The sequence below is a fragment of the Martes martes genome (assembly GCF_963455335.1).
Source record: "Martes martes genome assembly, chromosome: 3".
NCBI lineage: Eukaryota > Metazoa > Chordata > Mammalia > Carnivora > Mustelidae > Martes > Martes martes.
The window spans coordinates 68,704,368-69,857,800 of NC_137890.1; the positions used below are offsets into that span (position 1 = coordinate 68,704,368).

Genomic DNA, 1,153,433 nt, shown 5'->3' on the forward strand with positions numbered 1-1,153,433 from the left:
AGCTACAAAAAGGCTACTAGCACAGAATATGTAGGCAATGGAACAGAAATTCCTCTTTCCCATTTTATTGCTGTAAACAAGCTTGTTTTACAACCACTAAATCACACAAATATCAACCCATTTTCACCTGTCTTCTGAAATTGAAACCAGAAATAGTAAAATAACAAAGACTTCTGTAAAAACGACTGAAACAATGAAATGTGTTTCAATGTGTTTTCCCTGCCCCAGTTAATGTAAATGTGTATAAGGAAAATTGTATCAGGTGTACGCATCACTTCTAGTAAGAATACTGGGTCAAAAGTAATTGGGTTTCACTTCTGTCACATCTTGGAACCTGCAAGGGGTCTGTGGGCTTCACCAGCCACAGTTTGTCTATTCTAATCAGGTTTCCTTCTGAAACCAGTTCCCTGGGGAGGGAAGGGCTGCTCACGACTGAGCCAGAGCTCCCAAGGGACAGCCAAAATGGAAACCTTCACATCAGCAGTCTAAATACTAATCCAACCTCCCATGAAGAATGATATTTTGACTTAACTGGTTCAAAGAAATAATTCCAAGATTCTGCATGTGTTTCCTGGGCTTTGCAAAGAAAAGAAGGTTATAGTTAGGACATGGATTTAACTTTGGAGGCGGAGAAACCACTATTAATTCCGCCTGCCAAAAAATCAATACCTGTTTTAACCTTTCTCTTCCTTTCTTTCTCACTCCCTCTTTGGCTTAAGAAATAAACTCCGTGTTTATTCTCTCCTAACATTCATGGGTTTGTTTGAAACTTAGGAAAGTCAGTCAACAACCTATTTAGACAATCCCATTAGGAAAATTGTCTGATCCAGGAGGCCATCGGAATTCAAGGCTTCATCAAGTACTTCTCTTTGTCGTCTTCAAATCCTATTTTCTTGTACCAACCACCTACAATTACCAGGAGATTGGTCACTGTTGGAATGCAACTTCTCAGAATTCAGTGTTTACTTTTCTAATGGGACATCAATTTCTCCAACAGAATGCCTTTGATGATATGTATAAAGAGGAGCTCACGGCACCCCAGGCTGTTGTTTCCAGTGGGGAAGAACAAGAACCCGAATATGAGGAAGGGAAGGATGCACTCCAAGAGCTCTTCCCATTGAGACCTGTAACTCAGAATTTGGGTCACAGAGACAGCAACACAATCTTGTCGCTTTCACTTTGGCCCTCTGAGCTTTTAAAAGGCTGTTTCTTGAAGCATTGTCAGCATTAAGACGTTTATCTCCTCCCTCTGAGATTCTTGCAAGTGGTAATAAAATTGTTTTCATTTCATTTAAGAAGCCAAGCCAAGTTTTTACTGCATTCAGAAAGGCTGCTGTCCAGCTGTTTGGACCCCCAGGGCCCATTAATATAATGACAACCTAAGGCAAATGGAGCTGGCTTAGACTAGACCTTTTATCCAGTTACTGGACGCTGGTCTATTTCTGTTCTAGAATCTCATTAAGAATGGTTTTTAGCATCTTAATCTGTTTCTGATCCAGGCTAAGGTCATGAAGAGCTCTCTTCATCTCTGCTTCTTCAGGCCAAGCTTCTGCTAAACTAAGAACACCCCCCATCTCTTAGCACACGTCCGGGGAGCTCATAGTCTTGGATTCTTGTTTGATCTTCAGTTGTCCTAAACCCAGTGCCATTCTCTTCCTCCCAGAACAGGCAGAGTGGTGCCTTGTATAGCATACCAGTAGTTTGTCTCCTATTCCATTGCACAGAAGTATCAAGTGATTTGTAAGATACAGCACGTAATCTAAGAATGACATAAATACACCTTTATGCATGCACGTACATGAACCATCTCTACATGGACACATAAGAAATGGATAATAAGGCATTTCTTCTGGGGAAGGGAGCTGGGACATTCAGGATAACTGGGTAGAATGGAGACTTGCTTCATACTGTCTCCTCTTTTGTGATGTTGGAGACATTTTACAATGTGTTTTCCTATTTAAAGAAAAAAATGTATTTAATTGTTCAGAGGAAAAAAATATAGGAAAAAATGCACGGGATAAAACAGTGTATGCACTATGTTCCTGTTTGGATAAACAAAAGGATCTGTGTATATACATGAAAAATTTCTGGAAGGACACACAAGAAACTTGTATTAGTTAACTCTAGAGAGTGCGACCTGTGGTCCAAAGTGGGTGAAAGATACTTTTATCCTTACAATTTCTAATTATAAAGGAAAATTTACATATATGAAATGTGGGTGGACTAGGAAAAAGAAGACATGATTCTAATGTTGCAATTCATAAGAAGGAGCATGTGCCCTTAAACAGAGGTGTTATTTAAATAACCAAATCTTCCATCCCAAAACACACACACACACACACACACACACACACACACACACACACACACACGAAAAGCCAGACACAAACACCACTGGCTTGACTGAGTATGATTTTATATCTTATCTGTAAGAATGAGCTGTCCAAGTAGCATGCCTAGTTTATCACACATCTAAGCCATTTTTCAAACTTTTGTGTCATTAACAATGTGTCAAACACAATCTGCCACGTTGTCAAGACTGCATGAGAGAAACATAATTCTGGTTTCCAATTCCTACATTGGAAATTTGTGCAACATGCTTCCTTTTAAGACACCCCTGAAGTTTGATTAAAAGAGAGGCACATTTGCAGGCCTGACATTAGAGTTCCCTGGAGAAATTAGGTAAGAAATATAAACATATCCCTACCATGTTGGTCTCTCTTCCTGGGAACTAGGGACAGTAACTGTGGGAAGATACTTTCTCTACTGCCCTGTTCTGTTGTTCTCACAAGAGAACCACCCAAGTTTCCATGGGCATGTCATACCTCACTGAAGAATGAATTAGGGAATTCCAATCTGTGTGTGATTATGTTCTGGGCTGGAGTGGGGGGTTGGGGGGGCAGAAGTCTTCATGTCACATTTACTTTTGTGTTTTGTGAGATATAACAGCAGCAGCAAAGGTAGTGTAGGTAGTCGTGAGCAACCTGCAGCAGGATAATCAGTTCAGTGTTTAAATGTACATGTATGTTTTATCTTCCTATCGCCAAAGCATATTAAATCACTCTCTCTGCGGGGAAAGCCTCACATCTATATTTAGAACAAGTTCCCCAGGCAAGACTTAGGCATATAATTGTTTGAGAATCAGGGATCTAAGAAAGAAAGGCAACGATAGCACTCGGCTGACATGATGGAATGCTTTCTATTTTCCAGGTACTGTCGCCACCTTCATTACTCACCTCAGCGTCTCATCGGGTGTCCCTGAGTCTGCTTTATTCCCCCACCACCAACCAGAGTCTTTTAAGAGATAAATCATTTTGCACGACTCCACTCCTCAAGGTCTTCTAATGGCCTCTCATCTCATTCTGAATAAAATCCAGATTTTCCCCATGGCCTTCATAGTCCCACATGAACCGACCTCTCTAACTTCTGTAACTAGCACCCTCTGCCTCCTTCATTCTGCTCCAGCAACTCTGATTTCCATTCTTTCCCTTGGGGGACATCAAGGACACGTTCACCTCCAATTCTTTGCATTTACTATTCTCTTTGCTTGGGAAAGCTCTTCCCTGAGTGATACACAGGGCTCACTATGCACTTAACTGAGTATTCCTTCAAACATTCTCTCTTTAGAGAGGCTATCTGTGTCTTGCAGCTTCTAAGATGGTGTCCAAAGGTTCCCACCTCCTGCTATTTCTAAACTTGTATAATCCCCTCCCCTTAAATATGCTTTTAACCAAGAGAATATGGCAACATTTAGGGGATGTCACTCCTATGGTTAGAATACAAAGATTATTACTTCCATCTTACCAGGAGACTCTCTTTTGCTGCCTTTGATGAAACAACTGCTATGTTGCAGAGTCTCATGTGGCAAGTAACTAAGGGCAGTCCAGCCATAGTCAGCAGTAATCCAAAAGCTGTTGAGGAATTAAATCCTGTCAACAACCAGGTAAGTAAGCTTGGAAATGGATCGTTGCCCAGTCAAGCCTTGGAGTGAGACCCCAGCCCTTATAGAAATCTTGATGGCACCCTTGTAACAGATCCTGAAGCTAAACCATGCTCAGATCCTTGAGCTACAGAAACTTAAAATAATAATGTATGTTGTTTTAAGCTATTAACTTTAGGGATAATTTTTTTCCTCAGCAATAGATAGCTAATACAACTCCTTGACCACCCCATTCTGTCTCCTAATCTTGCTTTATGCTTTATTTCTTCTTAGTTCATATAATCACCTAGCACATGCTCACTACCCCCTACTCCATGTACAAATTTATGCACTTTCACTTATTATTATATGTCCAGGATCTAGAAGAGTACTTGGCACATTATAAAATCTCAGAAAATGTTTACTAAATCAGTGAATTACTCATTGAATTCTTCCAACCAATGCATTATATATGCATATTACTTTCTATTTTTTTTAATTTCTATTTTTTGATGAGAAAACAGATACACGAAGATTTTAAGAACTTGTCAAGATGTGATAGAGGTAGTAGAGGTAGGACTTGAATAGAGTCTGTCTGACTCTTGACTTGCTCATTATAACGATGTTTCTGAAACTGGGGGTCCACAAACTCCTAAGGGGTTCAGACTACTTCTTGGGCATTAAATTTTTTTAAGATTTTATTTTTAAGTAATCTCTACACCTAACATGGGGCTCAAACCTACAATGCCATGATTAAGAGTTGCATACTGTACCCATAGAGCCAGCCAGGCACCCCAGGCATTAAATTTTTTTAATTAAAAAATTAATTTGTATTGGTAACCTGGAAATTTAAGCATATTCTGCATCATCTGGATGACCATGATTTTACATATCTTGAGTCATCAGTGTTGAAGTTTGTGTATCTGATTAGGTTGGCTGTGTATTGGTTATCATATTCTTCCTGACTGTCTATCCATAGGCTGCAAGCTCTAGCATCAGATGTAAAGGGAACTGCTTAACCAGCTCCCACAATTGCAGAAGCCAAATCCCCATAACAAAACCCTTAATATATTGGTTCTGTTTTTCTGATTGAATCCTGAATGGTACACGAGCTCAGTATGTATCAAAATAAGGCTATAAAGTGGGCAAAGGCAACCAGTAAAATTTGATGGTAACTTTCCTAGAATTTCAACTGAAGGATATCATACCAAAAGAGCTCATTGTTAAGTAGCTCTCAACATCTTGTGCCAGAACTTGCCTCTCAGCCTCTGTTTTTCTCAACCCCTGCCTCCCTCCCTATTTTACTCCATATCCTGCTCCCTTCTATCTCAAGGGCCAGAGTGAGCCTGTTCTGGAATGGTTTCTCCCCCAAACAGGAAGCACGGAAAAATCTAAAAAGAGTCAAGGCAAGGAGCTGATGGATAGAGCACTTTTGACAGTATAGGGTAACATCCAGGAAGCAGCCTTCCCTTAGGTTCTGCTACAGATGCAGCCCTGGCATCTCTGTGAGTCTGAACTTACTGCCTCTACAGCTCTAACAACCCCGCCCAAGCACTCATATGGCAACAACCACAATATTTACTATGTATAGACTCATTTCCCAGAAGTCTTATGCCATCATTTCAGAGATATATATTCGCAAAGGAAACATTTTGGCCTCAACACAGGAGAAAAGCTATACTTATGAATCAGAGTGTTCACATCAGGAATGCTCTGGACAAAACTTTAAACCTTGATTACACCACTTTGAGAAACAACAGACAGAAATGGCCTTTTGAAAGAGCAAATTCACATTTTAAATGTCATCAAGCCAGGATGTTTCTTACTCTCCTAGCTTTTTAATCCACACCTAAGTAATCCAAACCTAACTTTTAGGAGACAATGGTCCTCTCCTTCCAGACAGGAGTAGCTGGGCAACATGTCAATTCTATTTTGCAGATGACATAGTCCTGCTTGGGTGAGAAGAGCCCAGATACTATATTTTCTTAATTTAAAGTCCAAAATTAGTATTTTAGGTAGACTCTTTATTATCTATATGAGATCTACTTTTTAAAAAATGTATTCTAAAGATTAACTGTATTTTGTCACTTTGCTAAAGTCCAAGCAGCTTCAATTTTTTCTTTAACCATTTCCTTTGTTAATTTATTTCCAGAGAAATAATTACAACTATGTATGGAACACCTACTATGTGCCATGCTCCATGTTAAGAGTTTAACCAGTTATTCTACTCATCCTTCCATTGGCTTGGTGAAGTAGGTGTTATTGCCTCTGACTAGCACCAGGTCAAGGAGCTGGTAAGAGCTTCCTCAACTCTAAGTCACCTGACTCCACAGTCTGTAATCATGACCCTTTCTCTGAATACACCAACTCTGGTCATTTATTGTGTGTTGCAGAACTTCAAGGCTGTCGTGAGTATTTGAGCAGAACTAACACTGTGTTTTACAAAATTTGGTTTTGACCCTACCTCCAAATATCCTCTGGTAGTCTGGCCAAGCAAATATGGTCTTCCAGATGGGCAAGAATTTTATTTTGAAAATTTTAAAATTTAAGTTGTGAGCATCTCTTCCTAATTGTAAATCTTGTAACCCTGTGTAAAACTCTCCCAATGCATTCTAATTCAGGAAATATGTATCTACCAGCCTGCCTGTGGATTGTGACTCAGTAGGTTCTTATCTTCTAACTGTCCCAAGAGGTCACATGAAAGCTCTTTTCACAGTGAGTATTCTATTGGCTTTATCTTTGGAAAAATCAAACAAACTTCAAATTTCTTACAAGCACAAACTTTAGTCTATAACTCTCAGTATCCTAAAATCCTGATGGCATTCTGCACCCTTCTTTTACTTCTAAAGACAGATTTTGTTAAATTTGGCCCCTTCTTCAAATTCCCAGCTATCTCCAGGTAAAGACTGACAAATAGAGATCATCTTACAAGTCAAATCCAATAGATGCCAGCCGAGTGACAGATCTTGAAGTTTTATGTGGGGTCAGGAAAAAAGAGCACAGGAATAAATGGAGGAACCCCATTAGAAACACAGGGAACCAGCATGGTGGCCCAGGTGCCATGTGTCTGCTCACCCTACCCTACTTCCACTGATTGTACCCATGAAAACACTGTATCTCATGTCAAAGCTAGTCATGTAATCAAACAAAGGAAGCAATATCAACCAGCATCAACACAAAGATCTAGTTTGTTGGAGTTTTTTTATTATTATATTTTTAGAGAATTTTAGTCAGAATGACTTCCATTTTATTGTCTTCAATGGTTCTCACAGAAAGCTAATTTTTGGAGCAGTTTCTAAAATATAGCAAAATGTGAGTTGCTTTTAGACTTGTTCTGAGATTAATCCAAGAATGGTAGCATGATAGCTAACTGTATTATATACTAGACCAAATCCATTATACTTCATATCAAACATGATGGGAATTTTACTAAAACTCATAAAAGCAACTGTGGGATTTGAGATGATATATATATATGGAGACAAATACTATATAGATATTAAACAAACTCCTCTTCTCTATTTTTGGAAATTTTACACCTTGACCATGGTTTCTAGGCCTTTACAATTCATCAACTTTATGTGAAAATTACCAGTTACAAATAAATATTTTCAGTAGTATTTCTTTAATCCCTAACTTAATGCAAAATTAGCTTTCTTGAAGACATGAGACTTTCTCCGCTTCTCAATCAAGAAAATTCTCAAAACACTTGAAATTTTTTCAGAGTGCACTGCTGTTTTCACATGTCAAGACTTCTAGGGAAGCAGGCAAATTGAACACCAAGTCTATCTTCACCACCTTTTAAATCACATTTAAAATTAAAGTTAAGGGGCACCTGGGTGGCTCAGTCAGTTAAGCATCCGACTCTTGGTTTCAGCTCGGTTCAAAATCTCAGGGTTGTGAGACTGAGTCCCACATCAGGCTGAACACTCAGTGGGAAGTCTGCTTCCCATTCTCTCTTCCTCTGCTCCTCCCTCTGCTTGGGCACACACACTCTCTCTCCCAAATAAATAAAAATAAATAAATTTGAAGAAATGAAGCAGGAAACCTGCATAGATGAAGAGAGCAGGAACAAAGACAACACATATAAGAGATAAAACAAAATCTAGAAGCTGGAAGATAGATTATGAGTGGTAACAGATTTCCAATATCTGAGAAAAGTACAATCTAAGTCTACAGTAGGGGAAACGAACAAGAAGCAAATTGAAGTTCACCTTATAGCCTTTTGGAATGCTCTGAATGTGGCAGAAATAAGTTCTGAAAGGGCAGGTTCAACAGGAGGATGAGCTGAAGGACTGGCTACATTTTTAAAGGGAAAATTGACCTTTTCTGTTGCAATTATCTTTTTCCAAGTACAACTGAAACATAGAGGTTTACTCTCTAGAGAATTAAACCTGAACCGATCTGGTGTTGGATCTGGTGTTGCTCGTGAGAGATACAGCTGAGGGCAAAGATGAGGGACTGTACTAAAAACAGGGAAGTTATGTGAATGTCGACATACTGAGATCTGAGACTTTCAACAACCTTCATCCATCAGCTTCCAGAAAGCTAGAAGCTGGCTTTTTATGTCCTTTAAGCAATAAACTGAGAAAACTGATCTGTCCAGGGGAAAGGACCTACAGAGATACAAAACTGAAGGTCCTGCAACAAAACAGCTGGGCCATAGCCAATCATTCTATATTCAAGTTCAATTGTTCACAAGGTGTACCCATAAACATAAACTTCCAAGTAGCATTTTTTATATCTGTTTTAAACAGGACCACTGCAAAAACAAAGCCAATTAAAAAGAAAAAGAAATTAAAGAGAGCAAATAGAACAGAAAAAAAAAATGAAACCTCAGAGTTTTAAGAGAAGAAATTACATTCCTTTTTTTTTTTTTTTAAGATTTTATTTATTTATTTGAGAGAAAGAGAGAGAGTGTGCATGAGTTGGAGGGAGGGGCCAACGGACAGGGTGAGAGAGAATCCCAAGCAGACTCCCCACTGAGCACAGAGCCCTACCGGGGCTAGATCCCAGGATTCTCAGATTGTGACCTGAGCTGAAATCAAGAGTTAGCCACTGTCAGCCACCCAGGCACCCTGAGAAGAAATTGCACTCTGAAAAGAATTTTTTAAAAGGATTATTCAGATAATAACAAAGAGTTCTTGGAGAATAAAAATGTAATGCAAATATTCAATGGAAGAGTTGAAAGCTGCAATTTAATAAATACCCCAGAAAGGAAAACAACAACAAAAACTCACAAAGAGATACAAAATACAGGGAAAACAATGTTAGTGGATCATGACTTCTAGTACTAGACTAACAACAACTCCAGAAGGGACAAAGAGTGAAAACAGAGGGAAGGAAAGGATTAAACAAACATTTCAAGGAAATTCCTCAGGATTGAATAACACAAATTTTCAAATTGAAAGTGTTAAGAACAATAAAATAAAAAGATTTGTCTTTCTGAAAAGGCATATCTATATGAAATTTCACAATATTAAAGACAAAAGTAAAATGCTAAAAGCTCCCAGAGGGGGGAAAAATTGGTTGCATTTTTTTTTTAAAGATTTTATTCATTTATGTGAGAAAGAGAGAGAGAGCATGAGAGGGGAGAAGGTCAGAGGGAGAAGCGGACTCCTCATAGAGCTGGGAGCCCGATGCGGGACTCGATCCCGGGACTCTGAGATCATGACCTGAGCTGAAGGCAGTCGCTTAACCCACTGAGCCACCCAGGCGCCCAATTGGTTGCATTTAAAGAGTCATGGATAAAAAATGATATTGTACTTCCCAAAAGCAGCAATGGAAACTAGAAGACAATGGAGCAAGGTCTTCATAATCTGAAGTAAAAAAAAAAAAATATATATATATATATATATATATATATATATATCTATTTCCAACATAGAATTATGTGTCTGGGAAAACTATCAATGGTAACATGAAAATATCCTGAGATATTTCATATTTCAAAAATTTTACTTTTGGAGCATCTTACCTTATGGAGTTACTAGAGGAAGAACTCCATGAAAATAAGGGAGGAATCTAAAAAAAGAGAAAAATTGGCTTTCAGGGTATAGTCAGTCTAACACAGAAGAAAGAATGCCAGTGATGATAATGTGTAGTAAGCCTAAGAAACAGCCATTACAAATTCATGCAGAACAGAGGACTCCAGCATCATGTTTCTAAGAAAAAAGAATAATACACACACACACATACACACAAACACACAATGGGAACTATCTTACTCATTGCACTGAAACCATTGAGGGGAGACTTACAGTTCTGGCAAAAGTGAAATACCCCTAGGGCACTTGAAAAGAAATGAAAGAAAGGAAGAAAGAAAGAAAGGAAGGAAGGAAGAGAGGGAGGGAGGAAGGAAGAAAGGAAGAAAGAAAGAAAAAAATAGGTAACTAACATCTGCGGGGAAATCAGAAAGTTTTATAGGAAGTATAATCATGGATACTACATGAGCAAAGTCTGACTAATAAGATAACTTAATGGAATTTGTGAGATAGTGATATGGGGAGGATAAGAGAATAATGAATACTTGGGGGAGGGGAAAGGGAGTACATATAACAGCAAATTCTAACCACAGGAGAAAGTTAATGAATAATACCATAACAACTAAAACTCAAGAAAGAGAATATCAAGTAATTTTTTTTTTATATGTAACAAATACCAGGAGAGTCTAAAAAGTTGAAAGTTGTTGTCTCTGAGGACTGGAAATTAGTCACAATGAGGGGCAAGACCAGGAGTCCTAGTTTTTCATGTTAAAATCTGTAATACTATTTATCTTTAAATTATGTACATGTATAAATCAGAAATAAAGCATTGTCTCTTTCAAATTAATGTATGAGCTATCAGGCAAATAATTATCTTTTGCAATATCCTAAACTTAGCAGTGAGCATTTCTACATTTCTAGTAAGAAAAAAAAAAAAAACTCTTTCCAAATTTCTGCTGGAGATCAAGTCCTCATTGTCAAAATCAACTTGAAAACTAAGATAATTATCAAAGAGGAAAGACTGCTTTTTCCCCCTGAAGAATAATTAAGTGCTCTGATTCTCTTATCCACTTTGCCTTTGCAAAATTCATCATAGAATGATAAATAACACTAGAATACGGAATGACAACTTCTCCTGGGAAATTTTGACAATCACAGGAGTGAATCTGGGGCCCAAATTCTCAGGATAATTGCCTCAATACTCCTCTCTGAGAGAAAAACTTGTCCTTTGACAAAGAACAGTAGCAGTGGAGTAATGAATATAAACCTTCTCTTCATTAAATCCATTCCTGTTTGGTGATTGAGGTCAAGCAATCAAGACAAAGAGGGGAGAAAGGACAGGCTTCCTTCCCTTAAGTCATTGTGCAAGTTGAATCTTTTTTACGGATTTATCCTCTAGTTTATTCAATTCATCTAGGATAAATGCTTGCCACAAAAAAAGAAGCCAGCTACTAGGTGGGAAATGAAGGGGGACTAGTGACTGCATAATTATTTCTGTATAGGACATGATAACCTATACAGATAACCTCTCTCAATCTTTGTGATGACCTCTACTTTTAGGTTAATCCATATGATTTTTCAGTAAGAGTCCATGTAACTAAAATCTTTGTAGAAAAGAAAACAAATGAATGTTTGAACCTAATTTGCATATCAATATAGTTTACTCTGTTTTCAAAATGCTAACCTGAGTCTTAAAAAATCTATTATTTCTTTCTGGTCTATAATTACCAAATAATTGTATTCATCATTCTTAGAGCAATTTTCAAAGAGGTCTCATTACAAAGCAAAGTATCCAATTTCCCTGTTTCTTTTTTTTTGTTATTAGAAAATCTCTCTTTACAAAACACCATCTGATACAAATTTCTGGTAGATAAATGTTACATTGAGCTTTTTCAAAATTATTTTCCTCTTGTTTCTTCAAACATCTGAAGAACTCATTAATGAGATACCCAATAGGCTATAGGAAATATCGAAGACATCAAAAACAATGCCTGATGTGTCCCAGAATGTACTGCTGTCTTTCAGATTCAAAGGCGATACTAATGATGTGTGTACATGCAGTTTAAAAGACCAACACACAGGCAAGAGCATTCCTCCTCACACTCTGTCCACATGAAAGCAGAGCTTTGATTTATAGTTGCAAACACGGTTTGCTGAGCCCACAGGTGTTTGAGAGTAAGCTACTTAGACTCCACTCAGCCTGAAGCCTTTGTTCAGAGGTAGCTCCTTCATCCTCACAGATGCCTTATCTGTTAGCCACCGCTATTTCTCAGCAGTCTGCCGCTGTGCTACATTGTTTAAAACTGAGCCTCAGGGTTTCCTTAAACTGTTTATTCTGTCTTCCTTGATTGAGGTGGTCCCACGTGCGCTCAGGAGCTGCTTAGTTGAGCTGCTTGCTGTCACTCACTGGGCATCATCTCCAGATGAACCATGTCGTAAGATGGGCTATGAGCCATGACTGACATTTTCCTAGGGGTGAGCAGAAGTTGCACGGGTGAAATTATGCAAAAGGCCAGGTTTGCAGGCTCCTTGCAATCTTTCAAGGGTTTTTTTGTTTTGTTTTTTGTTTGTTTGTTTGTTTTTTATGGTATTACTCCCTTTGTCCTGAGCCAAGCCTGAGAGTATTGCTGGGTTGGCACCATATTGGCGTTCTTGATACAGTGTTTGTATTTTGTTTTCCTGGCAATCATTGGAGTGTTGGATTTTGTGCTACAAAAGCAGACAACTTTTCATTTTTTTAAAAGATTTTATTTATTTATTTGAAAGAGACAGAATGAGAGAGAGAGCATGAGAAGGGGAAGGGTCAGAGGGAGAAGCAGACTCCCTGCTGAATAGGAAGCCCGATGAGGGACTCAATCCTGGGACTCTAGGATTATGACTTGAGCAGAAGGCAGTCGCTTAACCAACTGACCCACCCAGGCGCCGCGACAACTTTTCACTTTAGCTTGCCATGAAAAGTCCTTGGATGTTGTAGGTCCTACGTGACCCACACTAGTAGAGAATGTTGGTCTTTTAAGGTCCACTACAGATCTATTTGTAACTTAAGTCAGGAAGTCACCAATGATCAGATCATGGGGGTGGGGCCCTTATAAGAACAACCCAGAAAGGCAGGACAAAGATACTTTTAAAAGATTTTATTTATTTGACAGAGAAATAAGAGCTAGGCAGAGAGGCAGACTGAGAGAGGGGGAAGCAGGCTCCCGCTGAGCAGAGAGCCCGATGCAGGGCTCGATCCCAGGACCCTGAGATCATGACCTGAGCCGAAGGCAGAGGCTTAAACCACTGAGCCACCCAGGCACCCCAGGGCAAAGATACTTTTGTTTGCTCATGTTCATGGGTACTCTAATGAGTTACTCTATTCCAGAATCTCACTCTGGTACATGTTTTTCTACATTCTATATCCTCTCCATGGGCAATTCCATCATATAACAATATGCTGGAAACAAGGAAGAAATTTCTAACTTAGAAATTTCTTTTTTTATTTTTCATGAAAGCTAAAAGTTTGGGCACCAGTGACCACGAGATACTTACTCCTCACAACTCAATAAAGGATGTATTCAACTAGAAACCACATGCACCATAACCTAAAAGTCACAAATTCTTAATAATTTTTAAAAATACATGAGGGTGCCTCAAAGTTACAGTATTAAAAAAAAAATCCATGGTCATATAGACCAGCCTTGTACTTATTGAGTTACTGTGTCAGAAAAGTATTACAAATCAAAATAATGTAAATAAAAATTATTTTTATAACAGCATTATTGAGATATAATTCATGAACTGTACAATTTATCCATTTAAATATGTACAATTCAATAATTTTTTAAATCAGCAATTTTTAATATATTCAGAGTTGTGCAATCATTAGCACAATTAACTTTAGAACTTTTCCATCAACCAAAAAGAAACCCCATATGCTCTGTCACCCTCATGCCTTCTATTCCCTCCTTGTAAGCCCTAAACAACCACTACTCCACTTTCAGTCTTTATAGGTTTCTTTATAGATTTGCCTAATCTGGACATTTCATAAAAATGGAATAATATAATATGTGGTCTTTTGTGACTGGCCTCTTTCAGTTCACATGTTTTCAAGTTTTATCCATGTTATAGCATGAGTCAAATACTGCTCTCCTTTTAATGGCTGAGTAATACTGCATTGCATGACTACCCATTGTATGAATATCCTACTTTCATTTATCCATTCATTAATTAATAGATACTGGGTAGTTTCCATCATTTGGCTATTATGAATAATGTTGCTTAGAACATTCATGAACAAGTTTTTGTGTAGATATCTTTTCATTAGCCTTAGGTATATACCTCAGAGAGGAATTTCTGGGTCAAATGGCAATTCTATGTTTAACTTCTTGAGAAAGTGCCAGACTATTTTCCAAAGTGGCTGCATAATTTTACATTCCCACCAGCAGTGCATGAGGGTACTAATTTCTTCACATCTTCGTCAACACTTCTTGTTACTTCTCTTTTTGATTATAGCCTTCCTCATGGATGTGACATAGTATTTCACTGTAGTTTTGTTTTTTTTAGTTTTTGGTTGTTGGTCCATTGTTGGTTAGTTGGTTGGTTTGACAATTCTATACATTATCCAGTGCTCACCATGATAAATGTAGTTACCATTGGTCATCATACAATGTTGTTACAATATTATTGACTATTTCCCTGTGCTGTACTGTTCGTCTCTGTGTCTTATTAATTTTATAACTGGAAGGTTTTATCTCTTAATTATTGTGGTTTTGATGTGCATTTTCCTAATGACATATGATACTGAACCTCTTTATGTGGAGCTATTAGCCATTTGTATATCTTCTTTGGAGAAATGTCATTCAGATCCTTTGCGCATTTATTGATTGGGTTGTCTTTTTTTTTTCCTTCAGTTATAAGAGTTCTTCCTATAGTCTAGAGACAGCCCCTTATCAAATACCACTTTCAAATAGATCCTATTCTTTGTCTTTTCACTTTCTTGATATTGTACTTTGAAGTATAAACATTTTTAATTTTGATTAAGTCCAATTTATCTATAATTTTTTGTTGTTGTTGCTTATGCTTTTTGTTCACATATAGGAATCCATTGCCAAACCCAAGGTCCTAAAGATGTAGTTCCAAGTTTTCTTCTGAAGGTTCTTCAGCTTTAGCTTTTATGTTTAGGAAATTGATTCACTTTGAATTAATTTCTATGTATGGCATGAAGTAAAAGTCTAACTGATTTCATTCATTTGTATGTGGGTATCCACTTGTCCCAATACCATTTGTTGAAATCAAATAATATTGGAAAAAATAGCGTCTGATTTTCTCATAGGAAAAAAAAAAGAATACTATAAAAAGATTAAAATCCTAGTAAGGACCAGGCATTCAGATTCATTTTGGCATGATCATAATCCTGGGCTTAATCACCAACTTTATATAAAATATATACATTTGTGGGACGCCTGGGTGGCTCAGTTGGTTAAGCGGCTGCCTTCGGCTCAGGTCATGATCCCAGCGTCCTGGGATCGAGTCCCACATCGGGCTCCTTGCTCCACGGGGAGCCTGCTTCTCCCTCTGCCACTCTGCCTGTGCTCGCTCTCTCTCTCTCTGTGACAAATAAATAAATAAAATCTTTAAAAAAAATATATATATATACATTTGTTAGTATAATTTAGTATAAATATTTCAATTAAACACTGGGCAACATAGTTACCACGTTCAGTCTCATGCAGTTGTATTTAATAGGCTACAGTGTCATAATGCATTCTATAGAAGCTCTTTCTCTTTTTGTGTTTAGTGCTTTAATTTTACTACCATAAATCAGTTAATTGAAAGAAAGCTTTATGGGTGTCCTAGGATGATGAAGCTTTCAAAGATAGGTTTTAATAGGAAAATGTTGGAAAACATTTATTTGAAACTGCTGGAAGGCTTTATGTAAAATGAAGTAACAATATCTATTTGCCTGCCTGTTTTCTTCACTATACATTTCCTAGCAGAACGGTGGGTATCAGAGATCAAGCAACTGTGGTGGCTTCAAAATAAGAGTTCTTTGCTTTGTTTGAGTTGTTACCAAATATCGGGCATCCTCTCCTCGTGTCATCATGTCATATAAACTTATATTGGCTAGTCCTTATTTGTGCTAAAATTCCTATCATTTACTCTCTAACTATATTATTATATTCCAAAGTTAAGGGCTTCAAAACTTTGGCCTAAATTATAGTCAAATAGGAAGGCACTAAATTTCTAGGTTTAATACTAAACTTAAAATACTAAAAGTTTTTCCTTCTTACACATAATACCTACATGTTGTTTTTGAAACTCAGAGCAGCACTAGAGTTCATTACCTTTCCATATGAGTAATTTTTTGTTTTGTTTTATTGCACTTAAGGCTGAAAATAGCCATTTGTTATCCAATGATTCTTTAGTACTTTAAATATGATTTATATCTTGACCATCCATTGCCTAATTTTTAGATAATGCATTACGATATTATAGTCCATTATATACAACTTTATAACATTGAGCTTGTTAACTATGTTGCTCAGTGTTTACTTCTTAAAAAATTATACCAAGTTATATAACAAAAAAAGAAATGATTAATTTATCAGTTTTACTAAGGTAAAATTTACAAACAATAAAACGCACAGATTTTAACTATAGATTTTTTTTTTTTAACTTTTAGATTCTTTGAGAACAATGACTTAGTTATCGTGCTTGCTTAAGTTCCAGGTTATAACAGTGTTCCTTTCTCTTTTGGGGGGGGGCGGGTGGGGTGAATGTACTGAGTTGTTCTTGTCTTCACATTTTAGACCAGTGGTTCTCAAACTTCAGTGAGCATTTAAATTTAAGTGTGGAATGTTACAAGTGTTCACAAATGTAAATATTCACTGACAAATGTAACCACCAGCACAATCAAGATGTAGAAGATTTTCATCATTCCAATGGTTTCCTCAAGTCCCTTTGCAAAGTTTCCTCCCACACTTGTCCCTAGAGTACCACTGATGTGCTTTCTGTCCCTATAGGCTAGTTTTGCCTTTTCTAGGATTTAATATCAATGGAATCATACAGTATGTACTTTTTTGTGTCTGATTTCTTTAACTCCACAAAATACTTTTGAGATCCATACAAGTTGAGTCCATGAGTCCTTTGTTCCTTTTCATTGCTGAGTAGTATTCCATTGTATGGATATACCAATTTGTTGATTTCCTCATCTGCTGCTGGACATCTGTGTCATTTCTAGTTTGGGGCTATAAGAAATACTATTTCTGTATAAGTCCTTGTATGAATATATCTTCATTCCTCCTAGGTAAATACTCAGGAGTGGAATTGGTGGGCCATATGGTAACTATATATTCAACTTCATTAAAAACAAAAATGAAACAAAAAACTCTGCCAAAAATCCTTTTTCCAAAGTAGGTGTGTCATTTTATATTCCCACCAGCAGTATATGAGTTCCAATTTTTTCACATAATGGGTTATAGAGACAATATTTCTGTGCTTCTGCAAAACTGGGGCTAAAAAGATGAGATCCTGAGCTGAACACCAGCTTTGGGAAGTTAATTTACAACTATTCAGTAAGGAGAGAACTCCAGAGAAAATGGTCTAAGTCTGGTTGTGTGTGTTTACATTTAAGGGAAAAGGAGGCCAAAGATTTTGAAGACCTCTCTAGGTAATAAAAGCTTGAGACAAAGGGTCTTATCTCTTATCAGGTCATTGAACAGATTAATTTGCATTTCAAAAAGTTAGAATGAGACCCCAGGATTCTTTCTACCCATCTCTAAGAAGAAAGGGCTTTTCTCTGGCTCCTTCTGGGATCAAAGGAATATATAGCTGACTTTATCCTGTAAATAGAGAAAAATCTATGTTTATCCATCCCTTGCCTATGAAGCGTGGGACAACTTGTATAGGGAATTTTTCCATCTGGCTTTCAGTGCATTGCAACAGCAGTAATTAATGAGACAAGGAGGCCTGATGCAATTATTATTATATAAAGAATAAAACAAAACTGTCTTCTGATCCAGACCACTGTGTGTGTGCCAGAAAAAAATTAATGATGATTAATATTCAAAATTCAACCTATATCCTCACCAACACCCGGTATTATCAAGATTTTCAACTTTAGTCTTACCAGTGGGTGTGTAGTAGCATCTCATTCTGGTTTTTATTCACATTTCCCTAATGACTAATGATACTAAGTATCTTTTCCTGTGCTTATTAGGCATTTATATATCTCCTCTTGTGTCATTTCTGTTAAAATCTTTAGTCTCTTGTTGTTGGGTTGTTTACTTCTTATTACTGAGCTGTGAAAGTTCCTTATATATTCAAGATATGTGTCCTTTGTCATATGTGCACATTGCAAATATTTTCTCCTAGTCTGTGACTTGCCTTTCCGTTTTTCTTAATAGCATCATTTGGACAGTATTCTGATGAAATAAGAATGAACATAAACACCAATGAAACAAAATTGAGCTCAGAATTACACCCACACATTTTATGGTCATAGATTTTTAATAATGATGCCAAAGTAGTTCCATGGGGAAAAAAGTACACTTCAACAAATGATGGTGGAACACCCGGATATCCAGTTGGGGTATATATATATATATATATATATATATATATATGGCATACCATACATAGAAATTAATTCAGAACACCTGAATATAGAGTTAAAGCCATGAAACTTCTATGAGGAAATAGGAGAAAATCTTCACAAGCTTTGGCTAAGCTAAGATTTTCTTAGGACACAAAAAGCACAAAGCAGTATATTTTAAAAACATTTAAATATTAAATCCATGAAAAAAACTAGATGGTTATTTTCTCCAATTATAACATCTTACACATTTGAATGAATATTTCTCCAAAGATATGTGACTGGAGAGTCTATTGGACAAGGGAAGACCATGAAGCTACATGTTGGCTAACTGAGATGAGTTTTCTGCCTTATGCATAGGCTGAGGGTGGGGATGTATTCCAAAGAATTAGAGGTCTTGGTCCCGATGTTTGGTTTTAGTCTACTTTTTAACTACATTTATTACCTCCTCCTTTCTCTGGGGTAATAGTTTGCTTTAGGGTTGGCCTAGTTTTCATTAGGCTTTAAATATGTCCTAATTAATTTTCTCAGCTGTAGTTATACTGAGAATGTTCTCCAGTGTGACTTCCAAGGAATGCTGTAGTTGTGAAAGGAGGTGGCATGGCCTTGCTAAGAGGGAGGAAAATGACAGCATTGAGCACCAGCTCAATTGTTATCAAGAAGAAGTTATCAAGAAGGGGCACTTGGGTGGCTCAGTTGGTTAAGCATCTCACTCTTGTTTTTGGCTCAGGTCATGATCTCAGGGTCCTGGGATTAAGCCTCAAGTTAAGATCCCTGATCAGTAGGGAGTTAGCTTGAAATTCTCTCTCCCTTGGCCCTTCCCTCCCTCATGCATGTCTGGCATGGGAGAAGCAGAGGAAGAAGCAGGCTCCCCACTGAGCAGAGAGCCCCATGTGGGACTCAATCCCAGAACCCCGGGATCATGACCTGAGCCGAAGGCAGACACTTAACAGACCGAGCCACCCAGGTATCCCACCTTATACACATTTTAAAAATGCTCTCATGTTCATTTGCAATGTTACAGACATATAGCCAAGTACTAAAAACAATCTCATAATACCTTTGTAACTGCATGCTACTTTTAACAGATCTATTTGCAGTTGTGGTTGTTTCTCCCCATTCAGAGACTTTGGTATTCTTCTCACTCACTGGGCTCATAAGATTTCCTAATTTCCAAAGCTGAATACAATTTGTTCTCCCAGCTTTCTTCTTGGTTTCCAGCACAGGGGTCTGTGATCCTATTTCTCTCCACACTGAATTTGAGTTGTCTCCTAGTCATTGACAGTAAACACGCCTATCTTTTTCACATTTGAAACCAATAATTCTTATCAGTAAATAGTAGTACTAGTATTAAAAAAAAACCAAAAGTTGTAAAAAGGAAGATGTCTTGAGGAAATCTGGCATGCAACACACAAAAAATGAGAGAAAACCCTGGTGCAGATTGATGAAGCCAGAGAAAGAGATAGCATGATTAATAAAGAACGGACTACCCCTTCATTTCCTTGTCTTCAACACAGATTTATAAAATTTTAAGCTAGATTTTATAACTAATTTCCAGGAAAAAGGAAAAAGCACAACAAAAATTGCGTTGAAAGCTAACTCTGCTAAGCTCTGCCTGTTACCTTTCATCTCTTTAAATCTGAAGCTCTTTGCATAGACACTTTGGAGTTTTAGAAATCAAAGAACCAGAAGGGAAATCCACGATCTGAAAAAGCACTATGACTTTTTACATTTGCTTTGTCCCTACACTAGTAGGAAATACATCAGTCTCTCACAGTATACATTTTACTCCTAGTTTTGTGTCTGGGCAATTTTAGAAAGTATAAAAACTCTTTCAGGCTTATTTATGAGTCAAAGATTGTGTATTTATAACTGAAGAATGCAACAGATGCGTGAAATATCCAAGAAAAGAAATAATGTAAAAATACAAAAATGGTATTATATTTTGAATGCAGTTTTTTGGATTTTTTCTATAATAGATAAAATCTTATTACAATAATACCGGGTACATCTTAAATATTTTCAGTGTATTGGAATTAAGTGATATGGAGTTTTGTTTTGTTTTTTTTTAAATAAGTGAGCCTCATTTGGGAACTGAGTATACTGTTATCAAAAGTTATTTTTGGAAGGGTGCTTGCTCTGTATTAAAATAGCTTTTATTCCTCAAACTTAGGTTATTTGTGTTGTGAAACAAATATGCAAAAAAGATATTTTGTGCAGCCAAGGAAAGTAAACTCATATGTAAAGATTACAGACAATACTGCAACTAGATTATCTAAAATTGATGAATGTTTAAACAACATAAGGGCTAAAGACTAACACAAAAAAATGAACCAGCAACCAAGAGAAGAAAAATGCAAATTACCAAGACCAACAAAAAAATGTTTTAGCCTCACTAGTAAGCCCAAAAAATCAAACTAAAGCAATAATATATGATTTTTCAATTATTCAATCAGAAAAGACCCAGACACATTCATTGAGGATGGTTTAGAGGGATTCATAGCAAACTGTTAAAATTGGGTGCCTCCAATGGATGGAATTAGAAAAGTAAAAAGTAAATTAACTCTGTATTAGAAGACTTCTGAAATTTCCTACCCATTTAAAATAATATGTATTGGTCATGTAACTTTAAAAAGAGCAATATGCTAGAAAAGTAATAGAAAAAATACATACACATACACATACACATACTCACAAGTCTCCAGGTTGGACCCCCTTATACATTGCTGGTTAAACTGTTAATTTCTATAGTGAAATTTGGTAACTCAATAAAAATTTTAAAATGTACATATTCTTCAATGAACAAAAATTTATTTCTAGGGATTTATCGCACCAAAAGTAATTATAATTAAAAAAAAGTAATTATAATTATAGGTGAGGATAACTATGGTGAAGTTTATTAGAGACCTTTCATAAGAGCAAAATGTTGGAAATAACCTAAATGTCCTACAACAATAAACCAGTTAAATATATCATGATATCTGTATGATAAAATGCTGTCCAGCAATCACAAATTAAGCTATAAAAAATACTGAATGGCGTTGGAATGTTCATGGTATATTGTTAAATAAAGAAGTAAAATTGTTAAACAGGATTGCAGCTGAACCAATTTTTGTTTAAAATTACACAGTTATAATTTTCTGTATATCATATATATGGTGGCATTACGAATTTACATCACAATATTAACAGCAGTTCTGTCCCATCGTTAAGGGGACATGGATAGTTTTATTGTACCAATGCAATCTGGAAAGTGTTCAAATCACTCCTAAGACCTAAAAAAGAAAAAAAAAATTTTTTTTTGAGCCGGGAGAACTAGTTTGAGTAACAGAGAATGGGAAGATTTTTCTGTTATGTGTATCTACAAAGGAAAATTAATAGACTTAAAGGAGAAAGGGTAACTACGATAGGCAGAATTCTAAGATACCCCCAACGAATCATATTCTTATGAAATCCCCTCCCCTTGAATTTGGGAAAACCTGTAACTTGCTTCTAGCCAGTATAAAATGGCTGAGGTTTTGCCATTGTCACTCTGTAACTTTTTTATCTTTATGTAGGAATATAGGACTCTTTCGCAGTAGACCAGAGACAGAGTTTCTCTTGCTGCCCCTGAAGAAATCAGGGGCTGTGTTATAAGAGGTCCTATGAAAGGGCCATGTGGCAAGAAGTGTGGAGGACTCCAGACAGCAAGAAATTGGGTGCTCAGTTCTACAACCACAAGGGATCAAATTCTACCAAGAACCATACAACCTCAGAAGAGGATCCCAAGTTCAAGATAGGAATGCAGCTTGGATGACTTCCTGATTGCAGACTTGTAAGACTCTGAGCAAAAGACAAGGCTAAGCTATGCCCACGCTCCTAACCCACAGAAACAGGGAGGGAAAAAAAAAAAAAAATATATATATATATATATATATATATATGCTATTTTAAGCCAATGACTTTGTGATAATTCTTTTTACAGCCTACAGAAAAGTAATATAGGCACTAATGTAAAAATGTGTCACAGAATCATAATTTAACTCAGTAACATTCACTTTTTAATGCATTCAATCAACAAAAATGTGCTGATTGCCTACAAATACCATGCTCCATGCTAGCATTGAGTATATAGTCCCTGCGATAAAGGAGATTACAGATGGAGGGAGAAATGGGCAGAAAATAGCCAAACATAGTGCACTATAATGAAAGTGAACAAGAACAGAGACACCTAAATCACATCCCACTCCAATCACCGACCACACCAATCACAGCTCCCATTGTGGTGAAGACCACAGGCTTTGAATCTTTACTGACCCAAATTTGAATCCCACCCCAATTGCATACAAACTTTATGACCATCAGGTAGTTGCTTAAATGAGGGCTTTACTTTTCCCATTTGTAAAAGGGTTATAATGGGACCTATGTGGTGGAATTATTGTATAGTCTATCTTAAATAATTCATTGTAACTGTTCAGTACGTAATAAGCGCTCAGTGAATAAGAGTTATTATAATTATTATTTTGTCTAGAGGAGATGATGCCTGAGCTAAATTCAAAAAGAATCGTAGTTGAACTGCTGAGGGTTAGGGAAAGTTAGGAGATCCCAAGAAAAGGGAAAAGAGTTTAAATAATAATATAATACATTTGGGGAAGTGTTAGCATGTCAGTATGAAATATATCTATTGAATCTTTATATATGCCATCACAACTTTTAAGGCTGAGGATACAGATATGGATAGTTTCTGCCATTAAAGCATTCATTCACACTATGGAGAAATACACTTACATGCATGCACATACATTACACACACACAGATAAATGTAATACAAAGCAGATTGTGGTTGGTATTACCACTTTTCACCAATATACAACACTCTGCTTCTGGGAAGGTGGGAAGATTACACTTCTCCACCTCTTTAAAATTACACATAACTATCTGACTTGATTTAGTCAATTAAATAATATATCGAGTAAAAATAACATGTTACTCTTGTATGGAAGTATTTATTTTTAATACTTAGCTCTCTTCCCCACTCATCTCTTTCCTCATTGATTGCAAAAGCCTACATAAGAAGGATGAAGCCACTTGGATCACAGAGCCATTGCCTGGAGAACAGCTGTCCCAGAGTCTTGTCCAGGTCTGTTTTGGACTTTGGGGGATGAAATAGTCTTTTGTTGTGTTAAGCCAGAAAGTGTTTGGTTTTTACTTCAGTGTAACCTTGCCAATTTTTACAGATACATATATTGTTACCAGAAGTGGGTGATTCCATAATAAAGAAAACGAAAAGATACGACATTAGTGGAGAGGCTGGATGGTAGTGGTGAGTAAACTGATCCTAGAGGCTACAAAGATGGTAACCAATGTTAAAAGCAGAAAACTCTAGCCAAACTAACTTTTTAGGCAGATTCTGAACATAATGAAGTTATAGTAATATGAGAAGAGATTGAGACACAGAGTCAGTAGTGTGTGTTGGCTGCAAATGACTATACTTGACATGGTACTCTGAGAAAGAAATGAGCTGAAAAAAGTAATGACAAATTTGCAAGGGGCTAAGGGTAGATTGCTCCAAAATAGGCCACTTTGGCATGAACATTGAGTTAAAAGCAACCAAAACCCAACAGAATCAGGAAAAGCTCCTTAACTTCCCCTCAGCTGCCTAAAAAGAATTTAGATAAAGGACCTACTCCAGGAAAAGTGTGATCACCATAAATAACTACATTATGATATAAACTAGGGGTGGTAAACAAAGAAGAATTTAGCAAAGTCTATTTGTTAAACTTCCTCTCTATATCCCATTATGCCTGTGTGGCCCAGCAAACATTTTTTTACCAAATATTTACTCTTTTTCATCTTCCTATGAATTGCATTTCTTCTTTGAGGTCCCAGACTCATATCCTCTTCTCCTTCGTTCAGAATGATGTATGTACCTCATTTTGCCTGTCTTTGGAATTTCGTGTGTGTGTGTGTGTGTGTGTGTGTGTGTGTGTGTATTCCCCATCATATGAAACTAAATTTGATTTTCATCTGTTGATCTGTCTCTTGTCAACTTGATTCTTAGTCCAGATAGAAAGACCTGAAGGCATAAGATATTCCTCCCCAGCACAAGCATAATGTTTAAAAATAAAATGGAGAGGTCTAGAAATTAAGAAAATGTTGATATTGCTTCTTAACCTCAAACAGAAAAAAAATGAGAAGGACTTTCAGCAAAGACGGCTCATTAAAACAATCTTGTACTGGGACCAAATTAAAGATTTGTCATCAGATCTACTTTGAAGATCTCTGGATAAATGAAAGTAATTCAGGGAAAACATAAAATTAAGGTGTAGTGTCCAGTAAGTCTTTTAAATTGGTTAAGATGGCTCAGTGAAAAGAGCCTAGAGTTTTTCCACATGTGCCTGACAGTCGCAGGTAGCTATAATTCACTCAAGGAGAGGCTGGCCTAGTAGCTCATGAGGGAAGAAAGTAAAGAAGTGTAGTTGATTTGAAAACTAAGATCTAAGCCTTGAAGACTGTATGTGTGGCCATTGGTATGTAGAACTGCCTGGAATTGAACAGATAAGAATCTAAGATTTTGAGAGAATCATAAAGCACAAGAATCATATAAGCTTTGACTTTGACTTTTTGAAACTAAAAATGGCCCTTAGGCCCTCAAACTTCAATGGGAAGGGAGTGGGCTGAGAAAATGCTATAGTACCCAAAGAAGGCATTTCTAGCACTACTCAAGAAGGATAATGGGATAGAAAAAGTCTTGCAGAGGAAAGAGCCAAGGGCTACAGAACACAATAGACTGATGAACCCTTCTCAGGGAATAGCACCTAGGCCTTAATTACACGCAACCTTCTCTATTCCCATGTCTGAGAATTGTTGCAATGTTTACCCAGGGGGATTTCAGTCTTACAGTGTACTAGGGATGAATGTGTATCTTTATTCTCCCTCCATCTTAATGCTATTGTGGCTATTCTGACCATGTTATATTGTTACATATTGGGTTTGTGGGAGAGATATAACTTACTTAATTAGTTTATAGGACTGTGTAATAAGAAGAGATATGCCGGGACCAACGTGACCAAAGGCCTCACTCAGAGACCCTAGACTTGGAATGGGATATAGTTAGTTGGTTGAACTCTGGGCTATCATCATTTAAGGAAAGGTAAATACTTGGCATGTGAGAAGGAAATTAAACTCACTATGTGTTGTGTGGATAGAATTAGGTAGTCATCAGGGCTGTCCACCAGATATTTCTAGCTCTCCTTCAGGCACATGGTAGGGGAGCAATATTTTGCCCTCTTAAAATTGAATGTGGCATTTGACCTGTCTTAGTCAATGAAATTTTGTCAGAAGTGCTACAAGTGATTTCTAGCCAGAAGGGTTTTTTTTTTTTTTAATTAACTTATAATGTATTATTAGCCCCAGGGGTACAGGTCTGTGAATTGCCAGGTTTACACACTTCACAGCACTCACCATAGCACATACCTTTCCCAATGTCCATAACCCCACCACCCTATCCCTCCCCCCTCCCCCCAGCAACTCTCAGTTTGTTTTGTGAGATTAAGAGTCTCTTATGGTTTGTCTCCCTCCCGATCCCATCTTGTTTCATTTATTCTTTTCCTATCCCCCAACCCCCCCACGTTGCCTCTCCACTTCCTCATATCAGGGAGATCATATGATAATTGTCTTTCTCTGATTGACTTATTTCACTAAGGATAATACCCTCTAGTTCCATCTACGTCATTGCAAATTCTAGCTAGAAGTTTTAAGAGCCAATACGCCATTGTGTCCTCTTTATTTCTGTTTTGACAACGGGGCTCCAGAGGAAGGCCAATTCAGCAGCTTGGGTCCCAGAGTGAGAATGATGTGAAGCAGAGCTCAAAGCTTACCTGTGGAAGATACTTGGTATGAAGAAGTTTTTGCTTTATTAAGCCGATGAGGTTGAAGGATTGTTTTTCAACCCAGCCTAAGTATCCTGTTGAGATTGATCTATTAACAATGGTATAAGGATCTTCATAATTTCATCCCTGCCTACTTCTCAAGCCATAACCCCAATCCTTCTCTGATACACATATTACTCCATCAACACCAGTACACTTCAACTTTTAAAATAAGATCACTATATAGAAAAGAGCATGGATTGGAGAAAACTAACCAGAGAATCATAGTCAAACTTATAGATATTGACAACTCCTCACAAATACACAGAAGGGAGTTTTGAGAGTAAGAACATAAAAGGTTGAGGATAAGCCAAAGTATTTAAAAGCTGAGTGGAGGAAGCCACTGAAAGCTAGGAGAGAGGCAGAAGACAGCCTATCAAAAAGTTCCGCAGAAATCAAGGGGAAAACATCTCAAGGCTGAAAAAGTCTATAACATCAAGACTGACAAAAAGATGACATGGGATGAAGATTAAGAAGAAGCAATTGGAAAAAAAAAAAGAAGAAGAAGAAGAAGCAATTGGATTGGACAATTAACAAGGCTGTGCTGTCTTCAAGAAGAGTTTCAGTGGAGAAAAGGATCAAAAAAAAAAAAAAAAAAAAAAAAAGGACTGAGAAGACCTGGAGATGGAATGGGAAGAGGGAGGGAAAATTCATGGAGGACAGGTCTAAGCTTGCAGCTGGTAGCCACTGTCTCATTCTTTCCAGAAAGTAAGTTATCCTCTCATGTTGCTTTTCCCCCAAGTTCCAGAGACCCAATCCAAGAAATCATACTGGGCCCAACCCAAGTGTGTAATGAATAATCTTGGTGCTAAATCTCTCTAAGAAGCAGTGTGGACTTAAAATCTCAGCTATTCCAAGTCTGAGAGTGTGCAGGCCTAAATCCCTCCCCAAGGAGATAAGTCTCTCCAAGCAGCTCTCAGTGTGGTAGAAGGAGCCAACATTGATTATGCTTCTTAGATCTGGCATTCCATTTAATCCTCATGACAGCTCTACAAGATGTGCATTAAAGTCTCCTTTGGGTGAGTAAGAAAACCAAATCTCAGAGTGTTTAGATGGTAACTCAAGGTCAAGTTGTTGTAGGCAGCAAGGTCACAATACCTTCCTGACTCCACAGACCAGGCCTATGTCATACTTCTCAATTTGGGGTGGTCACCACTGGGATACATGACCCCACACCATGATATAGAGGAACAAATAAGGTTCAACATGACACATTTTTAAAAAAATAATAAATCTATTTATGCAGTTCAATTTATATAAGAGCAGTGTAAGTTACACAAGTTTTTAAGATAAAACCTGAGATACCCCATTATCCCTAGACACTGGCTTATGTGTTTGTTTGCCAGGATGAGAAATACTGTATGTCCATACCATCTAGAAAGACCTAGGCTTATAGACAAATTTCTAAAACGAGAATCACAGTGAATCAGTGGTGACAGAAACTAGAGCCCATGTCACTGCATTACATCCTTCTGCAATGCCAGGCTTCCAAGTGCACACAAGGCAACCAACTGGTCAGCTGGAAAGATTACGGAGATATGGGGCCATCCCATTTTCTGGCCTGGAAAAAATACCAAAAAACTAAGCTTTTCTCCATATTTCCTCTCCACTCCCCCCACACCAAAAGGATTTTGGCCAACTGAAACATAAACATTATCAGTATAAATAAGCCAATATCTCCTAATATCTGATTTATTCATTTCACTTCACACACATATTTAAAAGCATATATTGATATTTAGCAATATTGCATCAGTCTGGTCTTGCAATACTCAAAACGACTTTATTCAAATGTCTCATACGCACCTGCCTATATTGCTCTCACCCTCATTGGATTCACTTTTCAGATTCTAACAGTTTTCCAGAGCCCATCATCTGTCTTACAATCTAAATTGACTGGAAGACAGTTATTCTTTTTTATTTTCTTATTTTATTTTCTTTATTCATTTGAGAGAGACAGAGACAGAGAGAGCACAAGCAGGGAGAGAGGCAGAGGGAGAGGGAGAAGAAGACTCCCTGCTGAGCTGGGAGCTGGACTTGGGGACTTGGGGCTGGATCCCAGGACCTGGAGATCATGACCTGAGCTGAAGGCAGGTGCTTAGCCACATGAGCCACCCAGGTGCCCAGAGAGTTATTTTTAATTTGTGTAGACGTCTTCAATGAAAATCTCATCCCAAGCCACAAGTACCCGTCATGTATTTTTTTCAGGAACTTTTTTTTATTTGTCTTAAAGATATTTATTTGCAAATATCCACTGTATTGCTCTCAAAATGACCTTTTATCTTTAAATCTCCCTTAGAGCCAAAACTTAAAATTAACTTGGTCATACAAACAAAGGTATAACTAAAGCTCTGTCAAAATTTTGTGTTTTTTTTTAATCAATTCTCAAAAAACTTTCAAAATTAGCATTCCTTAAGGTGTTTTCAAGCAAGTGAGTTTTTCCCAAATATGTCTTTTTTATTCAAAATAAAGTAATTGAGGGAGTACCTTGTAATGTGAAACTCCCTCTTCCTTGAGTGATAATTGTTTAAGGGAAAAGAAAAACTCACCATGTAGTCAAATGGTAACTATTTATGCCAGTGCAAAAACCTGCTTCTAGAACCCAAGAGTCTAAAAGGGAGTCATTCATTAAATATTAACAACTCCAAAGTAGGTTATACCTTGATAGCATAAAAAAATCAGCCATAGAATAATAATAAATTTATCTTTCTCTTGCCTCAATTTCCCCCTCTCCTTTCTTGCCCATATTTAATTTCTATTCTTAATTCAATTCCAGAGCAACTGATATCACTTACTGAGCCTACTGCAAAGCCCCAAATGCACTGTGATTTTGTAATTTGGGTTCACGTCAACATAGCCTTTCTCTAAGGTAATGGCTCACAAATAAGGGAAAATCTATTTTCATGTGACTAAAAACCAAACTGAGATCAACAAACTGAGAGCCCCTCGAGCCTATCACTTAAAAAATCTAATAAAAGTACATTCAGGGGTCTTCATTAAAAGCTGACTTTCTTTGAGTGATATTTACTTAATGATATTATCTGACATTCCCTGAGGTGATGTTTTCCTAAAATACCTCTGAGTAGTTCTTCCAATGCCTAATAAAAACGTTATTCTATGCTGCTCACTTCCATGTTTGTATTTCCAGCCCTGATTTTCAACCAGGCTCTACTCCGATCAACTCCTTGAGAACCACAAACCCTAGGACATCCCACTACCTCCTGAAACTCAATGTGCACAATAATGAATTCATTTTATTCTTTGTGTAGAGGGTTTTCTAAAGGATATCTTTGCATCACCTCACCTTGGGAAAGAGCAAATAAATTACACTTAATACATTTTGACTTAGAGTATATAAGTCCGGGTAAATTAATTGCTTTGTAGTGATCAGAAAGAACTGGTCGTAAAATAGTTCCAGTTCTTTTTATTATGAAATTTTGTGTGCCACAGCAAGATTTTAAGAGTTGAGTTACTAATAATTACCCACTTATTTTTCTGACCACATGTATCCAGTGAGACTTAAATCTTTCCTTCTGCAGCTTTAATACCCCTGAGTAAGCACTGCTGTGTGTTTATACTTGCATGCTGGTGGGCATATGTGTACCTTTGTGTGTTTCTGCATGTGTATGTTTGCATGTGTGTGTATCTTGCATTTGTAAGTACATGCCTGTGTGTGTGTGCACTATGCAAAGATTCAACCCAGCTCATGGTAGAACCATAAGCACGTCTCCATCCTCTTCAACTATAGCTCTGCCTTTCCATCAGTCAACCATCAACCCCTTCTGTTCAAAGGAAGAATATCCTGAATTAAATTCATCCCATCTTGGAATCAGAAGGCAACAGTACGGCAAACAGACTGTGGGACCCAATTTTTCTCTGTCTACCACCTTTAAATGAAAGCAAAGATACAGACCCTTTGCCTTATATATAAACATAAGACTTTCTCCCCACATCTTTAAAACTATACTTAGTATAGATGCCTTGGATGCATACAATGCTTTTAAAAAGTGCTAAAAACGTATTTTAATGTCAGGTTACCAAAATGACACACACAAAAAAGAAGAAAAATAAATTCTTAAGTGCATAAGCATAGGGTATTTATACATTCAGGAGAAAAAAAATTCAACATATTTTTTAAAACCAATTATCTAAAAACATCATTGTGAGAAAATGAGCTAATAAAGATGTGGAAGAAAGAAGTCACTTTTTGTTTTTATTTTATTTAAATACCTCTTGTTTAGGGAGCTTGATCTGGTCAACCCATAGGGGTTGGTTGGAGAGGATAAGCTGCTTTCCCATTCCTATATGCAACTTTGGGTCATCAGCCTTCTTCATCCTTAAACAAGGCAGTCCCAACTACACTCTACAGTTCTTTCACAATGTCTTCCTCTCCATCCCCATAGCTACCGCTTCAGTCCAGACCCAGCTCCTGAGACTCTAATGATCCCAACTCCCTCCTTACTGATCGCCCTGACCCCAGTTTCTTTACCTAAATCCATCTTGCCCGTGGCACTAGATTAACCTTCCTAAAGGCTGCATTTCCTTATTCCACACTGGGGCCAACTCACTGGTTATCAACAAATAAATGTGGGCCACTGATTAGGGAGGGGATGAAAAGAACGTTTCTGAGTCCCTAGGCTAACAGACAAGGATATCTTCATGGGGTAAAGCAAATCAATGTCTCAGCCTCTCTAGCCTTGCCCATCAGTTGGCAATCTCCAGAAACATACTCACTTTGCAGAGGCCTTGTGGTATATTTCCATCTTTGTGCATGTCTTGCCTTCCTAAAAATATGATGAACTTCCAAAAGATAGGGGCCATGCGTTAAGCTGTGAGTATACCCTCTGCAGTGGCCTGGGGGGTATGTGACTGGGCTGCATGCCAGTGCCACCTCTCTCTGTGACCTCTGCCACCTTTACAAGTCATGTGATTTTTTTTTTTTGAGCTTTATTCCTTGTATGTAAATGAGTTCAAGAATACCTGCCGCAGCCTAGTTTCAATCATTAAATTTGCCAATTGAGCTAACATGCTTCCTGCGGTACCTGCACACAGTAGGTATTGAATAAACTGTAGTAAGTGATTTTTTGCTGAGTGGAATGCAGCTGCAGCAGCTGAAAACCTGCGAAGAAGTGTGCCGCGAGCATTCACTGCTCTGAAATCCTGCCTGCGAGACAAAGAAGCAAGTGCTACCAACAACAAAGGCCCTAAAACCCATTGCCATGGCCAGAATTTAATCCGATATTTGGGTTTGGGATGACAAGGCTTGTAAGCAAAGCAGCTGGTTTTCAGAAAACCCACAGCCTCTCCATAGAGGTCCCCGGCTCCCGGAGATAGCTCGACAGAAAAGGAGCTATTTGTGTAAATCTCTGTGCCTCTATTCCAAAGCACTGAAATGAGTTTATCTTGAAATGCATCTTAATCTCCTCACCCTGTTCTCTCCGCGCATACACCGGGTATTACTCTTCATCTCCCCCAGAGAAAAGCTGCAAGCCCGGCACCTCATCATAAGCCATCACTGTGCCCAGAAAGTAAGGGGAAGTTTCAGTCTCTCCCCATTTTTTAAAAGGTCATTAAAAAAAGAAACGTTATTGTTTCTCTGTTACCACTAGATGGTACTAGCCAGCTGCTTGTCATCTCTCTTACGTTGTTTTTTTGTTTATTGACTAATAACATGCTTTTTAGAAGTGAGACTTCGGGAGACCTTGGTCAGTCATCGGAAAGTCACTAAGGTGCCATTTCTTAGATGTGTCAGCACTTCCCCTTGGCCTTCATTTATATAAAGTCCTTCTTTGCCCTATCCTGGATAATGGAAATATTTAGTAATCATACAGATGATTCATGCCACATTTGCCCCTGTGTTTGAGACCTTAGGAAGCCCTGGGAGAGATGTGGGACACAATGACTTTGAATTGAAGGCAGCCAGAGTGAAAATTGGATTTTCCATTACTCTCAGGAGTCCTGTCCTGCTGCCTCTTTATTTAGGATACCTTAGTCCCCTTGTCTCAGACTCCCAGCACATCCCCAATGCCTTAGATTTTACACACAGAAAATTGGAACTTCCTTCTCTTTTCTGGATGGGAAAGACAGCAGTAGGGTAAGTCATGGGAGAGACTGGGAGAGACCGGAAAGTAGGACCCTGACACCTGACCTTCTTCCCCAAGCTATTTTAAGAGAATTAAGGGGCACCCCCATCCCTACGCCAACCATTTTTTTAAAAGCTTAGATGTTGCTAAAGTCCAGCCTCATCTGGGATGGATGGATTGTAGGAAGTGGGGAAAAGGGTCCAGGTGCTTGATATTTTATTTTATATTTAGGCTATGAGAATTAACCAGGAACCAATGAGGGGAGAGGTGTGTGTGCGTGCTATGCTAATCCAAGATTAGTTAGGAGTAATCATTTGGAGATAGGTATCCATCACATAACCTCAGCACGTGACATAGAAAATTGCTCAGTCTTTCTGAGCCTCAGTTTCCCCACGTGGAGAAAAATTTATTTTTTGGTAAGATCACTAGAGGAACAGAGAAAAATAAAGTTTATAAAGCTCCTGGCATTTAGCAGGGCTTCCCCAAACATTCCTCTCTCCTGAAATAGCTATAATGGCCAGTAGTCCCCAACTACCACCCAAGCCTCTCCCTAGGCTAGAGACTGAGTTCCCAGGAACTGGTCCCTAGTCACGGAAATTAATGTAAGATGTAGGAAAACCTCAAATGCCAAATCTTTGCTCTCACTTTTCATAACAGTAGCAGTGGCTTCCACACCTCCTGCTTATATGCCCCATTTGTCTCGAGAAGGGGTGCCTTCAAATCTCAGGAGAGGTTACCATCTGTGAGACAGCTGCATATTTCTATCCATTTTCATAAAGAAGTATTTCATTTCCTTAAACAGGATTTTTCTTTTGAAAAGAGAAACAATTTTGCTTCATTGTTTTTCTCCCAGAAATATTTCCTAAAGGCCAGTGAGACAAAGCAAGGGGACAATATGAAATGATAGTGTAATCTTTCCTATCTCAGTTGAACGCAAGTATAGTAAAATTAGTAGGTTGTACGATATAAATAATTGCCTCAGGAACACAGGATGACATTAAGCTAACATAGAATATTTGTCTCTGGATATAGAGAACAATAGATTTAAAAAGCAATAATTTGAACTAACTACAACACTTTCTAACTACATGGGGAAAGGACCATCAAAGTTTTACTTCTTTCAGTAAAAGTTATTCAACAGAAAGTTTTTACCATCCAGCAAGTACGTAGTTGGAGCGAGCAGAGTCTCGTGTTAAAGCAAGAATTAAGGCATCTTCTGGTTATCTTTAAAAATGGTAGGCAGCTCAAAGTTAGCCCCAGAGGAGTACAAAAATGAAAGAAAACTAAGTTTGGGGAAGCCTATATGGGCAGAAAGAACAAAGACTAACATCTGTCATATGATAATTTCTGATTTATGCTTTCAAAGGACCCAAATTTTTTAGAATGTTTAACTTAAAAACTTCAAAGTTAGAATGAAAACTTTGGTGTGTTTGGTAATGGACAACTCCAGCATCATACTGGGAATGGTTCCAAAAGCCATTTGTGTGAAAGACAGCTTGGATCAATTAGTGACGGCTGGATGCTGCAGGTGAGAAGGACTGGTTCAGGATCTCTCCAGTATACTCCTAGTACTTCATGCACAGAACTATCAGGACATTTACACATCATTTGATAATCGTCTGTTTATATGATAGACCTTCTTCTTTGCAGCCCCAGCACCTGACAAAGAATCAATGAATCCATTTGTAAAGCCAAAAATAATTACTCCTTGATTCTGAGAGAATGATGGAGTAGGAAGCATCAGAAATCTGTCTTCCAACCCAGACAACAACTGCACTGGCAGAATCTTTCGGATGTAGCTATTTTGCAATCTCAGAGTCTACTGAGAGCTTGCAACAACCAGGGGAAATCTTGGTCAGTAAGTTGAGGCTTGGGAGGTAAATTGTGGTTAATTTCAGCCAATTTTAGCTCTTAGCACACTAGCAACTATCTATCCATCACTCCCTAGGCACATGTGTCCCTGGGGCAGTTTGCACATAGCTTATGAGAGCCAGCGGGAGAAAAAAGACCTTGTCCTCCAATTATTGGAGATCTGTGCTCTGATCATTGACTGCTGCTTCTGATCTAAGGGCTGCTTCTGACCTGAAGGCAGGCAGCCATTGCTGTTGTACCGTCCTCTTTGTTGAAATCCCCTCCCTCTCTGGCTGAAGTGACTTTCAGGGGGTTTTAAGGAAAAACTTGATTGAGTTTCCGGACAAAGAGATTATGGGGATTATTTGCACTATTCTTTTGTATAACTTTTCTGTAAGTTTGGAATCATTTCAAAAGAAAAAATTTACCATTGCAAAAATACATACATACATACGTACATACAAACATACATACATTAAGTAAATAAGTAAACAAATGCTCTTGCCTTATTTGGGTTTCCCAAAAGCAGAGCAAGAGAGGCACATGGGTGGCTCAGTTGGTTAAGTGTCTGCCTTTGGCTCAGGTCATGATCTCTAGGTGCTGGGATCCAGCCCCTCCTCAGGCTCCTAGCTCAGCAGGGAGTCTGCTTCTCCCTTTTCCTCTCCCCAGGCTTGTGCTTTCTCTGTCTCTCTGTCTCTCAAATGAATAAATAAAATCTTTTTTAAAAAAAGAAATCAGAGCAAGAGACAATGTCTTGGGAAGTGATGACAGGATGCTGGATTTGGGGGGAAAGAGAAGCTGAGTGAGACGGTGAAGAAGGAAGAGCCAATATGATGATGTTTCTTCATGTAGGTGTTGCTGGAGACAATCTGGGCTTGACTGCACATTTTTATCAATCTTTATAAAGAAGCACTGCAATTCTCAGCAGAAACCTTGTTGTCTAGGAGAGAGTGGAATGATATATTAAAAGTGCTGGAAAAAAACCCTGCCAACCAAGAATACTTTACTCAAGAAAGCTGTCTTTCAGAAACAGAGCAGTGGTAAAGACTTTTTCAAACAAACAGAAGCTGAGGGACTTCAGTACCACTAAGCCTGCCTTACAAGAATTACAGAAAGGAGTTCTTTAAGGTGAAATGAAAAGATGTCAATTCATAACATGAAAACATAAAAATATTCAGGGCTCTGATAAAGGTAAGTATACAGTCAAATTCAGTATACTCTAATTCTGTACTATGGTAATGTATTAACCACATAAGTCTAGTCATATACTAAAAGACAAGAGTATTAAAAATAACTATAGTTACAATCCTTTGTTAATGAATACACAATATACGAGAAGTAAGTTGTGACATCAAAATTATGAAAAGAGGGGAGTAAAAGAGTAAAGTTTTTATATGAGATTGAAGTTACTATCAGGATAAAATAGACTTGTGTCTTTAAGATGTTTTATATAAGCCACATGGTAAGCCCAATTCAACAATCTATAGTAGACGCATAAAAGATAAAAAGAAGGAAATCAAGACATATCATTTTAGAAGTCATCAGCTCACAAAGGAGGACAGCAAGAGAGGAAGGAAAGAAAAAGGGAATTACAAAAAAACAGAAAATAATAAGATGACTTTAGTAAGTCCTTAACTATTAATAATTCTTCTGAATGTAAATGGATTTATCCTTTAATCAAAAGCCATGAAGTGGTTAAATGAATAAAATAATAAGATTCAACTATACACAGCTTGCAAGAGACTTACTTCAGCTTTAAGGATACACATATGCTCAATGTGAAGGGATGCCAAAAGATATTCCATACGAGTGCAAATCAAAAGAGAATATGGGTAACTATATCTATACTAGACAAAAAGACTTTAATACAAAAATTGTAACATGAGATAAAGACTATATACATGTCTCATATATATGAGATAAAGAAGACATATACATAAACTACATTATCACATATAAAATAATAAAAACATAAAAGGATCAATTCATCAAAAGGGTATAATAACCATAAATATATATGCACCCAACATTAGAGGTCCTAAATATACCAAGCAAATACTAACAGATTGGAAGGGAGAAAAGACAACTACAATCATAATAGTACAGTACTTCAGTACCCCACTTTCAATAGCAGATAGATCATACAGACAGAAAATCAATAAGGTAACATTGGGCTTGAACTATACTTTAGACCAAATTATCCTAACAGAATGTATGAAACATTCTATGTGATAGCAGCAGAATACACATTCTTCTCAAGAGCATATGAAACTTTCTCCAGGATAGATTATATGTTAGCTCGCAAAGCAAGCATCATTCACAGTATTTATTTATTATTTATTTATGAATTTATTTACTTATCATTTATTTATTTATTATTTTATTTGTTTGACTGAGAGATAGACAGAGCCAGAGAGCACAAGAGGAGGAAAAGGCAGAGGGAGAGGGAGAAGCATGCTCTGCACTGAAAAGGGAGCCCAATGTGGAGCTCAATCCCAGGACCCTGGGATCATGACCTGAGCCAAAGGCAGATACTTAAACATCTGAGTCACCCGGGTGCCTCTCATTCACACTATTTAAATCATGGAGGAAACCCAAATATCTATGAATGAATGAATGAATGAATAAGCAATGGAATATTGTTCAGTTTTTAAAAAGAAATTTTGAAATATGGTATAACATGGATAAAGAAACACTGAAGATATTACGGTAAGTGATATAAGCCAGTCACAAAAAGACAAATACTGTATGATTTCACTTATATGAAGTACATAGAGTAGCCAAAATGATAGAGATGGAAAGTAGAATGGTGGTATCAAAGGGCTTGAAAGGGAGGAAATGGAAAATTTTGCTGAATGGATAAACAGAGTTTTAGTTTCGTAAGATGAAAAGAGTTCTAGAGATGGATGGTGGTCATTATTATGCAACGGTATGAAAGTACTTAATACCACTGAATTATACACTTAAAATGATTAAGATAGTAAATTTTATACATACTGTACTGTGATAAAAATATTAGAAAAAATTAAATGTATGCCTCTTGGGTTCCTTTCACAATCTTCTTTCCCCTCCTTCCTTCCTTTTTTTTTTTTTTGTTTTCCCCCTTCCATTCCTGATGCCTGGTAACAACTGAACTGATTTCTGCCCTTACACTTCCTTTTTCTAGAAAACGATATACAGATAGAATCACATGGTAGGCAGTGGGCTTCTGTGCCTGGCTTCTTTCACTTAACATTACACTGTAGGGCCTCAATTTGTTACTGCATGCATCAATGTTGATCCTTTTTATTATTGTGTGGTGTGTTGTATGGATGTACCACAATCTGTATACTATTTTCCAGTGGGTAGACATTTGGTTGGTACCCAGTTTGGGGTTTTACGAATGTATCTGATGTTAACATTTACATACAGATCTCTGTGTGTGAGCTACTTATAATTTTTCATTTTTTAAAGTTACTTTTTCTAACTTCTTACCATTCCAAATAGGAAAATATTAGCAGGGTCCTGTAAGTCACTGAAAGGTAGGAGGTATCAGGAATTGATGAGGGCCAGTTCAAGTGGTTTTAACTGGATATGTCATTCTAAAATCTTCCCTTTATCCCCATTCTGCTTTGGTATTCCATTCAGTTTCAAATGTGGTTTTCTGATCTGACTCACATCTTAATTCCAGGCACTTGTTAGAAATTACATTGGTTGCAAAATGGCAGGAAGAAAAGATCAAATCTCTTTTGGATTTAAATTTGGAATGAAATGGGACTTTTGTTTAAATTCAATAGAAGCAGTTAACAAAGGAATAGAGACCTTAAAGATGTTTCATTAAAATTACCCATAATGCTACTCTGAGTGATTCATGGTTTTGAGCATTTAAATGAGTCATATTCACCCAAAAGCCTAAACTAATTTCTATTCTAAATGAGGTTCTTAGGGAAATTCTATTAACCATTTAAGCACCATGCAAATTCTCCCCAGCTCAGGTTCTACCTCCTTCATGAAGGAGGCTCCTTCCTCAATCAATTTTCCCTTCTCTGATTCTCTAAATTCCTTTTGACAATACACTATTCATTTGCTCTCTTATATAAGGTATGCATCCTTATTTAATTCAGTGTGCATGGGGATGCCAGGGTGGCTCAGTTGGTTAAGTGGCTACCTTTGGCTCAGATCATGATCCCAGGGTCCTGAGATTAAGTCCTGCATCAGGCTCCTTGCTCAGTGGGGAGCCTGAGCTCCCTCTCTGCCTCTCTGCCTGCCACTCTCTTTTCTCTCTGCCTGCCACTGCCCCTACTTGTGATCTCTCTTCCTCTCTCTCTCCCTGACAAATAAATAAATAAAATCCTTTTTAAAAAATTCAGTGTGTATGTGTATGTGTGTGTGTGTGTGTGTTTATGTGTGATTTATATTAGAAGATTTAATCTTGGAGGAGCCCAAAAAGGATTTGGGGAGAAGAGCTCTTTTCTTTCCATCTGGCATCAGCCATCAGCTCCAAGGTAAGCCAAGATGGGTGCTTACAAGTACATCCAGGAGCTATGGAGGAAAAAGCAGTCTTATGTAATGTGTTTTGTTTTCAGGGTGCACCACTGGTGGTACTGCTAGCTCTCTGAGCTCCACAGGGCCTCCTGACCCCACTCAATCCACCAAAATACATCCACCCAATAAAGTGCATAGACTGTGGTATAAGGCCAACCAAGGTTATGCCATATATCAGATTCGTGTGTGACGTGGTAGCAACAATCGCCCAGATCCTAAGGGTGCTACCTATGCCAAGCCTGTCCATCACGGTGTTAACCAGCTAAAGTTTGCCCAAAGCCTTCAGTTTGTTGCAGATGAGAGAGCTGGACACCACCCTGGGCTATGAGAGTCTTGAACACTTACTGGGTTGGCAAAGATTCCACATATAAATTCTTCGAGGTTATCCTCCTTGATCCATTCTATAAAGCTATCAGAAGAAATCCTGACACCCAGTGGATCACCTAACCAGTCCATAAGCACAGGGAGATCTGAGGGTTGGCATCAGCAGGCTCAAGAGCCGTAGCCGTGGAAAGGGTCACAAGTTTTACCACACTATTGGCTGTTCTTGCCTTCCAACGTGGAGAAGACACAATACTCTCCAGGTCCACCATTGCTGCTGAAATAAGTAATGCTTGTAAAATTCTTACCTAATAAACAATTTAGGACATTCAAAGAAGAAAAAAAAGAATTAATCTCCAAAAGGTCAGGGATCACAGTCAGAGAACATTAGAGCAAAAAGAATCTTATTCCTGATTAAACAATTATGAAGCTGTTTCCATGTGTTGAGTGTCTTCTATGTGCCATGAATTATGCTGGCCAATTTATTTATATTTCATCATTTAATTTAATCTATCCTTATAGCAACTTCATATTAAGGTGGCATAAACAGCAATAAAAAGATGAAATTTCTAATCAGACAGAATTAGATTCTAATTTCACCTCTGTTCCCTCCTACCTGTGTGATATTAAGTGTCTTAACCTCTTAAATCTTTTGTGTTTGTTAAGTGTTAACAAGAGTACAATACCTCTATCATAACCTAAAAGGACAAATAAATATAATGTATGTGAGATGTCTAATACCTAGTAAACTCTCAAAAGTAAGAATTATATTGCTTACTTTATCTAGATGATGAAATTGCAGTTCAGAGTGGTGAATTCACTTAAGATCACATATAAGTGGCCGAGCCAAATTATGAGCTAAGACAGCCACTTCATACCTTATCTTATGAACACCCATTTATTTTTTCTTTTTAATTTTTAAAGATTTTATTTATTCATTTGATAAAGAAAGAGAGAGAACAAGTAAGGTGGGGGCAGAGGCAGAAGCAGGTTCCCCTCTGAGCAAGGAGCCTAATGCAGGGTTTGATCCCAGGACCCTGGGATCATGACCTGAGCTGAAAGCAGACACTTAACCAACTGAGCCATCCAGGCACCTCTAAATGCTTATTTCTTACACTTCTTTACTCATCTCTGTAGCACTTGTTACACCTAAGTACTTAAATAAGCTGTACTTGTAGTAGATTAGTTTAAGGCAGAGATATTAATGTCAGTAACTAGAAAAGGCTCTTTCTGTGCACCTTGCTATCTAAATAAAATTGGTTAAGCTTTCAATTCCATCCCCTAAGGAAGTTCAAACGGCACTGAGATTTCCAAGAAGTCCTAGAAGATCCACATTCTCTTGGACTCCTCCGCTCCTGGGTCTCCCTTCTGTGTTATCTTGATCTCATACCTGAGATAGTTTTATCTGACTAAAGGCAAAATCTTCTGAGAGGTTGTCATACCTCCCTTCTCCCAAGGACAGCTTCACTCCCAGTAAGGAGATGACCACTCACACTGGGATAGAGAGACCACATGAACAAATATTATCTCAAACTGTCATATCTTCCATTTATTCTCCTAAAAGCCCATTTATCTTTCCTAAAGCCCATTTGTTTTTCCACAGAAGCCCTTTCTCCCTGCTCCCTTTCCACTATGAAGTTGCCATACAAACCCCTATCTCTAGCTGTTTTGGTGAACCTCTTCATCTGAATGCTCCCCCACACAAAATAACTTTTCTCCTGTTAATTTGTCTACTTTCAGTTAATTTGTAATTGCCATCCATCCTTACCACTGAAATTAAGTTGGCAGATGGAAAATTTTCCCTCCCAATTAAAGTTGCATATATCTCATAGATGTATAGGGAGTAGACTTTCTTAAGATCTGAGAAGTAAGAAGGAACAGCTGAGTTTCAATTATTGTCTTTGTTATGAGGCCATGCATCCTAAGTGCAGACACCTAAGTGCAGACTTTTCCAGTCAAAGTCATCAAGGAGTCCAGCAGACAAGGTTCTCCCTTTTAATAAACACCTTCCTTCAAAAAGTAGCTGTGCCTGTAACTAATGCTTTCTATTAAATGTATGTACAGTTGTCTGTGTACTCGTGGGCATATGCTGCATCCTGTTTCACTGGGGTCTTACTGTTCTCTGCTCCTCATGGCATACAAAGTAATCTCCTTGAGGGACTAAAAGGGCTGCTTGATTTTCATATGGTTTGATCACTTTGGGGATGAATTGTATGCTATAGGAATATTTCCATATTTAAGAATTTGTGAAGAATTTTCTAATATCTTTCTCCCAAGAACTTTTTATCTTTCTCACCAGAATATAAACTCCTTGAGATCAAGTGACTGGTCAATTTTCTTCATTCCTGTATTCCTCCTAGTATATAAAACTCAGCTTCTAGAACATAATAGGTATTTAACAAGTATCTGTTGAATGAGTGATTGAATGGCCTTTCATCACCATTTCTACTGCCATGGTCTCTCTCTCACAGTCCTTTATCTGGGCTGTTGCATCAACTTCTCATCTCCTTAGGAACAGGTTTCACCCCTTCCATCTATTGTCAACATCAGTATTTCCTTCCATATACAGCAAACCTATTTATTCTACTCCCTTCTTGAAAGACTTCTATTCACTTCCTATTGTCAGGGATGGGGGAGTCGAAACCCTAGGTAGTCCACAAGGACTTCTGTGATCTAGACCCAGCCTGCCCCTTGAGGTTCTGGTTGAGTCACTATTCCCCCAACATGATGCCCAGGGACCCCATGGTTAAGTGAGTCAGCATCTCACCATCTGATAAATAAATAGACTAAAAGTCAAAGCGGTTAATATGCCTCAAGTCACAGAGATTCCATTCTTTACACGTTATTATTTGTCCTTAATGCTCCCTTTTGTTCTTACATTTAAACCTCTCCTCTCTACAAAACCCCAACCCTTCCTTTGAACCTCAGCTTCTTTCAGAATATTCCACATCTTCCAACAATCTCCACCCAGTTTTAGGTCCTAACCTCCTGGAATTTTAACTTCTTCTATCTAGACATCTGGAATGTCTGGAAAGAGCAGCTCTGGCCAGGACTGGATTCCATACCAGGCAGAACATGACCCAGCCTAAGAAGCTCTTGATTTGAATCTCCCTGATGGCTAATGATGATGAACATTCTCATGTGTCTGTTAGCCATTTGTATGTCTTCTTTGGAGAAGTGTCTGTTCATGTCTTCTGCCCATTTTTTGACGTGATTATCTGTTTTTTGAGTGAGTTTGAGGAGTTCTTTATAGATCTTGGATATCGTGCTGAGTGAAATAAGTCAAGCAGAGAGAGTCAATTACCATATGGTTTCAATTACTGTGGAACATAAGGACTATCATGGAGAATATTGGGAGAAGGAGAGAAGGGAGTTGGGGGAAATCAGAGAGGGAGATGAACCGTGAGAGACTGGACTCTCAGAAACAAACTGAGGGTTTTGGAGGGGAGGGGGGTCGGGTAGTGGGGGGTTGGGTGAGCCTGGTGGTGGGTATTAAGGAGGGCACGTATTGCATGAAGCACTGGGTGTAGTGCATAAACAATGAATCTTGGAACACTGAAAAAAATAAAATAAAGTTTAAAAAAAATTTTTTTAAAAAGAAGCTCTTGACTTGGAGCTTCTCATGGTGTAAAGCCAGTCGGCTTTCTCACTGAATTAATTTTATTGAATCAAGTCCAACCCAATTATTAATTTACAATGAGCAATACAAGTAACCTGGCTCTTAATGGTACACTTTTAGCCTGAAAGAGTTAATAGGGCTTGCAGATTAACCACAAGGGAGCTTCTGATCCTGTTCTTTAAGACACTAGGGATTCCAGCAAGTGTTTGGAGCTACAAATAAATTAGTTTCCTGCTAAGTAAGCCATCTGGGATTGTCCCCAGAAAGCTTCTAAAAGTCAGAAAATTCTCATGATGAAAGAACCTCTGCATTTCTAACACCAGCTGCCAAGATCTCACCAGGTGATCTCCAAGGGTAGCCCCAAATAATGCACACCACAATTTGACAAGCATCTGTGTCAGGAGAACAATCAACTTTTTCTAAAACAACCGTTTTTTTTCTTGATGCTTCCCTAAAATTGGTTGGTTAACTGTGGCCTCTTATATATCTGTACATCTTATATATACCTAAAATATCAGGAAAATATATTAATTTACTTGACCCAAATACCTGATCATTCTTTTTCTTTTTCTTTTTTTTTAAGATTTTTAAAATTTATTTGAGAGAGAGAGAGAGAGAACACAAGTAGGCAGAAAGGCAGGCAGAGGGAGAGGAAGAAGCAAGCTCCCCAATGAGCAGGGAGCCTGATATGGGGCTCAATCCCAGGATGATGAGACCATGATCTGAACCCAAGGCAGATGCTTAACCAACTGAGCTACCCAGGTGCCCCTACCTGATGATTCTCAATTGTTTAATTCCACTTGCCACCATTTGTGTCCAGAAGAATAGCATGTGTTTCTTTTGGTATAGCAAAATGCAAACAAAGTCCCTAAAATTCTAGATATTTGGTAGAAGAGCAATCTTATCTTTTCTGTATTATTTAACACAGATTTTTAGCTTCAGTTTGATCATCTGTATTAGAATAAACATTTGGATTTTTCTGGATTTCCACTCATAGACTAAATTCCTATAACTAAAGGACTACCAAGACTACCAAGAATCATTGGAACCATCCAGATTATTTCAGGGAAAAAAAAAAAGTTTATGTCTAAATGACATAAAATAATTATTTTATTCTTGAATTTCTCTGTAGTGATAGAAATGCGATAATATCCTATTCATGCACTATTTCCTGAAGAAATAATAAAACATTATTTCAGACTTTAGGAAAAAACTTCCTTTACCTATGTTGTGGGGAAACATCATCTGTAGTTGGTTCTTTGGGTGGCAAAGCATATGTGCAGTAATTCCAAGTCATTTTAACTTCTGCAGATGTCACTGAGGAGAGATGTTCATAGTACTCACTGAGAATTTCATTGGTGTTTTGTGTGAAAATTTCTTATGCCATCACACATCTTAGGAGACCACTGTTCATAGACTGTGTCAGAGACATTTTACCGAAGAAATAGAATTTTAACTTCTTAAAATTGTGAAGAGCTTCATTTTCTAAGACTTCTTCCAGGAATATAAAATATCTGGTTGGTAAGCTTTAAAATCCTGTCAAATCATGTATCTGGTATCATAAAAATCTTTTCTTTGCTACATTCAAGCAGTAACACTTATGACTTCTCAAATAAATGATGTGGTAGAAAATGGTTTCATGGGAGTTTCCAAATGACTGACAAGTTTTAAGGTTGCAGGCTAGATGATATCTCTTGCTATTGAGGTTTTTTTCACAAAGAGGAGAAAATTCCACAGAAGAATTCTAATAAGAAATTGAGTCTCAGCCCTTGAACTTCTTAAGGAGTGAGTCTAATGATTGGAGGAGATATGTGGATACCAGTCTGTCAATGCACAAGTGATTTGATTGTATATATCCTTGAGTACATTTTTCCTCCCATATGTGTGTGTGTGTGTGTGTGTGAGTGTGCATGTGCTTGGGGATGATGTACTTAAATTGGATGAAGGTGTATAGCAAAGGAATATAGTTTTATTACCTCATCTTTAAATTTGATCTTATCTTCTCTGCATTATCTGCATGCTGATTTTCAGTATGTAGCTAATATAATATTTTAAAAGGATGGTATTGTAAGAGTTGTACTAACTTTTCCAAAGTGATTTCAGCATTTTAAACCAGCCTTTTTCAACTGAGATTCTGTGATAGAATCAAATCCTACAAAACATTTAAATGACTATATTCTTCACTCCAAGGACGGTACTTAGCTAGTGCCATTTTATTATTTTTTTTTAAGATTTATTTATTTATTTGAGAGAGAGAGAGAGAGAGCATGAACAGGGGAAGGAACAGTGGAGGAAAGAGAGACCCCTCAAGCAGACTTCCCACTGAGCGTGGAGCATAACATGAGGCTCAATTCCAGGATCCTAAGATCAAAACCTGAGCCAAAATCAAAGGTCGGCCACTTAACCAACTGAGCCATCCAGGCACCCCTATCTAGTACCATTTTAGATGCACAGAAAGAAGTCAATTCATTACATACAATGAATACCTCAGGGTATATATGTGTATATGTGTATTTATACATGCATTTTATATATTTATTAATGTGTAATGTATATAATTAGATAAAGTTCTGTAATACATTAAAAGCATAAATTATAATTTTGTTATATATAAATAAAATCCTACCCACAAAATTCAGAGAATGGGTATGATAGCAGAAAAGTTAGACTCAGGCTGTCTAATACATTGCAATAAAAATGCAATATTTAAAAAAAAATGTTTACATCTATTTTGTTTCCATAATTTTTACTTCTATAACACGTTGTAATCTTAGCCCATTTCATAGAGCCAGAAACTGAGTCTCAGGGGGGTATTGTAATGGTCTCCAAAGAAAGCTCCTCCTGGTATTCTGGACTGAGACTCTTTTCAACTAATAGATTGTGGCAGAAATAAGGCTGTGTGTCTTGTGAGATTAAGTAGGAAGAAGTCTTACAGCTTTATCCTTAATCTCTTGGAAATTAAAGAGCTACTTGGAACCCCAGCATTGGTATGAAGATTATTTTAATTTTAAGCCTAAGACATTTGAGATTCAATAGATGCAAAAAGAAGCCTTCTCTGAGTGTTCGTTACCTAACTAAAAACAACTTCTGGGAAATGAGGCTGCCATAAATTCCCTCTTTAGAGTGAATCTATTGCCAAGAGGAAGAACTAGCATAAACCTACCATTGATTCCTTCTCAAGGAGTTTTATGGCCCTGAAGAAGACCAAAAGACCACTCATACCTGTATAGACAAACACTATCACAAGCTTTCTTATCTGGCATTTATTCTTCTAAAATCTCATTTGTTTTTCCTAAAGAAAAGTTTCTTTTCTTTTTTTTTAGCAACTTTTAAAAAAAGATTTTATTTATTTATTTGAGAGAGAGAGAGTAAGAGCATGAACTGGGGGGAGGAATAGAAGGGGAGGGAGAAGCAGACTCCCCGCTGAGCAGGGAGCCCAAAATGGGGCTTGATCCCAGGACTCCGGGATCATGACCTGAGCCAAAGGCAGACACTTAGCTGACTGGCCATCAGGTGTGCCAGAAACTTATTCGTTCTTTATGAGCATCTTCCTGTCCCTTTTCTTTACTAAGTTGTATATATAAGCCTCCAACTTTACTCATTGAATCAACCAGCTACTTCTCTTTTTGGCTGCTGTATATGTAAACCTTTTTGTCCCATTAATCTGCCTTTTTTCTTTTCTTTCAGTTTAATTTACAGGCCTCTGGACAATGAACCTAGGAGGAGAGAGGAAAAGTATTTTCTTCCCAATAAAACACTACCTCTTAGAGCCTGAGCCTCCAAAGCAGAAGTCCAACTGTCCTGAAACTACCCTTCTATGAGGAAGTCTGACCAGGTGTGGAGAGAATAATGCCAGCTCATAGATACCAGGCTTGTGAGTGGAACAGTTTCAGGCCCTCCAGACCAGAGAAGCCACCAGCCAATACTACAATGATTCCACATGGAGAAAAATCACCCAGTGGAAACATACCTGAATTTCTAACCTATTAAATTGTGACACATAATAAGATGATTATTGTTTTAAGTCACTAGGCTTTGTGTAGTTTGGTATATGGTAGTAGATAACTGTGACACGGAGGTTAAGTGGCATGTTCTAGACTCATAGTTTCTTAGCAGACAAGCCAGAAGAAAGCCAAGATTCCTCACCTGCTGTTCCTGAGCCAGCTTTAACTTTGAGGCACTGAAACAACTCATGGTAAGAGTTCAAAAGCAAGAAGTGCTCACTGCCCCCAGGACCCCTGGGCACCATCTCAGTGATTAATTCTCCTCTGTAACATTCTGGTTTTATTGAGCAAAGATAATCATGATGACTATAATCCTATCTACCATTTTATAACTTAGTTTGATTGACTTCAAAAATTTTCCTGTGAAAGTAGCTTGGTAGAGGAAAAAGAAAAAGATTACTGTGATTTGGGGTTGGGACAGATCGAAACTGAAGAGAACACCCAGTTAAATTTGAATTTCAGATAAAGAACAAATACTTTTCTAGTATAAATATGTACTATTCAATATTTGGGACATTCTCATGTTTTAAAAAGTAGCAGGCATTTGCCTGAATTTCAAATTTAACTGAGATTCTTCTATTTAATCTGGCAGCTCCCAGATGGGGGAAGTGCATGGAAAAAAGGAGGTTGAGGCTGTAGAGAAAAACATTTCTTTACTTCAAAGTATTGTCGAGGGCCAGTCCTTTGTAGCCCATTATTTTGTACAGTAGTCCGCTTATCCTTACATACAAGAAGGTGTGCAGCTTCAATGTTGAAACATTCCTGTGGCTGAAAAAGCCATATGAAAAGTGAGTTAGCAGGCTTTATTCTATGTATAAAGCATGACATATACCCTTCCACATGATTTATCAAAAGCCACATGTTTAGCACTTGGAGCGTAGCTTGAAATTCAAAAGCAAACAAGAAAGTCACAAAGCCCACGTACTTGACTCATAAAGAGACTTGATTATAACTGTGCGTACATTAAGATGAACAATTTGAAAACTTGGTAAAAACTAACAATAACAAGAACGTACAGCTGACCTTAAGTAAGGTGACAGCAGAACTATAAGACACACATATCAGGAATTCCAAAGCCATTTGAGTAAGGTTCCCCACTACCACCCACTACTTTAATTGTTCCTGTTTCAAAAACTATTGAAGTCAAGTACAAACACCAGATATGGCCTGGTGACCTTAAATCAATGACAGATTGCATAATTTAGTGTATTTAGTTGAAGAGGGAAGACTAGTGTACAGCCATCTTGAGAAAAAAGGTTAAAATTTCCAAAAAACTTTGTGGGGGAGGACTGATGGTTAAAACATAAAATTCTTTGATTGATCTGGAAAACTCACATATGTGAATTCCTTAAAGGTGTCCCTAATATTAAAAGAGGTGTTGGGTCCGAGACTATGTTTTTGAATTACAGTGCAAATACACTTCTATGACATGGTCCTTTGGCATATTCTCTTGGCAACCTATTTTCATGTAAGATATTAAAATGTCAGAATAAATAGAGAGAGAAAGAAAGGAAAGGGAAGGGAAGGGAAGGAGAAAGGAGGAGGAGGAGGGAAGGAAGGAAGGAAGGAAGGAAGGAAGGAAGGAAGGAGAGAGAGAGAAAGAAAGGAAGGAAGGAAGGGGGAGGGAGGGAAGGAAGGAAGGGAAGGAGGAAGGGGACGGAGGGAAGGCAAATGTCCAGAATAATATAAGCATTATCAAGAGCCCTAACCATGCCATCAAAATATGCCACCTTCAAAATGTTAATGTGAGATGGCCACTTCAGCAAGAGAAATGCTGTGAAAATTGGAAGGGATGTGTGTGGAAAATTAATTCCAGGAAACAGTCTCTTGTTTAAAGAGCACAGACCAACAGGAAGATGATATTCCAGATAGTATTTCCTGACTGTTATTCAGGTTGTGATTTTGCAGCATAGTAAGCATAGCTTTGGGTGATAATAAAGGATAATGAATGAATTTGTGCTCACCAGCAGGCATATCTTTTCCTTGGCTCAGAATTTAAGAATAGGCAAGGGAGAGCAGTGCAAAGCTAGTTTTTCTTTTATGATTTATTACTCTGCAGCCTGCTAACAAGAAATGTGCTCCAAGAAAGTTTGGGTCAGGTGGTAGGAATCTTTGCCCTAGTGCCTAACCAAAATTTAGTCAAATTCAATTAGCTAGTGACCTCCTCAGTAGTTTGAGTACTTCTGGAGGAAGCTGAATTTTGGTACTGTACGATCTGAACAAACAGCATCTGGGTCACCTGGGAATTTGTTTGAAGTATAAATTCTCATCCTTCCCCACCCTCCACTCCTGCTGAAGCAGAAACTCCAGGAATGGGTTCCCATAATCTGTGTTTTATCAAGCCATCCAGGTGATTCTGATACTGCTAAGGTTAAGAATCTCCGATTTAGAGAATTAAGGATGAGCAGTAATTTTTGTGGTATTAGAAACCCCATCATCACTCCAAGAATGTGAATTATTTGTGTGTTTGTTTAGCTTATACCTAGAACTTTCTTCTATCTTCCTTTTCTTATTTTGGTATATATAACTATAATTGCTACTTTTCATGAGAACTACTGCAGAATCCAAGGAACAAGGGAAGTCATAGAATTTCCCAGATAATAGTAACAAGTACTAAGTGGGGCTATTCTTGTCAAGAAGGGCTCTTGACATTATGATTAGTAGCTCGGAACCTTCTTAGATCCATGAGTCATGTCATCTCTCCCGCAATAGCACTCCTATTTCCTTTCTGGGAAGGGCTGCCAGATATAGCCAACAAAAATACTGGATATCATATTAAATTTTAACTTCAGACAAACAGCTATTTTTTTTCTAAGTTTTATTTATTTAAGCAGTCTCCGCACCCCACATGGGGCTTGAACTCATGACCCTGAGATCAAGAATCACATACTCCACTGACTGAGCCAGCCAGGTGTCCCACAAACAACTAAATCTTTAGGTATAAGTATGTCCCAAGCAATGTTTATGATATACTTGTACTTTAATTATTGTTTATCTGAAAATTGAATTTAATAGTTTCCTGAATTTCTTCTGGCAGCCCTAATCCCAGGGACAATGAAAAGTAAAGAGAAGGCTCTCAAGTTTAAATCAGTTCAATACATACACACGTATGTCCTCTTAGAAGTAATAAAAACTAAAGAGTATTTCTATCACATCCTTCATTATTAATGAAATCATTTGCAAATAGGTGGCTTTGGAAGTGAAATGTAAGACTGTTCCCATCTATTCCCTCACCATAGGCTGCAAGTTATTACACTCCTTGCCCTGGGGGGTGGGGGGCAGGGCTGGGGTCACATAGGGGGGTACCTTCTTACTTGTACCTGCATGTGTAGGAGACCAGAATATGCCTCTTTGGCATAAGGATTGTTTTGAACTGATTATTTTGTGAAACAGCAGATATAGGAGAAGCACTAAAAACGATCAGCAGTTACACTTTTGTAAGGGAAATTTATATTTATAAAGGAAATCACATTTGTAAGGGTATCTCCTTATTCAAACCAGGAAAAGAAAGAAGATGCTAAATATTGGTTCTTACCCGTGGAGAAAGACATGGATTAAATCTGCATAACAAACCTGATCATTGCTTAGCTACTTTTCTTAGTTACTTCCCAAAATTTGCCTCTCTCTACCCTTTTCCTTTGTTTTAGCTGATGATGGTATTTAAGCTCAAGTTCTAGCCACATCTTTGAGTTTACTCATCTCTGAGCTTCTTCTGTGCATATATGAGATATACATATGAGCTAATATATTTCTGTTTATTTATTTATTTGTCTCTTTGGTAACTGGAGCCACAACCAAAAATCTAAAAGGGGAGAAAGGAAAAAATATTTTTTCCTCTTCTACATATGTGTGGAATGTTTGCATGGCTTGGGGTAGAGAAGAAAGCACTCACAGACCATTTCTAACTGTATTATTTGGGATCAGATGCTAGAATGCTCAGTTTTCTCAACCATAAAATAGGGAATTACCTCCTAGGACTTTTGGAGCCTCAAATAAAATAATATTTTTGAAAGCATTTGGTAAACCATGAAATAAAATTCAGCATGATATAGTAGAAAGTACATGGGCTCTGGCATCAAACAGACCACAGAATGAATCTTAGTTCAGAGATATACAAGCTGAGTAAGTTATTTAAATCTCTGAATGAGTTTCCTCATCTGCAAAGGAGGGATAACAATGCCTACCTCCAACACTGTTATTAGGACTAACAGAAATAATGTAGAAAAAGTTACAGGAACAAAGGAGGCACCATAGGCAGTGCATGAGCCTATATATTATGAGTTAAAGTTTTGGAAATTTGGATAGTATGAAATTCAACTTTGTTCTTTTTTTGCTGTAAGTTATTAGGTACCTATGATCTGATTTTAATAAAATCAGGCTCTGATTCTTTTCTTTTAAAAGTAATTAAAGGCAGTATAGATTTTTTTTTTTGATTTGCCACCTCAATTGCAGAATCTGATGCTCTCATTAATGATTTAAAGAGCTACTTAGCATGTATTAGAACAAAGTGACCAACTTAAATAATTTACAGTCTGCTTAGATTACTCTCTTATACCCAGAATAGAAGCAACCCATATTCTCTCCGTAGGCGATCTAAGGCTAAGGGTATTTGATTTGAATATATTAAGTAGAAAAAAACCTCAATCTCCTTTAATTTGCAATGGAGTAATTTATTTGGTAATATCTATTATTAATTTCTATTTGCAACTGGATTAAATATGTAAATATAACCATGCCCTGCAGTGTATTAGGATAATAGAACAGTATAGGGAAATGTTATCCAGTCAAGCCCACTGTTCCAGTTTCTCATGAGTGATGGTAACTATCAAGTAACTTTATAGTGACTATCAAGTTAACTACACAAAGCAATTATGTTCAGTTACAATGAATTATATCATACGGATGCATTTCACCATTGACTGGTCCATCTCCCCATATCTCACCATCCTTAGGAAAATAAATTTTTAAAAACAGATTAGCAATGTATATGAGAAGTATATTTTTCCAGTGGAATCTACTATAAAATGCAATCTTGATGAAAATCACATCTGACTTGTGTTTAATGAATTTTCCTTTTTCAGCTTCAAATTTTTGATCACTTGACCATTTCCATTTTGTTTTGTTTTGTTTTTAAAATTTGGTCTTTATTCATCCATTAAGAAATGACATACAAACAATGAGTTCTAAATGTCTAGATGTGAAGAGCTTAAAAAACAGGCAGCCACACCACAAAGCCTCACCTAAAACTGCAAGGAGAGCCCCAGGGTGTTCATTAGTTCTCTGCGTCACCATCAAGTACTGCAGACTGCAGCCCCAATAGTTCTAGAAATAGTTCTAGAAATGACTTAAGTCATTTATTTTTTCTGACTCATAATGCCCTAATCTAGAAAATGAGGGAAGTGACGGATTGGGGTCATGTATTAGCTTATTAGAGCTGTCATTAGAAAGTACCACAGACTAGGTGGCTTACACAATAGAAATTTATTTTCTCACAAGTTTGGAGGCTTGGCGTTCAAGATTAAGGTGTCAGGAGGGTTGGTTTCTTTTGAGGCCTCTTTCCTTATAGATAACATCCTTCTCCCTGTACTTCTCTCTATGTGCATTGATATCCTAATTTTCCCTTCTTGTAATGATACTAGTCATATTGCATTAGGTTCTACCTAACTGCATTAGGTTCTACCCATGTAACCTCATTTTATCTTAGTTTCCCCTGTAAAGGCCCTCTCTCTAAATATTATTGCATTTTGAAAAGCTGGATGTTAGCACTTTAACATACGAATTTTGGGGAGACATAACTCAGTCCAAAACAGGGCCTGACTCACCACCTCTCTTTGCTTCCTTGGATTCTGACCGAAAGGTGTTGTCTACCTGACCACCTTCCACCCATCCCTGGCCCCACTCCCCACTCCCCAGGGGCTTATGTTGCCAATCTTCTCTTTACCAAAACCAGCCTGGTTAGCATGTCATCTCCTTGGAGCCAAAGAATCAACTATCTTTGTATTAGTTACTTATTTTGGCTATAAGAAATTATCATAAATTGAATGAATTAAATCAATACATCCATTATGTAGGTCAGAAGTCTGAACTGGATCTCACTAGGCTAAAACCAAGGTGTCAGCAGGGCAGTCTTCCCTCTGGAGGCTCTAAGAATCATCCATTTAATTGCTTTTTCCAGCTTCTAGAGACCACATATATTTGTTAGCTCATGACCCTGTCATCCATTTTCAAAGACAGCAATGTCAAGTTGAGTCCTTTTCATGTTATCATCTCTCTGATTCTTTCTTCTGCCTCCCTCTTCCACTTATGAGGACCCTTGTCATTACATTGGACTGATTAGAAACTGTATTTGTTTCCTAGGCTTGCCATAACAATGACCACAAACTGAGTGGTTTAGAACAGAACACTATTCTGGAGACTAAGTCCAGAATCAAAGAGTCATCAGGGCCATGTTCTTTCTAAAGGCTCTAGGGGAGGATCCTTCCTTGCCTCTTCCTAGCATTCGGTAGCTGAAGGTAATCCTTGGCATTCTTTGCTATTCAATATAGAAAACTTGTTCCCAGTTCATAACTCCTTAGTGATCATTCTCAGACCATGCTGCCCCATTTCTTCCCCTGCTACATTATGACTTTCTTCATTTACCAACTTCCTTCTTGACAGCAGAAGCTTTTCTTTGGACCCTTCTTTGGGTGCAGAATGTCTTATTTCCATTCAGACTGGTCTACTCAAGCATGCAAAAGCCAATATATTTCAACTGCCCCCCCCAAACTTGTTCTAAACAAGTGACACAGTCCATCTAATTCTGACACACTATATGTTCATTGATCATAGATGTTTATAAAATGGCTATAAGTTCTTTGATACTCCTCTCAATAAACAGTGAAGTTTATATCCCCATTGAATCCAAGTGAGCCTGTGACTACTTTGACCAATGGAGAAAGGTGGAAGTTACTTATGTGATTTATGAGGCTCAATCATAATAGGGATTCCACTTCTGCTTGGTCATCTTGGAACACTTGCTCTTAAGAAGGTCCCTTTCAAAATATTTCTTCTAGGATCCCAGTTGTCATGCCAGGAGAAGCCCATACCAGATAAAGGAGTAACATGTTGGTGGTTGACAGTCTCAGCATCCCTGTTAAGCCCATCTTCAGCCATCATAGCCAAGGGGTTAAAATGTAAGAAAAGTCATCTTTGAAGATGATCTTCCAATCCCAGTTGTTCTAATCTCCAGGCTTTTGGGTCTTCCCAGCTAAAGTTGGGGGGTGGGGGGAAATCTCCTTGTTTACTGCTTAACTGATTTATAAAAATGGCTTCCTTAATCACACTTAGAGTTAATCTAATTGGCTTCCATGAGGGTGAATTTCCTTTCTTTCCTTTAATTTTCCTTCCTCTCTTCTTTCTTGCCTGCCAGCCTCTCTCCCTTCCCCTCTCCCTCCTTCCTTTCCTTCCTTTTTTTTTTTTTTCCTTTTTTTTTTACCCTCCTAGAGGTTGAAAGCTGAAAAATATCTAACCACTTCACGTCCTCCAGCAAGTAGTGTTCTGAGAGTCTCATGAAAGTTGATTGCTAAATTGTCAGGGATTTTACAAACCAGCTGACATCATGTTGGCAGCTTGAAATTGGCCAACATGCAAGTATTTACACCATGGAAATAAGCAAATGATAGAAATCAGAGTTATTATTTCCAGAGACTGGTTTGGTAAATATTTACCAGCATGTCAATGACTTCCTTCAAAGATGACCTCCACAAAGTAGTGCCATTTTCCTGGAACCAGCACAAGAAGAATAAGTTGTATTTGATTCATACTCCTTCTGATCTCACTGTATCATAGACTTTCCAAAATGCCCCCCCCCAGAGCAAATACTAATAGGAACTATTGAAAGAGGACAAGATATGTTGGCAGCCTGTCTTTGATCGTGTTAATGCTAATATCACAGTCAGCTACTGTGATCAAAGAAAAATCCTAATACATACACAGTATGTTTCCTGAATTTTGTAGTATATACTTCAATTTTATTTTTCAAAGTTCCAGGATATAGCCCTGAAATACTGGGTGAAAATACACATTTGAAAATGGTACCAGAGGTGTCTGGCTGGCTTAATCAGTAGAGCATGTGGCTCTTGATCTCCGGGTTGAGTGTTCAAGCCCTGTGATGGATGTAGAGATTACTTAAAAAAAAATCTTAGGGCACCTGGGTGACTAATTCAGTTGGGGGTCCAACACTTAGTTTTAGCTCAGGTCTTAATCTCATTGGTTGTGGGATCAAACCCCATGGGCTCTGTGCTCAGGAGGGAGTCTTCTCAGGATTTTCTCTCTGTCCCTCCCCCTATTTGCACTGGTACTCTCTCTCTAAACTAAATACATCCTTAAGAAAAAGAAAAGGAAAATGGTACCAGATTTTAGAGTGGTTCAGTGAGCTTTCTATACAACAACATTCTATCAGGCACATATAAAACAATCACTTTTTCATTTACCTTTGAAATAAACTCATTAATTTTATCCTCTCAGGTTAAAATAATGTAAATCTATAGTTTGCAATAGAGGAGAGAGAGTAAAATGAGTGAAATCTGATTTGCACTTTTTAAAAGATTTTATTTATTTATTTGAAAAAGAGATAAGGAGAGAGAGCATGAGCAAGGAGAGGGGGCAGAAGGGAAAGGAGTGCTCCCCACTGAGCAGGGAGCCCAGCACCAGGCTCAGTCCCAAGGTCCTGGGATCTTGATCTGAGCTGAAGGCAGAGATTTAGCCAACTGAACCATCCAGGTACCCCCTGATTTGTGTTTTTATTTCTGGTCACTAAGTGAACCTTTCTAAGCATCAGTTTTTATCTATAAAACAAAAGATTCAAGGCAACACCCAACTTCAAAATGCTATGATGTTGGTAGAAACACATTTGCAAAATGAGGTGAAACTTATAATAAATTATCAGGTTAATTAAGGTCAAAAGCACTTTTAATTCTTTAGGATTCCACTTTACTTGTGAGTAGAGCTAAAAGTCTAAAGATTTTGCAGAAAAGTATTAGTGAATTTGTCTTTAAAAGACAAGGTAATGGGATAAATTGTGTTATATTCATACAATGAATTTACTCAGCAATAAAAATAAACTACACACAAGAATATAGGTAAATTTAAAAAAACCTTATGCTGAATGAAAGAACCCAAACTTGCAAAGATGCATATTCTGTATGTGAGTCCATCTATATCAAGTTCCAGAGCAGGCAAAACTAATCTATGGCAATAGAAATCAGATCAATGGTTGCTTGGGGTGTTTCTGATTATCTGGGAAGGAGAACAAAGGTCTTAAGAAGTTGGAAATATTCTGTATCTTCATAGACATGTAAGTTACATGAGCATGTGCATTTTTCCAATGGATAAAATTACCTTCTTAAATCAGCATATTACACTACAGGTAAATTTATACTTTAATTTTAAATATTTAAAAAGATGGCCTAAAATTTATAATGTATGTTTCGATTATTAAAAAAATTGAGTTTGTATAATTACTTCTGCTATCATTATTCTTCTTGGATTCTCAATGAAAACTGATTTATTGAAATAATTTACAGTCAAGAAATACAAATGCTATTTTTTAATTGAAGTATAATTAACATACAGTGTTATATTAGTTTCAGGTGTACAATATAATGATTCAACAATTCTATGTATTTCTGAGTGCTCATCAAGATAAGATTGCGCTGGCTATTCGGGGCCTTTTGTGGTTCCATACAAATCTTAGGATTATTTGTTTCAGTTTAGTGAAAAATGTCATTGGTGTTTTGAGAGAGATTGCATTATATCTGTAGATTGCTTTAGGTAGTATGGACATTTTAACAGCATTGGTTCTTCTAGTACATGGCATGGAATGTCCTTCCATTTATTGTGTCATCTTCAATTTTTTTCATCAATTGTTTATAGTTTTTGGAGTATTGGTCTTTCATCTCATTGGTAAAATTTATTCCCAAGTATTTTATTATTTTTGGCGTAATTGTAATGAGATTGTTGTATTAATTTCTTTTTCTGCTATTTCACTATTAATGCATAGAAATGCAACAGATTTATGTATATTAATTTTGTATCCTGCAACATTACTGAATTCATAATCAGTTTTAGCAGTGATTTGTAGAAGTCTTTACAGTTTCCTACATAGTATCATGCCATCTACAAATAGTGAAAGTTTTTTTATTTCTTTACCAATTTGGGTGCCTTTTATTTCTTTTTCTTGTCTGATTACTGTGGCTAAGACTTCCAGCACTGTCTTGAATAAAAGTGGTGAGAGTGAACATCCTTGTTTTGTTCCTGATTGTTAACGAAAAGCTCTGAGCTTTTGACCATTGAGTATGATGTTAGCTGTGAGTTTTTAACATACAGCCTTCATTATGATGTGCTCTATTCCTTCTAGACCTACTTTGTTGAGAGTTTTTTTTTTTATATCAATAATGGATGTTGTACTTTGTCAAATGCTTTTTTTGCATCTATTAAGATGATCATATGGTTTTTATCCTTTCTCTTGTCAATATTATGTGTTAAGTTGCTTGATTTGTGAATATTGAACCACCTTTGCGTCCTTGGAATAAATCACACTTGATTGTAGTGAATGATTTTTTTAAAACATATTATTGGGTTTAGTTTGCTAATATTTTGTTGAGGATTTTTATATCTATATTCATAAGAGATATTGGCCTATAATTTTCTTTTTTTATAGTCTGTCTTTTTATCCAGCTTTGCTATCAGGGTAATGCTGGCCTCATAGAGTGAATTTGGAAACTTTCTTTCCTCTTCTGTTTTTTGGAATAGTCTGAGAGGAATAGGTATTAACTCTTTAAATGTTTGGCAGAATTCATCTGGATTTTTGTTTGTCAGGAGTATTTTTACTACAGTTTCAATTTCATTGCTAATAAATTTCAAATTTTGAAACTGCTAATTAATTTCTTCTTGATTCCATTTTGGAAGGTTACATGTTCCTAAGAATTTATCAATTTCTTCTAGGTTGTCCAATTTTTTGATGTATAATTTTTGTAATATTCTCTTATAATCCTCTGTATTTCTGTGGTGTCAGTTGTTATTCTCCCCCTTCATTTATAATTTTATTCATCTGAATCCTCTCTTTCTTTCTTGATGAGTCTAGATAAAAGTTTATCAATTTTATTTATGTTTTCAAAGAACAAGTTCCTGATTTCTTTGATCTGTTCTATTGTTTTAGGGTTTTTGTTTGTTTCTTTCTATTCATTTATTCCTCCTCTACTCTTAATTATTTCCTTCCTTCTACTGGATTTGGGCTTTTTTTTTCTTCTTCTTTCTCTAGCTCTCTTAGGTCTAAGACTAGGTTGTTTGTATGAGATTTTTCTTTTCTTCTTGAGGTAGACCTATATTGCTATAATCTTCCCTGTTAGAACACCTATTGCTGCAGCCCAAAGATTTTGGACCATTGCATTTTCATCTTCATTTGTCTCCGTGTATTTTTTTATTTCCTCTTTGATTTCGTGGTTGATCAATTCATTGTTTAGTAGCCTGTTCTTTAACTTTCATGTGTTTGTGTTTTTCCCAGACCTTTTCTTGTAATTGATTTCTAGTTTCATACTGTTATGGTTGGAAGAGATGCTTAATATGATTTCAATCTTTTTTAATTCATTGAGATTTGATTTGTGATATAACATGTGATCTATTCTGCAGAATGTTCCATGTGCACTTGAAAAGTATGTATATTCTACTGTTTAGGGATAGAATGCTGTGAATATACCTGCTAAAGTCCCCCAGTATTAATGTATTATTGTCAATGTCTTCCTTTAGTCTGTTAATAGTTGCTTTACATATTTAGGTGCTCCCATGCTTGGTGTATAAATATTTATAATTATTATATCCTCTTGTTGGATTGTTCCTTTTATTACTATGTGGAGTCCTTCTTTGTCTCTTATTACAGTCTTTGTTTTAATGTCTACTTTGACTAATATGATAAGTATTGCTAGTCCTGCTTTCTTTCCACTGCCATTTGCATGTAAATGTTTTTCTATCCCTTCACTTTTAATCTGCATGTGTCCTCAGGTCTGAAATGAGTATAGTCCAGGCACTTTTCAAACTGCTGCTTCTGTGCCCTATCTCAGCTGGTTTATTCGTTTAACTGGCTCTTCTAGGTCAGGGACTCAGTTTCCTATCACCCTCCTGAGCCCACTGATTTTTAAAGTAACTGGAGTTAAACCCCATTGATTGCAACAACTCTGAGAAGTTAAGCCCTACTGGTTTTCAAAGCCAAATGTTATGGAAATTCATCTTCCCACCACAGGTCCCCCATGCATGGGGTGCCTGGTCTGCAGTCTGATCCTCCTGCTTGTAGCGTCCCTGTGTTTCTCGGCTTTGTGGTCAGTCTTGCCAGGAGTTTAGTTCCTGACTGTGTCTCTGCCTCTCCTATCTTTTTCTATGTGGTCTCCTTTCTACAATTAACTGTGGAAAGTCTGTTCTGCTAGTTTTTGGGTCATTTTCAGAGTTAGTTGTACTGATGTGGCTGTTACCTTGGTGTGTCTTTGAGACGAAGTGAGCTTACAATCCTCCTCCTCTGCAATCCTCCCAAAAGTATACAAATGTTGTTTTTTAAAAATTTTAAAGATTATATTGTTTTGCTTTTCAATTATATGTAAGTATAATTTATGCCCATTGTATAAACTTAAAAACATAGAACAGCTAATGATCTCACAGTCACAGCCTTTAGAATGTTCTATCAACCCAGAAAACTACAGATGTGGGTATTAGCAAAGCCATAACACTAACTTCTTGCTTGGGTGGTTGGGTGGGGGCAGGAAATAGTGGTATATATTCAAAGATAAGGATCCCTTTCACACATCAGCACTTCTCCACTGCCCTGTAAATGGTGTCTACTAGGAAACTGAGTTTATTCCATGTCACTGTGAACTTCTCTTCAAAGGCATCAATGATCATCTTAGTATTTGGAATCTGACCCAATGAGCCTTAGCTGAATTTCACATTTGCCTAACAATTCAGGGCAAACAGGCTTTAGTGTCACCAGTTCCACTTCCACACGAGAGAGATAAAAACACTGAGCTCTCATTTTAAGCATCTGGGGGATGAGGGTGGGAGTAGGGAATAATCTCATTGTGTGTGGATGACTTCTCACATTAATCTACCGCATCAGCTATTCAGCTCAACCCTATTCTACCCTGGTCGAGTTAATGTTGCATTAATTTTGATTCATGTGTCCTAATGGTCATTTATGCAGAGCATTTGGATGAGAGTGAAAACAATGATTGGAGAGCCCAGACACAAATACTTGATTTTCTAAGATTTTGTGATGCTCACAAAATCTGCCTTCCAGTAGCAATACCCTGTGGTAATGCCTATTGGTTTCTTAATATACACTTCGATATAATCAATACCATGTCTACAATGTTAATGTGAAGTAGGTATAAATAAAAATTGTTGCTGCTGTTAAAACACTGATGATGGAAATAAGAACTGCTAATATAATAAGATGTCAGTCATGGTTACAGGCAAATAAAACAAATCTTTTCATTTAAAATTGCATAACAACATAACCTATTTGTATTTATCTTCAGAATACTAACACACAGAGAATGGAAAATAATATACTGGCTTTTAGAACTTTGAAAATAAACAACTTAATTAATTATTCAGTATAATATCTATAGCAAATACAAATTTCAGCCATCACCCACTGAAATTCAGTAGTGGAAAAGTAAGATAGAAAAAAATATTCAGGAGAAGATCCAGTATACGTTTCCAATGAAATGTGAAAGAAAAAAGTCTGGGAATGGTTGAGCTGTCCTAGAGCTCAGAATAGAGCTCTATGCGTTTCATTTATTGTCCTTTTTTAGTTCAGATCAGCTTCCACAAAATCCATCTAAAACATACTGAATCCAACCAATCCCCAGCCTCTTGTGGAATGGCTAATCACTTAAATAAAGACAGTTAAACTTCTTATTTGTAAAACACACTAATAATGCCTATGCCATGGGATTGTTGTTAGAAAATATTAATGAGTATAATTCATTCACAAAATCTTTGTTGATGTCCTCTGTGTGCTTAGTTCTGCTCTCAGTCTGGAGTTATGGTGGTGAGCAAGACAAATAAGATGACTTCTCTCTTCTAGAGAGGTTAAATTGGTGAGGAAAGCAATTATTTTCATGTTAAAAAAAAAAAAAAAGCCCTCCTCAAATAGTGTCTGTACAGCGTGCTGGTCCAAAGTACCAAGGAGATGCATATGGTCTAACATACCAAGGGGTAGGTTAGACAGGGGTAACTACAATGGAGATCAAAAATGTCAATATACTGGGGATATATTTTAGATAAAAGCCAATGGACTCACTGATGGATTGGATGCTGGGGTGAAATATGGAAAGTATTCAACCATGACTTCTAGATTTTTGTCTTGATAATTAATGATATAATAATAATTCAATCTCATTTTAACTGAAGGATTTTGTGTTATTTTATAGTTCTATGATATTTTATTACTTTAAAAGCACTTTCAGGGGCACCTGGTTGGCTCAGTAGGTTAAGCCACTGCCTTCGGCTCAGGTCATGATCTCAGGGTCCTGGGATCGAGTCCCACATCGGGCTCTCTGCTCAGCAGGGAGCCTGCTTCCTCCTCTCTCTCTGCCTGCCTCTCTGTCTACTGTGATCTCTCTCTGTTAAATAAATAAATAAAATCTTAAAAAAAACACTTTCAGATCCATAACAGCATTCAAAATAATTTTGTAGATAAACATGTCTGTTATGTTAAAAATCCAGATAAACAGCATGCCTCCAATGTTAAAGTGAAGTAGATAACCTTGTACCAAGCCCCAAAACTAGGAAATTTGCAAAAATTACCTAATTTGATTTTTATAACATCCCTATTAAATGTAAATTAATAACCTCATGATGAGGATGAATAAACTGAGGTTCAGATAAGTTAATTCATTATTCAGACTTATACAGACGTATACCGCCAGTTAGTAGTATCAGGATTCTCTTCTGGATCTCTTTAATGTCAGTCCTGCATGTAGAGGCTGCTTTTAGGCAACAAGCCTGAGCCATGGAAACCTGACTAAGGTAAAAAGGGCCCATAGTCACCACAGCACCGAATGCAAATAGGTTCCTTAGGTGACCCGCCTCAAAACATCCATAAGCCCGAGTTGACCAATGGGCTACTTACAATCCTGCACAGGTACCAAAAAAGGAAAACTTCATATGTTCCCAGCCCTCTCACTTCCCCCACTTAACTACAGCCCCCCCACCCCCACCACCACCACTTCCTGGCAGACAGTCTCTCCTTTGCTATCCTGCCCAGTGTCCCTTGTAGTGTATTCAATACACTTCTATCTCCTTTGCTCTGTCTTGGATGAATTCTCCCACAGGACTGGGTCACCTCACACTGCATTCTTCCCACACACAAGCCTACAAATCCTTAAAACCTTCCTCAAATTCCTTAATGGCATTACCTCCTTCTCCAAATAACCTCAGAGGTTACTGAAAGAATAGGGCATCCATTCTTTCTATCCAGATGGGCCCATCTGGATAGAAGTGTGAAGGGCAGAGGCAAGGTGAGGATGTGGGCTCTAGTACAAGTGGGCGCAGGACAAAGAGGCAGAAAGAGGAGGAGAACCTGGGAGGTAAAAGAGCAAAAGGGTCATGTTGGTCCAGGAGGAAACCAGAGCAGAGGCACCTGCTGCTTTTTCTTTGCCAGGTTAGCCCTGTTTCAATGAATTCAGTAAACAAAAGCCTGAGGGTCAGATATCTGAAACAGAGATTGTGCAAATATTCCTAAGGTGCCTTTTGTTTAGAAACTTTGGCTAACCCTTCCACTGAAGAGGACCTGAGATCTGCTGAGATCTGAGATCCACATTAGAGAAAGCCCTTTTGTTGGCTTTGCATGGTTTCTGTTGAATAATGCTGCTGACTGGTCCGTTTCGCCTAGGTCATTTTAGGCCTCCTCTCTCCTGGCTCAGATTACATTTCCTATTAGTTTAAGAAAAAGCAGAAGCTTGGACACTTTTAACCTAGTAGAGACATTAACAAAGAACAGCCTATTTGCTTGTTATTTCTATTAAAAAATAAAATAAAATAAAAAAGCGAAACAAAACTGCCGTGTAGACAGCCAATGTTACCTTGGTGATTTTCTTCCCTCTCTTCTGAGCTGAAATTGTGCAAAGCTAACATGAGCATCTGAGACATTTGAGGGAGGAAACAATTTAGAGAGTGAAGCTATTACAGAGCAGGGAGAGGGATGGGTCCTTCTCTAGGCCCAGTACTAACCAGATTAAAATATGTGAGAGAAAATTACACGTAAGCATTTTAATCTAAGGCAATGGAGCTGGTGCACATTTTTATAACTAAGAGGAGTGGGGGAAATGAGCTCTTTGAGGAAGGTCGGGAGAGTGGCCTCACTCTTGCCTTCCCACTCAGTCCCCTTCATATTCCAGAGCATCCTGCAGTGATCATTTTTCTCCTCCGTGAAAATAATGATTCTTTAAAAGGCCAGAAGGCGCAGCTGATTCCAAGTGAAGCTGACTCAGACTGACGGAGGGAAAGGAAAAGTAAATGCAATTTTATTTCCGGTTTCTGAAAGCTATTTACAAATGAGGGCAACAGACACTGTAGAAATACAGTGGAATATGCTATGCAATGTCACCAAATAGATGATTAAGATGGAATGAGACCACTCGGTAACACCGACTGAATCCTCGGAGACTCAGGGAGCCGGCCCAGAAAAATGGAGACACTGCCAGCGGTGCCTGGTTCCTCTCTTCTTGGTAGGTTAATCTAATCTCCATGTTAGGGAGCTACGGCCTGTCTTTAAATGTTAGTAGGCCCCAGCTTTGAGGTTTGCTAATGCGAGTTTGATTTGGAGGTTCTGCACTGGGCCTGGAAAGCATGAGCCTCTGGGCTGCAGAGACCCAGTGTGACCAAGCACAGTATCTACTGAGTGCTTTGTTTCTAGTACCTTCTGTGAGCGAAACTCCTGTGACGCCTAAGAGGTAGGGCAGCTGCTGTGTGCCTGACTTATCTGAGATGATGTGAGCGCTCTCAGTTCCAAAAGATTTTATCTACCCAGTACGGGCCACCAGCCCACTTCCTCCAACTGTTACTTATTATTGTATTTTCTTAAGATGCAGGGTTTTGTTTTGTTTTGTTTTGTTTTGTTTTGCAGCTTAAAATCTCTGAAACTGAAACAGGTCTTAACGATTGATAGGGTCGTGTTTTGTTCCTACTTCCTTTCTCTAAATAGAGGGGAGTGATACCATATATGTATATGGCGTCATGGCCCGTAAAACTGAAACTCAGCCTCCAGCCCGTAAGGCCACAGGGACTGAAGGTTGATAGAAACAAGTAGGAAGATGAGCACTCAGGCCCGAGTATCCAAGACAGGTAGAAGCCAGGAAGGGTGGGAGAGGGCAGGCAGAGCTGCCTATGACCGGACAGTAATTGTCTTAGAATAAGGTCACCAAGCCCACATTTGTCCCTGTGCTTTTGTGTTTGCTGTTTCAGTTTTGTTTTCTCCATCATAGCTGTACTTAGAGGGAAAGGGTCTTTGTCTACACCAGTGTGGGAATAGGAGCACTTTCCTGGTTACCTTTAAATATATGTCCCTTGGTATCTAAAATGCACATTTTTCCCTAGCTCTTCAGAGCACCTGAAGCACTGGGGTTCCGCCATCCCCCAAAACATCCACAAAACATCCACAGGCCCTCGTCCCCATCTTTTCCAGAACATTCCCTGTCCTTCACGCCTTCCCTGAGGGCTCTGATGAGTAACCAAAACTACTTTGGAGAAACAAACTTAGGCAAAGACACTAATGAATAATAATATTCCCCCTTCTTGGGTGTTGCATTTTAAAGGGGTCTGGAGGAAACACAATATCTTAATTCAAAAATACTTGACTTTGAATTGAGGAATTTTCAAGACATCAGGAAGGGTGTATTAGGGCAAGAGAGATTTTAAGTCTCCATCAAATCCCATTATATGGGCATCCATATGCTCTGTCAGAGTCCACAGGTTCTGGGCAGTGAGAAATGTCAAATGTAAATGTAAAAATCATACCTCCTTGCTCCTGGCATTTTCATCACAGCTTTGGTGATCCTGACAAGAAAGAGAGAGAAAAAAAGAAAAAAACCAGTTTTTCCTTTGCAAATTGCTTACCAATTAGCTTTTAATGAACACTTGATTCTTTCATGATGACACAGACTAAGGGTATTTACTCAATCTAATTTCTCCTCAGCTTAATGGGAGCATTTGACTAGTCCCTGCAACAAATTCATCAAAACAAACATTCATTCTGCTACCATTTAAGAGACGCTCTGCCAGCCATTGGGAGAGATTAAAAATATATGAGACATGGTCTCTGCTCTCTAGGCACTTAATATCTAGCTGCAGGGACAAGTTTATAAGAGCTCAATAACAGATTCAACACAATGATACGTGCAATGGCGTAAAGCAGAAATACATTACTAAGTTCAGTGCCAGGGTATTTAAGAGAGAAACAGTGTAGATAAGAAGTCCTTCTTTGAGGAGTTGAATCTAAAGGGTGATATTATGAACACCTGTTATTTCCATTCACCTAGCATCCTTATACCCTTTGGAGAAATTTCCCAGCAATACCACACAGTATGGCAATACTGTGGTCCTACAGGCAATACCACACAGTATGGCAGTGGTTCCAGGTTACACCAGTTAGGATTATTCACTCTTCTGGCCACAAGACTTGGTTCAAGTGAGTAAGTACTTGACTCACCTTGGGCCAATCAGAGTCCTTCCCCGGATTTCTGACTCATACTGGGTAGGGGTAGTCCTTCTTTACTGGATGCATACATAAAAGGAAATAAGTACAGGATTGTTAGAGGCCATGTTCTGTCTCATGGAGAGAGACTTCTTACAGAACAAAGCCAAAAATCAGGAGAAAGCCAAAATGAAAGAAGAAACAGGCATATTCCTGACATCTTTTGAGCACTTAAATGTAGCAGGCCTAAAGGTTCACCACTTAGTTTTATAAGCCAATAAATTCCCTTTGTATCTTATTTATCAAATATACCCCCCACCCTTCCTGGAACTCAAGTTTTATATATTAGTCTTCTCAGTCCCAAAGGGTCATCAATGCTCTGTTCATTTTTTTCCCCTATTTTTTAAAATCTATTTGTGCTTAATTTTAAATAGTTTCTATTGTTATGTATTCAAGTTCATTGATCTTTATTTTTGCAGTGTCTAAATGACTCTTCATCCTATGCTGTGATTTTTCTCATTTTAGATATTGTGCCTTTCATATATGAAAGTTCAGTTTGTTTCTTTTTTTATATCTATCTTCCACTTTTTAAATCTTTTTTTTTTTTAAGATTTTATTTGTTTATTTATTTGACAGAGAGAGAGAGAGAAAGAGAGATCGCAAGTAGGCAGAGAGGCGGGGGTTGGGGGGCGTGGGGAAGCAGGCTCCCCGCCGTGCAGGGAGCCTGATGCGGGGCTCCACTGAGATCATGACCTGAGCCGAAGGCAGAGGCTTAACCCACTGAGCCACCCAGGCACCTCTATCTTCCACTTTTTGTCTCAACATGTTCATTTTTTTCCTACACCTTGAGCATATAGAATATATTATAATAGCTATTTTAAGGCCTTTATCTGCTAATAACATTATCTTTGCCATTTTGGGGTCTGTTGATTTTTTTCCTTCTGGATCTGAGTCACATTTTCTTATTTCTTTGCTTTGTGGTAATTTTTGAGTGAATGCTGGATATAGCAAATTTTATATTATTGGATTTTTTCTGGTATGCAGTTAATTTACTGAGATCAATTTGTTTCTTTGAACACTTGCTTTTAAGCTTGGTTAGGACAGGTCTAGAACAACCTTAAGTCTAGGGCAAGTTTAGCCCATTTACTGAGGCAATGTCTCTTTGAACACTCTACATGCTGCCTGTGTATTAGGGATCCTATGTGAACTCTGAAAGTTATTCTCTCTCCTACTTTCTCTCCCAGCCTCACAGAGCTTCAGGCTCCACATATGCAGGGTGATATTCAGCCAAAGATCCTAGAAGATCTGCTGAAGATTTCCAGATCTCTCTCTCCTTCCCACTCTGTCTTTCCCTCTCTGTCTCTGTATCTCTCTCTCTCTGGTTGCTTTTCAAATTTTAGCTGCCTGAATTCTGATGTGTGTCTCCTCAACTCAGTAAGAACTTTGGGCTTTGTTTGGATCTCCTTTCTTGCACTGCATCTCAAAAGTGCCTCCTAAATGGAATAATTATAGGGCTCATCTCAGTCACTTCCTTCCTGTCAGGATCACATTGCCTGTTGTTCAATATCTGAAAGTAGTTATTTTCTGTCCTTTGGTTGGTTGTCTAGTTCTTATGGTAGAAGGACAAACTCTACCATATTAGTTAATCCTTACGGATAGAAGAAGTCCCAAACTTTAATTTTTTTATCCACTCCTTAATAAACTTTCCTCTCAGGGAAACAGTCTATAATTTTTACTTCAGAAAAAAAAATAAGAAAGTGTCCAATATTAACAAATTTGTACTCATCCTGCCCAATTCCTAATTACTATACTACCTCTCTTCTTCTCTACCTGAACTGATCCCAGGAGCCACAAGTTATGAGACATGATTTCATCTGTCAAATGGAAATAATAAGAAGCGCTCATAAGTTTGTGATGAGAATCATGAGAGATAAATTATATAAAGCCTGGTGTATAATATTTGTTCTGCAAATGACAACTCTCAGCAGCACCACTGAATGAATCACAGGAAATGGAAACACTGATTTTGTGGAGCGGAAGCCAACATTAGTGGCCCATTTTTCTAAAAATAAACATAAACAATAACACATAAACACATTTTCCGTTATGACTTCATTTGGTGCCAACTTTCTGTCCACGAGGCCTTGTTAATTTTGTTATAAAGCTTCTTGAGAGTTCAAAAGTTCACTGAAAGAATGCATTTCATTCAATATGTTTATGTTCTGTAAGTCAGATTTTCAAGTAACAATAAAAACTAAATATGAACTGCATAATTATCATTGAAAAGTCATGCCAAAAAAGCAACAGTCCTGGTTTTCTGAGTCCTAGAGCTTTAGTATCTTGAAGTGAGAGTGTGGAAGCAGGGAATGGCTAGACTTGCCTCGAGCTTGAAAGATAAATTACGTAATTGGCATTTTTACTAAATCCTGGAAACAGAAGTAGCAAAGCTTGCTGTCTGCTTCTCATAAATATTAAAATGCATTATTTGTCTATGGAAGAATTTGTTTTAGATTTTGTTTCCAAGATGTCATGGATTTCATTTTAAAATAGCGCTCCCATCAACTCTTTGTATGCATAGATCACAGTGATTCCTCACTTGGGAAACGAAGGTCTCTTAAATAGTTAGGCTTTCTTACTCCCTTTCAACATTTACTAAGTATCAGCCTATTCCAGGGATTCTGCTAGACCCTGTAACATGCGAGATTGCACATATTCTCATCTTATCTCTTATAATACGTAGAATTATCGCCATTGTATAGGCGAGGAAACTGGAGGCAAGAGCGATACTATGACTTGTGTCCAATCACACTGCTATTTAGTGGAACTTCTGGAAAACAAGCAAGACTGAGCTATTACTTTCAAGGAACTCTCTGCCTATAGTTTTAAAAATATCTCTTAAAGAGTGAGGAATGGCTGAGTCTCCAAAAGACCCTAAAACACTGATTAGAGTAAGTAATCTCCCAACAGCAAGAGGCCGGGTTTATAAGCACAACACTGGCGGCTCCTGGTAGACCAGTATCAGGGAGTTCTGATCCCAGGAAGACAACATTAGGGGCTACTGTGTTGTTTGTTTCAGAAGCCTCCCAAAGTTTTGCCTAATATCTGAGGAATTAAAACATTCTTTAAAGAAAGGGTGCAATTGAGGCATTTCATTTCTTATTTTGCTTCCTTCTATTTGCTTAGTAGTCCTCCAAAGAGATTTGAACAAAGAATTTACTACAGGGTTTGTATATTCATGCAAATAACATATTTCCCTACAAGAGGATACCCTTTGTTCTTCCAGATGCTGAAACATTTCTGTTTGCTTTTCTTAGTTGATTTTGAATAATTATGATGCAAATGTGTGGTTGGCAGATAATTTGCATTCTCCTCAAGCACTTCCTTATGCTCTGAGAGAGAGAAGGCTGTGCTACTGAATTTGGGTTCCCTGTTGCTTCTAGCAGGTGTGGATTGGCCGCTGCCAGAGACCAAGCTGATGGGTAGCATGAGCTCCTCCTGGAGACATATAGGATCTGCCTTCACTTGGAGTGCTGTAAATTGACTGTGTGCTTTAGGGCCAACTTTTCTAATTCTGCAGATTTAAATTTGATTTTATTAGGGTCTCTCTCTCTCTTTCTCTCTCTCTCCCTCTCTTTCTATGTATGTGTGTATGTGTCTGTCTGTCTCTCTCTTTAGTTAAGGAGTAAACCCTTTTTCTCTTTGGTTTAACTTGACATCTCAGTTTCCAGAACATCCAGACAAACTGAAGTAATAGGTCAAAAGCAGTCAGGTGCTGGTGCCTTCAGGGTCTCTTGAGAAGAACCAGCAGCGGGGCAGGGAACCCAGAAGCCTCCCTCACCTGGAATTAGCCTCTAGAACTGCCGTTGGATGATCTGAGGAACACTGGAGTGAGAAGACCATCATGCAGTTCCAATATACATGGACTAAAAGAAGTGAGAAACACTTGCTGGAGGCAAACCTGTGACCCAAATCACTCAAGGTAGAAACACACAATGATTTTGTTTTCCTTCCCTATTGTAGAAGGTTAATAGATACACTTTTTACAAACTAAGCACACTTTCCCCCTCATGTTTTATAAATCATGATTCTGCCTGTGCCCTAAAAAATAATGTCACTGATACTCTCTTCAACACCTTGAACTAACTTATCCCACAGACAGACATCATTCCTGTTCTATGTGAGGGAATGAAGGCTGTGCTATGTTAAGGAAATAACTGACTGATTTTTTTTTTCCATAAGTAGATGTGAAATAACACAACAGACATGTGTTGATCCTTGCCCCATGTTCCTGACACAGAGCTCCTAAAACCCTTAGGAGTAATAACAGTATCTGATATAGAACTCTTAACTCCTTTGGAATTTCCTGGGTAATAGGAACATCTTTTGTTCTAGTGAAATGGCTCTTGGTGGGCTCCTGGATGGGAATCGGTCACCAGAAAAACCAAGCCATGAATAGAAGTTAGGAGCTTTTAGCACCACCTCCCGTTTTTCTGAGAAGGGCTGGAAATAATCAACCATGCCTATATGATGAAGCCTCCATAAAAATCCCAAAAGTATGGTGTTCAGAGAGCTTCTAGGTACATCTAAATTCCGGGGGGCTGGTGCACACCAACTCCAGACAGACAGAAGTTCCTGCCCTTGGGACCCTTCCAGACCTTACCCTATCTGCCTCTTCATCTGAATATTCATTATATACTTTATCATGTCCTTTATTATAAACTAAACTGGTGACACAAATGTTTCCCTAGGTTCTGTAAACTGTAAAACAAAAGACAGATTCCAAGGAAAGGGTCACGAAAGCTTCCAATTTGGGCAGGAAGTTGTGCATAACCTGGAGACATACTACTTGCAGTTGGTGTCTGAAGTGGGGGCAGTCTTGTGGGACCGGGTCCTTAATTTATGGGGTCTGCACTAACTCCAGACAGTCAGTGTCAGAATTGCTTGATGTGGAAAAGCCACACATCTGATGCCAGCAGTGTTTGAGAAGTATAGTGGTGTAGTAATGGGGAGCAAAGGAAAAGAAAAAATCAGGGAGTTTTTTTCTTAACAGTGGAAAACTAGTGCCTTCCCCGAATACTACTGAAAGAACATAAATATTCCTCATATCTTTTTGGCTGCTCCTTATCAATCTCCTTTGCTGGCTCTCCCCATCTCCCTTACCTCTAAAAGCTGGGGCACTCCAGGGCTTGGTCGTTGGCCTCATTTCCTGCTCTGCCCTGATCCATTTGCAGGGCTCTGAAGTTCACTTAAGCAATGATGTCTCCCAAATTTATACCTTTAATACCAACCTTTCCTGAACTTCAGACTTAAATGTCCAATTTCTTATTTCACATCTCTACTTGGATGTCTAATTAACACCCAAATCCTAACATATACAAAGCTGAGCTCCTGACATTTCTACCAAATCTTGCCCCTCCTGTGGTATTCCTCATCTCAGTAAAAGCCATATGTGTACTTTCAGTTGCGTAGGTCAAAAGCCTTGGTGTAAATCTTGACTATCATCTTCCTCTTATATCACACAAGGTATAAGTTTCAGCAAATCCTTTATCCAGAACCTGAGCATTTCTCACCAGTTCCACTATCACCACCCTCTTCGAGCCACCATCATCTCTCACCTGGATATCCACATGGTCTCATAGCTCATCTCTTTTCATCCTTGTATATGTTTAGTTTGTCCAACACAACAGCAGTGAGAGCAATCTTATTAAAACCTCAGTTAAATCATATCACTCCTATGTTGAAAACCTGCCAATGGCTTCCTATCTCATGCAGAATAAAATCCAAAGCCTTTCTCATAAGTTATAAGGTCCTACTGTATTGACGTTAGGACCCCTTTTGCCCCATTGTGCTTCTGACTTAGTATACTCCTATCCTCTCTCTCTGTTCCAGTCCACTGGCCTGGCCTCCTCACTAGTCTCAGCTCATGGCCTTTGCACTTGTTCTCTCTGCCTGCAGTGTTCTTTCCTCATCTACAATCATGGCTCCTCTCTCTCTTCCTTATTTCAAGTCTTTACTCTGCAGAAATAAACAAAGACCAACCTAATGACAAGAAAGGCTGCTTGTTCAGAGCTTGCTACAGCAAAGGAGTCAGCCATCATCCCCTTTCCCAGAGTTTTGGCAGAGACTGAAAGGCAGAAAGAGGAGTGGGAAAGCTTTATGGTAGAAAAAGGAGGTGATAGGTATGCCCCAGTTGGGGAGGTTGTAGGTGGGCTACCTATGTGACTGCTTAGATGCACTTTCTCTAGGTGGTCCTATGTTGGAAGCAGGGGTAAAAAGTAGGAAAACTGTCAGTTATTAATCAAGTGTTGGACATTTGGGGCTAACTATTAAAGGGATAGTTTTTTGGACTCTTGGAGTATTAGAGATAGTGGTCTGACTTTCTATATGTCTGATTTAGAGAGAGCAGGCTAGCTTCCTGGGCTGGTTACGGTCCACTGGATGTTGATTTCCTGAGCTGGATGCCACAGGTTGTGGGTCAGAGTTCTATTCTTATACACGGTCTAGACATTGTCTGTTTGTACATTCAGTCTCTCAGTTCTCAGGGAGACCTTCCCTAACAATATCTTCTAAAATGGCCAACCCTTCCCATACCTTTCCTTTTTTATTTTTCTCTTTAAACATGTATCTTTTGGTTGTTTCTCTTATTTGCTATATGCTTCTGCCACTTTTATATAAATTCCGTGAGAAAGGGTTGGCTCTCTTTTTTTCATTGTTGTATCCCCGAACCTGAACTACTACCAATTTAGCCCACCATAGAAGTCAGTGGCTACTGTTGAATAAAACAATGAACTATTTATTTAGTACCTATTACTGAAGAAGAATTACATGAGTTACTAACTTCACTGTGGAGAAACCTGGCAGTCACTACCTTAACAAAGTGACTATGATTAACGTCAGCAGTAATGAGTCATATTAGTGTTGTGTACTCTGAGACAAGATGATGAGAAGTCTACACAACTTCTATGGTTTTCTCCTCCAAAACCCACAACCCCAATCTAATGATAAGAAAAACAACAGACAGACACAAGCCATGGAGCATTCTGCAAAATACCTGGCTAGTACTCTTCAAAAGTGTTGTGAAAGACAAGGAACAAGTTATCACAGTTTGGAAGAGACAACTAATATGTAAGGTGGTACCCTGATTTGGAACCTAGAAAGAAAAATGACAAAGTTCAGTGGAAAACTGATGAAATAAAAATAAAATCTAGGGGCGCCTGGGTGGCTCAGTGGGCTGGGCCTCTGCCTTTGGCTCAGATCGTGATCTCAGGGTCCTGGATCGAGCCACGCATCAGGCTCTCTGCTCAGCGGGGAGCCTGCTTCCCTTCCTCTCTCTCTGCCTGCCTCTCTGCCTACTTGTGATCTCTCTCACTCTGTCAAATAAACAAATAAAATCTTAAAAAAAAAATAAAAAAATAAAGTCTATACCTCAGTTGCCAGTATTTTGCCAATGTTAATTTCTTAATGTTAGTAACTGTACCATGCTTATGGAAGATGTGCATATGTCAGGAGAAGCTGGATGAATGGTATACAGAAGCTACCTGCGCTACTTTAGCAACTTTCTTTAAATTTAAAATTAAAATATTTTAAAAAGAAAAAAAAAGAGTACATTAGGAACTGGCAGGAAGGGAGGACCATATAGAATCATTCCAAAGGCACTTACTAAGTACCTACAATGTGCTGAGTGTTGTTGAAAATGCTGGTGATACAATATCAAATAAATATTTATCTCTACAGTTAAGGCCCGGCTTGTGGTATGGTAGAGAGATGCATACTGTATGTTACAGCTACCATGAGTGGCATCCAGACAAGAATAAGCAGAAGCACAAAGAAGAGAGTTCAATTGTAAGGGCACGTTGGATCAAAGGAGAGCCAGTGTGAGAAAAGTGTTTGTTGTATGACTTTAAAGTTGATTCTTTACTCTTTATTAATTTGGGGAAATAAACCAATAAACTTGGATCTCACCTTCAAAGAGAAACATACTTCTGAAAGAATTCATTACCCTTAAACTGTAAAGTTCCCCACTAACAATTTAAAACTAGCTCATAATTTAAAAACTTGTGTTTAGATGATATTAAATTTTATTAAATAATATTACTAAGGGCAGTTTAGGAATCTTAACAATGTCAGGGAAAGAATCGGTATACCCTCTCGAGTGACTTTTTTGAATGCATGGAGTAAATACTGATTTCCCTGCTTTGGAGTCCTTGCAGCTGCTGAGGTCTGGTCTGGAAATTATTTATAAATCTCAGTGGGATGAAGACAACATTTTTACCAACTGGATTGTTCAGTTCCATTCATTGTTTCTGCTTGCTATGGAATGCCAACTATAATGTTGGTAAAATATCAAGAAGTCAGTCCACATGTTTGGAAGTACAGCAGAGGATATATAAGAAAGACTTCACCCATCCATTCATCTATCCATCCAAATGTTAAGCATATTTACTGAGCACCTACCATATACCATATATTATGCTACAGATACAACAGTCTACAAAATAGACTTGATCCTTCCCCTCAACAAGCATATACCTCAAGAGAATAGGCAATTATATCCAGAGTGATAAGAACTCTGGGAGGGGCATGCAGGGGGCTTGAGTGGACACCAACTTGGTATGAGTAGGTCAGGCAAGCTGCATCCTCTAACAGGAGAGGCTGGCCACAAGGTGAGTAGGCACTTTCTGGACCTGGGTAGGAACAGAGGAAGGAAGGGAAAACATTTATACCAAGTAACAAAAAAGCCCTTCCTCCCCTGCTGTCTCATAGATATGAAGCACCCTGTCAGTGTGTGCACAAAAGTCCCTTAATGCCATCAGAACTTCCTGCTTTATTAGGCTGGAGCCAGTGGGGCACTGAAGAACAATTCTGGTGACAAGAATGGAAGGTTACAGGAAATTCTATTTCTATTGCTTGGTGACTTATTTGCTTTCTTTTTTCCCCCTAATCTTTGAGTCATCTGGTCTCTGAGTATTGCCAAGGACATGGGAAGGTCTTAACCTGTGCCTGTGTGTATTCTTCCAACCCCCATTATCTTATTTCTTTAGTCTCTATCTCAAGTGATGCAATGATGTTTATAAATGATCAGGAAAGAAAAATTAGCCCCTGCTGAACTAGCACGTTCCTGTAGCACTCAGCATGACTATTCCGAATTACACATCTTTCCATCCCTGGACTTTAGCCCTGATATTTTACTGCAGATTGACCCCAACTGGAAATGAGCTTCAAATCATTTTGTATTGGCCTCCCAGTTCCACAATTCTTCCAAGGAATTAGTTACAGTTCAATATCAATTGCCACCCGTACCCAAAATAAGTTCTCCTCCCCCATAGGTGCTCCAATGAACAGTGTCCTTCTTTTTGACTAGATGAGTTCTGAAATCCAATCTAATGTAGCTCTTGATGCATTTGGAAATAGAAAACAGAATTGAGAGACAGGTAACCCAGTGAGTGTAAGTCTCTGATTAGTAGAAATGGCTTATAAATACAATGATTTATTTTGTTTAGTACTGGTATACCTATCATATTATTTTCTATGGATTTTTGGGTTATAATCAACATACAATAAACTGCACGTATTTAAAGTGAATGATTTGATAAGTTTTGATGTACATACACCTCTGAAACCATCACATAGTTAAGATAAGGAATCCATCAGGCCAAGTTCTATTATTTGCCTTTGTTTCTCAAAAAGGACATTAAAATATAGATATCTTTGGGCAAGAAAGAAGAAAAACCCTTGGGTTTTATTAATAGATGCAATTTTAACTGTACATGAGCACCAGACTAAGAAGCAACATCCCACAGTTGAGTCAGCTGAGCATCATTCTAAGATCAAGTTGCTGAACAGGTTCACAGAGCAGCTAGGTGACATGTGACATCTACTTAAGGAGTCTGTGAGCTCTGCTGATGTGTGTTGCCTTGATAAGTGGTCTCCATTCCAATGCTTCCCAAGGCAGGATTATATACTACCTATGTAGTCCCATAGCATCCTATCCTAACTCCTAGAATAAAATCATACCATTGTATTGCAAAAACCTATTTATTTGTTTTCCTTTCCCGCTATGATATCAAGAACAATCTCCATTCATCACTATCCCTGATGGAATGCCTAGCACATAGCAGAGCTCAGTGCGTTTTATGGAAGAGAAAAATTAATGAGTCTTACTTTTCCTGAAAGCAACTGAGCAGATGGCTTGGTATAACCCTTTTCCACGCAGGAAGGAACTCAACATACACAACTGACTAATGACATGATATAGTAGTCTAAAAGCAGCGTATTTCACCAATCAGTAGATCTTGGATCAGATCCCACCAATAACTGTCATTACTGGGAAGTGTTTCCTGAAGGTGATATTCTTATTGAACCATGTCCAGTTTGCTAAAAACTGGGAGAGCAGGTAGAAGGTGAGCTTTTTTTTTTTTTCTTTTATAATTAATTGTAAAGAGGTTCATTTGTTTGCCCACCTATTCCAGACATTGCCTACATGGTTTTTGGAATACTTGATTTTTCCTTTGAAATCATCTTAAAAGAGAAAAGCATTGCTTCTGAGAGTTATGAAATCTCAAAGGCAGTTAGAAATTCATTTATCACTTTAATGCAGGAAGATAAACAGGGGTATTGAGCAAAGATACTCCATTATGCTTCAGCAGAGCTATATTTTTGCTTTCGCTTTGGCTTTACTTGAGGATTCTGTACTAATGGAAACATTGATCTTATTTCCAACATCACATTCCGGCATTCTCCTAAAATGCAAATTCCTCTTCAGCGTTTGCATTTGTTTCTAAGCATGGTGAATTAAATCCTCCCTGTGGTTATGCTTGAATATCACAGCCTATTGCATGTTCTTTCTGATCTCCACATAGCCCACACTCCATAACAAATAGCTATACACTGATCTTCTGGGCTCCCCAAATCCCCAGTGCAAAGACAATAAGAGACCTTATCAGAGTGTGCTGCAATTCTTTATGTGTCTGAAAAAAAGACTGGGAGATCTGTCAGGTTTCTTCAGCTCACACAGAAATTCATAAATTTGCCTAGTTCAGATCAGTTCATAAGAATTGGAGGTAAATCCAATAGCTTAAAAAATAAAGATAAATATATTTTCTACATACCCCTTCTTCCTTTCCAAGGAGGATTCAAAAGAATTCAATCAAACTCTTTTGGAAATTCCACTTACCATTATAATTATGTATTAGCCAATTTTCCTCATATATTCATTTGCTTATTTAATACATTTTACTAAAGTCTTACCTTAATCCACTTTTAAAAGATATTATTACAAATATACCTGCTGTCAAGAAATTGAAGCACAGCAGAGAAGATATGCACCAAAAAACAACCACAACACAGACTATCTATACAAGTAGAAACTCACGCACAAGGTGTTCCAGAAGCCTGGAGAACAAGTGCCGAAAGCCCACCAACTGGGGGTAGGGAGGGGTGATGGTCAAGGAAATCTTCCACAAGGATGCCATGCTTACGCTGAACTTAAAGACAGAATAGGAATTTTCTGTCAGGATGCAAAGGGAAGAGGAATCTGGACAAAGAGCATAGAACAGGAGGTCTTAGAGAGCAGAATATACTTTGAAAACAGGCGTGATATTTGTCAGAAGTGTTGGAAATGAGTTTCAGAGGTGATCTGGGAAGGGTTTTGCACCCGTACTGGATAATTCTACACTTGACCCTATGGGAAATGGATAACCAATGCAAAAATGAAGCACAATTGTAGTGCAGTCATATCTTATATCTTGGAATGTTCACTTAAACAAAAATGTAGGACAATGTTTTATAAAGAACATTTCTAGGGACCTTGGCATATTAAGAGTTATGACTCAAAATGATTTCCAGTCAGGCAAGGCTGGGAAAATGATAACTTAAACACACTTAAACGACTTAAGCATACATCTCAAATCTTTAACTTGCTCACCTTTGTTTTGTTTCTCCAAGAATGGGATATGCAACTTCTCCCAAACTTATTTCACTATGGAAAATTTGTTTTTCTCTTCACCAAATATCTCATAAGATTCCAGTTCCCAAGAATACACTTTGGGAAATGCAAGTGTGGAGGACTCATTGGGATGTTACAGTGAAGTCAATGAGATCATCTATGACAATATTATAGTTTTATCAACTATACCAGCAGCCAAGGCATGGAGAAGATGGAACCAACCATGATCTGGTGACTCATTTTGATGCCTGTGCTATTAATTCTTTAGAGTCATAGAACTTTTCAGAAGGGGCTAGTCTAATGCTACACTTACTGTCCACTGCCACCTTTTACAACATAAGGAAATTGAGTCCTCAGTAAATTAGGGACTTGATCAAAATGGACGATCCTGATACATACAACCAGCTCTGCCTGCTCTTAATGTTTTCACTGGAGGACAGCCAGAGTGTGAATATTTATAAACACTAGATAATCACCAAACAAGTTATGTTTGTCTTTGGATTATATTTCTTTACTTATATTTGAATAGAGATCCATGAGACATTTAGGGAATAGATGAGGCTCTAATAAAACTAATGAAGTTGCACTGTCAAGACTTGACTCCAAAGGAACTGGAAAGCTGCCCAGCATTTTTATCCGGCCTGAATGAATTCTGGCCTGCTTCGCACACTGTGCTGGCCAGAGAGGGCAGTCCCCCCAGGCACGCCTGCCAGTTCCCACTGGGCATAGTGCTCTTTCTGGATTCAGTCTGTGGGATGCTTTGCTTCTTTAGTGAAGGGGGTCAAGAGGGAATTACCTTTTGGTTTTAGTAAAGTTGTGCCGTGGTTATGCAGTTATCCCTCAAATAATCATATTCAGGAAAGTTGGATACTAAATGATTGTTTATTATTGTAGCTTCCATTGTACGTCTATATTCAGAGAGCATTCAAAATCCAGTACCAAACCACTCTTAAGGCCTGTGATTTCACCTGAAATGACACACAGTCTTTCCTTTTTGAGAACCATCAACATAAGGGAGTATTTTGCTTTGTCTTCTTTCTTCTCAGAGAACTGCTGTATTGCCCTGTCCCATGATAGTGATCTCCTTAGTCACTGGTCTAATGAGATTTGGGTCCTCACCAAGGTTAGATCAAAGGATTGGGATAACTCTGAAATGACTCAACTGTGTCTTTTTATTCGGGCGTCTGAAACGTGCTGATATTATACAGTCTGGCTGCTCTCTCCACTCTGAATTCTTTGGTAGCTTTTGATTTTCCCTGACAGAAAGACTGTTTTGCAGAGGATGGGCCAAACAAGATTCACCTTCAACTGAATATGCTACTCATTCATGGATGGCAGTTCCTGGAAGGTGTTAATTGGAATACTAACCACTCTTTTGGCTATTAAAAATTACTGAAGGTCAAAGACAAGCAACTTGCTCATTCTCACGTATTTTCCATCCTGGTAAAAATGTTTGTGAGTTGCCTTTGCTCAAGATTAATGAGAAAGTGAGAAGATTATTACTGAGACACACCTGATCCACTTAAAGAGCTGCAGTCTTCACACTAACAGACTGCATTTGGCCTTTAATTGAAAAAAAAAAAAAAAGAAGAAAGAAGGAAGAATGGAAAGATAGAAAGATATTATAAATTCAGAGGATTGGGATAATTCTACACCAACTAATCGAAGGAAATACAAGAACTAGGAAGTAAGAATTAAGTTCCTTAAATCCTATGAAATAGCCCTTATACACTAAGGAAGACATTTCATATTGTTATTCCATGAATCTTGAGTTAATTATTTTCAGTCAATGTATTATTAGAATGAGCACTTTTCCTCCTGTTTTTTCTATCCCCCTTTAAAACGATTATCAAAAATTTCCCTCAAGAAAAGAAAAAATTTGGGGGGCGCCTGGGTGGCTCAGTGGGTTAAAGCTTCTGCCTTCAGCTCAGGTCATGATCCCAGGGTCCTGGGATAGAGCCCCGCATCGGGCTCTCTGCTCGGCGGGGAGCCTGCTTCCCCCTCTCCCTCTCTGCCTGCCTCTTTGCCTACTTGTGATCTCTGTCTGTCAAATAAATAAATAAAAACTTAAAAAAAAAAAAAAAGAAAAGAAAAAATTTTTAATCACTTTGATTTGTTTTACTTTGCCCTCTGGATGATCATGGCTATTCCTAAACAGAAACTGAAGAAAATCAGTGAATACTTTCAAAACTTAGCTATAATTAAATGGGTACATAAGGAATACCACTCCATATGTTAAACTTATTCTAGGTCATTGACAAAAAGTGTACTTTCATGACTCTGAATATTATTCAAGACCTGGATCAAGTATAGCCTCTCTATGAAAATTTCCCCCAATTTTCCACTCTACATAGGAGACATTATACATCACCTATTTTGTTTCTACAGTTACCTAAGAGTACCATATATAATTAGATGGATAGATACATAATAGCACTAATTACCTTTATTGAAATATTTGGAATGTGATACTTAGACTCACTCTCTACTGTGAGATGTTCCATAATGGAAGGAATGAGTTATCCCTACTTCTATTTCCTGTGCCTAAAACAGCCTAGTGCAATGTAAGTACTGTATGTGATAGTATTACCAAAGTGGTAGGTTATTTCCCTACTCAATACCCTTTCCCACATAACCAAACAACAATACAACATATGATGGCAGGCAAGTAATTTATTCAATGACCAGAGAATGGAGAAAGGAGCTCCTTGATTAGGTCTCATGGTCAGGGTTTTCTAGGGTTAGAGTAATTAAGGAGCTGATGAGCTGATAAGCAAGCTGACATAGTTTTTCAGCAAAGTGGGGGGAGACTTCTCCGATTCAGACTGCCACCTCTCTCCTTCCCTTAAATGGGCACAGTGTGATCTGTCAGGCACTGGTTGGTATGGTTTTTGTTATTACAATTAGATGGCAAGGAACTCCAGGTCATCTGGAGGGTTAGCAAGGGGTCTGAACGGGATCAAACAGGTCGAAAACTGGGTCATGAGGGCTTGCTTGGAGCCTGGGGCTTCTGACATCCTGCCTTAGTTTCTAGTGACAAGCAGCATCCATAAACAGGGCTAGAAAACTGGGTTACTGTAGCTTGTTAGTGAGTGCCTGGTGACAGTAGGACATTTGTTTTTAAGCAGCTAGTGAAATAAATGATTAAATATATTCAGGGTGATAAAAACTATGAAGTTATCCCTTGAATCCATTAGCTTGGAAAAATGGAATCATCTTTCAGCTCCTAAAATACAACACTCACAAGTATTCTGAAGTATTTTGCTTCCACGTTTTAACATAATAGATACAAATTCTAAACACATCATATGGCTGCTTATTTTTATTCCAAAGCTTTAAACTCCAAATGTAAAACATCTCCCCTATTTCTCTTTTGCAGTAGCTTTTAACAAGGCATAGTTGTTAAAACAATGAAAATATTTTTACAGTATCAAGGTCTTATATGAATTAAGGTTGTTAAAACAAAGAAGTTCCTGAAAATTTTCTCTCCTTTACATATAGAGAAAATAAGAATCATTTTCTAAAAGCAAAGACAAAAATGCTATGAGGAAAAGATTTGAGAGATTAGGCATATATGGAGAAAAGCTGGATAAATACAATAAAAACATGGTAAAGATGCCATATCTTACACTATCTTACACTTACAGCAGTGACTAGCATCATGTGACACTGGGGATTTGAAATGTGACTAGTCTAAACTGAACTGTTGTGCCATCAGTATAAAAACACTTACATTTGAAGACTTAATACAAAACCATGTATTAAAACTATTTCACCAATAGTGTTTCTACTCATTACGTTGAAATAATATTTGGATATACTGCATCAAATAAAATATAGTTTTAAAATTAACTTTACCATGGGGTGCCTAGGTGGCTCAGGTCAAGATCCCAGGGTCTGGGGATCCAGCAAGGGAGGGTGGGGAGGGAAGGGCAGGGCCCCCCTTCTCTGCTCAGTGGGGAGCCTGATTCTTCCTCTCCCTCTGCCCCTCCCCACTATGCTTTCACTCAAATAAATAAATAAAATATTTAAAGAATTAAATGAACTTTGTCTATTTCTTTTCCATTTTTTTTAAATTTCAAATTTTTTCAAAATTTAAAATTAGGTAAGTGGCTCATGTTACAGGTCCTATTGCTTGCTCATAGCACTGAGATGTAGAACGATTTTTTTTTTCTTTTCTGATCTTATTTTTGGTTTAAGCTTTTCTTTCATTAAATGGACTTCAGCTCCTTGGTGCATGTAGGCTAGATATTTTTAAAAGACCTCCTCTGACAATATCCTCTGGATAAATTATAACAAGCACATTTTAAAATCTGTTGATGAGCTTGCAGGACAGTGTGTAAAACATCTACCAAGGGGAAAATGAACTGAAAGCACATGAGTGAAGAATAACCTCCTAACACAGAATCTGTCTGTTGTGGGGGCAAAAGGTGAGCTTTGGAGATTACTTGGAATCAAACAAAGCCCTGGGACACCTCAAAGTGGCAAAGCCGAAGGTGAGATGTGCACATTAGGTCAGGAGCCATGAACATAACTACATTATTGTGAAAAATGGGCCAGAAAAACAATGTGCCTGCCAGAGAAACAATCCTTTAAAGAATCTTTATTCTCTGCATTATGGCTTCAAATGGAAAATTGATATACAATAAAGAGGATTAACGCTTCCAATATCTGGTTCTGAAAACACATTCCCAGAACAAATTATAAATATCTGATGAACATTCATCAAAAAATTAGTATATATAAAGTATATTAGAACTTTTTTAAAGAGGACATAATTACAAATAAAGCAGAGATTACAAGATTCAAAGAGAATACTATGAATAGCTTATTGTCATCAAATATTAAAGCTATATTAAATGGACAGAGGCCTAGTATAAAATAATGTACCAAGTCTGACTTTAATCAGTAGTTTAAAATCTCACAAAGAAGACAACAGGCCAACGGATGAGTTCTATTCACTTAGAGGAATGGATTATTCCAGTATCTTATACATCAGTGTGGGGGGAATTATAAAAAGGGAGTACTTCTTAAATAATTTTATGAAGCTATAGTAACTTGGTCCTCAAACTTGGCAAAGAAGGTATGAAAAGGAAATTTAAATACAATGTCACTCATGAATATGCATGTGAAAATCCTAAACAGAGTGTTAGCCAATCCAGCAATATATATTTTTAAATCCTTACTAAGGCAGATTCAAGTAGATTTCGATTAGACCAACTTCCAGAAAAAGGCAAAACTGATGGCAAGCACAGCAATGGTTGCCAGGAATTGGATGGGGAAGGAATGGGCACAACAGTGTTTTAGAAAAAGGGAACGGTTCTAATCCTGATTGCGGTGATAGATATCCTATACGATTTAAATGGAAGAATTTCATTTAATTCTTCCACACATGAAGTCCTTAATAAAAAGAGATACAAAAGAAAAATTGAAGGGATTCTCACTGGCCAAATATGGGAAATGGTGACAAATTATAATCCATTGAATAAGACAAAAAACCATGAGATGGTACTGATAATGAACGAATGAAAGAATGAGAGAGAGATAAAAGGAAAAAACTATTTCTTATAGTATAATGCTGACTACTAAATATGCAAGCAATGACAGAATTTTAAACATATAACTACTTTGCAAACATCAGAGTTAAAACTGACTAAGGCAAGAATCATCAATGGATGCTAATATCTAGGGCAGGAATACATTCTCAAATATCTCCCCCTAAATTACTGATTAATTGCAAAAGGAAAATTAATAACTGTATAATGGCACAAGTGGACAATACCTTAACCAAATGAGCAAGATTAACATCATCAGTGAAGGGCAAACAGACATTCTTTGTCTCTGTATATAATATCTTAGAGGGACACAATGTCACCCAACTCCCATTCCAGCAAAAATCATGACCATACAAACCCAAATCAAGGGATATTCTTTAAGATATCTAGCCTAATTCTTTGGAAGTCTCAACATCATTAAAGATAAACAAAGGCTGAGAAATTATGCGAGAATAAAGGAGAATAAAAAGAACAAGTTAAATGTGTCTTTTCATTCTGGACTGGATTCTGTAAAGAAAAAAAATGCTATAAAGTGCTTTTTGGGACCATCACTAAATTACAGTACTGGCTTTATAATAATTTATATATCAACATTGTATTTTCTGAATTTGTTACTGTACATTGGTTATATTAGCAAGTAGACTTGCTCTTTGGAAACACACAGTAAAATTATTAAGGGGTAAAGGGGCATGACATATGCAATTACTCTCAAAATGCTCAAAAATGATAATAAAAATATTTGAGAAATAGAATGATAAGGCAAACGTAACGAAGTATGAAAAATCAGTGAATCTTGGAAAAGATTATAAGAAAGTTCTCTAAACTATTCTTTCAAACTTCTATAAGTTTGAATTTATTTTAGGACACATTTTTTAAAAAACTTAAAAGTTCATTATATACTAATATGAAATAATCTCCATAATTTATAACTGGATAGAATAACTAAGGTGCAGAATAGTGTGTATAGCATACCGCTTATGTAAGACAGGTGTGTGTGTGCACACACACACACACACATATACATACATGTAAATACACTCACATACTTCCTTGGATTTGCATAGACTGATCTCGAAAGATAAGCTAGAAATTAATAACACTCTTTGCTTCTGGAGAGAGAAATTGAAGTTATTTTTCACTCTACACTCTTACGATTCTCTTGAATTGTAAACCATTATTCAAGTCAAATAATAAATAAATGCAAAGAAAGATTTAAATGTCCACCACAGGTATACATTGGTGAAAACATAGAACAATGAAAGCTCTCATATAACACTGATGGAAGTGTAAATTAATGCAATAAGTCTGGAAATAGTTTGGCCCTATCTTGTAAAGGTAAATATATCCAAAGCCTAAGAACCCTGTGGTCAACAATTCTATTCCTAACTACACACCATTCTGGCAAATGTGCACCACGAGTCACATTCCAGAATGTCTTTGGCAGCTTTGTTCACAGTAGAAATACACCAGGCACAACTCAAACCTAGTTGGGCAGGGAATAGATGAATTTGTGATATACTGGAATAGTATATAACAGAGTGAATGAGTGAATTTAGTTGCCTATAAAAAATCATGAACCTCAAAAATGTAATGTTGAGTAGTGTGAAGTCAAATAGAAAGTAACATTTTATAAATTTCCAATAATGTAAAATCAAATCATATATTTGTTATATCATACACACAAAGCTGTAATGAAAGTAAAGGAATTATAAACACATAGCTCCTAATACTGATTCCCTCTGGCAAAGGGAGGAAGGCACCAGGATAAGGGAAAGGCAATAGGCTTCAACAGAGTCCAGAGTTGGGAATGTTCTATTTGCTAAACTACATGGTGGCTACATGGATATTTGTTTTACTCTTCATATATACAAACATATGTTTCATGTATCTTTTTTGAAATAAATACTTTCAAAACACAAAATATTAAGACCGTTATTCATGGAGAAAGTTAGAAAATATGCAGTGGATTGGATGAAGATAAATTGGACTGAGGAAGAGAATAAAGCAGATAGAATGCATCTCCACCAAATCAGTCTATGTGGAGGAAAAAAAAGCTGATTAGCAGATGATGGAGTTCCCACCCTATTGAGGTCATCTTCTCTATATCTGTGTGACAGAGATGAGGGAGAGAAACTCTTGGCTAATGGGGAAAGGTGACAGCTTGAGATATGAAGCAAGAGTCAAACCAAGTCATAGTGAGAGGTTCCTCTACTTCAGATCAGTGTCTCTTCTCCTCACTTCAGGCCAAGGAAGATACTAACAATATTCACTTATTCATTCAACAAACACTGTCATATGACTAAGCACGGGGAAGCACGATGAGCAGGTGTATGGCCTTCTTACTTCCTCTTCCTCCTCTATGGACTCTTCTAAGTCTCTTCCGTGAGCATCTTATTGTGGTCTCACCCTGTCCTCAGAAATCTAATTCTACTTTCCTTTTCTTTCCAGTTTTATAAGCCAATCATATCAAATCCATAACGTTTGCTTTCTGGACATCTCCACTTACATATTCCATGGCTTACTGTTGGGGAAATAAAACAATCCTACCAATGCAAGCCCCTTCTGTACCAATAGAGGAGAGAAAGCCATTTGAAATTGAGTATGATCAGATTACATACCTGTGAAGATAGCAGGAACTTCTCTACAAAGTCTGGAGAGAATTTTGCTTAAATTAATTCATAAACGTAATTGCTTACATTAATTCATAAACGTAATTCATAAACGTAATTCATAAACGTAATAGCTCCATTAGCAATCAGAGGACACACATTTGTGTGTGATTATCTCATGTATCTCTTCTGAGGGACTTTCAAGTTCCTCCTGGAGGTTGTTTTTACAGTTTCAAAGTCAGAAGGTTCATGACCTTGCTTGATGAGTACAAGGTCTGACATGTCATGAGGATCCCTATACTTTCATGGAGACACCCTGAGGAGGATAGCATGGGAGGGCTTTCACCTCTCTTCTCTTTGCTAAACAAAGTAAGTTTGATCATCTCACCCTTACATTTGGAAGCTTGATCAATGTACCCTTACACACCACAAATGTGTATTTCTCTAAAGTGAAATAGTCTCTTTTCTTCAGCTTCACCCTACTTCTTCCTGGGGTTCTTATGTCAGTATCACAGGGAATTGCACTGCCCATCCAAGTCTTTGCCCAAACCAGAAATAAAGATGTTATCGCTGACTCTTTCGTCTCCCTTTTAGATTCCCCTCTCATGTGATCATTAGAAATTTCTGGTCATTCTGCCCCATAAATATCTATCAGTGTAACTCTTCCTTCTACCCTCTCTGCCCTACTGAACTCAGGCTACCCTTCCCTGTGTGTCAGCAGCACCCCTGCTTCCAGAAGGGGCTCCATGGAGTCAGGGGGATTATGGAAAAGGATACAGAAGCCTGAACAATTTGCATCTCTTTTTGTCAAAAGGAGGATCTAATAGAAAATTTGGTCATGAAAAAATTGTTCTTCAGCATTCTTGTCACAGCTGTTTACCTCAGCTTCTGTGTTTCTTCATTATAGAAATAAAGCTTTCTTTTCCGTTTCACATTTTACAAAATACTTCTTCTCCTTCCTCACTTTTCTTTTCCATTTAGCTGTCATCCTAAATGACATTTGTCATTTGTCTCCCAAATATTAATGAGAAAGTAAGACTAACATAAAATAGCCAAGAGCAATGTGTACAGCTTATTTGGCAAGTGCTCTTGGTTGCTTCTTTAGGATGGGAAGGCTTGTCCTCATTCTAGTGCCCAGAATGGATGAAGGCAATGGGTGCTCAGTACACTGCACTGATAGTGAAGAACAGAGGTGGAGATTATGCTGAGTGAAACACGTCAAGCAGAGAGTCATCATATGGTTTCACTTACTTGTGGAGCATAAGGAATAACACGGAGGACATTGGGAGAAGGAGAGGAGAAGCGAGTTGGGGGGAATCGGAGGGGGAGACAAACCATGAGAGACTGTGGACTCAGAAATAAACTGAGGGTTTTGGAGGGAAGGAGGGTGGGGGGTTGGGTGAGCCTGGTGGTGGGTACGTATGACATGGAGCAGTGGGTGTGGTGCATAAACAATGAATTTTGGAACACTGAAAAGAAATAAAACAAAATAAAATGAAAAAAAATTAAGGACAAGTAAGAATAGAGGTGGAAGCCCGTTGAATCGGAAAGATTTGGGGTTTAAGAGATTGGTCAGTTTGTAGTAAGCTCATTGCAAAGCTCTGAAGGAGAGCAGACTTCTGGCAAACAAATCGCCATAGACTTGTGCCTCTGAGAAGGCACTGGGGCATGGTCGGAAGGACAGCAGTGAACAGTTATGGAAGCAAAGGGCTACAGGAGCTAGGAGGCAACTAGAGAAAACAGAACAAGTCAACTTGGGTAAAAGGCTTAAGTCAGGTTCTTCTACTTATATTTGCTTCTGGTGATGTAAGGGGATAACTATGGCAGGGGATTTGTTTTTGTTGTTGTTGTCCTTAATTGCTAATGATAGTGGCAGTCCATTTATTTCTGAATTTCAAACCCTGTTGGGAATTTCCTTAGCACTCCAAGTAAAGACAGGAAAGTCATCTTTTTTTTTTTTTTAAATTGAATCCTTTAAATCAAATGAGAAGAAAACATGTCATAGAGTTATAATCATTGTGGTGTCATTTGCATCGCCATTCTGAAAGCCGTGTCAGTGTTTCCATCACATATCGGTCCTTTTATAGGTTTATTGCTGTCATAAAATACCCTAGGGAAGGAAATGTGCCACCTACACATTTTTTTTTGGTTCACCTGCTGCATGGCATAATTAATACAGCTACTTTTGCTTTTATTCAATCTCCATCATCAAAAAATAGAAATATCAGACACAAAGCCTTTGTCTGGCACCTGGTACTCTATTCCATTTTATGGAAACAGGAAAAACAAGTTCAAGGGTAGGGCGTACACCCATCACTTGTCCTTAGAAAAGATAAGTGAGAACCCACCCTCCCACCCCTGAAAAAGTGACAGACTTGCAAAATGCTATGTGAAAACTACCAGCTCTCTCTCTTCCTGACTGCACGTACTGGAACGAAAGCCAGATAATTTATCAAGAATAGTAAGTATTCTACAGGTACATGTGATGATCTGGTTTCATTTTCTCCTCATCAGGTTAAGAGAACCATTTCATGAATCCACTCTCCTCCTGTCCTAGAACTTACATTTCTGTTTGTTATCTAAAAATGTTATGAGCCTATCTGGATGGTACGGACAGATCTTCAATAGGAATGATTTACGATTTTGATGCCTCAAAGTGGGGGCTTGGGAAGAAGATCAGAGTCAGCTCTGCAAATAAGTGCTAAACTACTCAGAACTCCAGTTTCCTTATTTGTAAAATGTGAATAACAACAAGGCTTTAATTTTTCTCAATTTTATTTAATTTTAAGGTAATCCGAATAATACAGAAGGATACACAAAAGGGGCATGTGTGTCTCTCCCACCTACCCGATTCCTCCTGGCACCATTTCCCACCCTTCCTACTCCCTCTGCCACAGCCAGGCTCCTGGGAGTCCCTGCACAGTCTTTGCTGCGTGTGTATGTATACTTGTGGGAATAGACGGATACATGCATATGCATATATTCTTTCTGTTTGTTCCAGATAATTTTTATAGAATACCATAGCATTTTAATTGGTAATTAGAAACTCCTCATTCCAAGGATTCCTTTTCTTCTTTATATTTTATCCTTCTTGCCCACATATGCAAACAAGTTCTGATGTATTTCTTTATACATCAAGAATCTTTTATGTGGGATAGGGTTCATGTTATGCAATAAATAACTTTCCGGGACCACATCCCTCAAAAATCAAAATAGTGCTATGCTCTGTGCACCTCAATAACACTTGTAAAAGACTGTGTAATGACTGTAAATATGAACACATAATATTTTGACTGTGACATTCTGAGGTAGCTCTTTTGATGGTAGCTGTTTTGACTACCAATTTTTAATTTTTGCATGCTGATAATTTTGCTCAATTTTTCACACATGCCAATGTAACATTTTTTTTCCTCTGAAGACATTTTTTACTATTTTTTGTTAACCATCACTATGTCTTTCCAACAACAACCAATTCTCCAATTCTCTGAAACCAACTGGGTGTCCTACAATCCATTTCAATTCTGACACTAACTAGATCAGCACACATCCCACAGATCAAGAGCGCAGTCCCACAGACTGGCCCTGCTTCAAATACCAGCTGCAAATGGGATCCCCAGGCTACTCACACTTCCGCCCAATTGAAGACAAATTCAGGGGTTCACACATTCCCCCATTTCTCACCTTTAGGTTCAATAATTTGCTGGAATGACTCATAAAAACCAGAAAAGCAGTATGCTTCTATTACATCTTTATCCTGAAGGATACACTCCAGGAAGAGCCAAATAGAAGAGATGCATAGGGCAAGGTATGGGGGAAGTGAGATGCAGAGTTTCTATACCCTCTCAGGATATCTCACCCTCCTAGCATGTCTATGTGCTCACCAGTCCACAAACTCTCTGAAACTCATTGCTCAAGTTGTTCAAGGGTTTTGATCCAAGTTTCATTACCTGTTACATAGGCATGACTGATGAACTCATTGTCCATTTGTGTATCTGACCACCTTGTTAAACATACTATTAAGATGTTACTAATTGATTTCTCTATTTTCTGGGTATACTGCATACACAACTAGTTTTTTCTCCTTCTTGCCAGTATTTATACACATTCATTTCCCCCCTCATTTTGTTGTATTAGCTAGAACTTTTCACACAACCTGGAATGCCAACAATGACCATAGGCTTCCTTATCTTACTTTTGAACCTGAGAGGAACAGACCTAATATTTCACCATTAATTGTGTTATCAGTTCTGGATTTCTGGTAGATGTTTTTTATGAAATTAAAGAAATTTCCTTCGATACTAATATGAGAAGAGGGTTTCTGTTTTTTGAATCATGAATATAAATTTTGTTATATTCTATTGAAATGATGATGTTTACATTTTATTTCTGATCTGTTAATATAATAAATTACAGTGATATATTTTTCATATTAATGTTTCTTGCAATACTTGACTAAGTACTTCTTGATCTTTTAATACACTGCTAATATTTCAGTTTTAATTTTGACATGCATTTTCATGAGTTAGAATGCCATAGAGGTTTCTTTTCTGGTCCTAAACCACTTAGCATCAATGGATACTAGGTTAAAACCTCCTTCAGATAAACAGACTTAGACTAACTGATTTCTCAATTATACACATTTAGGAATACAAACACAGAACCACAGCTTAACAATTAAATGCAAGGTTGCAAACTCAAATCTGTACACAAATCAGCAAAATATCATATGTAAGTGAAGCAACCTATGTAACATATATATGTATCTACAGTGAGCAAGTGGGAGGCATTTTGGCAAAGAAGCCCACCAGCCAACTGAAGGAAGCAGCCTCTACCCAGGTCTAGCCAATTTCTTATTGCCTGCAGAAATGTGAGCACAGTGCTGCCAGATCTAACAGATATTTAATTACTTTTAAAGATTTGGCTCAAACAAACAAAAGAAAGAAAGAAGGAAAGAAAGAAAGAAAGAAAAAAAGAAAAGAAAATGAAAAGCTACTCTCTGGGAATTGTTTGTGACTTTTTAATTCAACAATAAATCGTAGGATGGACACATGTGCACACATCAGAAAAAACTCACTCTTTTCTTTTGCCAGTCAGAAGGAAAGAAAAAATTTTTTTTCCTATGAACTCCTATCAGCAGACCAGCAGAGAGCTTTAAAGGGACCTCAAAACAGGCAGACTCCTTTAAAAATTAGAGCATGATTTCAAATATAAGAAAGCAGAGGTGATTCTGAAAGACAATGAGATCACTGAAAAGTACTTGCTAATCAGATTTTTATGTAGAGTGATAAAAATGAAAATCTCAAATTGCCTCTAGATCTCATGACTCGCCAAATAAAAAACCTAGTCTTGAAGTGAATCATTATTTTTGGCCTCAGATGAAAACTATAATTCTCTAGATTAAAAAGCACAAGGTTAGAAAGCAGAAAACTTGAGGCATTTTTAAAAAATACAAGCAAATGCACTAAATAACTCCTAACTGATGTAAGTTCCATATCCTCTATAACAACAACAACAACAACAAAATTGATTGCACACACTCTCTTGAGACCCACCTTCCGCTTCTACTGGATGGAATTAATATGCCACCCTTGCTTCCCTTGGGTACACCTGCATGAGGGAAGGCTATCAAAGAAAAGCTGTAAGAAAAGGTGGAAAAGAAATCTACGGTTTTGGGCATCCCCATACATACACTCATACACCCACACATACACGGGGATATCACTGGTGCTTTGAGCTCCCCCAGTCCTCTCCCACTCCACAGCAGAATCCCAAATGGCTCATCTCTTCGTCTGAGAGCCCTCTTGTTTTTCCTGCCGCAGTCTTGAGTATCGCTTTCTTATCCATCATCGTTAATTCGGCAGTGGGTCTTTGGCAGCCTCTATGGCCCACTCGGCTGGTTTCTGACCTTTACTCAAGAGCACTGTGAGAAATGCTACAGTAGAGGTAGAACCTTTACTATCACATCAGGACTGTCTCTTCTGTCTCTGTAGGTATGTGCCCTACCAATGCTGCTGAGGATCTCACTCAAGTGAGATTTTTATCCCCAAAATAATATTAATCCCAACTCAGCAGTTGCAGGTGAATTAGTGAGGGTGTGTGAGTCTGCGGTGACAAATAGGGCCGGCAAGGAATGCCTCCAAGGCACAGAAATTTCTCATTGATGTGGTAGGTCAAGGTAGCTCAGCGTGATTCAAGCTGGTGGGAGCAATCTTCTCCCCTCAGCCATTCAGGGCACCAGACTGGTAATGACTTTGTCATGTCTGACACATGTTGTTTAAAGTCTGCAAAAAATGGGAAAAGTATGGAAGAACATGTGTGGGAGACTTGTCATGCCAGGCCTTAATATGACAAACATCGCTTCTGCTCATATTCCATTCACTCGAAGTCAGGCATTTGGCTATACCAAACTGGAAGGGCAACTGGAAAATGAGTTCTAGCTGAGTGCTGGGAAAGAGAGGGAGCAGGGGCGCCTGGGTGGCTCAGTGGGTTAAGCCTCTGCCTTTGGCTCAGGTCATAATCCCAGGGTCCTGGGATCCAGCCCTGCCCCTCTTTCTCTGCCTGTTGCTCTGCCTACTTGTGATCTCTCTCTCTCTGTCAAGTAAACGAATAAAATCTTAAAAAAAAAAAAAAAAAAAAAAAAGAGAGAGAGAGAGGGAGCATATTTTGGTAAATACTTAGCTATGTCCACCACAGATGGGAAGAAATAGCATTTAGATCAATTGCCTCTGCGGAACTTGTGAAAAAATAGACCCTTCTTTCTCTATAGATTTTTTTTTTTTCCATTTCTCCGTTTCAAAACCTTACATAGTTCTCATCCCACAGATTAAAGGACCAAGTAGCTGTGTTTGAATATGAGCCATACAGCTTGTGTATTAGAGCATTTGGGCATGTAGAAACCCTCTGCTTTCCCCCGGCCCCACGCCTGAGACACAAGCCTGCTCCATTCAAAGCATGGGTAACACTGAAGACACTGAACTCACAGTCTCTGCCCTCTAGGGGTGTGCAGTTGAGTTTCTAGAAGGGAGAAGACTTATAATCGTAAACACAATCAAATAATTGTAAACACAATCAAAGCGATATCACCCTACACTATTAGATATCCTTTCACTGTAAGAACAGGAAGCGCGAAATCCTATCCCCAGGAATTTCCTGATTTGTTGCTTATGCACACAGCATGCATGAGTGTCTTCAGGATAAAGAGGAAATAATGTTGAAGGTTGATTACATTTTAATCAGAAAACCCATTTATTAATCCTATAACCGGTGATTTTCAATTTAAAAAAATCTCATGCCTAAAAAGCTTGGCAGTGTGCTGGTTTATTTTGTGTCTTCTAGGTCTCTCTTTTTGCATATTGGATGTATAAAACACTCATTAAATTGCATTTCATTTTCCCTTCTGTCTTCCTTCATAAAATAATGAAATCAAAGGTGAGAATTACTGTCGTTAGAGAAAGGACTATGATGAGTGCAGGGAAATGTGACTTGCTAACAACTATTTAATCAAAGCTTTTCCAAGATCCATCTGTAGTTTTAAGATTTTCTTCCAAGTTTTGCTGTATTGACATGCAGTACAAAACTCTGCATTAAACCACGAATTCTCCAAATTCAATAAAAGGAAACGTAAAAAGATATTTTCTTCAAATGCCTCCAGCTGGCCATCTGCCCTAATCACATACAGGCCTCAAAATTGTTTTCTACTGACAATAATAGGATCTATAAAGAGTATTACTGTGGAGTGATTTGAGAGCGTGTGGTGCCTTGTGACCCTCACCTCAGCTGAGCTGAGCCTGCCTGCACCGGAACAGAGAGACGCAGGCGGACACCGAAGATCCGGGCACAGGCCAGCTCTGAACTGCTAAGGCATGGTGCTCAAATGTCTCTCAGAGGCAAAGGGCAACTGATTAGCTGCCGGCCTCCTGCCCTCGGAGGGCAACTTCACACAGCATAGATGGGGCACAATTATTGTGATAATTCAGCTAAGTGGGAGTTATAAAAAGAGGTTGGCTCCAGCTGCTGCTCTCAGTCCTCAGCCTTCACTGGGCCATCCGCGTGTCCATGCAACAGCACCTGGGGGAAGCGAGCACCAGGGTCGGCCAGAGCTAGAGGGAAATGGGGTTGGGGGGGCCAAGGAAGTCCCGGAATGGGGCCGGGGGACCAAGGAGCCTCCCTCAATCAATCCCAGGATGGGTCTAGACTCCTGTCTTGTTCAGGAAAGTGATCCGGATCAGGCTCAGGCCCTTGCACATATCAGATTGATTGAGTCTGAGTGACAGGTCAGGAAACACGGGAGGCAGCCTGGTGTCGTGGGGAGAACATGGACCCTGGAATGGAAAGATCTAGGTTCATAACATAGATCTGCCTCTTACCACTCATGCCTCTGAGGAATACTGACTTAATGACTTCCGTGAGTCCTAGTTCTTTCATCTGGGAGGGAAGAATTACAACAACATGTACCATTCAGGACTGCCTCATGGAGTGACTGAGGTGTCTTTAAAAGGGCTTCGAAAGCAGCCAACGATTATAATTATTGTTGAGTGACATTAAAGAATACAAAAAAAAAAAATTCCATACAGAGATCCTGATATCAGGGCCCTATTTCTTTAGGGAGAAGAACTGGGCATTCGCCAAACAATTTGAGGAAAATGGGCAAGCAGACAAAAAAGGCAAAATTACATGGTAATGACTGCTTCTCACTTACTAGGCCTGTATGCACATTACATACACACAGTTTTCAGTTGATCCCTACAACTGTGGGATAGAGCTGTGTTAGTCTCCATCCCCCAACTCTGACACATGTATTGTACTGTGCCCTGTTTCATGCTTTATGTGTTGTGAGGATCATGACATTCTTACAGACAAACAGTGAGGTAGATACTAGTAATCTTTTCATTTTAGAGACAGGGAAACTGAGGCACAGAATAGCTAAGAATCACGCCAAGTCAGACAGGTAGTTAGTGCTTCCAGGCAAGTTAAGAATCCAAGGAAATGCCCTCCACAGTCCTACACTACTATTGTGAGCAGGAGCTGAGGTTCAAAGACTAAAAGGACCTTCCAAGACAACTCAGTTAGTAAGTAAATAAGCAAGGGAAGAGTCCATACTAAGACAAGGGTCTTTTGGCCTTTGGTCCAGCGATCAAAAGACCAACTGTTGCAGTAAAGAAGCATAATTATTTAGCTCGATTTCTCCTCAATTACACATTTTTAAATAAAAAAGGAATTAATTAGAAGAGTTAAGCATTTACAGTTATGCATATTTACTGGGATAATTTAGGGCCTAAATTTGAAAATCACAGAAAGACCTACATTATACTTGAAAACTCCACTGACTAACAATTTGTAGCCCCTCCCTACTCTTCCACATTCCTTCACATTATCGATCATTCTCCTATCCTGGAATCTGTGTGTTGAGGGATTTGTGGATATGTAACAAATTTTGTCATAAACCAAAATCCCTGTAGCTTTTCATTATTTGTTGGCTTCCTTCCTGGCTTGTCTCTTCTCATCTTGTTAATCAAATTCCTAAACAAATGCACAGCTCAGCTCTGGTTTCACTTGGATTTTGGAACACTTGGTTTCCTTCCTTCACACTTTGTTTCCGGAGACTAGCTAATCCCAGAAAAGGCCTTAGTTCCACCTTGGACTAGTTCTCCGAGTACTCAGGGCTGTTACATGATTTCATCTGCCAAAGGCAGAGAAAAGAGAACATGAGGGCCACCCATCCCTCAGGCACAGAAGATAATGTCGCTCAGAAATAAATCTCTCAGTCACTCCTGAGAGTGATTCTGCAAGTTGCCATTTCTGCCTGACAAGGGAAATGTTCTTGCTTCACTTCTAGAAGAACCAGATTTGTAAATTGGGAGGAAGCATGTCCCAGAAAGATCAAACGGGCTTAATAATCCGTCAGGAATGATACCCACTCACAGAGGAGCTGAGAGAAGCAAGAGAAATGGTCCATGGGAAGGGTTCTTAACAGTTCTGGTCTAAATTGTTCTTACACAAGGGACGCAGGATTGACTTTAATTTTGGCCCATTATTTAATGATTTTGAGACCTTGCGTATGTCATGTAACTTTGCTAATCCTCAGTTTCATCTAGTAGTTCAGTTCCAAACTGTTAACAAACATCTACTGAGGGTTAGTGTTAATTCACCAAATACTCATTAAGTACCTAAAAGACTTGTGTTTGTTCCTGGGAATACAGCAGTGAATAAATTGGCCACCATCTCTGCTCCAACAGAGATTATGGGCTAGAGCTGGGCAATCTATAAAAAGGTGATGGGAAATGCCTGATGATAAGCTGTCTTTCAGAATTCAGTGAAAAAAGGTAAGCAAAGCATGTGTCATACAGTGGGCACTTAATATACAATATAGTCACTGTGTCAAATCTTTAGAAATTTGCATATATAAAAATTGAATCAATTACAATAGCTTCAATAGGATCTTACTGAAAAGTTTAGCCTTTTCTTGGACAGGAACCCTCTTATTTAAGAGGATGAGAACCCTTTTCATAGAAAGTGTAACATGAAAAACATATCTGAATTAAGCATATTCACGTTTATAAATATGGGGCACCTAACTTTTTCATCGTTCTCTTCATTCTCCATTTTGCATACATTCAATACTTTCGAAATTTGCCAAGAGGCTTGGCTTCTTGAGGGAAGAAACTACAAAAGCTCAAAGCGATAATATTCCAGTTAAAGTGGGCTGCAATGACTCCACATGACATTTTAGGAATGGCCCCGCAGGACTCACTCAGTAATGGCCTCGTTGGGCTAGACCCTCTCAACTAAAGGCCAGGCCTCATCGAGCAAAAATGAAAAAGGAAATTGAGGCAATTTTTCAAGTAATTTAGGGGGAAAGCACTTTCATCTCAATTCTCAAGGTACAGTGATTGGCACAAATCTCTGCCCTGGCAGTGGAGACCTGGCTATGTTGAGCCTGTACAGAGTTGGTCATTTGGGGGGTGAGGGCTACAAGCTGAAGGCAGAAGGAAAGCGCATTCTTGTGGAGCACAAGCTCTGGACGGCTGCTCTATCCACTGCACCAATCTGTCTTCCAGTTGCAAGTGACCAAATCAATGGCTCACTTTGGCTCTTAGAACATACTTAATTATATTAATTCATATAGAATTTTTCTGGTAGTTGTTCTCTCACTTTAAATGCAGCCTAGAGGGACACTTGGGTGGCTCAGTCAGTTAAGGGTCTGACTCTGGCTCAGGTCGTGATCTCAGGGTCCCGGGATTAGTACCTCCCCCCGCTCCACGTCAGAGACACTTGTAGGGCTCCCTGCTCAGTGGGGAGTCTGCTTCTCCTTCTCCTTTGCCCCTCCCCAGCCCCCTGCTTGATCTCTCTCTCAAATAATAAATAATATCTTAAAAAAAAATAAAATAAATACAGCCTAGAATTTATTTCTGAACCCAAAGGACAGTGAGCATACAAAGTCAGAGAGGTAGGCAAACGGTTATTTGCACAGCAACCATAATAAAAACTCCACAGAAAAACAGCGTTCTCCCTGGGCTGCTGACCAAAATTACATCAGACAATTTTGAAGGCACTGAGAACTTGTTTTCATTAGTCTTTCCTAACTGTGTTTCTCTGGCAGGATGCTTACTTTCTGCTCAGACTGAGAAATTGTATCAATTCATTAAAAAATAGATAAATAATCCCCCCCCACACACACATATTTGGTAACTGCTTCTTCACCAGAATGTCCAGCCTCCATGAATAATTTTGGCCAGCTGAGCTCTGGCAGCAGAGGGAGAGTATGGTTATAATGTCCACCATCATGGCTCTGCGTTTTCTAGGCTATAGTACTCAGTTACTTCAGATAAATCACAATAGGTTATATGTTAACCAATGAGGAACACGTTGTGCAGGGGAAAGTGTGACTTTAAAGATAAAAAAGGATTCTAAGAGATGATTCTGTCACTTACTGTGTGATTTTTGGTGAAATACCCAACCACTCTGAACTTGTTTCCTTATCTACCCATGGATATCAATGGGTATTAATTTATTAACTTAAGTAAAGCCCAATCACGGGGCTTGGATAAAAACAAGTATGTAGTACATGCACCTTCCCTCACAACCTAATACAAGTACCTTTCTCTCTTTTCTCTTTTCTAGGATTCAATGTGTAGACCAGAACTGAAAATGTAGATCCACTATCCTGAAGCTGAAGCAGAATTTGGTGCAAGGCAGCTCTAACTCAGACTTCACCCTAATTGGATTAAATTACTAAAGTTGATTTACCTTACCAGGTGGTCTCTTGAGAGAGGTGAAATAGACCAAAAACTATAGACTGAAGCTCCAAATCTTGTGTTAGATACAGTTTCCCTTAGTGGCTACTCACTTCCACTCCACTTCCAAACAGTCCAACAGTATCAAAGCCAAAGTCTGAAACAGCTGCTATGCTTTTCATGTTCTCAACTTAATTTTAGAAGCCTTGGTCAAATAACTATCAAGCAGTAGGAATAATTTTGTGCAATGGATGACATTTTGCTTATTTGTTTTGATAATATGTTCATCATAAAATCAGTTTATGCATATGAAGAAATGAAAACAATACAAAAAATTGAGAGGTAAAAAATGAAAGCTTTCTATACTCATGCCTTTTCCCTTCTCCCCAAACTTCAGACCACACACATGCAGTGTGTGGACTTGGAGGCTGACTTTTGGATGGAGGAGGTGACATATTAAATTGAGGGGATTCCATTTCTCCCGAAGACAACTTCACCATTCACAACACTCAGGATTGTGACATTTGTTGGGAGATGGTTGTAATGGAAAATCGTCTCTGATCTTTATCTTGGCTGTGGCTACGTTGAGGGGCTCTGACAGCCACTCTGTAACTGCCATACAAACCCTTGCAAATATGCCCTTTAGTTATGTTGAAGTCAAATTTAGTACTCTGTAGAAAATATCAAAGTATTTTTATTACTAAATATTAGTGGACAAGATCTTTCCAATTCCTAAATTCTCATGGTTTCTTTGAGAGTTATCACAAAAAAGTAATGGCAGTAACTTTTTCAACCCACATGATATTACTCAATTCACTGAAACAATAAAATCAAACAGGCTCCCAGTCCTTTATAGAAGCCCAGCAAATAACTGAGGTATTAAAAGAAATTGCTTCAATTCGGTATCTATTATATACACACAATGCATACAAAGAAATTCCTGCAATAGTCTTTCTATGGATTTTTCTGTCTTCATTTGACCACCCCAGTTGACTCCATCCTGTTCATGAAATATCTCTCTAAAGCAAAATTGTAAAGATGAAAAAGTTTCTACTCAAAAACCATCATTGGTTTGGGTGCTCATTTGTTTTGTAAGTGATGGGGATCATTCAAAGGAAAGTTCAAAGGCCTGTCATCCAAAGCTCTCTTCAGCCCAAGCCAATGTATATTTCCAGATTCTTCTTCCCCAATCACCTACATGCCATGGACTTGTAGGCGCAAATTGGACTACTTCTACAACATTCTCCCAGCATCCTTGCCTCAATGTCTGGACTGTGATTTATTTTATATACTAGGAATGCTCTTTTTTCTGTGTCAGAGGTATCATATTTATCTGTATAAGAAATAAAAGTGTTTTCCAGAAAAATAATAAAAACATAATGATTGTAGCACCCCTGCTGTGAACAATGGTGTGGGAATAATGAGGGGTGGTAGAGTAGCATTGGCCATGTCCATATTCAAAGACAATCCTACCAAAGCATCTGAGCTGGCCTAGATTAAGGAAAACAAAACAAACAAACAAACAGGGCACTGCCATTTCAAGGTTTTGTGCTGCTGAAATAGTCCTAGAAGAGAAGCCTCTGGTTTCATAAAGTACTTTGTGATCGGTGTGCACCTAACGTCACTTGGGTATTTGGGTTAGGGTAGTGATGACAGACAGTGTCTGTATGTACTAGCCTCGGAGTCTTTTGTTGTCTTCTGAGAGGCAGCCAAGGTACAGTAGAAAGAGAAGCTTCATAAGATAACCAGGGGCTGAAGGAGATTCTCTGTGAGAAAGGCCTGGTCATGGAACACAGCTGAAGGACTTTTAATTACAGGGCTTTCTGATACTTACTGTTACATCATTTACAGTATTACATGTAAATCCACCCACCTCCACTTTCTCAGCATCTTAGTGAAATTTATCTACCCCCCAGCCTTGTGTCGTGGAACCTCAGAGGAGGAGAAAAGAATAGAAGGAAAAGTGTGCCCAGTGGAAAAAAAGTGTTATAGAAAAGAAAGACACATCATCTGCAGTAGGGACACAGAACCAGGGTGGCTGGGAAAAAATTAAGAACCCTTGAATCCTGGGAGTTAATGGGAAGGATGCTGGGTTCCTCTTACATATGTAATGGGTGTAAATCAGTTTGAGTTAAGTCTTGAAGGCACAGTAACCCCAGAAAGCTAAAAGATTTCAGTAATACACAAGTAGGCAATATAGGAGCAAAATATCCATTCCTGAATATCCAAATGAAATGTCCTATTATAAACAAAGTAAGTAAAAATTAAGAGAAGACAGAAGGTTACAGGAGAAGATTTTATTGAAGGAACTGCCTAGCTGGAACAAGGAGAGGGGCAGGTGGCAGTCACATCTTCGTCAGCCATTCCTGTCACTACAGCCTGATGAAGCAATGGCATGCTGCCAATCATTTCTTTCACAACTCCTGCCCTTTTCGTGGCTTCCATATCCCCACTCATCATTAAAAAAGTCCCCAGAAGTGGCAGTCTTTGTTGTAAAAGAGAGGGTTTGGGAGAAGGAAGGATTTTAGGGATGTAAAAACTCTCACATTGTGGTTGCCCAAATGGATTTCCTCAGTGTCTGCTGTTTCAAGTAATGCTTAAAAGGTCTTATCCACATTTGTTGAAAGAGAACTTTTTCAACTGTCAGGCATTATAATAATGATATTCCACCCATGTTTTCCTTTATACAAAGAGGATATTAAATATGTATTAGACCCAGGTGACTCAAAGGTCTTAGCTGTGATCAGTCTGTAAAGGGTACAAGTCAGGGGCACCTGGGTGGCTCAGTGGGTTAAGCCTCTGCCTTCAGCTTGGGTCATGATCTCAGGGTCCTGGGATCAAGCCCTGCATTGGGCTCTCTGCTCAATGGGGAGCCTGCCCGCCCCTCCCCACCTGCCTACTTGTGATCTCTCTCTCTGTCAAATAAATAAATAAAATCTTTTTTTTTTTTAAAGGGTACAAGTCAATTTTTAAAAAATTTTAGCATATCCTTGGAGTTCCTAAAACTTATGTATTGAAAGTTCTCCTAAGTATTTCTCCATTAATTTGTTATAGGATATACATTAGATCAGAAATTTCATTTGACTATGTTTTTATACATTTTAACTTAAAGCAATATGATGGGGGGACAATAATAGAAACCTAGAATGGAGTTAGAAGGGATCATAGAGATCATAGAGATTAGTCAAAACCTTTTGTTTTACACATGAGGAAATAAAATCAAAGCCCAGGAACAGAAGATTTGATTTTTCATCCTCATTGTATTATAAACATTGGGTTTAACTAAAAGAAACCATTTCTCAAACAGAACATATACACTCAGAACCTACTCAATTCTTATACAGTTGAGATCCATGATGATGATGATGATGGTGGTGGTGGTGATGGTGGTGGTGGTGGTGGTGGTTTCATTATTAGTCCAATTCTTCACTCCTTTTCATATTCACATCTTTCGCAATGTGGCTCTTTAGTTTCTCCAGGAAGAGTAGAAGTATATTTCCCTGTCCCTCGGCTTTAGTTTTAGCTGAGTGACCAGCTTTGTCCCATAAATTAAAATGAAAGTGACAGTGTGTGAGCCAGACCCAATCCTGGACCTTAAGAGTCTGTGGGTTTCTGCTTTCTGTCTTGGGTCATATTCATCACAATGAGAAGGACATTTCTTGTGTAAACAACTGGTCCAAGAAGGATGAGAAACATGTGGAGCAAAGGCATCCCATCCCAGCCCACAGTTGCACGATAAGAAACTGTCCAACAGCCTCAGCTTGAAGCAGAAGCATCCAGCCAAGCCCAACCCTAATCAACCACTTCCTGCCAACCTACAGATGCACGGGCAGTAATAAATGACTGTTGTTTTAAGCAATTGAATTTTAGGGGTGCTTCGTTGTGAGGAATAGCAAACCATACAATGATAAACCATTCAGCACTTCTAAATTCATTTCTAAAAATTATTTTTAATAGGCTTTAAATACCAACTGAGTTATTTTTATTTTGCCTGGCTTTTGGCAGGCATGAGGGGAAAGAAGGAATATCTGCTCTTTTTCTTTTTGTTTCTATGTCTACCCATTAAGGATAATAGCCAAAATCCCCACTATCTACCTAGAAGAGTACTGAAGGTAAGACCCAGGTTCTTTGATGCCCACATTCCTTACAAAGGAAAGAACAGTGGTGAATTTTGTGAGAAACTGACATCCACTAAACCTTTTTTTTTTTTTTTTGGTGGTCATGCTGGTGGTCCTGAAAGCCATACCTGATTCCACACTTCCTTTTCCACTCTCTGTCAAACATGAGCTGCCTCTTCTCTTGAGGTAACTATTCCACTTAACTTTCTGCCTCCAAATGGATGTTTAAGGCAATCTTGAGGTCCTCATTCAACCAGCTGTTTGGGTACTGGGGTTTTGAGTCTGTACTTCAGACCCAGTAAAAACTCTGGGTATTAGTATTGAGAATCAGAGCAGAGGGTAAGAAGCCTATTTTAAATTTGACTCTAAGACATGGTATCCATTCCAGATTCCTATTTGGTTCATCAATTTCCTTTATGTGTTTCCTCCATTGATCAATATCCAGAGAAAAAGAGGGGTTCCTTTCTCTTTCTTCTTTGCAGGTCTTTAAATTTAGCTTGTTCTTCAAAAGCTAGTTCTAATCTTGGTCTGTGATTCTCCACAGTGAAAGGAATCTCCACTGTCTCCAAACTGCAGTAAGTCTAATCTATCTGCTCATATGGCTTGTGTATAATTAGCTACCTTTTTATGGATTTTTATGGATTTACATATTATTATTTATAATATAATATTTACATATTGCATATTATTGCTTCTTTCAGCTTATTTGGTCTATATATTACCCTAAGTCTATTTACCTTCCTCAAGGGCAACATAATGCCTTTCCCAGGTAGGTGTTCAACAAACAATTAACTTACATATGAATGATCTATTCTTGTGTATTTTTAAAAATATTTTCTTTATTTATTTTAGAGAGAGAGTGAGAGGAGCATGAGAGAGGAGAAGGTCAGAGGGAGAAGTAGACTCCCCATGTGGCTGGGAGCCTGACCCGGGACTCAATCCTGGCACTCCAGGATCATGACCTGAGCTGAAGGCAGTCGCTCAACCAACTGAGCCACCCAGGCACCCTGTTCTTGTGTATTCATGCCTTTTATCCCACCCAAGAGCAGACGACATAGACAAACTTATTTTTGTCAAAGCTTGACTTTGAGGATTTAACACATTGACCAATAATATTGGTTTGTTGTTTTAACAAATGTTAGCACTAAAATTGCTCACCTATTGCACAATGTCCTGTGTTTGTGGCTTCCTTTCCTCCTGCCCTGGTTCTCTTCTATTTCCCACCTCAACTGTCCCTTCCCACCATCAACACACACACAAGATATCCTCAGAACTAAAATAGTTCTCTGATTGCACCTCTCTTTCTTCATCTTCCCTAATTCTAGCTTATCTTTAAGGCAATTTTCCTTAACTGTTGGCTTATTTCATTTCTTTGAGCCTATGGATTGACTTTCCAGGTTCTATTTACTTGATTCTTTCTACTATACATTCTTTAAGCAAAAAATAATGAGGCTTCTGATTTTTGTTTATAAAACAGTCAAAAAGTTGCTGGTTCCTACAATTTTACAAACAGAATTAATAGAAAAACATCTACTATATGTGTCAGACTGATGAATGCAATGCTAGGTGAATACTGACTGGGTTGAACTGCATAGGATTAAAATAAGCAGTGGTTCTTTTGTGAGAGAGAGAGAGGGAAGAAAGAAAAGAAAGAAAGGAAGGAAGGAAGGAAGGAAGGAAGGAAGGAAGGAAGGAAGAAAGAAAGAAAGAAAGAAGGAAAGAATAGGGAGGAAGGAAGGAGGGGGGAGAGAGAAAGAGGGAGGCAGGGAGGAAGAGAAGGAAGAGAAAGAGAGGGAGAAAATTAGAACACTATACTTTAGTATTTGCCAAATCAAGAGTCTCAGGAATTTGAAATGCCCTCTCCCTGACTCTGTCAAGAGTCTTATATTGATACAAGCACCAAAAAATAAAAATCTCTGTCAAATGTGGTACTTGATCTTGTAGACCAGCTTGTGCTTGACCTGAAGTGGTCAGTGGAGCATGGCACTGTAAATGGAGGACAGAGAGAATGACTGTTTACCCAAAATTTGAAGCAAAGGCTGTGTTTGGAAAATACTGGATGGAAAAAAATATATTGCCATGGCAACAAATTACTTTTATACTCACATAAAGCAAAAATAGATCTTTCCCTCTCTTCCTCTCGGAGAAGCACATATTTTAAAGTATATGGAAGATTAAAGGTGATATGCAGAAACAGCTGCATGAATAAATTTTCATTTTTCTTCATTTGGTTTATACTAATGTCAGTATAAATCTGAAAGGCAGAAATAATTTTGAACTGGAAGTATCTCAGTTCCAGAGAGCAGGAGCAGGCTTGGGAGAGAAATGTATAATTCAGTCAAAAACTCTATTTTGACTGTAATATAATGATGGCAGAATTGAACTTATCAAAACAAAATGTTCCTGGCATCAGTCACCAAGGAAAATAAGATTTCTTCATGTATTTTTTTTTTTCTTTCTCTTTGAAAAGCCAAAAATGTTTTACTCCTCCCTTTGGCTAACAAAGAAGAATTCTTCAGTTTAACGTACATGAAAGGTAAATGATATTTTCAAGCATTCTTAGATACTTCTTTAAAGTTCTAAGATATGCTGCTCTATGTGGTAATGGCTGTAGAACACAGTGTGGAGACTGTGGAAAAATGAGGAAGAAACCACCCAGTTTGTCCAACACAGTTTTTGGGAGTTGAATCCTAAAAAGTGCCCCCACCACTACCACTCACTTCCCACATCAAAGCTCTCCACCAGCTTCCCTGGAAAACACTGACCTTCCCAAGAGAGTAGGTAGTGAAAGTTGAGTAATAAAAGGTAGATATTTTGGCCTGATAAAATTTTTATCACCCGTTCTATTTCCGTTGGAAGATTATTTTCAACACTTAACAATAATCCTCATTTCTCTAGTGAAATCTGAAGAAGATCCTTTGTAAAGGTCTTTCCCAAAGTCTGGGAAACCATTTGATGCGCAATATGAAATTGCCATTTTATGCAGATCAAAAATGGCCATATTAGCAATTTCATAGGGTTCAACCACTAGATATTTTATGTGTCCATAGAACGTCCCTCTAAAGCACAAAGCTATTGATAATTCTCTTCAAGTTCATCACAACATCGCTGGTGCCGGGTTGGACAGTGTTATCACAGGCTGACAACCGCCCAATTCAAGCACCTATGTCTTTCCATTTTTCTGCTGATGGCTCTTCCCCAGATCTACAAGAATTGGGCAGCCAAGGAATGCTATACATCTAATTTTCCCTGGGGGCAACTTTCAAACAATGATAGTTAGGAATGGGTAAATAAATATCCCAAATTCCCAGGCCCTCAAGTGGACAATTCTAAGGTGTGTTCTCCCCAGTTCCTCAGAGTTCCTCAATGGATTCCTCAATGGAATCCAGCTGCAGTTGTACAGTAGTACCCGACAAAGTGATACAATTTTAGTGGCTTTTCTCCTTTCTCAACTTATTTTTTCCCTTCTCAATTTTTCCATTCCTTTCCTGTGCTTCCTTTGACCACTTCCCAAATAAATTACCTACATCCAAGTCCTTGTCTTAGAGTTGCTTTGGGGGAAACTAAAATTAAGATGGGAAACATTTTGAGAACCTAGTGCCCAGGTAGTTCAGAACATCAATAAAGCCAGGGAGTACAATAATAAAATCACTAAATTTTACAGCATTATAGTGTCATCAAGATCATGTTGTTGTCACTCTCTCTCCCTCTCTTTTCCTTCCAAGCCTCCTGGCTGTCCTGGTTTATGTCTGTGCAGGGCTTTGTTCCCTTGTTGCTTTACTTAGGCGAAATGGTGTTGAATTTCTCCAAAGTAACTATACATGGGCAAAAGAAAAATGGAAACCAAACATAAGCCATAATAGAAGTTTAAAGCTTGACAGAGTAATTTTATTAGTTTGCTGGGGCTGTTGTAATGGAATACCACAAACTGGGCTGATTAAACAACAAAAATTTATTGTCACATAGATCTAGAGGCTAGAAGTCCAAGATCAAGGTATTGGCAGAACTGGTTCCCTCTAAGGGCTGTGTGAGAAGGATCTGTTTCAAGCATCTCTCTTTGGTCTGCATATACCTATCTTCTACCTATATGTCTTCACATTGTCTTCCCTTTATGTATGTCTATTCCTGCATCCAAATTTCCCCTTTTAAAGGACACCAGTCCTACTGGATTAGTGTCTGCCTTAATGACCATATTTGAACTTCATTACTCTGCAATCACTCTATCTCCAAGTAAGGTCACATTCTTACATATTTTTTTTATTTTTTTTAACATATAATGTATTATTTGCTTCAGGGATACAGGTCTGTGATTCATCAGTCTTACACAATTCACAGCACTTACCATAGCATATACCTTCCCCTATGTCCATCACCCAGGCACCCCATCCATCCCACCTCCCTCCACTCCAGCAACCCTCAGTTTGTTTCCCAAGATTAAGAGTCTCTTATGGTCTGTCTCCCTCTCTGGTTTCATTCCATTTCATTTTTTCCTCTCTTCCCCCATGATCCTCTGCCTTGTTTCTCCAATTCCACATATCAGCAGGATCATATGATAATTATCTTTCTCTGATTGACTTATTTCACTTAGCATAATACCCGCTAGTTCCATGTGGTATATACACCACATCTCCTTTATCCATTCATCTGCCAATGGACATCTAGGCTCTTTCCATAGTTTGGTTACTGTGGATATTGTTACTGTGAACATTGGCGTGCACGTGCCCCTCTGGATCACTACCTTTGTATCTTTTGGGTAAATACCCAGTAGTGCAATTGCTGGGCCACAGGGTAGCTCTATTTTCAACTTTTTGAGGAACCTCCATATTGTTTCCCAGAGTGGTTATACCATCTTGTATTCCCACCAACAGTGTAGGAGGGTTCCCCCTTCACATCCTCACCAACATCTGTCATTTCCTGACTTGTTAATTTTAGCCATTCTGACTGGTGTGAGTTGGTATCTCATTGTGGTTTTGATTTGTATTTCCCTGATGCCGAGTGATGTGGAGCACTTTTTCATGTGTCCATTGGCCATTTGGCTGTCTTCTTCACAGAAATGTCTGTTCATGTCTTCTGCCCATTTCTTGATTGGATTATTTGTTCTTTGGGTGTTGAGTTTGATAAGTTCTTTATAGATTTTGGATACTAGCCCTTTATCTGATATGTCATTTGAAAATATCTTCTCCCATTCTCTCATAAGGTCACTTTCTGAGGTGCTGGGAGTTAGGACTTCAACATATCTTTTTTGGAGGGATACAATTCAATCATAACAGTTCATAACACAGATTCCTTGCGGAACTGTGTAATGTCATATTTGTTTTTTGAATCAAATTACAGAACACTCAGAGACATGTTCCTTTCTTCACTTCAGCAGAATCTAGTTTACCAAGGGGCTAATCTCTCACCTGAGGTAAAGTTCAGCAGTTTGTTGCTACTGTTAGCTATATGAGGGTTATAAACTTTAGTCTTTTTGCAGATCATTAAACATTTTGAGAAAATGTCAAATTTGTCCACCTTGAACATTATTTTTCATGTCAGTAAACTACAGTCCTAATTAATGTATACTATTAAATATAATGTCCTTCTCTGATAAATATTTTTGCATACCATTATACTCAACTGTATACCTTTAGACAACTTTACATATGTGGTTTGTTTGTGCACACGCATAAATGGCTTTTTCTGAAATACTCAGAGTTAAAACTACTGGGTTTGAAGAATATGCCCCTCAGAAGGCAACTCCCAGCTTTCTTTCCCAAAAAGACTATACCAGTTTGTTTTGCTCTTGCAAAATGAGTATACTGTTTTTCCACATCCTCACTACTACTACACTTACCAGCTTTCTTTTTTAATTTCGCACAGCTGATGAAAAATAAATATTTTATCTCTATTTTAATTTGCATTCCTGTAATTAAAGGGGAAGGAAGATGGGCCTATTTAATTCATTATTGTTCATTTCTATTTCTCTGCTAGGCTGCCTGACTGTAACTTTTGCTTATTTCACAATAAGTTTTGTACATATTCTTATTTATGTGTGAGAGCTTCTTAGATATATGTTGGCAATATTTTTAGTTTCTTTCTTTTGATTTTTTTTATATTAGACTATTTGTGGAATATATTTTTATGTATAGTATGAGCTAGAAATCAAACATATTTTTCCCCAGATGAAGACTCAATTGTCCCCAAACCATCTTTACTTATTTAATCAAAATATATAACTTTATATCTAAATTCTTTTTTATTTTTCTCTTTCTACACAAATCAAACTATATAAATTACTAACACTCGAAAGTGTCTTGGTATCTGGTAGAATAAATCTTTAATATTTGTTCTTATCTGTGTAAATTTTCTTGACCATGTTCCCACATCTTTTCTTCTAAATAAACTTCATAATAGGTTATGAAATTTCATTTGTCTTTTAATTATAATTGTTTTCTACATATAGATTAATTTGTTGATAAGACAATCCTTTTCCCTCACTGAATTTCCTTTTAAAATTTAACTGACTATAGTTAAATTTTGATGGACTCATGTACTAATCTTAATATTTCTTGGTTTATTCACAGATCATATACATGTTTTCCTAGAAACTCCTAAATTTCATATATCATATATATACACACATATTTTTTTTTCCTTATTTCATTAGCATGGACCTCCAGGGCAGTGTTGCATAAAAATGCCAAAAATTAGATCCTTATCTTGTTCATGATTTTAGGGTTAAAGTGTCAAATATTTCACCATTACATATAATGTTAGTTGTAGAATATTTTAGACATACTTTATGAGATTGAGAATCTTTCCTATTCTTTATTTTCTGAGAGTTTTATTCTTGTCACAAATGAGTATTGAATGTTTTCATGTTTGTTCCCATATCTTTTGAGAATAATATAATTTTCTCCTTTATGAGTTATTCAGTGAATTATATTCATTGGTTCTTGAATGCTAAAACCAATGTTGCATTCCTCAAATAAATTCCACTCAATATACTATATTTTAGGTCTTTAAAAATATTTTTATGTTACATTTATTATTAGATATTTTAGATATTATAAATTTTAATATTCAGCATACTTTAAATATAATTTAGTTTATTAGCATATTTTAATTATAATTTAAATATTTAAATGTGCTACATTTAAATATGGTCTAGTCAAATATTTTATAATTCTATTTAAAATATTTTATACACATTTATATTTTACTGGATATGATTTGCATATATTATCAAGGATTTTGCATCTATGTTCACAAGACATATTGGGTCTGTAATTTTTTTTTGGAAATGTCTTTGGTGGCTACATAAGACAAGTAGGAAGATGTTCCTATCTCCTCTATTACCCAATAGAGTTTACATAAGATTGTTAATTCATTTGATCCTTTAACAATGCAGGTGTTGGAACACCAACCCCAACCCCGCCGCCATGGTTGAAAATCTGTGTATAACTTCTGACTTTCCAAAAACTTAACTACTAATAGCCTACTATTGACCAGAAGTCTTACTGATAACCTAAATAGTCAATTAACACATATTTTGTATGTTATATTTATTATATACTATATTCTCACAATAAGTGAGCTAGAGAAAAGGAAATGTTATTAAGAAAATCATAAGGAAGAGAAAATACATTTACAATACCGTAGTAAAAAATACGTGTAAAAATGGACCTGCACAGTTCAAACCCGTGTGATTCAAGGGTCAACTGTATTTCTTCCTTCACTGTTTCTTAGAATTGACCAGTAAAACCATCGTTTGAAGATGATTTTTAATTCAAATGTCAATCCTTAATAGATACAGAGATATTCAGATTTCTTTTTTCTTTTGGCTAGTGAATTGTGTTTTTCAAGAAACTTGTCAGTTTCCTCTAAGTTGATTAAATGCATGCCATAAAGTAGTTCATTTTTTAATTATTATTCTAATGTTTTCATTAGAATAATATTGAAATATTATATAAATATAATATATGAAATTCTCTTTTCATCCCTGATATTGGTAATTTGTGTCTTACCTCTGCCTTTTTTCACCTCTTGATTAATCTTGCTAGAGGTTTATCACTGTTACTAATATTTATGAAAAATCTACTTTTGGCTTTGTAGATATTTGCTATTGTTTGTTTTCTTTACTTTTAAATGTATTAAATTTGGGCCATTTCTACTATCCCCAGTTAGCTTTCTAACTATCTCCCTACTTTGACCTTTGATTCCCCCTATATTAGCAACAAAGAAGTCACAGCTTTATTAATAGGACACATGAGTGTCCCACCCAATCCCCCATTCCTTCTCTATCATTTACCTTCTGCTCCTTTTCACTTTTCAAATTTCCTTTAGCCACAATGGATTTCTAGCAAGAACAGTCCTCAAACACTTCAAGTATACTCCTACCTCACATATAGCACTCTTTCTCTAGACTTTCCTAATTTTCTTCCAGTTATTATTCGAAAATAACCTCTTCTGACAAATTAGTTGGGAAAGGAAATTAGTGTGGAAATTAAAGGATGTAATCAGAAAAGGGCTATGTACACAAAACCTTAAGCAAACATCATATGTCACACTGAAATGTAAATGCTTTCCATTTCACATTTGGTTTAAGACAAAGATGTCTGCTAAATGCAATTTACCAGAAGTCCTAATAAAAGCAATAAGACAAGCAAAGATATACAACTTATAAAGATTAAAAGGGAAGAAATAAAACTTTCCTAACAAATCACATCTTTAAGCATGTAGAAAATCCTCCCCAAAGCTACAGAAAAACCATTAGGTGTTTAAAAAGTGAATTTACCAAGGTCACTGTATACACGTCAATACACACAGTTATTTGTATTCCTGTAAGTCATCTTATAGGAATAAAATTGAATCTAAAAATAAGAAAATAGGAAAAATTAATTCAAGAATAAATTTAATGACTGCAATATCTCTACACAAAAAATTATGAAACAATATTGAAATACATTAAATAATACCTCAATGATGTGTATACTATTCTCATGGATTGAGAGAGTCAATATTGTAGAGATGCCCCCAAAGTAACCTGTAGATTTATTGTAATACTAATAATCCCAGTAGTGATTTAGTGTAGAAATTATAAGCTCATCCTAAAAGTTATATGTAAACATAAAGAATAGCCAAGATAATCATGAAGACAATCAATGCTGGAGCACTTCCTTTACCAGATATCAAGGGTTACTATAAAACTATGGTTATTAACAGAACATAGTAATCACACAAGGATAAACAAATGGAACAATAAACAGGAAGAGAGTATTCAAAAATAGACTCTCCTGTACAGACACTTGATTTATTCCAGGGATGTCTCTGAAAGGCTGTAGGGAAAAACATAGCCTTTCCAATAAATGGTGCTGGGTCAGATATCCATATAGGGAAAAAAAAGATATACATACATACACACACACAAACACACACACAAATACACACATATGTGAACACCCCTACTTTACACCATTTCCAAAAATCAATTCCTCTGAAGTAACAGAGGAATCTTGCAAAAGAGAAAACAATAAAAATTTTGCAATATTACATAAGAGAACATCTTCATGACCATGGATTATGTGAATATTTCTTAAGCAGACAAAAAGCATAAATCATTAAGGCAAAAGTGCCTTTATATTCACTAAAATAAGGATGAATCCTGCTCATCAAAAGACACTATCAAAAACCGAAGAAACACTCAAATCCATATTATATAAAGAACCCCTACTAATCTATAGAAAAATGGGCAAAGGACTTAAAATAGTCATTTCACAGATCTCCAATAGACTGATAAATAATTAGAAACTTGCTAAACCTCCCCAGTCTTCAAAGGAACAAACTGAAACCACAATGAAATACAACCATCAACCATCAATACGACTAAAACAAAACAAAAACAAAACCAAAAATACCAAATGTTGATGAGAAAGCAATTAGAATTCTCATGGACTCCTGATGGGACTATAACCTGGTGCCACTATTTTGGAAACTGTTTGGTGTGCCAAAACTGAACAGAGACATAGTCTACAATATCTGACAATTCTGAACCTAGGTATTTATCCAACGATACTACATAGATATATACACAGAATTTTGCATACAAGAGGACTTACTGCAGCTCTATTCACAGTAGTCAGTCACTGGAAGCAACCAAAATGTCTATTAACACTAGAATGGGCAAATAAAGTATGGTATAGTCATAATAGGCTAATATAGAGCAATGAAAATGGACAAACTTGCTACATGAAACAACGTAAGTACACTTGACAAATAAAATGTTTTGATCTTGATTTCTTGATCTTCCATTTCTTAATCTTCATTAGAAGATGTTTTCATTTCATGAAAATTCATGGAGCTATATACATTCATGATTCATGTGATTCTCTATAAAAGTTATATTTCAATAAAAAGTTTATTTGCTAAAAATTGATCTATCCATGAGACTTTTTCTAGATATCCCATCTAAGGTTACACCCTCTACCCATACTCCATGTCTCCATTCCCTGCTTTATTCTTGCCTTGGAAAATCTCTGTAGAACACAGCCTTAGGAGTTATCTCACCTGTGAGCTTAGATTGCTAGTATGTTTTACAAGTAAAGTTCTGTCAGTTGTTAGTTGAGGGCTGATCCTAGAAGTGTCTGGCCTTCCAAATCTCCAGGCAGAGCAGGTTCTAGAGGTAAGCCCTAAGACCAAGAGTTTCAGGGGCTCACAGAAGGCTGTTGGGATGACTGCACCAAGTGGAGATGGGCTGCTGGGATATGGGCTGGCCATATTAGGCATTTTACTTGTTTCATCTTATTTTCTGAACCCTATCCACTGTAACTAGAATATAAGTTCCAAAATGGCAAGAATTTAGGTTTCTGGGGTCTGTTTTGTCTGGCATGTGGAATATACTCAATAACATTTATTGAATAAATGAATGAAGAAAAACCAAGACTATCATTTCAGTCTCTTTATGGTCATTTAAATTATCTTTCAATATACACAACTAAAAGGATATAAAGGCTTTTATTTTCTGAATTTATTGAATTCAGCAATATTTTATGTGGCAAACATGAGTTTTTCTCTAAGCTACATAATTCACCATCTTTTCCCTTCGGTTGATGTGATTGCCTCTTCGCTAGAGGTAGAAAATGAGATGTCTGATACAAGGCATTCTCTAAAGAAACAAATAAAATGTATATGTGTGTGTGAATATATACATTTTTTATATATACTAAGCTACAACTTAGTACCATTTACTCATCTAGGTATTTATAACTTATTTGATTTTTATCACTATATGGATTTTTTTTCTACTTGAAATACTGTGGTGGTCAGTGTAACCTTTTATGTTTAACAATAACAATAACATTAATAATCATAATAAATGTGACACTTCTAATACTATGCAAAGAATTTTATTTTAAGGCTCTTAGACATATTTTTAAGTATACTGTGTTCTTTTCATAGTCTTTAAATAATTTGTTTGTTAATAAATTATTAAAAATTATGAATACTGACCTGTATGCAACCCTACTATCTTAAATAATTTAATCAGTTCTAAGTGCCACCTTCATCTCTTAAAATTTTGTTTACTCAAGTCATTCCCTCTTATAATCTCCTTCTCTGGAGTATATCTCCTTGTCATTCATAAGCAGACATACTCTGTTGGAAAGACCATAAGTGATCTTTTTAATAAATAAAGATCATTAAAATTGAAGGCTTCTGACTTTTTAAAAAGTCATCTTTCTCTCCCAGATTTTGACCTCTTTCCATCTTTCATTTGTCCCATATAGCTAAAGCTTACTGGCCTCTTCTGAACCTGGGCTCTTTATCCTTAAGTAGCTTTCATATACCAGACAAAATCGCCCTTTTCTCTTGCCTCTATTCTATAATCTGATTAAAACTCTGGGGATTGGCTAAGAAATTCTGTTAATGACAATCTATATAATATCAACCTCTCCATTGTTTGCAGAATGAATTCATTTCTTCCTCCTTTCATTATTACTGGTTTGCTGACTGAATAAAAAGTCTTTAGTTGTAAATGGTTCCCTACAGAATAAAGAAAATCAGGATTTGGTGAAGTAGAAGTGGAGATGTTATGTTGTATGGCATGTGATATGGTTTTTAAAGGAGTAAGGTGCCCATTAGTGTCATTGAGTCAGCAAAGGTTTTTAAATGCTGACCATGTATCAGGCACTGAACTAGTGTTGGGAATACAAAATTAAATAAGACATGTTCCTGTCCTCAAAGAACTAACAATCTAATGAAGGTTGAAATAAGCACATGAGTGATTATATTTTACTTCGGTAAAAGATAGGAGAGCGGTATGCAGAAGGTGTTGTTGTCTCAGTAAGGGATAAAGAAATTAGATGGGGATAGTTAGGAAAGAATAGATGAGGAAGAAGGAAAGAAAAGAGAGTGATCTCAGACAGACAGAGTGTATCTCAAAAGTCCAAAAGGGTGGTGAAGTCTTGGAAGATGCAACACCCATGTAGGAAAGAGATAATTTTATCTCCTAACCTAGAAATTGGCTTTATTCTAAAACAGCCTATTGAAGGATGTTAAGCATGGAATGATTTATATTTTAGAAAATCCCTCTGGTATATTATAAAGATGTATTGAAGGGGGACCACACTGAAAACAGAAAGACTAGTTAAAAGATCCAGGTGAGGGGCACCTGCGTGGCTCAGTGCGTTAAAGCCTCTGCCTTCAGCTCGGGTCATGATCTCAGGGTCCTGGGATCGAGCCCCACATCGGGCTCTCTGCTCAGCGGGGAGCCTGCTTCCTCCTGTCTCTCTGCCTGCCTCTCTGCCTACTTGTGATCTCTCTCTCTCTGCACCAAATAAATAAATAAATAAATAAAAATCTTAAAAAAAAAAAAAAAAAAGATCCAGGTGAGAATAGTACAAGAGCTTATTCCTTGGCTTTAGTGAGCTAACTAAATGAGCTCATTAATTGAGCTTATCAATTCTAAAATACTCCTAGATTTTTGGTTTGGGAAACTGGATTGAGGATGGTTCCATTTGCTAAGGTGGGAAATATAATCATAGGTTGGGAACAGGGGCTGGGGAGGATGTGTTCAGTTTTAGACATAAGGAATTTGGAAGACCTGTAAGGCAGCTAAGTGAGAGACTTCAACAGACACTTAGAACATAAGACTTGGAGTCTGCTAGAGAAATCCTGCCTAAAAACATAGCTTTCTGTAATCATTAACATACTATGCAGTATTTGATGCCATGGATGTTGTTTATGTCACCCAGAAGTCTGTGAAAAGTATAAGAGTAGAAAATCGGGGGGCGCCTGGGTGGCTCAGTGGGTTAAAGCCTCTGCCTTTGGCTCAGGTCATGATCTCAGGGTCCTGGGATCGAGCCCCACATCGGGCTCTCTGCTCAGAAGGGAGCCTGCTTCCCCCTCTCTCTCTGCCTGCCTCTCTGCCTGCTTGTGATCTCTGTCAAAAAAAAAAAAAAAGTAGAAAATCGGGGGTAAGGGGACAGGAGTTTCAATTGTTAAGGCTTGAGCTAGAGAAAGAGGAGTCTCAGAGGAGACAGCAAAGGAGCAACCACAGATGTGAGAGAAATCTAAGGGAGAGTTACATCGTGGAGACAGAGGGGCAAAGAGTAATTCTCAGATCTTGCACAGGTCTAAAATTATATCTGACTTTCAAACAAAATTTTGACTCGGAAGACCAGGAGACTCCACAGCATGGCAGGCTGCTGAAAAGAGTAAAGCATGGTGAAGAGAAGCAATGGATGAAAAAGTAGGAAATGGGAAAACAGAAACGACGTTTTAAATAAGGTTACTATGAAATCAACACCGTTGTTTATACTTGGTCATTTGGTAAATGCAATAAAAGCCTACAATGTTCTCCTCTTTGAACTCGGAGGGCTTTCAGGGGCTGTTTTGGCTCCTGCCCTTCATTTTTTAGGCAGCTCGAGCAGTGTATCTGTTTATAGATGTGCTGAGGATCACAAAATGATTTGTCTGATACTCACTTAAGTATAAAAAAAGATTTCCACCAAACACCACAAGTGTGTTTTTTCTCATCCTTACCTCTCCTTTCAGAAAAGAATGTATTGTTTACTAATAATGGGTTTGTCAGTCTATGCTATTTTACTTATTAAATTTCACTTCTTTCTTTTTTGATACAAATGTTAATTCAGGACTTTGGAGAATTTTGAACAAAAACAATCATATGTGAGAAGGGTCATAAATGAATTGCCAGGTATATCAATTCTAGACTATATTAGAGACTAAGTTTTGTTGCATTAAAAGTAACTTTCAAGGCCTAAAAAAAATCAAAGAAACCTCTCTTAATATTAAGTAATAAGTATGATCCAATATATAAAACAGTAATCCTAACATTATAAACAGTGGTATTTCATGAATAAAATTTTATTTTATAATATATTTAATTTGCAAAGTGTATTTTTGCCTTGTATCTTTAGAGATCACTTAATTAAGTTGTTTCAATAAACACAAAATTATTCAAAATTGGGATTATGCCAACAAGTTGAAGATGAGTCTGCAACTAATGTCTGCCATGACTTTTGTTTATTCAGCTTAGAGAAAGTCCATATTCACATGGACAAGTTATGGCAAATGGTACTTGTTCTTATAAAAAAATTCACCTTGCATGATCACAGTACCCAGTAGCTATATATAAGTGGCCAAAGAAGGCTTATCCTGAGGACTGCTCAAAAATTAATTAACTTGGAAGCACAAGATAACAAGCTAGTTGGTTCCAACGTTAAAATTTGCTATATAATACATTTTAAAATACATACTGGTTTTATTCCTGATTAAAATATATTAGAAGATAAAATTTATAGCAAATTTCTGTCAGATCCCTTGAAGTTCATAATCTTTCATGGAAAAATACTTTGATATTGCAAGGTCTAATAAAGAGTATAGAGCAGTAATTTTCTAAGTAGAAATATTATTATAAGACCCTTTTCATTTTTTAATAAACTTTTTATTATAGAATGGCTTTTAAATTTACATTCAAACTGAGAAGCTAATGCAGAGTTCCCATAAAACCCAAGCCCCATTTTACCTATTGTTAACATCTTACATCAGGATGGTACGTACACCATAATTAATGCACTAATATTGATACATTACTATTAAAGTCCATACTTAACTCAGATTGTTTCAGTTTTTCTCTAATGACCTTTTCCTCTTTCAAGATTCCACCCACAATGCTACATTACATTTAGTCGTCATATCTCCTCAGGCTCCTCTTGCCTCACTTTTCTGGTTTTTGATGGTCTTGACAGTTTTGAGTAGTATTGTTAGTATTTTGTATAATTTCACTCAATTGGGATTTTTCTGATGTTTTCTCACAATTACTCTAGGATTATGGGTGTTTGAAAGAAGATCACAGAGGTAAATAAAGTACCATTCTCATCATATCATACAATCAACATGACTTACCACTCTTGACATTGACCTCGCCAACATGGCCCAGATAGTGTTTAACAGGTTTTTCCACTTAAAGTTAGTCTTTTCCCCTGCTTTGCACACTCTCCTCATTGAGGGAAGTCACTTGGGCAGACGATACTTAGGGACTGGGGAGTTATATTCCTCTTCCTTAAGAGCAGAATATACTTCTCCCCCATTTATTTTATTCAATTACTTGTCAGTATGGCTCCAAGGTATTTATTTTGTATGTTGTGCTATAATCCAATACTACTTTATTTTGTGCCTCAAATTGCTTCAGAATTGGATACTGGGAGCTTTACCAGTTGGTACCTGTGTTTTTTGACATGTATTTGATATTTTATTTGGGCCACATCCTTATTTATTTATTTATTTATTTATTTATTTTTGACTATAAGATAGTCCAAAACTCATTTTGTATATTTCCTAACCTAGTCCTAAAATCAGCCACTTCTGTGAAGATGCTCTGGTTCTTTTTATTGGAGGATGGTATTAGAAACCAAAATCTGGTTGCTCTGTGCATTCATTACAACAAGGGTATTATTGCCTCTAGTTCCTCCCTTTTGACAGAGCAAAAAAATATAATTCGCTATACTATATGTATATATACATATCTAGAAATATGTCTATATATAACCATCTGTATCTACATTAAGCTATGGGTGCCTGGGTGGCTCAGCCAGGGTCCTGGGATCAAGTCCCGCATCGGGCTCTCTGCTTCAGCAGGAAGCCTCCTCCCCCCCACCCCGCCTGCCTCTCTGCCTACTTGTGCTCTCTGTCTGTCAAATAAATAAGTAAAATCTTTTAAAAAATATATCTACATTAAGCTAAACATGCATTCATACTAATGTCTCCAACTCTAATCCATTACCTCATGGGTCATTCCAGCCTCTTCCCTTGCTTACCTGTAATCTCCCATTACAACAGTAAAAAATGTGATGCCTTCTGTCATCCACGTAGTTAATTGTTCAAATCTCCTTTACATGTATAGGGGTTTCAGAACTGTTAATCCATATACCCGCAGGCAGCAACTTTATCAACCAAATTACATTGCATATGTGTATTTCTTTCCTCTTTAGTTTTAGAGACTCTACCCATTTCCAAAGTTATTTAGATCAGCACTTTTCCTCCATATTTCTCAGTGAGCCTGTTTCATGCACTTGTGACACAGTTATACAATTTTGCTACATTTTACATCTCATCTTGGGATTCCCAGATATCCTAAAAGACTTTTTAAAATTTGCATACATTTTCACTTTTTTGCTATAAAGTTCTATGGGTCCACAGGATTTTATGGGATAGTTTCACCACCCTAAAAAAATCCTTTGTGCTTCATGTATTCAATTCCTTCCCCTTCCCCCATGGAACTCTTGGCAACCACTGATTTGTTTACCATCTCAATAGTTTCGCCTTTTCCAGATGGTCATGTAAGTGGAACCACAGATGTAGCTTTTTCAGACTAGCTTCTTTCACTGAGCATTTAAGCTATGCCCATGGCTTTTCAGAACTTGGGAGCTCATTTTTTTGTGCTGCAGGATGGTTTCTGTTGTATGGATGTATTATGGTTTGTTTATCCAGTCACCTTTGAAGGACATCTTGCTTACTTCCAGTTTGCAATGATTATGAATATAGTCACTATAACCATTATATGCAGGTTTTTAAGTTTCCAAATCAGTTAAGTGTATACCTAGAAGAATGATTACTGGATCATATGGTAAGCCAATGTTTAGCTTTGTAAGAAACTGCCAAACTGGGTTCCAATGTGACTGTACCATTTTGCATTCCTACCAGCAATGAATGAGACTTCCTATTGCCTCAAATCATTGCCAGCAATTAGTATTGCCAGAATTTTGGATCTTACCTATTCTAATAGGTGGACAGTGATATCTCATTGTGGGTTTAATTTGCAATATCCCAATAACAAATGAATTTGACCATTTTTTCTTATGCTTATTTGGCATCTGTATATCTCCTTTGGTGCCGTGTCCGGATCTTTTGCCCATTTTGTAATTGGCCTGTGCCCCTTTCACTTTAAAATCTATCCTCATAATTCAATAATTTGGTATAGTGTTCCACTAAATAACATGGCATAACCTTCATAACCTTTTTCCATTCTTAAAATTCGGGGAATTGTTCTCAAGTTTATTTGAGTTGGCCATTATTCTCTTATTTTATGAGCTTAGCAAATACTGTCAGCTAAGAATGTTTTATTTGAGGCAAAAATAATGGTTCAGAGACTATCAATTCATCCTGGGAAAGGGGTAGAGATCAGAGAAGGGAATAAAGATGGTTTTGGCAGCAAGGGAGCAATAGTCTGGGCCCCAAACACCCAAAGATGTGACTCATGAGGAGTGAGCCACTAATAAGACCTGGGCAATGTCCACACACAATCTAAAACAGGCTGGAGAAGAGCAAGTGGGAAACACTATTCTTTCTTATACAACTATTTGCTTTAAGTAAAGTAAATAAAAAAGGAAAATAAGGATATTGTGTATTCATTTTTCTAGGCACTTTCATAATAGTTTTTCCTGAGTCAAGAGTCTGGAGCTAGCTTTGCTGCTAGGGTGACTGCGGCAGCCAGGATGCAAACTAACCAGACCTTCAGCAAACATCGGTTTCTCTCTCAGATGCCTTCAGCCTCTGTTCTTACTAGTCAGGGTGTGTGGAACCCACTGCCTTTAGCAATCCCATATCTCTGTCCTCAGATCACACGGGGGTGGGGGGGGCAGGGCAGAACTAAATACAGATCTCAAATTCTAGGATTATTATGCTACACAGACACCCAGAGGTGACTTTCTGAATCTTCCACTGAGATACAGCCTGAAAACGAGAGAGTCAGCAAAGGGCTTTTAAAGCCACTGGGTGGGGGCGTCTGGGTGGCTCAGTCAGTTAAGTGTCTGTCTTGATGCCAGAGTCCAGGATCAAGACCCACATCAGTCAGCCTGCTCAGTGGGGTATCTGCTTCTCCTTCTCACTCTTCCCTTCTCCCTGCTTCTTCTCTCTCTCTCACTCACTCTCTCTCTCTCAAATAAATAGATACACTCTTAAAAAAAATCTTTAAAGCCCCTGGATGGTATGCCCTAGGTGATGCACAGCTTGCACTTCTTTTAGGATCTACAAATGAGCTATATCTAGATGCCTTTATAGACCTCACTCCTTCTGAGTATGCTAGGCTATCTCTCCAACCACCTCCCCAGCTTTAGTTAGAAAAGTAGAGAAGACAGAGCAATATACAGTGACTTTAACAAAGGCAGACCCAATATCATCCCTGTGGACACACTGTGCTCTTTTTATCTGCTGATCTTAATTCATGTACTGCCCCCTCTCCCAGGAATGTTCTCTTTGGTGGACTACTGAAATGCTGCCCATTCTGGAAGAACCTGACCAAATCTCTCCTCCTTTAAGACATCTCTCTTGATTCCCTTTCTCGTAATACATCTTTGGTTTTCTAAACTTTCATATCATTTGCAGCTGAACCATTACTATCATCTGTGACATATATATGCATATGCACCACATTCTGCAAGGTTCCTTGTGTGTTATCTTTGTCTGCTACAAGACAGCAAGGAGCTCATAGCTTTCCCAGGTCAAAAGGAAATAACCTATGCTATTTTCTATGTCATCCTTCAGGATTGAGATGAATTCACAAGAGATGCTAAATGAATAATGTTAAGTGAATTGATTCCTGGTATCCAGTATAGAAATGTTCATTGACTTTCTTGTGCCATTCTGTATATAGGTCCCCATAAAGCCTCTTCAACAATTTCTATTTCATATTGTTTTAACATACATCTAACAAGTACCTAATACTATAGAGCAGTATCATGGATGCTAAAGATAAAATGATATATAACATATTGTTTCTGCCTTCAAGGAGTTCATGATTTAGACTCACTGGGCAAAAACTGTGGCACTAGGTAGAATTAATGTCGCCAGCTACATTCCCAGGGCACCAATTTTATCATGAGTTTGTTCATTTAGAGAAGCAGTGTGAATGAACAATTTTTTGCAAACATCTGGAAGACCCAAGCAGAAATGGAAAGTCTCCCTTCTCATTCACAAAAGATGAAACCACAAGGGAAAATATAACAAAAAAGTACAGAATTAAACTTAGTAGCAAGAAAGGGAGATCTTCAGGTGCTAAAAATGAAAAAATTACTCAAATCTAGGAGAGCTAGAGCTGAAGTTAAAGATCTGTCTCAACTTTGAGGGCTGGATATACATTTTAGACAGTTGGATTCCAATACCCTTACAGAGCTGGAGGTAAAAGTTATCACTCAGAGCTAAATGAGGGGTTACATTTGGACTCTGCATACACATGGGAAGTTAGAGGGGATTGTCTTATAAGTAAAGAAAGATTTGAAAAATTTTCACACCATTTTGAGGGTTATTTAAAAAATAAATAAACCTCAAAACATAATTCATAGAACAAATTGATAAATTGTATCAAAACTTAAAAATGTTTATATGATAGACTATCTGACTTTCAACACCTAAAATATTTATTATCTGGCTCTTTACAAAATATTTGCTGACTCTTGCTATAAAACAATTGAAAATAAATGTTTCAACATGAGTAGACTATAAAAACAATGTGAAATGAAAATTACAAGTTGTAGAATGATGTGTACCATTTATACCATTCATATTAAGTTGTAAGACAGGTAGAACAGTACTATAAGTTGGTTATGGATACTTCTTGGGTAATACTTTCATAAAAATTTTGCAGGTAAAATTTTTTCATTAAATTCATGATAGTGGTTCAAATTCTAAAGAATAGAAGGAAAAAGGACTGAGAAGATCACAAAGTGAAGTTCTTGGTATACATATATACACATACATGTATATGCTTGTGTATGTGTGTGTGTGTATGTATCTGTCAATACTCAGCTCATATTCCCCTGGCCTCTCCATTTAAGTACACATCAGTCTACTTCCAGCTGTCAGGACCAACATTTCTTTGCTTAAGGGCCTTCCCTAGCTTCCTCTAAGACCACTCAATCCATGCATGTGACAGCTGAAGTGTCAAGAGTTAACACCTCCTCTCCCAGAACAGCCTTCCTTAATGGCTGAGTGGAGTTGGTATATATGTACACAGTAGTATCACCCCTTAGGTGAGATAACTCTAAGATATGTGTCCTATACAGCTTCCTAGGGTTCCCAGTAAGACTAAGTCAGTTGTGCACAATGATTATTGGAAATCATGCCCATTACTACCTCTTTTCCCTTTTCCTAATTGATATTTTCTGGGACTATTTTCCAAATAAACTATTGCACCCAAGTTCTTGTCTCAAGATTTGGTTCTAGGGGTATTTCAAACTAAGATAGCCATTTACACAAAATAAGCCCATGTGTATTTTTTACAGTTTGGACAGAGCATTTTTTCCCTATTTTTTCCCTATTTTACAGGGAAAGAATTAATCTCTTTAATTAATCTCCCAGCATTACCACTGGCAACCATGACCACCATTCAAATCTAGCTAGTAACAGACAAAATTTGGACTTAGACATTTGAAACTTTCTATTGTGTTGCACTACTTGAGAACACCTTGGGCTTCTATTTCTACTGTGTAATGGAAGTTGTATTATGAGAGCTTGAGTCTGTAATAAGTGGTGCACTTTGATTTTGTTGCAACTCCCTAGAAATGGTGACTCATGTGTTGTGAGGGGGCTTTATCCCATGCGCATCAGAGAGAATGCTGGAATCTTCCTGAGTTCAGTCGGTGAGAATGTTTATCTGGATTACTTTTTGGGAGTTACTACCAAGGGTGGAGAGCCATCCGGTCTCTGCAGGAAATGGCAGGTGAAACAGACTTTCTTAGATCAGATTGTTTCTCTAGTTTCCAAGGTTCACCTTCAGAAGAGTGGCATGTCAAGTTTCATGAACTAATTACTTCAGCTTTGAGGTGTTGCAGCTTGTTAAAAATTCTCACTCTTTATTGATTCCCCATGGCTTTTCAAAAAGGAAGGACACTTTTAATACATCACATGAGGAGTCTGTGATATGTTAACATCAGGAGTTGAAGGCAATCAAAGTCCAGATTTCAAATCCCATTGCTGCAAAATGTTTACTTGTCAGATCTCATTTGTTGACGGTGTTCAGATGCATGTAATTTCTTGCAAGGCAGACTTTTAGAATGTGAGGACATGGCAGTAATGAAGAAAATTTGTATGGTGGGTGAACCGCAAACCCGAGTGTTCGAGCTTGACTTGGTAAAGTCAACACAATGCCAACATTAGTATTCAGATGAAATTTCAGGTCATATGAACAAGCTGCCATGCAGCCCAATTTGTCAAGATAAAATTTCAGAGCCTTGTTCCGTGTCTCTTCTCTCTAATAAGCAGAACTTCCAAGACGTGAGAGGCAATTTCAAGGATATTGATGACAATCTTCTTTGTTGAGAAGGTTGTACCAAACATAGTGGTAAGATGAGCACTTTATAATTTATAGAGTGTCTACTCTTAATTTTGTTGGTTTAGTCCTCACAATAATTCCATGAATCTATGAGTATTTTTTGACAGTGTTGGATATAAATTCTTCTATCGATTAGTAAGCATCATATGCATGGAAGGCACTTAGAAAAACCTTTAATTGTGACTAAAGACAGGGCAATCTAAGCTTTGGACAAATTATGGCTGTCCTTCATTCTGTGAACTTAGTTTATGTTCACTTAGTTAAATTACCATGCAATGCAGATGTCCTTGGCCACATTTGAAAAGATTAAGCATCTGGTTTTTACAGGTAAGGTATAGACCCTACACAATGGTTAGGAGGCATAACCAACTCAGCATTATCTTTCAAGTGTGGTAATAATTGTTATATATTTGTTCTATAATTTAAAATTTGTATGTTCATAATCATTACCCCAGTACAGAATTTCGTAAAGGGTGTTTCAAAGATTTTTTCAGAATGTTAACAAGTATGACTTGTTTAGAAAAAAAGTTTGAGAATTCCTTATTTAAACAAGTTTAGGAATTGCTGATTTAAAATAAGTTGATTTCTTAACATTAGGACACCACAGAGCATTTAATATGCTAATACATATTATACTCTTCAAAAGGGGTTATAAATAGTGGTGTTTCTGAAACTAATTTGCTCATTAAGCTCTTTTTCATGGATCATCTCAAGGGATGGGTGCTTCACAGCATATGGTATCAGAAATACTACCAATGTATTTGAAGGAAATGAAATTTAATTTGCTTCTTTTGAATTGGTGTCATCACTATGCCAATAAAATTGGTAGTTTTAGCTCATTCTTAATGTCTTCTTCCTACAAAATTTTTCTGGAAAAAAATTTAATTGTCTATTGGTTTATCCGAAAACTAAGGCCTTGTGCCTTTGCAGGTATAGAAATTCATGTTAATTCTGCAGGGTTACAAATTATACAAAAGAAAGACTGAGAAGTCAAAGTGGTCATTTCTGAGCGTAATATTTTTCATTGAGTCCGCTAAATCCCTAAGCTGTTTTACCTTTAATAAAAGCATAATATACATGTCAGCTGTTTTACTCCCTTACAAACCAACTTGCATAGAAAAAAAAAATTTGTGAAAAAATGCAGACCGAAGCTAAAGAAGAAAAGGTGGTGATATTAATTTTTATTACATGGTGGCATAAGTAATCATAATTATTTACTAAATACATGATAAAATAAGTACCAGGAGATGAGCTCGATGAAGGAATACAGGTGGGAATAAACCTACCTGGTCCCAATTCATGGACCTTATCATCTTCTAAGAAAGATATAACTTAAATTGATCATTATAGGTGAGATGCGTGTTTTGAAGAAGTAGAGAGTTTTGTGGATGTAATGGACCTAACCATTCAGCGAAGAATTTTCTCAGAAAATGATGTTCAGACTGGGTTCTGAAGCTTGAACTATAGAAAGAGCAGACATCAGCACATCATGAGCAAAGTGGAAAGTATAAGCAAACTTTCACATGCTACAACATAAGAGAGAAGTTAGCTCAATGACAGGCCATTCCTGGGAGTCTCTGAGAGTGTTTTACAGCTTCTTCAATCCCCCTTGTGTGCCCAGGAGAGTCATTCATGACTCTATTCATTGTTTACCATAGACCCACTATATGCAAGATCCCAGAGGATACAAAAGATATGTAAGACACTTCAAAGTGATTTATAGTCTAGGAGCAAGCTGTGAATGAATGAAGAAAATGAGATCAAGACAAGTGACTCTTTGGTGCCATTAAATAGCACCTAGATTATAAGAAGTCATGATGAAAACCAGGTCAGTCCATTCAGTGTGTGAAATTGAGGCAGTAGGCCAGGAGGAGCACCTGCAAAGCCCTGTCCAGGCTACTCGGGTAAAACAGAGACTTTAGGATATTTGAAAATGGGTTGGGTAGAAGCTGAAGCAAAGCTGACATTTAAATGCTAAAAGTAGCTTCTATCTGTTAAGAGGTGGTGACTCCAATACATCTTTAGAGATCACTCTTTCCTTGTTCGAGCTGCTAAATTAATTGAGCAAAGAGGCCATTAGACTGCAGTATCTCTAATGCTGTGGTGGCCTATGTAAGCAAACTGAAACCTAAGCCTGTAAGTGTCTCAAGGTTATGCAATCAAAATGCTAAGGACACTAATTACTAACAGCTAACTAGGCTTTATGCTGTAGCCAACCAAATAATTTCTTCTTTGCATCTGTACCTTCTCTATATAAGTCTTTCCCCTAGCTCCTGTCAGTGGAGCACTCCTAACCATTTCCAATTTGGCACTGCCCAGTTGAATTTGATTTTTCCTCAAATCAACTCTTTAAATTTTTAATATGCCTCAGTTTATCTCTGAACAAGGCAATCCCCCTTCATTGGCCTTTTACTTATGTAGATGCAATGATAATAATGTAAAGACAACTTATTTATTTCTCACAATAACCCGATGAGGGATATACCATTATTATTACACCCATTTTATAGACGAGAATTGTAGAGAAGTTTATCAACATTCCCAGCATCATAGCAGATCTGAGGCTAGAACCCTGGTCGGTTAAATTTAGAACCTGCTTGTTTCAGTTTCCTGGGGCTGCTGTGACAACTGACCATAAATGGGGTGTCTTGAAGGAACAGAACTTAATCTCTCACAATTCTAGATACCAGAGGTCCAAAATCAAGGTATCAGTATGGCCATACACCCTCCAGAGGCTCTAGAATAGATTTTGTTCCTTGTCTCTTCCAGTTTCTAGTGGCATTCTTAGGCTTGTGGCCCCTTCACTTCTAGCTCTTTCTCCTCCAGTGGCCACAGTGTCTCCTCCTTTGTCTCTCTTCTGTGTGTCCCTTACAAGGATACTTGTCCTTGGATTTAGGGTGCACCGGTATAAGCCAGGATGATCTTGTCTCAAGATCCTTAACTTACCATATCTACAGTGGTCCTTTGTCCAAATAAGGTCACATTCAATTTCTTGAGAATAAAACATGAACATGGGACGACGCCTGGGTGGCTCAGTGGGTTAAGCCTCTGCCTTCAGCTCAGGTCATGGTCTCAGGGTCTTGGGATCCAGCCCTGCATTGGGCTCTCTGCTCAGCAGGGAGCATGCTTCCTCCTCTCTCCCTGCCTGCCTCTCTGACTACTTGTAATCTTTATCAAATAAATAAATAAAATCTAACAAACAAACAAACATGAACATATCTTTTGGGGGGAGGGGGTACCATTCAACCCACTATAATCCTCCTAACCAAAACATCATACTTTCCAAATGGTGATGTGGTTGAAGCAGCTAAAACTACTTTAGGGTGAGACTGTAGAAGATTGTCTATGCTGGAGACAAACATCCCAGTTAATATCTGGGGAAATGTGTTTTGTCTTAGGAGGAGATGAGAATGGGGAACATGTTACGGTGTTTATTCCCCCATGGACTTGATCCACTATGATTTCCATAGCCAAAAACTGATGAGAACTTTTTCACAATCTAACTTGTGAAATTTGGAACAGAAAGCAAAATGTTTAGGAGTCCAGGGCTCAAAGTGAGGGGCAAGTTTAGGGAATGTGTCATTCCTCCACCTGAAAGGAATCCACATCTGTCTGGCTCATTGAAGAGCCACTATTGCAAATCATATCTTTTCATTATAATCTATTATTGATTATCCCTAAAAAATGTTTTAGGTTTTGGAATGTCTATATTGTATATTTTCTAATTCTCCTGAGTTCTCCAGGCATACAATCATCTCCTTCTCTGAAAACAATCATGACACACCTCCTTTCTGATACACCTTCCACTTGTTAATGTTTCCTGAATTATCACATTATCTAAATTATAAGCTGTATCTAAACTAATGAACATATAACATAGTCAAGCCTCGGAAGAGCCATTTGGATACAGAGAGGCTAGTAGCACAGCAAACAGCTCCAAAGACACTGCAGTGATTTCATCATTTAATGATGTTAAGACCAGCATGATGACTGAGAGCTGAGGACAGAAAGAAGGCTTTGTCAGAGCTCGCAGGAAGGCATATGTCAGAAAATGCTTTAGAGTTTTTTACTACTTCCATAACTGATAACAGAAATCACATAACACTGTAAAAATATTTATTTCTAGACTGAAAAGCTCCATCATTTGATCACACTAGACATTGACACACTTTGTTACAAACAAAGTAGTAATAACCTTTGTCGCATTGGACAAACAAAACTGCCTTTGTTCGGTGGGTATTCCTGTCTGGGAAGGTTTAAGCTGCCGCAGCTGCTGTGAAATCCCTTCTCAATCTCAGTGTTGTTTGTGATAACACACTCCTTTTCTCATTATTAACTGTCATTCCTCAGAGAGAAATGAAAGCAAAAGAACAGATACAAGTCAGTCAAGCCCAGTAGTCCATGATAGCACAGAGGATGGAGGAAATACCGGCAAGCAAACTAATAATGTCCCTAAATAAATGCAGCCTGCTCTATAAAGCTTTTCAAGGTTTTTAATCAGGCAGGCGACTAGTGAAAGCTTATCCTGTCCTTTGTTACTAAGTACTGCTCCCACTAACATAGTGCTTCATCAAGCATAATTAATTTGGTGTCCTTGCTGCAAAGCATGATTTTTGGAAACCATACCATCTCACTGTTAGGGTAGTAGTAATTGAACTTTACAAGTATAACATAAACATAATGCCTGCAGACTGGCTTAGTGAGTTAAGATTTTGCTTAAGTACTGAGGATATTGAGCCTTCATTTTCTGCCAGGAAGTATTGAGTCACACAGAGTTCCCTATTTGATCTTGGCATATTTTTGACGATATCCCTAGATCTTTTTATCATGCCTCTAATGATAAAAGAAAAGAAAGGCTGAAACAAAGCATTCTTTGTTGCTGAAGAAATGTCATAGCTGTTACAAGCTTTATGTCAATTTATTTAATATAATAGTTTAATTCTATTATAAAAATAATACATATTCACTATAGGTAACTCTAAAAATGAAAAAGCATGGACAATAAATTGAAAAACCTATAATACCACTACCTAGTGACAACTCATGTTAACATTTTGGTATACATCTTTTGGTGGTGATATCTTGGATTTTTATATGTTTATATACAAACACCACTTTCTGAATTCCTACTATGCAGTAGGACAATAGGCATTCGACAGATGCTTTCCTCATATAAATACACAAAATAACTCTGTAAGACAGGTACTATTATCCTCATTTACAATGACATCTTGAGGTCCAGTGAATTCCCAGGATCTCACCTAAAAAGTGGTAAGCCTAAGTCATTCTGATTCCAAGCCTAATGCTTCTAACTTCAATGTTCTATTGTTTCTCATACACTCCAATAGTGTAACATATGTGTTACACTATATATTTTATATGTATATATATATATGTACACATGTATGTTATAACTAATATATACATTATACTGCTTGCAACACAGGGTCTTTTATTTTGGCTTTCATGATAGCATTCCCAATCACAAGCATCCCCTTTGCTATTAGTTATTCCTAGAAAACACTATTTTCATGAATGCATACTATTTCATCACATGAATATCTCAGAATTATTTATTACAGCAATATTATAATGAGCACTGTTGAACAGAAATCTTTAGCCTCTGATTACTTCCTTAGGTTAATTCCTAGAAGATGAGCGTTGTGAGAACTATTAATATTTTTCAGGCCTTTAATATTTATTCTGAAAGTGTGAGACAGTAGCTTATATATTATTAAAGATCTACTAAGTCAAAAACCATTCACTTGGGGAGTGGGGCTGAAGCATAAAGTACATTGATGAGAAGAAAAGGGAGAGAAAAGACCAGAAAAATAGGGAAAAGCTTCTGCTTAAGAAATGAGTTAAAACAAGGATGAGCTGGGATCATAAGATGTTGCCAAATTTTGACAGCCTGTGTTTCTCTTTTCCTTTCTTTAGCAGATCCATCAAATCTCCCCTTGCGTAACTGTCCTCCCAGCTCTAATTAATTCACAAAGAAAAGAGGAAAGTTGCCTTTGCAATCACTTGCTACTCCCACTCCTGCTCCCCTTGCATACCCAGCAGAAGGGCTTGCCATGGCTCTCGAAGCCACCATTCATGACTGTTCTGTGGCCCCTTGCTTATGAGAATAGTTTTGTCAAGACAGATATGACCAGATGGTCCCATTTGGTCTCTCCTGCCAAAATTCTTCTTCTTTTTCTTCTTCTTCTTTTTTTTTTTTTAAGTAGACACCATGGGTGCCTGGGTAGCTCGTTAGTTAAGGGTCTGCTTTCTGCTCGGGTTATGATCTCAGGATTCTGGGATCAAGCCCGCATCTACTTCTCTCTCTCCCTCTGCTCCTCCCCCTGCTTGTGCTCTCACTCTCCCTCTCTCTCAAATAAATAAATAAATAAATAAATAAATAAATAAAATCTTATAAAAAACAAACAAATGTTGACTCCATGCCCCACATGGAGTTTGAACTCACAACCTTGAGATTGAGAGTCATATGCTCTACTGGCTAAGCCAACCAGAGGCCTGTCTCCTGCTAAAATTCTTGCAGAGGAAAAGGTTTCATGGGCTAGCCTTTGTTTCACTGTCAGCTAGTAATCCATCTTTTCTTCACTGTCAAATTCTCATTAAACTGACTTATTCTTCCATGGGGACACTAAGGATAAAAGGCTTCCAAGACACTATGTCTTGTTTCTGCTCTCATCTCTATGTTTTAGAACTCTGATAGCTGGCCATGATGTTTCTAACTGTGCCTTCCAGGAACATCCCTCTTCCTGTGTCTACAGTCTGCATCCTCACTGCATTCCCGTAAAATGCCCCATGAATGTGGCCATCTGGAAACTCGTTATCCATTTTGATATCTGGTATCTTCTTTAACTGAGAAACCTAGGCTTCTGCCCATGTGTTTTTCTCTATGTGCTTTCAAAAGCTGGTAAAATGACACCATTTGACTCAACAAACAAGCATTATTAAACAGCTATTAAATACCAGGCATTCTGTTAGTTTCTAAACATAAATAGCAACCACGGATCCTATCCTCAAGAAATGTCTAGCTTAGTGAGTCAGATAAATAGACAAATAAATAAGTAGAATAGATGTTTATAAGTAATCTATTAGACATAAGCCCAGGGTACCACAGAAAAAACATCTAAATCAAAATGAGAGGTAATGGAGACTTTTCAGAAGAAATGAAAAGAGTCCTAAATGATGCATGGTTGTGAAGTAGGAGGAGATGGGAGAAGAAGCGGTTGATGGAAGACATGACAGCAGGAAAAAGACAGAGGTCCTAGAGACCACCTGGTATGATGAACAAATGGCCAGATTTTAGCAAACACGGGATGCCCAGTTAAATTTGAATTTTAGGTAAAAGAAAATAAGAAATCTTTTGTATAAATACATCCCATTCAATATTTGGAACATACTTATATTAAAACATTGTTATTTTTCTGAAATTAAAATTTAACTGGGTGTCCTATATTTTAGAGGGATGTTTAGTGATTTGCAGACTGCAATAAGAAGTGAATGATGATACAGCCCAGAAGAGAGGGGTGTGGGTTAAATCACACATCAGTGTGCATCCAGTCATTTAAAAACTTGGTCCTAAAAGCATTATTGATCATTGGCATATTTAAGGCAGGGCAGTAATGATCATATTTGCACGTTAAGGTCCTGCTGGGCCTCTCTGTGGGGCTTGAATGCAGATGGCCAGACTGTTGAGAGGCTCTAAGTGAGGAGGAAGGATGTTTGAATTAGCCAGTAGGATTTTCTAGCTGTCAGTCCTGCTCCGTGTACTGGCCTCTCCAGTGTAGTTCTGATGGTTTTTAGCAAGGGCTTCCTAGATCATCTTTGATACTGGTCTATAGACCAGTTGCCAAAAGCTTAAACTAAGGACACCTAGATCTTGTAGGTGTGGAATGCACTGGCAGTAGAAAAACAGATTAATATTTTCTGAGCACATCAGATGGGCCTGACAGTACAAATGTTTAAAATTCCATTGGATTTTTATATATAAAAGATTAGACAAAAAACTGTAGAGAAGCTGCACTTGGGCTGGACTCTTCATTTATCCTTCTAAGAAACAGAGTCTCTGATCTCAGGCAACTTGCCCAGGCCACATGGTCATCCAGGGCCAGTGGCTGCCCTGAACAACAGATGTTTTAAGTGAGTGCTCTTGTCATGGGGCACCTGGGTGGCTCAGTCAGTTAAGTGTCTGACTCTCGATTTCAGCTTGGGTCATGATCTCAGGGTCATGAGATCCAGCCCCACATTAGGCTCTTCATCTGGCATGGAGCCTGCTTGAGATTCTCTCTCTCCTGCCCTGCCCCACCCCCGACTTGGGCACACTCTCTCTCTAAAAACAAAACAAAACAAAAAACAAATAGTAAAGAAAAATGAAAAGAACACTGTCACTTGTTTTCCTGGTTAGCCCAGGTTGATGAAACAACAGCAAACTTGGGTGAAAGGTATGAAGTCAGACATGAAGGAAGCCAGGAGTGGGGCAGAGTAGGCCATTAGGGAATGAGCACTATATGCTTTCAGCTTTTGAAGAGGTCACTGTAGCAGAGAAGGGAATAGACGTGGCTAACAATAATATAATTGGGCCTGGGATAAATGTTCTCCATGTGAACAAATCGCTATGAGAGCTGAGAGGAGGAAGGAGATTCATTTGGAGTAAAGAAACTGATAATGACTTTATAAGAAGAATGCAGTTCACACTGGGCTTTGCAGGAACAGGGGTGGATGATGAGAGACTAGAGAGAAGCCACGAAGTCTCCACCAAGTTCAAAGTCGTCTTGCATGCCTGGGTGCACAAAGGCCTCGTGGGAAGGATTGAGAATGACAGTGTTAACAGGTGGTAGATGACAGTTTGCAAAGAATCTTGAAGGCTCTGAGAAGGGGTTTGGCCTGTATTCTGTAGGCATGAGAAATTATCAAGTGTGTAAGCAAGACAATAACCTAGTCACATCTGTGTTTTAGAAATAGAGCTAGAGCAGCAGGGTGGCAATGGCATAGAGAGGGAAGGAATTTAAGAAGGGAAGACACAGATCAGGAACTTTTCCAGTTTACTCTGTGAATCTCTGGGCTCATAAGACGCTGCATGAGGAGGGGAGAGGGTTCCAAGCATGTTTGGAGACAGTGACACTTATATTTCTCTCTTATGTCTCCAACCTACTTGAACACAGATATTTTTTTCTGTAATAGTTTTATGGAACTAACAGAAATGATATTCAAATTATTTAATAATCAGTAATGAATAAACACTAATCAAAATGCATGCTAGAAAGGTCCTGGAAGCCTTCTGTAGCATCAGGCATGTCCCAGATCATGGAGAGGTGGTAGAATGTGCCAGATGAAGGGCCAGGGCAACCAGGATGCAGAGGCAGCTCTCAGCATCCAACTCTACAAGCAAAGTTAAGTTGCTAGTGTCAACATTCAGTGACTGAAAAACACATTTATTCAGGTCTGCACCCCCACGCTTATTGCAACATTATTCACAATACCCATGTTATGAAAACAACCTAAGCATCCATCAACAGATGAATGGATATAGAAAATATGAAATATATATGAATATGATATATATTATTTAGCCATGGGAAAGAAGGAAATCTTGCCTTTTGTGACAACATGGATGGACCTTGAGGGCATTATCCTAAGTAAAATATGTCAGAAGAAAAACAAGAACTATATGTTCACAGTTATATGTGGACTCTTGAAAAGTTGAACTCAGAGGAATGGAGTAGCATGATGGCTATCAGGGGCTGGGAAGGGAGTGGATAACATGGAGAATGTTGGTCAAAGGGTACAAACTCCAAGCTATAAGATAAATAAGTTCTGGGGAACCAATATACAGTGTGGGGACAACAATTAACAATTATATGACTGAAAGTTGTTAAAAGAGTAGATCTTAAACGTTACCACCACATACACACACAAAGGTAATCATGTGAGGAGAGGGAAGTGTTAACTATTCCTATTGTGGTAATCATTTTGTAATATCTACACGTATCAAATCGTCACATTGTATACTCCAAATTTACATATGTTGCACGTTAATAATATCTCATAAAGCTGGAAAAAATAAAAAATTTAAAAATAAAAACAACAAAAATAAACTGAATATATGGTAGAAAAACAAACAAAAAAACCAAAATAGATTCAGAGCTTTCCTCTATATGCTCAGAGTGCACATCAAACTTTATCTGAAACCAGACATCTACCTACAGTCCTCGCTGTAGCAAACAAAATCATTTCCTGTTTCTCAAAAATGCCTTGTTTGTTGTTTTGTTGTCGTGGTTGTTACTGCTATCGTCTCTATGCTATTGCACAGAGTATGTTTCCAAAGCATGTTCAAGGAAACATCAATTTTCAAGACCAATACCCATCCGGTTTGCTCTGTACAACCAGGCTAGTTGTAAAAATATTAAAACACATCCATAACAGTTCTAAAAGCTCTACTTTATCCTGATAGCAGGAATTAGGTGCAATTATTTCCAGAAATCTCTTTCTCCTTGCTTTTCCTACTTCAAAAAGTCCACTCCTTCCCACCTCAGGGCCTTTGCACATGTATTTCTTTTACTTGTAGTGTTCATCCATCACTACCATCACCCTCTTCTAGCAAAAACCTCTTCATGCCCTGATATTTAATCTAAGACTCAAGTTTATGTCTTAATCTAAGACTCATGTTTCTGCCTTAATTTCAGTCTTACCTCCTCAGAAAGACCCACCATCATCAACCTATCCAAGGAACCACCCCTTTCTAGTTGTTCTCTCTACCCCTATTAGTTTCTTCTTAACATTTATAACAACTTGTATAATTTTATTAGTGTGCCATTTTTTCCACTACCATCTCTACTAGAATATAAGGTCTATGGCTATGGGACAGTATATGCCCAGTTCACAATTATATCTCTTAATACCTGCAACAGTGTGTGGAACAATAGCAAATGTTCAGGAAATCCCTGTAGAAGGAAGAGAGGCAGGTCGGCCACTACTCAGTCAGCCTGGAATGGTGGTAATCATGGAGGGTCTGCCAGATCTTGAGGCAAGCCCTTCTTTCTTTGCAGGAGACCTTCACAATCAACTTACAGACTCCACCTGATAAATGTAGAGAGCTTGAGCCCCTTGTGCTGAAGTCAAACAACCACAGCGTGACATGCTTGAACAAGCTAGCTCAGATCTTCCCAGCCTCCCATTTATGCATTTGACCATTGTGTTCCTTCAGAGCAGCAGAAGTGGGTTTTGTTCTTCCTGATTATTTCATATCCTGTACACACTGGTGGTGTATGCAGTCCTTGCAAGCAGAACCGCGCAAGGCCGAATGCACGCCCACCATGCTGCTCTACAGCTTCAGTGACTTCTTTCCATGTTTTGTCTTCCATCGCCACAACTGTACCTGTTCTACTATAAAATTAGGTGACAGTATAAAATATAAGCCCTAACTAATCTAATTATGCTTTCCTCTTCTCTGGCATGACATAAAGAAGAAAAGAAATGTAGGCTTGATCATCCAATGGGGCTCTGGGAGAAAGCTGATGCATATAAATTATTCCCTTTAGCTTTTCACCATAGTTTTTTAAATAAAATCTTGGGAAGCTACATAATATTAAAAGGAAAAATGAAATGACCTACACATTTATAGTCATCTTCCAAAACCAGAAAAGAGTTACCAATATATTTATTTTTATATAAAAGTATAACAATAAAGAGCGTCTTTATAGAAAGGGAGAGAGGGAGGGGAGGGAAGGAAGGAAGGAAAGAAGGAAGAAAGGAAGGAAGGAAGGAAGGAAAATGAAAGGAAGGATGGATGGGAGGGAGGGAGGAAGAAAACAGGAAAGGGGGTGGGAAGGAGGAAAAGACAGGGAGGAAGGAAGAAAGATGGGCAGAAGGGAGGGAGAGAGAAAGAGACAGGTGGAGATAGGCGATAGACCTACATAGATCTACACATACATAAACACACATGTAGAGAGAGGATAAAAGAGGGAGCAAAAGCTTACATTCTGTTAGTTAACTACATGCATATGGACCTTTATCATTTATTTTCATGTTACAAATTTTCTGATTGATTGTCGGGACCTATCCATGGTTTGTTAAGTAGGAGTTATTTTCCAGTTTTATAAGCAAGGACACAGAGTCAATAGCCACCTAGTGCTGCTTTGCCCAAGGTCACAGAGCTAGGAGTGGAAGAGTCTCCTAGGATGCCAACTAACTCTCTGTCCATACTCACTCTTCTTTCATATGTTCCTGGTGTAGAAGCTCTTCTAAGAAACAAAATCCCTTAACTTTATACAATCATTCATTTAAGGTTTGGGCATCTGAAATACTTTGTGGTGTGATATATTTTATTTCTAAGTTAGAATATTTTCTGTGGAGTGTGTTTCTAATATGCTGGTTCAGCAGAGTTTAGGAAAATTTATTAGTTTTGGCTTCAGCAGTCCTGAGACGGTGCATAATTTGCTGTGTTCATCTGTATTCACAAGATGCCATCAGGCAATGTCTTAAACCAGTTGAGCCCAGAAATCACTACCATGTACTATTTCTGAGATTGAACAAATACTTGGGCCGTTAGCTCACTCTTCCTAGAAATCCAACCACTAATTTCCAATCCAATGTTCTGATTTTTAATGTTTTGATGTTCCTGATGTATTTTTTAATTAATCCCAGTTCAAGGAGAGAAAACATCAATTCACTTTCCTTTTTTCTCCTCTGAATGTCTTTCAATAACGAGGCAGGGTAGAGGGCTTTTTTTTTTCCTCTCAGTGGCAGAAATTGGAAGAGAAGTTGGCACATGTCCAATGAGTTGAAGGGAAAACAAACAGATCAATGAAAGGAGGAGAAATAGCAGATTCTTACTAAACTTTGTCATTTCTTCTGTTTGAGAAATGTTATAACTTATTTATTTTTTGAAAAACTCATCAGTAACCAATATTTTATAGATCATGCTCCCTAGTGAACGCTTTAAATACTGGGGATAGTAATAGAAGACATTCAGGAAATGCTGTCTATTCTATTGCCCCTGGAAGAGTCGCTGTGCATGTGAACCTGCTAACACCTCTGAAACATCACCAGGAGGTGGAAAGGGCAATTTTTTTTTAGAGTAATCCAGTGTCATAAAGTTATTTAACCAGAAAAACCTGATTTTTGAGGACAATCCATATTGATCAAAAGATATAATTTAAGCCACTGCATTCATGTCTGAGTTCGATCGCTAACTTATGTTTAAATTGCCCATTTGATTTTAATATTAAAAAAATGTACTGAAAATGGGATAGAGAGGGACACAAACCATAAGAGACTCTTAGGCTCACAAAACAAACTGAGGGTTGCCAGGGGGAGGGGGTTAGGGAGAGGGTGGTTGGGTTATGGACATTGGGGAAGCTATGTGCTATGGTGAGTGCTGTGAAGTGTGTAAACCTGACGATTCACAGACCTGTACCCCTGGGGCGAATAATACATTATATGTTAATAAAAATAATTAATAAAAAGTTACTGAATTGTGAGTATGTTGAGCATGATCAGTGAGGCAGGCATGGTAAGGACTAGCTGAGAAAGAGTGGGATTAAGATCAAGTTTATAGCCAAGGCAATAAAAGATTTAGTTCCTTCTCATACCCTTTCCTAGGAAACCCCATGCTTATCATATGCATATTCTCTTCCCACCCTGCCACATAGTTACTTTTTAGTTACTTATTCTATTCTCATAGCCCTACTAGTAATATAAAAAAATTACCCAACAATATCCTTGTTCAGCACAGTTAAACATTTTTTAGGAATCTCCCATCGTTTATATTTTGCAACTATTTCTGTGACTTAGTTTGTAGGATTTCACATACCTGTCTTCCTTGAATTGTTTCTCAGAAGCCCTCATTTCAACTTTTTCTTTCTCTTTCATTACCACTCTACCTGTCTCAGTAGCTCAGTGAAGTGATGGTTCCTTCTGTGACCATTTCTAAACACTTGAAAGGAAATTGAACACCAGAGGAGACTTCCTGCCCCTGCTACTCCTAAGGACATGTGGAAAACGACACCAGGAATATCAAAACCAAATTGTTGGGCTGCATTCAGTGAGTTTGTGTCTTAATTGCAGTGTTTGCTTACAGAGACATTGATATTAAGCTTAAGGCTGAATTTTGAAAACAGATGACATCAAGGGATGGACTTCATGAAACTGAAAGTGGGTTGGGATGAACTAGATTTCCTCTTAATTTTTGCACATAGTGAACTGATTAATCCCAAATCTTCCTATGCCCAAGCATTATGATGCCCTCTGGTGCCTGGAACACAAAGCTCTTGGGCATTTTATAAAATGACCATAACTCAGAATCCTTCTATGCTCTTGAAATGACAAAAACTCATTTTTGTAAGTTGCGATCCTCTTCCTTAGTTATGTTTATAAAATTTTCCCCAATAATTTCTGTTGATTTCACAAAAATATAGATATTCCATACTTTTTCTCTAAATCTGTCTACTAAAAAATAACTTTTACATGAGAAAAAAAAGATAATGAAAATGAAAGGTCATTTTCTTAACCCTTTATAAGGTTTCTAACTTTTCTATCTTTTTTTTGCCAGTTAGGTTGGAGATGAAGTGAAGGGGCCTTAAGAATGCCAAACCATTCTCTTAGTACCATGTTTTATATTCCTTTAAGTGAATTGTTTTTAGAATAATCCTGAGGTCCCCGTCATCCCAGATTTTCAGAAAGTTATGCAGTGTAAAAGGGAATCAATATGATTCCTCAATTGGTAAAATTCTATTTAACACTTAATGCATTACCTAACACTTTGTCCTCCTTTAAAATTCATCCCAAAATGTCATGTCAAACTTCTATTAATTTTCAAGCAAAAAAAAAATTAATAGAAGAGCATGCATAAAGGAAAAATAATAAAACGGATCATAAAAAATTAGGGAACTGGACAGTCAGAAAGTCTGGAAACAGAGCAGCCCCATTATGAGTATTTGCTTTCTGTGATCAGATCAGTGAGTTTTTGGATCCTTGGATTCCAGCTTACTTTCAGAACTACATCGTCATGTAAGTTACAGCTTCATAGGGACAGTGTTTTCAAATGGCAATCATTCTTGTTTCTCAGGATATAAGCAAAGAAAACAAGACACTCTTTTCCCAACAGTTATTTTAGGACTATATTTATGATATGTCTACAATCAAGGATTTTCCAGTCACTGTTAAGAGGGTGTGAGCTTTTTTCATTGTCTGAGAATAACAGTTTCCATCACATTATTGTCACTGAGTAACTACTGAAATTCTTCTGGGATTTCCTTTCATTCATCAAGCTTCCTTTCAAGAGGAATATCACACACTTAAACCAATTTATTTCTTCATTTGTCTCAAAATCTGATCTCAGGATGTAGACAGGGATCTTGATAATTCAGACCTCGGAAATGTTCACACATAATCCCTCCAGTTCAAAAAAGAACATTTATCCTTTCTATAATAGATAACTTCCAAACGATCAAATAGGAAGTGAGAACCTCAAGCTCAAATTATAGATAAATATCTCCAAATGAATTATAGCTCTAGTTTTTCCTAATTTTTTTCTTATTTTTGATTTGAAATAGTACTTCAATGACAGCATATGTATGTTTATTCTACATAGTTGAAGCATAGTTTAATTTAACAAGATTTTTTTTATAGAAGTAGATTGATGGCTTTAAATATTTGAGTGTCTCCTATATATAAAAGGAATGACAATTTTTCTATATGACATATGAAAACAGATGTAACATCAAGGGCTGGAATGTACAAAGATATTGTTTTGAAAGCATGAGACCAAGAAGCCAGAACTTGACGTTCAAAAATTCCAGAAAGGAAGGAAACACATAAAAGTAAAACCAAAAACATGTTCTGCTTTTCCTTTTGAAGTATTTGCTGATTCATGAGCTGAGCAAGACTAGAAGCGAAGAGGATCAGAACAAAGTGTCAGCTGAAAGGCTGAGAAACTAGGCAGAGCAATCCTCAATTTCATTGTGTTAGAGAGACAAAAATTGAATTCCAGGACTCATCAAGGAGATGAAGTCCCAGTGAACAGCCTGGCTCTCAGATGAAACCCCTGAAGGGCAGCATCCTAAGAATAGACTGCAAATAGTTAAGTCCTTTAAAATACTGCAGTACAGACTAGAATGAGTTCTAGCTTGACGGGATTAAGGTGGCCTGCCCCTACTCTTACTACCTAGTATGATCTAAAATTAATTTCCTCTGCAAAGATACTATTATGATCATACACAATGTCTATCATTCAATTAAAAATTACCAGGTATACCAAGAAATATTTTCAAGATGAAAAGAAAATAGGATCTAGAAACAGACCAAGGGGTGATCCAGACATTAGAGTTAGCAGATACAGACTTTAAAGTAGCAGTGATAAATATGTTCAAAAAATGATAAGTGAATGTTAGAAAAAAGTGGAATAATTTTTAAAATCAATCAGAAATTCTGGGGTACCTGGGTGGCTCAGTGGGTTAAGCTTCTGCGTTCAGCTCAGGTCATAATCTCAGGGTCCTGGGATCAAGCCCCACATCAGGCTCTCTGCTTAGCAGAGAGCCTGCTTCCCCCTCTCTCTCTGCCTGCCTCTCTGCCTACTTGTGATCTCTCTCTCTCTCTCTGTTAAATAATTAAATAAATAAATTTTTTAAAAAAATCAATCAGAAATTCTTTAACTAAAAAATACAATAAGTAAAATCAATTCAGTAAATGAGTTCATCATTAGATTGGGCCCAGCTAAAAAGTTGATTTTACTGAACAGAAAGATAGGAAATACATACATGAAAGCATGAAAATAGATGGAAAATTCAAAAAACAATATACAAAGTACATGAGATCTTAATAACTTCTGTGATACATACTATCAGTGTCCTAAAATGATAATACAGGGAATGTGGCAGAAGCAATACTGAACAGATATGACTTAGAATATTAAAAACTGATGATTGACATCAACTTACATATCCAAGAAGTGTTTTAAACACCAAGATTTAAAAAATAAATGAATCCGCAGTTAGGCACACTGTAGTAAAGCTGCTAAGTACCAAAGACAGAAATATCTTAAAGACACAGCCAGATGGGGCGCCTGGGTGGCTCAGTGGGTTAAAGCCTCTGCCTTCAGCTCAGGTCATGATCGCAGGGTCCTGGGATCGAGCCCCGCATCGGGCTCTCTGGTCAGCGGGAAGCCTGCTTCCCTTCCTCTCTCTCTGCCTGCCTCTCTGCCTGCTTGTGATCTCTGTCTGTCAAATGAATAAATAAAATCTTAAAAAAAAAAAAAAAAAGACACAGCCAGAGAAAACCAACACATTGTCTTCATAGGAGAAATAGTTAAGTCTGGGCTGATTTTTTAACAGAGAAGGTGGGAGCCAGAGACAATAAAAGGATATCTTTATATGCCAAACTAGAATTATATAGTCCATGAAAATATCCTTCAGCAATTAAAGTGAAGTTGAGATGTTTTCAGACAAACAAAAACAGAAAATTTACCATCAGTAGACTTTCCTAAAATAATGACTAAAGGAAATTCCTCAGGCAAAAGGAAAACAGTCTTGCACAAAATGCAAGAAGGAATACAAGGTGGCATTATGTGATAAATATGTAGATAAATATAAATGGAGGGTGACTGTCCAAAATAATAATAATAATCTGCTGCAGAGTCTAAAATACACTAAAATAGATGACAATAGTATTGGGAAAGGCCAAAGGAGAATAAATGGAATTAAAAGTGCTCTAAGTTTCCAGCATAATCAGAGAATTGATAAAGGTAATATTTTTTCATTTGTGGTAAGTCAAGTGTAAGTATTAAAAACAGAAGAAGGTATAACAGACAGATAACTGAAATTAAAATGAAAAATAGAAATATTTTATTACCCCAAAAGTAGATAATATAGTAAAATGATGATTATGAGAACAAAATAGTAAACACAGTTGACATACTTCTCATATGTAAAATACTATACTTATCAATTGCAGGATATGCTTTGCTGCTTTGCATATGCAACATTTACCAAAATTAGCAATATGCTGGGTTATGAAGCAATTTTCAACAAATTTTCAAAGGATTGAAATCATGCAGAGAATATTCTCTGAGATAATCCCCAGGTGTTTGGAAGTTAAGCAATATAACTCTAAATTAATCCAAAAATCAAGAAGAAATATCAGTGAAAAATAAAAATTATTTTGAACTAAACAATAGTAAAGATTAATAAAACTTGTGGTGTGTCCTTAGAAAAGACATTTATAAACTTTGATAAACACATTAGAAAAGAAGAGAAATTGAAAATCAGTATCTGAGTATCTAACTCAAGAATTTAGATAAAAACTCAACAAATTATTTCCTCCCCTAAAAAAAAAAAAAATAAGGAAGTAGGAAGAAAACAATAAATTGGAATAGAAATTAATAGAATAAAACACAACTATTCAATAAAGAAAATCAACAGAACCAACTTTTTTTTTTTAAGATTTTTATTTATGTATTTAAGAGAAAGAGTGTGCATGTGCACGAGCAGGTGGGGGATGGGGGGTGCAGAAGGAGAAGGAGAGAATCTCAAGCAGACTCTGCACTAAGTATGTCTCTGCAAGTCTCGATCTCCTGACCCCAAGATCATGACCTGGGCCAAAATCAAGAGTCTGTCACTTAACCACCTGAGCCACCCAGCACCACTTTTTAAACATTAGTAAAATGAATAAACCTCCAGGAAGATAGATCAGGAAGAAAAAAGAGCACAAATTATCAAAATCAGAAATATACAAAGATGACATCATCTCGGATTTGACAAATATTTAAAGGATAAGAGGAAATTATAATTTTATGCTCTGGGGTATTTTCTCTGACACCACAACCAATTCTCCGATTCTCCAGACACCAAGTGGGTGTCCAACAATTCATTTCAACTCTGACACTATCTATCCAGAGTTGGTACAGACACCAGCATTTAAGGACTCAGTCTCCCAAAACTGCCCCCACTTCAGACACGAGTCACAGGTGAAGGACTATCCACACCCTGACTCCCTATAAATCAGGCTATCCACACTCTGACTGGCTATAAATCAGATCCCCTCCTCAGTTTCAAAAATTTACTAAAACAGCTCCCAGAGCTTGGGAAAATAGTGTACTTTGGCTTATTTTATTCATCCTTACAACTTAGGAATGGCCAAATGGAAGAGATACACAGAGTAAGGTATGGGTCCAGAGCAGCACCTTTTGGGATAGCAAAAAATGGGAAAGTACCCAAATCCCTACTTAAAATAGTTAAATAAATTGTAGTATATTCATACAATGGCATACTATTCAGTGACGAGAATAAAGAAATCACAAATATTTATCATAAAGTTGAGAAGACAAGGTAAAAAAAAAAATACTGTATGCTGCATGACACCACTTGTATAAGAGGCAAAAACAGGAACAACGAATTGATCTACAATGTTAAAATTCGGTATAACAGTTACCTCTGGGAAAAGTGATGACCACAAGGAGTCCCAGGCAGGCCTCTTTAGGGTGCTAGTGCTGTTCTGCTTCTCAACCTCATGCTTATTTCATGGGTGCTTTTACTTTTTGAAAATTCATAAACGTGAAACTTATGGTTTTTCTGAATGTAAGTTAAGCTTCAACAAAAATTTTAAAAATAAAATATGATTTTAAAAATGGAATGGAACATATTTCCCCGAGGAAGTGAAGACTATGCCAACATATTTAACACGCAAACTTCCAATTACTTTATTTTTCTAAGTTACCTTCATGGCCTTGAAGGCATTTTAGTTTGCACCTCTTGTTTTAGGGCATAATATAAAATATGATCCTGGTTTTTGTGGCTAGGCTTTCTCTTGAGCTGTGGCTTTGAAAATGTGAGATCCTAACTGCTAAAGTACTCCTTTAGGAAATTTGCAAACACCCTTGGACTGTGTGGGAAGGGCTCGGGGGAGAGGAGAAATAACTTTAAACTAGGTCAGATAATAGAAGACTTGGTGAAGCCCCTGGGTTGCTTCTCCTCCTTAACAATCTTCTGGATGAATATGTACAATGGGCATTGTCCTATATCCAAGAACAGAGAAAAGTAGTTACCTCCTTGTGGGGCTGGCTCTACTATGCAGGAAGCAGAGACTTAAAGGAGGGCCAGGTACCCCACAGTCATCCTCATTAATATTCACAGGCTATTGCTCAGAAATAATAAGAGCCACCGCCCTCAGGAACACATTAGAGGAACACATCTTACTGTTCTCAGATAGCCACTTAGACTTTTTTAAGTAGCAAAGTTAATCTAAAATACAATTTCAGTTAGATTAATTATAGATAACATGCAGGGCTAAACATTTTCATAACTCATTTTCAAGGTTACTTTGATATGTATTCCAAATCCATGTTCCTATATCGCCCCACTACGAACCTTCATCTTCACATGGCATTTTCTTTGTGTGTCTGTTTCTGTATTCAAATTTCTCCTTCTCATAAGGACACAAGTCATACCGGATTAAGTTTCATCCTAATAACCTCATCCTAATTACACCTGCAATGGCCTTATTTCCAAATACGGTTACACTCTGATGCACCAGGGATTAAGGCTTCAACATATGTATTGGAGGGAAGGGGGAGAAATTTGACTCATAACAGACCTTATTTCCAAAGAAAGTCACATTCACAGCTACTGGGGTTGAGATTTCCACATCCTTTTGAAGGGTACAATTTGAGCCATACTGCACCCATACTTATAGATGGATAGTACTCTAGTTCAGGAATATTACCCCATAATGCAATCTACCTTTAGTATCTTCTCAGTCCCTAAGTAAAATGTAGATGCTAATGTCTTTGTCTCCCAGAATTACTTTGCCCATCCCCACCTAATATGGACCATCATCAGCCATCTAGGTTACTTGTTACCGTGTTTTCCTCATTGACTGCATCTTCCCGATGCTATTTCCATGACCACTTGAGCTTTCCACTCCTTTGGAACAACGTGCATAAGGCCTTCGACTTCCTTGCCCTGCCTGCCACACCTTTCTCACATTATTATGCTAACCTGCCTATGCCCACATGCGCATATGTGCATAACATACCACTTATACCAGAACTCCACATACAAAGAAGACGAGGCTAGTTCTGTGCCCCAGGTGCTACACATGTCTCTCAATGTGTCATCTGGGTGGACCTGCTCATGCCATTCATGCAAGGGCTTCAGTAGTGAAATTGTGCTTCAGCCCCAACATATCTTCCCCTATTAGTCCATTCTGGTATAACTGTATACATACAGGCAATGGACTTAAGTTTGTCCAGTATTTTATTTTATTTTATTTTATTTTTTCATTTCATTTCATTGAGAGAGAGACAGAGGGAGAGGGAGAGAGAATTTTAAGCAGGCTCCACATTCAGTGCAGAGTCCAGCACCAAGCTCAATTTCACAATCCTGACTGAGATCATGACCTGAGCCAAAATTAAGAGTCTAACCGACTAAGCCACCCAGATGCACCTTGTCCAGTATTTTTCAGACATTGTTTCTTTTTGTTTTTGTTTTTCCCTAACAGACTGGAGTAATGCTGACTCTATTATCTTCCTACAAAGTGAATCTGAAATTGCTCATGAGTGACAGGATGGGTAAGTTAACAAAAGTTTCAAGAAGAAATTGGATAGTGCTTTAAGCTACATCTTTTTTGTGTAAACGTGAATTACAGTGAAATTCTAAATCCTCTCTTCCCATTACTATGTCTTAAATTAGGATCAAAGGAAAATGCTATAATCAATAGTTATTAGTAAAACAATAAAAACCAATATATTGAATTATGAAAGAAAAAAACTTATTTGTAATTGGGAAGGAAACTTAATTGTGACCAATACTTCACTTGTACTTACAAGCTGGAAGTGGGACAATTTCAGGTCACCAACTCCTTAATTCCATCCATTTCTTATAAGTAGTAATATAAATATTACTTATAAGTAATATTAATTCCAAGTAAAATTTCTATGCATTATGTAGTAAAGGAACCCTAATTTCTCAAAGAACAAAGGCAATGTATTTTGGCATCATCTGAATGTCAAAGAGACTTCCTGCTCTTAAGTAGGAAGTTGATGGCACCTTTACATTTTATACATTTACATTACATTTTATACATTACATTACATTACATTACATTTCTAAAATTTAAGTTGTTTTGTCACAATCATTATTTCCAGAATCCCTTGGAGAAATCTACTTAAAATATGCTTTCTCTCCTTGACATTTGGAAGAATAAGAATAAGAATAGGAATAAGAATAAGAACAGGAAGAAGAAAAAGAAGAAGGAGGGGGAGGAGAATGGGGAGGAGGGAGAGGTGGGAAAGGAGGGGGAGGAGGAGGAGATGGAAGATGGAAGGGGGAGAAGGATGAAGGGGAGGGGAGAGAGGGGGAGTGGGAAGAGAAGAAGAAGACATCTAAAGGCAAAAAAAAAAAAAAAGAATTATGACTCTTCAAAGGGAAGATGGGCATATTTTAGGAAATTGATATGATCCAGTTACCTGGTAACTAAAAGAAGACTCTCAAACAAGAAAGGTAGCCAAAAGATCCAAAATGTGGAGGCAGTCCGTGAGGACAGTTTCCTTAGGGCACACTGCCATGTAGACAGGCCATCAGGAAGGGTGGGATCCAGCCATCCAGGCTGACAGGTGCTTCATGACATGAGAGTTTGTGTCTTGGGTTGCAAGCAAGAACTCTGAGGCCCCAAAGACATACTTTTGGAGAAAGGCAACACTATATATATGTATATATATATATATATATATATATATAGAGAGAGAGAGAGAGAGAGAGAGCAACAAAACAAAACAACAACAACAAAAAAAAAACAGTAGTAGATAACCAAGGATAGATGCCCTGGCATAGGAGACAAATGACAAGGGAGCTGCTTACGAGAAATGAAGCACAAAAGACAATAGTGGGCTAAGGGCAAGGATATCTACCACAGAGTCTAATCAGGGTCAGCATGGATCATAAAAAACAATCTGTCAGGAATAAGCAGCAGGGGGTTGAGCTATTGAAAGAGGGGCACCTCAGAAGCTGGGCTATCAGAAGAATTTGGTGGTTATTGATTCTACTGTCCAAAAAGCAATCGAAAGACCCAAGTCAAAACACAGGGTTATCTCAGAACTCAGGGAAGAGTCTTCACTTTCTCTTCATCTCTCACTGCCTCCTCCCTCTTCTTGCCTTCCTCTCAATTACTCTTCTTGCCTTTGTCTCTCTGCTCTGTTGTAGATATTTTATTTCTCTGGCCTGTTTCTCTTCCTTTCATTCCCCTTTTGCCCTCCTTTCTACCCCCTTCTCCCCTCATCTGCTGCCTTTCTCAGTGTCCCTATCCTGTTTGATGGTTCCTTCACCCACCTCCCTCTCTTACTATTCTTTCCTTCCCCAATCCTGGAGTCTCCTACTACCCACCATATTAAAATTACATATTTTTCTTAATTTTATGTAGCTATGCAATGAAACATTGAAATCCCAAATTTAGAGAAGATCTTCAGGATATTTTTAATATTTCTTTCTCATAAAAAGATAAAAGCAAATTATTTTTTCTTTTTATGCGTCTGATTTGGGATATTTTTTTTGCCACAAAAAGGTCAGTGATTCTTAATAAGAAACAAAAAAACATTCTCCCCTCGCCCTTGTTTTCAAATTTCCTAAGTCCTCATTTGAAAAAGTCTCACCCACAGTGAAATTCTTTGTACATTATTAAATTCTATCATCTCATTGATTTACTATCTTTTGTTACACCAGAGATAGAGATGATGAGAATCTGACTTACTCTTATAAATGGTAACAATTATATTCATCATGGCTAGGTCTCTTTGAACATCACAAAGGAGATGAGCATCCAGCCCAATAATAGCAGTGGCCATGAAAGCCATGGTAATAAAAGACAATCACTAAACCAATAATAAGTTCTCAGGATACATTGTTTCCCAGGCACTGACCAGCAGTTCATTTTAACACAATAAGACCTCATCCCCAAATGATACAGGACAGGTAGAATGCGATTATTGTACACTCTTTATTTGTTCACCCAGCTCTCCATGTGTTTTCTGACCTCTAATACTGAAACTGTTATTGAGGCTTATATTCCCTATTATGAGCTTGGCATTAGCAAGCTAGAAAAGGAAGAAGAAAAACAACCATAGAGTTGAAGAATTTATTGTCTGCCATAAGCGCCTGCATCAATGAGGCTGAGCAGCTGGTTCAAAGCTCTTATGATATCACCATCTGTAACTCAAAGGGGAAAACGAGTATCTCTGATTTTTCAAAGGGTAAAGAGAGTACAATTGTATTTATTAGGTGTTCAAAAGCTTTGACAAGAGAGGCCTGTCAGACGGTATCAGCATGTGCCAGTTGGCACGCAGATTGCGGACATATTGTCCATTTAAGTTGTCAGTATACGAGTCTCAACCAATGTTTGCAAATCTGCGTAGCAAAAGCCAGGCGTTGTTGTCATGATCCCAAGAGTACTTAGAGACCAGTGTCCCCACTGCTCAAAACTTACATTAGAATGTGCTTTGCAGGAGAAGCAAACAAATATATATATATATATATATAAAATACTGAATATTCAAGATACATATATTAATATGTATATACTCAATACTGAATATTCAATATTCAATATAATATATTATTGCATTATTCAATAATATATATTCTATATACATATATATTCAATACTGATTTAGATATAGTGGACTGTCCATTATTTTACATGATTACCTTGATAATATAAGAATTTTCTGGCTGTCCTTGCTCTAGGGCAATCCTTTCTCTATACTTTTTCTTCTCCGTTTGACAATCTCCATTCCTTCTAGGGGGCCCCCTTCTGAAGCTTCTTGGAATCTCTTGTGTCACTAATAAAATATATTTTATAATAAACCTAACTAACACATTGTACTACTTGCATTTTATCTTCTAACACAGGAAATATGAAAGAAGACCCTAATAAATGGAGGAGAATACAATGTTTTTGGAGGGAAAAATTATTATAAAGATACCATTTTTCCCAAATAAATATATACTATGAGACATCTAATCAAAGTCACAAATGAAAAAATAGAGTCACAAATGGTTTTCTTTCCCTTTTTGAAAGTTTACAAAATGATATTTAGAAGAATAAACAGGCAAGGATCATTAACATTTTTTAATGATGTAATGAGGAGGAGCTTTTGGTATCACAAATTAAAATGTGTTCTGTAGCTACAATAATTAAAATCAGTGTGGTACCTATGAAACAATAGATGAACAATGGAACAGATTATTGAGATGCTAAATTCCATGCAGGCAGAGCCCGCATGTGTTCTGTTCATGATTATTTTATTCATTCTGTATCTTCACAGTGCCTGGAAGATAGTAAACATTTGTAGAATAAACAAGCTAGAACAGTAAGGGCAATATACATAGCATTGGAACAAAAATACACATACACATATAACATATGAGAAAAATAGAATCATAAATCAGTGAAAAACAAATGTTTTATTCAAAAAGTGTTGAGAAAGTTGTCTTTTAAGGAAACAATATACTGTTTTAATCATCACCTCACAGAATGCTTGAACAGAACTTGGCTTGATCTATAATTAAAGTGTAAAAAAAAGAATTAAAAAAAAACTAGAAGCAAACAAATGACTATAAATTTGATCTTTGGATAGGGGATTGGAAGCTTTTGGAAGGAGGGGAAGGGGACTTCCACTGTTTCAAAAAAAAAAAAAATCAGGCTTTGGAAAACAGTGTGGAGGTTCCCCAAAAAATTAAAAATAGAGCTACCCTATGACCCTGCAATTGCACTACTGGGTATTCACCCCAAAGATACAGATGTAATGAAAAGAAGGACCATATGCACCCCAATGTTCATAGCAGCAATGCCCACAAGAGCCAAACTGTAGAAAGAACTGAGATGCCCTTCAGCAGATGAATGGATAAAGAAGTTGTGGTCTATATATACAATGGAATATTATTCAGCCATCAGAAAGGATGAATACCCAACTTTTGCATCAACATTAATGGGACTGGAGGAATTATGCTGAGTGAAATAAGTCAAGCAGAGAAAGTCAATTATCATATGGTTTCATTTATTTGTGGAACATAAGGAATAGCATGGAGGACATTAGGAGAAGGGAAGGGAAAATGAAGAGGGGGAAATCAGAGGGGGAGATGAACCATAAGAGACTGTGGACTCGAAGAAACAAACAGAGGGTTTTAGAAGGGAGGAGGTGGGGGGATGGGTTGGCCGAGTGATGGGTATTAAGGAGGGCATGGGGTGTTATACATAACAATGAATCTTGGAACACTACCTCAAAAACTAAAGACGTACTGTATGGTGACTAACATAACATAATAAAAAATAATAATTTTTTAAAAAATCAGATGTCAAAAGAAAAAAAATATTTCTGCTATCAGCAGTCAGGGTATCTGTGTATGGTCACAGGCATATGACAATGCAGCTGTAGGCATTGCCATTCACAGGGGAACGGCACCACTGGAGGTTAAATAAAACAAAACAAAACAAAACAGTGTCTCTGCAGTACCACTACCCTCTCCCAGTCATTTTGGCCTCCCAGGGATACCAGTTTAACTGCCAACATCTTAAGAGAGTTTATAGATCTCACTTAAGGATCAGCACCATAGAAAGCCTAAGCTCAGCTCTCAGATAGCTTAGATCAGTGGTTCTCAAAGTGTGGGTCCCGGCCAGCAGTATCAGTATCACCTGATCCTCAACAGACGTGCTGAATCAGAAATGCTGGGGTGGACCCCAGCGCCGGTGCTGGGGATGCTAATGTGAGAGCTGAAGTCTGAGTACCACTGGCTCAGATGAAACAAAGCACCATCCCCTTACAACTGAATCCACAACCTCCTCTCAGTTCAACCCCACTTTCCTTACCACTATGAGCAGTAAATATCATTTTCACACCTAGTTGTCATATTGTTCTGTCCCAGGCCCATCAGCCAATCAGCTCTTGGAGAATCTATGTTTATTAGCATATTCCTACCATGTTGGTGCCTTTGAAAATTTTCACAGTCCAATGTGACCAAATCCAGGATTCATAAGTCAAAGTTGAGGAGAACATCAATAGCACCTAAAGTCTTACATAGTAAGCAAGGATAGGCTGAAGTAGTCAAAATCTAAATTTGCACCAAGCATAAACAAGCACTAAACAACCTTCTAAGAAAAAAGAGAATGCAATATATTACTTGATAGCATTAGAAATCCATAAAGAAATGATAGGTGATGAAAAATGACTCTATTTTCTTTTTTTTCTTTTTTAAAGATTCTATTTATTCATTTGACAGACAGAGGTCACAAGTAGGCAGAGAGGCAGGCAGAGAGAGAGGGGGAGGCAGGCTCCCCGCTGAGCAGAGAGCCCGATGCGGGGCTCGATCCCAGGACCCTGGGACCATGACCCGAGCCCATGGCAGAGGCCTTAACCCACTGAGCCACCCAGGCACCCTGACTCTATTTTCCATAAGAACGAAAGGAAGGAGAGGAAGGCAGGGATCATGCTGGGAAGACAGATTTGAGATCTCTATGTGTATATTCAGTACCAAAGATGCTCATTTATCTCCACTAATGCCTCATGAAAATACATATGATTAGTAAGAAAATCCTCAAATCTTCAAGAAGAAAGTGTCTAAATATCATAAACTGACAAGTCACAGCAGAGAAAATTAAAAGAGCTAATTTATGAATGTGAAAGTGGTAAGCTTCTGTAGAAATGATAGAAAAATAAAGCTATACAATTCAGTTATTTATTAAATTGTTCAAATATTAGAGGAAAACTCTCAGTGATGACACAAGTATTAAATTACCACAAAGATTCTAGAAAGCAATTTGGCATGCCACATTAAGAACCTTAAAATGCTGAATCTTTCTGACTCAGAAGTGCCTTCTAGCACTCCATTCTAAAGAAACAAACAGGAATATGGACAAATATTTGTATCACTTAGGAATATGGACAAATATTTGTATCAAAAATGTTTATCTTAATGTTATATATAACACACAAATTAGAAATAATCCAATTGTCAAACTATAATAACCTAAGAAAAATTCAGAAATTTCCTTGTGAAAAAGTAGGATACAGAATTAAATACATAGTGTGAATTCAATTGTATAAATATATGTATATTTGACTATATCAAATATATATACTTGAGTTCAAATATATAAACTATCATAAGCATATGCACATACCAAACACTAACAGTATTCATGGTTGGATGGATATGGGTGGAGTATCCAGTATGGTTGGAGATTATGAGTATTTTTTTTCCTTTTACTTTGCCAAATTTTCTAAACTTTCTATAAAGAATAACATTTACCAGAAAAAATTTTTAAAGCATATTACAAGAAAATTGCATTTGGAATAATTTGGGGGAAATATTTGGGACTATGTGATCTTTCTAAAAAAAATCACCAGTGGCAATAAGTTTTAATGAGCCTTAATGACATAATTATTCCATTTAGTGTTAATTAAATCTTTATAAAGTAGATCCATTTTTTCCACCAACTTGCAATATGAAATCAGAGAGATGTTTATTTAGCAACACTTTTCCATTATATATAATTAAAATGTTCTGGCTGGTTTAGAAAAGAGGGCTATGTCAAGCACTCCTACAATACTTTGCTATCCATCACAGCACCCTTCTATCTCGTCATCTCATCAACCCTCCAGGATAATTTATGATTAGCAATGTTTGTCAGACTTCTCTCTTCTCCTGTCTTTCTTAGTGAATTTAGCACAGAAAAAGAATAAATGCAATATTATGTTTTATTAACAATTAGGTATCCTTCTTTTAAATCCTTTTAGGTTAAGATTTCAGAGTCTAGAAAAACTATAAACTCTATTCATCCATTCCAGAATAAGAGTGGTAAAATAGACTTTGAAAAAAAAATTTTTTTGCAAATACTCTACAAAAAAATTACTTTAAATATAATCTTAACTCAGGGCCAAAGGTGGGCATGTTCTTCTACAAAGAACCACAACTCTGTGTTCACAGGAAACTAGTCCATTTCAGATAGTTTTCAGTTTCCTCTCAGACACTGGGGTCTCATCATTCAAACGCAACATTGATTTTAAGAGACATGTGCCTGCCTACTTGACAAGATGGCATGCAACTGATGGATCCTGTAGAGGTTTAAGCATCAGAGAGTGGCTGGTGGGCTTGGCAGCAAGGATGGGATCCAGATGTAAGAGTGCAGGGAAAGGCTATACAGAATCCAGGGGGCCTCTGCTACATCAGCCTACAGAGCCTACAAAACAGAGAATCTGTTCAGCTCCAGATCCCCTCCTCTGGCCAGAGCTGGGATGAGGCACAGGGAAGCTGATCAACATGATAGGACGTGGAGAACACGTTCAATTTAACAAGGGCATATTTAACACATCTCAAATGCCCGAATTACTTATACCTATGGATGCTGAGTTCAGTGTACCCTCCAAGCGAACCCTTGCAGAGCCCCTGACTGTTGGTTAATGGGATTCAAGTAATCCTGTCATCACCATACAACTTGAATGGAAAATTTGGGATTAACATTTGTAGCAGACATTTATCCTTACAGCCATAGATTTTAGTGTATAAATACATAACTTTATCTCCCTATTTTCAAGTATCCCTTGCTCTTCAAGTTGCCGTATCTGCTACTGAGCCTCGTTCAGTCTTTCTTGGGCAATACTGTCTCCCTCCTCTGCCCTTTTCTTAGAGAAGCAATTTGAAATACTAGATAAGCCTGTGATTCTGGTCCTGCATGCATTCAGCTACCGTCTCTGTTACTTCACTGCTGTGGGCATTTGGGCAAAGTATTTAACTTCTCTGTACTTCAGATCCACCCTCTGACAAACAGGAGGTGATAATAATAGCTATTCCCCTCACAGGACTATTTTGAATATTAAATGAGTTTAACTATGTGATCTCATAGTATATCTCATAGCATTTCCCATGTTATACATCTGGCACATGGCAAATGCCAGGAGAATGTTAGCCGCAGTCTTACTGCTGAACTAACAGTCTGGGAGCCTCTATTTTACCAACACATTGGTCTATCTCATCCTGAAGCCCTCCTTAGACTTGAGGGGCCCTCCACTACTGATACAAGACAACCTCTTTTTCACTCAACAACCTTTGTTCCAGTCAGCACCACACACATCATCCACCCCCCGGGCCTCTCTAGCCCAACAGTCCACACTCAACTCTTCTGAACCTCTGAAGTCACAGCAAATCTCAGACACTCATGGTTCCCATGTCACTCAGGGTTTCAGGAGACATTTGGTGGATCGGGTTCATCTTATAGCCTCTCTCCCTAAAATGCCACATCGCCATTTTCCATTTCTACTCCACTGAAGATATACCATGTCACCGTGTAAAGTGAAGTGAAGAAGGGAACTTTTCCAGGTGGCTTTCTCTAGGCCAGGGGTCAGAAAACATGAAGGCTGGATGGTAAATGTTTCAGGTTTTGAGGGTCATACTGCCTCTGTTGCAAGTACCCCACTTTGTTGTAGCAGCCATAGATGCTAGGTAAGCCAATGAGCATGGCTATCTAACACCAAAGCTTTGTTTACAGAAACAGTGAGCAGGCAGGATTTAACCTGCCAGACACAGTTTGCCACCCTGCTTTCTAGACCAGAAATGCCTTGAAAATGTAGACTACATCTAGGTCTTCTTAAATGTCTACAGAGAATTTACCACCTTCCATTCATAGAAAGTCAATGATGTTTGTGTGGAAATTAAATGAAAGAAAGAATAAATGAGTGTGTTCCCCACAACTGCCTAATAAATCTATTCTTGTCTTTAAAAATCAATCGTCCATCTCTTAGAAGATCCAGTTGCATTTTTCAAAGTTTGGACCTGTAAGCAAAATCCTTTCTGAGCTTGTACAAGTTATGTGTAGTCTGGGACTTCTCTTCATCTTGGTTTCAAAGCCTCTTTCAGGACTGAGCTAAAGGTGTAACTAGAGAGCCCTGAGCCCTGATGCCAGCACCCATAGAGGAAGCTTCTGGATGCTGGGAAATCAGGTTCCTTCAGACCTTCAGAGACAAATCCGGCTCTAACCATGGAAAAACGGAGGAATCTTGGATGGCTACAACTGTCATGACGGAACTAAACTTTGTCTGGCCACCTGGGACCCCTGGGCTTTCCTTGAGAGAGGCCAGAGAGACTGAAATACACTCAAAGTGTAAGAGACTATAAAGGCCAATGGGGAGTGATGCAGTCAGTTGTCTCTCCCTGGCCTCTACTCACAGCATCAACCTGCCTCACTTCCTCCTGTGGTCATCATTCTCCATTTATAACCCACCCTTAATCGGAGTCATTGTTAGAACCCGTAGATCCAGCCTCCCCAGCAATCACCAGGCATCAGTCCTACTCAGTAGCACCTCTTAATTCAGTCCTACAAGTAATCATGAAGTCTGAGGATCCCAGGCAATCAAGTCCTCTCACTTGCTCTGGATCTAGTGATTTCCGTGTTAATATCCTTGTCCCCAACGATGCACAGTTATCACAGAGCCATGAGCACGGATGACGTCCAACCTGCCAGTCTAGGGCCTCTCATGGACGCTCCTGGCATTTTTCAGGCTTGGTTGAAGGCAGGTGATGCCCTCTCTGTGCCAACACACCTAAAAAAAGGAAAGGCATTAGGATGTCTTTCTGGGAGTCTTCTAGCAAGTTCTGTTTTCCTTTGGCCTCCCTCATCTCCTCTGCCCATAGCTAAAGAGCAAAATCAGATTATACAGCAATAGCTCAATCTTTATGCCACAGTTTGTGTACCAATATTTATTTTCATTCTGTTCTCCAATGACTATTATTTCCCAGTCAGAGTGGGAGACTTTTGGTTTCCTACTGAAGATCCAAAAAAAAATTCTTCCCCCACATTTATAATTTTCCTAATAGGAATTCACCCTCTTTGTTCTTAAACTTAATAAAATCACTCCTTTATCAATTCCTTTATCAATTCCCTAGGAGTCTACAACTCAATAAAATTCCAGGAGCCATTTATTGAATTCTGACTAGATGCCAGCCACTGTATTAATTGTTTTACTATCATAGGTTAATTCCTATTATCACCTCTATTATATGAGTGAGGAACAGAGAATTATACAGTGGACCAGAGAGTTAAGGAACTTGATTTAACATCCCACAGCTAGTAACAGGTTCGATTAATCAGTTTTACCTGAGTCTGCCTACACAAAGCCCTCATACCTAATCCCATAGCATACTACCTCTCTACTAGTGCCTGCCCCTTTTCAAAGACTTTCCAGTAATACAGTCAAGATTATTTCAATAACTACCTTTTCATAATAACACTTAAGTAAGAACTTTTTTTTCCACAGAAGATTCATGACAGTATTTGTCAGTTTTCTAAAACTGATTTATTTGAATAACCACCAAGGGCCATAATGGAATGTTCTTTGTATGAAATCTTAAAAACTCTTAATAATTCTTAATAATATCAAGAAATATTATAAGTGATGCCCTCCCTCATTATTCAGAAAGAATTTGGATGGAAGTTATCAGAGAATATAATCTTTAGAATGATTGATTACTAAAAAACACCAAAATATTTAGCAACATAAGTAAAATACAGTGGTTAATTTGTACTGTATCAGTAGTATATAGCCAAATGAGTTATTGGAAGTTGTAATATACTTAAAGAATTAACTTTTTTTTTTTTTTTTTGGTAGGATGTGGGGTAGTTAGGGGAAAGAAGTATGGGTTGCCTTTTGTTTTTGTTTAGTATCAAATATCTTCGGGAAGCTCCTTGGGAATTATCTACAGTTTGTTTCCAATCATCACCATATGCAACAAGGGTACCGGAAATAATCTCCATTTTCAGATAAAAGAATTTACTTTCTGGATTAGATGCATTTGCTATTAACTTATCCAACAATCACACAATGGCACTGCAGAGAGATTTCACTTTAGGCTCTACTTTCTCCACATAGTTCTTAATCAGGTGTAACTTCTTATCAGAGGTGTTGGGGAGAATTGACATTTTCAATGATAATTATCAGAATACCACAATATGACAACTTGTGGCTATTTAGTGAATATGATGATTATTATGGATTCTTAAATAGAACATTTCCTGAACACAATTAGGAATTCATAGACTTAAAACATTCTTTCTACGATGATGAAAATGTCCTAAAATTTGATTGTGGTATCAATTGCACAACTCTACTAAATACTAAAATTCATTGAATTGTACATTTAAAATAAATGAATTTTATAGTATGTAAAGTATATCCCAATAAGCTATTTTTAGAAATAATTATACAGGAGAAAAAAAGAATGGTGCTGAAGCTTTTAAAAATCACTTTCATTACTAATCATCATTTGCTGATGAAACCAAGTATCACATTAAACAAGGAATCTCACTTAATCAAAGAAATTTCTTTGCTTCATTTCACCTTTTTTTTTTTTTTCTTTACATCTCACTTAATCCTCACAGAAGTCCTCTGGATAGCTATCCCCAGTCCTGCTTCACAGATGAAGGGAAGAACATGCTGGAGATTTCCTAGATGTGAAGAGAAGGAGCCAAGGGACAAATCCAGATTTCTCTAAGTGGACTCCAGTGATCATACTGTGCTCTACAATTTCCTTAATTCTGGGCACCCCATTATACTTTATTTAAATTAGTCCAAATCCTGCCCAAACAGCTTTTGAGTAAGTAGTCTTACAAGAAATCGATATATCTGAAGTCTGGAAAAACAGATCAGTAAGTTGAAATTAAAAACAAAACAAAACAAAAAACCAGAGGGTCATCTTTGTTCTTCACCCAAGGGCTCTATTCTGGGGTGTGCTGGGCGGGTGGCATGTTGCTTCAAATCATCTTGAAAGACCACACAATCAGGGCGTAACAGAGCTACAACCTCAGCCTATGGAACAAAGACCCACAGTGCTGATCATGTAGTTTGCTAAAATACACAATTTCCTATTTAAAAATAGCTGATGGATGACACCAGAGTGGTGAGGCGTGACACTCTTCTCCATGAACTTGCAGGCACAGGAATGCAACAAGCTATCTTTTGGCCTCTGACCTCTAGTTGTTCACATTTGCTTTTCCTTCTTTTTAGAGCAGTCTTCCCAACCTTTTTAATCAAGTGGTACATCTTCAGTTCTCTGCTTCAAAGGCGTCACCTTGGGGAAGCCTGACCTGGCTTACATGCCATTCCCATGTGGGTTAGGAGGTCACACATACCCTGAGAGCCTGCAGTTCACTGCTCACAGCACTTAGCAGCCACTATTAGAGATGTGTACTTGATGTCCCATGAGAGGCATCTGCCACCGAATCCCCAAAAGACAGTACAGCAAGGGGAAATAGTGGACACTCAGTAAATAGTCACTCAGTGAACAAAATAAATAGCCTAACTTACTTGGTGCTGGAGATTTCAAGTTTTTGTTTCATTTTGTTTTTTTTTTACCGTTTTCTTATTTACAGCCATAGTTCCTATTTATAAATTGTTTAATCTGTGAGGATAAATATATATAAACAATAGTATATCATGTGGTAAGGAAGCATATGTATATGCTATCAGTTGAGGTGTATATAAGATACAGTGGAAACATAATCTTGATTTTCTCTCTATATTCACTTTTTTTAAAAAAAATAATGAAGATTCATAATGTGGGCCAAATGTGGAGTAGGGAAGATTTAGTAAGATAAAAACCCTTAAAACTGTTTATTTCCTTTCAGATATTCTATACTACTAACGTGACTGCATTTTATGATCACAAGAATGAAGACTTTGCATAGGTGTAATAAGTTGAAGGTGTAGATAAAGCACCATCACAAATATTTTTTTTTAATTATGCACTTTCTAAAGCTCATGCTTGTAAAACATAAACTGAATTTTCTCCCCACCTCAATCCACCCTTGGGTGATCAAATGTTGTATTGGGAAGGGAAAAATTTTCTAATAGTTACTTGGAAGTTATCATTATGGAATTTATCAAATCTTTGTTAAAGCTTCTCTTTTCCAGGTCAGACTTGTCCCGGGACATTGTTTGTAATATAATAATAGTGTAGGGATGGCATGAGAACACTAAAAATTTGCTGAGGCTCTGAAAGCCAAACATTCTCTCCTTTTGATCCAAGTACATCACTCCAGGATCCTAGAGGTGAGTTTCTGTGGGGCTGAGCGAAGGGAGGGTAAATAGGGAGACAGACTGGAATAGGACTGAAATTTCCCCAGCATCTGCTATCTGCCTGGCACGGGACCAGGAGCATGACACATGTAGTTATGTTTCAACTTTACAACAACCCAATGAACTTTATGCAGGAGGATACTGTAACCCAGGTAAAGTACCCACAAATAATAGCAGGTGGGTCTAATATTTTACCCAAGACCATAAAACTTCAGAGACCTTTTCCTTTGCACACACATCCTCCACAAATATCTGTTCCCCATAAAATCTGCCCACAGGATTAAAAAGAAGCAGATAAAATTCTTTAATATAATTTTTCCATTTTTTGGAAACATTACAGCAAAATGGTGTTTTTAAAGTATACACTAATAAAATAATATAAAATGTCTATATTAATAAAATATGTGATTAAATATGTAATGTATAATTTTTATATACCAAATAAATACATAAAATATATTGCTTTATATTCATAAGATAAAATAATATAAAATACACATAGAAATAAAATAAAACAAGTACATTTTTTCAAAATCATCTAGGTTTTACTCCAATACTTTCAGCAAAAAAAAAACAAAAACCAAAAACCAGCCAATTGGCTTTATTAATTCTTCTAAATGATCAGTTTACATTTGAAGCAAATTGATTCTCATAACCATAGTACAATATAATTGGTGTAACAGATTTATCGAGCATCTTAACTTAGAGCAAGTGTCTGGTGAGCATATGCATAATAGCTTTCTAGAGGAGGAATTTCAATGTCAGCCAAAGGAATAATCACTTACGAAGGAAAAAAAAGATTGGGCAATTCGGCCTAAGTACCTTCAGGGTTTCCATGACAACCACAATTAGTACCATTTAACAAGAAAACAATGGATCCGGAGGCTCAGAATAGTAGTCAAATACGCGTCTTCTAATTTATTTCTATTATTAGAAATACAAAGAGATAATTGAATACAGTACTGTGAGCGCTCTGGTACATACTTTTCAGAATTTCTGATGTGGTGAGAGGATCACATCATTAGCATAAACAATATTGATTGTGTGGGGTGTGAAGGGACGAAGATAAATGTCCTCTAGAAATCCCATCTGAACACTCACCACCATCCCAAATCAATTACCCTCTATAAGATAAATAAGAACTGACAAGTTCTTTGTTCCAAAATGACCGAAAGACAAAAGGGATTCCCCTGCTCTACCTCCATTTTTGGCTGGGTAGATCACTCCAAATTACAGAGGTTAACCAAAGGCAAATCAATAAGCTGGAGCTGTCAGCATTTCATGATTAGTCCCATAAAAACTTTCTGATCACCCTTTTTCTTGACTTTGCTTTTGAGGATGTGAAAATATGGTCAATCAATTCCCAGGCATATAGACTTGGCTGTGATTACTGCCTGTCTTTAGCTGAGTCAGCAGTCAGGCTGGGAAGTAATGGGGCATGGCTGCTTCAGCCTTTCCTGTCCAGCACGTGTTTTGTTGCAATGCCCTCCACAGCTGGCAAATTTTGTACATCAGCCTGCTTTATTTACTTGGTATTATTATTTGAGGTTTCTAGCAAGTTACAAGTTAATTTGGTCTAAAAATATTCCCCCACTTGGGGCGCCTCGATGGCTCAGTGGTTAAAGCCTCTGCCTTTGGCTCAGGTCATGGTCTCAGGGTCCTGGGATCGAGCCCCACATGGGGCTCTCTGTTCAGCAGGGAGCCCGGTTCCCCCTCTCTCTCTACCTGCCACTCTGTCTACTTGTGATCTCTGTCTGTAAATAAATAAAAGCTTTAAAAAAAAATAAAAATAAAATAAAAATAAAAATATTCCCCTGCAAAAAAAAAAAATTATTTCCCATATACACAGAGCAGGGAAGACATAAGCATTTATAAGCAATTTCAGTAATAACAAGTTACCTCGTATTGATTATCTGATAGTACATTGCAAGGATTCTTTCATTTAATCCTCACAACTCTCTGAGGAATGTATTCTTATTACCTTCATTTACAGCTCAAGAAACCTAACCCCAGAGAAGTAACAGCCCCAAACTTCACAGCTAGCCAGGAGCCATGTACCAAATAAACATGAGGGTTCGAATCCTAGCAGCCTGGCCCAGGGCTGATTCAATAATAATGCTACTCCAATTGCTGAGGTCTGAAACTGCTAGGAATTCTCCAATACAAGTAGATACTGTTCATTGGAGGTACTCACACAAACTAATGTGTCTGCAGCCTGTCTGCCTGGCATTTCTTTTTTTAAGAGTTACTTGTTCCAAGAGGCAGAACAATGCAATGAAAGGAATGAAACCACAGAGACACAGGTTTAAATTCCAGCTCTGCAACTCACCTACTAGATGACCCTGGACAAGCTTCGGGGCTTTTGTGGATCCCAGTGTCCCCAACTGTAATATGCATCCTGGAGAGCTTTGGGGAATCCTAGCAATGGCGTATGTTAAACGTTTTACAGGTGACAGGCACTCTGCAAATAGAGTCAGGAATTATCTTGAGCTTCTTAAGGACCCATCTCCTTCAGATCTATCTCTGACCCCAATTCTACCCGTTGCCCCAACAAACAAAGGTTTTTCCAGCAAAATCTGAGAGGATTGTCTGTATGTTCTGAATCCTGCTGGTGGAATAGTTGAAGGGGTTTCCTTTCATTTCTAAATGAGGAAATTCTTATCAAGACACCTTTACATACAGTGTTATTAGAAAGGTACTTAATCCCAGGGGCGGCTGTCATTTTATAATGAGGAAATTTTAGAGGCCTGAAAAACTCAACTTATATGAAACAAGATGATTCCAGAAGAAAATTAAAGAGCATCTGAGTTGTGACCGCTGGGTTGTGCTGGGCTCAGAGTGTGGAGGTTGTAGAAAGGGCCCTATGCAGTGCATAAAGCACAACTGAAGGAGCTAAATGGGACTGCTGGCAGCATTTGCTCAACTCTAAGGAAACATGAGGGCTCTTTTGATCCTAATATATTCAAATAGATCCTGAAGAGGCCCTGGACACAGAGAGTGTTCTGCAATATTTAAAGGATGCTGCTGAGATTCACAGTCCTAAAATTAGACCTGTAGGCTGTCTCTTGCACGTCAGGCCAAGCTTCCTTTCCATGCCCAGGATTATCTTTCTAGAAATTAAGGTGCTGGTTAATTTAACCGTCTACTCTGTTTACAATATAAAGAGGCCCAGAAGAAGCCCGGGTTCTCCTGCCTTGCTCACAGACTTACGGAGCAGGACTACACCTGAGTTCTGGCTGACAGGGAAACCAGCTGGGCCTGGGACAGTGTCTTATGACTCAAGGACCGGAGGAGGGCGAGGAGGACGCTGTGTGCCTTGTTCCTGCACTTGCATGGTGAGCGTCTCAAAAACGGGAGATCAGGTCTAGAATCTTCCCCTTTTCTGAGTTTTACTGTTTCAGGACCTTGAAACAGAGTATTGTCTCCACTGTACTCACTTAGAAATGACATATTCACTTCTTAAAAAGTATTCAAGTAACAACTTTGACTTTTGATGTTCAATTACATCAGTAACCTTGGAGGTGAGGGAAGTAATATAAACCAAAAATGCATTGAGCAAACAGCATTAAAAACATTTACACACACACACACACACACACACACACGCTTGCATCTATATATGCAGTCACCGCCTGTGAATGGCCTTCATGAAATCATCATTGGCACCATCAGCCAAACCTCCGTAGGGACTATGAGTCAATACTCTGCATCATCACGTGTCATCTAGTCAAAATGAAGAATACATCCCCCCTTGGCAAAGTCTAACTTTGTATGATCCAGACCTCTTCGTGACATCTGTTTCTGTCACCAAAGAACTACAGTGATTCCTGTCTAGAGAGAGGCTTGTGTAGACTAGTACTGCAACCTAAGCCTCTCTAATAAGTCAGCATTTTCCTAACAACTTCTTAACTTGAATAGAGTTCTATCATTTATAGATACAGTTTTTCTCTCTCAGTTTTAAAATCAATTATTGTGAATAATTTTAGTCACAGTTTATTCATGGTATAGTAGTAATGATACAATATTTGTGGAAGTAGCCAATGAAAACTTCCATCTCTCCTACCTGACATTAATTGAAACTACTCTGCGTGATTAAAAATTAGAGTCTAGGAAACTGAAAGACACTGTAAGAAAAGGAAAAAGAAAATAAAACCAAACCCTGGCATAGGTGTGAGGAAGATTGTGGAAATCTACCCCCCAGGAAAGCCAGCAAAGCCAGCATTGTCCCTTTTCATTGCTAACAGATGCACTGATGAGTGAATATTTTATTTACAATAATAAATAAAACCTGGAAGCATATTTTCAGATTAAATGGTCTCTTCCCTGAAAAAGGAATTATCTAATCATGCTAAAATATGTACATATACTTTATTATATATATATGATAACCAGAAATATATAATAGCCAGAAAAAGGGACAAGTGTGTTCTAGCATTTTGAAAACCTCTTCATTTTAGCTCTTGCGTTCTCTGTTGGCAGCATCATAATTCCTGCGGTAGCAACTATGACAGCCAAACAAAGGATTAAGGCTGTTTGTGGAAAAGCCGCAGCAGTTGAATTCATAAGCAAGAGAATTCAATATACTTGTAAATGCCTCTCACAATAGAAAACAAGGGGGATAAAACTCTGAGAAACAGAACTATTTATTTCTCTAAGATTACTAGAATTCTAAAAGTAGTGAAGCCTTTTTATTTGCTGCTTGCAAGATGCCATCTTGGATTTTGACCACATATAGAACAATTCTTTGTGGTGTCCATTTTAAATATATTATAAAATATTATTAAAATAAATTGAAAATAAATTTTTAAAGGTGGCAAAAAAATCATTATACACTCCTAACACATTATTTTTATTTTTGTTTGCTCTTTCCTAGTCATTTTTATGTTTCATGCTACTTCTTTGTATAGATACAAACATAGAACAGGTGAATTCTTCAAACTATGTTATCTAAGAGATCTTTATTTTGTTCAGATTTCTAAGGACATTTTGCAAATATTGTGAATAGCTGCATATTAGTATGTAGAATTAATGTGACTGTCATTCTTATTTATTATTTAGTATTGGATATTTAATTTCTTTCCAGTTTCTTATTATTATAGATAATACCTCAATAAATATCTTTATACAAATAGCTTTTTTCTTCTGCTGAATTATTTTCTTCAGCTAAATTTCCAAGGAAGTGAGGTTGATGGACCAAATGACAAAATATATTTGTGCCCAACTTATAGAGAAATATTACTTTCTTAACCCACTGAGCCACCTAGGCACCCTGACATATTACTTTCTTAAAAGGTTGTTCCAATTTACCTTATCATCAGTCACATATGTGTGTAAGGTGCTCATTTCTAAATTTGTGTGTGTGTGAGGTGCCCATTTCTAAATTTTTCTGGGAGTTTGGAGTGCATACAGGCAAAGTGGAGGAAGAAGGTACAGAGTAGGGAAGAAGGGAGGGACATGAAAGAGTAACAAGGAGTATTCAAGAGATGATGGTTGAATGAATGAATAGGTAATTGGACTATTCAAATGCTCAACTCCTTATCTGGAAGAAAAGGTAGCCTAGAATAAAACATTTGTCAAGCACAGTGAATGGTCACATTTTCTTCCAAAGGTTGACTCAATAATAGAGCAAGCGTTGGCTTCCTATTAGCTTTAAAGTAGAAATAAGACGCTCTTTTTAATATTTTTTTTAATTATAATTGACCATGAACTGCCTTAATACCACTATCATAGGACAATACACTTTATCATCATTTCCAATCTTTAACTAAATCCATTTCTAAGGCAATTACCTGTCTACTATTGATTGGCCATCTGTTTCCCCAGTAATTACATGAGTATATCACTTAGCAACAGGATGCACTTTCCTTCCATATTTCCATAGAACAACATGGTTATGGTTTTAAAGCAAGAAAATACTGAAGTGTTCTGTTATTGCAAATAAATGTATAGTCATATGTTCTGTGCACATCTGTGTGAACGGATGTAGCTGTGTGCTCCTTTTATCCCTGGTTGCTGTAGTTAACAAGAGAAAAAAGATATTTGCCTGGATATCTCATAATTACCAACAACAGCCACTATAGTGATTGTTGGAGACTTACAATTTATCAGACAGTGCAATTTGCAAAAACTTTGCATACATTACTTCACTTAATCCTTGGAACAATCTGATAAGCTAGGTATTTTTATACCTAACCAAGTGGTTTTATCTTATTTACAGATAAAGAAATTGAGGCTTAGAGAAATTAATTTTCCCTAAGGTCACAGAGTAAGTGACCGAATTAGAATTCTAAACTAGAATTACACTCAAAAGCCCATGTTCTTAACTACCGTGTCCTTCGAGCTGATCACAAAATTAGTTCATTTACTACTTGGGCATCTTGGTGCTTTCAGACCAATTTCATATAGATTAACAATGAAGGGAGAGTTAAGAATGCCTCTGGCTCCCTCTTTAGACTCATCCAGATGTTTCTTTGTTCTCTTGCTAGTACCTGGATCAGTGCTTAAGGTTCAGTTCAGGGCCTATGGACACTGCTTTGGGTACTGAGAAACCCCCAGATACTAGTATACAAAGCAAATGTCCTTGTCCAGGGAGTTTTATCTCCTTATCCAGAGTAAAGTAAGTATCCTTAGTTAAAAAGCTAGTTATTAAGTTTCTGTACATAAACTGACATTTTCACTTGCCTATTGCATGCTACCCTGCTTCAGTTGGGTGATTAATACACATTTCAAACTCAAACTCAAAAGATCCTAGACTAAACTCACTTCTTTTTCTTTTTAACCTTCTCCATACCCCTGAACTGTCCCTGGTCCAAGGTCCCCTGCTTCTGTGAATGGCACTACCAGAGGTGGGTTTGCTCAATAGAGCCAAATGAATACAATTCACCTATGATTCCTCTCTCTTATCCACTCACAACGCCAATTCCATTACCAAGCCAGTTTACCACTCTCATCCTTCCACTTACCTCCATTCCCAGGCTACCAATACATGTTTCTTTTTAAATATTATTTTATTTTACTTTTTTGCAGTGTTATATTAGCTTCAGATGCACAATATAGTGATTCAACAATTCCTTTTTTTTTTTTAAGATTTTATTTATTTATTTGTCAGAGAGAGAGAGTACACACAAGCAGGCAGAGAGGCAGGCAGAGGCAGCGAGAGAAGCAGGCTCCCTGCTGCGCAAGGAGCCCGATGTGGGACTAGATCCCAGGATCCTGGGATCATGACCTGAGCCGAAGGCAGCGGCTTAACCAACTGAGCCACCCAGGCGTCCCAAGTGATTCAACAATTCCATACATTATCCAGACCTCATCACAAGTGCCCCCCTTAATCCTCATCACCTATTTAACTCATCCCCCCTCCTCCCTCCCGTCTGGTAACCATCAGTTTGCTCTCTATAATTAACCGATATGTCTCGCTGTAGTTATTACAAAAGCCCCTAAACTGATATGTACCCACTCTTGGCCGATGTGATATATCCAGTCATTTCATTGCAACTGGAGGAATCCTTCTAAAATGCATGTCTGGTCTTTTTACTTCCCTGATAAATAGCATACGATTCTACATTGTCCTTAAAATGAACTTTGAATTTCTCTCTCGGGTTCACATAGTCCTTCACAGCTGATTTCTGTATCACTCTCCACCTTCACTTCTCGAGGTGAATAAGTCCCCTCCATTCCAGCCACACCAACTCACTTCTTGATCTTGAATATAACCTCTTACTTCCAGGCCATTGCACTGACTGTTCCTCAAGCCTCCTTTGTCCAATAACCAATTCTTTCTAGGTCCAACTCATTTCTATCCATTCCCACATTTGATGCTGAAATTCCTTCCTCCAGAAAGCTTTCCTGAACACTCTGAGTCAGAATAAATGCAGCCCCTAGGAGCCCCCATAACAGCATAGAATCCCCCTATTGTTGCACCTATTATACTAGTTTGTAGTCTTTCACTTACTTTTTGCCTCCCCACCATCGCTGTAGTGAAAAGTCATCCATCTTGGTCATAACAATATCTCTAGGACCAGGGACACACAGTGGAAGCTCCATTTCTTAGATGAATGGAAGTTCCATTTATTAGATGATTGACTAGTTGGCTAAGTAAATAGTAATGATAAGAAATCAGGGGCTGGAAACTAGTATACCTAGATGTGGACAATTTTTTCTTGGTTTCATATCATGAACTTTTTGGTTTCCTTTCTTCATCTTGACTAGATCTTATGGGCAAGAATTTGCAATTGATCTGACAATGAGGAGAGGTATTAATAGAAAGTGTGGGTAGTGTCTAAGAAGAGAAAAACATTAATGACTTCTACCAATACAAACCAAAAATACATGCGTTATCAGCCCACAGTTTCCAACTGGTTAAGAAAAAAGTTATGAATGATAGATAGGCAAAGTTGCTGATACAAATTTCTAACCAGAAATTCTCGATTCCTGTGTATAATGATGGGTTAGTGATGGGTGGCTGTGGTGGCTCTCTCACCAGCTGTTTGGACTTAGGAAATTCATTCCAACCAGGCATTTTGGTCTTAGTCTCCTCATCTGTAAAATGGGTGATTGTACTATCCTACCTTAAATTGGTCTCCATGAGGTCTGCTATTACTGGTTTCTTTAAAACTTCTCCATAAGTGCCTTGAACTTTCACAGCTTATTGTTTTCATAACCACTACTCTCCTTTATCTGGAATACCCTTTTCTAGACTTCTTAGAAGGTAGCTCCTAGTGTGTCCAAGGACTCAAGTATCACATACTCCAGAAAACCTCCCATGATCTCTCTAGCTAAGATCAAGTGCCAGTTTCCTCAGCACCATTTGTCATGGAGCACTGACAACATTGTCATCCTGCTCTATATTCTTGATTTACTTCCATGAGTCTCTGAGTTGGCTGCAAGGTTAATGTCAACAGTAAGAATAACAGTGAGCATATGAGTGCTTACTATCTGCCAAACCCTTTCCATGCACTTTTATCATCACTCTAGACCTATTTATCCTCACCTTATACATGAGCAAATCGAGGTTTAGAGATGTTAACGTCTAAGTAAGTGACAAAAACGGGGTTTCAAACACCATCCATTCAATTTCAGAGTCCAAATTCTTAACTATTGTGCTATATTAACTCTTTTTGAAAGAAAATTCTGTCCTATTTATCTGTGTACTTTCAATACATGCCTAGCACCCAGTAGGAATTAAGTAAATATTAGGGAATTGGGCAAGCAGTTGAATGAATGAACAAGTGAATTAATGAATATGGCAAAGAAACAATAATAAAATAGAAAAAAAGAATAATAATAATATTGATTGGATATTGAATAATGGAATAATATCAAATGTGGAGATAATAAGGCTTGAGAAATCTTATGTACATATTATTGGCATGGTTTCTGGTCTATAATTCTTACCTACTTGCTGAAAGGGTGACTGAAAGTTTACTACATTTTTATATCAGAACTTCCAAGACCCACCTCCTTCTTCTAAGGTAAAGTGTTTGACATAGTACCCAACATACAATCTGTGCTAATCAAATGTTAATTTTACTGAGCAAATGCCCCAAGTGATCTTTCCTGTAGTATGCCCAGGTATCAACCAAAGGGGCATACATTTTCTAAGTCCTTGGGAAGATTCTTACTTTGGTTACATCTCTAAGATATTGGCTCAAATCACAGAGAGATGACTAGCACAGCCCTTGCCTTCAGGCAGAACACAAACTTAAGTTAAAGAAGTGTGCTTTTCTTTTTATCTATTCCAATCACTTGAGTTTTTCCACACTAGGAAAAGAAGGAAAAAGAACAGGAAGAGGAGGAAGAGAAAAAAAGATAAGGAGAAAGAAATGAAAAAGAGGAAGAAGAGAAATAGGAAGAGGGGGAAATGGAGCAAGATAAACAAGAGGAAGAAGAAACTGGAGGAACAGAAGGAAGAAGATGAAGATAAGAAGGAAGAGTAGGAGTAGGTGAAAGAGAAGACAAGGCTCTCCCCAGATGATACCTTCCTTTACTTTAGAAGTCCAATCAACTGTGAGAGAAGCCATAGCCTAAATGCCGGAGGACAGGGACCAACTTGGCCTCTTGTTGCCTCAGGGAACCCATGAGCCTTATCTCTGTGAAGACAGAACAAGGGAATTGGACTAAAAATTTCCAAGATTTCTTCCAGGTCTAAAATATTAGTCTACAGAAAGCCCTGTTTTCAATTCTTTTAAATTCTGACTGAAGAATACATATTATAGATAATTTCAGTGTTTTTGAGGCAACATGAGAAAAATCCATTGGTAGTATCATACTGTGATGGTTAATTTCACGTGTCAACTCGACTGGGTTTCAAGGTGACCAGATATTTGGTCAAACATTATTTAGGGTGTATCTGTGAGAGTACTTATGGTGGACAGTAATAATTTGAATAAGTAGACTGAATAAGGCAGATTGCCTTCCTTAATGTGAGGGCCCTCATCCAGTTATCTGAAGGCTTGAATGGAACAGAAGTGCTGACCTCCCCTGAGTAAGAGAGCACTCTTCCTATGGGACTGTTGAGCTGAGATAGACTGTGTTTTCCTGCCTTTGGACTCAAACTAAAATGTAGGCTCGTCTTGGGTCTCAAGCATGCTGGCTTTTGGATTAGAACTTATGCTATCAGCTCTCTTGCTTTTCAGGCCCTTGGACTTGAACTAGAATTATATCATTGGCTCTCCTGGGTCTCCAGATTAGTTACCATAGATCTTGGGTATTCTCAGCCTCCATAAGGACATAAGCCAATTCCTTTTAATAAACCTCTCCCTCTCTCTCTCTCCATATATATATAATTATGTGTGTGTGTGTGTGTGTGTATGTGTGTGTGTATATATATATGTTAGTTCTTATATATTATTTCACATTTTTATATTAGTTCTAATGTAAGTTTTACTAGTTCTGTTCCTCTAAAGAACCCTAACTGAACACAGATCATTTACAAGAGATGAATAAACAAGGTTTTATAATTTCCCTCCTTTTCTGGAACTATTAAGACCTTCCCAGCTAATTTTGTGGAGCTGACAATCTCCACAAGAACTAGGATTCAATTTATAGCAAGCTTTCTAGATCATGGAGCACCCAGTGAGCAACCTCAAAAATCACAGATAACCACAGTTCCTCTGGTACTTAAGTTAGAATTTCCTGAAACTCAAGGGCTCGAAGCCACTAAAGCTTGTTCCATGGCTCCTTAACACCATGGAGCAGTTTCCAAAACGCTGAACCTCCACTCTGCCCTGTGTCTCAGTCTTTTCATAGGCTGTTCAGCAGATACTCATCCTTCTTAGAGAATAAATGTTGAACTGGTCAATTTAACTTTTTTTTTTTTAATTACAAATCATTAATCTTAGTGGAAATATTTGGGGGGGAGGGGAGGTTCTTTGAGTAGTTTAATACTTTACTATTTTACCCTTTCTGACTTTCAGCATATCCTTAGAAAGGGAATGAAATTTTGTTATCTAGAATTCTTTATTCCAAACACATTAAAAACTTTCCATTATAGGAACTGTCAGGGAGAAAGTAACATATAACTTCTACATGCCATAAAAAAGAGAAAGAATTTTTCTTTAAATTGTGAAACTCTGATTCCCAAATACTTTTTAAAGATTTGTGAAAGACCTTGAATTTAACAAAAATATAGCAGAAGAAATACTTCTGATTACATGCTTCTCTTGCTTTTTAATAGGGTTTAAATTGGATTACTGATCTAAAATATTCATTTTGAAAATTATTTCACAAAAAAATAAAAGATTAAATAGTTGATGCTTTTAACTATGGTCTTTAGAGACAGCCAAATGATATTAAAGCCTTTTCTTCATTGTCTTTTGTTCTAAATAATCTCTATTGGGGTGATTATTGCTAATATTTGAATGAACCAAAGAAGCAATTAGTTCTATTCATATTAAATTAGAATGAATTAAATCTATAAGAAATTTTCATTTTAAAATTTTACATAACAATTACATGATGTCTCCTTCACTAAGAAATGTATTTTTGGCTGTGGATTTAAGTGTAATTTTCAAAATGAGCTATATTCCCAATTAACTTTTCATCTATTTTATTTGTCTTGGGGTGATTTAATTTTTGACATGTAATAACCTGGGCAGTGAAATATGTCCCAGGATTTATCATTTCTTTAAAAAAAAGGCAAATGCAATAATCCCAAGATTTCTGGTCCAGGTTTAAGGGTAATAAAGATACTAGAACTCAGCAGAACAGAGAATTTCCACTTTCAAATAATCTTCCCTTCATGGTGCCAAACGGTTTAGGGACAGAATGTACTACCCGAAGTCTTTACCTCACATATGATTAGGATTAGAATTCAGTAAGTAATTAGTACTACACTGGTACTGTGAACAACATAGAAATAGAGATTGTGAGTGAACTAAGAGACTTTTCAACAGAGGAAAAATGTGCAAATAAAAAACAGAAGTCAACAGTAAGAAAGACTGCAGAATAATGGCTGACTATATAATTAGAGACTGACATTTCCATAGAAAGTACTGATCAGGATATATAGGGTCTCCATGAATCTGAGAAGTCCAGGTTTGTTCATATTTAGAGTCTGAGTATCTCTTGTCGGTCTAGCTCCAACGTATGTCTGCTACTAGACCTAATACTAGAAAAACGAATACTTTTACCTTGAAGGTCAGTAACACAGAATGGAAATTTCCTTATAAATCAGCTTATCCAACTTTCAAATCTCTTTTGATTTACTGAGCATGAGCCAAATAAATAAGAATCACATATTATAGAATGGTTTCCAATTCAGATTCATGCATAGAATTTTAACGTCCTGTGGCAATATACACAGAGCTGAGTCACAACCCAAACCCTATATTTTGAAGATGTGATCAATATGCCACTTATTACAAACAAAATCACTAATCAAACAACAGATTAAGTAACACTATATACATAGCATTACATTTGATAACAAACATAAGCCACAGTTCCTTAAGGACATTATGAATTTGATATTGAGGACAGAAGCAATTAGTGTCATACAACTAATCATAGCAGGAGTTAGGAGAAGGGCAAGATCAGGTTGAGATTTCTTGTAGCTTTTTTCCATGAGCACATAAAGGTATTATGCCTTATCATGTAAGACATTTATCAAAGTAAGCTTTCTAGTCATTATTCCATTTGTGTGTGTGTGTGTGTGTGTGTGTGTGCTCACGTGTGTGCGGAAAAGGCCAGATTGGTGAAGAATGTTAGTGGGTCATGTGGGTTGAATACTAACAGTCACTGGAAACCCAATCAACAGTATTTAGTGTGTACTTACTATGTATGAGACACTTACTGTTTTAACAGCCATCTTTATGCTCTACATTGACCCTAGTGAGAGGACAAGTCATGGGAATTCTGCTTTCGTCGTGACAATCCTGAAGTTATCATCAAACATCAAGGAAGATATTGTTACAAAATGATGGATGATTTTTTCTTGTCATCGAGATTTTATTTTGTATTTAATGAAAGAGGTCTTTCAGACTTGGATTTTTGTCATATGTCACTCTTATGTATACAAGAAAAGGAGAACATAAGTGAAAGAAATTGGTTCAGATATTTCTAAGGTAAAGACAACCACATCAGAATTGTCACTGGCTCTCAGAAATTTTAAGACCAACCTGATTTCAAAGATGCTAAAATGTGAAGAAAAAAAAAGGATAAACAGCGACAAATAACATGTACCCATGTACACGTCACCTTGCTTAAGAAACAGAACAGGTCCCAACACCATTAAAGCTCCTTGTATATACCTCCCTTGTCATACTTTCCTCTTTCCACACAAAATAACTGTCACCCTGAATTTTGTATTCAGCATTCCCTTGTTTTTCACTATGTTTTTACCTAACATGCTCCCCCAAACATATATATATACATGGTCATATTTTTCAACACAACTTGGCTCTGAGAAGTCCTTCCAAGCTCTGTTTGGGCCAGCATTGTCATCCCAGCTTATCTGGCCATGGGAAAAGTGTTCAAAGTAGTATCTATTAATTTCTGAGGAAATACTGTTCTGAGGAATTCACCTGGGAAACACTGGCATGTCAAATGTGGAAGGAATTGCTGAGAGGAAAGGGTGGATAGGCAGATTGAGGCCAGATTGTAGAAAAGCCTGAATGGCACATGAGGGAATTTGGATTTTATCCTGATGGTGTCAGAGCCATCTGGTCTGTTTTAAAGGACATGGTGTGATCTGACCTGTGCTTCAGGAGAGTTCCTCTGGCACCAGGAAGATGGATTAATGTGGAGGGGGACTGGAGGTAGGAAAACTAATTAGAAGACAAACAGTCATGGTCCCGTGAAAGGTGATGTAAGCATATGAGCTAGGCCAGAGGCAGCAGTTAGAAAAGATATAAATGGGTAGAGAAGGGACAGCGATAGTGATGGAAAGTGGTAAAGATCAGGGGTGAGGAGATGAATGCTTAAGAGACAACTCAGAGGATTTGAGCTTAGGTGAAAAAAAAAAAAAAATATATATATATATATATATATATATATATATATATATATATATCTGGTACCTTTAGAAAAAAAATGTCAGGAGAAAATTTCTAAATTTTTTAGAAAAAAATATTATTTACTTTGGATATAGAACAAGATACAACCATCCAATCACTTAATAATTTTAAGTGTCAACCATTATGGCTGACAAAGATATCCCTTGTTCGTATCTCCCCCAACAACTATGTGGTATCACTCACAGACAAAAGTGCCTCCATGGAAGTTGTGGAATCCAGCACCATATGCCAATGCACCCAGGAGGAGTCTCATCCAACTCTGCATCAGGTAATAGGCATAGAGACTACGTCCTGGCTGTGGACCTTGCAATGGCCCATGAACCAGCCAGAGCCCTTCTCAGCTGTGGTCCAGAGGGCCTGGACAATACTGTCTTAGACAAGAGAACTTCTGTGGAAGTCCATATTTCCAGCAGAGAAGTTCCAGCACACCAATGGAGCAAAATTATATGAGTTTGGACACACTGGAGAGAGCAGTTTGTAAAGACTGGATGTGACCAGTACTTAAAATGTGAAGACAGCTATGTAGGACTTCAAGGAAAATGGTGGTGATGGTTATACAACAATATGAAAGTACTTAATACCACTGAATTGTACATGACAAATAGTTAAGAGAGCAAATTTTATATGTGTCTCACCTCAATAAAAAAAAATTGAAAAAAAAATGTATGTCTATTTCATCCCTCTACCTTCCTTTCCTTCTCACCCCTCCCTTCTCTTTCCTTTTCTCCCTCTCTTCCTCATTCCCCCCTTTCCTTCCTTGTGGGAACAAAACAAAAAGAAAACACAGCCTGGGATCTTTCTAAGCACTGGACCTTGTGCAATTGTACATACAGGTGGTACAATTATAAAGCCAATTTGTCAGCACCCTTTCAGAGTATCTCCTCACAAAATATTTTATCAATTAGAGGAAAGAAAAAAAGTAAATTTACCTTGGAGAAACTAGGCAGCTGACACCATCTTAACCACATAATTAAAGTTAATACCACAGGTAATAAGATAAATGGACATTGTGTGCCACCTGATAGGACGTAATGAGAACACAGGGCCACTTCTGTGGTATTTTGTCAGAGATGCAAAACCTGAGTCTAATTATGAGGAAACATTGGACAAACCTAAACTGAGGGAAGCCTATAAAATGGCCTTGTATATTTAAAAAGACAAGGCTGTGACAGTGAAAGAAAATTGAGGAACTGCTCCCATTTTGAAGAAGACTCAGGAGACATAATATGGGTATAACATGTGATCCTGAATTGGCATGTTTTACCATAAAGGATGTTATTGAGATGATAGGTGAAACCTGATTGAGTGCCCAGGCAAAGAGAATGTGGGAGTTATTTTGTTCCATTCTTTTGGTAAAACTTTTCAGTGAGTTTGGAATTATTTCAAAAGAAAAAGAAAAAAGCGTATTTACCATGACAAAATTAAACAAACAAATACTCCTGTCTTAGTTTGGGTTTCCCAAAAAGCAGAACCAGTGCAGTTACCTGGGTGCAGTATTCACTGGGAGGTGACACCAGATGGCGCTTATGAAAAAGACAAGAGAGAACAGGTATTGGTGAAGATGTGGAGAGAAGGAATCCTTATGTACTGCTGCTGGAATTATAAGTTGGTGCAGCCACTGTGGAAACAGTATAAAGGTCCCTTAAATAATTAAAAATATAATTAACATATTATATAGCAATCCTACTTCTGGGTATATGTGCAAAAGAAATGAAATGAGGATCTTGAAGGATATCTGCATTCCCATGTTCACTGCAGCACTACTCACAGTAGCCCAGATATGGAAACTACTTACATGTCTGTATATGAATGCATAAAGAAAATGTGATCTATATGCACAATGGAATATTACTCAGCCATGAAAAAGAAGGAAATCCTGTTATTTGCAACAACATGGATGAACCTTGACAGCACTATGCTAAGTGATACAAGTTCAAGTGCTATGTGATGAAAGACAAATGCTCTATCACATCACTTATCTAAAAAACCCAAATGCATAGAAACAGAGACTAGAATGGTGTTCACCAGGAGTTGGGAGCAGGGGGGGAATGGGGAGATGTCAGTCAAAGGGTTCAAACTTCTAGTTATAAGATGAATAAGTTATGGGGTTGTAATATATAACATGGTGCTTATAGTTAACAATATTATAGTATACACGTGAAAGTTACTAAGAAAACATATCTTGAACGTTCTCATTACAAAAAAGAAATGGCAATTAGGTCAGGTAATAGAGGAGCTAACACTACTGTGATGACCATTTTGCAATGTATGTGTAGTACAACACGTTGTACTTTAAATTTACTCACTGTTATGTTTCCATTATATGTTGATGAAGCTAGAAGAAATAATTTTACATATCTACCAGATTCCAGACAACATATTAGGTACTAAATATACTATTTTGAAAAAGTCAAAGGCCCTGTTGTAGATTAAGGAATAAGAGGCAAAATTTATCACAAGTGATTTTAGAATGTTCAAGTTCAAATAATATTTTAGAAATATGTATCTTTTTTAAAAAGATCTTATTTATTTATTGGAGAGAGAGAGACAGAGATAGCGACAGCACAAGCTGGGAGGAGAGGGAGAAGCAGGCTCCCCACTGAGCAGGGAGCCTGATGCAGGCCTGGATCCCAGGACCCTGGGATCATGACCTGAGCAGAAGGCAGACACTTAACCAACTTAGTCATCCAGGCACCCCAGAAATAAGTATCCCCAGCAGTGAGACTAATACTTTAAAAAAAAAAAGAAGAAAAAAAAAGTCTTTCATGCACACACAAATGTAAAATCAGTGAAGAAAAAAATAGGGGTATGTAATAAACATGGACATCCACAATATACAACAGGAAGCAAATGTATCTGGGTGTTTTGTTTGTTTGTTTGTTTTTTGTTTTTTTGCTTAATTTGAACAGAGATTGGTAATTGGAAGACAAAATGAGATAATGAGTTTCTACTCTTGAGAGAAAACCAATTAGCAGTAGGATTACCACCAAGAAATGACAGCACAGGGGCCTGAAAAGGGACTTAGGATCCCAAATCACTCCCCACACCACAAAGGTAATATAAAGATATAAATTTGTTTAACAGGGTTCCAGGGAAAATGGTACTATCCTCCCTGGAGGTCAGAGCTGCAAGACCAGGAACAAAATGTAGAATACTTTCTTCGGTTTGCATAAACATGCAAATCTGAGCAGGAGTGTTTAAGAACTTCTGGGGGACATACGGTGATGTCCTGGAGTTAGCATGCACCAGTTCATAAGAGCCTATGGCTAAATTTTCGGGAATTTTGCAATCCACAGTGTTTAAAAATGCACATTACGAAACAATAAATTATATAAGCTTACAAATAAGTTTCATTTTTAAAGAAGAGCAATATTTAAAATTTATCACTTTCAAATTATAAATTTTACTATTATCCTGTGCTCTTGCAGTTTTCTGAGGTTTTTACGCCTACTCTTATGTGTACAGTGGAAATATGATAATGATGCGTAACTGCACATTTCTGCCCAACTATGGAGTTGACAGTGACATGTTAGTAACTAGGAATTGGTGACGGAGGGAGCATTTACAACACAGAAATTGGCAACTGCTACATATCAGACTTGGTTTCTCGTTTTGTTATCTGTCTAGACTTAAAAATGTAATAAAGTACTTTCCACAGTTTGGCGACCGTGGCCATTGCTGCTATAAACATTGGGGTACAGATGGCCCTTCTTTTCACTACATCTGTATCTTTGGGGTAAATACCCAGCAGTGCAATTGCAGGGTCATAGGGAAGATCTATTTTTAATTTCCTGAGGAATCTCCACACTGTTCTCCAAAGTGGCTGCACCAGTTTGCATTCCCACCAACAGTGTAAGAGGGTTCCCCTTTCTCCACATCCTCTCCAACACACGTTGTTTCCTGTCTTGCTAATTTTGGCCATTCTAACTGGTGTAAGGTGGTATCTCAATGTGGTTTTGATTTGAATCTCCCTGATGGCTAGTGATGATGAACATTTTTTCATGTGTCTGGTAGCCATTTGTATGTCTTCCTTGGAGAAGTGTCTGTTCATATCTTCTGCCCATTTTTTAATATGATTATCTGTTTTGTGTGTGTTGAGTTTGAGGAGTTCTTTATAGATCCTGGATATCAACCTTTTATCTGTACTGTCATTTGCAAATATCTTCTCCCATTCCGTGGGTTGCCTCTTTGTTTTGATGACTGTTTCTTTTGCTGTGCAGAAGCTTTTTATCTTGATGAAGTCCCAGAAGTTCATCTTTGCCTTTGTTTCCTTCGCCTTTGGAGACATATCTTGAAAGAAGTTGCTGTGGCTGATATCAAAGAGGTTACTGCCTATGTTCTCCTCGAGGATTCTGATGGATTCCTGTCTCACGTTGAGGTCTTTTATCCATTTCGAGTTTATCTTTGTGTACGGTGTAAGAGAATGGTCAAGTTTCATTCTTCTACATATAGCTGTCCAGTTTTCCCAGCACCATTTATTGAAGAGACTGTCTTTTTTCCACTGGATATTTTTTCCTGTTTTGTCAAAGATTATTTGACCATAGAGTTGAGGGTCCATATCTGGGCTCTCTACTCTGTTCCACTGGTCCATGTGTCTGTTTTTATGCCAGTACCATGCTGTCTTGGTGATCACAGCTTTGTAGTAAAGCTTGAAATCAGGTAACATGATGCCACCAGTTTTATTTTTGTTTTTCAACATTTCCTTAGCAATTCGGGGTCTCTTCTGATTCCATACAAATTTTAGTATTATTTGCTCCAGCTCTTTGAAAAATACTGGTGGAATTTTGATTGGAATGGCATTAAAAGTATAGATTGCTCTGGGCAGTATAGACATTTTAACGATGTTTATTCTTCCCATCCAAGAGCATGGAATGGTCTTCCATCTTTTTGTGTCTTCTTCAATTTCTTTTAGGAGTGTTCTGTAGTTCCTCGAGTACAGATCTTTAACCTCTTTGGTTAGGTTTATTCCGAGGTATCTTATGGTTTTTGGTGCTATAGTAAATGGAATCGATTCTCTAATTTGCCTTTCTGTATTTTCATTGTTAGTGTATAAGAAAGCCACTGATTTCTGGACATTGACTTTGTATCCTGCTACATTACTGAATTGCTGTAGAACCAAGATGCCCTTCAACGGATGAATGGATAAGGAAGATGTGGTCCATATACACTATGGAGTATTATGCCTCCATCAGAAAGGACGAATACCCAACTTTTGTAGCAACATGGACAGGACTGGAAGAGATTATGCTGAGTGAAATAAGTCAAACAGAGAAAGTCAAGTATCATATGGTTTCACTTATTGGTGGAGCATAACAAATAATATAGAGGACAAGGGTAGATGGAGAGGAGAAGGGAGTTGAGGGAAATTGGAAGGGGAGGTGAACCATGAGAGACTATGGACTCTGAAAAACAACCTGAGGGTTTTGAAGGGGCGGGGTGGGAGGGTGGGGGAACCAGGTGGTGGGTATTAGGGAGGGCACAGATTGCATGGAGCACTGGGTGTGATGAAAAAACAATGAATACTGTTATGCTGAAAATAAATAAAAAATTAAAAAAAAATGTAATAAAGTAGAGTGAGCTGGAGAAGTCAAGTAGTTAGCCCAAAGTTACAGCACGAATAAGGGCCACGTTTTGATCCTGAGCAGTTTATCTCCACACTCATGGAACTTAGCCAGATTTTATCCTGATAGAATCACACAGGCCTGAGGTAGGATCAGCCTTATGTTTGAGTAAGCAAGGAGGCTAATTCTAATAGGACCTGACAATCTGGTGTTCTATGAGTCTCCAAACATAGCCCCGTGTTTCTTCAGCCACATTCACCTGTCTCCTCCCTGTCTGTTCACCATCCTTCACCTGACTTGATATTCCCATCATCAGTGTTATTCCGGGTAACTGCTGTTGTCTTACATATTTTTTTTTTTTAAGATTTTATTATTTATTTATTTGACAGAGAGAGAGAGAGAGAGAGAGAGAGATCACAAGTAGAGAGGCAGGCAGAGAGAAAGGGAGAAGCAGGCTCCCTGCTAAGCAGAGAACCCGATGCGGGGCTCGATCCCAGGACCCCGAGATCATGACCTGAGCCGAAGGCAGAGGCTTAACCCCCTGAGCCACCCAAGCGCCCTGTCTTACATATTTTAAATATACTCATAGCAGGGCAGGGGTCAGGGTCAGGAGCGTGGGTGGACAGTTCTCTGCTAGGGAAGAATTCTCCTCAGGCCTCTTCTCACCAAGCAGCTTCACATGAATCCACGTATTACTTCCTTTTTTAAAATTGGCAACGACTGACTCTAAGGTTTTAAACTGTAAGGAAATGCATTCATGAGTAAAAGCGAGGTTGTTGGGAGTGGGAGAGGGGGCACACATGCACCAACTGAGGGTTATAGATCTTAGAAGGTTGATGAAAGCAGGCAGGCCTCTTCGGAGGAGTCACTGATGGAACTCCTGAAGAAAACAGACCGGGAATAAAATAGGGAAATAGAAATGGTGTGGGGCCAATACTCAACTTTGCAAACCTTACAGTTTTAATTGGGGCAGAAAGATTATAGGATGCTTCTAGGCTGAGGCCCTCTCGTTTTGGGTGGGTAGAACCTTCTACGAGCATGCAGAGGGTCTGTATTCCTTAATCTGGCTTCTGGAGCCCTGGCTTTTATATTCTTTCTTTGATCATTTTTTAAAAAATTTTCCCCTAATTTTTGTCTTCGATCTAATTAAGCTACCTATTTCCCCACCAAGGCAAGACTCTCCAAGGGCCAGCATATTCCTGTATTTAAGATGTGTCAACTATTAGTAAAGTGCAATCAGTACATGTATAGGGTATCAATTACTATTTTGATGGCAACAGTAGATTTTTTAAAATTCATTTGACTTGCTTGGATAATCATCTGACCAAACTTTTTGGTTGTTTTGATACAGGTAGGCATATTCAAATAATGTTAACAATTATCTCTTATCTGCAGGTTTTTTTCTCAGACTGAATTTTCCTGGTATCTTTAACTCCTATGCCTAGAAAGTATATTCTGGTGTTTCACTTATTTTTCCTGCATTCCTGTGAACTCACTCATAATATGCACATACTTCATGTTTGGGACATAGAACTTTAGGCAAGTCTATATGATGCAAAATTCCGATATAATACAAAGGCCAAAAATCAGATATTTCCAAATACATGTACTCTGGGTATATGTGTATGCACACGTGAATATATGTATGTTTATACAGATATATTTGACACTGTAGACATAGGGCATCTGGTATTTTCATCCAGATGTTTGACATTTTGTAGTTACTATAATCCAGCCAGCTATGTGCTATAGGTCGCTTTTTTCTTTTTTGTTCATCGATGGGTGTAACATGCAGATAATCAAAAGATTTGTTGCAATCACGACAGAGTACATCTATCATTTCTCCTTGATCTACCATATTAGATTAGCTTAAAAGGATTTGGTTTTAAGTAGGACACATTAGTCATTATCCACTAAGTACCTTCTTGTCTTCAAGTTATTTGCAAATTGATTATATCAGGGTTTCTGCCAGTATTTTCTTAAGTATCCAAGTGAAGGTTACTTGTCTGCTCTGCTTGTTATATGACTTGTGACTTCATTTAGTCCTCTACTGGTGACAGATTTCCCTGTTAACACTTCAAGATAAAACCTTTAGGGAACCTGACATATGAATAAAAAGAATGCATTAAAACCAAGGTTGGTGGAGTTGTTGCTATTATTAGAGCTCTACATATGAAATTCTGCCAGTATTTCAAATGCATACTGAATGCTTAAAATTACCGTTGCCATTCTTAGTTGTGTATTTAATAGCAGACTTAGCAAGCAAGATTGTGACAGATTCTCAGTTTACTACTTTTTACAACAATGAAACACGGTGGACTTTGCAGTTTTGTTTTGTTTTTTTTAAGTGACCATGACCTAGAAGGACCAAAAAGTGGAAAATTATAATAATTTCTAAAGTTTTTCACTTTACATATGGATTAAATTATATATAACAAAGTCATGTCATTTCTTGAGTGGTATGATTGATATACATTAATATGTTATCTCATAAGATAAATGTCTGCACCTAAAAATTAAGTTAATTTTACATAGTGATTTATCTGGAAGAAAATATGGTATAAAAGAAATAGGAAGGACTTAGGCATCCCATAGACCTGGTTTGAGTTTCAGCTGGCCCACCTACATGCTGTGTAACCTTTGACAAGTAACATAAGCTCTTGAAATCTCGGTTTCTTCACCAGTAATTGAGGGGTGGTATTACTTATCTCATCAATTTACAATGAGCTTAAAGGATGTAACATATTTATGTTCACAATTTCTGACACATAGTGAATGGTAAGCAAACAGGGTTCTAAAGATTCACAGATTTTTCTGAAGAGGGATGAGAACTATAATGGGAAAATCTGCCAAACCATTTTGAATAATGGCTTGCTCATTTCATTAGTACAGAGTCAATGTGATGGCATGTGATTCACCTTTACATGGTTTCTGGGACACAGTCATGTCCAGTCTGATGAAGTCAGGTTAACATTGTATTATTGGTGTTATCAGATTTGGCAGAACTACCCATTCAGGATAGCTATACTACATACATGACCTCTAAGATTACTTTTAGACATGGCTCAAACAGTACTCAGATCATGGGCACAAATAGAAAATTGGCATAGGCTCTAACCAAATGACCAAACTCAGAAGTTAACATCATTCACTACATTCCAGTTTTCTTTAAAGTGACACATTGCTACGAATTACACCAGCAACCCCTCAAATGAAAGCTAGGACCCTTACCTACCCTACTCAGCTTAAAAAGTAAGTCTCAATACTCTCTGAGACTTCTTTCAGGAGATTATAGGGTTCTTCCTGATCCTAAAGACGGCCATTATCACTACCATCATCAACATGCGAATAAATATATTAAGGCTCATGAAGGCAGGGCCCTTGAATATACTGTATATCTAGCACTCAGGGGAAAAAACAACGTTATACATAGTAGTCTATCAAAAGGTATTTGTTGGATGAATAAATGAATTAATTTCAAATTCGGCAAATTCTTGAATGATCAACAGCCTGTCAAGTGATTAAGCTGTAAAGTTTTGCCACCTGAGGGTTAAAGAGTACTCCAGCTTCCTATTAGTTTAATTCTTATGGTTTCTAAATGCTTCTCCAAATGTCTGTATACAATCTCTTGCCTTGTTAAGCAGTCCAGCAAACATGACTGCATCTTTCAATGATACGATAGGTCATTCCAGCCTTAGGATTATCAGGCTAAAATCCATTTTCATCTTTTAGCTGCAGGTACAGAGGTAGGAAGTATAGAGCTAGGATGAAGGAAATATGGTCCTGAAATATACATTTTAGATTTTCACTAAAATAAAGATCTACCATCAAGAAATGTTTTCATCACCTATATCTTTTTCTAAAATTCACAGGGAAAAAATATCAATATTTCTAGGTTTCTACCATATGGCATCTGAATAATTTTTGCTATAATGAAGATCCTAGTAACATTCAAGAGGTGAGTAAAGTTTCTTTTGTTCCAGAAACTGTTTGTGAGCATCTACTGAATACTAGGAAGATAAATGTGCTTGAAAAACAGATTCATAGACATTTAACCTCAATTCAATATATTATAAAAATAACTCTCTACTGCAAAATATAATTACAAGATTATGTATTCAACTAGAAGTGGTTACTCTGTATATAAGGACTTCTCAGAAAAGGCATTATGTGAGATAAATTTTCAAGAATGAGTAAGAGTTCACCAACCTCACCAAGACCATGTTGTACAACTCCAAGGAGCATCACTATCATGTTATATATAAATGGTGACCCCTGAGTTTGAGCTCCTGGGAAACTCCTTTGTATATCAGTTCAGATGACTTCAGGTGTAAGCAAACAGAATGTTACAGAAAGTGGCTTAATTAATAGAAGGTTTTAGGGGTGCCTGGGTGGCTCAATAGTTAAATGGCTGCCTTTGGCTCAGGTCATGATCCTGGAGTCCTGGGATCAAGACTTGCAGCATCGGGCTCACTGCTCAGCAGGGAGTCAGCCTTTCATTCTCCCTCTGCTCCTCTCCCCACTAATGTTCTCTCTCACAAATAAACAAAGGAAATCTTTAAAAAAATTAATAAAAGGTTTTATTTTCTCAAAATCTAAAATAAGTTGTCCTAAGGTGGTTCAGGTGCATGGCTATTTCAGTCAAGATCTTCCATGATTTCACTCTGTTGTGGCCAGCATGTGGGCTTCTATCCTTGGGCTTACCACCAGATGGTCATAAGAGGGTTTCTAAAGTTCCAGAATGCTATCCAAAATATAGGAAGAAAATGGAGCAGATGAGAACACCCTCTTTGAATGTATCTTTTTTAATTTTATTTTTTAAAGCGAATAAAAAAAAAATCCTTCACATGTCATCCAGATGTTACTCTTACACCTCACAGGCCACAACTTACAAATAACTAGTATCAGTTACAAAAGAGATTGAGAAGGTAAATAAGTTAGATATTTTTTAACCTCTAATATGCAAAGCACTCTCTACTAGGAGGGAAAAAATAAAAAGGAAGAAAGCTCTTGCACAGGCAACCCACAGAGTCTCAAGGCTATTCTAAGGTGAAAAGAGACTAGGCTTTTAGTCTCCAGAACTAGGCATTTTGATAAATATTGGGGTTTTCTTTTCTTTTTTTTTTTTTTTAAGATTATACCCATTTGAGAGAGAGAGCATGAGGGGAGAGGTCAGAGGGAGAAGTGGGACTCGATCCGGGGACTCTAGGATCATGACCTGAGCCAAAGGCAGTTGCTTAAACAACTGAGCCATGCAGGCACCCCAATATTAAGGTTTCTTGTCAGTGTCTGCTAAAACTATACTTAGGTTTTAATAACTTCTAGTATTATTCTTCCCTTTCTCAAGAGTAGTATGCTTCAGCTGAACATCCTCTTTTTATGCTACCAAAATTACCTATGAGATAGGTATTATTATAGTTAATATTCATCTATAGAGGAGAAAATGGGGGCAAAGAGGGGTAAAGCAAAACAGTCAGCAAGGAATTAAATAATGAGTACCAGAAAGAGTCCCTGGTCTCCTGACTCTGAGACCAATTTTTTTTTTCTATGATGTCTTAAATGTTTATATTTTCCTATTATTTTCATATGTTTATGTTTATATTTTCTAGTATGATATTACAGTATAACATGATAAAGGATGATCTAGTATTTCAATTGTATACTGTTTGATACAGCTTAGTACTATAATTTTTTTTTTTATTTGACAGAAAGAGATCACAAGTAGGCAGAGAGACAGGCAGAGAGAGAGGGAGAAGCAGGCTCCCTGCTGAGCAGAGAGCCCAATGCGGGGCTCAATCCCAGGACCCTGAGATCACGATCCAAGCCGAAGGCAGAGGCCTAACCCACTGAGCCACCCAGGTGCCCCTACAGCTTAGTACTATAACATAGAGCAATAGTAAATCTCTGCCATTTCAAACTATTATACCTTAAGATAGACTAATCAGCTTCATAGGAATTATTCACTATAGGCTTTAAGGCAGTTCTGTTCAATAGGGCACTCTGGTCCGGGAGCCCATCATCTTTCCAATACAGTCTGAGAGAAATAAAAAGTTGGCTCTCACTCCAAGACTAGAAGGGTTCAGGAAATGACCTGGCTATGAGGGCAACCAACCATAAGAAATGTGATTTGAAAAGGAAGAACTCTTCATTCCTTGGACCTCTTTCCCTCCTTTTGTGGTCTAGTTTGCATCTGTCCATGGGGAGTAACAAAATCACCAGCAAATCAAAAGAACACATTGTATCAAGAGATAAGATGAGCCTTTAAAAGCCCACAAGGAGCTAAGATGTGCTTCACCCTTGGGGAAGAGACTGCATGGGCCATTTGAAAACTCTCTGAGATGGACTCTACACTCATATCAATAGATTTAATATCCGATAGCACCAGCCACGGTCGCCATGGTGAGCAAGGCTCTGGCTATAATTATAAGGTTCGGCTGGATGTATTGCAGGGAGAAATTCTTTATGAACAAAACAGGCTTGGCACCCTTATAAAGCTCGTATCCAGCATATTTCTCCGTCAGGGACAATTCAAAAGATGGTGTCTTTGAAGATAAAGTAGAAACCAGAGTAACTGGGTCATTTCATTCTGGGGTTTTCAAAAACTATTCTAAATCAGGCGAGGTTCTAAATAGTTCCCAGTGTCTATAGCTATAATTCTGGACTGTGGCTGAGTATTTACTCGACCTCATTTTCCAACATAAAGAATTATCTGTTAGACAAGTAAAAATAGAATTTCCCCAAAGCAAGCACAGTTTGGTCAGGGCAGAACCCACTCAAGTGGAACCCCATAGCAGAGCATCTACAGAATGGGAGAGGTCAACGACAGAGTTTCCCTAAGATGTTATCATGTATTTTTAAAAAGAGTGTGCCAGAATTGCTGGAATGTCATGCTTCTGAGTCATAAGTTGTTTAGTATGCTTTGATCATGCAGATTATTGTGCAGTTGCTCAAAAAAACTGTTTCAGGATAGGCAGTTGAGCTTTTTGACTGAACCATATATACTCTGAAAATTCAAAGATTATATAAAGCCTACAGATTGGTGGCAAGCCCCAGAAATAGAGAAAATGGTTGATGTTTTTTTTTAAATTAAACTTTCTATTTTTGAAATAACTGTAGCTTATTCTGCAATTGTAAGAAAAAAGAGAGAGTACTCTTGATCTAGTTCCCTCCAGTGGTAATATCTTGCCTACCTATAGTACAAATCACAACTGACATACTAACAGTCATATATGATCCTTCAACCTTGTTCATATTCTCCTAGTTTTATATGCACTCATATGTGTGTGCATGTTAGAGCGTTTGTGTAGTCCCACAAAATTTTACATAGGTCTACCACTACAGTCAAGATACAAAACAATTCTATCACCGCAAGGGTCCATCTTGTTGTTCTTGATGTAAAGTTTTAATGACCTTTGAAGGAGAGGTGAGAACAACATATTATTTAAATTAAGTAGGAGAAGGGTGCCTGGGTGGCTTAGTCGACGCTTGTTTTCTGCTCCGGTCATGATCTCAACATCCTGAGATAGAGCCCCACATTGGACTCTGTGCTCAGCGCAGGAGTCTACGTGTCCCTCTCCCTCCCCCTTTGCCCCTCCCCCAAGTGGCATGTGCTCTTTCTCTCTCAAATAAATGAATCCTTAAAAATCAATCAATCAATCAATCAATCAATTAAGTAGGAGAAACAGACTCACAAAAAGAATGCATTTTAACATATACATTTGTAAGTTCCTTTCAACTTCTAATATGTTCCTATTTCCCCCTGGATTATTTAAAAATACAATTAATCTGACCTTGCATAGTTTTGATATTTTATATAGTCATTTTAAGATATATATTTAGTTGTTAATCAGTTATTTCCACTATAAAATACTTGACTCATCAATTATATGCCTGGGTATTCATCATAGAGAAATGAAAATTTATTTTCTCCCCAAAACCTCCAGATGCACATTCATGGCAGCTTTATTTTTAAGAGCCCAAAGCTAGAAATAACCCAAATGTCCTTCAGTGGGTGACTGGATAAACAAACTACGGTACATCCATAAAATGGAACACTACTCAGCAACAAGCAGGAATGAACACTGATATACACAACTTGAATGGATCAGCAGTATGCTGAATGGAAAAAAAAAAATGATCCCACTTATAAAACAGTCCCAAAACAACAAAATTTTTTTGATGGAAAATAGATCAGTGTTGCCAGAAGTTAGGACTGGGAAGAAGTTATGACTTAAAGAAATAGCACAATAGAGGTTATAGGGATGGAACAGGTATGTATTCTGATTATGGTGGAGATCACACACATATGCACATGTAATAAAATTTCACACAACTACATATCCTTCCCAAAGTGTTTACATGAATAAAATGGGTGATATCTGAATTAGGGGTGCAGTTTAGTTCATGGTGCTTTACCCATGTCAATGATCTGATTTTAATAATGCTCTATGGTTATCGAAGATCTTGTCATTGGTGGAAGCGGCCAGCAGGATACACAGGAATTTTCTGTACTAATTTTGCAACTTCTTGTGAGTCTAAAATTATTTCAAAATAAAAAATGCAAACAAAAAATTAGCTTCCCAGATTTACAGGGTAGTAAATTAAGATTTGAACAGACTAAATAAACTGCCATTATAAAGAAGTCCTCCAACTAGTAAAAGGCTAAACTGGAATTTAAACAGCAGGATTTCTGACTCATGTAACTATTGAAACTTAAATTGATTTTATATTTTTTAAAAGAGTTTCTTTTTAAATGGTCTCTACATCCCATAGTGGGGCCTGAATTCAGGACCCTGAGATCAAGAGTTGCATGCTCCACTGAGTCAGCAAGCACCCCTAAATTGATTTTAAATAAAATTAAAAATTCACTTCCCCAGTTGCTCTAGCCATATTTCAGGGACTGAATATCCACCCGTAGCTAATGGCTACCATATTAGACAGAGTAGATAGAGAACCTTTCTGTCATCTCAGAAAGTTCTAATGCACGGTGTTGCCTGAAGTAATACACAGTGACTCACGAATTTGTCTTTCTTGACTTTTTCCTACCTCTCTCACACAATCAATCATACTATTTTAAAAGGTTCAGCACTCCATGTCTCAAGTGGGCCCCTGACATCTGAAATGAAGATAGCAGCATTGAGTTATTTTCAGCACAATTATGTGGAATCCAACTATAGAAGAACCCTGATGTCTTTTATATAAACATATCAAACTTTATGATTATACCATTAACACCATGTTATGTTTACTATGGTGAAGAAGTGAAATAGGCAGGAGCACCTTGTCAGCAGTGCCTCCTAAAATGTCTACATCCTAATCCTCAAAACCTGTGAATATTAAATTACATGGAAAAGGGGAAAGAATTAAAGTTGGCTGATCAGCTGACCTTGGGTGGGTAAATTACTTTGGATTATCCAGGTGAGCCCAGTGGAATTACAAGGTCCTTAGAAACAGAAGAAGGAGGGAGAAGAGTCAGTGTCAGAGTGATGCGGAGGGAGAAAGACTTGACAGGCTGTTGGTGGCTTGACAGGAAGATGGAAGGGAACCGCATGCCCAAATGCAGGCAGCCTCTAAAAGCTAGAAAAGACAAGAAAACCAATTCTTCTATAGAGCTTCCAAAGAGGAATGCAGCTCTGCAACACTTAGAATTTAACATGCTCAGGGTGATGTTGGATTTATAACTTCCAGAACTGTAAGATGATTCACTTGTGTTGTTCTTAAAGCCACTAAGTTTGTTATAATTTAGTACAACAGCAATAGGGAACTATACAGAAGTTTCCTAAAATTCAGTATTAATGGATATAACTCTTGCTTAGTTACTTAATTCTATTTCCTTTTTTTTTTTTTTTTTTTTTTTTGGTTGTGGAGAAGCAGATTTTAAAAGAATTAGTGGTACTCTGATTCTCAGGAGTTCTTGTATGAAGACACCAAGGCTTCAAATTGGCCCCTTGGCCTAGAACTGCACAAGAGGGAATGGAGGGTTTGTGGAGGAGGAGAGTAGACCTTGAGCTAAGTCTCCATGCAGAGTTGCTAATGCAGCGTGGTTGTTTGCCTGAAAATGACACTGAAGTTCTCAGCACTGAGGATAAAATTAGCTAATCTATTTTGCTTCATGAAAAGGACAAGGAAATGATATAATCTTTAAGAACTGTGGAAGAGTATGCACACTGCTACTTAAAATAGCAATAAGACAATTGTTCTATTGTGTCAAATTACTGAGATTATATGTTATCAGATAAGATTTTATTTTTCATTTTGACATTTTTAAAAAATTCAATGTGCTTCTAAAAACAAAAAGGTCAATAAAATATTGAATGTTAGTATCAAAATAGAAAAGTGGATTTAATACATTTGAAATGGGAGGAAATTTGTTGGGACATGTGCTAAAATAATAAATTCTAGAGTTTTCATGTGATGCACCAAAAAATTATGATTTAATGAGAGCTAAGAAACTACCTCAAAAAACGTTCACACTTCTGCGCCTACCTGAAATTTCCACATTATTTGCTTATTTTGTTTGAGGCTTTAATGGCCAATGTTAAAGTGAAAAAATACACACACACACACACACACACACACGCACACACATATGTAGACAGTTTCATAGTCAGTGTTTTCAGGAAACCTATTCTTTGTTTTTTTAATTTTATTTTTTATTAACATATAATGTTAATAAACAGGTTAATAAATAATAGGTCTGTGAACCATCAGTCTTACACAATTCACAGCCCTCACCATAGTACATATCCTCCCCAATGTCCATCACCCAGTCACCCCATCGTTCCCATCCCCCTCCCCTCCAGTAACCCTCAGGAAACCTATTCTTAATGTACCTTCCAAGAGCTCTGAATTTCCTGTATCTACTCTCAGAGGCCCTGAGATCCAGTGCATGTCTCCTATTCAGAGCCAAGGATCTAGCTGCCTACCACACACCTCAAACTCAACATGTGTCAAATGCTTCTCCTCCCCAACCCTGTCCTTCTCCCATTTTTCACCACCCTCCACTCAAGCTAGAGATCTCAGTTATCCAGAGATGCCCTACCTTCCCTCCCACCTCTACCAGCTCATTCACCAAATCCTCATAGTTCCTCCTCCTCCATATATCTTTCTGGCCCACACACTCCCCTTCCATATCCAATTCTGGAGCCTCCATTCATCTCATTGGTTCACATCGAAACTCTAATCAGTATCTCCTAACCAATCCAGTCAATAAGAAGGATTTATTACCACAGGATTTATGGAAAGGATTTATAATCAATATTTCATTTTAAAATATTTTACATCCCTGTTACCTGAAAATCACTGTGGGAAGGCATACCCCTTGTTGTCAAGAAGTTTAAAATGAAAAAGGAAACAATAGTAATGTACAACAATCATAAAAATAACTAGTTATCATTTGCTGAATATCTCCCATATTCTTGACATTATTCCAGATGCTTTCCTTGTATTGTCTCTAATAATCATAACAGCCCTATAAGGTAGGAATTATGCTCATTTTATAGATGAGAAAATGGAGGCTCAGCAATGTTACTAATTTGCCAGGATCTTGTAATCTTAAGTGGAGTATAAACTAGAGATTCCTTTTATATATATATATATATATATATATATATATATATATATATATATATATTTCATCTATTTATTTGAGAGAGAGAGAGCAAGCAAGAGTGAGAGAGAGAGAGAGAGGGAGGAAGAGGGAAGAGGGGAAGAGGGAGAGGGAGAAACAGACTCCCCACTGAGCAGGGAGCCCAACGCAGGGCAATCCCAGGACCCCAACGCAGGGCAATCCCAGGACCCCAGGATCATGACCTGAGCCAAAGGCACACACTTAACCCACTGACCCTCCCAGGTGCCCTAAACTTGAGATTCTTAAGGGCAGAGGCTTTAATTCAACTCTTTATTTTCTATTAATGCCAGAGTAAAAGAATTTCAGAGAAAATAGCAGCTGGCTTTGTAAATAATCATAAAAGTCTAGGTCAAAGGAAAACCATATCCTTTAAAATGGTATTCATCCTCCTTAAACAACTTCCATACCAAGGCCTCAGGTTTTTCCTATTTTGTTTGTGGACTTCTTTTCTCCCTGTTATGCCTTTGTCCTATAATTTCTAGTTCCTCTTATAAAGAAAACATATGCAGTTAATGAGAATTACTCCACAGGAATGTTGGGAGACTTAATAAAAGAATGCTTGTGGATTGTCTACCACAATGCCTGACAAATAGTAGACCCTCTATAAGAAGTAGTCTATACAGCATAATGGCTAAGAGCGTGAGCTCTGTAATCAGCCTCTTGCTACTTTACACGCTGTGTGACCTTAGCTAAATCACTCAACCTCTCTGAAACTTGCCTCCTCACAAGTAAAATGTAGCTAATAATATAATACTCCTTCCATTGAGTTACAATGGAATCGAATTTGGATAACACATGTAAAGCACTCAGCCTAATTTAGTAAGGTCTCAATAAATACTAGCTTTCAGCTGTTATCTCACCCTCCTCCACCAGAAAAGCAGTTTCAACAAAAGTGTTACAGTGAAAAAAGAAATCAATGTCTGATTTTAATCCAATGCATTTATATACACACCAATCTGTTTTGCCAGAAGCGCACTGGCTCATCATCCGAACAGAAAGATATCAAATCATGGGATTTAGGAACTCAGAGAGAATCTTATCTGAAATCCAGCTCAATCTGGCCAAGTTTAGAAATGAAATGGAGGTTCATAAAAGGAAAATTGACCTCCAAGTTTGTAAAGCTTGTTTAACAAAGATCCAACAGTATAATCTAGATCTCTAGGTTTATAATCTCATGCTCTTTCAACTACTAAGAAATGCACGCCTTTCTAAAAGTTGGTTTAGCACCACCTCATATATTAGAAATACTAAAATGAATTACTAGTCATATTGTTCCAAAGTGTTTGACTATATTAAGTAAACTATCTATAGCTAAGTTTAAAATTCAAGTAAAAGCAAATTTATATGTTCCTGAATACGTGTTCATATTGCTTAAAAAATAACATAAAATATGAAGACTCTTATGAGTTAAAGTTTTTAATGTTAAATGAATTTTTTTAAATCACTCATTAATTCAGTAAGCAATTGACATTGATTTAAGTAAGGATTATCAACAAAACCTTGGGAAAATAAAATGAGTATTTTAAAGCCCTAAATCATTCATGTTTTCTGCCCTCAGGAAGATTCCCATTTCCTGATGGGGTAGATCAAAAAGGAGCTTCACTACACACAGTCTTCAACTATATCACCTTAAAATTAATAGTTCTAAATGTAAAACAAATGTGAGTCACACAATGAATATCCTCATTCATTGGATAATCATTGATTGAACACTTCCTTTGTTCCAGTAGTGGTGGTAGGAACTGGAGTCATAACGGTAAAACAAGATATGGTCCCTGTCCTCCAGAATTTTAGAAGATCATAGGAGAAGGAGACAAGAAATTAAGAAACTAAAATCCAGGATAATGGACATCAACAGCTAACATTAAGGATAACTGATATCAATTGCTAATATTTATTCAACACATATTAGGTACCAGGTATTATGCTAAACACTTCCAACTTTTGGGCTGTTTCACAAAACCCTATGAGATGGCTGCCATTATTAGCCTCATTTTCTAAGTCAGGAATCTGAAGCCAAGAACTTACTAGAAAGCAGGGGTGGTAGGAGTCAAGTAGCCATTAGCTGTATCCGAGCCCTGTCTGTTAAAATTGAGGACCACTGCCTAAATGATAGATGGAGAATATACTGTGCCAAAGATGAGGGGCTGAACCCACTCATGGTGGATAAGGAATCAGGATTCCTGGAAAACACATGTACAGTGAAACTTGACAGGGATTGTGCCAGTCAGGAAAGGATAAGAAAGACCTTCCAGGTGAACAAACCAATATAAGAGAAACCACTTTCCCACTGACCTAAAAAAGATCCTTAAAAACATGACCTTCAAGTCCCTTCATGGCATGACCTAGACCCATCTCTCAACACTACTCTCAGGCTCAACTACAATTTAACATTTTTTCAGTTGCTTCAAAGAACCAAGTTTACCTTCCCTGCTGGGCCCTAGGGCATGCATTCCCCTGTGGAGATTAGAACTCTGCTCCTAGGTAATGCTTAGTCATGCTGCAGGTCTCAGCATAGACACTGTTTTCTCTGGGGAGTCTTCCAAGAGCTCTGTCCAGACCCTTCTCAAATTGTACTTAGGATCCCTACCATTCATGCCTATGGTCCCCTGCATTTCTGTCAGGACAGTACTAAGCAGACTGAGAAATCCACATTCAAACATCTACCTTCTCTATGATACTGAAAATTCCACTGGGCAAAGTCTGTTTTACTTATCACTGTAATCCCAGAACCTGGCACAACGCCAAGCACACAGTAGGCACTCAATAATTATTTGTAGAGTAAGTTAAAAGATCTAAACTTGTAGAGTAATATCCCCATCTTGTGGCCTTTTGGAAGACTCTGATAAAGTCATGGTACCCTGCTGAGTTTTCAATACCAAAAGCACAGGTAAGCACTGGCAATCCTTGCTCCATGCACTGAAGGAAATGAAAGTAAAAGTGTTAGACCACCTGTAAGGTCAATGTTCCCTACCTTTAGCTGACACCGGCAGAAGAAATATTTGGAAGGGAATAAACCTGAAAGTACAGTCATATACAGCAGTGAAAGTACACTCAAATCAGATAAGCCACTTCCCTTATCTGCTTCCATTTTTTTTTTAAAAGATTTTATTTATTTGACAGAGATCACAGGTAGGCAGAGAGACAGGCAGAGAGAGAGGAGGAAGCAGGCTCCCCGCTGAGAAGAGAGCCCAATGTGGGGCTCGACCCCAGGATCCTGGGATCATGACCCGGGCTGAAGGGAGAGGCTTTAACCCACTGAGCCACCCAGGAGCCCCTCTGCTTCCATTTTTGAAGTGAAAGATTTTATTCAGGTTTGCCTTTTGGAAGGACATTTTCCAAGCACATACTTCCTCATGGACTGAGTCATTCTCTGATACTATTATTGACTCATCATAACTAGAACATAATTTTTCTACGCATGGTGCAGAAGTGGGTGGTGGCACGTAAATTAAAACAATGACCAAAATGGGATGGTTTGAAAATGTGTATTCATCCCCAAAATAATAATCTAAAATTCCAGAATCTTGGGTGATTTGGAGAAATAAGGCTTAAAGAAAGACTTGTTCTAATTAAAATGAATAAAAAAATTGAAAAAGACTTTGACTTCCCCCAAATAATTACCGCTAGCATTTCCTGCAGGACTTCCTGTGCACCATAAACTGGATTTACATGGGTTATTCTACTTGCTTTTGCAAACATCCCAGTCTTGTAAACAGACACTGTCATTAACCCCATCTAAAAGAGGAGGAGAGCAAGCAAAGAGGGGCTAAGGAACTGTAAAGTCCCTCGTGAGTAGGTGTGGACCTGACGTGCAGGAGAGCTCTTGCTTCTGTGGCCGTTTGCAAACATGAAAGTTAAACCCCTCCTTTCTGCCAGTTTGTCACCATAAAACCTTCTTTTGAAGATGTGTCAAATTTATGACCTCACTTCCTTTCAGACACTCCATGGATTTTTTCTCAGTCTTTTCATTTAGTAGAGATTTCTGGCATACAAATAAGCCACCATGAGGTCAAAGCCATACTTGATTTGGCGCTGAAACACTCAGGCTTCAGAATACTGAGATGTTCCAGTTTGTCAAAGATCACTTAACCTCCTTCAAAGTTTCCTAGTCTATAAAATGAGAGAAACACCTATTTCACAAAGTTGTTTAGAGAGCTTACATTCTAAAAGGCCTGGGACATGGTGGGTACTCAAATATTTTTTGGTTCTAATGTGATGGTTGTCCTTAGATTCCCCAATACCCTTGAAAATTGGCACTGGCCCCTCCCACACAAGAAGCCTGGATATAAGGAGTCGGTCACTCAGACATTGGATTGATGGAAGGAACGTTGTGACTATTTTCAAACATTCTTTAGGGCCCTAGCAAAATGCAGCAAAATATTTTCCTCAACTTGGTCTCCTAAGCATACCAAATCTGGCACATTTCTGACTATGGGGCTACATTTGTTTAGCTCAACTTTAAAAGTTAAGTGACTCTTTAAGTCATCATCAAATGTAGAAGAAGCAAATAAGCCCAAATGAAAACATTCTTCATGTATTTTTCATGCAGAATCAATCAACCCATGATGAGATTCATTCATTCAACACTCAGCAAACATTTATTGAGTACCTACTGTATTTGTTTTTAATAAAATATAATGCCAGGTTTTCAGAATATTTGAAGACTGGTAAAGCTCATATAAATTGCAAATATTTTTATTCTCTCTCCAATCATTCTCCAAGAAAGGAATTCAGAGAGTGACAAGCTTAATCTGTCTATGAAAAAGCACAGAAATGACAGAACTCTCCAAGGTGACAACCTTCCCTTGCTAATGAGGTCTCCTCCTCTCCCACAGCCTCCTCACTACATAGCTTTTGGTAATAGGCACCTCCCTGTTCTGAATCAGCCACTTATATAATATGTTTAGGATTAAGGATAAGTTTTCTTTACCACACACTCTGCCCATTGGCACAGCCCAAGGACATAAAGTCAAACGAACAGATATTAGGCAAATACTCTCTTATCTCTTGACATAGAGATAAAAGAAAACAATGTGATTGAAAGAACAAATGAAGCCACCTGCTCTGAATTTTAACCAAAAAAAAATTAGGAAGCTAAGGACTTTGAATACTGCTCTAAGCACTGAGAGCAGTTCAGTGTCACTTGGTATAGGCAGATACACCTTAAGAACCAATGTCTTATTCAACAAATCTCTTAAATTTCCCCTTCTTTACTAATCTATAAAATAGGAGTGATGTTGGCCTTTCACTGATCTGTGGATCAGGGAAACGGACAGAGGCAAAAGTGCTGTATCAATTGAAGAAGACCCCCCCAGTGTTCCATGAGTTTTACGGTATAGTTTTGACAATAAAAATCTTTTATGCCTTCTGTATTGTTTGGTGTCAGAAGACAGGAGAGGGAATAATGAGAGGTAGGATGGAGTACAGGCAGAATAGTGCCCCAAAGATGTCCACATCCTAATCTCTGCAATCTGTAAATATGGCCCCTTACATGATAAAGTGGACTTTAGAGGTATGACCAAATTAAGCATCTGCAGATGGAAGATTATTCTGGGTTCTCCGGCTAGGGCCAGTGTAATTGCAAGTCTCCTTACAAGAGGGAGTAGGAGAGTCAGAGTCAGGAACAGAAGAGGGGATGGTAAAAGCAAGAAAGTGAAGTAACTCAAGGAAGAGACCCCAAGCCAAGGGGTGCTAGTGGCCTCTGGACGCTGGAAAAGGCACAGAAACAGATTTTTCCCTCAGCACCTCTAGCAGGACCCAGCCAGGGAAAGTGGTTTTCGACTTCAGACCTAGAACAGCAAGATAATATATGTGTGCTGTTTGAAGCCACTGGGTTCATGGTGAAAATGAAATGGATATAAGTGGAAAATGAATACTACCAGGAAGCTATGTTCCCTAGTAAAAAGAGCAAAGGACTGAGGGTCATAAAGACTTTGGCTCTGGTTTTAAGCTTGGCACTACTAGCCATGGGACCTTAAATGAGTCCCATTACCTCTCGGGACTTTATTCATACCCCACAGGGCTTAACTCTGGCTAAAGCTTTAGTCCCTTCTAGCCCTGGGAGTCTATGCTGGGCACAATGCTAAGTGTACAGAATCACTTAACATCCTCCTCATCCTCCAGACGATATCCCAAAATTTAGTTTACATTCTCCCTGCCATGCCACCTCAGATGACTCTACAGCCAGATCACAAATCCGACATTAGCACGAAAGATACAGTGGCATACAAAATTTATGTCTAAATCCTGGAATGTATTTGCCTAGTACACAAGATTTTTTTAAACACATGGAGCTTGCCTTAGGTAGTTTTATTCTGGAGAAGGAGCTTCTTAGCTCGGCCAAACATATGGTCTGGCACTTCCACTACACCCACTGAGTGTTTATCTTCCCTGCTCCTGTGCAGTAATTTTAATAAAAACCCTGTACCAGCCCTCACCCCAGGTGGTGAGCCAGCCCCACCTGTCTCTTCCTGACAGACTGTTGAACATGGATGTCTTCCAGCAACTAAAAGTTATTATTTTGCCTCCACCACCTTTCTGCTTTTGCTCCAGGTAGCTGTTGCACAGAGTCGTATATTTAGAAACATGATGTCAGCTATTTCTTATCTTGCCATCTTTGAGGTGTCCTGTGTCTTGGAATTTCCAACAAAATAGATCCCTCTTTGCAGCACTCCCCATTCTAAACACACAAAAGAAAATTAAAGAGATTCAAGGAATCCCATTATTTTATCTGTGTTTCATCTCCTTCAGAATAAAATAAGCCCACCCAGACATTTGGTGCTGGAAGTAAGCTAAGGGGGATAGCCAGGTGTTGTTTTGCCCTTCACTGCCCCTGTACAAAGGATTTTTTTTTTTTTCTGAAACTGAGCTGTTAATTACTTTTAATCAGACATATCCTATGAGAACATTTTCACCAAAAATCAAAACAGAAACCAAAATATTCTGAGTATACGTTTAAGAATCAGATTCCAGTTACTTAGCAATTCTGAGAGTTCATGAGAGCACTCGCTGTATTTTGTCAACTTAACAAAGAATTGATCCTGCCCTTTGTGAAGCTAGCAAACATGAGGATAAGAGAGACTTAGATTTTTATATTTCTTTCTCTCAGACTTTAAAAGGGGCAGGCTTTCTACACTGACTATCTGGAGGAATCTGGAGCCTCTGAAAGTTTGAATAATAATATGGGGGCCTTTTAGAATGTGGCATTAAAAAGGTTATAAAAATTATTTAGGATATTAACATACAAGACATATGCTAGGAGATTAACCATCATAGTGCAGAAAGGTCTGATTTTTGTGATTCTCCTCCTAAAGGCCAGATGCTAATGAAATCCTTTTCTCTCTCTCTGCTTTACTCTTAGAATCTAAAGCACTCACTTCACCTTCTCCTGCCCCTGCAGGCCTGTTCCATCCAGGAGTGGAACTAGATGAAGATGAGAAGGGCAAATAAATCACACTGGAGACACAAAAGCAGAACTTTGCAGGCACAAGGCACAAGAGAAATTCAACAATATCCTTCTTTGTAGGTAAACATTTATCTCCCTGAGAAGGGTTTAATTTTCTATTAGTGGAAATTATTCCACTTTTTCTATTTTTTACTCGTTATGTAAAAAAGTAGATGAGTAAAAAGAACAACAATAATACAAAGTAAAAAATCTGCAGTGTTTTTCATGTAGCCTTTGATTTTTTTGTGGCTCACTGTCCCTAGACAGAAATCAAATGTTATCCATGAATCACTCTTGTAAAGGTCAAGGCTCTTGGTTGCAAGCAATGGAGACCATATATCACTAACATAATGAAGCAGTAAGGCATTTATTAAAAGAATATTGTGTTGCTGACTCAATCAACAGGAAGGCTAGAGAGCCCAGGTTGAGAAAATGGGCAGGGCCGGAGTACAGTGAACAGCAGGGAACCAGGAACATTCTGTCAGGATGCCTCCACCAGTTCCTACCACCACCAATAGCTCAACGTTGCCACCACCAGACACTTCAGTCCTTTCCTCTAGAATTTTGACACTAACCACTGCCATTGTTGAGCTCCATGAAATCACCAAACTAGCACCAGGAAGTATTTTTCACTAGCTTTGTTTGTAATTTTTTATCACTATCCCAGGAATGCTGGAATGCTCAAGGCTAGGTTATGGAGTTATAACCCAGCACCAGAAAGAGTGTCTGACCCTTTTAACTTCTATAATGGGAGGTAAGACTTCCCTTCCACCAAGGTTCCCATCTGGGAGTATTTCCCATAAATACAAGCGTGTTTGGATGCTGGGTAGCCAAGCAATAGCAGATGTCCAGCATAGTCCAGTACTCTTCTTACCTGATTTCTACATACAGTCCTCACTCAAAAATACTCCTGCTTCATAATGCCCCTCAAACAATCAAGACATTTTCAGCCTCTCCCAACAAAGGAAGGCAACCTTCAGCCTTGCTAGTTACTGCCTCTAGATCAAAGTCTAAGATTACTGAGAAATCTTTTTTCCTCCATTTCTGTTGAATGCCTACTTAATATTCTGCAGCAAATGACCTGAAATGTAAAGTTAGTCAACAAAATTTATTTAGAAATGGTATGGGAAAGAGGTAGGAAAGAAAAAGAAAATTAGTGAAAATATACAGGTCTACGTATGACATGGCAAGGAAGGACACCGTGGTCATGGAATAGGTAGAATTTCTCTATTGCACATTTTGTTTTCCCTTCATCTTCAGCCAGCACTGTAAGTGCTATGGGGTCTTTAGCCACATGGATGACACAAACCTTTCCCAACGGGGGGATCTTAGTCCTGTGGATTAACCTAGAAGGGGCTACTTTGAGGTTTCAATAACTTATTTTGTTTGATAGAGTGATAATAGGATGCTGCCCAGGGAATTAATTACCTGTACTCATCTCCATCTCTTTTGGATAAATGAAACTATATTTCTTCTCAATAGTCAAAGTCCATTACCCCAGTTACCACCATGGTCCTCCTTTCCTCTGTTTACCCAGAAGCTTGAGTGGTCTGAAATGGTCAATATTAGCTTCCAGTTTGGTTGAAAATTACTGATATCCTTGGGAAGAAGTATTTCTCTTGGAGTACTAAAATCACTAAACTAACAGAATCAGAGTCACAGGACAGAAAGCAAGTTTTATAAGTGGGTCATTAGCTATACTAGGTAGAGGATCCAGCCCATTTCCAGTTCATTAATCTTGGACATGCACATTCTGGCTATGGGAGAAAGAGCACCATGTTTCAGTTGTCAGATTAGAACACATTCTGAATTCTGTAAGACAGTATCCAACTTCACTAGGCATTGGCACTAAAATGAGTATTGCATAGTTCATTGCACCATTCCATAAAGCTAACTGCTAACTGTGATAAAGATATAAATTTAGTGAATTCCATAGACATCAACCATGCCTTGTTTCCCATACTGTAGCTTAACTTCCACTTGGCCCTTCCTACCATATAGTCCTTACTTCATGAATCAGAAAACTAATGAAGAATATAGGTCAGGATACCTATTCTGACTGATGTAATACGTATACTTATCTTTATGTATATTTATATACACACATATATAATCCAAACTTACAGGAACTAGGTAAATAACCCAATGAACCCACGGTGAGGCAGATCTGAGTCAAAACTCTATTATCTGGATTTTTTAAACCCCCATTTTTCCTGGTAGGCATCAGTAGAATTTGGGGTCACCAGAAATTAGCCTGAGTTAGAACCCCTGTGACATCTTTCCTGGAATAACTGGGTATTTCCCTTTCTCCAGGATCTATTTACCATGATAAATGGCTATAGGGCCTTTAAGGAACTACTAGTGCCTAAAGTATACAGAGTACACATTCATGACTTTCTAGTATGTCCTTTCTGAGGGGTCCCAGACCCACATTTGTTCAAGGGGCTCCAGGTCTGTGATGTGGTTCAGGGCTGGGTATTAGGTCAGGAGCTACTACTCTATCATAAAAGCTCATTGGGCCTCTTTCACCACACCTATGGATGTTTTTGTTTTTTATTTAAATACATCAAGAAGGACGGTAGAGAGTTGTAATTAGGTAATCCAGGATCAATTAACTACCTCCAAAATCTACGTGGGTCACACTCTTCTAGTCAGCCATTATCCCAGCTGCCTTTCAAAGTAACCCCACCACTGTCCCTCTGTCAATAAACACCATTACTTGGCCTAGGCATCTAGGTGCTTCCCATCCCCACTGAGTTTATGAGTCCATTTTCCTGCAGCACTTTCCAGTGCTATTGAGGCCTACAGAAAAGAACCCCTGAACTACTTCTCAAAGGTGCTCACCTCATCCTTGTATTATTCAAGCCCTTGTTGAAGACAGTTTCTTCTGAGACCTCTTGGAGGGCATTGCTATGAGTCACACTTGATTAATGCAATAAGGACTCCTGTCTTTGTAGACACAGACTACATTGCACTGAGTATTTCCTGACAGATCAAGTTTCTTTACTCCAGAGCTCTATGAAACCCAGTTTTCATTCAACTAGCCAGGTCAACATTGAGAACGACTTACAGCTGCTTGGTCCAGCACATAGGATCTAGAATCTCTGGGGTTTGTGTCTGCATTGATAAATTGAGTCTGATCTGTAATTATTGAAATTGAGTCTGTTCTTCCTTGCTTGATACAGCTTCCCCAGAAGTCATTTCCCTGCAGATTTTGCTGACACGAATTAGCAAAGATATCTAATTATTTTCTTATATCACCTTGTCCTTCTACGTTGCTTTTGTAATTTTCCAAGCACCCACTCCTCCATCACCCAGATTCAAAACACACACGCTGGTTTCAAGTCTAGAGATATCACTAGGGTGAGTGAGTACAAGAGAATAAGTACTTCTTCCATGTCAACTCCCTCAAGTAAAGATACTATGAAATAAAGTGGCCTAACTCTCTGAAATCCAACAATGCTTCCAGAAATATTTTTGCATATTTTTACTGACTTTTCAGGTGTTCTGAATGGAGAGGACTACTCTGGACAGCAAAAGCACCATATTCCTGAAAACTCTCCTACAACATTTGATGATGGTAATCATTCTCCTGTTTGGAAACCCTCCTCCTTCTCCGCTTCTATGTCATTATATTTTCCTATTTTTCTCTTTCTCCTTCAGTTTCTGACCATTCCTCACTACCATAGGACTATCTTTCATCTTCTCTATCTTCTTTCTTCTTTTCTCACAGTTCTAACTACAATCAGTTATTCACTTTTTTCATCCATAGCTACATGCCTGGGTTTTATCTCTATTCTGAACTCCACTCCCACATTTCCAGTTGCATGACAGAAACCCCAAAGTTGCCTATGCAACATAATACTCCTAGGACTGAGCTCCCCTTCTTCTTACAAAACAAGTTCACCATCATCTGAGTTAGGGTCTAGGAATCATTGAGTTGTTCTCCCTCATTCACACATCCCATCTATGCCAGTTGCTTTCAAATATTTCCACAGTCTCTAGAATCCATACCATTTCCTTGGTTATATCATTTTCTGCTGAAAAATTTTCAAAGGGTTCCCACTGCCTTGAAGAAAAAAACTATGTTTATAAAAAAGGTCAGGCTATCAGGCATCTACTCAGTCTTTTTACAGCCCCATCACTCTCTAAGGAGATCTCCAGTTTACCTCTTGACCTCCCACCATACTTCCCAAGGTAATCTCAAGTGTCTACTATTTCTCATACCCACACTTGGTGAATTCACTTCATTATCTCTGGTCATGCTATCCCCTTCATCTTGCCACTTTTAACCCTCCCCTCTCAGATGGATTAGGTGAAGAATCCAAGAACTGGAAGATAGATATAAAAAACCAGAGGGAGAGGATGGGACAGTGATGTGATGTCTTTGAGAAGGTATCCTGTGCTGAGCCATCTCCTTTCCTGAAGAAGTTACAGGGATGAGGAGGGGTGAAAGTTACAAAAATCTCTGGAAACACATTTGAGAGATAAAGAGCAAAGGGAACTTGTGCCCAGAAGCACCCTGAAAATTGGCAAGATCCCAGTGTTCCTAACCTCAGCATACATGCGAGAAAAGAGTAGACATAGCACTGGGATGGGAAATCCAGAACAAGAAACTTACATGGTCTCATAGAGGGCCTGGGTGCACATTCAGTGTCAAACAAGAGTTGAATGATTTCATTACACAAAACAGCATTTCAGAGCAACAACTAGCGCGGAAGAGGTGACTCAGCACTGACAGTCCCTCAGTAGCTGAGAGCATTCCTAAGTTTGGAAAGGAAGACACGGGAATTACCTACGTGAAATAACCCAAGGCCAACAGGAAGAAGCACATCTCAGCTGATGTCAAAGGGGTCAGGGGCAAAGATCCACACAGCATATGGCCTTCTCAATGACTGAATATCATAAAGCCACTCTTCCTGCTCTCTGGCCCTCTCTTTTTCCATGAACAGAACCTTGGCTTGTGGGGGAGGGGTGCTAAATGGATAAAGATGTAATGTCTGCTACCCAGCAGAGTGAGGTCTCTGAATATAAATTAGACTCACTTACAAAATGGTAAAAATGATCATTTCTGAGCCACCTGATTTTGTCTGAGATCCATACCTGCATATGTGTATTATGTATATACGTACATGTATATTCATTTTTTCTTTCATCCATAAATCATCAATGTGTGTCTTAGTCATTTGGGCTGCTACAGTGAAATGTCACACACTAGGTGGCTTATACACAATAGAAATTTATTTCCCACAGTTCTAAAGACTAGGAAGTCCAAAATCAAGGTGCCAAACAGAGGTGGTATCTGGTGAACTTACTTCCTGGTTCACAGATGACAGTTTTTTCACTGTTGTCTTCACACGCAAAAAGAGCAAGGGAGCAAGGGAGCTCTCTAAGGTGTCTTCTAGGGAATAAATACATTCCTGAGGGCTCCATCCTCATGACCTAATCACCATCTCACCTCCAAAGACTATCACACTGGGACTTAGGTTTCAACATATGAATTTGGAGGGGGACACAAATATTCAGTCCACAACAATGTGGTTATAAATACTATGACAAAAAACAATCTGTCAGTAAAAGGAGTTTGTGAACATCATTCTAAATACTTCTAGATACAAAATAAAAATCAATTAACTGACAAAACAAACCAAAGTTCTCTATGGGAAACACTATCCTGAAGGACTTCTAGGAAGTCATTTTCTAAACTTTCTTGGAAACTCAAGTAGGAGTTTATTATAAATAATAGAATCTGACAGCATTTGGAGGCAATTTATAAATTCCATTCTATGATGAAATCATGCAGCTGGAAACTTGAGGAATGGATCAAATAAAATGACCTTAGAGGTGACTTCAAAACAGCAACCCTCATTATATTTCTGGATCCTAATTTTCCTACTTCCTATATCATTTCAGGACATTTAAACTGCTAGTTGCAAGAGGAGATCAGATCAAAATACTCAGAAATTTAAGACACAACTATAGAAAATGCATATCAAAATACATACACTGATATATATATATAGAGAGAGAGAGAGTAGCAAAAATACATGAATATACAATACATAAGTACTTTTAACCTTTTATAGTTTGTCTCATTTTTTAAGTATTTTGCTATGTGTGCATGTGTATATAGATACATGAATCAGTGGAAGACATACTGATTTATATAAAATCACCAACAAAATAGCTAATTGAGGTAGAAAACCAGCAGAAAATACAGGAACACATCTAACTATAAAAGATGGAAAGTGTAAATGGAAAAAATTACATAAAGACATTGAAGCTGCGTCAAGAGAAGTCTTTAAGCCCTTCTTTCAAGAATAACTGTTAAATAGATTTCTTTGAAATTATACTTTACAACATGTTAATTCTCTGTCCCTAAGGGATTCCATTTTGTATAGAACGTAAATAAACTGCCTGAGAAAATTTTGCTGAGATTGGATTTAATTACCAGACCTAATTCTTCAGTAATGGAAATTCAGCCAAACAACTGGGAGAAAATGCTGACTGAATAGAGACCCGAGTGACCCAGCTAACTGGAAGGGAACAACACTTTTGATTAATTGAAAGGACAAACACTTCATCTTAAAATATCTAAAGGTGAGACGTGTAGAACTAAATAAATCTACAACACTGTTTGATAGCACTTTTCCAATAACCCTGTGGAGTACCTTTTCATATGATAATATATGAAATAGCAAGAAGCGTATTTTTGCAGGCACCTTTCTACACCCAAAGCTAAAATTTAATGTTTTTTTAGAGTCTCCTGACTAGGCATTTCTACTACTCATAAAAACAATTTCTTACATTTTCAGGGTTAGTTTGACAGCAAAGGTCACCAATTATAATTGGCTACAGTACTTTTATATGGCACAATTGGAGTTGGCAGAGACTGTTAAGTGAAAAACCATTTTTGGATCTTCTAAGTCAAGTTGTGTGTGTCTTTACAAGATGAACGGCCTCTACAGCAATGAACTGCAATGATTCTACATGTTATTTCAAACATGAGAATGTCATAATTCTTCCCCTTTCCAAGCCATCCTGCAATTGGCAACAATTAGTATGCTTGCTAAAAAAGAAATGATTTTATCGATATTAATAATTCAAACATTAGAATCAAGTTTATTATCACTATTCTAACAAATCTTGAAATCAACATGCAGACTTTAACTGGTATGTTTTTCTTGTATGTTAATACATTTTTAACTATTATGTGATCTGTTCAGATATGTTTCTTAAGTAATAAGAGAGGAAAAAAAGTTTTGGCTACTTTAAGAAGTCACTGCAGGACTTGTATGAAAATGAGGTATCACTAACCAGGAGGAAGTTATTTAAAGGGACATAAAATGGTTGTTGCCAAAGTAACCTCCTCCTGATTGGAGGAAAATCATGCCTACAGACAGAAGATCATGCTACAGACATAAACATAACACATCTGATTTTTCTCTTTTCTCTCCTTGTTTTAGCCTAGAGGGAAAGAACACGGAGTTTATCCTCAGAGCTGCCTGGAACACATACGGAGTCTAGTGTCACTCTAAGAAGCTGACAGATAAGAAGAAACACGTGCAGAGACAGCAGGATGAGGGACAAGGAGTCTGGGAGTCACAGGATGAATGTCTGTAGCAACAAGGAAAGTGTAGTGTGGAGTGGGGACAATTAGGGAGAAATATAATAACTAACTCAAATATCTGGAGGTTTTTTTTTTTTTTAATTCAAGTTATTTAAACTAAAAACAAAAGCAGTTCACCCATATCTTCACCCGCCCCTCCCAACCCCACTTCTGGAAAATACCAATCTGTTCTTTGAATCTATGAGCTTGGTTTGGTTTAAAAAAATGGTTTTTTAGATTGTACATATAAGAGAAAACATATGGTATTTGTCTTTCTCTGTCTTATTTCACTTAGCATAATGCCCTCGAGGCCCATCCATGTTGTCACAATGGCTAGAGTTCCATTTTTTATGGCAAGATAATATTCCATTGTACCTAGATACCATAATTGCTTGCTCTATAATATAGAATATGTTTTTAAATATGATTGTGCAGTGACAGAGAACAAGATCCACCCACATATGAACAAGCATCTGAAGGCAGTAACCTGCCCCAGCAATAAGCCATGGACTTCTCTCCTCCTCCTGCATATTATTATTCCCTTGATTTCCTTGTGGGGGACTTTGCTACTTTAGGTTTCTCCCCCGGGTCTTTTCCCTTTTTAAAAAATAGATGCAACACACCCAGATAAAAGTAAGTCTTATTCATCCATCATCATATAAAGGATGCTATTTGCCTAACCTGTCTATAGGAAACTTTATTATTTATTTCAAACTGAAAAAAAAAATATATATATATACACACACACATATATACATAAAATACATATATCATATACGTAATATATACAAACATAAATTTAATACATGTTCCTTAGATGGAAAAATTAGAATATGTAGAAAATAGAAATTACCTACAGTCCTGCTACCCTATCACTGCTAAAATTATGCTCTTTTTCCTCCTGATTTTTCTGAGTACTTTTATAAAATTCTGATGTTTGTATAGTTGCTTTTTTTTTAAGATTTTATTTTTATTTATTTGACAGACAGAGATCACAAGTAGGCAGAGAGGCAGGCAGAGAGACAGAGAGAGGAGGAAGCAGGCTCCCTGCTGAGCAGAGAGCCTGATGTGAGGCTCAATCCCAGGACCCTGGGATCATAATCTGAGCCGAAGGCATAGGCTTTAACCCACTGAGCCACCCAGACTCCCCTGTACAGTTGCTTTTATAAACAGTTCTCTTCACTCATTAAAACAAAAATTTTATATTATTAAAAATACTTAAAAATATTCAATGATTTTATACCTCTCCATTATAATGTTATTTAGCTATTTTATCATTTGGGGGCATTAGAGTGATTATCAACTGTTTCTATTGTAAATATGTTGGGTTAATCTGTTAATAAGCCATCTGGTTTTTTTTTTCCCCTCAAAATTATCATTTTGTTCCATGACCTCTCTTTTGGGCATTTAGGCCTTGCCTCAGGGAAAGGACAGAAGGGCAAGTGAAAAGAGTTCACACTCAGCTTCTGAGTTTGAAAGTAGACTTCTGAAACTTGCAACAAAGATGAAGCAAAAGGTTATTTTTGAGCCTCAAAAGCCTGACTTTCAAGTATCAAATAAAATCATGATGCTACTGGTGGCATTTGTACCATACACAATAAACTTGAAAGCATGTGAGATTGGCTAAAGCAGTTTAGGAGGGATAAAAATGTACAAGAGAAAAGTCTGAGATATGAGAGAAGAACCATGGAGTTAGATGGTGTGAATCTTTGAAAAGAGATCCTGCCCTCTGACCATCATCACCAGGGCCAAAACTCTTGGGAGAGGGTGAGGGGCAAAGAATGTCTGATAGGTTTGGGGCTCTGAGTGAAGAGGATACCAGTGCCCCACTTTCTGACTGGAGACTAGGCAAGAGGCAAATCTTATATAGAGATCTATCTCAGCAAGATGACAGTGGGTAGAGATGATGTCTTGGGAATGTCTATAGGGAGGTGCCTGAGAAAGCTCCTCAGAGTTTCCTCTGGCCCCATTATGGAATAGAATAGCTTTATTTTCGCCGGTGCCCCCTTGAGAGACATGGGGTTGTTAAAGGAAAGTTCACACATTCATCATATCCCCCAGGTTGGGACATCTCAATGGCTGAAGGGTGTACCAATGGAGTATAGCAACTAAAGACCAATGGCCAAAATTAGCAAGACAGGAAACGTGTGTTGGAGAGGATGTGGAGAAAGGGGAACCCTCTTACACTGTTGGTGAGAATGCAAGTTGGTGCAGCCACTTTGGAAAACAGTGTGGAGATTCCTCAAGAAATTCAAAATAGAGCTTCCCTATGACCCTGCAATTGCACTACTGGGTATTTACCCCAAAGATACAGATGTAGTGAAAAGAAGGGCCATCTGTACCCCAATGTTTATAGCAGCAATGGCCACGGTCGCCAAACTGTGGAAAGAACCAAGATGCCCTTCAATGGACGAATGGATAAGGAAGATGTGGTCCATATACACTATGGAGTATTATGCCTCCATCAGAAAGGACGAATACTCAACTTTTGTAGCAACATGGATGGGACTGGAAGAGATTATGCTGAGTGAAATAAGTCAAGCAGAGAGAGTCAAGTATCATATGGTTTCACTTATTTGTGGAGCATAACAAATAATATGGAGGACAATGATAGATGGAGAGGAGAAGGGAGTTGAGGGAAATTGGAAGGGGAGGTGAACCATGAGAGACTATGGACTCTGAAAAACAACCTGAGGGTTTTGAAGGGGCGGGGGGTGGGAGGTTGGGGGAACCAGATGGTGGGTATTAGGGAGGGCACGGATTGCATGGAGCACTGGGTGTGGTGAAAAAACAATGAATACTGTTATGCTGAAAATAAATAAAAAATTAAATAAAAAACAAACAAACAAACAAAAAAGACCAATGGGAACCCAGATGCGACAGTGGTAAAGTCACAGAGCCCAAGAATCAGTTAGAATAGAGCATTTCACCAGTTCTCAGCTTGGGCAGAGAGCAGCCCAGGTGCACTTTCTTCCTTATGTCTTGATGTATTGTAACTTCCTCACAACTGAAATGCAGAATCAGAAGGGGGGACCCTGAATTTACTGAGAAAGCCACAATTTGACTAAGTCTATCCTGAATTGCCTAAGATTAAATATCCAAGTAGAAAAAGGGGCTCAACATTAACGTTAATTTCAGATGGATAAGAATTATTGCATTTTTGCATACCCAAATTCCCCACCTCTGTGTAATCAATGCCACACTTAACCATTCATTGTTTTGCAGCAGTAAGAACTTGAATGCCTTTTATCTGGGTTTAGTCATTCACCTTTATATTCACTTATTCCTTCAACGAACTTTTTTAGCACCCATTTTCCAGGCAGTATACTAGACATTAAGGTTAGAGCAGGGAACAAAACAGATGTAGCTCCTCTGTTTTCCCTGAATTCCAGTTAGGAAGATTGGCAATAGAGAAGTTATTATAACAAAATAATGTGGCCATTTTGACAAGGGAGGGGTCCTAACCTAACTTTCTAGGCAAAGCATCAGTGACACAGAACCCCAAAGAATTAGTAGGCACAAGACAGAGAAGAGTAACTTAGTACTCTTTGGAAGAAAACAGCTTACCAAAATGTCAGGAGTCAGAGAAGAATGCTATGGCCATAAATTACCAAGCATGCACTTAGCATTTGAGGATGTATGTTGTATGTTTTATAAATGGAGTTTCAGGGCCATGGTGCTATAGTTTAAAGAAAAAAAGGTAAGACTAACAGCTAGAATTAGAAAAATAAATTCTGTGAAAAATACAGAATAAAATACAGAATAAAAACAGAAAAATACAGAATAAATTCTGTATTTGATAGCCTACCACTTTTGTTTCCACTTAAATCAGTAAATAGATACCTCATTTCTCCATGACTGGAACAGAGACAGATTAATTGTCTACCTCAATATTAATTTTCTGTCTTTTCTTTGATTTTTTTAAAAAAATTTTATTTATTTATTTGACACAGAGAGAGAGAGAGAGAGATCACAAGTAGGCAGAGAGGCAGGTAGAGAGAAAGGGAGAAGCATGCTCCCTGCTGAGCAGAGAGCCCAATGCGGGGCTTGATCCCAGGACCCTGAGACCATGACCGGAGCCGAAGGCAGAGGCTTAACCCACTGAGACACCCAGGCACCCCTTTTCTCTGATTTTAAAAAAGGATTTCACTCAGAACAGTCACATGCTCAGCTTTTCTCCAATTTCAGATGTGACTAGGGAAATAAATTCTGGTCATCCAGATATAAGTAAAGGTATAGGAGGTACCTGCAGGAAATCTTCTTAAGTTTCTTTCTCTCTGCTGCCATCCTAGAACACAAGCATGATGTCTAGATCTCCAGCTGCCATCCTGAAACATGAGGACAAAATTTGTACTCTAGGGTTTGTAGAGTGAAGAGTGAGAGGGCCTTGGTTACCAATGGTTTTGTAAAATTACCAGACTAGCTTCCCAAATTGATTTTACATGAGAAATAAACTTCTCTCATGTTTAAGCCATGTTATTATTTATCAGGGATATCAAATATATAGCAAAGCCTAATCCTACTTTATTTATTGTGGTAAGGAGCTGATTTAGGATAACTGAGAAATATTCTAAATCTATGCCAAAGGCCTAAAACAATAATCAGAAAACTGTAAAGCTCGAAAGAAATGTAGAAGTCATTTGGTCTAACTGCTTCATTTTGTTAACTTGAACAAATCACTCTTTGGGTTGAGCCTGTTAGTCCTCTGCATTGGTAAGATAATGTCTAAGTTTAAGTTTCCTGAATAGTATGCTCTGGTCCTTTCTACTTGCCATCCTTACCTCCTAACATAGAAATAATGCTAAGAAAGGAAAGGAAAGGGGAAAGGGGAAGAAATCGTGCTTGGGAATTATCAGCTATTTTTAGTATCCTAATAATACATGCATGTCATAACCCCATGTGTTTATTATGTATTATTCTCTCTACCAAAAATAAGCTTCCTCTGATTTGCCATTTTGCTCAAGAATTTCCCTCTCTTGAAAGCTGCCTACCTCCAAATTACCAGGCAGGCTGATCACTTCCTCCTTTGTGTTATGTATTTTTGTATTTTTATATTTATATTTTGTATTATATATTTTTGTATTTATGTATTTGTATATATTTTGTGTATATATTTTTCTAATATTATACATAAGCATGTTAATAGTTACCATCTAATGAGATATTGTTTATTCTGTATTATCAGGGCCCAGCACAATAACATACAGTAAGTTGAATAACTTCCTAGTAAGTAAGCTGAAAAACTATTTGTTGAATTGACTGGCATTTCAAATTAGAAAATTAAGAACTTTGAAAAACTAATCAAACTAGGTTGTGAGACCTAAGCGACCCAAGATTTATAGTAGGGGCCAAAAGAAAAGAGAAAAGATAACCCAAAACATCGCTTTTATATCTAATAGAGGTCAAGTTGGAGGGTTTGACTTATATGTTGACACTAACATTGAACTCCAGAATCAGTCAGACTTGCTGGTCTAGTAAGGTAGCACTGGAACAGGGAGGGCTCCCATGTGTCCTAACAGAGGGAAATGCATGTTTACTTCTGAAAGGAGGAGAATGGGAGCTGAACTAAACATGCCCTACTAACTGAACTCAGAGGCGAAAGAATCTTGGCAGAGTCAAAGTGATTAACAGGGTAGAGGGAAGCCCAGAGTTAGAACAAAGTGAGCTCCTTTCATAAGAAGAAAGCATCAAGAGTGGGGAAGAGGTGAACCTGGTCCACATCTCACAGCTTTTCATTCTCTTAATTCACTGGACTTAAGCATGAAGGCTTTGGTCAGCGAGAGTTTTGGCTCTCTCCCTCAGGAGAACTTTGCCTCCAACCTGCATGAGACTACACTCTACACCAATCTCTGCTCTTTGGGGTTTTCTCCTGGGTCCAGTGGCAAAGCTGAAGCTCTTAAGTGTTTAAATATTTAAATGTTGTCCCCAGAAGAATCTGCAGTGGGTCAGAACAACACATTCAATATATCAACTTTGAAGGGCACCTGGATGGCTCAGTCAGTTAAGCATCTGCCTTCAGCTCAGATCATGATCCCAAGGTCCTGGGATATAGCCCTGGGCCAGGATCCCTGCTTAGTGGGAGTCTACTTCTCCCTTTTCCTCCGCCCCTCCCCCTGCGTGTACTCTCTCTCTCTCTCAAATAAATAAAAATCTTTTAAAAAAATTATATACATATATAACAACTTTGAGTCCACTCCACGCTGAAAATGTATTTCTTATTCTATTTTCTGTTCAAAATTATGTTCAGGCACGTTGTCCAATGTAGCATGCAGAGGTTCTGCAGAGACTGAATACTACCTTGAAGATACTTCAATAATAAAATGACTTTAAAGAGATGTTTCATATTTGAACATGATTTCCCTTCTATTATTAAAGTCCCAAGATTAAATTCCTTTACAAGTTGAAGACATTAAAACCCAAAAGAACTAAAATCTAAAATCAAATTCTCTTGTCCTGTGTGTTAAAGTTCCAAGTGCAAAGTTCAGCTGCAAAACAAAACTCATCCCTCAATTCCTTATTCTACACAGGCTCAGCAAGAGATTTTCTCCCTGAGTAGAGTGGGGTCCCTTCAGCAACTACAGCAATCTTTCCCTGGAATGGGTTTGGAGCTTCAAAAGCCTCAGAAGTTACAGTAATTCAAGGCCTGGTTTCTCAGAAGCCTCACTTCCAAATATCCAAAGAGTTAACAGGCCACACAGAATTATCACAGGCCTTTTCCAGATCTGCCTAATACAGAAAGCCATTCTCCTGCCATTAAATCAGTTAGCGCAGGGAAAATTACATTCCCAGAGCCAGGGCTGCCAAGACCCCAAGAGTAATCCGATGGTATCTGAGAGGAAAGGAAAATATTCTTGGCCTCATTCTCAGCAGGAAGTCTGTCATTCCAGACCAACTGTCTGGATTCCATGACCTGTTTATTTAAGCCAAACCACGAAAATTCTTCCGACAAGAAGTTATTTGAGACTACACATTTAGCATTTTCATTTACATTTCTTCACATTTACATTTCGTGAAGAAAATAGATCCATCTCTGATTTCCTGCCTCCTCACACAGAGAGTCATGTGAGGCATTTCCCTCTCCTCAAAAACAACTGTGGGGGTTGGGATGGGCCAGCACCTCTGCGAGGCTCACTTCAGGTGATTTCTTCCACACCCAGCATATCCAGTACTTTTTTTTTTTATTTTTAATTTTTTTTTATATCCAGTACTTCTTAATCCCTTTCCCAATGAGTCTTGAGCCCCTAACACTACCCTGAGGACAGGCTCTTTCTGGTGACACAACCGTACCCATCTCCTGAGAGTAGGTATTTTGGGATTGCTCGCCTGAGAACTGCCCCCTAGCGAAGAGTTCTTCATTCCCAATTTGTTTTAGTTGAAGAATCATCCTCAACAGATTCCTGCACTAAGAGATTTTGATGCTTCTGAAGCTTATGTGTTGAGGAAAAGCAGTTTTAAATGTCCCAGGATCTGAGTAGCTTTTTTTTCCCCCCAGCTATGTCTTTTTCTGAAACACTGGGACATAGCACTGGTATTTAATTTCCCTTTGCTGGTTCTTGACAGTTTGCAAGAATCCTATTTGAGCTCCTTAGCAACTTAATCTCATTCTCAAAGTGGCCCTTTCCTTCTCTAATCCACGTAGGAGCTAATGCTGCTTGCTGGGACAAAGTGCCTCTCTTCTGTTTATACTTTATCTTTACTTTCTGGCCAGATGGTTATTTTTATAACTACTCTGCATTATTATACTTTATCTTTACTTTCTGGCCAGATGGTTATTTTTATAACTACCCTGCGTTAATAATAATAATAATAATAATAATAATAATAATAATGACAAAATCAGTAAGTTCTGGGTTGATTGTTCAAATTTTGTCTGCTTTATTCTCAAAGGGATGGATAATCCCCACCTCCCTGGAACTATTCTTCCATCACACATTTAGCCAAAGCCTGGACTTGCTCTCTTACCACATTTTATCACATCTAGATTTCCTCATGTCTTTCCTCTCCTTTCCTTTAGGATCCTCACTTCATAAATTTACTGGCTAAAGTCATTAAGTTCCCTCCCAAAAGTACTTTTCAGATGAGACAGAATCATAGCATATGGAGAAACAGGCATTGCCATTGTACTGAGTAATGTATAAAATTGTTGAATCATTATATTGGACACCTGAAACTAATATAACACTGTTATGTTAATTATATTTGAATTAAAAATTAATTAAAAATTTAATTTAAAAAATTTAAAAACACTTTGTATTTCATATGGATTTCCTCTCTTAATTCTGCCCAGACTTTCTGTAACCACTTGGGGTAGCTGTCCCAGTCTCTAAGAAGTGGTTCTTCAATTGCTCTGACTGAGGGCCTGTGGCTTTCAGAAATCATCTCTCAGTGACATGGCCTTTCTTGGAGGAATCGCTCAAGCTTGCTTTGGATCCCAGTCACTATTTCTGATCTGGTAACAACAAAAATATCTTTCCTTCCTAAGGGCAGTTAGAATCTGGGTAGCTTTTCCCCCGCTTGCATATTTGTCATTCAGGATACCTTTTCCCCCTTTACTCTGTCTTGAATGAATAAATAAAAAAATCTCTTCCTCCCGTTTAATCAGCCTATATTCCTTTATTTTCTTAATCTTTATGAGCTTCTAGATTTGATAGTAAAACTGAAGTACCCTTTTCAGACCATTCTGGTTTCTCCTTGTTTTCCCAAGCAAATGGGACTATTAGAGGCAAACAATTCCAAACATAGAGCATTTTTTGTTTCCTTCTAAGACTCTGCATTTATAATAATGTCATTTAGTTGATTTTCTGTCTTAAGGGGATGGCATTTTCTTTCTAATAAGGGCTTACATCTCTTACCTGTTCATTAAATCTTGTATTTTTTAAAAGATTTTATTTATTTATTTGACAGAGAGAGACAGCGATAGAGGGAACACAAGCAGGAGTGGGAGAGGGAGAAGCAGGCTTCCTGCTGAGCAGGGAGCCTGATATGGTTAGATCCCAGGACCATGGGATCATGACCTGAGCCAAAGGCAGATGCTTAACAACTGAGCCACTGAGTCACCCTGTTCATTAAATCTAACATGAGTTTATGGTGAAGCCACAGTTAGAGTCTCAGATATTAAGTGAGCATTAGAACTTCTATCAACAAAGAGCCAATTTGAGATTCTATGATGGGATAGTGAGTCACAAAAATAGGCAGAAATGCCACATGAAGTCAAGGTCAATCCCTCCACAGTGACCTCCTTGATCCTAAAAGAGAAGAAAACGTGGAATCCCAGTTTGGTTACCTAACTAGGCTTGGCACTAAATGTATAAAGCTAAGGCCTCTCTAGTGTTCTATGATACATGCAGAATTCAGCTGCCCTTCAGTTTAAAAATAGTAAATGTTCTTGTGTCAACCAAAGTCCAAAATGCATGTAAAACTCTTCTCTACAAGGGAATCTTTGCCTCAGCTAAAGAAAAGCTAGCCTGAACAGTAAGCTACAGCAGTCTCTACCTGCAGCCCCCAACAGAGGTAATGGACTGTGTTTTATTTTCTCACATAAGCTGCATAAGTCAGAAGTTGCAGTCACCTGCCAAGCTCAAAATACCTCATGACAGAGCTTCTTTCCCAGGCTACAGAAGTTCAAAGCCACGTGCAAAAGTGTAAAAACATGCTTGGCCTAAAATAAGACTCTATAAGCCAGGCACAAATATCTTTTTCTGAAATTTTCTCCCTCGAGGTGTCCTCTTTTATTTCTCAAGGTCCCTGGTGAATAAACCAAATCTCTGAGAGCCGCTCCCCAATAAAGAGCACCCTTATCCTACACCCAGTTTAGAACAAGCTGAGAAATACAACCAAACAGAAAAGTAGGAGGCCAAAATATCACTTGTTACTGATAGAGAATAGCCTTCAGCCATGGTTTGTTTGGTGGGGCAGTGCTGGACTTGGATAGGCCTCTCCATATGAAGGAAGCCTGACAAGTTAAGATTTACAACTTGGAACACACAAGCTCATTCCCAACAGGGATAAAACTGGAGCTAAGTCAAGTAGGTTCATGTACTCTTCTCAGTGTTAACACTCAAAACACTTCTTCTCTCTAGGAGCTGGATAAATAAAGGATGAAGAGAAGCCTGGAGTTACATCAAGGGAGTCCACTTCCCAGGAAGGAAACATCAGGAATGGGGAAGAATTATTCCCAGCTAACAACTTACAAACACAGTTAAAATTCTTGCTTATTTGTTTTTATACTGACAGTAACTTTTCTCAAGATGTTTGTGCAATTTTGGTAGTATAACATTCTCATATTTAGTTTTCAGTTCCATCTTGTACTGCAATTTAATAAATCCTATTCATGGACTTTTAGTGTTTCACAATATCAACATTATTTCATTTTCATAAAATTTGATACCAGAAAAGTCCATTTTAGAATTTAGTCCTCAACTCTATAGTATTCATAGTTAGGTCTGTTATTTAAATGTCTGGAAATTGATTTCCCATAAAATTGTAAGCCAGATTACTCCCTGCCAAATAATTTCCCAAATTCCAACTTTAATAGGACTAAGTATACCAGAACATAGATATGTATAATGATATAAGAATAACTTTACATAAAAATATTCACTGTTTAGATATGTTGTATTACTAACTAAAGAATCCAATCTTTTCAAGGCAGGAGGGAGGAGGTCTAGGAAAATTAGGAGTAAAATTTCTCTTAAATTACATAAACAAAGTAGATCCTTGTAACAATTCAAAGTAATTTTTACCTAACACCTATGTAAAAACAACAGACACTTCAATGATGTGCTCGACTTATCAATAAAGCATTATATTATCTATGGTTCAAATCTTAAGAGTGTATCTAGTTCATGGTGTTAATTTCTTATTCCATGAAGGGTTTTGGCTTGTTTTCACACATCAAAAAATGAGGTAATGGATAGATATAAGTTGTACATTCTTTTTTTTTTTTTAAAGATTTTATTTATTTATTTGACAGACAGAGATCACAAGTAGGCAGAGAGGCAGGCAGGGGGAGGGGAAGCAGGCTCCCCGCTGAGCAGAGAGCCTGATGCAGGGCTCCATCCCAGGACCCTGAGACCATGACCTGAGCCGAAGGCAGAGGCTTAACCCACTGAGCCACCCAGGCGCCCCTAAGTTGTACATTCTTGCAACGGAATTTATTTTGTGTGTGGAGGTGGGAAGATTTCAAAATTAACATCAACAATTGCGGAAGTATTTATCTTATCCCATACCTAGCCATAGTTCCTACCACGGTTTGTTTCATAAGGATGTAATAAGTACAATCCCTCAAAATAGACATGTTTTATTATACATAGAAATACTCTTCACATCTGCAAAGAAATATGCTTGCTCAATTTTCTTGAACTATATAGCCCTCTTTCACTTTTCATTTTGTCACTTTTATTAAGAGAGTTGATTGTAAGAAATAGCTCATTTTCTTCACCTCCACAAGTAAAAATAAACAAACAAAAAACCTGCAAAAGTGCACAGCTAAAACTCCACTTCAGGGACAAAAAAGAGTGTGGTAAAAAGAACCAAGATGCCCTTCAATGGACGAACGGATAAAGAAGATATGGTCCATATATACAATGGAGTATTATGCCTCCATCAGAAAGGATGAATACCCAACTTTTGTATCAACATGGATGGGACTGGAGGCAATTATGCTGAATGAAATAAGTTAAGCAGACAAAGTCAATTACTATATGGTTTCACTTACTTGTGGAGCATAAGGAATAACATGGAGGACATTGGGAGGTGGAGAAGTGAGCTGGGGGAAATCGGAGGGGGAGACAAACCATGGGAGACTGTGGACTCTGAGAGACAAACTGAGGGTTTTGGGGAGGGTATAGGGTGGGGTGAGCCTGGTGATGGCTATTGTGGAGGGCACGTATTGCATGGTGCACTGGGTGTGGTGCACAAACAATGAATTTTGGAACACTGAAAAAAAAATAAAATTCAAGGTTCCTTCAATAAATAAATAAATAAAACAATAGCCTTTTAAAAAATTAAAAAAAAAAAAAAAAGAAATCCTTTAGGTAGATAGCTATGTACACTCTCAAATATTATTGTAGTGGTTAAAAATGTCTGATCAAATATTATTTCACCTCTCCTTTTTGCTGTTATTCTACTTTTTCTAGATAAAAATTAAAATTAAATAAATAAGCAAGCCAAAAAAAAACAAAAACAAACAAACAAACAAAAAAAAAAACCTGTGCCAAAATGGAAAATGCATACTCTAAAGACTACCCTACCATTCCTCAGTTCTGATGAATTAGAGGAAGGAATGCTAATCTTCTGATTTTCTAAAAAAATTTGAGAAATTCATTCTTTATAGGATATCTCTAGATTTTAAAATATTGGTAATAAAGTATTTTAAAGCAATGTGTAAGCCAACACTATGTAAGCCAAGTAAAATTCTTTATGAGCCATGTGTTTAGAGTCAAACATTTATATGAACAGTAATTAATACTCCTAACCCAGTAGCTAAACTGACTGTTAAAACATAAACCTATCATGTCATCCCTCTGAAACCCTCCACTGGCTTCCTTTCTCAAAAGAAAGGGAAAAAAAAGGGAGGGGAGGGGAGGGGAGAAGGGAAGAGAGGAAAGGAGGGAAGGGGAGGGGAGAAAGGGGAAAGGAAGAGAAGGAAGGAAGGAAAGGATGGAAGGAAGAAAAAAAGAGAAAATTTCATTATTGTTTATAAGACTCTACATCATTGATGTGCCAGAGAGGACATATCAGATCACAAGATCTATTAAACTTTAAGGAATTTTTGAAAGCTAGTTGATCTCGTGTTGGTAGCTTGAAATTGGCCATGGCAGGGATATTTATACCGGAGAAATTGATAAACAGTGCAAATCAGGGCTTTTTATTCATGTTTTCCCCAAGGAGCTAGCTGTTAAAACATTTAGCAGCACACCAGTGTCCTATGTGACCTATCCTACTCCATGCCAACCCAATGCACCTTTGACATCTCCTATCACTTTCCCACTTACCTAATCCACTCCATGGGCACATTACTTCCTGCCTCAGGTCTTGTGTATACTGTTATCTGCTTAGAATTCTCCTATCCCTGATTAGTTTCCTTATTAAAGAGGTCTTTCCATGATCATCCTACATAAAACAACAAACAAATACCCCATATTCATAGCATATCCAACACACACTATTTTACCTATCATTTATCATTCATCTCTTTGTAGTATAATGTAAATTTCACAAGGGGACATGGTATCTATTTTGTTGGGCTATATCCCCAGTATCTTTAAAAAAAAAAAAAATGCTATGGCACATATAAGGTGCTCAGTAAATATTTTTCTGAACTAATGAATAGATAGAAGTTGCCACTTAGTGGTCTGAATCTAAACATTTATATGTATCTCTTTCTTGCATAGAAATTAGTTGCTAGATCACTTATGCTGCTGAATATGAAAAGTTTTATATATATATATATATATATTTTTTTTTTAACACATAACTATGTTTTGCTTTCTAGAAATCTGTTGTGCCATCAGAGTGAGCCTAACCATGAGTGCACACAGTCTGTCTGTTACCCTCAATTTAGTGGCAGGTACAATTACAGACACCAAATGGTGCAAGTACAGGAGGATGAAAATAACATATATCAGAGAAAATGACCAGAACTTGACAACTGGCTGTTTAAAATAAAGGGAGAGGTCAATTTACTCCACAGTTTTACACCAGGTAAAGTCCTGACACAAGCAAGAAGCTAAAAGGAGCAGTTGGTTTAACAGAAAAGTTGGTGAATTATTTTTATCATAAGCTAAAGTTAGTGAAGATTATATCAGAAAACACATCAAATGTCTGGACATGGAAATCATTAGCATATACATCATTTATAAACCCCAAACTGAGTTGTCTTAGAGAACATAAGACAAAGATACTAAACTGGTGATTGAAAAAGAAAATTAGATAGAACCACAGGAAATTCCAACATTTGTAGAACTTGGAAAACAATCAGAAAAGATGACTCTGTGAAAAGGAATACTGGAAACGATCTAGTTGGGAGTGGGGAAGATCAAAAGCTCAGTATAGGACATGTTCAAATTGAGATGTCTTTGAAGTATTTGTGAGTAAGTATCAGAGAGGTGTTTAGATGTAGAAGTCTGAAATTCAGAAAAAGTCTGAGCCTATATAAATGAAATCAGTGACTAAGAAGTGGTGTTTGAAGCCCTAAGCTTGGATAAGGTCACTCAAGGAAGTTTTATGAGCAGAAGAGTAAAAGATAAAGCCATATTCTACATGTGATAGTTCAATAAGAGTAGCCTGTTAAGTGAGCAGCCAAAGAATTAGGTAAAAAAATACAAGACAGCATTTATCGCAGGGAAACCATGAAAAAAAAAGAGGAATTCAATGAGTAACAAATATTGCTGACATCGAATAAAAAGAGTACATGGATATGGAGCAGAAATTCACTGGAGAGAGAAACACACATACCTGTTTTTAGACTAGATGGGTTTTTGAAATTACGAGAGGGGGAAAAACGGGTTGAAATGGGTTGAGAAATGAGAAAATTGTGGCAATGAGAACAGAAAACATTTGTTTAGAAGTTTGTAAAGAGTAGTAAAAAAGGCTGAAAGATGGGGCATATAGGCACTGTTTTAATTTTTTTTTTTTTTTAATAAGGAGAGACGTGACTATATTCACAAAAAATGGGGAGGAATTTCTGCTTTTGGTTTGGCTGATTGCTCTTATCAGACCAAACTTCCAGTAGATAACAATGATAAACTTTGAACAAAATATAAAAACTAGTTGCTGGGCAGAGAAGAAAAACAGCAGAAATTGGAAGGGAGTCAACAATTGAGATGTGGGTAGAGCACTGACAGAATTTTCTATCTTTTAGGGCTTTTACTAAGAGCAGGCCCTGGTCTGCATTAAGATGGGTACCTAAGGGGCGCCTGGGTGGCTCAGTGGGTTAAAGCCTCTGCCTTCAGCTCAGGTCATGATCCCAGCATCCTGGGATCAAGCCCCGCAGCAGGATCTCTGCTTGGCAGGGAGCCTGCTTCCTGCTTCCTCCCTTCTCTCTCTGCCTGCCTCTCTGCCTACTTGTGATCTGTCTGTCAAATAAATAAATAAAATCTTTAGGGAAAAAAAAAAAAAGATGGGTACCTAAAACCTCACAGAAACCCTAGTTTTACTGGATTGAAGAACGAGAAGACTAGGGTAACGACAACTGCTAGAAAGTTAATAGAGACAATCTCAGAAAAGAGAGAACAAGACAGCCTGAGGTCCAATTTTGGACATACATTATGGCTAATGCCTAAATCATTCAGAACCTCTGGTACAATTCACAGTTACTCACTATACCAAGAAGTAGGAAAACAGGACTTATGATCAAGAGAAAAGACAACCCATACAGACCAGCCTCTTAAGGATCCTTCCAGATTGTGAAACTCAAAGAAAAGGAACTCAGTGCAGTGAATATAACCAGGCTCTCAGATATAAAGGAAAATAAGCTTATAATGAATAAAAAGGAAAATACCAGTAGTAAAAGAGATATTGTTAATAAGAACAAAACAGAAATTCTGGAACTAAAATATACAGTATTTAAAAGGCACTAGATGGTTGTAATTGGAGAATGAAGATGACAAAGGAGCTGGGGAACTTGAAGAGATTCTATAGAAATTATCCAATCTGAAAAATAAAGAGACAAAAATGTTTTTAAAAATGAAGACACAGGGACCTATGAGACAACAGCAACAAGTCAAATATATGTGTAATTGGATTCCTGGTAGGAGAGGTGTAAGAGAATGAGTTGGAAAAACCTTTTTCATAAAATAATGCCTGAAAATAACCCCAATTTTGGTGCAAAATATAAATTTTACAGATTTAAGATCAATGAACATCGAGTAAGAGGATTACAAAGAAAAAAACATCAAGCATCTCACAGTTAGATGCTGAAATCCAAAGTTAAAATACCTGACTAAGGGTGCCTGGGTGGCTCAGTTGGTTGGGCAACTGCCTTCGGCTCAGGTCATGATCCTAGAGTCCCGGGATCAAGTCCCACATGGGGCTCCCTGCTCTGCAGGGAGTCTGCTTCTCCCTCCGACTCTCCCTCCTCTCATGCTCTCTCTCTCTATCTCAAATAAAGAAAGAAAGAAATAAAATCTTTAAAAAAATAAAATAAAATACCTGACTAAGGACATTATGCTAAGTGATATAAGCCGGTCACAAAAAGAGAAATATTGTCTGACTCTACTTACATGAAGTACCTAAAGTAGTTAAATTCATTAAGACAGAAGTAGAATGGTGGGTACAAGGGGCTAAGAAGGGGGAATGAGGAGTTTTTTATAGGTATAGAGTTTCTGTTTTCCTAGATGAAAAAAGTTCTGGAGATGGATGGTGGTGGCTGCAACAATGTGGATTATACTTAACACCACTAAACTGTATGGTTAAAAATGGTTAAGATGGAAAATTTTATGTGTATTTACCACAGTTGAAAATAATAAAACAATTTTAAAAGGAAAAATCTTAAAAGCAGGAAAAGAAAACTGAAATTACACATATGAAGACAAGGACATGTATGACCAAGGACTTGTCAAAAATAATGAAGGTCAAAAGGTACTTCCTTTAAACTTCCAGTTATAAAATGAGGAAGTGCTAGGGATTTAATATCAGCATGGTGAATATAGTTAACAATGATTATATACTTGGAAATTGCTAAGAGAATAGATCTTAAATATTCTCACTGCAAAAAAAATGCAGATGATGGATGTGTTAACTAATCTTACTGCAGTAAACATTTAGCAATATATGTGTATCAAGTCATCATATTATGCACTTACAGTGTTTTATATCTCAATAAACCTGGGAAGATAATCAAAGAAGATATGAGGATGGAAGCATAGTCAGAGTAAAATTTGAAGATGCTATGTTGTTGGCTTTGAAGATGAAGGAAAAAGGAATGAGCCAAATAATTCAAACAACTTCTAAAACCTGGAAAGGCAAGGAACTGATTCTCCCCTCAAACCTCCAGAAGGAACGCAGCCCTGCAGACACATTGATTTTACCCCAGTGAAACCTATTTTGGACTTCTGATCTCTGAAACTAAGTGATAAGCTACTAAAATCATCACCATCATCAAATAGCAGAGCAATAATTTTAAAGTGATAAAAGAAAAATCTCTTCAACCTAGAATCTCACATCTAGTGAAAATTTCCTTCAAAAAAATCAAGACAAAAATAAACACTAAGAGAATCTGCCATTAGACCTACACTATAAAAAATGCTACAGAAAATTATTCTGGCTCAATGAAAAGTAAAACAGACTGAATCCTGGATATTAAGGGGAAAAAAGTTTCAGAAAAGGTAAATAGTAAATATTAAAATCTATTTTTCCTCTTATCACCATATTGTTTTTTGGGGGTAGGAGGTACAGGGAGGGGCTGGTGGAAAGAGAGACAGAGAATCTTAAGCAGTCTCTTAGATGTTTAACTGAGCCAGCCAGGCACCCTACTCTTAACTTCTTTTAAAGTACTTGGAACTTGGGGTGCCTGGGTGGCTCAGTGGGTTAAAGCCTTTGCCTTCGGCTCGGGTCATGATCTCAGGGTCCTGGGACCGAGCCCTGCATTGGGCTCTCTGCTCAGCAGGGAGCCTGCTTCCTCCTCTCTCTTTGTCTGCCTCTCTGCCTACTTGTGATCTGTCTCTGCCAAATAAACAAATAAAATCTTAAAAAAAAAAAAAAAGTACTTGGAACTGTTTTTGTTTAAATCAAAAATAATATTTACTATTAGTTTTACAAAGTTGTAGATACAACATGACAATTATAACATAAATCATAGATCACTTCGGAGAGAACTGACATCTTGATATTTGGAGTCTTCAAATCTAAGACAAATGTCTCCGCTTATATCATGTTCTTTAATTTTCTAAAATTTTCAATATACATGTCTTAAGGATGGTTTATTAAATTTATTTCATATTATTTGGGGGGTTTTCTGATGTATTATAAATTGAATTAATTAGTTAAACTTTATTTTCCAATAGTTTACTGTTACTAAATTTAAAAAAACTGATTTCTGTACATTGTATCTTAGGATCTTACTAAATTCACTCACTTGTTAAAGGAATTGTTATTTAGAATTTTTCTAGGAAAACAATCATTTTGTCTAACACAAAGAACATTCTTCCATCCTTTGGTTTGCTTATTATGTCTGTTATATGTTTTTCTTCCCTTATTAAACTAGCTTGTTAATGATACACATGCTAACAGGCTTGGGAGGAAATATTCTGAAGTCTGTAGCTTGCTTTGAAATGCAGCAAAACCTAAGAGGACTAAAAGATGGAGGAAGGGATAGATATATGATAAAGCAAATAGTTAAATTACACTGTACAATATTTTATGAAGGCTCACGGTCAATTTTTTTCAGTTTTCTGTATGTTGGAAACTTTAATTATAAGATATTAGGAAAATCAAAATTAAAGCAAGGATCTACTTTTGAGAGGACTGAAAATACAAGAAGGAGAAAGGACAGATGTTAGGTTTTTAGAGACAGGCTAAACTTGATGAAGATTAGGCTTAAAAGGAGACAAGCAGCTTCTCTTTATATCCGAAAATAAGAACACATGTAGAGTATACAGGATGCATACAGATGAACATATAACAATATAGAATGCATACACATTTGGTGTTGTTAGCTGGCTGATAAGGAGATAAGTTTTGAAAGAGACACTGTGGAGACCTAATTAGAGAACTGGGCAGTACTTAAGGCCTATTTCTTGGTTGGTGGCTTTGAATTTATTAGAGTGGAGCCTGTGCTCAGCTGCCTGGATCATCTCCTCACTTGTAAAATGGGATAACAATGCCTAGCTCTGAGACTGTTAGGAAAGCTAAATGAGAGGATGCCCGTGAAGAGCCTGGTACAGCACCTCATACAAAGGTATTTCGTGTTATCCTGGGAAAGCTGTGTGGAGTTCTCTATGTGCCTACTAGTAGTCTTTATTTTGCACAGCTGCTCTTCAGGAAGTTGCTGAAGTTTCCTATGCTGCTGAATTAGAGAGACTGTAACTTCAGTAGGCAATCAGCTAATCAAGAGCTGCAACAGGCACAGGAGGTACCAAGCCACCGAGGCGCCGTATAGTGTTTATAACCAGGCTTAGGCTGCAATTTAGACATGAGCGAAGGTTTATGGGGACCACTATTTCTGCAAAGCTACTGAGAAGAAAGTAATTTATTCTAGGTCTTGCACACCCCGATCAAATTGATAAAGAGCATCTTGTGATAATGTTCCAAATTTCCATAGGAATTATAAACAGGAAAGAAACCGGGGCAAATAGCGAGTGAAATCTAGTTCATCAATTTGAAAACTATGAAATGCTTATGTTTTTCTTGAGAACTAGGTACAAGGAAAATTGCTGCCAAGGGTTGATTTTTTACTTTTTAAGAACTGTGTTTCACAATTTGGAGTGCTATAATTTGGAAATAACACTTAAATTCCTATTACTCAGCTCTGATATATCTAGATATAAAACAGAACTTTGTAAAAACCACAGCAAGACTTTTTGTTGTGATGTATATTGCACAACTTCAAACCTTAGGAACAAAATTTTAATTTATATTATAAAAACATAAAATGAAAGGAGAGTGATATCAGCCATCACTGCAGCTTAAGACCTCCCTACTTTTGTCACCCAACCACAACAAAACTTCGGCAGCCTTTGAGAAAGCTGTGGGGTTCAACCACATATGGAAAGGGAATCTAGAGGAGTCACACACCTGTGCATGGAGTAACAGACAGTCCTTCGTCCCAGTTGTTGACCCTGCAGTGGTCTATAAACTGGCTCCAGGCCCTCTCCAACCAAACAGTCCCCTGGAGAACACTGGAAAACAGTAACTTAAGACAATCACTTAGAGAGGAGAGAACCTTTGTGGAAGTCCAGGTTTCCAAGAAATTCTAGCCCTCCACTGGAGGAAAAAAACATGAGTTTTAATGCATTATAGTGGTAACAGTAACAGCTTGACTTTATCCAGGTCACCTACTCCCCACAACATCACAACTTTGGACCAAAAGGACACCTTCCTTCACCATATTTGTCCCATGAGGGAAAGAAAGAGCGTGTGAGTGAATACCTGGCTTCACCAGCTGTACCAGATGCTGCCAAAGAAACCCCTTTCTCTATTGTCCCATGAGAGTACAGAATCATGAGCTACATGACTGGGGGCAGGAGGAGACAAAGAGAGTGGCAAATACAACTATTGAAGGATAATAAGGGACTCAGATCCTACCTGCATCACAGATTCCATCAAAAATCTGCCTGTGTGCTGCTGGGAACACCTCACTTGTGGGTCACCCCAACTGGTCCACAAAAACTCCCAGCACTCTGCGTACCTCATATACAAACCTCCCTATCCTGTGGCCACCTATTTGTGCTCCCAGCTAGAGTGAACTTTGGAAGAGAGTAGTGAACATGTACTTAGGTTGGCCAAATCTGCCGGCCAGGGAGAGACCATAAATTCGAGCTCTAGCACCACCTTTGGGAAACAAAAGGGAAATTGTCAGCACTTGGCCTGCTTCATTGTAAGGTGAAGAAAAGGCTTAAAGCTTAAGAACTCAGCCATCCAAGGGGGCAAGAAGTAACACCTGGACCCAAAAGAGATCTGTGATGGCTTCAGAATCTGTATCACGGCTGATGGAAGGTCTCTCTCCCAAAAGCAGTTAGAGAAGCCCAGAGGAGAAGACTGCTACTTCAGAAATGAAGAAAGTAATGCAAAACTTCAAAGAACTTGAAAAATCAAGGTAACATGATTCCACCAAAGGATCATAATCACCTCTGGTAACAAAACCTAAAGACAAATAGATCTGTGATTTACCCAATAAAGAAACATACAATCTACCAAGAATGAATCATTATTGAAATGAAAAATCTGAACAGACCAATTACTAGTAAGGAGATTTAACTGGTAATTAAAAACCACTAACAATTAAAAGTTTAGGACAGAAGGCTTCACTGGTGAATTCCATCAAACATTCAAAGAATGAATACCAATATTTCTCAAACTCTTCCAAAAAATTAAAGATGAGGAAACTCTTCCAAATTCATCTTATGAGGTGAGCATTACTCTGATTTCAAAACCAGACAAAGATACCACAAGAATGAAAAACTGTAGGCCAATATCCCTAATGACACAGATATAAAAATCCTCAATAAATTATTAGCAAAACAAATTTAAAGTGCATTAAAAGGCTCATACATCATAATTGAGTAGGATTTATTCCAGGGATATGAGGATGGTAGAAAATCTGCATATCAGTCAATATGATACATCACATTACTAAAATAAAGGATAAAAATCATATGATCATCTCAATATTCAGAAAAAACATTTGACAAAATTCAACATCCATTTATGATTAAAAACTCTCAACAAAGTGGGTAAAGAGGGGAAGTACTTCAACATAAGGGCCATATATGACAAACCCAGAGCTAATGTCATACTCAACAGGAAAAAGCTAAAAACTTTTCCTCTAAGACCAGGAACAAGACAAGGATGCCTACTCTTGCCACTTCTACTCAAGATAATATTGGAAGTCCTAGTCAGAGCAATTAGGCAAGAAAAAGGCAAAGAGCATCCAAACCAGAAAGAACAAAATAAAACTGTAACTGTCTACAGATAACCTGGTATTATATATATAAAACACTAAAGACTCCAGCAAAAAAAGTTTTAAAACTAATTCAGGAAAGTTTCAGGATACAAAAATACACAAAAATCTGCTGCATTTCTATACACTAATAACCTACCAGAAAGAGAAATAAAGAAAATAACCTCTTTATAATTATATCAAAAAGGATAAAATAACCAGGAATAACCAGGAATAACCAAGAGGTCAAAGACCTGTATATTGAAAACTACATTAATGAAAGAAATTGAAGAAGATGCAAATACAAAAGATAATCCATGCTTATGAATTTGAAGAATACTGTTAAAACGCCCATACTACCCAAAGAAATCTAAAGATTCAATGCAATAGGTATCAAAATTCCAGTGGCATTTTCACAGAAATAAACAGTCCTAAAATTTGTATGAAACCACAAAATAACCCCAAATAGCTAAAGAAAACTTGAGAATGAAGAACAAAGCTAGAAGCACTGTGCTCCCTGGTTTCAAACTCTATTACAAAGTTATAGTAAATAAAACAATATGGTATTGGCATAAAAACAGACACATAGATCAATGGAAAAAAATAGAGAGCCCAGAAATAATCCCATGTGTATACGGCGAATTAATTTATGACAAAAGAGCCAAAACTATATACAATGGAGAAAGGACAGTCTCTTCAGTAAATGGTGTTGTGAAAACTGGACAGACACATGCAAAAATAATGAAATTCAAACACACACAAAAATTAACTCAAAATGGATTAAAGATTTGAACTTAAGACCAGAAACCATAAATTAACTTCTAGAAGAAAATACAGGTAGTAACCACCTTGACAAAGATCTTGAGTCTCACACCAAAAGCAAAAGGAACAAAAGCAAGTAAGTGGATCAACATCAAACTAAAAAGCTTCTGCAGTACCATGGAAATCATCAATACAATGAAAAGGCAACCTACTGAATGGGAGAAAATATTTGCAGACCATATATCTGATAATATCCAATATCCAAAATACATACCCAAATACCCAAAAGAAAGCACTCATACAACTCAAGAGCAAAAAAGAAAATGATCTAAATAAAAAATAAGCAGATCTGAATAGACATTTTTCTAAAGAGGACATAAAGATAGCTAACAGGCACATGAAAAGATGCTCAACATTACTTACAGGAAAACGGCAATCAAACCACAATGAGCTATCACCTCACATCTGTTAGAATGGCTATTATCAAAAAGACAAGAAATAACAGTTTTGGTGAGGATATGGAGAAAGGAAACCCCTGCACACTATTGGCGGGAATGTAAATTGGTACAGCCACCATGGAAAACAGTATGGAGATTCCTCAAAAAATTAAAAGAACTACCATATGATCCAGCAATCTCGCTTGAGTATATATCGAAAGGAAACGAAATGGGATATCGAAGAGACATATGCACTCCCATGTTCACTGTGGCATTATTCAGAATAGCCAAGACATGAAAGTAACCTAAGTGTCCCTCAACAGATGAATGGATAAAGATGTGATGTGTGTGTATATATATATATATATATATATATATAATTAATGGAATTATTATTAAGCCATGAGAAAGAAGTAAATACTGCCACTGTGACAAGACAGCTGGGCCTTGAGGGCATTATGCTAGTGAAAAAGACAAAGACACATATTGTATGACATCATGAGTATGGAATTTTAAAAAGCCAAACTCAAATTGAAGAAGACACAAAAAGATGGATGTTCATGGATTGGAAGAATAAACATTGTTAAAATGTCTATACTGCCTAGAGCAATCTATACTTTCAATGCCATCCCAGTCAAAATTCCACCAGCATTTTTTTTTAAATTTTATTTATTTATTTGACAGGGAGAGATCACAAGTAGGCAGAGAGGCAGGCATAGAGAGAGGAGGAAGCAGGCTCCCTGCAGAGCAGAGCGCCCGATGTGCGGCTCAGTCCCAGGACCCTGGGACCCACTGAGCCACCCAGGCGCCCCTCCAGCGGCATTTTTCAAAGTGCTGGGACAAAAAATCCTAAAATTTGTATGGAACCAGAAGAGACTCCGAATTGCTAAGTAAATGTTGAAAAAGAAAAACAGAACTGGGGGCATCACATTGCCTGATTTCAAGCTGTACTACAAAGCTGTGATCACCATGGTACTGGCATAAAAACAGACACATAGACCAGTGGAACAGAGTAGAGAGCTCAGATATTGACCCTCAACTCTATGGTCAAATACTCTTCGACAAAGCAGGAAAAAAATATACAGTGGAAAAAAGACAGTCTCTTCAATAATGGTGCTGGGAGAATTGGACAGCTATGTGTAGAAGAATGAAACTCGACCATTCTCTTACACCATACACAAAGATAAACTTGAAATGGATAAAAGACCTCAACGTGAGGCAGGAATCTATCAAAATCCTAGAGGAGAACATAGGCAGTAACCTCTTCGACACTAGCCACAGCAACTTCTTTCAACACATGTCTCCAAAGACAGAGGAAACAAAAGCAAAAATGAACTTTTGGGACTTCATCAAGATCAAAAGCTTCTGCACAGCAAAGGAAACAGTCAACAAAACAAAGAGGCAACCCATGGAATGGGAGAAGATATTCGCAAATGATACTACAGACAAAGGGCTGATATCCAAGATCTACAAAGAACTCCTCAAATTCAACACACACAAAACAGATAATCATGTCAGAAAATGGGCAGAAGACATGAACAGACACTTCTCCAAAGAAGACATACAAATGGCTATCAGACACATGAGAAAATGTTTATCATCGTTAGCCACCAGGGAGATTCAAATCAAAACCACATTGAGATACCTACCACCTTACACCAGTTAGAATGGCCAAAATTAACAAGACAATGTAAACAACGTGTGTTGGAGAAGATGTGGAGAAAGGGGAACCCTCTTACACTGTTGGTGGGAATGCAAGTTGGTGCAGTCACTTTGGAAAGCAGTGTGGAGATTCCTTAAGAAATTAAGAATAGAGGTACCCTATGACCCTACAATTGCACTACTGGGTATTTACCACAAAGATACAGACGTAGTGAACAGAAGGGCCATCTGTACCCCAATGTTCATAGCAGCAAAGGCCACAGTCACCAAACTGTGGAAAGAGCCAAAATGCCCTTCAACAGACGAATGGATAAGGAAGATGTGGTCCATATATACTATGGAGTATTATGCCTGCATCAGAAAGGATGAACACCCAACTTTTGTATCAACATGGATGGGGCTAAAGGAGATTATGCTGAGTGAAATAAGTCAAGCAGAAAGAGTCAATTATCATATGGTTTCACTTACTTGTGGAACCTAAGGAATAACACAGAGGACATTGGATGAAAGAGAGGAGAAGTGAGTTGGGGGAAATCAGAGGGGGAGACGAACCATGAGAGACTGTGGACTCTGAGAAACAAACTGAGGGTTTTGGAGAGTTTTGAAGGGTTTTGGAGGGTGAGGGGTTGGGAAGGCCTGGGGTGGGTATTAAGGAGGGCACATATTGCATGGAGTACTGGGTGTGGTGCATAAACAATGATTTTGGAAAACTGAAAAAATAAAATAAAATTAAAAATAAAAATAAAAAGCCAAACTCACAAACAGATGGTAAAATTGTAGTTATTGGGCCTAAGAAGTGGGGAAATGATAAGATACTGGTCAAAGAGTATGAACTTCAGATTTTAAAATGAGTAAGTTATGGGGATCTAATGTGCAGGATGGTGATTATAATGAGTAATACTTTATTATATATTTGAAAGTTGCTGAGATCTTAATGTTCTCACCATTAAAGGAAATGGTAATTTCATGATGTGACAGAGGTGCTAGCTAAAGCTTTGGTGATAATCATTTGGCAATTATGTGTATCATATCAACACATTTTACAATATACAACTGACACAATGTTATATCTCAACACCCTGGGGGAAAGGGTACATATATCATAGAGTTTTAAAGAATTGTGTTAGATTCACACACAGAAATCAGGGCTTTCAGTTAAAATCCTTAATTCAAGTCTTTTGCTACCAATTACAAAAAAGCAACTGATACTAGACTTGCCCTCCCATTGTAAACAACTAGAAAACCAGACAAAATATATATAGCAACTCTATAATGGACATTGGACAGCACACAGTGCAAGACTGATGCGTGAGAGAAAAGAAACCAGTGATGGAAACTCTAAAATCACCCATGAGTTTTGCCTAGAGGCATTTTCCTGCAGGTAGGAAGGGTAAATGCAGGCAGACAACTATAATGACAATGAGCTGGAGAAAAGAGCAGAATTCAGAGGCTGTGGTGGCTGAATATGCACAGCAGAGATCTGGAAAGAAGAGTTGTACAGAAAAAGCATACAAAAATCTGCATAAGGATTTTCTTGCATCTTTGGCTGATTACTAAGCCACATATGCATTGGGCATGACTCCACAAAGCCAGACCAAAAAAAAAAAAAAAAAAAAAAAACTACTGGGAATAGATCTGTTGGAAACTAAAAGCTGAAAAATTACCAGAGCTCACGCAGAGCTGGATGACATTTGATTTCTGGTGATTCAGGTTATAGACACCTCAATGATCTCCAGGGCATTTAGTAGAACACCAAAAATTATGCCTCAGTTGTAAAGCTCAATTACAGATAAAAACTACTCCAAGAAATGATGAAAAATAAGCAGCCAAAGGTATCGAGCTACTAATCAAATAACCGCTGCTAAAACAAAGTTCAAAACTGTTTACGGGAGCCCGGGTGGCTCAGTTGGTTGAGTGTCAGGCTCTTGGTTTTGACTCAAGTTATGATCTCAGGGTCATAAGACCCACCTCTGCCACGCTCTGCAAAGGACTGTCCCTCCCTCTCCCTCCACCCCATCCCCCATGCTCACTTATACACTCTAATAATTTAAAAAAAAAAAAAAAAAACTCTTTAGGGGTGCCTGGGTACCTCAGTTAAGTGTCTGCCTTCAGCTGAGGTCATGATCCCATGGTCCTGGGATAGAGCCCTATGTGGGGCTTTCCGCTCAGTAAGGAGTCTGCTTCTCCCTCTGCCCCACCTCCCACTACTGCTCTCTCTCTCTCTCTCTCAAATAAATAAAATCTTAAAAAAAAAAAAAAAAAACCTCTTTAAAGACAACTGATTTCAGACATTCAAAAATGTAACATTACAATGTTACACTGATCCTAAGTATACATTCTCTAGAGCAGTGGTTCTCAAACTTAAACTTACATCAGAATTCCCTAAAGAGGTGGTACAACACAAAGATTGCTGAGGCCCGTTCCCATAGTTGCTGATTCAGTAGATGTAGAATGAAAATTGAGAATTTGTTTTTCTTAGTTCCCAGGTGATGCTGGTGCTGGTCCAGAGATTCTACTCTGAGAAGCACTGCTCTACAGATAGGCAAATTATAAGACCACTCATACTTCCAAGTGCACTATTCTAAACATGAAAAGAAAGTTACCATATTTTTACTTTTCTTTTTTCCAAATTAAAACATTCTTAGCTCTCTCACATCTCACTTTCCCAGTTCTTTTGTTACGATGTCAGTATATCCTTCCTGGCATATAAGCCCCTCAATGACTGTGACTGCCAACTGGGGCCTAACTTGTACAACCAGCAACAGAAAGGCAATCATCACCTCTCTTGACCTAGTTTCCCACAAGCCTAAAATTGTATTAGGCTTTTTTGTATGTGTGCAGCTGTATCTGTCAATTAAACACTTCTTTTTTTTATCACTCACTACTAAAAGAACAGGTCTCCCTGTTACCCTTACAGAGGTAACTTAACTTATATAAATTTAAAATCTTTTATTTCACCTTGTTGGTTTAGCTTATTTTAGAGTCATGCTTCTGTTGCCCCAAATTAAAGAAACTGTTTAGAGCCTGATATACAAATCTGTCAAGCAAACTCTTTGTTCCATGAACCAAATTTCTAATGAAAAAAAATGTTCCAAAGGATAGATCAATGACAGAAAAATACACTTGCTCAAAGAGTAATTTTGATACTAATATACCTTTGCTGTGAACCACATGACACATGTTCTTCAGGAACCTCAAGCATTTATTGAAAACATGCATACTTCTTAGTACCCAACCTAATACCAAATCTGAATCACTGAAATAAAAGTTGGATTTCTGTAGTTTCAACAGAAATGACTCCAACAATATTCTTCATATTCATGTTATTATATTTCAAAAATCAACCCTTATATTTCCTGCAGAAATATAGGTCTTGATCGAGGGAAAATATGATTACAGGTAATGACCTGCCAAGCAAAGAGTTACGTGCCTGTGGCCAAAAATGGTCCCTTGGAGGATAGAAAATAATCTCTGCTTTTGCATGTGGTAAATTGCCTCCAACAGATGAAGGAATGAGTGGCAAATGAGAGGCCCAGCATTGCATACTTGGATAGCAAATTTTCAAAGTACATTAAAATGATGTTTCTGGACTCTAAAGTTTCAAGTTGTGTCCTTTCAATCTATTTCTTTAGTATAAAGGAGCAATTATTTAACTTAAGAGTATAATGTTAATTCACAGGGAGATTATTACCAAAAAGAAAAACACAAATAAGACATGATTAAGTGAAGTAAGTTTATTTTACCTGCAGCTCTTCTAATATAAACTGAATGTAAATGCTGATACTGAGAAATATTAGGAAGAATTAAGGATAGACGTCAAGATGTCAAAACATCATGCCTTCCAATCCATCCTCCATGAACTTCTTATAAAGTGCCATAAATTTGGCCACAAATGCTTCCAAGTGATAAATGGCTTTGCTACCCAGCTGTAGACGATGTTCATAGTAAGCAGCCATCTGAGCCACTTCCCCTTTCAGTTGTCCATCACAATTATGTAAAAGTTCTGAGAGAAGGCCCTGAAAAAAGATAACTAGTAATTAAAAAGTAACCATTAAAAAAAAAAAAAAAAAGTGAACAAGTTTTCCAAAATCTTTAATTCTTTTATATGGAATGGCAGTCTTCATCCAAAAACAAAAAATTGTATACCCTTTCTATAAAGTAGAAATGTGGCAGTTCTCAATCATATTCCAAATGCCAAATTGAGGGTGCAGAGATATAAATACAAAGATGCTTACTGCAGCATTACTAGTTACAATAATAATCTGTAGAAACCTCAAGTTCCACCAACAGGGTCATATTCAAAAAACCTATGCTATAGTCCTACAATGACATTCCATTCATCCACTAGGATAAAACAAACCCATACTGTCATGAAGTATCGTCCATACTACACTGTCGAATAAAAAAACACAGTGCAGAACACAATGAAGATTTTGTGCAACTACACACACAGCCATATATATGGTCTCATATCTGTGACTAGAATACAGGTCTGTTGAAAGTGCTTACCCTTATGGAAATGGAAGGGTGGACCTTCATTTTTTCTTTTAAATTTAGTATAATTTGAATTGTTTCATTTCATTTCATGAATTCAAATTATATGTAGGTATTGCCATGTAATTTTAATAAATACAAACAAAAACCCTGCATTCTTTAACATCCAAGTCAATCAACACAGCTGGCTAGGTAGCTAAAAGGCCAAACCTAAAGCTGTGGCTTCACAATATCCTACATAGACTAGACTCTGCCAACTTCTTTAATGTCATTCCTCATGTGCACTAAACATCATCGTCTGAAATACAGCTCTTAAAAAACATGGGTTTTAACTGTGAGGGTCCACTTACAAGAGGATTTTTTTCAGTAAGTGCAATACTATAAATGTATTTTCCTTACGATTTCCTTAGTAAGTTTTCTTTTCTCTAGCTTACTTTATTGTACTACAGCATATAATATATACATATAATGTGTTAATCAACTGTTTATGTTATCAGTAAGGCCTCTGGTGAACAGTAGACTATTAGTAGTTAAATTTGGGTGTAGTTAAAAATTCTATGCGGATTTCAACTATGCTGGGGATCAGGGCATTAATCCCCCCAGAAGGTTGAAGGGTCACCTGTACTTGTTCCCATTTATTTACATGGTTCTCTTCTTTTAATCCTCCGAATCTCAGTTTAAACATGCATTCCTCATAGAAGCTATTGCTGACTTTCAACAGCCCAACTTCCATTACTATCATTTCACCTTGTTACTTCCTTTTAGCACTTACAAAATTCTGAAATTCTTTTGCTTCTTGTTTCCCATTTCACACCACTAAAATATAAATTGTCTAAAAGCAGGCCCTCCCTAGTCTTCTTCAACACTCCATTAATGGTGTCTGACATAAGGAGAGGCTCAATAAATATCTGTTGAATTAATGAGCTGGATAGAAAGAGATGACAATGTGTCTCAGTACTGCAAAAGCCCTGTGATCACATACCCCAAATCCAAATTTTATGATTATAAATGGTTGAAGATCTGAAATCAGATTACCTTCATTATTATTTCAGGAGGAATACAATGAGTTAGAAGCTCATAAAGTCTTCCACGAACTTCAAGGAGCCTATATAAAACAAGATAATTAATATTTTATAATGAAAATAACACATAATTTTTTCAAGTACCTACTCACTGTTTTACTTTATGAGTTAAACAAATAATCCAATACAGACATTTTCTTAAATGGCTTATCATTCTTAGCATGCACATTTAAGCTTTTTCTAATTTCAGTTCATTTTTCTAAAAATGTTCAGAATTCTTTAAAAGTCAGACATTTATATTCAGACATCTAGAAAATGGTCATGAAAAGATAAATCACTAATTATACAAGTAAGAAAAGAGAATATAAGCGTGATATGTAATATATGTTACTATCTCAACTGCTAAGTTAAAAAGCAGTGTGGCAGGGAAACAAAGCTGTCCTGTCACAGGGCAGTGCAAGAGGTCATAGGTTAAGCACAAAATCAGGTTGCCTAAGTGAATATGAACATTCCAACCTCTGAGCTCTTAATTCTAGGCCCTTCTTATAGTAGTTTCAGGAGAGAAAAGGGTAAAGAGGGAAATATATGACATTTTAAAACAGGAAGAAAAAAGTGACGAGTAAAATTGTAAATATACATTAAAAAATTATCTTTATCTCCCTATATATACTTAGTGCCCTAAAGGGAAAATACCATTTTGAATCTTTACTAAAATAATATCACAGATGTTCCATATTTCAGATCAGAGAAGTGATTCATCTAAGACTTCTTAAAAGTGGAGGCTCGAATCCTTTTCCAGGGACTCTAAGAGTAGGAAGCTGTGCCACAATAGAAGTAAATAAAGTGAAAAAAGAAACTAGCATCTTCTGAGCCCCTGCTATGTGCAAGACACTGTAACAATTTAATTTAGTCCTCACACTAGCTCTGAGTGGGGGCATTATCTCCATTTTTTAAAAAAATTATTTATTTATTTATTTGACAGAGAGAGAGAGAGATCACAAGTAGGCAGAGGCAGGCAGAGAGAGGGGAAAGTAGGCTCCCCACTGAGCAGAGAGCCTGATGAGGGGCTCGATCCCAGGACCCTGGGATCATGACCTGAGCCGAAGGCAGAGGCTTTAACCCACTGAGCCACCCAGGCACCCCATCTCCATTTTTTTTAGATGAAAAAACTAAGGCTCAGACAGTTTAAGTAACCCACAAAGATGACTATAGCAGAAACATGATTTAAGAACAGATCTGCCTTACTCCCAAATCCATACCCTTCCAATGTCTGTCAAAGCATTTACTAAACCCATTCCTCTGTAAGAGGCTCACTACAGCTGGCTAGGTAGCTAAAAGGCTATGTAGACCTCACAACACCACTCTTTTACTGAACTTAAGTTCAGAGAGGTTAAGCATCCATTAAAACTCAGTAGTTGAGGCAGAATTTTAATTTCAAGTCTGACTCCAAAGCCCTTGATCCTTCTTGGCCACAGTAGTAGATCTCAAAAAAAAAGCAACTTTGATTATTAAAAAGAAACAGACACAAATGACAGATGGTATGAAATTATTTTAACAATTATGCATATAGTTTATTTCTGAAGAGTTAAATCAGGATATATTTCCCTCTACAAATGTGTTAAAACTACGCTGTGCTCATCTCATGCATGTTACATGCATCTATCTCAGCTTAGTCTTTCATTTCTAGTATGACGTAACTTCTTAAAAATGGATATACTCTACATTTTCTTTGTATCATTGTTTCTTGAGGATTGCAAGTGATTAAGAGTGCAAATTCTTCTGTCAGAGAAACATGGTATTATACAACTCTCTCTGATTCTTACGGAGTATCTGTGAACAAGCAACCATCTCCCAAAACAGTAGTTTTCTTACCTACAAAATAATGATATAATACTTTTCTTCATAGGATTGTTCTGTAACTTAAATGATACCACAATGTGTAAGAACCAACATACTAATTGCTTGCTAAATATTAGTGGCTATCTAAATTAGAAAATTATGACTCTTCTAGAACAAATCAGACAAGAATCAAGACTAAGGGGTCAAAAATAATAAAGTCATTTGGTAATGTGTAAGCCAACAATCAGAATGACACCAGCCCTCCCAATATTTCTGGTCAACCTGGATGCTTTCTGGAACTGAAATTTCTTTTTATGTAACACAATGGAAACAGTTCCCACAACCGATAGTTTACACAAGAAATAACGGCACCTCTTCTTAAACAAATTTATTTGAGAGCCTCCCAAACTTGTATGGAAAATTGGAAGAAGAGGTAGCAGCATCTAGAACAATTAAGCAAAGTAATAATCAACTAAAGTATTAAAAACACAGCTAGCAACTGTCAAATATTACATCTTGTATGGAGCTCTCTTAAAATTAGGGAATTCTACAGCTACTCCACCAAGTTTTCTTCTTTAAAATAAAAAAACAAGAAAGTCATCTTCAATGTGGAAGTATTTTACAAAGGTAAAAGGCTCCTAAAACAGGCTTTGTTTGAATTTTATCTCTTTAAAGCTGAGATTACTTCATAGCTTATCAACATTTTACAAAATGGAATGCACACTTTTTCCTAAAGTTAAGGTTTCTTTTCTGAAGAGATTACTTACAATGTTTGGCACTTCTTAAAAACTATTAAAATCTTCAGTTAAAATAATTGAATTATAGGCATTCTAGCAAATCCCGATGAAATACTAAGTACCCATTTTGTGTGACTATCCACCTCCACTCATCTACATAAGGAGCCAAAGAGTTCATGTTATAATCCTTTCACAGCATATTTATAAAAATTAGAATTCATCAGATATATCACCCAAGAGGAGAAACATGGTATATTTTTCTCACGATTATTTTCATATGAACGAAAAAGCTTAAACTTGCGTGCCTGAACTCAGTCCAGTCTGTTTCCTAAAGCAATCAATTACCTTCTCTTAATTCCAAAGATGGTTTCTCAGTTCTGACAGGCAGTAAGTAAGAGTAGCAGGCTGCACACCAAGGGACCTTAAAAATCTCCGGGCTTCCCAAAGGTAGTGGGCCTTAAGACTGTCATTCTTGATTTGGAGAAGAGCAGACTGCCCTTCTCAATCAAAACTATCATAAACCAAACAATTAACGGCTGAAGTATTTTCAGTATGGCCCACTAAAGTAAATGTAAACAACTGTTCAGCAAATGTGACAGAAAAAAACACTTCCTAAATACTGGTGGTATATACATAGTATTATTCTTAACAGAGCTTATCACCATACATGAGCACAGAGTCTTCCAGTTCTCAAACCATTATCACACAATCTTGCTCTTCACAACCAGTGCCCAAGTATTCCTAGCAGGGTAATAACAACAGTATTTTCATTACACAAGTGAAAAAGTTCAAACTCTAAGATGAAGTTACCTGAAGAATCTTAACTAAAAATCAGTAGAAGTCTGATTCATAAGCTGTTGTCTTTTTGGCATGTGATCCATCAATTACAAAGTTATATATTATTCTTTTCAATATCAGAAAACTAAGCGCATTATGTTATAATACTAATATTAAGTCATCTGAGATTCTGAAAGGAAAACTAAAACTTCCAAGATTTCTTTTATGTATAAATTCCATATATACCTGTCAATAGCTTAATAAAAGCCAGGATACTACATACCAGCTATTCTGAACCATTAAACATTTAAAATTAAATCATATTTTTTCTTTGGAAGTTTAGTATTCAGATACAAGATTTACTGTAATTCTAAATGGTGTATTGGTAGTATAAACCAGCTAATCCAAAACTCACATTGTCTGGAGTATTTCCATGATGAAACTTTTTTTTTTTTAAGATTTTATTTATTTATTTGACAAAGAAATCACAAGTAGGCAGAGAGGCAGGTAGAGAAAGAGGGGGAAGCAGGCCCCTCACTGAACAGAGAGCCCAACATAGGGCTTGATCCCAGGACCCCAAGATCATGACCTGAGCCAAAGGCAGAGGCTCAACCCACTGAGCCACCCAGGCACCCCCCATGATGAAACTTTTATGGTCATCTTTGATACTATTTACCTTTGTGGAGTCTGCTGACTGACAATAGCATTGGCAGTCTCCCTGAGATACACCTCCCAATCTGTTTCAGGGATTTCTTGATCTGCACTAAAGGGATATCTACATGTTAAAAAAAAAAAAAAAAAAAAATTACACAATAAATTAAATGGAGTGTGCTTGTGTCCCAGTGTTTCCTCTGGTAATTGCCCCTTTCACTTACTGTTGCACTCTGCAGGCTTCACACATAAGCAGGGCTTTACGGAGATTCCTGCAGGACTTCTCTGCAAGTCTATGAGCCAGTTGTGAAGGAAGATTCAAACCTTCCTTCTTGCACACAGTAGATAATACATGACAAATCTACAAACAAAACATTATTAACAAAATTGGACAATCTGTCAAACAGCACACGGACAGAATTCTGTTGATAACATCTTTATAGACCTGTTATTTTATTTATTTTGTCACTCCCTATCCTAACTCACATGTTCCTTTAAGCAGAAAGCCAGGGGTCTAGTCTAGCTGTCAGCAAGGGGCAGCAATGGGCTCTGCAACCAGAGAAAGACCTGGTTGAAATTCCAAGCCTGCCAGCCACCTTGGGGGAGCTGTAAGGAAGACACACATAGCCTCAGGTCTTTTACAAGGACACCACTCACAGGGCTGCCAAGTAGAGCTGCACAGGCTGAATTCTGCATGACTCAGGGTTATTATTTGCATGCACTAAGATGGCAATGGTGCCCATAGGAGTGGTGTAACCTGGTAGCTTTGCCTTTTTAACTTTATTAAATTTTAAGTATATCAAACTAATTTTAACTATATAAAAATGTTTGTAAGTGAAACATTTAATAAAGGTACTTTGCCACTTTGCAACTAACACAGTGTCAGTCACCTATTATCCCTACTTTACATAAAATCACCCAATATCTATTAATAGCAGGAAAGCTGCTTATTGTGAGAAATTTGCATTTTTATTTATAAGTATTAAGAACAATAAAGGAAAAAAAAACATGTATTATGTTGTTTCAGACTAATTTTGGTCCCCTAACTAGGAACAAGGTATTCTCACATTAATCTCCTTGCAAAATCTATATCCTCCAACCTCAAGTCTTTTCCAAAGCCAATTAAATCAGCTTGAGGTAGAAGACACTAAGCAACTAGTCCTTGACTAGTCTAGTAAAATTCGTAATACCTACTTGTTTAAAGTAAAAAAAAAAAAAAAAAAAAAAAAGACTTAAAGAGAAGAACTTCCTAAATACTGATGGCATATACACAGTATTATTCTTAACAGAGCTTACCATCACACTTTCTATATAATGATATCTGGCATTTACTACTATATATATTGGTTTATATATCTATTAACAATTAGCATCCAGGTCACAGATGTTCTTGAATTACTAATACACTTCACTAAGTTTTTATAAAACAAACATGACAGAGATGTACATACAGTACTCAAAGAATCCAAAATAATTTCTGAAAAGTTTCACTTGACTTACATCTTCGATGCTGGGAGCAGGCACACGAACTGCCAGGCACCTACTGCGAATAGGTGGTATCACTTTAGATGTAGAATTGCAACACAAGATCAATCTGCAAGTGGACATATACTTTTCCATGGTCCTACGCAAGGCATGTTGAGCGTCTTTGGTGAGTTTGTCAACCTCTGTCAATAATACCACTAGCCGAGGAGAAACAAAACAAACTTTAACTTGAGTATCTATCTGTTTCTCTTTCTCTTCATTATTTAGAGTGAAATCCTAAATAATAAGTTTGATATACTACTCTTTCCTTGGGCAAGGACATATAAAAGTCACAGGTATGGTGGGAATAATTTATTCTATTTTTATTTAAAAAATTCCAATCAGGGGTGCCAGGGTGGCTCAGTGTTAAGCGTCTGCCTTCAGCTCAAATCATGATCCCAGGATCCTGGGATTGAGCCCCGCATCAGGCTCCCTGTTCGGTGGGAAGCCTGCTTTCTCCCTCTCCCACTCCCCCTGCTTATGTTCCCTCTCTTGCTGTGTCTCTCTCTGTTAAATAAATAAAATCTTAAAAAAAAATTTTTTTTTTAATCCAATCAAACAAACCTAAGAAACACTAGGCTAAATGAAGTTAAAGATGTTACTTTTTTGTAGAATTCACTGCAGCATTTATATTTATATGAACTAAAAATCACCAAGACAGGGAGATACTGTGCTGCATTTCCACAAAATATTTTATCACAGGAGCACCATTTTGTGGAACAATTTAAATCTTATCATTCCTAGAAATATACTTTCGAAAATACTGATGAAAGAGACATAGTCAATAAGGAATAAAGACATCTGGTCACATACACAGTGAGATTCCACCTGGCCATAATAAAGGACCGGCTTTAAGTTGTTGTAGGTAAAAACTGAGTTCAACTATTGTATTTTTCCTTTTCTTTTTTTTAAACATTTTACTTATTTATTTGAGAGAGAGAGAGAGAGAGAGAGCATACGTACAAGCATATGTGAATATGTTCTCAGGGAGATGGGCAGGGAGAGAAGCAGACTCCCCACTGAGCAGGGAGCCCAACATGGGGCTCTATCCCAGTACCCCAGGATCATGACCTGAGCGGAAGGCAGATGCTTAAGCAAATGAGCCATCCAGGTGCTCCTGAATTTTCATCATATTCTGTTATTTCTAGAAGATGGCAGTGGTAGCAGTATACACCTGATTCTACCCCATAAAAACAGAGATTCCAAGACCAAAGATTCATCGGTAACATTTATTTCAAAATAAAGTGACAGGTTTTACCTAAAAACCCTGAATATGAGCAAGTGAGAACAAGGAACTATGTGTGGGAGGGTGCAGTAGGGATGTACTAAGTTTTTACAGCCTCGGGTACAGAACCCCAAATCACCCACAAGAGCGCACTGTGAAATAAACAGCACCTACAGGGTTCAATTTATGGGTCAGAGCAAAGGAACATGGATGCAACAAGGTATGACAGAGCAGTAAACTGAAAATAATAAAATGAAGCTCCCTTCCAAGACAATCCTTCAAAATGAGGAGAAATTCTGGAGATAGAAATCCAAATGGAACAGAACAGGGAAAAGAGAAATAAGGGGATTGATCCCAAAATCTACCAAAGATAGCACTACAAACCAAATGATATAAAAATAAGTCCTTGGTAGGCAGAAAATAGCATATTTAAAAAATTAACACATCATGACCAAGTGAGATTTACTCTAGAAATACAAAGCAGTTTCACTAGAAGACCCAATATAATCTATAATACCAATACAGCTAAGAAGAAAAATCTTAAAACCTCATTTACGGATGCAGAAGCAAGCATTTGAAAAAATTTAACACACATTTATGCTAGAAACCCTCAAAATATGAACTGATGCTTACTTTCTTATGATCAAATAGATACAACTCTGGCCAAAATCCAGCAACTAAATGACTAAATGGGGAAACTCTAAGGCTCTCCTTCCAGAGTCATGACAAGGACATCCACTACCTTTAGTACTAGTGAACACTGTATTGCAGGTGCCGGCAAACATAATTAGGTTAGAGAAAGTGTTTAAAGCCATAAAAACTGGAAACAAGGGGAAAAATCATCTCTATTACTCACAGATTGATATAAATACACACACACACACACACACACACACACACACACCTGAAAATTCAAAAGAAACAATGGAAAGGCTATTACAAACAATAAAAGAATGTAATAACATAGTAATGTATAAAATTAAGACACAAACATCAATGGCTATCACATATGTACATAAAAGCTAGAAAATAAATACGAAGACTACATTTATAGTGGCAAAAAAACAAATAGACAAGGGGCACCTAGGTGACTCAGTCAGTTAAGCAGCTAATTCTTGATTTCGGCTCAGGTCATGATCTGAGGGTCTTGGGACTGAGCCCTGAGAACAGGCTCCACACTGAGGCTCCAAGCTCAGAGAGGAGTCGGCTTGGAGATTCTCTCCCTCTGCTCCTCCCCACACTCACTCTTTTTCTCTCTCTCTCTCTCAAATAAACAAAGAAATCAAAAAAATACACACATGTAAAATTATTCTGAAATACAGTGAACTAAGGAGGAAAGGTAAGAAATAGGCTGAAATATTCACAGGCAATTCACAAAACAGTAAAAGAAGCAATGAGTAAAAGAAAAAATTATCACACTAACTAAAGAAAAAATAAACACAAACTATTTTATCCACTCAAACTAACAAAGATTAAAAATAATTAACCACAGTGGTGTTAAATGTCAGGGAATAACGGGCACTCCCAAATACTTCTGGTGGTAGGATAAGTCTACCTTTCAGACGAAGAATTTGACAAAATATATCAAAAGCATTAAATGCTGGCATTTTTATCATCACATAATCTTCTATGAGAATGTACACATATATATGCATATAAATAATACTGGAAGGTAACAACAAAAATGTCAATGGTAATTATCTCTGGACAGTAAAATTATAATTATAAAATTATATTCTTCTAAATATTTGATAATGAACATATAACTTTGGTCCTAGGAACAGTTATTTTTAAATGTTATTTCTTGGGGCGCCTGGGTGGCTCAGTGGGTTAAAGTCTCTGCCTTCAGCTCAGGTCATGATTTCAGGGTCCAGGGATCGAGCCCCGAATCGGGCTCTCTGCTCAGTGGGGAGCCTTCTTCCTCCTCTCTCTCTGACTGCCTCTCTGCCTACTTGTAATCTCTGTCTGTCAAATAAAATAAATAATATCTTAAAAATAAAATAAAATGTTATTTCTTGTTTTAAGTATTTTTTCATTATTCATCTAGTTCTAAAATAACAAACAGGTGGCACAAACAGTCCTCTTTCCACCAAAATTCAATTCCATTAGGCTACACACTTTCATGAGCAGAGATCATACCTCTCTTATTCACTTTTATATCCAAAAGTAACAAAGCATAATGTTTGCCATAGAACAGGAGGTTAATAACGTATTTGCTAAATAGATGGGATTGATGTTTCCCACTACATTTTCTCTTACTCTCACTGGGTACAATTTCTTGTCTGCCTTAAAAGAAATCTGTTTATCACATACCTTTAAAATCTCTTTGAGAGTTTGTTTCAAGTTGCTGTGATTGTGCCACTGTTTTCAACATCTCCTGAATTACTACCCGGTCACTATTTCCAGCATCACTATAGAAAACAAAAATAATGGTAAATATAGATGTAACTATTTAGAAAATACTATGCTCTTATTCTTAATCTGTTATTGTAAGAAAAACGTTGAAGAGAGTTTATTTAAATTTTAATCAAAACTACTCATACATGGGCGCCTGGGTGGCTCAGTGGGTTAAGCCTATGCCTTCGGCTCAGGTCATGATCTCAGAGTCCTGGGATCGAGCCCCACATCGCACTCTCTGCTCAGCAGGGAGCCTGCCTCCCCCTCTCCTTCTGCCTGCCTCTCTGCCTACTTGTGATCTCTCTCTCTCTCTGTCAAATAAATAAATAAAATCTTAAAAAAAAAAAAAAAACTACTCATACCTAATTATATTCACAAAACTTTCAAAGGGAAATATTTTAAGGGTCATTAAAATACAACATATTCTGGGGCGCCTGGGTGGCTCAATGGGTTAAAGCCTCTGCCTTTGGCTCAGGTCGTGATCTCAGGTCCTGGGATCGAGCCCCAAGTCAGGCTCTCTGATCAGCAGGAAGCCTGCTTCCCTTCTCCTCTCTCTGCCTGCCTCTCTGCCTACTTGTGAAATGAATAAATAAAATCTTTATTTTATTGTCAAATGAATAAATAAAATCTTAAAAAAATAAAATAAAATACAACATATTCCAATATTCAATTACAATTTGGTGTCACTGAAAACACTAAACATGTTCTTTTATCAAGTTTACTGTAACTTAAAAAGAGCAATAACTAATCCTTAAGTTTCTTAATTATCTGCAGTGACTCAAAATGTAAAAATAACTCTGAAAAGGAACGTTAATCTCCATTCCTCTTCTCTGTCCCCCAAATAATAAAAGTCTGAGAGAGCACAAGCCTAGACAAGTCTGTTCCCAACACTAGCATGGAGCTGATTCAGGGTCTTAGCAAGAGGATGGGATAAGCAAACGGAATTTAAGATAGAACTCTGTAAGCTACTGACTAATTATAAGCATTATCTGTCATTTATACTCACATTATTGCTTTGGCACTTAAGTCACGCAACTCACAAACCAACATAAGTCACCTAGTTAATTTAGGCTGTTGATTTCAAACCCCTGAAAAACAATCAGCTCCCTCTCTAATTGACTGTTCTCCCTACTGAGGAACTCACAATGAGAAACAGAGCAAAACAATCAGCTTTAGTTTATTTTCCCAAATAGCCATCAAGTCTTTCTCAATTCACTATTAGATCACTACACCTAGAATGTCTCTTTTATGATTACTCTTTAGTCAAGAATCCAAAACATTTCTCTTCTGTGTATGGAATTAACACTTTCTTCTAATTTTCAGATAAGACCCTTTCCAACCAAATCTTAGTTCTCTTAATTTTCATGGACGTAAATGAGGAAAATAATAACACCTGTCAGGGTTGTTTTAATGACTAAATACAATAACCCATGTAAAGCTTCTCACACAGTGCCTGCTACTGAATACACATTAACTTATAACTATACTCTTCCTGATCCATTCAGTTTTGAAATGGATGTTCATCCTCATATCTGTTTCATTGCCCAAAAACATTGTCTTTGCCTGAAGATGTCCTTGATTCTGTACTCCTTAAAGAACATTATCAAGGCACCAGACAAACCTGAAGCTTTACCCAACTTTGTTTCCAAAACATTCACTTCTACAGTATTAAGCAGTACTTTATGAGCTTTCAATGTGCCTTCCAACAGGATCCTAATCTTAACTACTCATGATAAATAGTATAGACATTGGTTGTTAGACTATTATAACACACTCTAATCAAGAATATGAAACAAAGGAGTGGCAAAAAAAAAAAAAATATGAGACCCAAATTCACATTCTGAAATATTCACTCACATTACAAACTTTTTAGACATACGTTACTTTGCTCCTCAGTTTTGAATTAGTCAATATAACAAAAATTTAGTAACTATGAAATGTACTCTTATAAAAGAGTATATTTAATTATTAAAATTTAATAGAATTTAACTCTGTAGAGCAAGAAAATTTAATTATTAAAATTATTTGACTCAGGAATCAAAGACAAAGGGAGAAGCAGAAAGCTTCTAGGCTCCCTATTTCACACTGAGCAGCATTACCTCTGTGTATATACTATGCTTCCATATACGATTCTATTTCAAGAATGGGTTCTACTTTAAAAAAAAAAAAAGGCTTAATTTCTATATAGTAGTTTTACCTGGGATTAACTTCAAGGTGATAATTGCTTGCAATAGTGCTAATTTCAATTTTCTTTTTAGATGGAGTCTGCAGACAAAGAAAATAGATGTTTTTAATGTTTATTTACTGGCCATTTCTCCTCTTTCTGTATTTCATTGTTTTTTATAAATAAACAATTTATGCTTTATTAACAAAAAACCTTAGATAACCACCACTAATATTTTAACTTCATTCTTTTCTCTATGTGCAAATAAATGTTTCTATATAAACTGGATCACATCACACATCCTCTTCTTACTATGATTATTTTTTTCCTTCTACCTCCAGATATCTACAAACCATTCCATTATGAGCAGATCATCACTGTTAACAGTCTGCATATGTCTGTTCAGACTTTACCATAACACACATATGTATATTTATACATAAATATTTTTTATATTTTATACATTTTTATATATTTCTATAGGGTCAGTGTTTCTTGTAAAAAAGAGTTATAAAAAAAAGAAGCAATCATATCTATTTGTTTTACTTTTCTTAGTTAACATCTAGGCAATTACCCTCTGACACTGATAAAGGGTAGTTGCATATCAGCCTGTAACCTGGATGTCCCAGAGACAGTCGTACCGATGGGTGTTTGTTTCTTGCTTTTTGACATCTCAAACAATCCCACAATTAATATCCTTCCACATGTGTCTAATGTACTGACTTCATTTCTATGTAACAGATTCCCAATAAAGGATTTGCTGGATTGAAGGGGATATGTTTTCTAATGTTTTATGTGTATGTATGTATGTATAACCAGACTGTTTTCAAAAACAAACAAACAAAAAAAAAAACACAAAAAAAACCCTAACAAATGCCAGTTTTCCTTTGGCAACAAATACTCTTCCCCAACATTCCCCGCCTGCAGGTTTTACATAATGTCCTCAGTTTCTGCCAGTTTCCTAATACACTCACTTGTTTCTCTTCAACTATCACAAATGTCAAACACCTTTACATAGGTTTATTGGTTGCTTATATTTCTCTCTCGAGACTTTCATTCAATTTTCTACTAGATTATTTGTCTTTCCATTGTTAATTTGTAAAATCTTTTATCTAACACGTTCCTTTCAAATATTTTTTGACAATTTTTCATTTTTCTGATTTTATGTTATCTTCTGTCATACAAACTTGTAAATTTCATATATATGTATATATATATTTATATATATATAGGCACATATTTTTTTCTATCACTTCCATGTTTTTATTAACAGGTATTAAAAAAAAGGTATTCCTGACCATAGGCTGTTCATTTAAGTAATTAAGTATTTCATTTTAACATTTAAGACTTTAATTCATATGAAATTCATTTTCACAAATTATGAATCATAATGATTCAACTTTATTTTCTTCAGGGTAGATAACTAGTTATGCTGGCACATCTTGCTGACTCATGCTTTTAATACTGGTTTGAAGCAGCTATCATATTTTGGGCCTCTCTAGTAAGTTCTACTGTCTGAATTCTCTATTCCCAAGCCAATACAATATTGTTTTGATTACAGTAGCCTTACAATAGGATTTAAGATCTCATAATACAAGTCCCACTTCACAAATCTTTTTTGTACTTTAGCTAGTCTCAGAAATGTATTCTTCCATATGTACTTTAAGATCATTTCCTACAACTAAAAAAACATGTCGGATTTTAACTATAATTTACTATAATTTCATTGAAATTTATACTGTAACTTGGATAGAAAAGATTTTAAAGTATTAAGCTTCTGAGCACTTGCTGCAACTTTCCATTTGATCAGCTCTTGTTTTTTGTCCTTTTATAAAATATTAGTTTTCTTCCCACAAATCTCACACTTTTTTTGTTAAATTTGTCCCTGCGCACTTTTTAAGAATTCCCACCAGTGTGTACCACCAGCACCTCAAACTCAATGTGTCTAAATACAAGTTCATAAACAGTAGCCTAAACTCCATTTGTCTTCCCAAAGATTCTGTTAATAGTACTACTTATCATCCAGTCACTCAGCGTATTTTTTTTTCAGTGCCTAATATGTACAAGATGCTACACCAGGGCCTATGAAGGATATAAAAATGAACCAGACATGTTCCCTACATAACTTCAAAACAAACAATATCTTGTCAAAATAATAAAAGAAAAACTGTAATCAAGGCCAAACAAAGTAAGTACTCTAAAAAATATAAACTATGGATAGTAGAAGGAAAAATTAATTCTAAAGGGATTGGGGGCACGAGAGGAGGTATTTCAGCTAAATCTTAAACACTGTCTATAAGGAGAGTATGAAAATGCACTGCATGGTATGAGGCTGGAAAGCTCAGCCAAGGGCAACATCACAGAAATTCTCTGAACATCCCAGAGCTTCATGCCTCCTTTTCTAAACAGTCAGCTGCCCAATCTCTACCAAGTTGCCTGATTCCGTATTTAAAATTTTTTTCAAAATCACTCCCTTTCCAAATCCACTACTGCTCTCAGAACAATGAATTCTAGAGACTTGAGTTCCAGTTCCAGCTGAGGTACTGATTCACTAGATAATCTAAAAGGAATCCCACCACCTACATTTTACCCAAAATCTCCTGTTGCTCATATTTTCTCTTTAACATAACTGACTTTAATAATTAGGTCTATCCATCAGTAGTTCTCAATCCTGTGTACCTGGGTTATCTGTAAAATTCTTAAACATACACTGGGCAACAATGGCTGGGGCCACAGGAATATGTATGATGAAGACTGAAAAATCCCTGTTATTTAGAGGTCTCAAAGTAAAATGCTTACTGTGATGGTCTGATGTTCAATTCTTAATTTTTCCACTCCAACACCATAAAGTTCACGTAGAATACACATAATTCTTGTCTTTTTTCCAGCCCCTGATGGTCCATACACTAAGAGATGAGGAAAATCACCACACTGCACCTGGAAAAAAGGGAGGCATTTTCCCTGGTCAAACGACTACTCTAGATAGAATTAAACTACTTTTGGGGCACCTGGGTGGCTCAGTGGGTTAAGCCTCTGCCTTCGGCTCAGGTCATGATCCCAGGGCCCTGGGATGGAGCCCCGCATCAGGCTTTCTGCTCAGCGGGAAGCCTGCTTTCCTTCCTCTCTCTCTGCCTGCCTCTCTGCCTACTTGTGATCTCTGTCTGTCAAATAAATAAATAAAATCTTTGGGAAAAAAAAAAAGAATTAAACTACTTTTTAGGTATCAAATATTTTGTGTCTCCACCTCTGAGGTGGAGATATTTAAAAATATATATGTATGAGTATATATATACTGAGACTTTTTAAAATTAAATGAAATGTTGATTATTCCCCTGGCATTAATTTTATATAATTAAATACTAAGCATAGTACATGCAAGATAACACACCATGTGCTAGAAAGCAAAAACTTCCAAACCAAGTCTGTTAAAATCTCCCATAGAAATTTTTAAAATAAAATACTAAATACCACACTCTATCCATGAGATTATAATTCAGTAACTCTGAGACAGATGCCTGTCTTAGTTTGGGCTTCTACAGTCCCTCTGATAAGAACTAAGTGTATCTGGTTTATTTGAGAGGTAAAGGAAAACTTTGTAGGGGAAAAGCGAAGCAAAGCAAGGTCAGGAAGGCAGCCAATGAGTGTATTATCTGCTTAAATACCACTCTGGGCATCGGGTTGAATTCTGGGGATACTCTTAAAGCCAGTGTGAAAAAAACACCACAGTGTTAACCCATCCAAGAGGTGGGGAAGCTGGAGCATGATATTCTATTTCTCATCAGTCTTTTAATGAAGCTTGTTTGGGAAAGTGGTTGGGATTAAGGGAGGGCAATTAATTCCCAGGCATTTCAAGTCTGCTTAGGGATGTCAGCAAAAACAAACAAACAAACAAACAAACAAAAAACCCTTCAGGACACACAGATCCAGGAAGCTGGAAGTCGGTCTGTGTGCACTCACAAGTTAAGAGCAACGGGATGGAGTAGGGCATTGACAGTACTGCAACAGACTACAAGACTGTGTGCATTTAAACAGCTTCCCAGGTGACTTTGATGATCAGTCAGGCCCGAGACTGAGTGCTATGACGGGTATAAAAATGATGAAAATACAAACCATAACTTCAAGGGCATAAAATCTTGTGGAGCAAAAGCTTCTATGTAAGCATTATAGAAAAAATAAAATAAGTACCTTAACAGAAGTGACTATTGCAATAAATTTTAATACTTTGTAAACTGATCTGTTTCTAGCACTGAAAAGTTTCAAGGAAAGGAACTATTCATCCCAAACAGTGCATGGAAAATAGCAGGTGCTTCACAAGTACTGTTGCCTCTGCTTTTTAAACTCAATCTAGCCAAAATAAAGACTTCACAGTTTCAGAAAGTTGCAGATTCAACAGTATAATGGGTGGACATTTTTTAAAGGCAAATCTATTACACACAAGACCACTATATTAAATTTTTGTCCAAAATATTTACTCCAAATTCTGTACAACAAAAAGATGGTCATAGAATAGAAAATGTATCCTATGACTAAGAAAATCAAAATGAAAGCTACTTTGAGAAAACACAATTTGTCTAAACATGAAGTATATAGCTGTAATAGATTTTAAATTAGTATAGATGGAATACCATTAAAAAAAAAAGACCCTCAATCTCACATTATCATTTTTTCTAATGACTTTCATATAAGGATGGATGGGGTTTTTTTTATTATTATCATTTCTCATTTTTGAAAAATAGTTAACTCTAAAAGAAGGTGGGTATTGAAAAACAGATCTGAGCAAAACACTTCCATTAGCATACGGTACTATTAGATTCTTAAAAGGACGGGATAAATAGCTTCCACAGATACTAGATTCTTCTCAAGACCCTTCTTCCTTCTACATTTCCTGAAAGATTCAGTAGAATACACATAATTTTTGTCTTTTGTCCAGCCCCTGATGGTCCATACACTAAGAGATGAGGAAAATCACCACACTGCACCTGGAAAAAAGGGAGGCATTTTCCCTGTTTCGGAAAACATTGCTATTAGACACTTTTACCAACTACAACAAGAAAATACACATCAGGTTGGAGAAAAGAAAAAAAAAAATTCCATAAGGAACTAAACGCAAGGACGACCTAACACAACCTATTTTAGAATTAGAAATTACCTCCGAAATTAGTAAATACCTTCCTTTTTGTAAATAAGGGCAATGACACCAAGAAATTTTAAGTAAACCTGTTAAAAAGTAAAGTAAGATGATGTCACTTCTCTACCCGAAACCTTCCATTGGCTCCCTATCTCACTCTACGAGGATTTACAGGATCTGCACCTCCCCGGTCCCGCTACACACCCCCGCCCGATTTCCTACTACGCTCCCCGCTCCCCCAACCCCGGCCTATTATTATCTAGCTACAGTGGCGTTCCTGAGGTTCCTAGAACCGGCCGGGCACACTCCTGCCTCAAGGAGTTTGCACTTGCTGTTCTTTATCTGCTCCACTCTTCCCTCGTATTTCTCTATTGAGGGTTTTCTCACTTAAGGTCTTAGCTCAGAGGACAGTTCTCAGGGGGGCCTTCCATGTTTACAAGCACTGCCCCCGCCCTCCACACTCTTTCCCCCTTCCCTGTTTCGTTTTTCACAGCACCTTCCGAAGAGAGTGGACGATGCACCTCTCCCTAGAGGAGCGAAACTCCCGAGCTGGGGCCTACCTTCTCCCCGCTCTCCCCGCCCCCCTCCCGCAGACCCACCAGGTTACGCAGCTGGGCTGCCTGCTCCTTGTGATAGTCCAGCCGTCCCAAGGAGCAGGGCCGGTATTTGTCCACCCAGAGGCTCATGACAGCTGGAACTCCCAGGGTTAGACGCTTGAAAGTCCCGCGCGCGGGCGCTCTCTCGGTCCGGAAGCGGAGATGAGTTCTCCCGCGAATTCCAAATCTCGTGACGTCACTACCGGCCCTGTCGCATACGCGACTTAAGGTCTAAAGACTACGGAAGCTGGTTGGGGACAGTATTAGCCGCAGCCTCGTCGCCACCTAATCATTGACGTTCGTTGTTTATGTAATCATTTTTGTTGCTCTTACTTTCAATGATGAGAGTATTATACAAAATTGGAAATTTGGCTCTGATATTCCCGGCTTCAAGTGCAAGTACCTCAAAGAAGCCACGTTCCTCAATTAATTTCTTTTCGTTAATTCGTTCACTCTTTCATTCGTTCTGCAGAAACCTGCAAAATATCTACAGTGTTGAGTGCTGTCCTTGACACTAGAATATATACGACTTGGGGCATTTCTCACTGGACAGGCTCTCAATAAAGCTTTTTAAAATAAACTGCTAAAAATAAAATCAAATCTTCACTATCTTTCTTTACTTCCATTCTTCAAGAGTCTTACTGGGTTGAAAACAAGAGAACCAAAAGGTCATGAAAAACTACAAAAATGTGGCCCGTTGGAGAGACAATATGAGGTTAGTTATGCTATCCTAAGTCCATATCCTAAGTTAGGTATGCTATCCTAAATCCTAGTCCTAAATCCAGAATGTTTAAACACCCTTCTGATTAAAATAAGAATAATATGAAGTCCTTGGGAAAATAGTCTGCCTTTATAAAACTCGAATTGTGCCCCTCAAACTGCACCTCTTAGATGCACTTTTCTAGTTGTACATAAAATTTATTCCTTATTTAAGTTATGGTCTTATTTTACATACAGTTCAGAAGCTTGTCATTGGATCTCAAGTTCTTACAGGACAGGCATTGATTTCAAAATATATTTTATAACCTATCAGAGTACCCCCTTTCATTCTTTTATTAAATATGAGTCATCATATTTACTGAGTTATTCCTATGGGCAAGATATTACTGAGCACAATCAGCAGCACCAAGAACTATAAGATATAGTTCCTATTCTCAAGAAACTTTCTGAAACAAGCCTGGGGTACTTCTATCTCAGGACCTTTGCATTTCCATTACCTCTTCCTGGACCACTCTTATCCAAGTGTCAATAGAGCGGGTGCCTCACTTCTTTCAGTGTGTTTTCTTAAAGTCTTCTCTTCAGTGAGGCTTCCCTAGCCCTATTTAATGCTACAAAACCTTCCACATTCCCTATACTATTCCCCTGTTGAATTGGGATGGGGGGGTGGAAATGTTTGAAATGAGAAGGTAAAGGAAATCAAAAGCAAAGGTATTGAACTGTCATGGAACCTGAAAAAAATAATGATGGAAATAATTATTCAGAGGAAGAAAGTGAACCAGGTGCTAAAATGATCAATGAATTGACAATGACCCTGAGCATGACAGACAACTTCTACTACTATGAACAGTAGTAGAGAGTGGAGTCTGAAGACATGTAGTCATGTGTTTCAAAGTTGCCAGATGTTCTAAGGAAGGAGAAATTATATGGAAGGGAACACAATACATAAGAAAGACCCTAGCCCCCCTAGGGTTGTTGGATTCCACAAATAAAAATATAACAAGCTTAATTAAGTTTGAATTTCAGATAATTTTTTAGGATTACCTACAGTAATATTTAGTATGTTACTAAATATTATTAAATTTAGTAATAAATATATTAAATTAGTATGTTACTAAATATTACTGTAAGCATTGCATGGGCATACTTATACAAAAAACATTCAATGTTTATCTGAAACTACAGTCTAATTGGATGTCCTGTATTTTATCTGGCAATCCTACTCCAGACTCTTAAATATATGGGAAGTGAGAGATGGCTGCAGAGGAAAATAGGATCCTCAGGGGAGGGTCAGAAAATGAAAGAAGTGTTCAGAGAAGTGGTAATGCATATTAAGCAGTGGCCAGCTAATAGCTCCAATCACTAGATGACTCAGCTTCCTCAGCCCTAAAATGGGGTTGATGAAACCTGCTTTACATAGCTCATTTGAGGATCAAGTAAGGTAATGTAAGTAGCAACCACATAGAAGTTACTCAATAATTAGTGTTTATGTTTTAATGAGAAAAAATACATAAGGTGAAACAGGATGAGGGGGCATGAATACAGAGATGATTAAGAACACACCAAGGTTAAATTTGTACTGAGCTCATCTAAACAAAAATGATAAAGCTATCATCTTGTACCCTGTAACCCAGGGGTAGGCAGAACAAACCTAAATTTCTGAAGACCCTCAAGATCAAAGATTGAGCTGCTCCTAACCCTTGGCAGTTTATCCGAACGTACCACTCTATGGCAAACCTATAATCAGTTCCTGCCAGAATCAAGGTCTTTCTATAGGTTGGATCTAATTTGGCTTCTTTAAAGAGAAGTAACAAAGCAGATACATCACGATCTCAAGAGGCCTAGAGACTAGTCAAAGAGTGTGTGTAATGTTACTGTCTCTAAAAAAAAAAAAAAAATCACTGACTTCACAAACTTTTGTGAGTTTTCTCTTACATATGTCTGAGAATATTTGGACCTTCCTTTACAGAGAGCATACCCAGCAAATTTTGCTGCGTCCTTGTTTCTATTTTAAGATGAGGGAGTGTTCTGGTCCTTTTTTCTTACAATTTATTCTTTGAAATCATCAGTGATAGTGTCCAGTTATAACTTGGTTTCTCCATTTGGGGAAGGGCCAATGTGTAGATCCCTCTCTGCACTTTAGAAATAGCATTAAATAGTAAGCTGGAAAGAGTTTTGAACAGAGGTTTCTCACAGGAACTTCACATAGTGTCACATTTTTTGTGACAATAATATGAAATTTATCTTTCTATAAAATAAGTATAGAGATAACTTGAGAACAATAGTTTAAAACTTCCAATTTATTATTTGTTGTATTGTTGATGGACATTTGGGGTGTTTCCAAGTTTTGTCTAGTAAGAATAATTCTGTTGAATATTCTTGCATATACACATTTTTTAAGATTTTATTTATTTATTTATTTATTTATTTATTTGACAGAGAGAAGCACAAGCAGGGAGAGCAGCAGGCAGAGAGAGGAGGAGTAGAAGGCTCCCCACAGAGCAGGGAGCCCGATACAGTGCTGGATTCCAGGACCCTGGGTTCATGACCTGAGCCGGAGGCAGATGCTTCACCAACCGAGCCACTCAGGAGCCCCATTTTCTTGTATATATTTTTGTATATAGTATGTATATACTAATTTCCATTGGAAAGACACATCTAGGAAAGACATTCCTAGGTGAAAAGACAAGCATATATTTAGCTTTAGTAAATACTGACAGGAGTTTTCCAAAATACTTACATCAATTTATGTACCCATCAGCAAAAACTGAAAGTTAGATGTTTCCCATCTTCTTCAGTAAGTTTATTTTTTTATGGTGGTGAATATTCATGACATAACATGTATCATTTGAGCCCTTTTTAAGTGTACAGTTCATTATCATTAAGCACATTCATATTGTTGTGCAACCATTGCCACCATCCATCTCCAGAACTTTCCATCCTGCCAAACTAGAACTCTGCACCTATTAAATAGTAGCTCCTTTTTTTAAAGATTTTATTTATTTATTTGACAGAAAGAAAGATCACAAGTAGGCAGAGAGGCAGGCAGAGAGAAAGGGGGAAGCAGGCTCCCTGCTGAGCAAAGAGCCTGATGCGGGGCTCGATCCCAGGACCCTGAGATCATGACCCAAGCCGAAGGCAGAGGCCCAATCTACTGAGCCATCCAGGCACCCCTAAATAGTAGCTCCTGATGCTGATAAACCCCAGGCCCTGGAAACCACCATTCTTTCTCATCCCTATAAGTTTGACAATCTAGGTACCTTATGGAAGTGGAATCATATAATATTTGTCCTTTCGTGTCTGGCTTATTTCACTCACCATATTGTCTTTAGGGTTCATCTGTATTGTAGCATGTAACAGACTGTTATTCTTTTTAAGGCTGAATAATATTCCATTGTAAGTTTATACCATATTTTGTTCCTCCATTTATCCATCAAAGGATATTTGGATCATCTCCATCTTTTGGATTTTGTGAATAATGCTGCCAGGAACATTTGTATACAAATATCTGCTTAGGCTCCTGCTTTCAGTTCTTTGGGGTATATGCTCAAAGTGTAATTGCATTCCATGGTAATTCTATGTTTGATTTTTTGGAGTAACAACAGAAAACAACTGTTTTCTATGGAAGCTGCACAATTTCATATTCCTACCAATGATGCACAAGGGTTACATTTTCTCCACATCCTCACCAGCCGCAAGCCTTTTAATTTTAGCCATTCTTGTGGGTTTGTAGAGAAATCTCATCCTGTTTTTACCATCCTAATAATGAATGATGTTGAGAATCTTACCATGTGTGTACTGGGGATCAGAATATTATTCTCTTGTAAAGTTCCTATTCCAATCTTTTTGTCATTTTTAAATCTCTTACTGATTTGTTTTTCAAACATACGTATTGTAAATTTCTCTTTCCTATGTGTGGTTTGACTTTGAACTCTCTTGATGGTTTATTTTGATGTACAGAAATTCTTAATTTTAGTGTAGTCCAGAACATACGGTTTTAAAAAAATCTTTGCCTAATGTAAACTCATGAAAATGTTTTCCTGCAGGTTTTTTTAAGCTTTATTGTTGTTTCATTCTCACATGTAGATTTTAAATCCACTGAAATGTCTGTGTGTGTGTGTGTGTGTGTGTGTGTGTGTGTGTGTGTGTGTGGTGTATGACCTAAGCTTCAAGATACATTTTTTTTCCCATGTGGAAATTCAATTACATCAAAACTATTTTTTTAAAGATTTATTTATTTATTTTAGAGAGAAAGAGTCGGGGAGGGGCAGAGGAAAAGGGAGAATTTCAAGCAGACTCTGCACTTAGCATGGAGCCTGACCTGGGGCTCCATCTCATAAGCCAAAATCAAGAGTTGGATGCCTCACCAGCTGAGCCACCCAGGTGCCACACACCAGCACTATTTATTGAAAAGAATTTTCTCCACTCTAGGATCACCTTGTTGTAAGCCAGGTGACCATGTATGTGTGTATTTGTTTCTGAACTCTGTATTCCGTTCCTTTGGTCTGTTTGTCTATCCAGGCAGAGATACCACACTGTTTTGTTTATTATAGTTTTATAATAGGTCTTTATTTCTGGTAATTGGTCTATGTTCTTATCCAAGGTAGCCTTTGCCAGTCTTTGTCCTTTGCATTTTCATATACATTTTAGAATCAGCTTGTCCACTTCACAAAAAAAAAATATATATATATTGGTTAGGATTGTTAGTTACAAGCATTTAAGGCTATATTTGAACATTGCAGATGCATCTTCTTGGTCTTGGAAACCATAAAATATATTTTTTTCCACCTGAGCACATTACAAACCTGTCACCCATTTTACTCAAGCATTTATATATGCAGCAAAAATGGCAAAAGCAAAAAAGCACTTTTTTCTGCATGATTTAACTATGATATATATTTAACACCTCTTTAATTGCCCTTGCTAACTTCTTGAAAGGTAATATATTAAGACTGAAAATAGTCACTCATTGATGTTAAAAGGGAGAATTTATTTTACATGAAATGGCACCAGAAACCAGTTACAAATTTAAAAACACAAAATATGATTAAATGTCTGATATAAAAAGAAGAAAAGGCCTTTAGTCCTTTGAGGCTCTGTGGCTCTTGTAACTGATATTACTTTAATGTGATGTTTCAAAATTGATCAATCTGTGGCCTCTGAGAGAGAGACCTTGAAAACAGGAGATCCCACTGTGGAGCAGAGAAAGGGGACATTCCAGGGTCCCCATGTGGGAAAACTCCAGGCAACAGTGACAGACAAGCTTGGAAAGTGAGTGCTTTAGGCTAGAACAGGAGAGGAGGACAACTATCTCCAGAATATGAAATTAATATCTGATGTGCTCACACATATTGAAATGAGGTTTACACACGTGCAAGAGAATTTGGGGTAAGTTAGCAATAGGTACATTAAAAACTAGGCCAAAGAGAAAGCAAGACAATTACTAATAGTGAGAAATATAAGAATTATATAAAAGGATATATAGTGTCTAAGAAAGAAAATGTGGTAATATTATAGCTTGCGGTTGAACTATAAACAACACATACAGAATCAAAATAACATAAGCACCATATGTTTACCTCACCAGAAATTATGCTCTAAATGCACCGGGAAGTGCCAGAGAGGGGACTGGTGTTAAGAGAGATCAGACCTCATTTTCCATAGTAGGAAATCAAAGGCTATCTTTTTAAAATCAAGAAAAAAGCAGGATAAGTATGTTATCAAGAAATATGGAGTTAAGGGATGCCTGGGTAGCTCAGTGGGTTAAAGCCTCTGCCTTCAGGTCAGGTCATGATCTTAGGGTCCTGGGATCGAGCCCTGCATCCGGCTCTCTGCTTGGCAGGGAGCCTGCCTCCCCCTCTCTCTCTAACTGCCTCTCTGCCTACTTGTGATCTCTCTCTCTCTCTCCAATAAATAAATAAAATCTTCTAAAAAAAGAAATATGGAGTTAATACTAATACACACATACACACACACACGCACACACACATGCTAAAAGAGTTGAAAGTGTTTTCTTTAGGAAGCAGAAATCAATTGGTGTGGCAGAGACCAGGGATAGGGCATGCCACTTTTCATACCAAACTTTGTAGAACCTTCTGACTTTTCTTACTATGTCCTCTGATAAAAGTAAAAATTAGTAAACAACTCAATGATTAATACAAAGTGAGCCTAAAGTATATACTGGTCTCTACTGCCACACATATTAAATTGTTTATTTCAAAACTAGCTTTAAATGGGATTTCTAGGGGCACCTGGGTAGCTCAGTCAGTTAAGTGTCTGACTCTTGATTTTGGCTCAGGTCATGATCTGAGGGTTGTGAGATCAAGCCCGGCCTCAGGCTTCATGCTCAGTGTGGAGTCGGCTTGAGATCCTCTCTCTCCCTCTCCTTCTGCTTTACCCCCTGCAACCCCCAGCTCATGCCCTAAATAAATAAATACTCATGCCCTAAATAAATAAGTACATAAATAAATAAGTAAAATCTTTTTTTAAAAAAAGTTTAAAAAGCAGGATTTTCTAGGGAGATCCACCTAAGCACGTCAGTCGGGAAAGGTTTCTATGCAAGAGTAACACTTAGGATGAAGCTACAGTTGGAATCAGCCAAAAAGGGAGGAAAGTGTATTTCAAGATAAAGGATCAAAATTTGCATAGGCCCTGAACAGGCAAGTTTCAGGGCTCCTACTGCAAAACTTGTTGGCCGGAGAAGAATAAACATGAAGGAGAAAGGCAGGAGGTATGGCGGAACAGGCCAATGAAGAGACTGCGCTTAGTGACCCTTGTAGCTTTTTTTTTTTCTTTTTGGTCTATATCCTGAGTTTCCTCTAGTTACCACCATGGTCTGCAACAGGATTAAGCTGGTTCTTCCCAAGGACAACATTCTACAATTCTAAAACCCTGAGCTGTTTTCCCAGGGATTTTGCTGTGATGGACAGTTCTCTGCTAGCCGCCCCGGCCTCCCCACCCCTGCCACCACCCCCCCAACCCGGAGTCTTGTTTCACTTTGGGCAGATCGCTTTCTCCAGGCCTGAATGCACTTGTCCACAAAGTGAAAGGCTGTGTGGGGTAATCTCTACATGCTCTGCAAGCCCGAACACTGTAGGTCCTTGCACTTTTGTGTCAATCTCCTCTTTTTTGACATGATATTTAGCAATTCCTCAACTTCCCATTTCTTGAGAAATGTGATAGAACACATGTCAAGGTCTACAACAGCCAGAAGTATAGGATGTAGGAAAGGGACTCTGTAAAACACTGCAGTTCTTGGAAACAAGTCAGTGGCATTTGAGTATCTTGAATATAGGTTATTAATGCATTAATGTTAATAGGGCGAGATTTTGTGTCCTGACTGTCACATTTCCCTTTGGAGGAAGATCCCACAGGGCAATGCGGCTCCATCATAGAAGAGGGAAAAGACCTCATTTTGGGTCCTCCAGATCCCTGATGCAGGAAACACAATGCTAGGCTTTATTCAGGCTGAAAAGGATCCTTTCCTGGACTCCAGAACAGCTAGGTTGAGCAGAAATGGTTTACCTTTTAGTTTAAACTTCTGGGGTCTGGGATGCCTGGGTGGCTCAGTTGGTTAAGCCGCTGCCTTCGGCTCAGGTCGTGATCCCAGGGTCCTGGGATCGAGTCCCGCATCGGGCTCCTTGCTTGGCGGGGAGCCTGCTTCTCTCGCTGCCTCTGCCTGCCTCTCTGCCTGCTTGTGTGTACTCTCTCTCTCTCTCTCTGGCAAATAAATAAAATCTTAAAAAAAAAAAATTAAAAAAAAAAAAACTTCTGGGGTCGGCTGCGGAGCCTGCTGTCATTGACTGCTCCAGTCTAGGAAAGGGACAGCTTGCTTTCAGTTTCCCATGGTTTCCACAGGGCAGAAAGAGCATGAATAACTGAAAGATGGAAATAACCCAGGACCTCTTTCTAATCCTTTGTTTCAATCTCTTACTTGAAGGTAGCAACATTTCAATCATTAACATTTTGTTCACCATCTGTCTCTTGTAGTACCTCTGTCTGTAGCAATAAACAGTGGCAAGTGAGTTCTATAGCTGTCTGTGTCCCTCTCTCCTGATGGATGGTAGAGAACATTGAGCTGCGCAACTCTGGCCAGCCCATCAAAGCTTTCCGCATGCTTGTGCTATACGCTCTCTGTTCTTACATTCCCACTTTGGATACCGAGTTACCTCATTTTTCACCTGTTTTCAGATTTATTTTGCTAATCGGGTGCCTGGGTGGCTCAGTCCGTTAAGCATCTGCCTTCAGCTCCAGTCATGATCCCGGGGTCCTGGGATCGAGTCCTGCATCAGGATCCCTGCTCTTCCCCACTCCCATTCTTCCTGCTTGTGCTCTCTTTCTCTCTCTCTCTGCCCAACAAATAAATAATGTCTTTAAAAAAAAAAAAAGATTTATTTTGCTAAAAGTTATGTGTCTAACAATCTTAAATCTTTTCGGACATGGCAGAGTGTGCATAAATAAATATACAAATCATTGATATATCAGCCATTTAGAAACAAAACAGCAAACAATGAGAGCAAACACTTGGAAAGGTCAAGAGTGTGGCTAATCTAAAATCTTAGTAATTGGCTTGACTGGGTGGCTCAGTTATTAAGCAGCTGCCTTCAGCTCAGGTCATGATCCCAGGGTCCTGGGACCAAGGCCCACATCGTGCTCCCTGCTCAGCTGGGAGCCTGCCTCTTCCTCTCCTGCTCCCCCTGCTTGTGTTCCTCTCTTGCTGTCTCTCTCTCTGTCAAATAAATAAATAACATATTAAGTAAGTAAGTAAATAAATAAATAAAATCTTGGTAATCCTCTCTTTCAAAAATGGAAGGGAATCACTACTGTTAGGAGGCGCTGTTCTGAGGCAGAGTTTTTAAGGCCACAGTAGTCTGAAATTTCCTCAAATTGAATCAAATCTTCTCAGAAAACCAGTTATAAGTAGGCTCTGACTAGAACGCCAAGAGTCTATGGTTGGAAAGGGCTTACTGAAGGAAATCCTTGCTGTTGCATTTTTGTATTGTTTGGGATTTTGTTTGTTTTTCTTTTGCAATACAAGGCCAAGGAGAAGGAAAAACTAAGTAGAAAAAGCCAAGAAACTTATAAACAGTGGTTTCATCATACTTTTTTATACTCACCAGTGTGACTTAGGGTTAATCTCATTTGTCCTGCCATACCAAAAAACTGTTGTTGCTTTTTTAAGGTATCAGGATTCTGTCCACGAAAAATGAACAAATATTTCAGAATTTCTAAAAAAAAAAAAAAAAAAAAGAGAGAGAGAGAGAGAGAGAGAATAGGGTTTTATCCAAGCCCAGGTTAAGACAGCTGCCTGGGATACACAATCTTCACAAGGAAGAGAGTGTTCCAGAAAGAGAATATTTGGTGTAAGTTTATGTACCTCTTTAACATAAAAAGTTACAAATTATTAGACAAAGAACATTTCAGAAAGTTGCAGACCTTAAATTCCTATTACATGCAGCACTGCATGACTTTAATCTTATGGGAACCAGAGAAGTTTCTTACTTTTTCTTATCCTCAGTGTTCAGAATCCTCCTTTTTGGTTATTTTCTTAAACGAAGCAGATGTACAATGTCTGCTTGGGACAGAAATAGAGCCCCTTGCTTTGAGGTTTTGCTGAGTCATTTTGACCTTGATAAATGTTAAAGCATGGCTTCTTTGGGAGCCCAGGAGCAGAATCCACAAACATTAAAAGTTGAAAACTTCCTTTAACAGTTCCCAGTTGTTCTTAGATGGTCAGAGTTAAGAAAAGAACATGAAATATTCAATACCTATGTATTCTGTATCCACACCTTAACTTTCATTTGGAAGACTTAATTTTTTTTTTCCTTCTTGGGGCTGCCACACTATCATTTTAAGAAGCACTAGGCATAGTGCCATTAACAAAAACAGACAGATAGGAAGAAGACAGCTTAGATGATTCAAAATACGTGAAATGTAAACCTAAATGCAGATATTTTGACAGTAAGATATTACATAGAGTTTAGAAAGGTCATAAATCTGTTAGTTATTCATTCTCTTCTTAAGATTTCTACACTTTATTAAGAATTTAGAGATTTATCAGGGGGTGGGGGGGCAGCTGGGTGGCTCAGTCGATTAAATGTCTGCCTTCAGGTCAGATCATGATCTCAAGGTCCTGGGATGGTACCCTGCATGGTGCTCTCTGCTCAGCGGGGAGTCTGCTTCTCCCTCTACCTCTGCCTGCCACTCCCCCTGCTTGTGCGTGCTCTCGCTCTCTCTCACTCACTCACTCTAATAAATAAATGAATAAAATATTTTTTTAAAAAAAGCATCTGACTCTTGATTCAGCTCAGGTCATGATCTCAGGGTCGTGAGATTGAGCCTTGTGTCAGGCTCTGTGCTGGGTGTAGAGCCTGTTTAAGATTCTCTCTCTCTCTCTCTCTGTCCCTCTGCCCCTCCCCCCAAAAAGAATTTAGAGATTCATCACAAAAACTTCAAGTTCATTAATTTAAAGATGGAAGTATACTTCTTTCAATTTGTACATTGTTAACTGAACAAGACGGGAAACCCTTGACATATAGAGTAGGTAGAAAGAAAAACATTTATGCTAAGTTAACAGGTGTTATTTCTTTGTTTCAGTATTCCTTATCTAGCTCACTTTAAAAGAAAACCCAAAGGAGATGGATATGTCAAGGATTATCAGCAAACTAAAAAGGTTTTTTTTTTTTAAAGGTTTTTTAAAAAATATTTTTGTTCAGCTGCTGTGAATGATCCATCCAGTCCATTATAAAAAAATGCCTTTGTTTTAAGAAAATGAAACAAGATGGGATCAGGAGGGAGACAAACCATAAGAGACTCTTAATCTCATGCAACAAACTGAGGGTTGCTGGGGGTGGGAGAGTAGGGATAGGGTGGTTTGGTTATGGACATTGGGGAAGGTATGTGCTATGGTGAGTGCTGTGAATTGTGTAAGCCTGATGATTCACGGACCTGTACCCCTGGGGCAAATAATACATTATATGTTAATTAAAAAAAATAAAAATACCTTTGTTTTGAAGTGGTACTAGCACCATCAATTCCCGTTTTTTTTCTCTTGAATAAAGATCTAAGTTGTGGAGGTTTCAAAACTTGCTCTGTTTCTTCATATCCCTATGGCCTCACCCACATTTCTCTATACAGCAGTTACAAATAGAAATGCCAACAGGGGTGAGACAGGCAAATACATATCCCAGACTTTGGGAGAGCAAAATAGAAGAGAACACAGGAAGTCTGTCCTCATCAAAATGGGGTAGCGGCCCCTTGGCATCACTTGCAGCCCCCAAACAGGACCCAACCCACTGGGGATAGAATTCCATATGTTTTGAGAAAAGTCCTAGTCCAGATTTTTATTTTCCCAATCTCCTGAGAAAAGCTATGACACAGTGTCTGCCTACAGAGTTCATCTGCAGGCCAGACTCAGCCCGCACTCCTTGCCTTGCAAACTTGGCTTAGACCTTGGAATACTTTGCTCAAACCTTCTCAGAAAGAACCAAAGTTCAAATCAAGCAGTATTTGATTTATTTCCCCCTTGATGTATTGATTTATTACCCATTGTTTGATACTGGAGGGAAAACTTTGGGGCAGGCAAACCTTGGAACACTTAACTGAAAGGTGAAGGCAGGATTCCGTTCTGACTTCCTGGATGCAAACACTCCCTGCTTTTCAGTACTTCTGGATTGCCTGCAGCTGATAACTGATATCTGCAAGGCTATCTCTATGGCTTCACAAGTTAAAGGAGATTTGCTTGTTTTCATTCATAAAAATGTGTAAGAAAATACCATTCATTTATATTTTCCACATTTGAAGACTAATCACATTTTCCTACAAATAACAGCTTGTCCACAAATCATGCTCAGAGATGGAAAGCAAAGCACATCTGACCATTTAGTAATTTATTTACACAATAATCTGTTATATAGAAATCAATTCTCTGTTTCATTTCTGGAATGAAAAGGCTCAGAAAACCCTTTAGTTTCATTTATTTTAAGTGATGGACAATATATATTGTAGCCAATAGTTATAATCCTATGAAATATAAATGGCTTTTATTATGAACAACTGATTATACAAGTGAAAATGCAAAGGATTAATAATGACTTCTAACAGAACCCTATTGATTTTCCTTGTATTCCTCATACTTCTTTTATGTCCCTGCTGCTTTCTTGCCAAATATTCTACTATATTCCTTATCCCTCCTACCTTCAAATTTAGGAATGATTTTGTAGGAACTACTTACCATGAAGGGAATTTTGAATTACTATGTCCTTTCCTATAGTGCTTTTGAATATTATTCATTAGAAACAGAGTCTCAAAAAGCAGTTCTGTTTACTCACGGCTTTAAGGACACATCTATTTTTAGATATTTTCCTAAGAACCATTAATATCTTGAACTTACTTATAATTTTGTTATTAACTTTTATAACAAAAATTGTTCATGCAATTTCTGTGCTGCATTTCACTGGTGAAACTAGACACATTCTAAATAATGTTTTGTTTTTTTTTTAATTCTAAATAAGGGCACCTGGGTGGCTCAGTGGGTTAAGCCTCTGCCTTCAGCTCAGGTCGTGATCCCAGGGTCCTGGGATCGAGTCCCGCATCAGGCTCTCTGCTCAGTGGGGAGTCTGTTTCCCTTCCTCTCTCTCTGCCTGCCTCTCTGTCTACCTGTGATCTCTGTCTGTCAAATAAATAAATAAAATCTTTAAAAAAAATTCTAAATAAATTCTAAACAAAACAGTTACTATTCAAATTAGAACATGGCTTTTATGGCATATAATTAGTCTCGTTCACCCACCTGTGACCATGGGTATATAAATAAAAAGAAACTTAGTTTAATAGGAATTTATAAACACACTCTGCAAAAAAATGTGAAAACCCTGAGCCAGTCCCAAACAATACCAACCTTGCACCAATATCATGGTATCTTTCTACCAGATTACAAAATTACCACTGCTTTAAGTAGAATAGGAAGTTCACTGTAAAAACAGAACCCCCCCAAATGTATAATTGTCCAAAAATTCTACAACTTTATTTCTCATTTATTGAAGGGTAAAAATGAATGATCCCAGAACAGCAGGTGACTCTTCCAAGAAGTAATACAGGTCACAAACTCCTGCCATTTTTGGTCTCTGCTATCTTCACCAGCTGGCTTCCAAGGTCGCTGTGCTTGTCTGAATCAAGCCGATGGATAGAAAAAGGACACATAGAATCACATCTGAAAGCATGTCAGCACTGGAACTGGGAGTAGGATATAGCACTCCCATTGGCTAGATTTAGTGATATAGCCTTATCTAACTCAAATAAATGGAAACTGGGAAAATAGCCCAGCTACATGTTCCAGTGTAAGAGAAAGGGACATAAAGAACACATAGCCAACCTCTGCATCACCAAATATTTGTGACTGTGCATAAATTGCATAATCAAAAAAAAAAAAAAAGGAAATAGAAGAGGACTGTACCTATATCAAGATAGAGGCGTTTTCCTAAGATACATGCAGCTTGAGGCTTCACTCTGTCCTTGCTACTCAGAGGGTGGGACCCAAACCAGCAGCAATCTGTACCGTCTGGGAAGTTGTTAGAAATGCAGACTCACAGGCCCCCCTCTAGTGCTTCTGGTCTACATTTTAATGAGAGCCCCAGGGAAATTTCATACACATTAAAGTTCGAGAAACACTAACCTATATCTCAATTAAGATATGTTAGTTCAGAACTACTGTTCTATGCATACAGAATTTATAGTTCTTGTGTGCAGAGTTGCATATTTCATGCCCTTATGTAAACACACCACATATACTATGTGTAAGGATGGGTGTATATTCCTGTGCATTAATAGGTTTACAGGTGCTAACTGTAACTATATGTATTATATTGATTTGTTGGTATAAAAGCATGTTTTTTGTTTTTTTTTTTTTAAAGATTTTATTTATTTATTTATTTGACAGACAGAGATCACAAGTAGGCAGAGAGGCAGGCAGAGAGAGGGAGGAAGCAGGCTCCCTGCCGAGCACAGAGCCCGATGCGGGGCTCGATCCCAGGACCCTGTGATCATGACCTGAGCTGAAGGCAGAGGCTTCTAAAAGCAAGTTTTAAAATTATTATTTTTTCTTTGACTTTGCAAACTATCAGTACAAATTCTTTTTTCAGACTTTGTTAAGAGAAGAGCACTTAAATCAGGTGGACCCACTGACAATTTCAAGTAAGTTTTATATTCCAGAGAGTACTACAAAGGAAGTGGCATGTCTCACAGAATGATGTTCATTTTAGGGTATGCCCCCAACAGGCATGGGGACTGAGGGAGAATAGTAATTAGGATGGGAATTATGAAATGCATCTTTAAGGTGGTGCCACTTGAGTTGGATCCTAAATGAAGAGTAGGAGTTTTTGCAGGCCATGAGAGAAAGCTACTGAGACAGGCTTGATAACAAAGATTTATTCAAGAAAAGATGAACGGTATGCTGTCAATGGTCATGTCTGCTAGGATTGCATTTGGTTCCATGTCTAAGTGACCAGAGTTAGTGGCATAACCAAATAGAGACTGATTTTTCTCTGACAAAAAAAAAGAAGACCAGAGGCAGGCAACCAGGGCTGGTGTGGCAACGCTATGTTGCCCTCCATATCCCAGGCTTCTTGCAGCTCCGCACCACCATCTGTAGCTGGTACCTGTCATCCTCATTGGCCTCATGGTGGGGAAAAAAAAAAAAAAAAGGCTGTTCTACCTACAGGCTTCAGTCCACTTAGTCAGGCAGAAATAAGAAAACAAAAACGAAACAAAACAAAACCCCAACCAACCAACCAAACAAAAACAACTAGCAAATTGAAGATCGGGGCACTATTTCAAGAAACCACACTCATCCCACAGGTTTCTTTTTTTCTTTTCTTTTCTTTTCTTTTTTTTAAATTTATTGATTTGACAGGCAGAGATCACAAGTAGGCAGAGGCAGGCAGAGAGAGAGAGGGAGGGAAGCAGGCTCCCTGCTGAGCAGAGAGCCTGATGTGGGGCTCAATCCCAGGACCCTGGGATCATGACCTGAGCCGAAGGCAGAGGCTTTAACCCACTGAGCCACCCAGGCACCCCCATCCCACAGGTTTCTGACAGATAATTGCTTCCATCTCTCTGGCCAGAATTTTGTTAGATGATGACTCCTGGCTGAAACAAAGATGAGATATGGTGTGTGTGTGTGTGTGTGTGTGTGTGTGTGTGTGTGTGTTAAACTGGGCATATCAACGCCTTGGAATAAACTGGTTATCTAAGAATAGGGAAAAGGAGAGATTAGGTTTTCCGTAGGCAACTACTAGCACCTGCCAAAAGAGGTACAGTATGAGGATTGGGGAGTGGGGAGAAATGAAGGGAGACTAGGCAAGTGCCAGATAAGGAAAGGTCTTCTGTATCATGCTGAGGAATTTGTATTCACATGTGACTTAATTCCTGTGATTTGTTTAAAATATACTTGTAACCCTAGGAGAAGCATGGGTGGCAGATTGGAACAGATAGACAATGGAAAGAGGAGACCCGTAAGAAACACACGGTGAACATCTAGTTGTGGGATGATGTGAGCGTCTTCTAAGACAATGGAATTGAGGAGGAATATTTAGAAGGTATTCTGAGGAGAATGGGAGAATGGGGGTGGAGAGAAGTCATTGTCAGAATGTTTCTAAAATGTTTCTAAAATTCTTGTTTAAATGATGGAGTAGTTTCAAAGGTATTTCCCAAGTTGTGAAAGGTAAAATGCACTTCAGTTAATTAATTAGTTAATTAATTAGGGAGAGAGAGAACCTTTTTTTCTTCTTCTTTCTTTCTTTCTTACCTTTTTTTTTTTCATGCTTATCTTCTTTTGGGAGAGAGTCTTAAACAGGTTGCACCCCAGTAGAGCCTGACGTGGGACTTGAACTCACAACCCTGAGATCATGACCTGAGCCAAAATCTAGAGTCGGGCGCTTAACTGAGCCACGCAGAAGCCCCTCGAATCCATTTTAAATTGATAGAATTGTTCTCAAATTTTCACCTAGTATATTATGATTTTAGTCTTATATAGTCCAAGCTCTTAGTGAATGTTTTAAACACTCAAAGAATGCATTTTCGCCCTTGTCCCTCCTCTACTTTTACTTGTTTTATTAGTAATTAGAAGAACAAATTTTCCTGTGACACATTAAAATCAAAACATCACAGAACAGCTAAGTGAAAAACAAGTCTGCTAAGCAGCCATTTCGAAGAAAATTTGCTTTTACTTCCAAGGGAACTAGTTACTAAATGATTATTTTCTCCCAAGAACATCAAGTGTTATAAAATGAAAAAGCAGAGTTTTCAACTGGCCCCAGGGTGGCTGAGATTCTTTTACCTGAGTCTTGAACTTGTCACTGTTATTCCCCAAAGCAAACTCCCCGTTGCTGCAGAGCCTATGAAAACTTTAATTAAACATCATTCCAAGTTTGCTTCCCAAAGACACAGATTATAGTGCCCCACAGTGGTCTACAAAGTAATGAGACATTGTGTTTGGCAAACTTTTAAGTAAATAAGTCTATTGAATTAGTCAGGAGGATGAAAAGTACAGCATAGGAAATACAGTCTATAATACTGTAATGCACTTACCATGGTGGTCATTTTGTAATGAATATAAGTGTTGAATTACTATGTTGTACACCTGAAACTAATTTAGTATTCTATGTCAAGCATATGTCAATTACAATTTAAAAAAAATAAAAGCTATTTCAAATATTATACAACTATGTTTGTTTCCTGTTATTTCTATAACAGGTTATCACAAATTCGGCAGCTTCAAAGAACAGAAATGTGTTCTCTCATTGTTCTGGAGGCCAGAAGTCTGAAATCTACTTGTCTGCAGGCTTTGTACTTTCTGGAGGCTCAGAGGGAGAATTCATTCCATGCCTCCGGCCTAGCTACTCTTTTCCTAGTTTGCCTGTAACACTTTGTTTTCCTTGATTTATAGACATCTCATCCCAGTCCCTGCCTGGGTCTTGACATGTCTTCCCTCTGGTACTTCTCTGTGTCTGGATGTCTCAAACCTCCTGCATTCTGCTTATTAGAACACTTATCATTGGATTTGAGTATCCTCTTGTCTTGAGCCCAGTATCCTCTTGTCTTGAGATCTGTATCCTAATATTACGTACAAAGACCCTATTTCCAAATAAGGTCACATTCACAGGTACTGGGAGTTAAGACATGGACATAATTTATAAGGACACAATTCTGCCCACTGTAAAAACCATCCCATGTAGAACACCAAGGTTTTGTGATTCAAGGGGGGCCAGAGACAATGAGACCCAAACTAGGGTTGATTGATCTAACCCAAGAACCTAAGAGGAAACGCTATTGAAAATAAATGATTTCAGGGTATTCTGTTCACACTTTTTTTTTAAGCTGATGGGGACAGAGAGTCCTGTTTTAATATTTTTCTACATATTGCATTTTTCTGTTACAAAATGCATTTCTCGTTACTTTAAAATGATAAAGGGTTTTGGAATTGTTGGGTCATCATTACTTTTTTTTCTTTCCCTTATAGCAATAAATCAAAGGAAGACAGAACACTACCTACCTTGCTTGCACACCGTTTTCTCTCCATACTGCAATTTTATTCACTAGGTGACTTTACCCAGGACATTTCCATATTTCAGTTAACTTTTATTTACAGTTTTGAAATAGGAATCTCTGAACCATGAAAGGGGCAAAAAATCAACTGAAGTTCTTTGATGCTTACATAAAGTAAATGTGTATATCTGCTTCCTAGCTAAATACTATTAACTACACCATTGAGACTAAACTTTACTTTTACTTTAAGAATTTAAAAGAGCTTTTAAAGGGAATTAAAGTTTAAAGAGAAGCAGTTTGCATTTTGGCAACTTTTGTTTATAGATCTCTCATCGGTAGGTGGCAAATAATGTGGTATATAATCCTTGATTTTAAATGATTTTTACTTATCAAGCACATGAATAGAGATGTTTGAGAGAAATTAAATGTAGATTCTACATGACTTTTTAAAACATTTCTCCCTAAATTGTATAGTTAAATTCACTCCCAAACATTCTTTGAATGTTGACTCTGAGCTGAGCACTGTTTTAAGGATTCCATAACCAAAAAGACTAAGTCCCTTTTCTCGTCGAGATCATTCCAGTAGGAGGAGACAGATTAAAAAATAAATAAATAAATAAGCACTGGTATGATTTCAGACATTGATGAGTGTAATGAAGACAATAATGTCAGGTAATATGATCGTGTGTCACCTGGTGGCGTGGGATGAGGGATGTCTGCTTTAGCCAATGCAGTCAGGGAAACCCTCCCTAAAGATACGATGCAGAATTGAGGCCAACAGATGAAAAGGTACTTTAAATACTGCTGAAGGAGCTGACACTGTATTAGCAAGGCCAGATCTATCCACGCTCACCGCGCTCACACTAAGCACAGGCAATCTAAAGGAAGAAGAAATGATGTTGATAGCTTCAGGACAAGATTTGAAGCCAGAAAATTTATTTCCAAGCTAATGACTCAACATAGAGCTGGTGCAGAAACCACCTTAGATGTATGGCCAGAAACGAACTGGGAGCATTCCAGACCCAGGCCTGTGGCCCTGTGCCCAGATGCAATTTCATTCTTTTGATTCTCGATATGACAGCAACAGGATCTCAGGAGCAAATAGCTCCAGGTGAGGGGCTAAACTGAAAGTCTTTTCTCCAACCCGCCATTGTTCCCTTTGTGACCCACAATCACCACACAGTTTCATAACACTGAATGTGTGATTCCCAAGGCTTGAAGGGGTCAATCTAGAAAAGGCTGGAGGGAGGAGAAAAATTTAAAACAGAGCCCATTTTTTGGTAAAGAAGCAAAAAAAAAAAAAAAAAAAGAAAGAAAGAAAGAAAGAAAGCTTTCCAATTTTCCAAATTATCACCTCAGTCTCTGCAAATGGTTATCTGGATAGAACAATCCAGCAGTATCAATTGTAAATACCTTAAAGTTATAGTTAAAGTTAGAGAATATAGTTAAATAATATACCTTAAAGTTATAGTCAGATTTTTATTTTGCTTGGAAATCAAGCTTTGAATTCTATTCAATATCAAATCAGTGGGCACCATTATTATTACTATTATTTTTTGGTTCCCATTTTTCTTTCTAAAAAAAAAAAAACAACTGTATTGAGGTATAATATATATACCATAAAATGTTTACAGGCCCCTATTGACAAATATAAACATCTGTGTAAATGTCTCCCATGAAGAAATGAAGTATTGCCATCACCCAAGGGTCACTTGTGATCCTTCCTATTCCATTCCTGTCCCCACCCTCAGTCCCAAGAACACTGGTCTTCTTTCAATCACTACAGATTTGTCTTTTCTAGAGGTTTATATAAATGGAATCAGAGAGTACGTGGTCTTTTGTGTCTGACTTTTTCCATTTAGCATAGTACCTGGAGACTCACCTGTATTGCTCTATGTCTCAGTAGTTTTTACTTTTAATAGCTGAGAAATATTCCATTGTTTATAGATATAACACAATTTATTTACACACCCTTTGATGGACATTTGGGTTGTTTCCAAATTTTTTGCTAATATGAATAAAGATGTTACTAAGGCTTGAGGTACAAGCCTTTTGTAGACATATGGTTTCATCTTGAGTAAATATCTGACTAAAATTGCTCACATAAGGTGAAGGGTATATTCAACTTTACCAGAAACTGCCTAATAGTTTTCCAATGTGGTTGCAACATTTTACATTCCAACCAGCAATGTATGAGTGTTCCTGGTACTCCTACCTTTGCCAACATTTGGCATCTTGTTTAGTTGTTTGTGTGTTTGTTTGTTTTTAGTCATTGAATGTGTAAGTGGTATCTTACCATGGTTTAATTTTCATTTTTCTTATAACTAATGATATTAAGCATTTTTTCATGTGCTTCTTGAACATTGACATATCTTTGTGAAGGGTCTATTCAAATCTTTTGCCCACTTTTTTTTTTTTTTAAGTTTGCTTTTCTTTTCTTTGTTTATTTCTTTTCAGTGTAACAGAATTCATTGTTTTTGCACCACACTCAGTGTTCCATGCATACGTGCACTCCTTAATACCCACCACCTAGCTCCCCCAACCTCCCACCCCTGCCCCTTCAAAACCCTCAGGTTGTTTTTCAGAGTCCATAGTCTCTCACGGTTCACCTCCCCTTCCAGTTTCCCTCAACTCCCTTCTCCTCTCCATCTCCCCATGTCCTCCATGTTATTTGTTATGCTCCACAAATAAGTGAAACCATATGACAATTGACTCTCTCTGCTTGACTTATTTCACTCAGCATAATCTCTTCCAGTTCCATCCATGTTGATACAAAAGCTGGGTATTCATCCTTTCTGATAGAGGCATAATACTCCATAGTGCATATGGACCACATCTTCCTTATCCATTCATCCGTTGAAGGGCATCTTGGTTCTTTCCACAGTCTGGCGAGTTTTAATTGAGTCAATTTACTTTATTAAATTGTAGGACTTCTTCACATATTGTGGATATAGTCCTTGGTGAGATACATGTGTTGTGCATGTTGTCTCCCAACATGTGGCTTGCCTTTTCATTTTATTAATGGTCATTTCCAAAAAGTAGAAGATTTTCCTTTTCTTTTTCTTATTATGTTGCTGATCTTTCACTCATTTTTTCTTCTTGTCATATCCCTCAATTATGTATGTTGAGAAACTGAAATCATAATTTGCAATAATATATATTGTTAAATATCAAATGGGTAAAAAGTTATGTTATTATGAAACTGAAAAAAGTTCTATGATTACAATTGCCTGTACTAGCTTTCTATAGCTGTTTTAACAAATGACCACCAATGGATAGCCCAAGATAGCACTTATTTATTATCCCATGGTTCTATATATTGGAAATCTGGTTGCTTATAGCTCAGGTTGGTCTCTGCTCCCAATTTTAAAAGGCCAAAATCAGGGCATCTAGGAAGCTCAGTGGGTTAAGCCTCTGCCTTCGGCTCGGGTCATGATCTCAGGGGCCTGGTATCGAGCCCCGCATCAGGGTCTCTGCTCAGTGGGAAGCCTGCTTCCCCCTCTCTCTGCCTGTCTCTCTGCCTACTTGTGATCTCTCTCTCTGTCAAATAAATAAATCAAATCTTAAAAAAAAAAAGGCCAAAATCAAGGTATGAATAGGGTTACATTGCTTTCTGGAAGTTCTGGAGATGAATCCATTTTCAGTTTCATTCAGGCTGTTGGTAGTATTCAGTTCCTTGTGGGTGTAAGACTCAGGCCCCAGCTTCTTGCTGACTGTCAGCTAGGGATTGCTCTCATGGCTGCCTCCAAGCTCTGGAGCCTGGCTCCCTTTACAGCCAGCAATGGCAGTTGTGACCTTGTCAAGGTCTCAGTGTCCTTTTGCCTGTTTCTCCTGTCTTCCTCTTTGGCTGCATTTCTCTGACTGACCCTTATGTCTTCCTTTTCTACTCACTAAAGGTTCACATGATTAGATGGCACTCACCAAGATAATCCTGAACAATCTCCTTATTGCAGCTTGGCTGATTAGTAACCTTAATTATATCTACAAAAGTTCCTGTATAGAAGTACCTAGATTAGTCTTTGATCGGATAACCAGGGGATGGGACTCTCAAAGGAACATCTTTAAAATTCTACCTAACACCCTGCCAAACCATTATCTATATCATGTATGAAAAAAACAACTTAAAATTAGATTCAGCAACAGGTTGGAACTAAGAATGCTATGAAGCTATTCTAATTGGAAATAATCATGCTAATGTCAAATATTAGCTTATAAATTAGAGATTATAAGGTAAAATGTATAGATATTCTGCACAGGTCACTTTTTTTACCCATACTCACTGTCACACTGAGTATGCAAAGAAAAGGAAAACGCTTTCATTTTGCTTTTCTTCTCTTTGCCCAGAAATTGATTTGATAGACACCTTAAGCAATTAGTAATTTGCATCTGCAAATCCATAGGTCGATTAAGTTTGAGACTTCTTTGAGAAATTATTAGCAATGAAGAATAGAAAAAGAAATCTTAACTGTAATGTATTGTTAAAAGACTGCAAGTTGTTTCTTCTCTTTTATACCCTTTCCTTGCTTTGTCCTTTTTCAACCTGAACTGCTTCTTCAGATCTGAAGACCAAAGCAAGAAACGTGAAAGGTATAAGAAAGCAAACATGTTGTCATTGTTAAGTTGCTATATTGGTCTGCTAGGGCTCTCGTAAGAAATGCCACAAACCAGGTGGGTTAAACAACAGAAATATACTTCTTCGCATTTCTGGAGGGTAGAAGTCCAAGATCAAGGTGCCATCAGGGTTAGTTGCTGGTGAGGCCTCTCTTCCTGGCTTGCATTTGGCTGCCTCTTCAATGTGTCTTCACCTAGCCTCTCCTCTGTGCATGTGTGAAGAGAGAGAGAGCGCTCGAATACTTTACCCCCTCATAAAGAACCAAGTTCTATCAGACTAAGGTCCTAGTCTTATGATCTCAGTTAACCTTCATTCCCTCCATAAAGGCCCTATCTTCAAACACAGGCACATTGGGGGTTTGGGTTTTAACATATGAATTTTGGAAGGACACAATTCAGTCCTTAACGGTTGTCTTAATAACAATTTTGTAACCAAAATAAAATGACAAATTGAACTCGTTATAAGTTGAAATGTGTCCCCCCCAAAAAAGATAGGCTAACACCCTAACTCCCATTACCTCAGGATGTAACCTTTTTTGGAAATAGGGTCTTTGCAGATATTTTAGAGGTGGTTCATGGGCTTTACTTTGATGATTTAATATAATGTGGACCTTCAACAATCTACAATAGTAGATATTAACTACAAAACTCACTCATTAAAAAAAAAAACCTCATTCATATCACTTCTTTTTTTTATTGTGGTAAAAAACATATAACATGAGATCTACCCTCTTAACAAATTTTTAAGCATATGGAACAGTATTGTTAACTATAAGAATGACTTTGTACAGTAGCTGAATCTCTAGAACTTCTTCATCTTGCATGACTAAAACTTTATACCCATTGAACAGCAATTTCTAATTTTCCCCTCGACCCAACCTCTGGCAAATACTGTTCTACCTTCTGCTTCAGTGATTTTTACGACTTCAGATGCCTCTAGTCAGTGGAATCATGAATTATTTTTCCTTCTATGACTGGCTTATTCTACTTAGCGTTACAGCCCCAACATTCATCCATGTTGGGGTATATGGCAGTGGGATGGTTAATTTTACGTGTCATGTTGACCATATGTATCTGTAAGTGTGTTTCTGGATGTGATTACCATTTCAATTAGTAGACAGAGTAAAGCAGAGGGCCCTCCCTAATACAGTGGGCCCCATACAATCAGTTGAAGACGTGAATAGAACAGAAAAGCTGAATGAGCAAGGACTCCTCTGGCTGGCTGCTTGATCTGAGAGATTGGTTCTTTCTTGCCTTCAGACTCAAACTGAAAAACTGGCTCTTCTCAGGTCTTGAGGCTTCCAGCTTTCTGACTGAAATATACAACATCAGCTCTCCAGGTTCTTAGGCATTTGAATTTGGACTAGAAATATATCATCAGCTCTCCTGTATCTTCAGCTTGTTGGATGAATATCTTGGGACTTCTTAGCCTACATAATTGTATGTGAATTATGTGAATAATATTTCACAATATATATATATACATATATATATCACTGTGTATATCTATATATTTCACATTTTCTTTTTTTTTTTATAAAAAGAAAATGTGATATATATAGATATATACCATGTGGTGTATATATATATCACATGTGATATATATCACATTTTCTTTATCCATTCATTTTACTGATAAGTAATGATGTCAAGCATCTTTTTGTATATCTGTTGACTATCTGTATGTCTTCTTTGGAGAAATACCTATTCAAGTCCTTTGTCCAATTTTTAAAAATTCAGATAATTTGGGTTCGTTTGTTTGCTATTGAGTTGTAGCAGTTTCTTACACATTTTAGATATTAACTCCTATCAGATAATATGGCTTGCAAACATTTTTCTTCTATTCTATGCATTTTTTTTTCTGTGCAGAAGATTTTTAGCTTACAATGTGGTCCCATTTGTCTATTATGGCTTTTTATGTTGTGTATCCATTAATGTATTTCACAGTTAGAGTTACTTTTATACTTTTGACTTTTAACTCCTAAAGTGATATATACACTTCTGTTATAATTTTACAGTATTCTACATTTGTCTTTATTATTATTGTCCTTGTTAGTGAGCTTTATAGTTTCATGTTGTTGTTTGGCATCTTTTTTCACTTTGAAAGAACTCCTCTAGCACTTCTTTTAGGATAGGTCTAACGGTAGTATTGTATGATGACTTACATAACACAATGAAAAAAAGATAGAGCTAATGGTGATAACTCTTTCAACTTTTGTTTTTTTGGGAAACTCTATCTCTCCTTTGCTTCTGAAGGACAGTTTACCAGATATGGTTCTTGGCCAGCAGTTTTTGCTATTGTTTTTTTCTCTTAGCACTTTGATTATATCATTACAAGTTCCCCTGGCCTGCGAAGTTTTGGTTAAGAAATCCACTTAGTCTTATAGGGGTTCCCTTGCATGTGATGAGTCACTTTCGTTGATTTCAAAATTTTCTCTTTGTGGCTTTTGACCATTTGAGGGGTTGGGGTTCCTATTCCACCATCTTTCTGATGTCACTTCCTGGGTCCTTGCAGATTGAATCAAGTTAAGATGAGAACATAATTGTGGACACTAACCCAATATAACTTACCACAAGGTGCTCTTACAGAGAGGGGAAATTTGGATACAGACATTCACAAAGGAAAGACAGTGTGAAGGCACACAGGAAGAAGACAGCCATGTCACTACAGTGATGTCAAGGAAGGCCAGGGATGGCTGGCCAATACCAGAAGCAAGAAGAAGCAAGGAAAGACGTTCCCTTGGTGTTGTCAGAGAGAGCATCATTTGCTTGCTGACAGTTTGATTTCAGACTTCAAGCTTCCAGAACTGTGAGACAATAAATTTCTGTTATTTAAGCCACCTAATTTTTGGTTTGGCACCTTGTAATACAACAACCCTAGGAAACTAATATAAGAGCTCCTTTAATAAATGGAGTTGCACTGAGGATTCTCTCCCACGTGCCAAGATAATATGCATAGACACAACCACTTCTGAGTGGTTCCTATTTTCTCCACAAGAACAACTAAGAGACAGGGAAAAGGAAATAAAAAGTATATCAGGGGTTATGGAACTAAAATGAATGCTCCTTTTGAGAAATTTATTGAAGTATCCAAATGTGAACTTGATAGTGTAATATCAAAAGTAAAATGTATTGTAGTACACAGTTGCTTATTTTTTCTTACATCCTCAATAATGTCATGAACTCATCTCTTCACCTTAGTGATCTACCTTATGATGAATTTTTAAAGTTCTTTATATTTTCTGATTTTTTTATTTAAATAAACAATGATGCAAAAAAAATAAAATAACAATTAAACAAATTACAAAATTATATATAGTAGGGTGGTGACATGTAAGCAAAGACCCAAATGTAATGCCCCCAGTTTTGTTTTTCTTTCTCAACATTTCCTTAGCAATTCGGGGTCTCTTCTGATTCTATACAAATTTTAAGATTGTTTGCTCCAGCTCTTTGAAAAAAGCCGGTGGCATCACATTGCCTGATTTCAAGCTTTACTACAAAGCTGTGATCACCAAGACAGCATGGTACTGGCATAAAAACAGACACATTGACCAGTGGAACAGAGTAGAGAGCCCAGATATTGACCCTCAACTCTATGGTCACATACTCTTCGACAAAGCAGGAAAAAAATATACAGTGGAAAAAAGAGAGTCTCTTCAGTAAATGGTGCTGGGAGTATTGGACAGCTATGGGTAAAAGAATGAAACTCGACCATTCTCTTACACCATACACAAAGATAAACTCGAAATGGATAAAAGACCTCAACGTGAGGCAGGAATCTACCAAAATCCTAAGGGAGAACATAGGCAGTAACCTCTTCAACACTAGCCACAGCAACTTCTTTCAAGACATGCCCCCAGGGGTGCCTGGGTGGCTCAGTGGGTTAAGTCTCTGCCTTCGCCTCAGGTCATGATCTCAGGGTCCTGGGATCGAGCCCCGTGTCAGGCTCCCTGCTCTGCAGGGAGCCTGCTTCTCTTCTCTCTCTGCCTGCCTCTCTGCCTACTTGTGATCTCTCTCTCTCTCTCTCTCTCTCTCTCTCTCAATCTGTGTGTCAAATAAATAAATAAAATCTTTAAAAAAAAAAAAAAGACATGTCTCCAAAGACAGAGGAAACAAAAGCAAAAAAGAACTTTTGGGACTTCATCAAGATCAAAAGCTTCTGCACAGCAAAGGAAATAGTCAACAAAACAAAGAGGCAGCCCACGGAATGGGAGAAGATATTTGCAAATGACAATACAGACAAAGGGCTGATATCCAGGATCTATAAAGAACTCCTCAAATTCAACACACACAAAACAGATAATCATGTCAAAAAATGGGCAGAAGACATGAACAGACACTTCTCCAATGAAGACATATAAATGGCTAACAGACACATGAAAAAATGCTTATCATGACTAGCCATCATGGAGATTCAAATCAAAACCACATTGAGATACCACCTTATACCAGTTAGAATGGTCAAAATTAACAAGACAGTAAACAATGTGTGTTGGAGAGGATGTGGAGAAAGGGGAACCCTCTTACAATGTTGGTGGGAATGCAAGTTGGTGCAGCCACTTTGGAGAACAGTGTGGAGATTCCTTAAGAAATTAAAAATAGAGCTACCCTATGACCCTGCAATTGCACTACTGCGTATTTATCCCAAAGATAGAGATGCAGTGAAAAGAAGGACCCTCTGCACCCCAATGTTCATAGCAGCAATGGCCACAGTCGCCAAACTGTGGAAAGAACCAAGATGCCCTTCAACAGACAAATGGGTAAGGAAGATATAGTTCATATATACTATGGAGTATTATGCCTCAATCAGAAAGGATGAATACCCAACTTTTGTATCGACATGGACAGGACTGGAGTAGATTATGCTGAGTGAAATAAGTCAAGCAGAGAGAGTCAATTATCATATGGTTTCGCTTATTTGTGGAGCATAAGGAATAACACGGAGGACATGAGGAGCTGGAAAGGAGAAGGGAGTTGGGGGAAATCAGAGGGGGAGACGAACCATGAGAGACTGTGGACTCTGAGGTGGGAGGTTGGGTGAGCCTGGTGGTGGGTATTATGGAGGGCACATATTGCATGGAGCACAAGGTGTGGTGCATAAACAATGAATTCTGGAACACTAGAAAGAAATATAAAAAAACTAAAAATTTAAAAAAGATAAATAAATATTTAAAAACTTAAAAAATTTAAAATTTAAAATTTAAAAAAGACTCAAATGAGTCTATTTCACTCACACAGAGTGAAATATATATATATTATATATATGTTTTATATATAAAATATTATATATAAAATACAGTATATATAAAATAAAAATTTATATATATTTATATATTAATATATATAAATATATATACAAAATGACAAAATAACTGAACTGATTTATATAACACTTACAATGTTTCTGCTTCTAAAATAAATATCATTTTTATTTCCTGCTTTTCTTTTATTTGTATAGTACACTAGTGGATACAAGTTTTTGTGACAGGACTGAGCCAACACTGAACTCGACATTCCACTCTTTATGAAAAACATAAATTGTTAATAAAACTTCTTTACTTTCTTTCTACTTGGATTTCAAGCCTAGAAGTTCACTTTCCTTTGGTGTCTCTTTTTTTTTTTTTTTTCTCAGAGGAAGAAAGTTTGTCATTTCATAAGAGCAGAGAATAAGAAACCAAAAATGAGGTTCCCAGGCCAATTCAAGGTGTACTCAGGAGCCAAGGGACACAACTCCCTACACAATCCTCGGGCATAATGTATGCAAATTTCCACGTCATCAACCTCTGAGGTCAAAACCATAATGACAAATGGTGAATCCATAAATGCCTAGGAGCTTCTGTAATTAAAGGTAAGACCTGACTGACAGTAAATATGGATGATGGGACTCTGTCCAAATCATACCAAGAGAAGGTTATCGGGGGAATTTGGGAGATAGCTTTCTAAACTGTGGGGGGATGGAGTAACTGGGTGATGGGTATTAAGGAGGGCACTTGATGTAATACTCTGGGTGTTATATGCAACTGACAAACCACTGAACTTTACCCTGAACCTAATAATACAGTATATGTTAACTAACTTGAATTTAAATTATAAATAAATAAATAAATAAGGCTGGGTTCCTACAGGAACAAACTCATAACTGACTCATAACCAACTCATAACATAAATGCCATCTTGAACAACATTTGGAAGATACCAACACTAAACATCATGCATTGATATTAATTTCACATTTTAAAAAATGGAACTAAGAAAAACAAGAGTATTAAAGAAGAATACATTTATTACTTAGGGGATTTTTAAATTTATAAAGCAACTGGAAAACACAATACTTAAAAGTGCATTAGAACATAAAAGCAATAACTTCTGCCCCCGCCAGATCCCTCTAAGAAAAGCGTTCTTTCAGAGTGTGTTCTTTATTAAGAACATTCATCTTCATGCCAGTCAGTGACACCAGTTGGCTTTAAACTCCATGGTAACAACATTAACTACTAGAAATACCAAGAGTAGCAATAAAAATAATAATTATAATAAATGCCTACTTGGAGGAAATTTTCAGCTCCTTCAGGAGTTTGATTTCTCCTTTGTCTCATGGAGGCAAATTATAATAATTGTTTTGTCAGTTGCTACTGGAGATCTTTTAACTTCATATCACATCAATTCAGAGATCCCAAGTCTAACTGTCACTCAGATAATGTTAAATAACTGTTTGGGACCCTGCAGGAAGATGAAGCTTTCTGATTCCTTCCATTGAGTCCTATGGAATAAAACAGCATTCCCTTGACACAGCGCTTCTCCATCCCACAATGCCTCAGGATTATTTTCAATCAGATCCATTGAAAGGATAATGCCTTTTACAAGGATGGGCTGGGAAACTGTATATGTGAATTTAAGTGCTTGGAGGAGTCCACACAGAGTGATTTCCCATTCAACAATAACTGACAATTCTTATGTAATGGAGAATAAAATTTTATTAGTAAATGGGATTCATGGGAAACAATGGATGAACTGGTTCAGTAATTTTTTTTAAAAACCTATTCTAACTTACCCTTCAAGCCAGTGAACAGCTGTGTAGGAGCAAAAATAAATAATACAGGTCAACATGGAAAAACAAGAAATTTCTAGAGAGTCCTTTCTCTTTGGGAATTCTATCAGAACAGGGGCAGTGCTTTCCCTGTTCATTATTGCTGCATCTTTAACACATTACTCAACATGCAGCCGGCATGCCATGGATGACTGTTGAATGACTGGAAGAGAGGCATGGTGGCTATCATAAAAGATCTTTACACAGTTATTCTATTTTTCTTTGAAGATTTTATTTACTTATTTGACAGAGAGAGAGAGAATACAGCAGGGGGAGCAGCAGGCAGAGGGAGAGGGAAAAGCAGGTTCCTTGCTGAGCAGGGAGCGGGATGCGGGGCTCGATCCCAGGACCCCAAGATCATGACCTGAGCCAAAGGCAGCCGCTTAACTGACTGAGCCACCCAGGTGCCCCTACACAGCAATTTTGACATGATCTTATCTTGATATTTTTATTCCATCTTTACTTTTTTATTATAGTCCAAGATGAAAAGATAGGTGAAAAAGGATAAGTATGACTATTTTCTCCATTAATTAACTGTGGCGTTTTGGAAAAACACTGTGCTAGGGGTCAGATGACTTCTGGTGGGATGACCCTATCCCTGTTATGATGTGACTATGAATTAGTTAAAATCTGAAGTTTAGAGAATAACATCTTGCAAGAGTTTATTATAGATGAAGTAATCTTAATAGGAACATGTACACTGCAATTAGCAAAAGAAGTGTTTGTATGCTACCTTGTGTTTATACAGTACTCTAGCATTTATAAAATCCCTCCGTTTATTTTCACTTCAGGTGCTCATCGCAAAGATGATGCCACAAGAAATAAGGAGCTCAACCATCCAATAAAAAACATGTTAACTTAGAGTCATCTAAAATAAAACATAGGCATTTTCTAATAGCTTTTTTTTTTAGGATTATTTGCATACCATACAATTCACCCATTTTAAGTGTAAAATTCAATGGTTTTTAGTAAATTTACAGTTGTAAAACCACCAAAATCCAATTTTGGAACTTATTCATCACCCCAAAAAGACTCTTTGTGCTCATTGCAGTCACATCTGCAATGTGTCTCTAGCGGTTTGGGTACCTCTAGCAACCCAAATAGAAAAATAACAAAGAATGTTTTCATATATACGTATGTCCTGCATATTTCATAAGGCATATTTATACCAAAATATTTTATCATTTGTCTGAAATTCATATTTAACCAGAGACCCTGTTTATCCTACCAAAACATTGATTTTTTTTTTTTTTAGTATTGTTGATGGATTTACACATCCTTATTTACAATACCTTCATTGGTAACAAAATATGCTTTTATTAGATGGCTGATCAAGGAGTTATATTTATACAATTTTTCCTACATAAATCACCATTAGAACAACTCAGGAGTTCTAAAAACCGGTATTTCTAAGGAAATTAATCCCCATATCCCCTTCGCATGTAAGTTACCAGAGGTCTCCAGGCAGAAGGCCAGGCTCAGTGCTGCTCTAGGATGTTGTATTTATGATTCTACCTGATGAGTCCCCAGGCAGTACACATCTACCTCTGGCATTCTTTAAGGCACTTGTGCATTCTAAAATTAGCTTTGGACTCTGCCTACTTGCCACACACAGGGAAGGTGTGACTTCCCACACATACTGCCTCCAGTAGAGAATCTGTTCAGGGAATGAATGCTAAGTCGAGCAATGTGGAAACCACAAAGAAAAGACTGCCTCAGTTTATTAATGGTGTCATTATATTGGAGACCCGAACCTTCAGGCTGGGACTGTTGAGTCACCAGAGATCTGGGTTTGTTGTTGTTGTTTTAATCAAATACAAGCTTTCACTGAAGTATGAATGTTAGGTTTCTCATAAGACGAGGCTGGGGCACCAGGGTGGCTCAGTCGGTTAAGTGTCTGTCTTCTGCTCAGGTCATGATTCCAGGGTCCTTGGATCAAGCCCCACGTTGGGCTCTCTGCTTGCTTCTCCCTCTCCCTCTGCCTGCTGCTCCCCATGCTATGCTCTCTCTCTCTCCCTCTGTCAGATAAATAAATAAAATCTTAAAAAAAAAAAAGATGAGGCTAAACAAATGTTAGGTGGAAGATAGTCTCAATGATTTCCTTCAGTTTCTATGCTATGGTTCCGATTTGTTTCCTTCATTCTATAACCTCAGTGTAGTCATTCAATCAATCCGTCAACAAATACTTCCTGGGGGTATTGATTTGAAAACTAGACATTTTGGTGGGATATAGAAGTTCAGGACAGTGTTTCGGTTTTGTTTTCCTTTTTGGTCTCAGGGCCAACCTCAGTGCCCAGGTGGGTCAACACCCAAATTCATGTGCCAAATAAATGAGTGCATCCGGCAGTGAAAAGACAGGAACAGTTGTTGCCCTTGACAAGTTTACAGCCTATTTTACTGACGCTTCTCAGGAAAGTTCTGAAGCACAGCAGAAAAAGTCAGGCCACAAGAGTCTCTAGAGTTCTAGTTTTCCTTTACTTTAGCCTTTTGCTTAATCTTGAATGCTTGAATCTTGAAAATCTTTTGATATTCTACTTTAGCACTCTGACCTGAGATGGGAGGCAAAACCACTAACTGCTTCTTCCATGGCTCACTTCAGGGGACATTACCGGTCATCCCCAACCCTAGAAGATCCTGAATAGTTCTCCTCAGACTGAGGAAAACACTTGGAAATGGTAATGTCCCTTCTTTCCTTGGCTTACAATTTTCTTTGGATTACAAGGAAATCTCATTTAGATCCATTTATGGTAGAGCAGTGTTCTGACTATCCAAAACCCTGAATCAAAGCAAAACAAAAAAGCTAGGTAGCTGCAAAATGACATGTGACTAAATTTACTCTTTGAAACTAATGGAAACTACTGAAAGCTCAGTTACATGTTAGCCTAGTGATCTTGTATTATTGACACCTTACTAATAATTAATTAACATCATTCAATATTTAGTTAATATGACCTGTCATAAAAAGGAAGATAGCTTGGTGGAAATGTAAAATGATGCAGCCACTATGGAAAACAGGATAGAGGTTCCTCCAAAGTTAAAATAGAATGATCGTATGATCTAGCAGTCTCACTCCTAGGTATTATCCAAAGGAACTTAAACCAGAATCTCAAAGAGATACTTGCACACCAATGTTCACTGCAGCACTATTCACAGTAACCAAGAGACAGAAGCAACTCAAATGTCCATTGACAGATGACTGAATAAATAAAATTATATATATGCAACATAATATTATTCAGCCTTTAAAAAAGAAGGAAATCCTATCTTGTGCTATGAACCTTCTCATGAATCTTGACATTCTGCTAAGTGAAATAAGTCAGTCATAACAAGGCAAATACTATATGACTCCATTTATCTGAGGTATCTAAGAGAGTCAAAAGAAAAGAAGCCAAAAGTAGAGTGGTGATTGCCAGGGGCTGGAGAAGAGGAAAATGGGGAACTGCTGTTCAATGGTTATAGAATTTCAGTTTCATAAGATAAAAAAGTTCTAGAGATCTGTTGCACAGCAATGTGAATATAGTTGGCACTACTGAGCTGTACACTTAAAAGTGGTTAAGATGATAGTGAATTTTATGTTATGTGTTTTCTAAACACAATTTTAATTTATTTTTTTAAAGATTTTATTTATTTATTTGACAGAGAGAGAGAGATCACAAGTAGACAGAGAGGCAGGCAGAGAGAGAGGAGGAAGCAGGCTCCCTGCTGAGCAGAGTGCCCGATGCGGGGCTCAATCCCAGGACCCTGAGATCATAACCTGAGCTGAAGGCAGAGGCTTAACCCACTGAGCCACCCAGGCGCCCCTAAACACAATTTTAAAAAAGGACAACCCTTGTTATACTGAGACTTAATATTTTCTTAGTTATAAGAAAGGAGATTGAAGGTTTAGCTTTTAAACCTTGTAATCTCCACAAAAAATGAAACTTGTAGACTGGACAGAGATTATTTCCAAATTTGCATTGGAGATTGATGTTAAGCATGCATCGCTGTGTGTGAATCCTAAAAGGGAGAGTTATTTAAGATAGATTAAATGATGTAGAATAAAACTATCAAAAGCTGTAATTGAAAGTGTCAGAAACATTAGCTTTGAAACAAGTAACACTTAATCACATAGATTATACAGAAGCATAAATTTTTGTAGGCTGTTTTCTTCAATCAAATTTACATTTTAATCTGCTGAGACTGTTCATCACTTTTGGCTGTCTGGTACCAAGCGACTTGTCAGAACTTATAAATGCAAACCGCCTACTTTGGGAATAGGACTTTTCCTTTAAGCACAAAGATGATGAAAGTTTAATTAGAATACTTCAAGATAGCAGGTGTCGGAGAGTGGTGAGATTAAAATAAAGGGCGTTTTGTCTATCAGTATTTCTTTAGCTACTAAATGTTAAAAATTATAATCATTCATGCCTATAAAACATCTTGAAGGGCCAATAAAATGTAAAACTTTTCAAAAATGGGCACTTGCCAAAGGAGAGAATTTGACAAGATATTTATTGGGGTTGGGAGAGGGAAGCCATGAGACAGACATGAGACAGAACTCCCTTCAAGGGTTAGGCTGGGAGAGGACAGTTGTTGGTCATTCTGGAGGACTTGCTGTGATAGGAGGGTTCCAAGGAGTAAGAACCCTCATATGGCTGCACAGTTTGGCAGTTCTCTTAGTTAAATATTAAATTCTAACTGTTCTTCACAATTGTCCATGGAATTTGTTTTCAACATTATCATGTTCTGGATCAACTTTTGATTTTACTGGCATCACAGAGGGCTGTTCTTGTGATGAAGTTCTAGAAACTAGGTGAGGTTCGGTGGGATGAGGTCCAGAGCCGATGACCAAGAAAGAATTCTTGAGACATCTTTGGTGCAAAATGGTGGTTTATTAAAGCACGGGGACAGGACCCGTGGGCAGGAAGAGCTGCTGCCCCCGGTTGTGAGGGATGGCAGGTTATGTACCCTGCAGTTGGGGGAAGGTGAGGGAAAGGGAGGTTTCAAAGCAGCTTTCATATGCTAAAGAGGGCCTACAAGGTGCTCCATCCCGAGGTCTTGGCTTGATCAATGTTGTCTTTTGGCAAGCCATTAACATCAAGATAGTTGGGAGATTCCCACCTTGCAGGATTGTGATTTCTGCAAGTTAACTATTTGTTTCTTGTTTATGGCGGTCAGGGGTGCCTGAGGAATGTCACACATATTACCGAGGGGAACAAGTGGAGAGGGGGTGCAAGGTGCCAGCTTTTGCTTTGTCCTCAGCCAGCCTCCTGCTCCCTCATCACTTGGATTCTCAAGAAGCCACAACTACATCTGGTTTGCTGAGGTCATGGTAACAAACTGTAGTTTATATCCTTTTCCATGACACAAGTGCCACCAGGTACAAATAAGGTAGAACAGTTGAAAAATGTGGGTGAATCTGTACAAAGGCAGAACCACTCTAGAACATGTGTCTTCAGGCCAACAATGGCAGCGGCATGGATTTAAATGTTATAGTGAGTCAAGTCACAGAAGACATGGCATAAATTGCCACCATTGTTATTTAGGGCACGAGAAAGCAGTTCCTTGGGAATGGCCAATGAGGAGACCATAACATCACCAACAAGCATGTACTGCAAACCTACTTATAAAGCATCATGCTATTGCCCAAGTGACCAACCTGGAGAAAATCATCCCTTTTCCCCACAGAGCGAGATATATACCCAAGGAACTGGAGAACAAGCATCATGAAGACTCAAAGAAAGAATAAATTACTGCCTATTAGAAATTATTTTATACAAAGAACCTGTCTTACCCTTTTCCTTTTCTTTCTTTCTTTTTCTCTTTCTTCCTACTACTGGGAATCCATTTGACTAGAATAAAAAAATACGATACTTATATTTTACATAAGGACGGTAATTAATAACTCCTTAGTTCCATGATAACAACAATAAACTCTAAAATCTATTTACTTTAGCACCAGGGTAGGATAAATGTTACTCCTAAGTCCAGTACTGAGTGGTAATTGTAAGGGAGACCAGGAAGGCACAAGGCACAGTTAGATTTCTTTGCTTATTATTCCTTCTTTTTTAGCATTGTTCCTCTATTCCCTGTGCTCAAACAATTCCTTACAGCCCGAGGGAGAATGAGTTTACCAGATAACTTCTCTCTGTCACAGTAGGAATCAGCACAGACAATAGCAGTCTGGGGGAAAGGTGTTGGGGCAGTCTAAGATGGACTCAGTCTTGGTTCCCTTGAGTCTGAGAAGTTCATGGACCATCCAAGTGGAAGTGTAAAAGAAGATCTTGCATATTCACATCCAGAGTTCACAATGGAGATCTAGACAGAAGACAGACATTGATGTCTGGAGGGTAATTGATGTTGGCATACTGGATGAGCTCACGAAGGGAAACCATGCAGTGTGACATGAGAGGAGGTAAAGAGTGGAGCTCTGTATGCTGGTGTTTGAGTTTCCCAGGGACCACCCCTGACACAGAGTTTTGTGCTCAGGATGTTTATTGAGGAGCGCACCTGGGATCCACACCTGCAGAAAAGGTGTGGAGGGAGCAGGGTTAGGCAGAGGGAGAAGTTGAGCTGCAATGTCACTCCCAAGAACAGGTGGAAAGACCTATCAGAGCTGTCCTATATTTGGCCAAAATTACCAGCCCTTTATGCTCTGCCTTCATCAGTTAATCATTGGATATTTGTCCTTGGAACAGTGTGGACCTTACATGAGAGCCCTTTTTGCAGCTGAGGCCACACCAGGCTGAGCTGAAAGCAGTCCCTGTCTGTACTCCCAGCAGTTATGGTAGCAAGTCCCTTCCTACAGAGGGACCTGGACAACACATCCCCATGTCCACTGCTGAGAAATACAGAAATGTAAGGGGTGAGCAAAGAAAGAAAAGCCTAAAGTTCAGAAGTTCTAAAGAGCAGGTACAGAAGTAGTGGGACAATAAATAGCTTGTGGGGTGTTGGAAGTGCTGGAAGCCAGAGGAAGAAGGAGGGAGTGGGCAACAGTGTTAAGTGCTATTTTTAAAAGAACAAGTGAAATAAGGACCATCAAGTGTAGAGAGATGTCAAGGGTTTATACCTACCAGTAGAGGTACAGGGTTTGAGAAGCCATTGCTTTTACATGAAGATGAAGCATTAATGGTCCAAAAATGGCATGGTGTATAAAAAGTTACTGAGTTACATCTTAGCCCAAAAGTATGTAGGGTTGGAAGAATAGACCAAATCTGCTTGAAAGGGCCATTCAGATCCAGTTGTCTTCAAGGGGATGTCAGGTTTCAACTTAAGGCAAGAGTTCCAAGTGGTCTCCAATATCAAAGGTTTGTTTTATCACATCAAATATGCCAAAGCACAACAGGAAAACTAGAAAGGGGATGAGGGAAGGGGATGGAAGGATGGAGAAGTCAGGGGCCCAGCTATGAGCGATACGATTTTGACCCAGGTGAAAGTGTTCACCCAACTGTCTGGAGTGGAATGAGATTATAGGAAAGAAGGAATGCTCAAAGGGGCTTCTAGTGCCTTGGATGGGAATGTGAGGCATGGGATGATTTTAACCTCATGATTGCCAAAATTATTTGCCTCCACCGGCCCAATCTAAAAAGATCTCTAGGGAAGGAGTGAATCATTTTGCTTGACTGAGGGTGTTGCAAGGGCTATCTCAGGAGAATGACAACAAAATCGACTTGTTTTCAGGATTCCTACAAACATTAAATTCAGCGGAAGCCCTCAGCAGCTGGGAGGGCTCTTGGAAGGCATCAACGGGTGTATTCCATTTTGTAAAAAGATTTGTCTACTTATTTATTTGGGAGGGGGAAGAGGTGGAGGGAGAGACTCTTTCAGCAGATTCCCCACTGAGCGTGGAGCCCTATGCAGGGCTTGATCCCAGGACCTGTGAGATCATGACCCGAGCTGGAACCAAGAGTCTGTCACACTTCACAGACTGAGCCACCCAGGCGACAACAGGCACATTCTTAAAGGACTATCACAGTGGCAACATTCATTTTTCCCCTTTTCCTCCTCTATTTTGTTCTATGTATTAAGTAATAAATATTTATTGAGAATTTATAGTTCCAGATAGCTGTCCTGGAGCTTGAAGATACAGAGATAAATAAAGCACATCCTCCGTCCTCCAGATGCTCAGAGCACAATAATTCCAGCACAGTTTAACTGTCAAGAAAAATGCTATGCGACAGTCATGCAAACAAGCACTCACAACCTGGAATAAATCAGAGCCAGTCAGATATCAAGCTGCTGATAATTAAGGATTTTAATAAAAGTTGAGAAATATCCCTTGGCACCATTCTCCACACATTTCCTACTTCTGCTGCTCACTGCTGTCAGGTGTAACATTGCAAAGATATTATGCAAGGAAAGGACAGTGAAAGTAAAGTCCATGATTGATGTTTAGAGAAAATATCTGCATAATTATTATTCTGCTCACTGCCACATCAGTCTGGAAGAGCGGAACATGCCAACTGTTTTAGCCACCTACCTTCTAGTCAGGCTTCCCACTCACTAGGCTAGAAGGGATCACTTGTCTTTCATGCCTTTCATGGATCATGCCTGATCTTCTTGTTCCATCCTCCACTTCCTCTCTTCTCATCAGCTTGCAAGAACATTCCAGACTAAGGGCTGACCTGGAGGCTGACACCCAAACAAGCTCAGGCTGCCCCTCCCTCCATGATCCACGGTCACCTCTCGCCAAAACCAGGTTCTCACTGGTGTATAATTGTTCTAACCTCACATCTTGGCAAGGGGTTTCGGCCCTTATAACAAGGGCAAATATTAAATTGCTATAACTTATTCATGAGACATTTATTCAGTGCTTGCTAGGACTCAGAAATCAAGATAAGGGAGATATGGGCCCTTCACTAAAGAACTGAGGAGGGGAAACCAACAAAATATCAACCGAGAGCAAATAGATTGCTTACAGAGCAAGCATGAGACATGGACAAAATCATTCCATTTACTTCTTTCACAGAATAATAGAAGTCTGAAAATAGACGTAACCTATTCCTTATCATCATTGACAGGATCCCGGTGCTATGAATCAAACCTTACTTGCATGATTGTATATACAAGTATTTAACATATGTGAACATATATCATTCATTCATATGGTAATCATACACATAGAGATGTTCAGTTCTGAGACTTAAGTGTATCATGTATACATTTCACTTATTAATATTTGTTGAACACCAATGTTGTGCAGAGATCTATTGGACACTAAGACAGTTATACTATGAATCAGGCACAAGGTCTCTTTTAAAAAGCTTTCATTTAAGTAATCAATATTAACTTTTTTATGGACAGTTTCCACCAAATTTGGAAGGCATATTTGGGATGTACTGCCTTAAAATACAGATTCTGTGGCATACTGGAAATTCACTCGGGGGACCTTAAAGAATCCCTCAACCGACTAGGCAGCCTTTCCGGATATTAGCTATTAGGAGCCACTCGGCATCTAACAGTACCTTGTTTTTTGGAGGGAGGCATTACTTTTTCTTTCCTGAAATTCCTAGAAAGATGGTAAATCATGGTATCAATCCCCCTCACAACAGTTGCTGAAGGGCCTCGTATGAGTGCTTCCCGGAGGCAGGCAAGAGAACTAAGATTGACCGAACAGCGTCTCTCTCCCAAGACTTAGAATCTTGGACAGAGTAATCAAAATAAATAAGTACATACATAAATACATACATACATACATACATACATAATAAAAAGAATAAATTACTGGAGCTGGCCCGTTCCAGTGGTAGAGCCTGAATGAAGTTAAGCTGCCTCCCCTGGCACTGAGATCTGTGGTAGGTTCTGGTCTCTGTTTTATGCCTGGCTCTTCAGTTGTCCATGGGATTCTGTAAGTTTACTTATGGTCTTTTAATAAACTATCTTAAAAAAATTCATCCAGCCACCATTCTGTTGCTTTCAACTGAAAAACCCTAGCTGATACAGGCATCTCCCAAGGACAGCTAGAAACCCACAAGGCTGCTGATGGGAAGAGAAATATGAAAATCACTTATACACAGAGATTTCAAATATGAGTCCCATAATGTAACTCATGAGACATTTTAAACTCCAGACATCAGTTTGTGACAGAACTGCTTCTCACCTGGACTCCTTGATGTAGAAATAAGGATTCATTTACTTAATGATGGCTAACAGTTGTCCTAAAAATGTAGAATTCAGATACAACATAATTAAAATTCAAAAGGAAACAAGGCCATTATCATAAGAGGACAAGTAAAGTGTTATGGAATGCTAAGGAAAGAAACTGAAAAAGCCAAGGAGACTTCTCAAAGGAGACGACATTGAGCCAGGGAATAAGATGAGCAAGTAATTCATAGAGGCACAAAATTACGGATTTTGAGTAGTTAAGCTCTGCTAAAGCTTAGGGTCAGTGGTGAGAGGCAACAGATAGTCAAGGTTGGAAAAGCAGTTTGTTGATAGAATTAAGGGACACATAAGTTTCATATCCACATCTACTCTTAATCAATGGTGTGTGTGTGTGTACTATAGGAAAGCAAGCACTGAACTTCATGTACCATTCTACGTATTGAACTGTCCAGTGTTCAGCTGCATCTACTGAGTTTAGATATCTAGCTTTCAGGAATTGCAGAATGGTTCTTTTCTCATGACTTGCTATGTGCCTTTGAAAGGTTTTAAGGAAACCTGGCACAGTTAATCTTGTGGTTTTTTTTTTTTTTTTAAGATTTTATTTATTTATTTGTCAGAGAGAGAGAGAGAGAGCGAGCACTGGCAGATGGAGGCAGAGGGAGAAGCAGGCTCCCCGCCGAGCAAGGGGCCCGATGTGGGACTCGATCCCAGGATGCTGGGATCATGACCCCAGCTGAAGGCAGCTGCTTAACCAACTGAGCTACCCAGGCGTCCCTAATCTTGTGTTTTTATTGCCCTCTCTGGAAAACATTGAAATCGAGTCTGGGTACCATGTCTATGAAGTACCTAATCTGTGATGGGCAATGGCATGCGCTTGGTAAATAGCAGCTTCTTTCTCCATGACTTTTCCTCATTAAGCATTTGGTGAAGCATTTCCATGATCTTCAAAAGTATCTTCATGGATCCTACTTTCCTTCATCATCATTCTTTTCCTAGTCTAGAAATGTTCGTCATCATTTCCTAAATATCTCTTTTAAACTTTGGAAAACAAACTGGACCCAATATTGTTTAGAAGCAGAATATCAGTGGTTCTTCCTAACTGTGCTAGTTAACAAATATACAACCCAGTCATAAATACAGGATACAAAGGATGTAACTTTATTTTTTAAAATTTGCCTTAAGTTTTAACCCTCATTCCAACAGTCCCTGGCATGTGTTAAGTACTCAACCTCTGTTTGTTGAATAAATCAATAAATGAATGAATAAATGAATTTGTTAACACGACTTTAGTCAGCAAGTCCAACTCCCTACTTAGTGCATTGATCCTCACAATGAGGTATCCAACTCAAAAGAGTCAAAAGACCATTCTAGTTTTTTGCTACCTTTGAAAAATAAATTGACATCTTACTGTAATTGTGACCAATAAGAAAACCACATGTACTAGTCTTCCAAGCTAGTTTAGATTTTAAATGTACTATCCTAATGTCAGGTCACAAAATCACAATTTTTGTTTCAAGAAATATGATGACTGTATATGATTTCTATTGTTGCTTTCAGACCTAGCTTATCCTCATCACATTTGGTTTTCTTCCTTCCTTTCTTATCCTCTAAGGTTTTCTAGGAAAATCAAGAGAGAAGCTGACCAAGAGTGAATGAGGCAGTAGGCAAGACAGAGAGATGCCCCAAAACTACCAGGAAAGGCAGTTGGACAATAAGCTTCTGCAGCACTGAAGATAACCTGGTTATGCGGGGAAGTGGGCCTACCACCTGGGTAGACTGTAGGTCAGAAAGGGGAATGGTTGAGCAAAGACAGGCAAAGAGCTGTTACTGACCTAAGTAATGAATGAGGTGCCCTCAAGTCCTGGGCCCTCACTGGGCAAATATAAATTGATAGCTACAAATGCAACACCCCAAGACTTAAGTCTGTGGCCTTTGGCAGCCTTTGCTTCAGATATATCCAGTAATTGGGGTAATCAGGGCTTTGCTTAAGCTGAAAATACTGAACCAAAGTAAACCAATTAACTTGGGAGTAGTTTTAAATCAACTTTTTTTCTATAATCACTCTGCCTTGTGTTTCAGTTCCATACTTTTTAAATATGTGTGAATTGCAAATGGCTTTGCACACAGTCTCCACTTTGACTCAGCGGGAGACAAATGCTCTTCTTAAGTTCTTCTAGTTCATTCCAAACAGCCTGAGAGCAAAGGTCTCAGATCTCAAGCATCAAAAGTTAAATTTGCAACCTGCTTAGGACCTCAAGGTCACACTCTTCAGAAACTCATTTTTCTTTAGGATATAATCAGGACACATAAATATCCCCCATATTACATCTGTAGACAGAGATTCCAAGAAGTGATGGTAATTGCCCACTGTCACTGAGGGAGGTAAAGGACCCCAGCTCAACCAACACTTGTGATAATGTCAGCTCTTCTCTCTATGTCTGAACTCAAACTTGTTTCCCATGGCTCCTCTTGTCTCCCTTAGGAAAAAAAAAAAAAAAAAGCTTGCAAGGATAAGGGCAAATAAGGAAAGACTATAGGTGATAATTTCTCAGTTATAGGTAAGCATTTCCTCAAATTTGGAACTATCTACCCCCCCCTTGCTTTAAATGTTCAAATACTGGAATTTCACATTCTGTGTACTTTCTCTTTAAGACAGTCTACAGAGTAGGTAGTCGAGGATTTACAAATATCAGAAGGCTCTGAGCAGATTCTGTCAAGGTATTATTCTTTTTAAACCACCTATTTCCTGGTTTGTAGCAGAGTGTTAAAATGATTGATGAACAAATAAGTTCATAGTAGTTGAAGCAAACAGTGCTTACCCAGCTGAAGCAACTACAAATCATACATCATTTTGTAGCATTAAATCCTTTGCGTGTTGCAAAAAAATAAAAAATAAAAAATAAAAAGCCACACACCCACAATTCTTAATGACAACACAGAGGGGAAACGGGTGATTTTTGCATCAATCAAATGGTACTGTTTTTCTTAGCAACAATTCCCAACCCAAACGGCCTTTGTAATGGTGAGCTGTGGGTTAGATGTCTTATTCCTCCTTTCTGGGCTACTTCCAGAAACATTTGCAGTAGTACAAACACATCTTTCATCCTTAATACACTTACAACTGAAGATGAAGAAAGCACAATGCACTGCTATCAAGATAGTAACCTCATCTGTCTTGAAATGCTACTGAGGTAGCTCATGGCCTTAGTATAGGAGAAGTTTCAAGTCAACCCTATACACGTTCAAGCAGCTATATTTTCAGGGTGTGCAGCAGAGGTACAGAGACGAATACAACTGAAACACAGCCTTGGTGCATTTTATTTTATAGTTAGGGAGATGTGAGAGATAAAGAAGGAAAGAGTGACCACACAATGTGGATAGATGCAATGACAAGTGTACATCCGAGAGACAGAAGAGTCCGAGAGGGGCCATTTAACGTCTACTTGGAGTGAACAATGGAGACTGCCCAGAGAGGTGAGGTCAGAACAGGACTTTGAAGAGACAGTAGTAGGTCTGATGGTCAAGAACATGGGTGTGTCCTCTGGGGACAGGGAGAAACACATGAGAGCTATGATGGGCAGCAAATGGCGGCTATTGAGACATAAAGGAAGGGGTGCTGAGATCTGTCAGAATGAGGTGGGAGGTGAAAGAGGAGGAAGTATTTATGTCACAGGGATCAAGAGAACTTCACTTATTCAGATCTTCCAAAAAGTAGCCATACTCTTCCCCTGTCTCTTTTGAAAATTCTTGCTATATATTCCTTTGGGATATACCTACCAGAGAGAAAAGGCTACCAAATACTGAAAGCAGAATTATTTTTTTTTCCAAATAAATACATTTCTTCCCCTCCAGTAAGGCTTTCTACAAAACTCAAGGTCACAGTTGCCTAGTGGTTAGAGCATTGGCTTTAGAGTCAGGCAGGTCTGAGTGCAATTCTACGTCTACTGTGTATGTCTTGAAAAGTTACTTAAACCTTTAAATTTATGTTTTCCTACCCATATTATGGCTGCTGTGAGAATTAAATAACAGGTACCTACTACAGTGTCTGGAGTATAGTAACTATCAGAACACAATACCTGCTGCCATTATCATTATTTTTTATTAGCAGTTTCCTAGCATAACATTGCATTAGTGTCAGGTGGATGAATAAACTATTTCACTGTAAATCCCCCCAACTAAGTTCAATGGCAAATAGACTGGATACAGTGGAGCCAAGCTCCACCCCTGAGAGCCTTAAAATGTGATAAGGAGAGAAACCACCAGGGTCCAAAAGACAAGACCCTATCCCAACTTACCCTGTCATCTGCCTCCAGTGGGGACTCCCTCAGGCCCCTGAATGATTAAGCAAAAATGCCCAGAAGTGTAGACAGATGTGCTCATAAAATCCTGATTGTGCATATATGGAAATTGTGGTATCTCCCATGGCAGCCGGCAGGCTTGCATTGGGAATCTGAAGCCAGGTTTTTACACGTTGCTCCCTCATTCTGCACTCTGCAGAGGCATTTGGTAAAATCTTGAGCTTTAAATCCACAGAGTACAACAAAAATAGCTTTAGTGGCAAGATCTGAGAATATTTATTCCCTCCAGAAATATTTTCTTAAACAACCTGAACTATTTATTCAATCTTGTATATTAGAAGAAAATCAGAAGTAGAGGTAAAAGTGGTGGGACTATTAGAGCTAGCTGATCTCCAAAGAATGAAGAATTTCTTCAGAGAAACAGAAATGTGTCAGGCCCCTGTTCCAATAGGAGAATCAAATGTTCGTTTGTGGTTGAAAATCTGTTCTGTATGAGATTACTCTGGAGTTTTATGGTGGTAACTTCCATGATTTCTATTTTGAAAAGCAGGCCAGGGGCTTCTGGTGGCTCAGTGGGTTAAGCCTCTGCCTTCAGCTCAGGTCATGATCCCAGGGTCCTGGGATCAAGCCCCGCATCTGATTCCCTGCTCCCTGTTCGAAGGGGAATCTGTTTCTCCCTCTCCCTCTGCTCCTCCCCCTGTTTGTGCTCACTCTCTCAAATAAATAAATAAAATCTTAAAAAAAGAAAAAGAAAGAAAAGAAAAACATGCCAGTCTTACTAACAAGATGATACCTAGGTATCTGTCACAGAAATGAAAGTGCCTTTTCATTTCATAACCATTTCTGCATTGCCAAAATACGTACCTTGTACCATCTCTGCTAGCTCTCTTTCACCAAGTTCTGTGGCAGGATTTTCACACCTGTCTTCTTATGCATTCCCTGGAAGAATGGGGTCACTGCTAAGAGCTGAGCTCCAACATGAAACTTCACCAAAATTAATTTATGAATTAAACTTTACTGCCTAACCACCAGATCTCTACCACTCTAGGTATAAATAATCAACGAATGTTTGGGGATGTCTAGTTTTAGGTCCAAAACTGTGCTAAGTACCATGCAGAAATGTCAATGGATAAATTATGCTCTGTGAGATTAAAAATTATGTAAGATTATGAGGGGAAGAAGGTCACAGAAATTAGCATGCAAAACCAAGAACAAACAACAGAATCAAAGCAATGTAGTGGTGTTGAAAAAGCTGAAAATTTAAAACAGAGTATGCAAGGCTTAAAATCTTGTTATGTGACATAGTACTTGTGAAATCACAGGATTAATTTTATTGTGCTCAGTTTTAGTTTTCTCAATTCTAAAACGGGGTGGGGGGTTGGCTTGTGGGAGTGTTGTAGGATCAAGCACGATAATCTACATAAAAAATTGTTTTGTAAGCTTCAAAGTCTCAAACAAGAGTTAGATAGTGTTGTAAGTACCGAATCCTCGGGGTGCCTGGGTGGCTCAGTGGGTTAAGCCTCTGTCTTCGGCTCCGGGCATGATCCCAGGGTCCTGGGATTAAGCCCCGCATCGGGCTCTCTGCTCAGTGGGGAGCCTGCTTCCCCCTCTCTCTCTCTGCCTGCCTCTCTGCCTACTTGTGATCTCTCTCTCTGTGTCAAATAAATAAATAAAATCTTCATTAAAAAAAAAAATAAGTACCAAACCCCCCCATATATACTTTACATTCCCTTTTAAGTCTTTCTAAAACAGTGACCACTGAGTGATTTATAATATCTAGCTTACCAAGTTAGTATACTACAACAAAATTCTAAGAAATCTAGAAAATGCATATAATTGCATCCCACCGTATTGGATTTCTCAGGGCATTTAATCATATTTTTATGTTTTTGATTTGGGGTCTTTTAGAGCCCCCAGATTCTTGAGAATTCAAATTGACAAATAAATGTAAGGCTTTTTTCCCAAACTATTATTAATTAGTTAGGAATCTCATGGCAAGACAATAGCTTTAGAAGACCGGGAAACAGACATGATTTTACATGATCTTGCTCATATGGATTTTACCTTTTGTTTCAGTAACTATTTTTGAAAACTTGATTTTTCAAGTATGGAAAAATGAAGGATCATGACCAAGTTTCAAAGGAGGCGCTAGTACCACTCACACAGATTTGCACCTGCATGCGTTTACATGCAAACGATTTCATTTGCATGCACAAATTGAGTAATTATGCAGCTAACTACAAGATCAGCAAATGTAAATGCTTATTAGCCCATCAACAAATTTGTGCTCATAAAAAATTTCCAATCACAGCTTATAGTCCAATTTCTTTTTACCTTTTAAATATTCTCAATATTTTACATAAGAATATTCTTAAATTTCCAAGAATGGGGTATATTTTCCAAATAAACATACTTTCTGAAGTGTCAATTCTTCATAAACTTTTCAGTTTCAAAGAAGGATTGAAAGATGCTCTATTATTAGCAAAAATGATAAATTTCCCACAAAATCCAATGTGGTGTGAATGTGCATACAGGAGAATATGTGCATGGGTATATATGCATATTTACATATGTATACACATATATACACAGACTAACATATATATATATATGTGTATATATATATACAATCCTGATATATAGGTACATTTCTTAAAACTGAAATGGATCTTATAACTTGCTCATTTCTTTGTTGTTTGGACTATAAAACTAAGAAGCAGACTAAACAAATACCTCTAGCTAGTTGCACAGCTGGGGATTTGATTCTATGTCTCCTGATTCATCCTATCATATTAGGGCATTCCCTCAGCATCATTCTTAGGGAAGATAGAATATCCAAATAAAGCAGAAAGTTAAAATCAACATATGCAGAAATTCTCTGATATTATCCAAATGGGTTTTTTTCTTCTTATCTTTTAACAGGATTACTTGAAAACTGACATAATTTGACAGTTGGAGCAGAGTCTGGGAGTTAGGGAAACTGGAATTCTCAGGCTTTATGAAAGTCTGGGCCTATAAAACTTCAAATAATGTGTTTCTAGCCTTTATGTTGCCAAGTAAGGACACTGAAAAAAACTACTATAACTCACTCACAGTGTACTCATAAAATGAAGAAGATTCTAGTGCCAAAGAAATTGAAAAGGTCTGATCACAGAATAAAGGACAGTCTTATAAATCAAATGAATTTAGTTTTCTTTAAAACTATGCAAAGTTTACTTAGACACATTTTTCTCAGTCTGTTGCAGGCAAGTTAAGAAGTTCTTCCATATGTTAAGCCACAATTGACCTCAGAACTTTCACCCATGGTACTAGTGTAGGTACTACTGTTTCTTCTAGAACACACACCCAAGTTCAGCATCAGATCCTTGGATAATTAGGCAAGCACCGCATGGGGGTCAGAGACGACCAATGTTAAATGAAGAACCCATGTCTTAAAGGACAGACAAAAAGATCTAAAAGATGTTACTTAGGATTCCAGAAACTATCTGACAAAATCCCATGCCAAAGACCATTTAAATAATGGTGTCACTCTCCTATTTACAGCAATGTCCAATGAGCACTGTGTCACTTACAGGTAATTTTACATCTATCATTTCATATATCATTATATATTTGCATTATTGTAATAGTTACATATACATCTGATAACCATTCTGTGTTTGAAGTCATATCAGAACTCTTTTCCTAATGAGAAATTATAAGATGTAACGTGCAGAGTTAAGGAGGATGCCTTGGGAGAAAGTGAAGTCCACGAGAGTCCTCAGAGAGCACAGATTTTAACCTATGTACCCTTGTTCTTGCTGCGCTTTCTGCCTAACGTGACCTTTGTCTTACGATCTTATGACCTTACTAATTTGTGAAAGATTCGTTACAAGGCTTTCCACCATATCAGGTCCAATTACTTTTCTATCTTCTTCTCATTTATACTTCATACATAAAAGCATTAGCTCACCTCCTATTGAGTTTTGTTTGTGTCGGTTTCCCTGGTATACCAGAACAGCCCCAAGATCAAAAACTGAATCTTACTACTTTCTATACATTTTATCCCAACTCAGGTTGAATGTCACTGTCTTCAGAAAATCTTCCTGCACAGGAGGGTAAATTATGGTTCATTGTTGGGTGTTGGGTCAGCCCTAGCACCATGCTCCTTAAAACCTCTTACCTAGCTTACCCACTAGGCAACACATCCACCAGGGCATGGCACACAGTGAAGCTCATGAAATATTCATGACTAACAAAGTGACTTACACAAAGTCATTACTCAAGGAAGTTTTTACATGGGATTGCTAATAGAAGTTCAATATTTTATAGATGTCCTGGAATTTCTAGAGTTTCCTAGAGGCTAACTAAATATGAACAATTCAATTGTCACCCCAAGTATAACACTGTGAACTGCAAAATGCATCATCGCCTTCCAAAACAATTTTCTCTATATCTGTAAGGAGGGTGATCCTTCTCTATGACCCTTGAGTCTCCTTCAGGGAAGAACAGAAGTGTACTGCTGTGTCTCCAAAGCCTAGCAGGGAGCCCTGCAAGTACTAGGCATTTAAAAAGCAATTGTTGAATAAAGAAAAGTTTTAAAACGTCAGGGAATTGCTCAAAGGCTACAAATGTATTGATAATGTTTACATTTCTGGATGAAAAGTACCTGATGTTTGCAATGTAATTTTAATTCCTGTATTTTAATTCCTGAAATATTTCAGATACAGTCACTTTTATTGTGTGGAAAAAAAACCACATAACATAAAATTTACCATTTAACCATTTCTTTAGTAAAAGGTGAAAAATATATTTGATCTTATCCTAAACATTTTTAAGTATATGGCATGGTAGTGTTTCCTATATAAACCCTACCATGCAACAGATCTCTAGAACTTTTTCATCTTGTAAAGCTGAGAATCTATATCCAGTAGACAACTGACCTTTCCTCCCTACTCCCAGCCCCTGGCAAGCACAATTCTACTTCTGCTTCTAAGCATATGATTACTCTAGGTAATTCATGTAAGTAGAATCATGTAGTATTTGTCCTTTTGTGACTGGCTTACCTCACTTACCTCACTTCATCCATGCTGTAGCATGTCAAGAATTTATTTCCTTTTTTAAGGCTGAATAATATTCCATTGTATCTACATATCACAGTTTATTTATCCATTCCTCCATTGATGGGCATTCAGGTTGTTCTATCTTTTGGTTATTGTGAATAATGCTGCAACAAACAGGTGTGTGTCAGAATATGGTTTTTAAAAACCTTGGGTCGTCTTTGAGTCACATGTTAACCAAGTTCTCAAGGATTTTCTCCAACGCTCTTCTACCCTTGCCTCTCTCTCTAGCTGACATTCCTTTCAATCCTGTTCAGCCACTGTCTGATTCACACCCGGAGGGCCAGAACATTGCCTTCACTTTTCTTCCATTCTTCCTACTTAATCATTTTACACAATGCCATCCATCCAATAACTTTCTTAAAACTGCCATGTTAATCACATTAATGCCATGTGAAAAGCCTTCAGTGAAATTTCACCGCCTTTGGTAAATGGAGCCTGACTTCAAAGGTCTTCTTTCCCTTCCAGCTTTGTCAACACTTTCCCCCACTCTAGGTTTTGCCAGTTTCCAGGTTTCCACCAGGCAGAGCGAGAGCAGAAAGGTGGCAGAGGGAAGGTCCTGGAGCAAATGAGCCATGCCCTTAAGGAAGATACCCTAGGGCTGCACCCAGGATTTAGGGTCCCAAGAACAAAGCCAGTGGGACACTTTAGTGGTAAAAGTTAAGCCACACAGAAGGAGGAGACAGAAGAGTCACATGCATGCAGGGACACATATACAGACACACACATACACAGGGGCTTACAGCTACACCGCAGACTCACCGAAACACAGACACAAATGCTGACATGCACGTGACACACACATACACAATGACAAAGCTGCAAGTCACTGCACTGGGAGTTGAGAATGAAGCCACATCCACCTTAGTCAGTCAGTCAGTCAGTCAGTCCTCCCAGAACAAAACCAGGGCAGCTCACACTGCAGCCAGGAGCAAGAACTTCAGAGAGCTCAGGGAGGGGATCAATGGGTGGCTCAGTGACAAGTTCCACCTGCCCTTCTCCAACTGGTTTTACCTGTTTTTAAGAGATGTTTAAAATTTAAGTTGTAAAAAATAATAATAATAAATAATAAAAAAATAAAATTTAAATTGCATTATGTTTGCAAATAGGCAAATCCATTTATATAGCTAACATATACATATATATATAAGATTCCTACAGTGCTAAAAATTTATCCTGTGCATCAACTTTAATGCTGCATAGTATTCCACAGAATAATTTAAGCAGCCCTCTAGTCATTTATATTTATGAGACTATCTTTTGCAGATTCCGGCCATTTCCCGAAGGTAGATTCCCGGAAGTAGGACTGTGTGTTAATGACTATGAACAACTTTAATATCGCTGATACATATTTTAAACTTCCCCAAAAGTCCATACCAATGTATAAGAACTCTGCCTTACGACTTTCCCCAACACTGAGTATTTTAAACCACTGCTATATAAACCAGCCTGACCTTCATTCACAAATAGTATCAGGCAAAAAAAGAACCAGCAGATATTTGAGAGAATACATTTGCATGAATGAAAAGAACCAAGATGGATTGAACAACTTGCTCCAGTGAAAACATATAATTCAGGGGATAGAAGGGAGCTTGAAAATTTCTTTTTTATATCCTCAGAGAAACACGAGAAGATATTGAAACCATAAAACAAACTACAGTACAGGCTGGTATGAAAAGGAACAATCACAGAAGAAGATATTTCTTGGTAATTAAAAAATATGATTTCCAAAATGAAAAAAACAAAATCAATAGAAGTGCTGGGAGATGCCCTTGCAGAAACCTCCCAAAATATAGAGCCGAAAAAAAAAACCAAAAACCCAAAAACACACACAAAAAAACAAAAACCCAAAACAAACAAACAAACAAACAAAAAAACGGTAGAAAATCTGAGTAAAAAGCTGTGTGGACTGGCCTGTCCTAATATAGAAGATAAAAACATCGCATTGAGAAACAGGAGTCAGCCAAGCAAGTGGGACAAAGTACAAGGGTCAGCACATTTGAAATCAGGGAGTCAGATTTTGACAAGCCAAGGAAGAGAGGTTTACATGCACTGAATAGGGTTAGAAAGCTAACCACTGAAGAATCTCAACTACTGGTAACCACTAGAACTTAGGGTGAACAGAGAAGAGTGGGAGTGGAATTAATTCTTTCATATCAGTGAGATAAGAGATGTTGCTGATCATTTTTTGATGAAGAATTAAAGATGTCTGCATATTATTTGGCATCATAGAGGTAATCGCCAGAATTGCTACAAGCTAAAATGATTAATTTTAATTTAAAACTATTCCTTGTTAATATGTACTTTTCCATGTTCTAGTCTTCTATGTTGTTGGAATTTTTTTCACAAGGCATATATAATTATTTTAGAAAAATACAAGTTACAGTTCACCAAGATGATTCCCCAAGCTTTTTCAAACATGCATATATATACGTACACTGCAAAAAAAAAAAAAAAAAAGCAGCAATGCATTGGGTGTAATTTAGGAGGCAACATGTGGGAAGGATTTTGGGGGCTAGCCTTAGAAACCTTTGTCCTCTAATTACTTGCCCGATGTGGGACTCAATCCTGGGCCCTCTGCTTCTCCCTCTGCCCTTCACCCTGCTTGTGTGCTCTCACTCACTCTCTCTCTATCTCTCAAATAAATAAATAAAATCTGAAATAATAAACCAGATTTATAGGATTGTTTAAAAGAAACAGTGTCACACATAAGGAATCCAAGAAGTAACAGATTCTAATGAATTAGAATCTTTGCTAAACCATTCTCCTTCGATTTAAAGATAGAGATGGTTCAGTTAGGGAGTGCCATTTTGAAGGAATGGCAAGAAGCTTTGTGTTACCCCTCTCCTTTGTCAGCTGGTTGACTAGATGTGTTGGCCATCATTCTTATTTTGGTAGTTGGTGACAGCTAGTTTGTTACATAATCTGGAAGATTCTAAATATCTTGGGTTATGTACACGTAGATGTGAGCTTTTAAAGTGATTTCTTGGACTCTGTTTCTTTGCTTCTTTAATGGGCATCTGGAAAACAGCGATGCCCACAGGCAAGCACTATGAAGAATGGAATTTCCAGAAAAATATTAATTAAATAAGGACTGAAAAGAATGAAATTTGGAATATGAGTATTTCTACTAAAATTGACACCTTGTGTGTTAAATTGGGTGAGTTTCTTCTGTTGCCTCACCATCCAACTCCCAGGTCTTTCTCTAAGATCTTGAACAAGAAACGATACCTTTACCACTCTTGTATTCCAGAGACAACTCATCTCATCATAAATGCATGCTCTGTAGATGTTCACCATGACTGAACAAAATGTCAGCAAATCACTTCCCGTAGGTAGACTTGAAAAATAAAAACAAAACTTCAGAATCCATGGGCTCTGTGGCTTCTGGTCACCATGAATCATTTTAAAAATACTGACAGAAATGTGTGATAAAGAGTGTAAGGTGTGATTAGAGGAGCCATCAAGATGGCAGCAAGAATACTTACTTCAGTGTCTATTCTCAGAAATTTGATTTGAGCCAAAAACTTGGATGAGAAGGGTGGGCACAGGCTTCTTTTCAATTTCATGTCTGGAATGAAAGGGAGATCAGCATTTCATCTTTCAGGGAGGAGATGAGTTTTTGGGGGCTGTTCTATTAAAGAATGGAGGGTTTTATTTACAAATTCTGGGGAAATTGACTTGAACCCTCAAGAACTATTACAGGCTAATTCTAGGATAACAGCATTCTCCTTTTGATCATTTCCCCCTCCACTACCGTCACTAGAAATAACCTGCATAGAGAGTTTAGGGTCACACTTTAAGAGTTTCTAATTCGCAGGCATGACAGAAAAAAAAATATGTATATTTAATCCTTTTCTTTTCCAGCCAAAACAGTGTTGGGTCCCCCCAAAAAATGGGTACCCCAGTAATGGGTCCGTGATTAAAGGAGCGAGACTGATACAAAGCGAAAGTCAAGCAAAGCTTTATTTCGCGCCAAGCATCAAGAATCAGACTGAACGTTCGGGGACGCACCTCTTACAAAAGAGGGCGACACCTCCCTGCTTTCCAGACTGACTTTTATAGAGCAAAGGCCATGTGGTTGGGCCTGGCCACACACAGGTGGCCAATGAGATCGCAATACACAAAGAAAGCTGCACAGTCATGCTAGGTCACACACGGGTGGACAATTAAATTACAATTCACCCCAGTAGACATTTGAGCCAGCCTATCACCTTGTTCAGAATTGGCACCCAAAAGGTGCCCAAAGGGCGGGGCCCATACTCCTTGATAGCTAGGAGACAGTATGCGCCCCCACTGATTGAATACCTCCACCTGGCCTGACCCACCCTTGTATCTGGGCTTTGTTACCTGGAGCTGGTTTCCGGGACTTGTTCATAAGTAAATCCCCTGGGGGGAGGGGAGCAGGGTCAATTTAAGTTTTACTGCATAAACAACAAAATGGCAGTTCAATTGGGGTGGGGCCGCTCTGGTGAAATAGGCCCTTACAACAAGAGAAGGACTGTTTAAAAATAGAGGCTCCAGAGTGAGTTAGAGCCACCTAGTTTAGATCCACATACTAGCTGTGTGACCTTGAGCATGTAGTAACATCTTTTTTCCTTAGTTTCCTCTTCTCGAAAGTGAGGGTGACATTAGCACCTACAGTAAAGGGCGACTGGGAGCCAAACCATGTCAGACCTGAGAAATACTTAGCTAGATTCCTGATTTCCCACTGTTATTAGTTAACTATTTTAAACCTCCCTTTTCATCTGTAAAAAGAGATAATTATTTTGCCTATCTTACAGTGTTGGTGTGAACATAACACTTGCTGTGTCTCTTGGTACATAATTAGACATTGATAAATATTAGCTCTTATTTATTACTCTGACTTTTTGATAAAACAGCAATTGTAACACCAAATAGGGACTCTTCAGAGTGAACTTCAGAAACACTGCCATCTAGTGGCACATCTACACTCCCAATATCCTCTCTATTTCAGAGGCTCTAGCTCTACGCCTTTGATTATTTCCAGCTCATTGATGAAATGGGCTCTGCTCGAGCCTTTAAAGGCATGCTTTGAAAAGCTCAGTCACTGCTGGCCTCTGCTGCCCGCCCCGGACATCAGGGAGCTAGATAGATAAGAAAGGAAACAGGTTGGCCGCATCAGCCCTGTGTGTGTACTCGGATTCTAACAAGCCATTTGCTTCTTTCCTAATTGCATTGACTCGAGCCTGGACACAGTGTTTCCTTAAGCAAACTGAACCTGAACAATACTGAAAAATCAATAAAACAGCAAAGCACAAAGAATGAGCTATGGCATTACTCCACCATGCCATGGGACTGTCAGATCATTTTGGGGTGGAGGGTGGTTAAAAAGGCTACGGAAGAGCCATGGCAATTACACAGCATGTCCTGTGTGACCAGAGGCCAGTGAGTGAACTAAGGATTATCTCAGCTAAGCAAGAGTGTAGTAGGTGCTGCGGAAACCACTGGCTCCCAGAGGTATTTCTGTGTTCATGGGCTAGAACAGAAATTGCCCTAAAACAAACTGAGCATGTTGAACCTCATCTAAAGAGCAAACACAGAAATACGATAACTAACGGTGACCTTTGTGTCCTATGCGTGGAGGTCATCCATTATATCTTCACAGTCCTGCTGCTGTTTGCCGGCAAACACCTGTGGGTCAAGGATTGTTCAGGCTCTAAATATTGAGGAAATGTCTCAACTTAATAGAATAGAATAGACTTTAGAATCTTTTGCTTCAATTACCCAAGTAATAAAAGAAAAATTTCTGAGAGTAGAGATAGAGGAGGTCAGGCCCCAAATGCCTAGAATTCTATTTCTGCCTTCTGCTTGATCTTGTGGTTCAGGACCCTGGTCTCCAAATCTTGGCGCCATCCTCACTTCTTTAGGAAGTCTCAGCCGGCCTCAGTGAGATCAAATTTTCCAGCACTGTTCTCATTGAACCAAGTACTCACTTTCTTCACACTTATCACATTGGATTACATTTATGTGTGTGATTGTTTGATTAACATGTCTTTTTCCCATTTGACTGTAAGTTCCATGAGAGTGGGGGCCCTATCATATTTTGCCTGATCTCATAGGCCCACAGTCAGTGCAGACCTGTCACCACACAGGTGCTAAATAATTGATGAAAGGGGGCGATCACTCCTTACTGGCTGAGCCAAAACTGTCACTGACCAGAAACGGATATATGCCTGTGGTCAACAACCTTTGGACCTATTCACTGTCCATCCTGCTAGTTAAAAATGACTGTCACAGGGAGATCAGGGTGCTCAGGGAGAAAAACTGGGACTAGTGTGGCAGAAGAGGGACAAATTCATTTTATCAGAAATAGGAAAGTAATACCTCGCTCTTCTCTCTAAAACCAGGACTCAGCTTAAGGTTTATGTTGGGAGCAATGACTTAATTCTTCTCCAAAAGTAACCTTCGAATTGGGTGTAAATGACTAAAATTCAATTTTATATTGGTGGTATGAAATCAGTTGATATAACAATTCCTTCCTAAAACATAATTAAATAGTGCTTTATAGGTCTGATATCAAAATAATAGTTTACATAGTGAACCCTGCTTTCAGTCAGCACCCAAACCTACATGTGTTGACAGAGGGGAAAATGGGAAAGTGAGGAACAAAAAAAACATAAAAAGCCTTGGAGAATCTCAAAAAATAAATCTCAAGTCAACAAATACCTGTTTCAAGATTAAATACTACAGAATTGGGGTTCACAGCCTTATCCCTTCAACTGACAATAGTAGCATCAGGCCTATGTTGCTCTTATTGGTATTGTCAAAAATTCACCAAATATTTTTAGTAAGATAATACGTGGGGTTGAGGAGTAAAAGAAATGGCCCTTTTCTTCAAGGAGACTACATTCTATTTCCATGAGGAATATGTTACATTTGTTATTGTAAAAAAGGAAGCTGACTTCTCTTACCCTCTAAAAATAGTATTTTATTTTGTGAATATTCTTTTTTTTTTGAAGATTTTATTTATTTATTGGAGAGAGAGAGAGAGCGAGCACAAGAAGTGGGAGTGGCAGAAGGAGAGGGAGAAGCATACTTCCCCACAGAGCAGGCAGCCTGACATGGGACTGGATCCCAGGGACTGGACCCTGAGATCATGACAAGAGCTGAAGGCAGATACTTAACCGACTGAGCAACCCAGGTGCCCATGGGAATATTCTTGGTTGAGAGAAATAATTTAATCTGCTTTCATTGGTGGGTCAAGAGAGTCTTAGAGAAAAAAAATTCTACTTACCTATCTAAATACAAATTCTTTTAACATTCAGTGTTACAGATAGAATTAGTCATGTATCAGTGTGCTTTTAGGGCTACAAAGGGTTATGGACTATGAGGAATTCTACTGCCTTTAGCCTAATAAAATACTTATAATGAGGTCAGATAGAATTAAGGGGGCAATTAAACATCTGACAGCAACAGTTTTATAGGTTTTGCTTGATTTAAGGAGTACAGTGATAGTCTGGTAGTCATCATCTGGTGGTTAGAAATTAACTTTAAACTCTTTGGAAGCCATATCTAATGAGTAATGTCCAAAATAGTTCCAAATGGGCTCCTAAAAACATGAGTTATGTAGGATTAGGAATTGTATAAATGGAATCTAGTTTGGTAATCAAAGTAATGAAGGTAATCAAGGACCTTATACTACCCTGAGCCCCATTATAAGTTGGTATCTAAAAAGATTGATCTGTGTAATCACTGATACTCTTCTTCAGCATGTTTTCCTACAAAAAAATACAGAAATGAGAGTTCAAAAATCACAATGTATCAATTAGGTTCTAGCATTCTGTGAGTTTCATATCTTATATCTGGGTTCTAAGATTACTGTGCCATCTGACTGATATACACATTCTTTCCTTTTTATTTTTATTTTTTACTAGATTTTTTATCTTTATGATGTGATGACTTTTTAGATAGAGCTAGGATCTAGGACTCTTGTGAAAAGTGTTTGCTAAGCTGCATTGTGTGTCTAACATGCCCTTAGAGATCAATGGTACTAGTGACACAACTGACCCACCCTACAGATTAAATGAAATCACCTCAATGTAATGACCTCAGCTCATTCATATCTGGCATGTTCTGAGTAATGCAGGTGTTGTCATTTATATTGTAGTATATGTATTACATTATGGCCCATCAATCACTGGTACTGTTTTAGGGAAATAAAAGGAAATGGGCTAAGATGCAGAGCTGATAAAGGAAGTGGGTCTAAATTAGAGGTCTTATAAATTTAATGGTAGACAGGGTCCCATTTCAGAAAGTCTGACTAAAAGAAGTGAAGAGAAAAGATAGAATTAACATCAAAGACATAAAATTATAATTATTCTGTCATCCTACATTGGTGATACTAGTTAAATTTGAGTTCTTGCCAATTCTCTAAAGGACGAAGCATTCTCTTGATTACAATATGCATGGATGTAGTCCTAAAAGACTATATAATCTAAATTTGTACAAGACTAAATACATCATATATACACAAAGGAAGTGGTTCCTCTTTCCCCAAAATAGTGTGATATACCTATATGTAGCAATTAGTTCTAAAATATATCACAAGAGAATTTGATACTATAAGTGCTCAATTATCAAGGTTTGTGAATTATTTACTTAAAAAAAGACTTGTTGGGGCACCTGGGTGGCTCAGTGGGTTAAAGCCTCTGCCTTCGGCTCAGGTCATGATCTCAGGGTCCTGGGATCGAGCCCCGCATTGGGCTCTCTGCTCAGCAGGGGGCCTGCTTCCTCCTCTCTCTCTGCCTGCCTCTCTGCCTACTTGTGATCTCTGTCTGTCAAATAAATAAATAAAATCTTAAAAAAAAAAAAAGACTTGTTTCTGATGTATTGAAACTCAAAGTCTTGAGTAAATGCAAGATTGTTCCTATAATAGTACCCATCTTTTTAGTAACTTTCATTTGACCGTGCTTTCTTGAGTAAAATAGAAAGGAGTAAAATTTAAGCCATTATACTAATTATACTAATGTCTCCAGGACAAGGTTAATTGACCCCGGAGGTAAGTGTGTGCTTACCTGTATCATAGCATTTGATCATTCTAAAATTGTAGCTGCTTTTTGACTTGTCTGTTTCACATCGAGCTCCTTGAGAATAGCAGTGGTACCATAGCAAATAGAATTAACTCAAAAATACTTCCTTAGTTAATAACTTGGGTTTATACAAAAGCAAAATAGGGACTCGGTTGACTTTAAGAATTCCTTGATAGTACACATGTCAGATGTACTTAAAATTATCTTACAAAAATTTGATTGGAGGAGTCTTCCTGTTGTATTTCATTCTTTCTTTTTTATGCCAAGTATATTTGTACTCATTTTTAAAGAATTCTAAACTTTTTATTAATATTAATTCAATTTAATTCAGTGAGCTTTATTGAGTTCCTATTCCATGCTATGTGCTAAAGAAGCATGATGAATAAGACACAATTGTTATCCTCAAACATTAGACATGCAAAGAAATAATTATAATATAGTATGAGAAGATTAATAATATCGGTATAAAATGCACCCTTAGCATAGAAGAGGGAGGATTTAGTCTGCTCAGACAAGTCCAAAAGACTTCCTGACAGAGATGACATCTTCACTGAGGTTTCAAGGATGGTTAGTAGATGATCAATGAGTGAATAGTTGGGACGGAGGAGGAAGGACTCATCCTGGACAGAACAATATGTGCACAAGCAGAATGGAGCATCATGGGTAGACAAATGTGCAAGAAGGAACATGCTGTAGAATGTGGTCAGAGAGGCAGACTAAGCACATATTATGTAGGGTCTTATATGATATTCTAAGGAGCTAGCATTCCATTTTATAACTAAGAGTTTTAGCATGAAGTAGATAAGCTCATATTTGTGTTTTAGGAAGACCACATTTGTGACAGGAGGAGGATCAGAGAAGGAGAAGATAATAAGGCAGGAAGTTAAAAAAAAAAAAAAAAGTGCTTGAAACTCCACAGCCCAGACCCACAGAATTAGAATCTCTGGAGGTAGAAGCCCATGTGAGTCTGTTTCCAAAGTGCAGTCAAAGTAGAGAGCCACTGGTTTAGACAATGACTTTTCCTTCAGTTATTTGTGGAGGAAATGAGAGCTTAAGTAAAGCAGCATAAATCACAGAAAATGGGAAATAGAATCCAAACCTCCTGACTTCCAGCCCAGGGGCCTAACCACCAGACTGAATTACATCTAGGAACATCAGCAGATCATTGACCACCACTCACAAGTCAGCTCCATGGCATTCACTCATTTCTATCTCTACATGCTCAAAGTAGCAGAAGCTGACAACAGTAAGAAATAAAGGCATTTTTACTTCTCCTGAGAAGATGACACTGAAGATGATGACAAACTCATTAGGGAGACCTAGTACTTTTATTTTATTATTTTATTTTTTGTAAGATTTTTTATTTATTTATTTATTTGACAGAGAGAGAGAGATCACAAGCAGGCAGAGAGGCAGGCAGAGAAAGAGGGGGAAGCAGGCTCCATGCTGAGCAGAGAGCCAGATGTGGGGCTCAATCCCAGGACCCTGAGATCATGACCCGAGCCGAGGGCAAAGGCTCAACGCACTGAGCCACCCAGGTGCCCCAAGACCTAGTACTTTTAAATATAAAGCCAGAGAGCATCTATTACAAGATATAGTTAATGGTAGAGGCACTTACGGAAACAGTCATAGGACTTCAGAGAAGTGAGAGTTAACTCTGGAAAAGATCACTCAAGGAAGAGACAAGACTCATCAAAATGTAAACTTCAAATTTAAAAGGCAATGAATGGCATTTTGTGAACATTCAGGTAACAATCCAATTAATTCTGACAGGTATGCACATAAGTCATTGAGTATTGCTTTTACTAGGCAAGATTTAGTAGATTCAGGAACAGTTTACAGCCTTTGCACAATTTTTAATTATAAATCAAAATGAGATGCAGTCATTTTACTCATGGAAAGATTAGGTCAATTGGAGAAAAAAAATACAATTAACACTGAAGCAAAATGAGTTATTAAGCTCATGTGGCTCTGAAGAAGAGTCTTTCAAAGTGTTTCCACAGACAAAGAGTAGATAATCTATTTTTAACTGGCATAGCAATAACATTCACTGTGTCTACATGCAAATATCATCAAATACAAATTTAGTGAATACTCAAGAGTTATTTTGAAAATAACAAAAGACCAATTTTCCGTAATACCACAATCATTAGTCTTCTCAGAACCATCAACCCTTCATCCCTCCTTCCTTTGCACATCTATAGGACTGTGGTATTTCATCTCTTCTATGACACTGCCCACATTTAGGCTTGAGTTTTGGATATCCAGGCACACTCTACTGTACTGTACATGCCCACAAATACCCACTGTGGTTGGGAAGGGGCGTAGTGAACAACTAACAGCATGGATCCTGGCCTCAGACTACCTGGGTTCAGATCCATTTACCAGCAGAATCATCATAAAATAAGTGAGTAAAAATATAAAAATAAGTAAGTTACTCTGCACCTGTGTTTTAGTTTCTTCATCCTTAAAATTAGGGTAATGACAGTATCTACCTTAAAAGCTTGTGGTGGAGATATTTCAATCAGTTATAGTAGTTATAACAGTGCTCTGAACACTGGACAAACTCAATAAACGTTGGTTACAGTGCTATTGTGATTTATAATAAGAACTATGTATTTGGTCTTTGTTCCAGTTCCTGGCACAGAGTTCCTGAAACACTTGGAATTACCTGTGGAGAGAGTTCTAGTGTTGTTTGTTATGTTAATGAGATGACTTTTGGAAAGCTGTTAGGGATGGGGCCTGGTTGCCAGTGGAGACAACCATGTCATTATAGGGTTGGAACTTTCAGCCCATTCATGACTTCAGGGATTGGGAAGGAGCTGAAGACTGAGTTTAAAGATCAATGGCCCAAAATCTAATCAATTATGTCTATGTAAAGAAGCCTCCATAAACCACCCCCCCCAAGGTCATTGTCCAGGGAATTTCTGGGTTGGTAAACAGGTGGAGGTGTTGGAGAGTGGCATGTTTGGAGAGGGGATGGGAGCTCTGTGCCCTTTCTCCATAACTTACCCTATGCATCTTTTCCAGCTGCCTGTTTCTGAGTTATATCCTTTTATAATAAACTGGTAATCTGGCAAGTAAAATGATTCTCTGAGTTCTGTGAGCTGCTATAGCAAAATTAATCAAGCCCAAGAAGGAGGTCATGAGAACATGTGATCCATAGCTGGACTTGGGTTTGGCATCTGAAGAGGTTGGTATGGGGTAGTCTTGTGGTGATTAGCCCTTAACCTATGGCACTAAGGCTGATTGTAGTCATTACCAACAAACCACACTGGAATTGGATGCAGAATCATGGGTATTAACAGTGTCTTATATTAGGAGATGTGTTGAATAGGTGGAAAGGTTGATGAATGGGCAGGTGACATAGAAATAAAACATCTGATAGAAGAATAACAATATCCACTACAACCATCAGGACTTGGTTTTTTTCCTGATCTACTTCAAACCTGCAGTAAATTGCCAGACAAGTTCTATAACCGCTCTTTGACCTTTACAAGATAATGGGGTCAATAATTCTTCCTCTCTTCAAACTGACATGGAGATTAATTCTATAATACTTTTCACTGTAACATTTGAAAATCACATCTCGTAAGTATAAAATATTACTTTAAAATATCTTAGCTTCCCCCCGCCCAAGATTTTATTTATTTACTTGACACAGAGAGAGAGATCACAAGTAGGTAGAGCAGCAGGCAGAGAGAGAGGGGGAAGCAGGTTCCCTGCTGAGCAGAGAGCCGGATGCAGGGCTCCATTCCAGGACCCTGAGATCATGACATAAGCCAAAGGCAGAGGCTTAACCTCTGAGTTAAGGGTTAACTTAACTGAACCACCCAAGCACCCCTAAAATGTCTTAGTTTTATCCACTACTTTCAAGCAGGAGTTGGGGGAACTACTTTTGAAGGAATCGTCAATGAGCTTAATAATATATTCTTTATTCAAGTTAGTAGATTTGGAGGATTACATGCACTGATTCTCTAATAATATAATGAGAGATCTCTTACTTGGGTTTGGCATCAGCTAAAGCACACGTAGTGAAGACAGCTGCCCCCATCTAGGGACTGTGATAAACAAAACACGACTATGACAGCGCCCTTTAAGGAAAAGAACACTGCCCTGCCACCTATTGAAAAACTCCAGATATAACAAGCATAGGTTTCCTCACTACGTAAAAGCATCAAATTGATACCTATTCGAGTTAAAAGGGATCTCTTCTCTGAGATCAATGTCTTTAAGATAGACCCAAGGATTGTAGAGGAGGCCGAGTGCACAACCCAGAGGAAGAAAAGTGTATGCCAACCACTGATTTGTTAGTTTCTGCAAAAGTTGCACGCAGGGGATACATCACAGGGGCTGAGTCATTGGAGACCTTTCCAGGCTGAACACAAGCAGCGCAGGCCCACTTGAATTTACAACTAGCAGAGAGAAAGAAGGGAGGAAAAAACTTCTGGGAGTAAACCTACCATTCCACTTACCTGGTTTGATCAACTGTGATTTGTGGAAAGCGCCCGTTTCAAAGCCCCTGTGCTTTAGTTGAAGAGTTTATGCATTTAGCCACATGTTCTGCTGCAGAAGCTGCATTAATTCTGCCTCTTGGCCTCCAGGAGGCAGAAAAGACAAGTGCATTTTATGCCAAATGATGTTTCCTGTTTCCTCCATCAGAAGATTGCTGTCACTCTAGGCCTTGATCTATGCCTAAATCTTTGAAGAGCAGTGATAAATCATTCCAAATAACAGTTTCCATATAATTTCACTGCAAAGACTATTAAAGCTAGAAAGAGCCTTAGAGATCATCTACTGACAACTTTGGGCCTTACAGGTGAGGAAATAGAGATTCAGAAAATCTAGGAGCCTTGGTCAGGATCACTGTGCCAGGCACTGCGAACGTCAGAACTAGATTCAAAGGCCTCAGACACAGAGTGTCTTCCTCAGTTAGGTTGCATTATGCTTTATATTACTGCACATGCCAGAGAACCTAATTTATTATGTGAAAACAATCCAGGATGACATGGAAGACTATAACTCAACAAAGCAGTGATGTATGAAGCCTTGTTACTTACAGTAAATATATAGGCAAAACATACAGGCAAAAGTCTAAAAGGGCAGACTGCTCATAGATATGCAGAGAAAAATATGATTAAATGCTTTGACAAAAAAAATGTTCGTTCTCCACTAGGTAACAGAGCACTCTAAAGTCTGTAGGGGGGTCAGTAAAAAAGCTATTTGCAAAGATTTCAAATTTATTTGTCCTCATCTAAAATATTTACAACCTATTTCAGAATCTCATTTTTTATCCCTGACTTCCTTATAATTCAATCAGATATACATGCTCAGTCAACTACAAGTATTTCTTTCATGCCTACTATGCACCCTTGAATGCTATTCTCAGTGATTATCAGAAGAACACTCAAAAGATGTCTGAATTTGCAAAGCAAAAATAGCTAAAGAAAAGAAAGAAATACTTTAAAATACTCACCAAAGAGTAGATTTATGTGTCCAATACAAGATGCTTGTTAACAGAGAATACTGACTTTCTGTTCTCTTAACATCTGTGTCTATATAGATACATAGTACATAGACACAGAAATAGCTATGGATATACATCTGTGTGTGTGCAACATCTCCCTTGACCTTGGCTTTGTTCCTGGAAAACAAACTAGCCAATGTGCGGAAGAGTTAACTTTTCTTTGACTTGGGAATGTTAATCCATTAAGGCTATTTAAAAGCTTAGAAAAATTCTTGGATAGGACGATCTCCCAACAAAGAGTGAATGAAAATGTGTAATTTAATGGAATTGCTGTATAACAAGCTACAAAACTAAACCTTGAGTCAGAGCAACCTTTATTTAAGTTTATACCTTTCAGCAGCAAGGTCCAATTTTTTCCAAATCAGTTGCCTTCCGATGCTTATAGTTGTAAGAAGCTAGGAAGCCAGGTTATTCTGCAGGGTGGGGTATCTCAGAGTCAAAACGGTGCCTTTTGAGCAATTCAAGAAGCAGTTCCTATCTGGAAAGACTTCAGAGACCTAAATGTTTGTCTGCACTGATGTTAGTGTCTGAAAGTCTACCAGTCGTGAAGTATTCATGCAGGTCCTCTTACAACAAACTAAACAAATAAGTAAAAATGTATGTTTCTTTATTGCATAAGTAATATATATTCATTTTAGAGTAATCATAAGGTAATGTAAGATAGTGACAAACAAAAAGTGAAAAAACCTCATATTCTTATCACTCACAAGTAAGTACCATTATGCATATGCATAGTCCCCACATAATTTTTCTAAAAAGAAAACTTGGGACATTTTATGTTTTATGATTTGTTTTTCTTATTTCTCTACACATAACAGAAATCTTCTCTTTTTACGTCATTTTAAATATCTGTATAGTATTCCTTTGTAAAGAGGTAAGCTTTTTACAAATCCCCTAACATCGGACATTTTGTTTAGTTTCAACTTTCTAATAAGATGAGCCATGCCGCATTGAATTTCTTTGCAAGTAAGTCTTAGAACAAATTGCTGACTTATCCTGTTTCTTAGAATAAGTTTTAGAGTTCCTAGTTTAAGAATATGCCAATTTTTAATGGTGACCTCCTACTCTCCCTGGCTGGGCCTAAGGCAAGCCAGGGGAGGGATGGACCTTCATGGGAATGAGACCCCTCGCGGTCACTCTATCCCTGGAAGGGTGTGTGGAGAGTGGGGGGATGGGAGGGGCTGCGCAGTGCAGACTTGACCCCACCCTCCGGCCTTCTGCCTCCCTTCGACTGCTTCTGACCTTCACCTACCTCTTTGCCGTGTCGCCAGGGGCTCTCGGTCAGGCGGGAAGGGCCGCAGGGCCCCGGGCTGCCCACTGGTGGCCCCCTGGAGGGCTCCAGTTACTCCCACAGGTGGGGAGCTCAAGCGGTAGCGGCATTTCCTGTTCCTAGGGAGGCTTTCGGGTCAGCTGGCCTGGTGGGGCGCCTGAGAAGCCGAGTCCAGGTAAGGTAGGCCTAGCAGTCTCTCTGGGGCAGGTGGCTCGTCCTCTCCCACTGGCGCCAGGGGCTGGCTTGGCGGCGCGGGCCTCGGTGCACGCGGGCATGTGAGCCACCACCACCCTGAGCCAGCCACGTGCACCTGGCCAACCTCGACTGTCCTTTCACATCCTCCGCCCGCCCCCCCCCCCCACTCCCGGTGTGTGCTTTAGTTCGCTTGCTTTTCTCCCCATCCCCCTCGCCCTCCCCCTCCCCCTCCTTTTTTCCCCCAGTTCTTTAGCTTGAAGAAAAAATGCTAATTTTGAAGCTTTCGATATTATTTCTAAACTGCTTTGTGGACAGGCAATACTAAAGTAAAATCCAATACTGCCAATGCTGGGTATTCTAATTTTGTTTCCTCTTTGGCTGTTTGACAGCAAAAATTCAGCCCAGGACACCGTTGTTATTATAAGGCCTCTTAGTCAATGAAGCATTTATGAGAACTTATTTCTGGGAAAGAGCAGCCACCGTGTAACAACCCTGTGCTACCTGTTGGAATTTGAAGGCAGTAGAGGAATAGTCCCTGCCCTTATGAACCTTCTGGCAAGAGAGGACAGCTCAAAAGTGTGAAGCCTCCAAAGGATGAAGAAGTGGGGGTTTAAGGAGAGGCTGTTTTCAAGGGAGTGGGGTTAGTGCAAATGTGTGGTGAGCAAATTTGCCTAGATTAGCCTCCAGAGGGGGTTTATTTAAATGAATGCCTCGGATTCTAAGGCGCTTTCTCCCTTGGCTCTGCTGAGCAGCCTGGCTGTGGGCTGGTTACATTTGTAATAAATGGTTCGTGTCCACATAAAGGAACAATGGAGCAGTAATTTTTCTTTTCTAATGGCCCATTACCACTGTCCTTTATGTGAAATGATAACAGTGGGCTCTCTCCCATCCACATCTTTGAAATGCTCTCCTCCCGTGGAGGCCGCGGGCATGTGGTTATGCAAGAGGACCTCATTTTTGTCATGTTGGGTCACTGTGTTCCCTGCAGTGCGTGGCTCATCATAATTCTTTATACTTCTGCTTATGCTTTTTTTTTACAAGATTAAAATGCATGTGTAGCACATATCATCAATCCCCAATGTCACTTAAGTGAACCGTGTGTGTTTATACAGCTGCTGACTCCTGGGATACCCTCTTGGGAAGTAGACAAAAGTTCTGAATATAACTTTTTGTAAATTAGAAAATAGTACAGCCTGAATTTAAAGAAAAAAAAAAGTTAAAGTTTTTTAATTCAGTAACCTTGCCAACAGGGACAATGGCTATGCCCATAAAAGATCTCTGTCTCAAGAATGTTATTGGAAGTGATAGACAATATTTGGAACATAGGTGGTATTTATTTGTTCTTTGAAGAAAACTGGAGTTTTACAGGATTGCAATCCTTTGCCCTAATTATTTGTTTGCTTCTTTTAATTTATGATACCAAAATCTGGAAATAATCCATTTTTTGATGTGTCTTTCCAACTGGAATGCTGGAAGTCCCCCGGGGGGGACTTCCCTGCTCTGCACAGCTGTGCTGATCCCCACCCAGTTCCTGCCTTGAGTCCTCCTGAAGGTGCTTCAGGCTTTCACCGCACTTCCTCTGCCTCTTGTTAAACAACTCACTTACCTCAGTTTACACAGTATCCATTGACCTGCCTAATAATCCTTTGAGGTAGATACAGATGAGGAGGCTGAGTTAGTGCCCTCCACTGAGCTATCCCTGTCTGTCACCATAGCTCTGTTTTTCTCTCTCAAAGTTCTTTCAAAGTTCTTCCAGTTACAGATGGTTTCTTTCCATTGTTTATGCATTTTAGGGTATGAGGGGAAGTCTGTTGATGATGAATGATCAAGTTCATTGTCATCTGAAACACACATGGACTGGTATAGTTATGGGGAGCAATCCACACATGTCTCTCCTCTTTCAGACTCTGTCCTATTTTGCAATGAACTCCTGAATGTTAACCCTAAACACATTCCATCATGTCTTACTTTATCCATTCAACAATTATGGAGCTGCTACTTTCCTGAACCGAGTTTACGATTCCTTATGGATGTCTTCCCTTCCACAGCCCCCCCACCAAGGGAGCTCACAACAAAACTTATTGTCAAGCCGCCTTCTTTCTGGTCTAGTGGTGTCCGTATTGCTAATACCCAGTACAAGTCCCAAGCATCCCAGGGGCCTTACCTGGGCAGGTGTGGTCCTACACACAGACTGATGAGATAGTGCAGACCTAGTTTGCTGTGGGTATGGGTGTGGGGACTGCTCTATGGGGCTGTGGGACATGTGGGGGAGAAGGAACAGGGATGTGATGAGCGAGTTACTGACCTGAGTCATTTGAAAAGGCTGGAGGCTGTGGAGGGGGTAACTTGCAGCAGCCCAAGGTCTGTACACACAGAGGAGTACCTGCAGCATTTGTAGGGTGAAGCTTAGGTGAGACAGGAGAACAGAGCTTGTTGGGAAGGATTAGCCCTGGGGTACCTGATTGGCCGCCTGCAGCAAGATTGACAGCCACCATCACGTCTCATATATTTACCTGCTAGAGCTCTTTAACCTGCTGGCTTGCCTGCACTCTTGCTCCCTGCCAGTCTCTGGCACGTGGCAACCAAAATAACCTAAAAACAGACTGATACCTTCTTCATAATTCCAGTGGCTTCTTGTCACATCTAGAATAAAACTTAGGCATTAACCTGGACTTACGAGTTCTGTTAGTCGGCCCTCGGCTTGCATCTCATCTTCTGCCACTCCCCTTTCTTCCGCCGGGCCACATTGGATCGTTGCTCCTGCAAGCATTCGTGCCTCACACACTCCCTTTGTCCCCACTTACTTCCTTCTCCCCACTGAATACTCCTTGGTTTGATTTAGGATTCTATTAGGATCTCACTTCCTCAGACAGGCGCTCTCCGACTGTTGCTATCTAAAATAATACCCACTATGTGTCTTTAGTTAGCCTCTTCCCCTGCTTCATTATATATTTCATAGTACTTATCACTACTGGAATTTCTTTCTTTTTTTTTTTTAAGATTTTATTTATTTATTTGACAGACAGAGATCACAAGTAGGCAGAGAGGCAGGCAGAGAGAGAGGAGGAAGCAGGCCCCCTGCTGAGCAGGGAGCCCAATGCGGGGCTCGATCCCAGGACCCTGGGATCATGACCTGAGCCGAAGGCAGAGGCTTTAACCCACCGAGCCACCCAGGCGCCCCAACTACTGGACTTTCTATTCTAGTCCCATTTGTTGTTTGTCATACTCAGTAAAATGTAAGCTCTGTGAGAGCTGGTCTTTCCTTGATCACTGTTTTATTTTTGATGCGTAGGACAATGCCTACTTATAACTAGGGATCAATAAATAGATGATTAATGACTAAATAAACTAATAAATTAACTCAGTAATGCTCTCAGCCTATATTAAAGGATTTACTCTATTGAAAGGTTTGGATTCATGTATGCAATCGGTGATAGAACCGTTCAATCAGTGTACATGCTGTGCTAATCTTGAGGCTGATTTCACTTTACTTCTTTTTCATTTATTTATTTATTTATTTATTTGACAGACAGAGATCACAAGTAGGCAGAGAGGCAGGCAGAGAGAGGAAGGGAAGCAGGCTCCCTGCTGAGCAGGGAGCCCAATGCGGGGCTCGATCCCAGGACTCTGGGATCGTGACCTGAGCCGAAGGCAGAGGCTTTAACCCACTGAGCCACCCAGGCACTCTTTCACTTTACTTCTTAACAAGACAATTTAGTGATGACCCATTTTGTGACTGAAAGGAAATATGTTAGGTATTTAATGTAAAACTAGTAGTTTGTTGAGGTGAAAGGTAGAGCAGTAATAGGTCATTTAAAATACATAAGGGGGGGTGCCTGAGTGGCTCAGTGGGTTAAAGCTTCTGCCTACACTAGGGTCATGATCTCAGGGTCCTGGGATCGAACCCCACATCGGGCTCTCTGCTCGGCGGGGAAGCTCTCATCCCCCCCGCCCCCACCTGCCTCTCTGCCCACTTGTGATCTCTCTCTGTCAAATAAATAAATAAAATATTTTTAAAAAAATAAAATAAAATACATAAGGGGAAGGGAAATGCCTTCATTCATCTATTCATTTATCCACTAATTCAACAACCATTTGTTGATTCCTTCTCCATACCAAGCTGAGTGATAAGCCATGAGAGTGCATGGTGAAAAATAGTAGTACTTGCCCTCAGGGAGCTTGGGGTCTAATGGGAGTGTGTCTTAGTCCATTTGGACTCCTCTCCCATAAAACCACCATAGTTCAGGTAGCTCATAAACAATAGAAATTTATGTCTACGTTTCTGGAGGCTGGGAAGTCCAAGATCAAGTGTCAACAGGTTCAGTGTCTGGGGAGAGCTTGATTCCTAATTCATATATGGCCATCTTTCACAGTGTCCTCATATGGTAGAGGGGCAAGGAGTCTTTTGGGGGCCTCTTTTATGAGGGTACTAATCTCAATCATGAGGGTTCTACCCTCATGACCTAATTGCCCCAAAGCCCCCACCTCCAAAAACCATCACGTTAGCGGTTAGGTTTCAACCTATGAATTTGGAGGTACAGAAACATTTAACCTATAGCAAGAGAATAAACTAAACAAATGCTAGGAAATCAATTTAAAATTTTGGACAAGTACCGAAAAGGTGGTGCACAATGTGCCATGAAATTAAATAAAGGCAATTCAGCCTGTTGTGGGGAGTAGAAAATTCTTCCCAAAAGAAGTGACATCTAAACTGAAACTGGAAGGGTAAGAAGTTGCTCAAGTCAGGAAGAGGAGACAAGCGTCCCAGGCAGGAAAGCCTGTATGTTGGTTTATTGGAAAAACTGAAAGGAGATCCAACATGACTGGAAAATACAGAATGGGCAGTTTCAGGATAGGAAATGAGCCTGGTGAAACTCATAGAAGCTGACTTGTAGGACCAACACAACTCCATCAAGAGAGTTAAGAGATGAATGACAGAAAAAGATTTATCTTTTAAAAATATCACGTTTGTGGCTGTGTTACAACAGCCCTAACTGATATACAATAATTGTCCCAAATCATGTCCCCTAACAGGATCCCTGCTGAAGAACAGTGGGCAAGCATAAAGGTGCCTTTTCTCACCTCCTTTACCCCAGAAAAAAACTGTCCCTACGGAAGACCTTCAAAAAGCAGATTGAGGAATCAAAGGTGTAGACTAGAGAATGATTTATCTACTCATCAAGCCATCCATCTAGAAACATTCATTCCGCCAAAATTCTTTGGAAGCTATGCTTTTCAAGTCCTAGATGAATCTTGAAATATTACCCATATGTATTGAAAGAAATCACTTGTTTGGGGGTGGTCAGGAAAATTACAGCCAAAATCTTGGATTCAGTTGAACAATGATAAAATTTGGCTGACCTTCAAAAAAGCATTCCTAATAATAAAAGCTATTATTCTGCAAAGAGTTTCCCAGAGGAAGTGGTAATAATCCCATAGTTTGAGTCATAGGAAATTTTGCTGGACAGAACATTCAATAACACACTTTGGGGAACAATCTTAAATTATAAAGGCGAATAAGCAGGATTACTTCATTGTTTCCCCATCTTTATTTTCCATAAAAGCTCCTTGTGGAGACTTTCACGACATGGGTGGCCAAATTATAATCACTGAATGTTATAGAGGGCAATGAATCAAAATGTCATGACTGTTCTTTTCACTCCTATTTCTGACTTTTATTTGCAAGCCTTATCCTCTGGATTCTTTCTCCTTAGCATTTTCAGTTAATACCCTCCATTTTTCAATATTTTCTTTAGTACTTAAATTTCAGGGGTTTAATTAAGATATGGAGGCTACAGACAGTCTGGGTTCTCACATCTTTTGGTGTAACTATGAAAATAGTTTTTCAGGTGCAAACAAACTGTTGAGAGAGAATTTGCCCAGTTCCCATGCCTTTAGTGGTGTTTTAATATCACCTCACATCATTAACAGGAAATTAACAACAAGATAATCCTCACATATTTTCTTTTGAAATGCTTACATTTTGTGTTTAAAGAACTTAGTGTCAGCTCCCGGGCAACTTCTAAATTGCTTCCTAATCTATTTCTGCATTTCCAGGTATCTTACTTGGGAAAAGAGGGGGGGCAGTCCTAGGGCTACTAATTAGCCCAAAGCAAAATATAAGAAAGCTTTGAAAATTTTATCCCCTTCCAGCCCAAGTGATATTCTCAGCTTCTAGAGGCTGCCCTCATTCCTGGGTTCAAGGCCCTTTTCCTCTAGCTTCAAAATCAGCAGTGGTGGATGGAGTCTTTCATCTCCCGCACCCACTCCTGCTGCATGGGAGAAAGATTCACTGGCAGTGAGGGCTCTTTGAGAGAGTTTTGTCTATGTTACACACTCCAAGCTCACCTGCACCCTTGATGAAGGAAAAAGGGAGAAAGATTCACTGGCAGTGAGGGCTCTTTGAGAGAGTTTTGTCTATGTTACACACTCCAAGCTCACCTGCACCCTTGATGAAGGAAAAAGGCATGCTTCCTTTCACTCTCAGCTGAGGAAATGCTGTTTCAAGACAACCACGCATCCCTTCTCGGCCATTTGGCTAAGGTCAAGTGTGGTATCAAGACAACCACTCCGAGAGCTTGGCGCTAATTCCCTAGAATTTGAGGAATGCAGAGACAGGTATCTGCCCCATTCTGGAAAGTTAAAGATGAGAGGCTTCCTCTGTCACCAGCTACATAAGGAATAGTCTGCACTTCGAGAGTTTAATGGGGGCGAGGAGAGACACCTTGAATTTCCCAAGGGTCAAGAGTTTATTGTGGATAGCTAGTCTTGGGTCCTTCCAAAAGGGACTCTGCCCAAGAGTACTTTTGTAAAGGAACGAGATGCCCCAGAAGAAGAAGCAGATGACAGAAGAGAAAGGTATCAAGAGCCAGCCACAGGAGGGGACTGGAGGAGGGGGAGCCCCAGTCATGGGGGAGAGGGTCTCCAAAGAACCCAACAAGCAGAACACAAAGAAGGAAATCAGAATTTGGAATTGGTCATATTTGGAAAGCACCCACACCAGATTCACAACTGTATTGGCCAAACTAGACCATTCTATGCCTTACCTACCCCTGGAGGGAAGGAGAAAGAAGAGAAGAAGTGGCATGGACCAACATGAGCTGGAGGAAGGGGGTATTTTATACTGGAAGAGAGTTTGTAATATTATTATTATTACACTGGACTGGCCTGGATTGGAAGAACTACAGTAATTTCCTGAAGTTTCATCTAGGGGATGGGTAAAGAACTTTTCAACCCAGGATGCTGAAAGGAGATTAGTGGTAAGAAATAAAATTAGCTTGTATCCTCTTAAATCAAGCTTGTTCAATAAAATAGTTCATGTTATATGTGTCATTAATTGCTGACATCACATATATATATCAGAATAATTTTAACAGAGATGAGATCATCTCTCAGCTTTATTTTTACCTATTTAAATAGTATCAATTCCTTTGACTGAGTGTTTTAGTCATCTTTGAACATCTCCTGAAAAATCATCTCCTTACGGCTTCCATCAAGAGCCGAGATAATTCCATATACCTTGTCTCCAGGTTTTATAGCTCTGTACTCTAAGGGAGGCTGAACAAAATGACCTCTACAGATATTTCCAGCTCAGTAGTTATAAAATGAACTGTAGCTTTCTTCAAGGTCTCTTTGCCTTAGTTAACAGATTAGTGGTCCAGTTAGGGTTGAATCAGATAAATTCACTAACAGCTCTCTACCCTTCACAGAACATTTGGTTCCATGTGGAGACAACTCAGGGAATAATCTCCATACTTCATCTCCCATGGTCACCTTCAGTCACCTCCTCCTGGGACCTATCTTCTCTTCATTTTGCCAGGCTCCAACCCTATTTTCTCAAATCTGCCAAGAAGCGTAGCTCTCACTTTAGAACCCCGATTCGCTCTCATCTCGCTTCATCTCCAATGCTAGAGGCCTCTGTTAGAAAGGATGTTGGTACTGTTTTGTTTTGTTTTTTGAAGATTTAGGGTTTTTTGGAGAGAGTATGTGCACAATAGGGGAAGGGGCAGAGAGAGAGAGAGAGAATCTCAAACAGACTTCCTGCTGAGTGTGGAGCTGGACAAGGGCTCAAACTCACAACACTGAGATCATGATCTCAACTGAAACCAAGAGTCTGACACTTAACTGACTGAGCCACCCAAGCACCCCAAGGATGTCAGTGTAGTTTTGACAGAAACACTTTAACATTGCTGGATATCCCAGAAGAAGAAACTCCGGGGAAAAGAACACTGACATCAAAGCAAAGCTCAATTTATTATACACCATAGCAAGTTTTGATAGCTATAAACCTGACATGCAAATAGAACATTTTATGGCTTATCACTACACTTAAATCAAAGTGCTCTTTAATAGAATATGTAATTTGCAAATATAAAAGTACATTTTAATTGCCCACAAATGAGTTTTTAATGCACTTAGGAGTATCAGGAATATAAAATGCAAATGATTAGATGAGTCATGATGCTAAAACTAATAATTTAAATAGCAATAACTATATAAGAAGTAACTATGTAGTATTAAGAGAGAATTGTCAGGGTGCCTGGGTGGCTGAGTTGGTTAAACAGCGGACTCTTGGTTTCAGCTCAGGTCGCGATCTCAGGGTGGTGAGATCGAGCCCCATGTTGCGCTCCATTCTCAGCAGGGAGTCTGCTCAAGATTCTCTCTCTCCCTCTCCCTCTCCTCCTTCCCCAAGCACTTGAGAGGTCCCAATCTCTCAAATAAATAAATCATTTTTAAAAAGACAATATTCCCCAAACTGTGTATGAAGCCTTACAGCTATATCTTGTATAGGCATCATTATGGTTGGTGCAGAATCATGGTGTATGTGACAGAGATTTGAGATCTATAGCACTTTGTCACTTCTGTGTACCTCCATCATGCAGTATTGCACAGGCATTGCCACTTACAGTTCTCCTGACTTTGCTCAGTGTGAACCATGCTTTTTCTGACTTCTTCATTGTCTTACAGCACCAGACACCTGTTGGTGTCTACCAAAACCCTGCTTCTGTTCCATCCAACCAAAGAAAAAGCTTGGGATTGGAATTTAGGGAGCCCCTCACAGCATTTTTCTCTTGCTCTTGCCTGACGTCAGATCATCAAACAGCCCCACTGTAGGTCATTGTCTCATATGTCAGGTTCAAAGTAAGTGGACCAGTGAAATTACAGGATCATGCGCCCCTGGTCCAGCCTGGACACTGGAGTTAGTAACAGCTGTTGAGTGATGCTGTAGAACCTGCTCAAAACCATTAGAATAATATTAATAACTCATAGAATTATGCTGTGCTATAAGGCAAGACTGGGACAACAGTTTTCATAAATGCCTCAAAAGAAGATTATAGGCAGCCATGAAGATATCTGGTAGGGAAAGTCAGCCTAGTCTAGGAGCCCTAAAAAGCTTCTCTGAAGAAAGTACATCCAATCTGAGATCCAAGGGATGAATATGTTATCTGGTATAAAAGAAGAGAACATTCAAAAAAGAATGTTTGAGAATCTAATAGGTTCATAGAGCAAAAGAAAGAAGGAAAGAGAGTTGATTTAAGCGAGAGTGGTTCAGATGTTACAGGATGATAATTAGAGAGAGGCGGGAGTGCTTGGGAGAGAGAGTCTAGAAGCCATTATACTACCTGGGGGCAGAAATGATGTTGGTTAAGACAAGGACGGTACAGAAGAGATGAAGAGAGATGGGCATTTAGAAGGTACACTTAACACTGATGATCAGTTGCATATGGTGGGTGAGGAAGAGGAGGCTGCTTTTCAGTTTCACAGTTGAAGGGACAGCAGTGGCATTCACTAAGTGAGTGGTCATTTGGGGAAAATGGAGTTGTTGGGGATGGAAGGAAGAGATGTGTTTTGGGCTTACTGGTGTTGAGGTACCTGTTACATATTCATTTAACAACGTTGAGTAAACCATTAGCTTGAGGCTCAGAAGAAAGGTCTGGACTGAGAATATAAATTTGACAGTTATTAAAGATGTTATATGAAGTCATTAGGATAGATGAGGTTCCCTAGGGAGAGCATATAGAAAGAAATTAGATTTAAATGAAGATAACAGAAGACGGCCACTGACCAACCTTAGGGCTTACCAGTTCTTTCTTTCTTTCTTTCTTTCTTTCTTTCTTTCTTTCTTTCTTTCCTTCTTTAATATTTATTTAGTTATTTTGAGAGAGAGAGAGAGAGACAAGGGTGGGCAGGGACAGAGGAAGAGGGAGAAAGAGTCTCTAGCAGACTCCTCAATCAGCCTCGATTGAGTAGAGCTTAATCTCATGAGCCTGAGATCACCACCTGAGCCGAAACCAAGAGTCAGAAACTCAACCAACTGTGCCACCCAGGTGCCCCCACTCCAATAGTTTAAAAACTGGGGAGAAGATAATGGGTTGGAAAAACTGGAGTTCTGAGAGGATAACTACTAGTGTGTTGTGCCCCAGAAGCCAAGGGGATAGGAGTATATCAGAAAGGAGGAAATCACCACTAGAAAAAAATGTGAAGTATAATGAGACATCAAGTGAAATGAGAACTAAAAAAAAAGGAAAAAAATCTTTATGATTTAGGGACAGGGAGATCTCAGCTGATCTTACCAAGAGCTCTTTGGAGAGTGAATAGCATGAATAGGAAAGTAATGGCATGAGTTCTCGGTGCTTGAGAGCTGAGGAAGTGCAGAGTATAAACAACTCTTTCGACTTGGTGTGACCAAATATCCAGTCTTCCCCCAAGTTTAGGTTACAGTTTGGCCTATTGTCCTGGACAAACTATTAACAGTGTCTTCCTTCATTCTCAGCCACGTCCTGTTTGAGTGACAAATTATGCATCCCCCATGTGAAGGCCAGGGACAGGGTAGAACAGCAATCCTTAGCTCCTTGGTGCAAAAGCGTGACAACACAGAGCCGTGAGTGAATCCACACTTGAAGGCAGACAGCCCTGAGCATAATTTTCGGATCTGCTACTTCTTGGTTGTGGGAACTTAGGCAAGTTTATCTAAGCTCCCCGAAGCTAACAGGACTTAGATTTCAGGATACAGTGCTGATTTCTTATAAAGTGTTAATATATAGTGCTCAGCGAATAGGAGTTTCTTTCTCTTTGTACCCTATGAATTGCTTTTTAACCCTTGTGGTAATGGTTTGGCTTCATTTCCCTTCCTCTCTTTTCTCCTTCCTCTCCCCTGCCTCACCCTAAAGCAGCTCAAAGACTTTGTGAAAGTAAAAGTTCTTATTTTTATATCACTAACAAAGCACTCCATCTGTGTAACATGTTCCATTCTTCAGAATAGCAGGTGATCCAGTCTTCTGTCCCCTTATTCTAACCGGGCAAATGTATCAATACCAATTCATTCATGTCAGTGCATTTCAACTGGTACTTACTGAGCGTTGCTTGAATAGAAGTGTATGATGTGATCCTTTTTCTCAAGAACCATCTTTTGCAGGGAGACAACATACTGTGCCTAATATTTCTCCTGTTGCAATTCCTCTACCTTTGCTGGTGGAGACCATTTATTGAGCCCCTTAGACGTACCATGATGGGCAGCCAGCATCTTAGTGCACTAAATCTTTACGTTGCGCAAGGCATGACTAGAATCATTCAGTTTCACAAGTGAGGACAACTGAAGTCCAAAGACAGGAATCAAAGGGCTGAGAATTACAGACCTCATGTGCGTCCAAACTGGGGTCTGACTCCTGCTCCAGCTGACAGCACAGCCCATGATTTCTCCATTTCTCAGTGGAATTGGAAACAAAATATCATGTCGATATTTCAGAATTAAATTTATGTGCTACTTATATATATTGTTTACAGTTTTTTTTTAAGATTTTATTTATTAATTTATTTGACAGAGATCATAAGTAGGCAGAGAGGCAAGCAGAGAGAGGGGGGAAAGCAGGCTCCCTGCTGAGCAGAGAGCTCGATACAGGGTTCGAGATACTACAGGGCTCGAGATACCGGGGGCTTGATCCCAGAACCCTGAGATCATGACCTGAGCTGAAGGCAGAGGCTTAACCCGCTGAGCCACCCAGGCGCCCCCTATTGTTTACAGTTTTTAATGAGAAAGTAACACAAAATCCATTTCTGAAAGGTAACATTGATTCTAATTACATGTCAAAAGTAAATGGGACATTATAAATAGAAGTCTAGATGTGCACTCACTGAGCAGACAGTAAGTGCTCTTGGGGTGCTCAGGAAAGAGAGAGGGCATCCCCCCCCCCCCAAAAACCGAAGGTTCTGGTGGAGGCTATAGGAAGAGGAGGGAAGAGGAGGGACCTGAAGGGTCTGGAAGCATAGTTTATGCAAGTGATTGTCTAAGCAGACAGTGTGCTTTACAACGTGTGAAGATACAAATGCTTCCCAGGGGACTAGAGGTATGGATTTCCAAGGTCTTCTGTCTCCTCGGCCTTGACTATTTAAAGCAAATTTTCATTTAAATGCCCTTGAAGTCAAATTGGATGGAACCAGCCCTGATACAATCCAGGAGCTCCAAAGCTTCCCTGACTTGGACTCTCACTTTATAAGCAGGGATAGCTGTTTAGGCTTCAAAATTACAGTTTCCTGCAGTTTACCAATAGCACATTATTTATTTTTAGTTCTTGCCTCTAGCACTGAAATAGTGCAGACTTTAGCATGATTTAGAGTGTCCACTTAGAAGCTCGCTGAATAATGCTTGACTTTCATCACTGCTGAAAGGGTACTTAAAGCACCAACCCCGTGACTGTGCCGTCTTCTGCACATCAAGGTTGATTAATAACGAGATTGCCTCACCCTGGCATCGTGCCTTTCATCTGAGCCAGACTGAAGGGATTCCTGGAAAAGATCCAGTTTTCCTTTGCCGCAGTGGTGGGATGTGCCACAAGCAGGGGCAGAAAGGAAGGGCAAAGTTAGCAATTGTGTTTGGGCTGTGGGGAGGGAAGTGAGAGGATTGAAATCCATCCTGTAAATGGTCGGAAGGTTCTGCAGGCTCATGGCACAGGGTTGACGCCGGGGGTGGGCATGTGATCACGCTTTCTCTCTGCAGCCAGGCAGGCACCATTTTATGGGCAAGCTTTCCGGAAAATGTTGATATCATTAGTGGGTGGGGTTCTAGGCACTTCTCCCGCCTTTCTTCTGAAAACAAGCAGGCTATTCTTCTCTGTAAGACTTTTCAATCTGTACTCCAGGGAAGTTTGCCATGGTCTGAGGCCTGTTTCAAAAGGAGAGCTCTGGCTGTGGAGATTTTTGTAAAGGACTCCCCTCACATCACACACAGACAGTTTTCATCGAGAACAAGGTGTCAGTATTTTCTCCTGACTTCTACTTCACCATGTCTTGTGGCATTGATGCCTACCTCAGAGCACTCTGGGAGCGTAGCGTACACAGTGAAGTCCATGCAAAGAAGAGGTTTTATGTTGTACCTGACATATAAAGGAGTTACCTGTATTGGAGGGCCTTGCCTGAGTGTTGGCCTTTAAGTATGGAGAAAAGTAGGTCTACCCTTCTGGGCCAAAACAGAGGCTGGTTTTTCTTTTCTTTTCTTTTTTTTTTTTTTTAAGATTTTATTTATTTATTTGACAGACAGAGATCACAAGCAGGCAGAGAGTTAGGCAGAGAGAGGGGGGGAAGCAGGCTCCCTGCTGAGCAGAGAGCCCGATGCGGGGCTCGATCCCAGGACCCTGGGATCATGACCTGAGCCGAAGGCAGAGGCTCCAACCCACTGAGCCACCCAGGCGCCCCGAGGCTGGTTTTTCTTTAGCAAACTTGCTGATGATCTTGACGTACTTGGAAGCTGTGTGAGCATTCCAAAGAACGTTGTAGATGTTCGTTCTCTCTTCAAACCATAGCGAATGGAAGGCTTTGCTACCATCCCCTTGATTTGCATGCATTTGTCGTTAGAATTCCAGCCTCTGGTTAAATTGGACATCCATCTAATAGTTATTTATGTGAAGCTCACTACAGAGTGAGTGATGCGTTCTTCATCAAAATTAGAGGTCAACAAGCTGACACTGAACTCTTTACCAAAACCCACGTTTGAACTATTTTAATTTAAATACAGGTCTGTGAGTTTATAGAATTAAAGATTACAAGTGAAAGGAAATCATGTTCTTTCTATAAAACTTAGTAAGAAAGGGTGAAATGGGGGTGCCTGGGTGGCTCAGTGGGTTAAGCCTCTGCCTTCGGCTCAGGTCATGATCCCAGGGTCCTGGGGTCGAGCCCCGCATCAGGCTCTCTGCTCAGCAGGAAGCCTGCTTCCTCCTGTCTTTCTGCCTGCCTCTCTGCCTACTTGTGATCTCTGTCAAATAAATAAATAAATTATTTAAAAAAAAAAAAAGAAAAGAAAAGAAAGGGTGAAATGTGGTGAGTCTTAAGAATCTGCTGTATTCCAGAAACTGTCCGACTGCTACATCACTAGTCTAGTGGGCCTGCAGGAAGAGCATTGAGCCAAAGAGGATTGTTCTCTGCCTTAAGATGAACGGAATTTGTCTTGCTAAGCTTTGGACCCGTTTTGGACCCGTCAGCCCTTTCTTGTTTCTGATTACTCCCTTTAGGAATAAGAATACCTATCCTTCGCCTCTCCTACCATTGTATTTTGGAAGAGCATAACTTATCTGGTTCCACAAGTTCACAGCTGGAGAGAAGTTTTGCCTCCAGTTTCACTGATACCTGATTTACATGCTATTTAAATGAGACTTTGGACTTGGAATTGGTGCTGGAATGAGTTAAGACTTTTGGGGTTATTGGCAGGGAGGGAATACGTTTTGTATACAAAAAGAACACAAATTTTGGGGAGGGTCAGAGAAGGGAAGGTTATGGACTGAATTGTGCCCTCCTAAAATTTGTATGTTGAAACCCTAATAGAGTGGGATTGGTGGCCTTATAAGAAAAGCAAGAGACACCATGGGGTGCCTAGGTGACTCAGTTGGTTGGGCGACTGCCTTTGGCTCAGGTCACGATCCTGGGGTCCTGGAGTTGGGTCCCACATTGGGCTCCCTGCTCGGGAGTCTACTTCTACTGCTGACTTCTCTCCTCTCATGATCTCTCTCTCAAGTAAACAAATAAAATCACTAAAAAAATTAAAAAAAAAAAAAAAGAGAGAGAGAGAGACACCAGAGCACTCTCTCTTGCTAAAAGGCCATGTGAGGACAAAACGAGAAGGTGGTCATATGCAAGCCAGGAAGGGAGGCTTCACAAGAAACCAACCCTGCTAGCACCTTGATCTTGGACTCTAGCCCCCAGAACTGTGAGAAAATAAATTAAGCAACTCTGTGATATCTTGTTACAGCAGCCTGAGCAAATTACTATTTGTTTCATCCGATTAATAACCACCAACAGTTTCTGAAATTAGTCTACCAGTCTAGGAAATTATTATTATTCCATTATTAACAGTAATTTCTTATTCCCTGAGTGGGAAGCCATGCAGCCAGCAGTATAGAATTAAGAGAGCCTAGAAATCAGGTCTACAATCTCCTCAGGACCGAAATTTGACCAAAAATTTTTTTTTCAAGATGTATTTGGATAAGAATAAAATAGCTATTGGCCATGATAAAGACAAAATTAATCTAATTCAAGTAACAGCTAAATAAAGTAATTTTCTTTAGAATACATCATAGGATTTTTTATCATAGGATTTTAAAAAGATTTCTATTAGTGTTCTACTTGAATTAATTTAAAATGTGTTGAGTGGGGTCCCTGGGTGGGACAGTTGGTTAAGTGTCCATCTCTTGGTTTTGACTCAGATGGTGATCTCAGGGTCATGAGATTAAGCCCTGCTTTGGACTCTGTGGTCAGGGCAGAGTCTCCTTGGGATTCTCTCTCCCTCTGTCCCTCCCACTTGTGCTCTCTCTAAAATAAATAAATAAATCTTTAAAAAGATAAAAAAATAAAATGGGTTCATACTGACTAGGCAATGGAGATATAAGCCTGTTTTCTGCAGGCAATGGACAAGATAGAGAATTTAATAATGAATACTTAGGGCTGACTGTATGTGGATTCTGTGGGGTCATATGAAGTAGTTCTCAGCTAACTAGGGCAGGCAATTGAATGAGATAAAATTTCAGTGAAAGTCTAGTGGAATGGACTGTGAAGTCTTCTTTCTGCTCTAGGGATGGGAGCCACCCTGAATGAAAGTCTGGGAGAAGGGTTAGAACCTTTCTTTGTGCAGAGAATTAGCAGTGATTAGGAAAACAAGTCAAGAGATTGTGTTTGGTAGACCAGTGACTGGCCCTTGGAAGTTTCTGAGGGTGGCCTCGCTTGCAGGGAAGATGAGCATTTTCATCACATTTGCTGGGTGCCCACCAAGTTCTTGATTGATACGCCAGCATTGCCTGTGTCTTAAATTTTTTTTTTTTTTTATTTGACAGAGAGAGAGATAGAATCACAAGTAGGCAGAGCAGCAGGCAGAGAGAAAGGGAGAAGCAGGCTCCCCGCTGAGCAGAGAGCCCGATGCGGGGCTCGATCCCAGGACCCTGAGATCATGACCTGAGCCGAAGGCAGAGGCCTAACCCACTGAGCCACCCAGGTGCCCCTGCCTGTGTCTTTAAAACTGTAGTGTGTCCTTCATCACCAGAAATTCACTATTTTTATAAATCAGATTATGATTAATTGGGGTATGCAATATAAACAAATTTTATCCAAAAAACAGAAATACCGCCCAACCTGATAATGCCACTGTGTGATCTTTTCACCGAAAGAGCATGGCTAATGAAGATTTCTTTCCTTCATTGTGGAGTCCTTTTTCAAAGTTACTATCTCAGCATAGTAAATGTATGCCCTAAAGACCAGATAAACAATGGCAAACAAGCATAGAAGACAGAACCCTCCTCTTCCGACTGAAAATCGACATGATTGAGCCTTCTGCAGGGCTTCCTGGGTAAGGTTTTCTTCATGGCCTGTCCCTGAAAGGCCCTGAAGTTTACTCCCTTCTGGTCCTCTAACTTCTCATTCTGTAATCATGTGTAGGTTGTAAGACCTCAGACTTAATTTTCCAGATGACTTCATGGGCAGAGAATTGCTAATTTGTTATACTGATCTTGACATTTCAATCTGCAATTGAAAACAGTTTTCCTTAATTAACTGTGTTGTTCCTGGTTAAAAAAAAAAAAAATCAGACAAAACTGGCATGTTTGGTTGGGCAATGTTTCTATTTTGGTGTCTTATAAATATAGTCCTTCAGCCCCAAGCTGATATCCATATATTAATTTCTTGGCTTGCCCCATAGAGAAAATGAAATATGACTAAAACTCTGCAGCACTACTTGGGGAATAAAGATTTAACCCACCATAGCACTGTTTTATCCATATTATCCATCATAGAATTATTGCAAAAGAGATGTGAAAAATCCTTTTCTTCTTTAATAGACAAATGCATTATTTAAAAGCTACATCTCCAAATATGGTTAAATCTTTAGAAAAAAGGTGCCAAATCGTCAGTAGCATTAAATGCACCTTTACCTGCAAGTCCTTTGGTTTTATGTGTTTTGTTTTTTAAGATTTTATTTGAGAGAGAGAGACAGGGATAGTGACAGGGATAGTACAAGAAAGCATGAGCTGGGAGGAGAGGGAGATGCAGGCTCCCTGCTCAGGAGCCCAGTGAGGGTTTCAATCGCAGGACCCAGTACCCAGAATCCTGGGATCATGACCTGAGCTGAAGGCAGACACTTAACTGAGGGAGCCAACAAGGTGCCCCTATCTGCAGGTACTTTGAAATTCAAGTAGACTGTAACTTTTCCCTCTAAAATATTTACTGAAGCATTGTGCTTGTCTAGGTATGTATATATATTACATATTATGTTATGTAATATATATTACATATATATATCCCATATACATATGGGATGCTTTTTCAAATGCATTTATATTATGTAATATATATATAATACAAAATAATACAAAATATAATACAATATGTACAATAATACAATAATTCAAAATAAATATTGTAGAATACATATTTATATGGAAAATAATTATATAATAGATTATGTATGTAGATTTAGTAAATATAATAATATATGTAAATTTTATAGGAGAAAATTGTAGACTGGTAGTGCCTATCAGGAGATAAGAACCAGTATTGCCTTGAGGAGTGCAAAGGGAGGCCTGGCTGGTATATGCTCCACCAGCCCTCTTCACCCAAGCTTTTGTCCTGCCAGAAGTGTATTCTCCCAGGAATGCAACACAAGGTGGTGCTGTTGTATTTATGCTAAACCAGCCGCAGGCCGGAACACTCCAGACTATCCGGTAGATTTGGTCTCAAAGTGTTAAGTGCCAAAGGCGGGGCGGGGTGGGATGAGTGTTTACAGCGTAGTTATTCTTTCAGATAAGAAAAGCTAAGCAGAAATACGGAGATGGAAAGTAAGTTTCCTCCATTTGTGGAAGTTTCTGGGAAAAGCATTTAACAGAAGAAAGTGAAAGTGCAAACGGGCTCCTTTTGTGACTAAACCGCAGATGCCTAGAATGTTCCGGGGCTTGAAGAAATGCCATTAAGATATCATCTAGCCCATTCCCCTATTTTCAGGCAGGACTTCATTTATTGAATTATCAGCCAGTGGAACATTTCTCTTGGTTTTAAAATTTCCCAGGGAAGGAAATGGGGTAAATTAACAATCCTTAATTGCTGGCCACTCTCCCCTCCACCTGTGGTGCAGGCTTGGGCAGGTCCTCACACTCCCCTCGTTCTGAATTCACACAGGGATGGGAGGGATCTCAGGAGCAGCCCAGCTTGGTGAGGAGCAAGAAGGGACTAGGAGTTAGGGAGCTTAGACTTCGTCTGACTCAGGACAAGGCAGCCCTCAGATTCTGCATCCCCAAAGGGAAGAGGTTGGACTCGCATCGGTGGTTTCCACAAATAGTTGGATCACAGAATCGCCTGGGATGCTTTTTTGAATATACACATTTCAGGGTCACACCCACAAAACTGCTCAATCAGAAAATCTAGGACAAGGCCTAGAAATTGTGCTTAAAAAACAAATAACAAAAACTGCAGGTTTTTCCTCTCCTGGAAAACTTTTTTCCTGTCTGGTTGGGGAAATGACCTATAAATTCAAAGGCAGGCAGCCCGGCAAAGACTAAGGGCTGGTGAGGAGATAGCACTAGATTAAGTAGCTCTTCAGTCCCACGTGGCTTTAAAATTGCCAGGCATCCTGAACACAAAAGCCTTTGAAAAATAAAAGTATATTATCCCAGGTCCAAAGTAACTTCCTCTTGAACTATAACCTCCAGCCCTTTGAGCAATCTGTTGTGTAATGATCTAAAACCAAGTGTTTTCTGAATCTTTCATATCCACGAAATCAGGATGTCCAGAGCTATTGCTATGATTAAAAAAAAAATCTAATATTAGTACATGTGTTCAGCAAGCTTCCTACATGGTATTTTATTTTCCTATAATTGTAACTGAATTGGTTGACAGTTGTGAAAATAATATTTTGACCATTTCAGTTTTCATTCTTATAAAACTGGAAAGTTAAGGTGCTGGTCAAATATTTGGCCAGGATATAAAAGGCATGTTCTGGCAATTTCAGCTCTGTAGGAGTTACTCAACAGAAAATCCTCCAGGGGGATTTGCCTTTCTTACTCTTTTAGACTTTGTCTAATTGAGCAAAGTGAAATTTAGTAACAATGGAATTCAGATCATTTATACCCCAAAAGTCTCATCTAAAAGAATCAGATAATTGAAGCAACATTTGTTTACTCTAGCTTATAGTACCAAGGTAATTAATTCTGCTTTCCATTTTCCCTTGCTAATATAATGTGACCTCAATGTTATTTTCTAAGTAAATCAATTAGGAGGTTTGGCTTACATATGCAACTCTCACAAATGGATAATTATCCCAGCAAACAGAAACCTATATACTTTTTGCAAGCCCCAGTGTTGGTGTCGCTTTCAAATATTTGGTTCTCATTATTTGTAGTTTAAAAGCCATTTACAGGTCTAATTAATTTGTTCCACAACAATCTAAAGATCAGTGTTTCCAACTCCATGGGTGGAATGCATAAAATGATTTATGAGGCCCAAATTAGCATTTAGCTGAATATTAAAGTAAGTCAGTGTCAGAGCTAAGATCCACTAAATGCTTTTTAGGTAATCTGTCCATTAGACCTTGGAAATCACCCCTCAAAATTTGGGCAAGCTACTACTGTTGATCAGTTACCAATTTCCATATTCCTCTGCTGCTCAGTCGTGCTGTTCCAAATTATCTCTAAGTCCATGTCTTGTGATTTTCTGTATAATTACATCTGCATTTCCCTGATTTTCCATTAGCTTGTGTCATCCTTTCAAGATCGCTCATGAATACATTTGTTCCCTTTATCAGAAGGACACCAGCACACAGCTCTTCCTCTATTTTGACTCCCAAGCCCCATTGAATAAAAATAGCCTTGTGTCCTCTGGAGTTCTCTGAACCTTTTAGGAAAAAAAGAATGCCTGTCATGGAATTGCTATCATTTGTAATATCCTCTCCAAAAGCAAGCCACAAAGTGGAGTTGGGGGGGAGCCTTAGAACTATTTTGTGACCTCATGAAATACAAAAGAAAAGAAGATGTGCCCCAAACAATACAGCTTTTCTTTTCTTTTCTGGCTTCTTGGAGCCCCAGGGTTTTTGTTGCAGGACTTGGTCCTGGTTGTGTAAAGGGTCTGAGCATGAGGAGATCAGTTGCTGTCTCAGCAGCCAGTGTGGAATTACCCTGCGTTTTGTACCAGGCCCTCTGCTTTCACTGCCATTACTGTTGCTGGCTCTCTGGAAGACTAAGGATGTTCTCTCCCTCAATACCTAAAACCTCGCTCCTCCTTTACCCAGAACCCTTCCTCCCTGTTGTGGAGGGGCGGGGTGGGGTGGGGGGTGATGGAAGATGGCGGTTCTTCAGTGGGCAGATTTGTAGCTTTGTCCTTCATCAAGTTCCTGAGCTTCCTGGCTGGAGAAACCTCCGGTATAAACGGAAACTGTATCTACTTTGCGGTGTTTTTTTGCATTGAATGAACAGTTCCTTGAAATGAAACACTGTGACAACAAGTCTGTGGTTGGGCCTTGCTGCCCAGATGTGAGGAGTTGTTGAATACTGCTTGTTGAGAGCAGTGGCCTCCGACTGGGGACCCCTAACCTCAGGATTCCACAGCCATCCAGTGAGGCATGGAAAGAATGTTAGAATATGTAATTGTTTAAACTAAAACATAAAATAAAAAGGATATTAAGTGTTCATGATATTTAACACGGGAATTAAAGCTGGTGCCTTCTCTAGGTGAAATGCTCATGGGGCCGGGTCCATTGGGTAGCCTGACGAGAGTGCCAACACCACCACAGAGGAATGACCGCGAGTCCTCCCACATCTGCACATTTTTGCACAGGGTGACAGGCTGCCGTTTGTGTGTGTCCCACGGGCAGGCAGAATGATGGCCCCCAAAGAGGCCGGTGCTTTCATCCCTGGGGCCTGGGGGTATTACCTCCCACGGTAAGAGGAACTGTGCGGATGTGAATAAGTAAAGGACCTGGAGACGGGGAGGTTATCTGGGTTATCTGGGTAGGCCCAAAGGAATTGCCAGAGTCCTTACAATAAGGAAAGGAGGGAGGCTGGAGAGTCACAGGAAACAGTGTCGCTACTAAAGCACTGGTCAGAGTGGTAGGATTGTCGGAGGGGCAGTGGGCCAAAACATGCAAGCTCCTTCAGCAAGCTGGAACAGTCCTGGATGCCCAGCTGGCCCTCCAGCCTCCCGAGAGAACACAGCACCACTTGCACCTTCATTTTTTCCCCAGGGACATCCGTTTTGGGTTTCCCACCTCCCGAATGGTAAAAATACTAAATTTGTGTTGTTTTAAGCCCCTAAATTTGTAGTAATGTGTTACAGCAATGAAGAGGAAACGGACATTAGGTTTAAGTGTATGGTTAAGTGAATTTGTGAATACAATTATCCAGTTTTAAGGTGGCGTAATTGCCACCAAATGGACAAATGTCCTCTAAAGGGATGTCTGCAGGGAAAAAATGTTGCTGAAAGACAGCCTTCATCATGCAAGCTCAAGTGAACAACACATTGGCAGGGCTGGACTTTGCCTTACTTTTCAGTTCATTTTGAAGTCGAAGCAATGATAATGTAATAGATTTAATCTTTCTGCTTTCACTGTGATAATTAAGTGAAGACAATGTTTTTTTATTTTTTTAAGATTTTATTTATTTACTTGACACAGAGAGAGACCACAAGTAGGCAGAGAGGCAGGCAGAGAGAAGGGGGAAGAGCAGGCTCCCCACTGAGCAGAGAGCCCGATGCGGGGCTCGATCCCAGGACCCTGGGATCATGACCTGAGCCACCCAGGAGCCCCGAAGGCAAAGGTTTTCATATCATGAATACATAAACTGAAAATAATATTACTTTCAACATAAGCATTTTATATCTCTTAAGCCCATTTTAAATTAACCTTTTATTTTGAGATAATCGTAGATTAGCACGTAGTTGTAAGAAGAAATACAGAGAGACCCCAATTACCCTTAATCCAGTTTCCCCCAGTGGTCAAATCTGGCGTAACTGTAGTTTGCGATATCACAACCAGGATACTGACATTGATACAATCCACTGACCTCATTTAGGTTCCATCCATTTTACATGCAGTTGTGTGTGTGTGTGTGTGTGTGTGTATCTATTGCTTGTGTAGATTCATGTAACCAACACTACAGTCAAGTCACAGAATGATTTCATCACCGTAAGGATCTGTCATGCTGTCCATTTAATCATATCCAGCTCCCTCCCCACCTCCCCCAGCCTCTTTCAGTTTTCCATTTCTATAATTAGTCATTTCAAAAATATTACATAAATGGAACAATTTACTATGTAACCTTTGGAGAGTGGATTTTTTTCATTCAGCATATGTCCCCGGGGAGCCATCCAAGTTATTGCATATATTAGTCTTTTATTGTTGCTGTACCAAATTACCACAGATTTAGCCACTTAGAGCAACACATACTTATTATCTTACAATGCTGAAGGTCAGAAGTCCAGCAACAGCATGGCTCAATTCTTAGACGCTCACAAGGCCTAAATGAAGGCCGACATTCCTTCCTGGAGGCTCTGGGGATGGAGCAGTTCCAAGTTCTTTCCGGGTTGTTGGCCAAATTCAGTTCTTTGCAATTGTAGGACAGACATCCCCATTACTGTGCTGGCTGTCAGTCGGGACCCAGACTGTGCTCTGAGAGGCTGCCTACTTCCTTCTCATGTTGCCTGTATGGCTCACCCTCAGCAGCTGCCGATGAGGCCCTCTGACACTCAGAATCTCTGTGACTGGTCTTTATTTTGGCTATTTTTAAGCTGAGGAAAAAAATCTGAAGGCCAGCATAGGTTTCTTTTTCTCTTCCTCTTTCTTTTTTTTTTTTTTTTTTTTTTTTTTTTTTTAGAGAGAGAGAAAGGGAGCATGAAGGGGAGGGGAGTGGGTAGAGAGGAAGAGAGAGAATCTTAACCAGGCTCCATGCCCAGCACAGAGCTCCACATGGGCTTGATCTCATAACCCTGAGGTCATGACCCGAGCTGAAATCAAGAGTCAGACTTTTAACCGATTGAGCCACCCAAGCACCTCGGCCTGCGTAGATTTCTAATGTGCGATAAGCTAATGTTCCACAAGATTAATTGAGATTTTTTAGACAACAACTCCCCATATGAAGAATTTTTTCCTCTTGTTAAACACTGGACAGATGTTTACAATCAGGGCTATAAACTTGAAACCTTAGACAGCCACAGAAGAGAGAGAACTGAGAATATTCCATAGTCCACCCAAGCATCAGAAGGAGTTTTATATGAAGTCATTCATTCAGGGCACCGCAAGGGCTCAGTTGGTTAGGCATCTGCCTTTGACTCAGGTCATGATCCCGGGGTCCTGGGTTCGAGTCCCGCATTGGACTCCCTGCTCAGCGGGGAGTCTGCTTCTCCCTCTCCCTCCAGCCTACTGCCTGCTGCTTGTGCTCTCTCTTTTTCTCTCTCTCAAGTAAATAACTTTTTTTTTTTAAAGAAGCCATTCATTCATTCAACAAATATTTGTTTTCTTACATATTCAGTGTTCCACACCACACGTTGTGACCCTGATACATGTAGTCTTTGCCCCAATGGAGACCAAAGCTTGGTGAAAACTCCAGGTCAATAAACAAGCCAATGCAAAGACACAACAAGTACAAATGCTAGAGGGACAGAGTGCCATCAGCACACACGGGAGGAGTGTTTGAGTCAGGAACGATTTGGATACAAGTGACAGAAACCCACTAAGGGTAGCAGAAATTGGGTAATTTCACATAGGGCTAGAGGTAATTCCCAAGAAACCAAATGGATAGGATATAGAGCTGTTGGAAAAAAGGCAGAGGGTTTCCTGTTTTTCATCTTCCTGATGCCATGTGCTCTTGCACATTTGTTTCTTTCTGGACATCTCTTTCATTCTCTGGAGGCTGGCTATTATTATTATTATTATTATTATTATTATTATTTCTTCATGCACATGGCAGAATGTGGGTGCCCCACATTGGTAACCCAAATAAGTTTACCTCTCTTCTTATTTCTAGTATGAACTAAAATGGGTTATTATGCTCAGTTTCAAACCAAATTCCCAGGAGAGGATCTGACTGGCCTAATGGAGCTCATGTACCCACAGGGCTGAGAAGACACCTCGAATTAGGTCTTCTTCAAGGAATGTCAATATCTCTGCTGATTAGGGGGTTTAGGGAGAGTGCCCTAGAGGAAACAGCAACCACCTGAGATGGCAGGGATGATGTTATCAGGGTGCCAGAGAGAGCGTGGCACGTATAGAACACTGAGAGAAGCTTGGGGCAGTTGGAACTTCTGTCTAGTGGGTATGGAGCAGGGGACAGTAGATGCATTGAGTCTGGAGAGGGAAGAGTAGGTCAGATTAGAAAGGACCTTGAAAGTCACGCAGAGGCGAGGTGGTCTTCCTTGATGTAAACTTTAGTATGAAGAATGTTGTTCCTGGGGCACCTGGGTGGCTCAGAGGGTTAAAGCCTCTGCCTTCGGCTCAGGTCATGATTCCAGGGTCCTGGGATTGAGCCCCGCATTGGGGGGGGGGGGTCTCTGCTCAGCAGGGAGCCTGCTTCCCACCCCCCTGTCTGCTTCTCTGCCTACTTGTGATCTCTCTCTCTCCGTCCAATAAATAAATAAAATCTTAAAAAAAAAAAAAGAATATTGTTCCCTCCCCACCAAAGCACCGTTTGCACCATTTGTGGCTGTACTGGCTCCGGTTATATGCTACAGAAGACTAAATTATAATATTTTATTTTGATTCACGGCCACATGACTTTCTCCCCTGTTGTCTTCCTGTAGTTGTCCTTGCCTGGGCTTTCTGTGAGCCTTGCTTGAGGTGTAGGTATATAGGATCATGGTTTTGCATGGAGGTGGAAACATGTTTAATTTATATTACTTTTCTAGTAATGTCCAACATGTCTTTGACCTCTTTGATGTGTGAGAGAAAAAGGCCAAGACCCCTGATGGAGCCGTCTATTCTTATTCCCAGAAGAGACTATAAATAACGTAAAAGACAAACGAAAGCATTAGAATAATTTATTTATTTCCAGTTTTCCTTCCTTTGAGATTTATCCCCAGGCATGACATGGAGTCATAAATACAACAATTTGGGAAATTCCTAAAATAATAAAGAAATTAAGCACTAAGGGGAAAAAAAAAGGAAGAAAACAAAAACCACTAGGAAAGGGGACACTAACAGCAGAGGTACCAGTTTAGTGACTTAAACTTGGTTTGTGCGTGTTTCATGCAGGACATGCCTGTATTTTGAAACATTTGATGACAGTCCCCACTCCCATCTCATCTGCTGAATAGTACAGGTTTTTCTAGAGTGTTTCTTTATGTCCGTCCATCATGACTCCAAGTTGAAAACCCAGAATGGACTTTCTCCCTCTAGTTCCCTTTCTTTCATCTGCTTGAATTTTCCTTGTAGTGTTTCTGGTTGCAGTTCCTCATTTCTGCCATCCGGTAAGCCTTGTTTAGCACTGGCTTACTGAATTTCTTTCTTGGCAGTTGCTGATCATTTTAATTCTGGACCACTTAAGCTAGGTCACTGGAGTCAGATCAATGAGCTTCAACTCATCTCGAAGAAATCACTTGCAAGGGAATAATCAGCTCATATGACTTTTCGTGGCGGCTCTTTTCCTTTCAGGGGCTTAGACCAAGGACAAAGTAAGGCTGTATGGGATGTTTTCTACTTGGAGACAAAAGGGAGTGCCATTTGGAGGCCATCCTCTGGAGGACAGTATGAATAATTATCACCAATTTGTTCCTGGCAACCAGAGGAACACACCCACTGTGGCACTGATTACCCCCTTCCCTTGTTTCTGAGAGTGGGGCTGAATGCACATTTGAAGGGCTGAGCTGGTGCTTGCTCTGGGATTTCTGTCTCCCTGCTCGAGACATGGGAAATATGAGTGAGCTAATTCTCTGGCAAAACGCCATTCTTCTTTTCTTAGTAGATCCCTGGGGACAGCCATCTTAAATAATTCAATACCAAGGTTCACTTCCAGGTTGGAAAGTAATTGATTCTCGCTGAAATTTTAACTTACCAACTGTAAGAATCTGAGTTCAAGACTAAAGGAGCAGAGATGCTTTTTAACTGCACAACTAAATGTTGAGGCTCTACTCTATTGGCACTTTCCTTAGCAAATTTTCTGGTACCGACTCAAATCTATCATTGAGCTGACTTTTACCCAAACTGGCACTTCATGAATAATTCACACTTATGAAAGTACAAAGTCCATGAAAAAATGATTATTTTTGCTACTGACTTGAATAGCCAAGATACTTGTCATCTCTCAACATTAATTTTTGATGGCTTGCTCCTTGGATAACAGAAAATGAAGCCAGAGAGAACTGAAAGAACAAGAAATACTCCTTTTGTGCTTGGAGATATACAACTCCACTCTCTTCTGACACATAAAAGATCATCTGAGAGACATGGAACTAGACTCCAAAATGTGGCAGACCTCCCAAAAGTGAGACGAAACCCAAAATACAATGGATACTTGAATGTTTTAAACAAGATAAGTACCAAATAGAGTAAGTGTTCATGATACTAAATTAAACGTGATGTTTGAAAATCATCAAAAGATTTAAAAATTAAATCTCAGTAATATTTCTCAGGAGCTAGAAGAAAAAAAGAATTCAGGTGACCAGAATTACCTGGAAGAGTTGCACTTTTCAAAACAAGCCCACTCATTTTTAGGGATGGGGCAGAGAAGAGACTTCACAACCCTCTGTATTTTCCACACACATTTTACATTAAACGATCTTCCTGAACTACTACATGAAGCTTATTTGTTAGAATAGTTTTCTTCTTTTGTTCTTTTTATAGAACTTATGACTGTAAGAGATAACTGATGTCAGAAAAAAATCTATTTAGTATTGTTTATAGCAACTTTACCTCAAAGAAATTCAGGGAACTGTCCAGATCTAAAGTATATAACCCAGCGAGCTTTCTCTATATATTATGAAGTGGCATAGTACATAAAAGTCATAAATACCACCCTCACTCATACACCCAGCTATATTTTCATTTTCTTGATTCATGAGATATAATCTCTCTGCTATTATGGTTTCAACTGCTTGAAAATAGGAAATATAAAAACACAACAATGAAAATAGAGAATTTTCCAGTCTTCTTGTTTCTTTATTTAATCAAATCAAACTTAAAATAGTTCATGTCACCATATTAGCTCTTTGTTTAAAAATGTAAATAAATTATTATGTAATTATGTATATATAATGCAGTGTATTTTTTTTCCAATCCTACAGTTAATTATAGATCTTGCTATGTTGTGGTTTACATTCATCACCAAGAGTATAACCAAAGAGTTCTTCCTTTGAAGATGAATTTTTCAATTGTGGTGCTAAGAGCATTTCCTTAGCAGCAGATTAGAGGGGAGTCATAGCATGGAACAATGATTTGTCAATTTGCAGAATTCACACAAAAGCCAAGATTTTGTGATTTTTTTCCAAATACATAGTTCCAAGCAGATTCTGTGTTGACAGGTAAGGTAGAGTAGCTGATTAACACCCCTCTCTGTGGCATAATGTTCATAGATATTGTTGTTATGCTGGAAAAATTAGTCTGCTGTTCATTATTGGAACATACATCACACATATTATGAGATTGTTCCCTGCACTAGTGACACTCTGGGCTGTCCATGCTGTATCTTTCTCGAGGCGCTGAGACAAAGCATGCTAATGCTTCTCAAACACAGTGTTAGACCCCTGAGATGAGGAAGAAATAAATATCATGTTCTTATTTTCAATAGGGAAACTAGGACAGGAAAAAGTAATTCATTAGCTAGATTTCTGGCAAAGCAAAAAAAAAATAAAAAAAGGAAAGAGAGACAATTTTCCAGATAGTTGGTGTTGAAGCTATGTGACTGATATTTTGAATACCATGAATATGCTTCAATACTTTGTATTTGCAGCTCCTGTTTTAATTTTAGGGATACAAAAGGATTAAAATATTGAACAACCCCATTTTGTAGCTCCATGTTTCAATTACCAGAGATCTTTAAACTATGGTAGAATAGAAAAAGAATCAGCAATGGTGTTTTAAGTCATATATAAATTTCACTGTTTTCAAAATCTAGGAGAAAAAGAATAATGATTTCTTTGAAAGACTGTTCTGTGAAAAGGAAAAACACTTATTTGGGGGTTTGTACTTTTGGTTTGCTTTCATTCACGGGAAGAGACAGGACGTGTGACCATATTGAAGCAGAACTAAATTGGTAGTGACTTGAACTACATGGCATCGTTAAACAGGTGTGTCTGACCATCCTAATCAGCAAACTACAATTTGGATTATGAGAAATGTGAAAACAATGTGTGTAGTTTGCTAAGCTAATAAATAAGAGGGAACAAGAAATGGATAATAGAACTGAATGTAAAACTCCTGAAGGAAAATGTAGGAGCAAATCTTTATGACCTCGGGTTAGGCAATTGTTTCTTAGATATGAAACCAAAAGCAAAAGTGACAAAAGAAAAAAGATACATTAATCTATCTATACATAATCTAAATTTGAATCTAAATTTAAATCTTTTTGCCTCAAAGGAAACCATGAAGAAAGTGAACAGGTAAACTACAGAATGGAAGAAAATACTTGCAAATTATATGTACAGTAAAGAACTTGTATTTAAACAATAAAAGAGGGGTGCCTGGGTGGCTCAGTGGGTTAAGCCTCTGCCTCCGGCTCAGGTCATGATCCCAGGGTCCTGGGATTGAGCCCTGCATTGGGTGAGTGAGGGGCTTCTCTGCTCAGCGGGGAGCCTGGTTCCCCCCTCTCTCTGCCTGCCTCTCTGCCTACTTGTGATCTCTCACTGTCAAATACTTAAGCAGAAAAAAAGTTATTAATACAACTGTTGAGAATAAATTATCACAAAGATGTCTTAGTTTGTTCTTGCCCCTGTTATAAAATTCTACAAGTCTATGCATGCATCTTACCTGTTTAGTTTTGTTCCAAGGGAGGAACAAAAAAGGTTGAAGTTCTTAATCCTGAAGTGACGTTGGCAAGGATTTCGTAAATTTGGGCAACAGATGGTGTATGGTATTTCTGAGCCCAGCTGTTGAATGCTTACAGAGTGACTCATGAACTGATAGCTGTTTATTGAAGGGGAAGAAAGGGCATTATCTAGTTTAAAATGTCGCCATGTTGCAGAGAGAATAGAAATCTCACTCCACTTTGAGCCTGTCTCCTTTCTAGTTTTATGAACAATAGGCATTTTTCTTTCGTTCAAGCTATTTATCACATTTAATTCTTTTAATATAGCTTTTGTATGCGGGGCCAAGTTTTTACTCCAAATGAAAGTCACCTGCAGTGTGTTTGCATGAATATGTTTTAGCCTATTGCTTTCCATAGGTAAGAAATCATGTTCACGTACATGGATAAATTCATTAGATTGGCTTCTACACCATATTTGGAATAGTGTAAACCAGTGTTCTGGCTTCCTTTAATCAAAAAATGAAAGCAGAGGGGAAAATGAAGAAGCATAATGCTATTAGTGGATTTTGAATGTCAAGTGGTGATGAGATATATGGTAATGGGTTGGGGACAGGGTTTTAGCAACTCTTGGGCATTGCAGTTTGTTTGCCAAACATTATAAATGTGATGATGATCTGATTTGAATTTTGACTGTAGCTGGTGACTACTGAAGGTTGCCCCATAGCTTGAGATACTAGTGAGATCATAATTTATATCTTTATCTGCAATGAATTAGAACACCAGTTCTCTGTCTTGGTTGCATCTCTCAGTTCTGGTTTGCTTCTGGTATAGAAAGAAAGAACTGTATTAAGTTTTGAGTGCTCAGGGATTGAGCCCTGCCCCCAAAGAGCAACTGAAAAAGAAATTCTACACAAGGACTCCTAGAGAAAGAGAACGTTTCTCCCTCACCAAATAGGTTCTGATTCTCAGCGTGGTTAGAAAGCAAACATCACTATTTTCTAGTCCTTAAAAAGGAGATAATGTAGGATGTGGAGGAGGATTAACTGAGCTCATGTGTAGAAGTCCTCAGCATGGTACATGGCTAAAAGCAAGTGTTCAATAAATGGCAGCTGCATCTATTTTGTTTTTGTTGTTAAAATTAATAAAACAGAGACAGGGCGACCACTCATTGTCATGGAAAAAGCAGTAGGAATACAGAGACAAAGTATATATAATCCTCGGCTCTACCAACTGGCATTTTATTAACTTCAGAATTAGATGAGTTATTTGATAGATTCCAGAATTATAGAATTTGAGAGCTGAAAGGCACCTTATTCATACATTTTTTCAATGAACATCTATTGAGTACATGCTATGTGTTTTAGCTGGAGATAGAAAGATGACTTAGACCCTGCCCCTGCATTCTGGGAGCTGACACTCTAAGGAGAATAACTTACAAACGATGATACAATGAAGAAGAAATGCAGTGAGAGGGATTTGCAAACTGTGTAATGGAAGCTTTTGGCGATGGAAACTTAACTTATTGTCAACGAAGATGTGAAGTTCTGGTGTTTAGAGAAAGCTACCAAACATTGTATAAGTGATGATGGTGTGATTAGAATTTTTACCTAGAGCTGGTTAGAGAGGTATGTAACTCACCCAGTATCATAATAAGACAGGCTCAGATCTTTGGGGAACAGGCAGAGACCAAAGCCCAGTGGAAAGGCTTAGTGAGCTGAGGTCAGGAAAGGCCCTGTTCACTAAAGTCAGGTGCGTGCATTGGGAGAATAAACCCATCTACAATTGTTGACCTCTGTGAGGCAGAGTGGAAACTCAGGATAAGATCATATCCAAAGAGTAGGTATTATTTCAAGAAGCATTCATACTAAGAATTCTGATTTAGTACATAAAGCACAGAGACTATGGACAGTAAAATAAATATTACGCTGTGGTTCTGGAACACCAGTGCATTCACAGTCAGACCCTAGGCACTGATTGTGAGAATGAAATAGGAATCCATGTCCTAAAAAGGTCTAAAAAATTTAGGCTGGATATCACAGCGCTAGATAAGCAAGCTGTGGTTTAGCTAAAGCCTTAGGGCGTCAGGAGGGTAGATGGCACAGGACCTACAGGCTGTGAAATGGGGAGCAGTTTGAAGTCCATTGCTAAGTACTGGGGCAAGACTGTGAGGATGTGGAATGAGTAAGGACTGCTCACACTTCTCACCTGGCTCTGTGTAAGGTGATATTCCTGGTGTATCTAATGCTAGCCCTGCCTGGTAGCATGGATTGATCAGCTGACCAATTGTTTGATTTGTATCTTCATTCCATGCTCGGAAAGACTGAAAGCAATAAATAATTATAAAAGAAAAAAAAAGACTAAAGGTGACAGTCAGCATGATTTATCCTCATAAGACACTCAGATCCTGATGCTTATCCAGAATTGCTATTTGAGTTTAGAAGGTATCTCTAGCTAGTTGCATGGCCAGTGTAATATCTAGGGACAGCTTGTGTAGGCGCCTTATGCATGATGGAAAAATTTGTGTTGGGAAACTGGGAACATTTGTCAAGTGCCTGGGCATGTAAAATCAATCACTTCTTGGAGGTGATGAAGGAGTCTCTCTTGAGAAATCACATGGTTAAGAATGTGCTTTTGGATCAGAGTTCTTGGAGGCCTAGGTTAAGACTACCCAGGGGCCAACTGGCCTTCCTCTAAGCTTGCAAACCAGCAGGTACCTCTGTTCGTTTCTGCTTTCCACGAGCATGCTACCACTTGCCAGCTTCAGTGCATGTCCCAGTTGTGGTGGGACCAATCTATGCTTCTTTGGTGGGCCGTCATCCTCCCATACCTTAAGGACAGAGAAGGTCAGAATCTGCAGAAGCCACTCATGAGCTGTGACCCTCACAGTATCATGCACGTACAAGCATGTTTTTATGCACGAGAATTGCATATTCACCCTTGCAATACTCATGTTGAGAGCTGACGATCATCAGTAATAAGTCAAACTACTCTTTTAGTGAGCCCACATGTGACAGCCACTGTCTTGGGTATTTTAGCAATATTAGTGCCAATCTTTGTAACTATCCTATGATCTAGGCAGAATTATTCACTGTATTTTATAAATAAACCAACTGAGGCTGACAGAAGTTAAACAAATTACTCCTTGAACATAGAACTAGAAAGGGGCTAAGGTTCTGTTCAAATCTTTGTTTTGATGCCAAACACTGTACTTTTTCTGCCACTCCCACCGCCCACCGTGTCTATGAATTGTTGTCACAAGGCCTAACCCACGGGGCAGTTTCTGTTGTGTACCAAGTTTCCCTTTAATGCATTTGGGAACATCCTTCATTTTCTGAATATCCGACAAAATAAAGGAAATTAATTAATTAATCAATCAAAGGTTACACAAAAACCCAATGCAGATGGAATATAACAACCCTTTGTATATTACATATATCATATATATGTGAGTGCTAATTATATCTACACAGTGGGAAAACTATAAAATTGAAGAAATTGTGGAAGTCCTAAGCACATTGTTTGGCTCTCTGAAAGCGAAGCAAATGCAATTTTTCACCAGAATAGTCTCCACTGTGGATTTCCAGGGCTAGGAACCCTGCCCTACCTTATTTCTTAAACGCTGTTGGGCAGAGCATAGAGCTGCCAGTGTGGAAACACAGCTATGGTCTCTTGGACAACTTACTTTGAGACGAATTCTAAATATGGAGCAACCTCATATGTTAAAACCCAGTGTGTCTTTCACTTTTCAAAAATGCATTATCTTGTGCCTAGGAGAATATTTATTACTCTCTTTTTTGAAAATGTTCCCTTTTTGATGAAAAATGTTCAAAGCCAGGACAAAGTGTTCTTACTTGAGATAATTCAGGAAAATAGCTCAGGGGGGTGGGCATTGAGAAGAGGCTTAAGAAACTACAAAAAAAAAAAAAAAGAAAAAAACACAGAAAAGTAATTTTAGTATCGTTTTCTTGGCTTTTGAACATCTCTTTGTTGTGTGGTCGAGGCAGCTTTATGGGTTCTTTACGAGAAGTAAGGGAAAAGTCTGAATTAATGTCTCCTTGGGAAAAGCCAGAGCTGAGTGTGGGCGATATCTGTTATCACTCATGGAAACAGGGTAGATGGAATTCTCCATTACACACCGGCAGTGGCGAGGAATTTAACAGTTTCTGGTGTCAGAGGTGAAAAGCTTCAATTTAAGGGAGACTTTTTTTGCTGTAAGGTTTGCTACTAGGAATTTGTGATGCTTTTGATATGTATATTTCAAAGTATGTACGACTCAGAAATGGAAGAGCCCCCATTGGGAAAATCTCTCTGCTCATAGTCAGCCCAGCAGAGCTAGGAAACTGCATTGAATCCCTCTCCCGTCCACTTTCCCCCTCACACTCACCTCCCACGTATATTAAATACACTTATTTGGAGCATCCAGAAAATGTGTGTTCCAAATATATGGAGGGTCTGTTCTTCCAATGGGACATGGCTGGACAGATTTCTGGGCCCTTTCCATTATCCTGTGAAAGTGCCTCCTGCCCCCTCTCTTCTTTCCATCGTGTTCAAAATAAGTGAGACTTGTTTTCCAGCTTTTCAGAGCAGATAGTCTATCTATTTAAAAAAGCAGAGATACACACAGCACTTTAAGAGTCATGGAGGATAGGAGTCTATTTTTTTTTTTTTCCAGGAATCAAACAAACTTCAATGTGTATGGGACTGAAATTTTCTTTGTTCTTTTTGTGGCTGGAAGATGTCCCATGTTTCCTTGTGGCCGGACCCCTCTTTCATACTGGGAATCCACAACCTCCCTGCCTGCCCTTGGAAAATGTAGTATGGCAGAATATGTTAGGATGGCAATAATTTATCACATCAAAGATGAGTTTCTTTATCTTATGAAATGACGGGAATTTGCTTGCTCTGAAGGTGAGGCCACAGAAATACAGAGTAAAAGGGATGTCAGAAACCTGGTGAATTTTTAATCATCTCCTAAATCCCTCTGAACAGGGAACAGGGTCACTCTTCATCCTCAAGAAGAGCAACTACAGTGTTTCCAGGCTGAAAATTTCATGGTCGGAATCATTCTTGGCCAGAAGGTCTTTGCAAAACTTACAGAACTGAAATCAAATCAAATTCAAAAAACCTTTAGAATAAGCTGTATGCTTCAGAACACAGACTGCGTTTCTGAGCATGGGAGCAGACAAGATTCCACAGTTGACTGCAATCTGTAGGATCATCAGATTAAATGTTATCATAGCAATTAACTGCTAAGTCTAAAACAACTTACTCAGATTTTTGGAACAACCAGTGCAAAAAAAGAAACTCTCTATATCACCAATCTGTCTTTGTTAGGCTTTAACAAGACATTCCTCAAATTGTTCTCAAATATACGTGGTTCAGAATAACACAAGAAACTTGGTTTTCTAGACATGGCTCTAGAGATGCTAAAAAAAAAAAAAAAAAGGAAAGAAAGAAAGAAAAGGAAATACCAATAGGGTGTGTCTTTGATCTGAGGACTCTATGATCAGAGGTTCTTTCTTGAACTATAAGGATTTCCAGCCACTGTTGTCAAACATTGCATCACGCAGAGCTTAATCAGAGAAAGGCTTTTGGGCATATCTCGGTTTATAACAGCTGGAATTGGGCCAACAAACTGATCTAAAATGGCTACTTCTTCCCATCGTGTCTGGGTCTCCAACATCGTGACGTGGTTACCACACACTGGGCTTCTCTTTTCTGTGGGATGTGGGCCACTGCGGAGGCATCCTTTGTCTGACAAGCGTAACTTGAGAAGAAGCCACTCACAGAGGGAGAACACTTTGTGACAAGAAGTAAGTACTGTTTTTACTTCTGTACCTATGTAGGGCCAGTAGCTTCCTGAGATAGGGGACAGAGGAGCTAATTGATAATATCCTAGCATAAGGACCGCTGAAGGCATAGCTAGTGGCCGTATTTTCTTCCTCTGCTGTCTGATGGACCCAGTGGTTTTTTTCGGCAAGGACTTTTTCTCTGCCTAAGAAGTGCCAGGCATTAGGCATCGGGATGCAGGGATGAACATGGGAGACACAGCCCTGGTCTTTTGGAGCTCATTTGTTCTTGGGGGAAGACAGGCATTAAACAAACAGTCTCAAAAAAGCATTTTATTTTATTTTATTTTACTTTCTTTTATTCATGATAAGTGTTGTGAAGGAGTATAGGACACAGTGAGTATATGACTTGGGTATTAATCCACATGGGGATCAGGAGGTTTTCCTTAGGAATTTATGTTTATATTGAGATCTGATAAATGAGTCAAAGTTAGATAAAGAGGAAACCAAGGTTCAACCCAGCAAACATAAAGTTTATCTGCCACATGGCCAACAAGGAGACTCCTATTCAAAGAGCCCCCTTACCCCCCTCCCACCCCCACATTACTTCTTTGGCTTTTTTGTCTAAGAAGTTTTTTTCTATTCCCTCCGTTCTAGCCACCACACTGGTCACCTAGCGTGTGTGTGTGTATAAGACTTTTTTTTTTTTTTTTTTAGAACAGTTTAAGATTCCCAGGAAAATTGAGGGGAAATTAGAAAGGTTTCCTATATCTCTTTCACATGGGAGCCTTTTGAGATAGGATGGAACCTCATCTTTTCAGTGCTGGTGTACCTAGGTGTCCAATTAGATTAAATAATCAGGATTTTATGGGGGTGCCTGGGTGGCTCCGTGGGTTAAAGCCTCTGCCTTCCGCTCAGGTCATGATCTCAGGGTCCTGGGATCGAGCCCCACATCGGGCTCTCTCTGCTCGGCAGGGAAGCCTGCTTCCTCCTATCTCTCTCTGCCTCTCTACCTACTTGTGATCTCTGTCTGTCAAATAAATAAATAAAAATCTTTTAAAAAAAAAATCAGGATTTTATGGGGCTCCAAGAGCACAATGATTCTAGAATTTTAATTCCATGATTATATGGCTTTCTTCTCTTGCCAGTTGGACTGAAAATAGGGCAGAAGCTGGCTTCACAAGCCTAGGAAGTTTGTTTTCCTGAGCAGGAGCAGAAGCTGCTCTGCAGGTGGCATGTTCCGGTCTTGGGCAGGCAGAATGCAGGCAGTGCTCACTCCAAGGGGGCACTCATGGCTGGCAAATGGAACCAAGGCAAAGTGCTCCTAGATTAGGCCAGGGTGAGTGAGAGCAGGGAGCACCTGGGTTCCGAGCTGACTGAGAAAATGCAGAAGAGAAAATACAGCTCTGCAGAAAACACGACTTGGGGTTGGATGCAGGACATGTATAGAGAAGAAAGAACCTAAAACTTTGCTCTGGGACAGGAACACATATGCTCAGTGTGTGAACCCATCATGTTTGAGGAGTGCTGAGTTTGATCCCCCATAGGCCTATTGCCTTGGTCCAGCTGGATGTCTTGCAAATGCTTAATTTTGGTTGCTAGAGGATCTTGTGAAATGGGTCAGCACAGCTCAAAGTTCATGCTTCCTCAACCTGGATGCATGATATCTTCGCATGTGAGGAACATTTTTTTTTTTTTTTTTGGTGGGAATGAATTATATTATACTTAAAGTTACACTACTGTCAGTTACACTTCTTGATATCAAAAGATCATTTTTTTTAACTGTGTTAAATCTCAAGTACAATGAACTGAATAAAAGAAAGACAAGTCTTTGAGCAAGTTAGTCCTATATGAAAATTAAAAGCAAAAAAGAGAACTTGAACAGAAAAATCAATGCATTGGTATATTTGAGGCTGACTATACCAGTGGCTAATAGGTTTAGATAAAATGAAATTTACCTAGAGAGCAAACTCTGTAGAACATGTGGAACATATAATGCTTAGAACAAAAATAAACATCTTTAACCAACTCAGGTATGATGTTGAAAGTGAAAACTGGTATCAAATATCATAACACTGGATTTCAGAAATTGCCGGGCGGAGTTGCAACCATCCCAGCAGAAGAATCCATGGTATCCATAGTTTTCTAACTTTCTTAATTCAAAACTGTAGGAAGTAATCTTCGGATTTCCAAACACATGTTCCTAATCACCACTCCCTGTGACAAAAAAAAAAAAAACACAAGAGTTTTAAAGTCACCTTAGGGTAGACCAAATTCACTAAAGACCTACAACGGATTTTCAGAGTTCTGTCCATCTGGGAGCTGCTGTTTCCCCATGTGGGATCCTATGGGGGCTGGGCCAGTATACCTATTCTTGATTCATTAGACAAATGAAAAAGAAATGCTAGCAACCTGCCTCTTGCTTTTGTGTCTTCGAGGCCGGCCATGTGAGAACGTACTGACGAGCCGCACGGAGAACCCGTTGCAGCTTCCCTGGTGTAAACCCGGCTTGCTTGGTGAGCTTGCGTTGGTGGAGGCAAACGTGGAAAAGAATGCCTCCAGGTTCACTCAGTTACTCTGGGGTTAGAAGGCAGGCAGGGATGATCAGGGCCTGTTTCCACGGTATAGGAAATGGAACACGTGTGAGGGACCCCCTTCAGGTCTACAGCAAGAAGAAACACTAATTCACAAAATCTCTCCTCCTCTTCTGCCTGGAACTGAGTTTAGCTGGGGTCACTGTAGGGGTGTCATGGGAAAGCCTGTTTAAAGCCCCCTGTTTTTCTCTCTCTGAGGGCTGCTCTGTTTCCCCATGCGTAGCTCATTTGCTTAGAGGAGGGATGATGAGGAATCTGTCTTTTGAGGTCAAGAAGAAAGAGGTAAGGGAAGGAAGGTTGAGAAAGGAAGACCTAGACGAGGAGAACGGACCAAGGCAGACAATAGGCATTTAGGGGTTGCTGCAATTGAGGAAGCACCGTCTCTTTGCCAGGCACTGTGCTGGGCCGTTGATTTCCATTAGGTGATTTCCTTACAAAGGCGCTGTGAGCTCAATGCCATCATCTTGTTTTTTTTGATGAGGAAATCAGGGCCCAGAGAGGCAAAAAAACCTTGTCCACATAGGGGTAAACAGTCATGTTGTTGAACTCTACAACACTCCTCAATCTTACCCCCCAACACCAGGATCTTAAAAACACTGAAGCACAGCCCCATGCAGGTCACTGAAGGCAAGAAAGCAAAAGCAACAACTTTCAACTTGAAAGGGGATCTAAGTATTTCTTTTGCCCTGGCAGCCTATAGACAAAAATCTACTCTCTTGTGATAGTGGATGAGCTGTTCGGGGAAAGAGAAAAGCCTGGGAGTTTAAGGATTTTGAGAAGACTGGAAAGAAAGGACTGTCCCAAGGGAAAGGTCTGAGACCACAGTGTTGTCTCACTGACCTCAAAGAGCATATTTAAACCAAAGGATCAGTCTATGAGATGGCAATATTTAAAAAGAAAACATACAAGCAAAGAGAAGGTTTGGCCTACTTTCATTTTAAAATAAATTGTTCCTTTTTTTAAAAAAAGATTTTATTTATTTTTTGACAGAGATCTCAAGTAGGCAAAGAGGCAGGCAGGGTGGGAGGGGGGGAGCAGGCTCCCTGCTGAGCAGAGAGCCCGATGTGGGCTCGATGTGGGGCTCGATCCCAGGACCCTGGGATCATGACCTGAGCGCAAGGCAGAGGCTTTAACCCACTGAGCCACCCAGGCGCCCCCAATAAATTGTTCCATTTTAAAATGATATCCTGTCTGTGTCTAACCCTGGCAGTCCTCAATCCAGAAATCTCACCCCAAACTGGTAAGCTTTGTCTGCTATGCGCAGGCTCGCAAGTCCTACTCTGCTGTCCGCAGTCGAAAGTCCCTTCAGAACCTCAACCCCCCATTTAGAACTCATCGTCACCAAATTCTCTCCCTTTTATAGATGAAGGAATCGGGTCACAGACACAATCCTTAATAATATACATAAAAAGAGAATACCATTCTTTTATTTCCAACCACATGACCCAGTTTGGGTAACTAATTCTGGAGGTAGTCTGCGTGAAAATAAGCAAAGTGGAGGCTCAGCGTGGTAAGCTTGTCAGTACGGCTCATGGTGTGTTTAGAGAGAGCTTTTCTAGGGTCATGGCTCTGAAGGGATAAAGGGTGAGCAAATTGGCTTTTCTGTGTCTGGCATGTCTCGGGCTTTAACCGGAAAGATTACACTTTTTAGAAACAATTAAATCTCTCCTTGTTGCAAATAAACTTGAGCTCTCTCCTGGGAAAAGGGATCTTAGCCTTTAATGAAGAGAAGAGATGTTAATTGGCTACGTCAGCAGGGTTTTCATGTTTTCACTATAGGCTTAGTTATAGGTACACTCTGGTCTATGCTATTAGCATCCAAGTCAAACTCCTGGGTGAAGTATTGCACTTCTCCTGCCCGCGGAAGACTGGGCCCCGTAGGAGAAGGATGGACATGTTTCCAAATTCCTTTCCAGTGCTGCTCCCTCCCTGGACTCCTGCCATGCACCCTTTCCCCTCTTGGAACACTCTCGCTCTATCTTCTCTGCCTTTCCCTTTGCTGGCGGGATTTCTCAAGGCCCACACTTAGCTCTCTTACCCCTGTATACCCACTCCTGAGACAGTCTACATCCAAGACTTGTTGTCCACGGTTCCAAGTCACAGATTCCAGCCCAGCTCACTCTTCTCACAGGACAGCATGGCTAGGAGCAGGGGCCCTGCCTTCAAACTGCCTGAGTTCGAAATCCAGTCCATCGACTTGCTGGTTGTGTAAATAGTACAAGAGACTTAGCCTCTCTGTGGCAGTCTGTGTCCTCCTCGGTGAAATGGCATGACTAATGGCTTTCCTTGTGGAATTACTCTGAAGACTGTATGAGTTAAATACATATAAAGCACTTAGAATAGTACTGGGCTCATCAGATGTGCTGGGAAATCTGCATGGGCTCACTTCTACTAATACTGTTAGAATTCAAAACATCTGTGTAGATGTCCCTACTATACCTTGGAAGCAATATGAATTCAATGTAGCTGTGTGCCAGGTTAGTCATACACATTGTGTCATTCAGTCCCTTCACAACGGCTCTGTAGCGCAGTGTCCTGGTTATCTACTGCTTCATAACAAACTATCCCAAACAGCGGCATCAAACAACAATCATGTTGTTACATGCTTGAATTCTGAACTGGGAATTCCATCAGACACAGCCTGGGTAGGTGGTTTTCACAATGCCCAAGGCCTCAGCGAGGCATGACTGAGAACTGAAATCCATGAAGAGTTTCTTCACCCACATGTCTGGCACCTGACCTAGGACGACTTAAAAGCTGGGTTCTGCTGAGACTTGACTGGAGCACCTGTACATAGCTCCTTATGCACCAGACGAAGGTATAAGACCTTTGAAGACTTAACTTCGGGAGTCACAAAGCATTGATCCTGCCATACCCTATTGGCCAAAGCAGTCACAAGGCTGCTCAGATTCAAAAGTAGGGGACATAGACCCCAACTTTTGTTAGGAGAAGTGTCAAAGAATTTGTGATCCCTGAAAAAATTGCCAAAGGCAGGTCCCATCACTACTTTAATAAAGAAATTGGCACTTAGAGAAATAAAGTAACTTGAAATATGACACATTTAGTAGGAGAGAAAGTCTAGACTTTAACTCAGGATTTTATGTCTGGTATGGATTTATTTTTACCTATCCTGCTAGGAACTTTATATAACTTGAATATAAGAACTAATGTCTCTGGGAAAATCTCAGCTGTTTTAGCCTTAAATATTGTTTAACTGTCAGTTCTGTTCTGTTTTTCAGAATTCATTAATTCTCTCTCTGACTAAATGGTTCTTTTTCATTTTATCTGCATATTTTTCACTTCTGCTTATTTTTATTTTATAATTTCTTGCTTTTTTTTAAGATAAATTTTATCCTTGTATCTCTTTCAGGATTTTGAGCTCAACTGAGGAACACATCAGCAACATATCTAGAGAGCTCTTGTAAAAATGCATCCCTACATTTTCCTCCCTATTGCCTTCCCCATCAAATAATAGAGTTAGCCAATTAAAGATGGAGTTTAGAAATGCTTCGAGGTCATACTGCCTGACTGCCCCTTTACTTCTCCCATCAAATTCCTGCTATCTCTGGCCCCTAAGGCTCACATTCTTCCCTCAATTTGGGGGAATCATCACTTTAAAATATGGATCTAAAAGTGCTGTGAAGAGGAGCCAACCTGACAAAGTAAGAGTCACGATCAGTGGGTTATTAACTGCTCCCTCTTCCCATGGATGCACTGAATATATAGCTACACAAGGAGCAACACCCTCTGAGAGAAATCCCGAAGCTGGCTGAGTGCTCTTACCATAAACCTCACCCTTGACATAGCACCATTCAGGTGGTAGGGAACCTCCAGTTCCCAACTTCTTCTTCTTTTTCCTTTTTTTAAATTTTATTTTATTTATTTATTTGACAGACCGAGATCACAAGAAGGCAGAGGCCACCAGAGAGAGAAAGAGAGGGAAGCAGGCTCCCCGCTGAGCAGAGAGCCCGATGTGGGGCTCGATCCCAGGACACTGAGATCATGACGTGAGCCGAAGGCAGAGACTTAACCCACTGAGCCACCCAGATGCCCCCGATTCCCAACTTCTTAAGGAGCACAGTGTTTGGATCACACATTTAGCACCCCAACTTTTAAGGCTCCCTCTGAGGTATGGGGACCCAGAACAGCTAGCCACTTCTGAAAGCCAACATGGCTTTTGTTCAGAAGTATCACAAAACTACAGCAAAGAAGCAGCTTTCCTCCTTCAGTTTTATTAAGATACAATTGACACATAACATTGTATTAATTTTAGATGTATGACATGATGATGTGATATTTGTACATAGGTAAAGTGATTACCACAATAATGTTAGTTAACATCCATCACCTCCCATGCATTTCAATTTTCTTTTGTAATGAGAACTTTTACGACTTACTCTTTTAGCAACTTTCAAATATATAATAAAGTAGCTTTAGTCACCATGCTGTACATTACATCCCCAGGACTTATTTATCCTACAACTCGAAGTGTATACATTTTGACCATTGTCACCCATTTTATCTACTTTCACCCATTCCTCCTGCCCCCACCCTGCCCTCAGTTCTAGCAATCACAAATCTGTTTTCTGTATCTATGAGCTTTGGTATTTTTAGATTCTACATACAAGTGAGATGATGCAGTATTTGTCTTTCTCTATCTGATTTATTTCACTTAGACTAGTATTCTTAAGGTCCATCCATGTTGTTGCAAATGGCAGGACATATATATATATATATATATATATATATATATATACACACACACACACATACACACACACATATATATATACACATATGTATGTATATATAATTTTATATAAATTTATATCTGATATATATTTTAATTATGTATATTTATATAAATATTTATATATAAAATTTCTCCATCCATTCATCTTCATCAGTGAACATGTAGGTTGTTTCCATGTTTTGGCTGTTGAAAATAACGCTGCAGTGAATATGAAGGTACAGATATTTTTTCAAGATAGTGATTTTGTTCCCTTCAAATATATGCCCCAAAATAGAATTGCTGAATTATATGATAGTTTTATTTTTAATTTCTTGATGAACCTCCATAATGTCTTCCAGAGTGGCTGCACCAATTTACATTCCTTTCAGCAATGCATAAGAGTTCCCTTTTCTCCACATCTTTGCCAATACTTGTTATCTCTTATCTTATTGATAACAAACATCCTAGCAGGTGTGAAGTAATAGTTCATTGTGGTTTGATTTGCATTTCTCTGATGATTAATGCATCTTTTCATGTTCCTGTTGGCCACCTGAATGTCTTCTTTAGAAACATGTCTATTCACATCCTGCCCATTTTTTAAATGAGATTGTGTTTTTTTGTTATTAAGTTGTATGGGTTCTTTGTATATTTTGGATACTAACCCCTTATCAGAGATATGATGGGCATCAAAGAAGCAGTTCTTAATGGTTGTGTAAGCACTCACTATGTTTATCCTCATTGGCTTTAATGCAGAGGGAACAGGAAAAAACACCCATCTCTCAGTCTTTCCTAGGAAGGGATTTGACTGTATATGTTACAAGCTGCTGCCTGAGTATTTGGCTATTAATTAGCATGCATTTAGATGCTCACTGTAATCCTCCCAAGAGCACCAAAGACCTGATGGGCATTTCCCCACCTTATTCCTCTGGCTCACTTCAACAGTGAAACCAAGTTTCCAGTATCTCTTTTGGAAGAAGAATGTCAGAAGTATCTTCCCAGAAGGAGAATGTCCACACATCTAGTGCCCAAACCTTTATGTCTGCCACCAAAGGAATGGGCCCCCAAATCACCTAGCTCTGATAGTGAACAGGGCTTGCATTCATGGATCCCACAGGTCTATAGCAAACAAAGAAGCAGTTTTTCGACAGGTATAGGAGTAACCCCCACAGCAATACACCTGGCCTCAGCACAGAGGGAACAGAAAAAAACCACCCATATTGCAGTTTCTCCCTGGAAGGGGTTTAACTGCATGAGTTTCCAACAGCTGCCTGAGGGTCCAGCTTCTAACAAACATGTAGCAAGGTGATGACCATGATCCTCATCTTTGGGACACTAATGGCTCTTGGCATACCCTCAACCATGGGGAACCACTAAGAACAAAGACAGTGCAATGTACAATCACAGAGGTTTGAGGGGCAACCAGAAGCTCAGGCTACGCAGATTGATGAGGATCTACTCCTACATGAGACCAGCCTGTCAAGACTGGAGAAGTGACTACTTTACTTAATACATAGAAACCAACACACAGAGTCAAGGAAAATGAAGAAATGGAAATATGTTTCAAAAAAGGACAAGATAAATCTCCAGACACAGATCTTAATGAAATGGAGATAAGTGCTTCATCTGATAGTGAGTTCAAAATAACAGTCATAACAATGCTCAGCAAGGTCAGGAGAACAATAAATGTACAAAGTAAAAATTTCAGCAAAGAGGAAATATTTAAAAGTACTAAACAGACATCATGGAGTTGAAGAAAAATAACTGGGCTGAAATATTCAATACAGAGATTCAGGAGTAAATTAGATCAAGCAGAAGAAACAATCAGTGAACTCAAAGTCAGGGCAGTGGAATTCATTCAGTCAGAGGAATAAAAAGAATGAAAAAGAGTGAAGATAGCTTAAAGAACTTATGGACCAACATCAAACGGAGCAATATACACATTACAGGGATCCAGAAAGAGAAGAGAGAGAAAGGGGCAGAGAGCTTATTCAAGGAAACAATAGCTGATAATTTCCCTAATGTAAGGAATGAAACAAACATTCAGATCAAGAAGCCCAAAGAGTACTAAAAAAGATGAATCTAAAGAAACTCACACTGAAACAAATTATAATTAAGGTCAAAAGTGGAAGACAATGAAAGAACCTTAAAAGCATCAAGATTATTATTATTATAGCAGCATTCTACTGTGTATAAGAGAACCCCCATAAGACCATCAGCAGATTTTTTCAGCAGAAATTTTACAGACCAAAAGGGAATAGGATGATATATTCAAAGTGCTAAAAGAAAGAAAACGGTCAAACAGAAATACTCTACCTGGAAAAAGTTGTCCTTCAGAATTGAAGAGATAAAGGGTTTTCCAATGAAAAGCTGAAGGAGTTCAATAGCACTAGACTGGCCTTATGAGAAATGTTAAAGGGAGCTCCTCAAGCTGAAATGAAAGGGGACTATTTAGTAACATGAAAACATATGAAAATGTACAGCACACTGGTAAAGGTAAATATGGTAGGCTACCAAATAAATCTTAATAAACTTGAGAAGACTAAAATCATATCCAGTAGCTTCTCTAACCACAACAATATAAAACTAGAAATCAGTTACAAGCAGAAAATTGGAAAATACACAAATACACACTCTGGAACAACCAATAGCTCAAGGAAGAAATCTAAAGAGAAGTTTAAAAAAATCATGGGAGAAATGAAAATGGAAGCACAACATACCAAAACTTAAGGGATGCAGCAAAAGCAATTCTAAAAGGGAAGTTTATACTGATAAATGCCTACCTGCATTAGGAAAAAAGGAAGATCTTAAACAACGTATCTTTACACCTAAAGGTACTAGAAAAAGAAAAAACTAAGGCCAGAGTTAATAGAAGGAAGAAAATAAAGATCAGAGCAGGTATAAATTAAGTAGATGCCAGAAAAACAATAGAAAAGATCAATGAAACTAAAAGCTGATTTTTAAATTTTTATGTATTTATTTATGTATTTATTTATTTAGGTGGAGGGGAGTGTGAGCGTGTGTGCATGCAAATGGTGGGGAGGGACAGAATCACAAGCAGGCTCCATGCCTAGTATAAAGACCAACATGGAGCTCAATCTCACAGCCCTGAGGTTATCACCTGAACTGAAATCAAGAGTCAGATGCTTATCTGACCAAATGACCCAGGACCCCTAAAAGCTGATTTTTTGAAGAGATAAAAGTGACGAATTTAGCTAGACTAACAGTTGTGACTTTAAAAATTAGCATTTGCTAAGTAGAGCCACTGGGTATTAGATAGTGAACCTGGGTCAATAAAAGACCACAAGGGAATTGAAATAGAGAAGTTTGTTGCTCAGAGACTGTGGAAGAAGTACAAAGCACGCCTTGAGGGGCTACATGCAAAGGCCAAAGCAGTTGCAGGCAGAGAGAGTGGCAGGACTTGGGACACATGCTTTTATGAGAGTCCTAGAGTAGAGTGCTTTGGGATTCTTGATCTAAAGCCAGCTTGGCCAATTCATATAAAAAAGAGGGAGGTTTTGGCAAGCTTTACAGGGGAGCTTATCACAAGGATAATCACAAGATAATAAATGCATATTTTAAGGGGCATGTGAAGGGAAAGGCTTGTGAGGTGGAGATCTGTATCACAAGGGCCATTGGGGGAGTCATATCAGGAACTCACCTTTATTTGTGACTCTGTGAACTATTATCTAGGGGAAAACAAAGAGCCCCAGCCTTACGTTTTCAGGAGCTAATGTCAGTTTAAGGCCCCTGCAGTCCACTTGGCCAAACAAAATGGATACTCATGCAGCAATACCGTGGTGTAGTGTATCTATACTTTTAACACTAACTTAGAAAAAGGAAGACTTAAATAAAATCAGAAAAGGAAGAGGAAACGTTAAAGCTTACAACTCAGAAGTACTAAAGATTACAAGAAACTACTATGAACAATTACATTCTATATATAACAAATTATATAACCTATAAGAAATTAATAAGTTCCTAGAAGCATACAACCTACTAAGACTGAATGATGAAGAAATAGAAAATCTAAATAATCCAATAAAGAATAAGAGGTTGAATTAGTAATCAAAAATTTCTTAAGAAAGAAAAGTCTAAGACCAGTCAGTTGTCTTCAAGGGTGAATTTTGCCAAAAATTTAAAGAATTAATACCAATTCTCCTTAAACTCATCCAAAAATTAGGAGAGGAAAGAATACTTCCAAACTCATTTTACAAGGCCAACATTATATGATACCAAAGCCAAATAAAGACACTATATGAAAAGAAAATTAGAGGCCAATATCCCTGATGAACGTAGAAGCAAAAATCCTCAACAAAATATTAGCAAACCAAACTCAGCAGTACATCAAAAGGACCATACACCATGATCAAATGGGACTTATCCCCAGGATGCAAGGATGGTACAATACATGCAAAATAATAAGTATGATACATCACATTAACAAAATGAAGGATAAAAATCATATAATCATTTCAATAGATGCATAAAAATTATTTGACAAGATTCAGCATCTTTTTGATAAAAACTCTCAACTGTAGGTGGATATACTTCAAAATGATAAAGTCCATACATGACAAGCCTACAGCTAACATCGTATTCTCTGGTGAAATATTGTAAGATTTTCTTCTACAATCAGGAGCAAGACAAAGATATCCACTCTCAACAATTTTACTCAACATAGTACTAGAAGTCCTAGCCAGAGTAATCAAAGAAAAAAAAGATTGAAAAGCGTCCAAATTGGAAAGGGAGAAGTAAAATTTGCAGATGATATGATCTTATATATAGAAAACCCTAAAGGCTGAACCAAAAATAACAACAACAAAACAAAAAACCCTGTTAGAATTAATAAACCAATTCAGTAAAGTTGCAGGATATAAAATCAATATGCAAAAACCAGTTGCATTTCTATACGCTAACAATGGACTATCAGAAAGAAAAATTAAGAAAATAATTCCATTTATGATAGCTTTAAAAAGAATAAAATGCTTAGGAATAAATTTATTAATAAATTTAATAAATAAATTTTAAATAAATTTAAAATTTCATTTTAATAAATGAAAGATCTGGACACTAAAAACTATAAAACACTGGTGAAAGAAATTAAGACACAAATAAATGAAAAGATATCCCATGTTTTTCTTTTTTCTTTTCTTTTTTTTTTTTTTAAGATTTTATTTATTTATTTGACAGAGATCACAAGTAGGCCGAGAGGCAGGCAGAGAGAGAAGAGGAAGCAGGCTCCCCACTGAGCAGAGAGCCCGATGTGGGGCTTGATCCCAGGACCCTGGGATCATGACCTGAGCCGAAGGCAGAGGCTTTACCTCACTGAGCCACCCAGGTGCCCCGTCCCATGTTTTTGTATGAGAAAAATTAATGTCATCAAAATGCCCATACTACCCACAGCAATTTACAGATTTAATAAAATTTCTATTAAAATGCCAATGGCACTTTTCACAGAAAAACAATTCCAAAATTTGTTTGGAACCACAAAAGATCTCAAATAGCCAAAGCAATCTCGAGAAAGAACAAAGCCGGAGGCATCACATTTCTTGATCAAACTGCATGATAAAGCTATGGTAATCAAAACAGTATGGTAGTAGCATAAACACAGACATATAGATTAATGGAACAGAATGGAAAGCACAGAAATAAACCCATGTGTCTTTGATCAATTAATTTTAACAAAGGAACTAACTGTATAAAATGGGGAAAGGCAAGTCTCTTCAGTTAGTTTTGCTCTATCCTGTTTTCTGCTATCCATAAGTAGAGCATTCCTATGACATTTTATTAGCTAAATGGCATAAGTTAAAGAAGCAATTACCATTAATTTTTATGAAAAAAAAAATCAAGTCTTCCCAGACCCCCAAAATAACCTCTCTTAAGCTTTTCTGATCCCTAGGACACATCTTGCTAATGGATGCACAAAATAAATCAAGGTAAAACACAAATACTCATAGACATAGATCAAAGCTATGGCAGCTTGATGCTGAGATGCTGAGTATAGTTCTGGGAAAGGTGCTTGGCAGGGCACTGCTCAGGCTATGAGATTCATCTATGATGGCTTGTGCAAAACAAACGCTGAACACTACTTTGGCTTTTCATCTTTTTTATAAATGCAAAAATCCTCTTTGGATGTTTTTTGTTTGTTTTTTGTGGGTCTTTTTGTTGTTGTTTGTGAAAACAAGTACTAATGTAGAACTTTTGTAACAAAGAAGTGGCATAATGTGAACTTTTGAAAAACAGGGGACACCTGTTCTCCATGCTGACGAATAAAACTGGACACCAATCTTACACCGTACACAATAATCAACTCAAGATGGATTAAAGAATTGAAAGTAAGACCTAAAATCATGAAACTCCTAGAGAAAGCATAGGAGGTAAGCTCCTTAACATCAGCCTTTGGCAATAAGTTTTTGGATTTGACAGCAAAAACAAAGGCAACAAAAGCAAAAATAAACAAGTGGGACTACATCAACCTAAAATATTTCCATACAGCAAAGGAAACTATAAACAATAAAATTAAAAAGTAATGCATGGTAAGGAAGAGAATATGCGCAAACATAATGGGTTAATATTCAAAATATACGAAGAGCTCATACAACTCAATAGCATGCATAAATAAATAAATAAATAAATAAGATGAGCAAAGACCCTGAATAGATTTACTTTATGAAGACATACAACTAGCAAATAGGAACAGGCTGAAGTAATCAACATCACTAATCATCAGGGAAATGCAAATCAAAGTCACAATAAGATATTCCCTCACACCTGTTAGATTGTCTATTATGAAAAAAGACAAGAGAAAACAAATGATCTGCTCACAGGTTTTTGCAGCTTAGGTAATATTACATGGATCAGGAGATTCACCCAATTGGGCCCAGAAAATTACAGAACCATAGAGATAATAAAATAGATGTTTTAAGCTACTATGTTTGGGGGTGGTTTGCCATGCAGTCATGAATAACAATAACCTACATTGCTTTTCCTTCGTTCCTTTATTTCTTTGTATTCATCTCTTTCTCAAATAGTCATAGCATCTTTTAGTCAAAACAGATTTAATTCAGTTGAAATCTCATTTTATTTTCTATTTTTAAATTTTATTTTGAAAATTATAACATAGGTTCTCTCCAGTTAGAACCAAAGCTATGTGTAAAAGAATAATTTCCATCCATTCTACTCCTTGGTCCCTTGAGCCCTGGTGGTAGTATGTGTTGCTCCTGTCATCGGTTACCATGTAACTACTCAGACTAAGTAAATTACCTTCACTGCCTCTGTTGCATTTGTGAAAGCATCATGAGATTTGAGGGTGGCCAATTTATGGTGACTGTCAGCTGTACACTCATTATTGACCAAAACATTCCCATAGGTGGTCATAGGAAGCATAAATGTTTAGAAAGCTTGGATTATGGCAGAAGGCAGTAGCTACTGTAATAAGGAACATTATTTTGGACAAATGCAAATTAAAATTCTGTAACAGAATGAATTGAAAAAAAAAGTAGCTATACATTTGGGAAAACATAGTCCTCATAAAAATATATATCTAAACCAAATTTTCTTCCAAAGACTTGTTTTATCACTTTAATATCACTGCATTTATAATGTACATGTTACTTCTTCTAGTTATTAATTTTCTATTTACTAATGCATTCAACCTATACTTACTAAGTTCCTTACCTGTGAAAAAAGTGAGTGAGAAAGTATTAGTTTAATGAGACAGGTAGACAAAAAATCAAAATTCAATTTAAGTACTAAACTAAAATGGAATAAGATAAAGGATACTTTATAATGAAGGCAGCCTGAGAGATTAAGGGAAATTCCCTGGGATGAAATGACTCAGATGGCAGCCAAGTCTTGAAAGATCAAAGACTTTCCTACCCATCTTAGTCTTTAGTCCACAGTCTCCATGCCAGGGTTCATCAGGCAGGGCAAATATTTATTGAACATGTTTGCAAGGCTCTGGCCTTGGTCCCCGATGAGTCAGCACTTCTCTCTCTCTCTCTGAACAAGAATGAGTCCTGACTCATGAAGAGAGATTCTACACCCACTCAGAGCTCATCCAGTGGCTCAGGAAGGATTGTAGCTGTCAGACCATGAGGACTGAGTATTCCTAACTTTAGTTTTGTCTAGTGACCAAGAAGAGAATTATTTAGTCAACTTTGTTTTCTACACATCTCCAACCCACTGCACCCCAATATTTCTCTTTTATTGAGTAATCAATAAACCTTTTCTTTCTCTCAACCTAACGTAGCTACTTATCATAAGCCCTGTTAGACCTTTTGCTTTTACTTTCAGTATTTCGGTCTTGAGGTAAGACTGGTAGCATTGCATCTGGTTGGTTTTTATATTACTGGAACAATATTTTTTTCTCTACCCTCTATGGGTTCTTCTGCCATTTTTCAATCATCAGATTCTTAGAATGCTAATGATCTCATAAATTCCATACCAGTCCTAGCCAAAGAAAATCGGCCATCTATGGTCATCAGTCTTGATCACCACCATGAAGTAGGGGGGTGAGATTCCCAGTTTCACCAAAGAATTACTAGGCACCCTCTTCTTTCAGTACTTCTTGACTGCTGAGCCTGTTGAAAGTTTCTCTCGAGACTAACTTCCCTGGATCATTCATTTTCTAGGAGGATAAGACTCAACACCATCTAGTCTCTAAGTCCCAAATTGGCAGCCTGCAGGGCAAATTTAACCAGCAGATAGATTTTGCTTGGTGTTCATTAAACATTTTGAGTAAGGAGATTTATAAAACTTAGAGTTCACATAAAAATCTGAACTTCTAGGTTCTTTGGAAAAGTCAGAAGAGGGGCACCTGGGTGACTCGGTGGGTTAAAGCCTCTGCCTTCGGCTCAGGTTATGATCTCAGGGTCCTGGGATGGAGCCCTACATCCGGCTCTCTGCTCAGCAGGGAGCCTGCTTCCTCCTCTCTCTCTCTCTCTCTCTGCATGCCTCTCCACCTACTTGTAATCTCTGTCAAATAAATAAATAAAATCTTAAAAAAAAAAAAAAGAAAGAAAAGTCAGAAGACTTTGGCATAATTAATCCCATAACGAATTAGGAATATTTGTTGTGGGCTAATAGCTACTTCCAAAATAGAGACCTGTGTTTTCCACCTCACCTTAGCCCACCAAGTGAACTGCACTTTGAGTTTTTGCATTTCCTGAACTACTAGCCCAACTCCTTCATTTCTCAGAAAATGAAACTAAGATCCAGAGAGACCTCAAGATTTTCCAGGGCTTAGAGTTGGTTGTATAACCAGATCCAGAGCTTGAACATGGGTCTTTTTGCCCCACTCTCTACTTCAAAGTGCTCTCTTTCTCTCTTTTTTACACCCAGAAGCAACTGGTCACCAATGACTGCTTTAGGCTAGAGTCCTAGCAAGTGCTGCTGAAAAGCCAAATAACATCAGACTCTAAGCCCAGAGTAATCATGACTCAAGTCTTACCATATGGATTTTGGAAGAGGTTTGTTTGTTTTAGCATTTTTTTTTTCACCCAATACCTCTTTTCTTTTCTGTGGCACATTGTAGCAGGTGGCTGTGAAAGTAAAAGCAAATGTTTTTCTGGTCCTTGTACGCCTATGTCCCACGAGAGGACATGTACTTCCTCTTCACAATGACTTCTGGTGAGCTTGATGTGGAAAGCCCACTTGAAATATCATGTCAGTGTCACAGATGGATTTTATGACACAGATGCAGTAGATTTTCATTTTATCTTTGAGCTTGGTGGGGCCTGGTTAACACAGATTATTATATACTCATAATTGTGAACTTCCTTCCGATAAAACATCCTGTCAGTTCTTAGGGAGTAGACACTTTTCTGAGAGGTGAGATGGAGTTTTAACCACAGAGCCCTCCTTCACACCAGCCGGGAGCATAGCAGAGTTCCGAGAGATAAGCTTGTCCTCTTATCTCAACCTGTGGGTGAGTTGTTACAAGTCTTACTTGTTCCCTGGGAAGCTAACAGAAAAATAATTCTTTCTATTTTTAATGAATGAGAGGCCCCTCCCAACAAAAGCATGAAAACTACAGATTGGCTAGAGCCTGTTTTTTATAACCCTTTCCTTCCCCCAAGCCTTGGCCGGGACCTCACAATGAGGTGCTTTGTGAGCCTCAAGCCAAGGTTGACTTGGCACCTCTGTCTCAGAGAGCATGTGCAGACTGTGTGTGACAGGCTCCCAGGGAAGCCACTTCCCACATGTGCTCCTCTGGTCCTCTCATTGGTGTTCGGGAGCAGGAGGTTGGTTCCTCCCGGTGAGCTGGGTGCTATGACAGATTAGACTTCTGTGCAAGAGAATAAATCCTGCACATTGGATGTACTGCTTTAGACTCAAAGACCTCTTGGGACCTGATGTTGTAAGGTAAGCAGCGCTTTGCCACATTTCTTGAACTTTGAAACTGTGAATGTAATTTGAGGACGTTCCTTGAAACTCTTTGTTGTTTAATGTGAAACTTTAACATGCCGCCTTTCCTGCTGCCTTTAAGAATAACAGCTCACTGTCAAACACACACACGCGCGTGTGCACACACACACACACACACACAAGCCACTGCTTAAAAAAAGAAAAAAAAATTCTTCCATAATGAAATAATCATGTCGATTTGTTTTACTTTTCAACTTGTATGGAAGTGTCCAGGATGGGCTGGGTTTTCTCTCTGCTTTCAGAATAATCAGTGTCCTTTAAAACGGGATCAAATTATCTTTACCACTTGAAAATGGGTGTGCGCAGGATTAATTCTGTAGAGAGAAAAGCCCAGTAGAATTGCAACCAAATGTCAGTCCAGGTCTGTGGGTCTTTATCCCAAGTGTGGCTGGGTGCTTGCTAAGGCCCAGGAGGGGATTGGAGAAACCCGTGGCCACCATTGTGTTAGTGCTGCTCTGCAAGACCTGGGAAATCTGCTGGGGACAGGTGTTGCTGTGCACAGACCAGGTCCTTGTGAGTGTGGCCAACTAAATCGGGAAGCTGGAAGTTAGTACAGTGCAGACTAGGAACCGGTGGTTTGTCAGGCATAAAATGATGCAGAGCAAGTTCAATAACATGTAAGGCAGTTATGTGTCTCATGTTCATGAAATCCGATCTTTTCGTGGAAATTTACAAGAATTTTAATGTTTTTGTTCAAGTTTGACCAGATTCTAAGGCTTTGCCTATAGTTCTGTAAATAATCTATTTCTAAGAGGGCAACACTGTAAAAGATTTCTCTGTTGTAGGGAGAAATGATGCTAACTAAATCTTCTTTCTGTGTTCTGGAGACCATTCAGGAGAAGACCTCCCCTGTATTCACACTGTTTCTTTCAAATCTTTGTCCAGATGTTTCTCCTACTTTCCTACTTTGCCTTTATCTCTTCCTTGGGGATTAAGTTCCTGTGGGCATCTTAAACCTCCCCTGAGGTCCCCAAGCCCCTTCCGGCGCCCTTCTCACAGACAGCACCAACGTGCTTCCACACGAAGCATTCAGAGTCTTGCTCATAGTTGTTTTTCTCACTCTGGATAGTGGTTTACCTTGATCTATCAGCCCCCACGTCACAGTCCTGGGACACAGGTTGCCTCCAGTTTATAGGCTGAGAAGGTGAGGCCCAGAGGGGCTAGGACACCCCACCTAAAGTCTGAAGGAGCAGTAGTGGATGGGGGGTTTGCTGGCCTGGATGTCATCTCCCCTCCCCCAGGCTTTCTCCCTTCCAGGACGAAGCCACCTCACCTGGATCCAGGTATTTCCATGCATCTACCCTTTGAACTGCATTACTGATTAGCTGCACACAGTTGCGGCGAGGTACTCCTTCACTCCCAGGACCAGAATGTGGAAGCTACCTTTGGTCTGGGGAGAAGAAAATCTCCCCACCAGGCATGCAGTGGGGGGGTCTCTGGAACCAAGAGGGCTATCTGAGGAGTTTTCTCCTCCTCTTGTTGCTCCATTTCTTGCTCGTCTGGGCACACATTTTTAAAACAGCTCAAGCAAAAAAAAAAAAAAAAAGGTGAAGATTCCTAAGGAAATGAAGCTGGGGTTGTTTACTTTCTGCAGCCAGGACACCCAGGATGCTAGTCTCAGAAGGATAAGCAGTGGGCTTGGATTAGCATTCCAGTGTGCCATTGCCTCACAGAAAGAGATATTTTTAACTCCACAACATTTCTACACATCTGCAATCCAAGTACCCCAAACATGAGAATAAATATTTAGGCAGTGTGTTAGCTTCATTAACTGGACCCTATCTCAGAGCTGGAATTCTTTTTCTTGTTCTAATAAAATTTAAAAGAACAAAAAAGGAGGTGGCAGGGGCGGGGGGAATGGGCGGAAACAGAGGTAAAATGTATTGCCTCTGGCAGTTCAGGAAAAAAGGGCCTAACCAGAGACCTGAAAAAAATTTTTTTTAAAGATTTCTCTGTTTCTTTTATCAAAGATGACATCTCTCCATTGAAAGATTCACTCAGGTTCTTGTGTTTTTCATCTTTGACGGTCCTGGGTCTTTTCCTCATAGTTGTGCTCAGATAGAAATGCTCACATGGCAGTTTCCGAAAGGTAGACAAAGGCACTGGAATTCTAGGAGCTAGGAATAAGAATTCTCTATCATTCTAACAACCAAACCCTGAGGAAATCTCCACCATCCTAGAACGTACATTTAGTCTCACTTGTCTCTAGAGCTAATAGTTTCCTTTATTTTTGTTATTCTTACTTTTAATTCTTTGCTGAATGAAGGAGTAGGAAATTAGCTGCGGTGATTTCACGACCCATCTGAAACACATTCCTTCAGTCATTCTGTAGGTTTTCACTGAGAATCCACGGGCACAGAAGTCTGTTGAACAAACACTGAGAGAGATGTGATTATTGTGTTTTAAACAAACCCTAGGAAGGCTACGACAACAACCTAAAATTTAAGGATTCGGACTGGATCCTTTTACAGAGAAGATAGAAAATAATTACAATATTTTGTTTTATGTAATACAGTACATTACACAAAATCATATAAAGTGCAACCTATCACCTATTTCCTGAAGTAGCACTTAGAAGGCTCGAGGAGAGTTAGCTAGCAACTCACAGGAGCTTTTGGTGACTCCTGTATACCTTCCCTCACAGACAACCCGAAGTACAGACCAAGAGGGAAGAGCAGGGCCAAGCAGCAATTACAGCCCCTGGAACACACTGATTTCTAAAATAATAGTAATAACAGTAAGATGGGTCAAGAGAAAATAACATGAGAAAACTATGGACTGGGAGAATATTAAATGTATGTCATACTCTTGAATTCATTCTGTAGGGACACGGGAGGGTGAAGAAATTGAGCAATTTCCTTGAGAATAGGTCAGTGTAAAGTACTCGGAACAGGGTGCTTGGACAGCCTTCGAGCTGAGTTGATCAACATATATTTCTAAGTAGGAGGTTGTTCCTGACTGGTGTCTTCAGACAGTTTCAAGAAGAACTTATACGTACTGCTAAACTTTCCCAAGCTGGCAAGATTCTAAAATGGATTTTTTTTTTTTAAGATTTTATTTATTTGTTTGACAGAGAGAGATCACAAGTAGGCAGAGAGGCAGGCAGAGAGAGGGGGGAAAGCAGGCTCCCCGCTGAGCAGAGAGCCCGATGCGGGGCTCGATCCCAGGACACTGGGATCATGACCTGAGCTGAGGACAGAGATTTAACCCACTGAGCCACACAGGCACCCCTCTAAAATGGATTATTAAAGGAAGGATTTGCAGAGTATCCAAAGGAAATGCCACTGGATCCCTGGAAACCAGGATAGATTCACTTAAAGGGAAATCATCAGGATAGTCGTATTTTTTTTTCCCCTAATGTATTACTGGCTTGATCGATGGTAGCATGTATTTAGCCAAAAGTAATTTGGTCAAAAGCAAATTGGTCAACACAACAAATCAGTTGAAAATTAGTATCTTCCATCATTATACATTCAAGTATGAGTGATAAAGCATGGGACGGCTTTATAGCACTTTAAGTATCTTTAAACACTCTTTTACAGTTTCCAGAATTCATCTTCAAACACTGTGTTTACACAGTGAAAAGTTTTACACTGTGAAAAGTTTTAACAGTTAAGGAATTGCTTAGGGAACAAGAATCCAACAAAAGGAGCTAAATACTTGAAATGACTAGAGTGATTGAACAATTTGCTACAGTTGTGATTTATGTATTATTTTAGACTTTTTAAGCAACATATGCTTATTATGGAAAATTATAATACAAACCAGAACAAATTTTTAAAGATGATCCCACTTAATACTGTCAACCGATGACCGCACATTAATGTATGACAGTCTTTCATATGCATTTCCTATGACTACATATGATATTTTACCTACCATATGGTATTTGGAACTTAGCATATTTAAAAAAAATCCATCAGTTGTTGGACACTTGCATTCTTCTAATTAATTGCTACAGTTAGTCTGCATTATAAGCAATGCTTGATAGGAACAACTGGATGGAAATGAATTAGAAATTTTAAAAAATCAAACTATTGAGAAAAAAACAAAATATTGACCAAATATATAAAGTACAAAATGGATCACAATTCTATCCAATAGTACACAAAAATGACCAACTTTGAAACCACACTGATTGGCATTATTCTTCTTTATCTAGATCATTGTTTTGAGAAAATTGTCTTCTTGACCAAATTGCTTTTTGTCAAATTGCTTTTAGCCAAATTAAATCTGGCCAAATTAGAAGGAAACAATAGTTCAAGGAAATACAACAGACAAAATGCTCATGAACTTCTGTGGGGCATTGTGTAATTTCTTCATGATATAATTGGAGACAAGATTAAGAAATATGAGCTGAGTTAATGCAATTAAGCAGATTATTAACTGATTGAATGAACGTACTTACAGAGTGCTTCTTAGCAACTGGTGGGGGAGTGTCTGATGGTTTATAAAAAACTCCGTTCTTAGTCCTATCCTAATAAATACTTTTGTCAGTGTTTTGGATAAATGTATGTTAAACAGATCTCTGGATATAAAGCCAAAAGGAATTAATACATTAGTATGTTCACATCATCAAAATCCAAACAAACAACCTTAACAGGTTGGAATAATGATCTGAATTTTCCTAGACTATTTAACAGGGGAAGTATAAGATTATTTACTTTGACATAAAGGTAAATGCTAAAGTACCCTTTGGAAGAACCTGTACTTACAAAATAAGACTTTTGGATTCTGGTTGATGGTAAATTCCATGTGGTATAAACAAATAAGTTGATATGATTTTTGGTGACATTTTTAGAAGCATAGGGGAGGAGTGCAAGTGGAAAATGCTATACCAAACCCTAGCTCTAGTACAAGCTTTTCATCATTGTCCCATCCCTGGTGTGACTTCCATTGCTTCTGAGTACACATGTCATCCTCGAACTACCCTCAAACCCTGGAGTCCAAATGATGGGTCAATCCAGATGATGACCTCAAGACTTTCCACTCCAAAAGATCTATTTATTTCAATGCTACTGAGGCATCTGTGAGTGAATATGGAGAGGAGGTTAGTACTTAACCTAGCAGGAGTTATCTTCGAGTCTCTACAAGATTGAGAATAATGATTAGATTTTTTAAAGATTTTATTTATTTATTTGACAAAGAGAGATCACAAGCAGACAGAGCAACAGGCAGAGAGAAGGGGGGAAGCAGGCTCCCCACTGAGCAGAGAGCCCGATGCGGGGCTCAATGCGGGGCTCGATCCTAGGACCCTGAGATCGTGACCTGAGCTTGCCCCACGGAGCCACCCAGTGCCCCAGTGATTAGATTTTTTTAACAAAGTGTGGTTGGACAGTTAGGACCCTGCAGGGACAGTCATAGAAGAAAATATTCTTCATATCATGACAGTTAATGAGCATTAAGATTCTGACTGGAATGGAGCAAGCTGAGGAGGTCTAGAAGTACTGTGTGAGGTTCAGGAGATGATGTGTAACACACCAGCTAAACCCAGGCATGAGAGGCTTGATGAAGTATGAGTGCACTCTGAAATGATTTAAAGACTCAGGAGAAAATGGAAACCATCCATGATCTGGTCTCTTCCTCCTGTCCCACTCCTAGGACTAGGTTTATGTACTTGGGAGAGGTTTCTGTATTCCTTTTGATTTGTTTCTACAAGAGTTGCTTTCTTGAGCCTGTGCTCTTTTGACCAATCTGCACCTGCTGATTATTGGCTTGAGGCTGTCTTCAGTTCTTGTCTGCAAGTGATTCTCAGCAGGCTGTGATTTCCATTGCTCTTAAACCAGTGTCCCTGGAAGGAAGGCAATACCTAGTATGGTTTCAAGCAGAGGCTTAGGGTTAGATCCAGACCCTGCCACTTGCCAGCTTTGAGAAATGCACTTAAGTTTTATCAGTCTGTTTCTTCATGGGTAAAAATAAAATCATAATAGTATTAACAAGTTAGGGCTGTCATGAGAATTAAATAAACTCATGCATGGTAAACCACTTAGCATACTGACTGGAAAATTCAATTAGATTTTAAATTGCTATTGTTGCTGCTTTTTAACTATCCTTGATATCAAACCAACCTTGTATACCCTCTGGGGATGACCAAATACTGATGTAAAGTAGCACAGTGGCTTTTGGGGCTAGAAACAACTACAAGAACTAGCCAATTATTACCATAATAAAAGGTAGGACCCAGACAGCTTCAACAAAATAAGGTATTCAGACAGAAGAAGGACTAACAATGAGCATACTTTCCACTCACCTCATCACTCACGGTCCCTGGAATATTCTTTACAGTCTCCAACTGGAACATATCATCATAAGCATAGAATGAACCTCTTTCATATAAGAAGACCTAGTCCTATTCATGGGAGGTTATATTACCAATACTTCATAGAGAGAAATTTTTTTTCTGAAATTTTAAGAGACTAGAACCCTAAGCCCTCCTGTACCTTGCAATCCAACTTGAACAATTATTAACCCATAACCAATCTTGTTCTATCTGTACACTCCCATGGTGCCCACCTAAGATATTTTTGTGATATGAATCCAAGACATCGTTATTTCATCTATAAATATTTCAGTTTGTGCAGATTTGGTTTTAATATTTTACTACCCCCCCCCCGCCAGGGGACATTTTTGATGGATATTTGAAACATTTAAGTCCAAAGTATTTCAGAGCAGTAATTATTCAGCATCCATTAAAAAGGATAATTTTTAATGGATTACATGAAAAATTTTTTTCATGTAATGAAGAGTTATTTTCATGTAATGAAGAGTGAAGAGTTATCAAGCTCTTTTCACATTTTTGCATATCAGAAATTGGGATGAATTTTACAGTTGATGGCAACTTGTAGTTTAATCGAGTGATACTTTTCTTTCTTCATATAAAATCTCATGGTCTATCTCAGAGAATGATGTCTTAGAAATGAAGAAATGCAACAGCTGGGAAGATATATGGGCACACCCCCCCCCCAAAACTACATGTTTAACTGCCTACTTATCCAGTTTCCTGTACATATCTATATAAATAAGAAAATGAAAATAAATTTAAATTAAGTTAATTCCGTAAGTTCTGAGAGGGCAAGGTAAGTATTTCTGAATATGTAGGTTACAACCTGGAAAGTGTGGAAAAAAGAGAAAAACCACAGAATTTTATCCCAGCAGGTGTAGAAGCATGCCTAATACGGAGTACGGAGTTTGAAATTCTCAAGATGAACTTGTGTCTCCTTTAATAGTTCCATAGTGAAAATCTTCCTTTCTTTATCATCACTTTTGTTTTCACTCATCACTTTAGCTTTCAGTAGTTTTGGGCGATAACTAGAAGGCAGTTTCTAATTATAATTTAGATTGCAACAAAAGCTTCAGTTACAATTAGTAGAAAACATATTTTGTCTTGAAAAATATTGAACAACTGAATAGAAACTCCTATACTTAGGTGATGAGCAAACATAATATGAACTTATGCCATCATTTTATTTCACAGAGTTTTTCAAGTGGAGGTCACAGAAATGGCATGGTGTGGTGAACATGACAAGAGAAGCAGAGGGGGACGTGTGGTAGTCCCAAGGAGCTGGGAAGAAACATGATATAGATGTGAAACAGCCAGTGTATTTATGTGGCGGCTCTGTTTCTGTATGAGCTAGTTTGACAAGCAAATACATCTTCTGAACTTTTTTTTTAAAGATTTTATTTATTTATTTGACAGACAGAGATCACAAGTAGGCAGAGAGGCAGGCAGAGAGAGAGGAGAAAGCAGGCTCCCTGCTGAGCAGAGAGCCCGATGTGGGGCTCGAGCCCAAGACCTGGGATCATGACCTGAGACGAAGGCAGTGGCTTTAACCCACTGAGCCTCCCAGATGCCCCTCTTCTGAACATTTTTAAAGCTGATCTGATCTACTACTTTGTTTCTACAAGGTTCTTTTTAAAAGTTGGATGCGATAAGGGACTACAAGATCTAGGACTAGCTGTGTGACTTTGGACAGTCAGCTGAGGATTCCATGAACCTCAGATGAAAAAAAATAGACCAAAAAATGTACTCTTTACATCAGACTATAACCTTCATGAGGGCAGGTACTTTTGACTCTTTTATTCAGTGCTGTATTTCCAATACTTAGAGCAATGACTGGCACATAGTAGGTGCTCAATTGATGCTAAATAGATAGATGAATCTTAGTTCCCAAATTCTGGGACAAAGGGTTTAGGAGAGAAAATTTATTTCTAGTCATTGTAACTGGTCCAAGAATGTTCACTGAACACTGTGTAAATTGAATAGATAATGTTTCCCATATATATGATTTACTACTTTTCAAACATACGGAAGTTCTTTTGTGTTTCATACAAATTTTAAACCATAGAACTAATATTATGTGAAATTCTTTGATAATATAAACAAACATTACATAGCACTTAGTTTAACAGATATGCTAGGCACTTCAGTCTTCACAATATCCTGTGAATCTTGTACTTTAATTATCCCTGTTTTGCATATGAGGTCACTGAGGTAGAGAGGTGAAGTGATGGAAATCCAAGCAACCTGGATACAGATGTCTTGTTCTTAACCACACTGCTCTGTTAATATTGTCAAGGATCTTTCTAGCTCAGTACAGTAATTCCTACTCTAACACGATGTCTAAGATCATGTCCAGCCCGTAAATGGTGTGATTCTATACAGTAAGTCCCACTCCCACACATTAGAAACATTAAAACAACAGTGCCAAGTGCATCCCAAGAAGCACTAGCCATTTCTCCTAAGATTCATGGAGGAGGTGTATAAATTTTCTTCCATTTAGAGATGAGGAAGGATTTCCTCCATTTAAAGATTAAGAAACTGTGGCATGTCATTCCAAGAAATTCTGCCAAAAATCCTGGGGTCAAAGGAATGTTTAGACCTTACCACATGGCTTAGTCTCATTTTAGCAATAGCTTCTCTTCCTTTGGGGGCAAGTCAGGTTATTTTATGCCTTGGTTTATTCTGGGTCCCCACAGTCAAGGGCAGAATATACTGACACATTTAGCTCAATGGTGTGCACTGAACCAGGAGAGTGACGTTGACTTATGACCTCCCGCCTTGGGACCCTCATTAACCATAAGTTATGACACTCTAGAGAACCCTGGAGAGAGTCAAAGCATGGAATTCATTTTATTTTTAGTCTAATGGTTCCCTCTTCTCTCATTTCAGATCAGTCCTTTCCCAATGGCTTCCTCTGAAAGCCAGCAAGCTTCTAGTTGGTTAAATATTACTTAGCCTCATTATTGAAAGAAAAATAGGAGAGCTAAAATAAAGAAGCACTTTCTTCTCTAAGAGAAAAAATATTCAAGGTAGTAATTACTCCATTGTCTGAAATGTTCTGTTAGGCATTGTCTTTCCATCAAAATTAACCAGTACAAAGAAACTGGCAGGAGAAGGGAACTGGTAGAAAAAATATTGTTTTCATTTAGCTTCTAGTTAAAAGATAATTTGAATGTGCTTATTACTTACTTAGAGGTAGACAAGTAACCATTAATTCTTGGCCATCCAAAGATTAAGTATCTGTGTATTGGTTTCCTTTTTTTTTGTTCTTAACTTGATAGCCTCCTGAATGTTTTGTAGTAGTAGATCAGAAGTTCTTGACTTTTTTTTTTTTTTCTTTCTTTTTGGATCACGCTCTCCTTGAAAAATGCCACAGGGTTCCTACTTGGAAGATTTTTCACAAATTGCTTAGAATGTCCAGGGGTTCATGTATTCTCTTGTTTTAAACCCCGTCCAAAAGGAGTAGTAGGTAAAACACAATCAAACACTGACTTTAAAAAGAAACAGGAATTTGCTTCTAAGAAGCCTGGTTTGTGTTGTGGGATGTTTCATTGACTGGTGCTTGGCCTTGAAATGTTGGCCAATAACAGGGATCCCTCTCACCCTACTTTATTCTCATCATTCAGACATTCATAACATAGTTTATCAACAGTCCTTCACATAATCTCATGTTATCTTTTTGGTCAAGAGGAGTAAGATGACTTTAAATGTGGTATCTGAGGTTCAAAATGGACAACAGACTTGCTCCAAACAGCAGCAAGAATAAGAAAATGCCAGCACCGAAACCAGGTCTGTCAGATTTCTTTGAGGCGAGAGACAGCATTGTTAAGTCCAACAGATGCAGCAAGCTGGGAATGCCTTAAAGGAAATTTTCACCTAGTGTAAAATCAACACAGTTCCATAAGTCTCAGAAGGAAACCTCAACTGAAATGTGCTATTTATATGGAACCCTTGGTGTTTTGTTCTTTCTCACCATGACACCAAAAACTCAACTATTGTAAAAACTCATTGAATGAATGAACACTACTTAGTGTAGTGTTATGCACGACCCTGGGCCACAAAGAAGAAATAGGCAGAATGCAAAAAAGCCTCCATGGGCAGTTTCACTTGATGGAAAGGGCAGTGGGTTAGAAGTACAGCGTTGAACAATTTTCTCTCAGGCCCTGAGTGGAAAGGACTTGTGATTTCTTGGGTCAAAGAATTCTTATGTTTTATCTCTGAAGGGATGGGGGGGACAGCCACCACTGTTTGAACAACCCAGGTCCCATTCTTCCTGTAGAGGCAATACTTGGACACTTCCCTTCCTGTTAGAAGCTGTCCAGCTCCCATTAGAGGAGCGAGGTCAGACTTTATCACGGCAGAAGAACAGTTGCTGCAGCATGAGGCTTAGGCAAGTACAACAGAAGCTGATGATCTCATTCAAGGTAATTTAGAATCATGGGCCTCTCATTTCCCATTTGGTGAAATCTGAGAGATCCCATCTGCCTTCCTCCTTCCTGCTCTCCCTCCACCCTCTTCCTTTCCCACTTCACTCTCTCTCTCTCTCTCTCTCTCTCTCTCTTCCTGTTTAGAAATTATGGGCAGAGAAATTTATCTGTAGATAGTTAGGGATCTACTGGACTTCCTCTCTATACTGTGACAGGCTAGATCTTCTTGAAGACTAGAATTTTACCACCTTGTGATCGATTAGTTTCATTTAAAGATTCAGGAGGTGCTCTAAAGGTTAAGAGATGGCCCACGGCTACAGAGTCAGCTTGGGGGCTTGAAGTGATTCCTAGCATCGCCTTCCTTCGATTTTACCAAATCACCTCCTTAGATATTGCTACTGGGAAGAGGGGCCGAGCTGAAGGCTGATATGGGAGTGTGGAAATAAATGACAACCACCCAAATGAGAAGAAATGGAGGTAATTTATTTGGCATTTACTACAACAAGAGAGTTAGCCACCATCACGAGCCCTTGGCAGAAATTCAAAGGCAGACAGGGGAGTGGGAAAGCTTTCTAGGGGAAAAAAGAGAAGTCTCAGGGTGTGACCCCATTGGAGGTTTTTGGCATGCAGAAGCTGGAGGAGGGCTAGCTAGAAGTGGGGCTTCCTATATGACTGCTTTGAGGGGCATTTTTGACTGATTGGTCCTGAGTTGGAAACAGGGATTAAAAATAGGGAAGCTGACAGTCATTGGCTAAGTCCTGAGTGCTCTGGGCCATTGCTGTGGTGGCTGTGGTTGGCTTCCTGGGCTGGTTGGTACAGAGGTGGTGTGTCAGACCTCTGTCATCACATACAGCCTGGCCATTGTCCCCTTGTGTATTCTGTCTCTCAGGAGGGATTGCTAAGAAATGCAGCCCTCCTCTAGTCTCTCAGAGGAGACATGTTAGTGGTATCTTTGAGTCTGCCTTTCTGTATCCTCTGTTCCGTCTGTTACAGTTCTTTCCTTGAGCAATCTCTCTGACATTCCCACCTTTCTTTCTACCAAGGCCTTGTCCAGACACATCATGTCTTTTCTCAGGAACTGCCAAAACTCTGACCCAGCTTGATTCCTGTCTCCACTTACCTGATCCTTAAGTCCATCCAGCAAACTGGCTACTCTTAGGCTAATGTCCCCTGGCCAGCTGCTGTTTTGTGACAGTGAGGCCCAAAGCAAATGAAATAACACCTAACATAGCTCTGTCCTCACCAGTCCAGGTCAAATTTGTGAAGCTTTCTGCCTGACTTTCTAAGTCCCTTCATGGTCTGGCCCACATGGCCAACTCCACTTTATTTCCCCCATCCCTTAAGACTGTGGCCTCCCTTGCTCTCCAGCCCTATGAACAAGAACCTATGCAAAGAAAGAGCCTGGAAGAGGCTCCCAGTGAGTTAGGAGTTTGGTCCTCAGTTAAGTCACCTGGTTTTATTATGTTCATGGCCACAGACTAACCCCCACCGGCAGTCACCCCAGAGAAATATGTCCTAAGGTGAATCCCAATTCATCTTTTATATTTTTAAAGTATTTTGTGATTTAGAAGGCATTTTTTTCATACTTACCCCTGCAAGTTATTATCATAACAAAACTAGGAAGAAGTTTAATGCAATATTGCCCCCGTTTTATAGGTGAGAAAATTCATGGTTTCTTAAGTGGTTTACCCCAACTTACACAGATAGTAGGTGTGTAGAATAAATGAGTAAACAATATTTTCATAGTCTCTGTTTCTAGAACTGTGCTCTGGGTATTCAGCTGACCACTTGTATATATATTTTTTCTGATAGCTATAGAATTTTGGGGCAATATAGAAAAAGGTAAAAATAAAAGGAAAAAAAACACTTATAATTGTACTCTTCTAAGGATAACCACTGTTAACATTTCATATATTTCTTTGGGGTTCTTTTTTTACTATTTTGAAATAATTGATCCCAAAGTCTATATAATTTGCATTACTCTTTGTTATTTAAATAATTGACTAAGGCATTTCTCCATGTTTTTAAAATTCATAATAAAAAATTCATGACAAATATTTGATGCATAATATTTCCTCTTTTGCACATACAAAATGTAATAAACTACCTCCAAGCAGCTAAACATTTACTTAGTTTATAGCATTTTTATTTTTTTTAATGCTGCTTCAATTTTTTTGTTCATACTGCATCTTGGATCCTTTACCAAGAATAGTTCTACGATTTCTATCATTGAAAGCAATATTATTTGATATTAGAATGTTATTTTCTAGAAAAGCTGCTTTAATTCAAACTACTATCAACAGCAGAAGGTAATAAACACCTCATCTCACTCTCACTGACCCTGAATTTGATGTGTTCTCAAAACCTTGCTAATGTTATGGAGAAAACAGTGTCTCATTTTAACTTGTAATATTATTGTTTGCTGCTATTGAGACCAATTTTTTCTCATACATTCCTCAGCTTTTATATTTCCTCTTTGGGAAAGCTTTGTCTCCTTATCCATGATGGGACCGTGGCAGTTTTAAAATGAATAAATATGTGCTTTAGAACTTATTTTTACCTCTTTATGATCTCTGCTGAGGCAGCTTTGAGGGAAATATATTAGAGCATGGTGTACCTCCTATTTCCACAGATATTGATTTGTTGTTTCCAAGAAAGCAGCTAAAAGCATAGATAGGGACCATATCTGGTATAGAAGGTGAGGGTTTTCTCAATAAAACTGGGTTGGAAGGACCTCAAGAACAGTCATTCTATCCTCTTCTTTTTATATCCTCAATAGAGACTTGACCCAGTTCCAGGAAATACTGAGGTACATTAACAAACACTTGTTTTATCAGCTTAGGAAAATGGAGAGACATGTAAAGGTCAAGCAAAGGCCCATGATTTGCCAGAGAGCAAATCAGGATTATCCTGTACCCTTGACTAGTCACACACTAATTGGACTTCCAACCTCTTCTGGTCAGGTCTGTTTAGGAAGAGTATTAATGCTTTCAGACAGTATTTTGGCAACATCTCTGGTAGTCTTCCAATTATCAAATTTTCAAGACAAAGCAAAATTTAACTTCATTTCATACATGCAGTTAATGCATATAATCAAGTTAACAAGTGTGACAACGTCAAACTGATGGGAATCTCTGGTAAATAGTTTTGCAGCCTGGGCAAGAAATAAATTAGTGATGATATATTTATGAACCTGTATGTATATCAGAATATAATCAGATTTATTTTTCTTTCTAGAAGTTTATATTACTCTTCTGTTCTCCTCTCCTCCTCCTTCACCCTTCCCTACACACATACATACACTCCCTAGTAGAGTCCCTTCCTACCCCCAAATTTTCAGGACTAACGAAATTCAGTCTATGTCAGAGCTTGTCTTACCTTCTTACTTCCTCTTCCCTTGACTGACTTTATGAACTGTGCTTTTCAGATCAATCACTTGAGAAGGTAGACTTTATCAGTATTTGTTTCTAAAAGATAATCAGAAGTTGAGAGACAAATCCTCCGTATCTCTTTTCTTGTAACCCCGGCATTGTGCTTTGGTAGCCAATTTAGGTGACTCCAAATCACTAGGTTCAGACCCCATTACACTTATGGGCATTTGAACTTGCTTTCTGGATTCAAAAGCAGTTGATTTTGTTCATTAGTTAATAACACTATGCGCTCTGGCTCGTTGAGTGGTCTTCCTTGCAGAAATCTAAAGAATAAGGTTATTAGGTAAAATACAAGGCAACTAGTCAAATTTTAATTTCTGGTAAACATCAAATAAGTTTTTAGTATAAGTATGTCTCAAATGTGGCATAGGACATACTTATAAAAGGTGATCTGTTGATGTGGAATTCGGTTTTAACTGGGTATATTTTTATTTGTTAAATTTGTTAAATTTTATTTGTTAAATTTGACTACCCTACCAAAGAAACAACACCATCAAAGAACTAACAGCACAAATCAAATACTTATTTAATGTCCTACCTTCCTACACACTGACACAGCAGTGAGAACCACCAGCAAGTGTTACCATCAAAGAGAACAACTGCACATTGCAAGGGTCTAGGCTTCGTCAGGACCAGCAAGTGAAGGCAGAAACGCAACAGGCAGGCAAAACCACAGGACTCTGATGTGGGATTATTCTAATTAGAGAGATTTTAACAATTACAGAGGTTTTCACTGTCAGAAATATCTTTTTAGACAGTGAAAAACTAAGAACTACCACACATAATCTTGCTGTTTCAGAAAACAAAATCTTGCTTAATGTTATTAACATAAAGAAACATATGGATTTAACAAAGAAAAAAAATGTACAAATATGAATCAGTTACAAGAAAAATCCTAGCTCTACCTGGGCTGGAGCCTCGTTGGGAAAGACTTCATTGGGCACATACTGTCACTGACCCTGCCCCTCCTGCATACCTAGCCTCTACTCTCCTCCCACAAAGGTCCTCCAAGGACCTCTCAACTTTTCAAAAGCTCTGTTCAAACAGAGCATTGGCATCTCTGGAATTTAATGAAGATGGTTATCCAAGAACAGAATGTGAAATCATATCAGGTATGATTTAGGCCTGTGAGTAATCAAGATTTAAATATTTTGTTTGGGCAATAGACATAGTTTCCCAGCTTATAGTATATGCAGTGTTTGAATTTTACCAGCAGTGGTGTTGTTGGACTGGGGTCAAGAGGTCAGGGGGACACTAAGTCTGGGTTAGTTAGCCCAGAATGTCATTTTGCTAGACACACAACAGCTACATCTGATGCTTGAGAGATAAACTTTAAAAACTGATTTTCCCCCCAAATTTGGGGCTACTGATTTTTTTGGCATGTCCGAGTAAAATAAGACTTTTAATCTGTCCTCCAATTGCATCTCAATGGGGATATTTTGCCTTGGCATCTCTGGTGTCTTCAGCTGGTAAAAAATCATTGGTGTGAAGAAGAGAAAGTGTGCTGAGAAAAAGACACTTCAGGCTAAGAGGCAGTAAACTGTCCCTAAATTAACAAGTGACTTAACTTTAATAATTTGGATTTCTCATGTGCCAGAAGGGGAAAGTACTGTCTACTCCATTTCCCCCAGCATTGAATTGTAGACATAAGAGTACATTGCAAAGTTAAAAGCACTATAGAAACATAATAATCCTATTTGTACATGTTTGTTCATAGCAACATGACTCACAGTACCAAAAGGTGGAAACAGTTCAAATGTCCATCAACTGATGAATGGATACACAAAATGTGGTAGACTTGTAACTAAGCATAATGTGGCCTTAAAAAGGCAGGAAATCCTGACACATGCTACAACATAGATGAAACTTGAAGACTGTGTTAAGTAGAAGAAGCCACTTAACAAAAGGACAAACATTGTACGATTTCACTTATATAAGAGACCTAGAGTAGTCAAATTCATACAGACAAAAGGCAGAGCAGTGGTCTCTGGGCAGTGGGGAGAAGGGAATGAGAAGTTACTGTTGAGGGGGAACAAGTTTCAGTTTTGGAAGATGAAAAAGTTCTGTGGATGGATGGTGGTCATGGTTCCACAGCAGTGTGAATGTATTTAATGTCACTGAACTATATGCTGAAAAGTGGTCAGAATGGTAAATTTTAGGTTTTGTATATTTTACATATATATTTATATATATTTAAATATATATTTATATATAATATATTTGTCTATTTTACATGTATATTGTATTTTATGTGTATATTTTTTACAGTAAAAAATACAGCAATTATAAGTGATAGATTTGGGGAACCTAGATGGCTCAGTATGTTAAGTGTCTGGCTTAGGCTGAGGTCATGATCTCAGGAATCTGGAATCAAGTCCCATGCCAGGTTCCCTGCTGAGTGGGAAGTCTGCTTCTCCCTCTGCCTCTGCCTCTTCCCCCAAATAAATAAATAAAATCTTTAAAAAAAAAAGTGATAGTGGATTTACTGGCATAAGTATTTTAGATAGGTTGGAGGAAAACTTCATATTATATTGGGCTTATGTAAAAGGATGGGCTCAGCTACTTACATCAAAATATTATGGTATGTTTGCATATATGAAGTGAAGAGGCAGGGTGACCCTTAGACAGTTATGTCTAAAACTTTTTTTTTTTTTTGGTCTAAAACTTTCAAAACAAATTAAGGATTCTAAAGGAAATTTACATGCCTATGTTGTAAGAATAAGTTAAATAACTGCTTAATTTCCCCCAGTATATCCCCCCAAGCAAGTGAGGGGAATGTCTTGAATATCTGCATATCGTCTACGTGTTGGACTTTAAATCTGCCATTTCAGAGCCTCTGCTATATGTTTTGATACCTTCCTGTGCTTCCAGTATTTTTTTTTTAAGATTTTATTTATTTATTTGACAGACAGAGATCACAAGTAGGCAGGGAGGCAGGTAGAAAGAGAGAGGAGGAAACAGGCTTGATTCCAGGACGCGGGGATCATGACCTGAGCCGAAGGTAGAGGCTTTAACCCACTGAGCCACCCAGGCACCCCTTCCAGTATTTTAACGAGTATTTTACTACTTACCTTTGTCCTTTTCCTGATAATACTATGAGGTGTGTGTTGACTTCTTCAACATCAAATACTCAATACCTGGCACTGGGCTGGGCATTTTATTTTTGGAATGAATGAACAAATGTGCAGGGGTGATGGAATCATACGTTAAATATGTTTTTGAGCCAAATAGACCTTATAATTTCTATCACTCCTGAGCGTGGACATGTCCTAACATGTTTACATCCAAGATCCTCAATGGAGAGCTACAAGGTTCAGAGTGCTCTAGGGGAAGTTCTTGGGACTGTAGGATCAGTACAGGGTTGGTCGATGCACACTTGCCTTTTCAGGTAAGCCACAGGGATCTCTGGTCTAAAAGAACCAGGATTTAAAGTCTTGGTCGTTGTCTTTTCATTGGAATCCCCTTGGGAGTATTCCCCAGGTTTCCACAGGCATCTAAATTATCCTGAGGATAATTCAGAGTTCTTTTAATGTGCATATATAAAGATTGCAAGATCTTTATATATATATACATTTTAGATTGATATTCCTTTTTTTCTTCCTTTTCCCCCTTTTTTCTCTCATTCCTTCATTTCTCCCCTCCCTTTTCCTTCCTTCCTTCCTTCCAAATACTTATTGAGCAGCTGCTATTGCCAAGGACTATTTTAAACATGAAATATAGAACAGGGGAAAAACAGACTATATAAAACCAGAATTTAGATTCTGGTAAGGCAAGAGGGGAGACAGCCAGTAAACAAGTACTTAGACTACATAGGGATCATTGTGGTGGAGAAAAGTAAAACAGGAAAGTAGGGGTAAAACAAATGTAGAGAGCGGTGGGAGAAGAGCAAGTCAAAGCAGGAGTGTGGCTGGCATAGACCAAGAGTGAACAGCTTCCTTAACTTCTTCCAAGCTAAGAACCTTTGCTTCACAAGTTTCCCATTTTCAAGCATATTACTCCAAGTGTCCCATGGGGTCCACACCAGCATTTCCCTGGAGACTTCAAACCCTTGTTAACACTCAGCAGTCTGGGGACAAACCCAGGAACCTCTTTCTGGCTGATGCTATATGCCTGTGTTCATATGGAAATTCACGAGCAATTTACATTTGTTAATTCACTCATTTGCTTATTCATTAAAATCTACTGTCTGCCCATCAATTTATAGAATTCTGAGGAATCAAAGATGAAAAAGCCCAAGCTCCTGCTGTCCAAAGTGTTTTAGTGTGCACACGTGCATTCGCACACACACGTATACACACACACACACACACAAACCCACAGGGGGATGACTCCCACCACCTATGGAGATTAGGGTTGGAATGAGGTGGGAGTAGAGAGAATAAGGGTGTCTTCATTTGAGAGGAAAACAGTGATTTGCAAAGTCTCCATTTATTATAGACTCACAGGTCACTAATTGTTGGCTGTAATGTATTAGCCTCACAGACTGATATATTAAAACTGGTATGGGAGAGGTGCCTGGGTAGCTCAGTGGGCTGAGCATCTGCCTTTGGCTCAGGTCATGATCTCAGGGTCCTCGTCTCTGCTCCGCAGGGAGCCTGCTTCCCCTTCTCTCTGCCTGCTGCTCTGCCTACTTGTGATCTCTCTCTCTCTGTCAAAGAAATAGATAAAGTCTTTAAAAAAAAAAAAAAAAACTTGTATGGGAAAATGCCATCAATTCTTGCCACTAAATACATTTCTTCTCTGAAGGAACTATCCACTGTGGCAGGTCTGATTTCAGTAGCATAATACTTAGCAAGAATTTTAGCTCATGCAATTCAAAAGGAAAGTTTATTATTATTGTTTATTTACTATACAATAACATTTAAATTCGAGTTAACCTCTCGCTAATAATTGCATCTGAATTTAGAAAGACATTAGGGATCAGGTCTTGCCCTGTTAAAGTCAATTATAAGAAGAAAGATTTCTATAATTATCTTGTTTTTCTGAAGCATTCAAAATTATAAAATGCCATGCAGTTATTTTGTGTATCCTCATTCTCAGCATTGCTCCAAGGGGCTAGAGACAGAGCAAGCGGTCCCTTTTACAAAGAGGGAAATGAGTCTTGCTCAAGTGAAGAGTGGCTTGTCAAGGGCCGTAAGATGGTTATGGGTGATAGGTAGGACAAAAAACTCCAAAGTCTGCCTCTGGAGTAATATTCTTTGGATCAAAGCCTCCTTCCCTTTAGCAAGCTGCAGGAGACTTAGCATATGCAAAATCTAGACAGAAGTATTTCCAGAACTTTCACTTCTGACTAACCAAGTTAAAATCATGAATAACCTAACAGTTTTTGCACCACGGGCAGAATACTTCACAGAAATTTACCTGTTTTTATCTTCAGTAAATTATATTTTAACTTTCTACCTTACTCTATTGAGTTTTTTGAGATATAATTCACATACCATAAAATTCACCCTTTTAAAGTGCACAATTCTGTGATTTTAGAATATTTGTGACTTTGTTAAATCATCATTGCTAATTCCAGAACATTTTCATTACCCCAAAAAGAAACCCCATTCCCATTAGCAGACATCTTCCATTCTCCCCTTCCCTAGTCCCTGGCAACCCCTCAGCCACTCTTTGTGTCTGTGGATTTCCCTATTCTGGCATTTTATATAAATGGAATCATACAATATGTAGGCTTTTGTGTCTAGCTTAACACAGCATGATGTCTTCAGGCTTCATCCATGTGGTAGTGTTTATCAGCATTTCACTCCTTTTTAAGCACTGAATAATAATTCCATTGCATAAATATATCACACTTTCTTTATTAATTCATCAGCTAATGAGCATTTGGATAATTTCTTCTTTTTGGCCATAATGAACATTCCTGTACACATTTTTGCATGGACATATGATTTCATTTCTCCTGTATATATACTTAGAAATGAAATTATTGGGGTCATAAGATGACTCTGCCAACCTATTTTTCCAAAGCGGTTCTACCATTTTACCAACCCACCAGCAATGTATGTGAGTTCCAATTTCTCCACATCCTGGCCAACACTTGTTACTGTTTGTCTTTTTTACCGTAGTCATCTCAGTGAATGGAGAGTGGTGTAGGGAAAAGTTTTGACTTGTATTTCCCTAATGATTAATGAGGTTGAGCATTTTTCTTAATGTGCATGTTGTATATCTTCTTTAGAGAAATGCCTGTTCAAATACTTTGCCTATTTTATTTTTTTTAAAGATTTTATATATTTATTTGAGAGAGAGAGAGAGAGAAGGCACAAGCAGGGGGAAGAGCAGGCAGAGGGAGAAGCAGGCTCACCCTGAACAAGGAGCCTGATGTAGGACTCGATCCCAGGACCCTAAGCTGAAGGCAGGCGCTTAACCAACTGAGCAACCCAGGTGCCCTTACTTTGCCCATCTTAAAATTGGGTTATCTACCCTTTTATTGCTGAGTTTTAAATGTTTTTTGTATATTCTGAATGCTAATCTTTTATTGGATATGTAATTTATAAATCTTTCCCCCAATTTTGTGATTTATCTTTTCATCTTCTTGATAGTGCCCTTTGCAGCACAAAAGTTTTTAATTTAGAGTAAGTCCAGTTTATCTCTTTCTTGTTTTGCTGCCTGTGCTTCTGGTGTTACACCTAAGGATCCATTGCCTAATCTGCGGATGCAATTTTTCCTCTTGTTTTCTCCCAAGAGTTTTATAATTGTTGCTCCTACATCTAGGTGTTTGACCCATTTTGAGTTACTTTTTGCATATGGTATAAGGTAGGTTCTAACTTCATTCTGTTGCATGTAGAAATCTAGTTGTCCCAGCACCATTTATTGAAAAGACTATTCTTTCCCCACTGAAGAGTCTTGGTACCTTGGTTGAAAATCAGTTGATCATGGATGTAGGGGTTCATTTTTGGACTTAATTAAATTCTCAAAATCAATTGTTTTGATTACTGTAGGTTTGTAATAAGTCTTAAAATTAGTAAGTTTGAGTCCTATAAATGTGTTCTTCTTCCTCAAGATGGTCTGGCTTATTCAGGGTCACTTGCATTTCCCTATGAATTTAAAAATCAATCTGACAGTTTTTCTATAGAACAGGCAACTTGGTTTTTGTTAGGAGTCTGTGGATTAATTTGAGGGGTCTTGCCATCTTAATGATATTAAGACTTCCAGTCCATGCATAAGAGATGTCTGTTGACTTCTTTAACTTCAGTGATGTTTTCTGTTTACCATATACATGTCAGACACAATTTTTGTTGAATTTTATCCCTAAGTATTTTATTATTTTCGATGGTATAAGTTAAAGATATAACTGGTACTATCATTAAAAAATAGCTACAATTACAACTAGATACCATATGTTGGACCAATCGATTGTCTCATTAAACGCACCCTACAACTCTTGGAGATGGTATTATTATTTTCAATCTATACAAATGAAGAAGCCAGGCTCAAAGAAATGCAGTAGCTTGCCCTAAATCATCCTAATAAGTGGTTTGCTGGGTTTAGAAACCAAGTATAACTGATTCTAAATTGTATGCTACTAATGTAGAATTTTTTTGTGCCCTATTAAGTTGGCTTTGAAGACAAGAATAGTTTGGGAATCCATGTGTTTTTATAACCATGAACCGTGAAACTGTTATGAGTTTTACTTTCAGTACCCATACGAGGAGAAAATTGTTAAGAGAGTATGGTAAGTGACTACATGATTACTTTTAATGACAATTAGTTGTTTAGAAATCTAGATATTATGGCTTATCATTGTCCATAACACATATGTATTCCCTCACATAGGCAATTATTAAATTAATGCTTGAATTAGTCTTAACCCAAATATTAATTTGACACAAAAAATTAAGTTAAATTATTGAAATCCCATTCTCTCATTTTTATCTTGTATGAATCTTAACTATGTGGAGCGGGAGTTGAGAAGGATTAATATCAACATCAGAGCCCCAAATGCCCAAATATGGGACATACGGTTCAATTCAGGTCTAGAAATATTTACTGAAGGTTATTGATTGGATCTTTCATTGTTGTCTAACAAATACTTGATGACTTAAAACAATAATCATTTTATTATATCTCACAATTTTGTGGGTCAGGAATTTAAGCAACACTCAGCAGGGCAATTATTATGTTGAACAAGTGACACTGAGTCACTTGTTTGCATCAGATGCTGGCTGATCTGCTCTGCAGGGTCCAAGATGGCTTTATCCACAGGCCTGATGCCTTGGTGGATGAAGTAAGTAGAAGGTGGGCTTAACAGGCCCCCCTTTCCATTCTCTGTCCACATACTTTTTTCAGCAGAGGACTTCATAAGACTCATTTAGGAATCCAGAAAGGTGAAAGATGGGCTTGAAATAGACATTGAATGACTTCCAACATACTTTAGTGTCCAAAGTAGTCAGAGACTGGCCAAGATTGAAGAATAAGGGAGCTGGAACCCACCTCTAAGGGAGATCAATGTCAAAGAATTAGTATGCATCTTAAACCTGTACCAGATAGGATGTTAGGCTTTAGGGAAAGAGATTAGAAAGACACTACTTCTTTACCAAAGGATCTCAAAGTTTAATGGCTGTTGTTAGGGTAATCATATCATACAATTTATTGTCTAAGCCAGGTACTTTTGAGAGTGAAAGGAGGTGCAAAGAATTATTATATTTGAATTAGAGGCATGACATGGAACTATCCCATGCAGACTGAAATGATAGTCATGCTGATTTTGGATACATCAAAAGTTAGTATATCAAAAGAGTTGTGAAAAGCTTAAATTTTACTTTCTAGAAATTTCACCACTCTTTTAGTGCATGAACTTTTATTTTTGAAAGAAAGGGTGTTGGGGAATGGTTTGAAACAATAGCAATTATGAGACCCCTGTGCATACACCAAATAGTCAATGAAAAAGATCACATTCTGGTATTAAGAAACTCATATCTACATCCTCTCTCTAAAACTCTGTGTTTCTTCCTACATACCTGACTTCTTTAAAAAAAAAAAACAAAAAAACAAGGAAGTTGCTCAGTAAAGTAAACTTGTGACAAAATCCAATATTTATGAAGATGAACAAGTTCAAAATTATCCTTAGTATAATCTACTCCATCTGTCACATTGCCTCTTCTATTTTATTTCTGCTGTGCCCATTACTGAATTTTATTTTTATTTAAGTTCTTCTTTAGAATAAACTTTACTCTAAGAATTCAACCCTCAGGGTTCTCTAGGGTAAAGAGTGAAAAATAAATGCCCCAAAGACTGACAACAATAAGAGGATTTTTTTTTTTTTTTTAAACACTCATTTCACATTCAGGTATAGAGCCAAATAAGAAACACCTACTGGGCAAATGGAAGAGAGATAGTGTTATTCTCCATCCCTAGAACAGGCTGTTGAGGCTGCAAGTCACTTTATGCGAGTCTCCAGACTTGGCACTCAAGTGGCAGGAAAGAATTTCTGTGAATAGGAGAAAAAGAAACACGAAACTTTCCTGGCAAAGTGTTTCAAAGGAATTAAAACCACTGTGCTAAAAATAAAACTTCAGACAAGCTTTATTTCATAATGACTCTTCTTGCTTGTATTAATTAGGGAGGTTTTTAAAATTCTTATTGCTTCTGATTAAGTATTTTAAAGTCAGTCACTCATGGCGGATGAATGTACTGGCTTCACTTTCTATTTGAATGGGACAAGGATTTTATTTGTGACCTCTTTACTCTGACCACCAAGGCCAATTACATACTTATTTTTCACTTGAACCCTAAATTATTAAGCCATCATCAGTGTTTTAAAGTGTTTTGAGATCTTTCAAGGAAAAGTGATGAGTGGATGAGTTGATGGATGGGTGGGAGTTGGATGGCCGGATGGGTAGAGATGTTCATTCAACCAGTAATTTTTTTGAACCTATTTATTTGGTGTCAGGCTCTGACTTAGGGCTGGGAATACCAAAATGAACAAATGATGACGAGATCCTTTTCATGGTTATTTCGGTTCTGGTGTTAGCCAGAGAAAGAGTAAGCAGGTCAGTTGTAAGCACAATAATTAGAGATTATATTAACTGCCTCTAAGGAAATATACAAGATAACATGATGGAAAGTAATTGGCTGATGTGGGAGGGGAGGCATGATTAAAGCTACTAGGAAAACCTCCCGAGGAGGTCATATTTGAGCTCAGACCAGAAAGATTAGAAGCAGAAAGCCATGAAGTTAAGAGAAGTACATTTCAGGCTAAGAAAGTAACAACTTTGAAGGTCCTTTTATACAGTAGCATATACACAATAAATGTGTTAGATAACCTGGAATCCAAAAACAAACAAAACACAATAAAATTTTGCTAATTATCTAGAATCTAAGTTATCTGGATTCTAGGTAATTTTTTTTTTTTTAAATTTTTTTTTTATTTATTTGACAGGCAGAGATTACAAGTAGGCAGAGAGGCAGACAGAGAGAGAGAGGAGGAAGCAGGCTCCCCGCTGAGCAGAGAGCCCGATGCGGGACTCGATCCCAGGACCCTGGGATCATGACCTGAGCCTAAGGCAGAGGCTTTAACCCACTGAGCCACCCAGGCGCCCTGGATTCTAGGTAATTTGATCAAACTAGGTCTGAGTGTCATTCCATAACAAAAATAAAATGACTACTATGAGAACACAAACTACTCATTAATTAGCTGTGATCTGAGGTAAGTCCCTTCTTCTGTAGGTCTTAATTTCTTGCCTATAAATTGAAAGTAACTGCACCAGCTGAACTTTATAGCTCTAAGGCCTTCCTCAGAAGAGGAAACTGAGGCCCAGGCAAGGAAGAAAGTGAAAGAACTAGCCTTTACTTAGGGACTGGGGACTACTACATGTGAAACCCTTTCCATCCCATGTCCCATTCAATCCTCCCAGTATTCTGGACTAAAGAGTATCTTTCTTGTATTACAAACAGGAAATGAAAGCACACAGAAGTGAAATAACTTCCAAGTCTACCTGGCTGGTGAGTGGCAGAGCTGGGATTTAGCCTTAGAGCAGCTGACATGAGATCTCACTGGAGTTTGAAAGATACGGATTCAAATCCTGCCTCCCTGTTCATCAGCTGACGAACCGATGCAAATCACTTAATCACCTGAGACTTGGTTACTGCATTTGGAAATAGAGATAATATTATCTGCCTAATGGGACCATTGTAACAATTAAAAGAAAACTTGGCTTATAAAGTACTCTGTAAGCTCCTTGCACAGAATGAGCTTTTAATAAGTCAGCTGTTTTTATTTTATTTCCCTAAGATCGTGTAGCAGATGGAACCAGATCTTGTCTTTCACAAGAGTCCTCTTATCATTCCCCATATGAAGTGGCACTGTATCATAGAAGTAAATATATTCACTGAATACCTAACTAAATATGTAATAAAGTGAAAATAATTAGGAATGAAAATAATGAGGATGTCCAATAATGAAGATGTCCATGTCAGGAAAAGCTCTTGGATAGTATTTTGCCAGACGCCATGACAGAATTCTGTGGGACCAAGATCTTTGCTAGATCTTTCCCATTTACATTATCTTGGGCACAAAATCACACCATGATTCATTAAGCTAGGTATGTCAGGTTTGTTGCTCAAGGTTCTTCAAGATAATTTCCTACTAATACAACTGTCATTGTCACTATAACAAATAGAGTTTGGGCAAGTGTTCGAATTAATCAATTCCTAGAGGCAAATTACATGATTCAGGCCAAATAATTTCTTAGGCTAGGGAAGAATAAGGGAGGTAGGGGGCTTCTGAATGACCACTTAGGGTCAGAGCTACCAGATTCTCATCCTGGACTGGGAGTAATTGAAATGAGTGCACCGTGGGAGCTGTTTGTTAAGTGCAATTATTGAATATACTTCTCCTATAATTATTAAATGCAAAATGAGAACCCATCATGTGTAAAGAACTTTCATATCTTTAATTTCCTTATCATTGAATTTTTTATTTGCCCATGAAATATTATTCAAAAGCCAACAAATAAATAAGTCTTTGTATTAGATGATATTTTTCTACTTTCTGAAAGCACTTGCATGTAACATTTCATTGGTTAGAGTTCTGTGAGAATGTCATATCCCAATGCCCTCCCCTGCTGCTCTTCCTCCCCACCCTCTGGCTAGGATTTTGGAGCAGTTGCAGTTGATCTAAAATTAATTTTCTTAAAACCAAACTGGAGGATGATATCAAAGGTGCAAAAGGGAGGCCTTGACACCTGCGTCTTACCCCTATTGCAAAAGCAAAATCGTTTGCCTGCCACTACAAAGTAAGCACTAACGTTTTTATCCCCAGAGATGCTGTGCCTGACTTTTCCTATGACAGATCCCCTGGAGCCAAGGCAGGTGCTGAGACGCTCGTAGCCAAGCTGTGTGTGGGAGTTTGAAGTATTCTTGGGCAGAATTTCCTGGAGTCCTTGGGTTCCTTTATATGGAATCCGTGAGCACAGAATGTACTCTTCTCCACACATCTGCTGGCTGTGAGGCCGAATGTTTGCCCCTACAAGGGGGGCTCCTGTTGGAGAGATGCAAGTAGAAGCGCGACAGCATATTCGTGTCACCATATTTCATTTTGAGATTGTAGATAAATAGCACGGAGATGATTTTTCTCAGCCAGCAAGGAAAATTAGTTGGGTAAGGACCAATAGCATTCCGGTGTAGCTGTTCGGTGAGGAGCAGGACTGTGCCCCTGGAACACACTGTCTTTGTGTAGGCCAAGTCACCCCATGAGGTTTTATTCTTGCCATTGGGTTTAGCTGGATAAATCCTCTTTACGTTAGCTCTGATAAGCTTTTTGTCAATTTTAAAAGTCCCCACCATCTCAGGTGCCTGGCTGGCTCAGTGGGTTAAGCCTCTGCCTTTGGCTCGGGTCATGATCTCAGGGTCCTGGGATCGAGACCCGCATCGGGCTCTCTGCTCAGCAGGGAGCCTGCTTCTCCCTCTCTCTCTGCCTGCCTCTTTGCCTACTTGGGATCTCTCTGTGTCAAATAAATAAATATATAAAATATTTTTTAAAAAATACATTAGAAGTCCCCACCATCTCTCTGACAATAGCCGGTGTCTGTTAGTGCTCAGTTGTGTGCTCTGTGAAATATCCTCCAGCTTGAAGTCCCAGACTTCTCCATCAGTTGCGATAGTTGGCAGAAGGGAAAGAAAAGTGAAAGCCCTGTGTGATGTCACTGCTGAGCCATGCAAATAAGCTCCATCTTATGTTATCACCCTGGCTTTAAAAGTCTGCCCTCTCTCCCCCAGGCATCCCTGTAGGCAAATTTTTTCACATACGAAATAGCCCAAAGAGCAAATATTGCCACCCCACTGAAATGCCACTTCCCGGTAACTTTGGGGTTAGAACTCCCACTCTTTCTTGTTGCTTCCTCGCGAGCATCTTCAGTTCCTACGGCTGGCCATCCCACTTCCTCCCGCACACTGGTGAAAGTACCTTCTCACAATGAGGAAAATGGTATAACCTTGTGTCAGTTGCCTATTTCCTTGTAACCAAACCCCCACAATACGGCAGTTGAAATACGCTCTTTCTTTGTTAGCAGTTGTGTGGGTCAGCAATCTGGGTGGAGCTCAGGGGGGTGGTTCTTTGGCTGCTTGGTCTTGGGTAATACACGCAGCCATCTAGCAGCTGGGTTGGACAGGGGGATCGCCCAAGTTGTTCTCACTTCCTGGAACCAGCTGTCAGTCAGGCCTCTCCCCGCTGCAGTCATTCATCCTCAAGGAGGATAACCATTCATGGTCTCAGGGCCACAAGGAGGAGAAGGTGGAAGTTGCAAGGCCTCCTGAGACAGAGGCTTGCAGGCCATATGACTTCTCTTCTACCACATTCTGGTGGTCAGCACAAGTCCCAGTGTTAACCAAGAGTCAAGGGGTAGGAAACTAGACTTTAGCTCTTGATGGAAGAAACGGTAAGGTCACAATGCACAAGATGGTTGCATCTATCTTTGCAAGCAGTCTGCCACAAAGAACAAGAAGCAGAGTATTTGTAATAAAGCCACGGTAAGATCCTCAGCAGGCAGAAAATCTCCATGTGCTTCAATTTACTATTTCGGATGTGAAGGTTTTGTTCGCTAATGATGCAAATGCAAATGTATTACATGCATATTGTTCTGCAGGAACCATCTGAACGTTTGAGTGTCATTATTCCTAGAAAAGCCCATATTTAAGTTGCTGTGCACAGCATACAGAATATTACACATCCTCTGAAATACTCTGTTGATCCATCCCTCGGGCAGTTTTACAGACACCATCAGGGAAGACCTTAAAATACCTCGTGTCAGAAAATACCTGTTTGCTCCTCCTCCTATTCCTTTGGAGGCTTTTTAAAAAATCTTGCCTCGGGAACAGGTCAGGCACCCAAATGGGGAGGTCTCCAGAGTTCTGGTTGCTTCTTTTAGTTCTAAGTGTGCCAGAGAATGGCTGACCTCCGATCTGTCCAGAGAAATTCCCTGGGAAGTAGCGGGGGATTCCAGGAGGCACTTTTAGTTACACTTTTTTGGAAAAGAGACTCATCCAAGTTGCTCAAGTAAATTGCTCGTGGGATTTTGTTCTGTTTTGTTTTGTTTAGTCAGTTATAAGCTGGGGATGGGAGGACAGATGGAACTAGAAAGCTTTCAGCTGTCGACTCTAGGAACTCACTTCTCTTCCTCTTCTATGGCCTGATGATCTCTCTCTCTCTCATTTTTTCTCTGTCTCTCTAGCTCGTGTTCTCGCTCTCCCACATTATCTGTGTTATCTCTGTCTGCTCTGTACCAGCAGGCTTCTCTGTTTATGAATTTGCTCTTTTAGAATCTTAGCGAAAGCCTCAAAACTGAAGCTAATGGGTCCAGACTCCCTGATTCTCAGAAAGAACGTGGAAGCGCAGCCAGAAGTCTCCTCCCTCCAGCCCTTCATGCAGTCTTTGGGGCCCGACTCCCGCCTTCACCTCATCCAGCCTCTCTGAGCACAAGACCAGAATTTATTTAGGGGAGGGAGAAAGGGTAAGAGTGGTCACTAATATAAAAGGGTAGTTTGAATTAGGAAACTCTTGGGTAAGTACAGGTAGGTGTGTAGTGTGAGCTGCTCACATAGGCCTTAAATCGAATGCAAGAAGTTATGAGAGACACGGACATGACCCTCCCCAGCTAGAAGTCACTGAACTCCAGAATCAAAGGCCCTGTGACAGCAAAGTGACCAGAGAGTACTGTGCAGCAGGAGGGGGCTTGAGAAAGCTTACTGTGGGTCCCCCAGCGCAGGGGCCCGCATGCACGTAGGGCCTGGTTGTTGCTCCTGACCTGGAGATTGCTAAGGTGGAGGCTGACTCCAAAAGCCGGGGAGCATAAGTGAGCAGGGAGGCCCAGTGGACCAGTGGACCTCAGGCATGGGGTGAGGCAGGGGACTGAGACTTCCCCTCCTTCAAGAGTGTACCACAACAGCTGTCCAAAAGTTCTCCCTTGTTGGATTCCTACCTGTGGGGAGGACTTAGAAGTGAGAAGCTATGAGGTTGAAAGCCAAAGGCTGGGGTTGAGAAGTGTTACAAGAGGTCAGAAAGTGCATTGCCTTGGGTAAGGGATGGGCAGTGTGAGAAACCCATGGAAGTGCCCTATGGGGAAAGAAGCAAAAAGACTCTACTAATAACCAACATACAGTAGCACTGACCATGTACAAATGTCTGTCCTTTTCCTCTGTCCTTGCTCTGAGACCCCAGTACACCAGGGATGGAAAGAGAGAAGGAGATACAAACAGCAACAGTGGGCAAAAATATAGACCAGTCTTCCCTTCCCCACCACAGCGCCCCCCGCTCAAGCGAGTCCCCACCTGGGAGTTTAGGGGGTACGTGACTGCTTTGAATTAGATGTGAGGTTGAAATTTTAAAATGGGACTGTGCTGTGCTTCTTAATATGTGAAAGTGAATCATGATTACTAAAAAAGGAGATAAAGTCTTCTTAAAATAACGGAAAATAAGTAGAAACTTATGGTGTCTGCCTGATGTATCACCAAGAGAAACACAAAATGGAAATCCCAAGGAGCCATTGGTTGGAGAAAAAAAATAATAAAGGTATTTCCTTTCCTGTGCCTCGTTCACAGTCCCAAGAGAATCTTGATCGGCTTAGCCCACCTTTATCTGGAGCCATCCTGTAAATCCCTAGCCAGCCTACGGAATGGCTGCCTGTACCAGGGGCCCACCTCCGGGCCAGGCTGCTGTGGCCAGGGCAGGGTCAGAGGGAGGCCAGGACAGGGCCTGCACAGAGGGTGCAGGAAACTTCCCCTGGGGAGGTTTTAGGCAAAGTAGGCAAGTACTCAGCATTCTCTTGTCCTCCAGACACTACTTAGAAGCTTCTGAAAGAGGGCTCATCTTCCTGAATTGTGTTCAAAATCAAACAAAGATGATGTCCATGCTTTTCCTAAACATGCCCTGTGTAAGTGTGTGTGTGTGTGTGTGTGCGCGCGCGCGCGCGCTTTGTTTAAAGTACCCAAGTTAGTTTACTGACATTCAAGAGAATCTCAAGGTACAAGCGATACACATCGTATAGATACATGAATACGTATGTACTAAAAGTCGGGCTCTCTTTCTAAGCTGGTTTAAAGCAGTGAGCATTGCTTCCACGTTAAGAGCTCAGGGTAATTGCTTAGTAAATGTTTATTGTTTGTAAGAACTCTGTCCCCGTGCGTGAGTTCACCCTGACCTCTTGCCTCAGTCCAAATCTAATCTTCCTTGATCTTGGCTTTGTTTGTTCTTAGGCAACTAGAGAGTTTTCATTTGTTTGTTTGTTCTCAGAGTTCCTGGCCCTTTGGCAGTACCTGGGGGAACCCCTCCGCCCCCACTGTGGTGTGGCCTTTGGGAAACGCAGAGCAGAGCAGGGACTCTGGTGTCAGCCAGACATTACTAACTCTGCGCCACCTAATAGCTGTGGGACTCGGGGTGGGTGACTTGAGGTCTCTGAGCTTCCGTGTATTCACTTGTAAAGGGAGACCTCAGTGGTCACCTCAGAGAGTTGTCTGCAAGATTCACACAAAAAGTAGAGTTTCTGTGGGTTGCCTGAAGCTCAGGGGTGCTCAGTTCTTAGCAACCTGCCCAAGCAGTCCCCTGCCCCCTCCGCCTGCAGACTGGTTCTCCCAGGCAGGAGCTCCTTTTCTGGCCCCCAGACTTCTGCTTAGACCCCCTTTATTTTTCTTAAAAAGTCTCTACTATTTTCTCAAATTGGCCACTGTATGAGCCTTCTGCCTGCATTGCGAGTCAGACCTCCCTCCTCTCAGTAACCCGGCTAAATCCGGGTGTTTCTTCTTTAAACTTCGACTTTATTCATAACTCTGAACTCCCAAGCTCTCCCTCCAGACTGTGGTCCTTCCCTCCTGCGTCACCATAACGAATTCGAACCCTCAGTAGCCCTCACCGATTCCGTAATTCAGTCATCTGTTTAACTATCTTCCTAAGTATTCTGTATGGGTACCAACTCTTTCAGTAGGATCATGGAGAAGGAAAGGCACAAAAGTGATAATTACTATTTTGTAGGGGCCTCGGGTCTGGTATGAGCAGTTCATTGTTAGGGGGTGGTTGTATCTGTTGTTACGTGATGGTTGGGTCTTGAAATTAACTCTTAATGTCAATATCTCTTTTTCCATCCTTGTCTTTCTTTCTCCACACACTAGCGTAATAAAAATATTACAATTGTGTTAATTTCTCTTCTGGTAGCTTTCTGGGACAGGCTACATTTTTGTTACAAGTAAAGTTACGGGTTCTAAGGACTCGAATTTTTTGAAATTCCCTTGTCTTATCTCTGCATATGGGAATAATAACCAGTATCTCACAGGCTTTTTCTGAAAATCAAATGAGAGAAAACAAACATCCAGCTTCGTTCCTGGAATACAGTAGGCACTCAATAAAGTTTCGGTCTCTCCCTGCTTTCTTTAATTGGCTTGGAGGGGGAAAAAAAAAAAAGAAAAAAAAATCAGCTTCCTTTCTCCATTCACAGTTCAGGAGGGTGTGTTTCCCACTCTTCTCTTCCTGATCGGAGATTGGGATCGCTTCCAACCAGGACCCTGAGGTACTGACTTCCTCCCATTGTGCTACAGGCCTTCATCAAACCATGTTGCTGAGCAAGACATTTACAAACCTGCATGGGACCTACAGGTCTCCTCTCTGAAGGATTTCATGAGTAATTGACAAAATGACATTTATCTGAAGAATAAGAAAGCCATCTGCCAAATCCATCATTAAATGGCAAAGACTCCCAGGTCTCTTGTGCTTAGTTAGAGAAGGAAAGGCTGTCTGTTTTCAGAGAAACATGGACGGGAGCCACCAGGCTGGAGCTGCCAAGCCGAAGGGAAAGTGAAGGAGAAGGCACTGCGCTTAGCACTGCCGCCCCTCCCTGATGCATAACATTACTAATACCCTCATTTGCATGGGCTGTTAGGAGGTTATTTGTATTCTAATCAGAAGCCATTAAATTATTGCATTTATATTCTAATTGCAGGGTTTTTTGAAAGCCCATTTGTTTTCCAGAGGGGTCTGAAGTTTAAGGAGAAAGAAATGGGCAGTGGTCTGGAGCTTTGATTACAACAGGACCCAGGATTGAGAAATCACAGTAAGAGATGGTGCCTAAGAAAGAGAAACCACTGACCCCTGTGGGTGTGTTAAGGGAAAACCAGGCAGAAGCACAAAGAGGCATAGTTTTCACTGTCATTGAAAATAGCACCTCATGACAGCTAGGACAACAACTTTCAGAAACCAGCAATACAACCCACCAAGCATCCTTGAAACCCTTCCCTCCCGGCAAGACCCCCAGAGGAGGTGTCCTACTGCAGATACTCAGATAAGAAAAAAATTAAACGCCTGTACAAATTAATGCTTTAGGGAAACAAAAAGGATTTTTGGATCAATGACTGGATTGAGTAAATGCCTTTTCCTACGATGTGTTGATCTTCTCTAAATGGGCTCTGGATGTGACATTGGAAGTGATTAAGAAGTTCAGCATTGGGGCGCCTGGGTGGCTCAGTGAGTTAAAGCCTCTGCCTTTGGCTCAGGTCATGATCCCAGGACCCTGGGATCGAGCCCCGCATTAGGCTCTCTGCTCGGCAGGGAACCTTCCTCCTCCTCTCTCTCTCTGCCTGCCTCTGTGCCTGTTTGTGATCTCTCTCGCTCTCCGTGTCAAATAAATAAAATAAAATCTTAAAAAAAAAAAAGAAGAAGTTCAGCATAGAGTGAAGTGTGTAAACCAGGCGATTCACAGACCTGGATCTCTGGGGCTAATAATACATTATATGTTAATTAAAAAAAAAAAAAAGAAGTTCAGAATAGAAGTACTCTACTCAAAAAATATGAGGTGCGCCACCTCTAGTATCTTGTTGGTGCTCCCTTGACTTTATACAGGGAATGAATATTCTCTCAGCTGCCTCATTTTCCCCATCTCTTTTGTGTGTTCCACTGGGAATATAATGAAAAATGATTTAAAAACAAAAACACTGGATATGGAGTTGAGAAACCCATATGAGAGATTTGACTTTGCCACTAATGAGCTAGGTGGCCCTGGACAAATTCCTTGGGGCAGTCTCCTCTGACTGGTTGCTCTGCCCATGGAGATCGGATCATTCCCTTCCTTCTGTTATGATGGTCATAGTTGGAGAATGTTGCTACATTGCAATGACTTGCTTACACAGCTATTTTCTCTCTCACTCATGAGTTCCTTGAAGGCAGGAACCTTATTTTACCATGAGACAGTGAACTTTGTGAGAGCAAAGTCCATGGCTGTTCTTGGATACCTTTGAATCCCCTGTCTCCAGCAAAACTCAGGCAAATAGCGGAATTTGAGGCTTTGGACCTGTTCCCCCCTCATCTCAATATGGTCTAGGCCAGGTGTTCCCAGGACTGATCTCCACTGTAATTTCTCTTCCCTGTGCACCTGACTTAAATAGCCTCCTCTTGGTTACCCTCCAAAACTTCATGACATCACCCTCTGTACCCCTCGGTAACAGTTGTCATCCTGTGTCATTGTTGTATCTGTTCACTCGTGTCTTGTTTATTTTCTTTTCCCCTCAGACTAGAAACTCTATGAGGTCAGGAAACATCTCAGCCATGTTCATTATTGACCTCCAGAATTTAGAAAAAATGTCTGGTTTACAAATATTTGCAGAATGAATGAATCTGTTCACTGAGAAGCTGACTAAAGGCTCCGGTAGTGCTGCCTCAAACACAGTCGGTCTCTAATCTCTGACTTTAGGAAAAGGAGAAGTGGTTCCCTTTCACAGAATACCTGACCTCCACAAATGTCTGGAGACAAATGTCTTTGGAGGGTGGTGATGATCGTTGCAGGGTGGTGAGCACTCACCGCCCACTGTCTGCACTGCTCATTGACCACACAGCACTGCTGTATTTCAGTCCTACATTTTAGAAACATATAAAAGAAGCTATTATATGAAATGTTATCTGCACATCACGATTTTATATTATTATTATTGATTTTGTTTTTATTTGCTATCTCATTATCCCTCCTGCTCTACCCCTGCCTGATTTTTGGAGAGAGTGAGGTTATAGGTGACACTTTGACATAGAGTCCATGGCAACAATACAGTCAAGTTGGGTGGAATCTGTGATTTGAAGTGTTATGGGCATGTCAGGCTAGTATAACTTTTGCAGGTCAGAATCATATCTTAAGCTAAGTATTTAAAATAAAAGAGTTGCCACTGCATTTCAGGAAGTGCATGAAGCCTATGTATACAGTATTTCCAAATTTGTAGTTATAAAACCGTGGAGGAGGATCTATCTCACACTGAGTTTCCAAATCCAGCATTCAAATCAGGGTAAAACATAACAAATATGAAGCAACACAGATTTATTCAAGAACCTGAGAACTTGGTAAAACAACATGACAAGAGGAAGTATAGAAAGGAACCATTAGATGCTCCAAAAGGGTTAGCTAAATAAAATGAATTAATGAGTGAATGAATGGATGAAAAGTTGAAGATCAGCAAGTTTGAATCCAAAATTGAAGCAAATCAAATTCTTATTTGAAGGAGTCTGCAAAACTGAGTTTAATATGCGATGTTTCATGAATATAATTTTTTTTTACCTGTTAATAAAATCAGTCTTGCAAGAATCAAAATTCAAAACTCAGACCCATCTTCTTTAGATTTCATATGAATCTTAGGTAGCTCTGTAATTCAAATCAATGTAACTCATGTTTTTAAATTACTTCCTGGAAGCAAATTATGTGGGTTAGCATAAGTTGTAACTTCTTTGAATTTTTTTCCATATGATAAAATGTGTGAGTTGATTAGAAACTGTCTTTTGGTCTTTGGCAAAGTAATTATCAAAGCCCTTGAATGTGCTGCAAAATAATAAGCGTCAACTGCTAAGAAGCTTGGTAGAAAATGTCATCCAAGTTGAAAGTTTCGTCATATGTTGGCGTTCAATGCACATTTGTGAGAATTCAAAATGAGTTTCCAATGAGCAGAAGAGCAATCAGAATGATATTTATATTCCAGGACTTTCAAGTTATGATATGGAAACTGAGCGTTTTTCCAGACGGCTGTATGTGCTTTGTGGATATTTATCCAACCGAGGACAACTTTGCTCTCGTGTACAACGTAGGCCAGAAGATAGCAATTTGAGGGTGCAGGCCATGGACATGTCTCCTTCACTTTCTAAATTCTAAATAAATTCTGCTTCTAGCAGTCAAGCAGTGGAAATTTGGAAGTCTCGGCTGCTTCTTCTCTGCTGTAATGGCACAAGCTTAAGAACACTGACTCTGAAGTCCCAGTCTCTCCATTCACAGCCACACTACCGCTTACTAGTTGCAAGACCTTGACTAGTTAGTTGATTTCTCTGTATCTCAGATTCCCCTCCTACCAAACAGTGACAGTGCCTACCACTGAGGGTTGCCGTGGAGCTTAAATGAAACCATGCTGTTTGGCATGTAAAACACTCCCAATAAAGACAAATGAGTGGTATTCTTTCCTTCGTGGTGCTTTCATGAGGAGTGTGTTACTCACAACCTGATTGAATGCTACTTTCAGCAGGATGCAAAATCTGAGTTTAGAAAAGATGTTACTGAAATTGATACACAGTACTATTCTGGGGCTTCAGGAGATTAAAAACATAATTCTAAACTGTTGGAGAGCTCAGGAGTCCCTGATCCAACTCCCTGATTGTCTAGGTGGCATGATTGGACCCCCGACTATGATAACACAGCCAACTAGCCCCCAAGCTGGTCAGTGAACCCAGGAGTCCTAATGGCCCAGCCAGTATTTTTGTCATAGGCGTAAAGTGGTAATAATGCCTTGTTGTCTTGACTAATTTTTTTTTTTAATAATCTATCTGGATAGAATAGCAAGTGAGCTTATTTCCTACTCTTCTTCAAATAGGAAAATAGGCTTTTGAGAAAATTACACCTTTCCCTCCAATTTCAGGCTTTGAAACAGGAAGAAGACTTCCTAGATAGTCTCATAATTAGGGTGTCTCACTCCCAGTTTTATAAGGAGAGGCCAGTTTATGCCTATTGCCCTGATGTCCCACTGGATTAGCACTCCATTTCGTTCTCAAAAGTGTCCCAGTTTGGACAATTAACTTTATGATATCCCTATCCCAGATGGAATCGCAACCAAATAATGGCAAGTGAAGTTGCTGAACCTCCCAGTCCTCCTTTCCAGGAGCAGAGAGAGAAGTCTTCTTTCTCATATCCTTTAAAATAGAGGGCTGTAGGATTTGGGTGGCTCCATCAGTTAAGTTTCTGACTCTTCATTTCTGCTCAGGTCATGATCTCAGGGTTGTGAGATAGAGCCCTGAGTTGGACTCCGCACTGAGCATGCAGCCCACGAAAGATTTTCGCTCCCTCTCCCTCTGCCCCTCCGCCACCAAAAAATGGAGGGCTAAAAAGAAGCCATGTGTCAGGGGCTACCATCAACCAATCACCAAAATCTTGTCTACTACTATGTATTGAGGCATTGAGTGTTTACTATGAGCAATGATCTGTGCTTAGTGTGTTCCATCCATTTTCTTACGACTCTGCGAGGTAGGTATTTAATTTTCACCTATTGAATAAGAAGATTAAACAAAGGATATAGAACAGGATATGGTAGGAGCCAGTATTTAAACTCAGGACAGTCTGCTGCATAGTCTGTTCTCTGCTCTGCTGTGCTATTTATTCTTCAGTACATTTTGTACATGGAGTGAAAAGTTCACAAAGCGGGCACTGTCAAGTGTTTCTCTGAGCTTGGGGAGGCATTTTCTAAAGAAAAGGGACAAACTGGGCTTAATTCTTGAGATACTCATCCTCTTTGTTTTATTCTATGATTTATGGTAAAATAAAAAATGTATCTCAAACGTCCTTTTATGGTAGTATCTCCAAGGGAGAGCTGGCTCATAGCTGCCTTTCCCCTGCCCTCCACCTCCACTGTACATCTTGCATGCACCAGGCACTGGCAGGAAGAAAGCCCAGGGGACATCAGGAGGCCACAGGCTCAGAGCACACCCTTTGTTTCACCACCTTGCCCCACCCTACATTCGCAGCTCCAGCACTCTCCCTGGAGCCCCGTGAACATTGTTTTTCTCTCTGTTGGAGGGGCAGTCCAGCCATGTGAAAGAGAAGTAGGAGAAGGGAAGTGAGTGAGTGAGTGTGTGTGTGCGCCAACATTTGAAGAAAGACAACAGTAATTTAGATCATGTAGTTTTGGTCTAATGTAGAAGTGGTGTGTTAAATTGACTTACCTCTCATGACTCCTTTCAGGATTTTAGACCCAGAGAACGAAGGAATTTAGTGACCCAAAATAGTTTTGAGGTGTCTATTTCAATCCAACTCCTGAAAAAGAAAAAAAAAAAGAAAAGAAAAGAAAAAACCAAAAAGAAAAAAGAAAGAAAGGAAAAAGAAAGAAGAAAAATAAGAAAGAAAAGAGAAGGCTTTGGAACAGAAAATCTTTTAGGTGTCTGTTTCTTTTGTAAATCAAACTTTGAAAACACCGTGGAGTTGCGCATTTAGAAATAGTTCAGAAGTTCTAAGGAAATGCCCACTGGGGACAGTGAGAACTATTCCATGTATTCAACAAACTGCTCCTACCATTGGATCATTAAGGCATACTTGAACTGTGAGGTCACCGATGTTGTGTAAGTCTAGAGTATGGGGTGAACTGTTCCTTAAAGGAGTTCTGACATGTCTTGGCAAAAGCTTTCAGACGCTATGGATTGATGCCGCTCTGAGTTCTTAGCCCAGGGATGTAAATCAGGTTATAGCATGAATAAGGTACAATTAGATGCCTAATTTTCTGATATAAAGTAAGAAGGAAATTAGATTTCTTAAACAGTTATGTTTATGTGGTGGCCATCTTTTAATGAAAATCCTTTCCAATCTTTGAAAGCCTATCATTAAATTATCAAATGTAGTTTTGTCCTCTGAAAGACAAAAGAGTAGTGTTTAGACTATTTGAAGAATCCGTTTGACTGAAAGATGCAAACAAATGTGGTCTTGTTGTCATCTCTGGGTCCTTCTGAAAACCCTGTGTACAGAGTTCAGACTGAGAGCCCCAGGAGGGTGGTCAGCAGTGAAAATGAGCTCCCCACTGGGCCGCTCATTTCCCGATACCACCCCAGGCTGCGAGGCAGCGCCATGGGTCCTGCTCCCAGATTACATCACCCCCTCCACCTGACCTTGCATGCCAGGCTAAACCCTTCCATTCTGCAATTGGTTTTTACATAATGTGGTTGAATAATGAAACTTTGAATTAGCCTGAGAGGAAGGTATATAGTAACATCTGACTTCTCTCCTTTTTAACATGACTGTGAAGACGTAGTCAAACACAACTGACCTGTTCTGTGCAGTGATTACCTTTTAAAAATTATGCCAGTCATTCATGTTGAGCTCAACACATAACAGGAAGATGCAGATACAATCTGTAAAGGACATTAAGCAAAGAATGTGCTTATTTTTTTTTCATATTTCCCACAATTTAACATCCACTAAACTGGATAATGACTAAGAAATATATATGAAATATATATTATATATTACATATTTTATATATATATATATATATCTTTGTTTCTTTATCTTAGGTACATTCTTTGAGCTCATCTTAAGGATAAGGCAGATGGGGTATGATCTATAGTACTATTTGCAAGAATCTGCTATAAAGCCCTAACCTTCATTTAGAACTTCCATTTATGGACTACGGAAAAAAAAAAAAAGGTTATCATATGATTAAAGGTAACCATCATATTCTTTGGTAAAGAGCATTAGGCAGCATTTGGATGACAAGAGGAAATTAGAAGGTAAGGCCTTTCTAAATGCCCAGAGGGGTTAAAGGCAATGAATGACATTGCTGAATAATATAGCTGACATTATCAAGCACTATTTTATCATCAATGTCATTTACAATTCAACACATGCCTCTTAATAAGAATTAAATGAGTCTTTTGGAAAATTTCAGGATAAGTTCATTGTATGAAATAAAAAAAAACAGCTAAGGTTCAGTGACATTTTTGCCCTTTTGAAGCAATGGGGTTGACATTTTCTAGCACTAATGCTTATGTTTATACAGGTCTTGGGTTATCATTTCATTGATTGTTATTCAGTTCTATGAATGATCACTATGCTCTTGAAAGACATTATGCCTTGCTCTTTGCCTCTTAAATAGAAATGAAAAATAATTGAAATACAGGACATTGTGACATAATGATCGCTACAAAGAAAACAATGAGAATTTATCCTTGCAGAAAAGTGGATAGCTGATGGATTTATATCTTTCTGAAATATATTCTTCTAGCAGAGTAAAACTGTAAATAATAAGTTGGAAAATAAAATATATACCAGTGACTAGAAGTAATAAAATTTGGTAATTATTTTGCCAGTATCTTTTTTTCTCCAAAAAGCAACAAAAGCTTTGGCTCCCATTTCGATGCCAACTTATTTTCTGGGTTTAAGGGATAAAATACTTCTACACCAGAGCAAAATTTCTCCTTAACTATATCCAAGTTGCTATAAAGATGTGTAGGTAGAATACAGAGACAGTGAAATGGAAACTAACCTACTAATGATTTTCTGAATGTGAATTTATAACAAAAATAATCATTCTGGGGAGCCTGTGTGGCTCGCCGTTAAGCATCTGCCTTCAGCTCAGGTCTTGATCTCAGGGTCTGGAATTGAGCCCCGCATTAGGCTCCTTGCTCAGCAGGGAGTCTGCTTCTCCCTCTCCCTCCGCCTGCCACTCCCCCTGCTTGTACCTCTCTCCATCAAGTAAATAAATAAATAAAATCTTAAGAAAATATGTCATTCTAATAGAATGCCACAAACTAACTCACAAGGTTCCAAATAATATATATGGTTAAAGTAGTATTGCTACTTTTTTTTTTAAGATTTTTTTATTAATTTATTTGACAGACAGAGATCACAAGTAGGCAGAGAGACAGGCGGGGCTGGGGTGAGGGGGAAGCAGGCTCCCCGCTGAGCAGAGAGCCCGATGTGGGGCTCGATCCCAGGACCCTGGGATCATGACCTGAGCTGAGGGCAGAGGCTTTAACCCACTGAGCCACCAGGTGCCCCAGTAGTATTGCTACTTTAACCATATATATTATGAATATTGCTGATTAACTGAATCACTAATGCCAGAATGTTTAGGAACATATTCCATAGTGAGTAAGCAATAGGATGACAAGAGCTCCAAAGTTGATGTCTTAGTCTAGCCTCAGTAACGCATGTTCTTTTGCTTTATGTAAATTACCTATAATGTGCTGATTATATGTATTTAGCTGCAGACTGACAATATCACAATCAACCTGCATCCATGAGTGTCATTTGGCAAATTAAGCTGGTAAATGCAAATGGCAACAGTGTCATTATAATGACAAAGCAGGTTTCTTGCAACAATATGATAAGAGTTTTACTGTGACCATTGCCTAATAAACTTTATTTAGACTTTTGTGTTCGATGATTTTCTTTTTACTTCAGGTCTATTGGAAATGTGTTACCATGACAGCATCCTTGCCTTCTTTGTTTTTACTGTCATAACCATAACTTTTACTACAAATTACTTTTACCTGCTCACCAGACATCATGATAAGATTTTAACTTGATCTCTGAATATGGCATTTTGAATACTGGAAGTGTTCATATTTGTATAAATATCTAAAGAAACAAAGTAAAAATTAGCAGCCCGTAGCATCTTAATTGTCACTCTACTCTAGAAATATAAAACTTCAAATACATCAAATGCAACCAATAGTGAGATTTGTTTAAATTAACATGGAGATTCAATTAAAATACGGAGATAACACAAATAGTCCAGTTTACATCCTAGCTTCAGTACTTTTTAGTCCAAAGCTCATAGCTGTATCGACATATCTTGTACAATGAGGTGTAGGAGTCACCATTATGGCCCAGAGTGCTAACACTTCCTCAGTCATCAACCAGACCAAGTCATATCTCTTATACACTGTCTACTGATGTAAGAACACAAAGAGAATATTCTAAGGGCTTTGAGAAAAGAAAGCTGAAATCAAACTTTTTAATATCTACCTGATTTTAGGAATAGACCAGGTAACTGTGATTTTAACTTAGCCCAAGGCTTGGCTCTTTGGGGAACTTGATAAATGGTTTTGTATAGATAGATGTCACCTGGTATTCCCATAAAAGGAGGATAATATACTTTGGATGGTGACTAAAATTACATGTGGTGTTATAAATCCCTAGTGCTTATGCTCGCCAAGGATTATTGTGTAAGAAAGAGAATACCAAGTAAGTGCTGCTCCAAGCTCATAAAATCAGTGTGATTTAACACTGCCTTGGACTGGACCAACTACTGATCGTTCCCACCAGTATATTATACACACTGGGATGTCAGCAGGGACTTGCCATCTGATTTACAAAGACTGGAACATCTTTTTTAAAATGCAGGTTTATATCTCAAAGCGATGCATGATGAATGCCAATTGAGTTCCTTTTTGCCTAAGAGGATCTGCATCTTTTTACCTCAGGAGTTCAGGATTGTATTATCTACAAAGTAAGACAAGGGATAAGAGAGGTGTTAGGAGAGAGAGAAATTCCTTACATGCATCTACCATATTACAGCCAATGGAGTGATGAGAGACAGTGAAGAAAGATTAGGACCCTGGGACTCACAGGTACTCAGGACAGAATATGTTTAAGAAAATTTGTGTCTGAGCAGGTACTGGTATGGGCTGGAGCATATCTAGGAAGAACAAGATAAAATTCCACAGACTTGGGTGTTTACAAAAATTCTTCCTCTCTATTTAATTTTCCCCATACTTTGCCCTTGGATAAGACTCTATTAGCAAGTCAAGGGAAGTAAAGGTCATGAGGGACTAGTCCAAGGCAATACTGCATCCGGGAGGGTGGATATGTTGAATCTCTGTAGGAAAGGCACATAATCTGCACCTCTGGAGGGAAAAGCAATATACAGTGGCCACAGCAGGCCAATTAGAAATACGTATCAGCAAATTAACTTTTCCCTAGGCTTTGGAGTAAATCTTGCCTAGAGGCTAGGAAAGTGGTGGAGTAATAGGAAAAGAGCCTGAAAACCAGCCAAAAGGAGGTCTCGTGGGCTTCATTAAAAGAAGTTGAGGGTAAGAAGCTTTTGGGGTGTGAAGAGATGAGAGGAGCCTGGGACTTAGTGGCTAATGAGTGAGGGACTAAGGGACTAGAAATTTGCAAGCTGGATCAGTCAAGGCTTTGCTGGGGCACTCTGGGAAACTCGCATCATTTCTCTATTCCTCTGGCACTTTGCCTTGAAAGCAAGCTACTCCAACTTACCTCATGGGGTGGGTGTGAGAAAGAGAATAAAAGCAAGCTGGAAGACTTTTGCCAATATACAAAAATTATATAAATGTGAAAGAAAAACAAGGGCTGCTAGAACATGTTATATAGTTACATTTGATTTAATAAAAGGCTTTCATTTGCCATTGATGTACATTTTATTCCTTTTATATTCATAAACCAAATGATCTTGGGCCTGTATTACTTATCTAAAAGACTGCAAACCTTCTGTGACTCTTGCCACATTAGAAGCAAATTAAAGATTTACAACACAAGATAGTGTTTCTGATAGAATGAGGCCAGGGAGAAAGACAATGAGACAGTATTGATTTTTTGTTGTTGTTTAGTAATTCCTTGGCTCTGGAGGGTTCAAAAAATTATGTTGAAACTTAGCAGTTTTTCTTTTCTGTTTGTTTGATATTCTTACCCATATAAATGTACCCATTTATAAGGTATACACTTACAAAAATAGAATGCCATATAATATCATCCCTAATTCTTATATATGTCACTTACCTAATTTAAGGTAGATTTGACTTAGAAACTATTGTGTTTCCATAGCACACATGCCTAGTAGTTTCTAGAATTTGACAAAGTGAAAGCACAATAAAAATCACCATGAAGCATTTGAATATTTATTTGTGGCCAAGCCACAAATTTGGTTCTCCCTAGAAATCTCTAGCAAACAAGCTGGAACATACAAAACCTTCTGACTGGTAACATTGTTTTTTACTTCTAAATAAGACAACATGTAAGAACAGTGCTTGGTAATTTTGTTAGCAGTATAGTTGCGGAGGTTCAATGTGGCTGCTGTAGTAAAAAGGGATACATTCTTCTTAGCCTTCCGCCATTAGTCCTTCAAAAGGTCTTGATTTCTCTAAGGTGCCCCTTTGGCATACAAAATGGGTTGAGTTTTGCCAAATTGGACTCTGATTATATGAGGTTCCTGCTGAGTGAAGCCAAAGTTTATTACCTTTAATGCCTATTAGAACAGGTTCATTTCAATATAATTCTGAGAAAAAGAGAAATGACCCATTCTGAGTCATACTTGAAACTTCAACTTGAACTTGGAAGTTGCTCAGAAGCAGCCTTCTGGTCTGGAGGGCAAAATAGCTGGAAGAAAATTGTGCAGGCTATTCATTAATGAGTAAACTTATTAGTGCCATGTACAAAGGAAAAAGAATACAGAAGAGGCATCCCTGGTTTAATTTCTGGGATAAATAAAAGGAAAAGATTGGAGATATGTGTGCAGGTATGTGCATATGTGTGTCCAGAAACAAGAAAAAAAAATGTGTTCATCCCAATTCATTACCCTATCAAACTGCAAAACTACTGTCTTAGAAATAGCCTAAAATGATGCAAAATAAATTTTGCATCCATGTATGTTATCTATGGACATTCAAAAGTTAATAATTATACATGGGATAGTAAATGCCAAATTGACACTGTCTAGATTTAGGCAGAAAAGTACACTGAAATATTGGAAAGTTTGTGAAATAAGGTGGTTTAATAATTCTAAAAATAAAGGAGGGAAGAATAGCAATGAGGGCAGCAATGGGCTTATTCTGTTTTCCTTTATCAAAATCAATTTTGTAGTTATACTATTTAAAGTTTATTGATCTTTTGGTCTTGATGGCCATATTTTTGGGGGGATACCTAAGGCAGGGTCAATGCAGTAATTTATAGATAGGCAAACATAACCATAAGTATAGGCTTCTCAACATGGATTCAAATACACGTGTGTCACTGTGTTCCAGATTTGCCATTCTTAAGTTGGATATATATTGAACTAATCCATACTCTTTCTTCTGGTGATGACAATACTCAGCCTGGTGGCATATAGTACTATTTGCAAAGACAAGAAAGGAGAGTGGGTGACATGTTTTTCACTATGGCTTCATGGAGTGGGCCAGGAAAACTATATGATCCTCCTAATATTAGTACTTCCATACACACTCCAAATAGAGGGTCACTTGGAGCCAAAGCTCCTGTTTAGAGATAGAAATGATAACAACTTTATTTTGTTTTAGGTTTCACCAAGTGCTTTCTCATATACTAGAGGTTAACCCTACTCATTGGTCATCCATGCTTAATTGCCTTTTCTTTAATCAGATTTATGTGTAGCTAAAGATGAGCTAGAGAGAATAGAATATTTGATTGGGAGATGAGGGTAAATCTCAGGTACTGAAGGAAGATAAGACCTGTTAAGAGGATGAAAATACTAGACAGCTTGACACTTACCCTTATACTAACCTTCCTTTCATTGCCTACTTCTCCTCTGTTTCTGATGTTATCACATCTGATTTCTGCTGTTCCCAGAAATAGTTACAGTTTATCCCTAAACTATGCCAAGAGCATTCTATATAAAATTTTCCTATTTAAATTCTATAAGATGCAATATATAAGGCCAAATCAGGATTATTTAAAATGTAATTTAAGATGACTATGAGTGGAGTATACATTTAAGAATTTTTCTGGTACCATAAGGTAAATGAAATTTCCTTCCTTTTTTTTTTTTTTAAGATTTTATTTATTTATTTGACAGAGAGAGAGATCACAAGTAGGCAGAGAAGCAGGCAGAGAGAGAGGAAGGGAAGCAGGCTCCCTGCTGAGCAGAAAACCTGATGCAGGGCTCGATCCCAGGACCCCGAGATCGTGACCTGAGCCAAAGGCATAGGCTTAACCCACTGAGCCACCCAGGCACCCCTGAAATTTCCTTCTAACTAATAGAATTCACAAAATTTCTTACATGTGTTCTTAGACACTATTACCAATTTTGTGTGCTTCAGTTTAGAATATATTTTTTAATTTTTGCTAGGGTTATACTTGTAGTTAAGGACAGAATTGGTTTCTGCCCACGTCTTTCTCTCTGGGAAGATGATTTCTTAGCGCCTCCTCAAAGCATGAAGAGGCTAAAATGTCTCACCCAGCTTCTGTCCTCTACTCACGTCTGTACCCAGGCTTGCTTCTGCTGAGATCTCAGAAAGAGAGTTCTGCTCTGCCCCCTCAGCCAGGAAGCAACAGAATAGCAACCGCTGTCCTCAGGATCGCACTGCCTACCTCACCTCCCACTGCTGCCAACATGCTCCAGAAGAACAGGATGGCACACCCCCTGCAGTGACTCTGACAGGCTGCACAGCTACTAACCCAGCTCCCAATTCATCTGCCAAACTCTCGGTGATAAAAAACAAATATTGAAGTAGAAACCTAACCCAGCAATCCAGTTCTTCCATCCAGGTAATGAGAATCACTTATTACCTAATGGACATTATTGAATAACTATCACACTGGCCTTAGGAAACTCACAGGAGAGACAAGTTGCATCCATAATGTTCCTTTACTCTTTCACAAATATTGATTGAGTCTTAACACCACGTCCAATGGTGGACAGGATGTTGGTGATACAGAAATGAGTAAGACCACGATTGACTTCAAGGAGCTCTTTGGCAAGAAAAGAAAACATATATTCACAATGCTCTGGTTTAGCACAGTGATACAGAGGAGCACAAGTGGGATACCACAACCGAAGAACAGAAGAGGTAGTGTCTGACTCTGCCTGGGGTGAGGCCAGTGGGTGAGGAAAATCTCGCTGAGGTTAGCAAACACTGGAGCTGAGTCCAAAGAGAAGTAGATTGCTTTCACGAACATTTACAATCTTCTCAGTACATGCCTCAGTAGTTCCTTGGTTTTTGTTGTTGATTAGGACTCCATTGCATGAAATTACCACAATTCGCTTATGCATTCTGTTGAAGGACATTTGGGTTATTTTTGGTTTGGGCTGCTTGGATTGTTTCTAGTTTAGGACTGTTATGAATAAAGCAGCTATGGATATTCTTGAGTAAGCCTTTGTGTGGACATACCTTTTTATTTCTAGGAATGGATTTACTGGTGGTGAAGCGTATTTATTTTTATTTTTATTTATTTCATTAAAAATCTGCCAAACTGCCAAAATGGTTGTGACTTACTTCATTAGCAATGTATGAGAGCTCCATTTACTCCATATCCTCTCCAAAAGTCGGTGTGTGTTGTTTTAAAGTTTTAGCCCTTCTAGTCAGTGTGAAGTGCTATTTGGTGTCTTTAATTGTGTTTCCCTGATAATGAATGATGTTGGACATCTTTTAGTGAGTTCATTAATAACATCTATTATGAAGTGTCTATTAATACATTAATAGTGTCTATTAATAGACACTGAAAGTGTCTATTAATACGTTAATAACATCTATTATGAAGTGTCTATTTCAAGGCTTCTGCCCATCAAATAAATATTTTCTCCTCTCTATGGCATGCTTTTTTATGTTCTTAGCAATATTTTTCTTTAAAAAAACAAGTTATTACTTATTCGAGAGAGAGAGAAAGTGAGAGGGGGGCAGGGCTTGATCCCAGGGCCCTGGGATCGTTACCTGTGCCCAAGGCAGACCCTTAACCAACTGAGCCACCAGGTGCCCCAACAATGTCCTTCCATTAGCAGACTTAAAATTTGTAATGAGGTCCAATATATAATTGTTTTATGTTTAGGGCTTTTTGCAGGGTTTCTGAGCAAATTCCACCTACTTCAAAGTAGCAAAAATAGTCTGTAATTTTCTTCCTAAGATTTATGGTGTTAACTTTATGTCTAGGTCTCAAAATAATGTTTGTGAATGGTGTGACATATTGGAAATGACACTTTAAAATTCATTCAATATTCTATTTTGAGCTGTTTTGCTGCTAGAATATAGAATTGAAGTTGATTTTTGTATGGTGACCTTGTATTCTGGAGCCATGCTAAATTAACATGTTGATTTTAGTAGCCTTTTAATAGACTGATTAGAATTTTCTACATAAATAATCATGCTGTTTGCAAGTAAGACAGTTTTGCTTGTAGGTTTTCAATCTTTATGGTCCTATTTAGTTTTCTTGCTCTATTGCAATGTTTATGAACCTAACTACATTGCTGAATAAAGTGATGAGAACATAAATCTTCCTGCTCCCCAAATTAAGGAGAAAACATTCACTATTTTGCCATTCGGTATGACGTTAGCTATAGGGTTTTCATAAATAGCCTTTACAGGACGAAGATGTATATTTCTGTTCTTAGCTTGCTGATTTTTAATCATGAAAGGGTATGAATGCTGTCAAAAGCTTCTCTGGTTTTTTTTTGCAAATATTGAGGTGACTAATATGATCCCCCCCTTTTATTCTTTTAATGTGGTAAATTGCTTTGATTAATTGCACTGATTGCTTTTGTGGAATAAAAACCCACTTGGTCAAATTATTTTTCCTTTTATAGAGTATTGGATTGATTTGTTATTGAATTTGGATTTTGTGTCTATTTTCATAAGGGATGTTGGTCTTTATTTGTAAAGTCTTTGTCAGATTTTGGAAATAGGGTTATTCTGGTCCCATAAAATGAGTTGAGAAGTGTTCCCTCTTTCTGTTTTCTAACAAAGTTTGTATAGAATTATTTTGTCTTTTCGTTAATATTTTATAGAAATCATTGGTGAAACCACCTGAACTTGGAGTTTTCTTTGTTGAAAGATTCCTTTGTTAAATTCTAAATTCAATTTTTTAAAGATATATAGACTTTCCAGATTTTCAATGACTTTTTTAGTCTGTTTTGGTAAGATGAGTTTTTCCAAGATTTTGTCAATTCTGTGATATATTTATTGGTGGAAAGTTGTTTGTAATATCATTTTTATTACCCTTTTATTACCTATTATTAAGTAACAATATCCACTGTGTTCCTGTTGATGTTAGCAATTTGTGTTTTCTTTCTTTTTGCTGTTATTGATTTCATTAGTCTTTTATAAAGACAATATTTAACTTGTTAATTTTCTTTATTCTTTACATACTTTCCAGTTCATTTTATATGTTCTTTATAATTATTATAATTACTTCCTTTCTTCGGTTTGCTTTAGGTATAGTTTGCTCTTCTTTTTCTAACTTTAAAAAATTTTATTTCACTTCATAATGAAAGAAATAAAAAGCACTTCCATTCTTATACTACAAATTTAACTTATAAAATTAACTTAGCTTCTTACAGTACTTGTTTTTTTCTTCTGCCTGTAATTGTAGTGAAGATGCTTTAATGAAGTCTATTTTCTAACTTTTGAAGATGGACGTTCATCTTAATGGTTTTACATCTTTTTTTAAATTTTCTAATATAAACATTTAATATTATGACTTTCTACTACTTCTTTAGCACCATCTCACAAATTATTATATTATCATTTTGTTTCTAATATTTCCAATATTTTCCCTTGGATTTATTTTTTGATCCATAGGCTATTTAATGTATTCTTTAATTTTCAACTATTTGGGAAAATTTCTAGACATTTTATTATTATATATATCTCTCTATATATGTATCTTACTGTTACTGATTTTTGGTTCATCTCATGTTGTAAGATTTCAATCATTTGAAATGTATTAAAATACAGCCCATCTTAGTGGATGGTTCAGTGCCCTTGAAAGAATGTGTATTCTAAAGTGTTGGGTATAGTGTTCTATAATGTCATGTAGGTCATGTGGATTAATAACAGCTTCCCAATTGTTATACATACTAATTTGCTATGTGTGTTCATTTGTTCTGTAAATTATGAAGAGGGAGTATTAAAATCTCCAATTATGATCACGGATTTGTATTAGTTCTGTCAATCATTGGCTCATTCATTATGAAAGTCTGTTAATAACTGAATGCATATTTATGTTCATTTTATCTTCCTGACCAATTTATTCTTTTATGATTATGAATTTCCTTCTTTATCTCTGCTAGTATCCTTAGTCTTAAAGTCTAATTCAGATATTAATATAGCCACACCAGCTTTATTATGTGTATTATTTGCACAGTATACATTTTCTATCCTTTTACCTTTAACCCATCTGACTTTAATGTCCAGTTCTTGTTGACAGCATATAGTTGAGCCTTGCTTTTTTAATCTGTTCTAACTATTCTGATCTTTTTATTTTTTTAAAGATTTTTAAAATTTATTTATTTGACAGACAGAGATCACAAGTAGGCAGAGAGGCAGACAGAGAGAGGGGAAAGCAGGATCCCTGCTGAGGAGAGAGCCCGATATAGGGCTCAATCCCAGGACCCTGAGATTATGACCTGAGCTGAAGGCAGAGGTTTTAACCCACTGAGCCACCCAGGTGCCCCCTATTCTGGCTTTTAATTGGAATGTTTAGCACATTTACATTTGATATGATTATTGATATGGCTGGGTTCATATCTCTTACTATTTTATATTTGTCCTATTTGGGTTTTTTTCACTTTGTTTTGTTTATTTTTGTTTTGGCTTAGTTTTTGCTCTTCCATTCTTTTTTCTTTGCTGTTTTTTTAGGAAGGTTTTTTTTTTTTAAATTAGTATTTCCTTTAATCTCTATTGGCTTTTTATCTATACCTATAATTTCAGCTAGATATTTTTTAATGTTCTAAAAATTGTGATAATGTAGTCTAATTTTTCAAAAACTAAATTAGAATTATCTCTGAAATGAAGTTAATTAAAAGCAAAATCAATATTACGCTATTTTACTTAAAATATCTTGTTTACATTTATCTACTCTATCCCTTGTGTTATCTGAGCAACATCTATACATATGATAATCTGACTTGAAATGTTCCTATTTTTGTTGTCAACAATCATTTTTAGAAGAAATTAAGAGGTAATGAAAGGTAGTGTTTTGTATTTACCTGCATGTTTGTCATTTTAAATTCCCCTTATTCCACCCTCTAGATCCAAGTTTCAATCTGGAATCATTTTTCTGGGGGCTAAAGAACTTCTGCTAGTATTTCTTGTAGGCAGATCTGTTGGCAACATGCTCTCAGCTTTTATTTATCTGAATATCTTTATTTCATCTTCATTTTTAAAGAATATCTTTATTAGATATAGAATTCTGGATTGACATTTCTTTTTATTTTAGCGGTTAAAAGATGTCATTTCATTATCTTCTGGTTTCCATTGTTTCTGATAAGAAGCCAGTCATCAGTTCACATCATTGTTTCCTTGTAGGTAAACATATATATACATATGTAGTATAGGTGCTTTTAAGATTTGTGTCTCTATTTTAAAATAATTTTTAAAGGTTTTATTTATTTATTTGGGAGAGAGAGAGCACAGAATGAGAAGCAGACTCCCTGCTGAGCAGAAAGCCCAATGTGGGGCTCCATTCCAGCACCCTAAGATAATGACCTGAGCAGAAGGCAGGCACTTAACCTACTGAGCCACCCAGGAGACCCAACATTTGCTCTCTATATAGCAGTTTATTGTGCTGTATCTTGGTATCATTGTCTTTGTGTTTATTTTCTTTGTATTTCTTTGAGTTTTTTTAATCTATAAGTTGATATTTTTTGCTAAATTTGGAATTTTTTTCCATTATATCTTCCTATCTTTTTTTTTTTCTTCTCCATTTTCCCTCTCTTCTCTCCTTTGAGAAATTCTGTTACATATATGTTAGAAAGCTTGGTTATCTTTTTTTGCCTTTGCAAAAGTTTCCAAACCTGAGATAAACAATCAGAAGAAAATATGAAACATATAAATAAAATATCAAACAGGAAAAAAAAAAACCAAGCTTGATATCTTTTCATAGGTCCCTGAGGTACTGATCATTTTTTTTTTAATTATTTTTTCTCTTTCAGCTTGGGTAACTTCTATGGATTTGTTCTCATAGACTCTTTCTTCTGGAGTCTGTAATCTGTTTTGAAGCCAATCTAGAAGATTTTTCATTTCACATGTTACACTTTTCTGTTGTAGACTTTCCATTTTTAACAGCTTTTATTTATCTGCTGATATTCCTCATGTTGACTCAGTAGTTCCATATTTTCCATTAAATTCTTGCACATATTTGTATTATTTTGCTTAACATCCTTTCTTAATTCCAACATCTAAGTAATCTCTATGTCTGCCTTGGCTGTCTTTTTTCTTATTTTTCATGCCACATTTTCTTTCTCTTTATCATGTATAGTAATTAATTGGTTGCACATTCAACATTGACATTGTGGGTAATACATCATAGGGAATCTGGTTTACAGTGTCTTTCATTAGAGGGAATTATATTTTGACTGGCAAACAGTTAAATTACTTGGATTCTTCTCTGTCCTGTGAAATGTGTTTTGGTTCTTTGTCAGGGCTTGTGTGGGCCAGTTTTGTCTTTAGTACTAAGGTATGGCTCTTATCTGGGGTATGGTCTTTGCTCATAGGGTGTGGTGTTTTTTAAGTCTGAACTAAATACCCAAGGTTCTCAGAGATGTCTGCCATTATCTAACTGGGCCAGAATTCTGTCTTCTAGCATTATGTAATTTCTATCTCCTATTCTGCTCTCAGCCCTAAAGCAGTCATTCTCTTTCAGGACTCACAGGATTTTCCTTCTGAATGCATAGTCTAGCCTGAAGCTAAGGATTCACCAAAAACCTGTACAGAGATTCCTAGGGCTATTGCCGTCCTCAGATATCCCTTTTCTAGGATCCTGCCCTGAAAGTCCCAGATGCTTCAGCAGTTCTGCACATTCATACTAGTCTCTAGAGCTCAGCAAAATTACTGTGGTCTGCTTGGGTTCTGTCTCCCTACACTGCAGTCCAGGACACGCCCCCAGTAGGAAACTAGGACAAACAGGAGGCCCATCTCGTGTTTTCTTTTCTTAAGGATTGCCTGCTATTCAATGGGGAAAATTTATATGTATATATTTTCAACACATTTGGTAGCAGTAACTCTGTCATAGATAAGAAGATTGACAGATAACTCTGTCAATGATAAGAAGTCTTATCATTTATTTAATTTGTATCCTCAATGTGTGACCTGCAATCTGTCAATGTAGGATGGATGGATGCATATATGAATGGAGATATGAATAGTGGAATTAGTGGAGAGATGGGTGGAAAAATCTTGCTGTGCTTTTTCCTAATATTATTTTTTCTCCTTAGCACTTCTTATAATCTAACATGCTCTATATTTGTTTTGTTTTGTTTTGTTTCTTGTATCACTCCCACTAGAATGTAAGTGGCACAATGTGTCAAAATGACATTTGTTTGTTTTGTCCACTGATTTATTCCTAGAACTAGAGTAGCGACTGGCATATAGAGACTGCTCAATAAATATGTGTTGTTAGAGTTAACTGATAGATTTTTAAGGATGGTCTGTCTTATTTTTACAGAAATATGCTAAATAATGAAGTGAAGTCGAGGAGGTTTAATAAAAATCCGTCAATGGCTGGTCAATGAATACTTCTTGGGGAGGGTCATTTTGGAATATCCTGTTATTTTGACTGACAACTGGAATGTTCAGTCCATTTACATCAACACTTTTTCTGTTCCTCATTACATATGCCAACCTTCTTTCTTCCTTAGAAATGTTGCGGTTCCATCTCCCTGGAAACTGTATCCTTGCTCTTCCCATGAACAATGGCTCCTTACATCATTCAGAAGTCATTCAGAAATGCTGCCATTTTAGAGAGGACTTTCCTGATCTCAAATAGAAGCACTCATACCTCCCAGTTTCAATTACAACATCATGCTCAATTTTCTTAAGAGAACATATCCCTGTCTGAATTACCTTGTTTTATTTTTACATATTCATTGTCTTATCTGTCTTCCCAGAAGATAAGCTCTGTAAGAGCTCCAGACTTTCATGGGGCTTCTTCAAGGTAATGCCCAGAACCTAACGTAGTGCTTGGTTCTCTGAAAGCACTCAAACATTTTTTCCTGATAATAAGCAGAGTTCTAAGATGGCTCCCATGATCTCCACCCCTTGGTATTACTCCTGTGATTATGTTATGCAACATGGCAAAGAGATTTTGCAGATGTAATCAAGGTTACAAATCAGTTACCTAATCAACTGAGCCCTTTCAAGCCAGAGAGTTTTCTCTGGCTTGTAACAGAGGCAGTGGTCAGAGAGATTCCAAATGCAAGAAGTATTTGATGAGCCACTCTTGACTTTGAAGATGGAGAGGAGCACATGCAAAGATCAGAGAGAGGCTTCTCTGGCAGTCAGTAAGGGAACGGGAACCTCAGTCCCACAGCCGCAAGGAACTGAATGCTTCCTATAACTAAATAAACTTAGAAGCAGATATTTTCCAGAGCCTTAAGATAAGAACCCAACCTGGCCAACACACTGATTTGGCCTTATGAGAACCTAGGCCGAGAGCCCAGTTGAACCTGTCCAGACTTTTGACCTACAGAAGAGTGAGCTGAGGAACGGATACCATATTTAACTGCTAAATTTGTGCTGAAAAATTATGCAAAAATAGGAAATGAATACAAGCCCTCAATAAATATTTGGGCCTTTTCTTCTGCCCCAGCCCAACCTCTCAGTTTCAGGGATGAATATTCTCCTCTGCAGAGGTGACAATGGCCTGCTGGGTTGTGATCCACTGACTTAGCTTCATCCTGTGTCAGAAATCCTTTGATAGTCCTTCATCTGCAAGGAGTCTCTTTATTTTTGCTCACCTATCTTTTACCTCTTGCTCATCTCTGAGGAAGAGATGCTCCTTTGGAGGTTTAATCATTTCCCTGGTGATTTTAAACAGAATGCGACCTGCTTGGTCAGAATGGTGCTTCTTCTGCTATCGTCTGTTTTGTCTTGTATGTGCCACTTCCCCATCAGATGCTTTTTCTTTGTCTGTAAATAAAAATTAGCAAATACATCACCTCACTATATTATATTTAGCAGTCAAAATTTTTGAAGGCAGTTAGCACTCAGTTCTTCATCTTCCTCACTGTCGAGCAATTTTTAAAAGTATAATTTTATTACTTTTAATAGAATTAATCTATATGCACTTTGTATAAAATAAAAAAAACACAAGGTTATAATAAAGAGTAAGCCTTACTCCCATCCTTGTCCCATTGATATCTAGTTCCCCTTCTAAGAGGCAACTGTGTGTGTGTGTGTGTGTGTGTGTGTGTGTGTGTCTGTGTGTCTGTGTGTCTTCTCAGGGCCAATGTGTGTGTGTGTATACATGTATGTACATACAGTGCACGTGCACACACACACACACACACACACATATGCATATACAGATACATTTGTTTAATGCCTAACTTCTTACATTCTAGCTCCTATTGATCCTTTTCTCATAGAAAGCATGAATACTTTTATAGTTTATTCTCCTTATTTCCTAGCTCTTTGTTAACTTCTCACTTCTCTTAATTTCCAGGAAGCACTTGACATTCTCAAAACAACGCCCTCCCTCATATCACGTCAAACTCTTTAAAAAGCCTTCATTAGGATGCCTGGGTGGCTCAGTCCATTAAGCATCCAACTCTTGGCTTCAGCTCAGGTCATGATCTCATGAGATCCTGAGATCGAACCTGGGGTTGGGCCCCAGCAGGACTTAGCAGGAGTCTGCTTGGGATTCTCTGTCACCATCTCCCTCTGCCCTTCCCACCTGTGCTCTCTCTCCCTCTCTAAAATAAATAAATCTTTTTAAAAAAATCTTCATTGTTTTCATGATAGTACAGTCTTTAGATGGTCTCCTAATTCCCAGACTACTTGTCCATTTTACAGTTGCCTCCTTTTCTGCCTCCTGTCCTCTCAGTGTTAAGGTTCGAGGCTCTGATCTCATGGATTTCTGTTGTTTTAACCATTAACCGTATGTGGATGATTGCCAAACTCATCGTTTTAGATAATCCAAATGCATTAGCCAAATTCTAGCTCTTTATTTCAGCAGGCTGTGAGCACTTTCCTTCCCGACATTCCATAACTCTTTAGAATAAGATTTCTAAAGCTAACCCTACTTTAACTCTTTCTGGGGAGTCAGGGATAGGGAGACCCTGAAAACAGCAGCTCTTACTGACATCCCCACTGGTATTAACTGATCCTCTTGGACTCCATCCTTAGATTTATAGATAATCCTTTCCTCTCAGATGTCTCACATAACCCCATTACCAGATAAAGTCAGCTCTTGGGTTATAATCCCTTCCCACCTGTTCCTTCGTGCTACACTTACCCTAAGTCATGCCTGGATAAAATCTGCCAACTATTCTCAGTGCTTCTAAACTCTCTCTTCCCCTATCCATTCTGTACCATTACGTTGTCTAATTCAATTCTTTCTTCTTATTCAAAACCTCAAATGACTCCCTATTGCTCGTAAGATAAAATAAACATTCTTTAGCTTATCATTCAGGGTTGAAAATAATCTGACTCCAACATACTTATGCAGCCTCATTCCTCACTCAACCCCCCATTTATCTTGCATTGTGACCGAACTGGATTTTTCCCTGGTCATACCACCCTGTTCCTGAAGCTTTCATCATAATATAATGGCTCTCCACACCTCCTCTCCTTTCAATTTCCTGCACCACTGACACTTTTTTAAAAAACCTGTCATCTATTCAAGCCTAAGTAAAATACATTTTCATCTCTTAAGTATTCTCAGTTTGTCACCCCTGTGCTATGTGGTTTATAGGCGTTGGTGTACACTGATTACCCATGTGCAAAGAGAAGAGGACCAAAACCACTAAACACTTAACTATGTGCACTAGTTGCTGTGCTAGGCACTATCATCTGGTTGAATCCTTACAACTGTAATGTGCTCTTGTATCAACCCAAGGTCACACAACTGGGTTTTGAAGCGAGGGGCCTACCCTGGGTGGTCTAAATTGAAAAATAAAAACAAAACAGAAGAACAAAATAAAAACCCAGAAATAGGATGGAGTAAACAGAGAATAAAAGAACTCTGGGCCTGTAGTTCCATTATGCTAATGGCACTGGTAAGTTCAGGTCACGGGGCTCTACCTAGCAGATGTATCAGATTTGCTCATCTAGATCCATAGTTCCTTTAGGGTTACTTCCTTTCACTCCTCACCCAATGCTCCTTTTCCTGGTTCACTTTTACTTGTCATTAGGGTCTCAAATGAAACATCATTTCCTCAAAAAAAGTTCCTGACCCGCCCTTTGTCCCCACCCATGCATGGTGCTTTGTTATGGACTCTCACTGTACTTTGTACTTTTCCCTTTGTGGCTTTGGCACAATTCAATTATTCACATAGTAACATTTTACTACTTGTTGATATCTGGGAAATTGCTTATTAATTACTAAAGCATGAACTAATTTAAGGGTGGATACCGTTTCTCTTTCCTTGACAAGCGTATCACTGAAAATATTCCCCACCATCACTGTAAATACTCTCTTTGTGGTGAATTAATGAATGGAGGGGTTGATAGATCAATGAACGATTCTCAAAACTCTCCTCTAGATTTCTGAGATTGGCATCCCAGGAATGATAAATTTGTGGGGGGGAGGGGAAGCAGAAAGTTGTAATTGTCTAATATCCTTTTGCTGCTAACTACTAAAACCACCAGCATACTACCTGTCCCTATAGTTTTCGCCTTAGAGATTTCCTTCCTCCCTCCCTTCCTTATTTCCTTCCATCCATCCATCCTTCTTTCTTTTCTTTTTTCTCTCTTTCTTTCTTTCTCTGATCCTGGCAAGAATTGTGTCTTTAATATGCTTGGCATAGCTGCCTCTGAAGAATTAGAAAATGTTAAATAATTCAACACAACATAAATAATACAAATAATGACAGTACTACGTCGTTAACATTAAGCTGATTCATTTAAGGACTGGCAGCATCAAGAGTTGTTTCTAAGAAATTAAACACTTGAAGATCCTATAGATACGCAGTAAAGTATTAATTGGTCTGAATAGTACTTACAACCCATGAGAAATTTGTTTTCCCACATAGCTATTTGCATCTGAGGTTAAACGCAAGCCACAATGAAAGGCCTTTGTTTGGGTGCCGTGTGATGCTCCTGGAATGATACCTAGATGTTAAGATGGTATCTCTAACACGGTGAATTTATACAGCACCACGCTTCACAGAAGCTTAATTGTGTTGTTGTTTTAAAGACAAACTTGTGCCAAAGATCTGGGATTCTGCAGAGGATGCCAGATGGTTGCCCTGGAAAGTCTCTTCTCAGAAACAGGTGGGTGCTCCGTCTCACTAACCTGCCTAAAGGCAAAGCCTTAGCTCGGGAGGATTCAGGGAGTTCTCAGGGAGAAACCCTTTCCTGACAATGGAAAACATTTTTCTTCTAGTGGTGTTGAGTATGTAGCAAGCACCCAAAGATACTGCTGATTGCTCTTTTAAGTTAAAAATCAGTATCTCCTGCCCAATTTTACTCTGGAACACCCGGTTCCAACTGCCCACTCCCTCCTCTTCTTAAAATCTCTGCTACTTAAGAGTCAAAGCAGAACTGTTGATTCTTATCCAGCCTCCCAACCCATGCCCCAGGCCAAATCAACTCCCATCCAAGGCGTTTTCATCCTCTGTAAATGGAACCACTGTCCACCAAATGGTTCAAGACCAAAATATAGGGGTTCTTGTGGATTACTCTTGCTCTGTAACATCCCACTCAAATCTACTAGTAGGTTGTGTTAACTCTACCTCCAAAATATATCTCTAACTCAGTCAAAGCCTGCTCTCTGACTGATTCCACTGTAGCCCATCTCTTATCCTCTCTTGCCTAATTGGCCTCTCTCCTTCCACTCTTGTTCAAGTCCATTTTTCACATAGCAGCCTGGGCAAGCCTTGTAACAGTCAGACCAGATCATTGCACTCCCCTGACAGCTTGTAAAATGAATGAAGTCACGTTCATTACCTCCAGCCATAAGGTCCTATTGATCTCCCCTTGCCAAAGGAGGGAACCCTATCGGTTACTCTTTTTCCCATTCACTCATCAGTCCCCAGACACACGGGCCTTGACTTTGACTCTTCAACACACTGAGTGATTCCAGGCTTATGAGCCTGGCACTAGCTGGTTCTGCTGTTTAAAATTTACACCTCCCAGATCTACGTGGGACTTAACTCCTTGTCCCTCAGGTGTCTATTTCAATAACACTTCCTCGGATTGCCCTGCCTCCTTTGCTTTCAATCCTGTTACCCTATTTCATTTTTTTCATACCACTTAATTATATCTAATAGTATGATTTACTCACATGTTATTTGTTGCATGTCTCCCCGCTAGCTTATAAGGTCCTTGAGCGTAGAGACCCACTCCTTCGGTCACTGCCAAATCCCCAACATATAAAATGCACATAAGGCCAGTTTGTCTCAGTGGGACCAGATATCTTCCTGAGCCCTGATTCTGAAATTTTTAGGTGGTATTTGAATACCACCTGAGATTTTATTTTCAAGCTAAGCCTGAGTGCACCTGGGCAAGCTGTAGCTCCAGGCATCCAAGCACCTCTCTTTTGCCAGAGTATTTCTGTTTCAATCTGCTTAATTTTTTAAAAAAATCTAACTGGATCGCACAAAAGTGTCTGACAAATTAGATTCCACTAGTGCAGGGTTGCTTGGTTGGCTCAGACATTTAAGCATTTGCCTTCAGCTCCGGTCATGATCCCAGGGTCCCGGGATCGAGCCCTGCATCAGGCTCCCCACTCAGTGAAAGTCTGCTTCTCCCTCTGCCCTTCAACCCCCCAGCTGGTGGTCTCTCCCTCACTCGCTGTTGCTCACTCACTTGCTGTCGCTCAAATAAATAAATAAAATCTTAAAAAAAAAAAAAAAAAGTTTCCACTAGTGCAAATGAATGTGACTGCTTAATGCATATATTTTCAAACATTTAAAGGTCCTCTTCTGAACCTCCAAAAACAGATATAAGGGGCATTTCTGGTCATCTATACTCCATGCTTTCTGGTCCCATTGTCACTACCCTATTAAGACCCCTACCTCTTATTTTGGCCTGGATAGTATCTGAAAATGTCTCTGTCTCCTTTTCTGTCCCTTCTGCCAATTCCTTCTTCACCCTGCTGTTAAATAACATCACTCCTCCCAAGCCCAGATCGGGGTTGTCCCACCCCTGTTGGCTCCCTGTGCCTAATGCACTCATCTGCACTCAGCAGCTTGGACTGACGCCACCTCCCTTACCTTGCTCTTCCTTCCAAGGTTCTGTGCCCTGCATACCCTTCACCCCGGCTACACTTGACTGTGTCCCAACATGGCCTGACGTTCTCCCTTCTCCTACCTGGCTCTGCTCTGGCAGTTCCTCACACAGATTCTTTTCCCTAAGACTTACTCATTGAAAGCCCACCCACGCCCACGTAAACTTCCACCTTCCCCACTCCACCCACCTCGCCTCACCCTCAGGACCTCATCTCCCTCTTCCTTTGTGCCCATAATTCTGTTTGCACTACTGGTGGGACGCTTTTGTCATCTCTGGACTGTGGAGACTGCCTGCACGGGTGGGGAAAGAGATGATTTACAGCAGAGGATTCAGTTGCGGGTTCCACTTCAACTCATACCACTTATGTAAGCTTGGACTTACCTCTTTGAGCCTTATCCTCTTTACATATAAAATATATATGACAATATCTACCTCTCAAAGCTGTTATGGATGTTGATATAAGTGAAAATAATTTGGAAGTTAGACATGTGAAGTATGCTTATTCTTATGTGCTATTTGAGAGCGGGGACTATTTCCATTCATCTTTGTACCTAACCTTCACCCCTAGTGCATGCCAGCATCTAGCAGAGTCCTTTCTCTTCAACGCAGTTCTGAGGAAGAGAAAGGACCCACTCGGACGCATACATAGTACCTCAACTTCAACTTTCAAGCTACTTGGAAGAGTTCTTTCTGACCTGGAGGGAAAAACGACCAGAAGAAAAGTTTAAGGATATTTATTAACTGCTTTATTGGAAAAACAGATTGTGGGGGGTGGGTCCAGGTGACCTCTGAAGTTAGGACTGTTCTGGATCTTTCATATGCTCTCAAAAGCCCAGCCTCCAGTTTGGGGAGCACCCAGCCCAGGAGCTCTTTGAGGCAGAATTTGAGTGAGACAGTTACATTAAGGCATGTATAGGTTTTTCCTGATAGCCAGGATATATGGTATATTTCCAGAAGGGGATGTTAGATAGGAGGTAAAGAAAATGGGATCCCTAAAGTAACTCTCCGTGGAGAAGTCTGGAAGAATGGTCCAGTCTCTGCAGCAAGACTTGAATAATGCAGGGAGTAGATATTTTAAAGGAAATCTGTGATTGGCTTTCCTCTGACCCAGCTCCTTTCCAGTCTTGTAGTGTTGGATCACTATGGCCGGCCAATCAGGTTGTGCACTGAACAAGAATACTCATAGAAAGATACTATTTACATAGCAAATTTGCACATACTATTTTTTTTGGTTTGTGTTTTTATTTTTGCAAATTTTTTTGCCAAAGGAAAACCAAGCATCTTAGGGAAGGGATGTCTTTTTCGTTGGACTATGGGAGGCCCTGGCAGGGCAACCTACATGGGGAGGGCTATTAAGAGTGGAAAGAACTATGCCATTAAGAGCCCAATAGTTCTGTGTTAACATTTCTTCAAAAAAGCTGGTTTGGGGGAAGTACAAGGAGTTTCCCTACTTGTCATGGTGGAGAAATGTGCCAGAGCCCAGTAGTCCAGCAGTGACTGACAGAGGCCTATAAGCAGTAAGCAGAACAGAGCAGACTCAGGGTCTATAGGGGAGTGTGGAGGTTCCCAGTCCTGGTTAAACCTACTGCTATTAGAACACATACACAATGAGATCATCACAATTTCTGTCTGCCCATCTAGCCTGCTTTCCCTAAACTTTTTAAAGGCAAGAAATGTGTCTTAGCCATATTTATTCCCTGAGAACCTAGCACAGGACCTGGTGCATAATATTCACTCAGATTTTTGTTTGATGGGTGCCCATGGGTTTTATAAGTTTTATCCAAGGAGCTTCAGATATCATTTTCTCTTCATTCCTTCTGTGTTTTCTTCTCAGACTTGGGGCGTCATCACAAGCAGATAATATGTTCAATAAACAACATAAACCTTCTCTCAATACATAAGTTAGAAAATATCATGGCAGGAACCCTAAGGGGGCTTTCTTTCCAGACCCAGTTTTTCCATCTTTCCTCCATTTCTGAGTTATCAGAAGTACTTTCCTACACCCTAAAATGTAGGACGCTGATCAAGTCAGTAAAGAAGCTTTTATTCCAAGTCAGCTGTGCATAAAGGGCTACATTTTACTCTGGGAAGGGATTCAAAGTCTTTCCAAATAAATGACCTGCTTGTCTAGCTGTCAAAATGTGGACTTCATTGGCAGCCTTACCATAGCCCTAATTCAAGTTTATGTGCCAGAAACGGAACTTCTGCCTTTCAGATTCAAGAAGGTCTTCAGACCATGGCCGTCTTGCACAATATGGAGCTACTATTAGAGCAACTAAGGGTATTTATGGTGTGTTTAAATAATGTAGTGTAAAGAATAGGAGGTTTGAAAGTCTGGCTGGGATTTGGAAAATTGACTTCCATAAATCTAAGACCCGAAAAATACCTTTTTTGTTCAAATGTTGGAAAGAATTTTGCCGACCTTTTTGCTTCGTTGGGATTTCTTTACGTTTTCCTGGTAACCAGAAACAAATTTCACAATTTGTGTCTCACTTGGCTCCTGTTCCAAGAGTGAGGGAAGGCTGGTTGTTATTTCAGTAATCCCTGCACAGCGGAGTATGGAGAATTCAGCACCGAGGAAGTCTGCCAGCAGTTAACACTGCCAAACCAAACAGGAATCAGTGTGGACAATAGGAAGATTATGTGGTGGAAAATGGATACCCCAAATGGAGGCAGGAAAGCATGTCAATTCTATCTAGAAGCAGCATCTCTCCCCCAGGTTACAAAGCCATCCCTCCAAGCATTTAGAAGATGTTGCTGTTTCACCAAAGCTTACCCACAAAAGGTCAATGGGTGAAGCTGAAACACAATGCCTTTTCTCTTATAACTTCCTCTGTGCCGTGATATCTGGCCACAAATCTTTTTGAGACCACTGGGCCCTTTCATTCCCACTAGATCAGGCCTTCCAGTGCTCCCGAGAAAGGAGATGGACAGAGCCCCCGCCACCAGGAGCAAATGCAGAGGGCTCGGCTGTACCCCCCAGCAGGTGCTCTCTGGGCAGGGTCCAGTGAAGGATCTGCTGCTCACCTTCCTTCCTGCCTTTGTCTTGACCTGCAGGGGAAGACAAACAAAAACAAAACATAAATCAGACCAAACATCTGTTTGCAAGCCACCCAAGCCCCAACTGGGTACTTCACGGGGAAGAAGCCCTTATCATGACTCCTAGTAGCCCAGGGGGCCTCTGGTCCGTCACTTGTAAGTTGAGGCCAAACTGGCTTCCCTCCCATTGCCAGTCAATGGCCAGGCTTGGCCAAGTGCCCTGCCAAAAAGTCGTTTCAGCAGGGTGCTTGAGGCTGAAAAGGGAGTGAGGTGCTGTGTCCCTGAGTGTGAATGCTTCTTTGATACCCATCTCTTCTTTTTAAAAAAGCAAAATCAAACGAGTAATTTTTCTTTTAACCATGAAACAATCTGAAGTACAACAAATAATATGACCGTGGAATGGATCCACAAGAAGTTTAAGTGTTATTGTTATTGGAAAAAGACCTTGCTTGTTTATGTTTGTTTTTATTTTTGACTTTTTCAAAGATTTTATTTGTCAGGGAGAGAGAGAGAACAAGTAGGGGGAATGGCAGGCAGAAGGGAGGGAGAAGCAGGCTCCACGCTGAGCAGGGAACCTGATGCACGACTCGATCTCAGGACCCAAGGATCATGACCTAGCCGAAGGCAGATGCTTAATTGATGGAGCCTCCCCCAAGCATCCCTATGTGCTCATTTTTAAAGAAATGAAGCCTGGAAGATATAATAAAGCTCCACCTTCATCCCTCCCTTTCCCAGAGGGTGCCTCCTAAATTCAGTTGGCATGGATCATTCCCAGGAAATTTTTAGGACTTTTACCATATGTTCTTATTTATAAGTACATATATATGATCTTGCATGTTTTTTAAATTTACATAAATGATGTATTTTACATATCTTTTTTCAATTTACTTTTTGTACTCAACCTAATGTTTTTGAAATATATCTTTGTGAATATTGGTAAATCTAGCTGTAAGTTTGTTTAATACACATTTAAATAAAAAATTATTTTAAAAATATTATCTCCTTGGGGCATCCGGTTGGCTCAGTGGGTTAGAGCCTCTGCCTTCGGCTCAGGTCATGATCCCGGAGGCCTGGGATCAAGCCCCGCATCGGGCTCTCTGCTCCGTGGAGAGCCTGCTTTCTCCTCACTCTCTGCCTGCCTCTCTGCCTACTTGTGATCTCTGTCTGTCAAAAAAAAAAAAAAAAAATCTTCCCATCTTTAAAAAAAAAAAAAATATTATCTCCTATTCGAGTGCAGGCCTTTTCCCCCACTTTTTTGTAGTACAAAGAATATAATCAACAAGTGTGCACGTTCATCTTAGCATGCATGGCTAGCGTTTACTGAGACAAATTCTCAATGAATTGGAAGTACTATTGCTGAACCATAGTTCAATTTAAACTTTACCAAATATTAATAAATTACTTCCCAAAAGATTGCACTAATTTACAATCCCACACAATGTGTAGCATTTCACCAAAACTTGGTGTCAACAGATTATGTTTTGCTGATCTGATGCTTTCAAATGGTAGTTCACTGTTTTGTTTTTCAATTCCTGGCTTACTAGTGAAGTTAAGTGTATTTTTATATGTCATTGTCCATTTGTGCTTCTTGCTTGTTAAATTGCCTGTTCATACAGACAAAGGGCTGATATCCAAGATCTATAAAGAACTCAAACTCAACACACACAAAACATAATCGCATCAAAAAATGGGTAGAAGACATGAACAGACACTTCTCCAGAGAAGACATACAAATGGCTAACAGACACATGAAAAAATGTTCATCATCACTAGCCATCAGGGAGATTCAAATCAAAACCACATTGAAATACCACCTTACACCAGTTGGAATGGCCAAAATTAACAAGACAACAAACAACATGTGTTGGAGAGGATGTGGAGAAAGGGGAACCCTCTTACAATGTTGGTGGGAATGCAAGTTGGTGCAGCCACTTTGGAAAACAGTGTGGAGATTCCTTAAGAAATTAAAAATAGAGCTTCCCTATGACCCTGCAATTGCACTACTGGGCATTTACCCCAAAGATACAGATTTAGTGAAGGACCCTCTGTACCCCAATGTTCATAGTAGCAATGGCCATAGTCGCCAAACTGTGGAAAGAACCAAGATGCCCTTCAACAGACAAATAGATAAAGAAGATATGGTCCGTATATACAATGGAGTATTACGCCTCCATCAGAAAGGATGAATACCCAACTTTTGTATCGACATGGATGGGACTGGAAGAGATTATGCTGAGGGAAATAAGTAAAGCAAAGAGAGTCAATTATCATAAGCTTTCACTTATTTGTGGACCATAAGGAATAACACAGAGGGCATGGGGAGATGGAGAGGAGAAGTGAGTTGGGGGAAATCGGAGGGGGAGAGGAACCATGAGAGACTGTGGACTCTGAGAAACAATCTGAGGGTTTTGGAGGGGTGGGGGTGGGAGGTTGGGTGAGCCTGGTGGAGGGTATTGTGGAGGGCACCTATTGCATGGAGCACTGGGTGTGGTGCATAAACAATGAATTCTGGAACACTGAAAAGAAATTAAAAAAAAAAAACCCTTCTACATATTTAATTTATCCATTAAAATTAAAGAAGAAATATTATATGTTAACTGCAAAAAAAATTGCCTATTCATATGCTTTCCTTACATTTCTACTGTTATTGTAGGGATTCTTTACAGAGTCTGGGATTTATATGTTGTTCCCATGGATCTTCTCAGTCTATGACTTGGTTTATCACTTTGTTTGCAGTAAATTTTAATTTTTAATGTGATCAAAGTTTACTTTTTAATATAAATGTATTAATCTTATTTCCATCTTTTATTAATATTTTATGATTTTTTTAAAAAAGATAATGCTTCTTTAGTTGTGTACTCTAAAGATTCTTCCATGCTTTATTCTAAGGTTTTTGATTTTGTTTTTAATTTCTGGCTTCATGTCATTTGGGAATGTGAATTTATGTATCATATGTAGGGCTTAATTTTTTCTTTCAATATGGATAATCATTTATCCCATTGATTCATTGAAAAGTACGCCCTTTCCCCACTGATTTATTATATCACCTGTCATATTACACATTTCCTTTTATTTGTGGGTCTATTTCTAGATACTGTTGTTGAACAATTTCTCTATACTTTTTTTTAAAAAAAGATTTTATTTATTTGACAGAGGGAGACAGAGCAAGAGAAGGAACACAAGCAGGGGAAGTGGGAGAGGGAGAAGCAGGCTTCCCACTGAGCCTGCAGCCTGATGCAGGGCTTGATCCAAGGACCCTGGGATCATAACCTGAGCCAAAGGCAGACACTTAATGACTGAGCCACCCAGGCACCCCAATTTTTTCTATACTTTTTAAAATTGCAATAGTTTTTATCAAAAGTCTTATAAGAATAAATTATTTATCTTTTTACTCCACTCTTTTCCTCCTCCCTCCCTACTTTTCTTTCTCTTAGATTTCTCTTGGATTTTGTTGGCCTTTTACTCTTCCATAAGATTTCAGAATCAGCTTGTCCAGATCTTAAAAAAAAATCTTGATGAGAAGATGACTGCAGTCATATTGAATTTATGAATTAATTTGGGAAGAATTGACATCTTTATAACATTGAGTGTTTTCTTTCATGAAAAAAAAAAAATGTATCTCTCCACTAATAAGTTCTTCTTTTATGTCTTTCAAAGAACTTTTATAAATTTTTTTTAGAAGTATCACACACTTTAAAAGAAAAAAAAAAGATTTTATTTATTCATTTGACAGAAATCACAAAGTAGGCAGAGAGGCAGGTGGTGTTGGGGGGAAGGCAGTCTCCTTGCTGAGCAGAGAGCCCGATACAGGGCTTGATCCCTGGACCTTGGGATCACAACCCGAGCTGAAGGCAGAGGCTTTAACCCATTGAGCAACCCAGGTGCCCCAAAAATATTGCACACTTTTATTAGATTTTTTTTCCAGATAGCTTATCAATTTAATTACTATTATAGATTGTATCTTCTAAAATTATATTACCTGATTATTTGTTTCCATTTTATAAGAATACAAATAATATTTTTATATTATACAGAGTATCTTAATAAAATCCAAAATTCCTTAATTATTTCTAATAATTTTAAGTTCTAGGCTTTAGCATGTGGATAGTAATGTTAATGATGAAAAGTTTTTGTTCTACCTTTCTAACCAGTATACCTATTCCTTCCTCCCTTTCTAACCAGTATACCTATTCCTTCCTCCGCCACCTCCAATCTGTACTATCAGAAAAGAGACAATGTTAGCTGGAAAATTTTTTCATTCCTGATTTTAAAGAGTATGGTGTTGTTTTATTTTTGTTATTGACATTTATGACAGATTTAAAAGACATGTTTTAAAATGTTCCTTTTTTTCTAGTGTGCTAGTAATTTTTCTCTTTTCATGAATTTTTGCTTGTTTTTCTGTACTTGGTTTTCTTCATCTGTTAATGATTTGTTACTTTTCCCTCAAAACCGTCAATGTTGTGACATAGTAATAGGATATCCAGATTTAATACTTAATCATAATGTATGGAGAGCTTGATTGTCTAATATTTTATTTAGCATTTTTGTATTTATGGTCATAAGAAAGATTGGGCTATAAGGTTTTATTTTATTTTTTTCCTGTATTGTCCTTGTCTAGTTCAGGTATGAGATTATACTGGCCTTATTAAATGAGTCGGGTTACTTTTCCTGTTCTTCTGATCTTTGGGAAGGTGTATATAAAACAGATATAATCCATTCAGTAGAGGCTTGGGAGAATTTGCATATAAACCATCTTAGAATGGAGGAATTTTTTAGGGGGATAGATTCTGATCCATTAAACCATTTTTTTAATGGCTGTATGTCTGTTTAGATTTTCTATTTCTTCTTAAGTCAATTTTGTTAAATTATAGTTTTCTAAGACAGACTTTCTTAATTCATTGCAGACCAATATTTTTGTAAAATATGAAATTATGTGCTTGTATGCTGCAGTGGTATAAAAAATGCTTTCATTGGTCCTAAGTACTTACTCTCAATTTCTGTATTTACTTCATCTCATACTGGTCACAAATAATTTGCAAACCAGTCAGCTGACCACACTTTAAGTAGCACTGTTCAGAAAAATCATCCATTTGTCACACTTCTCAAATCCACTAGCATAGAGCATTGTTCATAAGACTCTGATATTATCTTTAAACATTGCTATTGTATGTATGTTATGTTGTGTGCTTAATCCTAGCAACAGAAAGTGTAGGATAATGGAAAGATTTAAAGTCAGAGGAACCAGCTTAATCCACAGCCTTGGTGTTTATGAGCTGTGTAACTTTGGGCAAGTGAGTTCTTAGAGCTTTTTGTTTGTTTTTTTGTAGATTAGATCAAGGTTTTTCAAACTTTTTTTTTTTTATTCCTCCCTACCTTCCAATGAAACAGTATCTTCAAATGGAGCCTAACATGAAAGCAGATCAAAGTAGAATTGCCTTTCTTGGAAGAGAAAGGGTATTTCCCCTTTGTCCTTCTACCCTCTACGACCCCCAAGAAGCCCTTGAGGCACTTAACAAAGCTTCTAGGGCTAGTACTGAAGAAGAAAAATTTCATTTTATCCTTCAAGGTTCTTCTGGCTTGTTTAAGAGAAAAAGTGACATAGATACACTTACAGGAGAAAATCAAATTTAATTTGTACATATGGAACTTAAGAAATGACCAAGGTGGGCAGCTTTTATACTTTTTAGACAAAGAAGCATAAATCTGTGAGGCACTGATAAAGAAAACTTATGTTTGGGAGCTCTAATTAGTAAGGAATTCTAAACTGAATTTGGACTAGGGTAGTAAATTAGTAAGATAAACAGGGTTTGCTTATATAGGCTTTTTCAGTCCTAAATTCATTCTCTCTGATGATAAAGCTATCTTTCTACTTCCTGGTGCAGAGAGGGTACCTTTCACATGGGGAATTTATTTCTTATATTCTGGAGACAAAAGAGGGTCAAGTATTCTTGCATTAGCTGTTTCTTAAGTAACTTTAACTCAAAATAATCCATATGCTGGCATATTTGGGGAGTAGCCTGCCCTAAGCTCCCACACTACCATAGTTTGCCCCTACTAGTTTACCTTGCAAAGGTTTGAAGCAAACCTTCCTTGAGTTGGCTTCAAGCCAAACAGCCAGTAAATAATCAGCCAAAGTGATTGCATTAAGCATGGTTTCCATGAGGACTAAAAAAGCCTTCCAGGTTTCCTAGCAACAGAAATCAAGGTCTGCTGGCCACAGCAGAATAAAAAAACATTCTTTGGAACATGGGAAAAATGGTTAATTGAGTTTAACCCTTATTCTCTGTTGTGATGCGACAATAGAAATGATCACAGAGTCACAGTTTTCTAGTTTTTCTACCTTAAATCTTGTAGCACCTCCTGAGCTGCACATGGCAATCATCAACAAGATGAGTGTAGTGGAATTCCCATTTTGTTATAAAATGAAAGCTGCTAATCACATTTTCCTTTGATGCACATTTTATTTGTGAGAAAGAAAAGGGAGGAGAGGAGAGTGATAATGTTTTCAGCATTTTTTCTGTTTCATACCATAGTACATAAAGGAAGCTATTAAAGCACAAGTTTTGGGATACCTTTGGTCTCTTTGTCCTTTTTTTATGAACATCATCTCCTTACTTTATAGATTAGAAAAATTTATTTCTAAGCTAAGTGACCCATCTAAGATCACACAGAACCAGGAGAAACCAGGCTTTTTTTTTTTTCCTTTAAGGCCAATTTATCCTTTTTATTACAGTACTTGATTATAATGTTCTTGGTAAAAAGTTAATATCTTGTGCTTTTTTCCCCAACTTTTACTTTGAGAAATTAAACCTAAAATGTTTAATTGTTTAATTATAAAATGTGAAATGTTTAAATGTAAAATGTTAAATGTAAAAATGTAAAATTTAATGTTTAAATGTAAAATGTGAAAAATGGAATATGAAAACCATATACCTTTCACCTAGATTCACGTTTACATTTTACCTTTTTGTTTTTCTTTTATTTATGTAGATATATGTAAACATATGTATAAATGTGTCTACATATACATATGTAAAATATACACATTTTTTGCTGAAATATTTAGTTACTTAAGAATTAGCAACACATTGATAGACTTTTTAATTTTATATTACATATCTCTTATGTATATATATTCTTCTAACCAAAATACCATCAAGCAACCATGAGGATTAAATAGAGTATCATTTAATATAGTCCATAATAAAATGTTCTCAATTATCTTAATACTATCTTTCATAGATTTTTAAAATCTTGGGTCCAATCGAGGTTTGAACTATATACATCTTTTTTTTTTTTTTTAAAGATTTAAGATTTAATTATTTATTTGAGAGGGAAGAAGAGAGAAAGTATGAGCAGGAAGGACATAAAAGGAGGGAAAGGCTATCAAGCAAAGTCCATACTGGGCATAGAGCCTGACATGGGACTCACTGTCATGACCTAGATATCATGACCTGAGACAAAACAAGAGTTGGATGCTCACTGCATCACTTCAGCACTCTTATATGTTTGCTTTTGATCTTTCTTCCTTTCTTTCTTTCTTTCTCTTCCTTCCTTCCTTCTTTCATGACACTGACTTTTTTGAATTCAGATTTTTTGAATTCAGATCAGTATCTCCTAGAATGTTCCATTCAGAATGCACTCTGAATGTTGCATGACTGTTTCTTCATAATTTGATATTCACAACATTTTAGCAAGAAAATACATATGTGATACTGTATATTTATTGTGTTACATCAGGTAGCAAAAAAAAGTCATAAGGTTTTCTTATTGGTGAGGCTGTCTGATCACCTAGTTAAAATGATGATTACCAAATATCAAGGTACATTTTCCATTAGTAATTTGTAAATTTCTATGTTGTGAATCTTTGAGATCATGTGAATGTTCAATTTCATGAAAACTTTTTGGCCAATGGTTTTAGTATCCATTGTTGACCCTGATCTTTCTGGAATCATTTATTAAAATGGAGAGTTGCAGAATAGTGATTTTTTTTTTTTTTAGTTCTATCCATTCATTCCACAGTTATTAGCTTGCATTCAAATTATAAAGAAAAGTCTTCTATGAGAATCTCTGTCTCTGTGTATGTCTCTCTGTCTCTCCCTGTTTCATTGCTAATTCAGTAATCATTGTGAACCATCTTCTTAAACTTTGTTGCTTTTGATCTAAATTGCTACATAAAAAGGCCTTGGGGGAAATGTTTGAGGTTGTCAAGGCTCAGGGATTTAGGATTCTTTGTCCATGGTGTCTTCAAAAAGTTTAATGAGGAGGGTAGAGCCAATTAACTGCACCTGAGCTTCTAGGAATGCAGTTCTTAATTATTAATAAGGAAATTGGTGAATAATGTTATTAAGTAACTAATAAAAATAGAAAAAATATCCATAAAAGATAAAAGGGAGTAGGAATTTTTTTTCCCTGAAGTTCTAAATTGTCATTTGATTTTAGCTAAAGAAAAGAATTTGATATGTGCTTCTTTGGAAGCTTCTGGGCTCCCCAAGGGAAAGGGTCTAGTCCCAGTGTCATGAGTATTATCAGTACAGAGGGGATTCATAGAACATGTGAAAACTTTTAAGGCTGATATGCAATGTTTTCTTAATTGCTGCTTTTCAAATAAATCAATGAGGGCAAAAATAAATGTAGTTGGGTCAGTATGCTTGAAATAACACCAAGCACAATATGAAAAGGATGGGGCTGTTTCTTAAGGGAAGTTGAAAGAGAAACCACTGGATGATTTTTTAATTGAAGTTCCCACAATTGAAAGTCCCTCCTTGTAGATATCACTCCCAGAAACTTTCTTACATCATGGCAAATCGTGACTATTTCCTTAGTCATAAAGGAAAGAAAGCTCTTGAGATCTAAATGTTTTATGGTTATGAATTATTCAGGAAACATTAAAGAAGGGTTTCTGCTGCTTTCTTGGCATAGATTTACAAGTTGGTAATCCAGAGGAGGAAAAGACCCAGCTCCTGTCCAGTGATACCTCCAGATCTTCTGTCTAGAAGTTTAGAGATAACAGTTTAGGAGCTAAGAAACTTGTCTTTAAGCTATGTTTGCATTTCAGGTAAAGTTTTTTTTAACTTAGATTATATATGTTACAGTTCAATTTAAAAATTAACAAGGTGTTTCTGAAAATGTCTTTATTCATTATTTATTTGGATAAGGCTGAGAAAATACCAGTTATGTTCATATGGGGGGTAGAGGTTACTGATGGAAATTATAAAAAAGCTAAAACTTTTTCTTTCATGTTCTATGATACCACCATTTCTGGTATCAATAGTGATACCACTATTTCTAAATTTGAAGACCTTGGTTTTAACAGGGCTGATAGATTCATAAACAAGTAATTATAATAAAATATATTATTAATAGGGTAGATGAATGAACAACAAGATATTAATGGGCTAATGGGCAAAAATCATTCATTTAAGGTCGGGCCTAACTAAGGACACAACAAAGAGTTTTCATTCAAAGACAGTTTGAATCAGAACTTGGTCCTCTATCCTTTATCCTTTTGTTTCTATCATCCAACCAAATGTTCCTGGGGACATTCACACCCATCAAACTGGGTGTTTTCTCTTACTGTGCTATAGTTCTTGGGTGGGGGGAGGACAGAATTCAAAGGTTGGGGGGGTCATGTGAGTGGGTTATAGAGTACAGAATATCCGAGGGTCAAAGTCAAGAAACTCTGTGAGTACTGGCTTACCAGAAAAGGACACTGATGTTATCCAGGAAAGAAAAGATCATGAGTACCTTGATGGACATTTCAGGAGTGCCCTGGAGACTAGGGTTCAGTGGAAATATGGCATGAGTGAAAGGCAGGTTGTTGAAGAAAAGGTGTAGAACACATAGCATTATTCAGATACTCATTTATTCTTCTATCCATAAGATACACCATAGTTCAAATCTATCAACTAATGATCATTAACATCCATTCAACTTCTAACTGACTAGATTTTGAGCTTCTTGAGGGCAGGAATTAAATCTTATTTATCTATGTTTTAGCAGTGCCTACTGCACTACACACCACATCATAGAATAAATGTTGCATGACTAAATGGGAAGACTTTTGATAATTCTCTTAACCAAGAATGCAGAAACACATTAGAGTAAGGGTCTGTAATAATATATAGGTTACAGACATTTTATTATGTTATATATTTGGGTTTGTGAGCTAAACCATGATGTAATGAAGTCTACAGAATAAGGCACCTTTTTTTAGAGATTTATTTTTTGTTTTAGAGAGAGTGAGAGAGCACAGGTGGGAGGGACAGAAAGGGAGGGAGAGAGAATCTCAAGCCAACTGCACTAAGCTCAACGTGGGGCTTGATACAATGACCCTGAGATCATGACCTGAGTCAAAACCAACAGTGGGATGCTTAATCAACTGTACTACCCAAGCACCCCATAAAATAAAGCAATTTGTAATAGGATAAAAATAAAAATATAATTTGGTGATTTGACCCTTTTATTGGAGCTTTTTGCCTAAAATAGAAATAAAACACCAACAGTTAGCCTTTGAAATAAGATGATTGAGACAAATATAACTTAACAGTTTTCTACAATGAGTAATTTCCATATATGAGCAATCCCTAATGATAACAATAGCCATCCGCTTAATACATCATAGCCTAGGGAAAAATTATTAATTCACACATTAGACAGTGACTTGGTGTGAGTCTTTGGAATTTAGTCAGTTGATTAATACCTGGAAGAGCATCTGGTTTCAAACTCAAGCTACAAATCTCGGGAAAAAATGCAATCCTAACAGTGACCAGTACATGGATAAAGATTGTCTGTTCTAATGGTGGTTTAAGTACAGTTGGTAGAAACCCAGTTAGAACCTGTATTTGTTTGTTTCTTTGTTTTAACAGAGCTGTCTTGCGGGAATTTGTAGAAGAGTATTTTAGGGTATGATTAAATCACTAGGATTTAAAATCTAGCCATTTCCCAATTGCTGAAATCCATACCATGCTGACACAACAAAGCTTTTCCAAATGGCTGGCTTATTATTCTGTAATAAACTGTAACTGGGTATTTAGTTCCCGTGAATGAATCTATTCTTTGGGTACACATTAAGTCATCTGTTTAAAGTAGATTTCATCTACTTTATGTTATATATGCACATATCATTTACCTTAGAATGAAGATCTTCACTGTTTTTAAAAAGACAGGTATAATTGAAATTAAGGATAACTTTTTATATATATTAGTAATTTCCTTCTTAACTTTATAGTATTTCAAGCTCTGCTTTCATTATAATTTAAATTGTCTATTTTAAAAAAACATTTAAACCCAGTGATCCATTTTATTTTCAACTCATCATCGTTGTCTAAAATAATATATTATGCCAGGGAAAGTTTATGAAAGTCATTTAGTGAATTTCTGTAGTTGACATGTTCTCTAAATAATCAACCTCCATATCTTACTGGATAGAGGTTTCCCACTTTTTATTTGACTTTCATGCACTTTTATTTGTCCAAACTTCATCACACTTAAGCTCTCTTTCATAGATGATGAAATAGCATTCTCTAGAAACTCCATTTAGTACACATGCATTCAAATTCATTTTATTGTTATCCCTGAAGTACATATATCTGTGAGAAGGTGAGGGTGGCAAGATGTTATTGTTCAACATCAGATTTGAAAAGTAGTTTTAAAATAGTATGGAGGTTCCTCAAAAAATTAAAAAGAATTATCATATGCTCTAGCAATTCTACCTCTGGGTATATGCCCCAAAGAATTGAAAGCAGGGACTCAAAGACATATTTATATAACCATATTTGTAGCAGCATTATTCACAATAACCAAAAGGTGGAAGCAGTTCAAGTGTGCACTGACAGATTCGTGGATAAACAAAATGTGGTAAATGCACACAAGGAAGTATTATTCAGCTTTAAAGAATGAAATTGTGGTACCCACTACTACATGAAAGAATCTTGAAGACAATGTGTTAAGTGAACTAAGTCTATCACAAAAGGACAAATATTATATGATTCCATTCTTGTGAACTACTAAGACTCATCAAGTTCACAGACACAGTAGAATGGGGATTGCCAGGGGCTTTGGGGAAAGGAGAAGGGAACGTCATTGTTTAATGGATATGATGTTTCAGTTTAGGAAGGTAATAAAGTTCTGGAGATGGGTGGTAGTGATGGCTATACCACAAAATGAAGTTCTTAGTGCCACTGAACTAGGCACTTAAAGATGGTTAAAATGGTAAATTTTATGTTACATATATATTACTACCATGTAACAACTAATTTTAAAAAGTGATCCTAATATTTTAGTAATGGCTGGTGAAAAGCAAACTCTAACTTTTACTGCTTTAGCAAATTGTAGTCCTAGAGGTTATTTTAGCTTTTGTGCAACCAGAAATGAGATAATTAAGGTAGACAGAGCCTTGGAAGAGACAGAAGTTCAAGTAAGACCTCCAGTCGTGCTCTATAGGCAGGGTCTTCCTAAATCTATGCCCTTCAACAGAGGAATGGATAAAGAAGATATGGTCCATATATACAATGGGATATTATGCAGCCATCAGAAAGGATGAATACCCAGCTTTTGTCTGAATGTGGATGGGACTGGAGGAGATTATGCTAAGTGAAATAAGCCAAGCAGAGAAAGTCAATTATCATATGGTTTCACTTACTTGTGGAGCATAAGGAATAACATGGAAGACATTAGGAGAAGAAAAGGAAAAGTGAATTGGGGGAAATCGAAGGGGGAGATGAACCATGAGAGATTGTGGACTCTGAGAAACAAATTGAGGGTTTTAGAAGGAAGGGGGTGGGGGAGATGGGTTGCTCAGTGATGGGTATTAAAGAGGGCACGTATTGCATGGATCACTGGGTGTGGTACATAAACAATGAATCTTGGAACACTGAAAAAAAAAAAAGAAAAAATGGATTTTGTTGGCAAAAAAAAAAAAAAAAAGAACATAATGGGCATTTTTGTGTTAGACGGAAAGACATTACAGGAAGTAGAAGCAGGTGCTATGTGAAGAGCCCAGGCAGCTGCCAATGGGGATTCTATCAACCTTGGGTATGGGAGATGTCCCTTCTCTAGAGATGGGACATTCTGGACTGGTGATTCCTAACATAGGAATCTTAGTCAGAGAATGGGATACGTGTGTGGGGTGGGGGGAGCAGTTTAAGTAAATTGATCTCAGGACCAAGGAGAAACAGTTATTGGTATTTGGGGTTCAAGTTCAGAAAATGGAGTAACATAGGCTGTGACCCCTTAGAATTGATCATGGCTCCTTAAATCCTTCTTTATTAGGTAAGACTGACGTGGGGCTTAATCTGCAGATGGATATCAGCTGAGTCTAGTTATTATAAAAGAGAGAATTTATAGGTTGTGGGTGCAGACTGGATGGAAAGGCCCAAGATAGGTCCTGAGAGTCGTAGGTTTAAAGAATCACTCCCAATCTAGTTGAAAGTCAGTGGCCATAGTTTCTAGAGACACACATTATCAGATCCTCAGCCCTAGTATATGGACTCCTTGCATCATTGAGCATCCCTGGACTTCATTCCATCCTCTATCAGCTGCCCATCACCATCCCTATATTCCACTGTCCCTCCATCCTCTCCCCAAGAAGTTTGGACCTCCAATCTAGCTTTCCTCCCTCTTTCTGATCCACTCCAGTGTACTCATGAGAACTTTTTGAAAGGGCTGGTGCTTTAGGGCTGCATTAGCCCTACTCAGTAGAAAGTATTCATTAAGTATTTGTTGAATTATGTTGAAAACCACCCTTGCAAAATAAAACTATTTCAATGCATTAAGTTTCTTAAGTTCTAAGTGTATTCTGGTGCCAGAAAATTGGCCTGTGGAGGAAGCAGGAGTTAGCTATTAACAGATACTGTTATCTTAGGCAAGTATTTAATTTCGTTGTTTTTCTCCTTGTAAAATTAAAAAAAAAAAAAGTTAAGTCCTCAAAAAAAAAACATTATAGTTCCAAAATGTTGGATTCTCTGGGCTTACAACCGCATCTCTAATGTCTGGAATCTCCCTTTCTCCTACTAATTGATCCCTGGCCCAAGGACATGAGGCCTTAGAATTCTCTTTCATTCCCAATCCCCTAAGCAATATAGGGTCTCTTTCTAATCATGACTCCCAGTCCATCCAGAACTCAGGTCTGAAATAGCGTTTTTGTTTTTTGGGGTAAATGATGGCAAAAACAAGTGGTTAAACATAAAACAATACAATGGCTTAAATACTGAGGCAAACTTATTTTTTGAATACCATTTCTTGATTTTTATTTTTTGAATATCAAAGGAGATTTAATCTGTATGCATGAATAACTAAAAATTCATCTTTTTATGCCAAATTTTAAAAGCATCAAACCACTTGGCTTTGCTGCTTTTTAACTAAAATAAAATGAACTAATGCTGATTAAGTTTTGGGGAGAAAAAGAATCAGCATGGATGACAAATTATATGTGATATTAGCTTCTGATAATTCAAAACCATGCTGCTGAAGAGCAGCAGGCTGCTGGTGGATCTATAATTACTAATATTAGTAATATGGACATAAAAGTCTAATATGTAATATGAATATAAAGTACACAATTAATAGAAAATTCATACTAAAAGAATGTTAATTAATGAATGAGTATCACTATTGCATTAGCTTTAAGTAGGTTGGAGCTTAAAGTTGTCCAAATAATAGATTTTATGTTTCCTTTTTTTTCTTCTCCATCTATCTCAGGGCAAGAAATTAATTTTTCCCTGTTCCAATGTCATCACTAGATTAATGACTGTCATATGTGGAACCTGTCTATAGGGAGCTCCTCATAAGCACAGCCAAGTGTGGCTTCTGAAAAATGAACAGAATCATTTTTCTCACAGAATATGATTACACTGGGATATCAAATAGATTATTTTTTTTTTCTTGGAAAGAAAGACTGTTAAATTTGTTCTGATGACAGTGGTGAATGAGATTTAGAAATACAAATGCCTCTCTCTTCTGTCATGCCTCACTTATGTTGTCATAGATACCATTTCAATTTAGAAAACCATATTGAAGACAATGTGGAAAAAGACAGGATCCCTGCCCCCCCCCCGCAAAGCTTATATTCTAGTAGGATATATAGGATCCCACCACGATCTACTGATACTGATGCATGCAAATGAACATGTTTATGGAAAACAAGTTCTCAATTGGCATTTCATCTCTTGTTTTAAATATAAACAAGGAAAAATTTGGCAGAGAGGGTTTTTTAAAGTAGAAAGTCTATAGTGGTGTTCCAGGCACTCCCTACTGACTGGACCTTCTCATTTGGAAGTCAAGGTGAATGGATGCCTGTGAATGACAAGCCAGAGTTCTGGAGACATGGATTCTGCCCTAAGACATCTGTCGCAAAGTTCTGTAGCCCTAGGACAGCTGAAATGAGAACAAACAGAGAGCTCTTGAAGGAGGATGTTACTGACAGGGGTCAGGCAGGTCTTAAAAAGGAAATGAATATAAAATTCCAAACTTAATTAGACTATAAAAGTCACATATGTTAAACTGTAAGGGCCTCTTTTGTATAATATTGCTCTGTTATACAAGTGCCAAGAACCATTTTTTTTTTTTAAATTGCAGTTTGGGAAAAAATAATTTTAATCCCTCAATGCATCTTCAGAACTAGATATGTTTAATGCCCTTTCAAAATGCTTTGAGGACTTAAAATTATTTTTTTCCAACTACATAATGACACTGAAGAATGAATGATTGGTCAGAAAAATAAAATTACCAAATTTAGCTCCGGAATTAGTAGGGCAAGAGAATGGTCTGGAAACCGCCTTTTATTTAAGATGTTATTTGTGTCTGTATCTTGCCTTGGACTGCCTTATGAATCCTGGGGTCACCAGCACCTGGCATATTGTAGGTGCTCAACAAGTCTTTTGTGGAAAGAGTGACCCTGTTGGTTAAGTAAGTGAGTGAATGAAGAATGAATGAATGCAAGGCACTAGTGGGATACAGTCGGTTAAGCAATGGACTCTTGGTTTCGGTTCAGTCAGGCTCCACACTCAGCATGGAGTCTACTTGAAATTCTCTCCCCTTCTTCCTCTGCCCCAACCCTTCCCCCAGTCTCTCTCTCTCAAATAAATAAATATATCTTTTTTTTAAAAAAAGAATGAATTAGGGCACGTGGGTGGCTCAGTGGCTTAAAGCCTCTGCCTTCAGCTCAGGTCATGATCCTAGGGTCCTGGGATCGAATTCCACATCAGGCTCTCTGCTCAGCAGCGAGCCTGCTTCCCTTCCTCTCTCTCTGCCTGCCTCTCTGCCTACCTGTGATCTCTGTCTGTCAAATTAAATAAAATCTTTTAAAAATAAAAAATAAAAAATAATAATAAAAAAAAGAATGAATTAATGCATGCATGCATGAATGAATCAATGAATGAAGATTTACCAGGCAGTGCATTCAATGCAAAGGGACAGTGATCCTGGAATCTCAAATAGAAAATGAGTAAATGCTTTTTAAATCCTGTCTGACATAACATTGGGAATTTGCCCCTTACTTCTAGCCAAAAGCCTTCTCAAGTTCCCCATTTCAATAATGATGATGGTACTGAAAGAGAAGCAGTCACCTTCTTTGTTTTTAAGCAATTCTCTTTCAATCAACTTTTAATTATCCTAAAGGAGGAAAGCAGTGGTGCAGATAATCCCAAATCTCTTGTTGGAATGCATTATATGATGGCTTTTTACAGTAGTTTGCCTTCCTAATTATGTTTTGATTAGGTTTCTATTACAGCTACTGGAATCCCCTTAGCAGAGAGGACAGCAGGTCAGGCAGCCTAAGAACACAGTGATCAATCAATGGGACTGACCCAAACTTACTTTGGGACCTCCTTTTTAAAATGCAGTGTGCTAAGCACATTGAGGCATACAAAGTCATAGCAGACTTTCAGGTTCATAATTTATTCAATGATCATCATCAAGAATCTATTAGCAGGTAAATACTTCTCCGGAGCCAGTCGATACAAGGAGGAATAAGATCTTCTACAGGGAAGAATGATATATAAGGTTAGAATTTCAGGAACTCTGCCTAGCCAGCATGATGTAGGTATGTGACCTTTAGCAACACAAAGCAATATGTGTTCAAGGATAAATGGGCCACATTTTCAGAGGTCATCTGAAGTGAGAACACAAGGACGAGACACTACAGAAGGGTGACTTGAATTAGTTCTTGAAAGTAAATAACATTTAAATGAGTGGAGAAGATTTAGGGCGACTCACTAAAGCAGCACTGTCTGGTGGAAATACCATGTGAGCCATATATGCAAATTTAAATGTTCTGATAGTTAATTTAAAAAGCTAAAAAAGAAATGGATGAAGTTGATTTTAATAGCACATTGTATTTAACCCAACATATTTAAATATTATTTTAGCATGTAATCAGTGTAAAAATTACAAGATACTTTACACTTCCTTTTTTAAACTACATCTTCAAAATCTGGTGTGTATTTTATACTTGCAGCACATGTCAATCCAGACTAGTATATTACAAGTGCTTAATAGCCATATGTAACTAATGGCTACCATATTGGAAAGCATAGTTCTAGAATCAGACTATGGTCTGGGGATCAGCTGCATTGGCAGCATTTGGGAAAATGTTAGAAATGCAGAATCTCAGACTCCATCCTAGACCTACTGAGTCAAAATCTGCATTTTAACAAGACTCTCAGGTAATTCCCATGCACATTGAAGTTTGAAAAGCAGTGGTCTAGATAGGGAAAAGTATGAAAAATAGTCTGGATTTAAGAGTGCTGAAGAAAGGTTTAAGGTCCAGCCATCACTAGAACAATGTGAGAAGTGAAGGTTAAGAGTATATGGATAGTTGTTTCTAAGGAATTTGATAAAATCATTTTGATCTGAGTGTTTGTTCCTCAATCTTCAAAATGAAACTAATCCTCATCTTGTAGGACTGACTGATGTTTAAACTAGAGAAAGTGATAAAACAATTTACATGATGCCTAGCTTCCAGACATACAAGTTTTGTATAATTCCATTACTGATGGATTAGAGTCACAGATACAGTCTCTAGTGCTACGAGATTATAAGAAAAGTGTCTGAAACTATATGAAAATTGACAAATAAAATTACGGACCATCACTGCTGTCACATGCCAGGATTCCATGTTCTTGGTAGGAGTCTCAAATGAGAACTACTGTCAGAGCAGGTTCATTCAAGATTAGATGGGAGAGAGGGAAGTCCCACAGGGGCAATGCAAGTGTTAAGATTCATGCATTATGTTCATACACCTACTGTGACCACCCCCATCAAAATATGTTGCACAACTTTGGACATCTGGTTTACTAACACATTAGCAGGACCAAAGGATCAGATAACTGGTCATTGTGCTCATTTAACATCTGGCCCTTTCACTAAGTCGGCATGTTGGGTCACGACACCTTATTCCAGCTGTCAAACTGTGTCAGTCTGTCTGGGAATATTATCCAGCTGGAAGTAATGCAGGGGTGAGAACTGGAAATCCACTAATATTGTTGTTGGAAGATTAGCAACACCCCCTTCTTCTAATGATGGTGTATCAAAAATGTCAACTATCACCAAAAAGAATGGGAGCTGACTCTGGGACAAAGAAAGACTCTGGTTGGAGAGTCATGGGATCATGGGGCTCTAATTTGAGCTCTTCCATAATAGCTAGCTTTGTTCTCTTAATCAGAAGTTTAATTTCCTGTGGCCTCAGCTTCTGTACTGATAAAACAAGGTGTTCTGATATGTGAATCTCTTCATTTAGTCATTTCCAGTTATATTTTTATTTTTTTAAATTTGATTTTCTCTCTTATTATAGTAAATTATATATAACAAAATTTACCATTTTAACCATTTTTAAGTGTACAGTTAAGTAGCATTGAATACCTTCACATAGTTGTACAACCATCATCACTTCCCATCTCCAGAATGTTTATCTTTCCAAACTGAAACTCTCTATATTTTTAAAAAAGATTTCATTTATTTATTTGACAGGGAGAGACACAGCAAGAGAGGAAACACAAGCAGGGGGCATGGGAGTGGGAGAAGCAGGCTTCCCACTGAGCAGGGAGCCCGATGTGGGGCTCCATCCCAGGACCCTGGGATCATGACCTGAGCTGAAGGCAGAGGCCCCAATCTACTGAGACACCCAGGCACCCCTTCATTCCCTTTTAAAGTCAAATAATCTCCCAGTATATGACTATACCACACTTTGTTTATCCATGTTTGGGCTCAGTGGCATGTGGTTTGGAGATACAGGTTGCTAACATTCAATGCAGTGGTGCCTAACAGGGGAATGGATACATGCATCGGTCAATTTTCTGGGATTTCTAGCATTAGTGGTGCTTTGCTCTAAATACCAGGAAAGGGAAGAAGAGGCAGTCAAGAGAATGATTTAGCACTAGAGTGACAGAAGCCAGAGCATAAGGACAGAGACATGCCCAGTTATCAAAATGCAGGGAGAGTGTAGACTCAAATATTAGAGCCATTAAAAGAAAGGGGAACAGTGCAGCATCAGGCAATTCTGAAGCACCTGGGACTGAAGGGGAAGTAGGAGCCAGTGAGGGACATTTTGATCCTCGATGGATATGTCAGTCAGAGTTACTTTGGGAGGATGATCACCCCTTTGAGCTTGGCATAACATTTCAAGCCTTATGCAGATGAGTTATCAGAGTTCAAAGGTTCTCACTGTTCATAGTGTATGTTTCCATGGGCCCCATTTTCACTACGATGAATCTGTGATTATCACTGGGTTTATGAATGAGTGAAGTTGAGTGAAAATGAAAATTTCTGTAAAGTAAATCTATTGACTTCTCCAGATTGTGTCAATTCCAAGCAGCGAAAGAAAACACAAACCAACTGAAACCATTTTCCTGGTGTCATTATGTCATTATGAAATTAATTTGTTTTGAACAGTGTCCCAAACAGACCACTCACAGAAAACCTTCAGGGCAGGAAGGAGAGGGTGAGAGGAGTCAAGGTTGAAAAAAGTGCTTCTGTTCATCCTCACTGTTCTGACCTTTCCAGGAAAAGTTGGATGAATTGGTAGAAGCTGAAACTGGTCAAGGCATATAAGAAATAGGATCCTTTTTGTCAATTCTGTGTCACTTAGAAATAATTGTAGATTAACAAGTTTCTCTTTGAAAGTGAAAATATTTCTCGTAGCTTAGTCGGAAACTTTTGTGAGAAAGAGGTTAGGTCTGGGGCCCATGTCAGGGTACTCTGAACATTGTAGTACATCTGCTGCGTTATAGCAAAAGGAAGTCAGGGCCCTCTGCAGTATTTTAAGGACTGTTGGCATGCTCTTAATTCTACCTTCCTCTACTGGGAAAACTTAGAGAGTAGAGGGGTATCTGGGTGTCTAAGTCAGTTGGATGTCCAACTCTTGGTTTTGGCTCCGGTCATAGTCTCAAGGTCATGGGATCAAGACCTGACTGCAGCTCCACGTTTGGCCTGGAGTCTGCTTATCCTTCTCCTTCTGCTCCTCCCCTGCACCTTTCTCTGTCTCTCTCTCTCTCTCACTCTCTAATAGATAAATAAATACAATCTTAGAAGAAAAACTTGGAGGGGCACCTGGGTGGCTCATTGGTTGTGTCTGCCTTTAGCTTAGGTCATGATCCCAGGGTCCTGGGATCGAGCCCCACATGGAGCTACCTGTTTAGTGGGGAGTCTGCCTCTCCCTCTCCTTCTGCTCCTCTTCCCATCCCCCCAGCCCAGCTTGTGCATGCTCTCTCTCTCTCTCTTTCTGGCAATAACTACATCAAATTAAAAAAATAAATAAATAAAATAAAGAAAGAAAAACTTGGAGAAGGGAGGACTTTCACCCATGTTTGATGATGTCATGATTTCAAATGTTCAGATCTCCAATCTTCATCTCTTGGGCAATATAGGGTAAATAAAAGCATGAGAATAAGAGTAAAAAACATTCCGGATTTGTCTTTCAGCTTTGCCACTTAATAGCTGTGTAACCTGGGACAATTACTTAGCCTTTCTTGGACTCAGTTTTCTCATCTGTAATTGTGTAGTGACAGTTGGCTGTGCTGTTAATTGATAAGGTACAAAGAGCACCTAGTATGTAGTAAATGCTTGAAAAATATTAGCAACCTTCCCTTACTTTTTTATTAAATTTAGGGGTATATATTTATTCATTTACCCAGTCTTTCCTTCTACAGTACCATTAATATGTATGTGCCTAGTACTGTTGAAATCAAATACAATTTTTATCAAATCACTTATTTATCAATGTGTATTATCTTTTCCACAAAATGTTTTAGCATTAAAAATAATAATTCCTCCTGAGTTCTATAAAATAAATGAGTTGTTTTGTATTATTAAATATTCATAGTTTGAGATTGTGTATAGTATATATAAATAGGATGAAAAGTACATAAGTTGAAATGCCAGTTTGACAATGCAACAGGAAACAGATCTCATTGAAGTCTAATAAATTCAAACAGATATTGTTGGCAAACCCTTATTTTTACGTAGGAGTTAATAGGGTTGCTTTATTATAAAAACTACCAGATTATATTATAGAATTGATCTTGTGCCCACTGGGAGTTCTTAGCACTTTAAAAAAATACATTGATTTGAGAACTTTCCAAAGGTTTTTATTGAAAGGTTCACAGGGACAACTAGGTGGCTCAGCTGGTTGAGCACGACGGACTCTTGATTTCGGCTCAAGTTGGGATCTGAGAGTCCTGGGAGCAAGCCCAGCATCAGGCTCCATGCTCAGTGGAGTCTGCTTTGGATTCTCTCTGCCTCTCTGCCTGCTTGAGTGCTCTCTCTTTCTCTCTCTAAAAGAAATAAATAAAATCTTTTTTTTTTTTTAAGATTTTATTTATTTGAGAGAGACAGTGAGCACAAGCCAGGGGAGGGCCTGAAGGAGGAGAAGCAGACTCCCCGCTGAGCAGGGACCCTGATGTGGGGCTCCATCCCAGGACCTTGAGATCGTGACCTGAGCCAAAGGCAGATGCTTAACCAACTGAGCCACCCAGGTGCCCCTAAAATAAATAAATAAATCTTTAAAAAAAGTTTCACAGATCTCCAGAATTATGGTGGGAAAATCTTTACATGACTGTCTACAGGGAAAGTCTTTTATAACTGTCCTATTTTAGGACTAGAATTCTAATGATGGATTGATAAATACCAAATACTAAAATAGTCTGACAAACATCCTTCTGTTTTCAAAAGCTAAATTATGGTGAAGATGGGCATGAGGAAAAAGGCTAATTTAAAAATTAATTGTACAGAGAATTTTCTTATATTTATGATGTATTTTAAGAAATCAAATTTTAGGGGCGCCTGGGTGGCTCAGTAAGCCCTCTGTCTTCGGCTCAGGTCGTGATCCCAGGGTCCTGGGATCGAGCCCCACATCAGGCTCTCTGCTCAGCAGGGAGCCTGCTTCCTCCTCTCTCTCTGCCTGCCTCTCTGCCTACCTGTGATCTCTGTCTGTCAAATAAATAAATAAAATCTAAAAAAAAAAAAAATCAAATTCTACTAATTTAAACTTGGTTAACAAGTACTAAATTAAACAGGAGAGTGTAAATAATGTCCTGAAGGCCATCAAAATTACAATTTTTGTGAGAATATTAAATAATATTTAATTACTATTATTTTGATACCTTTCATGTTTCCCGGGGGAGTTGGAGAAGTGTATGTGTATGTGTATTTTCTAATCCTGAAATCATGATACTATGTCTGTCTTGTTTACAGCTAAAGATAAGAATTTGAGGGGCGCCTGGGTGGCTCAGTGGGTTAAAGCCTCTGCCTTCAGCTCGGGTCATGATCTCAGGGTCCTGGGATCGAGCCCCGAATCAGGCTCTCTGCTCAGCAGGGAGCCTGCTTCCCCCTCTCTCTCTGCCTGCCTCTCTGCCTACTTGTGATCTCTGTCTCTGTCAAATAAATAAATAAAATCTTTAAAAAAAATTAAAAAAAAATAAGAATTTGAGGCAGGCTAGCCTTGAATCCAGTTGATTTCCTTCCTTTGATTCTTACTATTTACCGCCTTCACACCCTTTGTAAATGTGGAGTTCTTTTTGTTGTTGTTAATATGTGGTTTTTTAAATAAATTAAATTAATAGACTTTAAAATTTAGTGCAGTTTTAGGTTTACAGGAAAAGCTGAGTATAAATTACAAAGTTGCCATATATTCTATCTTCCTCCTTCTCTGACCCTAACACTATTTCCCGTTTCATCGGCATCTTTTATTAGTGTGGTACATTTGTTCCAAATCATGAGTCAATTTTAAAATATTAATATTAACTGAAGTCCACAGCTTACGTTAGGGTTCACTCTTCCTATTGTACATTCTGTGGATTAGACAAATGGGTAATGACATATATCTATCTACCATTACAATATCATACAGAATAGTTTGCTGCCCTAAAAAATCCCGTGTGCTTCACCAATTCTTCCATCTATCCCCTGCCCTGAATCCCTGGCAAGCACTGATCTTTTAATAGTTCCCATTTTTTTTTTCTTTTCCAGGGTGTCATATGGGTGGGATCATGAAGTGTGTAGACTTCTCAGATTGCCTTCTTTCATTTCAGCAATATGTATGTTAGTTGTCTCTGTGTCTTTTTTTTTTTTCCTAGAGAGAGAGACAGAGAGAGAGAAGTGGGAAAGAGCAAATGAAAAGAGAGAGAGAATCTTAAGCAGAGAATCTTAATCCACTCATGACCCTGAGATCATGATCTGAGTGGAAATCAAGAGTTGGAAGCTTAACCAACTGAACCACCCAAGTGCCCCTTCTCTGTATCTTTTCGTAGCTTGATAGTTCATTTCTTTTCCTTTTTTTTTTTTTTTGATAGCTCATTTCTTTTCATCCCTGAGTAATACTCCATTGTCTAGCTGTGCCACAATTATTTATCCATTCACCTATGGAAGGATATCTTGTTTGCTTCTGAGTTTTGGCAATGAATAAAATTAAAATAAACATTTACATGTAGACATTTGTGTGGACTTAGGTTTTCAACTCATTTCGGTAAATACCAAGGAGCACAATTACAGGATTATATGGGAAGAGTAAGTTTTGTTTTGAAGGAACCACCAAACTGTCTTCCAAAGTGGCTGCACCATTTTTCTTTCTCATCAGCAATGCTTGAGAGTTCCTATTACTCCGCATCCTCAACAGCACTTCTGTTGTCAGTGTTTTAGATCTTAGCCATTCTAATAGGTATGTAGTAGTAACTCATTGTTGGTTTAATGGCAATTCCCTAATGACAGATAATGTTGAGCATCTTTTCATAGACTCATGAAAATTTGCCATCCATGTATCTTCTTCTGTAAGGTATCTGCCCAGATTCTTTGCCCATTTTCAATTGGGTCATTGATTTTATTATAAGAGTTGAATATAAGAATATAAGAGTTGAATATAAGAGTTCTTTGTATATGTGGAATGCCAGTCCTTTATCAGATATGTGTTTCGCAAAGATTTGGAGGGGGGGGGCTTATCTTTTCATTCTTTTAACCATATCTTTCACAGAAGTCTTGAATTTTATAATGAAGTTCAACTTACCAATATTTTCTTTCATGATTTATGCTTTTGGTATTTTATCTAAGAGGTCATCATCAAAGCCAAGGTCACCTAGATTTTCTCATATAGGAATTTTATAGTTTTGCATTTTAAATTTAGGTCTGTGATCCTTCTTGAGTTAATATTTGTGAAAAGTATAAAGTCTGTGTCTAAATTTATTTTTTGTACATGGATGTCCGGTTGTTCCAGCACCATTCCAGACCATAGTCTTTTGAAAAGACTATTCATTCTCCATTGAATTACTTTTGTTCCTTTGTCAAAGATTAGCTGATTACATTTGTGTGGCTCTATTTCTGGGCTGTCTAATCAGGAACTCATATAATGATCAATAACTCTGATTATTTACCGGCTCTTGCTTCATGACATTATTGGTTATTAAAATTTTCTTTGTGTTTTTAAGGTAAAATTCACAAATAGCAAAATGCACAGATCCCTTCCCTTTTTAGCACCTGATGAGATTCTTGGTTTTTTAATGCAACAGTATGAAACTATTGATATTTTATGCTGTAATGTTTATAACTAAGTTAAAACACTTTAGAGAGTGAAAGCCCATCTTACTATGAGCTTATTGTCTTGTAGACTAGAGACTGTCACTACCACAATCACCACTGTCTTGATCAACTATAACCTAGGTGGATTTGGTTTCATTTAGTTTGAACATGCTTGTAGTACTTTATGCAAATTATTTAATCAAGAATCAACTTCTGCAGTTAAAGAGATGGAAACAATTACGCATAGCAGTCAGTATTGTGATAGATTATATGATAAAATATATTGGAAAGGGCTTTTGTAAAAAGTGAAATTCTAAAGAGATGGTGGGTATTGTTTTCATTGAATAATAGGATTTTAAGGGACTATTTTAAAGATGAATACATCTAGTCGCCATCAGACAACCGATGGTTTTAAACCAGGAATTAAAGCATTAGAGTATTAAAATCACTAAGAATGCTTTCATAAGTGCCCTCCAGAGAAGAGGTTTCCACTGAATTCCATGAAACTATGTTGAAATTTATAACTCTGAGCTTATTATTGTATGCCTAATTTAAATCTCTCACACATTGTTTTTTTACCCTATCTTTGGTGAAAAAGTTCCAAATTCCTTTCAAAATTTGTTACTGCGAAGAATACTTGAGGAATAGCCCATCAATATTGTGGATAACTGTTATGCAGTTTTTCTTAATGAGAGAGTTAGATAGTTGAGGGCAGATTAACTGATTAGTTATCAACCATCAAAAGAGCAGCACCAACAATAATTCAAAATATTTGAAGTAAATTATAGCCAGTTGGTGTAGAAACAATGTGTTCCTTAAACTGAGCTAATAAGATTAATCTACTGATTAATTAAATCATTAATTCATTCAATAAGGAGTTAAGTCACCAACTGAGCTAGATGCTGTGGTAGAATCAAAATACACTGGGAACAGACCTACTATCTCAAGCCACTGAAGTATCAGTCCAAAATTGATTTCTTAACACTGTTAGCCCTATATACATTGTTCTGCCTGAGCATTAGATGGTGTGGCTGCCAAGGAGGGAGAGGGGTCTTCAGGTAGAAAGAACAGCATGTGCAAAATCATAGCTGTTGAGGATGGGGTGCTGTGGCCTTCTTTGTATCTGTTCCCCACCTCCCCAAATAAAGGATTTTGGCCAGTTAGGGGAGGATGTCTGGTCCTCTCTTTCAGATTTTATAACTGGCACAGTTATAAAGGACCAAGTATATAAATTCCATTGCTCCAGAGCTCATTGGGTTGGCCTACTATTTGCTCAGCTGTAGAAAGGAAAGGATTGGTAAATGTATGAATCTAACACTAAGAAGAAATTGTCATAACTCAGTGATAAAAACAGCTTTGGGGGGAAATTTTCACATGTAAGCTTTCTACATTTTTCTTAACCGATAGACACATTTTATTTTTTTCCAAAAAATAAAAAAAGAAGACAAGACAAGTGGGGATAGAAAATGTGAAAGCACTTTGTAATCCAAGAAGTGCAAAGTTAATTAAAATAATTGATATTGCTTATTGACTCAGAAAAAAAAAATAATGATTTTTCATTTTAAATCTAAATTTCTTCTTTTCTAAATGTTTCCAGCACATAGTTTTATTGACCATTCAGTTTTTTTATTTGGATCCTAAGAATGAACTGTATTTTAAGGAAATGACTAGATCTATCTAAGGTTTTTTTCTTTACAAGCTTGTGGAATTCCCTGCCTCCTCTGAAAGCAGCAGGGAGAAGGTGGCAGCGGGATTAATTTCAAAAATCTTGGTGCCTACCTGAAATGAATTTGCTGGTTGTGTAGATTAGATGAGGAAGTTTGACAGCTAAATTCAAATTTATCCAATATGCTGAAATTTTGTTTGACAGTTGATTTTGAAAGGTTTTATCAGAACATATACATTAGTCACATCTTTCAAAAATTCAGAGCCACTAAATCCTTGGTACGATTTATGTGAAATGAATATTAGGTACTTCCAAAGCTAAAGCAAGACAAACTGCTAGTGTCCACCCACTACCCATATTTTCCAAACATTTTTGATAACATATCCCTATTAGGGAAACATTAAAAAATATATCCCCAACAGATAGTAATGTGTTTACTTACATATTATAGCAGTTATTACTAATTATTATATACAGTATAAAACACATACAAAAATAGAAATTTTTAAAATAGTGAAATTGAGGAGGAACTAAGTACTATTTTATTTTATTTTTTTAAAGATTTTATTTATTTATTTGACAGATAGAGACCACAAGTAGGCAGAGAGGCAGGCAGAGAGAGAGGAGGAAGCAGGCTCCCCGCTGAGCTGAGAGCCTGACATGGGACTCGATCCCAGAACCCCGGGATCATGACCTGAGCCAAAGGCAGAGGCTTTAACCCACTGAGCCACCCAGGTGCCCCAGAACTAAGTACTATTTTAAATGATTGGCTAATTTAGGGGCACCCGGGTGGTTCAGTTGGTTAAGTGGCTCCCTTCAGCTCAGATCATGATCCCAGAGTCCTGGGATCAATCCGGGCATTGGGCTCTCCGCTCAGTAGGGAGTCTGCTTCTCCCACTGGCTCTCCTGCTCTTGTTCGATTGCTATCTCTCTCTCTCAAATAAATAAATAAAATCTGTAAAAAAAAAAAAGATGAAAAAGTAAATGATTGACCAATTTTGATGGTTGTATGCTATCATTAGCTAAGTGAATTTAGGAGTGAAGTTCTCTGTTAATGATAATGGATTAAAAAGCCATATTTAAGATGATCTTGAAAACGTCTAAAAATAGCTGGACTGGTTCTTGTAAGAACCAATAGAATGAATTTTATCTCTTAATGGAGTCGAGATAGAGCTCATAGTATCGTAAGGAGCAGGGCCACTCAGATATTTTCTTGCTCGGTTGTGCTTCTTTTTTTTTTTTTTTTTAAAGATTTTATTTATTCATTTGACAGACAGATCACAAGTAGGCAGAGAGGCAGGCAGAGAGAAGGGAGGAAGCAGGCTCCCTGCTGAGCAGAGAGCCCGATGCGGGGCTCGATCCCAGGACGCTGGGATCATGACCTGAGCCGAAGGCAGAGGCTTTAACCCACTGAGCCACCCAGGCGCCCCTCGGTTGTGCTTCTCAACATTGTCTGTATTCCCTGGTTTCTTAACAGGATCCTTTTTGTTCACTTCTCCCTTATGTGAAGGTTAATTAAGTTAAAGCGAGGTGACGCGATGCACAAAGCCACTTAACAAGCACATATAAAGCTGCAATGTGCTGAAATGGCCTGACGTGGTGGTGGGAACTAAGACGAAGGGGAGATTGGGAACAAGTTGAGTACGCTGGTTTATTCTTGCCACTATTACTATCCAAGCTTCTATTTCAAACAGAAGCATTAAACAAGAGAAGACATCCATCAAAGGTTAGGCTGGAAGCTGATGTTTTTATAAACTACAATGCAAAATTCCCATTCAGTACTTAATATAGAAGTTAATAAACATATAATAATCTCATTAAAAGTCATGTAAACATTCAACATGGCAATATATTCAGAGAGTAAACCTGAGAATTAATGGTGATTTTCATTTTAAAATAATTCCTCTAATAAATTATACTTTAGACATGCTATCTTAGGATTTGGGGTGGTTGTATTTATATATTATAGGCAAATATTTATGGATACAAAATATGCAGGTATATGTACCATTACTGTGAAAATAGTGGTTTTAGATAGAAAAGGTAACAACTTGTGCAATTTGGGTCTGCATCCCTAAGTAAATAACTCTATCACACTTAGAAACCTGTCTCTACTATAGTTAGTCACTTTTTCATTCATTATTTTTCCATATCTTTAAGTAGAGTTGAAATCATCTTTTTTGATTGGGAGTTTGAAAGTACCTATAATCTGATAAACTTTAGAAGTGACTCTTTGATGTCAAAAATCTCCTGGATAAAAACGAGGCCAAAGTCCTCTCTCTGGGATGATCTGTGCTTTCACCTGTTATGTTCTGTCCCAGATTAAAAACTTTGCCTTTTCCCGTATTTCATATCGATGTGACAAACTTCACGGCATTCTGGAAAGACAACATTTACTACTGGAGAGGCTCTTGCTCCGTATGGTACGTTCACTAATTATAGTTTCCTGCAGGGCATTCGGTGAAGCAAGACACAGCATCACGTCCCTTCATGCACCAGCCCTGCAGGCCTCTCAGCCAGGGCTCCCCAGACTTCTCCCATTTGGCAGGAAACGTTCATGATTTTTGTCACATCCCTATACTGGCTGTACTATTATTTCCTTAGTATTTTTAAGGCCAACTTTTCTTTTTAACATAATTATAACCCCAGCTTATTACTCTAATCACAGTCGTATGTGCTGTTTTTTCTAATGCATTATATACATACATATAAAAATACTGTTCTTGCCCACCAGTTTTATCTACAGTATGCTTTGGGAAACGGGTGGCTGAAAGCAGGGTCCCAGGATGCTGGTGGTAAGATAATCAAGGTAAAGCCAGACCAACAGGGTGTCCTGAATCAAGATATTTTTCTCAATCTAGTTTGCCCAATCGAACTAATAAAGAAACAGTGTATTTCAGTTAAAATATTTGATATTCTTATGAGGCACAATTCAGAGATTATCTGCTTTTGCTCCCTGGAACATCTCCCAGAACACCTATTTACTTTAAACCATGCCCCCCAAAACCATCTGTCACCATAATAGAATCTAATTGTTATTAGAGATGTGGAGTGACTTTCAGGAAAATCAAGGCTTTTACATATACAAGTACACCCAGATTTTCAGCCATTAGGATCTCTAATCTTATGGGGACTTCCACAGTGTTTTACATATCTTATAATGGGATCGATAATTATGTGTTTTCCCTTTAAGAGCTCAGGGCAAAATTGGGCTTAACCTGCATTGGCTGAAATAAAATTGCTATTCCTTAGTAGCATTAGCTCATATATGCGCTGTTCTGTTTGTGTATTCACCTCAGGATGAACTAAAGATAGGATGCATGATTGTAATACAATGTGACATATTTCCATTTGCCACACATAAAAATGAATTTCATGACTTGATATCTTTGCCTTTTATAAAATAAAGTCCCTCCCTTCAAAGGTTTTGCAAAAAAGCGGGGGGCGGGGGGGTGGGCAAACTAACAAACATGAACAGATAAATGAGAAATTAAGTACAATCTATTTAATTGTGTAAATGGTGTACAATTCCAGGAAACTGAATTTATTTCACGTTGGTTGGAAAGTCAATATTAGAATTCTTTTATCTTGTTGGTTTTCTTTCTTATATAAAAATTCTACAATGGTTATAATTTATATTTTTGGTAGCTGTTTGATAAATGTTACATAAAATCATTCTAGGTTCAGATCCCTTCAGTTTTTTTCCTGTTATACCTCTGCAGGGCATCCTAACCAGGAAGCAATTAAGTAGGAAACAGCTCAAGAGGCAAAGTTTCAATTTAATTTGGTACTATCTTTGAAAAAGAGGCTGAAGTTGCTAATCTGAATAGATATTTTGTGCATACGGCTTTTATTGTAGGATAATAAAAAAAAAAATCCTTAGGAAAATACATAAGAAAAAGTAAAAAGTAAAGACAATTATATCTCAGGGTGTTTTTCTTTTCTTTTCTTTTTTTTTTTCTTTTTCTTGGCAACTCTTTAAACAAGGTGTTTTCTTTGCAACTCTTAAACTCTTTTTTAAAATTTTTATTTATTTATTTTTTTATTTTTTCAGTGTTCCAAGATTCATTGTGTATGCACCACACCCAGTGCTACATCCAATACGTACCCTCCTTAATACCCACCACAAGGCTCTCCCAATGCCCCACCTCCCTCCCCTCCAAAACCCTCCGTTGTTTCTCGGAGTCCAGTCTCTCATGGCTTGCCTCCCCCTCCAATTTCCCCTAATTCAATTTTCCTTTCCTTCCCCTAATATCCTCAGTGTTAATTCTTATGCTCCACAAATAAGTGAAACCATATGATAATTGACTTTCTTTGCATGACTTATTAACTCATAAACTCTTTAAATAAATATTACTTATTCAATAGAATACATTGACCAGTAAGCCCTCTTTAGGGCTTATTGTGTATGTAAAACATCAATACAATGGTGTATTGACCTCATAGACATTTGTTTAAGAAAGACCTGTAAATAAAGAAGTTGGCATATATGATGTCAGATACTTAACTAGGGCATGCAGTTTCCAGGGAATTTATGTGACTCCAAATGGTAACCTTTTTTTTTCTTTATGGATATAGAATGTACCTTATATTTTTAATGTTTACAGTTTATGAGCTAAGATATTTTCTTACGTAAATGCATTACCCTGTCTAGATTATTCTTGTAATTAAGCAGAAATCCCAATACCTCCACTTTTCACTATAGGAACCTAAAGGAATACAGTATAACTTAGGAAGGAAAGAAGAGGCCACAAAGCCACGATTCTTTGTAATAAAAATATAGAAATGGGATGTATGTACCAGGTCGCTTAACATGTTAAAGTTTATATTTATAAAATAGTATAGAAGATATTTAGAAAAGTGCTTTGTAACCCAGAGCCATATTTGCATTGTATGACAGAAAATCTAGTACCCAAAAAGAGCAACTAGGAACAATTAACAATTGAAGAAGAAGATGTTACTCTGTATGCGGTGGGGAAGAGAGAGAGAGAGACCTAGCACCCTGCTTGCTTATTTGAGCAAATATATAGTTCTTTATCTCTGTTTTGCTGTGCAATTTAATTAATACTTACTAGGCTTTGATGTTTCCTAGTAGGCTGGTAACATCAGGCCCTCAGAACATTGGTTTAATAACCCTTCTTGTTATTTTCTTTCTCAACCATACTAGCACTGAGTTTTTCTCCTTATTTCTCCTGTTCTCAGAAGCCTATGAGGTCTTATTCCCAGAAGAGGAGTATTTCCAAGTCCACTTAAATCTCCTCACAGCATCCAGTCAGACTGTAGAACGTGAGCAGGTTATTACTGTGGCTGGCAGGCACCTGCTATCTACCAGACCACATCTCATTTCTGAACTCCTGCATAGCAGCCTCATCTCGTGGAAGGAGGGAAAAAGACTTAAGACCCCACAGCCCACATTAGAACCCGTTCGTTTGTTTTGGAGATCTGGAGAACTTGAACACAGGGTCACTGCTGGCAGCAATGGGGCAAGAGTGTGGCCTTGATGGCACAGCAGAGAGGGTCCTAGCGTTGCCTATTGGAGTTATGTAACTAATATATAATGTAAGGTATGCAGGAAAACACAGGTACTACAAACAACTATCACACTTAATTTTTAACTATCTACACATTAGGTGTAGATCGTTAAAGGAAAATAACCTTAAGATAAGTTGAATTCATGATTCATTTTGTGAGGAGTTTCTCACCTGGGTGATTATGACAGAATGTAATGTGAATTATAATTGCTGAGCCAACCAAAAATGAAGATAATCCCAGTCATTCTCTAATGCATACAACTCATCAGAATGGAATCTCAATCTTCAGAATTCTCAGTCTTCAGAAAGAAGCAGGTGTCTTCTCCTGATGTATCTGCTAAATGCCCAGAAACTTCAAAATGTGCCCAGAAGGAACTATCAGAGACCACCCTGAGAATTCCTGCCAATCCATGGGAGCTGGGATCTCTACCAAAGGATCCCTCCTCGGGGAGGAGGAGCACCGGGAGCAAGGTGCAACTCTCAGGATGCCTGGTGGTCTGAGCATCATGAGTGATGCAGAAGAGGAGAGCCACGGGAGCCACCATTTACCACCTTAGGAGCAGGACGAGATAATATTTATATGTCCTCCCTTGATAGCCATGTCTCTCTACACATCTACCAGTCAGATATGCAGAGAAAAATCCAAAACAAATCCCAGCACGATGTTTTTTTTTTTTTTTTTTTTTTTTTCCAACTGTAACTATATAATCCTGGCTGCCAGTAGAGAACTCAGGATATGTGAGGTGACAGCCATCTCATTGAGGAGTCTGTAGAGAGGAAGAAAGGGAACTGGAGGTTAGGTTTTCCCACAACTCTCCCCATGAAACACTTGTAAAGGAACCCTAGTCAGGAGCTTTCCCCCACCGTAAGTAAGAAAGATTTGCATCATAAAGAGAGTTTCAGTGAACATTTTGGAAGCACATTAAATAACAACACAAAAGCGAACAAAAGAGAAATCCATCTAGTGATGAGTAGTTATCTAAGGACAGGAATGATTCCTACAAATGTTTGAAGGATGGCTCCTCGACCTTCTCAGTTTAAATAGATTATAATACACTTGTCAAGGAAAGTGAAGAGAAGAAAGATCATTAGTAAGGTTTTATATGGGGGCAAAATTGGTAAAATAAATTATGAAGTTTAAATCATCTATTCATATTTCAAGCATTGATGGTATTACCATCCAACTGACAGAAAAGTCAAATCCCCAAGTAATCTAACAAGCTTGAGAACTACTCGAGTAGCTGGGATCTTAGAGATTGTGGTTTCCTGTCCCATGCTCTTTTTTTTTTTTAAGGTTTTATTTATTTATAGAAAGATAGAGAGAACATGAGTTGGGGGAGGGATCTTGATCTGAGCGGAAGTCAGATACTTAACAGACTGAGACACCCAGGCGCCCCCACCCCTGCCCGTCCCATGCTCTTTCATAGATCCCTTTACTGATGTACAGTGCCAGAGGGAAGCCTAGCTTCTGAAGAGAAGCAGAATATTCATGACTCTAAGCTTGTGCTTAGAAATAGCCACATGTTCATTTCTTCTCCGGATAGCAATTTTTATTTAAGTTTCTTTCTTTCTTTTTTTTTTTTTTTTTACGTTTTGTTTCCATTCCAGTATAGTTAATATACAGTGTTCTATTAGTTTCAGGTGTACAATATAGTCATTCAACACTTCCATACCTCACCTGATGCTCATCAAGACAAGTGCCCTCCTTAATCCCCATCACCTATTTCCTCCATCCACCCACCCAGTTCCCCTCGGTAACCACCAGTTTGTTTTCTACAGTTAGGAGTCTTGTTTCTTGATTTATCTCTCTCTCTCTTCCTTCCTTTGCAGATAGCCATGTTTTTACACAGACAAGCAGCACTCTCTTCATCTGCTTTATCTGTATCTTAACATACTGACCCAAAGGAAAATTAATATTTGTCTGAAAGTTTAGTTAATAATTTAACTGTTTCCATTTTATCATGACCAAAATACAGTACAAAAATAATCCATGTAATTTATACCGTATATTATAGTTTGAATGTCAAATAATGCAAATCAATTACAATTTAAATTCATAATGAATTACTTGTGTAATTATTGTTTCCTTACTGATGCAGGTTTTCTTTAACCTTTCTTCCAATTGAGATGTCACCTCTGTATGCTGTAACTAACTTTCTGTTCACTTTTTCTTCATTTAATGCCTTTTTCTCTTAACGTCATGCCTAGTTATTATATAAAATTATTAAATCCTTAAAATTTCTTTAAAGCCATTCCCATAATTAAACATAGAATCTCCTTTTTTTTCTTTTTTTAAAGATTTATTTGTTTTAGAGAGAGAGTGCATGAGCTGGGGGAGGGACAGAGGGAGAGAAAAAGAGAAGAAGCAGTCTTCCCTCTGAGCAGGGGAGTCCTATGAGTGGCTCCAGGTGGGGCTCCATCTCAGGACCCTGAGATCATCACCTGAGCAAAAACCAAAAGTCAGAAGCTTAACTGACTGAGCCACCTAGACTCTCCTTCAATTACAAATGATTTATCTATTTGGAACATTTAGCTCGGGCTGGGGATGGGGGGTGTGGGGGTGTGGGGGTGTGGGGGGGGCGGTTTAGGGGAAGGATTCCAAGAGATGTTTTTTCCTTATTAATTTGCATAAGCTCTTCGTTTCATGACATTTACAACTCATATTTGATATTGCCAAACTGCTCTTCAAAGTATCCGACAATTTTACCCTTTTACCAGGCGATGTAAATAGGAAGTAGCATTGAAGTTTACATTGCCCTTCCTGCTTTTTGACAAAGAATAACCCTGATATATCATACAGGAGATTGGTTGATGGATACAGGATCTGATTTTTTAAAAACTATCCATTTAACAGACTGTGTATGTAAATGAATACTCTCCCCCTCTTCATATGTAGATTTTCTAGACCAAATGCCAAATAAACTTGACCTTTGTGCTATTTGCAATCAGTTAAATCAGAATGACTAGTCTGCCCGATGAGAAATTCTCCCATCTGTCCTCTCCTACACTGTTACATTTGTGATTTCTTTTAGGGGATTAATGGTTATTGGTTGTTAATAAAAATGATAAAACAGACCTATAGGAAAACTCAATTATTTAGCTTAATATATCATTAGAATAATTCTCTCCAAAAGTAAAGCTCAGATGTATTTCTTATTCAGTTTATTCTGAATTTTGGTGGTATAAGCTATCTTATTCTAATTAGGGAACACTTCATCACTAAATGGGTTGTGTGTGTGTATATCTATATACCCATAATCAAATGAATCTTTATGAAATGTAGGTTTAAAAATTTCCCTTGGATAAATATACAGCTACATGTAAATTCTATAATTTATGTTGAGGCCTTATAAATACAGCAAATAGACAACCTTACACATTCGTTCCATTCACTTTAATCCAGTCATTCGTATCTGGGACTTTCTGATAAATTCTGCAACCTAAGAAACTAATTCTTACTCAGTTATCTGGTGCCTGGTCACAGAGAGTAGCTCTGTGCAGACAGAGGACACCACAGTACTGAAGCTGGGTTGGATCACAAATGAAATTAAACTGATAGCTTACCTTGAGTACTATCCTATTTCTGTTAAATGTTTGCTGTCTCTAGGACAGAAATATTTGAGAAAAGTTTCAGAGCTCTTTTTTCCAGCATTTTATTAAACAATTGCCACAGGAGTGTGCTGATCACCTTCTAGAACTTGACAAAAGTCATTAGACCTTGGTGAGCTGTGTAATGGTTTCCCTGCCATTGTTACATTACACCAGGTAGTTCATAACCTGTTTGCTACTCTCTCCACAAGCCTGAGCTGCCTCCCATTTTTTGTCTTTCCTTCATTTACTGTAAGTACCAAAGCAAACAGCAAGAGTTCCAGGAAATGCTCGTGATAAGAGTTCAGAGTGTAGATGACTAGCAATGACTGCCCAGGACTACTGTTTATAAATTAATAAAGCTTGTTCAGTAAAGCAAATTTAGTGTCCCAGCTGTTTCCTCCTGGACATTTCATCCGCTAAAACAGGGGTGCCTGGGTGGCTCAGTAGGTTAAGCCTCTGCCTTCGGCTCAGGTCATGATCTCAGGGTCCTGGGATCGAGCCCCACATCATGCTCACTGCTCAGCGGGGAGCCTGTGTACCCCTCTCCCTCTGCCTGCCTCTGCCTACTTGTGATCTCTCTCTCTGTCAAATAAATAAATAAAATCTTAAAATATATATATAATATATTATATATATTTACTATATATTTTTTAGTTAAAATAGTATATATATTTAGTTAAAATGTATATATGTAGTTATATATACTATATAGTTAGTATATATATATTATATATATGTACTAACTATTCATTTAAATAGTGACCTTCCCAAAAAAATCCCTGAATACTAGTATCTTTCCTAAAGAAGAAATGCAAACCCACAAATACATTTTGACATTTTACTAATAATTAGTCATATATGACCCCCTTTACATACAGACTTCTAGGAGAAGCATCAGTGACTTTAAGAGGGGGGACATCAATTACAAGAGGCACAGGAGGTCCTTTAATCCAGTTATTTTAACACTGGGGATGTTCTGACCCTGTGGTTATAATACAAGTATTTCAATAAGAAGCATACTGACATCAATGAGAAAATATTTCAGAGAAAATTTCATTAATCTAATTTTTAACCAATAAATCCAATCTCTACACAAAGCAGTTGAATCATTTTCCTTTTTTGTCATGTTCCTTTTTATTTTTCTGAAATGGTCCACTATTATCACTTTCCTACATAAATTACATGAAGATTTGATTCCCAGAATAGTCTTTGTCCATATTGTTTTCTTAATTGTAGATTCACCATTGTAAATTTGCTTTTTGGCCATTATTTCTATGACATTCCATTTTCTATGATCTTAGTATTACCCAGGTTTGATTTTTCTATTGATTTATAGTCTGCACCAGATTCTGCCTTGTGCAGCTTCAGCTGCTGTCAGTTATATTTTGTTTATTATTTGTACCAAGATCCAATTTTCCCTGGGTCACTAATAGCTGTTTTCACAAAATGCCATCATTCTTTACCTCGCTGTCCAGTTAAAATTATGCTATTGCCAGTTTTATTTTGGGTTTGTATTCTTATCAGAATATTTGTTAGGTATTTTATAAAAAGTTGGGCTTTTATGTTTTTTTCTTGGAGTAATGAGTACAGTGGTGAGTGTAGATACAGGCAGGGTGGAAGCATTCTGCTTCAGCAATATATAGTTAATATATAGTTAACTATATTGTTAACAGCAATATATAGTTAAACCAAGACCAAGACAAGCTTAAAGGAAGTTCAAGAGAAAAGCTGAGGAGTACAGTAAAGTGGAAGGATTGCACTGTGAGCATACTGGGAGGGCATGCAATGGCTTGCTTAACATGCAGAGGAATAGAAACCATTGAACCATTAGAGTAGAAACTGAGAAGGTAGTTCCTGAGGGCAGAGGACCCTCCTGCTGCCTAATTCAATAAAAGACCTCCATCTGGGAATCAGGGTGTCTCTGACCTGGTAGATTTCCCACTTCTCCCAGGTTACCTTGACAAACAATTTTCAAGAATAGAGCTGGAAAACCAGCTCATTCACCATGTTCTCAATCATGTGACCTTTAGTACTTCTTATTTGTAGGTTCCACAGAAATGAAAGTGAAAGCAGCTTTAAAAATGATAGAACATGATGTCTATCATAAGACAAACTGAATGAAAGGGGGAAATTCTTTGCTTATCCAATGTCTTCACAAATGCCAGAAACTGTGCTAGTGGTTGGACTTACACAGAAAACTATAGTCTCTGAGTCCAGGCAGTTAGAGAAGATAAGGAGGCATAAATATTGTGTTACATTCCATAACAGATATAGGTACAAGTGCTTGAAGAGCACAGAAGGAGAAAGTAATTCATTTGGCTTGGGAAAGCCTTCCAAAGCAGGTGGCACTGATTTGGGCTTTGAAAGGTGAAGAAATGGGAAAGTACTTATTAGGTAGAGAAGAAAAGAAAAGAGAAGAGCTGTTGGTTGATGTCAGTGACAATAATGATGCTCATCTATGACATATTCTTTTGATCCTTTTAGAGGCAGAGTCCTGGGCTGAGCGAGAAATTTGCATGAGCCTATGTGCTCATGTTCTCCCCATTCCTGGGTTAGGAGGCCCAAGTCATTCTATTTAAAGTCACCAAGTATTTACATACTTTATCAAAATATACCTTTTAAAAATCCTTTTAAGAATCGTGACCAAAAGGGCGCCTGCGTGTCTCAGTCATTAAGTGTCTGCCTTTGGCTGCGGTCATGATCCCAGGGTCCTGGGATCAAGCCCTGCATCAGGCTCCCTGCTTGGCAAGAAGCCTGCTTCTCCCTCTCCCACTCCCCCTGCTTGTATTCCCTTTCTTGCTGTCTCTCTCTGTCAAATAAATAAAATCTTAAAAAAAAAAAAAAAAAAGAAAAGAAAGAATTGTGACCAAAAATAACAAAGGTAATATAATTTTTTTTAAGTAAACCACAGTGAAATAACCCTTACCAGTATCCTACCACATTCATTCTTAACAGCTCCTGCAATAGTTTATGCTCAATATAATTTTGCCTTGGTGACAAGGGTTTCCTTGGCTTTTTTATTTTATTTTATTTTATTTAGTTCTTCTCAACTCCCAACTATCATGCTAGAAAATTTATATAATTTATATAAAATTTATATAATTTTACTTATAGTTATAATTGATATTTTTAAAAGGTTTATTATTTATTTGTGAGAGAGAGAGAGAGAGCATGAGCAGGTGGAGGCACAGAGGGAGAGGGAGAAGCGGACTCCCTGCTGAGCATGGAGCCTGAGCAGGACTTGATTCTGGGACCCTGGGATCATGACCTGAGCCGAAGGCAGATACTTAACTACCTAAGCCACCCAGATGCCTCATAAATTGATATTTTAATCTTATTATATAGCATACTTGTAAAACATGGTGTCATTTTTTTTTAACTAACTGAGCCACCCAGGTGCCCCAGGTGTCATTTTTCTTAAATGAACCAATTTAGGTGAATTTTTTCTTTTACACAGAAAATTAACATTGTTTTGCTATCTACATAGTTCATTTATTCAACAAATATTAATAATTTGGTTCTCCTGAATGGGGAAGATGAGACCCTTAGACCTTGGAGAGTTTAGTGGTGCACATTTTAGAAGCGTTCCTATTAGAAGTCTACATAAAGTGCTATGTAATTTCAGAATAAAAAGAACATTATTTTTTTGTGGAGAATGTAGGAAGACTTCATGGAGGAAGTACCATTTGACCCAGGCCTAAGTGCTGGATGGACATTGGACATGTGGGAATGGAAGAAGGTTATTCTAGGCAAAGAGAAAAATATAAGTGAGGCCATAGAAGTGAAGAGGTGTAGGCAGCCATGTTGAAGAATAAATAGAGGTCAGAGTCACTTGATGGCAGCAAGGTCATTAAAAAAAATCGTGGATGCTAGGTATTTCTCATTTTAAAAAAAAAGCAGGAAGGAAATAGCTAAAATTAATGTGAAGATTTGAGTTTCCAAATTTGAATATTTTATCTTCAAAAATTACCACTTACACTCATTAACCCCCAAATTTATACTGGCTCTAGGTATCACGGGAGAAGGAAACATGAAAATGAAGTCCAGAAACAAGTAATATTCAGTTATTCTCAGAGAGCAATGGAAATGTGCTCTCAGCTATGGAATAGTCTGAAAAATTTGAAGTGAGATGTTAAGCTGCTAAAGTTGAAAAAGATGACCATTTCTTTCAGGCTGACTGAGAAAACAAAGCCAAAACGTGTTACCCTTCGATTTGTGGCTGTGATTTAAACAGAAAGAAATGACAGAGCATTAGTCAGATTATGTGGTACAATAATGGCCCCCAGGTGTGGTAATTATCAAAAAATGATGACACCTTTGGAATTGTTAGAGTAATGCTGTAAATCATCTCTGTCCTATTCAAAAAAGCATTACATTATGATATTTTGCGGCTTTTGGATTGCAAGGGATAAGCAAGTAGCTCTGAAAAGCAACTAACTTAGTAAGATTTAAACTTACTAAGTTTAAATAAACTTAGTAAGTTTATTTATTAATAAGTTTATTTTATTATAAATAAGTTTATTTATAAAATAAATAAATAAATAAATATAAATATAAATAAATATAAAATAAGTTTATTTATAAAATAAATTTATAAAATATATATATTTATATATATATTATTTATATATATTATTTATATTATATATAAATATATATATTTATAAAATAAATTATAAAATAAATAAAAACTTTATAAATAAGTTTATTTATTCTTTATTTAGTTTAAAGAAGAGCGGTCTTAAGTTTTGTGGCTATTTATGGTATTAAACTGGATACACCGGCAGAAGGCAGTACAGAATTTCAGTCAGGTACACTGGCATGGATCTCTTAAATCCAATTTGTAATACCCATCTAATGTCACTCACAGAGACATTTTAAAAAGACAAGAAATGTAATGGAGGAAAAGAAACACGTCTAAGTAATGCCATTTAAAAGTCACAAGATGGAGTATTTCTAGCAATCATAGGGATTACACACAGAGGCTATCACGGGGAAAATATCTTCAATTTAGAAATAAACAGTACTTGTAAAATGAATAGAACAATAGAACTCAAGTAAACAATTTTTATCAGTGTGACAAGAAACATTCAGATCTTTTGCAAAGGTTGAACTCTAGAATGACTCCTAAAGCCCATATTTATCTTTTTCCTCTTGTTCATTTTTAGAACTAAATTCACAACAGTCAGGATTTCAGCTTGAAATCCAGACCAGAAAAGAAAAATCCTTTTATTTGTATTAATAACTTACAAGCTTATGGGCTTTATGGAAAACCAGAAGAAGGAACTGGAAAAGGTAAAGGAGGTATCATAGAAATAAAAGATTCTTAAACATATTTTAACACAGCAGTGGCAACAGTAGCGTCCAAGAGAATTAACACTTTCTAAAAGCTCACTAATACTTACACTCAAGGCATTAAGAAAAATATGCTACCAGTACAAAAAATGTAAGTTTGTTGAGCTGTTGTCCACAGTTTGGAGATTAGGTATGGAAAGATTTTAACTGAAACACAAGATTGCATTTAATTTTGTGGGGCTTTATTTGAAGGGCCCTAGTTTTGTGTCTCCAAATCCTTTCAGTTTAACCAAAGCATAGCAAAACAAGGCTAAAACTTACCTATAATGTTGGTGATTCTTAAATATATAAAAATATATATTTACATAAAGTTAAAGATGTGCAATGAGGTGTTTTAAGAATTTTTAAATGGTGGATAGCTTGTGTGCTTACAAATGGATTCTTTAGTTATATATTCAAAAAGGTGATTGGTTCTCTCTGGATGTTGCTGCCAAGACCTATTCAATTTCATTTGGCAACAATTTTTATGATGTGTGAAAGGACCTCTTTATTTTGACCAGGGGTCTGCAGGACTGTTTAGTCCTACCATATTTTGTGGTGGCATTTCCATATTTTCTGTCACCCTAGATTTTGTGGAAAAGGGAAAACAGACAAACAAACAAACAAGCAAACAAACAAAACAAACAAACAAAAAAAACAAACAAACCAAAGAAAACCAGGGCTTTCTTCTTCCAAAGGCTAATCTTCTTCCGTTTAAAATAATTTCCCCTGTGTCCTTAAGATAATAGGCTTTGAAAGTCTATGGAGAGACTGTTTTGGCCATTAAAAAAAAAGTTTACACTGAGGGGCCTGGGTGGCTCAGTCAGTTAAGCATCCTACTCTTGATTTCAGCTCAAGTCATGACCCCAGGGTCTGAGATCAAGCCCCAAGTTGGGACTCCACTTTGGGCATGGAGCCTGCTTAAGATTCTCTCTCTCTCTCCCTCTGCCCCTTTCACCCCCTTTCAGGGATTCTCTCTCTTTCTCTAAAAAACAAAACAAAACAAAACAAAACAAAACAAAACAAAAACAAAAAACAAAAAAAGTCTGCACTAAGACCTATGAATTTGAATTTAAGTTTCCAAACCAAACTAAAGTTCTATTAGAGAAAAAGTTGTTAAAAGTTGTAGTGTAAATGTGTGGATAGATAAGTAAGGAAATATATACTATTCTTAGGATTAGCTATAATGCCAGCTAATTTTCTTATTTTATACTGAGCTTCCAGAATCTGAAAATAATATCTACATGTCTTATCCAGCTCAGGCTGATGTAACAATACCATGGACTGGGTAGTTTAAACAACAGACATTAATTTCTCACAGTTCTGGAGGCTGTGAAGTTTAAGACCAAGGCTCCATCAGGTTCAGTTTTTGGTGAGGGCTCTCCTCCTGGTTCATAAATGGCTGTCTTCTCACTGTATCTTTATAAAACAGAGAGAAGTAGCTCCGGTGTCTTTTCATCTTCTAATAAGGGCACTAATCCCATCATGGGGGCTCCACTCTCATGACCTCATCTAAACCTAATTACCTCCCAAAGGCCTCACCTCTCAATACAGTGGGGGTTTAGAGCTTCAATATATGATTTTTGGGGAGGACACAAACATTCAGTGTGTAACACCAAATATATGATATTTTGAGGTACCATCTCTATTCTTTAACTTTGTTATATTCTAATTGTATTCAAATTCTTTCAAAGCTGAGAAGTACCTGAATTTCATGTTTTGTGCTTAAATGGAACTTACTTTAGTTGAAAGAAAAGATGGTACTTTTGAAATAAAATAACATTATAAAGAAATATTATAAGTAAATGTATTAGGTTAATATAATTCTCTAAGAGTATTAGACTTCAAAACCATTTTCAAACCTCTTTTCTAGTTTGTGAACATAGAGAAAATGAAGAAACTCAGTAGTCTTTCAAATCACCTAAAAATATTGTTTTCTGGGAAACAGAAAATTTAAATGACAGGTCTATCATATGTTATGATATAAACATGCCTATCAGATTCTTAGAAACATAAAGTTAAAAAGTCATCTGTTATTACATTTAACATTTTATTCTTTTTAATTCTTAGGATATGTGCTAATTTCTGCATGAGTGACTTGGTTAGAAAAATGACATTGACTCTGAAGATTACTGAGAGCTAAAAATAAAACTCTAATATTGAGTGAATCTCATGGCTGATAATAGCAGTAACTTTATATTAGTACATAGACTATTATAATAACCATTTTATATTATTCCACAGACTAAATATTAAGATTTATGTGAGAGTTTTATTTTACTTACCTTCATTTTTAGTCCCTAACAGGTCAGATAGTCTAATAGAAACCAGAAAGTGAGAAAAAAATCATTGTACTGTTATCTTATGACAAAGGTCAAAATTTTTAATATTTTTCTTAAAAACACTTAGTATTCTTTTTTCTTTCCTTCCTTTCCTTCTTTATTCCTTTCTTCCCTCATTTCTTTCTACTATAGACTAGTTTTTTTTTTTTAACTTCAAGTGATATACACAAATAGTTAAAAGCAAACCATGAAAATGTATCTTAGCAACAGTGCCACGTTTTAAAAGAAAATATATAAATATGCTTTGGTAGGGATACTTTTCAAGTATTACTTATTTAACAAATATTTATTGTCTCAAGTATTTTCCAGGCTCTTTTCTAAAACTTTTAAGACATATTAAATGATTTAATCTTAACAACCCTGTGAGGTGGGTACCATAATTATCATCCTCTATTTACAAATACAGAAGAGCTAAGGCATAGAGAAGTACCTTTCCCAAGGTCACAGAGGGATCAAGTTTTGCATAGAAAGATTATGAGTGAAAAAGTGTTAGAATTTGGCAACTGTGTCTTTTTTCCTCTTAAAGTTCTACTTTGTTTCTGTACTACAAATAAAACTGTATTTCAACCTTTAGTACGAACTAAGTTTTTAGTGTAGTTGCCTTTTAAAAATCGCCCAGGTGCCCCTAAAAATCTTGACTTTTTTATTTTTATAAAAGGATATGCACATGCTTATTAGTTTAACATGACATGGTGGCTTACTCCTTTGTGCTTCTCTGTCATCCACACTTGAGAATGCTCTGACCCAAAGAAAAGGAGACTCTTGCAACTCTACATTCCTTCAGTTTAGAGCCCATGGTTTCCTCACTATCTCATCTCCCCAAACTCTTTATAGCCTCTGAAGAAACCCTCCATATGTACCCCTACTTTCCTCCTCACCAGAGCTCGTACCCTGGCTTACTTCCTTGCTCCAGAGAACTAAAAGAAAGGTTGAGGAAAGAAAGAGTTAAATCATTTTTATAGAACTAGCACCCTTCCCCACCTTCTTGTTTTGAATTTCCAATAAAGAACAAAAAATAGTTCACAAAAACATTTTTAGACCACCTACTATATGGCAGAGTTTTAGTACTGGGATCATAAAGACAAAGGGCATAATTACAGTGCTGAAAGAACTATAACCAAATAAAACAATACCAAACCTTATGAAGAATTTGAATTTCTCATATAGTCCAAAAAAGCAAGCAATAATTTCCCTCAATAAGATCATTGCAAAACTGGTGGCTATAAGACTTAAGAAAAAAATTTTTTGTAGAATTCCTTATGCAAGTTCAAAAGGAGTCCTCCCCCCAGCCCTGGATTTGTATAAGATTACTATGCTACTTGAAAGTAATCATTTCTTGGAAATAATCATGAGTCATTAAAGTGCCTCAGTGAAGTTTAAATTTTTAAAAATCATGTTCAGTTTAGGTTTCTAAAGAGCAATATATTATCCTAATTGTAATGTATATATTGCTAAAGGAGCAATATTAAGGATTTCCTCACACAATGTGTCTCAGATTAATTTAGTGCACTCAGCAGTTCTCTACAGACCAGCATGAGAGGCAGGAGGATTTCATCTAGTGGGGTGTTGCTTTGATAAATCTGTTTTTCTTTTCACACGATGAATTACTAAATGTCTGTTTCAAGTAAGAAGTCTTTACCTAAGTGTCTGACCCTTTAACAAGATAATTTAAGCATGTAGAAGTTCATAGATCATAAACCCAGAATGTTTAAAAATTACTTTTATATATTATGTAATTTTATAAAATTACTTTTATGAAACTCAGTTTATTTCTAGGATGGAAAGTTTATTTCTAGAATGGGAATAAATGAGAAATAAGAATGAGGAAGAAAAAAGGAAAGAAGGGAAGCAAGAGAATGAACAAGCATGGGCAGCATTCTTCACGAATACACGAACATGGGAGATTTCATGTCTGTGTGGGTTCCCCATATATACACCTATTAAATTTAATTTTCTCCTGTTAAAAAACCCCAAATATCTACGTATCATTATTTCAAAGGAACAACTAAACATCACGTTGATTGTATAACTTCCATTTCCTTATGAATTTCTTCATACGAAGGCTGATATATTGAAAGTCTGCTACATGGTGCAAAATGCTAGTCTTAAGAGCAAGCCTGACAGCATTAGCTTTCATTTGTTACTACTTTTGCCAGTTCTTGCTTCCCCAGTGAAGAAGCCCTATGTCTGTGGAAGCCTCACACCCATTGTTCTGTCATGTATGTTTCTGAAAATGAGAGAATTTAAAATTTTACTATTTCTCTTAACATCAAATTTACAAGCAGTTTCTCATAATGACATGTTATTTATAATCATCTTCATTACAGCATAATATTCCTATCTGTGAGTTGTAAGTTAACTATAGTTATCTTAACTGATCCCCTGCTCAGGTGTTTAGGTTGCTTCAAATTTTGTACAATTACAAATAAAGTTACAATTAATATTTTCTCCTCACCCCATTTTAGGATTATTTCCATAAAAGAGATATACAGGAATATAATTGCAAGGTCTATTTCAACCATTTATATCAATAAATAATAATAATAAAACTATTGAATCCTTCATTTCAATTTGTGTTGCAGTGTCTTTTAACATGTACTAAAACATGTAAGAAGATATTTCTTGGATATTTTATTTAATTCATGTTCTATTTCTATGTCAGTGTTATAATATTTATATTATCATAACCTAAAAATATGGTTTATTGTCCAGTATCACTTGTGTAACTCATTTCTCTTCCTTTCAAAATATTCTATGCATTTTTTTGTATTTAATCTTTCAGATGAACTTTAGAATGATTTTGTCAAACAAATCAAACAAAACAAACCAAATTTTTTTTGAGAAACCGAATGATTCTGAAAACAAATCAAACCAAAATTTCCTTATGATTTTCACTGGAATTGCATTAATTCTATAAAGCAATTCTGACATAACTGACATCCTTGTAAATACTATTTTTGACATGCAGAAGCTTAGTTTTTCTAATTTATTTCTACTCTTTTCTCAGAGCTTCATCACTTTTTATTCATGTTAGGCCACATATACTTCTCACTAAAGTTATTCTGAAAGTTTATGCTGTTGTTGCTCTGGTAAATACTGACTATTGCATTAATTTTTAGCAGGTTCGTTGAGGTATACTTTACATATAAAATTCACATTTTAAGTATACGATTGAATGATTTTTTTTTTTTTTTTTAGTAAATTATAGAGCTGTTCAACAAGCACCACAACCCAGTCTTACATTTCCATCACTTCAAAAAGAATCTCCTTTTTGTTGGTGATTTCAAATTTACTTCTGTTACAGTTGAAGAACATACTTTATATGATTTCAGACCTTTTAAATATATTGGGGTGTGTTTTATGGCCTAGCGTGTGGTCTATTTTTGAGAACACTCCAGGTGCACTTGGGAAGAATGTGCATTCTGTTTTTGTTTGGTGGAGTATTCAACAGAGATCAGTAGGTCAAGTTGGCTGATAGTGTTAAGTGTTAAGGGATATAAAGGACATCCTTGCTGACTTTCTGTCTAGTTGTTCCATCATATTGCTTCATGTACTTAGGGGATATATGCCAAGTATGTATACATTTATAAATGTTCTATTTTCCTGTTGAATTGACCCTTTTATCATTATGAAATGTCCTTCTTTGTCTCAAGTATTTTGAGTGTATTTTGTCTGATGTTAATAGATTCAATCCAGTTCTTTTATGGCTACTATTTGTGTGGTATAACTTTTAAATTCTTTTAACTTCCCATCTATTTGTGTCTTTTGAATTTGTCTTGTAGGCAGCATATAGTTGGATTTTTTTAATACAGTCTGACAATCTCTGCCCTTTGACCTATACACATGTAATGAAAATATTGATATAGCTGGACTTCTGCTATTTTGGTATTTGTTTTTCATATGTCTCAAGTCATTTTTGTCCTCTGTTCCTCTTTAACTATGTTTATGTTAAATAGATACATCCTAATATACTATTTTAATTCATTTTTTTAAGACTTAAATTGTTTCCTTGGTGGCTGCTCTTGGCCTTAAAATAACTGGTAATTGGTTACAATTTACTACAATTAATCACAATCTACTTCAGATTAACTTAATGCCAGTGAAATACAGAAATTTTGCTTTAACATAGGTGTATTTCTTTTCCCTTCATGTTATTATTGCCATATATCACATCATTATATAAGCTCAATAACAGTTTTGTAATTATTGTTTTATGCATTTGTGTTGTAAATCAGTTAAGAGGAAAGACAAAACTATTTGTCTTTATTAGTATTTACATTGTATTGTAAGTATTTAGATAGTATTTCTGTAGTCCATTATATTTACCTATGTAATTAGGTAAATTACAAAAAATTTTCCCCTGAATTAAGACTTTATGTTTTAGAGAAGTTTGAGGTTTACAACCTAAATTTGAGAGGGAGGTACAGAGATTTACCATAGAGCCCCTACCCCCACACAGGCATAGTCTCTCTCATTATCAGCATCCCCCCACCAGCGTGGTACATTTGTTACCATGGATGAACCCACACTGGTACACCGTAATCACCCAAAGTCCATAATTTACCTTAGGGTTTGCTCTTGATGTTGCACATTTCTATGGGTTTGGACCCAGTATATTATATGTCCATCACTATAACATTATACAGAATATTTTCACTGCCCTAAAAATCCCTGTGTTCTGCTTATTTATCCCTCCTGACCCCTGCACCCACTGGTCTTTTTGGTCTTCCTATTTTGCCTCTTCCAGAATGTTATATAGCTGGAATCGTACAGTAGATTCAGATTTTCAGATTGAGTTCTTCCGTTTAGTAATTTGCATTTAAGTTTCCCCCACGTCTTTCCATGTAATTACCTTTTCCAGTGTTCTTTATTTCTTCATGTGGATTCAAGTTACCATCTGTTGTCATTTCCATTCAGCCTGAAGGGTTTTCTTTAGTATTTCTTGTAAGGCAGATGTGGTAACAACAAATTGTCTTTGTTTATCTGAGAATGTCTTCATTCTCCCTTCAGTTTTTGAAGAAGTTTTTCCAAATATAGGATTTTTGGTTGACAGTTTTTTCTTTGAATATGTCATTCTACTGCCGTCGGGCCTCAATTTCTGATGAGAAATCCCCTCTTAATCTTATTGTGTTTCCACTGTTACATGATGAGTCACTTTTCTCTTGCTGCACCACAAGATGCTCTCTTTGTCTTTCAACAATTTGAATATAATGTATCTTGGTATAAATTTATTTGGGTTAATAGTCTTTGGAGTTTATTGAGCTTCTTGGATTGTATATTAATGTTTGTCATCAAATTTGAAAAGTACTTGGTCATTTTTTCTTCATACACTTTCTAAAATACACAGTCTTCTCTCTCTCTCTCCTTCTATGGCTCCTAATACGTGTGTGTTTGTATGTTCCTCTGTCCTACGGATCTTTGAGACTCTTCATTTTTCTGTCCTTCGGGTTGCAAACCACCTGGAGAGAAAAGCCATATAGTAATTTGAAAAAATTTAATATAAAGAACTATCACCTAGAGCTGGGTATTCAAGTAATGGGAAATTGACTCATAAAAGGTAAATAGAACTCTTAAAAAATGCAGGACTAGAGAATTAAGAAGCCATTATCTATTTGGCTTATATTAGAACACCCAAGAAAGACCCTGTGCACACAACCAGATACAGGAGAGATCCAGATCTGGTTGAAGTAGGTTTGACCATGGGTCACTGAATGGCAGAGAAGTCACTTTAGAGCTGCATGGGCAGAACCTGCTGGAAATCCCCCTCTAAGGTGCGAGCAAAATCTCTTCATAAGGAGGTATCTCCCTGGAGGCACTCTCCTACAATATTGCCCAGTGGGCATTTCTGGAGTTCTATGCTGGCCAATGGATGCTGATTTCCATGCAGTATAGGAGATGGATGCTAGAAAAAGCTGCCTGCAATGCAGAAGCTGGGAACGAGAAGCCACACAGTAGGCTACTACCAACTAGGCTCAGTGGAACCAGAAAGGAAAAACCCTTCTTCCTGCAGTGTCTTTCCAGCACCATCTCCTGACAAGGCTTACTGACAGCTGGAAAAGAAAAAAAAAAAATTCATTTTCATAGAATAGAAAAGGAAGAGGAATTTGGAACTGAGAGGCAATATATTAATAGTGGGCACACTTCATTCCTTTGGCCATTCAGTTATATATGCAACTTTCTACACATATTTGAATTCCTATATAGCAACAAAATATATTTGCAACTAACAAAATGCAGCTATCCATGTTGCAAGAAGCCCTCCTCCTCTTCCCCAAAAGAGGAAGTACATAGTCCCATGTCCCTACAGTTATTGTGTTCAACACAGGCTACAGTAATAACTCCTCAAAGTAGGCCGCAGTTTCACTGAATAGTCTGTTACACAAAGACTATAATGTTAGCTTCCAAGAGCTTGTATATAAAATAAAAAAGAAAGGGAAGAAAACAGTGTACACAAGTAAACATTGCCTAAAGCAAGAAAAGAAAAAATATATTAATTTCTGTAATCGCCTCAAGGTTGTAGATGGTATCTTTGGATTCCATCTTTAACTACCCGTTCCATTTTCCCTTACTCTATGCTGAAACCTTGAGTTCTTTACCTGAATGATCCAGACCTTCATTCCTGAAGGGTGTACATCCTCAATTGTTCTGCCTTGTCTTGGTTGCTATAGTTTCACATTGACTTTTACTATTGGGCATGAAATAAGCTGTGCCCCTGAGAATCCTCTAGGTTGTAAATATAGTCTTTTTTGGTCTCCAACCCAATTTCTAGTTGGTAATATGGATTAATCACTGCACCTTTTTTTTTTTCTCTACCTTCTATATATGGAACTATCTATTCTTCTTAAAGATAAGAAATGTCATCAGCACCATTTAGAACTGAAGGCTTTGGAGAAAGTAATTAATTTGATAATATAAAACAAAATTTTTGTTATTGATAGAATATTATTAAACTTTTATGTAGTTTTGTTTCTAGAAATCATTCACTTCATAGTTTTCCAATTTGACAGTTGTAAATAATATGTATATATTTAACACGTTTTCTACATGCTATAATTTCTCTTTTCTAATTTTCACTGGGATTTTTGAATTTACTATTTTGTGATTTGTTCACTTTTTTCCTATTTTCTAATGCATTTGCTATTACTGCTTTTATTTTTACTAGTCTTCCTCTTGTTTTTTCACTTTCTAAATTATTTAATAAAATGATTGGTTTTGCTCATAAAATAAAATCTAGTTATGAATTTGTTAGCAGTATTACATAATTCCATTAGAATTAAAACTGAGTAAGGGCTGTATTTCTATTCCTTTGTTCACTAATATCCTCAAATGTCTAGCACTGTGCCTCTGCACAGAGGTGTTTCACAGGATAACATTCACTGAAATCTGTTTTGTATTGTTTTCTTTTTGAAATTATGGCTATTTCTTAATTGCAACAATCTTAGATTTTTGTTTAAATTTCCATTATTTTATCAAGTTTAGTGATTCTCAGACTTTAACATCCATCAGGGCTCACTTGGGGAACTCATTAAAACACTGATTTTTACATTTTAAAACATAGGCTCTACTCTCAGAATTTCTAATTCAATAGGCTTGGGGCAGGGATCTAGAATTTGTATTTTTAAGAAGTTCCCAGATAATGCTAAAGTCTCACTGGGGTAAGATTCATTGGCCTGGTTTATTTCATTTTATGAGAATGTTGATTACCAACTTCTGCCTTAGACAATTTATTGAGGTATCTTGATGACTAAATAATAGATCCATTAGGTCTGCTGCCCCAGCTTTAGATATTCTACCATCTTAATTATGCTCTTAAAAATTCTGTCATCATTTATTTTTTGTGTAATTGAGAATAGACTAAGAGTTAAGAAGATGTATATTAAAAAGCAAACTGTTGAATTCTCTTAGTTTATTGTACAGCACAAGAGAGTAAAATCTTTTTTTTTTTAAGATTTTATTTATTTATTTGACAGAGAAAGAGATCACAAGTAAGCAGAGCAGCAGGCAGAGAAAGAGGGAGAAGCAGGCTCCCCGCTGAGCAGAGAGCCCGATGTGGGCTCAATCCCAGGACCCTGAGATCATGACCTGAGACGAAGGCAGAGGCTTTAACCCACTGAGCCACCCAGGTGCCCCAAGAGTATAATCTTTTTAAGTATGCCTGGAAATACTTTTTAAAAAATAAAAGACTTACCACAAACTTATAGTTGGTTCAATCAAAATGTACTACAAATATCCAGTAACACATCCGCTGGTTACCTATCTCTGCTATTTTCTGAAAGACTTGATTTTGCAAAACCTTACCTACATGCAAATCATTTACCTGAGCCATTACTTTCTGATTCAGGCATCATGTCACATTTTCCTTAGTCCACCCAACAGACATAACTTTAGTCCTTTTCATGAAATTGGTATGTTGTGTCATTAAGCTTTCTATGCAGTGTTCCACTTTTAAGAAGTGAAAGGCCTTGTACCTTTGGATTTTCTTCAACCAATAGTTCCAATTAATAATGGCTTCCAAATTCCTTCATCAGTTTTGCTGGAGCCTGCTCTGTCCTCTTCTTAATCCTATTTTCTACTTCCAAAAGTCTCAATTTCCCTTGCTTTAACTTTTTTCTTTTTCTCTATGGTATATCTCTATATTATAGTATTCTAAAATTATGCTATGCATTGCTTTCTGTCACAAATTCTACTTAGTCTGACATTAATACTGATGCATCTTTTAGTATGATTTAAGTATGCTCACTGCTTCATTTGTAATTTTTCCGAAAATTTTTTTAGATGCATCTCTTCTAAGTAGTAAACTATTGGATTTTATTTCATTATACATCCACTCCAAGAGACTTTTCAATGAGATTTAAGCGATTTACAATTTTTTACAATGCTTACATATCATTTCATTATAGAAAAATCAGAAAGCACTAGTATTACAAAAAGAAAAATAAAATTCGTCAATATATTAGGTTTTTAAAAATGGATTGACATGCTAAGGACAAACATTTTTCCTTTTTTTAAAAAATTAATTAATTAATTTCCAGCGTAACAGAATTCATTGTTTATGCACCACACCCAGTGCTCCATGCAATATGTGCCCTCCATAATACTCACCACCTGGCTCTCCCAACCTCCCATCCCCCCATCCCTTCAAAACCCTCAGATTGTTTTTCAGAGTCCATAGTCTCTCATGGTTCATCTCCCCTTCCAATTTCCCTCAACTCCCTTCTCCTCTCCATCTCCCCATGTCCTCCATGTTATTTGTTATGCTCCACAAATAAGTGAAACCATACGATAATTGACTCTTTCTGCTTGACTTATTTCACTCAGCATAATCTCTTCCAGTCCCGTCCATGTTGATACAAAAGTTGGGTATTCATCCTTTCTGATGGAGGCATAATACTCCACAGTGTATATGGACCACATTTTTTTCCTAATTATTATTTGTTTCATAGATTGTAATACAAAGACTTTAACACTGTTATGTAGAAAGAATTTTCAGTTGTCTTTTCCTTTGATTTCTGATCAGTTTTGTGATTGAAAAATGTCCTTTCCTGGGGCACCTAGGAGGCTCAGTTGGTTAAACTTCCAACTCTTGATTTTGGCTCAGGTCATGATCTCAGGGTCCTGAGACTGAACCCCATGTTGGCTCTGTGCTCAACAGGGAGTCTGCTTGAGATTCCTTCTCTCTGCCCCTCTCCTAGCTCATGCACATATGTACATTTCTCTCTGTAAAATAATTAAAAAAAAAAATCCTTTCCTATCTAGAGATTAGATATTCATCTGTATTTTCTTCTGATTTTTGGTTTTGCTTTCTTTATATGTATTACTTTGTTCTACCTAGAATTTATTTGGTGAATGTATATCTTACTCATTTCAAATGAAAAATATAATTCTTTTATATATAATATTCTTTGGGCATACTGTAGTCAGAGTAGTAAACTTACAGTAGTAAGTAGTTGTAGTAAACATTCAATATTTATAATTATTTTTGTCAAGTATTTAGAATTATTTTAACTTTATCCCTTCACCTAGCATTACTTACCAACATGAGAAATTATACTTCTAAAACCTATTATTATAAGTGAAAACAGGAATGAAGTATTTAAGACCTTATAGGTAAAGCAGGGTTAAGGGATTATAGTAATAAGTGAAACTAAAATGATGATAGACAATGCATTAAAAAAATCAACTCCTGGCATTTTCAGTATTTTAAACAGTAATAATCTGCACTGTTCAATTTTCAAAATGCTTTATGAATGTGTTTTTGCCTTGTTGTAAATATAAATTATAAGAAGCATTTTCCCTTGGATCTCCACAAAATAATCAGTGTTTTTTATTATTGTTATCTTTTTTTTTTAAGCTTAGGTTAATTGAAGGAGAAAAATGCCAGTATACTGTGAGATAGTCTTCAAACCTTTCTAATGCATTGTTTTATGTTTAAGATAACTTAATACCAGTATAGAAATGACGATGGCAGAACACTGCTCTACCTCTAAAGCTTTCACATGTCTCAAGTCCTTTGCTTTGTTTCACTTTGCCTCAGTTCCCTCTACTTCTCCCAAGATTACATTACAAAGATATCTACATAGACTTGTTCTTCTGTGTACTTTATCTCTTTTCTCTCTTCCCAGGATCCCATGCTTTCATTGTAATTTTAAAATTAATCCTCAAGAAAAATTACTCATGTTCACAAATACAGTAGGCTAAATTCTAACATTTGTGGAAAAAGTACAAGTACACAAATCCACATTTGTAGAATTTCGAACAATAGGAATTATAGTTAGGGAGACATTATTGTACTCAACAGTAAGTGTTTAATATTAGAAATCTGCTTAATGGGACTGGATTTCATCTGGTATGGAAACACATTTAAGACAGTGGAGTTGATACAATGACTCTACCTATATAACTAAAACATCAGGACTACTGAAGAAGAGCTAGATACAATTAATTCAGTAGTGGATGTGACTAATTCTGATCAATACACGGCTGGAATACTAAAAGCTTACCATAACAGTTAAAAAAGATCTACTTAAAATGTCTATTTTTGTAGTAGTATTTAAGTCATATGAAAATACCTTTGTATTTTTGCTTTTTCCAAAGTACTAATAATTGGCATTGCTCAAATAAGTAAACTTAGATCTTAAAATATTTTATCCGTATCAAATGTCAAGGGCTCTAAATGTGCTATTACAATAAATGTATGCTCTTCATCAGTCCTTATACTTTAAAAGTTAATTTACTTTATCATATTTCAATTTATATCAGTCATCATTGAAACATGTACAATATGTTAGTCTTGTATTTAATTGATTACAAATAAGAAATGCTGTTATTTTAACAACACAATAATAAATATAGCTCACCATCAGGAGAATAGCCATTAAAATGAGTACTGCAGAACAATTAGTTCAAATTTACTTCCAAAGAATAACTTAAAAGAAATGATAGGCAGTTTGAGATTTAAAATACAACAAGCTGAAAGTTTTGAAAGTTTAATAACTGTAACTCAAACACCATAAAAAGGCAGTATTAAGGCTATAGAGATTCAATTGCCAGTGACTGACAGTCTTATATATTGGCAGTGTACCAAAAAAAAAAAAAAATGTCCCAATACAGAGTAAAAATGTGTCAGTAGTGTGTGTTAGGATAAAATGGAATGTATTAACGAGGCTATTGATTGTAGCAAAAATAATGTTGATAAAAAGGTATCTAAAGGGGCACCTGGGTAGCTCAGTGGGTTAAAGCCTCTGCTTCAGCCCAGGTCACGATCCCAGGGTGGGATTGAGCCCCGCATCTGGCTCTAGGCTCAGCGGGGAGCCTGCTTCCTCCTCTCTCTCTGCCTGCCTCTCTGCCTGCTTGTGATCTCTGCCTGCCATATAAATAAATATAATATGACCCTGCAATTGCACTACTGGGTATTTACCCCAAAGATACAGATGTGGTGAAAAGAAGGGCCATCTGTACCCCAATGTTTATAGCAGCAATGGCCACGGTCGCCAAACCGTGGAAGGAACCAAGTGCCCTTCAACAGACGAATGGATAAGGAAGATGTGATCCATATACACTATGGAGTATTATGACTCCATCAGAAAGGATGAATACCCAGCTTTTGTATCAACACGGACGGGACTGGAAGAGATTATGCTGAGTGAAATAAGTCAAGCAGAGAGAGTCAATTATCATATAGTTTCACTTATTTGTGGAGCATAACAAATAACATGGAAGACATGGGGAGATGGAGAGGAGAAGGGAGTTGAGGGAAATTGGAAGGGGAGATGAACCACGAGAGACTATGGACTCTGAAAAACAACCTGAGGGTTTTGAAGGGGCAGGGGGTGGGAGGTTGGGGGAGCCAGGTGGTGGGTACTATCGAGGGCACATATTGCAGGGAGCACTGGGTGTGGTGCATAAACAATGAATTTTAAATAATTTTAAATTATTTTTTTAAAAAAGGCATCTAAAAACGTTAAGACACTGCCAGAGTTGAATCAACTTATTTCAAAATTTCTCTTTGGAGAAATGCTTCTTTCCACAGATGTTCTTTACACATCCATTTAGGTATTATGTTTTTAGAAAGTGGAGGAAAGATTAAAAAAAAAAAATGGAACCTGAAAGTAATCAATGGAAAATATTTTTGAAAACAAATCTGATACTGGAGTCCTAATGTAATTACTATGTCAAACTCCACCAATCCCCAAGTGAAAGTAAACTCCATCATCTCACATGGTGCTTAACAACAAAATTAGCCAAGATAAATGGAGACGTTAATAGCCATAATAAATAAATGTTACAAATTACTAATTACATTTAGTCAACACAAGTTATTTAATAATGCTCCCCAAACACAACAGGTAGCATTTCTAATGAATAATTGTGTTTTATATCACACCTCTTTATCATGAGTGAATTTGTAACAAGGTTCATTTAAAATAAGGCACAGAACATGTGTCTTTCCTTCGCTGGTCTAAATGGTTAATCAATAATGACCCAGATACGAAGTACTAGGACTCCTAGGGGAATAGCATGGTTTTAGGACAGGTGCTCTCAACCTTTGTTTTTTTTTCTTCCTTTTCTGATGGAGGCTCACTCATGTTATAGGGGAAAAGAAAGGACTAGAGTCCAGTGAACAAAATAGTAATGACTTTTAAAAATTGAGAGGTAGAAAATAGTCAAACGACAACACCTGGCAATTACAAAGGTACACATCAATTCATAAATATAAAACCTTAAATAATTCTAAAAATGTAGTTAGTGGAAGACTAGCAGTAATTAAGAATAGTTAACATATCTCAGTATTTAACACTGATAATACATTGGCAGGAAAGCAACCTTTTTGAGTATTATGGAAATTCCAACCGCCTGCATGCCTGCATATAGGGTAAGAGTTTGTAAAGGTGCCAAGAGTTGGTGGCATCACACAACTGAGTGGAGTACTGAATTAGAATTCTCACTTATTTGTGGTAATGCAATAATCTTAGTCTATGAATACCAAATTTAGTAAGCCTTAATAACTCATTCAGCAGGTTAGTACTAAGAAGCACACAGTTCTCAGTAAAAATGAATCTATGAAATTGGGCTCATTCATATGTAACTATAAAAATATGAGCCTTGCATTTTTCCATGAAGAGAGTTCTCAAAGCCATGAATTTGCTTTAGATCAAGACTGATTTAGGGAACCCAGTGTCTGACATAGAGCTCAAAATACACAATGTAGTGGATGCAACTAAAATACACAGAAAAACAAGCATGTGTGATTAATATCTGATTTCATAAAAATATATAAAGTACAATCTCATTGATCTGATGTAATTTTGTGATAAATTACATTTTAGACAGCATGGATTGATTCCTCAAATCTTACAATGAATTCATTCCTTTAATCACTTCAGTGATGTTATTAAAATTGTTTTTGATTCATAAAAACCTTACTAAATTACTGCAAAAACATTTCAATGGTCTTTGTTATCTTTAAGATTTTTATTTGACAGAGCAATAGAGACCGCAAGTGAGCACAAGCAGGGGAAGCAGCAGAGGGAGAGGGAGAAGCAGGCTCCCCATTGAGCAGGGAGCCCAAAGCGGGGCTATCTCAGGACCCTGGGATCATGACCTGAGCCAAAGGCAGACCCTTAACCTACTGAGCCACCCAGGGGTCCCCATCTTTGTTGATCTTTAGATATACAAATTTACAAACCAAAGGTCTATGTTATTTTTATAGTAAAGGCGGTCACACTACAGCAAACATTCTAAACTCTTAACTGATTTTAGAAATAATTTCAGCTGTGAACATAAAAAACCTATGGAACAGTTTGTATTTCACTTAGGAGCAAGAATAAAACAGTGTGTGGTGCACTATACTGTGTCAGGGTCAAATGCAGTGGCAGAGTTAGGATTTGACAGAATTAAGAGGAAAAGGCCTGCAGAAAAGATTAGGTAAGCCATATTTACAAAAGAGAGGACCATTTTTAACCAATGAAAGCATTGTGTCCATTTGTGAATGGCATGGTGTGGGTGAAGTTAAGTAGGGTTGGTAGAGGATTCAGAGAAATAAGGGAACTTGGGGAGATGCCAAAGGACTTTGAAAAAGCCTGGCATCTTCCAGAGGATAAAATTAGAAAAATCTTGTCCTTAATTCTAGTAATTTCTGGTTTACTGACTTGTGGCAGCAAATGTGAAGGACACAAATTACTGCAGAATAACTGAAATATTTAGTATACCTGGTATTACAGCACCCTCTATCACATGATCATACATAGAACATTTATACATGGTAGTCACTTTAATGTGGGAATATTCATTTATGTACAACTTTCCTGGTTCTAAGGCTTACTTACTACTTTCCAGCAAAGGGGTCAAAGGCCTACACATTTCTCCAGTTCTACTGTCATCACTGTCTCTCCTGTAATAGCAAAGAACATTAATGACAAAGCAATCCTGAACTCTAAATTCTTCCAGGTGTGGTTCTAGTACCCATACCTTAAATATCAGGGGAGAATTTATCAAAGCTATAATTATCCAGCTGTACTCCCAGTCCTTCCCAGTTAGATACTTGGGAGGTTAAGGCCAATCTGCTTAATAAACCTTTCAGGGACTTCTGATGGATGCTCAAGTTTAAGAACCACAGCCCTATTATGGAAGAATTGAGTCAAGTCAATAGGCGCTACTGTACAAATTCTAAAGGAAACTTATCTCACTTTCATTATATACTTTGATATTCAGCTAAAACGCCATTCCAATAAAACACCAAGAACAATCTTGTACTAGCTACCTAAAATTGTCAGGCCTACAACATTCCAGGGAAATCTAGGTTGCCACGTAAGAATTCATTATCAGGCAAGACATTTACCTCGATTTTGCTGACTTTGGGGAATTCATGTTTCCTCTTGGGTTATTTAAAAGAAATATGCCATGCAAACAAATCTATATTCAGCCTGAGCATCTCTGAGGCTATGATTGGGAAATTTCCTTAGGCTGTTTTTTTTTTTTAATGTTTCAAATTTTTATTTAAATTCTAGTTAGTTAACACATAGTGTAACATTGGTGTCAAAAGTAGAATTAAGCGATTCTAGCCTGTTTTGAAAACAAATTATCTACCAAATTCTACGCTTCTCGATGGGCTCCAAACGCTTTTACAACAGTGGCTTAATACGTGGAAAGAAACAAAAGCTTTTATTAATCAGAGGACAACCTAAGCCACAAAGCCTGAGCCATTGTCCCAGCAAATGAGAAATAGAGGACCCCATTCCTGACAGACTTAAGAAATTCATGCGGGGATCACTGGGAATAGTTCAGGAACAAGGCACGTGGAAGCATAAAAACACAGAAACGTTTTTTCTGAGCTTAAAACTAGAGAAAGAAATCCGTTTCCTCTCCATTTTGGGAGTACACCGCTACTCCTACAAGCAACCTCCTCTTCAAAGTCCTGCGAAGTACCTCCTGCGCGGGAACCAGCAGGGCGGAGACTGGGGTGCCTCCCTTCCGTGGGGCGAGGGGGAAAAATACGCCGGGGCCGCGATTTCTCTGGAAGGTTCCGAAAGAAAGGTGCGCGCGCCCCGCTCGCAGGCGGCGGGAGACGCGGCACCAGATGGCGCTGCCGCACCGAGAGCTGGAGCCTGGGTGACTAGGGGGACGGGAAGAGGCGTCACCGGATCCTTCCCTTCGTGTCCCTCGCCGGAAATGCGCCCTGGCGCCAGCCTCTGGTCCCGGATATTAAGAATTCAGGAGCGTTCCCGCGTGGGGGCGGGACTAGGACCGGAACCGAACTGCGGCCGTCGGTCCTCGGGGCGGAAGCCCCGGGCGGTGCCAGAGGGAGCTGCATTGTGGTGCGCGCGCCTCTCCAAGGCGGGAGCGCGGGGGGGCTGGGGGAGGTGGGGCAGGGGAACGCAAGGGGCGGGGTCTCGCCGTGCGCATGCGCACTTTCGGGACGTAGTCGCCGCCGGCGTGTGCGTCTTTTTCTCCATTTTTGCACGTTTGCTGGCCTGGCTAGGCGGAAGTGGTGACGTAGTAGGTTCCCCCCCCAACTCCCGCCCACAGGGTTTGGGTTTCTAGCTGTGAGTCAGGTTTCTGGAAATCTTTTTGGAAAGTTAATGGTATATGAGGTAAAAACTCGAGCTGTATTTTCCTCTTCACTCTAAAGCGATCCACGTGTTTGCTGGGCGCTGTCCCAGTTCTGGTATGGACCCAGCCTTTCCCTCTAAGTCTCTGGACCGGCTTGATCCACCCACTCAGTTTTTTTTAAGCATCAATCATGATGAGGCAGTAGGGATGTCACAAGGAAAGGGACTCAGGCAAATAAACTACTCCCGTGGAACCCAAAAGAATTAATTAAGGAAGGGTCCGTTTGCTTCTTAACAGTGCTTCTCGGGGATTCAAGGAGTTCAGTCGACTTCATTTTTCTGTTTTTGTCAGTGTAAACATTTTATATTATACTTTTTGTGGTGTAGTCTTGGTCTTGATCATACTTTGTTAACTAAAGGAAGACTGCTTGTACAAAGCGTTCCAGAGGAAGATTCTGCCGTTTTTCCATTTTTTGCAAAGTAGAGAGGCAAACCACTTTTATATATGGACAGACAGTAGTAACTAATGAAAAGTGCACTGGTTTGGTTTTGTTTTTAGATGCTGCATGGAAACAACTAAGAGGTTGGAGAAATAAATCTGTATCCATCCTCATTATCCATTAATTTTAGGCTGTAATTCTAAAAGTGTCAGCTTGCAAGGTGACTGGTTCTCCCAAGAAATTCATTCAGTTTTGGTAAACACTTTTGTTTCGTATTTCAGAGCCCTTTCTTTTCTGTGGCCTACATAAGAACTGAGTACTTGGGAAAGCCAGAGGGAAAGGAATAGAAACTTAAGTGGATATACTGAGAGAAACAGGTGGACTGGAGAATGCAATAAAGTTAGATTGCCTCTAATTGCTAAATGAGGACGTTTTACTGTTTATCAGAATCTTTTGGGTGGTCTTGGTAGCAGGTGTAAAAGAAGCTGTTGTGGCTTGAGGAGTGCCATGACATGTTTATATGAAAATCCAAGGAAAAAAATGTGGGCAACATTGCAGTATCATTAGGCTGACTAGAAATAGGACAAACAGATCGCTTCTCGGCCTTTTGGCTAAGATCAAGTGTAGAAATAGGACAAACAGGAGGCAAGACATCCAGGAAAAATTTAAAAAGGAAAAAAAAAAAACCACAGTGGTAGATATTAGAAAACATGTGAAGAGAAAGTCAGAGTCAAAGTTGTGAAAATGTAGAAAGAGGCATATTTGGAAGATAGTAAGGGAGAAACCGTTTTAGATCTCAACCTGAATGTGTAGAATAAGGAATAAATTCTTTATTAGACATATCAGCTTTGGATATATTGCATGTAGTTGAAAGAGTGTTTCATTTTGCCACCATTATATCAGTAATTTACACTAACGTGCTTCTTCATAGTTTAAAAAATGCATCAATTTTATTTATTTTCACAAATAGCAGTATTTAAGTCATTTGTCAGCAAATACCTCAATTTTTCTTCCTTACTACTGCTTGCCTGGCAAAACCTGGCTCATGGATGAACTCATGCATTTATATTTTCTGTGCTTGCACCCAGAGCGCAACAACTGGATGAACTAACAACGATCTCACACTTAGATGGGCTCTCCACATTGTCCAGTCATCCAATTCCTTTTCTTTAGTTACTTTGCTGTCTTCTGGAAACCAAATATTTCATTATTATTCTTACTTTCTCAAATTACCAGCTGCCTCTTCAACGAATGACTTTGCTTCATACTTTATTAAAAAATAAAATTGTGAGCATAAGCCAAGAATTCTTTTTTCCACCATTTACTCTACCTGCACCTATACTTTTTGAACATCTTCCATGTAGTTTAAAAGGATGATGGATCCTTCCATCAAATGCAAACACTTGATTCTGTTTGTCTTTTGTTTTAGCCAGTTGAGTGGATGTATGGTGTTAGTTTTATTTTTGTGAAGTGTGTTTGAAACTTTTGCCCATTTTTAAAATGGAGTTTTTCTTGTAATTGAGTTGTAGGAGTTATTTATGGATTATGTACATTATTTTCTTTTTACTTATTGTCTTGTGATAAAAGCACTCTTTACATAAGATCTACCCTCTTAACAAATTTTTGAGTATATAATACATTATTGTACTGTCAGCACTGTGCTGTAATCTTATTGTATAACCAACTTTGTACCCTCTGACTAATACTTCTCCATTTCCCCTTCCCTTTGTACACATGTTTTGTCAAAGTGCGTGTTGTGAATGTTTTTCTACAAGTTTGTGGCCTGTCTTTTCATTTTTTTAAGAGCATATTTTGAAGAGCATTTTTTGTAAATTGTATTTTTCTGGGAATTTGTACATATTATCCAAATATTAAAGTTCATTAGCATAAAGCTATGATAAAATCCTATTATGCTTTTAATATTCACAATTACATTTAAGCTTATCATCATCAAAGGTTAACTCATCTGTATGGTATAACAATAGGAATTGATGTTCATAATTTTCAAAATGAGAATCCAGTTATTCCAGCAGGATTTGATGAAAGAATTATCCTTTTCCCCCAGTGAATTACTCTGGTATCTTTGATTATCTGAATATGTATTCAGTTTATTGATAAATATATGTCTATCCTTATGCCAACTTATCCACTTCCTTTTTTCTCAAAATTGTTTTGGTCATTCTGATTCCTTTTGCATTGTAGTATAAATTTTAGAATTGTTATTTCAATTTCTGAAAGAGACTGCTAGGATTTTGATTGGGATTCTGGGAATCTTCTGATCAGTCTGGGGAGAACTGACATCTTAACAAGAGTTTTCAAATCTATAATCATGGCATATCTCTCCATTTGTCTTGGTCTTTAATCTCTCTATGTAATTTTCAGTGTACAAGTCTTGCACATCTATTGTTAAGTTTTTTCCTAAGTGTTTAATGTTTTTTTATTTTACTATAAATGTATTATTTATTTTTTTAATTTAATTTAATTTTATGAATGTATTATTTAAATTTAAGCTTCTGGTTTTGATTTCCATTTGTGATAGAAATTTCCAAATCAAATTTCCATTTGATTCTTTTAGATTCTACATCTCTTGTGAAATCCTAAAATCTATGCCTAGTAACTCCAATATGTAAATCATCTATGTATCTTGTTTCTATTGTCTTTTTCTTTTTCCTGTTTCCTGATGTGCCCAGAAGTTCTTAATGGAATGCTATCTTTGTTTATGAAAAAATTAGACTCTGAGGAATGTTTTTTACTTCCATGAAAGATTTTACTTTTTCTTCTGTCAGGAAGGTAGGTCAGGGATAGAGCACCCTTAATCTGTTTAGTTTTCAGTCTGTTAGGTCTGGTCTATTTTAGGTCCCTCCTTATTCCTATGATGGCCCTTTTCTGTGTCTCAGCTGAAAGCCTGAGGTATTTTCTTTCTTTTTTTTTTTTTTAAGTATTTTTTTTTTTAAGATTCTCTTTATTTATTTGAGAGAAAGAAAATAAGTGAAAGAGAGTGAGCACATCCCAGGGGGGAGAAACAGAGGGAGAAGCAGACTCCCTGCTGAGCAGGGAGCTGATGCAGTGCTCCATCCCAGGACCATGAGATCATGACCAAAGGCAGATGCTTAACTGACTGAGCCACTATTTTCAAAGGCCATTCCTCATTGGTTGTCCTTGAACTGCAGTTTTTATTTTCTCAGAACTGTGGGACTCCCAAAAGCTATTCTTGGCTTCTCTACTTCTTAGCTGCCATGTTCTGAGTGACTTCCAGCCTCAGGAATACCTTCCAAATTGGCAAATAAGTCAAAGGGAAAAACAGCTGAATGTGGGCAGACTTCTCCATACTTTCTCTCCAGGATCTTGTCCTCTCAAGATGGCATCAAAAGATCATTCTTGTATTTTTAACCAGCATTTTTAGTTCCTCATTAAGAGGGCCTGATTAAAAAAAAAAGAAAGAAAGAAAAAAGGAAAGAAAGAAAACAAAAGAAGTACATCATTGGCAGAAGTGGAAGACCCTCTTAACTTAAGAAGTCTCAAAGATGAAGGGTGCCTGGGTGTCTCAGTTGGTTAAGTGGCTGCCTTCAGCTCAGGTCATGATCACAGAGTCCTGGGATAGAGCCCCTGCCTGGCTCTTCCTCTCCTCCCTACTTGTGCTCTCTCTGTTTCTCTTTCTCTCAAATAAATAAAATTTAAAAGTCTCAATGATTTTTCCTGTATCAGTGTTACCATTTCTTATCCCCAAATACCAGAAACAATGCAGGAAACACATCAATGGCTTTCTGTCTTGCTTCTGGAAGTGTCTCTAGGGCCTCCTGGAAGTGACACCCTCACTTGCCACAGATGGATTCCTAGGAAATACCCTTACTTCTCTTCAGAGTTTGCCTATCCATGTCTTCTGCTCTCTGTTCCTTCTACCAAGGGTCCCAAGGCAGTTTTTTTTTCACACAAACCAAGCACAACTTGCTGTAGCTATGAATTCAGTCTGTCACCTTTGGTATTCTTACAATACAAAAATATGTTTCAGTCTAGACAGGAAGAAATGCATCCCTTTATTTTTATAGTTACCAGTAAAGAGATATACACTCCCCAAACAGAAAATTGATTTGATTTCTTACTGTAATTTCAAGCAATAATTATATAAAACATTGCCCACTAGCTCATGGGTGTGCTATAGAAAGGTCAGAATGGGCAGGACTTAATCCATTCTCCACTTCTTGGTGGAGGATTAAATTATTTAAATTTTGTAAGCCTCAGTTCCCTAATTTGAAAAACAAGATGTCTGCTTTCCAGGGTGATTGTTGGGTTTAAAAAGATACTATTTTTAAAGTGTCTGATACATGATAGGTTCTATTATTATGTTTAAAACTATTTATATATATTTCAGGTATTTGGCCATATGGCAGCACTGTTTCAGAACCCACAATATTTTGAGATTTCTGCTCATCACATAGTTTGCTTTATTCAGTAAACATTGATTGATCCTCTGTTGAATACTGAACACAGCACTATGATGCAAAAACTATGAAACAACTTGCCTCAGAGTTCTGTAAACATAGTTTGTCCATTTTGTTGAAAGCCACAGTCAGAACTGTTCCAAAACGGTTTCATCTCCCATAGTGTTGAAGTATAATACTTTGTGATTTTGTTCTCTCGCTGCTATTTAATGAATCCTGAAATAGTTTTTGTTACCTAAAATAAAATTTGATAGAGTTTAACTCAGAATAAAATTTAATATAAAACAGCTCTAATATGAATAATTTCCAAGGGAATTTTATTACTAACAAACCAATGGAACACTATTGTGAGGCAGTTTTGCTTATAAAACTATATAACACAATGGAACATGAGCTCAGCTTTAGTGTATTAATAATTAGCCTGACTCATCCAAAGACTGGAGGATAGGCTGTTATCAAACATCATGGGAAGTTCTGTTCAATGTGCTGGCAGAGGGCTTTCTTCTTCTTTCTTTAAAGGAGAAAACCAATTTATTTTATAGTTGAATGTCCATTAAAAGAACTATCTGCTGGCTTTTCCATTTTATCCCTTCCCTTCAGATTGTTCTAGCTCTGACACAGTTGTAAGACCCTTGAATACAAACACTTGTCCTCAGGTTTTATCATGTCAACTCTCATATCCATTTCTAAGGTCTACCTACTTAATTTCTATTTTATCAAGGGAGCGTAACAGTTAAGCAGTATATATGAACTGAGTAATTTTATAAGATACTCAGATCCAGTAAGAGATTCTCCTGTGATAAGAAAACACCATTCAAAATGAAATGTCTATTTTCTGAGGTCGATTTCCTTTATTATTTGGTGCTGTTTTATTTTCCTAATCCATAGAATAAACACATATAGCTTGGAACAGATAAAATAAGAAAATTTCTTACAATAATAACTATAAAATTATCCAACTTATGTTTCACTAATTAAATTTCCTAATTTTCTTGCTCTAAAAATCATGTACAAAGAAGTAATGGCAACACAAATTAGTAATCTTATTTACCATTTCAGTCTTGCCTCACCATTTTTTTTCCCCTACATTTGAGTTCCCAGTTCTCTAAATGTATTACAAGGGTTTCACATTTAATTATATCTATTCTATAATTGGGCAAACTTGAATTATTTGAGATTCTTTTGGAACAGTCATATATTGAATTCATTGATATGCACATACAAAAAATTAAATGTCAAGGCTAGAGTGGCTTTCCCATAACCCTGCTCTATTAATGTCTTAAAAATCACCAAACGCTCTGAAACCAGATCATCATGAGGTCAAGCTGGAGTGTTAAATCTGACCTCTATGTGTTCTATAAGGGATTGCTCAGTCCTATTACAATCCAGTAGTTTAAGTATAGATTTTCTGGCAGTCATCTTGCCTTTTATAATGGGCTTAGATGGAACAGTACAACAAATGTGCCTTTTACTACTCTGAATGGGGTTATTGTAGAGATAGAAGAAGAAGCCATAAATAAGGGTGCAACATTTCCTTTATCACCAAAACACAAATAGTCATATTGAGAACTGGAACATACTTACTTCGGCTTTTGTAATAAAAGAAAGAATATAAGTTTTCTATGTTCAAAATAAAGTTGACCTTAGTATATAACAACCACTGCAGTCTAAGAAGTATCTCTCTGCCCTACCTCCCTTTGGAGCAGCCCATTGTCCTATCCCTTTAATTCATACAATTGAATTATTTTTAAAATTTAAACAAAAAACTGACATTTTCTTTCGATTATCTGCTTCTTGAAATTTTGTTTTTAAATTACTAAAAATCAATTATATCCTTAATTGATTGCCTTTTGTTTTCTGTGGTAAAACATAAAATACAAGTGTATTTTAGTTAAACATATTAATTTGGAATTGTTATAGTTCAAAAGTAATTCCACATGACTCTCCTGAACTGCTTTTAAATTATAAGTAATCATTATCATGATTAAATATTTAATTATCTATGCCACACTGCTTTTAAATCATCGATACGAATATTCACATGATGACTTGGTGCTAAAATTTCCAGTTAGTGCCTTTTTTACTTTGGTTTTTATTTTTGGTCACTCATTCAATTTACATGATAATGAAAACCCATTTTTGTTTCTTGTATTTTGTCTGGAATTTAGAAAAGTTACTTGATTAGAAAAGAAAAACAAATTCTTTTTTTTTTTTAAAGATTTTATTTATTTATTTGACAGGCAGAGATCACAAGTAGGCAGAGAGGCAGGCAGAGAGAGAGAGAGGTGGAAGCAGGCTCCCTGCTGAGCAGAGAGCCCAATGTGGGGCTCCATCCCAGGACCCTGGGATCATGACCTGAGCTGAAAGCAGAGGCTTTAACCCACTGAGCCACCCAGGTGCCCCAACAATTTCTTTTCTTAGAAAAGAAAACAGTGCATTTTAATTTTCCCTACTGTCTATCTTTGGGGTGTTTTGTTTGGAGGGTGGATTAACACAATTTATAGATTAATGAAAGAAAATTCAGTTTTTATAAAATAATGTTAAAACAGACACAATCCCTACCCTCATGGTGTTTACAGAAGCACTTAGTGATTAGATTAAGAAGAAGGTAAATATATCTGAAGACATTGAAATCTTTTTCAACAGTATTTCAACAGTGGATTGTATGAATAAAAGAAATATATTAGAAAAGAAAATGTTCTTTTCTGCCTACATAACAGTACACATGATCCTAGAATAGAGGCATGAAAAATGCATGAAGAAAGTCAGGCATATGGTTTCAAACATCTTTAAACCAAGGATTACATGATTAAATTAAGTGATTAAAAAGCAAAAGACCTTTTTAAAAATGTTGAATTCGAATACCTCAGGAATTACGTTTAAATCCAAAGGAAAACATGCCCTTCTCCTCTTTTTCAGCTATTTTCCTTGTTTGTTTCAGAACACTCTCACATAGCTTAAAGACAATTTTATACATCATCATTTGTTGTGATGATATACCATCAACCAGTGAAGTCAGTTGACTCTCGCTGAGATTGCGTACCATTCCAAAGAAGAGATGCTGATACCCCCAGATAACGTAATTTTTAAAGGCCTGATCTTTTATGGTAGGAGATTCCAAGATGTAAAACAAAGTGACATTGTGTTAATAATGAGAAGTCTGAGACTAGAAAATTCAGTAAAGTGCTGACTAGGTTAATAGAATGTACTATTTCAGGGCTGCTAATTGGCTTTTCTTGCCTGCCCCAAGGCATTCCTGTTGTGATGTATTAACTCCACTTACCTGTACTCATTGATCAGTAACAAATTATTCAAAAATTGTAAGTACAAAGTTCTTTCTAATATTCTGATGAATATGAAGTAAATATAAAATATGTCCTTACTTTCTAGTAACTTTGAGAATAATTGGAGACACTCATCCAGTGGGAAATACCTTATGATCAAGTAAGAGACGATATCTCAGACTATGATAGCAAAGAAGGGCACTGATCACGAGAGCCATTGTTTGTTAAGGGCCTAACATGTGTGTGGGGCTTTCCTCCAGAGCTGGACAGTGTTGAAAGGATTGGGGGAAAAGATCCAAGTTTACGTGGCCAGTAGTGTAGTAATCTGGAATTGGCATTCTTGGGGCTTGACTGGTATTTAAAGCAGGCTCTTTAAATTCCTCTGCCTGGAATATTCAACTATAGCACTCCAAGTTGGGCCTTTTTCCCCAACTGACCACTTAAGACTTCAAGCAACATTTAGCTGTGGCATCTGGTGAGTTCACGTCACCCAGGTTCATTCTTCGGGAGTCTCAAAAAAAGTGGCTCTTTCCCTTAAGTATATCTCTTGGCAATGTAGTCCTTTCTAAGAGACTTTTTGGCTGGTTTCTTCATCTGAAAGGTGTGCATCTGGTCCACACAAAGCAGTTGTCCTTCCTTGGCTAAGCCGTACATAGGAGTACAGTGAGTTCCTAACATAGCCCTATCTCTCTGCTCTGCTGCCTTAAGTGAACATGGGCATTGCTACACTTACATTCCTTTTACCTGAATCAGACACCAGATATGAATCAGACTAATTCATAATTCCATGAGATACAAGGAAACAATTGCTCTGAAGTACAACTTTTTGATCCAAGTAACATAAATTTCTCTCCTATGTTTTCATGAAAAGAATTGCATACACACATCACACTTTACACAAAACTCAGTTCCAGAGGTATGAAGAGCTTAAGAGTGAAAGTCAAAGCTTGAAAATTTTGGAATGTCTTTATGACTTCAAAATAGAATTTCTTAAAATATATTTTTTAAAAGCCACAAAAGAAGAAGAAAACTAAATGAAGTGATCACAAGAAATTCAAAAAATTATAATTCAGAAAACTTTTCTGAGATAAAAATGATTTGAAGTTAAATGTTGAAAGAGCTCACCATACACTTAAGAATATCAACCCAGAATGGCACACCCAAGGATGTTCTAGTACAATTAGTGGGTTTAAGAGAAAAAAACATTCTTTGACCGGGGGGGAAAACATGCAATTTATAGGAGATTTTAATTAAATAATCATACTTTTCAAGAGCAACTCCGTTCAAATAAAATAAAATTCTCTAATTTCTTTCCTTTAGATTCTGAAGGAAAGAAGACATGAGCCAAGCATTTTGTATCCAGTGAAATTGACTTTCAAGGGAAAAGAGCACCAGGAGTCTTCAGCTCTTTCTGAAGAATCTACTAGAGATTGAGCTTCAGGTAACATAATGACCTGAGAGTTCTCAACAGAAGGAATGGTGGGCATTGAATATGGAGTTCTTAGTAGGAGTAAGACAAAATGAAACCTAAGAGAATGAGAGTATAGTACATAATGGCTAAAAATGTAGGAAGGGATAAAAAATTGGGGAGAGCATATGCAAAAAAAAAAAAATTAAGTGTTTTTAGTACTCATGTGTTGGTAGTATTAATATTGTTAATTTGAGACTATTCTACATGTAATATGAGTTTAAAACAAATGAGTGATTATGGGATTTTCTATTCTATCATAGCCTGTGTCCTTGGGAATCAATGTTCTCAGTGTAAAAGGAATGGGAAACAAATGTAATAACTTAGAGATTAAATAAAAGTACTGTAATCCTAAATTTGAATTGTAAGTATCAATATGAACTCATGAAGTAATTCTCTCTTTCCTTGTGGAAAACAACTGGAAACTAATCACCAACCCAGTAGTAATGAGTATTGTGTCCTTATTGTGTAGATTGTATTCTTGGAATACAATATCTCATTAAAAGAAATCAGAGCTTCTTGAAAAATTTCTAATTCTAGATTTAGGGGATGAAATGTATAAGATAAACCTAAAATAGCTTGACATTTCATGGCTAGGAAGCTATCAAATACTGCTTGAAAATGTTCCTATTGGCCAACGGTTGAACAATGTAAATTTCAATTATGGGAATAATTACAGTGGTTTGAAACTCATCAAATATGTTTAAATACATGTGCTCATAATGGCATTTTTTAAAAAAATGATCACTTTCAGAGGATAATAGGAAACCAGTTTATTATCTTGAAAGCTAATAATGAAGTAAAGACTTAAACATTTATCCTGCTTTCCTGTATGAACTGTGACACTGAGTAACCAAATAATAAATGAAGGAAACATCTCTATGTGAATATATTCCAACTCATAAATGAAATAAGAATTAAAATGTAATCATATTGCAACCCTCAATAAATTCACAAATGTAGGTAGTTAGCATCAATGGCTGCTAATATAAAAAAGAAAATCAGATATATACTTCTTGATGGAAGCTCTCAGCACTACCAAGAGTCATGGAACCCAAATCGGATTCACATACTGATTTTCAGAAAAACAGAAGACAGGAACAAGTTGAAATGCAGTACTGAATATGCAATTTGCAAATTTAGACTGTGGAAAACTATGAAGTGTAGAACAAACTTGGGTTTTTCAACAGGTAAACAGTAACAGAAATAAGTTATAGATTAAGAGAGTTAAAAGATATAAAAAAATTTGTATAGAGTCTGGACTAAACTTTAGCATCTAGATACATTTGACTGATAAAACTATGAAAAATACAAGGAAATAATTTCTATATAAGTCCATCACAGTTCCTTTTGGGAGGAAGAAGTAGATTGAAATTGGTATGGAGTATATTGGGGGATTTTGTTGGGGGAGTAGGACAGAGTTCTAGCAAAGTTTTACCCATTAACCAGATGGTGATTAGAAGGTTCTTCACAGTTGAGTAATTCATTAAGCTATGCATTTGTTTGTGTGCTTTTCTGCATTTCTAATTGACAATAAAAACATTGTTTTGAAAAAGCATCTGCAAAAAAGGGAGGGAGCAGTTGCAAGGGAGAGTTGAACCCACGTGAGAAATGTTGAGATACTGAGGCATGTTTAAATTCCTTGATATTTATATAATCTCCCTGTATTGTTTAACTTTCTCAGTTGTAAAATACAACAATAAGAAATCCACAGCATCCCCATTACCTAGAGGAAAAAGTCAGACTCCTTAATATGTGGTTTCTTATTTGGGGACCCCCATTTCACTCACACACATCCTGTGTTGCTATTATCTGCCAGGCCCAGTCAGATGGAGTCAGACAAAAATCCTCACTATTCTTTGAACATTTGGTATTCTTCTTATGCTTTCATGTCTTTGTGATTCTCTGCCCCTGCAATAGTACTATTCTTCCTTCAAAACACAGTTTAAAGGTTATTTTCTCTATGAACTCTTCCTTTTCCCCAGGCAGAATTATTTGCTGTTTTGTCTGTTTTCCCATGTCATTGTATACATACTTTGGTTTAAATCCTTGTAATATTATCAGTCTACATGTCTTTTTCTCCCTAGACTGGAGCTCTTCAAGGAAATATATTTACTTTTGTTTTCCCAGTGCTTGCACAGTGCTTGGAGTGCTAGGAGTGAATGAATGAATGAATGAATGAATGGAAACAGGAATTGAGTAGCTCCAAAGATACTTTGCCTAAGGAAGCCAGTGGGTGCAGGGGGAAAATGTAGATACTGCAATCAGCTATCTATAAATGACAAAGCCGCAAGGCTGCTAAAGCTCGTCCTATGTGTCACTATGTTAAGTTGAACTGTATGTTGTCATGCGTCTTCTATGTTCTCACATCTTAAGCTTTGTTCTATCACTTCTGTAACCATCTTTGATGGATTCCAGTGAAGGATTTGAAAGAGACATTTGGGTTCTTCAGTCAGCAGGGCCCTTTTCCGTAGACTGTAGGTGTTGGTTCTCCACTGACTTTTTTGTAGTACTTGATCCATCAGCAAGGGTGCAGTCATAGCTCTCACAGAGGCTATAATACAGTTAGAACTCTGGTTTCCTGAAGTCCTAACAACATCTTGATAAAATATGGGCCAAAAAATAAAAAGCTAAGTAATAAATAAAATCATATTAATAGGTCCTATTAATAACACCATTTTAATTTCATGAGATGGCAGAGACATTGAGAACTTAAGGAACTTGCTCAGGTCACACCGCAGTAAGCAGAAGAGGCAGAACCTGAATTTAGGCAGCAACCTGCTTTTGCTACACTCAGTACAAGCACTAAATAAATAGTAGTTATCATTCCTGTGAATCTTGTGTCTAATAGTAGGAATACAAAAAAACCTGGAAGGCCTCTCTCAGATGGATCTGGAATCAAGTATGTCTTTTTCAGTCTAATTTAGCAGGATAGGTAAATTAGTCCCAGTTATAGGAAGAATAGATTAGAAACATTTTAAAAATGAATCCAAAAAAAACTATTTTAGCTCAGCTCAGGAAAATTTTTAATATCTTCTTTGTGTTTTTAATGTTCCCTGAGGGTAAATTACGCAAGCTTCTCTTTTGATATACAGAACACATCTACTACTTGAAAAATAAATGGCAAAGGTGACTTTGAGTCTATGCATAGTTTTAACCTTTGGCCCACTTCATTTATATTTGGGATCAAAAACTGATGTTACATTATTTATGCCTACTCTTGCAACTGGATATTAAGTCAGTATTTTAAGTGTTTTAAAATATGGATGTTTCTTTATAAATGTGCTTTCCTCTAAAAATTAAATGTAATGGTCTTCAACTTCCAAATCAGTTAATTAGTAAGTTTCCTCTTGCAAATGAGGAAATTAAAGAATGTCATTAAAGAAGTGCATGCTGCTCTTTTAAGTAATATATAAATATTAGGATATTGTGTATTATATTTTAGAAATGTCCTAGAATTTTTTGAAGAAAAGGGTTATTTATCTGTCTGTATTCCCATTTTTTCTTTCTTTTCTTCTGAAAAGAGTAAAATGAGTCACATAATTTTCTCTTTATCTGTCTAGGCTTGGACAGTCAACAATAGCACACCACTTTAATTTTTGGTGTATTTGCATAACTGTAAATATTTTAGGAATTTTTTCTTAGCTCTCTTTATATGAGATTTTGGCCCACAGTAAGAAGGGCATTTCCTTATTGGTTTCTTGCAATTCTATATCATGACACAGTTGTATATAGAAAAAAATGTTCAATCATTATTACATCAGTGAAGTCTAATACTCTAGAGCTAATATTTATACATGGCAACCTTTGAGAATGACTATAAGGATAGCATTTTAAAATTTCTTTGTCCAGGAGAAAAATAAATGAAAAGGCGTTATTTGAATAATGTATAAACTCTGAAAAGTAGGTAATAGATAGAAAGATCTAGGGAAAAACGTATTTGGAAAATCAGAAATTACTTCCAAAAGAGCTATCATATCTGAAGAAAAGTTTTTATTCAGGTATTTCATAGTTATAAAAACATTAAATTAAACTGTTGAAATAACTTAGTTGTGTTGTAGAGACTGAGATATAAAAGAAAAATTCTAATTTGAGAAAAATATTCCAACTTCTTTGCTCCAAATTGGAACAAAACCTTGTTAAATATTTCTCTGGCCTTGTAATTTTTTTTTCCCAAAGAAGAAAACAGTTCTCTTTCCTTGGGGCCACTTGGGGTTCCCATTTGTGATGGTTCTAATAAAATATTTCAAATGGTTTTCATTATTTAAAATTCCTGTCACTTGATCTTCAGAACACCCAGAGCAGAGCAAATATTATCACTATTTTCTCTGTTTTCACAGGTTCATTATTCTTTTATCCATTCATTTACTTGTCATGTACTAACATAATACTAGCTATCATTAATTCATCACTTACTGTGTACCAGACAGTGTTTTAAGTGTTTTACATATACAAAGTCCCTACTGCCCAGCATTATTATTTCTAATTTTACAGAGAGGCAACTGAAGTCCAGAGAAGTGAAGTAATTTTTTTCATAAGCACATAGCTAGTGAATGGTAGAGCCTAGCTTTGAACCCTGCACTCTAGCTCCAGAGCTGGCATTTTTAATCACTCTTCTGCTCTTTTGGTATGGTAGCTATAAAAGCCAACTAAAACTTGTGGTCTTATGTAAGAGACAGGCAGAGTAAAACATGGAAACAATTACTTGTTCATTCAAATGAAGATTTACTGAGTGTTCATTGTGTTTCAGACACTGTGCTAGGTGCTTTGTGGTAAACTAGACCTACCTTGTCCTTACTCTCACAGAGCTTACAGTTGAACTTTGAAGCTGCCCATTAAACAAACAATGATAATACTGTGAAACAAATGTTTTGACAGAGGAGGTACAGAAATCCACAGAAACCTCTCTCAGGAGTGATTCAAGGCTTCCCAGAGGTGGTGGTGATTAAGCTGAGATCTAACAAATGAATTGACTTTTCTGCCTTATTGTTGAATCTGTCTAACCTAAATCCTAGGCTCTTTCCACTAGGTGACAGAAATAAAATTAGGAACAAGAAGGCTATAGTATCAGATACAATATTATTTTAAAGTATAAGAGTATACATAGGTCTACTAATAAATTTGAAAGACTTTGTAACAGGTAACACTATATAAAAATATATATTGCCAAAATTCATTCAGGAGTTACATACCAGAATAGACCAAAACCAATGAGATAAATGAAACAAGTTCTCAAAAAAAGTACCTACCTCTAAGGGCCTGTAAGTCCTTTGAAATTTTCAAAGAATGGATAATTCTCATGCAATATAAACCTCATTTATAAAGATGTGTAGCTTCCATGTTTATTTTATGAAACTAACATCTTGATACAAAAACTTGACACAGGACAAAAATGAATTTGAAAGTAAAAATGCTAAAGAAAACAACAGCTAACCAAACTGAGTAAGATTAAAAGGAATTGCTTCTCACAACCAAGCACAGTTGATATCATGCATGTAAGGATGGTTTAATAATTGTAAATATTAGTGCCCCTGGGTGGCTCAGTCAGTTAAGCATCTGCCTTTGGCTTGGGTCATGATCCCAGGGTCCTAGGATCAAGCCCCACATCAGGCTCCCTGCTCCATAGAGAGCCTGTTTCTCCTTCTCCCTCTGTCTGCCACTCCCTCTGCTTGTGCTTTTGTTTGTCAAATAAATACATAAAATCTTAAAAAAATTATAAATATCTTAGTATAGTTGATTGATATGTCCAGTTATCTAAAGGGAATCTGATGAATTCCAAGATCCATTATGATAAATAATCTTTAAAGACTTGAAAGTCACTTGGATGATATAATACAGGAATGCATGGTTGGCTTAATACAAGATTAATATGATTTATAATTTAGGAGATTAAAGAAGAAAAACTTGATTATCTTAGTAGATGAAGGAAATGCATTCAGTAAAATTCAACATCTTTTCATATAAAAATTTTTGATCAAAAGAAAGGAACTGCCCGACTAACACAAAAACAAAACCAATACAGTTAGAGTCACACTTTAAATGAAGAAGTTTCAGAAGCATTCTCCTTAAAATCAGAAGTAAGATCATGATATCTTTTACCACCTCTAATCAACACTGTTTAGAGGTCCTAGCCTAGTAATTAGGAAAATGAAAGGAAGAAAAGTATAAGGAATAGAAAGGAAACAAAAGTATTATTAGTCCCAGATACAATAGTACAAAGACAACACCCCCAAGTACATAACATTAATTAAAAACCTTACATGTATTTATGGATACAACATCAATTAAGAAAAATCAACTGAATTTTTATGTACCAATTACAGAACATAGAAAACGTAATTTAACAAAAAGATATTACTGATAACAGCTTCAAAAATATCAAGTACCTTAGCATGCATTCAGAAAGTGCTAAAAGTGGCCCTACCTTTGCCATGGGAGTTCTAGAAAGCTGTTGAGTTCTTTTGGTCAATCCCTTCCTACAGTTTCAGGCTCATTTCCTAACCTCTACAGGTATCCATCATCTACAGGGCTAAGTGGAGCCCAGGTCTGTTAGCCGGATGAGCAAGGGCCTATGATGGTATTTAGACTGAAGAGGACGTGGAGAAGGGGCTGCAAGGATACAAAGAGAAATCTGGGGGAGTAGAGAAATCACTGAGGAGAAGCAAGAGAGCTAAATGCCGTCATTTGCCATGTGAGCCTGGTCAAGAACTCATTCTCTTTAGTAATTGTTTTTTGTTTGTTTGTTTGTTTTTAAGATGTTATTTATTTGACAGAGAGAGAGAGAGAGGCAGGCAGAGGGAGAGGGAGAAGCAGGTTCTCCACTAAGCAGGGAGCCCAGTGCAGGTCTCGATACCAGAACTCTGGGATCATGACCTGAGCCAAAAGCAGATGCCTAAGGACTGAGCCACTCAGGTGCCCTTAGTAATTGTTTTATAAAATAAGAACAACAAGACTCACCTCACAGAATGGCTGGGGAGAAGAAAGTGAGGTAATATATGTGAAAGTATCATACACAGGATCTTGTATTTAACATTCTGTCAGTGAATGTCGTTTTTTTTTCCTGGGTAAGATACAGTCCCTAACATCCTAAAGGAGAAGACTGTCCCCACCTGCTAAGTTGTAACAACAGCAACAGCAGCAGTACTCAAAGGGCTTTCATGCAATACACTGCAGCCTGGTGCAATAGGTGCCAGCACCATCCTCATTTTACAGATGAGCCCACAGGGAGTTGTTCCTCTACGCACCTGTCGAATTATCTACGTTAGTGGCAGAGATAGACATTAGCAGGAATCAGAAGAGTGTAGCCCTCATGGGTCAATCCAATGCTGACTCACTGCATTGTCAGCTCCGCTGGCTGCCAGTTCATTGTAGTCTTACTTGTTGCTGCCTTTTTTTTTTTTTAATTTAATAAGTCATACCTTTAAAAGTCCGTGTATACTTGAAGTAAGACATGGCCCCATTAGCTTCCTCATGGCCTTTTGTCGAGGGCAGAAGTGTGTACAAACTCTTCTATATCCTCAGACCCTTCTAGGACACATTTTTGAGTTGGTAAGTTTCTAGTGTAAAGAAAAATATCAGATGATTGTGTTTTTAATTTTTTTTTTAAGATTATGCATTTATTTGACAGACAGAGATCACAAGTAGGCAGAGAGGCAGGCAGAGAGAGAGGAGGAAGCAGGCTCCCTGCTGAGCAGAGAGCCTGATGTGGGGCTCAATCCCAGGACTCTGGGATCATGACCTGAGCTGAAGGCAGAGGCTTTAACCCACTGAGCCACCCAGGCGCCCCCAGGTGATTGTGTTTAAAAGACAAGAATATAAAACATGTAACAGTGCCTGTCAAACATATGCAACCTACCATTATCATCACCATATCACTGTTATTATCATCATCATAGTCAATCCTTTTCACCACAGGAGAGTTGCTGCAAGCATCAAGAGTAAGAAAATGCAGCACATTTAATGATTCCACTCAGACTTGGCCGGTTTCTTTGGACTTATAACCATTGGTCAAATATGCCAGGCACAATGAAGTGTTCAATAAATGTCAGAAAGTATTGCTTTACAGGTGAACAAATTAGTATTTGAGGAAATTAAGTCCAAGGATATATAGTTAGTATTTGGCAGTGCTACATTCATATATAATTCAGTGATGTTTGTTTATTCTAGATCTTTTGTTCACCCCTCCTCCATGACGAGTAATTTTTACTCAATGAGTAAAATTTTAGTTAAATGAAAAATTCGCATTTTTAACCTTCCCTATTTCTGCAGAACTTAATACTTGTTCCAGAAGGAACAAGTACAGACCAGGACAGAACTTTGCACTAGAGGCTGCTAGGTAACTTGTATAAGGAACTTGGACATAGAGAGATGTGGAAGGTTTACAAGCAGTGGGAAGAATTAATCAAGACAAACTTAATTACTCCAATTCAATGAGGATTTATCCAACATTCTAGAAAAGGACTTTATATCTATAAAGTTCAGGATTCTCTTTATGCTAATATGTTTTCAGTAATTTTAATTCTATAGCTAAGCCTCAGAAATATAAATTTATAATCTGTTCCCTACTTAACAAAATATATTAACTGAGATCTTAAAACCTTAAAGAATAATGAGGCTCTGTATGAGCCACATCTTATTATTTTCATTTTAAAAACACCTTTGGTTTTGAATTTTAGAAAGTTTTATGATATGCCAACGTAGTACTATATTTTACCTTGGTAGATTAAAAGTAATTTTAATTTATAAATTTACATTTACAAAAAGTTCTTAGGCTTAACAAGCCTGATCTCACTGAGCCTAATCATAAATGTCTTTGGAAAATTTATTAATATGGGGCAATATTCTCACAGTTTATGCTAATTTTCAAAACATGTATTTTATTGACTAATTTAGATAAATTACTGCCTAAGAATAATTCTTTGTATGTGAAAAATAACCCACTTAAAATTTCTTTCTACAGAATTCTATAAATTTGAAGACTAAGCTTTAAAAAAAATCGTCAGAGGAAAGGAATTTGTAGAAATAAAACTGGAAACATCCAGAATCTTGATGGTGTGCCAAACCAGATGTCAACTGGAGCTCGACCAAAACCCAAGGTAAGTAGCTTTATTGCAGAATATTCTGGGTGGAGTGTCATGTCCCATTCACGCAGTAAAGTCAGCACCACGTTCGCACGTTCTCTATTAGTTTTTTGTTTTAAACTTAGCACTAAGGTTGACCTGTTTTTCATTATGACACGATTTGTAATAAATATATATATGTATATGCATACATATATATATATATAAAATATAGTTAGTATTTATAAAATAGGGAAAAAAATGCAGGCAGTAATTTTAAGGCAAGATGGCTAGTTCATTTTCAAAGGTAGAGCCATAGCAGAGGATTATAAGCACTTCAATTAATTCTTTCATTATTAGTGAAAATTCTTCCTGCAATTGAAAATCTCCTTGAACTATTATTATAAAAGTCTCCCCTATTGGGTTGGTCCATATCCCACCACGGTTCCAGAAAGGAGGTATCAGAAATGAGGTATCACACTGTGGGACACATCTGTGAAACATCAGCTACAAACAGTAACTGCACTTTAAATAATTGTCTTTGTGCTGTAAAGCTAAATAATATCCAGCGATTTTTTGTTGTTGTATTTTTGGTATATTTTTAATGAGGAAAAATTGACCAGCCTTTCTTATAGATATTTTACAACTTTTGTAACTTTTTCCCAAATCTCTGTAATTTTTTCCACTTTTTAAATTGAATCTGAAAATACATTTTCATAAATTCTGACTAGCATTGGATATAGAGGGATGTCAGTAATAACTTGCAAGATTTTGTACATATGGTTCTTGATTTTACGATGCCTTGGCTACTTTATAGTGTTAAAAAAAACAATAATAATTGTGCCAATGAATATGAAGGGCAAATATTATGTGTCTTCCCGACAGGAAAGAGCAGAAACTTCCTAAATTACCTCAAGGAATAATTTAAGAGATTACTTATAGAGGGATGGTCACAATTAAGGGAAGCCATCTCTAAGATGGTTGCCCCGCAAAATTTTCTGTCCTTCATGGGGGAATGCAGTCACAATCAAACTACAGTATGACGGGAAAGGTGCAGGGAATAAAAACCTATCTCTCTCTCTCCCAACTTCTAACCTCCTCTGGGACCTTCCATGGTTGACCTCATCAGGAAATCCAGAGGGAGATATACTCAATTTAGCAATTGTGCCCCACAAGGCAAGATGGTAAAAAGCAGAGAATAGTTTTAAAGGATCAAATAAAAAGTATTTAACATGCATTAAAATAAAAATAGCATGGCAGGTACCATTATTAAATATGCAATATGTTCCAGACATGATACTAAGCTCTTCACACATGTTACATATTTAATTCATACAGCTCTACAATATAGGCATTATTACCTTCCTTCTATAAGATTTGTCTATTTATTTAAAAAAGAGAGACAGAGAGCATGCACACACACACACACACACACACACACACACACACACACACACACTGGGGGTTGGGGAGTGTGGAGGGGGAGAGGGAGAGAAACCCAAGCAGACTCCATGCAGAGCATGGAGCCCCATGGCTCTATCTCATGACCCCAAGATCAGACCTGAGCCAAAACCAAGAGTTGGACACTCAAACAACTACACCACCCAGGTATTTCTTCATTTTTTAAGAAGAAAAACCTGACCTTCACAACAACATCATGAAGTTGGTGGGATAGGTATTAATGTTATCCTGATTTTACAGATGAGAAAACCAAGGCCTATTAAGTCACTTGCCCAAAGTGGCAAAATTAGTACTTGAGTGTGAGCCTTCATACTCTTTCTCACTTTGCCATACCAACATACATGGCTTTGGGGAAGTTTCATAATGCCTTTAAGAAAAAAAGATAAATATTCCTAAGTGAAAGAAGCCAATCTGAAAAGGCTACATACTGTATGATTCCAACTATATGACCTTCTGGAAAAGACAAAACTATGGAAACAGTAAAAAGATCAGTGGTTGCGGGGCTTGGTGGGGAGAGAAGGATGAAGAAGTGGAGCACAGAGGATTTTTAGGACAATGAAACTATTATCTATGATACTTCAGTGGTAGATACCTGTCATTAGATATTTGTCAGAATCCCCAAAATTTATGCCACCGGTGAACCTGAAGGTAAGCTAGGGACTTGGGGTGATAATGATTCATCAGTGTTGGTTCACCTGGAACAAATGTAACACTCTGGTCAGGAAAGTTGGCAGTGGGGGAGGCTGTGCATGTGTGGGGCAAGGATACATGGAAACCTCTGTACCCTCTGGTCAGTTTTCTTGTGAATGTAAAACTGCTCTAAAAAGTAAGGTTTATTTTCTAACGAAAAGGGGAAAGAAAAATAGAGTACATCTTAATTATATTTACTGTGATCCAGAGTTTGTTTCTTTTTTGGTGAAGAATGACTGATACTTAGTATTGATTTTATATAAGGCTTTCTCCTCAGAACCTTCCTCAGCCCAAGAAGAAAACATTCATTACAAATTGATTGACTTTTTTTTAAGATTAACAATGAAAGTTAAAAAGGGGAAAGCCATTATTTTTCGTGTGATGCTATATTCCATTGCCTATTGCCTTTTAAAGGGATGTAATTTATTAAAGAGGTATTTGGGACCTCTTTTAGCTGATTTTCTAATTTTTTTCATTCTCGTTACTTTGTTTTTACAGTAAGCTCTTAATTACCCTGGGGCAGGTAATTTATTTCCAAAGTAGCCCATTCAGGATAGGGTGACTTTATAAATTCTTAAGTAAAAGTTAGGAAGTATTTTATTTTTGGCCCATTGTTAACAAGATTATAATCTGAGTCCTCAGTTAATTCTCACTGACACAGAGTGTGGAGAGGAGGCCTATATAGCCTCAGATGTTAAAACAGGGATCTTTAGAGCCTCTGAAAATCTTTTTCTGTTATCTGCTTTCCCCACCAATATGTCTATGGGCATTCCTTCTAATATGTTTACTTATAAACGGAGCATGCAAGCAGGAGTCAGCTTGGCAGAACTGCTTTTGCTGTTACATCTGAATCTTTAGGTGGATGGACAGTGTATTCTACAAACTTCCCTTGCTGTTCCCTATTCTAGGGAATACTTTCTAAAACACAGCTTACTTTTCTTTCCTCTGAATATGTCATGAAGTCAGAGGCTTCATAAGATAGAAAGTTCGCCAATGTCTAATTTCTTTTAAGAGAGGAGACAAATCCTTCCACACAGGTTTGTGGCAGCCTAATGTACATGCATTCATCTGACTTATTATCATTTTCTGAGGCTGGGTTGCCAAACCCAGTTTCAGCCATAGAGTACTGGGTGTATAAAGTTCACTGCCCTGTGGAACATGTCTGAGGTATCAGTGCTGAGTTTTGAACGTGGTCTTGGCTGCCAGATACTGAGGGCAAGACCTCTCCCAGTCATGGCAGGTTTCCCACAGGGCTAGTGCTATTCAAAGGGTAGAGGATGAAGTTGTTTAACCCCTGATTGCTTGTCAGAACTTCTGTATACTTTTAGAGGTGGACTCAAGTTGGAAGTATGGGCTTCTACCCTGGTAGGACGATTCATATCTGTTCTTGACAGGTGTTACTTGCCTAGGGGTAAAATGAAGCAGAAAAGCTGCCTATGGTAGCTGCAGTGTAAGTGAGACACAAGAATGGTTCAGGACTTACACTGGGCATAGACATTCTTACCAAAGAGCCAAACAGCTCAGTCTGAAGCCAGATCAGAGCTGCACATACAGATGTTATGCCCTGCACAAGGCCCACCTTTTCTAATTAGCAGAAAGGAATTTTCTGACACTAACTTATGAGTCCTTGAGACAGTGAATGCCAACCAAAGAGAATGTTTCAGTCCTAATTTTTATTTAAAAAAACCCTTGGGCTGGCACAGGTTGCTACTTCGCTAAGGAGATGTTCCAGGCTGGGTTGACAGAAACAACAAAAGTCTAGGGGCCAAGCCATAAATTCGGACAATCAGCTTGCCAAGGCTAAGAAGGGTATTTAAGAGAAAGCCAAGGTTGAACAGTTACCAGTTGAAAATCTGGGCTATTCTTGGTTTGTTCTCAACTTCAGAGAGCAAACTAAACTGGGCACATTTCTGAAGCCAGTGACTCATGAACAGATTTTGATTTATGTTTACTTCCCAGACATGTGAGTGGGTGGAAAGGGCAGGACATTGATGTAGGAGTTACATTATGGACAGGGAAGAAATCAGTGGGGGGTGGATCGGCTGGCTGCACAGGATCTGTTCTCTGTAACCTGTATCTGCATCCCCATCTTCCTCCTGAACCCGACCTTTATGCCTGCCTGGCTCTCTTGGCATCTCTAATGCACCCCAAACTCAGGGTATCGGTCTTCAAATTCACCATTTTCTTTTGTGTTAGTGAAAGGCACTTTCAGTCAGCTCATGATTCAGGTCAGAAACCTAACGTCACCCTAGTTTCATTCTTCTCTCTTAAACTCACAGTCACTGTCACCAAGTGACATTCTAGTCTACGTTTCTTTATTATTACTATTATTATTATTATTATTATGTTCAGTTAGTCATTGTATAGTACATAATTAGTTTTTGATGTAGTGTTCAATGATTCAGTTAAGGGTAACACCCATCACAGCACATGCCCTCCTCAATACCCATCACCCTGCTAGCCCCTCCCCCCACTCTCCTCCCCTCTGTAACCCCCAGATTTTTTCTGGGGGTCCATAGTCTCTCATGGTTCATCTCCCTCTCTGATTTTGATTCCCTTTGGATTTCTCTCCCTTCCCCTATGGTCCTCCGTGCTATTGCTTATATTCCACATATGAGTGAACCCATATGATAATTGTCTTTCTCTGCTTGGCTCACTTCACTTTACATAATCCCCTCCAGTTCCATCCATGTCAATGCAAATGGTGAGTATTCATCGTTTCTGATGGCTGAGTAATATTCCGTTTTGTATATGTACCACATCTTCTTTATTCATCTGTTGAAGGACATCTAGGCTCCTTCCATAGTTTGGCTATTGTGGCCATTGCTTCTTTGAACACTGGGGTGCACGTGCCCCTTCTTTTCACTGTGTCTGTATCTTTGGAGTAAATACCTAGTGGTGCAATTGCTGGGTTGTAGGGTAACTCTATTCTTAACATCTTGAGGAACCTCCATACTGTTTTCCAGAGTGGCTATACCAGCTTGCATTCCCACCAGCAGTGTAAGAGGGTTCCCCTTCCTCCACATCCCTGCCAACATTTGTTGTTTCCTGGGTTGTTAATTTTTGCCATTCTAACCAGTGTAAGGTGGTATCTCATTGTGGTTTCGATTTGTATTTCCCTGATGGCTGGTGATGATGAACATTTTTTCATGTGTCTGTTAGCCATTTGTATGTCTTTTTTGGAGAAGTGTCTTTTCATGTATTCTGCCCATTTTTTTGATGGGGTTATTAGGTTTTTGACTGTTGAGTTTGAGAAATTCTTAGTAGATCATGGATATTTCTAATGATGTGTTAGTTCATCCACTTTGGATCCCTAATGCCACCACTCTGAGTCAGGTATTTCACACCTGAATTGCAGCCTATTAGCTGGTCTTTGGTAGTTAAATGCCCCTCATCTATTATCCAAGATGCAAACAGAGTGATCTTTTATGAAGTTAAATCTTATGTCTCTGTTCTTTGGAAAATCCTTCAATGTCTTCACATTTTCTTTGGTAGAAAATCAAATTTCTGGACATGTTAGACAAAACTGCTCACAGTTTAGCCATGCCAACTTCTGCAGTCTCTCTTCTCTTATCTCCTCCACCTTTCATCTAGTGTTCTGTCCATGTCAAACTGCTTTGGGATCCATCTCACAGTTCTTGTGTTTGCATCAATTATTCCTTTAACCTAGAATTCCCTGTCGTCTTCACACTGATTCTCTTGACTAGGTTCTCAAGACCCAATCTACAGGAAGGGCCCTGTTTTTCTAGCATTTATCACGTTAATATTATCTGTATATGTTTTTGTTTTCCCTTTCATTGGACTTGAAGCTATTCGAAGTCCAGGTTATAACTTATCTCAGTAGCTTTTAAGTGCTTAGCATAGTAACTGAACATAGTGGGCACTCATAAAATATTTCAGGCTGTAGTGTGTTCTAGTTATTCTTGGTTGTAGGGTCTCCTTTCTGCTCAGGGGTAGTGGGGGAAGTTGCTACTCAGAGACATTTAGGTTAATGCTGTGGTAGGGTTTTAATAATGAAAAGGAAGATGGATGCACATTCACACCATAAAAAGTTAATGGATTCTAGGATGAAAAGAATTGAAAAGTTGTAAGGGGCAAAGACTTTCTATCTAGGAGAATTCCTGGAATCCTCCCACCCAGGTCAGAGCTCTGGTTACTTCTCTTTTCTTTTTTTTTTTCTGAGAGCTCCAGAATTTGGGCAGCATGTTGCTCTTTCCATTGTTACCTTCTTTGCTTTCAACTCTTATTTCTTTTATTCCTTGACTGATGAGAAATGAGTGGTTCCAGCAAGTATGACTCTTCCCTCCACAGTTTTTCTAAAGGTTTTTGTTGGAAATTATAAGAAAGAGATCATGAGCAAAGGGGCTCCATATACTATTCTACTATCAGTAATTTTTATTTTTTCCAAATGAGGGTTGGAGGGAGAAAGGCACAGATAAATGGTGGGTCTCAAGTAATGTTTATCTACTCTTTGAAGGTCACCTTATGTTCAGTGAGTTTCCTGGGAGCTAAAGAAGAGTTAAGAAATAACTGTGGACTAGGAGTTGGGATGAAACAGGGCTAGAGATTGCGCACATGATCCCGCATCTAGGCTGGAAGAAAGATTGCTGTGGAAATGGGGGAGAGGAGAAGCCTTGAGTGATGATGCTGGGGGTAGGTATCCTATCTCTTTTTACTTCTCCCTTGCTGTTATTTCCAGCCTAACTACCACATGGGTTTCTGCTTGGGATCCATAGTGGGGAAGTTCACAGGATTTTTGTGTGGTCAAAGGGATAAGAAGAACTTGAGAGAACATCTCCTCCTAGCAGCAACTGTCAGGCAAGCAGGGTTGCTTTGGCCACCAGGCTGAAGTAGTAATTCCCAGGGATTATCTGTATGTAAACAGTGGTCCAGTGCATATAAAATAGAGGTGACACACTATTGGGTTTTTTTTTTTTAAGTAATATTCTAGAGAATAAAACACTATGCTTTATATTGTTCCATGATTAAGTCATGACTATCTATTCTAGAATGCTTAGGTCCTACCTTTTGTCGCCTGCAGATTTAGAGAGTATTTATCAGTGCTAATACATACAGAGCCGTGACTGTGTAAAACGACATCTGTTTCAGGCATGCAGCCCAGTTGTATGGTTGAAAATATGCAGTCACAAACCACATGTAGCCACTGCATTCTTGAAGCCCCGACTGGATGTATCTGCCCATGAAATCACCGCAGCCAGCAACCAAACATGTTTTTTCTATGAATTATTAAAAAGTATTTTAAAAAGGGTGTATCTGAGAAAGTCAAAGCTTTCATTTTGGTTTATTTTATAGCCTTTATCGATTACACACATTTCCTCTATGGCTTGAACGGATAATAGCACCAACTGTTAAATAAATTCTCTACTCCTCGGACCTGTGTGGCACATATGCATGTGCCAAAGTTATGTACCAGATGGCAGCTAAAAATGATTTGATACCTATGGTGAGATGGTGTTTAAAGAAATACATTTGCACGTAAAACAGGGTGGACATTTCACAGTAATTTTTAAAGCAAATTGAACAAGTCAGTCAGCAAATGTTTACTGAGTGCCTCCTCTGTGTAGAGCTTTGTAAGGATTGATGTTTTTGTGTTGGATTGCCTGAATGTAGGGCTTAGACATGCTGCTAATACATCATCTCCTACAAGAAGTTTGGAGAAATAACGATTTCCTAAGTTTTCAAGGTTTCTCCACTGTTGATTTTCTGTGTTATGAACTTGGAACAGGAATTTAGAACATTTTAGCCATCAATGATCATGCTTTCTGTTGCTTTTTGAGTTAGGCATGTGTGGTAATATTGAGGGACCTGTGGAAAACAGGATTACTAGGATGGCCCAACTCATAGGCAGGATCCGTTTAGGTGCTATAAATGGATTTGATCCATAAACAACAGAGTAGGGTCCTAAAGACTTTAAATACCCAGCAAAGTCTTTATCAAGATATATGGAGTGTGGAAGTGACTGAATTTCTGGTCCTAATTGTCATTGTTCTGAAATACATGTTCTCAATTTACACAAGAGTTCCTGGAGAGTGAGTGGCTGGGGTAAGTTACTGAACTGGGCCAATGATGCCTAATTTACATAGTCTATCTTCCTTGTCCTCCTCAAAGACCTATAACCAAAAATGAAATGTTCTTTCCCACAGCTAAGACCATAGGACCATAAACTGGTGTCCCACCCCACCTCTTAACTCCATGAAGTAGAAATGAAGTTTCCGCAAAGCTTCCTACTTTTACATCATTTTACTGGAGGAAATCCAAGAGGCAGTTCCACTACCAGAAGCATGCAATGAATTTGCTACCCCAAAATAAAATAGTTTGAAAGACTTGACTTTTTGAGCTGCTATAACATTAATATCTTGGCAATTTAAGAAGTAGCCACATGTAGGCAACTTTCCAATCCTCTGTTTTGAAATTAGATTTTTGTCCTTATTGCTGAGGAAGACAAGCAGTGAGTGGGCTGCTTACCACCGTGAGCAGAGAGGCAATTTAATTGAATAAATTCACACAAATGTGTAAATTACTGAAAGCCCTTTAACCCTCTCAGGTATATTTGCATTTTTAAAAGATTCTTGCTTAACCCAAATAAATCTACGGTGGGGCTGGGTAATTCTGACAGTGTAGTGCAGTGAAATAAAAACAAACTAGGCCCTGCACAGGAAACTGTGTCAGAGGCCAGCGGGGGTTGGGGGAGGGCAGCAGGGCTAGGGGGAGAAGGCAGGACCAGCCCCCTAAATAGTTTCTGTTTTCTCACAGGAGCCTTTTCACTGCTTCTCTAAAAGGTTTAGGTGTTTTTTAATGGGTCGCAGGCAGAACTTGAGGGCAGAGGAAGAAAGCCTGGCCAGGAGGGGGCAGTAGGTGGAGAGGGCATGGATACAGCGTAGGTGGTTCTTTATATATTCTGGTCATTGTAAGTCAAGTTTGAATATATCAGGATTAACAATGGTTTGTTGTAAATGTGTCTGTGCATGGATTGATTTGTCCGTAAAAAAATCAGAAGTGTAAAAATAATGGCAAACCACGATGGGGAGAATAAGTTTTGCTGTGTATGTCAAGCATTTGGAAAATATTCAGCCCCATTGCTCCCTTGGGCTGGATTGATACTGCCTATGAACTTCCTTCAAGAAAAATACAACCGGTTTCACCATCCATTTTTATTAACTCCACGCTCTCAGAGGAACCTTTATGTACTCCCTTGAATAGCAAGACTAAATTTGTTTCACTCCATGTAACACTGTCTTACTGGATGTAATTTTCCGGGAAGTCAGTTCTGTTTTCCAAGACCAGCAGGAATATCTGAATATCTGCCCTTGCTCTGCTTACTTTGTTTTGTCTCCAGACATTACTTCAGGAATAAGAAAAACAGGTTTTTTTCTCTCTAATGGAATAACTCAGGGCCAGCATACTTGTTACGAGTGGCAGCATGTACTCATACTTATTCCCCAACATATGCAGTCTGAGAAACTCTCTTTGGCTAAGATAGAGGTAATCAAAACGAATTGTTAGCTCAAGGAGACGTTAGTACCTGTGAAAAAAGAAAACAGATCAGGAGATTGGACTTGGATTGTGGGGATGGTGGGGGAGGGGAGTGCTCAGGTAAAGACCTAGGATGCAAAGTTAAAAGCTCCAGGTCAGTCCTGCCTATAGAAGTATAATGTGAGGGACACCTGGGTGGCTCAGTGGGTTGGGTCTCTACCTTTGGCTCAGGTTGTGATCTCAGGGTCCTGGGATCGAGCCCCACATTGAGCTCTCTGCTCAGCGGGGAGCCTGCTTACCCACTGAGAGAGCCTCTCTCTGTTACTCTGCCTGCTTGATTATCTGTCTGTCGAATAAATAAATAAAATCTTAAAAAAAAAAAAGAAGTATAATGTGAGCCACATAGGCAATTTAAAATTTTCAAGCAGCGATTTAAACAAAAAAAGTAAAAGGAACTGGTTAAAGTAATTAATTTTAATAATATATTTTATTGAAACTGGTATATCTAAAATGTTACCATTTTGACATGTAATCAATATACAAAAATTATCCAGAAGATATGATTTTTTGGGGGGAGGTTCCTAAGGTCTCAAAATCTATTGTGTATTTTATACTTAAAGCATCCATCCGTTCAAAGTAGCCACATTCCAGGTGCTCAGTGGCCACATGTGGTCAGAGCAGTACTGGGTGATAAGCCAGGAGGAAAGACATAATGATAATCAATCAATTTATTTATTTATTTATAAATTATTGAAAATAAATAAATTATCTTATAGAACCTAAGTCAGAGAAAGCAATAAGAAAACAGTGAGAGAAAGTTAAGAGATTTGCCTAATTTTGGACAATTATTCCCAAGAAAAAGACACATTAAGGGAAGATTTATGGGACTAGGGTACAATTTACTGAGTTGGGTTTCAGGAAGTTGTAAGAGGATCTGTCACTACTTTGAATTAAAGAATGAACTTTGAGTTCATTCACAGATGATTTTGGTTTTCTTAAGGTGAGTAAGAAAAACAACTCTGCCCCTAGAGCAAGAGTGGAAGAAAAGGTGAATTCCAAAGGCAATGACTCTAAAAACTCCATGAATGTATAAACCTAAAGGGCAAAGAGACATCCTGAATCTAATATGCATAATTACAGCCCTGAGTTTAGGTGAGCCTCCAGATCTCCTTTCTGCAATAAACTAATTTTTATCCATATGAAGTGCTTTGTTAATCGTGAAACTCATATACATACATGGGTTATTATTATTGGCTAAAGAAAGGTCTGTTCTGTGGAGATGAGCTAACAGGGAGAATTTTACCATCCCAGACATCATTAAACGTCAGAAACATGCCCCTGCCCCCAGGTGTGTAACAGAGAGTTAGAGGAGGTTAGGGAGGACTGTCTTTCTGTTGGGGACAATCTTAGATTTGTTTTATCAAAACATTTATTACCCATCTTTACAGCCATCAGACTATTACTCTCATTATATATTTAGTGTGAGGGCATGTACTGCTCAGTAATTAGTTTTTTTTTTTTTTTTTTCTCCCTCAGTGTGGGCTTTTGGCCATAAAAGTGATAAATGGCTCTTCTTGGACACACAAAATAGAGATTGGCAGGCAATTTAAAGTTAAGATTTCCCAGTAGAACCATCACTACCAATAAGATCACACACTGACTCTCCCATACTCTGAGAAATGTTAAAATAAGGCCAAGATTTTTATGGCTCCCACTTTCTACTGCCCAAAAGGCTTCTCTACCCTTCATTTCTCCTGTGCCAGCTATTGCCGCATTTTCCCACTTATGTCCCCTTGGAGTACACAGGCATATACTGATGCTCCTGCAATCCGTCATGTGAAGGAGCTCTAGGTTTTGCTGAGACAGTTGCGTATTTGAGTAAAGTTACTTGGAAAATGGCTTTAGAAGACACAAAAACATTTTTGTATCAGGTGACTGGTGCAAATCAGTGCAGTCAGAACCTTTTATAAATAGTCTGTTCTGCCATACTCCCTGTGGTTAAAATAATGACACTTTATGAAAGGATAGGGTTTTCTCACATGGGATTCCCCTTGAGCATCACAATGACCTTGTCAGGGCATTTAGAAGAGGCCAGTTTTTTGATACAGGATCTGAAGCCCAGACCATCTGAATGACTCAGCCAAGGTCACACAGCCCATACTTAATGTGACAAGAATTTTAGTGCTGCCTCTCCACCAGATTCCCTTCACTTTTACATCTTTGTAAGTTGTGTTTTCCAGGCCATGCAACCTGGAATCAAGAATTGTAACCACACACTCATATTAAGGCTTTGCTTCCATTTACTAGAACTCCAACTCTACAATTCCTGCCAACCAGTGCCAGGAGTCTCTGGGTCTTTTTCCCTGTAAGGAATCTCAGGAAGGCAGGGAAGGGTGGAGTGAGGGGGAGGAGTTTGGGACTTGGATTTGTTGGTTACAATATGGCAAGCCCTTTTTAAAATTATTTTGTGATCCAGTCTGGAATCCATGATATGACTTATCACTGCCTCTATGATGAAGCAGCTGAAACCCTCCAGAGGTACTGAGGCTGCCCAGGTGTTTTGCTCTGTCCTTTGGTCTAGCTCCAGGCTATTCTTGGGTGCAGCCCAGAGTTCCAGCTGCAAGGTCACCCAGGAGTGGGGAAGTGCCCTTTGCCCCACCCCTGCCCCACCCCCAGCTTCCATAGTTACAAATGCTGTTCAACACTGCCCTCAACAGAGTCTTTATGGAAACTGCTCTTTTCACTGTCACTCCCTTTTTATTGTATTTCTCCCTGAGAAGTCCACAGGGACTGAGCCAGAGAAATGTCCAGGTAGCAAGCTCCATGCTGTTCCCCAGTTGATCGTCCAGCAGTGCCCCCTTGAATTTAAACACAGCTGTCCTGCCTTTGGATGAGTTATTTCCCTGAAAATCCTTAGATCTCTCCCGCCAACAGATTCTGCTCCCCTGCCTTCCTTCTCTCTGGCCAGACACATCCATAGTTTAGGTTATCAAGCTGAGATCTCTACCTTCACAGCTGCTGGAACAATTTTCCTTAAAAACTCCATTTTTCTCAGTTAACCTTTTGTGAATGTGTATTGACTCAAAGCCAGATTTTTCTGCCTGCGTGTCAAGGCCTTTTACCAACTATTCATTTTATATTATTATTTTTCATGCCTCTCCCTCCATAGGATGTCAGAATTTGTTTGTAATGGCCATTTTCCATATATATCGATGGGTTAATTGAGTAAATGACAAGCTATGGTTGACCAATTAGGGACTGAGTTTTCTCTCCTGGGTATATTTCTAGATATTTTTATTAGTGCTTAAAATATTTTTCAGATGGCATAGCTATTATTAGTCTTTTCCATCTTCACTTTCTCATGAACCCAACTGAATAAAATTGTTGTCAGTGAATTAGTAGGGTCTTCCTTATTAATGAGGAAACCACATTAATTAACGTAGCATTGTGCTGGTTATTAAACAAACCAGACCTCAAGTTAAACAAAACCCTGCTGAGAAGTTTTTAATCTGAGGGAGGTTATAGTAATTTAGATCTATTCTGTCAGAGGACATCCAGATACTTACATAATCACATAATGTCATAGCACATACACACACCAAACAAACAAACAAAAACAAATCTAAACTGTGTGAGCATTAATGCAAGTGGTTTTATGTGGTCTCGAATTTAAGAATGAGTCATGAGAATTGCATATCCAGGAGAGGATATGGCCAGGTTAAAAAATAAATCAGCACTCACTTCCTTTTTGGAGAGACTTCAAGAAGGAAATGAGATTTCCAACACTCTTTTGCTATGAGGAGGAAGAAGTTGAGGTTTGTGGAGATCAGTGAATTCAGTAACCCTCCTCCAGATTTGAGACCAATTGAGAAATACATACGGGTGTCAGAAAGAGATAAAAATAAAATCTTTACTGCTGATAAAGCTAGATTGTAGACAATGCCTTGGTCCCCAAATGGCCTCCCTATTTCCCCCTTACTTTGATCCTAAATAAAATTTAGTCCTAAAAAGATTAGCTAGATATTTCCAGACATCTCTGTGGTCAGATTAGCAGACCCTCTCAAAGTAAAGGTACAAGGAGATTGGACTGTTTGTCTAGTGACAATTTCTCCTATTTTACCAATCACATAAATCAGGAATCAGGAAACTTTCTGTAAAGGGCAGCATAGTGAGTATTTTAGGCTTTGAGGCCATGTGGTTTTTGTTTGAACTATTCAACTCTGCTATTGTTGTAGGAGAGCAACTCTATGTAAAAATATAAATATAAGTAAATTAGGATAGCTGTTGTATTAGTTTTCTATGACTGCTGTAACAAAGTACCGCAGAATGGGGGGTCTTAAATAATGGAAATGTATTGTTTCACAGTTCTGGAGGCTAGAAGTCTGAGCCCAAGGTGTGGGTAGGGTTGGTCCCTTCCAAGGTCTATGAGGGAGAATCTGCTCCATGCCTCGCTCCTTGTTTCTGGAGGTTTGTTGGCAATCCTGGCATTCCATAGTTTGCGAAAGCATCACTCTGCCTTCATCTTTGCCTGACATTCTCCCTGTTGTATGTAGCTCTGTCCAAATTTCCCCTTTTTGCAAGTGCACCAATAATCTTGGAACATTGGCCCACTCTAGTCCAGTATAAACTGTATTAACCAGTTATACGTGCAATGACCCCTTTGCAGATTAAGGAAAGTTCCCATTTGGGGAGTTAAATATATGAATTTGGGGGAGATACAGTTCAATTCAACTCCTAATGCAGACATGAAATATTAAATTTCATATAAATGTCATATGTCATGAAATATTCTTCTTGTTTTTTCCCAACCTTGTGAAACAAGTAAATGTGTGTAGGCTGCACAAAAATAGGCCTTGGGCTGTAGATTACAAGACTCTGAGGTAAGTCCCTCCTCCTCCAGAGAGGAGGATTAAGTCAGGGAAGAGAGGGAGGACCACAAGTATTCCTCCCCACCTAACCTCTCTAGGGGTATGAGTGAGAGTTCCCTGCCCTCTGCAGAAATCGGAGAGTATTTACATAGCCCAAAGGACCCTGGCTAGTGGAGAGGCAGATTATATGCCAGGCAAGGGAGACATTAGGAAGGACGGTAGAATAGGAAAAACAAAGCTAAATAAAACCCAGGAAGAAAAAAGAAATTAGAGAGGCTAGGGAAGGATTTGTAAGTACAAAATACAGTCTTTATTTTAGAACATTTCAAAAACACAATAGGTCTTACAAGGAATTGATCAACCTGTAAATCCACAGGTAGGAAACCTGGAGAGAAAGGTCATGCAAAAGTCTAGATTGAGGTTACAAGAACTTGACTAAAGCAATAGTTATAGAATGAGAAAAAGTATTAAGTAAAAACATCTTTCTTTTTTCTAGGGTCTCTATCTCCAAGACTCTCAGTGATGAAGGTCTTTGTTATCTGTTCTTATGCCACTTACTACTTCACATCTTGAGAGAAATGCAAGACTAATTTTCATGACAAAACTTTGCTCACCTAATGGGGGTTTTGTGCACATAGATATCTTTTTAGTCAGCAATCTGCTTTAGGTACTTAATTTCCTTAATTGATCTTTGTCTTTAGTTTCTAGTGGTTTTCTGTGTAACTTTTATTATGAGCTTTTATGAGTCAACAGATGATTATGGGGAGTTCTCTTAAGGGACATGCCACTCATCTGCTTTTCTCCTACAATACTTTATAAAATCTGCTCATATATAAGGCCACATGACTAAGAGCAGACCATGTGTACTTCATTATTTTAATCTTCCCACCAGAATTGCCTTCGCAGAGTTATAATTTAACAAGGGCCTCTGAGCTTTAATTAAGGGTCAGTTTTCTTTTCTATAATAACCATAAAAAGGATATTTCTGCATCTCTTATGAAGCTTCTGTTAAAGACTGTCAGTTATATTATTTAGGTTAGTGTATGAAGAGCTACGTAATAAATTAGTTCTAGACTTTAGTGCTAGAAATAAGATAATCTCTTGCTGATGAACTGTGTCCTTTAATTAAGATAATCATGCTACAGAACTTCTCAATACCATTTTGCTTTGCCTTTTCAGAAGCTCAGAGACAAATTGTACTTGATTCTAGCAGAGAGACTCAACCTAGGATTTTCAGTTCAACTCTCTCCTAAGCTTTATTATTTGAATCTTTTTAACTTGTTTTAGTGGTTTTATTACATTAGTGCATTTTATGGCAAAAAGACACAAAACTTTTTGAATGTAAGTAGGAGATAATTAATAAATGATTGGCTCTCACCACTTTGTCAAGGGGGATTTTCCTCTAGAACAGATTTTTGTGACCTTAATTACCTTCTCATGCTACCTCAGGTTACAGTGATATTTTTCCTCCCACAGATTCCTTAATGACTTCTCTCCTGACATGCTATATTTATTAAGAAAACAAATACATACTGGGGTCCAGAAATACATGTGTGGTTTTTTTTTTAAGAGAATATTGTTTTAGATGAGTGTTTAATGATTTCTCTTTAAAAAATTAAAATTAAATAAAAATCATTTTATTTGATTATGTTCATTAGGATTCTTTTGTTTGAAAATAGCAAAAGCTTAACTCCGACTCATTTAACTACAGAAGGGTATCTATTGATTCAAATAATTTGGGGAGCCAGAACTTACCTGTCTAGCTTTAGGTACGGCTAGTTTCAGGAGCTCAAAAGACTCTTTCACTCATCTCTCTGCTTTACTTAACTAGCTATTGGTTCCATTATTGGGTAGGCTGCCCCTACAGTGTACGGTTTACACTGTACTAGCAGTTGGCATTCCTAAAGATAAAATACAAAAGTCTGGTTTTCAACAGCTCCAACAAAAGGCCCAGGGAGAAATTTTTTTGGTTTGCTTTTGGTCATCTGACTATCCCTGACTTAATCACTGTGGCTGAAGAAATGAAGTACTTAACTGTCCAGACTCCTGGGATGTGCCTACTCCTGGAACCAAGGAGATGGGATCGGCCCCACCCAAACCCCTTGGACTCAGAATAGGGAAGGGAGAGTTCCCAAAGAGATTTGGGGCTGAACAAAACACAGGTTAACTACATCTTGCATTATGTTTGCATCCCTTGGCTACCCAGCATCTATATATACCTTCTTTCCTACTTATAAAATTACCCAAAGGGCCCTGGCTAATATAATGCAAATATACCTCTACAAAGAAAATTGTCTCTACCTCCAGTCTAAGAGTGGCACGGTTGGGGGGGGGGGGGGTTAAGTAGCTCATAGGCTCATCCAGTTACTATTTTCAACTTTAAATCCAGAATTTCTAGTTATATTTATCTTGGTTGTGTCTAAACCAGCTCCTCATGTTTAGCCAACCTCTAGCTAAATGTTATATTTAACACTACCAGTGAACAGTGGCAGAGAGAAAACTCTTGCTGCAACCAAACTTCCATTTGGCAAAGGGAGAGAAGGGCAACCACTAAATAGTGATCTCAGTTTCATAGCAGTCCTCTCAAGCTGGACAAAGAGAGCAAGGCTCCCTGAGCTAGCAGTGGAGGGAGTTCTTTGTTCAAAAATCTGGCTGGCCTCTCGCTGCTTTCTGGGAGGAACTCCCTTTTCATTTTCCTGCGTAGCTACATGGCAGGTGGATTTGGGGAGGCTTTCATCCTAACAACTATAAACTTCTCAGTTCTTTTCTGCTGTTGGTCCAGGTTTGGAGCTTGAAATCTGCCTTGTAAGTTGGGCATTCTCAGGTGGATTTGGTGAGCTGTGGCATTTCTCTGCAATGCCACTGATCTCTTGCTAGGATGGTTGGGCTGTTTCTTTCTTCAATATTTTCTGGATTGACTCTTGTATAGTTGTGGCCCACCATTCTGGTTCCAGCCCTCATTACTTCTTCCACTGAGAAATCTGCCTTTATGCTCTGCCCTTCCCAAGCCATCTGGACCACAAACTGGGAGACAATGAGCTGACATCTTGCAGATCTAAATCTTCCTAGTGGTAGGAATCCAGGGGAGGGCTTTTCTAAAGGAGTTGTAACTGTTCTCTGTTAGGGAATGTAGTGTTTGGAAACAATCCTCTGGCTCCCTGGCTCACCAGGACCTCAATCTCTTTCCCTATTCTGTTTTCCACCTGCACTAACTTTAGCACTGGGCAGACATTTATACACCTGGCATCCCAAAGACAGATGGTTATCTGCTATTGACCATTTTAGAGTGCCAAGCACGGACATAAGGGATGACTCTTAGTAAGGACTGAATCCCTTTTCCTGTCTGCTTTCGGAACTGTCCGATTAGCCTGCAGGCCATCCTTTTCTTTGAAGGTTGAAAGAAGTAGCCAACACCCTCCAAGATTCTGACACTTTTTTCCTCAACCCCTAAAACTCTATCCTTGATACTTATGTGATTTAAGTTCTAAGATACATTAGGCACCTTTTAACTGATGTTTTGCTGTCACATAATAGTTTTTGCCTTTTCCCTATCCTGGAATGGATGAACCCTCTACCTTACCTCAGCTCAGCCAGTGTCACATTTTGAAGTCTGTTATTTTAACACTCCGCTTCCAGGTAGCAAATCCTATATTAGGAATCATTTTGGTACAAGTGGTAGAAATCCAGCTTATAAAAGTTGAAAGAGCAGGAATTTATTGGCTTTCAGAACCAGAGAGATGAAGCTGTCTTCAAATATGTTGGTTATAGAGGCTTAATGTCATCAGGACACGCCTTTTTTTCCTGTTGTCTCTACTACCTGTGTTGGCTACATTCTAATAGTTTCCCCACTTTTTAGCAAAGATAGCCTCCTACCCACAGTTCTAGGCTTACATCATTCTTAGAGCTAGCAGAACAGCCAAATTTGTAAATGCAGAGATTGGACTGGGTCACTTGCCCATTCCTCAGGGGGATATAGTACTCTGACAGGTTAAATTGTTGATGTCCTCTTGATCTAGGAACAGGATCAGCCACCTGGACTGAGAATAGCAGGTGGGTGGTTTTCCTGAAGAGCTGCTAAGTCAGAAGCTTATAGCCCCTACATAGTTTAAGTCACCTAAAAGAAAGGAAGGCAAATACTGAACAGAATTCAGTCTTGATTATAGACCATCATGTAACTAATTATTGAAGACATATTTCTATAGCACAGTGCTTCTTAAATATCTTGGTCTCAGACTCTGTATTTCTTTCTTAAAAATTACTCTGGACTCCAAAGAGCTTTTGTGTAGGTGGGTTACAGCTATTGATATTTACTATATTAGAAGTGGAAAAAAATTCTATATTAGAAATTAGAACAGAAACTTAAAATTATTTTTCATAAAGTCATTTAAAATAATAATAAACCCATTACATGTTAACATAATTAGAATATTTTTTAACATTTTCACCAAAAAAGAAATTTGGTTTAAATTTATTTTAAACTGGCTATTTTGCTTTTTCTTAAAAATATTTTTGCAAATCTCTTTGATGGCTGACTTAATAGAAGGTAGCAGGAGTTTTATATCTGTTTCTGCTTCAGTTTATCGCTATGTTGTTTTGGTGGAAGGATATGGAAAAAATCTAGCCTCATGCAGTTATGTGGTTGGAAATGGAGGAGTATTTTAATAGCCTATTTAGATAGTTGTGCATATACTTCTTTTGTATTACACCAAAACCTAACAAATGGTAATTTCTTGACATAGAATCAGAAACATTACCAGTGAGCTTTTCATATTCTGTTACATTAAAATTGATTGGGCATTTTGGACTTTGAATGTACCTTTTACCCAGGCATGATTTTATAACATCATGCTTTTGTTATTTGGAAAATGTTGGTTTATACAGATCTTTCGAATACTGAGATATTTCACTGTATAGTTTCAAAAAAATCACATTCATTTACACTATACAATTCTCAGTAAAGTCTTCAAGGAACTGGTGAGCCATTAAGCTCACAGTGGCGGATAAAAGTTTTCCAAAATTCTATTCTCTCTTAAAAGCTTGAATTTTATCATTGACACAAATATTGGCACTTTTCCTCTAAGTGGCAATCTCACTTTGTTAATCTTTGAGAAGTCTGTCAAATACCCAAGTCTGACTGACTGAGTCAGTTGTTCATTCAAGTAAAAATGATCCTCCATGGGAAAAGCCTCTGTTTCAGTTTGTAACTTAATCACACGTGCTTTTCCTCAAGCCAGACATCGTACTTTCCTATGCAATGAAGGTGCTTAGTGCTTACTTCCTGTGTTGTCACACAGAATATTTAAAAACTGTATATTCAGGGTTGAGATTTCATAAAATAATTGTTACTGCTTCATCAAGGACATTCTTTTTTTTTAAAGATTTTATTTATTTATTTGACGGAGAGAGAGATCACAAGTAGGCAGGGAGGCAGGCAGAGAGAGAGGGGGAAGCAGGCTCCCCACCAAGCAGAGTGCCTGATGCGGAGCTCAGTCCCAGGATCCTGAGAGCATGACCTGGGCCGAAGGCAGAGGCTTAACCTACTGAGCCACCCAGGTGCCCCCAAGGACATTCTTAAGTGAAACTTATACCTCACTTTTCTGCTGCTAGTGCATGGCACTGAATAGTTTATTTACTACAGACTTTTTACATACTATTTACTACAGGCTATTTACATAGACTACAGGTGCTAAGGCACCACAAACATACCATAATGGTATGTTGTTTCATACCATTAGTACAAAATATCAAAATAGTGAAAGAGGCAATAATAGCATTATAAAGAAATAAATTTTGACTTCACGAATGTCCTAAAAGTTCTCAGAGACTCCCAGGGATCTGCAGGCCTCACTTTGAGAGCTGTAGCTATTCTTGTAAGAATTGAAAGAAAAACATTTACTGAGATCCATCATAAAAGGAGCTGCAAGCAGTGTTGGGAAAACTGAAGAGCAACATGCAGAAGAATGAAATTGGACCACTTTCTTATACCATACAAAAAAAAAAAACATTCAAAATGGATGAAAGACCTAAATGTGAGACAGGAAACCATCAAAATCCTAGAGGAGAACACAGGCAGCAACCTCTTTGACCTTGGCCACAGCAACTTCTTACTAGACACATCACTGGAGTCAAGGGAAACAAAAGCAAAATGAACTATTAGATTTTATCTTGATAAAATCTTCTGCACAGCAAAGTAAACAACAAAACTAAAATAGCCTATGGAATGGGAGAAGATATTTGCAAATGACGTATCTGATAAAGGGTTAGTATCCAAACCTATAAAGAAGCTATCAAACTAAACACCCAAAAAACACATAATTCAGTTAAGAAGACATGAATGGACACTTTTCCAAAGCAGACATCCAGATGGCTAACAGACACATGAAAAGATGCTCAGCATCACTCATCATCAGGGAAATACAAACCATAACCACAATGAGATACCACCTCACATCTGTCATAATGGCTAAAAGTGACAACGCAAGAAACAACAGGTGTTGATGAGGTTATGGAGAAAGAGGAATCCTCTTGCACTGTTGATGGGAATGAAAACAGGTGCAGCCACACGAGGGAACAGTTTGGAGACTTCTCAAAGAGTTAAAAATAGAACTGTCCTACAATCCAGCAATTGCACTACTGTGTATTACTGAAAGGATACAAAAGGATATAAAAATACAGATTCAAAGGGGTACATGCACCCCAGTGTTTATACCAGCATTATCAACAATAGCCAAACTTTGGGGATAGCCCAAATGCTATCAGCTTATGAATGGATATATATATATGTGTGTGTGTATTTGTGTGTGTGTGTGTGTGTATATATATATATATATATATATATATATATATATATACTATAGTATAGTTTGGCTATTGTTGATAATGCTGGTATAAACACTGGGGTGCATGTACCCCTTTGGAAAAAAATATATATGTAATGAAATATTATTCAGCCATCAAGAGAAAAGGAACCTTGCCATTTACAACAATGTGGATGGAACTAGAGTATATTATGCTAAATGAAATAAGTTAGAGAAAGACAAATACCATATGATCTCATTCATATGTGGAATTTAAGAAAGAAAACATATGAACATATGGAAAGGGAAAAGAAAAAAAAGGAGAGAGGGAAACAAGCCATAAGAGACTCTAAACGACAGAGAACAAGTGGAGGGTTAATGGAGGGGCGGTAGGTAGGGAATGGGCTAGATGGGTGGTGGATATTAAAGAGGGCATTTGTAATGCACACTAGGTGTTGTAAGTGATGAATCACTGAATTTGAATCCAGAAACCAATATTGCACTGTATGTTAACTAAATAAAATTAAACAAAAGATAAAGAAAAAAGAGAATAGGATCCACGAGCATGAGCTGCTATTTTGTCTTGTCCCTTGATTTTTATCTGTCATTCTTGTCATTGTGACAGTACATGTCAAACTAGATTTCAAATACTCTGTTCTGAATTTCTTTTGAGAGTTGAGAGGAAAAAATCAGTTAACAGAAGAGGTATTAAGTCAGAAAATATTGATCCTTGACACATTTGTCTGCCAGACAAATTTAAAAGTGGTCTTACTTTCAATAAAAATGTTTTATTGCTTAAAAATAATTTTAGGAGGGGCACCTGGGTGGCTCAGAAGGTTAAGTCTCTGCCTTCGGCTTAGGTCATGGTCTCAGGGTCCCGGGATGGAGCCCTGCATCGAGCTCTCTGCTCAGCAGGGAGTCTGCTTCCCCCTCTCCCTCTGCCTGCCTCTCTGCCTACTTGTGCTCTCTCTCTCTCTCTCTGTGTCAAATAAATAAATAAAATTTTAAAAAAAAGAATACTTTAAAGAAATAATTTTTAGGGATAATATTAATGTTTTCATAATTTTTTCTAACTATGCAAAACCATAGACAATTTTCCTGATTTATAATATTTTTGTCCTACTATAGATGACATTTCATTTTTGTGGAATGACTATCTTTCTTTAAAAACAGTTGTGAGTTAATTCTGAATAAATTTTTATTTGCCTATTCAATTACATACTAAACTGTTTTTTAGGAATAGAGAATCCAGTTTGGATTCTAACAATACCATTTACCAACTAATTGAGGATTAGAATTTTAACCTTCCTAAGCCTTAGTTTCCTCATTCATGGAAAGTTGGGGACATTTAATTTAATTTAAATGTGTATATATATGTATGTGTATACACACACACACACACACACACACACACACACATATATATATATATATATTAAGGATTTTGTTTGTTTATTTGACAGAGATAATAAGTAGGCAGAGCAGCAGGCAGAGAGAGAGAGGGAAGCAGGCTCCCTGCTGAGCAGAGAGCCCGATGCGGGCTCACAATGAGATATATTACAACACACCTATCAAAATGGCTTAAAAATTAAAAAAAAAAAAAGAAAAAGCTAGCAAATGTTAGTGAAAATGCAGAAAAACCCTATCACTCATATATTGTTGGTGGGAGTGCAAAATGATACAGCCACTCTTTTTTTTTTTTTGAGATTTTATTTATTTATTTGACAGAGAGAGATATCACAAGTAGGCAGAAAGGCAGGCAGAGAGAGAGAGGGGGAAGCAGGGTCCCTGCTGAGCAGAGAGCCCGATGTGGGGCTTGATCCCAGGACCCTGAGATCATGACCTGAGCTGAAGGCAGAGGCTTAACCCACTGAGCCACCCAGGTGCCCAAAGTTGGGGACATTTTAGATGAATGATATCATGATATCATAGATGTGACACTTAGTGCTCTGCTTGCCACATAGAGGGCACTCAATTTTCATTTCCTTGTTTCCATCCATTTACTTTCCCAGTCCATACTTGTAAGAGCAAGAAGCATTGATTATAGAGTCACGTAGTCAGGAAGAGAGTTTTGGTCTTCCTCTTTTCAGTTCTAACTAAAGACCCCAGCAGCCATGAGCCATAGGTGGAGAGCAGGCTTTCTTTGGGGCAGACCATCATGCAGGATATAAGGGAAGGATTGCCACATCCACATGCAAGGTTTTCTAGTAATATCTCAAATAAGACTACAACTGCTGATGTAATTTATTTTTTTAGGAGAATTAATGGAAAGTTTGGAAGGGAATTAGGACAGGTAGAAAAGGAAGTACGGTGTCATGGGGTTTTTTTTTGTAGTTGTCATTATTTTTCAAGTTCTACTTTTTAACACGATAAAATTTTTACTACTAGTTAATACTGTTTTACTTACACAGCAAGCTTTCTATTATTACAACATTCACACTGAAGCATTATTTGGTAATCCTTAAAGCAAGTTTATCATCTTTATCATACAAATTTAACAAGAGAAAATCAGTGTCTCCATATCACGAAGTTAGAAACTAGAAACTAGAATTATGGTTAGAATGTACTATCTCACTGCTTAACTTCTTGAGTAATGCTCCCCTCATGGTAGACTCCTGACTGTACTTGGCTCCATTTTATTACTACTTGGCAGTCCTTGAGTCCTTTGACTGCTAAATATATAAACAAAAATGTTAGAAAAAGTTATCACAGTCTGAGACAGAAAGGATTTCATCAAGCATTCAATCGATTGTGTCTGAAGAAATAACAAGCCAAAGAGTACCCAGAATGGATTCATTTCACAGCAAGCAAAATTTTTCATTGATCATCTCTAAAATACTCTGTTTAGGTGCTGCTAAGGCTAGTAATTTTTTAAAAAGATTTTATTTATTTATGAGAGAGCACAAGCAAGGGGGGAGGCAGAGGGAGAGAAAGAGGGAGGAGCAGGCTCCCCACTGAGCAGAAAGCCAGACATGGGGCTCTATCCAGGAACCCTAGGATCATGACCTGAGCCAAATGCGGATGCGTAACCAACTGAGCCATGCAGGTGCCCCAAAGCTAATAATTAAAAAGGAACATAGCTAAGTGATACAAGTTAGACACAGACAGTATAGAAAAACCTTCATACATATGACTGTACAAAACTATGGGAAACTTTCCATCTCATTTCCCTTCTCGGTTGGTTTTCTAATTCTTAGCTTTGTTTTGATTCTTTTGAAAATTGCATAGTTAAGCTTAAATGTTAAGTAATTTAAATTAGAGTGGCCTGATATTTGGTCTGAAAAGATGGCTGGCCAAGGTTTCAGGAAGCCTGGGCTCTTGTCTTTACTTTCACTCTAAAAATTGGAAAATTCATTCGAAACACTTAACTTTTCTCAGTCCTACTTCTGTCACACCCATAAGAATGAGAGTTTTGGACTAAATAATTCCTCAGGTTCATTAATGTGCTAGGATTTGAAATGCAATGTATTCAAGATAGTGTATTTATAATAGGGAGAATTCAAGACTATTTCAAAGTTCTCTTTCAATCAGTTAGTATTTCTTAAGCACTGTATCTGAAAATATGAAGGAGGCACAATGATTTCACGTGTATTATTTGGATTCCTTTCATAGAAAGCATTCAGACTCATTCAATCTTATTGGTTATCTTTTATACCTAAAGTCAATCTTATCTTTTTCTCATTTTAATAGTAAGTATCCTATTACCTTATCTCTTGACTATCAGAAAAATGCAAATATTTTAAGATATTGGATTTATTATACACAACAATATTCTGAAATAAAGGGACTGTAGGAATTCCTACAGTAAAGTGGTTAGAGCAATTTGAATTTTAATCTACTTAACTCCCACCATATCATTTCCATTATAACCCTTTTATCAACATTGGGATAAGACTTCATTCCTGAGTACAAACTTAACGAGGATAATTCCAAATTCCTTAAATTAAAGCATATCAGATGCTCTGCTGTTTTTGCAAATACTTTATGTTGGCTTGGGGCTTGAGAATAAATGTGTTATTTTTTCTTTGTTTGCAAGGAAATAGATGCTTTTAAAACTTAAGTTCACACACATGGAAGTACTAGTGAGGTTCTAGTTGCTTTTACTGCAATCAGTCTGTTGACAGCTCTTTTTTGTTGGACACTATTTTAATGGCTTACATTATACTATTAAAAAATTGGTTGTTATTGACACACATGGTTAAAGGACTCTTTATTTCATATTACAAAGCCTTGTCTCTCTGTATTTTTAAACTCCCATGGCACTACAGTAGCTTGGTAGAACCACAGTAATAACCATATATCCTCCAAATCATTTATCATTCCAGAATTTCAAGAGCCATACATTCCAAGAAGCCCTCACACATTTAACTCCATCTTCACCAAACCCAATCCACTCTAGTGAGTGGGACTGATGGGCCTATGAAAAGACACAGCAGTATGCAGTATACTTGTCGCTTGTGGATATGACACCATGATAATTAGCTCTAGAGGGGAAAAGGCTGACTGATGATGGTCTTTATAACAGATAACACATAAAATAAATAAAATCACTAATTTGGCCACCAAATGAACTTGAAAAGTTTTCATATTGAAGAGATGAGATAAATAAATAGATCAATGTAAAGATAAATGGGAGGAATGACTTAGTGGTTTAGTTGTGATTTAGTACTACAAACTAGTATTCCCACCTGTTTACTAAATATTTTTATGATCTTGGAAAACCCTTCTCAGTTCTTTATCAAGATGAAGATTGCCCAAGGTAAGAGACAGTAAAACTCACACTCAGACTGTGGTTGAGGGTAAGATACTCTTTGGCACAATGATAACTACAACTTTGTTGGTTGACAGTGGAAATGAAATGCAGGCGGAGTATAGTCTTGTAGGCAGTCCTCAAGACAACTGACATTGTTCACAGAGCATACTGCACATTCAGTCTTCATGGAAAGGAAGTAAGACTGTATGTTTTTGGTTACGTCTGGGCGTCTAGCACATAATATCAGCAACATACATCTGAACCTGATCAATTTTCCTAGGACAGAAATTAATTAATAATTTTGAGAAATTTAAAGGTCTCAGAATATGATGGGACTCATCTGAGGTTGTTTCAATTAAGCTAAGCATTTTTTTCATTCTTTTTTTTAAATAGTTCTCAAAACTTGTAAGGAAAGCCAAGGTCTATTTTTCTTGACATAAAAGGATGACCACAAAGGAAGTCTGGTGTGAAAATAAGCCCAAACAGATTTCTCTTAGAAAACATCTGTTTCTTATATATCTGGGGTTTAATTGAGAAAAATGACACGTGTAGGTTAATAGCAACAAAGCAGAGTACATTGTCACATAACCAAAATTTATCCTGAAATGAGGCTATAGAGTTTAAAAAATCAAAGATACAATAGAGTTTGAAATGTGCTGTTTGATATTGAGACAAAATGTTTCACATATCTTCTTTATTTAAAAACAACAATCACTTTGTAGAAACTATATTAACTTCAGCAGCAGCATAATGAAACTTAAAAGCACTCTTCTTTTTTTTTTTTTTTTTAAGATTTATTTATTTATTTATTTGACAGACAGAGATCACAAGTAGGCAGAGAGGCAGGCAGAGAGAGAGGAGGAAGCAGGGTCCCTGCCGAGCAGAGAGCCCAATGTGGGACTCGATCCCAGGACCCTGAGATCATGACCTGAGCCGAAGGCAGAGGCTTTAACCCACTGAGCCACCCAGGTGCCCCAAAAGCACTCTTCTGTATGTACCATTGTCCGAGGTATTTTGCACAAAGAGAGTGAACAAACATGGGAGCCCTTTGGCTGCTTAACACTTAAAATCTTATTGTATGTACCTGGGCTTATAGGTGATTCAGACAAAGTAATTAATATGACACCAGTGTCTGATGTGAATAAATGCTTGAATAGTAACATTCATATTGTGTCTAAGAAGAAAGGAAATTGTCTAATCAAGTAAGATGCTGTGTTAGGGAGAGACTTGCATATTGAAAATGAGAACAAAACAAAGTTTCTACCATGATGATAATTTAGGAACTGGCCAATTGTTCTAAATAATTTAATAATAACTATTATTATTATTACATTAGTAAGAATTATAAGCACTATTTTGGATAGGGGTGTATTTACTATGCTGTTTTGATTTCTTATGTTAAAATTTGCTTCATAGACATTTATCCTTTCTTGAATTAAGTGATTAAACACATTAAATGTGGAAAGGTAGTTAGCCCAAGAGGAAAATTGATTTAAATCATCTGTTATAAGAGAAGGGTAGGGGCACCTGGGTGGCTCAGTGGGTTAAAGCCTCTGCCTTCGGCTCAGGTCGTGATCCCAGGGTCCTGGGATCGAGCCCCGCATCGGGCTCTCTGCTCAGTGGGGAGCCTGCTTCCCCTTCTCTCTCTCTCTGCCTGCCTCTCTGCCTACTTGTGATCTCTGTCTGTCCAATAAATAAATAAAATCGTTAAAAAAAAAGAGAAGGGTAGAACACTGGGAATAATGTAAAACAGTTCAACACCATAACCACCCCCCACCCCCCGACACACACACACTTTTTTACTGACTTTATTCAAAGGTAATGTATACACAGCAGGTATTTCTATCCTGGTTAGAAGATGGGAAAACTGAAGCACAGCTATTTAAATATTTTACTCAATAAGAAAGGAAGTGATCCACATAAAGTGTTGAAGTTTTTCAGTCATTTATCTTTAGGTTGTGCTGCCCTTTTAAATGTTTATCATTGTTGAGGGCTTCTTAAATAGTACTGTGTATGGAGGGCTCATATTTTTTGTTAGCATTTCCATAATAATTCTGTAATGTCATACAGAAGTACTTTCTTCCAAAGTTTTAAGTGATATCAAAGAAAATCCAATGTGATAGAATTCTGAATATTTTTTAAATGGCTAGTATGGTTACAAGTGTGAATCAAACTGGGAAATAAGCTGGCTTCTCTTTTTATTCATGTTGTGTACTCTCTGGACAGATTTTATGATCTACACAGGCCAAACTAGAAGTATCTGCCATAACTGCATACGAAAGACAAACTCACAGTGAGGTCCAGAGCTAAAGGAAGTGTAGGCAGGAAATAGAGAGTCACTGAGTCATGTCATGGGAATGTATGGCTAGTGAGCTTTGATAACATTTAGCGAAACCACACTGTTGATTTTGGAAGATTTGTCGTGGGAACCCTAAGTAAAGTCCTTACCCTTTTGGGGTACATTTATTTTTAAGTTTCCTACTGTGTTTAAGTGGTTTGGGCTAGTTATTTCTTTCTCTGGTGTGGCAGCAAAGAAAACCTTGAAATGGTAACCTCTATAGAGTGTGTCACATAAGCTCTCTGTTTGGCAGTTGTCCGAAGCGGTCAACTAGTCACCCTTATTTTGCTAACTATAGGGGAAAAAAAAAACCAAGGTTTCCATTTTAATCAAAAATCTATTTTGCTCAAGCCTGCAGTTCAATTTTACTGGGATTAGAATCCTATCAGCCAATCCTGTTGTCTACTGTTCTATCTTCACCTCTTCTCTCTGTGGTAGTAGACAATGATCCAATATAGTGCATCAAAAAATAAACTGCAAAAGCTAGCACAGAGTCCAGGAGAAATATAGCTGGAGAGTCTTAAACTCTAATGATTCTCTTTCTAAGCCCTTTTCATGCCTTCTGACACTTGCTCAAGTCCCCATGGCCTTGGCTCCTGGCACATCTTTCTATTCTAGTGTCCATGCTGCCGTTAGACCCTGAACTTCCAAGTTCATTCATTCAATTCAACAAATGTGTATGGGAAGCATACTAAATGCCGAGTACTGTTCTAGAGCTAGAAATTCAGCAGTAAAAACAAAATCTCTACCCTCCTTATACTTACGCTAGTGAGGTAAAAAAACAGTAAAGTTAAGTAAAATGTATAGTGTGCTGAATGACAGTACACTGTGGGAAAGAAAGAAAGAAAAGAAAAGAAAAGGGGATAGAGAGTTAGCAAAAGTGGAGAGTTTGCAGTTCTGGGTTGGGTAACTGGTTAATGCTACACTGAAAAGGTGGCATTTGAATGAATATGGGAAGGAAGTATCTGCAGTGTTTGTAGCACTAAGGACTAGCACTCTAGAAAGAAGTGAAGCTCTTTCTGCCTCAGATGTAAGGGAACCTTTGAGGTGAGCCATTAATCCTGGTAGTCTGATAATTTTGATGAATACAGGATCCCCAAAGTAATTTTGTCTTTTTGGGTTTACCACTCTGTCTGCTGACGAACCCATACCAGCTCATTCAGGGTCTCAGGGGCAGGGATCCATGTGGCACCAACTTGCTAATTCTCTTAGCCTCTTCTTCTGTTGAGCACCCCCTTCTGACTGTGAATGTGGCCAGCCACTGGCCAGTTTCTGTGAATGTGCTAGAAACTAAGTTTTTGGGGCCCCCTAAGAAGATAAGAGACTGACTAAATCCTTGATTTGGATTTTCTTGACTTCAACTTTTCTTTTTTTAAAAATATGTTAGTAAATAACTAACTTTTTAAAAACTAGTAAGGTCTAATTTTTAGAGAAATTTTAGGTTTACAGAGAAATTGAGTAGAATGTACAGAGTTCCTAAGTCCTCCCCACACCCACCTACCACCCAGTTTCCCCTATTATTAACATCTTGCTTTAGTGTGGAACACTCGCTACAGTTGATGAAGCAATATTGATACATTATTATTAGCTAAGGCTATCATTTGCATTAGGGTTCACCCTTTGTGTTCAGTTCTAGGGGTTTTGACAAATGCATAATCAACTTTACTGATTATGTGACATTGTATCTGGGACGTTGTGGGACTTTGTGGGAGGGTGGGAGGAGTGTTAAGTGTGATGGATCAGTCCCCAGACAATAGCTCTGCTTCTTAAAGGGTTGTGTGGGTGTCTCAGAGTTGGTTCCACAGGGAGGTTTTGCTTGAGGTAATGGGCTATGTTTTCTAAAGGTCAGGTGATCATGGTAAGCTTTTTAGGTACCCCACCCCACCTACACACTAAATGCTGATGTTCTCTGGGAGATATGACCTGCTTATAAGTAACTATGTCCCTTAGGATCACAAAACTTCATTTAACAGAATACCTCAGAAAATGTATGCAGTAAGAGATGATGGGACATATTTGAAGCAGTTTAGTAGAGTCAACAGTGCACAGGGTGTATTCAATGCTTGATTGACCTTGAGCAAGTTAACCTTTTTGAGACTCAGCCTTCTCATTATAAAGAGGAATAATGATACCTAACTCACTATCAATGAGACTCCATAAAGTACCAAGATAGAATAGACATGCAATGAATGGTAGCTATAATATAGTACCCAAATCTCATCATTTCCCCACCTGAGGGAGTTCTTGCCTTCAGGTTCCTCTGAAAAATCTTAGTATAATGGTTTTTAAACTTTATTCCTCAGAAATCTAGAGCTCCTCATTGCATTGTGTGAGATGTAATGGAGAGACAAAATGGGCTGGATTCCAAATCTCATTTTTTAAACTTACATATTGGGGTTACAATGTATTGATAAAGCTTATAAGCCATTTTTCTGTGAAAAGTTGCTTTTAGGCAAAGAACCTTTATTGTATCTTATAAAGTCTACAACATAGCAGGGTGGGGTTCTTTGTATAAGTTAGACTTTCCTCTTAAATTTCCAAGGTACAACTTGAACATTGAACTACAACTAACAGATCACCGATTCATATATCATATACTTCATACTCTTTTGATGACTCCTTTCATGGAATTTAAAAAAGCAAAGCCAATCAAAGCAAACATAAAAATTTCTCCAGATTAGAGTATGTCCTTTTTAATAAGTTATTAGTATTTCTCCCAACAAATCCTCAGATCTTAGGCAATCAAATGACCAATGTTCCTGATTTCAAATTAATGTTTCCTAAGCTGACTCATCCTTCTCTCACTCATTTATTCAAAAATATGTGTTGAGCGCCTACTATGGTGCCAGACACCAGGAATACAATGGAGGAATGTTTTTCCATTTTACATCTGGCATTTGTCCAAGGTCTGTTCTCTTTTTACCAGTTGGGCTCAACTTAGAACTTTCATTTTAATCTTTTACTCCAAACAGGCTGCCCATCTACTACTGGCAAAATCTCCAGAATGTTATAAGTATGTCACATGTCCAGGATGCATAGTTAATCTACCAGCATCCTCCAATGTATGACTTAAAATGATTTTCCCAGAGCAATAGAGCATGTGAAATTCCATAAAACAAAACAAAAAACACTAACTTTTGAAATAAGGAAAACTATTGTCATTAAAGTCAATTATAGTTAAAATCATTATAATTTATACATCAGATAAAATTATTTTCACGATTATTTAAAAATCATTTGAAAGTTTAAAATAGTATATTTAATGGGAAATATTGTTATTTTATGTCGCTTCCATTCCTTGCTTAACACAAAGTTCCTTCTTAATGATATTGATTCATTTGATTTTTTTTTCTTTTCAACAATGTTCTGACCTCAAAAGTTATTTTTATCCCCCAAGTAGAAGGAATATGATAGGTCACATTTTTAGTTTGATAAATGGCTGAGAATTCTCATATGAATAATGAAAACTAGCAAAGTAGGCAGAGATGAAGAAAAGAGAAGTTAAAGTGATTAGCCCCATGACCCATGGCTGTTTCTTGAGTTTTTAAAATGCGAAGTCACCATTGTTCTGATTAATAAAATTAGCACATTCAATTCTGGTCCGAGAAGAAGCTGAATAAGTAAATTACATGGTACTTTCAACTAACTTCTAATTCAAATACTTTAAAAAGAAAATGCCTAGTGGTGGGTATTAAGGAGGGCACATATTGCATGGAGCACTGGGTGTGGTGCATAAACAATGAATCTTGGAACACTGAAAAAATAAAATAAAATTTTTTAAAAACTTAAAAAAAGAGAAAATGAAAAGAGATGTTTCAATAGGGAAATTGTTTTCAGATGTCTACATTCAGCCTGTTTTTTTTCTCAATTGGTCGCAGTTGAAACACATAAAAGTAACATTTAATTCTCTAAATCATTAATTAGAAATTGGTCAGAGGAGGAAAATGAAAAATAATATGGTGTCTTCTCAACTTTTATTACAGGTAAGTGTACAAATGTCTGAATACTAAACCACTAAATTAATTTGTAGTTTGGTTTACCAAGAGATAACTTTTAATAATACCCTGAAAGAATTATAGTGAATTGCCTTATTGAAGTTTAAAGAGAAAACAAGACAATAACTGTTAATTGACTACATATGGATTATATAAGTTATGTTTATTTTTCTAAATCAAGACTTGATTTTTATTGGAAATTCTAATTAGTTGATTAATAATTGGTCAGAGGAAGAAAATGAACAATAAAATCTGATGGTTTGAACTAGTTTATTAATAATGGGGGAGGGATGTTAATATATTTGAAAGATATTTAGAAGTTAGAATCAATTAGACAAAGAAAGAGAGAGGAGGTGGAGTCATCAAGAATGGCCAGGACCCTTCTCTCTAAATGGGAACACAGCAGGGAGACCAAGTCTGAAAGAAAGACCAAGCTTTCTGACCAAGTCAGAAAGCATGTATTCTATTTGAGATGTATTAAATATGATGGATTCAAGGGTTAGCCCAGTTAGACGATTGTTGGGCAATTAAATATGAGTCTGAAATATCATGTGGAGAATATTTTAAGGAAGCATGACCTAAATGCTTTAAATAAGTGTTAACACAAATTCCCATATGATTGTAGCATGAAGAGTGATTAATTCTGTGAGCCAATATCAAAGAAGACTACAGAGATAAAATGGTATTTGAACTTAAAAGATAGGTAGGATTGCAGTAGATGGAATGAAGGAAAGGATATTCCAGGTTGAGGCAATATCACAAGCAAAGATTCAAAACTTTGAAAATGTTTGACGTTATCAGGAAATGTCTGGCAATAGAAAAAGTGAAGTATTCATGAAGAAAGATAGTGGAGATTGAAGTCCAAAAGGAAGATTACTGCCAAGTACTGGTAATCTTTTAATCTTGTTCTAAAGAATTTTCATTCTGTTCTCTAGGGGTAATGGGGATGCTTTTGGAGGTTTTTGAGGAAGAAAGAACCAGATATCGGAAATGAGACATTGCAGACACAGCAATAATTGGGTTTGGTGGCTGAATTTATGTGGGATTGCTACAGAAGTACAAACCAAAGATAATAGTGACATTTCTACATTGGAAGGCTAGGGTTAATGGAATTGTGGTTAATTAAAAAATAAAGCACAGGGGTGCCTGGGTGGTTCAGTTGTTAAGCGTCTGCCTTCGGCTCAGGGCATGATCCTAGGGTCCTGGGATTGAGTCCTGCATCTGGCTCCCTGCTCAGCGGGAAGCCTGCTTCTCCCTCTCCCCTTGCTTGTGTTCCCTCTCTCACTGTCTGTCTGTCAAGTAAATAAAATCTTTAAAAATAAATAAATAAAGCACAAAGCAGAAGCATGTCTAGGAGGCACAGAACACTTCTAAGGTGGCAATAGGCCACTCAGGTACGCTCTGAAATGGTCTTAAAATAATGATTTGGGTCATTATAGGAGGGAGTTTTGAGAAAGAAGACTAAGCATAAAGCTTTAGGGTGTGTCTGTATTTAAAAGGTGGGCAGGGCACCTGGGTGGCTCAGTTGGTTAAAGACCTGCCTTAGGCTCAGGTCGTGATCCCAGAGTCCTGGGATTGAGTCCTGCATCAGGCTCCCAGCTCAGTGAGAAGTCTGCTTCTCCCTCTCCCTCTGCTTGCACTCTCTCACTCACTCTCTCCCCCAAATAAATAAAATCTTAAAAAAAAAAAAATGAAAGAAAAAGGTGGGAGAGGAAGAGAAAATCAGGGAGAGAAGTGACCAGAGAGACAGCAGAAGACTCAGGAGAGGACAGTATCATAGAAGACAAGGAAGAAGGCAAGGCTAAAGGAGAGAAGAAGGAAGATACCTAGATGCAGTCATGAGTGGCTAGAACCAAGAAGAGGCCTTTGGATTTGGCAAACAGGAGGACATGGCCAAGAGAGAGGTCACAGAGACAGTATTTTCAGTAGAGTGATGGTGCTGGCAGCTGGATTACAAAAGATGCAGGGGCGAGTCTCAGATGAACAGCACATTATAGCAAGTATGAGGTTTGAGAAATTGTTTTAGTGAAGGAAAGTGGCTATGATGGGTGAAGACAAGTGATTAATAGAAAGGAAGATCTTATATGCTAAAGAGGGTAACAGTATTACAACAGACCAAGGTTGTTAGCACTTCTGAACAAGGAAGGCTTATAAAGGTACCCAAAATAAGAGCATCCTAGTGATATGAGCATACTAGCATCTCATGAAAGCCCTCACAAGATGCTCGCCCTCACACCCCAGGGGCTTGAGAATTTCTCTACCCCTTTTAGAGCATTTACCCAAGGTCAGTGTCCTGAAACTTGAATCTCTTTTTCCTCTTTTTATGGATTATTTAAAATATACCATACACACACACACACACACACACCCCATTCTTCCCTTTCATTTATAAGGCATGTAGCCAAAGTAACTTTATAGATTTTTTTAACATTTGAATTATTTCCATGTATATATATGAGATGAGTATTGTGGAAATGGGACTAACTAGAGCCCAGGAACTTCGAAAAAGCAAATTTATTGTATATAACAACAGAAACAAAATCACAAGAACAACAACTATAGTTGACCCTTGAGCAATGTGGGGGTTGGGGCACCGACCCCCCTGCAAAGTTAAAAACCCACGTATAACTTTCAACTCCCCCAAAACTTAGCTACTAATGGCCTACTGTTGACCAGAAGCCTTACCAATGATGTAAACAGTCAATTAACACATATTTTGTACATTATATGTGTTCTACACTGTATTCTTATGATAAAGTAAGCTAGAGAAAAGAAAATGTTAGTAGGAAAATCATAGGAAAGAAAATACATTTATAGTACTGTATTGTATTTATTTTAAAAATCTGCATATAAGTGGGTCTCCACAGTTCAGACTCCTGTTGTTCAAGACTCAACTGTACTACTATAGCAACAGCAGCAATGGCGTTAATATTTCCTTTTCCTCATCTTAGGCTAGTGCTGAGAGTTTCCTATGGATTCTTTCACTGAATCCCCGCCACCCCTCAATGAGGCGGTGGGACAATTAATGTCTACAATTTGCAGATGACAAAACTATGTTTAGGGAGATTCAGTTGCCTAGGATTACAGGGCTTGTTAGTAGTAAAAGAGTATGACAGAGACTTACACTCTATTTGTAAAGGTCCCTGTTTTAATACATGGTTATTCCCACCTTGTGGTGAGTTAAGAAAAATACCGTTGTTTGAATAAATAGTTGCCCACAGAAAAAGTCAGGTTGTCGGTGGTACAATAGAGCAAGAAGCATTGCTGATGTGGAAGAAATCTTCCAAGGTTGAAGACGAGCTGCTTACCCTAGTTCAGTCATAAAAGGTCATGATGGAGGTACTGTTCCGAATGTTATTACTTTTCTTTCTGACAGACAAAAGATAGGCAGTATTAAAATGCAAGAGTGTGTGTTTGGGAGAGAGAGTTGATGGGTGAGAGGAGTGGCATTGGTCAGGTGAAGTGATGCGTCAGTAAACAGAGTTGTGGAAGACATAAGCCATACAAATCATGTACCTGGAAATAATCATTGATAAGAAAAATGGAAAGAGTATTATTATGTAGGAAAGAAAGAATTGGAAACTTCCAACTAAGCAGATGCTGTCTTAATCCTTTTATGTTTGTTGCCTGGCAACCGTATTCATATTGCAAAGCCCATTCACCTTCTATTAGTGGCCCTAGAGGTCACCTTTGGGGTCCTTGGGTTCAAATCGCAAGAAATTATTCCAATCTTCTTTTTTCCCTAGGGCTGCTCTAGTTCAGGATTGATCTTAAAATGTGCATAAAATCACTGAGGAACTCTTTGATCATGATTTATAAGTAGGGCAGTCAAGGGTCCATAATAAATGGTTTTCATCAGCAGCACGGTCAACTCTGTACTTTCTACATTCTACATTTTAATATTTCCAGTTCACCAAAATATACCTGATAACAGATTCATCCTATTTTCACTGCTCTAACTCTTATTTCCTTCTTGCATCTCTGCATGGACCTCCTTTTTTTGCCCTGCAGTAATTTGAAATTGAAAGGTTTGTGATATTTCAGCTGCTGGTAGTACCTTATGTTTGTATAGACATTCAAACAATTAAAAGTGATTGTATATTCATTACCTCATTTGACCTCATTTGAAGTGAATAATGGGCATTCTGTGCCCTTGGAAAACCAATTTCTGAGCTCTTTTTCAGGAAATTCTTGAGACTCAGCCATTTCTACAATACTCTCATACAGCATAAGAAATTTTCCGACGAAATTGCTTTATAATCTATATTGTTCTTCTTTCACAACTTCAATCCTCATTTCTTTTCTAATGAATTTATGTCAACAAAGCATTTTTTTTAATGTGTTAGGACCAGATATTGTGGGTATGTTATACATGTGGACATAATTTTCTAATTTCCTGGAGCACTTTTTGGAAGTCAGAAATATTTTAAAAGCAAACATGCTTTATTTTTTAAACTGGTTTCATTTGAAAACATGTTATAAGATCATGGATCATTTCACTTTTGTAATTAAAAATGCCTTTGAATTTCAGAAGAACTAAATAGTAGTAAAATTATTAGTCATCTGCTTATTTTTTTTTTTTTTTTTTTTTAAGGTTTTATTTATTTATTTGACAGACAGAGATCACAAGTAGGCAGAGAGGCAGAGAGAGAGAGAGAGGAGGAAGCAGGCTCCCTTGCTGAGCAGAGAACCCGATGCGGGGCTCGATCCCAGGACCCTGGGATCACGACCTGAGCCGAAGGCAGAGGCTTTAACCCACTGAGCCACCCAGGCACCCCTCATCTGCTTATTTTTGACAGTCATTTAACTTAAGGCAATCTAAATGTATTTCTACTAATTGCATTTGCACTTTACCAAGTAGGAGTTTGGGGAAAATATTCTTGGGTTTAGTTTATAAATCTGTCAATAATAATTGATTTTAGATAATAGAGATCAGTTCTTTAGTATGTGAATTATTTTTAAAAATTTTCTACCTAGGAGTACAGTTTATTTAAAAGGGAATACATAGGGTGAAGTCTGGGAGCAAGTACACAGTGTCCATGCTTCTCCCCATGGAATCAGGACGGCATCATCTTCCCAGAACATCAGTGGTAGTATGTGAGTTTGCCCATTCTCCACTTCCTATATTGGGGTAGTTTACTTAGTTTGCTTGTCTCAAATATCAGGTAGTCTTTAAGGTTATGAATGGTAAACAGAGGGAAAGGCAGAGTTGGAAGAAAGTGTCTCCTTAAACTGATTTTTTGAGGTTTAGGTGACCTAAGACTGAAATTGAACAAAAATTGAGATGTTGAAGTATTATCTTATGAGCCTACATGAGCTTTATTTCTCATTTTTCCTTCCCCAACTCTTACCCTACACTTGCAAATGACTGCATCTTAACTAGCTATGAAATATTGAACTCACCATATTGGATTTTTTTTGGATTTTATGTTTATGTAACTGCATTGGATTTTATGTTTATGTAACTGTATTGGATTTTATGTTTATGTAACTCTAAAACAGTGATAATAACCTTTCTATAGGTTAATGTCTCATTTCATTTTCCTAAGTAAAATCATATACTTTATATAGAACCATAATTTGTAGTTATTTTTAAACATCCTGAATTATGGCCAAAGTTGATTATCAATTATTTTCCAGCACTAATTTTCTCATTTTCCCCCCTGATTGCTAATTTATTTATTGGGCACAGGTATTTGATATATTTGTCATATTTTAATTTTAATTGTCTTCTTCTTCTTCTTTTTTTTTTTAATATTTTATTTATTTATTTGACAGAGAAAGATCACAAGTAGGCAGAGAGGCAGGCAGAGAGAGAGGGAGAGGAGGAAGCAGGCTCCCTGCTGAGCAGAGAGCCCAATGCGGGGCTCCATCCCAGGACCCTGAGATCATGACCTGAGCCGAAGGCAGAGGCTTTAACCCACTGAGCCACCCAGGCGCCCCTTAATTTTAATTGTCTTCTGAGGCCACCTGGTCTGGACCAGACGGTCTTAGGAGACCTACAGCTATTCTAAATTTTCATCCATAAAATTCATTCCCCAAAGTTTATTGTTATTAGAAGTTCTTTAGGCAGTTCTGGTTGATTCTGTGACATCAGAAGCCCTCCAGCTAACTCCTGAGGACTTCACAGCCTTGACTCACTTCTGAATCCTGTGACTGTCTTGCCAGGGAAGAGCCATTGGTGCAGTTCCATATGGAAATGCATTCTGAAGTTTTTATCTAATCCTGATCCAGACCCTAATCAGGATGACATTCAAGGGGGTCCCTGAATCAATTGTGTATACTGTTTGGCCAGCTTTGGGGTTATCATTTTATTCCCTCCCATATGATTTGTACTTCCTTCCCATCTGCTCAATTAAAAGAAGAAGAAGAAGAAGAAGAAGAAGAAGAAGAAGAAGAAGAAGAAGAAAAAGAAAATTTAAAAATACGAACTAGTTTGAGAATTTTTGTCTGAAACCTTAAACCTTTCTTTGTTAGATTATGGCTGGACTTCAAACCTCACACTGGATCCTACTTGCATTTTATCTATTTGTCTGGTGCCCCAAACAAAAGAACAATTAAAAATATGAAGGCTTCCTTAACCATGTCTCCATAAACTTCCCACACTTATCACATTAAAAGATGCATTTAAATAAAATATTACTTTTATCTTTGATAATTAACAACATTTATTAAGTTTATTTTAAAATTTCAACCTGTTGTATATTATTTTTTAGTTGTATATTGATAATGTTTATTTGTATATTATAATATATAATATGATATATTATATCATTTGTTTAGTTGCATATTAATAATTGTGAAAACCTAGAAGAAATTTTACATTTAGATTCATATCACTATAAGAAAATTTTAAAAATTAAAAATCTACATACAAATACTTATTTTTGTTGTAGAAGTATGTCTAGGTGATCAGTTAAATGCTTTTTATTAATGTCTTTTTACATTGGGATAAAATTAGGATAGGTAATTGGAATGGATTTCAAAAAGAAAAAGAAACACTATAGTATTTCCAACTGTTGATGTTCTTTATATTTTATTATGAGAATTTTTAAATCTTTTTTTTTCTTTTTTCAAAGATTTTATTTATTTATTTGACAGACAGAGATCACAAGTAGGCAGAGAGGCAGGCAGAGAGAGAGAGGAGAAAGCAGGCTCTCCATGGAGCAGAGAGCCCGATGTGGGGCTCGACCCCAGGACCCTGGGATCAGAGAATTTTTAAATACATAAAAGGTTAGAGGGAAAAGAACAATGAACCCTTATATACTCATTACCTAGCTTCCATAGTTACCAACTCATGCCAGTCTTGTTTAATCTGTACTCCCACCCACATCTCTCCTACTTACATTATTTTGAAGCAAATTCTAATCATTGTGTCAATCTGTCAGTAAATATTTTAGCATTTATCTCTAAACAATAAGGACTTTAAAAATAGCAAAGCATAACCACAAATCAGTCTTAGACCTTAAATTACCAATAATTTGTAGTATCATAAAATATCCAGTCAGTGCTTTTATTTCCAATTCAAGTATTTTATTTGCTTTTTTTAAAATAAAGATCCAAATAAGGTCCATACATTAGAACTGGTTATATGACTCTAAAGTCTCTGAATTTATAGGTTCTATCTTTCCCTTTCTCAGTTTTTTTTTTTCCTTGCCAAATTATTTGTTGAAGAAATTGGGCTGTGTGTTCTGTAGAGTTTCATACAAACTGGATTTGGATGACTGCATTTACCATATTCCTTTGTTCTATTTCCTGTGAATTGATAGTTGAATCTAGAGGTTTAAATAGGCTGTGATTCAATATTTTTTGGTAAGACTATCTCATAGACGACACTGTCATCTTCTGTTAGGAACCTAGTATCTGTTTCTCTCTCTTTTTTGTGTGTGATGTTAGCAGCAGGAGCTATCAGATGTCTAGCTCCATTATTTCATTAGAGATTGCAAATGATAATGTACAGAATTAGTATATTCTAATCATTCTGTTTTTATTAACTTTCTCACATCTACTATTTGGTTTTGTTTTGGTACAATTCATATAGGAAAGGCAAGATTAATGTTTGATTCTTTCTTTTTATTTACCACTTTCCAGAATAATGGATTTGTCCATCAACATCCCCCAGTGGTGAACTATTTGCTAAAGTTTTTAGGTCACTGAGAACTCATGGATTTAAACATACTTGATATGCTTTCATCTCCTGCTGTTAAGATGATCTTTTATCTTAATTCTTTCTGTCTTTGGTCAGTGGGAGCTTCCTGAGGTTGGCTTCTGGTTCATATGACATGACCCTAGTCATTTCTGATAACCTCCTTGCTTTCAGATGTGACAAGACCCTTCAGCCTCATCATAAACATTTTCTGCTCTAGACCTGAATTCAGCCATTTCCCCAAGGAGCTCTCTTTCCATTTACTCCAAATGGAAGTTAGAAATCACAGTTTGAATTCTCAGTGCTAGTAAGCGAAGTCATTGTGTCTAAGCCTCTTCAGTGGCTAGATAAAAGAAATACAGATGTGTGTGTAAATGTATTTTTAAGATAAAATAATCATGAGTTCATATTCATGATTCCATCTTAAATTCAGTACTACGGTGCTTGTACATCCCTACTTTGATTTTATATTTGTGTTCTCCTTTCCCGCAGCAAGAATCCTGGTTCTCAGAAAACACTGGGAATGGTAGAATATCATAAAACTACTCATTTGTTTTGTTCCAAAATATAGACCATAGAAGTTTCAGAATGAGAATAACAGTACCACCACTACTAATATAAGTACTGGAAATAGTTAATATTCATTTTTATAAATCACTGCAAGTAGTTCCTCTCTGCATAGTTACATTACCAACTGCATAAACATTTATTTTCATTTAGTTCATTTCATTTCTTCATTTGAATGGATATCTTTTTAAAATTTTGAAACTATTCTGTAATTCTGTGTTTCTAAACTGGAACATGTAATATAAGAGAGTCTTAGCTTCTATCCCTGTTCCTTCCATTCAGTTTCCTTTTTTTTTTTTTTTTTAAGATTTTATTTATTCATCTGACAGGCAGAGATCACAAGCAGGCAGAGAAGCAGGCAGAGAGAGAGGGGGAAGCAGGCTCCCTTCTGAGCGGAGAGCCCGATGTGGGGCTCCATCCCAGAACCCTGGGATCATGACCTGAGCCGAGCGCAGAGGCTTTAACTTACTGAGCCACCCAGGCACCCAGTCTCTGTTTCCTTTTTTAATAGTTAATCATTTAAAATAAATTATAGACTATACTTACATTGTTGGCTTAAAATTATGTATGTATATATAATATATATGTATACATATATGTGAATCATAATGTATCTTCATCCTAATTTTTAAAAAAAATCCTATAGTTTCATTTTAGTGTATGTTTAGGGGGAAATCACCCATGGGTAGAGTCCCTGAAGCCAAGCCAGATCCTTTCAAGAAATAGCTCAGTTGCCTGAGTTTTGAGTAGGTATAGGTGCCTCCCATACCTTTGAACCAGTAAAGAGCCAAAGATATTCTAAAGTCTAGACAGTTTCACATTCCTCTTGAACTTGACTAGGACTAAATGGGACCCCACAGCCATGGAGAAATCACAGAATGAATCATAATTTGTCTACACATATTCCTTCCAATGTTAGACCTGCTCTTCACTTAAAAGAGTCCCAGGTCCCATTCTCACATACACAAGATTCTGCACCATCCTAAGTGGATTGGGAAGCTGAATAGCTGAGGACACTTCCTTGCTGTATCTTTGCTGCATGGAGGATTGTTGCATGTTTTCGTTTTTGGTATTGGGCAATAAAGCTGCGCTATGTTACATAGCAGTGTCTGTATATGCCGGTAGTTCCCAACTGGTCATTTTGCTCCAGGTCCTCTGTCCCCTTAGAGGATGACTGACAATGTTTCAAGACATCTTGGTTGTTCCAAGTCACAGCTGGGGTAGGGTGGAGAAAATACTACTGGCATCCAGTTGGTAGAGACCCTGGATGCTGCTAAATATGCATAGGGCAGCTCCATACCCCACTATCCCCATATGACAATGAATTTTCCAGCCCTACATGTCAATAGTGTTAAGACTGAGAAATTCTGGCATATGTTTTTCTTTTTTATAATTGAATTTTGGAAAAATAATTATAAACTGATGACAAGCTCTAAATAAAAAGACTTGTTATGAAAAGTAAATTTAAAAAACTGGGTAAATCCACACTCTTGGAGAGATTACATATAGAAAAGAAAGGCACCATCTGTTTTATAATTTAATGAAAAACAAGGTGAGTATACTATGTAATTTCATTTTCTGGGATTTTATTTCAGAAATGTGTTCATATGCATAAATATCATATCTTCCTCCAAATAATTTGCTTTATATAAAGAATTTATAATGAAAGAATATTCTTTCTGTATCATTAACTTCATTTCCTACTTTAGCTATCCAGAAAATAGTAAATTTAGGTTAGAAGTGTCTATACTGCTGCTTGGCTTATTTATACTGAAAAGATTTGTGTTCGTTTTGAAAGGATCCTTGAACATTTCTCAGGAAGGTCACTTTGTTTTGCTTTAAAAAATGAAAATATGTTTGTCTGCAGTGCAGATAGGCATAAACTCAGTTGGTCACATGGCTTTTTTCCCCCAAGGAACCAAAAAAAGCAGGGAGCCTAATGTGACTGAATGGTGAATGTATCCACTCTGGTAATCAATTACTTCTGAAACACAGCCAAGCACATGGTATATTTTAGAATGGAAGAGCCTTCTAAGGGAATATTAAGTATTCCTTTCTTTCTGATTTCTTTCCATTCTGATTCCATTGGAATCCAGCAAATAAAAAAGAATTGGGAGTTTATTTAAATTGATCTGTGTGCTTGGAAGCTAAGGATGAAATATTGTGATTCAGCCACCTCTGTAATGCATTCACCGGAATCGGGTGCTGCTGCTCTGCACGGCTGGTTTCTGTTTTTGCATCACGCAGAAAGATCTTTGTAGCACATGCCTACAAGCAGATCTCTTCCCCTTTCAGTATGAGTAGATGGTGCAGGTTCTTTCATAGTCTTTGTCATTTCCTATCAGAAATAACAAACACATTGGGTTAAAAATCTTAACGCATATTTTAAGATCTTCCTAGTAGTGACTCTGTAAAAACAGTACAGCCAGTGTCTTATAAACATAATCTCCCCTTGTCCCTACCTTTCTTGGAATAGATTCGTTGGGATTTTTGTGGTTGAATGACTAGGGTCTTACTTCTGTCCCTATCATTAGCTCATTATATAAGATTAGACTAATCTTAAGCCAAATGTCTGATTTCCTCTTACATAAAGTGGAATAATAATGCATGCTTTTGCTGTTTTACAGATTGTTGTGTGCACCTAACACCTTTATTAAATTTCCCTGTCCCCTCTGCTCTAATATTACCTCTTTGTCCATGTGTCCTTTCATGTACACAGTATCTTTGGAAGTATTTGGCAAACAGTTTTTCTTAAATATTTGTTTAATGAAATATATTATTTCAGTTTCATAACTCCTACCAATAATCATGGTTAGGGGGATTCTATGTAAACTAGGAGTTCAGTCTTTCAATAAGCCAAAATGTTGAAGCATCTCTAAAAGGTCCAAAGACAGAGAAACTATGATACTTCAACTTTGATTCTTTTTTTTTTTTTCAAGATTTTATTTATTTATTTGACAGACAGAAATCACAAGTAGGCAGAGAGGCAGGCAGAGAGAGAGGAAGGGAAGCAGGCTCCCCACTGAGCAGAGAGCCCGATGCGGGGCTTGATCCCAGGACCCTGAGATCATGAACTGAGCCGAAGGCAGAGGCTTTAACCCACTGAGGCACCCAGGCGCCCCACTTCAACTTTGATTCTTAAAATTATTGTTCATTTATTAGTGGTGAGAGGGGTCATATAATATGGGTTAAAAAGTGGGCCTTGGAATCAGGCAATCCTGGGTTTAATCCAGGTTCTGAAACTTACTTGTGACATTGCACAAGTCTCTTGAACTATATAAACTCCAATTTTATTTTTGGTAAGAGAGGAATAGTAATAATGTATTCCTTGTAGTATTATTCTGAGGGTTAAATGAGGGTAATTTATGGAAAGTGCTTAGCACAATGTCTGACATATAGTATATATATTAGGATATGCTAGGCTATGCTAACAGATAGATGCCCCAAATAATGACTCGACATGTTAGTTTGGGGCATATATTTTTGGTTAGCAGGTGGCTCATCTGCAAGATTAGAAAAGGAAGAGTAGAGAAGGACTTGGCCAGGAAATTGTCATATCACTTCTGCTCTTACTCCATTGGTAAGAATTACTCATATGGAGAAGAAAGAACAGATGGTTGCTAAGCATTACAAGGAGAGTCAAGGATTAATTGAATGGAAGAAGCAGTAAGAGATCAAAGATAAAGATAAAAATCTTTCACATGCCTGTAGAGATATCAGTGTCTTTAGTATAAATTAGGCACAAAGGAAGATAAGTAGGATTGAAAAAGAAAATTTTGAATTGTGATTTGGAATACTGAATTGGATGTCCAGAAGCATATCCACTTGAGAGAGTCTTTTAGGAATTTGGAGATGCAGGATTACAGCTGGAGTGAAGAGTGCAGTGTGATAGCTTCTTTGGGAGTCATTCACATAGAACAAATGGTTATATTCCTGTAACTGAATACAGTTGCTGAAAAGATGTTGCACCATTTTAACTTCCCTTATTTCTGGCACTCTTGCCACTAGTTTTGCATAAGAGCAAAAAGTCTGATGACTTACTAGAATTTTCCAAAAAATGACTAGGATGTAAAGACCTTAATGACCATCCCCTTGAACATCAGTTCAGAATCAGCCTTAAATCATTCCCAGAGATTAAGGAGATGAAAACATTCAGACATAGTATCAAAAATATTTGCCATTGGGGTGCCTGGGTGGCTCAGTGGATTAAGCCCCTGCCTTTGGCTCAGGTCATGATCTCGGGGTCCTGGGATCGAGCCCCACATTGGGTTCTCTGCTTGACGGAGAGACTGTTTCCCCTTCTCCCTCTGCCTGCCTCTCTGCCTACTTGTAATCTCTGTCAAATAAATAAATAAAATCTTTTTTAAAAATTTGCCATCTATAAAGTGGGGATAATAAAAGCATCTACCTTATTAGTTGTTGTGAAGACTAAAATAAATGGCACAGCAGCGCCTGGGGGGCTCATTCGGTTAAGTGTCTGACTCTTGTTTGATCTCAGGGTCATGAGATCGAGTTTTGATCTCAGGGTCATGGGATTGAGCCCAGTGTCGGGATCTGTGCTTAGCGAGGAGGCTGCTTAGGTTTCTCTCTCCCTCTCCCCTTGCTCCTCCCCAACCCATGCATTCTCTCTCTCTCTCTCTCTCTCAAATAAATCAGTAAATCTTAAAAAAAAATATATATAGATGGTACAGGTAAAGTGACTAAGTGCTTGGATATGGTCAGTTCTTCTATCCTACTTATCTACCTGCAGATGGTTCTCTTTATTATTACTATACCCTTAGCCTGAATAACAACCCCAAAACATCCCCTGCGTCAGTTTTAATAAGTGTCCTTATTTTGCCTTGAGAAGAGTGTCCTTGTGACTCTTAAATTAAACATCAACTCCTGATATGGGTCCTTCCAGCTTTCTACAGAAGAGCTAATGTTCTGAATATTTCTCTTCTGCTTAGGGTATTCATGGGAAATAAAAAGATCTGCTACCCAATTGTACACTAGTTTTATCCTTAGGAAAATTGTTACTTTTGTTCTTGCTATTATGTAGCTCAGGGGTCAGGAAGAAATGCCAAGTATGTGTTTCTCTTTTGGATTTTCTTAAACTTGTATTTAGGACTTTAAAAGACTTTTGAGTTCCCAGAAGCCTTTGGTTCCTAGAGTATTTTACATTTATGCCACATTTTCTTCTTTGAAAGCAATTTAGAAATACCAGCTAATGGTATAATACCATGCTACTTATCTAGGTTAGTTGGCTTGTTTGTTTGTTGGATTTTTGTTTATAGTTACTCTTTTCACAGAGATATTTTCATTTAACTTCTATCCAGCCTTTAAAATTTTATATGATGTTAGTATGCAAGTACATTAAAGCTAGGTGAGCTATAATAAAGTATAAATAAATAGTACATCCATTTCATGGTGTAATGTGGAGGCTCTAAGTCTGAAAATGCTTTATTTGCTTGCTAGGAGTATAGGGGGATGTAATAGTTACACTTTATTCTCATTTTTTTCCTTAATGAAAACTGTGTTAACCTAACAACTGATAGGAAACTGGTTATGGCCTTGCTACATCATGTACTTCCATAGTTCCTTAGGAACGTTAATATATCATATATAGAGTCATTGCAAATTTTTTTTTCTCAACTAGGCTGGAACACATCTGTGGTATAGCACATGTCATTTCTTCAGGTAGGTCATTTTGTCTGTTGCAGGCCTGATGCTCTAAGTTCCATCTTGAATACAATGGGAACCCATTGTGGGGAGGAATGTTATCTGACATATACATATTTTAAGATTATTTTGGGAGATGAATGATAGGAATACAAAAATGGAAGCAGGAGGAAGCTGCAACAGATCATGGTGAGTGGTAGAAATAAGGAAAATAGAAGTGAAAGCAATAGAAATACAGGATAGAAGAGGAGAACTGAAGACATTAGGGAAAGTAGAGTTGACAAGACTTGACAATGCATTGGATATATGGAACGAGAGAAAGAGAGGAATCAAAGATAAATCCCTAATTTTTGGCTTCAGGTTATGCTTTTACAGAAGTGGGGAAGATCCAGGGTTTAAGTGACTACCTATAATCCGACTTCCCTGCTGCACTGGGAGCTTCTCGCAGGCTGGCACCATCACATCTAAGGTGGTATTTAGCACATAGTGGACATTCAGCACATTTTTTTAAATGAATAAAGAAATATGTTGTTATCATTATGCAAAAGTAGAGTAAAACAAGCATAGGGCTCCAGTATTTCAGTTATGGCTCTAAGGGCATTGAGGCATGGTAACAGATTTTCTTCCAACTGTGAGCCTTTGGGTTATTGTTGACCCAAAATAAGTTTTGGAGGGGCACATATATAAAAGATTCGACTTGAATGAGTGAGAATATTTTGTGCTTCAGCTGACATCTTACTCCTTTAACCGTCTTTTTTTTAAATTATTATTGAAATGTTCATATACAGACAAAACTATAGAGACTAGTATAATAAAACCCCACTGCTAGCCATCCTACTGCTTCAGTAACTACCAGTGAACTAGTTTTGTTTCATCAATATTTTCTTCCAGCCCCTTATCAGCTTATTTTGAAATAAACTCCAGACATCACACCACCTTGATGGGCATGTATTTCAATAACAATTGACCTTCTAATACTTTATCGTTATGCATACATTTTAACATCCAAAAGTGATAAAACACTATTTCCCACTGGGTTGCATGAAGATCCCACAATATAATATGTGCCTGCACATATTTCTGTTCATTTTGCTTTGTACCTCTAGGCCTCAGTTAGAACACCTCAGATCTCTTGTGTAACCATAGTGAGCTCTGTACAGCTGGTTCCTACTATCTCTGACTTTTCTTGGCACTCCTGGAGACTTGACTATCATTTCCCTACTCATTTATTCACCAATTATACTGACCATTTACTAAGAGTGAGGCACTCAGCTAGGCACTTTGAGAGGTATTAGAAGGGCATGCAGGACTCCTGCCACCCATAATTTGAAATATGAAAGGATGAAGGTAGTATGCAGACTGATAAGGTGGTGTGTGATCGCTAAGGGTTAAGTGAATGGTATGGACAATAAACTTGCCAAAAATTGGGAAGAAGGAGCTCATCGTTTCTGGTCAGTGTGAATGGAAAGACACCAGGGCTAAGGCAGCATTCAAACAGATCTTTAAAAAATAGTGAAGTTTTTAGGGTGGAATGCATTCCTGCGAGAGTAACATACATACAGTTCAGAGGGTAAAAAAAAACAGAATACTTTTACAGGGAAATGGGTGATGGAGCAGATCAGGCAGCGTGCAGGTTTGTGAGAGAAGAGTGGGTAGTAGGCTGGAAAGTATTAATAGAAAGAGAAATAACATTCACATCTATTTCTTCCTTATTGTGGTTGTGTTTCTAATACAAAGAAAACTTAGAGAAAATCATATTGTTTCATTTTATGGCAAAGCAAATTACATGGAGATTGTTGCTAATTAAACTAATGACTTTGACAGAAGGTGGACATGTGATGTTGTCTAAATGATATATTTATTTCTGGTTCCACTGGCCATTCTACAAAGTATATCTATTCCAGGTTTTAAATTTTATATAAACATGCATATCATGACAAGCGGAAACAAAAAAAAAGCAATATTACACATTTAAATATTTCATCTCAGTCTTAAGTAGTCTGTAAAAATCATCCTAATCTAAAAAACTTAAACCATAATCTAACTTTATAAAAACCCGTGATAAGCAAGAGTATTGTTACAAACCAATAAGTATAAATGAAACTTAAGATTCCTAGTAGGCAAAAATTCCCTAAGAGTCTTGTACTACTATAGAAAAGACAAAAATCTGAAATAAAACTTAGTTGAGGAGTGTCTGGGTGGCTTGGGCGGCTAAGTATCCCACTCTTGGTTTTGGCTCAGGTCATGATCTCTTGGGTCCTGGGGTTAAGCCCCGCTAAGTTTCTGTGCTCAGTGGGGAGTCCCCTTGAATATTTCCTCCCTCTATCCCTCCCCCCACCAGCATGCTCTCTTTCTCTAAAATAAATAAATAAATCTTAAAAAAAAAAAAGGCAAACTTAGTTCCAATTTCAGGGTCCTCACTGAGGGACCTTTAATTTCACTGAGTCTGGGTTTCCTCATTTGTAAAATGTGGGAAGAATAATGCCTGTCTCATGTGGTTGATGGGGATTGAATGAGAAAACCTTTTACTGGCACTTAACACTCTCTAGCACTGAGCAGGTCCTCAATATATCCTTTATTTCCTCTCCTCTATGAGTTTACAAGAGATATATGTCACAGGATTTTTTTTTTCAATTTTAAAATCAATGTTTTTGGATCAGATTTATTGTCATATAATTAACATACAATAAACTGCACATATTTATGGTGTACAATTTGATAAACCTTAACATATGTATAAACCCAGGATACCCTCACTATAACAAAGACAATGACCATATCCATCCCAAATTTTTTCCACACACCTTAGTAATTTCTTCTTCATTACTGTCACCCTCGTGAAACTACTGACCTGCTTTCTATCATAGTAGCTAATTTGAATTTTCTAGAATTTTACAAATATGGAATTATTCAATATGTGCTCTTTTTTGTCTGGTTTCTGTCCCTCAGCCTGATTGTTTTGAGATTCATCATCTTTGCTACATACATTGATAGTTCATTCCTTGTTGCTGAGAGCATGCTATTGTGTGTCTATCACACATATTTACATTTTTAAACAGGCTTCAGATTGTCAGGATTTCAGGTTAGATAACATAGTTTTAAAGTATGGAACTGGCAATTTTAGTTTTGTGCAAAAAAGATATTGCTCTTTTCTGTTTGCCATTTTTTAAATTAATTCTGCATGATGCTTTAGAAATCTAGAAAAAAGAATAAACATGTTAATGATTTTTATTTTTTAATTTGGGATAGTAAATGCTCTATTGGAGAAAGAGCCATTGGTTGTTTTTAAAAATAAAAGTGATACATTGTCAGTTTTTAAAACTTGGGAAATACAGAAAAGCACAAAGGAGGAACTACAATATCATCCTAATCCCATGACTCAGAAACAACCTTCATTAATATTGTTGACCGTTAGCCCATAAATCCCTTGACAGATAAATAGATAGACAGGAAAAAAATAATTTTACAGAAACACATTTGGGACTTCTACTTTCAGCTAAGATAGAATAATGGGAGCTGGATATACCTTCCACTTTAAATAACCAAAAAAAAAAAAAAAAAGATGCAATATATGAAAGAGTGGTTTTCAGATATTGGACATCTGGCAGTACAGGACAGTGAACCTAGAAAAGGGGAAATCAACAAGTTGAGCCTGACAGTTGTTCCAGCCTACTTCCTGAGAAAACTTTCTAGGCTGCAGCGCAGGGAGGGGGAGTCCAGGCAGAGCCTGATGTTCTCCCTGACTTGAGAAGACAGTGTTGGGCCACAGGAAAACCAGGGCAGTTAGAATCCAACAGAGAGCACTGGAGGGAGAACTTCACAAAGAGGAAGAGCCCTGGGTGGGGCAGGGGTGACTGTAGAGGGTTTCCCAAGCCTTAAATCTGCACCCGAGTACTGTTTAGCACATGCTGGTGAAGAAATTACCCAAGACCAGGGAAAGAAACACCAGAAATTATCAGAGGTAACAATCCCAGAGTTTACCCAGGGCTGAGAATATTTTGCGTTCTCTTCACCCACCATTAAAAAAATCTTTGCAATTCACAGGACATTGGGTAGTGTACTCAAAAGAAATTGCTTAAATAATTGGGAAAAATGAGCCTAAGAATAAAGGCTGCTCTGATTTCATATAAGAAAGCTTAAAAGCAAGCTTTGGAAGGATTAAATTGTTTCCAACCAACCTAACCACATCCCAGAACAAAGTTAAAGAATATAAGAATTTAAAAATATTTAGCGCTCAACAGGGAAAAACTCACAAAAACTGACATTCAATTAAAAATTACCAGGAATGCAAAGAAGCAGGCAAATTGACTCATAATGAGGATAAGGATTAATTAATAGAAACAGGCCCAGAAATGCTACAAATGATAGAATTCTTAGACAAACACATTAAAACATCTCCTATAATCACATTGCATAATGTTCAAGAACCTAGAGAATGAAGCATGTTAAGTAGAGACATGAAAGATACAAAAAGATATCCAAAGTGAACTGCTAGTAGTGAATGAGGTAAAAAAAAAAAAAATGCACTTCATAAGACTTATAGTAGTTGAGACACTACAGAGGAAAAGATTGGTGAGTGAAAGTGAAGACATAAAAACCATCCAAAATGAAACACACAGAGAAAAAAGAGTTTGGGAGAAAGAAAAAGCATGCCTCACCAGAGAAGATATCCAGATGGTAAATAAACATGAAAAGATGCTGCACATCATATTTCATCAAGAAAATCCAAGTGAAAACAGCAATGAGATACCATTACACACCTACTGGAAGGGTCAAAATCCAGAACACTGACACAGCAAATGATGGTGAGGATATGGAGCAATAGAAGCTCTCGCTCACTGTGGGGAATGCAAAGTGGTACAGCCAGTTTGGAAGTTTCTTAAAATATTAATCATACTTTTACCTTATGATCCAGCAATTATGCTTCTTGGCATTTATCCAAAAGAGCTGAAAACTCATGGCATTCAAAACCTACATGTGAATATTTAAAACATTTATTTATAATGTTCATATTATTCATAATTATTATTTTTTGTTTTGTAATTTATATTATTCATAATTATCAAAACTTGGAAACAACCAAGCTGTACTTCAGTAGATAGTAAAAATAGAGTAATAGATAAACTGTGATATGTCTAGACAGTGGAATATTATTCAGTGTTGAACAAAATGAGCTATTGAGCCATGAAAAAACTGGAAGAAATTTGAATGCATATTTCTAGGTGAAAGAAGACAATCTGCGACAGCTGCATGCTCCTTCATTGCAACTATATGACATTCTGGAAAAGGCAAAACTGTGGAGGCAATGAAAGATCAGTGGTTACCAGAAGTCAGAGGGGAGAGAGAAATGAATAGTCAGAGAACTGAGGATTTTCAGGGCAGTATAACTCTATAATGGTAGATATGTGTCATAGATTGGTCTAAACCCATGGAATATATAACACCAGGAGCAAACTCTAATATAAACTATGGACTTTAGGTAATAACAATATGTCAGTGTAGGTTCATCAGTTTTAATGATTATAACAATTCAGTGGGGGATGTCGAAAGTGGGAAAGATTGTGTGTGTGTGTGTGTGTGTGTGTGTGTGCGCGCCCGCATGTGCGTGCGCGTAGCGGGGTATATGAGAACTCTCTCCGTACCTTATACTTAGTTTTGATGTAAATTAAAAAATTAAAAATTTTTTTAATTTTCACATTTAAAAAATACAATCTAGGGGTGCCTGGGTGGCTCAGTCCTTAAGCATCTGCCTTCAGCCCTTCAGCTCACGTCATGATCCCAGGATCCTGGGATTGAGCCCTGCATTGAACCCTGCATTGGGCTCCCTGCTTGGTGGGAAGCCTGCTTTTCCCTCTCCCACTCCCCCTGCTCGTGTTCCCTCTCTTGCTGTGTTGTGTCTCTCTGTCAAATAAATAAACAAAATCTTTTAAAAAAAGATTAAAAAATGCAACCTATTTTTTTTTAAAAATCAGTTGGCTTTGGGATAACTTCAAGCTGCCACATATACAGATATTAGAGTTCTCAAAGGAGAAAGAGGAAACAGAAAAAAATATTTGAAGAAATAATGGCCCAATTCTTCTAAATTTGACAAAAACTTCAAGCCAACAGAACCAGGATCTTCAATGAAATCCAAGCATAAGAAATTGAAAACTACACTAAGGCACATCATAATGAAATTACTTAAAACAAATGCTAAAGAGATAATCTTAAAAGCTGCCAGAGGAAAAGAAAAAGACACATTCCATACAGAGGAACAAAGATAAGAATGACCTCAGATTTCTGTTTGAAAATAATGCAAGCCAGTGGAGCACTGTTTAGGTACTGAAAGAAAAACAGTCAAATTAGAATTCTATACCCAGAAAAAATATCTTTCAAATAAAGGTAAAATAGTGACTGCATTATGCATTAAAAAAATCAAAATATTCATCACCAGCAGACCTGTACTACAAAAAATATTAAAGAAAGTCCACCAAGCTAAAAGAAAATGATCCTGAATGGAACTCTGGATCTACACAAAGGAACTGAGTGTGCTAGAAATTATAAATAGGTGGGTAAATGCAAACGAAAATGTTTTTGATCTCTTTAAAAACAATTGAGTGTAAAACAAATACAACAACAATGTATTGAAGGTTCATAACAGAAACAAAGGTAAGACATCTGACAATAATAGTCCAAAAGACAGGGATAATGGAAGTATAGTCTTGTAAGTTTTATGTACTACATAAAGTGGTATTCTGTTACTTGAATTAGACTGGTAAGTCAAAGATGAAAACTATAAACCCTAGAGCAAGAACTAAGAGTGCAATCAAGATAACAACAATAAAAAAATCCCCAAGAAGTTACAGTTTATAAACCAACTAAGGAGATAAAATGCCACCATTGAAATAAAGTAATGCAAAAGAAGGCAGACCAAGAGGCAAAGGCAATTCAATAAAGAAAAGATAGTCTTTTCAGCAAATGGTATTGAAACAATTAGATGTCCCTATGCAAAAAACGAATCTTTGTCTGTACCTCTCACCACACACAAAAATTATCCCGGAAGGGATCATAGACAAATGGAAAATCTAAAACTCTAAAACTTATAGAATAAAACACAGGAGACATCTTTATGACTTTGGTTTAGGCAAAGATTTCTTAGATATGAAACCAAAAGTAATCCATTAAAAAAAATTGGTAAGGTGGAGATTTTCAGCTTTAAGAACTTAGGCCCTTCAGAAGACTCACTAAAAGAATAAAGAGGGGAACCATAGACTGGAAGAAAATTTTCACAAATCATTTATCTGATAAAGGACTTGTATCTACAATATATAAGGAACTCTAAAAATGCAATAATGAGAACTCATCCTTATAAAAATGGACAAATAAGGGGCACTGGGTGGCTCAGTTGGTTAAGCATCTGCCTTCAGCTCAGGTTATGATCTCAGGGTCCTTGGATCAAGCCCGGCATAGGGCTTCCTGCTCAGCAGGGAGTCTGCTTCTCCCTCTCCCTCTGCCAGTTCTGCTGCGCTCTCTGTCTCTCTTTTAAATAAATAAATAAAATATTTTTTTAAATATACAAGTAATCTGAAATGGCAAATAAGCACATGGAAACAAGACTCCACATCATTATTAGGGAAATGCAGATTAAAACCACAAAAAATTAAAACCATTAGAATAGCTAAAATTAAAGAGACTGACCATGCCATGTGTTGGCAAGGATGTGGAGTGACTGGAGCTCTTCTGTACTGTTTTGGGGGATGTAAAATGGTACAATACTTTGGAAAACAGGTTGACAAAGTACAAACTTTGTCAAACAAAGTACAATACTTTGGAAAACAGGTTCTTAAGAAGTTAAATACATGCCTATCATATGATCCCATCATTCCACTTCCATGAGAAAAAGAAGAAAATTCCAGTAAGATGAATTATAAATGAATATTCATAGAAACTTTATTTGTAGTAGCCCAAAACTGGAAACTACCTAAGTGTCCATGATGGACAAATAGATAAACAAATTGTGATATCTTTTTATAATGGAATGAATCATCAAAAATAAAAACAAACTCTTGATACATAAATAATATGGATGAATTTCAAATGCATTATACTAAGTGAAAGAAACCAGAAAAAATAGATACTGCATGATTCCATTTATATAAAATTCTTAACACTACAGACTAATCTGCAGTGAGAGAAGGCCAATCATAGGTTGTCTGGGGACTGGAGGTGGGAGACAAGAAAGGATGTGAGAGGTGATTTCAAAGGAGCACAAAGGAAGTTTTAGAAGGCAGATATGTTAATTGGTTGTGATGATGGCTTCATGGATATTGCACATTTTCAAAATTTATCAAAGTATACACTGAATTACATCTGTGTCATTTATTCTATATCACTTACACCTCAACAAAGCTAAAAAATGAAAAAATCACAAGATTAATAATAATAATAGTGATATATTATTATATTAACAATATGCAATAATAACAATACCATAATAATATACATTTTAAAATAATAATAATAATAAACATGTTGTGTAGGTTGTTCCTGGGCTTAGAGGAACCCTTCCAAGGGAGTGAAGACCATCTGAAATTCTGGGATCATTTATCAGGAGAAAGGTGGGCCTTTTGTAATTCAGCTACCCAGAGGAATTCTCTGTGTACATGTAATTTTTTCTTCAACAGATGTTGCCTTTTTCTAATTCACAGAAAAGTTCCATCTGTGTTAGCAATGGCCTTGCCAAATCTACATGTAATCATCATCGTAATTTTTTTATATTTCAATTTTATTTGATGGTAAGAAAATGAATCCTGTGAGACTAGCAGAGTTGCTAAACTTAAAAGTTTCTGTACACGTGAGAAAGCAGATCATAAAGATTCCTTAAAGTTAACAGAAAGTATGAAAACCACTAAGTGATCAGGTTTGTTATGCTTTTGTAAACTACATATTTCAATTTTAAATAATACCTGTTAACACTTGTTATAAAAGATAAGGAAATCAGCACATTTGTACCTCACCTTATATGCCATTCCCCACACCTTTGAGTGACGTTTTTATATTATATTTTGACACTGCCAGAATAAAAACCTAATTGCATGAATTTTAATTATAAAACTAAAATTATATAAAACTGTATAAATATCTTGATTCTGTATTTAAGTAGATTCAATGTTCACTACCTGCCCTTGTCTCATGATTTCTCCATCTCTAATAATTTTTCACTTCTATCTTCCTCCTGGTAGTCTTTGTTAACAATTTGGATTTTTCAAGGAGGTACATGAGATGTTACTTGAACTCTTGCAATCCTATCTGTCATTTTTATACTTATAGAACAAGTTGATCAGGCATCTGCTTTTGGAGTCACATTTTACTGTCCTAAGACCTCTGTAAACAGATGATCGCTGCTTTCTGGCTTGAGTCTTTCCATCCAGATGGCTATATAATTCATGCAAGGGCCAATATCAGTCAGTTCACTGGCACATGACATTGCAGATTTTCTGGAGCCCAGTGTGTCCCATCAAGCAACAAAGTTAAGTTGTTCTTTTATTTCAGGAAACTTTTCTGCTATGGTTTGAATACTCTTTGGGTCCTTACCATTGTTCTCTTCTCCAGAACACCAATTCTATGTATGTTAGACTTTTCTTTTTCCTTCATATTTATCCCGGTACTCTTGACATGGTCATTTGCCACCTCGTCAGGTTCTTCAAACCTAAGTGTGGCTGTATTTTCTGCCTAAACTTCTCTTTTAGTTTTGTGGCATCAGATGTAACTTTCATTCAACATTATTCTGTTCCTCCTCTATTTCAGTCTTAGGCCTTGCTGGCTGACTTGTCAGTAGTTTTACAATACATTGTTTTAATAAGTAGATTTCTTTTTTTAGCTTAAAACTTTTAAAGAGAGATCATGTGGTGTATAATTTATTTGAAATAATGGAGAATTGTCACTGTGAATTTTTATTGAGTTCTTTGTGCAATTTATTTTGAGGCACATGTTTGCTTGCGTTCTCACCATCCTACTCCAAAATCCACCCCCCTACACACATACACACACACATACACACACACACACTTCTTTTTTCTCAAATTCCTTGTGCATGTCCCTCAGTGGTCCTTCTGTGATTGTTGCTCATATTTGAATATGGCATACTCATTTCAGAGAATAATATGAGCCTAGGACTGAGGTGAAGGATGAGCTGACGAACTGTTATCTTATAATAAATAGTCTGTTACTGAATCTGGTATTTTCCTTGCTCTGGTGGGAAGTCTTCTCTCATTTTTTGGATATTCTTGGTGAACTTCTTCAGTGAAGTGCCAGATAGTACATATCTTAGGCTTTGCAGGCTGTACAGTCTCTTTCATAACTATTCAGTTTGGCTGTTGTAGACAGTTATGGATGGAATTGTGTCCCCTTACAGATCATAGGTTAAAGCCCTAATCCTCACTGTGGCTGAATTCAGAGATAGGGCCTTTAGGGAGATAGTTAAGATTAAATGAGATCATAAAGGTAAGGCCTAGGGGCACCTGGGTGGCTCAGTGGGTTAAAGCCTCTGCCTTTGGCTCAGGTCATGATCTCAGGATCCTGGGATCAAGCCCCGCATCGGGCTCTCTGCTGAGCAGAGAGCCTGCTTCTTCCTCTCTCTCTGTCTCTGCCTGCCTCTCTGCCTACTTGTGATCTCTGTCTGTCAAGTAAATAAATAAAATCTTAAAAAAAAAAAAAAAAGAAAAAGAAAGGTAAGGCCTAATCTAATAGGACTGGTGTCCTTAAAAGAAGAGGAAGAGACACCAGGGATGTGCATGCACAGGGAAAAGACTAGGTGAGGATAGAGTAGGAATATGTCTGTGAACCAAGGAGAAGAGAGAGGCCTTAGGAGAAACTAACTCTGCCAGCACCTTGATCTTAAAAGTTCAGCCTCCAAAACTGTAAGAAGACAAATTTCTCTTGTTTATTTTTTTTAATTTTTTATTTATTTTTTTTAAATTTCTTTTCAGCGTTCCAGAATTCATTGTTTATGTACCACACCCAGTGCTCCATGCAACATGCAATACATGCCCTCCATAATACCCACCTCCAGGCTCACCCAACCTCCCACCCTCCTCCCCTCCAAAACCCTCAGATTGTTTCTCTAGAATCCGCAGTCTCTCATGGTTTGTCTCCCCCTCCAATTTCCCCCAACTCCCTTCTCCTCCCCAGCTCCCCATGTCCTCCGTGTTATTCCTTATGCTCCACAAATAAGTGAAACCATATGATAATTGACTCTCTCTGCTTGACTTATTTCACTCAGCCTAATCTCTTCCAGTCCCGTCCATGTTGCTACAAAAGTTGGGTATTCATCCTTTCTGATGGAGGCATAATACTCCATAGTATATATGGGCCATATCTTCCTTACCCATTCATCCATTGAAGGGCATCTTGGTTCTTTCCACAGTTTGGCGACTGTGGCCATTGTTGCTATGAACATTAGAGTTGCAAGGGTGGTTCAGCATTCACAAATCAATCAGTGTGATAGAACAAATCAATAAGAGAAGAGGGAAGAACCACATGGTCCTCTCAATTAATGCAGAAAAAGCATTTGACAAGATACAGCATCCGTTACTGATTAAAATGCTTCACAGTATAAGGATAGAGGGAACATTCCTCAACTTCATAAAATCTGTCTATGAAGAGCCCACAGCGAATATCATCCTCAATGGGAAAAAGCTGACAGCCTTCCCTTTGAGATCAGGAACACAACAAGGATGCCCACTCTCACCACTCTTGTCAACATAGTATTAGAAATCCTAGCAACAGCAATCAGACAACAAAGAGAAATAAAAGGTATTCAAATTGGCAATGAAGAAATTTCTGTTGTTTAAGCTGCCCGCTCTGTGATATTTTGTCACAGAAGCTCTATCAGACTAATAAATAGCCTGAAAGCAACCATAGAAAAGATGTAAACAGATGAACATGGCTGTGTTCCAATAAAACTTTATTCATGGATGATGAAATTTGGATTTCATATAATTTTCTTGTGTCACAAAATATTATTATTCATCTGATTTTTTTAGCCACTTGAAAACGTAAAAACTGTTCTCAGCTCATAGTAGAACAAAAACAAGCAATGGTTGGATTTGACCAGCAGGCACTAGTTGAAATCCCTGCGCTAAAGGGAAGATTGATGCAGAGTGAAGCCCAATGAGTCGTAAGCGTTTGCGTCAGATCTGATAATTGGTTATTGCCCTCTGTCCCTCACCCTCACTCACTTCTGGGTGTAGAAGGTAATATGGCATGTTAGCCTGTGTATCATGAACCCACCTCTTCTGCCTTCCTTCCATGATAGGGCACTGCACGCAAGAACACTCCCTGCCTCTCTCCAACTCTCCTAGTACTGGTTGTTCTAATCAAAGGATCATTGGCTAGACTTTCCACTATTGTGACACTTATTTTCAGAGAAGTCTGCATCCTGTTCGGAGTCTGAGGTTTTGGGCTGCTCTCAGCACCCTTGTTTTGGCAGCGCTTTCCACTGTAATTGACTTCTGTGTTTCTAGTCTGTGGTTTAGGCTTATGGCCATTTTTTTGTTTTATTGGTGGTGGAGGCTTTGGGTTTTTTTCTTCTGTTTCCCATTATGTCTCTGGCCTTTAAGGGACTGGAGTAGAGTAAAAGATCCTTTACACACACATCTTTGAACAGAAGTCAACCAAATGCTTCTGGACATTTGAGAGTGTGTCTTTTGTCTGTCTTTCCAGAGCATAGCCCAGGGCTTGGTCGAGGGTAAATATCTGCTGAATCACGAATCTCAATTTTCCCCATGAAATATGTCCCCACCTCTTCTACCTACACTGGGACTATTCTGACACATGCCATCATCATCTCTTCCTTGGTGATTGCACCAGTCTCCAGACTGGCCTCTCCCATTTAGCCTTGCTCCCCTTTGGTTCATCCCCCACTTTGTAGCAGATGATGTTATTACATCACAAATCTGAGCATGCCACTCAAAGAGGTGCTCTTTATTCTTAAGATAAGGTCCAGAACCAGGCACATAGGAGGCATTCAATATATATTTGTTAAATGAATGATTGTGGGGATCAGGAGCCTCAGATCATTGAGTTATAGTATCCTCTTCAGCAGTTTATTACATCTTTCTTTGCGTCAGCCTTTCTGTTTATAAATACCTGTTCATAACCATAAAACAAGAACAGGATAGTAGATGAAAGTTTACTTTATGTCATTCAATAGGCAGATACCAAGTAGGATTAGACATGCAAGAGATTTATTTAAAAAGGGAGCAGGGAAAGGGGGGAAGAGCATCCATACAATACTGGGGGTATGACACCTGTGGGAAGGGAAATGGAAGGAGGAGACACAGTGCAGTTCTGAGAAAGGTTTGGCCAGACCAATGGGAAGTCCTGTAGCAAAGTCATCTACAGAGCGTCCTGTCTCTGGCTGGAAAGAGCCTGTATTAATACAACTACCAAGTTTACTCATTGGGTGAGAACAGCCTTTGGGAAGTATGGCCTCAGCATTAAATGGGTGGTGGTTCCAGGGGGCAATAGCTCTCTGAGCAGATCAGAGTAGTGCATTTTTATAACTACAACAAGTTAGGGATCCCTTTGAGTTAGGAGAGGAGGCATTAATTAAACACAAGGGGAAAAAAGCATCTTTCAGTTGTTCAAGGACTGTTTGGCTTGTGGGTTTAATATCATAAATTCATCAGCCTTCCCTTTTAAGTTTCTTCTTCCTGATATGTTCCTTTTATCCTTTTCACTACTCATCAACAACTTTATGTCAAGGATTCAGGAACAGAGAATCAAGAATTCAGGCCATTTTTTTGACAAACAGCAGGACCAAAAATCCCACCTCCCCCACATTTTTTAGCCCCTTCTTTCCTTCCTTCCTTCCTTCTTCCTTCCTTCCTAACTTACTTACTTCCCTCCTTCCTTCCTTCCTTTCATCCTTCCTTCCTTCCCTCCCTCCCTCCCTCCCTCCTTTAATTGTAGCATGCAGGAAAGCATTTATACAAGTGTTTTTGCCTAAAGATGATGTTAAGTTATGTTTTGGTAAATGGTAGTTTTAAAGTCCCAGACCTCCATTAACACAAACAGAACTAGTGATACTGTATTATTATCTCCTATATTCCATCTCCTAAGGGCATTTTATTAAACTATTGCATTTTCTGTGGCTTTTAAATTCAGAATGAAAAGGGTGCTCCAGAAAAGCCAACATCATCAGTGTTTCTTCCATACCCAGAAAAAAACATGTTCTTAAGAGTCATTTTTATTTTTTAAAGAACTTTGGATTTATTCAGGAAGTTACTTGAGCTGGGGACAGACAGAAGAGCAGACCATCCAACTTCTGACATTTTCCAGGGCTTTGTGTCCAGAACGTGGTGACCCACTTCTTCTCTACTGGCCTATATTAAGCTGAACATGTCAGGGCCTAAGTCATCAAGCTCATGAGATGTTTCGTTTTTTTTTTTGTTTGTTTTTAAACCAGAAAAGCACTCTTATAAAGAAAATGAAGCATTAAATAAAATATGTCACTATAATTCTGAATAATCTTAAAAACTGGCAGTACTGGTCTATAAAAATAAGCTTGACAGCCAAGACAAATAGGTCTATGAAGCAGTCAAACCCCGGGGTTGCCCAAGGATGCTGGCCATGTGGTAACAGCTAAACCAAACTCTTAATTTTGATTTCTTACTTACGAACACTTAAAAGTAAGGCAGGGTTATGATTACTAAAGGACAGAATTGAGGTGTGATAGAATGACTTCTTTCTATGACTTCTTAATGGTGGGCAGTATTTTTAAAGTGAGAGATTAAACTGAATACAATAGTTGGAGAGAAAGATATTTTCATGTAGATACACATAAGTGTTCCATGTTACTCATTTATTTAGAATGAACACATTAAGGTCATAATGTGCCCAGTCTTGTCCTAGACACTATGGATGAATGAAAGATGGTACACAATTTTTTCAATTTAATCTTTACATTCCTATGAAATTTTTATTACTATTTCCATTTTACATATAAGGAAACTACATCTCAGACAAGTGAGAAAATTTGCCTAAGCCCATGTAACTAGCAAGAGTTAGATTCAAGTCTCAAATCCAATGTGTCTAACTCATAAACCCAACCCTCCCTCCCTTCCTTCCTTCCTTCATTCCTTCTTTCCTTCCTTCCTTCCTGAGAGAAAGAAAGAGAGAGCATGGGGGAGAGGGCAAAGTGGGGAGGAGCAAAAGGAGAGGGAGAGAGAGAGAATTCCAAGCAAGCACCATGCTCAACACAGAGCCAGTTGTGGGGCTTGATTCCATATCCCAATATTATGACCTGAACCCAAATCAAGAGTCAGATGCCCAACCAGCTGAGCCACCCAGGTGCCCCTAAACCCAGCTCCTTATAATATACCATAATGGCTTAAAAGAAATAGAGAAAGGCAGGCCTTAATTTTCCAGTACTCAAAATTTGCTCATCTTCATCAATGTGACACCTCAATGGACCAGGTTGCCCAAAGCAAAACCTGAAAACCATCCAAGATGCCTCTCTTCTTCCCTCTCTCTCCCTGCTCTAAATCTCCTCCTATTATTCATGAATACCATGTCTTCATACATAGTCTAGTTCAGATACTTTTATTTCATTTGGTCTTGATCGACTACAATAATCCCCTGACTCCTGCCCATTTCTTCTTCCCTTAGCCCTTCTTTTCATACAGCTTCCAGATTTACTGTTGCACAGTCAACTCTGTTGGAGTCCATATTACTCATAGAAATCATTCCCAACTTCTTACCCAAACAACATTCCCAACAACATTACCCAAAAGTAGTGGAATTCTTTTCAGTACTAACTTTAAGGTGTTCTTAAATGTTAACTGCACTTACCTAAGTTAGTTAATTCTATATTGAAACACATTCTTCACAGAATAGCTTTCTACTTGGTTTACATGTATATGTCTTATATCTTCTTCTAGACGGTCAAACTCTGGAGTCTTTTACTCACCCACAAATTGTCTTAAGGTGAATGAATCAGCCCTCCTGTAAAGCTAGATAACTGGGCCAACACACGCAAAGTATTTCTCACTGGGCCTATGATATTACTTGGCTAGGAAATCCGTGTTTAAATCATGAAACCAAACACTTTTTATGATTATTAAATAATTCCAAACTAAATAAGAAGAAAAAAATGTTTGTTTTTTAGTTAATTCATACTCCTATTTCTCCATTTCTGATGGATTAATTCATTGGCTTTGCATTCAGTGTTCTATTATTTACTTTGAGTGTCTCATAACATAATATTATTACTCACAACGTAATATGTTATTACTACCTGGTAAACACTTGTGTAAGTATAGTCATTAGTTTTCAATTCTTCTAACAAAATTTAATGAAAATTCATAGGATCCATACTTTGTGGTATTGCATTAATGTTCCCAGAGTAGTAGTGACATCTTCTAGAAGAAAGAGTAAAGAGCTGGTATGTTGGGGTCAATATGGGGAAAGTAAAAGTCCAATGTCTAAGTTGGAACAGGATGGCCTAAAAGGAGGACCTAAAGGGAGGGACACAGTAAGTCTGAGCAAGTAGGACAAGAAGACCTATATTTTTGGTTCATGGTCCACAGACAAGTCTAGTTGTCCCAGTGGCCACATGCTCAGCTGCTGCTTCCATACAGGTCCTAGCAAAACCTGCCTTGAATCAAAGGATTGGTCAACTTTGCCTAGTGAGACTGGTTATGCAGAAATGGAAATTTTTAGGTCCTTGTTGTTGTTTTTTTTTTCCAGTTCTGGAAAACTTACTTCAAATATTTATCCAGATGCAAAATTCCTTGGATCATTGTTTAAAATGAACTTTATTAACTAAACTGGATCCAGGAAAATTCTATAATCAGTTTTGTTATTAAGAAACTTAATTTTTATTTGATGCATTCCTTTCTTCCTTCATTTATTCATTTCTGGGACTTAGTCCAAATCTTATATAAAACATACACAGAAAGAGAGAAAACAAGTGGCCTCTTTATATAAACTAATCAAGAAGGAAATGAAGCCACCCAAATGTGGCCTATGCCATCTGTGGTCTGCGATAAATAGCAAAACTGCAGTCATGTTTTTTCTTTAAATGTTAACTGTAAAATATAAAATCCTTTTTATTAACACCAGATGTCAAGAATGCTTATTAAAATGCCATGGTTTATTAAATAACATCACTTTAGACTCACTGAGCTAGTAAAGACTGGGTTTTTTTTTGCATTTAGATTAAACATCTAAAATTATATATTACTTACCAGATCTACTCAAATATGTGAATACTAATATACATACACCCAAATTTAAATTTAGAAGTAGAAAGATTTATACATCATGGGTTGAACCAAAATGTTTTTAAATCTGGAAAAGTAGATTTTCATGTGGCTATTATGTTTAAAATTCATTGAGATTTTTGTATGCACTGAAATAAACATTATTATGTATCTTGGGTGTAGAGGAAATCAAGGAAGATCAAATAAAAATAAAGAGTAGATTTAAAATCGTGTGTTCTCTCTATCATTTTTAGTGCATGGGGGGGGGCTTTCATTGCATAGGAAATGGTGAGGAAATTGATTACTTCTGTTTTTCCACATACCCCACCAACTAAGAGTCACTTCAGTCTTTTCTCAACCTGAGTCAAAGAAAAAATTGCTTTGAGAATTAGATAGGAAAAGTATACAGAATTTGTGCAGAAATAAAAAGTTTTGGAAACTTCTTTGGAATATTTCGAATTCAAATTTAAAGTCAATATTGAGAGTTTAGCATGGTGATAAGAGAACATAATATTTTCATTTTTTTCTTCATGAACTGATACTTTGGTTGAACCTCTCTATAAGAAAGACTCCTTTAAAATGACTCTGAAATTCTAGATTTTAGTGCTTTGCATATTTTGTTTTCTCTTTCATTTTTACATATAGTTTGTACATGACCTATTAGGTAGCTAACATGAGGATTAGAAAAGTTTTTTTGAGAGATAAATTCACTTACATCGGTGTCAGTCATCCTTAATTTATTTAGGCCGAAGTCAGTGTGTAATACTCACATCCCTTCTATTTGTCCAAGGAAACCAGAGTTCTAGTGATGATCTGGTGATTAATTTTATTTGGTCATTGCTACTTAGACATTCTTCTGTGATGTTTAAATCAGGGTCACCTCTGAATATAATTTATTGATGTTGAAACCAGCAGGTGTATTCTGGACAAAGTAAAGAGCAAATAGTAAAATGGCTTACGGGTTTATTTAAGAGTTTATTTACTTTGATATTTTATCTGCTGCTTTGGGTTTTAAAGGTTTACGATGACAGCGTTAGGAACAAATATGCCCTCTGTGTTTCAGGAGCAGTAGGTGTTGGATATAGCTTTCAGATTTCTCTCGGACAGTAGTAGTTAATGTATTTATTGACTTGATGGATCATCATGTGCCCCAAGGACCATAGCCTCCCCCAAAAATTATCTGGATATTTTATGATTATCTGGTATTGTTCTGTTCATTTAATCTGCATATTTGTCTGTGTGGGCAAGGGATACTTATCTGGGTAAATTTGTTCCAAAAAGCAATTGCGTTTTAAATCCAGCCATATCATAAGACAATTCCTAAAATGCTGTTATTCTTAGACTGTGTGAACATGGATTTATAATTATTATGGCTTTAGAGGTATTAAAAACTTAATACCTTCTGTGAGATCTCCCCAAATGAGGCAGAAGACTCTTAAACTTAATTCAAAGGAATTTACTATAATTTTTCCATAAGATAGAATAATTCTAACAGTTCTAGAGTTCCTAATCTGCAGCTTTGATGACTTACCTGCCCCCAGCCATCTATACAACAGAGATGAACTGTCAAGCACCCAGCATGTGTGTTTCCATATATTGACAAAGCACTCAACAACCCGTTGGTGGTCTAGAAACATTTTATCTAACTAACTTGGCATCAGTGAATGACATCCCACATTCTGCTCTAAAGTGCACCCTTCTTTCTTATGTTTCTGAAGCTGACTATAATCTAATGGTAACTTTAGGTGAGTATAAATAATTATCTCCAAGTTAGTATCATTTCCTTTATTATCTGCCCATAAGTCACATTTTAGTTCTTAGAGATATTCTATCAATGTGATATATTGCCAGGGCCTAAAGGGGTTTCTGTTACAATAGAATATATGCATCTAGAGATTTTTATGTGTCTTTTTTAATTGTAGAAAAATATGCATAGCATAAATTTATTGTCTTAACCACTTTAAGTATACACTTTAGTGGCATAAGTATTCACTTATGTATTCACTTATAATATTCACTTATAATATAATATTCACTTATAATATAATACTTATATCACTTATAAGTATTCATTGGAATCAGGTAATCTAATTTCTAATTATTCTGTGAAGGATTATTTCTTATTAACATATGAGTAGCTATGTTAGCACTCAATCTGAAGGAGTAGGTGAGGAGGCCTACTTAATAGGTTTTGTTTTCTTTTTATGCCCTCAGGCTGAAATTTCTCTGTAGTAATTTCTCATAAATGAGAATTCTTAAACAGTTCAGGTTGAATTCTACTGGGTTATTTCTTTGTATAATGACTAAAACATTATTGTGATATTTAGAAAATATTTAGATATTTAGAAGATAATTGTTAATGTAAGTTATTTTACTTTCTAATTTTATTCTACATGCTATTCTAAATCAAATAATCATTTAATAAATTTTCTTCCAGACCAAGTCAGAACCATCTAAATATGCTATAATACTACTAAATAAATAAATAAATATGTTAAGCTGCCATCTGCTGTCAGGTTGTTTTTTTTCTAGAGCAGTAAGTAGTCACCTACTTGTTATTACCTGAGAAATGTGGAGAGAACTTTTCCTCCTCATTGTCACAGCGTCTGAAGTTTTCCTATTAAGAGGTCAATACTTGATGTGTATTGTCAGATGGTACGCTTTAAACTGCAGAGATCCTTGGGAAAATTGACTCTTTTGTGGATTTGTTTTACCCAGATAAGTATGAGCAGAGACATAGAGTAGAGTGAGAAAAAGAGAGAATAAAAAAATGGTGTGGGTAGGAACTGAGATATCAAGAACAAAGCTTTAACTGCATCAGTATTTTGCCTGCTTCATCCCTGACTCCTGTAGAGTATCATTTACTCAATGCTTTGAAAAAGTTAGTAAAATTTCAGTCTCTGGTTTTTGGAATTTATACTTCAGAAAAATCAACAAATGTTCATCATATGTCTCTTCTATACCACGCTTGCAGCTCAGCACATCACATGAATTATTTTATTTACTCCTGAAAGCAACCTCATTTGACTGACAAGGAAGTGAGGTTCGAAGAAATTTGGCAACTTTCTGAAGGTCATGTAGCTAGTCACTGTCTTTCTGATTGCTAAGCATATGATCTTAAGCATGTGATCTAAACTGTATTTATTCTTAGGATAATGGGGAACAGTTTTACAAGGAGTGACATGATGAAATTGTATTTCGGAAGGATCACACTGGGTGTGAATAGTTTGGAGGGGAATAAGACTAGAATCCAGCTTGAAATTAGGAAACTATTGCAGTTATCTAAGCAAGACCTGAATGTTGCTCAGATGTGGAAATAGGAATGAAAAGAAGCAGATGGATTTAGGCAAGATTTGGGAGTAGGCATCAACAATTTAACTAGAAGGACAGGAAAGAGTCAGGATGATCTTTGGGTTTCTGATTTGAGCAACTAGGTAGATACCTATTTTAGTCAGTTCGGGCTGCTATAACAAAAATGCTGTAGACTAGGTGGCTTAAACAACAAACATTATATCTCAAGATCTGAAGGCTGGAAGTCTAAAATTAAGGCACTGGCAGATTCGGGGACTGGTGAGAGCCTGTTTTGTGGCTTGCAAATCACCATCTTCTTGCTGTGTCCTCACATACAGAGAAAGAGCTCTGAGCTCTTCATCTTCTTAAGAGCACCACCCCCATCTTGGAGGATCCACGCCTATGATCTCATCCAAACCTAAATACTTCCCATAGGCCTCCCTCCAAATACTTTCACATTGGGGATTATGCTTCAATGTACGAATTCGGGGGGGGGGGCAGGGAGCACACAGTCAGTCCATAGCAATGGTGGAGCCATTCAGTTAAATGGGAATACAGAAAAAGGATCAGTGAGAGCCTGGGTGTGTATGTAAGGGGGTGCATAATGTTGGGCTTTGGACACATGGAGTTTGCGGTATCTGTGAAATGTCCCAAAGCAGATGTCCAGTACGAGTTTCCTCTACTGGCCTGGAGCTCAAGGATAGAGATGTGGTCTGAAGGTATAAATCTGGGGTTATCAGAATATGGATGAAAAGTAGATGAGATTACCCTGGAAAAAATGCAGAGTGAGAAGAGAAGGCCCTGAGCAATGCCTGACAAAACAAAATAAAAGTAAATGAAATCAACATATAAGAAGGACACAAGCAAAAAAAGGAGCCCACCAAGAAAATGAGAAGGAGCAGGTAGAGAAATAGAATAGACAGCAGGGAGAGTGTGAGAAAACAAAATCCCAGAAAGATAAATTTAGAAAGGAGGAGTGCTCAGCTGCCTTGGCTGTTGGAGTGTTACAGAGAAAGTGGAGTAGGGACTGGTTTTAGCACAAAGGAGGTTGTTGGTGACACGAGGACAGTGGAGTAGAAGACAAAAACTAGACTTGAGTCTTTTGGTTACTATATGGACGTAGAATAGCGTGAATTTTTATATAATGCAGAAAAGAACAAACTTAACACATTTTCTTTGTAAATAAATGTTTTAATTATGTTTATTATCCCAAACAATTTTTCAGTCTAAAATTATTCAATCCTAATACCCTTCTGGCATTTTATTTTCATTTCTGGAGGTCATTCGTTCCAATTTTACAATCTGATTTTTTTTCAAACTTGATGATGTTATTTTTGATGAAAGCAGTGTAATTTTGAGATACTAAGATGTTGTGATTTCTTTTTTTTTTCTACAGGTTCTCTCTGACAAACAACACAGAGAGAGAGCAGGTAAGTCTCCTTGAAAGGATGTTTTACTCTATTTGCTTATCAAAGTTGTTTGAAGAGCCTTGCCCAGTCACTATAAATTTAAGCATCCCATGAGTTTTGCTGAATAATCAATAGTCACAGTATGATGTTAAATTAGAATATGTCCTACATCTTGAAGCCTGGATCAGTTCACTTAGTTTTTCACTAGGTGTCATGCAGCCCATATTATGGGTTTAATCCCCATTTTTGGTTTTACCCAGAAGGAAATACCTTTCCATAGCCAGTCCTTATCTTGAAACATATACTATAGATTTAATAGGAACTAAATAAAATATTGCACCTATGAGGAAACAACTGCTTAGAATATGAATCCTCTTGACGATAATGAAGAGTAGCAATTTTTTTTTTGTATAGCTTCCATATTTGGAAATGTTCTGTGTAAATCAGTGTTTTGCATCTTAATTTATTTAATCTCTTATTTAAATGATTACATAAAATAATAGCTAACCCCTCTCTGAACCACCACTTCTTACCAACTGTGTAGTATGTAGTGTATTATTTGAACAGTTTTGTTTTTTTTTATTTGAGCAATCCTCGTGGATACATCACCTTGAATCTTCTTGTTTTTCCTTACTTCATATGGTCGTTTAAATGCTTATACGCAGATGGAAAACACTTCAAAAACTTTGTGGTTCCACTATACTATTCTTTTTATATTGAAGATTATATGCACTTAGATAGTTCAGTGTAAAATTAAAACTTCTTTTCTCTGAGTTTATATCTTTAAAGCCTGTTTTTAAAAGTAACCTTGTCAAATAATGCCACTAATTATAATTGTCTAATGCTGCCCTCACTTGTATTGGTGACCCTCATTGTTTCCATTTTCGAAGGCTCTTTTTTCTTTAATTGTTGGAAAACCATATTCACAAACCCAAGATCTCAGCTTCAGTTCAAATTGGATCAGTATCAGCACTAGATCTTTGGGATATAGTCATCTGCTGTGCTATCTCTTAGGGAGATTTGCAAGGGAACCTTTACACTGGACCACCGGGCAAAGTGGCTGGCTGGAACTTTGTAATGAAAATTGTCTTGAGTGAGACAGCTGGGACCACCAGCTCTGCTACTAAAACCAGCAAACAGAATTTGCTCCTGCCATTCTGCGAAATTCTTGTAACATCAAGTATTTATAATTTTGTCCATATTCACTTATTATATTTGAGACTCAAATAGTACTAAACCTCAACCACCCAAAGCCTAAGTGGAAAATAAGCAAAGCCCTTTTCAAGATTATGTGAGTGTGTCCCAATAGTAAGTTGTGCCATAAGTAGAACCCTCTGTGCTTCATCTCTCTCGTTGAAATTCCAACCTGAATTCAAGGAGTTGATACTACATTCAGGTCAGCAAAGAACATGCAGCCCTCCAGAAACGACCAAATGAGGAACTGACAGAAATGAGCAGCATCTGAAGTTTTAGACAAATAGTTACCCATGGAGATTTGATAACTAGGATAAGTTCGATCTATTTTCTTTTTATCATAAGCATATCCAACTTAGGATAATTTCCATCATAGAAAAGCTACAGTTAAGGGAATTAAAAAAACAAAACAAAACAAAACAAAAACTGCAGTTAATTCCTGGCTAGAAATGGCAAGTAGTTTTCTAACAAATCTCCAATGAGGAGGTTCAGCTCGGTGTCTCTGATGTGGTGAGAAGTACCAGATTGGATGTGGAGCTTATCTGTAAATATTCAGGTATCATACAGTGAGGGTTCAATCGACCAGAGACTACATTTTTAGCCGCTTATCCATTCTACCAGCTAGTATTTCATTTTGACAGAAATTTTAAAAAATTGAATAGGCAAGCAGGCCAGCAGAAACTAGGAAAGAGTCAAATCAACTCTCACATAAATATTTATGGAAAGTACTCTGGGAGTAGGAAATATTGGTGAAGGATGTCTGAGAACAATTTTTCTGCACATGTAAATCAGAGGAGGCTTTTTGAAGCCTAATTCAAATTTCCATGCAAATGTAAAACAGTCCATAAATTTGGGTTTTTTCTATTATAGTTGTCCTCTTTTTTTTTTAATCTCCTCTTTCAAATTAAATTATTTTCACAATTCAAATTTTTAATGATCATTCCTTCCTGCCATTTGTAAAATGTGATATGGGCTTCCCTCACTTCTAATTTGGCCCCCTATGATGGTTTCTTGATTGGAGTATCTGGGAGCTTCTCTCTGTATGTATGTTCTACCTGAGATGTAATAGAGCAGCCAGATGGAAGATCTATTGGCGGCTGTTTAGTATATACAGATGTAAGGTGTAATAGGACATCAGAAAAGGATGTGACTGTGATCAAGCCTCTGTTTGTCCTTGTAAGGTGACTTCTGATGATTCTTTCTTGTGTGTTAAAGTGGCCTATCCTCATTTTCCCCTGGTCTTAGACACTGGTGAGGGATAAATGTGGAACCCAAAGCAATAGCAATCTTGAGCCAAAAAGCTGAGGTACGACAGTGTGGTCTAAAGGCCAGCCAGTGTTATCGCTTTTATTACCAGATTAAGAAAGAGTATCACAGGATAGCCACACTCTTTTCCTAAGTAGTTTAAACTGTCCATCAGGACCAAGATATCTCAGCCTAGTGAAGGAGGAAACATGTACTATGGTAACAGTACTGTAAATTCTCTGAGTTCGTGCCTTTCATGGTGTGGTCCTTGTTGGATAAAAAGTCAAAATAGAAATGAATGGTACAAAGAAAAAAGAGAGAGAGAGAAATGAATGGTACATATTATGGTATGGATTCCATAACGGAATGAAAATTTACCTTTGAAACATGAATATAAATGTTCACAAATATGTACATACTTTAAAAATTAACCCATATAGTTATGGCTGACTTAATCTGTCTTTAAAATTAGTTTCCCATTGTATGTATTTTTCATTTCTTTAAATTTGTAAACGAGATACCAAAGCTAAATTCCAGCATTCCTCACTACCAAGAATATTTGGATCTTGCATGGCTATGCTATTCTTAGCATATTTTATGTATATTTTGCCTCAAGATTATAATAAATTTCTCTTCCATATAGAAAACAATTTTAAAGCCTAAGAAAAATAAAGTCACTTCTGAAGAAATCACTTGCTTTTTTTTTTTCCCTCAGTAATTTCACTGGGGCAACAGGGCTAACTCCTCTAAGAACAGTTTCAAAAGTAGCTTTGTGACCATAACTCTTCATCCTTCCTGCAATACTGTAATTGATTCCTTTCTGTCTTCTCAGCTTCATTGTGCTATGGTGTTTTGTTAGTCCTATTATCAAGATTATGAAGGATTGGTCACAAACAGAATTTCATAAGTGTTGGAGATAGAGTATGTGTGGAGCCAAAAGTATAGTCAAACAAAGATTATGAACAAAAGCCTATACTATGGAGTGTACATATTCTTCTGTTTCCCTGGAATTCAATCATAATGACAAATGCCTGAGTTCAAGAGATTCTTGGTGGCCCTCACCAATCCGAATTGGAAACTATAACTTCTTTTGAATTCATCAAGTATACACTGAACATCTATGTCTTTGGCACTATGCAAGGTATTAACAACACAAAGATAAAAAAGATAAAAGTATCCCTCCTTCAAGAAATTCACCTACCTTAAATCATTTCTCTTAAGATTTCTGCAGTGAAACCAATACTTTCCAGCAAATCTGTTACTAACAAAATTCAAAATAATTCAATAAGTTTTGTAATTGTGATTTCCTATGTCTGGATAAAGAGAAGCAGTTACCATTTTGTGGCAGTATGCTACCACATGAGGCAAAAGGAAAGCATCAGTGTGCCGAGAGGAACCTTAGTTTTATTTCATTTTAGTGTGAATCCGTATCTTGAGTTGCAGTTGCCTCATAAGCGGTATATAAATCTAGCTATATGATCTTTCCCTCTGTATTTGAGTTATATCAGTTTATTCTGAATGCTTAGTTATAGCTCTTGCAAGCTGCTAACTTTATAGAGGGATGAAAAGAGTGATTTTTATCTGCCATTCCTACCTCTTGCACCTGGCATTCAAGGCCCCCAGTACAATATTTCCCAAATATTTACCAAAAAGCCCTGACTAGTAGGGAGTCAGGGAAATTGCCAAGCTAGCAAATATGAAATTTGTTTTACCTGAGGAATTCAATTGACTTTTGCTTTGCTGTTCCCTCTGCTTCAGATGCTCATTCCTAAGTCTTCTTATGGCTGTGTCCTTATTATCCAAGTTAAATGCCACCTGCTTTTAAAAGCCTCTCTGCCCACTCTATCTAGAGGTTGGCTCTTCCTCCACAGGTTTCTGTCTCTGCAATCTCTTTGTTTCCCTCACAGCACTTGTTAAAAATTGTAACTTCTTTCTGCCCTCCGTCCCTCCCCTCTCTCCTTCCCTCCCTTTCTTCCTTCCCACTAGACTAGAAACTCCATATCTTATTCATTATTTTATCCCTTGCACATAGGAGACTGCTGTTTCATAACAGATGCTCAAAAACATTTGTGACTAAATGAATTCCTGAATAAATCTTTTATATTAATATAATTATATGCCATCCAGAAAAGTCTATGCAGCAGGATGACCATCATGTTTATCCAGTGGCTTTGTGACCCTCTTAGCACATTGCTAAGTTCCAGTTTGAAGATGATAAGTTTGAGATATTAGAGGAAGATAGAGGATCAGTATTTATTGAGTGCCTTTTATATGCCAGCCAAGAATTATGATGCATTCCTTATGGACATTCATTCAATCCTCAAAAATTCCTACAACATAGAAGATAGTGTCCTCACTTTATACATATAAAAAAGTAAGGATCAAGGAGGTTGAATTGCTCAATGCGTGACTATGTTAGAATTTTAACCTGGTTCTATTTGATTTCCAAGAGCATATAGTTTTCACTAAACAAATACCTTCCAGGAAGTATAGGGTCAGGGGACATTAGGGATGGTAGGGGGAGGTGGTATTGCTAGTTGCTATGGTTTGTCTGCCCATGAACGTCAACTACTCTGTTTTATGTACACATAAATTTGTTGAGCAGACATTGTATTTCATTACATAATGAACACAAAGAAGAAAAAGTGCCTTCCTTCAAGGAACTCACAGTGAGTGGGAAAGAGAATAAAGAAATAGAATACACAGAGGGAAAACACATAGATATTATCTATCACATTTCTATTTCTGCTGTTACTTAGAATATAAATACACCAAGGACACAAGCAGGATCCTTAAAACCAAGGAAACATTATTTTTGCAAATATGATTAGTGAACCTTTACCTAAATATCTCCCAATAAGTAGTAATTTTTTTTTTTAAAGGAGTGAGTTCTGGAGACCAAAACCAAAGCAAAGCAAGGCGTTTGGTCTTACTGTTGCTGTTGTTGCTTCTAAAGTGCTTTTGGAGGAAACCAGACCTGGGCAAACCCTAAATGATGAAAGACGAATCAGAACCTGGTTTCTTCCTTTTGTGGTCTTCTAGGAAATGAAACAGGCTCTTCTGGAGGATGAGAGACCTTGCAAAGATGAGATCATGACCAGAAAACAGAGAAGCAGAAAGCAATTACAATACTTGTAGCTAATTTGTTGTCAACAGGGAACGAATATTATCTTGTTATAAGAATCCTTCTTTGATATAATCAATAATCTCTTCAGTCAGAAACACTGACATATCAATTTGTTTTGTTGCTCAATACCATTTATTGCAAAGAATAGACCTTAGCTGAAAAACAACCTTTTAGTCTTATGTCCTATTTATTTCATGATATAAAAGGAAAAAACATTAAAAAGTTCTATTCAATAACAACATGATTTTATTTTATGTGCTGTCTAAAAAACAGGTCTTTCTCCTTTTATGTAGAGCATATTGATTCCTCAAATTATGTAAATTTAATGTTGAAAATAAAACACAATTTCATTTTGAGGTTCTATAATCTACCCACAACTTGTAAATAAATTTGTGATTAGTTGATGTTTATTCTTATTTTTCTTGAAATGCAATCCCTATAAAAAGTGTTCCAAAGAAAATAGTAGAATTAAAAGGCAACCATAATTTTGCTTTTGAAATTGCCTTTTATAAATATGTTATGCTCAAATATATAATCTTAAATGTATCATATACCATTATTTTCACTGTAATTTTAATATAAATATAGTCCCTTGGAAAAATTTCAATCATTTTGACTGCAGCATTAGTATAGATGAGTAACTTTGATATATGTTTATTTCCAGCAACTAATTCAGTCTTTGGAAATACTGGAAAGCCCAAATTATTTCTTGTAGGCTCTAGTTGTTTCGTGATGCTACCCTTTTCTCTAGGGAGACCTGTAATTATCCTGTGGAAAAGGTGGACCCTTTTATGAAGCATTGCCCTAACCCAAAGAGCTAAGCATTCACTATTAAAAAAAAAAAAAGAAAAAAAAAAAGAATATTTTGCCCCACACAGTTTTGTACAGAATTTAATAACTGAACACTATTCAATTAGGTCCTTTTAATTTATATTTGTACCTTTTGTTAACATCCTCCTTTAAGAAAGGAACAAAGATTCTAAGATCACATTAGAATATGCACACCATCACCAAAAGTGACCAAGTAATTGTAGTTCCTCTTTTTTCAGCTGTCGGCATCAGAACCTTCTAACCCAGAACCTTCCAACATCGGAAACATGGCACTAGCTCCTCCCCCCTCCTCTTTATATGCCAGAGACTTAACCACATCCCCACCCCCACCCCTTCCCCATTCAATGCGCACACCCTGCTTTCACACTTGGGAGACATGAAGACAAGATATTCCCTGGCTTCTCTAGTTGGAAAATTCCTCTTCATATTCAAGAGCCAGATTAGAGGCTAACGTCTCTATTGAATTTTCCTTAATCCCCAAGCAGAGTTAGCCAGTCACAGACACTTTATGATGCTCTCTGTTATGGCGCCTATAAAATTCTGTAACTCCCACTTGTAAGCTCCTTATATCCCTATATTTTTGTCAGATGGATAAATGAATAAGTATTTATTTTATATTTATAGCAATGCTATGAGGTAAGCATATAGTTATTATCTTGATTTTTACAAAAGAGGTATTAAATGATTACTAGGTATGAAATGATTCATCAAAGTTTATGCATCTCCTAACTGGTAGACTAAACTAAGATTGAAACTTTAGTCAAATAACTTTTCTCGCACACTAAGTATTGAGTTTCATTAGTTTTTTGTTTTGCTTTTGTTCTTCAACAGTTTTTTTCCATGACTTGATTTTAAGGTTGGTTATTTGAAAACACATATGGTTCACAACAGTGCTAATAGAACTATAATGCAAACTGCAAATGTGAGCCAAATATGTCATTTGTAATCTATTTAAAATCATTTACAAAAATAAGAAGAAACAGGTGAAATCAATTTTAATAACATTTTATTTAGCCCATATCTCCAAAATAATACTTCAGCATATAACAAAAATTAAAACTAAGGAGATATTTCACTTTTTTATATTAAATATTTGTAACCTGGTGAGTATTTCACACTTTACAGTAGATCTCAATTCGGACTGGTCCCGTTTCTAATGCTCAGTAGCCACATGGGCTGGTGTAGTTCTACTGTGTTGGACAGCACAAGTTATAACATCTTTTTATAGGTCACACTGCAATTTGGTGTTGATGTGGTCCTGTGGAGAGCAGTAGTGGGTAAATCAATCCCAAATGGTGAGAAAGGGGAGATCATCATGGCATAGCTAGTGAAAATCAGTAAGCCACCAGTGTGAGTTATAATGTCTTTTCTTCCATCATTTTGATTTGAAATACTTGCAGGAATCATTGATTTCCTTAATGGAGTCATTGAAAGCACTCCTACCTTCCTCTGCAATTCAAAATATTTTTGGGTTTTATTTTTCTTGAGCAAAACTAAAAAACATTGTTCTTTTTGGAGACAGCACACATGGGTGTTGGAGACAAAGAGGCTGAAGTAGGAGTGTGGGCCTCTGTCACTTCCCAGCCTCCTGATCAAGGACAAGTTACTGAACTGTTTCAGCCTCAGTTTCCTCATCTGTGACCATAAATAACATACTTATTTGACACAATTATTGTTGTAATAGATGGGAAGTTCTGAGTATGGTGCCTGCTTGTGACCAATATATGGTGGTTATTGCTGGCATTATTATTTTTAATAATAATAGCTCTATTATGAAGTTCTCATAATCATTTCCAACTACAGCATATTTACTGAGGACCCAAATGATGAATGATAAAACATTTTAATGGTGAACAGAGGTCTATAAACTGAGAATAAAGTGAGTAGCCAAGGTTTTCTTTTAAAATATCAAAGCTCATTCTTTATGTGTTATCTCAAATAATTACATTCTGTTTTCTCAGATATAAAATGTAAAATAAAATAATGTTACAATAATAACAGTACAGTGATGACAATATAACAAATAGTTAATAAAAAGTTTTACAATAAATTAGTAAACTCTATTTACTGTTCTGAAAGGAAATTTATAGATAGCAGATACCTCTAATTTCAAAAACTGAAACAATGACTTAAGCATAGTAAGTGAAATAAAAATGAAAGTAATTAGTAGTTATATGATTATATATTTAATATATAATGTTCAGACTGACAGCATGAGAATATATAAAGAAATAGTCCAATACTCATAATGAATAGTTTTAGACTTAAAAGAAGTAAAAAATGAAAAGCCATTTGATAGAATTGTTATAGGAAAATGAAGGAGTGGATGTAAGGGTAAAATTAGAATGATTCTGATAAGTATGTGATTAAAAGCAAGAGAAAACAACCTTAATTAAAGTAAAGATGAGATACCAAGACAAAATGTTGACTGTTAATATGGAGAAAATGAGAAAGTTTGATATTCTTGCAAATGAGCTGGACTTTATTAATGCATGGTCTCACAATAATTAACTCCCTGTTTTATGACATGGGGCAGGGTAGGAACTGTCAACCTTAAAAATAAAATAGCATTTTATCAGCAAAATGAGTTTATTGGGGAATAGAAGAGGAATTGCAGTTTGGGACATGCAAGCTATGGTGAGCCGTGGGCAAGTCCAAAGAGATGGCGGAAGGGTGAGCTTTTATTATATTTTAGGAGGAAATTGGGGAGGATTCTAGTAAACAAAAGTTCTTTGGAGAAGAAAAAGAGTTCATGGTTGAGTCGTTTCTCATTGGTTGCAAGCGGTGGTTAGTGTGTTGTTGCTGGGGCAGAGAGGGATCTTCCTTCTTTTCCTTAAAAGCAGAAGATGAAATTCCTATTTGAAAAATGTCCTCCATTTTCACAATAATTTGTATCTTTCTACTTTCTGTTGGTTATGGAGGCTCCAATGAGTGGTACATATGTGAGAGCTTTTCTTTCAGGGCTTCTTGACTCCATTTTATTTTTCAATTTTTACTTTTAATTTTATTTTTAAAGATTGTATTTAATTTTTGAGAGAGAAAGAGAGTGGGGGGGAGGGGCAGAAAAAGAAGGAGAGAAAAAAATCTCAACTAGACTCCGCACTGAGCTTGGAGCCCAACGCCGGGCTCGATCTCATGACCCTGAAATCATGACCTGAGCCAAAATCAAGAATCTGATGCTTAACTAGCTGAGCCACCAGGCACTACATTTTTTAAAAAATTTGTCTGAAGATTTTTTTTAAGTAATTCCTACACCCAATGTGGGGTTCGAACTTATAACCCGGAGATCAAGTCACATGCTCTACTGAGCCAGTCAGTTGCCCCTGACTCCATTTTAGAGGCGGTTTCCTTTAAATTATTTATTTGCACAGAACAAAGCATCACCAAAAACCTGTCTCCTTTCTTGAAATTCCACTATGTGTCAATATATACTATCAGTCTCATATTTAAAAAAACACTACAGATAACTTCCTTCCATGAGCAACAGAATATTGAGGAGGGATTAGAAAAAAGAACTCTGTGAGAGGAGATTGTATAAGTGATGAATGAGGACAATGTTGAAAAAACCAAGTAACTAAAAAATAAATTTATTTTTTAGTTACTTGGGTTTTTTCAACACTGTCCTCATTTAATTTAAATATAGATGGTCATATTTAGCATTTTAAAATAAGGCTAAATAAGACACAATATATTCCCACAATTTATATGGTAGTTGAATTGTTGGAAAATTCAGTTTGTATTAAAATCATGTCAAAACTATTTTATTTTTATCTATATTGGAATTAAGGTTTAGTTTTGGAGAGCTCAGAAAACTTAGGTGGCAGGAGATTTGGAAATCATGTTAAATGCAGAGCAGTCCTTCACTGTGCAGTCCTGTCCTATGATTTTTTCGGATTGCTCACTAAATTCTTGTAGAAATTCCCCACTGTTGAAGTAAACAAAAATGCATTCACCTCACCTTTCCCCCCAAAGGCACCCATACTAGTAGATGGAGGGTATCCATTGAGAAGCGCTGGCTTAGAGAGGAAGGACAGCCTTGCATTCCAGACTTCGCATGCAGGTGCATTAAGCTAGCGGCATGGCTTGAAGTAGGGTTACCGTCTGCAATGGGCCTGAGTGCATTTTTGCTACCCGGTCCTTCAGCTGCATGGTGGCGACCTTGATGTACCAGCTTCGCCAGTCCCTAGACACTTCAAATGCTTGCTGGACACACTGTGGCTTTTGACAAATTTTTCCAACTAGGAGGCATAGGCAAGGCTTCATGCTGCTGACAGTACTAGTCAAAAACCCAAAACCAAAAAACAAAAAAATCCCCAAACCCAGCATAGGATAAATGAGTATACAATACATATCAGCTATTCCACTTGAATAATTACATACAGGGTGGTTTTCCTTTTCACTGAATTCTTGTATAAGGTGAGACTAACAGTTTTTATTCATCTCTTGAGGGTTTTAATGAGATTTAAAGGCTTCTATTATCTATTCTTAGCTCTAAAACATCAAAATCTGTCTGTCATTTGATAACAATGAGCAGATCAAATTAACAGATTCTCAGACTCTGATAGAATTTTCATTTATCTTTTAAGTCATCTTTCAATTGTGGAAGCAAACCAGTTCCTTTTCTGGAAAACTCACTAAAGGCAAGCTTGTCAGACTGTGTCTATTTTGAGTAACATTGCAAGGTTTCTGAAAGGTACAACAGAGCTATATAATAACGTGCAAGATAAATTTAGATTTTTACATATAAAAATATAGCCAGACCCCTACTGATTATGGCCTTTTTTGATAAGTACTTCTGTGCTCCCTATTACCCACAGGCTGAAATCCAGAAACCTTGTCTAGCCATCAAATTCCTAAGCAGGCTGTCACTTCCCCCCACCCCCCCTCCAGGCTGCCAGACAGACTTCACCTCACTCCCTCCCTCTGATCGCCTACACTTCCCTCCTCCTAGGCTTACTCGGGTCAGATGCTGGAGACCCTGAATCTAAGGTTGAACCCCTACTTGGTCACTTGACCCTTCGCTCTCAGCGTCACTTTTTTCCATAAGTACAAAGCAGGAGGAACAAGCTGCACCGATGCACATAGAAGGCTTAGCACAGACCCTGGCACACATTAGGTGCTCTTGAAAGTGTTAGTTCCTTTTAAGGTTTACATCATAATCTAAAAAAACACTGTTTTTGAAACCTGCCCAAATTCCACCTTGGTGAAAATATCCCTTGAGATCTCGGCTGGAATTACTAATTGATTTATAGATGAAGAAATTGGGTAAAGCAGAGATAAGGCAACTTGCTCTGAGCTTCCTAACTGGTGAGTGGAAGAACACAGATTCCAACCTAGGTTGTCTGACTGTGGAGTCTGTATGTTTTTTATTTTGTTTTTTAGGATAACCTAGATTTTTTTAAAACGGCTTTATTGAGATATAATTTATATGCCACACAGTTCACCCATATATAGTGTATAATTCAAGTTTTTTGTATATTCACAGAGGTGTACAACCATCGCCAAAGTCAGTTTGAGAACATTTTCATCACCCCAAAAAGAAACCCCACCCCCCTTAGCAGTTATTCTCCTATTTCCCCCTCAATTCCACCCCCCAACTCCTGGCCACCACTAAACTGCTTCCTGTCTCTGGATTTGCCTATTCTGGATATTTCATATAAATGGGATCACATGCACTATGGTCTTTTGTGACTGGTTACTCTCTCACCATAATGCTTTCAAGGTTCATCCATATTGTGGCATATATCAGTACTTCACTGCTATTTACTTGTGCAAAATATTCCATTATATGGGTATATTGCAGTAAGTTTACCTACTTGTCAGTTTATGAACATTTGGATTCTTCCCACTTGTTGACTATCATGACTGTTATTAGGAATATTCATTTACACGTTTCTGTGTGAACATAGTTTTTATTTCTCTTAGGTACCTATTTGGAACTGCTGGGTCATATAGTAATTTGGTGTTAAACTTTTTGAGGAACTGCCAAACTGTTTTCCAAAGTGGCGGAATGCACCAGTTCCAGTTCCCAGCAACAACAAATGCGGGTTTCTCCACTGCTTCACCGACATATTATCTGTCTTTTTTATTATAGTCATCCTAGTGGGTATGAAGTAGCAGTATCTCATTTTGGTTTTGATTTGTATTTCCCCAACTACTAATGATGCTGAACAGTTTCCACATGTTTATTGGTCATGTATGTGTTTTCTGGGGAAAAGTGTCTGTTAAATCTTTTTTTTTTTTTAAGATTTTTTTAAGCCCATTTTAAAATTGAATTGTCTTTTTAAAAGCTTTGGATGGGAGCACCTGGGTGGCTCAGTCGGTTAAGTATCTGCCTTCTACTCAGATCATGATCCCAGGATTCTGGGATCCACCCTTGCTTGGGGCTCCCTGCTCGGTGAGGAGCCTGCTTCTCCCTCTGCCTGCTGCTCCTTCTTCTGCTGCTCTCTCTCTGTCAAGTAAATAAAATCTTTAAAAAAAATAAAAGTGTTGAATGTCAGGAGTTTTAAAATAGATCTTGTATATAAGCCCTTATTAGATATATGATTTGCAAGTATTTTCTCCCATTCTATCTTTTCACTTTCCTAATGATGTCCTTTGAAGTACAAACTTTAAAATTTGATAATTTCAGCTGTATCTGTTTTTTTCCTCTTTGTTGCTAATGTTTTTGATGTTGTATCTAAGTAGCCTTTTCCTAACCCAACCCAAGTTCATGAGGATTAATTCCCTTGTTTCCTTCTAAAAGCCTTATAGTGTTAGCACTTACATTTAGGCCTGTGATCACTTGGAATTAATTTTGTGTACGGTTTAAGGAGGGAATCTGACTCTGTTTTTTTGCATGTGGATGTCCAGTTGTTCCAGCATCATTTGTTGAAAAGAGTATCCTTTCCTGCCCTGAACTGGCATCCTTCTTGAAAAACAGCCTGTGTATTTGATTTCAGTATTGTGCTACTTCCATCATTTCCACACCCTACCAATCAGATCCATTCATCCTTACCAACTACATTTTCTTCCTCAGTCACAGCAGGCTCTTCACACTTCCTTGCTTCCCCACATCTTCCACTCTATCCAGAATATAGTTCCCGATCTTGTCTGCCTGCCAAACTCCTGCTATCCTTAAGAGCAGCTTAAATAGAATATACTTTGTCTAGTTTTTAATGGCTCTACCTCCTCCACATTATTTAGTCTTTTTAAATGTTTTACTCTTCACACTAGATCATTATCTTGTTATTGGCAATTCCTCTACTTTTTTTTAAGACTCTCATTCTCTTTCTCCAAGCACCTGGCACAGTGTCCAGAGCACATAGTAGACACTATAGCTATAAATCTGTTGAATTGGATTAATGAAAATGGCCTTGGCCACGAATTTTAGGACCTATCAGAAGTCCAAGAAGATCCTAAAGAAATCAAGTATCCAATAAATATAAAAGTTAATAAAAATGAAAACTGCAACCCATAGCAAAAACATTATCATTTTTTTCATACTTCTGATAAATTTCCTGCAGACTTATCATTGTTGTATCACTGTTCAGAACAGAGAAGCTGGTGACAATTTTACAGGCTAATAAAATGTTCTGTGAGCTAATGCATTTTTCTAATGTATCTTATAGACTGCATTACTGAGAATATTTTAAAATCAATTTTGTTAATGCCTATCTCTCGCTTAGTTTTTATAGCATATTTAAAGGAGATTAAGAATGTGTTAGTTGCCAATCCACATCCACTTTCAATGCATATGTTTTTGGACCTTATTTTTAAGGTAAATTGATTTATAAATGTGTTTATGAAACCAACATTATACACAAATGTCTGAAACTGTGGGCCGTGGAATGCTGCAGCAAATAGAGAATAACAATAAAATGAGAGTGAGCACGTCTCCAAAGGCCAGTTCCAACAAGAAAAGAGAACATAGAACATTTTTATTTCTCCTTGTAAATTTTTTCTGTAATTGATTTTTTCAAATTGTAGAAACCAGTGAAACAATATAAAGACACATAAAGTCACAGTTAATCATCTTCCCTTTAATTCCCATTGCCACTGCTAAACAACCACTTTTGATAGGTAAGTTTTTGTTCACAATGTTCTCTTTTCTCTTAAAAACATTTACATTCCTATAAACATTTCTCTGGTATCTATTGCTGCATTACAAACTACCTCAAAAGAGGTGGGGTGGACTTATTGGTAGCTGTCTTTGCAGACATTGGTACCCCAACATTCATACCTAGAAGCTGGGTGCTTTGTTTGATCTATATGAAATAGAAGTATAATAATATACTACTATAAAACGTGTCTTCTTAATACAGTATAGGCATACTTAGAGATCACAAAGATCTAATACTAGCTATCTTGCTCTAATTTTTTGTGCATATTACCCACCCATATATGTATAGTTTCAGTAAACTTTTTCTTTCTTTTTTTTAAATTGCACTTTAGTAATCCTTTTCTCCCTACCTCCCCTCATAGTGCCTTCTCTGCTTCACCCACATAAGACAACCCATGTCGAGAACCGATGTATTTCTTTCCAGACTTTTATTTGATGGTATGTGTTATTGTCTAACAAAAACGAGGTCATATAGACATAGAGAAAGAAATTACCTTTCTTTGTGTCCTTCCACCCCCCCACACTTCTTTCACATTTACATTCCTTTAAATTTTTTTTTTAAAGATTTTATTCATTTATTTGGCAGAGAGATCACAAGTAGGCAGAGAGGCAGGCAGAGAGAGAAGGGGAGAAGCAGGGTCCCTGCTGAGCAGAGAGCCTGATGCAGGGCTCCATCCCAGGACCTAAGCCAAAGGCAGAGGCTTAACCCACTGAGCCTCCAGGCGCCCCTAAAAATTTTTTTAATTGAATTATTTTTATTTTTATTTTAAGATTTTATTTATTTGATAGAGAGAGAGATCACAATTAGGCAGAGAGGCAGGCAGAGAGAGAGAAGGGGAAGCAGGGTCCCTGCTGAGCAGAGAGCCCAATGTGGGGCTCAATCCCAGGACCCTGAGATCATGACCTGAGCCGAAGGCAGAGGCTTAACCCACTGAGCCACCCAGGTGCCCCTTTAATTGAATTTTTATTTTGAGATACTTACAGATTCATATTCAGCTGTAAGAAATAACATAGAGAGCTCCCATGTACCCTTTCTCCAGTTTCTCCCAATGGTAATATTTTGCAAAACAATGGTACACTATCACAACCAGGATTTTTGACATTGATAACATCAAACTAGAAAAAATTTCCATCTCTACAAGGGTCACTAATGTTCTTCTTCTTCTTCTTTTTTAAAAGATTTTGTTTATTTATTTGACATAGAGAGAGATCACAAGTAGGCAGAGGCAGGCAGAGAGAGAGGGGGAAGCAGGCTCCCTGCCAAGCAGAGACCCCGACTTAGGGCTCGATCCCAGGACCCTGAGATCATGACCTAAGCCGAAGGCAGAGGCTTAACCCACTGAGCCACCAGGCACCCAACTAATGTTCTTTTTTAACTACACCCATTTCCTTCTCAACACCACCTTCCTTCACTTCTGGCAACCACTAAGTTTTTAATTTTTTTTCTATAATTTTGTTATTTCAAGAATGTTCTATAAATGGAATCAAACAGTGTATAACCTCTTGGGTTGACTCTTTTCAGTCATCATAATTCCTGGAGATTCATCAGGTTGTTTGTGCATCACTAGTTCATTTCTTTTTGTTGTTGAGTAGAACTTCATGGTACGGATTTACTATGTATTATGAATAATGCTGCTATAAATGTTCATGTACAGGTTTTTATGTGACCGTAGGTTTTTGTTTTTCTAAATAAATGCCCAGGAGGACAATTGCTGGATTGTACAGTAGTTCCATGTTTGGATTTCTAAAGAGACTTCCAAAATGCTTTTAAGAGTGGCCGTATCAGGGTGCCTGGGTGACTCAGTGGGTTAAGCCTCTGCCTTCAGCTCAGGTCATGGTCTCAGGGTCCTGGGATGGAGTCCCACATCGGGCTCTCTGCTCAGCAGGGACCCTGCTTCCCCCTCTCTCTCTCTGCCTGCCTTTCTGCCTCCTTGTTATATCTCTCTCTGTCAAATAAATAAATAAAATCTTAAAAAAAAAAAAAAGAGTGGCTGTATCATTTTGCACTCCTACCAATAATATATGAGTGATAGGGTTTTTCTGCATTCTCACTAACATTTGCTGGCTTAAGCTTTTTCTTTTTTTTTAATTTTTAAGCCATTTTGATAGGTGTGTTGTAATATATCTCATTGTGGTTTTAAGTACATATATCATATCCTTAATGGCTAATGATTTTGAAATTTTTTCATATACTTGTTTATCATCTGTATATACTCTTCAGTGAAATGTATTTTCATGGACTTTGCTATTTCCTTTCTTCATTGTGGAGTTTCAAGAATTCCCTATATACTCTAGATACTAGTTCTTTGTTAGATTTGTGGTTTGATATATTTCCTCTTAGTTTAAAGCTTGCCTTTTTAACTATCATGTCACAGAGAAAAAGTTTTTGATTTTGATGCAGTTTGTTAATTTTAACGATCTTTTGAAAGAACGAACACTTCATTTTATTGATTTTCTTTAGCTTTTTTGTTTTCAGTTTCATTGATTATTGCTTTTATTTTTTATTTCCTTTCTTCTCCTTACTTCAGGTTGATTTTGCCCCATTTTTTTTCCAGATTCAGAGATACAATCTTAGATATTGACGAGACATTTCCTCTTTTGTAATATACATTTAATGCTATAAATAACCCCCCCCCTTAGCATTAGCTGTGTCCTCCAAATTTTGATATGTTGTATTTTCATTTTCATTTAGTTTAATGCATTTTTCTTTCTTTCCCTTGAAACTTCCTCTTTGACCCATGGATTGTTTACAAGTATGTTGTTTAGTTTCCAAGTATTTGGAAATTTCTGTTAACTCTCTGCTATCTATTTCTAGTTTGATCTCATTGTGTTCAGAGAACACATTCTGTATTATTTCAATGGTTAAAAATTTGTTGAGGCTTGTTTTATGGTGCAGGGTATGATCTATCTTGGTATATGTCATGTAAGCACTTAAAAAGAATATGCTTTCTGTTACTATTTGGGTGAAATGTTGATTGTACCATATTAGTTGATGCTGTCATTGAGTGATTCCATTCCCTGCTTACTCAGCTTCTTTTAACACTATCCCTGGCAGGGAGTGTTGGTGCCTTGCTAAATTCTGGTGAGGGCAGGAGTCCTTGTTTAGCCTTTGCTGATTTGGTAAGGGAGGGGATATAGTTTTGTTTTTTTCCTGGGCTGTTTGGCTGCAGTAGAGTAATTATTTTCTAAAATTTCCTGTCCAACTATGCTGTCCCTTTCACGCTCCTTTGGCTAAAGAGAGCCAGCTTTTGTTGGGCCTTTTCTGGTCTGCATCCAGTGGTGTTTCCTGGTTACCAGCTTTTCCAGCAAACAGTCTGGGATATGTGAGGCATAAAGAAAACCCCAGGGAATTAACTACATTTAGGTCCTGAGGTCCTTAGCTGGTCTTCCTTCTGCCTTTCAGAAGCTGCTTGTATTTGTTTTATACATAATGTCCAGAGTTACCAGTTGTATTTAGCAGGATAAATTAGGGAATGTATATCTACTCTCTCTTGCAAGAAGCGGTTTTCTTTCTTTTTTTTCTTTTTCTTTCTTTCTCTCTCTCTTTCTTTTTTTCTCTCTTTCTCTCTCACTCTTTCTTTCTCTCTTTCTTTTTATATTATGCACAGTTGTGAATTGTGAATGTGCCACAGTTCAACTCTTCTCCTACTGATGAATATTGCCACTAAGAAAATACTGCAATTTTTATATTAGTACCTGTATCCTAACATATTACTGTATTTATTTCTAAGGTATAGATTCCAAGGAGTGGGTTTGTAGGATGTGTATTTTTTTTTAAGATTTTATTTATTTATTTGACAGAGATCACAAGCAGGCAAGAGAGAGGAGGAAGCAGGCTTCCGACTGAGCAGAGAGCCCTATGTGGGGCTCGATCCCAGGACCTGGGATCATGACCTGAGCCGAAGGCAGAGGCTTTAACCCACTGAGCCACACAGGAGCCCCAGTAGGATGTGTATTTTAAATTATAGTAGCTATTACCACATCACTTTATCAATTCACATTTCCACCAGCAATATATTTAAAAACACTTTTTCCCACATTTCTATTAACAATAGTTATTATTGACCTTATTGTATTTTTTCCAGTAATAGAAGCATAAAATGATATCTTACTTTATGTTGTCTTTATTCCATATTTTCATATATTTACTGACTATTTACAATCAGTTCTCTATTATCTGTCCCTTCATAGCTATTATTCTTTTTTTCCCATAGGTTATTAGTCTTTTTTACCCATCAATTTGTAAGAAGTCTTTGAAGTTATAGACCCTTTATGTGTCATCTGCCTTATAAATCATTTTTTCAAAGATATAAATTGTCTATTGAACTTGCTTCTGGTATCTTATGGCATATTTTTTTTAATTTTTATATAGTTAGAAATGTTTACAATTTCTTTTATCGGGCTTATTATTATCATAATCAACAGCTTGATATGTCTACTTTGCAAACGTTTTCTCTGAGTACCTATTCTTTTTTATCCAGTAACTACTTGCTCTGAGTAGGGCCTGGTCTGGTTCAATTAAATCTAAAATCTTAAGTCCACTTGGTTTATTGAAACTAAAATCTCTTACTCTTTCAGCCAAATAAAACCTACAGTAATTAGTGTTTTGGGGGAAAATAACTAATTTTATCTTTCTCCATAATATTTATACTAATTATTTTATTTTTCTGTCTTAAATTGCATCTTTTGATAGCAGAAATCCCTGTCTATATCCTGATTTGACTGAGTTTAAATGTGTTTCACTTTTTTGAATAAATTTCCTGTTAAATTTTGATAGTTTTCATCAAATTTTAATGATTTTTACTACCATTATTTTAGTTAGAGTTTTTACTTAATGGCTGCATAATCTTATTTGATGAAATGACTTTTTCATATGTTTTAAAGTATTTCTTTCTTTTCTTTTAGTTCAAACCATTCCTGCATTCCTAGAAATGATTTCACTGGTCATACTATATTATGATTATTATTAGGTTAATATTATTAACATCCTTTTGGAAATGATTTTCAGCTTACAAGAAATTTGTAAAAATACTCCAAAAATACCCTGTGTATTTTTTGACTCAATTTACCTATACAACCATTACCCAAACTTAACCACTTTTTAACATTTTTTCATTCTTAAGACATTTAGTCCCATTTGCTTTATCATTTATACTCTCTTTGGTTAACTTATTCTTTGTTTTAGATAACCTAAGCAAATACATGTAAACTTTCTTTCTTCTTCTTTATTTCCCACAAAAGTTAGCCTTTGGTTTATGCTTTTTCACATTTCTCTTGTATCACTTAACAATATATCCTGGGGAACACTCCTTATCAATTAAGGAAGATTCTTTTGTTCTTTCTTTCTTTCTTTCTTTCTTTCTTTCTTTCTTTCTTATTTATTTGACAGACGGAGATCACAAGTAGGCAGAGAAGCAGGCAGAGAGAGAGGACGAAGCAGGCTCCCTGAGAGCCTGATGCGGGGCTTGATCCCAGGACCCTGGGATCATGACCTGAGCTGAAGGCAGAGGCTTTAACCCACTGAGCCACCCAGGCACCCCGATTCTTTATTTTTTTTTTTAAATAGTATCATAGTACTCCCTCTGTGTTCTCTCCCATCTGCAAGGACCATGATTTTACCAATCTGTCTCCCATGTCTGAGCCTTTAGATAGTTTCCAAAATTTTGCAAATACAAATAATACTGAAAAGCCTAATCTTACACATTTGTATTTTCATATTGCAAGGATATGTAAAGGGTAAATTCTAGAAGTGTGATTGCTTGGCCAAAAGGCTTATATCCATTTACAGTCACACTAGCAATATATCAAAGTGCTTGATTCCCCTAACCTCACCATTTAATACAATATTGGGCTTTTAATTTTGCCAGTCTGCTAGGTTAAAATGATATCTTAGTATACTTTAAATTTAGATTTCTCTTATTATAAGTGAAGATGAGCATCCTGTCATATGTATAATGGCTGTTTTGTGTTTTGTGTGTGTTTCTAAATTGTTGTTCCTGTCCTTTTCCCATTTTTCTGTCCATTTTTTATCTTTTTCTACCCTCAGGTTTGGAGAGTTATATGCATATTGGGAATATTAGCTCTTTATACACACTACCAGTATTTTCTCCTGGTTTGTCATTTGTCTTTTGTCCTTGCTTCTACAGTTTTGCTATACAAAGGTTCATTTTATTTGTGTTATTTTTGCTTTCTTTGGGTTAAATTTATAAATCTTTCCTTATATTGCCCCTAGACTTTGAGTCAAAGTTAAGAAGCTAACTTTCCCCACACCTAGGTTATAATGTAATTCACTCATATTTTCTTCTTGTTCTTATATGCTTTCCTTTGTTTTCTTTTTTTTTAATGTAATGTACTACTATTTTAATATATGCTGGATATTTGCTAATTTCTAATTTGAGAATTTTGTACCTATCCAATTAGGATTAATTCCAATTTTCTATATATTGTGCTATCTTTGGTATAAATTATCCTGGTTAGATAAAATAAATTAGGGTTATTTCTAACTTTTTTCATGATAAAGTATAGTTTAAATATCATGCAATGATCTTGTTTTATAATTAACCAGAACTTGAGGCATATTTACTCACCTTTTCATTCTGTTTTATAGTAAATATTCTGTTTAACTTTTCTTTTGCTGTGGGTCATTTGGAAATTTTAATTTTCTTAATACATAATTCATTCCTTAAACATTTTCAAATTTGTTGTCATAGATCTGTGTGTAGAGAGTTCTGCATGGTCAAGACCGACCAGATGCACACACTCTGTAGACTAATTTATTAAAAGAGAGAGAATGTTAGAATATTGTTTTTTAATGTTAAATATTATGATTCTAATTTGTATTACAGTACTCCAGTACTATTTCTATAAGATTCCACATAAATGGGTAAAAATGCATAGTAAATCAAACTGTAGGCCTGTTGGTTTTATTTTACACAGTGCCATATAATTTGTTTTAATTAATAAGCTAGAGGTTTTTTGTTTCATGTAGGAATATTCTTAGTGTAATCTTTGCTTGTGGATTTTATGATATATTAGAAATTCTAATTATAGTAAATAAAAGTACTAATTAAGCATAGTATACCAGAACAGTTGTAGGAAATCAAGAAAATAATGTCAAAAAACAAGGTCTGTAATGTGCCTTTCTCTATTTCCTTCTTAGAGATCTAAATGTATAATTGATAGCTTCAGAAAAATAATTAGCTTCGTTGATCATCATTATCATTTAGATTCAAAGAATACTAAAAGTAGAAAATAGATTAGAGATAATTAGTCCAACCTTTTCACCCTGTTAGAGAGGAAATGGACACCCCAAAGTGACTTGCTCAGACTTAACCATGACGCATGAGCGATTAGTGGTAGACCAAGAAGCTAGTTTGTCTGCCTCCTTCAGTGCTCTTGCTCAATATCCCCTTCATGCTTAATGGGGACATACTCAAATGTTGGGTTTAGTGCAGATTCTTCCATACTTCTACTTTCAGTCAGCATTCCCAAAGGGACATAAACCTTAAGGAAAATGAGTGTATGCTTAGAAATTCAGAATTAAGCTTTGTGACGAAGTTATTTCTTCAAGATCCTTTGGTAAAGCTCACTTACCCATTGGACGCCCAGCAGAAGAAACAGATCTGTTGATCCTTGGCCTTCATTATTATCCTCATTGTTACCCTCTCCCATTGGAGATTTTTTCCAAAGATCTTCAGAGTCCTCAGATGCCTTCCAATGAGTCTCTGTACTTAAAAAGCAGCATGAAGGTTATTGTCATTTGGTGACAAAATTTTGCTGAGTATCAAATGTTGGTTGTATACATCTGTTCTTCTAGTGAAGCCTAAAAGGTCTTAAGTGAAGCTGACTATACAGATGATGTCTTCAGGCATACAGAGCCCATGGAATGGCCTCGACCATTTGCAATTGCTTTGTAATCACCTACAACAAAGAAACATGCCAAACTGAACCAAGGAATTTCAAAGCACCAATGAGGCCAGTTGAAAAAATCAACTGAGTAAAGAATAACGAGAATAATCAAAATTATGATTCTTTATCAGACACTCATACAGTAGTTCTTTATTTTTAAAAAATATTCTTTCCAAAAAAATCTAGTTCTTTCTATGCCTGCTAAAGACAAGAACTCTCTTAGCTTGTGTCTGATTGGGAAACTCTTCCCGCCTTCACTGTGTGTTTTCAGAACATCAGCCTAGATATTGCTGAAGTGCACTGTGGAGCAAACTTCCAGGATGCCCAGGCCTTAGAAGGATCAAACAGAAGTCAACAGCAGAAATGCATTTGAGGAGAGTGGATGTCTTGGGGCAATAGCTGAAATTCCAGTTAAAAGCGTGGAATTTCAAGTGATCAGTCTGCTTCTGGTACATAAGAAAGGAAATGGGGAAAAGTATAAAAAAAGGGGTAAAAACAGTCTTTGCCTGCTTGCTATCTGTCATATTTATGTCTTTTATTCTGAAGAATGGTTCCTATTTCCACGGACGGGAACTGGCTCTGTTAGGGAATTTTCTAAAGGTAATTAAAAAGTTGTGGTTGCTAATTAATATATGTTATTTGTAATAAATTCTAATGTTATACCAGTAATACAATAAATCTTGCATCTTGCTTTGTTCCAATATTCAGAAGAATTCAAATATTTCAAGTCAGAGATATTGCCACGAAATAGAGCCAAAAATATTGTGGAGGTAGGACTGGCAAATTAAGGAGGTTCTATTTTTTTAAAAAATTGTTAAATACTAAACACTTTTGAGGCAATTTTGATACTCAGAGCAGCTGGATTGGGGGAGGCATGGTTAGGAAGAAATTTCAAATTTCTAGAAGTTATGAAGAAAATGAACCACATTCTTCCTTGAGCTGGTAACATAATGTCCTGCCGACGTTTTGTGTTGGGACTGGAAGTTATCACCTCCTGCACAATCCCATATTGAGCACAGACTGTGGAGGCTCTCTACAGAAGACTGAAATGTTTTTCGTGGATCTAGAAAAGAATGAGCGTGTAGGGCAGTTCATGACGCCATTTTACCACACTGTTTGTGAGGATAGTTGAAAAGACAAAGTTGAACTTATCTGGTTGAAAGAATCTAGTTCTCTTTTAATGTAGGCAATTGGTTTTAACCAACCCTCACATGGGGTCCCCTTTTCTAAGGCAGCCTCTTCTCCAACACAGACAAGGTAGGAAGCCAAGCATTCTGGGTGGGTGCTGCCAATGACAAGCCAACGACAAGTCCTTCTTTGTTAACAGAAATGAGTGAGTTTGGGAGTAGGAAATAAAGCCTGATGGCTGCAAAAGTTCGTAACCTTGGCCTTTTGGTTGGATGCATTTAGCATCCTACTTCTAATTCTCTTGAGATGTTATTCAGATCAGACAAGATGTCCCCGTCCTACACATTAGCCTCTTTGCTCTCAACACGTCTTTTGAATAAGAGGGTGTATAGCACCTGCTCTTCTCCATCTGCTCCCTGCTTCTACTTCCATTTATTTGACCATTAACATCTTCCATGACACCAATAAAATGGAGGTAGTAGATTATCTTAGGAGATTTCCAATAAATCACCTGACAACTGTTTCACCTAGTCATATATCATAGGCCTATTCCTGCAATGGAGAAGCATACATAGCTATTGATTTTTATTAAGCTTGCATTAAGCACTTAGGAGAAGACAGCAATAAATTAGTAATCACCTCAGTGTTTTTCAAGTTCAACTGAAGTGGCATTAGTGGAATTTTGAGATGCTATATCAAATATACACGACATGGTGAAGGACACAGAGCAAGGAAGACAGGAGAAAGAGGACACTAAATGAGAAAAATGGGGAAAACTATATGGAGGTTGTGCTGGGGAAAACTATGGCTCAAGGTTGACATTTGTGTATAACATAAAAGAAGCTGAAATTATGGACTGTATTCCTTTCTTTGTAAGGTACTTGTACTTGCAGTTAAGACTGGTAAATAGAAATGACTAAACTATGTACTCATTAAGCAATAGCTCTCGTTTTTCTTTCCTTCCCAGGCCCTGGCAATAACCATTCTACTTTCTGTTGCTATGAATTTGACTACTCTTGGTATCTCGTATGAGTGGAATCATACAACGTTTGTCTTTTTGTTTCTGGCTTATTTCATGTGACATAACGTCCCCCAGTTTCATCCATATTGTAGCATGTGTCTCACAATTTCCTTCATTTTTAAAGCTGAATGTATATATGCATTGTGATTATCCATTCACCTGTCAATGAATAATTGGGCTACATCTACCTATTTCTTTAAAGTAGTTAAAACCTTAGACAAAGTTAGAACCACACCTGCCCTTGGAATGAAGTTGATTTTGTGCTTTTTATACTTAAAAATTAAGCCTATTTCTTCGAGATAAATGATCTGCTCATGGCTATGTGATCCCAGCCTATTTTGTGTTTCTCCTCTTCATATTGGTTGCACAACGATATGAATATACTTAACGCTATTGAACTTACACTTAGAAATAGTTAAGATGGTAAATTTTGTGTTATATATAATTCGCCACAATTAAAATTTTTAAATAAAAAAATAATAACGCAAATTCTGTGAGAATAGACCAAGATTAAGGGGCACTTACTTTATTGTAGATTTGATGACTTTCTCCCCTGACTTTTCAAGAACTGCCACCTGACATCCAGGCAGTTGGGGCAATGTTCCAACAGCCTCCAGATGCAAGCAGTCCCAAGCTCCTGGAAGCACCTTGGGCCCTAATAGAGAAATAACAAGACTCACTTAAGCTCAGAAATAAAGGTGCTAAAGACCTTCCAGGGAATATATGTAGTCTGTATGCTTTTAAAAATACCTGTCGCTACAAAAATAATAATTTCCACCTGAAATGACCCTTTTAAATAGTATTTTTCTCAGTTATGATTAAACTGTTTCGACTCACTATTGCTTAGAAAAATGCTCTCACGATAAGGAGAAATGACAAAATAAAAACAACAACAAAAGTGCAAAAAGCCCAAGCAGTACTGAGCAGGTGTTCCATTTCTGTTGGTATGCTGTCCTTGTGGTGCCTGAAGACTTTTTGTCCCCTGACAGTTAGGCGCCAACTCCATCACAGAACTCTCTGCCTTCTCTGTGATGGGGAGATAATGACCATGAACATAGTAGCCTCAACATGAAGGGAACATGGTAATAGACTTACCAGCAGACGGGAAGGAGGCCTGGGTGATTGGAGAATATCCCACTTCTCATCTGAGTTAGAATAAGCAGATTCAAAGACTATGCATCTTTGGCCTTTGTATCCAGAATGTAAGAAGTCATTCCATAGATGTTGTGGAGAATGGTTGTAATTGGCTCAGATTACATGGGTACCCACATTCTGAGCTGTGGTTTCAAAGGAATAAGCTAATACAACATTGCCTTCATTCAGCCATGATGGCAATCAGGAAATCATGGCTGATTTCCTCATATGTATAGTTGATCCTCATTATTCATGGATTCAGTAATTGTGAATTCACTTATTTGCTGCCCCCAAAAGTTAATACTTGAGATGATTTTGTGGTCCTGGACATGCACAGAGCAGGGGTATACCCTAGCTGAGGCTGAACAAGGCAATGTTCTGTAAACAAGTGTCCTTCCTTTTCATGGTCTATTTAGTATCATGTTTTCACATTTTTGTGCTTTCATTGCTGATTTTACTGTTTAAAACGACCATTCTGTGTAGTACTGAAGTGCTGTCTAGTGTTCCTAAGTCCAAGAGGACTGTGATGTGCCTTTCAGAGAAAATAGGTGTGTTTAGATAAGCTCACTCAATCACGAGTGTTAGTGCTGTTAACTATGAGTTCAAGTTAATAAATCAACAATATAGATTAAATAAAGTGTCTTTATTTTTTTTATTCTTTTTTTTAAAGATTTTATTTATTTATTTGACAGACAGAGATCACAAGTAGGCAGAGAGACAGGCAGAGAGAGAGAGGGAAGCAGGCTTCCTGCTGAGCAGAGAGCCCGATGTGGGGCTAGATCCCAGGACCCTGAGATCATGACCTGAGCTGAAGGCAGAGGCTTAACCCACTGAGCCACCCAGGTGCCCCAATAAAGTGTCTTTAAATAGAAAACACATGCAAAAAAAGATTATGTATTGATTAGCTGATGAAAATGTTCTGACCAGAGGCTGACAAGAACCTAATCTCATATATTCTCTAGGAGCAAGGTCTCAGTATTTGCTAATTCAGTGTTAACAACTACTTCATGGGACATAACCACCACGAATAATGAGAACTATTGTTTATTGACCTAGTTAATAGCATAGCCCACATCTTTGTATTTATCATTCATTCAACAAGTATTTGTTATGCACGCAGAACTATGGGACTAGAAGGCTGTCAAATTACTTAATATCACTTATGTTAAATTTCTAAATCCAGCGAGTTAGGCCCAGGTCAATCTGCCAGCAAATGCCTTATAAGGAGAACCATATTTAGATTAGTACCAGAATTTGGAGATTACAGAGCTCTCAACAATTCTCAGAGCAGAGATCGTGTCTTCTCTGACTTCTGCGGTAGTATTCTGAGCAGTGTGAACACAATGAACATTTGCTGCCTTCTTCACGCAGGCTGTGTGAGCACCCTTGCATATGGAGAATGGGGAGGCTTGATGAAGAGATGGGACCATCTTCTGCATATTTGCAATCCACTCTCTTCCAGGCAGAACTGGGAACCCTCCCCACACATGTATGGTCACACAAAGCATGGACAGAAGTACACTCACTGAGATGGTGGTTGTCAGCTTACTTTCTGCGCTACCCAATCGAGGTGATGTGATAACCCAATTGTCAGTAACAGTGGCTCATATGAGCACTAATGCTTAAGGAGGAGATAGGATTGTGTGCGGTGGTGGTGGGTTGGGGGGAGTTGTTAGAATTTCTCTAAGGCAAATGTAACTTGAAGAAGTCCCAGAGGTGATTTTGATGTCTTCCCCTCATCAGGGTGTGACATTTCCTTCTCACATTTCTGTCTGGTGAGAGAACATGCTTTGTTAGTTCACAAAATGTCCAGTTCTAACTCGGTGCCCACATTTGGTGTTTTTCTAGGTCTAGAGCTTACTTTATTGTTTAGAGTGACTTGTTCTTAGTCATGCCTTTAGAAGCTTGAGGGACATATCTTAGATTCTCTCTGTGGATCACTACCTAGTCCCATGTCACCACTCATGCATTGTAAGCATCAGAAATACTCATTCCTGTATAAGATCATTGTACCATTTCTGCTTATGGTCCATGATTTCTTCTATTATTATCTTGCTCTCTCTTTAAGTTGAATAACAGAACAGTATGTTACTTTGATCTTCCTTGTTTGTGGCAAAACACATCCTTTTTGGACCATTGCCTTTAAAAAAAAAAAAAAAGACTTCAGGAGGATATAGTATAGTTAAGAAAAGATTTATGTCAGCAGATAATCCAGTTCCTTCTTTGTTCTCTTTGAATCTGCTTCTTATCGAGATGTCCTTTGTAGTACCATGGCTCCTTTATCTGTATTCCGGGGGCCATTGAGACACTTTTCCCACTATCTGTGAAAAACATATCTCATTATTATTTATTTCAGTTACCAAAAAACAATGGTCATCAGCCTCTTTGCATATTACTGCTCATCAATAATACTAGCTGTCAAACTAGTTAAAGATGAAAGTTTGCTTATGATTTAAGAGGTCTAAAGAGAAACAAATAGGATGTTCCTATTAATAGCACTTAGAGTAACAGAAGAATCCAAGGGGAAAAAAGGATAAAATTTTAACCAAGATTTATGGGGAAAATTGAACCACAGCTGATATGATTTCCTTATCCATGTAGTAAATGAAGGTAAATGGTGTTTTGGTTCCCTTTATGAAATATTGTCTACGTTCATGAGTTCTAAAAGTACAGAATAGAAAATAATAGTCTTTATCCTGTAGTTTGGTACCAAATTGGACCAAAGATTTATTAAGAGATAACAACCTTAGGCAGGATGACTATTCACACAGTGATAATGCTCTCTAATGATGTCATGTTTTGGCACATATTTGAAGTCATGCTTAGGTTCAGCCTCTTATTAATCACAATATTTATCATGAAATATCTATTTCTGGTCTATTTCATTTCTTATCAAAAACCCCCATGAATTCTATGACCTAATGAAAGAAGTATGTACTACCTCTTAAGTCTCCCTTAAGTATGTAGTGCCAAAATTATTTTTAATATTAGCATGGATACCCATGATGAAAAAGAATTTTTAGAGTAGTTTATTCTCTTGCTTACTTACTAGACATTCCCTTGGCCCCCACACAAAATATTTTTGAAACAATTAGTTTGGAAAATCCATAACTCCCACATAATCGTTCCTAAGTCTACACACAAATGAAATTCGCTGTTATTACAACCAAGTTTTTTTTTCCTTGAACTATCACAATACATAATGAAGCAAACCACCAAATCCCTATTTAAGGGAATCCAATTTCATTGCTTTTATAAATTATTTTATTTAGAAGATAGGTCTTGATGTTTTGAGAGCTGACATTTTTATGCTGTGGTCCCTACTCTAATGACAGAGAAAAAGAACTACACGGTTTGTTTCTAAAGCAAACTATGATTATAAAAACAATATGCAAAAAATATTGTAGGAGGAGATGTACAATTTTATTATTAAGATGCTATCCACCCTCTAGCTACATTTAAGTTACTATTCCTATAATTCCCTAATATTTATTCAATTTATGAGAACACGGAGTTCTCTGTACTATCAAGCCTATTATAGATTTTGATCACATGATCAAAAAGATTTGTCATTTGGCTATTCCAGTTTAATACTTTTACTCACAACTTGCAAAAAACACATAACTACTCACCAATCTTTGATGTCACAAAGGTAGGGAATATAATAAAAGATTATAGAATCATGATTCACAAATATCTAAACGTGTTGGAAAATAATGGACCTTAAACCAACAAGACAGGATTTAAAAGGTATAAATATAAAAACATAAAAGCCCTAAGTGGGCTTCTATGACTATAAAAGATAATCAAATATTAGACTATGTAATTGTTCAGGTTCTCCAAAAAATCAACATCAAAATGATATGAAATTTGCAAGGATTGTATTAAGGAGAATGCGTATGAGAAAAAAAATGGGGAGGGAGCTCGGAAAAGATGGGAGTCATTCAACTGTGATGTATATCTGACTCTTAGTAAAGGAGAGAAAGGAAGGTAAGTTAGGTGAAAGTGTTTTTGACCTCCATGAAGTCTAATGAAAGTTCATCAAGGCCACTGGGGTGTTCTTGAGCCAAATCTGGCCTTCTGAAAAAAGACCTATGGCTCTCAGAAACAAGCTGCCTTAGTAGGCCTACTGTAATCAGTCATTAACTAGGAGCAGCCCATGGGAAGCATGGGCTCAGTACAAATGAAGCAGTGCATTTCAGAGTGTGACAGCTGGGGCCTATGGTCGGTTAATATCCCTGTAGTTGGAAGTCTACAAAGTACATTCTCAAAGCATTCTCAAGACAAGTGCCTATATAATTTAGGTTTTCAAAATTCCATCCACGTTTTGCTTAGAAAATATTACAAAAATATTTCTTAAATTAGTAATTCAAAACCAAGCAAACCTGAGATCCTAAAAGTGCAATCCTGTCTTTAGATTTCTACTTTTAGAACAGTTACTACTCACTGGAAAGTCGTTTAAGAAATTAGAATTAGGGGCACCTGGGTGGCTCAGTAGATCAAGTGTCCAAGTTTTGATTTTGAGTTAGGTCATGATCTCAGGGTTGTGGGGTTGAGCCTAGTGTCGGGCTCCTTGCTCATCGGGGAGTCTGCTGGATATTCTCTCTCTCCCCCGCTCCCTCTCAACAACCCCCACCCCGACTCGTGCTCACTCTCTCTCTTAAATAAATAAGAGAAAAAAATAGAATTAAATAATGGTCTTTGATGTGTGTGTATATGTGTGTGTGTGTACACATGCATGTAATTATGGAATGATGCCTTTTTACACATTCATTTTTGTATTTTAATCATCCACAACCATCATTCTTCTTTTGATGCTTAAACTGTCAACTTTTGCCAGTGGTAACTCTTTTAAGGTTGCCTCTGGGTCATTTTGATCTTTTCTTTTTAAATCAGCTTTATTAAAGTATTACTTATATATGCTGAAATGCACCCATTTTAAGTTTACAGCTTGGTGAGCTTTGACAAATATATCTTCCATATAATCATCCTCACAAACAAGAATAGTAATCCTAAAATTTGCCTTGTGCCGCTTTGCAGTCATTGCCCCCACGATTGCAGCCCCAATCAATGATCTGCTTTCTTCCACTGTAATTCATTATACCTAATCAAGAATTTTATACAGGTAAAACCACATAGAATGTGCCTTTCTGTTAGTTCTTGCTGTTTTTCACTAGCATAATGTTCTGGACTCTCCACTGTGTTTTCCCATCTATCAGAAGTCCATTCCTTTTTTATTTTTTGACACATATTTCCTTCTGTGGATAACTACAACTTGTTTATCCATTTACCCCTCAATGGAATTTTGAGTTCCTCGTTTGGGACTATTATGAATAAATCTGCTATTCACATGAAAGTCTTTGCGAAGACATTTGTTTGCATCGCTCTCGGGTAAATACCACGGAATGGAACTGCTGAGTTAAATGGTTAAGCATCTAAGAAAACTACTAGAGTACTTTCTAGAGTGCTTGTGCTATTTCACATCCTCTCCAGCAATGTGTAAGAGTTTTAATTGCTGCACATCATAACTAAAGCTTATGCATAGTAGTATTTCATTGTGATTTTAATTTGCATTTTCCTGGTAGCAATGATATTGAGCATCTTTTCATATGCTTAGTGACTGTTTGCTTACCTTCTTGTGTGAAGTGTTTATTCAAATCATTTGTCCATTTTGAATTGGATTCTTGTCTTTTTAATTAATGAGATGAGTAGTTCTTTATATATTCTGGATATAAATCTTTGGATATGTGTATCATAAATATTTTTCCCCTTGAGGGATTGACTTTCATTTTCTTAACAATGTGTTTCAAAGGATAGAGGAATTTGCTTTTGATGATGAAATTCAACTAATTTTCATACAGTTTGTGTTTCTGTATACTAAGGATCCTTTTTCTACGCTCAAAATCTGACAATTTTATTTTTATCTTGCCTTCTAAAAGTTTTATAGCTTTAGCTGTTTTTTAAATCAATTTTGTGAATGTTGTAAAGTAACTTTAAGGTTAATTTTCTTCCATATGGATATCAAATTGTCCCAGGATGAATATGATTACTAATTGTTACAACAGGACAGACCCAAGGCTGACTCCAAACCTGGTGAGGACGTCCTCCCTCCTCCTCAAAGGAGAGTCTGCAACAATCAGAAGAGTCATCTTGAGTCTGTTTTCTAGTGTGCAGCCTGTAACCACCTTCTAAATTCTCCTCAATAACAGGCAATAAAGGGGAGAACCAGTTTCTTGCCCAGTTGGCCATACAAATCGGTCAACAATTTGCTGTTTGTTTATCACTAAAATGGTCCAAATCTATAAAGGCTCTGAGCTTTTACCTTGCAGGCTAACAACTTAGCCTGCCATGGTTTCAAGGATGTCAGCAGAAGACATGATTCCTGGGTCAGAGATAGAGAACTTTATTACTCTTGGGAAGAGCAGATGCCAGAGTGTCAGTATTTGCACTAGCTTTCTGAACCCCAGTTTTGACAGGGCAGTATCCGCACATGCAGTACAGTGTGGTAAAGGAGGGGAGCCCTGAGTTTAGGGAACCAGAATCTTTTATAAGGGGAAGTAAGTTTGTCTGCCTTTGGCTCCTGAGAGAGTTTCTCTATCTTCCAAGGCTATTTGCTATATAAACATCTGTGGGGTTTGGGGGGAGGTCCAGAGTAAATGCAGGCAGTACTCTGGTTGCAAGGTATCTGGAAATGTGAGCAACCAATGGAGAATTGTCACTCATACTTACAGCTCCTGGTTTTTCTTTTATGGCTTCACGGAGTTTCTTCCTGTGCATCTCAGTTTAGTGTTTCGCAACAGACTCAAGGTGACCCTATGCAGATTCCTGTAGCTTTTTGTCTGCATAACTCCCTTCTCTCTGATTCTCTGTTCTGTAAATTCCAGTCATTTCAGCTTCCCTGAATTTTTATCTTTGTCTTCTCGATTTAATGCGACTGTTGTGTTTTGAGGGTAGTCTCCCTCTTTGTGCCTCAATTCAGAAAGTGTTCCCAGACAGAAAGTAGAGGAAATTGTAGGGCTCACCTTATCTATTTACCTTCTCTTGGGGATTACAGTCCTATGCCATCTCTTTTATAATATCTGAACCAATTATTTTGTACCTTTTGCCCAATTTTATATCCTTTACAATGGGATTACAAATCCAGTACCAGTTACCTCAGCATGGTAAAAGCAGATGTCCCCCTTTTTAAAATGTTCAATAGTTTCTGAGATAATCATTAAAAATAATTGGGCTTTAAGTTGCATACACATAAAACTAAAATTAATCATGGACCCAAGATGGAACAGAATGAGAGAACACTTACACTGAAGCATAAAACACTTCAGAGGCAGAGATGCAGTCTGAGAGTGCCTTTCAAGGAGGCTAACAGGGTCAGTCTGTCAGCACGGAGGCCAGTCAGGTGAAGGGAGAGACAGGAGGGGAAACATTAGAGATGCCCCAAAGGCTGCTCCTTCCCCCTTGTTTGAGAAGACAATCTATCCAAACCTTTGGGAAAACGTCAGATTGATTTGTTTGATGTTATATACTTCATAGTAAATGTTTTAGTCTTGACCAGAAGTATCTCTTTCTCCATTATTAAGTCAGGGCCTCCAGTCTCATATTGGTTATGAAGAGTGGTAGCTTACTGCTAGTTATGGGACTGGAGCCATCTCCTGGGCTAGACACGGTTCACTAACCGTAAGGCACAGGTTCAGGCCGAGGCTTAATCAGAGGAAAACTGGTTTCCGGCATACCTTCACTTATTTACCTCAGGACTGAATTTGTAGAATGGGAAAAAATGAGGGAAGAATCTGTCACTCATTTTACCAAATCTTTTTCCAAAATGAACAAAACGTTGCTGGCACAGTGAGCATGCTCTGGCTCGTGTCTCATCTTTCATATTTCACCCATCTTCCCATTTTATTTCCAACCTGATAATTGTCCTTCATTTCAACTCTTTTATTTCCTAATCTTATAAAACCAATTAGTAGCCTTATAAATATATTAACCAAGAACGGACCTAAGGTGCTTTCCAAATGTTTTCTTTATTTAGTAGATGACTGAATTTTTCAGGCCATGCTAATAATCTATTTTACCAACACATACTTAACAAAGCACTTAATGTTTCCTTTTAGTGTCATTATTGTTTAATATCAAAAAAATCAGTAGATATTTTTAGAGTCATCTCATTTGGAACTATGATGTATTATGATTGGTGATTAAGGCTCAATAACATGACAAGAGAAAATCCAGAATTTGCTTCTTAACCTCTGACCTAAAACACGCTCTTCGCCTCTGCCATAATCAGTTTCCTAAAAAACAAAACTATGCCATCATGTCATCCACAGCCTGAAGACTCATGGTGGCATCCTGTGGCCTAACATAATCGTGAAACATTTTAGGGTACACAAGACCCATTACAATTTGAGGCTTGTTCAGTACTTTTTCCTGCTGTTGTCTCACCTTGGGATTCCACCACTGTGAAATCACCTTACACCATAACCCGGTCACAAGGCCTTTTCAAGATTTGGTGCCTTTGCTTGGGCTGTTTCATCTGCCTAAAAAGCTTTCTCCGAACAACTCTGACTGTTCTGGCAAGAGTTCTTTGCTCACTCTTCCTCACCCATTTCTCTCTTCTGTGCAGCTAAAATGCCCCAGGAATATATCACTGGCAAATCCTGTGCTTTACCTACCAGAGAGCATGAAAGAATTAAGACAGTTCCCCAACCTGGATGCTTTAATCTTCTCTTCTGTTGATTCCTAGTACACCCCACCTCTTTCCAATAGTTGCCATCTTAAACATCCCCAAAAATCCCCTGTTATGCTTACATATGTAACTTGAAATCCCCCTTGGCCCCACCAGACCAAAGCAGGGAGAGAGGGTATTTACTGATTGTATGTTCTTGAGCAGAGCTACCCAGCACATCTCTCTGCGGTGATGGAAATGTGTCTGTACTGTCCAATATGATGGCCACTAGCAACACGTGACTGTTGCGTATTTGATATATGGCTATTGCATATTTGATATGTGTGGAGGAATTGAGGTTTGTTTTTTTTTTTAAGATTTATTGATTTATTTATTTGACAGACAGAGATCACAAGTAGGCAGAGAGGCAGGCAGAGAGTCGGGGGGAAGCCGGCTCCCCACAGAGCAGAGAGCCCGATGCGGGGCTCGATTCCAGGACCCTGAGATCATGACCTGAGCTGAAGGCAGAGGCTTTAACCCACTGAGCCACCCAGGTGCCCCGGAATTGAGTTTTTTTAAATTGCATTTTAATTTAAATATAACTTAAAGATTTGCATGTAGCTAGTGGCTACCATTTTGGATGATGTAATTCTATAATCCTCATAGGCTTGGAGACCAACTCATAGGACTATTATTCTAGGATTAGGCCTTTAATAGTGAAAGAAAAAAAAGAATTTTAAAAAATGGATAACTGGTCATAAAAATTAAGGTGCTACTAGGGTCATATGATTGCAAGAATTTTTTTCTTTTTCCATTCCTCAGGACTTAATTATCTACAATTCAGCCTACATTATTTTGTATTAGTTTTCATACTGCTTTTTAAATGTTCTACAGCCTTCCCTTTGTATGTAGGTTCTGCCACTCTGGAATAATAATGTTGATTTTCTATTTTGTTCATTTTTTTAATACCATTATGAATATATTGCTTATAGACAACATGTATTAGATGATGTTGAGCTAGTATTTAGACTAGTCAACGAAACACTAGACAAAAAAGATTGCCCTTATGGAATACATGAAAACAAAATCATCCCCAAATGAATTCAGTTAGCATTCATGATGGTTTTAATAGGGAAGGCAATACAAAGCACAAATGGGGTGCTAGATAGAGCTTGGTTAAGTGCTTCAACCTATCTGACCCTCAGTTTCCTATACTGTAAACCGATGAAGATAATAATATGCAACCCAGTGACATAATGCACGTAAAGCCCTTAGATGAGTGTCTGGCACAGAGCAAATGTTTAAACATCCGTTGATATTTTTACTGCAATAATGATTATTCTATTATTACTTTATTAGTGTTCTCATTAGTGTAGAACTTTATAGCTGGCAAGGCACTTTCAGAATGTAATCTCATCTGACCCTCTAAACAACCTTCCAGGTAGGTAGATAGTCCCACTTAATAAAAGAAAAATGATATTTAGAGACTTTAAGCAACTTGTCTGAGGAACAAAAGGCAGAGCCATCTACAGACTCCAAAGCCCACTCACACGCCACTATACCGTGCTGCCTTTGTTACTGGTAATCATCGTGCTGCCATTTTAGAGATGCTTATTCATTTCTTCATCTCCAAGTGCTTAATCTTCATCTGGGTTTTAGCAAATATTTCCCGCTTCCCAGGAATACCCTCTCCATAGGGTTGCCTCTCTTTCTAGCCATGTGCTACTATGGTGTTTTAAAGTTGTTTCTTGTGTGTTAGGCAAGCCAATGTTTCGTAATATGTGGTAGTGCCTTGTGTAAGCACTGGCAAATCAATTTTTTGAAAAACTCTTATCCATATCCAAGAGCAAACACTTACGGTTTAATTCTGAAAAGCCAGGCCAGCATCTGAATCTGGAGCTGAACAAATGTGTCTTTGTTTCAGCTGATCTCAACATCAGTTATAAAAGCTCTTAGGCATCTGCCAAGAGTCTTTGCCACATTGTACCTTATAAGTAAAGGACGAAGGGCTTTGGAATAATTAAACAAAGCACAATTTCTACATTTTATTTACTCAGGACCCTATCCTGTATTTTTTAATGTCGGCACAATTTAAATGGAAGTTAGCTGAAGGGTGGCTCACATGAAATTTAGAGGATTAGATTCGTAATCCATACTCAAAAAAGCGCTCCTACAGGGCATATTAGGCAGTATTGAGACTTGATTTCTCTTCCTAATTAGGCAGAATACAATGATGTGGCTAAATAAATGCAGACCTCGATGACTGCATTCATTCCACCACATCAGACCAAACATGATGATCTGGCCAAATGAGCATGGCATCCTTCTCATCCGAAGACAGTGTGAGTCTCTTCACTCTGTGTAATAATTTCCCATCCACACCTCCAGCCTGCTTGATCGGGGTCACTGGGCGTACGCACTGAGCAAAGAATGCACAGTCAAACACAACTGGGGTTTCAGGAAAAACAACAGGGAGAAGAAGCAAAGCGTATCACAGGAGGCTCGGGGCCCTCTGTGCATTTTAATTTTCTGCTTAATGAAATGGAAATTAGACTATTGCTTTATGGGAATGTCTATATAATCATGAGCAACTAAATTTTGTGTCTTTTTCTCTACATGTGAAACAAAATAGTTGAGGAAAGAATTCCCACAACAGAATCGAGTTCATACGGGCTCTTCAACATTATGCCAGAGGGGACCTATCCTGAGAAACTGTCTTAATGGAGCAGTACAGCTAAGGTCTTTTACAACAGCAGGTCAAGGTTATTATACAATAAAGATTTTTCAGAAGACAGTCACTTTACAGTTGGCTGGGTTCTTTCCAGAACATTGTACAAGTACTAAGGATTTTTCTTTAGCATCCTGCCAAGAAGTCCCCCACACATAATGGGTAAATGCTGCTCTGTAGTTCCACTGAAGGTTTCCTACAGTCTATGACTCAATTCAGGGTACACATATGGGTGTTGAGTGACAAAGGAACATTGACCCCAAATTGACAACACGTGGTCTCTGCTCCCCGCTGATTTTCTGAGCTGTCCTGAGCATTTTTACCAACACACTGTCTCCTGTTCCGTCGTTTGGGAAGTCCAACAAAGAGTCATTTACACTAATTCTGTCCCATCCACAATAAGCTTCCTATATGTATCAAGATTTTTAAGAAATGTTTCCAAATTATATGTTACAGTTAACGTGGAGTGTATTTGGCCTGTGAATCAGTCTTGTGTGTACTCTGCTCACTTACCTTGCTAAAGCCACACTGCTCTTGGAATATTGGTTCTCAGTGTTGTTCTGGCTTGCAAAACAAAACAAAACTTTGAATCCGCTTTAAAAATAAACTGCACGCATTTCGATCAGTGAAGACTTTGGTAAATGCAGTGAATGTTGAAAGGCAAAACTGGCGACCTTTGACCTGCTTATTTTGAAGACTTTCCAGCTGTGGTTTTGTTTTGCCCATTGTGAAAGATGTTTGCTCTGGTACTCCTTACCTGGAGCAAATAATGACAATGTTAAAATACATCTAATTTTTCCATTTTTTAAGCCATTTTTTCTAAATAAAATGAGGTACTACATTCTTTGTGAATCAAGGATGTCTTCTTCTTGTATTTTTTACTATAACCTAGACTGTGGTGTTTTCTAGTCATTGAGAGGAGTAAAAATCTATTTTTTTCCATGCCACATACACAAACACACAAGGTTAGAAAGTGACCTGCTGAGTGATTAAGAGAATTCAAGTGCTGCCCAACAAAACTAATATGCCATGGAAAAGAAACACGGAAGTAGTGACTAATTTGTGAAACTGCACGCAAAAATGCTGCATAACTCAACTAGAGGTAAAAAAGGTACAGAGCTTTTCAATGATACATTTACAGTTGTTTACCTCCTGGGCCAGTATGCAAAATGAAAAGAACTCTTGCATCTTTGTGATAGATGGGATTTTAGACCCCAGCATGATGTTCGCCAGAGCTGAAGCTGGCTGGTTTGCCTTGATTATTCTCTAAAGGGGCAAGACCAGAAACTCACTGTCTCCTTGGGCCAGAAATAACAATACCCTCCTCAAACTTGAGCGTAGCGTTCTTGACATGAGCAAGGTGTGCGCCTTGAGTTATATTTCCATTAATACTGATTTGCATTGATCCATCTTTATCTTTTTTGCTCTGTGACAAATGATGTAAATTCATGAAGTGGTTGGACACACAAGCACCATCTGTCATTGTAAAGCAGAACAAGTCTCAAGCTACAGAAAGGGGTAGGACTGGTGCCCTTGGATTCGTCCACTTGTTCTAACAAACGGAGTCAAGAGGACAAGGGCACAGGATAGCAAAACTCAAGTTCTCTCAAAACACAGCGTGGATGATGGAACGAATCCTGTCACAGTCATCCTGCCAGTCATTCTCGTGGTGATGCTGGGCAAAGCAACCTCATAACCAAAGCCGGGGCGGGCTTTTTGGTTCTGATTTTGGAGATGAATTGAAGTGCAGCAATTCTACCTTCTATAAAATTATCAAACATCAGGATTAAGTCTTTCTTTTCTTTTGTGTTTGTTAACAATGGTTTGTAAAATGTAGTTTGTAGAGGAAGCACTTAAGACATGCTTTCTCTTGATTTTTCTGAGTGTTTTACCTTTTCCAGCCTGTAGCATTGTTCCTTCTATTCTAGATTTCATAGGCTCCATTCAGGGCATGAAATATCCACTGCTTGAATGGGACCCCCATGCCTTCATTTTATCCTTGTACAAAAGTGATCACTATATCCATGTACAAAACGGTGGATCACTCTTGTTTTTGTTTAATCGGTTGATCTTTTTATTTTTTTATTTTTTATTTTTTTAAAGATTTTATTATTTATTTATTTGACAGACAGAGATCACAAGTAGGCAGAGAGGCAGGCAGAGAGAGAGGGGGGAAGCAGGCTCCGTGCTGAGCAGAGAGCCCGATGCGGTGCTCGATCCCGGGACCCTGGGATCATGACCGGAGCCGAAGGCAGAGGCTTTAACCCACTGAGCCACCCAGGCGCCCCTTGGTTGATCTTTTTAAATAAGACTACAAAACAAATCAGACTTTCAGCAGTATAACTCTGAAAAATTTTAACAATTGGGGCACCTGGGTGGCTCAGTTGGTGAAGTGTGTCTGACTCTTGGTTTCGGCTCAGGTCATGATATCAAGGTCGTGAGATCGAGCCTGGCATTCGGCTCCTCACTCAGCATGCAGTCTTTACTTCTCCCTCCCCCTGCTCACACACGCACGTGCGTGAGTACACTCTCTCTCTCTCTCAAATAAATAAATAAAATCTTGATTTTTTTTGTAATTACTTTCAGGCTTGTCAAGATATTGAGACAAAGCTACAGGACAGTCTTGCCTTCTAAGCATTAATCCAATTATTTTACCTTTGAACAATATATATGGGGGCACCTAGGTGGCTCAGTCAGTTAAGCATTTGCCTTCTGCTCAAGTCCTGATCCCAGGGTCTTGGGATAGAGCCCTTTGTCAGGCTTCCTGCTCAGAGCGAGTCTGCTTTTCCCTCTCCCTCTGCTCCTCCCCCTCCACCCCACTTGTTCTCTGTCTATCAAATAAATAAATAAAATGTTTTAAAAATATATATATATAAATGAAGATAAAGAAGATGAACTTAACATAAAAATGGATTTCAAGGGGCACCTGGGGGTCTCAGTCGTTAAGCATCTGCCTTTGGCTCAGGTCATGATCCCAGGGTCCTGGGATTGAGCCCTGCATTGGGTTCCCTGCTCAGCGGGAAGACTGCTTCTCCCTCTCCCCCTTCCCCTGCTTGTGTTCCCTCCCTTGCTGTGTCTGTCTCTGTCAAATAAATAAAAATCTTTTTTAAAAATGGATTTTAATTACAATGACATTATTATTAGACTATATAGTATAGTCTATGTATAGGCTATGTCATGTCTAGATATAGACTATGTCATATACTATGAATGTAATGGGCATAAATTTTTAATTTTTATTTATATATCTATGACTAATGAAATGTGAACATATGGCTTGAATATCAGGGAATGATTAATTTTCAAGTGAATCAGTAGAGTGCTTTTTTTTGTTGTTCTTTATAGTTTATGATAGGTAAAGTTTTTGCAAACCCATTTTATTACCATATGACAATAAAATAAAGAGCTAACGGTGGTAGGTGATGGAGAGGATGTGGTAAGAACGACCCAGGCCTGCCATGGCTCAGCTCATCTCTCTGCCTCCTTCACCAGAAATCTCCTCAGCCCTGGTCTGCTGGAGTTCCTTCTACCATAGCGCCCCAAGTCAGGAGAGAAAGGGCCCCTTTTCCTCCCAGAATTGTATGACTAGTGTGGTCATTCTTTCTTATATACCATTATATGGCAATGCCTTATATATCAGGCATTATCTTAGCAAGATCTCTACCCCCTGAAGGCCTGATATATGGGGCAAAAACATGAAGAGTCAGTAAGGTACTGGGGGCTTAGGACACCAAAGTCACCAGCTGCAAAACTGACACAATGTTAAGTGTCTGCCATAAGGCTAACAATATGAGGACTAATATCAGAGGCTCTGGCAGATCTTAGCCTGCCAGTGTGTGACATGGGTACAGCTACCAGGCTGCGGGGCAGGGGACCAAGTAGGTTCTTTCAGGTCCTGTCCTTCACCAAGTCAGAGGAGAGGGTGTGTCTACAAAGATGATTTGACAAGGCAGAGCAGCATGCTACTGATTTCCAAACTCCTCTTAGAGTTCAAAGGAAACAGACATCACAGTGAGGCTCTAGAAGAGATACAACTTAGGTGAGTTCTGAAGAAAGAATAGAATTTAATTAAAATAACCCAAGAGGAAAGCAGGAATCTCACCATAGGATTAGAGTTTCTGCATCTTCTTAAGCAGCTTCCCCTGTTGGGGGTGCTCAGCCTGTGCCTCACCTCTGTAGACTTCAAGCAACCACCACATGGAGTGAAGAGCTCCTCTCATCCCACATGGAGTTCCTCCTGCAGGATGCAGCCCTGTGGTTATAGCCACCCCTTAACTCTGCTAACCCACTTCAGTACTGTGCCTCCCCCAGCAAGTGAAGGCAAGCCACAAACAATAGCCTCTTCTAGGTAACTGCTCTTGATCTTTGCCCACTTACTCTCAACCCAGCTACATTTGTTTCATTCTGTAGTTCTCAGAACCCAACCTTGATACTGGTTTCCAGTTTCTATACTTCTGCAACCCAACAGATGTCCTTTGAGACTTCTTGGCCCTTGGCTTCCAACTCTATTGGCTATTCTCACCTCCTGATTTTGGCATTTCTCTTAGTAGGGAAAGAGAAACTCTATGTGGCAAGTCCAACCTTACAGAAATGCACCCCCTCAGCCTCCCACACATGTGCTTTTCCCTTTTCCACCCTCAGAGCCCAGGAAATACTCAAGCACTTTAGAGAATAAAGACCATCTGAGCGCAGAATGTGGTGAAGAGGGCAGTATTACCTCCACTATGAACAACTCAAGACAGGTGACCATGTCTTTTCATTTTGACTCTCCAGCTCCTACCTGGCATAAAACAGGGCACTAGCTAGATGATTCTCAATTATAACCCCATGATAAGTAGAACCATTTTAGTCAATTTCAGGTGAGATTCCCTGCTGTGGAGATCGAAACATTAGGTGCCAACCCCTCCACTCCTTGCCCTAATTCCAAACCAAGATACTATGCAAGATTTGCAGCGGGTAGTCAAAATTCTGATTTGTTCTCAGCACATCATCCACCTCAAAATTTTAAAAGGGTTGAAACTGAAGAGTAAGGAAGACTGTTCTGTGATTGGTGGAGTGGTCAATATGTGTTTCTCTCTCACTTTAAGTCAAAGAAGGGGATTCCTTAGGGCCCCACTGCATGAGGGGACTGGAGAACTTGACCCATACTCTCTGGACTTTATCAAAGTCCAGAAATGGTGCCTAATTCCTTTCTTGTGGAGGCGGGGGCTGTCAGTAGGCAAAAGGCTATGCTTTGAACTGCCTGCCACAATAGTAGAACAAAAAGAGGGAGACCTGGGAGAGCATTGTTCTCCCACTGATGGTGGCAGACACAGGTCCCTTGTCCTGGGCCAGACGTGGCTCCTACACAGGAAGTGAACATGAGAATTGCCTGCAGGGGGCACTGATCACAACAGCATAGGTAGGCCACCAGATGTCCAGGACTGAGAAAGAAATCCGGCATGTGACCTCGTGGGAAAGGATCGGCACTGGGAATCTGCCACATCCAGAGGGCACGGATATGGATCTCATCCACCAGCTAGTTTAGCATATGAGACCTTCTGTTGTTCCGGCCTCAGGCCCCTTCCACCCATTGCAACCCCTGCGGAAGCTAGAGTGTTCCAATGAGAGGGGGAGGGAGGTGGGGGCAAAAGGAAGGCTGAAGAGCAAGGCTGGGAAACTGAAAAGCTTTCATCTGGGATCAGATTGGAACCTTTTTATAATTTCAGTGGACTGGATATTTCAGTTGCTAAGATGAGATTGTTCTTCTGGTCACCCAAGGGGACCAGATTACTTTAAATCAGCTGTGTGATCTCCATCTGAAGAATGAGGAAGAAATGGCTTATCAGCGGGTTTGAAGGACAAATGCTGAAAAAGAAAGGGAAGCTGCTTTGTTTCATGCAGTTGAATTCAGCTGATACAACTATCACAGAAGTAAATAATGAACTGATGAATGAATTAATAAATGCGTACAAGAAAATAATTGCAAATTCAGTCATAATACTCAGTTTGACTCAAGACATTACCTACCATAAATTAGACTTTTGAAATTATCTCCAGTTGCCCCATCTAGTTTACTGTTATCTCAGCTCTTAGCCAGGTCAAAATTCTGGCCTCTATTTTTTGACCATTTCAGGTGAATACCCTTGTCCTCACAACTGCCAGTTCCTCTGGCTTCTGCTCTCCTAATTTTTAGAGCTATTTTACTCTTGAACTCACAGCTCAGGACAGCTATACCAAGTAAGCCTTTGCCTTTTTTTCATCTCCAGAACTTTTCTAATTTTCTACTCTGTGGATATATCCAAGACATGTATCCCTTTCCTTTTTCCAAAGTAAAAATCCAGGATTTGCTGGCATATTGAACACTTGGGCACCAAAGAAACTGAAACGGTTATCAAGCCAGACATGATTTGGAAAGAGGGTTATATATGGTTTTTTGAGTCTCTCTTGTCTGCCATCATTCTGGTTCCATGTGTAAGTCACCTGCCCTCTGGTACAGTTCACTATTTTAGGTCTTCACATGGAGCTATGGGCATTTTTAACTAACTTCCTCTTACCTCAGCACAGCAGACTCTTTGCGGATAGAGTACGGATTAAGCAGACATAAGATATGGGTGCCCTAAGAGATGAAAGGGTTAAAGATTTTGAGGACTACATCCCTGCGGACAACAGTATCATTGACTATCCATTGGGATAGCTCCAATACTTTATATTTCGAGTTGTTATTTTACAATTCAGCTTAGAATATTTTAATATATATCTTTGTGCTAAATCTTATTATTATACTGTTGTATTTATGGGCTTACTGTGCCATAGTACTAACTGGTAGATTTTTAAAGTTCTTTGCAGTTTATTAATCTCAAGTCATTTGATACAAAAATATTTGCTCTCTCAGGCCAATGGAGTCAGCCTACTTGGAAGGAGCATTAAAGTATTGATTAGTCAGTGTTTAATGAGCCATGCCGAGTGGTTTTATGTGATTTGGCTTAGCAGTCTGCCTCCCTGATTCTTGGTTAGGCTGAGAACACTATGGTGCTTTAGCCATTGGTTTAGAAAACTGAAGAGAAGTATTTCCCTGTAATCATTACAACGTGGTAAACAGCTAGGATTAAAGCTGGAGGAAGGGTCATCTAGTTGCAATTATTGCTGTCAGATTCACAGTGTTTTATATGAAGGCAACCTCACTGTTCCTTTCATCTGAAGATGGTCTGTGATTGGACCACATCATGCAAGACCCTGTTCTTCAGGCCTTCAGGATCTTCGCTGTAGAGCCGGGTTAGCCAGCCATGCTGCTCTTCCAGGGCTGATTTATCTTATAGGTGACACATTGAATAGAAGCACAAAGTCAAAGTTTGAATTCCAGCCTCTGTGTTGTCTTGATTTGTCAGGTCGAATTAATCACCTAATGGTGTGCCCTTGGACGAGCTGCTTGCTGTATACATTTAGCTGCCGAAACTGCATCCCCCCCACCACTGGAAGTAATCCTCTAATAAGAAAACAAGCTCACAAAAGACAAAGGTACCAGGCAAGTGGGAGGAAGATAACTAGAAAGAGGATGTGCAGTTTGGTTTTTCAAATGAAGCACTAATGGCAGGTGTGCTGGGTCCAGTGGTGGTTGCCAGAGTCCTCTCAGTGTATAGCATTCCACAGGAACTCAACCCCAGAGCAAGCAGAGAGCCACCCACGTGGCATTTCTTTGGAACATGGGAGAAATAGTATGTGTCTTGTGAAGGAATCTAAATATATTCTGGAAGTTTGATTTCTGGGATTTTTTTTTCATTATTATATTGGAAGATCCACTAGTTGTCACCCACCAGCCCAGACCAGATCTGTTGGGAACTAAACATGCAGAATACTATCTTTGGTTTAATGCTCCAGTGCCACAAAGGGATTGATAAATTGGAAGAGGTTTGGAAAGATCCATAGGAATAATAGTAGGAGAGAATGATTTATGGAGCATACGGAAGGAACAAACCACATGTAGTATAGTGAAGTGGTGGTGAATAGGAAACATGAAGCCAAAAGTATTTGAAGTGTATAAATGCCAACGTGAAGAATTCTATCACATAAAGAGAAAATATTCCCTAGGAGCTAGACATCATGAAATAAAATTAGACAGGTAACTTTAAGTTTTTCACCAAATGTAATAGTAGTATTAATAGCTAATACTTCTTTAAAGATCTGTTTGTTTATGTGAGAGAGGAGAGTGTGAGGTGGGGAGGGGCAGAGGGAGAGGAAGAGAGAGAGGATCTCCAGCAGACTCCCCCTGAGCATGGAGCCCGGTGTGGGGCTCTATCTCACCACCCTGAGATCATGACCTGAGCCAAAATCAAGAGTTGGACACATAACCGACTGAGCCACCCAGACACCCCACTAATACATTTTTATAATTGGGAAAGTAAAGTGATTATATCAATAAACTGTTATCAGTGGAATAACATTTCTCTATAATTTCAAAAAGAATCTAAATTCTAGAGATCAGGTCTAGGCTATGGCCAATTCATGAAGAGCCTCGCTGTTTCCATTCTCTTAAATTATGAACGTTTGGTGTTCTTCCATCCATATGTATTTAGCACTTGTGTGCTAGATGCTGCAGTATGACACTGAACAGAAACAGAGCCCCTGCCCTCCTGGAGCTCATGGTCTACTAGAGGACCAACGATAAACAAATAGCCACCCAGATACACTTAAGATTAGAACTGATGGCAGTGCTTAGTAGGAAAAGACAAAGGATATGCTAAGAGTTGAAAGCATGGACCTTCCCAGTCTGGGAGGGTGGTAGGAGGAGCGACATCTCAGCAGAGGCCGGAGGAAGAGTTACCTGTGGGGAGAGAGGCTGTTGAAAGAGAAGGTGGAAGGGGCAGGAGGCAGCTCTGTGAAAGCTCAGCTACACCAGCAAGCAGGGCACATGTTTCATAACCAGATTCGTTTAACTTGAGACTTGCCCTGCTTGGAAGAAATAAAAATGAAAATGCAGGGCAGTTACCCAAGAGAACCCAGAACTTCAGATAATTCCACTAGGAACATTCTATGCACATGACTTAGTGTCCATAAGCTGTGACACACCGCCTTTATGGTTCTGCAGTGCGGCCTGGCCTTGGGTCTGTGCATTTGCACTAGGGGCTGGGATGGTCTGCATGCTTGTGGAGTTGGATGTGACCACTACTGTACTCTGTGGCCATAGACACGTCTGTCCTCTCTTTGTTGGAAACTGAGAGGCTAAGCCCCATAGAGGGGACAGTTGTGGGAAATTCCTGGGTGGTATTTTGACTTTGGTGTATCATTGTGTAAAACCCTGCAAAAATTAATTTCTTATATTCCAAAAAAGTAATGAATATATTGGAAAGAAGTCTAAAAGGAGATCCTTCATATCATGTAATTGAGGAATTATAATTTATTACAATCTAAAATTCCATGAGTGTTTCCATGTGAGTGATTTTCTGAGGAAGTGATGTGTAATCCCTATGTAGAGGGACACTCCTGGGTCACACCCTTATTGAGAATGAACGTAGGCCAACTCTGAGGCGTTTAACAGGCATTCTGTGGGAGGGGCACATCAAAAAAGTTTAATGAATTAAAAGTTTAACAGAGGCTGGGTTAAACAAAGTTAAACACACTTCCTTACTGCCCAACTGATGAAAGTACTTAATATATTTATAGTAATATAAATTGTAAAACTCTTGTAATAGATACAATATTTGGCATCTCCCAAGCTTATTTTTTTTGGAGAATCCTTTTTTGCCCTTGAAATACACAATCCTCAAAACCAAATATTTCCTGTATACCACTCATATAGGTGACCTAAAATTAGGAAAAAGTCGTTACTATTTTTTGGTTCTAGAATCTGTTGCCACTTCATTGCCTTTGTAATTATATCTACAGTTCTGAGCTGAGCAGAGAAAACCATTCACTGTCTGGACTCAGTCCAGTTTGTTCTTCCATCTTTTCTCCCCAGCGCATGTACTTTCTGCTCTAGCCACACTGAACTTCTCCTTTTCCCTGAACACACCCTCCTTTTCCATACTGTACCTTGTATATTCCCGTCTGCTGGAAAGCCCTTGGTACCCACCTGTTACCTCCGTCTGCTCCTGGCCCCATTTTTGCTTGTCAAGAGTCTGTTTGTTCCTCAAAATCAAGTTCAAGTATCTTCTCTGGGACCTTTGTTCTTTCTTCTGTTAGAACATTTTCACCATTGGGGCACCTGGGTGGCTCAGTGGGTTAAAGCCTCTGCCTTCGGCTCAGGTCATGATCTCATGATCTCAGGGTCCTGGGATCAAGCCCGCGTCGTCGAGTGCTCTGCTCAGCAGGGAGCCTGCTTCCCTTCCTCTCTCTCTCTGCCTGCCTCTCTGTCTACTTGTGATCTCTGTCAAATAAATAAAATCTTAAAAAAAAAAAAAAGCTTTTCTCTAAAAAAAAACCACAAAAACCATTTTCACCATTATATTCTTATTTATCTGTTTCTCTAACCCTTCCCTGCCTTCTGCCTTCCCCTGACTGAGTTTCTTGCTCCAGGAATAACAAACAGAGACAGTGCTCAGGTTTGTATACTGTCTTACCTATCCAGCACACGAAGGAAATATTGATGCTTAGTGCATGAACTTGAATTGTGTGTGCATGCATATGTGTGACGGGGATATTCTCCACATTTTAAATAAAACAAGTCAAACTATAAAAAATCTCACTGACAAGGAGCACAACCCATCTGTCTTTGCATGCATTTATTATTGCACTTACAAAGTATTAAAATTAGTTGTTCTATGAGTCATATGGTAACATTGTCCTTGAGCACAGGAATCTTAGCATATTCATTTTTCATTCTCAGCACTTAGCATAGATCCTGGCATTTAGTAAATGGCCAATAAATGGTGCTTGAATTAAATGGAACTGAATCTTGCTCAACTCCTGGCTGCTACCCCTGCTGATGTAAAGATAAAGACTGTCACAGCAAAGTGACAAAATGTGTGAACTCTGGGATCAAAATGCTTGGTTTCAATCCTAGCCCTTCACCAGCTGTGTGACCTGAACCATTTTATCCTTTGCTTTGTCATCTGTGAAAAGAGGATGTTCATATTGCCCACTTCTGGGACTATTGCTTTCATCTTATCTATATTTATATCTATTTCTGCATCTATTCTATTTATTTTAATTATATAGAGTGTCTGTCCTAAGCCTTCCGAGTGAGGGAACAATTAAGTGCTGTACTATATGAGGGAAAACCTCTACCCTTCTAAATTCTGTTCAGTGTCACATCAGAGATGAGGATCATGTCAATAAAGGAGTTACCTGAGCAAATATGAGGATATAATTTGCATTATGTAATGATTATAATCTGCCCAACCAAAATGATTATAAAGTGATCTTATTTCCCAACTTTTAAACATTGTCATATAACTTTTATGAAAAATTCTGTAAATGTCAGGGGGAAAAGTACTATATTATAGAACATATTTTGTATTTGTACTATTTTACAAAGTGCTTTAAAATATGCATTATCTTATTTGATTCTCATAGGAGCCCTGTAAAGAAAACCAGATCTAGTTTTGCAGTCCAGCTGGGAGATGGTGGACATAAATGACAGTGGACATAGTGCTATACCAAGTATCAAATACACATTTTAAATAATAAGCACAGGCTTTCAGAGCATGAATATTCCTGAGAACCACCGTTGGGGGTAATGATATTTTAGAAGAGGTGGAGTTTCAGATGGGCCTTGGAAGGTAAGATTTAGGCAGGTGTAAAGTGGAAGGAACGGAGGTTGACATGCTTTTGGTACGTTTAGGGTGATGAGCTCACAGGATGGCAGCAGTGGAAGCTCAGTCTGTTCTGGAAGCTGAGTCTGGTGGTCTGCACTAGAGTGTAGAGGGTTTGGAATGCCATGCTGCCCTGCACATTCCCCTAGTTAAACTGCCCACTTCCATGCAGACACCACTGGCTAACATGTTCTGTGAATTCCAAGTATGATAGCCAAGTAAAGTCTGGAGTCACCCACCCCCAGACACCTCCAGCCAGGCACTGGCTTCCCCTCCCATTGAAATAAAACTTCGCTTAACTGCTTCATTCAACAACCAATAACCAACACTGTCACTATTCCAGCACTATAAAAATAGTCATTTAGCCGCTGGAATTTACCGAACATTCCTACCAGAATTTTATTGGCTATTGAGAATTGGTTTTAATAGCAGGATTTTGTTTATTTGGTTTTTAGATGTGTTATTACTGATTTACCCATTCAGTCAATTTCTATTTCCTGTGCTGGGGAGAAAAACTGCCCCCAGCCCTATCCTCTGGGTTCAGGACCAGAAGAGGAAAAAAAAAAAAAAAAGACTTACGTGATAATCATGGAAAGTAATCACATACTTTCCTGCTCTAAGTTAGGATTTTCAATTCTGATATGGATTATTCATGGATATTGTAGAGTCTTCCCAAAAAGTAGGATGCATTCTCATCCTCTGTATGGGGTGGGGGGTGGGGAGGAGGCTAGCATAAGGGTCATAGTGAGAGTGATTTAAATCCTTTGTTAAGATTTCATGTAACCCCAGGAGGCTAATGTAACATTTTTTCTGTTGTCATGCAGAATTACTGGAATTAATATGCATACTAAGAGCCTTAGTACTGACAATTCTGGATAGATAACTTTATTTTTACCTTTCAGAGAAAGCCCAGTATTTTTTACTTGCTGTCCTTAAGTTCACACACATACTTCTGGCTTCAGTCTTTCTTCCCAAATTTCCCCTCATGTCAGAAAGAAGACATAAAGTAAAATTAAATGTTTTTACCAGAAGATGTTTCTTGTTTGCTACCTTAAATCTTTAATGCTGAACTGTTATTTATAACCCATTCCCAGAATAATCTTTTGAGAAAGATTATGCACTAGTTATCGATGAAAATTGAAATGCTTAGAGCTTTTGCTTTATTTTGTTCCAAATCTTCAGGAATAACAACTACAAAAAGATTGTTGTTATTAACAATTAAAAAGTGGCAATGAGAAATAAGTCATGGCAGCAAATTATCATCTAAGAATAAACTGAACCCCTTAGGAGTCTCAGAAGTTTTTCTCATATGCAGAATAACACATAGCATCTTACTGGGCAACCCCCCACAGCACAGTGCATTGTTTCCCAAAGCTCACAGCCCCTTCCTCACAGTGGCCACTTGTCCTGAAACTGTATTCTTGGCCTTTCAGCAACATTTGGTGTTGTTTCCTGGAGGGCCCATGACCTCCCTGGTTGCCATCACAGAGCAGTACCTTGGGACTTCCATCACAGAGCAGTACCTTGGGACTTCCTCTACAACTGCGACACTTCATGGGTTCATTGACTTCTCCCTGTGTTGCCTAAGTGCGGGCACTGGCTCCAGTCTCTACATCAAGGAAGCAGCTCACCTACTTTCAAAGATTTATCCTCCATAAAGACCAAATCTAATCTAACCCTGCACCCACCTGCCTTTTGAATTAGAATCCCCCATTCTTGATTCTGTGTGGTATTGCCTGCAGCAGTAAGTCTTGCTAGCACCTTGCTGGCAACTTGCTCCCTTTCCATCTCCTCCTCAACCCCCACTTCTGGAACATGGGGAAGTCTCCTCTATGTCATAAACTCTGTTAGGACAGCCCTTTTGGTTGTTGTCATTTTTCCTTAAACTTAGATATCCTCAGCACTTAAAGCCTGGCATGTAACTGACATTTGGTAGATGTTGAATGAATGAATGAATGAATGAATGAATGAATATCACCCCATCTGTACCCATTTCAAACCAGCCTAACTCTCCTGTATATCCTGGTAGTCACCTGTGCTGAAAGCTTGGGTGACCATATTATTTATCACCCGCATTGGGTGAAATGAAGCACTATTAATTTTTAGTGTGGAAGGGGCATTGTTATTATCCTGGGAGAACAGTCTTAAATTTGGAAAGTCTTGGGAAAACCTGGTTGACTGCTTAGTCAAATCATCAGCTTTTTTTTTTTTTTTTTTTTTTAAACTTTTTCCTCCTCCTATGTCCCCCTACAGGTCTGCTGCCAAGACATATATCTTGTCTGCTTTTGAGCTTTCCCCTAGCTTGGTCTCCCCTTTGCACCCTCATTCTCTCACTTGCCTGTTTCAAGCCTCACCACATCCAGCCCAGCTACTACTAATAGCCTCTTGACTGGCCTTGTTGATCCCAAAACAGCCTCCGCAGTGTCTGTCTTTGCCCTTTCTATTCCCAGGCTGCCAGATTAATCTTCCTAAGGATCAGCTACAATAATATGATATCCCTTCCCAGAAGAGTTCCATCAGCTCTCTGTTAGCTCTGAAGTAAATGCAGACTTCTGGTTTTCAAAGTTCTCAACCTTGAACTAACCTACATTCATAGGCATACATGTTGGAGACCTGAGCCATGCAAAACAGTATTGGCATCCCCCGGGAGCTTATTAGAACTAAAGACTTTTGGACCCTACCATTAGACCTGTAGAATCAGAATCTACATTTTGGCAGGATTCCTGAGCGATCTGTATACACGTTAAAGTTTGGGAAACACTGCTCTAACTTTAAACTAACTGGGAGGAATCACACTCCCCAAATTTCACTTCCATGCTTTGTTCACACCGGTCTCTTCTTATAGAGTACCTGCTCATACCTTTTCTCCTCATTGGAATTGTATTAATCTTCCAAATGTAGGTATCAGCCACTAGATACCTTACAAAACCTTTACTGAAACAACTATTATCTTTGCAGTCTGTGAACATACCATAGTGTTTCACTTCTACTCTTGCTACTGTCTCACTTACCTTATGTTACAGTTACTAAGTGTCCATACATCTGCATTCCCACTATATGATAAGCCCAATGTAAGCAGGGACTATCTTTTTTTTTTCTTGTGTAAAAGATATATATTATAAAATTTACAATTGTAATCATTTTTAAGCATAAAATTCTATGGCATTTAAATGCATTCATTGCACAACCATCACTCTCCACCTCCAGAAGTTTTTTTACTGTTTCAAGCTGAAACTTATACCCATTAAACATCAACTTCTCATTCTTCTCTCCCTACAAACCACGGCAACTACCATTCTACTTTCCCTCTCCAAATCTGACTGCTCTACATACTGCATATATATAGAATCATACAGTATTTGTCCTTTTGTGCCTGGCTTATTTCACTTAGCATGATGTCTTCAGAGTTTATCTATGTCGCAGCATGTACCAGAATTTTCTTTCTTTTTAAGGCTATATAATATTCCATTGTATATATATACTGCATTTTCTTTATCCACTCATCCATCAATAGGCATTGAGTTGCTTCAACTTTTTGACTATTGTGAATAATACTGCTATGGACATGGGTGTACAAATATCTGTCTGAGTCCCTGCTTTCAGTTGGGTGTACACCCAGAAGTGAAAATTGCTGGGTCATATGGTAATTCTACTCTTAATTTTTTGAGGAACCTCCATACTATTTTCCATAACAGCTTTGCTATTTTATATTCCTATCAACAGTGCACAAGAATTCCAGTTTTCTACATCTTCACGAACACTTGTCTTTTTCTGCGTTGGGTGAGTTTTGTTTTGTTTGTTTTGTTTTGTTTTATACTAGCCATTTGAATGGGATGATTATGAGATGGTATGTCATTGTGGTTTTGATTTGCATTTCCCTAATGATTAGTGATGTTGACCATCTTTCCATGTGCTTATTGGCCATTTGGATTTCTTCTTTGGAGAAATGTCTGTTCAAGTCTTTTGCCCATTTTCAATCAGGTTGTTTGTTTTTTGTTGTTGTTGAGTTGGAGGTTGCTATGTATATTCTGGGTATTAATTCCTTATCAGATATGTGATTTGCACATATTTTCCCCACTATGTATGTTGCCTCTTCACTCTGTTGTTAGTGTCCTTTGATATAGGAACTGTTTCTATATCCCCACCATAGTGTCTTCAAGTGGTGTCTGGTCAATATTTGTATTTGTTCAATATTGCTCAATATTTGTTCTTAAATGATGCTTAACTAATGATATATCACCTTAAATTTATGATAAAATCTAACTAAATATAAATTAACTTTGCTTTAAAGTTATTTGGGATAAATCCAATGGGATTGAGGTACTTCAAATATAATTGTGAACATTTTCAGGATTAAACTCTGCTAAGATATATAAAGAAGGCTTCAAAACATTATACTGAAAATTACCCTTCACTGTCCCTAGATTTAGAATTTTGACAACTTCCACAGGGAGGTTTTGAAAGTTAATTGTTCTTATATGACAAGAAGAGATGAGAAATTATTTGTGGGACAATCAGATGAAAGTTTAAATTCTTATGTTTGGCTAGGGGTTGTCCCATGATCAAAGACAGATGGGAAATAGAAAGTAACTCTGAAAGAATGAATTTTCAGGGAAGTAAAGATGTTTATAAAAATTCTGAATGTTCTCTAAAGCGTGACTCCTGTTGGTCTTGCTGGAATCAGATGCATCATTAATATGACAGTAGTGAATTTAAAAAGCTAGTGGGTATTTGTAGGATGGTTAAATGAAAGAGATAATCAGTTCTTCATTATTTCTGAACTGCATTACCTGGCTAATTTATAAGCCAAGAAAGCTACTAATAATAGCTCTATTAATAATTCTGATTATCTTACTTCCTCACATTCTGGTCTTTCTGCTCTGTGATTAATTTTTAGTTGAAAAACTTTCTACCACAAATTATCTTTAGGCTATAGAGTCACATTAGTTGTTTAGTGCTATGATCATGTGCCCTCTGTAGACAGCTTAGTGGAAATTCTGATTGTTCTGGTTGGTTCACATTTGAAAGGGTTACATAAAACTTTTTTGAGTAACTAACACAGCCTCCCAACAAAGAGTTAGTTGATTTTTTACAATAAAAGGTCAAGCAAGAAAAAGTCATTTAGAAGGCAGAAGAGATTGCCTTCCTGGGATCATTTTTATTCTGAATTACAAAACAACTTCAAAGGCATGAGTCAAGCACTTAGTATTTCTGGTGCAAAACATTATTTCTGGTGCAAAACTGCTGAACAACTGTAGTTCAATGACAAGATCTCTACTGGATTATCATAAATGAGAGCTAATAATGGCCCATTCGTGTACATATGTAAATGTATTTAAAGGGTATGTGTGGGTAGTTAACCAGGGTCATACCTGGCTTTCATTTTAACTCTATTTTCTCTGTTTACTCAACCCCTGACTTTGTGATGAATGATCCATTTGGAACAAACTTTTTGTGTCCTCTCAGATATGTAAAGGTTACACATTTCCCCCAACTGCTTAATTTAATGCTTTAAACATTTTCCCCCGACTATTCTTGACTCATTCACTTATCTGTGCTCTGAAGTGATTTGTCTGATTGTTTACATTAAAAGAGGTTAACAGGAATAGAGAGTCAAAGCCAGGAATATATGGACCTTTCTGACTTTGATTAGTTCTAACTTAAGTCTAAAGTGTGGCAGGTGTTTCTGAAACAAGATGTATTGTTTTAAGGCTCTTTGAGCCTTAGTTGGAATTTCAACAAATCCATTTTGTGACCACCTTTCCTAGTTTCAGTTCTGGAAAACAACAACAACAACAATAGGTATTATACAAACAACTTAAGTTAAAACGGAGAAGTTCATGTGTTGAGTATCAAACATGTACCTGAAATCATATAGTTTTAGAAAAGGAGGGGCACCTGGGTGGCTCAGTGTGTTAAAGCCTCGGGCTTCAGCTCGGGTCATGATCCCAGGGTCCTGGGATTGAGCCCTGCATCAGGCTCTCTGCTTGGCAGGAAGCCTGCTTCCTCCTCTCTCTCTGTCTGCTTGTGATCTCTGTCTGTCAAAAAATAAATAAAATCTTAAAAAAAAAAAGAAAAAAGAAAAGGGATCTCAGAGGGTACCTGTTCTGTTTCTCTCACTTTACAACTGAAGTAAATGAACCCAGTGATGTTAAGGGACTGACCTAATATTATACAGCTCACTAAGGGCAGCACTAGGATGAGACTCAGGGACTGGGAGGCATCATAGCTCAGTGTCCTCACTATTATGTATCATCTTCCTTCAGTTAATCCTTCTGATAAGCACTCTATTAATCAATTCTCACCTTTTTAATTAGAGTAAACCATGTGTATTGATGTAATCAACAAGTTGTTCCTTTATTAAACACTGAAATTTTTCTTGTCCTAACCTTTCTACTGAAAGAAGAATGCTAAAATAGCAAGTATTTTTGGCAAAGTAACAAAATGCTATCCAATGTGAAATCCTGATACAATTGATATCCAGAATGGTTGATATCTACATACAAAGACTGAGAGAGCATAGGCTTTCTTAACAGTTTTTCAGAAAGGATACAGTATTAACAGATATTTAAGCAAAGCAGATGTGGAAAGAAAAAAAGAGCTGATCTTTTGTGTACAGTATGCTTTCAGGTGCTAGTGAGGATGAAAATAGACAAGACAGCCTTATAGAATTCCTCTTTGCTGCGAGGGTAGCAGCGTTGACAATGAAGAAGGAAAGAACTGAGAGTTAATGAAGTCCTTCCTCCTATTAGGAGTTATGTTAACATGTTTTATACCAGTTTATTTAAAAATGGCACCAATTGATCCTAAACTTTGAGATAGATTTTAGATGAAACTAATTATTAGCACTTTAGTTAAAATGTACTGAATTGGGTGCCTAAGTGGCTCAGTTGGTTAAGCATCTGCCTTTGGCTCAATTCATGATCCCAGGGTCCTGGGACTGAGTCCCACATCGGGCTCACCACTTGGTGGGGAGTCTACTTCTACCTCTACCCTTCTCCCTTGCTTGTGTGCTCTCTGTCTCTTTCGAGTAAATAAATAAAATCTTGAAAAAAAAAAAAAAGAAGGAAAGAAAATGTACTGACTTAAAGCAGGGCAACATTCAGAAGGGCTCATTTTGTCCTGCATATGAATTCTATGCAAAAACCCAGGTAATCTCTTACATTATAACTAAACATTAAAAGAAGTCCTATGACATTAAAAAAAAAAAAATGGTACTAAGAGGTTGTCTCTGTATGTTAGTTTCCTATTGCTGAGACTAGTGTGTCAAACTATTCCCTACTGCCCAAATCCAGCTGAACATGGAAAGGGTATGACAAGATTAAAATTCAGCCTAACTATTGGGAAATTTTACTGTATTTAACTAACTTATTAATTAATTAAATTAGCAAATTTTACTGTATATTAATTGCTTGCTGTCTTTCTGAAGCTAATTGTGCTGTGCTATCAGTGTCTCCTATTCCCCAAACTCAGCTAAGAATGAAAGATGGAGCCAAGATTCAGCACAATTGGCTCATAAATACAAAACTAATTTCCTCTTCTAGAAGTATCAAAAGTGGTAAATATAATTATAACCAATTACTATACAAGAGCTCATAGTGATAGGTAGTTACAGGTGCCTGTTCTAAATGCTTTATAAATTTGGCCTTATTTAGTATTCACAACAGTCTGGTGAAGTAAAGTACTTGTTTTCCCCATTTTACAGGTGAGATGCAGAGAAGCTGTAACTTGTTCTAGAAAGTGACAGAGCTAGTCTAGAAAAGATAAAGGCCATGAGCAATCTGCTTATGTACATTATCCTGCAGCTTACATTCATTTGTAGTAATCGAAGCTATCATGATAGTTTATCTTTTGAGTACAAAATCAGAAATATCTGGAGAATTTAAAAGATTATGAATCTATTGATATTTCTTGAGTTACTCGACAAATATTTACTGAGGACCAGCTGTGTACTAAAACCAAGGATTCTCTATTCATTAATGATATGTAGCTCCCAAAACAAAGGAGATTTTTTTCTTCCAACTGCCTTCAGAACAAAATTTACCTAAAATATATACAATGTATGTCTATGGGTATGAACATAGACACACATTCTTTAAACAAAGAGAAAGGGACCTTTCAGATACTTCTTCGTTTACAAGCCTAAAACAAGTGGTAGTTCATTGGAAGACATTTATATTCCCAGGCTATGTTCAGTTTGTCTTGAACTACTAGCTCTGTTTCCCAACTTTGTTCAAGACAGCTAAAAATTAGTATTCATTAGAAAAGGCTCTTGAGGTACCTGGGTGGCTCAGTTGGTTATGCGTCAGACTTTTGATTTCGGTTCAGGTCATGATCTCAGGGTGCAGGATGGAGGCCCATGTTGGGCTCTGGTTCAGCACTGAGTCTGCTTCTCCCTCTCCCTCTGCTCCTCCCCCAGCTCATGTCTCTCTCTCTCTCAAAAATAAATAAATAAATAAATAAATAAATAAATAAATAACATCTGAAGGAAGGAAGGGAGGGGGAGAAGGAGGGAGTGAGGGGAAAGTTTCTTGACTTACATGCAAGTTTTGGGTTTTTTGGGGAGGGGGCATTTATATATATATTTTTGGTAGCCACCACAAGGTGCACTGAAATGGAATAAAGTTGACAATTTTCAAGACATTTGAAGGAAGAAAATCTCAGTAAGAGAAATAACCATTTTCATGGAAAAGACCAAATTTAGTTTGGCTGTGAAGATGGAGAAGTAGGTAGGCTTTCCGCTGTGTCAGCACACAAAACAAACACCTACAGAGGCCACTGCTAAATGTCTCCATGCTTTGAAAGCTGAGAACCTCAAGTGGGAGAAAGTACTTCTGAACTGGTGTCTGAGATGCCCCGTGAGACGAAATAGAAATAAAGATATTATCTCACTTGAAAGGTTGTCAGATAAATACAGAACAACACAATTACAAATATTGCATGGAACACACTTCAACTAAAAAATGATTTGTTGTTTATCTGAAATTCAAATTTAACTGGGAAGCCTGCATTCTTATTTGCCGACTCTGGCAGCCTTACTGACTTCCCAAGCCTTACTCTGGCTCCTGGCTCCTGGTGGCTTTTGTTGTCTTGGTCAGAGATTCCAGGAGGAGATGTTTGTGGTGATGGGAAAAGTTGGACTGGGATGGTGTCTCGAACAGGGAAGGCCCCAGAAGGCCCCGAAGTCAGAAGCTGGAAACTCCTGCCTATAAAAGTCCTTGGAAGACACATTAAGTGTTAGACTGCCTCCTCATAACGCCTCTCTCGACCCTGGGATTAGTTGGCCTGCCTTCCTGTCCACAGCCACCCCCTTCTTTCTGTTCAGGATGGCTCTTAGTCTCAATTTTTTTCTAGTCTGCACTCTTGTGGGAGACTGTTCATGGCACAGGGTCCAGGGTCTTTGTACCTACACTGCTCTCTCTGGCATCAAGCACAGAGCCCAGGACATAGTAGAGGGCCAGCAAATGTTTACTAAAGTGGAGGTTCTCACACCTCTTTGTCATTATTGATGTTCTCTTGCTAATAATGGTAAGGAGGAAACTCACATAAAATCATTCCCTCCTAAGTCCTCGTTTTTTCTCTCTATTTTTAAAAGTTAGTAAGGAAAGATGGAATTGCACAATACCATTGTATCATGTGCCCAACATGGTGTCTGGAATATAGGATGTAAACTAATTGTTGAGTGAGTGAGTGAGTGAATGAATGCAAATTACGATATTTGAGTACAAAGAGGGCTGGCGTAAGTTTGATCTGCATTTTGTAGAAATAACCTTCCACTGAAATAACCTTCCACTGAAAGAGCTTTTCTGTATATTAGATGCTGGGCCAGAATGGGAGAAGGGGATGGTTAGATGTTACTGGGCTTGGGACATATCAAGAAGAGTTGGTGGAGGAGTGCCTTGAGGAAGTGGGGAGAGGGATTACTCATAGGGTTCACTCCCCTAAGATAAGAAGTGTTTGAAGTAGGAGGAGAGACTGGGGACAGAGGCAGGACCAAACAATAGTGATAGAAGGAGGAAGGGGAAGGAAATCACAAACCCTGTTATCAGAAAGGGGAGGAGAGTTCCTACAGCTACTGGGTCCTCTGGGCCCTTTTCCCCAGTGGCCATATTTCTGAAAGTGATAGATCTAAATCAATATGCGTTAGTTAGGGACAACCCGCAGTCAGAGAGGTTACTAAATTCTTACTTCTGCATAAAACATCAAACCCTCTTAAATGTAATTCAATTTGAAATACTTATCACATTCCAATGGAATCTTTGATTCAGGCACGATAAAAACACTGTGATTCACAACTGAGTTTTCTCCTGAATCTTCTCTAACTAGTTTACACTATACAATAAGGTAAAGGCATATCAGATAGGTAGGTCATTGCCATTTTATCTTGGGATATTTTCGCACCAAGATAAAGGCAGACATAGAACAGGTTGAAGTGAATTTAACAATACCACACTCAAGATTGAAGCAAATGGATATTAAACCATAAAGAATGGCTTTTAGTACTTGAAAAAGTTTTATTGTTGTTTTTACTAGTTTAAAAAAAAAAAAGTTGTTGTCCTTCCTTTTTTTTTAACAGCTGCTCACCTTTGGGAAGTGACAGTTTCCATCTTTTCTTCTCTGTTGCCATTAACCAGAACACAGCTAGCTCTCCTGGACTGAATTTAATTGAAGCCAGCTTAGATATGGCATTGATTAACTGTTTAAGGCAGAGAACTGTCTTCAGGTTTCAAAACTCTGCTTAAAGTTGTTGCCCACATACATGCCTTATGAGAAATAAATTAAAAGAAGATTCAGAAACAGCTGGAAACATTCTTTTTCATGTCTAACATACGTTTTGTAAAATAAAAATGGTAAAAGAGTTAAGTCATTTGGACTATGATATATCACATCGCTGACTTGATGAAAATTCTGTTTCCCTTTTTCTTGATATAGTATCTACATAGTGACAGAAGGGTGATGAGTGTTCATTGCCGTTAATGCTGTCGTTAATCATTTTGCTATATACTTATTTTAATGTATTTTTAAGGCAAACTTGGACTAACTGGATACTTACACAGTACTCTTTTATAGGACATGGACAACTTCTGTCATAACCTCTAAAAATCCTTCATAAAAAATAAACTTTTAGCTCAAATTCAAAAGGTTAGCTTTCATAACAGTTCATCTTTGAACCCCCAGCAATAGGCTCCTTTCACTAAATGTTGATATAATATCCGGCCTATCAAGAGAAATCAGTGTATAATGCTTATGAAAGGCATAGAACTGTGCAAATGTGCTGTTTTATAAGGCATTAATCCAGAGATCCAATAATCTGTACAGTGAACTTTATCTTGACAGGTAAATCAACCCACTGCTAAGTAAAACAGCCAGACAATACCATCCTTGTTGTGAACTGCAGGTGTTTCAGAAGCTGGGTGAACGTGGGAGAAACCTCACAGCCCCAGATGGCAGGAGTGAATGGTGGTGAAGGAAGCAAAGCTTGGTGAGTTGGTTAGGCAGGTGCTTGGGACACTTAAAGGAGAAAATAGAAATAAAAAATCAAAAGCAGGTGCCTGCTTAGGTTTTATGGCTTTACTAGAAATAATGAGAGAGTTAACATTAGGAACATGGATTAAAAGAGTTCTTTCTAAGAAATCTTGGTTTGGAAGAATGAATTAATGTTTTGGAAATAGCCCTGCTCTTGAGGTTAATTGTGTCCAGATTAATTACAGGGAAATCCTGTTAAATCTAAGAACAAACATATTTATCAGCCTCAGAAGTATTTATTAAATCCCTCCAGCGTCAGTGACAGAGTTCTGTCCTCTGTCCTGCCTTTTTAAAGCAAATCATATAATCTCAGGAAACATTATTTACCAGAATTTTTAACAGTTGTAGCCAAGTGATATATATGTGCATTTAATTCACTTACAGAGCCAAGTTTAAGCTATCTGTACCTATGATACCGCACATAGGGAGAATAAACTTCCAACTAATAGTATGAAGAAAATATTTGCTTAAAATAAAAGAACCAATGGGTGAAGATTGTGTCACACCAATATCTCAATGAAAGCTTCTTTAAAAACATGAAAGTGGAAAAATAAAACCATTAAAGAGAAATTAGGAAAATAACAAAGAATTTGTGAGTGGGAATAGTTAATGTCACCAATGAAAATGATTATGTTTTATAGTTCTATCAAGAAAAGTTTACTGAATGGAGAGTAGAGAAAGCAACATGCTTTCCTGGTCAGACATCTGACCTGCTACGAATTTATGGTTCATGAATGAGGGTTCCAGAGAGCTTGATGGATTCTGTAAGGTACTGAAAGCTGAGGGATTGCATTTTGTGTTTGGTTTGCCCATGATTCATCTACAAAGCCCGTTTGAATAAATACACAGCATTTCTGCTGCTAGAAAATCTTTTGGTTTCCACCACCTAAGGGTCCAGTGGGAAGAATCTCTAGCCTTGCCACCTTGCTTTCACCTCCCTGTCAGGGCTCTCTCCTCCAGCCCCGACTGCTCTCATGTGGGATACCGAGTCCTTCAAATGTAGTTTAACCTATAACAGGGAAATGGAATGATGGGACACCAGCTGGGCATTGCTGATGTGCATCAGAATTACAGTGTGATATTGCTTCATGCCCTTTGCCCAAATGAAAGGTGCTGAATGATACCTTTCCCAATTCTGGTTACTCTGTCTCTAGATTCCCCAATTTGAATTCTGTGAGGGTATGGATTTTTTGTTTGGTCCAGCACCTCAGCCCCTCCTTTTCCTTCACTCCCCATTTCCGTCTCTTCAAGGGGATAAGGGTCCTTTCCTCCTTGAGGCTCAGATGAGCCTAAATCAGTTGTTTTTGTGATTACCTCCTGCTATCATGAAAGGTGACCAACTGCCTCTTACTCTGGAGTTTTTGCCTCCAGGTTAAATTCTAGGGTGTTCTGTTCTTGCCACACTACCTTGGTATGTGGTATTGGAGCCCTTCTTTGGTTCCTTCTGGTTTTGTTTAGCTGCTACCTTTCTGCTCTTATGCACATCCTCCAGTTTTTCTTTTTTTTTCTTTTTCTTTTTTTAACTGTTACTCTCTTCTCCTTTTAAACCACACACACTTTACCCACAAGAAAGCTACATTTCCCCCTAGATGAGATATTACTGATTTTTTTTTTTGTTTTACAGTACTATATTCCTAGTCAGAGAGTCCCAAAAAGTTTATGTGTTAAATTAACAGTATCCTCTTACATATTAAAATGAATCCACTTCTTTTCTATTGTACATTTAAGATAGTGATAACTTTCTTAACTATCTACATTTATACATATCTTAATATAGAAAACCTTAGCTTCCAACCCTGGTTTGGGTAAAGGGAGGGAGTTAATTTATGACCAGATTAACTTTCTCCATTGTAAAAATGCAGAATTTGGAGGGGAAAAAACCCCAAGTAATATTTTAAATTAATCTGCAGGGTTAAATACTTGAAAATAGTTAATAATTTTAACCCATAACTTATTACTATTATTTTCTGTCATTCTTGGTTATTTTATCATTTGTAACTTAGGACATGTTTGTATGCATATCTACTCATGTCTGTCTAGTGGCTTGATGCAAAATATTTTAACATTTAAGTGGGTAACGAACACGTGGACACACTCATCTTCCCTAGCCCACTCTTCAGGCCCAATTTCCAGTTTTTTTCATTCAATAAATACATAGTGAGTACTCACCATGTGTTGGGCACCATATTCCAGACTGGGGATAGAGAAATTAAAACCTTACTCCCTGTCTTCAAGGGGGTCATGATCCAACAGAGGAGTGAAGCAGTTACTCTCTGTAGTTTAGGGAGATCTATTGAGAGGAAGAGCCAGTGTGTTCCTGGTGGGAGGAACAAGTACAAAGGTACTGAGGCAAAAGAGGGTGCGATGCATTCAAGGAACTGCCAGTTTCTCTGTTTTCTTTGGGAAGCATCAGGCAAGTGTTGATGCCAAGAGCAAGAGGGAAAAGCGTGCATGGCAGATGGCAAGTACCTAGAATATGTAAGCTCAAAGAGACAGAAAGTAGAATAGAGGTCACCAGGGACTGTGGGCAGGAGGGAGAAGAAATAAACACAGTTTTTTTGTTGAGGATGAAGAATGTTAGATACAGATGATTGTGACATTTATGCAACACTGTGAATGTGATTAATGTCACCAAATAATATACAATAGATAGTTGAATGATAAATATTATGTATATATTGCCACAGTAAAAACAGTTATTTTGAGAGTGTATGGCTTTGCAGAGAATGGGGGGGTGGCGTTGAGACAGCCACAGTGGAGAATAGGAATGAGAGCCAGAGACATGGCATGAACATGCTAGCAGCTCTCAGTCCATCAGCGTTGTGTCACCTGTCCATGTGGTTCTGCGATTTCAGCCACCCTGTGGTGACCTGGAAGGAAGAGTGGATATCGGGCTTTTGTCAGACAGGCGTGGGAGAGCTAGAAACTAAAACAGCTGTGTGTGTGTGTGTGAGTGTGTGTGTGTGTGTGTGTGTGTGTGTGTTTGTAATGAGAAAATGGTTGAGAGGCTGGCTCATGAACTTTAAGCCAAGGGTTGGAAGGGCATGAGGCCAGAGAGGGACTAATTAAGTAAAGGAAAAGCAAAAGATCATGAGACAAGATGAGGAATGCTGGAAAGATCCGAGATCATCATAGAAGCTGAGATGAAGGTTAAGATTTTGGAAGCACAGCACTGGAGGGCAGTGACTTAGCCCAGGGCGTGTCCATGGGGGTGGGTGGATTAAGGGACACTGAAAACAAAGACCTCAGCAGCTGTGAGTTGAAGGAACTAAACTCTGCAGAAGATACGGGACAAGATCCTGTGGTCACATGAGCTTAGGAAATGACGTATTGTTTATTCATTTGTCACATGCATCCATTAAGTGTCTGCTTTGTACCAGACACTGCCCTAGGTGCTGGGAATGAGAGTCCAGGAAGAAAGACAATTCCCCGCTCTTCTCGATTTTACAGTCTAGTGAAGGGGCGAGCTGAGCAATAGCCAAAATAAATAGACATAAAATAATCACATGGGCATGCGCTACGGTCAGAGTTAGTGAGGCTTAATCATGTAAGAGGGGCACACTGAGGTGGTCAGGAAGGGCCTCAAAGAAGAGACAGTTATGCGGAGACCTATGAGTTAAGAAAATCAAGTTCAGTCCTCCATTTTATTTATTTTCTTTGAGAATGCCATGTGCCAAGCACTGTTCCAGGCACAAGGAATGCAAAGATACATGAAACAGAGGCCCTGGTCACACAAATAGAATAGAGATACATAATATCAGTGAAATCCAGAAAGATCTCCCAGGACTCCAAGGACGGATTTGGACTCATAATTTTTTCTAATTAATATCAGGAGTTTTTCTTTTCAATGATGCCTGCAAGAAATAAATTATACCAAAAGTATATTATTAGTAATGAATTGCCAATGGCGCACAACTGAAATGATATAGAAAATACAGAATTATCCTATACGGGAGGAAAAAGTGCTGAACTAAGAGGAGAAGACAGGAGAAAAATACATATAAATGATAAAAGTAATTTCCATTGCCCCAGAAACTCTTAAACATAATTCCCTTTGTATTCACTACATTATTATGAAGTACTAACAGGAAAACACTTAACATTTATAAAAATCAACTACTCTTAGACAATTTCTGTTGAAAAGTTATGTCTTGAAGTTTACACTTTTTAAAATATCAGAAATTGAAATATACGTTAAAATATTGTTTATACTCCTTATAGTGTTGTTAGTGACAACAAGTGTCAGTCTTCGTCCTCCTATCCCATCATTGCTTCTGAAAAAATCAGGGACTTAGGGACCAAAGTTATTTTGAGGACCTCGTTTCATGAAAAAACCCAGAAATTTTGTTAGATAACCAGACTTTTCCCAGCAGCTTTAATGAAAGATTTGAGTACAACTCTAGATTACTTTAAATAATAAAATGGGATTACTTTCATGACTGACAGAGATGACATTTCCTTTTTTTTTTAAATTTTATTTATTTATTTTTATTTATTTTTAATTTTATTTATTTATTTTGACAGAGAGAGATCATAAGTAGGCAGAGAGGTAGGCAGAGAGAGAAGGGGAAGCGGGCTCCCTGCTGAGCAGAGAGCCCGACGTGGGGCCCGATCCCAGGACCTTGAGACCATGACCTGAGCTGAAGGCAGGGGCTTTCACCCCTGAGCCACCCAGGCGCCCCAGAGATGACATGTCTTTAATGACTATAATGTATTGTCTTACAACCTCTAAAGTTCTACAAACAAGGGAGGAAAAACACTATCAGCTTAGACAGACAAGGGCTCTGGAGAGGGGCAAGGGAGCTGTGGGGGAGTCAAGTGAGAGCTGGAGTTAACCATGGAGATCAGCCTTGAGTCTTGGTTCTATAATTTATTAGTGGACCATCTAGTCATATAACTTTTCTGAGCCTGTTTCTTTGCCTGGTTTTTGGTTTTTTGTTTGTTTGTTTGTTTGTTTGTTTTTTAGGCGAATGCCTACTTCTTGTATTTGTTATATTAAGTAAGCTATGTATTGTGCTTTATCCTATATAGTGCTTAACTAGGGCAAAGGCTTATTAGTGAAAAATTCCTAAAGAAAATATCATATCTACTCAGATTAAGTAACAAGTTGGGAATTAACTGCTGAGATCGCACCAAAAGATTTGCCTCTAGAATGTGGACTGTATGCTGCCTGTCTTTCAAGATGCCCAAGGTTTGCTCCATATTTATCTGTGGAATAAATAAAATGGCAGTGGGAGGTCAGCCCAGGGAAGGGGAAGAGGGTCCCAGCCCCTTCTGACTCTGCACACCACACATTTAACTGCCCTTAACTCATGTCAGCAGGTGGACACGGGGCCACCAGAGGAAACTTGTGTCATTCCAGATAAAGACACTTGTTGAATGAATACATTTTTAAAATGCAAGTAGGCAATGTACCGGCTCCAAGTGTAGATTGTCCCTAATCTTTCCTATTATCTACAGCTTCCATTTGGATAGCACTTTGAATTGATAAGCCTCTCTCATATATAGTTTAACTCTGATCAGGGTAAGTAGAACAAATGTTCTTGTCTGCATTTGACAAGTAAGGAAACTGATGTTTTGGGGAGGCTCAGTAGATTCTACCAGTCCTATGGCTTATCATTTTTCAAGTTGAGATTTGAATTCCATTCTTATTCCTCCCCAGTTCATCACTATTCTCTGCCATTCTTTAGTGTCTTCTTGTTTTTTGGTATGATGCTGTGCAGAATTTAGCTGGACTGGAATCTCATGAGAGTTTCAGAATTGGTGTAGGCCAAATAATGTTAATAATGATAGCTAACATTTAATGAATGCTCATTATATGCTAGGAAACATTCTAAGTATTTTACATGTATTATTGCACTGGATCCTTACCAAAAACCCTCTGAGGGCAGCACTATCATTATTCCCATTTTATAGATGCCAAGGCTAAGGAACAGAAAAGAATGGAAACTTGTCCAAATCACACAGCCAGTTGGTGGGAGCCAGGGAATCAACCCAGGTGTCTGCCTCCTTTACTTGCCTCACCACTTCACTGCCCAAGTGAGCCAGAGAACTGCCTTCCCCAACCCCTCAGATGATATGTTTATTGACCTTAAAGAGTTGGGTAGCACCAAGATAATGCTTCACAATGCATGTTTGAGTGTCCCCACACATGCTGAGGTCTAAAACTAGCCTCTGTATACAGGCAGCCATTGCAAAATGGATGAATCTTAACTAGTCAGTTTGCCTATATCCATGTAATAAAGCACGGTTGTGTAGGAAGTTAACATTTGTTCAACCTTCATGGCTGAATAAACAGGCTGAAGGATGCCCCAGGGTGTCCGCAACCAGGCATCAAGATGAGTCCAATCACTAGACACTCTTCAGTTCCAGTAGCCTGTGAAAATGATAAGTGATTTGTGACACGCTGACCCAGGATCTCCCATGTGGTAATGATAGTCCCCAAAAGCATACATGAAAAATACAGAAAGGAATTACAATCTGTGTGAAGTCAGAGAAATATTATGACATGACATTAAGCCTGGGGATTCCAGGCATTTATCAGTATACATGAGGAAAATACGGAACACAGCCAGAGATTTTGATCGGCAATGCAGAGTTCACAGCTAACGTTAAAGTTGCTTCCAAGAAAGCATGGAGCCCAACAATATTTTAATTAACAGAACAAAACCCAACAGTAGCAGTCACAGCTGTTAGCATTAGAAGACTGGCGGATTCAGAGCTTGGCAAGGAGGCACTAAGACACACCCGCTAGGACAGGTACAGATTGGTGACGAAGAGCTAAGGATCCAGCAGGAAAGCCAGCTTCTCCAGAACGTTCAGCAACATTTTTTTATGAGGAAAGAAATATACGAGATTGCATTTCAGAATCTCCATAACAAGACCCTGAAATATAGCCTGAAGGGAGCGCTGAAGGAATGGTTGCCACAGCACGTTTCTCTGGGGGAAAGAGCATGCTTGCAGAGTCATGGGGAGCTCTTTACCCTTCTGTTGTGCACGGAGGGGAAATGGGTCACTGTAAGGAAGGTAGTCTCCTACAATAATACTGAAAACAACATGAAATAATGGTTCATAACCATAGGCTCATGGCAAAGGTTTGCTGGCCCTGGTACAGTTAGAAGAAACCGAATTATTATTATTATTTTTTAAGATTTTTATTTATTTATTAGACAGAGATTGCAACTAGTCAGAGAGGCAGGCAGGGAGAGAGAGGAGGAAACAGGCTCCCCGCTGAGCAGAGAGCCCGATGCGGGGCTCTATCCCAGGACCCTGAGACCATGACCTGAGCCGAAGGCAGAGGCTTTAATCCACTGAGCCACCCAGGTGCCCCCTGAATTATTTTTTTAAGAAAAGCCTTCTGACAACAAAATACTCTGCACAAGAACTTCTCCACTCTTAATGATAAGGGGTGATGGCACAGGATGGCTGAATGTAGAAGGGGGAATAGGAAAGATACGAAGTTAGTGGAATTGCAGAGTCACCGGCATTCTTATATATCGGAGGATGGATGACAAGTCTTGCTTATTGCTCGTGGCTGTGGGTACAGTGATGATGAGTCTTAATTATATAGCATTAAGAGAAGGTGAAGAAAAAATATCTTTTTTCTCCTTTTTAGTCAAAGTTGTTAGTCATAGTATTGTTTGTAATTTCAGAAATTTGGAATGAATGAAATGTCCAAACTTATGAAGGTTTTAAAATACGTTATGATGTGTCCGTCCAGCAGAAACGTATTCACTAAATATTCACCAAAAACTACACTTAAGAAAGTTTAATAGACTGGGAAAGTTCTCACAATCTAGTATGAAGTGATAAAATTTTTCAAAATTTGGTATGAAAGCTATTCCAGTTTTTTTTTAAACATGCAAAGAAAAAACTGAAAAGGAAAAATTTTCAGATGTTATTGGCCCTCTCTCTCTCTGGCAATATTACAGGTAATTTCAATGTTTCTATTTATAATTTTCTGTGTTTAAAAACTATAATCATTATTATGTATTCTATATTTAAAATTACTGAACTTGATATAAGAAAAGAGAGGGATAATTAATGACAATGAAGCCGCACAGCTACAGGCATAATTAAAATTTATATTTATACTAAGGAGCAGACCCTAGTAACCAGTCATCTAAATAACTAAATAACCAGTCATCTAAAACTACAATAGAATATTTATTTAGTCAGAAGATGATCCCAGTATGGGCTATTCACTAAGAAATGTATATGGGTTTCAGAAATAAAAGTATTAGTCCCAGCTAGGGAGCTCACGACTGGGGCAGGGCAGCAGGGAGGCTGAAAGAAAGCAGTTAGTCACAATGCTCTATAATTGCTGGGCCCAAGGTGCCCCATAGGAACACAGGAGAGGAGGAACACCCCAGCCACTGGGATTTATGGAAGGCTTTCGGGAGGAGCTGACATCTGACTTGATTCCTGAAGGATGAATGAAAAAAAAAAGAAAAAGTAGGGGAAGGTCTTTCAGCAGAGGGAATGTACAAAGACAGAGCTGCGTGAGGGTCATAGCTTTCCAAAGTAATCTCATAGGAAGAAATTCAGGGGAGGAAAGAAGAAAATTTGACCAAACCCGGTGCTCTGGAGATGGAGAAGCAGAGAAAGATTGAAATGATATTAGGAATTCTGGAGGAGTGTGACAGGTGCTGGCATCACTGGATAACACAGGAACTCGAGATGGAAGAGCAGGAGAAATTAGAGATATCCATTAGTAAGGTAAATGATACACAATGCTGGGGTATAATCGTTCATTCTACAAGTTTTTATTGAACACTACTGTCAAGGACTGTTCTAGGTGCTGAGTGTGCACTAGTGGGCCAGGCAGACAAGGCCTCTGCTCTCAGAATGCTCCAGGTTTGCCTGGGAGAGAGCCCACAAACGAACAAGAAAATGTGTGAAATGGTAAGTGCCATAAAGAAAATTATAGCACTCATGGATGCCACGAGACGAAGTAATGCAGTTACTTAGACTGGGTGTCAGGAAAGACCCCTTGGAGGGGCTCAGGAAAGATTAGGGATAGGACAGCCGTGTGATAATGATAAGGTTAGGAAAGCAGTATTGTAGCATTCATTATCTGGACCCTTTCTTTGTGACAAGTGGATTATTTCATTAAATCCACAGTATAATCTTTTTTTTTTTAAAGCTTTTTTTGTTTTTTTGTTTTTTTAAATTTATTTATTTGTTAGAGAGAGAGCGAGCGAGCACAGGCAGACAGAGGCAGAGGGAGAAGCAGGCTCCCCGCAGAGCAAGGAGCCCAATGTGGGACTCGATCCTAGGACGCTGGGATCATGACCTGAGCCGAAGGCAGCTGCTTAACCAACTGAGCCACCCAGGCGTCCCTCCACAGTATAATCTTATAGGTAGGTGCAGAAACTTAACAGAGTCAAACACAACTCTGCCTCCAGCCACACTCTTTTTTTTTTTTTTTTCTTTTTTAAATTTAAATTCAGTTAGCCAAGGTGGCTGGGTAGCTCCCTCAGGGTTAAAATCTGCCTTGGACTCAGGACTTGAGCCCATGGTCCTGGGATCGAGTCCTGCATCAGGCTCCTTGTTCAGCAGGGTACCTGCTTTCCCTCTGCTTGCTGCTCCCCCTGCTTGTGCTCTCTCTCTGACAAATAAATAAATAAAAATCTTGAAAAAAAAATGGTTTAAATTCAATTAGCCAGCATATAGTACATCATTAGTTTCAGATGTCGAGTTCAGTAATTCACCAGTTGCATGTAGCACCCAGTGCTCATCATATCATGTGCCCTCCTTAATGTCCATCACCCAGTTACCCCCTTCACTCCCATCCCCCTCCAGCAACCTTCAGTTTATTTCCTAGACTCAGAGTCTCTCATGGTTTATCTCCCTCTCTGATTTCTTCCCCTTCAGTTTTCCCTCCCTTCCCCTATGATCCTCTGTGTCCAGCCACACTCTCAAACACAAGTACTTTTATGTGTACCAAGTTGGGCTTTGAGAGGTAAGGGATGAAACTATGAGAAGGAATGCAATCACCCAAGGACACGAAAACATGAGGAAAAAGGAGGTGGGCTGAAAACTGAAACGTAGGCAATGCCAACATTGGAGTGGGGGGAGCTCTAAGGACAAACACCTCAGCCATGTGGCCTAACAGCCACAAGACAGCCCGCATCATAAGGAAGCGAATGGCCAGCAGTGCCCCATTGTCCACATGACCTAGAAAGGACAACAACAACACAAAACATCCATCAGATTTAGCAACCAATTAGTGGTGACCTTGGCAAGACAGGTTTCAGTGAAGTAGTGAGGGAGGCCAGATTGCAGGGTTGATAAAGGAAGATTTCTTTTTCCAAGAGAAACAAGATAGAGGCAGCACACCACCTTGCTATGGGGGTTTGGGTTTGGTTTAAGGAAGGGTGAACCTTTTCAGAGGAAGGTTGAGGGTAAAGGATATAGAGGCAATAACTGATGTAGCAAAGTCCTCAGAGGGACAAGAAAGGACAGTAAACAGAGCACAGGTGGAGGACTAGGTCTTAGTAGGAAGAGGTGCCTCTCTTAGATAACAGGGGTGGGGATTTCTTTTCTCTGAAGTAGACCTTATTGTCATCTGCTCAAGGTGAAGACCCGGGGGGTCGGGGGGGTGGGGGTGGGAATTAGTCCTTAAAGGAGTTTTCCTGAAAGTTCCGCTTTGAGATAGGGCTTGTGGATGCTAAGAGCCTGTGTACAAGACTCCAAGGAGCCCTGAGGTTCCTTTGAGTTTGGAAGCCTTGCATTTGTGGCGGCAGCACGTGCACAGCTGTGAGATTTCCTGCTGCCAGGCCAGCAGCTGGGCCAGGCAGGGAGCTGGGCTGAGCTGCATCGCACAAGCTGCCCGGGTGGCATCTGTTCCGGGAAGATCACTTGAGTCTTGCATTTGGCTTCTCTTGGACCATCCTGAACCCAGGGACTCTTCTACAACCAGAGCGAAGCAAATTTGCATTGCAAGAACTTATCTTCAAATTTGTCATTGAAAGAAAACCCCTAATCCATGCCATCTGAATGTAAAATATGTATTAAAATAGAAAAGTAGTAGGGGTGTAGGATCTTTGGAGCTAAGTGATCAGTGATACAGCTGGACTATCCCTTGCATCGTTCTATTCTGGTGCAAACATTGTTAAAACATCTGCCTACGTTTGATTCAATTAGGTCCTTTTTTAAGAGTTAAACACACAGCTTCCCTAGGCATGTAATTGTGAAACTTTTTGTTGTTCTACTGTATAGCAGTCACTTTAAGATAACACGGGTTTTTCTCTGTGCAGAGAATTTCATTACCAACCAAATGCGTACAAAACAGAGGATGTAATCAAAAGGGTTTTTGGCATGGGTCCAGAGAGTTATCTGGATTAGTGTATAACTGGCCGCCATAGTTTCCAGTCCATTTCTGATCCATGACTTATTGCTTCATAACTGACAATTTCAAAGGTTTATCAGGATGGCGCACAAGAGCTCAAGCATTACTTTCTAGCTCATTCTGAAGTCTGTTTCATTAGTGAACATTTTTGGTTATTTAAGATATCAAAATAAGATAAAGACTGTTTTTACCATCATTTCTCCCCCATTTTCTACCAACAGTAGAAAATGGTGGAGTGGAGGGACTATTTACTAAAAGTGTAAAATTGTAACAGGAGTACCTCAGGTAGCTGATAGATTGCACTCCTGAAATCAGTAGCAATTTATATTATAGAGAAAGGATTTGACAGTTCATTTTCAAACTTCACATGGAGTGCCTGAAATTAAAAAACAACAACAACAACAACAAACAAAACAGCTGAATAACTGGGTTTTCTGGCAGTCTGTTTCAAAGACATTTAAAAAGAAAAAAGATTTCAAGAAATTTTACTGTTTGAATGATTCAGAAATTCTCTTTTGAAATATTTTGAAACATTTCAATTCCTCTCACCAAAATTGAAATGTGTGACATTAATCACATCGTTGAGCTGCATCAGATGTTGTCAAAATGACTTTCTCTAAGGTCCACCAAGCACTTTAGAAAGCAGAACACTGGGAATAGCAGGACACCCTGAGGCCTGACCAGCACTGCCCTCATGAGTGAGGCTTTGGAGCCCAGTAAAATGACTTGGACACCACCTTCTCTGGTATTTCTAGAAGAGCCAGCGCCTCTCCTCCCCCTTCCCTGCAGGAATCAGTTAATTTCTGATTATAACTGTGCTTCATGTTATTGACTAAAAATACCTTAAAATTCTTCAATTTTCATTAATACCTACTTTTTTAAAGTGCATGCAGATTTTAATGCTTTTCCACAGTATGTAACTCTAATGTGGGTTCCTGGTGGTTTGACCTTAATATTTACAAGTTATTTTCCTCCAACGCAGTGGCTGTAATACTTTGACTCTTTACATCATTTGATTGTTGATTGCAGCCAGGTGATCGTTTCATTGATGAAATCAGGAAAGATTAACATAAAATCCAAGGACACTGGTATCCCAACTCCAAAAGAATGTCAGCCAAACTGATCAGATAGATGATTTCAAGTGACTTGAATTCAGGAAAACTATGAGTTATAATGTCACTAGCTGTGGCATAGTTCAAAATTTGTGTTACGGTGGTTGTGATGGTGGCGATTCTGAAACTGAAAAATGGAAACTATCAAGAAAGTATGGTACAGCCCCTGATCTCCGAGTGAAACTGAAAAGGGGGTGGAAACTCCGTGAGTGGGGGCCACCAGGCCAGGCTGTCAGGCTTAGGCGAGGGTGGGAGGGAGGGAGCAAAAGCTCGCTGGGGGAAGGAGTGGGGCGCTAGACAGTCCCGGAGAGCAGGGGAGGGAGGGGAAGGGAGGGGAGCGGCGGAGCGCGGAGCCGAGGGGAAGGAGGGAGGGAAAGTGGGAAAGGAGTAGAGGAGTAGACGGAGCGCAGAGGTTAACCTTGCACGGCTCCGGGGCGGGCGGCGCATCCCGGCCCGCGCACGCCAAGCAGCCCCCAGCGCGGGACGGCGGCGGACCCATGTCGCGCCCGCGGCGGGTCCCGAGACCCCAGCGGGCGTCCCGCGCCGGGCGTCTCGCGTCTCCGGGCGTCTGAGCTGCGGGCCACGCGGGAGTGGCGGTGGCGAGCCCGCTGGTCGTTATGAGGACGGATCTAAAATGACCAGCAAACGGAAACCCTTCCCGACGCAGCTCAGGCGGTCCATCAGTGAGCAGTTACGGGATTCCACGGCCAGAGCCTGGGATCTGCTGTGGAAGAACGTCCGGGAGAGACGGCTGGCAGGTCGGTGCCCGCGCGACTCCGGGGCCGCGGGCAGGAAGAAGCGCTGGCGGGTTGGGCCGAGCCGGCCGCGCTCCCCCCCTGCCGGCCCCCGCCCGAGCGCCCGCGCTGCCAGCGCTGCCCGCGCTGCCCGCGCTGCCCGGTGGGTGTGGGTTCCGCCCGGCGCGCGCGCTGACAGCCCGGCGGGGCGCCACACGCGGGGCCGAGAGCGGCCGCCGGGCTTACCTGGCAAGTCTGCCTCCGGGCGGCCTCTCCGCCAGGCTGGCCTCTGCTCCGCCGCCTTCCACCCAGGGAATGAATGAGTGCCCAGCCCAAGGGGCCCTCCATGAGGGCTACTCCTTCCAACGTCGCCTTTTCCACGCGGGGCACCTCCACTGCGTGTCGTGAGTGGAGGCAGGGCGGGGGTGGTGCAAAGCAAGGGAGACTCTCCAAAGTTCTGGGAGACCAGATGTTTGGGGGTACAGGGGTAGGATTTGGGGAGACAGGTGGACGGACAGCTGTTGAGTCAAGTAGATGACTGCCCACAATCCCTGCCCTGCTGTGAATTGGGCTCTCCTCACTTTGGGATTCAAAAGCGGGGCCTTTTGGAATCTATTGCCCCAGAACTGGAGGAAGAGACTAAGTGATTATTCTGAGTTAAGGGGTCCTTAAGAATCCTTGCTTGGGTCAGAGCGCCAGCCTCCTCCTTAGTACCTCCCCCAGCCTCTGCACGCTGTGACCTTACTTCTGTGCTTGCTCCATGGAACCATCTCCTTGTAGGGCCACGGATGCAGTGAGTGGTCTGAGCCTTCTCAGAGCCCTCATTGAGAGCTGTAGGTCGGGTTAGTCACCGCATCATACCTGCCCCAATAAGGGAAAGCTGCCCAATGCACAGTTCCAGAGCAGGGTAGGATTTAGGATCACTTTTCCCAAGTGTTGGCTGCTAGAAGACGTTTCAGGGTTTGGGGGAAGTGTGGTTGGAAGGGTCCCTGGGCTGACCACCAGCCCAGTCTTGTGGGCCTTGTTGCCTCCTGTCTCTCCAGCAATATCTCCTGAGTTGGTCAGTGACCACAAGGATGGAAGAGAGTCCTAGAGAAGAAGAAGGTATGAAGTCTGGACAGAGGGAAGGGATGCCAAGGGTGAGATGGGAGATTTAACCTTCTCTGGGCTCCTCCCCTTTTCCCTAAAGTAGAACATTAGAACTCCAATGCTGGATGTTCTACCCCTACATTGGGGCAGCCACCTCCCCACAGCAGCCTGAGGGCCTTCTGGAGTAGATGCTTGGAGCCTGTATCTCCTTGATTGTTGGGTCCTTATCAATCTAACTGGTCAAATCAGAAGCAGGGATTACTGATTATTTCAACACTCAATGTTGTCAGCATAAAATGTTCATCCCATATTTCCTGTCCAACAGAGTGGCCCCGTTCAGTAAGCACCGAAGAAATAAATGGACTTTTCTGTCTGGACCCAGAAATAAGTTGTGGTAACCAATAGGTTTGACGGTTAATTTTTAAAGACTTGTATGTGCATTGCAGACCTCAATTAATAACAATTAGTAACTTTCCCTGTTATTGTGCTAAATTGTATCATCTACATGATGGATGGTATCAGAGAAATTTTTGTGGTCTAGTAAATGTTTGTTGCTTCATAACTTCAGAATGCTCACTGCAAATGTCTCTTTCATAGCTTCTGTTATTTAAGTTTGTTAAGTTTGTTAAATCAATGGATCTTCAGGAAACAAGTCTTTCCAGGAGGGCTGCCAAGGCTGCACTGGGTTTTTATAGAAGCTGAGGCCAAAGATGACTGCAGCCCTGTCTTTTTCAAAAAGAGATCTGGGAAGGAAGAGAGTGAAATGTAAAGACTTAAAACCACGAAGGCTGTCCAGGAAAGTCATCTACTCACGCGAATTTTAGGCATTGCAGTTCAGTTAAAGTGGTGGAGAGAAATTGATTCTGGGAAATAAACCAGTGGTGGAGATTTTAAGATCGTGAGTATAGAGAAATTAAGGCTAGAAGTAGCTTCAGAATGGTAAATATGAGTTCTCCAGAGCAGTACAATTATTTTTTTTAAATAGTGCTATGAGGTTTTAAAATGTTTAATCAGAATATTAATATCTGCTTACCCATAATCTGCTTACCACTTTGCTAACAGTGGATGCCAGCGGGTTATTCAGCTAGCACCAAACAATCCTCTGTGAAGCTGACTTCAACTTCTGCTTCTCCAAGTAAGCTGGGATGCTTGCCACAAAACCAAGCCGACTCCGTGAAGGAGCTTTTAGATGCAAATTGATTTTCTTGGGCTTTCTTGCTAAGGTAGCTAAAATATGGAACTTTGGCCACGAGACACTGAAATACTTAAGTTATTAATGTTGGCATCAATTCTAGGTGAAAGTGTTCTTCATTTGTAAAAGCGTTCTTTATATGGTTCTGTTCACAGTATCAGAATAACCAACTATGTGAAGGTACCCCCAGAGAGTATCCATCCTGCCAAGACATGATACTGGCTTTTTTTTTTTAAATAAGGTTTTTGTTTTGTTTTGTTTTGGGTTTTTTGTTTTGTTTTGTTTTGTTTTTTCTTTGTTTGTTTTTTCTATCAGATAAAAATTGTTTGCTGGAATTTCTTTAATTTCCCTAAAATTTTCTTCTTACTACCTTTAATCAGTAGGACAGTGTTCAGAGTGCTTTATAACAAACTCGTATTTAGAGCATTCTGAAGGTATTTGAGTCTCCCTTTTACTCCTTTACACCCAAAGGAAGGAAATCCTCATTCTAACTCACTCTTCTCTTCATGAAAGGCTGTCTTGTCAATGAGACAGAAAGACAAAAAATAGAACTGTGTAACAATACTGAAGCCTATAGATTTCTGTGCTGTGGGGCCATATTTAGGAAGGAAGGGATTACATATAATCAGAAAAAGCATTTCTTAACACATGTCACAGTACAGGCAATGAAACCAATAGAAGGATAAGATGTGAATGGTATTCAAATATGTCTGTTTTATTACAAAATTAAAAAAGGAGTAAGTTAAAGAAGAATTGATATTGGGAGCTTTTCTTGGGTCTCCAGTTCTGTAGTAGCTGTCAGATTTTCGTCAGATTGTGGCATTTTTGCCAATGCATACTTCTTAATTTCCCAAGACCCTAAGACCTATAGGGGTGAGCAAGAGTTTTTCTCACTTGTTATCTCAATATTCATTATTCTAATAACGGTGGTAATTGTTATTTATTACCAAGCTGACAAAGTTAGTGTTCAAGGCAGGATTCTAATGCAGGTTTTCAGAAGTCTAAGGCCATCTGTGCCCATTTTGTCTGACACCATACTTTATGGAGACACATGGACCTCAAATCCTTTCTCCAAAGCTGTCACTTGCAGTTAGCTTAAAAAGAGTAACAAAGTTAACTGGAAAAATGCTCTTTTTTTTTTAAACTCTTGGAGTGACAAAGATAATCCTAATCTAAAACTATTGTCTCCTAGTCATTCTTTTTTCTTTTTTAACGATTTTATTTATTTATTTAACAGAGAGATCACAAGTAGGCAGAGAGAGAAAAGGAAGCAGGCTCCCCTCTGAGCAGATGCAGGTCTCAATCCCAGGACCCTAGGACCATGACCTGAGCCGAAGGCAGAGGCTTAACCCACTGAGCCACCCAGGCGCCCCTCCTTTAGTCATTCTTTTGGGCTTGTTAGTGTATGGGCTTATGGAGATTTGAAACAGCCATACCTCTAGCTTATCCTGGGCTCTGAGGGGTGTGCCTTGCCCACTACCATCGCTATTAAGAAGCCAAGGTCTACAAGAATGAGAAGCTGTCATAAAGCCTAAATGTAGGTTTCTGCACGGTGGGTGAGTGACAGGTTCTTTTGGCTTCCCCAGATCTCCCATCAGCCACCACTGGTGACAATTCTTAACTTTTATAGCATCCTTAAGTTCTGTAGGCAGCGGCATACCCTTGAGCTTTCGGTGTTTGTAAGCAACTTGAACTACTTTTCAAATGTTAAGGTCTGAGAAAATCCAAATGAGTTTTCTAAAGCTTTCTGCTCCTTTATTTTAAAACCCCACTCTATTTTAATGGAAATGTAATCCATATGTTTGATTCCTTTATACTCACATAACAGTGTTTAGGTAGCTTGTGAACTAATTGATGTCCAAGTCTTTTGATCTCTTTTATAGTCTCATTTTAAATCATTTCTCTTAGACACAGGAAGTTCTATTGCTGCCAAGAATAAACGAACTTAAAACACTGAAAAGTTTGAGTTTCGATTAGAAACACTAATTCCACCAAATTTCAGTGAGTTCTAGTCATGTTAAAACAGGTTCATTCATTCTCAGAGTCAACAGTAGCATCCTGTGATGTGATGTAAACATGAGATTGGGACTTGAATGCAGAGTGGGATCAAGAAAAGAACATGGGCCATAAAAAAATTTCCTCATTAAAATCTAAATGTGTTCCTTGATATCAAAAAGTACAGGGTGATACTAGCTGATCCTTTTCATGTGTTTTATATCAGAGTCCTTCCTTTTTGTTATCACTTGCCATTCTACTAATGCCATTCTATTGTCATTTGTTATCACAGGCCATTCTACTCTGTCAGGTTTTTGTTTTGTTTTTTGGTGTGTGTGTGTGTGTGTGTGTGTGTGTGTGTGTGTGTTTTATATCTCTTGAAAGGAGAATACATGTAGATGTGATTTATATTAACACTGACAAAAAAATCTGAGTAAGTACACAGTTAAGATCAGAGAGAAGGAAAGCTTATCTCTTATATCAGGGTTCTTAACCTTAGCTACCCATAGAATCATCTGGAGCCCTTCACAAATATTAGTGCCCTGGCTGCCTCTTAGAGATTCTGATTCAGTTTAGATAAGGCCTGGGGATCAGCATGTTTTCAAACTCCACAGATGGTTCCACTGAGAGTGGCCTGGCCTGAGAGCCATTGACTTACATTAACTACTCGCCCAAGTCTGTGTCATTTCCTGACTGGTTAATTTTAGCCATTCTGACGGGTGTGAGGTGGTATCTCATTGTGGTTTTGATTTGTATTTCCCTGACGCCGAGTGATGTGGAGCACTTTTTCATGTGTCTATTGGCCATTTGGATGTCTTCTTTGTAGAAATGTCTGTTCATGTCCTCTGCCCATTTCTTGATTGGATTATTTGTTCTTTGGGTGTTGAGTTTGATAAGTTCTTTATAGATTTTGGCCAAGTCTGTGTCTAGCACAAGGTCATACTCTAGGCCCGTAGGGAAAGTTTTGCTTAAGTGGAGTCCAAATGAGCTTGTTATTTTACAGGGGAACAAAAGGTTTGGGCCTTGTTGCCAGGGCAAGAAATTTGGATTTGGTTTTACATATGATAAGGAAGCAAAGGATTTTAAGCGGAAGAATGGCAGTGCCCATTAAATTGCCACCAGAGTGGTCTAGGTGAGAGATAAATAATGATAGGGACTAGGGTGATAGTGATGGAGAGAGAGGGACAGATTTGGAATATATTTAGAGAGGAGATTGATTGATGTGCTGGAAGTGAGGGAGGGATCAAGAACTCCTGGGTTTAGGGATGCCTGGGTGGTTCAGTTGGTTAAGCATCTGACTTTAGCTCAGGTCATGATCTCGGGGTTCTGGTATCAAGCCCCACATCTGGCTCCACGCTCCGTGGGGAGTCTGCGAGTCTGCTTCTCCCTCTCCCTCTGCCCCTCCTGCCACTTGTGCTCACTTTCTCTTTCTCTCAGATAAATAAACAAAATCTTAATGAGGGGAAAAAAAGAACTCCTGGGTTTGTAGCTGTAAGCTGAACGGGGGACCACTGGCAGATTTGTATGTTACCATCCCAAAAGGAAGATTTTTTGGTGTCTGTTTTTTGACAGATGAGGAGTAAGGAGTTCTCCTTGAGCCAGACTAGACCAAAAATGCCTATTAGACATCCAGAAGTTAAAGTCAAAGAGTTGGATACCCAAGTACAGGTTTGGAAGAAAAGTCAAAGCCAGATAAATCCAGAAGTGATTGGCATATAACTAATATAGAAGCCTTAGGACTAGATGGGGTTACTTAGGGAAAAAAAAAAAGATGTAACTAAGAGGAGGGGCCAAGGACATAATCCTAGGGGATCCTTTATTTAGAGCACACTATTTGGGGGCACCTGGGTGGCTCAGTTGGTTAAGCATCTGCCTTTGGCTTAGATCATGATCCCAAGGTCCTGGGATCCAGCCCATCGGGCTCCCTGTTCAGAGGGGAGTCTGCTTCTCCTTCTCCCTCTGCCACTCCACTCCACCTGCTTGAGTTCTCTCTCTCTCTGTCTCTCTCTCTCTCTCTTCCTTTCTGTCAAATAAATAAATGAAATCTTAAAAATATAGAGCACACTATTTGGATGTGAACTCTATATACATATACGTATGCTAAATTTGGGGGGAATTAGAGAAAGCAATATCGTTTCTAAATTCAGCATTCTTATAGCAAAGGAATAGTAGTGTTATATTGAATAATCTTTTATGACAGATTTATTTGGTTCCAGAACTGTTGAAGAATAAAACATAATCATGAAAATATGTCTCACTAATAAAATATACCTTTTTTTTAAAAACTTAGAAACGTCATTGCAAAGTAAAAATTGAAAATTTCAAATAGCATTTGAAGGAAAGACTCCTCAAGTTTGCCCTCAAACACAAAAAATAAAAATATGGTTAATTAAATTAGAGTGTTCTTAGCAGGAATACTCCTATGGTTATTATAACTTGTGGGCCTCCCCTATAATGAGGTAAAAGCTTTATATTGGAAACATGACTTCCCCAGTGTCATAATCTCCAGAAATAGTCTAATCAAACAAAGCTGAGTTTGTAAGAAAAGTTCTGTGTATTGAAGTTTCCAAGATCGCATCCCTTTGCTGACCTTCATTAGTTATGATTTGTCCATAATAAAGTTGACGGAGGGGAAATTTCTCAGAGAAAAATAGATAATGTCTTAAATTTTTGCATTTGTAAGGAGAATAGTTTAAACTTGGCTTAACCTATCTGTAGCATGCTGGCTAACTCTTAGAAGTAACACAATTTCCTCCTGGAATTGGAGCAAGGAAATGATCGTGTTCATTAATTGCCGGCGGTTGCTCTGAACAAGACACACAAACCCCACTAGTTGGCTGGAATTCCTTCTAGAATTCCTTCTAGAATTGTGGTATAATTCTGGGGACTCACCAACTTGATCATTTAGACATGGAGCATATATCTAATGAGATTAATATATACGCCTTCGTTGTGTTTTTTTAATCCTGTGTTGAATAAAAAACAACTTATAAAGAAAAATTTGCTTAAAGACCTTCTAGTTTACTGGGAGTTTATCCAATGGTATGTTTCTATTCTGTTCTTTTGCAAGTTTAGTGATGTTGCAAAATGAAAACAAAAGTGGTTTGAAAAGTGTTATAACATTCCCAGGCATTTTTCAGAATCCTTGAATGTTTAGTCCCAAAACAGTCGAGTTGAAGGACAAACATTTTTGTCATGTTTGTAGTTAGTCAATAAGTATTTATTGAGCCATGAAATAGCATCCTTGTCAAAGCATGTTGAGACTGTAGTGCAGGATATTAATTTAGTACTGTGGTTTTATCCTGGCAAAGCACACGAATTTTATTATGCTGCTCGAATCACTTAACTCATCTATTTAACCAAAAATAGAGCAAGCTTCCAGAAATTGCAAAAAGACAGTATAGAATGTGCCATGACTACACAATACTGTATTTGCAAATCTGCTGTGTTGAGCCATTTTGTATTCTCAGACAATTTCCTTAGTAACGTCTTCATCCAAAATGAAATTTTCAGATTTTTATGGTTCTGTCGTTTTGTGCAATACAGCATATTTTGCCTATATTTCATCATGGCAGACTGTGTTTGGTGAATACTTTCTTTCTCCTTTCTATATAGGAAATTAAATGAATACAAGCGGTGATTGTTGTACAACCCCATGAAAATCAGTACATTTACTAGCAATGACATTAAGTCGGGAGTCTTAACAGATGCTTCTTATTCTCTTTCCATCAGATAAAATGGAAATATTTTCAGGTTCCTTGAAGGATCTTTGAAAGCATTTTCTATAGAAATGTGATATTTATCACTAGAATGATGTCCTAAAAGTACAAATATTTAACAGTACAAGTTACACTAATGTACCACTACATGGGAATGTATGGATTGTCACAATGACATTATAAGGAAGGCAAGGCACTGTTCCCCCCCCTTTGCCTGACAGTGAGTTGCATTCATCCCAGACCTCTTCAAAGATTTTATTTATTTGTCAGAGAGAGAGAGAGAGAGAGAGAGAGCAAGCACGCATAAGCAGGGGTACAGCAGGCAGAGGGAGAAACAGGCAGAGGTAGAACCATCCTCCCTGTTGAGCAGGACACTATCGCAGGACCCTGGGATCATGACCTGAGCCGAAGGCAGACGCTTAACTCACTGAGCCACCCACGCCTACCCATCCCAGAACTCTTCAAAAGCAATGATATATTGCACTTTTCTAGCCATGAGGAGTTGCCCCCATGGTCTTGGAAAGAAATTACATCTTTTAGTCCCAAGAAAAGACTTCATAAGCAAAAGACAGAAAAGATAAGAAATTGTTAAAGTAAAAACAACAAAAACAACAACAAAACTTTCACATAATTCAGTATAGGCTGTTTTATTCTTTCTGGAAAGAAAGAAGAGAGGCTTTGTGCCTAGCGTTTGGTTCTTTGTTCTGAAATCTAAATAGAAGCAATAACAACAAATGAAAAAGATCACAATTAACCCTTTAGCATAGCGGTAGAAAAGGGAGTGAAGCTATTGGAGAGGTCGTATGTATAAAATCACAGCTGTGTGATGGTGATCAGCATCTGTGAAATTAGCATCACCTCAGTCATATGTTGATATATGGATTTGCCCCAGCTATGGCTACAGTGTTAGGAGCAGAGATGCCCCAGTGTTATAAATGCATGCCATTTTACTTTCGGGGCATAATGTAGTGGAGGGCACGATTCGTGGTATTTGGGCTTGATGGGAGATTGTTGGCATGGCATCAAGACCTAGTGGTTAAGAGCAGCTCCTGGAACCCAAGACTACATGGGTTTGAGTCCTGCCCTCATCACTTAAGCAGTGAGCGCTTGGGTGATCTTGATGTTCCTTAGTTTCCTCATCTTTAAAAAGGAGGAGAAGCATAGGACTTACCTCATAGGGTTGTGATGAGAATTACATGAGTTAATAGTTTCAAAGTATTTAGCATAGTGTCTGTCCTCTAATAAACATTGTTTGAGAGTTTATATAGATAGATAAACATCCCCCCCACAAGCCCCTGCATAGTCAAAGATCCAGGTGTAACTTTTGACTCCCCCCCAAATTTGCCTACTAGTAGCCTACCATTGACCAGACTAATAACATACACAGTCAATTAACACATACATTGTGTGTTATATATATTATATACCGTATTCTTACAATAACGTAAGCTAGAGAAAAGAAAATGTTATTAAGAATATCATAAGGAGGGATGCCTGGGTGCCTCAGTAGGTTCAGCATCTGCCTTCGGCTCAGGTCATGATCCCGAGATCCTGGGATCGAGTCCTGCGTCAGGGTCCTTGATCAGTGGGGAGCCTGGTTCTCCCTATGCCTGCCTCTCTTCCTGCTTGTGCTCTCTCTCTCTCTCTCTCTCTCTGTCTCTCTCTCTGAGAAATCAATAAATAATATCTTAAAAAAAAAGAATATCATAAGGAAGAGAAAATATTCATTTACAGTACTACACTGTATTTTGGGGAAAAAATCTACCTGCACAGTGGGCCCATACAGTTCAAACCTTTGTGGTTCAAGGGTCAACTGTATGTGTACGTGCAAGTGAAGACTAGAACAGGAGAGATGTATTTCCTGGCAAAGGAAACACTTTTAGCTCCAGCCCTAAGCCACTCACACCTTCATACCTGAATTCATCAGCCTGTTCCCATATCTAATGAATCCATTCTAGATCCCATGTTTAGGGATTTCCAAGTGCTAAGAATTAACCTCACTCTCTGCCCTGACTGAGAGTTAAAAGAAAAAAAAAATCCGATACTATATATGTTGTGAGCGTGGTTGACAGCATCTTGCATAATCCATTAGTGTTATAGCATGAACTAACATTTTGTCTTTCTGAAAGATCATCAGTTAAGGTTTTTCATCAAAATCCCAGTCAGCTTTAGAGCTATGCAATCACGAATTCATTCCCATGCCCTTGGCCTAAATGGAATTTGATGGAGACCTAATTAAAATGAGAGAAGTTAGACTAGATAATCTCTAAGGACCCATTTAGCTTTAAAGATCAATGAGTCTGTAAAACTAGACCACGCGTCTAAAGGAAACCTAACACCCTAAGTCTTTGAGCTTCCTTTCTGCGTTAGATTTCCTAAGATGTTGTGAGAAGCGAGAGGGCAGAGCATATCCCAGGATGCCTGCTAGTGCCATTCTCCATGCGGGTCTGCTGAGGTAGCCTCCACCAACAGCAACAGCTTATAACTGGTACTCCCCATAGTTGGAGCTACCCCTGCCAGAACCGGAGATGGACCAAGGAGGGCGGCCAGCTGGGAGTCCTGGGCCTGCAAACACCTGTGGAACCTCAACAGCGCCTGTACCATGTGCAGGCAGGACCCTGGCTCAGAAGGCCTCCGTCCTTGGTTCAATGCTCTTCTATCGCAATTTTCAAGTTATTAATACTCACTGAATGGAGGGCCCCCATTTTTATCTTGTACTGTGCCTGGCAATGATATAGCTGGTCCTGCGTTCCAGGGAAGCTGGGCTCCTGTAGCATCGAGCCTTGTTTTGTGAGGTCACCTTCATTGGTGGCTTGGTAATGTTTAAGTAAGAGAAAAGGGATGCATAAAATCATAGGCTGGAAGATTTGGAAGGGACCTTGGAAGCCTTCCACTGAGCACCTACAATCTATAATCCACATGCTCTGTGACCCTTGCTGTTGGGGCAGGTGATCTCCCGAGAGAAAGGTTGTTTGTTTTATTTTATTGTTTATTGATTCTGACAGCATCTTTATGAAATAAAGCAATCACATTACCCCAGGTGTTTACACAGTTGTAATGATTGTATTTTAGGTACTACCTACGTTGAAGGAAATATTTTAATTAGGTTTTTTTTTTTCAAGATTTTTTATTTGTTTGACAGAGAGAGATCGAGAGAGAGAGAGAGACAGAGAGCACAAGCAGGGAGAGCAACAGGCAGAGGGAGAAGCAGGTTCCCAGCTGAGGAGGGAGCCTGACGTGAGACTTGATTCCAGCACCCTGAGATCATGACCTGAGTCGAAGGCAGACGCTTAACCGACTGAGCCACCCAGGCGCCCCTTTAATTAGTTTTTTTAGGGTATTGCAGTGCTTAGGTGGAATAGGAAATTGTGACAAATTATACAACTCTTGGTAATCTAGATTTTCAGACCCAAGGCTTATTTTGAAAACTTCTTAATTAAGCTTTTTCTTAATTAAAAATGTATTTGCAATACCCATAATAGATTAATTCATTAAGCCACTGCTATTAAAACCATTAAGGCTGTTTCCTGTGTAGGTTCATCTAGGGCTACTTACTCAGAAGAGGAAATTAGGGAGAGGTAGTAATAAAGCCTATCATTTATCACCAGGAATTTTCAGCCTGTATCTACTAACCTTTTGTTTTGTCGTTATGTCCATCTGTCTCTGTGAAAAACACTAAAGTTGACTAGAATCTAGTCTCATAATGGTGTACAGGTTCAATCCTTCTTTGCTGGCAGAAGCTATACATACAACTCCCCATTTAATGATGTTTTTAAAAAAGGACATTTTCCTTTGTTTGAAATTAAGTTTATTATTTAATGCAAAGTGTTTCCAGGCAATTGACTAAAAAGGGTGCATTTTGATTTGTTCTTAAGCTACTTCAAACAAGAGTGTATTTGCGTAGTTGTGAGTAGTGAATAAGTAGGCAGATACTGTCCCTCATCAGTGGATTCAAGGCCATGTTGTAGGAAAGGACACCTGCCTGCCCACAGGGTCCTTGTTCTAAGATGGGCGCAGGTGCTGTTCCACAAGGAGAATCAAGAGCCAGGGGCTTGGTAAGGTCATTCTGTATGCTTCACTCTTAACATATGAGAAGTGTGAGAGATATAAACAGCTTTCTCAAAGAGAGCAAACAAGCTTGACTTTCCAGATATAAAAATCTATAGGAGTAAATTAAACCTTACTAGCACAGTCATCAGAATTCAGAAATTCAAACTAGATCACTCTGGACAAGGTTTCCTGCATCAATACTCGAATATAATGATTTATGCAAGTGTTTGTATTTGCACCTAAGCCACAACCTCCTCCAGGGAAAAGATAGTGTCTGATTCACTGGGGGTAGTCCGGTTGCCTTAACATAGTAGCTGGGACAAGGAACATACTGAATGTCTGCTGAGTGAATGAATTAATGATAATGATAATGATAATGATCATATTGACAGCAGCCCTGCGTGGGACCCCACAGTGTGTGAAGCTTTATGCTAAAGACTTCATGCATTTTTCTCATTTGATGCCCAGGCTGCTGGGTAAGGACTACCAGTGTCACTATTCACACACACAGCAGCTTGCAGTTAGCCCTTAGAAAAGGGCTTCTTCTCTGGGCTCATGAATTAGAAGAGGTGCCTCCTCTGAGATAATGCAGTTAAGTGAGTGTACCCTGGGCTGAATTTCAGCCTGCGTGGCCCCTCTTGGCTGCTCACTCTGTGTAAGGCACAGCTAGCCTACACGTTATCCCCAGCTTATGCAAGAGGAAACTAAGTTGCAGAGGTTAAGAAACTGTTCCCTGAAGACTCGAGGAGTCAGAGTGTAGCACTTAGGGAAGGGGTCGCTGTTCAGGGGTGTCCTGGGGACAATATGGAACCATGTTCAGGTCACCGCAGGTGTTGCCTCAAGGTTACCACAGGACGTTATTAGATGGGATCTGACCATGCCATCCCGAATCCCAGGGTCCCCATGATAATAAAGGTGATGGTTAAATGATGATCCTGAATATTTCTATAAGACTTTATAGTTAGGTGTTTTTCCATTAAGGTAATAGAACAGTGTCTTAAAATCATTAGGATCTCGCAAAAGTCATTTGAGAAGGCCAGGGCAGCTGCTCTGATCTCTACTACATAAACAAGATGAATGAGGGTAAGAAAAATGATATGACTACCCAAGGTTCCATGGCCGGTGAGGGCCAGAGGGGGATTTGGATCCAGCCTCCTATACTAGAGCTCAGTCTTCTGGTCACTTTCCTGTTGCCCAGTGTGAGCTCTGCTCTGTAAGACATCAGTTGCTGTTAAGGAAACCCATGGCTCCCAAACTTGACTAAGCATCACAACCACTGAGGAAGCTTTTAATACAGGCTCTTGGACCCTTCTCCAGATCCACCGAATCAAAGTCATCCCTGGGGGAGCGGTATAACGCACTTCTGTGTGTGTGATGGGGGGCAGGGAAAGGGCTGATCCCTAGTATACATTTTTAACAAGACTTATAGGTGATTTTTGTTGTTGTTTATTTATAGCCTCTTCTCTCACAATGACTAGAAATGGCTCTAAACTCTCACGGTTATTTCAGGGTCCATGTCTTGTGCTATTCAGTGTCCTCTAGTCGAATACTTTTCTCTCTCTTCTGCCTACCTAGATCTTAAAGCCTGGGTCAATTTCTTCATAATTTTGTTGCCACTGCCATTCTGGCTATGCCGTTCCCACCTCTGGATGATTCCCTCCCTTCCATGTCTAAGTACAAGGAGAAGAGTAGGAGGGTGGGAGCCCCGCAGGGGCCTGCTGCATGTCCCCATCATTCAGTGTTTTCCTAATGTCATCCTGTGAACCATCACAGCAGATGCTGAGGTCATGATTATCACCCCCAGTTTAAAGAGTTGGGGTAAGTGAAGAAACTTGGCTGAGGCCAGCACAGCCAGGAAAGTACGAAGTCTCATTTGGCTGCAAGTTTCTACCTTTCTGTTCACTCTGCTGAGTGTTTCAGTTTTCAGAAACCAGAAAGATTTCTTTTGTACTATAATTGAGAAACTTTGTCTTACATTTAAAAAAAAAGTCTTTTACCTCCTACTGCATAATCCATGTAGTAAAATAACCTAATTGTTGAAGAAATAAAACAATGAGGGCCTTTTCTTCTTTTGTGAAATCACTTCCTAGCAAGCTTCAGAAAGTTGAATTGATATTGATTGAGACATGATGTTTACTTATTCAAGCTCTTTAGTATTATGAAGAAATTCCAGCCAACATTCTACCCTCCTCTTTCTTTTAACTTAAAAAATCATGAAATGTTTGACCATATGGAAGCCTTGTAGATTATCTTGCCCAGGTCATTCATTTTACAAGAATCGATTGAACCTCAGAGAAATTCAGTTAATTCAGTTCCAGGTCACGTGTCTCATTGGTGATGAATCTGAGATTAGAGTCCAGCTCCATGTCATATACCAAGTGACTTTGGGGATTATAGGTGAATTGATACTTGGCCATCCATTCGAAAGCAAGAAGCCCATTTTTGAAATTAGAGTACAAATTTCTTGAGGGAAAAATTGCACCTTGCCCTCAAGAGTGAAGATTTTCCCATAAGATATGGTTATAAGTGTTTGTCGGGGCAGCCTTCCTTGCTGCCTCATTGACTGAGGGATATTAAAGGAATATAATCACTCCCTCCTAAGTTCTGGGTTCACCTCTGGTGGCCCCACACCCTGCAGGATAACCTTTCCCTGTCCTCCAGCCTCCGTCCAAGGGGAAATTGGAAGTTTTATAACTAAAGGACACTAACACTGCTGTTGTCACATGTTGGGTAAGGAAAATGGAGAAAGTGTACTTGAAATTTAAATAATGATTTTTTCCTCTATTGAAGATGGAAGTGTTCCATTTTGGCCATTTTTTAAAATTACAGAGCTTGAGGAATAAAAATGAGTTTCTTTTAATCTCCCAAATCACATGATTCTTTTTTTCACAGTTCTCATTCACTTAATTTATTCAACAAATATTTATTAAGTAACTACCATGCCAAACACTGTCCCATCTCTTGGGATTCTGTAGTTAAAAAAAAGAAAAAATCAACACCTTCAGTGAGCTCCCATTTGAGGGTGGGGGGAGGGGGTAGACAGATCATACTAAACAAATATATAATATGTGTTACAAATAACACAGTAGGAAGAAAAACAAATGAGCTGGGGAATGAAAGGAAGTGCCGTTTGGATCCAGTGGTCAGAGAAGATCTCTCTGGGGAGAAGGAAATTGGAGCAGAGACATTCAAACATCTGGGGCAAAGAGTGTTCTAGGCAGAAGGAATCGGATGTGGATCAGTCCTGAAGCAGGAGGGCATGGGTGTGTTTGAGGAGAGTCAAGAATGCCAGTGGGGCTTGGGGTACAGTGATTGAGTAGAAGAATGGTAGGAAAAGGGTTTGGTAGATAGCCAGGTCCTCTGAAGCCTTGTGGCCTAGGAAAGAGCTCTGATGTGATCTTGGGTATAATTTGCTGTATACAATTACCTGGTTTATGAAGTAACATGTGAAAAGAAAAGACACAGAGGCCAAGAGTGGAAGCAAGAGGTCTCCCAGAAATATAAAATTTAGTTAATATCTCAGTTATTTAAAAAGAAAATACTTAGTTGCTAGTCACATAGGGACCCATTGCTTAACTAAAAGGAAGGAGAGAGTAATCTCTGGCCCTCAGGCTTTTTTTTGTTTGTTTGTTTTGTTTTGTTTTTACACAAATGGAAGGAATTAGTTAGATTCATTCATTCATTCAGGAACATTTAGTTAATGAATATCATATTTCAGATGCTCTGCTATACTATGTCCCAAGCATAAAAAGATGAAAAAGACACTACGTCCTACTCTCAAGGACTTGTAGACAAATGCAGCAACAGCAGCAGAATACACAAGATGTAGAGGTAGATCAGAGGACAGAGTGATGAACTTGGCCTGGCTTTGCCAAACGAAGGAGATGACTCTTGAGTTGGGCCTTAAAGGAGAGAAATTCCACCCTAAGGAAGGGAAAAGGCAAGCACATGCAAAGAAACAGAGGAATGAAGCTGCATGAATAATTTTTAGAGGCTGATTGATGGGACTTTGGGTCAAGAAGAAGAACAGATGAAGAAACCTGGAGGGGTGGTTAGAAGTCTGTGGACTTCATCCATGACCTACGGTGCTGTTTCAGATTGTCTGTAAATTCTTTTTTGCTCTAGGACTTTTATCATCACATGAATCCATTTTCCTTTTTCCATTAGTGTTTGAGGTAATCATTTTTATATTTTTATATTTATCTTTTTATGTTTATTTTTATATTTATATTTATCTTTTTTAAGTGACCTTGCTCTGTAACTTTAGAGCATAACCGTGAGAGCTTCTTTCCTTGCATGGGTGTTGCAAAGAACCAGAGGTCTTCTGTGGCTTTTAATGATGACTTTAGTTAAGTTAGCAGAACCTACAGGAATTCCCAGTTTCCTACATTGCTTCTTGGGGCTTTTTCACTCCATATCTTGGTACAGTTGCTTGGATTTCCACGTTTAAAGCTAGAGCAAGGGGCGCCTGGGTGGCTCAGTGGGTTGAAGCCTCTGCCTTTAGCTCAGGTCCTGATCTCAGGGTCCTGGGATCAAGCCCTGCATAGGGCTCTCTGCTCGGCGAGGAGCCTGCTTCCCTCTCTCTCTCTCTGTCTGCCTCTCTGCCTACTTGTGATCTCTCTTTCTGTCAAATGAATAAATAGAATCTTAAAAAAAAAATAAAAAATAAAGTTAAAGCAAGTGTCCCACATACATATGGTATATTACAGAGACTTGGTAGTCTACAATTTTCACAGTGAAACTAATATGACTTTTTAATCAATTTTTCAGAGGGCTTTTGGGCAATACTTACTTTAGAAGGACCCTCTTGAAAAAGGGATCTGAAGTGGAACTCAAAGCCTGTATTTACTCATTTACAAGCATTTATCGATGACCTGCTTTAGGCAAGATTGCGTATCAGGTACTGGGGACCCAAAAATGAGTAAGATAAAATTCTTTCCTTCAAAACACTTACATCTATTAGTGACTTATTATTATTTTTATAAGAAATCTTATAACTCTCTGACTTTACTATATACACAGAATGATTTTATGTCAATGACTAAAAAGTTTTTATAAAATTTCATTAAAAATAGTTGAGTTTTTTTATTATGCATAAATAAGCTCAGCCTCTCCTGGAAAGCTGAATTTATCTATCTAACACACTAGCTAGAGGCAAGGAGGAGGGAAAAAAAAAAAAAAAAGCCAGAAGAAAAGTCCTAATTCATGATGCACCACTTGAGACCCTCCAGTGAACAGCTGCATTGTAACACTCACCCTTTTTGTTCACATGGCCTTGCTCTCTGGAATCCTCAGATATCCATGGCTGCCCAAGGGCTCGTCAAATGTCACCAGGGCAACAACAAAGTAACACACATGAAGCAGCCCCTCTGTGGCATTCTTTATGAAAAGCATTGAATTAAATTATTGCATAACAAATCATCTGCATATGAAAGGCCGTGAACTGTTGGAGAACCCAACTGGAAACAATGCCGAATTTGATCCCTACCTCCACTGATAACTTACTGGTACCCTTAGAAATCTTGTTGTGACCAGAGGCCCCTTTACGGAATGTGGGAAATTCTGATACTGTACTTATGACCTCCAAGGGATTGGGAGCTAGATTAGGGAGATTGTTGAGATGTTCATAGAAACACTCCCTTCACCCCGTTCCTCTCTGCCTTTCTTGGTCAAGCTTTCAAAAAGTTTCCCACTCTGGACAAAACTGTTGCTCCCACCAAGAAGATCCTAGCAAAACAGATAACAGCTACCTTGACTGAGTTGTACCACGTGTCAGACATTGTGCTAAGCACTTCACATGCATAATTTTTATTTCATCCTAATGACATGTATGTCGGGTCAGTATGACTAAAGTCCTTATTTTATCATGGAGACATATAGACTCGAAAATGTATGTGATTCTTGGCCAAGGTTCACAAGGCAAAGGAGTATTCTGAAGCAAAGAATTAGAAAGAGCTGATCTGTTTCAGGAGCCCTCAAACCACTGTACATATTCATTTAGAGGGAACTATATGTCACGTCACATCATCTAGCACCATTATACCTGGCTACTGCTTAATCTAGGTGGAAATCTTTATAGTAGGAATAACAATTCCTATAGATTAAGTATATTAATCCAAGAAAGCCTGTGGAGAGGGGTGCCTGGGTGGCTGGGTTAAAGCCTCTGCCTTCAGCTCAGGTCATGATCCCAGGGTCCTGGGATGGAGCCCCACATCGGGCTCTCTGCTGGGTGGGGAGCCTGCTTCCCCCTCTCTCTGTCTCTGCCTGTCTCTTTGCCTATTTGTGATCTCTGTCTATCAAATAAGTAAATAAAATCTTAAAAAAGAAAAAGAAAGAAAGAAAGAAAGCAAACCAGCCTGTAGAGTGGATGAAAAATAAACATGATGTTTTAGGCTTGGTTCAACCAAAATAAAACGGATTTTTGGAAAATGTCCTGAAATATTTACATCCAAATGATGCTGCCACTAGTAACCCACCCTCTTAGCCCCATAAATCTTGCAGTTCTTCTTGGGTATTGCCAGCTTGTGAACCATGCAGGAAGAAAATGAGTCTCACTTCTGTTTGGTTGGATTTCACCGTTGGGTCCCCAAAGAAAAGCAGTTGACCTGCTTCTCGCCAGAGTTGTCCATGAAAGACTGAACTATTTTCAAGAACAAGTTTGTTCTCACAGTGCAAGAAATTGGCACCCCTGACATGTATTTGAAAGGACAGATGTCCCCTCTTTTAAGTTTTTTTATTTATTTATTTTTAATTATAAAAATAACATGTTGATTATAAAACTAACATGTTGATTATAAAACTAACATGCTGATTATAAAAAGCACCCGAAGATAATCACTACATACTTCTAAAGTGTTTGAAAATATTTCAAGCAAGCCAGCCAGCATTTTTAAAAATAAATGTGATCTCCCACAAGAATTCTTTTAATGGAGACAGCAGATATATTACCTCTTATAGGTATTTTTAAAATGGTAACATTACTTTATAATCATGTAACTAATGTGCTGTTCTAAGTCTGAAGCACGATTTGTGGATAAATATACAATTATTTCTTAGCTGCACCATTTTTTTTTTCAAGAAAAATTATAATAGCTACAATTTTTTGAGTGCTAACCACATTCCAGGCACACAAGTTATTGTATATAATACTTAAAACAGGCCTGGCAAGTCAGCTTTATAGTCATTTTTCATGTAATACAACTAAAGCTCATGGAGGCTTAGGAACTAAGCACTGTCTCACTGTTAGGGCTGTCTTCCTTGAAGACTCACGTGCTCACCCATGAAGCATCATAGAGGAGAAGTACAGTTATTTCTGCCTCGAGGGAGAATAAACATAAAAATTAAGTTATTAACATCACCACTTGGGTGTTAACAGACTGCTGGAACTGAGGCGAGACACATTCTTCAAATACTAAGAGAATCTGCATGAAAACATCTAGACAGGGTCATTTAGTTCTCTCTCCACTCTTAGTACAGAAGGATCATCTGAGGGGCTTTTCAGTATACCTAATCTAGGATCCACCAGTTGGAAGGTCAGGTTAAACAGAGAGGGGTCCAGGAACCTGCATTATTAAGATATTTTCCAGAGAATTGTGAGGCTAAATATCCAGGGACCCTCTTCAAAAACCACCACTTCATTATGTAGCAGATGGTCTCAACATGGTCTCCCTTCCTTTCCCTGAATGTCCGAGTACCTACAGGAAGAAAACCAAAGACAATCGTTGAAAACAAGAGCCCAGGTCATAGGGTATTGTGTCTGGTTTACATTGGGTTATGAAAATACACCAAAACGAAATTTCATTTCAAATTTAGCCTCTTACCTTGATGGACTCTTTGTAAAACTTGGTGTACAAAAGTGGTGGATGAAGAAAGTTCTCACAGATGCTCTGGTTTTTTAAATCTCAGGATTCTCACAGCGTAAGCAGCAGCTAAAGTAATGCCAGGTGGGGATGTGGGGGATTTCCTGTTTATTTGTTTTACCTATTTAAGATGATTTTATACATCCTGTGATTTTTACAGTTGTTGTGAAAGGAAGCTCTTATATTTAACTCTATTGAAATGTAGTCCTTGTGTTTTTAGAGGAAGGGAAGATGGGGATAAATCTCCTTAGCACTTTTCATGAGTTAATGAGTTATGTTCTTGCAGCTTCGCTTTTCTGCTGTCTGTAACAGAGTTAGGCTTCATAGGACTGACGATGAATTTCTAAGGTTCATAAATTATGTGTCAGACAGTTCAGGAGGTGGTGTATGCATTTTTTGGCTTTTTTTTTTTTAACCCCCTCTTTTCCTATGCTTTAGGCATGCAACATTTGGATAGTTTGATCCAGCCCATAGGGGGATGGGCAAGAAAGGGATTAAAATCAAAATTCTTTAAAATACTTCACGTAAAAAAGTTTTGTGAAGAAAAAGAATCAAAATCCTAAGTTACACCAACACTTTATATTAACTTTCATTTTCTTTCCTCTTGATAGAATAAATCAGGAGGTAGCTGTGGACAGAACTGTGCATTGATGACAGCAAGCAGAGTGTCTGGGAAAGGTTCTCATCCTGTTCTTTTTCTGGAGCTCCTGAGACACAGCATGTTAGCCATTTTAGGGTTGGGTGAAGGTGAGAGATAAGAGTTAAGTTGAACCTTCCTTATTCAGCCTCAGTAGGAAATAGTACTGGTTGCTGAAAGCAGAGCTGTGCTCATGATGTTTTCAGAGAGGGTGACAAGTGGCGATGATACTTGAGCAACCTAATGACGAGCTTTTCTAACGTGTAAGTTTGGAATCCTTTCCGTCTGTTCTTTAAAAAGACAAAGAAAAAAAATATGTAGGATACCGTACACACTTTAGATCTATAAGGAAGAAAAAAATTAGTAGCAGCAAAACAGATCCTGGGCCAATAGGAATGGAATTTTTGCATAGACTGGAGAAGCAGCACTTTCAGAAGGGAAGGTGTTAGGGATAGACTCGACGTGGACAGAGATCAGTGTGTAATGGTCAGTCTGCACTTATTCATTACCACCTTCAGTGTACTCAAAAAAACTAATGGTTTATCTACCCGAGAGAAAGAGAGAATGTAGGGGGCAGAGGAGGAAGGAGAGGGAGAGAGAGAGAATACCAAGTAGACTCCCTGCTGAGCACAGAGCTGGGTCCCAGGACCCTGGGATGATGACCTGGCTGAAATCAAGAGCTGGGATGTTGAACCAACTTGAGCCACCCAGACGCCCAGACACAACATTTTTAGATGATGAAAGTAAAGGGTTTAAAAAAAAAATTAGGCAATCCAAATATCTTAATCCATCAAAAACATACAAATTACCAAATCACATGGAATATCTCTTCATTAACACTGAGTAAAAAAAATAGAAAACCCTGAGGTCAGTGGGGGATAGGAAGGTGATGAAACACCAAATACCTCTTTCCCTGAATAATTTACATGAGTATTTTCAAGATGTTTTTGTGAAAAAGTTGTGGAGGTTTTTTTTTTCTTTTTTCTTTTTTTTTTTTAAAGAGAAAAACAGCTTTGATGGCTGCCTGGAGTTTGGAGCTTCAAACTTGAATTCTCTATTCAATATCCATCTTTGGTTCTGTGTTTGATATACCTGGCCCGTAAAAATAGACATTTTCAAATCTATGTGGAATTTTTAATTCACGATGAAATAAACCCAGTTTCTGGGTTTCTAAGTTAGGTATCAGCCCTCACCCTTGGCATAAGGAGCTTTTGTGATGCAGGACTTGAAGAATGCCCCAGCTGGGGAAATGCCAGTTAATAGATTCAGACAGATGGATTTTGATGAGAGTCTGCACTGTTCACACCCCCTTAGCAAATGTTTTCAAATATTCTCAAGTAACACACTTAACTTGAAAACAAATATGGATTTGCTTACTTTAGAGTCAATAGTAATTATTATCATTAGTAGTATATAAAAATATCTGTTCTGTTTGTGCACATTAGAGTGTTAAATTCATATGTCACATTATATCTCTAGACCTGTAGCTGCCTTGTACATACAGAGAAAACACAGTTTGAATTTAAAACAGGTTTTGGCAGAAAATTATTTCAGCTGTTGTGAAATATAGCACTTTTTTTTTTTTAACTTGCCTCCCCCGTAAAGTCAGAGGGATCGTCAGCTGTGGAAATAGCCTTACGAAATTCCCGAGAGGAATGCAATTTTTTTTTCTCTCAGTGGAGACTGTGTAACCAGACCAAAAGGGAATGACATTGGAATAAAAGTCCGACCAGCCCAAGGAGCAAGGGAGCATTTCTTATGGGAGTCAAGTTAGAGTCCAGGGCTGTCTTCTTGAGCTTGAGGTACAGCTCTGGCCTTATGTGTTGCCAAAGCCCATTGTTCCCTAGCATTAACCAGGGACCATATTTAAAGTATAGGAAACCGGGAAAGCAAGAGGTTGGAGGTAGTGCTTTGAAGTGTAAATGTATGCATTAAAATATTGACAGCTCTTTGGGGCAAGGCACTTTGACAGGTTTGTGGAGGTAGCTGAAAAAGATCTCCTCGAACTTGCAACCCAGGGCTGCGGATTGACCTAATGCAAAAAACTGCACACTTAATTATGTAATTACAGTGTGAAAAGTGCTATGTAGGAGAAGAAAGCATGCTGCAGAAGTGTAGCAAGGGGTCTGGCAACATCTGGAATGCTGGAAAATGCTTCACTGAAGAATAACATTTGAGCTAAATTATAGAGTCTAGTATCTAGTAGAAGTTCCTTAGAAGGAAGGATTAGAAAAGTCATGTTAAGGCAGTGGGAACAGGATACGTGAAGTCTCAGAATCAGGAAAGCATTGGGTCAGACCAGGGATCCGAAGGCAATTGGTGTGATTGGAGCAAAGACAATCAGTGAGAGACAAGGCTGGTGGGTGCCACTAGGACTGCATTGCAGATGTGGGGGAGAGTAGGGGGGTGGTGGAGGGGGAGGGGTGCTTTTCTCATTGTACTCTGTGGTACCCTCCATGGGGGTACCCATTTTCTGGCTGGAAGAAAAAATATTGGGATTTCAGATTTATTCTCTTATTCTGTTTCAGTTCTTGCCTGTGTTTCTATCTCCATCTCTAAATTTCTAAAAACAAACAAACAAAGGTTTTTTTGTGTGTGTTTCATAAGAAAATCATACCACTGCTTGTTCATGATAGTCTCGCAGTTTTGACTAACTTAATGTCTGCAGTGGCCTTGTGTATCGTTCAAAAATGGAATATTAGTTCAAATTAGTAGAAATGTGAACTATATGACATTATCTCAGCATATATTGATTTGGCTTATAAATATGACAGTCTCTTCTTTTTAACTTCTGGAAGGCTTGATTTAGAAAGAGGAAAATAAATTAATTCTTGTGTACCAAAAGAGAAGGCTTTGAGATCCTATTTCTGAATAGCTGAATATTGTTTCTGCAGCTTTTACATCACATCTGTGTGTGTGACAGCTGGTAGATCATTCCTAAAACCTCCGCATTTGTTCAGGTTTTAAGACGTTCAACATTTTTATGTGCAGATGTAAGTTTCCAAGTTGTATTTGAAGAAAACATGCCCTTCCAAGTTGCAAAATATATTTTCTGGTGCATTTGTTAGGAAAGGAAAATATGAGAGACATTTTCTAATGCACTTCCGGTGGTTTCACTTCTCGGCGAAGCTGTGTGGAGAATAGCGTAAACACAGTTTCACCTATGGGTCAAGATTTTACCAATTGCATTGTTTGGAAGACTCGGGTTACTAAGACTTGGGCTGTTGATTTGTGTGTTGTGTGCCTTGTGAGGAAACATAAGACATTCTTGTTGATTGTCATCTTCAGACTTGAAAAGTTATATAAGTGAAGATATTAGACACAATAGTGAGGAGTAATGTAATTTTAGTAAATGAAATTGATTTCGAAGTGTGATACAGTGTTTGTAAGGTAGTTGCACACATGCTAATCTCAACACTGATTAATGAGGGGTGAGTTGATGGTATCTGCTGAACACCTACCTTATTCAGAACATTCTTTGACGCACAGGTCATAGCAGAATTAAAAAAAAAAAAAGAGTGGGAGAAAGAGAGAAAGAACACAGTCTCTTCTTTATAATTAAGCACAAATTTAACCTGATGTACAAAATACATGTCTCTGATGATAACTGAAAAAAATTTACCAGAGGTAACAAATTAATGCTCTGGAAAACTCACTTTACAAATACTGAAGACATAGAGGGGGAAAAAAAATTCCTATCAGCAAGAGTCATCTGTAGAAAGCCTCTGGAAAGAGAGGCTTGGCTGGAGAGAAAGATAAGTAAAGAACTGACGCTCACTCATCCTTAGGTCTAGATAGTAGGAGAGCCTCCGGTATTGTCTGCTGCTGTCTCCCAGCTGTGTGGCTAATTTGAGGCAGATACTTCACCACTTGAACTCAGTTTTCTCATCTGTAAAATGGGACTAATAATCGTGTGTGTGTTTGAATAAAATATGTAAGAGAATGGTGATGGCACAGAGTAAGTGCTTAAAATGGCAGTTTTTATTTTTTATTATCTTTATTCATTAATAAAACTAATGGAAATCAGGGTTATTAGGTGTAGAGAATGCCATATATAAAAGAAGTACAGAGGAAGGAATCAAGCCTGCCTAGTATTCAGTTGGTTTTAAATGATAGAAATGTTATTTCTAGCAAATAAAATACATAAAATATTATTTTACACACACAGTATTTAATGGTGTCCATAAATTGATTGTGTGCCTTTTAAGTGTCCTTAAAAATCTAGAAATCATTCCATGCATTCAGAATTAGAAACAGGACTAGTCCATGATTAACCTCTAACAATGGGTTTGTAATGGAGGAACAAGGGTGTGTTCGCTCACAGGAACCATGCAGGGTGTCACAGCTTTTACTGAAAATATGCTCGTCCAGCTTTCCATCTAGATTAGTACACATAGAAAGTCGGTCTTTTGATCATTTCAAAAAATACCTATGGGTAGAAATGTGATTTTGAGAAACACACATAGAGACTATAGTAGAAGTATTCTTTGGATATTACCAGGTTCTGAAAAAATGGTGGAAGTTGAGCTGGGAGAAAGACCTAAAACTTAGGGTGGTATTCATAGGGATGTCATTTTCTCACATTGGTTGGCTAATCCCTGCGTGCACTACTCCAAGAAACCCTGCCCTGCCCCAGTCCCACCCCAAGCAGGACCCTGGAATCCTGATGCGTGGCCTCTGTAGCTGGAGGGGGTGGGGCTGGAAGTGAAGAGCCCCAGAGAAAGAGCTCCTGGCCCAAGTTATTCGGAGCTGACTCTGTTTTCTCATGTAAAGTGAGTACCTTTAGTCTTTTGTAAGGACTGAAAGGACAAACCTGGGGCAGGGAGGGGGAGGGGGGAATCCCTAGATACACCCCTTTCTACAGTCAGCATACTCAACAATTGCTCTTTAATTCTAGAAGTAGCCAACGGCTGTCATCACCTGATTTTGTTTTAAAGATCTATGAATATGCTCCACGATTAGTGCTTGCTAATTACAAAATCATATAGTATTCAGTTTTACAGAGGAGGAAACTGAGGCAGAATGAGGTAGAGTGGCTTTTCTAAGGTCGGGCATTTAGCAAGTGGCTAAGCAGGGCTTTCAGCTTGGAAAGAGTCCCTCCAAGTGTCTGCTCTCTTCCATCGTACTACAGAGTCTCGTTTGTATTGGACACATGGTAAGGAGCATACAAGAATGTATCTTATCTCTGTTGTAGTTTTGTAGAAATACTAAGTTTTTGTACAGATTTACAACCATCGAGCTGTGGAACTGAATCATCCATGATCATCCATGAGTCCAACTCCGTATGTTATAAGCCCTCACCAAAGACCAGGAAAGGTGAGTGACTGACCCACCATCAGTGATCCCGGTAGCAGAAATGAGGCAGGTGCCCAGACCTCCTAGTTCAATACTCTTTCCATTCCACTGTGTGCTTGTCCAGCTTCAGAGAAGATAATTTAATTCCTGTTAAAAATCACATTCTTTAAAAAAAATTATTGAGATAGAAGTCACCTAAAATTCACCCATATGAAGTTTATATTTACATAGTTTTTAGTATTTTCACCAAGTTGTACAACTATCACCGCTATCTAATTCTGGGACATTTCTGTCACCTCAAAATGCTTATTAGGAGTCATACCTGTTTCTACCTCCTTCCAGTCCTTGGCAATACTTAGCTACTTTCTGTCTCTATGAATTTGCCTATTATGGACGTTTCATGTAAGTAGAATCATATGATGTACGCCTTTGTGTCTGGCTTCCTTCACTTCACACAGTGTTGTCAAGGGTCATTGGGTTGTAGCATGCATTAGTACTTCATTCCTTTTCCTGACTGAATGGTGTTCCCTGGTACAGATTATGCCACATTTTATTTATCTTCTCGTCAGTTGATAGATATTCAGGTTGTCTCTACTTTTCAGCCATTATAAATACTGTTTTTATGAGCATTCATGTGTATGCTTTTGTGTGAACATATATTTTCAGTTTTCTTGGATATATATCTATGAGTGAAATTGCTCCATGATATAGTAACTCTGTCTTACTTTTTGAGAAACTGTTAAGCTGTTTTCCAGAATGGCTGCACATTTTAAATTCTGGGTTCAAATTTCTCTACATCCTAGTCAACACTTTTTATTATCCAACTTTTTTATTATACTTAACCTATAGGATGTGAAATGGTGTCTTATTATGTTTTTGGTTTGCATATCCCTAATGAGTAATGACGTTGAGAATTTTTCCACATGCATTTGTATATAGTCTTTGGACAAATGTATTTTCAAGTCCTCTGCTCATTTTTAAATTGAGTCACCTTTTTACTGTTGAGTTGCAAGATTTTTTTTTTTTAAGATTTTACTTATTTATTTGACAGAGAGAGAGAGAGAAATCACAAGGAGGCAGAGAGGCAAGCAGAGAGAGAGGGGAAAGCAGGCTCCCTGATGACCAGAGAGCCCAATGCGGGGCTTGATCCCAGGACCCTGAGATCATGACCTGAGCCGAAGGCAGAGGCTTAACCCACTGAGTCACCCAGGCGCCCCAGTTGTAAGATATCTTTATATTTCTGGGTATTAGACTCTTATCAGATATATGACTTGCAAATATTTTCTCCCATTTGCTGGGTTATCGTTTTTCTTTCTTATGTCCTTTTAATGAAGTCCAGTTTATCTGTTCTTTCTTTGATTATTTGTTTCTTTAGGTATCATTTCTAAGAAACCATTGCCTAATCCAAGGTCACAAAAATCTATGCTTAATGTTTTCATTTAAGAGTTTTAATAGTTTGGGGTCCCTTGGGTGGCACAGTTGGTTAAGCGTCCAGTTCTTGGTTTTGGCTCAGGTAGGGAGTGATCTCAGCATCAGCTCCATGCACCCTGGGGAGTCTTCTTGATGATTCTCCCCCTCTGACCCTCCCCCCTCTCTCAAATAAATAAATAAATTTTAAAAAAACATTTACTAGTTTTAACTCCTACATTTATGTCTCTGATCCATTTTGAGTTAATTTGTGGATATAGCGTGAGGTAAGGATCCAACTTCATTCTTTTGCATGTAGATATCGAATTATGTCAGCATCATTTGTTGAAAAGACTATTCTTACCCCCATTTAAATGTCTTGGAATCCTGTTGACACCTTCATTCCTATATTAAAATGAATAACTGTTCTCTATGAGAGGATAGGTAAATTGTTGTTTTTTGTATTGCTTTCCAAACTGATCGGGCTGTAACAATAGCTCTGTAATTCTGTTGTCTCATCTATAAAATAAGAGTGATAATACCTTCCTGTAGGACCATTTAAAGTATATAATACCTCGCTGAAGATGGAGGCCTAGATCAAAAGATGTCCCAGCTTTGATTTCGATGTTGTTTAAAGTCCTTTGAGTCTGACTAACCTGGGTTCAAATCTTAGCTCTGTTACATACTAGTTGTATGACTTGGACAAGTTAAATTTTTGTAAATTTTTTAAAGTAATCTCTATGCCCAGTGTGGGGTTTAAACTCATGACCCCAAGATCAAGAGTTGCATGCTGTACTGTCTGAGTCAGCCAGGTGCCCCCGTAAATTTTATTTTTCATTGAAGTATAGTTCATTTATTAGTTTTAGTCACACAACATAGTGATCTGGCAGTTATGCACATTATAAAATGCTTACCATGAGAAGTGTAGTTACCATGTTTTATGACACAAAGTTATTGAAGTACTATTGACTATATTCCCTATGCTATACCTTTCATCCATGTGAGTTATTTATTTTATAACTGGAAGTTTGTATCTCTTATGTCCCTTCAGCTATTTTGCCTATCTCTTTACTCCCTCCCCTTTGGCAACCACTAGTTTGTGAGTCTGTTTCTCTTTTGTTGTTGTTTGTCTGTTTTGTTTTTTAGATTCCACATATAAGTGAAATCATATGGTATTTGTCTTTCTTGGTCTAACTTATTTTACTTAGCATGGTACCCTCCAGGTCCATTCATGTTGTAGTAAATGGCAAGATTTCATTCTTTTTTTATGGTCCAGTAATATTCCATGGTGTATATTTATTATTATTATTTTTAAAGATTTTATTTATTTATTTGGCAGACAGAGATCACAAGTAGGCAGAGAGGCAGGCAGAGAGAGAGAGGGTAGGAAGCAGGCTCCCTGCCAAGCAGAGAGCCCGATGTGGGGCTCAAACCCAGGACCCTGAGACCATGACCTGAGCCAAAGGCAGAGGCTTAACCCACTGAGCCACCCAGGCATCCTCCATTGTGTATATATACCATTTCTTCTTTATCCGTTGATCTATTGATGGATATTTCAATTGCTTCCATATCTTGGCTATTATAAATAATACTGCAATAAACATAGGGGTGCATATATCTTTTCAAATTAGTTTTTTCATTTTCTTTGGGTAAATACCCAGAAGTGAAATTACTGGATCATATGGTATTTCTATTTCTAATTTCGTGAGAAACCTTCATACTGTCTTTCACAGTGGCTACACCAATTTGCATTCCCACCAACAGTCTTATATAATTTTTAAAATACAAATCATACATCATGACAATTATTTCCACTTTATTGTCAAAGCTCAGTGCTTTCATGCACCTGATTTGTGACAGCAGCTACACTTACTCTCTATAAGGATCCCATGGTAAGTAGAACACAAGACAACAGAAAAGCCCCTGGCATGCACTATAAGGATAAATTTACAACCGCATCGTGCATTGACCATGGCTCCCAAAATGTTGATGCCTGGATGGCAATCTGATGAACTTTTCATGATTCCATTGGGAACGTATTATATACAGTTTTTAACTGATAATTTTTTTCTTTACTATGAGGTTATGACCTTTCTTCCTTTTGATGTTTTAAATGCCAATTTTGAGTGTAATGATGGTGGTGGTGTTGAATTCCTTGACCTAGCAAAATTAAAAGGTAGGTAACTTTAGTTTTACTTCCAAACTTTCTTTTGAAATTATTCCCAGTCTATAAAATCTCAAAATTTGGAATTCTCTGTCTTAAAGTATACTATCCCTGAAGTCGGTGAGCATTGTTTCAGTTAACTATGAAGGGATCAGAGTCTCTCGCCACCATGCTGTTGGTAGATAAGGGCTGAACCAATCAGGAGTTTTTAAGGGAGTTCTTCTCACGCCACAAGGAATAAAGCACCATTGCAAGCTAGTACTAAAGAAGGACGCCAGCTTCGGTGCCCTGACAGACCTGGGTTTGAATCAGCCACTTGACGCACAAACAAATTAGCTTGGTACTCTGTGGAGTATCATGGAGAGCCAACAAATTAGATGAAAATGGAAGTTTGAAGAAATGGGGCATGGAATGCTCTCCAGAATGGGTGGCCAGCAAGATGAATTTTCAAGAGTAAGTGAAAATTCACCAAAGGAGAGGGAGGAGGGAAGGAAGCTCCGGCAAGGATCAGCGGCACGTGCAGAAAAATTCAGGCATGAAGCCATAGCAAGCAGGAAGCAGAGGGTCCAGGATTACTGACCCCAGATCAGGATGCCTGAAGGACATACAGATGGAAATATTCGATATGGCTGGTAGCTTCTACTTATTTGGCTTATGTGAACTTGTAAATATTAAAGTAAACTGTTTATATCACAAAATAATGAAATTTCCCATTGAGGTAGCAAATTCTTCATTCTGAATACTATGTTTTTCTAAAAAAACAGGTCCCGAGGGCAATGAACTCATGATGATTTTTTGAAAAATCTTCCCAACAATAACATTTTAAATTGTATCTATTTTTACTAGATTTTTACTAGAATGGGTCATTCTTCATGGAGTTTTTGTTGTTTGTTATTAGAAATTTTGGTGTTACTTTGATCTAAATGAAATGTTCCAAAATACAATGTGTCTTAGTCCAATAACGGATATTCACATGCTTATGTAGCAGAATTTTTTTTTTATTCGCAGAAGAAAGCTATGTTGCCACATGTCTACTCAAATAAATTCACATTACCGTGTAAACTGACTCATTTGTAAGGAACAAGTCTACATAGCAAAAAGTATAACATCCATCAGAAAGTATGCACGCTGGAAACATTGAAATGGACAGGTTTCTCATTTTACCCTTGTTTTAATGTGCCATCTCTTGACCTTTACCAGCACCCCGACTATAGCACAGATGCTGAAATGTAGAATCATAGAAAATAGGAGAATAGGGGTAGGAGGAGGGGGAGTACAAAAAAAGAGGGGAGCAGGAAAGGCGGGATGCAGTTTCTCAAGATAGGAATTTAGGGGGAAAATGCCCTGACAAGGGAATTCCAACTTGAAAGACTATCTTCCCCAGCTAGGTGGCATCTAGAACCTATGATTGCCATTCAGAGAAAAGGAAAAAGGGAAAAAGGAATGTAGCGTTTTCTCCTTAGGGCAGAAGGGGTTGTTTCTCTTCAGTAAATGCATGGACTTAAATGTGGAACCACAGACTTTGTAGTGAAAACAAAGGAAACCATAAGATAAACAGTAAAAATGATTTGTTGATATGATGTTATTGTAGCTTTTATGTATATTTGGTCAAGCAAAACATGGTTATTTCATGCAATGCTTTAAGCACAACTTTCAAAAGGAAAACAATAGCCATTTGTTCTGATAAGAATGCATATTCAATTGTGGACAGATCTTGTAGCATTATTTTTTTTCTTATAGCAATGACATTTGGTGTTTTTTGGGGATCGAAACAATGATACCATCCTTCCATTTACATAGAACTTCTGAAGTTCTCTGTAATCCACAAGCAAGAGAAAGCACAGTATAAATAACGTCTCCTACCTATTAAGTTGCTTTCCATTTGTGTTCAGACCAGAACTTGGCACCACCTTTGGTTTCATTTCCTACCATGGCTGCCATGTCTCTCTGAGCCTGACATGTTCTCTGCAAGCTCTGTCTGTCCCTTTATCATTTGATCTCTGTAGTCCAGAGCCTAAAAGGAGTTCACTAAGTTTGTTCGTTTGTTTGTTGACTAAATGAATAAGGAAGCGAATAACCTCAGGCTAGAAGTGATGAAGCATAAATAATATTACAACTAATATTTACAGTTTGCAAAGCACTTTCATTATCTGACTTCCTACTCAAAGTCATGGTATGAGGTAGATTCTCCTATCTCTAGTTTACAAGCTTCTGAGCAGAAACTCAGAGAGGTTAAGTAGGCTGCACGAGAGCACAGCCAATGAAGTCACTTAGTTGGAATTTAAATCCAGATCTTCTCTAAATTTCATATACTTTCTGCTCCATTCTGCTGTTTCCAGAGGCCTTATCCACAAAGATTAGAAGCTGAAAAGATTTTATCTCATATATTGAATTTTATTCAGGGTGAAATAAGTAAAGCATTCTATTTTTTTAAAAGTTCAGAATATTAATAACATTGTATGAATGCTCACATTCATTTGGTTTATTATTTTTGGTAAATATGAAAGGAGAAGAACCAGCAATGCAAGTTTACTATCTCGAGAGATTTGGCAGCATTTTATGAACCTGCCCTGCTAGGTTGTGCACAGTGAGGTGAGTACTGCTGTCTATCAGTTTGTGCAGATGGACTGAATTACAGCCTAGAGATGTGTAACTTTCGCTTATAGAAATGAAGGCCGGTGGGTACAAAGCATTCTATTGTAATCCTAGGAAAATATTTTTAAATATATATTTCCCCTTGGCAATCCCATAATGACTTCCTTTCATGTAATCTCTTTGTTAATGGATTTATACCTTGAAGAGCACCAGCATCCAGGAGGGTGTCAGCAGCATGCTGTCCCCAGAACTGAGTGAGTGACAGGTGCCTGCTGCCACCTAGACTTGCAACTGAAAAGAGCAGAGATGGCTCCACTCAGTGTGTTCCTGTCTCCCAAACTGTCCAGAGTCCAGCAAGCGAGAGGCCTTTACCTGTCTCTATTATTTCTCTGCATCCATCCCCTTCATCACCCCAGGGGAACATAATGTCAGTGGACCCTACGGAAAGGTTCTGGAAAATGGATCCGAGGTAGATCATTTGTAATACTTGCCATTTACTAGAAATGGGTTGCTGTCTGGAGGAAAAATATTGGGAATAGCTAGTCAGGGCTTAAGAGTATGCATCGCCCTCATCTTCAGTCACCCTTTTAGAATACCTTTTATTCAAAAGAAACGCTTCTGGTCCCATTCATTCCCAGTTCAGAGTATTGATATCTGCTTATGGCTGGCTGCCTTTTCTGCTATATGTGCGCACTCTAAAACAATTGCACAGTCTAAAGAAATTGTGACAAATATCCCAAGTAAGAGTAGAAAATCCTAAACACAGGATGGTTGTTTCGGGTTACCCTAGAAAGCTACCTGTCAGTATATTTTAGGAGGTTTCGTTGTTCAGTGTATTTGATTGAAACGGTGGTTGCGCGTGACTGTTCTCTCCTGATCTCTCCTCTTTGCCCACCATTTGCCTCACAGGCTCAACCTGTTCTTTGTAAATGTAGACATCATGCCAGCTTCCCTCCTCCGCCTTCCTCTTATTTGGTCAGGCGTCTCCCTGCAGAGAGCTGACCCACAGCTCCTGCTCTCACTATGGCCTCTATTGTGAAGACTCCAACTTACTTGGTCCAGCTCTGTGGCTTCCTCTGGGGTCCTGATCCCTCCCCTGGACCTACAACTCTCTAACTGCACTTCTTGCTCCTTAAGAAAGCTCGGAGAAGGAAGAGTGAGGGTATGATCAGGGAAGGTGTCAGGGAGGGAGCAGGGCTTAAACTCACTGTCATGGTAGTTAGACTCTTCTATATCAGAACTGCCCAGATAGAGCTTCGATATTGAGAAAATTTACTGAATTACTGACATTCAACCTTATGCCTGATACACATCCAGTGGGGGTGGAAGTTCAAATCTTAGTTTCTCAACTAAGATCAAGTTTAAGTCCACAGGAAAGCTGTGCTTGTTAGAGAATCACAGAATTAAGTTTTTGGTGAAAGAACTCAGTAGGAGGTAACATAACCATTATGAGATCCTTGGTGGTCATATAGACCCCAGAGCTCTGGAGAGGTTCCCAGCACACTTACTGTGGGCAACCGAGACACCATGAGCAGTTCTACAAGGCAAACATATCTTGCCAAGACATTTGATTGGAAATTAGAAAAGAAAAAAATAAACAGATCACAGGATCTAACTTCAAGAAATGCAAATATGCATACTGATAGACACTTTCCTAATATTTAAAATATCAGGCACATCAGCTTTAATACAGTCCTCTGCTCTATTTTCTCTGTGCACTGTGTATTACTTATATATTCAGGAACATTTTGGTAGGAATAATCAAAGGAAGAAATTAAAAAAAAAAAAAAACAGCTGGCTAATTGGGAAATGAGCTAATTCTAAAGCCACAGTGATGATCATTGTGGGAGGAGGTGGCCATCATTTAATTGTTCTTCCTCTGGAGAGAGTCAGTAGGGTGGGTTTTGCCAAGTGTCCTGAAGCAAATAGTACTATAAAGTTCCATGTAGAGTAGGACTATTGTCCCTCCAAATATAGTCCCTTTGTGTTGAGGGCCAAGAAATCCAATGACAGAACGAAACAATGGAAATCTGCCCAGAAACTTTTGTAAAGGGCAATCCCTTTGTAAAACTCACAAATAAAGGGTGCCTGGGTGGCTCAGTGGGTTAAGCCGCTGCCTTCAGCTCAGGTCATGATCTCAGGGTCCTGGGATGGAGTCCCGCATCGGGCTCTCTGCTCAGCAGGGAGCCTGCTTCCCTCTCACTCTCTCTGCCTGCCTCTCTGCCTACTTGTGATCTCTCTCTGTCAGATAAATAAATAAAATCTTTAAAAAAAAAAACAACTCACAAATAAAAAGCACTACAGTGCTCTTTTTCCAGGAATTCTTTAAATTTTTTGATTGTAAATGAACAATACGGGGTAGTTTGTGACCAAAGAGGTTCACATTTTACCTGTGTTCCCCAAAGGAAGAAGTGATAGGTATAGTAAACACAGAGAGATTAACATAAAATCTGAATTCTAATGCGTATCTTAGGCTTTAGTAGATTCAGGCTCTAGTTCTGAGATACAGATGGGGAGAATATATACCAACCTTTAAACTGGATCCAGAAACCCTCTCCAAATTGCTCGTCCCCTACATGGGTAACGAAGCCTGCCATACGTTTCTATAAAATCTTGTGCTTTAATAAATCAGAATACTTCTAAAGGGTATTATCATTGTTGTTACTTGTTTGTCTCCCCATATAAGGAAGGTCTACATCTGTCATTTCTTTATGCCTAATACTTAGCATAGTACATGACACATAGTAGATACTCATTAATAATAATAAATAGTTGTTGAACTCATAAATATCCCCATTGGTAAATCATTTATAATCAATGTATGTTTTAATAACAGGGACATTCGCTGCTGCTTTGTTGTCCACTCTATAGGTGAATTTGACATACTTGATTAGCAAGTTGTATGTTTACTCTGTATAATGTGTTTTGCTAATCACTATGGAAGACACAGAGATGAGACTCCACCTAACTCCAGGTTTATCCCCAGGCTAATGTGAAACACTCCTCTTTAATGCACTGTGACTCATCACCTGTCAATTCTCTGAGGGTTCAGTGACTAGGATGCAGTAGGTACTCATTAAATGTCTGGTGAAAGAGTAGATAAATGAACCTATCTAGTACTTGCAGCCAATTTGTCATCAAAAGCTTGGGGCTGGGGTGCCTGGGTGGCTCAGTGGGTTAAGGCCTCTGCCTTTGGCTCGGATCATGATCCCAGAGTGCTGGGATTGAGCCCCGCATCGGGCTCTCTGCTGAGCAGGGGGCCTGATTTCCCCCTCTCTCTCTGCCTGCCTCTCTGCCTACTTGTGATCTCTGTCTGTCAAATAAATAAATAAATAAAATCTTAAAAAAAAAAAAAAAAGCTTGGGGCTAATAGCTATCAGCGTCCTAATGAAATCCTTTACTCTTTCATGGGCTCTTTTTCTCAGCCAATTATAGGCAACATTCTTAATATTTAACTGGCATGTAAGAGCCTTGAAGGCAGGTACCAACTACATTGATCTTATTCACCATTGTAGCTCACTCTGCAACACATAGTAGATGATCAGTAAATATTTGCTGAATTAAGTTTTTAATGTTTCCTTTTTAGTCTTTGCAGAGGAGATGCCAAAAGTAGACAAATGGCTATGATAGAAAATACACACTAAAAGAGAAATAAAATATTTTGGCGGACTCACTTCTGACCAAGACCATGTCTCGTTGTAGAGGTACGGTATTTTTATAAATAAAATTTATAAATTTTAATAACATTTTGGGTAGATCTTGAAGAGAAAGATAGAATTTCAACTGATGTCCAGAAGAGCATTAAATTTTACTTAAAAAAACCTCATTTTTCAAAGTTACAGAATTCCTTGATTCAAAGTTGTGGAGTTTTAAAAATATGCAGAGTTCTCACCTTTATGTGTGCAAGAAAAAGTATTTTTAAGCTGAATTTTTTAATCACATGGAGTTTTGATAAATTTTTTAAAAAATTTAAAAGGGAGGGCTTTCAGAATTTAATTCTGTGAAATTAATGTTAAGCACTAAAACCCCATTCCTATAAGAATTTAAAACATTTCGGTACAAATGATAGGCTTTAGCTCTTTTCTTAAAAATAAAAGCTGTCTTAATAAGATCTTTAAGAAAAATAATTTTACTTTCACTTATAAGTAATATTAAAAATGCAATCCAAGTGAGAAACATTCAAAGCAGTGCCTGAGACATTCGTCTAATCATGTAGGAATCTGTGGCTCAGCAGAAAGATCAAAAACGTCAAAATTAAAGGCCCGGGCCTGCATTGTGTCTGCAAACGGCAGATTTCACAACCTGGGAAAGTCCAACACACCCATCTTCCTGGTTGACAAAAAGAGGGGGTCATCTTAGAACAGCACCTCTCAAAACTTTAGTATGTCACCCGTCACCTGCAAATCTAGTTAACATGCAGATTCTGAAGGAGTAGGTGGGAGAGTTGGTGGAAGGGGGCGGGGGAGAGATTCTGCAGTTCCAATAAGCTCCCAGGTGTTGCCCGGGCACCTGGTTGTTGACCTCACTATGAGTAACAAAGCATTGGAAACTTCTTGAGGTTTTCTACTACCTGAGGATCCTAGGTAAGGTTTACGGGTTTCTAGCATGAAAACTGTGTTATCGGAGCTGGAATGTGGTTCAACTACAAACACTTCTGGAAGTCCTTCTCGTCTAATGTGCACAGTGCTTGTCATTACTTTACCCCTTTGATTTAAAGGAATTGTCTTCTCTAGATGTCACTGGCATGCAGTATACTCTTCTCCCTGATTTCCCCCTGGCAAGCCTCAGAACATAGTAGTACTTAAATACCACTGTATAGTGTAATGTGCTTTAAGTGAATTTCAGCTCCTTTGGGAATTTGGCCAGCAGTGATTGTACCATCTGTCAATGAAAAATTCAAATAATAATTTCTTGAGCCCTACTATGTGCCAAAGATTGTATCATGCAAGGTGTATATCATTATCTTTTATTTTGCAAATAAGGGCATTGAAGCTAAGAAGAAGTCTATAGCTATCCATCTAGTAAGAGGAGTTGAGATTTGAACGTAAGTCTTTTTTTTTTTTTTAAGATTTTACTTATTCATTAGATTGAGAGAAAGAGAGCACAAGCAGGGGGAGAGGCAGAGGGAGTGGGAGAAGGAGACTCCCTGCTGAGCTGGGAGCCAGACATGGGGCTCCATCCCCGGAATGGAGATCATGACCTGAGCCGAAGGCACCCTTGAACCTAAGACTTGCAGGCTCCCAGCTCTTTCTACTCTACCTCTTTCTACTCTACCTCTTTGTACTCTACCTCACTGCCTCTCTGAGGGAGGCATAAGACAGGATCAGTGTGGGGTTCTGAAGATGTACGTGACACATTGGGGGCTTCAAGAAGTTTGCAATAAGAGCAGTAAGAGATGACACAAAGCAAATCAGAATGAAGTGCCCAATGACTATAACAGAAATAAGTTTCAGAGGAATCCAGAAGAGGGAGGCGACCATGCATGCCGTAATGGCCTGGAAAGGCTTCCCACAGAGGGGGCCATTGAGTCAGGTCTTGAAAAAATGAGTAGGAATTAAAGGAGCAGAGAAGAGAGCTTCATAGGCAGTGGGGACAGGAGTGAAATCTCTTTTCTTCTAAATGTTACAAATTCCAAGGCCTTTTCAGGCAACTGGAGTGGAATCCCCTATGACAGGCCTTTACGGCCGGACCAAAGAATTTCGATCCCATCCTTTTCTCGCTGGGGGACCTCTCCCTGTTTATGAGTGATAGAGCAGAACCATGCTTTAGAGGATTATTCTGGCAACCAGAAATGAGAAACACCGGAGCTGCAGAAGCAGAAGGCAGGAGGACAGGAGGTCAGTTGTTGTTTTATCTGTAAAATGAGGAAACCACGGTAACCACCTCGCAGGGTTGTTCTGAGAATTAGGGAGGCAGGACATAAAGAACTTAGAATGGTGCCTGACACGTGGTGTCAACAACTGTGCACTATCCTTACTTCTGCTCTCTTGCTGGGAAGGTGAATGAGCCCAAATCCTGCACGTGTTTCCACTTAGCAAACATTTGAGTCAGTTCCTCACTTCCAGAGCCTCTTAGATCAGTGTCAGGCATGTGGGAGGACTTTACTGCCAGGTAGCATGGCCGGGGTCACCATTACCCTCCTCTTCCCCTCCCCACCTCCCCAGGCAGGTGTTCCTTGTGCTGTCGTTTCTCTAACCTGACGTATCTTCAGGGCAGCGCAGTGACTGTCCGTTGGCTTAACGTTGCTTTGTTCTTGTATCAGTCTCTCTCGCTTTAATTCTACATGAGCACGTTCTCTGCTTGTAGGCACAAGTATAAAAGGAGGACTATAATTCTGAGAACTATTTAAAAATAAGTGGGTGAGCCCCAGTTTTCTAAGAAAAAGAAACTCAAGGTGGAAATTCCCAGAGAAGAATTTGACTGAGAGTGGCATTTGAGATGTATCAGCAGCTTCGGGTTTTCTTAGGTTAAGTCCTGCTCTATAAACCAAGGCTTAATACAACGAAAAGGCATATTAATCATCTTTGATCAGCCCAGAGTCCAATCCGGAAGAGGAGAGAGAGAAGAGGAGATACAGCGTGGGAAGTGGGGAGAAAGTACCAGTCAGGGCACTGGGTGCCCATGCTTCAACCCCACTGGGTGGCCACATGCCCTTGTGCAAATTGCTTTCTTTTCTTACATGCAGAGTGAAAATGCCATCCATCCTACTTGCCTTTCATCCAACATTGCATCCTATCAAAATGTAGTATTCACTCCCAGATGCCCGGCACTGGACCAAGTTCTGTGATACAGTAATGAGCAAAAGTACATGTGGTCCCTGCCTTCATGGGATGTACAAACTAGGGGAATAGACAGATATTAATTTAATACTCCCTCCCCCCTTATCACAATGTACTGTGACAGGCCACAAGGGAAATGTTACAGGGTGCTGCAGAGAACTGTAGAGAGGCAGGGAAAGGGTCCTTGAGGGAATGGGCGTTGAGTAGTGGTTGATGATACCAATCTGGGCGTACTTGGCGTTATAGCCCAGGAAGAGGAAATGGGATGTTTACTGCCCTCAGAAAGAAGGCCGGTGTTCCTGGAACACAGAGCAAGAGGAGGGATGTAATTATTGAGGCTGTGAGAGAAACCAGGGGTAAAACTAAACAGAGCCTTCTATGCCCTTTTAAAGGATCATTTTAAAGGGTTGTGTTCATTATCAAGTACAATGAAGGGTTTACATTTATCATTTAAAAATCTTTAAAAATTATAAAATACCGAACAAATGAAAGGCAATTTCATTACCATCATGAGTATTGTCTTTCTGGAGTTATACTAAAAGAATTGTTCTGAATATCACTGTATAGCTTCAAACAAGCATCTATTCTACTCAAGGAATCAAAGAACAAAGTTTGGCTATTCATTGGGTCATAAAATACTCTCCAAAGGAAAGTCTAGGCATCCACCTTTTGGGTACATAGAATGCTGGGTATTTCATGCAACCATAAACTTTTAGTTTGGAAAGGATTTTCCTTGCTAACCTATGACATTTCCAGTATGGAAATCGAAAGCCTCTGGGGATGAGGACCTCTGAGCTACTAAAGACAACCAAGTCTATCTTTGAGTTTTGAACTTGATTCAAACTTCTCACCCACATTTTGGAGGGGAACCTACAAGATGAGGTTGGGGGAGAGAGACACTAACCGTACAGTGTCACTTACGTAATCTAATTCAACCCTCACAAGAGCTTCCTGAGGCCTAGCCTCAGTTTTCTAGATGAGAAAACAGAGGTGAGGAAAAATGAATGAATTTTTATTTGCCCAAGCTTATAGAGTTAATAAGTAGCAGACCCTGATTTGAAAACATGTTGACTTGATTCCAAAGCCACCGTTCTAGGTGTTCCTGAACTATACCTTAGAGTCATGTAAAAAATACTTTGATAGTTGCAGCACATCTTTAGAAGATCTGATAAAATCTAATGCTTTGTGCTCTAGAGAAGTGAATATATGCACAAAATTTTGCAAACAATTCCAGTATTTATTTATTTATGTTTAAAGATTTTATTTATTTATTCGACAGAGAAAAACAGCGAGAGAGGGAACACAAGCAGAGGGAGTGGGAGAGGGAGAAGCAGGCATCCTGCTGAGCGGGGAGCCCGATGTGGGGCTCGATCCCAGGACTCTGGGATCATGACCTGAGCGAAGGCAGATGCTTAATGACTGAGCCACCCAGGGCCCCCCAATTCCAGTATTTAGATGGCTTATAGATCATAAGTTAATACACCCATGCTGTGATGTGCATTGGTTAGAACATGAGCTTCTCTGGGACAGAGGTCATTGCTTGGTGTATTCATTGCTGCATTCTCAGCACTAAGAACGTTGCCAGGCACCGAGTAGGAGTTCAAAAAGTAGTTGTTGAATAAAAGTGATTGCAAATGCCTGGGCCCCTCACCTAATTACTTAGAGCAGAGTGACAAATATCTAGTATAGAGGGGTTGCCTCTGTGCAAAATTTAGGAGAACCACAGAGTGACTTCCCAACCTTGACCCCAGGGGACCCAAGGAATACTAAAAGGGACCGTCCACATCCAGATCTGAGTCACTATGGGCCAAGTTTCTTTTGTTTTGTTTTGCTGTTTAAAATCACTTCCTCGTCCCCCCACTCTCAGAAAAGGATAGTGTCTTTCAAAGTTTCTTTTTAAATTAGAATTTCAAATACACTGGTAGAAACGGCACTTCTGAGTCAATTTTCAGGGAGTATTTGGATAAAGAGTAAATATACCACATTGTCCAAATGCTTCCTGGTGTCACCCCTATAGTAATTAAATGGATTTCGCTTATTTTGGGGAAGGCTAGAACTTTAGGATTCTTATGTGTATTTCAAAACTGAAGTAAATATCATCTCTTAGAAAACAGCTGTAAGGACATAACATGTTGTCTAGCCCAGGTTTTAAAGCCAAGAATAGCCGAGGAAATCCTTTCCAATCTAGAGGCTGGGTCTGTGCTGTTGACAGTTCTTAGTGTTCCCTGGGGAATTTTCCCCAAAAAGCTACATTCAAGAAGGGATACAAAGTCCTCTTTCAACTAGTTATTTTTTTCTTGGTTTAGATGCTAACCCAGTTGAAATGAAGGATGGGACGGGAATCAGATATAGTTGGCATGTATATATATTATATTCTATATATATATATATATATATAAAATCTATGTGTACTTATATACAGATGAGCCATATATATATATAAGGAAAGGAACACTTGAAGCGACTCAATACTTTGTACAGTAAGTTGTAGAACTGGGACATTATTTGGTGTATTGAACAGGTAAGTAATATGATGGAAGTGCTGAGAAGCTGAGGGTTCTGTGGCATTCAGGTGGTACTCAGGTAGGCAAGGGTAGGCACAGAGACAAACCAGGATGGTCAGGGTCACTGAGGCGAGAGGGCTGGTCCCCAAGTGGTGGAGGTAGCAAGGCAAGAAGGAATGGATGGGAGAGTCATTTGTAAAAGGAATTAATAGACTTTTCTCTCTCTTTCCCATTCTCTCTCTTTCTCTCTTTTTCTTGTTTTGAACACTAATATTGCCTTATTTTGCCTAATATGGTGTTAGGCACTGAAGAAGTTCAAGCTATTTTAGACAATAGCTATCATTTGGGGGCAGATTTTTCTCCTTCCTATCTTTCATCTATGAAACTCAGATGCAGCTGGAAATAAGCCAAGGCTGAGGTCTTTCTCCATAGCTCCTGAAATGAATCACCGGTTGGGCCTCAGCCCCTCATTATATAAGAAATATGAGTCATATGACAGAATATTTAGAAAATGGAAATTTAAAAGATGTCACCTGTAATTCCACCACCCTAAAAGTGGACATAATTATATTTTTGATGTGTTTTCTTCTACTCTTTTTTATTATGCATTAATTTTTTTTTAACAAAATGTAATTGTAGTAGATACCACACCATTGTGCACCCTACATTTTCCAATTGCAACAATACACTGATTAACAGAACAGCTACGGGCCTGGATTTTCTGAAGTAATCCGTACTGAGAAAGAAGCCAAGGCCAAGGATAGTTCTTGAGACCCCCAAAGTCAGAGAAGGAGAGAGGGTATTTTGAGTTTATTAAAGACTACAGGTAGCTTTTGGTATGTTCTACCTTTTCTATGCAGCAAACACATTTTTGGTATTTTGTATTTTCCTGGGATTGACTAGCGTTGAGTCATTTTGGCGGAGCAGCGTCAAGAGAAGGTAATCACGCCCAGCTATCTGTGGTTGTACTTGGTCTGTTTAGACAGGTCTGTGTCTCAAGAGATGGTGTGATTGTGATGATGCTCTCAGAGGTTGGCCAGAGGCCACTTCGTGTTTCAATAAATATCAAGTTCCAAAGAAATAATAACATGAGAAATCTCAGGACAATCTCTGTATATTTACACACACATATATATTCCAGAATAGAAAGGAACTCCCCCAGAAAGGCTGTATGAGACAGACGTAACAGCCAAGCAATACCTTTTTCTTCCCTTAATTCAAAGGACCAGCAGGAAAAAGAACCTTCCAGGGAAGCAAGGGAAGCTTCGATGGGGATAGGTTTGGAAATCTGCCTTATCTTCAGAAGCAGCTTTGTACTGATGTTGAAAGCAGGTTAGACAAAGCATAGTTTGTCTCACAATGCCAGAGTACCATTTGATGGGTAGATTCAGGACTTCTACATGTGCTGTCACTGTGAACCCTTCGAGCAGACCCCTCTCCCTTCTGCCCAAGCCTGTAACTCCTGAATTCAGTTTGCCCTCTTAGTTCTTCACCGTTCTTCACCATAGTCCTCCTTCTGAAAGGACGACGACCTCCAGGAAATAGCTGTAGCTAAAACTTAGCCCCCTCTTTAGAGCTTTGATGGAAAAAGGGAGAAAAAATTACGAGGTACTTTTAGGGGAGGGGAGTGTCCTCCCAAGTTGAGTCTTAGAATCCAGCAGGTCTCTGTAACGTGGTGATCTGAAATACTAAGTCCTCATTAATTAAAGAAGGGAGCATAGCATAGGAAAATATTGATGCATTTCTCTTTTTTTCTTTTTCATGAGGATTTTTTTTTCTTGATATTGTCTTCACCTTCTTCTCACCCAGATAGTATCCCTCTGGGCTCAGTACTACTTTTCTGGCTGTGCAGAATGAATTTGGTCCTGTTCTGATCTAGCTGCTCTGCCCCCAAGAGGCACCTCTTCACACCTCTGCCATAGCCCCTATAATGCAGTCTGGTGGTTGGAACTGTCCTCAGCTTTTGTCGTAATAAGTCATACTGTGGAGAAGGGGGACAGTGTCATGTTCACCTTTGTAGCCCTGGTACCTAGCACTGTGCCTGGCACGAAGTATGTACTAGAAATGTTTGACTAGGAAAGGGCAAAAGTAAGATACTGTAATATGAGTTAATTAATGGCTTTGTCTCTACTTATGAGAAACAAGATCTAATAAAAAATCATATTTTCATTATACCAGAATCACCTTTGGTGAAATCATTCCTCCCAACCCAAAAGAGGAATCTCCCTTTGTTGCCCAGCCATAAACCCTGAAATTTGTCTTCCTCATCACCTCAGAATTCCATTAATACTGATATCTAGGGCTTTAGAGAGCTCTCTTGCTACCTTCTCAACCTCTTAATGCTTCTTCTTTTTAATGGGCTGTGTTTCAATGCTGTTGCTCCTCCTCATACCACTTGTCCAATCTTTAAAGTATAGATTGATAGTCTTCTATTAGGAATAAGGAGGGAAATCATTCTATCCTATTCTTAGTGTACCAAGCTGAATTTATCCAAGAAGTTATGTTGGTTTAGATATATAAGAAATGCAGTTGCATCATTAACCCCACACCCTTATTCGTCCACAGTCTATGGGCCAGAATTATTCACAAACTTTACTTAGTGCCCAACTGCTGCATGATGCCAGATGGGAAGCATTTATATAATAAATGGAGTCTGGTTCCAGAGCAATAGGTCAGCATACTAACTAAATAGTGGTGTACCTTTCACTGGGCAATCTCAAATATTTACGAAACAGATAATGTGGAGAATCAATAAAGAATTTTCCAAAGGACTCATCATAGGATTTCTTTGATGAGCAAGCTTCTTTTTTATATTCAAATTATAATTTGAGTCAACATTAAGAAAATATATTCACCTGTTTAAGAAAGGGAAATAATCTAACCTGATGTAAAGGAGGAGAAATTTCTCAGTGCAGACAAATCCCAAAGGTCCACTCTAGTAATCAGAGCAATCCTTAAAAAAAGGAAATGAAAGAAACAGCCAAAATGAGCAATTACCTTTACTTTCAAGTAGGGCAAAAACACATAGATTCTAGAAAATACCAGACTGTAAATTAAATAAATCTCCAGCAAAATTAGTGTGAGGATTATTAAAAGATATTTATGAGCATGAAGAAGCAGAGGTGGTTGATAAGTAGATGCAGAATAGGTCCATGAAGAGCAAGTGGCCTCATGTTGTTCACCTTTTAATTGAAGATGCAGCAGGCAGGCTTATAAAATTTGGGGCGGATTCAGAGCTAAGGAAGATAGTGCCTTTTTTTCCCCCTTCCTTTTTTAATGCCTTTCAGCCTCTCTCTATGGAATAAGGATTGCTCATCCCTCCAGGCTCCCTCATTTTTACAGGAAACCTTAAATTGCCCTTGATTTGTGGGTCAAGCATATACTTTTGCCATGAACCATCAAAGTGAAATATGCACATTTAAGGGTTTTTTTTTTTCTGGAGAACAAAACCTTGAATTAGCTACTGTCCAGTTCTTATCCAATCAAATGTAATAACAACAACAACAGCAACATTTATGACGATTGCCTTAAAAATATGCATCCATTCCTCTAGACGTTGTAAACATTCTAGATCTTTGGAAAAATTCAGATTATCATTTATTCAAGTATTTATTTAATCCTCTATTAAACCAACTTCTATTGATTTCCTGCTGTGTGTCAGGACTTTTGATAGGCGCCAAGTATGGAATGTGAATGAAATAGACACAGTCCAGACATGACAATTAGGAATTGAAAATATCTCAATAATTCCAATAAGTTGAAAGACCTGTTTTTTTTTTTTAAGTTTGAAAGGTCATTCATTAAATATGGAAAACACTCATTTAACAGCAGATTTTATGAAGACACATAAATACCACATGACTTAAGTACTTAGGGTGACTGTAAAACAGTATGAGGGAATGGAGATAGGCTGCTACGTAATACTTAACATCAGTTTCTTTCTTATCTTCCCTGGCAGACTCTCCCTTGAGGGCAGAGACTACATCATATTTACCTTCGTGTCTTCCATACTCAATACAATGCTGTACAAGCAGTCAGCCCTTGCTGAATTAATGATTGAGTAAATATAGATAGAAAAAATCAGACCTCACCTATTTTAGACTGGATCAATAAAAATACAGTGTCCTAAGTGCAGGAGGTATGCACAATTGTTACCATATGCTGCTGTGCTTGACTGTGCCTAGAGCTCTAAGTTTAGGGGAGGTGCCATATTCTTAAAGTGGTACTAACAGACTGGACCAGATCCAAAAGATAGCAATTGACTATCCGAAGTTGTGTGTGGTTTGATGTAAAGGAATGGTTAGCCTACAAAAGAAAAGGAAGGAAGGAAGGAAAGAAAGAAAGGAAGAAAGGAAGAAAGAAAGAAAGAAAGAAAAAGGAAAGGAAAGGAAGAGAGAAAGAAAGAAAAGAGGAAAGAAAAGACAAAGATAAAGATTCTTATAAGGAACAGTTTGGTTTTTTACAAACATCTGAAGGACAAGCATATGGAAGAAGGAATAGATTTGTCCTATTTAATTCTAAATGGCAGAATTAGAGTCGGTGAATGAAATTGTAAGGACAAAGTTTCTTAAACAGTTTGTAGTCCTCAGTGAGATACAGCAATTCATTTATGTGGGTAGAGTATTACTTAACTGATCAGTGTAGTAGTTGAGTGGTTGGGCTAGAGGTTGTTTAATATCCTTTCCAAATCTAAGATGTAAAAACTTTATGCCAATAGGTGTTACAATGAATAAGTGGATTCCATATTAGCATGTAACAAGCTAATCTAATTAATGGGCCACATAACGACTATTTACAGGTATTAACATGACTGTTAATACTAAATATTTTTGCAATTAGTCATGAAAATAGTTCTGAAGGCAACAGATTTTTGACAGGGTGAAAGGAGAGGAAATCACACAGTTCCAGATCTTTGAAACAACTTAGCAAAATGAAAGAATTTTGGTTTGGCTGAAATGATGGGTGTAGGCCATGAGCCCAGGACAAGTCAGACCAGATCGCTTGCCCTATGAACTGGGGCTGACGGTTGGGTCCCCAGGGGATGGCATGAGGGCAGGGCATGTGCTCTTGGAGACCCACAGAGGCAAAGTTAACCAAAGACAGTAGAGAGGGCTGAGACGAAATAAAGCAAATCTGTTACTACCCACAAGTCCAGCAGCAGGAGCTGGACTCTAACTGATCTAGAGCTGGTGGAGCTGAGTCAGAAGAGAATCCACTCTGAAATTTTTCATGGGGCGTCCTGGTCATGGCTACGAATGTGAGTGGCTTGCCTGCCCTGGTCATTGGGCGTGTGGTGCACGCATACTGGGAAGGCTTATTGGCACAAAGGTCGGCACATACTCCACAAATCCACTGGTGGAAATCCTCAAAGTGAGCTTCAGAACCCACAGGAAGCCTTTGCCATTAACCCGCAACTTTAAGATTCAACTAGTTTCAAAAGCAGCCCTCTAAATCAGTTGGACCTTTTCCCTCCTACCACTTAGATCGCAGACATTTTTTCCTGCTTGGCAGAACTACCTTGGCTCCCTCTGAACAGGCTGATGAGGAGGCTGGAATGTGTGTGAAGGAGTAAAGGAGCAGTAGACAGATGAAAGCACAGGGAGCCATTCCTGGCTTCTGTAAAGTGCACCTAGCTTTCTTCTGCTTATACACAAGATTCCACGGAGCGCTACTTTCGATCATCTGTCAAAAGACTTGATAGCAAAAGTTTTGTTTAGAAATTCAGATTTCAGAGTTTTGGCCGTATTTGGAGTGTCCTCATTGGGAAGAAATTCTCTGGGAAAGGTAAGAGAATATGCAGAATTAGCCGTAAGGATGAACAGAAAGCAGAGGACGAGCAGCTTACCCTATGAAAGTTGTCAAACAAAAAGATCGTCAAGCTCCTTCTTGACTTAAAGCTCCCAAGCTTTAAGATTGGGGTGGGTGTGGGGCGGGGGGGTCTCCAGTTCTGAACCTTGGGTTGCTTCTAAAAGGGTCCATGGTTCTCACTGGTTAATTAAAGGCTCTGGGCTCTGTAGCTTGCTCTCCAGACACCTTAACCACTACAAGAATTTAACCATCCCGTACTATGCTGTTGACCTATGAACAACACAAAGGGTTAGGGGCACCTCCTTCCATGCAGTCTGTATATAACTTGGCTCCTCGAAAACTTAATAGCCCACTTGACCAGAAGCTTTACCAGTAATATAAACAGTCAATTAACACATATTTAATATGGTGTATGTGTTATATACTGTATTCTTAAAATGATATCTAACATTTTCATAATTTTTTTCAGTATTTCTAGGTTATGTGGTTTGTCTGCAATTTTTTTTCAAATTGTTGCAAGTCTTCAAAAATGTTTCCAATGTATTTATTGAAAAATATCTGCATGGAAGTAGATCCCCACAAACAAGTCTGTGGTATCTAAGGGTCAACTGTATTTTCATTTAGGCATTCCAGTATCTCATGCAGTTAAACAGGATTAAGATGATTTTCAATATATTCTACGAAAATCCTTTCCTCTAACCAGTTTCCCCAGCACACTCTCAGTGCCACAGTTTTCCCTTCCCTGCCCGTTTTGTGTGATGGTGGAAAGAGTTCAAATATCATCAGCTTGGAGAGAGACAGTGGCTCTACACTTGGTTGCTCTGTGACCTAGGACATATCTTCACTTCTGGGATTCTTAATTTCCTGTTCCATAAAATAGGATACCACAGGCGTTTGCTGTGGACATTAATGAAAGACGTGACTGACACATAGAAGGTGCTCACCACTGTTAGTCCCTCCCACCTCTCCCTTCCTTGATTGGTTTTTGTTGTTGTTGTTTGTTTGTTTGTTTTAAGATTTATTTATTTGAAAGAAAGAGAGAGAGAGAGAGAGAGGAAAGGCATAGGGAGAGGGAGAGATCCCAAGCAGGCTCCACACTGAACAGAGAGCCCAATGTGGGGCTCGATTCCAAGATCCTATAAGAACATGACCTGAACCGAAATTGAGTTGGATGCATGCCCTTCCCCTTCTCTGTTAATTGCTCTCTTTGGGTCCCAGTATTTATCTGTTTATCCCATCCCTGAAGTAATATAAGTGAAGATTGCTCTTGACCAAAGTAGGAAAGAGAAAAAGAGGTGAAAACTAAAAGCTAGTGCCATCCATTTTCCTCATTTTTAAAGGGATTAGCAAAGAAGGAATCCAGCATCAATCTTGAAAGATACACTTGGGTTTTCAGCACTTCCTCTCTCCCTTTGATTTCTTCAGTGCTTAGTCACTCACCAGTGAAAATGAGGAGTTCTCTCAACTAGATGGATGGAGGATGTTATCAGCCCAGAAGATAGATGGTCAGCAGTTTCTTGCTTCTACATTTACAACAAAGAGAACAAAACTGCCCCTCCAGTGATTCTTATTTGTGATCAGTAGGGCCAAAAATGGAAAAAAAAAAAATTGTTAAAAGGGCATGGGTTTCATTAGCATAAAAGAAGGCATTAAGGATGCTAATAAAAAAGCAGTGTTACTTACCTGCTTTACGTATGGTATTTTGGGCATTTGAAATGGCAAAAGCATGGGGAGCAGTTGCATACTTGAACCATAAAATAAAACTTAGAGACAGAAATGTTGCTACATAATCCTTCATAGATCCTCTTATTAAACCGTACACTGATGTTTAGAAAAATTAGGCTCTATTCTAAGTTGTCTGACCTCTTTTAATCAGGGGATAGAAATTTCCCTTTTTTTTCTTCATGTACGTTTAACTCTGGTTCCTCACTGCCAGTCTCTCATGAAATACTATGCTTCCTGTTAGTTGCATCCCTTTACCTATATATGAAAGGATGCATCTTTACATATATGTCAGAGGATACAAAACCATTGATGGTTTCAGAACAAAACACCTCAGGACTTCCAGTGCAGAACAGAGGCATTGGAATTTTTGTTTTTTTATACCAAACTGGTCATGATACACTGCAGTGCTTCTCAGAGAGAATCATTCCATTTATTTTTTAAAATGTAGCCAAGTTGCTAATGAACTATCACGTTGGCACTGGAAATGGCCAATCTTTAAGTATTATTCACAGCTATAAAACAACGAGATATTTTATTTTATTTATTTGACAGAGAGAGAGAGAGATCACAAGTAGGCAGAGAGACAGGCAGAGGGAGAGGGGAAAGCAGGCTCCTCGCTGAGCAGAGAGCCTCATACAGGGCTCAATCCCAGGACCCTGGGATCATTACCTGAGCCGAAGGCAGAAGCCCAACCCACTGAGCCACCCAGGTGCCCCAAACAATGAGATATTATTTCCTGCCTTATCCTTCCTTTTGCTTGGCTTTTAGAACATAGCCCAAGTTCCTAAGTTCCGTGGTCTTCTTTCTCTCTCCATCTTCCTTCCGTTCTCTTGCAGTAGGAGAGTAGAAACTGCCAGGTGTCTGGCTTGAATACATGTTTGTTTAATGCCAGAGATGTCCCTAATGTTGGACTATCAGAACAAAAACATGTGCACAAAGTAGCTGACATTAGCATCTCCAACAGATGGCAACTAGTGCTGGATCTGAGCTTGGAATGGCCTTATAGGCATCTAATGTTGAGGTATAGTGCTAACCCTGTCTATCATTAATGCCCAGGCTTTTGGCATACCAGAATCACTTGACCTTAGATCCCCGCCACCTTCCACAAAAGATGCCTTGGCATGGCAAAACTCTGATCAAACCCCAAATAAGAATGGAAAGAGAACAGTATAATCCAGTGAGATCTTTCTTTCCTTTTCTACTGTGATACTATAAAAAACCCGACACTTGGCTACTCTTGCATAGTTATCAGAAGAGGCTCACAACTGACATGAGCGAGAGTGTATTCTACTGCAGGCTCTGTTCATGTAGGTAGTAGGATGGTTATGGGAGATGAGCTGCCGGTCAGAATCGGGCTAGCAAAAATTCCCACAGTGAAATGTGTTAGGGCTGACCACCGTTAGCCACAGTAACCAGAACTGGGGTCCTAGTTTATATCCCATTAAACTTTTAATTGAGAGTCTTTTCATCAGGAGGACTATAAATTGCGGGCCAGGCTATGTTTCAGTTTAAGTCAGCCAAAAGTAAGAACAGCTTGGCCATATGCTTCTTTTTCAAAGAACTTCATTCATTTAGCCCCAGGTTCAGAATTCAGTAATGTTTTCTATGGACTTTTTCTCTTCACATCAAATAATATTAAGGAGGAAAAATTGGGGGGAAAATTCTAATTATTCCCATATGGATACTCAGATAGGGCCAAACTGAATTATTCACAGTTTTCTTAAAGATGCATTCTGGTTCCTGATCCCCACACATGGAGGGCATAGACCCTCCCTCAAAGCCCTCCTCTGCTTCTGCTTGTCAGAATCCCACCCATTTTTTTAAAGCCCACCAGAATATCTTCTCTTTGAGTCCTGCTGTGATCACCAGAGTCAAAAATAACATTGCTTCCCCCAACATTATCTCTGTGTCTTTTTTGAGGCACCTTTTACATAAAGTTTGTGAAAGCCTTAAGCTTTTGTATAACTTCTCTACTGATCTTAGCAGTTGGCCGCAGTACCTTTGCATGAAGTTGAGTCTTTACAGTGATTCAGGGCAGTGTCTTAAATGGGAAAGGTACTTCATAACCATTTTGTCTCTTGGTGATTAAAAATTGGGAAAGTAGAAAGATTACAGGGGAACAGGTACTTCACAATGTGCTTGCTTCTGCCCTTTGCGTCTCCCAGTCATCTGTAAGAGCTCTCAGCTTCCCCACTGCAGGTCAGGAATCTGTAGTGTTTGTACTCTGGGTGTTAAAGCACTTGAAAGTTTATTTTTCCCTGGAAGAACTTTATTTGATTCATTTCTTTGTAATGCAGGGTGGTAACATACTCAGGTGTTTATGCTTTTTTGAAGTAGTTTTTCATGTAAGAGTTTTCATTTAAGACGTTTATCACCCCCCCCCCCTTTTTTTTTAACCTGGCAGGCAGCTGCCTTGGAGAATGCAAATGTGCTTTCTCTAACTTTTAACAGCCGAAAAGGAAATCTATGCCCAGGACTGACTTTTAATTCTATTGCCTTTTCTTTTACCCTTCTCTTTTTAACTCTTTTAGGGAGTGCTGCTTCCCAGCGCTTGGCCAGCTCTGCCGCCTGGCAGATGCTTGCCTTTGCCTTCAGCACCGCGGGGGGATCTTAGCGGCTGGAACTGCCCGGCTTCGGGGCTTGGGGCTGACTCTGTACGCGCCCGTCCTCCTCTCTCCCTCGGATTGGCTGCCCGGGGTCACGTGAAGGCCGGGGGGTTGGAATTCTTGAGTTGTGGCTCTTGGCACTGCTTTTTCTTTTTAAAAATCGCCTGGTCGGTGCAGCGCGGCTGAGCTGGGTGCCTTGCTCTTTGACTGAGACTGGAGACAGACGGAGACAGCCACAGGGCAGAGTGAGGTGGCCAAAGGAAAATCTGCCGAGATGTTCAGTCAGGGCCCCAGGACCCCAGCTTCAGGCTGCTACTATCTCAATTCCATGACACCTGAGGGCCAGGAGATGTACTTGCGATTTGATCAGACTGCGAGACGCTCTCCTTACAGGATGAGCCGGATTCTAGCGCGCCATCAGCTAGTGACTAAAATTCAACAAGGTGAGTGGCCGGTAGTGGCAGGCTGTTGCTAATTCTGATTTTTGTCTCTATTTCGTGCTAACTCAGTTTTTTTGGTTTTTTGTTTTGTTTTGTTTTGTTTTTGTTTTTTTACATTGTTTTCACTTTACAATACATTGGATTTCTATGCCACGCTGCATGTAACTTTTTAGAAATAACTTCAGGCAGCAGATTTAAGCAGTGACAGCACTTCGCTGCCACATACTTCAACATAAAGTGCACAGAAAACTTCATGGTAGTACGGGGTATCATCTGTTTCCAAAATTTGCGCGTGCCGACACAATAAACCAGACAGGTTTACTCAGTGTGTATTTTAGGAGCTTTTCTGCAGGTTGCCCACACTTTAACATTTAAAACTTGGACATTGTTTATTTAATTGGGGGATAGGAGGGGACTGACTTGAGCCCTGCCCAGATTGTTCAGAACACTCGTAGTGACAAGGGAAAGTTAGAAATCTGTTCTTCAGGCCATTGGGCTGACAACCAGGATAGCATCCTCTGCTTGTGCGTTTAGGTCAGTAGTTGCCTCTGATTTGTTGATGTTGTTTTTCTGGCAAAGGATAAAGGTGTCTGTTAAGTTCGAAACAAAGCTTGTGACCTGTGCTTAGAAGGACCAGTTTCCTGAGGCAGAGAGAAGAGGATACTGGTTACAAGCTGCTAGATGTTCCTTTTTATTCTCTGCAAAAAAAGTTAGTAAGTAAAAGTAAAGTAGATCAACAGTCTGGACGTCACTAAAACTCATCATTCTCCCAAAATAGTTCAAGCATGTTCCTTATCTTAGAGTAGGTCTGTAGAAGCTTGAAAATGAACATTCCTAGGAAGCCCCTAACTGGTCCTCATTTAAAAGACACCCACATAATACCCACATGATTACAATAAGTTTACAAGTTTATGGCCACCCTCCTCCCCGACTAAAACAAACAAACAAAATAACTAAATTGTTATATTTGTGATACAGAATTTACCAGGAATTTCTAGAGCCATTATACAAATACAATTTCCACTTAAATAAATGAATTTAAGATTATATTGAATTTTAGAAGGGAAGTTGGGGTTTGTAATCGTGAAAATCTTATTGTAATGTTTCCAAAAGGAACAATATGTATTCTCGCGAATAGGAGTTGATGAGATTGTTTCCTTGGAAATTAGGATTTGTTTGTAAAGGTTCAGGAACTGGTTATGTGTGAAGGATACTGGTCCTACATACCAGTCTGATTTCAGGAAGGATATTATGTCATTCCATAAACTCTGTGTGCAGGTCTTGATTGAATAGAAACAAAAGTAATTATTTCCCTGTGGCTTGATTTAAAAATACTTTAGGCTTAGAATAAAAACCAGCTTCATTTTAGCTCTAGAGATTTCTGACAATGGTACTTTACCAGATGCCATCATCACTATGGATGTAGTGGCTTGACAACTGTTTGATGATGTTTTGTAATCTATACTTGGTAAATGTTCCTCGGCATGCATATAGAGTGTATCATGTTGGAAACACTGCACATAGAAAAAGTTTGAAATTGCTTTGTGGATCTTCTTAAATATGTTTATAATAATTGATTTCATTAAAATTCTGGATATTCTTTTGGGATGAAGGTTATATTCCTATTGAGGATTTGAAATTATGAACACATGCATGATCATTGAAAGTATATTCTGAGTCTATGTTTCATTTGCCTGCATGGAAAATGTGAAAATTGTCACCTTTCTGTGTTGAGCAATGGGATGTCTGAAGCCAGTGAATGGCCAGAAATTAAGAGTGATAATGAAGATCATGGGGAGGCTTGACGGAATTCCAACAAGTCCAGTGATTGGGAATTCATCATTTGTTGATATCATACAGTAGTATAGTAAGCCGTATGAAAGCAGAAGCAAAACGATTTTATTGGGTTTACTGTGTTATTAGATCGCTTCACACTCATTGTAGAGAATATTGATTGAGCATTTATAATGTTTCAAGCACTGCTCCGAGAGCCACATATATATTTCAATTTATTTTACTCTTAAAAAAAAAAGAAGATCCCAGGAGTGCGAACTATTATTATACCCATTTTAAGGGTGAGAAAACAGAGGCACGTAGAGGTCAAGTAACTTCTCTCAGGTTACGTAGTAAGAGCTGGTATTTGAATATAACTCTGAAGCCCATGCTCTTTGATACACTAAACTGTGTTTGGTTTTTATAATGAGTGTTAAAGTGTTAGACCTGTCGTTGATTTTAGAGTCTGTCATAGGCCAAAGACATTTCAGTCTTTTCTATTTAGGATGCCACAATGAGCCATTTGACAGAATCAGAATTAATCACTCACGATGAGATTTCCAGTCAGGTTTTATTTTGCTGATGGAAGCAAAGCGCTATGTGTTTTACCTTCCTTGAACAGTTAGTGTCCAGGAGTGCATGATGTCAAGTTATTTTACTAATCATTCAATGAAAGCTTATCAAGTGTGTATTAAATTAATCACACCATTATTTTTTGTAGTTCACATATCAGTATCGAAATGACAGCAGTATCAGCAAAATTCTTTACATTACTGTCAGTCTTTCAAGGAAAATTTAGCATTGTATTAATATAATTTGGGGCATTACTTATGATCATAATCTCTCCTGGTGTTGGGAAGAGTGCAAACAAGAGTAAGTTGCTCCCCACTGACCTCATTACAGTGAGCTAATCATTGAATGGCATGGACATGATTCAACGGCGGATACACTCAGGAGAAGGAAAAACAAAGGAGAAATAAAGGAATCTTTGATGATGCATAGGATCAGAATTAGTTGCTCAAACCCAGGATGAATCTAAACTTGCTCATCTTATGGCGTGCTCCAAAACAACATGCATCATTTCTCTAGCCTTCTTTATAGTTCTGGAGTTTTGAGTCCATTTAAAAGAGAATTTGAAGATAGCGTGTTGTTTTGCAAAGTGAAAGTTTATCATAAGTCATACTGCCCATAATCCCTACCCCACAATCTCACTGAATCAATGGGGAAATTGTTGTATGGAGAGGATGGAAATAATAATGGTCTTTATGTCCCTCACTAGCAGGCACTTGGGAATGGACAGGAGGGAGGATGCTGGGGAGGTGGAAGAAGAGCATGTTAGGCCACAGGAAGGGAGAATTGGGATCTCATGTCATTATTTGATGGCTATGGTGTGTTGCCTACGTGTGTACCATGCGGAAAGCCTCTCTACTCACACACATGCTGTTCGGACCAAATCTAAGCAAATACATGAATGTGATTATTTGCTTTGTGAAAGAATTTGTCTTGCTATTAAACCATTTTTAAAAATTGTTTTAAATGCTTAAAATGGCATGATATGGACACCATTACAGTCAAGTTCACCGAATCAGGAAAAAAGGACACTGGGGTACAGGCTCTTATTAGACACTCTCACATGCTTTTACTGTGGCAAATTTCAGAGCCTCACGGGGCCTTCGCTCCTTGATGAGAAAATGAAATGGTCAGTCTGTGATTTCTCAGGTTTTTTTTCTGGTTCTCAAGTCCTCTCTGTGGTTGAGTCAGTAACTCCTTGAACAAGAGGGTGCAAAGCAGAGAAACTTAAACCTAAAGTAATAGAAGCTGAAAAAGGAAATGGAGCAACTCTCTAATGTGGAATACATCAGTGGCTTATAATTTTTCTACAACTGGTCAAGGAAATGGTAAAGTGAAAATCAGATTTTAGTTCTACAGCTGTCACTAATTAATTGTGTGATCTGGGGCAAGTCACAACTTCTCTGGGCGTTCTTTCTTTCTTCCATAAAATAAAGGGTTTGGGTTAAATAAACGTGAAGTTCCCACCATCTCTAAAATTCTAGGATTCATGATCACAGGTGTTCTTTTAAGAAAGAGAGACAATTCTTACTTACATTTTTCTTATTATGTCATTCATATCTACCTGGACATGTTTCTTTGATACCTGTTTAACGCTCTTATTATCAATTTAATAGGAATGTTAAGATGTCCAGTCTTGTGGACTATTTAAATGTCATTTAACCCATAATTATCAAGCAACTTGTAAAAACCTTTCTTTCACCAGAGTCCGGGCCTGTGAAATGGAGTTATTGCAATACCCAGCTTATTGCAGGGACCATAAGGATCCGAGCATGTCCGTCTGTGTGAGTGTGTGTGTGTGCGTGTGCGACACGCACTGCTGTCACACAAAAAAAGACTTCTGCTCTTGATAGAAAATACAAAATGTGGAAAATTTTTGCAACTAGAGGAATTAGTGAAAATTTTTGCAACTAGAGGAATTAGTGAAAGCCGGATTTGCATTTTCATTGACTTTTTATCTGAGACTCTTTTTAAAGGTCGCACCTGAGCTGAACTTAACTATAGTAGAATAAAGTGCCTTCGTTATGTTCCCAGTGAATGGAATTGGGCCATGGGTGACGTGCTGGCTCTCTCATTACTCCATCAGGTCAAATGGCATCTTGGGAATTTGCCCAACCTGAGTGGTGGTTTTGCTCATCCTGGTGGGTGGGCCCCCCATCAACTGGAGAGCGTCCACGGAAATTAAACAATCATTTATTCTTTGGGAATTGCCCTTTCTCTGTGTCCAGTGCTTTCTTGCCCAACTACTTTCAGAAACGGAGCGTGAATGCACTGGCAGAAAGACAGATGGAACACGAAAACGGGGAGAATGCATCAGTCCCGTATTGCTCAAGTTCTTTCTTTAAAAAGTGACAACTGTCGGAAATTCACAGTTTTTGAATCAGAGCCCTCTTTCCGTTCCCTGCTGGTGACTAAAGGGGCTGTCCACAAAGGATACTGTGTAACCGAAAGTTACAGGAAAATCTGTTCAGTGAATTAAGTCGGTGAACTTTAAGTAACATTTTTAAAGTTATCACATATGAAAATATTAAAAATGTGAGCAGTTCAGAAATAAGTACTGGAGAGAAATTAGCAAAGAGTGATATGCTTGTACACACGTAAGAGCTGAGAGTTTAACGTTAACTAAATTGAGACATCCAAAGCTGCACGTCACTGCTTTTATTAGCTCTGATTTTATAAACACACATCCCAGATGCAGGCAGTTGCCAGATTTGGATTTTGTGATATTGCTTTAAGTGAAGAGAGATTCATGTTTTTCTCATCTTTTCCCCAAAGTCAGCGCTTTAATTCCATGTAAATTCTGGACCCTGGTCAATCCTATAAAGCAAGGTTCCTCATTCCCTTAGCCACCTAATCATGGGCAGTGCTTCTGAGTCTTCTAAGTCTAAGCGACACCAGTTGGTGATTCAAGCAAACTTAGAGACAAAATGGTGAGTGGGTTCTGGTAAACCTTCATATAAAAGGCAGTATATCTGTTGGGATTTAATGGAGGCAGGTCATTCATGAGGCTGCATCTTGTCTCTGCGTTCCCTGAGGTATGAGCACCCACTGGCAAGTCTAAGGAAGAAGATACAGGACAATGGGAGACCGTGAATTGCATAGATGGTATTTGAATGAAGGATCATGAGAAAATCATATTCTGTCTCCTCAGGTGCAGTCTGAATATGATTTTGGTGTGGGTAAAGACAACGTATTTTCATTTACATTCTCATGCATTATCTAAAGAGTTTGAAGTAGTTGGATAAAAGAATATTCGATTCAGTAAAGGTTATAAAAAGATAAATCTAATGTAAAGAAAAATGTAGGTTAATTAATATGATAAAGGTAGGGAGAGATATTACAGAAAAATATGAAACATAAGGCACTGAATAATTACTAAAAGTGGGCTATACATTTAGCCCGAGCTTCCCTGATGTAAGCCAAGAGGAGAATATGATCAGGAAAGATTTGTAATGTCCATGGTAAAAGCCTACTAACACAGCTTTTCCTGGGACCTGATGTTTGGGAGAATTTCTCCCAGGAACTTGATATATGAGGAGCTGTTTCTCATACAAATCTCATAAAGGGAAAGCTACAAGGTGTAGTAGACAAATTAAACATTCCTATGGTAAATTGAATTGCAAAGTTTCCTGTAGCATCCGCAGGGAGCCAGAGGCATAACAACAAATTATAATTCAATAAAACTATATGGGCATGGGGTGAGTGGCTCAGAACAAGGAGGTTCAGGTGAGCACTCTGTTCCCCGGCTTAATCTCTAAATAGTACGGAGATTATCTAGAAACAGTTTCTCAGTTGGCTTCACAGAAGACTAGTCCTGTTAGATGTTCAGGGGAAAAATGTTTCTGTGGTCAAGTAAGTTGGGAAATGCTATATCCTCTTTCCCTTTTTGGAAATTCACGCTTAGGAAAGTCTCGGAGAAATCTGCAGAAAGTCATTTAACTTTGTTTAGACTGGTATATTTCATCATAAAACCATTTTTCACCGGATACCAGGAAGTGACATCTTATAAAACCACTTTCCCTGGGGAACACATTTAGGAAAAACTGATTTAGGAGGGTTCAGGGCCTGGGCTTCATTCAGATCATTCTCTTTGACTATATTTCTTGCACGGATTGGGCAATAAATAGTGTGAGGTTATATTTTGGAGAGTAAATTGCAAGTACTTTTTGTTTTCAAAGAAGGCCAGCTCCATATATCCTAAAAATCAACTGGGTAAAAACAGGATGGACATCTCTTTATAAAAATTAACAACCAAGACAAGATTCTAACCTGATTAGGTGGCCCTTGTGCGTTTGCCAGCAGAAAACCTAAGGACTAGGTATACGGGCCGAGTTAATAATTCTAACAAGAATGCAGTCGGTCTTCAAATAACTCTACAAGATAGGTTCTGGTGGGCCAGAAGGAAGAAATTATGGGGTTTTGGCTCTGGATTTGTCTAACCCAGGATAAAGCTGAAGCCCTGGGCAAATTCCAAAGGGGTCTGCTATTATGGCAGCTAATTCAGGATATTCCATAACTGCTGAGAAGTGGAGTCACTGTCCCAAAGGAAAGGAACAGGAAACTCTTCAGCCCAGATTCTCCTGGGCTGTCGGTGACATGGGCTGTGGACTCTCTGAGACTCAGACACTGATGACTGTGCCTCCAAGTCCATTTCTGACTTCACGGTCCAAACATATCTTTGGTTACTGTGAAGTCTCTGTCAATATGACAGAGTAAAGTGAATTCATAGGTACTAGGTCATTTTAAATGGTCAAGGTGGTTTCAATCAGTTGAATAAGCCACTTACAAGTTTCTCAGGAAGCCTGCAAATACGTTCTTAAGGTATTTTTTCCTTGCACTGTCAAAGAGAGAGCATGTTAACATTTGCATTATGAATGACACTTTTGCAGAGAATCCACAAAATGTAAAATAAAGTTACAACAGAATGCGTGGGGAATTGGCCTTGCTGTCTAGCCTGCACCCCCGGGTTGTAAAACTACCCAAGACCATAGCAATCACCATAGAATGTGCAGTCTAGGGCAAGACAGGTTCGCAGATTACCATGACAATCTGTACACTGTTGTTTGAAAAGACCTGACTTCTCTCTCTCTCTGTCTCTTTTAAATTTAGAATCTAAAGAAATTTAAAGGGACCAGTTGCAAAATATCTGAAAATTACAGAGCACGCTAATGCTGTTTAAAAAAAAAAGAAAGAAAAAGAAGGAAATCAATAAAAGTCTGGGTAGACTCTCAAATAATTTCCCTCACAAGGTGTAGGAATCCTGACAATTTTAAATGTCTGACAGAGGCAGAGCTGACTCAAATACCAGTGATTTGCACTGCCTTGCCTCTCTAACACTCCGATAAAATTCAAGGGCCAACAGTGTAGAGGAAAAGAGTAGAGATTATAATGAAACTAGCCAATCACAAGTAACTGATTTACCTGTCAGTATTTTGAACTAAAGAAAGAAGGCTTTCTCTTCTGCATTCCAAGTCTCCTCTTCCTAGCTAATTTTAAAAATCACACATATGGATGGCAGAACCTGGGACTAGTACTCAGCCTCTGTCAGTGAACAGCAGCAATTCACATTCACGGTTCACTGGTGTTCTCCAAATGACATGCTAGGAAAAAGTACAGTAGTCCTAAAATCCTATTTTTCTCTGGGAGTTTTACTACCCCAATATTATTTGTAATGTTTAAAGTTACTGAAAGAAATAAGGGAGACTCACAGTTCCAGTGATAATGGTATTCCAACCATTCCCCCCTACATAAGACTAGAGTTCTTAATAGAGGAATTTAAATCTCTTGAAGATGCTTTGAAGGACACAAGACATGTCCTCCTTCATGAATTTCCCAAAACAGAGAATGAAATCCATTGCAAAGCCTTACTGTTTTGGACCTTTGTAAAGGCATGTGTTGTGTAAAGCAAACTCTTAGTAACCTTCACTTCAACCTTGGATGGCTTTTGAGTAGGAGGTTCCGCTAACACCCCTTCCCCATACATCCTCATCCTCCCCGTTAGTACTCTGTCCCACCTGCTGTCACTACCTCGGAGTTATTGCAAGATTAAATGCAGTAATATAATGAAACACAGTACAGTGCCTGGCACATACTAAGTGCTCGTTATAAGAAAAAATATGTATACTAAACAAACATCCATGTATATATCGCCCTTCAAGGAACTCCATTATCAAATGAAGAACAAACTATACATTTTATACCAAGTTTACTAAGGCAGGCATACATATGGCCACATTTTGGTATCCTCGAAAAGCCTCACAAAATGTAAAACAAAGGAGTTTTTATTTTTGTTGTTGTTTTGGTTTGGTTTTTGGTTTGGGGGTGTTTTTTTTTTTTTCCTTTTATCTTAAACTCTAAGGAAATGTATCACCTTTTCCAAAGATGGTTTCCTTTACTTCATTTATTTAGTAACATCCGTCTACTAAGTAATGAATGTACAGAAGTTACTTTCAGTTGCCGGGTGCTGACCTGAAATGATGGGTTTAGGCCAAGTTTCAGCTCATAGTTAAACAGCAATGCCGGTTGATCCCCACCTCTTGGCAAATTAAAAGAGGCCATTCTGGACAGGAAGTGTTTCTGGCTCCTGGAACCACTGGGTAGGAAACTCTAAAGCTGAGAGCCGGCTGCAGAACTGGAGGAAGGGGTCTATCTCATCAGAAATAAACCAGAGTGGAAAAGGCCAGGGAGGTGACCAGTTGGGGCTGAGAGCAAGGCCTGAGACAAGCATCATCAACCAGTAGTCAAGTTAGATCTCTGTGCCTGATGGGTGAACCGTGATATCTGAATCGCCCTCCCGAATTGTTGTGATTTTCTAAACCGGTAAGTTAACTTCGAGATTGTTGTGAATTTTGTAGAAATTTTCCCGTATTAAATGGTCTTTGTGTGGAAGAGTTAAAAAGAGATGCTGTACCATGTAGATAAACTTTCTAATACCCAGTTAGCAATGTAAAAACTCAGCACCCTTTCCCAAACTAATTCAAACATATTATTTAAGAAAATTCCATTGCCCATTTCCTCTAGGACTTCATTCCTTTTAATTGAGGAATAATCTTCATCTTTGTTGAATTCTTCAGCTAGAAAAGGCTGCATTTGTATGTGATCATTAGCGTTTGCTGAAATGCATTCTTACAGAGTTGAATGGATTAAATCAACATGATTCTTTTTGCTTTATTTATGTATGGAATATATCTAGTCTTAGGAAACTCCATGTAGGAGGCCCCTCCACAAAGACAGAAATATCAGTTAGTATATGCTTTATACAGCATAACTTAAATGTTAATCTCAAACTTCGTAAAAGACTGGTTTGGTATGATAAAATATTGCATCTGACATCCTGGAAACCCTGCAAACTATTCTATTAGTAACTCCTTGATTCGTATGGTGTAGGACGATTTGTGGGGCAATTCCAGATGCGTTCTCTTTTTGAACCCTTGTGTCGAATGGTATTATGATCTTAGATTAGCAAGCTTTGCCACCTAGAGTCTTTCGGACACCTAATGAATGTATATGCAAGTTTCCCTACTTTGAAATGTTTCCAGTCTTGTTTTCCTGAGTTCTTCCTTTGGACACAGATTTTTGCTTGGGGTTGTTGCATGGAACAGCGTATTTACCCGAGTGGCTAGAGTAGCCGAGACTCACTTGATGGCATAAGGAAACTTGGCACTGAGTAATGCATTTGTTAAACATTAACTAGTGGGCGAACTAGAGATGGTTTCAGAGGCCAGGTTTTCCCTTTCCCTCCTCCGCTGAGAGTATGTTTACTTCCTCACCTCTAGCTTGCAATTCAGTTTCTGATGAAGGCTTTCCAGTTCCTGGTTCACTTGACGTTTCTCCTGTCAACTTTGTCTCCTCCTCCCACCTATGGTTACTCTAGCAGAGCTGACCCCAGACACTGGCAGCTTGTGTTCTGTGAAGCTTACTGCTTTGTTCCAGAATGCAGGAATGACACAGCGGCATTGAGACAGGCTCTTTTCAGCTCAATAACTGTCAGTCATGCCTTCTGCAGGCTGCGTGAGTCCATACAGCTGTGCCTGAGGGGTCTGGGAGTCCTGCCCCTGGGCCCAGGGAGAACATTTCCACTGACTCACCCAAGTGAAAAGAAAAGTGAGAGTCGGGGTTGGTCATGGAGAGGCAAGTTGTCAACATCGTTTACTAGCATTTCTGTGCATTTGGATAAAGGATTTGGGTCTGGGGATGGTGATTGGACTTTTTATAAATTTTACAACACACGTTTTAGGTTTTGAAACATGTACATTTTATTTATTTTTTTAAAGGATTTTATTTATTTATATGAGAGAGAGAGCACACAAGCAGGAGGACAGGCTGAAGGAGAGGGAGAAGGAGGCTCCCTGACACGGGGCTCGATCCCAGGATCCTGGGACGATGACCTGAGCTGAAGGCGGATGCTTAACCAGCTGAGCCACCCAGGCGCCCGTATTTACAACATTTTAAAAATAGCAACACTGTACCTATAGCTACTTCTCTTGAGGGCTTGCTATTACATACCAGGGACCATTTTCAGCACTACATATATTGGTGTTTGATTTCATTTTCATGAAGACCCGAGAGTTTAGTTTACTCCTCTGGAAAATAAATATGGCAAGGCCTGAAGCTCAAGGTTTTACTATGTTTATCTTCCAGATGAGTAAACAGAGGCTTACAGAGTTAAATAACCTTCCCAACGTCTCCCAGCAAGTAGGTGGCAGAGGTGGGCTTTGAACTCAAGTCTGTATGACCTAGGAGCCCACATTATTCACCACTGTGCAACCCCATCACCCTCATAATTATAGGTAGTCATGGTCTACTTGGAGCCAAAGGAGGTTGCTCCTTTTGGTTTTTTCCATCATGTTAAGCCTGGTTGGCCTCTCTTCCTCACCCGCCCTTCAGGTTGTTGGAGGATTTCACTGTGCCTCCAAGACCAGCAGCAACTGGGAGCAACCATTCTATATACTAACTACCTTATCAGGAATGCTGTGTCCAAAGTAAATGTCAAGGCAGCAGCATTCCAGCCTTTAGCAAGGAATCTAGCTTGGTTAGGTAGGAATACGTGTAACAGAGGGAAAGGACAGATTCCTCCACCCCCGGGGGTAAAGTCATTTTCCCTACTCCCAGACCTGCAAAATGCTGCTTTTCTTCCTAGAAAGTGCTGGCGGCAGAATGCTCACGCTCCCACAAGTTTTCTCAGAGCTCCTCGGGCCCACCTAGCTCAGTGACCCCTGTAACCTTAACAGGGAAGCTTTGCAGACAAGAAGCAAGCTGGAAGCTTTGCAGACAAGAAGCAAGCTGGCAGTTATGTCAAACTTGTCTTGTTCTCTGGAACCTAAATCTCAAATCCGGCAGTTCTGTAGTGGAAGGAAAGCCAGTATTAAACCAGGGTTTCTATTTCCGGAGAGAAGTCCTGTATGGAGATTTTTCCCCCCCAGATGTTGCAATGTGACCTCAGTCCCAGCCGAGGCCCATCGAGCAGAATAGTTGCAGTTGTGCTCTGCACTTGTACCTAGAGAACAGTAGCCAGTCAGAAGAAAATATCGATGTTCTGCCAACTTCTGCTGTTTGTGAAATTTTGCCAGAAGCAAAACAGGATCAAAAATAATAAACAGACCTCCTCCCTTGCTGCATGACTGCTATTTACATAAAGAGATTGATGAACTGACATGACAGTGTTGTGTGAATGCTCAGGGGAGGGAATTTTTTAAGGAGAAAATATTAATTTTTTGGTGCTGGGTTGAATATGGTTTGAGGTTTTCTCAAATCACTGGGTTTCCAAAAGACAATCCATGGCATAGATAGTGCTGTTTCTCCAGCGTAAGTGGACTAACCCATGGAGACAAAACAACCTGACACACGAATTGCATGCAGCTATAAGGCCTCTGCAGGGAAAATGAATCTTGAAGACTCAGGAACAGTGTGAGTCTCAAGTGGAATAGTGATGTTGCCAGTAGAAAGAGAAACTTGACCTATACAGTAACCTCCGGGAACCAGAAGACAGGAGGCCTGGGAGCTGGGACACCTCTTTCATAATCTGGTCACTGTGGATGATTTTATTTAACTTCCTGGTGCCTCAGTTTCTTCATTTATCAAACGAGAATCATATTAGCTCCTACTTTGAATAATATTATCAAGGAAAAAAAGAATTGATGTGAGATCATTTCGAATGGAAGGATGCCCAATTCTAGGGAGCTTAGCAGTGTCGGGGTACACCATTACTGGACAGATCTGAACACAGGACCCACACAAAGCAAGATCTAGCTCTTTATCCTCAGTCGGACACAAAGCGTCACCGTATTTGCTTCGTCTTTCTTGAATAATAATTCATATCACTCCTCGATGATATGTGAATAATGAACCACTCTGTGGTTTTTGTCTTACTTTTAACTGGTTCTCAAATGGACAAAGTCAGCTAGCTCTGAGTTTCATTTTATGTTTCCTTTTTATGTAGTTGACATGCTAGGAGTGAATCTATATAATTAATCAGGGTCATTTCAAACTCTGGTTTTCCCTCGGATTTTTCTTTCCTTCTGAGTCGTCAAAAAATTTGCTTTGCATTTTTACTTAGGTAATAAATATTGTTTCACCCTTAGTGAGTAATTTCCCATAATCATGATCAGAATAAAACCTTTTAAAGTGAAAAGATATTGTGCTATGGACTCAGGGACTTTGACAAGTTTGAGTGTCATAAATCCTACGCTTTCAGAGTTACGAATTTCCAATATAAATTGGGCTTCCTGCCTAAGACTGATATTTCACATGGATAGTCAGCCTTTGAGGCAGGTTACCCTGCTGTAGCTGGCGAGCTGGAGGCCTAGAAGAGCTTGCTGCAATCACAGCAGATTGTCAAGAGTGTGAGGGGGAGGAAAGCAGCCTGAGGTTGTGGTGCCCAGATGATCTGATGAAGAAAAGATGAGCCCTGTGCTCTCCTGCTGCCTTGTCTGGTACAGCCTGGTCTGGAAAGGCTCGAAAAGTTAAAGGAACACACACTTCATGAACCTATCCCTTTTAAAGTTTGGGTTTTGTTTGATAATTTCGGTATCAGTCTTATGTTTTGTTTTAAATGTTTGAGCTTGCTGATGATGGTGGATTCTAGGAAAAACGGCAGTTGCTAAGCTAAGGCTGGTGTGAAGATCTTGGAAAATTTTTAAGCACTCTGTATAGTTGATTATTATTTGGAAAGGCTGCATGTCTTAAATAAAGTGGAGAATGTAAATGAAGAGAAGCAAGGAGGTTGTTTGATGGAGGAGTGTCCAAGCCCATGGTGGCTTTTCAGAATCTCTGACTTCAACAAAAGCAGAACCCTAAGGCTTTGTTGACTTCTTTCTTGCACGGAGGTGTGAGACTGGCTTTGCTCTGCCCACACACAGATACGTGATGCTCTGAGTTTCCCTGCAGCCTTCGGCTTAGCAGAACACATTTCTTGTTTATAGCTGGCTGTGCTCAATGATCAGTCATTTAAATAAATTACCATGTTCTGTGATTGATGTTAATAATTTGACAGTGGAGTTATGAAGTCTTCAGATCCTTGATTTATCAGAGAAAGAATCTTTCAGACATATTTTTCTTTAGCTCGGGGAGGCTGTGCTTTTTCTGAAAGTCTTAGATGCAATGTGCATTGCACAAAAGCAAGAACTTCACTGTTTTCTGGACCTGGGTTAAGTTCCTAGTTCAAGCACGGATTCGCAGTGTGATCTTGAGCGGATTCCATGGCCTCTGTAAGCCTGTTTCCTCACCTAAAGAGGGAAAAATAATAGTGACATCTGCCTCCTGCAGTTGTCGGGGGTGAACTGCTGTTGCACACATGGGGTGCTTAGCACGGAGCCAGGCACTTACCTGGGGCTCAGTGTGCCTTCATCCAAAAAGGAAACAAGAAGGCACTGAGGATCGGCAACATGGTCCATGGATTGACCGCTTGTGGGGAAGATTAAAAATACCCAGGTTTGGAGAATCACATGAAGTGGAAGTTAAGGGAGGGCCATAACCATAGTGGATCTGAAATTAGAATGTCTGCACTTCCATCAGAGGAGAGAAAGTCCAACAGGGGCCAGTTGGAAACGATGCAATTTTAAACCAGGATTTTCCTAACCGAATGGACTTTACCTCTGAAAGCAGATAGCTGTGAAATTCTGTTTAGAAGAGATAATATTTTTAGTCTTAAATTAATGAGGCCAACCCCCATAAATTCAGAATATGAACTTCCCCTCTGGCATGAGTTGATGGAAACATATCTAACTGTCAGTCTTCCAAGTCTAACCTTCCCAAATGAAGCATCTGCCTTAGCACTGGAGTCAGTTGGGAACTTAAGAATACATCCCTCAAACTACTCTCCTAAGATTTGGTGAGATAAGCCCAAAGGAAGCCCAATATCCCACCTTCACTCCACTCTTAAGTTTGCGGCCTGCTATAAAGCCTAGAGGAACGGGGACAGCACAGGTACCCGGGACAAGATATCTCCAAAGCATAGAATCTCTTTGGCTTCTTTTCAAAGACTGCCTTTAAAATCTTCTGTTTTTATAAATTTTGCTAAACTCAAAACATTGAATCTCCGCTTCATTGCACCCCACTCACTGGCTTCCAGAGAATGAAGTACATTCATTCTTTACATTTTGCAAGGAGGAACATAGTCCTTCCCTCACTCATGACATCAATTCTGGAGTGCCTTCTGTGTGCCAGGAGCTGTTAGGTCCCAGAGATATAACAATACATTAAAACATGACCCATGCCACTATTTAATGGGTGTGCTTTAAGCGGGTGTCACAGAGGTTCGTAGGGCCGGAGATGGGCCTCCGTGCAGGGGGGTAAAAACGTGATGTAAGGAGTCTGGTTGTAGCTCCTACTATTGGTTTGTTGTTGTTGTTCTGGGATTTTGTTCTTCCCTTGCTTCAACTTCTATTTCTGTAGCAGAAAGCATCTGTGCCCGCTGTTACTGGAGGTGATGCTTACCTAACTGTCTGGGGAATCCTGGGTTTCAGACTTCACCAGTTTTTGCACCATCGGGTTGCCATGGTTCTTCCTTAGAATCTGATTAACTGTGCTCCAGCCATCCAGGAACATGGAACTCTCTCCCTGTGGTGAAAAGTACATTGCTGCTCTCCTGTGTCTTTGAAAGTAAGGGCCCGTCATCTACAGAGAGCTTACCTCTGCTCTAACACTGCTAGACAGGTTATATTTTGGAAACAAATACAGGATTTTTATTTATTTATTTATTTATTTTGCATCAGCTGTGCCAGTGGATAACCTAAGCTAGTGGGTATTTCAACGGATATTTATTCAAAGTCGATTATGTGCAAGATCCTTGCTGATATTATGTATGTGAAAAATTATATAAAACATGATCCCTGTCCTCAGAGAGATTACAATTACGTGAGATAAGACACAGAAATAGTCATTTATGTCCACAATTCTAGGGAGTCCATGGTTTGCTGACAGGCTGTCAAACGTAGGTGCTCAGAAGAGGACATTGTTGGACACCTGGGTGGCTCCATTAGTTAAGCATCTGCCTTCAGCTTGGGTCATGATCCTGGGATCCGGGGATTGAGTCCCGCATCCTGCTCCTTGCTCAGCGGGGAGCCTGCTTCCGCTGTCCGCAGCTCCCCCTGCTTGTGCTCTGTCTTTCTTTCTCAAATAAATAAATAAAACCTTAAAAAGAAAAAAAGAAAAAAAAGAAACGGACATTGTCAACAGGGCAGTCGGGTAAGGACATAAGATCACTGGGTCCGAGCCATGGAACATGGCTGTGTTTCCTCTGAACAAATATCAGAGTGAGTTATTCTAAGTAGGACAGCAGGATGAGTTGAAAAGTATGATTTAAGTAATTACAAATGTAATTCAAATCTGGTGAACAAGAGGGTTGTCGGAAGTAAACACAGTAAGTCTGAAGAAGAAGCTTGAGGCCAGACAGCAGTGAGTTTGAAATTTACTTTATAGGTAATGACAAGCTACTGAGGGTCTTTGAGTAAAAAAGAAATAGAATAATAAGAGTAGTTTAGAAAGATGAAGGGGTGAACATGGGTTTGAAGTAGTCAGACTGTAGAGAGAGAAATAGTCTTGTGTTCTGTCTGGACCCTAAGTGTAAGAAATAGTTATCTCATTGAAACCTCATAATAGTAGGTAACATTGATATTTCCATTTTAAAGATTAAGAAATTGAGACCCAGAAAGGTTAAAGTAACTTGTTCAAGTTAAACCCAAATGACTGTCAGAGCCAGGAATGGAACCCAGGGCTCTCTGACTTTATGTTCTTCTACAGTTCAAGACTTCCCCTTATATCTGTTGCTGTTGTTATAGTGAGCACCCCCCCACCCCCAAATATCCTGAGGGATGAGGATTTTAACTGTGGTGATAAAGAAATGATAAACATAAGATTTAGATCCATAACTTTTCAGAATGGCCAAATGTTTGTATGTTTTATAAAATTTTAATATTTCCAATTACTAATTTATCTCCACGTGCCTTTTTCCCACTTCCTATGATAAGAATCCATTAATCTGAATTTAGTACTGTGCCCTCTATTAGAGGCTGTCATTCTGCTTGGAGACATCTACCCAGTGATTTGTGTTCTTGGAAAGTCTCATTCGGCAAAGTCTGGGTCACTTTACGAGAGAAGTTTCACTGGATTGTGATTAAATTCCTTCTGCTTAAGACATGATCCCTTTAGAAATTTGTTGGTAAGGAATAAGTAAAATCAAATACTAATATTAAATTAATTTGATATGTGTGGTAAGATTTCAATTTCAAACCCATAGACATTACCTGTTAGCTTGAATGATCTCATCTTTTCTTTGTTTTTTTTTGTTAAGTCTTTTCTAAGAGGACTATGTACCCAAATACAAATATAATTTAGTGCCTGATTTTAGAAATGTGACTAAACCAAAACACTAGTCAGTTTGGGCCAATTGGCTGAAATAGTTTTAAACTACAAGATTAATTGGCAGAGAAACCTAGTAAACAAATATCCCTATAGGACATCTGTTCTTGTTGTTTATACCAAATTCTTAAGCAGCCAGTCATTATTTTATCAAGAAAGGGAATTTCAAATGTGAATTCTTTCAGAAGTAATTTAAAAGATGTTTAAATATTTTATGAAGTATGAAATTGCACATACTTGCCTGAGGCAGGTCCCCCACTGGTATTGAATAAAAAATACTCGCATAGTATTTTTAAAAAGCTATTAATATAAAGTTTTACTTCTCTTTCTGAATTATGGTTCATATTCTGAACCCAGCCGTGGGTTAAATCCCAATTAAATGAGGTGACTAAAGAGCTTCCAGGAGACAGAGCTTATGTGCTGCAGGGGAAGAAGCCACGTCGGAGAACTGGCTTACTCGGGTATTGCACAAATGATACTGAATTACCCACCATGCTCTTTAGCACCTCTGCACACGTTCTACCATTTTCCCACACAATCCAGTCTCATGACTTCTGCTTCGAAAATAGTTTTTCACCATTTCCCTCAAGTCAGTTCACTTTTATGCTTTCTTCATGATGAAGATGGCTGTCTCTATAGGGCTCTCTCTACAGACCAAGATGGGGAAAAGGTCATGGTGAGTCAACCAAAGTCTCATTTCTTGGCAGCTCATGGTCACACTTACTCCCATGACCTGTCCAGTAAGCAAAAACTAGAGATCACTGCCCAACCTCTGGGTCAATGCCAGGTTATTATTCTCTAGGTCGGCCTGCTTTGGAACCCAATAATCGGCTCCTCAAGTTCATGGCTTTCCAAGGAAATGCTCTTCTTTCAAGGCTCATACTTAATGTTCTTGTCTTGTATTTATATGTAAATCTAAGTCTCCCTTTCCTGTGTATCTAGCTGCTCTTTACGTGAGTGTCATGAAAGAAATCACAACCCCTAGATACCACTGGGGAAATATGTGACCGTAAGCTCCTCATCATGCCCAGTGACAGACCCATTCCTTGTCTGTTTCGGGTATAACCTCTAACTGAGCTAATCCTACAAGACCCAAGCTCCCTCGTGAACACATTCTTCGAGCAGCGGTGGTCAAACTTCATGGAGGTGTGTTCAGTTGTTTTGCTCCGTAACAATGCATCTAAACTTAGTGGTATTAAACAACCATCATTATGCTCACGATTCCTGTGGGTCAGGAATTTCAAAAGATGCAGTGGAGATGGCTTGTCTCTGCTCCATGAAAACTGTGACTTCAGCTGGAAAAACCTGAGGGCTGGGGATGACTCAGTGACTGGGCTCTAGAATCATCCAAAGCCCCATTCACTCCCATACTGGCCGTTGATGGTGCCTGTCAGGTGGGACCCGAACAGAGGCTGCCAGCTGGAACATATACGTGTGTTCTCTCCAAGTAGCTGTCCAGCCTTCCTCACGGCACAGACACTACCTTCCAAAAGCAAATGAGGCAAAGTTCATGCCTTTTTATGACTAGCCTTGGAAGTTGCATAGGGTCATTTTTGTTTATTCTATTGGTCAGCATAGTCATAAAGGTCTTCCCAGGTTCAAGGAAGGAGGGTCACATAATTCACAGATACATTTTATAACAACAACAAAATATGTCTAACACGCTTAAATTCTGGGTTTCTGCCATTCTTGCTGGCATGCAGCTGGCCCTTGACTGATTTTATTTGTCTGAATGCTACAGCTAAAATCATCCTGCAGTGTGGTTTGCCCCCAGGTGTGAAGAAAGTGCCTTGGTCACATTCCTAATTGCTCTAATTCTTTGGCTGTGATTTTACAAATAGTTACAGGCATCATTTTGCACAGACATTGTCTTGCTAAAGCCCTATAACCCTCTGCAAAGGAGAATATACTCCCACGGCTACTCTTTGCCCAAGATTAGAATAAAATCCAGAATCTCCAAAGTTCAGGGCTGGAGAAAAGTCCCCAAGTGAAGCTAAATGGTAATCAATTTATACCAAACCCTGTTTTCCAGAGACAAGAATCAAGAGTTGTGTTATTCTACTCACAGTTATCCTGGATCCATAGGCGCAGAATTAAAATTTATGGGTGCTGGTTTATTAAGAAAATGAAGAAGATGGGGTTCAATGACAGCAGTGGCTCTCTAGCAGGGGCAATCTTATTCTCCAGGGACCATTGGCAATATCTGGAGATATTTTTGATTGTCCCAACTGGGTGGGGGTGCCACTAGCTTTTCAGTAGCTAGAGGCCAGGGAGGCCTGTACACATTCTTCCAGGCACAGGATAACCTACCCCACAGAAGAATTATCTCACCTAAAATTTGTCAATACTGCCTCCATTGGCAAATCCTCTTTGACAGGGAGTTTCAAATAATTCTTCTTATGAAATTGGAGAAGCGGGGGCTCAGGGGAGCAAATGAGTTGCTCAAGATCCCACAGCTCGTAAGCAGTGGAGCCAGAGTTTAGGCAGCCATCTTGAAATCCTCAGTGTCATGGTCTTGTTTCCTTTTGGCTCTTCAGGCAGTCCTGCCACCCGCCTAGAGAGGGAGAGAACTTGGAGGCGGAAGCGGTCTTTCTCACGGTTCTCCTGTCTTGGGCAGCCTGAGGTCCACCACACCAGTCGTCAGGAGCAGAAGGCGTCATGAGGGACACAGCGCTCCCTCATTTTTTTTGCCCTTCAGGAGATGGGGGCAGTGCTCACACAGGCATAGTTTAGACTCTGGGTTCAGGCGTGGGTGGGATTTGGGCTCTAACCTCTGAGGAGGAGACTTACAAATAACACCTGAAGAGCTGGCACACGGGCTGCTTGTGTCTGTGTGTGCGTGTGTGGTCTGGCAGTGTTGTGGGAGGGCGGTAAGATCTTATCCTACAGTGACAAGCAAACAGCTAATTACTTGTAATTTTGGAGATAATTGTTTTCTCATCTGCAAGCATGCTGAGCAGGAAAGGAGTCTAAACCCCAGAAAGTTTGATCATCTGCAGATTGTCGGGAAAGAAACACTCCTTCTCCCCTTAGAGCTCCCATCACGTCTTACAGGCAGGCTGACAACTGTGGCCTGGTGTCGCCCCATCACCACACTGGGCCCTGCGCTCACTGCTAACGGGAGAGAAGACAGTACGGGGTGTCTGGCAAAGGCAGGGCCTCAGCAGACGGGGCCCCCGCTCCCTCTCGACACCTGATTAATGCTGCCCGATGCAGAATGTCTGGCTTTGAGTCATCCCTTCTGATAGGCCCATTCATCACGTTGCATTCCTTGTCAGTGCAAGAACAGGCTTCTTTCTGCCTTGGACAAATGAGCCTTCAGGTAATAGATGGTAGTTTAAATGTCAGGCCCCTGTTATCTCTAGTGAAAGACTTGGCCGCCTCAGCTCAGTCTCTTTGCTTCCGGTTTGAGGAAGTCTCTCTTCTTTTCTAAAAGCGAGGATAAATACAATCCAGATCATTCACTGAGATGAAGCATCTTCTGCTTCATCTTCTCACTTGCTCCTGGGCCCAAGTGCACCAGGGAAAGCCTTCTAGGGCCCAGCCACAGAACAAAAGGAAAAGCCTGCCCTGCCTTCTGAACTCAGGCAGCCCACACATACAGTGTTTTAACTGTTCTGGAAAGAATGAAGCATTCATAAGCCATTCCATTTTCAAGAAAAAAATTTCCTGTGACATTTTAATCCCCTTTTGTGCTGGAGCATTTTTAGAGATTTCGCCTGCCCGTCATCTCGAATGTTTTGTATCTTTCACTTTTAGCTGAATTGCATATTATGAGCCATGACCCACAATAAAAAATAATGCCACTGTTTCTGAATGAAAGTCTCGTTCTTTGGGTTATTCTGGGCTATGGGTCAGCGTGCAGATGCCGACTTCTGAAAGTCCAAAGGCATTATCTGGTTGAGGCTCATGTTGGGAGAACAGAAATGAAACATGAGATGAAAATGACCACCTGGATGTCCAACTTGGTTTATGTTTCTCTGAAATACTTTCTATAAATGGTATGACTGGGTGCCCTAGCATTTTTCCTAATCTGAGATCTGGATTATTTCTGAGATTTCTTGACTGCTTATGACATTTTTGTAGATATTCTGGATCTAAATCAGGCTTTCTTAACCTCAGCACTACTGATGTTTTGGGGCCAGATTTTCTTTTTTCTTTCTTTCTTTTTCTTTTCTTCTCTTTTTTTTTTTTTTTTTTTTTTTTTTTTTTGGTGGAGGGGGCTGTGCTTTGTAGGATGTTAAAATACCATCTGTGGTTTCTACTGTTTAAATACCGGAAATACCCTCCCTCTAAATTGGGTGAAAACTCAAGTTTGTGATGTGTCTTTGGACATTACTGAGGGTTTGTAAGCTGGCAAAAATCACACTTCATTGAGAATCAATGATTTAGATAAAAGAATAGGTATAAGTGAATTCGTTTACATATTTACTCCTTTTACGAATACCTTGAGTGCCTCCTGTGTGACAAAATCTTCTTTGGAGACTGTAAACTGAGAAATTGAGAAACCATAATTATTATCCTATTGGGATTGTAAGGCAGACAGCCTTGAACGTAAATAATTCATCAGGGACATACTCTGATAGAAATAGGAAGGATTTGGCTTGGGAGTTCAGAGGAGGAAGTTTTAACTGTGATTCAAGTAGTAGACTTCCCAGAAATTCTTGATTCTCTCTCTATTCAGGAAGCACCTGTGTTTTCAGCGGCGAAAAATTCCTGTTTACCAAGGCATTATACTATATACTATAGAGAGTTTCAAAACTAAACCTGTGAATTCTTTTATAAATGTGTTGGTAAAGTAAATTTATATTATCAAATGTAGATTAAAAAATGCTCTGATATCTAGGCTTAACTGTGGTACAGTATACATGAGAGCATCTGAATGATTCCATTGGGTCTTGGCAGTTCCAGGAGCTGAGTGAGCTCTGGACCTTGGACCACGTTGAGGCTTGGTCTCCGGAAGGTATCTGTCATACTTTGAAGTCAGTTTTCAACCTTTGTTCAGTAGTAACAGACAAAACTGGATGTTTACACTGTTCTGGCCTCAGACGTGATAATCGCCCCCATAAAATATGGAGGACAATAAAATGAAACCACAGGAAACCATCCCAACTGTTGAAGCAGCACTGCAGTGGTTGTGTACCATGAGCTACATGCAACAAGGAGTGTAGCTCCCAGCACTCCAGCTGGAAGTCCTCCCTTTCTCCTTCCCTGCAAATAAGTGTGAGAGATGCTATGATAAGGGATGGTTTTGAATGGGGCAAATTTATATTTAAAGTCAGGTATATGTTGAACCATGTTGGAGGCAGTGTGATTTAATCATCAAGAACACAGGCTGGAGAGTTAGAAAGACCTGGGATGAAATCCATGCTCCATCAGAGTGTGGACAAGTTATCTAACCCCACTGTGCCTCAAGTTCTTTGTAGAAATTGGTGCAATAACACCCACCTCAAAAGACTGCTATAAGAATTATAGTGTTCGAAAATTGCCTAATGTAAGTGTTTGGTGAAGGGGCGGGGCGGTAGTATTGTTAGTAACACAGTACTTGCCATACACCTCACGCTGGTATGCTATGACCTTATGGTTGAAAACTATTTTTGTTTTATATTATTTTTTTGTTGAAGTGTAATTAATATACAATGTTATATTTCAGGTGTGCAATATAATGATTCAACAATTCCATACATTACTCAGTGCTCATCCCAATAAGTGCACTCTTAATCCCTTTTATCTATTTCACTCATTCCCCCACTGACCTCCCCTCTGACAACCACCAATTTATACTCTGTATATAAGAGTCTGTTTTGGTTTTGGGTTTTTTTTGTTGTTGTTGGTTTTTTTTTTTTTTTTTGGTCTCTATTATTGTTCTCTGTTTTGTTTCTCAAATTCCACATATGAGTGAAATCATATGGTATTTATCTTTCTTGGTCTGACTTATTTCACTTAGCATTATACCCTCTAGATCCATCCATGTTGTTGCAAATGGCGAGATCTTCATGGAAAGATGCTCAACATCACAAATCATCAGCAAAATGCAAATAAAAACCACAATGAGATGTCACCTCACACCAGTCAGAATGAATTAAAAAAACAAAGCAAAACAAAACAAGAAATAACAGGTGGTGATGAGGATGTGGAGAAAAAAGAAACTTCATGTGCTGTTGGTGTCACTGTAATTTGCTTCAACCATGGAGAAAACAGTGTGGTGTCTCCTCAAAAAATTAAAAATATAATTACTGTATGATCTAGTAGTTCCAATACTGGGTATTTGCCCAAAGAAAGTGAAAACACTAATTCAAAAAGATAGATGTCTATTGTAGCATTATCTACAATAGCCAAGGTATAAAAGCAACTCAAGTATCCATCCACAGGTGAATGGGTAAATAAATTGTGGTATATTTATATACAATGGAAAACTGTTGTCTTGAAGATAGAAAGAAATGGTCCATTCTGGTTCAAGATGACAATATAAGAGGATCCTAAACTCACCTCCTCCTGTGGACACACCAAAATCTACAGCTGTATATGAAATGATTTCTTCTGAAAACAAAACAAAACAAAACAAAACAAAAAATCTTGAAAACTGGGAGGGTGACTCCTTCACAGTGGTAAAATGAGAGGGGGAACCACATTGAAATGGGTGGGAAAGGCTGAGTGAGACACAATCTCACTATAAATCTGACCTACCACACAGTGGCCCACAACTGGAAGGGAGCTCAAAACCCAGATCTTCTCCCCACGGAGTGAAGGGTTTGTACCCCACATCAGACACCCTAAATTTTAAGACCAGCACCTGAAAGATTAGCCCCCCCCCAATCATCTGGCTTTGAAGACCAACCAGGTTTGACCTACCAGACTTATCAGGCTGTCATAAACTGTGGAACATTTCCTAGTGAGTCCATGTGCAGACTCACCTTCCTTGAGGCCCAGCACAGAAGCTGCTCTTTTAAAAATGCCCTGACTTTACATGAAAGAGAATCATTCCCTAATTTCAAAGCATGGGTGTAGGGAGAAGGGACCTAGGGAGATACCCTCCAGGAATGGAGGCTAGTGAGCACCATCTTCTTGCTTTCCTTTTGCCTTACTAAAGCCAGCACCATACATATATATTTTTTAGCCCTTTTTTCCTTTTTCTTTTTTTATTCTCTTCTTTTTTTTCTTTGTTTTCTTTTTTCCCTTTCTTTTTCTTTTCCCTTTAACCCCCCTTTATTCAGCAGGTGCCGTCTTTGCATTCCTCCTCTGCCTCAGTCCAGCCAGTGGGCACCATCTTCATGTTCTCCCTTTGTCACACCCCAGAGCACCAGTATCTCCCAGAGGAAAGCTTCCATATATATCTGGTGCCCTAAATTTTATGGCTGGTGTTCTAGTTTTTGCAGTTGCCACTCAAGGAACACCCCTTGATCACCTGGCTTCAGAGGCCAAGGGGGCTTGTATTCCTGGGTCCCACAGGACTGTAACAGTTGGGGAGACAGTTGTTGGCAGGCTACCACTCCCAGGGCTCTGCACATACAGTAGACTAAAACACACCTCCAGTCTTTCTGAGAGGGGAATTTTTAGCTTATGCAGGAGCTTTGGCCTGAGGGGCAGGCGGCCTTCTGTTTGACACTGTGGAGGGGCTTTTAGGAAATGAAGGCTGGTGGACAGTCTTTGTGCTCTCTCTTTGCCTCACCCAGGCTTGCCTCTGTCTTACAGAAATGAACTTATACCCTTCTCTTCTGGTGCCCTGGTTTTTGCAGCTGCTGCCAAGGGACACTTCTATATCACTTGGCTCTGGTGGCCAGCAGGGCTCATGCTCACAAGTCCCACAGGACTGTAACCAATGGAGAAAGATTTCTTAATCAGCTACTATGCCCAGGGCATAGCAAGAGGCAACAGACCGAGGAGCTCAGTCTTTCTGGGAAGAAGCCTATTCACTTATCATCATAGCTGCAGCCTGAGGGGCAGGCTTCTAATTAAACACACATCTAAGGGTTGTCTGTCAACCTTCCCTAAGGACTCCAGGTGTGAGCAGTGTTTTGCACTCTCTCTACTGTGCTCCAGAGCACCAGCATCTCTTGAACCTGAGCTCTTCTTCGTGTCAGGTATCCCAGTTTTTACATCAAGTGCTCTCGTTTTTACGGCTGCTGCCCAAGGGATTCCCCTTGATTACCTGGCTCTGGTTGCCAGAGGGGCTTTCATTCCTGGATCCCACTGGATGGTAACAATTGGAAAGGAAGTTCTTGGCTGGCTACCATCCCCAGAGTACTGCACAGGACAATAGACTGAAACATAACCCTAGCCTTTCTGTGAAAAAGGCCTACTTGCTAGTCCTGGAGCTTTTGCCTTATGGGCAGGCCTCAGGTTTAGCACCTACCTAAAGACTATGGACCTGTTTTCAGTGAACATATGCCCAGGAATTCCATTTTTTTATACTCTCTCTCTGGCTTGCTGTAGCTCATCATTATCTCCCAGAAAAGATTTTATACACTCATCTGGAACCCCAATGTTTGTGACTGCTGCCCAGAGGATACCTCCAATCTCACAGTGCTGTATATATTTGCATTATTTAAAAACTGTGTTTTTTAATAACACAGTTTATAACCTGGTGTTTGACTTTCTATCAGCCTGTATCTAGGTGCTTACTGAAATCTTACCCTTTGGAACACTGATTGATCTTGACACACCCCTAACTACTGGCAGCTATTAAAAATAAAATAAGCTGTTCGGACAATCATAAAGTTTTGAGAAACAACTAAAAGCTGACAGTGTTGAATGATAAAACTCATCTTCTACATGAGGCTATCCCTTTAAGACTGGGAGAAGTAACTGTTTCATCTAATGCATAAAACCAACACAGAGAGTCAAGCAAAATGAAGAAGTTGAGGAATATGTTCCAAATTTAAGAACAGGGTAAAAACCTCAGAGAAAAAATCTTAGTATTTTACCTGAGAGAGAGTTCAAAGTAATGGTAATAAAGATGCTTACTGAACTCAGGAAAAGAATGGGTGAACACAGGGAGAACTTCAGTGATGATATAGAAAACAGAAGAAAGTTCCAAGCACAGTCACAGAACTGAAGAGTACAATAACTGAACTGAAAAATGCTATAGAGGGTGTTCAACAACAGACTAGATGAAGTAAAAGCAAAGATCAGTGAACATGAAGACAAGGCAGAGGAACTCAACCCTATCAGAGCAGCAAAAGGAAAAAAATGAAGATAGCTTAAGGGACATATGGAAAAACAACATCAAGCAGACTAACATTTTCATTATGGAAGTCCTAGGAGGAGAGTGAAAAGGGCAAAAAATGTATCTGAAGAAAATGGCTAAAACCTGCCCTAACCTGGAGAAACAGACAGACATCCAGATCCCAGAAGTCAAAAAGATGAAGCCGAAAGACCCACGCCAAGACACATAATTAATATTCACAAAAGTTAAAAATAAGGAGAGAATCTTAAAAGCAGAAAGAGAAAAACAACTTACTACATGCAAGCTAACTTCTATAAGATTATGAACAGATTATTCAGTGAAAACATTGCAGGCCAGAAGGGAGTAGCACAATATATTCAAAGTGCTGAAAGGAAAAAAAAGAATTTCAACCAAGAATACTCTACCCAGCAAATTTTTACTCTTCACACTTGAAGGAGTGAGGAAGAGTTTTTCAGACAAGCAAAAAGTGAAGGAGTTAATCATCACTAAACTGGCCTTAAAAGAAATGTTAAAGGTTTTCTTTAAGCTGAAAAGAAAAGGCAGTAATTAGTAACAAAAAACCATATAAATCTCACAGGTAAAGCTAAATATACAGTTCACCCTTGAATAATGCAGGGGATAAGTGCACCAAGCTGCACATTCAAAAATACACATATAGCTTTTGACTCTGCAAAATCTTAACTAATAATAGCCTACTGTTGACCAGAAGCCTTACCAATAGCATTGTCAGTTAACACATATTTTGTATGCTATATGTATTATAGACTACAGTCTTACAATGAAGAAAACCAGAGAAAAGAAAATGTCATTAAGAAAATCATAAAAAGAGAAAATACATTTATATTATTGTATTGTATTTATTGAAAAATTCCATTTTTTAGTGGACCCACGAAGTTCAAACTCATGGTGTTCAAGGGTCAACTGCATAGTAAAGGCAGTGGATTAATCATTTATAGAGCTAATATGAAGGTTAAAAGACAAAAGTAATAGAAAGAACTGTAGCTACAATAATTAGTTAATGGATGCACAAGATAAAAAGATATACAATGTGATATATAAAATTTAGGAGGAGAGTGAAAATGTAGAGCTTTAAAATACATTCAGACTTAACTTGTTTCCAACTTAAATAGACTGTTTTAAACGTAAGTTGTTGTAAGCCTTACCATACAAAAACCTATAGTACATTTGCAAAAGACAGTGAGAACGAATCTAAGCATACAACTAAAGAAAGTCATGAAACCACAAAGGAAGAGAGCAAGAGAGGAGGAAAGAAACAAGAGGAAATACAAGACAGCTAGAACAAAATGGCAATAAGTACATACTGATCAATAATCAAATGTAAATAGACTAAATCAAAAGACATTCAGAAGCTAAATACAAGACCAAACAAGACATATCTATATGCTGCCTGCAAGAGACTCACTTCAGATTTAAGGACATACACAGACTGAAAATAAAGAAATGGAAAAAGATACTCATGGATGTGGGGACGCCTGAGTGGCTCAGTTGGTTAAGCGGCTGCCTTCGGCTCAGGTCATGGTCCCAGCGTCCTGGGATCGAGTCCCACATCGGGCTCCTTGCTCGGCGGGGAGCCTGCTTCTCCCTCTGCCTCTGCCTACCACTCTGTCTGCCTGTGCTCGCTCTCTCTCTCTCTCTAACAAATAAATAAATTAAAAAAAAAAAAAAAATTAGAAAGATACTCATGGATGTGGAAACCAAAAGAAAGCTGGGGTAGCTATACTTATATCAGACAAAAATTGACTATAAACAAAGACTGTAGTAAGAGACAAAGAAGAGCATTACATATTGACTAAGGGGTCAACCCAACAAGAAGCTATACCAGTTATAAATATTTATGCATCCAACATAGGAACACCTAATATATATAAAGCAAATATTAACAATCCTAAAGGGAGAAATAGCAATGAAATAATAGTAGGGGTCTTTAAAACCCCACTTACATCAATGAATAGATCTTCCAGGGAGAAAATCAGTAAGGAGGCATTGGCTTTAAAGTATATGTTAGACCAGATGGATTTAACAGATGTATACAGAACATTCCATCCAAAAGCAACAGACTACACATCCTTCTCAAGTGTACATGGAACATACTCCAGGATATATCGGCTACAAAAACAAGTGTTAACAAATTCAAGAGGACTGAAATCATATCATATCATTTTCTCAGACCACAATGATATGAAACTAGAAATTAATTACAAAAATGTCTTTACTGGGAAAACAAATATGTGGAGAGTAAACAAAATGCTATTGAACAACTAACGGGTGAGTGAAGAAATCAGAAGATTTCCTGAGACAAATAAAAATGGGAATGCAACCTACCAAAACTTATGGGCTCCTGCAAAAGCAGTTCTAAGAGGGAAGTTTACAGTGATGAATGGCTCTCATGAAACAAAAATCTCAAATAACAACCTAACTATATAACTTAAAGAATTAAGGGGGTGCCTGGGTGGCTCAGTTGGTTAAGCAACTGCCTGCAGCTCAGGTCATGATCCTGGAGTCCTGGGATCGAGTCCCACATTGGGTTCCCTGCTCAGGAGGGAGTCTGCTTCTCCCTCTGACCCTCTTCCCTCTCATAATCTCCCCCCCCACACACACACACACATTCTCTCTCTCTCTCTCTCTCTCTCAAATAAATAAGAAAAAAATCTTTTAAAACCTTAAAGAACTAGGTAAAGAAGAACAAATGAAGCCCCAGGTGAATAGAGGGAAAGAACAAAGAGCAAAGCAGAAATAAATGCCATAGAGACTAAAAAGATAATAGAAAAGGTCAATGAAATCAATCGCTGGCTCTTTGAAAAGGTAAACAAAATTGCTGACAAACTTTTAGGTAAACTCACCAAGAAAAAAAAGAGAGGGATGCATGGGTGGCTCAGTGAGTTAAGGGTCTGCCTTCACCTCAGGTCATGATCCCAGGTCCTGGGATGGAGTCCCACATCAGGCTCCTTGCTCAGCAGGGAGCCTTCTACTCCCTCTTTCATTCCCCCTGCTTGTGTGTGCCTGTTCTCTCTCTCTCTGTCTGACAAATAAAATCTTTTTTAAAAAAGAAAAAGAGAGTTAAGACTCAAATGAATAATGTCAGAAATGAAAGAGACTTTATAGCTGACCACAGAAATACAAATGATCATAAGAGAGTACTGTGAACAATTATACCTTAACAAACTTGACCACATAAAAGAAGTGGGTAAACTCCTAGGAACATACAATCTTCCAATACTAAATTGGATATGAATGAATGAATCATGAAGAAATAGAAAATCTGAACAGACTGATTATTAGTAAGGAGACTGAATCAGTTATTTAAAAACTCTAAAAACAAAAGTCCAGGACTAGATGGCTTCACTAGTGAATTGTATTTACCATTCAAAGAAGAACCAATACCAGTCTTTCTCAAATTCTTTAAAAAAACATGAGCGAATAGAATATTTCCGAACCCATTTTACAAGGCCAGCATTACCCTGCCCAAAACCAGACAAGGACTCCATAAGAAAGTTACCATATAGGCTAGTATCCCTGATACAGAAGCAGAAATACTCAACAATATATTAGGAAGCCAAATTTAACAATACGTTGAGAGAATCATACACCATGAACAGGTGGAATTTATTTCAGGAATGCAAGGATGGCTCAACATTCACAAAACAATCAGCATGATATACCACATTAACAAAATGAAGGATAAAAATGATATAATTATCTCAATAGATACAGAAAAAGCATTTGACAAAATTCAACATCCACTTATAATAAAAATTCTCAAAGTATGTATAGAGGGAGTGTACCTCAACATAAGGGCCACATATGACAAACACAAGTAACATACTGCATGGCAAAAAAGCTGAAAACTTTTCCTCTAAGATCAAGAACAAGACAATATCTTTTATTCAAGATCCTAGCCAGAGCAGTTAGGCAAGAAAAAAAACAAGTAAAGATATCTAAGTTGGAAAGGAAGAATTAAAACTGTTACTATTTGCTGATGGCATAATATTTATTTAAAAAAAACCCTAAAGATCCATCAAAAAACTGTTAGAACTAATGAATGAATTCAGAAAAGTTGAGATGCAAAATCAATATGCAGAAATCTGTTGCTTTTCTATACACTAATAATAAACTATCAGAAAGAGAAATTAAGGGATGCTTGGGTGGCTAAGTTGGTTAAGCATCTGCCTTATGCTCAGGTCGTGATCCCAGGGTCCTGGGATGGAGTCCCACATCAGGCTCTTTGCTCAGCAAGGGGCCTCTTTCTCCCTCTACCAACCATTCCCCCTGCTGTGTGCACTGTCTCTCTGACAAATAAAATCTTTTAAAAAAGAAATTAAGAAAACACTCCAACTTACAAATACATCAAAAAGAATAAAATGAGCGTAAATTTAACCCAAAGAGGTGAAAGACCTGTATACTGAAAATTATAAGACATTGATGGAAAAAATCAAAGAAGACATAAAAATGGAAAGACAGATCATGCTGATAGATTAGAAAAATTAATATTTTTAAATGTCCATACTACACAAAGCAATCTACAGATTAAGTGCAATTTTTATCAAAATTTCAGTGACATTTTCCACAAAAACACATAAACAATTCTAAAATTTGTATAGAAAAACAAAAAAACCCCAAATAGCCAAGGACAATCTTGAGAAAGAAGGACTTAGCTGACTTCAAGCTATATGACAAAGCTATAGTACTCAAAACGGTATGGTACTGGCATAAAAATGGGCACATAGATTAATGGAACAGAAAAAAAAAGCCCAGAAATAAACTCATCTATATATATGGTCAATTGATTTAGGACAGAGGAGCCAAGAATATACAATGTGAAAAGATAGTCTTTTTAATAAATGATGCTGGGAAAACTGAACAGCTATAAACAAAAAAATGAAACTGGACTGCTATCTTATACCATACACAAAATGAACTCAAAATAGATGAAAAACTTGAATGTAAGAACTGAAATCATAAAACTTCTTGAGGAAAACAGTAGTGGTAAGCTTCTTGACATCAGTTTTGGTAATGGATTTTTGGATGTGATGCCAAAAACAAGGGCAACAAAAGTAAAAATATACAAAGTAGGACTATGTCAAACTAAAAAGCTTCTGCATGCAAAGGAAATCATTTGAATGATTGGCAACCTACTGAATGAGAGAAAATATATGTAAATCATATATCTAATAAGGGCTAATATTCAAAATATAGAAAGAATTCAAGTAACTTAATAGCAAAAATAAACCAGATGATCCAATTAAAAAATGAGCAAAAGAACTGAATAGGTATTTTTTCCAAGGAAGACATACAGATGGCCAAGAGGTACCTAAAAAGATTTTCAATATCATTAATCATCAGGGAAATGCAAATCCAAATCATGACATAACACCTCACATGTATTAGAATGGCTGTTATGAAAAAGACAAGAAATGACAAGTGTCAGTGACAGTATGGAGTAAAAGGGACCATTGTGCATTGTTGACGGGAAGTCGAATTGGTGCAGCCTCCATGGAAAACAGTATGGAGTTTCCTGAAAAAATTAAAAATAGGATTCCCATATGATCCAGTGATTCCACACCTGGATATCTATCTGAAAAAAATGAAAACACTAATTTGAAAAGATATATGCCTCCCCCATGTTCACTGCAGCAGTATTTGCAATAGCCAAGATAGGCAAGCAACCTAAGTGTCTATCAACAGGTGAATGGATAAAGGAGAGGTGGTATATATTCGTCATGGGATATTATTCACCCATAAAAATGAAATCTTGCCATTTGTGACAACATGGATGGACCTTAAGGGTATTATGCTAAGTGAAATAAGACAGAGAAAGGTAAATACTGTATGATCTCACATATATGTAGAATGTGAAAAAATTAAAAATAAAAAAAAATAGTATCATAGCTACAGAGAATAGATTGGTGATTGCCAGGGATGAGTCAGGGTGGGGGGAGGGCATGGCCAAAATGATGAAGGAAGTCAAAAGGCACAGGCTTTCAGTTCTAGAATAAATAAGTCATAAGGATATAATATACAGCATGGCAACTATAGTTAATAAAATCTGTAGTGCACACTTGAAAGTTGGTAAATGAGTAAATCTTTTAAAGTTCTCATCACAAGAAAAAATATTCAGTGACTATATACAGTGATGGATGATAACTAGATTTGTTATGATGATGATCTCACAGTATATACCAGTACCAAATTATTATGTTGTACAACTGAAACTAATATAATGCTATATATGTCAATGATACATCAATTTTTTTTAAAAAAGATACAAAGGGACAATATCAAGAAACTATTATAGGTCTGCTGAGCAGCTTTGTTACTTAAAACCAAAGATCAAAAATAGTTGACTTTGTTTCTAATGCCAAGGTGCTGTGGGAGATTCTTCAGCAGAGTAAAGCCAGTATTGATGAGGTCAGAGTCGTGTTTATCATTAGTAAAAGAGCTGATGAAGATTACAGAAGGGGGGATCAGAAAGGCCTACATAGCTAGAAATAAACCAACTCTTTAAGTTTACTTTCTGTTGGAGGTTCCTGGGTGGCTCAGTTGGTTAAGCGACTGCCTTCAGCTCAGGTCATGATCCTGGAGTCCCAGGATCAAGTCCTGCATCAGGCTCCCAGCTTCATGGGGAGTTTGCTTCTCTCTCTGACCTTCTCCCCTCTCATGCTCTCTCTCAAATAAAAAAAATCTTCAAAAAAAAATTTGCTTTCTGTTGGAATATCAATAATGATTTTTAACCTCAAACAAAACTTTGATGTCACTGGTTTGCTATTACTTTTTTGATTTCTTGGGCCTGACCTAACCATAAACAGAGAAGACTTTGCCCTTGACCCCTGAGACTTAATATAAATGGACCCGGACTACTTTCTGTGCTTTTTTTGGCTGGTAACTATGTACGTATGACCAAGGATAGTAATATGACAAAGGAGATGCCTTCTATCAAGATTGAAATGATATCAGTTCATAGGTACTGACACTAAAGCGAGTGTGAGGTTTAATAGGTAGAGACATTGATGAGAGCTGTTTTGAAGAGGTCCTTTCCTTTTCTGTGCATGTTCTTGGCCTGGATAGCCTCCTTTATCAATGTTTCTCAATTTACTTTTATTTCTACCAGAATCTCAGGTAGAGGATATTGTCAACTCTGATAATAATGAGGACAATAAAAATTTTTACCAACTTCTTCCCCAAAAGATAAATTTCTTATATCCATTCTCCCACTTATTTATTCAGTGTTTATTAAGCAACTGTTAAAAGCTAGGCAACACAAGACAAGGGCCTTCCAGAAGCTTCGACTTCTGGAAGTGGTTGGAGTGGGGAGGGGAGGGGAAGGAAGTCCAGAGGTAATCACAGTACAAAGCAAAAGTAGAATGTTGGTGTAAGTGCATGATAGAATGGAAGCCACAAAGTCTGCTAAATGCTTAGGGAAGTCTTCCAAGATAAGGCGATATGCTCCCACTGACTTCTGAATGAGACATCCAAGCAAAGATGGAGAAGAAAGATGTGTATAGGAGAAAAATCTCACGTGCCATAGCCTAGCAGGGTGAGAAAGCACGATCTGTTCTTGGTGTTCTTGGAGCATCAAATTAAGGAGAAACCATGTTTTCTTTTTGGAAGCAGAGGCCTGGATAGTTCACTGAGACTCTCTAATGACTTGCACATATAATTCCCAATCCCCGGAGTCCCTCTCTAAAGCAGCCTGACCGCAAATGTGTGCTTATTAGTATTAGGTACTTGTAGGAAAAAAATATATATATATACATAAAATTGAATTGAAAATCTTTAAGTGAAAGCTGCAAGGATGATTCTCAGAAATATTCTGTATTTGCATTTAGAAACAGCTTGAAATGTTTTAAAATCCATTTCTGTTGCTTCCAGCTATAGGGTCTAAACAGTGTATACTAAAAAGTTTGTCCTTTACTACTTTCTCCCATGCTTTTTTTTTTTTTTTTTTCCTTTCCTAATCTCTAGAATGGAAGGTTACATGGTCTCTTGTGGTAGTGTGTTCCTGTACTATTGGGCTACACAATCATCAAAGTAAGTTTAACTGAAATCCAGTTGAAACTTGCTCTCTTTGATTTTTGCTCCATTGAAAACACAAAACAGCTCTCCAGCACATCTCTTTTTCAGGAAGACAGTCAGGAAAGGGTTTTCTCCAGTGACTTAATATGGATAGGCTATTGCTTGCTCTAACTATGCCAGATAAAGGATAAAGCCACTTCTCTATGGGGACCAGAACCCTTGATGCTGGAGCCAGAGGAAGGCACTGTGAGTAGATTCTGTAGCTGGAAGGAGATATGCAGACGAGGGGCTGTCACTCACCAGCTTAACCCAAGAAGCTGATAAAGGGGAACTGTCCATTTCAAGTGAATCAGAGCCTTATCACATGCATATAAAACAAAATGACTAAATGAAGCAGCTGGAATATTATAGTGAGTTTTAATTATCTTTTAATAGCCAAAAGGCTCTTGCCAGCACACGCTGATAATCTGTCAGCTGTTATGTGCCATACAATCTCCATTTATGAGTCTCAGCTGTTACAAATTGGAAAATATATTTACAGTGATGATCTTTTCTTGTTAAATGCAGATTCTCAGAGATGTTCAAACGGAAATTTGGCCTCTCTACTTTGTTTCTGTTGCCCTCTTGTGTGGAACAGAAAGGGCTGGCAAAAACGGATAATAGTAACTCAACCCCCTTCTTGTTAATAATTTATGACTCTCATTATGATATAATCTCAATCCATAGAAAAGTCATGGTCAAATCATCTCTGGGACTCATGGATTATATTTCTATAAATGACCAAAAATTATTTTTTAATGGTAGTCCAATTTTTTTTTAAGATCAGCCTGTCCCCTTCTCCTCCTCTCCCCTTCTTCTTGGGTTTATCCATTTCCAGTGTTCTTTGAGCCCCCAGGCTACCGCCATGGTGTCAGTCACATTTGTTCTCTATCGTCCTCTATCCTCAGTGCTTAGCATGGCCCTTGGCATCCAGCCCATGGTAGAGTGAGTGTGAAAAAAGCTGCTGGATTTTCCGACCTCTGCCTACTTCTTGCCTTAACTTCATTAGCACTTTATTTTCCCCCACTTCTCTTGACTGTTTTTACTGATGTTTTTGCTAGCCACTCTGATTCCATCACCGAGCTCTACGTTCTTCAAGATTTAGTTTCCATTCATGGCTTTTATTACCAATTTCAAATTTATCTCTGTAGGTCAAACCTTACACCTTTCTGCCAGCTCCAGATTTCAGATTGCCTTAATGAACATCTCTAATTGCACGACCATTGTCAGTTCTGATGAACATGCTTAACAACTGAATATGTTCATTTTCCACCTGGAACCTTGTCCTGTTTTGGCTAGAGCTTTATCTTTCTCTCCCATCTTCTTGATAAGAAAGTTAAAGTCCCCGTTCACATTCCTCCCACCCTCAGCTCCATAACTAAGCACTACCATTTTTCTTCAAAACATCTTTGGGATCAGCATAAGGATCGAATTATTCTTTATTTGCACCGCAAACATTGTGGTCCAAGTACAGAAACTTCTCTATTTACTTTCAACTTAAAAATTTTAATATATAAACAAATTATGCTCTATTGAAATCCTCATCGGTCCTACTACCCCAATAGCTGGCTTTAGCAACCATAGGGCCTCATTTTTATCTCTGCCAACATGTTTGTGAATGGGCTGGTCACATTTAAGCATGATTACAAAGGGTTTCTGCAGTCATTTTGAAGTGATTCTGATCGGATAAATGCAAAAGTAGTAGCAGTTCAAAGTTCCAAGGCAATTAAAAGTTCTATTAAGACCTGCAATTACCGTGGAAGCAAAAAAGTAGAAGTTTTTTTTTTTTAATTGAAAGGGGAGGAAATGTGTTCCATGTGGACTTGAAATGAATAGTTTGATCATTTCTGAACTTTGTAAGTGCTAATGGGCTCAAAAGGAATGTGAGTGAAGCATATAACAGGTGCAGAGCCCATATGACTGGCGATAACCTACCAGTGGAAGGAAAGCCATGGACAAAATGGAAGCACTGTTGAATGGGTGGCTGGAGGAGCCTCTGAGCCCCCCAGGCCAGCCGGAGCCTTCCAAGGAGGCTGAGCAAGCAGAAGCAGTTGATGAAATGCACCTTATCTATCTGCTATCGTCTCTTAGGTCCCAAGCCTGTTCAAATCTGCATATCAGAGTGGTTACATACAGCTTGGGGGTGAGGCACATTCAGAACTTGGCACTCCACAAAATCAAGTTTGAAAATTAGTTTTGGAAATTTTTTTGTTGTCAAGTATATGCTCCGCTCTGTTAGTATTTCCGTGGGCCTAGCTGGAAAGTGATCAGATGAAGTTAATCAACTTGTATTTCTACACTTCTATTTTTATTTATATTTAATATAAAAATGGACCTGACTCTTAGACTCTTTTGTTCTCTTTCTTTGGTGTTTACGAAGGCTCTTAAATTACCTGTAGACCATCATTATGAATGTCAGTTTGGGAAACGTAAGCAGAAGGATTCTAATTAGTGCATTCTCCACAACTCGGGATGGGTAAAACCAAGACCTCGTCTCTTCCTCCATGGTTACAAGCAAGCCAGTGTTATATACCGTTAATCAACCCCTCCTTGCTCTGGAAGGAGTGTGGCTGAGAAGGGTAAGGATGGAGATCTTTTTGTATATAATTCTCACCCATTGGTGACAAAGAGGTATCTTTGGGGTCACTCTGACTCAGTCTGATTTTTCCTGTCTCTAGCAGCCTCTGAAGTCTTTGCCTTTATGACAAGAGAGTAGTATTTGGTGAAATAAATTGCCAGCAAGACTCACTTGACCATGAATGCCTTACTTTTCACTTACCTCCTTACATAGACTTAGGGAGAGTGGGCAGGGGTATGACTGATGACTGTCCTCCTTGCCCCTCGCAAGCCCACGAGGAAGGAACTTGGCCCCAGTTGTGAGTGGTTCACCTTAGAGATTGGGACACCTGACAAATCTTCATCCTTAGCTCACTCAATAATAGAGAAATTCCTGCTCCCCATCCTAAACACGAGGACTTAACCTATCCCTTATTGAAAGCCAAGGAGAGAGAAACAACACTTGGATCTTTCTGGATATGAATTGTGCATACATCTGCACGAGATTTTCAGCTTTGTTGCATTCATAGCGCACTTTCAAACACTCAAATACAGGTGACACCAAAGAAGGGACTGGGAGATGTAAGATGAGCCTAAACATATCATTATAAAGATAATACAGCACAGTGATATCTTAACAGTATCCATAAAGGCACCCAGGGTCACATCCACTTCTCTCTTCAGCATGGTCAGAACCTACTGTCCTGACATCACCTTCTCTTTTTAGCTCCACTCACGTGTCTGACATGTCAGGTCTACGAATTATCCTTTGCTGCTGGCTTGAACTTGTGTTGTGCTCTGACTTGTCTGCTTAGTGACCCAGTGTCTTATTAGCCTAGTGTTCCACCTGGTAGGGATCAATCGATCTGCTTTGCCTGGGACCCAGGGCTTTTCTGGGACATTGGACTTTCAGTGCTAAAACTGGGACAGTCCCACGGAGGCTGGGCCATGTGGTCACTCTACATAGGACATTTAGCATCTTGCTAGTACCTATATTCAATTGTAGCGCAATATGTTTTAGAAATTGATTGCCAGTTAGCAACCTCCCCCAAGAAGGTGTGTGTTTCTACTGGGGACTGCGGCAGACCTGTTGATAGTAACCCTTTATGTTTTGCTCATTGCTCAGCAAACTTGTTTCCCCTGGAGAGAGACCTTTATTTTTATCCCTTTCAGTGTAGTTGAAACCAAACATGTTTAATTTTTAATGTTTTGAAAGCTTAATTCTGGGTTTTGGAAATATAAGTCAGAAATACATGAGACATAAATCAAGAGAGTTTACCCCCACTGTTGGATGGGGTCCTCGTTAGGGAGACAGGAAAGCGCACAAGTGTGAGTGTCAGAGGAACTGATTGAGAAGACCACCCTGACCTTGTCACTGGATGGACAGCCTCGACCTTTAGAAGAGCATCTCCCTTGTCCACCAGCCCTGTAGTTACATCTAGGCTTCATGCTCAATCAAGGTCACAAATAAGTCCTATAGCCCACATTGAGGGTGAAGCACTCATTTAGTGTTTAATCTGAGTTCTATATGTTCATTGGGATAATTCTGTTTCTCCTTAGCTGACACAGTTGATAAGTGATCAGGAATGTTTATGCTGTCCATTGGCTTAAAATATTTTAAGAAATGGTTTGTGTGTTGATATCTCTCTTTAATTGCAGGAAATTGAAGAGTAGTGAGTGTAAAACCGTAAAACCATGATTGAAAGAGGACCGTAGCACCTGTATTTCTACCAGGGTCTGAGTCTCTTAGGAAACCCAGGTGGTCCACAGCCATCTCCTTAAGACCACAGAAGCCCCCATTCTGTGGTGATGTGGGCAGAGAACATGCACGGTGCTAGGATTCTTTCTCAGTTCTTGGAAATGCCTTATGACATTGTGATGGAGGTGTGGCAGCAAAATTGCTTGGCGGTGATCTATTTATATGTTCCTAAAGTAATCTAAAAATGTGAAGGGGATGGGCAGGGATAATCTGTTCCAGTGGAGTGGGTGCTGACATTTTCTCTAACTTGCCAACTCTCTGGTGCTCTCATGCAAAAGGAGACACATTTCTGCCCCTTACAGCCCTAGTCATACAAATTTCTGTGACTTGCACAGAATCCAATTTAATTGGGAAAGTACTTTCAGATGAACATCTTGCTAATTTATTTGATGTGGGCAAAGTTATATCTAAACAGATGTTCTTCTGTATGAGACCTTCAGTGGTTTGATGATGGACAATTCACCTGTAGTTCACGTGAGACACGTAGGTACCTGCTGGGTTCCTCCTATTTCCACTCCCGAAATTGGTTCTCCTGGGCAGTTCCACACTGTGTTGGAAACCTGGTGTGTAGAGATCTTGAACATTGGGATTTGTGAAGTGAAAAAGTATTCAGAGCTGAAACTGACTGCCCAGTCCATTTAAAAACATGCGGAAGGGAGAGAACTAAATACAGCCCGTGGAGTGAAAACTTTCTTAGTCACTCAGTGCGGTTAAAAACAAATGACCGAGGTCTGCCGTGCAGCTATTTCGGTGTTCTAAATGGAATGTCTAGCACTGTTATCGCTGCTTCCACCCAGCTCTCGCTGCCCTCACGCCACCCCAGCCAGCCTCACCTCTGTCCTCCTTGCCCCTCGGCAGAAATAGGCTGGACGTGGAGGTGTGGCAGCCGAGAAGGGTTTAAATCAGGGAATTCCAAATAAAGGACAGCTTCTGAGAGAGAAGAGCTCTTCAAAGTCTTGGGTGAATCCTGTATTTAACCAGAATAAATCGAATTAGAAGGTGATGGTGATGTATCCTTTCTGTGTGTGTGGGAGTAAAGCGAGAAGTTTATTAAGTGAAGATACAGAAAAAGCTCTCAAGAGTGAGAGGGGTTCCGACGGGGTTGCCTGTGAGGGCCCTCAAAGAGGTTGGTCTTTTATAGAAAGCTAACCAGAGAACTTCAATCCTTTTAACATTTCTATTGATATCACCATTGAGCAAGGCCTAGTCATAACACCTTTCTTGAACTTAGGGGGCGCTTGGGTGGCTCAGTGGTTAAGTATCTGCCTTCAGGTAAAGTCATGATCCTAGGATCCTAGGATCAAGCCCCGCATCTGGCTCCCTGCTCAGGGGGAGATCGGCTTCTCCCTCTCCCAGTCCCCCTGCTTGTATTCCCTCTCTCGCTGTCTCTCTGTCCACTAAAAAAAAAAAAAAAAAGATTTACTTATTTAAGAGAGAGAGAGAAAGAGCACGCACCCATGCACGTGCACACTTGCACTCCCTTGCACGTGGGGGAGGGGGCAGAGGGAGAGAGAATTTCAAGCAGGCTCCCCACTTAGCATGGAGCCTGATATGGGGCTGGATCTACGACCCTTGAGATCATGACCTGAGCCAGAAACCAAAAACCGAGGCACCCAAGCACCCCAATGAGACGGCCATTTATTGTATGGGAAATACAGGAGTGACATGAATACCTTATTTAATATGTGATTATTTTTATATCTGTAGCCTTTCAGGGTGAGTAACACTTATTGTTTTGATTTTTAGGCTTGATCAGAAATCTGCAGAGGTAAAGTTTCGCTAGTTTGTCTATTTTGAAAAGGAAGGGAATTTACTTTGGAAATGGTGTTCAGGATTAAATGTTATTTTGTTCCATTTAAGTAGCAGCATTACTTGACAAGCTGAAGAGGGTGCCAAATCGGAGGCTTGCAGAAAATAGGCTTTTAAAATTCCCATCTCACATTAAAAATGCATTTCATTATAGCTTACCATCACGGGAAGAAATAACCCAACCTAAAGTATGCCTATACTTTTTACAAACAGCCAATTAACCTTTGACAAAAGAGAAGCTTTTGAAAGTGTGCACATGTGCGTCCACTTACCAAGGGTCTACCGGCTTATTATGTGCTGCTAACATAATGATGTCTTGTGTACTTCCTCCTTGAAAATACAAAAATAAATGATACTCAGGCCAAAAGCTCTGAAAATTAGTGGCTATTCAGGCTTTCTAACTGTACTGAATGCACAGGGCTTTCTCATGTTGACCACGAAAGGGAAGGATGGTTCATCCCAACCTGGCACACCGTCTCAGTAGATGCTCCATTATAACGAAATGATTCATTTGGAAAGAGAGTCAATGCCATGAGGAAAAGACTCAATTCCTCCAGCCATTTGAGGGGACTCCACACCATGTACTCTTGCTGTTGGATCACATTAGCAGCCTTGGAAGCCTAGGGAGCCTGCTGGCCTGCTCTGCATCCCACCCCCTGTACACTAGATGTTTGCACATACACCATCTCCTTTAATTTGCTGCTCAAGCCTATAAGGTCGATATGATCGTATTTCGTAAATAAAATGTGAGGCTCAGAGATGTCAGATGATTTGTAGTTCAAGCATTTTAGATGCCAAATTGCATCCGAGCTCTGTTTCCTGAACTCACCCTGTTCTCTTCCTTTCCTCCGTAATGTTTTCCTTTCGTCTCCTTCTCTTCCCTTCCCTTTCTTTCCCGGTCCTGTCTCCATTTTCCCCATCCTTTTATTCATTCATTTGTTCAAAACATATGGGCTTCTACACTATGCCAGGCCCTGTGTCAGAGGCCAGGATTCATCAGTGAACAAGACAGATAAGGGCCTTGTCCTTGTGTAGCTGAAAGTCTAGCAAACAAGAACACAAGTGTGTTGAAATGGAGACCTAGGGGCTTTGGGAGGCAGGCAGCGGGGACGTAGCATGTATGGAAAGGCTGCGTGCTTCTTGGGGAGAGAGCTGGTGGATTAGTTGCCAGAGGAAGAAGTATAAAAGATTTCAACAAGATGGAACAGTGGATACAAAGCACTGGTTGAAATTAAACAGGAATAAATGTAAACCCTTTCATTTAAGTTTATCAAGATATAGGTACAGAATGGGAAGACATGACTTAATAGGGTTTCAGGTGGGTTTGAAATCCCAGCAATATGAAACAATGGTTTGAAAAGCATGTAGTCTTAGGGTCTATCTGGACCAGCATGGATTCCAAAGCAAAGATGCTAGTAAATCCATGTCACCTCCATAACTCTTAATAGGGCAACACTGTTTTCTGGATTGAGGGCAACACTGATTACTGGATAATAATGGGATACTTCTGGCTTGGTAAATAAGAACTAGCGGGAGAAAATTAGTATCCTAGAGTAACTGATTTTCCTTAACAATACCCAGCAATGTCTACTGCTCAGATGTTGAGAATACGCTTTCCTAGAATTTTTCTTTTTTCCTATTTTAGTCTGATTTAGTCTTTTAGTCTAATAACAAATAAGGTAATTAGTTTATGAAGGCATTGGGAAGGAACAGAGAAGGGAGATTATGAGGAAGTGGAAAGGACACTGGCATCAGAATTAAGCATGTGGGTTTGAATAGCAACTCTGCTTATGTTTATTGTGATATAGACAGTTCACTTACCATTTCTGAGCCTTAATTTCCTTGTGCTAAATTGGTGCTCTGAATATCCACATCACAAAATTGTTGCAGTGATTAGAATAATGTTGGTAAATTGCCTCCGCCCCCAAATTGCCTGGCACATTGTAGGTGGCCAAGGAAACCCTGAGAAAAGAAAGCATTAAAGAAAATAGGTGAAATGAAGGAAGGATTCTTAGAAGAAATGCTTTTTTTTTTTATTAACATATAATGTATCCTTTGCCCCAGGGGTACAGGTCTGTGAATCGTCAGGCTTACACATTTCACAGCACTCACCATGGCACATACCCTCCCCAGTGTCCATAACCCAACCACCCTCTCCCTACCCCCGCACTGCCCAGCAAACCTTAGTTTGTTTGGTGAGATTAAGAATCTCTTATGGTTTATCTCCCTCCCGATTGCATCTTACTTTTTGAGATTCACCCTTAAGAAATCATGGGCATGGATTGATTTAGTTTTAAGAAACCCATTACAAGCAGAAAAAAAAAATGACCAACTGCTAATATAAGGTCAAGAATTTGTATAGATGGTGTTGTGTTTTCTCTTTGGTCAACCAGGCTGTCATTTGATAATGTGTTTTCTTGAGATTGAAATTCATTGACAGCTGGATATGGCTGGTGATAATCTCTGGGTGTGTGTTGATTCCCCTGCTCCTAAATCCTCCCAACATTTGGGAAATGGTGTTATTTTGTTATGAACTTGTTTTTCTCATTTTAATTTATAAAACTGGCAATCATTTTAATGCCATGAAGAATGTCAAATATTTTTCATGAGAATTTGCATGAAATACACTTCATGAGTAGTTAGGAAGCAATAGCTTCCTGTAATGCTTCCTGTAGCATTAATTTCTTCTCTTTTATCAGTAATATCTGACAGGAGGAAAGAGAGTTTTATTTTGTATTCTTTTGTCAGAAATTACTGCCCCTGGATGCCCGGGTGGCTCAATTAGTTAAGCATCTGCCTTCAGCTCAGGTCATGATCCTGGGGTCCTGGGATTGAGCCCCGCATCAGGCTCCCTGCTCAGGGAATAGTCTGCTTCTCCCTCTCCCTCTGCTGCTCCCCTTGCTCTCTCTCTCTCTCTGAAATAAATAAGTAAGTAAAGTCTTCAAAAAAAAATTACTGCCCCATTTATTAGTGAAGAGCAACTTAGTTTACATTTATTTTAAAGAGAACTAGATAATATGTTCACTTTGGCACCCTAAAATCCAAGACTGGAGAACATCAAACTCACTCAATAAACACGACTAGTAATTTAAAATATTGTGTAATTCAGGTTTTTGGGTTAATTAAGAAGAGGGTATGGATGAGAACAAAAAGTGATTGGAAAGATGGAGAAGCAGGGAAAGAAGAGGAAAGAACAAAATGTGGAGCAAATAGGGGACAACAACAGGGGAGGGATGCAAGAAAAGAAGAAGAAAAAACAAGAAAAGAGAGACAAAAAGAAATAAGGAAGAGGAATGGAGGAGTGGGTGGGATCAATGCAGAGTCAAAGTCACTGGACTTCCTGCCAGAGGCCCCGCTTCTCCTCCCCGATCCAAGTGTTGACCCCAGTTGGAGGTAACTCAAGATCCAAAGGCCAGAGTCAGGGGTTTGTTGTCTGACACCACAGTGGACAAATCTCTAACACATCACGCATACCCAGAATTGCTTGGTTTTATGTATCACCTAAAAATTCCTTTGTCATTAACCATCTAGGTTATGTTCCCTTCCTGTGTTACATTCTTCTTCCTTTTTTATCTTCCTCTTCTTCCTGATAATAGTCCTGACTCATTCAAAACCCAAGACCACAGTGGAAATCTAAATTTAAAATGTCATATGTCCTTTTATTAAAAATTAGTTTTTCTGGTCTGTTGGGTCTTGAAGTGCTGTAATATATAAGGACCCCTCAGAAGATCCTTTAAATTGACTGAATGAAAAGTTTTTTGCATCAGTGGCCCCAACATTGTCAGCACATTTGAATCATCTAGGCTATTAAAACCCAAGGTGGGGGTGCCTGGGTGGCTTAGTCTTTGCTCTGGTCATGATCCCAGGGTTCTGGGATTGAGCCCCAGGTTGGACTCCCTGCTCAGTGGGGAACCTGCTTCTCCCTCTGCCTGACACTCCCCAGCTTATATTCTCTCTCTCTCTCTCTCTCTGACAAATAAATGAATCTTTCAAAAGTACAAAAACAAAAACCTAGGGTGTCAGGACCCACCAATTGGGGGTGGTCTGAGGTGTGCAGTCCAGACATTGTTTTGTTTGTTGGGTTTTTTTTTTTTAAGATTTTATTTATTTATTTGACAGAGAGAGAGAGAGATCGCAAGTAGGCAGAGAGGCAGGCAGAGAGAGAGAGGGGGAAGCAGGCTCCCCGCCGAGCAGAGAGCCAGATGCGGGGCTCAATCCCAGGATCCTGAGATTGTGACCTGACTTGAAGACAGAGGCTTAACCCACTGAGCCACCCAGGCGCCCCTTTTTTTTTTTTATTATTTTTTATTGTGTTATGTTAGCCACCATACACTGACATTGCTTTCTAAGCACCTCAGGTGATGGGATGTGTAGCCAATGTTGAGAATCATACCTTTGAGGAGATGGCAGCAGGGTGTGTGAGTCCTGTTTCCAGCACTCACGAGTATGGGATTATACAGTTATGTATGTATAGCTGAGATGATGTGGTTTTGCATATTGCTTTTATCTATCTATCATCTACCTAAATATATTATATATAATAGAACCTTTGGGTACCTTGAAAAATGTTGCAAAAATACTAGCTCCCAATGAATGAAAGGGTGCTGGTCATGATGGCACAATTGTCATGGAAACCGTGTTGGAGAAGCTTCCTGTTGAAGCTTATCCAGCTGTCAGAGCACTCTGCTCCTCATGTCGCACCATTACCTACTAACTTAAGCCCTGACTCCTTCCTTAGAGCTTCCCTCCATTTTAATTTTCTGCCTCCTGGAACCCTGGCTCCAGTCAGACTCAACCACGGTGCACTTTCTCTTCTGGGCCTTTTTCCAGCTATTCCGTTAAACTGGAACAATCCATAACTCTCCCTAACCGTGCCCCCATTATTTCATCATTGCCTATTGAAATTATAGCTGTCCTTTGAGGTTCTTCTGCCATAAAGCAATCTTAATTCTCTTGCCAGCACATAAATTCCTTCTTGTCTTTGAAACCCCATTGCATGTTGTTTTGTCCTCTCTCTCTTTTTCTCTCTCTTTCATTGTTTCTGCCTATTTGTGTTTTATGGTCACGAATGTTTTTATCTTATCTGTCCAATAAGCTGAGTAAAGTTTGAGAATGTCTTATGTATCTTTGCATCCTCTGTGTGTCTACACACTGGTATTCATCACCAGAAGTGCTCAACAAATATTTATTCAGTAGAATTCAATAAAATAAAAAAAGTTGTTGGTTGAGATATAAAACTAGAATTTGTGTTCATTAAAAGAAATCAGCAATTTTAGGAGTTGCTTTTCTACTCCTAGACATTCAGACTTAGATAAAGACAACCATACAAAGCTCATGACTTAATACATTCCAGCCAACAATGACCAGAGATCTGTATGCATGTTTCTGGGTGCATTAGGTACATACAAAGTGAATGAATAGGTCATGTTTTATCCAACCCTAACTTAAGGACGGTCACACATCTCTCCTTTGTGAAACAAGACAGTTACTTATTCATCTTAAGTCATTTCCTCTTGGTTCACTCTGACACTCAGGTCTTAAATTGTAGCCCTGGGATTTATTATCTTTTGTTTCAGAAGAAAGACAAAGCATTTATACCTGTGAATACAGTACAATTGCCCTTCTACTCACACACACAAAAGGGAATTATAATTTTTAAGAAATCGCCAAGCTTGAGCTCATTCTTTGTGATGTTGCTTTGGATAACAGGCAGGCCTGTCCCTCCCCCTTTATGCACCTTCCAAATATCCCCACTTATACAGTGAATAAAATACAATTGTTGTCCTTAGGCCATATCTCTCTTCTGCTGCGTATGGTAACCACAAGTGTGCATTTAAAAGCAGAATCTGGCCTCGAGTTTACCAGTTAATTTAATCAACTTTTTAAATTACTTAAAAAAAAAGGATGAATGAAAGAACAGAAATCTATTTTAGAAAAAAAAATGTATCTGTGCAGCTTTCTTTTCATGTGGAAGACAAAGGATCTTTCCAATAGGAGGACAGAATGACAGTTCCACTTATCTTGGCTGCTCGGAAATTAGATCAGTGACATATTTTCTGTTGAAGAAGAAACCTTATCTTAGTGGCTAAATTTCAGAATCAATCATCTGAATTTCAGGCCTGCCCCCTCTCACAAGCAGGGAGCATTATGCAATTTGTACATTTCAATTAGGTTGTGATAAAAAATGAGTAGCTCGAGGGCATTAGTTTATTACTGGTATCCAGCCATGTTTTCCTTTGCTAAATGACATTCTGAAAGCCTCCATTCTGAGCATAATCACCTTAGGGTGCCCACAGAATGTGGTCCTGAATGATTCAATTACGGCTGAAAGTCATTCTCTTCCCAGAACACAAGACTTTAGAAGCACATCTGCAGTCTTTTGCAATTGCAGGATATTCTTCCTTTCATAAACGTTCCTGCAAGGATGAAAATGCAGAAGGGGATTGTGTTCTGTCTGATTTCTCACTGTCCTCTCTTTTCTGTCTGATCTGCTTTTATGAGGTGGAAGTATCATGTCTTAGGAAATATCACCCTTAGTCTACCAACATGTGAGTTTATAAATGAGTTGATTCAATGAGGAACATTTCCCCCTAGAACCAACAGTCAAGCATGCTGAATTTCCTACTGACCTACAATAACCTGTTTAACTCATAGTGAAACTCAACTATACAATATTAATAGTTCTCTATTATTTTTAGCAAAAAGGAGCAGATGTTTCAAATAAATTGAAATGTCTAGAACTGCCTCTGACATGTGACACTTTCTTCCTCTCTCCTAGTGATAAGGAGTTTCCTTCTCTCATCAGAGAGACAGCTCAATGGGTATATCTGAGGGTAGAGATATATCGGTTATCTTTTGCTAAGTAACAAACCACTCCAAACTTAATGACTGAAAACAATAATCATTTATTGGTTCACAATTCTGTATGTTGGCAATTTGGGCAGGGCTCAGCTACTAGGTTCTTCTGCTATTCTCTCTTGGCTTCGGCCACGTGCCAAAAGTCATCTGGAAGCTTGGTGGAGTCTAGTGACCAATCCTGCCTCCCTCACGTGCCTGGTGGTTTGTTTTGGTTGTCAGCTAGGCTTGTCTCTATGTGTTCTCTCATCCTTAGGGAAGCTAGCCTGGGCTTCTTGTCTCACATTTCCAAAAGGGTCCGTGTGGAAGCTAAAAGAACTCTTCAACACTAGGTTCATATGTTGCACCATATCGCTTCTGCTTTGTTTGCTGGTCTGAACAATTCACACCACCAAGCCCAGATTCAAGAGCTCTTTTGTTAAAAGGAGTGGTCAGTCAGACTGCAAAGGAGCATACTGCACTGGGAGAAATTAATGCAGCTCTCTTGGTAATTCTCCGTAGAGAGTGGACTATAAGGTGCTGGAGTGAAGAGGCCAGATGGTGAGGAGAGGCAGAAGGGGGTGAGAAAGTGACTAATAACTTCAAAGTTCGGAGGACCTGAATTCAAATCCCACTTTACTGCTTCCTAGTAACATGATCTTGGAGAAATGATTAACCTATTCAAGCTTAAATTCCTCATCTCTTGAGTGTGATGCCCCCTTATCATGATTGTTATGAGAGATAGAGTCAGTGTGTCTAGACCCACTTAGCAAAGTGCCAGTTACATAGCAATTGTCAGTCAGCAATTATACTAATACCTCCTGTATTCTCTCCTCAACCCCAGAAAGGCAAGCAAAAAGGCATGGACTTCAGGTATCTTTACCTGGCTGCTCCTCAGGCATCTCAAAACCAGCTCATCTGCAGAGAACTTGCTAACTCTCCTCCCTTACCTCCCTCATCCCTATTTGCATCTTTCACTTTATGCCCTTTCCAGATAAAGGTTTTACCATCTAAATAATTGCCCAGGTAAGGAGCCTTGGAACCATGAACTCCATCTCTCTCTACCCCACATCTACCTTGTGATTTCTGCCTTCCTTCCCAGAACAGATGTCTCTTAGGCCTCTTAGATATTCTAGATTTTGTGTCAGGTTTGGGTTTGACAGGAAATGAGGTCAGTGTGGTTCCTGCCCCCAAAGAAATTATAGCCCACTGATAGCATGAAAATCTACAAGTTTTGCAAAAGAAGATGTTATGAGAAAAGTGAAGGGCACTGGGGAACCTGATTTGCCCACCCTTCCACAGCACCCCACCCAGTCTGGGCTGCCACTGTCCCTGTGGTGTAGCTACTAGTGGCCCAACAATATGGGTTCTCCCTCCTTTATTTTTCAGCTTCCACACTATCGCTAGAGGTGTTTTAGAAGAAAACAATCCATCTCTAATTCTTTGGTCCATGGGATTAAACTATAGACTCCTCAAGGTGGTGTAAAAGGCCCTTCATTCTTGGCCTCAACCTAGCCATTCTCCCACACAGGACACTTCACCCTCATAAACTATGTTCCTCAGCTCTTTGAATTGGTCATACTCTTATGAATCTGTGACTTCAGAGAAAGTCACTACTCTGAAATATATATCTTTGATGCTTACCTCTCCCTTACAGACACGCACAAAGTTTCTATTTCATTTTGCATTTCAAAGCTTTTTAACGTTTGAACATTTTTTTTAAAACATGTTTCAATACATGTTTGTTGAATAAATGTTTGTGGATCTAGCCAAAGGTAGGAGATAGTGTGATTCAAATGAAGGATAACTGAGTATGGTCATGTCCATCAATGGGTACCATGAGGAAAAAGAGGAAGTGCTTAGCACTGTAGGGGTGGGGGCTAGGATGGGATGATGGGGGGCATTATCCCATCCTATCTCTGTTGGCAAAACAGCAGTAGAGGAAACAGGAATTCCTATAAGCAGTAGGTCAGAAAGAAGTGTTCAGTGGAGAAGTATTTTCTGAGGCTCAATCTATGCTTCTTGTAACCAGCAGTTTAGAAGAAATTGGTGTTATTTTTGCTATAGAGACTGGTAATATGTATCTTCTAATTTGGAGGGATTAATGGGTCTTGCAAGATCCAACAACAGAAAAATGGACAGACATATCAATTAAACCTCTGAATACATCAGACCTAATACATAAAAAAGAAAGGGTGTTTTTAAAATAGTTTTAGCCATAAAACTCTTACTAATTTTGTAGTATTTCATCTTATTTCTTTTCCATTTTTATATATATTCAGACTGAAATCACCTAGAAAATGCATCTGAGGCAGTACCCAAAGTTATTTTATTGCAAGTCAAAGCTTTTGTTTTAGTTTAACAACAATACAAAGTTTAGTTTGCAGTTGTGTTCTGTTTCTCCACAATAACTCTGAAGGTCCAAGTTATTTCTTACCTAGATTTTAAACATCCAGTAGATTCATTTTACTCATTCTCTTGTTTTGTCTTTATCAGCCTTGATGAGTCCTAAGAAATAACTTAGAGTCTATTTACAATGAGTGGCAGTATGTTCAGTGACTATAGAAATCAGTGATCCTAAAATAGTTTTTAAAACAATTTTATATGCATAAACCATAGAATCCTCACAATAATGTCATAAATCTAAAGAACACAATTTTATCATTTGTAATATGATATTAATAGTATCATTCTACCAATGCATCCAAATTAGAAAGGAAAAAGTAAAAGTATCTCTATTCACAGATAACATGTTCTTATATGTAGAAAACCCTGACTCCACACACAGAAAAATATATTACAACTAATAAATAAATTCAGCAAAGAAACTATATACAAAGGCAACACACAAAAATCAGTTGCATTTCTATATACTGAGTATAGTAATGAGCAATCCAAAAGAAAATTAAAACAATTCTCCTTATAATAACATCAGGAATGAATAAATACTTAAGAATAAACTTAGCCAAAGGTGCAAGAAATTTTGCATGCTGAAAACTATTAAACTTTGCTGAAGGAAATTAAGGAAGACATAAACAAATGGAAAGACATTCCATGTTTATGGATTATAAAACTTAATATTGCTGAAATGTCCATACTACCCAAAGCAATCTGCAGATTCAGTGCAATGTCTGTCTGTCAAAATCCCACTGGAGTTTTTTCAAATGCAGAAAAAAAATCAGCCTGAAATTCACATGGCATCTCAAAGAACCCTGAATAGGTGAAATAATCCTGAGAAAGAAGAACAAAACTTGAGACCCCACACTTCCTGATTTCAAAACATAATACAAAGCTGCAGCAATCAAAACAGTATGGCCCTAGCATAGAGACATATAGACCAGAATAGAGAGCCCAGAAATAAACTCTCATGTGTATGGTCACAGATGATCTTTAATGAGGGCACCAAGGGCGCTATACAATGGGGAAATGATACTCTCTTCAACAAATAGTGCTGAAAAAAAAAAAAAAAACTGGATATCTACATTCAAAAGAATGAAGTTGGACCCTTACCTTACAAAGTATACAAAAAATAATTCAGAATGAATTCAAGACCTAAAAGTAAGACCTGAATCTGTAAAACTAGAAGAAAACATAGGGGAAAATCTTCATAACATTGGATTTGGCAATGATTTCTTAGATATGACACAAAAGTACAGGCAGCAAAAGCAAAAATAGATAAATGAGATTAAATCAAACTATTAAAACTTCTGTACAGCAAAGGAAACAGTCAACAGAATGACAAACTAACCTATGGGATGGGAGAAAATATTTGCAAACCATGTATCTGATAAGGGCTTAACATCCAAAATATATAAAGGACTTCTATAACTCAACAGCAAAAAAAACCCCACCTGATTAAAAAATGGCAGAGGACTTGAAAGACATTTCTCCAAAGAAGATCTATAAATGACTAACAAACATATGAAAAATGCTCAACATCACAAATTATCAGGAAATGAAAATTAATACTACAATGAGATATCATCTCACACCCATTAGAATGACCATTATGAAAAAAAAAAAAAAAAAGGCAAAACAAAACCCAGAAAATAACAGGGGTGGTGAGGATGTAGAGAAATTAAAATCCTTGCACAATGTTGGTGGGAATGCAGAATAATGTATCTACTATGGAAAACAGTATGGAAGTTCCTAAAAAAATTTTAAAAAAATAAAAATAGAATTACCATATGATCCAGCAATCCCACTTCTTGGTATATATCCACAAGAACTGAAAAAGGTATCCAAGAGATATTGCACATCCGTGTTTACGGCAGCATCATTGACAATAGTCAATAGGTGGAAGCAACCTACATGTCCAGCAACAGTTGAAAGGGTAGAGACAATGTGGTATATATATATACAATGGAATATTATTCAGTCTCAAAAAAAGAAGGAAATCCAATTACATGCTATAACATGGAGAACCTTGAGGACATGATACTAAGTGAAATAAGCCAATCACAAAAAAGAAATATTGCATGATTCCATTTGTGTGAGGTACCCAGTGTAGTCAAACTCACAGAAACAGAAAGTAGAATAGTGATTGCCAGGGATGGGTGAGGGGGGAGATAATAGGGACTTGGTAAAGTGTTTCCTGTTTTATAAGATGAGAAATAGAGATCTGTTGTACAGTAGTATTCACATAAGTCACATTCATAAACTGTATGCTTAAAATTTTTAAGATGAAAGTTTTATGTTATTTTTCACCACAACTAGTCAGTGGGCTCAAATCATATTTCTTCTTTCTACTGCTATGTTCATAAATAATATTAATCAGTTACTCTGTATGGTTTACATGAGATATATTCCTGCAAGACATCATTTGGTCTATTTCTTCTTGTGAAAATGCTGTCAGTGCTACTGAACAGTTCTTTAAGCCTGGCTGACTCTGATTTTTATCTCCAGATAGGATGTTTCATTTTATTTTGAGATACAAAAGACTCTTTTTCAACCCAGTTAGTTAATGTTAAAGGCAAAATTTTTTTCAGAAAACATACAGTGTCATCAGTGGAGGTTGTGGCAAGGTTTTTCTTACAAGATTGTGATGAGTCGTTAAGTGGGTCTTGCAGGGGTGGAGAGAGGAAAGGGAGATTGGGAATTTTTGATCAGAGGATCACACTGCTGAGTGGTATAATCTAGGAGTGTTTATTTAGCACCAAGATGTAGAATTACCTGGAGAAGCAAGAAGTTGGATATGGAAAGATCAGAAAAAGAGTCCATTGTAATAGTTCAGATAGGACAAGTAAGGCCACTCCAAAATGTGTCAATGGTGGAAACAGCAAGGAGAAATAAGAGATTACAAAATGAGCCTTATTTACCCTCTAGAAGACAAAGACTGAGTCTTATATGACCAACACTGACCTTGTACTTTCACCTGGCAGGAACTCAGTATATAGATGTGTTATGAATTTATTAACTGAGTGAAAGTGAGGGCCAAAAAAATAAGGATTACAAGGTGGCCTCATTAAATATTTTGTTTGTTTTAGCTAGTTAGCTGAGAATAGGAGTTCCAATAAGAATATGTTAAGGAGACAAATCCTAGCTCCTGGGAAAGATACTGAGTTCAGTTGGGGTGCAGGTCAACTTAATAGTCAGGTGGTAGTTGGATATCTGAGACTAGGACTTGGAAAATGGGCAAAGGTGGAGTTTCAGGGGGAGGTTCAGAGTACAGAGAGGGATTAAGGTATCCCCTGCAAGTGGAGAAAGTTGAATTCCTAGGGGTGGGATGACTCTCTAGAAGGCTGGTGTGGGAAGAGAAGAGAAGAGGTCAAGGTGCAGATGTTTGGGGAAATCATGTACATGAGAAGACAGAGAAGGAAGAAAACAAAGCAGAGAAAATGAAAAGTGCTTTAATAAGAGCATACACATGCAAAGAAAGACTTTCAGTTAGAAGATAGTAGTCCAAAAGTATTAAACTTTGAAGAGGAGACTGAAGTGTTCAGGAGAAGCTAATTAAGTTGTGCTGACCTCAGAAGATGGCTCTACATTAATTTCTAAAAATTATTGCATTGAGGAACGACGCTGAAGAAATCTCTTCAGTAACTCCTGTGAGCCAGAGAGTGAGTTAGTACGGCACTGGCCTCACTGGCCTTGAGAAATCGAGGCCCACTTGGTCCTTGGTGGCCCTGGCTTCCTATCCCCTCAAAGTCAAGCACTAAAAAAAAATCACCAGTATTAGAGGATTCAAGTTAATAAAGATTCTCTTCTGTATTCTGATAGCTACGATTTCCCGACTAGCTTCCTTGTTATGCTCAGCATTCGACCAGCATACTGCTAAGGAAATAGTGGGCCTCCCAGAGAAGACTGTTGCTGAAAGCTTCTGATTTAGTCCTCAAAACTTTGGAAATCTCTGCATATGTACAAAGGCTTAATGGGATTAAATGGAATGAAATACTGAGATCTTTTACTCAGCAGAAGAGATTTTACTCAGAATCTCTAACACTCAGAAACCATGAGCTTTTACCACACCCGGTGGTCTTCACACCCCACATCCCTTCTGACTCTTCTTCAGGGAAATACTGTCAGCTTGTGTGAGGTATGTCCTGCTCTGTGTAAATGCAGAGGAGAGCGTAGATCAGATGCTGCCAGGGATTTTGGATCATGCTCTACTGGCCAGTCTTAAATTTCGCCTTCTGAAAGAAATGATGTGATTCATTCTCAACAATCTGAAACACTGAGTAATGGAATGATTCAGTGTTCAGGAATCAAAAGGCATTGTGGGCTCTCCAGAATGCCACAGGGTAAAGAGAAAGCACAAATTATTTACAATTCAGTGTGTTTCATCATTCTAAAATAACAGAACGGCTGGAAAATATATACAGAAATATATGTATGTAAACCAACTGGTTTGGGTTGGGTTTTTTATTGCCTGAGTTGGGCCATTTCTGTACTTTTTTATGCAAACTGAGATTGGCTTGATATTAATTTGAGAACGGAATATCCACATGCCCTAACATAACTAGTTTTACTTTTGGGTCGTGCACTACCTCAGTGGTTCTCAAACTTGAATGTGCATTAGAATAGCTTGGAGGCCTGGCCAAAACAGAGGTCATTGTGCCTCACTCCCCACCCCCATCCCCACCCCGCATTTCAGAGTCAGTAAGTCTGGGGTGGGGCCTAAGATTCACAGGTGTAGCAATTCTCATATCAGAGGTTACCAAACCAGATGCCTGGGTGGCTCAGTAAGTTAAACATCTGCCCTGGGCTCAGCTCATGATCCCAGGGTGTTGGGATCCAGTCCCACATCAGGCTCCTTGCGCAGCAGGGAGCCTGCTTCTCCCTCTGCCTGCCGCTTCCCCTGCTTGTGTGCGTCCTCTCTCTTTCCCTCTCTCTCTCTGAGAAATAAATAAATAAAATCCTTAAAAAAAAAAAAGTTCCCAAACCTCCTTGGGTCATTGGACTATCAGTGTCTTAGTACTGTTTTCACTGTGTCCTGAGATACAGTGGTCTAAAGAAGTACGTAACAGCTCCATTTATTAAATAGTTCGATCCAAACAATTTAAGAAGCATATACAACTCAATAGGTGCTCAAATAATAATAACCCTCAAATTGAAAGAAAAAATTTTTTAGTTCATTAACAACTGCAATTACTTAATAATGGAATGTGTGCACTGGTTGGTCAGTGCACAGCTTCTCAAACCTTGGACTCAGATTGGATATCACCACCCTTATTTTCTGTTCCACATTGGTTTTCAACATGGCCTTTGCTTTTTTATCACAGCAAATGTGAAAGACCCACCTTTGCAAGGATACAGCATTATAGAAAGGACTGTTGGGCTCATGCCAAAACTGTCCACCACCTTGAACTAGTAATTTGCTCAATGTCTGACAGGTATCTAGTATTGCCGGGAGTCCCTTGAAATTTTGAAGTGTCCCGCGGTACCCCTGTGAGTTTACCACAGTGCTCCAGTGTACCTCGGGACACAGTTTGGAAACTGGGTCTCAAGTGTTGTTGATGGTGCTGGTCTGAGGATTCCATTTTGAGAACCATTGCACTGATGTCTCAGGGAGATCACAAGGAGGTATTTTCTGAGCCTTTTCTCGTTTTCTTTGACAATACCTAACGTCCTTAAAATGTTGGAAAGCAAGAAATACAGAAAAATACATACAAATTCACCATTAATGATTCATTTTTGTAGTGGAAGAATTGGGTAGGGTAGGAACCAGAGAATGAATAAAGGTATCACGAAAAGAGTCATAGATTTTGAAGTTAGAAGCACTTAATGATTGTGTACAGTTGTTGTTATGGAGCATTTACAGAGTGCTTTTTTTTTTCATGGTGTTTTTCAATCAGAATTAATTAAACTGGACAATCCCAGTGAGCTCGGTAATGATTATTGTCCTTGCTTTACACCCAGAAACTGATAGAAATATCAGATTAGGTGATTTACCTTAGGCCAAAGAGAGCTTAACTTGTTGGAGGCAGAATGCTACAATCCCAGTATTTTAGCTTTCCTTAAAAAACAAGTTATAAGAAACCAGCCTGTCAATTCACTAATGACTCCCTCAAGTTTTGCTGTTAACTTTCTCAAAAATCTTATAAGGTGGGTGAATAACAAGGAGTCCCATTTGACTGACAGAAATCCACAGCCAGTTGCGAAAGTGTGCGTGGGAGATGAGTTACAGAAGCATTTTCGAGAACCAGTGAACTTTTTATATAAAAATTGTATTTATTTGGCAGAGAGGGAGAGAGAGTGTGTGTGTGCACACAAACAGGCAGAGTACCAGGGAGAGGGAGAAGCAGGCTCCCCACTGAGCAAGGAGCTGGATTTGGGGCTTGATCCTAGGATCCTGGGATCATGACCCAAGCCAAAGGCAGCCGCTTAACCTACTGAGCCACCCAGGCACCCCAGGAACCAGTGAATTAAAGAGGAAGAACTTGTCATAAGTTTGAAGACATCAAGCTATAAAGAGAGGACGGCTGGGGGTTACCTTTGAAAATAACTGGGCCAGGTCCCTGTATCTCAAGGAGCATTTTCTCAGAAAAACAAAATTCAAAGCCCCCTGAGTACAAAGGGACAGAAAAACCAATTTATGACAACAAAAGCAGGTAATAGTCAGTAGTACTTCATCTTGAGGGGTAGATATTCAGCTTCTGCTTGATGTAATCACTACTTCAGTGGGGGCCCAGAACCAAGAGTCTATTCAGATACAATCAGCCTAGCAAATTTTTCTGTGTATACATATAATTTTAAGTCACATGTACATATAAATGTGATTAGTCCTATCTTTCTTTGGCTCATTCATGATGCCCCAAAGAGCACCTTGTGGATTCAGTGGTGCTTGATACACATTGTGAAGTTTCTGGACTATGATTGCAAGGTTCTGGAGGAAAGGAGAAGAGACAAGTGGTTATTGATTGAGTGATTGCTTTTTTATCTGTCCTGGAGTCAATGAGATTTAGTACACTAGCCAGGGATCTAGATGATTGAACAGAATACATGGGCTAAGATGACCCTGAATCATTAGGTTATTAAACTCTTCAAAGTTTCAGTTAAAGCTCAGTCATCTTAAAAAGTTAGAGAAATGCCACTGGCCCTGAAGTCAGAAAGCACAACTGGCGATTTGAATCCCATTTGCAACTTCTGGCCATCTGAGCGAGGCCATTCTTCTTTCAGTTTCCTACCTCATGAGTCTGTATAGGGCTCAAAGGTGAAGTAATAAATGTGAGAGCACGCTATAAGTTTTTTTTATTAAGCTCCCTTCAATTCAAGATGCTCAGGGTCCAAAATACAACTTCCCAACTCCCTAAATCTGTTCCTTCTTTAAGTTCCAGAACTGTAAAGCGGTAGGATACATGTCCAGTAAGGAGAGCTGCTCTGACCACCACCAGCCAGGCCCTGAGCCTTTTCTCTGGGGTGCCTTACATGATGTGCCGGGCAAAAATAGAAGCACAGTGAAAAGTCTGGGTCCTGCTGTCCTGCCTGATTATCTCGATCCCCTTCCCTAGGACGTTATGCATGGATGGCCACTGAGTCAGCAACCCTAGGGCCTGGCCCGCCCACTCATTACCACTCACAGCCTACTGCTGTTGAGACTATCCCTCACCATGTCTTACCCTTGAGATAAATGCTGAGTTCTGATTGTCCTTTGTAGTTTGGTATCCAACTAGAGGATTTCAGGGGATCCAAGACTTCCGGTTTAAAACTGGATTGATAGATTAGTCTATACGTGACCAGCTTAAATTCTGTTCCGGTCAAAACTAATGTCCCAATCTTCCCAGGAGGAATTAAGAATTACTTTTTCTCTTCCTTCAATGCCCACAGCATTCTGATTACACCTCTAACATGTTATTAGAATTAGGGATGAGAATTTTTCCCCAAGTGTTTCTGTTTTCTTCACCAGATTTTTAGCATTTTACATTTGTGACCCTTGAGTCCTCCATACTTCCTAGCTGTTGCTTTGTACGTCAGAGTACTTAAAAGCATCCGAATTAATCATTCGGATACGAAATGAGTAGAGGCTGGCCCCGGGCGTCATAATGGACTAAATAAACAATGTTTTAGAAGAGATAATGCGATTCTCAGATGAATCAACATGAAATGAACAGGAAATAGGCAGAGATTTCAGCAAAAGAGAATTCTGTGTTTCAAAAAGCAGGCAGTCCTTGACTGGAAGGTTGACAGGGAAAAAATAGTGGGTGTTGCTAATAAGAGGAAATTATAAAATTCTCCATTCTCAAAGTCATTCAACACTGACCCACCGTCCATGTGTCTCAGTTTAAGGTGAAGACTTTCTGAAACAAGGGTTGGATGAAGTAGGACAGTATTCTGACTGGCATTTCCATGAAACCCAGTGAGCCAGGACGAGTATTTGCCATATTTCTACCAGAAGTACCACATCAGTTTTTCCTTTTAACCACAGTAAGATGTGCAGGATCTGGCTGATTACTGTGAAAGTTGTGATTGTTTAGTTTAGAAGGTTTAGAAGTCAGGAGTATGACAATAACACTACCTGGCAACAGATGATATTATCACATTATAGTGTCATACTTTTTCCACAAAGGATTTATTGGGGCACACAAAGACTCAGTGAACTACCATTTGCCATGGTCTTCACTGAAGAAGGATAGCTCTGAAATTCTTCTTCCACCATGTGGACTGACCATCTGTTCACAGGAATTGCAAATTCACTTCCAGGACTCATAAAGTGTCCCTATGTTCTTGCACATCTTTGAAATGCCTCAGGCAACTGATCTTCTCTCCAGCAGAGCAGCCGGAGCAGCCACAACAGCTGTGGGATTCACCAGGGCTTGTCTCCGCTCAGTTTCTGGCAGCCGGCAACAACCGCCGAGCCACTCTCCAAAAAAGCCTGCAAATTGTAAACCCATTAAGGCTTAACTCCTAGGGGACAACAAAGAGAACTGCCTTTTGAATGTGAGCTCTGTGTGGGATCCCAAGGGCCTCTGGCACCTGGGCTTGTCCTCGGGGCCAGGGTGATCTGTAGGGAAAGTTACAAGCTGCTGAGGGAATATTTTCACAGGTTTTCCAAACAAAGAGTTCTTTCTTCAAACCTCATACAGCTCCTGATTGCTAATTAACCAAACCTAGTGAAAAACAGGCCATTTCTGGAAATAGAACAGAAGCTGTATGTGTGTATGTGTGTGCACACGTGCGCACGCAGGGCAGCTGAAGTGCATTCTCTTGTGTTTCTCTTTATGTTTTGGGGGACTGCGGTGACATGAGACACTGTTCAGTTTGATGAGATGGTAAGAGGACCGTCCAAGGCGCCTGGTCTCTTCTAGCAGTCTTTCCTTTGCATACAGAGTTTGCAGCTGTGTTCATAGATCCAGCATGTTTCGTTGTTTTGCTTTAACTCACCCTCTCTCCCTGCAGCTGAGAGGTCTCACCTTAGGGTCTGTTTCATTCTCTGTCCTCACACCATACCTCATCTGTCTCCCCTGTTTACTTCCATGGAATCACTATTTAGGAAGTCCTTTCTTGGCCCATCTGTCTTAAATTACTGCTTTGTTTACTTTCCCAGATGCCTTCCCACCCAGGAACCTTCCCTCTGTGAGTTGCCTGCCTTTTGTAGTTAGTATGCACTTGAAGATCTGAAAGCCCCCCTTTCCTCAGAAGCCCCTGCTACAGGCCCCTGGTGGTTTTTATAAGGGCTGCTTCCCCCTTGGTGTACACTTCCGCCTAGTCAGAGCCTGCCGGAGCCCGGTGGCCTTTTGGAATTGTTCCTGAAGGCTTCAAAACCTTACCTCCTTTAACTCCGTTCTTCCCATTACTTATGAGGGGTTTTACAAGTTTCACAATTTCAGTATGTTGGCATTTTGAAAGACCATTGCATTGTGCTTATTTTATCCACAATTAGGGTGCTTGTGGAGAGGTCACCTATCAACTCAATCTTTGCCTTACTGACGTTTGATCATCATTTCTTAAATTTGTGTTAATTCTGGCCTTTTTGGTTATGAGCCTGTGGATGGGGGAGGAAAGCTCTTCACAGGCCTCTAGTGGACACGCCGTGGAACTGCAGAGATCTTGTGTTCAAACGTGTGAAGCTGTGCTGTGACCTCGGAGAATTAGGCAATCCCCAAAATATGTTCTTCATTTGATTTTTCATTTAATAGTATAATAGTGTGTTTGAAAGCAAGGAAATGAGGAACAGTGGTGAAATTTTTCTCTCCGTTGTTCACTTTTACTGCCTCGTGCACATTCAGTCACACGTTCAAGTTGTTATTACAAGTTGGCTCGCAAAGGGTTTGTTTCTGCCGCAGGCCTTGAGCTCCCAGGGAGCCCTGCGCGGCGCTGTGTTTTGCAGTATTACCATCACTCGACCCTCACTCCCTACCACAGCTCCTGGCACTTAGTCAAGACTTGTTGAATTGACAGCTGTTCTTTGTGGGGCTCGTCCTAGTTAAACCGGGACTTGGGGAAATATGCCACGTTTTGTCTTTAGTATCTTGATGTGTATCCAGCATCCTACCTCCCTTCCTGCTTCCTCCTGCAAGGTCATTTCCGACTGAAAGTGGTTTTAAAGCCCCAGGTTGCCTTTTCTAGGGTATTTGAGATGTAAACCTTATCTTGATTTGGAAGGAAATGTTTTGCCCCGGTTAAACCAGAACAGAAATATTAGGCAACTGTGCTGATGAGAGAATTGTCCAGCGGGAGGGGGGTGCCATAGACAGAACTCTGTATTTGGAATTATTCTCCCTTTTCCCTAGGAGTTAGGCCAGCTTCACTCTTTGACAGGGAGGCTTCCTTGCAATCTTTCGGATTAAACCTGCAGAGTATTTTCGGGGCATTGATGTGGAAAGTAATTCTGGAACAAATTAGCCCTGTGTTTAAATCTAGAGAGTTGTAGCAGCTGGGACCGTATTTTGAGCTGTAGCTGAGGACAGTAAGAGGAGTATGAGTCCCTCACTACAAGACAGACCTTGCAGTATGTTAGAGAGGACTGAGGCTGGTACTTTTGAAGAGCATGGCTTGATGGATTGCTGTCTGATCTGTCTGATGTTAGCGCCGTGCAACGTCTGAGACTTCCCATTGGAGGGTGGAGCAGAGCTCCCAAGTCGTTGTTGAGACGGACTAAAAGCAACTGGTCACCGAGGCATTTTTGTAGTGGCCTTTTAAGGGTATTGAAGTGGATGGAGTTTGCTTTGCTGGAAGAACCTACTTAGTTTTTGTTTCCTTGGGGGGTAGGTGGGGCGCTGGGGTTCTCAATATAGTGACTACTTCTCTCCTTAAAACTTCAGAAATTATAAGAAAAAGTGTTTTTACATATGCCAAATGTTTAATGGCAAGAGCTGTGGCAAAATTCTTGAAAACCTAAAGGTTAAGAATGACTACTTTAAGAAGTGGTTGAGAGGTAGTGTGTTTTATAGTATGGGTTAGATCAATAGACTTTTTGTCTAAACGTTGCCTGGACTAGGCTGGATATTACCTTTACATGTATTGTTCGCTTGTCTGTTTACTGAATTCTCTTACTTGAATAATAGAATCAAATCTCAAAACTAAATATCCTGTCACTTTTAACAATAACCTGGCAGTAGTAGCCTTTTACTAAAGACTTTCTATACTTAAATTAGGCAGAAGTGAAAACTTGAACAATTAGTTGGGTCAAAAGAATGACTTATTTTTAAAAGAATGAAAGAACACACATACATTTCATCTCTAGGGATAAATTGTTTGGAGATTGAACAAGCTGTGTGGGGCAAGTGCTCCTTCAGTTGTGGTTTTTGAAATTTGTAATCAAACATTACCATTAGTCATAGAAAGATAAAAGGAAGGATACAATTAAACTACAGATCTACACATTTAAAAATATACATTTTCTTGGCAAAATGAAGCTAGAAGGAAGACACATACTACTATGAAGGGATTTTTTTTTTCATTAAGGAAAGGATTTAGAGAAGAATATAAGACAGTAGCTTATAAAACAATACAAAGATCATCATGCTTAAGGAAATGAAAATGCTACATGTTTAATACCTTTCAGCTCATAACACAGTGATATTTTCACTTGTCCAAAATACACTGATGTGTCTGCATCAGCTCTGTGGGAAAAGCCGATAAGTAAAGCAGCATAAATATTACGCACTGAAGTTCTTGGGTTTTATTCATAGAACACCACCAGAGATCCTTCCAATTTCACGTATTTATTCTCATTTCACAAATAACTCTTTAAAAAAAAAAAGATTTATTTGTTTTTACTTCTAGAGTGAGAGACAGAGCTTGGAGTGGGGTGGGGGGGGTGAAGAGAGGGAAAGAGAGAGAGAGAGAGAGAGAGAATCTCAAGTAGACTCCCCACTGAGCGTGGAGCCTGATGTGGGACTCTGTCTCACGATCCTGAGATCATGACCTGAGCCTAAATCAAGAGTCAGATGCTTAACTGACTGAGCTACCCAGGTATCCCTCATGTCACAAATAATTCTAATGCATTTAATTCCCAGGACTTTGGAGGGTTCAAAGCTAGAAATTAGAAGGAAAGGGGGACTACAGATGTACAGACAGTAGATGGAAGTGATGGCCGACTTGTCAATAGCAATAGGGAAGAAGAAAGTGATTATAAAAAGCTACTCTGTTTCAAAAACCCTACACAGCCCTCTGGGATAAAGGCTATTCTTAGTCCTCATGTGTTTCCAGTACGGAGACATATATTTAATATCTACATGTGTATTCATTAAATGGATTTAACAATTTATGTGATACCAAAGATATCACTATATTGTATCTGATATTTATACTGATGATCTTTAAGAAAATATTAAATTACATGTGCATATCCTGTTTAAAAAGAAGGAAAAATACATAATCATTCAAAAAATGCTGTCATCCCTAAATTTGGGATTTTCTTAAATTTTTTAAATTTAGGAGCTGTACTGTTAAGTCTTTAGGTTCACACATGCAAAAACCTGTTATCATAAAATGCCTAATTTCTGAAGTTTTCAGCTTTTAATTCTCATTTGTTTTTCACAAGAAGAGTAGGATGACTTAGGTGACTATCTAGGGAATCAAAATTCTGATAAGTTATGTGTCTACACAAAATGGGGAAGATCTGCTTATATTCAGGAGAGCCTAGTTTTGAGAGAAATGTGCAGGAACAGGGATATTTTATGTGGGTGTGTATTCCTAGCAATGTTGTTATTTTCTGAAGAAACAGAGACTCATTTAATAACTGCCACAACCATAAAAGTAAGCATGCGATGCTCACGAGGACTTATTTACAAGATACTCTAATGTAACCCTCCTTCTAGGCGCATGGTGGGAATGTACATCCTCTTTGAGGTTAGGCATTGGTCACATTGCTGGTGAAATGTGGGGTAGTAATGACAGGGATCACTTCCAGGTAGCAGCTTTAAAAGCCCGTGTATGTCTCTTCTGTGTTCCCTTCGTGATACTGTGATGATTATTAAGATGAAGTCTCCAGTAGCCTATGTTCCTGAGGGACTAAGATGAACCAAACCATAACCAGTGCTTAGTGGACGCATAGAACAAGAAGTACACTTTTGTTGTCTCGAGCTGCTGTGATTACGGGCTATTTGTTACTAAAGCATAACTTAGTCTATCCTGACTGATACAGAATTGACTATAAAGAATCAGAGTTATTCTCCAAATCTAAGACCAGGAAATGAGATATAGCCAGGATTCATGAGAACTGAAATGAAGATCTAGAAAAATCAGAGTTCTTGCCATGCCGTGGCTGCATGGTGTTTTCTGTCATTGCCTTTCTTAACAAGGTGTAGGTTATTTTCAGTCAACTGGTCAAACAATTTCTTTTGCTTCCTCATCCTAGACATTTTCAAACATAACCGCTGTCTTTTCTCCTTACCATGGACTCTGACTGTGCTTTGGGATACCATGTGTAGTTTCCCTATGGTAGGAACATGATTGATTCAATGAAAGCTGTGTTATGACCTCTTGAGTCAGGTTTCCTCCCCTACTCCTACTCACCACAGCCATTACTAAGCAAGCCTTTGGTTTATATGATTATACTATTTAGGAAATTCCTAAATCTAGAAAAAATAATGGCTAGCATTTAGTGACAATTTCGTATGTACCAGGAACAATGCTAAGTGCTTACACGTGTGAACTCATTTACTCCTTTAACAACCATATGACATCTGTGTTATTATCATTCTCCTCTTACAGATATATAAACTGAAGCACAGAGAACTGAGTAGCTTGCTCATGGAGTGTTAGAGGCAGGATTTGAATACAGGCACTGTGGATCCAGAGCCCACATTTTTAACTACTCTATATGCATTAAGGTTTTTATTTTCCAAGTGTATTTGTCCTATATGGCCAGAAATGTGTAACATATAAGCTTTTAAAAAGTATCCAGGTTGTTTTTAGTTCCGATTTATGACAGCAGTGTAAAAAATACTACCCTTGAAGAACCAAGGTTAAAACAAGGTATAGACCTTGCAGTGTATTGTGTGCACCATTGTCCTCACCTAACTCTTTTAACATCTTTCTTCAGATTCCCAGAACTGCCAGTAAGTGCTGGGTAATCTAGGACAAGTTGGATGACTTCCACCTAAGTTGTTTTGTTGACTATCAGATTTTAACTAAATTAATCTGTGGCCTGTTTTCAGAAATGAAATTCTGTAGTAATCCCAGAGTAGAAAATAGATTCCTAACCCCTCTTTCCCTTTGAAAGTCATTGTATTTACCAATCATTTAATTATCAGTGTTTCACAGACCAGTGATCAACACGGAATTAATTCAGTCTTAAGAAGAGTCAACCTGGGAACAAATAAGAATTATGGCAGTTAGTCTCAGGACCCGTTTCTTGAGATTACTGAGGCATTCTCTCTGTGATGTTATTCATTACCTAAGAGGAACTGCGAACACTTTGCTGGTTGCTAAACATTTCAAATGACTGAAAATTTTTAGGACTTTGCCATATTATGCCTATATGGATAGCACATATAGGTATCTTATTCCTTCTTCATCCCTAACGTAAAAAACTATGAGAAAAAAAGAAAAAAATAGAAACCCAATATAAATGGGCATTGAATGTGCCATGGGTAAAGGGAGCAGAAGGCACTTCTGGGAATGTTCTATATCTACTAATACATATTGGCCTCATTTATAAGTGCTAGAAAGGTTTTTTTTTTTTTTTTTTTTTTTTTTTAAGTCAAACATAAGTTGTGATTAATGTATAGCAAGAATTAATCCAAAAGAAAGCATTAAATACTTTCTACTGCAAACATGTTAGATGATGCCAGAAAATGAAAAATGAATAAAACTCTGTTCTCAAGGAATTCACGCTTTAGTGGAAAGATGCCCCCACATGTAGATCAATAGCAATGAGTACAAGAACGTGGTCAGATAAAGTACTATGAGGACACAGAGGCAGGGCCCCTCGCTTCGAAGGGCCTGGCCCTAGGTTTAATATTCGACTGTGGCCATCTTGAGATTATTAATAACTTTTTAAATGTGGTAAAATACACATAACATAGAACTTGCCATCTTAACCACTTTTAAGTGTGCAATTCAGTCATGTTATGTAAATTCACATTCTCATGCAACCATCACTGTCATCCATCTCTAGAATACTTTTCATCTTGCAAAACTGAAACTCTATCCCCAGTAAACAACTCACCCCCTGGCAACTGCCATTCTACTTTGTCTTTGAATTTGACTACCCTAGAATGCTCATATGAGTGGAGTCATGTAATATTTGTCCTTTTAAGAGTGACTATTTCACCCAGCATAATGTCCTCAAGCAAATGTTTTGGCATGTGATAGAATGTCGCTCCCTTTTAAGGCTGAATCATATCCCATTGAATGTATTTACCACATTGTGTTTAACTGTTCATCTATCCATGTGATATGAGATGCTTCCATCTTTTAGCTACTCTTGAATAATGCCACTGTAAATGTGGATGCAGGTATCTCTTTGAGGCTAAGATTATTAATAATTTTTGAGCAAGGAGCTTGTGTTTTCATTTTGCACTGAAATCTAGAATTTACATAGCCAGTTGTGTGTAGGGAATGAGAGTGATCTGGAGCTCCAAGGAAGAGTAGGATTGGCCAAGCAGAGGAGCAGGACAAGGGCTCTGTTCAAAGGGAATAGGGTGGACCAGATCCAGAGGGAGGAGGAGCCAGTGTGCTGAAGGACAGCAGGGACTCCCACCAAAGACAAATTGGTGAATGTTTGCTCCAAGACCAGTTTTCAGTCCGAATTAGTCACAAAAGCTGATGATGGTATTATTCAGCCTTAAAAAGGAAACCATCACATGCTACAATATGGATGAACCTTGAAGAAAATATGCTAAGTGAAATAAGCCAATCACAAAAGCATAAATACTATATGATTCCATTTATCCAAGGCACCTGGCATAGTCAAGCTTGTAGAGATAGAAAGTTAGAATGGTGGTTGTTAAGGGCTGGGGGAGGAAGGAATGGGGAGTTGTTTAATGAGGCAGATTTTGTTTTGCAAGATGAAGAGCATTCTGGAGATGGGTGGTGGTGATAGTTGTACAGTAGTGTGAAAGTATTTAATGCCACTGAGTTGTATACTTAAAAATGGTTAAAATGGTAAATTTTGTATATTCTACTACAGTTAATAAAGAAAAAAAGGTGATGATGTGTGTTTTCCTTTCCATAGTCCATATGCTGCTGCACATTCTTCCAGGGCCTACATGGATGGGGTAAGGGGAGTTTACTATGTCAATGGATGTGAAGACTACTGTGAAGCCATCTAACTGCATCTCTGATATTCACTCGGATTTTTATCTGTTCTTGCAGCCTCTACAAGAATTTTTTATTCATAGAGGGCAAACACTTTCTGTTAATACAAAAATGCTGTTCCTTTATCTGTGTTGTTCATTGTAGAAGAGATGAATGCTGGAGTACTCTGTTGGAATCAGAACCTAGATAGCTTTCAGTCATCTGTTTCCTAAAGATATTATATTTTAAATATGTTAATTATTATAGGGGGTCATTTTCATTCTTATAACTAATGCTCATTGTCCACAACCAGCTAATACACATTATCTAGAACCAGCTAGTATTCGTTGTCTAGTATGTAGAGTAATAAGTAATTACAGGTTTTTTCCCCTGAGTTTCAGATGGATATATTTCACGACCTCAAAGAAGCTCTTTCCCTTATTATTTGTAAGCGTTTGCTGGCCAATAAGTTTGCTCCCTCATCTGGTTTCCACATGCGTGCACCAGTTTTGTGATTCATTTATCATTATGTGTACGTTTGAGTGACTACCATGTGCTAAGCACTGTTCTAGCCACTAAAGATGTATCAGGGCACAAAAAAGAAAAACAAAGAATCCCTGCCTCACAGAGCTTTTATTCAGAGGAGGGCCTTCTATGAATAAAAACCAAGTAAGTGAGCCAAGAGTGTGGCAGAAGGTGAAATGTGCTCTGAAGGAAAAAATTAAAGCTGGGGCTGAGATCCGATGATAACTTCTTGATATGGTGCTACAGGCATATGATTTAAAGTGGTCCCTGTGCCCATTCATGTTTCAGTGTAGAATCTTGCAGATGTTTCTTCTTCTACTAGACCCTTCCTCTACTCCCTACCATGCAGTCACACCCCTGAACGGGGATGTGCCACGTTGTCCTCATCTCCGTCACACAATGAGAAGTTGTTTTGAGGTTTCGTTTCCTTATTCTCATATCCGGCCCCCTAGTTTCTTACAAAGTACTCTGTATACAGTCGGCATGATAATCACATGTCTGATATATTTCAAAAATTAGGGAAGGAACATATTCTGTGTATTTCTGATGCCCTTCTTTTTAGAGCCATCTGAGTTCTAGGTTTGCCTTTCTTTTTAAAGGCATCATCTTACACACATTCTCAGGTTTTTCGGCGGCCATGTTGTTCAGCACAATCAAGCATAGCATGATGGGATCTAGTCCGTATTTATCACAGAGTGTCCTTCTCTGTCTTTTTAATATCAAAATCTCAAAGCCAGTTTTCAAGAATACAGAAACTGCCATCTGTTCTTCACAGACAACTCAATGAATGATAAGTAGATATGTTACAATAATGCCATCTTGAATTTATATAGTACCTCTATGGTGTTAAGCTATTTGCAGCATTTCTTGTATTTCATTTAGCAGAGAGAATAAACAGGTTGCTGTAACTCAGACAAGTGAAGTGAAACAGGCAACCTAGTGTAGGGACAGAACGAGCTTTGGAATTACGTGCTTTGGAGCAAGACCTAGTTTTGAATAGAGTTGGCGATTTCGGTGTAGCTTTCTACATCACTCACATCTGAGCTTCAGTTTTGAGCTTCAGTGGCCTTATCTGTAAAATGGGGATAAAATGAGCTGTGTGTGTGTGTGCGTGTGTGTGTGTGTGTGTTTGTATAATATAGCCCATTTTAAGCTTTGTCATTAAGTAGACAACTTCATAAATGTTAATATCTTTTGGCATTCTCTTTAGAAATAAGCACTTGCTTGATTTACCTGCCTTCCTAGGTGGAATGCTTCCTTGCCTTATTTATCTTTGGCTCCAGCATAGTTTCTGGGCTGGAAATTTTTTGGTAAAACTGCATTTTTTGAAAAAGTAATTTTTTAAAAAGTTTTTTTTTAATTTTTCAAAAGAGTAATTTTTTAAATTACTTTTATAAATTTACTTTTATTTAGTTTATATTTTACTTTACTTTAAATTTACTTTATATATTTATATAATTGACTTTTATAAATAAAATTAGAATTTAAAAAAAAATTTAAATTTGTTTTAAAAAAGTAAAAAAGTTAAGCTTAACTTTGAAACATTTTTAAGGAAAGTATTCCTTATTTCTTTTCTTTTTTAGAGAGAGAGAGAGAGAATGTGCATGAGTTAGGGGGAGGGGGAGAAGCAGAGAGAATTGAGCCCAGCAGGGGGCTTGCTATGGGACTGGATCTCAATCAGGACCTGAGTCAGACACTTACCTGACTGAGCCATTGAGGTGCCCCGATGTTCCCTATTTTTGGCTTAGCGGTGTTCTTCTCAGCAGGGGCTGCACTGTATTCTCTCTCAGTCTCTCAGAGGTGTCCCCTTGAGTCTTCTTGTTTTGGAAGAGACATCGGATGATGGCCCTGTTACTCAGCACAGCAATGAGTGGAAAAGCCTTGATGGAGAGGCGTCTCCTTGATGTGGATAGCTCTGTGGCCTCCTGCTCCTCATGAATGTCATTGTTCCCTCCCAGTGGCCACACTGGCTTCCTGCCCAGAAAATAAATAGTCCTTTTCTCCCCATTGCTCACCCTGACAAGAGGCACATTTGGCAGCAGCAGGCTGGAAAAAGAGGGTTTTGAAGAGGCCAGGCAATGATGGTAGGAAGTAGGAGGCTCTAAGGTCATGAGGGTGGAGATGTCTCCAGTTTGCCCTCTCCTCCTCAAGTACCGTGTCTGTACTCGATTTGCACATGTCACCAAAAACAATGAGCTGGGGAACATGGGGGCTGTATTTTCGAATATCATGTTGCATGGGCTATGATGGATGGCATATGATCAAATATTACTACCAATCGTACTGTTCATCCCAAGAAGATTTCTGATCCATCTCTGTTTTTGGAATGGTCTGCACTCAAATACGTCAGGGAAATGGTACCTTATCTTCCTTTAAAAACACCTAGAAAGTGAGATTCCTCAATTTCCCATTGTCTTCCAATCCCATAGGTCTTCAGTCATGTCCTACCCATGGAGCAGCTACATCTCCAAGTGATGAAACTAACCTAACTGTGATGAGCATTATTATGTCCAAGCATTATGGCTCCAAACTCTGACTGTGATATGATCAAAAAACAACAACAAAAAAAGTGTCATCAGGTTCGGTATTAAAAAAAAAAAATCATGATAGAGTAAAAAGTGACTGTTTAGAAGTTACCTGGAAGACACCATGTGGAGAATTGGTCTCTAAGTATATTCTTTCCCAAAGAGCAATGGTTTTTGTGTCGTATGGGAAAAACTACAGTTAGACTCTAATGCTTCCAAAGGATTTAAACAAGGTTTAGTTTCCCTAGCAACCAGGCTCTTTCTGATTGTTGTACACATTTTACTTATGAGATCAGTAGCACCTGAGTCTCTTGACAGTAAAGGCCACCTTGAAAATCAAAATATGGGGGGTGGTTTAAAGAGCATTCTATTTGTTTAAATAACTTACACAGTGTACAGCATTATGAATTTTTCATCTTAGCAGCCTTCACAAGAGAAAGGGTGTGTGTGTGTGTGTGTGTGTGTGTGTCTGTGTGTGTGTAAGGTGATAGAAAAGAAAATCTGGGATTTATTAAAAGCTAAGGTTTTTAATAAGGTCTGAAGTCATTGACAGTGGGAGCTGGCTCAGGCAGTTATCACTGTGCTGACGTTCCTGTGTTCGGATTACGGGGAGCATTACAGTAGAGTAGCTAATCTTTTGTGGCCAGTGCTGCTTGCCTGTGTTGATAAGTATGATTAACAACTTTAAAAGTCAAATACATTAGCAAATGCCTTATAGCCGCCAGGAATGCTCATGGCCACCCACACTTCAGAGCAAAATGAAAAACAAGTTCAGGAGCCTAGGATTCCTGAACCTTTTAGATAAGTATGCCTCCAAGTTTGGTTTTGAAGTTGGTTTCAATCAAATCATGTAGAGCTGTTGTTAGAAAGCAGTACGATATGAAAAAAAAAAAAAAAAAGAGGAATGTACTTTTTAGTTTGAGAGGTTGTAAAATGATGATATTCATTATAGTTTCAGAATCTACTTTAGGCCTGCTTTTTCCCTAAAATTTCAAAGTGAACTTTAAAAGAGATACTGGATTTTTTTTTTTTTTTGAAAATTCATTACATACTCCAATTTTTTATGGTAATCCTGAATAAAAGTCAGAAGTCTAGGCTGCATACAGATTGGATGAAGCAATGATAGGTGACATAATCTTCAAAACAGAGGAAGAAATTCAGTTTAATAAGTGGTCAGCCTGGCTCACTGTGTGACCAGGGGCTTTGTTCCTCCCAACTGGGGCTTCATTGTGGATGTCCATTAGCATCATAATAAAGTGAGCCTCTGTGCTAAGTGTCATACAAAGGAATTCTGAATTTCTCTGCCCAGAATTAGAGATAACGCCATTGAAATTGTAAACCAGTATAGGATTTGATGTTTACAATTGCAAGGGTTAGTAGAGAGTTGCGGGTGAAAGCAGAGCCGGAGCACGGAATTAGGGTAGACAATCCCGAAGAATAGCAATGCCCATTCCAAGAGGCAAACCCATTCTTGTGGAACTGTCATGAACACAGTGCCTGAAATTGGCATCTCCCCAGCAGGTAGTTGATACTTTCTGCTTAGCTGTTGACTTTCTCTGGTCTGTAGCTGCTGAATGCCAGAACTTCACATACCTTCCCTACCAGGAGAGAGCCAGAGTCGGTTTTGTTACTTGGTAACAGAAACCGCAGGCCAACTAGCTTTCCAGAGCATCAGATTTGTAGGAAAGACGTTGATGTGATGGAGCTTCCTTTTTCTTTTCTTTTCTTTTTTTTTTTTTTTAAACCTTGCATCGTTTATATCTTTCTGAGCCTATTGCAGACACAGTTATTCTTGCTCCCTATGATTTCATTTTTTCTGTCTTTAATACAGCTTCCCAATGCACAGTTGACTTTTTGCTGGTGAGAAATTTCCCCCTATTTCTCTTTCTCTCTCTCGTTTTTTTTTCCTAAAGGTAATGTAAGCCAGAAGTTTGTAACTTTTGGAATTTTACAAGTATCAAAATCCTGTATGTATGGTCGAACATCCACATAGATAACTCGGTGCTGACAATTTGAAGCTGTAGGTGATGGGGAATTAAGTTCTTATCATTTGAATTCCATGTACAGCTGTCATTACTCCTCCAGTTCATTTTGAGAGTCCTCATGCTGCAGATAATGCTGTCAGATTTTTCTTATGAAATCTTTTTAGATAAAGAAAGCTCACAAAATCAGGGTTGGTGATCCAAGCAGCCAAGCCCATTACCCTGATTTGCTTCAAAAAAAGAATATATCAGAGGTGGGGGTAGGTTGCTTCAATCGAAAAACCTGATGGCTTCAGAGAACTTTCCATTTTAAACAACGTTTACTGAAAACAAAGTGAAATTTTGTAATTTTATAATGAAAGGTAACATTCTTCTCCAGAAAAAGAAAGGAGATTAAGTATAATAGACGTTATGTGATAGATTGTTCTACCTATTGAGGCATGTTAAATGCTGGAAAGGGGATTTGTGGAGAGTTTGTTTTTAGAGCACAATATAAACATGGGTTTGTTTGGTTTTCAACATTACCTGGAATGTTTGCTGCTGAAGTTGTGTTAGAGGCATACCCAGCATCCTGAGAACCTGAAAACCACAAGCTGCAACTTGAAAATGGGCTCCATGACACTAGAGACTGTGGGAAGTCCCAAAGCCCTGATTGTGCACATCACACCTGCCCGTACGTGTCTGTGGGACCCCTGCAGATGAGTGCATGTCCCTGCTCGCTTCTGCTCTCAGCGCATGTGCAGTGCGAGCAACCCGAGAGGCAAATCTGGAAATTTGCCATTTCCATTGCCATAAGGAATACTAACTCAACAATAGAACGTGGTATTTACTTTCATCTTAAAATGGGGTAGAAAAGAGGCAGGCATCCTCCACATACCTGTGTGCATGCTAGAGGGACAGTCAGCCACCTGAAACAAGTCAAGGAATTGACTTCTACTTAATTGTTTCATTTATGAGTCTGTGTGGTTACTCATTTATCCATCCATTCTACTGTGCTGCTCAGGATATAGAACTATTAGAGAAGAAGAGGAAGGACAGGTCTCAGCCTCAGGTGGACGTATGATGCACTGAGAAGGGCATTGAATGTCTCTGACTCCATTTTGGAGCCTTGCTTCTGTCTTGGTCCGGCCTCTCTCGTACCTGACTTTTGACTAAATAGTTACTTGGGTTCTATTGGATTCAGCTGGTAGCTTTATTTGTTCATTGAAGATCCCCGAGACATATGGTGAAGTAAACAAAATAAGGCTTTGAGTAATACATCTAATATGATTCTGTTTATATAAAAATAATTACCTAGTGGGTGTGCAACATGGGTGTATATGAACATACGTGTGTAGACATATATGTATGTCTACATATATGTATACATATATGTCTACACGTGTAGACATATATACATTTACTGTATAAAATATGTGCATATATGTGTGTATGTTAGGTTATATATACATAAAAATATCTATATCTGTGAAGTTTGGAAGATAGACACTAAACTGTTAATAGTGATTACCTCTAGGAAGGAAGCAGAATTAGGAGTTGTAAATAAAAACGGACATTTGTTTGAATTTTTCAATGAGCAATAAGGGGTGTAATTAAAATTATTTTAAAGAAAAGTGCTTTAAACTTTTTTTTAGTTATTAAAATGTGTTAGATATTCATTGATTGCTTTGTAAAGATAACAAATTAATTCATTAAAAAATGAATGAACCCATGTTACAGGATGAGAACTGTATTTTCATATTTATAATTCTGTTCATAAGACAAATAATGTGTAGTACCTTTCTGGGTTTTTTTCTAATTCCTTTTTTGCCAAGAAATTGGTGAATTTTTTAGAATTCAATATCTAAAGCAGATGTGATCAAAATAAACATCTTTGTCCTGGGCTCTTTGGTCAAGCAAACTTGGGAACTTCTGTTGATCTTCTTAAATGTCTTACAGATTCCATGTCTTGTGCTGCCTTTATTGGTAAATAAAATGATCACATTGGTCATGCACAACTGTTAGGTTCTTTTTTTTGGATAATAGTAGCCAAAGAAGAAATTTTGAAGCAAAAGAAGATCATCCATTCTCCCAAAAATCTCGTAATCAAGTCCTATCAGTAACCAAACATAGGACCAGATTCTGCCAGACATATAGACATTTCTTAAGCAAACAAACAACGTACGTAATTCGTGTAACTTGTGTACAGGTTGGAGTCCCAGCGTTTCGCTTTCCTTTTAGATGCTTCAACCACAGCCTTACATAAAGAGTCAAGAGAGGCTTAAGGCAAACACCTAGACTCCAAAAATAGATTCTGTCACCTTCGTAGCCTGCTTTAGACAAGCAGGACTCCCCAGGAATCTTGGCTAAGTGAACTGCAGTGATTACATTAGTCATGGATACCTCTTACGTTCTTTTTGGTAGGTAGTGGTAGCCAAATGAGTACTTTTGGGGCAAAAGAAGGTCATCTGCTCTCCCCAGAACCTTACAACCAACCCATATTGATAACACATGTAGGACTGTTTCAGGATTTAGGCTGGGGCACTCTCACCAGAGATCTGGGTCAAGGCCTAATCAGATTTCGCACTGCGACACTTTGAGCCAGTCCATATTGCTTGCATACCTTAATTCCGCCAAGCACACTAGTCAACAGTAACAGTTTTCACCAGTTGAAACCTCTTTTTGACACTCCGAATGCTAACTGGAGGTTATTGATGGAGAGGTGGTGCCAGCAGGGCTGATCTCAGCAGATTCTCAAGTGCAGGCTCCCTCTTTAGAATACCAGCTAGACCGTCTCAGACTCGGAATGCTTGATTAGATGCTAGCAGCACCTGGCTCTAGCTGAACCCAAGCAGCACATACATAACTTGGCAGCATATATGCTCAAGTATTTTAGACTAAATGACAGACGAGTACTGCAATTACCTATTCTCACAGAGAGTTCTGTTTCTTGAATTGAGATTAATCATATTCAGCTCTATACGTGTAGTCACAATCACCTATATTTTAAAAATTCTAACTATGGAGTAGTAAGTAACGCGTGTTAAGGGTTTATGCCAAGCTCCATTCCCAGCATTTTACACGTATTAACCCACTCAATCTTCCTAATAACCCCAAGAGGAGTATTATTATTTTCCATTTAACAAAGAGGGATCTCAAGCAACCTGCCCAGACTCACACAGCTTGTATCTGGCAGGGTCCAGATGAGAACCCAGGTATCTGGAACATAAAAGGCAGTTTTTTCACTGCATTAAAGAAAGAATGCACTCTTATCCGTGAAGCCATTGTACTCTAACCAGCTGCGAAAGACTGCTCTGAATTTGCCCGGGCACAGATTCTGTGTGTCAGCCATGTTGCCTAGACGTTGTCAGTCTGAACAGCACTTGCCTTGATGTGCAGGGTTCCTCCTCAGGGATCCCGGGTTCCTCAGTAGGTTTTCCTCTCTACGGAGCTGACAAGAAACATCTAATAGTCAGGCCTGGCTCTCTGCAAGAACGAAAAAATCCCCAAGGAGCCTCTTGGATCCTTCCCGCAGCACCCTGTCAAACCACAGGAGGCCGCTCTAGAGCCCAGGGCTTCAGGGCAATATTTGCATCCTTTCTCTGAGGCTGGCCTCTATTCTTTCTTTCATTCTTTCTTTCTTTCAAGATGTTTTATCTCTGCTGAGAATGAGCTTCCATATGTAAACCTCCAGGGCTATAAGCCTGGTTTCTGCTGTCCCAGGGCTGATTAGAAGAAAGGGGATTGAGGGAGCTTGAACCACATGATTTGTGAAATAGCACTTAATCTGACTTCACCTTTGCCCTACTCTGTAACAGGATCCCTGAGTTTAGAGCCTATACTCTGACATTTCCATAAACAATATATCTTGCTCTTTCTCCGTGTGCTGAGGAAAGAATGGGACCAAGGGCTCTCAGATCTAGCTGCTCTGAAACAGACAGAGTCAATCCACTGTATGTAGGCCCTCCCTTTCCTTGAATCTTTTATTAAACCTTTCTCCTCTTTGTTAGCCCTAAGTTAGCTTTGTAAGCACTTGGCTTTGCTCTCCTCTCTGCCAAGCATTACTTCATCTAGTTCCTGTTTCTTGTTTGTTTTTTATGATCATTTTAGTGTTGCTTTTTTTCATCACAACAAGTGTACTCTTTAATCCACATTACCTATTTCCCCCATCCCCCACCTACCTCCCCTTTTATAACCATCATTTTGTTCTCTGCGGTTAAGAGTCTGTTTCTTGGTTTGTCCCTCTGTCTCTTTTTCCCCTTCGCTCATTTGCTTTGTTTCTTAAATTACACATATGAGGAAGATCATATGGTATTTGTCTTTCTGTGACTGACATATTTTGTTTAGCTTGATACTCTCTAGCTCCATCCATGTTGCTGTGAATAGCAAGGTTTCATTCTTTTTTATGGCTGGATAGTATTCCATTGTATATATACACAACACATCTTCTTTATCCATTTATCAGTTGATGGACACCTGGCTGCTTCCCTAGTTGGTTATTGTAGATAATGCTGCAATAAATGTAGGGATGCATATATCCCTTTGAATCAGTGTTTTTGTATCTTGGGGGTAAAATACCCAGTAGCATGATTCCTGGATTGTAAGGTAGTTCTATTTTTTATTTTTTTTAAAGATTTTATTTATTTATTTGACAGAGATCACAAGTAGGCAGAGAGGCAGGCAGAGAGAGAGGGGGAACCAGGCTCCCTGCTGAGCAGAGAGCCTGATGCAGGGTTCAATCCGAGGACCCTGAGATCATGATCTGAGCTGAAGGCAGGGGCTTAACCCACCGAGCCACCCAGGTGTCCCCTATTTTTAATTTTTTGAGGAACCTCCATACTGTTTTCCACAGTGGCTGCACCAATTTGCATTCCCACCAATACTGTACAAGGGTTCCTTTCTCCACATCGTTGACAATGTTTATTGTTTCTTGTGTTTTTGACTTTAACCATTCCGACAGGGGTGAGGTGATATCTCATTGTGGTTTTGATTTGTATTTCAGTGTATCAGTCCCAGTTATTACTGCTGCGCTTGGTTTATGAGTTTGCACTGCACTTACACCTGGATGTAGATGTGGCTTGTGATGCAGAACTGACTTCTTATGCTCAGGGTTTCATGAAAATGGGAAGCTTCAGATGCCAGGCCATTTGCTTTGCCATCTGGTATAAACCTGAAGAGTATTTTGGTCCCAAACATGGGTGGTGTTCCTTTCTCAAGTACTGATTTGCCCAGGCATATGGGTATTGGGCTTCTGACCATCAAAATGGTCAGAGCTGAGTTAGGCAGGCTTCTGGCGCCTTTGAGTTGGTGGTTGTGGGCAAAGCTGCCACATCACTTTGGGTAGGTTGTACACTGCACAACTCTAGGTTGTCCTGGTTCTGGGGAAGCCAGGTGCCAGTGTGGGAGTAGACTCTGAACACTGAGGTCCCTTCCCAATGCTTATTCCACTCCCCAATATTTTCCTTCCTCTGCCATGTTTAAGCACTGGCAATCTGGTACCTATCACCAGTACTCCACAATGGTTTTCTTGTAGCTGCATGTCTATTTTAAATGGCTGTATAGTATTTCATTATATGACTATACCATCATTTATTTGTAAGTTCCTTGTTGGTGGGCATTATGGAGTTTTCAATCCTTTGCAATGACAAATAATGCTGAAATAAAAACATGAATATGTTTGTACATGTCTGCAAATATCTCCAGGAAAAATTCCTCCAGGTAGGACTTTCTTTGACTCATCTCCCTTGACAATCATATCTAAGCAGTTGCTGCTGGTACTTTTCCTTTTTTTTTTACCTTCATCCTCCAAGTTCAAACCTTTATGACCTCTTGCTTAATTTATTGCAGTAGCCTCCTACTTGGGTCAGTCTACCTACTGTCTCCTTTATAATCCATTCTAAACATGGTTACTAGATCTCACTGCTCAGATTATGTTACACCTGTGTTCCAAAACCTCCCAGGGTTCATGATTGCTGATTGCACTCAGTATTAACCCCACCCCCCACCCCAATCCCCACCCCTAGCATTCAAGGCCACACCATGGTATATGGTTCCAGCCAGCCTTTGGAGTCTTATCCTCCATGTCTCCCCCACATTGCCTATGCTTCAGTAGAATCGGCTACCTTGCTGTTTCCTGAGCTTGTCTTGCCTCTTGTCTCTTTCTGTGCCCTAGAGCTCACTTTTCTACTCTAGGCATGTCCTTCTCTTTCAAGTGTCCTCCCTCTTCTCTGCCTGTGCAAATCCTTCCCAAACTTCAATGCAGCCACCCTAGTCATAGTTTTCTGGATTTTCCCCCTCCCCAACCTAGATGTGATCCTTCCCTTTCAAAGCCCAGCTGTGCTCTTTCTATTCCCTGCTGGCCTCAGATCCTGTTTTTGATTGTAATCTTTTGTGCTGGTGGAAACCAGTGGTAGCTGGAGAGCTGGAAGCATGCATCCTCTGACGTGTCTAGTGAGTGCATTGTATAGATATGACATTAAAAATATATTTAGTAGCTTGGATCTTTGTAATTTGTAAGTTCCCTTACCACAAATTAGCATTGCCATCAGTTTGTGGGGAAGAGAGATCATACACCTGAAACCATGAATATAATTATGATTAACTTTCCATTGTGTTTAGTCAAAAACACAGAAACGCATTGGCAGTGAGGCGGCATTCAGGATAGAAACAGGAGCCCATCACATCTGCCTTTCCTTCTCCTGGGGTCCACTGCTGCCCCTTCATAACCCACACAGAGTAGTGTCCCACTAGACTTGGAAGGGTGACTTCTTGCCAGCCACAGCAAGAAAGGACTCGCATCCCCATTTAGGAGGAATTTCCCCTAACAATCCAGGTACACATCCTGGCTCCTGACTCGCACTCATTGTCAGCAGGATGACATTCTCAAGAGAGGAAGTGGGAGGCAGGGTAGTTGCTAGGGCAAGTTACAAAGCGGGATCAGGTCAGGTCAGGTCAGGGGTCCCTTAACAAATTCTCCTCTCCTTTCAGTGACCCAGAAAGCCCCCACCTCACATTTGAGGACACTGGAAGGACTCAGTTAGTCTCCCCCTAGAAGTGCTGATTCCCTACTTTCAAGCTCAGGCTTCTCATAATACCCATAATACTCCCTTGGAGGGGGTATCTCTCACCTAGTTCAAGTTCTCATTCATTCACTTACTCAGTGAATGCCCATTGTGTATGTCCCTGTCCTTTAAGGGGCTTACAGACTGATAGAAAGTAACGATTCCAGGATTCTTTTGCAAGGATGTGGAAAGAGAACCAAGGTTTCAGACTTTTACTCCTCAACTCCAGTCTGACCTATGCTTACTGCAAAGTCTCTCTCAATGAAGAGTTCGAATATTCAAAGTCGGAGCTCGTGTTGTCCTTAGCCTGCACTTTATACCCCACACGTTATTCCCAGAATCCTTTTGTCTCCAGTGCTCTTTATCACGGGCTGGTATTTATTTTGGTACCATCCTTTGCCAGATTAAATATTTATGCTTATTTAATATTCTCTCTTTTGCTGAAAAGAACAATCCAAACATTGAATAATAACAGTAAAATACTTTATTATCTTAATCTAATCCTTCAGTCACCTAGGAGGTGTCCAGAGCTTACTCTGTGCCTTTCCTCTTCAAGGATATTGTCCAAGGAACAAAACTGAGACTTGAATCCAGACCTGTTGATTCTGGATCCCAGTACAGTCTTCATATCCTTATTTTAGTGAGACTCACATAACCTCTTTGCTCTAAATGTGCACCTTCTCCACTCGATAAGGTTTGATTACTGTTGACTGTGCAGAATACATCACTCTAAAAATTCATCCTCTGGTGAATGTGTGACACCAGTATATTCTGTAAGTCAGAATATACTGATTTACAGAATATACTGGTGTCACACCTTCAGCTGTCCTACTCTACTTGGTAGAGACAATCTTCTCTCAGCTAGAACCTGAAATGCATCTTATATATTCTCTAGGTTCATGAAGTTAATCTGATAGTATAAATACTACCAAATCCTACTGCTTAGGACATAAGGTCATCTGAATATGTGTTTTAGATTAGAAATTATTTTATAATGTACTATTTTGGCATTTTCTTCTTGGACTCGGTTTTCACAATTTTAATATGTTAAAGATTATTCCATCGTGTGTGTATGTGTGTGTGTGTGTGTGTGTGTATGTGTGTGTGTGTTTCAGTCATGGGCATCTTCTTTTGAGTCTCATTAGGCATGGGAAAGCGTAAGTCTGCTTTAACAACGCTTCCTCTGGTCCTGTGAAGTTTTCAGGCTAACTTAAAATGGGATTTGTTATATAACAGACATGCTGGGCATTGGCGTGGGGGGAGGGGGCCCAGGAGAGGATCGCCCCCTTGGTTTGTGACAGACTGGCAGGTTTTTCCTCTAGTATGTGCCATAGCTACAGAGCCAGATTTAAGAGAGAGGATTTATAGGAAATCCAGCTGTGAGTTTTCGTTTTCTCTCTGAGAGCTGGAGGCGGGGCCAAAACCAACCTCGAACCAGGCACACCATTGATCAGGCTAGAATGATGTGGAACAGTCTCACAGACAGCAGCTAAGCACAGAGGAAATATTAGCTGGCAGAGATAACGAAGAGGAAACACTCAGTGACAGATGTACCATCTGTCAGTTTCGGGGAAGCAGTTTTCAAGAAAACAGAAAATGAAATGAAGAAGACAGTGGCTTTGTTTCAAAAGTACAGCCCAGCCTAAGGACATTTTCAACAAAGTAAGTTTGTATTCCATAGGGAAGGAGGTGGTGGTGGGTAAGAGAACAGTGACTTCCTATTTGCACTGTGAGTTGTGTTACCGATATGTGAAGTTTTCTTTGTGGTGTATTTGTTCATCGGAAGGACATTCTTTTAACAAGTACTTGACTTAAAATTTAAAGCGGTGCCTCTCATGTTGACTACTCACTTGAAAAACATTTGAAAGCTACAATAAGATTTGTTTTACTTTATTTAACCTGAGGAAATTGTCTTTATCTCAGTTAGACTATAGATATTGACCTAGGACTTTTTTTTCCTGATTTTTCTGAAATAAAAGCAAAATTATTTGTTATCTTTCTCCAAAGGCAGTTTAGTGAGAAAAATGCCCATCTCTCAGATTTAAGGGGCTGGCAGAAAGTGCTGTTTATTGGATGTTTAATTCCATGGGGTCAGTTACATAAATAGCCGTGAATACGACCTAGACTTCCACACGCCTTCCAGATCATCGAATTGTGTTGACATTGTTTTTAAAGGAAGCTGCTTCTGGATCTTTTAGCTTGTCTTTCTCACAAAGCCGTCCACCCTTTTCCAGAACACAAGCTGCCATATCGAACAGCCCTGTTACTTGTGGTTACCGTGTCTTTTTGAAACGTTTTAGTTTTAAAACAAAGTTGGACTTGTGCTGTCTGTTGTTAAGTGTTCAAGTGGTTTTTCATTTGATGTCCCGGGTCTCATGCTACATTCGGCTGGGATCTGCGTAAGTCCAAAGGGATCTTAAAGAGTGATTTGGAATGATAAGCTTATATGAACGATAGCAAAGTTTTGAGGGGATCACAGGAGCCCCCCTGTTGGAAAGAGGCGATTTTCTTACCTTTTGCACAGGCAAGAGGGGGCTTACAATGATGCATCGGCATTAGCAGCCTGTCTAGTCCAAACCAGAAGTAGAAGCACTGGCTGTAAACTCGCCAAAGCAGAAACCACTCAGTGTTATGGCCCAATATGGATGTCAGAACTCTGTAGCATGTGTGGGAAAATGGCTGCAGTCCAACGTCTGGAATCATTTATCTTCTGGTGGAGTCTAGAAGACAACTGTTGTATGCGTTTTACAGAGATCCCCGCTGATTGATTTCATTTACATAGAGCAAGCACAGTGACTGATGGAGGGGACGACGGCAAGGGGGGGCAGAAGTATTGATCTATTTCTGCTCTGCCTGACATCCTCGTCTCATTAGTGTTCTTGGCACCTCTGAATGAGATTGTGCCGCTACTGACATCCATATGGTTTCTACCCGGCCCTTTCCACACGTTCCGTAATAAATGCCACGTTTATGTCTTTTCTTATTGAGGAAGTCATAAACTGAAGGTTGAGCGTTTTGTCTCGCTGTCTTTTCGGAGCTTAACCTGTTTCCTATAGACTAGATTTGAAGAATGAGAGGCAGAAAGTACTTGGAGGCAGGGTTCCTGACACAGACTTGGTGCCACTTCTGCAACCATTGAGAGATGTGCGCAGGATACACTGAGAAATTCTGGAATGTGCTCTTCTTGCTGTTTAAACCCGTATCGGCATGTGAGGGGGGTCAGCTGTGCCAGCCGGTGTCTTCTGTCTGAGTTCAACTCACATGGGCTGACATACGCTGACATGTGATGGGGTAACATCCAGATCTGTGTGCTGAACGCGAGAAAGAATATTTCCCAATTTCTGACAGTACCCATGTCAGACCTCGTGAAGACATTTTTAATTTATTGCAGGGACCAAGATAACAGTCAAAAGCTTTGGATTTCAGCCACTACCCTTCTGCCACCTAACTTGGTGACCTAGAGGAAGATAACTAACCTTTTAATAAATCTGTTCCGCTGCTGAAAATGTTTCCCAGAGATGTTTTAAATGTCAGTCAGATATTTATAATGTATCTTGTGCTGTTAAATTTTAGTATTTATGTTGCTTATAAAGTTGCCTTCATTTTCTTAGACAGAACTACGCTATACTAAAAAAGACAGAAAAAACTCTGGGTCGCTAAAAACAAAATTCAACAATCTCATGTAGTAGTACTTTCGTTTACAGAAGCCTTCTGGCATTGTGGAATACCAGTCATTTCCTCAAACAGATAGAAGTTTTTGGGTTACAATTGGTGCAATTCTGCTTTGATTTAGTATGATTAAACATATATATATATTTTTTAAATTTCCAACATATAGAAAATGGATGATAGTGCAAATTCGGGTACCTAATATTTTCTTACATTTGATATATCTGTAGATATCATATTGCAATAAATACATGCTAATATATATGCTTATCTTCCTGTAAGATACATATATGCATTCATATGTGAGAGAGAAAGAGAGAATCCAAAATCCAAAATATTTCCAAAATATTATAAAAGCAACAGTGTATAAAATATTAAAAGTAAAAGATAGAAACAACTAGTGTATTTTCATTTTAAACCGTTTTCATTATAAGTGATAAACACGATAGCCACTTAGTATAATACAAAGGATATCAGAAGTCAGAAGTCAGATCTGCCAGTATCAGCTGTCGGTACCACTATGCTCCCAACAAAACCATCCCCAGGGGCACCATTTACTGAATTATGAAGCATGGCTACCCTGTGGGCCACCCCATTCAGCTGTGTGACCTTGGGCCAGTCACTTGATGCCACTAATTCACAGTTCCTCTTTGGCAGTATGTGTAAGGATGTATACCTTATCCTGTTAAGTTGTTGTTAAGGTCACATGACATAAAAATGTACATGATAATGCTTTGAAAACTTTAAAGTCACTAATTGCTTCCGGAAATATTCCCTTTTTTCCCTGTCTTAACAAATCCTGCCCATGATTCCGAGGCTTCTCTTAACCCTTTTCTGATCTCCTTAAGGGTGTTTTTTCTCTCTCTTTTGAACCCCTAGAGTCCTTTTTGGAAGGACTAACCAGTTTGCCAGTCGTGTCCCTCCCTCTTGCCCTCCATTTGACCCTGCTCTTCCGTGTGCTTTCACGTCTCCACACCTTGCTCGTTTCAGTCCCCAGGCTCTGCTGAATGTTTTCTCTATACTTTTTATCATTCTCTTCATCCTCAAAGCCACCTAAAACATTACCAGTCTTCAAAGCCTTACCCAGTGCTTTTCCTCATAGAGTCAAGTCAAGAAACCATGAACTTCATTCATGGTTCCATAGGATAAACTTGTAATCAAGTTCTTATCTTGTTCTACTAGGTTTTTTATTTATATTCCTCTGTCCCTTAGTAGGCTTCTCAAAGACGGGAAGGTGCCATGTTGCTTTGATTCCCTAGTGCTTACCATCGTTTCTCATAACTGACTGGTATTCAGGTCATGTTTGCTGAATGAATGAACAAGTCAATCTTTTCACAGCTTTCTGAAAATTTTATCTTGTTTGTGGTACCCCATCATCACATAAACTTTGGGACAGAATCCAGGTACCCATTTATTTATGTGGAATAATATGACCATCATAGTATATGTAATAGCATACAGACCACATACAGTTTAGACTGGGAACCTGAGACCCCAGTGACAGAAGCCCTATATGTAATCACCAGTAAATAAGTGGTTACCCTACATAGTCATATCTGAGTCCTACTAATTACACTTAGCTAACTAAAGATTAAAACTATCAACTCTGTTTGGAAAGATCTTTGATGTATCTGTGGCTAGATATGGTGATTGTTGCTGTTGTTGTTTTCAGATTTTATTTATTTATCTTAGAGAGAGTGAGCAGGGGAAGGAACAAAGGGAGAGGGATAAGCAGACTCCTCACTCAGCACGGAGCCCTATGCGGGGCTTGATCTCACAACGCTGAGATTGTGACCTGAGCCAAAATTAAAAGTTGGACCTTAACCAACTGAGCCACCCAGGTGCCCTGCTAAACATGTTTTAAAAAGAAAATCTAAGCATTTTTTTGAAAAGCAGTTTGGCAGTATTTACTGAGACCCCCTGATCCAGTAATTCCCCATCTAGGGAATTATCCTGAAGAAGTGGTGAACAAAATAAAACAATGTAGACAAAGCTTTCTGAACCAAGATGTTTAACATGATATTATTCATAAATAATAGGAAAAATGGCAAATAAGTGACCAGCATTATTTTAATAATCCAAATAAAGTTTTTCATAATCCAGAGGTTGCCTGATCAATTATACACTAATTGAACTGACCTGAGGGCAGCCTTTTTTAGATACCTTACGAAGAACTGGGGACATACCTAGAGTACAATCAAGTTTAACAACTTCATGTCAGGCTTCGAATTTTCTGCCCTACCATTTTTAAATTTAGAAAATGTTGAACATATGGTAACCTTTGAGACCAAAGTTTGAAAACGCTTTGAGGGAACAATAATCCTAGCATCAAGGCTTGTGTACCCATTTCCATGAAAAAATAGACTATCACTGAGAAATGGAAATCTAACTAGTTTAATTTTGTCTCAAATTAAGTTTAAAAACAGTTAGGGGAAACTTGAGCCTACTTGTGAAATGATTATGAAGAAAACTATGTAAATTGTGGAAGCTTTTTATAATCCCTTATTTAATCTCCTTTTACGTGGAATAATTGGTGGAGGGAAAGCCATTTTATCATAATAGTTTCTGCAAGTTATATCAGGATACACCAGAGGAATACTGGAAATAATCTATCAAATCAGGGTCATGTGGTTCGTTGAACACTGAACTGAGTTGGAAGCTCCACTCTGTTTACAGCCTCTTTGATAAATGGGTCGAGAGCCTCACCACTGAGATATACTGTCTATCACCAACTTCTTTGTTCAAGAGGGGAGGTTTTCTCTTTTCAGGTCTTGGAAAGTGCCACTCCCTGAAGCTCTCAGTAAAGAGACTGGAGCAAAGGACTGATGGCGAGCGGGAACACTTCCTCAGTACGCCTGCCCATCTTGGCTTAAAAGGGTAGAGAAGCAGGTGCCGTCTTTAAAGACCTCTCTCAGTGGTCCTGTTTGGGATGCTGCAGAAAAAGTGCGAGACTTCCCTTGCTTCAGAAAGTTCACTGTTTTTATGGCGAGGGAATGCCAAGTTCAAAAATGAATACAAACCCAGTAACGAATAGACAACTCCACGTAGCCCCAAACGAGCTGCAACCAAGCCAGCTTGCAGTGTCGGTGCATCAGGCTGTGGGCAGAGGGAGCAGGAGAAAGTGGAGTCCTGCAGGGTTTATCCCACAGAAAACCTGGGTCTTCATCATTAGGAAAGCTCCTTGAAGTGGCCTTGTTCCCATGAGGCTGTGGAAGCCTGAGAAGAAGTGTCTTCACAGGGCGGCCGTGGTGGCTTACACCTTGCCGGTGGCTTCCCCGAACAGAAATAGACAGCACAAGGGTGCAGGTGGTCAGTTATGTAACTTGAGGTGAGCCAAGCTGATTACCTGAGCCAGAAGTCAATGAGAGAGCAAGCTGCTAGCCAGAGGAGGACCCAAAATCCTGCAGCCCAGATAGCCCTTCCAGGATACTAAGGAAGAGTGTAAGTGCCGTCAGCAAACCAGAGGGGAAGGAGTTCAAGGGGCACAGACCGTTACCCTTGAACGTCTGCAGAGGGCCCTTGCAGGAGACCTATGGATTCTGCAGTAGGCAAAGAACAAGAAGACCCTGTCTGAATTTGTTACTCACGGGTCTAGAATTTAAACTTGCTCTACTGTCTCAGCAAAGATTGTGCTATAAAAGCTTCTTGGAATTATTGGTTCTCTACTTTTCATAAGAAAACAATGATTTAGAACAATCTCCTGAGAACGACTGTTCTTTCCATATGTGCTTATTATCCTGCCTACTGGACCATTTGTACTGGGCCTGGCCAGTGACTGGCTGTGTACATTACGGGGACAGGCCTGGGGAGGAGAAACCAGCAAGCAGATGAGACACAGTTTCTTAAATTAACTCCGGATTACCCCATGAAAAGCACCCTTATGTAACACAGAGGCATCCTGACTGGCATTCTTTAGGCCTCATGAGCGCTTGAATGAACCACAGCATGGTTAAACGACTGTAGTGAGTGCTCAGCTTAAATAGAGCCGTTTGTGTTTAGCTCAGGATCAAACTCCTAATTAAGTGACTTCTCTGTGCCAGGCATTCCAGCAGAGGGGAAGAAGATACCTCTATCTTTAGAGTTTATTATTGAAGGCTCCTACTTCATGCCGGTTTAAGCTACAATTTTATTTTTCTTTTTAGTCCCACTGACATTCACCTGATTGGTATTGACGTATTACTTCTACAAAGGATCTAAATGCTTATCTCGTGACGATCCCCTCGTCTCAAACTCCACAGCTATGGTGATATCACGTTATTTCATTTCAACAAACGTGCATCAGTCACTTACCATGTGCAAGGAACTGTGAAAAGGAGCAGACCTATGATGCCTGTTGAGGGATGTCATGGTCCCATCTTGGGGGCAGGTACAGACACAACTCAAGGGGAAGTAACTTTTGTACTAGCTTGAAGTGTGCGGCGCTATGCTATGGAACACATGTCTAAAATCTCACTGGGAGAATGGGACAGCTTCGTGGATGATAGGACATTTGAGCAGAGCCTGGAAACATCCATAGATTTCAGTAGAGGGCTAAGTAGACAATGCATATTCTGAGACCAAAAAAAAAGTATGTCTAAAAACACAAAATATTTAAAGCGTTCAGTGTGTTCAAAAATAAATGAGTGCCCTCCCCCCCACCCAGTGTGACTGGACCTTAAGATGTGTTGGGAAATGGGTCTGTAAAGAATGATTGGGCCTACATCACTGAAGGCTTTTAGATGTCATTTCATAAATCGCACACAGCTATTGACAGTTTAGGAGGAGAGTAGTGATTTTAGGATGAATATTTTGGTAGAAGGGTGCATTGGAGATATGCCATTTATTTTAAAGATTTTATTCTTAAGTCATCTCTACACCGAACATTGGGCTCGAACACACATCCCCGAGATCAAGAGCCACATGCTCCACCAACTGAACCAGGCAGGCGCTGCGGCAATGATACCATTTACAGGTCCAGTGCAATAATCCATCCATCCACCCACCTGTTCATCCATTCATTCAACAAATGTTGATTGGATACCTGCTGAGATCCAGACCCAACTTTAGGCAGGAGAGAAACCTCAATAAGCAAAATAACATTTCCTGGCTTCAGGAACCTTACATTCTAGTGGTGAAGACCAACAGTGAGCAACATAAATAAATAACCGATGCTTATTTTAGTGACAATGGATGAAGACGGTGAATAAAATAAGGAAGGTTAGTGTGAATGTGAGCCAGAGGGATTGAACTTTGCAAAGAGGTATCCGGGGAAGGCTTCTTGGAGAAGCAACTAGAGTGAGGACTTGAAGTGAACAAGAAGTTCCCGGATGTCTAAGGCAACAGTGTGTCCAACAGAGGAAGCAGAAAAGGCAGAGTCCATGCTGCAGGGTGATCCTGGGACCCTCACGAGTTGACTGTCTAGTCCAGTTGAGGCAGGGTTGTGCAAAAGGAAGAGAGAGAGGAGTTATTTCAATGAAAGCATCCCTCTCCTGACTGGTGGGTTTGGTTAATAAGGACTAAGACAACGATGACTTGGGGGCTTTTACGCTGAATGACTTAGGACAATATATTTGGTGTTAAAACAGCTTTGGAAGGATGGTCTTGACCTTATGAAAGGAAGAGATGAGATCAGCTAAGAGTAAGTAGCCTGGGCTTAGGGCTGGGATTTGAAACCAGGGGCAAAGTTTTGGACTAGCTGCCAGGAGGAATAGGAAAAGGACCTTACTGGACATGAGCCCAAGGATGGGTGAATGGGTGAATGGTGTTTGTAGCTTTCCTGTGGTCTTGTCTGTCTGTTCAGTACACATCTGTTAGTCCTGACTATGTGAGTGACACTGTGCTGAATGCTGACCGTGTGACCATGCTGACATGCTCACCGACAGAGAAGAAAAGAGAACATCAGTAAATATATAAAGTCTGTTCCTTTATCAGATTGGAGAATGGGATAGCATAAATATTAAACTTCTCACAATAAGCCCAGTTTTAATACAAAGACATTTTACTGTGCTGATTCTTAAGGGATCCATTTTTTAAAACGTTCTCTCTCCTTTTCTATAGAGTTGACTCCATTAGGACCTAACAGCTGTGTTCTTCAAAAATGAGCCCTGCCTAAGTCTGTCTGTAGGGCTGTTTCTAAGCAGTGTGCTCTTAGGGGCCTCTCACGGGATGTGGATGTGCTCTGAATGGATGATGGGTCTTCTGAAGATCTGCATCCCCTCAGCCTTTGGGCTGGCGGAGCAGGGGCTGGGGCAGCCAAAGGCCTTGTCTGATGACCTTGGGCTTCCAGCAGCCTGATAGTTTATCCCCACATGCAGTACAAATACAGCAGGGGCCATGCCGTGGGGAAGGTGGGGAGGCGTGCTGTCAGACACGGTCCTACAATATTCCCACTCTGTCCTCATGTTCGCTAGCACAGCGGCCCCACACTGCCTTGAATGCACAGTCCTCTTGGTACCACGCTCTTGAGCAGCGCTTGCTGTTGGATTTGCTTGCATTTTTATAAGCCGTGCACACGTTCACTCTCATCCCCCATCTCAAATCATAAAGACCAAAGTTCATCAACAATTACTTCTATCCCTATTTCAAAGAAGCTTCTGGATGATTTTGAATGATTCCAGCTGACTTCTTCTAGCTGACTTCTTGTCTGGTCTCAATATGTTTTCATCTTCTGACCTTATAGATGTGATGGTTACAGGGCTAGGCATCAGGAAATCTCAGTGTTGTCACTCCTTGTTGGCTACTCCTGCTAGGAACGAATATCATCTTCTCTTCGTGGTATCTCTATAGGAATCTTTTTAAGTTCTTCTCCATTTTGTGAGGGTTAGTTTATTTAAAAGTAAGCCATGTATTCCACATACCCTCTCAATCAGGTATGTATAGACTTCAGTCCATCATGATCCGTGGCAGTACAGAAATGAACATATACATGGGCTAGCCAGTGCCAGCCCTCTAATACATGTACGGTACAACTAGCTCCGGCCCCCACTTGCAGATACTAGGCTCAGGTGGACAGCTTAAGTGAGCATACCTTGTATCAAATCCCGACATGGAATACTGGCATAACAATTTATTTCTCAAAATATCTAAATTACCCACCCAGGTGTGATTCAGTCAGTTAAGCGGCCAACTCTTGGTTTCGGCTCAGGTCATGATCTTAGGGCTGTGGGATCTGGGCTAATAAGCTGAGCTAAGTGGGAAGTCTGCTTGAGGATCCTCTCCCTCTGCCCCTCCTTCCGCTGTGCTTTTGCATTCTCTCTCTTTCTCAAATAAATAAATAATCTTAAAAACTTAAATAAAATGTTTAAACACAGGTAGGAATTTCTAACATACTCATCTACAGCTTGTTTTGGAGACCATTGCCCTCATGTCCTAAAATACCCATTGCTTCCCTCCTTCACCTAATGATAAAAGCTGCTGTTTTTATAGGCTTCTCTTCTGCCAACCACAGTACAGATATCATTGGCCCATTTCATCCTCACTGCCACCCTTGGAAGGAGGGTGAGTATCTCCATTTTACAGATGAGAAAACTGAGGAGGCTCAGAGAGCTTCCTTAACTTATCCAAAGTGTCACTGCCTATAAGAAATAGATTTGAGACACAAGCTCTTTTAAGTCTTAATTACTGCCTTCCTTCTTTTAGGTTCTGGGGTAATTTCCCTCCTTGTGTCTGAGGAACTTAGTCCCCCAAACTACCGAATTTTGAGTTCTCAGGACACTCTTCACAGTAATACGCTCGTGGGTGCCGCAAGTCTGGTTCCTACCTTAAATGTAGCCCCACGATGTCTGGTTTGTATCCACGCCACAGATTTGGTTGCTATGGCATCCCTCATACTAGGAAAATATTTGTCAGCTCCAGGTGGCTGGAACACCAGACAGGCTCACTGATACTTCGGTGAGTACAAATAACAGTTTAGCGGGTTATGGGGTCGTATGCTGAGAGCAAATCATGGTCTCCAGGGACTGTGACGAGGTAGGCCAGGGATTTACACAGTGTGTTTCTATTGCTACAAGCTTCAACTTTAGTCTGCCGGGTTACAGATCTGCAGAGATGAAATAGGAGGTTACTGAAGTAGCCATTCCTACCGTGGGAGAGCACAGACCACATTAGAATAAATGAATGTGTTGACCCAGTAGAATTCAGTTGACATACCCAAAGTGGTGGCAGGATTAGGCCTTTTAACTGTTGGTCATCGAATTAAATCATCTTCATCAGAATGTGTTCTCCTTCAGTGTGATTACATCCAGATAATGTTCTCTTCCAGTAAGAAGGGAAGAACAAAGGAAAATAAATAAAACAGTTTACTAGAATCTCATAAAAGTTCTTGCACAAGAAGTAACAAAGCATGGGAAAATATGAGTTCTTTTATAAAAACAAATTTTTCCTTGAAGTCACTACAAGATTGCAGTTCACATAATATATTGGTATGCATATGTGTTTATACAAGAGGGTACTGTATCCCCAGGATAAATGTGAATCAAAGTCTCTATGGTAGCTGTAGTCATTTTTTAAGATGACTAACAGCATGCATAATTTCCTCTTTAAAGAGTACTTTATCATTCATTTATCATTAAAAAAATAATAATAACCCATTTTCACTTTCTCCAAAAGAAGCCCAGATCTGGGAATTGAGAACTGTTTTTTTTTTTTTTTTCCTTCCCCATCTTAATCCTTTACAATTTTGAATTTGTCCTACATTCTGCCCCAAACAAATAAAACATTATGGACTTTTGAAAGTTTTCTATTAACGACCAGACAGATTATATCTAGTTTATGTTGAAGCAATTTCATTCTGTGCTAAATACTTTAAAATATAATGCTTAAATATAAATATACTTCCAAACCTAAAACAAATGCTGGTTAACCTATTTTATGTTTTCTTACCATAGAAGAATCTACATTCATAAGATCCATAAATCAGTGTTGTTTGTTAAGATTCAGCCAAAACACTTTTTTAAAGTGAAAAGGCTGGTCTCCGTGGTAAACTGGATTTCATTGCAGAATATTTCCAAGATGAAGTATTAACCAGCCCTCCATATTTAAATCCAGATCTATTTACAAAAATTCATTTAACTCAAAATTTTAAGGTTGTACCTGTTTTTACAAGTGATGTATATTTATGGTTCAAAAGTCATTAAATTTTTATTTATTTATTTATCTATCCGGTTATTAGGCATGGGCTGTGTTCACGGCCCCATTCCTGTGGCTTTTCTGCTGAGTTGAGCTCATTGAATTTTAAGCCCAGACTGAGGCAAGAAGGGCCAGCATGTTTCTGTGTTCTTGTTTCTACCAAGCAAGAATTCTGTCTTTCTTTTCCCCTAAATAAGTGAAAAGAAGCTCAATAATTTTTGAGGTCTCTGCGATAATTCTGGACTACTTACTAATAGGAAAAAAACAACAACATGAAAGCCTCAGCTGAAAGGAACTTTTTTGCTTCAATTCAGAGAAGGAAAAAAAGCATAATCCTATTAAAATTTAGTAATCAGGCCCCAGTTGAGATTCTGACTGGCTTGATAATCACCATGGAGCCACAGAGTACTTAGCCGGTAGATAGCTAAATTTAATTAACAGTACAGATTGCTGGATAAACCTCCTCATTCATTTTCCTGATCTATGCCCTTGTCTCCCCTGCCCCACCCCCGCTCTAGTGTCCTCTCTTGGTTTCCTTGTTTTCCTACCCCAAGCTCTGTGCAGCAGCAGAGGACAACCCGCAGCAGGAGGACTTTGAGCCTGGTGGGGTCCTGGAAGGGGAGAAGGCTCAGGCTCAGAAGGATCTGGGTGTGAACGCCAACAGTCACCGGTTTTGCGCACGCCTTCCCACTGTTCCTCTCCAAAATGGCGGGAGGCGTGAGCTTAGAGGGTGAAGGGCTGGGTGCTGTGCGCTGTCTGGATTATGTCCCGCAACAACACTGTTACTGCACTGCCTCTTTCTATTGCTCCCCACCTCTTCCACAACTCTTGGAGACCTAACCTTGCCAGGAACCTAGAGTTTCCACCTAGAACCTTCCACAAGGAATCAAGGCCTCTGGGAAAATATTGCCCCTCATTTTATCAGAGTTTAATGACCCCTGTTTCTATCTCTCACATTGTCTGGCGCAGTGGCAACATACACATTTAATGGCTGATTAAGGTATGAATAAATAAATGGGAAATTATCTGAGTACATTTTGTCTTCTCCAGTTGCTTATTTACTTACAATTTATACGTGACCTTCTTGCAAAAAGATGTGCAAATGCTTTGCTCTCTTTTTCTACATATTCCTCTTTGGTCGTATGTGAGGACTAGAATTGGAGCAGAAGTCCTTGGTGTGACATACAGCATCTCTACTATGTGGCCTTGGCACCTTATTTAACCTCCCTGAGCCTTAGTTTCTTCCTCCCTAAAATGGGGAAGATAATATCTTTTTAGAGATTGTTATGAGGAAAATGAGTCATTGTATATAAAAGCCTAACACATTTAGCATCATGGCTAGTCCATGGTATTAACAATGACAGTGCAGATATTTTCTAGCAGAATATTTGAATGTCATACGAGAGAATTGAAACAAGAATTACATGGACTTTTGGGTGCCCTATAAGCCTTTCTTATGCAATTTATATCAGGGAGAACATTCCTAAATATGCTTTCAAACAAAACAAAACAAAACAAAAAACAACACAAAACCAGCAGTATTCTAGTATGATATTTATTTCTAGGAAAACAAATTCCAATAACAAGTGTACATGATGATGATTACCAAATTAAAGAATAATGGAAGCAAATTTACAATATACTGTTTTAGCCTCTAAGTAGCTTATTCTCTGTTTAGTAAATATTCCTGTTATAGCAAATGTTTATCTCTAGTTAAACTACAAAATGCCTAAAGCTTTCACACGGTCTAGAATTTCCTTTTGCCTTTTCCATAATAGTTATTTAGTAAATTGCCGACAAATTTTACCCTGCCACCATGTGCCTGACACTGTGTCAGGTGCTGTGGAAACTACTTGAAAAAAAGAAGGACTCCAGTTCACAGATTCCTATAACTTGATTTCAGAGAAAGCAGTCCAAAGCCATGTGCACCCAGGGCCAGATTGCCCTGCTGATTTGTAGGCTGAGTGCAGGATGAGGTCATTTACCCAGACATTTTAATAACTGTCTTATAATAACTGGCCGCCTTAGAAAATGCACTTTTATTCATCTCCCTCCAGTCAGAATCCTATCTTCTTGTCTTTATTAGAATTGGATTACAAAAAAGAGAGCGATCAGAAATGTTGCATTGAAGAATAAAATTGAAAAAAAGGAACCAGTTGGGGATGGTGTCCGGGACAAAAGACATAGCAGCTGAGACCGCGGTTTCTCCAGGATGTTTCTCCTGCTATGTCAGAGACCACAATATGAAATCATATAAACCATTTGGATTAGAACTCGTCAACAATGCTTTCCTAGCAACAAAGTGTAGACTGACCTTAACTTTCCTACAACGTTCATGTGGGTTTCCTGGACTCGATGAGCGTGGGTGTGGCTCTTGTCTACAATCTTGTGGCCAAAACTGTAGGTACGGTTTATCTTCCCCGGAGTCCTGTGACATTGTTCCAAAGTGGCATTGCTCTCACTGATTTCAGATACTGTCAACATAACATTTTATCTTTCAAAGCACAGGATTTTAGAGCATGAAAAGAAAGAGACTTCATTTTACTGGCGAGAAGCCTGGGATCAGGGAGGTTAAAGTGCCGCTCAAGGTCACTCAGCTAGCTGGTCACTTTGATGGTTTCACTGAGCATCTCTTGACTCTCCTTTAGAGCAAGATTTTTCTGTAAAAGCCTCTGCCCTCCGGAGGCATTCTTTTCTCTCCCACCTAATTGCTAATATATTTCTAATAGGTACATTTCTTTCCTTAAAAAAAAATTAAAAGAGGGGCACCTGGGTGGCTCAGTGGGTTAAGCCTCTGCCTTCGGCTCAGGTCATGATCCCAGGGTCCTGGGATCGAGCCCCGCATCGGGCTCTCTGCTCAGCAGGGAGCCTGCTTCCTCCTCTCTCTCTGCCTGCCTCTCTGCCTACTTGTGATCTCTCTGTCAAATAAATAAAATCTTTAAAAAAAAAAATTAAAAGAGAATATGTGTAAACCTTTTGGTGACAGCACTAGATGGACTATGACCAAGCAAATAGTTTTGTTAAATTAAAAACATTCAGAAATGACTTTGCTTACTATCTAAAAACCCGTGGTGGACCAATCATCAAAGCTTCCCTGAGAAAAATACACTTAAAAAGCTGAAAATCTTGTAGACAATTTGATTATTTTTTTTGTTTTCTTTTTGTATTTTATGTAGTGACTTCACTTTAGTACCTGCTTGTGTCATAACTTATTAAAATAAATAAGCCTTTCGAATTGTTTACAAAGTTCCAAAGTCTTTTTGGAAACGTGTCTTAGTGTTGAAACTTACCAATTAATAGTACTTTCTCTGCATTCCTGGGAGGTGTGTATAGAGGTGACCCTACAATCCAAGTTCAGTTCCCCCTCCTCTCTTTTTCATGTTAGAAGCCAGGGGGTTTTAGGTATGATCCCAGCCATTTGTGTGTGAGGAGAAATTGTTTTATTATTCCTCCTAATTTCAGTACTAAGGCAATGAAGCCATTTTGTTCTGCTAAAAGCCGATCACCTTCTCTCATGGTATTAGCAGTCATTTTCTGCCCGTTTGGGAGGTTTGATGTGCTGTTTCCCATTGAAGATTGTATTCAAATGAGCATTGGGACATATTGGGAGAAGAGTCTGAGGGGTAAAATGAAAATAGTCTAGAAAAAAAAATGCATAGGGATAAGAGTGCTTTTTTCATTTGTTCTGAATTCTTGGATTTTTTTTTTTTTAAGAGTGTGTAATTTATAGTGGGCACATGGAGAAATGGGTGCAGTGTTCCCACTGTATGCCCTTTATTTTTGGTCTGTCACAGTGGTGGTGCTAAGAGCCACAGGCTTAAAAGCATTTAGAGTTTTGCTTTCATGCCTATCTCAGTAAATCCTTAAGATATTTTTGAAGTAAACCAGGTTCAGGGCAAAATAAAGCCCAAACAGGCATCCATTAACCATAACGAACTTTAGCCAAATATTTACTCATCAGTTAAAGTGAACTTGCTAAGTGATCACTGGGTACCTAGTACGGTGAGAAGGTGGTTTCTCCCCAGAGGAGGTCACAAAGCTAAATTTTAAAATAACATAAATCTAGAGTTAGGCTTGGGATCATCATTTTTGCAATAGTAGTTAAAATGATTTATAGTGGATTCAAACTGAAAGTAAGATGAGACATAAGGTGGTACATTTCCCTCAGTGACTCTTAGTGAGATGCTGCTAGAAATCCAGACTACTCAGGACAGGACAAGGACAGGGAGTAAAGGGTACAGAGAACCATCTTGTAGTTGGGAGACTGATCGAGCCCAGCAAAAAGAATCTATTTAGAAAGGTGAAATTGAGAAATAAGTGCAAGTTTCTGATTTGAGAAATAGCTATAAACTGGGCCCTGTCCGTAATAAGGGCGCCAATATACAGCAGGAGAGGTGAGCAGCAGGTTCCTTTGTTAGAAGGAGGTTCATATACAGCAGATAGAAGTGTCCTGGAGTGCTAGTGCTAGGTGAACTCTGAGATTTGTTTAGGTGATCTGGCAAGATGACTTACGGTTGGAGTCTGTCCTGTCTTCCTCCTCCCTTCCCTTCCCTCCGTCCCTCCCTTCCTTTCTCTTTCCTTCTTTCCATCTTCCTTCCCTCCTTCTTTCTTCCTTCCATTCCCACTTTCTCCTTGCTTCTTTCTTATAACTAGCCATTTAATACAAGTGTTAAAGATACAAGCACCTTGGAGATTTCAAACAATTTGTAGATATGCCTACTATCACTTCTTGCCAATATACAAAAGGATCTTCTAAAATTTTGATTTGTAACTCTTTCTTATGATTTTATTTCAAGTTATCCCTCCTGTTGCTTTTTAGACAATAAAAAGAAAGGAAACAAAACATTTTTAAATGACAAAAAGAAGAGGAAATACAAGGTGTGGAATTATTATTGATTCACCCCAACAGACACTAAGCTTATAGCTCCAATACCTAGCTATAATTAGTTTAAAAAGGAAACAACAAATGCCACTTCATAGTCTTTAGCTTAGAAATCAACTTTAGTCAGACAGTAAATCCAATGTAGAAGGACTTGTGGGTTCTGTTATCAAGGCAAAGTGTCCAACCATTTGTCATTTTCACAGAGTAGTCTGACAGGGGCAAGAAGTTTCTTCATGAAGAGAACTCTGAACCAAGAAACCCACCCACCAGTCACTATCCCCTGGGGGAATCTGACATTAGAGTCTGGATAACTCCAAACTGTTTTGGAACATATTTGATTTTCTAAAACTGATGAGCAGTGAAATAAACCTGTTCAGTCAACTGAGATGGGATTTATTTCAGGGCAGGGGTGAGGGAGCCGGAATTGAATCTTTTTCAAAAGAAACTGTTTCACAATGTTTCTGAGTGTGGTGTGTATTGGAAGTTGGATGGTTTCCATGAAACAAAAGTGGACCAAAAAAACAAGAGCTTTGAGTAATACTTAGAGGGCGGTCGAGTTTGTGTGTGCACGCACGTGTGTGTGTGTGTGTGTGTGTGTGTGTGTAAGAGCAAAGGGTCCTCAGAGATTTTTCTCAGAATTAACTCTGTGTGTGCACTTTAGTTTTTCATGTGCATATTCTTAGGACTCATTCATTATTCTGTAAATGCTGGCTATATACTTATTCTTTTCTGGGCCTAAGGGGGCCATTGTGGATTCAACATCAAATAAGGCAGAAGTCCCTATCCTCAAAATGTTACAGTGTCAGCCAGCTAAAAGTTTGTTTCCCATTCACACTGGGACAAGATGCTCTAGGTCTAGGTGGACTGATCTCCCCCACCTCAACACGCAGCTTCTGAGGTCCTGAGGTCACCTGGCCATTGGCACAACCCCTTGTGGATAGAGAAGGCAAAGGGGTGGGAGATCACAGGGCATGTGAATGATCACATACCTTTGCACAGCACTTCTCCCCACGGCCTACCTACAAGGGAGACTGGCCGCCCACAGGTTTGTAAAATACGGACTCAATGTCCCTCCACAATATTATTTTTTAAAAAATTAATGAAAAAAAATCATAGTAAAAATATCCTTTTATTAAAAACTGACCTGTTTACAAAAGAAAAAACAAAACAAAAAACAAAACAAAACAACAACAACAAAACTGACGTGGAAAGCTAAGACTCATGTACTAGATCCAGTTTATTAATATTAGTGACAAATAAGGATGCCAGTCTCAATGAAATAGATGACCATCTGACCATTTATTTTTAATTAGGTTCCAGATTTGTGCAATCAGACTTTTCATGAATGTAAGATTGATGAATTTGCTTTTTATTTATTTTACTCATCATCCTTTCTGAAGTTACAAATAAGCAGTAGAAAGGCGAAAAGTGGAATTAGGAGGTTAATAAACTCAGGAGGTAAATCAGCCTGACTCAATGCCCAAGTCGGGTCAATACTGTGATGCTAATAGTTATCTTCTTAAAAAAAAAAAAAAAAAAAAAAATCAAGAGTTAGCAGTCCTCAGCATCTCACTCTAGTATATGGACGGAGTGGGACCCTTGTCTTCCTTCTGCCTGGCAGCCTTCCAGGCAACACCCTCCCTCCCAGTGCCCTGATCACACCCCCCCACCCCCAGGCCAAGGCTCAGAAGGGGAAGTTTAGCCACAAGCTTAAAGGACAGGAAGTGACTCATGGTTCCCCCAGGGGTCAGGTGAGTGGGTAGTGAGGGAAGGCTGGGAGAGAGAATTCCAGATTCAAAAATTAGCCCAGATGGGAGAGTGGCCAGGGCTGGAATTTCAGAAATGACCATGACATCAGCAAGAGTGATACTCCCCCACTTTCCCAGACAAGCATCTCAAACCTCTGCTGTGAATTCTTCCCCATCTATTTTCACAGCATGATTGGGAACAAAGAGTTATCAATATGATGGCTAAGGAGAATGGTTGTAAATCCCTGAGGCAGAATTTCAGAGAGGAGGCTTCTGGCAGAGTTTATGGGCAATTTAGTGTGATCTGGGTTTTGCTAATAGGAACCCTTATGCCAAAGAGAATTTTGAAACCTAGAATTCAGTAAACTGAAGGTGTATGGATTTTTTTTCCCGCTCTTTGGGGATTATTAATTTCAAATATTCTAAATATGATGATACCATTATTGTGTTAGGAAATACATGAGGTTGCGGGCTATCTAAATAATATACTGTTTAGACTATAAATAGAAACCACACTGGACACAGAAGACAGGAGTAAAATTTGAGCAAGGTTGTGAACGTGGCTCATTAGTACTTCCGTGGCGCTGTGAGGATACTCTTTGCACCAAGAAGGAGGAAGTCCTTTAGAAATATCGTCTTTGCTATTTGTAGTCAGCTGCGGAATATTTCAAAACGGTATTTATCTTCTTAAAGGGCATGTAAGGAAAGATTTGGAATTTACAAATAAACGATTAACCGTTGGAATCCTAAGGAAACTCTTGAGCTGTGAGTAGAGAGTTCTTTCTGTTTGCTGCTACAAGACCCTGTTGATAATGTGAACGAGTAGGACCGACACCATCTGACATTTCAGTTGCATTTAGGGGTTTGATACATTAGAAGGATGTGGGGCTCTTTCTGTTCCAAACCGAATCCTTTCTCCCGGTGACTTTATTTTGAGTCGGTGATGCAAATCCATGGTGTTCCTTTTTAATGCGAATGAAAACTATGAGCAAAGGAAGTGCGGAGGTTTGGAATCTTCGCTGATGCCTCACAGGTCACTGGGGAGCAGTGAGGTTCTTCTCCACTGTCAGTGGCCGGAAGCATGAGAAAGGACTATTCTTTACTCCTTGCTCTGAAGTTCTCTGAGCCTCTGTACTGGAAGCTTCCTCAGTTTGCCACGCAAACATTCACCAAGTCCCTTGGTTGGTGCTGGCGGGATATGCGAAGACAATGCCGGTGGACGGCAACAGGAGAGCAGAGTAAAGCGAAAATCCCGGTGCCCGGTAAGTGCTGGGTGGGAAGCCCGGAGAGGGTACAAAAGTGTGACTGGGGCAAACCTTTCTCATGTGGGGGCCAGGAGCGGGAGGTTTTTGCAGGAAGGACTCTGCACAGAAGGTAAAATTAGAGCCGAGAATTACAGAGATAGAGGGGGAAGAAGAATTCGCTAATCTGATGAAGGGGGAGAAAGTCATGCCAAACACAGGCGGAGTCCCTAAAGACAGCAGCAACTGGGAGCGGGGTGAGGTGGTGGTTTTAGGGAACTGCGAGGTGTTCAGTACCGCTGATGTCCGGGGCACTGTTGCCAGTGGAGACACAGACGGACAGGCTGGGGACCCCGGGGGCACTCCAGAACTGTATGCTGTCCCCAGATGTTGGGATTTTATTCTGGGGCCATCTGAGAGCCACACCGGATTTTTAGATAAGGGTTGAAGTCTGGATTCCATCTCTGAGGCTACCTTTGCAGGACGTTGGGTGCACTCCCGAATAAAATGCACAAATTGTCATCAGAACCTGAGATCTTCTGCTATATTATGGAAATATATTTGAGGAGGTCTTTTTGTTTCTAAGCTGGTACTTTATGTCACTGAGCAGAGACTCTACCTCCTTCCTGTGATCTAAAACGTGGACGACAGTCAGCTCTGCACGGCCTGAGCACCCCCTGTGCATTCCAGTCAGATTCCGGGTCTGGCTTCACATCCCTGTAGCTTGAATGCGCTTAGGATTGCCTGAACCTCACATTCTCTAGTGCTCAGGGGGATTGTGGGTAAACAGTAATAACAAATCACCTCTCTAAAAGTGAAATTTCTCTTTTAAATGTACACCCGAACCCCACCCCCCCCAACCAGCCTGGCAGAATGTCCAGCGGAATGAGAAGCCAGAGGGTGGTCCATCATCTTGGGGCATCAGTTTTCTTAAAATATGAGTGAAGGTTTTATTGTTTTAAAACAAGCATGGGCATGTTATGTTCTTCCTCTCTGTGGGCGGAAATGTCAAATAAATCTGGGGGTATCTGCTTTATTTTCTTCTGCCACTGGAGTGCCTTAGTGGAAAAAACGTGAAAAGTACTCATTTTAGTCAATAACAACAGCTCCAATTTTTAAGTGCCTGCTCCTCGTCAATTCACAGACTTCATTTTATTCAGCAAATGTAAACACAACATGAGTCCGAAGCCCCGTGCCAGGGACGAGAGTTGCCGCGGTAAACCAAATTGCATTCCTTGTTGGGGAGTTTCTGTTAACAGCCTTCCAGCTGCTCTGAAGAGTATGGAGGAAGTTGTGCACACTTCGCAGATGGGAAACTGAGACTTTAAAATGCAACCCAGTTTGCTCAGGGACCCCTCCCATCCTCTCCATGTGGCTCTCCACGGCCACACTGAAAAGCTTTTGGTCTCAGCTTGCGGTCTCCCTTTCCTTATCTATTCCTGCCTTCTCTTCATCCTTTAAAAACATTCATTGGGGGCGCCTGGGTGGCTCAGTGGCTTAAGTCTCTGCCTTTGGCTCAGGTCATGATCCCAGGGTCCTGGGATCGAGCCCCGCATCGGACTCTCTGCTCAGCGGAGACCCTGCTTCCCTTCCTCTCTCTCTCTGCCTGCCTCTCTGACTACTTGTGATCTCTGTCAAATAAATAAATAAAATCTTAAAAAAACAACAACAACAAAAAAAAAAACAACAACAACAAAAAATCTTAAAAAAAAAACAAAAACAACAACAAAAAAAAACATTCTTTCCGTCAGGTCTGTCTACTCTCCTAGCTCTAGAAATGAAGGAGTTCTGTCAATCAGCAGCAGCAGCTCCTATGCAGGCTTATTTTTATGTTAATTTTTTAAAAGATTTTATTTATTTATTTGACAGACAGACATCACAAGTAGGCAGAGAAGCAGGAAGAGAGAGAGAGAGGAGGAAGCAGGCTCCCTGCTGAGCAGAGAGCCTGATGATCGACTGGATCCCAAGACCCTGGGATCATGACCTGAGCCAAAGGCAGAGGCTTTAACCAACTCAGCCACCCAGGTGCCCTTTTTATTTTAATTATTAACAGTAGCCAAAGCACCCACAACCGTCACAAACCTATATTGAGCCCCTACTATTTACAAATGCACTCTGATGAGACTGTGAGTCTGTAAATAGTTGGAAGTCATGGTTACATCTGTCACATCAAATAACAATTCAGGATGGCCAGAAATCGTGGAGCAGTGGAGATCATAAGTGTTAGAAATGTTCAGGGAGGCTTCTTGGAAGAGGTGCCCAACAAGGTACACCTTCAAGGAAAGAGAACCTTTAAGCAGAGTAAAGGGAAGAGTTTTCTAGCAGACTTCAACTAAATCTAGTGCCCAGCGAAAGTCACCTCAGTGTGTCACATGTTTTCCCTGTGCTCCTGAGAACCAAAGTCAGCCGATGCTTAAGAGAGGCATTAATCTACCCTGATTAAAAGCCGACGCCCTTCCCCAGGGGTGCCATCAAGGACTAACTGGTTGAGTCCTTTGAGGGTGTGATTGGGGTGGCCTCGGGCAGTTGGGTTTCCTCTGGAGCATATCCAGGGAGATTTGGGTGGTCCACACTGAATGAGGACTCAGATCTGTTCGTGAGGAGATCTAACCCTTTTTGCTCAATAGCAGAACTACCCGCCCCCATCCCAGAGTCTTCCAAACTCAAAGTGACTCTGGACCAAATCTGACTTCCTAACACTATTCCAAATCCACATCTGGAATGCCTCTAAGCTGCGTGAGATTTCATGCCATTGATTTGTTACTGATTGAGACTAGGGCTGGCACTCAGCCCACACTCTGCCCCAGGAATCATAGCAGCAGACTTCTCAAATGGAGTGGAACAGAAAGCTATGAAAACCCAGCGTGTGCCCCTCGGCCTCCTTCAGTCAAGCCAGGAAAGGAAGAAGAAAGCAGGAGAGCCTTTTCAGAGGGTACAGGTACCTTTGCCAGAGACCTCTGACCAGCACTAATCTGGAGGTCCTGTGCTGGGAATCAGTAGGAGCCTTGGACCATTCTGGAAGGGGATTAATGCAGAACAAGTTCGGTGAAAGATGGCCTGCCGGAGAGCCATGGAACAGAAGCAGCACTCCTGGCTTCTCTGCCGTTGGGTGTGCCCCAAGCCCGGGGTTCCCAGGGCTCTGCCAGACTCTAGAGATCCCAGAGATGAATCAGGCTACCTCTGCCGTTGAAGGGCTTGTGGTCTCGTGGGGAGACAGACATGTAATAGGAACATTTTAGGCTAATCTCATAAGAATCATAAGAGACTAAAAAAGTCCGGAGAAGAACAGGCTACCCTGGGATTCAGGAGGTGAGGTCCTAGCTGAATCCTGAGAGAAGAAAATGCAATTAAGGCAGGAGAACAAGAAGTTAGGAGGAACATGACAGACGAAGGGAGGAAACAGCCTCAGCACAGCGTGGGAAGTGAAACAGCACCATGGGACCAGCCAGCCCCAGGCACTTCCTCACAACTGGGCCTAACGTGGGCCATGAGCCCCTGGAAGCAGGCAGAGGCCCAGTGAGGGAGGGCGCCGGTGCTGGGAGAGTGGGCTGCTAGTTTATTCTGTGGGTGACAGGGAGGCACTAAGGAGTCTGAAGGGGAATGACTGGGCTTATGCTGTAGAGAGATTCGGAAGGCAAGAACTGAAGGGGGGAGATCCTCTCGGAGGTCTGTTGCAGTAGGTCCTAGGGGTGTGATGAGGGAATGTGGGTGGGGAGCACAGGAGTTTGAGAAAGGAGTTTGAGAAACACATTTCAGAGAGAAATTCAGCAGTCTTGAGATTTTGTTGTGAAAATGTGGGGGGTATGGGAGGGGGAGGAGTCTAAGAAGACTTCCGGGTGTCAGATTCTTAGAACTGTGTTCAGTTTATTCATTTATTTAACCCCATGCTTCTGAAGGAACAGAGTGTCATCCAAGACCATGTTCTTTAAGTGAAGGGGAGTCAGGAAGTCAGTTAGTGGGTTTACCCAGAAATTTTTAATAAAAGAAAAACCAGGAAAGAAAATGGCATTTGGCATTTTCTAAATAAATGTAACTAGAGTTAACTAGAGCTTAACTAGAGTGTAACTAGAGTTTTGTGAAACTTTGTTTCAGTCTCTATGTGTGTGCATGTTGACAACTATATGAAGTGTATTTCTTACTAAAGATAGTGGTAAAACATTTGCAAGTTCTATGATATTCATTTCCTGTGGTTGTGTCTGATTATTCCAGAGTATGACTATGTACCAGTCAGATTTGATGATCTTAAAAAGGGAGAGGAATTCCTTTGGGAGAAAAACAGGAAAATCTTCTCTTGCTGTTAATTTTTCAAGACCAAATCTTACAGTCGTCTGTGCCCTTGGGATTCCCAGAGATTCCATGCAGAGGGAGGGGAAAGGGGGTTGAGCCAGCAGAAATGACTCTTCCTGTCGGAAATGGGACAACATCAAATACCCTGCCCTTCAGAAAGCACAGGCCCCATCAAAGGCTACAGAGACACTGCTGCCCAAGGGTATCTTGGAGACTGGTCTCCTAGGGGCAGAATCACAGCTAGAAGAATAATGTTACCTTATTTTGGGGTTTTTTGTTTATTTATTTATTTATTTATTTATTTATTTATTCATTTATTTGAGAGAGAATGGACTCGCACTCAGGCCTGTGAGCATGCAGGGTTAGGGAGGGGTAGAAGGAGAGGAGGGGGAATCTCAGGAGACTGTGCTGAGCAGGAGCACGTGGGGCTCGATCTCACAACCCTGAGATCATGACCTGAGCTGAAACCAAGACTAGGATGCTTAACCGGCTGAGTCGCCCAGGTGCCTCTTACCTTATTTTCATATAAGGATTTCTGGTTTGCAAGTTACTTCCACAATATATGTTCCAATGTTTACAATAGCCTGGGGAGTTTGGAGGGGCCTGAATATCTAAAAATTATTTTGGGTGTTTACTGACCTATAAATATTAAAAGCTATAAATATATTCCTCTTCATATAGCCATTCACTCTTTTAGCCAACACTTATTGGCAAGGCTCTGGACAAAGGCTACAAAAATCTGCATATTTATTTAAGGATACTTGCAGTTTTACCTATGACATGTTTACAGAATGTCTGTGTCCCTGTATATATATTTGTGTGCCTGTGTGTGTGTTGGGGCGCAGGAGAGAGCGAGAGAAAGAACATTTATCTCTAAGTGCCAAAATCAAAAATTGATTGCCCACAGGAAACAAGGCAGGAAAAAGCTGACCCTTTTATAAACCGGGCGCATAAAGTTTTCTCCTTGGGGTAAATGTAAACACCTTAGTAATAGAATAAGTGAGTCAGAGAATCTAATGAAAGCTACGTCATCTCAGCAAGTAAAGCACCTGTACAGTATTTGCCTTCGAGGGAGTTCCCATGCCTGTGAGTTCTATCTAAAACCCCAGGTGAAGAACCCCTTAGTCTAGCAAGACAAACTTCATCTCAATTAAACAAACACACACACACAGTTGACCCTTGAATAACATAAGCTTGAACTGCACAGATCCACCTATGTGTGGATTTTTAAATATAAATATGGTACAATACTGTAAAAGTGTCTTCCTTACGATTTTCTTAATAACATTTTCTCTTTCCTAGCTTATTTTATTGTAGGATTACGGTATATAATACAGATGACACATTCAAAATATGTGTTAATCAGCTGTTTATGTTATTGGTAAGACTCCGGGTCAACTACAGGCCGTTAGTAAAGTTTTTGAGAAGTCAAAAATTTCGACTGTTGCAGGGTGGGTTCCCCTAACTCCCATGTCAGTCAGGGGTCAACTCTGTGTGTGTGTGTGTGTGTGTGTGTGTGTGTGTGTGTGTGTGTTAATATATGCTAATTGTTCCCTGGTTTGGAAAAACAAAAGTTCAAAGAAGACTGCTTTCTAAATTTTTCGTTCAGGATTAGGTATAATTTGAGCAGTCATGAAATGTTAATTATGATCATTTAAGCATAAGGGCCAAATATTTCTTTGCTTTTAAATATAAATGATTTGAAGTATTTTAGTGGTATTTCAATTATTTTCCTGATTGCCTCCTCATGAAGTAATCCCTGAATAGACACCTTGGATGTTTCTAATAATGGGAATGACCTTGACAGAAAGCCTATCCCAGAGATTCCCGACCTCAGGAGGCCAATGACATTGGGATCCACTTTAACCCTTGACTTTTCCCAGTCATTACTCCACAGAAAGCCCATATCCCTTGCTAACAATTTATTTATTTGTTCAGTTGTTTTCTCGTAACATGGAAAAACAATCTTCTGAAGGCATTTCCTTAATGAAGCCTGCATATCTGATACAGATTTCTTTCCCAAGGTTCTGATGGGGTTGGTATGTTTAAACACATCTTCCCTTGAGATCTTCCCATATCAAGCAAGTTATTGCTAACATTTTACTTATTAACTGGTAAGCACATCATACACTGTACTCACCAGGCTGTCTTCCCCAACCTGGTGTTGATATCCTAAAAGAAACAGCCTGTGGAAGCCCTTAGTTCCATTTTCAAAGTGTCACATTTCATTTATGACTCTCATTACCTCTTGTCTTGTATTGTGTGGAACATGGCTTCCTGGGATACAGCATTATTTAATAGAAAGAGTGGAACAAAATCTTCCACAGAATGTAAAAAACGAATTGCCTGTTAGATTCCTATCATAAGAAGGATCTGGATGCAGGGGACAGAGCTGTGTTTGCCCCAAAGCCCTCCTGCAGACACAGATGAAGGAGCATAAGCTTCTAATCCAGAAAGACCCCAATTCACAGGAATCCCAGCTTCAAAAGCAGTCGGTGGGCAGAAGAGGGATTGCCATGGGCAGAACCAGTAAGCCAACCATCTTTTGCCTCAAATCTCATTTCACCTGCTAAGTTTGTCCGGGTCACTTTATCCAAAATGCCCCCACTTGCTCTGAGCCTTGTAGGACTTTGTCCTGCTCTGGGAGGCTTTTGCTTTTCAGGGATTAGTGATTCCTGGATGTGTCTTTGTCTTCTCTGCTTTGGCTTAGAGACCTTCGGGGCGAGACCCTGCCTACAGTGCCTAATCGCAAGCTTTTCAGATCCTGGGCACCCCATGGATGTCTACCGAATAAATCAGTAACACGAATGCCTTCTGCTTCTGAAGACCGAATGAAAAAGCTGAGTGGAGAGCATCTAAAGCCATTGGAACCATTATTTTCTGTTGTAGGAAAGAAACAATAAGCACCTCCACTGTACTAGTAGCAAACACAGCTAACAACTCATTTTAACCTTTTAACAATGCTCTGAAGTAGGTACTGCTGTTTATTTCCACTTTATAGATAAGGAAACTGAGGCATGCTGACGTTAACTTGTCTAGGTCCATGGAGGTAATCAGAGGTAGAGGTAGGATTTGAACTCAGCCCTTGTCTCTAAAACTTTATGCCATATTACTGCTCTGTAACAGTTAGTCTGTGTATGCCCTCAAATAAAAGGATGTTTTCTAAACAAATTGACAGGCTCTTTTTAAAAAGCTAATTCATAAAACTGAGTATACGTGTTCAACAGAAGAAGAAATGAGTTTTATTTAATAGATATGCCATTAGTTAAGAGCAAAATGAAATTAGAATGTATCTTCATTTTTTTAAAAGATCTTATTTATTTGAGAGAGAGAGAGAGAGTGCACAGGAGCGGGAGTTGGTGGGGGGAGGGGCAGGGGGAGAGGAAGAAGCAGGCTCTCCACTGAGCAGGGAGCCCTATGCCAGACTCCATCCCAGGACCCCGGATTATGACCTGAGCCAAAGGCAGATGCTTAACCAGTGGAGCCCCCCAGGCACCCCTGTATCTTCATTTTAAACTCCCCTTTAAAACAATAACATTAACCCTGCACAAAAATAAACCTGTTTTGCTCTAAAGAGAGGCACTCTTGGTGGAATTGCTGGTTTTAGAAATTTGGGTCACATTTTGCTTTTGATTATTTAAAGGATTGGGGCAGTCATGTGGACTCCAAATATTCATCTAGTCATTAAAACAAGATGGGGAGTTTTTCTCCATTTGGTCTAGTATATCTGTCTTGTTTTGTTTTGTTTTGTTTTATAAGTGTAACCTCGAAACTTCAGCAACACACTTTTGAAAATACCAGTTTATGACATAAAGTTTTGAAATGCATCTTTGAAATTATCTAAATACATATGCAGGAGGTCAAAGACAAGTGGGACAGCTGTTCCATAAAATCTCCACTCTCCAAATACCAAGAAGGAAGAGGTGGGAACGTGGTCCAGGATCTAACCTTAACTTTGAACTTCCTGACTTGTGTTAGTTTAAGACATCCCTGTAGCATCATTTAAACATAGTTCTGGTGTATGAATAAACTTCCACTTGGAATTTCCTTTTTGAAGTCTGCTGAGAATATAAATCAAAACCATATGAGATGGGTCTTAATCCAGAATGTAAAATAACATGAGAAATGTCAACCCACAAGTACTCCCTGAAATACATTCACCAGGATTCACGTTCTGGCAAAATTCTTTCTTTAGAGCAAAAGCCTCCAGAGAACTGAATTTATTATTTTTAACCCATGATTATGACATCTGAATTGATACAAGAAGATGCTTTTTAAAGTTATGGCAGGAGGAATGTTTTTCAGCCATCTAGAATGATTGAAAATGAAATCAGTTGGCTTGGAAAGAGGTTCAAAAGGCGTTGTCAAGTGGAAATGCACATTATAATTTTATTTAAAGACTGTGTAAAATATATATAGTATATTTAGCCTAGATACATACACATCTTTGTAATAAAAGAAGGAGACCATTTGCCAACAAAATGTTAATACCTAGATGATAGAATTGTGGTGACTTTTCCTTTTTTTTCTTCCTTTTTTTCTTTCAGGTGTTTCAAATCTTGGGTTTAGATTTTGCTACTTTTCTGTTAGATTTCAGTCACTCTAATCTCTATTCAAGTTTGTTCAGAGGGAAATAACCCTTTTATACCTGAATTCGGTGAACATTTGGACAAGCATCTTAGTCAAGATCATATTATTGGCTACAATTAATAAAAATTGTTATATGCCCAGAGCTAGTCAGGTAATTAAGTTGTACTTATATTTTATAAGGTAGAACTACCTCAGCCTTCATTTAGAAGTGCTTATGTGTTTGCGTGGCACATTCTTCTGCCATTTCCTACTGTGCTTTAAGCTTAAAATCTGAAGCTTAAGGTTTTGTGACAAAATTATTAAGGCCCAGGGTTCTTTAAAATTAGAAGTTATTTGCTATACATAGTAAACCATTCAAGATTTAAAAACTTTAACTATGTTTGAAACCTTTAAAACTCCTTACAGTTTATATAACTTCTAAATCTATTTGATTACGTTCATGGTATATTTACGGGATGCCTCAATTGACTTTAATATCAGTACGCCATGTGGATGGACAGTCATTAATGTACCACTGTGTCTGAAGGAGAAGGAGAGCTCCAGCATATAAATTATTACCCACCCCTTCAGCCTGAATCTTAATCTCTTCCCTCCCAAATCAGGAAAGCTATTTCAATGACCTACCCTGTTTTAAATTACTTTCTGTAGGAGATACATAATGTCAGTGTCTACTAATGATTCGCAAAATAAAAATCCCAATGCTTAAAGAGCAAACCTCTGAGCTCAGCGCTCACATTGGCTTTGAAGAACATGGAGGGGGGAAAAAAAATGAATCCATAGCTGAAAACCCAATAAAAACATAATTTCTTAAGGCTGGCCCTAATTTTCTGAGACAGGTGATATATGTTTAGAAAATCATTTGCAAAATGAGTGCCATTGCAGACAAGCAGAAAACATTCCAGAAAATTGGCAAGGACACTTTGAAAATTTCTCAGTAAATATTTTATCCCAGTGACTATTTTTCTGGTAAATATTTAAAAATAAAAAGTACACACACAGAGACACTCTAAAGTTTTTTAATATAGTCAGATAATGAAATTACACTTGAGTTGTACACATCTTTTCTTGGGATTAAATGAAGCAGACTCTGGTTTCAGTTGATCCAAGTATTGGAATTGCTGAGAAATTAAATGCACAAAGCCTTGAACTGGGAATCAGTGGCTTTGGTGAGTATATAATGCTCTGCCAGCCCTATAAGGAGTGAAAGACTCAAAAAGAATCTGTCGGGTTCTTGGACTTATTTTATCAGGACAGTTTCCACTGCCTCTTCTGATGCTTGCACGGTAGAATTTTCCTTGATATCATGAGAGCTTCTGGTGTCGTTGAAGTTCCCAGAGCTATAAGAGCTGGACTAAGTTGGACTAAGTAAAATAGCAGATAAGCCTTTACAAGTACAGACTTTCAGATATGTCTGAAAATAGAGAAGGGTTTGAGTCCCTAAAGACATGCATATTTTTTAACATTAAAAATAAACAAATAAAACTCTTAAAGCAATATAGGATGAGAGAATACCTGTCCAAAACCAGGAAACCTGACTTCCTAGCAGTGGTGGGACTTGTCCAGACCAGTTGCTCCTCCCCAGGCAGGAGCTCATCAGCAAGGCCACGAATACGCAGGGACCCCTCGGAGACTGCCAGTTCGGCTGACCTGGAGGAAGTTAGAGCTTCTGCTCCTGAGAACCAACTCCAGCTCCCAGGGACTCCTCTTCTTCACCTTTCCTAGAGAAGCTGAAGAAGCCAAGACAGAGAGAAAAAGTCATCCCCAGAATCTCATTCCCTCGTCCCAAGAAAGACGACTCAACTTTATTATCTTGGCGGGTCAACATGGCGACACTTTGACCAAGGCCTGCGGGTGATGAGCTTCTTTCTCATTTTCTGCAGCAACGTTCTGTCCCCCTACCTTGCAGTTCAGTTGCTTCACTGCCTCCACCATGAAGGATCTCTTGGGATTTTGTGGCAGGCAGTGGCTCCACAACTTCAAAAAGCTGGGGGTGTCCTATGCTCGCGTCTGCGTGCAGGCTCCCTGAGAAAGACCACAGGCGCCTGCTGGGAACAATCTGTACAAAATGAAAGGAGAGAATGAAGAGCTACTCTGCCTCATGGAAAACTTGAGTCAAAACAATCTGGTCAGAAACTATTTGGCTGGCAGAGCATACACTTTCCGCTTTCTTTTTCTTTGAGATGGAGCGAGCTGGGATTGAAAATTTTTGTTCTTTTTTTTTATACTTTTAAGAATACGGGCATAAGGAACAGTATTTATATTCCTGAGGACTTTCCTTGTTCAGTTGCAACTGAACTTTTGATTTTCTGTTGTGTGTGTGTGTGACAGAGAAAAACTGTGGATGTGTGTGCACTCACACACTCACATATGGGGCTGCATGTGACAGAGGATCATGAAAGCATTGTTTACCTTTTTAAAAAAGGTTTTATTTATTTGGGAGAGAGAGAGAGAACAAGTGGTGGGGTGGGACAGGAGAGAGAAGCAGATGCCCCGCCGAGCAGGAAGCCCGACATGGGGGCTTGATCCCAGGACTCTGGGATCATGACCTGAGCTGAAGGTAGATGCTTAATCCACTGAGCCACCCAGGGGCCCTTACATTTTTTTTAATTCATAGAGGCCATGCACCATAGGCAGGAAAGCAGAATTCCAAGAAGAAATGATTACTGAGACTGATTATGTTCATTTCTGGGGCACACTAACAGATATCCAGCAACAGCTTCAAGTTGAAATAAAGGTCCGTATTCTTTCTCTCTAGAATGACTATCTGGCCCTGCATTAAATTAGTTTATGCTAGATTATGTCACTGTAACAAGCTGTCTCCCAAGTTGTAGTGGCATAAAACAGTAGAAGTTTATTTCTTGATGATATTACATGTCCACAACTGGTCTTTTGTGGCTTTGTTCCCTGTGCCGTCATTCCAGGACCGAGGCTGAAGGTATACTGAGATATACTGAGATATACTGGCCTCGTGGTACAGGGAAAAGAGTAGGAAAACTGGAAGAACTCTAGATGGTGATAGCTCTTGAAGAATTTTGCTCGAAACTAGCATACATTGCTTCTGCTCATATTTTGTTGGCCTGAGATATACTGGCCTCGTGGTACAGGGAAAAGAGTAGGAAAACTGGAAGAACTCTAGATGGTGATAGCTCTTGAAGAATTTTGCTCGAAACTAGCATACATTGCTTCTGCTCATATTTTGTTGGCCAGAGTGGGTCATATGGCAAAGCCAGACATCAGTGGGATGGGAAGTATTTGCTTTCCAGTTGGAGAAGAACTATAGGTTCTGTGACAACTGGGAAGAGCAGAGAATCATTGTGAATGTATAAGGAAATGTGTGTGTGTGTGTGTGCGTGTGCACATATATGTGTATGTATGTTTTCATTATAAATTTAATAGTTAAATAAATTAGTAACAGATTAATAATAAATTACATACATATGATTGCCCCAACAAAGCTGAAAAAGAGTGACTAAAACAACCCTTGAGTGAGTAGGAATAGACCTACCACTCAGGTGTTGAATTTGCTTGATCCTTTCACTCTGATAGAAATTATTTTTAAGTGACTAGATTTGTACGAATCCAGCTTGCAGAAGATCATTCAAGGCCTGAAGTAAGTCTAGGGTTAAGAATTAGTGATGGGGTCAACATGAATGTGATCCTTGCTTTCAGGAAAATAGTACACGTAAACACGGCCATGAATCCCCACCTTAACTGAGTACAACTCACAGATCTATATATCTTCCAGATTTTGTTCTTTAGTTCTTTAGTTCTCTATTAGCTGACAGCAAGATACTTTGCTATGCATTAAGGAAAAAGTTGCCTTAAAAAAGTTCCTTATATTATGGGGGAGATAAAATGGGTGTTTATCCGTTGGTTCACTGATTTGAATATTCAGTAGTCAATAATCTTAAAATTATTCTAAATAACCTATATTTTAGTTCTACTAGAAACTTAGAATATAAGGGAAAGAAAAGGTTATGCATATTAGGAAAAAACTATACTTGGTAAACATTTAAGACTTATTCAGGCCTTTTGCACATCACAATAAACTTGTTATAATAATTCAAGAGTACAAAGAATAGGTATCCTGTCACCATGATGCAGACTGTAAATCAGTCTCTTATTACTACAAAACTTGATGTTTCATCCCGCACCTGTGATTGGGATTATAAAGCGCTCTTGGGAGAAGGAAGGCAGTAGTGTCTAGTTCTATATAATGTTAATTATTGCATTGTTCATGTCTATCTGTAGTTGGGATGGATGCTCTGGCATTGGTTTTAACAAAACTAGCCTATTGTATGGCCAACTAAATACACCTTCAATAAATAGAGACTTCACTTGAGAAATTCGATCTAAAGACAAAAGAGTCATTGGTCTCAAGTAGTACACTAATAATGAAGCTAACTCAGCCATATAAATTATCCTAAGCCAACAACCATGAGTGTGTTGAAATGTTAATACCTTTGATATACTTTAATAATGTTAATTGTATCCACTGCCGACATCTTGTGGTGGTTGAGTCACCCATAATCTTTCAGAAACAGGGTACCCACCACGTTAGCCAGTTTAAGTGAAAAAACAAAGCACCTACTCTTCTAAATCACATGGAGACCCATGATGTCTTTTTTCCCCTCTTCTCTTGAGTATTTTAATGAACACTTAAGAAAGAAGACCTACTTAAATTGGAGCCAGTGTGACCATTGAAATTCTAGGAGATTTGCAAGAACAACATAAATACATATGCCCCTATATAATGATTTCATAAACTTTTCACAGTAGACCAGGTTCCTTCTGGCCAGCTAACTTTCTGATAATAATAAAATTTAATTTGGTCCTAATTTGAATTTTTGGTCATTTAAAAATAATAGTATTCCTTTGAGTTAGCTATGGAAAAAGTATTTGCTGTGCCGAGAATAATGGAAACCAAAAAATGTACTTAAAATGCTTAGCTGGGAGAACACGCCGTTCCCAAGCACTCAAGAAACACCAGTTTAAAAATTCAATGAGATTGTAACATGAGAGGAGGCCTGCCAACCTGGGCAGCAAATTTGCTGCGCTCAAAATATCCCCTTTTTGACTGGAGCCTTCCAGAACCTTATCCACCTGACTTTCCAAACATCACTACATGATATTTCTTTAAAGAAACAGCTTGTAAATCTCTCAACTCACAAAGACTTCCAGCCTTTTCCACAACCAGCCCATGTTGGTGAAATTCTACTGAATTGTTTTCTCTTGGCTACCTTGATTTTATAACCTCCCAGCTGTGATTAACAACTGGCACTGTTCAAAAACCACGTATTTAAAAAATAAGCATCCTTCTCAAAACAAAGTAAATTTCCCAGTTTTACCAATAATATCATTATATGGGGAAATATTCACAATGTATTATTATGTGAAGAAGGTAGTCAACGAAAGATATCACAACAATTTCCATTTTGATCAGTAATGTGTATTGAATTATGTGTTGGTAATGGGACAAGAGTTGACTTGTTTCTTTCATTGTGGTTTTGTGTTTTTTTAAAGATTTCACCTATTTATTTGACAGACAGAGATCACAGGTAGGCAGAGAGGCAGGCAGAGAGAGAGGAGGAAGCAGGCTCTCCGCTGAGCAGAGATCCCGATACGGGGCTCGATCCCAGGACCCCGGGACCATGACCGGAGCCGAAGGGAGAAGCCCTAACCCACTGAGCCACCCAGGCGCCCCATGGTTTTGTGTTTTTTTAATAAGTTTCCAATACTGAGCATAGCATGTATGATTAAGAAATAATATAATACTCTTGAAAACCAGTGTACAGGCTGTAGTGAATTTTCAGAACGCCTTTGCTCCCATGCCCATTGATGTGCAGTTCCTGAGGCATCCAGGGAGACAGCCTCCCTCTACACATCTGCCTCTCAACAGAGACCACATCATGTTCTAAGCATGTAGGAAAGGCAACTGAGGCAAAGTGAGTGACTTTCCCTCAAGTTGAATCACAGTTTTGTGGCAGAAGGGCATGCCTAGCACCAAACCATCTTCTGGATTTACTGAGTGAAAAGGTTCGCTTGATTTTTGTGCAGAAACTGAACAACTGGCTATCTCCCCCTGAAACTAGTTGATTTCAGCCTCCAAACAACTGTTGACCTAAGATACCAAGGCTCCTTGGTCTCCCTGAACTAAGAGGGGCCAGGTGTTCTTGAGGAGTAGGTCATGCCCATTTGGGTGGTAGTGATAGGGCCAAGGAATGTGGTTAGGGTGACCAGGAGTGTCAACCCCATCTAAACTATATAGAAGAGGCTTTGAAAATAAAGAGGTTTTATTATCTGAAAAAGTGGGTGAGGATGTTGGGCAGGCAAAAATAGGCACCCACTACAGATTTTTACATGTAATAATTACAAAATTTCTAATGAAATCCTTTCATGGTAGGGAACCAAATGGATTGAATTTTCTCAGGTAATGTAATGTGGTAACCACAGTAGAGCTTGGTAGACCAGTCTGTCCAAGGGTATTCTCCTTTTCTGCCCCACATTTAGTTGACTACAGCAACCTGGTGCTTTGCCTTGTGTTCCTGGAGCTACCATGGGGGACAGGTATGGGTTGCAAATAGAGAACAAATAGAACTATAGAAATGTGATTTGAATGGCCCTTAAAGCTTTCACACAGAATATTGTGCTAGCCAGCAAGAACACAGTGAAAAAGAGATTTTCACACTCTCCTCAAATGTCATTTAGATGACATCTTGGTGAAATGATGACAGTGGCAATAATGATTCCTTTTTAATTCTGTAAGCATTTTGGCCACTTCAAGTGTAATATGCTGTGGGGAAAACAGTAGCATTTGGCTGATGGGTGTTAGTCGGGCCTGTGGGGACTCACTCAGTAGAAATTGTAAAGCTCTTTTTTCCCCTCCAACTCAGTGTGATGGAAGAAGTCAAATTTGATACCAGTTAGGTATATGTGATTATTTTGTTTGATTGCCTCGTTAGTAGGTGGTAAACAAGAGTTCGTTTTGCCCTTAGATTGAGGTATTAAGGTGCTAGGCCTACAGCTAGAGCACGGGGAATATTTGAGAGACTTTCAGAAATAGAATAGCAAGTTGGGTGTGCGAGAGTGATGGCGAGGAACCATCCACCACGGCTGGGATGTGGTTTCTTCTCATTTATTATTTACTAATTGCAGTTTTTGTTGTATTTGACTCTGAGACTTAAAAGCTAAATGCCTACCCATTCTGAAAGTCAGCCTATTTGATTTATTTATAAATTTTTAATAAATTTAAAAATTTAAAAATTTAAATAAATTTTAATTTTTAATTAAATTTATTTATATTTAATTAAATATATTTAAATTAATTTATATTTATTTTTATATTATATTTATATTTATTAATTTATATTTAATTAAATATATTTAAATTTAAATATTTAATTAAATTTAAATTAAATTTTAATTTTAAAATAAATTTTAAAATTTAAATAAATTTAAATTTAAATAAATAAATAAGTTTATAAATTTATGTTTATAAATTTATAAATATATAAAATTTATAAATAAAAATTATTTATTTATTTATTTATTTGACTTAGCTGAATTCTGATTAAGATTTGATTATTCATGTTTACGTGTGCATAGAATTTCAGTTCATTATCTTTATTTGTCTTGTGAAAAAATAAAGTCAAGTTATCTAGAAGAACTTTAAAAAATTTTTTTTTAAGATTTAATATATTTATTTGAGAGAGAGAGAGAGCTCAGGTGTGCACAAAGCAGGGAAGGCACAGAGAGGGAGAGAATTTCAAGTGGACTTAGTGTCAAGTGTGGAGCCTGACGCAGTATCTCCCTCTGCTACTTCCCCTGTTTGAACTTGCTCTCTTTCTCTCTCTCTCTCAAATAAATAAATAAATCTTAAAAAAAAAAAAAAAAGGACTTGCTGGCTCATAATTAAGTTTAGAGAATGCCCAGAAATTAGATTTTTCCTCCTTACTAACCACTACGTTATATTGAAAGAGAAAGCAAATCTGAAGCTTGAAAATTTAGAAGGCAACAGTCTGTTTATGACTCAGTAGCAACTCGCCACATTTTCCAAATGTTGGGTCAGAACGTGCATTTCCTGCTTCCCCTGAAATACGTGTGTGATTTTCAAAGTGAAAGCCTTCCTATGAGGACTCTCAAAGGAGCACTAAATAGAGCTCTCAGGCCATACAGCAATTGCCCTTGGTTCCTTCAAAGGGAAGGCCCACATTAGCCAATACAGTACAGTCCATTTTGAACTGCACTTGTGGATCTCAGAGACACCCCCTCCTAAAAGGCTTTCCAGAGCTTTTATCTCCAGCTTGGTGCTTGCGTATTTCTGAATGTTGCCTACATGGCAGGAATGAGCACATATTAGGGCTGTGCTGGTACCAATTATGTAAAAAAAAACCCTCATGCCAAGCAAAAAAACTCAAGATTTAGAAATTGTCAGTCACAGTGGACTGGGAGATGCCAGAAGTAGCAGACACTCTGGGATAGGGACCACCACAAGCTCTGCTTCCCTGAATTCAATGACAAATCTCAGTCCATGTCCAGCCGGATTAGTGGGACAGGGAAAGTGTTTGCTCTTCCCATTGGGGCCTGTGCAAGATCTGGCCTTTGGTCTGTTTCCCTAACATACAGCAGATAGCTCTGTCATATTAAACGTTATGCTGCACAGACATTGTTTTCCTGAATTCAATGCACAGACGTTGTGCTTTTAGTGTAGGTACACAGGCTCAGGCCCGCAGCCCATGTTAGTGTGGATTGTTATTTTGCTGTTGCCCCAAGAACACCCTGTACTCTCCGGCTTTTGCTATGGGGAGAAACGAACATCCGAGTAAATGGAAGTACAGTGATCTGAGCGGGTTCCATCCTAACAGCAGAGAGACTGTTAGGGGGGGCTGCGTAGAAAGCCGTTGTAATAGGCTGTATAATTTTGTTTGGAGAAACTGGACTTTTGACAGATGAACTTCTTTTCCCTTGCATTTGTATTTATCTAACAGAGTTGTGGTTGGGAAATGATCCAGGATTCACAAGGTCAAAAAGTGACCTGGTTCACATACTGTAGACTCCTCCCGTCTCACTCCACAAGCTTCTCCAGGCAGGTGGTCCCGTGTGTTGTTGGTACGTTCACCCCGAAATGGTCACCCAAAGGACATATCGACCTTTTGGCTTTGGCCCTCAGAGATTCTAGCAGCCCCGTCAAACTCGCCTCAGCTCCCAGATAACCAGCTTTGCTTTTCCACGCTGTACTCTGCAGCTTGAAACCATTCTAATGTTCTTGATGAATGAAGATCTTGTTAGAAGGCATTGGGAATTAAAGCCATTAGAAAAATTAAAGAAATAACAATACTTTGGATTTTTGTAATACCTTTCTTCGTGAGAAAATACATTTTCATAGACAATCCAGTTGTATTCTTTCATTATCCCAAGAGTAAAAGGATAAAAGAATGTTGGATAAGTATTCTTAGCCTTATCTTTAAAAGCTAAAAAAAAAAATTAGTAAAAAAAAAAAAAAGGATCATAAAGAAGTATTTCCTCCTTCTCTGTAGCCTCCGGGTTCCCTGGTGTATAAATAAGACATTTTTCCCTGCCTGAAACTCAGGCTTTGTGTTCTGCAGTCTGTGGTTTTGTTATTATCCAAATACTTGTGGATCGACATTGAAGATAGGCTTAATAGATAGCTAAGTACCTTTGTGCTACCTGCTCATTTTACCCCCATTTCTGGTAGGCCTACTTACGCAGCCTTACCTGAGAACAATTTTGCTTTGTAATAACTTGTATAATGCTCACCGGTTTTTCCTTGATTAAGGTAGAGTGCTAGTGTGTGGCCATTGGACTCACACATCTCCCTTTCTTGTATTTTTCAGAAATTGAGGCGAAGGAAGCATGCGACTGGCTCCGTGCTGCTGGGTTCCCACAATACGCTCAGTTGTACGAGGGTAGGTTGGCTTCCCCTTTACTCTTCATAAAGAGGATTAATTCAAAATGAACCTCACGTATCCTGTGGTGTATTTGGACTTCCAAGTCTCTTCTCGGCCATTTTTCTTTGCTGTCCCTTTCCCTCAGCCTTTGCCATCCCAGGGCTTGCACGGATGCCGATTTAGACATGAGTATTGCTGCCCGGGCCTGCCTGACTTTCTGCTCGACACCGCTTCTCACTTCTTTACTTTCTGCTTCTCCTCTCTTCACCGCCAATCCCAACTCTGCCTTCCCCTTCCAGCCTTCCACCATCAGCAGCTTTCATGATTGCTATTATTATGGAAGCGGAATTGACACACAGTGTTCCATTGGTTTCAGGTGTTCACCATAGTGATTCGACAATTCTGTACATTGCAGACGCCCACCACAATAAGGGTAGTCGCCATCATCACCATGCGACATTATTACCATATTATTCACTGTATTGCCCATGCTGTACTGTGCTGTACCAAATTATAATCAGTTCTGACTCCTTGCATAGTCCTTATCCATAGTCAGTCAGGATCCCAACAGTCAGCAGACAGCATACTCGTGATAATCTGAAGAGGATTTATTTCTAAAAATGTTTATTACAAAGTTGTGGTCAGAGGGAGAGGGTGCCAGAGCCCAGAACGAGAGAGGATCCTTCGAGCAGAGGACACAGCTGGCGGTGGGTGAGAATCAGTAGAGTAAAAACCCTGACCTCACCTTCCCTCCTCCCTCGGTCTCCACCAGGGCTTCCCATTGGCCAAAAATGAAAGGAAGCCAAAGGACATGGATCCCCTTGAATGCCGTCCACACGGGTGATCCTCAGGGCATAAGGCAGGGTATAGAGTGGAGATCTGTAGGACTAAAAAAGGATATCTAGCACACGCAGGAGCATCGAGTTCTCTTCCTGATGGCCTAAAATGTATGTAGGATAGAAAGAATCAACAAAATTCACCTGAAACTCACTCACTCACCTGGAAGTTCAGTTTTATATTTTAGAAAACAAAATCGAACAGTTGTTCTACTTCTCTAACTTGAATTCCCTAAGGATAGCATATCTAAGAATATGTTTTGAAGTTGAGAGTCTCTGATACAAGTTTTTATAAACTTCAGCCTTGTAGGCAAGGAGGGTTTTGTAATTTTGATCTAAGCAGCTCTACTTCCATGCCCCACCATGTATCCTGATTATGAGGGAGAGGCCTGAAGAGGTTACATGATTTCTCCAACATTAAAAGGTGGAGGAATTGGAATTAAAATCAGTCTCTTGAGCTGTGTCACAGTGGCTTTTCCCTATAATGTAAAACTCTCTTTGTAAGCTCACAACATTATAAGCTCACAATTTAAACTGAACTGTCTACAAATGGCTAAGAAGTAAAGTAAATGTCTTCTCTTCGTATAGTATCAATTGTTTGAATATTTTGCTGATACTCAAAGTGACTCAAGATTTTGCTATAAAAGAAAACATTTGAGGCCATTGAACTTTGATTATTTTTAGAAATTTCCTTCCTAAGGAAAAAAAAAATCTGCTGTAAGTAAAAAGTACCTGTCAAATTGTGTTTAAGCCATAGGCATTGAATAAGCATCATAAGAAAGAACAAATAGTATAGAGCATACGATGTGCCAGGTTCTTTTGAAAGCACTTTACCTATGCTATCCCTTTAATATTCTTAATGCTGCACGGTAAATATTATAGTTCTGATCATCTCCATTTTACAGGTGAGGAAACACAGGCCCAAAAGAGGTTAGGTGAGTTGTCCCCAGTCCTACAGCTAGAGATTAGCAATGCCAAGACTCAAAGCCAAGGCAGCTGGGCTTCAGTGTCTCTGTTTTTCATTATTACGCACACTCCCTCTCTAGCAGAACAAGACCATCTTCATTCTGGCACCACCTGGTATGCACTCACATTACTTTTACCACCAGAAGGGATTGTTTCTGTTCCCAATTCACATTAAGGTTTACATACCTTTAGATTTATTATGACTCGCACGGTGGAGGTAATGCAAAATATAAAACGAGAAAGAGAAAGAGTGGCAGAGTGGCAGGATGATGACAATGAATTGACATTGTCAGTTAGATTTGACTATGCCCTCTATTAGAATGATCTCCAAATTTTTCCCTCTGTGAATAAGGTACCTAAAATGAACACTGCATCTTGAGGATTGCCCTTGACCTCCAAAGTTGGCATGAATAGTCCGTGGGAGAAAAGTTATGATGTTGGAATCTGTTCTCTTTGGATAGAATCAGTTGTTTGAATATTTTGCTGACAGTCTAAAGTGACTCAAGATTTTGCTACAAAAGGACACATTCGAGGCCATTGAGCTTTGGGTATTTTGGGAAATTTCCTTTCTGAAGGAAACAAAATCTGCCAAACTAAGTATTTCATGAACTGATCAAGGTAAAAGTCATTGAGGTTAGGTGGGTGGTGAGAGTATAAAAAACTCTTCATATGGGCAGATGTCTACAATTATGATGAACTACAACAATACAGTCACGTAATATTCGATCCTACCCAAGGGCAAGCACTGGGTTATTCTCATATTTCACGCTTCTTTTGTGTCCTTAAAAGCATATACAAATAAATATAAAATAAATATAAAAATAAAACTGCCTACTATCTTAAACATTACCAACACATCCATCAAGGGGGAGTAACTGCCAAGATCGGTCACATGTACTGAAATGTGGTGGTCAAAAGATACTGGTGCCCATTCAGATAAAAACAAGATGCAAAATCTCTGTTTCTCTATTTTTCAGATTCCCAATTTCCCATCAACATTGTGGCTGTCAAGAATGATCATGATTTTCTTGAAAAGGACCTTGTAGAACCTCTTTACAGGTAAATTGTGTGATTTTGTTACTTTCAATTGTGCAGTCTCTAATAGGTATCCCTGTATTGAAGGGCAAGTTCAACAGCTCCATAAGTGTTTATTGAGTGCCTACTATGTGCCAGGCCTGGGTCCAAGTTCTAAGTATGCCACAGGGAGCATGATTAGACCCTGGTTTTATGGAGCTTAAATCCTAGTCAGAGTCTTCAGAAAGTAGATTGAGGAAAAAGAAAGAGAGTCAGTGAGAGAAAAAGAGAAGGAGGGGGAAAAGTAGTTATCTCAGAGAGTGTTCATGCTATGAACAAACTAGATTAAGATGAAGCCATAGACCGTGGTGACTGGAGTCAAGGGTAGGTTAGTGGAAGTAGGCACAGCATGAGTGGCTAGAGAAGGCCCTGAAAAACTCCATGAGTATGTCAAACTTGGTTGCATTTTTTGCAACGGCAAGTGATTATATCAGCAAGCTAGAATATGTAAGCTCAAGTAATTATATCAGCAACTTGGAATATTAAGCCTTTGCTATGTGATAGATGCTCGACAGAAACAAAGATGTATATGAGTTCTTCTCTCTCCTCAAAGAATTTATAATATGGTTGAAGAAATCTAGTTGAAGAAATAAAGCATGAATACATGAACAAATAAGTAATAATTATAATTTAAGTGATAAGAAAAGATGCCAGTGTAACCAATATCCAGGAACAATTAAATGCTCCATGAGAGGCTGTATGTGTCTGTAGGAATTTGAAGCTTCCTAACTAAAGCCCTGGAGAGAGGTCAGGGCTGGAGATAAATAATATTTACAGGAGATGAGTCACTTTTCCACGGCCACACAGCTAGCTATGGGCTAAAATGACCTTAAACAGAGTACTTCGGAGCACCTGGCTAGCTTAGTTGGTGGAGCGTGCACCCTTGATCTCAGGGTTGTGAGTTTGAACCCCACATTGGGTGTAGAGATTCCTTAAAAATTAAAAAAAATCTTTAAAAAAAATGTAGTACTTAAAATTTGCAATCCAGTATTCTTTCTAGCACATTCCGTGTTGACATCGAAGATGGCAGTTTAGTCAGAAAGTAATGATGAGTAAAACTTTTGTCAAGAAAGGAGAGACCAGTGTATGTTAGGATAGTGTGCAAATAATCTTAGCCTTCCTGAATCTTCAGACATGCCTATTTTTGCATTCACTGTATGGTTCCTATATGGAGAGAAGGTAGATTTGCATTAAGAAGTGATATTTGAATATTTAAGGAAAATAGTACTGTGGGTTTGCTTAACTGGGTAGAAGAGCAGAGAACTCTTAAAATCACAAATTATAGGAACGGGCTATTTGGGCTAGAAAACAAATAAACGCAAAATGCCATTTGCAAGCATTTATGAGATGAATGGATAGTTTGATTGTGACTCTTTAAAGGTAATGAATTGGAAAAGCAGTGTTTTCAGGATGTCTGGGATACATCCCAAGCAGGAGCATCTCCCTCCTCATAAGACTTCACTCAACCCAGAACTGCTCCAATAGCACCTCCTTCTGAGTTTTCCTTCTTAGTTTTAACCAAGGGCAATTTTATAGCTGACTTTAAAAAAATAATAAGGAATTTTTATATTTTAATTATATTATATTGCATTATCATTTTCCACATTGAATGTTTTAAATTTATGTATTCTGTTTTTGTTTTTAAAAAATTTTTTTAAAGATTTTTATCTTAGCTATTTTAGAGAGAGAGAACATTCATATACATGAGTGGGGGAAGGGGCAGAGAGAGAGAGAAAGAGAGAGAATCTCAAGCAGACTTCATACTGAGCATGGAGCCCAATGTGGGGCTTTATTCCAGGACCCTGAGATCATGAGCTGAGCCAAAATCAAGAGTCGGCCACTTAACCAACTGAGCCACCTAGGCACCCAAAATTTATGTTTTCTTTAAATCAAAACATATGCACATATATGTATACATATATGGATGTATGGATATATACATATAAAGTAAAATTCACTATTTTGAGTGAACAGTTTTCAAGCATGTAACTGCCACCACAACCAATATGAAGAACAGCTCCATCACCCCCAAGAATTCCCTGGTTCCCCTCTGGCATCAATCTCTAACTCCACTCCCAAGCCTGATCTGGCTTTTGTAAATATAGTTTTGCCTTTTCTAGAATACCATATAAATAAAGTCAAACAATATGTAGTCTTATTTTTTTTTAATATTTTTTTTATTTATTTGACAGAGAGAGATCACAAGTAGGCAAAGAGGCAGGCGGGGTTGGGGGGGGGAAGCAGGCTCCCTGCTGAGCAGAGAGCCCGATGTGGGGCTCAATCCCAGGATTGAGCCAAAAACATAACCTGAGCCGAAGGCAGAGGCTTAACCCACTGAGCCACCCAGGCACCCCAATGTGTAGTCTTTTGAGCCCGGCTTCTTTTACTGAGTATAGTACACTTAAGGTTCCTCCATATCGTTGGTGTGTCAGTCAGTACCAAAACTGAGTAGTGTTACATTATATGGCTGTACTACAGTCTGTCCGTTCACCAGCTGAAGGATGTTTGAGTTGTCATCTGTTTTGGTGGTTGTAAAGCAACTATAAACGTTCATATTCAAGGTTTTGTGTGAACAAAAGTCTTCATTTTGGGGGGTAAAATCCTAGGAAGGGGATTATGGGGTCCATTTAATAGCTGTGTTTTAACTTTATAAGAAACCACCAGACATTTCAAAAGTGATCCTATCGTTTTGCATTTTCACCAGCAATGTATGAGAGAGTTCCAGTTGCTCCACATCTTTGTCAGCCCTTGGTGCTGTTGGTTTTTTAGGTTTTTTTTTTTAATTCACGTATAGTGGATATACAATGTTACATTGGTTTCAGGTGTACATCACTGTGACTCAACAAGTCTATACATTGTGCTATGCTCTCACAAGTGGAACTCCCATCTGTCACCATACACTAATACAATACCATTGATTATATTTCCTAGGCTGTACCTTTGATCCCCATGACATATATTGTTTGTTTTGTTTTTAGTCATTCTAGATATCTAGAGTTATCTCATTATGAGTTTAGTTTTCATTTCCTTAATGAGTAATGATGTTGAATGCCCTGTTCATGTGCTTATTTGCCATACCTGTATTTTCTTCAAGTCTTTTGCCCATTTTAAAAATTTGATTGTTTGTTTTCTTACTGAGTTTTGAGAGTTCCTTATATGCTCTAAACATAAATAATTTGTCAGATATGGGTCTTGTAAATGTTTTCTGCCAGTCTGTAGCTTGTCTTTAAGATCTCTCTCTTTTTTTTAAAAGATTTTATTTATTCATTTGAGAGAGAGGGAGAGAGCACAAGTAGGGGGAGGGTCAGAGGGAGAAGGAGATGCAGGCTCTCCGCTGAGCAGGGAGCAAGATGCGGGGCTAGATCCCAGAACCCTGGGATCACGACCTGAGCCAAAGGCAGACACAATTCATTTTTCACATATCAGCGTCCCACTGGTTTGGCACTGTGTTGAAAAGGTTAACTTACTTCAGTGAATTGCCTTTGTACCTGTATTGTAAATCAATTGACCATGGTGTAAGTTTATTTCTGGATTGTCTATTCTATTCCATTTATTTGTATGCCTAATTAGTCTTTCATCAATATGACACAGGATTACTTAGCTTTTTGTATGTCTTGGAATCTAATACTGTATGTCCTCCAACTTTGTTCTTTTGTTCTGGAATTGTTTTGCCTATTCTAGTTCCTCTGCCTTTTTATATAAATTTTAGAAACAACTTGTTGGTATCTATTTTAAAAAATCCTCTGGAGTATTGATTTGGATTATGTTGAATCCATAGATCAGTCTGGGGAGAACTGATGGCTTAATGGTACTGAATCTTGTGATTCATAAATACAGTGTATGTTTCTTTTTATTTAGGTCTCCTTTTTTTTTTTTTTTTTCAAAACCTGACTTGTAGTTTTCAGCATATGGATACTACACATCCTCAAAAGTATTTAAGAATTTCATGTTTTGTGGTGCTATTGCAAATAATACATATTTTTTATCATTTCAATTTCCAGTTGCTCATTAATAGTATGTAAATTTTTTTAAAGATTTTATTAATTTATTTGACTGAGAGAGACACAGCAAGAGAGGGGACACAAGTGGGGTGGGGAGGGAGTCAGAGAAGGAGAGACAGGCTTCCCTTTGAGCAGGGAGCCCAATGTGAGGCTTGATCCCAGGACCCTGGGATCATGACCTGAGCCGAAGGCAGATGCTTAATGACTGAACCACCCAGGTGCCCCTGTAAATTTTTTTTATATATTTTTCTTGTATCCTACAGTCTTTCTAAATTCACTCATTAGTTCCTAGTAGCTTCATCATAGATTCCTAAAATTTCATTTCTAAATATAAACAAAGGATTACACTGTAAACCAAGAATAAAAATTACAGCACATATTTTCAAGTCAGGATTGCAGAGGCAAACACTGTCTCTGACTCTGTAGTTATGTTCACTGGTGACATGGCTGACAAGCTTTGAATCTCATACATGTGGGTGGTAAATCCTTATCTGTTCACTGCTGTTTGTGATCTGAGATTCCTTAAGTAAATTCTAGACTTTTCCATCAGAGTCTACTCTTTTTTTTTTTTTTTTAAGATTTTTATATATTTATTTAAGAGAGAGAAAGAGGGAGAGGGAGAGGGCATGAGCAGTGGTCAAGGGCAGATGGAAAGGGACAAGCAGACTCCCTCCTGAGCAGGGAGCCTAACTTGGGGTTCAATCGCAGGACCCTGGGATCATAACCTGAGGCCAAAGCAGACGCTTAACTGACTGAGCCACCCAGGCACTGCCCACAAGGTCTGCTCTTTAAAAAAAAAAAAAAAAATGCCCTTCAGACATGTTTTAGAGATGACCCAGTCCAATGAATGTGAAATCATTTAGAGATACAAAGTTCTGAATAATACTATTATTGTCAGCCAGAAAAATCTGGAAGCCTTCTTTTGCAGAGCCCGTGCCCCTTCTCTGATACAGCCCACGGCAGGATCATGCAGACATACCCTGAGAGGTATGGCTGTGTAAACATGTATAAGTGTGGCAATGCCAGACACCACAGAGTTCTTCACAGGGGCCCAGCTTGCGTAAAAATGATGAGAGTGGCAGGAGGTTGTTATAACTGGAATAATTTTTATGATCGCTGTGTCTCCAAAAATATCATTAAGTAAGAAAAGTGTTTGGCTGGAAGTGTGCGAGCGGAGATTCTTGGGGTATAGGAGGGGTAGGTGAAACAGAGGCCAAAGGAGTAGTGACGGCAGGGTGGGTCGAAGGAAGCAGGCACGGTACAGAGGCAGAGAAGGGGGTGGCTGCTAAGGAGACATGTATGCAGTTTCCTTCCCCCTCATTCCAAGTTCCACCAGGACACTGAGGCATGTAGCAAATAGTGGAGAGCAAGCAGAAGGAAGACCTCTAGCCTGAGGGGAATGACCACACTTATAAAATCTTGAGACCGAGGAGTGGTTAATGAGACACTCGCCCACTCACATGGTGTGTAATAATGCCTGGAGAGCAGTAAGGGGTTGTGATTTTATTCCTTTTCTCATGGGTACATCGCAGACACAGTGATAAGAGTTGGTCTCCTGTTTTATTTAGAAGCTTTGTGGGCTCCACATTTCTCATGCATGTTTGAAGTGCCGAGCTAATGCAGAATCATAAAGGGAACCGTAGCCAGGGGGCACGTAACTTCTGCCAGGTAGACAAATGAAGACAAGAGGGCTGAACGACTCCTGCAAATGTTACCCACGACAAGAATTTTACTCACCTTTGGTTTTCTGGAAGCCTCTCACGTGCATGGACAGACATTTAGTGTCCTAGGTCCTAATTGCACATAGTAAGTTGTGGAGCGGTGTTAACTTTTTTTTTTTTTTAAAGATTATTTATTTATTTATTTGACAGACAGAGATCACAAGTAGGCAGAGAGGCAGGCAGGGGGGTTGGGGGGGGGGAAGCAGGCTCCCTGCTGAGCAGAGAGCCCGATGTGGGGCTCCATCCCAGGACTCTGGGATTGTGACCTGAGCTGAAGGCAGAGGCTTTAACCCACTGAGCCACCCAGGTGTCCCCAGCGTTAACTTTTTGATTGGCTGGAAAAATATAGCATAGTGAGAATGTTGATGACAAAGAAGACCCATGCCTGGACTGCAATATGTAGAGGTGTACCCCCTTGCTTTTAGGTCTCGAACACTAGACAGGTTTGCTGTTTTGCCTAAAGGTGTGAACTTCCAGGGTGGAAACCATGTCTTACCATAGCTTCTGTGACTCTGACAGCACCAGCACATAGTAGGTGCTCTGCAAACATTTGTGACTGCAAGTCAGAGTAGTGCAGTTGCTTATTTTAGCAACCTCAATTATAATTTTGTTTTGATTTTTTTATTGAATTCTTAATTGAAAATATTTTCCCCTGTAAGTGATGAAAAGCAAATTGCAAATCTAAGTAACTAGATGAGCTAATTGAAACTGTTACTGTATCAGAATGTAGGAATAGCCAAGGTGTCAAAATAGCTTGCAAAGTTTGTCACCTTTCAAGCAAATTGCAGCAAGTCACAGCCCCTCAATGGGATTTTTTAAGGATAAGTAATATGTTCGATTTGCATTTTGATTTGCAGTATTCACTCAGACTGATAGTATAGGGCTCTGATGTTCAAGGTGATCTGTGAATTTCCAATTTAATATTAGGCCAATAAACTGTCCATGTAACTTATGTCTTTAGTAAGTGCTAGTTTATTGTATTGTGTGTGAAACTAGGGCATTACCTTGTTCAGCACTGTTTCAGGGAGATGTGGAATTGATTTGGATTCTGGAGTGCATCTACCATTGCCCTTTGTATTTAAAAGGATAATTAATGACCATGGTTTTCATGTGGGGCAGGGGAGTTTGTGAAGAAGAGTGCTGACAAAAAAGATGTTTATGATTTACCTCTGCACACAAATGCATATCTTTGAGTATGTTAAATAACATTAATAATATTGAATAATGGTAGTCTTTATGAATATTGATATATATTTTAGATATTTTCTCTTTTAGAGTATTTATAACAGAATATGTACAGTATTATATATTTTGTCATGTCATATAATGACATGACAATTAACTGGACTGAAACCTGGGACACATCATTGAGGGAAATGTATAGGGGGTTATGTAATTATCATGGTCACTTCCAACTTTAAAATTCTGAGCTATTAAAAAAATATATATAGATCTAGTAAGTGGTGATTTTATTTTTTTAAACACAAAGTGCTCATTATCTACCGAGCACCACTCTAAGCATTCCACAAATACTTAGTTGTTTACTTCTTATAACAACCCTATAAAGTAAGCTCTAACTAATGTGATTCCCATTTTACAGATAGTGAAACTGAGGCACAGAGGTATAAAATAATTGGCCCACTTACAGCTACTGAACGGCATTGCTAGGATTCAAAGCCAGACAGGCTGCTTCTGGAGCTTCCAAAGAAAGCTTAGGTCTTCTTGTGAAATGCAATTTGGAGTGCTTTCCATTTCTTCCTTTGAGGGTGAGTTTTCCAAAGGTGTCTAGGTTGCCCAGTGAGTTCCTGAGTTTGACTTACAAATCCCAAGAATAGAAACTATGGTTGCATTTCTACCTTATTCTTCATGGAACTCCATATTTAAAAATACTAATAATTAAAGTAAGAGTTGAAAGCACATGGTTCTTTTGTGAAGCTGTCAGATCTGATTTACTGCCAGAAGAGTAGCAGCCCCTTCTCGTTCACTCCTTCAGTCAGCTTGGTTCATCCAGGCTGTCTCTTCAGGCGTCTCTGCTGCAGAAAACAATAAGCCAGAATCCTCACCCTGCGGTCTCAGTCAAATGCAGTGGCCTCAACCTGGAAGGGGAGGAACATTTTGTCCTCCTCTCAACATCCAGGGCCATATTTTTCTCATCACAGCTGGGCCATGCTACCAGCATCTAGTGGCTGGAGGTCCAGGATGTCGCCAAACCTCCTAATGTGCTGGGCATCCCCACAACCAGGAATTGTTTGGCCTCAAATGCCAGTCGTGCCAGGGTTGAGAGATAAGTAAATGATAATTTACTTGGAAGAATGATATCACTAGAAGTACAGATGCAGGGGAAGGGGTTTCAGAGAAGGCTTCTTGGAAAAATGACCCTAACAGGCCAGTACGGATTATCCAGACAAGAACACATAAAATTTTGACGTGCCTCTTTTGAACTTCTGGCTTTTGGGGGTTTTTTTGACTAACTTAATGTGCAGGAAAGACATCTTTATCCCTACACCCACCTCCACTATGAACCTTACCACAATGTAGCCTATATGGTATAGGGCAGCTTTGGGGTACAGGTACAGACATGGCAGGGTGAGAGTTAGAGGCTTTCACACACACACATGCACACACACACACACACACACGAAAAACATTGGTCTTTGTATTTTAAAATGACCTGTTATGTAACCTTTTCCAACCAGCTACTCAAAATGACTTCTATGTGTATAAACTTTGAGGAAGAATACATAAGAAACTACAAAATAGAACAGCAAATTGAGGATTTATGTTTTTACTTACATATATATTACATCTGTATTAGATATTTTGTATTGTATTATTAAAAACATTAGCAACGTTTTTAAAAATGCCTTCCTTTGCCAGATAAATAATAGATAACAATGGCTAACATTTAATGAGTACTTATCATTGCTTAGTAGCACACTAAGCTCTTTACATTGGTGTCATTTCATCTTCTCAAGGTCCTATAAATAAGAGGTGTTGTTAGTATTGCTATAATTCTGACATAAGGGTGAACAGACTCCTCTTGGTCTGAGCAGTTGGGGGTGGCAAGGCCCCTTTCTGAGGCAGGGGCAGCTGTGGAGTTTGGCCTGGGTCTGAGCAGGGGAAGGTGTGATGGGCTGAGGTGCCTGGGGGACTGGGACCCGGAGAGATGTCCAGTGTGTGGCAGGTGTGCAGGTCTGGCCAGAGACCCCAACTGGAGTCAGAGATGCAGAGTCATCCACACATACGGGTTCAAAGGTCCTGAGAATGTGTGAGGTCACTCAGGGACAGTACGAGAACGGAAGAGGACCACGGCTGAATGGTACCGGCCCATATCCAGGAAGCAGGCAGGGAAGGAGCCCAGAGAGAACCTCAGGGCCCAAAGGGAGTGCTCTAGCCTCCCAGTAACCCTGGCCTGTTTGTGCTTTGCTTTTCACCTTTGAACCTCTCAGAGAAATCTCTGGTTATGACCCTTCCTTCAACTTGGACTGGTTCTCACTAGAGAAATTGTCTGGATTAGATGCAGTTGCTTTGAACGGTTAAAGGCTGAGGACACTCCATCTGGTTTTTCCAATGTCAGGTGTATGTGAATTTGAAATATATCTGAAATCCTGCAAACTGAACAAGTCCAAGAAAACCTGCTCCTTTAAGTTCTTCTTTTGTTGGGCCACTGTGGCTGCTGAAGCTTATTGATTTTCCAGGGGCCTTATGCTCTTCCTGGAAACCTTGATTATTAGAACCTGTATCTAACTTAAAATTATTTTTCTGGGGATGTAGTGTACAACCTGGTGACAAGACTCAATGATACTGTATGGTATATTTGAAGATTGCTAAGAGACTAAATCTTAAAAAGTTCTCATTGCAAGAAAAACAAAGTAACGAGGTGTGGCTGTGGATGCGGACTAGACTTATGGTGGTGCTCATGTTACAGTATACACAGAAATCAAATCATGAGGTGGCACACCTAGAACAAACAAAATGTTACATGTGAATTATATCTCAATAAAAAAATTATTTTACAAATCCTACCGTTGCACACCCACATCCTCTCCCTCCACAACATACACATGCTTCGGGGGTAGAGCTCAGTGGTAGAGCATTTGACTGCATACACATGCTTCATTTTCTTCCTGTAGCTAGATCTGTCTGTGCCTCCCTGTTTTCCTCCCACACTCCAGCTAATATCCAGGCACAGCTGCTTGTGGGGTTTTGGTCCGGAAGAGAGGTCAGCCTTTCTGCAGCAGTGTGACCTGCTGGTTGGAGAACAGCTCGAATGAAAAGCTCAACAGGCCTTCACAGACTCAGCAGTGGCTCAGGGATACCCACTTGGGGACTTCTGACAACACTCTTCTTCCCCCGAGACGCCATAAACCCTCCAGCTGGATAGCCTCTGATTTCTGAAAGCCCCCCCTTGCTGAGTTACACACCGGAGCTGTCAGACAGGCGTGGCTCTCCACCCTGCTCCGCAGAACCTGTTTTGTAAACTCCCCAGGCAGCCTGGAGAACTTTCCCAGGCCCTACACTGCTGTCTGAAGAGGAGGAGCTCCTGCCCCCCTTTGCCTTTGATCCCTGGGTCAGGAGGAATCTCCTTCCTCTCCCTGACTTTGTTTTTGAAGGGCTTTGAGCGCCACGCCCAGAACACTCCTTAGCAGGCAAAGCTAGATCCCTTCAGCCCCTAACACTTGAGTGGAGGGTGAAGAGTTCAGGCTGAAGGCTTTAATCCGAATCCCACGCTGGGGATGAATGTGTAGCTTTTCTTGTTGCTCTTCTCGTGGCTTTGGCAGGAATATGAGAAATATCACAGGAAACTGGCCATGAAATCAGCATGGGAGACCTCAGGACTGGTCTAAGTCCGGTAGTTGAACTGTAAAATTGGAATCTAAAATGTGAGGAAGGGAAGGGTTTTGTTGCTTGGTCCACAGAGAGAGGGCCTTCTCTGTCTCCAGACAGACCTCCATCACCGTGGAAGTGGAAGAATCCTCTCAGATGCTCAGCCCGGACCACCCTCCTGTCACCCTCAGACACTCCCAGCACATGCGCTGCTCACAGATCCCAGCCCTCTCAGCAAGCATGCCACTGTGCCTTTTCCTGGTCCTTCTGCGTGACCCCTGAATCCTGCCCTCTGGGCACTCTCTCTCTCAGGGTCTCCCTCCTGTGTGCTCAGAGCAGTCTACGCACCCCACGATTTGACGCTGACCCCTGCCCCACCCCAGTTCTGGTTAGCTGGGGAGCAATGCATTCTACCAGCTTCTAGATGCTCCATAGTAAGGACTGTATCTTACACGGTGGTGTAGCATGGGTGTCTCATGGCCTTGTGCTGAGCGGGAATTCAGTAAATGTGTGTTAAATTGAACTGGAAGCTGGAAGAAAATAACCTGTCAGTCCATGAGTTATATTATTGCTTCTACATGTAAAGAAAATGTTCTCTTCTTCTCTGAAACAGCCCTGGTTATCTGCTAAATCCCAAAGGCACATTTTAAGTTGTATAGCACTTACTTTTCCATAAATATTTGGTACAACTAACCATCTCCTCCCTCTTTTCCGTAATGCTCGTTCTGTGGCTTCTTGGATTCGCCCTACAGCTAGTTCCGTTGCCCTCTTACCTACCCGAGCCTGGTTCCTCCTCGCTGGCCGGTGCCTGACACACTGGAGTTTCCAGGGTTCTGAATTCTCTCCTGATGGTTGGCTCAATTACCGTACATCTTCTGTGTATATCGTCTCTCCGCCCACCATTCCCAAGTAGGTCTCAGTGTCCTAAAGGACGCTAAAATTTAATACCTCCAAACATGAGCTGTTTATTTTTTCCCTCCCAGCTCTCTACCAACTTCCCTAAGTGACTGCTTCTGTGTTCGGTGGCACAATGACAAAGCCTGAAATCTGGGAGTCGCCCTCCCTTTCTGTCCTTCCGCAGCTTACACATCAAAAACCAAAAGCTTCACCTGCTCTCACTCCCGTCTTCTCCTTGCCATTTCTCACCCACACTACCGTAAACACGTCCTAACTGTTCTTCAGCTGGTTCTCATCCTGCCACCACTTATGTTTGTGACGTGCCATCAAATTACGTTACTCTCCTGTCTAAGATCCTTCAGTAGCTCCCCCTCGCCCAGACTGCTCTTGACATATTCATTTTGGTCCTTTGTGATCTAGACCCTGCCTTTCTCTGCAGTTACTCCCACTCACAGACTGGCAACATCCAGACTAAAGCATGCTATCTAATACCTGTTTGCTTTGCCTGTAATTCTTTTAGCCTGGACAGCAGATTTCTCTTAGACCTTCACAGGCTTGCTCAAATCATCTCTCCTTTGGAAGGTTTTGTCCTTATGCACTCAGAAAGTGAGTTGTTCCTTCTTCTCTTTGTCATGTTTACATCGCACGCAGGACTGTGAGGTCCGAAAGGGCAGATCCCACATCCTGGTCACCTCTGCATTCCCAGCACCTCCCCTTCTTCCTGGTACATGGTACGCCATTGGATGGACAAGTCTTGACTTCTTTTCTTCTTATTGACTTTGCCATTAGAACCTCAGGTTTCACTCTTAAAATGAGATTTCTGTTTCCCCTTACTAATGGATTAGCCCCTTCTTAAGGATTCTGAAGACAACCATAGAAATTAACAGGTTCTGGCAGCGATATGATTGTGACATTTCTTCTAAAAACATCAAAGTGCTTTGCTTATGTTAACACAGAAATCCAGTGTGCTCAAAGCGCAAAGTGGACAGGCTTCATCATGTGTACTGGATTTTCTCTTTCCATGGAGAAAAAGGAGAGGGGATAATATAAACTGCCATTTATTGAAGAGCCTGTGTTAGCAACAGGACTATGCTCTCATTTTCCAGGCCCCACTGCAATTCTTCTTGGGTAGGCAGGAGCAGAGAAATCACTGGCAGGAAGAAGTCCTAGCTCCACCTCTAAGTACTGTGTGGCTCCCTTGAGCAGGTGGTCCTCTCAGATCCTTAGTCTCTTCATCCGAAAATTCTTTTCATCAGACCAAATTGTCCCCAGAGTCTGCCAAGCTCTTAAGTTTCTTTAGCAAACATTTACTGAGAGGATTCACTTTAGCCAGTGCCTGTGCTAGACATTAGGGATGCAAATAAGATGCAGTCCTTAGCTTGTCATATTCAGTGGGGGAGAATAATTCTGTTACTCTGACTATACAAAGTCTATTGCGACTACTTAAAAATCAATCACTGATTGGACCTATATAAACAAAGCATGTTCTGTTAAGAAAGAAAAACCTACTGAAACTACCATGTATGAACTTTCCTGCTAGGCCGACCGTGGATTAGAAGAATAAATTATGGTTTCTGCCTCAAAAGAAACTCTAATCTAGTGGGGGACACACTGTTCCTGCAGCAAATAAAATAAGTTTTATAATCAAAATTATTATTCGTGCAGGACTAGTTTTTCAGGAAACCAGTACTAGGCCAACTCAGATTATCTGAAGGGTTTTCTATTATTTAACAGTAAGTTAGAGGTAAACAAATGCCAATGCTAAACACTTGTCCTGAATGCAGATTGGCTTCATTCATAGCAGAATTTCACAGGGGTTTTGCTAAAGTGCTCTGAATACTTCTGTTATGTGACATGTTCTTTTACCTGAGGCAGCCAGTCCTTAAAGAGGCATTTAATTCTCTCTGGGATGTGTGTTTCATCCATTTTGTATTCTTGTGGAGTCTAGCCATTGTTTATTTTAACTTGTGCAAGATAAGTCACAGGCTGGTGCTACACCACGCTGAACTGTCAATCTAGCTTCAGGCTACCATAGAGAGTATCTTCTCTCTTTTTGTCTTTTTTTTTTTTTTCATCTTAGCAAATCAGCTCATTTTTTTCTCCAGCATTATTGAGGCATATTTGACAAATAAAATTGTAAGATATTTAAAATGTACAACCTGTGGCTCTGATACACTTACACATTTTGAAAGGAGGAGTTGAATGGTTGTGTGTATGATACTTGAAATTGTACCCAGGATTTCTACAATGTCTTCAATGATAATAGTTTTGTAGATAGGATTGAGAACTTAATGGGCAAGTAGATGGAGAGCAAAAGAAATGCAGATCACTTTACATTAGTAATTTCGAAGTTGGATAAATAAAGTGACTTTTAAAATAGACTTTTTAAAGAGCCCGTTTAGTTCACAGAAAAATTGAGCAGGAAGTACAGGGAGTTCCTCTAGGCCCCTGTACCATACACAGCCTCCTCCACTAGCAGCATACCACACTGAGTGGGACACGGCTGTTCCTGACTCCACACCAACACATCATCGTCACCCGAAGTCCATTATTTGCATTAGGTTTTACTCATGGTCTTACACATTCTCTGGGTTTGATAAATGTGTAATGATTTGTATTCACCATTATAGTCCCATACAAAATAGTTGCACAGCCTGAAAATCCTTTGTGCCCTGACTGTTCAGCCCTCCCTCCCTCCTACCTCCTGAAAACCACTGATCTTTTTAACATCTCCATAGTTTTGCCTTTTCCAGATTTTCCTATAGTTGGAATCACACAGTATGTAGCCCTCTCAGACTGACTTCTTCACTTCATGATTTGTCTTTTCGTGGCCTGATGGCTCAGTTCTTCTTGGTGCTGGATAATATTCCATTATCTGAAAGTACTACAATTAATTTATCCATTCATCTACTAAAGGACATCTGGTTGTTTCCAAGTTTTTGCAGTTGTGAATAAAGCTGCTAGAAACATTCCTGTGCAGGTTTTTTTTTTATGTATACATAAGTTTTCAACTCATTTGGATAAATACCAACGAGCGTGATGGTTCAGTCCTATGGTAAGAGTATGTTTGACGGTAAGAAACTACCAAACTATCCTCCAAAGTACTGTGCCATTTTCCATTCCCAGCTGCAGAGAATGAGCATTCATGTTGGTCCACATTCTTGTTAGCATTTGGTGTGGTCAGTGTTTTAGAATTTTGTCATTCTAATAGGTGTACCATGTTTATCTCATGGCTATTTTTAATGTGCAATTCTATAATGAGGTATGATGGTAAGCATCCTTTTATATGCTCACTTGTCATCTGTGTATCTTTGATGAAGTATCTGTTCAGACTGTTTGCCTAATTTTTAAATGGATTCTTTGTTTTCTTATTAAGTTTTAAGAGTTCTTTGTATATATTTGCTAATAGTCCTTTTTCAGATACATTTTTTGCAAATATTTTCCCCAAATCTATAGCTTTTCTTCTCACACACTTGACATTGTCTCACAGAGAGCAGAAGTTTTTAATTTGAATGAAGTTCAGTTTATCAGCTATTTATTTAAAGATCATACCTTTGGTGTTGCATCTAAAAAGTTACCACCAAACCTAAGGTCATTTAGATTTCCTTCTATGTTATCTTTTAGGACTTTTATAGTTTTGTGTTTACATTTAGGTCTGCGATTCATTTTCAGTTAATTTTTGTGAAGGGTCTAAAGTCAATGTCTAGATGGATTTTTTTTTTTTTTTTTTTTTTTTTTTTTTGGTGTGTAGATGTTCAGTTGTTTAACACAGTTTGTTGAAAGACTGTCAGTTCTCTATTGTATAACCTTTGCTCCTTCATCAGAGATCAGTTGACCACACTGTATGGGCCTATTTCTGAGCTCTCTGTTTTATTTCATTGATATACTTTCTATTCTTTTACCCATACCATACTGTCCTGATTACTTTAGCTTTATAGTAAGTCTTGAAGTTGGGTAGAATCAGTCCTCTGGCTTCCTTTCTGTGCTCCAGTATTATGTTGGCTATTCTGTGTCTTTTGCCTCTCCATCTGAAGTTCAGAATCAGTTTTTTGTCTTGTAATTTTTCACGTAATATTGGGCATTTTAAACATTGTTATGTAGCAAGTCTCAAAATCAGACCCCTCCTCTCCCCAAGGTTTGTTTTGTTGTAATTATTTAGTAACTTTCCTCAGCTAATTGTCTAAAGTCTGAATCCTTTGCAAAATATTACCACTGAAGTCCCTACTTAGAGTAAAGGGTCAGCAAATGACAGAGATTTCCTTAAGCGCCTTGAACCAGTACTTCTCCCAGCTTTGCCAAAGGCTCTTTGTGCATATTTGGCTATGGTTTCAGTGTTCCAGCAGGAAGTTGATAACTCTGCCTTAGCTTTTATTTCCTGCTTGTGCAGATCACCAATACCAGACAGAGGTGAGAAATTAGGACCTTCTCATACCTTTTCCATGTATGTACAAAGTTCTGCATATGTGCTTGGACTTCTAGATTTCTAAGAATATGTTGGAACTTTTCTAAGTCCCCTATGGACCTATCGTTCCTGCAGCTATTCTTTTCATTTCTTTTGGTTCGTATCTTATTTGGCCCGAATCTTATCTCCATTTCAGGCAGATGTGATATTAAATAATTGCCACTGATTGTTTTTGACAAACGTACTAGGAAAAAAACTATTCTCAGTGATGAGCTCAGAGTCACGTTAAATGAAGATAAGCCCTATGAATGGGGGCATTCAGGGAATTGCCAGACAGCTCAGATAATGATAGTTCTTTAATAATGGAGCTTTTGGGGAGCCAAACCCATTCTGCCCTCTCCGGGGGCTTCTAGGCTGTCAGTTTTCACAGCTACTCTGATTGTGATGCTGTTGTTTTTCAAAGCTTCTGCAAAATTGAGAAAAGAAACATGAGAATAGGACAAGTTCAGATGCCTCATATCTCACTGTTCTTACATAGATTCAATAATTTTTTCTTAAATAAACAGTACTTGGATTGTCTCAAGCCTTTATTAATTTTCAAAGTTCTTCAAAAGTTGATTTTTACAATCATTGCCAATATTATTCTTGCTTTTATAGAGGCCCAGAGTGTTAGAGATTTTTATTCCACTATTCCTACTGATGTCACTCACTTACAGTGTTTTTTATTCAGCTTTATTAGAGTATAAAATACATTCAACAAAAATCACCAACTTAAAATATACAACTTGATGAATTTTGTTAAATATATACAGTTATGTAACTATTACCACAATCATGATACAGAACATTTCCATTATCTCAAAAAGTTCTATATTGCTGGCATTTGGCAACCACTAAACTGTTTTCTGTCACTACAGGCCTACCTTCTCTAAAATTTTGTATAAATGGAATTTTATAGTATATGCTCTTTGCATTTCGCTTCTTTCACTTAACACAATGCCTCTAAGACTCATCCATTTTATTGCATGTATCAGTAGCCAGTGCCTTTGGATTGTTGAATATTTCATTATAGGTATGTACCACAATTTTTATTTCTTAAGGGACCTTTGGGTTATTTCCACTTTTTGGTTATTTTCTGAACAAATCTGCTATGAACATTTAAGGACAGGTCTTTGTATGGATATATGATTTATTTTATCTTGGATAAAAATAAAAGTAGAGTCACTAGGTCAATGCTAAGGAAATATTTTAATTTTATAAAATTGCCAAATTATTTTCCAGAGAGGTTGTATCCTTTGGAAGTTTAGTGGTTCCGTGTCTTTGCTAAAACTTAGTATTGTCAATGTTTTTAATTTAGACGTTCCAGTGTATGTAGTGGTCTCTTATTATTTTAATTTGCATTTCTTCCCTGATTCCTGATGTTAAGCATCTTTTCATGTGCTTATTTGCCATTTGAATATCTTCTTTTAGAACTATATGTTCAAATATTTTGCACATTTTTAAAATCAGATTGTTTGACTCATTATAGAATTTATTAAGGAGTTCTTTATTCTGGATACAAGTCCTTTATGAGATGCAGGTTTTGCAAATATTTTCTCCAAATAGAGAAGCAGTTCTTAAGGTGCCAGCAAACATCTGAGTTGAGGGGAGATAAAAGGACCTAAATTTACATGGTCAAATCTAGTTTGAGTCTCTAGCTTTAAAAAATGATAAATTAGCTTCCTGTTTGTGTCAGAAAGTATAAAGCATATTCAGGCATGTGATATATAAAGGGTGAGCCCTTTGCTGGCTTTTGTATATGTAGTAGATCAAAAACTTTTGCATAGAATAAAAAGGTTTGTTTGTGTGCTTCCAAAGTATAATGGAAGAACAAGTTTATTAGAAAAGTAAATTTTATAAATAATAGACAATCCTTACCTAAACAAACCTGCTACGGAGCTGCCAAATGAGCAACATATCATATGTTTATTTAAGCTCTTATATATCTCATTATATACCCAAGTGAAAATGTATATATAAAATTTACCTCACATACCACTTTTAGCTCTTTGGCAGTGATATTAACACGTGTGGAACTGGACAAAAAGATAGGCTGTCAGTTATAAGAGCAAAGGCCAAGCCCATGCTAAAGATAGCTTCAGACTAAATGCTCAGTTTCTAATCCAGGGTTGCTTATTATATTTGACACTAATGAATGTGTAGTCAGGGGGTAAACTGCAGATGGCTGAAAATGAGGGGAGTCATCAAATATTTATAAATAAATTAATGACATGAGAAAAAGTTGAGAAATAGAACTGGTTTTAATTGAAGCATTTGAAGTGGTAGTGAAACCAATTAAGAGGCTATTGCCTGACTTTAGGTAAAAGTTGAGAAAGCACCAAAGTAGGACTAAAGAAGACGCAAGACTTCAAAAATATAATGGAAGTATAACTGACAGGACTTGGTGATCAAATGAATACAGATCTTTAAAAAAAGTGTCAAGATGACTCCATTTTCCAGTTTGGGTGGCCTACTTGGTGATGCTCTTAATCAAGATAAGACATGAAGTAGCAGAAGCAGGTTTTGAAGAGAATTTAATGAGGTCAGTTTTGAAAGTTGAGTTTAAAGGGCCAGCAGAGCCCCACAAAAACAGGTGAGGTTAGTGAGTATTTAGGAGTGTAACTATGGGGCTCAAGTGAAGTGTCTGGGTTAGAGAAAGAGGATTGGGCATCATCAGAGTCTAATTTATTTTAAGATGAGATAAGTTATTTCAGTATACTTATACAGAGTAAAAAGCAAAAACTACAGTCTAATTTCTAAAAAATATTAGTAGTTAAGGGCAAGTACTACTTAGTGACAGGAAGGAGACAGTGTTTCAAGAGATGAGAGAATTCATGATCTTGAATGCCAAAGAGAAGAGTTTCAAGGAATAGAGAGTGGCAATTAGTGTCCATTGCTACAGATAGGTCTTTGCTAAAAAAAAAGTTATGGAATTTGATGAACAAAAAGCCATTGGCCAAAACTCAAAACAGCCAGTTTTGACCATGTCCATCAGCAAAAGAGTATGCAAAACCAGTTGTGTATCTTCATACTATAGAAAATGGCTCAGCGATTATAAGGAATGATTGCTGCAATACTCAACAAAATGGATCAATTTCAAAAACATTGTGTTGACTGAAAAAAAGCCAGACATAAAAAAGTACATACCATGTGGTTCCATTTTTATGATAATCAAGAACTGGCAAAATCAGTCTATGGGCGACGGAAATCAGAAAGAGGATGTCCCTGGGGGTGATGAGAGGGGATGTGGTAGTGAAGAGAACTGATGGTAAAGGAGCACAAGAGAACTTTCTGATGGGAAAAAATGTTCTTTACTTTGTTTGAGGGTAGTTAAAATTGTCAAAACTCATTGAGCTGAAAATTTAAAGCCGATGCATAGCCACACAAGAAAAAGTCATTGGTCAAAGATGGGAGACTGAACATCTGACTTTTCTTGCTTTCCAAATTTTCACTGATGTAGAGAGATATATCTTCACGAAAGCAAGGAGAGAGACACCACCACTACAAAATTTTCAAAGCAGAGAAAGAAATAATGTAGTAGGGAACTTGGCAAGCCCAAGAAATGAAAGCTAAGTGGTCATTGAAGTAAGTCATAAACTAACTCAATCTCTACCACAGTAATCCTAAAAAGCTCCAAATGGGGAATGATGTTTAAGGTAGGTTAAAAAGAAGAGGGTTGTTTGAAATTCTGTTTTAAAGTAGCTAGAACCCTCAATTTACTCCCCCAATTTATATCTAGGAGACTTTTCTTTCCCACCATCAGCACAAGACAAGAAGATTATTCTCTGGAGAGGTTAAAACAGAAGTTCCCTATGTTGGGAGACACCAGGCGTAGTTGAAGGAGGGGACACTCAACTTGGTATTTACATTCCAAATATGGAGGTTCTTGGCCTCTTTTGTAATTCAGCTCCAGAATATTAGAAAACATACTCCAGGAGAATCTGAGAATCCGAGTGCTGAGAAATCTGATCAGTCCATGATAATAAAATAAAATAAAATTATAATAAGGGCAGCAAACCCCAGCTAGAACAGGTCAGAAGGCTCTGAGAGAGATATTACCAAAAAATTAGATTAATAGATATTAATAGATTAATGCACTTAGGGAGCTAGAAATAGCTGAGGAAGTGTTTGAGTTTTAATTTAGGAATAAATACATTGAAAACTAAGGAAACAAACTGGATGCATATTAACTCCTGGGATAATGAAAAGTTGAGAATGGAAGGCAAAGTAATCAGAGTATGATATATGTGTGAACAACATTTACATGGTCAATAGTAAATGTAATAAACACTGAATATTGATTTATCAAAAAGTTATGAAATTATGACATAACTATAATAATAGATAAAGGGTATGAATGTCTGTGGGAAAGGTGAGGGATGGGAATAGGTAGTAAAAAACAAATCTTCACTGTTCATAGAACAAAGTCTAAAAATAACGATTTGAACTGAAAAATTAAGAAGTAGCAGCATGGGACACCTGGGTGGCTCAGTCTGTTAAGTGGCTGCCTTCGACTCAGGTCATGATCCCAGGCTCCTGGGATCGAGCCCCACATCGGGCTACCTGCTCAGAGGGGAGCCGGCTTCTCCCTCTCCTTCTGCCTGCCTCTCCCCCTGCTTGTGCTCACTCGCTCGCTCTCTCTCTCTCTCTCTGGCAAATAAACAAATAAGATCTTTTAAAAATAAAAAAGAAGTAACAGCATTAATGCCAACAAAAGAAATAAGTGAAAGAGTTGCCTCCAAAGAGGGGGTAAATGGAAAAGGACAGGAGGGTAATATTTGACTCTTTAAACCTTATGCATTCAGTCTGTATGATGTTTAAAAGTAATGAGATAAAACAAAACAGTCAAGGTATTTACAAATAGCATTTCATGAAATTGGATTGTAATGGATTGAAGAGTGAATGAATGAAAATTGAGACGGTTCTCAGCAAACTGAGTAGGATAAGGAGGAGAATATTGAGGTAGGTAGTATGGTTGCTTGAAGAAAAACTTAGGGCTGAAGGGAGAATTAATAGTTAGTGTGATCTTGGTTATTTAGGTAGCTAACTAATTGATTAGTCAATTTCTTCAAGACAGGGATCCTCTTAAAGAGAAGAAAGCAGTTGAGAGAATCTGCTGAGGTGAGGGAATGAATGAGGTATCGTGGTCCCAGATGAAGTGGTAGATGTTGAAATCAATAACAAGGTTAAATAAAGGGTTAGTTTTGAAAAAGAAGAGAAACATCCTGTTTGTGTGTGTGATGAAGGAAAGGATTAATACAAGAATTCACGTCCAAGGACTTGTACTCAGCTGTACTTTCTCATCGGCAGCAGCGGCTAAGTCTTCTGTGTGGGACTGGGATATTTTTCACAATCTGAAATTGGGAGCCAACCAGAGGAAAAAATGAAAGGAATGCTGGGTAGCAATTTTCGGAGCCCCGCTGAGGCTGAAAATCAAAATGTATTTATTCGTCAGCACGGGCTGCCATAACAAAATACCACAGACTGGGTGTCTTAAACAACAGACATTTATTTCCTCACAGTTCTGGAGGCTGGAAAGTCCAAGATCAAGGTGCCAGCAGGGCTTAGTTCCTGGTAAGCACTCTCTTTCTGACTCGCAGCCAGCCACCTTCTCACTGTTGTTCTCACATGGCAGAATGAGAGAGACCAAGCCCCCTAGTGTCTCCCTTGATAAGGAACCAATTTTGTTGGATCAGGGCTCTTTCCTGTGACCTCGTTTAACCTCAATTATTTCTTACTCCATATACAGTCACATGGGGTTAGGGTTGCAACATACGAATTTTGGTGGGGACCCAATTTAGTCTATAGCATGTATAATTCAGCACCGAGTTATTTTTCCATTTATACCCAACAGCCCAAGAGCAGGGGAGAAGACAGATGGTTGAGTTGATATGAATTTGGGTACTAGCATGGTCGAGGTGGCAAATGAATGGAGGGGCTGATGAGAACAGGGCTAAAAGGACTGTTCATAGGTTCCAACAATGGTGGAAAGGGAAGCCAGGAAAAGACTGGGTTTAGATTAGGCACTGAGCAGGGATTGGTAGGCTCCACGGCAGAGTCTTCTCAAGTCCAGGGGCTGGAGCACCAACGGGAGCACTACTGTAGCACATCTGGATGGGTGCAGTACTTTCTTGGGACATAACTTCTTATTTCTGCACTTTTGACTTTGTTGGCAATAAATGAGAATTATCAAGCTGAAAAGAAAATTTAGGTTTATTTGTAGTAGCAATCATCACCTTTTTCTTTCTTTTTAGACGACTAAATACACTGAACAAGTGTGCCTCAATGAAACTTGATGTGAACTTCCAAAAGAAAAAGGTAGGTGTCTCCACCTTGCTAAGATCATGGCTGTATTAACAAAAGAAGCTCAGGGTCATAGATTAAGGACATCGTAAACCCAAGTGAAATTCTGAAATGCCTGACGATCTGTGTTTGTTCTCCAAATATCTCTTCTTATCATAACCATCATAAATAAGCATAAATAAGTCCATTGGAAACCCAGGCCAGGATCCAATCATTTCACCATTTGTTTTGCTGTGGGTTTTTTTTGTTTTGTTTTGTTTGTTTTTTTTGTTTTTTTGTTTTGTTGATCAGAGGGTTTGCATAAAGATATGACATGTCTTCTTTTTGGTCATATTTTAGAAGTTTCTTTAGTTGTAAATATCCACTCCATATCAGAATCAAATACTCCACAGTGATTCGTAGATTAAGAGAACGCAGAAAAGAACCCCTGGGTCCACGCCAAATGTCTTCCATTTCGTCCTTTTCAATGGCATTTCATTTCCACGTATGCTTGAAGACATGCTCATCCTCGGGCAGGATCATTTCATAATGGTCGAGGGGATGTCAGGGAATGTGGCGACAAGATCCTGAATCTGCCTCCCCCTCCCCCTTCCTCCTCCTGTGCGCTTTTCTCTGGTCACAAGGAATGTTGTTCTGTTTTACGAGTCACTATGCTCCTCCCTGTTCCAGGACTCGCATGTGCTATTCTGTCTATGAATGAGACTGGAGATTTCAGTTCTGAAATAGAGCTGGACTTTATTGAGCTCTTACTGTTTTCTGGGAGCTACATTACGTACTGACCATGCAGGATATCATTTAATCTACTGAGGTAGGGATCCTATGTTTCCTGGGGGAAGGAAAGTAAAACTTGAACAGGTTGTCATTTGTTCACGATCTTTCAGCGAGTGGCAAAGCTGGGTTTCAGACTCAGGCATGCCTCACTCCAAAACCCAGACTCCTCATGGCCACCACCGTGCTGAAAGACCTCGATCTCACTGAACTGATCCTTTTGGGAAATTCAGAATTAAGATCGTTCGTACTTTTTTTCATTTCACGTCTCCAGTTTGTAAGAAGTCAAGCCTCAGTATATTTTGAGGAAGCAGAGAAAACATCTTTGAGTTAAAACAAAGTGCTCTCTTTATCCTGGTCTACACAGAGAAATCATTAAATCCAATGGATTTTTAGTCACTCCGGAGTAACCTAATCTTTAAAAATAACCTTAACTTGAATTTCTGTTCTAAAACAGCGTTCAAAGGGAAAAAAAAAAAAAAAAGAAAGAAAGCGAATGAATTTTGGTTGACCTCACCTTAGAAACAATTTAGGGTTTGAGTTAGAAACCAAAGGATTTAAGCTAATGAGGTAAAAGAGCAAAAAACAATATCCAAAGGAATTTTTAAAAAATATTTTTTTAAGCTTTTATTTATTTATTTGAGTGAGAATGAGTGAGAGAGAGCATGAGAGAGGAGAAGGTCAGAGGGAGAAGCAGACTCCCCAAGGAGCTAGGAGCCCGATGCAGGACTCGATCCTGGAAGTCCGGGATCATGACCTGAGCCAAAGGCAGTCGTTCAACCAACTGAGCCACCCAGGCGCCCCTATCCAAAGGAATATTAAAATATGAGCAATTTGTCTAGGCTGAAGACAAATTTAAAATGTGGGAATAAACGTCCCAATAACTGCATGGCTGAATAGACCCCTTGAGAAGCAGACATACTATTGGAAGCTTGAGGGTCAGATGTTGTTTTGGTTGTAACACATGGTTCTTATTAAAACCGACACAGCCACGCCTGTGCGTCTAAAGCATGGCTGGTCTATACGGTTTCCTATCCAGATCTGTAGCTACACTGTATTACGGAAGACAAAAATTAATGACATGATTTGTCTTCAGCCAAGTGGAATGATGGGACTCTCACCCAATCACCAGTTTTTCAGAAGCTGTGAGATGTGAGATGGGCCCAGATGCCATTGGCTGGGCTCTTTATGTGTTACCTTCACAAAAGCTCCTCTGTAAATTGGTCACTTCAGTCTTTCTGACATTCTTAATTTCTTCCTGATGTTGGATGTAGTGGCGCACGCCCAGACAGCCCTGGCTTAGCTAGAGGCCTCACAAATGCATGTACCCGAATAAAATACTGCTTTTCACGTTGTAAATTGAGAAGACATGGCCTGAATTTTCAAATAAATAATTTCAACATGTGGTCTCCACCACCCCATGGATCTCAGTAATGACCCACATCGGGGGCTGTGGTCAAAGAAATTATGCAGGAGACCCTGTGTGGAGGCATGCGTTCCTGTCATCTGCCCCTTTCACAAATCATAGGTTCATCCTTTATTTTACTGCAAAAAAAAAAAAATTACGAAAAATAAATACAAGCTAGGAATAGGCCAAGTGATTCAAATATAGAAAGTGAAACTTGAGGAAAGCACCCTGTGACGCTGCAGTCATTCTGGAATTAGTGTCTTTGGAAGAAAAAAAAAAAGAAAAGACCAGTAGTAGCATTTCCTCTAGGTATGTCCCCATTTGGGGCAATCCAAGAAATAAAAATATAATCCTCAGCTCTCATCTGCAGAGGCCCGGACATGTGTAATTCTACAGAAGGTCATCCCCAAATCGCCCAGCTGTCCAGAGTCACAGTCCTTCTTTCACCCTTTGGGGCCTCTGCAGGGGCTGTATGTGTTGCTTCACTGTGTGGTGGGCAGCAAACACTCACACGGAGTGTATGTCAGCCCTGTTCCTCATCATGGGCTCCGTGTCACAGATGCAGGGGCCAAAGTGACAGACTCGTTCAAAGTCAGGCAGAAATAGGCAGGGTTTGACCCCAGATATTCGAGCACCAAACTGCCCCTCCTTGCCTTTCAAAGAATTCAGAACTATGCTGGAGTCTGAGTGAGCTCCTGAAGCTTGGCCCGAGACAGAGTTTCCTCAGCCATACATACGGTTACTTGTTTCTCTTGTTTTTAGAAGAGAGATGTTTCTTGCCATCTGTACAGAAGGCCACAATTTATTTAATGTCTTCGTGGAAAACTATCTCTGGATCTCTCACAGTGAATCTCATTGCTTTGCTTTGCATTTCCTTCTTGTTTGGTTTTTTTTTTTTTTTTTTATAAATTCCGAAGAGTTTGGTGGGTTTCACCCAAGAGAGAAAAAAACAAGTCCACAAATAGAGAAGGATGGTGAAGCCTCCTAGTTAGGCACGTACTTTTCTTGTGGATCAAATGCTATTTGTAAAGCCCCAAGAAAAATGAAGTCACTCCAGCCTCCCCCCTTCAAGGTAATACCATAAGATTTTTTCCTTGCACAAGAGGAAAGGTAACCTTCAAGGTAACCTTCAAGGTTACCTTCAAGGTAACTTTCCCTGTCTCTGGGAGAGTCAGGTAGAGAAAACCATTCTCAATCTTGGCCACACACCTCACTGATAAACTTACTAAAACCCAGCCAAGAGGCATTCCAGCAACTGGCACCCCCCCGACAGCTCTGCAAGTGGTACATTCCAGCATCCCAACAGGTGGACTCAGCCACTCAGCTCCAGTTAATTCTAATGGAAGATATATTCTAAATTTCTATGTAACTATGCGTTAGCTGCCTCTTGCAGCTGTGGACTTGGGTGGGGTCCTGTTTCCAATGTCAAGATATGGCCAAATTCCATCAGGAAAAAAAAAATTCTTTTGCCGTGTCTAGTTGGCATTTGTCTCTGAGGAATATATAATTTCACTAAGAATGTTCTCATTTTTTAGAAAAAAATAAATATCGGTGCTCCATCTAAATTTAAAACTCCAAAGCACAGGCAGACCTACTTGTTTTCAGAAAAGTGTTTCCTCTCCATTATTAACTACACAATTCATCCTTGCTTCGTGATGACTTTAAAATCCCCCAGTTATGGTGACTGTTTATGTGGTATGACTTCTCTTCAAAGTTAAAGTCAGAGGCCGAAGAGTCCAATGAGACTATCTGTTAAATGAGGAAGGAGAAGGACACGTACGCACACAAGGCTCTTCCCGAAGATTTCCCAAGAGAGAAAGAAGGGCTTCAAAAGGTTCTGTTTAAAGTTATAGTTTTAATAAAGCTCTCTGAAATCACGACCAAAGGTGGAAAGCGACACAGAAACCATGACTAATTGCCACCTTGCTGCCAGCCCCTCCTGGCCTGGATGCCCATCAGCGTTTCAGAGGAGCTGCAGCTGTTGCCCAGGGGCCTGGTCTCTGTTCCACTTCACCCACTCCCCGCCTGTCACACAAGCCCCGTCTCTCCCACCAGATTAGACACCTCTCTGCAGCTCCAAACAGCAGGGTCAAATGAGAGAAAAATGACATTTTATTCCAGCATTCACTTAGCTGGAAAGTATTACAGTCTTGAATTAAAGATAATTGCATGGAAATATCCTAGAACTGGAGGATCTGAGTTGGAAGGGATGTTCTGTCATCTCTTCCAGCCTCTCGTCCACGACAGAATTTACTTCTGAGCGCATCACTCATAGGTCACTCAGCCTCTGCTTATAAGCATCCAGACATGATGAGCTCACTGCATTGCAAGGCAGTTGATTTTCTTTCTAATTATTAGAAGTCTTCCGGATAATAAGCTAAAAGCTGATTTGATGTAAACTTTAGTCAGTTGGGTTCTAGCTCTCTCCTCTGAAGAAGCGCCGAAATAGAGATTTCGCTTTTCAGACGGCAACCCTTTAGCTCTATCCTCTTGATTGGGGGTTGGCAAACCACTGTTCCCGTTTTTGTAAAGAAAGTGAAAGCTGTATTAGAACAAAGCCCACTCATTCTTCTGGCTATAACAGCAGAGTTGAGTTCAGTTGGCAGAAACTGCATGCCCAGAAGCCTCATATATGTGACTCTTTACAGAAAGTTTTCTGACTTCTGCTCAATCTAGAACAAAGTTTCTCAAACGGTCTACAGTGAGTGACTTGGGATTCTGTTTGTTTTAGTTTTAATTTCCAGTCTGCCACTTACCAGGATATTTTTGTAAAATTCAGTACAAATGGATTATTAGAAATATGAAATGAAAAAAGTTATAGAAAATATAAACCTCATTGTTGTATTATTAGACTCAACAAACACAAAAGTTGCATTCCGATGAATATAATCAAGCCAAATATAATGGGAAATAGAAAAGAGTTACAAAAACTGTTCACAATTTTATTGAAAGTGTGTGTATAGGTAATTGATATGAAGAACTGTGATTACACTCATAACCTTTTTGTTGTTCAGCTGTTGTAACCAAACAAAAAGTTTACTTTGAAATAGCAGTTTCCCATATTAAATGCCTATTCACACACTTTGATCAAATGCTAAGACTATGAGTATTCATGACAGTGAGTTTCTTGTTTGTTACCAAATTTAGGAGGGATTGCCAACAACACTATATTCATGGGGAAGAATGTATATCTAAATTTTGTTTGTTTGTTTTAATCCTAGTCCTCATAAAGAAACCAGTCTCACAGAGCATACTGACTACAATTGGAGAAGGGGTTTTAAAATAATTTTTAAACACTTAAAGTACTCCTTTTTACCTTCTATTCAAGATGAACTAAGTGAAGCTGTATTTTCAATAAGGTCTGTACTGACATCTTTGAAGATTGCTCAGTCTGGGGACTGGCAGCCCCTTGACCACACTTTGAATAGCACTGGTCTAGAATTTCTCATTTCTAAACCAAACTCTTAGTTCTCTCAATCATTGTTCAGGGGAATTATGGTTCCTAGATCCTTGGCCATCCTGATTACTGTTCTCTAGAAATACAGCCCTTTCCATGTGCCTCTTAGAATGCTTCCGATGGTCGTGACCAGGGCACAACACAGTGGGGCTCCAACCTGAAGTCTTGAGATCCGTGCTCTGGTCGGATACCCCAAAGTTAGTGTCTCAGTTTGTTAACCACGTTACATGGTGAATTCACATTAAGCTGAAATCTACAACTCTCAAAGCTATTAATAGGAACCGCTATTACACTAAATCTATTCCATCCTGCACATGCTATAGTTAATTTTTGAAGTTAGGGCCTTTATATTTTACTTCACGACATTCCATCTTATTATCAGGCCATCCTTCAATTCTGTTAAGATCTTTATACATCTCGGTATCACCAGTCTCTAAAAACAGTAATTAGCTTTATATTTCCCTTTAGGACTTATGTGGCATTTTCACATTTAATCTCTTTTGGGTGTGTGGACAGATCACGCTAGATGTGTATTATTATCATTCCCATTTACAGCTGAGGAAATTGACTATCAAAAAGAGTACCTTGTTCAAGATAACTTAGCGATTTATCTTGTGCTGTATTCATACTTAAAACTGTGAATTATCCTGGCTCATTCAAATTATTCTTAAAATGGACATAGCTTTGAGGCATCCTTCAGAGATCTCTCCCTTAGTTGCATTCAGCCTTTTGATCGCACTCTTTGGTGTGAGCTACTCAACCAGTCACCAGCAAAACTCTCTGTGGCATCAAACACAATTAGCTATCTTGGCCACAACAATATCGTGAGAACCTCCTGTCAGTTCTTTTGATAGAATCCAGACGTGTCTGGATTTCCATGGTCTACTAAGCCATTGAGATGGGATTAAAGTTTAAAGTATAAAAAGAGTTTAAAAAAAGTTTTAAAAAGTTTAAAGTTTAGTGTGTCTTTTTCTCATAAATACATCTGACTCCTAGAGATTTCCATTTTGCATTTCTAAGTAATCAAACTGTTTTTAGCCTCAAAAAAATTATCAAACAGGTGAAATCTCAACATCTCTTAATCTGTACACTTCCACAATTATTACTGGAGAGTCTGCTCTATGCTTGATAGTCTGCTGGGCCCTGTTGTTTTTTTTTTTTAAAGACTCTATCTAGAGCAGTGTGATTTTTATATGGTGGATCATGACCCATTGGTGGGTTGTGAAATCAGTTGGGTGGGTAAGGAACAATATTTTTTAAAAATGAAACAGACTGAACTAGATTATGAAATATCAGTATGAACAAGGATAATTATTATAGCATTAGTTTGTTTATTGTAATATATGTGTGCCTTAAGCTGCGATGGAAAATTTTTTATTGTATGTATTTTTATTGTACATACAATAAAAAATATTTTATTGTATGTACTATCAATATCTTGAAAGATTCTGCACTGGTGGAAAGAACAGAATCATGTCACAACCCTTGGGACATACTATAATAATTATATGCACAAGGTGCAAAAGGAAAATGGGTGTTTTTTCTTTTTTCTTTGTTTTGTTTTTGTTTTTGTTTTACTTTGGTTTTCATGTGTTTGTTTTGGTTCAAAAGACCTAAATACTGCAAAATTCCCCTGAACCGCTGGCCTTTTTTCCAGGAGTTTACCACTGTTTCACATGACTTGGTTGGATTGTAAATACCTCCCTGTTGCTCAGAGCTAGCATAATAAGCTCTTAGAGTCTAGCAGTCAGGGGCAGACTTTCCAGTCCCAGTCCACAGTGCCCAGCTTGGCATCTTTTCTTGACCAAAATAAAGGAATCCTTATCCAACTAGTATGTGGTTTGTTAGCACCAGTAACTAAGTTTGGGCTAGCTTCAGAGAGAACTCGCTGGAGCCCACACCAAATAGCGTAGTTTCTATTTAAAATATCTACTTTTTCTTTAGAAGTTATCCTTTTCTGGCCTCCTCAAAAAGTATTTGCTGAAAGGGCTCTTTTGGAATGATCACTTAATATCAACTTCTTATCACTAGCTTCCTGAAATGTGATATGAAAATCCAGTGGGCTCAAGCTTCAACCTATTATGGTGCCTAATATATAAATAGCCCTCAAATATCAAGTCTTGTGTCAGTCACAGGGAAAGAGAAATCAAAAATGCTACAGAAAAAGTATAACTTTGATTCATCATCCTAGAATCTTTCCTTTTTTCCACTTGTACATCTTTTTAAACTTTTTTGCCAGAGCTTTACATAACCTTTTTTTGAACTCAAAGCTAATTTCCCAATGTGATCCCAAAGCTGTGGAATTCTCCATTAGTACCTTAGTTAGTTTGTTTTTTTGTTTGTTTTACTTTCTTCCACCTTCCATCATACATGAATGTTCGAATTTGTCACTTAGTACAGCTCATATGAATCTAAATTTTCAAGAAATAAGTGAGAATGGGGAGATGCCAGTATTTATTGATGGAGCATCTGTTTACTTTTCTTCGAGACCAGAATATATTAAAAAATTAAAGGGAGTTAAAATGGGCATTAGATACGTAAAAAGATAGGTAAGCAGTCCTCTTAGATAGGCAACAAATAGATAAGCATTTGAGCCAACCCTGGAAAATAACAAACAAATACTCCTCAATGAGACCCTACTAAATGCATTATTTCATTTAACTCCCTCCCCAAACCTATGAGGCAGGGCCTGTTTTTAGTCCCATTTCATGAGTGATAGAAACTTACTTTGGAGAAAGTAAGCAGTTTGCAAACAATCATCTGATTGTTTGGAATTTGGAACCAGGTCTTAGAACCAGATGCCAGAGTAAAATAGAATCAACTTAATTCAGATATTAAAAAACATGGAGCAGTTACTATGTGCTTGACATTGGGGAGGATATAAATATGACCCTGAAACACTAACCCTTCTCTTGATGAGCTTACCTCTAACGACTGACAGTGGATGCAAGTGGCATGAGCTTAAGTTGTCATTAGAATAAATGCTACAACAAAGATCTAATCCAAATGCTATAAAGCTCAGGGGAAAAATTAGTCATTGCCTTGGAGCAGTGAGGGAAGGCTTCAAAGAATGCGGACCAGAGAGCAGAGTGCAGTGAACTTAGGAGACACAACTGAAATGAGGCACAAACTGTACATGGCAGGCAGGTTGAAAGGGCTTTGAATGCCACACTAAAGACTTCTGTGAAGGCCAAGGGACGCTGAAGGCTTTGAAGGTGGAAAATTACACGATCGTATTTGGATCGCACTGTGGAAAGCTGTTTAGATGCGGAAGACGCTGGCGACAAGGATTCTAGCCAGGCTTTTACTGTAATAGACCCAGACAGAGGTGCCAAGGGCCTACACAAAGGGAATGGGAATGAAGATATGAATGAGGGAAGAGATCTGAAAGTCATTTCAGAGTTGAGTCTGGATAATATGCATGACGAGGCGGGGGAAGAAGCCGGTGAATCCATTCATCTTGGAAGGAGATTGTTATTTTTTGCCCTAGATCAAGGTCTGTCCTGGGCCACAAGGATTTGCAAAGGTAAACGAGGCCATCTCTGGCCACAGGGAGCCCAGGCTGGCATCTCACAGGGGATTCATACTCAGGCAGCACCCAGATAGGTCAAAGAAATGCGTGAGGCACAGAGTGGAAGACAGGGCAGAGCCTCGGGGCTGCCGCAGCCCAGAGATGCACGCCTTGCCAAAGGCATTGAGCTTCAGAGTTGATTAAAAACAAGAAGGCTGGCCAAGCAAAGCCAGCAAGCTGGATTGGACCCTCCTCAACTAGTGATGTCTAGAATGGCTCCCAAGTTTCTACTTAGAGGAATTCAGTGAGTAATTTCGCTGTTAATTTGTACAGGGGAATACACAGTAAGAATCAGGTTTGGGAGACTAAAGTAAGGAGTGTTAGCTTTGAGATAGATTGATGCTCAGGTTCAGAAGAGGGAAGCTGGAAATAGGGTCCTGGGGCTCAGTGAAGAGGTTTTAGGAAAGAAGTAAGTGCCTTTTATGGCAGGAGTAAGTTTCTGAAAAAGAGAACTTGCAGGTGTTTTATATTTAGACATTTAGTGAGATGGTAATTACACCTCTTTGTAATCAGTCAAGGAAAACTTCTCGGAGAGAAAGGAAGGATTCAGAAACTCTATGAAAATTGAAGGGAAGTAAGCTCGGCAGGTTGAGACGAGATCCTCCAGCCACGAGGGAGGAGAAGGAGGGTGTACGGGACAAGGGAAGATGGTGGAAGGACGGAGGGATGGCCAGAAGACAGGCGTGGAAGGGAGGAAGGAAGGGAAGGCGGGGGAGTACCTCGCCTCTGTGCTCACCGGTTTCCCACTGCATCCGAGCTGCCTGGAGATGAGCATTTTCTCTGATGTTTTTCAGGGTGACGACTCAGATGAGGAAGATCTCTGCATCAGCAACAAATGGACTTTCCAAAGAACCAGCCGCCGGTGGTCTCGTGTGGACGACCTGCACACACTGTTCCCCGGAGGAGACCGAAATGGGTCATCGGGAGACATGAGGATGAGAAACACCACGAGCAGTGAAAGCGTCCTCACAGACCTGAGTGAGCCCGAGGTCTGCTCCATTCACAGCGAAAGCAGCGGAGGGAGTGACAGCCGCAGCCAGCCGGGCAGCAGCCACAGCGCTGGCCGGGAGCCTTTCGACTGCCCTGGCCAGTCCTGCCCCGACAGCCCGGTCATGCTGGATGCCACGTTCCTCGGCAGCGGCCTCCCACAGTCCCCCAGAGACGTTCTTAACTACCCCCTCCACCCAAAGAATGAGAAACCCACCAGGACCAGAGCCAAGTCATTTTTGAAACGCATGGAAACTCTCAGAGGGAAGGGAGCTCATGGAAGGCACAAGGGGCCAGGGCGGACCGGGGGCTTGGTGATCAGCGGCCCCGTGCTGCAGCAGGAGCCGGAGGCCTTCAAGGCCATGCAGTGCGTCCCCATACCAAACGGAGATCTCCAGAGCTCACCCCCCACTGCCTGCACCAAAGGGCTCCTGAGTGCCAGCAAATGGGGTGGGGAGAGCAGCCAGTCAGAAAACAGCAGCAGTGGGGTGAGCACGCCCGGCCTGAAGGAACGGAAGTGCCAGGAGGCCAACAAGCGTGGGGGCATGTACTTGGAAGACCTGGACGTGCTGGCTGGGACAGCCCTTCAGGATGCAGGCAGTCAGAACCACATGCATGAGTTCCATTCCCAAGAGAACTTGGTGGTGCACATCCCCAAGGATCACAAACCGGGTACGTTCCCCAAGGCGCTCTCTATCGAAAGCCTCTCACCAACAGACAGTAGCAATGGGGTTAACTGGAGGACCGGCAGCATCTCCCTGGGCAGACAGCAGGGCCCTGGGGCCAGGGAGCCTAGGCTCATGGCGTCCTGCCACAGAGCGAGCAGAGTCAGTATCTACGACAATGTCCCAGGCTCCCATTTGTATGCCAGTACAGGAGATCTTCTGGACTTGGAGAAAGATGACCTCTTCCCTCATTTAGATGACATTTTGCACCATGTCAATGGGCTCCAAGAGGTAGTGGACGACTGGTCAAAAAATGTCTTACCTGAACTGCAAACACATGATGCATTGGTTGGAGAACCCGGCTTGTGCCCCTTCCCATCTCCTACTCAGATCACCTTAGATTTCGAACGCAACTCTGTCTCCGAGGGTCGGACGACACCCAGTGACATGGAAAGAGATGGAACATCTCTTAATGAGTCGGAGGCCACTGGGGTCCGAGAGAGGCGGGACTCTGGTGTAGGGGCCTCTCTGACCAGGCCAAACAGGTTGGTGGCATGATTTTCTGAAATGATTTTTAGTCGACTTCATAATGATTATGGTCTGTTTATCTAACACACATTTATAGCATGCTTACTAAGTGCCTGATGCTGTTTGAGCTGTTATCTGTGGTTAGGAAGTATTTGAACGGAAGTATATCTTTGCTACAGATGTTATGATGATTGAATCCATGTTAACTCACATTCATTTCTCTGAGTCTTTGTCCTTTAATTCAATCTTAACTTTCACTCCAGAAAATGTCGTGCATGTATGTGCAGAGCACTCTGCTAGGCACCGTCAGGAAATCACTGGAAATAAGGCCGGCGCCTGTTTGCAGGTGCTTCCCATGACCTCGTTGCCATATTAATTAAAACGTCCCTACCTCAGATTTTTAAACTTTTTTTTTTTAATCCTGTGAGAAACTTCTGAGGCCTAAGGTATGTACTTCACAAGTTTATTTTGGCTTTAAAATGCCGATTACCAAGTACATAAAGCTATTTTACAAAGACTGATTCAGAAACACCTGCGAGAAATGGCCCCGGGAGAGCATCACTAGTGGAAACAGCCATGCTATACATGCTGCTGTGTTCTTGTGGAGGCCGAGATGTCCCTGGGGGTTCGCTGACCCGTCATCTCTTCCGCAGCGCTCCTTCCTCTGTGCCTGCCACCTTCAGGTTCCATGTCAACTGCAGGAGAATTCAAATGCAGACGGGAAGGCAGTGAAAAAACGATCTACAGTTCCAGAACATTCTATATCTCGCTCTCCCTCTCGAGCTCTCCCTCTGTCTGTCTCTCTCTCAACACACACGCACACATACACTGTCTCAGCTGCTTTCAACACTTCGGGAACAAACTTAGGAATAAACACATAAAATATATTAGGCTTATTAAAACCTTTCCCGGATGTATCAAACTCGAAAGCCATAGTGCCTGACGTTTCCTCTCTGCATTGGTGTCTTCTGTTCCATTTGCTTTGTGATTTCTCTTGGCTCGGAAGCTATGTTGATTAGCCACTTAAAAATCAGTAACATCCTGTGTTTTCCAATAACGCGTCCACTTGGTGACTGGCTTCTCTGACGGTCTTTCTGGTAAAGGCGACTCCGATGGAATAGTTTCCAGCTCTCGCACCAGCCCCGGGCGTCCACGGCGCCGCACATCAGCAACCAGACGGCCGGCCAGCTGAACCTGCTCCAACGCTTCTCGCTGCTTCGCCTCACGGCCATCATGGAGAAGTACTCCATGTCCAACAAACACGGCTGGACGTGGTGCGTAGCGCGTTCGCTTAGGAGGGGATCCTTGGTTGTAGAGCGATGTACCCAGTTGCAAAGCTTCGGTAGTGAAATTCGGACCTCTAAAGAAGCCCCTCGTGGCCTTCGCTGCCGATGTCCCGAAAATAAGGCAGCAGTTCCACCTCCCGGTCCACCTTCTCTGCCACGGCAGCGCGGAGGGGATGCGGCCCTGCTGGGAGCCTGGCTTTATCTGTAGCTCCTGTTTAGCTTCCAGGGAAAGCAGTCAGGTTCCGAGAAGGAAAGAAAGACAAGGAAAGGGTGATGAATGGTGAACAGAGGCATGAAAAAGAACTGTCCATAGAAGAATCCTGGCAGTTTGCAAAGAAACAGCTATTGCTTGTACCTTCTGGCTCAATGCAGGGCTCACCACTTAGAGCATTGATTCATTCAAAGGGCATTTAATTCTTCGGATGCATTCTGGCTTGGACTTCAGTGGCAAATAAAAACAAGAACATGCAGTAAACCTTTGTCATAGGGAACTGACATAGCAGGTGTTGAAACCTAAATATGGACCTGTTTTAGATGAGCTGGTGGGTTTGAAAAAATACAAAATATGTCATTAATTGTCCTATGTTATATATGATGTATAGAGAGAAATCGACAGTGCCTATAGAAAAACATTTTGGGAAGTTATAAATTGCATGTCGAATGAATATAACCTTGTGAATTAAAATTTCCTTTAAAAAAGTGCAGCCAATTCTAGAAAAGTAAGGATATAGCCAAGAAGTGTTTCCTCTTCTCCTCCAACCCCAGTTAATTTCTTCTTCTTATAGTTTTTCCATTTGTTTTGTTTCGTCTTATTGGGGACAAGTGCTTATCTCTTGAGAGGTGTGTCCTTCACAATTAAATTGGAAAGTTGTCCCCTTGACTTGAAAACGGAGCCATAAATCCATTCCGCTAACATGTATCATGCTGTTTTATAGTCAGAGATCTAACATAGGCAAGGGGCCCACAGAGTACTTCTGTGTCATGTGATTAATTAAGAGGGAGATGTTGAATTCCCCCTGTGCGTGTTGGTTGTTCCAACAAAAGCTTGGCTTTCCTCTTGCTTGCTTTCACAGCCTCTCCCCACAGGCTGCCCCAAGAGGTTTGCATGACCTGGTTTCTGTGAATTCTAGGTCAGTTCCAAAGTTCATGAAGAGGATGAAAGTTCCTGATTACAAAGACAAGACTGTCTTTGGTGTTCCTCTCATAGTTCACGTCCAGAGAACGGGACAGCCCCTGCCTCAGAGTATTCAGCAAGCGCTCAGATATCTGCGTAGCAACTGCCTCGATCAGGTAGGGTTGTAAATCCCAAACATGGGCCTGGGTTTATGGAACGCCGGACAAAGTCACATCTCCCCAGCCTCACCTAAGGCATCACCTCACTGAAAATAAAAGGCACTGTGATCTCGATAAGTCAGTATTTAATTTGCCCAGGCTACTTCCCGGTCAAGCCACATGAGGGTGTTTCCTCACTGGCAGCTTGAACGACGTCCTGAGGGAAAACTCATGGTTTTTTTGATTTGTTTGTTTGTTTCTCTGAGGGGAAATTCACGTTCATACTCTGTGTGTCAGTAGTGTGTACCCGTGCCGTCAAATCTGCATTCCCTAGAAAGTGGAAGTTACAATTCACACTGCATTTCCTTCTTCATGATTACTCCACTGCCGTCACTGATTTCATAACATTCTTCCACCCCGGTTTTATTGTTTTTTTGAGAAAAGAATTAGGTTTTTATATCTCCTTTTATTGCTTTTTTTAAAAGATTTATTTATTTATTTATTTGAGGGAGAGTGAGAGCACAAGCTGGAGGGGCAGAGGCAGAAGGAGAGAGAATTTCAAGCGGACTCTGCATTGAGGGAGGGGGATCCCAATGTGGGGCTCAATCTCACGGCCCTGAGATTGCAATCTGAGCCAAAACCAAGGGTCTTTGGGAGATGGAGAGGAGAAGTGAGTTGGGGGAAATCAGACGGGGAGACAAACCATGAGAGACTGTTCTGAGAAACAAACTGAGGGTTTTGGAGCAGAGGGGGGTGAGGGGATGGGTGAGCCTGGTGGTGGGTATTAAGGAGGGCATGGACTGCATGGAGCACTGGGTGTGGTGCATAAACAATGAATCTGGGAACACTGAAAAAATAAAATGTAGTGAGGGGAAAAGAAAAACGAGAGTCTGACGCTTAACTGACTGTGCCACTCAGAACCTCACTTGATTGATTGGTTGATTGATTTCCTACCTACCTTCCTTCCTTCCTTCCTTCCTTTGGCACCATGACCAGGAAAACTTAAACCTAAACCAAAGACAAATTTATTTACATCTTTTTAAAATGTGCAAGTGAACTGTGAAAGCAGTATCTGCTAAGTCAACTCTCCCTTCATCTTGTACATTAAAAATCTCAAGCCAAACAAAATACACAGAGATCATTTTCTGTCTCCATGACTGTTTGGGGACCAATGTAATGGTGGCCCATGAATGGACCCAGAGTGCCACCCATTCTCTAATTTACTAGACCCAACCTTTGCTCCTCCAAATTAATACCCATTCATTTCTTAGACATTCTGTCCCCCCAAAAACCCCATATTCCCACTTGATAAATTGCAGTCTTGGGTAGTGGGGGTATTTTCAGGCAACTGTTCTCCAATGGCTTTTGTGTATCAGATTCTTTAATACCATGTGAATAAGCCATGTCCACCTGAAATTACTTGCCGTTTTTACTGATTCACCCTTGGCCTTGGCTCAGTGAACAGGAATGAGCTGAGCTACATGAACTCATGGACCCTGGCTATTGATGCTTGTATCTACTCCGATACTGAGACCACACGTAAAATCAGGATGGTCTCTTGATGAATCAGACACCACTTTTCGATGGAGTGGAATAGGAGTAACTTCTTCATTTGATGCCATCTTTGTGTGGCATCAAATGTGTGCTCCCCTTTTGCCTTCCCACTCCTAATCTAGAGAATATACAGGTATACATTTTCTCCTATTTCTTTCGATGCCATAGTGGAGGGTAGGAGTCATTGCTGTTAATTACTATTGTGGTGGTAAGGACTATTTTGTTTTGAGAAATGGCCTTAGTAGCTTGCCTGCTATCTCTTAGAAAGAAGGGCAACAGACCCCCTTTCTAAAACCGTAGTGCTTACCAGATGCCCCAACATTGACTTGTGAATAACATCTAAATAGAGCAATCCAATGAATGTAGTTACTTAAGTATTATTTTTTTAATTTTAGAGCTTTTACCAAAATTGCACATTAATCAAAGTAGATAATCTATGAGAAAACTTGCTGGAGAGGTGGTCTTAGATGAATATATGGAAATGCCCACTCTGATCTCTTTTGCTACCCTAACAGCATTGCAAACACACCTTATGCATAAGACTTTGTGGCCTCAATTGTACTTTTGTTGTTTTGTTAGCACAGCCCCAAGATTGTGTTTTTGTGGAAGGTAGCCTTTTATTCAGATGTGTGTTTTTCCAAGCTTCTAAATTTTCCCAAGGCTATATAAGACTCATCCCTCCTCCTGGCTAATTCTCTTAGAGTCTTTGGCTCTGCCTTTTAGCCAAGATCAAAAAAATATTTTGTCCTAAACATTATAATGTGTTACCAGTGAATGTTTCTAAGCAAAAGCTCTATTAAGAGAAAACAGTGTTTGTTCAGAAACACCTAAGGGAAATGCAGTCCATCTATGCCATTAGCTTAATAGTTATACTGTTTCTTGAGGGCCCAGCATGTTTTAGGCATTGTCCTCATGGTTTTACATTCACTCTCATTTAATGCCATATCCACCTTGGATAGTGATTTCCACCATGTAGCAATGGTGGAGCCAACACTTGCTTGAAAAGCTAACTCTAGAGTCCAGATTTTTAAAAATTATGCTCATCTGCCACCTGTGAGAATTGTTTGTCCCAGTGGACTTGGAGTGATACCATCCCTACCACTGAGGCACACTTAGAGAAATGGCCCTAAAAACTCATTGGTGAATACACTGTCAAGATTTGTCAATAATGTTGGTTATTACATGATGTAGTGTCCATGTTGTGATCATGGAAGAGTTTTTCTCTAGTCCTAACACCTAAAAGCATTGTGGGGTTTTTTTAGACAACTAGTCTGTTTCTTATATTAAGAACATCTGGGGACCCCTGGGTGGCTCAGTCGGTTAAGCATCTGCCTTCAGCTCAGTTCATGATCCCAGAGTCCTGGGATTGAGCCCCACGTCAGGGTCCCTGCTCAGTGGGGAGTCTGTGTCTCCCTCTCCCTCTGCCTGCTTCTCCCCCTGCTTGTGCTCTCCTCTCTGTCAAATAAATAAACAAAATGTTAAAACAAAAACAAAAACAAAAAGCAGAACAACTGGATATGTTTTCCCCTCCGTATTAGGTGCTAGAAAGATTGGAGCCAAATGTGTGTTCTGCCTGTCATAGATAAATGTAAATTTTTGGGTATGAATTTTGTATATTATTACTAGTTTCAGCTACTCTTTCTATCTTGATTTTCCTTTTGCTTAAATTTTCTTATCTATAATCTTAAATTGCATCTTATACATTTTATAGATCATTTTAAGTCAATTGAATTCTTGAATTGTTTTCTGAATTCTTTCCTGAACAAAGTTGAGTGAAAATAAATGAATTGCAGTACCTCTGTTCTACTCACCACACAGTGTTTAGTGTTGACTGGAAAGCACTCAAGACCTCTGCAGATTCCAAATAATAGGTAGCACTGGTAAGACCACTGTTACTGGGTCCAGTCTCCTGTCTGAAGTAAAAGTCCTACAAATCGAGAGGACAGGGGGCACCAGAATTTCCTCAGTCCTGGCTCCCTGGCTTATTCTCAGTCTCCACATCAAGCCTCTCACTGTTTTCTCAATCTGGAAGAATGCCTTACTGAAAAACATGTGCTGGCAAGGCTCTGTAGGCAAAAGACTCATTTCAAGGACATAAATACTGATTCCAGCTGTAACCAAAATGAATAAGGCAAACCTGTCTTGTATCGGTCTGAAGGAAGAACGTGTAAGATGTCCAAGGGACTTTCACCAGAGCCCGTTACTCCCTTATGAAGCGCTCCACACCTGCGGGGCTTCCCACCTGGGAAGTCATAGAGTGTGGGAAGCACACAGAGATCCCTCTCTAGTCCCCGTGAAGAAGGAAGGGGTTAATAAGAAGGGAACAAGGGAAAACAGGACAAATGCAATGGAGAAGTAAAACCAGGCTTGAAAGGAAGACAGTTCTAGAGCTTTAAGAGTGACCAAGAGCAAATAAAAGGGAATGAATCCATAAGGAAAGAGGGGACAAGAGCAAGAGGGAGGGAACATACAACACACAAGACTGTTCTTTCTTTGCCAGTAGCACCTCCTTGGAACTAAAAAGATTCAGGTCTGCATGAGATCTTGAGACCGCAGCCCCTGGGTCACAGAAAACCAGAACATCGCCGAACACCTTTCCTCCACACCATGCTGACTGGCCCCCCGTACTGCCTCCCTTCACATGGTGCCTTGAACCACCATCCCAGACTCTCTTCTGGCTTCATCCCGGCTCTCAGGGCGGAGGCTTCCTGCAATGAGCTGGCCCCTTTTCCCTCATGCTAAGTAAGCGTTCACCTCCACCATGAGCATTCATCACTGACAGTTGAATGCAGCCCCACGGGGCCCTGAAACATGGCCAACAGTTGGCCTCCTACACTCCCAAGTGCAGAACAGTTTATATATGATGAAACACAGTGTGTCCATTCTCCCCCGCACAGCTGGCCCCAGCTGAAATAAGGAAGTTTAGCCTTTGGTTATGAACCATTTGTAGTCAGACACAGCCGTGTGTGAGAGGATCCTTGCTCTGCTGGTTGAGCTTTTATTTCTGCCCTAAATCCGTGGCACATAGAGGCACAGGTCATGCTTCTCCTGACAGATACGAAGTCACTGCGGGGAGAGGCCAAGCCTGCGGGGCTCAGAATCAGAACCCGCCGCATGCGGTACCTAGGAATCTTTCTCTTTCCGAATAAAACCAACCTTTCTTCATCAGCCAAGCACATTTCTGAAGAAGAGGAAATGGAAGTCCCGATAAGCATCATCAAGTACTAAAAGGATTAGCATAAAAGGGATGCCAAGTAGGAGATTTAATATTATTGAGGTGAAATTTGAATTCTAATGCAGGGCTCGTGTGCCCGACCTCTCCTTCTATAGAACAGTAAGTTTCAGAAGCTCAATGATGCTGGGAAGACACTTCCTACTCAGTACAAGTGTCCCCTACCCGCCGGCTGTTCCTCACGGTCCCCTTGCCTCCCTCAGACGAGATAAGTGATGCTCTGGAACCTTTTCAGATTATACCCTGAGTCCTTGATTTTTCAGAGCCGGGCTTTTGCGTGGAAGACAAAACAGAGGAAAGGAAAAACAAGACCAAGGGAATACTCCCCGCTCACCATTTTACCTGTAAAATGAGTGATCACGGGCAAGCTGCTTGTAAAATGAACGCCGCGTTGCTGACCACCGTCCTTCCCTCTTCAGAGAGGGTGTCCGAGCTGTGCTTTCAAGGTACAGGAGCCCAGGACCTGCTAGGGAGCTGGCAAGGCCTCGTGCGAAATGAAAATGTGAGATCTTTGTTCATAAATTATTAAGAATTTCCAAAATGGTGACAGCAGAGAATTAAACCAAGCATGGGGCCCTGTGTGACTACCAGCAGGGACCGACACAGAGGCGAAGGAAGACATTTCACACCCACTGGGTCTTCCTCGTAATGAAGCTGAGGAGTCTGAAGCCGCCGCCCGCCCGTGGTGATGACAAGGCTGCCCTCAGAAGCAACAGTTTTAAAATGCTTTCTTCTGCTCTCTATTTTTCACCTGGAAAAAATTTTTTCACCAGAATTGCCAGTTTCATCACCACTTTGAAAAGAAGTTTCATCATCACTTTGAAAAGAAATGATTATTAGCCATCACTCAGGCCACCACCCGTGGTTGTCCAGTGAAGGCGTAGGTCAACTTCTCCCTGTTCTCGGGATCTTTGCACCATTGGAAGAATCTCCTACTTCCTGTGTCTGGGGAGTTCTCCACTACAAGGAACAGAAAGCTGTCCCAAGATCGCCTCAACAGGAGGAAATTCATGGGCTCACGTGACAAGAAGTCAGGAAGTAGGGTGGTTCTGGCATTCTTTTTCTCATCAGCCCAGAGCCAGTTTTGAAGTCCAGAGTTTCTTTCCTTCTTTCCCTTCTGCCATCCTTAGCTACTATATCTGGAATCTGGTCTGAGTTCAGACCACCTTTTCTTTATTAGGTTCGGGAAAGAAATTTCCTTCCGTGCTTCCAACAAAAATCCACAGGTCCCACAGATATTTCCCACATCCCTGGAAGATAAGGGTGGGACAGGAAGGTTATCGTCAGAATCTGAGGCAGAACAAATAAATATCCGACAGCCTTCTGGCCATCCTGTGAGATCTGAGTTAGAACAAGCAGTCCAGAGCCCACAGCTGGAGAGCTCCAGACGTGTCAACAATAATTAAAATAACAATATTTGCTGAAACTAGAAAGAAACTTCGAGACAGAACAATGCAAAGAAAATACTGCTGGGATGTGTTCGCGCACGCACACCAGTGTGCCCCCAGAATGAAGCCAGCAAGACACAGCGGATGGTGCCCTACCATTTACACACAAACACTTGTCTGCTCTATTCTTCTGATAGATTCCAATCAGTATCTCTCTGCTGCTCAGAAAATAACAGGAATTCTCAAAGGGAACCACACCGCCTCACAGGAGGATAAATGTTTGTGAGTCACACTTAGGAATTTACCTTCCGGGCACTGGGATTCTGAGAACTCCGTGTAGCCCATCCCTGTGGCACTGTCCTGGGCCTCCTTCCAGAACCAGAGGAGTCGAGAATGTAAACACATGGAGGCTGGATCTCACTTTAGCGATCATTCATCTGACGTCTTGAACTTCTCCTCAGACAGTCCGTGCTTTCTTCTCGTGCACTGTGCTGAAGTTTGGAGGAGGTGCCCGGGGATGACACGTGTTCCTTAGATTCTTGAAGAGTTCTCTGAGTACGGCAAAGTTGGGCATTTTCTAGACATTCCAAACTTTCGGAATAAAAAAGAAAGCAATTACTATTTTAAGTGGCAATATGCCTGGACATCCTGATCTGTGGAATTAGAGTGATAAGCCTTGGGATGCCAAGAAGTATCATTAAGAATGCTGGGTGTTTTGCCACAAAGAGTAGCAGTGTATCCTTTCTCCTGCGACCCGTTCCGCTGACATATACAAAACCCTGAGTAATTCTCTAATTGCCTGGAGTTCTTCTCTTGCTGTCACTGTACTTTAAAGGAATTTGAACTGACAATTCTAAACTGAGCTCTCCTCAGACACCTGAACTTGGGTCAAGGCTGGCCTGGCTCTCGGACACCGCCTGGCGCCTTTCCCCAGGCGTGAGGAGGAGGAGGTGTGGCTGACAGGTATGCGGCTGCTTACCTGTCTGACCACTTGGAATGTTCCTACCTTGCTTTTTGGAAATGGGCCAACCTGGGAGCCCTTGAGGAATGAGAAAAGGAGAGATTGAGGGTTGAATGAAGGACCAAGTTGGAACAACTCAATGCCCTACAGGCATTTAAAAAGAGCAAACATGCAAATTCACTGGAAGCCAGGGGGCCCAGAGACACTCACACCCAGAGACACTTTCTTGGGTAGAGGCAAGTCCAGAGGGCAGAGCCTCTAGAGGGGCCTCGAGTGTAAGCTGCGGACTGACCCTTGCAGGAATCCCTGATCTCCTAGGGCTCCTCTCCACCTCACTCATTCCTACCAGGGGTGTTATCTCCTGGGTGTGTGAGAGGAGCCTTGCTCCACCGGCTCTATCTGCTCGTCAATCAGGAGAGGAGTCTAAGCCTTACGGATGAAAAAGGCATAAGACAATGTCTTGAAGTCTGAATCTCACTTGAGCCACAGCTTATGCACGTAGTAACTAACCAGGCCGAGTAATGAGTGCCAAGCACCAGATTAGAGACAAACATAGGGAGTATTACAAGGATTCCAAAGAAGGACAAGAAATACAACTTTTAAATCAACATTATTGTGTTTCAGGAGCACATTTCCTAAACCTCTCCCACATAGGTGCACTGGATATGGTTGCTTATCTGGAAGCCACTGAACCTTCCATTGACCAAACTTTCTCAAAAGCCCCACTAAGGGCAGGGAAACACTAGAGGGCGGGGAATTTGTCTGGCCTGCTCACTAATGCCGCCTAGCAACTGTCAGTATGCCTGTGATGGAGTGGTATTTAATCACCCCTTGTTGGATAAATGAATGACACGATGGCATCTAGTTAAGAAGACTACTGGTTGCAAAGCACGGCCGTATGTATTTCCTCATTTCCCCTCCACAATCGCCCTGTGAGGTGGCTGTCATTTTTATCTTCGTTTTATAGGAGAGGGAGTCAGCATTCAACTACTGTCCAAAGTAACTAACCTAGTAATTTGCATTTTACTAGTTTGGATGCAATTGCTTCTCATGCAGTCATGATTCCTTGCCTTCTCATCACTCCCAGGGTGCTTGCCTGGAGGATGGCTGGGGTGAAGGTGGCCTCACTAACACGCCCATGTGACTTGTTTCAGGTGGGTCTCTTTCGAAAATCGGGTGTGAAATCTCGAATCCATGCATTACGTCAGATGAATGAGAACTTCCCCGAGAATGTCAGCTACGAGGACCAGTCTGCGTATGACGTGGCGGATATGGTAAAACAGTTCTTCCGGGACCTCCCAGAGCCTCTTTTCACCAACAAGCTCAGCGAGACCTTCCTCCACATCTATCAGTGTAAGTGGAAGGAATGCAAATCAGTGTTCTCGTGGGCACCCATCCACTTAAAAAGCATTCTATAGACTGAGGTCTACTTACACAAGTAATACATGAGTCCATAAAGAAATGCATAAAAGTTATCATTCTCTGCTTCTTTCCAGAAGTAAACTTTGTTCACAGTTTGATATGGAAATCTCCCAGCCATTTGTTATGCATTTGAAAATACCTTTTTGACATCAAAGTTTTCCTTCCCAGTAGTGTTTTGCATAAGATCTAAAACCTACTCTCAGTGTACTTTTAATAACTTTAAAATGAGAAGAGGACACAGTAGAATTTATTTTGTATGTAAATGTTTTTTAAAACTTTAATTTCTTAAAAAGTAAGCATTGCCTTGGGATATATGAAATTCAAAGCCAAATGTGTTAAGATGACCAGAAATAAAAAGCAAATGTATTTTTAATACAATGTATTTTAATTGGCAAAAAGTAGGCAAACCAAATCAAGCTTAAGCTTAATTCAACTCATTTATATTTTCACTTGGAATTTTTTAAGTGATGTTAAATTGAAAATTCTCAGCAAAGCCTCTATAGTTAAAATAACCATTGAATAAAACAATTTCTAATTAAAAAGCATATCTTCCTAAAGGTAGCTACAAAGGGGGAATTAGAAATGAACATATGACTCTTTTCTAGATGCAGTAATGTTATGATTATAAATTATTTCAGTGGTCCAAGTCCTGACTCTTTAGAAAAAAAGAAAAAATAATAATCTGGCCTGTGGACTTTGAGCTTTCAGGAAAATATGCCTGAAATGGAGATCAACAACATGGAAATGATCCAATTTGAAAAAGATCCTTGCTATAGAGAATGTGCTATGTTTAAGGCCTACAATATTACAAATCCAAAAAGGATTATAATAAATACCACTTACAAAAGTGATGACCCACTAAATAAATTTTATTTTGTCAAAGTGAATAGGTTAAGTTAAATTAATGATACATGTCATGTGAGTCCAAACACAGAAAGTTCAGGACTTTGTTGCTGTAAGAGGTCGAACTGCATTTTCAGTTAAGCCTCCCTCTTGGTTTAGAACTATCATATAAGATTCTTTACATTTAATCAGTTCTCAAGTTAGGGTCGGCACTAGTCTGAGGTTAAAACCAGATTGCTTCTAAGAGATAAATCCCTTTGGCCCTTTCTGAGACTCACCAACAAGAAACCAGATCACACCAGCATGTATTTTAGCTGAGCAAACATTTACTGAGTTCCACTTATGCACAGGGCAGTGCTGAGTGCTACAGATGATATGGATGGTTAGTAAGACGTACTCCCTGCTCTTAAGGATCTTACCACTGAGGGAGATGAGACATGTAGGTGTATAACTGCCATGCAACAAAACTGGAGAAATTCCATAATAAGGTTAATAAAGAAAATCCAAGGAAGTTGAGATGAGGACTAGGACTTGTTGGGGACTTTTAAGGTGGAGAAATGGAAGGAACTCGTGCTGAGTGACTCACATAGCATGAGCATGGTCCAGGAAGTTCCAGAGTATTCTCCTGGCTTGAGTGAATGGTAACTGTCTGATGCAGTGCCAGTGACACTGAAAAATTAGACCAGGCCATCTCGAGGAGGGGCATTGAATGTCAGGGCAGAGAGTTCATACTTGATTCAGTAAGCACTGAGGAACCCTTGAGTGTTGTTGAGAGGGTTACCAGTTGCAGTGCTCTCAGCTGCAAAGACAGAAGCAGAAAGCCAACAGATAGTTTAAACAATAAGGAAATTTTGTAATCACACATGACAAGAAATCTGGAATTAAATAATTCCAGAGTTGGTTAATTTCACAGCTGGGTGATGCCAAGGCTGAAGTCAGCCTCTCTCGGTTATGCCCTCAAGGTCACAATACAATTGCCACAACTTACAATGATCATGTCTTCCCAAAGTCACACTCAAAAGCAAGAAGAGAGAAGAAGGGCTTCTCCTGGGGCATATGTCTCTTTTTATCAAGGAGATAAATTTACAGAAGCTTCTAGCATTTATCTCGGTCCCATAGGCCAGAAATGGTCTACCTGTTCTCTCTTAAATCAATCACTGGAAAGAGAACTGGGATTACCACTTTGGGTTTAGGCCAACGTGGTTATGCCATGAGTCTGAGGGAAGGGAAGGGCCCATCTCTCCTGGGCGTATTCCAGACTGCTCCTGAACAAAAAAGTGTATTTTCTTATAGAGGAGGAAGAAGGGAATAGATATTGGGTAGGCAGCCAAGTTTGTGTTTGCCACAAGGGTAAATGTCCATCAGGACTACTCTTGTGACTCATGAATCTGAAATTGGTGAACAAGAGATAGTGGATTGTCCAAGAACTGAAGGTTTGAGAGTGAGCTAACACATTAACTGAGGCGCCAGATTACCTGCAGTGACTTCTAGCAGTGAGACTAGAAATTCAGTGTTTCACGGATAGACTCTGGAGTCAAGGAGAGGGGCTGTTCTTCCTCCCCTTCTCCAGAGCAGTTCTAATTTCAGCTGTGGTATTTCTTGGACTTTCATCAAATGATTAGAATTTGGATGGATAATGAAAATAGTTGAAACCCACTGGTCTCCAGGAGGGAGAAGGAGAGAGAGATCAGAGACTACTCTGTAGTCTTAAAGTTTGGTGACTGGGAGAATATTGAAAAGAAAAGGGGAAGGAGAGCTGGTGTGAGGGCAGGGAGAAGAGAGGCGGTCCGAATCAACTGGATATTGCCATTATCAACACACAGATATGCAGATCTGGAATAGTCTCCTGAGAGCTGAGAAAGAGGCAGAAACTATAGGAGTGTCAAGTGTGACAAAGGTCCACAAGGCTAAGACCCAAAATGAATGGTGAATGGAGAGATTAGTAGTTGATCTTCACAATCATTTTTAGTAGAAAATAATAGAAGATACTTCCTGACGGATAAAGGAATAAGTAAGTAGAGAGAAAGTTGAGGCAACATGTAGCCGTGACAAGATGACTCTTAAAGAAGGTTGGCCATCTAAAGTTGAGTCAGGTACACACTAGACATCTTAGCTAAAGCAGCCTATTTAAAAGCAGTTCAGTGGCTCAACTGAATTTCTAACACTTCAGTGACAAACTTGAAATCGTTAATAGTATCTCCTATTTCAGCACAAGTAAGCAAAAAAGAACAAGGTTCTGCTATAATTTGAACAAAATGGTTCTTTTCTACTAAACCCAGGTGTATCTTGTGCCACGCACTGGATGTGGTGGCGGTAGAGATGGATTCTAAAACATTGAATGTAGTCATCGGGGCGCCTGGGTGGCTCAGTGGGTTAAAGCCTCTGCCTTTGGCTCAGGTCATGATCTCAGGGTCCTGGAATTGAGCCCTGCATTGGGCTCTCTGCTCAGCAGGGAGCCTGCTCCCCTCTCTCTCTTTGCCTGCCTCTCTGTCTGCTTGTGATCTCTGTCTGTCAAATAAATAAATGAAATCTTTAAAAAAAAAAAAAAACATTGAATGTAGTCAGGCTTTTCCAGAAATGTGGATTTGCTGGCTGACCGGGGCCAGGAGTGGGCCTGGCCCTGGAATGTATGACGGCAGGGAGGAGCAGGACCCAGACAGGTCATAGCACAGCCTCTCTGTAGCAGCAGACTCCGGATGTCTTTATCATGTACCCCTACCAGTAGTAAATATCTGAGCATGTATACTTATTTCTTTCTCGTAACAGAAATATACCGTGATATACTGTGCATGTTATAAAACATACCCAATCTGTATTTTTTTTTAAAGATTTTATTTATTTATTTGTCAGAGAGTGAGCACAGGCAGACAGAGTGGCAGGCAGAGGCAGAGGGAGAAGCAGGCTCCCTGCTGAGCAAGGAGCCCGATGTGGGACTCGATCCCAGTACCTTGGGATCATGACCTGAGCCGAAGGCAGCCGCTTAACCAACTGAGCCACCCAGGCATCCCCCAATCTGTATTTTTAAAGCATGAGAGAAAACATAAACATCATTGCAAGTCCTGATACTTTTTTCTCACAAGTCGAGGATGGCCACAGGCACATTCCCCCCCCCTTCAGCCTGCTGCAGAGACCTGCTCTAGAACATGGTATTTTAAGAAAGACAGTGTAACCAAAGTGAGCTCCTGACGGTGTCTTTTGGAATGAGAAGAATAAGGGCAGTGAGTCAGACATAAAAGATCAGTAATCAACCCAGCCGGGGGCAGCACAATGCAGTGCCTAACACCCATTTGCTGTGATTTTCCCTATCAGTTCCCAGCATATGTTTGGGGCCAGTGCCCTTCTAAGTCGGCATCACCAACACCCACCACCACCACCCCACGAGGACCACGCTGAAGGGGAATGGCCTGACAAGGCCAGACTCTCTCCAAAACCTTAGCAAGCCTGGTTCTTCTTCCCCAAGGACAACCTCAATTTCCATTCTCCCCAAGATTATGAAATGCATGCCATTGGGTCACCACACGGAGCCAATAGCGCACCTCCTTGCACCGAGTCCTGGGTGACCTGTTGGAAAAAGAAAGATGTGTCCGGCTGACCCTCAAGGAGCTGACCCACTAGGATTCCAGAGGGCCAACCAGCTCAATCCCACCACTCACGGTTAATTGTGCCAAACTGGCATCGAGGGACTGACTACCCCACTAGGGGTGGGGAAAGGCGATACTGCCATCCCCTAACACAGTGGCATCCAGAAACACCCCACAGAGCCCTGGGCATCCCGAAAGGTGCTTCCCACGTGTCTGGTAGGAGGGTGGACATGAGGGAAGATGGGCTGACAGGGCCCCAGCCTATTGCTAAGTTCAGTCAGAGCAGAAAACCAGTTTGAAAACAACTGAGCAGTTGGACTGCTCAGAGACCACGAAAGGCCAGGACGGGGGCGTTCCCTGCCAAATCATATCTCATTGTCAAGGTGGGGGGGTTTGGAGTTGGATGGCTGGGATTCCAGTCCCAGCTCTGCCTCTCACCAGCTGAGTGTCCTGAGCAATGACTGACTTCTTTGTGCCATTAGTGGCCGTCGCCATGGTTGTGGACGATGGTGACGTCTCTGAGTGCGTCTTCACACGGGGAAGGTGGCATTTACTCACTGTCTCCCTGCTGGCTGGTTCTGCGGCTGTCCCGCTCATGACCCGGCACCCACTTTTCCACAGATGTCCCCAAGGAGCAGCGGCTGCAGGCAGCACAGGCTGCCATCCTGCTGTTGGCCGACGAGAGCAGGGAGGTCTTGCAGACGCTGCTGTGTTTTCTCAATGACGTGGTCAACTTGGTGGAAGAGAACCAGATGACACCCATGAACCTTGCTGTGTGTCTGGCCCCCTCCCTCTTCCATCTGAATTTACTGAAGAAGGAAAGCTCCCCCAGGTGGGTTTTTCTTATCAACACCTAAACCAGGTATTTCCCATAGTTGATTAAAAAAAAAAAAAATTCTTGTGTTGTATTTCAGCTTGGAGAATTGTCAGCATTTAGTTTATAATCAGAAAGTATTTCGATGTGACCGAATTCACCTGCTAGATATAAATCCAAGTAGTCCCGAAGGATGCCCGTTGTGATCCAGAAGGCCCAAGGAATTGTGTTGCAGTCTGTGTGTAGTGTGTGAGGGGGAAGGAGGAAGAAGTACGAGAAGTCCTATTTACAGTCTTTAATGAGACTTAAGGCTCTGGCCCAGCGGCCTACAGCGACGTGGTTTCAAACTCAGGGGAGAAACTAGATGAATTTCTCCCCCAGTAGTTATTCCCGCCCTTGTATTTTTCCCAAGATTTTTCATTATGAACCGTCAGACTCTTAGTCTGACTCAGAGTATCTAGGCCGTGTGGTCACTGTTTTTATTTGGAAATGAGAAAGTCTGGGATCTGGATCAGCACCCAGGCGGGAAGCAAAAACCAAAGGGATGGGCTCGGTGTTGCGAAAAGCTCTCGAGTTTGGGATCTGCTTGCAAGTCTGCCTTTCAATTACAGAGTCATACAGAAGAAATATGCCACCGGGAAGCCAGATCAAAAGGACCTCAGTGAGAACCTGGCAGCCGCGCAGGGCCTGGCCCACATGATCACAGAATGCGACAGACTGTTTGAGGTGAGCGGAAGGTTCCAGCACCCTTCCTCCGAGCTCTTGGAGCCAGATAAGACGCTGGGAGGAGTGGTGGCTGCGTGTGCCGCTCAGAGGTGTTTGCTCCTGACTTTACAATGACAGTAGTACGTACGCTCTGCAGCTCTGGTCTTTGCCTCCAGGAAATGTGACTGACTCTGCTGGTTAGGCACCTGGGGTTACCACGATGCTGGTTTTCAAGAAAATGGTCACATTCCCTTCCGTTGCCAGGTTCAGGGCCAGCCAGCCAACTCCAGAGCCGCGTGTGTTAACTTGGACTTGATTAGGTCCAACATCTGCGTGTGCGTGACATTGAGCAATCCCTGTTCACTAAGAATCCATGACAGCTCATGAGTTTAGCCGCAGATATGTTCAAGAAGTAACTCAGCTAGACTTCTGGCACACTTTTTATTGTAAAATTGGCATTTGTAAATGGGGAAAGTGTGCTAAAAAGGTAAAGCTATTTCTAAGTCGTATTTGACGTTTCCCTTAAGTCTACATGCTCTTAAGTTTCCTGAGCCCACATTTTGCCAAACTGAATAAAAATGCATTGAAGGTAAAATAAAAGAAAGACTGAAAGACTGAAGGGGAAGTCATTCCATGTTGTGAATAACAACTGGAGTCTCAGAAACGTTTTTGTTTCTCCTGACTTTAGGAAACTCCCCCACCCCAGCCTTGCTGCGGATCTTGGGAAAACATCCTTTGCCCCCTGGCACTAGGCCCATTGCCCATGCTGTGGTTTTTGACAGAATTACTTTGCTTTCTCTGTGAGTCTCAGCCTTTCTTTAGCTCAGTGTGTTGCTCTTTGGTGCATCTGTTGGTTCAGGTCCCGCACGAGTTGGTAGCCCAGTCCCACAACTCATACATGGAGGCTGAGATCCACGCTCCAACTCTGGAAGACCTGGGGACCCAGATGGAAGAGAGTGGGGCAACTTTCCATACGTACTTGGAACATCTTGTCCAAGGCCTCCAGAAAGAAGCCAAGGAGAAGTTCAAAGGCTGGGTCACGTGCTCCAGCACAGACAATACAGATCTTGCATTCAAAAAGGTAATCTCAGGGACTGGAAAAAATTACCCCCAGAGACCCCTGTGTAACAAGCAGGGATTTGTTTTCCTTTAAAAATGGCCACTCCAGGGCGCCTGGGTGGCTCAGTGGGTTAAAGCCTCTGCCTTCGGCTCAGGTCATGATCTCAGGGTCCTGGGGTCGAGCCCCGCATCGGTCTCTCTGCTCAGCAGGAAGCCTGCTTCCCCCTCTCTCTCTCTGCCTGCCTCTCTGCCTACTTGTGATCTCTGTCTGTCAAATAAATAAGTAAAATCTTAAAAAAAAAAAAAAAAAAATGGCCACTCCAGGGGCACCCGGGTGGCTCAGTCAGTTAAGTGTCTGACTCCTGATGTTGGCTCAGGTCATGATCTCAGGGTCGTGAGATCAAGCCCCAAGTCAGACTCCATGCTGGATGTGGAGCCTGCTTAGGATTCTCTCTCTCCCTCTGCCACTCACCTCCCCACCAACCTCTAAAAATATATTAATTAATTAATTAATTAATTAATTAATTTAAAATGGCCACTCTGTCTGTGGGGCTTGGCACACACAAGAACAAGTCAAAGACCCACTCTGGAGACTGGCAAGCAGTCCCTTTGCACATAATCTGCATGTAGACCCTGAAGCTGGCTGCTGGCTGCCAGTCTGATCCTTGTCCCTTAGCTGTGTGACATTGGCCAAGTCGCATGCCTCTCTGTGCCTGGTTTCTCATTTGCGTAGTGGACATCCTGCTACCACAGTCAGAGGAGGGATATTTACAAATCAAACGAGTTAGAATCTTTCCCAGCACCCAGTACACCCTGTATGGGTTGGTGGTTACTATTTGTGTTATCATTATTATTTTTCTTCTAAGTCTAAAGACGAACATCTTAAAATTTTAAACCTGAGGTGTGCAGAATCACTCTTTCAGGTTACATCACCAGCGATGTTTTCTGAATGTCCAGTGAAGAATGGTAGGTTTGGGTTGGGACTAGTTGTCCTCTTCAGCTTCGATGGTGTCTTTCCTCAGGTGGGAGACGGGCACCCGCTGAAGCTGTGGAAGGCCGCTGTGGAGGTGGAAGCGCCCCCCTCCGTGGTTTTGAACCGGGTGCTGAGAGAGCGCCACCTGTGGGATGAGGATTTTGTGCAGTGGAAGGTTGTGGAAACCCTGGACAAGCAAACAGAAATCTACCAGTACGTGTTGAACAGCATGGCCCCCCACCCTTCCAGAGACTTCGTAGTTCTCAGGTAAGCCTACCTCTAGGGCTTAAGGTATTTTTCTTTTTTCCAAAAGCAGATGAAGAGCTGCATATTTAAGCATTTCAAGGCGTTCTACCCCCGAAGTTCAGCCTCCGCTGGGAGCCCTAAGCCAGCGCGCATTTCCCTCCGTGAAACCTGATTTCGCTGTATTTATGCCCGACTTCCTGCTTCCGTCACCCAAGTTACGGCTCTGCCCGGCTCTCTCACGGCCCCTTTCACTATGGAGCATATGGCTTATTAGGCCGTAAATATTGCTCGTTTCCTCAGAACAGAGTCCCAAGAATAGCTGCTATTTGTCCAGTTGCACTTTCTGCCAAATTATGCAAATCGAATCTGACTTGTCTCCTGATTTTGCCTTCTTCCCGGGGGAAAGCAAGCTTGGGTTTGTGTAACTCTCACGATGGAAGTGTGTATAACTTCAAAACCCGTCTGTAGAACTTCGCCTGTTCACAGCTCATTGCCCCATAGGGAAAGCTTGGCACGGCCCTAAAGGTCCAACGACGCAGAGAAGGTCAGATGTCCAGTCAGATTTCAGGGCCTGACAAGGCCTGCGAGTGTCCTGTCTATTGTTGAAGCATTGCTTCTGATCAGTTTACGGGATGAGTTCTGGCCCCCTGCCCCCTGGGTTTGGAAGGGGAAGCCCAAGCCGTGTTGGGAGGTGTGCACGGTGCAACTGTGCACATGAGCTGGTGAGTCAGCATTGAATCCAAAAGAACATGGATTGACTAGACTAAGAAAGCAAATACAATATAATTGAATCAAGGTATTCTTTTTTATTGATAACTGATGGCAAACACTGTCTCTTCCCATAGATTAGTAGTGTCAAAGGAACCACTAGTGAAATTCCCAAATGTATATTTCAAATAGTTTGTTTATGAAAATCGGTTTGATGGCAAACTCCAGGTTACTTTTCACACGGGCCTTTGGAGTTGGTCCCTGGGACCCTGAATTTGAAGGGTCATTTTTCCCTAAATAGATGTGTTTGTCTTGGCAACCTGGGGATCCTGGTGGAGAATGTGGGCAGTCTTAAGGGTGGCTTATTACCACAGTTATGCGGACATTCGTCATCTAGTGGAATTTAAACTTCACGTCTTCACTCTTGTAAACAGCAAATCAAATAGTTCTGGGATGGCAGCCATGGGGAGGGAGCCGTGCCATAGCATGCCTCTTCCCGCCCCTTCGAGGGCTGAGGGCCAGAGTCCATGCATGGAACCTCCCTCCATCCATCCACCCGGCAGTCCCACCGGCCTGTTTCTTATCACAGGGCATCATTCCAGCCCCGCGGGGAGGCTGTGGGGATATTGGAGTGAATAAAAGAGGCCGCTGTCCTGCTCTCTCTAGGGGTTTACATTTTATCAGGGAGGGAGGGTCAATAAATCACAAGTAAGGGGATAATGTTACTCGTCCTGTGGGAGGGGATAAGTAAGAAGGGGAATGGTAAGGGGTTAAATTTTACATATAGTGGTTAAGGCAGACTCTCACAGCATTGATAGCTGACCCACAACTTGAAGGAGAAAGTGGGTGGGTCATGAGGCTTTGATGTGGAAGAACTCAACGCTCGGGAAAATTAACCAGGCACCAGACACGGCTCCTGCAACAGGGATACCTGTGGTTATGATACCAGAAGATAGAAAGTAGCAAGTGTGGTGGGGAAGTCGCAGAGCTGAAATGCTTCCTGTCTTCCACGTGACGCCCCTTCTAGACTAGGAATCCCTTCAGGATGGCCACTTGTACATGCGTTATCCCCTTCTCTAAATCCTCAGGAGCTTCTGGTGATAGTTACTGAAGCTTTTTCCATCATATCCCCACATATCTGTGCAACTCCCCGTCTTTATTGCTGATCATGTCATCTCGCCTGCGGAGAATGGTCACACCCGATGAGAAGCTGCTGGGCGTTTGTGTAGGGCTTGCTTCTTGCCAGGTTTTTATGGGGCACATCCAGTAGTTTCTCTTTCTGGTGTGGTAGGACAGGACGGACGAAGCTATAGATGACGTAGCCAAGCCCAGGATAGGGTTTGTGAGGTAAATAACTGGGATTATGATCATGAGACTATGTCCTGTGATAGAAGTGGTCGTTAGGCAGATGCTCTCATGGTCCCTGACTTCTGTCTCTGCTTGAATAGCCCGTGTAACAGGGAGCTTACTACTCATAGCATCTGTTTCGCAACTGGAGTGTGCACTTTGTGAGTCAGGTCTTCTGTCTCCTGAGCTGACACATGCCGTCACATCTCTCCCTGCTGGGGTCTTATCGACTGTGCTTTTTTCATCCCGCTTGGGAGCCCCTCAGGTATTTGAAAACAATTAGCAGTCCACATGTTGTCTAGTTTACTTCAGGCTAAGCGCCACCGGCTCATTTTTTTCTTTAAGACTGAGTTGAGCATCGCCTCCTCCAGGAAGCCTTCTGTGTGTCTCCCCTTCCCTTCCACAGGATTGCCGAGCACCGGGTGCATAGCCATATCACCACACTTTCCTTGGTGTTTTGGAGGTCTCTTTGTATGTCTGTTTTTCTCCCTTGGCTGTGTATCTTTGTGTCCTTTGTGGCTTCTTGTGTGCCCAGTAGATGTTTGCTGAATGAACAGAATGGGCAAGTCCTAATTCTAAAACTGTAAGACCAACCCTTCAGGAATGGCCAGGAACCTCTGCAGCCTCAGTTTGGGGTTCCAAAGGCAGATTGCAAAGCTGCAGGACCATCGCTGGCCTCTGGGTCAGCAGGCTGAGAGCCTTGCTTTGAACTGCACTGTAAAAATTTTACACACCCTTATGGAAGCCATTAGTTTAATCTAAGTAAGTAGGTTAGGGATTTGAGCAGGAAACTGAAGGTGTAAAACTCAATGTTGTGTCCAGGTTTTTCTTTCTCTCTTAGCCCTAGTTTTGATGGGCCGGTTGTTTTTGCTGCAGGACCTGGAAGACTGATTTGCCCAAAGGCATGTGTACCCTGGTGTCCCTCTCTGTGGAGCATGAGGAAGCCCAGCTCATGGGTGGCGTGAGGGCCATAGTGATGGATTCTCAGTACTTGATAGAACCGTGTGGCTCCGGCAAATCAAGACTGACCCACATCTGCAGGATAGACCTGAAGTAAGTGCACTCCCCAAGATGGCAGGCACACCTCGGGAGCCTCAATTTGAGTGGCAGAGTCACCAGTGCCCTGTTTGCCATCCTGATTTCTTATTTCACTATACTTGGGTTTTTTCGGTGCCACTAGCATGCTTTCGTTGAAGATTACTGATGCCTCTCCCCTCTTTTTTCCTTTTCCTCATCTTTCGTAAAACTCTGACATTCCCCTGTAGCCCTCTGCTATTCTTTCTTTTTCTTTTTTCTTTCTTTAAAAATTTTATTTATTTGGCAGAGAGAGAGAGCACAAGCAAGAGGAGAGGCAGGCAGAGGGAGAGAGAGAAGCAGGCTCCCCGCTGAGCAAGGAGCCCAAGGTGGGACTCGATCCCAGGATCCTGGGATCATGACCCGAGCTGAAGGCAGACGCTTAGCCGACAGCCACGCAGACACCCCTGCTCTTCTTTCTTTTCAGAGCTGTTCCCACTTACCTATGTGTGCTTCTCACACAGAGCAAACACGCACGCGGTGGCTGCTCGGTCACCGCCAGTCTCCTTCTCTTGTGCTGCTGTCATGCCTGCTCTCCCTTTGTGGTCCCTTCCTGTCGCCCTCCTTGGAGAAGAAGCTAACTGAAATCCAACCCCGTCAGGGCAGTCATGACACGGAACAAGTTCTCCGTCTGGGTACACAGACACTGAGATTCCCCAGTGATTTCCAGAATTCAGTCTGAGCCTTCTCTGAGGAGATGGTAGCACTGAAAAGACAGACTGAATTCTTGGCCAGAAAGGCCTTTTCCAGGCACCGGATGACAGAATGAGGCTCTCGGGTCCTTGAGGGGTCAGCCTCAAATTGTAGGCAAGCGCACTCATGAGCAGGGCACAGGACAGCCCTGTCGACCGTGATAAAGTGCTGAGACTTGGAAGACGCCTTTCCCACTTCCTTTCTGATTTTTGTCCCCACAGAGGTCACTCCCCAGAGTGGTACAATAAAGGCTTCGGACATCTGTGTGCAGCGGAAGTTGCCAGGATTAGAAACTCTTTTCAGCCCCTCATTGCTGAGGGTCCAGAAACTAAAATCTGAGTTTTCCCCAGTGTGACATCAACCTCAGGGAAGAAGAAGTGAACGGAAACACTTGTGGGAGAGAGTGTGCTCGTGAGAAAGCAAGAGAGGGAGAGAGACTGAGTGACTTGGCTAATGCTTAAAAATAGAAACACTGAGAAGTCGGAATGTTGAAGATGCAAGAATTTCTGAGAACTTTCTTAGCCTTCCTGGAGATGGCTACATCCCTACTAATATAATATTTTTAAAAATCAGAACATTTATCTATGTTACTTAAAATTAAATGGATTATTCCTTGTGCATTGCCTAATTTGCTATTTAAAGGCTTCTAAGAAGCATATTCTTAACTGTAAATAAATGTAAGTATAGCATATGTACATATGTGTGTATATCTCTATCTTTACTGTATATATGTACAATACCAATTTTATATATAATTGCGTCTTTTGAAAAGGAACGTGTCTGACTCAGTGAGTCCCTTCCTCACTCACGTGGTTCTTTCCAAGTTGCTCTGGGCCCATCCCCCCACTGTCCTGTAAGCGGAGCAGAATCTGCTGCTAACACCGAGGTGTGAAAATGTGTAGTCTGTCCGTCTGCCCTGATGTTTAACCAAAGATTAGCTAACCAAAGGAAAACAACATTCAAAGGTTCTTATGTGTTGTCAGTTTGTTTGTGTTAATCAAAAACAGAGCGTGGAGTGTTGAATAAACCCAGGAAAAGAATACTTACTCCTCTTAAAAGCACAGAGGTGGGGAAGAAGTTGGGACCAAAGGTAGGGCTGGGTGACCAGTTGTCCGTGGACCCAGCCAGCTGCAATTTCAGGAAAATGTCAAATGCCCATGGGCCACTGGAGTCCGTGCAAGCAACTGAAAGAAACTTTATTTCCCTGCTGGTTAGAGCCAAATAGCGTAGCCTTTGCATATTCACAGCCAAAGGGGGCCTCTGTGTTTGACCAAGTTTTCATAGATACATTTCATCCTGTTCCTAAATGTCGTTCTATATGACCAGTGGCCTGTTTGGTCACAGTTAATTGGCATTTTCTTATCAATGTATTGCACTGAATTGAACTCTGGACACCAGGCAAGGGGAGGTGATGGTCATCCGAGAGTCCTGGACCGTCGCAGTTTCAGGGAATTCTTATTTTGCTACATATGATACGCTTACGACATAATTCATTCACATCTTGCGATTTGAAAGACAGGGTTTTTAAACTAACGGGAAGACCAAAACTATGCTCTGCAATTAGTCTTCAAAAATAGAAACAGATTTCTTAATTTTATATTTCTTCATTAGCCAGTCAAGCTTACCTAGGTGTTTGACCTTATTTATTATTGTATAGACTAAGATGACGGACTCTCCTTAACCAATTGCTGATGGATTTAAGTTGTGCGTGTTTTGTGGTTTTTTTTATTGTAATTCAACAACTGTAGAGAGGAAGATAAATTATTATGTTGGTTTCAGGGAGGGACTTTGGTAATCTGTGAGAGATTGGTATCATAATTTAGCAACTGGTATGGGAGAAAAAAAAATAAATGAGTGTTTTCCCCTTTCCTGTATTGTATGCATTTATGTTATTATGTAATGTTTTTTTCCTATCAGCAATGTGCAATTCTTTTATTGAGAGAAATAAAAATGCTATATATGACTTCTGTACGGTATAAGGAAAATCATGCTATTTGAATTATGTCCCAGGAGTTTTTCATTTCCTTGCCTACACAAGAAAGTGCCAGCCAACCCATAATTTTCAATTTGTACAGTGCTCTGTAAGCAAAACAAATTCACTTCTGCCATGTCTCTTAAATTTAACCGTATAGGCTGGATTACTTTCTTATGCAAGGACAAGATTAATGAGGTTTAGCCTAGGTTAACAGTGGTCCAGAGACGGAATCCTAGGTGTTTGGAAAATATGATAGACATACAAGAATGAATGGTGCTGTATCACCGAGTTTAGCATCCACAAGAATCACCTGGAGATCTGGTTCAAATGCAGACTCTGATTTGGGCAGTCTGGAGTAAGAGTCTCCATTTCTAACAAGTCTCGGGGATGCTCGTGTTGCTGGCCCAAAGACCACACACTCTGGAAAGCAAGAGGATACCAAAAGCAACTATGATTGTATTTCTGACTCCTCCTCTCTTCAAATTATCCAACTGACTTTTCTCTTTTTACGCACGTACTAATCACTGCTGCATAACACAGTGCGTCTAAAAAAAAGGAATAAGGAAAAAGGAGGGAAAAGATGCATCAAGCTTGTTTGTCAAATACCACAGTGTTTTATTCATTGTTATCTTGCCAATGGAAATAAAATATGATATTGCATTTAAATATTATATTTATACCTCATGTATATTTTTACCTCAATTGTTGGTATCAATCATCAATTGTAAGTAAATAATTACCAAGGCAAATAAATTTATATACATTAAATATTTCCTATTTTCTATAAAATAGATGTTGATTTTCATGCTTCATCCTGTAAGTGGAAAACCTGTATTCAGTATCTCTCCCAAATATGAGGATGTTGTTCCCAACCTTCACTAACAGTCTGGATGCCTTGATGTGTCATCTAAGGCATTAAAGTGATGGGAAGGGCTTCTTTTTTTACATTTCATTGTTCTTAGCCTGGAAGTTATAAAAACGCATTAATGGTATTTTTACCAAAGATTCAGTAAACTCTAGCTACATTTCGTTATCACTGAGTAGACAAGAAATTGAAACGTGATGTGACTTCTCGCTGGACCGCTAGACCATAAAGGGTAGCCACATCTGACTCCAAGCCTCTTGCCTTCATTCTATGTATTCTCTGCCTTACTTCTAAAAGATAACGAAGGTAGCTGCAAATTAAGTAAGCAGGAGCTCCCTAGCATTCTCAGCTACAGGCTGCAAAAGCCACAGCAGCCCAAAAGACCATATGCCCCCACAAAAATGTTCCAAACTCTACTCTCTATATGTCTCCCTCAAGCCCTCCCCCTTTACCTGAAGGTTTTGCCTTTCAGAAGCAAAGGAGGAATTTGAATTGCTCCCATTTGTTCTTCCATGTGAAAAAAGAGAACATGGTGGTCATTCTAGCAGCCACTGGCTACAGAAGTCCTGAGACCCTAGATCATATGAATTCAAACTTCATTGCAAGTAGACTTGAAATTCTCAGGTATGGCATTGTACTACTTGTGTCTTTTGCTATTTGGCTGCAGAAATACTGGTTCTATGTCTTCTTCTAAGGAAGCTAACGTAGAGGGATAAAATAACGTAGTAGGGATAAAATAGCAAAGGAGAGTGTCACACACCAACACAAAAGCAAAATCAGTGGGGACCAACTTCACAAGGAATTAAGAAATAAACACTTGAAGGTACAACACTGTAATATCATAAAGCCATGAAGTTTTAGCAACGGACAACATGTGATGTTGGACATGCCTTAGGCAGACAACATCCTTTGTAGATTGAATGTTGACTTCCATTCTAGCAATCCCACCCAACAGGCTATCCAGATGCCTCCCAACCTACATCCTCCTTGTGCACAAATGAGGCTCAAAATCCCAAGTAATGTTTTCCTTTGAAACAAAACTTCCTGCATTGTTTGTTCATGCAGAGCACATTCACCAAACACCATGTGGGGGTGGAACACTGGACAGACAGAAGTGTGGATAAAAAGAAGACTGTGGGGGGCAGAAATAGTAAGAAGCAGCAGTGCCTTCTTGCCACCAGTTAGCAAGTACTGAGCCACTGCTCCCAGCAAAAATATAGGGCTAGGTTCCTATGAGGCTCTGCTCACGTTTTTGTCAACCAATCAATATATGACCTTGTTCTGTGTCCATTTCTGTTTAAACATGCCTCACTTAATATAAGTTTCTTACAACTAATTATTTATCCACAGTATCTCTTTATAGTAGAACAAAAGTCAAGAAAGGCCTGGGGCGCCTGGGTGGTTCAGTGGGTTAAACCTCTGCCTTCGGCTCAGGTCATGATCTCGGGGTCCTGGGATCTGAGCCCTGCATCGAGCTCTCTGCTCAGCAGGGAGCCTGCTTCCCCCCTCTCTCTCTGCCTGCCTCTCTGCCTACTTGTGATCTCTGTCTGTCAAATAAATAAAATCTTTAAAAAGAAAGAAAGAAAGAAAGGCTTAAAATTTTCTGGACCCTGAGTAATGTGATTATAAATCTTTTTGGCTTTCAGCCTCACCACAATGCCTTTTTTTTATTACCTTTTTTCCATGGGCCGTCATCTCATGAATCCACAAATTTAGCTGTTTTCCATCTTTTTCACAGCTTCGTCATGCATCATCTGCATTACTTTCCAGAGTAGCCTCATGTACAGGTCAATGCATTTCCCCTCCGTTTTTCTATATGTACCACACTGTTGATTCATTGAAATTGAACTCACAGCCAACAGCACTAAAACTCATGGCTAAACAAAGCTTATCCAACATACGTATTTCATCTGTAAGAGTATTCCAAAGAATACTAGACAGCACTCGACACTATACCTGAGGGCCATTTGAAACAGCAAAATCACTGATAAAAAACACAAAATGGAAAATGAAAATGTGGTATTAAATACTTCACAAATAGGATACTTCTTTATGGTCTGAGGTCTGAAACAGGAAGGCAGAGGTCACGTTTGCTTGATCTCAGCTGGGAATGTGCATGAACTTCAGGGACTCCAGTTTTGTGCCATTCTGCCCATATGCAAGAATGACCTGGAAAGAACAGTAAGTATTGACCTGGGGATTAAAATAAGTTTTAGAAAGTCGGCAAGTTCGCAAGTACAAAATCTGCAAGTAATGAGGTGGAATATGTATATACAATACCCAGTAGTAAGTTACTGTGGGATCTCTGAAACCCAGAGCGGGTGGTGAGCCCCCAGGGACTTGGGGAGAATGACTGAGAGACCAGCAGAGGGGAAACCTACAATGTGAAGGTAAGAGATGGGCTTTAGCATCAGGTGGCTAAAGCAGAGGGTACAGAGGTTGGGAGTGAGTGGGGCAGGAGATGGAGCTGGATGGCCACAAGCCAGACATTTTTAAGTTGCAGCAGGGATTTGGGACATTATCTATTGAGCCAAAAAGTAGAGAAGTGAATTCACCTTTCTTTTGATGGCAAAGACTCAGAATGGGCTAAAAGGGAATTGATGTATCCCTACATGCAGAAGCAAGGGTATGACAACACCCGCATCTTTGCCTTTTCCTCTCCCCTTTGGTTTCTACAGAGATAGAAATAAATAAAGTGATGGATACCACCGGCCTTCCTAAGCTGATACTACTCCGTCATAACTTGCCTTTCCTTTCATTCTGGGACATGTGGCTTCCCCCTATTTCCTATTACATGTGTGGTTATCTATGTAAATTTAGTATTCATCTGACAACCTCAGAGAAGACACTTTCAAACCAGAATTCCCAGACACAGGGAGCTCCAGATCCATCTAGGTGCTGTATGATCTGAAGATGTCGAGAACTGGTATAAGGAGCTTACTGGGCATGGTGAGTCCTTTAACTGATACAGGGAGAAAGAAGAGGAGGAGCTGGTTTCAGATGGGAGCAGGGCCAGAAGGGAACCATGCTGGAAAGGGTGGTCAGCTGGGCTCTGATCACGTAGTGCTTTTAATGACTGGGAACCATCCAGGTGGAGGTCCCCAGCAGCCAGCTAGACACACAAGATCTGAAACTCAAGCTAAAGTTGTGTTCCTTAGGTCTCTTCTGTTTTGTCATTCCTGCCTCTTCAGACCATACGCTTCATGGCCCAGTGATATGGATCACTGTTTCACATCTCTGTGACGTTGCATTGACCTTCTCTCCATCTTGTTGCTCATGTGGTAGCCTGTTTATTCCTCAAAGCCCTATTCGGGTATGGACTTTCCTGACCATCCCTCTCAAATCCACCTGCTTCTTTCCATATTTCTCTTATTGCATGAATCACATTGCAGTTCATTATTTAGCAATAAATCTAACTCTCCACCTAGATGATAAACTCTTGAGGGCAAGGACCATGTCTTGCCTCCCTTTGAAACTCCAGATCTTAGACTTTCTGCTATATCATGTCACAAATATTGTTAGAATAAAGTGGGCATATAAAACCTCAACATCAGGATGACAGAAGCCATAGACTTGGAAATCATAACCCAGGAAGAGCGTGTAAAGTTTTCCAAAGCTGATTAAATAACTTACATTTTGTGCTTTGACTACTTCCCCTCTCTAAGAGAACAAAGATTAGAGAATTCACTGGTTCCCCAAGGTGTTAAATGTGGCTGTTTCAAAATTAGCAAATGCTAACCACCTGCTTATAGCAAATAAAAGTTTGCTTAGTTCATTGATTCAATAAACAGGTACAGAGCACTCATTATGTGCCAGATACTGTCTGGGCTTTAAGTAAATGAAACAGTGAGTAAAATCAGTGAGCAAAAAAGACAAAAATCCCTGTCCTTGTGGTGTTTACCGTCCAGTGGGAAAAATAGCCAAGAAACAAGATAAATAATTGGCCAGGTAAGCTCTACAGAGAAAAATAAAAACAGAGGTAGAAGATAGATTAGGTAGTTGGGAAAAACCCTACTGAGGGAGGGCTGCGTGGCCAACTGCTCCAGCTGATACCCTGGCCATTTTTCTCCCCAGTTCCACTAGAGTTCCTTAAGTACAGTGATGGGAATGATCAATGAATTAATCAATTTGCAGAGAACTATTTCCTGTGATGAAAAAGAAGTACAGCAACACCAGAGAAACGAATCCCCTGAGAATGACACTCGCTCATCCATAATGACTGCGTCTTCCAAGCTGGTCAGAAAGCAGGGCGAGCAGGGATGCCCGGACCTCAGCAATTCGCATGTCCCTGATGTTAACGTTCTCTTCTTATGCCTAAATGATCAAGTGCCCTGCTGTTCTGGCTTCCAGATATTAGCATGTCTCAAAGGTCCCCTGGTACTTCAGGGATTTCCAGAGACCAGGTCTCCAGTGTGTTCTTCCGTTTTGACGACCTCATCACACCCCACACACTAGCCATCCCTCCTGACAAAGACCTCATCAGCTCACTGTTGGGCTCCACACATTCCCTTTCTGCTCTTGTCACATTGACCTATGCGGATCCTCATAGGTGGGGGGGAGACCCAGTTCTCCCCTTGATACTTCTTTAGGGAACTGCCCCCAGTTCCTCCCTAAATCCTCACAGCACACCTGGATGACACCAGGATGTCATCTGCAGTAAGGCTCAACCAAAATATTAGGGAGAAGTTCAAAACATGGGAATTAAAGCTGTGCCTGAAAGTGGTTCATCTTCTAGCCTACTGACCCAAGCCTGACCATAACTCTCCAGCCTGCGGGGCTTCACCCTTGCCAGTTGACCCTCTGCACTGGCACAGGTGAACATATTCACCAGCAAGGAAGGGCTTGCCTGAGCCCAAGCCCACCTCTCTCTAATACCCTTGCCCCTGAGTCTTCGTAACTTGATGAGCTAGTACTGAGTGGCAAAAGCACTGAGTACCAGTTCACCTCACAGAAGATCCAGTTCCGTCTACTCCTCATAGGGCAGCACTCAACCCTCTGGGCTCCAGACAGTAATCACACATCAGAATTTCACTGATTCACTGCCCTAAATCTGGGTTATCTCAGAAGAAACACCACCATGTTGACTCCGATGGGCATGGCAGAAGAGCCAGCCAGCCCTATAATGGGACTTCAAGGCCTTCCCTTCCCTGTGCCCGCCCTCACTTCCAGGCTCTAGTGCCACCTTGCTGCAGCTGGCCCTCAGCACCCCCTTTGCATCTGTCATCCCCCCTGCTGCAAAGCTGATTGATGACATTTTAATATGAATGAGTTTCCAGACAGAGCTACTCCACCATAGATTTGCATAATTAAACCTTTTACATCTTTATTGGGAATCAGAGGGCACATAGATTTCAGACATCAGCAGGTTGGTGTGAGCTATTTTTGAAGTCTGAAGAGCCTGAAACTACACTGCTATATAAAATAAAGCCTAAGCCTGAAAGTCAGCCCGGTCTTGTTGTCCAAGGGATGGGCAGGAGCATTGCTCTCCTGCATAGTCTCTACTTCCCTGGGAAGCTGAGGCACTGCATCTTTCCTGGACCTTAGGGGGTCGGAGTGGGGGGCTTGCCTTGAATTCAGAAGGGATTGGCAGCCTCTTCCCACCTGACCCTTCCCAACCACCTTATCCCTCTCCCCTTCCACCACTTAAAAGCTGTCTAAATCTGATCCTTATTCTCTGAAAATCCCCAGCGCCTTTGGTTTCTAAGCCCCTCGGGCATTTTCTGAAGAACTCTCAAAAGATGGTCCAGGGTGTCCATGTTGTCTAAAATCCAATGCACAGCTTGATCAGGAACTTTGCGCCCAAGGGGGACCCAAGGGAATGGCCACACCTCATGTTAGATGGTCAGCCAAGTGGAAGAGCCCTTCCCAGGGCTGGCAGGACAACAGGAGGTTGGACATGCTGCACACTATAAGAGTTGATGACATCGAGTAAGGACGTGCCCAAGTGGGGAGCACTGCAAAAAAAAAAGTCAGACAGCTGGATTGGGGAGTATTCCTTGGTTTTCCTCATGATCCTTCAGTTTCTATGTTGCTCCTCCTCTTGAAGGGAAAATAAAAAGGAAACAGGCATGACGGTCAACTCTACCTGAGCCCTAGATGGAACGCGCTGCTTTCCATGGAGATGGGCGGTTCAAAGAATTTTGGAAAAATCAAACTATCCAGTCATCTGAAACTAAATATGCTCTCTGAAGGGCAGCCACTAGGGATGACACCATCCATCCCTAGGATCTGCTGGAGCCGCCCTCTGCACACCAAGCAAAAGGAATACATTCCAGAGCAGTGCCTCTATTCTAGAAACTGCATGAAACAAGAATATTCAACTCAAAAGCAACTTGCAAGGGGCCAAGGATAGCAAATTTCTCTTAGCTTTCCATCAGCCTGTAATGGGTCCAATATAAAACCAACAGTATTTGCACAAAGCAGCAACACTATCAGCGGGCTCACGGAAACATCAAACCAGAGGCACAGCATTTCAAGCAAACCCGACAGTGATCTGCCTGCATGGCTCACTTTGCAGGAGCCTGTGTGTCTGTCCTAATCTTCCCCAGAAAGCCCCATGGGCATATTTAACAAAGCCCCACTCCCCCACAGTCCCGCTGAGTAGATGACCCTCAGGGTTCCGATTATTGCAAAGCGGACTCTTTCACATTAAATGAAGGGATTTTAAACTATTGTATGCACGGCAACAACTGTCTCCTCAGGGAACTGAAGAAGGATGAGAAGGGCAGTTTTTCCCTGAGAAGACAGACGAATACTTTGTGAGTTCTGTTCAAGGATTTGGGAGTTCAAGAACAAACCGCTCCTTTTGTTCCCACATTCCAGTGTCACGATGTTATGCAGAGATTGGAGACAGGGCGTTCAAGGTGACCTTGTGAGTGGTGCTGATCTGGAAGAAAGCCTCCCAGCGGCAGTTAAGTCCCAGGACAGTGCTAAGGCCAGAAGAGGGATCCAAGGCTGAATAGTACTCGTTGCCCTACTCGACTAAAAAACCCCACCGAGCGGCAAGCAGGCGCGGCAGTTCGCGAGAACATCCTCCACATGGAATTGTGAAGCCTAACAGTGGGGCATTACCTGCAAACTGGAACTTCAGACCTCAAAGTATAAATAGCAGGGGAACTTTCAGATCCCCAGAACGCTGTGTGATCTTTCTCTCCCTGCCTCCGATCATCACCGCCCACGCATGGCATCAAAACCCCGGCCCAAGAAGACGTGAGAGGCCCGCAACAACTGTGCGCCCTGAGGTCTTGCTGTATGCCAAGGAAACGTCATACCCATTCAAATGTATGTACAGATAGACGTGGAATTCACGGATCGATCCTCGCACTAATGCAATGAAACAGATACGATATTTCTACTTCTTAAAAAGATCAAGTTGAGGCACAGAAAGGCCAAGTGACTTTCCTGACATCACCGAACGAGGACTGGATTTCAAATCCAGGCCATCTGATCTTTGCCCGACCGCGTCCCTTAAAGAGAAGGAGGGTTCCTCTGCAACGGGGATGATGAAGTCAGGAAGCTCGGCTGGTGTAGAGATGGAGTCACTCGCGGCAAGCAGTGGCCTGTGTCAAGCAAGGGCAGTGAGCTAAGACCAGCACCGGCCGAAGACACATTCAAACTGATAACCAGCAGAAACAAGGGGTCTGCAAAGGCCCAAGACTGAGTAAACCCCTTTAAAACAGGAGGATTTTTTTTTTTTTCAGACTGTTGACTCCGCAGACACTGACCCGTCAAAGCCTGACCACTTCAAAAAGGCAGCTGCCCCCAAAGGTTCTGCCCGATGGATCCCAGAACAGAACCGAGATCCTTCACAGCCTGAACATCAGAAGCAGGCGGTGCGGAGAGCTGACCTGGACCAGACGGGGTATTACCTCAGCGGGGTTCAGGCTGATTTCCCATTTGTTTCCTTAACTACCCAGTCCTTTCTCTGTCTTGTCGTGTGACTTGGAAGAAGCCAAGTTAAACACACAGTGAAATGTGGCTGAGTTTAGAATCCTGAACCGACTTTGTCATTATGCTCACCTTGCTTTATGACTGAGTAAAGCTGACATTGTGGAAAGACACAGCTCTGCATGTGCGCCTTCGTAGCACGCTCGCGACAGCTGGCCAGGGCGGGAGCAGGCCAGACAGATTTTCTGAGGAACAGTGCTTTGAATATAACTGCAAATAATCTCCATAACGAAGAAGACAGAAAGACGGAAAGACGGCAAGGCTGCACAAGCAACCCTCCAGAGAAGCCAGGTTTTAACAAGGCAAGGGCACACACTAGGGCGGGCGAGGGGGACAGAGTCCCTTCCTTCTCCAGCCCAGTCAACGTCTGCCCGGTCCTTTGTGGTCCTGGCTGGTGGAGGGCGGATTCTGCTGCGATTCCTAGAGGTCAGCCACCTTGTTTGGATGTGCATGGTCCCAGCATTGTCAGGCAGTTCACGTCCCATGTACCCTCTCTTCTGAATATCCAGCCGGACAGGGAGGCTCAGCCCAACACACAGATGGACATGCCTGGACATGCCAGGTGAAGATTCAGATTCCGAGACAAAGGAGAGTCCTTGTCCTTTACTACCGATCTTGAACACTCGCAGAGCCACTAATAAAGATGCTTTGGAGTCCCTTCTGCCATTATTCCTCAGCACACAGAGCCTCCAGAGCCTGGGATCCCTGGGAGGGATCGGTAAGAGATGATGGGGATTTCAGTGTTCCTTGGGTCCTCGCAGTAATAATATCTATTTCCTGGGCACAAGGCAAAATAACCAAGAGGAGGTTCAACACATAGGCATAATCCCAAGACTCATGGCAGGGCATCTGAAACCCAGAATGTACTGAGATTTTCAAAATATGTAGAGGGCAGTAAAAAAAGAAAAAATAATAATAAAATAAAGACTTTCAAAAGGCAGATGTTGTGCAAGAGAGAAAAGGAAGGGCTTGGTCTCTGCTTGATACGAGTGGTGTCATGTCAATAGAAGACAAAGGAAAGCAAATCGATTCCTTCCTTAGAGCGTCCTCATCTTTCCAACCATAAACATCTCCCTCCTAAAAAAGGTAGAACAAAATTTGGTGATGAGAGTGGTTTTAAAATTTGTCCACGAATTATTTGATGCTCTTCCCTTCAAGACGTAGAGCTTAATTCTCCTCTCCTGGCACATGGTGTGTATTTAGAGACATGCGTCTCACACATGGACAGTGGCAGAAATAACAGAAGAAGTGCAAGGATAGGTTTTTATTTCTCTCGGACAGACACCTCGACGTGGAATTCCTATGCCATATGGTATATTATATATCTAACTTTTAAGGGAAATGCCAACTATTTTCCAAAGTGGCCACGCTGTTTTACCCTGCCCACAACAAAGTGTGAGGCTGCCAGTTTCTCCTCAAGCTCACCAACAATTCTGATTGTCTATCTTTTGGATGAGAGCCAGCTTCGTAGGTATGATGTCGCTTGGCTTTAAGTGTCGTTCACTCTTTTCAACTTCAAGCAAAAATAGAATTGCCAAGTGATCAGAAGAAATGATAGAATCCAATTAACTCAAATTCTGGTTCGATTTTTGTAATCACTCTGCTGCTGTTGATTATTTCAAATCCACCGTTTAAATAATCCCAGGGATAATGCCCAAAACGAAGTAGAACAATTCCAAGTTCTAACTCACTCTTGCACTTGAAGTAGGTGGGACAGAAAATGTATTTCTACACTTTCTCCCTAGACCCCCATCTGCAATGCCCTTGGGCTGTGCCTTCTGCTTTACTTGTGCTCTTTTCTTTTTCAGATTCCAGCCTGTGAGTGAGGAATAGAGATGTGTACAGTGAACCCATCTTCAAGGGCCCTCATGGTCCCTAGGAAGAGAACAGGAGAAAAGAAAGTCAAATGCATCCTTTCCCAGCTGGAGACACTGGCCAGAACTGGGGCAGCGGGGAGGGTCTGTACTGGCGTCCTGGGGAGATGGGGATGGTCTCTACCGGGGAAACCCTCAAACTTGGGCATGAAAGGGGGTAAATCTTTGCAAGGCATAACTGAGGGTGTGGGTCGGGGAGAATCAAGCAGAAAAGGATAACCACCTTAAAATGACAAAAACATCTTCCAGTTCCAAGCGACCAAAAGCTGATTCCATGAAACCAGAAGGAATGTTCTGCCCAGGTGTGCAGTTGTCGGTGGTGGAACTACAAGAAAGTAAGTCTCAGGGGTGAACACTGGGGAGGCCCATCGAGGTCTGCCTGGGAACAGAGAATCTGGGCAGTGGGCTTCCAGTGTGTTTCTCTCCCAGGGAAGACGGAGGCCATGAGCGTCCCATGGCCCTGTTTCCCTCAGTTCTATTCTGTGTTCACTGGCCCCCCTCTGAGGAGGAGTTTGCTCCCACGCCAGGGAGGCACTTAGCGAGATAGTGTACCTGTGGGGGTTGGAAGCCGGTTTAGTCCTCAGAGCAGAGCAGCGCCTGTAGACTCGGAGAGGAGGGATTGCGGAAAATGATGTGTGGAAAAAGCCTCACAGGGGCTTCCCGGTCATGGAGAAGGGAGTGCTGTCCCTGCTTCTCAACACCTGGGGCCTCCTTGAGCCACCAAGCAAACACCCTCCATGTCACCAGGCAATGCCTTAGTGAGTCGTAAGTAGTTTTAAAGAAGTACATTGCCAGGGACACCCTGGTGGCTCTGTCGGTGGAGCATCTTGCTCAGGACATGATCTTGGGGTCCTGGGGTTGAGTCCCGCGTTGAACTCTGCTCAGTGGGGAATCTGCTTCTCCCTCTCCCTGTGCCTGCCACTCCCCCTGCTTGTGCTCGCTCTCTCTGTCTCTCTTTCTCTCTCTCTCAAATAAATAAATAACATCTTTAAAAAAAAAAAAAAAGAATTACTATTTCCAATCATGAGAGACATTTGCATGGTCAGACATTCTCAAAAACAAGAGCCCATCACTTCAGATAGAGTCCTCAAGAGTAGCCATCTGGGGGCTGCAAAGGACTTACCGAGTCCCCTTCGTAGCCACAGCCTCGAAATCCAGCTGTTTTCAAATAACTGGTGCTCAGGGCCCTGCTAGGCAAATTGAAATTGTGGTAGCCATTCCTCTTACTGGTATTTGGGCCTCCCTGAAATTTTGATCAAGTACGGCGACATGCAAAGTAGCAAAACTCACAAGGGCGTCTCTTGTCCTTACCATTTAACGTGGCCGTTCTCCCAAAAATGACTTTCCCGTAACTGTCTGTCTCTACAGGAACAGAACAGTTCTTAGTGGCATGTTAAGTTCAGTTTCTGAGAAATCCGGAATTTCCTATAGCCTGTTTTGTTTTTTGGAGGACAACCTATGAAAGGTTTGTTCTCAAATATTCCAATTTAAACCTCTAAGCATGACTACCAAAGTGATGCTATGAATTATTTTCCCCTTCTAATACAAAAAAAACCCCCAACCAAACAAAATCAAAACAAAACAAAAAACAAACAAAAAAAATCCTCTCAGGAGGCTCAATAGCAAAATTAGAGTCAGGCAAGTGGGGGCTTTGAGAAGAGTTTGACAGGACAGCATTTGTAGGAGATAAGAGCACAGCACTCCCTAGGAAGAGAAAAGAATGAGTCTTTTGGGCTGGATCTTTCCTACCTACTTAGCCTTGAGAACACCACGTTTCCATTCAGATCTGTTTCAAGGGTCATTGAAAAGGGACACTGGCTATAAAGGTTAGTTAACAGTGGGTTTAAACGGACTATGTGATCCATGGATAAGGAGAGAGAGTAGGTCTTCAAAGGGATCCTAAGTCAAAAGTGAAGGAAACCAGGCCAATGATAGCCTTGGAAAAGAAGGAATAAGCCAACGAGAAGGGGAAAATCAGGGGAAAGAGCGAGGGACTGCAGTTGAGGAAGACTAGGCAAGTCAGTTATTCCCCCCTGAAGCTGCTCCTTATTTCCCAAATGAGAAGCTGACCTCAAAGATTGGCTCTCATGGTTTTGCAGGCTTTTCCAGAGTCAAGAATTATTATGCAGCCTTTTACTGGCATGGATTCCTACTTCTCTTCCTAAGGCGCTCTAACTCCAGGATTTGAGAGAAATGTAGTTATTCAGAAATTCACTTGTATAGATTTCTATTTTTTGTTTAATTAAAATATTTAAAATATGGATCTGGTACACCAATTGGCAGCTACGTGAGACTGTCAAGTGTGGCTAAATGGTTGCGCAATGTTCCGTCTTTTTATGGGCACAAACACCAACTGACAAATGGAGTGATAAAGAAACAGAGCGCCTGTTTATTTAATAGGCTGGAAAGATGAAAAGAACTCTCCCCAGTGTGCCAAGTGCAGCATAATTGCTAACAGAATAGTAGCCACAGGAACAATAAGGTAGAAAAGTCAGGTCTTGTGAAAAAGCGACTGAAAGCTTGCCTATTGGTAGCCCAGCAGTCTTTTATTTGTTTTTATTCCACAAAGTGAACATAAATAGGGATCATGCTGGCTTTTTAAATAGTTCAGGTCCCTCCCTCCCTTTCTCCCTCCCTCCCTGCCTCCCTATCTCCTCCCTCCTTCCTCCTTAAACCACACTAATTGTTCTGTGTTAACAAGCTAGCATTTAAACAAATACACACACTCACGAACATATACTTAGAAATGACATACTCTGGTCATTGCTTATTAGTATTATTTTCAGAAATGCAGTGTTACACATTTCTGCAGCTAGATTTTCTCACACAATCGTTCTTCATAGAAATCTTAACCAAGTCAGCTGATTTTGCTACGATGCGTTCTTTTTAATGGCTGCATAATGTTTTACGACATTTAAAATCTTTTTATTTTAAGGATTTATTCAACCATTCCTCTGCTTATGGGGATGCACGTTGTTTCAGGATATTAACTGTATGAGTAATGCTGTAATAAACATGATACATCTATTCTTATAAAATCATATTATTGTAGTAATGTATTTTTATTTCTTTGGAATAGTTTCCCAGGAATGAGACTGGTGGATCAAGTGTATGTGAATTTTTGTTTTTAGAAGATAGTGCCATACTGCAGTTAAAAAGGACTGCGACAACTCATATTTTATTTGCAAAGTAGAATAGAACCTTTTCCTCTAAAGAGAATAAGGGTGTTGTCATTCTACTATTTTTGTCAATTACATGGTTATAAAGGGCTATTGCATTGTTACTTGAATTTGCATTTCATTGTTTACAGATGACTTTAAATATCTATATTTTATGGCCATTATGCCATATTGGGGTAAATGCCAATTGGGGTAAATTATCATGGGGTAAATTATTGGGGTCAATTATCCATTTCATACCTATTTTTATTTTCTGTTGCCCATTAGTGAGGACTCTTCGTATTTTAAAGATACTGACTGTGTATCTGTTGTCTGTGATGCAAATGTATTTTTCCCTCTGTAATTCCTCAGTGACCTGTTTAAATCTTCTATTGCTGTTGGTTTCTTGTCTTGGGTGAGAACAGTCTCCACGAATCCTAAATTGTATGTAAAAGCTCCTAGATTTTCTCATATAATATAGATAATTCATTTATCTACTCATTGATTATATTTATAACTAATTCTTTAGTTTGGAGTCTTCAGTTATCTGGAATTTATTTATATAAATCCTGAAAGAAAATGTACATTTCTATTTTCTTCTAGAGAGATAGCCAATTGAGCCTGCACCTTCCTTCTCGCACTGAATTGAAATATCAACTTCACGATTTAGATTAAAATAGCATGTATTTTGGAGTCTAGATTTCCATTCAATTCCTCTTCCATATTTATTTATTTATTTATTTATTTATTTTAAAAAACAATGTCCTATTTATTTAAACATAGTGGCTACATACTATGTTTTAAGATCTGAACTCACTAGTTTTTGTTTTATACATTTTATTCTTGGGCTTCCCCCCCCCCAAATAAGCTTTAGGAACATTTTGTATTATTTTTAAGTGTTATAATTCTAATTGGAATTGTAACATGTATCATTATTGATGTATGTATAAATATTATATATACATGTATATAGTGAATTTGTGGAGAGCTAACATTTTAATTACCTTTAGTTTATACATCTAAGAACTCAGTATATATGTAGGAACTTAGTATGATTTTCCATTTGTCTGAGTCTTGTTTTTAGGATTTTATACTTTTCTTCACATAGTATTGCTTGGCATTTTATTGTAACCACAAATTAAATTTTCACATTTAGGTGATTTGTGATATTCATTGTTATATATATTTTCCTATCTCTCTATCTTAGCAATTGAAGTGCTTTTTTCTTAAGTCTCTTGGGTTTTCCAAGAATATAATATTATTGACAAGAAGAGAACGTTTTATCCTTTCTTTTCTAACGTTGATGCAAATTATTTTACTGTCTTTTCTTACTACATTTGTTAGAACCTCTAAGACAATGTTGAATAATAATGACAAAAGCGAGCAGTCTTATCTAGTCCCTGATCATAACTAAAGTGCTCTTAGTGTTTTGCTAGTTAGGATAATGTTTACTAATGTTTTAAAGTCTTTATCATACTTAAAAAGTTTCCTCATGTACATATACTCTTAAACTTATTATTAAGGATAGCTGCTGAATGTTTATCAAAATGGCTTTTCAGCATCTATTAGCATGTTCACTTTTTTCTCAACTTTAATACGTTGATGTAATGAATTACATTGCTTGATCTCCTGATACCTACACAATTTTGTATTCTTGTAATACATGCTACTTGGCCATAGTTTCTTAGTCTGTTGACACATTGTTGGATTATTGTAGCTACTATCACATTTAAAATGTTTTGAATCCAATATGACATCAATCTTTTTGCAGTATCCTTATCAGGTTACAGTAACAGGATTTCTTTCATAAAGACAATGACAATTTGTTCTCAGCTATAGTCTTAATATACATCAGAAGTAGTTGCCCTTTGCAGTTAGTGTTCAGCTATGAAATCATCAAATCCTGTTAGCTTTTTCAATAATACATTTTTAATCACTTTTATCATCTCTTCTATGCTGCTCAGTCTAGTCCAGGTTTCTACTTCTTCATTCAATTTTAATAATTTACATTTTCCTAGGATATCATCAGTGGTTTTTTGGTTTCTGAATTCCCTTCCTGAGATTAAGGTTTTCTGTGTGGTCAAGTACACTGATTAACTATGTTTGGAAATATTGCATGGATGTTACAAAAACCGCATGCCATTTAGTGAATATAGATTTATATTCTATATATCTATTTATATTCTATATTCTATTTTCTATATATAGAAAATAGATTTATATTGAATAAATAGAAAAATTTTGAATGCACCTCATAGTAGACCCCAGCAACAGGCTTAGGATAAATAGGTCCACTTTCCACCTCTCTCCCCTTGCCCATCTCCAGACATTTCTGTAGTGGTTTTCACCACACCCATCCCCAGTGGCTAGGGAACTCTTATCTACGCTTAGGTCTCAGCCTCATGTCACTTCCCCTGGGAAGTCATCCTTCATACCTTAAACTAAGTTGGGGAAACAGTCTTAACAATACACAGAACTTTTTCTCCTTTGCACTTGCCTCATCTGTAAGTATAGAGTGATTTGTATAAATAATAAAGTAACGTCTTTCTCTCCTACTATCTATCAAGCTCCATGAGGATGAAATAACATCTGCTTTATCTGATCCTCAAAGCATAGTTGAACATGCTAGAGCACCAGGCACAGAGTAGGCAGGCAGTATTTCTTAGATGAATGAATGAATGAATGAATGATCTTTTCCTCAGAGGAGGTATGAATTCTGGAAGTATCACAGGCACTTCCATTATGTGGTTGGAAACCCAGGCTGCTGCGTCAAAGGATGATAAAGCGGAATGCAAGATAAACAGCTGAGTTGAAAGACTGATGGAAAAAGAAGTGTCCTGGCTCCTAAGAGCCAATGAGTCTGTGTGTAAAGTTACAGTCAGATGCCCAACTGCAATCCCAGTCCGTGGCTTTGTCATATGCACTGTGGCCTGGAATTCCTCTTTTTCCTGATGCTAAAAAAGGAGATTTTCTTGGTTTTTACCGAATGTCTCTTTTCTGTTCAGGATATCACATTTCATGTAGTTGTCCTGTCCCTCAGGCTTCTCCTGCTGTGAGTGTTTCTCTTGTTTTGTATGACCTCGAGTGCTTTTTGTGGTTCTTTTATTCCTTCCATTTTATGCTTTCTTTGTATTCCATTTGGTTTACTTTGTTGTCTCTTTTTCCTTTTGCTATTTTTTTTGCTGGTTTGCGTAAGTTTCTTCTCGTTGTCTTTTTCATTTTGTTGTTAAATTGTTGTTCTTCTATAATTTTTATTTCATAAGTGTTTGCTTCCCCTCTCTAGGAGCTCATAACAAAACATACATTTCTGTCATTTTCTTTATTAAAAAAAAACACAAACTATAATTTATCCTTTCACCAAGATAGTCTGTTGAGTAGGATTAGTCTTCTCAAATGTGATCACTAGATCTCAACTCTGCCCTCATGCAGACTAAGATAAAATCTTCCTAATGCTCTGCCTCATTGCTTTTCTCTTCTTTCACCCCTACTTCCTAGATTTCCCTGAAATAGTTCAGCACTTTTAGTTCCAGATTATTCTTAGAATTACCCTTACATAGTTCCTTTCTATTTTAAGACTTCTTATCTGGGGTTGCTAGTATACAGCCCTGGTCTCTTGTTGTCCATTTGGATCACATTACATGTGCATTGCTGATGGTGGCTTCTCTTTCCCCTCATGCTCTTGTACCTGCAGAGGTGTCAAGGGTAGTGAGTGGAGATTTGCCTGCTATGTCCTTCCCTAGTAGTTTCTTCTAGAGTCCCAAGTACACAAGTGATACACTCTCTGGATCACAGGACACCCGCCTGTGCCTCCATCCTAAAAGGTGACTGACATGCTCAGTGAGGAAGGTGGCAGTTCTCTCTCTCACTGGGCAGAGATGGCCCGCTATTTTCTAGTTAAGGTGTTGCAGATGGAATATCGAATGGCATTGATTCTTTAAGCAACCAGTTATTTTTGTCTGGAAGTTTGTAATGGTTTTTCTCCATTCTTGGAGTTTAAGAATTTTCCAGACTAGCTTTGGTGACTTTTTTTTTTCCCCTCATCCCTTCTGCTTGGAACTCTGAATAGTTTCAGTCTGCACATTCAGGTCTCTCTTAATCTTGAGGACATTTTCTTCTTTCATTAGTTTAATTATTGCCTCTTCTCCATCTGTTCCTTTTCTCCTTTCTAAATCTTCTTTTACTCACATGTTAGTTCTTCCAGATACATCCGCCAAAAATCTATTTTTTTTCCCTCTTGTGATTATCTTGTCCTTGTTCTTTTGCTCTGTCTTTTAAGATATTACTTCCAGTTGAATTTCCAGGTCAGTAAGGGTCTCAACAGTGACCACTACTCTCCTCCAATTCATTTGCTAGCATTTTTAGTTCAAAAGTCTTTACAAAGCATAATTGACTATTCTGACTTATTTCTATATTTTGATTCAAGACTTAATCTTTCATTTTAGGACTTGTCCTGTGTGTTTTTCTTGTTTTTCCTCTCTTGGGCTCCTGGGTCCTCTCTGAACACAGGAGCTTGGGTCCAACTATTGGTGTTTTCAAATGATTCCACAGAACAGTGTCTCAAAGTGTGGTCTGCAGACCTCTGCAGGTCCCCAAGACTCATTCAGGGCATCTACATGATCAAAACATTTTTGTAATAATCCTAACATATTATTTGCCCTTTTCCCTATGTTGACATTTGCTCTCATGACACTAAAGCAAAGAATCAAAACAGTATCACCAAAATGCATCAGTTGTCATTGTATCCTTCACCACCGTGTATAAGAAAATGAAGAATTAAAGACTTGAATCATTTCTAAAGGTCTTACTGCAACAAAAGGCAAAGCTGGGCCCGCATCCAGCTCTCTGGCCCAGCGTCATGGACACCAGACTGCTCTGCAATCTCTCTCTCTCCTTGGAACCAGCTCAGATTGTGGGGAGAGGAAAAATAAGATGAGAATAAAAATAGACATAAAACATACAGTGCTTTTAACAAGAGTAGTGACTAAGGAAAGAAAACAATCCATTCTCCTCTGGTTGTCTTTGTCTGTAATGCTGTCCAACAGCTAACGTGCTGCTTTGGCAACCAGAAGCCTGAGGGTTCCTAAAGGGGCGGTTTGGGGGCTGAGTCAACACTCACTCAACCCCAACCCTGAACCAACCACTCCCTCTGCGTCAGGGCTATATTTTTCATCAGGATAAAAATGAAACTTGAACTCTTGGTTAAAGCGCCTTATCCTCCTTGTTTCTTCTATAGTATCATTTCCTTCTTCTGGGAGCAGGGCTGGATACCTAACTTATAAAGGACCCAAAGCCAAATGAAAATGAAAGCACCTGTTGAAAGAGCAGGGAAAAGTGTTATTAAAGGTGCTAAAATATAGGGGCACCTGGGTGGCTCAGTGGGTTAAGCTGCTGCCTTCGGCTCGGGTCGTGATCTCAGGGTCCTGGGATCAAGTCCCGCATCGGGCTCTCTGCTCAGCGGGGAGCCTGCTTCCCTCTCTCTCTCTCTGCCTGCCTCTCTGCCTACTTGTGATCTCTCTCTGTCAAATAAATAAATAAATAAATAATCTAAAAAAAAGGTGCTAAAATATAAACATTTTTCCCCTGAAAACTTTCTGTTACTTATGAAAGAGCAAAAGAAGTAATGGCAATAGAGAAACAACATACACTTGCATAATTTGAAAAATTTGTTTTGGTGTCATCATTTTATATAACATGATGATGATTGTACTTTATTAGTGCGATGCCTTGATTGACCCTATGATTTTTCTGGCTTTTCTGCAAATTTATTGCATCATCAAAATCTATAATTCCAGCAGCTTTATTTTTAATAGCTATTGATTTAAAGTAATATTGGTCGCTCTTGCAAGATTACAAAAAAATCTTGATCATATTTAATTTTGAAAAGGCTCTTTCTGCATATGCATCTATTATTAGAGTTTTTGAGAGTATTTCACAGGCTGTGACAACATTGTTGGGATTATTTGGGAATATTATATTGGCATAAATTTCTAATAAGTGATATCAAAATATGAATTTTATTACATTTGGAGCTGATGATTGTCACAGAATAATTTTTTCCTAAAAGATTTAGCTCTTGGGATGCCTGGGTGGCTCAGTCAGTTAATCGTCTGCTTTTGGCTCAGGTCATGATCCCAGAGTCCTGGGAACTGGTCCTACGTTGGTCTCCCTGCTCAGTGGGAAGCCTGCTTCTCCCTCTGCCTGCAGCTTCCCCCTGCTTGTGCTCTCTCTCTCTCTCTGACAAATAAAGAAATAAAATCTTTAATTTAAAAAAGGAAGAAAAAGAAAAAGAAAGAGTTCGTTCTTTGCACAAACCGCTTTCACGTAAGTCTGAAGTTAACTTCACATGCAAATGTATACAATGCTATTTCAATGTTTCCTCTGATATTTCCTTGAACTTGAGGAGTTGCACTTGTCACTTCCCCTGCCACTGTTACTATCACAACATCTGGGCCCAGGTATTGTCCTGGCCACCCCCTCAGGAATCTCAAACTGCCCAGAGGCAGGCACGGAGGTCTGGGCCAACTGCTGTGTGCCCCTGGGTTGCGCTAGACCACAGCCCTCCAGGTGCATGGGCTCCTCTCACCAACATGCAGACCACATTGACCCATCAGCATCATCACAAAATGCAGATTCAAAGATAAACATAGATTAAGAAACTCAAGACGATCATAGAAGAATGTTAAACCAAGCATGGAGTCCTTCTCAACCTGGGTCCTGTGTAACTGCAGGCACACATAGCAACCGTAATTTCTGGTTTTCCACCCACTAGTGATTTGGACCTGGGTGTTTAATGCACTTTTTATTGCCAATCTAGTAAGTAATTTGTCTTATAAATCTGCCATTTACAATCTCTCTTTCTAGAGGCTTTTTGCAGCTCCCCCGGCCAACAATTGTCTCTCTTCTCCTTGTAAATCAGTTGGCTACCTTTTTGAGGAAACCAATGTGAACCTAACTTCAAATAGTCACTAATGACTTAAATTAGTTGCTGGGTCTTTCTGAGCCTCTAATTTCCCCAGGACTGATTAGCTCAGGCATAGAGAAGTTCTGCATTTATCCAACCACTTAAAACATGATGGACATAAATTCAGAGTGCAAGTTCTGGAGCAGCCCTGCCTGCTCTGATCCCACTCTTAACCTCTACCTTCCTGCTATGAGCCACTAGCAAGTTATTAACCTCCTTAAGCCTCGGTTTACTCATCTGTGAAATGGGGATAGTAGCACATCTTTAAAGAAGGGGCTTGACAAATGTTTGTTGTGACTATTCATTTCTATGTCAGTGAGATTCAGTCTCATAGGTTATAGCAATGATGTCCCTAAGAAAACAAAAATGCTAGTTTTGTCTAACAATTATTTGGTGTAAAATGTAGTTGTTCACTACTCACTGCTTTCTCAAGGCATCTATAAAGGAGCAGGAAAAAAGTCCAATTCAGTAAGTCCATTCAGAAATCAGCTGGGTGAGGGCTGCTGCAGGATCATCTGGGGGTGTGGGGGTTATGTGTGTGTGTATGTGGGTGTGTGTGTATTTGTGAAGAAAGGCTCTGGGTCTGCATATGATCAGCCTTGAACCTCCTTGAAAGTAAGCCTTGAATGTTCATGTTTACAACCAAGAGACACAAGTGGTTTTCATTTGTTCACTGGAATTGCTTCCTCTTGTTTCCATGGCCTCCATCAGCAGAGCTCAAATGGGACAAGACGGTTAAGTAAGACAGAACAGAGCATCTCCTCCTACTTACATAAAACAAAGAACAGGCATTTTTTTGAAGCTGATTTTTCTTTTTTTTAACTGGGATGAGGTTTTCCAAACCTACCATATGGTTGGTCATGAATTTGAAGCAAAAGCCAACCCCAGGGTTTTGTAAAAGTGTATCACAAATTTAAAAAGAAGTTCACATTTAGGTTTTTTCAGCTTTACTAGTATGGACTTAAAGGGTAGAGTTAATCAACTGTACATACCAATAGATAGGCACCACGTAAAAAATGCATGCCTTCCCTATAGAGTTTACAAATAAAAGTGTGACCCATGACAAGGACACTATATCAACAAAAAATGATGAAATTAGAACATTTCATGAAATTCTCCCATGAGATTTGTGTTATAGAATATCTGCAAGGTGTCTGTGCTGCTAAATGAATGACCTCTGGAAATGGTCACCAAACTTCTGTCCTTCCCACTCCCCCATCGCCACTTGCCTGAGCCTTTTCTGCTCCCTAGGCAGGATTAGACTTGGCTGCCCATGGTTGCTCCTGTCTATGCTTAATTAGCTTTTCACTACCTTCACTGCCAGCTGTCTTGGTCAAGTTCCAATGAGAAGCAGAACAAGGAAAAGAAGAACTACTTTGAGATTTTACAACAGAGAGAATGTTATGCAGAGAGTTGGTTACAGGCATGATGGAAGAGCTGAGAAGCCAACAGGGGTGGAGAGGGAGTCAGGGAGTAGCAACAGCAGGAAGCTGCTACCTCACCTGAGCTCCACCGTGAAGGAAGAGGTGGCCCTGGGGCCTAGGGCTAGGGTCACCTGGGAGACTTGACAAGCCTGTCCAGTGGGCCCTGGAGCCATTAAAGAGACACAGAGCCACAGCCCAGACCAATTAAGCTAAAATCCCTGCAACTGGGACCAGGCGTCAGTGGTTTTTAAAACTCCCAAGGTGTTCCAGCATGCAACCAGGCTTGAGAACCACTGCTTAAAGCACCCAACCCCAACCTGCATCCCTAGTATTGCATTTACTCCAGACAAGGCAGACACAGGGAGAGGAGCTACTGACACAGCATGGTTCAAAGTCCAGAATCGGAGACCAAAGTGACCAGTTAGATAGGCAGCCAACCTGCTCTACGGTACCTTTGAAGACCTATCAAAGAACTGGATTTGATTTGTAGAATTTTGCTTCATAGGTAACCTTTTCGTAGTTGCTCTACAAAATACACTATTTTAAAGAGCCATATTTTGCTTAATGTCTACTGAAAAAAATGATTAAATATCGTACTGTATGCCAATCACAATAAAGTGTTGACTGACACAATTGATGCACAAGGCATTTCAAATATACATAAATTGACAAGAGTAGAATATTCCTGCATAGTAACTCTATTAACTTGCATATATTAAGTGTGTGCTAATTATTCATTGAATGAACTGATCATCAAAGGAAAAGTAATGTTGAGTGTGATGTTATCAAATTTTTTATTGTATTTTAATTCTTTTAAAATGGGTAATCCATGATGATATAAATAATCAATCTGTTAACTAGAAGCAACCATCTGAATATCATCTTCTCTTAAAGGACTAAGAAGACAGTTCAAGATTTTGTACAGCCCTGGGGTAATCACTATGAACACCAATTAGCATCATAAATATTGTTGACTGGAAGTCTAACAGAACTCCAGGTAATAAAGGTCAACTGAGCCTCAGTAACTGGAAAAAAACAGTTAACTCCTCTTGAAGAACCACATGTAATACATTTCAACCCTTACTCCTTTTCATTAAGCATTTATTCATATAAGAAATGTTTATCCAGCAATTAATATTCATTCCAGAGAATAACAAGACAAATAAGCTAAGGTACCTGCCCCAGAAGAACTTTATAATCCAATGGCAGAGATTAGACAGTCACACAAGTCCTGGAAGGAGGTAGTCGGTGCTGATCTTGACGTTCAGCCAGTTTGAGGATGACCAGTCCAGAGCACATGCAGAGGGAGATTGATTGATTGATTTTTAAAGATTTTATTTATTTATTTGACACAGAGAGAGAGAGAGAGAGCGAGAGCGAGCACACAAGCAGGGTGAACAGGAGGCCGAGGGAGATGGAGAAACAGGATCCCGCTGAGCAGGGTCCAATGCGGGGCTCGATCCCAGGACCCTGGGATCACGACCTGAGCTGAAGGCAGATGCTTAACTGACTGAGCCACCGGGTGCCCCGAGAGAGAGATTTAGAGCAAATTATCAGCTGATGGTGAGGAGCAAGGACATGTACTATAAGCACTTGCAGGGAGAAGTGAATGGAATCAAAATGGCATTTATTGTTCAGAACGGACACAACCACAAAATCATTTAGGGAGTATGGGAAACATCTAAGCAAGGAGTTTAAAGGAGACACCTTCAACAAGCTCCCAAATGCTGGGTGGATGCTACACACATCAGAGTGAAAACAATCCACAGAATTTCCTGCTGAATATCTCCCAGGGATGACTGGGGATAAATGAAGGAAACAGAGAGAAGATCTAGTTTGAAGGGGAAAAAAATGAATATTCATTCCTCTTTAGATATATCTGGTTGAAGGCTAGAGAGACATCCAAGAGGAGACACCCACCCTGACTGTACTGAACACACTCACTGTTTGCCAAATTGTGTTCTTTATGAGATTGTCCTTGTGCAACTGTAGCGAGGAGAGAAAACACTCATCATTTGTTTTCCAAAATATTGTGAATAAAAATATAAATTCCTGTGTTAGCAAAATAGTCTTAAAGGCATTCAAAAATAGCTGCGCCAGTCATCTTCCCATGCATCACACATGACGTGCCTCCACTTTTCTCCAGCAAAGTCATGGTGGTGATAACCAAGTCATCCAGGCTTTTAGGCTGTTGTTGGAGAACACTAGATTCAAATCTTTCCATGTCCATCATAAGACCAGTAGTGATCCTTGGTGCCTTTGTATGTTTGTGTCTTACTGGCCAAGGCTGGAGATCCACTGAGACAATAGAGACTGTATTTTCCAAATTACATCACAATTGGTTTAACAATAACCTCCCCTCACCCCGCCCCTCCCACTCCCAGTTTGCTTCATAAACATGGCAGCCTTTCCTTGACTCTTCCTTTTTTTCCCTCTATCTCTTTAGAGATGATGGGAGGGAAATCGCCACTCCATCCTAACAAGTGAAAATCGAAAGAGACTGAAAAATCAGCAACTCTTCTTGGACCTGTCAGAGAAGCGGAGACACACAGCAAACTCCTGCCCCCCAAACTGGAGAGACAGACAAATACAGGAAGTATGTGGTGTATCCAAGTGGAGACTCGCAAGTGGAAACCACCTCAGGAGCCAGTGCTGGGGTAGGAAAACCCGAACTGTAATTCATGAATTGCCAGAGGCTCAGTGTTGTCGACTCCAAGAGTTACAAACTCTAAGGAGATCCTGTCATGGCAGAGGTGGGGCGAGGCGGGGTGAGGGTGGGGACACAATCTGTGGGATTTACTCCAGGAGCTCTACCAGGTTCTCACAGTATGTTGGAGATTGTATTTTGCATTGTGTAATATCAGAGAAAAGTCTCCTTGTGTTTCTGACGGGGCCAGAGGAGAAGGGGCCATCTTGGAATATGCCAGAACACTGTTTGCTTTAAATAAATTTAGCATGGGGCTGGAACCCACAACCCATAGATCAAGAGTCACATGTTCTACCAACTGAGCCAACTAGAACCCCAGAGCACTTTGTTCTTAATGAGGCCTCCCCTCAGGAGAAACTAGCTAACCAGGGCTTAGCCTGGGGTCTTGTCAGAGCCTAAGTGACAGTGGGAGAAGGGAAATACCCAACCCTGGCCCACTCTAGTCTTCCATGTGGAAAAATTCTGTCATTGTTGCAGACATTTCTTTCATGGGCTCTCCCCAATCCTGCAAGCTTTCCCCACACCCCACCCCCCTCAAGCATTCTGGCTTCCCTTGTCTCCTTCCTTCCTGCCTAGGTGAGCACTGCTGGAATCTTCCAGCTCTGCTATTGTCAGGCTGATGGACGAGCAACTCCCACTGTGTTTGTTTTGGTGGGTTATTAGGGCCATGACAGGCACAGAGAGAATAAGGACATTTTAGAATGGTACCAGTTTGGAATAAAATCATGTTCATTTTTCATCTGTCATCTTTCACTAATGGAATATTTTCACCTGACCCGTCAATCTTTTTCTAATTTTATCTGTTTTGCTGCTCTGTGGCTTACCACTCCTGCCCCTGTGGATTGAAATGTTTTATTTTGAAGCCTTTGGGCTACTTACTGGAGACTCATAATAACCATAATTTAAGATAAAAAAAAATAGTTATAAAACCTTCATGTCTTAACTGTAACAGCATGGCCTTGAAACACTGTTGAAAACTTGAAACACTCACAGTCTGATAACCTGGAGCTAAATTAGCCAAAGCTTTGAGTCACATGATCGAAACTGGCTGAAAAGTCTTAGGCAGCATTTATGCTTAAGGCCATAATCAGACAGTAACTGCTAAAATAGTGAAAGAAAACCAAATTTTACAAATTAATCAATTGAGATTTTAAACAGAAAAAACCCCCACAAAACCATTCAGCCTATTCTAGGAATTTATTAAGGGCAGGGTTTTAGTCGCCAATAATTTATAAAAAATTAACAAGCTCATTAAAAGTTAATTCGTTTATACCATAAAAGAAGCATATGGAAAGATTACTACCAAAATTAGAAATTCAACCCAGGAGTTTTGAATCACACAAAAATTTAGTTAATGGGTCTGCGATTATTTACCAATTCAACAACAAATACACAAATTTCAGTGTTTTGTCTGTGTCATTAGATTGTTTCAAAAGAACAGATGGTGCAAACATCCCGCTATAGGAACGTCTTCTGCCAAATGATCTTCAGGATGTTCTCCATTCAACATTCACAAAATTCGGATCCAAGAAAATAATCTGGTATTACTAAATCACTGTGGGGATCCATTTTTTTAGTTTGGTTTTACCAAGGGCATTCCATGACGATGTATATTCAAAGTCACAAGTAAAATAACAAGTGCTTCTGGAGGAGTCGTATTGACTGCCGCAGCCTCCGGTTTTATGTTACTGAGCTCTGAATGTCTGATGAACAATAAATCCCATACATGTTAAGAGAAAGTAGAATGAGTCCAGGAAAAACGGGTCTAGGGGAGGTGCTTTATTTAGTGGATACTTAGTATGTTCAGCACTGTGCTCTGGTTGACATTACTCCCATTTCAAAGATACGGAAATTGAGACCCAGTGGCATTTACAAGGTGGGCCCACCAACTCCCATCCCTCTGCCTTTCCGACTCAGTGAATAGGTAGGTTGAAATTGTTTTCTTCTCTAACCTATTGGGTTAAAACAAAGGCTGGACTATCAGTCACTAAGCCTTTTCTGTTGTGTAATAATTATGTCACAGTACAGATTTCACCTTCTTGTTGGTGTACTATCACAGACATTATGGTATTTCCACCCTTTACTCAAGGTTCCTTGTGGTTTTGCTTGACCCCTTTCTCCTTGATATCAAACAACGGGTATTTACCACAAAGGTATGAAACAAAGATGTCCCAGGAAATGTACTGGAACAAACAAAACTCTAACAATATTTAATGGTTATAAAAAATGGAAAAGCAAAATGGGTATGAGAAAAAAAAAGCTACATATTCTTAGGAACTGTAAGCATTTTAAGATGACATAAAAGAAAAGGAATTCCTTCTAGAAGATGAGACACCTGGTTTTTATTTGCACAGAAAGAACTTAACCCGATATGGAACAATTCTTGCAAATAGTATGAATACTGACTGGTCAAGGACATTTTGAATAGGAAGAAAGAAGTTACAGTCCTCTCCCTTTGTGATTGTTCTAGGGGAGATGATTTAAGACCTCAGAGCTATTGCCTTGTTACTCGGAAAGACAGGTTATCAAAGGTGATCACATGGAAGCTCGTGTTCCTTCCTCTGAATACATAAAATCGAGCCATTGTAGCATCTAACACACAGCAGTATCTGATTCTTGACAGTCAGTCTTTATTAAAATGCTCTCTGGACAAAGGTGATGTCAGGGAGCTAATTCTGTTAATTCATGTATTCCGTCATTCAGTCATAATTTATTCAACTAATCAACATTTGTTGAAGAATATTTTGTATAAGACAGTGGGCTAAATACTGAAAATCAAAATAAAACAAAAAGACATAGCCTCTGCTTTCCTTCTAGAACCAGTGCTCTCTGTCAAGGTTGGTCCATGTCATCTAAATTAACATTCTCCTTCCCAGACAGAAATTTTGAGCAACATTGTTCAATATTAAATATTAAATGGAGATGCTATAGGACAATATAATTGCTCTATTCACTCAGAAGAAAGGCATTTTGAGAGAAAAAATGGGATAGATTATGTAAAAATAAAAACAGTTTAATTCTACCACTTGAATTTGATATTCAAAACTAGTTCCAAAATTCTCCATTCCACATAGATTTATTTTTCGCATTTAAATTCAAGTTAGTTAACATATAGTTTATTAGTTTTGGGGTAAAGTTTGTGATTCATCAGTTGTAATAACACCCAGTACTCATTACCTCAAGTGCCTGTCTTAATGCCCATCACCCAGTTACCCCATTCCCTACCCACCTCCCTTCCAGCAACCCTTCATTTGTTCCCTAGAGTTAAGAGTCTCTGTTTTTATCTTATTGTATTTTCCTTCTCTTCCCTATGTTCTCTGTCTTGTTTCTTAAATTCCATATATCAATGAAATCATCTGGCTTACTTATTTCACTTACTATAATTCCCTCTAGTTCCATCCACGTCATTGCAAATGGCAAGATTTCATTCTTTTGATGGCTGTGTAATATTCCATCATATATATATATATATATATATATATATATATATATATATATATATATCTCACCTCTTCTTTATCCATTCATCTGTCAATGGACATCTGGGCTCTTTCCATAGTTTGGCTATTGTGGACATTGCTGCTATAAACACTGTGGTACATGTGCCCCTTCGCATCACTACTTTTGTGTCCTTTGCATAAATACCTAGAAGTGCAATTGCTGGGTCTACAGTAGTTCTACTTTTAACTTCTTGAGAAACCTCCATGCTGTTTTTCAGAGTGGCTGCACCAGCTTGCATTTCCACCAACAGTGTAGGAGGATTCCCCTTTCTGAGCATCCTTGCCAACATCTGTTGTTTCCTGACTTGTTAATTTTAGCCATTCTGACCAGTGTGAGGTGGTATCTCATTATGATTTTTATTTGTGTTTCCCTGATGATAAGTGATGTTGAGCATTTTTGCATGTGTCTATTAGCCACCTGTATGTTTTCTTTAGAGAAATGTCTTCTCGTGTCTTCTGCCCATTTCTTGACTGCATTTTTTGTTTTTTGGTTGCTGAGTTTGAGAAGTTCTTTATAGATTTTGGATACTAGACCTTTATGTTTTGTCATTGCAAATATATTCTCCCATTCCATAGGTTGTCTTTTAATTTTATTGTTTCTTTTGTTGTGCAAAAACTTTTTATACTGATGAAGTCCCAATAGTTCACTTTTGCTTTTATTTCTCTTGCCTCTGGAGATGTGTCTAATGAGCAAGGAATTGATATGGCCAAGGTCCAAGAGGTTGCTGCCTGTGTTCTCCTCTAGGATTTTCACCCATTTTGAATTTATTTTTATTTTCCTACATAGATGTTTTAAAATATTTGTTTTAACCAATAGTTTAGCTTAATTATAAATTTCCTTGTCAGTTATTTCCATGGACTATAGAGCTCTTTTAAGAAGTTCATTTTTCTAACTTGTTAAATATTTTGGGTATCTTATTATGCTTTTAATTAACTTAGCAGAGCAAGGCTTTCTTTATAGACCTGCACTGTCCAATGTAGTGGCCATTAAGCCACACGTGGCTATTGAGCCCTTACAGTCTGGCTAATCCAAATTGAGCACCAGATGTACCACACAGGTAAAACACACACCAGACTCCTAAGACTTAGTATAAAAAAAAAAGTATGTAAAAATCTTAATCATTTTTATATTGATTACATTGGAGTTATGGTATTTTGATTATGTTGGGAAAATAATATATAGCATTAAACTTTATTTCTCCTGTGCTTTTTAATTTTTTAATGGGACCACAGAAAATTTAAAATATGCAGCTTGCACTCCCTTTCTGTTGGACAGCATTGTTATAAATAGTATAAAGGCAAGGCTTCCAAGGCATTAAAAGATTCTAATTGCTGTCTGTGGAAGACCAAAAATAAAATGAAAAATGTCTTTAATGAATCTGAAAAACCATCCTTCCAAACCCAGGCAAAAGGAACGAGGCATAAGCACAAGGGGTACACCTGGACCCAAGGCAGGGGTTGTGAAAGCAGGGCAAATACAAGTGTGGCAGAAATTAAGCCAAGAGGCCTCAAGAAACCACAGTTTACCACCTAATGTCCCTTTACACTTGACCGCACAACCTAATAAGAGATGCAGGAGTTCCAGGGGAACAGTCTCTATATTAAAAAAAAAAAAAGAAAAGAAAAGAAAGAGAAAAGAAAAGAAAAGACAGAAAAAAAAAAGAAAGAAAAGAAAAGAAAAAAAATAAAGTGGTGAAATACCCAGGACTCGTGAGGGGAATATTACAAGGACTGACATGGAAGGAGGGCGGTGTTCTGACAGGAAGTCCCGCCTCCTGCCCCGCCTCCCTCCTCCCTCCTGGGGTCTGGACAGACCCAAGGTGTGCCATCCCTCTATTCCTGCGGTGGGAGCCACCGACCTCCTCCTAAAGTCCAAGGGTGCTCCACGTAAGCATGCTGCTCTCACTATAACTGGGTTGGATGGTTTTGAGATGTCATTTCTCTTTGAGGCTTTGGTGTCTGTTTTGTCCTTCTCCGCTCTTCCTCTATTTTGCTTTCTCTGTGTCTGAAAGTCTCAGTTCAACCACAGGGATGGGCCTGGGGCACCCTCCATCCATCCCATCTTCCAGCCTCGCTGTCAGACCCACCACTCATATTCTTTTTAGTTAAGTCAACTCAAAAAAATTGTTTTTAAAGAAACGTATCTAGAAGCCAGTTATATGATTATGAAAGAGGCAAAGTTGCAAGCAGATTTATTACAATACTTCATCAAAAGACAGAATTACTTCTGTCTACACTCAAGGAAATGAAAATGCTGTAGCAAGAAAATTTTTAAACATTTACACTAATTAACAATAAATTAATCCAACCAATAGGAATGGTTAAATAAGTTGCAATAAATTCATAGAGTGGGATCACTTTACAACTAGAAATCATGCTTTTGAAAACTAATGACAAAAGAAACACACATGATAAAAATTAATAAAGACGATTATTTACAATATGATCCAACTGCATGCAAAACAAGATACATAGACTATATTATTGGAGGTGAGATTATAGGTCATTTTTTCTCTTTACATATACTTTCTATGCTTTTAAATTTTTTACAATGAACATATATTACTCTTAGAATCAGAAAAATATATATACATAGAAGAATCTATTATTCTCTAGTTTCCATTTGTAATAAGAAGTCCAATTTTTAAAAGAATACCAACAAAAGCTTATCTTTCATGGAAAAAAATCATACCACCTCTGAAGATGATACATAATACAGTACAGCATTTTATTATACACTATAACTCTGTGTCAGCAAGATTAGTTATGCTTGATATGATAGTGGTTTACCTTGCCTGATATGGTACTGGCTTATCTATAAAACAAACACTGAGATCATGCACAGCGCTAGTCAAACAGAAAGACCCTTGTCTGAAAATCAGCAAAACTTGTTTAAGGGGCATTAAAGGATAAGACCTCATTAGCCCTTTCTAGAAATCAGTAGCATGTTTCAGTGTGAAAGTTCAAAGCAAAACTAGTTCAAAGTTAGTTCCACAGAAGTTGCAGCCAAAATATTAAATAAACCTCAGCAATCACAGAGACAAATCTTCCAGTGTTATCAGACCAAATGCTTTGGAGCCCATTAAGAATTACAAAAAAAAAAAAAAAAAAAAAAATTGAATTCAAAGAAATCTTGCCACATTCTAAAGAATAGAAAGTGAAGTCACTCTTCACAGGATGAGTTATTACTTCATTCTTATTTGCTCAGGAAAGGTCACATCATTCATTGCAAGGACTGCTCTCAAATCAAAGGGTTTATAATCAAATTAATCATAATGTTGCTCATAAGTACTTTTTTCTCCTTTCCTCTTCCTAGAGCCATACAGTATAATGCATTTCACGATCAGTTTATGCTCCCTGAAGAGCCCAACATCTCGTGATTCATGTTTATTTTTCTGCAAACATTCAAAGTTCTCTATGTGCAGGCTCTTGACAAGGCCCCAGTAACCCAAAGCCCTCATGGACCTCAGGGCCTGGAGAGCGCCTTGAACGTCACATAAAATAAAGTTCTATCATTTGCTCTGCTAAACATATCATTAGCCAGATACGTAAATTAATATAAGCAGCATTTGCTAGAAACACTGCTTTTAAAAGGAATGTTGCAGTATAGGGCCCTTTGTCATCTCACCCCTATTCTGCCATTTCTTTTTCAAGGGAAACTTGGTTCAACACAGACCATTAAGAGTATCATGGCAGTTGGTTACTTGAGTATGGTTACTTGGGACTTAACTTTTATTCCAAAGTCTGCAATTATTACTTCAAGATAAACACTACATTAAGGAATAGGCACTGATAAGGTCATTCAATTCCTGTAAAAAAAAAAATTACAGAATGGTTCCCACTTCACATACATTCATTAGAAGATGTTGCAGAAATCATGGCCCCTGACACTCTCTGATCATCCTCCAAAAAAAAAAAAAGAAAAAAAAAAGAACAAATCCAGGCACTATTCACATTATTCAATGTTTTACAATCACTCACGCTCATTTCCAAGGGTCTGTCCTATGCCATATAAAATTTTCCTAAAAGTCGGATAAATGAAATCTATAGTTTTACAACACTGAGAAGTACAAACGGTTAAAAGCTGATGTGTGTGCATAATTATTTCAAAATAAAAGAATAGGAAAATGTTCAGGACTATTTATAACTTCTTCTGCCTTTCTTAGAGTAGTAGAAAATCAGAGAAAGAGAAATAATAAAAGCAAAAAGTAGGAAAGCGATGAAAGCCAGTAAAGACTTTCGGGTATGAAAAAAGCTGCATTCGGAGCACAGGGTGAATTCCTCTGGACAAAATCTTCCCAGAGTCTCAGGACCCGGGAAGCCATTGTTGTCAATAATTTTCCTGTAATGTTTCATGGACGGTTTGGGCTCAAACTGATTTGCTGCATAATGATAGAGGCCAAACTTCGGAGCTGAGCGGTCATTAAATGAATAAGCAAAGTATCCACAAAGATTGATACCATCCAGTATGTAGGCTGGAAAAACAAAAGGACAGAATGGTTGTTAAAATATTTTTGCACACAACACTTCACTCTTACACAGCATTAGGGAGTGCATCATGGATACTTTCAATACCATTTAATAAAACTAAATTAAGGTTTCTTTCATAAGAGGACAAATATTAAGCTACAGTCAGCATAGTAGGTTTTACATAATTCAACCTCCTATGATGAACTTGGGTTCAATCTTTATGCACACGAAGGAGGCATGAGTGCTGTAAACCCATCTGAGATGGGGGACAAAGGACTCCACGCTTTTACAGGCCCAGAGCAGGTGTTAGGGAATTTTCCACTCTTTTTCTAGGGTCTCCCACTTTTAGCTAAACTCCATTACCCTGGGGGAGAATATAGGTCTGACTTGGACTTGTTCAGCGTGGCAGGGAACGGATAGCACTTTTCCTCCGAGAGCAACAGTGGGCGTATATGGTTGAGCGCCTATCGGGCATCACACCCTGGGGGGGGTGGGGGGTGCATAGGCTTCAAGGGGCGGCTGTTTCCCGGACCCCTTACCTTTCAGAGCTTCGTTGACATAATTCTGCATGTAATACACCCTCAGCCTGTCTTGGGCTGCGAGCGGATCGTCGTCTATGCCGTTGGCTATTATATACATGGGGAGGTCTCCGTACTTCAGCTTCAGCCAGTTGAGAACTTTGCGCAAGCCCCAGGGCACCACGGCCACCTGACCTGGAGAGTTGAGCCAGGTGATGTCGGTCATTTCCTGCACTTCCAGGTAATCGTTGTATTTCACTGGGTCTTCTTTTTCCCAGTCGACAAGGATGGTGGTGTAATGGCTTACAGCCAGAAAGTCAAAGGAGCCCCGGATTAGCTTTTTTTCTTCCTCCGTGAAATACGGGAGAAGGAAATTGTTTCTTCGGTCGAGCCAGTCCCTCATCACACGTGGATAGTCCCCAGAGCCGAAAATGGGCTCGGCCAGCCAGCCGATGTCAAATTCCAAAACCCTCTCGGCCACTTCTTTGTCCTTTGGGGAGAAAGGGCAGGCGGGTTCGATCCAATCGGCCTGCAGGGCTATGGATATTTTCCCCTTCTGAGAGGCCCTGAACTTCTCATCGTACACGCGCCAAGCCAACGCGTGCGCCCTCAGCAGGTTGTGCCCGGCGCTGTAGGTCATGTTGCGCGTGTACGGCTCGCCCATCGTGATCCAGAACTTGACGTGGCGGCCGAGATCCCGAAAGCATAGGCGGGCGTACTCGGCGAACGCCAAGGCGGTGCGGGGGTTCTCCCAGGCGCCGTGCCTGGCCAGGGGCGGCGGCAGGCCGTGGTGCGGGGCGGCGGGCCGCCAGAGCGCCACCACCGGGGTGACGTTGGCGCGCACCAGCTCGCTGACCACGCAGCGGTAGTAGTGCAGCGCCGTGTGGTTCACCTGCGACTCGTTGCCCAGCGGCTGGATCAGGGCCCAGTCCAGCGAGAAGTGAAAATGCGAGACGTGCATCTCCTGGAGTAAGGCTATCTGCGGCCGGATGGCGGCGAAGTCCACGCAGTAGGACTTCCGCCTCTTGGTCACCACCCCGTCCACCTTAATCAGCCGCTTACTGTGGTGGACATCCCACAGGTAAACGTTCGGGTCGGTGAACTGAGACAGGGTGGTGTCCACCTGCCGGGAGAGGAGGAGGCGTTAGCTTCACCTGACCGTCCCGGAAGAGGAGTTCCGCGCGGTCCCTTCCGCGAAGCTAGCAAAGCAGGAGGAGCAGAAAGGGAGCCTTTCCAGCAGGAGGTTTAAACCATTTTTCCTCAATCGTTCAGCTCGTGAAGAAAAAAAAATTCCACTTTTTAATGCATATTTGCTTTACCTTTAGTTCTAATTCTTGCACTGCTGCTTTAATGTTTCTTTTTTAAAAATCTGGGGGGTGATGGGTAAGGAGGGCACGTGGGGTGAGGAGCACTGGGTGTTATAAGCAACTAATCAGTCATCGAACACTACATCAAAAACTACTGATGTTCTGTATGCTGGTTAATTGAACGTAATAATGATAATAAAATAATCAAATAATTTTGAAAAGGAAAAATACAAAAAAACAAAATCTGATTTTTTTAAAAATCATTTCATATGATAAACCTTAATGATTCTCACACACGTCTGGTCTGTGTTAAGCAAGCAAAGTGCTTTTGAACGTTTGTATTTTAATATAAGAAATCCCCAATAATATGAGATTCCTAAATTTTTAAAAAATGGACAAAAAGATGAAGCATAGAATCTGAGCGAGTTAGAGTCAGAAAACGCGATGATATTTAAAATGAAACCATGCATCTTAAAATCACATTCTAAATTGAAGTTTGCTGTAGACAAAGAACATGCTAGATACGGGTAACTGTTGCTTTTTATCGGCGTTAGTGTCAAAAACAGAACTTAAATTCAATCTGATGGAAAAAGTGTTAGAGAATGTGGAAATGAGGAACAATATTGTCATTTACACATACTGGGCTATTTGAGCATGGTTTTAAAACGTTATTTTTCTGTGATGCTCGAGACCAGTGGTTTTCAATCATCTGATGAATTAGCCTCCAAAATGAAAATGGGTATTTAGGAAAAGCAGATAGATTGTAAAATTGAACCACAAAATGCTCCCTCCACGTATTAACCGTGGAGGAAAAGGCACACTCTAAGTTCATTCTAAGGACCCACTGGCTAAACCAGTGCTCTCCTCTGAAACAGTCCTGTTAGAATAGGTGCCTGGGTTTGCCTGGCCCTTGGAATGCAAGCAGGGGTCAAACTCTGGTTTGGAATCTCTAGCAGAGGTTTCTTTGCAAATTGTGGCCTGAGCTGCTTGCTGCTTCTCTGGAGGGCTCAGTGCTGTGTTTATAAAGGAAAGTAATAAAACACCAGCATGTCACAGGGAAATTGCTTTCTCTGGAGAACTGTCCCTTGTAGATCACCCACGCATGCATTTCCCCTAGTACTGTGGGAATGCTGTGAGAAGTACTTTTCCACTGTGATGCACCCACAAATCTTGTTTCCTCAGCTTTGCGAGAGAAAATATTTGCATGCTCTTTTGAAGTGAAAGTGTTCATAGCTTGAAGGAATTCTTTGGATTATTCTCACAGAGCTCTGAGTTAACTAAATTTGTAACTTTTCTACCACATTTTTCCCAAAACAGCAGCTTTTATTCAGCTCATCTGCAAACAAATATGAGAGACTAAGGTATAATATCTGGGGGTGGGGGGAGCTGCATTTATTTCTTGAAAATACAGGACACTTAGAAATGAGCACTTGGGCATAATTCTATCTAACCGTCATTAATTGGTTGACTTTTCTTAATTAAAAAATGAAAAATCAAGTGGAGTCTTTCAGAAGAAATGGGTATAAAGTATGTATTTAGTATATTATGGAAGAAATCTTCTCCTGATAGTGGCCAAGGTTAAAGAAGCTCTATGTCCCCAATGTGTAGCAGTTATGTACCTGTGTTTACTATGAGCATTAGTGGTTATGGGAAAACAAACCTGTCGTCTGGGAAATTAGGTCCGGTGACAGTGGCAGTCCACATGAACAAGCCGGAGGTCAGACTTCAGACAGGTGGTAACCTTACTGGGATATTCTTTTTAAAGTTTATTTTTTTTTAATTAATATTAGGAATTTATTTGTATTAGGAGTTTGAGATGCTAGCCAGGAGGGAAGAAATGAATTTCAATGGTTGAAAAATTACTTCTCAGGGCTTTAATATAATGTGTGAAGAGTATAGAGAAAAGCTTGTAAATTAAAACATATGCACACCCTCCTTGGGGCCGCCCTACAACAACCTTGTTTTTACTTTGCCCGGTAGGAAGTTCGCTTAGGAAGGGCACTGCCAAAATAAAGCAAGGCTCAAGGGGAAAAGCAAAGAGAACAAAAGAGCAGTTGCAAGCTCTTCCCACTAGAGAGCTTCTGGAGAAGTTCACCCACCATGGGTTTGACAGGGAATTAGTTTGTGTGTGGTTGGTTGTGTGCAGGAGAGATTGGGGAGTCGGGGGAGGGGGGAAGCTTCGCTACATGAAGGAGTAGGAACCCCCACAACTGATGAGATAAAAGGGCCGAGCAACCTCAGAGGAAGGGTCCAGAGCTGATGCATGGCTGGCATCAGATCAAATTCTAACACAACTGCCCCTAAGGAGAAGAAAAAGCAATCCTCTCCCCTTCCTCGTCATTGTCAGACTTGTTGCTTCTGACCAGAGTTTCTCTGCTCTCTCTCTCAAGGAAATAGGTTGCACCCTTAGAACTTTCTCACTACTTACCAGTTCCCAAGGCAAACACAGTCCAGGGATGGGGAACAGAGCAGGAATGAAGGGGCTCCCCCCAATATCCCACAACTTCCACTGTCTGCACAGAGATGCAGAAAATTCTCTCCATGTAAAACTGAACTTCGAATTACCTGCCCAGGCTCGGGCTGCTGTCAGAAACCAGGGCAGAGCATGAGTCCTCGGGGACAAGGGATACAGAGCCCAGCTGGGAGTGGCGCCTGGCAGGTCAGGAGAAAGAACAAAGACCAGGGACCAACCACCCCCAGCAGGGGAGTAAAGAAGGATGGGGAGCTCATCTCCCTCCCTTTGTCCCCTTCCCCCAACCAGCACCCTATTTGAACCCCACTGTGGATCCCACTTCTAGAAGAGAAATTAGGAAAGGGAGGTTCTGGGAACAGAGGCTGAGGAAGAAGAGAGAAGAGGAGGGAGGAAACCCCAAACCCAACAAACAGGGCAGAGCTAGACCTCTTCCTCCTGTGCTCAGACAACTTTGCTAACAGTGTCCCAAAGTTGTCTTTTAAATGTAAGAAGGGACTTAAGTCTGACACTGCCCTTTAAACCAACTGAGGTCTGCAAAAGACCTAAGAATAATATAACCCAGCAAAAAAACATGTTAAGGAGAGTGTTGATTTATTTCCTTATAGGTAGAGGATTTCCTTTTGATATTTAGAAGCAAACAGCAACCCATTTCAACCAAAAGACCTTTCCTCAGATCCCAGTACTCTTAAATACTTCTTTTGACGTGAAGGGTCACAGAATATGCCACCCCAAAATGTGACTGTAGGAGTTCAGGGCCTGCTACCCCAAAGTATGTTCCGCTGGTGTAATGATTATTTTAAGCTTCAAGCACTCAAAAAATAGCAAACGCAGGGAAAGGCTTTCTCAGAACTCCCCTTACCTGTCTAAAGACAGATGCTCCAAAAGGAACTCCGTTCTCATCAGTTCCCTCCCGGGAGTTTCATCCCCCCAGGGAAGATGGAGTCTTGTCTCAGAAGAAGAGACCAGAGGTCACCACAGCAACCAGACACTTTGTCACAAGCTATTGTGGTTCTCATCTACTCTTCTAAGGGCCCATTCGTCTTTCCTAAAAATTGTTTATTCTTCCCTAAGAGACCTATATCCCACCCTCACTTCTAGTCTTTTCTATTGAGATGGTATTTAAGCCTGAATTCTAAGTCACCTCAAGGAGTTACACATTTTTCTCTGAGTATCTCCCATGTATATGGAAGCTATACATGTTAATAATTCTGTTTGTTTTTCTGTTGTTTCTGTCTTTAATTATAGGGGATCTCAGCTGAGAACTCAGAAGGGTAGAGGGAAACACCTAGCATGCTAAATTTAGCTAAATTTAGCTAAGTGCTAAATGCCATTGCTTGTCTATGAATACCAACCTTTGTCTTTGTCTTGATCTTTATTCTCACACTGTTTAGCAGGACCCAACCACCACCCTGCTCACTTAGCACCCGACTCTGTGCACTCTGTTATATTATTTGTGTATCCAGCATTTTCCCTCAACAGACCTCTTTGAAAGCAGGAGTCAACCTTACTCATCTCAGTGTGTACTCCCCTCAACCAAACACCCCTGGCGATTAACAGATGGCTTTGTACACTAAGCATCCAATAAGTGCCTACTAAAATATTCCATCAAACTCTAGAAAACAAATCCCTTTAAGATTGGAAAGTTAAATATTGAGGATTGCCCAAATTGTAAGTGTTCAATAAATATTGGTTGACCATTTTGAAGAACTTCCTTACCATTTCAATGACTAGTTCTAGAAATGAAATTTGGGGCAGTGAATCATTGGAGCAAGGGTTTTCATTGCCGAGGGGCTTCTGCAACAGGGTACAGCTCTGCCTCAGGAGAGCTCTGCCTGGCGTTCCTGCCTCAGGCTCAGCTGCTCCACTGAGATCTCAGGAAATTTGAAGTTTTGTGTTACTTCTTGTTTATGGAAGAACCCAGCTGCTTTAAAAAGCATTGAAAACCACCAAATTAAAAGGAAGTATTTTCACTATCTTTTCAGATCTTAAATATTCATATATTTTTAATTTGTTCCTCTTTGGGGGCTGATTTAAAGTGCAAGATGAATCTAGGAAGATTTTTGGAGAGAAGTGTGCCATGTTCCAAAATGCCCTTAACGTGCTCACTCAGGAACCACGTCTGGCCTGAAGAATGGACAATGAGCCATGACAACCTAATAAGGAAGCACTACTTACTAGTGATAGGGCTTGGTGACACTGCTGATTGGTTTTGTCAGCTGACTTACTTGAATGTAGTTGTCAACAATTCCCCAAGCAAAGTCACAGGGAAATGTCCCTTCTAGGGGTTGATTTTCAGGTAAAGGAGGGAAGCCATTTTTCTCTATCAGCTTTTGGTAGAACAAGGCTGACGATTTTGGCAACAGTTTCTTATCCTGGCTTAGAAAGTCGACATAGAAGAGCCCACGTCTGATGCTGTATCCTCTGTGCCACTCGAAACCATCCATAAGAGACCACGCCGTGTAGCCAATGACATCTACCCCATCCAGCTTGATGGCTGCAAAGAGAAGAGAGGACGAGAACAACATGACCAACCCTTACCTGGGTACTGGCCTCATGACTCAAGAATACTTAAGGGGTTTACTACTTAGGGAAATAAGTTACATATAATGCTTATTGTTTGGTAAACCAATGACCTTTCTTACTAATAGAAGGCTATCACACCTGGACAATTCTACAGATAAATGTCTTCACATATAAGATGATCTCCAATACGTTTTTACTTGGAATATTTTTATTTCCAGTAGGCGGTCTTTGGCCCTGAGATGTTTTGTTCCATTTTCTATCCTAGCATTGTGGCTGCTGCAATAAATGAATTAAAATCTTTAAAAGCATGAACTATGCAATATATTCTTCAGGAAGTGTTAGTATTCTTTTTTCTTTAAAAATTGTTCTATTCAGGGGGGCCTGGGTGGCTCAGTGAGTTAAAGCCTCTGCCTTCGGCTCAGGTCATGATCCCAGGGTCCTGGGATCGAGGCCCTCACTGGGCCCTCTGCTCAGCGGGGAGCCTGCTTCCCTTCCTCTCTCTCTCTGCCTACTTGTGATCTCTGCCTGTCAAATAAATAAATAAAATCTTTTTAAAAAATTGTTCTATTCAATGCGAATAATAAGAACCCCAAAACATGTATAGAGATCTAGATACCCTGAGATTTACTTAATCCTTAATATAATCTAAAAATTTAGAGAAGTAACTTTGAAAATCAAATTATTTCACACATTATAACCCAGTTTGTCATTTCCAAAATGAGTTTTAAAAAATGAATTTAAGTTCCTCAAAGCCCCAAATGAGAAAGGTGTTACATAATGCCTTCCTGCTGTTGCCAAAATGATTTTCTGCATTACTATTAAAACTATAAATTCACACAGTTTATTACAGATCATCTGAAAGATTGTTTTTCCTGTGGATTTTGGCAGGAAATTAGAATTTTATCCCCAATCCTACCTTTTAAGGTTTCCATTATGAATTTTTTGAGGTAATACATATATTTAGCATCATCTCTCTTGGTGGTCCCTGAGACAAACCAGCCATTTTCCACAATAAATATTTGAGGGTGGTTATATTCAAGGTCAATCCAAGAAAGGAGTTGCCTCAGGCTGGGAGATTCCAATTGGCGGAACTTCATGTGAGGGTCCAATAATTGAAAACTCAAGGTTGGTCCAAAAGAAAGAGCAAAAAAGTCAGCTGTTCCCTTGATGAACTTTTTCTCAGATTCAGTAAAATCAGGCAAAAGAGATGAAAGATTACTCTTCATGCTCTCAGGATAGTCACCATCAATGAATATGGGTTTGGCAAACCAGCCTAGGACAAAGTCAAGAGATTTTTGACATTCTTTGATGCTATGGTCGGTCATTCTTCGAGGATTGATCCAGTGGGAGCTTAGGGCAATGGATACCTGGCCTCCCTGAGTTGGACGGAAAGAAGTATTGTAGAGATGCCAGATTTTGGCATGAGCCTATAAAAGAGAAAAGCCATGGTGAATCTATCTCTGATTGGGAGAAGAAATACAATACATTTTTGAATCCGCAGCTCTGTTGGTATCTGTTTCTCATCAAGTCTAACCTAATGAATAACCCCACAATGTAAAAGTCACCTGGAAACAATAAATTATTGTTGCGGTGGGTCAGCCCACAGAGAGTTGCTACCATGACTGGAATTGTTTCTATTATTTTTCAGTAACCAGTGGAAAATATGAATTTCTTATCTTGAATGCAAAGTGATTATTCATTCTTCAAAAGGCTAACAAAATAAGAATTTGTTATATCCTACTATTTAATTGACTTTAGATTATGTAATTTTCCATTAATAAGCTTCATGAGAAGAACCAGTCCCGCATTATGATCACACCAGGAATTTCTAAATAGGATTACATATTTTTTTTTATCCTGAGAGACTGGGAGTTTTCAAGTTGACTCAAGTTGTTGGAGTCAATTTAATATTTTGTGTTCATGCCTCACAGCTAAAATTCTAACACATGTTCCCACAGTCTTTATTCTTCCCTAAGAAGAATCAGCACAATAAATTAAGGACCAACTCCAACATCTAACCTTGGCCCACTCTCTGGAACTCTGGGACAGTGCTGGTTTCCCATAGGACCTAGAGGGCAAGGTACAAGCCAAGAACAAGAATCACCCAAATGCAGCTTCAAGGAGATCAGATGTCCATTGTTAGTCAGTGTTCAGCTGGGAGTTTCCTACATCAGTGGAATGGGCTTGGCTTGCTTAAGATTAGCTTCATACTCCCATAATATCTTACTGACTTCTGATAGCTTATTTTCACTTGTTTTCCTTCTATTTATAAAGACTAATGAGGACTACAGGGTTTTTCCTTACTTGAATTAAGTTTCTCTTCACTTTTGCATTCCTTGATTTACTCCCCCTATTTTTCTACAAATGCAAATGCTGTTTATCAGCCTTTTACTCCCCTAATATATCCTCCCTGAAAAACCCCATTCCAGTTCTCTGTTTGACTCATATTCTCCAAAATGATTATGCCAATTTCATCCCACTCCCTGGGCCTGAAGAAGCTCGTTCGCTCAGAATGCCAAATATCCTCTTCATCTTTCCTAAATATTCTTCTCGTGGTTCATTTCGGTGCAGGTGTCCAAGAATGATCTCATCACTGTTCTTATGAGTTCAGCCAAATAGTTCAATGGAATAAAACAGTTTATGTCTACCTTTCATTTTTAGTTTCTTGGTAAATATCTACTATGTTTCATTCCACTGAATATATTTTTTCATGACCTGAGGCAGCTACCCATATGCTACAAAGGAAATGGAGAATAAAAACTGAATCAGAAGAATAGTGGCCTTTGCCCAAGGGGTTCAAGAAACTGAGGCTCAGTCGTGCTGGACTGCTGGCTTCGTGACATCTCCCTCCTTTATCTTCCTCACCTCAGCCACTTGACCTCTCTTTTCCCCATTGTCAGGAAATCTCATCATGTCATTTAACAGTTAAACAGAAAAGAAAGGGAGGAGCTCAGGCTAGTCGTCAGGATGGAAGACCAGGGCACTTTCCTAACTTGGTCCCGCTGAGGCCCACAGACACTCATGTCCTAAATCTAGCAGCCATAACTCTATAGAACAAATGCTGCGGTGGACAACATAAGGGTCCAGGCAAGAGTGAAAGCAACCCAAGAACTTCCTGATCTGGGTCAGTTTTGCAGGTGGCTGAAGGAAGAGTCATACAACAGAAAGGCCTACGCTAATGGGCCACTCCTCTAAATCTGGCTACTTTGACAATGAATGCCCTGGGCCACATGGAGGTTTACACAGGGTCTTTAATGTCAGATACAATCCCTGCTCCATTACTTTTTTTGTGTGCCTTTAACCATGTTACCTAATGTGGGCAGGTGAAACTAACTTCCTTGTGCCTCTCATAGGGTAGTTATGAGGATTAAATAATCTACATAGAACACCTAACGCAGAGTTCGCATATGGTAAAATCTCCATGAATGCTTACTCCTTCTCTACCTAAAGGATGAGCAGCCAAAAAAAGGAAAGTCCAGCCCATAAAGCACTGAGCACCACCTGCTAAGGAACTCAGTCAAAGAACAGCCAAGTGACGTAGTGATACCACCTGGGCTTTGGATGAAAAAAGACTTGGGTTTGGATCCCAACTCCCCCATCCATTACCAGGGTGAGCCTCAGTTACTCTGAACAGATAGGAATAGAGGGTGTTCTCCTGCAGGGACACGATGAGGATGAAAGGACAGGAGGCAAGTAAAACTGTCTAGTAAGTAGTTGATGATTTTAGAGAAGTATAAATTTGCAGCATTGGGAAGTTGATGATTAATTTTATGTGTCCACTTGCCTGGACTAAGGGACACCCTGCCCCCCAGATAGCTGGTAAAACATTTGTCAAGGGTTTAGCTAAGCTGTGCCATGGTATTGCTGCCTCAGCATCTGGTTTTTTTGGCCAAGTGGCCTTCAGGGACCTTAAGTGACACCAGGTTCTCCTGTAAGTGTGTGCCCCAGTCAGCAGCTTGCAGGGTCACAAGCAAATGTAAGTTCGTGACATGATCTCCCGATCCGCCCTTGTGATCACCAGGCTCCCCTTCCTCCCACCACCTGGATGGCTTAGGGGCCCTTTAGATACAACCCTACCCCCCACCCCCACCCCCGCCCAGGGCTTACCAAAATCCTTTTTTTTTTTGTTTGCATTGACCAGTCTAGCTCTAGCCTAGGAACCTTAATAAGGCATGACTTTAGGTCCTGACTCTCTCTTTGTCTGCACTCTCCCCACGGGGCCCCTTAAGGCTCTGTACTTCTTCTAGGACCTATGAGTCACAAACTCTCTATTTCAGTTCTCTTGTGGTCAGTTGTTGAACTGAGGCTCACCATACGGCCCTGTGCTCCACTTAACAAATGCTAAGTTAACAAACCATAACAACATTATTTCTGGATGTGTCTATGAGGGTATTTCTGGATGAGATTAGCATTTGAATTGGTAGGCTGAGCAAATAAGATCAGCCTTACCAATGTGGCCCGGCATTATCCAATGCACTAAGGAGCTGAAGAGAGCAAAAAGGGAAGAACAAATGAATGGTTTCTTTGGAGAAGGCAAACTAATAGAGAAAGCGTCTCGGATGTCACTTGTCTTAACCACTCACCCCACCCCCCAAACCCTACTCCATCTGTTATTTGACTGCTCTCCGCAGCAGCCCAACTTGGAGGTCATCATGCATGGCAACTTCTCCAGAAAGTCCCCCACCCCCACCAACCTGCCACACCCAGCTGCACATCCCTCCTCTGGGTGTCCTCCGAGTCTTAGGCATACCTCTCTTGCATCACCTATCACAGGTGATGATGCCTTCCTGCCCAGACTAAGCTCCCTGGGCGTTCCCTCATCCCCTCCCTGGCACGTGGAGGTCCCAGTGTCTGTTGAACTGAACTGAAGCTTGCTTCATTCACCTCCAATCCATGTTCAGATGGTAAGTTTGAGTAATCCACTACTGTAAGGCAAAGTGTAGGAAGGTCACCGCTTAAGGTGTGGCAACAGTGAGGGATGATTAAGAGGGACATGGCTGTGTTTGTTTTTGCATTGCTTTCTAATTATTCCATGAACGTTCATCTTACAAGTTTGTTATTTCAAGATTGAGATAAATAAAGCTATTTGACAAGGACTCAAGGAAGTAATTAAGGGTATGCATAAGAATGTTCACCTACACACTATTTCTAAGAGCCAAATATTGAAAACAATTGAAATGTCCAATATTCAAAAATATTCATACCATATATGCATGCTTTAACACATTATGGTATGACTAAAGATATACTACTATTCAGATATTATAAATAATACAGAAGAACGCCCATTAACATGTCAAAACTGTATCCAAAATACTAACTGAACAGAAAAGCAGGTTACAAAACAGTAAGGAGAGTTTAACAGTATTTTTTTTATCAAAGAAACACATACATAAAAACCTGGAATGATTTATAAATTGTCAAAAGAGGTTTTGTAGCAGGATTGCGGGTGGTATAATTCTCCTCAATTTGCTTATCTATATTTTTTCATTTCCTACCATATGCATGTATTGCTTTAGAAGTAAGGAAAAAACCTTAAAATTTAAGGAAGGAAAACAGCTCAGAGAAGCCGGATGGCCAGCCCTGCTGAAATGTCCATGATGGTTATTTAAAAGCCATGATCTAAATAACCCTTGCCTAATTGTTCTCTGTTCTGCCCTACAGTCTCTGCCTCAGCTCCTGAGTCCCAGACACAATGCACCCTCTGCGAACATCTGAAGTCACCTGGGCTTTTAAGCCTTCATAGGTGCAGCTCTCCCAAGTTTTCCAATCCCCGGTCCCTCCAGCTTCACCCCACTTCAAAACCCAGCTCAGCCACTACCCCTCCGGGAAGTTTTCCCTGACACCTTTCTTCTCTCTGCCCTTAGGCGTCCATTTCATGTGTCTTCACAGCTGACCTCTCTCAAAGACCTTCACCCTATTGTGTTGGATTCATTGAAGTATCCAGATTATAGGGGTTTCCAAGACATTGACTGGGTCTTTCAGCTCTCTCTTCTCAGATTATAGCAAAGTGTCCGGGGCAGAATATGTATAATGAACAGATATGGAGGAATGAAGTCTGGCAGTAAGAACCAGATCAAAGACTTTGGGACAGAAGCAAACATTTTTTCTGATCCAGAATGGGAAAACTTTCTCATAAGATAACCTAGATTGTATTTTATTTCTGAGACCTTGAAAGACAGAAAGCTTTCAGGCACACCCCATTAAGAAAATAAATTAGAAGGAATTTGGCATGGTAGGCCTCTGAGAATAATACTGCATTGTCTCAAAATGCACTAATGACCCAATGTGGGGCATAAGACACTGGTGTGTGATATCCTCTTCACTTCCTTCCCAGCCTCAGTGTTGATTTTGAAATCTACATTCTGAAAAATCTATATTCCCTGGAATATATATGCAGAAATCCTTGAAATAATTGGAGATCAAACACAACAATATTGTTTAAATACACCAAAAAAGAGACCAGGTGGCAATACTAATAGAAGACAAAATATACTTTTAAATCAAAAATTGTTGCAAGAAACAAAGAAGAACTTCACCTATGGATAAGGGGTCAATCCATCAAGAATATATAACAATTATAAACACATGCACATCAACAAGAGAACAAAGTTAATGAGGCAAAAATTGATACAACTGAAGGGAGAAATACATAACTTGATAATAATTATTGGAGACTTTAATACTCCACTTTCAATAATGGACAGAAAATCTAGACAGCAGGGTGCCTGGATGGCTCAGTCAGTTAAGTGTCTGCCTTCAGCTCAGGTCATGATCCCAGGGTCCTGGGATCCAGTTCTGCATCAGTCTCCTTGCTTAGCTGGGAGTCTGCTTCTTTCTCTGCCTCTGCCTGCTGCTCCCCCTGCTTTTGCTTTCTCTCTGTCAAATAAATAAATAAAATCTTAAAAAAAAAAAAAAAGAAAGAAAGATAGAAAGAAAGAAAATCTAGACAGCAGATCAACAAGAAAACAGAGGCCTTGGACATTATTATAAATCAATCAGAGCTAACAGACATATAGAACAACCTGCCCAACAAGATCAGATACACATTTTTCTCAAGTGCACATGAGACATTCCCCAGAATTGACCGTATGTGAGGACACAGAACAATTCTTAATAAGTTTTAAAAGACTGAGATCATACAAAATATCTTCTCTAACCACCATGAAGGGAAATAAGAAATCAATAGCATTCACAAATACGTGGAAATTAAAGGACACATTCTTAGAAATCAATGGGTCAAAGAAGAAATCACAAGGAATGTTAGAAAATACTTGGAGATGAATAAAAATCAAAACACAACATGCCAAGACTCATGGGATGCAGCAAAAGTGGTGCTCTGAAGAGATTTTACACCTGTAAGAAACCACATTAAAGAAAGAACTTAACCTTCAAATCAAGAACTTAACCTTCCACCTGAAGGAAACAGAAAAAGAAGAGAAAACTAAACCTACAGTTGGCAGAAAAAAGGAAATAATAAAGACTAGAGTGGATTTAAACAAGATAAAATATCCAGACAATCATCTGACAGATCTAAAGATTAGAGTGGATTTAAACAAGGTAAAATATCCAGACAATCATCTGACAAATTATCTAGACTAAGAAAAAGAGAGAAGACTCAAATATTAAAATCAGAAACAAAAGTGGGGACTTTACTACTGATCTTTTCTGTATATCTATCTCCATAAGAAAAGGATTATAAGGGAATACAATCAACAACTGTAGGCCAACAAATAAGATAACCAAGATGAAATGAACAAATTCCTAGAAATACACAAGTTACTAAAAATGGCTCAAGAAGAAATAGGAAAAGGAGAAAGATACCACTTTTTAATTTTTAGTTCTGCCTTTGGTTGTATGATTTCCTTATTGTTTAAGCTGAGACCTCTGGTGCGAGGTTGGATGGGAGAGATACCATGTTAATGGATTGGAAGATTCAGCACTGGAAGTTATCCAACCTCCCCAGTTGATCTCTAGATTCCATACTATCCCATACAAAACCTCAACACATTTTTTTTGTAGACATTGATGAGTTGTTTCTAAAATGTATATGATTATTCAAAGGACATGGATCAGTGCAAATAAATTGCAAAAGGAAGAACAAAGTGGAAGCGCTCACTCATTTATTTGTCCAACAAATGTTGTCCTGGGCACCATTCTAAGTTTCTAGAAATCAATAGGATTCAAAATAAGATTCTGATCTCATGGAGCTTACATTCTAGGGAGCAAGAGAGATCCTCAAAATACAGCTGAGGAAGATGCTAGGAGGTGGCAGGGATCAGAATGGAGAGGTACAATACAAAAGGTTTCTTTGGGCAACGATGTTTGAGGAAGGATCTATCAATAACAGCATAAATGAAGGATGTTAAATAAGACCTGGAGAGAAAAAGCACTCTGGGTAGAGGACTGGGCAAGTGTAAAGAAAGATCTGAGGGTCTGGTGAAAATGTGGCAGTTTGGAGGAAAGCCATATAGAAAGTAAATGGGGCACCTCCTAAAAAGATCAGACATAGATATTTAGCCCCCACTCCCACCTCTGAACCAAGAGGGGCCATTGCCAATGTCTCACAGGTGTAGGAGTTCAGAAGTCCAGCTGGAAGGCAACTGTGAGATATAACTTACAGTCCAGAGGTCGCGCAGGGGATCAAGCTGAAATGGCAGCGTCCCTTGCTTTTACCCCTTCCCTAGTTCTGCTCTCATGCCCTCACTGACTTCTCTTCAAGCACTTCTTCCCCCAAGGTCTGCTTCTTGGGGAGCTGAGACTGCATCAGGTTGGGACCAGGTTGGCCCAGCCTTGTGGGGCTCAATGAAGAGTTTGGATTTCAGTCCAAATAAGGTAAAATTCACTAGATGGTTAAGCATAATGTTTAAGAACATGGGCTAAGTCAGACTGTTCTAATTCTGTGCCCTTATTAGTTGTGTGACCTTGAACACCTTATCTAACTCTTGGTGCCTCTGTTTCCTCAACTGTAAAATAAGGACAAGAACAGCATCCTATGTTCTTATTCATACAGGAATTAAGTCAGTCAGTATATAAAAAACATTTATAATTGTGACTGGTCGGGTAAGTTTATTATTCAAGTGTGGTAGTAATGTGATTTATGATTATTAAAAGATCACTGGCTTCAACGTGGTACACAGTCTCCGGGAGGGCAAGATAGGAGGAAGGAAACCAGTTAGGTATCTGTTGCCATGGACCAGACAAGAGATGATGCTGTTTTGAACCAAAGGAGATAATGAAAAGTGGCCAGATTTAGGCCATCACTGAACTTGGTGATGAATCATACATGACTTGCAAGGCAGGGAAAGAATCAAGAACAACAGACAAAGCAACAAGTAAGGGATTGGGGAAGGAAAGTGATCAAGTTCTGTTTGGGTCATGGGTCTGATATCTCAGTGAAGATGCCTGCTCGTGGCTGGGTGGATAAGTCAAAAGTTGGAGAAGACATGGGTGGATGGTATTAACAATCATTCAAATAAATTTCAGAGGCAATACTGAAAAGGTCACTTTTGGCTATCATTCCTTAGATTTTTTTTAAAAAAAATGAAATGGAATAATTCTTAAAGTATTAATTTAATCCTACAAATAATCTTAATTAAATTGAGACCAATGGTTAAAGAACTGAAATGCAGCCCATAAGCAAAAAATAATTCAAACAGCTGGTTTGTGGCTACTCCCTACCCAAGAAGAGACCTTGAGGTGTTGTCTGGTTCTAAATTAAAAGTATATCCTTTTAAGAAAGGTCAAGGGATTAAACAAATTTTAAATCACCATTACATGTCCAAGGACTTTCTTCAAAGGCACTGCCACCCTTTGTTGTTACCCAAGTATGCCAACTACCCAATGTTATTATTTGTAGACCAAACCCTCTTCTATCAGCACAGCTCTGTAGATTATGAGCTGCAATTCCTTCAGAAAGGATATCAAGCAGCCTTCACAAAACCACCATCTAAAAGAGCACAAAAATAATTTCCAAAACAGAGCCATCTATAATTTTATACACAAAGATACTGTAACCAATAGTCTCTGTGTGCACTTCCCCAAACGTTGCCCAGGACCTGCCTCAGTCATCTGGGCCCCAACCTATGCTCGAGGCCTCACATCCACCTTCCCTGACACACAGTCAGACAGATGTATGGAAACAGGCCTTCACTTTGGACTTCTTAGCAAATTAAATATGTAGAATTTTGATTCTGAGCACCAAGCCGGATTGCCTCTCACTAGAGTTAGAACTAGTACAGTTTCATACCCTTATGTGTTTCATATCTCATCACTTCCCAGCCCAACCCTTCTGCCACAGACAAGTCAGTCGCTTTCTTGATACCCCTCACACAGGGCTGTAGCTTGGATGACAACCCATCAATCCTGAAATGACTAGTCTACGTTTCCTTTATTATCTAGAGCCTTCCCTGCCTTCTGTTTTAGATTTGTTTCTTCTAAGAAGTGTCCATAATTAACCCTGCTTACTCTTGGTGCTATTTTCCCCGGTTATACACTGTAAATGTCTACTCCTTCCAAATTCGGCTCCATTCTCATCTCCTCTATGAAGACTTGTTTGGCTTCCTGCATGCATTTAGACATTCCTTTCCCACCACATCCTGAACACATGTACTTGGAGTAGATTCCATGCCTCTTCATAGCTCTTCATAAATTAGTGGCTCTTCACCAAAACCGTACACTCTTCATCAACAAGAGTTGTATCGAAACAACCTGAACACCTCACAATATGAGATTATTTATTTATTCTTTTAGTCAAATATTTTTTGAGTAGCTACTATGTGCCAGACATAGTTCTTAGATTAGGTGAAACAATCTAAAGGGACCAAAGAAAGGATCAGTTGAAATAATCTGGGACTAAGGGATTAAATGGAACATTACTTGTTAGCTACAAAGGACCGTCAATTATTTTAATAAACTATAGTTAGCTAAAGATAACGTGTGTGCAATATTACCTAATTTATGGATTTTATGTGCATATATACAATAAATAGACTTAAGACAGGAATCATTTTCAACTTTCAGTTGAATGACTCAAGGCAGACCAATGAGAGATCCTCACTGACATTTTTCAGCTATAATAGAGGCAAGGGTCTCTCCTCCCTCTGGAGTAAATCTGGACTTGTTGGCATGGGAAGAGACCCTCTGTGGCGGGGTGTACAGAAGCCAACCAGACCCAAGCATGTGAGCATGAAAGAGAGAAAGGAAGGGAGAAAAACAGAAAGAGAGAGAGAGAGAGATTGCCACCCGCCCCCCCAACCATGGTAATAATTACTTCCAATTCTAATCCCTAAAGTGTCTGGAGCTGTTCTCCAATTCTGTGAGTTATCCCCCCGTCCTTTGAATAAAGTCCCTTTTTCTTCCTTAACCTAGTTATAGTTGGGGTTGCTCGTTAGCCAATATAGAATTCCTAAATACACATATAACCATATTTGAGATTCTATAAGACCTCACTGAAGTAAAGGTACGCTTTTACAGGGACAAACATAGGCAAGACACCCAGACAAGACGAAGGCCAGGGTACCTTTTTTTAAATCATGGCGTGATTCTGGAGTTTTGTATAATCATTTTGTCTGGATTTTTCCAAAGTAGGTTACATAAAAGGCCTTATTCATTTGTTTTTAAGCATAAACTTCCTTCAAATGAAGTAAAAAAATTTCATAACTCAGTTGGAGTAAATACATCAATAAATCAGAGATTAAGTTTCTTGCCTCATTTATCTGTACAAAACTAATCAACATCAGTTAATTCATTCTGTTTAACGCTAAATCATGCTGCTTTAAAAATCCTTCCAAGTCACGGATGCTAGGTTGTTAACAAAATATCCAGTTTGTGACCAGAATCCACCTAGTCCGTTAATCACCATGTTCTGGGAGACACAGAGGAGTTCCAATCCCTGGATTTTCTATGTTTTTCTAACAGCAACAACATGAGAATGAGTAAGGAACAAGTAAGGAGACAGCAGGCTAGATGAGAAAAAGAGACAAGAAGATAAAGAATTCAGATAAGGGATGCTTACCACAGGGTCAGCAAAAGCATCCTGTGGTTCACCCATCAGCTGGAATCTTTTCAGTAAACATCGATTACTAAAATCACCAATGTACTTCTATAATACCCTCATGAAACAGCTGCTCTCTGATTTCAACAAAATTGAGAAAAGTATTTTTCTCATAATAGTCAGCTTTACTTTTCTAAATGTATTACCTCTGCCTGGTCACCTAATTCTCCTGCTTGGAATTATCAACAGCAGATGCTAACTGACTGACTCTTTCTGAGACTTGGAGATCATTTATCAGTTCACAGGCTCATTTACGGCTGTTTGCCTTCAAAATAACTCAATTCCCCTTGCAGTAGAGAACCCTTGCCATCTGAAGAGAAAGTGACATGTAAGCATGTGAGGGTTTCTGCATCATCAGACAGGGTAAGAGTATGGAAATATAAACTATGTCCCTTGGAGGGCAGTCTGGGTGGCTCTGTTGGTTAAGCGGCTGACTCTTGATTTCAGGTCAGGTCATGATCCAGGGTTGTGAGATTGAGAGCCGCAACAAGCTCTGAGCCCGACGTGGAACCTGCTTGGGATTCTCTCTCTCCACAATGTTTCTACTACCGGAGTAGCTGGTAGTAGAAAGTAACTACCCGCCCTTCTTCTCCCTCTTTCCCATTTGCCTTATGTGGTAGCAGTTTCTGCACGGTCTTAAGCTACAATTCTTCATGGCAGATTCCAGTCATGACATCAAGTTATGAGCAGCCACAGCAATTTTGTAAATCCAGGTAGACTAGAACTAATTAGAAATTATCAGAGTGTGCTGTGTGGAGTAAGGGTAAGTAAGCCCCATTTCATGAAACTTTCATTTTGGTTGTAAATGCGTCAACTTTCTTACTGTGGGGCAAGTTCCAGCTATTGGAAAGTCACTGGTCTTAGTTAAGACTAAGTTAATACTTCCTTCCACAAGTATTTCTGGAGCATCTGCCTGCCTGGCACAGTTTTAGCACTTAGGGAGCCAACAGGGAACAAATCGGGACAAAAAGCATTGCCTTCGTGGAGCTTCTATTTTAGCAGAAGAGACAATAATCAGCGAACATAATAAACATCACTATAAAGAAAGTTAGAAGGTGATAAGTGGTCAGAAAATGCAGAACGAAGGAAGGACAGCCTGGGTGCCAAGGAGAGGAGATGCATTTTCCTGGTGGTGCTCACAAGAATCTGTCCTTTGTTTTCCCATTACACATGCTGCAGTGTTAGTCTTCATTTTACAGCTCTATAAGGAAAAATCCAGATGAGTTCTTACCGGGCAAGAATCACGTCCATTAACATCTACCCTCACAGAACTTAAAATACCCTAATCCACAGTAAATAACAAATCAAGCAAAGGCATACACCCCTGGACACCCCCAGAAAATCAGAATCAGAGAACGGGATTAACCCAAGTAGACCAGCTCAGGAAGACACCCAATCTTTCTGCCCCATTTCTGTTTTTAGGAATTTTTTTTTTCTTTTACCGTTTCCCTTTGTGATCCTAAATAATCCTCAAAGATTATTCTTCATCTGCCCTCCCCACCCCCCAGAGACAAAAGGCTCTCCTTGGGCTTTGGGCGGGTTCATTTACAAATGTTCTTCAAGGGATGTTAATTAAGAGGTAGAAGCCCCTTGGCCCTACAGTGTTGAGCCACTACTAAATCTGTCCCTTCTGTCTGGGGATGGCCTAAGAAACCCAAGATGGCAGATTATGCCATATTTTATGCCAGAGGGATTCTGTTTGCTTGCTTGTTTTGTTTTGTCTTTTAGTTGCTCCTATAGGGTCTTCCATTTTGAGGCTAAAAACCAAAACCCCCAAATTCTTCACACATTTCATTTGCAGTCCCTATAACTTTAGAGCTCCTCTCTCCACTAGGCCCCCAGGAAGTAAGTCTCCCTACTTCCTCAAAGGCCAGGTCTCTGGGAGAAGCAGTTTGGAATGGGGTGATCAGGCTGTGCTTCATTCCAGAAAGTGGCTCTGAGCATAGGCTCCAAACAGATGGGAAGCTGATTCTGTGGAATTGGGGTCAGGTGGGGTGGGAAGAACATTCCAGGAAGAGAGGAGAGTCAGAAGAAAAGTTCCCAAGGCACAACAGCAAGACCTTCTGTGGGACCAGAGGACAGTGAGTGAGGGGCAGGGGTCAGCGTTGAGGCCAAATATGTCAGGCACGTGCAAGGATGTTTCCAGAATAAGGAACTGAGGCAGTAATACCCTTTTGATCTAACCTCCCCAGTACCATAACAAAAGGAAAAATTTAAAGGGGATGAAACATGAAAGGAAAGGAAATGTTTTTTAATCAAATTGTAAATGACATGGTTTTTCCACCCCCTCTCCCTTGTTTCTCACAGATTAGCGGTAAACACAAGGAAGCAGCCACACGCAGTTTCTGTTATAACTCCTCCTGAGAGAGTGTTTGCTTCCTTCCATTTTTTCGGAAATTAGAAACGCAAAGGAAATAAATAGGAGCCCTGAATCGGCGGAACACGCTTTTTCACAACTATTATTTGTCGTATCATGCGATCATTATTTCATTGAGCAAATATTTACGCCACGGGCAAGTTACGCAGCGCATGCAGCGTGGGATCAAAGCCCAGGTAGCAGAACGACTGTGACACGAGACTGAAAATGAAAGGGCCGTGAGAAGGATTTGTTTAATAAACACAATGGGGCTCCAGAGAAAAGAAAGACACCTTCTTGGGGAGAGGTCTTCACCTAGGAGGTAATTTCCAAACCATATACTGAAAGAGGTGCGGGTCCTGGGGAGATAGGAAGAGGCCTTTGAGACAGATCACGGCGAGTGGAAAGCCTGTGAGGCTCCCGCAGCTCACATTTTTCAAAGACAGCACCTCCCGCTGATCCCCCACAATCGCGACCTTGACTCACCGCCCCGCCCCCCACTGGTCTGTGTTCCCTCCTCTTGACCCTGGGGGTTGTGATGATCTGACAGAAGTAAAGTTGCGGGACACCACTTCCTTCTAGTTGGTACTCTTGGGGTGCTTGCTGGGGGAGAGAAAGGAGGTAGCGTCCACGTAAGACGTCTGACTGACTTGCGACCCCCGCGTTGCTGGGGCTCACGGACTGTGCAACTGCCAGTCATGCCAGAGCCCAGCCCCGCGGAAGCTTCAGTGACGGCAGCGAGAACTTCCGGGACCCTGGCCTGCCCTGAGGCGGCCGAGAAGTCTTGGGGTGTCACCTAGCAGGAACAAGTGGAGCAGATAAAAACGGTTTAGTGGTTTATTTAAAATATGAGTAATGGTGAGTCTCTAGTTGTTAATGAAGGTAGAAGCCATTGGGGACCATTTAGGGCTCACATTGACCTCCACTTCACAGTACCAGTATGTGGACGAGGGAACTGACTCTTGTAGACATTCACTAGCCCAGCCCCAGATGAAACTGTGCCAGGGCGCGCACCGGCGACCTTCAGGAAAGCGGATCCCAGTCCCGGGCCCTGGCAGCCATAGGAAAGCCAGCTAGACTCTCTGAGCCCCTCTACCAATTTGCTTGCCCCCCCTCCCAAATACACAAACGCACTTCAGAATCTATAAGCATTAGTCAGTGGTACAGTTTTTAAAAAATTATTTTTTTATTTTTTTTTTTTTAAGATTTTATTCATTTACTTGACAGAGAGAGATCACAAGTAGGCAGAGAGTCAGGCAGAGAGAGGGGGAAGCAGGCTCTCCGCTCAGCAGGGATGCTGAGGCAGATGCGGGGCTGGATCCCAGAACCCTGAGATCATGACCTGAGCCGAAGGCAGCGGCTTAATCCACTGAGCCACCCAGGCGCCCCTAAAAAAATTATTTTAATCACATACATTCATTCATGTAGTTTAAAATCAAATAGTACCAAAGGCCTGCCATGAAAAAAACAGTGTTTTCTCTACCCCGCTGTCAAACTCCCTCTCCTGCTCCCTGTAGATAATCGCATTTAACTTTTAGCTGGGTTTTTCTAGTAATTACCATCATAGTCCTAAGTAATGTGCATGATTCCAAAGGCATCATGATAATGAAGGGATAGCTTTTTCATACTGTCCCATTTTTGTCCCTTATCCTCCTATATGTCTGTTCTTATTTAAATCATCAATCAGTATTTACATCAAGGTTCTTATACTAATATCTTTCGTTGCAAAGCCAAATAGGACATTAATAACATTCCCTCCCCACCCTCACCTTTTTCAGACAGCTTTTCGTTTTCCCATGAACAAATAACCACCTCATTATTAAACTTGCAAAATACTCCATGCGTTTTAATGTTTTCATGACTCTCCATCGTATTCATTGCCATACTACCTGTTCTATTTACTTCTTCACCTGCTCTGCTGGACCTTTCCACCTTCTTGGTTCCATCTGGCTAGATGCTGTCTAGACCTGCTCTCCTCCTAGGATTTTTCTCTATTTTTCATGGATTGAAGCCATACTCTTCTGGATCCAATTTATTCCTATTATTTGCTCTGTAACTTTGCTGGTGCATACCTTCCACTGGCGTCTTAGGACAGATTATATTGAAGGTAAGCTTTCTAAATCCCTACATAACTGTGTATTCATTGTTCTAGGAACTCAGTAGGATCTTTAGAGATGAATGTTCATGATCAGTTCTCATCTGGGGTACATTCTTATATTATTTCTTGAAAAATTTCCTGTCCTCCACTTCCATATTTTCTTTTTGGAACTCCTCTTCATCTGATGTTAGACTTTTGTACTTGACCTTTTCAATCTTTTACTCTTGTCTTTAATATTTCCATTTCTTCGTCATTTTGCACTACTTTGGGGTCATTTCTTTGATTTTATCCTTCAAATTTTTTACTAAACAAGAATCACATTGTTGATGTCCAAGAATTTTTTAATATTGTGTTCTTTTTTGACTTTGTGTGTATTTAATTTCCTGCACAATCTGTTTTTCCTGGTTTGATTTTCTGTTTATTTATTTTGTTCTCTCTGTTCCGTGTTGAACACTTTCTTCAAATATTCTTTTGATGCCTGGCTGTCCATTCATATTTAAGAAAAAAGTACTTAAAAACTGGTTTAAAAAAATTGTTCATAGGGGCTCACCTTATAAAGAGCAAGTCACACCCTCCATGGGTTGGCCGGGAAGCTAGTCGTTTTGTTCGGGGACCCACCCAAAAAGTCAGTGGGTTAGATCTGTGCTTTGGGAGCCATTCAGAGACTTCCAAAGACAGAAGAAAAAAAAAATCTTCCCTTTTGCCACCAGGGAGACAGATGTTACCTGCTTGCAGAGTGACGAGGCTGCTGAGAAGTGACAGGAAGTTTGTAAATAGAATTCCACTTGAGCTGCTATGTTCATCCCTGTGTCTCACCCCCTGCCCTTTGCTCTGTGTAGCTCCCCAAACTTCCACCTCCCTCTCTTTCAAATTTTCCCAAAAGTAAACCTTCGGTCTCCAGCCTGGGAGTGGGGGCAGCGTGTGAACATTCTCTATGATTAAGTAATGATTCGACAAAAACCTATTTATGTCATTGAATAAAAGCTGTTTAAATGAATACTAATTATGTATTTCATACTGCAGGATGTGACCCCTGAAACTACCCAATCCATACGTTTGGGAGCTTTATGTTCAAAAAATCCACCTGCCTAGAGCACCTGGATGACTCAGTCCATTAAGCGTCCGCCTTCAGCTCAGGTCATGATCCCGGGATCAGACCCCACATGGGCTCCCTGCTCAGCAGGATGCCTGCTTCTCCCTCTCCCTCTGCCCTCCCCCCCCCCACCACTTGTGCTCCTGCTCTCTCGTGCTCTCTTTTTCATGCTTGCACACACACACTCTCTCTCTCTCAAATAAATAAATGAAATCTTAAAAAAAAAAAAAACAACAAAAAACTTTTCCTCTAGCCTCTGTAATCACTCCATGTGGGGAAATCCCACTGTTTGTGAGCAGTACTGCAGTGGGGGGCGAAATCTGGAGAAAGCCTCAGTGCTGGTGGAGGACCCCGGGCATGAAACGATGGACCAGGCAAGCTGGAGGCTTTGGAGTCAGGCCTCTTGCAGATGAGCCAGATGCTGTAGGTCAGAGGTTGTGGACTTAAATGTCATAGAGATTTGTTTGGTCTTTGTCGTACTTAAGCAAAATTTTTGAGATAGCTTTAAAAATCAGGAAATTTCACACAAAATTCTGAATTTCTAGCTTCTTTTGAAATCACAGAGAATCTGACAAGACCATACCTCATCCCTCCTGACGGGGATTTGGCTGCAGCAAATGCTCACCAAAAGCCCCAGGCTCTCCTACAACTGGCCCACTCGAAGCAATTAAAACAACCTTTTCACCCCTGTTGGACACTTTGCAGCTCCCCAGAAGATCATGAATTTACCCAGATACCAACTCATGTATCAATCTGAGATGCCTCAGCAGAACTGAATCTATAAGGGGACACCTGGGGGACTCAGTCAGTTAACCATCTGTCTTTGGCTCAGATCATGATCCTAGGGTCCTGGGATGGAGCCCCACATCACTGGGTTCCTTGCTCAGCAGGGAGCCTGCTTCTCCCTCTGTCCCTCCCCCCTGCTTTTTCTCTCTCTCTCTCTTTCTTTCTGTCAAATAAATAAAATCTTAAAAAAAGAGAACTGTATCCATACGAAATTGGTAATCCAAGATTACAAATTGTATAGTCGTATATATTAATTGTATTGTAGGTACAGGCACTCCATAAAGTTTGATTGAATTTACTTGTATAAAATAGATATATTTCTAAAATCAGTTTATTACCCAACATAATAAAGTTGATAAGAAAATCAACATCGCATTCTGAGGTCATAGACTCTCATCATTTCAAGTCTCTGACTTCCTTACACCTGTTGGGTCTCCTTGATTTTCCTGTCACCAGCATTTTTGGATCTTTTATCCCTTGCCCTCTATTGTTTTTATCCTCAGACTATGCTGTGTTCTTGAGCTTGAATTACTAACTATTGTGAGAGGAAAGCACATCAGGAGTCTGTAAGCCATTCCAAATTCATCATCTCCAAGAAGGCCCGAGCAAAAGAATTTGCAGTTACAATCATGAAACAGTCATCAGTTACTTTGAGGGGTCATGGAAAATACAATGCTTGAACAATGAACATTTTCTTAATTTTAAAATGGAAGAAAGTGTGGATTTTGGAAATAATAGACCCAGGACTGAAGTTATGTAATGGCTTAATAAAAATTACATCAGCCAGCACTGAGGAAGAGAAGATACTGGGGAAGCAACACCGATTCATAACAGAAGTCTGCCCAATTAGCCTCAACTAAATTTTGTGGTATTGCTTGGAATGCAATAGATGTATCTCTCTGTGTAATAATTTTCACAACTGCCAGAACTTCTTATGATGTTCTTGAGGTCAAAAAAAAAGAAAAGAGTTCTATCTATCTATCTATCATAGTACTGTCTGCTTGAATAATCGAGGTTGGAAAGCTATATTTTAAGAGTATTCATTGATTAAACAAAAATTTACTAGTTGCTTACTGTCAAACACTGACAGACGTTTGCAACATTGATTAATAGGAGATGTCCCGCCGAAAGAAAGTGACTAACAACATCCCACAGAGCTGACTCACAGCCGTATTTCTTTTCAACATTTTTATCATCAAAAGGATGAAAATTCACAAAGCATTAATCTGAAAATTTGGAAATGCTGCAAAAAAGCTCACTGCAACAAGAGTCCTACAGACTGAAATGCTGTAAATATGTGCTATAGCTAATAAATTAAGTTTTAAAGTGATGATAAAAATATTTCCTTTTTCTTTTTCTTTTTATGCAACTTCTAACAACAATCACAGTTCTCTGCCCTATTCTTCCTCCCCAGTTTCCCTGGTCTCCCTTGCAGAGGTAAACACCATTGACTCCTCTGACTTTTGAAACTTACACATTTCCATACTTCCATACTTTCTCGACAGTATTCACTGACTTATGAGAGGTGAGGACTTTGCTCTCTGACCCAGGCAGCTCAGCTCTACCGCAGGTTTTGGGTTTGGGGTACAGCAGTCCTCCGTACTGACATTATTCTGCCAACATGACTATTACTCAGAGCTGGGCTTTATAACATGGTAATTAAGACTCTGTTTTCTTTCTTATTTTTGTTTTCCTTAAAGTTAATAATTGCATTGCTTTTTCGTTTCCTTGTTTTGTTTTGTTTGTTTTTGTGTGTGTGTGTATGTCTGTGCCCATGGCTAATTCTTCCCACACTTTCCAACAGCCTGTCAGCAGAAATTTCTACACATTCACATCAGTCTCCAATATTTTTCTTGGAGATACACTTCTAGAATCTTCTTCCCTTCTGGAATGGTTGCTCTTAGTTTTGAGGTACAGTTGGCTTCCTGGGTTGACAATTCATCATCATGTTCCTGGGTTAGACCTACTATTTTGTCTTCTTCCTTCTTCTCTCCATTATGTTCCTCATAAAGGATTCGCAGAAGATTTATTTTTTGAGACCCTGGGTATCCTGAAATCTCATTATTTTACCTTCATAAATGGTTGGTGGTTTAAATAAATCTCAAATTCTGGTTGGAAATACGTATTTTAAAAAATTTTGGTTGGAAATACTTTTCCTTCCCTTCTTTGAATGGCATCACTCGCTGGTGTTTGCAGTAGCTATGAAAACACAGTGCTCAGTTCTGCTACGAGGAGTGTTGCTCCCCTCTTTGTAGCCACCACTTCACTGGCCTTGAGGTCATGCTTGTCACAGGCTACTCTCCCTTACGAATAAACTAGGGGTACGAATGCAGACCCATTCCTGCAGGACGGTGACCCCCTTCAATAGGCAATGTTGGCTCAAGGGCTCCTCCTGGCCTGGCTGGATCCTTCTCAGACCTTTACAGCCATCTGAGACTCTTTCCAGCCAAACCTATTTCTTGCCCACTCTCCTCCGCAGGTGTTTGACACGTGTCTCGGTCTAAAGTCTCCGCCTTCTGTGGCTCCATCCTCTTTAGCCTTCACGGTTGTTTCCTTCAGTAAATGTTCTGCACATCGAATCCTGCCTTGACATTTGCATCTCAGAAGGCCTGAACAAACACCAGTGAGGTTTCACTTCTTGCAAGGCAAAGAAAATGCCATTCTGAGTGATATTTAGGGGGTAAATAACTTCCTGGCACAAGATGGTATCCTGATTGCCAAGTATTTCATCAGTGGAACCTGGGGAAATGTCCTGGTGGAAGGGAATGACGTTCTAGGTGCAAGCATCCAGGGAATGGATCGGTTCCTGCTGTACTGTACTGAGCCGCCATAGAGAGATCGTAAGAAGACAAAGGCCTTTAACGAGCAGTCAAAGACTGGATATGGAGGCGGAGGGTCTCACGGGAAGCTCACAGAGAGGCCCTTATCTCCCTCAGTCGAAGTACAGGCACAATTTAGCCTCAGACCTCAGACCTGGTAAAGATGCAGAGCTCCAGGGATGTGGAAATGCTTAACCAGGGTAGGTGTGTTATACCAGGGAAAGAGCCCTGATTGGGAAAACCTAACATTTCCCAGTCATGTTTCTCTGAAACATGGGAAGTAGTTGCTGGGATCTTCAGACTCTTTGGAATGCTTGGAGACTACAGAGGTGGCCTGGCCTGCCCTGCCCTAGTTAGAGACAGCACTTCCCTGTGCTGAAGAGGTCTCATCCTTCACAGGCAGCAATGCCTCCTTCAGGAGCTAACAGGCCACTAATGAGGATTAAATCCTGGGGTTAAAACCTGGAGACAGCTGGGCCTGACAGAGGAGGAAAGACATTATATACCAAAGTAGCTTCAAGATTTAAAATGTACTGGCAAGAACCCAAAAGGTACCACTGGGATTGAATTTTGAGGGCCCTTGGCTAATGGACTGGGATATAAGACAAGACAAGATAGAATACATTGACTAGGGGGCCCTTTCTCCAAAAATGTGTGTTAATGCTCTGGCAAGGACTTAAGGAGGCAGAGCAAACTTGTTGCTAGAATGTTCTGAGAAGCCTAGAAAAAGTGATGGCCAACGTTGAGTGGGCAGAAATGCTTGAGCTTCCCTGACAGCTGATGGAGGAATGAATACAAGAAGCTGGGAGAAGTAGGCCTATTGGAATGAATGTATTACGTAAGGCCAAATAATCCACCAGAGTTCTATGTCTCATATAAGCACCAGAGGGAGACACGTCATTCACCAAGGCCATCAGGAATATGCTAGTGAGGGGGCACCAGCATCATTAAGAAATTTAGTGGCACTTTTCTGCAGATGAGGGCTGACAGAGAAGCCATCACAGAACTGGGCTTATTACCATGCACGGAGGCCATGAGTCTAGTTAACATCTGTCACCACACATAGTTACAGTTCTTTTTCTTCTGATGAGAACTCTTAAGATCTACGGTCATAGCAATTTTTAAACATATAATGCATGAATTATATATATCTGTATATATATAGTTATATATATGTATATGTATATATGTATATATACATGAACATAAACTATAGTTGCCCTACTATATACTACATTACATGACCTTTTTGATAACTGGAAGTTTGTATCTTTTGACGGAGGGGTTTTTTGGGTTTTTTGTTTATTTGTTTGTCTTAGCTTTTTTTCCATGCATATTCTCAGTTTCTCCAGGTTTCCTTCAGAGATAGCTGATTTTTGTGGTTGTTTCCTCATTTGTGTGGTTCTCAGTCTTCATGTTGGAGGCTTTCCTCAGATGTCTGTTGATCTTTGATTGTCTACTCAAATTTAAGAAGGAGAAACAAAAAACCTGATTGGGAGGTCTGAGTGTATGGGTGGGGTTTGTAGACTGCGAGTCTCACTGTAGAGGTATTTGTCTTAACCAATCGTAGAACCCGTAGGATCACCATCTCAGCATCTTAGGTCTTTCCACACGAGCTCGTCCAATTCCCTGAAGAAGACCCTTCCACCCGTACTTGGAGAGTAAGCCACCCTGCCAGCATCTTCAGAACCTGGTGGAAGAAGAGTGAGCAGGGGACGGGGGCCTGTCTCAGCTTTTAGCTGCATACGTTTGCTTAATCCTTGTTTTCTGTATAGGCTCATGCCCTCAAATGTACCTGAAGTTCCTCTGCCCAGATAATTCCCATCCTACACTCTCCAGAAAATTCACCTCTTGTTTTCTCCTGAATGGAGAAAGGGCAGATGCCCAGCAGTGAGGAGAAGTAGGTGATCTAGAAATCTAGTTCTTTCTTAAACAGCTTTCAACCAATTCTTATGTGAGCACTGGACTCCCTTCTTCTCCGGTTCCAGAGTATCTGGTCTTGCTATGCTACTTACTCTCCAAGCCTCTTGAAGATTTTGCAGTCATGGGATTTGCTCTTGGTTTCTCCCACTGCCAACTGAACAGTCCGCCATCTCAAGTCTGCTCAGTCAACAACGCTTGTCCATCTGCTTTTTCAGGTCTCAAAGCTTTGCTGCTACTCTGCTCTCTCCACTGTGTGGGTCTTCCTCCCCCTCCCTTCCCTCCTTCTCTCCTACCCCCAGTTCTTCCTCCACCTTCTTTCTCGTTCTTTACTACAGTTTGATGGGGCCTCAAGAGAGAAAAGAAAAATGTTAATGGGTAAATTCAATTTGTCATCTTTTCCCAGAAACACTATTTCCCCACCGCAAAAGTAATACATTTTGCTTGCAGAAAAATTAGAAATTCCAGATAATCAGAAAAACAAATATCATCCACAATCCTGTCATCCAGAAATAACCCACTATTAACTTTTTTTCCTCCCCCAGTTTGTGGAGGGGGGGTCTTCTTTCATTCCTGCAACAAACATCCGCATGCTTCCTCTCTCTGGGCCTTGGGAGGCTCCGAGTATAAAACAGAAAGCAAGCTAAACATGGCTCCTGGCATCTCAGAGCTGAGGTCTGTTGAGGGAAGACGAACACATCATTTCAATAAAATGGGTCAAGTGTTATTAGAGAAGGATTTTCCGGGAGGAGAGAGGAGGAACACCAGACCCAGGTTTGGGCATGTCAGGAAGAGGCTGGAGAGCCCCACACGACCCAAGGACTGTGAAATGCATGCAACTCAGTCACGCTAATTTATCAGCACACATAGGTAAGAAGCACAACGTAACTGGCATTTTTCTCTTAACAACAAACCACGCGCAACTTTGTAATCGACATACATCAGTTTTTTAATAGCTAAAAACTACTCCATGGTACACATGCAGGGCTATTCCTTTAACTGATCACCTGAATATATTTAGGTAATTTCCATTTTTCAAGAATTATCCACCATCTGTGGTAACCCTCTTCTTTGCACAGTGAGGATGGAATTTACTAAGATTAAAAGTTCGAAAATAAACAACAAAAGGAGATTTCGGGAGAGATCTGGCTCACCAGCAACTCACATGGGGAAACCTTCAAGCGCTGGGGAAGTTTTAGCTGACCACACACAAATGCAGTCCGCAGGGAGGTCACAGCCAAAACGGTGAACGCCGACCCAGACGGCAGTAGTATAGGTTAGCGTCCAGAACCGGAAATGTGCACTGTACGTTTGTGGCAGCTCGAATTTGTTCTGTACATCAGATTTTAAGAGAGGTCTCAGCAAATTCTAGCTTCTTTCCCTCTCTTTCCCCTGATGTTTCAGCCATCTCGAGTCCTGACCCTGGGGGTGAATGGCCATCTCGTCCCGTCTGTCTGATGGCACTCTGCTCTCCCAGATCGACAGGAGCCCTCCTATGTGGGGTGCCGGCACTCCAGCCCGAGCCACGTGAGCCCACGCCATGTTTGTAAATGAAGTTGTTCCAGAACGCAGACATGCCCATTCAGTCCCTTATCACTATGGCCACCCTCGCAGGGCACGGACACAACTGAGTACTTGGACCCACACTGCATAACCCACAAAGCCTAAAACCCAGCCCTCTGCAGAAAAGTTTGCCAGCCCCTGATCTCACCCCCAAAACTCTTAGCCATGCCTCCTTTCTTGGCACCCCCACTGCTCCTGGTACTTATTATATTAAGATACTTATACATTATTTGACAACTGTCTCTCCCCTACTAATCTGTAAGTGATAGAAGGGCAGGGTCTTACCTTATCCTTTTTTTGGTGCCCATGAGAGACCTAGCACCCTTAAGCCACCAATCATCAGCCTCCCCCACCAACCCCATCCTCCTCTATACCTGGGGCAAAGCCCAGCCTCAGAGAGAAGCCTTTTGTCCTCTGTAGGTGCAGGGAGGCTTTGAAATGGAACCCTGACCAGGAAGGGTGGAAAGGGCCAGGGGATTGACTCACAGCCCCGTGATGCAAATAGGAGGAAGCTGAGTCTCTCAGGCAGCCTCAAGAGAGTGCTTTGAAAATATCCATGCTAAGGCTTCTGATTGACTTCAGATAATTTCAGGGAGGATGTACCTGAGCCCTGAGCAAAAGACCCTAGCACCATTGCCCATCTCTCCCAAGCCCCTGCAGAAAGGCCAGAGAGTGAGTAAAGAGATGCCGACACCAGGGGAGAATCAGGGTCACTGATAGGAGAAGGGGCTGGAGGGAGAAGACCACGTGCTGAGGAATCCAGAGAGATGGGGGCATCATGCAGGAAGGAGAAGAAGCAATCCCAAAAGTCTGGCAGGGCCCTGGAGGCCAAGTACATTCCCTAACCACCCCCCCCCCCACCTCCCCTGTGGCTTTGGAGCCATCCCCTGGACTCTTACTAGAGGAACCTCTAAATATAGCCAGGAGTCCCTATTCTCTTCAGGACCCCGAGCCTGGACACCTCGGCCCCTTATCCTCAGTCGTCCATACCCATCTCCAGCTCCTTGTTAATGATCCTGGGACAGAGACAGGTCTGAAGGCTCTGCTCCTCATTGACCATGACCCAGGCCTCACCCAACCCAACCCCCTCCATGGATCAACTTTTCCATGTCCCACTTCACCTTATCCTCCAGTGTCAGAAAATACAGAGACCTCTCCAGGGTCGCATTTGTATTCTCAGAATTCAGCAACATGCCTGCCTACCACACAGCAGGCTCCCAAGAAATGGGCCCTGGCTACCTGTCCAGCTCCCTCTAATTCTTCTTGGGGGAGACTTTAGTATGAAGAGAAAATACTTAAGGAAGAACAGACTGGCCTTTTCAGATATTTGAAAGGCTGTCTCGTCAAAAAGCAGTTAGTTTTACTCTTTGAGATTTGGAAAGGCCAAGAGCCAACCATGGGGGAGTCCTGTCCTGAAACCCTGAAATGAGAGGTAGGCTTCCCGTTCAATACAAAAGATAAAATCGAGTGGGTTACTTGGGAGGAGCTGAGTTCCTCTTGCTGCAAATAGTCGAGCAAAAGCTAAAGGACCCCAGTAGGATCACTGTAAGCAGTTTGTTCTGAGGAAAAATTTGATCTGGGATTATCCTCAGTCACTTGTATTTCCAATCCATTCTAATTATCAAATAAAGGTGCACTATAGACAAGGAAGTAGTATTTACTTAACCATTGTATGTAAGCTTTATGGACGTCCCTGTTTTCAGTTTCTTTTGAGTATTTCATCAAACCACAAAGATAATGGTTCGTGGATGATGTTCTGAAGTCCATACTTAAAACAAGAAAAAAATCTATTTGGAGACCAGAGTTCACTAAATATTCATCTTTAGTTTAGTCATATATCAAATTATGTAGTCATAAACTTTAGTATCCTTTTTTTAAACACCAAGTTGGGTCCAACTAAAGGTACTGGGTAATGTGTTTTATGTAAAATAGATTATTTCAAAAATGATTTGAATTGGTCAAATGCCATTGAAATAACTGCAAAGATTTCACTCCATTGGATACTACCAGTTGCAAATGAAGAAGTAAAGTGGGACAACAATTTCTAAAGTATTTGTCCAATTTGTTTCTTCTCAATAGCTTAAGAGGACAATTTCCTAAGTAGTTTCACTCTTTTTACTCTTAGGACTTACAATAAATTCATACCTCACCTTTGCAGAGTTCTTCACATTTTTCAAAACATGTTAACATTCACGCTTTTGTTTTCCTTCTTACAATATATCTGGGAGGTAAGCTGTCTGGCAGAGATCACTGGTTGTCCTGAATGATCTGTTCCCACCCGATTTCAACATAATTAGAATTATTTGCTGAGCTTCCAGTTCCATAGCGGGATGAGAATTCCCAGGTTCCTTACACCACGTGAACGAGTCCTGCCAATGGGATGCGAGTGGGAGGGACTGAGCAGCCTCCAGGTCAGGCACTTACAAGCTACGTTCTTCCCCTTACCCCTTTCTCTGTAACTGGAGGAAAGGTCTATTATTTGCCCTGGAAATGCACAAACTTCATATACCAATCTGGGTAGGAATGTTTTCTCTGTTTTTCCTCACTGCTTTAAACTCCTCCCCCAGACACTGTGAGAAAGCAGAGTACAAGTATTCAGTTTAGAAGAAAGAGAAAAAGGGGACACATGAGTGCCTCAGTTTGTTAAGCCTCCAACTCTTGACTGAGACTCAGGGTTGTGAACTCAAGCTCCACATTGGGCTCCATGCTAGGTGTGGAGCCTACTTAATAAATAAAGGAGGGGAAAAGACATGCTGAAATAAATAGAGATTATTTTACATCTGCATTTATTCCTTCATTAGAAATCACATCAATTATATTCCTCTGTGCCAAGGACTGAGAGAAGCACTAAACATATAAAAATAAATATGATACTAGAGTCTGTGACTTCAAGGAGTCACAAATGAGTGAATGATCCATACTGCCTGTTATCACATAATGGGAATGTTTGGGTTGAGCCTTTCAAGGCTAAGTAACAGTTTACCCCAAGATAGAGAGGCAAAGAGAGATAGTGATCCTTCAGATTAACCTTGTACCCAGAATACATCAAAGTAGAATATATAAAAAGTAGATTATCTGTTTAACTATTTTGTAAGCTAAACAGATATTTTACTTCTCTTATAAGTATATTTATCTGTTTAAGTATGGATTACAAGCATAACTTAGCAGTTTCCCGAGAAGATGTGAATCCTGGAGGACAGTAATTATGTATTTTTACTCACCCACTCTTTATTTCTTGTCTTCCCGATAGGCATGTATTCTATTCTCCTCCTACACCTAAACTTTCCTTCATGCCTTAAAAAGATGACATTCATTGAAAGAAAGGCACATTTTGTACAATTAATTTTAATAAAATTCTGGCTTAGAATAATCATATTGTTTGAAAAATTAATATAACTCAGAAGCGTTCTATATGCCAAAGGCATGACTAACTACATAGTCAGATACACAGTAGTGCATGCATTCATTTTGTACTTAAGAAGTACACATTGACATCATTTGAATGCTGAGTGGTTTGTATTTTACCACTTTTCTATTGACATTGTTAAATATTGCTATGATTTTGAAATTATTAGTTCTTTTCCTATTCTTAAAATGTTTCTTGGACTTAACTGTAACCTTTAAAAAACACTATGTTCAATCAGATACTCAAAGAGGAGTGAGTCAAGCCCTTTGGAAGATATTCGATTTCTGATGAAACACACTCAGGAATTCAGTACTATTCTACAAAATAACTTTCAACCCAGTGGATTCCTCCTTCTAATCCAGATATATCCAAATATATTTTAATGAGGGGAAAATTGGTAAAGCACTTCCCAAAAGCATGTGGTATATATAATTTGAGCATGTATCTGGCAGATAGATTGCCTTCACTCTTACTTGGAAAATGAAAAAAATCAGGCTGTTAAATGGCCAGGAGCCACATACTGAGTGTGTACTGACCACCTACCTAGGACAAGATGGCACTTTAGGATAGATGAAGCGAACATGGTTTCCTTACTTAAGGAATCACCCAGCTAGTGGAAGAGTGAAAGAAGGCTAACGGTTATATGAAGGAGGCATCAGAAATGAAGCACAGTGGGATTCCAGAGAAGAAAGAGATGGCATTCAGGTGTGCAGCCCAATGGAACACATGAGCTGGTTCTTGAAGGAAAGGTGGGATTTTAATAAACAAGGGACTTTGTCTTGTTCGCACATGATGATATCCTTGAGAATGTCCATCGTGGCACCCTGCAGGGTGCAAGGGCAGAAGCAAGGACAACCAGCAAGGAAGTTATTCCAGTTACCCAGGCAGAATCTGACAGGGGCGTGGATCTGTGGGTTGTGGGGAAAGGGAGAGAAGTGGTTGGATTCTGGATATATTTGGAAAGTAGGTAGGGCTGTAGGATTTGTCGATGGATTGAAAGTAAGATGTGAGACAAAGGGAGGGGTTAGGATGTGGGGCTCAACCAATGGAAAGAACAGAGTTGCCATAGTGGAGATGGGAAGAAGAGAGTTTGCTTCTGGATGTGTTCAATGTGGCGTGCCCATTGGGCATCTAAGTGGAGAAGGTGGTTGTCCATCCAAGCCTGGAGCTCAGAGCACAAGTTCTGGTTGGAGAATCAAAACTCGGAGTCATTAAGATCTAGAGTATTCAAAGAGTTCACCTGGAGTCAGTCTAGAGAAGAGGACCCCCAATGGAGCCCTGGGCCCTCCAGTATCTAGAGGTGAGGTATGGAGGACACAGGAATCACCAGTGAGCTGAGAGGGCGAAGCAAGAGAGCCATGCTGAGGAAGTGTGTCAAGAAAAGAGGATAGTGTCTAGACATATGCTGCAGACAGATCAGCTAAACCAGGAGCCTTGATTTTAATGCATAGCCTGCTCAATACCAACCTTGTCTGTATTGGACACCATCAGTGTCCAAAGTATTCTCTCCTCATCCCACCTCAAATGAAAGATGGTGTCTTTTTCCACAGGTTCCCAGTACAAACATTTGCTCGACTCCCACTTGGGAGGCCACATGTATCTTCGACTGAGTCCTGGTCCTCTCAGAAACCCATGGGCAGAACAAAAACTCAGAGGCACTGCTGGGGCTGGAATCCCAACTATAGGCCTCAGTGTGAGTATTTTGGGGGACATCAAGAACTATCTTCAAAGCTGTGAAGGCATAACAGTCTCTCTTCAAGACACAGAGGAAACCTTTGTCCTCTTTCTGGGTTTTGCTCAGATGAGCAAAACAACCTGGGCTCCTAGAGCTCTGTGGGGAAACCCTTCTTTTAGTTCTGTTTCTCCTTCTGTCTCTGTCCCTCTTTATCTCTTTTACACACACACACACACACACACACACACACACACTTGGACTGTTTTTTCAAGGTTTACCTCAGAACCAGGACCCCAAAAGAACAGGGAGGCCTCCATTTTGAGCAGATCCCCCCACCATTATTCATTCCGCAGTTTGTCTGGCCTGCCTCCTGCTGTCCAGACCATCAGACACTGATTATTGAATGGGGGCATGTAACAGGGAGAGGAAGCTTGGTTCAAATTCTCAGTCTCCTTAGGGGGTCTCCTTAGCCCACCTGTAAATTAGTGGCACAGAATAGGGCAGGGAAGAGGTACTGGCTAGCTTCATCCTTCACCAGCATCAGATCTCCAAATGCAAAAATAAATAAATATAAACATACATATTTATGTAAATACGTATTTATGTAACTATTTATATATAATTATGTATTAAGGGGCTTTAGTGGCCTTGACAGCAATATCTAAGCCCTGGCTGAAATGTTGTATTACCAAAGTCTGCAGCATATGTTTTATCTTTTCAAATAAGGTAAAAACTTCCCTACCTCCCTCTCCCTAACACATCCACCAAGAAAGAGCATTGAAAACAGAACGAAAATATCTCATATGAAAACTTAACATACTGTCCTTGATGATGACGAGTTCGCTCTTCATAGCATACAAGAATGATTGAATTCCAAACCAAAGAAATTTGACAGCATAATTAATATTTTACAAAAAACTAGCATTTTGTTTGCAGCATCGGCAAAACCAAGGGGCCACCTGTTACTAATTTCTTATGAATACAAAGTCCACTGTGCTTCTGGGAAGGATGGTTAGTGTTTGTCAGGTTTTTTTGTGTGAAGATACAAAAATATAACTGAAAACCTCATCAGAGGGCCAAAAGTGGGAACAAGAGTCAAAACATGTTGACTATTTCAAATATCAGAGTACCAGAAAGCTCCTACAGTCCCAATTCCTGATCTTATAAATGCAATGCTCATGTAAGTCACTATAATAAAAATTAATGACTTTTGTATACACACAGAGTTTATTACACACTCTAAAAACAGAACTTGAGTGATTTAAATCTAAAAGAGTGATTTTGCAGGAATGTTCTATTAGGTCCTCCAGCTGGCCCACAAATCTCTAATTTTTTCTGGTATGCACTAAAATTTGCTTATGATTTCTTCAGAAGAGAGGCCGGTTCTTCCCATAACTTTTCTATCATCAACCATGAACAGGTGATGTTTAGGGTCTTTTGAGCCCTTAAAAAAAAAAAAAATGACAGACTGAAAAAGATTCCTACCATGGCTCTAAGGTATCTTAAAGAAAAAATATATACCCATCTGAAATCAGCGTTTTCTGGTCCAACAAAGCCAGCATTCTTCTGCGATCTGTGGTAGCAAACAGGAGCTGACATACAGCCTAATTTAGCCATTATCACAACACTAGGGGCGGCTCAAGCACTGAGTCACCTCAATAACCCGGTGCTGTTCTGCCTGATTATCTATGGCTTCCATTAAAAGTGTGTAGAAGTGGTTTCATCTTGAATTTGCTCAAAATATGTGGCCTTATTCTCAATTTCAACTAGGTCTTCAGTAGGCTCACAACCAGAAGTTCGACATTTCAAAACTTTTATTAAAATGTTTGCACATAAAAAATGCTTTCTCTCATGATAGGAAACTCTGTACAAAATGTACCAACAACTGACATCATTATAAAGGAAACTTCAAATCCATGGGACCTAATCTTGAGCACTAAGTGAAGGAGAAACAGGAGGAATAATGATTTGAGAGACGCCTTTATTGCGGCATATCAATAATCCAGCTATCAAAAGGTATTAAGTCTTTGCACGAGGGTATCAGGATCAATTGTGTCATGGTAATAATCTCATCCCCAAGGAATCCCTGGAACCGGAGAAAGGATCATGGAAATACAGGTGTAGGACACAATCTACAGCATTCTGTAGCTGACTCTCTATTTTTACGGCTGGCTCTGTTTAAGATTGTATAAGGGGTCTTCACACCCCTGATGGTTCGTATGGTTGATGGATGCCGTTCTACCTGCCGCAGAAAGAACTTCCAAAGGGTTGAAGGCTGGCTCGCCAGGAGATGTGATTTTGACACCTTCCCGTTTGCTGCAGTGTGTACATGGGCCACACACATGGGACAGATCTTACTGGATTAACACTGAACTCATGACATCTCCACAGACTACAGCAGAGAGTAATGCTATCTGCAAGGCTCCCTAACAAGCCTGTTTCTTTCATGCACCCTCCTCACTCTCCCGGTAGGTGCTATGAGGAAAGCGTCCCCTCCTTACCTCTAGGGATTCCTCTGCCCCCCAGAGAAAGGAGCTCCCCTTTCTCTCTCCCCATTCCCAACTGCTTGGCTTCCCAGGGAAGCCCCAACTACTCAGCTCACCCCCGGAATGCGAATCCTAGGAGACCTCCTGAATGACTTCAAAGGGCGAGTTGTCTAGGCTGGAGGCTCAGGCCCCCCACTCGCCCCTGGCGTCTCCAGAGGCGGTCTCCCCGCGTGGCCCCCTGGCTGGCCCCTCGAACTCACCAAGAGGAGGTTGTGCGCCACCAGGTACCCAAGCCGCGGGCTGCCCCGGACGCCAGGGGCCAGGCGCCCGGTGGCATAGCCGTGCCAGGCCACCACGTAGGGGTTGTCGATGGTGATCCAGTACTTGACCTGGCCGCCGAAGTGGCGGAAGCAGAGCTCGGCGTAATCCCTGAAGTGGTCGGCCAGGGCGCGGTTGGCCCAGCCGCCGTAAGCGTCCTGCAGGCGCTGGGGCAGGTCCCAGTGGTACAGGGTGACCACGGGCTGCACGCCCAGCTCCCGCAGCCGCTCTAGCAGGCGCCGATAGTAGCGCAGCCCCTCGCGGTTGGGGGCGCCCGCGCTGCCATTGGGGAGCACCCGCGCCCACGAGATGGAGAATCGGTAGTGGGTGACCCCGAGCTCGCGCAGCCCCTCTGTGTCACGGAAGACGTTGTTGTAGCCGTCGCTGGCCACGTCCCCGGTAGCGGGCAGGGACGGAGGCCGGGCGTCCGACGGCAGGCCGGCTACCGGGGGGTCTCCCGGGGGCGCCGGGGGGTGGTGGGTGAACGTGTCCCAGATGGATGCGCCCTTGCCGTGCTGTCGCCAGCCGCCCTCCGTCTGGTAGGCGGCGCTGCCCACGGCCCAGCGGAAGCCGTCGGGGAAGGTGTCGTGGAGGAGGCCGGCAGCCTCGGGGGCGGGGGGCTGCGCGAAGCGGGCCCAGGTCTGCGCCCCGTCGCCCGGGTCGGCGTACAGGCGGCGGCCGCCCAGGGCCAGCAGCAGCAGCAGCAGCGGCAGCAACGGTGGCGGCGGCGGCCGCAGGCGGCGCGGTGGGACGCGGGCGGGCATGCTGCGAGGGAGCCGGGCGCTGGGGCGCCGCGCCGCACCCCCTTTATGCCCGCGCCCCGCCGCGCCGCCCGCCCCCGCCGGCGCGCCCACCCCCGCTTCCCCCCGGGCCCCGCTGGCAATAATTACCTGCGAGGCGGCGCCTCCCCCCGCCCTGCAGTGGGGCTGGGCGGGGGCGCAGAGGGCGAGCGAGTGCCGGGGAGGGGGCGCGGCAAGCCCGCAAGGTGCAGCGGGAGCCATTCTCGGACGTCGGAGAAGAGGCACCTGTTCCTCGCTGCTCCCCGGAGGCGCGGCGGCTGTCTCGGACCCAAGTTCTCTCCGCGCTGCCTTCTCGTTCCCCTCTGCACGCACCCCTGGGAGAAGCCATCGAGCCGCTGTTCCTCGAGGAGGGAAGGCGGCCCACCAAGTTTCCCCGAGTTTGCGCAGGTTCTTTGAGGGCTCTCTCGGAGTCCGCCAGCGGAGAAGCACCTGCTTTCTCCTTGCTCCCACTGGGAGGCCGAGAACAGTTTCAGACTGACATTGCTAGAACCGATTAGGAATTGGCTGAAATCTTATGGCGAGGGCAAGGTAGGGAAAGCCAGGTGGGAAATTTGAATGCTGTGAGAGAACGACTCGTGGCCGACTTTCCCTTAGAGTTTTTAGGTAAGATGCTCTCCTGGAGAGCTGCCCCAGTAGCGCAGGGATGGATGGTCCCTCCCCAGGCCCCAGTCTAGAAACCCCTCAGGGAAGACAAAGGAGATGCTTGGGTCACCTTGACACTTTGCTTTACTGTCCCTCATACAGTTACCTTTTAACCATTTCAAGCCAGTACTTGTTATTAATATTAAGTTAGATCCCGCAGAATTACTTGGAAGAATAATTCTTCCCAGAGGATGGAAGGTGGCGCCCAGAGGAAGGGGAAAGTGGCCTGTTCGTGTCATGACAGTTCTGATCGTTCTTATTAAAAGGAAAAAAAAAAAAAAAAAAACTAAAGAAACAAAAAACAAAGTACCAAGGTTTCGACTCTGAATAACTGTTGTTCACCTTTTTTTTTTTTTTTATCCTTTTGCATCTGTTTTATGAATAATCACGTGGTAGCTTTCAGCTCTGAACTTAGCAAGCAACTTCTCTGTGGCAAGTTGTGCCCGCAGCTGTGCTGGAGGCGGACGTCCCTGGGTCCCACGAATGCCACTTGAGCCTAGAAGTGAAAGGGCTGGAGGGATTTAGCCAAGCAACCACTCCCACTCACTACAACAAAAGGTTTTTCCAGTTTCCAGGGAGCCTTTTGAGAAGCTGTGGAGGCAAGATCTCCATTTGAAGGTGTATGTAGACGGTCTATGAGTAACTGATGTACATCTTGGGGCAGGGGGCGTAGGCAGCCTGGACCTCATCTTTGTAATCCTGGGTGGAACAGCCTTTTCCCCAAGCCTTAAGAATCTCATCTTTAAAATACAGGTCTGGGTGCGTCTGGGTGGCTCAGTCCTTAGGTGTCTGCCTTTGGCTCTGGTCATGATCCCAGGGTCCTGGGATAGAGCACAACATGGGGCTCCCTGTTTAGCAGGAAGCCTCCTTCTCCCTCTCCCACTACCCCTGCTTGTGTTCCCCCTTTCGCTTTCTCTAAAAAGAAAAAAAATACATATATAAAATAAAAAATAAAAGCAAAATGCACATCTGTCCTGTCTCCTTAGAGGGCTGTGAAATGCAAATGTGAAAATGTATACACAGATGACTCAGTCATGGAAAACACAGACAAACATAAGATCCTGCTAATATCCTTCCCTCCCTCTCCAGTCCTCACTCTGGGCACATCTGCACCTGTGCTCAATGACTAAGATCTTCACTGAGGTACATCCATTCTTGTCAAATGATCATCCTTGTACTGTTTCTTACAAATGTAAAAGCAAGAAAGTTGTAAGTGTTGTCGACGCAGATGCTTTTATTAATTTCCTTTAAAAGTAAGCACAACAAATTTATTCCAGTGGCTTATTAAATGGTCCCAACTCCAGCTAGCATATATCATCATGATTAGTAAGATTAAGCCATCAGACTGGCACAAGACCTATCATGAGCATTTACATTTTTAATAAATGTGAAATAACAAACAGTGACACCTCAATAATTAAAAATATTATGCCACATAATGACACAGGCACATTCACTTCCAGTTAAATGAAAAAGCTATGTCTGCATGTGGGATCACATTTCCCTTCTGTAGCCCACGACCAGAGCATTTGCTGCATTGTAGCTTGTTAAGTTTCAATTAGAAATGCTTCATGGGGCTCATGGAAAATAGCTTAGACTTAAGCGTTGGCTTATTGATGTATGGTCTGTTTGCTCAGGGCAGATTATATCTACTGCAACTTTTATTTAACCAACAGTTAAAAAAATGAGAGAGGGTTTTTATTTTTATCTTGTTTTGTTTTGTTTTTTGCAGTGGTAACTAAAAAGAAAAGACTTACTTGATTAAATGCTCACATTTGAAGTTCATCTCTCCTAAGGTGGACATCAGAACTTTGGCATTTGCAGAGATATTCCCAGATGATAGTTTATCAAAGAAGAAGATTCATGATAAAGTTCTGGAACTTGCTGTTTTTTCAAGATTCTGCTCGTGGTTATTAAATTCTGGTTTCCTGAACTGTGAATATGTGCAGGTGCTCCTCCTCATTTGTTCAGTTTTATTTTGGTTCTCGTGTCTCACAACCACCTTCAAATTCTAAAATGTGGGTTTTGTTCAATGCTTTGTTCTCTGGCAAATAAGAGATTAATTCCTCGCTGTGTTTTGAATGTGAAGGTGGAGTTATTGATGCATGAAAGGAAGAGGAATTTTAAAATTTACTTACTGACTTCTATCATGGTGATGATTTTCAACAACCTAGATAAAGGTGGTCTTCAAGCTACCCATCATCATCCACATTCCTTCTTCAGTACCTCCTCATCAGAGCTTCTCCTGTGGGCTTGGGGGACCACCAGAGCCCTCCCTGGCCAAGGGAACAGAAGGAAGTCCATTGACTGACAGGGACCCAAACACAACACCAACCTCACAAGCTCTCAGCTCACCAGCTGTGACATTCAGCCTCTATGGGGAGGTACTAATAGCCTCAGCAACAACCTCTCGGAGCAGCACCCATGGGCAAAGCAACTGTGAGGAGCTTAAGACTTCACATCACAGGGGATACTGCCTGCCTTCAAAGGCAACACTGGACTGGAGAAAAAAGGTAAAGAATGTTGATAACAAATACATTGTTGAGCATTCACAAATGACCCACATGATGGATGTTACAGGAATTCAGAGGAGAGAGAAGTTAACCTATTTTGAGTTGGAAGGAAAAGTTTCACAAAGAAATGGGACAATACCTGGGGTTTAAAGAGTAAAATTGGCAAGGAGGTCTGGAGGCAAAGATAATAGAGAAGCAAAACCTGGAAGAAAAAAGTGTTCACCATATATTTGTATTAAAACACCTACTTATGCAGGGCAATAGTGGACTGGAAAGGCAGTTATGGATTGGAGATTTGGGCCAGAAATTTTGATGCCAGGGGATGGAGGATAAAATGAGGGTATTCAAAAAGAGACAACTAAAAGCCAAGGCTGGGGTGCTGGTATGGGTCTCCATCTGGGGGGATCGGGGTGGAGTAAGAAAGGGGATAAAAAGGAAACAAGACCCACAGGGGAGTGCCTCAAGTCACAGGATCATGAGTTTTTCAAGCTAAGGAAAGGACTTCAAAAAGGAGAGGTGATCAAACTTGTTGAGAAAGGACAACCAATCTAGAAATTAGATCATTTGCTGACTTTGAAGACACGTTTTTATTTAAGTTGTAAAGAGAGCTCGAGCCAGGTTTTGGTGTGAGACATCAGTGGAAGTGTGTGGGACCTGAGGAGAAGGAGGCCCTCAGTACAGACTCATCTGAGACGTTGGCCGGGGGAAGGAATGAGAGAAGATGGTCACCTGAGGGGTTTGCACGGTAGAGAGAATTTTTCAAGGTGAGGAATTCTGCACTCTGCACCTGTTTGTGCACAGAGGAGGAAAGGTCAAGGACATGAGAATTGGGAGTCCAGAGTTCATCTTTTTGAGGAAGCAAAATACTGTACAGCAGCACCTGTGATCTCAAGTAGATGGCTGGAGACTTTTGAGGTCCCCGCATATTAAACAAGGAGACAGTAAAAAGACCACAAAACTCCTAGGAGTGTGTAGCTGGAATGCTGAAATGATGGAGAAGACACTATGAGCAAATGCCTCACAGAAATGGACTAAAAGCTACTAAGGAAGCAACAAAGGGAACTCCAGGAAGGCTTCAAAACATCAGGAAGTGGGCTCCTGGGCAGCTACTGCTCTCCTGAGCCCTATGGAGCTAACATGGGTGATGGAGGCACTAGCCTGGGCTCTGGCTGCTTCTGCAGACCGTGGGAAGTGCGCATGCCTGGATGACCCCATCTCTTCTGAGCAGAGCAGGGAGCCTGAGGGCTTGGAACCTGCACCCCTCCCCCTCCCTACCCCGTCCTTCTAAGTGACACCGCTGCCTCCATAGTCTGGAACTCATAATACCCCAATTATACCCCAATAAACATGTCCTGATACAAGGTCATGTCTAGAGACAGGGAGAGTGGTACCAGGGGCCCAAGGCATTGAGTTGCTGCAATCAAGATGTCTCTACTCCCTTTCTCAAAACTACCATCAGTATGAGAATGAGACATATCTATTTGTAATGAAATTGAGAGAGGTTAGTATATGGGAAGGAAATGAAGATAAAGGACTGGTACGTGAATTCGCTGAGAGAGATATGTATGAGAAGTGAAATGATTTACCTGGCACCGCTCCAGAACGGTTCAAAGTCTGAGACACTGTGGAAGAAATAGGCAGTTGGGGGCCTGAAAACAAGAATGATGAGATCCCAGTTTTCTGGTCTTAGCACAGTCTGGCATTACCCACTCCCTAGCTCCACGGGGAACTTATTCTCTTTGAAGAAATGGATCCAAAGAAGCTACAGCCTTGGGGACAGCACATATGAAAAAGAGCATGGGTGAGGTGTTAGGAGAGTAGATCAGATTCTGCAGAGCAAGAGTGGGACCCCCAGCCTTCCCCAGGCTAGCTGCAGGACTCCAGCAGAGCTTCTGACAAAAAAGCTCCATCTGCCACGAGTCTTGCCTATGCACATAAAGCTTCCAGACAGCTTTTTGGTGACTCATCCTTGGATATAAAAGAACAGCCAAGAAACACCAGCTATATGAAGGAAAACTCCCCATGCAACAGTTCAAAACTGTCGTTAATATTTTCAAGTAAGAGAAGGTAGTACATCTACGGTGCAAGTACAGGATAAGAATAAAAATAGGAAAAACAGCGATCCAAAACAGAACTCATGGAAATTAAGAATACCGTACCAAATAAAGATAACATTTTTTTGAATTTGGTAAAAGTATTGGAAAATAAGAAAATACCTTAAAAACTATACAAAAAATAAAGCATTCAAAAACAGGAAATAAAGATTCAGAAAAATTTAGATCAAACATCCAACTTGAAGGAGTTCAAAACAGAGAACAAACAGGAAATTCAGAATTGAAGTTCATGAGGTTCCAGGGAAATGGGTCTAAGCTGCCCAGTTTTAATAAAAGACCCAAAGTAAGGCACATCATTGTGGAATTTCAGAATACCAGAGATAAAGATAAATTCCTAAAGCTTCAGCATTTAAACAAAAGCAAACAAAACAAAACAAAAAAAAAAAAAACACAAGATCCGAAGTGGCACTGGACTTCTCAAGGGTAACATGGAAAATCAGAGAACAATGACACCGTGCTTTCCATTTCCTAAAGGAAAATTATTTTCAAGCTAGAATCCTGTGTCCCACCAAACCAGTAATCAAGTGTGATAGTAAAGTAGGCGTTTTCAGATATCAAGGATGTTTTAAAAGGTGCTTTCAAATGCATCTTTTTTCTGAAGCTATAAAAATATGTACTCTGCTAATATGAGAAAGTAAACCAAAAAAAGAGAGAAAATATGAGTTGCATGAACAGAGGGTAGAAGGCAGATGAAACATGAAGGGAATTTATAGGATTATAGCAAAAGGAAGCCTCAAGATGTAGCCAATTAGAGTCTAAGCATTCTAGGCAGAAACAGAACAGAGGGCTTTAAGAGGATGTCTTCAGGAAATAAACAAACACACAAAAGGAACAGATAGATATCTGATAAACTTCGTCGAGAGATTTTACAGGGTTTTAGGAGTGAAGGAGAAAACTTAGCCAGAAATTCAAAGTAATGGATTTCGAGTTTCCGGTCTGATGTGCAAGCAGCTCAGAAGTCATCATTCCCATCCTCACATCAAGAAAAAAAAACTTGAATAAACTGAAAAGCAACAACTCTTCTTAGATGCATCAAAGACATGAGGTCACAGGGCAAACTGTCGCCCCCAAAACTGGAAAGACAGATGGGGTAATGTAATCACAGCTTACCAGAAACAGACACTCACAGCTGGAGCCACTCGGTAGGAAAACTTTAAGCTGTAATTGATAGATAGCTAGAGATCCAGTGTGAGCAAGTTTGGGAGTTAAAACCTCTGAGGGGGGCCCCATTTTTCTGTGACATTTACCTCCATGTACTCTGCCAGAGTGTCTCTGTTAAGATGGGAGAAGAAGCCTCTTATGCTTCTGGCAGAAGGAGGGAAAGTAACTACTCTGATATCACTCGTACCTCTCCGTTCTCCTTAACAGGACCTGGTCTCAAAGGAAACTGCTGTACCAGAGCTAACCAACTGGGATATGCCCAATGCCTAGCCTTCCTGGGGGACAGGAAATACCCAACTCCAGCTCCCACTATTCTTCATCCTGGAGGAAAAGAGATCTCCAAGTCAGGACCAGTAATAGACTGAGCCCCACTCGTGGGACTACAGAATGATTCCCCTTCCCCCACATCTTAACTGCTACATCAAAGGACTCCTATATAATTACTGGGGATCATAACCAACAGAACTGTAAGCCTCAGACTCGATTTAAGATGTGTATAGAAAAATCCAAAGATGATAAGAAAGAAAAAAAAACAAGGACACTGGAAGGAATATCAGTTTCTGATAACCACAGTAAACACAGACTAACTCCTAACCAGATAAACATAAAACCTCCCAATAAAACCTCTCAGGTCCTTTGACTATATATATTATGTCCAGACTTCAACAAAAAACTACAAAACTGCATGTTAAAAGGCAAAAACAAACACAGTCTAAAAAGACAAAGCAAGCATCAGGACTAGACTCAAAGAGAGAAAAAAAATGAGGTAATCCCTTCCTCAGAAAAACTAAAAAGTTATATGATAAAGGAAATGTTTCATATAGTATACTACCTCAGCTGTGAATTAATTTTACTCGTTTACACTTTATATGAATATAATAGAGAAGTATGATTATAACTGTATTGGGCAATTGTATGAATGTTCAAGAGCAAGTGGCACAGGGCTCCTGGGTGGCTCAGTCGGTTAAGTGTTCTACTCTTGACTTCAGCTTGGGTCATAATGTCGGGGTTGTGAAATTGAGCCTCGTGCTGGGATCACATGCTGGGCACGAAGCCTGCTTAAGATTCTCTCTCCCTCTGCCCTTCCCACACCTAAAAAAATATGATTAATTTTTAAAAAGGGGGAGAAAGTGGTACATACACATTATTTTTAAACATGGAGGTGAAATAACCAAGGGGGGGGAAAAACAGCCAAAAGAGTTGAAAGGGGCAAACTTACGGGATTGGTGATTTTTTCAATAAAACCTTTCAACATCATATCATTTTAATTTGTATGCAATTTGAAGTATCCTGTCAACAAATTTTGGTCCAAAGTGAGGAAGGATTATATCTTTTTATTTTTTATTTTTTTATTTTTTTTTTTTTTGAGTAAAGCAATAGAAGTTTATTAAGTGAAGATACAGGAAAAACTCTCAAGAATGAGAGGGGTCCTGACAGGGTTGCCAATGAGGGTCTTTTATAGAAAGTCTTTATAGAAAGTTAACCAAAGAACTTAAATCCTTTCAACGTTTCTATTGATAACACCTTCAATGGCTTACTTCCTTTTTAGGGTCTGGTTATTCTTTGTTGGTCACAGATGATTATCATAAAAGACAACCCCCTGCCTCACCCCCTAGCCGCCCCGCCCAACCCTGACAGGACCCACCCCACCCCCTAGGACAGGGTGGTCCAATTTGTCCCCTTATCTCTGGTTTCCCCACACCTCCACATTTTTGGGATTTCTGTGAGCCTGATCACCATGCCCCCATCCACCTCTCCCTAACTAGCCCCACTCATTCCTCCCCCTGGAATAATAATCCTAACTGCCCTTAGGGAATGAGGCAATAACCGCTCTGGCTGCTGCCTGCTGAAAGAGTGGAAAGGGTGAAATTAGGGGATTGGTGATTTTTCAGGAAAACCTTTCAACATTATCTGTCATTTTAATTTGTATGCAAATTAAAGGAAGTATCATGTCAATAAATTTTGGTCCAAAGTGAAGAGGACTATCTATATCTTCTTGAGAGAAGAAAGGAAGAAAGGAAGAAAGGTGGGTGATGCTATAAGAGAGATTTGGAGGCAGAGATGAAGGTGTAGATGTACATTTTGAGGTGAGAGGCTGATGGGGGGCAGTCAGGGGAATGACTTGAAGCTAAAAACTAACGGTTTCTATCTTCTAGTAGAACAGAAGGCTAGTTCAGCTGCTGAGAGCCAGCAAGCTGGATGAGTGTGAAAAAGTAAAAGCCATAATAGTGAACTTTTTTTTTTAAAGATTTTATTTATTTATTTGACAGACAGAGATCACAAGTAGGCAGAGAGACAGGCAGAGAGAGGGGAGGAGGCAGGCTCCCCGCTGAGCAGAGAGCCCAATGTGGGGCTCGATCCCAGGACCCTGAGATCATGACCTGAGCCGAAGGCAGAGACTTTAACCCACTGAGCCACCCAGGTGCCCCAATAGTGAACTTCTTGAAGAGTCAACAAAAGATGACTGACTGAGACATCATTGAACAGAAGGATTAAAGCTACACAGCATGCATTTGTAAAGTAACTACCTATCCAAACCACATTTATCTCAAATACTTGATGCAGTATTTCTGATTATCTAACTGCCTGTGTTTAAATTCACAATTTTATGACCTGTATTTCACTGAGAAGAGAACACAGCTATATTTTTCATACAATACAAAACTGAGTTTGCTCCTTCTTTGCACATGTCCTGTCTCTGTTGTTGATTAGGACCAAGGGCAATGGTTCAGACCTTGGACAGTCCAATTAGCATCCCTCTGGTCCACTCAAAAGATTGCCACTCTGCCCCTGGCCATGGGCTTGAAATTGATGTCCTGAGTCATCAGGGGCATTAGTTAAAGCAGAAAATGAATTAATTAGTTGGGATTTATTACCAGCATAGAAAAATGGCACAAAATGCATTACTTTCAGTGTAACTAATAAAATTTGGCTATAGGGTCTGTCCCCTTGAGCAAGTGACAGCTGAGTTGCTTATTCATCCTTGGCCAATAGTACTGATGTTGTACCCACACTATGTTGGTGATCTCTTTCTAAACAGAGAACCTGAAAGTCTTATTTTTTCAGTAAGAGCCTCTATGTACCCTGGGCATTTTGATCTTTATAGTTTGTTTTCTGTAGTATGAATTTTGTGATCCTAGCTTGCTCCTTCCCCTCTTGTTGACCATCCTCACTGGCTAGTCCTTGGCCCTCCATCTATCTCTCTCCCAACACCTGTCTTTTGAGAGCTCATCTACTCCTTGGTTTCAGTTGTGAGGGTGAGTCACAAACTAGAATCTCTCTGCCGTGATCTGATCCCTGCCCTTCTGTACCACACCTACAGAGCCTGTCCTGTGCTTCAACTGGGAAATTTCAAGCTCCCATCTCAAAGTCACTGTGCTTAAATGGGCAAAGCACACAGAGAACTCACAGGAGAACAAATCAGATAGAGTATAAACATGAGATATATTCAATGTCAGAGAAGAAATGTTAAGTGTGCAAAAGTAATAAGGAAGAATTTTTACTAATATAAACAAAGCAATGTATTGCTAGAATAGAAATAGTGAAAAAATAGCAAAAAATACTGGAATGTACAAAACAGCTCTGGAAGGTTGGATAGATGGAGAGATACAATAACTTAACAATGATTTCACATAAGCTTAAATGGAGGGAAGGATTTTTTTTTTAAACTGGTAAAAATGGTCATTTGCTTGAAAAAATAATAATAAAATTCTATTCCAAATTCACACTATTATAACAAAATAATCCTAATGGATTAGATTTAGCAAAGTGAAAAATTATATAAAAATAATAGAAAACTGTAAGAGAATATGTTTAGAATCTTGTGAAAAAAGCCTTTTCCAGCATGAAGCAAAACCCAGACAACATAAAAGACTGACAACCTTAACTGAGTAATCACAGTCACTATTTAGAATTAGAAACAAATGACAGATCTGGAAGAAAATATTTGCAAAGAGTTAATAGCTGCCATCTGTAGAGTTTCTGTAAATAAACAAACACATACATAAATAGATAAATAAAGCAAGCAAGCAATGAACTCAGTGCAAAAATCATCAAAAAATAAGACTAGGCAGGATACTGGGGTGGCTCAGTCAGTTAAGCGTGGGACTCTTGGTTTTGGCTCATGTCATGATCTCAGGGTTGTCGGGCTCTGCTCTTGTGGGGAATCTGCTTCTCTCCTCCCTCTCCTTCTGCCCCTTTTCCCCCCTTCCCCTCTTCCCCTCCTCTCTAAAATAAGTAAATAAATAAATCTTTTTAAAAATATGAATAAGCATGTCACAAAGGAAAAAATTAAAATGTCAAATAAACATAAGCAAATAAGCACTACCAAAATAATGGAGAGCAAAAGAACATTGTTAAAAGAGAGAGAGATCATCTTTCACCTAAAAACAGAAACAAGAAATCACATTTAGGGGCGCCTGGGTGGCTCAGTGGGTTAAAGCCACTGCCTTCGGCTCAGGTCATGATCCCAGCATCCTGGGATCAAGCCCCGCATCAGGCTCTCTGCTCAGCAGGGAGCCTGCTTCCTCTCTTCTCTCTCTGCCTGCCTCTCTGCCTACTTGTGATCTGTCAAATAAATAAAATCTTTAAAAAAAAAAAAAAAAAGAAATCACATTTAGTGTTAGAGTGCAGGAAAGATGCATTCACATACTACCGATAAACATGTAGATCTCACAACTTTGGAGAAGGTTAATTTGTCATTATCTATAAAGACTACACATGCCCACACCTTACAATTCAGAAATGCCACTTCAAGGACTTTATCCTACAGCGACAGCAGCAACAAATGCATAAAGACATAAGTGAACAAATGTCATGTGGCATTGCTTGTGATAGAAGACAATAGGAAAGTCCCTAATGCCCTTCAACAGGGGAAATTTACATGAATTATGTTACAAATTTAGATTTCTTTTTTTAAATCTCCTGAAGATTTGCCAAATGCATAACTCTGGGCCACGGAATTGGAGATGGGGATTTTTTTTTCCTTTTATTTTTTACTTTATAAATACTTTCTGCCCATCCCTTACCACTGAGGATAGAAAAAAAAAAAAAAAAAAGGAAGAGAGCAAACAAAGGAAAAGGTGGGCTAAATAATGATGTAAGGATTATCTCAGTCTCGGGCAGAGTGATGCTGTATGAATGGAAAGAATCACTAATCTCCCTTCCTCTGCTTTTCAATCTATTTGTGTCCCAGAGAAAAGATAGGGAAAATAAAGAGAAATAATAACATGGAGCTCAAGTTCCTATGAAGGCAATATCAAAAAAAGAAAGAACAGAGAGTTGAGGAGTGGACAAGTGGACAGGACTGCAGAGAAAGGAAGGAAGGAAGGAAGCGAAGCCGGTGCCAGGTCTCAGCCATCATTTCCAGCCTGTATCCCCTCCTTCTTGGTGACGTGGAGCCCAGCCCTTGAAGGCAACAGGAGTGGGAGTGGTTTCCTGTTCCTGGAAGCTCAGCCTCCTTGTGCTTTGAAAAGTATCCCATTGTGTGAGTGACTTAATGTCCTTTAATAAACAAATCCCTTCTCTGCTTCAGCCAGCCAGAGTGGGTTCCCTTGTTTGCAGCTGACAGAGACCCAAGAACTAATCATGGGGCTTTCTCAGCCTGGTGCCCCAAGCTCATCAAAAACAGAATCTTAAACTTGGAAGGAAGCTTGCAAGTCATATAACCTCATCTCCCACCAGGTACAGATGGAGTCTTCTCTGACCCCTTCATGCCCCCTGCCTGAACATTTCCTATGACAGGGAAATCACCACCTGGTGAAGACTCGGCAGCATTGCTGGACACTGACCACAAAACCAAATATTACTGTTCCAGAGAACTAGCCTCATGGTACCTCTATCAGAGAGCCTTCGTCCTGTCCCCAGGAACCAAGCAGAACCTCTAGCTTAGAGCAGCGCCCCTTGTGGTTTGGAGGAAGCACACACCAGCCTGTCCTACTCATCTATGATCCTGCTACATCCGATCCACAGTGAACTTCTCAAGGACAGAGCGTGGTGCCCTCATGCCCCAAGAAGGGCTCCGTAAGTACTGGAGGAATGAATAAACAAATGAATGGCAGTTTACATCTCTCCCTGGGGGCTGCAGTGACTACAGTAGGATTGACCACTCGCACTCCTAAAACCTATTCCTCCCGGCTACGGTCACTGAAGTGCCAACACTCAGCCCAGCTACCCACAGCGGAGGCGGGAGAGGCCTGCCCAGAGCCATTCTGGAAGCATGAGCTGTGCATGGTGTTGGAGGAGACCGGGAAGGGCTGAGAGACAACATTGTGGGACAGGCCAGCAGATATTTAGAGAATCCAGAGCCCTAAAAGCAGAAGTAGGAGATGAGGTGACAGCTGTTGTCAGCTCTGAAGCTCCATGGATGGAGAGCTGACCTGAGGCTGTGTCACCAGACCAGGGGGGAGGGGCGTGCCTCCACAGCAAAGGTCCCCTGGGGACAATTAGCCACTAGAACTCCAGAGGTGAGGACAGTCAGGCCTGAACTAGAATTACATGTAGGGCAACCAGACCCAAACCAAAAATGTATTTAATATTCAAAAGGCTTAATTCACTCATTTAACAAATATTTACTGATCATCGACTGTGATAGGCAGTCATATGGTGCCCACAAAGAGGTCCATGTTCTAATTCTTGGAACCTGTGAATAGGAAAAGGATTCACAAGGCAACAGAGACTTTTTGCAGATGTCCCTGAGGATCCCAAGAGAGAGATTATCTTGGATTATCTGGGAGCTATGCCGTGAATTCTGTCCCCTCAAAATTCACACAGGGAAGCTCTACTCCATAACGTGATAGTATTTGGGGATTAAGGCCTTTGAGTGACAATTAGGTTTAGATGAGGTCATGAGGGTGGGAATCTCAGGATGGGAGGGCCAGAAACAGGATTCAAGGAAGGCGGTGAGGTGATACCAGCAGAGTGGGTTGCAATGTAGGGCCATGAGGCAGGGAAAGGGAGGAGCCTTTCGAGGAGGGAAAAGCAAAGAGACACATTTTCCCCTGAAACCTCCAGAGGGAATATAACCCGGCCAACACTTTGACTTTAGAACCGTAAGCTAATACATTTGTGTTGTTTTAAGCCACCAAGTTTTGTGCAAGATGTTATATCAGCAGTAGGAAATAAATATGCTTCCTGCGTGCCAGGTATTGTATGATGCATTTGGTATTGAGCAGCGAACAAAATAAACAAAATCCCTACCCTCGCGTCATTTACATTCCAGTGAAGACAGGAAATAAACAATATGCATATTAAGTAAACTGTTCGGTACAGAGCATGTTAGGAAGTGACAGGGGCTGTAGGGAGGTAAATGCATTTGTTACCGGGATGAGGATGAGGTTCGCTGAGGGGCAGCATTTCAGCAGAGACCCGAAGGAGGTGAGAAAGTGAGCCATGGATAAATCTGGACAAAGAATAAAGGACACAGGGAACAGCCAATGCAAAGGGCCGCAGCTCAGTGTGGGCCTGGCCCATTCAGGACCAGCAGGGAGGCCATCGGGGCAGGAACAGAGAACTTTGGCTCTTACTCTGAGTACTATGGGAAGCTGCTGGAGGATTCCAGCAGAGGAGCGACAGGAACTTAGGTGGCTTCCAAAGGATCATTTTGCCTGCTCATTTGGGAAAAGATGGGGGGTAAGGAGCCTGGGAGCAAGATGGTAACAGTAGAAGTGAAGAGAGATAGATTCTGGATCTGTTTGGAAAGTAGAGCCAAGAATTTCCCGACAGATTAGATGTGGGGTTGAGAAAGAGGAATATAGGCTAACTCCAAGTTAAATTAGGAGCATAGGGTTCGACCAGGAAGCAAACCATAGACTTGTTAAAATCCCAACTAAGAAGGTCAACATAATTCCATGACCATTCACCATGCAAATAAAGGAAGGTACAATTTTTTGGTCACTAAAGAAACTTTAATTAAAAGAGAGAATATTCTTGGCCTTAAATTGTGCAAAGTGTTAGCAAGGCTAAGAGAGACTCTTAGATGCTGTGTATATGAGTTTGGGGCCAACTAAGCTGATATAACAACAACAGTACAGGGGTTTAAACAATTTAGAAGTTAAAGTCTCACTCACATGACATTCCAGGCAGGAATAATCCAGGATGTGTGCTAGTTCTGCCAACCCCAGCCCACGTTTCCAAGATGGCCCCCATTATCACCATTTCTCAGCCATCAACAAGGGAATTGACAAGAGAATGCCCAGAGTAAATGTCTCTGAAGGAAGGAATCAGAAGTTGCACTCATCCTCTCTTCCACATCCCACATGGCAAAATAAGGTTACATGGCCATACTGAGCTGCAAAGGGAGGTAGGAAATTAATCTACAGCTAGAAAGCTGAGTGCCCGGCTATAATTTGAGGATATCTGTTACTCTTAGCAAGAGCAGGAGTGGGTGCTGGCAGGAGAGTCAGCAGGCTCTGTCACACCATTCCTGAGGGTACCACTGGTTCAGCCTCTCTGAAGAGGAACTGGGAAACACGGATTAAAATCTTAAAATGTTGAATCATAATTTCATTTCTAACAATTAACCTAAGGAAATTATCACAACATTTTACAAAGTGTTGAAGATAGGAATTTTTAATTAAATTTTAAACAATATAATGCTCTTGGAAACCGGAGAATTAGACTGTGGGGCTCACCTTGTAACTTTGGGCCTGCTTCCCTGTCTGCTTCCCTGCCCTGAATCACATGAAACTTAAAGTTTGGGACTAGACTACATCCACTTTTGAAGCTGTGGGCCTAGCGCTCAATATGTATTTGGAGAATAAAGGAATGAAAGGGAAAAAAAAAAAAAAAAGAATCATGACCATGAACCAATATTTAGCTCTAAGTATAGCTACTGATAAGAACTGAACATAGCAAAAGAACTGGAGTAGTCGGGGTGCCTGGGTGGCTCAGTGGGTTAAGCCTCTGCCTTCAGCTCAGGTCATGATCTCAGGGTCCTGGGATTGAGCCCCGCATGGGGCTCTCTGCTCGGCAGGGAGCCTGCTTCCCCCTCTCTCTCTGCCTGCCTCTCTGCCTAATTGTAATCTCTCTCTCTGTGTCAAATAAATAAAATCTTAAAAAAAAAAAAAAAAAGAACTGGAGTAGTCTAAATATCCAGCCAGAGAGGGTTGGTATAATAAATTATTCATATCGTGGACAACTATGTAGTTATTCAAAATGACATTGTGGTAGACCTGCAATGATACAGAGGTTTTCCAACATATTAAGTGTTTAAAAAGCAGGTTTTACAGGGCATCTGGGTGGCTCAGTCGGTTAAGCTTCAGACTCTTGGTTTCAGCTCAGGTCATGAGCTCAGAGTTGAGAGATCAAGCCCCAGGACAGGTTCCACATTCAGCAGGGAGTCTGCTTGAGATTTTCTCTCTCCCTCTGCCCCTCCCCCTACCTCTCTCTGAAATAAATCTTTTTTAAAAAAGCAGGCTGTGCAATTTTAGGTAAAATATGATTTACCATAGGCTTTAAAATTCTCAGACACATGTCCATACCAAAATGCATACGAAAATTCTACCTTTAATTATTTTTCCATAAAATATTCAAGGTATATCAAAAGGTATACCCAAACTGTATACCAAGATTCTACCTCTGGTAGTTTTCTTTTTATTTCCTTATATTTTGTAATATTATATATATTTTATTATATTATAATATCATATATAATTATTATATATTAATATAGTGCATTATATTAATATCTGTATATAATGTTATATTAATGTACTATATAACTATATACTATATTAATAATATATAATTTTTATAATACAAGAACACAATGACTTGTGTCTTGCTTTACAAAGTAAAAAAAGTTTTTTCTCAGAAACAAAACAATTATTTTGCTTCCAAATCTAACCTCCCTGCCATTGCCCTATTTCTTCCAGTAGTGACAGTATTGTCCCATCTCCAGGTTAATGGCCTTGGAGTCATCTCTCATTCTTCTTTTCCCTCATCTCCAATATGCAATAATCAGATAGATCGTGCTGGCTCTTTTCTCAAAATATCTCCTGTATTTGCCCTTTTCTTCCCCCTTCCTTCTTTCGACACCCTCCCCCTCCCCCTCTATAACTATTACCAAAGCCTCCGAGCTGGCTTTCTTGGCTTGAGTCTCTGCCACTCCAATCTCTGCTCCTTATTCTTCCAAAGTTTGCTTTGAAACTGCTTAGAAAGCCCTTAAGGACCTACCTGACTTAGAGGTCAGCGTCTGATCTCTTTCCCTTGGCCTTGAGGCCCTGGCTCCATCTGGCCCAATCTACTGCTCCAAGTGTGATCAGAGAAGCTCCTTCTAAGCCAGCCACACTCTGGACTCCACTAGAAGGTTCTCCTGAGCAGCCTCATGCCCCTCCCTATGCCCTGCCCTGGTCATGGACATATTTACTCCAAAATGACTCCTTTAGTCACTTCCTCAAAAGGAAGTTGAGTTTTAAAGAATGAACCCATCTCAAATCTTAACTGCAAAATGTGTACACAGGCACTTGAGCAGAGCAATGAAAAGAAAACTGACAAGGAACACTATGGGAAAGCAGAATCACGCAGGAGCCTCCTTGCTCCTCATGCCTCCTCCAGACAAGAGTTTCTCCATCCTCCCCACAACTCCTGGGGCTTTCAAAGGGAAGCCATCAGACTGCAACATCTGTGGGTCCTTCACAACTACATGAGCTCCTCCTCCTCATTCACTGAAGACCTCAGCACCAGTCCCTCTCTCTACTACTGTTTTTGTAGTATATTTGTTTTTGTAGTGTATTTCATTATGCCCACGGACTCTTTCTCCAACACTCTGGCCTCTAAATTCACTGCTCTCTGAAAATCTGGGTCTCCAACCTACTTTTTCCACAGACATCCTTATCAGACCCTAGACTTTGTCATTATCAGTAACTTTACCACCTCTCACATCTCAGTTTTAGGTGTCCTTCTCTCTAACCACACTCCACCGTCTTTCAGTCTTACTCCCATCAATACTTGCCTGGCAACAATTCTATGGCTCCACCAGTATTGGGAATCCCCTGACCCTACATGTTGCCACTGTTCTATCATCCCAACCCTGCCCACAAACTTACTTTCCTCCTCCTAGAGCTGAGATTCCCTTGTCCACCATGATAATAACACCCTTGCCTTGTTTTTCAATGCCCCTACCCTTCTCTATTCAAAGTAGTAGCCTGCAAAAAAGAAAAAAAAAGCCCAAAAAGTCCTGGTGAAATTCAACTCTCTACCTCTTCCTCTTCCACCTCCAAACAACTGGTAGAAAAGAAAAAAATACCACTAAGCAGATTATCTCAAAATTTATTCCCACAAACCACACATGGGTCTTGAGGCCAGCCCAGCCACCCTGCACATTTCCTGTGTCTTGTCTCTTCCAGTTCCTAGTTCAGAGCTTCTTCTCTTTTATCAAACTCTAACACCTCCTCACCCATTCCCACTCTCAGATGCTGACTTTGCTTCTTTGGTCGTTGAGAAGACAGAAGTGATGGGAAAATAAATTTCACAACCTTGAATGACAAATCTACTATCCCACACGCATCTGTGCTTATACTCTGTCTTCCATCTTATCCCAATGCAGAAATGCCCTGCCCCTAGCCAGGGTCAACCTTGTCTCGTCACTAGATTCTCACCCCATCACTTTCTGATAACAAGGAACTCCATTCTTGTAGTTTCCCTTCTCTCCCCTCCATCATCATTCTTCCCCTTTTGACTGAGGGATCATTTCTATCCACACACAGACATAGAAACTTGGGGTACTGTGTCCGAGTGACACCACATTCCCCTCCATGCCTCCCTAAGACCACTCTCTTAGCAGCAGTTCTCCAGCAGCATTTACTCTCCAGTTCCTTTCTTTCCATTATCTTTCTCTATTAAATTTTAAATGTTTTTAAATGTAACATTTGACTCATCAAAAAATATATAAATTATATGTGCAAGATGTAACACAGACTAATCTAATGAGTCCACAAAACTATTACCCAAACCTAGAATTGGAAGATTACTAATGACTTTGATTTATTCCTGTACTGCTTGATTTTATTCCTCTGGCAACCTTAATCTGACGCATCAGCAAACCCCATTGGACTCTATGTTCACAAATTACCCCACAACAGACTGGTGGGACTGGTGCTCACAATATAGACCACTATCACCCTCATCCCAGCTGACATTATCTATATCTGGGATCAGTGCAATCACCTTCTCTCTGTTTACAGTCTTGCTCCCTGATTCTTCAAGCAGCAGCCAGATTGATGCTTTTAAAATGTCAAGTTAATCATTTCCTGATCAGTATCCCCAAGTGGCTTTCCATTATACCCAGAGAAATTCTGAATCTTTGATGCGACTTAGAAGGCCCTGTGGGATCTAGACCCTTCCATCTCCTGCTATTCTTCCCTCATCCCATAAAGAACTCCCAACTCTGCCTTAAACAGACCAGGCATGCTTTGAGTCTGGAGGGTCATTTGTATTTGCTGATCCCCTCCTTAGAATGCTTATCCCTGTGTATCTGCGCAAGTTGTTTCCTCACTACACTCAAGTCTTCACGTAACTGCCGTCAGAAAAATTCCCCCCTGCTGACAATGCAATCTCAAGCAGCAACCCTCATCACACCACTTCTAGATTTTCTTTATGACGTGTCATACCTGACATCACAGCACATATGCATTTGTTTCTTTGCATACTGTCTATCTCCTCTTTCTAGAATATAGGTCCCATGAGAGTGGGGACCTCAAAATGCTTGTGGCTGATGTCCTGTCTTCATCTGGTGCCTGGTGTGTAATAGGCACATATATTTGTAGCATGAATGAGGTGGGAAACCAGAACAAATGTGTCAGCCTAATCAAAGATCCCTGGTCCATATATCTGAAAGTCTCACCAGATTTCTGCAAGCGGACAGACATCACTACTTATAATACAGTAGCTTTTAAGGCAGTACCTACAACATGAATATAATGATCACTGAATGGTATGAAATTATCAGGTAAAAGAAAGTCCCGATGGAATTAAGAGGATGGAATGTAATAAGGTAGAATTGCAGCAGTGTGAACCGTATACTTGATTTCGTTCTGCACCTGGGTTTTGTCTCTCTAGGACTTCAGGGTTTCTTATGAGAAGGCAGGGCAGCGATTGGAAGGGAGTTTTAAGGCACTGAGTGAACTGTTGGGCATCATCCTGGTTCTGGCCAGCGACACCAGCAGTGTTCATGCTGGGCCCAAGGGTTGGTGTGTAGCCTGGTCGGCTGCTGGGTGTCCCTGAACAGCACCTCAAACTTTAAAGCAGCTTCAGGACTCACCATGGTGGTCCACTACAGGCTTAGGTCTGAGAAGATCCTGAAGGGTGGGGAATTCTAAGACCTTTCTTTCTTTAAGTTCTGCTTAAAGGGTATAAAATGGCAGTGGTTGGTATCCAATAGCTTCTTAGATTTATTTTCCAGAACCTCCTAAAAATGAAAGATTCCTTAAGAAACTTAATGTCGTGGGGCGCCTGGGTGGCTCAGTGGGTTAAGGCCGCTGCCTTCGGCTCAGGTCATGATCCCAGCGTCCTGGGATCGAGCCCCGTATCGGGCTCTCTGCTCAGCAGGAAGCCTGCTTCCTCCCTTCTCTCTCTGCCTGCCTCTCTGCCTACTTGTGATCTGTTTGTCAAATAAATAAATAAAATCTTTAAAAAAAAAAAAAAAAGAAAGAAACTTAATGTCGTATCCCTCCTCCAAATGGAATACTGGGGCAAGTAGGCAGGGCATTGCCATGAGCAGAACCTTCCTGCCCTTTGCTTATAGCGGTTACTAGGTTACATTGTTCCTGGTCCCATTGTCAGGCATAGCCTTTCCTCACATTGTCCAAGGTCAGAGAGTAGAACCTCTTACAGCAGCTGACTTCCCACTTCAGCTGTAAAAGCCTCGCTCAGAAAGGAGCCACGATGGTTCTCCTCCTTCCATTACCTACAGCTGGGAGAACCAAGCTGGGGATAACTTTCCATACTCATCCAGCAAGGGACCCCTTACAGTGCTCTAGCCTGTCCTCAAAAATAAGAAAAAGCACAGATAACTTACCATCTGACTAAGGAAGCAATATATGCCCTTACCAAGACCTTTAGAAAATACAAGCAGGTATGGGGACACCTGCTGACTCAGTCAGTTAAGCGTCTGCCTTTGGCTCAGGTCATGATCCTAGGGTCCTGGGACTGAGTCCCACATCGGGCTCCCTGCTCAGTGGGGAGCCTGCTTCCCCCTCCGCTGCTGCTGCTCCCCTGCTTGTGGGGGCATTATCTCTCTCTCTAACAAATAAATAAATGAAATCTTTAAAAAAATACAAGCAAGTATGGATTAACATAATATGGACTGTGAGAGAGGAGAGAGGAATGAAAAGTAAGGGATGACGTAAGAATGGGATGGGTTTGTTCAGGACACTTTTCTTGTTGGAAGCCAGTCCATTGTTAAGGCAGCCCTGGCTAACTACTAGAGGTGCAAGTCATGACCTTTCCCCCAAATCAGGTTATTCTTCTGGCATCCCTATTCCATTATTGTGACCTCTATTCTAAACGTCACCCAAGTTCAAAGAGTCTTCAAAATACCATAGAACTTAACTGATGACATAAATTGGATCAATAATAAAATAATGAAATTAAACCAAAAGATAAAAGGTAGAGTTTTCTTTTCTTTTTTTGAGTTAAGATATTTATTAGTGTTTATACAAACAAACCACCCACTAATTCAAAAATAGGAGGGCTTTTCCTCAGTAAGAATACAGTCTTTAATGGGACTCTATTTGAATTAGAATTCCATACAAATAGAATATATACTTAGCACAAGAAAGCAAGGAAGGATTTTACATTACACAGAACAGGCATTCATGTGGTTCAATCATGGTGAGTTACTCTTCCAACCGAATACTTATTTTTATATTTATTGCACATATTGCAGTCAGTTCAGTATATGCCAACAATCACATAGTTTTAATATTTAGTAGCATGAAGCACACTTAACTATTTCCAAAGAGATATGTGATGTGGTCTTCATTTCAGAGGGACAGAAGTGACTGAGTTACTATCTGTTCTTTAATGTTCCAACTAACTATTTCATTGCCTCATTGAAGCCAGGGCCTTTGGTGGCTCAAATTTTGAATATTAGCCATTTTTGGTCCTTCAGTGCAGGTAACCCAGGTGCCTTCGCCCTGTCCGAGGGAGTCATGGTCTGCTCCAATGCCTGCTTATTTGCAAACATCTTCAAAATGGCTTTTCTCAGCTCTTCTTCCTCCACCATGGCAGCTAACTCTAATTTGGGAATGCCAGTTTGGTCTAGGACACGACTGCCTGCTACAGAAATGCGTGCCTCTGTGTTTGAAGAATAATACCACAGCATGGCCTGATGTTTGTCTGTCCTCCTTGATCCCAGGCTTGGGATTCAAGGTTCTTGTATATTACCGTCCCAACATGAAATCCAATAGTAGGAATAGTTAGCAACCACTAGTCCAACCTGCAACTTGCACAAAATTATAGTTTTTCCTGCTCCGCAATCCCAAAATTAAAAATCCCCATTTGCTGGGTTCCAGCCAAACCTGGAAAAAGTCCTTGAGAAAAACCACCCATAATGAACTGACCGTCGCCCTTGTTGGTGGTCAGAGACAGGCTCCGGCTTCGGCAGCGACTCCTGTTGGAGCCTCAGCCCTGCCACCTCTGCTCACCTTGGCCTTGGGCTCCGGCTCCAGCTCCAAAACGACTCCCTCAGAAGTCAGGTCCACCAGCAGCTTCCAAGTGGAACTCCCGGCGGCGGGGGGGTGGGGGGAGGTTGGGGCGATGGGCCACAGTGACTATGCATCGAGATCAGCAACCTCAGAAAAGGTAGTGTTTTAAAATAGGTTTAGAAATAAGGCTGTATAATAAGGCTAGAAATATATACCAGCTGGATTTATACACCGCTGAGAAAGACTCAGAATCATTCACTAATTTTCCCAAGACAGTGCAATCAATAGGTGATGGATCATGTTTTGAACATGAGAGCTTATGCTCTTTCCTCTTTCCCAAAGCACCTGTCATTGTTTGTGCCATCTTCATTCATTGATCACATATTATTATAAAGCACTGGAGGGTACAGAGGTGTACCTGACACGGCCAATTCATTTCCACAAACTTTATTGAGTGCTTAAAATGAGTTCTTCTTCTGTATGGAGCAGCCCTGACTTATGGCAATGGCCCAAGACCAGCTCTTATCCCCAAGGGGCTGAGGTGCAGGGATGGGTCATGGATAAGAGGAGGAGACAGAGAAACAAACAACTATCTAGTATGTTGGGTGCCCGCTCAGCGGCACAAATGAGACACTTGGGTGACGTGATTCCAAAGGTTCTTTCCAGCAATGATTATTTTATAACTCACTATTATTTTGCAACATGTATTAGCATCAGCTTTTCTGTGAAATGTTCATGCTACTATTAAATAGTATTTACCTTTTGTATGATTTAATTTTTTAGAAGGTCAAATCTTGTATCCCAAACCAGATTTGAAATTTCTTGAGATAGTCTGTTCTTACCTTTTTTGCTTCCCTAGCAAAAGTCAGAACTCAATAACTATAGATTCACTGATTATGAAACTCAATTACTTTCAAATAAACAGACATCCATGCTTTCCCCTTTACCTATTTTACCTTCCCCACATGCTAAATATTCACGATGCAGAGTATTTATGTCTGGAGAGGTTACTGGTGGGGACGGTCTTCCTTTTTCTCCTTATACTTGCTTTATAAGCTTAAGCCTTTAAAAAAAAAAAGATACTTCATAGCTTGAGGAAATTACCCTAGTAAGTGAAAAACAGCAGAATACAAAATAGTATACATAGAATATATCCCAATTTGAATAGAGAAATGGGAAGAAGAAACACATAATTTGATGTCACCAGCCCACGAACACAAATGCTATCACACAGAATTGATATGCCAAAATTTCTGTTCTTGCTCCCATCTGCACATGTAGAACATGGGACTCCCCTTTAAAAGTTCCTCCATAAGGGACCCCTTCTGGACCCACATGGGAGTGTTTGACTCTCAGATGCAGACACTAACTGGCACCAGCGCATTCTCCTGCCCCTGTGCCCAAGACACTCTCGGCAGCTGGTAAAGCCACAGGAAGGGCTAATGATGCCGACCAGGAAAATATTAAGACTAGTTCCCACTGTATGGCAAGGATAGAGCATTAAAATCACTTCAATATTTTTCTCTGGTCTCTATATTTTGCAAATTTTCTGGATTATTAGTTTAATAATCAGAAAAAAAATGTTGATTAAAAACACCTGCATCAAGTCTTCAAGATAGCTAACGGGTTGCTGTTGCAAACAACCCCAGCAGAAATCAGAAAACAGCAAGCAAAAAACCATGCGGTGAATGCATTGGTGTTAGAATTGCAGGGTCAATCAGCATAAAACCCTGCCGGACATCTCAGACCTGTTCTGGGAGGTACCAGCATCTGCTGGGATCCCACCGTTGATTTAGTTCATAAAGTGAAAAGAGCATGCAGCAAAACTGACCTCTGGTTGGCATGTTTGCTGATGAGACTCAAGATTCACAAAGGCAAGGAAGTTCATTTCAGGAAAAAAAAAAAAAAAAAACGTAAGCCATTCATGTGCACCAACAGCTTTGGACTTGGCCGAAACCTCACAGGGAAAGCTCCTAGAGTTGTCCCCAGCAGCCAAATGAAGACATCTGCTGAACAGAGACAGCTGGCCAGAAATTTAATAAGACACCAGACCATGTTACAAAGAGAATATAGAGTATTGCTATGGAAAATTTAATAGTGTTGTGTGCATTAATGAGCAGGAACTGACTGAAGCATCAAAGGCGTAAGAGGGCAATTTGGTTTTTAGAATGATAATAGAATTCATGAAAAAAATGTTCATCCACATTCCCAGCTGAGGTCGGACAAGGCAGATCTCTACCTTCCTGTTTCAGCTGTTGTAAATAAGCAAGTGTCCTTTTTGTGTTCGAGTTAATGATACATTTTTTTTTTTTGCACTTTTGTGCTTTTTGCTGGTGATTTTGTTGTTTAAGACAGCTCCCAAGCTTCGTGCTCATGCTGTCCAGTACTCTAAGAGTGAGAAGGCTGGGGTGTGCCTTAGGGAGAACATATGTGTGTCGGCTCCCTACACATGTGAGTTAACATGCCATCAGCTGTGTGCTCAATGTTAATAGGACAATCTACATTAAATACGGTTATCTTTACTTTTTTAAATTTAATTTCCTTTTATTTTTTCCAGTGTTCCAAAATTCATTGTTTATGCACCATACCCAGTGCTCCATGTAATATGTGCCCTCCTTAATACCCACCACCAGGCTCACCCATCCCCACACCCAACTCCCCTCTAAAACCCTCAGTTTGTTCCTCAGAGTCCACAGTCTCTCATGGTTTGTCTCCCCCTCCAATTTCCCCCAACTCACTTTTTTCCTCTCCATCTCCCAATGTTCTCCGTGTTATTCCTTATGCTCCAAAAGTAAGTGAAACCATATGATAATTGACTCTCTCATTTCATTTAGCATAATCTCCTCCAGTCCCATCCATGTTGATACGATAGTTGGGTATTCATCCTTTCTGATGGAGGCATAACACTCCATTGTATATATGGACCACATCTTCTTTCCTCTGCCAACAGAAGATGTCATTCTTCTGTTGGAGGGCATCTCAGCTCTTTCCACAGTTTGGCGACTGTGGCCATTGCTGCTATGAACATTGGGGTGCAGATGGCCCTTCTTTTCACTACATCTGTATCTTTGGCATAAATACCCAGTAATGCAATTGCAGGGTCATAGGGTAGCTCTATTTTTAATTTCTTAATTTCCTTAATTTCTTAAGGAATCTCCACACTGTTTTCCAAAGTGGCTGCACCAACTTGCCTTCCCACCAACAGTGTAAGAAGGGTTCCCCTTTCTCCACATCCTCTCCAACACTTTTTATCTACTGTCTTGTTGATTTTGGCCATTCTAACTGATGTAAGGTGGTATCTCAATGTGGTTTTGATTTGAATGTCTCTGATGGCTAGTGATGATGAATATTTTTCATGTGTCTGTTAGCCATTTGTATGTCTTTGGAGAAGTGTCTGTTCATGTCTTCTGCCCATTTTTTGATGTGATTATCTGTTTTGTGTGTGTTGAGTTTGAGGAGTTCTTTGTAGATCTTGGTTATTAGCCCTTTGTCTATAGTGTCATTTGAGAATACCTTCTTCCATTCCGTGGGTTGCCTCATTGTTTTGTTGACTGTTTCCTCTGCTGTGCAGAAGCTTTTGATCTTGATGAAGACCCACAAGTACATTTTTACTTTTGTTTCCTTTGCCTTTGGAGACATGTCTTGAAAGAATTTGCTGTGGCCAATGTCGAAGAGGTTACTGCCTATGTTCTCCTCTAGGATTTTGATAGATTCCTGCCTCATGTTCAGGTCTTTTATCCATTTCGAGTTTATCTTTGTGTATGGTGCAAGAGAATGGTCGAGTTTCATTCTTCTATACATAGCTGTCCAACTTTCTCAGCACCATTTGTTGAATATTTTTTCCACTGTATATTTTTTCCTACTTTGTCAAAGATTATTTGACCATAGAGTTGAGGGTCCATATCTGGGCTCTCTACTCTGTTCCACTGTGTCTGTTTTTGTGCCAGTATCATGCTGTCTTGGTGATCACAGCTTTGTCGTAAAGCTTGAAATCAGGCAACGTTTTGTTTTTCTTTTTCAACATTTCCTTAGCAATTCTGGGTCTCTTCTGGTTCTATACAAATTTTAGGTTTGTTTGTTCCAGCTCTTTGAAAAATGCTGGTGGAATTTTGATCAGGATGGCGTTGAAAGTATAGATTGCTCTAGGCAGTATAGGCATTTTAACAATGTTTATTCTTCTGATCCATGAGCATGGAATGGTCTTCCATCTTTTTGTGTCTTCTTCGATTTCTTTCATGAGTGTTCTGGAGTTCCTCGAGTACAGATTCTTTACCTTTTTGGTTAGGTTTCTTCCCAAGTATCTTATGGTTCTTGGTGCTATAGTAAATGGAATCGATTCTCTAATTTCCTTTTCTATATTTTCATTGTTAGTGTATAAGAAAGCAACTGATTTCTGTACATTGATTTTGTATCCTGCCACATGACTGAATTGCTGTATGAGTTCTAGTAGTTTGGGGGTGGAGTCTTTTGGGTTTTCCATATAAACTATCATGTCATCTGTGAAGAGAGAGAGTTTGACTTCTTCATTGACAATTTGAATACCTTTTATTTCTTTGTGTTGTCTGATTGCTGTTGCTAGGACTTCTAGTACTATGTTGAAGAAGAGTGATGAGAGTGGGCATCCCTCTCGTGTTCCTGATCTCAAAGGGAAGGCTGTCAGCTTTTCCCCATTGAGAATGATATTCGCTGTGGGTTTTTCATAGATAGATTTGATGAAGTTGAGGAATGTTCCCTCTACCCCTATACTTTGAATCATTTTAATCAGGAATGGATGCTGTATCTTGTCAAATGCTTTTTCAGCATCAATTGAGAGGATCATGTGGTTCTTCTCAATTCTCTTGTTGATTTGTACTATCACATTGATTGATTTGCAAATGTTGAACCATGCTTGCATCCCAGGAATAAATCCCACCTGGTCATGGTGGATAATCTTTTTAATGTGCTGTTGGATCCTATTAGCTAGGATCTTGTTGAGAATCTTGGCATCCATATTCACTAGGGATATTGGTCCGAAATTCTCCTTTTTTTTTTTTTTAACATTTTTTATTAAGATTTTTTAAATTTATTTGACAAGGAGAGAGAGATCACAAGTAGACAGAGAGGCAGGCAGAGAGAGAGGGGGAGGCAGACTCCCCGCTAAGCGGAGAGCCCGATGCGGGGCTTGATCCCAGGATCCTGAGATCATGACCTGAGCCGAAGGCACAGGCTTAACCAAATGAGCCACCCAGGCGCCCCTGAAATTCTCATTTTTGATGGGGTCTTTGCCTGGTTTGGGGATCAGGGTAGTGCTGGCTTCATAGAAAGAGTCTGGAAGTTTTCCTTCTGTTTCTATTTTTTGAAACAGCTTCAGGAGAATAGGTATTATTTCTTTTTTGAATATTTGGTAGAATTCTCCAGGGAGCCCATCAGGTCCTGGGCTCTTGTTTTTTGGGAGGTTTTTGATCACTGCTTCAATCTCGTTACAAAATATTGGTTGATTCAGGTTAAATAAGGTTATCTTTAAATAGAAACACACAAAGTGTTGTGTAAATCCAGCAAGGTCTCATAAAATAAGGTTATATATTGAGCTATGGGTGAAATTGTGACCAGAGGCTCTCGATGGCTCATTATTTGCTAATTCAGTGTTCACGGCAACTTTGTAGAACATCACTGCTATGAATAATCAGAATTGATTGTATCATCATTTCAACAAATAACTAATATAAGATGATTAATGAGCTATATTGCATTTGTTTTTGTACTAAGTCCAAAATCTGATATGTCTTTTGCACTTAAAGCACGTCTCCCTAGACTGGCCATGTCTAAAGGGCTTAGTGGCCACATGTGGCAAGTGGCTATGTACTAGCCAGAGCAGGTCTAGCCTTGGACTCTACAAAGAAACTGAAACCATCAGACAGAGCTCCCTAACCATTGCCATGATTGTCCCTCCATGTCTGTCCCTCCACGGAGCTCTGGACCCCATCCCTCCTCTCTCCAGAGAAGTTGCCCTTCATCAGGTCTTTTCCCTCGTGTATCTTTTTTCTCTCTCCATTGGCTATTAACCTTCAGCATATGAATGTGCTTATCTTCCCAATTTAAAAAATAACTAATAAAATGAGGGACTGTATATGTCCCTCCAGCTTTTGCATGTACTTCTGAGTTAGTATTATTCCTCTGCTGTATTATTTGTTCATTCATCTGCCTTCTCACAGGGCTAACCTTAGAGTGGTGATCATTTTCTAGCACATTTTCTTCAATCAAAAAATATTTACTAGATCAAAGATTTTCTGTGCACCCAGCATTGTGATAAGGCGCCAAGCATACTGTGATGACAAAAAAAAAAAACAGGCATATCCCAACCCTAAAGAAATCTTACAGACTAATGGGTGAGTCAAACATAATTCAGATAAACCCTCAAATAAATGTATAATTACAAGCTGTAATAAGTACTAGGAAAGAGTGCATATGGTTTTGAGAACATATAACAGGGAAATCTGACTACTTTGATCAGACTTCTCTGAAGAAGGAACATTGAGCTAAGTCAGAATTAGTCTACCAGAATCCAAATTTAACTCATGAAAATGAAATCATTAAGAGGGAACTGAGTATCCACCCTGAATCAGCACCTGGCACATAGTAGGTTCTCCATAAATATTTGTGAGTGAATGGATGGACTATGCAAAAGAGACAGGGGAGAAAAAGGGGAGACAAAGAGCATTCCAATTCTATGAGAAAGCCATGTGCAAAGATCCTGTGGTAACATGGTACAGAGACAGAAAGGAGCAATATCATCAGTGCATCACTGGCTACCTTGGAGATTTTATTCTTCAACTAAAGAGACACAGCTTTTTAAGAGCAGAGGAGGGATAGGAAATGACATTACCAGATTTGGCTTCGGTGTAGAGTGAGGTGGAGGGCTAGCCATACATATTTGAGGCCAGGAGTCCTGTCAGGAAATGAGATAGTAATAGTACTTTGGACTCAGGGTGACTAAAGATGGAGGAAAGTGAATGGATCTGAGAAATATTTAAACGTTAAAATCAATAGGACTTGGCATCACTGGATAAGACAAGGGACAGACAGAGAGACTTCAAGGACAATCACTTAGCGTCTGGCCTCTGCCAATTAAGTGGAGCCATTCTCTAAGAGGAGGAAACTGGAAACATAATAATTATGGGGGTGAATCACAGGTGTTTGGATGTTCTGGGTTTGAAGAACTCTTGAGACACTCAAGAAGAAATATAAATGCTGTGCTGCGAGTTTGAAATTCAGAGAAGCCTGGAGTGGTGATATAAATTTGAAAGTAATGAAGTAAAATGGTTATTGAGGCCCAGGATCTGGCACAGGATAGAAGTTTCATAAATACTTGTTGAATTAATGAATGACTAGAGATTACTAAGGATTAGTTTTATTAGGACGTGTTGAGTTTGTGGTAACTTGAGACTTAGAAACATCTAAATATACCTCTAAGCTCCTATTTTTCATAAGACACTAATCTACAAATAATTTAAATAACATTCAATCTTCTCCAAGTCTATCACATTATTTTATGTTATGGCTCATTTTTAAATTTTATTTCTTGGCTTTTAATGGTTTAATGGCATCACTTGAGACAAAAGCTACATTGAAGATAACATGTTATGCCAATTTATCATACCATGTAAGCAAGATAAAGCATCTTAGAAGACAGTTTTCTCCAGTAATAAATTTTTCATTTTCTCTCTGTTATTGGAGCACATGCAATTCTAACAAAAATTAATAAAGGGTCTCATTATCTCATGTATGTAAATCATATTTAGGCTCAGATACCACCAGAAAGCACGAAAACAAGCACAATGTCTGGAAAAAGTAAAGTCTTAGTAAATGTTTGTTAAACATAATTGAGTTGAGAGGTCACAAGTATTTTCCTTTTTGTATTCCATTTACTTGTTTATTCCCTTTTATCCCATAGCCAAACTGTTCCCCTCCCCTTAGCAGAGGCTAGTGTGTTTCACAAATATCTTGAAATGTGTATTTGTTGTTTTGTGCAGATACCTCTCTTTTCTCAAAAAATTTTTTAACAAATTATTGAATTTTAAAATTTGCATAATACTGACCACTGAATTATTATGTGTTGCTTTGTTTCACATAAGTAAAAACATAAACATTATCTCCCTTCTCCTCTTTAAAAAATGGATTGCACTCCTAGTCTAAAACTATCAGAATCACATATTTTTCTTCTTTTCTTGTCTTTTAAATTTATTTTTTATTTTTGTAATTGTGGTTGAATATACATAACAAAATTTACCATTTTAATCACTTTTAAGTGTATGGTTAAACAGTAGTAAGTGCAATCACATTGTCATGGGACTGTGACCACCATCCCCCTCTAGAATCTTTCCATCCTCCTCAACTGAAACTCTGTCCCCGTTAAACACTATCCCTGGCAACCACCATTCTGTTCTCTGTCTATATGAACAAAAGTTCTTAATTTGGGTGAGGTTGGATTTATTTATTTATTTATTTATTTATTTCATTGCCTGTGCTTTTGATGTCATATCCAAGAGATTATTTCTAAAGCTGATGTCGTGAAGTTTTTCCCTTATGCTTTTTTCCCCCCCGTTCTGTTTTCTTCTAAGAATTTGGTAGTTTTAAGATCTATTTTAGTTTGTACAAAGAGGATTATGTTATCTATCTCATTCTGTTTCTTACCTTTTTCACTCAGTGTTATATTCTTAAGATTATCCATGCTCCTACATGAAAACTGAATCTGTTGTTTCTAACTGAGGCACAATCCTCCATGAGTGTTTACCTTTGCTTTTTACCATCTGTGTTCCATGAAGGACATCAGAAGCCCCCACAACCTGCCACCAATCCCTTAGTTGTGTCCGTTAAGGGCCTGTAATGAGAATTTCCAGGGGCGACTCAAGTGGGGAATGGCTGGGCCCTAGGGCATCACATGCTCAGTTACACTGGCTGGGCTGGATGGGTGTCCCAGTCTGCTCGTCCCCCAGTGGTGCAGAGGGGCACCTAATCTCACACTCTTGCCCACAGTGGGTGTCATGCAGCCCCCTGATGAATTCCTGGATAATGGACACACAGTGATGTTTCATTTTTTTAATTAGCCTTTTTTTACTTATATGTGTGAACATCTCTCTGTGTGTTTAGTCGCTCAAAGAGTTTCCTCTTCCATAAACTGCCTCCTCTGTATTTTGCCCATGTTTTCTATTGGAGTATTTTGTAGTTGTCAATATGCACCCATTCCTTGTATATTCTAGATATTAGTCCCTTGTCAGATTTTTTTTTAATATTTTATTTATTTATTTGACAGAGAGAGACACAGCGAGAAAGGGAACACAAGCAGGGGGAGTAGAAGAGGGAGAAGCAGGCTTCCCGCTGAGCAAGGAGCCCAATGCAGGGCTCAATCCCAGGACACGGGATCATGAGCTGAGTGAAAGGCTGACACTTAACTTACTGAGCCACCCAGGTGCCCCTTGGTCAGATTTAAGCATTACAGATATCTCACCCTTTTGTGTCACCCTGATCCAGGAGACACAATGTTTTATTTTCACCTTGTTTTATTTTCACCTTATTACATTTTGTTTTATTTTCACAAATGTTTTATTTTCACCTTATTACATTTTGTAATTCCAAATTTTGAAAATGAGTTACTTTGCCAACAATAAAAATTCTATGTTCTGCGTTGCTTCTTCTGTCTTTTTAGTTAAATTAACCCCTATAAGTGACATACTTAGAACAGCCTGGTGGATGTTCAGCATTCAACACATGTTACTGTCATTCTCCCTGTATTTAATTCAAATTTATGTTTCTCACATGAAATCATCTCGTATGACCTACCTTGCCTAACTACTTTAGGATACATTCAAATGATTGAAAATGGAGGTCACCGTGAATTCTTTATCAGCAAAAATGATTCCGTTATTTAGTAAAATTATTAGAAGACAAGAAAAAATAAGGGAGACACACACAGTCCATTGTTTTGTCTCATGTATGGTCTTCAGGGATGTGAGGGTTAGACACGGCACAGAAATCACACATAGCATCTTTACACTTGTAAGAAAGAATGTATACCTTGTGGCAAAATTTCAGCCTGTCTGTTCCATTGTATTTCTCTCCCCAATTCTCCACTTTTAGTCACCTGTGATCCCTTACTTCCTTATTCCAGGTATCAAGAGTCATTTTTATGTTAAAAAAAAAAAAAAAAAAAGCTTACAGGTAATGTGAACTTCTCCTCATTTTAAATTCCCCCATCACAGTTCAATTCCTAGAAGCACAATCTATCCTTGCCTCCTGGTGGGGACAATGACCTGGCTCAGTGCCCTTCCCCCCACCCTCCCCATCATGACCAGAACACCCAGCATCCCGATGGGACAGTATACAGAGAGAATCACAGACACGTGTGTATGCTTCTGGGTAACAAGGCCCAGTATCTCACCCCGAGCTTCTTCACAGAGTATCCTTTTGCCAACTTGGATGGGTTTGTGCACAGAATAAAGTGTTTTTCTAATATTTTAATTTCTTTTTCAAAAACGTACTTTAATTGATTAAGTACAATTAGGCAAATGAATTGATTGTGATTCCGGGAAGGTATTTTCTACCTAGATTTCCCATTTTTACAATTCCTGAGATATTCTGATTAACTATGAAAGTGATAATCTGTAATTATGTGTAGATAGTCAGCAGACATTTGAGTGTACCCATGCCCTTTGTATTAGGAGAATGAGATCATGTCGAAGTGAGGATTTTCTTGCATAAGGAGTTGAATGGCTTTCATGTAAACAATAATTATTTCCTAATTCTTTTCCACATTTTTCATTAGTACCATATTGCCTAGCAAAGTTTTAGCCACAGAAGAAGGAAGAGGATTGCGTTTCCATCATAGCAAACGCAGTGAGATGCCGTTCACATCAGCAGGGCTCCCCTTAAGGTCGCCACATGTAATCCTTCCCTCAGAAGTATCCTCCTTTGTGCCTTTTAATCCAAAAAAAGAAATTTCTCAGAACAGCTAAATGGGGTGTTGTTACTTTTTAAATGATGTCCAGTGTTTTCTTTTTCCAGATTAAAGCACTGTTACCTTATGAATCAAAACATGAAAGAGATCGTTCAGTGTTAGCAGTGAACTTTGTTTTAATACATTGGGTATGTTTTCTTAGTGGTTTTGTAAACTTTGGCCATCTGTTGCTGAGCTGTGAGGACCACATATTTCCTTCGCAAGGGAGGAAGGATGCAATACATCTAACCACCCTATGTGTAAGACCAACTATCTACAAAACCAGACCAACGGATCTGAGTCAAACTGGAGTCAGAGAGCTAACATTTCGGCAATTTTCCTAACAGTATTTCTGCAAACCTCTTCACACTAGGTTACTGGTACCATGCCGTCATGGACCAAATGTGCATGCCGCCCTAAACTTCATCCGTTGAAGCCCTAACTTCCAATGGATGGGGCTTCTGGGTGATAATTAGATGAAGTCATGAGAGTTGGGCTCCATGAGTGTCATTATAAGAAAAGGAAGAGACACCAGAGCTCTCTTTCCCCCTGCCATGTGAGGACCCAGCAAGAAGTCTCCCACTTCCAAGCCAAGAAGCAAGCTCTCGCCAGGAACAGAGCCTGCAGGCACCTTGATATGTGGCTTTCCAGCCCCCAGAACTATGGGAAATAAATGTCTGGTGTTTTAGCCTCCCCATCTGTGGTACCCTGTTCTAGTAGCCTGAGCTGACTAAGCCACGTGTGATTGGTGATAACGATGGGGACTGAACAGATTGATACATTCGGCATTTCTTTAATGTAAATTTTTGTTCAAGATTTCTTGGGCTACTTTCCCTCTGCTGTGCACGTGGAGTGCTACCATGAGAAGAAAACAAAGCCCAAAGATTCTGGCCAGCTGACTGTGCTGACCTTAGGAAATACTATTATGAAGGATAGGAAATGTATCTCCAACATTTCCAACCTCCCCTTTCATGGAAAATGATCTCAACTATTAATTCATAAGACAGTGTTGGCAACCTAAGTGGATCAGCCACCCTCTTGCAACTTAAACAATAGTGTCTACTTTTTCAAATAAGGTGCTTTTACCTGAAGGAATGGATGGACAGTAGGACTCAGGATACTGGGACAACATTGGAAGCCATCAGCATCTCCTTACTTCTCCCTTACTTGCAATTGCCAACTGCTTGCTTTGTTTGCATTTAAATGCTTGAAGCCTCAGGATTAGGCTCAATTTTTGAATTCCTCGAGCTCCTCTATTGTCTCCGCCAATAGGCCCGGGGCCTGCTCTATCCAGTCTTATCATCCACAGCTGCTCCAGAAAGTTCTTTTCATGGTTTGCAAATTTTCCCCACAACCAGTGAGTGAGATCACATTGAAGCCTCTATAAAAGGGCAACTTTCTAGAAAGAATAAGCTAGTGGGCAGTTCTGGGTTGGGCTTTCTTCAAAAGGCGTGCATAACCCAGCAGGGCAGGACTAGGGTGAGGCAGGGGAGGCATCTGCTGAACCCAGTGCTGACCCTGCACTCCCAGAATGTTTCTCATCCAGCCACCTCATCTAGGTGATCCCATCTCTCAGAGGCTTGGGCAACACCATTTCTTCTCCTCGGCCCTATTTAATCTGCTCTGTTCTCTTACAGTTAGATTTTCTGATGATCTAGCTGCAGACCTATTGGGTAATTCTGAAATAAAGTATTTTAAAACACTGCAAGTCTGAACTGGGAGATTCTTTTCCCAATATAACAATAAAGCCAGGTTTCTTGTTTGAACTGAAAGATTTGGAATTTTACATATATTCATTCTCTGCAAAATCTTTAGAAAAAAATGATTGCTTTTTAATCTATTTTTGTGTTCTTCAAAATCATTTCAGATTAACTTATTTCCACATGGTTATTTATGGCACCAACTTGAAGTAAAATGACAGACTAAAAGATTCCAAGTGGCCATATCCTATGTGATGGTCACAGGAGGTACCACTCTGCTCTCAGGGCTGCTGGGAGCTGGCTGGAGCCGGGCTGGGGTACGCAGAGGAGATGAAGAAAAGTGCCTCTGGTGCCCAGAGCTGCCCACAAGGGCAGAAGGCAGGCCACAACCAATCCGAGAGAGGGCGGTGGACATCTGTCCACTCCGCTTGGGGTTAGCGATGCTTGGACACGGCAGTGGAGCAGGTGAAAGTCAGGTCCCATCTCAGTGGGCGGGGAAATGTGTGCTCCAGCTCTGTATCTGTGTAGTCAGCAAAGCCGGAAGGGCCACGGGTAGTGAAGGGTGACTATTCTGTAGTCTGTAGCAAAACCTCCTGGATTTTTTCAAGGTGTGTTGCTTCCCCAGATCCATTGCCTCCACCCTGCTGTATGCCCCAAGGAGGGGGCTAGTCTCTCTGGACAGCTTCTCCCAGCGCTGGCCCTTGATATCTGCGTGGGTTTGACAAGAGACACTGGCAAGAGATCAGAGGGGTGAATGACAGAAAGATCACAGTATTTCTCCCACTGTTCCTTGCTCCAGTCACAGTCTGACTGCAGCTTCCTCCTTCTCTTATTACAGCCCCTGCCAGTGACCCTTCCAGGACTCCTGGGCTCTGGAAACAGTTTCTCCTCCTTGCGCCTTCAGGTTGTTGGTGGTAACCAGTTTCTGCTAACGTTAGTTCCCTGAGGGTCTCCCCTGGCCCTGTTAGTTTCCTTAACTCTGGCTACACATAGGTAAAGAAGCACTTTTTTGTTAAATTCTTTTGAGGGGAATTCTATTTCTTGCTAGAACTGTGACCAATATATTCCTATCTCTTTATGCTTATATGCTCTTACATCTTTTTTTTTTAATAGTTTCATAGAATAAATTACCTTAATTTCCCACTAAAAGAAAAAAAGCATAAAACACTGGTATGAATTCATCTTACAAAATGCGGGAATTTAGGGGGAAAGGAAATGTAAATATAAGAAAGAAACTGTATTAGTCAGAGTTCTCTGTAGAGACAGAACCAATAGGAATTAGGTAGATAGACCAGAGAGAAACAGAGAAAAAGAGACATTTATTATAAGGAATTGGCTCTTGCAACCAAGGAGGAGGGCAAGTTCAAAATCTGCAGTGTGGGCCAGCAGACTGAAGACACAAGATAGCTGATAGTGCAAATTAAGTTTCAAGGCAGTCTGCTCAAGAATTCCCCCTTGCTCAGGAGATTAGTCGTTTTCTTCTACTCAGACGTTCAACTGATTGGGTGAGGCCCACCCACATTGTGGAGGACAAGCTGCTGTCCTCAAGGTTCACATATATAAATGTTAATCTCATCCCATAACACCCTTCCAAGTAACACGTACAATTAACCATCACAGGAACCTAGAAAATTGAAAAACTATATAGGAATCCTCAATGATCAGGAAGTAATTAGATTAATTAAAAACTATTTTTAGCGTTATTCCTATGTATAGCATCCTAAATTTAACTAGCAGCTTCCTCTGCTTTTGAACACATAGAGGACACTTTTTTTTTCTTGATCATTTCATTTACCCAGACATGTGAAAAAGAAGCCTTTTCTTATTCATCCGAGTACAATGAAACATAAACAAAAAGAGCTCATCTAATATTTTTTATTTGTGCCTAAATAGCTGAAGCCTAGTGCCCGTTTGACATTCCCTGGGCCCTGGTTCTGGAGTCATGTATCATTGCCCTCCCACACACCCAAGTCGGCTCTCGGATGCAGCATGTGGCATGGAAGGCTCCATCCTGTGAGGTTTGGGGCCAGTGAATGTGCTCTCGCAAGCTTGCCACACATCTGGACAAACATACATTTTATCCTCTAAGTTCCTTGTTGACATAAGGCTCAATGCTTTTAATCATTATAATTGAAGTGGGCAAAGATGTATTTTTAATCCTCTGAATCAAATTTTCTTTTGTTTCATAGGCACGAAATGACAATTCGCAAAAAAAATTATATAAAGAAATGAATCACTCATGCAGAAAAACTATTTTATGAGACTCTGGTGTGTGTTGGGGGAGAGGGGTTGGAGGATGAGAATCCTCATTTAAAAGAGATAAAATGGTTCCAATTTAAAAGAAGGACCTAAATATGAACAGAAATCTCTTCCCTAATGCTTTTTTCACAGCGTTAGGTCTCATTCAGACAGATGAAATGGTAGCATCATCTTTTTTTAATAGGACTCAGAATACAGCTCAATTCCTTGTGTTATTTTTCACACACAAACCACCACTCCACTGAATGGCAAAACATTTCTTCCGTTAATATGGAACTTAACGTTTTATCAAGAAAATAATGTTAAATTTGTGTCCTGATAGGTCTTCTATAGCAGAGCCCACAGGACAGTGGGCAGGAAATTTTGCAGTAACTCCCTGAAGTCCTACAGCCTGAGAGTTTTAACAGTGCAGAGCCCAAGAAAAACTGTGATGTTCTCCTTTCTCTCACCATGAAATCCATTTGTGAAAACACACCGAGTAACACCAACAGTAAAGGGATAAATCCCTTCATATCAACATGGCCCAGGGACCTCCTTACACCATTAGTCCACCTCTTTCCCCTTGCCCTGAACACCGATGGAAGAGACACTGCTGAGTTCAACAAAAAAGTCCAATAACACCTTCTCCTCAGAGCAGAGGACATGCTTGCCTTACATTTTTATATCAAAAAGAAGGCACATCAAGAAAGGTACACTCCAAATGTAAAGCAGTACAGTCGCTGTGAAAAATAGTATGGAGGTCAAAAAATTAAAAATAGAACTACTAGCTGACCCATCGATTTCACTTCTGGGTGCATTTCCAGAATAATTGAAAGCAGGGACTTGAAGAGATACTTGTATCATAGCAGCATGATTCTCAATAGATAAAAGGTAGAATCAACACAAGTGTCCATTGACAGATGAATGGATTACAAAAGTGGTCTATCCATACAGTGGATTATTATTCAGCCTCAAGAAAGGAAGGAAATTCCCACACGGGCTACAGCATGGTTGGACCCTGAGGACATTATGCTAAGTGAAATAACCAGGCACAAAAGAACAAATACTGCATGATTCTACTTACCTGGGCTACCTAGGGTGATCAAGTTCATAGGGATGGAAAGTAGAAGGGTGGTTGCCAGGGGCTGGAGGACGGGGATTGGGGGTTAGTGTTTAATGGAGACAGAGTCTCAGTTGGAGATAATGAAAAAGTTCTGGAAATAGATCATGGCGATGGTTGCAAAACACATGTATGCAAAAACATACATGTGAACGTACTTAGTGCCAATCAAACTCTACATTTAGAAATAATTAAAATAATGACTTTTGGGGCGCCTGGGTGGCTCAGTCGTTAAGCGTCTGCCTTCGGCTCAGGTCATGATCCCAGGGTCCTGGGATGGAGCCCCACATCCGGCTCACTGTTCCGCGGGGAGCCTGCTTCTCCATCTCCCACTCCCTCTGCTGTGTTCCCTCTCTCGCTGTGTCTCTCTCTGTCAAATAAATAAAAAATAAAATAAAATCTTTAAAAAATAATAAAAAAATAAAATAATAACTTTTATGTTACATATATTTTACCACACACACAAAAAGATATGCTCCAAGGTGACCCCTATGTATTCCTGACCATAAGAGAAACTGCTGGCAGCTTCACCTCAAAAAAAAATTTTTTAATTTACAAATTGGACTCTGTATGGCCCCCCATTGAGGGATCCCACTTCCTATGGCCAAACCTGAGATATTTGTAAAGTAAACCATGTACAGTTTTCATTCTAATCTATAGTATGATTTTAGTCATATCTATAGTCTATAGTCTATTTAGTCTAATCAATAGCATGATTTTAGTTCTATAGTTGTCCTCAGAAAATTGTAAGTAAAGACCTTCTTGTTTCATAAGGAGAAGAGATTGGGATAAGGTCATGACTATTTCACTCAAGAATCTGTAACCAGGGGATGCTTAGGTGGCTCAGTCGGATGAGCATCTGCCTTCGGCTCAGGTCATGATCCCAGGGTCCTGGGATGGAGTCCCGCATAGTCTCTCTCTCTCTCTCTTTCTCTCTCCCCCTCTCTCTTTCCGACAAATAAATTAAATAAAATCTTTTTTAAAAATTAAAAAAAAAAAAGACTCTGTGCCCAGGGTTTGCAGTCCAGAGTTGTACCCTTACACAAAGATGCCCTAGACACATTTCCTTCTCTCTGTGAGTACTATGCATTTCAACAATAATTTGCAAAAAAAAAAAAAAAAGAAAAGAAAGAAAGAAAAGAAAGAGGGGGGAAGAGGAAATAGGAAAAAAAAAAAAAGCAGGGGAAGGGGAACTGCTGGAGATTGACACTGAACAAAAAAAAGTTAAAACAATAGAATAACAAACTGCCTCATATGGTGTTATTTTGTAAATTTCGCTTTGTAAGTAGTCCCATTAAGGATATCGGCAATATTTAGAAATAATATTTTTGTGTCCCAGTTCACTGGCACCAAAGACCACAGCCATGTGCATCCATGCTCTGTTAAATAGATACAAGGAAAAGATTTGGTCATTCCATTTCTCTACAGCTTGTTTATACAATGATGCAAGCACCCAGATCCAAGAAGTAATTGTCCCGCTGCTCCAAATACTATCTTAATGAGCCATAGCAGATTTGAGAACCAGATCTTTCAGTTGTGTCCAATTCAGCTGCCTGTTTACAGACATACTCTGTTAGTTCCCTAAAACAAACTTTTCTGCTATATGAAGTCACTATTCTTAACACAGGAAACAACTCTTGGATAGTTATGATTTGGAACCCTCTATTAATAATGTAATATCATGAAAAATGTTTTCTAGTAGGTGTGGAAAAAAATCCACCCAAGAACAAAATACTTGTCAGCTCTTACTGATAGTTTCTTGATGTAATCTAGTAATTCATTGGTAGATACAATTCTAACGTTATTTTCCATTTGTATCTCTTTAAACTTTTTTTTTACATATCTGGATTTCTTTTAGGCTTAATTAAATTTCTTTCTCATCCTTAGAATGTATATCTTAGGTAAGCTGCTGAATCGACTTCTTTGCCCTTCATGCATATTTTGATCTGATTTAAAATCAAGTGCCACTGATTACACAGGCTACATAGTGATTCAAGTCAGTCAGTAAACCAGACCCGCTGAGTTCACTTATTGGGCTCCATATATGCAGGGATTACCCATATGGCTTGGATATGGTCATTTAAGTTGCTGATGCTAAAACTAGAAATTTATTCTTGATAAGCTGAAGTTATGGTTTGTTTGTTTTTTTTTTCTCACGTCTCCCCTATAAATGAAGACTGAACCCACTTTCACAATGAGTGTTTCGACCATCATAGTAAGAGCCAGCCTTGGATCCCGTCATGGATTTCCCTATAAAAGTGTAGGTGTCATCCTGTCGGTTCTGAGTGCCTCAAACAATTATTACCTAAAAATGGAATATGTTACTGGTTTAAAATCCCGTTGGTAGAACTAGTTCTTAATACCACACTCTAGTTTTCCATCTATGTCCTCTTAGAGTTTTTTAGTTCATCATTTGGTCAAGAATCCTATTTAGAAGGTTGGGCTATAACGATGCAGTATTTCAAAATGACTCACACACCTAATTATTTTACATTAATAGATACGTGTTGAGCACCTTAGGGGACCAGGCGTTGTACCAGGTTTAGGGATTTACAGTAACAAAAGCAGACATGGTCTTGTCCGTATGGAACTGGCAGACCCAGAGGGATGACATGGCCCTCCTGGAGGCCAAAAGTTGTATACAGGGGTTCACTCTTTGGGAGGCAATAAACAAGGTCCTTTCTTCATTAAAAATTTTCTTAAATGAAGAATATATATAATTCCTTTGGTCTATGATCCTGTATAATTAAAATATCTAAATGAGTGCGAAGAAGAAGACAGCTGAACTCTTCATGTTGCATTCCCCACCCCTCCACCCCCAAAGAATCGATACCTTCTCATTTCTTTCATTTCAGATATTCCAGTCACTCAACCTGGGTTCAGTGCTCATCTTCAGAGGAATCAGCACTTTCATTCTGTAACTCAGAATATCAAAACTCCCCTGAAAAAGTTTGAGGTGTATGTGTACATAGCAATGCGTGTGCATGTATCTAGATTCTCAAAGCCCTAAAAGGAACACCATGTCCCCCATCCTCAGGTGAGCCCAATCTGAAGGGGGCTGAGCCTGGTCCACTGCCCTAAGTCCTAGAGGCCAATAACCCCGGGGCCCCTATGGGTCCTCCTGGGAAGTGGCCTGTCCCTTAATGGCTGCTCTTGTATTCCCTTGAATGAAGTTGGTGGGGTAAAATATTGTTGGGATTTCATGGCAGCAGTATGTACAGAATGACTATGAGAGACGCCGGGAGGGAAAGAAGGAGGGAAGAATGGAAGGGAAGGAGGGAGGGAGGAAGGAAGTCACAAAATGGCAGAAGCCAAAAAAAGAAACCTAAGAAAGGTAGGGAGACCACAAGGTTAAAAATAATGAGGGCAGGGCACCTGGGTGGCTCAGTGGGTTAAGCCGCTGCCTTCGGCTCGGGTCATGATCTCAGGGTCCTGGGATCGGGCTCTCTGCTCAGCAGGGAGCTTGCTTCCCTCTCTCTCTCTCTGCCTGCCTCTCTGCCTACTTGTGATCTCTCTCTGTCAAATAAATAAATAAAATCTTTAAAAAAAAATAAAAATAATGAGGGCAGAAGAATACTGGATTACTTCTGCCTGATGACGGTAAAAGCTTCTTCCTTCTCCACATCTCTTCTACTGAAGCCCACCACCACAGGCTCATTCCCAGCCTCTTCCCAGCAACAGCTTCCCGGTGGACATTAAGCCAGCCAGGCCTCACATGTCTGCGAAAGACCTCCTGGGCTCCCAGGACTGCAATATTTACCGACAAGAACCAGAGTGTTCCTCCCAACAGCCCTAGGCGGTAGGCAGGGACTCAAGAGCCCTGAACTCCACACACGGGAAATACTCAACAAGTGTTTGTTGAATCAGTAGTTTCAATCAAAGTTCACCCTGGCTGTGATTTCAGAGATCCGAGCGTCCTTGAGGGCCGCCTCCTCTCTCCTCCCTTTTCCTCTGTCTAGCACAGATGGCGGCAGCCCATGATTGCTGAATGAATCGACAAATATATGAATAAATTAAAACAAACAAACAAAAAAGCTCCCCATAGACAAATCAGATTCTGTTTCAAAGCTTTATTTAGGAGTTTCTAATTACAAAATTCAAAATTCTTTCCGTAAGGCAGGCTTCTACCCTGATGAAGCTTCCATTGCTGAACCGGAATAAGACATTGCAAGCTCTTCCTTTTTAAAAGCAAATTTGAATTTAATCTGTTAAACAGAACCAGCTTTCAGGAGAGTTTTCTCATCTCCTCCCCTGCTGCTATATATCCTGTGTCCACAAACAGAGGATGAAAAGGCAAAAAATTCATTTGAAAGTATATGAAAGCATGAAAGAAAAAATAATAATAAGGAAGTCTTAATGGTTTTGCCCAACTTGTTTTTGGGAGAGTTGATGGAATTGATTTTTTTTTAATTTTCTATGAACAGTTTGATGTTTCGACATAGTTTCATCCCCCTGCAGTCAGAAGTATCACCAAGTTCTTTACCAATTATACAGCAAAGACATTATATCAGTGTATAATGCCACAGATTGTGACAATTCAAAGTTAAATAGCAGCTTACCATACTGAAAAGTATAACAGGAAGGAAAAACACTGACAAGTGAGCTCATCTGGCTTAATATAGACACCAGGGCTTCAAAGTTCCCATTCTATAGCAACAGCGGGAGGAACCAGCAGCTAAGATAATGGGAGGCACACAAAGCACACAAGAACCTTAAAGGCTCCAGGGCTGGTGGGCAAACTGACTTTTCATTTCTTTGTAGCTGACTCGGTTCAGCATGGACTTGGCTTTCTCCCCACAGGTCCTCTGAGGTCATCATACCCTGTTAATTTTCTTCTAATACTACATTAATGCATCAGGGGCCGGCAAGTATTCAAATTTCCAAAACTCATTAGAAAACTGTTTGCTGCCAGTGGTAATGGTGCAGGTCCTGCTCACTGCTGACATGGTTTCTGGCATTCGAAAGCAGGGAAATGTGCTCATCGGAGCGGAATTTTTTATTTCCATACACGGCCAATCTGTGGGGTGGGAGTGGGAATCCATTCTACTATGTACTAGCCTACATTCTTCAAAATATGCCTAATGTACTTTGCAGACTCTTCCCACATTATAGTGTGATGCTCCCTGATATGCTAGCAGATTTCGGTCAACTTCTAGCACATTCTGGAGAATTTGGTCTCTTCTTTGACCCTGGATTCACATGGTAGGATGGAATAGTTGAATAGACAATATCTAGAGGAAAGGGAACCAGCACTTCCAAGCACTTGCAATATGCCAGGTTCACGGCAAGATATTCTCCAATCACAAACATGTGCTTCTGCATGGGGGAAGGCCTGAGACTTTAAGAACCTAAGTTAACATTCCGCAGAGTATGGCCCATGGGACTCAGAGATCAGAATCCCCTGGAAACGTCTACAGTGCAGAACCCTGGGGCTCACAAAAAACTACTTAATCAAAATATCCAGCAAAGAGCCTTGGAGTTTGAACTTTAGCCCAGATGATTCTCACATACTGAGGTTTTACTGGGTGGATCATTTGCCCAAGGTCATTATTAAGAGGGGGACCGCAGAGGCAGGATTCCCACTTAAGTGTGTAGAGACTACAATCTGTATCTTTGCTTGTGCTGTGCCCCCTTATAGCTCTAACATTCTAACATTTTATTAATAAAACCAACTTTTGATATTAAAGCAATAATAATGTTAGTTGGCATTTTTAGTGTTTACTATATGCCAGGATTGAGTTAAATATTTAACACACATTATGTCATTAATTCTCACAACACTCTTTTGGGGTCAGTGTTATTATTATTTCCATTTTATGTATGTGGGAACTGAGACTTGGAGAAATTATTTTAACCTACATCTATCTGAGGCAGAGATAGTGTTAAGATTTGGGTTGAGAAACTCAATCTAGTCAAAACAAGGTGCAAATGTAACTTTAGCACACATCCCCATGTCCTCTCCCCTAAACAGCCAGCCACCCTTAAACCCATCCAGTATAGAAGTTCTGGAGCCTTCACTGGCTTGACTGGAAAACTATGCCCTTAATTATTATGTCGTACTACTACAGACCTTGAACAACCATTTCTTTTTAGCATAATTCAGTTCAATTTATCTCATTTCAATTCATCACCACCAAATGCTTATGGAGCTCCTACTATGTAATAGGCATGTGCTGAGCCCTGTAGAAGATGAGAAGGTAAATTAGACAGAGTTTTATGTCCCTAAACCTCACTACGTAATGAGGTAGGGAGATATAGTTAAAACATTATAAACAAGATTACAAAACACAAAAAAAGAGTAGAGGGAATGGCTAATTTTATTGCTTAAGGGCCAGCATCTATCTTTCCATTATTCTCCCTTGCTCTAAACTACCTGGAGGAATGGACCAAAGCCCACCTACAATAAAAGGCAAGCGATGGTACTGAATACAGTGGCAAAAAGATCAGACCCCCCAGGAAGGCTCTGAAAAGGATGTAGGGTAGAAGTTTCTCCATGGAGCTCTTCCCAGCTCTGTAAGGTAAACGCTCTGATCCCTTTTCCAGAGGATTCTGATTCCCATTCTGCATGATACATTTCTCTATTTTCATTGAGAGTCACAGTTATTACCTAATTCAAAACTTAAATTATTGGTCATGTGCCAAAAAAGGCCAAAAAGTCTATACATTTTCCATATTTACAACATATAAACAAATATCATATACTTCAGTTTTAAAAGTATAATGTCTTACTTTGAGAACCAGTAGTTATTATCCAACTTTTGCTATATCAAAGAAATAACTTTTAAATGTTCCTATATGACCCATTCTGCTACAATAAAGGAAAAAGAAGCTGGTGAAGGAAAAAATGCTTCTTTTGCTTGTCCTAACTCAATGTGAACAGGCTACCTGCTAAATGACTGTGTTTTATTGTCAGCATTTCTTAAGTCCTTTGCTTTCTCTTCCTTCCACTTTACCTTTCTTTCCGTTGTGCCCTCCTCTACAGCTTCTGGCAGGGAACACCCCACCAATAAGTGGGCAGAGCCTCCACAGTTCCTTCCCAGAACATACTGATTTCTATGTGGCCCTATATCAAAGTTGTTACCTTAAGTACTTCCTTGTTATTTGTACTGGTTGAAGACCAAGTACTATTTAAAGATTTTTATTTATTTATTTGACACAGACACAGACACAGACACACACACACACACACACACACAGAGCAAGAGAGGGAACACAAGCAGGGGGAATGGGAGAGGAAGAAGCAGGCTTCCCGCTAAGCAGAGAGCGCAATGTGGGGCTCGATCCCAGGACCCAGGGATCATAATCTGAGCTGAAGCCAGCTGCTTAATGACTGAGCCACCCAGGTGCCCCTAGACCAAGTACTATTCATTGATATTCACTGAGGGTTATAAAGTAATGAAGAGAATTCTGGAATTCTGATCTCCAGTCTGACATGTAAAGGACTTGCAAGTCATCATCATATCCTAACAAGTAAAAAGCTAAACAAACTGAAAATCAGCAACTTTTCTTAGATCTGTCAGAAAATTGGAGTCACAAGACAAACTATTGCCACCCAAATTAGAAAGGGACAAGTAGATGCAGAGAGTCTGTCTAGTGGAGCAGAGACTCTCATAGATATCCCTATGGATATCTATGGAAACCAGTAGCAGGGTAGGAAAACCTGAACTATCATCAACAAATTCCTGGAGGTTCAGAGTGGACAAATCTGAAGGATAAAAACTCCAGGAAGGGCTCAGTTTTAGGGGCATGTGCCCACATCCCTACCATCTTCTCACAGCAAATATTGGAGAAAAATATCTTCGAGCTACTCACCTGAGAGGGAAAAGGTAGCCATTTTGAAATACACCAAAGTATTCTCTTCTTAACAAGGTCTACCCTCAGGAGAAACTGCTTTATCAGAGCCCAGCTTACTGGGTTTTCATCAGAACCTAACAGACTTAGGAGACAGGAGATACCCTGTCTCTAGCCCCCTTTAGCCATCCTGTTCCATCAAAGATCTGGTGGGGATGGGGGTGAGGGCTTGGGTACCGAAAAGCACTTCTGAAGCTCATAGTCCAGAGGTGGAGTCTCATTAAAAGACTGAGATCCAATCGTATGGCTATAGAATGTTTCCCCTCCCCCACATGTCACCACCACTATACTAAACCCAATTAAAAAATAGACAAAACATCTGAACAGAAAGTTCACCAAAGAAGATGCACATATGGTAAATAAGCATATTAAAGGACACTCAGTATCATATGCCTTTAGGGAACTGCAAATTAAAACAATAATAAAATACCACCACACACCTATTAGAACAGCAAAAAATCAAAAACACTGACAACCTCAAATGCTGGTGAGGATGTAGAGCAACAGGAACTTTCATTCATTGCTGAGAGCAACACAAAATGCCGCGTTGGAAGACAGTTTGGAAGTTTCTTATAAAGCAAACTCTAACCACATGATAGAGCAGTCATGATCCTTGGTATTCTACTCAAATGAGAAAAAAATCCCCATGCAAAAACCTGCACACAAAATCACCATATGATCCAACAATTCCACTTCTGGGTTATGTCCCCCAAAATGGAAAATACAGTCTTGAAGACATATATGTGTGCTCAGGTTCATAGCAGCATTATTCACAATAGCTTAAACGTGGAAGCAACCTGAGACTCCATCAGTGGATGAATGGATTAGCAAAATGAGATATATATCCCATATCTTCTTTATCCATTCATCTGTCAATGGGCGCTTGGGTTGCTTCCATATCTTGGCTATTGTAAATAAATGATAAATAAATAAATAAATAAATAAATAAATGATAAGTAAATAAATGATAGATGAATATCCAAGATGTGGCATATATATATACTATGGAATATTACTCAGCCATAAAAAGAATAAAATATTGCCATTTTCAACAACATGGACCTAGAGGGTATAATGGTAAGTAAAATAAATTAGTCAGAGAAAGACAAAACACCGCATGATTTCACTCAGATGTGGAATTTAAGAAACAAAGCAAACGAAGAAAGAAAGAAAAAAAAAAAGAGACAAACAAACAAATAAAAAAAAAAAAACAGACTCTTAAAAAAGGGAGTAAAATGATGGCTGCCAGAGGGGAGGGGGTTGAGGAGTAGGGGTAAAATAGAAAAGGGAATAATTAAGAGTATACTTATCCTGATGCACTGAGACATGCATATATAGAATTGTTGCATCATTATATTGTATACCCGAAATGAATATAACACCATATATTACTTATACTTGAATTTTAAAAATGTAATACATACATACAACTGAATGTTATCTAGCCTTAAAAAGGAAAGAAATTCTGACATATGTAATAACATGGATGGACCTTAAGGACATGTGCTATAAGAATTTCTTAGAGTAATCAAACCATAGAGATAGAAAGTAGATCAGTCTTGTTAGGGTCTTGGGGAAGAGGAATGGGATTTACTATTTAATGGGTAGAGAGTTTCAGCTTGGCAAGGTGAAAATAGGGGTTGGTTTTTTTTTTTCTAGATTTTATTTATTTATTTGAGAGAGAGAAAATGAGAGAGAGAGAGAGAGAGAGAGCATGAGAAGGGAAGGGTCAGAGGGAGAAGCAGACTCCCTCCTGAGCAGAGAGCCTGATGCAGGACTCCATCCCAGGACTCCAGGATCACGACCTGAGCCGAAGGCAGTTGTTCAACCAACTGAGCCACCCAGGCACCCCTGAAAATAGTTTTAAAGATGGATGGTTGGGACATCTGCACAATAATATGAATGTACTTAACACCATGGAACTGTACATTTTAAAATGATTAAGATGGTAAATTTTATGTTCTGTGGCTTTTGCCACAATAAAAACAAACAAATAAAATTTGTACACACACATTTTTATCAGCTTTATTCCCAATTACCAAAACCTATAAGTAACCAAATGGCCTTCAGTAGGTGAATGGATATACTGTGGTACATCCAGACAATGGAATATTATTGAGCATTAAAAAGAAATGAGCCATCAAGCCATGAAAAGGCATGGAAGAAACTTCAATGCATATTACTAAGTGAAAAAGCCAATCTGAAAAGGCTATATACAGTATGATTCCAAGCATATGACATTCTGGAAAAGCTATGGATTATGGAGGCAGTTAAAAAAAAAAAAATAGTGGTTGCTAAGGGTAAGGGACAAAGGAAAAAATGAATAGGTGCACACAGGATTTTTAGAGCAGCATGATGATTGTGTGATACTGTAATAGTGAACACATGTCATACATTTGTTAAAACCTATACAACGGGGGAGGGAGGACGGGAGAGGGTGGTGGGGAAATGGACATTGGGGAGGGTATGTGCTATGATGAGTGCTGTGAAATGTGTAAACCTGGCAATTCACAGACCTGTACCCCTGGGGATAAAAATACATTATATGTTTATTAAAATAAATAAATAAATAAAAATTAAAAAAAAAAAAAACCCTGTACAACGTACGATACCAAGAGTGACTCCTATTTAAACTATGAACTTCAGGTGATAATGACATGCCAATGTAGCTTCATCAATTGTGACGAACATGCCACTCTGGTGGAGCATGTTGATACCAGGGGGGCTGTGCGTTGGGGGAGGGTGGGTGCATGGGAAATCTCTGTGCTTTGTGCTCGATTTTGCCATGAACCTAACATTGCTCTAAAAAGGATAGTTTATTTAAAAAAAAAAAACAAAAAAGGTAATGAGGAGACAAATCAAATGCTCTATTTGTAACTGGAAAGTTATGAAATATTTTATCTTGATTCTCTTGGACCTCTTTATAGCAATTCACAACATTTTTCACTCATTCCTTCTTGAAACTCTCTCCTACCTTGACCTTTGTCCTTAAGACACCACCCTGGTTCTCTGCCTCACGCTGTTCGGGCACCTTCTGCACCTTCGTTCACTGATGATTCTGCCCTCTTTTGTAACCTGGCTGTAGGCATAGCCCTGAAATGCTCTCCTTAGCCCCTCCTCTCTCCAAACCTCCTCCCTCAGGGAGCACACTGACACGATTTTCAGTTACAGTGACCTCATGTAGGTGACGCGCCCCCCCCCCCGCCAAGGCACCCCTGAGCTCTGAGCTATGGCCAGAAGCCGCCACCAGAGCCTGCCAGACGTTCCTCCAGGAATAGCTCCTCTCACCTCCACTTGCCACATCACAAGCTCCTTACTTTATCTTCAAAAGTAGCATCTGCAGAGAACATCGTTCTGTCTCCCAGGCTTGGAGCTGCCTCTCACGAACTCCTTCCCTCCTGATCTCCACATCCAATTAGCCACCAAGTTCTGTGGATGCTTCCATGGGTTCTTACTCTCTAACCCTCTTTGCCCTCCATCTGGAATTTTGCCATTATCTCCCTTCACTCATGCTTTAATCTGCAGCCAAATCTGTCCTTTTTGAAAGTATCTTTCTGTGCAGTTTCCCTCTGGGTCTGGATGCCTGTGTGTTATGATCCCTGCACTGAGCTGCATTGCCCACAGAGATCTCCTCCCACGGCTGAACCCCTGAGATCCCATCACTTAGCCCTCTCATCTGTCATCTGCCGCGAACTGTCTTGAATTTTTAGTTATCTTCTTAGCTGCGTCTGCACGCTCTTACCTAGAGTTTAACTAGAGTTGGCAGAACAGGTGTTTGTGGGCGATCTGAAAACGCCCGCAAATACCGTTAAGGCAGCAACCTGCAACACCCCAGGGACCCTGACAGCTTGCTTTCGCTGTGACCGTAAATCACCCTTGAGAGGGTATTATAACCAGCACTAATGAGGATAGACCAAACGTAAACCCACAGGCCAATCAGGCCAGAGGAGGCCATTGTTCCTACAGATTATTGTCTGCCATCCCCTCCTGTTCATTCATTTCTTCCTTTCCCACAATGGCCAGATCTAACCCATTTTTCTGTCTGTGCTCTGTTTGCGCAGCCTGACCCTTTCTAAAAAGTGTTTGCCTTAGAGACTCCATTGCACTGTTCTGTTCAGTCAGTGTCTCCGGAATGGAAGGAGACCACGCCATCTGCCACCCACCTCCCCATCCCACCAACCTCCACCTCATGTCATTTTGTTCTGTTAGCTTCAGTCTTCCCAACCCCCAGACATACTAGATAATACATCTGTGCTGTTGACTGTGAACTTTCATGACCTTTAAAATCGCAGGTATGTGCACCCAGACAGAAAGCTGTCCGCCCATTAGTCTAAAGGAAAGTCCTTTTTGGTTTGTTTGGACAGATAATTTGAGAACGTAGGGTAACTCCATATTGCAAGTGTATATTCCAGTCCAAAGACCTTGTCCTCCAAGCCCTTATCCTGATGGAGGTGCTGGTCTCCCAGGTGGCCTTCATTAGAATCTGTGCACTTGTGTATATTTCCTCCGTATCTTTCTGCTAGTTTGTTCAAAATACAATTACCTTTTTTTTGTTTTTTGTGTATTTTTTTAAAGAATATTTACTTATTTGTTTGTTTGTTTATTCTTCAGAGAGAGAGAGAGACCACAAGCAGGGGAGCGGCAGGCAGAGGCAGAAGCAGATAGAGGGAGAAGCTGACTCCCCACTGAGCAAGGAGCCTGAGGTGGGACTCCATCCCAGTACTCTGAATCATGACCCGAGAAGGCAGATGCTAAATGGACCGAGCCACCCAGGCATCCCTATTGTTTCATATTTTTTTAAATGTATATAATTGACATGTCAAAAAAGAGACATGGGTTAAAATGGTATTAGCAGCTATCTGTGAAAGGCAGACTTACCAGTGACTTTTCTCTTCTTCATATTTTTACTTTAGACTTTCCCTACTCCTGTAAGTGTGGCCCCACCAGATTCATAAAAATGATAAAAATCCAAATCAGAGGATTGGAAAGCATAACATTGCTATGGCTACTAAGTGCAGACTCAGTTTTAACAATAGCATGATTCTTTTTTTTTTTTTTTTAATTTATTTATTTGAGAGAGAGAGCTTGAGAAGTGGGAGGGTCAGAAGGAGAAGCAGACCTCCTGCTGAGCAGGGAGTCTGACGCGGGACTCCATCCCAGGACTCCAGGATGATGACCTGAGCCGAAGGCAGTTGCTCAACCAACTGAGCCACTCAGGCATCGCTCGCGTAGCATGACTCTTAAATTCTTGTTCTTTGAGGACAGATCAAAGCGAAAAGCCTCATCCTCATCTCAGTGCACATTCCTGTTATCAAGCTCCCACCCTCCCAAGATCGTGAGGCCTCGTTTGGTTCAGACATCACATCCCATCAGCAGCGGGCCCTGAAACCTCTGCCCAACTCTGGGGTTCGCCTGTAAAGTGAGCCTTCCCTACAATTCAGAGGAATTGCCCATCTCTATTGGACGAAGTCCCTACTAGAATTTCAAAATGCTTTGCTGGGCTTCAGTCAATTTGCTAGATATCCCGTTTCACACATTTCAGTCTGAGGGATCTGGAAGCTTGGAAGTCACTGGCCTTTCTCTCCACGAAGGAAGAGAAGCAGGCAAACGCGCGCGTGGTGCGGACTCGCTGGAGTTCTGGCCACACTCCGGTGAGGCAGGGAGCCCCGGGCTTGGGGCGGCGCATGTGATCCGTGATCTCTACTAAACCCTCCTGGCCCTGCAGAAACCCTCGACTCTCCACTCGCTTGAGCAGTTCCCCAGCCCGGGGCACCCTTTGGGCAATTATTGGTTAAAAGCATTTCTGTCACTCCCCTCCCATAACTGTTTGGCATCCACCCAGCCCCGCGGGACTCTTAGTTGTCCTATTCTCTGGGTCCCTGGTTAAATGTGATTCTTTGATATTCAGATACACAGTGTCCCCAAGTTCAGCCAAAAGGCGATTTCTCTCGAATGCCTAACTGTAGCTCACTGACCCAGGGATGTGCCTTCTTGCCTTCTAATTTTCAAGTATCATATTCAACCCTGTCTTTTACCCATGAACTCACAGGGCCTCCTCTGCAGAGTTGCAGCAGGTCGTCCAGCTTCCGCCGGACAGCATGCGGCCTTCTGGTTGGTTCTGCGTGTGCCTTCATGGGGCGCGGGGAGCACTTGGCATTGAAACAGCGGGCGCTGCCACAGTCCCACTTTCTAGCCTGTTTTAGGTTCCCGGTTAGACCCTGCTCTCATCTTCTCAGGGCCCCCAGCCTAAGAGGGCTTCAAAAGTGCCACCTCCCAGGTCATCATTACCATATTTCTACCTGCTTCACAAACACACACAGAGACACACACACACACCACACCCGTATCACACACACACCCTTCATGCTCTTCCATGGGAGAGATGTAAAATCAAGCTGTTAGAAGGACAGACTGCGAAAGGTTATCTGAATCTTTCCCAGCCTTTGTTGATTCCCTCATTCCTTCACGCATTCCCTCCCTCATTCAGCCACTTGTTCATTCATTCCTTTGCTCATTCACTTAGTCATTGAACAAATAGTATTTGTTCAATCTGGTTTGGGGCCCTGAGGATTCTAACAGTGAAACCAAGACCTTTACTGTGGTAGACACCCATTGTCTGGTTTTGTGTTTTGTTTGTTTGAATTGGGGAACAGTAGGCACCCCCCTCTTTGCTGACAATAGCTGGTTAACTCTTCTTTTGGTGAGCTACTTGCCCCTCATTTACTGTCCACAGTGTTTCAAGGGGGGCTGAGTGGGATAGGCCTATGAGTGGGATATCCCATGAGTGGGATAGGCCTATGAGTGGGATATCCCATGAGTGGGATAGGCCTATGACCCAGTAGCTCCGACCAGTCAGAGACACCCCAACTGGTGGAGAGCAGTGCTTCTAAAACATGTTGATCCCAAGACCACGTAGACTCTTACGGGTCCTTAAAAATTATGGAGGACCCCAAGAGCTTTGGAATATGTGAACTGTATTTATAAATATTTACCACATTTGACATTTAAACTAAGGGAATTTTAAAATATCTATGTTTTTTTGTACTGATCCAATCATCACATGCAGAGTAGTCATGGGGTGGGGATAGAGGCCATGCATGGGCCCAAGAGTATGGCCTCTCTCTTGCCAAGGCTGATCTGACTACTGCCACTGCTGAATGAAACCTTACAAAACAAACCAACATGGGATCCCAAGATGGCACCTTCCCTCAAGGAGACCAACCAGCCCAGCCCCTTGGTGGGAAAATGACTATATGGGACCCCTTCCACCCTGGAGAGTGTGTGACTCCTCTTGACAGAATCGACAATATTCTGATATGGGTTTGCCTTTCTTACAGGAACTCAACCAGCCCGACTGTCTGAAGGCTCTAGAGTGCTTGTTCCACACTCTCACAACCCACAGAACATTGTGGCCCACATTACATCAAGAGCCCCACTTTGTAGCATGAGATCTGTCAGTGGGCACATGACCACGAGACCCACTGCTCTCTCACATACGTTACAGGGAAGCTTCCGGCCTCACAGAAAAACAGAATTAGCTGCTGAAGATGCATCTCAGGAGCCTGTTAGGACATAACACCCTGCATGGAAGGGGTACATTCTGCAGAACACAGTATATATGCTAAACCAGTGACCAGTCTAATGCTTTGTCCTGAGAAGGAAAAACGCAGGGGCCTGGGAACCAAGGTGTCGGAGCAGAACTGGCCCCACTTATCACCAGGTGAGAAAGTTGTCTTCTCATCCCTGCATGTCTGAGCTCTGTGGGTTAGCATGTTCTGGTTCTCAAAGGGGGATACTCCTATGGGAGGACACAGCAAGAATGCACTGAACTTTCAGCTACATCTGCCGCCAGGACCCTTCAGACATGTTACCCCAAGGAAGGAAGAAGAGGATCCCCATTGCATTCTCCATACAGTAGGGGCTTTGGAGGACATTAGAAAGCAGGGAGTGATTGCAGCCATGACCTTGGACAAGAAAATCCAAGGAAACTGTAGGCAAGGTGATAGTCTATTTGTCCTCGAAGTCCATTGGAGAAGGGATGGCATCACCTTCCTCCTGGCAGTGGTCCCCTTCTCTGAGAGCCCAAGTCCTGCATGATGTCATATAATGATTTCTCCTCTGGCTCTAACTTATATAAAGCACTTTGCATTCTTGATTATATCAACTCCTCCTCAATCTTTTAGGATAAAATAATCTCCAATCCCTTTATTTTATACCTAGATAAGAAAAAAATTAATTCCAGGAGGCTGCTGCAGCCTTTCAGGAGCCTATGTGGTTCAATAGGTCACATGGGCTACCTGGGAGACCTTTATTTTTTTTTTCCCTAGTCAACGTTCTGGTCAACAACCAGCACAGATAAGGTTAGCTTTACCCAGAACCACCTTTTGCAGAATGTGTGCATGATTTTATTATTTCAAAGTTAGAAAAGAGCAAGAATTGTGTGTCCCCTTAAAAAACAAAACCAAGCATCTTAAGTAGGAAGCTGCCCCCCGACCTTTGCAAGAACCATTGTACTGTGTATCCATCTGAATGGTTTTGAGGTGATGTGAGGGTAACAGTGGAGCAAAGGCTGAACCAGAGGCCTGGATTCAAATTCCAGCATGCCCCCTAAGCACGTGACCTGGGTCAGTAAGCCTTCTCCGTGTTAGTTGCTCTTTGTAAATCAAAAGGATTACGCTCAATGACAGTGGTGGTCTCTTGAAGTCAAGAAATTCTATGCTATGGCGTGTTGCCTTATGACTTCATGTTTCCATGCACGCTCCCCACCCAACAGAATTGGGAATTTACCAGGGCAGACACAAGGAACTGATTCCCCTTTTCCTACCCACATGGCACAGCATACATTTGTCTCTAACAATGGTCCTCAAAAGGTACTGGGCTTAAAAATCACCTGTAGAGCTTTCTGGTGGCTTAGAGTTTTGTTGATTCTTCAGTCTTTCGTCCAGACATCTGGATTTGGGCTGAGATGAGGCCCCCAAATTTGTATCTGTGATTGTATCTGTGATTTGCCCAGCGATTCTAATCCGGGTGGCCCATGTGCCATATCCGAGATCTACTCTTAGACACAGTACCTACAGCAGACATGGCTGCGTGACCCATGATTCCAGTGCCTCTCATCTCCTCCATTCTAGGCCACAGTCGATTTTGTGGATCTTTCTTCCAGACCTCTGCCTTTTAGGGATTTAGAAAGCATCTCCTTATGATGAATTTGTGGTGAGGATTATTATTATTTGGATTGGGAGACAATTCTCATTTGTTCTGATTTGCTGTTCCAACTCCTGATATTATCAAGTACTAGAAAAACGAAATGAATTTTCAATAGCTAAATAATGTCATTTTCTCTCATCTTTCATTCTCTAAAACATTGACAAATCAGAGAAGCATATTTTAAAGGACAGCCAGTATCTGTTTATTTTATTTCAAATGACATTTCAGCGAAAAATTCAGTAATATAAAATGATTTTATTTATCTGGTGTTTTTATAATTAAGTTACAAAAATCATTCCCTCCTCCTTCCACCATAAAAAAAAAAAAAAATCATTCGCTTTTGCCTTTAAGTGACTGGGGAATTGTTTTTGTTTGGGTTTTTCTTTTTTAAACTCAACCTTGGAGGTACTGCTTCAATGTAAAATTTTCTAGTGCCTCATTCGACTACTTTAAAAGTATAGCTTGTACAGCAGTGTTTAGATTTCCGTAGTGTTGGACTATTCTGCATGAAAATGCAGTGAAGTCATAGCAGGAGACAGAAGGGAGGGTTGAAATCCTGCCTGAATAAACAGGACAGGTCGACAGTTCGCCTTGATGTGGTGGGGACCCCAAGCCTGGCCTATCCAGGCAGCTTGGGCGGGGTCTCTCACTGTCAGTCTCCTGCCTCCCTTCACCCACCACCCAGGACCCAGAGAAGCCTTTCCTTACATAAATCTGCTTATGCTTCTGTTCTGGGCTGAATTGTGTCCCCCTTACCCCGAATTCCTATGTAGAAGTCCTAACCTCCAGGTCCTCAGAATGTGACCACTTATGGAGATAGTGTCTTTAAAGAGGTCATTCATTTAAAATGAGGGCATTAGGTGGGCTCTGAGCCAGTGGGGCTGGCGGTCTCATGAGAAGACATGAGGTCACAGACACACACAGAGGAAAGGCCCTGTGAGGACATAAGAAGACAGCCATCTTCAAGGGAAGGAGAGAGGCCTCAGGAGAAACCAACCTTGCTGACACTTTGATTTGCTGTAGCCTTGAGAACTGTGAGAAAATGAATTCCTGTTGTTTCAGCCCCTCAGTCTGTGGTATTCAAGTACGGCAGCCTGAGCAAACTGACACAGCTTCTCTCTCTCCCTCTCCCTCCCTCTCCACTCCCTCCCTCCGTCTTTTCTCCTCTTTCTCCCCCTCCCCCTCCCTCTCTCTCCTTCCCCACTCCCTCCACTTGTCTCTCTTACTCCCTCCCGCCTTTCATACACACACCCCCACCCCCCACTGCCACTTTTCCTTACAAACCTCCAAGAGCTCCCATTTGCCTTAGGACTAGGGCCCAAACCCTGAAGTCGGCCTAAGTCAGCCTATAGGGCCTGCAGGGCCCTGCCAGGTCTCCACTCTGGCCCATACCCACCATCTCTCCTCTCCAGCCACACTGGTCCTCCTGTGACATATCCTTCACATCTGAGCACTTCAGAACAAGTTCTTCCTCCGTCGAGAACACTCTTTCCCTGACCCCCTTCACCTGGGAGTTTCCACTAACCCTTCCATAGGAGCTCAGGCGTCGCTTCTCTAGGAATACCATCACAGACACAGTCGCTACCGCAGACCCGGCTGTAAACTCTCATGGACCCTAGACATTTTCTTCATGCCATGTACAGACGTTTTTAAATTGTATATGCATTTACCTGATTCTTTTACTCATGTCCGTCTCCCTACTTCATCATGAGCTCAAAGAGGGTGGCGACATGTCTGTTTTGCTCCCTGTTGTATTCCCAGGACCTCCCATAGCCGTCAATGGCAGTCAATGTGGTCAATGGATGACCACAGCTGACACAGTTTACACCTGCTACTAGTCTTGGGGAAATGGCTGGGTCAGAGGGTACAGTGAACAGGGGAACTGATTAATATTTCTTAGTATAGGAGCTCAGTCAATGGCATGAAAGCAGATCTACAAACAACTCACCTCTATTTGCAAGATGATATTCAACTACCAGAACTATAGGAATTACTGACTGCTTCCTCTCCTGATATAGACACTCACCCCCCCAAAGGGCTCTCAGCTGGGCAATGGGAGGCCCTGCATTCACCGTGCAAGGCAGTCTCAGGCCTTGACGTTGACATCATTTCCTATGACCTCTTCCCTCCTAAAAATCAAGAGTCCCAGAGTTCTGCATCCTTTGACCATTTCCTTGCCTTCTGGCCACATGTTCCCCCCGCCTTACCCTTTCAACTATCCTCTCAGGAAGCAGCTCTTCTCTTGAACTTGTCATGACTCTCAAGCCTGGTGAAACATCACAATTGTATGTCCCCTTTTTAATAATGACATTCCTGGGCCCTGGGCCCAAAGACTCTGAGGTTTGCCTGGAAAGAAAGCCAAGTCTGTCGCCATCCCTTCCTAAGTGATGAGCGCCCCTACCTTGGACAATCTCAGTATCACAGTAAATTCATTTGAGTGGTTAAATGAGCTTACACATTCTCCAAACAGCAGCCTGGGGAAGATATCAAATCAGACAAACACAGTGTAAGGTTCTAACTGCATGGTAACTAACATTGGTGCCGTGCGTCCCAGCTGACAGACGCCTTTCCAGCCCACTTCTCCTCTGATTCCCTGACCCTGTGAAGGCAGGAGAGAACACAGCCACCACCTCCCATATGGGCAAGGAAACCCGGGTGAGTTTCCTGCCCATGTTACACGTTCCAAGTACAACTGTGCCACAGCTCAAACCCGTAAGTACACAGAGCCCAGAGGCCTCATTGCTTGGCCTCCACAGTCCTCCTCTCTGCCATTAAAACCACTCCTTAATGCTTTCTGAACTCCACATTGAAGCTGATGAGAAATCAATGTGGACCAATAGAAATGCATTTATTAATTCTTTCTTGAATGTCTCCTGTGTGCTGGGCACTCTTTTTGGAGCTGGATGACCACAGCAGTGACCAAAGCAGATCAGGCCCCCACTGACTCTGAGAGCTTTCTGTAGGTGGGGTCCCTCCCCTGCTGGCTGCCCTTTTCAGAGGAGACTCATAGGAAGCCCAAATTCACAGCAGTCATGCAATGGATACCATGAACATCTTTCTGAAAAACATTTCTTTAAAAAGATTACCCTTAGGCTAATACACAAAATACACATTTCCACTAAAACCAAATAACCAGAAACTTATTAAAAGCATGGTTTTGCTACAGCCTTATAACTCTAGAGGAAACATAATATAAAATAGAGAAACCCAAAGCAGGGCTGCCTGGGTGGCTCAGTCAGTTAAGCGCCTGTCTTCGGCTCAAGTCATCATCTCAGGGTTCTGGAATCGAGCCCCGCATTGGGCTCTCTGCTCAGTGGAGAGCCTCTTCTCCCTTTGCCTGCCACTCCCCCTGCTTGTGTTGCTTGCTCTCTCTTACATACAAATAAATAAATAAAATCTTTTAAAAAAAGAAGAAGAAGAAGAAAAAGAAAGAAAGAAAAAAGAAAAGAAAAAGAAAGAAAACCCAAAGGGGATTTTTTTTTTTAAATTTCTAGACCACCTGTCACCCGCGTGCCTTGTTCAAACCCCTTCACCCCTTCCTGCCTCAGTCTCCTTCCCCGTACCTACCCTGTCGTATTATTGGAAAGAACATGTGAGCTACAGTGCCACAGCCCACAGGGCAGTGTTTGGCACACTACAAGCCAAACTCTGAAACCCTTACTTCCACACAAATCGTCTCAAAGGCATCTCTCTTCACCTGTTAATCCTGAATTTTATTTTATCTTCTCACATACTCTTAGGTTACCTTCCTGCCTTCCCTGAGATTTGCAATCACTCCCAATTTAATATCCACCATGAATCTAATTAAAATTCTGTTAGCGTCTACCTCTTCTAGACCATTAATGAGGCTGTTAGATAAAACGTAATAAAGATCCCTCGAGCAGCCCAGCAGACATTGCTATTAATCATTGTTTACTTCTCCACAGCCTGTGTTCATACTTCATGGACATTTCCGAACCCATTTGAATAAACTCACCTAATATGACTTTGTTTTTCTAAATGGTGTCAAGCACCATTCAAAAGCCATGGGACATGGTGCTGCTGCGGAGGGACACTGCCCTCTTCCCTACCCAGGCTGGCACCGCTGGGGATGGGCAGCCCTGTTCCTGCGTAAGGCTGTCACCCATCCCTAAGCCCCTGCATGCACACAGATGAAAATCTCTCACATTCTACTCTTCGACATTCTGTCCTTGAAGCTGAATGATTTCCTCTCAAATATCTCCCCTCCTCAACTAAGCTGGAAAGGACGAGAGAGTAAGTACATATTGTTATTAATGTCTTTGAATTACCCCTAGAACAAGGAAATTAACAAATAAAATACATCTCATTTTGAGTGAATTCCAGTCCTTTCTCTCTGGGCTCACGAGGCCAGGCCACCGTGGCCAGGCGGAGAGCGGCATGACCGTGTGCACAGGCTGTGTACAAAGAGGAAGTGAGGAAAGAGAAGGGAGGCACCAGGAGGAGAGCGTGACACGGAACACAGTCTCATCTCATTGGCTTTTTCGGCAGAGTTGACTGATCTAACTATGCTTTCCCCACAGCTCCCCACCCCCGGCCCAAAATATCTGTCCCAACCCCAGCAGACAGATCGGTTCTGAGTTTATGAACACCTGTTCAGCCCATCACTTCCTTTAGGGTCTGTGAAGTGTTTCTGTGTGGTTTAGAGGCACAAATCACGACTGACAGGCAAATGATCTGGGTTCTAGCCCCGACTTCAGCATGTACCACCAATTTCCTCGCCTTGTATGTAAAAATAACAATTGCTACCTCAAAGAGCTGTGGTGAAGAGTCACAGGGATTCCATATCATGATGTCAGGCTTCACTTCAAAGCTCACTGCTGCCAGGGAGAAAAAAAAATCAGATTATATTGTCAAGGAGTTTTTCAGACAGCAAAGAGAACGAAATTTGGTGAGTCTGCCAAATTTTGTGCCTTTAGTAGCTTGAGTTTAAACCATACTCTGGTCCCAAATAAGAGCTAGGAGGACCTGTGAGGCCTTCTGCCCCCAATTTCTTCCTCCAATCAGGAAGCCCCAACAAAAACCAAAGTGTGGTTCTTGGACCAGCATCATCAGTATCACCTGGGAGCTTATTAGAAATGCAGAGCCTTAAGCCCCACTCTTCATCTACGCCCATCCAAGAATCCGAATTTTGACAAGACGAATTATACACATATTAAAGCTTAAGGGTCATTGTCTTTTATAATACCCTTCACAGGTGGGCTGAGAATTAATGAAGCCGTAGTTTGCGTGCATGCGTGTAGAGGGGTTGGTGCCCAGGTCTTAGAGCCTCCAAATGCCATAAAACCCTTTTCCAAAAGCAATGAACTTTAAAGGGAGATATCTTTAAAAATGAAGAGTTAGCTGGTACATTTGTAAATTCTCACCTTCCTCACTTTGACCTTGAGTCAAGTCTCTTGATTCTCTCCCCACCCTTCTGTCCTCTGGGTCACTTGATCTCCCCTGTTTGTTTCCTGGTTCCTACTTAGGGAGTTGAGCAGGGCACACACACACACACACCTTTCACCCCAGTTTCTGAAGTGGAGAATGTTTGTTCAGCAACCAGGACTTATCGGTAGAGGTGGGTGTGGATGATAGACCCACACATACCAGGGCTTATGGTTCTAGGAGTCCGAAACTCAACCAAAACTAGGGAGCCGAGTACAGTCTAGGTCCATCATGGTTCCAGTTGTCATACTGCCTCCTAAAAATTAAAGGCTGTCCTGCAGATGCCACTGTTCTTGGGTAGAACTTCTTTCACTGGAAGAAGATTCAGGAGACATGAAACTCTCCTCCTCAGTCCTTTGAGCCTCAATCCTTTGAGCCCTTGCTAGAGGCCTAACCATAGACTCCCATGTCCCTGAATCTCTCCCCATTACATATTGTCTTGGATTAATTTTTCAAAAAACAACATCTCAGAGTCATCACAAGTTTCCCAACTAGATCAAATGGGCAGAGATCATGTCTCACACAACTTCGGGGAGACACCAAAGCGACACTTAGAGCCACCCAGCAGCTGTATGTGTTGGAGACACTGACTCCCTGAGCCCGTTTCCTCAACCGTGAAACAGAAATAATCATAAGGTTATCATGAGAACTAAAAAGTAAAAAAGGACTAACACATAGAAAGCACGCAAGAAAGACTACTGGTCACTTGGCCATGGCAATCAGACGAGACCTGCACCACCACATCTTTTTCTCTCCTTGTACTAGGGGAACAGTAAGATAGCAGAATAGCTGCTCACACAATAAAGCATGACTCCCGGTGTCCCCAGCATCCATCCGTGAATTTTTCTTTGTACATCTAACAATTTGTATGTGGGTATGAGAAGGCTCAAAAAAGACCACAGAGAACTGGCTTCATGGACCCCAAGTGACAAACTCTCAGTTTCCTGTCCTCTGAAATGCATGAAAATCTCCTGCAAGGTGTAGGTCCTCTCCTGTGTGAGCAGAGCGTCTGAACATCGGGGGTCCAGGGACGCTGTCAGAGGATACCTGGAGCAGACAGTGAAGCGAAGGAGATCGAAGATAATTAGATGCTTCTGAAATACCTACGTGTCTTCTGAAAACCGGGAGGGAAACATGGTCGGTCTGCAGCTGACAGATTGCATATTGTTGCCTAGCACTGGCCTGCGGTGACTGGGAGCTGCTAGGCAACCCATCCTCCTGGGCTTGGTGATCCGGCAAATACTAGGCAGATGCCGCCCCTCCCGATTTTCTCTTCTGGAAGATTCACACCTGATTAATGTTTCCTCTGGACTTGTTTCTGCTGGGACAGGGCAACAGCAACGTGCAGGATTGCCCGTGTGAGCCTGTCCACCCACCTCAAGAACGCCTCCGGGCAGAAAACTAATGACCCTCGACAAATGCGACCGCGTGGAGATGGAAGCCTGAACTCTGGCGTGTAGGGGGAGAATCGGAACCATTCCTTGTGGAAATTATCACATTACCATCTGCAATCAGTACCAGGCAGATTGGTCTGGTACTGATTGAACGCCTGGAGCGAAATTGCAAAGTCACCCAAGTTTATTCTCCTCACTCTGAATTATTTGGGGCACGTGGAGGTGCTTTTTCCTAGCAGGGTGTTTCTTCCAACTGCTCGCAGGGTTTAGGCTTTCTGGCAAATCTGCTCAGGTCCTGACAGAGCCAAGTATAAATATCGATGATTGATAAACTGCTTCCTCCGTACTCTCCCCAGAAGTATTTACCCTATTAGGGTACAGGTAGCATTTCACGAAGAAGGTAGAAAAAAGCAATCTTTTTGTCCTCCTTTCTTCTCTCCCTTCCTTTCTGTTTAACGAAAAATTGTAACAAAAATGTGGTGACTTATTTAGCTGGACTCCATACCAGCTCCCGCTCTCCAGAGACTTCTGAGGATATGGTTTAAACATTTTCAAACTAATGTTGTTAATCATACACTATTACAGTCTTACTGTTCTAGTTTTCCCGGGTCTCTGGGTTATGAGAGCTTTCTAGATTAATGACATGTTGGTTTTCTTTCTGAGCAGGACATTGCTATTTCTTCCTTTCCATTTATTCGGTGTTTATAACTTTTCAAAGCATTTCCACTTTTTTTTTTTTTTATCATGCTGTTCTATAAACCCCTGTGCTCTGGTGCATGTAAGCTAATTATAATGCTTTTCATTTAGGAGAGAAAGAGGTTGAAGAAAACTGCAGAGCATAGTGGAAATGAATTTCAGTCCACAAACTCAGGTGCAAAGGAAATGCCACTCTATTTAGGTCAACATGAGTCTGAATTAAGGTCTATCCCAATAGATTGGAAGATAGTCAATATCAGAATTACTGCTCTAGAATCCAGGAGGCTTAAGAACCGCCTGGAAAAGGGAGTGAAGGCCCTTTACCTCCAGTCTACAGTAGTTGCTGCCACACTATCAGACCCAAGTTCATGGGGTCCCTTGAAGTTCTTGTCTTCCATCCCGCAGGTGAAGCCTGGAATCTTTGCCAAGTCCTGGAGCCCAGAGGCAAAGAGCCTGCCCCAGCCCTTGCCTCTGAGGGGCAGGCCCTCCTCCACTCTCTGATCACCGTCCCTTCTTGTCATAGAGGGAATCAGCTCTCTGCTGCTAACCCCAGGACTGCTATCCTTCCAGACTGCTGCTGCTGGGCCCTGCCCCCACCAATCTGGAGCTGTATCATGGATGGCTTCGATTTCCCCAAAATGCAGAAGCAGCTATTCTCATAGAACTAGGACAAGGAGCTTTCTTTCCACCCTGCTGAAATTATGCTCTCGTCACACCACTAACACGACTCTTACTGAGGCCACTTAACACCCACTTGCGGCCCAAAGCTCTGGTCGGTTCTGTGCATTTCTATATGTTCTCTCAGCAGCATCAAGGCTGACAGCTCCCTCCGTGAACACTGCCTTGTCTGGGCTCCCCGACACATCCACCCGGTCCTCTCCCACCTCGTGGCTCACCCTTGTTCAACTCCTTCTCTCTCAGCCTCCTACACCAACCCTCTAATGTCAGAGTGACCCCAGGTCTGTGACGTCCTCCGTCTATACTCTCCCCCACATTATCTCATCCAGTCCCACAGCCTGGAGGACCATCTACACTATTTACTCTCAGATGCGTGTTTCCAGCCCAGAGCTGTTCCATCAGATGACGACTTACACATCAACTGCCTATTAACTTCTTGATTCGGGTGCCCTGTAGGCATCTCAAAATTAACATGACCAAAACTGCCATCTCACCTCCTGGAGCCTTCTGTCGATTTTATCAGTCCAAAACCCTAGGGGTTATCCTTGAATCCTCACTTTTCCTCTTACTCAATATCTAATCCATTAATGAATTCTTCAGTTGTACCTGTAAAATTGATCCCGAATCTGAGCACTTCTCCGCATTCCCTTTGGCACAACCCTAACTCAAGCCCCATTATCTCTCCCCTAGATTTCGCCCAATGGTGCCCCGTCCCCTGTGCTCGAGCCTGCCCTTCACACGGCAGCAGTATGATCTTTATAAACACGATCACGTCACTCCTCTGCTGAAAACCGTCTAAGGGTTTCCCATGGTGGTTATCATAAAACTCAAACTCTCTGGCCGAGACCTAGACCAGTGCCAAGTGTGGCTGACTTCCACCTCAGGCCAACGGTCCCCAACCCTTGCTGCTCTTCAGAATCACCAGAGTGCCTTGTGAAATACACTGCCCGTGTGAATTACACATCAACAAGAGTGTTTTTAAAGTATACGCCCCCAAGTTGGACCCACGGAATCAAGATCAGGGGTGAAGTCTCTGGTTCTAACAAGTGCCCCCCACACCTACAGTGTGTCAGAACCATTGCCTCAGGCGCAATGCAAGGACCTTCAGAAGAGGAAGGGGGCCGTGGGAGGTGGGAGGTTGCACAGCCCTCTGGGAAGGGAGGAGGGGGCTGCCGTTCAGACTAATAGAACAGGCCGAAGACAATGCAGACACTATTGTTCCACCAAAAGCCATGAGAACAAATTTATTTCATTTCTGCTAAACTGAGAGCTTTTTTCTTTCAACAGGAAAATAGTTTTTTGGGGTGTTTGTTTGTTTAAGACTTTGGCTCCTTTACCTGGCTCAAGTCCCAGGGTTCAAAGCCGGGCCTTCACTCAGAAAGTATTGCCACCTTAGAGGTCACCAGTTCTGGGGGGCTGCTCTGGAGAGCCAGATATGTCAGCATTCCACACAGGGCATCCAGCAACAGGGGAAACTTCCCGGCCCACAGGCCTCTGCCACCCACCCCATGTGAAGCTCTTGTTCTGGGAGATGCTAGACCAGTACTGTTACCTTGTGTGCCCCGCACGCTGGCCCAGCATCACCTCGGCAGTGGGGGCTTCTGCTCTTGCTAACACAGGATGTGGAGCAGTGGGCTCAGCCTCTTTCCACAGCAGACTTTCAAAACCAAAAGCAGACAGTACGGAACTCCCTCCCTCCCTCAGACTGTGATTCTTGGGAACCCTAGGCATCGCAACTTCCTGTATCTCTGTGTAGACGCAGAGAAGTAGGTGATGTTTTAGGCATACCACAGACCCCTGATCCTGAGATCTAGAAAATGCCTTTTTTTCTCTCTGTTCAGTAAGACAGAAACCGTCTTATCCCTACTAATCTAGACTAGCAACTCACTGACCATTTGATGCATTTTGCTTGATTGTTTGTGGTCAAATGAATATGATGTCAATTTACGATTTTAACCATTTTTTAGGTGTTTGATGGTACTACACACATTCACACTGTTGTGCAACCATCACTAATATCCATCCCCAGAACTTTACCAACATCCCAAAATGAAACACTGTATCTATTCAACAATAACTCCCCATTCCCCACTACTTACCCCACCCAGGCCCTGGTAACATCTATTCTCCTCTCCATGTCTCTGAATTTGACTACTCTAAGTGCTTCCTGGAGTGGAATCCTACAATGTTTATCCTTCTGTGTCTGGCTTATTTCACTTAGCATAATGTTTTCAAGGTTTATTTGTGCTGTAGCACACATCCGATTTTCCTTCCTTTCTAAGACTGAAAAAGAGTCCATTGCACGTATATGCCACATTTTGTTTACCCATTCCTCTGTTGACGGACATTTGGGTTGTTTCCACCTTTTTCTGTATGAATAATGCTGCTGGGAACATTTGTGTACAAATATGTTCAAGTCCCTGCTTTCAGTTCTTTTGATTATATACCCAGAAGTGAAAATGCTGGATCATATGATGACTCTGCTTTAGTTTTCAGCAATACCCATACTGCTTTCCTTAGCAACAGCACCATTTTAAAGTCTCACCAGCAGTGCTTAAGGAGTCCAGTTTCTCCCCATTCTCATTAGCACTTGTTATTTTTCTGGTTTTTTAAGAATAGTCATCTTAATGGTGTGAAGTAGTATCTCATTGTGGTTTTGATTTCATTTCCCTATGATTAGGAATGTTGAGCATCTTCTCATGCTGTTGTTGGCTATTTATATATAGTCTTTGGACATCTGTCTATTCAGGTCCTTTGCCCATAAGGTAACCAAAATTCACTCTCAGGGGCAGAGGAGGAGGTCCAATCTTCTTTGAAGCTGGATACCTGAACAACATCAAGTTTCTATCAATAAGAAGTGGAGAAAAGTTTTAGGTAGACAACTAATGATGGGTGTCCCAGAGAGCAGACATATAAGCAGGTAAACTATAAAATGGTGTGATAGTACTATAATTGAGATAGTAAATGTGCTCTTAGAGCCCAGGGAAAGAATTGAGTACTGCCTTGAAATGCCAATGAAATCTTTATAGAAGAGGTGATACTGGAGGAGGGTTTTGAAGGATGAATAGGAGCTTTCCTTCAGATACTGGGGTGAAGGATAATCCAAGCCAAAGGAATAGCACATGTAAACACAAAATGTTTGGAATATATTTCTGTTTTGCAGCTCTATGAATTCCCCGTCCACCCGCCCGCCGAGGTCACGGTATCATCATTAACAGCTCAACATGGCTGGAGCCCAGGATGTTTCAGAGAGGTGGGATATGCCCGGAGATGTGGCCAGAGAGAAGGATACAGTTGGGAGTTATGCTGTAACATTCTTCAGAGAAACCAGGCTTCCTTTAGTCCCACAGGATCCACTTGCCGTCTCTTACTTAGCATTTTCCAAGTATGTTAACCCACAGATCAAGTCACTTAAACCCTCTGTCCTTGGTGTTTTAATCAAGAGATATGCCATAAGGGGAGGAGGAGACATAAAAACACTGAAGTTGAATCTTGGATGTGAACCAAGATAGAAAGTGGAAAACACATTGTCAAGGACAGCGCTTTTAAGTCTCAGCTTTTTCTCTTTGGTCCCAGAAGGGAACAGGGAGTTGGAGGGCTCATAAGATAAGGAGCCTTTATATGAAATTAATTATTTCCCTTTTCAAAAATGATGTTGAATTGGGTAGGAGGTGAGAGGAATGGGAGCTTTCATATCCTTTAATAATGTCCTGAGTGCTTAAATTAAGTCTCTGTTATTCAAGAAATGAGCTATTCCTCAAAATGATCTGCCTCTCTCAAGGCTAGGTCAATTAGAAAGATACCAGTTTAAGAAATGTATAAAATGATTTAGAACTGATTTTCACTGAAACTGGTTAATCTAACAGACCAGAAATTGTCAAATTCTGCCACCAAGGAATATGAGTGTCTTCCATGTCCCTAAATCAATGGCCCGATCTTCCTGATTCACAGGGGCTCATGGAAAGAATACTAAGCTTTTTCCAAAAATTATTTTTTAAAACACTTCTCTTGAGTTATTTTCTACCTACAAAAATCCCATAACAAAATATATATTTGTTATTTTTTCTTAATTTGGCACTTCAAATGTTCATGGTATACTGCAAATAGCCTCCTGATTTCCAGATGCTGCCTCACCAGAACACATCTGGGAATCATGCATGACCATTGGCCAACAAAAGCATCCCCCACTAGGAGAATTATTTAAACATGATCTACTTGCAATGTGTGGATACGTCACAATGTATATGAATGTATATAAAGCTGTAAACATAACTATTTTTCACACAAGCAGAATTTTAACTGTTTAGTGGGCTATATTCCAGGTTCTTAAATTTTTCTTCCAATAAACATAGCAGCTAAATACCAAGTCAGTGTAAGAAGCATATTATAGGTGGGGGTGGAGAATTAACATGGAATAAGATGTCTCTCATTATACCAGCAGTATATAATCTTCAAAACAACATATGAAGTAGGTCTTATTTTTTTCATTTTTCTTATAAGGAAAAGTTTCAGGGAGGGTGTCATGCTCAAGATGATAGGACCCAGTGAGTGGTGAGCCAAGATTTGAACAAAGTCTTTAACTTCAAGCTGCCTATTAATATATACCATTTCATTATTATGAGGTCTATTTAAAAAAGTGTTAAGTGCAACTTTGGTCCATTGAGCCAAAAGAGCCATTTGAAAGACACTCTGCTAGATGGTAGGATACAGAGACAAGACACAACCTTCCCAGGCCTGGAGGAGCCTACAAGCTGAGGCAGGACAGCAGAAAGCCATAAGGCAGAGTCTGACAAATGTTCTTCAGAAGCACATGACGTTCATCCTGCCAGCAATGCGCTCCCACGTTCATATCCTGGTGAGTTCCTGGGCTGCCACTCTAAAAAGCTGCCCAGAAATCCCTCTCTGACACTCCCTTCTGTTTCTACAGAACCTTGCATAATCCCTCCTTATATGGTATTAACAATATGTACTACATGTCTGTCTTCCCCTAGACTTTGTTTTAAGAAATAAGGGTTATCTGGCCATGTTAATCTGTCACTTTCTGGGAGACCAGAGTTAGTCAGCTACTCTGGATCATGTGATCCTACCCAAATCAAAAGTTCACTGAAGAAAGGCATTCCTCCTACAGGAATAAAGAGGGTTCCGAGATCAAGGGCTTATCTGTCCTACTAGAACCTCTAAACAAGATCTTAGGATCTATCTATAGAAACAGTAAAGTGAAAACCTCAGTGACATTGTCTCTTTTTTATCTCTAAATACCCCATATCCTGAGCACATCGCTTGAAACTATTTATTGAGTAAATAATGTATGAATGAAAGAGTGAATGAACGAAAAAACACAATCTCCCATTTTATTTTATTATTATTTTTAACCCCTCATCTTAAATATGTACTTAGGAGATGGATTGTAGGGGATACTAGAGGCTTTTCTCATTTAAAAACATTATGTTAATTTGGTTTTTGAAGGCATTATTCAGTGAAATTAAGATTAAAAATGAGGACACATGAACTCACATTGGAATTTGGAAACTGGATCCGATATTATGCTAAAAGGACAATTCCTTCCTTGTTCCAATGCTGTGTTTCGGATTTTATTATGCTTCCTACATTTCTGGCACTCACAGGATTCCCAAGGATTCCCAGTAAGACATCCAGAATCCTTGAGGTCCTTTGGTCCAGCTCAGGACCCAGTTCTCAGCACCCTCCAGGAGGGACACATTATTCTTTCTGCCTTGCTTTACTCTTTTTTATCTTCTGTAGTGTTTTTAAAAATCACGTGCTTGTCTTAGTGACCTGAAAAGCTCCTTAGAAGCAAAACCTGTCTTCTGTTTATTTTGAGTTCACTAAGCAAATGTGCGCTAACACCAGCCAAAGCAAATAGTAGATACTCAATAAACTCTCATGGAATGGCTAGTAGTGTCTCAAATATTTCTGGCAAATTCTTACTTACCAAAGAACATTAATGTACTTGACGACATTTGGGTTTTAGATTAATGAGGTACACAAGGCTGATCCTCCATTTCACAGATAAATAAACAGAAACACAGAAAAGAGAAATAATTTTTACAAAAAAAATAAAAATAAAAACAGGAGAATCAACAAATTTGAATTTCAGATAAACAAAATAATCTTTAGTATAAATTTGGAACCATGCTCCATTGCCAAAATGCATGGGTCTTAATAATACTAAAAAAGTATTCATTGTATTTACTAGAAATTCAAATTTGACTGAGTATCTTGTGTTTTCTCTGGCATCCCTAGCCCAATATGGTTTGTTAGTGGCAAGGCAAGGGGCAATTATCTCATCACGACTGAATGGTTGAAATGCCTACTTAAGTCTATATTTAAACCAAACATAAAATGATGGAAATCAGGAGATGCCTCAGTTGAAATGGTAACAATATGGGCAATGAAATTTTGTCACAATTTCCAAGCTCTTTAGGAATAAAGCAATTTAGCCCAAAAGTAACTATGATATTTTATGAGACATTTTAAATGCAGTGAGAGTTTTTGCTTGTGCCTAAGATAAAATGTAGACAACTGGCAAACTTGTGGGGCCAACCCCAAAAGAATTCTATCTGTTGCAAGACTTAAGAGCCCCAGACAGAGAAATGACAAGTTTTTAGCATGTACCTACTCTAGTGATGCAGAGATGAACCAGAGACTTCAATGTCTGCCTTCCCTTCCCAGAGCAGAGAGCCTAACTCCATAGAAAATTCCCTTTAAGGGACCAAGAGGCCAGAAACAGCCCAGCTGGCCAGGTAATCATACCTCAGAAGCAGAGGAGAGCAGCTACTTGGATTAGAGCTGTACTTATCCTACAGATGATGCCATGTCTGTCTTCCCAGGGTCCCATTCCAGATACAGAGTGGGCTGCAAGGAATCTGAAGGAGCAGTTTCCCCACAGCCTTAAACATGAGAGAGTGCAAGTAGTCCCACATTTCACCAGGAGTTAGAGTGTAATGCGAACTGGAAGGGGACATCCCCCCACCCCCAACAATGCACACACATCTACATCAGCCCTGGACATAGAAGAGAAGGAAGATGTGGCCAATTTCCAGGAAGGTTCATTCAGGAATGCATATGAGAAATCCCCAGAAAGACTCAAACATGCATTGGGAAGACTTTGCAAGGGTGAGAGGTCCTCTGTCAGCAGGTGAGGGTAAGAGACAATGGAATGTTGATGAGACCCTGACAGTGCCACTGGCTGAAGAGTCTTCGGAGTCTGAGGTTACACAAGCTAATTACAATGACTTGTCAACCACTGAATTCTGGAACGGAACGTCACCAGTTTCAACTATGACAATACAGCTTCTTTATTAATGTCATCTTCCTGAAATCACCTCCAAATAGTTTAAAATTTGTTAAATAGTTTAATGTTTTAAAACCTTTTTCGTTATTCTAAAACATACAATTTTTACTTGCTTTTAAAATATGTTGGCAGGCACATTAAAGCACAGGATGAAATATTAAAATTTCCCAAGGTAAGACAACCTCCCAGTTCATGAGAACTACATTGCAACAAGCCCTTTAAAGAGAAATATAATGAGAGGGCCTTGGGAATTAAATGTAACTGATCCTATCCTAGGGTTCATCTAATGAGACACTTAGGACTTCACATTTTCTTTTGCCACTGGCACATCTGCTGGTGATTAAAATGCTTTTTGAGCAGAAGAACAGGTGCAATAGTTAAGACTTTTCTCAGGAACAAGCATTGAAAAAAAAAAACCAGGTGAAGCAGAATTGACTTGCTAGTGTTTTCTGGGTGAAAAAATTTTTATAACAAGGCAATATTTTATTAATTCACCCTACATTTACATACTATGCAAAAATAAAAACTCATTTTTTTAATCTGTAATTGAGGCTAATATCTAGATTTGCTAGACATGGCAACATGACATCCAGTCATTCTCTTTTGTTTATTTCATTTCATTCTAGTCTTTTCTATAAAGGTCTCCAAGCATTTTCACTGTTAGATTTTTCCCTAGCTCGGCTTACACTCAAGTGTAAAACAGTCAAAGTACCAGAAAAATATACTTTTCCATTCTAAAACAATTTTTTGTTAATTTTATCTGTTACTAAAAAGTGCCTCGGGGGGCCTGGGTGGCTCAGTCAGTTAAGCATCTGCCTTTGGCTCAGGTCATGATCCCAGGGTCCTAGGATCCAGTCCCGCATCAGTCTCCCTGCTCAGTGGAGAGCCTGCTTCTCCCTCTCCCTCTGTCTGCTGCTCTGCCTACTTGTGCCCTCTCTCTTTGTCTATCTCTATCTCTTTGTCAAATAAATAAATAAAATCTTAAAAAAAATAAAAGTGCCTCAACTGAGTTTCCAAATTTTACTCACTCACCCTCTCTTATTTTCCTTGTCTTTTGGAAGCCATAGCTCATGCACATTTGTACTTCAGATTTGTCCTACCTTCTGGAACATTCCTCTCTCCATTCTCCAACAGACACAACTTCTCAGAAACGCCTCTGCCTTTCTACATGTATGATGTCACATCTCTGCCCCTCCCCATCATCCAACTACCTCTTCATACTTTCCTATGGCAAATGCCTCAGTAAGTTCACTTTAACAGAGTTCAACCCTTCTCTTCTGCAACCAACATATATCCAAAAAAAAACACAAGCATTTCACCAAAAAAAAGAGTTTTTGTTTTTTGTTTTTGTTTTTTTTTAAAGATTTTATTTATTTGACAGATAGAGATCGCAAGTAGGCAGAGGCAGGCAGAGAGAGGAGGAAGCAGGCTCCCTGCTGAGCAGAGAGCCCGATGTGGGGCTCGATCCCAGGACCCTGGGATCATGACCCGAGCCGAAGGCAGAGGCTTTAACCCACTGAGCCACCCAGGTGCCCCCAAAAAAAGAGTATTAAATACAAATGTGGATCCATACACTGATGCAAGTTTCTTTCTTTTTTTTTTTTTTTAAGATTTTATTTATTTGTCCAAGAGAGAGAGAAAGTGAGCATAAGCAGGGGGAGCAGCAGGCAGAGGGAGAAGCAGACTCCCTGCTGAGCAAGGAGCTGGATATGGGACTTGATCCCAAGATCCTAGGATCATGACCTGAGCATAAGGCAGACACTTACCTGTCTGAGCCACCTAGGCTTCCCTAATGCAAGGTTCCTGTAGTAACTTGAAGTAAATTGTGGTAAGAGAAAGATGCATGTTGTAATCCCTAGAGCAAGCACCAAAAATTAATGCAAAGACATAGACCTAAAAAGCCAAGACAGTAACTAAAATGGCACTAGAACATTTCACTGACAAAAAGGACAGAAAAGGAAGAACAGAGGAACAACAACAACAACAAAATGCATGTAAAAAAAAAAAATAACAGAATGGAACAACTAAATCCAATTGTATAATTAATTACATAGAATGTAATGGCTAAATGCTGATCAAAAGGTAGAGTTTTTCAGACAACATAAAAAGCAACACCTCGCAAAATACTATCACATAAGCACTTAAAATACAAAGACAAAATAGGTTGAAAGTAAGACGATGGAAAAGACCTATCATGCAACGAGCATAAGAAAGATGGAGAGACTCTATTAATATGAGACAAATAGATTTTAAGACAAGGGAACTTCCAGAGACAGGAAAAAGTTAAGATAGAACAGTCATAAATGTGTAACACCTAATAATACATAAAGCAAAAGCTGTTTAAACTGAAATAGGTAACAACTAGAACCAAAACTTTCCTATTCCTCTCTCAATAAATTGATAGAACAGGTAGACACAAAGTCAGTAACAATATAGAAAGCTTGAACAAAACTACCAATCACCTTGATCAAACTGAGATTTACTAATGATCCACCCAACAATAGCAGAACTTTCAAGGGCACATGGGACATTGACTAGGAGAGACCATAGATGCCAGGCCAAAAAATACTCTCAATAAATGTGAAAGGATTGAATTCATACAGTATGTGTTCTCTGACCCATGACAGAGTACAATAAGAGCTCAGTAACAGAAACATATCTGGATTATACCCAAATGTGTGTAAATTAAGCAATATATTTCTGAATAACACATTGATCAGAGAAATAAAACACAAAAAAATTAGAAGATATTCTGATCCAACTGAAAATGAAAACAAAAGATACCAAAGCTTGGGGCATTTAGCTAAGGGAATGCCTATGGGAAAATTTAGTTTCAAATGCTTACAACAGAAATGAAGGCCTAAAATCAATGATCTATCTTAGATAAGTTCCCCCCTTAAGAAGATAGAAAAAGAACAAGTTAAGCCTGCAATAAGTAGAAGAAAGGAAATAAAAACCAGAAATTAAAACTAAATAATAGAGAAAATTAATGAAACTAAAAGTAGCTTTTTGTAAAGATCAATAAAATTGATACACACCTAAGTATATTGATCAAGACTGATCTCCTGATCAGGTGCCCAAATGTGGGGCAACAACTGGGTGGAAGCCAATGATTCTGGCAGTGAAAGAAATCACCTGAGGCAGAACAAAGGATAAAGAAGTTTATTGAAGACGCTACAGAGGAGCTGTGGGCAGGATGGCAGAGGAGAGGCTGGTTGCCAGGAGGCTATGGGTGGGGCTGTATTTGAAGGGGGACAGTGAGGAAGTATGGGGATGTATGGAATTCTCCCTTTTTTGGTAACTGTGCCTGGTTAGAAGTAGCCCATTGGTTAGTTAAGACCTATGGATTCTTGGAGGTGGGTCACCTGATGGGCTTATCTATTTAGCCAGATGGTCACTGTGGGCTCCTTTGCCTTAATCAAGTTTCCAACACTCAGGCTTGTGGCGTAAAAGTGGCTTCTACTACAAACAAAAGATAAGACTGAATTACCAAAATCAGGAATGGAAGGGCAGACACTACCATAGATCCTACAGAAATGAACAGGATAATAAAGAAAGGTAATAGATAACTTTATGCCAATAAATTCAACCATATAAATGAAGTGGACAAAATCTGTGACAGACACAATAACCAGAACTAACTCAGGATGAAATAGAAAACTTAAATAGCTCTATGTTAATTTTAAAAATTGACACTGTAATTTAAATCCTTTGCATAAAAAATATATATGCCCAGATGGCTTCACAGGTGAATTCTACCAAGCACTTAAAGATGTAATATTAGTTGTATACAAAATTTTTCAAAATACACAGAAGGGAACACTTCCTCTTTTTGTTTCCTGAGACTACTTACAAATTACCAGAACTCCCTATATCAAAACAACAGAAATCTATGCCCTCAGAGTTCTGGAGCTAGGAGTCTAGAATCAGCATTATTGGGCCCAAATCAAGTTGTCAGCAGGGTTGCTTTTCCACCAAAGGGTCTAGGGCAGAATCATTTTCATGACTCTTTCCGCTCCTGTGGCTACCGGCATTCCAGTTCATGTGGTCCCATTACTCCCATCTATGCCTCCAGGGTTACACTGACTCCTCCCCTCCTGTGTACCCTGTCCTTTGCTGACTATGTGAAATCTCTGTCTGCCTTTCATTTGTAAGGACATTTATGATTGTATCCGCAGATGTTTAAAAAAAAAAAAGAAAAGAAAAATACAGGCCCAGGTGAAGTCACTTGCTTCCAGGACAGCAAATGAAGTCTGTCTTTCTTTCTTTTTTTTTTTTTTACAAATGAAGTCTTAATTGAAGTTTCAATCTCTTTAAGGATGTAATTTTAAACCCATCAGTCTGGAATTTCCTCATTCAGCACTAGTGAGGTAATCTGCCTGATAAGACCCCTCAGGAGAGGGCAACCTCACCTAAAATAATCCTTTCTTTTCTTTTGCTAATAACTTTCTAGTCTTTGACCCCCAGCCTTCCACTTTATACAGCTCCTCCAGCACCCCTCTATTTGCTAGACTGGATGGGGCTCTGATTCATGAATCTTTGAATAAAGCCAATTGGATCTTCAAATTTATTCAGTTGAATTTTTACTCTTTAACACAAACAATCTTGATAATCCAAGACTGTTTTCGCCATTTCAACAAACTTACTCATTTGGCAAAATTCTTTTTCTATCTAAGGTGATAATTCAGAGATTCTGGGGATTAGGACATGGACATATTTTGGGAAGCCATTGTTTAGCTTATTTTCCACCACACCACATTTTCCACATTTTTTATGAGCCCAGTATTACTGATAACAAAAACATTTGAAGATATCAAAAGAAAACAATATCACATCACCATGAATATGATACAAAAGTCCTTAAAATATATTAGCAAATCTAATTCTGCAATAAATATAAAGAATAATACTTTAAACTCGAGTAGTTTATATTTCAAGAATGTGAGGCTGGTTTAGCATTTGGAAATCAACTAAAATAATTTACTATATTAATACAGGAAAGTGTGAAACTGCTACTATCCTCTCGATAGACACAGAAAGCAAATTTGACAAAATTAAATGCCCATTCATGACAAAACTTCTGAGCACATAGAAATTGAAGGAAATTTTCATAACGTGATAAAGAGAATTTATGAAACTGCTACAACTTATATCCATCTTACAGGTGAAAGACTGAAAGCTTTCCACTTAAGATCAGTCACAAAGCAAGGATGTCTGATCCTCGCAGCCCCTCCCCCACTCCCTCCCCCTTACCCCTCAAATCCCCCCCCCACCGCCCCACCCCCACATCAAACTGCAGTAGGTAGCTGATGTCTATCTCCTGTGACCCTCTCCAGCAACCTCCAGGAGAAACCAAAAACAAGAAGAACCAGAAAACCAGTTGAGTGGAGGCACCAAGGCAATATTCTTAAACAATCAGATATGATAGAAACAACATATTAAGATGACTTAATGGTACTCCATTAAGTCATGGAAATCAGTAAAACTTAACTTTTACAACTGAACAAATTATACCTTGTGATGTACAACTAGACCTTGGAGAACTGCTTGCAAGCACCTACACCCCTTCCCCTTTTTGCGTTGTAATCATCTGTAAACTGACAAGCTTTGGAGCAGTTCTTTCCAGAGCAATCTGAGATACTGTCTCCTGAGTAAGACAGCAAATAAAGCATCTGCTCACCTGTTTTGAGCTAGACCTTTTGCTTAGCCAACACCTCTATTCTATTATATAATTTACTAGAGGTCCTAGTCAATGCAGTAGGCAAGAAAGGTAAGTAAAGACAGGCAGTTTGGAAAGGAAGAAATCAAACTATCTATTATTTTCAGATAACCAAATCATGAATATATAAACCCCCAAAGAATCCATAGAAATGCTCCTAGAACTAGTAGGAGAATTTAGTAAGGCCATAGGAAGCAGGATCAACATACAAAAATCAATTCCATTGTTATATACCAGCAACAAACAGAAAATGAAATCAAGGAAAAAACAGTCTGTTTATAGCATTAAAAATCAAATACTTAGGAATAATTTGACTAAGCAGATAGTATCTTCATATTGAAAACTAGAAAACATTACTGAGAGAAAGTAAAGAAGACCTAAATAAATGGGTACATATACCATGTTTGTGCATTGGAAGATTCTGTCTTGTTAAGATGCCATTTTTCCTCAAGTTTACCTAAAGATTCATTGCAATCTCAATCCAAATCCTAGCAAACTTCTTGTAGAAACTCCCAAGTGGATTGGCTAACATATTTGGAGACGCAAAGGACCTAGAACAACCAAAATAGTTCAAAAAAGAAAAATTAGAAGACTTACACTGATCTCAAACTTACTGTGAAGCTACATTAACCAGGACAGGTTGGTATTGGCATAGGATGGGTGTATGGATCAATGGAAGTGAATAGAGAGTCCAGAAATAGACCCACACTTATATGTTCAGTTGATTTTTTTTTTTTTTTTTTTTTTGCACAGATGTCAAGGTAACTGAATAAGGAAGGGATCGTCTTTTTAACATATGGTGCTGGAGCAATTTGATATCCATATAGAGAAAAAGATCATTTACCCTTACTACATCATACATAAAAATTAATTTGAACTGGATCGTAAACCTAAATGCGAAAACTAAAGTAGGAGAAGATCATTTTTAGATTGAGATAAGCAAATAGTACTTAGGACATACACACAAAACTATAAACCATAAAAGGAAAATTTGATGCAGTGGATTTGATCAAAAACTTAGGCTTCTTGAAAGATACCATTAAGAAAATGAATATACAAGTCACAAAATGGGAAAGAACTTCTATAAAACATATATTTGACTGAGGACCTGAATCCAGAATATTCAAGAACTCTGCAGCATGATCATAAGACAAAATCCTTAGTTTTAAAATGGACAAAAGATGGACACTTCACAAAAGAAGATACACTAGTGACCAATGAATACATGAAAAGATGCTCAGCACATGAGTTATCAAAGAAATAAAAAATTAAAACTACAATTAAGATGTCTCCATCCACATAGTAAAACCGCTAAAATGAAAAGAAATGACAAGTACTGGTGAGGAGTAAAAGCAACTATAAATCTCATGCATTGTTAGTGGAAATATAAAATGGTACAGCTGTTTTAGAAGGCAGTTGGTACTTTCTTATCAAATTAAATATGCCATATGACCTATCAATTCCAGTCCTAAATATTTACCCAGGAGAAATTAAAGCATATGTACCCACATTGCATATGAATGTTCATCGCAGCATGATATAGCCCCAAATTGGAAATGTCCCAACTATCCATCAACTCGTATATGGAATTCTATTCAGTAAAAGAAAAAAATATACACACAATATGGATAAATCTCAAAAACATTACGCAAAGAGAAATAAGCAAGATACAAAAGATTATAGTATATGATTCTATTTTTATGTAATTCTAGAAAAGGCAAAAATATTAAAGATAGGAAGTAAATCAGTGATAGCCTGAGGCCAGGGATGGAGGAATCAGGGACTGACTCCAAAGAAGCACAAAGTTTTGGGAATGGTAATAGAAATGTTCTAGATCTTGACTGTGGTGGTGATTACATGGATACATGGTTGCCAGGACTCCCCAAACCATGCACTTAAAATGAATGAATTTTATTATATATATATTAAACCTCAAAAAACCAACTTTATATATATAATACACACATATATATGTGTGTATGTGTGTGCACAAACATGAACCCAGTTTACTAATAATAGTGGTTATCATTTATTGAATGTACGTCCTGTGATGAATACTTTATATGCATTATCTGTAACCTTACAACCTTGCACAGTAGGTATTAAACCTACTGTTTTTTGTTGTTGTTCAGGCTGCTATATCAAAACACCATAGATTGGATGGCTTAAACAACAAACACGAATTTCTCATAGTTCTGGAGGCTGAGAGGTCCAGGATCAAGGTGCCACAGATTCCTTGTCACGGGAGGGCCTGTTTGCTGATTCATAGAGAGCCGTTTTCTCGAGCACTAGTCTCTTCCCCCTGTAAGGGCCTATTTAGCCAGAGCGGCCCCACCTCGGTTGAATAGCCTTTTTGTTGTTTATGCAGTAAAACTTAAATTGACCCTGCCCCCCCCTCCCAGGCGAACTTACTTAAAAGCAAGTCTGGGAAAACAGCCCCAGGTAACAAAGCCCAAATACAAGGGTGGGTCAGGTCAGGTGGAGATAACAGCCCCAATGCAGGGAAGAGTTGGGTCAGGTGGAGACATCCAATCAGTAGAGCCTGCATACTGTCTCCCTAGCTACCAAGGAGTGTGGGCCCCGCCTTCTGGGTGCCAATTCTGACCAAGGTCATAGGCTAGTTCAAATGTCTACTGTAGGGTAAATTGTAGTTCAATTGGCCACCCGTCTGCGACCTAGCATGACTGTGCAGCTTTCTCTGTGTGTTGCAATCTCATTGGCCACCTGTGTGTGGCCAGGCTCAACCACATGGTCTTTGCGCTATAAAAGTTAGTCTGTGAGGCAAGGAGGGGTCGCCCTCTCTGTAAGAGGCGCCCCAACCGGTCTGTTTGACGGTTGGTTTGACTCTTGATGCTTGGTGCAAAATAAAGCTTTGCTGATCTTCACTTTGTATCAGTCTCGCTCCTTTGACCATGGACCCATTATTGGGGGACCCAACACCACCCAGTACAGAAACATTAATCCCATCACGAGGACTTCACTCTCAGGACCTACCTATCTCCCAAAGGCCCTGTCTCTCAGTCCATTCTGACTTCTGTAACAGAGTACCATGGATTAGGTGCTTATAAATGACAGACATTTATTTCTTGCAGTTCTGGAAGCTCGGAAGTCTAAGATCAAGGAACCAGTAGATTTGGTCCCTGGTGAGGATCAGCTTCCTGGCTCACAGACAGCAATCATCTCACTTTGTCCTCTGATCAGGGAAGTGGAAGGGGAGCTCTCTGCAGTCTCTTTTCTAAGGGCACTAATCCCATTCATGAGGGCCTGCCCCTCATGACCTAGACATCCTCTAAATGTCTCACCTCCAAATATTATCCCACCGTGGAGTAGGGTTTCAACATACAAATGTGGGGTGGGGGGTGGGAGCTATAAACATTCACTCCATTAGCACCTACTTTCCAGATGAAAAAATAAATAAACTGAGCAGTAGACAAGCTCAGTGGCTTCTGCATGGTCACATAGCTAGCAAGTGGCTGAGTCAGTATTCACACTCAGATTGGTCTGTCTGACTCTAAAGCCCCTGTTCCACTAGTCAGGCCACTACCTGCCCTGATTTAGGGAAGTCAGAGGTGGCAACAGGGCAGTCACAGCATAGCTGCAGGCCGGTAGCCAAGGACATACCCTGAATGCAATCAGAACATGAAGAGTCTTCATCCTCCAGCCCAGCTCCTTGAAGCCCATGGTCATAGGAATTAAGACCCCAGAGAGTACTGCTTTCCCTTTGGGCAGTACATCAGGGATGTATGTGCTTAATCCTCCATTAACTTACTGTCCACATTCTGCAGCCCAGCTATCATCTGTCATAGAGAAATTGTCAGGAGAATTATGATGCCGGCATCTTGAAATGTCCCTGAATTCTGGAAGGGAGATAGCTGACTATGGCTTTGACACGGGAACCAGGACTAGAGCTTCAGCACTGAAGACAGAAAGAACCTCTTCCCTGAAAGCCAGAGACACTATGGCTCTCACTGTGATTCTCCACCTAGTACAGTCTTTTGTGCATGGCAAGAGGGATTCACATTCTGGAACTAAAGTTAGGGAATGGAAAATGCACATAATCATAGTGACCACTTTCGGAGTGTTTGCTGTGTGGTACACACTTCACGTCCGTTATCTCATTTGTTCATCACCATCAGTGAAGTTTTACAGATGAACAGAGGCTCAGAAAGGGTACATTCCTCAGGCATCCAGGCTCTTCCACATGGTCATGTGCTTTATGGGAAATACGCCCAGGCCCAGCCCTACCGAGGGTCATCATGATTAGTGTAAGCCAATGCTGGTAGTGTCTTTCATCTCCCAGTATGTGGCTTGGGCAAGGACACTTCTGTCAATGGGATGTGGCAGGAAGTCAACTGAAGGGCTTCTGGAAAAGGGTTTTCTTGTTGACACAATCAGAACTTTATTTATATATATATATGTGCGTGTGTGTGTGTGTGTGTGTGTGTGTACATTTTCATTTAAATTTCTTTTTTTTAAGATTTTTTAATTTATTTATTTGAGAATGAAAGAGAGCAGAGTGTGTGGGAGAGAACACGAGTTTGGGGTAGGGGGGGAGGGAGAGAGGGAGAGGGAGAATCACGCTCCCTGCTAAGCAGGGAGGATGGCATGGGGCTCCATCCCAGAACCCTGGGATCATGACCTAAGCTAAAGACAGACACTTAATGACTGAGCCACCCAGCTGTCCTTAATTTAAATTTTCATTAGGAAACAAACAGTGCAATATTGGTTTCTGGGGTAGAATTCAGTGACTCATCACTTACATACAACACTCAGTGCTCATCAGAAATAGCCTCCTTAATTCCCATCACCCATCTAGACCCCCACTCACCTCCCTCTACCAACCCTTAGGTTGTTCTCTATCTTTAAGAATCTTTTATGGTGGGGCGCCTGGGTGGCTCAGCGGGTTAAAGCCTCTGCCTTCGGCTCAGGTCATGATCCCAGGGTCCTGGGATCGAGCCCTGCATCGCGCTCTCTGCTCAGCAGGGAGCCTGCTTCCTCCTCTCTCTCTGCCTGCCTCTCTGCCTACTTGTGATTTCTGTCTGTCAAATAAATAAATAAAATCTTTAAAAAAAAAAAAAAGAATCTTTTATGGTTTGTTTCCCCTCTCTCCTTTTTTTCTTTTACCCTTTCCCATACGTTCATCTGTTTTCTTTCTTAAATTCTACCTATGAGTGAGATGATATGATATTTGTCTTTCTCTGACTGACTTATTTCACTTAGCATAATATACTCCAGCTCCATCCACATCCCTGTAAATGGCAAGATTTCTTTTTTTTTTTTTTTTTTTTTAGAGAGAGAGTGCATGCTCCTGTGACCAGGGAAGGGGAGGGGCAGAGGGAGAAGGAGAGAGAGAACATAAGCAGACTCCATGCCCAGTGTGGAGCCCAACAGGAGCTCGAACTCACAACCCTGAGATCCTGACCCGAGCTGAAGGCAGATGCTTAACTGACTGAGCCACCCAGGAGCCCCTACCTGTTGTTTCTTGTGTTGTTAATTTTAGCCATTCTGACAGGTATGAGGTGGTATCTCATCCCAGTTTTGATTTGTATTTCCCTGATGTTGCATGACGTTGAGCATCTTTTGATGTGTCTGTTAGTCATCTGGATATCTGTTTTGGAAAAGCAACGCAATCAGAACTTGAGAAGAAACACTTTTTTCCACCAGACATTGTTGCGTCTCCATTCCATGTCTGCATCCATGGCAGCCATCTTGGAAAACGAAAGATGGCAGAGTAGTGCAGAAGGATGGAAAGAAAACTCTAGGATCCTGAAAATGCTGTTGAGTATCTGAAAACCAGCCTGAAACTAGCCATATTACTTAAGAGCAGCAAATCTACATTTTTTTTTGTTACTTGCAACCAAAAGCACTGTATATCTGTCTTTGTTCTTTATCTCTGTATTTTGAGAAGCACCTATTACAATTGTGCTTCGGACAGTCTGGCCTGGCTTTGTTCATTTGTTGAACCCACCTAGAAGGCACCGGGATTTGGCACTAACGGTTTATAGTATAATGGACACAGTCTTTACTTTTCCTGGTCTTTCTAACATTCTGGAGGGTTTGCCAAACTGCTTAGGGAAAGGAATCAAATGCTGTGAACCTAAGCCAGCTCTTTACTCATAATTTCCTTCCTTTTCTCCACTGCAAGTTTTGGGGTGCTCCCTCCACATGCCCATCCCCACAACCCACAGTCCACGTCCTATTGCTTTCAGCAATTATCAACTAATCCCTGTTTGAATATTAACTGATCAGTAATAACAGTTGTTACATTTCCCAGAGATTCTTTTATTTTTTTATTTTAAAAGTTCAATACCTGGGGTGCCTGGCTCGCTCAGTCAGAAGAGCATGCTATTCTTCATCTCAGGGTTGTGAGTTCAAGCCCCACATTGGGTGTAGAGACTATTTAAAAATAAAATCTTTTTAAAAAGTAATATCCAAAATCGGGGGTAGGAGGGTTGTCTGAATTCAAATGAACCAAGCCATTCCAATTGGGGGTCACTTCTGGCTCCCTAAGGCACAACCAAGGAAAACTTCCACACAGATCAAACCCCCAATCCCTTGCTCTCCTCTTCCGTCTCTAAAAGGCTCTGGGTAACCCCATGTTGTTACTCCAGTTTTATTTTGCTTGCTTCTGACCCAGCTACTTTCTTGGAGCTGACAGCCCTGCCCCATGAGAGTAGCATTTTTTCCAGTTTGGGATCACACTGGACCTTGACTTCCGCCTTCATCCAGACTCGCACCTTACTTCACTTCTACCAGCACCTACTCTCTCCTGCCTTCCACAGTCCTGATAAAAAATAACAGACTTTGAAGGTAGCCTCTAGGATCACTTCGCAATGACACTGGCCCAAATCTCCTAAGACCTCCTTCTCCAGAAGCAGCTTTGTTTGAATACACCAGGTCACAGGGCACTGTGGCTCCAGGCTGACCCTAGACAGTCTGGCTCTATTAGCCTCAGAAGTAAAGGATCTCAGCTGGTACAATTTGCTTCACCTTGATTTTGTTCCCATGGCTGAGCCCCAAAGGCACCAGTATTTCCAGTTTAGCTAAATGCAGCAGGTAGAATTTTTCGGTGCTGCTTTGCCTACTGTTGAAGAGACCCACCCTGTTAGGCACAGAGCCCCAGGCCGTGGCCCCGCCCCTGGCCGCTCTCCACCATCCCTCTCTTTCATTTCCTTCGTACCGCAGGTTGCTGTGGCAGAGACTTCTCTGTAGCAACAGAATCTGATCTGATTTGACAAAGTAAAGAGTCACGGGGGCATCCTAGCCCATACACCCATGTCACCAAGTTCTGCCCTATCATAGCTTGGGTTCTCAAGAAAGCAGAGCCCGAGATGAAAGTGTATGTGCCACTAATTTTTTAGGAAGTACACCCCCAGGGAAGTAGGAGTAAGGGAAAGGGGACACAAGGTAGGGAAGGAGAGAGAACCAATATGAAGATGTGTTATGAAGATGGACATGGCTGAGCAACAAAAACAGCTGATGCCTCAATTTCATGGGACCTATGCCCATCCCCCAGGTCAGGTGGAACCCCGCTCCTCAGTGACAGTGGGGAAGCCTTGCAAGGAGAGCTACGGTGCCTTAGGCAGGCGGCAAGGTCAGGCTGAGGCGGGTCTGTGCAGGGTTGATCTGGTAGCTGAGGGCCACGGAGACGGGTGAGACCAGGAGTTTCTGGAATATGGTCAGTTCTGAGTATAACTTTTGGGACAGTTTCTTGAAAGATACCCAGACCGTCTTCCTCCTGCCTCCTCCCTGGAATGGAGACACGATGGCTGCTGACTCTCCTTCCATCTTTCACCATGAAGCAAGTGTGAGGGTGAAAGCCACATACCAAAGATGGAAGAGCACGAAGTCACAAGGGTGCCAGGCCCTCGACGACACATGGAGCTGCTGCACATGGGTCCACATTCATTGGCCTCCTGGGACAGGGAAATAACCCGATTTGCTTAAGTCGCTGCCTTCAGGTCTCTGTGACCACCAGCTAAATGCAATTCCTCGATGATACAATCACTGCCTGAAAGCATCTTGCTATTTGTTTTCCTATGAACAAATAAAATGATCCAAGTCATCTAAGAAAGGCAAATAGGAAATCAGAAACACGAGCTTCTATTTAAGAAGAGAGCTTTAATTAAAGGGACACTATGAAGCAAATCACTTGGGCTTAAACGGCTTTTGTTTATTCTGGATGCTGTGCTCTAAAATGCCTTGCTCCGTGCTGATAAGGAAGCTGAATTTATGGCCTAGTGAACTAAAGAATTAAAAAAAAAAAAAAAAAAAAAAACTATTTGCTAACTAATCAGATTGAGGCAAGGTCTCAAGGAATATAAATTGGACTCTTCCCTGTTTTCCTTCACAAGTCCCAGATTTCTCCTGTGTTATTTAATACGAAGAGATAAGGGCCCTCTTATAAAATTATTCTACTATCAAGTCTATCTTTACCCAATTAAAATGTATACTTTCTGTGTTTATGAAGGGTAAGTTTTGTGAAACATGTTTAATAGTGGGAAGTCACAAAGCATGGCTAATGTAGGTTTCGGATAATGTATGAATTTAACTTAATGTTAATTGTTTCTGATATCACTAGCTTAAATATAACTAGCTTAAAATGAACTCACCAATTTTCTCGCCCATTTCTTGCCTTAAATTGAGTCATTGTTTTTCCACTCACGATGCAAATTCTCATTGAACTTCCGCGGTTTGGAGGTGACTGTTTCTATGTGCCGAATGCTGCTACTGTTAATTTAACAAGCTTGACTCGGATAGAATCGCCCTCGACAGATTCGAAACTTGTTCAATGGGATATTGGATCCTTTGATCTGATCCTTCCGCGCTGCCGGAGCCTCCCCCTACTGAAGCCCACTGTCCTCACCACTCCCCATGCCCTTGTGGCTGTCTCTAGCGAGATACCGTGTGTGTTTTCATCCGCCATGCTGTGGTTCTTCTCCGTGCTCAGGGCAGTCTCCAAGGATCAACTGACGTTTCCAAGCAGAGTGACACCCATTTGCCATCTCTGATACACATGTGCTTGTGTGTGTGTTTCTAAGTCATTGAATTATAAATTCAGGGCCATCTGGGTGGCTCAGTTGGTCAAGCGGCTGCCTTCAGCTCAGGTCATGATCCCACTGTCCTGGGATGGAGCCCCACTGGACGGGGCTCCCTGCTCCATGGACAGCCTGCTCCTCCCTCTCCCCGCCCCACCCCCAGTTCATGCTCTCTCTATCTTAAATAAATGAAATAAATAAATAAATAAATAAAACATTAAAAATAATTTTTAGAAAAAAATAATTTTTTAAGAAAAAAATAAATTTGAAGAAGAGGATGAGAATACATCTGTCTCACATCACTAAAAATTGTTATCTGACCTGTGAAAAGACAGCCCTGCTAACCCCTCAGTACTTAGGAATAGGTTCTGTATGGATATATTCAGTGTCTACTTAGTGCATTCATCAGGGGCTTCTACTGAGCTCTGTAGCCCAGTCTGTAGACGGTTTGTATTCAAGGGAGAGGTTTCCTTCTTGCCCAGGAAGGGCCAGTCTTGTCCTCAGGTTGGGCCAATTCATAACCAATACCTATCCATTGACCCGAAGACAGAATCCCAAACTACCACAATTTCCACAAGTCCTAACATATTTGTTCACAGGGTCACTCAAAGTATGATGTGCTTATGTATATTATAGCCATGTCCACACGTCTTACTTGCCACGTAAAATATTAACCTGAGAAGCTCAGACTTGAAGTTTATCAGTAAGGAAACCATTATAATTTTGGATGGAATATCCAAGAAACAAAGAGGCCCATAATTTTGCCAGAGCAAAGAATTGCCCTTTAAAATAGAGGGACAGATTTCATTTTGAGACAGGCTTTCTGGGATCGTGCCCATAGAATGTCAAAGGTTAATAAATTAACAATGTTATGAGGTCACCAATCATAGAGGTCCCTAAACATTCTGAAGAAATGAAATGGTTTTTTGAGGCTTCATTGAGCTCCACTCTGTTATTGTACCTTTTTTTTTTTAAAGATTTCATTTATTTCTTTGAGAGAAAGACAAACAGAGAGACAGAGAGAGAGCTTGAGCTGGGGGAGAGGCAGATAGAGTGGGAGAGGCAGACTCCCTGCTGATCAGGGCTCCATCCAAGGACCCTAGGATCATGACTTGAGCCAAAGACAGAGGCTTGACCGACTGAGCCACCCAGGCACCCCTACTGTTGTATCTTTAAGTACTCATTGTGTCCTAGGATCCATCATAAAGATAGAATCTACTCACGTCCAGGCATCTAGCCCTGGGTTGGATATAGAGCATTGAGGGGTCTCTCAGAGTTAATTAGGATTTGACTGTCCCCAGGCAAACCGCTTCATGTCAGGAGACACCTCTGGATAGTGTACCCATGGTATCAGGCTGTAGCGCCAAATTCAGCCCCTCCTGATTCAAGATACCGAAAGTGTTTTTTTCAAGATACTTTTCAAGTTTTAAAATGAAATGTAAATTGAATAAAAAGCTCAGGTGGTCTTTTCCAGTTTTAAGTTCCTTGCGTGCTGCTCTGACCTGGAGAAAATTGCTTGTCTCCTATTTGATAGTCTTTGAAAACAGGCACTAAGGGGATGATTACAGTTTTGGCCAGGAAAAATGAGGATAGAAAACGGGTTTCTCAAAATACGTTATTCAGATTATGAGAACACACACGCACACACACACTCTACTTATATGTATATATACTGACACACCCATATACACATATTGTAAACAGTTAAAACACTATGTATGAGTATTTTATACCCATGGCAATCTGTGAATATTTGAGGTTTTTAGAAACATCTCAATACAGCTTTTATTTTTAGCATTGGAAAGAGGCCAACCTGAGGGTAAGGTTGGCCCTTCCCAGGAGAGAAGGAAAACCTCTCCTCTGAACAAGGGCTGGTCCCAAACCAGCAGCTGCTGACCATCCAGTCTTGCCGAGGTGGGACCGTCCCTCCCCATCTCCCAGCAAAACCCACAGAAGGAGCTGTTTCTCCACCCTTCCTGGCTGCCCTTATAGACTCCACCCCTCAGGGCCTCAAGACACTTGTTGGTGCAGAGGAGACTTCACAACACCTAACAGGGTGATGGGAAGGTGTCCACTATCCACAGAGACAAGAGAGTGCCACTCCCACTCTGCCACTTTCTCCCTCACGACTGCAAAGACCAAAGGCTTAACTAAAACCCATCATAATAGGTAGCAGGTGCCACATTCTTCCAAAAGCACCGGAGATGAGTCACCCTACCAAGGGCCTCACTTTTAGGCCTGAAGCCGATCATGTTCTAAAAAGGAAACCTTACTCCCCAGACTGCCTGTCACTTTTTAGTCCTTATATTAATATTAGACCGGACTGCTGGGAAGCTATGTGTTTCTGTGCCAAGCTAATTGGCAGTTGGCGTTGCCTCAATCTTCTGGCCATGGGATGACTCAGCTAATTGCTTCTTATCTGGAAGGTACCCATTGTTGGGGAGACCAGGGGTCCAGCAGTACGTACCGCTCACCCTGGCTTGACTGGGGGAGAGCATCAAGGACCTCCTATCCCCTCAGGTATCTGAGCTGCTGAGAAATGACGCAGGAGTCACCCTCCTCCCCCCAGACAGAGAGGGGTAAACACCCACAGGGACCTTTGATTCACTAAGGAACCCACCCCCCCACTCCCCCACCCCCACCCCCACCCCTCCCGCCAAAGGAAACAGAGCCACAACATTATAAATTCTCTTCCTTTCGCAGGAACTGCCTTTGGGTACTCATAATTTATGCATCGTTCTCTTTGCAGACACTTACTTAAATACACCAAAAGTGGGAAATAGAGCTAGAGAGACTGCCCACTCCCCCACCCCCCCACCCCCGCCCCTGCCCCACTCCCCCATCAGCTGAAATCCTGACTTCCTGTCTTATTTATTCTTCTTCATTAAGAAATTACTCATGAGGAAGAGTGAATATCAAAACTCTCCCCTTGGGATGGGTTTTAGTACTTTTTAAATTTGACAAATAAAGTAGTTAGCAATCCAGGGGAGAGCTTAGCGGTTTCCACTCACTCACCCGCTTTACTGATTCATAACAACATGTAACATTTACACAGTTCATGGGGCTCTGAAACCGCTTATAAGCTCTCGGTTGTTGTTAGCCCTCAAGGGTCACCTTGCTTTATAAACCAGCAAGTGCCATTGCGGCCAGGGAAGTGAGTAACATAAAGGGCTAGTGAGTCAGGAACAGAACTGGGCATGGGGATTTCCAACTCTTGGGCCAGCCCCAGCAGAGATTTGGAAGAAAGCGCATCAGAGTGGGGGCTTCTGTGCCTGTGGCTCTCCAGGGTTCCTATCGTCACAGAGCATTGAGTCCCCATCTAAACTGGTTTTGCCTTTCGCATTTCCCCCTGGGAATCAATCAATGCAGCCATTTATTCAGCCAGCAGGAGCTGGGCGCTTACTCTGTCCCCACACTCCTGTGTTAAGGCTAAGGATATAAGTCTAATGGAAGACACAGACAGGAGACAAGGGAGAACAAAACCACTGTCACTCTCAGGTATGCTCTGTACCTGCAGTCTGCTCACAGCTCCGAGAACACAGACTGGGGAGGACCCAGTTCGTCCTGGGGGTGGGAGGGAATGGCCGGCGAAGACTCTCCCAAGAAGGGACAGCTGAGCTAATCATAAAAGGTAACTTAGTTGGGTAGAAAAATGAGGGAAAGGCATGCATTTGCACACTGAGCAAAGGCAGTTTGAGTGCTTGGGGCAGGCGTGTTGTGCAAGGAGGGCCACTCCACATCAGAGGCCAGGAGGGATGCTGGTGACACAAGACAGCCTCCTGGCATATGGGTGACAGACAAAGGAGTGAGAGTGAATGAAGACAATGACAGGGGGAGGAAAGTCATAAGGCAGAGGGCTGGGGAAAGATCTAGAAGTGAGAAATAAAACATCAAACATAGACTCCTCTCTCGAGATGTTTGACTGGGAGAGGGGACAAGATTTTGCTGTCTTACACACACAGCTAGACCTAATCCCTATTCCTTAACAAAGTAAAAAGGAAGAACTTTGGCATCCTTGATCAATTCTTATTATTGAAATAGAATTTAATTTTAAAAACTGCAATTCATGGGAAAAATGCCAATTTCCCCTTTGCAAGAAAATCTGTTTCAGGAGATGACCTTGACTCTTACCTATTTGATAAAAGTAAATTTTACTCTTCTATGAAGTCTCTAGGAGATAAGCCAAGTATGTCCCACAGTTTACTGTTGTCAAAGGAGTCTGGACAAATTATGTATCTGGAAGAGAGAAGAACTGGCCTTCATGCCATATTCTCATCAGAGTGCACTTCACAGACTCTGGGTGTCTTCAGGAGAAAAAAATGTTGAATGATGTTGCCAGTGGCTAAGTTTTGGCATAACCTACAGGAGTTCTCTACAGACCACTAGACTAACCCAGGCACTGGAACATACCAGAAATTTCTCCCTGTGGGAGAGACAGAGTAGCTAGCTCAAAACCAGTATGATGCCACCCAACATCCCAGTTGCATGAGGCCTCTTGAATACTCAGAGCAGAGGTAAATGAGCAGAAAGCATTCCATTCTAGCCTGAAGCTTTCCTTCTGTGTTCTCTGGCTCATGTCTGGTCCAGAGTTTCTAGCCCTGCCCTCAATTTTTTTCATCTATTTATTTGCATATCTATGAAGTCAGCCCATTTATTTCCTTTCCTTTCTCAATTACTTGAAATATATTGGCAAACTGCAAAGAGCAAAAATAATCCCACCACTTGAAAAAACAACTATACAAAATAAGAAGGGAAAATCTCCCCCTACAATTCCACTGAGGTAACTTATGAAATGATTTATTGTGTCTATCCTAATTTTTCCTTCATAGATATACATCTTCTCGGACAAAAAAAAAAAAGGATAGTATAAATTGGACTCCAATTTACTTTCTCACTTAATGTAACTGGGCAATTTTTTAGAAAATGCTGTAGACCTCCCTCTTCTTCTGGATGACTGCATAGTATTCCATAGAATAGCTGTGTTAATGTGTTCAACCATTAAGGTAATCATGCCTATTTACTCCAGTTTGTTTCAACATTTTGCTGTTACCTACAATGCAGCAAAGAATGTCCTTGTAAGTGAGTCTCTATCACACCAATAATAACAAAGGGAAATGGGAAGGACATCAGGATCCAGATTCCATCCTGACTGCTTTGACCCGCATCAGCATTGGGTGTAGACAGACATCTGCCTTCTTAAAACACTCTCTTCTCTTGGCTTCTGTGATTGCACACTCCTCCCTGTGTTCCTCCTACCCCAACCACTACTTCTCAGTTTGTTCTCCATCAATCGTCCACAGATACTTGTATATGCGTCTCCCACCGGGGAGGGCACTGGGAATACAGTGGTAAATAACATAAGAGTTCCCGCTCTCACGGAGTTTCCCATCACAGAAAAGAGATGGTGGATGAACATGTGATACAATATCGAACAATAGAGAAACTGATAAGGGCTATGAAGAGAACTAAAGCAGGTCTTGGGAAAAAGCACTGGGGGGTGCTCTTTGGACAGGGTGGTCAGGAAAGATCCCTACAAGGAGGTGGCATATGAGTAGGAATCTGAACAAAGCAATGGATGGAGTTCTGAGACCGTCAAGGCCAGAGTATTTGCAGGGAGGGGGAATAGCAAATGTAGTGGCCCAGGGGGGCGCGCGCCTCTCCGTTCAGAACAAGAAGACTGGTGTGGCAGGATTTAGCAAAGAGGGTGGAGTGACCCGCGCGGTCTGTCAGAGGAGTCTCTAGATTGTAGGAGTGAACCATGTCACTGGCTTATTCTAAGACAGTGGAGCCTGGGCAGTGGTAAGCAGTGGGGGAAATCCACAGGTCCTGCCGATGGTTGGGATGTGGGGTGTGAGAGAAAGGGAATAGTCCCTTGGGTCCTTTGCCAGCCCTCCCCCTTCTACTCACTCTCAAGATGTGGAAGGGGCCATGCGCCTCTCCTTTTCCCTATCTATACATTTCCTAGTGGTGACTTCACCTTTTCTTGGGCTTCACATACCACCTACGTGCTGATGATGCCATGTTGATATCCACATGCTCTCTCGAGAGTTCCGTTGGGATACCCAACAATCTAGTTCGGATATAGCAGGCCCAAACAGAACTCCTGATAACCCCAGCCCTCACCCCTGAGAGCTCCTCCCCCAGCCTTCCCCATCTTAGAGAGATTCCATCTGAATGGTAAGAGCACGGGACCCTGAAGCCAGCCTACCTGGGTGGGTCCCGGCTTGGCCACCTGCTGGTTCCGTGATACTAGACAAGTTGCTTAACGTCTCTGATTTAACTATAGAATGGAGAGGACAATCGTGGAAACTACATCATGGGCTTGTTATGGATTCAGTGATTTATTACCTACAAACTCTTAGCACAGTGTCTGGCACAGGGAAAAGCCCCGGGGTCAATTGTTTCCTGTTACATTTATGCCACTACTCCCTGTTGCCCACCCTCTGAAATCATCCTGAAAAAGCCCTTACTCGGCAAAGAACAGGAGCTGGTCTAGGGTCTAGAAGATAGTCGTATCTCAAGAGAATGATACCAGCTCTTTAATTATTATTTCGTTGGGTGAGACGAGACCATGGGAAAAGCCCATGATTCAGAATCCGATAAGAATTGTTTCCAAATCTTACTGTTACCCTTTACAAGCTGGGGCTACTTGGAAAGTTACTTAACATTTCTAAGTCTCCGTATCCTCATATTTAAGATAGGAATAATATTGCGTATCCCTCAGGGTACTTGTAAACTTTCAATAGAATAATGCATATGAAGTGTCAGCTCGGTGCCAGATAATAGCTATTATTATTAAGGGATTTGGCTTCCTCAGCCCCTGAGTCATCATGGGACATCAAAGGAAAGAAGCAATTGACAATAAATTCCTCTGTAGCAGATCCATAGGTCATTTGGGAAAACAAAACTGTGAGAGGCTTTTGTGAAGACACATGCCAACCGGGGAGAGGCTGCAGCCCCAGACGGTGGTTCCTGGCGTGGATCCTGGCGCGGACAGGAGTGTCCTCTGATTACAGGCACCCGTCTCTCAAGGGTCACCTTTGCAATCAGCCCAGACCCCAGGGGTAAAAAGCATGTCGTGAGCCCATTTCCAGCTCTGCCTCCAGTTCTCAAGAGAAGAACAAAACCATAAATGTTTAATATTTAAGCAAAAGCTTCCATTATTAATCACTGTAAGCCCCAGTGATGATTATTTAAACATAATGGATAAGGTCTTATTTTTAAAGCTTGATTTTTAACGACTAGGTAGAAATCAGAACTAAACAAGAGACGGAGCCCCCTTGTTTTCTAAAGCTTGTTCTTCCCTGGGGAAATGGCCTATCTCCTCTGAAAAGTTAGGGCTGCCTTTCTCCCTCAGTAGATTTCCAGGGGCATACCCTGGGTAAGAGAGCACTCTCAGGGAGGGCCGGGACACTGACTTCCCAGGCTTTGGGTCACAAGGCCATGGCCAGGATAAAATGCCAACGATGCTACCCAACCCCCACTCCAATTCCTCACCTCAACCATAAGGCATCTGGTGCAGCCCGTGGAACACAAGGTACAAGGTAAGGGCACTTAGAAATAAGTTCATATTTTCTTTCCTTCTTTTCTTTTCTTTCTTTTATTTTTTTTTAAGATTTTTATATATCTCTTTATTTGTCAGAGAAAGAGAGAGAGCACAAGCAGGGGGAGCAGAGGCAGAGGCAGAGGGAGAGGCAGACGCCCTGCTGAGCAGGGAGCCGGATGCGAGACTCACTTCCAGGACCCTGGGATCGTGACCTGAGCTGAAGGCAGACACTTAACTGACTGAGCCACCCAGGTGTCCCTAAGCTCATATTTTCATTGCTGGCCACTTGAGGGGAGTTTCACAACATAGATTGATTCTCCCTTATTTACTAGGAAAACTGGGCCCACGCCCATATCCCGGGGCCAAGGAAGAGGGGCCCAGAAGAGGAGGGAGAGAAGGCAGGAGGACTGGTCCAGTCTCCACTCTGCTGCCCCCTGTAGGTATCAGCACACAGGGAGAGCTGGAGCTTCCAGACTATTGTGAATTAGGAGCTAAGTGGATTAGCCCACTTGATAAAACAGGCTAGAGAGCTATGAGGGGGGGATATCCCTTTAATAAGGGCAATCAAAGAAGTGTAACCTTCCTAGGAATAAATTTAACAAGAGATGTTCAGGGCCTATCTGAAGAAAACAATAGAATTCTATTGAAGGATGTAGGACATTTGAATAAATGGAGAAATTAATTCTATTTTTGAACATATCCTCTATATTATAAAAAAAGTAACTCCTGAAATCAAATGACAAATTCAATGCAAATTCCAAGCAAAAAAAAAAAAAAAAAAATCAGAGTTTTTCCCTTTAATACAGAAAAAAAAAATTGATGCCAAAATTCTTCTGAAAGAATCAGCATGAATAAATAGCCAGGCAGAATAATGAGCAAATATTTGTCCCACTGGATATTAAAGCATAATGATACAAGTATAAAAATTAAAGTATTATGCAATAATTAACACAAAGCTCAGTAATACAAAATGCAGAAACAGACATATATAAATGAGAATTTGAGACAAGGTAAAAGCAAGTGGGGAAAATTGCCTTAGTCGTTTGGAAAAATAGGCAACTCGACCAACAAAATGAGTCCCAGGTGGAGCAAATATCTAAAGGAAAAAATACATGTTTCAGTTAAAATACTGAAAGAAAACATAGCTTTCTAGATGATCCCCTAACACTATGTATCAGCAACGTAGAGTTTGATCCAGCATTTCTGTTCATGAGAGTTTTTGCCAAGGACCTAATGGGTCAAATTCACAGAGAAATACGTATCAGGATGTTCATTACGCACTGTTTATGATAGTGAAAATTCAGAAACAGCTTAAATGTTGGTTAAATATACATACGATGGCACCTTACATAGCCAGTTAAAATAATGACACATCCCCACATTGTCACTTTGTTTGCTGAGTGTCCCCGGGGTTCGTGCTTGCTTCCAGCCCCAGCAGAGGTGTGTGTGTTCATAGCTCTATCCTCAGCAACACCGCGGGGTGTCATGTACATGCTTACTCTTTAGAGCTGTTGTTTTTTTTTCTGCTGAATAAGCACATTGCCATTGGCCCCCGCTATGTATGGTTTGCCCTGCAAAGTTGCCCCACTGCAACAACTGATAGTCGAGAGCAGGGGACCCGAGCACCCCATCTGCAGAACAGAGATGCGTGGGGGGGGGTCCTTGAGTCCCCCAGAATTTCAGGCATAGTTTCGGTGTTTCTGCAAATAATTGACCAATGACAGGATATTGCATCCATTGCAGACGTTGGTGTCATTTCCATTTTCACCTCCACTGTGAGCTGTGGAAATTGACTGAGTTCAGCCTGGGGACCCTGAAACTGTTACAGAAATGCTGAAACTGTTAAACTTCAGAGAGGGTAGCATTCTGCTTGTGGCCTGGGGCTGGAAGACCAGCTGTTGAACCTGGTAATGACTTCGCTTTCATCCAACTGCACTAACTCAAGAGTGAGCAAATTTGGGGGTTTGATGTTGTTCATATTGAGATTCAGCTGAGGCTGATTACCCCCGCAACTCCCTCAGGAGAAGCGGGGGGGGGAAAGCATCTTCGACACCTTCACAAAGTGCTAGAGATCATCTCTACCAATGCAGAACAGCCGCAGGGCAACTCAGGATGGGGGCCCCCCGTTGCCTTTGGTTGATGGGTGAAGAGGACAGCTGTTCGTCAGGGGAGGAGGCTCAGGGAGGCTCACAGGAATGCATCTCAAAAAGGTGACCAGTTTGGGACATAATTAAGGGTGGATATCTCAGAGTGATTTTTTATTGTTTTATTTTCTGGCTTACCTGAGTTGTCGTGCCTCAAAAAATAAAGATCGTACTTATATACATAAAAGTGGCTTAAGTTACTATTCCAAGCCTTTGAAGATTACTTTTCAAACAGTTAAAAATTTTAAGCCTACCAGGGAAGCGTCTATAGAAGCCTGAAGTTATGGCAATTTATAAGGAAGTGGTTATTGGTTACAATGTAAGGACAGCATGTAAGTTACCTGTGTTTTATTCAGGCCACACTAGTCCTGCAAAGTAAAACTCAGGAGTAAATTAGCAGTGAATAAAGACACAGTTATGATCTCCGCAGCACCTTACCTGTATGCTTGATTTTACATTTTTTCCCATGTGCACACAGATAAAATAGAGTAATGGTATTCTGGAAAGGCAAACTAAAGCCATCTCTTTAATTAGATCCAGCTACCTCTTCAGTATTCCAGAAAGTCCAACAGAAAGCCAATAGTAACTGCTGGGACAGGAACTCCTGGGAAAGAGTATTGGCTTTAGATTGAGGATCTAAATCAAGAGGAAGTTAAAGACTGATGAGAAAAGTTCAAAATCGTGCTATAAGAATCATTTCTGAAACTCAACTTTAAAAAAATCAGTTATAATTCTTTTAGATTCAATTCCCTTAATAAAGAATACCATGTTGGTTTTTTGGTTGTTTTTTTTTTTTTTTATTATGTAGAGGAAATTTGAGATTATGACTCTAAGAGACTTGAACAGAAGGACCCACATGGCTCTCAGTGAAAGCCATGTGCCCATCACTTGGTGACAGACTGCCTGAATTACAAGGCTACAGCAAGGAAAATCCTCTTTAAAAGCTTCACCCATAAAATTAAAGTTATCTTACAGCAGAAAACGTCTCCTATGTGTGCTGAAATGTGCATATGTAATCTGGAATATATATATAATTTCCTGATACAATCTTCTTTCCTCTTATCTCTTTGGCAATGAAATATTTTCTGCTTTTCCATTTTATATCATATTCTTTAAATGCCAAACTTTAATAAAATTGTAGGCATCCATCATTTTTCCTTCACTCATACATCCCCTTGAATCTGTATCCCCAGAAACAAATAACTGGGGGCAAACAATTATTTTCTGACGCATAGAATTCTATCATTGAAGACAGGAATAAACTATTGGAGGGAATCTTCATCTTCAGTTTTTAAATTATCCTCCTCTTACTTCCCAGCCCTGCCCTCAACCCCATTCTTCTGACCCCGCTTCTGCTGTGATAGATTGTTGGAATAATGGTTCCCAATGAATCACATCTGCTGGGGTCTATGTCCCTTTGGTCTTCCCATTAAAAGGTGGACTCATTTCTCCATCTCCCGAATCTGAAATGTCCTTGAGACCGGCTTGGACCAGCAGAATGTGGCAGAAGTAGAACTGTACAACTTCTAGAACCTAGGCTTGACCCTGAGGCCACCCTGCTGTGAAATGGCATTGTAGTGTATTGGAGGATAAGAGGTCACAGGAAAGAGAATAGACATGCCGTAGCCAGCAACCGGCATTTACTGCTGACAGTGAGTGAGGGCATCTTACACCTTCTAGCCTCAAAGTCTTGCAAATCTTATTGCAAGACAGGCAACAGAACTGTGCAGATTTTCAACCCTCACAATTATAGGGGATAATAAATCATTGCTGTTTTAATAAAGCTACTGAGTTTGGGGGTCATTCATTATGCAGCAATTGATAGCTGATAGTTTCAAGAAACCACGTCTTATGGAAACATTTCTACAAAAGGAAAAGAAATATTTCCCCTCCTTCCTTTGATATACTCCCACTACTGGCTACACCATCCTGCTTTCTACATTCTGGAAACACGCCATCAAACCTTCACTCCTGAGTGGGCCATTGCACTGGCTTGCCTCTTGAATTATCCAAGGGCTCTTCTTATGGTCATTCTTCTGCACATTAACAAATGCTTGAGGGAAGAAAGGAGAAAATGACCTAACTTGAGCTCTCAGAAGGCCAAAGAGGTATATTCAAACACCATTTTGTATATGCCCAAAAAGAAGTCCTAAGTGGTAGGTGCTGAGTAAACATTGACTTAAAGATGACCATTGGAAAGGTCAGGGAAGGTCACTGTTAAAGACGTTGAGTCCCATCTGATGACAATAAGGGAGGAACAGGGAAGGTCACCGTGAAGACATTGAGTCCCGTCTGATTTAAGACTTCACACTGAATACTTAAACTCCCTAAAACACCGGGACAGCCAGACACAGAAACGTGACTGGGTAGTAATACTTTAAAGCTGCAACAAGGAGTACATTAAAAAGATTCTGCTCTATTTTCAATAAATTCCCTTCACAAATACGTGGTATATTAGTAACCTGCCATAAGGGGGAAAACAAATCATAACAGCATCTAGATGTAGGAGGAAAGTACACGTGTGGGGAAAGTGCCGGATGTTTCTTTCAGGGAAGAATGATGTACAGGGCTCCAATAATTCCCACAGTTTGAAAAGTGGGCTGCAGGAGCACGGCTTGGGACTAAAAATCTCCCTACTTTCTTTAATGAGATCACAAAACAAAATGAACTTAAGTTCTGGAAGGATTCTTCTGAGAAAATTCAGATTATCACAGCACAAGAGTCAAAGATGCACAATTCCTACCTAAACCAACCGAATGCTGCCGCAGTACCTGGTAAATCATTAAAAAGGCAGGTCATTTTTGTTAAAATTACGGCCTTTGTTCCTTATCAGCCTGCTGAACTTGGAATGTTAAACTCGACAGAGAAGCCACACAAACACGGAAAGCAATATTCAGATCTGGATCAGAAACACTGCAGTTGAAATTGGCTTCCTCCAGTTGAAACTGACTCCTGGTTAGAAATGACCTGAGCTGGGAAGTGAGTGCAGGTCTCATTTCTCAGGAGGGCCGGTCTCCTGAGTGAGATTTGCTGTTACTACGGAATTGCCGCTGTTCCTGGCTTGTGGTTTGGTCTGGTTTGGTCTGGCTTGGTTTGGTTTGGTCTGGTTATATTCTTTTTAGTTGTTTTCAATGTTCCGCATTTCTTAGGTGCTGCTGCCAGATGTTAACCGTTAGTTGGCTCCCCTACAGCTCAATTTCTGAAAACGAAAACAATGAAGACTACCAGAGCTATAAAAATAAATAAAATCCACAAAGCCAAGTGTGTAGACATGCCAGGCAAGGAACACACACGAGTGAAGAGATTTGCTGAAGACTTAGCTGAGGGGGGGAGGGCAGATTGCTTACTCTAGAAAGAGGGGTCCTCAGTGATGGTAGGTTGAAAAACAGCACTCCGGAAATTAATCTACAGGTCTGTTCGTGGCTGGTTCAAACAGATCCCACGGTTCATTATTCAGGAAAGAGTCTTTAGTTGGGTCTAGTAGAGGGTTGGTTTGGGGTCTGCTTCCACTGAGTAGAATTAGCGGTGATAAAACATATTTAATCTTGAGATCTCCTAAGGTATGTGTTGCTAGAAGGGGAACTGCTTCCTTGTAACATTCCCACCTGCTCCTCCTCTACAGAAGTTCTGTCTATGAGCAGTTCATGAACCTTACAGTCCTTGGCTCCGTGCTTTAAAATTCCAGTCTTCTTCAATAAAGGTGTGTAAAATGTGCATATAAACGAATGACATGCTCAGGTGGGCTTTGCTGCTCTGCCCCAAATTCACCCTTCTGCCCAAATTCCACTTTCAGCCAGCATTTTGTTTCCAGAGCTAAAAATTATGTTACAGAATATCATAAGGAAAATAGAGCAAGACTAGAACTATGAAATTCTCTGTGAACGGTAAATAGTAGCTGGTAAAAATTCTTCTGGGTGATTATATCAGACAATCATGACCCCCCACCCCCAGAGTTCTTATTAGATTTTAGGGACATCACTTCGCAAAAGTCAAAGCCTTTCAGAACATTGCAATAGATGGAGAGAGAAGGAGAGAGTGAACAAGGAAGACACTAGACAGTGGAAGAAAACAGGCAAAAAAAAAGGGGGGGGAGAAAGAAAAGGAAAGCTTATGTGCACTGTGGTGAAGAGCAAAGAGAAATTAAAGAAAAATCATTTAGGGGGTGGGAAATATTAGAGCTGAAGAAATCTGACTGAGCCGGGGGCATGTGTAAGCAGAAGGCCACGGAGGAACAGTGGCAGCTGGAGAAGCCTGCAAAGCTAAGCAAGTCCGTTTTTGCAGAGTCTGGGCAGGAAAATGCTGTTGGCTAAAGCAGAAAATAAAGTGATTTTTTCCCCAGATGATGCTTCTCTGGGATCCTGCCAAGGCTCTATTCTGCAGAACCAGAAACTGAATAAATAGACTAATTTATTCAGAAGATGTGTCCCTTAGTTTTCTCCCCAGAATGGTGTCAAACCTGCCCAGGATACCAGAAATTTCTGTGAATTTGGATGACAAGGCATTAGCCAGCATGTTTCTCTTCATCCCACAACACCTGCTCCTGAAAAGGAAGCATTTGCTCCTTGAATGCAAATCATTTTTTATAAACAAGGCATCTAATGAGCATTTGATGCAAGTTCCCTAGAGCAGGTAAGACTGATATTAGACACAAACTCAGAAATGAAAAAGAAACTCATTATTTAAAAGCCCAGAGCTAAACATTTGCTATTGAACAACTATCCCCAGTCTTTTCTTGGGGCGTAATTAATAATTCTCCCAAGTCCTCTGTGAATATTTGCCCAGCTCTGGCACCCAGAGACTTGACTGTATGTTCAGAGTCCGTGTTCGAGCTGTGACAACCTTCGAAATCATCTAGTTAAATGCCTTCTCTTGGGAGAAGAAACTGCAGCCGGGAAAGGTGAGTGAATTACTCAAGGTTACACAGCTAATTAGGAAGAGGTCTTCAATTTTCAATGTTCTTCTCACAGCACTGTGGCACACACCTCCCTCATTTGTCACCCACACCCCTCTCCTCCACCTTAACTGTATCCCTCACCACTCAGCGATGCACTGCGCTCCCATAACAAGAAATCTGGCCAACAGTGGTTTGAACCATAAAGATGATCATTGCTTTTCTTAGTGAGAGGCTGGAGGGAGGTAGTCCCAGGATCTGTTCTGACGCTTAACAATGCAGTAAAAAACCCAGGCTTTTCTCATCCTGTTTGGGCATCTGCGGTATATGAGCCTCTCATCCTCAGATGGGTGACCTCATGGTGACAGGTTGTCTTCCATGGTTCCGGACATCACACAGTCAGACCAGGGCTCAAAGGGGAAAGAAAAGCATGGACAGAACAGGGCTTTGTTTTCATCAAGAGGAAAATCTTTCCCAGAAGTAAGATTTCCCTTCATGTCTCTTTGGCCAGAAGTAGGCCACGTGATCACCACCAGCTGTAGAGAAGTCTGGGAAGGAAAATATCTAGCAAATAGTAACGGAAGTGACATGATTGGCTTAGGCCAGTAACGGCACATTGTCTGCATTAACAAAATCAGGATTCCTCAACAAGGCAGAAAGCCGGCGGTGGCTGCTAGGTAGGAACACCAGTGAACTATTAATGTGTAACAAACCTCCTCCAAGACTCAGTGGCTTAAAACAGCAGTCTTTCAGTATTTCTCATGTGTCTGGAGGTCTGCTGACCCAGCTGGGCTCAACTGAGTGGTTCTGCTGATCTCAGCAGAACCTGCTCACATAACTGTGGATCTCTGGGATGTCCAGACTGATCTAGGCTGGGCTCCACATGCCTTTCCTCCTTGGGACCAGGAGGCCCCTCGGGAATGCTCTTCTCATGGCAAGGGTTGAGGCACAAGAATGTAAGCAGAGTCAAGCAGAGCCTCCTAAGGCCTAGGCTTGGGACAGGGACAGTGCCATTTTCTGTCCCATTCTATCATCCAAAGCTAGTCATATGGCCAAGCCCAAAGTCAGAGATGATGAAATATACTAGTGGGAGGGGCTGCAAAGTCACCTGGCACAGTGTGGGGGTCCAAGAGGAAGTGAAGTGGGGCCAGTTACGCAACCAAATTCACCCAGCAACCCACACTGTGTGCCAAATCCCTTTTCTTTCCACTCGCCTCCCCCAAATTCATTCACTTCTCTTGCGCTTCCACCTGTACCCCCTTCTGCAGTTGACTTGATATGTATCCCCTCCCCCAACATTCCTACATTGAAACCCAAACCCCAGTGTGATAGTATTTGGAGGTAGGACCTTTGGGAGGTCATGAGATGGAACCCCTCAGGAATGGGATTATGCCTTTATAAAAAACAACAACAACAAAAAACCCCACAGAGTTCTCTCACAGCTTCCACCATGTGAGGACACAGCCAGAAGACAGATGCAGGAAGTGGGCTCTCGCTAGACACTGAGTCTGCCAACTCCGTGAACTTGGACTTCCCAGCTTCCGGAACAGTGAGAAATAAATGTTGTGGATAGGCCCCCCAGTCTGGGACATTCTGTCAGAGCAGTCCAAGTGGACTAACAGGCCCTCCCACCCCCTCTATTGTCATGGTTTCCCTTTTCTGGGTTCACAGTGGGGTGAGCTTGAAAATCCTTGGTGGAAAGCACCCTGGTGGGTGTGGGGTACCATGGGCAGTGGGTGGGTGTCCTGTCAGACTCATCTGAGGCCCCAGCAGCCAGGAACTTTACTGGCTCTTGCCCAGCAGTGGGCCTCAGCCTCCTCCGATGTGCAGGGAAGCGTGAGGAGGATAAGGGTTTCCTCAAGGCTCAGTTCCTTCCAGGTTTGGAGCTGCCCCAGTTTTTCGGGTGTCCACACCATGGAACCTGCCAGAGGTCTCAGGAATTTCGTGAGACTGTATCTGACTGCAAAGGGCCACAGGCAGCTTTTCAAAAACCTGGTCCTTGTTTATCTGAAGACACTTAGGCTGCTGTCCCAAGGCTGAGAGGTGTTCCCAAAACTCCGCATTAAATTCACTCTTCGTTCCTTTCTCACCGTGCGTTTCAGCTGAGAGAATGCTCTGGAGAGAGATGTCTTTTGCTTGGTTTGTAGGTTTTACGCCCCTAAAAACAAATTGGAACAGAATGCAACCTGCTCTACACTTGCTTACTTGCAAATTTGAAAAAGGTTATTCTTTAGTTGTGTACGGCTGTGTTTTCAGCAGAGACACTGAAAGCGCGCTTAGGCGGACCTGAGAGAGGGCCGCGTGCATGAGAAGGCCGAAAGCTCCTGATTTCCTAGTGGGCCCTTCCAATCTGCTGGACTGGTCATCCCGGTCCGATTCACTCCTTTCCTCTTCCTTATGTTCAGGCTTTCTTGCCATAACCTCATGTTCACAGCTCCCCAAGGGAATAAGGTCCTCTGGGCCCTGATCCAAAGCCCACAACTCAGACCTGCCTCTACCCACCAACTCAGCTATGAGTGGACACATACCCTGGGAACCCTCTGGAACTTTCTCCTGTCCCACTTCCTTTGGGTGGCAAGGAGTGGCCTGCGATGTCAGTTGCCTGGGACTGCATCTGAGCAGTGACAGCTTTTTGACTGAAAGGAGAAGAGACCGTGTGTCTGTCCGGAAAAAGCTGTCCATCGGGACTGGACCTGGATTCTAAGCCCAGCTCCTTCTGTAACACGCTGGGAGACCTTGAGTTTGTGACTCACCCTCTCTGAGCCTCTGTGTTTTCATCATTATGTGAATTTGCCACCAAGTTAAAAATCCTCAGCGCTCACTGATCATGGGGTGAGCCCAGTGGGCAGTGTCTTGGGGTGTCAACCGTGCAGATGCCTTCACTCTGCGAACTTGGACTTGGCTCTGAAGAGCAGTGCTGTGCTGAGTGCTTCCAGCATCGGGAGCACTCAATGCCCAGTTGTTCTTATTATAATTCCTTTTACTCTTTTGTGGAGTAAGCGAGACAAAGTCTACAAGTAGTCAAGAGATTCTGAGATGATCTTGTTGGCAAACCGGTCAGTAAAATCTGTCACTAGTTTCTTCTAAGGGCTGGCACTATTCTGGGACACCTCATGGAGGCTCAAAGAGGGAAGCATTGAGAAGGACTGACAGGGTCCTCCTGGCGAGGTCTGTGTTCTTTAGGTGGGCTTGAACAGCAAAACACCAGACGCTGACGTCAGCTAATAATGTTCTGTGTTCTCTGAAGACTAGTATGCTCCCACGAGCCGAACTGAGTCCCCTCCACATTTTTACACTGAAGCCCTCTGCCCCAGTAGGGGGTATTTGGAGGTGGGGACTCAGAAAAGTTATAGGTTCCACCCTCATTTGGTGATTAGTGACCTTATAAGAAGAGACCCTAGACTGCTTGCTTTGTTTTTCTTCCTTCTCCTCCCACCCCACCCCCAGCCCCACACCATCCCCACCCCCTGGCCAGGTGAGGACACAGTGAGAAGGTGTGTAAGCCAAGAGAAGAGCCTTTACTTGGGAACTGAATTGACCAGCACCTTCATCTTGGACTTTCCAGCCTCCAGAAGGGTGACAAAATAAATTCCTGCTGTTTGAGTCTCCCAGTCTGTAGTATTTCTGTTATGGCCACCCAAGCTGACTAACACAAACAGGACTGTGTGATAGCAGGGTAGATGGGGATTGGATAAGCGTCACTGAGGAAGGGTTTTGAGCTGGTCCCTGAAGAGGAAACAGAGCTAGTCATGCAGAGATCTGAAAGAAGACATTCCAGGAAGAGAAATGGAAAGTGCAAAGGTCCTGGCACTTCAGGAAAGATCCAGATATCCTGGAAAAACAAAAAGCAGGCAGAGTGGCTGAAACAGAGCAAGGGAAGAGTATTACCCAGGGTCAACAGGAGCTAGATCATGTAGGCCTAGAGGCAGAACATTTCTGGAAAGATTCACAAGAAATTGTTAATAGTAGTTAGTTCTAGAGGGTAGGACTGGGATGGGTCAGGACACACACACGCACACCTCTCTTTATTTATTTATTTTTTTTTTACCATCTGTTCTCCTATTTGAATTTTTATTTTGAGTATATATTAAATCTTTAATAATGAAATGTTTGTCATATATGCCCCAATACAGGGTGACCACAATATCAGAGGATCCTACTTTCCAACAAAAAATATCTTTTAAAAGTGTTTAGGCCAACTCAAACACAGAACCTTCAGGATGCAGCCAAATGGTGGTTTAAAATATTTAATGCATGACTTATGCACATACTTTTAAAGAAACTTTTTCTAATCTCGCATTTACCGAACAACTTTATCGAAATTTTTCATGTCTTGATCATCAGGGTTAGCATCTACCAGATGACTTTTGAGCAATGTAAGAGAATTTTCCAAGTGATTAATATTTACCGATGATGCATGTCGTTTGATATACCACACTTAATAGTATTCCACAGGAAATGTATCCCCAGCTTTAAATAGCTGTTCACACTATGTTAGGAGACTTACGGGTTTGGTTTTGTCTTTTGTCTCATAGGTGCATATAGTAGGCAAATAATGTACACCACGCCCCCTAAAAAAATTTCCATGTCTTATTACCAGAACTTGTGAATATGTTGGGTTATGTGGCAAAGGGGAAATTAAGGGTGCAAATCAGCTGCCCTTAAAAATAAGTCTGTTCTGAAAGAATTTGCAGTGTCAGGAGGAAGGCAGGATTGCCTCTCTATGGCCACCCAGGATGTTAATACATCGAAATGTCTTCATATAGTTGGGAAATTGCACTGTCCCAAGACCTCCCAGATCTCCTCCTTTTGGCCTCAGCAGCTCAGCCTCTTCTTCAGGATGCCCTCCATGTGCACACACACACACACACACACACACACACACACACATACTCCCGCACACACACACTTCCCTATGATCTAAAGGATCCCTCCGAGAGCACAGAAGGGCATTTCTGGAATCAGGCTCAGTCATGGATTTTGACTGAGCTGTGTTGATGTCTTTGTTAAATATTTCTGAAATCACCTTTGGAGACATAAAAATAACATGGGACCCTAAGTGTGGAGTTCAAAGGAAAATCTGAAGAATTAGTGATTCATGGGCAAGCTATAGCAAAGCCAGTTTCCCCCCAAGGAACTTTCTGGTAACTTTGAAGCCCTGCCTGAGTAAGGCAAGGTCCCCTTCTTAGAGTGGAACAGCTCCTCAGCTTCTGGGCTTCTGGGCACACACACGCGTAACATCACATCACACACACACACACACACACACACACACACACACTCTTTCTTCTGGAAGGCCATGGCTTAGGCCTGACAAACCCTCACTTCTAAGGATTATGCAACATGGTAAATACTCTAGGGTAATGTACTCCCTGTTCCTTCCCGTCACGTAGAATTGAATTCCACCCCCCAACTCCTTGTCCAAACTTACACCATGGTACAAAACATTCACTTGCCTCTCGCTCCATCTGGACTCAAGCGTGTGTAGCGAGGTCAGGGATTGGATCTTATTCGTCTCTGTATTTCCAGCACTAGCATGGTGCCCAGGACCAAGTAGGATGGGTAAGATGGCTCTGGATTTGGGAGAAGGGGGAAGAGGTCGCAGGATAGAGGTAAAAGAAGAAAGAACTAAAAAATTAATCCTCTAGGACACCAGCATTACCGGGTGGAAAGAAGAGGATCAGCGAAGGGTGCCGAGAAGAAACAGGGCGAGTAAGAGGAGAATTAGGAGATGGGGCAGACAGACAGACCAAAGGAGCCAACACCTTTGGAGAAGCAAGTTGCAAGGAGGAGACAGTGTCTCATGTCAAACAGAGCGGGGGGGGGGGGGGGAAGGAAGGGCGGTCCTTCAGGTGGAGAGCTGAAAACGGGACAGAAATCTAGCACTGAGGATGTCACAGTTGACCTCAGGAGCAGTTTGGTGATTACTCGGGGAAGAGGGCAAAGGATCCAGATTGCAGTGAGATGAAGAGAAAATGCAGGTCTAGAAAGTGTAGAGAGTGCAAGCCGACCTTCTAAAAGTCTGGTGATAGAGGAGGGAAATCAGTCTGCAGAAGGCAAGGAAAAGTGAAGGGACATGATCTCCTCAGAGGAGGAGCAACCTGGATGTGTGCCCTGCTGCTTATACACACCGCCCTGGACTGTGGCTTCTACAAGATGGTCAGGATTGGGGTAGAGTCTACCCATGAGAACCACACAAACCTGGCTTCCGTTTTGGGGTTCAGAATCAGAGGTTCTGTCCTCTGGGTCCCCAGCTCAAATGGGCATGTTTCTGAGCACGTGGCCACCTGTTCAGGGCCCTTGAGTTAAAAAAGCCGAAGAAGGTGACATCACAGAGGGTCCCCTGCAACCAAACTGCTGGGTGTCTGATCAGGTGTTCCCCTCGATTAGGATAGCCGTGCTATTCCCATTTCTGCTCTCCTGGTGTTTCTGTCTGATCGAACTAGAAGAATACTGCCTTACTTCAGTATCATGCTGCATTTAGGGCAGCGATCAATGCAATTTTTCAATTCGCTGGAGCAAAATACTCCTTTTTAAAAATCTCCCCGTCTGGATCCTTTGGCTCTTCAGAACTTTAAAAAGTTCCTGGTGACTGTGCATTCCATCTGGAGGCACGTAAGGCAGAGATAAACTTGTGAAGGGGAGCTGCGGTGAGCGAGGCGTAGACCATGTGCTCTGTCTTATGCGCCTTGGCTGCTGAACCTCCTGCCTTTGAGGAAATACTTCAGTCAGTTTTCTCCAAACAGCCTAGAATTAGTCATTTCTTACCATTTAAGATGATATCCTATTAAAGCAATCTCCTGAGTGATTACGGAAATTATTCGGAGGGAACCACTGTGAGAACACATGATAGGCGTGTTACTTAGCAACTGTAAGATATGCGCGCTCTTAAAAATTAAGATGGAAAAAGTAAGGACACATATTTCATTCAAAACTGGTTTTACAATGATCCATAAAACCAACCAGAATATCACTATAATGAATAAGGTAATGGCAGCAGAATCAACTTGAGTTGATCTAAGCCCATGTCTCACTGGTAGGAGACAAGGAACATCATAAATGCAGGTGGGTATTTATGTTTGTGTTTGTGTGGACATAATTGATTAAAACCGACCCTATATTAGATGTACTAGATGCATTTTTCTCTCTTCCCCTCAACAGCCTAGCAAAGGAAGCAGTTTTATAACTATTCTACTTTCCTTCCTTCCTTCCTTCCTTCCTTCCTTCCTTTCTTTCTTTCCTTCTTCCTTCCTTCCTTTTCCCTTCCTTCCTTCCTTCCTTTTTTCTTTCTTTCTTTCTTTCTTCCTTTCTTTCTTTCTTTCCTCTTTTCTTCCTTCCTTTCTTCCTTTTTTCTTTCTTTCTTTCTTTCCTTCCTTTCTTCTTTCTTTCTTTCTTTCAAGATTTTCTTTATTTATGCATGAGAGACAGAGGGAAAGAGAGAAGGAGGCAGAGGCTGAGGGAGAAGCAGGCTCTCCACTAAGCTGGGAACCTGATGTGGGACTCAATCCCAGGACCGTAGGATCATGACCTGAGCTGAAGGCACACTCTTAACCAACCGAGCCCCCCAGGCACCCTACAACTTTATTTTAAAATTTTTGTTTTGAAAAAATATTTTGTTATTTGTTTTGACATAATTGTAGATTCACAGGATGTTACAGAGAAATATACAGGGAAGTTCCAAATACTCTCCCTTTTTCCCATTGTTAACATTTTCTATAACTTCAGTACAATAACAAAGTCAAGAAGCTGGTATTAGTGCAATCCATAAGCCTCATTCAGATTTCCCACTTACACACCCACTGACTGTGCAAAAACGCAAAATTCCACAGTGGGCCACAGTGTAGGGTCTTATGGAGGTCAGAGTTAGAAGGAGTTGTATCCACCTAACAGTAGGGCCAGTAGAACTGTGGATCCCCTTGGTAGCACTATCCCTAGTTCCAGATGTACTGTACAGTGGAAATAGGTACACAGAGCTGTCCACTAGCTTCCTAACCTGTGAAGTGAAAGCTGTTTGGGTAGGAAGAGCCAAGTGGAAATCCCAGGAACTATCCTATCCTCCCAAAACTCATTCTCAATCAAGAGAGCAAAGCAAAAGCAAGACATTTCCCGAGGATGACTAAGACCAGTGGTGCTACCATCAAAGATACGAGAGACAAAGTGTTGGTGATTCCTATCATATCCCAAAGTTGTCATACTTCTGGCTACAAGCAAAAGTCAGATGGGTCACGAAGAATTACTATACATTATGGCAAACTTAATCAGATGTGGTAATGATAAGCACAGCTGTAGTTCTAGTTCATACCGTTGCTGGCAGGGCCAATGTTTACCTTTACCCCGCTCCTTACCCCCAGGACTGTATCTATCTATTATCTAGCTAGCTAGCTAATATGCATGCGTGTATATATAGTTTAGAGGCGTTATGATCACCTCAATAGCTCATAAAACATCATGCTGGTCGTTTACATTGATGACAATTTACTAATTGGTCTTGTGAGCAGGTCGTATCAAGCCCCCTTGATGTCTAAGTAAGACATCCACATGTCAGAGGTTGGAGATAGTCCCCGAGAAAGATTATGTAGCCCTGCAATATCGAAGCTTCCAGGGGCTCAATGGAGTAGAGTGGACTGTGTGGGGATTTCCCTCTAAAGTAAGAACCAAGTCACTTCCCCTTGTACCATGTACCACAAAGAAAGAGACACGATATTTGGTTTTAGCAGCAATATATACCATGTAAAGTATGTGCTGCAATCGTCCATTTACCAAGGAACCCATAGGCTGCTAGTTTTGAGTTGGGCAGAAAACAAAACAGAGTTCTTCAGCATGTTTTGGCTGCTGTGCAAACTACTCTCAACAGACCCAAAGGTATGGAAGTGTCAGAGGAGCCCGTTAGTGTGACTGGCAAAGCCCAATGCCCTCCTCTGTGGACAACTACCCTCCATTCTTAAAAGCTGGCTCACGGCCCCTGGTAGAGCCTTTACCCATCACCAAGGGATGCCAAGTTGACAGTCCAACCCAACTGTCTATCGTGTATTGCATATCCATGATAAATGAAATCCACCAAACTACCGAATTGTACATGCACAGCAACATTCCATTAGAAACTGGAAGTGGCATGTACGAGAGCAAGACCAAGCAGGTCTGGAAAGTTCAGGCTGCAGTTCCCATGGCTACTGTTCCTACTGCTTTACCACCTCCCATGGCCTCTGAGTGAGTTTATTATGTTCAGTTATTAGAAGAAGGTAAAGCACAGACCTTGTCTATAGATGAATCAGCATGATATGCAGGCACCAGCCAGAACTGGATGCCTACACCCCTACATCACACTCATGGATGCTTCTGAAGGCGGTGATGAAGGAAATTACTCTGGTGGGCAGAGCTTCAAGTGGTACATCTGGTCATCCACTTCCCGCAGAAGGAGAAATGGCCTGGGAAACCAGCCTATAATGACTCATAAACAACAACTAATGGTTTGGCTGCTTGCTTAGAGACCTGGAAAATTCAGACAAGGCTGGGGTAGAGATGTGTGGGTGGATCTTGCAGAGCGATTAGAGAGTATGAAGATATTTATGTCCCATGCACACGGCTGCCAGAGACATCCATGGCAGACGAGGTTCTCGTAAATCAGGTGGAAAAGATAGCCCCTTCTCTGCATGCCAGTCAGCTCCTCTGGGGCTCGTTCCATAAAAGCTACCTAACCCAGTGCTCCTCTCAACAATTCTTACCTGGATACCACAGCCCCTGAGTACAACCTGCCCCAGACAGAGGCCAACGCTGAACCCCCAATATGGCATCATCACCTGGAGTAACCAGTCAGTGGCGTGCAGTATCCTTACATGGAGAGACACAGACTAAGGGCATGGAGTTGCCTCCCCTTGCTCAGCACTTCTGGCACCCCAATTTTAGACATGCAGAGCCCTCATCCATTCTCTAATGTTTTTTTTATCTCAAAATGTATAAATACTGTAGCCCAGATATTTTTGAGAGGATTGCTTTTTACGCAACTGATGAATCACTAAATTCTACCCCTGAAACTAATAATAAACCATATGTTAACTAACCTGAATTTAAATAAAATCTAAAAAAATAAAAAATGAAAGGACCGCCTTTTGCCTCTGTTTTTAAACAAATATTTCTAAAAGAAAAAAACTCCCTAAATGCATTGTCTCTATTATTATTTTCAAGGCTTCACCAAATGAAGGTGCTGCAACATCAGAGACCTTCTGAACTTGTTCCATTCCAATACAGATTATCAGTTTTTAAAGTAAAAGTTCCATCAAGAAATTCTTCCCACAGTTTAATGTGTTCCAAGGTGCAATTATAATAATTCAAAATTAAATTCTAAATATAGTTTGCTCCACTGTTGTTTCATTTGTTCAGCTTTTCCCTTGCTTTTTATAGAAATAATTTCTAATGCCTTGCTCTTCACGAGGCCTTTCCCCAATGATGAAACTTCATCAAAATCTTCAAATCTGAAGTTTTGGGGGTTTAGTCCTTTCAATATACTAATCTTAAAATATCCCAATGGATTTTGAACAAAGTACAACCAAAATTTATCAGAATCTTTTAGAGAAATTCAATGCCATACGTTGGTTTACAAAGTCATTCTTCGAAGGCATGTGTATACTAAACTACCACTCATAGTTCGCAGCAAAGAGAGGACGTGTGTTCTACCACCTAAAAATTTTTTTTTGTTTTAAATGAAACAAATACTCATTATGTTTTGAATAAAACAAAAAAATACTTCATCTCAAAAATTTTGTCATTCAATTATAACAACTGTGATAATGTGTAAATATTTGTAAATTTTGACAATTACAGCTTTTGTTTCGATAAGTAAACTATTGCAGCTTGGTTTGATGAAATTATAAATTATGTGTGCACCACAATCAATCACAAGTATCTTTATACTCTTTAAGTTTCTTAATTTAGTAAAAAGAGTGTTTTTACAATACTTGGCTCTACCAAAATTTGTATTTGTCATTATCATCCTAAAAATAATTTAATCTCTAATCTTACCTTATATCTGAATTTATAATAGCATTCACAATAATGTTCCCTTCAACAGAATGAACTTATAAAAGCTTCATTTTTATTCTACAAAGCAGATAAAAAAAATACAAACATTGTGGGAATTAAGTGACTTCTATTTGAAGGCTCTCATGACATTAATATGAATCAGTCTTCGCTGTTTATGAAGTTCTTCTGGTAATGACATGAGGATCTTAATAGCTACTATTTCACTTTACATAGATAAACAAAAAAAAATGGGGATTGAAAATGAAAAAAATTAACCGAAATAATCATGTTTTGATCTAAATGAAAAGTCATGAATGATAGAGTGACGGGTAGACACACTTTCTGTCACTGCCATGGTGAGGCACGGTCTTCTTTTTTTTTTTTTTTTTAAGATTTTATTTATTTATTTGACAGACAGAGATCACAAGTGGGCAGAGAGGCAGGCAGAGAGGAGGAAGCAGGCTCCCCGCTGAGCAGAGAGCCCGATGAGGGGCTCAATCCCAGGACCCTGAGATCATGACCTGAGTCGAAGGCAGAGGCTTTAACCCACTGAGCCACCCAGGCGCCCCGAGGCATGGTCTTCTTAAAATAACCACTGACCTGTGAAGCAGAAGCTGATGTGTCTTCATGAGGTTTGTATCTTCTGGTTCTCACGTGGTCAGTAATGTCACTATGCACTCTGTGATGGGTGGTGAATAAGGACAAATATTTTAGGGCAAGTTACATTCACCATCAACTCACTTAAGAAGCAGAAATTTATTGCTTAATTTTCCATTAAACATAGGCTGCCATATTTTTTAGATTTTTGTGCAAGAATCTTTATCAAAAATAATCGTAGCCATGTAACCATAGAGTGAATGATAATGCAAGAGCATTCAGCCTACTTCCTGTGTGTCCCTACAGCAGGGTAGCTCAACCTCTTCTTCCCATGTACAGTTTGTGCACCTAGCTCATAACTTCCACATTTCCCAGTAACCACTCTGACTGACAGTCTGGTGGCTTCATGCATCTTGCCGGCCACAGCTGACTACAAGTATCTAGTACAACAAGTGCCTGATGAGGGCAGCAATATTGAAGAATTGTCCCACCTCCAACTGAACCTGGACAGAGTTAGCTGTCCTTGGCCATTTGTATCTGAGCAAACTTTGTTTTATCAACAAGCACCCTGTGTGCTGTCCTTGAAAGAGAGCTGTTCGTTAGATTGCATCAGGAAATGGTTACTGCTTGTCACCTGTCAGGTTAACCACTTGTTAAGTGAACAATGTGTTCACCACATGCATGTACCATGAACTTCTAGGTAAAGTATGGTAGGAGCTAGAGCTACAAAGTAGAGGTCTACCAAATCCATCTTGGCTTATTTTAATACAAGTTTTGATAACAATAGTTTGCTTAAAAATGAAAAATCAAGAACAAATGTTAAGCTGGTCAGGACACCAGCAGAACAGTCATAGTCCTGGGACTAATCCAGGAAAACTGCTATCATCACCGTATCAGTGGGGAACTTTATACTGAAAGGACTGGCTCTCACCATCTGAGCCTGTCACCAACATTAGGAACACTAAAAGTCGGGTGGGCGAACATGGGCCTGTGTGATGCGGTATGACATACACTTTCCCACCTAGGAAGCATTGTTGCTAAAAATGCCAAATTAACCTGAGTCTAATTAGGCTAACTGGAAGTTCCAGGGAATGTGATGAATAAGCTAAATGACACCACAAGAACGAAAACACACAAATCCAGAATCTGGGCCACTCCACAGGACAACTAACCTGGTTTCTTCAACAAGCAATTGACTAAAAAAAGGGGCGGGTGAAAATAGGAGATGCTCTTGGGTAAAAGAGACGTAAGAAATGTAATAGCCAAATATGATGTCAGGACCTTGTTTAGATCCCCATTTGAAAAACCAACAATAAAAAACCATTTTGAGACAACTGAGAAATTAGAAGTTGTGATAGTGTTATTATGTTATGAAAGAAAATATCCCGTCTTTAAAAATTCCCAGTGAGAAGCGCCTGGGTGGCTCAGTCCTTAAGCATCTGCCTTTGGCTCAGGTCATGGTCCTCGGGTTCTGGGATCGAGTCCCACATCGGGTTCCCTGCTCAGCAAGGAGCCTGCTTCTCCCTCTCCCACTCCCCTTGCTTGTGTTCCCTCTCTTGCTCGGTCTCTCTCTCTCTATCAAATAAATAAATAAAATCTTTAAAAAAAAAAAAAGAAATTTCCAGTGAATTACATAGGTATAAAGTAATGTGCTTTCTGAGATTTGCTGTAAAAGACTTCAGCAGAGAAAAATGAAAGGTAGATCAAGCCAGTGTAGCTTTAGGATGTCTAGAATCTGGGTGTTGGATAAATGGAGCCTTATTATACTGTTCTTTCGTCTTTTATGTATATTTTACATTTTATATTTAAAATTTCAATTTGAAATGTTGAATAAGGCAGGATCAAGAATGGGGCCGTGAGGGGAGGTATATGTTTTAAGTTCTTTTTCTATTTTTCAATCTGTTCATCCATGCTGCCAGAGTACGGTGAATCAAGGAGCTAGGATTCCACCTAAGTGATCATGTTGCTTCTGTTTTATCACCTACAGAAGCTGTGGAGACCACATGTCCTTCACTTGCTTCTTACTAACAGTAGAGTCAAAATATATTTTTTGCTATCCATTTCCACAGAGATCATTCAGGACTTCAGCTTTTTGATATTCACATTAGTTTATATCCCCCACATCGTCCATTATAAAACCTGGCCAAGATCACTGGAAATAAACTAATCTACCTGTATGACTCTACAGTTTCTTTACCTGCCTACCAGACTCTTCTTCATGGACTGCAGGGTCTAATTGCCTACGTTTGCTGGAGAAGTCCCTACACCTTCGATTCTTCCCTTTGTCATCTCTAGGCCATGGGATCCCATTACGCAGTCTGTAATTTTTTTAAGGTACTTAAAAGATGGTTTCCTGACAGCGAACTACCATAATTGACATAACCAGCATGGTCACCTCTCTCGACATTCAATAACATCACCTGCCTCCTACCAGATCTGTTTTTTTGGAACCCACTACTCTGCTTCCCAGTCCTAGCCCATTTCACCTTGGTCACATAGATAAGACCATAGTTGTCTAGTTGTTTCCAAATCTTTAAGGTCCTATTATTCTTCAAAGTCTATGTATTTATATAAAATCAGCTGAGGCTGGAAATGTTTCCTAATCATTTGGCTCTTTTTTTCTATATCTGGAAGCACAATCATCTTCTCTGTCTTCAGGCTTCTTTCCTCTAAAGCACCTAGCAGCCTCCTGGTATAGAGTAATACTGCACGAATATTTTTATACCAAATGAACAAATGGAAGTATCATGTATGCCTTCCATCTGAAACATCCAGGATTAGAAATATTTTCCATACATTTCTCCCCGGTAAATGCTAATGTAGAGTTATTAGAATCCAGTTGACAAATCTCCCTCCAAATAAAGTCTTCCCAATTGGTTGAGATGTACTTTATCCTTTAGCAGGGTCCTTCCATCCCCCTTCCCCACACCCAGTATTAAAGACCAAAATTCTAAAAACAGCTACTCGATGTGTGGTCTTGGTCAAGTTACTTAACTTCTCTGTGCCTCAGTTGAGGAACTGTAAAATAAAACCTACCTCAAAGAAAACCAAATGAGTCAACATATATAAAACATTTGAAACAGTGCCTGACAAACACTAAGTCTTCAATAGATGTTGGCACATATTACAGGCATACCTTGTTTTATTGTGTTCCACTGTATTGCACCTCAGATATGAGTTATTTACAAATTGAAAGTCTGTGACAACCCTGCCTTGAGAAAGTCTATGGACGCCATTTTTCTAACAGCATTTGCTCACTTCATGTCTCTGTGTTCTGTTTTCGTAATTCTTGAAATATTTCAATATCTTTCACTATCGTTACATTTGTTATGGTGCTCTGTGATCTTCAGTGTTATTTTGTCACTGTTTTGGGGTGCCGTGACCTAAGGCCATCTAAGATGGCAAACTTAATTGATAAATGTTGTGCGTGTTCTGACCGCTCCACCTACAAGACATTCCCCCACCTCTCTCCCACTCCTCAGGCCTCCTTCTACCCCGAAACACAACAATATTGATGAGGCCAGTTAATAACCCTACAACGGCCTCTAAGCATTCGGGTGAAAGAAAGAGTTGATTGATGGGGCAAACTTCAGTGTTGTCTTATTTTAAGAAACTGGGATGCCTGGGTGGCTTAGTCGGTTAAGTGTCTGCCTTCAGCTCAGGTCATGATCCCAGGGTCCCGGGATGGAATCCCGCATCAGCCTCCTTGCTCAGCGAGGAGCCTACCTCTCCCTCTGCCTGCTGCTTCTCCTGCTTGTGTGCTCTCTGTCTTTCTCTCCAACAAATAAATAAAATCGTAGGAAAAAAAAGAAAAGGAAACTGTCACAACAGCACCAGCCTTCAGCAACCCTAATCAGTCAGCAGATCAACATCAAGGTAAGACCCTTCCCCAACAAAAAGATTATGACTCACCGAAAACTCAGATGATGGTTAGCATTTATCTTAGCAATAAAGTATTTTTTAAAACATTTTATTTATTTTATTTGAGAGAGAGAGAGGGAGGGAGCATGAGCAGGGGGAGCAGCAGAGGGAGAAGGAGAAGCAAGTGCAGAGCCCAGTGCAGGCCTCCCTTCCACAGCCCTGAGATCAGGGCCCTGAGATCATGACTTGAGCAGAAATCAAGAGTTGGCCATTCAACTGAGCCATGTAGCACCCAGCAATGAAGTATTTTTTTAATTACCGTATATATTGTGGTTTTTTTTAGACATGATGCTATGGCATACTTAATAGATGACAGCACAGTGTAAACATAACTTTTATATGCCCTGGGAAGCTAAAAAATTTATTTGGCTCCCTTGTTGTGATATTTACTTCAATGCAGTCGTCGGGAAGAGAACCTACAGTGTCCCCGAGGAATGTCGGTATGGTTACTCGAGTCACTAACGTGTTACTGTTTTGACACCTGGTTGTTTTTGTCTTTCACTGACATTGATCCTTTTTTTAATAGCAAAGAGGTGTTGAGGTAATGGGGGACAAAAGGCCCAAATCCAGAATATGAACGCAATAGTAGTGAATTCCAGGACAAGTGCCAAGAGCCCAGCAGGCCGCACTGCATTTCATCCCTATTAAAAGACCTGCTAATCTCCAAAGTGATGGCTGTGAGCAGCTCTGAAAGCAGCCATAGGTTGGTCCTCTATGTTCAAAGGTTATCTGAGAACCGGAAATCCTGCCCCTCAACGGTTAAAAATTATACAAAGAGAAAATGATTTGGAAGACCAGAAGACAGTGTTTTTTAACTTGTCTCAAGTAAAAAAAGTAAATCACCCCTTTTTCTGAATGTTATCTTCCAAGATAAGAAGGCTTGTCTGAAGATGCTGTTATGCCAAAATCCAGTGCCAAGAATGAAAAGTTTTGTTACACATGTAAGAAAAATGTGTATAAAGGTTAGCCTTCCAGAAATGTGGCTAAAAATAATCAGAATCATGGACTCTTAGAACTGAGACAGGCCTTGGAGGTCCTCTCACTCATTCCCTTCACTGTACAGATGAGGAAACAGCCCCAAAGGGATCAGTAGTTACCCAGTGTTACCAGATCTGGACCCAGGCCGTCGCCTTTCCCCCGTCGGTCAGCCAGTGATGACACAGTTAGATCAAATGTATGTATTCAGATAATTCAGGCAACTTCTCAACTTCTCAGTAGGACAGACAGAGAACCTCTTAAACCCTAATGGACAATAAACATCTTTCAGAGCTTTTGGATGAACATAATTATGAGTCAACATTTGGAACATTATGGACATTACCCAGGATGAATGTCACATAACAAAGTGACTCTGAGAATTTTTCACACACGTCGCAAATCATATAATATCCAGTCGGCCCCTATCTTGATTTCTCAATCAACTCCAAATGAATGTCATCATTTCTAGTGTTCGTTACAGCTTTCAAATGCCTGGACAGAGGTTTTATTCACTGTGGGTGTCCTCTTCCATGTCTGACAGCCAAGAAGGGGCTCGGGAAGAGGGGCAAAGTAGATTGAACGGATTTCCTAAAAACAGAGTCATTATATATAAGCCATTTATTCCAAAGGGGACTTAAATTTCTGATGGAAGGGTGAGTGGTTATTTGGGTGCTTTGAGGGTGGGGGGGCTGGGAGGGTGCAGGGGTTGTGGGGCTTGGAGGTGTGTGTTCAAAATTTGTTTAACAGCATTGTAGGATCCCTCCTGAGAGCACAGTCTCTGAAGCCAGAATGTCTGTGTATCAACCCCAGCTCCATAACTTGCTAACCTTGTGATCCTCGGCAAGGTACTTAATGGCTATTACATGCCTCAGTTTCCTCATCTGTTTTATAAGCATGATAAGAAAACTTAGCCCAAATAGTTGCTGTGAGGTTTTAATGAGTTAATGGACATACAGCCTGTAGAACATTCTCTGGAGTACAGCAAACATGTAATTAAACGTTAACCGTTGCTATCTAGAGGTCACCCATCTGGCAACCGCAGTTACCTGGAAAAACACCCAAGCAAGCCTTCTACAAAACCTGGGTACTGCAGTCTGGCCACTTAAATCACAGACAAGTCTCAGCTTATTTTATACTAAATCCTAACAAATACGTCAGCTCCCCTGTACAGTAAATGGTAAGTCACAGGTTTAAGTGTCTTCCTCCCCATGCCAGGGGCCAGCCCTTGAAGCAGCTGCCCAGTCTCTCATGCAAACCATTGCTATGGAGTGCCTACTGTCTCCCCAGCACAGTGGGAAGGCCAGCGAGCTACCCACACCAGGAGGTCACCCTCTGCTAGGGAAAACAAGCCACACACAAACACTTCGGGGGCAACACAAGAGTTTGAGAAGCGTGTGCAAGAGAAGCACCAGGCTGGGCATGAGCCAACAGAACCAGCCCCTTCCAGCATGGTGGAGATCCGGGGAAAGGCAACAGACAGGAAGCGATGGCTGCCCACATACAGATAGGAGGGACCCTCCCCGGCCCCCCATGGACCAAGATTCATTACTCGACTGCCAAAAATAAAAACAATGAATTTTAAAGGAAGGCTTAAATACACAAATCCCTGTGCGAAACCCGAGTCATGACATAAACCCACAGACCATAAAACCCAGTGTCACAGACAGGGCTCCACGGGTTCACCACCAAGTTCCTTTATGGCTGCCTCCTTAAGGGGTCACACTGGGCCTCCATGAGCATTGGGATTTCTTCCCACCCTTGGAGCTGCCAGGCCCTGACTCGGTGACTCACTAAGTCACTGTGCCCTGCCCCGGCTCTTGCAGAGGACCGCCGACGCCTGCCATGAATGCACATTCTCTACACTGTCGACTCGTTCCTTTAATAACTCTTAATGTCAATTTATCCTGCACAGTCTGTGCAGCAATTTATGACTGAGTAGGAAGCAGAGCAAAGTTGAGCAAAGCAGGATGAGTCAGCTTTCCCAGGACTCCCTTCTATTAGCGAGGTCTGGATTGGGTGAGGGACTCCAGAAAGGCTTTCAACCTCAAACGGGAAGTGAAGACTTTCACCTCATTATCCTCACGTGGTCTGGCCACTGTCTAGTGAGAAACACACCTGGCAGAAGGAGAGTTTGTGAGGGTCACTTTCCCATGGGGTGGTTGATGGGAGCCACCCAGAGCCAGCCTCCAAGGGGCCCCCTCCCAGGAGCGGCCCTGCCATCTGCAAAATCTCACCCACCTCTCTAAGGGGGCATCAGGCAATAATCTGGCACTTGCATTAAGAAAGACCATTTGTCATTAGTCAAGGCCCAGATGAAACTGAGCTTAAAAACTTAGTACAAGCTGGCATGAGTGTGATGAAAAAGGGCCCAGCCCCGTGGCTCTGCCCAGTCAGCCTTCATGCTCCTGTATGTCCAGGAAGAACTTTCCACGGTTGCCACTAAAGGGGAAACATTCCATTCTGGGACTGCTTGTTGATACCACTGATGCCTTGAAACTTGGTCCTAGGGGCACCTGGGTGGCTCAGTCGTTAAGTGTCTGCCTTCGGCTCAGGTCATGATCCCAGGGTCCTGGGATCGAGCCCCACATTGGGTGGCCTGCTCAGCAGGGAGCCTGCTTCTCCCTCTCCCACTCCCCCTGCTTGTGTTCCCTCTTTCGCTGTGTTTCTCTCTGTCAAATAAATAAATAAAATCTTTAAAAAAAAGAAAGAAAGAAACTTGGTCCTAAGACCTGAAAACATGACAGGAATGCAGAAAGTACATGGGGGCAGGAAGGGCAGGTGCTGTAGAAAGCACTGTCCTTTCAAAGTAATTTGGGATGTAACGAGAGGAAGACTTGGAGATACCTTCAGAAGAAACTTCATTCTAGGACAGTCACTCAAGGGCCCGTTTGAGTATGTAAATATGGGGCTGTGACCATAATTAGGGAAGAAAGAGACTTTTGAGACATCGTTATGGTTCTTGGGACTGAAATGCTCTGTGTGATTTGAAAAATATTGTCCATGGGTCAAGGACACTTTCTACTGTACATATTTAGTTGCCTTTGGAGACATTTTATTTCATTTTACCTTTTAAGAATGGATGAAGGCATCTTTGTGCAGGAAAACTGTTGTTTGTTCTTGGAGGGATGTGTATGTTTTAGTGGGATCAAGGCTGTTGAGGAATTTGGGCACAAGGGTCAGAAGCTGGAGGAGATCTTCTCAAGAGAGAGGAATATGAGAGCCCAGGTGCCAACAATGCAGCTCCAGAGACCGGAAGAGGCTCTGTGCTCAGTAGTTTCGGTTGCCAGTTCCTGTGCCCTCGCAGTGGCAGCTCAAAGAGACTTGGAGACAGCCCCTTGGGGCGGACATGGATGTTCTCACCAGGGAGGTTCTCATGACGGCTGGCTGAGAGTCGTGGAAGATTTCTGGGCTGTATTCATTGATCAGGGAAGCCAGAGCACTGGGAGACAAGCCCCTTGGCAAAGACAATGGCACTCTCATCAGGAAAACTCATTGGCCATTTCCAGAGCTTTGGACAATGACCTCAGGAGCCCGAGAGGGAGAAAAAGAACCCGAAAGATGATTTCTGAGCAAGTTCTGGAATGCCAGCATGAAGCATTCAGAAATAATTGGCACATTCTTTAAGGGATGTTAAGTTCCTCCTGGCAAGATGAAGGCCTAAGACTAACATATGTGCTCCCAGGCTGGTGAGACTTACACCAACCCTCTTGTCTGTGATAAGACACAACTTATTTAGCAAACCATTCTATTCCCAGTTCTACTACTAATACCACATGGCTTTGGTTAAGCTGCCTTATTTCCTTGAGGTCTGTTCTCTTACTTATCCCCAGATGATGTTTGCCCGCTTGCCCTGGAGCCTAAAGGCAACACGGACTGGACTGCCTTTAGAGAAGAAGGAACTGCAGATCTGCTGCCCCCAGAAACATAGTCCAAATGGAGACATAGGGGCCCAGATGAGAAGTATAAGTGAGAGACCCATGCAAAAGGAGAATAAAGGTAGGAACAGTAAAAGAAGCGATCTTAGCTTGGATTCTTCCAGAGACAGACCCTGCCACAGGATTTGAGCAGAAGTCCTTTATGTGGAAGTCACAAGCAGCAATCGCAGAGAAGTAGGGGAATGAGACGGAGAAAGCAGCTAATAAAGTGTGTGTATTAAACCGACTGAAACAGCAGGCAGCCCATCAATCCCAAACAAAAAGGCTAAGAAACTGTGCAACACACATGACCCCAAGCTGTCCTACCCACCAGATGAGGGAGCTGGAGGATTTGTACACCAATTTCTGTCTGTCATTGCTGAGGGCAGCTTTCAGCAGGGCTGTTAATTCTCCAAGTCTCTTCTGGTTTGCTGGGCAAGCAGGTAGCCTGCATTTACTAAAGAAAGAAAGAAAGAGAGAGAGAGAAAGAAAGAGGAAGGAAGGAAGGAATGAAAGAAAGAAAGAAAGAGAAAGAAAGGAAGAAAGGAAGGAAGGAAAAGAGAGAGAAAGAAGAGACGAGAAAAGGTAGCTAAATCATTCATCACGGCTCATTAATCCGAGTATGTCCTTGCCTCAGACTGCTTCACGCCCCACACAGAGTTGAATGTCAGGTGTGCTGTTCTAAGCTCTGCTCATGGGGAAGATTCACCCATTCCCCTACCACTGCCTTCCAGAGGCATCTCTGAGTGGAGCTTCAATGCAGCGGCATATCAAAGGTACCAAGTGATCAAGCTAACCCATTTATGAACAAGACCCAAGATTTTGCTCTGTTGATCCGCTGGTCACAGGAAAGCATCATTGAGGCCATAGGGAAGGCAGGAGAGATAAGTGCATCCATTCTTATAATTTATTTGTGTTTTCCAGACATACTCATGTCCCAAAGGTAACATAACATTCCCATGGTATGATGGATTGCTGCTGCACCTACCTGATTTGGTGAGTCTGAAAATGCCCAGGACATGGTGGAAATCTCCAATCACTTGCTGTCCCATGTCAAATGCTCAGTCTCTACCAAGGCTCAGTAGCATACTAAGGGCTGCTTCTCACATGGCAACTAGCTCTCTGCTGCAGATGGCATGGCCTTGCTTTAGAACCTGAGGATTCTGTTCTTTAATTCTCCTATCAGAGCTTGCCAGAAGCACTATAGAACATTCTGGTCTACCATAGCAACACTGTAAGGCATCTTCAGACAACTGGAGTTCACAAATTTTGCCAGTGTTCTAGGATCTTGGATTTTTTGAGGTTTATTTCCCATCTTCTGATGCACATGTGTCCTAATAGACCATCTAAAGTATTTGCCATCTGCTCTTTCAGATCTAAATCAACATGATATTGACAAAGATAGTGGACAGATCTGCTGTTCTGAAGAATGATCAGATAATCAAGGCACCTTTGGATTATATTGTAACAAAGAATATAAGACAGAACACAGATCTGAGGCATGACCATGAATTCCAAGTAAATGCAAACAGCTTCAGCATCTCCTTTTTTTTTTTTTTTTTTTGAGATTTATTTATTTATTTTGGAGAAAGAGAGAGAGCATGCATGAAGGGCAGGGGTGGTGGGGGAGGAAGAGGGAGAGAGAATCCTCATGCAAACTCCCCACTGAGCACAGAGACTGATGCAGGACTGGATCCCAGTTCTTTGAGATCATGACATGAGCTGAAATCAAGAGTCAGTCGCTTAACCAACTGAGGCACCCAGGCGCCTCTCTTCTTCTTGATGTAAACTGAAAAACATGCATTTTCCCTATCACTAGCTGCCAGAGGCTGGTTTTCTCTAGTAAAGATGCAACATATACATAACAGCTGTAAGTGGAGCTGCCACTTGATTAAATTTGCTGCAGTCCACTGTCAGAGAGAGATGAATTAAATAAAGAGATGGTCTGGACAAGCGTCCTTATACTTCTCTGAGGTTGGCACTAATTTCTGCCAGGTCACCAGGATGAGATTTTGCTCTTGAGTGGTTATCTGGGCTGGAGATGGGGGAGTTGGGAAAGGGTGGCAATCTCAGAGACCTGTACTTGGCCTTTCCTGTGGGTCAGAGAACCACAGGTAAGGGTTCTGTTTGCTAATATAACCATTTGGGGGACCAGAGAATGACCATGGTTAGGACAGTGGACTCTAGACCAAATGAGACATGGACTTGGACCGGGACTCCATTTATCACCAGATCTCCAAATGCCTCAAATCTAACATCTAATACAATGACATATTGGACCTCCTGGTGTTGTGAGTCATATTACATAGAAAACAGAATCTGAGAAAGATATGTGTGTATAGAAAGCATATCAGGGAGTGATTTTGGAGACAGCACCTGTGAGGCAACGAGGACATGGACTTGGGCAGAAGAAGAAGTTGAATGGTAACACAGTTTCAAGGGACCCCGTCTGATGCTGTGGAGGGCTCTGAAGCTGGGAGAGCTCCTCACAGGTGTATTACATTAAGGCCAGTTGGCCTAGCCTTTGACCCAGAACTTTGACCAGTCATCAAATGTGGGATTCTGCCAATGAGGGGCTCAGCTACCAGCCATGGGCAGCCAACACACCTAGCAGCTAAGAAAATGACCCCTTCTTCAGTTCTGAAGAAGGTTCTAGGACACACACAACAGCGTCCACTATAGTCCAACCCTTGCACTGCTTGGATCCACTTGATTTGTATAGTAAGTTTACCCCTCCCGGAATAGCTTGTTCAGGAGTCTGAATGTAATAGGACAAACTGTAGCCCCCGCTGCTGCAGCTGATCTCAGGCCCTGGCTGATCCTCATCATTTCCTTCCTCTACCCACCATGCTACACTTCCCTCCCCGCAGACTAGCACCTACACTGTTAGAGTCACTTACCTGATGGAGCGAACCAGAACCTGTCTGAATCCCTGGTCATCAAGGCTTCTCAGGCAATGGCAGCTGCCTTTATTAATTTGCTGTTAAAATTGGACATGGTCTGCAAAATCCATGCCCAGCTTGGACCTGCCATAGAGCTCTCTCTGCTCTGGACCCTACTCAGAGCTTATAGCTTTCCATGTCCTTCAGCAAATCAGCCTGAGCATTAGGTCGAAGTATGGAATATGCTGTCTCCATGAACCCAAAAGGCCAACCCAGTATTGTGGTACATTCTTACTAGGGGAAGGAATGAGAAGAAATCATTTTTCTTTATTTTGGAAACAGATCCCACCCTGCCTCAGACCATGAGACCCCTAAAGCTGCACTGAGAAGGTGGACCTCTGACTGGGTTTATCTTCCACTGTCTGGTGTGCATGTGTCTAACCAAGGCTCCAACATATTTCCACTTCTTGCTCATCAGTTCAATTAACACAATGTCCTCAGTATAGTAGACCAATATAATGTTTTATAGAATTTCCAGATGGTCTGGGGCCCTTTGGACTTTAATATGAAAGAGGGCTTGAGTTAACATAAAAGCTAGAGAAAGACTATAAATGCATACTGTTGTTTGTCCCACATGAATGCAAACTGCTCCTAGCACTCTTTCCTAATGAGAATAGAAGACAATGCACTTGCCAGATGAATGGCCACATACCATAAGCCAGAGGTCATATTAATCCACTCCAGTAATAACACCAGCAAGGCAGCTGCAATTAGACCTTCTCCTTAGCTGAACTGGTAGAAATCCGCTCCTAGGATCCATCTGCTTATAGAGGAGGCTAACTAGTGAACTAGTTGATCATGTGAGGGCCTCCATTTGTCCCTGCTCTAAAAGAGTGGCCATGATGATATTTCTGTTGCTAGATTACTAGATTACAATCACTGGCACCCTGCGTCTAATAGTCCTTGAAATGTCTGGTTATTCCCCCTTCCCCTGTGTATAATTTACCCAAGCAAATGGCCAGAGGTTCCTTTGGGGAAAGACAGGGAAACTCATTACCATGTACCTTTCCTCCTGAGGATCAGTCTTTCCTTCAGTCAGTGGGTTCTGGTCCTGAAAACTGGTTCAGATGAGGAAATGAAACAAGGAATTACAACTTAAAAAAAAAAAAAACTTTATTTACTTATTTGAAATAAAGAGAGAGTAAGAGAGAGAGAGCATGAGAAGGGGGCAGAGGGAGAGGGAGAAGCAGGCTTCCCACTAAGCAGGGAGCCCTATGTGGGACTCACTCCCAGGACCCTGGGATCATGACCTGAGCCAAAGGCAGAGGCTTTAACTCACTGAGCCACCCAGGCACCCTGGAAATTATGACTTTTTATTGAGGTAGTTGCCTTCAGTCTCCTGATAATATATCCTTGATTTCTTTTACTTGTTTCAACCGAACCATACTCTTGCTGGCAACCCATTTCTCTTGCTCCCGGACACCATGTTCCGTTCCTCATTTCCGTGGTTCTCTACACACCATGCCCCCAAGACAGCTATTCTACTTAGCTGTTCATAAAGAACATTGCACCACCTGGAGTCTATTATTCAGGATTTTACCATTCCCATTGCTATCAAGGATCCCAGCTTTTTTTTTTTTTTTTAAGATTTTATCCATTTATTTGACAGACAGAGATCACAAGTAGGCAGAGAGGCAGGCAGAGAGAGTGAAGAGGAAGCAGGCTCCCCGCTGAGCAGAGAGCCCGATGCGGGGCTCCATCCCAGGACCCTGAGATCACGACCTGAGCCGAAGGCAGAGGCTTTAACCCACTGAGCCACCCAGGCGCCCCAAGGATCCCAGCTTTTTAACAGACTCACCCATCAGCCTGGCTGGTAGCCCCCACCAGCGTGTTCTTACCTCTTCAGTAAGCACGGTGTCCTCTGGGCCTTCCTGTAGACTCCAGTGGGCTGGTGGGCTTTCTGCCCTTGCGTGGTGTTCCAGTTTCTTCATGTCCACTATTCTAAGCCTTTTGGTCTTAGAGAGGAGAAGTTTATTGTCTGCACTGGCCATTCTGGCATTTCTATGTCCGTTTCCGTGGGCCATCACTTCCTTCAAGCTTCGAAGAGCAGCATGATAGTATATTAAATCCTTAATCCTACCGTATCAATAAATACTCAGAAAATCAGGGGCACCTGGGTGGCTCAGTGGGTTAAAGCTTCTGCCTTCGGCTCAGGTCATGATCTCAGGGTCCTGGGATCAAGCCCCACATTGGGCTCTCTGCTCAGTGGGGAGCCTGCTACCCCGCCCCCCTCACATGCCTCTCTGCCTACTTGTGATCTCTCTGTCAAATAAATAAATAAAATCTTAAAAAAAATATACTCAGAAAATCAGTATGCTACCAATCAATAAATTTTCCATTGACAAATGGCACCCTTGATCCACTGACATCAGGATCTAGTCCCAGATAGACTCCCTTGGCTGCTGCCAGTGAATGTTGACTGGGACCTGCAGCTTCTTCCAGCAGTACCTTTCCTCCCTAAACAAAACTCATAGTTGTGCAGCCAGATTAGGATGCAACTTGAACTGATTATCTGACCCAGGGAGGGAGGAGGTAGGAACAGGTCCTGAGGGAGGTACAGGTTATATTGTAAGGCAGAGGCCTTTTCATTATCTTTTAAGTTAAACTGGGGTGGGATGGTAATCTTTAACAGGGAGGAGTGGGCTCCTTCTACAGGCCCAGTAGGTTCAGAGGCATCTAGGGATTGAAGAACCTCAAGCTCGGGTCCCACCTGGTCCTGATCTGGACCTTGACCCTGATGTGCCAGAATTGCCAGACTCCAAGTTGAACTTTATATGAGATTCTAAAACCCCTGTAATTATTGCCTGGGCCTGAACCACAGCTTTTTCTGCCTTCCAGGTGCAGGAGATAAGAATGTCTTTATATGCTGTAAGAAAGCCCTCCAGCTTTACCGCATCACCTTAAATTAGTGATTAGTTGCCTTCAGCCTTTGATTGTCTCTCTTTAATTGATAGCACCCAGTGAAAGTTACCCAGTTCCATTGTCCTTGTAGTCACTACTTCCCCAGGATCCCTAAGATGCATGAGATGTTGCTCCCACCAGTGCATTCCCTTCTATCATCACTCCAGTAACCTATCCTAATTCACCACAAGTGAAAGTTTCAACAATAGTCTTGCTACAGCCTTCCAGGAATTCTCTAAACCCTTTATCCACCAGTGATGGGCTCCTCACTGCCAGCCACCCAGTGTGTAACCCAGCTCTAAAGTCCCACTTCTTGTTCTAATTGTCTAGAGTTGAGTCGCTTGGTAAACAGACTCTAAGATGAAGGTTTTTGTACAGGAAGTTTAGTGGGGAATGTTTTAAGAACAACAGATAGGGTGAGTCAGATAAGGAAAGCTGGATTAAACACTATGATATAGCTGGCATAAAAGCCTCAGCTCTGGCCCTTCAGAGCTGTCTTTAAATGAGTCAAGGAGGCAAAGCCTTTGTAGCCCCGCTCAACCAGTCAGTGAATATGCGGTGCCCAGACTTTGGGTGAGTTACGTCCTTTACACTGAAGGCAAGTCCCAGAGAGCCATCAGCATCTGACACTCCCAGCAGCTCAACCTTGAAGGGGGCATGTGGGTGGTACACACAACACCCTCTACAGAGCAGAATTAGTGATAACAGTAAGCAAGTGTGCAAGGCCAAAAGCCAACTGGATTAGAACTGATGAAACAGTGTTAATAGAGGAAGTCTTGAAAAGACTTTTTTAAATTTACTTTTTTAAATTTAACTTGTGTTTTTTAAGCAGTTCAAATTCAATATGAGATCATTTTACTTGTGCCAAATCAGAAAGGTCTACAATGTTCAAAATTGTCTTCCTTGCATTACAAAACAAAGAGGAAATAGAACTTCCAAAAATTAGTAGAGATCTGGGTTTCAAAATCTCACTCAATAGATTCATGTCTCAAGAAATATCACAGACAAATAATTACATAAATCACATAGTGTGTTAGAAGAAAATAAGTTCTATTAAAAAGAAAAAACAAAAAGAACAGAACAGGATAAGCACATTCAGGAGTTAGAGGATAGGAGTATGGGGAGGGTAGTTTGCAAATTAAATAGGATGGTCATGATAGACCTCACTGGGAAAATGACTTTGGAAAAAAGACTAGTGGTTAAGTCAGAGAGTGAGCAATGATGGTATCTGATGGAAGAGCACTCCAGAGAGCAGCCATTGCAAATGCCCTGTGGCAGGAGCATGTCTTGGTAATTGAGAAGCAATAATAATGCCAGTATGGCCAGAGGGGAGAGAGTAACAAGCAGAGTGGTAGGAGAAAGGTTCAGAGGGGTCACTGGAGGGCGTGGGAAAGATGGGGACTGGTAGTCTCTGGCAATGGACCTGAGGCAAGACACTTGAGTAAGGGCATCCATTGTTATTAAATTTAGGGAAGAATTTACCACTCCCCTTATGCCGATTTTTACATGCTCAGTGTTTGACAGCTTTTTAATACATTTCCCATTGGGTAAACATAATCTCATGCCTTACTTTATTATTTTAAAGTCAAAACAAATAAAACATCATGGATAAAAGCAAATCAAAGCAATGAGACAAAACACCCATTTGGGGGTGCCTGGGTGGCTCAATTGGTTAAGCAGCTGCCTTCAGTTCAGGTCATGATTCCAGGGACCTGAGATGGAGTCCCGCATGAGGCTCCCTGCTCAGCAGAGAACCTGCTTCTCTCTCTCCTTCTGCCTGCCATTCTGCTTACTTGTGCTCTCTCTCTCTGTCAAATAAATAAATAAAATCTTTTTTAAAAAAAAACAAAAAACCTTTATTTCCAAATGACACATGCCTCCTGGATATTCTGATATGGCATATCTCCCATGCCATCTCATGTTTTTCCCCAGAACAATATTTTTTTTTTTTAAAGATTTTATTTATTTATTTGACAGACAGAGATCACAAGTAGGCAGAGAGGCAGGCAGAGAGAGAGAAGGAAGTAGGCTCCCCACCGAGCAGAGAGCCCAATGTGGGGCTCGATCCCAGAACCCTGGGATCATGACCTGAGCTGAAGGCAGAGGCTTTAACCCCCTGAGCCACCCAGGTGCCCCCCCCCAGAACAATATTTTTTTTTCCAATGAGTCCCCTTATAGACCACCTGATGAGTCTTAATGTGATCCAAACACGAAAATCCTATCCTCTATAGTTGTAGGCTATCCTTCACACTGCCATTCAACCCCAAATTAGGGCTACTCAGTAATAATCTATTAAATGAGTTCTGTGTAGAAACCAAAATATGGAATTCATAAACCAAAATTAACATGTGACTGGAATTTACTGAGGCTACTTATTCAGCCTTCTCCTAAGAAGTCTGGCAGCCACACAGTGTTTGGAAACAAAAGTACATGGATAAAGATTTGTAATTTCCACAATTTTCTGAAAGGACTCTCTGCTGTTGGTGCATGGTAAGTGTTGTCTTCAGTTGGTTAGAGTTTCCAGTTGCTTCTATTCTTGACTTATAACTATAAATTATAGTCTTCCTACATCATTATCAATTTAGTTTGTTGAATTGTTTGGTATATTTTTCTAAAGAGAAAAGGTCTATAATTTTCCAAAAACTAAACTTGAAAACCCATATACATTGCAGTTCAAATTAGGGCTACAACAAATCAAAAAGCTTCTACACAGCAAGGTAAACTGTCAACAAAACAAAAAGGCCACCTACTGAATGGGAGAAAATTTTGCAAATGATATATCTGATAGGGGTTAATATCCAAAATATATAAAGAATTCCTATAACTTAACACCAAAAAATAAACCATCCAATTACAAAGTAGGCAGAGGACCCAAACAGACATTTTTCCAACGAAGACACACAGATGGCCGACAGACACATGAAAAGATGTTCTACATCACTCATCATCAAAGAAATGCAAATCAAAACCACAATGAGATGCCACCTCACTCGTATTAGAACGGCTACCATCAAAAAGTCAAGAGTTGGTTAGGTGTTAAGGAGGGTATAGAGAAAAGGGAATCCTTGTGCACTGTGTCGGGAATGTAATCTGGTGTAGCCACTATGGAACACAGTACGAAGGTTCCTCAAAAAGTTAAAAATAGAACTACCATATGATCCAGCAGTCCCACTTTTGGGTATGCATCCAAAGGAAATGAAAACAGGATTGCAAAGAAATATCTGTACCCTCATGTTTATTGTAGCAATATTCACAACAGCCAAGGTATGGAAACAACCATTAATCCTCAATAGATGAGTGGATAAAGAAGATTCTGTCTGTATATAAAATATATATAATGCCCTCTGGTTCATCTAAGCTGTCATAAATGGCAAGGTTTCCTTCTTTCTCATGGCTGACTAATATTCCAAAATATAGAGAGAGTAATATTATTTAGCCATGAGAAAGAAGAAAACCCTGCCATTTGTGACAACTTGGATGAACCTGCGGGCATTATGTTAAATGAAGTAAGCCAGACAGAGAAAGACAAATACTATATGGTATCACCCATGTGTAGAATTAAGAAAGCCAAACCCAGAGAAACAAAGTAGAATGGTGGTTGCCAGGGGCTGGAGGATGGAGGAAATAGGGAGATATTAGTCAAAGGGTAGAGACTTTGAGTTACAAGATTAACAAGTTCTAGAGATCTAAACTATAACACAGGGATTATAGCTAATAATACTGTATTCTACACTTGAACTTGCTAAGACAGTAGATTTTAAATGTTCTCACCACAAAAAAGAAATGGTAGTTATGTGAAGCAATGGAGGAGTTAGCTAATGCTGGGGTGGTAATTAATCATTTTACAGTAATATGTAAGTGTATCAGATCAACACATTGTACACTTTAAACTTACATAGTTTTCCATGCCAATTATATTGCAATAGAGCTGGAAAATAAAATAGAGTAGAAGCAACAAAGGCTTTTCTGTTCCATGCCCTGTGGTGCTGGAGGTACTCACCTAGAGGCCCTCAGGCTCCAGGGAGAGCAGCCTGGCTCATGCCCAGGGCCAGCTGACTCTGCTCCCGAAATGCTCCTTTAAAGAGCCATGGGGCAGAGGAGGATGGGAAAGACTCAGATTTCCAGTGCTAGAACCCCTGTGGGGGTTTTCTGGCATGAGTGAGATGAGAAACCAACCTCTCAGTTGCTCTACTCCTGTGAAAATGGCATCCCACCATTGGAAAAAAACAGGAGAAAGACAAATATCATGGGTGTGTGTGTCCTTTCTATCAAAAGAAGCAAAGAAAAACTTATGATCCCAAGAGCTTCTGTAAATAATTCCTTACAGGAATCCTAGCTTCCACCCATACCAGCTCCCACAGAGCTCTCTGCCCCCAGGCTGTCCACAGGCTCCTCTCCCAGGCCCACCCCGCCCTATTTCAGCTTCCTGATCTGGGGTGGGTTTCCCTAAAGAAATCAAATGGACCTCAGTTTTATCCCTCTCAGACAGAGTCGCTTGGATTCTTTTTTTTTTTTAAGGCTATTTATAGGTTGATTAATAAATAACAAAAGTCTCACCATTTTGTAATTCTCAACAATGGCTTGTACCCAAATTTCCATCACAAACTGTTTTTCTAGAGCTTTGGACAAAGGGCCACGTGATGAATAGGTTACTTATTTATGTGAGCACTAGAAATTTCCTTACCACAGCTCCTGAAGGAGTCATGATTGCTGGTGGACGGAAAGGTATATTAAAATGACACAGGGTTTTGTGGGGACTGAGGAGGCATACTTGACTTTGACCACCCCTAGTGAACCTGAGCCAGGCATCTTCACAGACAGGCGCAGGAGGAGAATGATGCCTCCACGGAAGGAGGCAAGGGCAGCAAAATGAAAGAGAATCTCATTTAGAATTTCCAAGGCCACTGACATCAACAAATAACTTCCAGCTGCCTCCCACTCTTTTCAAAAACTAATCTCGTTTTTCTTAAGCTTTGATGAAAAAGTTGTTTTCCTCGTGGCCCTGCGTGACTGATAAGCAAGCCTCATTCTTTACACCTGCAGAGGAATAAAACTGGTTGTCCCCAGGCTATAGAGGGCCTGGCAGTTGGGAAGGCCTGTCTTGAGTGTCTTTCCCTCCTCCTGCAAGAGCTGTGGCTGGTTGGCCCACCTGGGTGTCCCCAGTTGCTAGCACGGGGTTTGCATCCAGAAAGAGCTCAAAGTGGTTGCTGAAGTTAACGCCAATAAGTTTCCCTATCTTCCTCTAAAGTCACGAAAGATCATTCCATTCAAAGGCAAGCCTCAGGTCTCCGGGACTCTAAGGCCATCCAAAGCTTTGCTCTCAGGGTGGTCCTTGGATCTGCTGCTTCTCTTGGGAGTTTGTCAGATGTGCAGACTTCCAGGCCCCATGCCAGAACTTGAGAGTCAGAATCTTCATTCTAACAAGAGGCCCAGGTGATGTGCACATGCTCATAGTACCAAAAACACCATTTTAGCACACTTGCTCTTGACTTCTGGTCAATAGCCCTTGCATTCCTTTACTTACCCGGAAGATACTTATGCAGCACTGTCTCAGTTTACTAGAGCTGCCATAACAAAATACCACAGCCTCGGTGGCTTAAACAACAAAAAGCTATTTCTTTACAATTCTGGAGGCTGGAAGTTCAAGAACAAGGTGTCAGCAGGTTTGGTTTCTGCTTGGCTTCCAGATGGCCATCTTCTTGCTCATGTGTTCTTTCCTCTACGTGTATAGGCCCTGATGTCTCTCTGTATGTCTTAATTCCCTCTTCTCATAAGGATATGGGCCATATTTGATTAGAGCCCACACTAACAGCCTCATTTTAACCTAATCACCCATTTAAAGTTCCTATCGCCAAATACAGTCACATTCTGAGGCACTAGAGATTAAGGCCTCAACATTTGAATTTGGCAGGAGGATGTACTCCAGCTCATAAGAAGCGTTACCATGTCCAGCCATTGGGCTAAGCCTGAGTTACAACCATTAAGGGACAAACTTGGTCCTTAAGCAGCTTACAACCCCTCACTGGTCGCATCTTCTCTCGTGTTTTGGCTACCCAGACTATGGGGTCTGCCCAGACCATGGCCTCTTACTCACTATCAGGTCTGACAGACTGTGCTGCCTGCATTGGCCCCTTGCCCAGCCCACCAGGAGGAGCTGCTAGTTCCCTCACCCCTTGACTGGGGAGAAAGGGTACATCCTGTGTAGATGTCAGGCAAAAGGAAAATGCCCTGTCATAAAAACAAAAATTATCTATAGATGCTAAAATTTCTGGCTTAAAGTATGATGACAAACAGTATATTTACATAGTCTAAATGCATCTCCTCATAAGATGTTTATTAATCACAAGGGAAAAAAAGTAATCTGATCATGGGGAGACTTGGCAGATGTCACCTTAAACAAGTGACCAGGTTAATATCACCAATAAAAGGACATGTCAACAAGGGCGCCTGGGTGGCTGACTCAGTTAAGCGTCTGCCTTTGGCTCAGGTCATGATCTCAGGGTCCTGGGATGGAGCCCCACATCGGGCTCCCTGTTCAGCAGGGAGCCTGCTTCTCTTTTGTGTGTGCACACACACACTCACTCTATCTCTCTCAAATAAATAAATAAACAAATAAATAAAATCTTTTTTTAAAAAAGGACATGTCAATATGTACCTCCTGATATGATGCATTAAGAAGGTCACAATATCATTTCTGTAGTATATTTGTCAAAATTTCATAACTAAATCTTATCATGAGAAAATATATGAAAATTTCAAATTCAAGGGCATTTTTTAAAATATTAGCCAATATTCTTCAAAAGAGTCAAAGTTATTGAAGACAAAGGAAGGCTGAGAAATTGTCAAAAATAGAATAACAGAGACTTCTAAGGAAAATAGAAGAGTGAGACGACTCTAAACTCCCCTCATCCCATGAATACAACTAGATAATACCCACATCAGTGTAAATAACCCAGAAAATGACCTGAAGACCAACTCTCTACAGCTGAATGTAGAGAGGAGGCCACATCAAGGAAGTTAAGAGGGGTGGAATCATGGTTGGGGGCTAAATAGATCCATGGGACTGCCCATGAGAGGGAGGGACATTAGCAGGTATGGAGCGGGGAGAGGAGCAGTCACCTTTAAGTTTGGGAAACCAACTCGGGGAAAACAAATAACTTTGGCTTTGAAAACCAGACAGGCCTAGCCTCATGAGTTCTTACAAATCAGTAGGACTTAATACCTGGAACTTTAAAACCAGCAGGCTCAGTGCTGGGAGAGTTAGAGGGCAAGAGTAAACTGAGTCCCCAACCTTAAAGAGATAGCACAATAAACAACTCCACTGAGATAGAGCCTAGAAGCAGCAGTTTGAAAAAACTTCTGGGGTATTAGAAAAGGAGATTTGTTTACTAATCTCAGAGCATGTGCTGGAGGCACAGGGATTGTTGGGAGACTTCTCCCAGAACAAAGAAGCTGGTGGTGCCATTTCCTCTATTATCCTCCAGCCTAGACATATAGACACCTGCAGGAACCAGCACCAGCATCCTCCATAACTTGCTTTACTGCAGCCCCGCCCTCATGCACTTCTGCAGATCGTCCCCCTCCAACCTGTCTGCCCTTGGCAGTTTTCCCAGGCAGCTGCAGGACCTGTTCAAACCTTGCTGGCTCCTACAACCTCCAGAGTCCATCCAAAGTGATTCCACAAACCTGACAGTGTGTAAGAAGCCCCCCAGAGAGGACAGCACCACTTCAAAGTGACTCCCTGGGAAGAAGAGAACATAACCACACAAACCTGTAGGACTGCAGCCCCATCCAGTCTGACCACAGGCCCTGTCCACCAACAGAAGCTTCTCAGGGGACAACACAGGGAAAACACCCTGCAGTTTGATGCTACCGCGTCTCTGGCAAATGCGTGGTCTGATTCAGCTCAAGCCCTACATGGTCCCATTAACTACATAAGGACCAAATCCTCCCACAACAGGCAAAGAGGGCCATTGTAGATGTCTGGACTGAAGACAAATCAACTCAGGCACAATAGCAGAGCACACACAGCACACATAGGAGACACCTCTGAAGCACCAGGTTCTGGTGAATAAGAGATCGCATTGTAGGGCACTACAGGATCTCTTCTTCATAAGGCCACTACTTTCAAGACCAGGAAACATAGCTGACTTTCCTAATAGATAGAAACAGACACAGAGAGTTAGACAAAATGAGAAGACAGAGGATCATGCCCCAAATGAAAGAATAGAACAAAATCACAGCAAGAAAGCTAAACAAAACATAGATAAGAACTTAAAGTAATGATAGAGAATTTAAAGTAATGGTCATAAAGGTATTCACTGGACTTTAGAAAAGAGTGGGAGACCTCAGTGATACTCTCACAAGAGATTAAAAAATTTTTAAAAAGAACCAATTGGAGATGAAGAACTCAATAACTGAAATTAAAAACACACTGGACGGAATAAGTAGTAAACTAGAGGAAGCAGAATGAATCAGTGACCTGGAGGACAGGATAATGGAAAACAATCAAGCTGAGCAGGAGAGAGAAGAGAAAAAGGGCATAAACTTAAGGAATTCAGTGACATCATCAAGCATAATAACACTCACATTATAGGGATCCCAGAAAGAGAAAAGACAGAAAAAGGGACAGGCAATTTATTTAAAGAAATAATAGCTGAAAACTTCCCAAATCTGGGGAAGGGAACAGAAATCCAGATCCAGGAGGCACAAGGAGCCCCCAAAAATGTAAACCACAGAAGTCCACTCCAAGACACATAGTAATTAAAACAGAGAAAGTCATGATAAAGAGAAATTTTTAAAAGTAGCAAGAGAAAAGAAAAGAGTTACATACAAGGGAAACCCCATAAAGCTATCAGCTGGTTTTTCAGCAAAAATTTTGCAGGCCAGAAGAGAGTGGCATGATATATTCCAGGTGCTGAAAGATAAAAAACCTGCAACAAATAATACTCTGTTCAGCAGGCTATCAATCAAAATAGAAGGAGAGACAAAGAGTTTCCTACACAACAAAAATTAAAGGAATTCATGACCACTAAACCAGCCCTCTAAGAAATGTTTAAGGGCTCTCTGAATGGAAAGGAAAGCCCATAAGTGGGAGTAAGAAAAGTAGGAAGCACAAAAGCAGTAAAATTAAAACTCTTTGGTGAAGGGATTCATCAAATAAAAGGATGTAAAATATTTGACACCATATACCTAAAACATGAGGGAGAGAGAAGGAAAGAATGGGTTGGGGATGTGGGTGAATGAGATGAATAGGATGGGTGAAATACGTGAAAGGGATTAAGAGTACACTTATCATGATGAATGCCCAGTAATGTATAGTGTTGAAACATTATATTGTACCCCTGAAACCAATATAACACCATATATTAAGTATACTGGAATTAAAATTTTAAAAAAGAAGAAAGACAGCTCAATGCAATCTCAGATTGAATATGGAGCAAAAAAAAATATTGATGGGAAAATGGAAGAATTTCTTATAAGGTCTAAAGATTAGTTAATAGTATTATATTAAGGTTAATTTCCTAGTTTCCTTAATTGTGTTACAGATATGTAAAATTGTTATTATTAAGGGAACCTGAGTGGAGGGCATGTGGAAACTTGATGCTATTATTTACCTTCTTTATAAATCTAAAATCATTTTAAAATTAAAAAAGAACATTTGATAGAACTTTGATTTATTAGGGTAGAATGCTAAACTGATATAACAGACACCCCAAAGAATACAGTGGCTTAAAGAATAAAGCAGTCTTCTCTCACATGGCAGTGCTGAGGTATGGGCCAGACTGGGAGGAGGGTTGGCCCTTTGCAGTTTGTATTAGCTTCACATCTAGTTCCCATCTCTTCATTTTTGTTCTGTGTAATTGTGTTTTAGATGTGTGTCACAGAATTAGAGTATAGCTGGATTTTACCCCTTCACTCCCCTAATAATCTGTGCTTCTTAATTCATGTACAATCATTCAGATCATATATATTTGATTTGATTCTATCACCTTATTTTATATTTTCTATATACCTTGTTTTTGTGGCTTATTTCTTCTTTCCTGCCTTCTATCTGATTAATTATATATTCTCTATATTCTTTTTCTTTCTCTCTACAGTTTGAAGTTTAAACAGTCTATTTATGTTCTTTCAGTATTAACTCTTAAATTTTTAATATGTGTACCTGACCTAACAAAGTTCAAAATAACAAACTTCTCTTCCTTTCTCCCCAAAATACAAATATCTCAACACTTTAATTCTAATTACTCTGTTCTCATCTTCCATACTGATATTATTGTGGGTTTTTTTTTTAAGCACCTGAATTGGTCACCATTATCAATCAATACTTATTTAAATTTACCTGCATGATAACCAGTTCTGTGTCCACCCTTACTACATGATTTTACTGCTTTCTTCCAGGTTGCAATTTCTTCCTCTTGAAGTACATCCTTCCGCATTTCATTCTCCAAAAGTAGTAAATCCTCCAACTTTTGAACTTAAAAATGTCTCTATTCCATCCTCACTCTTAGATGAGAATTTAATTAGAAAGAGAGTTCTAGGTTGATACTCTCAGAATTCGAAGATATCATTCTATTATCTTCTGGCTTATATTGTTGTTGTGAATTCTGGTTTTTATTCCTTTTTAGATATTCTGTCTTTTTTCTCTGATTTCTTCGAATATCTTTTCTTGTCTTTGAAATCCTGAAACTTCAAAAAGATTTGTCCCAACGTGGCAGTATTTGTATATTCCTTCAGGAATGATAATGCTTTTTAAAACTGAGGATTCAATATCTTTTGTCAGTTCAAGAAACTTTAAAGTTATTAGCTCTTCCAATATTGCTTATCTTTTTACTCTATTTCTCCTGTGAAAATTCTTGATAGACATGGTTTGTATGTTGTCATTCGATCTCCCATGTTTCTTAACACCACTTACCTATCTTTCTCTTTATCTCCCACTGTGCTGCATCTTGGAAAAATCTTCAGGTGTATCTTCCACTTGACTATTTCTCTATTCAATGGTGTCTACTCTGCTCTTTAAACCACTCACTAAATTTTTTCCAATGATATTTCCAATGATATTTTTTCTAAAATATCTAAAATTTTTCTAAAATATCTAAAATATCTAAAATGATATTTTTTCTAAAAGTTCCATGTGAGTCTCAAATCTGCTAAATGTGTTCTCATATTGTCTTGCTTTTATGACTCTAAATCTTTATGTATTCAATGACTTAAATATATTTATTTTATTTTATCCTTAATATATTGTCATTCAATTATCTAAAGTTCTTAAGGATCTAACCTGATTTTTGTTGTCTCTGCTATGCAAATTTTATGTCCTGTGTGGGAGTATATCTTCCCTTCAGAATATTTTTGCATTCATTCTTGCAAAGAGTCCTAGCTGTATTCCCTAATCTGGGGACAATTTTTATGAAAAGTGTTTGGTTTGGCTGCTGCTGGACCATATGGGTAGTACAAATTTACTACCCAAAACTCAGATAAAGCATAGCCCAGCGATTATGAATTTGGAGGAAGGGGTCTCTTTTTTCAAGCAAAGACAGACAAGCTTTCTGTTATCTTTCTACGCCAGTGCATAAATTTTCCTAGTCCCTTTTCACTGGGGGGCAGTGGGGAGTAGCCATATGAGCATGTGGATTAAGGAGGGATTTGGTTCTGTTGCAGTTCCGTCTTTTTCATCAGCTTATGGGTGCATGTCTTTTTACCATGTGGACATTAAAGATCCAAATTCTGGGACTATAGAGACTGACCACCTGTTCTGTGATCTCCCCTAGTCCAAGGAATAAACAAGCACTCATCATTCTGGTTTTCAGTTCCTTCTGTGTCTAGAACCAGGGGATTTCTTCTCTTTTTCCCGAAGCCACTCAGTCATTCAGAATCTTTGCTATATTTTGTCCACAATTTCTGGGTATTTGCCGAAGGATTTGAGATGATCGTGTTTTACATCTTTCTAGAACCAGCATGGTTATTAAAACAAGCTTGTTCCCTCCCTGCCACCATTTCTTCTGATTCCGTAGTTCCCAGCTCTAACAGTTTAGCTTTTGCTCCCCTTTCTCTGGAGTGTTCTGTTCAAATAACACCAAACTGATCACTCTACCTGAAATGTCCCTGTACCCCACCTTGACCTGTTTACTTAACTCTTAGCTATCCATTAACCCACACAGCCAGCTTCATCTTCTCTGAAAAGCTTTGCCTTTGAACCTCTATAATCCCACAGATCCTGGTGCTTATTTCTGTCACACTTACTACATTATAATAAACGTATGTTTTAGCATCTCCCTCCCCAGTTAAGATCCTTGAGGTCTGGGACGGTGATTTACTCATTGTATCTCCAGCACCGAGCATCACATCTGACACATTGTAGATGTGTAGATGTAGTGAACACAGACAAGTTCCATAATTATTGCCTTTAAAAGGGTTAGCAGACTACCCAAACTCAGAAAACTTTCAGTTTCCTGGAAAACATTTATGCAAGACTATCATTTGAGGAAGAAAAGGGAAGTATGTAGAGCTCAGAACAATATATGCCAGGGATAGAGGATAGACTGTGCTCTCTCCCCTCAGCAGGGTCAGCCTGAGATAAGAAAGATGTGAAATCCAATTAAGCCAGATGTTCACATCCTTCCAATGACTTGCTATAAAATGTAGTACAAAGACTCAACCTGTCACTCAAGGTCATCGAAGATCTGACACTAGTCTGCCTTTCCAGTGTTATTTTCTGCTCCACAAAACTTCAGCCATTTCCCTAAAATGATTATTAATTTCTCGTTATCATATTATCACCCCTGACCCACCCCCCCTCATCCATGCTACATTCCAGGGCTCAAAAAGAGATGAGCTTGTTTCAGGCCTTCTGTTTATTTTTATTTTTTACTACTGGCTTACTGTATGCCTTTTAGGTAAATATCAAAGGGAACAGAAGAGATGTAACTGTGTTACTCTTGGCTGTATTAAAGGCCTCTGCTCCTTTGCCTACATTACCGTGAACTTTATATAAGAGTTGGCTCACAGTCTGTGAGCAGCCCTCCCACAGCTCAGCTCCACAGGAGGGAAAAGAGGCTGATATTTTGGGTCTAGCGTGACTCGAAATGGCAGTCATCTCTGCCTCTCCCCACCACCCCCAAAGACAAGGGCCCCGGTAAGCTCCCTGACTCGTGGTCCCCTGGAGGAACTCGGTTCCTGAGATGTCACTTTTCTCAGTGAAATCTGCTATCTTGTGGAAAAGGATTTCAATGAACTGATTACTTCAGAATAAGTATGTAATTATTTCTGTGGTCAACTGAGACAACATCACATGGGAAATAAGAACAGATGTGGCCCAAAAAAGAATTCAACTTGGCAGATGCAGAAACATGGTGGGGAGAGAACATGCCTGGCTGGCTGGCTGAGGAGTTGCAAACAGCTGCTGGTCTGCAGGAGGCTCAGACTGAGAAAATGTCTCCACAGGAAGGAACACTGTGGTCCACGGGTCCCACCTCCTCCTGCTAAGGAGGAAGAAACTGAGGCCAGAGAGAAAGTAGGGGCAGAAACCTCATCTACTTCTTTCACCCTAAGATTTCTTTCTGTGGCAAATACAGAAAGCCTCCCCCCAAAGTGTTTTCTTTGGATTTTCCTATACAAAGGGTAGAAGTTATAAGGAAGCATTGTCAAATATTTTTGAGAAGCCAGGGAACCCCACTGAGTGATTAACACTCCAGAACGGCTTCTGTCCTCACTGTGGTCTCTGCTCACCACAAGGCCATATGAATGCGGAGTACTGAGCACTGAGCTCTGAGCAAAGCCTCCTGGGCTCCCTTAGCCTCCCTGTGAAAGGAAAGCCATCATTCTCTGGACCTGACCCTGCCCCAGCTCTAATGGAACATGTCTCAGTGTTCGGAACGTTTATGAATTTCCTCCACATTCAGAAAATATTCTGAATATCTTCTCTATTCTATTTATAGTTTATGGCAGTCTCCAAATGCCAGTAGTATCCTGAGTTTATTTCGGGCCCCTGGTGCATTCCAAGAGCGTTCTGTTCCTCGCGGCCTATTCTGACTTCACCGTCTCGGCGGAGAGAGCAGGCTTGGGTGACCACCTTCTACAAGAACTTGCTTTCCCCATCCTGTGCCTCTTCCTCCTGCTGCTTTTCTTCCTCCATGAAGCCTTCCGGCTGGCCCCAGATACTGTTACTCTTTCCTTCTGCTGGTTTCCCAGAGCACTTACAGAAACCTCCATCATCACACAGCATTTCATGTCTTCCAAGAGCTGGTGTCCTCACTCTACTCCCCAGCCAGACTGTGAGATCCAGGGGGGAAGGACTGAGTCAGTGGCACCTTTAAACCTCATGGAGCCCAACGCCTCACCAGGCGCATTCAAGCTGCTCGGTGATAAGGTCTGACCGGGAAAGCGTAGGTGAATGCATGAGTCACCGTCTTTCTCTCTCCCTTTCTCCTGAGTCCCAGCCTGCCTCCCCGGCCCCACACTTTCCTCTTTACTCTCAGGGAACAGGAGCTTAATGAGCATGGTGCTGCTATGAGGTAATCTGAGCCCTCATTCCAACTCATTCTCTGTCCAACCTTGGCCATGACCCTGACCCACAGGAGGTTTTAGTAATTCTTTACACGGACAGTTAACAATACTATATTATGCGTTTGACATTTACCAAGAGAGTAGATCTTAATTGTTCTCACCCCCCCCCCAAAAAAAAGAAAAGAAAGAGTAAGTATGTGAGGTGATGGATGTGTTAGTTTGATTGTGGTAAACATTTCAGTATCAAAACAGCACACTGTACATCTTAAATATATACAATTTCCATTTGTCAATTATGTCTCAATAAAGCTGGAAAAAGGAATTATTTGTCCAGATGATGAGAAAAATAATTACCTTCAGGCTCTATTCTGTTCTGAATGCTTCTACACTTAAAGATATAGCTCTGGACCCTTCAGAAAGCTTTTTGAAATTCAAATCTAGGGTCTCTCTGGAAGGTTCATTAGAAAGCAAACTCTGGGGTGGGTGAGTGGGCTCTCACTGCAGAGGAAAGCAACTGCTTTGCATAAGGAAGGAAAACGGAAATATTTAAGAGCTATATTTTTCTCCCTTGGTAGGAAGTACATATTATAGGACTTAGATTTATCTCTTTGATTGATTAGCAGAAAGTCCAGGAAGGAATGGCTACTGTTTTCCAGCTACTCCTACCTACAAATGTGCATATCTGGTCTGATTCGAAGGGTGATGCTACAGACTTAGCTTTTCCACTTTCCTGTCAGTTCTTTCCGAAGCTCGAGAGCAGGCAGCTCAGCCCTGGCGTTGGGGTGCTGAACCTTGCTGTAGACATTTTCCCAATCCCAGCCAGCCTCCAGGGACGTCTGAAAACCCATCTTCCCCGTGCTCTCCAGCCCACTACTCCTAACTCTTTAGGTCCTAGTAGTTAGAGACTCCAGGACTTTTTCTTTTTTAAGATTTGTTTATTTATTTGAGAGAGAGTGCAAGAGTGAGAGAGAGAGCAGGAGTAGGGGGGAGAAGCAAGGGAGAGAGAGAAGCAGACTCTCTGCTGAACGTGGGGCTCGATCCCAGGACCCTGAAATCACGACCTGAGCAGAAGGCAGACGCTTAACCAACTGAGCCACACAGGTACCCCTCAAGACTCCAGGGTTATGCTCACAGAAATATCCTGCAGTCATGTGGCAGATTTTAAAGAATACGATGAATTAGAGACTCATTATTGAAGAGATGTTCACAGATGGGAAGGGAAGCTGGTACAGCCGTTTCAGTTGTGTTCTAAATCTTGCCAAGGAATGCCTCCTTCATCAGTATCCTCTCGTCCTCTGATGTTGTTGAGCACTCTGGGGGGAGGGTGGAGAGAGAGAGAGATGGTGGTGGCAGTGGGTGGGAGGGGGAGAGGGGAGGAAACACCCTAAACCCTTGCTCTAGTTTTGATTTGCAAAGAAAGAGGCCACTTTTGTGGCCCTTAACTTGGCCATTAGTTTTGGAGATAATCAAGTCGTAAACATCCCAAAAGACCATGTACACACATGCAAACACACACACACACACACACACACACACACACACACACACACGACTAGTCTCTTAACTGGAAAAGAGTCATGACAAGGGATCTTTTGAAGGTCTCTGCTCTCATTTATATTTCCAGAAACTTCTTTTAAAGTGGGTATAAGAGGCACTGTTGAGAAGTAAATCATTTGTCGAGTCCTTGAAGTTAGGCAATGATTACACTGTGCACACATTGCACAAGCACACATCCCGTGTTGCTGCCCCGCCACTGATGAGCCCCAGGATTGAGAAAGGCTTCGTGGGCAAGAGAAGAGGCAGAGAGGAAAGAAGGAAGAAGGTTGCTCCCTGACTGGGAGGAACAGTCTTCAGTGAAAGCCTCATCCAGCTATTGAGTTGGGACTGTGGGACCCTGAGTGCTTTTTGCTTAGTACCCAGTGTTCCTCTCTGAGTACTACTGGGCAGTGCTAAGTACCAGGCCGCTCCCTTACTGCTGCCCTCACCTAATGGTCACACTCTTATCTCTGCAATAAAATGTGTGCTAAATACAACCATAAAAAATGATTTAAAATTAAAAAAAAAATAAATACAACCATATAATCTGACATTCTTCTGTTCCCTACCGGTTCCATTATCAGGATTGTCTAGAAGTCTTTGACTTTTTTTTTCCTTTTTTAAAGATTTTATTTTTATTGATTTGAGAGAGAGAGAGAGAGGAGCATCAGGCAGAGGGATCCTGGGATCATGACCTGAGCCAAAGGCAGACACTTAACCAACTGAGCCACCCAGACACCCCTAGAAGGCTTCAACTTCTATTCCTGCCTCTGGCTCTGTCTCCAGAGACCCCGTTGAGCTCTAGTCTGCCTGTAAATAGCCAGGAGCATAGAAGAGAGCAGGGCTGAGCTGGCCTGGTCCTGGGATCAGAAGTTAACAAGTGTCTTATGCTTATGTCTTATGTCAGGTCTTCCCGGCCCCTCTTCCCTTCCTTGTAATTCTCAGCCTTCCCAGTCCTCTGGCTGTGGTAAGTGCTCAATAAATATTTCAGTCGAACTGCTGGTAGAGGAGCAGAACTCTAGCTCTGTACACAGTCGAGTCCAAAAGATTCTTGAAAGAGAAGATGAATCAAGTCATTCCCATAGCCCTTCATTAGCCACAAATATGACTAATTAGTTCATGAGTCAGACCCAGACAAAGGTGACAGCACTTCAATTTGGATCGGAAATGTTCTCACAAACAAGAGGAGATGGACACGGTCTGCCCACTCTGATGCCACGGTGCTTACGCCCCTGAGCTGTAAGCTTCCGTCATGGGTCAAAGTCACAGATGATTGGAATTACATCCAGCAAAAGGCTGCAGTTGTGAATCAACAGTTCAGCAAAGGAATTACAAAATGAGTCGGGCTGCCTGTAATGTATCCTGAGATTCCAAGTGACAAAGGAAAATGGGAGGAACCTGAAGGCATACTTGTCAACAAGCACAGTTTACCTGAATGGGACTAACCCTGCTAGACTGGGAGGAGTGACGGAAGTCTGGGAAGACGGGAGGTGTCATCTCGATGTAGATGAGGGCTAAGATGATGAAAGAAAGTATAGTATAGATACAGATAGTGCTGATGCAGATAGACAAGCATGCCAGGGCCTGGAGGATTAGTCATATTGGAAATAAGAGCAGGATAGAATAGAATAGAATAGAATAGAATAGAATAGAATAGAATATCAGATAGGAACAAGAAATAGAGAAACCTACAAAGCAGAGAAAAGGAAAATAAGGGGATAATTTCACCAAATTCAAGATCATCACTTTCTTCAAAAGCTAAGAAGAATGTCATCTCCTCCAAGAAGCCCTCATCTGTTGATTTTTCTCCGCCTGATCCTCCACTAGCCATTGACTCATAAGAGACCGAGAGTCTATGATGCACAAAGGCTACCACGCTGAGCCACATCTAACATTCTCCAGGACGCTCACAAGTTAAGGAGTTAAGACAAATTCACAAATAACTTTTTGGAAGATCATGAGCAACAGAGGCACACGAGTGGCCCACACAAGGGCCAGGAATCCCAGAAGCGCAGAGTGGGAGCCACTGCTCCCCCTAGGGAATGAGACTAGCTTTGAGCAAGTCTGTGTCTGCGGAGCTTCGTCATGCACTCCTTCAAGTCTGGGGTCCCTGCACATTCCGTGTGTCTCCAGTTTGTCTCCTTAGCTGGGTCCTGAAGCTGGATGAAAACTGCTCCCACATTTACTAGACCTCTCCTGCACTCCTTTGGGGCCCAGGGGGTGTCCTGTCCTGGTGGGTTTTCTGGAACTGCCTGCTGAGAACAAAATTTTCTTTCCCATGGAACTGAACTAGCAGAAACATAAGACATAGCAGATCGCCTGAGCGTAACTGCAGTATTTGAAATATGCTTTCAGGATTTTCTCATCATTTAGTTCTTAGCAGAAAAAGGCCTTTATGGAAGGAATGATATCTTTCCCCTAGAAGGCCGAATGATGCTCTCCGTGAATCATTTCTTTATTTCAAGTTTAGATTGCATCTCACAAAATCACCTCAGGGGCAAATCTCTCCAAATGAAACCATTAATAAGAACTGATAACACCAAGGCAGCCTTTCAAGACCATCCCCGGAGGTCAAGCACATCACCAACCCGAGCTCCAAGTCCACCTGTAAATCTGCAAGGGAAGTGCTTGGGGGCACACCCTAACCCTCCACCGCGCCCCCCCCCATCACCTGCTCCGGCAGGGGGCCCTGATGGAGGCTCCGAAGAATGGGCCGGTTGCCAGCAGCTCATTGCTAATTTCTCTGGGCTCTCAGTGTATCGATTTGTTTCCAAACAGATCACAAAACTCACCACTGATAGTTCTTTAGTCTTTCTGATATTTCATGAAGGGAGAGCACAAATTCACCCGGACAGTCTGGGGACTGACTCCGGAGACCAAGGCTCAGTTTTCTCTTTTCTCCTAATACGCAGGGCCTGGTCCACTCAGACCTGCCCCTGGAGCAGGGCAGCCTTACCTGCTTAGTTAGGGCCTCAAGTCGCCAAGCGTGGACCCTGGACCAGCAGTATGACCTGAAACTTACTACACTTGCAGCCTCTCAGGTCCCACCCCAGACCTGTGGAATCAGGTCCTGCATTTTAGCAAGACCCCCAGCTGATTTGCACGCCCATTGAGAAGTACTGCTCTAAACTAGTGATTTCGTTCCCGAGACTTTACCCAGAGGACACGATGAGCTACACACAGAGCAGGCAGGTACCCATGTTCATGCGGCATTGCTTCTAAAAACAAAAACTAGGAACAAACCCAATGTACCAAAGCAATTATTTACTGAGTGCCTACTATGTGACACTGAGGACAGAGGAGGGACAAAACAGATAAAGTCCTAAAAATACGGTTTGTGTCATCCGATGGAACATTACCTAGCTGTTGTAAAAATACCTTTTGGAAACAAATAGCTTGCTGGGAGAGCCTTAATTTCCTGCCTTCCAGGTTGGCTCACTTGCTGGGATCCCCTCCAGGCAAACAGTTCCCTAAGTCTGCTAGACTGGTGGGGGTAGGGTGGGGAGGGATTTCTCTTTGCTAAATAAATAAGCAAACACAGAAGGGTCTCAGCCACCGGGGCCCCTTGAAACTACGGGTGAAAGGAATCAAAATCCACTTGTAAGACTTGTACTGTACAAACAAATGTGACTGCTGGCTTTCACTTTTTCTCTCCATGTGCCCATCCCCCCCCAGGCATCCTCCCCTCGGTCCCGAGGCACACAGCCCCATCAGTCTGATCTCCACAGCGCTGCTGGGCAGATTTATGTCACCGTATCCATTCTTCTTTTCTTAAAAGGAAGACAGCTCAGATAAGCACATGCGGTTTAAGCAAACATAACTTTATTCGGCTACAGACATGAGAAGGGTAATAAACTCTAAGAGGAGATCTTCCAGAGAATGTAGCAATATTATCTTGCCAGCCCAGGGCTGGGTTTTACGGCTACTTCCAATAGTTGCCCATAAATCATTGCTTTACTCGGTATTATCCAAACACAGTGAAGTCACTCAAGCACCACTTCTTAAAAAGGTAAATTGTCACCAGCTGCCTTTAGAAAGAACACCTGACAACACAGTCCCCAGCCTTTGGACCTGCGGTGCCCGGGTGGGGGGTGGGCGGCGCTCTCCTCTCAGGGAACTTGGCCTCTGGAAATCCAAGTCCAGCTGAATTTCTTCTTTTTGGGTTTTAGCTAATCCTCTTTCTTGATCACTCAACCCTGTCTGGCCTGCTCCAGCACTCCCAGCCTCTTGATTCTCTCCCTAGTCTCTCCCATCCTTATTCATGTCTCGCTCTTCGATTAATTCAAAAACCAGTCCCCATGCTGTGTTGGATGTGATGTGCTCTAATGAGCCAAGGGACTCACTTCTCACCTGGGGAGAAAGAGACATGGACAAAGCCAAACTGCTTGGGTGTCCATAATGTCACCAGTGTTGGTAAGTCACTTTTATTTTGTAATATTTAAATAAAAATGGCCTTGGGCCCCACCCTTCTCCAAACTTCTGTTTTGCCTAGTACTCTTCTTTGGCTCTAAATTTCAGCACCTGCTGAATTCTCTCCCATCACTTCACCTGGTCCTGTCACCCATATGAACTGGCCTTCGTGGGCATCCTATACCCCACTCTGGGCCTCACCTTGCCTATGTCACTCCCCAGAGTCCCTCTGCCTGGCTTCCCCTCTGTGTCTGGCAGAAAAACTTGATTCTCTCACTTTATCATGAGAAGTCCTTTCCCTGCCTCTATCTCTTTCCAGATCTTTCCTTATAAATCTGAAAGCCATTCTATTGACTGCTAACCAAGAGCCATCCAGGAGAGGACTCCAGATTTTGGCAGCACAAATTAGTCTTTTAATAGGATCAGATTCTCAGGCAGTTCCCTTCCTATTAGCTTTTCTAAGGTATTGTACTTCATACTGTATATGTATAAGCTATATTAAGAAAGAAGAAAAATCTCAAGTCCATAACCTAAAATTCTACCTTGAAAACTGGAAAAAGGACCAAACTAAGCCAAAAGCAAGCAAAAGGAGAGAAATAATAAAGATCAGAGAAGAAATTAGGGAACTAAAAATAGAAAAATAATAAATACATTCAATGGAACCAAAACCTGGTTCTTTGGAAAGACCGACAAATATTTAACCAGATCAACCCAGAAAATATTGTTGGAGTCATAAATATAAGAAGGGATTTCACTGATAACCTTACAGAAATAAAAAATAATGTAAAAGAATATTATAAACAGTTGTATGTCAATACGTTAGATAACTTAGATGGAATGGCTAAATTCCTAGAACGACATAAACTACTGATATTGACTTAAAAAATAGAAATTTTGAATAGACTTATAATAAGTGAAGAGGTTGAATTAGTAATCAATAAACTATCCTCAGCAGTCTTATATGGCATCACCATTGAATTCTACCAAGCATTTAGACTTTATACCAATTCTTTACAATTCTTCCAGAAAACTCTTCCAAACAGAGAACACTTCCAAATTCACATAGGTGGCCAGTATTACCCACATACCAAAACCAAAGACAGCACAAGAAAATGATTTAGACTATTATCTCTTATGAATATGGACACAAAATCCTCAATGAAATATCAACAAACCAAATCTAGCAATATATAAATTTAGTTATACACCATTAACCAAGTGGGGTTTGTCCCAGGAATGAAGATTGATTTAATATCTAAAAATCAATTAATATAATAGATAAAATTTATAAAATAAAAAGCAAATGCTATATGATCATCTGAATAAATGCATTTGACAAAGTCCAACACGCTTTCATGATTAAAAAATAAGCAACAAATTAGGAATAGGAAGAGTTAGGAACTTCCTCAACCCAATTAAAATTCATCTACAAAAACCCTACAGCTAACATCATGCTTAATGGTAAGAGACTGGATAATTTCCACCTAAGATCAAGAATAACACAAAGACATTCATTTTTGTCTTTCACCATTTCTATTCAACATTATATGGGTGATTCTGGCCAGGGCAATTAGACAAGAAAGAGAAAAAAGAAGATCCAGATTGGAAAGGAAAAACAAAAGCACTTAATGTGTGGTTACTTAGGGCTGGGTGTGGGGGGTAGGAAGATGATAGCTTAGAGGTACAGGTTTCTTTTTGAAGTCAAGTTTGTACATATCTGTGAATAGGTTAAAAGTCACTGTATTGTGCCCATTAAATGGGTGGATTGTATGGGATGTGAATTATATCTCAATAAAGCTATTCCAAAAAAATAGTGATCAGAGAAATAAGAGAACTAGAAGAGAGGATCAAAGTGGAAAATTCAGAGAGGGTAATCAACATTAACTCTCTAGCGTCAAAGTCAATAATAAAAGAGTCCCTTGGACTTGGTGATCATCAGGACAACTGATGAGCTGCTCTCAGAGAAAACTTGTCCTTCTACTTGGTCAAAATCATCTCCTCATCCTTTGCTCTCAATCACTTTCTTTTTTTCTTTTCACTGATGTCATTCCAGAAATCTGCCCTCTACATCTCATATCTTTAACCACAACATTCATTATTTTCATTCTTTTTTTTTCTTTCACTCAACAAATATAATAGCACCTACCATGTGCCAGGCACTCCTCTGGGCTCCAGGAGACCTCTGATAGTAATTGTTGACAAGGACTATGTTACGGGCCATTGCCAACTGCAAGGGAGTCTGGGAAGTATTTTTATTTTCCAGCTTCAATGGTAGATGAAAGACAAAGGAGAAAAGAGCTCAAATTAATGTTAAATTAATCAACCTACTTTTCTTCCACACATTTACAAATAAAACTTTAAAGCAAATTTGAATACAGGTCTGACAGCAAGAATTATTTTCATGGCTCTTTGAGAACCCAGATACCCTCCGGGGTTCTCCACCATTTGCTTCATCATTCGGGCCAAAAAATTTGGAACCACATTTAACTTCTGTCTTTTTACTCACACCCTGCATCCAGTTCATGAGCTGGCCCGTGAAGCAAGATCTTCAAAATATATCTCTTCGGATGCCTGGGAGGCTCAGTGGGTTAAGCCTCTGCCTTCGGCTCAGGTCATGATCTCAGGGTCCTGGGATCGAGCCCCGCATCGGGCTCTCTCCTTGGCAGGGAGCCTCCTTCCTCCTCTCTCTCTGCCCGCCTCTCTACCTACTTGTGATCTCTGTCAAATAAATAAATAAAATCTTTAAATATACATATATATGTGTATGTATGTGTATACGTGTGTATATATATATATATCTTCATCTTCACTGCTGCCCCCCTACTCCACGCACCCACCACCTCTCATCTGGCCCTGTTACAACAGCCTCTATCCTGAGCTCCCTGCTTTCACTCGTGCCTCCCACCGTCTATTCTTCACAGCACAGCCAGACTGATCCTCTCAAAACGGATATGATCATGCTAATCCCTTCTGGAACAGGCTCAAACAGCTTCTCCCTGCACTCAAAAATAAACCTAGTGAAGAAAGGATGATCTTTCCAATAAGTGGTGCTAGGTCAAATGGCTAGCCATATGCGTGAAACTGTAGCTCGATCCCTACCTCACTTTACACAAGGAAATGAAATCCAGATGGACCATAGACCTAAATGTGAAAGATAAAATAATAAAGCTGCAAAACAAAAGCCTAACGAAGATCTGTACTAGCTTTGACTAGGGAAAGATTTCTTAAGCAAAACACAAAAAACACAAATAATAAAAGAGCTACATTAAAATTAAGAACTTCCCCCCCTAAAAGACACCATTAAGAGGATAAAAAGACAAACCAAAGTGGGAGAAGATAATTGCACTATAAATACCCAACTAAGGATTTGTGTCCCAAATATATAAAGAACTATAAAAAAGACAGTTAATTAACAGGAAAAAAAAACAGGCAAAAGATTTGAATAGTTACCTCTCAAAATAAGATATCCTAATGGCCCCCAAATGTATGAAAATGAAAATGAGCTTAAATTCGGGAGTTATTGGGAAAATGCAAATTAAAATGACAATGACACACCACTATATACACAACAGAATGCCTAAAACAAACAAGCAAAAAGACAAGCTATGCCAAGCATTGGCAAGAATATGAAGCAACTGGAACTCCCGTCAAAGGCTGGTGGGAGTAAAACATGGAGCAAACACTTTGTGAAATTGACACTGTTTACAAGTTAAAAACACATTTATCCCGTGAGCTAGCAATTCCATCCCTAGGCTTATCCCAACAGAAACACATACATATACACATGAATGAACGCTCATAACAGCTGTATTTGAAATAGCCAAAAGCTGGAAATCACCCAAATGGACAGGTTAATAAACTGTGGGACATTCATCCAGTAGAGTATGATACAGCAATGGGAATGAACAACGATCACGTCCAACATGAAAGAATCCCGCAAGCACAATGGTGAAGGAATGAAAGCAGACATAAAAGAATACATACTGTGTGATTTCATTTCTATGAAGTTCAAAATCAGTCTGTGATTCTGGAAGCCAGATGGTGGTTCTCTGTGGGAAGAGAAGGGTGGCTGGGAGGAGGCACGAGGATGGGGAGCTGCTCAAATTCTGTTTCTTAACCTTGAGTGCTGGTTACACAGGTATATTCGGTCTGTACACTTGGGATTTGTGTATGTTTCTCTGTGTTTGTTATCCTTCAGTTAATAGTTTTCCTTTTTTTACAATCCCATATGCAAAAAAATAAAAAATAAAAAAAAGTCAAACTGCAAAAATCCAAATAAAACAGCATACAATTTATGTTCAAAAGCGTCCTCCAAGCCTGGCACAGTTTCACCTGGCTTCTTGGCCTTCCTTCACCTCCTGCAGCTCCCCCCTTGCTCACCAAGTCCAGTCTCTGCCTTCTACCCATTGCTCAGATACACAAGACAAGCTCCCACCTCAGGCCTCTGCACCTGCTCCCTCTGTCCAGCATCTTCTCCCTGCAAGCCGACACATGCTCACTCCCTGATTTATTCAGAATTCTTCCCAGTTGCCATCTCTTCAGAAAGGCCTTTCTGATTACTCATCTAAAACAGAGAGACACACATCGTCTCTGTGGTTACCTGCTGCCGTGTTATTTTCCTGCTCCTGCTATAATGTGACCTCCACGACGGCAGGAACCTTTTCTGAGTTATTCACTGTGGTATCACCGGTGCCTAGAATAGGGTTTTGTTGAATAAATGAATGAAGGAAATTCAAGCATGAGGATAGTTCTCACTTTGCCTCTTTGCCTCTCCTGGGCCTAGCATAACTCTTAGCCCACAGCAGATGCTCAGTAAACATTTAATTGCTTTGGAGTTGAATTAAGAAATTACCTTGCCAACCAACCCTTCTGTGGAGGACCGCAAGGCCTTTTGGGAACAGTGTCTGTACGCTACCGTTGCCATGCTGTGCTCTGAAAAACAATCCTACGATTTGCATTTACACCGTAGATCCCATTCTCACTTAAAAGACACAAAACAAGCCATGAAAAGACAGATCAATGCAATGACTCAACGTGGCTGAAACCTAAGGGAGTGAGCAAGCAATGCTGTTGTGGGATTGAAAGCTTCCCGCAGAGATGAATCTTGAGTGGCTGGGAGTGAGAACATGCTAGAACACCTATTTGCCAGATAACAAAGGCTCCCTCGCCGTAGGCGCTGTCGTAACTCTTGGAGACTTCAGGAGAAGTGACAGAAAGCCAGTTTTTCTCGGAAGCCCCCCTGATCCACAGCTTTTCTTTGTGTCCCATATCACTGGGTGTCAATCAGACTCAGTGGAGCTTGTGGAAAGATGGCAACTAGAGTGACCAAGCTGAAGTCACCGTTGTGAGCAGAGCATTCAGAACGCAAGCAGAGGCTGGCAATGGCCCCCACACCTCGGGCCCTCCAGAGAGCAGGTGCTAGAGGTGGTTCCCAGCTTCTCCTGGTTCCCCTGGTACCTGGCAGGCCTAGATAGTCCTTGCTCATGGGAAAACCAGAGCAGACCTGTGTCTCTGCCCCTTCCTCCATCACAGCCTTGGGAACGAGGGGGGAAGGAGCCCCCTGCCCTGCCACTCCTTCCTCCCCCAACAGCACCCTCCTCTCCTCAGGAGCTCGGTGCTCCCCCACACCCACCGTTCTAAACCTGCTCAATGGAAATGATCCCAGACCCATTCATATGAAGGTATACGAACGGATAACTGCTTAGACGGTTTCAACTGATGGTATGTCAGTGCAGACTTTTGAGGGACCTAACTGAACTCGTTGTTTACTCTCTGGAACTCTTCTAGCTTATTTACCTGCTTTTACTGTAGTCCTTTCCTTCTGCTCCTTCAGACTCAAACCTTTGTTGCTTCTCACTGCTCTAACCTGGAGCATGGAAATGGCTGGCCCGTCTGAGCACAGACTGTGGAAAGCCCAGCGCCATGCAGCCATTTTCCAGAAGCCATTGGTGTTTAGTTCATCCTTTGCCTGACACACAGTAGAAGCTCAGTAGGTGTGAGCTGGGGATGCTGGAGGCCCTTGGGGCCAATGCCCTTCTTCCCACTTTGAGTACAACAGTGTCCCAGTCCTCCCTAAGCTGTGACAGAAAAAAAATTGTTTACCACTTCCCTCATTTCAGAACTCTCTGAAAGAGCTCCTCTCAGTCAAACAGAGGTAAATCCATGTTTCTGTCCAGCTTTTAAGACAAACACCTCCTCGCTCCTGCCATAGTTTGGGCTCATTACCTACCCTGTTTTCTCCCCATGGATCATGCAGGTGAAAGGCCTAGGGAAGGAAGAGGGAGATGAAAAATTCAGAAATATCTCTATTTTTCTATTTTCCTTAGAGTTTTTAAATTTGAAAAAATATGAAATTTTTAGAATAAATAAAACATAGTAAAGCATTCTTCTTTGTGGAGTAAAAGATTCTCACTCATCTTTTCATGTCCTTTCACTGATCCTTATGGAGAAAACCTTCACATAAAATTAGTAGCAGATACTGCATCTGAATTAGAGTTTTGACAAACATCCTTTACCAAATTGCCCCTGGGAAAGCAACTGTTTGAGGATTTAAATGGTTTGGTGTTTTTTGTTTTTGTTTTTTTTGTTTTTTTTTTTTTTGTTTTTTTTTTTTGCTTACATAGACCAAGCAAAATAAGAATATGAATTTATTAAGAAAGAAAAATAACTTTGTTAGCCATTTTCAGAAAGGCTTTAAGGTCTGTGAAGAAGTACCAACTGCTCTCTATAGAGATTTTAGGGAAGGAAGGGATAATTTCTGGGTGGGAATCATCAGGGAAGTCTCCGCCTCTCACACCTGAGTCTGTGAGCTGGGCCAATTTCCACGGGCAGAGCTGGACAAAGCCTGGAAGGCAGAAGACACACCAGGAGCAAAGATGGCCTGGTCAGAAACCATAACACGTGTTTGGGGCCCGAAGTTGTTCCGGGCAGGTCCTTGGAGACCGAGTTGGTGCGAAATGCTGGCGGATGACAGGGCCAGGAAGGGAGACCGCTTGGCCAAGCCCGCAGATTTGCTACGACTGATAGCGCATCAGCCCTAAGGCAGCGTGGACTGCAGACACACCGCCGCTTGCTGTCCGCCTGCTGCCAAGGAGACTAGGACAACTGCTGACTGTAAGATGCATCCTGATTTCAAAGATGCTCAAATATCTTTAGAATCGATGAAATACAGCAGTAAGCGAGGAGATGATATGACGAAGGAAGCACAAAGCGCAATCTCGGTGACACGAGTGGGACTGCCTTAACACAGGACTTTACGCTGATGTTGCGGGCTTGAGCGAAGCTCCCAATGCCTCTGACAGAACGGCTGTGCACTTGACCCCTCCTTGGTCTCCCCGCCCCAGCCTGGACGGCGGCTCACAAACACCCCTGCAGAGGGGGGAGAGGGCCCCAAGGAAGCATCTCTACTGTTTTCTCAGAGCAGACAGCCGGACCGTGGATGCCCTGAGAGAAAGCAGTGGGTGTTCAGCCCCCTTGTTCCACTGTCCACAGTTTATGGAAATTGATGTGCGCAAAGGGATGTTTTTTAATGATGTGCTTCCTAAGGGAATGGGGGAGCTTTTTACTCATTTGCATCCTTAGGATAAAAAAAGAACCTTCCCGAGTTTTGGCTTTGAAGCCCAGAAATATTTGATAATCATCAGCAGACAGAAAGGGGGAGCTGTGGACCTCAATTTCCAAACATCCCTCCAGAGCCACCCCTTAAAGCCAACACAGGCGTGCACTCATACACTCACACACACATGCATGCACACACACACACTCACACAGGGAGATGCTGAGACACTTGCAGGAGAAAAAATAGATATTATTTTTGATCCGAAGATATTGGCTGTCACAAGATTTTCAGCCATAATCTAGAAATGGTTGGCTTTCAATTTACTTGACGCAAGTTTCTGCTAGCTACACATTTGTCTACAGTGGTATTAGAAAGAGCAAACCAAGAACTTACATGCATATTTTACTAGTAGATAATTATGTTCCTTATAATTGGTTTCTAAATCAGACCATTTCACACAATTACGGTGTTTTCTTTGCCTGTTCCATCAATCGAAAAGAGAGTAAGGAAGTTCTTTATTATCGAAAAGCTATATTCTTAACCTCTATCATGAAGTGAAGGAAATAAACTAAAATAAAAATACAACTATTTTGCATACGTAGAATATCCCTTGTTAAAATGCATCATAGATTCAAAAGGAAGAAGAAAAAAGACTAACAAGACAGATGTTTCTAAATATAACAGGAGAGACAAAATACCAAAAGGGGAATTTGATGGTGGAGGTAGATTTTAAAAGTCAACAATGAAGTCATGCTGTTTAAATGCCAAAATCATTTTTCACCCAAATGGGAAAAAAAAAAAAAAACTGGGTCATAATGAAGGCCACAAAATAACTGCTAACAAAAGAGCTCCAGGAGCCCTGTACTCAGATAAATCTAAGTTTATTCCTTCATTGAGTCAACAGATATTTCCTGAGTGCTGTGTGGGTAGGAAGGACACAGGACTGAGGAAAAGAGGCTTATTGCTGCTGGAGATTAGCGCTGACCCCTGGGTGCCTTCTGGGCTGTTCTGGGCTGACATGTTCTCTCTCCCTCCCCCTTCTCTCCCCCACCTCTCTCCTACCCTCTTTCTCACTCTCTCTAACTCTCTCTCTTTCTCTCTTTCTCTCACCCTCTCTTTCTCTCATTTGCCCTCTCCCCCCACCACACATACGCGCGCGCGTGCGCACACACACACACACACACACACACTTGGTGAGGCTAAATGCTGGTGGGGAGCAGTGAATGCTGCAGGGCGAGTTCTCAGTCAGACTGGGTAAGGCAGTAGCTAAAAACACAGACTCTGCAAAGCCCACCTCTGCTAACCAACTTTGGGCAATTAACTCTAACTTTCTGTGCTTCAGTTTTCCCATCTATAAAATGGTGATAATACAAGCACACCTACCTCACAAGGATGTTGTGAGGATTCCATAAGTTAATATATGTAGAGCACTTAAAACAGTGCAGGAATGAATGAATGAATGAATGAACAAATAAGGCAGGAGGACACTTTTGGAGGTGATTGATATGTTTATAGCATTGATTATAATAATTGTTTGAAGGATGTATACTTTTTTTTTAAAGATCTTAACTATTTGTCAGAGAGAGCATGCACACAAGCAGGGGGAGAGGCAGGCTCCCCGCTGAGCAGGGAGCCCCCCTGATGCGGGGCTCGATCCCAGGACCCTGGGCTCAGGACCTCAGCGGAAGGCAGATGCTTACCTGACTGAGCCACCCAGGCGCCCCGCATGGGTATATACCTATCTCCACACTCATCAAGTCATGTATGTTAATTACATACAGCTTTTTGCACATCAATCGTTACCTCAATAAAGTGATTTTTTTAAAAAGTGCATGGTGAGGGCATTATCGTAAGTGTTGGCCATTATTATCATCCTCAACCTCTTTACAGCGTTCCTCCAGGGTAAAAATGCTGTCATCCAGCTTCCTAGCAACCCCATGGCCCAGCCTTGGCTGGTAGCAGGTGCTACGTGTGATTCCTGGCGTGTGATTCCCTTCCTGTCGCTCCATCCCCACAGCACAGAGGGGCTCTGCTGCCGGAGCCTCATAATTCCCAGGTCCTCATTTGGAGGAGGACAACCTTGTTCATGGGCAAATGTTTCTTAATTTATAATTTCCCCCGATATACTTTTCCTGTACTGCTAGTATCTCTCTACTTCCTGTCCACACACTAGAGACTAGAAGGAAGTAGTGTCTGCTTCCGTCTGAAATTTGGTATTTAGATTTTATAAGTTGAATAATTGAAGTGTCATCATTTTCCAGATAGGTTTGAGAACCACCACTTCCAGGTGTGATGATGGGTATTAATGGTGTGGTTCCCACGAGCGTGCAGTGAGGCAGGGGGACGGAAAGGGCCAGAGGAGTGAGGACTGACTCTGGGACTCTGAAACAGATACCTTTGAGGGTTGCTGGAGGAAGTGAGTGAAATTTTGGCAAGCAATGGGGCAAGTATTTGGAGTGAGGTGATCACCCAGAGTAGGCTCCTTTCACCAGAGCACATTCCTGCCCTGATCTGACCAACCTGATGGGGAAGCAGAGTCGGCATCTGTGGTCAGAGATGGAGAGACCAAGCAGACAAGTGGGACCAGGGAGCGGCAGAAATGCTGGGCAGGGACAGATGGGGCTAGAGGTTCTCATACTGACTTCCAAATGCCTTTTCCATCTAGGACAGCTGCCAGTGATCAGAAAGTGCCACCAATGCTGAGCGTCCCTAACTCACATAGTGGCTGAGGGTGTGGGGCAGGGAGGCTGCAGCTTGAGAATGGGAGAGGACAGCCTGCCTGTGTTCGGGACACCCTCAGAAGCTCCACGGGGAATCTGACTTGCGTTTTCCGGGGCTTGCACCTGCCATCCATGAGGACCCACAGAGAAGACAGCAGGAGCCCCTAATGAAAGAATGAACAAGTGAAGAATGAAGGTGGCAACTTCATGCCATTTTTCTCGCAGAATCCAATCTTCAGATTGTTCGAAGAGAAAGTTTAAAGCAAGAGAGAGAATAAAGGAGCTCATAGGAAAAGCACACAAACCACACATTGAAGGCTCACTTCCGAGGGTTCTTGTGCTCAGGACGCCTAAAGGACTTTCACAAGATCTGGCATTGACTTGGGGCATTCACTTCATTCTCCACCTTGGCAGAAGCACTCTCAGCCACTCCCTGCCACCAACGGTCCATTACCCCTTTGATCCCACACAGCCAGCTGCCATCCATAACCCCACAGTTGCCACACCGTGGGTGCCTTCGCTTGACCCAGCACAGCCCTCTTTACCAGCACTTTCCTACCTCTGACCTCCTCCGGACCCATCATATGCCCGCGTTTATTCATTTCTCAGCTCCTGTTCTAAACAGGAATGATATTCAGGCCCTTACTTTTAAAAAAATCCACACCAAGGTTTTGTACACCCAGATGGGTCCTATCCATCACAGCCCTTTCAAGATTAGACCCTTGTTCTAATGATGCTGCATTGGCCTAAGGCAATGTTGGCTCTCCCCTGTGAATTTACCTTCAATCATTTATTATCCACGAAAGAACACTTGTCTCGTCATATTGCGTTAGAGACACACTCATCCCAGTTTAATGCACAAAGCACCGGGCTTGGAATCACATGGCTTGTTGTCTTCCATCCACACTCCCTCTCGACTTTGTAAGTTCAGATTTAAACTCACAAGACTTCTGTGTCTTCATTTCTTTTTTTTTTTTTTTTTTTTTTTATTTTAATAAACATATAATGTATTTTTATCCCCAGGGGTACAGGTCTGTGAATCGTCTGGTTTACACATTTCACAGCACTCATCATAGCACATACCCTCCCCAATGTCCATTTCCCCACCACCCTCTCCCATCCCCCTTCCCCCCCGCAACCCTCAGTCTGTTTCTTGAGATTGAGTCTTTTATGGTTTGTCTCCCTCCCAATCCCATCTTTTCATTTTTTCTTTTCCTACCTCCCCCCAAACCCCCCCACCTTGCATCTCCACTTCCTCATATCAAAGAGATCATATGATAGTTATATTTCTCTGATTGACTTATTTCGCTAAGCATGATACCCTCTAGTTCCATCCACGTCGTCGCAAATGGCAAGATTTCATGTCTTTTGATGGCTGCATAGTATTCCATTGTGTATATATACCACATCTTCTTTATCCATTCATCTGTTGATGGACATCTAGGCGCTTTCCACAGTTTGGCTATTGTGGACATTGCTGCTATAAACATTCGGGTGCACGTGCCCCTTCGGAGCACCACGTTTGTATCTTTAGGATATATACCCAGGAGTGCAATTGCTGGGTCGTAGGGTAGCTCTATTTTCAGTTTTTTGAGGAACCTCCACACTGTTTTCCAGAGTGGTTGCACCAGCTTGCATTCCCACCAACAGTGTAGGAGGGTTCCCCTCTCTCCGCATCCTCGCCAGCATCTGTCATTTCTTGACTTGTTAATTTTAGCCATTCTGACTGGTGTGAGGTGGTATCTCATTGTGGTTTTGATTTGTATTTCCCTGATGCCGAGTGATGTGGAGCATTTTTTCATGTGTCTGTTGGCCATCTGGATGTCTTCCTTGCAGAAATGTCTCTTCATGTCCTCTGCCCATTTCTTGACTGGATTATTTGTTCTTTGGGTATTGAGTTTGATAAGCTCTTTATAGATTCTGGATACGAGCCCTTTATCTGATATGTCGTTTGCAAATATCTTCTCCCATTCTGTCAGTTGTCTTTTGGTTTTGTTAACTGTTTCCTTTGCTGTGCAAAAGCTTTTGATCTTGATGAAATCCCAATAGTTCATTTTTGCCCTTGCTTCTGTCGCCTTTGGCGATGTTCCTAGGAAGAAGTTGCTGCGGTGGAGGTCAAAGAGGTTGCTGCCTGCATTCTCCTCAAGGATTTTGATAGATTCCTTTCGCACATTGAGGTCCTTCATCCACTTTGAGTCTATTTTCGTGTGTGGTGTAAGGAAATAGTCCAATTTCATTTTTCTGCATGTGGCTGTCCAATTTTCCCAGCACCATTTGTTGAAGAGGCTGTCTTTTTTCCATTGGATATTCTTTCCTGCTTTGTCGAAGATTAGTTGACCATAGAGTTGAGGGTCTATTTCTGGGCTCTCTATTCTGTTCCATTGGTCTATATGTCTGTTTTTGTGCCAGTACCATACTGTCTTGATGATGACAGCTTTGTAATAGAGCTTGAAGTCTGGAATTGTGATACCACCGACTTTGGCTTTCTTTTTCAATATTCCTTTGGCTATTCGAGGTCTTTTCTGGTTCCATATAAATTTTAGGATTATTTGTTCTATTTCTTTAAAAAAAATAGATGGGATTTTGATAGGGATTGCATTAAATGTGTAGATTGCTTTAGGTAAAATAGACATTTTCACAATATTTGTTCTTCCAATCCATGAGCATGGAATATTTTTCCATTTCTTTGTGTCTTCCTCAATTTCTTTCATGAGTACTTTATAGTTTTCTGAGTATAGATTCTTTGCCTCTTTGGTTAGATTTATTCCTAGGTATCTTATGGTTTTGGGTACGATGGTAAATGGGACTGACTCCTCAATTTCTCTTTCTTCTGTCTTGTTGTTAGTGTAAAGAAATGCGACTGATTTCTGTGCATTGACTTTATATCCTGACACTTTACTGAATTCCTGTATAAGTTCTAGCAGTTTTGGAGTGGAGCCTTTTGGGTTTTCCACATATAGTATCATATCATCTGCAAAGAGTGATAGTTTGACTTCTTCTTTGCCGATTTGGATGCCTTTAATTTCTTTTTGTTGTCTGATTGCTGAGGCTAGGACTTCTAGTACTATATTGAACAGCAGTGGTGATAACGGACATCCCTGCCGTGTTCCTGACCTTAGCGGAAAAGCTTTCAGTTTTTCTCCATTGAGAATGATATTTGCGGTGGGTTTTTCATAGATGGCTTTGATAATGTTGAGGTATGTGCCTTCTATCCCTACACTTTGAAGAGTTTTAATCAGGAAGGGATGCTGCACTTTGTCAAACGCTTTTTCAGCATCTATTGAGAGTATCATATGGTTCTTACTCTTTCTTTTATTAATGTATTGTATCACATTGATGGATTTGCGGATGTTGAACCAACCTTGCAGCCCTGGAATAAATCCCACTTGGTCGTGGTGAATAATCCTTTTAATGTACTGTTGGATCCTATTGGCCAGTATTTTGGTGAGAATTTTCGCATCTGTGTTCATCAAGGATATTGGTCTGTAATTCTCTTTTTTGGTGGGATCCTTGTCTGGTTTTGGGATCAAGGTGATGCTGGCCTCATAGAATGAGTTTGGAAGTTTTCCTTCCATTTCTATTTTTTGGAACAGTTTCCGGAGAATAGGAATTAATTCTTCTTTAAATGTTTGGTAGAATTCCCCTGGGAAGCCGTCTGGTCCTGGACTTTTGTTTGTTTGGAGATTTTTGATGACTGTTTCAATCTCCTTACTGGTTATGGGTCTGTTCAGGTTATCTATTTCTTCCTGGTTCAGTTGTGGTAGTTTATACATCTCTAGAAATGTATCCATTTCTTCCAGGTTGTCAAATTTGTTGCCATAGAGTTGCTCGTAGTATGTTCTTATAATTGTTTGTATTTCTTTGGTGTTGGTTGTGATCTCTCCTCTTTCATTCATGATTTTATTTATTTGCGTCCTTTCTCTTTTCTTTTTGATAAGTCTGGCCAGGGGCTTATCAATCTTATTAATTCTTTCAAAGAACCAGCTCCTAGTTTTGTTGATTTGTTCTATTGTTTTTTTAGTTTCTATTTCATTGATTTCTGCTCTGATCTTTATGATTTCTCTTCTCCTGCTGGGTTTGGGCTTTCTTTGTTGTTCTCTCTCCAGCTCCTTTAGGTGTAGGGTTAGGTTGTGTATTTGAGACCTTTCTTGTTTCTTGAGAAAGGCTTGCACTGCTATATATTTTCCTCTCAGGACTGCCTTTGTTGTGTCCCACAGATTTTGAACTGTTGTGTTTTCATTATCATTTGTTTCCATGAATTTTTTCAATTCTTCTTTAATTTCCTGGTTGACCCATTCATTTTTTAGAAGGATGCTGTTTAGTCTCCATGTATTTGCGTTCTTTCCAAATTTCCTCTTGTGATTGAGTTCGAGCTTCAGAGCATTGTGGTCTGAAAATATGCAGGGAATGATCTCGATCTTTTGGTACCGATTGAGACCTGATTTATGACCCAGGATGTGGTCTATTCTGGAGAATGTTCCATGTGCACTAGAGAAGAATGTATATTCTGTTGCTTTGGGATGGAATGTTCTGAATATATCTGTGATGTCCATCTGGTCCAGTGTGTCATTTAAGGCCTTTATTTCCTTGTTGATCTTTTGCTTAGATGATCTGTCCATTTCAGTGAGGGGAGTGTTAAAGTCCCCTGCTATTATTGTATTACTGTCGATGTATTTCTTTGATTTTGTTATTAATTGGTTTATATAGTTGGCTGCTCCCATGTTAGGGGCATAGATATTTAAGATTGTTAGATCTTCTTGTTGGACAGACCCTTTGAGTATGATATAGTGTCCTTCCTCATCTCTTATTATAGTCTTTGGCTTAAAATCTAATTGATCTGATATAAGGATTGCCACCCCAGCTTTCTTCTGATGTCCATTAGCATGGTACATTGTTTTCCACCCCCTCACTTTAAATCTGGAGGTGTCTTCGGGTCTAAAATGAGTTTCTTGTAGGCAGCATATGGATGGGTTTTGTTTTTTTATCCATTCTGATACCCTGTGTCTTTTGATTGGGGCATTTAGCCCATTAACATTCAGGGTAACTATTGAGAGATATGAATTGAGTGCCATTGTATTGCCTGTAAGATGATTGTTACTGTATATTGTTTCTGTTTCTTTCTGATCTACTACTTTTAGGGTCTCTCTTTGCTTAGAGGACCCCTTTCAATATTTCCTGTAGAGCTGGTTTGGTGTTTGCAAATTCTTTCAGCTTTTGTTTGTCCTGGAAGCTCTTTATCTCTCCTTCTATTTTCAATGATAGCCTAGCCGGATATAGTATTCTTGGCTGCATGTTTTTCTCGTTTAGTGCTCTGAATATATCATGCCAGTTCTTTCTGGCCTGCCAGGTCTCTGTGGATAGGTCCGCTGCCAATCTAATGTTTTTACCCTTGTATGTTACAGACTTCTTTTCCCGGGCTGCTTTCAGGATTTTCTCTTTGTCGCTAAGACTTGTAAATTTTACTATCAGGTGACGAGGTGTGGACCTATTTTTATTGATTTTGAGGGGCGTTCTTAGCATCTCCTGGATTTTGATGTTTGTTCCCTTTGCCATATTAGGGAAATTCTCTCCAATAATTGTCTCCAATATACCTTCTGCTCCCCTCTCTCTTTCTTCTTCTTCTGGAATCCCAATTATTCTAATGTTGTGTCGTCTTATGGTGTCACTTATCTCTCGAATCCTCTCCTCGTGTTCCAGTAGTTGTTTGTCTCTCTTTTGCTCAGCTTCTTTATTCTCTGTCATTTGGTCTTCTATGTCACTAATTCTTTCTTCTGCCTCATTTATCCTGGCAGTGAGAGCTTCCATTTTTGATTGCACCTCATGAATAGCTTTTTTGATTTCAACTTGGTTAGATTTTAGTTCTTTTATTTCTCCAGAAAGGGCTTTTATCTCTCCGGAGAGGGTTTCTCTAATATCTTCTATGCCTTTTTCGAGCCCGGCTAGAACCTTGAGAATTGTCATTCTGAACTCTAGATCTGTCATGCTACCTATGTCTGTATTGATTAGGTCTCCAGCCTTCGGTACGGCCTCTTGTTCTTTTTTTTGAGGTGAGTTTTTCCGCCTTGTCATTTTGTCCAGGTAGGATTTGCTTTCTCCTGCTGTGGAATTCCGCTGTTCTTGGTGACTGAAGTTGGTTTTGGATGGTTTCTTGTTGATCTTCTGGGGGAGGGGCCTGTTGTAGTGATTCTCAAGTGTCTTTGCCGCAGGCGGAATTGCACCGCCCTTGCCAGGGGCCGGGCTAAGTAATCCGCTCGGGTTCGCTTTCGGGAGCTTTTGTTCCCTGAGCGCTTTCCGTAGAGTTCCGGAGGACGGGAATGAAGATGGCGGCCTCCCAATCTCTCGGCCCAGAGGAGCCGAGAGCTTGGGGTTCCGCTCCTCAGTGCGCTCTCAGAGCAAAGCGCCCAACAGCCCCGCCTCCCTGGCCTGCGGTCGCGCCTCGAGGAAAGCAGTCAATTGTTGGAGCTGGAGAAAAGCGCCGGGTCGCTTTTGTCTCCGCGGCCTGCGGCTGCGCTCCGAGCCCACCCAGCCTGCGACCGGCACAAGGTAACCCCGGGCTTAGAGCTCACTCCTCGGCTTTGTCGCTATAGCCGGCTTCCCCGCTCTAATACCTGCGAGCTCTGCGGCACTCAGACACCCCCAGTCCTTCTGTGACCCCGCGGGTCCTGGGGTTATGCTGACCCCGCCTGGGTTTCCCCCCAGTTTAGCCTCTGGAGCGATGTCTCCCAGTGGAGCCGACTTTTAAAAGTCCCGGTTTTTTGCTCCGTCGCTCCGCCGCTTGCCTGGTGCCGGCCCCTCCCCCCGGGGTCTATCTTCCCGTCGCTTTGGATTCACTTCTCCGCAGGTCCTACCTTTCAGAAAGTGATCGATTTTCTGTTTCTGGGATTGTTGCTCTTCTTCTCTTCGATTTCCCGTTGGATTTATAGGTGTTCACAATGGTTAGATAAGCTATCTAGCTGATCTCCTGCTACCCGATGTCGTCTCAGCCTGCTACTTCTCCGCCATCTTGACTCTGTGTCTTCATTTCTAAGTGGGAATAGCAATACCTGCTCCAGTCGGTAGGGTTTTATGAGGATCAAATAAGGGACCCCAGAAGAAAGCACATTCAATGCTACAGAGCAGAACAGTAGGTTTTGAGAATATTTTTCTCTCCTAATCTCCCAGTTTACTCTCTGGGGGTCTTCCCAAATGTCCTCTGCTCTCCAGAGAAAACATCTGTTCACTCATTCAAAAAAGATTTGTTGCATCCCCACTATGTGCTGGGAACACAAGACAAATAGCATTAACTCTCGTCCACAAGGAGCCCGTGGCAGAGAGAATGAAGCAGATAAAATTGTGAATGGATGGAAGAAAAACAGAGTAAATGGGTACAAGCCATAAGCAAGGCATTGCTGTGGGCTAGGAGGTGATTGGCTGTGCAAATGTGTACGTGGGGCAGCGAGTCAGTGCAGATTTTTCAAAGAATACAGATGATAGCTGAACTGAACTCACCTACTCATTCAATAAGTATTCACTGAGCTCCGACTGTGTGACAGGACTGTGCGAGGCAGTGGACACATAGTAGAAAAGAAGGGGAGGAGTACCTGGGTGGCTCAGTCATTAAGCGTCTACCTTCAGCTCAGGTCATGATCCAGGGGTCCTAGAATCAAGCCTCGTATCAGGCTCCCTGCTCGGCGGGAGACCTGCTTTTCCCTCTCCCACTCCCCCTGCTTGTGTTCCCTCTCTCACTGTGTTTCTGTCAAATAAACAAATAAAATTTTAAAAAAATAATAAGAAGGTGGGCCAGATGCTTGGCCTCTTGAGCATACAGTAAACAGGTAAAGAAAAAGCTCAGAGAATTCCTGACTGTGACAAGAAGCTAAGATGGAAATTAACAAAAGATGTCACAGACAGTGACTGTGACTGGGGTGTGCAGGGCCACCTTAAACAGGTGGCCAAGAATCACCTTGGTCAAGGTTACGTCTGAACTGATATATGAAGGATGGGAAAGAGCCAGGCACAGGAGAGCTGAAGCCGCAGGGGGGAGAGAGCTCCAAGAAAAGAGAATGGAGGTGAAAAGGCCCTGGGGCAGAATAAGCTTGATTGCTCTAGAACACAGATGAATGTCTAGAACTAGGGCCCTAGGGCAGAGAGATAGAAAATGAGAGCTGAGTGGAAGGCAAGGGCCAGTTCGTGCAAAGCTGTGGGGCTACAGGAGGACTTTGGATTTTATTCCAAGTACAGCAGAAGCCACTGAGGAATCAGGGTGCGGATGGAGGTGACATAATCGGATTTGCATTTTTTTTAAATATTAGTTTCTGTGGAAATAATTATTAGAGCAGTGAAACCTGTTAAAAGGCTGTGGTTGTGCCTGCTTCGGCAGCGCATGAACTAAAACGGGAACAATACAGAGATTAGCATGGCCCCTGTGCAAAAGTGATAGATAAATTCATAAATCATTTCATACTTTTGAACAAAAGGCCCAGGTCAAAACAGGGAGGAAACTGATCCAGGAAATCTCAGAAAGCAAGTCACCAAATTTTGTAAACTCTGCAAAAATGACAGAAGTGGGCATTCTTTGAGTTAGAAAAATATTTTGAACTCATTCTAAGATTTCAGGAAAACCAAGTCCACATAAAAGCTGACAACGAGAAAATTCTTAATGTCAAATCCCATACAAACTTGTCATATGGAAAAAATAAATAAAAAGCAAAATAACATCCCTACAAGCAGAGCATGGTAGAAAGACATGCCCACAAAGCAGATCAAAACTAGAATTTACTATTTCAAAATGACAGAAGATATTTTTAAAGTATATAACACATGAAAAAAAAACATGTATCGAAATTAGAAAAACTCAGAAATGAGGCTGCAGAACTCAGGAAAGTATCTTTTTTTTAAAAAACTATTTCAGAATTAAAGACCAAACCAGAAGAAACACAAGAATGAACAGACATAAGAAATAATGCTTTAAGAGACATAAAAGATAAAAAGAGGAAAATTGAAAAAAATCAACAAAAAAATGAAAAAAGAGGTCAAAAGGATTTGAGAGCAATTAACAAATACTGAAGCTTTTTAAAAAAGATTTTATTTATTTATTTGACAGAGAGAGAGAGAGAGAGAGCCCAATCAGGGAGAGAGGCAGGCAGAGGCAGAGGGAGAAGCAGACTTCCCGCTGAGCAGGGAGCATGATGCGGACCTCAATTCCAGGACCCTGGGATCATGACTTGAGCTGAAGGCAGAGACTTAACCAACTGAGCCACCCAGGCATCCCACACATACTGAAGATGTAAAATGAAGATAACACAAGTCTCTGAGGAAAAAAGCAAAGGCAAGAGAACAGAATGAACAGTGAACACTGTAATTCATCAATATGCCAGAAGTCAGGGAATGCTGTTTCCATGAGTCTGTCCTGGGAAACCCACTAGAGAGGAGCTTCAGGTAACCAAAATAACCAGAGAGACAGAAGATGAATGGCGAGCAAAAACCTCTCCAGCTCATGTAACCTTCCCAGCAATCTTCTAGAATAATCTGTGTCATCTCTGATACATGGAGGAGAAATGTACTAATGGTAACCTGTAGAGTTAAGACCCAATGAGGGTTCAGAAACGAGACAGTATGTACAGTACAGGAGGGTTATATGTGCTGACAGTACAGACATAGTACAACTTTTTTTTTTAATGGGGATAGAATGGAGGAAGCATATGCAAAGGTTTTTTTTCAGCAGTCATGTTGGTGTTAGTATTTTTTTAAAGATTTATTTATTTATTTGTTTATTTTAGAGAGAGAGAAAGAGTATGGGGGGAGGGGCAGAGGAAGAGAGAGAGAGAGAAACTTAAGCAGACTCCCCACTGAGCTCAGAGCCCACCTTGGGGCTCAATCTCATGACCCTGAGATCATGACCTGACCTGAAACCAAGAATTGTACCCTTGACCGACTGCGCCATCCAGGCGCCCCTGGTTTTAGCAATTTTATTCTGAAACTGTGGTGTGTGATTATGGGGTTTTAAAAAAATAAGTAAGTATGGTTTATACTAATTTTTTCATTCCTTGTGTGTTTGAGAGCCAGCAGAGTAAAAGCTTTATGGTCTCACTTTTTAATTGGCGTTATCAACATGAAATCATGAGGTGTTTTGTTATATATGTATGCCTTTTTTTCCTTTAGTGTTGTTAAGAGGACTAGACACAAAATGACTGTTGTCCCTCTTGCCGTCCTGAAATTCCCTTTTCTCCCTACAAGAAGCCAGGGCTTCTTGAGGAAATGACTGATTCCAGGTCTGGTAGCCAGAAAGCCATCAAAGACCATTAGGGTCATGTCAAACAAGCTGTTTACACAGGTACATGAAGGAGAGAGAAGGGAAATTAGCCAGATGGAGACCTGGATGGGAGAAGAGAGCATCTGTAAGATTCAATCCAAAAGACCTTCTATCATCATGCGCTTGGCGGTGGTGAGAGGAACAGCAGCACGGACTCCCCTGTGTGGCGGCTCCTCGTCCTTGCCAGTTGCCCTGGGGAGATGAATCGGCTCCCTGAGGAGCTGGGCCTGTGAAGAGCCACAGTGTACGGCCCTTAACCCACACCACAGGCCTGCAGATCGAGAACCCGAGGCAGGCACAAGGACCCCTCAGCCCGGACCCCGTGGAGCAGGCAAACATACACAGGATGGTAACCCCAGGTTTCTTCCTTTCCTCCCTTCCCTTCCTTCCAGGCAGTTATGTACTCAAACACGTTAATGACCCAGGACCCTCAAAGCCCCCAGCGTTGGTGCCCAGGCCGTGAGGAACAGGGCAAGACTGAAGGCGTGTTCCCTGCCCACACAAGTACGTGAGGGAAAAGGACACAAGACCCAAACACCAGATTCAAGCCAAGCATTGCCGCCTCGCAGGCATGGTACAAACTGCACCAGACTAGAATTATCTGAAACTCTTCCTGGCAAAGCTGAGTCTTCACCGGGTCTTAAAGGAGAAGGCAGACCTGGGCTAGCAAGACGCCGATGAGGAGACCCTTGGAGGCTGGAAAGGATTGCTGGTGGAGGGAAGGACTGGGGCAGTGGGAGCAGGCTGGACCCTAAGACAAGGCTGGAGAGAACACAGGGGAAGAGACGGAAGAAGGAGCTGGGCACAGTAGGGCCTCAGTGTGCCGGGTGCTGTGAAAGCCTCTCCAGCTCATGCAACCTTCCCAGCAATCTTCTAGAATAATCTGTGTCATCTCTGATACACAGAGGAGAAATGTACCAAAATGTACTAAATGTCCTAAAGTCCGTGGATGTTAAGTACGGCTGGTCTTCTTTCTTCAAGGATTCCCTATCGGGGCATTCACTTCCTTGCTAGCATTTATTTGTGCCCCAGAATCAAAGCCTGTCGCACTTTGCATGGCCAATTGTGGACATGTGCAAAAAATGAAAAATCTGAGTTTCCTGGCACGCTTGTTCCAGCTGAGGTCCAACAAGACAATGCTCTGCCTGATTGTTTCAGCTTTTGTAATGGTTCAGTGTCCTTCCTGCTATCTGTTGAGGGCCACATCTTTTGCATTTTGGTGCTTTTTGTTGGCAATTTCACTGTCTAAAAAGGCCCTCAAATGTAATGCTGAGGTGTTGTCTCGTGCTCCTACGTGCCAGAAGCCTAGAAATGCACTTTACAGAGAAAACAGAGCTTGTGTTAGATAAACTCTGATTTCTAGGGCTGTTTGCCAGGATTTCGATCATAATGAATCAACAATACGTATAAAATACAGTGCTTTTAAACAAAAACACACATAAAACAGGAATATGTATTGATCCGCTGAGGAAAATGCTCACCCAACCCTGCATTTTCAGTATTCGCTGATTCAGGGTTCACCGAGATTTTATAAAACAGAATTACCATGAATAATGCTCAAAGGCACGGAGCTGAGATTAGAAACCTGCCCTTTCCATCTGCTTTGGGAGGTGGAGCTCCATGGGACGCCTGGGTGGCTCAGTGGGTTAAGCGTCTGCCTTCAGCTCGGGTCATGATCCCAGGGTCCTGGGATGGAGCTCCCCTCCCCCCCACCACTACCGCATCCCTTCCCACTCACCTCCCCACCCCACCCCCACCCTCCATGGGGCTCCCTGCTCAGCGGGAAATCTGCTTCTCCTTTTCTCAAAAGAGTAAAAAACGGCTGCTTAGGCAGAAGCTGGTGGTTTTTCCCTCTGCCTGTTCACATCATCAGCTCGACTTGCTGTGAATCCGCAGGTCCCCGAAGCGCTCTCTCTCCGGTTCAGAGACGGTTTGCTCTGCTTCACAGAGAAAGGCTGGCTGGCAGCACCAGATTGTCCCTTTACAAACTTCCTGACACTGTGGCCGGGCAGAGGTGGCAGGGACATGGTTGTGCGTGTGGCGCTGGGCCATCTGGCCTGGCGGGTGTAGGAGTGTGTGCTTCACACGGGACCGGGAGATAAGATAGACCAGTTCACCGGGTAGGGAGGTTGGAAGCCCGCAGAAAATGGCTCTGCTACCACTTCGGGCAGAACACAAAGTGGTATCCCACAGAAAGGCGATCTTTAAAGCGTGCTTCACTCGTGGACCAGCCCAGACTACTCTGGGTACTTCACTTCTTTTCCTTTTTCTTTCTTCAGCAGACAGGACAGCTTTGCAATGGAATCCTCACTGGTGCAAAAGCCTGGGTGTTGTTGAGTCTGATATATATGGGAAAATCTCCAGTATGACAAGAATATTAATTCATGTACACCCTGAGATGCAATTTCATGCTTTTATAAGTTTAATGTTCTTACAATTAGGTCCAAGTTTTCCTGTAATTCTTTTCTCAGAAGGAGCATTGCAATATGCTGTCTAGGAGGCCGTTTTCTCCTTTTAGCCATTAGAAGCTCATTTAACTACATTAAGGTCCTGCTGGGAATGTATCTAGGAGTATAACAGAAAATCAAGATCAGCAGCAGAAAATGTTGTCCTCTCCAGATGTGGAAGTTACCATTAAATACATTGCCACCTCCCTCAGTGAGCACGCATGTTCACACAGACACACACTGCAAACAACTTTTACTTTGATTCAATAAATAGACTGAATGATTCAATATATTCCATAAATGGAAAGGTGAATTATAATGAAAGTGGATATGAAAAGATTATGAGCACTAATTTAATTATGATTAATATTTTATTTAAATCTACATTAGAAAAAAATGTTTAACTTAATATCTCACCCTCCATTTAACAAGTTATATCTACTCATACGCTGTGATGAAGCCCTCCTAACATGGCATTTTGTCACAAATAAACTGTCAAAATTCAAAAGAAAAAAGAAAAAATCCTCTGAAAGATCTTGTCTCATAAGATATAAATTATAAGCTAATATATCAAAAAACAATTTTAAAATAACAAGTTTTTGGATGATAGCAACATGTATTGACTGGCCTTGTCTACAAAACAATGATAACAAAGATTAAATAATACGAACCATGAGAGACTGTGGACTCTGAGAAACAAACTGAGGGTTTGGAGGGGAGAGGGGTAGGGGGTTGGGTGAGCCTGGTGGTTGGTATTAAGGAGGGCATGTATTGCATGGAGTACTGGGTGTGGTGCATAAACAATGAATCTTGGAACACTGAAAAAATAAAATAAAGTTTAAAAATTTTTAAAAATAATAATATGGAAAGTAACTTTACTAAGTTCCCTATTTTTGGTGATCAAATTTCCCATTTTATAATTTTTTTAACTTAACCAAATAAATTGATATCATTTATCCACCTCTGGAAGGAATTACTACTCATGACCATATGTCCATTTCTTACCAGAACATAACTGGATATTGCCTATGCCAAAAATTCCTATTCAACTAGATGTGATAAGCCCATCATTTGGAAACAAGGAGTACATTTTACACATGGAAGTAAAATTCACAAAGTCCTCCTAGGAAAACCTGTTTGCTCTATGACTTATGACATTCCAGCTTCACAGATAGTAAAGAATTAATCTTAAAGAAAATAATGCTGATAGCAATGGTAAAAATCCTCTCACTCATAAAGGTAGTTTATACCTCAAGAGGCTTTACAAAGCCTCCAGACATAACTTAATTCTAAAGCTTTAATATCATGTGGCTCTTTATTACATAAAAAAGGATTTTATGTATTATTCAACATCTCTTCTTGTATCTCTGTAAATAAACAGGTCAAATAAAACAAGTTATCAAGTAAGAGTCATGATAGTTTTATTCCTCTTACCAAGTACTTGGTGATGGCATGGGCATTGATACATTCTGGTCAATGACATAGAAGAAAAATATGGCAGGTGGGGGGAAGGTAGTATGGAAAAGTATGGAAAACAAAAAGAGATGGGCAGAAAATCCTCTTTTTCTGCTGCTGACATTATCGCAGCTAGATGTGATGATTGGAATTGCTGCAACCGTGTTTGCAACCTTAAGGACAAGGGATGCTGAGCAATATAAAACTGAGTCCATCCTTTACCCTGACTTGGGGTTCTTGAGCCAGACTTCTTGTTTTATGGAATACATTTCCTTTTTTGTTTAAGTCAAATGAATTGGGTATTTTCTTTTTCTTGCAGCCCGACCCAGACTTCCAATGAAAGAGCTCAGGTAACTCTCCTGTTCCCATCAAGATTTGGTGCTCAGAGTAGTCAAACCAGATAAACAGTACCAACAGTATAAAGTGTCCAGAGCAGTAGACTTGCTTGTGGAGATTTTTTAATAGGAGATATGTAGATAAACAGAAGAAGGGTTGCAGGACACATATATAGCATTTAAATAGTGGGGGCCAAGAGGTAGTTCTTGGATCCAGACAGAAAAGATCCCAACATCCCCAGGTAGCAGAGGTGAGGTGAATAAATAAATAATTCCAAGAGTTATGGTTGGAGGAAAAGTTCTTCTGGTGAGAAAATTCATGATACAGAGAGGCATCTGCAGAAATATAAAGTACTTTAACCTGTGCCAAGGTCATGGGTGACATGATAATGTATCTCTGTAACCCACCATCATAAAGTCTAAATCCCGAGGTTCCTGCATAGTATAAAAATATTTGTACTCCTCAAGATGGCTGACCTCATATTGGCTGCCCCATGGCGGGAATGCAAATTCTAGAAGTGTATCACAATGCTTGGAGACATTCACATACATCATTGTTCATCCATTAGATTCAAGTGCAATGTGCGATGCAGGACAAGAGTGGGCATCTTGTTAAAAGGGCTGTCCTAGGGCTTACATCTCAACACACAGTCTTGTTTTATAGGATGTGGTCCCTTCATGTACCATCAGGAACAGCAGTTCTTCTGTGTTTGTATATAACAAACCCTTTCTCATGTTTGTTTCAGATAAATAATGTTTCCTATGGAAAGATACATGAAAGACTATTAGGTTTTATCAACCACTTCTCATATAAGGAAACTGAGGCTGAGAAAGGCTTGGTAACTTTTTCAGGATCTCAACCAACACTAGAATCTAGATCTTTTTGCTCATCAAAATATACTCTTGTGCCCGATAAACATAATTGTACTTATCCTCCCAACAATTCGTCTTGTCGATATTATTTTGAATTTGATTTTTATGTTCTAAGATGATTACAGTTCTGCTCCCAACCCACTGGGAACTTACTTGGTTTCTTCCGGATTTTTTTGGCTCAGCAGTGGAACAAGACTAAAAACCCTGACACATAACCACATGACAAAGCTATCTCTAACAAAAGGTAGAACTATAATGAAAAATGAATATGTATATTCTCCTTGCTATCCTCTCATAGTGCCAGCATCATCCAAACAGATTTAAGAAGGTTCAAAATTTTCAATATTAGAAATATTCACAGCAATTATGCTTATTAACATCAGAGCTGTTCTTATCACACATGTATTATTTATGATCAGAGCATTAGTTCTCTAGATCCACAGAGATTAGACAACAATCAATGTTCATATAATGTAGACACAAACCTAATCACATTCTAAGTAGCCCAAAAGAACTCATGTAATTAATGAAGCCGTTGCTTTCTGCCGAAGTCTAAGGATGTCTACAAACTCCCAATGATAAAAATCTGACCTTACAAAAGCAAGGTTTATTCACCCTGCTGTAATTGTTTGAATGGTGACACTGCAATTTCAATGTTTTAATGAATTGATCTGGCACTCTGATTTTGAGTTGATCTAAGAAAAATTAACCAAAAAGCTATGTTGCCTATTGGAGAGAGTAGTGAATCCTTATAGTATAGGACAGCCCAATGGCAACAATCTCAGAAATGTTTTGAAAGCTTCATATTTAGTCAATCACTTGACAGAAGTGACTGTTGTTGGGCTTGACAACTGTTAGCTATGCAGAGAGTTGCATTGTTGAATGAGATTGGATTGGCATAATCTGAATGGAATGATACACTTAAGTTTTTGCCATAAGAATCGCTTAATACGTGCTTGTGTCTCTTGGGGTTGTGTCATATTATATTCTCTTTATGCGTAAATATATTTAGGAGGAAATAAAATGCCACTTCTCAATTTCCAAATAAGCTTACTCAGTTTTTAATTAAATTTCTCAGAGCAGTTTGTCAACCTTGGCATTTACATATAAAACATTGATAATTATGTAAAGATTCTTAAGAGATTTGTTTAGAGGGTTTGGAGTTAAGAAGCACAGTGCCAGAGAAAGGGTACAATTAAAATACTAACATCGTCTTATTCATATCCCTGCTCTGGAAACAAAAGAGCAAAGGGTACAGAAGTGAATCATGTGGATTCCGCAGACCAAGGGGGAGTGAGAGAGCCACAGGGTACAGAGGTCATGTTCACACCAAGGCCATGCACATTTGCACTTTCCCTGAGAAACTATTTAGGAGCCCCTATAAGAGCAAATAATAATAACTAGGGATCTGTGTTTAGAGCTATAGCACAAAATAGCACAATATTTCTACCAGGATCTGAGGAGACAGGAAGGGAGGAAAGCAGAGACAGAAAGAGAGGGAGGGAGACAGAGAGAGATGACTAATGCTGATAGTATGTTCCAATAAACAAACAAAAATAGCATGTTACAAATCCCATTCTATTAAAGAGAAATACCCTCTGGGTTGTGGCTACAGATGAGGTCACCAAGGCATTTCCAAGGGTCTCTACTGTTCTTGTGGACACGTGGATCTACTCTCAGACAGCATTCCCTGGGCATCGAGCCTCCACTGGCACCTGACGTGTCCTAGGAGCACTACCTCATTGAGGAGGCATGAGGGCCACCTCCAAGGATTCAGGGCTCAAACCCAGTGCTTTGCGATCATGACCAGAGCAGAAGGCAGACGCTTAACTGCCTGAGCCACCCAGGTGCCCCTGGCTTGTCTTTTTCTTACTGATAAACAAGAGTTCTTTCTACCTTCCAGATGTTAATCTTTTGCCAGTTATATGCATGCAGCTACCATATCCTAGACCGTGGTTTGACTCCTCACTTCCTTTTTGACGTCCATTAATGAAACAGAAGTTCTTTTTTTGTTGTTTTTTTTTAAATAATTTTTTATTTTTTTAATTTCTTTTCAGTGTACCAGAATTCATTGTTTATGTACCACACCCAAGGCTCCATGCAATACATGCCCTCCATAATACCCACCACCAGGCTCACCCAACTTCCTACCCCCCACCCCTTCAAAACCCTCGGATTGTTTTTTGGAGTCCATAGTCTCTCATGGTTCATCTCCCCCTCCAATTTCCCCCAACTCCCTTTCTTTCCATCTTCCCATGTCCTCTGTGTTATTTCTTATGCTCCACAAATAAGTGAAACCATATGATAATTGACTTTATCTATTTGACTTATTTCACTCAGCATAATCTCTCCCAGTCCCGTCCATGTTGATACAAAAGTTGGTATTCATCCTTTCTGATGGAGGCATAATACTCTATAGTGTATATGGACCACATCTTCCTTATCCATTCGTCCGTTGAAGGGCATCTTGGTTCTTTCCACAGTTTGGCGGCCGTGGCGATTGCTGCTATGAACATTGAGTTACAGATGGCCCTTCTTTTCACCACATATGTATCTTTGGGGTATATACCCAGTAGTGCAATTGCAGGGTCATAGGGAAGCTCTATTTTGAATTTCTTGAGGAATCTCCACACTGAAATAGAAGTTCTTAATATTAATGTAGTGAAACAATCTTTCCCTTTATGGTTAGAGTGTACCATGTCTTGATTAAGAAATTCTTATCTATCCCAAGGTCAAAAAGATATCATCCTACATTGTTTTCTAAAAGTCTATAAGCTCTTAGCATCAAGGATTTATATTATCACAGCTTTGTAAGTCTTGCTATCTAAAGCAAATTTTCCCATCTTACTCTTCAAGAGTATCTGTTCTTCTGCCTAAGTCTTAGAATTGATTTGTCAAGTTCCCTGAGAAAACAAATGAGATGAGGATTGTCAATGTTTTGAATTTGGTGAAAACTGACATTTTTATTATGCTGACTCTTTCTACCCATTAATATGGCATATTTCTTACATGTCTTATAAATGTCTCTACAAGCTTGCTATTCCGGACATCTCACATAAGCAGAATCTAATGTGGCTTCTTTGTGCCTTTTTTTGGTTTAGCATAATTGTTTTCAAGGTTCATCCGTGTGGTAACACTTATCAGTACTTTTTTATTTGCCAGTTAATATTCCTTTGTATGGATACAACACATTTGTACAACACATACAACATACAGTGTCCACATTGATGGGCATTTGGCTTGTTTCTACTTTCTGGATATTACAACTAATACTGCTATGATTATTCATGTGCAAGTTTTTGTGGGATGTATGTTTTTATTTCCCTTGACTACATACCTGGAAGTTGACATTGCTGTATCATATGGTAACTCTATGTTTAAACACTTGAGAAACTACCAGGCTGTTTTCAAAGTGGTTGTACCATTTTACATTCCCACCAGCAATGTTTGAGGATTCCAGTTGTTCCACATCCTCATCAACACTTACTACTGTCTGTCTTTTTTCTTGGAGAGAGAGAGAAAGAGAGAGTGCATGTGTCGGGATGGGGAGGGGTAGAGGGAGAGGCAGAGAGAGAGAATCTTAAGCAGGTTCCATGACCAGTGCAGAGCCCAATTCGGGGCTCGATCTCACAACCCTGAGATCATGACCCTGAGATCAGCCTAAGCTGAAATCAAGAGTCAGACACTTAACTGACCAAGCCACCTAGGAACCCCTGTATTATGGACTATTTTCAAGTTATCAAATATTCTTTGAAAACGTGATTTCTAATGACTGCCTGTTATTCTATCATATGAATAAACTCTGATTTATTCAGTTCAGCTCCTTGTTCTATTTAGGCTGTTTTAAAAATTTCATTACTTTTCATTGGTTTCTAACTACAATATAAGCCATTTAAGAGCTATTAATTAAATTTAAAATAAGCTAATGTGATAATATTTCATGCATCATCAACTTTTCCCCAAACCCCAACAGACATTTTCCTTGTAACCCATGCAACCTCTGACTTACCTGCCATCTCTGAGCCCCTCTTCCCTCTCTGGCCAGGCTGCTACTACATAGGTGGCTAGATTGGCCCTTCTCTCTGCTTCTTTCCTGCTTCATTCTATCTTTACTAAGAGCCATGGTGAAGGGGAAAGTTGAGTACTCTGGGTATAGGCATAGAAAAATCTTCCCAAAGCTTATTAGTGGCACATTGATCTGTCATTAGTGAGGTGCATTCAAAATGCAACTTTATATTATTTTTTGCCTCCTATGTCTATGACGTAGACAATGGGGAGAGAACTGCCCTTGCCTCTGGATGAAAATGAGGGCAAGCAATGGCATTTGTGACCATTGCTAAATACACGAAACCCCATGGTTACTTTAAGTCATACATCTCACATTCCAACCTAGAATGCTTGGTCCATTGTATCAATTACCACTTCAATCCCCTCCCACCCCCTGCCCACTAAGCAAAGGCTGGTCAAAGGTCGGGGCTCAGGTTTAAGGAGGGCTTGTGCTCAGTTTTTTCTTTCCTTCCCACTGCCTCCACTGCCTGTGGACTGTTTCTGATGACTCCATGGTGAATCCTGAAGGGGAGGGTAAGGAGCACAGAGAGAGATCAGGGGAAGAGGGCTCTTATGACATGTGGCAGGCATGGTCTCCAGGCTTGGCAGAGGCTTCTAGCAGATTCCTTCCTTCATGGGAACTTGAATGGGATTGTCAGTCTCCCCTGCTGAGCTTCCCTACCTCAGGGCACTTCTCCTTCATCCACTCATGCTGGACTCCTCTCCTCCACATTGGCTCTTGGAAACCCCCACAACTCTCACTGCTGAGCAGTCCTGACCCCAGCAGGCCACTTTCTCAGACAAGATCGCCTTTTTAATTTTTTTTTTTTTGTAATGTTATGTTAGTCACCATACAGTACATCATTAGTTTTTGATGTAGTGTTCCATGATTCATCGTTTGTGTATCACACCCAGTGCTCCATGAAATCCATGCCTTCCTTGGTACCTATCACTGGGCGAACCCATCCCCCAACCCCCTCCCCTCTGAAACCCTCAGTTTGTTTCCTGGAGTCCATAGTCCCTCATGGTTCATCTCCCACTCCGATTTCCCCCCTTCTTTTTCCCTTCCTTCTCCTAATGTCTGCGATGCTATTCCTTATGTTCCACAAGTAAGGGAAACCATATGATAATTGTCTTTCTCATCCAGACTTATTTCACTCAACATAATGTCCTCCAGTTCCATCCATGTCGATGCAAATGGTGGGTATTCATCCTTTCTGATGGCCAAGTAATAGTCCATTGTATATATGGACCACATCTTCTTTATCCATTTGTCTGTTGAAGGGCATCTCGGCTCCTTCCACAGTTTGGCTATCATGGACATTGCTGCTATGAATATTGGGATGCATGTGGCCCTTCTTTATACTACATCTGTATGGACAAGATTTTTTTTTTTTTAAAGATTTTATTTGTTTGTTAGACTGAGATCACAAGTAGGCAGAGAGACAGGCAGAGAGAGAGGAGGAAGCAGGCTCCCTGCAGAGTAGAGAGTCTGATGCGGGGCTCGATCCCAGGACCCTGAGATCATGACCTGAGCCGAAGGCAGAGGCTTTAACCCACTGAGCCACCCAGGTGCCCCTGGACAAGATCTTTTTTAAATGACCCTAAGTCATGTCCTTACCCAGGCCCCACATCTGGTAACCAGGATTGTGTGCTGTGGAACAGCGAGACCATGCAGGGTTACAGCTTCCCTTCTACTGCTTGGGTCTCCAGGCCAACGCCAGCTCTTCTGGCCTAGCAAACACAGTATTACTTGTGTGTTTGGGGGAGGGGAGATGAATGATCATGAGACAGCTTTTCTCCCAAGAAATCCCCTTTCCCTCTCAACTTCAGCTACTTTGTATCTTCCCTTGTATATAAATAAGGTTCCTTATAGTTTTTCTAACCCATGCTCGAACTGCACATTCCCACTTACAGGAATACTGTGTTCGGGTAGTCTTTCATTCAGTCTTCTACTGGTTGTGGCTTCACATCCCTGAGCTCTAAACAGCTCTGCCCCGTTCACTGGTCTCTAAACACATCAATCGGCAAAGGAAGCTCCGTATTTGAAATAATCCTCTGCCAAAAAACAAAACTCCTCAAATGCAAACTGTTTTTCTTTTTAATTATTTGGTTTCTGTGTTTGAATGCTCTTGCTTTAGGTTTTTTGGCAGCAGGAAAAATTATAAACTGGAGGAAGGGAAAGGGGAAATGCAAAGCTTTATAAGCAAAGACAGATTAATGGCCTCTGTTGTACTTGTCTTTTGGATTAGATTACTGTAATTGCAAGCACGATTTCTCCTTCATAAGGTCTGCAGACAAATTAATCAAAGTGTCAATGACATGTGAGCTGAGGGTAACAGTGAGGTACAAAACAGAAAGCCAAGGGGAAGAAAGCTGACACTGGCATGGGATGGAGCCCAGGGTCAGGGGTCAGAAAGGTCAACATTTCCAAAGGCTATAGGAGAGCTCACAGGAAAAATGGAGCTAGGGATCAGGGACCAGGCAAGGAAGGAGGAGCCAGAAATTAAAAGAGGCAAATACACCTGTTTCTAACTCACTCACTATGGCAGATGGAATTTTCCAGAGCACCACACCAATATATATCCCTTTCCCCTGCTTGCCCTAAAATTGACATGGGGGGTCTGTGTTGTGGGCAAATAACAATTAAGTGTGAATATAGAATAAACACATTTTCAGAAATGCAAGTACTCACAAGTTTATTTTCCATAACTGTTTCTTAAGAATTTACTGGCAGATGAGTTCTGGCAAAATAAGGAAATAATCTAAGAAGAAGACATGAGAGCTAGGAAACAGATTTTGCCCAAGAGAAGGACAAGTCATAGAATGAGCACCACACAGAAAGACACAACCTTGGAGAGAGAGTGCAGGAGAGTGGAGTTAGGTGGCATTCAAGAGATATATTATCCTGAGAGCTTGGGACATTTTGTTGTAAGCTTTTCCATAATCGCTGATTTTTCCAATCATATCTATAAATTACCTGATAAAAATTAAAATGATCTTAATACAAAATAATATTGGTATCATCAATGGTTCAGATGCAACCACCAAGTCAGCTGAGAGAGTTTGTGTTTGGGGACTGTGCTAATGGTACCTGCCCTACAGGTTAGGGTTGGACCAATTAGACTGACAATGTGATGATCCATCTTGGCTATTAAGATAGCAATAACCTTGTTGATTAGGAGATAGGCTTTAAAATGAAAATTAAATCTATATTTTAATTTTCATTTAGCATATATATTGAGGTCATTATGGCAAAGACAATTTTTATGGTATGGTCTGGTTATGTTACAAAGAGCTTTGAACCAGGAGGCTGCCTGGGTTCTAATCCAAGCTCTACCAACTCACTGTGTAACCTTGAAAGTGCATAACTTCTCTGTTCTCTAGTTTCAACACTTATAAAATGGGAATTCTTTTATTCACACTATACATGTGTATTGACTGCCAGCAAGGAGACATTGTTTTAGGCCCTGGAGATGAGACAGAGAACTGAGCCACATTCAAATGGAGGACAGACAACAAAATAAAAAAGGGTACTATATAATATAGTGTACCAGAAAGTAATGAGTTCTGTGGAGAACAATAAAGCATAAAAGGGTCATAAGGAATGCTAGGGTGGGAGATGCAATCGTATATAAGGAATTCAGGGAAGGCCTCATTGAGTCAGAAACATTTGAACACTTGAAGGAGATGAGGACAAGACATACCAATATCTGAGAGAAGAATGTTATAGGTAGAGGAAATGCTACATACAAACAGTATAATGTGGACCCTTGTCTGGCATCACAAGGACTGTGAGGAAGCCCCTCGGGCTGAAGCAGAATGTATGAGAACAGAGAGAGATGAAGGCAGAGAGCGAATGGAGGACCCATCACAGGGCTCTGCACATGGGCCATGATAAGGACTTTGGCTTTTACTCCAAAGATGATGCATTAGGGATCATAAGCAAAAAGAGAAATATGATCTCACTTCCATTTTAAAAAAGATAACTCTGGCTACTGTGTGGAGAATAGACTCCAGGGGACAAGAGAAGTAGAGAGACCAGGGAAAGAGCTTCCACAAGAATCCAGGTGTTATGTGTTGAATTGTGTCCCAATATGCTGAACTCATTATCTTCAGTACCTCAGAATGTGACTGTATTTGGACATAGGGTCCTTACAGATACTTAAATTACGGTGAGGTTATTAGGGTGGTCCTTGATCCAATATGATGTGCACCTTAATAAATGGGAAATTAGTGGGCATGGAGACACACATGGAGAAGATGGCCATCCACGAGCCAAAGAGTAAGGCCTGGGACACACCTTTCCTTCACAGCCCTTGGAAGGAAGCAAAACTGCCGGGACTAGACTTGTAGCCTTCAGAAGGGTGACAGTAAATTTCTGGGGTTTAATCTGCAGTCCTAGCATATGAATATCCTGGGGTACAGAGTAATTGTGGCAGTGGAAGTATGTATTTTACGTCAACAGGACTTCCTAGTAGATTGGAAGGGGTGCAAGAAAGAATCAAGGTCAAAGGTGACTTTAGGGCCTGGGCCTTGAATAACCAGAAGGATAAAATTAGTACCAACAGCAGGAGAGCTGAGGTTGGAGCAGTCTTAGAGGTGGATGTGGTGGGAAGATCAGGAATTCAGTTGGGGATATGCTATCAGGGACCCAGTTAGGGACCACGCGGACACAATGATTGTGAGAATCAAATGAATTCAATACATATTTATTGTGTCTTTAGTGTGTGTAAAGCACTGAAGCATTTTTAAGCAGGAGATATTTTAAAATTTAAAGAGTTTCTGTTTTATGGAAGCTTTGCAAAAATTACATGGATAAGATGTTCAATCTTCAAAAGGTAAAAACATCAAGTATCAGAGAAGTAGTGCAGGCTATGCGTGGTTTGTCTATAAGATAATCAGCGTAATTGAAATTGTTAATTTCCTCCATAGATAATTTCGTACTTGTACTTTGCATAGTGATAATGACACATCATCACAGTTAATACTTTTGACTATTCATTTGGATTTGTATGCTCTAGTGTGTCTGGTTTTAGTCAGTCTTATTACTATAAGGATATATGAAAGGTTTTGTGGGCTCAAAATCAGAAAGAGCTAAGTTAAAATGCTGTTTCTGACACTAGCTGTTTGAACACAGTGAGTTACTCTGAGTCTTGGTTCCTTTATCTATAAGATGGAGGTAACAAGACCTCATAGAATTGTTCTGAGGGATAAATTAGGTGGCACATAGATAGACGTGCTTCCTCTAGTTATCAGTTTACAGCGAGCACCCAAAAAAGCTGTTGTTGGTTTCGGCCATGCTGTAGGTGTTCAGGGTGAGGTGAACAATCACTCAGGGTCAGGAAAGATACAGTGGGGCAGATGGCCCTGAGGCTGGGACCTAAAGCAGGAGGGAGATTTACATAGATGGCATAGACCAAAGCTTCTCAAAATTTTTAAAAAATATTTTACTTATTTATTTGACAGAGAGAGGGAGAGAGATCACAAGTAGGCAGAGAGGCAGGCAGAGAAAGAGAGGGAAGCAGGCTCCCCGCTGAGCAGAGAGCCCAATGTGGGACTCGATCCCAGGACCCTGAGATCATGATCTGAGCTGAAGGCAGAAGCTTAACCCACTGAGCCAGTCAGGCGCCCAAGCTTCTCAAATTTTAATATGACTTCCAATCACCCTGGGCTGTCAGGTTGAGTCAGGAGGTCTGGAGCGGGGCCTGGGTGATGCCCCATCTGTGCTACAGTGAGGCCACACTTTGACTAGAAGGGGCACAGATCACAAGCAAGTAGAATGAGATGATCCAAGCACAAGAATGCTGACATGTGGGGGGTTAGGGGGACAGGTGCTCCTATGCAGTTTAGCTGGAGGAAATAACATTAGAAAACGGCAGGGGGATGGGAAAGGCAGGATGAGGCCACATCCTGGCAGGCCACGAAGGGCTGACTGAGCTGACACTTTATTGTGCAGGACGGGTCAATAACATGGTGAAGACAGCACAGAGATACTCACCCTGGTATTTACCTGTACCACACATCAGAGCAAAGAGGGGCCAGAAACAAGGAGACCCGGGAAGACTGCTCCAGTCAGGGTCCTTTCATCTAGGAGAAGCTGAAATCCCTTCAAACCAATCTGAGCAATAGGAAATGGTGAGAGGGTTCTGGTAAGACCACAGAGCTCAAAAGGTACAGGAACCGATTCATTCTGGAGACCAGCCTCTCTCTCATCCACATCTCTCTGAGGGTTTCACTTCCTCTTGCATGTGGCCCAGAGTGGCCCAGAGGTTTTGTATTTACTATCCACAGCTCACTGAAAACTGGGTCTTTTAATTCAGATTCCTAGAGGAAAACTCAGATGGCGTGGCTTAAGTTCTGAGACAGATTACACAATGCATAGGTCACTTGTGAATCAGCTACCCCTTCACGGTCACATTGAGTCAGAGGGAAAAAAAATCTCATGCGACTCAGTAGGAGTTGTGGGCCAGGGCAGTGTCCTTAAAAAAGGCTGTGGGCAGGAACCCCAAAATATGTATATCTAATGGAGAAAAGATGTTCAAGCTTAATCTATTAAAAAAAAACAAAAAACAAAACAAAAAACCAACCCTCTCCTTTTGGCTTATCAACCGAACATCCCCAAATCAGTCTCCACTGTCACCATTTCCCAACTTCCCATGTGCTCAACCCAGTCTGGCTTCAGGCCCCTTCTCCTCCACCCTTATGGGATCCTGACATCTACCCTATGGAAAGGCACTTGTGATATTCCAAGTTACCAAACCCCAAAACACTAACCCAGTGTCTCTGTGGCTCTGATTCTGCCTTATGTTAATGCAGAGAACCCTGTTTCTTCACAGTATATCCAACGAAGCCCAACTGCAGCAATGAACTGCACATTTTAATGAGGCAGTAATAAGGTGAGATCACGCGGTGAACATAATTTCATTTGATAAATTTCTCCTTCACACATTTTCTGTTTCTCAGTTTGTTCCTCTCTATACTCACCAAGGATAGCTCTGGAACCCTCTTTTAAAGTTTGGGGCCAACTGACTCCCAGTCTGGAGGCTCAGTGGCCTCCAAACTTGCGTGGATATCTCACAAGAGGGATTTCTCACCCCACACCTTAACCACGAGAGAAAATGCCACATCTTGGTTCCTTCCAGCACCTTCCACCGGGTGTTTGTTCTCCTGAAGGAGAGGGGCTCTGGTTCGTGAACAAGGTGACACGTGTCAGCTCAGGCTCTGGAACTGGGATCTGCGAGCAGGCTCACTTCCCTAAAGTCCAGTTTGGCTTTCCAGGCACATATCACCCAGATTAATACAATAGTCTCCTTAATTAGCCTTCCTTTCTCAGCCCTCTTCTCTCAGTCTATCCTCATTGTCTTAGCCAGAGGATTATCTTTAAATGGAAGTCAGAGTATAAGACTCCTCTGTTCAAAACCTCAAATGGCTTCCCATCACACTCAAGAATAAGATATGGTCCTTACATCAGCCTGCAAGACCTACATCTGTGCTCTCTACATTTCTGACTTCACCTAGCACATGGCTCTCCCTTCTTTACTCCATTCTAGCCCCACTGGTCACTTGGGAAATGGTACCAACAGCCAATACTTTCTGAGCACTTATCATGTGCCAGGTTCTTCTTCACATTCCTTTAATCCATTGAAATGGAGAACTTGAGAGGTTATACAACTTGCTCAAGGTTGCACATCTAACGTGCAGTACAAGTGGGAACAAACCTGATCGGGCTCTGGCTGTGAAGTTTGCATTCTCAACCATAAGATCTATGTAAATTGCCTTTGACTCGTGGTATTTTTATTAATTACTTCCTAGATATTCACCCTTGACCTGAGAGTATTTTAAAAAAAAGTCCAAGTAATTAGATATTTCTTTAGTTTTAATTAATCTTTAATTTTGGAATTTGAGGTTCTTTGTGGCATGATAGCCAATTTCTGTAAATGATCCAGGGTTGCTTGAAAAAGTATGTTCTGTTTATTTATTTATTTTTTTTTAAGATTTATTTGTCAGAGAGAGAGAGTACACACAAGCAGGCAGAGAGGCAGGCAGAGAGAGAGAGGAGGAAGCAGGCTCCCTGCCAAGCATGGAGCCCGATGTGGGACTCAATCCCAGGACCCCAGGATCATGACCTGAGCTGAAGGCAGCAGCTAAACCAAATGAGCCACCCAGGCATCCCGGTATGTTCTATTTCAAGGACAAAGGATTTAATGTGTATCTACTAGATCTTATTTTGATCCCTGATATACTTTTACCTGTAACTATTTGCAGGCTAGTTTTCATGTCCTCAATCTCTTCACTTCTCTGGGCTCTTTTTCTGAGTTCTTGCATTTCATTGAGAGTGTGGAAAATGTCTGACATCTGCTTTCCTGGGATATTCTTTTAACAGATATTCTTCACTGCCTTTTGCTTATTCTGTTCCTTTTGCAGGGGGATGGCTATGGCAGTAGGAAGGGTACAGTTGGGTTGTGGGGACTGTCCAGTTCTGCTGGTTCCTTTCCACCCATTAGTCATCTTCTAATGAGGGCAATTCTACCCAGGCCCTCTATTTACAATATCCAGGACATGGTAAGTAAAATTGGTTATCCAAAGCAGCTGACAGCTTTCATTTGGGTGGGTGGGGGAGGGAGCGCATCCACACTCAGTTTTTGCGTCAACTCCTGCAGAGCAAGAGGTCAAAATGGCTCCACAGTAAAGCCTTTGTCATAGATTTTCTGGAGATCCAGCTGGTGTTTCTCTCGGCTGAATTCAGTCACCAACTGCAAGGGGGCTGTGCAGCTGTGCTTCCCCTTGGCCATTTCTCACTTTCAGATCAATTCTCTCTCCATCTGACCGCTGAAATGCAGAAAGGGTTGTGATTCCATGAAATTTCTCATTTCCAGCACTTGTCATGGATCTAACCAAGCCCCATGATCATTTTGCCACTCCTACTAGAGGGTCTTTAAGTGGACTTTTCAGAGAGGGGACTATTTTAGAGAATTCTTTCTTGAAGGCTTCTTTCATGATGCTGTTGGAATTCACCATTAGTCCAAAAATATTTGACGGATATTCTTCATAATCTGTGGTATCGATTTACGGCTGTTTCTTTACGTAAGAAATTTTCTATTTACTTCAATCCTTTTGTTTTCAGCAGTTGCCGTGGCATAGAAAGAATAGAGTCTCCTGGTTTTAAAGGGTGGGATAAATAAGATTCCATGTAGGTCATATCCTAGGTATTCAGAAAAGCAATGGCATTTCTACAGTGTAATTAAGTTGGATCACTTGAAGGGTAAGCTAAAGTTTAATAGGTCATAAGCAGAAGGTAAAGCAAGAAGGGACAGGGCTTGGTGTCAGATTCAGGTTTGGATAGGATTACAGACCAAGACATAATAAATAGGAATCAAAACAAGATCAGTGGTGTGGAGAAATTGGAACCCTTGTGTACTGCTGGTGGGAGTGTAAACTGGCACAGCCACTGTGGAAAACAAAATGAAGGTTCCTCAAAAATTTTAAAATAGCATCACTCTGATCCAGCACCTCCACTCCTAGATAAATACCCATGAGAATTGAAAGTAGAGTCTCAAATAGGTACTTGCAACACCCATGTTCACAACAGCATTATTCACAATAGTTAAAATGTAAAAGCAACCCAAGTGTCCACTGACAGATGGGCAAGCAAAATGTGGGACATATGTACATACAGACAGTGGAATATCATTCAGCCTTAAGAAAGAAAAAAAGGAAATCTGACACACGCTACAACATGGATAAATCTTGAGGACATTATGCTAAGTAAAATAAATCAGTCACAAAAATACAAATATTGTAGGATCCCACTTCTGTGTGGTACTTAGGGTAGTCAAATCATACAGAAAAGGGAGAATAGCAGTTGCCCAGGGTGCGAGGAAGGGGGAATGGGGAAGTATTATTTCATGGGCATAGCTTTACTTTTGCAAGATTTATGGACATTTTTGGTGGTGATGGTTGTACACTATGAATGTATTTAATACCACTGAACTGTGCACTTAAAAATGGTTAAGATGGCAAATTTCATGATGTGTCTCTTAGTGCAATAACAATAATAATAAAAAAAAAAAACCCAACCCTGAAAAAAGCCACAACAGGATTGTGGGAAAGATGAACTATAATTTGGGCAATAAGCAGAGGTTAGGGATTTAAGAAACCCATCGAAGATGGATACTGTTAATAGAATGGCAACATAGTTTGGATATTCCCTACCTCTGTTCTAAAGCAGTAAACATGGAATATATGTACCCTAACACAAACACACACACACACATTAACTCTCAGTTCCCTGTGTATCTTGCTTTTCCAGTTACACGTATTTTAAAAACCAACTATTACTCTCCCTTGTCCCAAAGTGGGTGATTATCCCAATAATGGAATTCTTGCTAACTAGGGGCTTTATCATTTACAGATTTTTTTTTAACACTGCATTTATTTGAGTTGTACTTTGAGATTTTTAAAAAGCCACTTACTCCCACTTTACAGATGCAGGAACTGCAGCACAGTCATGTACAATGACTTGCCTAAGATCGCCCATCTAATACATCTACAGAGCCAGCAGCATGAGGCTCTGTTAGCTATTTGTCTACACTCTGCTTTACACCTGGAGTTAACACAGGAATGAACAGATCTACATTTACACAGAGTTTCAATGAATGTCTTTTCCATATCTGTAGTAATGGCAGTCAAATGCATGTGGAGAACAATAATTTCTTGAGTGTGCCAGATCTAAGCTTGCCATATGAATTCAGGTATAGTCAAAAGTACCCTTGAAAATCCCTCACATCTCCCATGGTTTTATATACTTAACACAAAGTAGTGCATACTAAAATTTGAGAATCAATGTCTTAAACCTATGAAAAATACAAAGGGATGTATATTTAGATGTCAGAGAGTATTCAAACAACTCTGCCTTTAAGGTAACTATGAAAACACTGGTGAATGGAGAATCTTTTTGCAAGATTTACTTCATTGTTTAAATATTTGCCTTTTATATCTTATTCAATCTGATTATATCATATGTTGTTGTAGGGATTAAAGGAGATAGTGGAATCACATCTTTCAAAGGGAATAGGTTCTAAAATCAGTATAAGTTAAATATATTTATGACATGGCTCTACTTAACTGTTAGGGTCATATATGTATACATTTTCTCAATCAGGGAATACTAGGGGTACCATTTGTACTGTGCAGAAGTCAGTAAAACTTTTTTGTCTTTGGAAAGAGGGAAAAATGCTGACAATTCTCACATTAATTTACAATGCTGATTCAGGAGTGGGTGAAGGAAGAAAAACCACCAGTAAAAATGACATTCAAAAAGGTAGGAAGAAAACCCTCCCCTAACACTGTCGAAAACCAAAGTGGTATGTAGAAATTATGAAAAAGAGAACTGAAAAGAAAGGTTTGGATTTGGTCATTGATGATCTCCAGTAACCATTTCATAAAATGAGTTGCTCTGAATTGTGCTGGATAGTAGAAGCTCTGAAAAACTGAAGTGATGGCAACTTATAGGATGTCATAGTAGCACAAACATGCTAAAGATAACTAGATTTTTTGTCCTTTTGTTTTTTAAGCAGCTCAAGAAGGCTCAAAGATGATGGGTTAAGCACAAGCTTAAGAAACTTTAGTCCCCCAAACAAAAAGAAAGAAAGAGTAGGAAGACAACCCAAATGCCGAAATCAAGGGATTCTACTGAATCCAGACATTGGATTGAGTATTAACAATTATTTTACTGAGTATTAGCAATTATTTTATTAAATTATTTTATGAAAGCAAGTAATATAAGAACATACACACACACACACTGCAGATAAATCTACAGTTAGACAAGAAAAAGAATGTAGAAATTTTGAAAGATTTGAAAAAGAAAAGACAAATCTTTAGGAAGAACCATAGCCCAAGACACATATTGGAAATACGTGCTGCAAGGAAAAAGCTGAGATGTGGAAGATAACTTGAAAAGCTCTAGAAATGTAAAAAGAACTCCAGAAACAGAATGGAGAAAATGGAGGAAAATAAAGAAATAATAAAGAGAGCTATGTTTTTTCAAAATCAGGCATAAAACAAAATGATGCAGGAAAGTTGGATAAAACGGGTATCGAATACTACCAAAAAGTATAGCAAGATTAAAATCAAACAGAATTCAAGCAAAGCACTAAAGGGGAAAAACATTTTATACTGTTGAAATGGTACAATCCATCAACAGTCACAGACCCTCTAACAAAACTTTGATATATATAAAGTAAAAACCGTTACAATGAAAAATGACATATTCACATTTATGGGAGATAACAGACAATAAAAACAAGATATAAAAATATAAATAATCCAATAAATAAGCTCAATCTAAAACACACATTCATTTATAGAATTTGGTACCTAAAATACTGTGGGCAAACCTTCTTTTCAGACATGTATGGAAACACACAAGCAAAAATCTCTCAATACAGAGCAAGAAGCAAAATCACACAAGTGTCATTCTGGGCCCATATTTAAATTGAATATTAATCATGAAAAGATAACAAAATAAAAACACTCCCCCACCTTCAAACCTATCTGTTCAGAATTTTTTTAAAGTCCTCTAGGAGAAAATAAAAAACCACCTAGCTTTAGCATCAAAACTAAAATTATAAGCTATTTACAAAGGAGTAATGAGGGGAACACTACAAAAAAAAACAAAACAGAAATCCCTTGAAATGTAATCAAGCAGTACTTAGAATGTCTATATTAGAAAACAAAAGAGACTAAAGGTACATGAACCAAGAATACAACTCAAGAGAGAAAAAGAAGAACTAAAATAAATTCAAGTACAGTTGAAAGAAGAAATGAAGGTCGTCATAGAAATTACAAAGATAACAAGCAACAACAAAAAACAATCAATAAAACCAAAAGCTGGAACACTGAAAAGAAATAAAATGAAATAAAATGGAAAAAAATAGTATAATGATAGAAAAAATTTTAAAAAATAAAATCAAAAGTTGGTTCTTAGAAAACTTCAATGAAATCCAGTGACAGAGGAAAAACAAGAGATGCCAAAGATTTTTGAGTCAAGAAAAAAAAAATACATAGAGCTGCTGAGGAGATTTATAAAATAAAATAACCTATTAAAAACTTTTACCAACAAATTTTAAAATCCATTCACAATTACCAAAGAAAATATGGGTTACCACAACTTCACTTTAAGAAAAAGTGAAAAACTTGTATTCAACAACCATAAAAGAGGCTAAAAAGATAATAAGAGCTTCAGCTTCTAAAAAAAGCTTTGGCTTAGGCCTCAAAGGACTCATGGTAAAGGAGTAAAGGTAGATTAAACTAGTGTTCTTATCCACCAGCAACAAACAATTAGAGCAATTTTAAGGAAAGATACAATTTGCATGACTGTTACGTACCACTTTACTGATAGATATAGAAGACAGACAACCACCACCTGACTCTATTCATGGGTGGGAAGATTCAGTATCAACAGGATGGTCATTCTTTCCAAAATAAACTTTTAAAAAAAAATTCAATGCAATTTGAATAAAAATCCTAAGGACTTCTCCCAGAATTTACCAAACTGATTTTAAAATTCATGAGGACATGTGAAAAGACAAAAGTTAAGACAATTTTGAAGAGTATTAATAAGGGAGATGCCTTTCTACAAAACTATAATATGAAAATACACTGGTTGTTGGAGTATATACATACACTAATGGAACAACAAGAGAGCCTAGAAACATTATAAAAACAATTCTTAATACATTGTCACTTGGTATATGACAGATATGGCATTTAAATAAAAGTAGAAAGAATCAACTACTAAGTAATAGTGTTGAGGTGAATGGCTATGCATTTGTAAAAAATAAGACCCCTAACTCACAGCATACACAAAGTTAATTTCAAATGGATACAAGTCTAAAAATGAAAAGCAAACAAAATCTCTTATGCATCCTTGGTGGGAATATAAAGAAATACAACTACTTTGGAATGCAGTTTGGCAATATATAAAAGTAGCATATCCGTATTCATTAAATTCAGCATTTCCATTCAGAATGGTTGTTTTTACGAAGGAAGGATGCTTGTTCACTTTGGTACTAGTTTGTAATAGTGGAAGTGCAAAATATCTGATTACCATCAAGATAAATGATTAACTGTGTTTTATAATGGATTAACTGTGCTATATTCAAACAATAGAATGCTTTACAGAAGCAATTAAGAGGAATTAACTACAGGATTTAATCAAATCTTAGATGACATCAATTTTAAGGTACACCATTATTTTGTCATTAAGAAAGAAATGCCAATTTCAAGACATTACTGATTTAAGCAGCAAATACCAATTTCAGGGACTATATTGTGAAAAAATGGAAAGATCAACAGGTATCGACATGGTTATATCTCAAAGATGCAGTACTGGGTGAAAAATAGCAGGTTTCAAAATTATAGATACAATGGGCTTTTTTCCATAATATTTAAAAACATAAAATAATCCCATGTAGTTTTTTTAAAATACATGTGTAAAATGAGGATGAAAACACTTAGGGAAAGACCCACATTATTATCAGCGTAGTTATCTGTTAGTAAAAAAGAACAAAAGAGGTTATAAGCCTTAGCCACACCTTTTAATATCTTATTTCCTATTAAAAACAAAGGAAGGATGCAGCTTTTGCATAGCACAAATAGTAAAAATGAGCATATCTTCCCCATGAAGGGGGCGAATGTAAATTCAAACACTCCATAGCATGTGTGACATAATTATGGAATGTTTATTCTTAAAACACAATAAAGAAACATTGCAACACTGATTGGTAAACATTCCTGAGAGATTTTGCTGCTCACTCACAGGGAGAGGAGAAAACATGTGTATATATTGGAGGTGGGGGGGGAGGGTTAGAACTGAGAAAAATATAGTAAAGAGTTAACATCTTTTAAACTTGGAGAATGAGATCATGATGGTCTACTGTATTATTTCCTGGATGTCTGGAATATTTTTAACTTGGAATTTTTAAAAATAAAATTTAAAAAGGCACCATGTACAATTTAAATATAAGATCAAGATTTCAGGAAGTAAATAACTTCTATGTTATATAAATCGTTTCATAGAAAAATACAATTTGCTTTTCAACTAATTCTAGAAGGCTGGCAAAACCCCTTATCCAATACTCAAATAAGGATAACATAACAAAGGCAATTATAAACGAACCTTGCTGTTCAACATGAATATAAGAATATTAAGTAACATGTTAGCATACTTGTAGCACGACCAAGCCAAGCTGGGTTAATCCTACCAAAGTAAGGATGATTGTATACATAATTCATTACATTAGTAATTATATTTTTTAAAAAACCATAAACTGTTATGCAAACATAGAATACACATTCCAAATTTTATTTTTTAACAACCCTGATTAAACAGAAATATAAACTTTCTTAAACTGGAAAAAAGATGCTTTCTATTTAACAGCACCCTAGAGGTGCCAATAAACACAATTAGACCAGAAAAACATGATATATAAGTATCAGAACGATTTGAAATAATACTGACAAAACTATTTGGAGAGCATTTATCTATCTAACAAATCCAAGAGAATTAAATGAAAAACTATTAAAACCAATACAAATTCAGGAAAGTAGCTGAAAAACAACATAGTGGGCATAACCAGTTAGAAAATAAAAGAATGATAATAATGATATTTGAATGACACTAAACTGCATAAATTATTTTTCTGAAAGATGCATAGCCTAGTCTTATGAAGAAAATAATAAAGTTGTATTGAAGGGAAGCCTGTTTAAAAAAACCTATCTCAGTGAGCAGACTCAGTATTATTATAAAGAAGTTGGTATTTTAAGGAAGAGAAAACAAGGATAGCCAGGAATAAGAAGACATGTTAAAACTAAAACTTTGGAAAAAATTTCAAACCAAATATAAAAACATGTTACATAGGTATAGTATTTACATTAGATGTTGTGACAGGCATGTACAGAGATCCAGGTAAAGAGATTATTATACCTGTGGCATCTCAAACCAGGACAGAAGAGAAACTATACAATAAACTGTGTTAAGAAAAGTAACTATATGCTTACGAGAAAATTAAGTTACACCACAATAACACACAATATACAAAAACAGTCCCCGGTTGGATTAAATGATGTAAAAACAAAAATAAAAACAAACCCTAAGTATTAGAAGAAAACAGGAAAGTATTTTCAAAATCTTATAGTTAGAACAAAACCCATAATGAAAAATACAGATTTGAGCTTACAAAGGGGAAAAACTTCTGTATTATAGGACATAAAATACCATTTTAAAACACTTAAGGATAAGTGACTCACTAGAAGGTATCTTCTACATATTTAATAAGCAAGAAAATATTGCAAGAACAAGTAAAGAAAGATGGTAAACCCACTTTGAGCACACACAGCAGCCCCCCATATCCACAGCAGGGTACATTCTAAGACCCCCAAGGATGCCTGATGTGGATAGACCGAACCCCAGATATACACTATGTTTTCCCATATACATACATACATACCTATGGTATAGTTTATTTTATAAATTAGGCATTGTAAGAGATTAACAATAACTACTGATAAAAAGCAATTATAACAGTGTATTGAAAAAAATATATGTGAATGTGGTCTCTCTCAAAATATCTTATTGGTATTTCCAGTGGACTCACTCTTCTTGTTAGGATGATGTGAGATGATAAAATGCTTATGTGATGAGATGAAGTGAGGTGAATGATGCAGACACCGTGACAGCGCGAGGCTACTACTAAGTGTCTGACAATACTTCAGGAGGATCACCTGCTTCCGGACCACAGGTGACTGCGGGCAGCTGAAATTGCAGAAAGTGAAACCCCAGACTATTCTATGTTAGCTCAAAACAGCAGTACCTTTTTATAAGGAAATGTAAAACAGTGTGGCTAGAGTCCATAACCCATCCCTACCTCCTCCCTTTTTACCTGAAGATAACAATGATTTAAAAAACAAACAAAAAACCCATACTAAATAGAAAAATTGGCAAAGAATATGAACAAGTAATTCATGGAACAGAAATAACCTAAATGAAAACCTATGCAACAATACAGTTTCATTTGTAATTGGAGAAATGAAAATGAAAACAAATTAATTCTGTAACCACTGGACTGACAAAAAATTAAAAAGCATTAATTGGTACACTTTTCAGAAAGCAACTGGGCAAAATTTGTAATTTAAAGGAACATCACAATTCTCTGCATAGGAATCTATTTCTTATAGGAAACCTGGCACCTTAGCACAGAGATACACAGAGATGATCATTTACTGCATTGTTTCTAACAGTGAAAAATGTAAATAACCTAAATGCCCAACAGAATAGTTAAGTAAATCATGGCAGTTGTTAAAAGGGTGAGATAAACCCCTATGTTCTGATAGCCTTATAAGAATATTAAGTAGAGGAGAAAGTTGTAGAAAGGTAGAATATGATCCCGCTTACATAAAAATAAAAGAAAATATGTATATAGGCAAGAGAAAGTACGACAGACTGAAATCCTGACCTAGTGAACATATTTTGCTCTGAATGTCTGTTGTTTTGACTTCCTTTTATACGAAAGTATTTAGGAAAT

General features: G+C 39.6%; 3 protein-coding genes, 1 long non-coding RNA gene and 1 pseudogene across 10 annotated transcripts; 2 read left to right on the forward strand and 3 right to left on the reverse strand.

Annotated features, from left to right (window-relative positions):
* The first annotated feature begins 38,817 nt into the window (after positions 1-38,817).
* On the forward strand, positions 38,818-39,449 carry LOC308340234 (large ribosomal subunit protein eL15-like; annotated as a pseudogene). The gene has a single exon. The product of its transcript is annotated as a large ribosomal subunit protein eL15-like (transcript).
* Positions 39,450-233,842: 194,393 nt separating this feature from the next.
* On the reverse strand, positions 233,843-252,834 carry RFC3 (replication factor C subunit 3). The gene is made up of 9 exons (XM_080799169.1): positions 252,686-252,834; positions 249,758-249,895; positions 246,992-247,059; positions 244,711-244,808; positions 241,149-241,330; positions 239,873-240,009; positions 239,674-239,772; positions 235,658-235,727; positions 233,843-234,144 (listed from the first exon to the last, which is right to left on the reverse strand). Exons 1-9 carry the CDS (start codon positions 252,770-252,772, stop codon positions 233,953-233,955), a joined length of 1,071 nt encoding a protein of 356 aa, XP_080655295.1. The 5' UTR covers positions 252,773-252,834; the 3' UTR covers positions 233,843-233,952.
* Positions 252,835-370,937: 118,103 nt separating this feature from the next.
* On the forward strand, positions 370,938-887,054 carry STARD13 (StAR related lipid transfer domain containing 13). 6 transcript variants are annotated; one of them, XM_080798625.1, is made up of 18 exons: positions 370,938-371,036; positions 503,329-503,449; positions 512,436-512,571; positions 581,239-581,272; positions 633,786-633,842; positions 824,639-824,710; positions 827,472-827,553; positions 849,710-849,773; positions 859,757-861,159; positions 862,246-862,416; positions 863,502-863,718; positions 871,990-872,188; positions 877,303-877,513; positions 878,107-878,221; positions 879,060-879,281; positions 880,282-880,499; positions 883,410-883,586; positions 884,522-887,054. In XM_080798625.1, the coding sequence occupies exons 3-18, from the start codon at positions 512,542-512,544 to the stop codon at positions 884,637-884,639; spliced, it is 3,390 nt and encodes a 1,129-aa protein (XP_080654751.1). In that variant the 5' UTR covers positions 370,938-371,036; positions 503,329-503,449; positions 512,436-512,541; the 3' UTR covers positions 884,640-887,054. The 6 variants fall into 6 exon arrangements, with proteins under 6 accessions (XP_080654751.1, XP_080654753.1, XP_080654750.1 ...); XM_080798627.1 differs by lacking the exon at positions 633,786-633,842; XM_080798624.1 differs by lacking the exons at positions 370,938-371,036; positions 503,329-503,449; positions 512,436-512,571; positions 581,239-581,272; positions 633,786-633,842 and adding an exon at positions 706,374-706,654.
* On the reverse strand, positions 481,534-493,472 carry LOC308339766. The gene is made up of 2 exons (XR_013966562.1): positions 493,223-493,472; positions 481,534-482,757 (listed from the first exon to the last, which is right to left on the reverse strand). It is a non-coding gene; the product is annotated as an uncharacterized lncRNA (long non-coding RNA).
* A 31,794-nt stretch (positions 887,055-918,848) lies between the features above and the next one.
* On the reverse strand, positions 918,849-959,341 carry KL (klotho; the record flags this gene model as incomplete). Its single annotated transcript, XM_080799365.1, has 5 exons — positions 918,849-919,186; positions 919,721-920,822; positions 925,705-925,973; positions 926,919-927,429; positions 958,520-959,341. 5 exons carry the CDS (start codon positions 959,339-959,341, stop codon positions 918,849-918,851), a joined length of 3,042 nt encoding a protein of 1,013 aa, XP_080655491.1.
* Between the last annotated feature and the right edge of the window lie 194,092 nt (positions 959,342-1,153,433).

Bases quoted from the DNA above. Each gene is read 5' to 3' on its own strand.
- RFC3 (XM_080799169.1), bottom strand. From the start codon at position 252,772: ATGAGCCTCTGGGTGGACAAATACCGGCCCTGCTCCTTGGGACGGCTG. The intron at 244,809-246,991 runs GTAAAACTACTA...TGTTTTCTATAG, and splicing joins CACCTTGAAGTTAATCCCAG to TGATGCTGGAAATAGTGACC. The intron at 240,010-241,148 runs GTAAGTCAAGTG...TTTTGTTTGTAG, and splicing joins CTGCTCCCAGCATCGAAGAT to ATTTGTCATGTATTATCTAC.
- STARD13 (XM_080798624.1), top strand. From the start codon at position 706,486: ATGTTCAGTCAGGGCCCCAGGACCCCAGCTTCAGGCTGCTACTATCTC. The intron at 824,711-827,471 runs GTAGGTTGGCTT...TCTATTTTTCAG, and splicing joins ATACGCTCAGTTGTACGAGG to ATTCCCAATTTCCCATCAAC. The intron at 862,417-863,501 runs GTGCGTAGCGCG...TTGCTTTCACAG, and splicing joins AACAAACACGGCTGGACGTG to CCTCTCCCCACAGGCTGCCC.